The following is a 1,152,479-nucleotide window of genomic DNA, read 5'->3' on the forward strand; positions in this document are numbered from 1 at the left end:
ACGAAATAAAATTGTCCATAAAACATAATATTTTTAAAATCGCTCTGTCATACTTAGTTTTTGAGATATTTTAAAAAATGTAAAAAAAGTTGAGAATTTGTTTTTTATTTTTGAAAAATATCGCCAAAAGTAAGGGAGATACAATATCTTTGTATAAAATCTTTTTTGTCAGAAATTAAATTGTCTACAAAACATAATATGTGTAAAATCGCTCTATAATGCTTAGTTTTTGAGATATTTTAAAAAATGTAAAAAGAGGTGGGAATTTGTTTTTTATTTTTTAAAAATATCGCTACAAAGGAGGGAGATACAATATCTTTTAAAAAAGCTTTTTTGTACGAAATAAAATTGTCTATAAAACATAATATTTTTAAAATCGCTCTTTCTTGCTTAGTTTTTCAGATATTTTAAAAAATCTAAAAAAAGGTGGGAATTTGTTTTTTATTTTTTAAAAATATCTCCACAAGTAACGGAGATATAATACCTTTCGATAAAAACTTTTTTTGTAAGAAATAAAATTTTCTACAAAACATAATATTTGGAAAATCGCTCTATCATGCTTAGTTTTTGAGATATTTTAAAAAATGTAAAAAAAGGTAGGAATTTGTTTTTTATTTTTTAAAAATATTTCCAAAAGTAAAGGTGATACAATATCTTTAGAGAAAAACTTTTTTGTAAGAAATAAAATTGTCTACAGAACATAATATTTGAAAAATCGCTCTATCCTGCTAAGTTTTTGAGAGATTTTAAAAAATTTAAAACAAGGTACAAATTTGTTTTTTATTGTTTAAAAATATCTCTACAAGTAAGGGAGATACAATATCTTTGTATATAACCTTTTTTGTAGGAAATGAAATTGTCTATAAAACATAAAATTTGTAAGATCGCTCTTTCTTGCTTAGTTTTTAAGATAATTTAAAAAATGTAAAAAAAGGTAGGAATTTGTTTTTTATTTTTTAAAAATATTTCCAAAAGTAAGGGAGATACAATATCTTTAGAGAAAAACTTTTTTGTAAGAAATAAAATTGTCTACAGAACATAATATTTGAAAAATCGCTCTATCCTGCTAAGTTTTTGAGATATTTTAAAAAATTTAAAACAAGGTACAAATTTGTTTTTTATTGTTTAAAAATATCTCTACAAGTAAGGGAGATACAATATCTTTGTATATAACCTTTTTTGTAGGAAATGAAATTGTCTATAAAAAATTTTAAACCCCATAAAATTCCTATGCAACATGGGTCTATTTTTGATCTGAAATCCTGTGCTTCAAAGAGTTAAAGAATAGATTAATACAGGTATTAAGCTGAAGGAATAATAAAAATTTTTATTTTTGATAAAATGACGTCTATTTGAAAAAATGTCTAGTTTTTGACTGAAATTTTCGCTCCAAATTAATAAAAAAAAAAAAATAGTAATAATTTAAAAAAAAAATTTTCCTTCAGCTTTATACCTGAGGAATATATCTAAGAAGATTGTGTAAAAATTTGAGACCGATCGGTTGAGCCATTTCTGAAAAATCGAAATCACCGTCTTTGAAAACACCGTTTCGAGAAAAACGCGTTTAAGGTTTTAGAAGTAGTTTACACATAGTTAAAATTTTTTTTTCTTCAACTGACATGGTATCATCTATTCCAGGGCCATAAGAGAGACTTTTTGCCGTATCGGTAGCTTCTAATAAATCCAGCTGGTGCTCCCATGCGCTCTCGCGTCGGAGATCATTACACGCTCTGCGTCCTCTTTTTCGACATAAGCATGAGCTGCGGTGCCTAATGAAAGTCCTAATGTACTCATAAAGTACAATAATGATTTTGTACCTTCATGAAACATTCTAGCTGCAATGTAAGCCGCTATTTCAACAACTTTAGAGCAACATGGGACAATTTTTGGAGTTATTTTCCATATTAACTGATTATAACTCTCATTATTGTTTTGTGTAAATCCACCAACACACCTTTCCAATAATTTTACGTTGCTAAGGTCTTCATAAATTGGATATATAGCTTCAGCAACATCAGCTGGTAAAGTTGGATAATCATGGGTGTAAGAAGATAATGTGTCTGTTATTAGCGCTTGCTGCCAACTACACTATGAATCTTTTCCACCTGGGCACATTTCGTGTTGAGGCTTCTCATCAGTCGAACAATAGTGATGATATGTTCCCCAAATTACATTATACATATTATCCACAGAATCACAATTTCTCCTTATTGCCAAACCATAGTAAACTATCAGCTTATCTATTAGCTTAGCCGTGAGTTTACCTTTCCCTGAAAGTACTTTTTTTACAATTTTTTTCCGCCTTTTTTAACTGTTTCTGTATTTTCTTTTACTAGCTCGCGGAATCGTGTACCTATTCTCTTCTGAACATGCCCGATACATTCTTTTTTGACAACTTCAACTTCACCGTAAGGAGCAGCTTTCAAAATCCCAGAATATGTTTTTGAATCGCCATCACCTATATAGTTTCTGTAACGAACTTTGAATTTTTCTATTGAACATTAACACTATTTTTACACTTATCACACACTACAACGATTTTAAAACCAAGTCCACGGAGAGAAGCAGTTTCAAATTTTATTTTTCCGTCACAAAAGTTACATTTCACATAATCACTTATCGCAGCAAATACTTAATATTTAGATAAACAATATCTTATCTCTGCTGCCTCTCGTATTTCATGATATTTTATTTTATAGGCTTATCGCAGGATCTGTTTCACAGAAATTGAATATTATAAAAAATAACAAATATAAAGTTTATCATCTACAAAAGATTTGTGGTACTAAACAGAACTGAACGCACGACTTTACATTCTGACGTGGCCTTACAAATTCAGGTATATCTCCGAAAATATTTATCGGATTGGCTTCAAATTTTTAGAGAATATACTTAAATATATGTACATTCCGAAAATGCAAAAAAATCGATTTTTTCCAAATTCTAACTGCGTATAACCCCTTAAAGTATATATGGCAAAGACAAAAAACTCCCAGTAATAAGAGGAAATTAAACTCCATCACTAAAGAAGTCAAAAGACTAATATATGAGTACAATAATGAAGAATTCCATTCTTACATCAAAGGACTATTGCCGAATGAGGATACCAACTATTCCTTGTGGAAAGCTACTAAAAGACTGAAAAGACCAATCTTAACCTTACCACCTATAAAGAAAGCGGATAACTCATGGGCCAAAAGTTCACAGAAAAAAGCAACAACTTTTGCCGAACAGCTACACAAAACATTCCAGGACAATAACTCAGATTGTAATTCATTAGATAATATTACAACTCTCCCTCTTGAAGCAAGCATTGAAGGATTACAAAACATCAGACCTACTTCAGCAAAAGAAGTTAATAACATCATTAGGGGCATTAAGATAAAGAAAACGCCAGGATTCGACCTTATTAACGGACGAGTTATAAAAGAACTCCCTCCGAAAACCATTAGGATGTTAACAATTATTTTTAACGCGATACTTAAAAATAAATATTTCCCGATTACCTGGAAATTAGCACAAATAATTGAGCCGTTTATTTTGAAAGTGGCCTAAGTCCATTTATCTTAAAATCGAAATATTTAAGGGTTTGCGTTTCAATGAATTTAAAAATATACGTACAAGATACTAACGAGTTATACTGCTTAAGTGTATCTAAAGGCTTCAAATTTATATTTCCTATTAAAATAGTGGCAATTATTAAGTAATTAATATGCGTTTTCTAACCACGAATGGAGATAAGCCACTTTCAAAATTAACAACCAGATTCATTATAAAATTTGAAGGTGCCCAAGTCCATTTAACATAATTTAAGATGCTTCAAATTGAAAAAGAAAGAATACTGAATTTATTTTACATATCCTTAAAACACTTCAGGAACATAATTTATGCGATTCAATTAACTACATAACGTGCAAAATTACAAACATAAATTTATTACAAAACAATTTACTACTCATTTACATTTTGTGCGTGTGAAAGGGATTTGAAGTAATCATGATGTTCCGGTGGTATATATCGTAATAGGTCCATTATGTCCTTGAATTTTGCTGTTGTAATTTGTCTGATATTTTTATACAATGGTGTCAATACAATATTTTTGAACTTTTTTGGTCTACCCCGACGTGGTAATAAATTCAGGACTTTAAAATTTTCATTCTTATTCATTGATGTCTTATAGAAAATTTTATACGATTCATTTCTGACAAAACGCATCCAACATATTTTTAGCCAGTTTATTGATTCTCCATTAGAATTTTTTACTCTTTTAAAAATTGCATCTTCTAATAATTTTGTTGATACAAAATCTTCTTGTCTCATTTCATTTACAATAAAAGATCATGTAAAAATGTAACTATTATGGTCACTAACTCGATTTTTTTTTGGAAAATGGACTTAGGCCACTTTCAAAATAAACGGCTCAATTATATTACAAAAGCCTAATAAAGACCCACACTTGGTTACATCCTACAGAACAATTTCATTACTTCCATTATTGTCCAAAATATTGGAGAAAATAATTTTAAATAAACTCCAGACTATCATCTCGGAAAAAAATATTATTCCACCGCATCAATTTGGTTTTCAAAAAAAATATGCCACAATTGAACAAGTTCGCAGACTTACAAATAAAATCACAGAAGCCCTCGAACTTAAACAATACTGTGCGGCGTTATTCCTAGATGTAGAGAAAGCTTTCGACAAGGTGTGGCATGAAGGCTTATTATATAAGATTAAACTCAATTTTCCAATCAGCAACTATCATTTAATCAAGTCATATTTAAAAGACAGAACATTCATAGTAAAAATTCAAGACAGTACCTCTGGTATCTACACAATAGAAGCAGGCGTCCCTGATAGACGGAGAGGTGAGTGGCAAAATAATGCAATAGTTTTCTAAAAGCTGATATTTCGATATTATGTAGTATTTAGGGTGTATAGCAATAGCCTGCCGTCAGTCAGCCAGTTTCGTTAGCGATTAGCAGAGGGACGGCTTCAAAGTTGTGAAAAAACCATGTATGTTGCAACAATTTTCTAAAATCTCAAAATTGGTATACAAGTTGTTACTAATAGGAAAAATCAAAAAAACATAGTAAACCCGAATTTTTATTTAACATACGCCGTCAGCAGTCGATACAACAGCGCACTGCGCGTAAAATTACGCGCTCGACTCAGCTTTCGGACTATAAATGATGCTTGAAGAGTGGTTAAAAAAGTGGAAAATAACAATAAATACGAATAAATGCAACCATATCACCTTCACATTAAAGAAAAGAGCATCACCTTATATCGCACTGAATCATATCGTAATCCGACAAATGGAAGCTGTCAAATACCTGGGATTGCACATGGACTCCAAACTTACCTAGAAACAACATATAAATAAAAAAATTCAGCAAATTAAGCTTAAAAGGAGAGATATGTATTGGCTTACCAGCAAGCAGTCTAAACTATCACCTGAAGAAGTCGGTTAAAACAAATTACTGCTATATAAGGCAATAATCAAACCGATTTGGACTTATGGTATACAACTCTGGAGTATGGCAGCAAAGAGTCATATTCAAAAACTAGAATCACTACAAGCTATAATCCTTAGAACGATAGTTGATGCCCCGTGGTACATACGCAATGACGAGTTACGTAAAGATCTAAATATGTTATCGGTTTCTGATGAAATCGCCCGATTATGCGAAAACTACAAGAATAGACTTGATCAACATCCCAACGCTCCTGCAAGTGAATTATACTCATTCGATCAACCCAGAAGACTACATAGAAAACATTCGATAGACCTACTACGTAACACATAATTAGTGCGTAATCCATTAACTCAACTGTACTAACAGATACATTCGATACTTCTCTGTGGGTTAAGTATCATCGTGTTATATTTATATTGTGATAAACTAATTTACCGAATGTCCAAGCTGGACAAATTGTAAAAAAAAAGTGGTCGTAATAAAAAAAAAAAATAACGAAACCGTAAAACTACATCACAGTAAAGAGAAAGGCAGTACTGTGTGTGTTCGAAAGTTTATGTATCCAATTTTTTTTTAGGGTTTTATTATGATAAATAAGCTATGAGTAACAATTAATTACAAAATATTTGGTTTATATTTATTACCTTATCTTATTTACAGTATATATGTGGGGTGTGTTGAAAATCGAAGAGGTTGTGTGTGTAAGTCTGTGTGAGTCCAAAGGTCCGAGGGGTTGTGTGTGTAAGTCTGTGTGAGTCCAAAGGTCCGAGAGGTTGTGTGTGTTGTAGGTCGGTGTGGGTCCAAAGGTTCGACAGGTTGTGTGTGTTAGTCGGTATGGGTCCAAAGGTCCGAGAGCGTTTGGAAAATGCAGGGTGGGGAAGAAACCTCATAAGAAGAGGACGGTCACGCGTCGGGGGTTGTTGTTTTTCGAGAGAGTAGCGTGAAGAGAACCGAGTGACGAGAGCGAGTGAGAATAGCGAGTAAAGAGTAGCGAGTGAGTAGTGAGTGAGTGCGAGAAGTTGCGAAGCGTTATTGTAATTGTAATTGTAATGGTAATTGTAATTGTAATAAGCAATAATTTGTGAGAATAAAGAGTATCTTTTATATCTCAAGTAAGAAATCCGTAGATTTCTTAGAACAATACACCTACTTAATAATTATAAATAAATAAATACATTTTACACCCGTATTTTTCCTTTTTTTCCTTTTATATTTTATTATTAGAACGCATGTATTAAATTTTAACAAAAAATAAAAATTTCCATAACTGTTTAATATGATGTGAGTATCATGATACTTGCCAGTACATGAAATCTAGTTGATATCATATTCATATGGCCACCTAGAATATACATTTAAAATTTAGATTTTTCAAATATATTATTATCGTTACTTTGCAAAATTTTTTTATTCGTGAAATATCTAGTTCAATACTAAATTAACTGTACTGATTCATTTGAATATAAAAATAAACAAAGTTGCATACTTTAACTATATAATATATAAATTTACAAGAGGTGAATAATTGAATATAATAAAAGTAAATTTAGAATCAATAATATGATAGTAGTTTTTAATTTTTTGCAGTATTTGCCTATACTTGCACTTTTCTAAGTCTCGTAAATTTTGAGTAAATGCAGACATAAAATATAAATTTTTTCGTTTTAAGGCCTTTTACTCAAATGTTTACTTTTAAATAGGCTTTCCCTATTGATTTTAATTATTAAACTAGGTTTCCTTCAAAAACAATAAAGACAAAAATATATATAACGCGAACAAATAGTTTTTATAGTTATTCGTTATTATCTCTTTGTGTTTTTAGAAAACAGATTTTCTGTTAATCGTACTGACTTTTCACGTACCGCATTGAAACGTGTGCGAATCAAGTAATAAGAAAAATTAAATATTTAATTATTTGGACCTGAATTATAACATAATGTTTTAAAAACCAAAAATTCTTCTTTTTTCAACACATTTTACTTCTTCTACAAGCCTATTGTATTTTATTGAATTACTCGTTTTTATCACTAAATAGTAAAGCTTCTAATTTTTCACTAATTTTTGAAGTAAAAACTTCTTTTTAATCGGGATGATTTGAAAAATTGAACGCTGAGGCGAGCGGTGGCATAACGGAAGTAAGAAGAAAAAAGAGAGAAACATATGGGATTAAGCCTGCGAGAGAATGAGATAGAATATAGCTATAAAGTTTTTCCTATTCTCAGTCTCCTCCTTATGCGCTGCTTCCTAGTTATCGCTCTTGGTTATACATGTGTGTGTTTGTGTGCGACTGCATACTACGAACCGTAGACTCATGTTATTTCACAAAGAACCTAGAACTTGTATTTTTAAGATGTTTATGAAACTTTATAAATTTATATGTGTTCGTTAGGGTTACAGACCGTACATACGGTGTATAGTAATTAGCATCTTAGGTGCAGTAGTTTTTAAGAAAATTAGGTTTAAAGATTTACTAATATTCCTATATACTATTTTGTTAAATCTCTCATAAACTATAGCTCTAGCGTAAAGCGTATCGACCTAAAATTGTAACCTAGTCTCCGAAAGTAGGTTTTTCTCATATTGTTTTCCTACAGATACTAGCAATTAGCAATTTTTATACCACAACTGATAATTCTAACTCTAACCAAAGAATAAACTTTATAATATTATATATAAGAACTGTAGATTAAACTCTTAGATTAAAGTAGGTATTATAATCTAAACGTAAAACTGTTAAGTGCCTTTATATATTTGTAAAAATGTATTCATGTACACACTATTGTTATTATTTTTGAATAAAAATTTATAAGAAAATGTAACCTAGAGATCGCTGGATCAAGTTTCATCGATTAACTTCTTAATTTAATTTTTTATTTTTTCTATTTTTCTACAGTAAGTTGTATTATTTTTATTAAAAATATAATAGCAAATATAGTGTATTTTTTTACCAAACGTATCATTTTTTGTCTATTTAGAAATGTTTCTATTTTATTGAGAAATTAATATTAAATTCTTTATTTCGCAAATATTATAATTAATAATTATGAAATATATAGAATATAATAATTGTATTGTCTGCAATATTTTACAAAAAAAAAAAAAAATGATTACAAGATACATCAGAGAAAAAAAATTAGACAACACTGTAGAATATATTAGAAGCAGCTGACAAACTCCATTCAAAAGCAAGAAAATTTTTATTTTGCTTCTCCATAAAATATATTTGAATCATAAAGATGAATTTATTTCTATTGAATTTGCTTTATATATGTTTTTATAAAAAATATCCAAAGACATGTATTAACCTAGGCATATTAGCAAAATTATATAATTAATTATAATATTTACGTAATACAAAAATTTATGTTAATTTTTCAATCAAATAAAAACATTTTAAAGATGTTGAACGCTCAGCGTGAATCGGTGGAGTTTACCACAGGTCTGAAATTTGAGACTCGTAGTGTACACAGTTCGATAAGCTGAGAGAGTGATACGATTCAATGCGTTCTTTGGATTTTTCGTTGTTCAGATCTTTATTTAGAAAAGAGTATTTAGAAAATATAAATTTGTGGTTTAAAGAATAAAGACGAAATATGTTATAAATAATAAAGGTCTCGAGAAGTGTGGCAGACTATATAGTTGAAAAAGCATTTCTCGAAAAGATCTCTATTAGACCTCTCATTGCATTTGTACCAGAACCTTCGTTCAGTCAAGCACTATTTTCCATATGTTTTTCGTAACGTCTTTATTTCGTCATTCCTAAAATATTTATTAAACAGCGCAAAAATGTAGATGAAAACGAGAAATTGGAAACCATCCTAACAAATAAAATTTTATACCTGAGTTTCATAAAAAAAATAATTTATATTTACTTATTTTACGACGAATTTTATTTCTTTTTATAAACATCCTTTGATAAACATCCTACGATTTCGGTGTCTAATTATAATTATCGCATTCAGCATTCTATTTGTATTGCTTGAATTTGGAAAAGTGTAGTTTTTATTAGCTATTCCGCCCACTGATTATATTGGTGCCTTTTGTTATATATGGCAACAATATTATAGTAAATAAATCCTACAATTATCTTACTATTGATACTGTGCATTCGTCTCATTCTCTCGAAACTTAGTTTTTTGAAGGTTTTACTTCTAACACGTGTGATCTGACACATGATTTTTTTTTATAATTTTGTACAGTATGATAAATAATTTTTGAACGTTTTGCTATTATTCAAATAAAAAAATTGAATTAATACATGAGTTGAAAACTTGTAATTGTTATTACTAACTCACAAAATGATATTTAACAAAAAAACTTTTACCAAAAGAACTTATGTACTAAAAGAAGAATAATTTTTTAGATTTTCGGGTAAGTGGCGCCGAGAAGTGCAAAAAACCCGTTGAAATTTCTTTTATATATCTTAGTAACTTCACTATATTTTGATTTAATGTCTTGTGCCATTTCAAGAGAAAACATCAGGGAAACATGCATGTGTCAAAAAGTTGTGCTGAAATAACTTAATTCTCCGTAATAACTAATAAACTTTAATGCCCCATACGTTGGGACAACAGAGTGATAGGCTAGAATCACAATGTCTCATACGGTGGGACTGCGGGCGGCAAAGAATTAATTTATAGAGCATAGTGAACCAAAAGAACCGAATTTATAACTTGGTTGCAATTATTCAAATGTGTGTAATACAAACACTAACATTTGATAGGATCATGGTTTAGTAATTTTATTTCCACCCATAGGATTGATGAATAATAATTTCCTACGGTGTTATAAATTTTTTACTTTTTATATTTTTAATTAATGTGTTTTCGTAATAATAAAATAAATTCTATTTCGATCTGATAAAAATTAATGTCTAAAATAAAATTATTTTGAGAGATTCACAAGATTGCATGTATTTAAATTTAATATTACTACTAGGTGATAGGCTGTCTATTAAAAAAAAAACCTATTTATATGTTACATTGTATATGTTTGTATACATGTTCAAATATATACGTCAATAATACTAATAGTATAATATATAAAACAATCGAACAAATGTATATATATCAGATTTCTTCAAAATCTCATAAATCTGTTTAATAACATATATATGAATAAAGTTGATAAGATTTAATATTTTAATAATTGTTGAATAAATCTCTACGTATTATTTCTTATATTATATGTGATATGACAATAATGGAAATATGAAAAATATACCATAGCTTCTCTGTTATAACATAATTATAGGTGATAAATGTTTATATGTTAAATCACAGATCTGACTGTTTTCGTAAATCGTTATCAATTATATCCCATGTCATTTGACAATCATTACAACATGCTTCGTTTATGCTTTTTATATACTTTCTTGAATATCGTCTGCAGCAATGTTAACAATGCGTTCTTCATCGGGAGCGCGTCTTTTTCTCATTAAGTATAACAGACATTTTTTTGCTAATTGTGGAATTACCACGTTATTATAGCAACACATTCCAATTAAAAGAATCGCAAAGCCAATAAGCTGTAAAAAGTTTCATTAATAATTAATTCGGTTTCTAATTGTAAATAATGTCGAACATTATAATGATTATCAATATTTGGTAAACATATATTATTAAAATTAAAAATATATTTTGTATTTAAATATATAATTACCTGAAGATAATGAAAGTCTTGCCATCCAAATATCAATGAAAAAGCCCATATAACAATTGTTCGTATGCTATCTAAAATCATTCTTGTTGTAGCACTGATTTCCTTTGTCACACTAATACCAGCAAAGTTAAAAAATGCTATACTGAATGCTATTCCTATATAAAATAAAAGAAAGAAACGATATAATGAGTCATGATTAATATAATTATTGTATATGAGACATTCCACGTCAAATCGACCACTTTTGACCCCAACCCCTTTTGATTTTTCTGAAACTTTTTTATCATTTTCAACTTCATAAAAACCTCTTTGAGAATTTATAATAATTTTTTTACCCAACCCAAAAAATGTTATGAATTTTTCACAAAAAATGGCTTTTTTTTATTCAAATAGCTGTAACTTTGTCAAAAATTGACTTAGCGGGATGTTTCTTTTTTTAAATTTTTTGTTTTTACCCATTTGCATCATATGGAAATATAAAAAAACTGAAAAATTTTTGTTATGTATTTAGGTGTAAAATTGTATAAAAGTAAAAAAATAAAAAAGAGATAACAAAAAGAAGCAAAATAACTAATTATCATTGAATCCAAACAGTGTAACAGTTCTCAGTATCGGTGCTTGTCTCTGTGATCTTATACTGTTAGTGTGTGTGTGTGTGTGTGTGTGTGTGTGTGTTGTGTGTGTTATATTATTAATTAAATATTTAGATTCAATGACGAACGCAGCTGCGTATACATACGCTCCAGTGATGGTGACCAGAAAAATTGAGCGTATATATACGCGCTTATGATGCAAATGGGTTAAAAGTACATTTTTAGAAAAAATATTAACCCTTTCGTTACAGGTGCCGCATATATACAGCATCCACGTGACTACCTGTGTGTACGGGAGCCGTACATCCGCGTGACGACATACAGGCGGCCCTCTACTCAGTGCTGTCAGATCGTGGGTAAATCTTACCCTCTCCCTGTGCTACTGGGATTGCACACAATGAAAGTTTTCCATGTTCGTGTGTTTGGGATGTCGAGGAAAGCCGAGTGTAACCGAAGTTGGCGGTTGGCCACGAAGTGGCACACTATGAAAGCGACTCGTGTCCATGTGTTCGGACGACACGAGTCGCTTTCATAGTGTGTCACTCCGGCGTGCCCGCCAACTTCGGTTACACTCGGCTTTCCTCGACATCCCAAACACACGAACATGGAAAACTTTCATTGTGTGCAATCCCAGTGGCACAGGGAGAGGGTAAGATTAACCCACGATCTGACAGCATTGCCTCTACTTTCGCGATTTCTACTTTCGCACAATTCGTTATTTCACACATTTTTAAAGATTCAACTGTTCAATCCTCTGTGATCGGATGTCTCCTCTCAGGGGACATCAGATGACATTGTTCAGATAAAGAGAACAAAACAGTTTCAGTCTTGCATTATAGACTAAGAGCCCACGACTGCCAGACCTTCATTATTTCATAAAAGCTGAAAGTTTGTTTGTGCATGTCTCCTATACAAGTAAGAACGACCAGCGACTATAGAGTTTGGGTTGTGGTTAATTGGGCAGGTTGTTAACAAGTAGTAGAGGTGTATAAAATAGCACCTTAAATTCATTAAAGTATTATATAAAGCTCAATTTTTTTATATTTTCTTCGGGATAACTTTAGAAATCTCGTCATCCATTGCCGGACACTTATGACAGTTGCTACTCTCTGCCAGACACTATATATAACTTTACTTTCGTTATAGTATAAAGGCTAAATTTTATATATGTTACTTGGGGACCTGTAAAAAAAATGTTACCTCAATAGCCGGACAGTTTTAATGGTTTTTACATCTTGCCAGACACATTGAAAGTCCGCGGTAGGTGCGAGCGCGAGGTAACAATTGAAGTAACGGTAACAGTTTTAGAATAGCGAAAATCGAGGGCTACTGTATTTGTACGAGATTCGGCTATAAAATTCGACAGCGTGATACCGTTTGACTATCAGCCCTGCGATATTTTTGTTGTTACGCATATTGAACATCGATGGCATTAGGCTCATTTTTTAATTTGTTTTTAATTATATTTAAACAAATGTAATATAAGCATAAATCGATTTCGCGGCGAAGCTTTCCGTAGCAAAAGGGTTAAAAATCAAAGTCTTTAAAAAATTTCGTTTGTTTTTCGAAAAAGACCTCAAATTTTTGAAATTTTTATATTTTTTATTTATTTTTTTGATTTTTTCTTTTTAAATTTTCGTTCATTTTGAACTTAATGCATACCATTTTTAGATGGGCCGACATTTCTTTCTATTTGCTTTTCTAATTTAAAAACTTTGTTTTTATTTTTTCGCAAATTTAATTTTGTTTTCATACTAAAATATACCTAAATAAATATATATAAATATTTTTAAATCTATTTAATGACTTTAGTTGAATTATATACTATCAAAAATTATGATTACAAAAAGATTTCAATGCACCATTGGTCAATTTTTCAAGTAAATATAATTAAGAATTTATTTCGATTTCCTTGGTCGCTTAAATAATTTATAGACAGTATATTGTTCTAAATTAGAATAATTTCTTACAAAAAACACCCATCATTGCTTCGTATAACGCTATGCAACTGCAAAATTCCTACAATGATTGTTGTTTTTAAAAATCGGTCATCTAGATCAGAAGTCGCCAAAGTGGTGGTCCGCGAGAAAATTTCGCTGGTCTCCAGAAAAATGTGGAATATACTTACTCATCACGTTAAGTTATGTTTTAAGATGCATTGAAACATAATTCAATTCATAACAATGCATAGCTTTCATAATTTGGTTAAAATTAATAGTTTCATTTTATTAATTAGGTACATTTTATGTGTTCTTAGATCACAATTATTTTTATAAATATATTTAACACTTAAAAAATTCTATTTGTCGTCCAAGGGATTTAAATCATGAATTTACTGGTCCGTTAGGTCAAAAAGTTTGACGACCGCTGATCTAAATCGTCTGCAGCTGTATTGTAATTATCAATTGGCGAAAACTTAACCGTTACGGTTGTACAAAGGTTTTTTTGTAAAAAAAATTATTCTAATTTAAAACAATATATTGTTTGTAAATTTTTTAAGTGACCAAGGAAATCTAAATAAATTGTTAATTATATTGACTTGGAAAAATTGACCAATAATGCATTGCAATCTTTATAATTATAATTTTCGATAGTATATAATTAAATTAACATATATAAATAGATTTAAAAATTATATATGAGTTACATTTATTTAAGTTTATTTTAGAATAAAAACAAAATGACTTCAAATATTTTGTTTCTATTTTTTTCCAAAAAGTACATTTAAAAACAAAAAATTTAAAATTCAATCGTCACAATAAATTAATTTTTGACAAATTTACGGCTATTTGAATAAAAAATAAAGCAATTTTGTTTTTTAATTCATAACTATTTTTGGGTTGGGTAAAAAAATTTGAAAATATCATGTGTGCAGATCACACAAGTTATAAGTGAAACCTTCAAAAAAGCAAGTTTCAAGAGAATGGGACGAGTGCACAGTATAAGAATAGGATAATTTATTATAATATTATTATAATATTATTTGTCTATATTATTTTTATTGGAAATATAATAGCAAATTTGGTATAATTAAAAAAAAAACCTGTCATTTTTCTTATATTTAAAAATATTTCTATTTTATTGAAAAATTAGTATATGTTTCTTTAATACACAAATATTATAATTAATAATATAATTTTCTTATATGTCTTTGAATATTTATTATAAAAACATATAAAAAATAAATTCAATGAACATATTTAGAATTTTATGAATCGAATACATTTTATAAAAAAAAATGTGACAATAATTTATTTGCTTTTCAACGGAATTTTTCAGCTGCTTCTAATGTATTCTCCAGTGTTGCCTAATTCTTGTAAAATATTGTAGGCAATATAATTATTATATTCTATGTAATTCATAATAATTAATTATAATATTTACGTAATAAAGAATTTTCTGCTGCTTTTCAATAAATTAGAAACATTGTTAAATAGAGGAAATATTACAAATTCTGTAAAAAAAAATATATACCATACTTTCTATTATATTTACAATTAAAATAATGTAACGTGCTGTAGAAATATAGAAAAAAAAATTATATAAAACAACAAAACAAAGAAATAAAATAATTATTCAAAAGAAAGTCAACCCGATGAGTACAACGCTTAGTAGCCAGGAGTGAGGACTGCAAAGCACTGCACAAAAAGGGGACCGAGAGAATAGGAAAAGCTGTATACTATGTTCTATCTCATTCTCTCGCAGGCTCAATCCTATTGATGTATATATGTTTGTCTATTTTTCTCTTTTTGGTGACGTCGCGTTTTGTCACTTTTTTCATTTCATCGTTTCATTTGTTTTCAAATCGTTCCAATTATAAAGAAGTTTTCACTTCAAAATTCTCAAAGAGGTTTTTAATGAAGTTGAAAATGATAAAAACGTTTCAGAAAAATCGAAAAGGGTTGGGGTCAAAAGTGGTCAATTTGACGTAGAATGCCCCATATATTAAAATAATTTAATCTTATATTATGAAATAGTAATAAACTTCTGATTTTACTAACCAACTATAGCCATCAGTAATCTGCCACTATTACCAATTTGTACAAAAGCATCTGCAGTAGCTTCAAGAGTTCCTCTTGAGTTATCCGCAAATGGTGGTGGTGCGTAAATAAAATTAAGAGGAATCATTACGAGACATATACCAATAAATCCAAAAATACCTAAAAAAATGCATACCTTGTTTATCATAATTTTAGTTTATTTAGAAATATGAATCGAAAAAATCATAAATGTTATTTAATGTTAGCAAAATCAATATTCTTTTGTTTAAAATATTCTTATACATTACCTTCCCAACCAACTGCTTGTAATGCAGGAATGTCTTGACCAGCTATAAATTTTTCTTCTATTACCATTTGAACAGCTGTTATTACCTAGTAAAAATAATATTTTTGACTTGATGCTACAAATAAATTATATGAGCCACTAATTTGCCAAATCAATTAACTCCATGTAACAAAAATTAAAGAAAACTAATAAAATAACATAAATCATCGTATTATTTATTATTAATATTAAATGACCATAAAAAATCTTTCATTTCAGTGATATTAATAGCTTGATAGCTAGATACTAATAGCTATTAAAGCTTGATAATAAAATTGGTAAAAATTCTTAAAGATGTATTAATTGTTTTGGCTTGTCAAATTTTCATATATTAAATGTGATTATACCTGTGCACAAATTATTAGTAGATCTCCAGTTAAAATAGAATTCAAACTAGTGTCGTCATCTTTCTTAATCATCATATCACTCAATCCAACAAGCGCTAAACCTATCATAACAAATACAATTCCAGTCCATTCTCTTCCACCAAAGGTTCTATTGAGGAAGCCCATTGAGAGAATACCAGTAAAAACTATAACAGCACCACGCAACATTTGAAAACTACTGGCATAAGTCATATTAAGACCGACGTACATAATAGAAGTTGCTAACATATCACACATAGCTGGTATAAATAGGATAAATGCATTAAAATTGCGAGATCCTTTGGTTAAGACATTATTATCTACAGAACCATCCTGTACAATAATTATTTAGAATTAAATTGGATGTTAAGAACAAAATAAAAAAATAAGTATTAAAAGTAAGATTTACATCTTTACGACAATAGTAACAATATGCAATTTTAAAAATGATAAAGCATAGCATTTCGCCCAAGAACATAAATGAAGATTGCATAAATGGATGATTAAAGTGACGGGGCACTCCATCCTGTCCAGCCACTACTTGTTTATCAGCATACCTAAGATAAAAATGCAAATATTTATAAATTATTATTTTTCCTCTTTCAATTGAAGAGTAGAATGAAACTTTTAATATAAGAGCATATTATAATATTTTTACATATAAAAGAGTGTGAGGTTTCTCCGAAAAAATTGTGTTAGTGTAATCTATACATGAAAATAAAAATAAAAATGTTATAAAAACATAAATCATTTGAAACTTTGTAAAAAAGTGATAACAAAAATTGTAAATCACTAATTTCTTATTCAAAATGTAGACCGCCTACACAAATGTGTAGGTCCCATTACTGTAAGACTAAATGAACTTGTGTCACATCATTGTGAATACTCATTCAAAAATACTAGATAATGCAGTATTCTTCTGATAAGAAATCTGGATTGGTACCCTTTTATAACAATTTGATTATTTTTGTTGAACAAACTATATATATAATGAATGTCTTTGAAACTACTTTTGTATTTCAATGAGTAATATTTTATAAAGAAACTTAAAGAAAACTGATAACGATTGAGAGTCGCTATAAATCACTTTAAAATAGTAAACATCATAAATAAACATGAGAAAAGGTCTATATAAAAGACTGGAAATTTAAGGACAATGCTATTGCTCAATAAATGTGACAGAATACATTTCTTGCACAGAATATACTGACACTATTTGGCCAGAGAAACCTCAAGTACCCTATGTATTATATGTATATAAAATACTTACTTTACAGAAAGGGTATTAAATGATCCAGTAACTACCATAAGAACTGCTAAAATACATTGATAATGTGTCCATGATAATTTATCCATCTTTGAAGAATTGAATATACAATCTGAGAATAAATTATAAATGAATAGTTGAACTTTTCATTTTAAAATCTTTAGTTTAATTATAAAATAAACTTAAGATTATATTTAATTAAATAATACATAAATTGGAATATGTAAAAACTAAATCATCATTTATATTTATTTGACGATATCACGCAAAGCTGTACTGATAGATATTGTGTATATAAGCATATGAGATATATAATATGTCTCTAATTTCATGTTGACAATGGATTTTCTAAAGAAAATTCTAATATAATTCAATAAGATCCTATTCTATTAATTGAATCTAGACCTGACTAAAAATATGTTTAAAAATATGTTGCTTCTTATCAATTTGGAATGATATTATCTAACAAAAGTATGTTTAAAATATTGGAAATAAAAATGAATTAATAATAGATACATAGATTCGAATTCAAGTGCCAAAATAATATATACTGAAATTCGATCAAAGTATATCAAATTGTAAAAGAAAGATATTTAAACATTTCAAATAAATATAAAATTAAATTAACAAATAGCTTTAAATAAGGTCGTATACTTTGACCGAACTCACAAACACAAAGGATATCGTCAAAAAAAATGACGACTGAAACACTCAACGTTTAAATCGAGCTATTTAAATCGTTTTATATTTATGAATAATTGAATTAGCTACTTACTACAATGTAATATTTATACGAACGTCGAAAACTATTAAATAAAATCTAAAATCGCTTTGTAAAAATACTTGAAAGTGTATATCATTGTCGAATTAATCTTTCTTTCATGACTTTCATAACACAATTGACAGTTTGTAGTTTCGATTTTCAAAGTGTCGCTGTGATCTGTGTTTAATCAGCTGCTGATAATATAGAATACATTATTAGTTACTTAATATTTATCGATAGTAAATAATAGACAAATGAAAAATTTAAATCCTTATGTATGGTATACCCACGGAGGCTAGATATAAGGAGAACGATCGTAATGTATCACAAGCATCCGAAAATGAGGGGACAGATCTTTTGCCACTAGAGCGCGTTAGTGTGGCTAATGTCAGGTTTTTAAAACTATTGTCGCGGGAATGTACTCACGTTAGTTACAATAAATTAACCAAATCTTATAATTAACGTTAAAAATAACAATAAAAAAAATTTTTTTTATTATTTTACGATTATTCCCAAGATATTATCGTCAACTTGTTATGTAAATCTATTCAATTTTATCTTACCTAGTCACAGTTGAGTAAAAGATGGAAATCTAAATTTAAAAAGTCCAATTAAAAGTAAATTATAATTTATTATCGTAAATTGCACTTTTTACAGGACTAGACTTTTTACCATTTGCATCATTGCATTTTTTTATATTAGTAATTAATAACTATCAATTAAGGTTAGATTACCTGTGGTACAGTGAATAAAGACGTATTTCTCTGATTTAATTTAGCATTCTTATTACGATTCTTGACTCGTCCACTTGTACACCCATGAACAATATATTTATTTACCATTTTTAAATAAATATTACTTTTTATAAACTAAAAAAACATTAATACAATTGTTAATGATGCAGCATTGTCAACAATTGTCAATAAAAAATATGAAGTAGACACTATGATGCCATGACGTTATAAACCTGACATTAGCGAACATAACGAAGCCTAGCGGCGTATTTACGAAAATGATCTGTTCTTTTTTTTCTAGACGCGTTGACTGTACAATTCCTTATGTCGATCGTCCTTCTTATATGTAGCCTCCGTGGGGATACCATAATTTATATATATGTAAGGAAAGTCTAGTCTAGTCTTAGTCTAATTGTATTTAGCGCGTAAATTAGGTTGGTAAGTCAGACTTCCTACTGTACCAAAGACAATCAGATGAATCGATACGTGACGTGTCGATAACAATTGTGGTTTTCCAATTACTAGGGATCCTATAGGAGGGATGCGCCATGTACATTGCTGGGGGACCGGAACTCGATTTTGCGCGCGAATGATTCAAACATTAAAATAATTATGAAATAATGAATTGCATTAAATACAGAAAAAAATGAACTATATTTAATGATAATTAAAAATTTATATTAAAATAGAATAGGTTACACGAAAAAATTATTATAAATTCAATAAGGAAGACTTAATTAAGTTTGATTTGATAAAAGGCATTACAGTATTTTGAAATTTCAAAACAATTTGTAGGAATTTATACAATTTTGATAAATGTAATTATCTACTATATATATTATATTAATAATAATAATAATAATAATAATAATAATAATAATAATAATAATAATAATAATAATAATAATAATAAGACAAATATATAAAACAATTAAAAAATAGATTTATTTTAACATATTTTTATTTCTCAATGTGGTACATGGTCATAGTTTTACTCGAACTGAGATTTGTTTGCTTATAATTTTGTAAATTTTTGCGATTATACCTACGCGATGGTATAAGGTATTTACGGTCTTGCGTAGTTCTTGTTGAACTTTTGCAGTAATTAAGAATACACTGTCGAACCATGATTATTCATCACAAACAATAAGTCTGTAAACAAACGATAAGTTATAGGTTAGGTTTGTACATTTATACTTGTAACTATTAAATGAGTAAATTAAACTTAAACTTATAGAAAACTACTAAAAAAAAACAAAATAATTAAACATAAATATCACAATAAAAACTATAAGTATTCCAAACTTAAACTAACCACAGCCGTTAATACATACTAAAGATAAACATGGCTGCGCGTTGGATCGGAAGCGGTCCCCCAAAATTTTCAGCCAATGGCACATGAGCTGAATATGTATGGCGCATCCCTCCTACAGGATCCCTAGCACAATTCGGCATTGTGCGCCACTGAGTTACATTATGCTCTGTAATTGGAAAACCACAAATGTAAGTCACGAAGTGCACAGGTAGAATTAATTGAGAATCTAAAACGAAATTGTAAAAAGGTAACCGAGAAACAACAATGTGAATAACAACACTGAATGTTGTTTCTTTGTTAATTACAGGTAGGATTAATAATTAGGTTAAGCTACTATATTGTATTTTGGGTATAAAATAATAAAATCTTTGTTAATTACAAAGAAACAGTTCATGTGTTATTCATACAAAAGAAAACCTCTATCAATTCCAAAATCATCTTATATATATATAGGTTTTTCATTTCAAAATAACAATTTTTCATTCCAAAATAACGATTAAAAAAAACAAATAAAATAATGAATGATAATTTAAAAAACTAATTCACATAATGTGCTTTGTTAATTTTTAAAATTTATGTGCAATTATATTTAAAACAGTATTTATGGAATTAATCCATTTGCATCATATGGAAATATGAAAAAAGGCCCATATCACCGAAAAATTTTTGTTATGTATTTAGGTGTAAAATTGTATAAAAGTAAAAAAAATAAGAGATAACAAAAGAAACAAAATAACAAATCAATACAAACAAAGAGATAACAAAGAAACAAAAATGTTATACTCCTCAGTCATTAACAAGCATTACAGTAATATTTAAAATCAAAATTAACATGTCATTGTAGTATTTCAAATTTGACACTTAAAATTTTGCAAGTCGAAGTATGATAGTTAATTAAAATTCGGAGCGTTAAGGGTTAATTAAATATTTGGATTCTCCTCAATGCCGAACGCAGCCGCGTATATATATGTTCCGGTGATAGTGACCAGGAAAATTGAGCGAGTATATAAGTTTATAGTGCAAATAGATTAAATTCAGAAAATAATAATCTTTAAAAATAAATAAATTTCATTTAAAAAATGCGTTGGATTTACGTCCACTATACAACTGTCCGTATTTTTGGAATTTAGAAAAACAAAATTAGAAAAAGACATCTTCATAAAAAAACATATATTTATATATAGACTGAGAGCTAGCTACATAAAAAGGCTTGTTATTGGTACACGATTCATTTCTATTGAAAAAAGTACCTTTGGTATAGCTGAACATAAATCTGCATGTCTGCCATCGCAAAAGCGTGGCTTAAAGCAGGGCCGTACGATTGAAAACGTGAAATTTAGGTGTGAAAAAAATCATAAGGTACACGGATTCTAATTATGAAAAAAGCTTGTATTTATATTAAGGAAACGCGGAAAAATATTGGCAGACAGTTTGCTAGGGGCTAAAGTGCCGCCAGAGCGCGCCAAAGGGGTGTAAAAATTAGGGACCCTATAGGAGGGACGCGCCATATACATTGCTAGGCTGAACATGTGGGGGGACAGCTTCTGTTGCATCACGCAGCCATGTTTATCTTTAATATGTATTAACGGCTGTGGTTAGTTGAATCATTCGCGCGCTATCACGTGACTACACGAGTTTCTGTCCCCCAGCAATGTATATGGCGCGTCCCTTCTATAGAGTCCCTAGTAAAAGTTAATTAAAAAAAAATTAGGAAATACATGAACAAAAACTATTTTATTTTATTATTTAAACATTAAGAAAACAATTTACTAAATGGCAGACAAAAATTTGTACGCGCTAGAATAGAAAATTTGTAATCGCGCTCAACGCGCTGGATATTTAAGTATACATTAATTATTAATATTTATAAAATACTGAAACGAAAATTTTACTATTTTTACAACTTTAATTTTTAGGAAATATTGGGATTTTTGTGCTAATTATTGTTGCATAAATCAAGTTTTATTTAAACAATAAATAAACATTTGATAGTATTCGGCTTCTTCGCGGCATCAATCTCAGAGCGGCAAAGATGGGCTAAAAGTCATGGCATCCGATCGATCATAGTATCTCATACGTACGATATAACAGGATTAAAAAAAGCAAGACATCACCAGCGATTAAGAAAAGCACCAAATTAAAAAAGACAGTACACAGCTTCAAAATTTTATAGCTGTTTTGAAACAAAACATGAATCCTTTCAACAGCGAAGATATTCAGAGCGATCAGTTATTTAATATTGCAACAGGACAAGTAGCGTCGCAAGAAGTAACTGAATTTTTATTGAGTGTTGAGAAAACTGGTCATCGCTTGAGAGAAACGTTCATTTCTGAATGTGCTGAATCTGATAGTAGATTTGAAATGACATTAAAGCAAAATAAAATACTCAATTTTGCTGCTACGACTGAGAAAAGATTAGTGAGGGTGAATAATAAAGTTCAAGAGGTACGATTGCAGCGTGACTTATTCGGACGTATGCTAGCTATATCGATGAATGAAAACACTAATGTTGAAAAAATTCTATCATACCCTCTAACACTCGTTCCAATGTGTATGTGTCACTTGGATGGATCTATTTATAAAACAGATAAATCTGCTCTATTCAAATGTTTGGAAAGAGATGTTCAAAGTAAGGCTCCGACTTATACCGACATTTGTTTAATAGATGGATTTTTTTTTATCCATTATATTAAGGACTTGCCAATAACATTTATCAGTGTTTCGAAAAAAATACTGCAAATGGTAACTAAAGACAAAGCTCATGAAATACACATAATTTTTGATAGATATTGATCACCTTCTATCAAAGACTATGAAAGGTCACAACGAGGAGGTTTCTCTGGTAATCGCATGTACGCGATTTCTGGGCCAGAGCAAGCAAGACTAGCCGATTTTAATAAAGAGCTGAGAAACAGTTATTTTAAAGAAGCATTAGTGAATTTTTTAATAAATCACTGTTAACAGCAAGAAATGATTCCGTTTTTAGGAAATAAAAAAGTACTACTTAATTTCGATAAATGCTATCAATATGAAATTCAAAATGAGAGCATATTATTTTCAATTAATGATAATTTTACGCTCCATTTGCACGAAGAAGCAGATACCAAAATTGTATACCACGCGTGCAATATTGAATTAACAGCAAATATTGTAATAAAATGCTCCGATACAGACATTTTAATTATAATGTTAGCTAATATAATTAATGTTCGACAAGGTAGCAAAGTTTATATACAAACAGGAGTTTGGAATAGACAGAGAATCATTGACGTTTCAGCGTTGTATGAAACGTTAGGTGATTTATTCTGTCAATCATTGTCATGATTTCATGCCTTAACTGGCTGCGATTTTAATCCTGCATTATTCAAGAAGGGAAAGCAACGTTCTGTACAGATACTCAGAAAGAACAAAGAATTTCAACAAGCTTTTAATCAAATAGACTCTGAAGACTGTGACGAAAATAGCGTATTTACGGTGCTCGAGAAATTTGTTTGCAATTTATATAGTTTTAAGTGTATGAATTCTGTAAATAGTGCCCGATTCGCATTATTTTTAAAAACTTATAAAGTAAACGACTTAGACGAACCATTCCAGAAAAAAAAATTATAGAATTTTGATGCTTCGATTTTACCGCCCAGCCAGGCTGAATTGACGCAGCATTTATTAAGAACAAAATATATTGCCACAATATGGAAAAATGCTTACAAACAAATACCGTCAATTTTAAAACCAGAGAATTGTGGATGGTTAATATCCGAAGACAAATATGAATTCAACTGGTTCGACGGATCGCAGCTGCCCAGTACAGTAAAAGATGTACTTGATATTGAAATTATTGAAGGTAAAATACTTTATCATAGAATATATAAAATTTCTTTTTACTTCAATGTATAAAAATCTTACTATATTTCAGGCGATGATGCAGGAATCAAATCTGAGGAAGATTCGATATATGAAAGCGAAGATGATTTTCCATCTGAGTTAGACACTGCCAGCGAAATTGAGTAGCATCTGTTAATATTTTTGCAGTATTCGATTAATAAAGATATGAATAATATAACATAATGTCACTTTTTGTCTTTCTAACAATATATTCACAGTATAATAATTTCATATTTATTCCATAATTAAATATCGCGTTAAGCCCAATAAAAAAGCTTGAATGATAACGCGCTTTTTCAAACCGTCTGCCAAGGTTTTAGCCACCAAATTTTTGTCTACCATTTAGTAAATTGTTTTCTTAATGTTTAAATAATAAAATAAAATAGTTTTTGTTCATGTATTTTCTAATTTTTTTTTAATTAACTTTTACTAGGGACCCTATAGAAGGGACGCGCCATATACATTGCTGGGGGACAGAAACTCGTGTAGTCACGTGATAGCGCGCGAATGATTCAACTAACCACAGCCGTTAATACATATTAAAGATAAACATGGCTGCGTGATGCAACAGAAGCTGTCCCCCCACATGTTCAGCCTAGCAATGTATATGGCGCGTCCCTCCTATAGGGTCCCTAATTTTTACACCCCTTTGGCGCGCTCTGGCGGCACTTTAGCCCCTAGCAAACTGTCTGCCAATATTTTTCCGCGTTTCCTTAATATAAATACAAGCTTTTTTCATAATTAGAATCCGTGTACCTTATGATTTTTTTCACACCTAAATTTCACGTTTTCAATCGTACGGCCCTGCTTTAAGCCACGCTTTTGCGATGGCAGACATGCAGATTTATGTTCAGCTATACCAAAGGTACTTTTTTCAATAGAAATGAATCGTGTACCAATAACAAGCCTTTTTATGTAGCTAGCTCTTAGACTAATACGTCGTCAACCAATGGGCTTGTATCAATGATAACTATTTATCATTGATATCATCGGTATTTATTATTAGTTACTGAATTCTCTATTGGTTAGATTTAAAAGGGGGGATTCACCCCTTCAGAAAGGACAATCTTAATAATGAATTAAACAATGACTTGAGAAATACTTCCTCAACGAGATGCAATTATGGCAGAATTATAGAATCAAATAATGATTTTGATAGCAGTAGTGATGAAAATATGAAAAATTTAGTTGTTGAACGGAGAAGAAATCGTATTTCAACAGTAAACAACAAGATAGACTTCGAAAAAAAGAAATTTTAATAAAACTATATGAATAAAGTAAAACAATAGCCTAGGCAGTGCAAATATCAAGTATTAATAAAAATACAGCTTATAATTGATACGTTACAAAAATGATGTCGGTGTTGTTTTAAACAAAAAACAAGGTGGTTAAAATATGTTCAAATTGATTGACGAAGTTTTAAACTATATTGAATTAATAATAGAACGCAATCCAGCAATTACATTAAAAAATATCAAAAGTGAACTTCTGCAAAAGAAAAATGTAAATCTTAGTACTACATCAATTTTTAACGCATTGAAAACTTCGGAAATAACTCTTAAAATTGCTACTTTTACCATTAATCGTTTTAACACTGTACACGTTTTAACACTTGAACAACGTAAAAACTATGCATTAAACTTCTGCGTAAATGCTCCACAAACGCGAGAAAGAATTATATTTATTGACGAGGTAGGGTTTAATTTGCATCTTCGAAGAGCTAAAGCACGTTCAAAAAAGAATACAGGTATCCCTCCAACAAGACGGTACCTCATGACACGGTTTCGTTATAACACGATTCATATTTGGGAACCCTCCTACAACACGGCATCCTATAAAACGGTTTTCTTTCAAAAAACCTTTTTACAGCACTGTACTTCTACAGCCGCGACGAGACTTGCCGTCTTAAAAATACAGTGTTGCAGAAAGTATTTCTTTTCATCTCCATGGCCTGAAAACAAAAGTGTTCGAACTGTTGTGAACTGAAAACATCAACGTTAAATGCGTTTTGGAAGAAGATATGGCTCTCTTCAGTTAAAATAAAAATCGTCACAAAATAAAATTGGTGGCATATTAGAACTTGCTAAATCAATCGGAGGCGAAGGTTTTGTGGATATGGCTATTGTGGACGTTCAAGGTTTATTAATGGAAGAAGAAGTTGACGAAGCGGATTTGATGGAAATGGTATCCAAAACTGTAAATCAAATTGATCCTGAGGACACTAGCACTGATGAAAATTGTGCTGTTAATAAGTTAACATTAAATATATTACAAGAAGGCCTAAACTTAGTTGAAAATCTCGAGTCATTTTTCTTAAATGCAGATCCTTCCAAAGAAAGGAGCCGAAAATTCAAAAGGGAGCATCAAAACTGTCTTGCTCCATACTGAGAAATTTACAATGATGTGGTAATAAACAACAAGCAAAGTAAAATTACAGATTTTTCAAAGAGGGAAGAAAATGCAAGAACTTTAAATGATCTAATGTGATAAACTTCAATGAACTAAAAATCACTTTAATTTCGCTCTGAAAGTGAAAGTGATATCACTCAACCGAAAAAACGTTCTCGGTTGATTAAATTGAGCAGTGACGACGAAGAAATAAATTAAATTAAAGTTGCGTTAAATTAAGATAATATTTTTAGTTTTGTATTGTTCATACATTAATATTTTTAATAAAAATTAAGTTGTTTATTTAAAAAAAGAAAAATATTTGTTTTTAAAAAGTTTTCGGAACGTGTAACCCCCCTTTTTGCATTGGCTCTGGGTCTCAAACAACACGGTTTCAAATAACACAGCATTTTCTAGGAATCTATCTACCGTGTTATAGAAGGGTTACATGTACTTTAGCCTATGTTTCAATTCCCATCGTCAGAGGACGAAATGTATCGCTAATTAGCAATTGCAGCTATGAGTTTACATGGAGTTGTATATTATGAAACAATATCAAACTCAACGGTCTATGCGAATACGTTTAACTTGTTTTTAGATAGATTATTTGATAAATTGGCAGTAGCAAATATCAATAATGCGTAGTTAGTTGTAGACAATGCAAAAATACACAAGACTCAAGAAGTACGCGATAAAGTTAGTAACACCATACATGCATTGATCTACCTTTCGCCATATTCACCGATGCTTAACCCGTGGAAAAAGTTTTTTCAAAAACTAAATTAGCTGCAAGAAATCTGTTGAGAGAATCTGAAAATGATTTGAATTTGGTTGATATTATAAAACAATCTTTAAGCACGGTTACTTCTAGTGATTGTAATAATTATTATGTCGATATGACAATGAAATTACCAATTGCAGCTGCAGGACAACCATTGCATTGATTTTTAATCTTACAATTAGTTCAATAAATATTATCATTTATTATTTTATTTGTAACTGTATTTTTAATTGTTATTTTGAAATGAAAAAATTTTAATTTGGAATGAAAAAATATTATTTTAAAATTAAAAATTGTTATTTTGACCTGGAAAACCTATATATAGGATGATATCCGAAACAATTTTCTTAATTTTGACAATGAATTTGTGGATTAGGTAAACATCATAAAATATCAAACAATGATTTATTTAAACAAATAAACGAAATACAAATTAGCTGACAAATTAGTCTTAAATACATATTATACTTCATTTATTGTATATTTAAAAATCATGTTACTCGTACTCATAAATATTACTTAGCTTTCAAGATACAAATCTTAATAACTAATAGTCTATAACAATGGAAAATAATAATAATAATAATAATAATAATAATAATAATAATAATAATAATAATAATAATAATAAATATACATAACTATAAAAGTAATGAAAAGTTATTAATGCCACTTCATATTATATATTCAAGAATTAAATGTCATGTTCTTTTTTCCCTTTAATCTTTGTCAGGCCATTATAATTAAAACTGGCAAATTTATAATCTATATTTTCTTTTCTGTTCTATGTATTTGCATATTTAAAATTTATTAATATAATACACATATGCCATTATAGAAATACAGAATTTGCATCGAATTATTTATTTCTTTGTAAGTGAACATTCCATTTCAAACTATTTTTTACAAAGATTATTTTCATTATCACTTAATTTTTTTATTTATTTGTTTATTTTTGTCTAATCAAGAGCTACTTCTTAAATTTACGATTGAAAAGTAATCTTTTAATAACTATGTAAATGAAACATTTTTTTTTTTTTAAGGAAAATTCTTATCGTTTATCCTAAGTTTATAATGTGTATATATATATATATATATATGTTATGGAAACATCAATACATGAGGAAATTAAATTAAGTTATACGCAATATCTGTATTTACACTACGCTTCCCTCGTTTTATACTAATTAGCTTTTTATATTATAAAGGAGGCCATGCTAATAAATGTTATCATATAACAATGGAAAATATTAAATATAATAGGGTGGGTGTACGTATCATACATTATACTGTATGAGCTAATCCTTCAAATATTGGATACCTGAAAAAACATTAATTAATTTAAATTGTGCCGTTCATATGCCAAACCAATTAACCCCTTAACCTACGCGATATCTGAAAATTTCGCGTGCCAAAAGAAAGAAGAAAATCGGTCGCGCGCCGTGCCATTCAACTGTTCCGCCGCGTATCCGCTCGTTTAAAACACATATTTTTAACCACGAGTCATACTCGTGGTGTTCGCTTATGGCACAAATTTTTTACCACGAGTCAGACTCGTGGTAATAGGTCAAGGGGTTAACACGTTAAGTGTCAAGTCTCTTCTCTTGTAATTTCTGTTTAGACCACAATGATTAACATTTGTAAAAAAAAGAACATAAGAATGTCGGCTGTAGATAATAGAAATGTCCTGAATGGAAAATCTAAGGTTGATTTGTAGGGATCAAATTATTTTTATTTAGTGATGTTAAGCGTAATTATTAAACAAATTTATTTTAAATCTAAAATATTAACACGTTGAGCGCTACGTCCGCCATCGGTGGCGGACACTAGACTTTCCGTTTAGGCCGCGTCAACCACTGCTGGCTGACAGCGTATAACATGATATTTCTAAGCGGCGCGTGTAGCCTGACGGGGACTTCCTTGAAAATGAGCGTGGCGCTCAACGTGGTAAATATCGATCAATTGCTTTGATGATAAAATTAAAAAAAATTTTTTAAATTGAGTCAAACGCTTTGGCTTCTGAATGGCTCAATAAATGAATTTATGGATATTGTTAATATCATTCATATTATATTACATACCTAAATTATATATTGATTACGTAGAGAATTCATACTGGATTTGACTGACTAGAAGTTGTTCTACACCGTGCTTCAAGTGATCTGAGTTTTTCAAGCCTGTGCATTGGGTCCAGTAGACTTTTCTCCTCTATTTCAGGAGTTGTAGTAGATTCTATATATAGTAAACACATATTGATGCGATGTTTGATTTAAATTTTAAAATGAAATTAACAATTTCTTTTGAATCATAATCAAACGTAAAGCGTACGATTTATTTATATCGAATTATTACTTAATTTTGTATAGATAACCTGAGCTGTAATTATTCATTCGCGGTATAACTCCTTGATTTCGTCGTGCCCGATCTATTTCTCGTAATCCTTGTTCTATAAAGTCCTGGAAGAACTGGTGCGACTTAACTAAGAAAGGTTGAACATCTGCGTCAGGATATTGAAGTTTAAAATCATAAAGTTGCATTAAACCCTAAAAAATATTTAAAGTAAGGATAATATTAAAGAAATTGCAAATTCCTATCATACAATAATAATTTAAGGGGTAACACCACTATAGAATTGTCAAAAAATCGATTTTTTGTTTTTTAGCTTAAAGTGTACTTTAGATATCTAAAAACATTATGCACTTGGTCCCGAAGCAAAAAACAATTTTTAACATGGCGAAATTTTATTTTTACGAAGTACCTCAAAGCGCTTCGAATAGTGATAACAAAACTTTAAACGCGTTTTTCTCGAAACTACATTTTTAAAACTGGGCGGACACAGAACTCGACCATCATTAAATAAGTTAAGAAGTATAGAAGAAAATGAAATAACAAACCTCTTGCATTTGTTCCTTTGATCCAATTTTTTTGAAGATTTCTGCCAACTGTTGATGAGTAGATTTTGATAAATGTTTTTGCATTTTTGCTGTACTATTTGTCTTTGACGTTAGCCTTGAAGTTGTATTTAGTTCATCCGGTTTAAACGTCTTTAAAAAATATAAATTTAATAGCTTAGAAAAATATTTGTCTTTAAATATAATAAACACATTTATACTCACGGCAATTAATCTTATCAAATAAGAATGTAATTCTGATTCATTAGTGTTATTTATTTTTGTTAAATGACTGAGTATTGTGCTTCCTTAACACGTGTCATACTGTGAAGAACTGTTTTTATTGTTCTTAATGGAGTATCAGAAGAACGCTTTTTCCACCAAGTAGTTGGATAATCCTGTAAATATAAACCTTAGATATACGTAAGAAGTATTAACATTTTTGTTATTAGCGAATTTTATATGGTTAGTTCACGTAAGGGCTCTGTATGAACAAACTACTAACCGACAGACTCATATAAGGATCGTAGTATGTGACATTATGAATGTACAAGTGAATTTATATAAAAAACGACTCACGTTAAAGCATACCGCAACAAAAAATTTATAAATCTTTTCAATAAACAAACAAACCTTCAAAAATCGATGAACTTCTAAGAGAATAATATCATAATCTAAGTCAGCTGCCCAATTTGGGAACGTTTTAACAATTTTCCACAAACATTTCATTACCAATTCTTCATATTTTGGAGGAACATTTGATTCAGCACATGCATGAAGTAGTTCTATTAATACACTAAAATATAACAACAATTAAGTAAACATAATATTTGTTTTCTATAAAATCATATGCATGTAGATAATTAATTTATTAATATAAGAATATTTTATGAAACTTACCATATAATTGTTGTGTGATTTGAATTGTCGATTATTTTAACAACTATGTTATTTACTACTCTGATATATGCTTCAGCTTCATGCAAACGTTCTAATTTACATTCTGCAAGTAAAGTGATCATTTGTTCGACAAGTTCTTTCAAATGTATTAGTGGTACATTTTTAGCAAGTATTCCGGTATCATAAAACTGAAAAAATTAGATAATATTTAATATAAATCATGTAAATATATTTAATTATAAAAATAAAATATTATACATTCTGGTTTCTTACCGTGAGGATTACCATAAAAGTAGTTCTAAAACCTTTGGATACATTCGTGCTTCCTTGATGCAAAGGATACGTTTGTAGAAATTTTAATTGCATATTCACTGAACTAATAAATTTATCTTCCTTCGACTGTAATAAATAAGCTTTATGCGATCTTAATAACTGAAAATAAATATCAAGAAAATTACATTCTGTAATACGATGTTAGTTCGTGTGAAATTATTTTCTTATACGAAACATATATTTATCTAAATTATATAAAACAATACATTTATATTATACTAACATTATCAATACTGTTCATTGATTGTATGGCTGTAGGTAAGTCAAGACTAGCCATTGCGAGTATAGTATGTTCAAGATTATCATCTTTAGAATTAGATGGCCCTTCGGGTAATACTGTTGCTGATTTTGGTATCAACAATTTTGGTGGTGATATTGGTATCATTCTGTAATACATTATAAGCAAATAAATAATTGCTTATCATTTACACGTTAGAAATAAATTTACTTACTGGGTTTTAGTAGAATTAAGTTTAATTGGTTCATCGATATCAGATATAGTAGTATCTTGAAGAACAGGATTTCTAAATTTGACTGGAGCACTCGATTCAATTTTTTGTAGAAAATCCATATCTAATCCGAAAGGTCCAATAGCTTCTGTTTGCCCTATTGGAAGTGGATTCCTATAAAAATTTGAATGCATTAAAATATCTGCGCTAAACTTAACAAAATACAAACTTGACCAAATATTTCATATTAAATAATCCTAACTACAAACTTCAGCTACCAAACAATAATGGAAAATATATATTTATTCTACACTATTTTATAATACGTTTAAAAAATATTCTTTCGTTATTTTTTATTAAATTTAATTACGATTTTACGTGCGTAATTAAACTATTAATGTAGTAAGTACGTTATTTGTATATGTATATTATTTAATGCAAAAAAATACAAATTTATATAAGTTAATGACCTAGTTTTACAAAGTAACATGTTTACTTGTTTTTTTCTTTCATAATTTACATAACACTTGATTATACTTTAAATTATTTAAATTAATTTGTTTTTCATAATAGGATGATATTTATATGACATGCTGATTACACCAAAGCTAATATTAAATGATAAATCAGAACTTTATTACTAGCGAGATACGAGTAAATACTTACTACTTATTCAAAGTAAAATCAAACGTATAAAGGAAAAAGTACAAAACAAAGAAAAGAAAGGATTTTAAATGTTAAGATATTTTAAAGTAACAAATTTTAAAACCCAACACCATACACTTCATACTGAAAGTAAAAGAAGTTATTATGAATCACAAACATGTTAATATCGCCTTTATCATTTTTAGGATGTAGATGAGTATCTTGATCAAGTTCCTTTCTAACTTCGCAAGTTGATCGCGCAACGATACAAGATTCCTTTGATTGTTTTGAATCAATATCTCCAGTTTTGATTGTTATAATTTTCGTCCTGTAAGATTGTTATGAGGCAAAACACATGCGGACATAAAAATAAATTAATAAACACAATACTATGGATCGCAAAGATATTTGATGTAATCTTGTTTTGTAATTGTAACCAAAAGATATTTTTTTTTATTTTATTATATTACCGTAATATTTTTTATATGAAGATAAATACATATATACATTCAGTTATAAATATCGAAGAATGCTAAGGCTTTTTGCCCTTTCTGAAACGACGTTTTATAGAGAGAAACTTAATGAAATAGAGGATGTTAGATAAACCTAATTTAATAGTATATTTTTACTTACAGATTATTAGTCATTTCATCATCCATATCATCCTGTTCCGGGACTTCTTCATTGTCTTCTTTATAGTCACTTTCTACATCTTCCGTCAGTGGAACGGTATCCGCTATTGTAGGTACAATCCTGGTAGAAGATGCTGATTTTATTGGACGATTTTTTGCTGCCCTTTTAATACGTTCATCCAACAACGATTGATCCTTTTCTGATATCTATATTAAATAAATAAATATTATAAAAGTGTGAATTTAAGTGAATCAGATTGATGTAAATAATTAAATTACAAATTTAAAATATTATATTTTAACAACTTACCTGACCAACCAGTTTAGTTATTTTTTCACCTTCAAGAAAATATGCTTGTACGATACAATTTAAAGCAGCATTCCGAACAGAATTATCACGGTCTGCTATTTGTTTTGCAACTTCTTTTAATGCTGTTGCTGGAGATGGTTGACATACGCTAATTCCATAATTCTCGATAAGTGATCCTAATTGATCCAAACATCCTAAAAAAATTATATTTTGTTTTAGTATATATAAAAATGTTGTACATATATATAACATAATATAAATACACATTTGAGATATTTATTATATATGTATTATCACAAATGTATATATCCGAGATTTTTATAGCTAAATGGTATCAGCGTATTCCAGTGGTTCCCAAAGTGAACGATATCGCCCCCCGGTGAGCGATGAATCGGTTCAGGTTGATGATTGACACTATCGCAGGTGAAAACTGGAACTATGTGGCGGGACGGGTGTGCGTTCATTAAAAAAAAAAAGGTCATGAGTGCACACATGAGTGCAATAGCTAAAATTTTAAAATTTTCAAAATATTACAGTTACTAAAAAAAGGCCATTAAAAAATTTCCAAAGGGCAAGGGGCAATAAGCAGATTTTTTTCCAAGGAAGGAGGCGACAGGACAAAAAAGTTTAGGAACCACTGGCGTATTCTATGCACGAAAATAAGAAAAAATGTTATATAAATTACAAATGTTTACGTTAACTTGACAAAGATTTTCCTTAAGTTACCAATTGATTATGTTTAGAATAGAATACGCTAATATCGTCTAATTAAAAATACTTCAGACATCCTTCATATTATTGCATAACCAAAATGTACAAATTTATCTTTTCATTAAGATGTTATACGTAAATACCTGTTCTTTGACGAGCATTCTTAGATTTTAGGCCTTCCATTACATATGAAAATATTTTGCTGACAGGATATACAAGTGCTATTTGTTTAAATAATGCACGTACACCATTACGTACAGCATCTTTCGGATCTCCTATCTAAAAAGTATTCGTTTTCATATTTTATTTACTATATTATACGTAAAATAGTTTTCAATCGTTAAATATATAAAAATTTTAAGGTATACCTTAATAATGAGATAAGGAATAAACGAAGCAGCTTCATTTTCTAACATATGATACTGATCCTCTATTAAAAAATTGAAAACAGTTTGCAAATACTCCAGACCTTTCAATAATACAGAAGGATTAGTATCAAAAAATCTCAAAGTCAACCACTTAAGAATAAGATCGAGATTTGATACTAATGCTTTACTATTACCAGGAAGATCCTAAAAAAAGAAAAGAAATAATAGAAAAAAATTTCTTAGTTTTATAATTTAAAATCATTACAAAACTGTGCACAAATATTTTAATCTAAATATTCACCTCGGTTAACGATTTGATAGCTTCTAAATGATATCGAAAATCAGAATGAAACATATTTGTCATTAAAGTTTTGTTTACGTTAGCTGCAGTCATAAGTTCTTTAAGTAATTCCACAAACTCTTCCCTCGGTGTTGTGAAATTCCATTTTAAAACCTTCAATTTTTGTTCATCAATGACTCGTTGATGTTTAAGATTATTGGTGACTAGCAGAGGACTGTTATCAACATCTTCATCCTTTTTACGAGCACTTCCTGGTTTCGATGATGCCCCACCCTTTAATATTACAAAGATATGAATAAATGAATTATCTTAAATATGAATTATGTTAAAAATGAATTAAATATTAATAAATAAAAAAGAGACCTTTGGTTTGACTACTGCTTTAGCTATTTTTGCAGCTCCTCCACTTTTAACAGTTTTCTGTATATTTTCATCGGATAATTGTTTCTTAGATAACGGTTTTATAGGTAAATTAGGTCGAGATTTGTCCAAAGCAGCAAGCACCACTGTCCTTGAACCAGGCTGTAATTAATAATGTTAAATTATTTAATTATTGTTGTATGCGAAATATACAAAATATACTTTTCTTCGATTAACATTAGTTCTCAATTATACGTAAACGATATAAACTTTTAATTAAATAAATCTTATATCTTATATAAAAAATAAATTTTATAATAATTAATGATTCTCTTTTACAAAATATTTACCTTTAATTTTTCTGTATTTCTAGCCATTGCTTCGTAAGAGAGATGAATCATGAATCCAAGTACAGCTTCTTGAGCATTTTTTCTTACATCAGAATTTCTATCTTCTAAATTACTATACAAATGAGGTATACAAACAAGAAGTTCCTCTTTCGGTATTTGTTTTACAGGAACTAAGAAAGAACAAATTAAAAACAAACAAATTAGATTATTTAATATAATAAAATATGATATTAACATTATTCTTGGAATACATTCTTACTTAATGGTAATTTCTGAGATAACCAAGTCCACAATTCAGCTCTAAGTGTTGGTGATCCAGATTTTAAAGCATCACCTATAATTTCTCCTTCGAAGAATTCCTTGTAACCACATTGTTCTCCCCATGTATCGATGCATGAAATCGCAGCAGTTCTTATCCAAACCTAAAATACATGATTGTAAAATGAAGAAATTCAACTTTTTTATTTTGATTAACTGCTTCAGTTTCAGGAGTCTTTATAAAAATTGTGTCAACAAATGTCAAGTGGTGCGATCATGTATTAATTGCACATGGCACTTTAATAACTTGGTACTTTTCAACAAGATCTTACTGCTTCAGACTCGAACAATTATAGTAAAATTATTTAAAACTTAACATAGAAATTTTCTAACCTTACTATCTCCAAGGCATTGTATAAAACCAGGTAATAAAATCCTTAAATGTTGTTTTGCTGATGTACCCAATGATACAGCTAATGTCTGACATATACCTAAAGTTGACTGCGCAATTTTACTGTTACTGTCAATTAATCGCAATGCTAATCCTTGTGGTAAGTCACCGATAGAGCCCTTTATAAATTTGGATTCATTTAATATAGCACTTATTTTTTGTAATCCTTCATTCCGTACCTATTTTTAAAAGTATAGAGTGATTCGATAAATATATATAATTATAATATTTATATAATATATATATAATTATATATATTTATATCTTAGAACAAATTGTTATAATCAAGAAAACAAAATCTTAATTTACCTTCCAATTTTTATCAGATAATTCGCTAAGAAGACTTTCTGTAATTTGATTGCTAATATCAACCCGTGGAATTAAGTCATTTATATTTGGTTCATTGCTTTCAACTTTTTCATTAATTTCAGGTTCATCTGCATCATCGCTTCTCATTTTCTTATTTTTGGTACCTCGTATAGGTACAGGTGGAGTTTCACCATTATGCTAAGATATGAAGTAAAAATAAAATTAGATTTAGATTGTATTTATATTTATATAAAATGCATTTAACCCCTTGCATTATAACAATGTGTGAGATTCGTAATATGCTTTATAGTTCAAACATGAGAAACATGAATTCTATCCATGGTGAATTTCACGAGTCAAATATAAGTATGAAAAAAAGTATCGATTTTGACACATAGCCTCACGTATTAAATCATAGTGCAAAGGGTTAATAATCTATAACCCTTAAATTATTTTTACTTTTTCACATTCTTGTTCAATTTGTTGTTTAAGAGATGGTTTTTCATTATCGAAAAATGTAAGCAGTTGTCTTCCCATATACAAATATAAAGTGCCAATTAGTGTTATAGCAGCAGTACGCACACCAGGATTAGTTGCCCCTACTGCTTTCTTTATATTGTCTATTAAAGATTTAACGTTAACTCTGTAATATAAAATTGTAATATTATAACATATAATATAAAATATGTATAAAAAATAATATTAAATGATAAAATGATTTTTAAAACATCAAATCATTAATACGTACGAGCAGCCAAATTCTATAAGACCCCTACTCAACCAAAGCAATGTTTCTTGCTGAACTTTAGGATTCTTTTGACTAAATGCAAATGAAAGTATTTCATTAGCCACATATTCAAAACTAGTAGCACTTGCTATTGATAAAAGTGTCTCGGATGCAACTGGACTATTTTTTGCACATCCCAGTTTTTCTGTTATATCTGTTATGCAATATCCAGAAACAGTGCTGAAAATGTAATATACGTTTACCAAACACATACATTATAATTCAATAATATAAAAATTTAGATTTAGATTGTTCCTAATCGCAAATCTCCAAAAGTACTTCATCGATTGTTTTGAAAATTTGACACAACGTTGCATTCGCATACAAGTATGTTTTTATTACATTCATTTATTTAAAAAATAATTAATTTTTTTAAATTATATGATACAGATAAGTCCAGCGCCATCTGTCAGTCGTAGATTCAGTAAGTGCGCGGAATATTTAAACATATGTAAATATGTTCTAATGTTCTAAATACTCTTTATCTATACAACGTCATATTTTGGCTCAGTCTGATTTTTCAATATTTATGTTCAATTTTTATTTCCATTTAATTAAATATTTTTAATATTTAATTTTGTGTTACATTGTATTGAAATTGAGTTCAAATATTTTGTGTTGTCTTTTAAAGGGAAGAGGGGACAAGGTAGGTTATCATCTACAGGAAAACTACCATTTATACCTCTTTTCATCTAGGGAAAGATTGAGATTCCCACGCAGGACCGGGAGGACGGAAATCAAGTTCGTCTCGGAGGAGGGAGGTGTAAAATTTTAGAAGCTTATGCTTTCTCTTTTTTTCTACTATTTAATCAGACTGAGCCACAGCAAAGCGTGGAGGGGCACTGCTAGTAATTCAATATATTTAAAATATAAATTATATAACGCAAGATTATACAAACCATGAAAATGGGTGATTATCTGCCAACATTTTTATAATTTCCAATCTATGTTTGAGAACTTGGAAGTTCATGTCTTTCAGGCCAGATTTTTTTGCCAATGTTCTTACAATGACTTGTGTAGATACATCTGTTGGCTCCAAATCCTTTACAATCTATAAGAAACAAAAGGTTTCAATTTTTTACTTATTTCTTTCACTACTATAAACGCGTAAATGCGTCCAGCGAAAGATTATCCATTTCCCAGTCAAAGAATTATCTCTTCAAATTTCATATAAGAAAATGAAATGGTTTTTTTATTTGTAGTACCTGAGAAAGTTGTTCAACAGCAGACAATCGAGTTTTCCAGTTACTATCTACAAGTCCCGAAATAACTTCATTTGGTAAAATTTGTGAAGCAATTTCTTCTATTTCTTCAGTACTGTAATCTTTTTCTATTTTCATATTTGAAGATTTTTTCGAAGCTATAATAAAAAAATTATATATATAAATATTATATATGTTTATAAAAGAATATGTTCATCGTAGATATTATATTTACCTAAATTTGTCGAAGAAGAAGAAATTGGTTTTCTCGATAAACCTTGTTTAGTTGTAGTATTAGATCTTTTCATTGGTTTAGTTTCATTTTCTTTTGCTTTTGTATTTTGCTCTACTTTAGCTGGTGCTGTTTTTGGTCTAGGTTTTGAAGACTTTTGGGCAGGTGGAAGTTTAACTACTATTACAACTTTTTCTGCGCATTCTTTAATCTAAGAAATGTAAAATAAAAATAATTTCAGTAATTATTTAAAATTTAATTTACATTTGTTTCTTTTAAAAATTAATGTAATAAATTAAATAGATATATACCTTAGCCATTTTTAAATTATCTATGTCCGTCAAAAATGGCATCATGGCTTTTTCTCCAACTAATTTCATTGCTGTCGCAATCGCTTCTGCTGAATTGTCCCTAACAGTAGGATCTAAAAATTATATCATTTATAAGAAAATATTAGAAATTATTTTAAAATTTAATTATAATTAGTAAATACAAATTAAATAATAGCTGTATTATATACCTGGTTCATTCAATGTTTTTAAAAGTGCTGTTGTATATGCTTTTAATAATTTTTTATTTAAACTCGATGGAGGAGTACAAGCGAAACATCTTGCTAAATAAGCAGCAGTTTCTGCTTTTACTGCTGGATTTTTATTTTCTAACGCAGCGAGTGAATCCTCCAATATAAGATCAATTGTAACCTAATACATACCAATATATTATTTTCAAGTTATTATTCTAATAAGAAATAAACACTTACGCTGCCAAAAATTGCATCAGCAGCTTCTCGGAGAGCTTGTACAACGTTTTGCTTTTTTTCTCGAAATTTCTCCAAAATAGCAGCCAGACACGATGTTGCATAAGATTGAAATCGTTTTCTTAAACCTGTAGCTAAGCCAGTTAGACATTTTCCTGCTAATGCAACGACCAACACATTGGTATCTTTGGATATTACCTATAAATAAATATAGTCATTGTATAGAAATTACAATTATAAGAAAGTTTAATAAAAAATAATATCGTTTAAATGTATATGTATATAATTTTGTACTGGAATTTGCTGTCAAAGAACTGCAAAAAAGTCATTAATTATTAACGCGAAATTACTAATAGATAATATAAAAAATCTGCAGTTACAAATAAGCGTGGAAAAAACCAAATATATGGTCACCGATGGAGTTCAGAATATGTCTAATATTGGAACTTTAGTCGTCCAGGATAAAATGTTTAAACGGGTCAGTAACTTTAGGTACTTAGGATCGATCATAAACCAGACAAACGAAATTAACGAAGAACTTAAAAAAAGAATAAATTTAGACAATGCATGCTTTTACCGGTTAATAAATTACTCAGCTCACGGTTACTATCTAGGCGATTAAAAATCAAGATATACAGAAAAATATCATCCTGCCGGTAGTCCTTTATGGTTGCGAAACGTGGTCGCTTACGTTACAGGACGAAAAGAAATTTAGGGTTTTCGAAAACGAAGTTCTTCGTAAAATTTTCGGTGCAAAAGGCGATGAGGAAACAGGCGAGTGGCGAATTCTACTCCATAACGTAGAAGTACATCGATTGTACAACAAACCGGACATTATTAACGTCATAAAATCACGCCGATTAAGATGGGCTGGTCACGTGGCGCGCATAAAATATTGGTCGGTATACCGAACGAGAAAAGACCACTAGGTAGACCGAGACGTAGATGGGAGGACAATATTAGAAAGGATCTGAAAGAAATAGGATATGAAGACCGTGAATGGAAGGATCGCGCTCAAGGACGGGAACAATGGCGGGATTTGGTATTTGTGACAATGAACTTTCGAGTTCCTAATGCCAACTAATATTAATAATAAATGTATGTATATATATATACCCTTTTCAAGGCTTTAACTACTTCTCCATAATCACCACTTTCTAATTTTGGATTTGATACAAGTTTCTCCAAAATTTCCAAGGCTTCTTTCCTTTCTAGCCATTTCTTAGCTTCTAATTTTTCATAGAAGTCCTTAGGTAATTTAGAAAGTATATCAACAGGATCTAATAATTCATACGGATCTATGTCTGATGCTATATCTCTATCAATTTCTTCCTTCTCGCCTATAAAAATATCCATCATGTATAACTTGACAAGATTTACAAAAAATTAATAACTTACCTTCACTATCGTCACCCATTATTGGATCAACAACACATGTTGTTTTCGGTTTTTGTGACTTCAAGTAACGTTTAGGTACAGCTTTTTCATTTCCTAAATTATTAAATTCCGTCTCTAATTCTGTAATGTGTACTGGTTTTAAGGTATTTAATTGCTGCTTCAATGGAACGCCTATCCATCTGTATTATTATTTCATAAACGTATAAGTATTATTAAAATAACGTGTATAATGTGTAGGGCATGTCTAAAGTTTCTTCGGCCAAATAATGTCAATATATACTATTCTTCAGTTAATGTGAACATTTATAATTGAAAAGCTTTAAATAACCTATACTAATATAATATTTGCGAATAAAATGTGCTGATATTATTTGATTAAAAAAGCCTCTGACACATTGTATATAAAAATTATATTTATTTTTCTACTTACCTGTACATTTCAATGACCAATGCTTTACCTTCTTCTCTAACTGTTTTATCTCTATCTTCTAAAAAACTAGGAATTTTCTTTATCAGAGGCTTGACATTAATAACTTTTGATCCAAATTCGCTATAAAAAAAAGATTCACATTTGATAAAAAATAAAAGTATCATAGAGATGTATCATGGAACAATATTTTGAATTTAGAATATAATTTATGATTTACCTTAGACTAAGAGTCAAAGCGGCAATACAGGCAGATACAATTTTAGGATTTTTTGCCTCCGTCCCTTTAAGTAATTCTTCTTGTACTGTTTCATGTTTTTCTATTTCTATATACATTAATGTTATTTGTACTGCTAAATCTTTCGTTTTAGCTTTGGGTGCAGCGATACATTTAGTCACTATTCCATTCATAACTTCACCAACCGTTCTAAAGGAATATAATAATACAAAGTGAAAATAAAAGAAATAAATGATTTTAAGTTTACAGATTAATATTGAATCTTTCTTTAGATTAATTTTAAATTGTTTTAATTTAAATATATTTACAAATTTGTAACTCACTTTCCAGCAACAGCCGCATTTTCCACAAAAGCTAGCACAGCTTCTAAACCTTTCTCTTGTGCCGCAGCATTGCTATCCGATACAAATTTCTTAACGAAGCCTAAAAACTTATTCCATTCAGGCGATTTTTCATCATCTATGCATTGAAATGTTTTTACACATTCTTCATATCCATGTAATCTTGCCCTCCATGACTATAAATAAGAAAAATAAAATAAACAATTAATAAAAAAAAAAACCAATTAAATTAATAAAAATGCAGTTAATATCACAAACTATTAATAAAAATAAATGATCACAACAATACCTTATGTACACAGCGTTCTTCTAATGGCAATTTCACATATTCTGTATCTTGCTCCATATTTTGGGACCTGATTGAATAATCAAAATATCAATTTAAACAATTTCAAAGACAACCAAAATTCACATATAATAAATATTCATCTTAACAACTAATGACTAGTACATGTCATATATACTATAGATATCATATTTCTTTGTGGTATTTTCAATAAGGATTCTTCCCTGAATCACGCAGTAGCGAGATATAACGTGGTCACATGATTATTCACGCAACCGTACTAAAAAAATGCAATGCTGCACGTGGAAATAAAAAAAAAAACTCACAAATATTATATTATTACAAAACTAATTCTTTATAGGAAAAATAATTATTAAGAACAAGTAAAGAAACTTAAACTTTTCGTAATCGATGAAATTTTAACCTATAGAATGAAAATATTATTATCTATTGTACAAACTCAAATGTAAATCATTTAAAAATTCAATTTTTTTCTTCTACAACAAATATGATCATCGTTATTCTGTAATAATTATATTTAAAACAAAATTCAATGTGCCTGTATAATATATATATATATATAATTCAAAAATGGCGCTGAAAAATATCTGTACTAATGATATTGAAGAATTGAATAGAAAGCATTGATGGAAGGGGATATACTGCCAACTGAAATCATTAAGTCTTTGTTCAATAAATGTTTTATTTCTTTACTGATTCATTTTTTTTTGTCTTTTATTTGACTTTCAATAACCGAATAGAAGTTTGATTCTATTTAAAGGATCTCATGCACGTTATCTTTGCAATTTTTATGAATATGTATACTAAAGTAATCGATCTGCGCAGTAAAGTATTGAAAAGCAAGGAGGAAAGGAACGGGTGAAGGAGAAGAGGGATTACTTTCTTGCATGGTTTCTGTATGCATTTGTTATTTAAGAAATTTATATATGTGAAATAATTTTTGTAATATACTATCCAAACTATTAAAACGAAAGTAATACTATGTTAGATTTAAATAATAATAATTGAAATGAAAAAAGAAAAATTAAGGTTAAGGGATACAGAAGAAACAATCAACATATGATTAAGGTTTTGAATTTATCATAAAATGTTAATTGTTCTAAAATATTAAGTATATAACAATATTTAGTATCAATGTAATATTTGCATCCAATTGTTTAGAAATAAAGATCATTTTGTTAATTCTGTCTTTCAAATAAATAAGTTCATTAATTTGTCAAATTGATTAGCTCCACAAAAGAAAAAGTAAAAAAAATTGGTAACATTGTGTTACAGTCAATCATTTTGACTTGCTAATGACTCATATAGTTCTAAGATACAAAGAGTATTTAATTTATCAAGAAATTTTAATAAAAAAAAATATTTATTGATAAATTTTTAAATGTATTTTATTTTATGATATTTATTCAATTTTTAAATAAATAAATAAATAAATATATATATATATATATATGTAAGAGAACGTTACTCGTTCAAATTATTGTTTTGAAAAGGACGGTTAAATTTTTTTCTACTATATAAAAAACCAAATTGTGTTGCTGTGAATAAGAGAAACAACAATTTAAGTTTATTCTTTCTGTCTATTATAATATTCTATCTATCTATCTATCTGTCTTTTCTTATTGGTCTTTCTTCTTAGACTGCCTCGTTCCTCTTCTAGTCTTTGCTCTTATCCCCACCTATGTTTCTCAGTTCACTAATCTAACGATTCTATTATGGAAGGCGCGCTAATATATATCTTGAATTGACTAATATTTATTGAATAATACAATTATCATCATTATTTATAACTCATTACCATAGCGTGATGACAATTTGTATATTGCATTTTTTTAAAATGTCTTATCCTTAGAGAGGAAAAATTGAACCGGTGTTTGTCAGAACGGACAGAATTTTCCAGTAGATTTAATACTTGCAAAGCAGTGATACTAGCATTTAGTATAATAAAGTAGAAAAATGCAATTAAAATAAGATAATAGATCATCATATTTTGACAATAAGTCGAATACGCAATGAATATTAAAAGTTTATAATAAGGTCTGTTTCTCCAACACGTTTGCTACCATGCAGCGGAGAATAGATTTTGATCATAGACTAGATTTATTTTTTGCATTAAGTACTGTCACAAATGTTTGATGCTGGGATCTCAATGAAAATCAGTGCACCACAGATATGCAACATTGATAGCAAACACGTAAAGATATCAATGAATACAAATATTAAACGTTAACCACACTTCAAAATGATAAACCAAAAATAAAATAGTAACTAACTGAAACTGAAATATTGTTTATTAGAACCATTAATGTAATTTTAGGAATAAATATTTTTGCAATGTTAACTTTCTAAATGTTTAACTTAAAATCAATTCAACATATTTGTAACATATAAAATTTATTCTTGCTTAACAGAATGTATTTATCTCTAATAATGAAATACGTGTAAAAGTAAATAAATATAATTTTCTGTATTCATCATTCATTGACAATCATAATTTTATCTTCATTTTAATTAAGCATAAAATAATTATATTTTCAATGAATAATATAAAATAATTATTTGTCAATATACATGTAACTGTGTCTTCTTCTTCTTCTTCTTCTTCAGAACCATGAAGAAGAAAAAAAGTAACTGTGTATAAAAATCAATTAACGTTAGATTATACTTTATGGAAATATTTCAAAATTGTTATAGAGTTCAAAATAGCAAAGACAACTACAAATCGAAGTAAATTGAATGAATTAGTTTAATGTTAGTATATTAAAGAGATTAATCTGAAATTTATTCGTGTAAAAAATTGTTTAATATCATTGAATAATATTAAACAATGTTTTTACGTTTTAAATTTATATAATTGCCATTTTTCTACGATCAAATTTGTATGAATGAGAATGAATTAAGAAAACGCAATGAATGATATATAACGTTTTTTTTTTGTAATTTGAACTCACCTTTTGAGAAGACGTTAAAAAAGGTCCCTTCACACAGCTCTTTAGATTATTCAGTAAATTCGTTTTATATTTCCTTATATAGTTTGTTTCATACGATTAGCTAATGAAAAAGAAATATTAATGATTACTTTGGATTAATGACTATACTTGAGGCTGAATAGCCACTAAATATTTAACAGTCAATTTTCAAACATACGTAATCTTAGCTTTAACCGTCAAATGTGAATGCAAACAAAAAAATGATTGCTTTCAATACTTTCCGCACAACAAATTATAGGATCTCTTCAATCTAGTTGTCTTGTCCTGATCTCAATAGATGGCATTACAATCGTACGCCATAGACGTAACGATACAATCATATTCTTTTAACTTTTAATTATTAATACCTTTATGTAAGAAAAGATATATTATGTTTCATTTTGTATTTCAATGGCTTTAATTAATATTTTAATTAAAATCTTTTTAATTGTCTTGTTCACTCATGGAATAGAAATAAATCTTTTTAACTAAATGTTTAATCGTAATTTCACTAAATGGCACTGGAGTCGTTCGTCATAGACAAAATGAAATGAATTTTATTTCTTCTGATTCACGATTGGTGGATGCATTTTACTAGAATTTATTGATATCGGAGTAATGTAACCACGACACTCGTTGCTTTCCAATTACACCAAAAAGCGACACTGTGTAACGCAGTGTTCGAAAAAGCGCTTTCCGTCAATGGCACTGTCAACACACATACATGTACTCTGCTCGACACTCGAAAAAGTCGTGTTATAAAGGGTTTTACCCAGGATTAGCAACAAAAAAGAGAAGAACTCTTTTCTCTGCCTATGATTTTTAATTATTCAGATTGGTATTAAAAAAAACAAAATAAACTGTTTGAAGAAAGAAGTGACAATAACATTACTTAACCTCGTAATTTATTTTATTTAACAGTGATCTCATTCGTACGATAATTATCGTACACGTCACATAATTTGAAGCATTGTATGATCGTAAATCTAACTTGTACGATAATTTACGATAATTCGATATGTAAATATAATTTTCGATATGTCTCGATTTTGTTTTTGTTTTGATTGTACAGCGCAGCTAGAGCACTATAAAGATGAGTACTCTCATCCGCCATTTTTGCTCCTCTAGTGAGCGGAAGTTTTAAAAAAACGTATGTAGTGAGTGTTAGTCTGTAGGTTTTATCGTTATTTTTTGCAATTTTTTTAATTATTTGTGAATAAATGAAGAAGAAATTTTATTGAAATCGTTTAATAGTCATTTAATAGTCGTAAACAACTATTAATATCTGTCTGAAAACATATTGAAAAATACATTTTCAATAAAAATTTCTAAGCTCGCTACAAAGATTTTTGGGCTTTGTCTAGCAAAAATTGAAGGTATGTTTATTCTTTTTGCATATAAATAGAACGATCATAGTATTGTAAAGTTTACAATTTCTTATTTTAACGCTTGCTTGTAATCATTTCTAAAATCATATTTTACACAACAGAATTAATTATTTTACTTATTACTATCATAAAACCTATAAAACATAACTTCTTATTCACTTGCATTATTCACAAAAGTTACATATTATTTGTATCATTACTTAAAATGTATACAGCAATAATATTATCTTTTAAAAATATGTTTTACTTACATTTAAATTACATACATGTAGGAAAAAAAGTATATAAAAAATGTTTTGTTTCATAGACTTCAATTTTCAGTGCTTCAATAAGAGAAGATGCCGTGCTGTGCTGCAATTAATTGTAGCAACAGATCAGAAAAAGGCTTTCGGCTGTTTATTTTCCCGGCAAATAGTAAACAAAAGTCGATATGGATCTAAAATATGCGAAGAAACAATTGGAAACCAAGTTCTTTTTCTCGCTTATGTGAAGTAATATGTAGTTTTATTTTTGAAACATTAATTGTCTATTGTTATTGATTTATTAGTTATATATCAAAACATACTAACTTTTTAGCATGATTTAATTTATTTTTCCAACGAGAGGTGTTTTTAAAATTGTTATTTCTTATAGGTAGACTTTGAAAATTCTCAATTTGAAAGTAAACGTGCAGATGGTTGGAAAAAATTGAAGCCCAATGCTGTTCCTACATTGTTTAATGTACCAAATCCACCTTTAAGGATTGAACCACTTCCACGGAGGTCAACATATACAAAAAATAATAGTGATTCTACTCCAAAGGATGTGCAACTAGTCAAGATGATACCTTTTCAACCTCAAACTATGGTTGAACAAGCATCAATTCCTACAATATCAAATAATGTGGATATAATAGAAAGTGATCCAAAGAGTATATTTAAGAAGAAAGGTACAAATATATTATTAGAAGAGCAAATTGACAAACTTCAGAAAGAAAATGAAGATTTGCGTAATCAGTTACAACAAGCAAAAGCAGCATGTTATGTTACATGTTATCCGTGTTTATAAATCAATCACTGAATAGTATTTTGTAGTTTAATCTATCTTTTAATGTTAAAAATAGAAAGGTTAAGTACTAACATCAACTATCAAATAATTTTTTTAATGAAATTTAATACAATTATCAATAAATAATTCAATCTCGCTTGATGTCAACAAACGTGTTTACTATACAAAACCATACTGGTGTCTTCTCTATAGGAGCAAAAATGGCGGATGAGAGTACTCATCTCTATAGTGCTCTATTTATGTAGTTTGAAAAAAGTTCGAAAAGTTGATAGTTGATATCTACTACTCGGTATGCAGTATGTGGATGGCCATACCCCATCGCATAGCCGCATAGCATAGTCGAAAAAAAGTCTGAAAAAAGGACGACAAGGCGACAAGAGAAAAAAAATCTGGAAATCCGGAAAATCTTTGTTAACCTAGTCAAAACTTTTTTTTTCTGTGCGTACGATAAATTATTAATCATCAATTTATTATTGGTTCAGTACAGAAAATAAATTAAATTCCTTGGGAGCTTGTGTCTTTAACTGCTAATTATTATTTTATAGAAATGTTTAAATGCAAACATTGCAATATTCAAGTGAGCCCAGATAATGCCGCGAAATACGATTGTATTAATAAAGGTGATACAATATTCTTAGATGATGATAACAATTTCTTTTACGACGGTAATAATAAATTTTCTTAATGTAAATGAAGTATTGCAAATTATTTTAAATTTCTATAAAGTTATTTTTTTTTAGTAGATGACGTCTCAAAAGAACCAAGAGCTGTTATCGATGAAACTACTGATTATAAAGATTATGAGATTCTTGAAGAAAGTTAGTATAATACAATAGATCATGTATTTGAAGATAGAAATATTTTCAGCGAAATTAAAGAAACATTGCATATTCATATGAACCTTAAACAAATAGATGCCTTACAATTAAGAAAGAAATTTTTTCAGATGATTGTTTATATCTTCACTCGTACACAATTTTTACTTAGTAAGATATAAAAATTGTTTTAATTGTTTATAGGTAATTAAGAAGAAGAATATAAAGAGCGTGATTCTCGTAATTGTACGGAAAGTATAAAAAAATTAAGTACGTATTATAACACAATATAGTATTGAAAGAGGCTATGTTATGTATTTAAAATTTTAAGCTTAATATCTATGCATGTGCAGGTGCAGTATGGATCAAAAATGCAACTTTATCGCTTTTGAGTTTATATGAAGCGAATATCGACAAACTGGATCATACAAATAAAAAAACTCAATTATAGAATACAATTTCTCTCGGTTTGAAATCACTTGATTTACCGGTAACATATTTAATGAAAAACTAAATCTATTCATTAAGAATAAAAAAAACATTCATTATTTTTAAATTGATTAATTGTTGCAGTATTCTTCAGATCAAGTTAAATGGAAGATGAACGCTCTTTTGTCTAAATATAAATCATGTTTGGACAATAATTCTAGAAGCGGACGTGAATATCAAACCTTTGATTATTATGATGTTATACATCAGATAATGCAAAAAAAAAAATAAAAAATTAACAGCTACTTCTTCCATTAGATTATAAAATCCGTTAAAATCTATAAAAAATAGTCCGCTAACTAATTTATCTCCTAAAACTGATTCTATTAACCTAACTAATGTAGATAAATCTGTTAAAAAAGAAAAAGTAAATGTTAACGAAGAATGGCTCAAATATCTTGAAATAAAAATAAAAGCAGATTCTGAATTTCGACAAAAATATTTAATTCAAAAAAGTGAACAAAATCAACTTAAAAAACAATACTTACAGTTACGAACCAAAGAATTGAAACAAAAGAGAGAAATAGAGATGAAAAAATTAGAATCAAAACAACGACGTCATGAAAAATTTTTAGATATGATTAAATCATTACGTCAAAATAATGCAAAAGGACAAAAAGAAAAATGCTTATGATTCTGATTAATAGATTTCTTTTTAATGTTAGCAATACTTTCATATCTTATAGCAAACTTTGAATACTTTATATTTTACAGTTAATTAAGTTATAAGTTAAAAAATTATTTTCATAAGTTTCTTAAGGCCTTATTCCGGTGTGTACCGGAGCACGTATACGGTAGTTGTAGGCGATAAAATTAATATATAGTTATTTCTTTATTTTATTTCCTATTTAAATACGCTATCGTAGACGATAAGATTATTATTTAGTTCTTTATTTATTTTATTTCCTGTTTTAATACGCTATCGACTTAGTGAAACGAAGCGCAACGAAAACTGTTGTGCAGTGTAGTGCCTTTTCAGTGGTTTCGGATTCCTATGTAAACACATTTATGGTATAAATATGTGAAAAAAAGTAAGAAAGAGTTCAACCGATGCTCGACCACAACATATGTATTGTCCGGTCAGAGCGGATAGCTGGTGCAAATACTTCAGGACTGAAGCTACCAAAACTTTAAATAATTGTAAACATCTGCCTGCTTTTTCTAAAGACGTTCAAGAGGTTTTAAAACCCATCTACAAGGACTTGACAAGAGAAGAATTGCTGCAAAGATGTCTCGGCGGCAATACTCAGAACAACAACGAAAGTTACAACTGCTGCGTCTGGAGTATTGCGCCAAAACATTGTTTCAATGGAAAAATTATAGTTGAAATTGCAACATTCATTGCAACTTGCATATTTAATGAAGAATATAAACCTGTATTGAAAATAATAAGTGTCATGGGGATGAAAATTGGTGAGAACGCGATATCCACCGTGTCCACTTAGCTGAACAATAGTCGTTGGAGGCTTCTAAGGAGATGAGAATTCAACGTAGAAAGGATAAGTCACAAGAAATGAAGTTATTAGAAGATGTGGAAGGAATAATGTACGGCCCAGGCATTGCTGATTAAGCGTAAGTCACATTTTTTTACGTTTTTTTACGAATAAAAACTTTGAACGCGTTTTTCTCGAAACAACGTTTTTGAACCGCTTGTTGAAAAAAATCTCAGAAACTACTATTTCGATCCTTATGAAATTTTAACCACATATTCTCTAGACCTATCGCTATATCCCGTACCTCGATTATTGCAAAATTCTAATTTTTACTATATTTTTTGGGCAAAAAATCGCAAAAAAAACATGTATTTTTCCTTTTTTTTTGTCCGCCATTTTGTTATTTTTGCATAAAAATTAATAATTTAGGTACGGGATATAGCCACTGGTATAAAAAACATAAAACCATTGTATTTTTTGGTTTCAGATGGACCGATCTTCAGATTTTTCAACAGCGCACACCCACGTATTTTTTAAAGACTTCTGTTTGAGTGCAATTTTTGTACCCTAAAAGTGCTTGAATCAATAAAAAAATATTTTATTTTATACTTAATGAGTGTATTTAACAAACCAAACAAGTTTTACATCAATAAAAATAATAATGATCTAAAAAAAAATTCATAAAAATAGCGTTTTTTTTAGGCGTTCAAAGTAGAAATAGGCCTTAATACGAAAAATTTGATTTTCATAAGTCGTTTACATCCCGAATAATTTCATAATTATTTATAACAATAATTATTATTATAATTAATAGTTATTTAGTAAAACTTTAACATAATCTTATTTAAATAGAAAATAAGTGAGTAATTTTAACAGATTAATCACAGTTTTCTTAATATCAAAGATTTTATGGTAAATTGAGTATCGTAAGAACTGTTGACAAATGATACTTTAAAATATTGTTATTTATAAGCATTGAAGTATTTTAGAAATATTTTTTACTTTTGTATTTATTACAATTTTACAAAAGATGTACAAATTATAATAAACAAATTACAACGATTGTTATTATGTTTTTATAGCCAAAATTGATGTACAATTTTTAAATTGGTTTTTTATACGTTATATTTAAGGGGTTATACGCAGTTAGAATTTTGAAAAAATCGATTTTTTTGCATTTTCGGAATGTACATATATTCAAGTATATTCTTTGAAAATTTGAAGCCAATCCGATAAATATTTTCGGAGATATACCTGAATTTTTAAGGCCATGTCAGAGTGTTAGAAAGCAGATAGAGTAAGAACCGGAGTAGCAGCTGCACTCACTGCACACGCTACCTGAGGTTCTTTTTCTATTGTGTTTTATAGTAGAAGGCAAGTATACTTAGTCCACTAAGTACTTCAAGGCGGAAAAAAATGCAAAAAAATATTTTTAAATTTGGTTCGGCTACTTAATGGTTATGTTTGCTTAATTGAACAATACTTACTTTGAAATTATAGTTGGTTCAAATAATTATTATTAAACAAAATTATTATTATTACAAAACAATAATTTATTGACCTGCAAAGTGTCAAAGCAATTCAACTTATTGGAAGGTTATGTTTATAAATTAGATTTAGATAAATATTAAGAGCGATAAAAATGCACTCTAGTGTTATACTAAAGTAATAATAATTTCATGTTATTAATGTTATCAAAAAACCAATAACATAATTATTTGATTTTAATTTGTAAATTTCGCTTTTTTTAAACTTTCAAGCTTTTTAAATGTATATACAGGGTGATTTTTGTAACGGGGACAGGTAATAACTTTTTTTTAAGTAACAATAGAAAAAAATCATAAAGAAAAAAGTTATATGGCACAACAAATGTCAACTTTCTATGACCTTACTTTTTTTGAAAATGCATCGATGCACCCGCTAGATATAGTAGCGCTTTTTTTTAAATGGAAATTTATTTTTTTTTTTACACTATTCGACTCCTTTTTTTATTCTGCGTTAAAAAATATTAAGTGAATGTCATCGAAATGTCAATAGTTTGCGAGATATTTGATGTTTTATATCAGCAATTTATTTTATTACAATAAGTTTTCGAATGTTCCTCCATTGCATTCTAATCATTTTCTAATGCGCTTTTTTACATTTTTCATTACATTTTTTAATTGATATTGAAACAATACATTGTTATACGCTCCGCTCCTTTAGACCATGTATGTTCATTGCGTCTATTGAACATTCCATTATTCGTAAAAGTGCATTCATCTGTTCATAAAATTCTCTTTGCAAAATTTTCCCTTCGTTGTACTTGTCTAAGAAAAAATTGACAAAAACGTATTCTTCTAATATTATCCCCCACATATAAAGTGTGTCCTATCGAATAACGATATGGATGTGTATTCATGTCATTTTATATTAGTCGATGATTTAAAGGAGCGTATAACAATGTATTGCTCTAATATCAATTCAAATCAATGTAATAAAATACATTGCTGATATAAAACATCAAATATCTCGCACACTATTAACATTTCGATGACCTCCATTTAACATTTTTTAACGCAGAATAAAAAAAGGAGTAAAAGTTATTACCCGTCCCCGTTACAAGAATCACCCTGTATACCTATTAAAGAATCTGGTAATTAACATTATTTAATTTCTCTTTCATTTTTATTATACATTTCATTTTAATTCTTTGATAAGCAAAAAATAAATTAATAGTCTTTTTTTACTTAAATACTTTACATTTTTTCGTAAATATTAAATAAACATGTATAAACTTAATAATTTTAACAATCATAGAATATTCATTCTTTAACATAACTTGAATTTCTTTAAATAAGAACTGAAACATTAATGATACTTAAACAAATTTAATATGGTTGATAGAAAACGTTTGACTTTTTCTTGTTTTATTTTATGTAAATAATAGATAAAACAAGTTTGAAAAAGAAATATGAAAATATACTTTGAGTAATGATCATCCTTTTAATTTGATATGCAAATAACAGTAATTGATATAATTTTCGTACAAATGCCTCATGCAATAAAGTATTTTCAAATACGTTTTTGCTTGTTTCTTCTTATTTTTTTGTTGTTTTTTTTTTTAATCAAATCATTTAATCATTTTATAATATAAATCAAATTTTTCATATTAACCCTTTCGTCACGACATGCTTTGGAGCAAGTATCATCCCATATAAATTTGCTAGTACATGCATATCGTCGCATGGTATACGACCTTTATATGGGTCGGTCGATCGTTCATAGGAGGCTTTTTGCATGGACAACCGTATATGGATCGTTAGTAACGAAAGGGTTACAGATTTCTTTCTTTCAAACAAAACGATAATATTTATCGAGATTGGACAATATATTAATATATATACAGTACTAAATGTCTTTAAATAATTTTTTTTATTCTCGATAAGATATTAGCTGTATTATTCAACAAATTGATGATTTCTATCATTCAAATGATTCCCCTGTAAAAATATAACTTTCGAGGTAGGATCGTGAAAAAAAACCTTATCATTATTTTGTTTCTCTAGAGTTGTGATCATTTTACAAGGTATGTATTGCTGGCCAATAGTTTGATCGTTATTATGAAAATAAATAGGAATTCTCTGGGCGTTCAGATCTTTTTCAATGGCCAAGTATTTCGTAGGTTGATCAATATTTGGAACTATTGCACACTCATTAGTACGTTTTTGTTCGTGCATCGAATTTAAGTCATTGACATAAACATTTTGATTGTCATTCAATGTTAATAGTCGAAGATTTTGTAACTCGCTGAAAGCATAAACGTGCTGATCGTTTTTTCGGAACATGAATTGAATATTTTGCGATGTAATAGGAACGGCAGGTTGTTGTTGTATCATAGATTGAGATAACGTTTGCCCATATGTCCTCAAATTATTTGATTTATTGTTAGTTGATACTAATCCTCGATTAGATAGTCTTTGTTCGTTGGACGGTTTGGTCGATTGATTTATAATTTGAAAATAAACGGACTTATCATTATTATCTTGACAATTTTCTGTCGTAGTTGTAGTATATGCATCGCACTGTGATGGATTTATAAATGTTACTTCCGGTTGATAAATAAGATCAGATTTAGTCGATCTCAGTAAAAAAGGTTGAATATCATTTCGTATTTCCTGTCCCAAAATTTGACAATGTTTAGGATGCACTTTATCCGTCGTTTGTCGAATATTCGTAATCGGTTGAATGTGATTGTGATTTATAGAATAATGCGACTGCGTTGAAGGATCAGTATTGAATAATATTTCTTCAGAAAATTTTACAGATTTTTGTGGTCCATGAAATTGCATAGATTTTTTCGTTTCTTTATTTATATTCGTTTTAGTTTTTTTCTTTTGCATTTTCTTTTCAACAGGTGTACAAAAATCTATCGTTCGATGCATAGCGGAAGATTGTTCTTCTAATGGCATCGTACGATATTTATTTTCAAAATATTTATTATTAAAGCATTGTGTTTTAATTATCGAATTATTTTCGTTCGATGATACAGAGGAAGAAATATTGAAATTAAAGTCTACGTTTTTATTCGATGATTCTTGAAAATATTTAACACCATCCTGTTTATTACTATTCAAAATATAAGTGAGATCGCTTATATTTGTAGGATCGCAAATGGATCTTCGAAGAATTGTTGGTACGTGTTTGAAATTTTTCGCAAATTTCCATGTCATAGCACGAGCATTTAAATTCTTACATAAATCATCATCGTTGCCTATGTCCTTAGACGATTCACGAATCCTATGTTTTTTTTTAGAATCCTTTTCAAAATTTTCGATAAATTTGTATGTATTCATATGATGATCATCATCTCGCAATAAATGAACTTTGGAAGATTTTTTATTATTAATTTGATTTCTTTTAACGTCTTGTGATACATGTTTTCGACTATTTTTAATTAAAACTTTATCGTCCGGTATTCCAAATTTTACATTATGTTTTACGCGTCTTTCACAATTATTTTCATCATCCGTCGAAGAAGTAACCGTCGAAATAGGTCGATTAAACAGTTCTAATGGCAATTGAAAATTAGGTGGATTTTTATCAAAGTTTCTTTTCTTTGACGCAACTTTAGACTTATTTGGTTTCTTTAGTATGGAAAATAGAAAATTATTTGATTTAAATTTATCATCAATCTCGCAATGGAATTTAGGTGAAATTTCTAAATGTGAATCTTCAACGGAATCTGCTGTTAACGATTCCGAATGATCGGAAGATATATAAGATTTTGATTGTTTATTCGTTTCATTTCTAATATCGTTTTCAATAGTCGATGATTTAGATGAATTATCTTTTTGCTTATCATCTATGTAATCAGTTACCTTAACGTCTGGTCTTGAAAAATGTTGACGCATAGCGTTCATGTGTATACGTTTAAGATTTTCTTTAACTTTTAGAATTGGATCTGAAAATTTGTATGTATTGTATATTATATTCCTATAATTAATTATATTGTTTTATTTCTATACAAAGATGATGATGATACTGCTGCTGCTGTTGCTGCTGCTTCTGATGATGATGATAATGTGAACGCGCGATAAAGTTTAATTACATTAAATGACAGTACCTGGCAAATTAGGAAGAATAATCGTATCATGATCGTCGAAGTTTTCTGCACAAATCATCGCACATAATTCTTCATATCGAAACATTGCTGACCAAGTAAATTTTCTCGAATTTATCAAGTGTTTTTTTGAAATTTTTCTTTGGCATTGTATATCCTCATCGGAGGAGATAATATTTTCGTAGATTTTATCTTTTTTAGTGCAATCGACTCGTACGGTATTAGGTGAAAGTCTAAAAAAGAACAAGAGATTATATAAGGCACATATAAACTTCATTCTAATTTCCCAATTTATTGGCCGCAATACAAATTACAAGTGTATTGATTAGTATTTAAGCTAGTAATAAGATTGAAAAATGTTTTAAATCATGAAATCCTCAATACAAAAGAAATGTTTTGTATTTAGGAATTTTATTAAAATGTATTCAATTTTAATAACTTGTGGAAATATAAGAATTTTTATGACGGCAATTTCAAATCATCGTAAATTGTGTTACGGAATAACGCGTAACCAAAAATGTTTATGTGCCGACAAATTTTAGCAATCTCGATCCGAAACCGAAACTAATTCCCTACCTAAACCCAACCCCATAATTTCTAGTACCCGTATATCTCTAGTTTTTAAATATTGAATTGGAAGATTTATATGTGTGATTCAAATGTTGAAAAACTGTTGAATTAAAAAAAATAAAACGTACTCGAGTACATCTTCAGACTTTTCTGAGCAGTCTTGATCTAAAAATTTCGCAACTTCTCCTTGTAATCGAGCTTTGTAAAATTTACTCGGTTGTAATTTACCTGCAATCGATTATAAATAGTGTTAGGTTGTTTAAATTTTCTTTTCTGTTTTAATGTTATTTATTGCTTTGGCCAGATAAATAACGCCGAAATTTTTAATAAAAAATATATATATATTATACTAATGCCGTTTATTTACAATTAGATATAAAGTAATAAAAAGGATTTCTTTAAAAAAAACTACTATATTGTTTTATTTATTTATTTATATAAAACAATAAAAAATTTGTCAACGGAAAATAATACTAATTGTAAGATAAATAATTTATTTTCATTTTTAAATACATAATTTTATTTTATTTAGATATAAAAAATACCCAAAACTTGTTCAATATAAAATACAATAGTTTATGCGTATCATTTATTTATAAATAAAATACTAAAAATTCCACCATTACTTATAGACCATTGCACATATTTACATTCATACATACACACACATACCTTTTCTTACTTCTTTGCCTTTTGCCCCGTTTCTGTAAATCTTGATTAACTGTGTCAAAGATAAATATAGTATAATATAACATACACTAAAGTTTCGATTATATTTTTGTATCTTAACCTTTTCGATTATTAATTATGTATAATATACAATCAAACCTCTAAAACGCGGTATTCTGAAAATACGATTTCAATTTACGCGGTAGTAAAATAGCTAAAAGTCTCCTTTCAACATGTATACATTTATTTATTCTAACATAAATAAAAAGTACATTTTCATACAATACGATTTATGAATGAAACTTGGACAATCCTCGTACAGCATCAATCTCTCAATCGCACTGTTTTGTTTCGTTTAACACGGTTTCGATATAGTACGTGTTATATTCATAAACGCGTCATTTGTAATCACTTTCCTTCTTTTCTATTTTTTTTATAAACTATTATTATATATTAATAAATATTTCAATATTTCAATAAATTAAAAAAAAATTATTTATTTATATTTTGCATATAAACAATGTATGACGCAATTAGTAAAAAAAAAGTAAATAGTTCGATTGTGTAGAAAATAAATCGATCGAGAATGAAATTAATACGAAATTGAAATCGAATGTTATTATTTACTAAATTCGTATTGGTATTTCATATAAATACGATTCTTATGTATATATATTAGATGTATAAATAGATCTTAAAGTATTTCTTGTGTGACACATAATTGTAATTTGAAATATTAAATATTTTTCTACTTTTTTATTATTTTACGGAATATGTCGCGTAGTATAAAAAATGACGATCAACTTGATAAAATTGCGAAAATAATTAAAAAGTCGAGCAATTTCAAAATTTCAGATAACATACGGGTCTTTCATAGAAAAACCGCATATATATACCCGGTAGTAACCAAAGGATTAAACGATTATTATATAAAAATAATTTATTTAATATTATTTTATTGTCATTCAAATAGGAATCAAATAAATATATTTTTTTCCATTTATATAAATTCGTAAAAATGTAAACAATAAAGAATAGAAGTTTTCAATCTTTCTTAAGTAATCAAAGTTTAAGTATTTTTCCATTAATTTAATAACGTAAACAAAATATTTTATCTTTATTGAAATATATACTAGGAAATATTTCGAGCAGAAAGATAAATAGTTATATTTACTTACTGAATCCTTCGAAGCATCCAAAGCATTTCGATGCAACTTTTCAAGATCCTTTTTGCGTTTTCTTCTTTTAGACTTTATTTCTTGTTTTTTCGCATCGTTGATTTTTCGTTTACTATTGCGATTTAATAACGCAATATCTTTTCCTAATTTTCCCATATTTCGCGTTAATAATTATTATTTGATTATTATAAAACACTGAATGAAAATATTAATCATCTTGATGTACGTCTCTTCTTCTTCTAAGATTTTCGAAGAAAAACTTAGCTACGACTAAATTCAATACTTACGTACGTACAAATATATGTATATAAAATGTATTATCCAGATTTTTTTTTTACATATACAAACAATCTTTGTATATGTAATATTCAGGTGATCTGATCTCTGGAACGCTTTTGATAAATTTGTACATTCTTTGAAATAATACACGATCAGTGATTGGCCCATTGTTTTGTGTAGTAGAATAATTACCAAGTAGAAAATATCTCAGTGCAATAAAGAAAAATTTAATATTACGAATGGATTATTTTTATTTCATAATTACTCTTATGCTTAGTCATAAATATTAATAAAAAAAATATATTTATTAAGACGAAAATGAGCAGAAACACGAATTCGAAAAATTTATTGTTTATGATACGTTACGATTTGACCAATCAATAATCAACGTTTTATTTAATTGTATTGTTCAATTCATTGACCAATCATACGAAAGATCTAGTTTCTTTAAGCGAATCATGTAATCGTATTATATGGAATAATTTAATTTTCAGAATTAACAAATTTTGACGAACGTTTATACATATATATAAATAGAAATATTATATCAATTTTATTGGTCCATCTTTTCAATTCAATATTATAAATATAGTAAACATTCTTTTAAAAAACTTTCAATAAATCTATTATAAAATAAGTTTATTGAGTGGTAATGGTAAACGTTGATTGGTCAAAGAAAGGTAACGTTGAGCCAATGAAAAGTCGATAATTCGATGCGCGTGCTACTGGGTCTTGCAATAGAGATTGGTGGCTATGTTTTAGATTAGCGCGTCGTCGACAGATAGCGCTGCAGTCTATCGGCAGTTTCGTTGAGAAAGAGGGGGAGAGAAAGAAAAGAGAGGGAGAGAGAAGGATTGATAGTAGACGTATCAGGAAAGGAAACAAGGAGGGATAGAGAGAAAGAGAGAGAGAGAGAGAGAGAGAGAGAGCGTGTGAGAGGCTGACTAACGTTCCGCGCATATCGGTGCGGTCGAATCCCGTTCTCGAGAACCCCAGTTTCCCGTAAGCCACACTCGGATGTTCGTCTCCTTCTCTCGTATTGTAAGGTTTGCGCGCGTCTTCGTTCCGTTGTCGTGTCGTTGCTACCACCGCCGTTGCCGTCGCTGTCGCCGTAGCCGTATCCCGTAGCCGTTGCCGACTGCCGCCACGCGTTGTGTCGTGTCGCGTCCTATACCACTTATTTCTCTCCTTCCTTTATCCCTACTACCATCCTGCCCTTCCATCTATCCATCCGTATAACTCGTGCCTATAACGCACAGGAGATATACTTTGAGGAAAAAAAAACCAAATTAAAAAGAAAGAGAAAAAAATAAATAATAATAGTGAGAGTTTGAGAAAGATAGGGAGAGGAAGGAAGAGAGATAGATAGAAGTTGTAGGTAGAGGTAGAAGTAGAGAGAGAAAGAAAGAGAAAATATCGAGTCGTGCGTTATACGTGCTCGTGTCGTCGTCGTCGTGAACCGTGCTTTTGTTCTCGAAGATTCACTAGGCCTCGAGCCTGATAATTTACCAACAATGGCTTTCAATGGGGACGGTCCACACTCAAAGAGGCAACGACTCGAAGAATCTGGACACAGGGTGAGTAGCCGGACAAAACTACCTTCCTTATTTCTTCTGTCTTATGATACTTTTTTACTCTTTCTTATTATCCTTTTCCTTCTCCTTCTTTCCTCTCTCTCTCTTTTCTTTCTTTCTTTTTTTCTTTCTATTCCCTTGGGAATTGATCACTCCGGTTGGAGCTTCGTCTACGGGGAAAGAGAAAAGCCACTCGCCTCTGCTCCATCCGCAAGCGTACACGAACGAATACGAGTGTACACGAGCGTATACGAACGTGAGCTTAGCGTGCTTTTCGCACGGTACTTTAAATTATTTTAACAAAAGGAGTAATGTATTTACTTTGTTAGAAAAGAAAAAAAGAAAAAAATAGGGGAAGAGGGGAAAGAGCAAGTGAGTGAGTGAGTGAGTGAGTGAGTGAGTGAGTGAGTGAGTTAGCTAGCGAGCACGAAAGATACTAGACAGAGGGTTCGAAGAGAAGCCAGATTCAGTGCGCCCGGCATCAGAGGGGGGAGGTCTTGAGTCGCCATTTATCCGGCCGTTTTGTTCGTCCATCGTATTATCGTTGTCGTCGTGAAAACGAGAGAGAAAGAAAAAGAAAGAGTGAGAGAGTGTTGAATTGTGTGTGTGTGTGTGTGTGTGTGTGTGAGAGAGAGAGAGAGAGAGCGCACACTGTTAAGACAATAGGCGATGCGCGCGTTTCGTAGAGAGAAATCGTTTCATTTTATCTCTCATTGCGGAACACTCGTTTTTCTCTCTCTCTCCCTTTCTCTCCCTTTTTCTCTATCTCTATCTCTCTTTTTCTCTTTCTATTTTTCTTTTACGCGCGCTCTTGTGTGCAGTATAGCGTGGCGTCGCGCCAAAGTGGAATTTCGGCACCAACCTGTTATCTCCTTCGGTCTCCACCTTCCTCCCCTCTCCACTCTCTATCTTTCCCTGTTCTCTCTTCTCTCCCCTCTTTATTTTTCTCTTTCTTATTTCGTGTTACTTTTTTTTTTTATTTATCATTGTAGTTATTCATTTATATCAAACCATCCACCAAGCAACTACTTATCCATGCTACGTTATTTAGCTTGTAGTATGAGGATTATATTGGTTACGAACGAATATCCGGTCGAATAATCAACGTCGTAGTTTTCATGGTCGTCGCTACTCTGCCGGTACACACATCGATCGTTACTGGTGGTTACAGTCCGGATAGTAACGATCTTCTTTCTATTCGTGAGTGTGTGACTTTTAGATGGTGAAAGATTTTAAAGGAGGAACTTATTTTTTTCTCTTTACTCCAAATTCTTTTTGTTCAATATGACGATTAAGAGAAATATATATATATATATATATATGGAATTATTTGGTACATACAGCAAGATGAGATGTTTATTTTATTTTTTTCTTTCTGTTATTCTTATCTTCCTTTCTTTTTCTCTTTTCTGCTTCTCCTCCCTCCTCCTCCTCCTCCTCCCTATTTCTTCTTTCTTTTCTTTATGTCTCTCCTATTTTTCTTATCCTTCTCTCTATATTTTTGTTTTCATTTTCCTTGTATCTCTCTCTCTCTCTCTTCTCTCTCTCTCTACACACACACACACACACTTTCTCTCCTTTTCTCTCTTTCTTTTCTCTTTTTTTTCTCTCTTACGATTTACTTACTTGTTTTTCTTTTTGGTTTTTCTTTGCACTAATTGGTCATTTTTTCATTCTCGTTTTCTTAGCACTCTCTCTCTCTCTCTCTGTCTCTCTCTCCCTCTATTATCGGAATCGACCGAGTTCATTGCCCCCGCGAGTTTATTGGTACACGTTCTAGTATTGGTTCAGCGGACCGCGAGCACCGTATTACTCGCTCTTTCTGCTTTTCTTCCTTTTGTTTGAGACTGACATAAAGGTGTATTGCATTTTCTCTTTGGAAGGATTCAATTGCTATTTTATCCGTCGTTAACGTCGATGTATGCATACAATGATTTACTAAAGTATTTGAATATTTTCCATGAAATACTTTATTAATTATAATAAGTGTATATTATAGAACATGTACTGAGTTATTATTAACATTAGATGGAGGTATGACTATTTACATTATATCTGCATAGTTTCAAGCAAATCGAATTATATGTAAAATAATAATAGTGATTTATTTCTTACAAACATAAAAATTACTGAAATCACAAAAGTATTTGAACAGATAACTTTTAAGCCTTTAATATTTAGTAGGTTTACCTTTACCACGAATAACATCTTGTAAGAGGTAATGCATATTCTACTAATTTTTCTGTAAAATTTGGTAATATGGAATTCCATATTTCAAGTGTTTTGTCTTCTAAATTTGTTTAGACTTTATTCTAGAAGGAGTCATCTTTGCTATTAAATTCTTTTGCGAATTTTAATCTTTTCTTTTTTATTAATATCACTAATGTATGGCTTTTCTTTTTGGGAACCCTGGTATGATAATCATTTTTACATGACATTTTTCTACGTAATTCTGGATGTACATCTTTCTTGAAGTTCTGGTTAATTATCGTTGCAAGTTTTATAGCAGTAATCTTTAGATTTTTTTTTATTTTACGGATCAAAGCACTTTCTTCTCGTATCGTTAATTTCTTTGGTTGACCTGAATGGTATTTATTTTTTAATAATGTAATATATAGTAGATCTATTTATATTTAATTTATTTATTTATTTCACCGCATATCTACGACACTTGACAATTAATATTTTCTTACTTTCACAAATTTCAAATCTTTTCGGACATATGAGATCAATATCGTAATATTTCATTAACACTGGATATGACTGAAAAATGTATTAGGTCGAGTCATAAATAACTTCTGTTTTTTATGAGATAAAGAATGGCGTTTCTGCAATTGATAAGTGCAAGACACCTTTCATGGAGTTTTTTTTTGCACTCTTTGCAATTGTTGAACGTATCTATTGCATTTTGTTTCAATATTACTGTTAAAAGGTTCATCAAAGTCAAAACGACGTCCTGCACTTTGTTTTTCTTTTAAGGTTGTATCTCCAGAACGGAATTTTACAAACCAATTTCTGACTGCCCTATCAGTTATCAGTTCTGCACTGTATACGCTGCATATTTTTTGTTGCCACCTTAGTGCTATTGCCTTATTTCAATTCCTAAAGCATTACATGTCGAATATGCACTTTTTACTATCCATTTCAGTGGTTAAGAAAAACGGTTAAATGTAACATTGACTGCATAAAAAAGTTAACAGAAGACTAACTAAATCCTCATCTATATAGTGATATTGAAAATCTGTTTGTTTCGGTGACTTATAGTAGGTAAATACGAAAAATAGATTCTACATAGCCGCATTGGAATTTACTTATGACTTGATCTAATACATAAGACAACAAATTAACGACAATCAATGTTTACAATTATTACCAGGAAAACTTTGTTTTCATTAATTCTTGATTTCAGTTTTATGTGTTTAAATATTTTTGAAACTTTATACATATCATATACATATATTTCGATTTGTTTGAAATTATACCTATAAATCTAGAGAATCATAATTCAATTTAATGTTAATAATATGTCGGTAAGTTTTCTATAAAATATACTTATTATAATTAATAAAGTATTTCATGGCAAATGTTCAAATACTTTCGTTAGTCACTGTACATATGTATATATTTGTGCATCTGCTATGTTTATATTGTAATTGACGACTAGCATGTGTCTCCTCGTCAATGTACACTCGTTCAATAACGTAACACTACTTATTACGCGATCGTGATTTAATCTTCGTTATGATAATAAATTGTTTTTTTTTCGATTGGTCTTTAACCCACTTTTCGTGGAATATTTTTTTGCTATTATCCAAAACTTTCCTATTATTAATACTGTTCTTTTTTGTATTTTCAAACCTTGCCATGCTTACAGTTTTTCATATTTTTCTCCTTAAGGGACCATCTCAGTGTAACCGGTCAAAAAATTGTTAATTTCCGTGATTTTTTTTCGGATGGATAGGAGGAATGTATCAGGATGTTTTTTTTTCCGAATAAGATCACTCTTTAACAATACAAAAATATTTTTTTTTATTCGTTTTTATTTATTTTTACTTATTGTTAATAATTATTTTAAAAAGTGAGTAAAAAAAATGGGGACAATCGGTGTCAACGATTGTGATCGCAGTTTGCATCTAAAAGAAAAAAATCAAATTGATTATTAATCTGTAGGGAAGCCGCTATGTCCCTATGGAGATTTTTTTTCTTGAAATTTGACAAAATAGCGACGGCTCGAAGAAAAAGTACGAAATTTAGCCCTGTTTTTCAACAGTTTTTCGTGTGAAAAAATAGGAAGAATTAAAAAAAAAAGAAAAAACTTTCATAGGGACATAAAGAATAAAGTAAAAAAATTTCAATTTGATAGCTTGAAATCTCTCCCTCTGAGAAGTGACACTGTTTGTAAAAAGGGCATTTTGAGAAAAACGCGTTTAAAGTTTAGCGCGCGTCAACTTACGCTCCAATCTCTTTTTTTCAAGAAAGGTTGTAGCGACCGTAATAATTCGAATTGAAATTTGAAAATTTTACAGAACACGCACAACTATATGTACTTCAAAATGAGGCCAAAAAAAAATCGTTTTTTTTTTTAAATTTTACACTGAGATGGTCCCTTAAAGGATGAGGAGGTAACAATTGATATCATTTTGATCTGCAATGATTTTTAGGAACCTTTTTAAACTGTGTATCGATATCGATACATATGGCGTTATAATAACTTATTGGTAGAGATGTTTTGTCAATTTCCAATAAACTTTCAATAAATAAATATAATAGTGCTTAGAACGAAAAAAGGATGCAATTATGTAAAGCTGGCAATTATTTCTAACTATAATGACAATAAATCATTGGTGAATATGTCAGATCAAATGGCAGTGTAGTATTGTTCGCTTAAAAGAACTTGAAAATTGCACCAGAAGTTAGCTTTCGAAATTTTATTTAACACAGCAATTGTAAGTGCACTGTTGTTTTATAATATGGAGAATTATTTCAATTTCAATTTTGGAATACAGAAGAAAATTATGGTTACCTGTTTATTTAATAGCACAAATAACAACACATACACAATAAAGATTTATTCACGCTATTGAATAGAAAATGACATGAATTAAAAAGAGATAATGGTAATCTACAAAACAGACATTCTATTTCTTGCAATAAAGAAAATGTAAAAAATTGTAATAGTAATGTGGCACGGGATACTACAAAAAGGGTGACAATATTTATTGACGATTCTCCTAATAAACTATTCTTATATATAACAAAATTTCATTATTTATGTTTTGTTTCATATGTTTGTTGTTATTTTCTTTAATAAGTTATTTCTTTTTTTTGTAGAATATTTTTCTACAGGAAAAGTAGGATTTTTTTTTATTAGACTACTAGAAGCAAATTAAAAAAAAAAAACAATTTTAATAAAATCTGCATATATATATATATATATATATATATATATATATATATATATATATATATATATGCACATATATGTGTTTAATTATTTAACTTCAATACAAATATGTTAATTGTTTATTATTTAATAGTTCGACTACGTTACGATATAAAATTTATGTTGATTGATACTTAAATAATAGAAAATAAATTATTGCTTCTTTGTACATGTGTTGAAGGTAGTATTGCGCTCGTTTTCTCGCCAAGGCGAATCGAATTTTATTGTTCTTTATTAATTGCACCGTAACTATAAGCATGTCATCGTGTAACTGTTCGTTATACCGTTTAAACCGTTTAACTTGAATGTTTATGCAATATATGTGTATATAAACTCATACATACACACATATATATATATATGTATATATCGATAGAACTATGGCATTGTATCTTTGTCTTTTAATATCGTTTGATTTATTGAGAAAAGTTAAGTTACATCTGTGTTCGAACTATTTTATAGTTTAAGAAGTTAAATTATTGTTTTTTCTTTTTTTTTTAACTAATGTCGACATTTTATTGTTGATCTTTTATTAACTCCATTAACTCCATTTATTTCAATATGTCTTCGTATTAAATTTTCATATAAGATTTTTTACTATCTTATACTACAGAGTGTTTCTAAATATATGGGCATTAATTCAGGAATTGTTCTACTACGCTAGAAAAAAGAAATGCTCATATAATCAGATTATTTGTTACCTCACATGTATACGTATTTTTAAAGTAAACAACAAATACAACTCACCAAAAGATAGAAACAAAAGAATGTAAAAGTACAAAAATATGTACAAAAACACTTCGTAAGGATAAATTAATCTGAAACACATTGGGATGATTTATTTACCCCATCAATATTCTATCACAAACAACTATCACCAGAACATCATCGTCATCGTCATCGTCATCATCATCATCATCGTCATCGTCATAGTCATCGTCATGATCATGATCATGATCAGTACGCAACAGTCAATACGTTAGACCGGAAAACGTGCGTCGTTTGCGTCCGCCAACGCGAAGTCAAGCCGTCTCCTCAGAGAGAGAAGTTGGGTGACGTTGTCCATTTGAATCTTGATGTGTCATACCAACCGAAATAAACTTATCTCGGCCACTTTTCAGAAGAGGATGAAGATGTGGTGGTGGAATGAACTAGTAATAGTGTTTGCGGTGTTGGCGGTGTTGGTGGTGGTGGTGGTGGTGGTGGTGTTGGTGGTGGTGGTGGTGGTGGTGGTGTTGGTGGAAAATAAGAGGTTAAAGAAGAGTGAGAAAGTATACAGTATCTATAGTAAGAGTACTGTATAGTATGCATTTGACTACTGTATACTAGCACACAGTGTTACTTGCACGATGATCCGTCTGAAAGTAACTTTACGACGGCTAATGATGTATGTTTCTTCTTGAAAGGACGCGACGGCACGCGGCCGAACGATATCTCGTTTCTGGGCCGGAATCTTTGAAATTAGAGTCAGAGATAGAGGTAGTAAAAGATAGAGAAAATAGAGTTGTTTGAAAGTGGTAAGAATAAATGTTAAAGTACAAAGGGCGGAGATGAGCGATCTTGGTCGACCGTACGACATTTTGCGTTTTCTTATTTGATTGATATTCCTCAGAGATTTATAAATCTTCTCTTACACTTTATTTATTCTTGTCTTATTCTCTTTCTCTCTTTTTCTCTCTCTCTCTTTCCTCGTTTCATTCGTTTTCATCTTCTACTTCTTCTTCTTCGTGTTCCGCCTCTTCCACCTGAATGTACAAATTCCTGGAAGTTTGCACAGCGGTGGGACGAATCAACCTTGTCGAATTGCGTGATCAAATGTCGTAATTAGGAAATACGGATGATTTAAACTGGGATCTATCCATGATTTTAATAATAGGAGTAATATTCAATTTTTTTTTTTAATAAAATAAATGCTTAGAGGTTTAATATCGAGGGACTGCTGTATCTATTGGGTTGTTCTAAAAGATATATAAATATAATATAAATATAATTGATTTATATTTTTTTAATTGTTTATATTTCTAATATAAATATATATACAGGTTGCTCTCCTATAACACGATTTCGCTATAACAAGATTCATAAATTGCGGGAAATCCTCCTACAACACGGCATTCTGTAACACGGTTTCCCTTCGAAAAACCTTTTTACAACATTGTACTTCTACAATCGCGGCGAGGCTTGCCGTCTTATAGATACAGTGTTGGAAAGTATTTCTTTTCATCTCCATGGCCTGTAAAAAAAAGTCTCCTACAACACGGTTTCACACAAGACGGCATTTTCTAGGAACCTATCTACCGTGTTATAGGAGGGTTACCTGTATTCTCAGTACACATTCTTCAAAGCAAATTCTACCTAATGCATAAGTATTCAATACTATTATGTACATTGTCTCATTTAATTCAACTATCATTTGATATTAATTATGCTTTCTTTTTTTTGTTTTTGTTTTTTTTTTTGAATAACATTTGATTATTATAACGTTTCATAAATTTCGCTAATAATTTACGCGCGTTAGTAAAATTCGGTATGTCAAGTAATTAACGTTTATCGATACGTTATCACTGTCATAAGAGGATAGCTGAAGGTATAAAATTTAATTACGATTGATACATAATTATAAGCAATCAATTAGTTTGAAATTTAACATTAGTTTTTAAACATATTTATTTTTATTATCATTGGATATTTGATAATTATCGTTTATCGGTAAAATCGAAAAAGTAAATTGATCGATAAGTATCTTCCCTATCTTCGTCATTGACTCGCGATCACAATAGAACTATTATTTTGCAACGTAAAATTGACTTGACTAAGAAATATATTCTCTCTTATATTATAACAGAATTTAAAATAAAATAATTATTCAAAAATCTTTGTCATAAATTCGTCTTATTTTCCTTTCCATGGAAATCAAAAGACTTTGTCAAATTTATGTGTTAAAGAAAAATTAGAGTAATTAAACAATTATGAAAAATAAAATATTTCGTAAAGGTAATTGTTATAATCATTTTATTGGTATTTTAATTTTATTTCTACTGTATACTTGACATATTGATAGTCAAATGTTTATGATAAATTTAAGATATGTAAGGTAGTCAAACTATCATATCGTTATATTTATCTCTTGTTGTATGTTTGAAGCTGTTTGCAATTGTAACAAAGTTATTTTATTCAAATTTCGTTGATTTTCTCGTTTTTTCTTTAAATAATATAAAAAGTTTAAATTGTTCATTTTCTTCCATAGGATATTTATTTTAAAATGTCATTTGAAAAAAAGATTTTAAGTTAAATATTTTCGGGTAGGATCCCTGTGACCCAACGTCATCAATTAAAGATTAATACAATATCATTTTGTTTCATTTTATATAAAAGGCAATTATTTCTTTTTCAACAATTCTTTATCGCAATTTAATAGTTCTGAACAGTATATAAAATGTCTTTCTTCCTAAATTTTATTTCCACAACTCTGAAGTTTCTGTCATTTGAAAGAAATGAATAATACGATAGTAGAAATGTATGGTCAAAAGCATTGATGTTGCTGTCAGCTGATTGAACAGTTTTTAACCACATCAATGGAAGCTTCATTTCTTGATTTCATTTGGTAAACATGATTTATTGTTATTGAAAATCGTATAAATCCATTTATTCTTATTTTGAGATGTTTGAACTGTTGTCCTTGAATTTATTTCAAAATATTTCTAAATATTAATTAATTCAGGTAACACGTTATAAAATATGAACATTGTAAATTTTATTATCATTCAATTACAATTAATAAAACTGTAAAAGAAAAACAAAGATTTTGATACTGCAAGTGAACTTATACTATTGAACTCTTTGCGGCACAGAATTTCAGATAATAAAATAGCCTTATGTTGCATAGAAATTTTATTACGTTTTAAATGAAACAAAATTGGTATATTTTTTTATTAATAAAGGTATTACATAATATAAAAACATAAAAAAATTAATAACGAAGAGTTAATAACCAATTGCTTTGCGTAAATAAGACGAAATATAAACTTATGAACATGTGTAACTATTGCAATAATATTCTCAGGTGGGACTAAAAATGTCCCACCGTGCCCCAAAGAGTTAAAAAAAGCCGGTTTATATTAACAATTACATTCATATTTTTTTATTTATTTTTAAAAAATCATTCTGATTTCACGATCAAAAAATTTCAATAAAAAATAATTAACGAAGAGGATGATGGTTTTTCAAATCATGGGATAGATTTGACACGTTTCTTTACAATTATTCTCTCAATCCTTACCACTTAGCTTTTTAACGTAACGTTGCAATTGCGATTGACTGTAAAAAAATGGTAAAGAGCTAATTTATTCGGTCTTAAAGTGGATACTTTTTGCTTGGGGGTAAACCTCGCTTTGCTTCGTTATTTCGGTAGTTACCCGTCCCGAAATAAGTCTACAGAAATAAAGTCTCGCTCGTTAGCGAAGTATTTCGTCGGCGATAAAGGCATTGCATTACGTAACTACACTGTAATTGTTTTCATTGCCATTTTTTTTCGTTTCCTCTTTGTTTTTTTCTTTCTTCCTTTTTTTTTTTTGTAAATTTAAATTGAACAGACGCATTCCCATGAAGCTTTGAATTTTCTTAAAACATTTATAGAAAGCCGTAATATTTTTTGAATAACATTTTTTCGTTCATTGATTGACAGAGAAAGTTTATACACGTTTATGATGTTTGTTTATTTTTTTATGTATTTATTTATTATTTTTTTTATTTTTCCGAAATACTGAGAAAAGCTGCATTAATTCGGTTGACAAATGTTTTTTACAAATATATTTTGTTTTTTTGACTTTGTTGTTAGTTTTATTATGAAGGCATCGAAGGCAAATAAATAATTCAAATGACGTCTATATTTCTTCTTAAAAATAAATATGGCTACAATTTGATCTTTCTTTTGATGGTAATAAATCTACCAGGAATTTGAATATTTATAGATTGACAAGCGTTCCAAAAAGTCGAATAGGAAAGGAATTATCGAAGATTAAAGGTTAGATTTAAAGTGATAGGAGAATTTGAAAAGATGGACAGGTCTTGGCTAGAGGAAGTTGCAGAAGAGCTTTGAAACGAGCTGCTGGGGGTCTTCCATAAAGGACCGTCGTCATCCCATTATAATTGTCTTGTGCAAGAGCTGGCAACCGATGCGTTTACTGGCGAGCCTAAACGCTCTTTGGCTTTAAAGCTTTCGTTATACTTCCTAAAGAAGAACGTGTTTAATCTTTGACGCAATGTTTTCATTTAGCTTTATTTTTAATACATTATTCATTTTTTATTAATTATTAAGTCTTAATAAATAATTGTTTTGCGTGTGTGTTTGTTTGTTTGTATCGATTACTATGTTTCATAAATGATCACAAATAATATTTCATTGGCTTGACTAACAATAAGTAGACTTATATTATTGTTATTTATATGAATATAGTAAATTTCGGACATTACACTTATCGGTCAACAACACATTATTTATTAGTTATTCAATAAATATAAAAATTATTCACTTTGTTAGTTATTACTCTCCGTATTGAAATAAAAGTTTAAAAAACCTTTTTAAAAATCTAAACTCGTGAAGAATTTTCTTCCGAACTCTTAGAATAAAGTACTTGTTGGGGTAGGCTAAAAGTTGATGGGACGACTCATCTGAAAGTCTTACGACGAAGAAAAATGTTCGTGGAAATGCGTGGGCCATTGGGAAAGAAAGCCATTAAAAGGAACTTGAACCATCTTGGACGAGATTTTTTTCGAAACATTCTTCACTTCCCTCATTTCTTTCGAGAAACTTTTGTTTCCCTATTGTATTCTTCGTTCTACTTTGTCGGATATGTATGAATATTCTATATATATAAGCTGTTTCAGACAACTGTTTTTATTTTTCGGATGTGATGAAAATCATATAATTAAATATTTTTTCGTAATGAAGTTGCGCAAAATCAATTTATTATTAAAAGCTTAAAAATACAATTAAAAGTTTTCATTTCTTATATTATACTAGGGGTACTCCGCCACGCGTTGCTGTGGCTCACAATCAGTCCGATACACACGTCTTTAAGTCAACGAACTAGAGACTTTATAGGAGGGACGCGTCATGTAGATTGCTGGGGGACAGGAACTCGTGTAGTTACGTGATTGCGCGCGAAATAAGTTATAAGTTAGGTTTGTACATTTATACTTGTAATTATTAAATGAGTAAATTAAACTTACACTTATAGAAAACTACTAAAAAAAACAAAACAATTAAACATAAATATCACAATAAAAACTACAAGTATTCCAAACTTAAAATAACCACAGCCGTTAATACATACTAAAGATAAACATGGCTGCGCGATGCAATGGAAGCTGTCCCCCCACATTTTCAGCCTTGTAATCTACATAGCGCGTCCCTCCTACAGGGTCTCTACAACGAACTACCTTATACCGCCATCTGTTAGAATCTTATCGAACTAACAGAGATAATCATGACTCTTTGTTAATAAACAAATAATTCGCAATAAAATAATATTGCGATTATAAATTGAGATATAAACTATCCTATCTTTCAAGTTGGATGAAATTGCATATAGTGTGCAAAATTTTATTAAAATCGGTTCAGTAGTTTAAGAGTCCATTGCGGACAAACATCATGACACGTAATTTATATATATTAAGAAGATTAAGATAAGATTATCTTGAATCTACAGAGAGGCATTTTCGAATGCTGTTTTATTAGGAAAAAGTGTCCAAAACACGTTTGCTACTCTCTACTCTGATGTGCCGTTTTGTTTTGAGACTTCTATGTCACATATGCGTGACACTGTTGATTGGTCGTTTTAACACTAAATATACCGTTACTAAACATACAGTATGTACCAAAAGGTCAAAACTAAACTTATACGGGATGTTAATGAAGTCAAGTAGGTCAAAAAAGTTCACATAAACTTATGTCCGACAATATTTATCTAAACAGTTATTATAATATGTGTTCAAAGATTTTTATTCATTGTTTTGATAATTAAAATAGATATTCTAAATTTTGTCCTTTTTTCTGAATGTTGGCTTCCATTCATTGAGATAATAATTGATGAATTCTTTCTTATATTACTGTTCTTATAAAAATAGTATTAAATGCATGTTGAATGCATTCTTGGAATTGGTTTACTGTTTCTAATTTTTGTAAAGAAAACCTAAGATCCCGGTTTATATATTTATTGTGTATTAAAAGTTCATGTTGTATGTGAATTTTCATAATGGTTTTTCTGCTTTTCTGAAAACTTTTAGATATTTGTAATTCTTCAGTAATTTTGTAAAGAATATTTAAATACAGGTTTATCTGAACTTTCTTGACCTAATTTTCGACATTAATATGAAGTATAAGTAAGAACCTGACCTTTTCGGAACACCCTGTATAATCCATTCTTACCATAACCGATCAGAAGACCGGTTTGCAAATAAAGGTAACATTTGTGCAAATTTAATATGTTATTTTATTAATAGTTACTAGAGAAGTAATGATTAATGGAATATAATTAATTAAAAGATTACGATAACGTAATTCTTAATTATATGATTTTTTAATATATTTCAAAATAAGGAATAATTATTCTGAAATATTTTGTATATGCGAAATGAGAAGATGGAAAAGTTGTGGGAAGTTGGAACAAGGTTAAAGTTGGATCGATCAATGAAACTCATTGGCAAACAAATCGATATACGTATACGTATTATATCTATATGTGTGTGTCTAATATATGTAGAAAGATATTTTTTCTGTTCCTTTCTTTCTTTTTTTTCTTCAGTCAAGGCGGTATCCATTGAGCTAAGAGAAAAGCACGTGGTTGGCTAGACGCCAGTGCCAAAGTTATGTTTATAACGTTTATGCGCATATATGCATATAAATATATTTGTATGTGTGTGCGTGTGTGTGTATGTCGCGCGCGTCTATGTATGTATATGTATATATTGAATTTTGGTTGATTCACTGTGCTTCGTAACGTTTATGCTATGCGCTGCTTTTCTACGAGAAATTCTGATCTTCCTGCTGCTGGCTCTTTCCTACCATCTACTCTTGTTATATATCACTTTGGCAAACCGCTTAGATCCACTCTAACCTCAGTCACCACGGTTCGAATTCTTTTTTTTTTTTTTTTTTTTTTTATTAAACAGTCTCTGTGATTTCTGTTTTTTTCTTCCTTTTTTTTTGCTTATCTTATCCGATTCTCATTTTGTTATATGAACAAAAATATCGAGAACTCGAAAAATCTCAATTTATTATTTTATTATTATTATATAAATATTTGTTTTTTTCATTTAATAATAAATAACACTTATTTATTATTTTTAATTAAATAGAAAATATTATTCGTTTAATTATTTATTTTTTGTTTATTTTATATTTTCATATTAAGAAAGTATGAACAACTTTATGAATAAATTAAAAATTGTTGTATATTTATTTGTTGTATTTTTTAAGAAATATTTTTTTTATCATTATATTTATGCATATTAACTTTTGATCAATTTTTTATTTTAATTTTTTAATTATTTCTAATTTTTAGATGATTTTTTATTATAAGAAAGTTTGTCATTTTTCTCTTATTTCAGATTAGTTTTTAGTTGTACGATGAATAATAATGAATGAAATAAATTATCTGTTTTGCTGATAAGTAATGTCGAAATACAAATTTTGGATAGTAAACAGTATAAAGGATTTTTATCTACAAATGGAATAAAATTATATTTAGGTCCCAGTTACTAGATAGTTACTCTGTATATTTATAGTTATGAGTACGGAAGTCTATTTGTGGGTGTTAATGATATTTACTACAACAAAAAATTTAACAGACAAGATTAAATATTAGAACATAATTTAACTAATGTCTTGTTCTTGGTGTAGAAAAGAAAACAAACATAATGTAAACATATTGGAAAAGAACATAGAACTTGAGAACTGATAGAATATGTCTTTAATTTTTCGCATTTTACTATGAATTCCTTTCCTCTGATTTGCCCTTTTAATATATATGTTACTGTGAAAGACCGAAATTGGATAATGTCAAGATTCATATGGTGAATGTCAATGCATAGCTAAAAATCAGTAAAAGACCGAATATTTAGGTATATTCTTATACATTTGAACTATCATCTGTGTATGTCGACAAGCACAAATATGCTTTGATGGAGGTCGAAACAAGAGGCCGATGTCGACAGAGAGGCGACAGTCTGTCGCCAAATCCTTTGTTCTGCCGCGATTGAGGTCATGTGGCATCTGTTGTGTCAAGAATCGGTACGATCTAAGGAAGTTTATTGAAGTTTATCATTGGTATTATTTTTCTTCCTTATTTATAATGTACTTTAAGTTCAACAGTTTATCTATATGTGTTGTTACTTAAACTTTCTCCTATTTTTACATATATCATAATATGTTTAATAATAAAGTATAATTTAAAAATATAACAAACATATTTTTATTCAACATTCCATTATCAGTGCATGGTGAATATCGACATTTACCAATGTAAGTCAGATATAAGGATATTTAGAAAATATTTTGGACAAATACCAAACGACCATGTGAATCTTGACATTCTTCCATTTTGGTCTTTCAAAACAACAACACTTTTAGTAAAAAAAATAAACATGGTTATTCTTATCGATCACACATATATCACTAGCAAGCTCAAGAACTGTTAATTTTCTCGACTGGTTATTGCCTGATTTCACATGCACACATGCACACATACACACACACACACAACTAACTGGCGTTAGAATTTTCCACACTCCCTTATCTCGCATACTTACTCATGCACATATAGCATATCAATGTAAGGCTTACAATAATATTGAAGTATACTCAAATTATACTTGAAAATTTTGCGATTCAAAAATTTAGTATTACTGTGTTTACGTAAACTTAATTTTTCTTTTTTTCACTATGTATGAGAAATTCATTTCTGAAGTTTCATTGGATATTTCTGTTACGTCCTCTATATATAATATCACGCTTATTTATAGATTCTTATTGTTTATCTTATTTATAAAAATATATTATATACTGGATGTTCGTGTAATCGATATACAACAAGTCGGGTGATAAATTTGCATGCAACAATAATTATGAAAAAAAGGATAACTCCTTTTTTCATTTTAGACTTTGTTTTCAAGAAGAATGAGCTTGAAAATCTACTAATAACACGTGCATTTACTGTAAGTTACGCTTATGTAGGGTGTCCTAGTGTTTATTGGTCCAACAAGTACACTCTATAAGTGGAAATAAGAAAATAAGAATATATGTGGTCCCCTTCATGCACCATAGATATAAAACTCATAATACTATGTAAAGAATAATGAATTGTTTCATATATACAGTGAGTATCCTTAAAAATCGTACATCATTGTGCTTACTAGATTTTGTCTGTAAAATGATTGATATAGTGTGTGTGTAGGATAAATACAATTTAAAAATAAATACATTAGTATACCTCAATTACATTTTTAATAAGTTTAATTTGAAAGCATTATTTATAACAAATGAATTAAGTAAATACGAAAATAGTGTACAAGAAACGCTCGCCATTAAAAATTGTATGTGCTGGTAAATCAATATATTTTAGTTTAAACAATCCTAAATATTAGTAAAGTACATTATAGTGTTTGATATACTTTAAATAATTATTAAATAATCTAAGGAAATGTATATTGTAGTTTAAAAGCATAAAGTTTAGCGTCCTCTTCGAAATCTACTGTTAGATTGGCTTATTGTCGTTTATAAAAGTCAGTTAAATTGTAACATCATTTTATGACCTGTCGTATTGCGATTATAGAAAACACACTGTATATTATATACTTTATTAATTTATAAAATAGACAGAAAAAGTGACATCTATCTGTATATATAAAAAAATTAAGTGTTACAATGTTTATGCAACAATAACTCCAAAACTACAGAACCAATCTTAATGAATTGTTTTATTTTTTGTGATTTGCTTTAACTTAGAATATAGGATAGTTTTTGTAGCGATTATTTTTTATTTTTCATTGCAAATTTAAGGATTTATAATTTAGAGGTTATCTAGGTTTCTAGATTTTGTAAGTATTCAATAGATGGCGCTATATTTCAATTCCATTATCTCAAGTTATTTCACGTTACACGTGTTTTTCGATATAACTATGGAGGGTAGAGTTAAGGAGTATCATCTGTGTATATGAAAAGTATTCGTCGAAATGCATTAAATTAGGGTGGCGCCACATTAGCATCAGGGTACATTTTAAAGGAGGCGCCAAATATTATTAGAGTAGGATTGAGAAATAAACAAGGAACACAAATTTCACAACACAAATTTTACCCATAACTGTTTTGTTATTCACATACTTTTTCATAAAATTAAATGATAAAAAATCAATGAACGTACTATTCACAGTTCACGAAATAAAATCACTCTAGCTACACGTTTTCTCATAATAATTCTTTAAGTTTATATAAAGGGATGATTCATACCATACCCTTTGTCTACACCAGCGCCATTCTGGAAGGTTTTTGAACTGTTATTTATAGCATACGCTGGACACTTTTTCAAATTTTCTCCCATATGAGATAATACTCCTTACCTCTACCCTCCATAGATATAACCCTACTTTTTTCTATTTTTTAGTGTATTATCATTTTATGTATTCCATTCTAATTGTGGTATTATTTTGTATGCTGTTATAATTTACAACAAAATTAGGTGTATTGATATTTCTTTTTTATGATACGTTGATTTAATATAATATTTAACTATTCAATGCTATCTAATTGATATTTACTTAAACATTTCTAAAAAGTTAACTTTATTTACCTCTTTTATAAAATAAATTCTTAATATATTGTTAATAAACAACTTTGTAAATAATTCATGGAGTATATTATAATCAAATAAATATGAGATGAATAAAATGTAAAATTACAAATTTTAAGTTTATTTTATGTTTAATTTCAACTTTCCAAAATTATAAGTGAATATTAATTTGACTCCATTGAATAGTTTAGTATTATATTAAATCAACGTATTATAATAATGTCACAGTAATGCGTGGAAGAAGCATCCTAGTTTATGCAAATATTAATTAGGAAAAAAAATTTAATTCATTAGTAATATAAATGTCGAAGGAAATAGTAAAATACGTTTGACATTTATCTCATTATAATGTTTTATTTGTAGACATTTTTGTTTAGAAAATTTGCATTCTGTGAAATATTATTGTAGAATCTGTTGTCTCTTATGTTGCTTTAGGGTAAACATTAGAGAAAAGAGTCATTGTCCGTGTTCGAGACATATCACGCGATCGAGATGAAAAGAAAAAGAATAGTGTGTGAGTGAGTAAGAAAACTAGGTAAAGAATGAGAGAGAGAGAGAGAGAGAGAGAGAGAAAGAGAGAGAGTGAGCAATGGTTAGATATTGCGACAGTCAGGAAATATTTAAATCGACGAGCTGTGCTTGGCTATTTTTCTTCTGGTTTCACAGCAGGCGAGAGAACGTCGAAAGGATCTTCTTGTTTACAAGCGCTGGGCACATTTCTTCGGTGCTAAAAGCGAGCTAGGAATGCATCTTTATCACATCACTCGTCGTTGTGTCGTCGAGACTGTCGCTTGTATTAGCTTGGCCGTCGTTCGTCTTTCTCTTCTCATTCTCACATATTTATATCTCGTCTATTTGACTTTTCTATGTTAGTTTTGTAGAAAGACTTATTATTGATATACATGTATGTACTTTAAATTATTGGTCATTTTTTACCAATCGTTTTATATAATCGAAACTGAAATAATACTTCAATCGGTAATTGGATTATTAAAAACTAAAATAATAAATATTTATCGATAATTTTTTGGTCAGTAGCTTAACGGGCACCACTAGTGCGATCGTTTAAAAAAAAAGGTCATTTTTCGGAATTTTTTGTAAAGAAAATTACTGCATGGAATGTTTTAATTTTTTAAAGAGATATTCTTGGATATGTAATGAATATATGACAAAATTTTTGAACCAAAAAATTGAAAATTAAGTGAGTTATTCGTAATCTTCTAAGGTCCCTCAAAAAAAAAGTCCCCCCACTGCTGCAGTTATGGCAACCTTCACAGTGCATGAAATCAAAAAAACCAAAAAGTTTATTAAACTAGAAAGAATTTCCCGTACCATGAACCGAAACGTTCGACCATGAGGTCGAAACGAAAAATTGAAATTTAACATAAAATTGAGGATTTTTTAAAAAAAGTTTCAAATTTCGCGCTCAAATTTGATGATTTTTGGCCTGCCAAAATTATATTTTTGATTCAATTGAAAAACAGGAGGTTCATTGTATGTAAAAATATATATAAAACCGTGATTCCCCAAGTGGGCGATAAAGCGGTCCTCCAAGGGGATGATGACGGCCACAGGTGAACTTTGGGGGTGGGGGAATGTCAAAATGGCAATGAATAACTGTAAGTGTGCAAGTGTGCGTGTGATAGTAAAAAAGAAGGTCATGGGTTCAATAAATAGTTTTTCTCAGTTACTAAAAAAAAAAAAATTTTTTTAAAGTTTAAGTTACTAGTTTTATTGTTATAAATCAAAAAATATCAGATGATTGTAACTCAAAAACTATTTGAAATAGGCACTTGAAATTTTAGTATGTTATTACTCAGCTCGCAGTTGCTGTCTAGGCGATTAAAAATCAGGATATACAGGACAATCATCCTGTCGGTAGTCTTTTATGGTTGCGAATCGTGGTCGCTTACGTTACGGGACGAAAAGAAATGTAGGGTTATCGAAAACAAAGTTCTTCGTAAAATCTTCGGTGCAAAACGCGATGAGGAAACGGGCGAATGGAGAAAACTCCATAACGTTGAAGTACATCAATTTTACAATAGACCGAAAATTATCAACGTCGTAAAATCACACCGATTAAGAGATGGGAGGTTAATATTAGAAGGGACCTGAAAGAAATAGGATACGAAGACCGCGAATGGAAGAATCGCGCTCAGGGACGGGGACAATGGCGGGATTTGGTATTTGCGGCAATGAACTTTCGAGTTCCTAATGCCAATTAATAATAATAATAATTTTTAAAGGTATAGTCTACCGAAATATGCAAAAAAAAATATTCGGTTTTTTTCAAAATTTCACATTAGTGGTGCCCCTTTTAACTCTTTGTACTTCAGTGGTTTATTTCCATCACAATTCTATTCTCTTTACATTTACTTCTACTATGAGACTCATGTATTATTTAAGTTTATGTACAAAATTAGGGAATTAAGTTGCTATTTTATAAGTATGTAAAATAATATTTATTTTATACATATGCGTAGTAGTTTTATGAATAATTTGAAATAAAAATGAATAAAATAAATGAAAAAATAACGGAGATATGAAACATTAGTAGAACTTTTTTCATCCTTGCTGATGGTGGATTTGTTTTCACTGTCAAGCATTTTCTGAAAAATAAAAAACAAGATTTATTCTTATTTAGAAAGGCAAAAGCTAGGACGTGACATAGTGAGAAATTGTTTGAAATTTTTTTTGTAGAATTTAGAACTCTAATTTTTTAAACATAAAATTTTGATAAAAATGAACTTAAACCGTTAAATATCGAAATTGATACTTACATTATTGAGGATCGTGATAAATATTCACTTTTAATGTTTGAAGTATTATGTTTATCTGAAAGTAATAGTTTTCTTGATATAAATAAGCATATTATACATCCTATTTTTTATATTTATAAATCAATTATCTTAATAGGCGAAACTTAATATCAGAAATATTTTTATCTTATCACATAGTCTTCAAGTGTTGAATCATTTAATGTTTCAACTACAAACATGTATTGTAGATATGTTTCAAGAATATCCAAGATTATTGAGTTATTTGAATAATTTCGAAAAAAATTTAATTATTGCTGATTTTTATTGAAATTACATGAATTTAGTTGAATTTTAGAGAATCTCGTGCAATATTTTTTGATCTTGTATGCTTTTCACTTGAAAAAATAAATTATCTCGAAAATAAATACGTAATATTTAATCGTATTGTATAATATGCAAATATTGAATTACCAAATGCTATGATAAGAAAAAAATGAATAATAATTTTTTGGTAAGAACAAAAATTACGCTTTGTCATTTGTATTATCTAAAAAAGAATAAACGACATTTAATATAATTAGTTTCCATCAGAGAAAATCTAAAATTTTAATAAATTTGATAAAGAAGTGTGTTATATTTTTTCCAATTTTTATTTTAAAAAATCACTTAAACACATTTGATTATATTGTTAATAATAAACATTAATATATGATGTGATTAATTATTACAGTATAAATCGATCTCAAATAATTAACCCTTTGACTGCTAAAGGCGTATGTATACGCTCTCACAAATCCATCAATATGCACGAAAGGCGTAAATATACGCCCTCTGTATTTTTTTACTATAACACCTTTATTGCTGTTTTACCGATTAATTTAACATGGAATTTATTGTGATATGTAACATAGCAACTAAATTTTGGCAATTTTTTCAATGTCGTTTAGTTAATTGCTTTTATATTTGAAATTCGTCTATTTTAATTTTATTATCTTTATTCGTTCATTATCGTTTTAATTATTTTTATAATTAGGGTCAAATTATTAAAATATTCTGTTAAAGTTATTATACTCTGTGTTACATTATAAATTTTGTATTTTTTCTTTTATATTTAAATTACTGATTATTATTGAAGGAATGCACAAAATAAATAAAGTAAATTAAAATAGTTTAAAAAATTACTTTAAGAAAATTTAAAAAAATTCATATTTTTATTTTATTTGCCATTATTATCTGTTTTGGTCAGTAGTCAATGGAAAAACAGTCGCAGCGAATGACATGCGAAAATCGCGCCGTTCATATTAATGGATTGATTCGAGAGCGCGCCATAGTCAAAGGGTTAAAAAAATTTATTTATAATTTTTTAGTTTATTTTTATACGGGTTTGAGGGATCTATTTTGTTGACAAACAAAAAGTCTTATGATCTATCTGCATTGTTATATAATAATATATTTATGAACATAGAACAATAAAAATAAAGAAACAAATATATATATATATATATAATGTAGAAAACCATGGAATTATGACAACCACACTTACACTAATGCAAGTACATCAAACTTACGAAGGCTGCTTTTACTTCATTCTGCTATCTATCTTTTCCAATAAAAAATTTATTAATATTATTATATTATGTAGAAAATTAAGAATTTAATTATTTTATTATTTATTTAATTTAACAATTGTTAATTGTTATTTTTACAAAATCGTTTATTGTGATAAAAATAAATATAATAAAATTGCGAATAAAATTAATTTACAAAATTATCATGTGTTACATATTATAAAATAAGTAATATTAATTATTGTTATAATTAAAACGTATATAAATATATATTAATATAACATTTAATTTCTTTTTAAGATTTTAAAATGAAATATGTTTTATGAATACTTTTAAATACCTTCGTCGTAAAAAGTAAATTTGTATCGTACAGTCGTAAATGTTGATACAAACAACAAATATATATTCTGACAATGATAATCTGTTTTAAGAGTACTTATCATAGATATGTTTGACGTATTTGAAGAGCAGAACTTTCAACGCTAAAGATCATAAAACTCTTTTTTATGCGAATCATATATCTGTCTTCTTAATATACCAAAGAAACAGTGGTTGCAATGCTTCCTTCCATTATTAACAAATATACGTTTTATTAGCACTTCGGTATATTATTTTGGTCGTATTGGTTGCCATCGTAAAAAGACACATGAATAGATAGATTATTAATAGAATTTCGAAGTACGTGATATACAAACATACTCAACCCCTTATTTCACTCAGCTATTTTGATTTACCACCCTCTATCAATCATTGCCATCTTGTAACATTGACAAATAAACGTATCACGATCGATCATATAATCGGTTTTTAATTTCAAATTGAAATGATTATAATAATAATAATAATATTTATTTATATCTATTAATTATTAATAATTATTATATATATTAATTAATAATTATTATATTTATAATTATTATTATTAATACAATATTATAAAAATATTTATTTTTATTAACAAATGTTTTGATTTATTATTCAAGCCAATATCAAATGGATTGTTTAATATTCGAATGTTTTATTTGTAATTTTATTGATCAAAATTGATATAAATAAACTTTTATTAAGCATAGTGTTAAAATCGTGTACAATATTGTTCGTTCGTCCAATAAAAGGAAAAATCAATATTCAGAATGATACCTGAACCTTGGAAGTATTATCAAATAAATGTAAGGGAAGCTATTGCAAAAACTTATACTCGTTTTCTTCGTATATTTGCTAACTCTCATTTCACCTTTCTTATGTTTAAGAAAATCTTGCATTATCTTCATTCTGCACAAAATTACTAATCCATTCGGTGTATATTCTTATTTCTTATGACTGCCCCTATAATATAAGTTAAAATAAAAAAGAATTAAAAAAAAAAAAAATGTTTGCGCTTAAAGTTGAAATATGAAAAATTGTCAACTTTCTTTCAATGTTTTTCATTTTTTTTTAGTCAGTAAATATGTAGATATTATTATAATTTTAGTCTCAACTATAACTAATGATGTATAGAATAACAAAAGTTTCAACGCAATTAATTTTTTACTTACGCAAATATGAAAAATTATTTATTCGATTTTGATAATTAATTTTGAAAAAAAAACAAATTTTTCTTTTAGATTTTTTTATGTTATATTCTTAAAATGTATATAAGAAGAAATCGAATTTTGTTTTTCAAAAAGATCCTTTTATTTTTATTATGAAAATATAAAAAAAGCTTGAATAATAAGAAAACTTGTTGTGAAATTGTAAATACTTAAAGATTTTGAAAAATTTGTTAATCTCGAAGATAAATTGCAAATTACGAATTGACCTGAAACTGTGTCGAACTGTTTTTTAGGAAATGACGCGCCGATAAAGAAATTACCGAGTTACGTGCGTCGTCTCTCTCGGGATTATCTTCCGACGATTTCGATCGATTATCGCAAATTCGAAAAAGTTTGACCAAAAATCCCGTGATGGCCTTCTCTTCGTATACCGGTTCGGATCAATACTTTCGTCAACCACTTGACAAAAGAAAAGCCCGTGGAGAATGGAAAGCTTTCTCGGTAATGTTTATCATCAACATTAACATTGCTATACGAATCATCACACCGTCAACAATATTCACAAACATAATAATAATAATAATAATAATAATAATAATAATAATAATAATAATAATAATAATAATTTAAAGTATACAATACGCTTTATATATATATATTCAAATTTGTATAACCTGTTTTGTTTTAGGGCATGTGAAATATTCAATATTTTCAACAAATTTGATCATTAAAATAGAATATTAGGGGAAACAAATAAAATCTTTTGCAAAGAATGAACAAAATCATTTTTATCATATATAATTGAGAAGTATTACGATGCACGAATTTATTCTTTTAAATATAACATTAACTACTTTAGTTGTTGGTTCCCTGTTATTACATGAATTATGGATTGCATTTGTGTTGGAACGAGTTCGCTATCATTAACCCATTTGCATTCGAGACCCAAATACACGCAACTAACTTCATAAATCCGAGATGCTCAACTGACGGTATCCGTAATGTTATTTATTTTATTTTACGTTGTAAAATAAAGACAATTTGAAAATAAAAATTTGTATTTAAATGATAAATTTGAAATGAAGCTTTCCCGGCGGCAGGAAACGTGTTGGAAGAACAATTAAAATAATCAAATTTATTGTTGATGCACTAATAGTTACAAATTACTTCACGTATTGTTCGTTAAATGCGTGCGGAATATGAATTAATAGTTTGCGTGATACTGAACTGTGAAATTCATACTTATAATGTTTCGTTTACCGTTATCAATACAATATTATGATTATTAGTATTATTACTACCTGTTGTCGGGTTACCATAGGTTCAACATGATTGATCATATACCACTTTCTTCTCAATATTCGTTTGTTTCAATAACATTGGAACTAGGTCGTAAAACTATATAGTAGGGTCACGTTCTTCAGTTCAAGTCCCTTTAGGGTTCCCTTTATTCTGGTATGACAAAACTTATTGTTGCTTGCTTTTATCACGAAACGTACACTTGTTTTATCGTGAAAGATTTAGAGATTGATTGAACATGGAAGAAATGGAAAAGGAAAAAAGAAATTAGGGGAACATTTTTAGGGAATTATTTTACTTTAGAATAAATGCTAAGCTAAAGTAAATTTATCAATTTTTAGAACATTAAGTTGACAAGTAGAATTTGAATAAAAATAACAAATATAGAGTAGGACAATCGAGGTCTTCTAAATCTCGGTTATCCGTCGTCTTATGTTTAAATTTAGTAACAAACTACTTTATTAGTTTATTCCCAGATCACTATGATTAATCAAAATTCGATTATATTTTAAAATTGAACTGAACTTATCATTAGTTTATGTATACCTTTATGGATAACTTATGTGTATTTTATCATTTCAATATTTGGCAAATCATTATAATAGCAAATTCGTTTTACCTAATATTTAATCCATATTTCGTTCATTAACAAAAATAGTAAAAATAAATAAATATTTTCCATTTATAACAATGAATGTTATTCGTGCATAATTCTTCTCAGTTATGTAAAAATAATATTTGATTCATTTTCTCAAAGATATAATTTGTTAACATATAAATTAAATGCTATTTAATTTAAAGTTTTTCTAAATTTCATATTTTATAGGTTGTGAAAATAAACGACAAATTATTTATCTAGGATAGCTTGTATATAATATATAAATCGTATTTTTCAACGCGTGAATTCGAAAGGAACGATTTTGCTTTCAAAATTGTTTTTACTAATGAACTTGATTCGTTTTAAAAAACTATAATTCCATTTTAATAATTACACGTATATCCAATGTTTTTAAAATTTTTTTTTGTTAATCTTTTTATTATTTATTTTGTTTCAGAATCATGAGTATAGTGGATATGGAGATGAGCCACGGCGTAAAAGGTATGATCCTTTTTTTTATATTCATAGATACACTTTTAGATTTATTTATAGATGCATTATTATTATTATTATTATTATTATTATTATTATTATTATTATTATTATTATATATTAATATAAATTAGATATTATTAAATAATAATAACTTAGGATAGTTATAATTTTTTATTATTAATTTTGTTTATTATAGAATATTAAATTGTGTTGTTATTTTATAAGTTTACTTTTGCAAAATATTTTTTTTTTTTTTGGAAAGTGAAAAAAAAACTACTGGTATAATAAATAGACTTCACTAACTGCACGAGACGTTTTTAGTAAATCTTTAATTTTAGATTGTTTCTTTTAATTTATAAATTTTTTTTGATAAAAATGTTTTAATTATATGTATTAGTCGACTTTGATCATTTTAAATATTGTTTATAATAATTTTATTATTAATATTTTTATACATTCGATTATAAATGTTTTTTTATAATACAATAAGGAAATTTATCCGTTTAATTAAGGAGTAACACCACTATAGAGCCTGAAAAAAAGCTTTTTTTTTTGGAATCTTTTTTGCGAAAACTAAATGAGCAATAGTATTTCTTTTTTTGAGGGTTGGTTAATCATATATTGAACTATGTAAACAAATATTTTTATTGATTTTAGATAGAAAATGGCGTCGGTATTCGTGACTGAACAAAACCCCGTTTTTTTTTTTTTTTTTTTTTACTAAAACGGGCGGACTCATACCTGGACAACTAAGAGACCTAGAATAAAAAACAAAAGAAATTCTTAATCTATGTACTATTATCTTGAGAAGTACATACGGATTTTTCTCTAAGTCAAATTTTGTGAAAATGGCGCAACTTTGAATAAAAAAATCGACTTTTCGACGAAAAAAAATTTAGAAAATTGTTTATAAAATTAAAAGTTTACATTCAATTAAAAATCGGATATGTACTTCTGTAGAAAATACAACTATCAAACTATCTTCAAAATTTTTGTTTGCTTCGGGACCATGTTCATAATGTTTTTAAAGTACACTTTAGGCTTAAAAAAAAAACGATTTTTTGAAAATTCTATAGTGGTGTTATTCCTTAATATATTTTTTTCGATTGAGATTAATAATTATTTTGTTCTTTTTTAAGTTATATACAAAATTATATACAGTTTATGAATGATAATAAATTGATCGTAGGTTAGTATTTTATAACGCGACCTATGTATCAAAAGTTCGATTAATTCAAGAACTATTCTTTGTTCCATGATCAATTCTACTCATGCACGAGCAAATATTATTTCTATTCTGATTTTCTTTCTTTCTTTTTCTCTCTCTCTCCCTCTCTTATACTTTTCAGAATTGATTTGTAAAGTTCCACGTTATACGTCACTTCAATTATGTCATCGTTTTACCGAATGTAGTTATCACATTGATTATCAGTTGCTTGGTAAATTGTCTCGTTAATGGAGTATTGTTTTTATGAATCGATTCGTATGTTTTCAAAGCTTTTCGTATATATCTTCCAAATATTATAAAATATGCCTACATATATATATCTTTCTTCAAATACTTTATCCATTGTTTATAATAGGGAGAATAGCTTTTTTTTTTTACAAAGCTATTTCAATTTCAAGAATGTGCGTAATATTGCAATTTTGGTCGTCAGGGATAAAATTTTTGAACGGGTCAGCAACTTTAGGTATATTTAGGATCGATCATAAACCAGACGAATGAAATTAACGAAGAACTTAAGAAAAGAATCAATTTAGCCAATGCATGCTTTTATGCGGTCAATAAATTACTCAGCTCGCGGTTGCTGTCTAGGCGCTTAAAAATCAGGATATACAGGACAATCATCCTACTGGTAGTCTTTTATAGTAGCGAACGTTCTTCGTAAAATATTCGGTGCAAAACGCGATGAGGAAACGGGCGAATGGAGAAAACTCCATAACGTAGAAGTACACTGATTGTACAACAAACTGGACATCATTCATTAACATCGTAAAATCACACCGATAAAGATGGGCAGGTCACGCAGTGCGCACAGGTGAAGATCGAATGGGTCATAAAATTCTGGTCGGTATGCCGAACGGAAAAAGACCACTAGGTAAACCGAGACGTAGATGGGAGAACAATATTAGGAGAGATCTTAACACATTTGCATCATTGCGCGGAATATTCCGTGAGTCGCGAATGTCTACTATCACCAAGAGCGGAATAATCCGCGAACCCGGGACTGTTCACTATCACCGAGCGCGGAATAATCCGCATAAGAAGCATTGGTTTTACTACCTGTGAGCATTTGACCGGTGATACCGGTCATTCGTAAGTTTTATGTCTCGGATGTTTGAGCAAGGAAGACTAATTCTAGTCATGTAAGATTCGTGAAAAAAAACTGGACCGCTGGACTGACTGGATCGGGACTCGAACCATGGATCTTTCGCTTTCCGGGCGATTGGTCTTTAACCAATTGAGCTATCCAGGGCCCACCGACCAGTTCCCTTCCACGAATGCTTATAAAGTTTGGCATGGAGGCGTTCGTCCCACAGTCATGATGCAAATGGGTTAAAGAAATAGGCTATGAAGACCGCGAATGGAGGCGTCGCGCTTAGGGACGGGAAGGGTAAGTTCACATTGGACGCTCAGCGGTTGTGTTGAGCGCGCATTGGTCGCGGTACACATCGCGCTTAGCATGGCGTTCGACGTGCGTTAGTAAAGCGAATATACGTGGCTCATTTCGGAAATGGACATCGAAGTGTTTTTGCTTGTGTGTGTCAAACAAAAACAAAATCACGTGATCAAATGTACAACTTAATGGCGCTTCATGTATCTCGAAGTGCGCAGCTGACGCTTGCTCAACGCGCGTTCGAACGAAAAAATGTGAACGCGCGTTTGACCCGGAGCGCGCGCTTGCATGCGTACACTTCAATAGAACTCCTGGTTTTCAAAACGCGCGTTAGCAAAGCAAAGCGTTAGCAATGTAAACTTAGCCGAAAACTGGCGGGATTTTGTATTTTCGGCAATGAACTTTCGAGTTCCTAATGTCAATTAATAATAATTTCAATTTCAAAGATTTTTTATTATGGCTTTAACTCTTTGCTGTCCTATGTCGAGTGTGGCTCGACATCGCTTTGTTTTCTGGCGCGTAGTGCATCAAGTTTCATCCGATTATCATAATCTTAATTTAAATAAGATAAGATAAGAGTTACATTGTTGCAAGTCTGAAATTTCCCATGAATTTTGAATTTAATGGCTTAGTTTTAGTTTTTTCAAATCCACTGTGACGTACAGTTTAAAATCCTAGCACAACTAAAAAGCGTTTTTAACCACTTGCTCTACAAAGACGTGCCACGAACGTCGAGATGCTTTTGTTTCAAAACTGCGAGCGACGTATACACCACGTCGATAGGCGTTCATTGCAAAAATGAAAATGAAATTGTCTACACGTCGCGTAACAACGCACTCGCAGAGACATGGAGCGTAAATGTGACACTTTAGCGTTTGTTACATGTAGCGCATGGCACCGCAACCGTGAAGTTAAATCGTAAGGCAAATGGTTAAATCTTACATTTCTCTAAAATAATTGTTTTTTATAAAGAAGAACAGTGCGTGATAATGAATTCGAAAGTGATGATAGTGATTTTTTGGGCGACATAGAAGAAAAATTTCAAAGAATTAAACGGTATCATACAATGGTTAATTATAAGCTGAAAACAATACAAAATAATGTTTAAACAATTTTACAATTTTATTTTATTTTATATATTTATTAATTCATAAGTACGTTACGTTAGTAAGGTCATGAATGATTTCCAAAGTAAACGCTACCAAGTGGACTTGCTGGAACGCATTCGTGTATTTGGATCTACTAGAACGAAACGGTGAAGAGTCTCACTCAGATCGCAAAGAGTTAACACGTTGAGCGCCACGTCAGCCATCGGTGACTGACACTAGACTTTCCGTTTAGGCCGCGTCCGTCACGGGTGACTGACACGTTCAACTATTTTTTCAATACAAAGTAACGCCTGTGGCCTGACGGAAATTTCCCTAAGAATTCGCGTGGCGCTTAACGTGTTAACCTTTTAGCCACTACGCGCCACTATAGTAGCTTTCGCGGATAACATCTTTTAACCCTTTCTCTACGGCAGGCTTCGCCGCGAAACTGATTTATGCTTATATTACATTTGTTCAAATTAAATTAAAAACAAATTAAAAAGTGAGCCAAATTTCATCGATATTCGATATGCGTAACAACAAAAATATCGCGGGGCTGAAGGTTAAACGATATCACGCTGTCGAATTTTATAGCCGAAGCTCGTACAAATATGTCGTCAGTCGGATGTCGTCTATAGTCGACGCACGTAGCGAAAGGGTTAAAATATATTATACCTAATTTTATTATTAATTATTGAAGTAAATTGTCTAAGTTAAAGTATATGCGTATCATTTCTTTGAGGAAAATTATAATTTAATTATAAAAAACTTCAATAACATGTTGAGCGCCACGTCAGCCATCGGTCGGCTGACACTAGACTTTCCATTTAGGCCGCGTCTGTCACATGTGACTGACACATTCAACTATTTCAATAAAAAGTAACGCCTATGGCCTGACAGGAATTTCCTTAAGAATTCGCGTGGCGCTCAACTTGTTAAAGTGTACTCGCGTAGAAAACAGCCATTGTTCATCAGACATCGTAGTTTCATCAGTTACACGTTATTCTCGTTGAACCCTGTTGTACAGAAAAGCAGCTTAGCGTAACATGCAGCAGTGCTTAAGAGGTTAAGGACACTTGAAATTAGAAAAATTAATTTTTACTTATACTAAAGTTATCGAATACTTTAATGTTTAATTATTGCAATAATTAAAATACATTTTTTTTCTAGCAATAAATAACATTCGCCTACGATAAAAATCTGACTATAATTTGTTTTAAAATTGTAAAAAGAAAAAGAAATAAATGTGTAGGGTCTATCTTCTGTAATATATTTAAAAAAATAAAGAACTTGATTAGATTATACAAGAGCATCAATTATTCTCGGTATAAATTTGATTAATATTTCACGAACGTGTTGAGAAAAAGTAAACGGAGCAGAGAAAAGTTAGCCAAGGAAAAAAATAATAGGGGGAAAAAGGGAAAATAAAAGGGTTTCCCTTATTTACGTCGGAAGGACGTACCTTCTTCCTTCTTTCTTTTTTTTTTTTGTTTAAAATTTTACCAAGGTAAATTTCTCAAGCGTTAACAGTAGACAGTCTTAGAATTAATGGAGATGCGATTCATCAAATTTCCTTGATTCACCGCTATAACTCGCGCGCGTAGTAACTTAAAATATTTTAGAGAAAGAAATGGTAGATGAGAGGGTGGAGAAAAATAAGGGTAGAGAAGGGATAACAAGGGCGAGAAAACATAATTTACGTTTTGCGTAATTGCCACATCCTAGAAAAGAGCATAATTGCTTTTGAAATATTTTCATAACGTAGAGAAGAAAAATTGTTCGAAAAAGTTAACGAAAAGTTCCGAGTATATTTGTTGTAATATTTGAAATTCTTTATTAAAAAGAACAAATTTATTTATTAAAAGAACGAATTTATTTACTCATTTCTTTTAAGCTTGAAAGTTGCTCTTTATGTGAAATATAAATAACAATTATCAATAATATGACTTATTTAATTATATGTAAATTGTTATTCTCTTTTTGACTAAATGTAGTAATTGGGCCCTTTATTTTGAATGTGGTCTAGGTCTATTTATGTTCGAATCGATATATTGAAGGATTTACGTTAGATTAAATTTAAAAATATAGATAACAGATGACATATAGTAGAATAATGTTACTCTGTTTCTAAAGGTGTCAAATTTATCATCCCAATTAGCATAATTAACATTATTTAAGAAATAATATGTTTTTGATGGCTATGATTAGACTTAGGGCACTTGGAAAATCAATGAAATGACATTTTTAATTTTTAAGAAAGCATAAGTCTATAGGAAAAGTAAGTTTTCCTTGGAATAAAAATAAATGTATACATGTTTATGTTGTAAAAACAAAAAAGTATTCAAATTGGATTCATTGTTAAATAATTTTTATACAAAAATTAGTATTGTTTTATTAATTACTAGCATCCAGTCAATTTTTGAAGAAGATGGGATTGCGGTTTATTTTACGTTATTTTAATTGTTTTTTTTTTTATTACAGAAAACATCAATAAATAGCATCTCTTAAAAAAATTGCAAAGAAAATAAACGGGTGTTATTAAACGTATGTGCTACAAAAACCAAATTTAGCGCACTTGAACGTGTTTTATTAAACTTTGGTGTGCTAAATGCTTCCTTTTAAATTTCGTTCTTTTCTCAAAAATAGAAATTAAAAAGTATAGAAAAAAATAAAATTGAACTTTTATATATATAGATAGATAGGTAGATTATTGAGTTTTCTCCAATTTGTGTATGCGAGAGGAATTTAAAAAAACTATGATGGTCAGGTGGTATAATAAATCCATGAAGTTCTTGCATTTCAGGTTTGTAAATGGTCTCGTTTTTTGTATTGTAAAGCAAACTTGATATTATTAATATTATTTGGGAAATAATATGTTTTTGATGGCTATAATTGGATTTACGCTACTTTCAAATTAAACATTTTTATTACTTCATTAACCAGCAAATTTTACGTGTTACCAAATTTTAATGAATTTAAATATATTAGTAATAAATTGATTCGGAATGAAAAGATCATGTAAAAATGTAACTATTGTGTTAGTTAACTCAATTTTTGTGGAAAATGGACTTAAGCTACAACAAAATAAACAGCTTAATTATATAATTTAAGAAAAATTGTAGTATTACTTATTTTATATTTATTAATAATAATTATTTTTAAAAATAGTTTTTACAGTTGTAAAAATATAAATTTATATGTATATATACATTCGAACCTTTTGAAAATTGTTAAAACAAAAACTCTTTTTTTTTTCCTATCAAAATCGTATAAAATAAAACTGAAGGAAACATTTGTGTTCTATGAGAATTGTTCAAGTTTATTAAAATGTGCAATATGCAAATCATGTTAGAGGAATATTGTGTTATAGGTAGACTGACGCAATTTTCGCACCATGTTATATAAACTCTATGTATTTCGAATATCGAGTTATAAAAAGATTATGTGAGTGTGAGTTTATATGTGTTATATAATAAATATAAACAAAAAATTGACTATTTATATGAAGATTGGATAAACAATTTTTTCGGTCAAAAGTTATTTTGTTTCTTTTTTTCTGAATTTTTATTTATAGAATATGGTGGTACAATTTTGTAGAAAAAATTTTTGGAAAAGACCATGTACAGTTGGTGTAGAAAGTATTCGTACACCGATCAATTTGAAATAAAATGTTTTGAAATTATATTTCAATTTCATGTTTTTTAAATGATGAATTTATACATATTCTTGAAAGTCTCTACAATAGGTGTAATGAAGCAAAACATTATCTTTTTGAATGAATTATAAAATTGACAAGGTAAACGAAAACATACGAGAATATTTTCAAGAAAATTCATATATAAATTATAATGTAAACACATCATGTGTGATTGCTTTCTAGTTATAATTGACCTCGTCAGTATGTTTGTAAACGTTATCGGTATTGGTGAAGTTCAAAATTTTTGAAGATAGAAAGTAATTGTTTGAAAATGGGATGAAAATGTGTGGAAACAACGATAGAAGAAAGAAAAATTATTATTAATTTACGTAATCAATTTAAAAGTTTATTAGAAATATTGCGAATTATAAACAGACCTCGATCTCCTATATAAAGTATCATTGATAGGTATGAATTAAGAAAGAATCTGCAAAATAACTCAATAAATGGTCGTCTATGGAAAAATAATCAGTTCACTAGACAAGTTATCACAAGAATGGTAAAACAGAATCCCAAGATAAGTGCTACAAAAATAGTGGAACATCTTAAAAATAATTTAAATATTGATATATCCACTAGAACTGTAAGTAATTTTTTGCGAAATGAAGGATATCATGGTCATACCAACACTAGTTGCACTCATGCAGTCCCAAACAAGTACAGAACCTCCACCGTGTTTCACTGTGGATCGCAAGTTTTCTGGTTGCAGCTCTTCATTTTTTTTCTTTCATACAGTGCAATGTCCATCAGATTCAAAAATATTAAATTTACGTTTGTCTGTAAAAATAACTCGATTCCAGTACTCTACATTGGTCTTTTAATACTAGATATACCAGACCAGTCATTTTGACTAGTCGGGCCATTTTAATTTAAAATTTCTACTTCATGTAACATTTGATTTCTGTAAATAATAAAGCGTTTTTTTATTTAAAAATGTCTATAAATCCATTTATCTATTAAAATTATTATTGTTAAACATTTTTTTGTTATTTTTTAAGAATAAATAAAGACTGGAAGCCTCAAAAAGCATTTTTTTTACACATCAGACTTTTTGACTGGTGTGGTAGAAATAGGTATTCTAAAAATGGTGGTATATCTAGTGTTAATGTTATTATTTGCGAATTCCAATTTTTTCTTCTTATTCATTTACTAAAATTGATCGGTGTACGAATACTTTCTACATTTATTGTATATGCGTATAGAAAAGTTTTTGACTGACAAATTTCAATGGAATATATTTAATCAAAAACAAGGTATGGTAATCGAGTAGAATAGTTATCTATAGAAGTAAAACAACTTTGGATCGCGTGATAGGTCTCTTTGTTTCTCTCTCTTTCTCTCTCTTGGAGGAAATCGATAAGTGAAGGGACGTTCGTGTCGTTATCGAGAATCGCTAGAGGTTGTAGTTGGTGTGTCGTTTGGATGCGGCTGCACGTTCTCTTTGGTATATCATCTTGGCGTTGATTTGTTGCTTTCACTTTGTTCTCATTCACAAAACTGGGAACTATCTTATCTATTTTATCTGAACGTTTATCGAAAATACATCCCAAGCCATTTGTTATTGTATTTATTATGAAAAGCTTTCTCTCCTGAATTTATTTCCTTACGTTTAGCCATTAAACTATTTTTATTCAAATAACTTTTATCACACCTGTTAACCGATATCAATATATTCTTATATTCATGTACGTATACATACATATAAATAATGATTTAATATTATTTTCTTTTTAGAGAGGATAATAATAAGCCGAATCACGTTCTCCTATTTACAATCATCAATCCAGTGTATCCTATTACTGTGGTAAGTAATAATAATATTCAATCATTACAAAAAAAATATATTCATCGTAAAGAGGTCACATTCTGATTATCAGTTTTTGACAAGAGTATTTTCTTGAATTCTTTTTTTTTTTTTAATGAAAAATAATGCATATTACATTAATTTTATAAAAAAGAATTTTGCTTTCATTACTAATTAAAAACTGTTCGAATAAATTTTTGTATTACAATACACTACGTAGTAGAATCGATGTATTCTATTAGATTATCGATTGTTAAAAATTTGTTACCAGAACAATTTCTAAAAAAAAAAAAAAAGAAAAAAAGGTATTTTAATCGGGTTTAACTAGGTCTTGTTGCAAATTTATCGAATTAAAAGCGATTTTTTAACGCTTCAAATGGCAACATCAAAAACAAACAAAACAAGGGTTGTTAAAAGGTGTGCCCTGCAGTTTTATAAAGTGAATCCTTTGAAATGTGCATTTTGAAAGAGAAATAACGTGTTGTTGGTACGTGAGAAAAGGGCATAAGCGTTAGAATGTGTTTACACATTGTTAAAGAAGGAAAAGATGATCAATAAATTCTCAAATGTCTGACTGTATAAAAAAAATCTATTTATTATTCCATTATAATCAGAGGAATATATACTATGTTGTATCAAATAGTATTATTGATATAAGCGAAGTAAACAGAATTTGCTCCGGGTGTATTGTATATTTATTCGATTTATTTCCGATTTCTATCTTCAATTATCCTACAATTTTTATGACAAGACAAATACGTCCTGTTGATTTTCCTAGCTCTTTTAAAAGCTTTCAACTTTTACTTCTATATTTTTTTTTCTTTTCTTTTCGTATTTGCACATATTACTTTTATCAATTTCTGTTGGAAATAGGTTTCATGAAATTTTAACGTAATTCTTATTTCGTTTATTTTTTTCGAACCTTGGAATTTATGAGATCAGAGATAACTAAACATATACTCTTTTTTTTATGTACAATGCTTGTAAAAACAGCAATAATAATAATAATAATAACAACGATAATAATAATGGTGATATTAGCGATAATGATAAAATTCTGAAATTCAGTCAAACATAAAATAAAATGTTTTTTCATTTTATTTGAACAAACTCGTGTATTGGAGATAATAATCAAAAGGACTCTGAGAGATATTGGAAGTAAAAATAAAAAAAAAAAAAAAAAAAAAAAAAATAATAATAATCACATGAGAAAATTAATAGAACGATGACGAAGAAAATATTATAACAATGATAATAATGTTTGATATATTTTTGTTCTTTTCATTTTTTATTTTATTTTATTGATCTTTTTTTATTCATTTAGTGAGTTGATTCGTGATTAAAAAAAAAAAAATATTTAACGAAGAAGAATATCAAGCAAAAAATGCACAGAATTTAGTTCTAACTGAAAATCTAATAGAAACAGACGAAGTAAAATAAATGCAAGAACAATATGACAAAATTATAGATAACAGATATATAACAGATAGTACAGAAAATAAAATCCCTTATCGTATTTTGACGAACCTGATTCGTGATCACAATTTCGTACGAAACGTGAATATCGTTAAACCAACTCGTGGTTTTAATTTCGGGTTAGATATCGATTCTGAATAAAATATATTTTATTGTTCTTTTTTCTGGAACACTGATAATTTAATTAATTACTTTAAACAATGCTTCTTCACAACTTTGGTTCTCTTTTCGAGTATTTTTGATAGCTATTTGGGCCGGAAGTTTTCTGACAATGAGTAAAATGATACAGTTAATATGATATAGTTAAATGATAAGAAAAAAAAAGAGAAAAAATATTAGAGAAAGAAATGACCAATCGATGATTGCGAAATTCAGATGCGGAAACGAAGAACGCGTTAAATGGATTATTGGAAGGAAATGGGAGGGGAAAATCTATGCAGATAACATAGATTTGTAGAAGTAACGTTAGAATGTATGATAAGTAAATGCAAATAATCGGACATAGTACAAAATTTAACTAGCTGGAAAAGGTGTTTCAATAATAAGGAAAAAGTAGGGATGAAAAATGAATGAGGAAAATGCTCCGAGAGAATAGAACTAAATAGTAGAAGACAAATCAAATAAATAAATACAAATTCAAATAAATTTCAATTTAATTATAGATTGTATGTAACGATTATAGAATAGTTTATATTCACGTAATGTTCACGTGATCAAAACTATAAACAAACACACGTGTCATATCTCTTTTCAAAATTGAAATTCAAGAAAGTAAATATACATACTTATATAAATAAATTTCATTCGTAACAAAGTTGCTATTTATATTATTGTGAGACGAGAGTTTGAAGTTGTGTTGTTGAAATCTTTTCTAAACGATATTGTTTTCTGTATCGATGTAATAATTTAATGCATTTTAAACAGTTGGATAATATTTCGTTTGTTAAAGTAATCAGCGTCAGGGAAGACACTATCTTCCTCTATTCACATAAGTTTATTACGATTCAACCATATCGTTCTAAGTAATTTTCCTGGTACATACTTGACTGTGTTAGCTCGTACTTTTAGTTTGACAAATGTGTCCGCCGAGCAAATAATGACCCACTCTAAATCCTGTCCGTCCAAACGGCTACCGTTTACACCATTCCCAAATGATGATCTTCATTATGGTAACTACCGAATTATTATCATACACTTTAAGAGATGTTACTAAATGATCATCTCTTTTCATCTATAATTTGTCTATCGTTCGTGTTCGAATTCCAAACAATTTTCACTCACTCTCTCTTTCTCTCTCTCTTTCTCTTTACCTACGTTGCTCGAATTCTAAATTTAATTTATCCAAAATTTAAAATTATTTCGTTTATTATAATTAAGGTGAAGCCACCATTGGTCGACCGGTTAAGAGAAATTTTTATCTTAGCACATTCCGTGCCATGTGTATCACCGATGGTACACTTATTATTTGACATATTTATTTAATACGCTTAAAATGTATGTTTATAACAAATTTAAAATATTCCTAATTAAAATATTAATGCATTATGCAAAATGCAGTATAGAACAAAGCACATAAGTTTGTTTAATTGTTATAGTTACAGTAATTAATAATTACATGTATTGGTTGGATTTTGTTAAAGCAAAATTACATGGCCTGAGTGACAAGTTAAGTAAAAAGGGCGTGGCACGGAACGTGTTAAATAGTGGTAACTTCTTGCATTTTTATTGAATAGTAGGTCCTAATGCGAAAAGATATTCTATGAACTTCGGACGTCATATAACAAAGGATATTTTTCGAAAAAAGTTGTGTTACACGAATATAATAAACATTAATGAAAAGTCAATCACTGCATAAGTAGTTGACAATTATGAAATTGGAGAAACCAGCAATTGACAATTTTTTCGTTAGTAGTTGATTACTTATACTAGACCCAAAATTAATAAAAGCAATCATTTTAATATCATTTATTTACATCAATTAGAAAAAATAACAACTAAATGATCAAATACAAATGAATAGAAGTTAATTTCTGAAAGTTAATGAAAAAAAAGTTAACTACAATTCCATATTAAATCTAATTCAGGTATAGAGTAAATATTTCGCGTTTTGCCCATTTTGATAGGCTCATTAATATGAAAAAGTATATTTTCCCATTTGTAATGTAATAATACGTCAAGAGTTTCTGGCCATTTCCACAATCGCCCACGCTTTTGCATAGAAGATATAGTCGCTTTAGTGTCAGTAACAGAAAGGATCTTTTCAGGAAAACATTCACCTTCATATAAAAATATTACATTTTTTTTTAACATCTTTTTTAACGCAAAGCCATTTATTCTTGTCCAATATTTATCTTCTTCCCAATGTGTGTCAACTTCTAGAAAACTTCAAATAATACGATACAGTAGTTGACCCCTCGGTTAGTTAAGTTTTTGATATTGGAATGCGAAAAACAATGTGTTTAATGAATAAGAAATTTAATGGCAATTAAAATAGTGAAAATTTCAGGCATAAACAGTCAAAAGTTAAGAAATTATTTATTCTCAATTACGCACGCCTTCTTAACCCCTTGAGTACTGAATTATTTGAAGAATTTTATGCATATATAACGCATTTAATTTGTTGCTATATAGATGAATATGTAAAAGTAATACATTTTTTTTTTGGAATACATTTATATTGGTGATATAAATATATTTTTGCAAAAACATTTCAATTAGAAAATATAAGAAAATATATAAATAAAACAAAATAGAAATATTTATATATTTATGTATTGGGTTGACAAGAAAATAATTTCGGCTTGCACAAATAGATAAAGTTATGTTTGTTTCGTTATTCTTTTGTTAATGTTAGAATTTTTTTCTTTTGAGGTTTGGTAGTTAACACTTTTAGATTGTTTTAGAAACAAAATTCGTGTAATTTTGTTTACAACTGTTATTTTTGAAACAATTGAGTTTTATTTCACACTAGAAAACCAAAATTACTTTCTTGCCAACCCAATATTTATATAAGCTTTTTAAATTCAGATAACGAGCCAGACTCGTTCACCGTAACTTCGCCCAAGTAAGCAGATGACGAATCTCACTCATCAAATATACCCAAAGGGTTAACGAAAGCATTAAGAAAGTTACAGTGTGGAGGAATACGACTGTCGTTACTGATATATATATATATAGTTCGTAGTTACAATAAACAATCGTATTCAAACAAACGTTTAATAGAATCATATCAGTAGATGATTTAGTTCATCTATCGTATTTGTTTCCAAATGCCAATACTTAAAGAAAGCTTATTTTTCACATTTTAGTGAAAAATGGCCAATTTCTGGCACATGATCAACGACTCGTGCCTTCACCCCACTTTCAAGTTGTTTGCATATTTCTGCTACAATAACTCGATTAACACTTTAAGGACCGCTCACGAGTTTTCTGGTATTGTTTGTCCCGTCTGTTACGGATTGATCACGAGGTAACCCGTGTTTTTTTAATGAAATGACATATCCATCTTAATTTTATAATCTTTTCGAGACCATATTTATGACGGTTGCTAGTATGATCAATATAAAATAACAAAATAAATGTTGTGCAAATTGTTTGCAGTAGAAGCAAGCAAAATCTTTTGTTTTTTAATTGATATTAATTTTCTTTTTTTCGATGTTTATCAAATAAAAAATTGTTTTCATAGAAAAAAATGTTTCACACAATGAACTAACTCTTACTGACTGACTCTGACTCTGACTCTAACTGCGACTGACTGACTCTGACTGTTACTCTGATTGCAACTGACTGACTCTGATTCTGACTAATTGATTCTGACTCTGATTCTGACTGTGATTAAATGACTCTGACTGTGAATGACTGTGAATCTGACTCTGACTTTAAAAAACTACTAGAAACTATGGTGAAATTCATTAAAGAAAAAAAATAAAATTTTAGAATTTTTATTAAAACCATATATTTTTTTAAAATAATACCTAAACTGCATCCTATTTTACAGTTTCTAAAAAATTTCGTACAAATTAATTTTTTAAGTAAAGAAGTTCTTATAATTATTAAAAAACAAACTTTCTTTTCAATAATACCTAAAATGAATTCTTTTATACAATTTCTAAAAGTTTTACAAAAATTGCTTTATAAATAACAAAGTTATGATCATTTTAGAACAAACAAGTTTGCCTAAAAACGGATGGTTCCAGGTGTAAGTCTGACAGATTTCTATTCGGTCCTTAATGTGTTAAATTCTTTAGAATCAATGTTTTTTTCTTTTCGATCGATAATATTATTATTCTTTTTCTAACTCTTTGCACTGGAAGTTTTTTTTTCATTCATATTACTAGCAACTCAAAGCAATTTCAATAGAAAAATCCTATTCAAATATTATAAGTAGATGATATATGCGAATTAAAAAAGAGTCATAGTTGATATGTTGTAAACTAAATTGGATTTGCTTTAGTTTTTTTATATTTTTTTTTATATTTATTTTCTTCATTGTCTTCATAGCGCAGCCCCCGAGTACAAAAGGGTAAATATTTTTTGAAGGGAAATTTCTTAGACGATGGTAATGATAAAATTTTATTAAACGATATGAAAAGATATTGAAAAAAAGAATGAAATAGAACCCATAGTCGATCAACGGTTAAACGAGATTATAAAAGGTTCTAATACAGCATGATACATGTGTGCATGTGCTTATATATAATGAGATATGTGATCGATAGTTATTGCGAAATGTGTTTGTTTATGGAAGAATGAATGGGAATGTGACATACTTTTTTAACACATTGCCACAAATGATGGTTACATCCATTGAGAATTTACATGGAAAAACGCTCAATTCATATGGCAGTCATAAATAATTGAAAAAAAATAAAGTGTTTTTCTGAACACGATCATCAAATTAAAAGTGTGCGATAACGTGTTAAATAATTGTTAATTAATTGTTAATTAATCGAAGGAAATGAATATTATAGTTTAAAAGTATGGAGTATTGTCTTTTTTGAAATTTACTGCTAGACTGTTTTGTTGTTTTAAATGCAAGTCGATCAATTGTCTTTTATTGATCCTTTTTTATGTGACTTTCCCAAAGTAACATATAATATAATACATATTTATATAAATATTAGGTCGAGTCATAAATAACTTCCGTTTTTTATGAGACAAAGAATGGCGTTTCTGCGACTGATAAGTGCAAGACACCTTTCATGGAGTTTTTTTGCACTCTTTGCAATTGTTGAACGTATTTATTGCATTTTGTTCCAATATTACTGTTAAAAGGTTCATCAAAGTCAGAAAGACGTCCTGCACTTTGTTTTTCTTTTAAGGTTATATCTCCAGAACGGAATTTTACAAACCAATTTCTGACTGCCCTATCAGTTATTAGTTCTGCACTGTATACGCTGCATATTTTTTCAGTTGCCACCTTAGTGCTATTGCCTTATTTCAATTCCTAAAGCATTCCATGTCGAATATGCACTTTTTACTATCCATTTCAGTGGTTAAGAAAACCGGTTAAATGTAACATTGACTGCATAAAAAAGTTAACAGAAGACTAACTGAATCCTCATCTATACAGTGATATTGAAAATCCGTTTGTTTCGGTGACTTATAGTAGGTAAATACGAAAAATAGATTCTACATAGCCGCATCAGAAGTTACTTATGACTCTACTTAATAAAACATATATAACATAACAAAACAAACAAATTATAATATATAATATATGTAATATAATTTTATATATATAACATTTATAACATAAAAAACAAACAGATTATAAACTTCTATAACGTAATAAACATATATGTTTATTATGAATAATATATATATGGAAAATAATATATGTTGTAAATGAAATGTATTCTTTTGAAAGTCATATAAACAATTAGAATTTTAATTGATTTTCATAGAGAACAATAAGCCAGTCTAACGGTGGATTTCTAAGAGAACTTTACGTCGAATTTATACTCTGTCCTTATAGATAACAATATACATTTTCCTCGAATAATTAACAATGAATTAAAATATATTTATATATCTGACATTCTAATGTGCTTTACTAATATTTTAGAATATTTAAACTAATATAAATTATTTATGACGTTTCTATTCAGAGGTAATTTCGAGTTGAAGACTTCTATCTAATACAATATAAATCGGAATTGTTTATTATTTGAAATATATTTACAGATAGGTCATTTTTAAATAATTGTATTTTGTATTATTTTACATTAATGAGTATTTTTTAACTTATTCTGTTACTGAAAAACATTTGTATAATATTCCCCCTGTTACTATAATTATACCAATGTGTAGGATTTTAAGATACGGATTTTTTCATAATTTTCATAATTTTCATTATTTTTTTCATTATTTTATATTCCTTTTATTGCATATTATATAATTTTCATATTTGTTTAATTCATTTGTTATAAGTAAAGTTTTTTAAGATTAATTTATTAACTTACTACTCGCCGCAATACGAAAATACAAAAAAATAATTAAATTAACTGTATAATGATATACATACTAACCAAATAGAACTATTTTTGCAACAGTTTATTTTTTGTTTATTTAAATATAAAAATTATTTTATATGATTAATTATTGATTTAAAATAAAATAGTGTTAGTTTTTAATATTTTCATGAAGCACGAGGTACGATCTTGTGATTTTAACGAATATATTTCATTCTGAAGTTGCAGTTATTAACAAAAAAAAGAATTTCAAAATGCTTCCCAAAAAAAGACCATTGGCGGGTAACGGGTTGAACATATTATTAATCCCTTCGGTACGTGTAGCAACAAAACTGCACTTTTGACGCATTTTTCTGCTGATATTTACAATTTTTTGTTCGAAAGAAACAAAACACTAAAATTACACGTCCAGAGGTGAGATATTTGATGTGTTATAACTGCATATGCTCGTCGTATGTAAAAGTGTGCGGCATTTTATGGAGAACGACTATAGTCGCCCGTTGTAGGGAAAGGGCTAACTCATTCGAGACTACTTGCACACCGTGTGTGCAATAATAATAATAATAATAATAATAATAATAATAATAATAATAATAATAATAATAATAATAATAATAATAATATACAAATATTAGCTCTTTGTACTCGAAATTTTCTTTTTCATTTCATATATTATCAATAGCTCACAAAGCAATTTCCATAGAAAAATCAAATATTATAAATGAATGATATATGCGAATTAACACGTTCGTCGCCCAGCCCGTTTCGGTTGAGTTTCTCGCCAGGCCCAAAAATCGACTGTCGGCCCGCCGTAACATAAAGAAGCGATAAGCGAAAATAATAAAATATAAAACTATCTTTTACTTATCGAAAATAATAAAATATAAGAATATTTTTTATTTACGGAAAACAATAAAATATAAAACTATCTTTTATTTGCCGAAAACAATTTTGTTTTGAAATGGGAATTGTGATAAGTTTTTCCAACTAAAAATACTATAACTTCAACAGGAAGAGTGTCACCGTATACGGTGACGGGGCCCCCGGGGAAGCATGCCCGTCTCCTGTATACGGTGCCATGGCGACGAACGTGTTAAAAGAAAAGTCATAGTTGATATGTTGTAGACTAAATTGAATTTGCTTCAGTTTCTTATTTTTTATTTATTTATTGTCTCCATAGCGAAGCCCTCGGGTGCAAAGGGTTAGTTATTCTGAGTAAAATATTCATTGAGATAAGACTTTTTTTTTTTTAATTAATAGTATCTTTAAAGTATAGAAAAATAAAATTTGAAATTAGTTTTCATGCATACCAACAAAAAACAAAACATTTTTTTTGAATTATCGATGCAATGTAATGCAATTTTACTTTACGATCATTGTACTATTTCTTAAAGATGTATTTACAAGTTATATTTTCCTTTTTAATTACTGAGTTTCATTACTTTATTATTTTAACACTTTGTTGACCGGCTATTTTTTTAAGAATTTATCTCATGTCACCGGCTATTACTTCGTAATTGAATTGAAAAGTAAAACAATATAAGTTATTTTTAATAAATTTTACTTATTATGAGACTTTAAATATTTCTTCTTCGTATGATAAACAATATAACAATAGTACAAAAAATCTGTTATTATTGTAATATTTATTTTCGCTGCGTTTTCCTTTTAAATAGCGTGATGCGAAAGAAAAGCGCATCACGAGGTAACTCGTGACCGGTCAGCAACGTTCAGACACAGAAATACGAGTTAACTCGGGATCGGTCAACAAAGTGTTAACACACTATCAGCGGGTCGGGTATTTCTACCCGTTCCACAGACTGGCGCTGGTCGACGGGTCGCGTATTAATACGTTTTATGCAGAACGTAAGCTAAGTTTCAGTAAAACACTTTTACTAATGCTTGTTTTTTTTTCATTGTCACTAATTTTTTAGCAGGAATGATGTTTTTGGTTGTTTTTTTGTAAAGCCTGACCAGTGTTTAGTCTTAAATTTATTAATTTTTAAGAAAAACTAATAATTTTATGAAATGTGCTATTTTGACACTGCAAGTTTCGTGCTTACAAAATAGCATAAATTAAGTTGATTGATTTAGATAGCATTGAGTTTAAGTTTTCTACATCTTAGAAATACTATTTGATACCTATTTTCCAAATTTCATTGAAATCCTACTATTAGATGTGAAGATATAACATGTTTTCTAAAAAGTGCACTGCTTTCATATTTCGCTCATTTTCGCCCGCTACACGCGTGAGTCAAGCTCACGACCTTCCCGACGATAGTGTGTTAAAATATTTTTCTAAAAATTTATTTCTCGTTTATATTTTCTTCATTATTTAACTTATTGTTTTGACTTTTTATTATTTCTTAAAAATGTTCTTTGCATCATATTCTATTCTTCATTATTGAAAATAAAATAACGATTTTATATTATCTAATTATTTTTAAAATAAATGTTTATCAATTTTATAGATGTATTTTTATTTTCGCACACATTGTGTTCAATGTGCTCCTCGCAATAAAAATTTTCTCAGAAACGAGTACGATGTGTAATCATCATATTTATGCGAATTCATTTAAGAATTGAGCGATTTACATAGTAAACAAATTTTTTTTTTTATTACAAATGAGCAATATAAAGAAAAGAAAACTTTTAGCTTCTGGGTACCGTGTTCGAAAAAAATCGCGGTTTCGAATAGGTTAAGGAATTCTAACGTATTTATTTAACAATTTTTTTTATCTTAAAGGCTATCAATAGTTTTCAAGGAAAAATCTAGTAAGCGTAACAGTGTACGATTAGGGACACTTGCTGTATATATGTATTATTAAAGTGATTATTTTCCACATGATAATATAACGAAGTTTCACTTTTATTACACGTGGAGGCTACGCATATCCTTTTCTTTTTATTACTATAGGTATATATCCTTGTTTTCAATGTAAGATTATATTATTTACATTTATTAGGTTAAAAATAAAAATAATAATTACAGATTTTAGCATTTAGGTTAAAAATAAAAATAATAATTAGAAATTTTAGCATTTAGGTTAAAAATAAAAATAATAATTAGAAATTTTAGCATTTAGGTTAAAAATAAAAATAATAATTAGAAATTTTAGCACTTAGGATAAAAATAAAAATAATAATTTTACAAATTTTAGTATCAAATTGAAACATTTATGTTATCTAATTCCCAAATAACTGTTTTTAATGGTCTAATTTCAATTTTCCTACAAATTCTCGAATTTTTGTACTTTGCCTTGAATTGTATGCATTACAATTATTTTTGATTTATTTGTATAACTTTGTGTTGTTACAATATATAACACTGATTATGAGATAGATTTTATGCAACCTTTATAAAAACCTCTTAAAGTATTGACTAAAGAAAATCTAAAATTAAATCTCGAATATTAATTATTAAAACACTTCAAATGTATACATGCGAAAGAAAAAACAATATTCTTAATGTTACTTAAGCTGTTAAATCATTGATTATCGCGATTAATTTGATTTGAAATTCTTGAAAGAAAATCGTTTTTGAAGATCTAATCGATAAATAAAAAGAAACGTATCATCTCAAATGTTGATCTCGAGAAGTATACTTGTTCGCACTTTTATTTCAAGAAATAGATCTTCAACTATTAGTATTTATTACTCTTTCAAGATTACTTTACCTGAAATATCAACGCTAGAGGCTTTATCTGAGCGGGTTTATCTCTGATCTGAGGTCAACTATTTTTACAAGCATGATAAAAATCCTTGATCTCAAGAAAAACAAGAGTTTAGGTGGTAGTGTTGGTGGTGGTGATGGTAAGGGGGGAGGAGAGTATGAGAATGTAATAAAAGGAAAAGATGTATAATCGAGTTAAGTTATTATTTTTAGATACTATCACTAACAAAAAGTCCTCATTTAATAGATTAAATCTTTATATATATTTCAATTACATATCAAAGTTTAGTTTTATGGGTCGGGGTGTGTACATGTGCTAGCTGAAATAATTAATTTAAGATTAAGAGCCGCCATTAGTGTGAAATTCTAAAAAAATCGATTTTTTCTTTGCATATTTCGATAGTCTATACATTTAAAAATAACATACTAAAATTTTAAGAGCATATCTCAAATAGTTTTTGAGTTTACAGCCATCTAATATTTCTTGATTTATAACAATGAAATCAGTAACTTAAACTTTAATGGTGTTTTTCTCGAAATTACATTTTCCCAATTTACTGCAGCTATAACTCGAAGACAAATCTTCCGATTGATTTGATTCTTATTGCAGCTTCTTTTATATATATTTTTGCATACAATGAACCTCCAGTTTTCCGATCGAATAAAAAATGTAATTTTGGCTGACCAAAGATCATCAAATTTGAATGGGAAATTTGAAATTTTTTTTTAAAACTCCGCTTTTTTGTTAAATTTCAATTTTTCATTTCGACCGAGGTTCAACATATGAATATATAATAGATATAGTAGCAATAAATAGGTACAAATAAATAATCGATACATAATAACAATATAGATAGATATACTACTATAATAATAAGTAATAGATATCTCATCTTACAATACAATAATAGTACAAAGTGAAGAATAAAAAAAGAAAAATAATAAAAAGTACAAAGAAACGTGAAAACGCATAGACAAAAGAATATAGTACATAGACAAATAAATAATAAATAAATAAATATAAATAAATAATGATATGTTGGTCGCGTCTCGGTTCTGGGTGACAAGGCAAGGTAACGCAGCTATTATTGCCGGTTACCGGATACATGCTCCACGTAAATGTCACGGGACCACCGAATCGTGTCGCTGACCATCAACCGCCTCATCATGGCGCTATAAAATTTGCTAATTTTGAGGCGATCGATGGTCTCCCTGTTGCGGTGGTCCCAAGCGCCTAATTCCCCGACGATAAAAGGGAAGACCACTGTTTCATAGCCGCGAGCTCGGAGGTCGTCGGCAAGGGGAGAATACTTCTGTATTTTACGCTCGCGAGCTATGTCTAGGGCCTTCCTTCGGCTCTCGAACGGCACCGCGACGTTGACGATTATGATTTCTTTTTCCGTTTCATTTCTTATAACGATGTCCGGTTTTAGTAGAACGTTTGGAGGGCCAACCTCGAGAAATTCCTTTTAGTTTAATAAACTTTTTGGTTTTTTTGATTTCATGCATTGTGAAGGTCGCTATAACAGCAGCAGTGGGGGGGGGGGAAAGGAACTTTTGGGGGTCTTGGGGACTGCAAATAACTCGCTTAATTTTCAATTTTTTGGTCCACAAATTTTAGCATATATTCATTATGTATCTACGAATATCTTCTTAAAAAATTAAAATATTCCATGCAATAGTTTTCTTTAAAAAAATTCCGAAAAATAATCTTTTTTTCAAGCGGTCACACTAATGGTGGTGCCCCCCCTCAACCTGTTAACCGGGCGGGACGTATAAATACGTCAAACATAAGCTAAAGGTTTAAAGCTAAAGGTACAAATCTTTGTACTTCATATATAAGTAAACGAAAAACTATATATATCTTAATCTTTTCATTTATTTTAAGCATAAATAATAATAAATAATAAATAAATAAATATATACAAAATAGTAAATAAATAATAAAAAAACTACGTAATTAAAAAGGGAATTCTCCGGTTAACAGGTTAATAACAAAAATCAAAAATTACATTCGAAAATTGATTATTTTTCAAGCAATCGTTGATCCTTTCAATTCATTAATTTTAAAGGGAAACAATTTAATTTTTTTTAAATATATGTAAAATAGAGTATGCTAAGTAAAATAAATGAGAATTTTAACATTTTTTTTTAAATCAGATCAATAAAAGATAGTTAATCAGAATAAAATTTCAATGTGTAAATTTATCAAATTATTTTTATAAACATATTATATTTAAGTTTCTTATCAAATAGATTCTAATCTTATGTTCACAAATTGTATGAGTTTCGATTATTGTTCTAATTGGAGAATTCACACACACACATTTTAAAATGGTATAACTATTAAACAGAATTATAGAACGTTTTATAAATTTGAAAATATTCTCAAGTGAAAAACAATCAAAGTTAAAAAGATCAAACTACTTGTCCCAAATCCAAACATGCAATACTAGTCACTTTAAACTCACATATATCATTTACACAATTTCGGATAAAAAATAACAAATATCTTTGAAATCAAATTGACAAAAATAAACAAATTAGCGTAACAATCGTAACGATCAAATGAACTTCTCAATCATGCTCAAACATTCAAGTTCGAACTTCATGTATTTGAAATATTTGTTCTATTTTTATTTGCAAATAGCCCGAGACCATTTAAGAGCAAATTGATAAAGTAAAAACAAATTTGCGTTAATGGCTGGTAAAGATAAAAAAAAGGGAAAAGAACATACTTTTGATATTCGATCATCTTGAAATATAAACGTTACTCTTAGCTTTTATACTTTTCCCATTAACTTTTCTTCGATGGAATGCGAGTCGATAGAGTTTATCTTTCTCACTTCCTTGCTTACTATAGATCGACATTATTAATAGAACAGTAACGCGTTGTAATGTTTTTTTTTCCTCCTCTCTTTTTATTCCATTTACTTTACTTTAACTACATCTTTGTTATTTGCATTTTTGTTCTTGATATCCTCTTCATTTTCATCAAATATTGAGATTTTTTTTGTGTAATTAAACAAATTTGATCGATTGAATACAAAAATAATTATTAATTTTTCTTATTTTAACACATTGAGAGTAAAATACGATTAAAGTTAAAGAGTTAAATTACGAGTGAAGTACTTTTTGAGATTTGCGATTAGGCACAAACTAAATCTACATTTTTATATATATAATAATAATAATAATATTAATAATAATAATAATAATAATAATAATAATAATAATAATAATAATAATAATAATAATAATAATAATAATAATAATAATAATAATAATGATAATATATTTTAAATATATATACAGTGACTCAAATAATTGATCAAATGTTCTCATACTGCTTAAATTTTTACCTAGCTTTCGTAATTCACATAGTACAGAAATAATTTAAATATGTTACACATTTTAAGCAAAATTATGCATATATATATTAAAAATTTGCTGATATTATATGTTTCTAATAATTCTGGCATTCAACGTGGTAAATTTGGCGTCAATTTTTCCAGTTAACTTTTCTTACGTTCAATTTTACTTCACTATCTCCACTTATTTTTTTTTCTTCTTTTAAAGTAGATACTAAGTTTATTGCTATAGAAATGGAATTCACTTTCATAAAGTTTCTGTAATTCAATTTAGTATCTATTCTTCCCTTCTTCTTTTCGAATTAGCAGAAGTAGCAGCAGCAACAACAATAATCTCAGTCGTCTTCGTTTTTCTTCTTTGTCATAGTTTTCGTTCAACGTTAGGTTCACAGATAACAAAGGTCGTCGCGTGCATATAAAAGAGACGAAAAGTTTTCTCGTTTGGTGTTTCTTTGTGATTCGTCTTGACCGAATTTTGTGGAAGAAAATATGGCGAATAAGATGAAGAGAGGGAACATGAACAGAACGATAACATAAAGTTGACCTCGAACATATGGAACTTATTAATTAGCGTAGACATTCGAATATCGAATGATTTATGTCGTTTATGTTACATATATATATATATATATATATATATATATATATATATATATATATATATATATTTGTGTGCATGTATATGCATTTGTATGTGCGTAAAGAGAGACAGATTTGAAAAGCGTTGGTTGGTGAACGTTAAAACGTTGACCGGAAACGATCCGTCCTCGTGTTGTTAAAACGCTTGCATACATTAACATAGCTTTACGATTTGGACAGTTTTATTGCTGCTTATATTTGGAACTACCAAGTGGAGAGCTAATTCGCAATCGAGTTTCAGGCCAAAGAAATTAGACGTGTTTTGAAAATTCACAACTGTTAACGGTTAGAACATGAGATTATACATCGGTGTTAAACGACGAGTGTTCTCGTTTGTCTTTTGACTTTTCAAAGAAAAAAAAATTCTTTCTACCTATTTCAAACTGTAATTATCAAGAAATTTATGTTTATCGTATTTATACTAACTACTGAAATGAGATGGACTTTTAAGAAAAGTTATACTGTTTGTAATTAAGTTTTTATACTAGGTAATTTAAATATGCATATTACATTTAAATAATAAATGAAGTAATTTTTAGGTAATAGTGAAACGACATTTTATTATAATTATTGTATAATTAAATGAAGAGAACAAACAAAAATGTAAATAGAATTTTCATTCTAAATTTTAAATCCATTCATTCACTCATTTTTCTCAATTCTTTCGTAGTAATTTTTGTTATACACATTTTATTTCTATGTTTTTTATTTTTATATTCAGGATTTAACAAAAATTTCCATTTAAATTTGAGGAAGTGTTTAATTTCTAAATTTTATAAGACATCTAATTGCAAGTAAATTTAACTAATAGTATATTCCAATTACGTTCATTTTATTTCCTTGAATTATGTTAATTTCTGGTAATATTTCCTTACACGAAATGTTCAAAATGTTCTCTTTCTGCTCGAATAAACGCCTCAGCATTTTGCCTCGTTGACTTTCGAACAAGTTTTCACTCATAGTCTTGCGAGTACAATAATCCATTTGCGGTTGTTAATGATATCTAATAAAATGAAAAAAATTCAGAAGAACACGGTTATATGTTTGAATATGATGTAATTCTAATGTCTTCGATTTAATCCTAGAAAATAAAATAAACACAACTTGAGTACACTTACATCATACTTAAAAGTTTTATAACTGAGAAATGAAGCATTTACGAACTAATGTTGACATAACCTAATTTTCGTTCCTCACTTACGGGGAATCCATTTCTGAAGTTGTTCCGCGTTATTTCTGTTACACCCGATATAGAAGAATTTTATTTCAATATTTTTTTTTTCTACGTACATATTTTATTCTGGAATTTTTCTTCTAAGAATTTTTCCTCTTGAAACTTTTATCTGAGAATATTATTTTCTTGTTTTTCAAAAAATCCTCCTACGAGAAAATTCTACTCTAAGAATGAAATTCACAATGAGATAAAAATGAAATATATTCGAGATAAATAAATGAAATCGTAAAATGATTTATTAATTGAAAATAATTAAATATCCTTGTTAATCGTTCAGTAATTTTAATAATTTTATATAAGCCAATTTTATTATCAAATTATATTTTTAATTTATTTTTAAATCAAATCGTTCAGTGATATAATTGAAAGTAATCGAACATTATTAATTGTTTAAATTAACTTAGTATTTTGATCGACAAAATAAATTATAACAAACAAATCAAAATTAGTTCTTAACAGTTACATTTATAAAATTATTAATTTAATATTAATCGATGACGAAATAAAATGAATAAAAATTAATATAAATCATTATACTGATTGGAATTGAAATGTGAATTTTCAAAGAATAAGTCTAATTAATAATTAGTGCTCTTTACCAATTTAACAGTTACATTTAAAAAATTGTTAATTTAATATTAATCGATGAATATATTAAATGAATAAAAATCATTATTTCGATTGGAATTGAAATGTGAATTTTTAAAGAATTAGTCCAATTAGTAATTAGTGTTTTTTAACAGTTTTGCAGTTACATTTATAAAATTATTAATTTAATATTAATCTGTGTGAATAAATAAAATTACTAAAAATGAATATAAATCATTATTTTGATGGAAATTAAAATGTGAATTTTCAAAGAATTAGTCCAATTAATAATTAGTGTTCTCTAACAATTTAACAGTTACATTTATAAAATTGTTAATTTAATATTAATCTATATATTTGAATAAATAAAATTACTAAAAATCAATATAAAGCATTATTTTGATGGGAATTGAAATCCGAATATTCAGAGAATAAGTCTAATTAATTATTAGTGCTCTTCTCGAGTATGATAGGTGAGTGTTACGTATTGGATTATTTCCATAGATCGAATGGCTCCGATCTATCCAGGTGCTTGAAATCATCTTTACGGGGAAATATTAATGGCATAACACGATGCAGGCAACCAAGCAGGATGAGGAGGAGGAAGAGGAAACTCCGACGTTATCTTTTCTTACAAGAATAGAATCGTTCGAGTAGCATAGAACCGTGTTAGTTGATGCTGCCAATACCAACACGCCTGCGAACTTTAGATAGCGAATGCTTCGCATCCTCGACGTTATATATCTTCCTTAGAATCTCTCTCTCTCTCATTCTCTCTCACTCTATGTTTTTCTCTCTTTCTCTCTCTTTCCATCCATCTATCTTTTTCTATTTCTTTTAGTTTCTCTCTTTCTTGCTCGTGCAAATTTTCATCCTTAATGGTCTCCAATTAATGGGGGACGCCATTTTGAGAACTTTGAAAAAACAGATAAGGTGTGTAATCGTGTTGTTCGAGGTTGCCCTCGCTAAATAAGTACACACACATACACACACATGTGTATGTATTTAGATATATGGTCAACGAAAGTTGTTCGTTAGCTTTATATATTTATTTTTCCTTATATTTTCTTATTTGTTCAAGTTTTTAACAGTATACAAAATTGCGTAACATTTTCAAGCCCCCGTGACCTTCTTTTTAAACTGTATTTTTTTTTTATCTTTCATTTCATTTTCTTTCTATTTCTCTTATAACTCAATTCGACATTTGATTTTTTTTTTTGAGATTATTTCTTCGCTATCGTGCAATTTGTTTATATTAATTTGTGAGTCGGATTTTTACGTAATTTTTTTCTTTATTTATTTTTTGTTTAAACTAGACTGTGTATTTTTCTAATTTTTTTCTTTTTAATCTTTTTTAAAATATCGTTTCTTATATTTTCTAGTTAAATTTTTCTCTACAATTTCGTTTCTACCTGTAAAAGGTACAAAGTTTTAATTCAGCGCAGTTTTTAGATACACCCAGTTCATATATACGCATATATATATATATATATTACTTAGATGCATGTAAAAAATGTTACTTGTATTTCTACTTGAAAACTGACAATTATTCTGGTGGTCTAAATAAAATGTTTGAAAATAGTATAACTTAATTGTTAGTCTATATCCCAAAGATTTAATGTTTGTTAGTTCACGTAATAAAATAGAGTTCTTTTTAGCCCCAGAAAATAAATGGGTTTAGAACGGGTGAATAATTGGAAAATGTGTCGGTAAAATTCATTGTAACGTAATTTACTACGTGACGTTTTCAACGCTAAGAGTTTGACACGCGTTTTACGTTTGCTTTTTCGATCTACATAATAAAAAAACTTGAAACATAAGTAATCTTGGATCTTACGTTTTCACTTTAAAGGTCAATCTATGTTCAAAATTAGTCTACTCTTCTACTCTTCATTCCGTTACTTTAATCACTGTTCACTTTTACTCATTTATATTCACACGTATCCCGTGAGACTTTGTCATTAACAATAAAATCTTATTCTGTAAATTTTAAAAGCATTAAAGGTTGACTCACACTTCAATGTAGTCTTCGTTTCATTATTTTAATTATAGTTCAATTTCAGTTAATTGCATTCGCAAATACAAATAACTGAATTAGAATTATCAAATTTTATTCTGCGAAATTTTGAGAATATTAAACGTTGATTCACACGTTTTAATTTAATCTTCCTTGAATTTTTATTCCGTTCCTGTTTCTTCGTTTCAGTCATTTAAATTCATACATTATATATCAGGCACTATCCTTAATAGTACAATTCTACTTTATAAACTTTGAAAGCGTTAAAGATCAATTCCATACATTTAGGTTCAATTTCCGTTCCTTTACCTTAATTACAGTCCAGTTTAAATGTATATACATTTAAACATTTCATTAACTAAATATGTACGTTACTAATGTAAAATTTTACTCTTTGAACTTCTAAAGCGTTAAAGGTCGATTGATACATCTTAATTTAGTCTTCGTTCCGTTTCCGTTCTGTTACTTCAATCACAATTCAGTTTCGTTTAACCTAAGTACCGAATTGACTATTATTTATGAATAATTGCCTTAAAAATTTGTCATTTGAACAGAGTTACAATACAAATTTGTATATATAAAATGATTGTAGGTTTAATATTGGGTTGTTCGGAAAGTAATTTCGTTTTTTCCTGACACAATAAAGGCATTAGTTGATACAAACTGCCAAATAACAATACATGAGATCGGTGAGAGGTTAAATTTGTCAAATTCAACTGTTTATGCTCACTTGAAAGGCCTAGGTTTAACTTGGAAGCAAAAATTGTCTTCATTTTCATAAGAGAAAAATGAAATTACTTTCCGAACAACCCAATATTAACACTAGATATACCAGACCAGTCATCTTGATTGGTCGGGCCATTTTAATTCAAAATTTCTACTTCATGTAACATTTAAGTTCTGTAAATAATTAAGCGTTTTGTTATTTAAAAATGTCTATAAATCCATTTATCTATTAAATTATTATTGTTAAACATTTTTTGTTATTTTTTAAGAGTAAATAAAGACTGGAAGTCTCAAAAAGCATTTTTTTCTATACACCAGTCATTTTGACTAGTGTGGTAGAAATAATGGTATATCTAGTGTTAATCAAAATCATCACAAATAACGATCTTGAATAAATTTTAATAGAAATTAAAAAAAAAAGGAAAGACTGGTTACTAAACTAATATCGAATGAAAACGTGTGAATCAACCTTAATGTTAATATCACCGTTACCGGGAAACAATCGGAATGGACACCGAAATGGAACGAAACTGAATCGCGTGAATCAAGCTTAATGTTACAATTACTGTGTGGCCTGGGAACAATCAGAACAGATATTAAACCGAGACTAACAACTGAAATGTGTGAATGGACCCTTAATCGGTCTATCCAAGGTAAGGCCTACTTTCCCGATTAATGATCACATTGAGAACCAACGTTATGTTTGCTTTGGTTGCATTTTGCTTGTGTGTATATACCCATATTGTGTATCGGTTTCTACAGTATTATGGTTGGAGTGCATCAACCGATTCTAACAAACATGTATGAAAGAGGTCAGTCTGGGAAAGCCTTGCTCAACCTGTTACCCGGCAAGCCTCAATGTGTGACCCGGCGGTTCAAAACGCCCAATAATAAAGTTCCTTTCGTTTTACAGTTGCAAAAATTCTGCTTAAATATAAATATATTTTTTAAAATATATATAAATTAAAACTAATAAGTTAAAACTAATATATATTTTATATTTCTGTAATATATTTAAAATATAAAAAATAACGATAAATTACATATTTGCTATAATAATATTATAATATATTTATATTTTATATATTTATTTTAATATTTTTATTTAATAAATATTTTATAATAATTTTATAATTTAAATTTTATAATTTCTTTTAAATATTTTATTTCTTAAATATATTATATATATTTTTTATATTTCTATAATATAATTAAAATATAAATAATAACGATAAATAAACGTATCAGTTATAATAAGATTATATTATATTTAATATATATATATATTTTTAAAAATATGTTCATTTCTATATATACGTGATTGACGGCCACAAATGAACTCTGCACGCTTTGATGATAAATCGCTTTTATATAGTCAATCTAACTAAAATTGTTACAAATTTGTGTCAACATCAAAGACCACGTTAATATTTAAATAATATTAATGTTTGAATATACCTTTGTTTAAATGATTTACTTTTTTTTTTTTTACCTTTTCAATGTATCTTATTGACTTTTTTAGTTTAGCTTTTTAATCATTGTTTTTTAAATTGATTTTTTTTAACCGTAAGGTGTCCGGCATCGTTTGCAACGCCAATATGGCGGACCCGTTTGATGCAAGAGGCAGAAATATGCGACTCGCGAAAGAAAAAGGTTGAGTACCCCTGATCTAAGAGAAATCACGAAGAGATAAGATCGTGATTTTTCTAGCGTAGAAAAACTTGTACGTTGAATTCAATCCTTATTAGGATATATACACTTACTCATCGAACAGAAAGTTCGTTTTTCTTTTCTGCGTTCGAGAGAGTATTATTATAACGAAAATATAAGAAAAAAGTTAGAGAAATAAGGTAAATTTAATTGAAACATTTTAATTTATATTAATTTATTTAATTTATTATTATTTAATTTAATTAAATGCATGAAATTTGTAATAAAAATGATTAAAAGAAATAGTATAAAATTATTTTGATTTAATTCGAAGGAATCAGCGTAATGTTGTGGGATTTTTTTTGGGGAAGTTGGAAACTTGGTGTTTTAAAAATATTTTTTATCGTATGTCATAATCCTATGGAATTTTTATGATATGAATTAAATGAGAAAAATTCGAGAAACTTTAATTTTTTCAAATGAAATATAAAGTTATGAAGTTGATTATACAGGGTGATTCAACAGCTCTTGTCACCAAAATAGCTACAAAAGTATGATAGTAGCAGAAATGTGGATACGGAAAAAGTTGCATGAAAAATTCAGGACTACAATATGAAATTATTATTTTTTTGTTAGGTTGAGTCATTTTCGAGATTTATTGATATATATTATATCACCTCCTAATATTTTTAAGATTCACTGTATATGTTTATTTGCTTTAGCACTTAATCTTATCATTTTAAACATTATCCTTATTTTCCTGTTGTATGGGAAAAAAAAATTGCTTTTAGAGCAAAACTTTCTCTAGGGACACATTTGACGATAGGACAAATTTATTTTTCAACAAAACTTTAAAGTCATCAATATTCTTTTCACATAGAAACTCTATGATTCTTTTGCGTGAATTTATTTCTCCGTTGCCATTCCGAAATATATATATATATATATATATATATATATATATATATATATATATATATATATATATAAAAGAAAAAAATATTAGAATACAATATGGAACAATGATTAATTCGTAGTATATTTCAAACAAATGTATAACAAATCTATTCCTTTTTATTTTATTGATTGATGTCAGAAGTGAAAAAAAAAATATTTTAAGAGGTAAAAGATGAATGGTTTAAAAATGAAATCCATGTTCGTGATCAGATTTTTTTTCCCCTACATTCATTATTTCTCTCATAGATGTACATGTGTGCGTGTATTATTGCATGCAGTTGATAAAATTAGGTTTTACATTCTATATTGGTTTGTATATATGTATATATATCGAGTAACGATCGATTAGGAACGAGGCCTCTTCGTTGATTTATCGATTTAAATTGACGAGTTAAAACGAAGCTTGAAAATGAACGAAGGAATGCGAGTACAGATATATCCAAATAAATAAACGAAATCTATTCCGTTTGAAAACGTTTCTATTCAATATGTATATTGAAAAAACTATTAAATGTATTTTATTTTTATTTATATTTACTTTCTGATATTGTCTTTCGATGAATTTTAATTCTTATAAGGCAGTTTTATCCAGTTTGATACTTATTTTATCTTTTTCCATCTTTGTTGTGCTACTAAATTTTGTTCATAATTCGTAACTAATAAATTTAACCAGTTAACTGCGTCCGACGTATATATTCGTCGTCTAAAATAAAAAATTAACGTTTACTGTGTAAAAACTCGACATATCACACATAAATAGATTGAAGTTTTTATTTTCTTATTTTTCTTGCTTATGTATTTTATTAGGTTTTGACAATTTTCATGTTTTTAGTAATAATAACGTATTTAGAAATAAATTGTTAGTTTTTTTTTTTTTGAGAAATAAAAATGTAATCCTTCCTAGTTTTTCGTACATTGTATAATAGAACCACTGCGTTTGACGTGTATATACGTCGTTGCTTGTTTTTAATTTCGCACCCAGTGGGGATCTTTTAAAACTAAATTCCACAGTTAAAATTGTTTAATGAAATATTTGAAAAAAATCAATACAATAATCGGACGATATTATTGACACAGAATTAAGTTTTCTATAACATATTTAGTATATTCTTTGAAAGTATCTGTAATCTTTTATTAATTTTTTTTTCTTTTTCTTTTTGTAATATATCTGTGAAATTTGATTTTTGATTAGACTCAACTTTTTTATTAGAACTAGAAAAAAATTGGAATTGTCTTTTCACATAACGTGTTTCTTATCTAGCAAGATTTAATACACTTGGACAATTCTTACATCTCACGTATTTCATTCCTATGATTTATATTACTTCCAGGTTTCGTTTAATACTGTTTTTATATAACACAAAACAAAGCATAGATGTTATTAAAGGATTGTGTGTATTATATATCATAATATCAGGTAACCATAGAATATAAATCTAGAAGTACGATTTTTCTTGGTTATTAACTGTCATTACTAAGAAATATATTTTGATTTTTTCGATTACAGTACTGTATAACAGAATTTGAAAATTGTAACAGTACTTTTGTTATCAAATATTAGGGTACTCGGAAAGTAATATATTTCGTGTTTTCTATTATAAAATATAAGACAATTTTTTCCTAATCAGAATCCAAGATATTATAAATATAATAATGAATTGCCAAATTTAATAGGCTCAATTTTTCAGCTATTTTTTTATATTTTTTTTGCAACAATAAGCATTTACCAGTGTGAATTCATCTTGCTACTATTTTCTTCTAAACGCGGTGTATCTTTCAAATAGAAATTTGAAAAAGCAATTTTGACACTTTCCTTTACTATTATAATTTTCTAAATGTCACATAATTTTGTTCTCATTTGTACAGTATTATTGCCCATAGTTGGTACTAAGAAAACAGAGTGCTGATTTTGACTTTTTATTTCTGATGTGATGTCGAAAAAAAAATTACTTAACCCTCTATGGATCGAATTTTTGTTATAAATAAAAAAATATATTTGTTACTAAAAATCATCTATTATTTATATATATATGCAGGTGAAAAAAAATTTTCCTCTTTAACATGTTCGTCGCCCAGTCCGTTTCGATTGAGTTTCTCGCCAGGCCCAAAATTCAACTGTCGGCGCGCTGTAACGTAAAAAAGCGATAAGTAAAAATATCAACAATGCGACCCGAGTATTATATGGTTATATTATATTATTATATTTTATTTAAAATAATAAAATATAAAACTATCTTTTATTTTTCGAAAATAATAAAATATAAAACTATCTTTTATTTTTCGAAAATAATAAAATATAAAAATATCTTTTACTTATCGAAAATAATAAAATATAAAAATATCGTTTATTTATCGAAAACAATAAAATATAAAACTATCTTTTATTTACCGAAAATAATTTTGTTTCGAAATGTCACCGTATACGGTGACGGGGCCCCGGGGAAAGCATGCCCGTTACCGGTATACGGTGCCATGGCGACGAACGTGTTAAACAATTTTATAACAATAAATTCATTATGTTACTTTCAAGTAACAACGACCTATAACTTATCTATTTTTGTCTAGAAAAATTCAAGAGTGAAACTATACGAAGCAGTTTTTACTTGACGTTCACGTGACTTCACTTTATACATAATTTTTTATTCGGTAAACACTAACAGAAAAAAAAATAATATCAATTGAAAAACAAGGTTTCGCTTGCTTCAATTGCAGACAGTTTGTACGACATTTATGTTGATTATGTTATGATTATATGAAAAATGAATATGTTTGTAAAAATTTAATTTCCTGTTTTGGAGTAGTACTAGTTCGTTGAATTCGTATTAATACGTGTTAGAATACTGTAAAGTCAAAAATATAGGGTGCTACTTAAAAAAAATAAAGGAGTCCTTAAAAAACACTAAAAGAAAATTTTTCTTAAATTTTTGAAATTGCAATGTATAACTAATCGAAAACAGATCAACTTTTGTTGAAAGTATTTTTTTTTACGGTTATCGCACATGCTTGAAAAATCGTGAAAAGTGTTGTATAGAACACCTCAGCGACATTTACTGTGTGTCTGACGAATAAAATCGTCATCGGTTGATTTGAGCGACGCACAGCTGTGCGCACTTTCAAAACGGATCGCCACAGTTAACTGATTAACAGTTCGAAATGTTAATATGTTCTAAATTGTCTCTAAAATGTCTGTCGCTAGAATGTTTAATGATTTTAAGATTAAGAGTAAAATTTGGTATCAGTAAATGCGACTCATCTAATCTCTGTGTGAGAAACAAAATTACTTTTCGAACAACTTAATATTCTCATAACACGATTCCGTTATAGCTTTACATCATAAATTGAGACAAATCTTACATGGCGTGAATTTGAATCTCTTGATTTATATTACTACCATGTTTCGCTTACTGCAATTTCGATATTCCACGGAATAAATCCAACATGTTATCTGAGGATTCCATGTATTAATTATTATAATATCTTACAACACCAAACAAATTTCTCATTGTTTCAAACAATAGAAATAAATGATGAAGAAAAATCAATAAACGAAACGCGAATTTTCTTGATTAAATTAAATAATATATTATAATAAGATGCAAGAGAATGGTAATAACCTTTCTCTAATAAAATATTCTTATAACACAGTTTCCGTATAGTAAAACTCAATAAATTTGAATAATCCTTGCATAGTAACACGTACGTGGGTAGATTAACAAGTTTTGAGTCTAATATAAGAACATTTGGTTTTTTTTGTCGTTTTATTTTTTAAACTTTCAGTTCCAAAACTTTGATAAAAGAATAAGACTCAAAATTTTTCAACTCTCTCATATACTTCAACTTTAGATTTGAGAAACAGAAATACTTGACTTACAAAGAATAAGAATAAGAAGAAAACAACAAAAATAAAAATTGTATTACTTAGAAAAGAATGAAGTGAAAATGTTCTAAGTAAAATGTAGTCTATGCCAATAAATATTATATATATGCTCGTTTAAGTGTAAACGTAAATAAAAATGAAACATAGTTAGCTTACTTTGAAGCGATTCATCTTACAAGTTGTCAGCCAGTTGCTCCTGGCTTCCTTCAAACGTCAATTTGTGTGGCATTGCTTCTCGCTTACTAGCAAAGACCATCGTCACTACTACCGGGTCAAGATTAGAAATGAGGATATTTAAACAAAGCTTTGTCGAATAAGAAATCGTATGGCAAGTTGATGGACGTGTTACCTTAGTTGGTTTGTCGATGGTATAGAAATTTACGGAATACAAAGGATACGCGGAGACAAAGCAAGAGAGATAGATGGATAGAGTTTATAGAGAATGAAAAAAATAAAAAAAAAAATATAAAAAAAGTAAAGGGAAGTGAGGTCTCTCGTGGCTTAAAAGCAGATTTGGCAAGAGGCCATGCTGTGTCATCGCTTGTCGTGCGAAAACGCTTTGGAAAATCGAGATAACTTGGGCCAGTTACCACAGGTAGAAGATATTCTCTTTCTTTTTTTTTCTCTTTCTCTCTCTTTTAGAACCTGTTAAGGTCCTACTTACTTACTTTGGTTTGTTACAAATAGGCTTCCAAAACAGTTATGATTTTAGATTTTTAGAGTTTTTTAATCCATTACCTCCTGACAATGGCCTTTTTTGGGCACGCATTTTGAATTTTTTTGTTTAATAACTGAAACTTCAGAATTAAATATATTCGTTAAAATCACGAGATCGTACCTCGTGTTTCATGAAAATATTAAGAATTCTTACTATTTTATTTGAAGGGGCACCACTAGTGTGAAATTTTGAAAAAATCATTACATATCCATGAATATCTCTTTAAAAAATTAAAACATTCCATATAGTAGTTTTATTTTTTTTTCTAAATTCCGAAAAATTACCTTTTTTCAAGCGGTCATACTAGTAGTGCCCCTTAAATCAATAATTAGTGATATGAAATAATTTTTATATTTAATTATAAAAAAAAACAGTTGTTTTAAAAATAGATCTATTTGGTTAGTATAAATATCATTATACAGTTAATTTAATTTTTTTTTTTGCATTTTCATATTGTGACGGATAATTGGTTAAGTTAGTTATGAGACATGACGAAAGGTGTAAACTGTTAATCGTTCCAATGATTTATGATCGTATCGGATTAAGATTTTTTTTGCTTCTTTGACGTTTTTTACTTTATAAGACATTATCTTAAAAAAAAAGGTTTTAAAAACATTTGTAATTTTGGTTTAGAGTTATTGAAACAGTTATGAAATACAACTAAAGGTTCTAACTTTTATGATCATAATGTGGTTTGTGTTCATATAGATTTTAATTTCGATTTTTTAATTTTTTCAAAGTAGAAATATAAATTTTATTACTAATAAAGATATTTATATCTTTCAAGTTTATTTGTGGTAAATATAAAGAAGTTACAAAAGTATTTTTTTTTTGTAGAATTTGAACATGAACAATGTTCATATATGATGTCTGAGACATGAAATAAATTAATATTGATATTATTTCGATATAATTTTGATTCTATAATTATTATTGTTTAGTTTTGAATCGTTTATCACAATATAATAACAACAGTTATAGAACCAACATAAATTTTTATAGATTCTTTAGAACCGATATTGTTTCGGTTTTGTAGCTTTCATTTTTCAGTTCGTTGTCAGTTAAAGTTCAAATCAATACAAAACTGATCAATACTTGTTCGAAAACTTTCATGATTTTTCTATCAAACCGAACCATGAATAATACAGAACCGGAAAATAACAGTTAAAAAACTAACGTGAAATCAAAAGAATGTGAAAAATTGAAAACAAAACTGTTTCAACCTTTACTGCAAAAAAAAAAAGAACGCAAAAAGTAGATCGCAAAACAAAATAATTTACGATCTTATCGGTTTTATCTTGTTGTGGACATAAAAGTATAAAATTTTTAAAAAATTCTTGATCTATTTTGGAAAGAAGAATACATAAAAATTTGTTAGAAAAATCAACATTTAATAAATCCTACATATATTTATATTTGTTTAAATTTTTGTTTCCTTTTTTTGTAGATACTCGTTAAATATTTTAATTTCAAAGATATTTTAATTTCATTATTTTTGTTTGTTAACAAAAGTAAAAAAAAAAAGAAAAAACCATCTTTCTGTGTACAAAATGTAAAAAAAACCACCTCGTAATGAAATAATATTTAGTTTTTTTTCTTTTCATATTTGAAATTAAACAGAAACAAATAATAAATAAGATCGTAAATTAATTAGAAATAATTTACGTGGTTATATTTTCAACCTTTCATTTTTCGATCAACTCATCGTTCTAATTTGTTTCTTCACGTCAAAGTAAACTCATGCATGCTCTCTTAAGAGAGAAGGGGATGGGGGAGGGAGGGTTAAAGTACGTAAATTAGCGTTCCAAGGAGAGACTACGTGGGCAGTGTTGGGGTCCTATTTTACCATAGCGCATCTCAATGCTTTCCTATCGTATTTGCCTTTCGACGAAATATATACCACATTCCTCAGCTTCATATACTTGGTTCGAGACAATTACGACTTCTATTTGCGTACCATTTGGTGCATCCTCTCGTGAGAAATGACGTCTAGAATCGGGCCGAAGTTAAACGCGTGAAGTCGCGATGGCATTGCCGTTGAGAATTTATGATCATTAGTTAGGGGTGCTACTCGTCTGGAAAGCTTCACATACGTTATTTCTCTCTCTCTTTCTTACTCCTCCCCTTTCCACCCTCTCTCTGTATCTGCCTATCTTTCTATCTATTTATCTTTTTCTTTCTATTTCTCTCAACTTTCTCTCTTACAATGCTGTTATTTAAATCGTTTTATATTCCTGATATCAAATTTATGACAGAATTCTAACCACGTATCTTTACAATTACATTATATCGGTAACATGTGAAAATTCACATGTTGATTATCCTAATTGTTCTATAACCCAATTTCTTTTTCTTTTTATAGAACTATTTGTACAATATAGTACAATTTTTTAATAAAGTTGAGATATCAATGCAATTTATTAATAAAATAATATTAATATCAATTAGGTTTTTCTTTTAATAAAATTATAGTAGTTTAACCCGACTACCAACTACGAGATATCTCGTAGTCTGTGCTGCAATTTTAGATTAATTACAAATAGTTATTTGCGTTAAGAATTATTAAAAAGGTTGAATAAAATATTTATATGGTGTAAAAAACATTAATTATCAATTATTGTAAATACCATTACAATATTATATCAGTAACTTAATATTATTATATTTTTAAAAATTTAAGGCAAGACGCTCTAAATATGTGTCGGTCAATGGGTTAATCAGTTAACTGTGGCACTCCGTTTTGAAAGTGCGTTTTGAACTGTGCGTCGCTTAAATCGACCGATGACGAGTATATTCGTCAAAGACATAGTAAGTGTCGCTGGGGTGTCCTATACAACATTTTTCACGATTTTTCAAGTATGTGCGATCACCGTACAAAAAAATACTTTCAACAAAAGTTGATCTATTTTCGATTAGTTATACATTGCCATTTCAAAAATTTAAGAAAAATTTTCTTTTAGTGTTTTTTAAGGACTCCTTTATTTTTTTTAAGCAGCACCCTATATTTTTGACTTTACAGTATTCTAACACGTATTAATACGAATTCAACGAACTAGTACTACTCCAAAACAAAAATTTAAATTGCTTACTTTATATTTATTATTCTTGCCCTTTTCGTTAATTATGTAATATATGTTACATAAATCAAGAAATATTAGTAATAAAATTGGCAATTTTATAAAACAAACCTATCTTTTGATGCAATATTTTTTCATGTGTTTTGACGAACTTAATTTAATAAATTTATCTATTTACGAATATAACGGCTTGTAAAAGGTTCTACCATGCGATACCTACCTACACTAATGCTTATTGATATCTATGAATTTTAGTAAGACCGTTGAAATTCCCGGATTCAAAGGTTTAAACAAATTCGTTAAGCGAACTAATACGCTTTATCAATCGGTACATGCGGGGACGCATGAGTTAATCTCAAATTTCTGATATTTTTTATTTGTTTTTTTTTTTTGTTATTCCGGCCTGGTCTCAAAATATTTAAAACATCTTGAAAATTAAGAATATGTTTTGTTCATTATCGTTCTCGCCATGATACAAAATCGTGCAACTTCTTCATGAAGAAAACGCTCGTCAAAGATAATTAAATGGTTAACAATATCATATTAAATATAACTTATTTAGCAGACTTACTGTTACTCAAATCGCTTACATTTCTGATGTCAAATTTACGATAGAATCTCATCCACGTATCTTTGCAATTACATTAGATCGGTAACATGTGAAAATTCAATTATTATATCCTAAGTATTCTATAATCCAATTTCTTTTCTTTTTATAGAATTATTTGTACAATATAGTACAAATTGTTAATAGTGTTATATCTATATTAGTGAAATTTATTAATAAAATAATAATAAAATTAATTAGTTTTTTCTTTTAGTAAAATTGTAATACTTTAACAATATCATACTAAATATTACTTATTTAGCAGACTTACTGTTACTCAAATAGCTTTACATTTCTGATATCAAATTTACGATAGAATTTCATCCACGTATCTTTGCAATTACATTAGATTGGTAACGTGTGAAAATTCAATTATTATATCCTAAGTATTCTATAATCCAATTTTTTTCTTTTTATAGAATTATTTGTACAATATAGTACAAATTGTTAATAATGTTATATCTATATCAGTAAAATTTATTAATAAAATAATAGTAAAATTAATTAGGTTTTTCTTTTAGTAAAATTGTAGTAGTTTAACAGTTCTATACTAAATATAACTTATTTAGCAAACTTGCTGTTACTCGAATTGCTTTACATTTCTGATGTCAAATTTATGACAGAATTTTAGTCACGTATCTTTGTAATTACATTATTTCGGTGACATGTCGGACATGTCTGACATGTGAAGAATCAATTCTAGTATGCTAACTATTTTGTAACCAAATATTTGTTTTTCTTGAATAACTAATCGTAGTAAGATTAGAATACAATGAAATCAGTGAAATTTGCTCGTGAGATTATTGTATAATTATTAAAGCTTATTAATGAAATTCTATTGTACATTTTTGATGTCTAATTAATAATTAATAATTAAACTTTAATTATGTACCTTTACAATTATATTATGTTTGACATATTTGATATGTCTGATATAGGAAGATTCAATCGTAAAATTTTTATTCTAGCTATTGTGTAACTTAAATTTGTAATCTAATATTTTGTTTATCCTTCAAAAGAAATTCAACATAGTGGAAAATATGGTACAGTAGCTTTTTGTCTTTTATTAAATGTGATTAATATTTACTAATTACATATGAACATAATTAATGAAGTCATATTTAATTTTGATAATATAATAATTGAATGCAGTTATATAAGTTGGTGATATCAAAGTTAAATAATTTTAAAGAGATTTAATACATGACTATAATAATATTAAATAGGATGATATCAAATATACGAATATTGAAAATCACTAATATTTTTTACATGATACGTAAATTAATTGATTAAAATTATAGTATGAACGAGAAGTAACAGAGTTCATAGCAATTATAATTAATTGATAATTCAAACAATATTAAATGGAATTATTAAAAATCATAGTTATGACGATTATAACTCACAAGTTTTTAAAATAATAAATAAAAAGTTTGTTTAATTATTTTAAAAAAAGTATACTAACTTATCTATCTTTATTTTTAATCTATTTGATTGATAGTTCAAATAATAGAATATCTCATCAAATGATATTAAATATTTTACTTGTGATAATTGAAAAATAAAATAAAATAATTAATTGTATGTATGCATCTTTTTATTTCCTTTCGGCTTTGAAAAGGAAAATCACATGTGTTAGCTTACAGTTTTGATCATACAAACAAATCATACTATAAACATTCTATAAATAATAATCCTTCAATAAAATTAGTATCATCAACATTCTATTAACACAAAATTTTACCATTACATTGAAATTTATTTTTAAATTTGTCTTAATTATTTTCTTTGTCTTTGGTACATAGTTCAGTTTTATTTTTCTCTATGATATTTTTCTACCTTCCTTTTATCTTTGCTAAAAACACCTTTCTTTCATCTAATTAATTTTACTTAATCCAATTTTTTGCATTTCCTTATCATAAGTCCTGACATTTCTTCTGCATAATCTGCATAGGATTCCCCCATCCCCTCCACTCCCCTTTCCCCAATAATCCGTTTTCCGTTTCTGAATCTGAATTTCCCAATTATCGATTGGTTGATTCCTTATTCCATATCCTTTTTCCTTGTTATTCTGCTTTTCCTTCTTCTTTCTAAACTCTCAGCACCAAATATTCTATAGGGTGATTCACCAGCTCTTGCAACCTAAATAGCACAGAAAGTATGATAGAAGCAAAAAAGTGAATAAGGAAAAAGTTGCATAAAAAATTCAGGACTACAATATGACATTAGTATTTTTTTGCTAGGTTGAGTCATTTTCAAAATGTATTGGTCAACTTTGTTTTTTTAAATACAATGTTCTATTTTAATACTTATTTTCGGATAGCGGCTGACAAGACAAATCCAAGGATATGTAATATTAAATTTTTTGAAAGTCAAAACAAGGTCAAAACTGGCGAATAAGCCGGCCATAATATAGCTCTTTCCGCGTCATGGTCGCGTCAGAGTTGAGTCAGGTCTGTGACATCCTTTAGTTGTTCCGATAACAGATGGAACAGATATTTTCCGAATAGTTTCTATTGGTCATTGCCAGGTTTTGTATTCAATGTTGCATATCATTGGAATCGTCTTGTCAGTTGCTATTCGAAAATAAGTATGTAAATATAACATTGTTTTCAAACAAACCATGTTGACCAATTAATCTTGGAAATGACTTAATCTAGCTAAAAAATTCTAATTTCATATTGTAGTCCTGAATTTTTTGTGCAACTTTTTCTTTATCTACTTTTCTGCTGCGAGCTATTTCGATGGCAAGAGCTGGTGAATCACCCTGTATATAAAATCTAATTATTATTTTGTACAAATATATGTTGATTTTTAGTTACGTAATGAATTATATTTAAATATTAATTCCTACCCTCTACTCAATATTTTATTCAAACGATGATTGTAAGTCATTAAAAAATAATGTACACAACGTCCGTAAATCTAGTGTCAATTTCATAGTTGATACAATTAAAATTTAAGATATTTGTCGAAAAAAATTCGAATTATATGTGTATTTTGTAATTTTCAAATTTATCTAACCAAATGTAAAGTTATAGATAATCTTTATAAAAAAATGTTTGAATGGACGATGAAAAGTTTTAATATGAAGATTCAAGATATAACAAAGCGTATTCGTAGAACATAATATATTTTATATGCGATTGCATTAAGTGCATTTTGCGCTTAGAGTCCACGTTACCACAGTTCACGTTGCTTTACGGTTATTTTATTACTTCGTCTCTCTCGGTGATTTATTATACCTCCTTAAAATTCCGAACATGTTAGGTTCTGCGCCCATAGTACTGAGCCCTGGCGGCAATTTTCCTCGAATAAATGTATTGTTATTCCCAAGATTATTATACAAAGTGCCTGTTTAAACATTGATAACACAAATTCGATTAGTATAAATTAAAGAAAACAAAAACAGAAAGAAAGTAATCGATATTTAATACATATGGTAATTGAAAAATGTTTCATTAAATATAAACATTAAGAAATAATAAATATTTAATACACAAAAATATATATTTCGTAAATTTATCATTATTACTTTATTTTTCATGATTAAAAAAATTAATCTATTTAATATTTAATGAAATATAAATATTCAAAGGGTAAATACTTTTTAATATACGTATTTCGAACTTTCTTTGTTAATATCGTGTTAATTTAAGAAGTTTTACATTTTCATTTTTACTTTTTCCTTTTAATTTTCCTTGGATAGAAAAATCTAACATGTTATTTTGAATATTTTTCCATTACAGGAAGTTCTTCATGCCATCAGTGCGCCCAGCGGGCAAGTTCAACGCATCGTTATCTTCAAGAAGAACGGCGTTCAAGCCATGGTGGAATATCCTTTCTAATGCGTTTTCTGTGTAATAATTTCGATGTCCAACGGAAACTCGTTTCACCTGCATGATTTTAAAACGTTATCACAGCATTTTTATATATTTCAATCTTCATTTTAATATTCGCAAGTTTCTTTTTTTCCTTTTTTTTTCTTCTTCAAAAAAAAACCGGTTTATTTTCATTCAATAATTTACATTTAAGATAAAGAAAGATGTATACAGCTATAATTCCTTAACTAAGTTTCATCGTGATTACGTTCGACTCTGTAGATTCAGCCACAAGAGCAAAAGAAACGCTTCACGGAGCAGACATATATTCTGGATGCTGCACTTTAAAAATTGACTTTGCTAAGGTAAGTGGAAAACTGGATAAACAGAGAAATATATCTTATTAATATTTAATTTTATTTTTTTTTAAATTTTTTTTTTAAGCAATGTTTAGAAAAATATAAATTTTTTTTAAAGCAATAGTTAAAAAAAATATAAATTTTATTTTATTTTCTATAATATAAATATGTTTTATTGTTTATTAATAAAATTATATTACGTTTCAATTTTATAGTTTATTATATTTATTAATATATAGTATATAGTATATATATAGTTTTATACTATATTATTTAATTTACTATTTATTGTATAATTATGTGTAGAATTATTACATGCATGGCTCTTAAATTATTAGGTGGTTCGGAAAGTCGTTTCGTTTTTTGCTGACACAATAATGGCATTAGTTGATGCAAACCAACAAATAGTAATACATGAGATCGATAAGAGGTTACATTTATCAAATTCAACTATTTATGATCACTTGAAAGGTTTAGGTTTAACCTCGAAGTAAAAATTATCTTCATTTTTACAAAAGAAAAACGAAACGACTTTCCGAACCATCTAATATAATACGATTATGAATGAACAGCGCAATATATCGCGACGATCCGGTATTTTTCGCAGATAAATGAACGAAGCGTTATCGCGCTGCATGACAGAATTCAAAACAGATTTTAAAAAGGCCCTATGACACTCCAAAACATTTAAGTAATATTCATTAATAGCAAGTTTTGGGGTTTAGCAGGCAAACTTCAGAAGCATAATTTACAAGTTGAAATAAGAAATACATTTTATTATTCGAGGTTTGGTTATAAACACTTTATTACAAAGTTATAAACAAATGAAATTGAAATGAGTAACAATAAAGTTTTCGAAGGAACAATAACAAACACACATTGCTTTTTATTTATTAAATTTAAGATTAATATTAAATAAATAATTTATTAACAATATTTACAATTTAATTAATTGTTAATATTATAATGTAATTTATTTAATATATAATGTTAATAAATTTATAATATTATTTATTAAATTTAAATAAATATTAAGTTAAGAAAATAACGAATTATAATTTATTGTTAGCTATTTGTGCCTTGTATAATCAATCAACTGAACTTACATTAGTGATAGAGTATTCCATACCTACGAAGCACTTCGGTCAAGAGTATTCAGCACTCAAAGGGTTAATACCCATTTCCCAATAATGCAATTTGGCTTGATTTCGACCTAGAATTGGATATCATGATGCTCAACAACCAGTTCTAGAACAACAACGTAAAGAATCTTACGATTAAACTTTGTTGATAATACTCCTATAGAAAGCATTTGACGTGCTTCATTTCAATTACAGATATCGCGAAACACGATGTGGAGGAATTTTGATGAATCGATGGAAAATTTGCTTATCAATATTCGGTTGTTCAAGAATTATTTCTAATTGATTACCGATAACGTGTTAAGTTTTGTAATAGATATGTAAATGCGGTAGAAAGGAACAATTTTTTCATCTCGAGGATGGATAGACTATAATAGATAACAATTAAAATACGGGAAATATTTAATGTTTATAGTGTCATGTATGGAGATCCTTGATCAATCATATTTAACCCAACGAAGAAACTTTCAACACCAATTTCGATGTAATGTTTGAATGTGTATGCTTCATTGATCTGTAATTACCTATTTCAATTTCATTTGTTTCTAACTTTGTAATAAAGCATTTCAAATATAATCTCAAAGAATATTTTTTTTATTTTCATTTTGACTTGTAAAATATATTTCAGCAATTTGACTGATAAACCTTAAGACACTCTGAATATATTAGCATAATATAGTAATATATTATATTCTATTATATGATATTCTAACGTTAATCTTTAAATACATATTAATAATTAAAGAGAAAACTATTATACATATAAACAAGTTATAAAACTTGAAATTTATACAAAACATTCCGGAACATTCTTTAACATAAAATGATTGACTTTAAACCGAAAGAAAAAGTGTTTATAGGGTGTTTAAAAAATTCTTTTAGAATGAAAAGAATATTATTATTAAATGTTTTACCGATTATTCCTCACAACGTCATAATGGACGTTTTACGCAAACTTGTACTAAAATCCTTCTCTAACATTTCATTTTTGAAAACTATTTTAAGTAAATTAGAACTATCACATATCACGAGCTTTAAAAGCTTTATATTCAACCAAATGACACTGACAAATTCAATTTGACAACACAAAGTACTGGATTTTTATATCTTCAGGAATTGAGCATATCTTTTCACATTGATAATATCTGATGTGTTATCTCTGCAAACAAGAAGGTCACACTACTAAACACTGTTTCCTTACCAACACAGAACCGGACACTAATATCACATCTAATACAGTTGATCATTCAAATTCAGGTACAAAGACAACAAACACAAACAGTAATAACCCTACGAAGACAAATATTAAATTAACAGACATTATCTCACCCTCTACCTCTCCTATGACACGTCTAATTACTAAAGTTGGGAATAAAAGATCACTTTCCTCAAACTGTAGCTTATCGAAGACAATTGTTCAGCCGGTAACTAATATTACTATATACTCTATAAATGACAAAAAACTTCCTAGAGCAAGCAACACATTTCCTATGCCCACACAAAAAAGAAACCTAGAAACAAGCCACCTATTTCAGGTTAGAAACTCAACGTCTATGAATTACTCAACCCAATTAAAAAAACAATGCAGAATAATTCAGAAGGTTACGTATTGAACTTTGATCAATTATGCAGTTTCCTAGAAAAAGCACACAACTTTCTAAAGATATCGAAAATGGTTAAAGAATATAATAATAATAATAAAAATAACCTTATCGATCTGTTACACCAATCCTCAAGCAAAGAGTTATTAAAAATCAATTAACCAGAATTATTAAAAAGCTTCAACAAAAAATTAAAACCAGCAAAACAGAATCAGAATATGAAATTACATTGGAAACTGTGCGAAGATATTATATGAACATCATCCAATGGAATGTTAATGGATTTAATCCATGCTTTGAGTCTATTAAAGTATTAATTAATGATTATAATCCATCTGTATTATATATTTAAGATATTAATTTTTTAAAAAGACCGTAAAAGTAAATGAACAAACTTCATAAATTTTTGTAAAAATAAAAACCAATATCTTCATGCAAGTAATGGTGTAAACACCTATGTTATCAAATTCTACAGCGAAGAAGTTCCCATCAACACTTCCTTTATAGTCATAGTAATCAAAGCCTACATCCCATAAAAAATCCATATAGCCAATATTTATTTATTTAATTCGCAAACATTCAACATTCAAAATAAGGTACACTTTTTAAATCAAATACCTAAAAACCACAGTCATAATGTATAGAGGATTTAATAGCTACAATCCCATATGGAGTTCAAATACACTTCATTATTGGATTTTATTATTGAAAAGTTGTTGAAAGAATCTTACTACTTATTGATTTAGTTTTACCTAATACCAAGAAATACACCCATTATAATTAATCATCGAATTCATACTATTAGCTATTAATCTAAACTTTTGCATCCCAGATATTAGACATTTACTCGAATGGGAAGTACTAGGCTTAACTTGGGATAGTGATCATTTACCATGTAAATTAACCTTGGATTACCCAACTAGAACAAGAGCACAATTTCAGAAACCAATTCCATGGATCCTAAATGGAGCCTCAAAAAATAGATTGAGAAGAAATTGATAATCTTATAAAAAAACCACCATGGAGTTCATATGAGAATAATCCCACTGAAACAATCTTTGACGAATACAGGAAAAAGATACTACTAGTGAAATGTTTAACCCCTTGCACTATGCTGAAATTCGGAACAGGCTATGCCTAACCCATGCAGCTGAATGGTTGCGAAAAAAGACGAAGCGGCGGTACCCGAATGTTGAAACTTTAGTTTTCAAATGTTATCTGGACTACAAGAATGTATTCTAAGTAGCACGTAGACTATATTAGGAAACAAAATATAAAATACCCATACAGATCTCATTCAAACATTCATACTTGACCTGAGATTAAGATCACGAGCACGACTCGTGATATTCTTTTACGACTTGTCTGGCCTGAAATAATCGATTACGAGTCAGACTCGTGATATTCCCATTTGACATGAAATTGAATAACGAGCCTGACTTGTGATATTCAAGTCTGACCTAAAATTTTCATCACGAGTCTGACTCGTGAAAATAGTGCAAGGGGATTAAGACCATATTCCAAAACTATATTAACAGTACCAACTTAATTTTCTTTTATACTGATGGATCTGGATTCAAATCTTCTGAATTATCTAGATGTGCTTTTATTAGAGATTATTATACTTTCATCTTCAGGCTACCAAACTGCTTGTCTCTTCTAACCTGCAAAATATTTATGTACGATAAGTAAGGCTATATTATTTGCTAAAAACCATGATGTCAACAATTTTACAATTTTTACCGATTCTAAAAGTGCGGTTGATAGAATTTCTAAAAAATCATGTCACAAATCCGTACATGTTATTTAAGAAAATATTATGAATCTTAACAACAAAGGCAAAAGAATTAAAGTTGTATGGATTCCCAGTCACATCGGAATCAGAGGCAATGAAGAAGCAAACAAAGTTGCACATGGGGTTACTAAACATCCAATCTACGAAGATGTTAGGACAAATCTCGAAGAAGTTAAAGTAATAATTAAAGAAGTTTCTATCAGTTTCTGGAATTTCAAATGGATTAACAGCACCCAAACAAAACTTCACGAAATAAGATTGAGTGTCCAGGAGATGATTAAAATGTCGACGCTAAACAAAATAAATCAAGTAGCTACTACTCGTACTCGTATTGGGCACGCGAAACTAACGTCACTCAAATGTGAAACTTGCAATTACTCCAAAAAGCATTGAACATACTTTACTGCAACAAATACACTAGTGATAGAAATCAACACCGAATTAAAAGAAGACTTACAAATTCATTTGAATCAAAGTAACAACATCCGAAATGTATTCTTTTTTCTAAAGAGATAAATTTACTGAATTCTTTTTCTAAACGAATAATATATCGTGTATTGTTTAATCATTAATCGTATTGTCAATACCTGTATGATTTTATTTATTGAAAGTGATCGCTAATGACTTCATTGTTAATACAACGACCATTTAAAAATAAACTTGTGTATAAAAAGAATTCCATTATAAAAATTCTTCAAAATCAAATTCAACGGTAATTATTTTCGAAATGATGGAAAATTTAAGAGATAGTTTAGAGTAGGCGCAATCGCATATGTAGGAAGCCCAATTAAACTTGGCAAGTTAAGCACTGGCCACTGGTTGTAAATACACCGCGAATGAGAAAGAAGTATATTAGTATAGTCCGCGTCTTTCCGGTCGGCGCTTATGCGAAACGCGTTCCCGAAGTTCCCGCGACGTATGCAAACACCTTTTGGCATGGCTCTCTTCATTGGCAGTGTCAACGTTAGGGGTGGTACCCAACTAGGAGCACACACACCCAATTCCATTTTGAGCTTTAAGGCGTGGCTATAGTCACGGAAAGCTTCTATTTTCGCCCCTGGTGGAATATGCGCGTCTATCCGCAGCCGTTTTCGTGATTTCAATTTTCTCAGGTGATTAAGTTGTAACGCCGCAGGGCGGAAGTTACCTCGACGTTTTACTTCCCCCTTCCTCTATTCCCTATTCCCCCTACTCCTTCTTCGTCTCTCATATCTCTCCTTCTCTCATTTTATTTTTCTATCTCCCCTCCTTCCCCCTCTCTCACTCACTCTCTTTCTTTTTCTCGTCTCACTCTTTCGTCTTTGTCTTTAACGTCAGTTTATCCACTCCGTCTTTCTCTTTCATCTCTGTTTCACTCTCTCCGCTCTCTCTCTCTCTCTCTCTCTCCCCCCAACCCGTTTCTTTGTCTTTTCTCTCGCACGCGCTCATTTGCTCATTTTGCTCATCGCAAAATCGAAGATAGGTAATCCATATCGGAGATAGGCCGACGACGACGCGCCAATATGTCTCTGGTGGCTCATTTCGTTCTCGTCGTCTATTTTCGAAGAGTTCTTCTCGTTCTTCCTTTTATTTTCTCTTTCCTAAGATGGGTCGTTGATTCGTTGCTACCTCGAGGGCATTCTCATTGGGAATGATCGAGCATATATCAACAGTTTTCATAGTTTTCTTCATTTTTGTTTGAGGCACTGTCTGGATTCTCTCTCTTACTTCTTTTACCACTTTTTATTTTTATTTTTTTTATTTGGTTCGTGAAGAAATTGAGAATTGTTTTATTCGAGGGTTTTGTTAAAATCATTTTAACAATATTAATATTTTAACCCTTCGCACTCGAGACCGTTTTTCGCGAAGCTAACCAGCGACTCAAGACCGTTTCACAGCATTTTTGATGAATTTCTCACCATCAATTTAATATTATTTCATACAGAAATTAAAGAATTAAATTTTTATATTTTAACATTTTTGTTATCTTTACATCTTCACGAAGATAATTTCTTAAATATTAGACTTTGTAATTTTCCTTTGTATAACATTTCATGTAACAATTGCTGAGATGCATGCTCAGCTTTTCGAGACAAGTATCACAATAGTATGTCGTTTGATGTCTTTCGCCGAGTTTATTTCTTTGAGAACAGACTTTTGCCACGGTTGTCAAGTTCGAACTGAGACCTAAAATGCAGTTTGCTTCATGGTGCCACAATAATCTCTGATAAGAAAATCTTACGTAGTTTGAAAGGGAGATTACGTTGTCTTTGTAAAATTACATATGCAGTGTTTAGGAAAGAGCTTCAAAGAATAAGATTAAATAAACATAAACAAGATATCACTATATCTAGTGATATAGAAAACATAAATAGTTATTACCACGCATCGAATTTCCGAACTCATACAAAGTGGTGAGCAAGAGTCACCTCTCGAGTGCAATGGTTATTAAATATGAGTCATTTATTTTCTAAAAAACATCGAGTTAGCTACTATAATAGTTACATTTTTACATAATCTTTTCATTCAGAATCAATTTGTCTTTAATATAATTAAATTCATTAAAATTTGGTAACACAAAAATTTGCTGATTAATGAAGTGATAATAAAATTTATTTTGAAAGTGGCATAAATCCAATTATAGCCATTAAAAACATATTATTTCCCAAATAATATTAATAATATCAAGTTTGCATTACAATACAAAAAACGAAACCATTTACAAACCTGAAATGCAAGAACTTCATGGATTTATTATACCACCTGACCATCATAGTTTTTTTAAATTCCTCTCGCATACACAGATTGGAGAAAACTCAATAATCTACCTATCTATCTATCTATATATATAAAAGTTCAATTTTATTTTTTTCTATACTTTTTAACTTCTATTTTTGAGAAAAGAACGAAATTTAAAAGGAAGCATTTAGCACACCAAAGTTTAATAAAACACGTTCAAGTGCGCTAAATTTGGTTTTTGTAGCACATACGTTTAATAACACCCGTTTATTTTCTTTGCAATTTTTTTAAGAGATGCTATTTATTGATGTTTTCTGTAATAAAAAAAAAAACAATTAAAATAACATAAAATAAACCGCAATCCCATCTTTTTCAAAAATTGACTGGATGCTAGTAATTAATAAAACAATACTAATTTTTGTATAAAAATTATTTAACAATGAATACAAGTTGAATACTTTTTTGTTTTTATAACATAAACATGTATACATTTATTTTTATTTCAAGGAAAACTTACTTTTCCTATGGACTTATGCTTTCTTAAGAATTAAAAATGTCATTTCAATGATTTTCCAAGTGCCCTAAGTCTAATCATAGCCATCAAAAACATATTATTTCTTAAATAATGTTAATTATGCTAATTGGGATGATAAATTTGACAGATTTTTTTAGAAACAGAGAAACATTATTCTACTATATGTCATCTGTTATCTATATTTTTAAATTTAATCCAATGCAAATCCTTCTCTTGAAGGAATTTTTTATTCATTTATATTATGAATCATATTCATTATATTATATTATTTATATTATATCATTCATATTATATAGGAAAATATATATATATAGATTCGAACATAAATGGACTTAGATTTCTTTCGAAATAAACGTCTCATATATTATTAATTTTTTTCACTAAATTTATTATTTTTTACCTTTTATTTGTTCTAACGGTCTAACTTTTTCTCAAAGGGGTCACTGATCTCGTATAAAAGATACATTAACCGATTCTAGTCTCTTGCATTCTTCAATACTAGGTTTTACACCATTGAGTTTAAAAAGATTTATAGTCCGATTCTATTCGATCCTAAGAAGGATATAGCAGAGTTGGTTGTTCGAACCGATTCTGAGTCGATTTCCGTAACCGGTTTGGTTAGCCATCTTGGCTGATCGTAGACGATCGAATTACCTTCTTCTAGTGACTATAATTATAGCTAAGCCTTCAACCCAATATTCGCAATACTGTTATTTTGTAAGAATGACTTAACAGTTCACGATAAATACACAATTTTGGATTTATTTTTTACAATTTTTATTATTTTCCTTCCATTTCTTTTTCCCTTTTTGATTTAAATTGATGAATCCAAAATATCATCTTTTTTTCTATTTAATTGCAAATTAAAAATTAAACGTATCTTACTTTAGATCTTTTTGTTTAAAATTATTATTATTTTCTAATTATGTACTTTCTATCGATATGCAATAAAACGATCTTTTTAATGAAGAATTATGTGGTAGGAAAATAGAGAAAGAAAAGAATAAAAGGGAGTAAATGAGAGAAAAAAGATTTAAATTGCGTGTCTATCGGAGATTTACACGCTACGTGAAATTAATTTATTTATTTCTTGAAACTAACGATGTTTATCGATCTATATAGAAATGTATATGTATATTATATGTTTTACTAGAATACATAATGGATATAAATATTAACGAATAATAGTTTTATTCAATAATTATAGCTATTATGGTATTAACGAATTTACATGTAAGATTAAATAAGGAAAAATTAAATACAAATATCTTTTTATTTGATCCGACAACATGGTTTCTTAACAAAATTAATGGTTATATAACAAATGGAGGATTTTCTACTCGTTAGTTTTTTAATCATGTAAAAAAAGAAAAAAGAACACAAATTAGAATAATGTTTTAGAATTAAAAGAAAAAAGAACAATAAAAAAATAGTATTGTGAAGTTAAAATTATCAAACAATTATGATTACATCGTTAAAATTATCATAATGTTTCATTTTTATCGTTTACATTATTGTTAATATAATTATTATTTCATAATACGTAATTTGTATTAATCGTATCGGGAATTTCTGTCAATTTTTAAATGAAACTTTACATTTAACTCTTGTTAATATTTAATACAAATTTTTACAATCAATTTAGAAAGAAACTTTTTGGTAGAACTAATTATACTTATGATTTAAAACTATATCAATTGATGATTCTACTGTTTCATCGGTACAGCCTTCTATTACTTCAGCAGAATGATGCCAGCAATTTCTATATTATTGTCTTTTTTTGTAACCAACTTTGCATACACTTCATAAAATACATCATAAATTAGTTTTGTTTTGTTTTAATCGGAGAATATTTTGTCAATGATAAAAATATGTGTCAATTTAATTGCATTTTCATCATTAATATGTTTTTTTTAATTGTTTCTGATTAATTAATTTTAATAAAGTTTTTAATAATCATGTCAAAACTAATTTTCAGAAAGGTATATTATATTAGTTATATTAGTTATATATACATATAGAGAGGGTCACGGAACATTCAAAATTATTTGTAAAATATACATTGCATGAAAAAATGTTTCCTGCACAGTTAAACTAAATTAGGGAGCAAATGTAATGGTAAACAAAACTTTTTTATTAAAATACTTTTTAATGAGATATCAAGATTATCTTTATCTTTTTAAATGGAATGTCTAACTTTGATTTCTGGACTCTAATAAAGCATCAAATTCTGCAGAAACTATCATACTGTACGGGACCAAAAATGAATAATTTCTAAGAAATTCACAAATAATTTATTTGGCATTAGATTGCTGATTTAACGGGTTTGTAATCACGACTTCGTTTAACTCAAATATAATTATGAGAATGCTTTTTTATTAGAATTAAATTTTATTTATATTTTGGTAAATAAGTCATCTTATTAAATATTTGGTAAATAAAAATATTTAATTTATTATTTAATTTAATAATTTATTATTTAATTTTCTTTAAATCCTACCCTTTATATTTATATAATATAATAACAAATATATAAGGTGATCGAGTTTTTATTCGTAAACTTTTACCAGCATATTCTACAAGTAAAAATTAGAAGAAAAACAAAATGTTATTTAAACGTATTTTTCTAAATGCTTTAATTGAAAAGTGATAACAAAAATACGAAATATAAGATCTGATATATGATAGTAACATTAGTAGCTTAAACATTGTTCCCTTTGTTTAAATAATTCATGGTTTTACGTTTAATACGTTGTATTTAAAGTAAATAATAGTTATATTAGTGATAATAGTTAAAGATAATTATATTAGGGTATTTTATTAAGTATATTTATATTAGCTTCTCCTTTTATGAGTAGTTAAGTGTAAGTTATGTATTTATGCGGAGATATGGGAAAATTTGTGAATCGTTTATAAAGGAAACGGAACTCTCAAATCCGTAACAAGGAAAGTAATAAAGACAACATAAATATGAAATGTTAATGAATTGATTTTACCTTGACATAAGAAAACATTGTCGATATTTATTTAAATATTCAACAATAATATATTCGGATCTCATTTTTTATCTGAAAGATAAACTGCATGTAATATTTCTTACCATTAGTTAAATTTTTTTAATCAGTTAACTGAGTTTGACGAGTATACTTGTCGTGAAGAAGTGATAGGAATTTTCTGTCATGACGAGTACATTCGTTATGCGTAAAAAGTAGTTACCATTAGCTATTTAAATTATAGTTTTTGTAAAAAAATGAAACGTATATTTAAATTTCAAGATGAGTAAGAAGAAATTCAAGATTTGTAAATTACTATTTTTTTTAAATATATTTAGCTCATTTTATCCTCATAAATAAGCAATTTTAACCTCGACTTGTCATCGGTTGATTTTAGTGGCACACAGCGGTGCGCACTTTCAAAACAGAGCGCTACAGTTAACCACTTAACCTACAATATTTACGTTCGAGAATTTTGGGCCGAAAACGTAAACAAAGTTGGGCAGACTTCGAGCCATTTCACGGTACGGCAAATCGGTCCTAAGTTGAACGAAATGCGCACGACTTATGGAATGTAAATACTGTAAATCAGACACAAATGGTTTAATTTTGTGAGATATGTGATAGATAATTACAACCTGATGTAATAATTTTGGTAGATATACCGCAAAATAATTATTATTAATCCTCTAAAATATAACATAAATCAATAACATTTATTTGTAGTTCCTGAATAAACTAATAATTCACATAATTAGCATTTATACAAATATCAATAATAAAAAATTAATAATCTTCAATGATATGATATCTTTCGAAACATTCTGGTACATGTAAGGGAATTTTGTACCTCTTACACTCCAAAGTTGTTTCGCTACATTTTTTATTTTTGTGGCAAACTTTACAAAACAAATTATTTATTAAATTTGTTGCAAATTACAAATCGCGACCGTTTAACCACGGACGATGCCCATAATATTTACCTTTGACCCGATTATCATATTATTCCCGTAGTTAAGGGGTTAACTGGACAAATATGCAACAATAATGTATTCGGATCTCATTTTTTATGTGAAAGATTAACTGCATACTCTTTCTTACCATTTATTAGATTTTTTAGAAAATGAATTGCAGTCAGGATAGGAAATAAATATTCCATTATTGTTTTGTCAATACTTATGGATCCAATTAGATAGCTGTCTAATATATCATGTGGTACCAGAACGGGAACGATTAAATGACCATTACTCTTCAACGATGGCCAGTTTGAGGAAAATTAATTCCTTAGCCCCGTAATATCATCAGATATCACATCAATTGATTATATATTATGGGGAACAAGTAAAAGCAAATATTTATCGAATATAAATTATGTAATAGAATTAAGAAAAAGTTTAACAATTCTGATAATGACTGACAAAATGTTGAAATGTAATTATAATTTGGAACGACAATCTATTCTTATGTGGTATCGAACAAGAAAACAAGAAAGTAAGTATTTTGTTTATAAACTATTTTTTTCTTTTTTTTTTTTACTTTAAGTTATGATTAATTCTTTGAGTATACATTTATTTAAAAATTACTTTGAAATATTTTATAATAATTTAAATTAATATAATATTGAAATATAATATTAAATATTATAATTATTATAATAATATAAAAATTACGCATTAAAAATGAATTAGAGTAGGACTAGTTAAATTTTGTCTGAGTTTCAATGACGTATCAGAACGTCATGTGCGTCTTTGCCGAAATAAATGCATGATCTACTGACACGTCAAATGTAGTCAAAGGGTTCAATAAATATGAACAATTAAATGTAAAAATATATAAATTTAAAGGATATTTTAGATATTCAACGGTAGTGATTTTGGAAAAAAAAAAAATAAGAAAAGAAAACAAATTTTTATGTTCACGGGAATTCTCCAAACGACAGTTGGTGTTCTCGAAGCTCGACAGAAACACGAGTTTATCGACGTTTCGATCGTTCTCTTTTTACTCTCCTCTTTTTTTTTCCTTACCAAGCTTACATTCTCTTTCTACTTTTTTTTCTTCTCTCTCTCTTTCTCTTTCATATGTTAGAACGTTGCCCTCGTATTAACGTTACTGCTCTGCTGCTGCTGGGTTTTTATACCACAGAGACGTGGTGGTAAAGGCAAACGGGAGTAGAGAATATAGTTACTAGTAGTTTATACTCGTGGGTGGTTGACAGGGCTCCTGATACCTTAGAAAAATTCTATGTAAACGACACTTAACCGGTACGAGTGAGACGAAGTTATAATGATAGACTAGAGTTATGCCACCGAATATGAGACAACACTTATATATATATGTTTGATCAAATATCGGCAAATAAAATTCGAATGGAAATGAAATAGAAATAAAAGATATAATAAAAAATTTTGTTTAAATATTATTTTGATCATTCATTTATGTGTTTCCATAATTATGAAAATATTATACATCTCTTGTTTCGAGATATTTAAATAATTATATTTGAATACTAAATGAATTCTATATAATATAGAAATAACAAACACTTTAACTTCTAACGGTTCATTCTTAAAAATATTGTGCAAATTATATTGAATTAATTTAGTTTAAATAATGTAGTATTAAAATAACTTTAATAAACTGAATTTTTTTTTAATTATGACTTACCAGGGTCGGACTGCCAGACTTTGAATTTACGGCACAATAACATTATTATAATCACTTGTTAATTTATCTACTATTTTTTAAACCCTAGGACCAAAAGTTTCCTTTGGTTTTTGTAAACATACAAAAACATGTGGTAATAATTTAACAGACATGGTGATTGTATATTGTGTCATGTACGAATGAATTATTTTACTCATATGTCTTAATAAACACACTTTTCGAATTTTTGTACGATAGCCTGTGACTGATCGTATCCTAACTGATATCGACATCCGGTGTCTGATCCGTGTTTATTATGAAGTCCCTTTTAAACTGGGGTACGTCCCTCATTTTGAAACTTTTCGGTAACTTCTAACGTCTCTTCTATTACATCTGATTCTTTAACACCAATTAGTCTAGTTATCTTTCTCATTTGAATTCTGTACTTCCTGTTAAATCTTGTTATCCATCATGCTTGCGATGTTTTGAAAACAAAATGTTCTGATTGCAACTAATTCGCTGTGTCCCTAATGCCCACCACTCTTGTAAATTTCTAGTTGTAACTTGTACAATTAAATCAAATACGCGTATTATCGAATTTAATTCTTTACTTTAATTTTTTTTTTTTATATTAATGTTGATTCATTGTATGGCATTTAAAATTACAAGTTGATTATTTTTTCGTGCCTCTTCGAAGCAAGTGAATGTCCATGCATCGATAAGGGCAAACTTATCATGCAAAGATTCACCTGATTTTATATGGTTTTCCCACCTCTTTAATTCTTTTAACGATTTTAATCTACGGGATTCTCTACACTGTAAACTTTTCAGACCCCAATTTAGATTTTTGCAAGCAAGATATACTGTTTTAATTTTTTTTTGATAAAGAATTATAATCAGCGTTGATAGTTTATTTGGGTCCTTAGTAATTTTCTTTGTCAAAATTACTACATTCGATTTCAAAGAAGGAAAATTTGTTCACCTACTTCTTCGATTTTAATGAGTTCTCTTCATTGTTTATCAATTTCTTTTCCTCCATTCAATGAACAATTAATTCCACAATATCTCTTCTGCATTTTCTCTCATGCTTGCCATAATCATTTCTGGTGACTTTTCAGTAACTACACGAATTTATTTTGCGCAACCCTGACGCAACTCTGTGATGTATATTTTTATAGACAAGTTAAGAATTTTATTAAGAGACTGCGAAATTGTCCACCGTGAAGATGCAATAAAAATTCCTTCGATGTTTCATCATCAATTGTCTGAGCAAATATTTTGTGATATGATAAAGTATGCATAGTTTGCGTCAAAATTAGTTGAAGAAAGACTAGTTATTTTTAATAATGAACTAAGTCTTCTGTTTTCTTCTGCAATATTTAAAATCACCATGTACGTGTAAAAAAAACCTGCACTCATAAAATGCAGTTTATGACGACAAAATTTGTTTCGTGTGTCTATAGGACGAATATCATCTTGAAAAATGTATCGGTAAAGGTAAGCTAAATATTAATTTTTATTACTTGTATATTGTTTAATTTATAATTATTAATTCGATTATTTACGTACTAATGTTGATTTCTTTATAAAATTAATAACTTTAGTAAAAACAGTATTCAAACGCCTTATAATACTAATGTATGCGTTATTTAATTACATTCCCTATATAATTAATATAAAATTATTTAGAAAAAAAGAAAGAAAGAGAAATTTCTTTTAATAATAAGATTACATCACAATAAAGAAAAAAAGAAAGAAAAAGGTACTTTTCATAAAGGCACAATGTATATTCTCATGGGGAAGTAAGGAAAGGAGAGGAAACAAGTGTGGAAAGTTTGAAAAAAAATCCAAGGTAGGTCAATTTGAAGGTCCTGTTGTCAGTTCGTAATTTGTAAAGAAAATTTACTTTTTATATATAAGTCTTCTTTTTATCAAAAAATGTCGCTAAAAGAAGCAGCTGTAGCTAACTCAATAAGTGGAAGACAAGACTATACATGTTTTCATTCCTAAAAAAAAGTGTTATACGACTAAATTCAGTTGTGAAAGCAAGAGACTTTGGTGAAATTCAAAATGCCATAAAAGCTTAAGTCGTTGTATTAAATAAGATTGTTTAACGTCAATCACATAATTAAATATATTTATTAATATTATTTTTTTTTCATTTAGAATTTACTGTTCGTTTTAAGTTCAACAGTTTATTTACATGTATTGTTATTTATGTTTTCTCTTATTTTGACATATATCATAATATGTTTTAATAATAAAGTATAATTTAAAATCGTAAACAAAAATTATTTTTATTCAACACTTACTATAAGTACGTGATGAGTGTCAACATTTGCAGGTATAAATCAGCAGTAAAGATATTTAGTAAATATTGTACAAATACACCAAACTATTATATAAGACGCTGTTATTTAAAATGAAAAAAAAAAAATACAATCTCGTTATTTAATTGTATAACATTAAAGAAAATTTAGGCTTCATAGTTTCTATTATTTATAATGAAAATAATAGAATGTATCCTTATGAAAATAGCAGCATGGAGAGTAGTTTCATATTAGTTAGCCTATATTAATGGAACATGTAACGGAGAATTTGTGTCTAGTCTTTCTCTCTCACTATCTCTCTTTCTATTATTCTCTTTCGAGTTCCACAGAAGATTTACTCTTCTAAGGAATCTTCTTTTATGCTCATTCGCATGACGTTTATGAGCATTATGAGGAGTGAGAACGGTGCCAAGAAAATCGGTACTGCCTTCGGTACATTAAATGCTAAACTCTCTCTTTCTCTCTCACTCTGTCTATTTCACTGTCCTATGAAGTTAAAGTTACAAAGTTTGAGATGAATGATGTTTGATATATTGTTTGTTATTTAACTTTGGCTCTAACGATTGAAAATTTGTCATCTATTTTATGAATGATAATATTTCATTTATAGCAAATATATATTAATTTGTCCATAAAAACCAAAAATTAACGACGTTTTTCTTGCTATTAATAGTATATCATAAAACTAAGAAAAGAAAAAGTAAATAATACGATAAAAAGAAAATGTTCCAACAAACGATTAATTCGTACAATAAAATTTATTTCTAAGCAATTCTCTTTTACCATGATCAAATTTAAATTATTCTTAAGTCAAATTTAAATTTATTGTTTTTTACGCGCAATAAACGTTTTATTCAACCAGCTATATGTAAAAGTCAAAAAGAAATAATTCTCCATTTTCTTTTGACTATGAACTCGTATTCATTTCGTATTCTATTTCACTCCATAAAAGTCAACTAAATAAAATCTTCCTTATCGTTTAACATTTCAATTATCGTTCTTTGCGAACTAAGGAACGATTCATCTCAATTTTCCATAATTTACTTGTCCGTGACTTATTCCTATATAGTAACTTAATTATGTTCTGTAAGAATTAAATATCGAATTGAATTTAGTTCTATGCCTATATACAGGGTTATTCACCAGCTCTTATCACCTAAATAGCATAGAAAGTATAATAGTAGCAGAAAAGTGAATAAGGAAAATGTTGCATGAAAAATTCAGGACTACAATATGACATAAGTATTTTTTTGTTTGGTTGAGTCATTTTCGAAATGTATTGGTCAACTTTGTTTTTTTAAATACAATGATATATTTTAATACTTATTTTCGGATAGCGGCTGACAAGACAAATCCAATGATATGTAATATTAAATTTTTTGAAGGTCAAAACAAGGTCAAAACTGGCGAATAAGCCGGCCATAATACAGCTCTTCCGCGTTATGGTCGCGTCAGAGTTGTGTCAGATCTGTGACATCCTTTAGTTGTTCCGATAACAGACGGAACAGATATTTTCCGAATAGTTTCTATTGGTTATTGTCAGGTTTTGTATTCAATGTTGCATATCATTGGATTCGTCTTGTCAGCCGCTATTCGAAAATAAGTATTTAAATATAACATTGTTTTCAAACAAACCATGTTAATCAATTAATCTTGGAAATGACTTAACCTAGCAAAAATATACTGATGTCATATTGTAGTCCTGAATTTTTCATGCAACTTTTTCTTTATCTACTTTTCTGCTACTTTCATGTTTTCTGAGCTATTTAAGTTGCAAGAGCTAGTGAATCACCCTGTATAAAAAAAAGAAGAATAATTTTTAATTTAGTAAAAGTCACACACGTATATACAAACTACTATAATATATTTTCTTTAATCCTTTACACTGTCTTTTTTTCGCAATTAACTTGCCATTACAATTTCTTTCCTATTAATTTAAACTAAGTTTTGAAAAATCGTAATATGAAATAAAACATAATTCTACGCATATAAATAAATGAACCACTTTTATTTTAACAACAACAAAAAATACGCTAATTCTTCCTAATCTTTTTTTGTGTGTGTTGATATTCCACAATTTTTATTTTGCTAGAAATATTTTTTTTCTTCCAGTTGGTTATGTTCTATCCTCGTTGCTCTTTTTCCTGAAATTAGCCTTTTTGAGACTAAATAATTCAGGCCAGTAGTACCACTTGCTTCCAACTCGCGTCCAATTTACACGCTTGCACCTAAGTTTCTCTTTTTCTCTCGGTCTCTCTCACCCTTTTTCACGTTATATCAGTAGCTCTATCTCTGGATGCCTGGTTTAATAATTTTCCTACGAGGATGCAATAGTAGCTCATAAAACTAGAATAACGTTTCCCCGCTTCTGCCGTAATCTCCAGAACCCCTCATTTTCTTCCTCAACCTTCTGTTTTAACCATTTCTCTCTTTCTCTCTCTCTCTCTCTCTCTCTCTCTCTCTCTCTCTCTCTCTCTTTCTTGCTTTTCTCGACTACCTCAAACGACCCTAAATGACTCTAGTTCTCATTTCCTTAGATACATGCAAACTTCTTCATCTTGTAGTTCTTCTTATTTTTCTTCTTCGTCTTCTTCTTGGATTAGTTATATACGAATGTGTTTTAAACATTCGTCATACTTTTTTTTCGGAGACGTTTACTTAGAGAATTATTGCTACTGCGTTAATATATTCCAGTGCTCATTAAATTCTTCATACCTGGAGTACAAAACGAAATTCTTTGTTATTCCTTGCTACACGGATTTGTTATTTAACAAAGAAAAATATTTGTTTTTAAGCTTAAGGATTCTTGACTAATTCGGAATTAATTTTATTATGTTATTTTATGTTCGTTAAAAAATAACATTTTATCGATAAAATGTGTGTGTATTTATGTATGTCGCGATAAGTTTAATTTATTCAAATATGATTACATCGCATATTAAATAATATCGAACGTTTTCATGTTTTATATATTTTACAACTATTTACCTATATGATTTTAAATATTATGATATTTATAATATTAATAAATATTTAAATATTATTATTTATGCTATACGAGGATTTTGTATATAATTTGGGGTTTGTTGGAATTTTGAAAATAAGTTGGGATTTGTTAAAATATAAAACATTTTAATGTTTTATATATTTTTCAACTGTTTACCTATGTAATTTTAAATATTATTATTTATGATATACGAAGATTTTGTAAATAATTTGGGATTTGTTGGAATTTTGTGAATGAGCTGAAATTTGTAAAATAATATAAAACATTTTCATGTTTTATATATTTTACAACCTATGTGATTTTAAATATTATGATATTTATGATATAAATAAATAATGAATTATTAATATTTATGATATTCGGAAATTTTGTGTTATGCATTAAAAATATGATTGTGACTTGTGCATGGAATTGTTTATAAACACAAGTATAAAAACGAGTGTAATAATGCAGATATTATAGTGAATTTAAGAGGGCTTACAAATTAGTGGCATCAGTATTATCAATGGGCAGAGTGCCATTTGTTGTCTCGTATGGTTAGTGGTATCCATTCTAACCAACCCCTTTCTTTCTTTTAGGCACAAATATAACTGAGAGTGTCTGATTTAATCTCGACTCTGTTGGGAAGATTTGTTCCTTCAAATCCCTTCCTTATGTTTCTTTCACCTTAATGATTTTTTTATTCTCTTTTACTTTGATTTATTAGGTACGGTTGATATTTACTATTCACATAATCAAATGTCAAATATTAATAGATTCACAATCAATTCGATACTGACAATGAACAAAATATCTGTTTGATACTATTCTTCTATTTTTATTTATTTTTTATCAGTTTTATTGCAGAAGAGTTGTAAAGATAACCAGGGAAATAGATTTTCACGTAAAACAATACATGATATTTACTTATGGTTAATTTAAACCGATCGTGCATCCGTTGACAAAATTTATCGCATTCTATAAACCCCAGTAATCAATACAATTTATTGATATTTATAATTGACATTGCATTTTGTTTATGTAAAGAGCATAAATAAATCCGTAAGAAAAGAGGACATTCTCTTTTTTCACCGATGTAGATAAACAATTACAAAAATAAATAAAAATAAGACCAAGTAGAGTACTTCCATTAACCTCTTAGACACTACGCGCCACTATAGTGGTTTTCGCGGATGACATCTTTTAAAATATATCATACCTAATTGTATTATTAATTATTAAAGTAAATTGTTAAGGTAAAATATATATGCAATATATTTTAAAGAAAATTTATAATTAAAACATTAAATACTTCATTTTAATTTACTCGCGTAGAAAACGGCATTGTTTGTTGAACCCTGCCATACAAACAAACAGCTCCGCTCAAAATTCAGCAGTGCCTAAAAGGTTAAAAAACGTGCGAAAAGATGAAATAGCACATTAGTCAATTTTTTCTGACAGAGGACGCTGCAAAAATTCCGGATGTAAAGGAATTCAGAAAATAAAATATTCAAAATGCAATGTACATTTATATTTAACGCCAGGTTCAAACTACTTCGTAGAATTTCAGGCTTAAGTTTTTATACGCAAAAGTAAAAACATTATAAGCCGTTGTTATCTGAAAATAACACATTGATTTTATTGTAATAAAATTGTTTAGACCGGAAAATTTATTTTTCATCTGCATATACAGGGTGTCCCATATAAAACTTTTCACAATTTTTCATGTACTTGCGATAACCTGACCAAAAAATACTTCAAACAAACGTTGATCTATTTTTGATTGACTGTGCATTGCAATAAAAAAGAAGTTGGAAAAAATTTTTGTTTGTAATTTGTTTTAAGGCAAGCTTTATGTTTTTTAAATGCCGCCCTATATTCTTGACCTTATGGTATTATAGCTTGAATTAATACGAATTCAACGAAAAAGTATACTATGATCTTTGAATGACTCTGAAATCAGTCTTACCGGTATCAAGTGAAAAAATTTTGATGAAACGTACGGACTGCAAAGTGTTAATAGTAATTTTTTCTTTGTCGTGAATAGTCGACAGTTCGTAGTTAAGTTTCTAGAAGTACAACATTAGTCAATGTTCCTGAATTTAATGTAATTTTCCGAATCTTTTAATAATAAATACAAGTAATTATAGCCCATTTCTTTTAATTTTTTTGTTTTCAAGGAATTCTATTCATTTTTTTGTTTCAAGTATTTGAAAAATTGTGAAAAGAGTTATATGGGACATCCTATATATGTATATAATTGTTGATTTTCAATTCAAACCATTTTTTTTTATTTATTACAAAAATTCAGCCCAATAGAGGGTTAATAAAGAAATCGTTACAGTTGAAAATTATAGCATAGTTCGTACAGTTCAATTGGTACAGTTAGTTGATATTCAATCGTAACAGGTAGTTTAGTATAATTCAATGATTACAGATAGTTGGTATAATTCAGCCGTTATCGTCGATATATGTACTTCTCAGTTAGTATATCAGTTGACGTAATGCAATAAGAAAAAAAGAAAGCAGAGCAGATAATCGTAACAAGAGTCGAACACCACATTGATCAACAATTGAAAGAAACATCAGAATATATATGTTCAATCATTGTTAATTAAAGCATATGTTTTTTGAATTAACTCCTTCCACTCTTACAATGTAGAAGTTGAAAAGGGCACTATATTAGGCACAGGAAGTAAGGAACAGTTCACGACTGTACAAATATATAAAAATTAATTTTAAATACATATTTTTAACACTTTACATGCAAGAAACGTATTTTTACGTTTCTCGCAGTGTGTCACTAGAGAGCGGGTCACGTAAAAGTACGTATTTAGTAGATTTGTGCTAGGGAGCGGGTATTGTATAAGTACAATGAGCATTGTATGTATGATGTTTGTTCGAAATAGTTTCCAATTTATTGCAATTTTACTGAATAACGAACGCGTTTCACTGCACGCGTAAGACCGCAGCGAAATATACCCTCATGCAATGTGTTAATGCATGTGTCGTCACACTTTCCCAAAGTAGTCAATTTGACTATTTGTAAGTAAAGTTGGTATACATTAAATTTTTCAATCTTTCTATTGGTAAAATTTACGTAAATTTTGTGTGTGTGTAATTAATTCAATCATTGTCTTCAATGCTTTGCATTAAAATAATTATAATAAAATAATACATATGTATAACTAGTTTGCTATACTAGTGTGACGTCCCGCCACGTTATTCCTGTCATATTTTTTCGCAGTAGTATAAATTGGGTTAAGAAAGATATTATTTCAGTGATTTATGTAAAAATTAATGGGAACCGTTTTTAGTGGTGAATATAGAAATTATGGGAAACGATTGCAGAATTAGAGCTAAATGAAAGATAAATAAAAAATTAACTAATCATATCCATTTTTTTTTATTAACCACTTAGGCACGACGCGTCACTATAGTGGCTTTTGTGGATGGTATCTTTCGGATATTTGTGTATCAACTATTTTATTAATTATTAAAGTCAATTGTCAAAGTTAAAGTTTGTGGCCTATCATCATGTCTTTAAGAAAAATTATAATTTCATTATCAAAAAATTAATTCCAATGTACTTGCGGAAAAAACAGTATTGTTTGTTACATATTGCAGTTTATTTCTATTCCCGTAAGTGTTTCAAATTTATTTTCCTAGAGGGTAGGTTGCTAGTCTTGCCCTCGAACACTCCTCCTTTACCTGAGCTTGAGACCAGTTAGTTGTTACTAGGCGGAGTTACCACCAAAACGGTGGCATTAAAGTTGGATATCAACATCACAAGAACAACAAACATCCTGAGAAAATAAGGCTTGACTATTGGGTTGTTCGGAAAGTCATTTCGTTTTTTTCTTGACACGTGAGATCGATAATAGGTTATATTTGCCAAACTCAACTGTTTATGTCCACTTGAAAGGTCTAGGTTTAACTTGGAAGCAAAAATTGTCTTCATTTTCACAAAAGAAAAACGAAATTACTTTTTGAACAACCCAATATATAAAACAGGACGTAGTCCTAACAAGAAGAAGAAGAAGACGTATTGTAGTTGTACCATTTACACACAATTCTCCTTGAACCCTGCCGTACAGAGAAACAGCCATACACAACATTCAGCCGTGCCTAAGAGGTTAACAAATAACGAATGAGGCTCGTTCTTAGAAAACTCTGGAACAAATAAGATTAATCAAAGAGAATATCGGTTATAAAACAAAGAATACAGCCGTTTATAAAGATAAAAACATCAGAATAAAGCCGAATGGATAAATGATTGAATCGGGAATTGAGATCCTTGCGATGCGTAGGTGTCGGGGCGTATTTACTTTAGAAAGAAACATAAGTTTCTAAAATATTACACCTGAATAGAGTAATGTCATTAGACATAGAAGAACACCCAAAAATGCTAAAGTGTCCCTAGAAGCGTGTTGTACGAACAGAGTACCGTACGCAATGTGTTAACAATATTCGTCAGTTAAGACATAACACTAGTCTGCAATTTGTTTGATATTACAAATGGTGTATAGATCATCATATATTCTGTTTAAATTTTATTCAAAATTTGATTAAAGTTCATTTCATTATTTTATGTTCATGTTTATTAGGAACGACAAACAATATATTTGTAAAATATATTAAGACTCTTTTTGGTCTTATCGTGATAAACAGTTTTTGTATACAATTTCGTTAAATTCGATAAAACTCATATCTTGTGACCAATAAATTTTCGTTGATTTAAATTAGTCGACTAATTTTTTTTTTACAATCGACGAAAATTTATAAATATGCAAACATTCATACATGCTTACTTTTAAAAGAATATGATTCGTGATGAAACTTTACGATAGGAAATAGATTTGTTCAAAGCTTTAAACAAAATTGAAAAACACCATTTCTATCTGCAAAGATAGAGCTAGAGAATTGCGTTCACGATAAAAATTGCATAAAACACTTCCGTCGATTGTCAAAAAAAAGAAAAAAACACTACCATGAAAATGTTTTTTCTTTTATTTTTTTGTGTGAATCGATCACTACATCTAACAAAGATCATCCGGGATAATACACCTGTATGAAAAATAAAATCACGAATAATAATTAGAAAAACAACAAAAAATAAAGAAGGAAAGGTATGATTTACTTTGAAACCTTTTTTGTAATCTTTTTCCTGTACACACGTGAACAATTTCAACTGATCTATGTTCATGTGATCAGATCCTTGGATTAATCCAAGAATGATGGAAGAGGGATTAACAAGATCCGTGTGAAAAGAGACTCAAGTGCTCAACAGCAGCGTTTCTCAATCGTTTTGTGGTACGGTCCAATAAATTTGTTCCTAATGGCGCTCTTTGGCTTAAGTATTTATAATGTACAGGAAACTCTTGTTAAATACGGTTTTGCTTTTACGTTGATCAAGATTTGTGGAGGTTAGAAAAATGTTCTGATGTCGGTTTTGGTTTCTAAAATATTTATGAGAACCAAAAAAGATATATTTATTATTTTTATGGGTATAGCATTTTCGATTTTGATTAATATTTTTTGTTGACTTTGGTATTTTTTCTAATACTCGAATACTCAATAAATCATAAAGGTTTATTTTTTTTTATTTTTGTTAATTTTTAGAAGCTAATCTTGTTTTTTCTTCTTCTTTTTTTTCATTACTTCTTGGTTTCGTATAAGACATCATTTTTGTTGGAATTTAATAACAGTGTCATACGAGAGTTATCCGCACAATTTATTATCATTTGTTAAAAACTTTGTGTATTATTTTTAAAAAATAATTGTTTCTTGTGGTATTCTCGTAAACTCGCAAGAACGTTCTACGAAGACTTTTCGCTAATTTCTCTAAAGTTTATTACTTTCCTCATTTTGACGTGAGATAAGAGCTACCATTATGCGGTTCATTAAAAATTTAACATGGTGACTGTCATTGAACTATAACTCGTAGGTTGAGAAACACTGTTTTATTCTATAAAAAAAATGTTTACCATTACCTGTCTCTGTTCTTGTATTTAAGAACAATTCAAACTAGATTACATTTTGATCTTATCACCGTGAGATAATGAAACTGATAAGTAGCAGGCTTCTTCTTTGTTTGCTAATTAGATGAACTCCATTTGTAACCTGAATATTTGATGTATTTTAACACCTAATGTTCTGTTGGGTATTCGAGTATTAGAAAATATACCAAAGCCAATAAGCAAATTTTAATTTAATTAGCTTGTACAGTAATAACTGCACTAATTATCATTAATTATATTATTCATTTTAAAACTGATATTTACTGATTAGTAATTGTTTTAACTTAAACCGTAATTATCTATTATTTATTCGATTTTAATTTGTTTTTTTAGTTTCATTACTTCAAAAAAGAAATTATGCTTTATCTCAATGTTGAAAATAACTTAATTGTTTTTATTATTTGTCGTTTTAAAAAAACATTACAAATAATTTTATAATGATAGAAAATTATGATTCGCTTTTTACGTTAGACCAATTTTAAATTTGGAATGAAAATTATACATTCAATGTTATTGATTTTCTTCATTAAATTTTATAATAATTAAATTTATAAATATTATTTCAATATTATTTAAAAATTATTTTATTTATTATTAGACTGTGTTCAGAAACTACTTTTGAGTTTTCAATGATACGTGAACGAATGACGAATTTAGCATATTTAAAATGAATGGCGTTTTAAATGATCATAAATTGTCAAATTTGAAAATTTAATTTCTTAGTTATGTATTTCTCGTGTGATTTTGCGATAATAAGTATCTATTGATATTCTATTTCTGAAGCGATGCCAAAAAAGAAACTACTTTACACTTCGAAATACAAGAAGGTACTTAATCATGTCTGAAGTTCCGCGATTAATGTAATCTTTGTTCGGAAAACTAAATTACTATCCAAACAACCAATTAATTAGACCATAAGTTGACTTAATTATTTTTAATTGTACAAGAATATTGTCAAATGTGTTAAAAAGCAGTCAACAAATATACGGTATGAGTAAATATACGTAAACTTTATATAAATTTAATATTCATATTTTGTACTCGATGTTATGGATTTTCTTTGTTTTAATTCTATCAATCAACATTAATTATAAATATTGTTTTATTATTATTATCGTCATCTAAAAATAGTTTTCTTTATTATCATAAAGAATTCTATTACCTGCATTCGTTAACAAAAACATCGAAATTTTATTTAACACCGGTAAAATAATATCTAAACTATCTTTCAGTTTATAATAATAAATGAGTCGTTTATTTTGAAAGCGGACTAACCATAAGTCCATTTATGTTTGTATCAAGATATTGAAAGGTTTATATTGGATTAAATTTAAAAATATTGATAACAGATGACAATTAGTAGAATAATGTTTTTCGGTTTCTAAAGGTGTCAAATTTATCATCCCAATTAGAATAATTAGCACTATTTAAGAAATATGTTCTTGATGGCTATGATTGGACTAAAGGCACTTTCAAAATCAATGAAATGACATTTTTAAAAGCACAAGTCATAGTAAAAGTAAGTTTTCCTTGAAATAAAAATAAATGTATACACTGTTATGCTATAAAAACAAAAAAATATTCAACTTGTATTCTTTGTTAAATCCTTTTTACATTAAAACTAATATTGTTTTATTAATTTCTAACAAAGTTAGTCAATTTTTGAAAAAACAGGGTTGCGGTTTAATTTATGTTATCTTGATTACTTTTTTTTTACTGCAGAAAACATCAATAAAACGACTCAAATATGATTTTAATAAAAAAATTTCAATCAAACTCGTTTAGCACAGATATATTCCCGAAGCAATCAAATTTAATGCGCGATAAGTATGTTTAAATTTCAATAACAGTCTCTCATTTCGACTTCTTTGTGTTGAAAGTAATACAGTGAGAGAGTGAGAGAAATAAAGGATACAGATAGAAGTAGGGAAAAGTTTCAAGGGAGGTTTTGATCTTTCAGAAAGTGGAGCGACTAAAATCGGATTCGATATATATCCTTCTGGTTGGATAATTAAATTGGTAGCTTAATATATTCTCTTGAAAGTAATTAAATCTTCTGTTAAGATTAAACGTGCCACGCGTATGTACTTACTTTAAAACTCCTGAAATGTACCTGGCTGTCGCCTACTACTTTGTCATTTCTTCTTGTTTTACTTTTATTCTTAAAGGACTATTACTTTACTATACTATACTTATAGAAAAAACTGCTAACATCTTTGTGATTAAAATAAGTCATTTATTTTCTTTCTTCCTTCTCATTTTCTTATTCCAACTATTTGTCTTTCAATGATAGTGATGATGATGATAATGATGTCGCGTGATTAAATTTGACATCGCCTATGTTGCTGCTTAAGCAGCCAAACATTTTATTGTAATAGTGTTAGGCTATATAAAACCTGGCACCAGCAGCTGTTCTGACTGATCTATTGTGGTAATTAAATCAGGAATAGAGTAAAGAATTATCGTGTTAGTAAATGGATCGCCATTTTGTTTTCTGTCTCTTTCTTTCTCTCTATTTTTCTTTCTCGTTCCGTTATTTTTTGTTTTCTTTTATTAAATTTGCACAATGGCGGCTTGGTAGCTTGAAATTGTAAGGAATACTGCTCTTTTGGTAAACAGATATTAACATTGAAAATACATGGTGCATAAGTGCAAATCAATGATCAAAATGAATAAAATATTAAACGTGAATAAATATTGTTTAGTTTTAATAAAATTAAGTTGATTAATATAATTCAAAATTAATTTAAAATAAAATCCATTTTTTATTATATTTTATTTTATTTCGAACGAAACCTGCATGTAATAAATTCAACAAAATATTATATAACGCGACGGATAATATGAACTTACGTTAATAACTCACATTTTATTATGATGCGTGTGTGGGTGGCTTATATTGCAATATTACATTCTAGTAAACATAATTTTGCTAGGATTCTTCGTTCTTCTAACCATAAGGTATTACTTTAACCTTTCGCACTCGGTTGTTTCCTCTGAGGGGGATATGAAAGTTTATTAGCAATTACGGAGAATGAACTGATTTTACCGCAGTTTTTTAAGAAACACATGTTTTCCTGTAGTTTCCTATTAAAATGGTACAAAAAATAAATCAAAATAAGATAAAATTATCAAGATGCATGATAAATCAATCGGTTACTTCGAAAGAGAAGGTGTGAAGTTCTGTTACAATATGTAGAATTAGTAGAACAAAGGTACACAAGTATGTAGTTCAATGATATAGATCAGCGGTCACCAAAATGGTGGTACGCGAACAAATTTCGCTGGTCTTCAGGAAAATTTGGAATATATTTACTCATCACGTTAAATTATGTTTTAAGATGCATTGAAACATAATTCAATTCATAACAATACGTGAAAAGTTATAAAAACGCTACTTTATAGAATAACGTTGTTTTTTGTTTTTACGTTGTATTGTTTTGTTTTTACAGTTTTTGTTTATTTTATTATGGTTTATTATTAAAGATTTCATAATTTGGTTACAATTAAGTTTCATTTTATTAACAGGGTACATTTTATGTGTTCTTAGATAACAATTTTTTTTATAAATATATTTAACACTTAAAAAATCGTATTACTGGTCCGCGGGATTTAAATTATGAATTTACTGGTCCATGAGGTCAAAGAGTTTGGCGATCGCTGATATATGTAGATAATAAAGAAATCCGAAAACTGAGAAAAGAAATTTACAATAACTCAGTGTTCGTATTGAAGCATCGAACAGTAAAGATCTCTCTCTCTCTCTCTCTCTCTCTCTTTCTCTCAGTAGTAACACAGTTGTTACTATAAGTCTCGCAGTAATAATACAGTGTTGTGATTTCGTAATTTATCATTAGTAATTTTCAGACCCTTTCTTTATCAACTCAAAAGAAAGAAACCAGTGACACACATTGGTTTTTGTTGTTTTCTTTCACAAGTTTGTAAAAAGTCTTGTAAAGCAATTGAGAGATGATTTTGGAGAAACTCGAACACGTCCATCTACATCTTTGTCAGACAATAGATTGAATAATAAGTTACATATTCCAAGTCTAAGCCCCAATCCTTTTCAACTTGATAATGGACGAAATAATCAAAGAGGTGAAAACAGCTGGAAAACGAATTAAGCTAGGAAAAGAAAATATAAAAATAATTTGTTACGCCGATGACGCAGTTAAAAAATATTGGAAGATGAAAAAGATCTGCAAAGGATGTTAAATAAATTCGAAAAGATGGCGGGAAAGCTTAATATTTTAAAGACTTTCGCTTACGTAAGTAAGCCGAAGCAGACTTCGCCAAGCGTAAGTCTGACAGATTTCTCTTCGGTCCTTAAAGTTTTAGTATGACCATTTCGGTACAGACGACTGAATTACTCACCATCTCCAAAGAGCCTAGACGACGCAAGTTTAGCAGTATATAACAAAAGTATCAACCAAGTGATGCGATCTAACCCTTTCGCTATTACGGGCCACTATAGTGGCTCTCCATAAAATGCCACGTATTTTACATACGATGAGCATATGCAATTATAGCACATCAAATATTCCATTATAGGGTGTAATTTTAGTGTTTTGTTTCTTTCAATTAAAAACTGTTAATATCAGCAACAAAATTACTTAAAAATAAAGCGCAGTTTCGATGCTGCAGGTATTAGCAGCCCGTACAGCAGAAGTAGCGCCGCGGAAAACACGTCCGTGGCGAAAGGGCTAAATACCTAATGACCATATTACAAGTGACAGAAACCTAGAAGAGGAGCTACGAGACCAAACAACTAAAGCCTTTATAATCTCTAGATACCTTAGAAATATTATATGAAGAAATAAAAACATATGAGCATCAAAAAAGCAAAATACGAGCTTAAAAAACTTGCATCAGACTGATAATTACCTATGTGGTAGAAGCAACGTTCACTACAACAAAACAGCTAAGAACTATGAAAGGGAACTTACTAAGAGATAGAAGAAGAAACAAAAAAACAAGAGAGGACTGTGAGATCCAAGATGTTGTAAGGTGGATTAGAAGGAGAAGAAGAACATGGTGTGACCATGTAGACAAAATGGACAACAATAGACTCCCGAAAGTGGTGAAATCAGGAAAATTTGGAACAACAAGACCACTAGGAAGACTACCAAAAGGGTGACATGAAAGCTGGATGTCGACATCGTAAAAACAACAAACGCCCCGAGGAAAGGAGACTTAAATATATAAAACAGGATGTAATCCTATCTAGAAGAGGAAGAAGAAGATATTCCAAATATGGGAGAAAGAATACGGGATTATTATTGTTTGTTCTTACAGAAAAACACAAGGTGGAAGGCGATAAATAACATTTTATTGTGAAACATGCACAAATCAACCCTGCTATGCATATTTGGAATTATTTCAGAATATACCATACTCTGTAGGAGATTATAAGATACAAATTTGGATTTTGTTTTGTAAATATGTGTTCCTCAACGCCTATAAATACATATAAAAAACAATTTTCATTGCAATGCCTTACTGGGTTCTAAAAATTTTATTTTATAATATCACGATTCCAGGGTGTTGTATGTTTTCGCAAAAAAAATGGCGTCGAGTTGCTGGGTAGGGTAATGTCCGAAACGGTGCCGAGTGCAAAAGGTTTACTCCTAAATTTATTATTTATCGTATAAAATAAGAGAATCATCTAAAGAATTGTTGATAATGAAATAAAATATTATTGGCAAATATAAATAATTTTAATAAATTGTTCAAATAAATATTTTCAATTTTTTCATAAACATTTTTTAATTAATTTATGATTATTAATTTAAATAAAACTTTGTTGCTAGAATTATTTCCTTTTTAACCTTTTGCACTCGAGGGCTTAGCTACGGAGACAATAAAAAAAAAAGAAAAATTGAAACAAATTCAATTCAGTCAACCACAAAATTATTTTTTTATTTATTAGGTTTATGTCATTTATTTATAATACTTAAATATGATTTTTTTACTTTGTAAGTTGTTGGTAATATTTGAAATGAAAAAAAAATTTGAGTGTAAAGGGTTAAATAAAAATTTGTTATTTAAATTAATAATCAGAATGACTGATACTCATAAATATTTATAAATCGGTATAAATTTTCTTAGAAATTTAATAAATAATATTAAAAATCTTTAGTGTATGACCTATTGAAAACGCGTAATAACAAAATAATACGATGAAGTGAAAATTTTGAATTATGGAGTATTTATTAATATGAATATTTCTTTTGTTGTGAATATTTCTTTTGTGAAATTCTGTCGAATACTCTCTTTCATACACACACACACACACACACACACACTTATATATATACTGTGTTGCTTTTATAAAATCTCGGATATAACGAGTTTCACGTTGAAAGATTTTTCATTCGGTCTTTTGTACCGGTGTTGCTGCTCTTCGTTGAGCTTGGATCGCTGAACTTTTTTATTCTCCTCTTCTTCCTCCTCCTCCTCCTACTAGTTTTTGTCCTACACCCCTGTTTTTCTAACGATCCTCAATGTAATCATTTTCACGTAATTTTTTTTCCAGCCGACGAAACTCAACGTTTACAAGAACGATGCTGAGAGCTGGGACTACACAACTCCTACTTTGGGTAAGTACTTTTTTATTTATATTCATATTTTTATTTTTATTTTTATTTATTTATTTATTTATATTTCTTAGCGTTATTATTAATATTATTTTTTCGTTTATTATTATTATCATTACTATTATTATTTTATTATTATTATTATTATTATTATTATTATTATTATTATTATTATTATTATTATTATTATTATTATTATTATTATTTTGTTATATTATTATGTTTTTGTTATATTATTAATATTTTGTTATATTATTATTATTATTTTGTTATATTATTATTATTATTTGATTATTATTTTATTATTATTTTTATTTTTATTAATAGTAGTATTATTATTACTGTTACTAGTACTATTTAAATTGCTCGGAAAGTTTGTATTATGTATTGTATTATGGTATTATATATTAAATATATTTATTCGATATTTATTCACATATTTAAAAATATATAATTTATGAAAAAATTTTAAATTACAATTAAATGTAATTATAATTAATCATATATTAATTATGAATAATATATATATATATATATATATATATATATATATATATATATATATATATATATTAATATAATTTAATTTATATATAATATATTTTATATATAATTATTATATTAATATATAATATAATTTATAATATTATTATTTATAATATATAATTAATATTTATATCATATATTTTTAAATATAAATATCGAAATATACATAGCCTTGTCTTTCGAATTTGTTATTAAAATCGATTTACGAACTTGCCGGGCAACCGAAAATTATTACCATATATACTATTCATTTTATTTATTGTACATCATTTGTTTAACATCGATCATCCTTGTAGTTTCTTTTCTTCTTTTGATTATCTTCTTTATATCAAATATTTTGTTTCATTGATCCGTTATTACGCGTTTTATTATCGTTCGAACGAAACTCATTTCGGTGAGAGTTTTCTTCTATTCGGTGAAAAATAAACCAAATGCTTTTATTATCCCCTTGCAGCAGGGGAGCAAAAAGAAGAAAATGAGAGAATTTTCTTCCAATTTTTTTTGACGGTTTTGTTTTTTCTTTTTTAATATTCATCTCGAATAGGGGTAGGGGGTACGTTTCCTTTAAGTCGTGTTTCTCTCGAATCTATTCGTGAATCGATCTCGAATACACCAGGGGCGGAGGATACGGCAGACGAACGATGAATTATTGCTGGTGCCCTTTTTGTTGCTGTATTCGCGAAGTAACCTTTTTTTTTTCTCTTTTTCTTTCACTCTCTATATCTTTTTTTCTTTCACTTTTGACAGTAAGAGATAATAGTCGGTTCTTAAAAATTCGCTTTTTCATCGTCCAAGAAATCAACGTGACCCTCAATAAAATTCTAAAATATTTCTGTCCAATTTTTATAAATGATCTAACAAATTAAATATTTATTCTATTTGAAATATGTAGTTTAATGATAAATTTATGATACATTGTAACACACGAAATATTTTAATTTTGTTTACAATTTATAATTTAATGCAAGAAAATTGTACAATTTAATTCTAAATTAACTTTTACAAATAAACCAATTCATAAAAGCTTTTATATCGTTTCGGATAATGAAACTCCACCGTAAACAAAATTTCAAGCAACAATAAGAGGATGAGTGATTAATGTGGTTGTTTTTTTTTTTTTTTTTATTTAAAATAAAATTGAATTTGATCGATAAAATATTGGCTCAGAAATCATTTATACACGTGTTCTAGTTCGCGAATATAAATTAATTAATACAATTAATCAAATATAAAGTCTTTCTTTATGTAAAAATCATAAATTGAAGTATAACCAACATAAAAAGAATTTGAAATTAGTCAATGATTTAATACATTAAATAAAAAAAAAATTATTAATTCTAATGGAAATAATGCATTTTTTTTCAAGCAGAAAGCTTAACAAGAAATTTTGTATCATAGGAAAGTTAGATAGGTAAAAATATCAAAACATATTGTTTTGATCCTGCTGTACGTTCCGTCTTTTTATTAGAAATTCATCGAAACAATAAATATACAATAATTTTTGTGTTGTTTTTTTATTGTATAAATAAAAAAATATTATTATACATTTAGCGGTTCAAAGAATTGTATTTTTGAGGTTATGTAACCTGTCCAATTTCCCTATGATACAAAATTTTTATATATTTTATTTTTTGGACGCGAAAAACAATTAGTTTAACAAAAATTCTGTTTCATTTTAAAAGATAAAATTACATTTTTTATTTATTTCTCATTTGCGAAACGTTTTTAAGGTTATTTCAAAATAAACTCGATTTTTTTGTAAATCTACAACTTTTGCAATAACTTCTTTTTTTTTTTGGTAAAAAAGTAAAAAACTTTGGTTTAAAATAATTTTCTTTTTATTCAGTTTCTACTTTTTCTACGATATTTGCAATAAGATTATTTGAATAGAAAAATTTAGAGTAGGAGGTAGAAATGATAAATGATACGCACTTCTCTCATGCTACTCGGTACACGCCATACCCACACGTTACTATACACACAACATACCTTCGCATATGGAGAAGATAGATTTTTTTTTTTTTTTTTTTTTTTTTGACAAATATTACAATGGACTCTCGTATAACAGAAATTCTTACTGCATGAATTCCTATAATGCGCTAAAGATATTCCGATTTCTGTTTTCATATATTCCGATTCCTCCTAGTACGCGTTATACAGGATGATTCACAAGCTCTTGTAACCTAAATAGCACAGAAAGTATGATAGAAGCAAAAAAGTAAATAAGGAAAAAGTTGCATCAAAAATTCAGGACTACAATATGATATTAGTATTTTTTTGCTAGGTTAAGTCATTTTCGAGATTTATTAGTTAACATTGTTTTTTTTAAATACAATGTCATATTTTTATACTTATTTTCGGATAGCAGCTGTCAAGATGAATCCAACGATGTACAACATTAAATACAAAACCTGTCAATAACTAATAAAAACTATTTGGAAAATATCTGTTCCGTCTTTTGTCGGAACAACTAAAGGATGATGTAACTGACGCAACCCTGACACAACCCTGACGCGACCATGACGCGGAAGAGCTGTTTGTGGCCGGCTTGTTTGTCAGTTTTAACTTTTTTTGACTTTCAAAAATATTAATGTTGCACATTATTGGATTCGTATTGACAGCCGCTACCCGAAAATAAGTATTAAAACAGAACATTATATTTAAAAAAACATAGTTGACCAATACATCTCGAAAATTAATCAATCTTGCAAAAAAATACTAATGTCATGTTATAGTCCTGAATTTTTCATACAACTTCTTTTTTATCCATTTTTCTGCTACTATCATACTTTAGGAGCTATTTAAGTGGCAAAAGCTAGTGGATCACCCTGTATAATAAAATATAGGAATTTTCAGATTTAAAAATTAAATTTGCTTGATTTAAGTATTGCATTGTCATCTTTATCACTATAAATTCCTATTTTTTCCTAATTGTTCTTTGTTTTATATATTCTTCATCATTTTGCTTTCATGAATAATAATTTACGAAAATGAAGAATTATTTCAATATTTATTTCTGATACATACGTGTGATACATACGTGTGTGTTGATCAAGAAGCGTAATATGATTAAGGTAACTCACTCGTACACGACACAATATGCAATAACCATATCTGATAAATCATCCCACGTTTTGTTTTTATGTCTACAAGAACCAAAAGAAACCTGTGATTAAAAAAAAAAAAACAGTAGATAAATTAACAAATGGTAAAATTAATGTTGTTGATGTAAATTCGCAGTGTGTGATAAACTTATCTCACAACTTTACCAAACATTTTAATAAATAGTGTTACTTACGTCATAGGAGAAAACTTTTTACTTATAGTATTTTACTCTGCATTAACCAATTTTTACACTTTCGAATAATGTGGGCACATGTACACGTACAGTAACATCATAAAAATTATATTATCCCCATCAAAAGATTAATTTATGTTATTTTTTACGTTATTTGTTCTATTACTCACGCAGTACATGTAAGAGGGTGATTTTATCATTGACTAAAAATAAAAACAAATTAAAAATTCATTTGTTTGAATTTAACACAAAAAAACATCATTACTTTTTAGTTGGCGTAAATATTATTATGTTAAATAGTTTTTTAGTTTGTCACAAATCACTTATGATTTATAACAATTATTTAATACTAGAACTACTGACGATTGACGTAAACTACTTCTACCGGAGGGTTCAAAATGACTTGTTCCTTAAACTGATAAGTCATTTAAAAGGGGAAATACTTGTAGAGGCTTTAAAAAATGCGATTTTCTTTTTTTTCATAAATTGCTTGTAAAACTATCCAAAAATATAATCCTAAAATTTCAATTCGTTCAAAAGTTATAAGCGATTAAGTGAACTTTGTTTCAAACGCGTTTTTTTTCGAAACGACTTTTTTCGAATTTGTGTACACTCTAGATAAAAAAGTTTTCAACCGATCCTTTTGAAATTCGGTATATAGTTTCTCCAAATAAATGCACTCTATGTGATAGAATCTGAACAGTATCTTTGTTGAAAATATTATTGTAAAAGAAGGTACGAAAAAAAAATGGAAAAAAATCATGTTTTATGTTCTCACAAACCTTTGAAAATACGAATATTCAAATTTTTTCAGAAAAGTTTAATTCACATAAAAGAGACACATATAAAAAAAGGGTAAATCCTTATTGTAATTGATTTCTGATCAAAATTGCGACTTCCAGAATGTAGACAAACTGCTAAAGTCAAGTTGCGACTTACAATGCGCGGCAGTTGAAATCTCCGTTACTTTTCGAGAAAAAATCTTTAAAAATTTCAAAATATATTCTTAAATATATGTGTCAAATTACGTCAAAATGTCAATGAACTATATAAATTTCTTATATGTTGAAAAAATTCATGAAAATCGCTGCGTAAACGCCGTTTCACGTGCATTTCCCCTTCTTAAATTATGAAAAGACGATCAAAGAATTAGACTGTGTAATATATGACCAAACACCATGTTGATTTTATTGTAACAAAATATAAGATAACTAAATCCTTTATAATCTATGGATACCATAGAGATATCATATAGAGAAACAAACATATGAGCATCAATAGCAAGAAACGAATACTCCCATAACGAATACACAAAACTTACGTCAGATCGATAATCACCTACACGGTAGAGACAAATTCAAAGTTCACGATGACAAAGCGTATTCTGAGAATTACATTGCAACTTTTACATTGTTATGTATTACATTTTTCTATTTTATAAGTTAAAATTGAATATAAACTGAATAATAATAGCGATACGATAACAATAACTTTAAAAATAATTCCACATAAAAATCAAAGAGATATTTTGCAAGTTACAATTGTACACAAAGACTCGTTTATGACACATACCATAAATATTGTTCGTTTTAACCTGTATTGTACGTCTTAACCTAAGAAATACGTTCGAAAATTTTGGGTCGAAAACGTAAACAATGTCGGGGGGCAGACTTCGAGCCATTTTACGGTTCGGAAAGTCGGTCCTAAGTTTAACGAAACGCGCATGACTTACGGAATGTAAATATTGTGTATCAGACACAACTGGTTTAATTTTGTGAGATATTTGGTAGATAATTACAACCTGATGTAATAATTTTGGTAGATATACCGCAAAATAATTATTATCAAATCCCTAAAATATAACATAAATCAATAAAATGTATTTGTACTTTCTGAATAGATTAACAATTCACGTAATTAGCATTTATATAAATATCAAAAACAAAAAATTAATAATCTTCAATGGTATGATATCTTTCGAAACATTCTAGTACATGTAAGGCAACTTTTGCACCTCTTACACTCCAATGTTTTTTCGTTACGTTTTTTATTTTTGTTGCAAACTCTACTAACCAAATTATTTATTAAATTTGTTGCAAATTACAAACCACGACCGTCTTAGCCCGATCATCATACTATGCCCGTAGTTGTAGGTTAAAGGGTTAAGTACAATATGCTTTTTGACACCGTTTACGTTTCATTGAAATATGCGTCTAGTTTTGTGACGGTGTATTTGATGATATTTGTTCTACTTCAACTGAGAATCGACCGGTTAGTTTTTTGTAGTCATCTGCAAATTCTTCGGTCTTGAAATATTTTCTCTTGTTTTATATATGTATATATAATATCCATTCATTTATTCCGACAAGATTTTATATATTGTAAAATATTTGTAATGGCCATCTTCAGAATCCACCTTTCACAGTATATTTTCGGACCATTTGATCCGTCATATCTACCTCAATCAAATTTAGTATTGTTATAAAATACCACCGTTTCATGTAAACGTTTACCATTTTTCTCAATTTTCACCGACTTGTGTTTTGAGCTGAGCAATAATACTTTTTTATTAGGTTTATTCTTATATATAGTCAGTGTACAATTTTTTATTTTATAAAATATTATCGAACACCGAAGTATGTTTTCCTTTTTTGGATTTTACAGGCTTAGGTAATATTTTTTTATTTTATCTAATGATCACAACTAAGGAAGTTCTTTTGGTTATCAGTTTTGTTACTTAAACTTGTAAAGAATTTATCTTATGTTACTGTTCTCCAGTAACTAATGCATGTGGTTCCATAAGTTTTAGAACAACAAATTCACCTAAAGGTACGCATAATCTCATTTAGTCTTTTCCTAAGTATGGCAAATGCATTTACAAGATATTTACTTTTACAACTGACGACAACCAAAATTTTATAACAAACTTATGTAACTTGTTTACCATATACCGGGAAAATCTACATCTGGTGTTGTAAATTGAGAACATTGTTATGTTTACAATTTTCAAGTAAGATGAAAGTTTGAACTTTTTGTATCGTTCATCTATGTATATATTTTGTAATCATATACAGTGGGTGTTAAAAGTATTCGTACACCGATAAATTTTCGTAAATGAAATGAATAGGAAGAAAAGATTGGAATTCGCAAATAATAACATTAAAAGAGCAATGGAGTACTGAAATCGAGTTATTTTTACAGACGAAAGTAAATTTAATATTTTTGAATCTGATGGACACTGCACTGTATGAAAAAAAAAAAATGTAGAGCTGCAACCAGAAAACTTTCGACACACAGTGAATCACGGTTGAGGTTCTGTACTTGTATTACGTACAGTATTAGCGGATATATCAATATTTAAATTATTTTTAAGATGTTGGACTATTTTTATAGCACTTTTCTTTGGATTATGTTTCATCATTTTTGTGATAACTCGTACAGTGTACTGATTAATTTTCTGTGGACGTCCATTTATTGAGTTATTTTGCAGTTTCTTTCTTAACCCATTAGCTGTCACGATCCCCATTTGAGGATTTCGGAATTTTACGTACACCACTCGGTTTTATGTGAGTTGTATGGAAAAATGACATAATAATAGCTATTTTGTATGTATAGGATAATAATAAAAGAATAAGTAATAGTCTCTTATTGGTTTTTTCGCGCAACCAGCCACAATTCCCATTTAAGACTTTTTAAAAAATATAAATATTTCTGAAACAAAAAATAATTTGACAGTTAATGGGTTAATCTATACCTATCAATGGTACTTTGTATAGTAGATCGAGGTCTGTTTATAATTCATCATATTTCTAATTAACTTTAACATTAATTATGTAAATTAATAATAATTATTCTTTCTTCTACCGTTGTTTCCACACGTTTTCGTCCCATTTTTCAATAATAATTTTCGATCTGCAAAAATTTTGAACTTAACTAATGCCGATAACGTTTATAAACATATTGACGAGGTCAATTATAACTAGAAAGCAATCACATGATATGTTTACATTATGATTTATATACGAATTCTCTTGAAAATAGTTTGAAATAAGAACTGTACGAATACTTGCTGTTATGTTTCTGCCAATTTTTTCGTTTTCCTCGTCAGTATTATAATTTATTTTAAAAAGTAGTTTTTTGTTTCATTACATCTGTTGTAGAGACTTTCAGAACATTTTGTTTCAAATTGATCGGTGTACGAATACTTTTTGCATCCACTGTATATTTAAATAAAACGTTAAGATATTAGGAGGTCAAAAACGAGCTTTACGAAGAGTATGAGATTCGAAAATTATCCTGGCAAAAAGTGTATGTACTTTTTATTCGTGGAATATCTTATTTCCCTTCCTGATAACCCTTTTTTAATACATTTGGCCTTGGTCGAGAATAATTGTTCATCAACTATAATAACAGTTTCTTGTTTAAAGCACATTTGGCTGTTTTCCATAAATTTATTCGATACTTCCAAAACTAATGCAAATGATTTTGTTTGCAATCAATGACTTCTTTAATTTTTTTTTTTTCTAAACAAATAAGCCGAAGAATTTTGGAAAATTTATTTCTGCTCATTGTTTTATAGAAAAATTCTGGACTGTATTTTTTTAACCATAAATATAAAAGTTTTAGATTTTTTATCTTGTATATGCCCCTTTGTATTACAGAGATCAAAATAATTCATCTCGGTATCTGGAAGTATACTATATAAAATTATTTAATCACAAAGACAAAAAAGAAGAAAACTATTTTACAGAATTAATTTTTGACATATTTTAGAAGAATCATGCAAAATTATAGGAAACAAAATGAATAGAAAATATATAATATGTAAAAAAAATTCTTAAACAAGTAATTTTAACCCCATCGGTAAATCTAGTGTAAATATTTAGAGGGGATGTTAAAAACTATAGTGTTAAGAATATAGTTTTTTTTTGTTCAACGGAATATGAGGTATATGGAAAAAAGAAAGCTAGCCAACTCTGAGAACGTTCACGTTTTATCCAAAATCGATTGCCGTATGTACATATATGTGTATGTATGTACCTATATACGTTGAAACTGTGAGTTCATTCCAGTCCAGTGCTGTCCAACCGGTGGCTCTCATCAAATCTCTTGTTGTGTTCCCGAATAAAAAGCTTTTATTAGAAAGGATTTTAGACTTTTAGTTTTCTAAGTCGGATATCAAAAGAAACTATTCCCGGTTTAGTTAACCACAGTGTCCAGAATTTATCTGCAGATTTGTTTTTTTTTCTTTCTTTGAGATTAAAGAGACAGGAGAATCATAATTGACTATAAAAATGTTCAAATTTATTTTATTCTAACTAAAAATATCAATTTTTTCTCCAAAGAATTACTAGAATGGATTAGTTACCGATTGGTCAGTTAATGTAGTTTACTTTTATGCAATTGTTACTAAAATACGTGTTGTTTAAATTAAAATTGTATTAAAAATAAATACAACCTTAATAACTAAACTTACCACGAGATAAAAATGCATAAAATTTACATTATTTATTTTAAAATAAAAGAAATATATATAGCAGATTATACGATTGGCTGAAATCTCAAAACAGTATAAATTTTCAACAGACTGTATCAATAATTTCTTTTTTTGACTGTTCATGGCAGAAGTATACACAAAGTTTCGATGAATCTAGTGTGAATTTTTGAAAATATCAATTTTATTTTTTTTTTTTTGCATTTTTCGATAGTTTATACCTTTAAAACTAATATACTGAAATTTCTAGTGCATATCTCAAATAGTTTTTGTGTTACAGTCATCTGATATTTCTTGATTTATAACGATGAAATATGTAACTTAAACTTTAAAATTTTTCAAATTTGATGCAGTTATAACTCGAAGACAAATCATTCGATCGATTTGACTCTTGTTGCAGATTCTTTTATATATTTCTACATACTATGAACTTCCAGTTTTCCAATCGAATAAAAAATATAATTTTGGCAGGTCAAAAATCATCAAATTTCCGCGAGAAATTTGAAATTTTTTTTTACAACTTCGCTATTGTATTACATTTTAATTTTTCGTTTCGACTGAGGTTCGTGGTACGAGAAATTCCTTTCAGTTTAATAAACTTTTTGGTTTTTTTTTATTTCATGCGCAATGAAGGTCATTATAATTGCAGCAATAGGGGGACTTTTTTGGGAGGGGTCTTGGGAGATTGCGAATAACTCGCTTAATTTTCAATTTTTTGGTTCACAAATGTTGTCATACATTCATTACATATTAACGAATATCTCCTTCAAAAAATACAACGTTCTATAAAGTAGTTTTCTTTAAAACAATTCCCCAAAAATGACCTTTTTTTCAAATACGGTCACCCTAGTTGTGTCTCTTAAAATAAGAAAAATATGATCTTTAATTCTATTTAATACGATTATTATTTTCACTATACATATGTATCTTCCGGAAAGTTATATAAACAATAATTAATAGAAGAAATTTAACAGACTTTGATAGGGGAGAATGAGTCAATCTAACGTTGGATTTCAAAGAAAACGATACGTTGAGTTTAAACTCCGTGCTTCTAAACATCAATATGCTTTTTTCCTTCAATTAATTAACAATCATTTCAGTTATATTTAATAATCTAATATAATGTGAGGTTAACTGAGAGATAAATAAATAAAACGCAAAACGAACGGAAACAGATAGATGCAGATATAGAATATATAATGATAATATAATAATAATTTATGTAATATGTTAATTAATATGTCGAGCGGTATCTACAAAAATGATGTGGGTGTTGAGTACAGAGTACAGCGAATTATAACTGATATAGATTAGAATTTATCTTATACAGATTCGAATTATAACTGATAGAGATTAGAATTTTAACTGATACAGATTCTAACAGACTAAGATTCAAAACCGACTCAAATTAATGGACTCAGATTCAAAACAGATTCAGATTTAAAAAAAGATTCAAATTCAAAACCAACTTAGATTAACAGGCTCAGAATAACGCTTTTTTACTTATTGTTTACAAAGAAAAAAGAAAATAAATGTAAGACTTATCATCTACAATACTTTATTAACCCTTATCGATAGCTAACTACCTAATTCATATTTAATTCTTACCTTCATACCTAATTCTCATTAGGTTGTAACTGGTTTTAGTAAATATGCGAAAAATCTTTTTATCAAGAAAACATTTTTGTATATTAAATAATTATTTATAAATTTTTAACGTATGATATTTGACTGGTTCGTTCGTTGTCATTTCTAACGTGATGTGCGACCGCAATGACAAAGTACTGTTGTCACGTAAGAGGTGAATTACGACCGTTAAGGGTTAATATTTAGGATTATTTAAACTAACATACATTTTTTGTAATGTTTCTACTCAATAGTGATGTTGAGAGTTTAGCAGAATCGTGGGTAGATATAATTAACGACGAATAGATTGAAATGTAACGGTGAAATTTTAATTAGGTGTCCTTATATATACCAATGTAAACCGTTAGAAGTACGCTTTGTGTTCTATTCTATCTTTGTTTACCGAGACTTTGCCTGTTGTATGTGTATATATCTTGTATTAGTATTACTTTATCTCCAACAGGTGATTTATAGTTAAACATTTCTATCTATAATAAAATATTAAATCAAAATTGTTTAATATTTGAAATATATTAATAGATAGGTAATTTTTAAATAAATGTATTTTATATAATTCTTAATTTAATGGATATTTAAATTAATTTTGATACTATGATACATTTAAATAACAGTAAAAACAAAGGATTACCAATTTTTAGATATAATATTCCCCTTGTTTTTATAATTACACCAACACGTACTATTTTTAAGATATGGGGGCGTGTTCTGTACATAATTTTCATATTTGTTTAATTTATTTGTCATATATAAAACTTTCAAGTTTGTAATTAAAGTATAATAATGTATTATATTTAATTTAAAATTTTCTTTGTTCTAAATCTGAACGCAGTATATAAATAATTTCCAAGACAAAAATCTATCAGGCGTAACAGTTAGTAGACTATTTTTATTTTCTCAAGTAACACGTGTGTACTCATTCGTAAACTATAATATCTCGACTATGCAAATAACTATCTTCGGAATATTTTTTTTTTATATGTACATATGTATATGTAAATGTGTGATATGGATTTACATACGACGCACGTAAAGATGACAGTCACGATAGTCAATAATTTCATCGATACAATGGGAGAGATAGGACATACATACACATATATACATATGCATACATATATATACTTTACTATATACATATACGGGTATATAATTAAGCAAGCAAACGGAACTTTTTCCTAAATGATAAGGTACGTTTATGGAACCATAAAAGGGGGATTTAAATTCATCGTTTGAAATCGAATCGACCTAAATTCGTTTCGTTTCTTCTATTGCAATCAAACCGATCAATGCGATGTGTCGTATTATGATGATTTCCCACCGTTTTTTTCTTTTTTATGTATGTCTCTAACTAAAATAAATATTTAAAAAAGGAAAAGATGAACAAAAATTCTGAAAATAGACAAACAAATATGAGAAATGGGACTCATTAGGTTTGAAAATATATGCTGATATATTAGCACTTAAAATTTATCTTCTGATATTAATTTCTATTAATCTCCTATAGGCTAATGTAACTTTCGGGTAACTTATAGAGAAAATAATATATACATAAAAAATTTAAAAAAGAATCTATAACAGGTTATATTTTGTTTCTTTTTATTTTCTTTTTTTTCAGCAATAAATTAACACGTTGACTGACCGCGCGGATTTTACATTATTTATCTACGGCATTAACATACATTTTTAATTTTATGCGATGTATATTATGTTGAAATATTATTTATAGCAGATGAGATGAGTTGTGTTGTAATGGCGTTTAATGTATTTTTCGTGGCAAGAGTCGTAACTCCCAAGTGACTATTTTTGCGATTATCAATTGTTTCAAACTGTCTAAATATGGTAGTAGTTTATAATTTAGTGAAATTTTCAGTTGATTTGTCTGATAAAATGACTTTATATTTCATCACTGCGAAAAACTATAAAGTGATACAGGAAATTGGTAAAAGAGCTTTTACTTATTACTTGTGTTGTCAATGCAATGGTGTTATACAAACAAGTAACTCCAATAAATATTCTAATTTCTGAATTTAGGATAAAGTTTAGAGATATATTTAGTAAAATGTTCTGATGATGAAGATAGCATTTTATCAAGCAATAGCATAGAATGAACGTCGTTAAAAGTCATGTATATTTTCCTTGTATTAATAAAATTATTTTGTTTTGTATGGCATTAATATTTTTCAGACCGTTACAGAAACAATATTATTATTTAAAAAATTTATCATTATCGATACTTACTTTAATTTATCTATTTCAATTATTGGCCGTGTCGTCGGTCACCGGTAACTTCTACGGCGCTATAACAAAGTTTAGTTGTGGGCACCATTGACCCTCACGACAGTCAACGTGTTAATAACAATCACTGTACGAGCTTAATACCAAATACCTAAATAGGAATTCTTTGGGTACTTGATACCTATTATATTTTTTTATGTAAGTGCATCTAATTTATCTTGTGAAAAATTGCAAATTTCTTCTACCGCTGTGTTTGGTTTTGTTCGAATACTAAAAATAAAAATATCGTTATTCAAAAAGTTTCTAGATATCAAACAATAAAATATATCATTATATAATTATTTAGGCTTCAATCTTACGATAAGAATATTTGTTTATTTTTTTTTTTTTAAATTTATAATACCAGTCTTATTCTTGGTGCTGTGATATGATCATTTAATTCAATTCTTCGGGAATACTATTAACCATCGTTGTGAATCAATACAGGCAACAGGAATGTAAAATTTTTTTCCTAAATAATAACAATAATAATAGAGATATAGCAGTCCCTATGTTGCAATATGTTGTAAAGACAGAGGGCTAAAAGAAAACCAAGTACGAGAGCCTAGCCTTGGAAATAATAATACACATTTGACGAGTTGAAAAAATGAAAGTCGTCCCTATAGTTATCTCTACATAGTACATATAGTAGTTTTTTATGCAGATTTTGATGCTTTATTAGAATCTAGAAAAAAAATTAGGAATTCCATTTGAAAAAATAACGATGATCTTGATATCTCATTAAAAATGAATCTTAACCTGTTAATCGAGGAATTTCCTTTCTAATTACGCAGCTTTTTTATTATTTATTTATTATATTTTATATATTTGTTTATTATATATTTATTTATTTATTATTTATTATTATTTATGCCTTAATTAAATGAAAAGATTATGAAATATATATTTTTTCGTTTATTTATATATAAAGTACAAAGGTTTGTACTTTTAGTTTTAAAGCAATACGTTTGACGCATTTATACGTCCCGTCTGGTTAACAGATTAAAAAAATAGTTTCGCTTAGCATTAAATTTTTCTCCTAATTTATTTTAACTATGCAGGAAATATTTTTTCATACAATGTATTATTTATGAGTTATTTTGAAATGTCATGTTCCATGACTTTTTATATTGAAAATAGAAAATGTTTGGATCTGTTTTTTGGAGTAGACAAAGTTATAGTAATTGAATTGTGAACCATATTATAATGTGTTAATATACCTTCGACGAGATCCATACTGTACGAAAAAGTATTCAGTCCCCAGCGATCGTTACTGCTGCACGCCCGCTCACGTAAAGTCAAAGGGTTAACAAAAAATGTCAGATGAAAAAGATGAATAGCTCAAGATAAACTACATATTCAAGATTATATTTTTTATCGTAAACTGCAATAATATATGTGCACGTGCATGTTAAACAAAAAATGATTTTGAATATGTAGTCTATCTTAAACCCATCAATCTTTTACCTTTAATAATATTTTTTAATTTCTATCAAAAGAATGATAATACGTTTTTCGTAATTGCTCGAATAATGAAACATTTTTCCAAAAATATCTCGTGAACTGATTACTTTTACACATTTTTCTGTACTATTTTATTATTTATTTATTTATTGATATAGAATGACCTTAAAAATACAACAATACAACAAAAATACAACAAAATTGCAGAACTGTATTTAAAAAATATTGATTTTTTTGTAATTCTTGTAAAAAAAATTTACCTTTTGTAATTTTTTTTTCATCGTTCAATGTACCCTTTGATATAGTATTATTATTTTATTTACGTTATTTTTCCTAAAAATATAAATAAACCAAAAATTTTCGGTGATAAAATTAGTTTGGTATATTGTGTATATATTTGATTATAGGAATATTTTTATTTAATTAATAATTGCTATTGTTTTTTTTTATTAACCTAATTAGACATTTCAATGAAATAACAAAATATGTAATAGTAAAATTATTTAAAACAATGCAAAGAGAAGTTCGTACTGAGATAATAAAGTATAAACATTTTTATTTTATTATTAACATTTTCTAAATGACTATTAAAAAACATTAATGTTCATTATCATCATCTTAATCATCACCTTTACTATAATTATTTCTTTTCATCAAAAATTTTGCTTTATACAGACATTTTAGATCTACAAGACGATCATAATATATTTTTTATTAGTTTTCTATCCTTCAAACTTGCCAAGGTCACTTCGTACAGTTTTTTAAACAAAACTTCAAAACTTCAAAACTTCTTTTCCAATAGATTTAATAATCTTTTAGATATTTATTTTCTATGTCTGTTTGCTATCAGATAAAATATTAGAAGATCGAGAGTATCAGATAATTTCATTTGTAATAATGTCATTGGAGGAAAAGTGTCCTTGGACACATTTCGGTAAATAAAAAAAATATAGAAAAATAAAAAAGAAACGTTGTAGTTATTATTTATACTAATATATATATATATATATATATATATATATATATATATATATATATATATATATATATATATATATATATATATATAGTAATTTTAGTTCGTACTTTAAAGTGAATGCAATGAAGTGAAATAAAATTTTAAAGAATTATAGATGACCAAGCTTATAATTTTGTATTTAAAAGATGTGTTATAGGGGGTTAAACGAAAATTAAAAATACAAAAAAAAAATCATGAAATAATAATCGTCAGAATAATTTTGATACGATTCTTTTTATCTTGGAAATAAAAAAAAAAAAAAAATACGAAACTTTCAAGAAAATATGACTTTGTTGATTTATCTCAACGGTTGGAAATATTTGTTGCGCATCGGTGTAATCTTTCAGGTATAAATCTTGATGAGAAACGAGGAACGATGAAAAATAAAAAAAATAAAAAATAAAAAAATATAAAGAGACCTCCAGGGAAAAAGGCAAAAAAAGAAAAAAAGAAATTCTCTTTTGATCGTTGAATATCAGTAAACTAGTATTCGGTTTTTATTTGGTGAAATATTAAATCTACTGAAAAGTTATCCTCCCTCGGTGTACAATGATTTTTTTAACATGTTGACTACCTCCCACATTTTACGTGATACATCCATGGCGTTAACATGAATTTTTTATTTTGTATACGGTGCATATTATGTTGAAATATTATTTATAATAGATGATGTGAGTTGTGTAATGGTGTTTAATACATTTTTCGTGGCAGTGGTCGTGATTCCCAAGTGACCATTCTTGCCATTATCAATTGTTTCAAACTGTCTAAAAATGGTAGTAGTTTATAATTTATTGAAATTTTCAGTTGATTTGTCTGATCAAATGACTTTATATTTCATCGCTGCGAAAAACTATAAAGTGATACAGGATATTTTCAAAAGAGCTTTTTCTAATTACTTGTATTGTCAATTCAATAGTGTTATACAAATAAGTAACTCCAATAAATATTTCAATTTCCAATTTTAGGATAAAGTTTAGAGATATATTTAGTAAAATGTTCTGATGATGTAGATAGCATTTCATCAAGCAACAGAAAAAACGTCGTTACAAATCATGTATATTTTCCTTGTATGAATAAAATTATTTTGGCATGTTCTGTATGGAATTAATTTTTTTCAAACCCTTATAAAAACAATCATATTATTTAAAAATTTATCAATATCAGTATTTATTTTAATTATATATTTCAATTATATGTCAGTTCGGCGGTCACCAGTGACCTCCATCGTAATTAACGTTTTAGATGATGCAAATACTTTGAATGAAGAAAAAAGTCCTGAAAGTGAAGGCAATATCATTCCACCGTAAAAACGTTCTCGATTTTATACTGAGCTACACTCTCGTTATACTGTAAAAAATATATTTTATAGTACTATACTACTGCTACTATTACTGTTACTATACAAAATTAATTTGTTTATATAGAATTAAAAAAAAATATTTGTTTTCGGAACGTAACTTTCCCTTTTTGTACTGACTCTTTTATACAACACGGTTTCATACAACACGCCATTTTCTAGGAACATATAAACCATTTTATAGGAGGGTTACCTGTATATTATTTTCTCGTTACGTTCTTGTTGCCAACACGTGTGCCATAGACGATGTTGATATATTTTATCTCATAATTTATACATTAATATTAATCTTAATGATTAATGTCTATAATTACTATTTGGTTTTATTTTTCTTATTGTAACTTTACTTTTTGAAATTAATTTTTAAAATTAGTTTCTCAAAATTAAAATATCGACAGAACTTATCGTGTCTTTATTACTTTTTCTTTTACAAGTTTTAAATTACTTTTCTACGAAACCTTTACTCACGCATAACCCACTTTCATTACTTTCAAAACAAACGAGTTACACATAAATTAATATTTAATAAATAACAAAAATAATTTATACATAAAGTTTATGAATAAACAAAAAATTATAATTAATAAAAAAAAATTTTACAACGATAGGAGATGATGAGATAGGAAACGATAGGAGAGATTCATGGGTATCATGACCTTCTTTCCGAATTATCTCTTTTATATTATTTTTATTGGAAATATAATAGCAAGTATGGTGTATTTTTTTAAAGAACAAACATGTCATTTTTTTCTAATTAAAAATGTTTCTATTTTATTAATAAATAAGTATAAGTTTCTTTAATACACAAATATTATGATTAAAAATATAATTTTCTTATTTGCCTGGGTCGATACATGTCTTTGGATATTTATTATAAAAACATATAAAAAAGTAAATTTATTTTACACATTTAGAATTTTATGAATCAAATACATTTTATAAAAAAAAAGTATGACAATAATTTATTTGCTTTTGAACGGAATTTTTTCTCCAGTATTGCCTTATTCTTTCTCTTTGATATATCTTGTAATCATTTTCTGTGTAAAATATTGCAGGCAATATTATTATTATTATTCTATATTATATTATATTCTATGTAATTCACATAATAATTAATTATAATATTTGCGTAATAAAGAATTTTATACTACTTTTTCATTAAAATAGAAACATTTTTAAATAGAAGAAATATAACAAATACTTTAAAAGAAAATATACCATACTTTTTATTATGTTTCTAATAAAAATAATATAACATGCTGTAGAAATATAGAAAATAAAATAAAATAAAACAACGAAACTGAGAAATGAAATAATTATTCAAAAGTCAACCCGAGGAGACTAGATCCAGTGATCTATCGGTTATGAGTTTGGACCGGCTTTGGGTTCTCTGTGAAATAGTATAAATCTATGCTTCGTAGTTGTGTAGTTACACACAAACACATACATATACAACGCTTAGTCGTCAGGTGTGGGGACTACGAAACACCGCACAGAGGGGGACCCGAGAGTAGGGAAAACTGTATATTATGTTCTATTTCATTCTTTCTCAGGTTAAATCCTATAGATGTATAGATGTATATGTTTGTCGCTTTCTCTCTTCTTACTAACCTAGCCGTTCTTTTCGTTTCATAGAGTTTATTTGTTTTGTTTATCGCTGCATGTCGCTTTTTCATCGCATCCATTTTCAAATCACCCCCATTCTGATAGAAGTTTTCACTAAAATAGGGATTGATAAGTAAATCAACGTACACAATTTTCACGGTAAAAGACTATTTGTGCTTTTGCATAAAAACTATCACGGAATTGAGAGAAAAGCCAGAACAAAGTGAATGTTTTATATCAGAAGAAAATTATACAATTAGATAGTGACTCGAAAGTAAACTAAATAGAGAAGGAAAACGCAAATACGCCGCTAGGTACCATTTTCATACATTAAGAGCGCTCTCTTCTTACCTTTACTAATGAAGTCCAGATAAATGCGTTCAGAGGGACTCATGGTTTTATCCGTCCAATAAAACAAGAAAGCAGTCTTGTCCTTGCGCTCTCAGATAAATGTGGGGAGAACAATAAGTGGTCCTGGTCACCTGATGAAGCAGGAAGTAACAGTTCTTATCTTTACACCTTAGAACAAAACCAAACGCACTGGATGAATGTATCTATTAAAGAATAATATAATATATAGTTGAACATTAGAAATGCACTTTTCGTGTAAACAATTCATCTTACTTAAGATGAATTGTTTTTCTTATGTAAGATGAACTTTTTACACGAAAAGCATATTTCTAATGTTCTACTACTATATTTAAATTCTTTGTTATCTACGCACAATTGGTCTTACTCAAAAACAGTTCCGAACTAAAGTCTAACGTGTCCCACTAGTGTACAAGGCCCATTTTAACCCCCGTCTCTCCTCTGCAAGTTATCTCACGCCCTCTATCTCTCTAATGCATTTATTGAAGAGTGCTACTACGGCGCGAAATACAAATACCCTTACTAAGGGTTAAATAGCTAAATTAAAATTTAACAATAATTTTAAATAACATGTATTTTATATTATTTTATTTTCTAATATATTTTATATTATTTAAAATATGGAAAAAGAAAAATGTCATATAAATATAGATCATGTAAAAATTTGTTCAAAAGTTTAAACGTAAATTTTTAAACCGATTAAATATTGCCTATTTACGAAGTCATATATATATATATATTTCGTATATACAGGGTGTCATAGTTTTTCCAAAAATTGAAAATATTACTAACATATTTTATGTAAAAAAAAAATAAGATCAAAATGTTATGTAAAAACATAGGTTGTTAAATGATTTATTAAAAAATGATATGCAAAAATATAAAGTGGCAATTAAATTGTTTCGTTGGTTTTTCTTATGTCACACCGTATGCATGTTTCGAAAATTCTCGAGGTTTCTCTACATGAAATCATACAATGTACTAAGATATTATTAGTTTCGACATAAGACAAAAACCAAATCAACTACTACAGTCAGTAACCATTAAAGTTTATGTAAACATAACAGATATTAGTATTGTGCTTTTATACTGTGTCCACAAAACATCAATTATTAATCATTTCTTATTTTTAATTAAAACTTTTTAACAAAGTATTTAAAAACCTATTTGCATTGACATTTTTGTATTATATTTACTTTAAGAATATTTTGATAACGTTTAGCGAAAGAAAAAAAAATTATTAACACACATAATATTTGAAAACATTATTTTATCGTAGTAAAACAATTTGAAAAAAATTATAGAAACGTTCGATCGATCAATTTTTTGTCCAATGGTATATATTCTTCTTTCTACTAGGAAGAAAAAAAATATCTTTTACGAAAAGCTGTGCTTATACTCGTCGTCAGAATTTCGGATAGTAATGGATCCTTCTTCCATCCACTTTTCCGACATTATTCTCAGTCGCACTTTGTCCGCGAAACAAAGGCAAAAGAGAAACGAAAAGCAGCATACGTAGGTGCATACGCGAGAAATGTGCGAACGCGCGTACCTCCTCACATTCACTCTATAAAAATTGTCTTCGACGATGACGATGATGACGATGATGACGATGACAACACTAGAGCATGTAAAATCAGAGAGAAAAATAAAGTAAAGGGGATGGAAAGAAAAAAAGAAAAGCAAAGAAAGAGAGACTTCTCATTACGCGCTTCGAGTTAGCTAAAATACGAAAGAAGATAACCCAATCTTGCTAAGATACAATCGTATAGATAATCTTTAATAATTAATAATATATTTTTAAATCATTTTACTTCGTAACAAAGTATAAATTTTCGATAATTATATTCACAAAGTTAAATACCCTGTCTAAAACTTTTCTTTCAAAATAAAAGTAAAAAACAAAAGAATTTTAGCATTAAATTATAATATAATAAATTTTTAAAATATTTATTTAATTATTTAATTATAATTTTTTATATTTATTAATTATAATAATTTTTTAAAGAATTTTTGCACCAAAATTTTCTCATTACATAACAATATAATTATTAAAATTTAATTTACAAAGAAATCGAGATAAATTAATTGAAAATATTAAAAAAAGAAAATTAGAAAAATAAAAAAAACATTGCATTCTAGTTGTTCCACTAATGGCTTATAAATGAGATTGTCAAGATTGAATATTGTTCTTGTTGAACCTGTCTTTTACCAAGATCAATGAACCCATAAATCAGTTGAAAAAACAACTTCTGTAGAAAACCAGTGTTGACTCGTTTATCCTACGGCTTCTTCAGTGAACCAAATATTTCGTTCAACGAATGTACCCTGCGCCTATGTCCGCTGAACAGACGTCCAGTCATAACAACATACATTACGTACTCCATTACGCAAGCTGTCGTCGGATTCACGGACTTGAACTCGAGCCAATCTTCCAGCATTGTTGTTATAGACCTCGAACTTTCAATCGATGTACGACAATTCGATTTGTATTTTAATATACGTAAATAAAGGAACAAAAATGTGGCCCCCAAAAAATTCATTATAAAAAGATCTTTTTAACTAACGAACAAATAATGATTTAAAATTAACGTTGAGAAAAAATTTAAGTATTTGGATTGTTCGAAAAACTCGTGTCCATTTTATAAATCCATATTCGATATTTGATTTTAAATATACAAGATATTTCGTAATATGTGGAACCCATTTTAGAAGTTTACAGAGGATACAAAGAAATAAGAATATTTCGCAAAATGTATCATATTTGACCTTGTTCCAAAATTATTACTACTCTTGTTTTTCAATAATTTACGATAGTTTATCTTCACGAGAAGTTCTCGAAAATGTGAATAAATTGTCCAAAATATTCGATAGATTGTATGTTCCTTCTTCTGGAATTTCTTTCAAGGATTTCTTATGTTAAAGTATATGAAGCTTATTTGAAGAATTTTTTTCATGTATCTTTTGTTCAGATATTTGAGTTTTCTACTTACTATAGAAATTTATTTCATAATAATTATATATATATATATATATTATTATATATAATTTTAATATTAATACATTTATATTATAATTATTATTGTAAATATATAATAATATATTTACGAACGAAATAAGTTATTTTATAATAAATATATATATATATTTATTTATTTATTTATTTATTTATTATTATATTATTATATATAATTTTATATAATTTTAATTATATAATATATTTATATTATAATAATTATTATTATTATATATATATTTTTTTGTTTTATATCATGTAGGTATCCAAATATTAGAAAAATCTAAAAATTATACGAATATATTATAATTTTCATGAAAACTGCAATTTAAATGGCAAAATTGTAAATAATATTTCAACATAACGAGTATATTCGTCAATCATGTTTTTAACTGGGAGTTAAAGAACTTACCAGTATATTGAACAGTGTTATTATTCCATGAGAAGATATTAAATTATTTAGTACATTGTTTAATATTTCAGATTAGGATCATTGAGTTCAATGTACAATATAGAGAATGGACAATCGTTGGTGCATGTCTCTACCACGAATAGTCGAGTTATTGGTGGACATTGTCAAACGGTTAATTAATTCACTCTGGGGTCTACCGAGGAATGGGAGAATTGGAGGGTACAACATGGTGACGTAGTTTGATAGTTCGACGTGTGTGCGTATATAGAGAGAACGGTGGTGAGACCACCGTTAGAATAAACGTGGATATGGGCCGTGACGATGTAGCCAAGCAACAGTATACTAGTGGGATGACTTTCGTCTTTGCATCGTATTTGAATCCTCTTGCTTGAAGATTAGACTACAGCAGTCACTTTTCTTCTTCTTCTTCATGCGACATTTCCCACAAGCTGGCTCGATTAATCACTGTCTTCTTGTAACCAACTTTTCCCTTGCTCCAACTTGATTTCATACAGTGTACTTTATCTCGTTAGATTGAATAGTTTCATGGAATTTTATTTGGAAAAATAACACCTTTATATCTTTGTAATTCCTACATAACTTCAACTTCATTTCATACAGTGTATTTTATCTCTTTATTTTGAATAGTTTCATGCAATTTTATTTGGAAAAACAACACCTTTATATTTTTTTAATCCTTACGTCATTTTGAGATCACAATACTTACATTTATACGTGCGTTAGGGGGTGATTCTTATTTACGTCATTTTGGAATATTTGTTCTTTTTTACTAAATACATAAAAAAAAATTCTTGTAAATTTTGAACTATTAATTTTAATATTAACACTCTCCCAGTTTTAAATAAAAGAGAGACGTGCAATTTTTTTCTATAACGATTATAAAAATCATAACTCTCGTAAAAATTGATAAATTTGTTTGAAATTTGGTACAGTTGTAGATTATACTATTTGGAACAATCTTTCAAAATTAAAACTTTTTAAGTATATTACTTCTTTGTATATGTCAATAAATATGACGAAATTTATAATTATTTTTATTATGTTTTTTGTTGTTGTTTAATTTTAAGATATCTGTGTAAAATATTATTAATGATAAGATATGCAATTGGTAAATAAATGTATATTAACGTATGAAAAAGCATTTCCGTGTATTAATGATATTTAATTATTTAAAACATACTGTAATTAATATAAAATGATTTTATATGAAAAACTTAACTCTGTAAATATGTACAATTATTCAAACCAATTTTCTTTAATTAATGAATATTTATATACAGTAGCATGAACATCTGTTCGCAAGGGTGCATAATATGTCTTCCACCTCCAAAAATAAATTAGTATACTATAAAGGATAAAAAAAGGAAATGATTATTAATTAATGTTAACTTAATTAAATTAATATTAACTTAAACATATTCAACCCTAGAAGTACTGATTCCTTCATAGTCATGATCCATTTTGCGTTTATTATCAATATAAACCGATTATAGTCAACACCCGTAACGAAAGGGTTAACGATCAATTTGATTTTTCTTACCTTCGTTGTGTTAGGTGAAGTTGCGAGTTGTCGTAAACTGGTACAAAAACTTCTTGCATTACTTGTGACTGAGGATAAACAATGTGACACTTTGCCAGTTATGGCAAATAGTAGTATAGTTAATTGATAAGTAACAAAACATTTTTTAATAAATTATTATTATAAAACTTCGTTTACAAATCAAAAGCAGATGAATATATGATCGAAATAAAAATAATCTTTTCATCATAAAAATTACGCATATTATAACATGAATGAAAATAATATTTTTATAAATTTTTTTATCATAAAAATTATTTTTATTTGTTTTTTTTTCTTCAAATTCTACAAGAATATCGCAAAATAATAAAATTTCACTAAAAACAAAACCTTTGGATAACCTTGAAATCTCGTTAAAAAAAATGACTTTGAGAAAAAATATTATTTCAATCATTATATTTCCACAAATCAAATGCAACTTTTTCCTTTGAAGTTTTTTGATAAAAATTGTAAACAAAGAAGACATTTAAGTTACAAAGTTAAACGACTCACTTAGTATATTACTTTACATTATTATCATACTTCGTAGGAATTTCATAAAATGTCTTCCACTGTATTGTCTTTATTTGGAAACAAGTATCATACCCGATTAAAATATTTTGTCATTAATTCACTATAATTTGAAAACAATAAAAGTTATCGATTACTCTTTGATACCCTTCGATCTCTGTGACACTTTTTGTAATAATATTGACATCAATGTTTATCAGTATAACTTGACATAAGGATATTCGATAGAATAACGACAATTAAATCATTTTGAATTGTACAATCTTCGAAAAGATATTCTTTACAATAAGTGTTTTATCAAATTTTGATGATATTTTGTCAGATAAAATTATACCATGCCCGGTAGAATTACCTATACTGATCAACCATTTATCAAATTCTACCATTAGAATCCTACAGTTTTATAATATATTATTATTGTTTGTTTATTTCGAAGAATCTTATAATTCCTGATATAACTAACGATTCCTCCTATCGAATCAAATCAAATCAAAACAACAACACGAACTATTATACTTGTTCCGATTTATAATATTTCAAAGTTTATTTGTGATCTCAATCAAATACATTGAGATTGTTATAAAAGCAAAATTAAATCTTCATCCAGTGAGTTTAATTCAAAATTTAAATGTAACGAGTTATTCGTATAAAAAAGTTTTATATTATATGTGGAATCTTTTTAAATATGGGTGTCATTTTTTTGCAAGTAGTGAGAAAATTGTACTATTATTTTAAATGTGGCTATAGTATTGACGAAGCTATAAGGAAGGCTATGGCGATAGGTTTATTTAAGTATTCTGAATCGTGTCACTTTACAGTCAAATATTGGTATTGTGAATTTAATGATGATATGCTGTTTTACGATACGTTTTGGGTGGGAGGAATCAGATCCAATTTACGTTTACCATTCTTACAAGAAATAGTAAAACATTTACCCTCTTGGAGGATGCAATACTATATGGATTCTTTAAAAACTACCAGAATGTGTATATACTCAGATATGCGTAAGCTTGGTTATATCTATCCCCTACAAAAAAGAAAATGGATTAAGTTTCCGAAAGTACAGATAAGACGAATTTTTTAATCGGATTTTCATGCGTGATTGGAATTCTTCAGCGAAACAAGAAAAATATTTTTTTTAAGAAATTTTTTTTTACTATGGATGAGATAACCTCTTTACTTGAATTCAGAACATTTTTTTTTAATTAACGAAGAAGATGCCTTTACTGCAATAGAAAATTTTTGTTACAACTTGAGACATCAATTTACTAAGATGAAAGAAAACAAAATTTAATTTCTTTTTTATTTGTTCTGTTATTAATGTTAAATGTGAAAATTCAACGAAATTATTTGATTGATTTGGAAATCAATCAATCAAGTCATGGTATACAAAAATGTTAGAAATTATTTTTCTCCATCCAAAAATTTGGATATACAAAAAAGAGATTTTATATATACACACACTTTTATACGCTAATTTTCTAAAAAAGGATAATGACTTCGAATTTTATTATAACTCGATATATTTTGGAAATTTTTAAAGAATATTTAAAAATCTTTTCACCAAAAATGACTATAAAGATTTGGTTTTGCTTATATTAAAAAAAAAAAAAATGTCTTTACTAAAAATTTGTATAAAGTTAAACGGCGAACTACAGACGAATTTTTAACATGTTGAACTATGTCAACTGAAACAGGATTTTGGAGGTAAATTTATTTGTAACACAATTAAAACGAGTATATACGATATAAAATAACAGTAAACTATAAAGTATAAATAAAAGCAAACATTAAAAATATATTTTTACTAACAAATTAAAATTTTATTTATATATGACATTTTTTATAGGTAATGATGGTACTCGTTAAAAAAAAACATTGTGAACATAATTGAGGTTAATTTATTTATTTAACAGGGCGAAGTTATCTAACACTAAATTGCAGGATTTTTTCTATACATTTATTTTGTCAAAAATAAGTCAATTTATATCAAAAATCAAAAATGAAGAACTTTAAAGATTATTTTAAAGGAACTATTTTTATAGAAATAAAATTTAAAAATTTGTTAAGGTATACGTTTTGTATTTAAAATACATTTTCGGCGGTTTTTTTAAGATAAACAAAGTAATTATTTTTAATATATATATATAATATAATAGTATATGTATATATATATATATATATATATATATATAATTAATAATAAATATTATAATAATATAAAAAAAATATAACAAATAATAATATATATTATATACATAAATATATTTATATATATATTATTATAATTTATATATATATTAATATATATTAATATAACAAATTATATATAAATGTATTATTATTATAAATAATTTTTAATTATATTATTATAAAAAAATAAAATGGTCGAACATGTATCAAAGTATACAAATCGATTTAAATGTATATTCAAATTAATTCAAGTAATTTTCTTGCTAATATAATTATGGAACGCAAAAATATTGATTAATTAGTAATTTTCCGAAAAATTAACCCTTTGCACTCGAAGTTATATTTCTTATTTCATATATTACTGACAACTTATAAAGCAATTTTAACAGAAAACAAATCATATTCATGTATTATAATTAATAAACGACATATGCGTAGTTAAAAGAAAAATCATAGTTGATATGTTGTAGACTGAATTGAATTTGTTTCAGTTTTAATTTTTTTGTTGTCTCCGTAGCGGAGCCCTCGAGTGCAAAGAGTTAATTTAATTATAAATTTTTTAAAAATTATTCAAGTTTTTCTAAATACATAGCAATAAAATCGTAAATGAGTCAAATGTATTATTAAACGACTTATTACAATTAATGGCGCTGTTTACACTCCAAATCCGGGATTTTATGGATGGAGAGAAACTCGATTTGGATTCACGTTAGACGTTCAACGTGTTAATAAAGAAATTTTCTTAAATTTGATTAATAACCTTTTTACATAATGGTTGATCTTGGGACAAAACAAATATTTTGTAGAAATCAAATTGTAACAAACAACAAAAATATTTAGCTATTTTGTTTTTCTTTTTTTAAATGTATAGGTTTTCGTTAAAATAATTATTTTATACAAAGAAAAATTGTATATGTATTAAAAACAACATTTGTAATACCTTTATTATAGAATTTAAAAAAAAAAAAAAAAAAAAAAGAAAGAGAAAAGGCTAATCTTGAACCGAAGATTAAGGAATCTTGAAAGTTTCAAGAATAATCCTATCTTTATTTTATGTAAATCGAGTAATAAAGTAAGAAAGTGATTCATCGATTTGCTCGTTTCTGTTTAAAAAGTGATCTCTTTTGAACTATCGATTTCATTTGAAAAATGTAGCACGAACGAAATAACGTGAAAGCAGTCTAACGTACAAAGAATAAAGTATAGTGCTCTAAAAAAAACGATGGTAGGATGAAGGAGTGTGCAGGAGAAGAATAGTGAAAAAGAAGGTTGGGTCAAGTTAAATTCTTTACGAGTCCTAGTAGGTTGGTACCAACGGAATGTCTGAAACGAGATCTTTGCGTGGTTTGAATTTTCACACTTTTTCCGAGCACCACTACCTGATGATGTTCGGTATTCGTGTTATGGGAAAATGCAGAGAAAGAAGTTGAGTTTTCACGGAGTAAGTTTGAAAACTTTTAAATCTAGTCGAAAAGTATATAATGGGGTTTTTCTATCCGTCGTGTTGTACGTTATACATCCTAGTCATAAGTCACTTATAGAACATATCAGAATAAAATTGTAAGACAAGAAGAAGAAGAAGAAGAAGTTTGTCTACTATCGAAAAAATTAACTTTGAAAATGTGCTGCTTTTTAATATTTCGTTCTTCGCATTGGTTTCTTTTTCTTTTTTTTTTTTCTTTTTTTCTTTTTTTGTTTCTTCACATATTTTTGAAGAAAATAATTTTTTCTGAAGATTGTAAAAATAATATAGTTTGTTATTATAATTTCTTTTATTTGCAAAAAATAAAACTTTTGTACAATTTTAACATTTAATATCTCTCTGTTTTTCTTTTTTTTTTTTTTAATAATATTCTTAGGATAATAATGCATCAAAAAATAGTATGAAAAAATTATACTATTATTTCTATTATAATGTTATAATTTTTTTGAATATTAAATGAAAACCATAAAATTAGTTAAATTATTTCTACATTAATAAAATTAAACATTCAAAATTATCTAATCATTCGTAAGTACGTATATTTTCGTATAGATTAATTACATTTCTAAAAAATAATTATTATCTTTCTAAATTACTTTATAAGATACATTCAGTATATTTATAAATAGTAGTTTAATGTTGTTAGGAAATACTGAAATATCTTTTAGTCAGGTGATAGGCCTAGAGTAAGTAATGTAAAAGAGGTAATCTTGAAGGACTAAAGTCACTTTATATTACGATAACATGCTTCTAGCTTACTACTCCTCTTTCCAAGCCAAAGATAAATCTGTCGTCGGAATTCGGAATGCGAACGTTAAAGCTTAGTGCTTAAGCTTAGCGATAATCTTCTTCCTATAAGGACGAAAGGATAATTGATGCGTACTTGGATTAAGATTCTAATCGGAGTTTGTTATCTGACACGTGTAAATATCCGATACTTTTCTCAAATATTTTGTCAAACGAAATAACATTTGTTTATTTTTTTAACCCTCTATCTAACCCCGTGTAATTTCTAAATCATATTTAAATATATCGATATTTCTAAACATACTTAATTCAATTTTTGCCCAATAAATGGCGTGTACATCTCGTTATATAATGTATCCTTATTAACCAATGAAATTCTTGATAGGTGTTATCAGCTCTAATCTGAAAGTTAGAAGTAAATACTTTTGCAAATTCTCTACAGATAAAAGTTTAAAGAACAATTCTGTGCAATCATTATTATTTATTTTTCTATCGGTATTTATGAAACCAAAAAAAACATGTACAATAGCTCTTGATTAGTAGTATATCAATAACATATTATTTCCTTTGCATTTCTTCAATCATTTTGTTTTTTGATTTCTTGAATAATTACTATTTATTTTTCTATCGATTTTGATGAAACAAAAAAAAACATGTTTAATAATTGATCAATATATCAAAAATATATTATTTTTTTGCATTTCTGGGATTACAATTTCCTTGCTACATTGCGAGGAAACTTTCTACCAGAATGAAAGTTAATCATACAAAAATATTGCAACACCTTTCTGAAATTAGCAATAAGAAAAAAATGGATAAGTGGATACTGCACGAATTAACTGAGCAAAATAATGCTTATCACTACTAACTCGATTTATTCAAATGAATTAAAATATGAAATCAGCTTATTCACCAGATCTTTTTTTAACCAAAGTTCATTTTTTCTTTTTTTTTTGAACATTTAGAATAGTTTTTATGGGCTAAACAGTATAAAAATGAGTAAAATCTGAAAAAGTCCATATCAGAGTTTATTGATTCTAAAGATCAAAATTTCATTGGAAATAGGCATCTATGCATTAAAATCTCATTGTGAAAAGTGTATTGAAGTAAATGGAGAATATTTTGATTGAGTTTTCTATATTAACTTAAAAATCTAACATTTCATATGCATCAATCATTTTGGATAATTTGAAACAACTGATAATCACAAAAATGGTCTACAACACCTTGGGGAGAGAGGTCACTGGTGACCTTACCACAAATAATACATTAAACACAATTATATAACTCTCTTTATTTGCTGTAAAATAAATGTCAACAAAATATACACCCCATAATAAGCAGTCACCGTGTTAATAATAATAAAATTAAATAAACTTTACCCTTTTATTGAGTTCTCGGTTAAATAATAATATAATAGAAAAATATAAATTATTATAAATAATCTTTTAAATAACAAATAACAGACTTTAGTGTTTTTAACAAAATACTTATAAAGTTATATAACTTTTATAATAAAATCAAATAATAATATAATTTTTCAGTCATAACTATACGTATTACAATAACAAAAATAATACATTGACAAAAGAAAATCTATATAATATTACAATAATTAAAAAAATAAAATAAAAAGTCAAATCCAATAATATTACAAATAAAAACAAATCGAGTAATAAAAACAATTTGGATGAAGTTAAATTTTTAAAAGCTTTTGACTAAAAACCAAGCTACTAAACGATTGACGGAAAAGTTCTTTTTTGGCAACAGTGTTCGATTTTACCAGCGCAATTCTTTCCATAATTCACGAATAACGTTTTACCATTTCCAAGTAAACTAGGAAATAAATTCTATTCTAAACTAAAATAAATTCTAGAGAGGTTCTTACGGTCATTGGTTGTCGAAATAATTTTTATCTAGGAGCTAAGAATGAAACGCTACCTAAGACAACGTAGACATGAATCAATGAATTCCATATTGTATTTTGAGTAGTCGAATTATGTGACGTCGAGGTGGCGTCTCTTGACAGATTTTCCTGTCACACCATTAACAGACGCAGATTCTTCAAATTCCTGGATTCAAATGTCATCTGGACTTGAGCCCCAAAAAATATATTTAACTCTTTGTTAAATTCCTAAACCAACGAGCCTCATAGACGTCAATGTGTCTATCCAATAAAGAACAAAGTCCGTATCTTCTAAGAACTGATTTGTTATGCAAGGAAGTAAGTGGTCTGAAAATTGAAGATAGAAATAGGTCTGAAAGGAAAATCAGGAAACTAAGCGAGACTTCTAATTCTTCTTTTGAATCCTGTATTTCTATTTCGTTAATAAGTGCCTATCCTGTTTTAAATTATAAGTCTGTGTATCCTGTAAGTTGAATGATCAGTGAAGCTTTCATTAACCCTTTTCGGATGCGTGTCCACTCTCAGCTACCAAAGCCTTTTTACCGTTCCGGTCGTATGTCCACTCTCAGCCACCACACAAGAAACCGTGCTAATTTTATATATATTTTATATGAAAAGGGTTAAGATGACCATTAATGTGATAGAAGAATAAATTTGAAAATAAACGAATCTGAGAGTTGGAAGCTGAGGCCGGAGAGGGAAGTCCCGTAACACCGGATGACACCCAATGCCGAACACTCATATTATTTCGACAAATGATACGTGAACAATTCAAACATTTGTGAAAGGGGTACGGGGGGGATCTTACCGGTACAGGGACACACAACGCAATTTTTCAGTGACGCTCAGGCAACATCGGGAACAGTCGGTTTCTGTTTTCTGAAGAATAACACATCTAAGATTCAGGTTGAGTGTTACAGTTAAATTTCTGTGTTTTAAGTCCTCATGGTATTTTTTAATTGGATGATCTCATGAAGCATTTGCAGACATTTCTGAATGTTCAGGTGTCTACATGTGTAATTGATGTCGGATGTTTTAAAAATTTCCGGTGCTAGGGGTTCGAAGTGATGAAGTCCGTTTGGTACTAGGTGCCACTTCCAGCGATTATATTTTTTTTTTTTTACCAAAGTTTAATTTTTTTTTTCAATACAATTATACAAAAATTGCATTTTTGTTAATTTATATGGATTGTAAAGTTTGTTGGCTTAACTAATTAATAAATAAAGTTACATTTTTCGAAATAGTTTTTATTTTATTTCCTGAAAATTTTAGGTGTCTGCCACTAAGGGACTTTCCCATAAATTTTAGTAAATTAGTTAAAACCCGTGAAAATTATTATTGGATTGTAGAAGATCAAAGTTGAGAAAGCGGGCTACTAAAGCCACGATAAGGGTAAAGACCTTTCTTCAATTTTTGATCTCCTGACTTGGTTGTAATAGTATCCTAATCAAATTTCTGCTACAAATAGCCTCCTATTTCACCAGTTTGTCATACATTTTAGTTTCATCATGCGCCATTACACTCACAATTTCTTAGGTCACTCCCCGGTAAAAGCTTCACAGTTTGACCATGAACTGACCACACTTTTTATTACGTCACAGACCTTAACGATATATTTTAAAGAAAACTTTTTAAGTTTTTCTAAGTACGTAACAATAAACTGATAAATGAGTCAAATTGACGTTTTCTGACAATGGAGTGTTAAAAATTAAATTTGAATATATATTTTCTTAAAAAAAAAAAAAAAAAAAGATAGAAAACAACAATTTTATAAATCAGGAATATTTACTCCTCTTGATAAGAGGTACACTACCTCAACAGGGTACACTTTTGTTTTAATAGAAAAGAAATACAATCCATTTTTAGCCAGAATTAGAAGTAATTTTTACTAACGTGATACATTGACATGAGTCGTAAGTTCAAAAGAATATTACAGTGATAAGTGTAAACAGATATATCTGTTACAGAATAACCGTATTACTATTTAACAAAATTTTATTCTTAGATCACAAGGGTTGCACCTTTTTAGTTTACATACTAAATTTGAGCTTCCAAGCAAATTATTTGCTACAAAGTTCAAATGGTTTGCTAAACGAAGTGGTAAACATTTTTCCTTTTAATTTTTTTTTATTTTAATACCAAAAAAACAACGTATAAATTTTCCGTTAATAGAATGTTGTGGTAAAATTTTGCTGCTTAAAAAAAAATACTGAGAGACTGCATATATATTTTGTATATATATATATATATATATATATATATAAGAACAAACTTGCGTAATATAAATCAAAAAATAAAAGAAGAAAAATAGCTAAGAAATCGGAAAAAGTAAGATGAAGAGTAGGCCGAGGTAAGGATTGGCTTTAGGCAGAAAGGACTACTTGGTAAACAAGCTTTCCGGAAAACGAATAAAGTGTATTTGTTATACGCCGAGGAGATCTCAACTCTTGTGATGTTGAAGCGCATAAGAATAAAAAGAAGGGACGTACATGAGAAGACTTATGTTACCGGTTGCCGTGGGGGATATATGCACCCTGTTTTAAAGTAGAACCGAGAGATACGAAGCTGCCGTTTCTAACAGTTACGGACTGACGCCAATCATACAGAGACAGGAATAGAAGGCCCAGAAGAAACGAAAAAGAAAAAAGAAGAGAAAGAGAAAGAGAGAGAGAGAGAGACTTTTCAAAGCTTACTATAGCTGTAAAAAGAATATCAATGTGGCAAATGCTAAGCTTTCACTGTTCAAATATTTCCGAGAAGTTACACAACATACAAGGAAGAAGAAAAGGATTATTGGTATTTTTTCTTTAAGGGATTACGCCACCCTGGCGCTAGGAAAAATACCTATAAATTTAAACTGTTTTTTTTTTTTAACACATTCTACATATATGCATTGTACTTTTATGAATAATTTACAGTATTAAAAATTTAAAAAAAGAAAAACAAATAAAGAATGGCAGAGATATAAGATGATATGTAGAGCCCTACTTTTCTGATGGTGGGCCTAATTTTGGTTAAACAAATGTTCTAAGAAAAAAAAATTAATAAGAAAAGTAATGGCTTAGTATTCCTCGTGGGAAAAAAATTTAAATAAATTTTTCTAGAAATAGCAGCTGTTTGAAAAAAATTTTCAAAATTTTCTTTTTTCTTAAAATTTTGAGTTTAAAAATTAATAACTTTTGAATAAAACACAAAATCAAAAAACGGTCCGATCAATATTAAAACAATCTTATAAAGTGTAACTGTTATAAATTTCAAAACAAATTGGTTGAGTAAATCTTGAGATATCGTGTCCACCATCAGCAAAACAAGGATCTACATATCAGCTTATATCTCCGCCATTCTTTTTGTTTTCTTAATTTTTAATATTGTAAATTGTTTATAGAAATACTATGTATATATATAGAATAGAGATTAATTTTATTATATTTAATGTCTGTGTTAAAAAAAAGTTTAAATTTGTAGCTATTTTCCCGAACGCCAAGTTGGGCGTATAACCCCTTAACCCTTTCGAGACTACGATTTTTTTCGAACCCAGTTACCAGGAGCCATTTTTTTATTATATTGTTAATTTTTAGGAAATAAAACTTGTTTTCTATAGAAATCATTCAATTCGTAAATAAATTCATATAAATAAATTGATTGCACACCATGTGTGCAGTTTGCTCCTCAAAAAATTTTTATTGCGAGAAGCTAATTGAACATCGTGTGTGCAATGTGAGGTAAAATAAAAATATATCGTTAAAATTGATAAACATTTATTTCAAAACTAGCTAGTATAAAATCGTTATTTTATTTTCAATAATGAAAAAAAACAATATAATGCAAAGAAAATTTTTAAAAAATAGTAAGAAGTCAAACTAATAAGTTGAATGAAAAAGAGAATAATATAAATGAGAAATAAAATAGTAGAAAAATGTTTAAAGTTAATAAAGTAATTTAACTCATTAATGAAAAAGAAAATAGTACATTGATTGTAAAATAAAATTGCATTGATATTTTCTAAAAATGTAAATTTCGTTAATTCAAACAAAATGTTTTTATTTTCTTTTTGGTATGCATGAAAAGCAATGTCAAATTTTGTTTTTCTATTATTTAAATATAATATTTATACAAAAAATAAAAAACGACGAATACTTTACTCAGAATAACTGATAATGGCTCGTTATTATTATTGCACGTACAGTGTGCAGCCGGTCTTTTTGAAGAAAGTTATTGCACACACTTTATGCGAGTGGTCTCGAATGGGTTAACACGTGTTAAGTCGATTAAAATTGAATTTTACGATGGAAATGTAATCTCACGGAAGGATTAAGACATTTGACAAATTTTGTTTCGCGAATTTCTGTATAGAAAGATAAACTATTCGGCGTATTTTTTTGAAACTATGATAAGGATGATTATGTTGTCCTATTAATAGTAGATCTAGGGAAAAGTTTATGGGATGGGCACATCAGTTTCGCTTGTGTCATTGAAAGATTAGAGCAGATTCGTTTGACGGGCGACGACTGACGCCGTTGACGCGAACGAAACGCGTCTCGTAAAATTTATATCACCGTTGGCTTGGAGACTCTCACACACACGTTGGCTTGGGGCTCGAGTTCTCTTCTCTCTTGGAAAATTAACCGGGTGGTCTTTATTGAATCGTGCAACCGTGTAATTGCTCTTAAAACATTATCGTTTACATCAGAGTATTTGCTTTTCTACTCCTTTCTACCTTTTCAAATTTCTTTTTTCATTTTTTTCCATTTTTTTTTTGTTTCGTTTTTATTCCTTTGCAAATAATTACGCTAAAGTGCTTGTAATTAATGATAAATAAGAGTACTGCGAGTACTGAAATTGCTAGCTTCGATTGTGTTAAGAGTTTTTGTTATATTCGGGTCAGAATATCGAAAATTTGACATCACACAAACATATTTGGTTATTCGTTACTTCGAGACCTAATTTATTAATTGGAAATCGATTTGCGGTTCGGTAATTCTCGCATAAAAACTCCGACATGTTTTTATACTGATAAATCACAATTTTAAAATTGGAATGAAAAACTAATAAAAATAATAGTCTAAGCTTTACAGCGAATTTCATATCTATTACAAAATTGGATTTTAAATAATGAAATCTTGATTAAAAAAAAAATATTTATTTAGATACATTGTATAGCATTTCTGATGTACTGCAAAATTATAATTTAAAAATGTTAGTATAAAATAGACAAAATAATGATTTTCCTAATTGTATCTCGGATCACCAAATCGAAAAGCTAGGAACTGAAAGTATAATAATTTTAGGATTTATTTTTATATAATTTGTAAGAAGACGATACTGTAATACCACAGTGAATTATATACAAAAAGAAGTTGTCTAGTTGCGGACATCTAAGGTTTTTCGGAAATAAAATAAAAATTATTTCGAAAAATGCAACTTTATTTACTATATACTATAGAATCAACTTTCTGCATAAACATATTTAAAAATAAAAATTAAACTTAGTTGTAAAAAAAATACAATCACTGAAAGTGGCACCTAGTACCGGACATCACTTCAAACAACTAGCACTAGAAATTTTTAAAACATCCGGTATCGATTACATATGTAGACACCTGAACATTCAGAAATGTCTGCACATGCTTCATGAGCCCATCCAATTAACAAATATCATAAAGACCTAAACACAGAAATTTAGTTGTAACATTGAACCTAAATCTTAGGTGACACAGTGTTATCTGCCAAAAATCGAAATCGACCGCTTCCGATATTGCCTTAAGCGTCGCTGATCAACTGGGTCTTATGACTATATTATTACGCCTCCCCGCACCTCTTTCACCTGTTTTTGAATCGTTCACATTATTATTTTTTAAGGTATATGAGTGTCTGGCGTTACGTGAACTCCCCATATATATCCTATTATTATAGGATTATATTGTAATCAATCGTTTAAACAAAACTCAACATATTGTGATATTCAAAACAAGAAGTATTGCAATAATCGTCATAGAAGAGTAAATAGTTTTGTGAACACTTTGTTTTCATACTAGTGTAATTACTCAATTAAATTGGGCCCCAATTACGACTGAAGTTCTTCTCCTATTGTCATTAAATGGAGATGAATTAGCTTGGTAGAATGTTCAATTAACTAAACACAGTACACAACAAAAACATCGAAGACATTACGGTTTTATTCGCAGCATCAATACACCTTCTACTAGTACTTATTCTAATTTCTTATCTTTTAACAGTAATGACAGATATGTATCTTCTCTTCATTTATCAAAGTCATCAACTGGAATATTTAAAAAGTATAAAGAATTAAGGTATAAGTCCGGTGTGTGGAGTCAAAAAAATGAAATATTTTTAGCTACATTTTTTGAAAGAAAAACATCTTGAAAATATGCTCCAAAAATTTCAGGTCAAAATTCAAAGTATTTAGAAAGTTATAGCAAAAAGAAGAGAGAGTGCCGTAGTGACAACATATCTGTTGTCAAAACTTAAAACGCGTTTTTCTCGAAACCACGTTTTCGAAATTTCGAGGAAGCACTGACTAAAAACTATTTAACCGATTTGGCTAAAATTTTAATTCATTATTCATAACATATTTACCTAAGTACCGAACCTCTAAAAAATTAAATTTTTTAATAATAAATTAATTTTTTTATACAATTAAAAAAAAAGTGCGATTTTGAAAAAATTTTTTTGCAAGTTCATCATTTTGTTATTTTTAAAAAGTGTTTGCATATTAGAAGTTCAGTCATTAGCGACAAGCCTACAGAATAATAATCCGTTTGAATTTTTGGTTTCAAATGACTACGGAAGACTGTATGCTTTCCCGAGATAACCTACTTTTTTTTCCAAGGACTCCACTTTGACTTAGAAAATCATATACAAATTTATGTAAAATGAAGTCAAACAAATTTTTTTTTTACACTTTAAAACAGTAATAAAAACATATCTAAATTTCAAAACAATCGCATTTTATTTTCATGTATACAAAAATTCATGAAAAAACGTCGAAATTTTGGGCGTCACACTGGGCTTATACCTTAAATAAAATTGAAAATTTATCTTCATATTAGAAATGCAAAGTAAGAAACTCAAAATTATTGGGTGTTCTTGAAATGTCACCAAACTGTATACCAAAAGTATGTATATCTACAGACTATAGTAAATTTGTTACAGTCGATTTCTAGGAGTCTGTGAGTAGTTTCAAACTGTTTGATTGTTCTCATGTTAAATAGTGTAATGATATAAATTTGTTATATAAAATAGTGCAATTATGCATTTACACATATCATTTTGTATTAATTAAAGTTACTGTTAATGTTTGACAACATTAATGAGTCAAATGATAACTTCATAATGATATAAAATCTTGTATACGATTAATACAAATTCGACATTTTATAACTGTAAAATGTTATCGTTTAGCATATTCTACGACAAATGCAACTCGTTAAGATTCTTGTTAGTCAACTTGTTTTACTTTAACTGCAGTAATATATATATTTTTTTTTAACTATTAAGTTATATTATTCTATTTCTACTCTATAAAATAGTACTTTTTTTAATATCTTAAAATAAATAGAAATCTGAATATATTTACGTGGCAAGAAGTTTTTGGGGTTTCATATCTACTCATTTCAAACACAACCTAATTTAACAAAAATCTAAGATTCGGATACCAGTAATTTCATGTACCCGTATACTCTTAATAACAAATAACATTTCTAACTTCGTGTTTTTTCTTCTTTTTCTCTTTTTCTTTATCAACAATAGCTTAACATGAAAACTAAGTTGAAATTTCCTTTCCAATGCTTTATTGTACTCTCGGATGATAATGAAGTTCGACAAGCGAATGAAAGTTAGGAGATATTCAAACGATACGCTTTTGTATTGTCCAATAGAATTCGATCTCTCTCTCTCTCTCTCTCTCTCTCTCTCTCTCTCTCTCTTTATTCCATTTCTCTTTCTTTTTTTTTCCATTTCTCTGTTTCACATAAAGTCTGCACGCAATTACTCCTTTTACTCATCATGCTGTATTGTCTATGCAACAATACTCCCATGAATCAAAAATAATATCTATCTAGCGTGCAATTTACATTCTGAAATTTTGCTTTATGTTTTTGATAGTCGTTCTGATTATAATCATTAGAAATTTTTAAATTTGATAGAAAAATAAATTGTTTAATTGTTAACTATAATTAACACATTCGTTACTGTTGACGTGAATTTACGCCTTTTCAAGTTCTATTCCTAGTTGCCGCTGACGTGATTCACGTCATTTTAAATTTTAAAAGTTTTAGAAATATATATATATAACATAAATATAAAATATATATTAAATTTATATTTAATTATTTCAATATAATATTTAAATAATTCATTATTTTTGCCGGTACTCAGTATTAAAAAAGGAAAAAATATGCCGGCCGCAAATGTGTTAAGAATTAGATTAGGTTAATTAATTTTATAAATTTTTTTATATTAATAATTTTTAATCTTTACAATTTGTCTAACTGTGGACATTTGGTAATTAAATTAAACGATTTAGTGATTTAATTATGAAATGTAGCAAAATAGGTCAAATGATTCGAATGATATATTGATTTAACTTTAAATGACCATTAACCATGACTAATCAAATGACCGGTTTGAAATTTTAGATTCTATGTTATGGCTTTTCTTTATTTAATTATAGAATAATTATTCTTCATCGTTACATTAAAATTAGTTTACTAATTATTTAAGTCTGTATCACAAATTGTGTTATCTAAATTGAATTTTATAAATTATAACTGTCATTTAAGATTGGTTATTGGAACAGTTACAGTATAAATAAATGTGCATAATAATGTCATTTAATGTTATTGATTTTTATCATTTGATTTAACAATTCAGTAATATAAATATGAAAATTTTGATATCTAATATTTTTTTAATTTTCAATACCACAATTTAACTATTATCTGCATTCGATAGAAAATAAATTTAATTGTTACTACAGATAAGTCATTTAAACAGTTATGATATTATAATAAGGTGTATATAAATTGTTAGGTTTTTGTTATTAAAATTCTAAATTAAATCCTATTGTTTTTTATAGTATTACATTTTTTTTATTTATGATTTATACCGATATCATAATTATATTAGACCGTCTAACCTTCATATCGTTCGCCAATCTCAATTATTTTTAATACTCAAATGACAGAGGACGTATTATATATACTCACTCCTAAGAGAGTAGAAGAGAGAGAATAAAATTTCAACAATTCGTAAAATTCGCGTTTATTTTGTTGAGAATAATTCAAGTGCATAAAAACTAGCTAAACATATTTAAATATTATCAAACAACTTCGATTAAATAATTCCAAAAAATTAAAATTAACAAGTGCACAGAGATAAATAAAAATGCTAAGAACTTGCCACAACTCAAAGTAGGAAATATATCAGTTGTTTAGATAAAAATATTTATGGCATAAATGTTTGAAAAATGTTAAAAAATCTTGACAAGTATATTGATAAGAAAGCTATACAGGAAGCTCTTCTTCTTAATGAAAAATCGCCAACACCTAACCGAAACCGGTGCTACATCGACCATGAGGGAATGCACGAACTTTATAAAAGAAAACAAAGAAAATATGAAGGCGGAGTTCATCACGCCAAGAAAAATGTCTAAACAAAACAAGCGCGAGGGTGAAGGAAAACATTCTTACGAACAATCATTAGGATTCAATCTTCAATTTGTAGGAAATGTCGTTAAATGGTACTGACACACAACTCTCTCCCCCCCCCACACACACACCGAAAAGGCCCAGCAACTCGAACCCCTTCCTCTCAAAAATATGGAAATCAAACCACTACTCAAAACTTTAAACAACAGCAAAATTAACAAAAAATGTTCTGGGTCAAGTACGCAGGAAAATCAACAGAAACCAAAGAAAATTTAATTTAACTAATATGTCGCCAACATAGAAGCACAAGCGTAGATAAAAGATGTGCTGTTAAACCAAAAATCAAAAACTCATACTCAAGGCTCATGGTTGAGTATCATCCAGAGGATGTGCAAGAAGCAATTAGGAATTTAAATATACCTGATCTTAAGTTAATTAATATAAGTACATTAGCTTTTAACAAAAATAATCAAGACTAGTATCATTTTTTAGTCAACTGTACGAGTGATAGAAAAACTACGAGATTAATCAGACAAATTAAAATATTAAACAAAAGCATCAGATGGGAAAGACTTTGCAAAAAGAATAATCTTCCAATGCACTTGATGCCAAAAAGTGGGACACTCCAGCAAAACATTGCAATTACACGCCAAAATGTGTAAGATGTTCAGACACGTATGAAATTAAAATAGACTGTTGACTCATTAAGCGCCGGTCCCGCGTTAACGCGGGATTCTGAGCGTCGGCCCCGAAATGTTGGGGAATTTTTTTGCTTGTATGAGTGACTTGACGTTAATTTACATTTTTAACCTCTTGCGGTGCAAAGAAATTCACGGTTGCACGTGCCAAAATAGTTAAATGCCAATCACTTTGGGGCGCGGTCAGGCAGCGTTCGGATGATTCCAGAAGAGAATATAATAACGCATCAACTAATGATAAAATTACATATGTGTATTAATACTAAATTTATTTATTAATAATTTTGCAGAGTGATATTTTTCAAAATTATCAATGCATCTTTCTTTCTGCAATAATCGCCTGACGACGTACACACGTCACTGGCGTTTCTGTGAAGCATCTCAACGTGCGTGACACGTTATTCCACCGCAAGATGTTAACTAAAAAAACAAAACGTATACGATGGTTTTGAAACAATCAAATATTTTCTTTAGGTACTCGTTATGCAAAAACACACATTAAGTTCAACATTAGGGCTTTTGTAGCTAAAACTTGCCTGCGTTCAAACGTTAAATTTCTTATCTGCCGCAGGTGCTTAATGTGTTAAGTTCCTAAAAACATTAAAAAAACGTTTCCATACTTAAAGTACACAAATTACCATAAAAGGAAAATCGTTAAAATAATGCAACAAATCTGTAAGGAAAAAAGTCGCTCAAAAAAAATAAAATAGTAAAACCAAACTGTTCATATGCCAACATTACTAGAATTAATCTCAAGCAACATGCTTGACAACATGCAACATGGTGCATACAAGCACCAACAATTCAACAACGAGAACAAAATAACCCTTATCCAAATTTGCAAAATTTAAGTTCAATCTTGGAAAACCTTTAGAGTTCATATTAATCCATATTAATTTTACTTTTGAAAAAATCTAAAAAAGAATTGATGTCAACACAAGAAACATCCAGAAAATATGCCAAACAGAATAATTACTAACCCAGACAATCCAAAACATTCAAATATAACGGGATAACAAGACCCAATTGCAAAAACCGTCATGAACTCAGAAAAAGAGCTAAATTAAAGAAAAAACAGATTCGCCCCCAGCGTTGAAAAATCATCATTAGATCTCTCGTCATTCGATCTCTAGTCATTAATTATTAAATTGAAAAAGCAAACTAAATCACAAGTCCAATAAGAACATTTGTACATATGTATAAACATGTAGTCTTACGTAAAATTTGTATTAGATTTAAAGTTAAAATGTTACTAATGACATTCACGGAAAAGACTAGATTATAAATTGGCCATTTTAAAATATAAAAAAAAAATTTTTTTTTGTTAATAGGTAAAAACAAATTAACTATATACCAAGTTTCAAAAATGTAGAATAAATTAAACTTTATTTAAAAAAAAATTCATCAAAATGTTATATATATATATATATATATATATATATATATATTTACAACTATATATAGTTAGCATTTTTAATAAATAAAAATAAATGGTTTCAATAATAGAAAAAAAGGACTTTTAACATTCTTCAGACGGTTCTGTTTGTACAATTTAATCAATGTATTATATGACATTGCTATAAAGTGTTAGTTGTATTTACAATTCAAAAGTAGATTTATAAAATAATATTATTTGTATGTTTTTAAAGTAGATAAAAATATAGAGATTAATAAAAGCAAAGTATTCGAAGCATACGTATAATTTAATTATTACGATATACGTCTGAAAATTATTTACGACATAATTACCAAACATTAAATAATAATTAATTACTCGGAAATGATTAAAAAACATATTGTCAACAAAATAACAAAAATATTGAAACAATACTATAAACATATTTTTACCGGTGACGAAACATTACTCAAACCAGTTTAACAATTTGAGTATTACCTGTATTTTCAATCATAAAGAATGTAATTAAAAGAATTCGGTCATTCGAACAGTCGCAGCATAAATTTGAATAAATAAACTACCATAAATGTAGTATTAAATAATAAATATTAATAAGTGATCTTACATTGTTTTATTACGATTGAATGCAATTTAAATACACGACATTTTCATATAAATTATTTCAATTCTGCTTTAAACTTGTTTCCGAAAGTATTAAAAATGTATTCGTTCAATAGAATATTTGGTATATAACCAAAGATAAAAAAGAAAAAAAACTAGAAAGAAATTGGAAGTTTTTCCCAGATTATCAAGAGATTATTCCTCTCCTTTCGACTTCGATATTTGTCTAAGGGGTATTATCTGTGTATGTGTGAATCGATCGATCGTGAAATCGGGCTTACCGAGTATACACACATCTACATATACATATATATAAATGTGCATTGTATGTACACATCAGTGAGAGTTCAGCCGATAGGAAGAACAGCGGGGGTCACTTCCGTTGCTGTTTTATTTTCGACGTATCGGAGCACTCTGAAGTTAATGCACGACCACATCGATAGCAGTAGTGAATCGATCGACTTTGACGATTCCATTTTATTTTCTACTACACGACTACTACCATTACTATTACTATTTACAACTCCTATTCCTTCTGCTATTCTGTTACTATAAATTTTACTATTTTATTAACAAATATATTATATAAATATATACGTAGATACTCTTACTTTGTTTTTATCACAGTTACTACTGCTGCAAATTTATTATAAATACACACATTTTCACACACTCTACTATTACTTATTTATTACTATCAATATTACTACTAAAACAGTACACAACTAGTATTATTACTATTTCTATTTACAACTCCTATTCCTACTACTATTCTATTACTATAAATTTTACTATTTTATCAACAAATATATTATAAATACACACATTCATACACATTCCATTCTTACTTCTATATTAGTATCAATATTACTACTAATACAGTACACAACTCCTACCACTACTATTACTATTTACAACTCCTATTCTTACTACTATTCTGTTACTATAAATTTTACTATTACTAATAAAAATATATTATAAATATATTTACTACTAATATTATTACTTACTTTGTTTCTACCAAAGTTATTACTGCTGCAAATTTATTAGAAATACACATTCATACATACTCTACTCTCTTACTTCTATATTACTGTAAATATTACTATTACTACAGTGGAATGTTACTATATATATTAATGAGAAAGTACATACAAACATACATACATACATACTACACTGCTACTATTACTACTACTACTGCTGTTGCTACTGCTACTATTATATTCTTATCAACGTTACTACTACTATTATTTCTCTCATTACTACTATTCTATTACTATGAACGTTTCTACTACACTACTGCTTTCACTGCAAAGCTTCAATATTCGTCTCTTGTTGCTCGCTTTCCTGGCTTGCTGCTGCTGGTCGATATCTAGCCAACGATTTTGCGCGCGAATACGTATAATCTACCTATACATACCTATATATATATATCTTTTTCTACGTATTCCTCGATAATGTATGACACTCGGTGTTAAATTTTCAATCGTTTCATGCTCTGCCATGCCTCTTCCTCAACTTTATTACATTCGTCATAAAAGGATAAATTTCCTTTTCCAATCTGGCAGTCCACTTTTCTATATGTTCAGCCTTTTCTGTTTCTCTTTTTCTCTTTCTCTATTTCTCTCTTTCTCTTTCTTTTCCCTTCTAGCCATCTTGAGTAGCTTTTAAATCAAGCGAGAATCGAATTATTTATTTAGGCTCCTAGCCCAAAAAAAGGTCTCCATACCTTTTGCCTCTCGAGCTTTATCCAATCTTGTAAAAATAAACTATACTGAATAATTGAACATTCATTCTACTCGGAAAGGATCGATGTTTTTCTTTCCATCGTTAACATGTTTCATTGCTATACGAATTTTGCTTCTTTCAAAACTCAGATTAGCTATTGCAGGGATATAATGATCAATTATTACGTAAGACGATTATGTATATCAAAGTATATTTTTATTTGATCAATTGTATGTTTATTTTATTGCTAATAGTCTCGGTTAGTTTTCGTTTTAATAATTTAATACCATAATTAACTGAAAATTATATATTGTTATATAATAAATGGAATAAATTGTAAATGAGACTAAAATGATTAGTTTTATTTTAATTTGAATATATCGTATAGTTTTATTTCGTTGAAATATTGTCTGTTTATTATTATTAGTGAAAACTAATAGTAAATTAATGCTGTTGAATTAATATTTAAAATAATATATTTAATTATATATCTAATATTAGTTTTATTTTGATTTGAATATATCATATAGTTTAATTTCGTTAAAATATTGTTTATTTATTATTGTTAGTGAAAATTGAGAATAAATTTATACTCTTGAATTAATATTTAAAATAATATATTTAATAACAAATGTACGATCATGAAATTGTTATTACTCGAAATAGTTATTTGCACTTTATCCAAAGTTTCCAGTTAACTTTTGCTTGCCGACGATACGGTAATATTAGTTTCTGATCATGATCCGCAAGAAGTTTCAAATAAAATGCAATAACATCGTAATGAAATAGAAAACTAGTTAAAACATGGAGGATCAGCATTAACTTTACAAAATCATCTCACGTAACTTTTATTACACCCTATCACAGAAAGAAACAACCAAATATCTTGGAATACACTTATCATTAGACAAAAAATATTCCCATTGAATTTATATATCTCATATCCACGAAAAAGTAAAATAATTAAACGAAAAATACAAAAAATCACAACTAACAACTTATAACAAATTATTAATATAAAAAACTATAAACCTAATATGGGTGTGTACACCTGAAAATTATGGTGTACAGCTTTGGATTCAAACATAAAATCAATTTTGATTACTGAATTATCGAAGTTAAATATTATCAATAGATTTACATTGAAAATTGTCATATTAGAATTTCATATGACCATCGATTACTTTCGAAAATGATGTAAATGCTTTAGAAGTTTCATCAAATACGACGATCTTGATATCGTTATTATCAAGTTTTGTTGCTTCCTATATCGTATTAACCAAACTTTCATCGACAAAGACAATATTTGAACCTGACAATTTCATGAAGCAACGTGTCTCTCATAATAATTATATCAAATTTTAAATGAATTCAATTTATATAAAATTTACATACTGCAACGATATTCATTCATGGTTTTTATAGTGCAGGTAACCTTCCTACAATAGAGTATTCTATAACACGGTTTTATTATAACACCTTTAATTAACTTAATTACCTTAACAAGACTCTGGGTCTCATATAATACGGTTTTACACAAAATAGCATTTATAAGAAGGTTTACCTGCAAAATATGAGCTGGTGTAAGTCCACTTTCCAACAAAAAATCGAGTTAGCTTCCTTAATAATTTTACACGATCTTTTCATTCTAAAGCAATTTATTATTAATATATATTTAAGAACATGAAGATTTTGTAACACAAAAATTTGCTGATTAATAAAATGATGAAAAAATTTATTTTAAAAATGACGTAAATACAATCATAGTTATCAAAAACATATTATTTCTTAAATAATGTTAATTATGCTAATTAGGTTGATAAATTTAACACCTTTAGAAACCCAAAAACATTAATCTACTACATCATTTGTTATCCAAATGTTTAAATTTAATCTAACACAAACCCTTTAATACTTTAATTCGAACATAAATGGACTTAGGTCACTTTCAACATAAACGGCTCATTTAATTATTTTTTTCTTTTTTGCAATTTTATTATTACATAATAAATATTATTTGTTATATAACAATATAATTTAACAGAATGGTCATGTGTTATTATACATGAGTTATACAAAAAAGTAAAACAAAAATTCGTAAACTCCGCTATTTATAAACATACAGTAGTGGAAAAAAACTCAATTTTCAAAAACAAAGAAAAAAACAAAAGGATTCCAAGGAGTAAACATTGCACCACCTACGCAGAAAATAGCAAAGAATAGTGCAAAACTATCCATAATATTTGTCTCTATAGAGGAACCAAATTGTTAGTTTTGATTCCTTGGAAAGTGTTGCAACCTAATAACACATTTTACAATTAGAAGGTACATTACAAAGGTACACATTGATTCCGTAATAACATTTATTTGTTTAAATTCATTATTAAAACGATAGATTAATATACTTATTTATAAACAATTAATTACAATCATTCTAATTATTATTCCGATCGAAAATTTTAAAGAATTTAATTTACTTTGAAAAAGAATAATAAAATACAGATTGAATAAAATAAAAAAATTAAAATATTTTATTATATATATAATACTTTATATACTATTATATATAATATATAATAATACTTATTTATTTAGAGTGGTCTATCGACACATATACGTGTTTGTTAATATTAATGTAAAATAATGTAATGTTTATATTAATTAATTAAATTATATTTGCAGAAACAAAAACTTTAATTATTAAATATAATTTATTATTAGAATCTAATTAATAATAAATTATTTCGTTCCTATAAAACATTTTAGTTAAAAGTATTCAGCACTCAAAGGGTTAAATAATGGTCGTGTTAAGTGAAATAACAAGATTTCTTGTATGTTAAAAATTTAAGATCATTAACAGACTCATCAAAAACATTCTTATCGTATCATTAGGTAATTAGACTCCGGTGTTATTTTGTGTACTATTCTATGTATGTCAGAACGTCTTGAAGCGAGACGTCAAGGAAGTTTCCGAAAATAATCACGTGCCCTCCATTACGGGAATCTAAATACGTTCCTGTAGCAGAGTGACAATGAAGCACGTGATCGGCATCGTACGAAAGCTTCTCCAGATTCCCTGTTTTCTTCCTTATTCTTCTTATTATTCTTCTTCTTCTTCTTCTTTTTTCTTCTCCTTTTTTTTCGATACCAGGAAGCTTTCGACTATTACGGTGCTACAAATTCTTCACCAATTACTTGTACTGTGTTTTGAATGGTACTACTTCCTTCACTCGATAAAAGTATCCTTGAAAACTTGAGATACTCACTTTTATTAGATTTTCTTTTTTTGTAACTATCCTTTTAACTCCTCAAAACATGAGATTGAAGGAAATAATAAAAAGCACTAGTTGCATAAATATTTTATTATTTTTTTCTTAACTCTTTTTTTATTCTTATTAGTTTCTTTTATTTTTTTATTTTTTGAGACTATCTTTTTAACTCTTCAAAGCATGGGATTGACTTAAATAAAAAAGCACTAGTTGCATAAATATTTTATTTTTTTCCCTTAACTCTTTTATTCATTCTTATTAGTTATTTTTTTTATTTTTTATTATTATTATCTCTTTAATTCCTCAAAGCATGGGATTGAAGAAAATAAAAAAAGCACTAGTTTCACAAAATATATTTTATTATTATTTTTTTTTTTAAATTTATCGAAGTAACTTCATTTTAATTATTATGTTTTTTCGAAAGTAATATCATTTTATTTTAATAATAAATAAAATAATTTCTTTTCACATTTATAATCAATCATAAATAAATATAATTAATAAAGTTTTAATTGATCATAAATTGTCGAATTTATATTAATTCAACTTCTCAGTTATTTTCTTGAGTTGTTGTGCAATGATAACTACCCAGTGGTGTCTTTGTTTTGCAAATAAATTTGGCAATAATTTTGTTTTTAAATTGACAACCTAAGCTCTGGTGCATCTTTCAAATCGAAATTATCCAAAATTTTTGAAAAACAATTTTGACATTGGCGTTCACTAAATATATCGTTCATTTGCATTATATTGTAATCATTACGGTAATAAAATAGCAAAGTGTGACGACAATGTTTACTTTAATTTTCCATTTCTAATGCAATGCCAAAATAAACTACACATGAAAGATCTAAATACAAAAAACAAAGTTCTAAATCACGTTATTTTGTTAAGAAGACAAAATTTTGACCCGAGATTGACATATTTTTGTATCATCACAATAACATTAAACGAAAATATTTTTACACGTTGTTAAGTTTAAGATAAGACACCCCATATAAAGGGTGAGTCACCTTAAACTGGTGTAACCTAACTATTTCGGTTCCTTTTTACGATAGACATAAATTTCTGAGAGAAAATATATTCGATTTGAGAGAATTGATATGCTGGCCGTTGATAATAAAATTTATTCGAAAGTCATATTTTCTATGATATGTGAAAGCAATCGACGATTCTTTAAGTGGATCTCACCTATCCGAAAGTCATAAAATATATCAAGACAAATTTGAAACACCTTAAATTTATCCTTTTTTCATCTCTGTAAAGAAATAAATAATAAACAAAAAAAAAGATAAATTCAAGTAAAATAAAATTAATTAGAATTTGTCACATGATTATTTATTAACTAAAATATATCCAATATTTTATTTATATTTTTACTATTTATTTGATTTCAATATTTCACACAATTTAAAATAATTTCACATAAAAAAAAATATTCAACATAAACCAACATGACCAACAGCGGGCGTATAATAAAATATAATAAATATAAGTGAACAAAAATTCAATAATAATATTATTTGAAAAATTCAACAAACCATATGGTGTAACTTCCTGTGCCAAAAATATGATTTTAACCTTGTAACAACATCAGGAAGAAAAACAATCCGCAGCTGTTGAAGAGAAAGAAAGGAATAGATGGAAAGTAAGATAGTTAGATAGGTGTAGGTAGATAGATAAATAGAAAGAGATAGAAATCGAGATAGAGACAAAAAGAAAGAAAAGAAAAGAAAAAGAAAATAGATAAAAGTGCATACATGTAGGTACTTACATACGTTATACTCTTTCTTTATGTATTAAAGTAGCCAGTCCAGGTGAATAGCATTAGTATGTAAAGATAGAAAGTTTAAAACGGAACGAAGAAAGAACTAGTAATGGTAGGGATTCTCTCTAGAGACATGGCAGGGAACCTGTTCAGATGAAACAATGGTAAAAGAGGTGGATTCGACGCCTACATTCGAAGAGGTTACGAGTGCTAGGAAATAAAGTCGCCTTTGAGCATTTCGTTACCAACCTTCCTAGAGAGAATTTTCTTCTCTTTCTCTTCTCTTCTCTCTCTTTTCTTTTCTTTCTTTTTCTCTCTTTTTCTATTTTTCTCCATTTTCTTCTCGCATTTTCACATTTACATCGTGGGAAGTGGCGCACGATCGAACTCGATAGACGGGAATGTTCTTTTCATGTTTAGCCCCGAGAAGTACTCGAGAATGATTTGACGTCGAAACACAGTTATATATATATATGTTGTGTGTACTAAAACTCGGTCAAATATTACAAATTTTATCTCGCATTCTCCCTTGATCGAAATTTATTTATTAATTTGCAATACTAGGGGCAGTTGATCATTTTCTTCTTTTTTTTTTTTTTTGTTGGTTATATTATTTTGGTTAATATTAAATAGTAAGGTTCGTATGATTTATTACGTGCTTTGAATAATTTAAGATAGATAATGGAAACGTGTAGGTGACGGATTTAAAAGGTGTTTAAATATATGCATCTTTTAACGGAATTTTTTTTTAAATTAAATTACGTTTGGATTTGTTAATGAGTTAATTTAAAATATATAAAATAAATATATAATATTTCATATCTTATAAATGAACATTTTGTAAATTTAGATTTAAGCTATTAACCTTTTTTGAGATACTTTTTGTTTTAAATAAATAATTATATAAAATTTCTTTTTGATAAAAAATTACTGGTACTTACCATTATTAGATGAATTTTTTTCTTCTTTTTTTTTCTTCTTTTTTTTTCTTCTTTTTTGAGAGAGAGAGAAATTTTACAGTGAACATTTATCCATTAGATTTTATCTTTCATTTTATTTTGCTGGTTTTAAAACATTAAATGTATTTCAGTATTCTCGAAGCGATAAAATAAAAAATTAGATTATTTGTTTAATGTGGAAATTAAAGGGTATATAATTAAATGAATATTAAGATTTAAAAAAATAATTCTACTGATAGTTGAGTGGGTGTAAAATTAATACATTTTTAAATACATATTTATTTAATAGATTGAAATATCAAACTATTAAATGATCAGTACTGAATTCTTCAACAAGTTCTTGAAGTTGTTTTATGTGGGTTCGCTTTTATATAATGGCCCTTTAAGTCGTTATTGTCGATAGTTAAAGGACGTTCCTGACCTTTCTTATCCTCAAAGTTTTCGTTTTCGTCATGAAATAGTTGAAAGCAAGAATATTGTAGCCGTAGGTGCTCTAATTGTCTCTTGACTAAAAGCATGGTTTATAGATTTTCAACAATCTCTGATGTTGTTATCCATTCCAATTAAAACTTGTACAATAAAATGATTTTTTCTTTATTTTTTTTTCTTCCACAATTAATTTAAGGGACTTCGGTTGGACGTTAAGATGACTCTTGTCAATTTAATTCCTTATATTGATTTTTTTCCCGTGTTAATGATTAAATTAGAAAAAAAGAAAGAATTTCTAGACTTCACCGATTTCTACTCAATTATTTTTTTTTTTTTTTTTAGCAAGAATATAAAATTGTAATTATTTCTACTTTTTTATTCATGTGTAAATAGCACCTCATTAACCGCCCACAAGTCTGAAATGAAAATTTTATTTCCAAAATTTAAATAATTAATGATGCTCAGTGCCCTACCTTCCCAAGTGAATATATTTTTTTCTTCTTTTAATTTATATTAAAACAGCACACACAATTTTCTGGAATGAATTAATAAGGAAAATATAATTTTTTTGAAGCATCATATGGGAATGAGAACATAAAATCGTATAATTTGTACTGATGTTTTATTCCAGAATTACCTTCCATATGTAATGTCTAAAATTGAATGAATTCTTATATTAATAAAATAAAAAATAAATTATTTCAAAGAAACGAATGAATTAAAAATTAGACAAAAGAAAAGAAAAAGAAGAAAAAAAGAGAAAAATTTATTGGTAAAAAAAAATTATAGAAAGTTTTGAAGTTTTCCAGTGAAATTCGATTAAGATGGAACTAAAGTTTCTCGTTTCTCAATTGAGTCTCCAATTTTCTATTCTACAAGAAAAAGTTATATCTACACCTAAGCCCCCTTTTTCCAGATATCCAATTCGCTTTTTTCTTTTGCCATTATATCTGAACATAGAAAACGTATCTTTTAAAACGACACCGTCCAAAGGAGACAATTTCTGGATAGGACGAATAGACGTAGCGTTCCATTTTCGGTATGATTCCATTTCGATTTTCAAATAGAACCGTTTTGATAAATGTATTTTGCTTTTCAAACTTTTAAACTTCATATCTTACGATCGTTTGTTGCTATTTTATCGTATTCGATATCGCAAATATTTATTATATCACGTTTTATGCACGAGCTCAAGAAATCTTCGATGTTTTATTTATTTCTTTTCTTTTTTATGTTTTGTTTTTTTTTTTTTAAGAGGAAGGCAATACGATTGTTATCAATTTTTATAGTTTATGTGATGTATTCTTCTTCTTTTTATTTTATTCATTTTTGTTTTTTAAATATTAATTTTTTTATTACAAATGTTTCGTATAAATATTTTATTTTGATTTTATTTTCATAAAAAAAATTAAAATTAAAATTGATCATACATTAAAAACACAGTGAGTCATAGGAATATTCGTACGGGTCAATTAAAATAAATTAATATTTTCTTGTAAAATATTTCACAATTCTTTTACCCAAAGACATATTTTAGGATTATTATATTTTTAAATTAATATAAATTTGATAGCAAATAAATATTTTATTATAAGATAAATAAAGTTTAACCCTTTGCACTCCGCTGTCTCACCGTATGAGACATCGTGATTCTAGCCTATCACTCCGATATCTCAACGTATGAGACCTTAAAGTTTATTAGTGATTACGGGGAATTAAGTTATTTCAGCACAACTTTTTGAGACATACATGTTTCCCTGATATTTTCTCTTAAAATAGCACAAGACATCGAATCAAAATATAGTAAAATAACAAAGATATATAAAAAAAATGTCAGCAGGTTTTATGTTCTAAGAGAATGCGAAACGCGTGCTCACGACGGTCCGAGAACTTTTTGGCGAAACTTGGGAAGAGCGATAAGAAGAATTTGTAGAAGAAAGGTTTTTATAGGAGCATATCTCGCATTTTATAGTGACATTTATAATGTACAAAGAAATATTATCAAATAGTGTCACATTTCAAATACAATGGAACACGCTCGCTTTTTTTCAATTGCAACACTATTACACACATACATTCTCTTGGTAAATAAGTTCTTTTGGTAAAAGTTCTTTAGGTAAATATGTTCCTTGATGTCTACAGATAAATATAAGTCCAATATCATTAGAATTCGTTACTTGGTTCCAAAGTTATACTAAATAATACGAGGGTCTGTAAATGTGCCGTTTCTGCCGCGAAGTCGCGAGGAGTTGCTGCTACCCAGCGTCGAAAGTCGTGCGGAGTGCAAAATGTTAAGATAAGTGATAAGAAAAATTGGTCTAACAGGAATGTTCAATCGTCTCTGAAATATTATAAGATGCAAGGGTAGAGATTAATTTATAATATAAATATATATAATTTTTTAATTATTATATTATTAATATATTAATATTTATAATTTAATATTAATATATTAATATTTATATATTATAATATAAATATAATCTTTATATATATATATATATATATGTAAAGATTAAAAAATAATTTTATTTTTATTATATCTTACGTAAATACAAATACTCTTGTGAGTTTTTTTGATTTTTTATTTCAATAAAATTATATTTCTCTAATAATAAAATATTCTTCTGCAAATTTTTATTGTATGTGGTGTATGAAAAATTTAATATGTGTAGGACATATAGTGTGAGGGTATCTTATGCAAGCGTATGTAAAAGGATGGCCTAATAATAATGTAACTATAGTAGAATAGTAATAGAGTATCTCACAGCAAAACAAAAACCTAAGAAGGTAATCTTAGTAGGTATCTTGTTGTTAAGCAGTGAACACGTCTTATTGTATTATTATTATTTTCGTATTTTATTTATCAGAATATATTGCATATCTATGAAAAAAGATTTCATTCCATAAAGAACCTATATCATAAATATTATAATATAATATTTTTTTTAGCTTTATATTATAATATAAATTATAATATAAATTTACTTATATATACATAAATTATAATATCAATTTATATTATAATATAAAACCTATCATTATAATATTATCGGAATTCCTATTTTTCGTTCGACAAATATTCTTTCGGAAAACTAACTAGAAAGAGAAAGTCCCATATATCAATTTGAAACTTTCTTAATCTCAAAATAGGTTCCTGTGTAGAGAAATTTAAAAAAATTTGCATTAAACATAAATATGATGCACTTGTAGGGACAAGTACGAATACTTCTGTCACTTCACTGTAAACAGTAATCTTTAATAGTATCATAGTTATTTTATGCAGAATTTGATACCTTATCAGAATGCAAAAAAAAAAAATTAGACATTTCCTTTCGAAAAAATAACGATAGCCTTGATATCTCAATCAAAAAATAGCTTTAAAAAAAGTTTATTTTCCATAACATCTGTTTTCTAATTTAGTTTAACTATGCAGGAAACATTTTTCCATAAATTGTATATTTTACGAGTTATTTCGAAACGACACGTTTCATGACACACCCTTTATGTTATATTGCTGTACACGTGTATAAGAATGTAAACGAAAATTTAATTGTAAAATTTGAAAATATCACTACATCATTACTTATAACTCGTGCTAGCCCAGTTACTACCTTTAAGCTCGTGAAATCTTATTCTATCCACGTTTGCGATCACACGTTTTATCCCTTCGAATCTTTCCCCAAAGAATATCCCTCATCGTTGTTGATAAACAAGCAACCCCTATTGCTTGGGGTGCCGAGAAACTGTTGCATTCTTTGATCAACTTCGCATCTTCGACACGTTCGCAGCAATATACAGGATGTATCCACTTGAACGACGATACAACCTGCCAAGGGATGATTCTTTTTGTATAAATAAGTCGAAAAAAGAAAGAAGAGAAACAATTTTTCTTATTTGTACCCATAATTATGAAAGTGGTCAAAATTGAAAAAAATAAACGAGTTTAAAATAAATAAATAATTATTTATTTATTAAATTAATTAAATTAAATAAATAATTTTAAGTTTTTATAGTTTTCTAAACCCCTTATTTGCTTCGTCGTTTTTTTACTTCTGAATATTCAAAACGAACCATATTTAATTCTCATAATTGTAATGTATGAATTCACAATAATCCATATTTCATCCGATAAAGTAACTTTCAACGTGAATTTCGGTGTAATGTTTGGATGGATATGCTCAGTGACCTGTTTATTGGTCTGTTAAATTTGCTCTTATCTATTTCAATATCATTTATTTCTAATTTCGTAATAAATCGTTTCTAATTGAACTTCAAATAACAGTTTTCGTTTATTTTCATTCGTAAAACATGCTCTTGCAGTTAAACAGATAAATTTTAGAACAAACCATGCATATAAATGTATAAAATAATTAGACTACTATAAATTGTAATGTTTTTTTAACTAACTAGAATGATGTCATGGTTCATATATTAATTAATATTATATAGATAAAAGAAAAAAGGAAAGAATAGAAATGAACAATTATCTGCGGAATATATGTTCAGATTGATGCTAACGAGGTTTTGCACCCTTCCTCTTCATTCGTTGCTTTTGCTGATCCAGATTCTTTCGAGAACGCGAGAGCTTTGTCTTTCAAATAGTGTTACCATTTCCAGTACTATTCGCTATGTTGTTAATTAACCTTCTTGACTCGACTCGACATGAGTGCGGTGTTTCAGATTTCATAGAAATGCTTATAACGTATTCTCAGTGTTGAAATATACCAGGAGCAACCGTGATTCCATTAAGAACAGACAAGATCTCTATATATATATATATATACATATATTTCTATTTGCAAAAAGGAAATCACACTAGATAAAATCAATAATTCATTTCGAAATAGCACGAAACAATTGTGAGATAAATCAGATGTAAGATAAAGTCTCTACAATAGATGTAATGAAACAAAAAATTATTTTTTTTTTTAATGAATTATAAAATTGACAAGGTAAACGAAAACATACGAGCAGTAACTACTCGTACAATTCTTATTTCGAATTATTTTCAAGAGAATTCGTATATAAATCATAATGTAAGCGTTATCGGCATCAGTTGAACTCAAAATTTTTTAAGATCGAAAATTATTATTGGAAAATAGGACGAAAACGTGTGGAAACAACGATAGAAGAAAGAAAAATTATTATTAATTTAGATAATCAATGTAAAAGTTTATTAGAAATATCGCGCATTATAAACAGACTTTGATCTACTATACAAAGTATCATTGATAGGTATGAATTAAGAAAGAATCTTGAAAATAATTCAAGAAATGGACGTCCACGAAAAATTAATCAGTACACTGTACGAGTTATCACAAGTATGATAAAACAAAATCCAAAAATAAGTGCTACAAAAATAGTGGAACATCTTAAAAATAATTTAAATATTGATATATCCACTAGAACTGTAATTAATTTTTTGCGAAATGAAGGATATCATGGTCATGTCAACACCAGCTGCACTCATGCAGCCCCAAACAAGTACAGAAACTCCACCGTGTTTCACTGTGGATCGCAAGTTTTCTGGTTTCAGCTCTTCATTTTTTTTCCTCCATACAATGCAGAGTCCATCAAATTTTGTTTCATTACATCTATTGCAGAGACTTTCACGAATATGTATAAATTCATTAATTGATAAACTACAATTTCACAAAATTTTATTTCAAAGTGATCGGTGTACGAATACTTTCTATACCCACTGTATATGTTATGAAATTATTCATTCTTACGTAAAATTCAAATTAATTAACGATTGAAAAATTTAAATTATTTTTAATAAGAATTCTTTTGTGTTATCGTTTTTTTATTTTGTATTTTTCTTTTTATAATTTTTCACATCATTACATTTCTGTTCAATTCGATAAACGATTAATTAACGTATTTACGATCATGATTTTAATCTTTCAGTCACGTAGATTAAAATCTCTTTCGTATCCGATGAATTTTACTGTCGATAAACTCGATAAATCGCTTGAACGTTGCTACGCGTACTTTAACATAAGAAGCATACTTGTCTCCCCCATAAAGCTATTATTCCGCTTAATCAGTAACAAAGCGTTGGTTGTTTTCCTTGAAACATTATGAGATCAGAGGGTACTTTCGAAACCTAAGATGTATACTAACGGTGGTAAGTATTAGAATTCAAAAGATTGAAAATTAATTTACGAAATGGATTATATTTTTTCAGTCACCCAAATATAAAAATAAAAATAAACAAAACAACGAAATCATTTTCTTACAATTTAACAAATAATTTCATTTTTAACTTTAATCGATTTTTTTTTCAATTTAAAATTTTTATTCAAATACAATTAAAAACTATTTCTCACGTTTTTGTTTTTTTTCTGTGAAAAGGTTTTTTAAGCTTTCAAATACATTTACGCATTTTTTATTCACTCGTCGTTCCGTATCTTCTCGTTTTTTATCATCGATATTTGACTAAAAAATTTTTTTAAAATAAACAATAAAAAACAGATCACACTTTCAAAAAATGAAAGGAAAAACAAAGGATCAAATTTAAAAATAAATATTCAACCACTATCAAATAACTCGTGATAAAAAAGAATTAAACTTGAAAATAAATATTCAAACACTATCAAATTGCTTGTGAAAAAAAAAAGAAAGAAAAAAAAACTCGTACACTAACACATTCTACACATTTGATAGTCATATCAAACGATTCAATTACTTGTTGTTAATTAGCTTCGGATCCAACAAATAATAATGAACCTTACGGCAAAGGTAATAATGTTCTTTTCATTGTCATTTTTATAATAAATAACACATACCTATGGGTTCATTTCTTTTTTCGAATGACTGACCAAAATACTAATAAAAACATCTATGACACGTGTTTTATTATTTGTGCCAGTATATATATATATTATTGGAAAAAGGAATTATATTAAAATTATTTTAATAATTATAATAAATTATATTAATATTATTTATTATATAATTATCATTATTATATATATATAATTATTATATTATTATATTATTATATTTATATTATGTATAAGTATTATATTATATACTATTATATTTGTACATTAAATACATGTAGTGTATAATTATATAGTATATAACATTATATAGTATATTATATAAATTATATAATATAAATTGTATAGTATATTATATAAATTATATAATATAAATTGTATTAATATTATTTATTATAATTTATAATTATAAAATATAAATTCATTTTTCCAATTTTTGACTATCACTGCGGACACATTTATATCTTAATGTTATGTTGTTAGACTCACAACACTTATGATTACAGATTATCATTAAATTACTGCATTTATATCCCTTTACAGTACCATTTCATATTTTATTAATATAATACCTTATCATATTCGAAGTTGACACAAGGAGAATAAAACGTACGTACACAAATATGTATATATATTTATATATTTACACTGGAGGGTGTTATTTATTTGACTTGTTGAAAAATTTTCAACAAAATATTCCCTCTGGTTCAAACTCGAAATAAATAAAATAAAAAACGAATAAAAATCTTAAAATTACAGTCCTTTGTTTTAAACAAAAGCGTACCTGCGGGCACCAATTTGTGTATATTCAAATAACTAAACGTTTTTCGAGTACTCTTTGATATCATTTTATAGAATTGTTTTATTATTTATTTTATTTTTATATTTTTATATTTTTATATTTTTATATTTTTCTTTTTTCTTTTGTATTTTTTTGCAATTTTTAGGCAAATATATTTAGATTAACGAAACAATATCTCGTATCGGTAAATATTGATTGGTAAAACCTCAAAAATGTGACAGAAATAATTTTTTAGATATCGATACTATGAAATATTATTTTTATAAAAATATTCCACAAAAAAATGTACCTCAAATATGTAAGAAATGTTAATCTAATTATAAATTATTTTTTTATTATATAAATATCCAGAAATATTTGTAAGTCATCTACTTAAATATAAAATATATATTTTTAATATAAGAGTATGTGTCCTTCAACATGTTTTGATATTATAATTTGACACAATAAAATAAATTTAAATTTAATTAAAAATAAATTAAACTTAAAAAAAAAAAATGATTTAGATATAAAGAAATTAAAGTTTAAATTTAAAGTTGATTATTTTTTTTTTTTTTTTTTTTTTTTTTTGTTAAATTTATTTCGAGTTAAAGTATGGTTAAAGAGAGAGGTAGGTGCATTCATCAAATTGCAAATAAGAACCACCTTAATATACGCATACATTCATACATTTACACTGAAAGACTATCCAAGAAAATTCGCCCCAAAGCCGAGACACAGTTCGTAAATTTATGATCCATCGTTCGATCGAGAAAAAATCATTCTTTCCCCACACCCACCCCCTCTCACCATCTTCTCACAGCAGCTATCTTCTTCATATTCCCTTTATCCGCATGCGTTCATTTTAATACCCCCTATTATTTCCTCACGTTGAAAATATTTTTCATATTTATCATATCTCATGCATATTTAATCTCTTGCTTTCCTTCTTTCTCTATCACTTTTCTCTTTTTTTTTTATTTTTTATTATGTCAAGTTGAACAGAGATGGGAATTATTATAATAGACTTTTACATAATTTTATTAATAAAATATTATTTAAATCTAATTAGATATTTTGTTAAAAATATCTTAATTTTAATAATCATTTATTTTATATTTAAATAATAATTTATTATGATCAATAAACTTTATAAATTATTAATTTTATTTGTTTATATTTGTTTACAAATAATAATAAATAATCCAAATATTGTTTTTCCAAAAATGATAAAAAATAAATAAAAATAAATGAAATTATTTAGATAAAAATAATCTATTATTTTCTTTCACGTTCTAGTAAATAAATGATTGAAAAATTTTTTACTAGAAATTGGTAAAAAAAGAAAAATAATAATGTAATAATATGTATCATATGTAATAATAAAAATGTTATTTTGCTAAAAAATTATTTGAAATAGTATATGAGTAAAATATACCTTAAAACTATGTAAAATGAATCCTTATTTCTTTTTCTTAGTAAACAAAAAAAAATAATTAAAAAATTAGCACAAAAGTGCTATCAACCACCCATCTCTGTCATTAAATGCAATGGAACGTAATTAGTCATTTAACGTTTGTAAAAATAAAATTAAACGAAATTAACGTATCGAGTTTTATATTTTAAAAAATTTGTTGAATTGAAATTTCACAAAAAACAATTTCAAAACACAATGTGACATAATTTGTGAAACTTGTTGAAAGTAAAAAGAAAAAACTTTCTTTACTTAATTAATAATTAATTAACATTTATGTGGAACAAAAGTTTCAACCGGATGTTGATAAAATCAATGTATTATCGTGTGCACTGCAACTATCTTTCTATTCTTCTCTTTTTCTTTATCTTTATCTTTTTTCTTTCCTCTTTTCTTGTTTCTCTTTTTTCTTTTATATTAGCATCAACTCGGTAATACGAAATTGTTTGCTTTATTATCAAAGCGATGCAACTTTAGACTTAAGCTATACGCAAGCAATCTAACAAGGTTGAAATTAAACTTACTTTAGTTACATGACACCTAACATGCTACATTACCGTGTCAATGTTACACGCTGCTAATAAGCTGCTGTAAAACGAGACAAATAAATGCAGTCGCTTGATAAAGTCACAAACACATTTAAATCAATATTTCTCTCAATTTTTCTATCTTTTGTTACTTCCTTTTTTTTAGATTTGGTCTCTCTTTACCTTAGAATTATTATATTGAACAATTATGATTAAATATACAGGGTGATTCAACAACTCTTGTCACCAAAATAGCAACAAACGTATGATTGTAGCAGAAATGTGGATACGGAAAAAGTTGCATGAAAAATTCAGAACTACAATATGACATCAGTATTTTCTTGCTAGGTTGAGTCATTTTCGAAATGTATTGATCAACTTTGTTTTTTTAAATACAATGCTATATTTTAATACTTATTTTCGGATAGCAGCTGTCAAGATGAATGTAAAAAAATAAATTTCGAAAATGACTCAACCTAGCTAAAAAAAATACTAATTTCATATTGTAGTCCTGAATTTTTCATGCAAATTTTTCCTTATCCACTTTTCTGCTACTATCATACTTTCGGAGCTATTTAGTAGGCAAGAGCTGGTGAATCACCCTGTATAATTAGTGATAAAACGAAATTTATAGAACTTTTTATTTTTACAAGACAAAAATGTTTTGTTAACCCATTACCTGCCAATAGCATTTTTTTAGGACTCACTTACAAATTTTTTTTTTAATAACTGCAACTTTAGTATGAAAAATATTCGTTAAAATAATAAGATCGTATCTCGTGTTTCATGAAAATATTAAAAATTCTCACTGTTTTATTTTTAATCAATAATTAATTATATAAAATAATTTGTATATTTAAATAAAAAAGAAACAATTGTTGTAAAAATAATTCTATTTGGTTAGTTTGAATATCATTATACAGTTAATTTAATTTTTTTTTGTTGCATTTTCCTATTGTGACGGATAATGGGTTAAATTGTTAATTAGTTTTACTACTTTTTTTTAATAGAAAATTATGTTGCTCGTTGGTCATTCGATTAACCATTCGTAAAATATAAAGTAGATAAATTTGTGACATTATGTGTATTGCTTTTTCTCATTTATTTATGTTAAAGTTAATTATTAATTAAATGTTATAGGTAAATTTATTAAGTTAAACATCAATCAATTGATTTAGTATTCAAATTAAAAAGAAATAAACATAGTTTCAGTGGAATTAATCGTTTTGATCAATGAGAACTGATTTAATTAAATTAAACAAATAATTCTACATAGTTTATTTTTTTTTTGTTTATTTTTAATTTCAAAGATCACTTTCACAATAATTATAATCAGCTTAACACGCTCTTGTTTAACGAAGAATTTATCGAGAACGTACAACGCGTGACACAATCGCGAATATAAAAATACGACATTTTTCATAAATTCATAAACTCTCTCTTCATATTACAAGAAAAACAAATAAAACGAAACAAAACAAAAATAAAACAAAAAGAGAAAGGAAAAAGAAGGACTTCAACAAAAAATTGGCCATTCATGATTTCGTATGAATACAAATGAAAATGTATAGTGATAAAACATGGTTACATTTACAAAAAAAATTTTCAGGAAATACTTTTTTTAAACCTTATTCAAACAATTTTTTTGAACATCCGCAAATGCAAACCAAACACACTATTTTCTAGAAAAGTGATCTTCAAACGTTTTTGATTATTATAAAACTCTTAATAATGTATAATTATTTTATAAGACTCTTTTTTTAATAAAAATTAAAAGAAAATAATCACAAAAATTTTAAGATGTATATAAAAAAAAATATCTTTTTACAAATGTGATATAATTTAAATTATTACATTACTTACAATTTAATATAAAACAAAATTTATGAAACTAATTCTTGAATTTTGAATAAATTCGTGAATTTATGAGAAAGGATTCTGTGATACACAATTTGAAGATCACGTCTCTAAAATTATTAAATTAAACGTAAGATTCAGTAAATAAAGTCAACAATTGCATGATGTTGAATTGAACATGTTTTATCACTGGAATTATACAAATACGATAGAATCCGTAGGATTCATGGCACGAATAATAATAACAGGAATCAAATAATTTGATATCTATATATAATACCTCTCATGCATACTATGTATACATTTCTATGTAAATATGTGTTTTGTATTATACATTTGATATACATTACACGTCATACGCCGTAGATCTGCCGTAAAAAAGCTTTTCTCTCTCTCTCTCTTTTTTACGCCTTTTTTTTTTCTTTTTCAAGCATTACATTTGTTTTTTTTCTAATTTTTTCTTCTCTTGAAAATAAATAAATAAAATAAATTAAAAAGTTAATATATAAAAAAAAATATATAAAAGATATATATATATATGTAGGATCGAATACATTTATTCAAAATAAAAGTAGATAAGTTTGGTGAGAAAAAAATTGACTGAAGGGCGTGGATGGATAGCTCAAAGATTAGAAAAAGAGCAGCAGTCATCCATTCAACCCAATAGTCCAATTTTTTTTCACGAATCCTACATATTTATTTATTCATTTATATTTATAGAGAGAGAGAGAGAGAGAGAGAGAGAGAGAGAGAAAAAAGAGGAAAATAAAAAAAAAATACTACATACATACATAACATATTCGACAATACGTATACGTTTTAAAGTCAACTTTTAAAAACAAAAAATAACGCCTCTCACCTATCGCGTTCGTCGCTCTCGAAAGGGCTCTACCAGTGCACTCAAAACAGACAAACATTCGATCTACCACCGCTACCCTTCAAAATAATAAAAAAAATAAAAAAATATATATATATATATATACACATATGTGTAAGTAATACGAGTAAGTGGTAACAGTGCGAGGAGGGTATTGGATACGATACATCACCAACATAGGGGACAACAAAAAGAGTATATGTAAATAAAAAATATATATAAAAATATAAAATAATACAAAAAATGATATATAAAATGGATTGACATAAAATACACATATCATATATACATATATGTCTCTCTATGTGTGTATATATATATGTATATTATAACATTAATTAACACCCGTATAGGATAACTTTTACATATTTATCCACGAGCACAGATATATCTATCTATAATACACACATACCAAAAACGTTATCCAATAATAGTGTGTGTATAAATTACGCACGTTGTTAACGCCTAACAATCGATCTCTCGTCTCGCTTCTAATGCACGCCGACATAAACGGCCGATCAAGAGAAATGGGCTCTACAAAGGCCGAGACACGACCACCACCACCACCACCACCACCACCCTCCCTGATAGATGTTAAACAAAAACAAAAATCAAAGTAAATATTATACACCGGCACCAAACGACATTTACGGATATGAAGATGGCCCAATCAAAATGCTCAGATACAACAACTACAATCAACAACAACAACAACAACAACTATAACTATAACAACTACTACTACTCCTACTACTACTACTACTACTACTACTACTACTACTACTACTACTACTACTACCTACTACTACTACTACTTCTACTTACTACTACCTACTACTACTATAAAAATTAACCCACAACAACAACATGAATATAATACAATAAAACAAATTAATACAAAACAGGAAACGGGAGAATCGCAGTATTCAGAAACAAAACAACAAGTACAACAACAACAACAACAGAAACAACATCCAACAAGAACAATATCTTCACACCGGATGATAGAGCCGTAAATAAAATTCTCGGTAACGGGGAATATATCGGATCGAGAAAAAAAGAGAGGAAGTTACGATATATAATAAGCGATATATAAAAACACGAGGACGATGAGGAGAACGAATAAAAATAATAAACAAAAAAAAATAAAAAAACTAAATAACAAAACGTCGACGATGATAAAATAACGATGACGATCTCCTTTACTATGAGGATAATAATGACCGAATGATGATTATAAATACGACGATGAGATGACACAATAAGTAAAAAAAAAAAAAAAAAACAAAAATATATATATACATATATATATATATATATATAAAATATATAAAAATACCCACACACCGATGATAAAAGTAAATAAGATAACCGATAACGATGATGATGATGATGATGATGATGATGATGACAATGCTGATGATAAGAAAGGGGGTGTTATGTTGGAATGTTTGTCTGTGTGCAGATGCTGCCTACTCGTTGTTGACACTCGGGAGCGATGATGGATTCACGTGTGGAGTATGGAGTACAAAGAGGGGTGCCCAGTGTGAGCGAGAAGGGCTCAAGCTTAGGCAGATCTACGGTTCTCTCTCTCCCTCTCTTTCTCTCTCTCTCTTTCTCTCTTTCTTTCTCTCATTCTATTTTTTTCTCTCTTTCTCTTTCTATCAAACCCTCATTTCTTATCTTTATCTTTCTCCGTGTCTATCTCTCTGACTCTTTTATCGCGACTTTACACCCTCTTTTTTGCGACTTCTTACGGGAAATAAAAGGAGGAGGAAAAGGAAAAAGAGGTGGAGTTAAAAGTAAGTTGAGTTTACGATCGACTATGAAAAAGAATGAGAGAGGGTGAGAAAGGGCAAAACTAAGAAAGAGAGAAAGAGAAAGAGAGAGAGAGAGAGAGAGAAAATAAGGGAGTAAGAAAGATAGAAAGAGAGATATCATAGAAAGGGAAAAAGGGGAGAAATGCATGAAGAGAGGGGGAAAGGATAGATAAGGGGGAAAAATGGATGGTTAGAAAGAGATAGAAACAACGACCGTTCTACGACCTACGACATCTACGGTTATGTGCAATGTCGCATCAGGCATCCTCGATGGCAATGCGCATCGTCGAAACAATGCCGGTAAGTTCATCAGTATAAGAACAAACATTTAAATAACATAAATAAATAAATAGATAAATAAATAAATGAATGAATAAATTAAGGGATACGTATTTATAATTTTTATAAATATACACAGTTACGATAAGCATCATCAGCACGGATATTTTTCTTTTCTACCTTCTTTAACCCTCTAACCCTCTCCTCCCCCCTTCTCTTACCCAAGAAAAAACCCCGGCTTTTCTTTCTTATCGTCGCTTCGAGGTAATCGGAGAGTGGTGGTCCTTTTGATACTAGAAAATCGAGTTCTCCTTCAACACAACGTAGAAGAATCCTTCAAACGATCTTTCCTCTCCTCTCATCTCATCTCATCTCATCTCATCTCATCTCTTCGTTTAAGAAGATTGACTGTCCTTCGTTGATGCTTTTTCTCTATCTCCTTCTAATCTTCCCCCTTTTGTTATCTACTAACACCCACATTTTTTCCTTTTTTAAGCTCTTCCCATCTTTTTTCGTATTTATATATATATTTATTTATATTTACAGGTTGTTCCAGGTAATTTATACTTAATTTCAAAAGCTTATTACTATCATGATTAAAATAATGAAGAATAAACATGAGCCTGGAAACTTTGTTTTCGAGCTACAGCTAGTTGTTAAAAGTATTGTTCTGTTTTTTTAGGAGCTTAAAAGTAAAAATAATCCAATTTATGTTTTTTTGTGTTGTGTCTCCTTTTTTAATATAGAAATTTATTCGAATAAAAGGGATTTATCAGTGTAAACAACTTTTTTATTCTTATTTTTTTGTATGGTTTTTATTATCTTTTTTAAACACATAAATTTAAAGAAGTTATACTTATTGACCATCTACTCTTTTACAATATATTAAAATAAAATATTAAAAAATATATTGCGTTATATATTAGAACTAATTTTATTATCAAAATCCTTACGTAAAATTCGCATTATCAAAAATTCCAAAATTTGATTTACAAATTACGCCTATGATAGAAACTTTAATCGCAACGCCTTACTTAGTAAAATCTTTGAGAGTAAAATAAAAAATAACAAAATTTGAACTAATTGTAAATGTAACTCGTAAACAAAGTACTTTTATAAATCTTAATTTTTTTTGTGGTTATCAATTTTCGTTATTGGTAAAATCATGTATGTGAAAAGTGTTAGCTAAAAGTTGCTGGAACACCCTATATATATACCCTATTGCACTTAAGGCTCAGAACCCAGACGCAATCCGTTACGTTCCCTTTTTCTTAACCATCAACGGTTTGGAGTTCGAGATTCCGTTCGTAGCTCGAAGCTAGGCCGAAAATAGAGTTAGTCGGGCACTTCGAACGCGTAACGCTTTCGCGCACCACCTCCTCCCCCTCCTACCCCCTCATCATCGTCATCTTCTTCTTTCTCTCCGTCCTCCTCCTCCTCCTCCTCCTCCTCCTCCTCTCTGGTACCCACACGATAGATAGATGGCTAGGGCATTTTATTTATGATCTCTCTGGGATCGCCATAGCTGCGAGAAAATGGCCGGCCGTCACATGCGGAAAGGTGTCGGAAGCAGTTACATAATATATTTTATCAAATGGAAACAAAACCTTACATTCTTCGCTACATTTACTGATAAAAATTGATTTTTCTTTATCGTGCTATTTTTGTTCGTTCCTTTAATTATTTTTTCTATTGTTTTCGTTTAATTAATTGTACGGTTAAATCGTTCGAACGAGATTGTGATAAATAGAGACACCACTGGCCATGAGTTATGTGCCTAGTCATTAATGGTATATTGCTTTTTTCGTTTTTATTTTTTTATTTTTCTACAATATATCGGTCATAATTTATTGCTTTAAGTGCAGCTTTTTTTTCAAAATATGAATGATTGTGTTGTTCTTAATTAAAAAGTTATTTTAAATAACATTTGTTAGTACGATAGATATTCGAGAACTCGATAATTTATGTATTATTGTTAATTAATTTTATTCTATAATTAACAAAATAGCTTTTAACTCATATTTTAATTATTCATGAAAATTTTGAAATCCTTTATTTTTTACAAATTTGTATTAAAGTAGCGACAAGTGAATTTTTATTTAAAAAATAAATATACATCAATTAAATTGAGTTTAGAATTTTTGAGAAATTTTACTAAAAAAGTAAATTTGAAATTCAATGCTCACTTTGCTAATTGAAATCATGCTTTTATTTCTCATATATTTAATTAAGACGAGAAGTTGATGGAACGAAATAAAATATGAACAATAAGTTATTTTCACGTATATAAGATACGTTATAATTAAATGTATTATTACATTTTTTTGAGAAATTTTTCTACATTAATGGTGATAAGATTTTTTTTCGAAATTTCAATTAGGGAACACAGTGATATTTTATACCGAAAGAAAGCCGAAACCCGTTACTATTTTTTTTTAATTAAAATCATATGTTATTTTTAGCTTCTTTTTTTCCCTCTTCATCATATTTAATTAAGATAAAAATCAAGCTTAAACGAAAGAAACAAAAGCATTGAATTATTATCACGTAATTCGTGCGATAATTAAGCATGCTTGCTTTTCAGAGATTTCAGTTTAAAAAACCAACGATATTTTGTCAAATGAAAGCTGATGTATTATATTTGTTGATAAAATTAATTTTTGTTTTCTTTTGTTTTTTAAATTAACATTATGAATTATGATCGTATTATGAGGTACGTAACGAATTAAACCTATTGGAGTTGCAGATATTTTAATTAAATAAAATAGGATCTTCTAACATAAGTTGGGAAAACTTTTAAAATTAGGAATGATTATCCAAGATAATTAAACAGTTCTCTCCATTTTTTTCTTCTTTTTTTTTTTAATTAATCATGAAGAAATACAAACGAAATTTCTTCGTGAATCGTTATGGTAATATTAGATAGAATTGGATTAAAAAATTGCATATATTTGGTGTCACAAAAGTCATGGATCGAACGAAAAAAAAACTATCGAAAATTCACTAAAGTGTTTGTAACTAATATTACTAAAATAGTTTTCCTTATAAAAAAGAAAAAACCAATAGAAAGGTATCAATAATTATGACAATGCATTAAATCAAAAAATATAAACAAATGTGTCTTACGAATAATTGAAAAATATAATTGTTATATAATTTGTAATTGTAATGTAATTGTTATGTAAATGTTATGTAATTTTTATATAAAATTAATCATTAATTTTTTTAATTTGTTACTTAGTCCACTATTATAATTATCTGTGCAAATGACTCAATTTATGGAATCCTTTAAGTTGATCCATAACTTTAGAGATAACCTGTCTACATGTATGTCTCAGATAATTTAAAAAAAAAATAAAGAGATAGTTTTAATAACGATTTCATAAACTCATATATAATGAATCTTTTCATATTTTTAGTGCCTTGTTGCACAATGTAAACGTCACTAGTAATATCAACGTTTGCTAGTCAGATCAAACCAAATAAAAAAATCAAACAGATCAAAATCAAATAAAAATAAAAGAAGAAGAAATAATTATAGTAATAAAATAAAAAGAAATGAAAATTTGAAAAAACGAAGAAAAAAAAAGTATAACTCGGTCATCATTAATTTTGTTATCGATGTGACTTACTCGTTTTACACGTCACAACAACCACATCGACGATTTCTCGTTCGCCATTGTTATCTTTAAGAAGGAAACAAATAAAATACTATAAAAAGGATTGGAAACGTGGCTAACAAGTAGAAAATACCCACTCTCCTACCTACCCCTATATCTACCTACCCACCACAACGATTTTGAAACGTGCGAACACACAGGACTGACTACTAGGATCGTTAGGGGTGCTACTGCCGTTACTCTCGAGTGACGAATGATCATCGTACATGGTTGGTTACGATATATCATCACAACCCCCATAACAACGTGCTCGGTAAGCGACAGCAATCGATATCGACGTCTCTTTAACGACCGTTGTCCTTAGCAACACGAAATACACTTTCATATTACGATTCGCGAGTATTAGTTTCTACGATTTCATCAGAGAATTACACATATTTTTTCCCCTCCAAAAAAAGTTCAATCCATTAGTCTAAAAAAACATCGTTCGATCGATTTTATGCTTCTTACACACATGTCACAGTGGTGATACGATATTATCGATGATGCCAATTCAATATTTTTTTAATTGTTTTCAATATTCCATTTATAGTTTGTTCGCTTTGCATTTTTATTCTCCTACGATTAAATCTATCTAAAATTGATCAAGGTACAAATCAATTTCAATTTATTTCTAATATTTGTAACTTTGCACATTGTTTCATTTGATTATATTATAATAATCAAAATATGTTGATACATTTGTCAATATTTTAATAACGAAAATAATGAAAGCATCAATCCCCCCACCTAGAAATGGTAAAGTTATGTGACATGCATCAGTGAAACTATATCAATGGAAACGTTCCAAGTTAAATAGTAACAATACCTGATCAAAATGAAACTACCGAGTCGTTGAATGAGAAAATCGAGAAGGAGGAGGAAGAGGAGTACATATAAGTCCCTCTTAAAATCTGGTTACATACGATTGTAACAGTTTTATTGGTCTCTGAAGGAAAGTTCGCGCGCGTTTCGCTTACCCCTATTCGATGCTAGATAATTCTAATAGTTGACCTGAAACAAGAGACGAGTAGGAAACTATGTCCGTCTCTCCTCCTGTAGAACGGACAGCGACCTCCATTAGTGAGGCACAGGCACACGTTCGACGTTTAATTTTGTCCGTGATAGCAGAGCGTAGGTTCAAGTACATACAACGCCCATATACTACCCCGACTCATTTCCTTTCAATCTCGACATCGTTCGACCTAGTGAGAATGCAAAAAAAAGAAAAGAAGAGACGAACAAAACAAAAAAAATAACATGGATAAAATATAAAACCAGGGATACACACACAACACGCAAACACACACAATAGTTCGACAGATAAGGACCCACATTTTGTTCGCGTTTTAATCTCTCTCTCTTTCTCTTTATCTTTATCTATCTGCCTGTCTGTTTATATGTCTGTCTGTCTATCTATCTGTCTCTCTTTCTCTCTCTCTCTCTCTCTATCTATCTTTTTATTATTTTTTTATGTTCTCCTAATTTTTTTTTCTCCGTAATATCGTCCTTTAGATATTCCTACTCGGTAAAAATTTCATCTCGCTTTTCAACGATAATAATTCACCTAGCGACATACATATATATATGTGTGTATGTATGTGTATATTGAGAAGGTCGAGTTTAACGTTCAGTCATCGTTAAGGTTCCCTTCGGGTCATTGCGCACCGCGTATTGATGACGTCAAAGACGAAAAGTGGAAGTTTCTAAGTATTGCGATTCGTAATTTTTTTCTGTTTTTTGTTTTTTTTTTTTTTTTTAGTGTTTATCCGCCGGTGTGTTTGGTCCATTTTCAAAAGAGCCGATCGTTTTGACAAGTCCGTATATGTTATATGTTCCAGTTCAATCGTATATGTATCTTGCATTTTATTATTTTTATTTGTTAATTTTTTTATTTATTTTTGATTTCTTTATTTATTTTTTTTTCTTAATATTATTATTTCAGAAACAGAATTTAGAAGATCAAAACACACGGAAAATTTGAAGTTTTCTGCAATTGGTTTTTTTTAACCCGTTGTGAAATAAAATTTGTTGCTTATGCCGAAAATAAATCAAAAAATAGATTTATTTGTTACTTTTATTTTTTTTTATTTTATTTTTTTTTTTATTAAACTGACATTACAAAAATCTATAGATTTTCTTCGTATAATTGTGATTGAAACAAAATAAATGAAGAAAAAGAAAAGAAAAGAAAAGTAAAAAGATAAATATGAAAAAAAAAAAAAACTAAAAATGAAGGAAATGAATAAATAAAGAAAAAAAGAAACGGTAATTAATTAGTTTACTCCGTAGCGTTCGGATCGCATGATTTTTCGTCTTTTTTGCAGGATCGACCGCGCATAAGAACGATGCGACGGGTAACGGAAGGCCGGCGCCCCTCTTGGCAGAACCCAGATACGGTGCCGCGCCCCAACCATACGGTGAGGAGTAAAGAGAGACCGATAAGGAATCGACTTGCAATCGCTGCTGACCTATCGAACGAAATGACTCGTCGTTCGTTTAGCGAGACGCATCGATCGGTACCCTAGGCGACAGCCCAGAGCTACACTTCGATTTCCATCGGCTTTTCCAACGTTCTCTTTTTTCTCGTCTTCTTTTCTATCCTTCTCTTTTATATATATATACATGTATATATGTATATATATATTTTTTTTTGCTTTCTCCAACTACCACCACCACTACCACTATCACCCACCCCCGCCAGCTTTCCTCAGACCTCAAACCACCCACTCACCCACCACACCCAACCGTAACTTTCTTCCATACCAACACACCACCACCTTTCTCTTTCTACTCTTTTCTTCCTTTTAGATCGAAGAAAATCACTTTCCAAGATATTGCAGTAGACAGCTCGTTTACGATAATGTCGCACCCACACGCATAGCTTTCCAATTATATGTCAAGTGTGCTTTTGAATATTAAAAGCGCGTTTCTTAAGCTACTACTACTACTACTACTACTACTGCTACTACTACTACTACTACTACTACTACTACTACTGCTACTACTACTACCACTACTACTACCACTACTACTATTACTATTACAACTACACCCTTCTGGAAAACTGCTCAATCTCTAAATTAAAATGCCGAACGGCGTTCGAATCTCTTCTTGCATGTCTATTAAGAACACGACCATATAGGATCCATTATAATACATCTTGATATACATAGGCAAATATATATACATATATACATATATATATATATATATATATATATATATATATATATATGTATGTGTGTGTGTATAATCATCATTTTCGTGGTAATTACTACTTCGATCGACGTGGTGACACTACTCTCCTCTTACCCCGACGTAACGCTTACCAATTAGGTGGGGACGATGAACGTTCCTCACTCAACGAGGAAAATGGTTTAAGCGCCTGTCCTAAACGTCTAGTTAATATAGCCATCTCTCGATTTTAGGTATCTCCGGTGGTAGTAATACTCCCCCTTCTAAGCTCTAGATTATTATTAAACACTTTAAGATAACATGGCATCGAGAAGTCGATCGATCACTTTGAAATATCATACAAATCTCTTCTTTTAAGTCACATGTCACCACTTTTCTCATTTTGTTTGTTTGTTTTTTTTCCTTTTTTTTATATACACACGACTTTACTACTCCTCAATGCATCGAATCCTTCAATTTCATATACATTTTTTTCATTTTAAACTACTTTGTAATTTTTGTTTCTAATCAAAATGACAGTACGTCATATGTGTTTATATTAATTTTTATTTAATTAATTGGTATATATTTATATTATTTAGATAGATAAGTAATATATTTATATATAATTAAAATCAAGTAGGTAGATATAGTTTTACGTTTATTTGAAATATTTTTATTATATTTTTGCATCCTCCCCCAACAGGATCTACACCACAAGTGACATTTCCACCCGGTGCTGGCCACGATCGTTACGAGGAAACCTTCAATGGACCCGCAACTTACGCGGAACCATATGTGGAACGTTATGGGCTTAAAAGTGAATTCAGTGGTCGAGAACCATTACATCCTACACCACCTCGGCCTGGTTACGTACCTACTTTAGGACAAACCCCACCATCCAGCACGCAAGGATCTGTAATGATGGTCTACGGTTTACAACCGGACAAAGTCAACACAGATAAATTGTTCAACTTATTCTGTCTTTATGGAAATGTTACAAAGGTACGGACAAAAAGATGGGTTTTCAAAATCAACATCATTTTATTCTCTCGTCAAAGGGAAAAGAAACTACTTTTGTCTAATTATTCCTTGGAAATAAAATGTTAGAATTATACGTGTATTTGCATTTCAAGGACGCTTCTATGTGTATTCGCTTCAGTAATATTTTTCAAACTGTGTTTGTTTTTAATTTTTTTTTAAAGTTACATCAAACTACGTTTATTTGAAGGACGATATTGTGTTCTCAAATTATTTTTCTTTCTCTTTTTATTAATGTTTGCTAACATATCACAAAAAATGGCGGAATCTTTGACGAACCTTTTTGGAATTCAGTCTGAGGCGCGCCGACTATTAGGATAAGATGTGCAGTTCAATAATCGGACTTGACGCATGCGTGATACACGTTATCCTATCTCTCTCGTATTCACGGAAATATCTTACGTTTCCGTTATGTTTTAATAATGTTTTATAATATTATATCGGATCGATGATCTAATTCGAGATTTATACGTATACGTTTATATATAAATAACATTTGCAAATTTAAATGTCACGAAGAAAATTTAAAATCAATATTGATAAAATTTCAAGCTTCATCAATTCCATTCTACTTCTATCTTGAAATTTATAACGGTTTCTTCTACCTTATGATATGTCATTTTAAAAGTAATAAATATTCACTTTTAACTACATTGACAAAATTCAATTCGATTTATTCGTTTGTAATATATCGATGAAAATTATAATATAATATTCAAAATAATGTATTTTTAATTTTATTTAATTTCAAAGTAATCCACTTCGATAATTGCATTTATATCTTTTTTTTTAATACATTTTTTTAATGTATATATTTATAACGAATAAAGTATGATTTAATCTAAAGATAATAAAAACACGTTATGTAATTGTACGTTTAGGTAAAGTTTTTAAAAACAAAAGAGGGATGTGCCATGATACAAATGGGCGACAGTATAGCTGTTGAAAGATGCCTTCAAAACTTGAACAATGTGACGATTGGTACAGACGGTAGACTGCAACTTGGATTTTCTAAACAAGCCTTTCTTTCGGACGTAACTAATCCATACATTTTGCCAGACAAAACGGCTAGTTTTAAAGATTTTACAGGAAGCAAAAACAACAGGTAATTATCAACAATACTACATTATTTTTATATTTTTGTTATTTAATTTTAAAGTTCTAATCATTTTTCTTTTCTCATATAAACGTATGTTTTTGTTATTTCATTGAAGGTTTTTAAATCCAGCAATGGCCAATAAGAACAGAATACAGCCACCATCAAAGATAGTGCACTTTTTCAACACGCCACCAGATTTAACGGAGGAAACGGTTAATCGCGTTTTTGTTGAGCGTGGTATCGAGGCACCAACGACAGTGAAATTGTTTCCACTTAAGTCAGAACGATCCTCTTCAGGCCTAATCGAGTTCAGTAGCGTCGGTATAGCAGTAGCTGCAATTATGGAATGTAACCATACAGCATTAGAAAATAGCAGTGAGTATATAATAACATATATATCACATACGTTTTAATGTGCTTCGATATTTCTTAACACTATGACATCCGGTGACATTACATCGATGTCTTTCGTGAAGAAATTATTGGAAAAATGCCGGTATCAGACGAAAGAATCTTGATTATATGTCAAGATTCATATGTCAAAGTGCTATGTTATCAACTAAATGGAACGATTTATTCGTTGCACAAACTCGAACCGAAATTCTAGTTTACTTTATATCTAATCAGTATTGGAAATAAAATCATTTGATTTAACCCTTTGAACTCGGCCTTCTGTCCAACGTTGCTAAGCGTTATCTTGTATCTATTTTTCAAATTAGTTTAATAACCCTGTACAAATTTAATAGAAAATTTGTCTTGCCACTATTCAATGTGAAATAAGAGATCAAAGGGTTAATATTACATAAAATGACCATAATCCTGAGCCAAATATTCATGTATATCTTTAAATAAATTTCCTTACAGACGGCAAATTTCCTTACATCATGAAGCTGTGCTTTTCTTCCTCTCGCACTATACCTACCAGTTTCCCACCAAGCAGTGGCAGCGTTTCGAGCAATTCTGCCGGAAATGGCCACGTCAAAATGCAGCAGGACTCGGAATAGAACGGCGAGGTCCAGGGCCAGCAGCGTCAGCGCCAGCGCCAGCGCCCCTCTCTCGCCCTGCACCCGTTGTGTGCCCCCGTTGCGACGAGCACGGCCCTGCACCCAGCCACAGCGATCACCCTATCCCCGGTTTTGCCACCACCGCCGGTTCCTCCTCCTTTGCCACCTGCTTGTCTTCTAATAGCAACACCAACCTTATATCCAACTGTTCCACCTCCCCCACCACCTCCTCTGCCGACCTTCTGGCCCTACTGATGAGAATCACTAAAGGACATCTCAGCTAGTCTGCGGAAATCTAATCCGTGATGTTCTCGTTCTTGGAATCATCATCATAGTCATCTTCACCAGCTCGTAAAACGCTTCTATCCCGTGGGTAGTAGAAGCTTATTAAGTTCGATCGGGGACGAGATCAAAGCGGAACATCGGACAGCAGGAGAAATAGGAGGATAAGCAGGAGGATCAGGGGATGAGGAGAGAAGGAGGAAAGACAGTGTGAAAAGATCGGCGCGGTCTACGGACGAACAAGGGGTAGCTGGTTGCATCATGAAAACAAATAAAAGGATAACGAGCAGACGCGTGTGTGTGTGTGTGTACGTGCGTACTTGTTGATACACAATCGGCGTACCGTAAAAGCCTCCTGTGTGTTGATGTCTCCTCGAAACGCCACGTTTGTTGTATTCTATCGATGATATATATACATATATACATATATGTATAAACATATATATATATATATATCTTCTACTGATGAAAACGTGGTCAGCTACAGAAAAATATAAAAAAAATAAAAAAGAAATATAGAAGGAAAGCGACGAAACGAAAATAATCGGGAGGCCTGCACGCGGACCAAAGCAAATTCAATCCAATTAATTTTATCTTTTTTTTTTTTGTCTTTATAATTTTAATCTCAGTTTGAAATTTTCCCACAATTCCTTATCATTTTTCTTATCATCGCTCGCGAATTACATATCAATGAGAAAGTTAGGAGATGTAATATAGGATCGCGAGAAAAATAATACGAAGAAAGACGACGACGCTTGGTGTTGTTTAGGTTGTGCGATCCCTCACGATGGAACGCTTTATTTACGCGTTTTACATCGAAGAGTTAATAAACGCCCTCGCAACATCATCAACAACAACGACGACCAGAACAACAACATCTACTACAATAACAAGATATCTCGCACGCGTGCTGTTTTAATTCATGACTCCTCCACCATCACAACTACCACCACAACCACCGTCATCACTACCACCACCATCACCACCACCACCACAACCAATCAATCAACTCCTATCCATCGCCCACCGAAAGTTCACTGATTTTGCTGCTGAATAATCGTTCCTCAATGACCGTTACAAAATATTTATGGGATCCAATAAGTCCGAGATTAATTTCTCCCCCCATTGACCACTGTGTAACGATGGGATACAATTATTAAATTGAACGTTTTGAAAAAGAAAGAAGTAAAGAATAAGAAATGTATGAGAATATAACAGATAGCAAAAAAAGAAAGTGAGAAAGAAAGAAAAAATGAGAAAAAGAAAAATTGCATATGAATGATTGAACATTAGCAAGTGATTGATTGATTGAATGAGTGGATATGTGAATGATTAAATGAATGAGTGAAAGATAGAAAAAAAAGATATAACGAAACAGGAAGCCAAAGCAACTCATGTAACGCATGGTGTCGGTAAAATTTCGTTGCTAACGTCGTGCCAATACATAAAAGTCACGAGAATCTTCGTATCGAACATTACGTATATATTTCTTTTATTTTTTTTTAATGTATATTTATACATATATAGAGTGTAAGAAATATATCTAAAATTAAATAATAATGTGAAGTCACGCGTGTAGTCTAATAATTGTATCTTTATTCGTTCATGTTTTATAGAAGACTGGCCTTATTCTCTTTCGGACGCTTACATATTTTTTTTCTATCCTAACACATATTTCGAGAATGTTTGAATTTTATCCATGTCTGGTTTATTAAACTCGTTCGATAAAGGAATAACTGTTCCTAACCATTTGCTTGGCTCATACCTAAACGAGTCTGATGTCGTCATGGATTAGGAACGTTTCCTCTTATCGCTAATACATGTACACACGTACACACACACACACACACACACACACACACACACACACACACATACATACATACATACATACATACATACATACATACATACATACATACATACATACATACATACATACATACATACATACATACATACATACACATACACATACAAATACCATGTATGCATACCATAGCCTATAAATTCTTACGATAAAGAGAATAATTAGCGATCAGTTTTCGAGACAGACACATGTTCATTATGCATAAGAATATTTTATTTTGATATGACTAAAAATGAATTATTTGAATATTCTATAATTTTTTGTTAAATTAATTGTTTCAATATTCTTTTTTGGTGCTGTAAAAATGTAATATCAGTGATGTTATATATATAGCAATAAGTCGTTTTTGCTATTTTTTTTTTTTATTATTGAAATTTTATTTGTAATATTTCAATTCTTTTTTTTTTGACGTAGTATATTACTATACTATAAGATAATTATAGATTAGGCCGCAAAAATATTTACGCTTTCCATACATTTTATTAAGTTAACGACCTAACTAATAGGTACTTTTGATGATTCGACGAAAAATTTACATTAGCTGTGTAAAATTGTCATAGCAAACTGATTCGAATTCATAAAAGTAAATAAAGTAAATAAAGACATTTCTTTTATTTTTACTTTTTTTTATTTAATTTTGTTTCTTTATTTGTAGTGATTCGGATATAAGGATTCTCGTGAGTTATTTTCCTTCCTATAAATAAATAACGATGACAAACATGTATACAAATGTATTGAATCGCACTTATATAACGCTTCATATTTCAATATATATTTATAAATATACATGAAAAAGAACAATTCTTATAAACATTAATTTTGGGAATTAGTTACATGTAACTATTGTATATACTGTTTTGTCGATCGGAATAAACCGCGGACTGTGAATTGAATTTTATATGAGGATGAAATAAAATTTAAAAAAAAAATAAAAAAAATAAAAAAAAATAATAAAAAAAATAAACAAATACAATAATTACAGAAAAAAAAAATTAAAACTGAGTAACAATGAAGTCACAATATAATGACAACAACACAACAATATATTAGTGTCCCTCGGCAATATTTTGTCGGGTCGGGGGATGTTTTTATAAGAAAAGGTTTTAGATCTCAGATGAATAAAATAAAATAAACAAACAAATAAATACATAACATTTTGAGAGCGAACCAAATGACTAATAAATAAATAAATAATTAACTAAAATAATATAGAGAGAGATTCGATACTCGGCCATACGTAAAATAAGATAATAAAGACCCCCCTTTTATCTTTTTTTTTTTTTTTAGATATGCGCGAGAATAACCGGCCATTTTGTCCATTCGAATGTGCATAAAAATTGAAAGAAAGAAAGAAAGAAGACAGATTGAGTGAGTGATTGGGTGAGAGGGTGAGTGAATGAGTGAGAGAAATAAATAGAGGTGCGAATGAATTTTAAATGAATGAAAAAGAGAGAAAGATAGAGAATGAAAGAAAGAGGGAGATAGTGGATAAAAATATGCAAAGAAAGATATAAATAGATGCATAGAAAAGGAACCTAACAAACAAGTACACAGAAAATAAGTGAAAACACGAGATGTATCTCATGATTAAAAAAAAAATTTATATCGAGGCAATATTTGTTACAATACGATTAGAAAATAAGTTGTACAACATTTAAGAGGCTTGGAAAATATAAGACACGGAAGAAGTGGTCATACATAGTTAATTACTGGAAGTATATAACGTACTGTAATAGTTTATTATTATTATTATACGTATAAAGAGTAATGCGATAGTGTACACATACGTTCGCTCTCGTAATACGGGGGAGATTGAAACTGAATTATCTTGCGCGTGTGTATGCGTGTAAAGTGTGTTGTGTGTGCGCGTAAGTGTGTTTACACGAACGATTTACGTCGTTCGAAGCTCGAATTCGAAATAATAAATTTATATATGTATATATTTGATCGTTTAAAACATTGTTTGCAGTTCAGGGAGGCGTTTTCAATGGAAGAAAGAGTGAGCTGTTGTTACCTGTTCACTCTGACCAATGAAACCCAACTGCGAACAATTTTTTAAACGACGATACGTAAATTATGTCGAAATATTTTAAAACGCAGGACTGATGGTATATAGTATAAAAAGACGATATTTTCGTGATTTCAAAAGAAAATACGAGAAAATAAAACGCATGGTAGCGATTATGTTCGAATAATTTAAGAAATCGATCGAGCCAACCTGCCAGCGACGTACAATGTTCGTGTACACACACACACAGAAAAAAATTCATAAACAACAATTATATTCTATCGATTTAGTGAAAGGATGGTACTAAAAAATAAAAAATATAATAAAATACAATAAAATAAAATATAAATAAAAATGAAATAAAAAGAAGAGAGCACCAAGAACCGTTCCGCGATATCTGCTTTGTACGTTCGTTATTTAAATAAAAAAATTTTCCTGTTCGTCGATTGTATTTGAAACAAAAAAAAGAATAAAAGATCATACGATAGGTAGGTGGAAACAGGAAAAAGAAAAAAGGAGAAAAATAATTTCTAGCTAAATAGAAACACACAGCTGTAATCGTTTGTCTCGAAAGAACTGTTTGCGAAAACAACAAAGAAAAGAAACTAAGTATCGCCGCTTTTACATCACATTCTCATATTTTTACTATTATTAATGTTTATAAACCAGCAAGGTGTGACGTCTGTAATTGTTGGTAGTGGGGATTATTAGGTTCGTTTTTGCTCGTTCGCACGTTTTAATGGCGAGTATAATAATATAATATTAAATAAAAATAAAATAAATAACGACGACAAAAAGTGAATGACACACACTGACAAAATAACCAAAAGACAAGGATTATATTATTAATTAATAATAGCCAAGAACTTTACTACGGATACGATTGGTCTCAAGTGTATTGCTAATCGTATAAAAAGAAATAATGATAAAATAAATGAATTGAAATTCCGAAATCGACGCGTTCGCATATTTTAATCTAACAGAAAAGAAATTCCGTTTTTAGAGAAAACAAATAAGATAGTGAATGTGTCCTTATGTGTGTGTGTATGAGAGAGAGAGAGAAAGAGAAAAAGAAAGAAAGAAAGAATGATCACATGTGTGTATGTTGAGAGAAAGAAAGAAAGAATGTGAGTATAAATGTTAGAACGAGCAGGACCTAAGAGAAGTAAAATCATGGTAGGGAATAGACTTTTAACTGATTAGGATGTGTAACCATATCATAATGTTCTTTTTTTTTGTAGATGTTATATATACATATAAATATATTTAACAAAATTAAATGCCATTAAAATCGGAGATGCGCTCTACGTCGTCCCACTTCGAATTATATAATTATAGTAATAAAAATAATAATTATAAAAAAATTAAATAAAATAAAAAGCATCAGAAATAATTAGTAAAGTTAGATGAACGCTACTGTAGATGACATTTGATTGCAATTTTTATTCCTGGAACGAAGAAAGCGGACGATGACGCGCGACGCGATCAATTTTGGAAAATCTGCGGATGGTTAATTCTTCGAAAACACATATTCATGGAGTCACCTAAACGGAGTCGACCTAAAATAATCTAATAATTAATATAAATAGTAAAATAAAATAAATTGAAAGAAAATGTAATAAGATAATAACAGATTAGAGAGCATAAAAAATTCTCGTTTAGTGATCGGTAGTCTTTTTACGCCGTGTTTAGTCTATGTGTGCTTTATATTTTTCATTGATTCGAATAAATACAGTGAATGTTATTTAAAATCATACACAAATAAATATAAATGTATTTATTTCTAAATTGTTTTCATTTTAAACAACACATTATGCCAATAGTATGCAAGTAAGAATTTATTTAGCATTAACAGTGTACGATTTTAAAAGACATTCACTTCATATATATATGTAGAAAAAAAACAACAAGTAACATATCCTATCTGCGGCGTAGCCCATCTTTCAAAAACCAACCCCACTGTCCATACCTTCGAATCCTTTTGCTATATAAATAAATAAATAAATATATCAAATAATAATTATTATTACAAACGTACGTTAATACCCGTGTACATTTAATAATAATAATAATAATAATAATAATAATAATAATAATAATAAAAATAAAATTAATAATGATGTAATAATATAATAATAATAATAATAAGAAGAATAATTATAATAATATGGTGGTGGCTCTCGAATTTTCGAGGAATTAACTTGCGGATATTTTACATTTCTTAATTTATCGCTTCGATGTGGTAAAGATATTATTATTATTATCGAGCATGCATCATTACAAAACCGTCGCTTATTTTCTTAAACTTTACTGCGCATTTTAAAGCCTGGTATAAAAGTATATATGTATATATATATTAATTAATTAATTAATAATTTAAATGATAAGAAAAGAAAGAAGAAACGCATAGAATAAAAAACACAAACAATATATATACATATATACATATAAATATACACAAATACATATATTGCATGTGTTTTTACGAACACATTTTCTATATGAGTATATGTGTATATATATATAGTATAATAGAAGAACATAATTTACAACGAACGCTTATATGTTGGGCCTGTACTTCTGATTAGAGCACAAGAAGTAAAATCAGTCGAGAATCTTAAACGTCCTGTTCTTAGAAATGAACAAAAGGAGAGAAAGAGAATGAGAGAGAAAGAGAGAAAGAGTGAGAATAAAAGAGATAAAAAGAAAGAAGATTAAGAAGAAGAAGAGGATACAGATGAATGATTATAACGATTGATCGATCTTTATATTTAACCCTTTTGTACACGACGCCAGGCGGCCGTGTTACGACTCCAATGAATGAGAAGATTTACAAACGTACTCTTAAATTATACAAAAGAAGAGGAAACTCTAGGAAACTCCTTATTTTCATTGGGCGATGGTTGATATAAAAAGTAAAGAAAAAAAAGCAAGAAATATTTAAAAAAATAAGAATGACAGAGAAAAGAAGAAAGAAATAAAGGAAAAAGTAATGTAATTTAATTAGAAAAGAAATTTTTTTCTCTTGAAAAAAGAGAAAAAACGACCGTGCTTATTACATTAGTGTATGTTAGAGAATAAAAAAAAAATATAAATAACAATAATAATAATAATAATGTGTCGATGATGTGCGTGTTAATCGCGATAATTAAGATAATAAATATAAATATAATTAAATAAATAATAATAATAATAATAATAATAATAATAATAATAATAATAAAATAAATAAAATATTTGAGGAGATAAAAGTAAAGAAGAAGACGAGTGAAGAAAAGAAAAAATAAAAAAAAGTGAATAATTAATAAATAATAACGCCAACATTGTTGCAAGGGGGCCTAAGTCGTTTTAGGCTTATGATGGGACGCGAAGGTTATTTTTAAGCGTCTGGGAGATTTGTTTTTATAAACACTGTGGTCGATTATTATCTTACAATTAGACGGGTAAATCGATAAAAAATTACGTTCTTTCAAAAGGAAAAGATTATTTTTACAATATCGAGATTTGATTTGTCGTAATATGCGTTCAATTGTTTCTATTATATTATTGTAAATAAGAAGTTCTGGTTTTATCGATGATGTTCAATACGAGACTGTGTTAAAATATAACATAAAAATATATGTCATAAACAAATCGGGAAATAATTTTGGTTTCGAAAAAAGAAAAAGGGTGTTTTCAACAATAAGTTTACAGGTATTTTTGTATATCTATTTTTCACAGAAATCCGTCTAATTGACGGGTAATAGAAAATACGTATTTTTTGTGGTGTACATCATACGGAACTTGGAAAATTAAAGAGATAGAAATGGTTTTGGGTATATATTCGTATCATTTGATTAATAATAGTAAGCAAAAATTGTTTCAAAAATAATAAACATGTAATTTTTTGTTTCATTTTTTATACAAAATCTGAATCTGTTTAATTAATGGTACGGAGGAAGGGGGAATTCCCATTAACCTAGTGTTAAAAGAGAACAGCTTTAAAAGTGAACAGCTTTAAAAGTCAATCAGCCGATCTAAAGGGTTAAATTTAAAGTGATAAAACAGAAATATTTGGTTACGATAATTAGCATAAAATGACGAGTATTATATGTATGTTGTACACCAGAAGATGACGAATTTTATGTACGCATGCATGTGTTGAGTGTATGGGTGTATGCGTGTATGTGAGCGTGTTATAATACACATAAATAGATTAATAAAAATACTTTTTTGTCCGAAAATTAATGAAAGAGAAAGAAAGAGATAGGTGAGAGGGACAAAAAAGAGTATATCTATAAATAAACGATAAAAGACAAAAGGTGTGAAAAACTTACGTAAGGATTTTAATTTATTCATGCATTTTTTTGCGGATGTGAATTGTACATACATAATATGTGAGACGTATTTATATACTTACTTACCACGTTCCTCCCTTAAATTTTTGGTATGGTGAGAGATGGAAAAGATAGAGAGAGATAGAGAAAGAAAAAGAGAGTGCAATTAAAAATAAAAACAGAGAGAGTTATGACTACAAAATAAAAAAGAAAAATAAACAAAGAGGAGTGTCTACGAGAAAAGATTATTTGCGATACGTAAATATATAAACACAACCTCACGCTTAAAGCGCAAAGCAAATTTTTCCGCATCTACAAATGAAGAAAAACAAAAGCATTTGAATAAAAAGAAATAGCAAGAAAAATAATAGAAAGACATAGAAACGAACAAACCCCCTGCTGGATTTTTTTGTTTTTATTGATTTGGTAGACAATGATAGAAGACAGAATAAATAAAAAAAGAGAGTGAGAGAAACATGGAAGAAATGGTGCCGTGATTGTTTAACACAGATGAAATAATAAATCATAAAGAAACGAGATGCGTGCCGCGTCATCTTCCGGTGTGCGAGTAGGCGAATGTAATTTGTACAAAGGAATCAAATCGTAAGTTTTAAATAACGTTTAATAAAAACTTTAACCGAATGCCCTCAGTATTCGAGGTTTAAATATAAATAGAATTGTGTTAAACATACATACATACATACATACATACACACATACATACACACACGTATACAGAAGATTAAAAATTATCTACACTCATATACCAAAATCTCGAGGTTGTAATGATTAAAGAAGAAAAAGAAGATTAAAGGGAAGATAAAATAGAAAGAGAACAAAGAGGTTAATGAGGGGTCTAATGACGATAATGATGATGGTAATGATAATGATAACTATCATAAAGTGGACAAGAAAGAAGAAAAAGAAATGATTAAAAGGATGATAAGAAACTTATTCTTCGTTGGTGATTTAATTATTAATAAATACAAGAGTGAGAGAGGAAACCTTCGAGACTTATCAATACATATCTCTTACGTATGTACATATTATATATTCGCAATCTCATCTGAACAGATTAATGTATCAATTATGAATATATTATATAATAATTAATATTTTATTATTATTATTATTATTATTATTATTATTATTATTTTATTATTATTATTATTATTACTATTATTACTATTATTGTTCTACTTTTTCGTTACATCACAGTTTATGACGACCCCTATATTCCTTTATATGACCCTATCGGTTGTTCATATTTGGGACTTTTGCACGAACGACTCGTATAGGAGTCATAAAGGTTAAATATATTATTACCATTTAATATTCTTACTATTAGAATTATTATTTTAGCTATTACAATTGTTCGTATCATCGTTATGTTTATTATTATTATCATTACTATTACTATTCTAATTCTGTTTATTATTATTATTATTATTATTATTATTATTATTATTATTATTATTATTATTATTATTATTATATTATTGATTACAATGATTGTGTTTATTGTGCACCATATTATTACGTTTATCTCTTATAAATATTATTAGAATAATTATTCCAATGATATTGTTCCGTTTGATAAAAAATGAAGAAATGTATGGAGATTTAGAGCATATAGTAAGCGTCTCTAAATGAGCGTAGTGTTTTAAAGGTGTGTTAGATTAACATTCGTAATTAGAATACTTTTAGGTAGGGGTAATAGGTACATATCGTTAATATTGTTGTTGATATTACTATCGCGTAAAAGAGGTATTATTACACTATTATCGAACGCGCTTTGATTTATTTAGCGTTTTTATTAGAAATATTCGCATCGTTGACAGTCCTCGTCATCATTGATTATTCGATTCTTTTTCTCTCTACTTTATTTGTTTTCAATTATTCAAATTTCTACTTTTGTCGATGATAATGTAATGATGACGATGATTGAAGAAAAAAAAGATATTAAAAAAAACTTAAAAATACGAAAAAAAAAATATTAAAATTTAAGCCACGTTGACGTTTGAAATCTTTTTCGACAAAGAAGAAAATAAAAAAAGAAAAAAATCGTTTGAAAATTTTGTCTAGGCAAGTAGTTACGACTGACGATGTGAACAATTTGTTTGCAATTTTATATTTAAAAAAAGAAAAAAAATAATAATAATAATAAATAATCTTATAAGAAAGATTGATAAGCTTCGCGAGGTGTATAATAAAAGGAGAAAAATGATCTCAAAGATCGTATTATATATCGTTCGTTGCGTTTTTCTCACGCAAGACAAATCAAAGCGCGTTTTAAAAGTCCCTTTTAGCGCATCCCCCTTTTTTCTTCCAAGTATTACGCGCTGACGTAATTGCATCACATATCAGATCTTAAAAGTGATTTTTCTCGAAGCGTCATGATGTATCATATCAATGTTTTTTCAAGTATACTTTATTTCCAAAACCTCTCCAAACAAAAAATCCCTTCCTCCGACCCCTTTTTTAATCCAGAATACCTTTCTATTTCCTCGAATGTATGTAAATATATTTCTTCGTGTGTACGCATATGTTTGCACGTGTGTATGCATGTGAGTACGAATATTGCGATTTACATTGAATCATTAATCCTTGACAAAGAATATTCTTTCATTTTCCATGATTTTTTTCATTATTTCTTTTCATGCTCTTACAATTCCATCCCTCCCCACCCCCTGAACCATCCTATTCCAATATTCTTTCTTTTCTCTCTCTCTCTCTCTCTCATTCCTTCTTATGTTAATCCTTTCTTTCTTATACGAGAAATAAAATCCACGTTGATAGTCCTCTATTTTTATTAACCCTTTCGTTAGGACATGCTTTGGTGCGAGTATCGTTCCATATATAAATACGCTTGTTCATACGTGGGGAGGGGGGGACCTTTGCATTGACGACTCTTATATGAGTCGTTAGTAACGAAAGGGTTAAATTGTGTGTATGTATGTATATGAGTCAGAAAAAGGTCTCTAATGCTCTGTCTTCCCATTGCTGCGTCGAAAAAAAAAGACAAATTAGATGTAAAGAAGTTTGTTGACTGTATACATTACATATATATATATATATATATATAAATATATATGCACACATATACGTATATTATTATGTATATAGTATATATGCGCATAAATATTTAATCACGCAACGCGTGGAGTGTGTTCGGAATAATAAAAAAAAAAAAGATGTTCCAATTGTAACGTTGGCAGAAAAGTCAACGATTTGTGTTGAAATTTAATACTAAAAGTAATTTTAATATTTAAGAAATAATAGATACGGATAATTGAAAAGAGTACTCCTAACTTATGTGCTCATTTACTTACTTTCTTTTTCTCTTGGTTTTTTTTTTTTTTTACGTAAACCGATCGATAGGTTAGTTCGTTCAATAACACAACATGACGGAAAACGAACTTTTTGAAAAGAACGTCAAGCGATTAAAACTAATCGCGTTGATCTCATTCCATTTTGAATCTTTTCCTTTTTGTTCTTTTTTACTGATTGCGAATGTTTTTACCGCGTGGGGAAACTACAGGGTTGCACGCTATATAATCCCCATTGGGAATAATAAGTTAAACAACCCAGTCGAGCTCTCTATCTGAATTTTGTTACTTTTTTTTGTTTTGTTCCAACAAAACTTTTGAAAGAGATATATTTTTTTTTCTCGATTAAAACAGACAACGAATTTGGTCGAAATGATCGTGCGATATATTTCCAACGGGCTAAAAATAGATACATTAGAAAAAAAAAACTATTTGAATAATTCACAATTGCGTTTTTTTGTTCTTCTGAGGGTTTTTTCATTTTTTTATTTTATTCTATTTCCAACTTACAAAATCGTTTTCTTTTCTGTCAACGTTGAATATCCTTTGGCACTCTATGTACACACATACATACGTGTATATATACAGTATACATACACACACATATGTACACGTGCACTATGATTGACACGCATTACACGAACGTATGTATATATGAAAATATGTATAACGGGCGTACACGTACACACATATACAATGCGCCCACGGATGGTAATAAGTATATTATAAGACACACAACACATAACATACATATACAAACACGTAAATATACTGTAACGAGGCACTGCGTTAAAATAGTTGAAACGCGGATTACATGCTACATCCTATCGCTAATTTCGATTTAATCTTAAATAAAAGGGAAAATTAATGATGTAACGGGAAAAGAGGAGAGGAAAAAAAGATGAACTAATAAAATTGTGAAAGATGAAAAAAAATAAACAGACGAGAAAATTTCGCGTTAAGCGTGTAAGACAAGTTATGATAAGCGGTTGCCATTTCAATAAATTAAATCTAAGAGATTATCGCCTCCATTTTGTTTTACACAAAATGGTCGCTTGCGTAATAACAAAATGGCCGTTTTGTCGAATGCTCGTCTGACGCGTACGCGTAACAATCGTTTATAAGATCGATCGTCAACAAAGATATTCGTAAAAGAGTGAAAAAACAAACAAAACAAAAACTACAAGCAAATATAAAGATATAATGAGAGAAAAGAGAACAAAAATATGAAAAAAAAGAAAGCGATCAGCGATCGTCGATCCCCCTCGCGATCCGACATATCGGAATTTATTATTGTATAATAAATGAAAAAAAAAAAGAAAAAAAAAATAAGAAAAAAAAATCGAGCTAGTTTCCGAGTAAAAAAAAGTTGTTTTTGTTGCGATTTTCGGAAACAACTCGATGAAATGTTTTAAGCGCCTTTGTGCAAGAAAGTAAATCCTATCCTATCCGAGCAAAACTAATTCGCCAAATTATCTATCCATATCCAAAAATGAGAGACTGCGGCTCGTGGATGGGAAAGATCAGGAATTCGACGTTCGCTTTCAATAAGCTTATACGACCAAACTTTCGTACGAATGGCGTGTTTTTATCTTCTTCTTCTTCTTCTTCTTCTTCCTCTTCTTCCTCTTCTACTTCTTTTCTTACACATAACACGTACATGCACACACACATACGTACACACACGTAACTTTCGTTTGATCAAAAAAGGGGAAACGAGCTTGTTAAATATTTCTTAACTTTTCCTATTTATTTCTTTTTTCTTCTTAATCTTTTGTTTTTTTTCTCTTTTTATTCGAAAAGAGAAAGCGATCAATAATTACATTAAAATATAAATATTATTAATTATAAAAATCGGATCGCGAATGAATAAAATAAACCTACTGAAAGGAACAGTAATTGTGCGTTTTCCCTATTAACGATAGATATTGACAGACTGATCGAATCGAGAAGACTATTTTCAAAAATAGATAATTGAATGAAATATTGGAAGGAAGAATGATAGATTGAAGAAGGAAGAAAGATACAATTTATTTCGACAAAACACGTAGAAACTATCCTAGTTACACCAAGAGACACGAGAAGTATAAGATTCGTCTAGGTTTAAAAAAAAAAAAATTAAAATAAACGGAAATATGTAGGTGTTTAAAAAAAAAGCGAAATGAGTGAGATAAACGTTATGGTTACTCTCAAGGTGGATAATGAATCAGAAAGAACGAAAGAGAGAGAGAGAGAGAGAACGAAAGTGTGGAAGAATGGAAGAGTGGAAGTGAGAGCGAGAGAAAGAAAGAAAGATTAAAAAAAATAAACTCAGAAATAAAACAAAACAAAACAAAAAAAATCTGTAATGTGTATATTTAAAAGAAAAAAAAAACTACTGTATGTCGTCGTATAATATCGTACACTCTAATGTTGTTTGAAAGAGTTATTTGCGAGTCAATTATCTGTGCCTAGCAGCCCTGTGCACCCTATCAAATGTAACACCGTAACAGATTTAAAAAAAAAAAAGAATAATAATAATAAAATAATAATAATAATAATAATAATAATAATAATAATAATAATTAAACTGATGGTAAAAAAAAATAAGCAAAGACGAATATATAGTTCGAGCATTAAACGCCTCTTTGTCTCTGTGTTTCATCACAAATCGCACCTTTACTCGATTTTGTCGCGTCGTGAACATTAATACGCATATGTATATATGTATATATATTGTATATTGTATATATATACATATGCGCGAGAATGTGTAGTATCGTTAGAAGAACAGTTAGCACGACGCTGTGTTGTTGTACTATATGAAGAAAAAGAAAAAAAAACATTTATTTCGCTCTCTCAGAACAGAAAAAAAAACAAGAACAAATAAGCCCGAACAAAAAAGCTGCGTTCATTTAAAATCGAGCGTTATATTCGAATACAATTTTTTCCCACCCTTCCCTTAACCCGCCAAGACAGAATCCCATCCCCCACATAAAAACAAGAAAAAGAAAACATCCTTCAAGATATTATCTCCTTAAGATAGAAGATTATCTTGTAATATTTAAAATTAATGAATAATTTACAATATATATATATATATATATATATATATATATATATATATATATATATACGAATTTCTGTATGCGTGTCTGTGCTGTGCTGTGCTCTGGTGCTGTGCTGTGCTGTGTGTGCGCATGCGTGCGTGCTCTTCGTCACGAAAATTTTCGAAAGAATATAATTGAAAAAGATAAAGAAACTAAAAACAAAAGAAAAAAAAGAAAATAATTAGAAAAATACAGTATCAATATTTATATATATGTATATATAAATATTTCGAAGAGCTCGTGTTCCCTCGTTCGTTTTGTTCGAAATTGTCGAGCTTATTTGCTCCCCTTGCGAACTTTCGATGTTCGAGAAAGCACATCTCTTCTTGTCTCTTGTTTTTTTATTCTCTCTTTTTTTCTTTTTTTTTTTTTAATTAAAATTCTGTTTCACATACGCATATCGCGATCTTTCTTTTTTATATTTTTTCTTTCGTCTTTTTTCCGTTCGTATTTTTTTATTTCTTTTTTCTGTAAATATTCGAAAAATTGACAATTCCCTTTTTTCTAGGGATGTAGTATTTGTCGATTAAAAAAAACCAAATAAAATAACAATAACGAATAGAAAGAAAAAATTGTTATTGCGAACGAGGGACAATAAAAAAAGAAAAGCTTTGATTCGTTTTAATTTTTCTTCTAGTGGGAACAATCGCGAGAAGCGACCTTCTTCTTCTTCGATGTGAACATTGTTCAGCACGCCAATTTGTGTCCTTTGTGTGCATAATTACGCGCGCGCGTGTAGTACGTTTTTACATACATCCATTACATACATACATACATGCATACATATATATATATAATCTATATATGAACAATTCTTTAACGGTTTAAAAAAAAAAAAGAAAGAATTTATATTAAATTTCCGACGACAATGCTTATCATCGGGCTTAATACGCGACGTTGGATGAAAAAAGAAAAAACAATTAAAAAAAAAAAAGAAAAAGGAAAAAAAAATATTTAAAAAAAGAAATAAAAATAAAATTGAAATATCAAAAACGGTGGTGCGCAATGGTATTTTTCCGAAATGGTTGCAAGAAAAATCACGATTGACGATAAAGGACGATTTATTATCACTGTCATTGTTATTGTTGATTTATTTTTCTTTTTTTTTTTAAATTTTTAACTTTTACTTTTAATATAATATATCTTTTTTTCTTCTTTTTTCTATATTCCAACAATCATCGGAAAGAACGAACGGATACGAGATATCTCAATCAAATCGCGTGTAAATCCTTACAGAGAATAAAAAAAAGGGCATAAATAAAAGGATAATTATAGATAAGGTGTTCGAGAATGATAACAATGCAAATACACAGAAAAAGAAAATATCAACTCACAGACTTACAATTAGATGTGCGATCTCCGCTGATGCATCGAAAAAAAAAAACAAGACAATATAAACTGGATTTTGATTGCATAATTTTTCCGTAGATTTAAATAAAGCGATGCTCGCAAGACCCCACATGAGAGAAAGGGAAACAAAAAAAGAATTAGACAGAGAGAAAGAGTGTGTGTGTATGAGTGTGTGTGTGTGTGTGTGAGAGAGAGAGAGAGAGAGAGAGAAAGAGAGAAAATGAAAATGATAGGAAAAAAATGAGAAAGAAAAATAAACACAAAAAGTTAGATTATTTTAAATGCTTTTTTTACTCTTTTTTTGTTTTTTATAAAAATATTATCGAAAGAAAAAAACAAATAAAAACCTCTTACAAACAATTTGATTACGCAAAAATATTTTCACGGACACACACACACACAGAGTCACACGTACATGAACACGATGTACATACACGATTACGCGTATACGAAATTTATTAAAAAATAAAAAAAAAAATAATAAAAAATACGTAGGTAGAGTTAACAAGAATAAACAATACACAGGCACAGACAATACTCACGTATTCACGAATATATGTTTTACTTATATGTAAGAGGTATTAAATTCATTTCTGTTCAATGTATTATAAAAACAAAATAAGATTTACGCATACTACACGTATATATTTGATGCTAATAATATTTTGTTTTTTTTTCTGCGAAGAAAGGAAAGGATAATATAAACGTTGTAAAAAATATAAGAGAGATTGTGAATGAAAGAAAAAGAATTGTTTAACAAGAATTGTTATTTAAAAAAATTGTCGCTTTGTCTTTACAATTTTTATTTCAATATTAATTAATTCTTCGAACTTTTTTCTTCTTTCTTGGAAAAGGAGAAAAAAGATATGACGAAGTCAAGAAAGAAAGAAAGAAAGTAAGAAAATGATAACGAAATAATAGAAAAAATTTGTCAATGATCTCTATCGCGGTGTAACTATGTGAAAGATTCTTTCGTGGTATGAAAAAAATATAAAATTAATAAATATGTATTACGTGTATCATCTCCTCTTTGATCGCAGAACCGATCGCATTTGTCGTAACAAAGATAATGTTTACAAAAATATAAACAAACAAGATGTCGAGTCCGAACAATGTCGTGTGCAACGAAAAGAAAAAAGAGAAAAAAAGATGAAAGAAAGGAGAGAAAAAGAAAGAAAGAAAGAAAGAAAGAAAGAAAGGAAGAAAGAAAGAAAGAAAGGAAGAGAGAGTAATAGAATGAAAGATATACGAGAGAATGATAGAAAGAGAGAAAGGGAGCGAGAGAGAGAGAGGGGGATGTGTGAGAGAGAAATATGATGAGATATATAGTACATAAATACATAAATACATATAAACACATAAACGGTCACCGAGCGTCGCTAGGAAAAGACATGGTAGGCTATTAATTATTATCGTTAAAATAGTAGTTGCTAGATGATAGTAATGTAGTCCTACATCTTAGATTTATTTTTAAGTTCTTAATTATATATGTATATATATAAATATATATATAAATATATATTTATATATATTATCGACGATTATACATAATATTAAAAAAAAGGAAAGCAAAAAAATGAAAAAGTAAAAAAAAAAAACGACAAAAACAAGTAAAAAAAAAAAAAATAATACGACAAAACAAATAAGCAAACCCTTTAAAAAAATATCGTACCACATTACACACTGTAACACTTCTTATTATAATACTGAACTATTTACTTGTGCATATTTACATATTATGAGATAAAAAAAAAAAAAAGAAAAAAAAATAAGAAATCACATCATTAAAAACATATACTACTCAATATATTCAACGTCTCGACGACTCCATTCATTGACACCCAACATCATACCATATATATATATATACCTACTCTCAAAAAATTGTGACAATAATTATGACAGAATTATTGAGTAATCAAAAAAGAAAGGGTGAGGGAAAAAAATTGATTTTATGATTTATTTTATATTGTGATTTGTTTTCTATTTTATAAACAAAATTATAAGATCAATTTTTTTTATTTGTTTTTTGTTTCGACTCAATTAGTTGTCATAATTATTGGCATATTTGATATATACCTCCACTCTACGCAAATATACCCCCACTCTGTTACTATATACTCTTACTTACTTATATACTTACTACCATACGTAAAAACGACATACATTTAATTTGATTTGATTAGATTTTTGATAAAGAATTTTTATTATTTTTTTTATTTTTTTTGTCCTCGTTGCTCGCCGTTTCACACGATGAACATATTTTTATACTTTTTTTTGGCACTCTTTTCTTATTTTAATTGCTTTTTTTTATTATATGCACGTAATCAAGGCACCTTTATCGAGTCTTCTTCGTGTAAATAAAAGTAAATACGAATTGTGCCGTATAAAAATAAATGGACGCGCTTTGAAATCGATCGTTAGTGTTGAAATATCAAATTCTAAAGATAATAATTTAACACGTTGATCGCCATGTAACCCAAATCTGGATTGGATTGATACCACGTAACCCGAAATTCGAATGAAGCTTTTTTTCCATCAAGTTTAAATAGATTTTTTCAAGTAATTTGTATAAATTTGATTTCTAAAATAATATTTTATGTTCCTAACGAATGTACAAATGCATTTACGAGTAAAATAATATAAAAGTGTCGAGTTAAATCGTAAATTAAACAGATGTGACAATTTTTAGATTTTCATTTAAATGTTGAAATTTTGAATCGTGCAGCTAGTAGATTTTATGATGATTGTTTATTTATATTTTAACGAGAATTTTTGTTATTAACTTTTTCCTGAACAAAAGTGGTAAAGTGCGCGAATCTAAAAAAAAAAAGTAAAAAAAAAGAAAATGTTTTTTGAAAAAGTACTCGACAACATTAATATTGCCAGTTTTTTTTTAAAACGTTTATAATGTTAGGACAATAAAAGTTCAATTGTTTAAAAAAAAAAAACAGAAAAAATTTAAGATTACTAAAAGTAAAGAAAAAAGATAAATAAAAATAAAGATGTGGCAGAATTTTAGATTATTTTGTTACATGAATTTATTCTATGGTAAATAATGACATTTTAAAATAAAAAATAAAATTGCAAAGAATAAAAATTTGATATCAAAAAGAAAAAAATGCATATCAGGAAAAAATATTTCCATTTAAATTAATTCGATTTAAAATGTATTAAACTAACAGTATAAGAGTATAAGTGCATGTGCATTACTATTGCGATACGCATTTTTTGATAGCAACATAAAATTTAGGTTCCAGAAACAAGGTTGATCTATGGGTGGCGATAAACGTGTTAAAAAGTTTGTAGATAATGTATATATATTACTTTTTTATTTCCTTATATTTTAGAGTGTTCTAAGATGGTATTATTACGACGTTAAATATTTTATTTAAGGTCGGAGATATATAAGATGAAAGTTACCGTAACAAAAAAAGAAAATAATAAATAAACAAAAATATCGCGCGGGAAGAAATTTCTCTCAGGATAGTTCCTTCCTTTGCAGCCTATATATTTATTTTCACGGATATGTATCTACAAATATATAAATAATATATACGTATATATATGTATACAGTGAGTCATAGGAATTTTCGTATAACGTATAAATAATCAATATTTTCTTGTAATACAATTTGTCCAATTTTATATACACAGAAACATGTTTTAAAATTATTAGAATTTTTAAATGATATAAATTTTATTACAAAAGAGTATCTTAATTTAAAACAAGTAAAATTTTACATAACTTATAAGAAAATTAGTATAATAAAATATACTCATTTATCTGAAAAGTATTATGAGATACAAAGGAGGATAAACCAAGTATTATCTACAAAAATAATAATTGTATTTTTATTATATCTTGTGTAGATGTAAATAATCTTATGAAACTAATTTTTGATCATTTAAGTACAATTATATTGTTTTATATATATATAATTCCCTAGAATAGAGGTTTCTGTGTATAACAATTTAAAAGTTTTGCATTACAAGCAAATATCAAGTATTTAAAATTCACAGTGAATAAGAATATTACTGTGACTCACTGTATATATCATAAGTATTACGAATTTTTATCACGACAAATGCCATGCATGCTTCGTGGATTTTTGTTTGTTTTTTGTATGAACGCCAGCATGTACACGTAATTATCTCGACACTGCATATACGTTACAAGAAAAGGCCAAATAAAACAAAAAGACAGAAAAAAAATTCAGTTACAGTTTACACTCGAATTATGAATGATATATAAAAATGTGGAAAGAGAGAGAGGGAGAGAGAGTGAGAGAGAGAGAGAGAGAGAGAGAGATATTTGAAAAATAAAATATTTTTTGACGAAGATAAGAGAGTGCCATGAACAAAGCTAATCCCTTTAACTTTTAATAACCTCGGTCGATGAACAATTTTATTTGTTTTTTTTTTTTAAATTAATTAATTTCTTTATTTCAGTTATTGACGATGATAAAATTAATAATATTAATAATATATTATAGATAGAAAGGTGAATATATATTTTTGAGAAATGATATATGATTTAGTAAATCGAGAAGACATCATGTTTTTTATTTAATATTCTTCAACTGTAAAATATTATTTAATTGTTACTGTGATCGCGTTTATTTATTTATTTTTTTTTATAAAAATGTAATAATTATAATAACAAATTAGATATTTGAAATATTTTCTTTGGTTTAGTAAATTTAATAGACATGATTTGATTTTGTTTAAATTCGGTAATTTTTCGATAATAAAAATTTATTTTAACGAATAAAACGTGTATTTTATAATAATATTAATAGTATATTGTGTATTATAAAAAGGAAAGGAATGTACAAGAGCATCGAGAGGCAGTGAGTAAATGAAAAAGTGGCGTAAGTAATATATTTTCATATTTACAAGAAAAGTAGGTTAGTAGTAGTAATAATTGTCGAGATTTCCACGCACGTGGACGGTAAATATTTATACGCATATACACTTGCAAACTTACATACACATACACACAATAAACATACACGCAGATGTTGCATCTTGTATAGTGCTTTCAGCATGTAAAAATATAAACTGATACGTTCATCGTGTTACGTGAACGTTAATTAGTACAATCCACACGCGGAAGAGCTTTGGAAAAAAAGAGAAAAGCTCTTTTAACTTTAAAGAGCGTTAGGGTTTATACACTTTCGCGCTCTTTTTTCAAAAATTTACTCCTTTACGTTTGTCCAATAAAAAACAGTCATCTCTTTTAAGGAGAGGTTAACAAATTCGGAATTTTTCAAGATATTTAATTTAATATTTCAATGGGAAGATAATCATACTTTTACTTCTCTGTTGTATAAATTTTAAATAAAACTAATTAAAATAAAATAACAATTTAACTTTCATGCTTAAATACATAAAAACATTGTCTTATATTTATGATCGATTTTGAGTTCTTTTGTTTTGTAAAAATTATAATCTGATTATTTAAATATAAATAATTTGACGAAATTATGTCCTAAAAATTTCGGAATCGATTATTCTTACGTAAAAAATAAAAACAGAATCCTGAACAGTTCATTTTATTAGATATAAAAATACGAAATATAATTTTAGGTTAGTGTATTCCAATTACGTTTATTTTATTTACTAAAAAGAAATGCGAGATATTAATAATTAGACTTTCAAATTGTGCAACCACTTCTGGTAAATTTTTTGTTTAAATGAATATCTTTAAAGTATCCACTAATATATGAATATTCACAACCATAAGTAGGAACATATTCAGAATTTAATGTTACGACAAAATAGAGTCTGCATTTAGACAGAAAGTGGACATTTTAAACATATTATTCCTAAAAATTTCAATAAATAATATCACCATTCCAGTAAATAAAACAATTATAATTAGAGTACATCAAAATCATACTAAAAATTCTTCTGTCACAGAAACAAGTGAGGGTTTTCCCATATTCATATCGTATAAACCAATTGTTTTTTTTCTAACTACGTACAAAGAATCCCATTCTAGAATTCTTGTCGAGTATTTTTGTAACACCTTGTACAAATTGATCGTTTAAAAAATGATTGAAAAATCTCCGAATTATATTTAGCAAGGTCTCCTTCCTTGTAAAAAGGACAATTTCGAATGATAAAGTCACTTATCATTCTTACCAAATCGTGATCATAGTCTTGTGAAAAAACTAATGTGAATACCGTTTAGTCGATTCTTTTTCAAAGAACGAATAAAAGAACGAACGGATGTTCACGAAGGAGGAAGAAAAGACAGGAAGGTTAATCGATAGTTCAACGTGCTCTTTCGATTCCTCTCAATGATTGACTGGGTACTCCAGGTGGTAATCCAGATCCTTCACCAGTTCTTGCTTCAGGATCACCATTTGCTGCTTCTGAAGCTTTATATCTTTTGTACTTTCCTAACAAAAGAAAAAGATAAGATTATAATACTGTTAATTTATATGGTTATATGGGATAAAATAGAAAGGATTACTTCAATAATTTCGGATATATTTAACATGAGGTACAGAACACGTGTTACATCGTAGAAACGTAGAAGAACAATGACAAAAGAATAGCGCAAAAAACAGGGTTATCAACTTAACTTTCAAAACAAAAAGAAAATAACTGAATAAGAATAATACGAACCTAATAAGCCTAATTAAACTATTATATCTTTGGTCTTTAACATTAATCTAATTTAACAATACAGTCTCAGATAACTATAATATAAATTAAATTAACATTATTTAACATTCCCCCTGTTTAATTAATTTATCTTATTCAATATTTTAATCAGAACTCTTGACATATCATATTTCTTAAATATATAAATTTCGGTCGTGGCAATGCTTTGGTTAGTTCCCCCCAATCGATCCTTTGTGTTGACATGCTTCAAATCAAATGTTCCTTCCATATATTTTTCACGTACATAATGATACTTGATATCAATATGTTTTGTCCTGTTGTGCATCACTGGATTTTTTATTATTTGAATGCAGCTTTGATTATCTATGTGGAGTGGCGTTTGTAGCTTATTCTCTTTATAGAGTTCTTCTAATAGTTTTCTAATCCATACTATTTCTCTTGATGTCTGGCATGCTGCTGTAAATTCTGCATCTGAAGTAGATAATGCAACGATAAACTGCTTTTGAGAGATCTATGATACTGTACTCGTACCAAGTTGTATTATATATTCTGTAGTATATCTCCTAGTTTCACTATCCGCTGCAAAATCTGCATCACTGTATGTTTGAATATGTAAGTCTTTTCCTCTTTTTAATTCTAATCCTATATTAATTGTACCTTTTAAATACTTAATGATTCTTTTTACACAGTTCCAGTGCGCTCTTGTTGATTTTTCCATATATCTGCTTGCTCTAATCACTGCATAAATTATATCTGAGATAGATACATGAGGCTTCCTATAGCCTCCCTGTAAGGTGCCTGTGTATATGTTTCTCCATCGACTAATGATACATCTGCATTTAAATTTTGCTTGCCATCAGCTGGTACAGAAACCGTGTGTGCTTCTTCAAGTCTGAATCTCTCTATGATTCTTCGAGTGTACGCAGCCTGATGAATAAGAATTGATCCATCACTCCTACGATCAATTTGTATTCCAAGGTACGTGTTGGCATCCGATACCGTGATCTCAAATTCACTCCTTAGATGTTTTATAAATTGATCAGCTGTTCTTGAATCTTCTGCTGCTATAGTCCATCAACTACATGTAATGACAAGATCAACTTTTTACCCTTGATGCTTGTAAATATACATGGATCTGCTTCCGTTGCTTTAAGTCCATATTTTTCTACAGATTTAGTAAACTTTTCATTCCAATATCTAGAACTTTGTTTTAAACCATATAATGTTTTCTTTAATTTGCATATTCTGTTTGAACCATCATCAAAACTTTCAGGTTGTTGCATATATATCTTGATCTAAATTTGCATATAAAAAGGCTGTCTTAACGTCGAATTGTTTAGAAACCATACTCTCTTGTGCAGCAATAGCAAGCATAATTCTAATAGAGGTGAACCTGACTACTGGACTAAATACTTATCGTAGTTTACACCTTTTTGTTGTGCACAACCTTTTACCACTAGACGAGCTTTATATCTGTTTATATTACCATTTACATCTTTTTTAATTTTATAAACCCAGAGATTATTCAAAATTTTGACATGTTTCTTTGAAATATCTACCAATTCCCAAACTTCATTTTTGTTTAATGAGTCAATTTCCTCGGACATAGCTTTCTTCCATTCCGATGCTTCTTGACTTCTCATTGCATTCGTGAATGTAACCGGTTTTTCTGATGCAATGAGCAATTCTTCTATATTTACAAAATCCTGGTATCTCTTTGGTCGTTGTAAATTTTCCCTATACTTAGTTGCCTAGTATTTTCAATTTTAAATTCTATCTTTTCTTGTTCCTCTTCAATATATCTTCTTCAAGTTGTACATCTTCTGGTCATTTTCTTTTCCCAACATCTTGTTCATCTTCACTATTATTATTTACAGATCCATTGACATCATAGTTATCTAATTCAGGTAAGTGAACTTCTTGGTCATCGTGTTCAATAGAGTCTTTGTATATTCCAGGTAAATTTACTAATTGGTCGTCTTTTTCTTTTGGGTTATTATATATCCTACCAGTAAACTTTACATTTATCTATATCTTAACTTTATTCGTTTCAGGATACCATACTCGATAACCCTTTACATTATCTCAATAACCAATGAATACTCCATGTTCTCCTTTACAACTAAGTTTTTTTCTTTTGATATCTGGTACGTATGTATATACTTCCTCTCCAAAAATATGAAATTGCTGAATTTCTGGTTTCTTACCATACCATAATTCGTATGGATTCATACCTTTCACTGAACTGTTTTCGGTAAGATTCAACACATAGACTGTAGTATTTGCAGCTTCTGCCCATAGTTCTTGTTTAAAATTACCAGACAATAGCAGTGTCCTCATTCCTTTGACTACAGTCCTGTTTTGTCATTCTGCTGAGCCATTTTGCTCTGGGAAATAGGCCACTGAACGCTGATGTTCTACTCCATGTTTCATAAGAATCCCTGCCACATTCTTATTAATAAATTCCAATCCATTGTCCGATCTAAACGTCTTTATTCCACCAGGACAATGTTTATTTGCCTTCAGAAGGAAATTCCTGATGTAATCTGTTGCATCTGACTTAACTATCAAAAAATAAATAAAACAAAAATGTAAGTAATCATCTTTTAATAGTAGCAAATACCTGAAACCTTTTAGAGATTTTGTGGGATAAGGCCCACACACGTCTCCATGTATCAATTCCCCAATTTGATGAGTTTTTGAATCATTTTGCTAAAATGGTAGACGATGCAACTTTCCTTTTGCGCAGTCATGGCAGAAAGGCTCTTCTTTATCTTTAACTTCTATATTGGAAGCTTTTAGTATATTCTTCACTTTAGCATAATTTTGATGTGCCAGTTTGCGATGTCAAGTTTCCAAAGAATCCGTAGTCATAATGTTGGCCTGTGTTATATCATTTTTTATAAATTCTTCATGTGGCATTATCACCTCAAATTTCATGGTGAATAGTCTGTCTGTTCGTTCACCCATTGCTACTACTGTCTTACCCCTAAAGAATGCACATATACTATTGTCTGATATTAGTTTTAATCCCTTATTCAAAGCTGCTCCTGAAGCAAAAAGATTATACTTTAATTTGGGAACGTATAGTACATTTGATAGATGACTTTTAACCCAGGATGATCCATTGTATGCTCGTATATTAATGCTTCCTTTGTCTACTCCTTGCAAGAAATTTCCATCTCCAATGCGTATCATTTGTTCTGATCTGAGGGTCTCATATTCAACAAACCAATCCTTATTGTGAGTCGTGTGTTCTGTTGCTCCCGAAACCATGTACCATGTATCCACTATCTGATTTGTTTGCTGTAATGCATGTATCCTAGTTTCCGATTGTTTTTCGTAAACCGCAACAAGTTTATCCCACATGCTTTTAGAATTATCACAGTTAATGATATGCATCACACCCTGTTCAGAAATGGTAGTAGCAATTATCTTTTGCGCGATAGCATCTGCTTTGTACCATGCGGCTTTGTTCTTCTCATAATCTCTTTTGGCTTCTGCGCTTGCATTTGCATCCAAAGCTTCTGATGCCTCTTTACCTTTTACAATATCCCAGCGATCACATGACTTTAGCAAAATTGTCACATGGAATTTCCAGAGATTCCAATTATCAATACCTTCCAATTTTTTTATCCTTGCAAATTCATGCTCCATATTTGCGACCTATGAGGCTATCTTTCTCTTTTGCACTAAGGCTGGAATTTCCTCAAAGCACACAAAAAAAAAACAAAAATCTTCAAGCACACAGTGGGCCTATAACCTGTTAATTTATGTGGTTATATGGGATAAAATAGAAAGGATTACTTCAATAATTTCGGATATATTTAACATGAGGTACAGAACACGTGTTACATCGTAGAAACGTAGAAGAACAATGACAAAAGAATAGCGCAAAAAACAGGATTATCAACTTAACTTTTAAAACAAAAAGAAAATAACTGAATAAGAATAATACGAACCTAATAAGCTTAATTAAACTATTATATTTTTAGTCTTTAAAATTAATCTAATTTAACAATACAGTCTCAGATAACTATAATATAAATTAAATTAACATTTTTTAACAAATACATTTTTAATTATTAAAGTATCGAGTGTGCCAAATTAATTTGATTATTTTTATTTTCAACCTTTTAGGCATTACACGCCACTATAGCGGCTTTTGCGGACGCTATCTACCAGTACGACGCGCCACTATAGTGGCCTTCATAACATCTTTGAAAATATATTATACCTAATTTTATTATTAATTATTAAAATAATTTGTTTAAGTTAAAATATATGTGTATCATTTCTTTGAGAAAAATTATAATTTAATCATGAAAAACTTCATTAAAATGTACTTGCTTAGAGAACAGCCATTATTCGTCATACATCGTAGTTTTATCGTTTACACGTAATTCTCGTTGAACCCTGCCGTCACGGAGCTTAGATAGAAAAAGCACGCTCGCTATAGACAATTTGTCATAAATTGTGTCCTCTAGAAAAGTTACAAAATACCAATACTTATTTCTGTTATTAGGGCGGCATGGTGATCACCTTGATCTTAGTGATGTCACAGAAAACCGTTCAGCATTGCGTATTTGTAAACATACATGTGGATAAATATTTTTTAACAGTGCTCAAAATTTGTATGTTTTTCAAGAAATAAAAATAGTATTGTTAAAAATGGTGAACAAGTGTGCTATAAAAAATTGTTTTAGTGGCTCTTCAGCTGAAAGGAAATTAAAATCGGAGTTAAATCAACGACAAACAACTTTATAACCAATATAAAATATATAACATTATTTAAAATTTTTCTCCCTTCATTAGTTTGCTTGTTTGCCAAATTTTAAATAAATAATTTAATAAGCAATAATTACATAAATCTGTTTATAATTTCAGGTATGTGCAAATGATTTTATTTAATATTGTTGAGCGCTTAATTTAAAAAATGGATTCAAGTAGCTACAGCGCACCCTGGAATAAAACTTTATTTGTTCTATATTTTGGGGACGCTTTTACACATAGTGAGCGTGCTCAGTGATCCCATTCGTACAATAATTTGAGGCTCTGTATGATCCAAAATTCGTGGTGTACGATCCATTTGGAATTTCGAAAACTTGATGACCTTTTTTTTAGTCAACAAATTTTGGAAAGGTCACCCCTATCACCCCTACCACCCCACCACCACCATGATCCGTGTACGATTCGTGTACGATCTCTGTAGGAACAAGTCTATCTCCCTGCGGGCCGCCGTTTTTATCGTTTTTATGATAGGGTTTTGAAGTTGATGATTTGGACACTTTTTCTACATTTTGAAAATCTCGCCCGAGAAATTGTCGGATTTCAAATTTTCCCGGGGCGTACGATAATTTTCCGGCGCGTACGATAATTTTACGCCCCTGTGTCGATCAGACGAACTAAAGTCTCTGGGATCACTGAGCGTGCTCCTTCTATCTAAGCTCCGTGGGTTAAACGATCATAACTTCCGTTTTAACTCGAATTTTTTACCTAACCTAAAAACCATTTATAGAAACGCATTTTCTTTAGCATTTTTTGTACGAGTTAGAGATCTATCAAATTAATGGCGTGTCAGAAGTATCATTTTCATCATTGTACATTAAATAAAAAAAATTGTCCTTTAAAGTTATCGAAATGATTTATGCAATATTAGAAAAAGATGTCGAATTTATTAATATAAAAATGATTTTAATATAAATTAACTTACTTGCCAAACGAATCATCGTAAGACCCCACCAAACGCTCCAACCCCATCCAACGAGACAAAATAGAACTGTGAATAATTGGCTGACTCCTACTATCAGATTAACAATAAATGCACCGAATCTTGCCTTGACACTAGCCACGGCTGAAAATCTTGGTTGTCCTGTGCAAAAATTAAAAAGTCCGCTCCAAACAGTACCTAAAAAAAATTCAAAGAAAAATTGAAAGAAAAACATAAATTGTTACATTTTCTGTTTATTTCTTACCTGTACCAGGTAATAAGACGTTCCAAACAAGACAAAACCAAGCTAGTGGAACTGGTAAACAAGGAATGGCACCTCGCATCAATGAGTTGTGCTCTACCAAAACGTCAGGTATCTTGGCCTTTGGTTCCTATAATCAATCAAAATAATAAACGTACATTTTTTTAAAGAGAAAATTATTGTATCGTTGATATACTATTTCGATGTTATATTTTAAATATTTGTGCAAAAAGCAATATTTTTTGTAAAATTTCGTTATCAACTTTTTAACTGTGTTTGACGATTATACTCGACATAATTTTATTTTAGCGGCATAATTATAAATATACACTAATTAGATTTTATTTCAAATTTAAACACACGTATTAAATATAATATAATTAATATTATATTAATATTAATTTATTAATATATGTATTAATTTAATATAATAATTAAATATATGTTAAGATCTATCAAAAAAAAAATTATATTTAATTTTTTATTAAATATTTAATCATTAAACTATAATAAATAAAGAATAATAATTGTATATTTTTGTGTACAAATAAAAGTAATATTATTTAAAAGAAGTAGGGCCACAAAAAATTTTTTTTCGATAGATACCAATGTTAGCGAATTATGATTGTATTTTTGTTAAGGTTGAAAAAAAGGTTGTTACCTCGGAAAGTGGAGGTGGTGCTACGCTAGTCAAACTGTGCTTGGCACGTATATCTCTTGTGCGTTGTACATCCGCACTTTTGCATTTACAGCTGGCAAAAAGTCGTCGGCAAAGGGCGGATAATCTTCTCTCAGGAGGGCAACAGAGATTAGGCTCGTCCGGTGCTACTCTGTCTCTTCTTGTACAACATCTAATTCCCTTGGGACGTGGACATCTTGGAGGGGTAAAAAAAGAAAGTAAATTATACATTCAAAATTATGGATTGAATTTTAAAATGAAAATTCGAATAATTCCAATTCTTATTCGAAACATGGAATGAATAACAAACATGTGTTGTTCAACAACAAACAATGAATTGTTTAATTTGTTTTTTTCTTTTCAAATCATTCTTTTAAATCATTTCATTTTTAATCATTCTAGAATTATTTTAATCATTTAAAAATGATTTTAATAAATCATTTAAAAACTGTAATTGGAAAAATAACAAAATTAATCTCCAGTTACCTGCATCTTTTCTTGAATTTGGACCAACAATCGATCGGTGTATCGTCAGCAATGTCCTGTCTCGTTTCCATTTGATTTTCCATACCAACGGTTTCTCTTTTTCTGGACCACGATAGGATCTTTGAATTACGACGACAAGCTAGACACCTCATACTGGGAAAACGTTCGTAATAACGGCCCAAGGTCTTTCTCCATCGACTTAAGGGCTTGTCGACACTTGGTCTATCTTCCTCCAAGGTAGTTTCACCTGCTGTCTGCAACGCCCTGCGCAACATAAAAATAAAAAGGTGTGCCTATCAAGCTTTTAAAATTATTAAGGACCCTCAAACCAGCTCGTTAATTTGACTCAAGGATGGGTTAACATATGGAAGTCTACTAAATTGGTGTTTCCTACCTAACTCAAGATTTGATACATATATATATATTCGTAATTAACGTGAACTATGTCTGAGAGTATCTTTTGCCTTACGGCACATTCCTTCAGGGACCCTTGAAAAAGGCGACACTAGATCTTTTCAAATAGTCTTCATTTGTTCGTTTGAAAGATAATGTAGCCGGTTTAAAAAATGTTTCGACTAAATTGTGCGGAACTTGAAAAACCAAACATGTTATTTGATATTGAGTTATATTTTATTTTGTATTTTTTTAAATGTAATATCTATAAATAAAATAATTCGTAAAATAAAAATAACAATATTACAAGTTAATTGCATTGCGTTAAATAAATTTCTTATCATTTCGAAATAAATTACCGCATAGACTAGATTATTATAACACTAGACATATTTGACGCATTAATTTAAATAATGAAATCACGATGTTTATTCTTTTATTTTAATACGTAAACACTGAAATTATAATGATGCACAAAGTTGCAAATTATGGTAATAGAATTGTTTGAGTAAAAGTAAGTGAAAAACCGATCGAAGGAGGAACACTCACGAGGAACGAAAATCGATTTGAATTTCTCGAGGGTAATCAGTTTGGAGTTTTGTCGTACGGTGACCGTTGAAAATAAGTGGGCACCCGGTGACCATCTTCGCAATCGTCGAACGACTCGCAAATTGCGGCTACCGCAGTACTCCTTGGAAGTTTGTAAAAGTCGCGATCATTGGAGGAAGGATTCGAGGACGATGGATGAAGGACGTGGGAGGAGTGGTTGATAGGTATTACTAGTGGTGGTGGTTGTTATTGTCGTGGTGGTGGTTGTGGTGGTGGTGGTAGCAATGCTGGCCGAGCCTAACAACAGTCACGCGATCATTTTCGACCGGCATCCCCTTAAGCCACACCATTTTAGTCTTAAACGTCTGGAGTAGCCACTACTAGCTTGACCACAGACTGAAAGATCGATAATACTGTACTGTTTAAGTTACTCATGCTGTTCTTACAGTACCTTGCACTTTGAGTTTTACTTTCTTACGAAACTTTGACTTAACTTCGATCATCTTTTATTTTCTCGATCGATTTTAATCAAATTTAGCTTTCCATCATTTTCTTATACATATAGTCGATTAAACTTTCTAAGAATATTGAGGATAATTTACTTTCTAAGGTTTATCGATAATTAAACGCGTATCGAATACGTTTTAAAAGTATATATTATTTATTCCTAGCGTAAAACTTTAAAGGGAAATATTTTTTTTATATTTTAATAAATTACGGTTAATATCTGTTCTTATTATATCGATTTTAAGATGATTAATTTTTCTAAGAATTTGTAGGTTTTATTTTTCCCAAGGTTTTTTGTAGTATCGATAATTGTACGTCATCTAATACCAGGAATATGTTTTCAAAGTAAATAGAATTCAATTAGTTTGTAATAAAATGTTTAGAAAATTAATAAAATTCGCCATGTAAAACTTAGTGGGAACTTTGATTTCTTTATCTTTTCAGAAACTTCATTAATATCTGTACTTATTATTGATTTTAAGCTGATTAATATTTTCTAAGAATATTTTAATATTTTATTTTTCAAGGTTCCTTGGGGTATCAATAACTATCATTAGGAATGAAGTATATATATATATATATATTTCAAAAACAAAAATAATTGTTACTCACACCAAATTTAGAAGTTCCTTTGATTTCTTCATTTTTTCATAAATTTAATTACATACTTGTTCTTATTATCGATTTTGCCGATTAATTTTCTGAGAATCTAAATATTACTTTTCAAGGTTCCTCAGAATATTGATATTTAACTGTATACATTCGTTACTAAGAATATTTTTTTAAAGTAAATATAATTGCTCCATGATCTCTGTTTTTTTTTTTTATATATCTCAGTTCGTGTTATTTTTTATTATGAATTATAAGAAGATTAATTTTCTAAGAATCTCGGAATAATTTGTTAATGTTTTTTGATTACATTGCTCAACACGAAAAACTGCGGATTCCTTTTAAATACTTTATCTTTTAATAAACTGAAAGAAATATTTTGTAATATTATTGATTTTAAACAGAGATTGATTTTTTTTAAATGATAGAATTACTTTCCAAGGTTTCTTGGGGTATAAATAATTATCATTGGAAATCAAGAATATATTTTTAAATTAAATAGAAATTATTTATCGTACAAAACTGAAACACTCCTTAAATTTCTTCATCTTTCGATCAATCTCAACTAATGTCTGTAAATTTAATTATTCTTCGAATAAAACTGAAGATTTTTCTTTTTAAATTTAACACACTTTCTAATCAATTTTCATGATCTAAGCTTACTTTTGTTTACAATTAACGGATAAATTGAATAAAAACTTATAAAATACTTTTTTACTTTCCTTCATAGAATGAGTCTCGTTATCGATAAAAACCATGAGATGTTCTATCGATAATATGTTTTTAAAGTAAACGTAATCATTGAGAAGTTTAATGAAGCGATTGGTAGTAAAGTTTCTTAGCAAAGTTTTTAGATAAATCATAAGACGCTACTTGAAAATTGCGAAAAGTCTTAAAGGAAGCACGCGGAGAGTTAATCGATAGGGCGTGACCCTGGAGAAATACGATGACGATGAAAGGTACAGACCATAGAGAGGATATGTAAAAATAGAAACAAAGCAGGCCTGAGATAACATTTCTTTCAGATTACCATACACATACACACACATACACATATACACTTATCTGATATTTAAATGCTTTTTACTTCTTCGATCTCATAAAAATTCTTTAAAAATTTGGTAAGCACAGGAAGAGATAAAAACGAATAACTATGATGATTGTTGTAAAAAGAAAATCTAATTTTAAAGACGAATCAAATTTATATCTCATGTTTTTACTGAATATATGAGCCGTTTATTTTAAAAGTGGCTTAACTCCGTTTATGTTCGAATCGAGATATTGAAGGGTTTGCTTTTCGAAGCAATTAAAAATATACCTAAATACTAACGAGTCATACTGCTTAAGTGTATCTAAGAGTGTTAAATTTATAGTTCCTATTAAAATAGTGGCAATTATATGCGTTTTCTTACCACGAATGGAGTTAAGCCACTTTCAAAATTAACAACCAGATTTATTATAAAATTTCGAAGGGGCCTAAGTCCATTCAACATAATTTAAGATGCTTCAAATTGAAAAAAAATAATACTCAATTTGTTTTACATATATTTAAAACACTTCAGAAACATAGTTTATGCGATTCAAAACATTTTTTAACTATATAACTTACAAAATTACAAACATAACCTACAAAACAATTTACTATTTTGTGTATATGAAAGAGATTTGAAGAAATTATGATGTTCCGGTGGTATATATCGTAATAGGTCAATTATGTTCTTGAATTTTGCTGTTTTAATTTGTCTGATATTTTTATATGATGATTTCAATACAATATTTTCGAAATTTCTTGGTCTACCCCGACGTGGTAATAAATTCAGTACTTCAAATTTTCATTCTCATTTATTGATATCTTATAGAAAATTTGATACAGTTTATTTCTGATAAAACGCATCCAACATATTTTTAACCAGTTTATTGATTCTTCATTACAATTCTTTACACTTTTAAAAATTGCGTCTTCTAATAATTTTGTAAATACAAAATCTTTTTGTCTCATTTTATTTATAATAAAGTATTATTTTATTTATTAGGAACATAAGCAATCTCAAATGCTTTATTGATACATAACATGAAGTTGTACAATAATCAGGTACAATCGGAAAATAATAATTGACAAATGGAGTTAGGCCACTTTTAAAATAAGCTTTTTTATCATTCTATTAATCAACAAATTTTCTTGTTACAAAATCTTCATGATTTTAAATATAATAGTAACAAATTGCTTCAGAATAAAAAAATCATGTAAAAATGTAACTATTACGGTAATTAACTCGATTTTTTTGGAAAACAGAGTTAGGCCACTTCCAAAATAAACGGCTCACATGCATATATATATATATATATATATATATATTATAAATATAGATAATATACTATATTATATTAATATACTATCTATAGTATATAGTATATAGTATAATATAGTATCTATAGTATATATATATTTAATATCGATATATAATATAGATATATATATAAAGGAGATATCAATATTTAAATTATTTTTAAGATGTTCGACTATTTTTAGTAAGTACTTATCTTTGGATTGTGTTTTATCATCCTTGTGATAACTCATCCAGTGTACTGATTAATTTTTTGTGGATGGCCATTTATTGAGTTTTTTTTTGCAGTTTCTTTCTTAATCTATGCCTATCAATGATACTTTGTATAGTAGATCGAAGTCTGTTTATAATTCGCGATATTTCTAATAAACTTTTACACTGATTATGTGTAAATTAATATTAATTTTTCTTTCTTCTATCGTTGTTTCAACACGTTTTCGTCCCATTTTTCGACAATAATTATTGATCTTAATAAATTTGAAGCTCAACTGATCCCGATAACGATTACAAACATACTGACGAGGTCAATTATAACTAGAAAGCAATCACACGTGATGTATTTATATTATGGTTTATATACGAACTTTCTTGTAAAGTTCTTGTACAGTTCGAAATAAGAAATGTACAAATAGTTACTGCTCGTATGTTGTCGTTTACCTTGTCAATTTTATAATTCATTTAAAAAAATAATTTTTTGCTTCATTACATCTATTGCAGAGACTTTCAAGAATATGTATAAATTCATCGTTTATAAAAAATTGGTTAATAAACTATAATTTCACAACATTTTATTTCAAAATTATCGGTGTACGATTACTTTTTACACGCACTGTATTTTTTCGTGAATACATATTTTACTTAGTTACGTTATATAACAATTAATTTAAGTGTATAATAAAATACTTTTCATATGCTTTCTCCGTAAAATGCTTTGTTATTTGGTATATTACTATTAAGTTATTTGAGCAATTTATTTGGAAAGTGCCCAACTCCATTTTCCAAAAAAATCGAGTTAAATATTATAATAGTTACATTTTTACATGATCTTTTTATTGTGAGAGAGAAGTTACTTTTTATTAATATATTTAAATTCATTAAGATTTAGTAACATGAAAATTTGCTAGTTAATGAAATGATGAAAAAGTTTAATTTGAAAATGGCCTAAGTCTAATCATAGTCATCAAAAACATATTATTTCCTACAGAATGTTAATAATATTAAGTTTGCATTACTATACATAAAAAGAGGCCATTTACAAACTTAAAATAGCAGAACTTCATGGAGATTTATTATACCACCTGCAAACCATAGTTTTTTTAAATTCCTCTCTCATACACAAACTGAAAAAGACTCAATAATCTATCTATTTATATATAAAAGTTTAATTTTATTTTTTTTCTGAACTTTTTAACTCCTGTTTTTAAGAAAAGAAAGGAATTTAAAAGGAAGTATTTAGTACACCAAAGTTTAATAAAACACGTTCAAGCACGCTAAATTCGGTTTTTTGTAGTACATACGTTTATATAACATCCATTTATTTTCTTTGAAATTTTTTTATGAGATGTTATTTATTGGTGTCTTCAATAGTAAAAAAAAAACAATTAAGATAACATAAAATAAACCGCAAGTTCATTTTTTCAAAAATTGGTTAGCTTTGCCAGTAATTAATAAAACAATATTAATTTTAATGTAAAAATTATTTAACAAAGAATAAAAGTTGAATATTTTTTTGTTTTTATAATATAAAAGTGTATACATTTATTTTTATTTCAAGGAAAACTTACTTTTCTTCTGGACTTGTACTTTTTAAAGAATTGAAAATGTCATTTCATTGATTTTGAAAGTGGCCTAAAGATCCAATCATAGCCATCAAAAACATATTATTTTCTAAATAATATTAATTATGCTAATTGGGATGATAAATCTGACACTTTTAGAAACCGAAAAACATTATTCTACAATATATCATCTGTTATCTATATTTTTAAATTTAATCCAATACAAACCCTTTAATATCTTCATTCAAACATAAATGAACTTAGACCACTTTTAAAATTAACCGTTCATTTGATGAGTAAACTGAATTATACATTTTAAAGATAACATTTAATATACAAAAGAAGTTGTCAGCCTAAATACGTTGGATCACTAGTTTCCGTCAGATTATTACAATTAAGCATCGTAAGCACAGTTAGAAAAACGGATGGGTGACTTGTTTGCAAAAACAGAAAACCGCATGCCTGGTAAAAAGAAGATGCGACTTTTTTGATAGTAGTGGATAAACGTGAGAAGGTGCTCGTAGAGAAGTAACTCGAAACTTTAAAATGGGAAGGTAAAAATACACAACATACACAAAAGAAATATGTATACATTAGCATAATCTTATTGTGTCATATTCTTCACGCATTCAACTTCAAGCATTTTGAACATAATAACAGATTAGTCTAAAAAATAAAAAATTAAAATAAATCCAAAAAAATCAACGTATATTCACTAGAAGTACATTTACCAAGCACAAATAATATTCAATTGAACTACGAACATTTTGCTATAGTTGAAAATGTTAATATATCTCGGTTATACACTTGGACAAAAGATTACCTTGATAAAAGTATATACGAATGAAAAAGAAAAATAGGTAGACATAAACTGAAAAAAAGTTATAAATAAAGAATAATCATTTAATGAAATCTTATAAATAAAAAAAAGAAAAAATGTTCTTCACATATAACAGGGTATTATTTGTTATATAATTCAATAAGTATCATATAAATACTAATAATAGTATATATACATAAATTGTGTTTTATCTTAAATATAAAAATTTATTATAATATTTTATGATAGCGGCGTATTCGCACGTCGATATCTACATTTTAATCTTAATTTAATCACAAGTAAAGCGATTAATCATCAACACAGGTAGACACGTCTACGTGACTCCGGATTAGTTAACCCTTCGGTTCCGCTTTGTCCTGCTTTCCATTGGCCGCAAAGGCGTAACGATAGAACGCGTGACGACGCAAACCAAGCGTAAAAGTCGATTCGTAGTATAATATTATTTTCTATGCTAGTATGCTAAGGACAGAACGCAACGTATGTATATGGAAAAAAAGAAAAGAAAAGAAACACCAGCGTTACGAGCTAACTTCGTGATCAATTTCTTCAATTTCTGAACATATTTTATCTACATACTTACAATTATATTATCTCTAACTCGTAAGAAAACAAAATTTCTTTTCTTCTTATATTGAATTTTGTATACGTTACCATTAAAATATAATAATTCAATTTAATTTATGAAATAACAAAGTAATTCAGTAAATAACAAGGCATTTTAAGGAAAGCTTATAAGAAAGAATTTTATATATTCAAACTAGTTGTTTTATGAGATTACTAGGTAAATTATAAATTCAAGAGAAATGAGTAGTCAAAATAGGTGATTAAAATTGGATTCCTTTTTAATCAGTAGTAAATTTTTAAGTTTGTGTCTTTTAAATTTCTTTTTGCATTTAATTTACTTCGTCTTATTTGTTAGGAATATTTGGACTAGGTAAAAAATTACTTGATATTTTAATAAAAAATAGAAACAAATTTATTTTCATATTTTTATCGAAGATAAATTAACCAAGTATGTGTCGTTGTGTTTTATATTTTGCCATTTTTAAAGAAAAAACAAAGTCATTAAAAGTTAACATATTAAAGCATTGTATTAAAATAACAGTAATATAAATTATATTTGTATACGTTAAAATATTTGTCTAATAATACATTTTGTATAAAATATTATCTAACTTCAATATAATGTAATATTTAGAGATTTTCAAATATGACAAATATCATGAGTTTAAAAACAAAAAAATGGAAAAAATAATATTTTATACAAAATGTTTATCTATCTTTTTATTTATAGTCGTGTTATCAAATTTTTAATATATGCATTAAAATTAAGTTTAAGTAATTTCCATATTAAAAAACATTGATTATGTTAATATCAATATTGATATGAATGTATCAATATTGAATGAATATAATCAATATTTTCTACTGAAGGAAAAATACTTCCATAGTTTACAACGTATTCTTATTGCCAGAATAACTATTTTACAAAAACAATGAACACAAAATTTTTCTTGTATTTAAAGAATATGTAATTAAAAAAAAAGTAGTTTAAATAACTATCATATCTTATCACAATGTGTAATATTAACTGTTGTTCTTAAATATACAGAAAAGCATACATTTTCATTTTTTTTCGTAAAGTAGTTATCCATTTATTCTTCAAAAATTTCAATGCGTTAATATTACTTTAAAATCTTGAGGATTGCGCTTCTTCTTACTAATACATAGCAAAATACAGTTATAATATATTCATGACGTATATTATTTTCTTCAAGATTACTGTCACATATGTATGTATATATGTTGAGTTATTTATTATAAAATATTAACATTTTTCAATGAAGAAAAAAGTGTCAAAAAGTGAAAAAAGTTCTCGTTTATATCCATTGATTTCCAATTATTTTATCGTTCCTATATTTTTTTCATTTTTATATTATTCATAAAGAAAAAATTTTTTCTACATTAAGTCATTTTATCTTCTTATTCTATAAATTGATCTTAGATAAGGGTAAGATGATTTATTATAGTGCAGAGTACCTTGATAAGATATTTCTTCTAAATTCAAATGAAGAGGACTATTATTTTCACAGTTATTAATCTCTTTAAAATTTGTTCTTTTTTGTTCTTATGTAGATACGAATCGTATTGAAAAATGCAATTGAGAAAAATTAGCATTCAATGGTTTCAATCTTTCCCCATCGATTAGATTTATAAATGAACCCAAGACATGCCAGATTATGCATTATACCACTAGCGTCAACTTTGAAAGCATCCTCAAAATAATCTAACGGCCATTCTGGATATGTTTTAACCATTGACACCCAAAATGATTCTACATCATAGAGAGTAAATGGTAATAATGAACCTTCTTCAACAGAATCAAATGTACAAGTGAATTGAAAAAACCAATGTTTAACTACAGCAAAACATACTTCATAATAAGAAAAAAAATTGTATAACATAATATCATGTGCAGTATTTTCAAGAGATACACATTTCCGATAAAAAGTCCAACATGTTTGTACGATTATTACTAATTTCCTATTTATATATAAAGGCATTTTAAACAAGAACCAAAAAACTTTTCAATGCAAATCGTGACGTTCAGATATAAAAATAAACAATTACATGAATGCTTAACTTTACTTTTATGTAAATTTCCTTTTATTTAATTGCTATCTATAGATGACTTTCAATTATTACAAATTGAAATATATAACGTTACGCACTGTTCTGAGTGGATTTCATTTGATAGAAGTAGTCATTATTATTATCAAATATTAAGATTTCTCAAAATAAACAAACAATTATAATATTTTGTAAACCTGTAAGATTATATCGTTTTAGTGGTTTAATTTAAGGAATAGTTTAGCCAGTATATGTAATTCTATCAATTAACCGATAATTCTTTCTAATAAAATACCATGAAAATTTACTTACATGATTATTTTCAAGAAAATCTCTTTTAAATCTTGGATAATTTAAACTGATTTGATTTTCGATTCTGTGACCGACTGTCCTTATGAAAACAAGCGTTGATAAACATTGATGTGACAGATATCATAGCGTATCAAAGAATATACTAATGATATTCTAATCGAATATAAGTATGCTGATAAGTATCTTGCTTTTAGATGAAGACAATTTAGAAAATGAAATTTTCTCAAAATTTTGTGAAGTTATAATATTAGGTATTTGTAGAGAAAAATGACAAAAAAAAATGTTTTTCTTGTACGGTTTGATTGAAAATTCATAATGTATAAATTACACACTTTGCAGAATCACGCGGAATCCAACAATTATTTTTTTGGTCGTATTGGAAACGAAGAAGATCCATATTCCTATGTATAGTTTCTCGTGTAACTTTTAAGGCATCCATAAAGTGATCAGTAGTCCAGGTAGGATTTTTAAACATATGTCGTTTAGAAAAAGCAAACGATCTCTGTACATTCTAATAAGTGTCATTCCCACATGCTTTTGATGGTAGCAGAAAAAAATATACCAAAAGCTAATTGTTTGAAAACATACAACTGGATATTTAAAATATTTTAATAACATGAGCTCCTGTTCACAATTTTCAACACTTATGCCCTCACAAAATTTTTGATGAATTAGTATTAATATATCATTTAAACTGTCATCAGCCATAATCAGAGATATTAATCAAGGAGTGTAAAACTTATCAGTGCAAAAAATCTTGATATCCAAATATTACAATAATTCACTATATGTATGCTTAACTAAGCTTTTATATAAATTTCGTTCTACGTAATTGCTTTACATAGATAATTTTATAGTAATACAAATCGAAATATAAAATGTTACGTACTGGTCTGTGTTGATTTAATTTGCTTGAAGTTGTCGTTATTAATGTAACACATTAGGATTTCTCAAAATCAACAAACAATAATAATATCCTTTAAAACTTTAGGATTTTATCATTTCATTGGTTTAATTTAAGGAATAGTTTCGTCAGTGTACGTAAATTCTGTGTATCAAGGTATAATTCGTTCTGATGAAATACCATGTAAATTTAATAAGACGATTATTTTGGAGAAAATCTCTTTTAAATCTTGGATAATTTAAATTGATTTGATTTTCGATTCTGTACCGATTGTCCTTATGACAACAAGCATTGATAAACACTGATGCCATACATATCATAACGTATCAAAGAATATACTAACGATATTCTAATCGAATATAAGTATGCTGATGTGTATCTTGCTTTTAAATGAAGACAATTCGGGGAATGAAATTACCTCAAAATTTAGTGAACTTATGAAATTAAGTATTTGTAGAGAAAAATGACAAAAAATTTGACCATTTAAAGTTACCCGAAACAAATGAACAAGTGATTTAAAGAAATAGCCATCATATGTTATCCAAATGTATAATATTTACTATTGTTCTTTAATATACAGGAGAGCATACATTTTTATTATTTTTTGTAAAATAGTTATCCTTTATTACTTCAAAAATTTTTATGATTTAATATTAGTATAAAATTTTAATGACTGCATTCCTTTTTTATTTTACATAATAAGATAATGTTATTAAATTTATACATGTCGAATATTATTTTCTTCAAGATCACTGACACATATATATGTACATGGAATCATTTTTGATACAATAATAAAATTTTTCTATGAAGACAAATGTATCATTCATTGTTGATATATTCATTGATTTCCAATTATTTTATCATTTGTTAAATATAGCATATTTTAATATTAACACATTCGCGACAATTATATTTTTTCCGATTCTCATACTAAGTACCGGCCAAAATAATGAAATTTTAAACAACAATAATTTTTAAATAAATTCTATATATAAATATATAAATTTAGGTTTCAATTATTTAAATTTATATTTAAATAATAAAAAATAATAATATAATGAATTAGTATTAATTTGAATACTACATTTAAATATTATATTTAATATTATATATATTAAATTAATATAATAATATATAATATATAATATTTAATTTTATTATAATATATTATATAGAAATTTATTTTTATTAGATTTTTAAAATGTAAATTATGATATGAATCACGTCAGGGGCAACCAGGAATAGAAGTTGAAAAGACGTGAATGCAAGTCAGCGGTCGCGAATGTGTTAATAATACAAAAAAAAATAGAAAAAAGGTATAACCACTTTCGGTTGACATTAAAATTTGATCTCTCAGAAGGTTAAAAATATTTATTATGACTGCTTTGTTGAACTAAATAATTTCGTTAAAAAGATTTAAATAAGTTTTATCCGTAGTAAGTAAGTTTTATAAAATAATTTTTTTCATGTTAAGTTTGATTGAAAATTCATAAAAAAGAATTTACTTAACTTGCACTTTCACACGGAATCCAACAATTTAATTTCCTGTCATGGCGATATTTAAGAGTACGCATGTAGTAAGATACAGTTGCTCGGGTAACTTTTAAAGCATCCATATAGTGCTCAGTAGTATAGGCAGGATTTAATGATAATAGTATACGTAGAAAAGCCATACGGTTATCAAAAATTATAGAATTTAATACTGCATTCGTAAACAAATGATACCGATTATATTGGAAAAAAGAATACCAATAGCCAATTGTTTGAAAGCATATATCAGGATAATTAAAAAGTTCTAATAACATGAGCTCTTGTTTACAATTCTCAACACTTATGCCATTAAGAAAATTTAGAAAAATTCTTTTTATTGTCAAACCGAATACAGATTCAGCCATAATCAGAGATAATAAACAAGGAGCGTAAAACTTATCAGTGCAAAAAATCTTGATATTCAAATATTACAATAAGTCACTATATCTATGCTTTACTTTACTTTTACATAAATTTCGTTTGAATTAATTTTTTTCTATGGATAAATTTGTAATATTACAAATCGAAATTGTTAACGTTACGTACTGGTCTGGGTTGATTTGATTTGATTTAATTTGAATGAAGTAGCCGTTTTTAGTGTCACATCTAAGGATTGCTTAAAATAAACAGACAAGAATAATATTCTTTAAAACTTTAGAATTTTATCGCATTATTGGTTTAATGTAAGGAATAGTTTGGCCTGTATTCGTAATTTTATCAGTAAACAGATAATTCTTGCTAATAAAATACCATAAAAATTTACTTACATGATTATTTCAAAGAAAATCTCTTTTATATCTTGGATAATTTAAACTGATTTGATTTTCGATTCTGTACCGATTGTCCTTATGACAACAAGCATTGATAAACACTGATGCCACACATATCATAACGTATCAAAGAATATACTAACGATATTCTAATCGAATATAAGTATGCTGATGTGTATCTTGCTTTTAAATGAAGACAATTCGGGGAATGAAATTACCTCAAAATTTTGTGAAGTAATTATATTTAGTATTTATAAATAAAAATTACAAAAAATAGACCATTTAAAGTTAACAAAAACAAATAAACATGTGATTTAAGAAATTAGCCGTCATATCTTATCACAATATATAATATTACCTATTATTCTTAAACATAGAGAAAAGCATACATTTAAAATTTTTTTTGTAAACTAGTTATCCTATATGTCTCCAAAAATTTCTATGACTTAATATTAATCTTAAGACTCAATGATTGCGTTCTTCTATATAATACATAACAATATAATATTATAATATATTCATGTCTTATAATTTTTTCTTTAAAAGCACTCGCACATATATATATATATATAGATGTTGTGTCATTTATAATATAATATTAAAATTTTTCAATTAGGACAAATGTTTTAATCATTCTCGTACATATTCATTGATTTCAAATTATTGTATTGTTTGTAGAATATTTCATATTTTAATATGAATAATACAAAAAAAATAAATAGAAAGAAAATATGACAACTGTCGGTTGACTTTGAAAACTGATTTCTCTCTTAGAAGGTTACAATAGTGATTAGTTATAATGGTGACTGCTTTGTAGAAATAAATAATTTCGTTAAAAATAATTAAATAAGTCTTATCCGTAGTAAATAAGTTTTATAAGATAATTTATTTCTTGTTAAGTTTGATTGAAAATTCATAACCAAGAACTTACTTAACTTGCACTTTCACACGGAATCCAACAATTTAGTTTACTATTATGGCGATAATGAATATTATCCATATAGCTAATTATAGTTGTTTGGCAAACTTTTAAAGCATCTGCATAGTGATCGGTAGTCCAGGTAGGATTTTTTATTATTAGTTCACGTAGAAAATAATCACCCTGTCCGATTACAAAATTTACTGCTTCTTCTCTCAGGTAATGTTCTTTATTTTCAAGGAAAATCGAATACCAAAAGTTAATTGTTTGAAAACATACAACTGGATATTTAAAATATTTTAATAACATGAGCTCCTGTTTACAATTCTCAACACTTATGCCCTCACAAAAATTTTTATAAATTTTTATTAATATTTTACTTAAACTATTATCAGCCATAATCAGAGATATTAATCAAGGAGCGTAAAACTTATCAGTGCAAAAAATCTTGATATCCAAATATTACAATAATTCACTATATGTATGCTTAACTTAGCTTTTATATCAATTTTGTTCTACGTAATTGCTTTATATAGATAATTTTATAATAGTACAAATCGAAATATATAATGTTACGTTCTGGTCTGTGTTGATTTAATTTGCTTGAAGTTGTCGTTATTAATGTAACACATTAGGATTTCTCAAAATCAAGAAACAATAATATTCTTTAAAACTTTAGGATTAATCGTTTCATTGGTTTAATTTAAGGAATAGTTTTTCCAGTGTACGTTAATTCTGTGTATCAAGGTATAATTCGTTCTGATGAAATACCATGTAAATTTAATAAGACGATTATTTTGGAGAAAATTTCTTTTAAATCTTAGATAATTTAAACTGATTTGATTTTCGATTCTGTACCGATTGTCCTTATAACAACAAGCATTGATAAACACTGATGTCACACATATCATAACGTATCAAAGAATATACTAACGATATTCTAATCAAATATAAGTATGCTGATATGTATCTTACTTTTAAATGAAGAGAGTTCGGGGAATGAAAGTACCTCAAAATTTTGTGAAGTAATTATATTTAGTATTTATAAAGAAAAATTACAAAAAAATTGACCATTTAAAGTTAACCAATACAAATGAACATGTGATTTAAGAAATTAGCCATCATATCTTATCATAATATATAATATTACCTATTATTCTTAAACATAGAGAAAAGCATATATTTAAAATTTTTTTTGTAAACTGGTTATCCTATATGTCTCCAAAAATTTCTATGACTTAATATTAATCTAGAGACTCAATGATTGCGTTCTTCTATATAATACATAACAATATAATATTATAATATATTCATGTCTTATAATTTTTTCTTTAAAAGCACTCGCACATATATATATAGATGTTGTGTCATTTATAATATAATATTAAAATTTTTCAATTAGGACAAATGTTTTAATCATTCTCGTACATATTCATTGATTTCAAATTATTGTATTGTTTGTAGAATATTTCATATTTTAATATGAATAATACAAAAAAAAAAAAATAGAAAGAATGTATGACTACTTTCGCTTGACTGTGAAAACTGATTTCTCTCTTAGAAGGTTACAATGGTGATTAGTTATAATGGTGACTGCTTTTTAGAAATAAATAATTTCGTTTAAAACATTGAATAAATCTTATCCGTAGTAAGTAATTTTCGTAAAAAAATGTTTTCCTTGTTTGGTTTAATTGAATATTTACAAAAAAGAATTTATTTAATCTTCACTGTTAAGTGGAATCCAACAATTTAGTATACTATTATAGCGATGATTAATAACTCTCATATACCTACATATAAAGTCTGGACAATCTTTTAAAGCATCCGCATAGTGATCAGTAGTCCAGGTAGGATTGCGTGTTACTAGTTCACGTAGAAAATTGACACGCTCTTCGACTGTTACAAAATTTAATGATTCTTCTCTCGGGAAATGGTTTGTACTTGCAACGAAAACCAAATACCAAAAGGTAATTGTTTCAGCGCATACAAAAGGATATTCAAAATATTCTAATAACATGAGCTCCTGCTTACAATTCTTAACACTTATGCCATTACGAAAATTTTTCCAAATTATTTTTAACGTCTTACATAATTCGTCTTCAGCCATAATCAAAAATGTTAAACAAGGAGCGTAAAACTTATCAGTGCAAGCGAATCTTGATATCCAAGTAATAAAACAATTCACTACATGTATGCTTAACTTAACTTTTATTTAAATTTCGTTCTACGCAATTGCTTTATATAGATAATTTTATATTAATACAAATCGAAATATATAATGTTACGTACTGGTCTCTGTTGATTTGATTAGATTTGATTGAAGTAGTCGTTAATAATGTCATATATTTGGATTTCTTAAGATAAACAAACAATAATAATATTCTGTAAACCTCTAAGATTTTATCGTTCTAGTGGTTTAATTCAAGGAATAGTTTATCCAGTAAACGTAATTCTTTCAGTTAAAGTATAATTCATTTTGATAAAATACTATGAAAATTTAATAAGACGATTATTTCGAAGAAAGTCTCTTTTAAAGCTTCGATAATTCAAACTGATTTCATTTTCGAATCTGTGACCGATTGTCCTTACGACAACAAGCGTTGATAAGCATTGATGTAACAGATATCATAGAGTATCAAAGAATATACTAATGATATTCTAATCAAATATAAGTACGCTGATTTTTTTTTTGCTTTTCGATAAAGATAATTTAGGAAATGAAATTTTCTTAAAATTTTGGGAAGTTATAATATTAGGTATTTGTAGAGAAAAATGACAAAAATTGACCATTGGAAGTTACCCGAAACAAATGAACAAGTGATTTAAAGAAATAGCCATCATATGTTATCACAGTGTATAATATTTACTACTGTTCAACACAGGAGAGCATACATTTTCATTATTTTTTGTAAAATAGTCATCTTTTATTACTTAAAAAATTTATATGATTTAATATTAGTATAAAATTTTAATAATTGCTTTTTTTTTCATTTTACATAATAAAATAATGTTATTAAATTTATACATGTCGAATATTATTTTCTTCAAGATCATTGACACATATATATATGTACATTGAATCATTTTTGATACAATAATAACATTTTTCTATGAAGACAAATGTATCATTCATTGTTGATATATTCATTGATTTCCAATTATTTTATCATTTGTTAAATATAGCATATTTTAATATTAACACATTCGCGGGCGGCATATTTTTTCCGATTCTTATACTAAGTACCGGCCAAAATAATGAAATTTTAAACAACAATAATTTTTACATATACTCCATATGTAAATATATAAATATAGGTTTAAATTATTTAAATTTACTTTTAAATAATAAAATATAATAATATAATAAAATAGTATTTATTGAGTACTATATTTAAATATTATATTTAATATTATATATATTGAAATAATATAATAATATATAATATATAATATTTAATTATATTATGATATATAATATTTGAATAATATATTTAAATAATTAAATTTAAATTTTATATAAAAAATTTATATAAATATGTAAAGATAAATTTTATATATATAAAAAATACTAATAAAGTAATAATAAGATAGTGATACAAAATAATATAAATTTATATAATATATGATTTATATCAATATATATCAATATTTATATCAATATATACAATATATAATATATTATGTATAAATTTAATTTTATTAGAATTTTAATATATAAAATATGACGTGAATAACGTCAGAGGAAACAAGGAATAGAACTTGATGAGACGTAAATTCAAGTCAGCGGTCGCGAATATGTTAATAATACAAAAAAAAAAAAAAATAGAAAAAAAGTATAACCACTTTTGTTTGATTTTAAAATTTGATCTCTTAGAAGGTTAAAAATAATTATTATAATGGTGACTGCTTTGTAGAAGTAAATAATTTCGTTAAAATAATTAAATAAATCTTATCCGTAGTAAGTAACTTTCATAAGAAAATGTTTTTTTTTGTTTGGTTTTATGAAAATTCATCAAAAAGAGCTTACTGAACTTGCACTTTCACACGGAATCCAATAATTTAGTTTCCTGTTATGGCGATATTTAAGAGTACGCATATAGTAAGATACAGTTGCTCGGGTAACTTTTAAAGCATCCATATAGTGCTCAGTAGTATAGGTAGGATTTAATGATAATAGTGTACGTAAAAAAACCATACGGTCATCAAAAATTACAGAATTTAATGCTTCTTCAATAGAGAAAAAGTATGGATCATGAAGGAAAATGCAATACCAAATATTAACTGTATGACAGCATACAAAATGATAATTATAATATTCTAATAACAAGAGCTCCTGTTTACAATTCTCAGCACTTATGCCATTTTGAAAATTTCTCCAAATTATTTTTACCACTGAACTAAATTTATTCTCAGCCATAATCAGAGGTGTTAAACAAGGAGCGTAAAACTTCTCAGCGCAAGCGAATCTTGAATCCAAATATTAAAACAATTCACAATATGTATGCTTAACTGAACTTTTATGTAAATTTCGTTCTACGTAATTGCTTTATATAGATAATTTTATAATAATACAAATCGAAATGTATAATGTTACGTACTGGTATGTTTTGATTTGATTTGATTGAACTAGTCGATAATAATGTCACATATTAGGATTTCTTAAAGTAAACAAACAATAATAATATTCTGTAAACCTTTAAGATTTTATCGTTCTAGTGGTTTAATGTAAGGAATAGTTTGCCCTGCATACGTAATTTTATCTGTAAACAGATAATTCTTTCTAATGAAATTTCATGAAAATTTACTTAGACGATTATGTTAAAGTAAATCTCTTTTAAAGTTTAGATACTTCAAAATGATTTGTTTATCAATTCTATGATTAATTGTTCTTAAGACAACAAGTGTTGATAAACATTGATGCTTTAGAAGTCACAGTGTATCAGAGGATAACGCATTTATTTCTTTTAAATTATTATCAATTTATGGCAAGATATGGACCGTTTATTTTGAAAGTGGTGTAAGTCTAGTTAAAAAAAAAAAATTACATATCACGTAATTTATTTAATATTTAATGTTAACTTTTTATGGATAACTAGTTAATATTTAATTTCTTAAAAACTGTCCATGTTTTGTACAATTTAAAATTGGTCGGTAAAAGAAATTGAGTAATCATTGATATGTTAATCTTTAAGTTTCTTGAAACAAAAGAAAGTGGGCTTACACCACTTTTAAAATAAACAGTCTATATATTAATCGAGTATACATACGTCAACATGTTACAAGCTTCAAAAAAAAGATAATTATGAAATAGATAATTTTAGAAATTGTTGTATAATATGTAACAACGATAACATGACTACATTCATTTATTTTTATTTCAATATTATTTTTTTAAATTTTGAACTATTAATTAATATTTTATTAATAAAAAAAGTAATAAGACTACGTTTTGTTTTTCTTTTCATAAAGAAGCAACTCTTTCGGACATTCGTTATAGGGAAAATTGGACATATGGGACAGTATCTTGTTTACAACAAAAATAATTATAAGGGATAAAAAGTTTATAACATAAAACCGTATCTAAAATAATATCTTAAAGAATCAATGAAAAGTAAAAGCAGTTAAAGCGTTTTATTTAAAAGACAATAATTTCCATTTTACATACAATATTGAGATTTTTATTTATAATGTTTAAAACTTCTTTTTATTTTATTAAAATACATGCAAACAAACAATTTTAAAATTAATTATTATATAAAAAGTAATGAAACTAAATTCTTTTATTGCTTAAGAATAAGAATAATATTTTTGATTTTTTTTTGAAGAAAAAGCAATTTCAGAAGATTATTTATACATGGTCATTTTATATTTTAAATATTTATTATAGTTATATTTTTGTACTTAACACATTCGTGGCTGGCATATTTTCTCTTTTTTAATATTGTATACCGGCAAAAATAATGAATATTTAAATTTAAAATATTTAAATTTAAAACATTTAAATTTAAAATATTTAAATTTTAATAAATCGTTAATTATAATATAAGGATTTTATTGAAATAATTAACTAAAAAAATTTAATGTATACAATTTATATATTTATATAAATATATAAACTTATCATAATAAATATATATATTTATATAAATATATAAATTTAAATTTCATATATGTTTCTGTATATAGAAAATTTATTTTTATTAAACTTTTTACGTCGTATTTTTAAAATGACTTGAATCACGTCAGTGGCAACTAGGAATAGAACTTGAAAAACATGAATTCTCGTCAACATTCGCGAATGTGTTAATTATATTAGTCCTCAATAATTTAGCTGATTTTGGTTGTTGAAATCGGAAGAGTTACATCTTTCCTTAATATTATTGCAATCTTATTCGTATGTAAATGTGTAAATATACATGTATATGTATTATTTTCATTCGTATCAAATTTTGGTATTAATTTCCAAGTTCCTTCATTATTTTTCCAACTTTCTTCTCGTTTATAGAAACTTTTGCTTTTTAATATTAGTTGAGCAAAAAATCTAAACATTATTTGAAATATTTTCTTTTTAATTCAATATATTGTTTCTTGTGATGGAATTGAGATGACTGATAATATTAAATGCTTTGTTCAGTTAAGAAATCTTCCGAATTTCAATTAAAATATCTTTTTCACAATAAAGAATTATAAAAATTACTTTTTTTTCATAACACTCTACGCATTATGGAAATATAATTTTCTCCATCCTAAACCGTTATGTTGGTAGCCAAGCTTTTTTATATATTTGATCATTGTTTTTCTGCTTAGTTTAAAAATATCCATATGTAATCCAACTCTCCAATAAGGGTAAGTCTGTAGGCAATGCTCTAAAAGTCGCAGATTTCTTTTTCCAGCGAGGTATTCTTCTAAAGCTGTTTGCATACATGAACCATCTACCAGTAATAGCTTAAACCAATAATCAACTATCGCAAGTCTAGCATTTTTAAACTTATAATAATCCTTAAGTTCATCTGCAACTTTCTCAATAGATTTTTGATTTTCGAAACCTTCGAAAATTATTCTATGCGCGGACTGCCATGCAAAATCATAGTCCCAAGTAAAAAAAAGTGTGTCATCCATATTAAAAATTGTAAGATAGAGTGCGTATAACTGATGAAGTCAAGCGTACCTTGATATCTGTAAATTATAATAACTAACTGTAAAAATGTTTCACTTTTATTTTATGTAAAATTAGTTTTATTTGATTGCAATCGTGTAGATATTCAAGCGAACCTTGATATCTATAAATTATAATTACTTACCGTAAAAATGTTTAACTTTTCTTTTATGTAAAATTTCTTATTTAATTGCAATTGTGTAGATAACTTTAAAATACTGCAAATCGCAATGAGTATAATAATTCTTTATAATGTAGATTTCTTTCAATAGAAAAGTCGTTATTAATAGCACTAATAATAAGTAAAATTTCTTGGTATACGTGAACAGTAAATATCTTGTTGAACACACAATGACTTTGCTATATGTTGTAAGGGCAGTAAACGTAAGCATATATAAGTGCTGCCACCATCATAGTTTATTCGTTGGTTGGTGGGAATAGTTTATTCGTTTGGTCGGTGGGAATAGTTTATTCGTTTGGGTCGGATAGGAATATCGATACATAAAGGTAGTTTGGTGGCACTATCGTTAAGGGCTCAATCGATGTAACTATCGATACATGTAGGTAGGGATCCTATAGGAGGGATGCGCCATGTACATTGTTGGGGGACCGGAACTCGATTTTGTACACGAATGATTCAAACATTGAAATAATTATGAAATAATGAATTGCATCAAATACAGAAAAAATGAACTATATTTAATAATAATTAAAAATTTATATTAAAATAGAATAGGTTACACAATAAAAATTATTATAAATTCAAGCGGTCCCCCAAAATTTTCAGCCAATGGCACATGAGCTGAATATGAATGGCGCATCCCTCCTACAGGATCCCTACATGTAGGTAGTATGTGGTGCCACTACCGTTAAGGGCCCAATCGATATAACTATCGATACGATCGATCGATGTGTGTAGTAGTGCCTTAGTACAACTATCGTTAAAGGTTAAATCGATGTTCCGATCAATATTCGTGTTTTATTTTGTTTGAAACATTCGAACAAATGAACGTGATATTCCGTTTTTCATGTTTATGATGAAATTTAAAAAAAAATAAATAACGTTAACAAATTGAACATCGGCATCGCGTTATTAAGGTATTCTTTTTTTAAAAATATGTACGCATATTTTAAGCGTTGATATATTTTATTTGTCATTGTTTATTTTTTTTCTGCATTTGTCTAATCTCTAATAAAAGTTAGATAATGTTCAGTAAAAAATCAGATAAACAATCATTTTGTAAACATTATTTAAAAGTCAGTAACTGTTTTTTCAGCGTTCAATATGTTAAGATACATTTTTTAATTTATAGTAGTTTATAATTCATTTACATAACTTGAAATATTTGTCGAATAAAATATTTCACATAAAATATTTTTTAATTTTATTGATACTTTATTATCCTAACATTTAACAATACGACAACTTTTGTGTGCTTTTGTAGCTCAGAATTCGAAGATAATGTTTTTTTAAAAACTCAGTAGAGTACAAAAATCTTTTTTCAGTGAAAACGCAAACAAAATATCATACAAATGGTTTCAAAACGATAATCAAAGCAAAACATAGTAAGGTGGTCGACTAAAACAGAATTATTTTTTTCGTTTCATCGAGCTAAGAAACTTAAAATGTGTCCTTCTCATTATCCAAGTATTACAAGCTTACTTATAAGACTCATTTTACATTTTTTATCCGATACGTATATTACAAAATACTTGATGCTTAAAACTATGTAAGATATTTTTGAGAAATATCTAAAATTTATTTATTTAATCGAAATGCAAGTAATAATAGTTCTGATTGATATAAAGTCATAATAAAAATAACTGTGATGTTAAAAAATATTAATATATTTTAAAATAGCAAAATATATTCATAGTTTCTTACAAATAATTCATGACTAAATTTTTTGTTTTTGTTGCAAGAATAAACATTCTACAAAAAAAGATGAAAAAAAACTTTTCTTACGTGTACAGAACATGAACGTGTAAAGAACATGTAATTTAAAACAAGGTTTAATCACCATTATACCTTACCAACACGTCCAATATACACTATTGTTCTTAAATATACAGAAAAGCATAAATTTTCATTTTTGTTTGTAAAATAGTTATCCTATATGTCCAAAAAAATTTCTACGACTTAATATTAATCTAACATCTCAAGGATTGAGTTTCTTCTTAATAATACATAAAAAAATAAAGTTAATATGTATGCATGTCGTATATTTTTTTCTTCAAGCGGAACATATGTATAAATGTGGAGTAATTTCTAATATAATATTAAAATTTTTCAATTAAGACAATTGTTTCAATAATTCTTGTATATACTCATTGATTTCCAATTATTTTAACGTTTGTAGAATATTTCATATTTTAATATTAACAATACAACAACAAAAAATAGAAAAAATATAACTACTTTCGTTTAACTTTGAAAATTGATCTCTTACAAGGCTAAAATTATTTACTATAATGGTGACTGCTTAATAGAGATAAATAATTTCGTTAAAATTATTAAATAAGTCTTATCCATAGTTAGTAATTTTCTTTAAAAAATGTTTTTTTTTGTTTGGTTTGGTTAAAAATTCATAAAATACATTGGATTTCTTAAAGATTGACGCGGAATCCAATAATTTAGTCTCCTGTCATGGTAATATCTAAGAGTACGCATTAGGAAACATAGAGTTTCTCGGTTAACTTTTAAAGCATCCAAATAGTGATCAGTAGTCCAGGTAGGATTTTTTAATGATAGTGCACGTAGATAGTACAAGAGATCTCCGTAACATACTAATCGAACTGCTACTTCCGTAGAGAAACGAAATCGAAAATGGCGAAAAACAGTATACCAATAGCAAATTGTTTCAGCGCATACAACAGGATAATTAAAATATTCTAATAACATGAGCTCTTGTTTACAATTCTCAACACTTATGCCATTACAAAAATTTCTAAAAATGATTTCTAGCGTTAAACTTAATTTATTCTGAGCCATAATCGGAGATGTTAATCAAGGAGCGTAAAACTTAGTGCAAGCAAATCTTGATATCCAATTATTACAATAATTTACGATATCTATGCTTAACTCTACTTTTATATAAATTTCGTTCCAATTAATTTCTTTCTATAAACAATTTTGTAATATTAAAAATCGAAATTTTTAACGTTAAGTACTGGTCTGTGTTGATTTGATTTGAATTGATTTGATCGGAGTAGTCGTATTTAGTGTCACATATTAGGATTTCTTAAAATAAACAAAAAAGAATAATATTCTTTAAAACTTTAGAATTTTATCGCATTATTAGTTTAATGTAAGGAATAGTCTGGTCTGTATTCGTAATTTTATCAGTCAACGAATAAATCTTTCTAATAAAATACCATGATTTACTTACATGATTATTTTAGAGAAAATCTTTTTTAAATCTTGGAAAATTTAAACTGATATAATTTTCGATTTTATACTGATTGTCCGCATGACAACAAGCGTTGGTAAACACTGATGCCATACATATCATAACGTATCAAAGAATATACTAACGATATTCTAATCAAATATAAGTACGCTGATATGTATCTTGCTTTTAGATGAAGACAATTCGGGGAATGATCAAAATTATGTAAAGTAAGAATATTAAGTATGTTAAAAGAAAAATGACTAATATATATTGACCATTTAAATTTAACCGAAGCAAATGAACATGTGATTTAAAGAAATAGACATCATATCTTATCACAATGCATAATATTAAATATGGATCTTAATTATACACAAAAGTATACATTTTAATTTTTTTGTAAAATAAATGGTTATCCCATATGTCTTCAAAAATTTCTACGACTTAATATTAATCTAAAATCTCAAGGATTGAGTTCCTTCTCAATAATACATAATAATATAAAGTTATTATAAATGTATGTCGTATATTTTTTTCTTCAAGAGCACTGTCACACATATATAGATGTCAGATCATTTATAATATAATATTAAAATTTTTAAATTAAGACACATGTCTCAATAATTCTTGTATATATTTATTGATTTCAAATTAATTCTTCATTTATAGAATATCTCATATTTTAATAATAATTATATAAAAAAATAAAAAAATATAACCACTTACGTTTAACTTTGAAAATTGATCCCTCTTAAAAGGTTAAAATAATTTATTAAAATGGTGACTGCCTTGTAGAAGTAAATAGTTTCGTTAAAATAATTAAATAAATCTTATGCGTAATAAGTAATTTTCATAAGAAAATGTTTTTTTTTGTTTGGTTTTATGAAAATTCATCAAAAAGAGCTTACTGAACTTGCACTTTCACACGGAATCCAACAATTTAGACTTTTATCGTGGCGATATCTAAGAAAATTCATCATGTACGATACAGTTGATGGGATAACTTTTAATGCATCCACATAGTGATCAGTAGTCCAAGTAGGATTTTTTAATAGTAGGTCACGTAGAAAAGTAACCTGATAACCGTAACTTATAAATTTAATATCTTCTTCTGTAGAGAAAAGCAATCGGGCAGTATAAAAACGAGAATACCAATGACAAACTGTTTGGACGCATACAACGGGATAATAAAAATATTTTAATAAGAAGAGCTCTTGTATACAATTCTCAACACTTATGCCATTACGAAAATTTCTCCAAATTATTATTAACGTCGCACTAAATCTATTCTCAGCCATAATCACAGGTGTTAAACAAAGAGTGTAAAACTCAACAGTGCAAGAAAATCTTAATATAAATATCATAAAACAATTCACTCTATGGATGCTTAACTTTACTTTTATATAAATTTCGTTTCGTCTAATTTCTTTCTACAGATAATTTTATAATATTTCATATCGAAATATATAATGTTACGCACTGGTCTGCTTTGATTTGATTTGATAGAAGTAGTCGTTATTAATGTCACATATTAGGATTTCTTAAAATAAACAAACAATAATAATATTCTGTAAACCTTTAAGATTTTATCGTTTTAGTGGTTTAATGTAAGGAATAGTTTGGCTTTTATACGTAATTTTATCACTTAACAGATAAATCTTTCTAATAAAATACCATAAAAATTTACTTACATGAATATTTTAAAGGAAATCCCTTTTAAATCTTGGAAAATTTAAACTGATTTAATTTTCGATTCTATACCGATTGTCCTCATGACAACAAGCGTTGGTAAACACTGATGCCATACATATCATAACGTATCAAAGAATATACTAACGATATTCTAATCAAATATAAGTACGCCGATATGTATCTTGCTTTTAGATGAAGACAATTCGGGGAATGATCAAAATTATGTAAAGTAAGAATATTAAGTATGTTAAAAGAAAAATGACTAATATATATTGACCATTTAAATTTAACCGAAGCAAATGAACATGTGATTTAAAGAAATAGACATCATATCTTATCACAATGCATAATATTAAATATGGATCTTAATTATACACAAAAGTATACATTTTAATTTTTTTGTAAAATAAATGGTTATCCCATATGTCTTCAAAAATTTCTAAGACTTAATATTAATCTAAAATCTCAAGGATTGAGTTCCTTCTCAATAATACATAATAATATAAAGTTATTATAAATGTATGTCGTATATTTTTTTCTTCAAGAGCACTGTCACACATATATAGATGTCAGATCATTTATAATATAATATTAAAATTTTTAAATTAAGACACATGTCTCAATAATTCTTGTATATATTTATTGATTTCAAATTAATTCTTCATTTATAGAATATCTCATATTTTAATAATAATTATATAAAAAAAATAAAAAAATATAACCACTTACGTTTAACTTTGAAAATTGATCCCTCTTAAAAGGTTAAAATAATTTATTAAAATGGTGACTGCCTTGTAGAAGTAAATAGTTTCGTTAAAATAATTAAATAAATCTTATGCGTAATAAGTAATTTTCATAAGAAAATGTTTTTTTTTGTTTGGTTTTATGAAAATTTATCAAAAAGGATTTCTATTACTTTCAATTTCATACGGAATCCAACAATTTAGACTTTTATCGTGGCGATATTCAAGACAACTTATCATGTACGATATAGTTGCTGGGGTAACTTTTAATGCATCCGCATAGTGATCAGTAGTCCAAGTAGGATTTTCTATTAGTAGGTCATATAGAAATGTCAGCTCATAAGCGTAACCTATAAGATCCATTGCTACTTCTGTAGAGAAAAGCCATGGGGCAGAATAAAAACGATAATACCAATAGCAAACTGTTTGGGCGCATACATCAGGATAATTAAAATATTCGAATAAGAAGAGCTCCTGTGTACAATTCTCAACACTTATGCCATTACAAAAATTTCTCCAAATTATTGTTAACGTCGCTCTAAATCTATTCTCAGCCATAATCACAGGTGTTAAACAAAGAGTGTAAAACTAATCAGTGCAAGAAAATCTTAATATAAAAATCATAAAACAATTCACTCTATGGATGCTTAACTTTACTTTTATATAAATTTCGTTTCGTCTAATTTCTTTCTATAGATAATTTTATAATATTTCAAATCGAAATATATAATGTTACACACTGGTCTGCTTTGATTTGATTTGATAGAAGTAGTCGTTATTAATGTCACATATTAGGATTTCTTAAAATAAACAAACAATAATAATATTCTGTAAACCTTTAAGATTTTATCGCATTATTAGTTTAATGTAAGGAATAGTTTGGCCTTTATACGTAATTTTATCACTTAACAGATAAATCTTTCTAATAAAATACCATGATTTACTTACATGATTATTTTAAAGAAAATCTCTTGAAAAACTGGAACAGTTCAAAATGATTTGATTTTCGATTCTGTGACCAATCAAATGAACATATGATTTAAGGAAATAGTTTATTTAGCCATCATATGTTATCTCAATAAATAATATTTACAAACTGTTCTTAAATATACACAAAAGCATTTATTTTCATTTTTTGTTTGTAATATAATTATCCTATGTTACTCCAAAAATTTCTATGAATTAATAATAGTCTAATATCTCAAGGATTGCGTTCCTTGGATTCAGTAGTCCAAGTAGGATTAAATATTAATAGTGCCCGTAGAAAAAACATAGAATCATGAAAAGTTACAAAATTCAATGTTACCTCTGTACAGAAATGGTTCGGATTACGTATGAAATAAGTATACCAAAATAGAATTGCTTCATCGCATACGGAAGAATAATTAAAATATTCTAATAACATGAGCTCTTGTTTACAATTCTCAACACTTATGCCATTACGAAAATTTCTAAAAATGATTTCTAGCGTTAAACTTAATTTATTTTGAGCCATAATCGAAGATGTTAATCAAGGAGCGAAAACTTAGTGCAAACAAATCTTGATATCCAATTATTACAATAATTCACTATATCTATGCTTAACTCTGCTTTTATATAAATTTCATTTCGTCTAATTTCTTTCTATAAATAATTTTGTAATAATTAAAATCGAAATTTTTAACGTTACGTACTGGTCTGTGTTGATTTGATTTGATTTAATGGAAGTAGTCGTTATTAATGTCACATATTAGGATTTCTTAAAATAAATAAACAATAATAATATTCTGTAAACCTTTAAGATTTTATCGCATTATTGGTTTTTTGTTAGGAATACTTTATCCTGTATTCGTAATTTAATCAGTCAATGGATAAATCTTTCTAATAAAATACCATGATTTACTTACATGATTATTTTAAAGAAAATCTCATTTAAATCTTGGAAAATTTAAACTGATTTAATTTTTGATTGTATATCGATTGTCCTCATGACAACAAGCGTTGGTAAACACTGATGCCATACATATCATAACGTATCAAAGAATATACTAACGATATTCTAATCAAATGTAAGTACGCCGATATGTATCTTGCTTTCAGATGAAGACAATTCGGGAAATGATCAAAATTATGTAAAGTAATAACATTAAGTATGTTAAAAGAAAAATGACTAATATATATTAACCATTTAAATTTAACCGAAGCAAATGAACATGTGATTTAAAGAAATAGACATCATATCTTATCACAATGCATAATATTAAATATGGATCTTAATTATACACAAAAGTATACATTTTAATTTTTTTGCAAAATAAATGGTTATCCCATATGTCTTCAAAAATTTCTACGACTTAATATTAATCTAAAATCTCAAGGATTGAGTTTCTTCTGAATAATACATAACAAAATAAAGTTATTATAAATGTATGTCGTATATTTTTTTCTTCATGAGCACTGTCACACCTGCATAAATGTCAAATTATTTATAATATAATATTAAAATTTTTAAACTAAGACACATGTCTGAATAATTCTTGTATATATTTATTGATTTCAAATTAATTCTTCATTTATAGAATATCTCATGTTTTAATAATAATAATAAAAAAAATGAAAAAAATATAACCACTTACGTTTAACTTTAAAAATTGATCCCTCTTAAAAGGTTAAAATATTATATTAAAATGGTGACTGCTTTTTAAAAGTAAATAGTTTCGTTAAGATAATTAAATAAATTTTATCCGTAGTAAGTAATTTTTATAAGAAAATGTTTTTTTTTGTTTGGTTTTTCAAAAATTTATCAAAAAGGATTTCTATTACTTTCAATTTCATACGGAATCCAACAATTTAGACTTTTATTATGGCGATATTTAAGAAAATTCATCATGTACCATATAGTTGCTCGGGTAACTTTTAAAGCATCCACATAGTGATCAGTAGTCCAGGTAGGATTTCTTAATATTAGGTCACGTAGAAATTTCACCAGATCACAGTAACTTATAAATTTAATTGCTTCTTCTGTAGAGAAACGCAATCGGGCATAATCAAAACGAGAATACCAATAGCAAACTGTTTGGACGCATACAACAGGATAATTAAATTGTTCTAATAAGAAGAGCTCCTGTATACAATTCTCAACACTTATGCCATTATGAAGATTTCTCCAAATTATTATTAACGTCGCACTTAATCTATTCTCAGCCATAATCAGAGGTGTTAAACAAAGTGCATAAAACTCATCAGTGCAAGAAAATCGTAATATAAAAATCATAAAACAATTCACTCTATGGATGCTTAACTTTACTTTTATATAAATTTTGTTTTGTCTAATTTCTTTCTATAGATATTTTTATAATATTTCATATCGAAATATATAATGTTACGCACTGGTCTGCTTTGATTTGATTTGATAGAAGTAGTCGTTATTAATGTCACATATAAGGATTTCTTAAAATAAACAAACAATAATAATATTCTGTAAACCTTTAAGATTTTATCGTTTTAGTGGTTTAATGTAAGGAATAGTTTGGCCTTTATACGTAATTTTATCACTTAACAGATAAATCTTTCTAATAAAATACCATAAAAATTTACTTACATGAATATTTTAAAGGAAATCCCTTTTAGATCTTGGAAAATTTAAAATGATTAAATTTTTGATTCTATATCGATTGTCCTCATGACAACAAGCATTGGTAAAAACTGATGCCATACATTTCATAACGTATCAAAGAATATACTAACGATATTCTAATCGAATATAAGTACGCTGATATGTATCTTACTTTTAGATGAAGACAATTCGGGGAATGATCAAAATTATATAAAGTAATAACATTAAGTTTGTTAAAAGAAAAATGACTAATATATATTGACCATTTAAATTTAACCGAAGCAAATGAACATGTGATTTAAGGAAATAGACATCATATCTAATTACAATGCATAATATTAAATATGGATCTTAATTATATACAAAAGTATACATTTTATTTTTTTTCTAAAGTAAATAGTTATCCTATTTGTCTTCAAAAATTTCTACGACATAATATTAATCTAAAATCTCAAAGATTGAGTTCCTTCTGATTAATACATAACAAAATAAAGTTATTATAAATGTATGTCGTATATTTTTTTCTTCATGAGCACTGTCACACCTGCATAAATGTCAAATTATTTATAATATAATATTAAAATTTTTAAATTAAGACACATGTCTCAATAATTCTTGTATATATTTATTGATTTCAAATTTATTCTTTATTTACAGAATATTTTACATTTTAATATTAATTATATTAAAAAATTGAAAAAAATGTAACCACTAACGTTTAACTTTGAAAATTGATCCCTCTTAAAAGGTTAAAATAAATTATTGAAATGGTGACTGCTTTGTGGAAGTAAATAGTTTCGTTAAAATAATTAAATAAATCTTATCCGTAGTAAGTAACTTTCATAAGAAAATGTTTTTTTTTTGTATGGTTTTATGAAAATTCATCAAAAAGAGCTTACTGAACTTGCACTTTCACACGGAATCCAATAATTTAGTTTCCTGTTATGGCGATATTTAAGAGCATGCATATAGTAAGATACAGTTGTTTGGGTAACTTTTAAAGCATCCATATAGTGATCAGTAGTCCAGGTAGGATTTCTTAATATTAGGTCACGTAGAAATTTCACCTGATCACCGTAACTTATAAAATTAGTTGCTATATCTGTAGAGAAAAGCAATCGGGCATAATCAAAACGAGAATACCAATAGCAAACTGTTTGGAGGCATACAACAGGATAATTAAAATATTCTAATAATAAGAGCTCCTGTATACAATTCTCAACACTTATGCCATTACGAAAATTTCTCCAAATTATCATTAACGTCGCACTTAATCTATTCTCAGCCATATTCAGAGGTGTTAAACAAAGAGCGTAAAACTTATCAGTGCAAAAAAATCTTGATATTCAAATATTACAATAATTCACTATATATATGCTTAACTTTACTTTTATATAAATTTCGTTTCAATTAATTTTTTTCTATGGATAAATTTGTAATATTACAAATCGAAATTTTTAACGTTACGTACTGGTCTGTGTTGGTTTGATTTGATTTGATTTGATTGAAGTAGTCGTTTTTAGTGTCACATATTAGGATTTCTTAATATAAACAAACAATAATAATATTCTTTAAAACTTTAGAATTTTATCGCATTATTGGTTTATTGTTAGGAATAGTTTGGCCTGTATTCGTAATTTTATCAGTAAACAGATAATTCTTGCCAATAAAATACCATAAAAATTTACTTGCACGATTATTTTAAAGAAAATCTCTTTTTTAAATCTTGGATAATTTAAACTGATTTGATTTTTGATTCTGTACCTATTGTCCTTATGACAACAAGCGTTGGTAAACACTGATGCCATACATATCATAACGTATCAAAGAATATACTAACGATATTCTAATGGAATATAAGTACGCTGATATGTTTCTTTCTTTTAGATGCAGACAATTCGGGGAATGAAATTTTTTCAAAATTATGTAAAGTAATAATATTATATATTTGCAGAAAAAAATGACAAAAATTGACCACTTAAAGTTAACCTAAAGGAATGAACATGTAATTTACAGAATCAGTTTTAATTTCCATCATATCTTATCACAATGTATAAAATTAACACTTTTTCTTAAATATACAAAAAAACATACACTTTAATTTTTTTGTTTAATAATTATAATATCTAATGCCTCAAACTATAAAAAATATCTTTGTAAAGTGCCTGAAATTTATTTATTTAATCAAAATTAATGTAATGATAGTTCTGATTTATATGAAATCTTAATAAAAATAATTGTGATGTTAAAAAATATAAATATATTTTAAAATAGCGCAGAATACAATTATAGTTTCTTACAAATAATTTTTGACTAAATTTATTGTTTTAGTTACAAGAATAACCATTCAAAAAATAAGATGAAGAAAAAACTTTTCTTGCAGTAAATGAACATGTAATTTCAAAAAAGGTTCAATCGCTATTATACCTTATGAACACGATTAATATACACTATTGTTCATTGATACAAAGTAAAATATATATTTTTATTTATTTTTGAAAATAGTTAAATATTATTTCTATAAAAATTTCTATAACTTAGTATTAGTCTAAAATCTCAAGGAATACGTTTCTTCTTAATACATTATAAAATAAAATTATAATATTATAATGTCGTATATTTTTTTCTTTTAAAGCACTGACACATATGTATACATGTTGAGTCATTTATAATACAATAATAAAATTTTTCAATTAAGACAAATGTTTCAATCATTTTTGTATGCTTTCATTGATTTCAAATTTTTTTTATAGTTTATAGAATATTTCATATCTTAATACAAATAATACTAAAAAAAATAGAAAACAAGAATGGCCATTTTCGTTTTACCTTCAAAACTGATCTCCCTCTTAAAAGGTTAAAACTATTTATTATAATGGTGACTATTTTGTAGAAATAAATAATTTCGTTAAAATTATTAAATAGATCTTAGCCATATTAAGTAATTTTTTCGAAAAAATGTTTTTCTTGTTCGGTTTGATTAGAAATTCATAAAAAACAATTTATTTAAATTTCACTTTCACGCGAAATCCAATAATTAAGTTTTATGTCATGGCGATAATTAAGCCTACGCATATAGGCAAATATAGTTGCTCGAGTAACTTTCAAAGCATCTACATAGTGATCAGTAGTCCAGGTAGGATTTTTTAATAATAGTACTTGTAGAAATCGCACACGCTCCACATAAGTTACAGAATCAATTGATTGTTCCCCAGTGAAGCGACGTGGAAAAAAGTTAAAAATTTTATACCAATAGCTAGCTGTTTGTCTGCATACAACGGGATAATCAAAATATTCTAATAAGAAGAGCTCCTGTATACAATTCTCAACACTTATGCCATTAAGATAATTTTTCCAAATTATTTTCAGCGCCAATATTAATTTATTCCCAGCCATAATCAGAGGTGTTAAACAAAGAGCGTAAAACTCATCAGTGCAAGAAAATCTTAATATAAAGATCTTAAACAATTAATAATATCAATGCTTAACTTAACTTTTATGTAAATTTCTTTCTACGTAATTACTTTCTATAGATAATTTTATAATAATACAAATCGAAATGTATAATGTTACGTACTGGTCTGTTTTGATTTGATTTGATTGAAGTAATCGTTATAAATGTCACATAATAGGATTTCTTAAAAGAAACAAACAATTATAATATTCTGTAAACCTTTAAGATTTTATCGTTTTAGTGGTTTAATTTATGGAATAGTTTATCCAGTATACGTAATTTTATCAGTCAAAGTATAATTCATTTTGATAAAATACTGTAAAAATTTAATATATATGTATATATATATATATATATATATATATAGAGAGAGAGAGAGAGGCGATTATTTTGAAGAAAATCTCTTTTAAAGCTTCGATAATTCAAACTGATTTAATTTTCGAATCTGTAACCGATTGTACTTATGACAACAAGTATTGATAAACATTGATGTCACAGATATCACAGAGTATCAAAGAATATACTAACGATATTCTAATCGAATATAAGTACGCTGATATGTTTTTTGCTTTTAGATGAAAACAATTTAGGAAATGAAATTTTCTCAAAATTTTGTGAAGTTATAATATTAGGTATTTGTAGAGAAAAATGACAAAAATTGACCATTTAAAGTAAACCAAAACAAATGAACATATGATTTAAAAAGGTAGCCATCATATGTTATCACAATTTATAATATTAACATTCACATTAACAACAACTTCTTAAACATAGAGAAAAGATTACATTTTCATTTTTTTTGTAAAATAGTTATCCTATGTTTCCATAAAAATTTCTATGACTTAGTATTAGTCTAAAATTTCAAGGAATACGTTCCTTCTTAATACATTATAAAATAAAATTTTAATAATATAAGGTCGTATATTTGTTTCTTTTAAAGCACTGACACATATGTATAAATGTTGAGTCATTTATAATATAATATTAAAATATTTCAATTATGACAAATGTTTTAATCATTCTCGTACATATTCATTGATTTCAAATTATTGTATCGATTGTAGAATAGTTCATATTTTAATATTAACACATTCGCGACAATTATATTTTTTCCGATTCTCATACTAAGTATCGGCAAAAATAATGAAATTTTGAAACAACAATAATTTTTACATATACTCCATATGTAAATATATAAATATAGGTTTAAATTATTTAAATTTACTTTTAAATAATAAAATATAATAATATAATAAAATAGTATTTATTGAGTACTATATTTAAATATTATATTTAATATTATATATATTGAAATAATATAATAATATATAATATATAATATTTAATTATATTATGATATATAATATTTGAATAATATATTTAAATAATTAAATTTAAATTTTATATAAAAAATTTATATAAATATCTAGAGATAAATTTTATATATATAAAAAATACTAATAAAGTAATAATAAAATAGTGATACAAAATAATATAAATTTATATAATATATGACATATAATATACAATACATTATAAATAAATTTAATTTTATTAGATTTTTAATATATAAAATATGACATGAATTACGTCAGGGGCAACAAGGAATAGAACTTGATGAGACGTGAATTCAAGTCAGCGGTCGCGAATGTGTTAATAATACAAAAAAAAATAGGAAAAAGGTATAACAACTTTCGTTTGACTTAGAAATTTGATCTCTTAGAAAGTTAAAAATATTTATTATAATGGTAACTGCTTTATAGAACAAAATAATTTTGTTAAAATTATAAATCTTATCCATATTAAATAATATTTTCGAAAAAATGTTTTTCTTGTTTAGTTTGGTTAAAAATTTATAAAAAAGAATTGATTAATCTTTCTCTTTTACACGGAATCCAATGATTTAGTCCTATGTCAAAACGATAATTAAGCCTTTGCAAATAGGCAAATACAGTTTCTCGGTTAACTTTCAAAGCATCTACATAGTGATCAGTAGTCCAGGTAGGATTTTTTAATAATAGTATACGTAGAAATCGCAGACGCTCCACATAAGTTACAGAATCAATTGCTTCTTCCCTAGAGAAGCGATTTGGAAAACAGATAAAAATTTTATACCAATAGCTAGTTGTTTGTCTGCATACAACAGGATAATCAAAATATTCTAACAAATAGAGCTCCTCTATACAATTCACAACACTTATGCCTCTATGAAAATTTCTCCAAATTATTATTAATATTTCACTTAAACTATTATCAGCCATAATCAGTGGTGTTAAATAGGTAACGTAAAACCTATCAGTGCAAGCGAGTCTTGATATCCAAATATTACAATAATTCACTATATACATATATGCTTAACTTTACTTTTATATAAATTTTGTTTTGTATAATTGATTTCTATAGATAACTTTGTAATATTACAAAACTAAGCATATAATGTTACGCACTGATATGTGTTGATTTGATTTGATTGAACTAATGGTTATTAATGTAATATATTAGGATTTCATAAAATAAACAAACAATAATAATATTCCTTCAAACTTTAGGATTTTATCGTTTCATTGGTTTAATTTAAGGAATAGTTTGGCTTGTATACATAATTTTATCATTCAAGGTATAATTCTTTCTGATAAAATTCTATACAAATTTAATTATATATATATAGACGATTTTTTTGAAGAAAATCTCTTTTATAGCTGGGATAATTTAAAATGATTTGATTTTTGATTCTATGACCGATTGTCCTTACGACAACAAGCGTTGATAAACTCTGATGTCATACATATTATAACGTATCAAAGAATATACTAACGATATTCTAATCGAATATAAGTATGCTGATGTGTATCTTACTTTTAAATGAAGACAATTCGGGGAATGAAATTACCTCAAAATTTTGTAAAGTTATAAAATTAAGTATTTGTAGAGAAAAATGACAAAAAAAATTGATAATTTAAAGTTACCCGAAACAAATGAACAAGTGATTTAAAGAAATAGCCATTATATGATGTTATCACAATTTATAATATTTACTATTGTTCTTTAATATACAGGAGAGCATAAATTTTCATTTTTTTTTTTTTGTAAAATTGTTATCCTTTATTACTTCAAAAAATTTTATGATTTAATATTAGTATAAAATTTTAATGATTGCTTTCCTTTTTCATTTTACATAATAAAATAAAATTATAATATTATCATGTCGTATATTTTTTTCTTTTAAAGCACTGCCACATATGTATAAATGTCGAGTCATTTATAATATAACATTAAAATATTTCAATTATGACAAATGTTTCAATCATTTTTGTATTTATTCATTGATTTCCAATTATTTTATCTTTTGTAGAATATTTCATATTTTAATATCAATAATACAAAAAATTTTTAAAACATATAACCCATTACGTTTGATTTTAAAAATTGATCTCTTAAAAGGTTACAACTATTTATTATAATAGTGACGGCTTTTTAGAAATAAATAATTTTGTTAAATTTATTAAAAAGGTTTTATCTTTAGTAAGTGACTTTAACAAAAAAAATGTTTTGCTTGTACTGATTGATTGAAAATTCATAAAATAAAACTTACTAAACTTACAGAATCACGCGGAATCCAACAATTTTTTTGTTTGTCGTAGTACATTTGAAGAAGACCCATATATCTATAAAAAGTTGCTCGGGTAACTTTTATAGCATCCACATAGTGATCAGTAGGCCAGGTAGGATTTTGTACAAATATGTCGTTTAAAAAAAGCAAACGATCCTCGTACGTTAAAATAAGGAATAATCCGTGCCTAGAGAAACGTTGTGGATCGAATATGAAAAAACGATACCAAAAGTTAATTGTTTTAAAACATACAACTGGATATTCAAAATATTTTAATAACATGAGTTCCTGTTTACAATTCTCAACACTTATGCCATTGCGAAAATTTCTCCAAATTATTTTTAGCGTTGAAAGTAATTTATCCTCATCCATAATCAAAAGTGTTAAACAAGGAGCGTAAAACTTATCAGTGCAAGCGAATCTTGATATCCAAGTATTAAAACAATTCACTATATATATGCTTAACTAAACTTTTATATAAATTTCGTTCTACGTAATTGCTTTATATAGATAATTTTATAATAATACAAATCGAAATATATAATGTTACGTACTAGTCTGTATTGATTTGATTTGATTTGATTGAAGTAGTCGTTATTAATGTCACAACTGGATTTCTAAAAATAAACAAACAATAATAATATTTTATCAACCTGTAAGATTGTATCCTTGTAATGTTAAAATTAAGGAAACAGTTTTGCTAGTATATACAACTCTATCGGTCAAGGGATAATTCTTTCTAATAAAATACTATGAAAATTTACTTACATGATTATTTTAAAGAAAATCTCTTTTAAGTCCTGGATAATTTAAACTAATTTGATTTTAGAATCTGTGACCTATTGTATTTATGACAACAAGCATTGATAAACACTGATGTCACTCATATCATAACGTATCAAAGAATATACTAACGATATTCTAATCGAATATAAGTATGCTGATGTGTATCTTGCTTTTAGATGAAGACAATTTAGGAAATGAAATTATTTCAAAATTTTGTGAAGTAATTATATTTAGTATTTATAAATAAAAATTACAAAAAATTGACCATTTAAAGTTAACAAAAACAAATAAACATGTGATTTAAAGAAATAGCCATCATATATTATCACAATGTATATTATTTACTATTGTTCTTTAATATACAGGAGAGCATACATTTTCATTATTTTTTGTAAAACAGATATCCATTATTTTTTAAATAAATTTCTACACCTTATTATTACTCTAAAGACTCAATGATTGCGTTCTTCTATGTAATACATAACAAATTTAATATTATAATATATTCATGTCTTATAATTTTTTCTTTAAAAGCACTAGCACATATGTATAGATGTTGTGTCATTTATAATATAATATTAAAATTTTTCAATTAGGACAAATGTTTTAATCATTCTCGTACATATTCATTGATTTCAAATTATTGTATTGTTTGTAGAATATTTCATATTTTAATATGAATAATACAAAAAAAAAAAAAATAGAAAGAATGTATGACCACTTTCGGTTGACTTTGAAAACTGATTTCTCTCTTAGAAGGTTACAATGGTGATTAGTTATAATGGTGACTGCTTTGTAGAAATAAATAATTTCGTTAAAAATAATTAAATAAGTCTTATCCGTAGTAAGTAAGTTTTATAAGATAATTTATTTCTTGTTAAGTTTGATTGAAAATTCATAACCAAGAACTTACTTAACTTGCACTTTCACACGGAATCCAACAATTTAGTATACTATTATAGCGATGATTAATATTATCCATATACCTACATATAGTTTCTGGGCAAACTTTTAAAGCATCCGCATAGTGATCGGTAGTCCAGGTAGGATTTTTTATTATTAGTTCATGTAGAAAATGACCACCCTGTCCGATTACAATAGTTACTGCTTCTTCTCTCAGGAAACGGTCTTTACTTTCAAGGAAAATCAAATACCAAAAGTTAATTGTTTGAAAACATACAACTGGATATTTAAAATATTTTAATAACATGAGCTCCTGTTTACAATTCTCAACACTTATGCCCTCACAAAAATTTTTATAAATTATTATTAATACGTCACTGAAACTATTATCAGCCATAATCAGAGATATTAATCAAGGAGCGTAAAACTTATCAGTGCAAAAAATCTTGATCTCTCCAAATATTACAATAATTCACTATATGTATGCTTAATTTAGCTTTTATATAAATTTCGTTCTACGTAATTGCTTTATATAGATAATTTTATAATAGTACAAATCGAAATATATAATGTTACGTACTGGTCTGTGTTGATTTAATTTGCTTGAAGTTGTCGTTATTAATGTAACACATTAGGATTTCTCAAAATCAAAAAACAATAATAATATTCTTTAAAACTTTAGGATTTTATCGTTTCATTGGTTTAATTTAAGGAATAGTTTGGCCAGTGTACGTAAATTCTGTGTATCAACGTATAATTCGCTCTGATGAAATACCGTGTAAATTTAATAAGACGATTATTATGGAGAAAGTCTCTTTTAAAGCTGGGATAATTCAAACTGATTTGATTTTTGATTCTGAGACCGATTGTCCGTATGACATTAAGCTTTGATAAATATTGATGTCACGGATATCGTAACGTATCAAAGAATATACTTATGATACTCTAATCCAGTATAAGTACGCATATATGTTTCTTGCTTCTCAATAAAGAAAATTCAGGAAAAGAAATTTAATTAAAATTTTGTGATGTTATAATGTTAAGTATTTGGAGAGTAATATAATAATAATTGACCATTTAAAATTAACTGATTACTTGGACATTAATTACAGGATTTTTTATAAATATTATTTTGCAAAACTATAGCTTTTGTTTTAGCAAATAGAAGGTTTTTCGGATCAGGTGTAATAGATCGTATAAGAATTTATGGGGAAAAAAGAAAACCAGATAACATTAAGGTACTATTTCCAGTTAGCATTATTTAATCATTTATTTTCGTAATTTGAAGTATTTGTCTAATAATACATTTTATATAAAATATTGTTTTATGTTTATGTTACTTTGATGATTAGATATTTGAAAAGATAGTAGCTTTCATGAGTATTTCTTTGTCAAAATTAAAAAGTAATTTTTCTTACAAATATAGAGTATTTTATAGGAAACTTTGTTTTAGGAAAAAAGTTAGTTCTGAAAGTTAAATTAACTGACTTTTGAAATAAAAAAAATCTTGAATTTTAAAGAAATTAAAGCAATATTTAACACGTTCCGGGCCTCGTGTACCACCGGTTGTACACATTAAACTTTATTATCTGGGTATTATCAGGGTATTATCAGGTACACATTAAACTTGTTCTTCAGGCCACGTGTACTACCGGTGGTACACTTAAACATATTTATTTAATGCGCACAAAATCACATGGTCTGAACGACAAATCAGGCAAAAAGGGCTTGGCACGGAACATGTTAAAGCATAACATCCCTAATAGCACAAAATATTGAAAAATATTGAATACATGTATACAAATACATGAATACATGTATTCAATATTTTTCAATATTTTATGCTACTAGGGATGATACATAAGGGTGCCGACTAACATAAAGCATATTCTTGCATTTCAGTCAGTTAAACAACGTAAATTACATCTTTCTATAGATATAATATAAATGAATTTTTTTTTAATATAATTGCTTCTTTTCGATAAAAATATACTTCTAATAACGGATAAGTTTTTCCATGGTTTGTCTCCAATTGATTTGTCCAATTTTTTTTTCGTTGCAAAAATAATCATTTTGTAAAAGTCCATACACTTAATTTTTCCTAAATGAAAAAAAGAAATTCATTAAAAAAAATTGTTTGTACGTTGTTTCTGCATAGTAAAAAAAAATTGTAATCAAGATTTTGTATACCTAAATTTAAGATCATCCATTAATATCAATATTTGAAAAACAATTAAACAAAATTTAAAAACAAAAATATCTCAGAGTTTTGTATTGTAATAAAATCTGACGGTTTGCGTTAATTTTGAATAAAATTTACAAAATAATTTATTATTATGTATGATGCATTATCCTCTTAAAAGACATTGGTAATTATGAATACATTTATTTATTCCTTACATTAAATACTTTCCATTGTGAAGGCATTCACTATTTGTTCATTTATATTTTTATTTTTAGAATTTTTTATATTTTTGCATTTTTAAAGCAAAGAGTAAAAAGCAGATAAATCTTTTTCTTATTAATCCAAAAAATTAAGTTCTAGTTATTATTAAGATGGTATTTATTATAATGAAGAGTGACTCATTGATATATCATTTCTTCTGAATTCATATAAAGAGGATTCCACATTAAATAATTTCTTCAAAAAATATTTTATTGTTGTTAAGTTAAAGATCAGAAACCACACACACTTGTAAAAATCCAATTGAAGAATTTTGATTTTTTTCTAGTAATGCCCCTTAATTTTTTTTATTAGATTCCATTTTATTAATAGTTTTTATATACCAATCTAAAGTTGGTCTTGATAATTTTAAAGCATCCATATATTGGTCAACCGTCCAACATGGATATTTCTGTTTTAATACTGATAAAAATTCCATGCGTAGATTAAGACTTATAAAATTTATTATTTTAGAATTATCATTAAAAGGAAGATTGGTATTGAATCTATGAAACCAATATTCAACCGCAACCGTAGCAACTTCATAAAATCGAAAAAGGTTCTTCATCATAAGCATACGTGCAGAATAAGTAACACCTATGTTACTTTTATAAAGATACCACAATGAATACATTATTATCTCGAAATCCATATTCGTAGGCGATCAACAAAAATCGTAAAAAAACTTTTGAATTCAAAAACTATTCGTAATAATCAAATATATTAAAATAACTTACTATATGAACGTTTAATTTTGCTTCTATATAAATCTTGTTGTATTCGAATGTGATTATAAATGACTTTGAAAACCTTTACAAATCGGAATAAGTATAATAGTTCGTACAGTTGTCTTAATTTGATTCGGTAAGACAAGTTCTGTCCGTTTAAAATTTCTCGATATATATAAACAAAGATGTTATCCTGTACAATTGTAAGATTCTATCATTAATGATAGAATTTTATGAATAATTAGCCAACAATTGTAGTTCATTCAAGAAAGAAATGATTCTACGTTAAAAAATTTAATCAAAATTCTATATAACGTTAATCGTTAAGAAAATTGATTCTAATTTTTGAAAAATTTAAATTATTATTTTGACCTATTGTTATTATATTAACTATTATTGGTAAACACTGATGTCAATATTATTGTAGAAAGTATCACAGAAATTATGATGTGACCAAAGGGTAACGTTTCACTTCTATTAATCTAAAATTACCGTGAAATTATGGCAAAATATTCTGATCGATATTCGTTGATATGTTACTAGGCTTAAGATAAAAACAATTCAGGGATATTTTCATTTTCAGTAATACCAGTAAAGTACAATACTAATATAAAGTTATATATTGTAATATGACAATATAATTATATAATATAAATATGTTGCAAATATACATAATCAAAAATAATAACTTGGACGATTTATTAAAAGCTGAAATATGAAACTTGTCATACTACTTTGCTGGAATTGTTTTAGGTGTCATTTATCATTTCTTTTTTTATTTAATTTTATATCTTTGAAAAAAAGTTGAACCCCGCAAAAGTATTTGCTTTTATTAATTTTACTTGTAAAATAGAAGAACTTTTATTACACGACGTTTATCTGAAATACGCGTGTCGTTTCTACTTTTCTCATGTGCTAGACATCAGTTATACCTAACTCTCATAAGAGAACATAATTTTCTTTCCCTACGAAACCGACTATTTGTTTTCCACGTAAGAAAAAGAAATTTTTTTTTCTAAAAGAAATAATACTATAGGAGTTAGTTGCGTGTACGCAGTAAGATTGTTGATAACTTTATCATGATTTTCCTTATTTCTTCTCTCCCCCACCCCTCCACCTCGTCAAAGTTAAAATGATTAATCGCTCCGATACAAGTTTAATTGAAAATTCTTCCGATCGAAGGAAAAATTTTTTAATAAAAAAAAAAACTTAACGCTGACTTCCTCTTACAACCCCTCTTCTCATCTTTCTTCGTCACTAATGTAAAAAAAAAAAAAAATTAAAGAGAAAAAAAGAAAGAAAAAATATATAATTCGCAAATAATTAACGTTAACGTAAAATGTAAATATATTCGTGATAAGTTCGTTAGATGCTGTTAGATCTATCTGTAAGATATCTCACGTTCGTTCATACGAGAACTTGTTCATGCGGTGTCATGTAAATCTCGTTGGGGATCGATACAGAGTCTACTTCGTATGTTTCGATCGATCTTCCGAAGGCGGAGAGGTTTACAACTATTCAGAGGTTAAAGAACCCTAGAACTTCTAACAATCTAACACCAGCATGCGTAGGTCGGATTCATCCTCGACCAACATCGTAACTTTCTATTCCTTCACCCCACTATACCCCTCTAATGACTAGAATACCGTAAACCCAAACCGCCAGTACGTTTTCGCTGTAAGTTCGCTCGTTTTTTCTTCGCTAAACTTTTATCACGATTCTTTGATACGATATTTATTTCATATTACGTTCTATTTACTTATGCGTAACTACATTTGTTAGATTTTTTTTTCCTGTTTTCTTTGGGAGTACATAAGCCGTTTATTTTGGAAGTGGCTTAACTCCATTTTCCAAAAAAAATCGAATTAGCTACCGTAATAGTTACATTTTTACATAATCTTGTCATTCTGAAGCAATATGTTACAAATATATTTAAAATCATGAAAATTTTATAACAAGAAAATTTGTTGATTAATAGAATGATGAAAAGCTTATTTTGAAAGTGGCCTAACTCCATTTGTCAATTATTATTTTCCGATTACACCTGGTTATTATACAACTTTATGTTATGTATTAATAAAGCATTTGAGATTGCTTATATTCCGAGTAAATATGCTAATACTTTATTGTAAATAAAATGAGACAAAAAGATTTTGTATTAACAAAATTATTAGAAGACGCAATTTTTAAAAGGGTAAAGAATTCTAATGAAGAGTCAATAAACTGGTTAAAAATATGTTGGGTGCGTTTTATCAGAAATAAACTGTATCAAATTTTCTATAAGATATCAATAAATGAGAATGAAAATTTGGAAGTACTGAATTTATTACCACGTCGGGGTAGACCAAGAAATTTCGAAAATATTGTATTGAAATCATCATATAAAAATATCAGACAAATTAAAACAGCAAAATTCAAGAACATAATTGACCTATTACGATATATACCACCGGAACATCATAATTTCTTCAAATCTCTTTCATATACACAAAATAGTAAATTGTTTTGTAGGTTATGTTTGTAATTTTGTAAGTTATATAGTTAAAAAATGTTTTGAATCGCATAAACTATGTTTCTGAAGTGTTTTAAATATATGTCAAACAAATTGAGTATTATTTTTTTTCAATTTGAAGCATCTTAAATTATGTTGAATGGACTTAGGCCCCTTCGAAATTTTATAATAAATCTGGTTGTTAATTTTGAAAGTGGCTTAACTCCATTCGTGGTAAGAAAACGCATATAATTGCCACTATTTTAATAGGAACTATAAATTTAACAATCTTAGATACACTTAAGCAATATAACTCGTTAGTATCTTGTACGTATATTGCACTAAAACCTAAACCCTTCAATATTTCGATTTGTACATAAATGGAGTTATGCCACTTTCAAAATAAACGGCTCATATATTTGAATAAGATATTTGAACAAGAATTTATTTATTTTCTTCTAATACATTGATTTTTTAAAGAATCCAATATTATTCTTTCCGATCTTTTAATTAACATGTTAGAAGATAATAATTCAGTGTCTAAAAAATGAAATTTTTATTTATTCCAAATCTTACGTATTTCCTTGTTAGTCTAATCAAATAGTAAAAACTATTATATTCTATAAAATATACGTTTACTTAATTAGCAGATATGATAAAAAAATAAATTATGATTCAACAATCACAGAGCGTAACTTAAACCTTATACAAGAATTCACGTAAATTCTTACGTCACGCGACAATTTAATACCAATTTCAAGTGTTCAATTTGAATGTAATATTTCTTTACGTTATTATAATCTAATGTAATAGTTAAAAAAGAGAAAAAATAAGTACTTACGTAGGGTCACCATTTTGTTCCGGTCTCATAACATTTCCACTAAGCGTCTCGATTTCATCCGGTCGTTTGACAATATGCATCCCCCTTTTCACTCTCGGTGAAGAAACTCCTTTAACGGTATCAACACTAACTCCAGTATCGGTAGATCGTTCGCTATCATTAGAACTAGTAGAAAGTCGTGTCAATGATCTTTGAAGTGTATTTTCATCGTGATTCTCATTATTTCGATGTTGAGATCCTTTAGAAGAAATATTCCCGATATTAGGGTCACCAACGGAGTTCACAGAGATTCCATTCGTTTGCAATATCGTCGAATTCGTTATTTCATTATTAATTGTTTTCATCGATGACATCGTTCCAGTTATTCTTTCTGAGTCATTTGTCGAACCTAAATTATTTTGTTTTTGATCGTTAACTTTTTGTTTTGTTTCATTTTCAACGGTAGCTTCAGTTATGACTTTACTACCAGTTAACTTGGTTAATCTCGAGTTACTGTCATTGTTGCTTTTGTTGTTATTAATTAGACCACTTGTATTTCCAACAATTTTGCCCGTTGTTGTAAGAATCATGTCGTTACTGATATTCGATTTTCCATCACTAATAATTTTTTCCAACTCGACTTGTTCGATTTCTATTTGCTTGGTACTGTTTTCTAACAATGAAGTATTAGAATCTGGTGAAAACTCGTCGAAAGCTGTTCGTTTGTTATTCTTCAAATTTTTTTGATTTTTCGGATTGGAACCCTTAGAACTGGCAGAATCGTTTTCCTTTCCATCGAGACGTTCACGACTAGTCGTACGATTATAACCTCTATTTGTTCGTGCACTATTCAAGCGTGATTTAATTGCATTGTTCGAGCTAGCTGAAGAATCACTAGTACCTTCTTTGCTCGTCATAGAATAACGTTCGTTGTTGGTTTTGGTTGGTGTTTCATAACCTGGCGTATTCTTTTTTCGATGATGTTTTTCTTCATTTTGGCCACTCTGTAATTTTGATTTTCCGTTTGAATCATTTTTTGACATTGCCGATTCGGACTTTCTCGTCAGATCAACCAACTGTCCTTCAATTTTCGTTGGATCTATCGGAATTCTTGAATTATCGATACGAAGAGGTTGTACTGCTGTCGTTGTTGTAGTATTAACAACACTTGATGTACCAGTTACACCAGAAGTTCTTTTCAAAAGATCCGTTAAACCGATTTGATCGTTATTATTGATGTTACTGTTGCTTGATCGTTCCTGGTTAGTTCCATTACTCATTCCTTTCATTTGAATCATTTGTTCATTGTTATCGGTTTCCTTATTCTTGGACATTTCAGGCATGCTAATACTGGATGAAACTTTGGATCCATTGTTTTTCAAGGGTATTTTGGATGTTTTCGCAGGTACTACCGTGTTGTCATCGGTTGTTATGAACCTCTCTCTTTTTGAGTATTTGTCGGTGGAGAAATAAAACGTGTACCAGATGATATACCAGTCATCGTATTTCGTTGAAGATTCTTTACATTTTTAGGATCTCTTCTTGCTGGTCCCGTATTTGACTTATCCACTTTTGTTGGAGTACCACGAATTGGTGAAAGTTTAGTTAGTGGTATTCTTCCTGATCGATTTCCTCTCGATCTGGATACATCGCTCACAGTATTACTTTTTCGAGAATCACTAACGTTGTCGAAACTTCCGTGAACACTCAACCGATTCTTTTGGTCCCCTCGACGTCCAATCTTTGGTGAAACTCTGTCATCACTTGTTTTGCTTAACGATACCGATCGCCGTCGTTGGGTTGGTTGTGGTATTAAACTCTTTCTCGGACTGGTATGCTGTGATGCTACAATTAAAATAAAAGAAAGTATTTTAGAAAAACTATTTTTTGTCGTTGTGAAAGAATTTGATGTTTATTAACACTTTGCCGTCTGCTCTTTTCATCAAAATTTTTTCGTTTTTCTATTTATTCATATTTTATTGGATACTTATTGTTAGTATTTATCTTTTAAATGAAACCACCCACTAACTTTTGTCCGATAATTTCCGCATGACACCACCGTGGTGTACCGGGCGGCATAGTTTTAAGTGAAGATTTGATTTTAACTGATTATTAGTTAGATAGTGCAATCAAATATACATAGTATATATCATAGTATATACATAGTAAATATACATAGTACAAATCCTGTCGTATATGTACTAATTATATTATACATAAATCAACAGGTTATGTATCAGGTTATAAAAGACCTACAAAACTTTGAAATTATACTTAATCAAATTTTAACACGTTACTTTGAAAAAAAAGTGCACAAATTTCGACTTATAAAGTAATTTTTATTTTATTAAGTAGCTCGAAGAATTTTCATGCTGTATTTTACGAGAAATATATACATTTTTAAATTATCATGTTTTGTTTATTTTTATGAATCTTTTATTTATATGTAAATACCTCTCGAATCACTGCGAACATTTCTCCGATAGCTTTTTCTTGGATCGAGATAATCATCCGGTGAGTCAGGTCTTGATCTAGGTGGTGGACCTTTGAAACCACGACCTCGGAACGGCGAAACTCTTCCTGGTGGCTGAGTAGGTGAGACACTTCTTGATTCTGGTGTTGCTGGTCTACTTTCGGCAATTATCACGAAACTGGAACGACGATGAGCCCTACCAAGGGCTGTACCTGTTATAACGAGCATTTTATTTCATCTCTTTCTTGTTATATTGAATATTATAATTGAAAAATTGCAGATCAAATATTCTAACCTATCAGACTTTCCTTTTAAATTAATTTTTTTATCAATTGAAAAATTGAAATCAATTTTGTTACAAATTTATATAGATGATGAAAAATATCATTATGAAGAACTTTCATACAATAACTCATGTCCGGATTCGTTTCGTTTGATAATTAAAAAAAAAAACGTGACGCGTGTTGTCAGAATACTTTCTCTAAATCTCGTCTAAGGAGTTATAGTAAATCGTAGTTTTGTTTTTAATTTAATCTTTGATGGAAATAATTAAGTTTGGAATTATAATTCCGTAGTGTTACCTAAATTGATTAGCACATACATCATGTTCTATAATTAGGAAACGAAATGTTTTCGAATATGAGTTTCTATATGAAAGTTGTTCTTTATCCTGTATAAATAATACCAAAAATCAAATAACTATCATTTCATCTATCAAAACACATTTAAATACTTCTATTGAAATAAAATATTAAAAAAAAAACATAATTAGAGAGAAAATTGGTTGATTAATTGATTAAAAATAATCTAATCGTACCAGATGGCACCAATTTGTATGGTTCCGGTGCGGTTGGTAGTGGCGGTGATGGTGGTTGAGCTGGAAGCTGTAATTTCGGTGATGTCGATCTTTGTTGGGTTTTGATCGACGATGACGACAAGGACGAGCCGAGATAGGAAGAATCTCGTGTCGTAATGACACGAAATGGAGGTGACGCTCCAGTTTTACGCGTACCACGAGCATCGTCAAAGCGTCTCATCTTAGCTGATCTCTTGAATCCTTCATAGAGGCTGACGTTTTTTTACTCTCACCTAAGAATACAAATTACAAAGATTTGTTTGTTATTATATTTATGAAAATTTTATTATATTATTATTATATAAAAATATTATATGAAAACATAATAACAAATATAATGAAAATTTTATTATATTGTTATTCTATGAAAATATAAAATATAATGTGAATATTTTATTAAATTGTTATATTATATGAAAAGAATTTTTTTTTTGTTATTATATAAAATATGAAAAGAAGTATTTCACGTGTTTTGTTTTGTAATCTTAATTATTTTTCAAAATTGGACTTATACTGCTACGACTTTAAAACAAAACAGCTCATTTGCAAGTGTAAATAAAACTGGAACCAATTTGATGCTTAAAAAATAAAGTAAAATTATATTCAAATATTGTATTATAGAATAAAAGAAATAAAATTAAGAACAATTCATTGTTTAAGTTAAAAGAAAAGCTCATAAAAAAATGTTATTTTATTTATATCATAAGTAAATGGTACTTCTTAATTTCATCATTAGTGTTAAAGTGTACAATAACATGTGTATATATGTATACTAGTTAATTAGCCGTAGTTTCACTAATTTTATTATATATGCAATTATATATATATATATGTGTGTATATATATGCATTACTTAATTAGACTTAAATTCACTAACACTATAATATTACATTTATAAGAGCATATGTTATCTCTGTGTTAATTAGTATATCAATACACATATACAATGTGGACATTTGTACTACTTAATTACACTTAACTTCATAATTATCATGAAATTTGTAATAGCACATATGAATACAAGTTGTCCCAGCCTAACTACCAAGGCTTACTCTGCAAATGGAAACAAGAAAATAATGTTATTTAAAGTTCGATTATAGAAAAAATGCTTTATTACAAAATTAGAAAAACAAATGAAATTGAAATAAATAAAAACAGTAATACATTGCTCTGCATTTTTAATATCTATTTTCCATTATACAACTTGAGCTCATTTTGACCTAGGAGTGAATAGCATGATGTTCATTCAACTCTAGAAAATGACAAATCTTAAATTTTGTTGAAAATACTTCTACACTAAGCATTTGACGTACTTTATCTCAACAATAGATATCATGAAATACAATTTAAAAAACATGACGAGCTGATGAAAGATTTACTTATCATTACTTTTTAAGAATTACTTCTAATTAATTACTGGAAAGAAGTTGAATATTATAATCGATATATGAATACAGTAAAATTTTTCTCATCAAGAATATTGTAAACAGATGAAACGACTTTTACAAGGTGAGGCTATTTCACCTGATAAAGAAGCTTTTAACACGAATTTTGGTGTAATATTTGGGTACGTATGCTAAACGACTTGCTCATTGATCCATTAAATCTGCTCTTACTTATTTCAATTGCATTTGTTTATAACATCATAATAAAGCATTTCTAAGTGAACTTCATATATCATTTTTTTTTATTTCCACTTGCAAAATATGCTCCTGTAATTTGTTCCTTAAACATTTTGTATATGAGCCGTTCATTTTGAAAGTGGCATAATTGTAAGTTCATTTATGTTCCAATCGAGATATTTAAGGGTTTGCATTGAATTAAATTTAAAAATATAGATAATAGATGACATATAGTATTTAGAATAATATTTTTTGATTTCTAAATGTGTTAAATCCCAATTGGAAGAATTAACATTATTTAGGAAATAATATTTTTTGATGGCTATGATTAGACTAAAGCCACTTTCAAAATCAATGAAATGACGTTTTCAATTCTTAAGAAAGCACAAGTTCATAGAAAAAGTAAGTTTTTCTTGAAGTAAGAATAAATGTATACACTTTTATGTTATAAAAACAAAAAAATATTCAACTTTTATTCTTTGTTAAATAATTTTTACATTAAAATTAATATTGTTTTATTAATTACTGGCAAAGCTAACCAATTTTTGAAAAAATGGGCTTGCGGTTTATTGTATGTTATCTTAATTGTTTTTTTTTTACTGTAGAAAACACCAATAAAAAGCATCTTTTAAAAAATTTCAAAGAAAATAAACGGATGTTATATAAACGTATGTGCTACAAACAACCGAATTTAGCGCGCTTGAATGGCGAAATGCTTTCTTGCGTTTTCTTTCTTGCCAATTTCTTTCTTGCTTTTTTTTCGTGCTAAATTCTTTCGTTTAAATTTCTTTCTTTTCCCAAAAATAGGAGTTAAAAGGTTCAGAAAACAAAATCAAATTAAACCTTTATATATATAGACAGATAGATAGTCTTGTTCAGTTTATGTATGAGGGAGGAATTTAAAAAAACTGTGGTGTTTAAGTGGAGTATATAATTTAATAAATTTATTTAGTTCTTGTATTTTAGGTCTTGTTTTTTGTATGGTAATGCAAACTAAATTATTAACATTATTTAGGAAATAATAGGTTTTTAATGGCTGTAGTTGGATTTAGACCACTTTAAATATATAAACGTTTATAAAATATATAAAAGTTTATTAAAAAATAATAAAATTTTTCATCACTTCATTAACCGGCAAATTTTCGTATTACCAAATCTTAATAAATTTAAATATATAATAAAATTAAATATATTAAATATATAATTAATATCAAAATTATATATTTAATTATATTATAATTATTTAATTAATTAAAAATAACTAATTATATTATAATTAAATATATAATTTATAGTCTTTAGAATGAAAAGATCATGTAAAAATGTAACTATTATTAATTTAATTTTTTTTCAAATGGACTTAGATCACTTTCAAAATAAACGGCTCAATTATAAAGGCATATTATAGAATATGTGATAAAAAATATTGTATTAATAAATTTTCTTGAACAGCATGAAATGTTCTCACTTTGATTTACACTAATGTATATAAACGTATTATCGTATACATATAGTACGAAATGTTTTCTTGTGCAATTTCCACAGTAGCATTAAATTTGCTCACTTTCGACTTTTCGAAAGTACTCGCGTAGCTCGTTTAGTTCGAAGTAATACTCTCAGGAAGAGATACTAATTCGAGAAAGGGGAAGAGGATTCATCTACGTCTCGGTCTGATGCCTGGTTAATTATTAAGAGCTCGCGTAATACTGTCATTATCCGTCGATCCTACTATACTAAATAAGCTAATTTCACAGCATTCTTCTTCACGGTGTTTTCGCTACAGTTGGCCGAGCTAAAGTTTAATGTCTTCCTTTTTCTTCGTATAGTACGAAATGCTTTAGGTATATCGCACCTTCTTTACGCTCTCTTAATCATGCTGGAACATGTGGCGTTTCGATTTGCACTAACGATTTTTACGTCATCCCACCCTTGCACAAATCTCGAATCTTTGGTAATTTTACATCGAAACTGTTTGCCGAATTTAATTTGATTTTTAGCCGTAAATTTAACTAAATTGATAGTTTCATTATTTGGACAATGTGTATATGTAGATAAATAGTTTTAATAATAAAAGTAGAATTGAATTAATGTCTCGAATATTATCACGTGTATTTAAACAAAGTGATAGAAATAATATCGTTAACTTCTACTAAATTATCGAAGTGAGTTTTCTATCAACGCCTTAAAATTTACTCCCCTCGGGTGAAAATCAATGCCCGAAAGGTAGAGAGTATCGATTGATCGAATTAATGGAACTTAACGGCATTTTAGGTTGCTTCAAATAAATATATGTATATTTATTTTTAAAAGTGACTATATAAATATTATTATTTTATTTTACATAATAATTAAAAAAAATTCTTAAAAAGATAATACGATATTCGTTGTTGAAATAATACTTGAACAACAACGATAAACAATGTTTAAAAATGAAGTTATTTTTTCTAAATGAAAGTACATTTTATATAAAATTTATAAAAATGACCTTGAATTATGAAATGTGAACAAAAAAAAAGAAAAACTAGATTTTTTGTTACGTAGGAAAGCATTATTCGTGATTTTGAACGTTTCAAGTAAGATTGAAGGAAGTGTCACGTTAAGAGCGGCACCTAAATTGCTTTTAGAATTTAGATGCAGTTAAGTTCGAACGATTGCGACCTCGTGTCCAAAGTATAATTCACGGTCTCTTGTCATTCGTTGTTGAACGAATACCATGCTAATATTTACGACTACCGTTTTCTACCAAAGAATAGACAAACACGTACGCATATACACATGTAAAATATAACATGATAGATCATTTTCTTATTGTTTTTTTTTTCCTTTTAATTTAATTAAATATACAGATTATTCCCGTTGCGGAAAAAAATAATATCCATGTACGATAAATAAGCACGCAATTTGTATAAATTTTCATCATTTGAATTATACATCATATGCGCATAAAAAAAATAATAGCGAATGAAGGCACGAAGGTAATATAAGAATGTCAACGACTCGGTAATCGTGAAAGTCGTCGATGTGTCATGTCGCAATTTCTTTTGCAAAATGTGCTCGTTATGTCGAAAAGAAAAAGTACGGCATCTTTTCCGAGAAAAGAGAAATCAAATTGTATGATTGAAGTGTCATCAGTGTTAACATGTGAGTGGTCCCTTCGTTTCGTTTCCAGGTATTTTCTCTTTTAACCGCAAAAAACAAATCGTGTAAATTCTTAGTTCTTAGTTTCTCTACTTATATTATTTATTTATAATAAAACGTCGATTATATCCGGTATTCAGTAATTTGAATGATAGTTTATTCGAATCTAATATGCGTCAGGCATGTACAAACTTTTCTATTATGTATTTTAGTAATGTTTATATGTTATGGGATATGTATCTGTTAAATTCTTCAAATCTTTAGTAATGTCTGACTTGTTTTTTTTTTGTTTTTATATTAATTTATTGATATAATATTATTAATTAATATAAAATTATATAAATTTATTGATGAACTTTAGTTCAACATATAACGCTACAAAGTTCAACATAAACGCTATAAAGTTTAGAGTTTTAGGTAGACATGACATGGTAATGTCACTTACAATTAATCAAATGCATCTTGACAGGGAACTTGTTAACGAGTATATCATTGCTTCCTATATTTTATAAAAGAAAACGATCATATAAAAATAATCATTTATTGAAAAAAAAGTGGAAATTAACTATTACTATTAACTACTACAATTAACTAGTTTTATTAGTAAGGGTTTTACAAAAATGGCTATAAAAAATGATTGTCGGCACATAAAAGAAAAAAAAAGAAAAAACTTACGACCTTAAAGCATCGTCGAAATTGAATGAATATGCGCAATCGCATATTCGTTCACGCGAAGAGTGTTCGCAATTTTTCAGGATACCCACCTATGCACCGTGCACTCTATCTAATTATGATCGTCTAGCTGGGAGCGCCGCAGCAAAAGTAACCGCCCACGCCTCTCGTACTCTTTCAAAGCTAAGAAACCCTACGTACAAATGTCTAGGTATATGCTGATACAAATATACCTATATAAATACGTACACGTGTCTATGCATGTATATAAGTATTTTGCGATAACGAGATATCATGCACGAGATAGAAAATTTTTAACCGATAAAATTGCTCAACTCTCCTTCCTCGTCACGAGAAACCTAAGAATCTAGGACGAAGTAGGACTATTTTCTTACACTAAGTTTCCACGTGTCCTTTCGATGATCGATTTCACTCACTTACGCGTTCAATTGCCCCTTTTTTTAAGTCGCAATACCGAGAGGTTAGAAAGAAGGTCCTTGATTCGTTAAATCAACCGATTCTTGTTTCAAAAGAAACATTATTTTGCTTTTTCTATTTTTTGATAATGTAATGTTTACACATTTACAATTCTGTAACTTATTTGTGTATTATTTTAAAAATAATTGCATATATTATATCATGAAACTTGATTGATTGATTTTTTTGTTAAAGGAATTAATTGTTTTTTATTTTTATACTGATATTTGTTAATTATATGTAGGAACAATTAAATTTATTATTTAAGAATAATTAAATCACATTTTACAAATGATTATGTCAAATTTGATCATCCAGTCCATCATAATTATTAAAAACCTTTTAGTTAGAAGTACGTGAATATTTTCGTTCAAGGCCACTTAAAGGTCATTAAATTTTAAAATCACTTTTAAGAGACGTAAATAAAATGACTAATATTTTTGATATTTTTTAATAACTCTAAAATATATTTATAATAGAATTGTTAAGTAAATTTTTTATTATTTCCATGATATCTTGATCTGCGAAGTCACACAACATATACATTTATATATTATATTTTATTTGATATGATTGTTAGTTTGAGAGATTAATTTATAAGTAGCATTTAAAAGTTAATATTAATCAAGTATTAAACATAATTTTTTCATTTAAATATGAATATAGGATATTGTTTATAACTTTAAAGTAGCTTTTCTTAAAAAGATTACATACGGTTTGTATGCTTACGCGCATTAACATTTAAAAGTTAATATATATATTAGTTTAAGTATGAAATATAATTTCACACATTATATAATTTTCGTTAAAATTTGAAAATAGAATATTTTGTATAACTTTAAAGTAGCTTTAAAAAGATTACATACCTTCGTACGGTTTGTATGTTTACGCTCTGAAGGATAGAATTTGAAATGACGTATTCCTTCAACTCTAGCGATCAGTTATATTCGGACGTTCCTGCCAACTACTCGGGTGCGTATCAAAAAATGATCATAGCTCGTTGTTATTCTCATTTTCTATTTAGATCTTACATATCCATAAATACTTAACTAACATAGCTTCCGATCAGCGAAGTGTTTAATTATTTACAAACTTTCTCCAATTAAGCGATCGGTTTGTTAGATTCGATGCTATTTGATCATTTGATTATTTTTTTCTTCCGAGATTAAAAAAAAAAAAGAAAAACTCTTACAATAATTTGTATACTTTATCTCGTATTATTATAATTATTTTTACTATTATATTTTAAATTAAACGAATAATCTTTGATCCAAGATGTGAATTTTTTTTCAATTCGAAATAATCGGATAAGATACACCTTACTTTTACTTGAGGATATTTATCTTTAATATTATTACGCTTTCTCTAAATAGTTAATTGAATTTAGGTAATTGTCTTTTTAAATTCATGAACTCCTTAGAAATATAAATATGTACGTTATCTTCGAGAATTTATATATACTTTCAAACTTTTTCTCCAAACATTCGAATTTGAAACTTTTCCCAAAGGAATTTTATTTCTCTCAGCAAGGTAAGGAAAACTTAACATGTAAATTGTTTTCGATGGTTCGTGGTTAAAGTCTAAGATAAGGGCATCGTTTCGGCTGACAGATTTATGAGAGTGATTTGAAAAATAATCTTTGTACGGTCATGCGCATGAAAACGATCATTTTTCATTTCGGAAATTAATTTGATATCAATAATAAAACAAATTCTTCCTAAAAAAAAAAAAAAAATTTATAGAAAATCTGAAAAAAATCTATTTGAATTATTTATAAATTATTTTCTTTTTTTACTAATGCAAGAACAATTTTCAAACATAATTTCAAAGAATTTGTAAACTAATCGATAAATTTCGATTATTGATACAAAATTTCGGATGTCAAATTTTAATAACAATTTTTATTTTCTTTTTTATTTTTTTAATTTTCTGATGGATAAATTTTTACATGTCTTATTTTCACAAAGTATTCAATATAATGGTGAACATTTTGTTTGAAATCAAACTCAAACGTCATTCAAATATTCCATGGTTTGTGAATGTATACATGGAAGTTACAATTGATTGACAGATGACATGTTTACGATGTGAGAGTAACATATAACAGCAAGAACATTTTATTATTCGTTTTAGTATGCTCCCCGTTGAATTTATCTTGGAAATTTCAAGACTAGATCGCATTCTTTTACATTAAATAAAGTGTAGTAAATTCTAAGATAGTAGAGCATTCTTCGTACGTTGTTCTAAACAAGGAAAGAATAAAATAAGAAAGAAAAAAAGAAAGAGAGCGTGGAGAACTTCCGGCTGTGTGAAGAATTTAAATAATAAAGTATTAAATTTACCAGAAAATTACGTATACGTAATAAAATAAGATATGGTTCAATTAAATGCTATTCAGTTTTTAATGAGAACAATCTGAATACCAAAAAAGTGACAGATATTTTTCATTCAAACAGATTTTAAGTATCCTCTTTTTCTTCTATTCTATAAAATTCATTTAAAAAAATGTATTTCATAAAAAAATAATTAATTCCTAGAATACTATTTAATTATTGTAAAAATAAGGTTTAGTTTGTAAAAAAAGAGAAAGAAAAAAGAAACATTTAGTATAATTAGAGACACGAAAAGTAATAGTGGAACGTGTGAACGAAATTATAATATGTGAAAGAATTTCGATCAACAGGATTGTCAAATAAACAGTCTATTTAAAAAATTACGAACAATTAAAAGTAGATTTTTAATTAAACAAGTCTTTTCAATCCTTCGATCTCTGAAATTTGTCAATTCTTTTCCAAAACTTCTTCTCCACCTCATGATTGATCTCCAAAATTGTTGAATGTTTTTTTATGAATTCAACAAAAACAAAAAGTAATGACGTGCCTTTAAAATGATTATTTATTATACGAATAAAACTTTTCATTTCTTTCCACCATTTGATTATCAAAGTGATTAAAATAGTTTCCAATAAAAAAAAAAAAAAAAAAATATTGAAAGATGACACGTGATAATTGGAATAAGAATTTGCTAAATGAAAATAACTCTTTTTCGGTAGACCTAATATTTTCAAAGTCGAGGTTGGGATAGGAATCGGTCGATAAAGTTGTCGTAGAAGGTCGAGGAGACAAGGGCCACGATAAAGAGAGGTGAGAGGTCTGACTCACCTGGCTACCAGGCGGAGAAAAGAAATTTTCATCATCTGACCCCTGACATCGATGGTCGTCGAATTAACGCGCGGAAGGGTTAAGAGGGAAAGTGACACAGTAAGAGACACACAGAAATAGAGAAAGAGATAGAAAGAGAGAGAAAAAATGAGAGAAAGGAAAAGAGAGAGAGAGAGAGAGAGAGAAAAGAAGCGAGAGTAAGAACAAGAAGTAAGGTAGTAAGAGAATAATAGAAAAAGAGGGATAAAGAGAATAAGTGCTAAAGGGTAAGAGAAAGAGAGAGAGAAAGAGAGAGAGAGAGAGGGTTAGAAAGAGAAAGAAAAAAGGAGAAAAGACACTAAAGGAGTCGAAGAAGTCGGCCGGAGCCGACTCACGGACGGAGACTGAGAAAGGACGAAAGACGACGTTTGAGACCACCCTTGCGAGTGACCACCTAACTTGGGGGTGGTAGTAGTGGTAAGGTGGTAGTGGTAATACTACCACTACTGTAGTAGTAGTAGTGGTGAAGGTGGTGGTAATATTCTTATCAGTAGTAGTAGTAGTGCTGATGGTTGTGGAGGTGGTGGTTTGCACTTGAAAGTCCACCTCACTCGATTGCTAAAGCTCCCAACTTATTATTCCCTCAGTTGAACACCTTTCTTTCCTTATTTCTCTTTCTCTTTCTTTCTTTCTTTCTTTCTTTCCTTCTCTGACGATTAAGAACACCGAGTCCAACGAACGTCTTTGCAGCACCGCGAACGCGAGCTTACTGACTTTGTTCAGTTTAACGCTGGCCAACGTAAGAGTTGGCGCTGACAAAGTCCGAGACCGTCTTACCCGACTTTTCACTAATCGAGGAAGAACTTATGAGAGGCCTTACTTTCTCTCCTACTTTTTAACGACATATGTATTATATACTTATTTATCTCTATTTTTTTTATCTTCTTTTTTTCACACTTTCTCATTAGTTTCTATAAATTCTTATCGTTCAAATATACATGCCAGAAATTTTTATCTAAAAATTTTCTCATTGTTTTACTCGTTAAGAAAAGTATCCTTTTTATACTTTCTCATTGTGCAAAAAAACCGGAGAAATTTTGATTTAAAATTGTTTTTTTTTTTTTATTCATTAATAAGAAGCTTATTATTGACCAAAAAGTAAGAAATTAATACTTTCCTTTCTTTAATGCTTTTTCATAAATTTTTTTAAATTCTCCAAGCACACAGAGATAATGGGCGAGATTTTTATTCGAATTTGTTCTTTTTTTATTCATTAAGAAAAACATTTAGATTAATTAAAGAATAATAAAGAAAAATGTGTATATTCATTATTTATGTGTATATTATTGTTCGAAAGTAATAAAAGAATGATAGCAACGATAACCCTAAAGATCAAGTCTCATTGTCAATTAACATTTCATTGACGTTCCTTATTTTCGTGCAGATTTAAAATTAGCTCGATCGATGTTTGGCTTGCTTCTGATAGGAGAACACGTGTTTCGAAAAGGTTATTGACTCGATGAAACAGCTGACTGTACTTAGTCTTGAAAATATTCTGAAAATACCGACTAAATAATAATGATAATATTAATAATTACGATGATAATAATACTAATTATTATATGATAATAATGGTAATAACAAGAGAAAAAAAGATGATAATAATAATAAAAGTTTAAAAAAGCACAACGCTATCGGTAATGAAACATGCTTGTTCGTGATATAAGCTTCGAATTACTTATCTCGGTGCTTATTTTTCAACGAAAACGAATATGATGACCAAATAATTTGGCTTCTATGTAAGAGAGATAGATCACTTGATTTCTTAAGCTCCGTTGCTTCGCGATCGATAAGACTAGATCCGTTAGGCGCAACAGACCATAAATTTCTTTCATTACTAATTGCCTTTCCCCTTACTATATCTTTTCAAATTGAAAATAATTCATTTTTCCTATCTTATTATCATTTTCCTTTTTTCTTCAATTTATTTTTTAATAATTTATACAATCACAAGAAGATAAAGTATGTAGTTTTTATCATCGTAATTTATTCATATTAATGATTTTTATTAATAACATTGCAGATATACAAGATATTTCAAAGATTGACTTTATAGAATTCAATAATTAATAATATATTTTTTACAGAGTATTTGAAATGACGACAATATTGTTTTCAACAATATTGTAACTAGAGACTCATAACTTAAAATGAAAAACAAAAGATTACAATTCTATTAATAATTCAATAATTGATTTTAATGTTTGGCTTATTTTTCATTGATAAAGCGACTTTTTGAACACTGTATATATTTAAGTAATTTATTTATGTTATTTTGTATAGAAATTTATCAAATATAATATGATTCCATCTGCAACAAACTTATCAGGCTCTCATGTCAGTTCAAATCTAACATTTGAAATATTTTAAAAAGCTTATTATTTTCTACGTAAAACGTAATCGGTCGTTAGTGTATTAACGAGAATTGTACTGAAAGGAGACAAAGAGTAATGCAAAGCTTATTTATCGTGCACGTTATTAAAAATAAAACAAGAGAAGAAGAAAAAAACAAGGAAAGGGCAAAAGGCTATATAACTTGATAGTTGACATGCAAGGTGAGTACTTACGCGCGCTATGAAGATTTATTATAAATTTAATAAAGTTATTATATAAATATATTAATTCTCTTTGTTTTTAATAAGATTTGTATAATATTTACGTATAATAATTTTAATTAATTTTTGTAAATACGAAGAACGAAACGCGTCCGAAAAAAATATAATATTTCAAGTAGCACCGCCATTTTGAAAATTGGCGCGCTTCGCGATGATAAAAGTTTGAATTTAAATCAAACAAATTCCAATATTATCGTAATAACGCGTTAAAATATTCAAATAATTAATTAATCGATTTAAATCCAAAATAAATTTTTGAAATTGGCGCTCATCGATGATATCCAATAAAAAGTTGAAATTAAAAACAAATGAATTCTTACGAATATGCAGTAGTGTGTAGAATATTAAAATAAATGACACAAGAAATTTAAATACAGAGCTATTGTCCCACATTTATTCAAGCAGACTTATTACAATAACTTCGTAACAAGTATAGTTCACCTTTGGTAATACGATCATCGTTCGTTAATTTAATTATTATTTCAGTGGTATTAGGTATATACGAACAATTTTGGTATGAAACCAATAATAATAATAATAATAATAATAATAATAATAATAATAATAATAATAATAATAATAATAATAATAATAATAAAATAAACAAAAATAATTATAACAATAATAAAATAATAATAATATTAATAATAATAATAATAATAATAATAATAATAATAATAATAAAAATAATAATAATAATAAATAATAATAATAATAATGATGATGATTCTTTATCATATAGTGAAATCCTTTTTTTGTATTTTCTTTGAGTAACATCTTATTTTTCTATAACTCTTGACTTTATCGAGTTTCTTCAATTATTGAAATATCCTCCGAACGCGATTAGGTTTAATATTAATATTGTCGTTTTTTTCTTTACAATCAGGCAAACATACACACGTCATTTACTTACTTAGTTAGTTACATACACTCATACACACACTCACATTCAACAAAAAATATATTATTTATTGTAATAATCATATTTTTAAGAGGGTTAGAAGAGGGAAGGAGAGCTGTTCGGATAGCCCCCAAGGTCCCAAAATGGATATTCTACTAACCTGCTTGATTACTATTGTGCCTTCCAATGATCGTAGTGCAGCATCAAAGAAAAACGTAAGTATGTAAGATCAGCTAAGATTTTTTTTTTAGATTTAGAGGTAATATTATATTTTATCTATTTAGATTAATTATAGAAATCTTCTTCTTGATTGCGGTGAATAGTAATGAATACTTTTTGTGCAACGATAAATTACCATCTGTTCGACATTTACGATCCATCATTTATTTGTTTATCGGTAGCTTTATACTGAGATTAGCTTTGCTTTTTTTTTCTTTATTAGCGGCTTTAATTTTTGTAACTTGGTAATTCTTCTTTTAATATCGCTCTTCAACTGACAATATTATAGAATAATTTCTTCGTATGCTTTGAAATTCTCGTATCAGTGGTATCGCATATATACCAATAATACAATAAGTTGTAACTTCTTATTTGTTAAGATATTTTTTATATTTTTTTTACTTTTTTTTTTTGTATTTTTTGTTTGAGGATTTAGTTTATGCCAATTGGAGAGAGTTTACGAATGATCAATTAGAGATCAGAATTAGTTCCATTAAAATATTGTAATATTAATACAAGGCGACAAGAACTTTATTAGCGATATTGTAAAAATGATTTGAATAATTTATAGTATACTATAAATTCTTTGTATCTAATTTCAGTTATTATTTGTTACTAATAATATTAAAAGTAAAAGCTATAGGCCGAAGTTAATACAAAGACACTATTCTTCAGGTATCCTTACAGATTTAATATACGGAATTATAATGATCTATATTCTATACTTAAATGAAAATTCTTTAATCTTTTGCATTGACATGTACACGTAGAACTCCCATTCTAAATGACTCAACTTGGTACAGCCTTAGTTTATCGTGTTTTTACAAAAAATAAGACTCTGATATCATTAAAAGGAACTTCCTGCAAAAGTAGCAATCTTTGAAAAGAGCCAAAACGCTTAAGTCATAGATCCTAATTTATCGTGAGATCTTTGGGCGTGAAGCCTTTTGTAACTCTTCCTATATTTTTCAATCGTAATATCGGTATTATTTACGTCGGATAAACTAAGCGTTACTGTATCTAAACTCGCTGCTAACTTTAAATACGTTTCTTCCATTTCTCTCGTTATCTTAACTTCGTAACTATTATCAAGAGAATTTTTATCATTTACAGACAAATGCGACTTTTCATCTTCATTAGGTATATCAAATGTAATTAGGTCTTTTTCCTTGTCGTCTATCGGCGTACTATTAACATTCGTCGCATTTAATAAAGAATCTATTTCTTTATTGCTATCTATTTCCTTATTTAATTCTTCTTTTTTATTTATATCATGGCATTGCTTGTTACTTAGTTGAAAAGGTTTATGATTAGAAGTAATTTCGTTAGCGTAAGCAAACAAACAGGTTTCTTCTTTCTTTCCCATATTATCTTTCATTTTTAAACCATTAAAATTATTTTGTACAGAATTGTCTATGCAAGCAGACGATTGAACCCATTCCGCTACTCTTTGTAACTGGTTACTATCTTGTAATAAAACTGAATGTTTATCATTAGTGACAGACGGTAATCTCTCTGATCCAATCGTAGTTGTTTTTTTTGTGTGCACTAAAGCTGCATTCGGTTTACTATTTCCATTTGTAAATAAGGTTGCTTTACAATGTCCAGTATTATCTATAGGAATATTTTTGGATCCATGTGTTGTTACCCGTACAAGACAAGATCTTGAACCGAAAGTACGATTATTGGAATTAGATTTTTGATTATTAACTGAATTACTTGATTGTACTCCACTAGAAGATTGTAGAATATCGCTAGAGCTACTAGGAGGATCGGAGGTTGAAATGACAACACTGTCGCTACTAAAACTCGGACTAGTAGCAATTTCAACTTGTCGACAGTCATTGTGAGCCACATTATCTATATTTTTCACTTCAATCAAAGTTAAATGAGTAGGATTCTGAGGTTCCGTCCAAATTCTATTATTTTTCCAATCTCTATTATTAATAATATCTATCCCATTATCACTAATAATATTATCATTACTTTTATCCTTTATATTCGCATTCGATTTCGTTTTTATCCATTCATTCTTCCATAATCTGTCGTTAATAATATCTATCTGAGTCTGTTCATTATTGCTAAAATATTTTTTCGTATTTTCAGACGTATTATGAGAAGAGGGAGACGTTTCGGTTTCATAATTAGTCCAATTGCTTGTATTAGATTTACTAGCATCTAGTAGAAAATCAGATTTTTTATTTGTTCGTGTTTGTTTTGATTGATCTCCACTAATGCTATTAACAGTATTTGTTGATATAATATTATTAAAGGTAACAGACGTACTAGAAAGTGGAGGAATATTGGTTATTATATTAGAAGACGTATTAATGTTTCTGTTGCTTCTTAAAGATGTTTGCTTGTCACTACTTAATATTTCAACTTGAGTATGAACTTCCATATTGTCTTGTCGCATAGAATCCTTTTTATTATCATCCCTTAAATCTGGTAAATTTTTATTACCTTTAATGGCAAGTTTACTATCTTTAACATTATATAAATACTGTGTGGAATTTGAATATTTTGTACAATCTGCATTATTATGAAAATGGGTGGTACCATTGTCGACACCATCTTGACAATGTCTTTGAAATATCAAATTTGCATTAGAATTTTGATTACTTTTAGTTTGAAACGATTTATTAACTTTGTTTAAATATTCAGAATGCTTCTCTTCAGTCTGTACATGTCTCAAAGTGCATTCGTTACATGAAGCATCAGAATTATTCACCGTTTGGCATTCGGCATCGATCAATAAAATACTTTTATGACATGTGCACGTATCACAGTGTTTAGCAAAAATTCTTTCTTTTTCTCTGTCTTCCAATACTTTGGCCATAATAGCTGCCGATACTACGTCAACGGGAGGCTTAGATTCTTCTATATCATCTTCATCACTATGTTTTTCCACTCCTTGCTTAGATATATTGTAAACCATCGCAGTAGGAGGAAATGTTGATATAGGTACAATAATGCTTTTCATATTGGGCTGCGATGAATCTTTAGAACATCTTTTATGGGCAATGTATGTTCGAACTTTAGCTTGTACTTCAGTTGGCAACTAAGTAAAGAAAAATCAATCTTGTAAAGTTATAATACTTTTGGTAAATCTTATTATAATTGTAAATTGTGTCTTACCGAATCATATTTTTGTCCAACAAAATTAGAAGGCTTACACTGAAGTAGTTGAATAGCTAAATTCACATCATTTCTATACCTTTCCTATATATAAAAGATGATTATTTAAATTGTACAATTATAAATTATATTTTTTACACTTATAATATAACCATTTGAGTCGCAAGCGGTATGATTATGCTTTTCAAATTTCATATCGAAAAGATCAATTATATTTAACTGTTGCAGACAACTGATATATACTAGAATTCTAATAAAGTCAGTATGCTTAACATTATTGATGCTTATTAGTTGCATTAATACAAGATATTATTTAGATCTTTTCAATATAAATTGAAATAAGCACTATCGTACTTTATTTGAATCTTTTCAATAAGATTTTTCCAATGAGTGCTAGGACACCAAGGGTTATTAATATAATATAACGTACATTATCTTGAGTCAAACGATGAATAGTATAATTAGCATCAGCCAATCGGTGCGACAAAGTAGCTATATCCTTAGTGAAAGTACCCTTTTCGCTTTCACACTTGTCGACTATTCTGAGTAATTTATCTTCAAGATTTTGGTTAACTTTTTGAACTCTTTTGTGCGCATCATGCAACCTTTGATACTTTTCTTGCCAAATGAGAATCTCTTCCTTGATAGAAGCCAACTCTCCATTAGGAAATTTTTCAGCTTCGTTTAAAAATTGTGTCTCCATTGTTACAATATGGTTATCCCTTTCCAACAACCTTTGACGTAGATTTTCTATTTCCACATGCAAGTGCATGTCACATTGACGAAGATCCTTCTCCGTACATTTTGTGCATTCACAGCCACATTCCTAAAAAGAACAAAAATTCAAATATATAATAATAATAAAGAATATCAAATGTGAATAATAACACATCGTATGAGTATGCACGAACACTACCTTTAACAAAAGCGCTTCTAAGCATTTTCTGTGCTTTAATCCAGCATAACATATTTATGACAAAGTGATTGATTCATGAACGTACGTATGTGTGCGTGTATTTATATATGTATATATTATTTTTTTTTTTGTTCTTTTAAATGTTTTGAAAACTCACAAAAATGAATGAGTGCTTTTCACTGTCACATACCTTACACTTTTCTGCCATAACGATTTTGATAAATTAAATGAAAAATAAGGGAAAAATATTGTAGAATAGGCAGTTTTTGATACGGAAGCCTCATAACCGCCTTATTTAAGTCTCTAACACTAATATGGATTTATTTTCACTAATATGGAACTATATTATTTGCGTTCCTTAATTGTCAACATTATTATTTTACTAAAAAATTCAAATTATCACAGTGAACGAAGTAAAACGTTCGCACGTTAGCCGAGAAATGTCACTGAAATGTCAGCAGATCAAAAGTGAGTAACTTCAACCGGATTTCCTTAAACTCTCTTTGTCTGCTGTCGTCTGCCACGCTTAAACTTAATTTTAAGCAGAGAAGACGTATATACATGTAGAAGAGAATATCTTACTCGTTAAGATTTGACTAGATATATTTGAGTTGTCTTAATAGTTTATTTTACTCACGACAGATGGCGCCTCGAACGCTCCTTTAAAAACGCTCGTATTTTCGCGCGCATTGCATTAACAATTAAATATTTGTATATTTCATCGAAACTGTGATATATAACAATGTCATATGTGAGATTAATTTCGAAATAAATTAACAAGAAATTTGATTGAAATTATTACATTGATTTAATTGAATTTAGATTTTTGGATTATCATTCTTTCTGTTAATAAGTCTAGCTTAGATCCGCCATTACTACTTACTTGGTTATCAAGGGAAAATTCGGAGAATGCGAATGTGATAAGTATTAACAAAAAAACTGACAGATATGTTTAAACCTATGGTGTAAAAAACGAATAAAAGAGTTAAAAGAACAAATTGAAAAAGATATGAAACGTAAGTGAAATTTAAATCCATGAAAGTATAATAAATCTTAAAGATAAAAATGTTGGAGAATTGGGTCGAGAAAAAAAAGAAATTTATAATAAAGAGATTATTGCTTGCTCAAAAAAAAATCTAATAGGAACAATGATATTCTCATACATTATTATAAAAATGATAAAATAACATGACAGATGAAAAAAAATGTTTGGTATTGTTTGTTCGTTGTTGTTTGATAAAAATACCATTTTATTAAATTGAAATTTGTTATTGGAAATTTCAAAAGAAAAAAAAATGTGAGAAAAACTTGATATCAGCATGGATATCGATAGTAATTGGTATAGAAAAATACAATTTTCCCGTACTCCAGTAGGAAGAAATCAACCACCGTAATCAGTATGAACGATAACTGGCGAAGCCGTTCGGAACGACATTTGTTCTATTTCCGTGGACCGATGTAAACCCACCTTAATCCGTGGAAAATAATACGAGCGAATGTACCAACGATAACTGGAATGTATATTCTGTTTCGGCGACTATATTTGGAAGATTCGTAAATTAGAAAAACGACTGGATATTGTTGACGTCGTACAATCCACGAAAAAAAAAATAAACACACACAATATTTTTCCCATTGTAACGTACATATATTGAAAAAAAAGATAAATAAATAAGAAAAAATAGAAGAAAAACAGTAACTGCTGTAAGTCGAGAAATCATCAATAGCATTGTCGATAATAGAAAGAGATAACGTAACTGAATGATAAAAAAAGGGGGGAAAAAGTAGTAAAAGAACGGCGATATGAAGTAGTCAGACTCCTCGTGCGTTGTACACGAAAGCTCTGACCGAGGCGGATGAGCGACACGACGACGGTGGCGGCGTCTGTGGTGGCGGCAGTGGTAATGGTTGACAAGTGGTGGGGGGTGACGGTGGTGAATGTGTCGAGTGGTGGGAGTAGGAAAGCTGCGTGGAGACGAAGCATACACGGCGGGTAGTAGCTGCGCGAGACGGAGAGAAAGGGTTTCGTTACGAGTGGGAGGAAGAAGGTAACCGAGGGTGGTTGGGTTGCCATGGTAGCTACCCCGGCCGGGGAGCAGACCCTAGTCTTGCCGCGGCGGTCGCCGAACGTGCAACGGCATGGTGTTCTTTATTTCTTGTGCTTGACTTCATTCACTTATTTCAATTAAATAACTGCCAAAGCATTTTATTGTTACTTTAAACAAAGCTTTTTATTATCATTTTATCCTCCATTCTCCTCAATCCCCTCCTATTTTTCCTTCATAGTAGATTCTGTGATGTTTTATTAAAATGTGACGAAATATCGAGTGACAAGACGAACGGAGTGATTAGGAGGAAGAAAAGAGGAAAGACAAGAAATATATATACATATATATGTATATGTATATATAGGTATACGTATATAAGTATATAGATATATATATATATATATACATATATATGTAAAAGAAGCTTGGACATACTTCGCGAATATACACATTATTACGTCCAATTCTTCATCTTCCTCGTTCTCATATTTTACTTCGATAAGAAGAATATTGAAGAGAAGAAGTGAAGAATCGTTTCTTCGAACGATCTGTGGCCGCGTGGCCAGACACTCTACGCGTACTTTCTACTTACCCAGGTGTCCTCGGATTGCTTGGTTTCGATACGCGATGGAGGATCGCGACGATCATGCTGGGACATCTTTGAGAATTCGATCTCCTGGGAGCGTGATTCCTCAAGCTCGCTAAAAGGTTTATTATTAATTACGTATTTCATATTCAATGATTACTGCCACCCACCTTTAATTTGAATTACACTTTTTTTGTATTCTCGAGAGATCATTAAAAAATCCAACACTATTTATTCCAATACTATGAAATATTTTCACGCGTGTATGTATACACACATCTACTTATGTGTGATGTATTTACATGCTCGTGTATACGTGTACGATCTGTTGTTGTTGTTTTATTATTAAAGGATTATTCAAACGTGCGAATGAAAGACTATATAGATATATTATCTCAATGAAATTATCTATTTATCTGGATAGATTTCGTCAAATTTTCCCGTCCATCATTGAATATTTAACTATCGCTATTTTCATCGAATAGACACTTCGTATAACACATATGTATTTGTATGTATATAATGCATATACTGCAGTATACGTACGAAGTATCTCCTTCCTTCACGGTGCAATCGGAGCCGTGGCAACTTTTAATGATCCCTTCCTTGCTATCTCGATACGACGTATACAGTCTATGCAACGTTTCTTCAAGACGATTTCAATAGTATATATTTTTATGCGCTTCATTTGTTGTTTATTGATGGTGGGCGAATGGAAATGGGATGGAGGCTTCATTATATCCTGAATTTTTTCTTTTGTATATTTTTTCTCTTTTCTTTATTTAAGATAAAAACACAACGATAGGACAAGGCAATTATAAGTAACGTTTTCTCTCTCTCTCTCTCTTTCTCTTTCTCACTTATATTAAATATTATCATTAATTTTAGAAACAAGGTTTACTTATGTACTTTACTGCGTCTATACGTATATATGTATATATGTACTTAGTTTAAAAGTAAAAAGTATCCAATGTCATGCGAAAAGTTGGCCAAGCGCATTTTCCAGAGTCAACGAGAAACGATAAGCAAACAACGGGTCACTATTACACGTTCGTGCTTGGAAAGGTGGATTTAAATATCCCGCTTAATTTCCAGCCGGATAAAAGATCACTCGACGACGGCGGGGGTTCTTCTAGATCAAATAAAGGTTTCCGACATTAAGTTTGCGGAACTTGGGAAAACCGAAGGAAGTAAATTAGCGTTTGCTTTTTAGTTCTTTCTTTTTTTTTAAATTCCTTTCTATCTTCTTTAATTTCTTCTTTTCTTTGTATTTATTTTGTACTCGTTCGAACCACGTATTAATACGTTATGACCGATCACGAACATACTCGTGATTGCACATGCAAGCAAATTATGCAATTATTAAGAAACATACAATTAAAGTTTAAGTATTTTGTATATTTTTTTTTTATTTGATTAAAGTTAAAGTAGTTGTTAAAGTTATATCTTATCAATTTTCTCTGTGCTTTCTTTTTATTTGTTTTTTTTTTTTTTTTATTGGAAAATATCTCTATCAGTTTTTTGTCGATTTTTATCGATGATTATACAGAATATTTGGGCTACTTGTACATTAGTAACTTATGTTATAATTAAATTATTAAAATATCAGATTTTGCAGGTGGTTATTATAATGTTGTTTATCGTGATTTGTAGTGCTTAATTTTTAAATTTTGATATTACAAATATTTTTCATTATTTTCATTATTTATATACACTTATTAATTTATAGTCATTATGAAACGCATTAGGGTTTTTTTTTTAATACAATTTTTATTATTTTATCTATCTTTTTTTCTTTTTCCTTGAAGAAGAACCTTTCATTTATTTTTATTTTCAATTTCCAAATGTCTCTATCGGTTTTTTCGTTTCCTATCGACGATACAAAGAATTACTTTTTTTTCTAGGTGTATATATATATATATAAGGAACTTGTAAATCAGGACGTTGATATCGTATCTGCAACGATCGTGAAACGGAGAACGTAGACAAAAAGAAAAGCAAGAGATTCTCTCTTTTTCATCTCTTTGAATCCACTCATCGCCTTAGGGCGATTTTTTTTCGCGGTTATAAGAAGAAGATACACTCCTCGCGATAGGAACGATACAAGGTTCTTCCTTTGGTCGACCGTGTCGACTTTATCGAGCGTCAACGAAGTCGGTTGGGTACTTCAGAAAAATAGACTACTTCTTCACGAACATTTCTACTTTTTATATTTTTTTCCATTCTTTTCAAGGATTTTTCAATAATTTATTGATACTTAATAATGTCGTTTTTTTTTTAATTAATTTTTTTTTTTGAATTAATAATTGGAATTTTCTTAAATTCAATAAATTGTTATTATTATATAAGAGAGAACTAGGGGAAAGGATAAAAGGATAATGATATGGAGATTTTAGATAAACTATTATCGATTTATCATAGTTAATTAATAAATAGATAAATAGTTAAATTATTTACAGAAATATCGATGTATTAATTTGTTACTTAAAATTTATACGCTTGGTCATAGAGGGTTAATATATAAATGATATTTTAGATACATTATTAACACTTCTACACAATTTTCAGTAATTATTTATTTGAATAATGAAATATTTTACAAATAGATAAAATCAAAATTCGATTTTCAAGATAGAATTATATTCAATTTTAAATAGATCATATTTATTTCACTGTATTACATTAGAAAATAGTTATTCGAGTATAACACTATATACGGTTTTTAAATAATAAAAATTATTTTTAATATCAATAATCATATCCTTATAAAAAGAAATATAAAAAATATAAAATATAAAAATAGATACCTAGACTATTGGGCACTCGTCTAGATTAATTACGGTTTATTACATGTTTAATTTTAATTATATAACGTTAAAAATGAATTTTTAATTAATTACGATTTAATGATGCTAGGTCTAGTTTGTGTTATAAAAAAAAATATATATATATAATGTATGTCTTAGTAATACATAGAAAACTCGGAACATTGATGATCAAGTTGCTGAAGAAGTCCTAATAAAAGGACGAAACGTTCAACAAGATCAAAACAATATGTTTTGATTTTTTTCACCTGTCCAACTTCCCTATGCTACAAAGTTTGTATAAACAATAAAATAAACTTAAACGAAAGTAACATATTTAAAAAGCATGATTCATTTATCGATTGTAAGCTTTAAATTCGATCGAACTATTCTTCTATCAAGAAGGACAGTTAAAGAATGACTTTTAGTGAAACAACGAATCGTTACGGGGTCGTTCTCTTCCGTTATTCGAATCCATGCAATCATTTCCATACGACGACGAGGAAAATGTGTGTGTATGGATTCTCTCAACGTGTACGCGTGTTCGTGAATGCTTTCCACCAACGGGAAGAAATCTCTGATGGCGGGAAGAAGGGAAGTCGGAAGGTGGAGAGGTGTCTGCTGCATCCATATGCATACATACATATATCTATATCACCAGCTGCATCCCTCTTCTTCTTCTTCCCCTCACCCCTTTCTTCTTTTTCCTCTCGTTCTTTCTTTTTCATCCCTTCACCCTTTTACCCCTTACTCTTCTTCTCTGTTTCTACAAATCTATCGGCTCGTGTGCTCGCTTTGCTTCAAGCTGCTCAGCTTGGTAATATGTTACGATTTTCATTTCGTTTATATTTCTTTCTCACCTTGCTTACATCTCTCTACGTATATGTAAATATATAAATATACCTACATGTATATTTGTTGTATATCTAAGAAATAAATTTACCGAATTGAATTTCATGGAACCGAGATTTTTCACTAGTCTCGTCGTCCTCGTCTCGTAGTCGTCGTTGTATTTCGTAGAAAATTTGTGAACGTGGGTGTATGCAAAAATCTCCGTTTAAAGTCTCTGTGTCTTTCTCTATTTCCATCTCTTTTTTTTTTTTTTTTTTTTTTTTTTTTAGCTTGTACTCGTGATATAAAGAAAATGAGAGATAGAGAGAGAGAGAAGAAAGGGGGGATGTTTGAGAAAAATTTTTATCCCCCTATCTTCATCCTCCTTCGAGAATCACGAGACTTTTAATTATTCTACTTGCATGAGAAAGCTTCTTCCTTAGACTTGTTTGTTGTTTCCCCTGGTGAAAACTACGTTGATAAAAAGGTATCTCAAGAAGTTAAAGGATAGAAAGAGAAAGGATAAGAGAGAGAGAAAAAAAATAACAAAAGAGAAGAAAATAAAATGAAAAAGCGGAGAGAAGTTTTTTGGTAGCTTATTTATTGAATCAATATTTTTTTAACATTATTGATCTCAGTATGTTAAACAATTAAGCAATCAATATTACTACAATTAATATGAAAACTGTATTTGAAAAATGTGTTTACTATTTATAATAAAATATCACTCTAAATAAATATTTCAACCTGTATTTTTGTTTTTATTATAATTATTGTAATCTGTTCTCAATATCTGTTTATTCAATGATTATATTTTATACTAAATATTAATTGTTGTAAAATAAATGAATTCGATTTATACGATAGAAATTCGAAAATCGGATTAATTCGAAATTTTTAAATCGAAAATTTATTTTGACGTAGACATTTTTTTAAATCGTCTTTTAATATTGATAATTTTTCAAATAAACAGTTACTTTTGTACATCTCATTTATTGGATAAGTATTAGTAAGTATTTTTATTTAATATTTGAAATCACAATTATTACTATTTATAATAAAATAGTAATAAATAATTCTGATACATCTTTAATGCAAGTCTCCTCTTACCCTTTAAGTGTGAACTTAATCCATTACCCACCACAATACGAAAATGCAAAAAAAATTAAATTTACTGTATAATGATATTCATACTAACCAAATAGAACTATTTTTGCAACAATTGTTTTTTTTTTATTTAAATATAAAAATTATTTTATATCATTAATAATTAGTGATTTAAAATAAAATAGTGAGAATTTTAATAATTTAATGAAGAAAGAGGTACGATTTGATAATTTTAACGAATATATTTCATTCTGAAGTTGCAGTTATTAACAAAAAAAATTTGAAAATGCGTCCCAAAAAAAGGCCATTGGCGAGTAATGGGTTAATGTGCCAATTTAAATACTTAACACTTTACCGACCGGTAGCGATTCGAGAATCCTATGCCCTTCTCACCGGCCACTCAGACGCATATCGTCCGAGACACCGGCTCGGTTTCGGCTTAGATTGTTGCGCGGGAATATATGCGCTTTTCTTATGCCCTAGTAAAATTGTACGCTTTGTGTTATTATAGGATAACCAAATTTAATAAAATCTTTTATTTTAATGATATTAGTGCTAAACAATATTTATCGGTAAACTCTGTGGAATAAAAGTCGATTAATCGACTACCGGTCGGTAAGCGCTGGGAACAAAAAATCGATTAATCGACTGCCGGTCGGTAAAGCGTTAAAGTAATAATTTGAGTTTTACACGATTATGAAAAATTAAAAATATCCAAATTTATATTCTTGAAGAAAAACTACAAATAAATGATGTATTGTGTCTTCAAAGCTACTATGACGAGTTTACTTGTCATCTCCAGGGAAAAATTTACAAATATTGACAAATTATTATTTATATTCAACGGAATATATTTATAAAATACTGATTCAAATATTCGTAAAATTCCGACGAAAAATATTTGAAAAATACCGAACAAATATATATATATATATGTACATGTATAGAAGGTTTTTGTAGATCCTTCGTTGAACGAGACTACTGGGGTTGTACGCGTGATTTGTCGTGTCTAGCTTGCGTGTCGGTGAGAATTCGATGAGCGGCCACTCACGTTCACGGTTCGTCATGCAATTTTTGGTTAACCACGCTTCTTCTTTGTGCACGGTGTGCGGCACACGTATTAAATGAAATAATGCGAGCCACGTCCTCAAAGTGAATTCCCCTTGTGTACGAATATTTTTTTTTTTATTCTTCTTTTTCTCTTTTTTTTTCATTTTTAATTATAGTATTACAGTTAGCTCTGCGCATCTGGTTTTATTTCTCTTTTCGTTTTTGATACATCCTAAAGAGATTTCAATCGCTTATTTTGCTTCAAATTGAATTTTTCCTTTTTTTTTATTTTTTAAGTTGTTGCTCAGGGGTTATTTCTTTATTTTTCTAGCGGAAATTACTGCTGATCATTCTTTTTTTATTTATCTTAACGTTTAGTGCAAGCAAATAAAAATACTGGAAGGTTTATTTTATGGGATCAAAATTATGCCTCGTTTGAAAATTGTTTATTTGTTTTTTCCGTTTCTTGGTTTTTAAAAAAGAAATTGAATTAACACGTTAATTGTTCGAAAACTTTCCTTTGCATTAGTATTCATTGAACGTATGTAGATTTTTAATTAATAGAAATGTATGTAGGTTTTGTAGAGGAGCCAAGCACTTGAAATCGATTTGTCGTATTTCCTTTTTTAAACACAAAGAATGCATTGTATATAGATTTTAATTAATTTCTTGTTTTTTTTTTTTTTTTTTTTTTTTCCGTTTCAAATCATCCGTTATATTTTGAATAATGTCGCAATCGAGTTTAATCAAATCTTTTTTTTCTTTGATCGAAATAAAAAAATGTACGTTTAATCGTAAAAATATTTGGATAGAAGCATTTGAAATAACTTTATTTGGATTAGGTAAAAAAGTTTCTTTTTAATATTCGAGTAAATGTATAAAGTAGGTATGGAAAAAATTTTGAAAAAATTTTAAAAGTAAAAGAATAAGAACACGCAAAAAAATTATATCTATCTACTTCTTGCTTCCAAACAATGATACTGGAAAATATAAAAGAGTTTTTTTCTTTTTTCAAAGTTTTTATCAAGATGATGCTTTTTATATAAAATATGCGTTTTATGCGCGTTTCACAAATTTGCTTATTTCATACGCACTTTCTAAATATTCATTAAAATCGATAGATCCCGTAACGAGTTTACATTTATTTAAATTTAATCGGAATGTCGGATTTAACGATGTTGATTTTACAAATTTTTAAACAAATGCGACTCGCCTAAGGGGGACACGTTGGTCGATTTTGATGATATTATACGAGAATATTCACAATACGCATGTACATTCGTTCTTATTTTATATATATTTTTTTTTAATCACATAACCGATAACCAAAACTTTGCTAAAAGTTTGTTTCGTATGTTTTTTTTTACTGTTGATGTAACGAAACACGCTTTTAGGTTTTTTTTAATGATTATTATCGTATATATACAGCAGATACTGTCACGTAATACATTGTTTTATAAATAATAATTTAAACATAAAAAAACATTTTTTTTGTATATTATAATAAATCATAATTATTTGCATTTATTCTTGTCGTTTATTTATTTGTCTTTGATAAACTTCTCATTTCATATTTCCCAACAAGTACGAATATATTGACGTGAATATCTGGTAAACTTGGAAACCAAGAAATTGGTCTTCCTCGATCTATCCATCATTGGGAATAATGGTACCATTTGATGGTAGATATAGTACCAATGGTACTATAATGATTAACCATTGTTGTATTGGTACCAGATAATGTACTGGACAACCATCTGATTGGATCCATAAATATTGACAGAGCAATAATGGAATATTTCCTATTAATTTTGGTTGCAATTCATTTTATATGAAATTGAATAAACGATTGTTCAATTAATCTTTCAGGTAAAAAGTCATGTCCGAATATACTTTTATTGCACATTTCAAATAGATATCTACAATGTTTTCTTAAAAGCTACAGTCTGTTTTCATTTCGTATTTTTGTTATAACTTTTAAATAAAGTATTTTAAGAGCTCATATTTATATAACATTTTTTTTACATATTTTGGAATATGTTAGTCAAATTTTTCAGATGATATTTGAGATAAAGCTTCAGTACACTCGATGAAGTAATACATAATATGTCCAATTAATCTTTCAGGTAAAAAGTGAAATCTGAATATACTATTATTGCACATTTAAAATAGATATCTACAATGGTTTCTTAAAAACAACAATCTATTTTCATTTTATATTTTTGTTATAACTTTTGAATAAAGCATTTTAAGAACCCATATTTATGTAACATATATTTTTTACATATTTTAGAATATGTTAGTCAAATGTTTCAGACAATATTTGAGATAAAATTATTATACACTTTATGAAGTAGTACATAATATGTTGAATTAATCTTTTAGATAAAAAGTGGATTTCAAATACACTATTATTGCACATTTAACCCTTAGAGCGCTATATGTGTATAAAAATTACCAGAGTCGTTAATCGACTCATACACGTGTTTGTTAATATTTATGTAAAATAATGTAATGTTTATATTAATTAATTAAATTATATTCACACAGAAACAAAACCTTTAATTATTAAATATAATTTATATTATTAGGTGGTTCGAAAAGTCGTTTCGTTTTTTGCTGACGCAATAATGGCATTAGTTGATGCAAACCGACAAATAGTAACACATGAGATCGATGAAAGGTTAAATTTATCAAATTCAACTATTTATGATCACTTGAAAGGTTTAGGTTTAATCTCGAAGCAAAAATTACCTTAATTTTTACAAAAGAAAAACGAAACGACTTTTCGAATCACCAATAGAATCTGGTTAATAATAAATTATTCCGCGTTCTTACGAAACATTTTAGTTAAAAGTATTCAGCACTCAAAGGGTTAAATAGATATCTACAATTTTTTCTTAAAAACAACAGTCTATTTTTATTTCGTATTTTTGTTATAACTTTTAAATAAAGTATTTTAAGAACTCATAATTATGTAACATATTTTTTTTTACATATTTCAGAATATGTTAGTCAAATTTTTCAAATGGTATTTGGGATATAAAACTTTTGTATACTAGATGAAGTAATACATAATAAACGAAAATTTTCGTGTACAGTATAGTACAGTATAGTGTCTAATCATTTCCTAGTGCAAACTATTTTCTCTCGATTTGATATGCTTCGCAACGTAATTGCCGTCCTTTCACGAATATTTCATTCCCTGCAGAGAATGGAAGCCCTAATTCCACCTGTCGCCTACAGGGGATAGCATTATTTCTACTTCTTCCTTTGAGCCAATTTTGCCACGTCGATTACAGAATGCGTTAGACCGTCTCCTCTTTCCCTATGGATATGTATGTATCTACTTTTCTCTCTCTCTCTTTCTATCTTTTTATTTTTCTTTCTCTTTTTCTTTATTTCACTTTTTCCTTTTCTTTTCTTTTTTTCTTTTTTTTTTTCTACCGTCTACTGCAGTAATACATATTAATACGGATGGAGGTTATGCTGCGGGCTTTGAAGGTAGAAGACTGTAGTTCATGCACCAGTCGTTTTCTTAACTTACACATACATAGATACATAGACGTATACATTAAGCATATACTTTAATACCAAGAAAAAGAAAGAAAAAAAAGGATATACGGATGAAAGGAAACAAAATATGTTGCATTCCCAATGATAGATGTATCTTCTTCTTCTTCTTCTTATTCTACTTCTTCTTCTACTTCTTCTTCTACTTCTTAAAGTTTTCTACGAGTTTGTCCTATCTGCAAGTAAACGAATAAATAATGCATTTTTATAGAGAGATACACATAAGAGTATAAGGGGTGGTGGTTGGAGGAGTAGATGGATATTTTTGCGAGAAGTTAAAAGGAACAAGAGTTTAAAGAGAAAAACAAAAGGGATTGAGAAAGTGGTGGTGGGAGGTAGAGAGGAGGAGATGAAAGTAGCTGGAATAGCTTTTTCTCTTTCTCTCTCTCTCTCTCTCTCTCTCTCTCTCTATCTCTTGCTAACATTCCGTGAACGTTTTCGAGGCAATATTACGGTTAACTTTATCGGTCAAGCGTCTTAAACGTTGGCTTTTCTTTATTACGTTTGCATAGTGCGAGGAAAACGAGTGTGTATGCTCAGGTCGTCGTATTCATTCAAACATATATGTGTATATATGTATGTATGTGCGTGCGTGTATGCGTGCGTGTGTTTGTTTTAGTATATGGAGAGGCAACGATAACGAATGTTCGTAATTGTATTGCGCAGGAGATACTTCTAGCAGGCAGGCACTCTTTACGCTCTAAATCTCCATGCGTCAACATTGCTTTTGCTAAGGGAACGAGGTGACACAAAAGGATAACATATCTTTCGCTTTGGAAAGAGAATATATGAACGTATCTTAACGTATCTTAACGATTCTGCTTTGCTTTTGCAGAAACGAGAGTGTATACGTGGATTTGTATGTATATGTATATGTATTTGTGTGTATATGGAGGAGATAAGTCAATAAGAACCGGTGTTTAAAATGAGCCCTCTCCTATTGGTTGATATCTGAAAATACGTTTTTATTTATTTTGTAGAATTGACATTGAATGTCAGTATGTATCCTTTTTTATTTAATACCATTTTTTTAGCAATGAAAAAACGAATAAACAGAAATTATAAAAGATTATTATTTGTTATTTGTTTTTTGTTTTGTTTTATTTTTGTTTCAAGTTATATGGTATCTATATTAAATGCTTTCTTAAAAATGGTACGTAATTTATTATATCGTTTTTCGTATAACTTGTGTATATGTGTGTACGTGTATTTGTATATGAAAGCTTATTATAAAAGGGACAGTTGCCAAAATCATTCTATTTTAAATATTTTATGTGATACGTTTTCTATTTAGAATAAATTTTATACAAGTTTATGTTGAAAGTATTATAAGGGTAAATATGTCAACCACTTTTTATTATTATTTCTTCGAATATGATTTTTAAGAATTATTTATTGTTTTTTTTTTTATTATTAATTTGGAAGAACAAAAAGTATGATTACGCTTTACATTTCAACTGAACTTTTGAATTATTACAAAGTATTGCATAAAAATTAATTATCAAGGATTTGATATCAATTGCAATTGATTTTTGAAAAATTATTTACAAAATCAAAATTTTTATAAATAGTTTTCTTCGTTCAATTATTTACAATTTTATATTTTTTTGAACGAATCAACGTATCCATTTTCTTTTGTTATTATTAATTTGAAAGAACAAATAGTGTGACTATACTTTACATTTCAACTGTATTTTTTTGAATTATTACAAAGTATTTTATACAAATTAATCAACAAAAATTTTATATCACTTGCAAGTGATATTTCTTTTAAATAATTTACTAAATCAAGATTTCTATAAATTGTTTATATTTTTTTTCTTTATCCAATTATTTACAATTTTTTATTCTTTTGAACGAACCAACGTATCTTCTTTTTAGATGAGTTTTTTCGTCACATACGGAAGACATGCTCGTGTTAGTGATTAGTTTAAGCAGGGATTCCTCCTCTCTCTAAACACACTTGACCCGTTATTCTAGGGGCTTCTCCAAGCTTTTTCTAAGAAATCGAGTTAGTCACCGTGCCGAGTAGTATCGAATCGTGTATTTCGCATACATGTCGTGCGTATGTACAATGAAATTGCAGACTAATTTTGAAACATATTCGTATAATTGAATTCGTTAGTTTTATTCTCTCCTGTTTTAGTTAATTAAGATATATTTACATAATTAGTATTTAAAAAGCTATTTTTAATTTTTGAAAAATATTATTACGTTGGTTGTATATGTTATGTACATGTACGTATATGCGTGTGCGTTTATATTTATAATTGAGTTTTTACAAAATAATTTATATTTATTTAATATATGTGCTGTTTATTAGTTTCATTTTATTTTCAAAAAGAAATTATAAATGTGTGTGAGTATTTTAATAGAAATTAAATTCAATATAGGAGTATTTTATTTGTTAATAATTTTAATTTGTGTGAAATTATTAAATTATATGCGTATCAGAAAACTTGAAAGAAAGTTATTATTTAAGTTTTCTGTAAATATTTCTTACACTAGAATAAAATTAATATGAAATATTAACCAATAATATTAATATAATTATATTATTTATATAATATATAACAACTATATTTATTATTTTTATTTGTTATAGAATATATTTAAGGTATTGTAAATATATTAACATATATATAATATTTAAATATAGTAAATATATTACTTATTATTAGTAATATAATAATATTAGATATATTAATATTAAATATTATAATAATATTATATATATATATATATATATATATATATATATATATATATATATATATATATATATATATATATAATTAATTAATATATAATATATTATATTATATTAATTATATAATTAAATTAATAATATTTAATACAATACTTATTATTATTAGTAATATTTGAATATAGTGTATATATATATTAAATATTTTTATATTGTTTTATTATTTATCAAATAAGTATGTCGAAGATACATATACCATCACAAAATAATTGAATATATAAATTGCAAAATTTATATTATATTTTTTTTTGTTTATTCCTAATTAATCATTTATTTTAATTAATCAAACAAAATTTTTCCTTCACCAATCACAATTGCATATGCAAGCATGCAATGCAATTTTTATTTACATCATCAATTAAAAAAAAGATAATTAAAAAAAATATACGTTTGAAAAATATCGAACATTCCTCGTAAAATGTTGCTAATAGGAATAATCTATCATGCGAAATAGCTACTTGTTATATAATGCGTTTAATTAGTTCGTTATCTATCAAAATAACGTCGTTTGCTAGCGTTCGTTTGCGTAACGATGATAATTACGACGAATAAATATATCAGTTTATCGTGCGGTTTATCGATGGAGAGATACGAGTGTGGTACGAAGGGTGGCGGAGTTAGGAAAGGGAAAGGGAAAGGGGGTGGATGAGAAGGCGCATCGACTAACTAGGATTGTTGTAGGGCTTGTTGGTGACGTTCGCATGCAACGCTGTCCGATGCAATGGTTCTTCTCTATTCAAACCATTATCATTGAACCGATAGATTCTAATATTTACAAACATATATATTTTCATATAAATCTGATATAAAATTAAATGATTTATTAAATAGAAATATATATATCCATAGAATTTTTCGTAATATGTGAAACCTGTTTTTAGGAGTGAACATAAAAACAATGGGAAAAAAATTTCGTATAAACGTGTGTGTGTCCTATTTTACTCTTTTTTTTTTTAAGTTATAGCCCACTTGTGTGTTCCAATAATCCACGACAGTATATCTTTATAAAAGATGTTCAAAATGACCATTCTAGGTTTGTATCTCGAGCTTGCAGCCATTGTGTTGCATCATCGAATTTCGTAGTTTTTTTTTAAAAAACTGCAGGTTTTGCGTCAAATCTTTTAACATTTTTCTTTGTATACATGCTCTCAAAGTTCTTTAATGTTTGCAATAGGTCTCGAATATACAATTGTTTTTAAATAATATTAAAAAACAAATTTAATTATGTACTTTTAACTTTAAACACACACATACAGCAAATAGAAAATAATGAAGTACTTGTAGTAAGAGAGTTAAGCATTGAAACTGAATTGATTAAACTGAAATGACTAAATTTAATTAACAGAATGTGTGCGACATAAAAGAAATATTCACGTGAGATAAAGAATTATTTAGAAATAAAAATCGAGGATTATCACTTTGAAGATAAATTGTAGCGGATTATTGAAACGCGAATATATTATGAAACACCATGAATATTGATTTATGTGTATTTATTGTAAAAAAATGTTATGATTATTCTGGTAATTTATTCTACGTTATGAATATTCTGCTAATGAATATATGTATGATTCATTTTTTGCATTTATTTGAAAAATTTTTTGTACATATTTTTAATAATATTTAAAGAATTAAAATTATACTTTTTAATAAAATGATGATAATGCAATGGTTTACAAATTGTGTTCCAAGCAATTTTCCCAAGGATTTTACGAATTATTATTTAAATATATTATACTATAATAATATCATTTGTTGTGTGAAAAATTTCATCTTAAAAAATTATTATTAAAACACAGAATTTTTATTACCATTTTAAATAGTATGAAAATATGAACGAATTAAAAATTGAGTTTTTTTATTAATAAGGGTGTTAAAATGGGTGTAATAAGGGTGTAAAAATATTTGTACACCCATAAGGGTTCTGTAAACTGCAAAAATTTTAAGACTTCTGATTTAATACAGTTTTTATTAATTTTATTATAAATTTTGTGGTTAATTATAAATAAAAGATTTTTTTCAGAAACAATATTTTTGAATATCACAATTAATAATCTTACAATTTTCAGAAATCAATTTGGAAATAGTATAAAAGTATTTGTACACTTATAAACGTTCTGTAAACCAAAAAATTTTTAAGACCTCTGGTTCAATATATATATATATAATGCATTTTTATTAAATGTATTCTTAATTTTGTAGTCAATTATAAATAAAAGATCTTTTCAGAAATCAATTTGGAAATAGTATAAAAGTATTTGTACACTTATAAACATTCTGTAAACCGACAAATTTTTAAGACCTTTGGTTTAATGTATCCATAATACAATTTTTATTAATTTTATTATTAGTTTTGTAGTAAATTATAAATAAAAGATCTTTTGAGAAACAATATTTTGGAATATCACAATAATTAATCTTACAATTTTCAGTTTTCCAATCAATTTGGCTTATTATTCCTAAAATCATCCTAATTATCCTAGAAAATAAATGAATAAAGTTATTGTATCAATTGTATAATTTATTTGTTGTTCCAATATTTTCTTTTTTTAAATATTAATTTTTTTCCTTAAGTTGAATCTGCACTTTTATTACGTTTTCCTAGCAATTGACCTCGTCTCGTAGCTGTCGATGAAATTCTAAGAATAGAGAGAAAGCTTTTTGTGATCGTGTCATGACATTTGTTGTATTTTCGAAACTCGAACGTATCCATGTACTCACGGACATTTTCTTCTTTCTATCAATATTTCTAACATCTATTTTCTATGTTTTGACATTCTTTGTAGTGTATATTTCTTTAGTGTGTGGTCAGAATTTTATTTAAGAAACAGAATTGTATAGAGATGTTATACAATTGGAAAATAGTATGATCGTAATAAATGTTTTCAATAAAATTATATAAATAAAATACCGTTTGAATATTTACAGTGAAATAATAATAATAAATCATATATATGTATAATAAATTTACAACATATATACATAATAATACGTACACAATAATAAAACTTTTATTAATCTAAAAATTATTAGAAAATTATTTATTTGAACATCAAAAAAATTTTTAATAAAAATATCTTATAAATTATACAGAATAATATAAAATTTATATTAAATTAAAAGTCACTAACAAATATATTCATTTTAATTTGAATTATTATTCGTCAAACAAACTTTTAATGGGAAAAATTGAGTTGGTGAAAAGTATGTTTTTTTGTAATGGTTTTCATACACTATTATTGATATATTTATAGAATAAATAAATACAATAAAGTTAATAAATTCAAAATAGAAATTTTTCGAAAGACAATGTAAATTATATAGGTTGTTTTGGATCAAAAGTGTAATTAATGGATTTTAATTGAATATAGATGATAACATCTTAATTATTAAATAATAAAATTTTTTTAAAAATATAATATTAATGTAGGATATGTGAATGGAACATAGGTGTGTGTGTGTATTTGTTTTGGTGTGTTTATGTGTGAGGTAGACGTAACGGCGATAAGATAGCGATGAAAGCCGATACTTTGTGAGAGGAGAGTCTTTGTTTCGTCGGAGGTGTCCTTCGAAGTCGAAGCCAAAGAATCGAGAGTAGTTGAAATCGAAGAATCGAAGGCGTAAGATCGTATTTGTTGAAGGGCTGTATCTATTGAAGGGTCGCATTTGTAGATAATCGGTGTCTCGTGTTTAATTGTAAGTACACATTTCGTGTTTCTAATATAAATAAAGTTTTATTTGTTATAATTAAATATACAAATGACCTATCTTTTATTTTCCAAATTTTTTCCATATAAATTAATAACATTTGAAACGAATAATTATTAAAAATAAATTATTGTATCACATTGATTCACATTGATATTTATTTATCAATAATTTTAGATTGAGAAACTAGAAAATATGTTACAACAAAGAAAGAACATATATACATATATAAATACTAGGATGTTCCAGTCTAAATGTTGAATTAATATAATTCTAAGCTATTTAGTATAAATTATAACAACACACAAAATAATACCACAATTAGAATGGGATACATAAAATAATAATATTCGAACAAATATAAAAATTAAGGTTAGTTATGTCATATGCAAACCTGAAAAAAACTTATGACCTGAATATATCCAAATAATTGAAATGTAATATAGCGCCATCTATTGAAAATTTGCAGTATCTAGCAAAATTTTGCAAAACTGTATAACCTTTAAATAATAAATCCTTAAATTAGCAATAAAAAATAAAAATAATCGCGATAAAAACCATCCTATAAACTAAGTTGAAAAAGTCACATAAAATAAAAACAATTTTGTTGCGTACCGGTGCCTTGATCGGTACTATGTTATTTGTCTATCGAATGTGAAGGAATGTGAATCAATGTGAACCGATTAATTGTTGTTCCTTTATTGATTGTTGTTCCTTTATTGTTAATTGTATTGATGCACGCTGTTGCGTTGTTGCTTGTGGGCCATCGCCCCGATGCTGAGCTGCCTGATGATTGCGTTGCTTGTAGTTTGATGAGATGTGGCTAGGCTGCTTCGTCGGGTGCCGATGAGTTTTCCATGGTCTTGATGCGTTGAATAGATGTGAATCGAGAATTGTAATGGAATAGAATGATGCTGGTTTTCCGAGGCCTTTTATAGTGAAAAGGTTGGTCATGTAATCCCTTCCCTAAGTTGATTGACCAATAGTAGAAGGGCCCCTCTCCATGGACCACCGATGGGCACAGGATTGTAGAGGGACTGAGATGCATAGAGAACTTTGTCTTTACGAAGGAATATCGTTTTTTCTTATGGTATCGCATGTGTTTACATAGGAATCCGAGACCACTCGAAGGGTCCGACACCGGTGTGTCCCGTTTCTCTGTATTCTGTTTATAAATTTTGATCGCTCGAGAATGTGCTAGAAAATATGCTATACGATTCAACCCCCAACGTTGCGTATTACGCAAAAAATTCCATTATCAATTATGTATACATTTATATACATATATCTTCATAAGTTAAACAACGCATGAAGTAAATAGGTATAATAAATAAAGTTTTATTTGTTATAATTAAATATTCAAATACCTCCTTTTTATTTTTCAAATCTTTTCCATATAAATAATTTACATTTGAAACGTATAATTTTTAAAAATAAATATTACTATTAAATTGATTTACATTGGTAATTATTTATCAAGAATTTTAGATGGAAAAACCATAGAACAGAACAAAGAAAAAAATATATATATCTATATATATATATATATATATATATATATATATATATATATATATCTTTACAAAGATAAACAATGCGTGAGGTAAACAGGTATAATAAATAAAGTTTTATTTGTTATAATTAAATATACAAATATCCCCTTTTCTATTTTCCAAATTTTTTCCATATAAATTTATAGCACTTGAAACGAATAATTATTGAAAAAAAAACAATTATATTATATCGATTTACATTCATAATAACCTATTAAAATTCTTAGATGGAAAAACTATAGAATAGAACAAAGAAAGAATATATATTTATATATAATATAAATATATATATATATATATATATATATATATATATATATATATATATATATATCTTTACAAGTTAAACAACGCGTGAAGTAAATAGGTATATATTTATCGTTGGGTTGGTTCTGGCCTAAACGTAACTCCCTCGTTTTTGGACCAAACTCCGTGTAAGAGTATACATACACACATTCAACACATTTCAACACACTACAAGCTCATACGTACAACCCCTTTTCTTTCTTCGTGCTCGATGCCACCGCATCGCTTTGACGCCCTGTTGTGCGAAGCGCGAACGTGTACAAAATCCGCCGACACATTTTTTTTTCTTTCACTTCCTCTTTCTCTTCCTCTCTCTTTCTTTCTCTCTCTTTCTCTCTCTCTCTCTCTCTCTTTGTTTCTCTCTTTCTGTTTCTCTTACACACTTTTCGTGCTTGATGTTTTATCTCGTCGCGAATCTATTCCGCAGAGTCTCTCTGTATGAAAATAACAAACAAATATAAAAAAAAATATCTACATATATAAATAAATAAATAAATAAAATACACACGCAAACGGACGCAAAAAAGAGAATATACGAATATAGGGAGAGAGTAGAAGAGGAAAAAATATTGTGGATTAACCAAACAAAAAATTTGTTACGATTGATTGGTTAGAAACAACGGGTGAGATTAACGAGCATTCGACTTACGATCATGGAGTGGTATAGAGAGAGAAAGAGAGAGGAGAGAGAAAGATGAATGCATACATCGGTATACCGTTTTGGGTCGGACTCATATTTTTGTTCACGGTACATACCAGTTTTAAAACGAGTTTGCTTTTCCTCTCTTTCTCCCTCTCTTTCTCTATTTCCATGTTTCCTGGAGAGAAAAAAATGTTTTTATTCTATACGTAACCGAAAACACAACGATCTACTAGATTGGAGGACTTGACACATTGATTTCGATTCCCGCAACGAGCATCGCATATCGTATACATAGGTACGAAGAGATCAAATATATTTTTCCAATTTCGTTGTTAACTGCTTCGCGGAACATTAATCAAGCGATCTGAATTAGTTAATTCGATTTTTTTTTTTTTAATTTTTTTTCTATTTTTTTTTTTTTTTTGGCGTAGAAACAAGTTCACGATTTACGAGCAAATGGTATAAGAATGAAAAAAATTAAAAAGAAGGAGAGAGAAAGAGAGAGAGAGAGAGAGAGAGAAATAAAAATTGATGGTAAATTTTTTTTCTATATAGCCGTTTATTTTGAAAATAGCCTAACTCCATTTATGTACGAATTGAAATATTGGAGGGTTTGCGTTTCAATGCAATTAAAAATATAGGTACAAGATACTAGCGAGTTATACTGCTTAAGTGTATCTAAGAGTGTTAAATTTATAGTTCCTATTAAAATAGTGGAAATTATATGCGTTTTCTTACCACGAATAGAGTTAGGCCACTTTCAAAATTAACAACCAGATTTGTTATAAAATTTCGAAGGGGCCTAAGTCCATTCAACATAATTTAAGATGCTTCAAATTGAAAAAAAATAATACTCAATTTGTTTTACATATATTTAAAACACTTCAGAAACATAGTTTATGCGATTCAAAACATTTTTTAACTACATAACGTACAAAATTACAAACATAACCTACAAAACAATTGACTATTTTGTGTGTGTGAAAGGGATTTGAAGAAATCATGATGTTCCGGTGATATATATCGTAATAGGTCAATTATGTCCTTGAATTTTGCTGTTGCAATTTGTCTGATATTTTTATATAGTGGTGTCAATATACAACTCTGACGCGATCAAGACGCGGAAGAGCTGTATTGCGGCCGGTTTGTTCGCCAATTTTGACATTCGTTGACTTTCAAAAATATAAATGTTTCACATCATTGGATTTGTCTTTACAGCCCCTATTCGAAAATAAGTATTAAAATATAACATTGCATTTAAAAAAACCAAATTGACCAATAAATTTCGAAAATGACTTAACCTAGCAAAAAAATACTAATGTCATATTATAGTCCTAAATTTTTCATACAACTATTTCGTTATCCACTTTTCTGCTACTATCATACTTTCGGAGCTATTTAGGTGTCAATAGTTGGTGAAACACCCTGTATATTGGGTGGAGGATAAAGTTTCTTCGTATTTGAATGGGAAAGTGAAACAAGTATTTTTTTTTTTTCATGAATATGTTTTATAGTTTATTGCTTATATTAGGTTGGTTAATAAGAAATATTGGAATTTGTGTTATTTTATATTGAGATAAACAACATTATATAAACAACACACGCACGCAGGTATTGCTGGATTCGATTAATATTATCAGAGTTACGCGATCCTAAAAAGCATCTACCAGGAAAAAACGAAGAAAATTTCCCTCCATCCTATTTTTGCAATAAATTATAAAATATTTGAAAGTTTATTAGAGAGAGAGAGAGAGAGAGAGAGAGAGAGAGAGAGAGAGAGAGAGAGAGAGAGAGAGAGAGATTATATAAAGTGCTATTACTATTATTCATTATGATACGACAAAGAATAAAAAAGTTTAATGAAAATGTATTATAGAATATTTGATTTATAAAAAGAATGATAAATTTATTATACATACGCTTACTTAAGCGTCTGATTTTTTAAAATACCTGACAGGTAATTAGTAATTTAGTTAACATAATTTAATAATATTATGCAATGTCTGCATTATGGTAGAATAATACGAGAAGAATGAAGTTTAAATGTTTTATCATATTTGTTTTTCTTTTAAAAGCAGAAGAAGAAAAAAAGAGGAAAAAAGGAAAGAATTGATAATAAATTTATAAAAAAAAGTAAATTTTAACAGTAACTTTTAAGCAATGTCTGACAAATTTAGAGAAAGATTTTTAAAAATTACTAATAATTATATAATTTAAAATTAAATAATTTAAATAAAATCTTTAATAAATAATTAAATAATTTCAATAATTAAATAATTTAAAATTATTAATATATAGTACAAATTATGATAATAAATATCTAATAGAAGTAAGAATGGTATAATTAATGGACTAGTTTAAATTAATTTTATTTCTAGAAACCATTTTTATATCAATGAATTATGTTAGAATTTAAAAAACGCGAACGCTTATGTTCATTGTTATAGTTCGTCGAAAAGATGGAAGGTTCGATATAAATCGTCGTGATATTTCACGACGTACGTATATGTATAGACGGATAATCTTTCTTTCTTTCATTCTTTCTTTTCTCTTTTTCTTTCTGTATTCTTTCGTTCTCGTTCTCTCATGAACACACTGTTCTCTTCTCGTAGATAATACTTTCCTTTTATCTTTCTCCACACTAGGATCTTCTTAATCTTCGTCTCTCTTGCGTTTTCTTCTTCCATGGGGACTTCTTTTTTTCCTAAAGTACAACCGTGCGTTACGTCGTCGAGTAAGAGAAATACGGGTTGCGTCTTTTTAGCTTCTCTCTAAATTGGTCATCGTTTTACGCCATTTTAGATCTCTCTACTTACTTGAAAAAAGAGAGAGAGAGAAAGAGAGAGAGAGAAAGAGAGAGATAAATGGTGAGATAAACAAAAGAAAATTAAAAAAGAAAGATAAGTAAAAGATAGAAAAAGAAAAAGAAGAAGGAAAGACAAAGAGAAAGAAAAGAGAAAATTATAAACTGTTCTTTTTCAGAGTACAAACGAAAAAAAAAAGGTTTTAATTTTTTTTCACATAACTGAAAAGATAGTTACGACGTGTAACGTTATTGTTTCAACCTTTTAGGCACTACGCGCCATTACAGTGGCTTTGCGGATGCTATCTTTCAATACGACGCGTCACTATAGTGACTTTCGAGGATGCAATCTTCCAGTATGACAAGCCACTGTAGTGGCTTTCGCGAATAACATCTTTTAAAATATATTATACCTGATTTTATTATTAATTATTAATTATTAACAAATTAATTAAAAGTAAATTGTCAAAGTTAAATTACGTGGTCAGTCATGAGAGAAATACGTGACGCAGACCAGGCGTAAATATTATATTTAATTTTTATTGCGTTTTTTTAATTTAATGTGTATGTAATATATGTTTATGTTAACTAAATAAGTAAATATTAATAATAAAATTGTCAATTTTATAAAATAAACCCATCTTTTTGATCCAATATTTTACCAACACAACTTACTCTGAGATTAACGAGTATATTCGTCATAGCTCGATTCTGGCGAGACAAAACGGTGTGCGCTCTCAAACGAGCGTTTTTCTTTCCTCAGGAAATTTACGATTATAACGTACTAAACAATCGTTATGTTTTCCTTCAGCATCAGGATCATGCTCCGTTGTTTAACACGTTGAATGCAACGGGGGTCACCGGTGACCAGCGCGCCCAAATTAACACACTATCGGTGGGAACGTCGTGAGCTTGACTCACGCGTGTAGCGGGCGAAAATGAGCGAAATATGAAAGCAGTGCACTTTTTAGAAAACATGTTATATCTTCACATCTAATAGTAGGATTTCAATGAAATTTGGAAAATAGGTATCAAATAGTATTTCGAAGATGTAGAAAACTTAAATTCAATGCTATCAAAATCAATAATCTGAATTTATGCTATTTTGTAAGCAAGAAACTTGCAGTGTCAAAATAGCACATTTCATAAAATTATTAGTTTTTCTTAAAAATTAATAAATTTAAGACTAAACACTGGTTTGGCTTTACAAAAAAAAACAACCAAAAACATCATTCCTGTTCAAAAATTAGTGACAACGAAAAAAAACAAGCATTAGTAAGTGTTTTACTGAAACTTAGCTTACGTTCTGCATAAAACGTATTAATACGCGACCCGTCGACCAGCGCCAGTCTGTGGAACGGGTAGAACTACCCGACCCGCCAATAGTGTGTTAATAGAAATATATTATAATTTATCGTGACGTTACGGACAATACCTGTAAAATTGACGTACCATTCAACGTGTCAACTGACGAGTCAATCGTGCCCGCATTTCATAAAACGCAAATTTTGATTAGTTCATTCGTTGTCACCTCCCATGTCACGTGCGACCGCAGCGACAAAGTACTCTTGTCACGTGAGAGATGACTTACGACCGTTAAAGGTTATGGAAGGAGGAAAGGAATAGGATGGTAGTGGGGAGAATGTTTACAATATTTACAAAATACAAAATATTACAGTCTAAGGTACACTCTGTAAAAAAATTAAGTTTATATTAAACAATCTAATTACTAAGGTTTCTACATCAGCTGCTGCTGTCTTTAGAGTTGCCTTTGTTGATGTATTATGCTGCTTTGTCTGGAGCCGATGAGGTTCTCGTGTCAAGAGATGATGATTGAATGCATATTTCAGAATAATAGTTGCAACAATAGTGGCAATGCTGTTTTTTCGATGACTTTTATATGAAAAAAATTGGTCTTCGTCATCCCTCCCCTAAGTTAATTGACCAATAGCCGAAGTGTCCACTACCATAATTCATGGACGCAAAGACTAATGTTTTTTAGTAAATGTGGTAGTGGAAAGTATGCACAAAGGAATTTAATTAGGATAAAGAATATCATTTCTCTTTGTAGCGTGTGTTTACTTTGACAAGTCGATCCCACAATCCTTGTGGCATGTTAAAGGTACACACACAATGTGTGGTTATTTTATTTTATTATTTTTTTCTTTTTTCATAATTTTATTTTGTCCATTGTTAATTTGTTATATTGTAACTTATAGCACAATATTGCAGTGTTTAATCTTTAAACAATTATTTACCAATTATGTAAACGTTTTATGGAGAGACGTTTTAGCCTAAGAGACCACCAACAATTATATTATTATAAATATTTAATGTTTAACTCATTGACTGCCAACTAGAAGCTATGTTGTAGTAAACGTGTATACCAAAACTATCAGCTATGAGATATCTTGTAGTATGTGTTGCAACTTTAGATTAATTACAAATGGCTATTTGAGTTAAGAATTATTAAAAAGATTGAATGAAAAATTTATATGATGTAAAAAACATATTAATTTATTTACTATAAATGCCAGTAACTTAATATTATTATAGTTTATAAAATTTCATGTATTTTTTTAACATAAAAAATACAATAAAATACCCCTTGGTACCCAGGGCAAAATGCTCTAAATATGCCTGGTAGTCAATGGGTTGTTATAACGTCGTTTATAAACCTTTTGAGTGCTGAATACTTTTAACTAAAATTTTTTGTAGGAACGAAATAATTTATTAATAATAAATTATATTTAATAATTAAAGTTTTTGTTTCTGAATATAATTTAAATAATATAAACATTAAATTATTTTACATTAATATTAACAAACACGTATATGCATCTATCGATGCATATACTCAGGTAATTTTTACTAAACGCATATATGCGTCCATAGCACTTTAAGGATTAATAACGTATGCATAAAGAAAATGTTCAAAAATAAATAAACCAAAAAAACGAAGTAGTACAACTACAAGAAAAAAACGCAAGTAGCATATCAACAAATCACGTATCTACAAGCAACGAACTCATCAATCAGCTCACCGTCGGAGTATCGTTCAACAATTAACAACTCAACAACAATCAACAATGCAATAACATTCGATGTCACATTCTAAAACAGGATTTTTGCGATAAATAAATGACATAGTACAGAACAAGACACCTGTAGGTAACATCTGTATTGAAACGAATTTGGTATTATCGATGGTTTGCAAGATATTCGAGTATGAAGAAATATATGGCGTGGTAACGAGAATAAGAAGAAGATGATAAAGTAAAAAAGAACAAAAAGAGAGAGAAGAGAGAATAAAGTTAGATGGTAAAGATAAAGACAGATAGAAATAGAGATAAAAATAGTTAGAAAAAGATAAAGATATTAGATAGATAGATAGAGAGATAGATAGATAGATAGAAAAAGAAATAGATAAAGATATATATGTATATATATATATATATACGAGTATATATAGAAAGGAAACCCAGAGAGCAGTATCCGCCTATAATTCTAATAGCTAGAACTCGTAACTCTTCTACTCACGATCTAACCCCTAACCCCTGTATCCATCCCCTCTAGACACTATACCGGTTACTTTAGCCATACATATACTCAAGCTTTCTCTATCCTCTCTGTAGCTTTAGTTACTACACGACCATAGGGAATTCTCTTTTAGGTGTGCAACGTCGTCTCGGTTAGGCTTCCTTGTTTTCCTCGATATTTCCTTCTACTAGAAAAGAGGTTATAGAGAGAGAGAGAAAGGGAAAGAGGATGAATGTGGGTGAGTCTTTAGTGTTGCTGAGAAATCGATCGATCGAATGCGAAAACGAACGACGCCCCTTGTACTTGTACCCTTTCACTACCGTTCTCAATCTTTATCAGTATTATTATTATTATTGTTATTATTATTATTATTATTATGTTTTATCTTTTTTTTTCCTTTACGTTTTATATTTTTCGATTCTTTTTTTTTCTTTATTTTTCCCCTTTTTTATATCGTTCTTTCCCCCCCCCCCCGAATCCTTTTATTTTCGTTCGACGGAATAATCATTTTAATAGATGTACAATGGCGCGGAGTACACGGGAGTAAAAAAGGGCCGAGGGGGTGGAAGTAAATTAGATTAAATCGGCCGTGGAAAGGACAGAATCGAATAACCGTTCGTAGCTAGATTAAAAACCATTGTTCGCTCTAGCTTTCTTTCTGCTGAAAGAGGGTTCTTTGGAGAGAGAGGGTTTATGGTCCGACCAAGGACGATCAGATCAATATCGAAATCTCTGAGGCACAACCAAAGTACTTACCCTCTACGTGATTCTTTGAAAAATCGATAATATCAAATTTGTATCGTTTAATCGCTAGATATGTATTAAAGTTACTGAAAAGTGGACTTAAAGGCCACCATTAGTACGATCAACTGAAAAAAAAGGTGATTTTTGGGTTTTGTTTTTTAAACCCCTTCGGACCCTGTGCAAATTGCAATGTACATAATAAATATTTTTCAGGATCTCCTTAATGTTACAAAGTTCGCGTAAGGACCATAATATGTCCATTCAAATGTACATTTACAAATTATAAATAAATAAATATTTTTGTAAAAAGTATATTGTTACTTTCATTCACATGAATTAAGTTAATTTAAGTATAAAAATAATTTTTTCTTAAACGAAAAAAAATTTGGGTCTGAAAGGGTTAAAAAAAACTACTGCATGGAATGTTTTAATGTTTTAAGGATATATTTGTGGATATAATAATAAATACATGAACAAATTGTGAGATCAAAAAAGTGAAAATTCAGCGTGTTATTCGCAATCTTCCAAGACTTCAAAAAGAAACTGTTCTCTCACTGCTACAGTGATAGCGACCTTTACAGTACATAAAATCAAAATAACCAAAAAGTTTATTAAACTAGAAAAGTATTGCCCGTACTTTGATCGTAGATAGAAAAAAATTGAAATTTAACAAAATGGCGGAGTTTTTAAAAGGTTTCAAATTTCGCGCGAAAATTTGACGATTTTTGGCCTGCTAAAATTACATTTTTTATTCGATCGGAAAACTGAAGGTTTATAGGTATGGAGAAACATATACATAAAAGAAGCTTCAACAAGAATCTAATTTGATTTGTCTTCGAGTTATAATTGCAGCAAATTTGAAAAATGTAGTTTGTAGAAAAACGCGTTTAAGGTTAGGTTATTGATTTCATAGATACAAATCGAGAAATATCAAATAGCTGTAACTCAAAAATTATTTGAGATATGTGCTCTTTTAATAATGAAAGTGGTCTAATTGTAAATCATATATCTTTTGTTTCGAGATATTTAAAGAATCACATATTAACACTAAATAAATTCTATTTAATATTGAAATAATAAATACTGTCTAACGGTTCATTTTATATTCGTAAAAGTTATATTGAATTAATTTAGTTTAACATAATGTGATGTGAAATAACTGATTAACTCGTACTTTTTTAAATTTTGACTTACGGTTAGACCATTTTCATAATTATGAACACATTCAGTATCTTCTTTAATTTATAACGTTGCAGTTATATTTGTTGAAAATAGTAGTTCTTTTTTTGTCTTTATAAATTATTTGTGCCCATATAATTATGAAAATGGTCTAATTATAAGTCATATATCTTTTGTTTCGAGATATTTAAAGAATTACATTTCAACACTAAATAAATTCTATATTATATTGAAATAACAAAACCTATCCACCTAAAACTATCTAACAGTTTTTGGCAATATCGTGAAAATTACATTGAATTAATTTAATTTCAAATAATTTGGTGTGAAATAAATGATAAACTCATTTTTTTAAATTTTGACTTATTGTTATATCACTTTCATTATTATAGGCACATATGCCCTTGAAATTTTAGTATGTTATTTCTTTAAATGTATAAACTATCGAAATATGCAAAAAGAAATCAAAAGAATTTTTCAATATTTCAGACTGGTTGTACCCTTAAGAGAGAGTGTATGTGTGTGTGTGTGTGTGAGAGAGAGAGAGAGAGAGAGAGAAATAGTATGGGGTTGTAAATTTCTACGCAGGTGTATATTGCTTTGATATATGTTATACGTCTCACGAGACCAATATCTGTCCGATAATCCTTGTGTGTAACGCACGTTACGTAGATTTCCTCCCCAACATGGCTTATGGCTTTATCACCATGAGATTTCAATTAATATATGAAATGATTAGTATTGCGTTTGAGATCGTTCGAAATGAACCGTTATATGTTACATTCTATGGAAATTTATTCGTAGTTTCGATGCAATGATGTATGTTTAATCATACAGATGAAATAAATAAAGTATTTCTTTTCTGTCTGTCTTATGACTTAATTGCTATGATATTTCAATTATCGATTGGTATATTAATCATTTTATTGTCAATTGAGATTATTCCAATTACGTTATGTTGAAATTAATAGTGCTTTTGATGCATGATATTTAATTTCATTCTTCAGAAGTTTTATTACATTTAAACGAAAATAATTATCGTGGTAATTATGATAAGTTATTAAGTTAAAATATAGGAAAAATTTATTTTATTATTTATAATGTAATATAAATAATTTTAATTTATTATAAAATTAATATTAACACTTTAACAGTTGTTTAGTGACAGTTAATTAATTAACATTAATTCAAATAAATTTATTAGAATTTTTTGACTCTTATTTTATTGTCATAATTGCTGATTGAAATTATTCGCGTTTTTGATGCGTGATATTTAATCTTATGCTTCAAAATTTTTATTACATTTTAATGAAATATAATTATGGTGGTAATTATGAAAAATTATTAAGTTAAAATATTGGAAATATTAATTTTATTATTTATAATGTAATATAAACAATTGTAATTTATTATAAAATTAATATTAACACTTTAATAGTCGTTTAGTGACAATCAATTAATTTAACATTAATTCAAATAAATTTATTTGAATTTTTTGACTCTCATTCAATTGTCATAATTACTTGTATATATGTATTCCTTTTTTTGCTTAGCTTATGGTTTTATTATCATGAGATTTCAACTATAATAATACATCTGATGATTAGTTATACGTTTGGGATTATTCGAAATGTATTATTACATGTGATTGTTCTGTGGAAATTTATTTCAGGTTTTGGTACAATGATTTTAAGCAATTAGATAAAAAAAACTATAAATGAAAATTACACAAACAAAAGAAGGAAAATGACAAAAAAAAATACTTTTAGGAAGTTTATACTAATTGTGTGTGAAGCACTTTTGACATTCCTATTATTTTATCTTGAAAATTAATATTAAAACCAAAAATTTTTATTACTATTTTAAATAGTATACACAAACACACACACACAAATGTAAGCGAATTAATAACTAATGTTTTTATTAGAAAGGGTTTTAAAAAATATTTTTGTACTTTTAAGGGTTCCGCGAACTAAACAAAGTTTTAATACCTTTGGTTTAATGTATCTAATGCAGATTTTATTTTTAAAAATTCATTAAAAAATCACTATAAAACATTTGATTAATATACGAATTCGTACAAAGTTTTAATATAAATATAATATAAAAAAAATAATTATAATGGTACAAATATTAACCCTTTCGCTACTACGGGCCACTATAGTGGCCCTCCATAAAATGCCGCGTATTTTACATACGACGAACATATGCATTTATGGCACACCAAGTATCCCATTATAGATGTGTAATTTTAGTGTTTTGTTTCTTTCAATTAAAAACCGTTAATATCAGCAACAAAATTACTCAAAAATAAAGTGCAGTTTCGATGCTGCACGTATTAGCAGCCTATACAGTAGAAGTAGCGCCGCGGAAAACACGCCCGTAATAAAAGGGGCACCACTAGTGTGAAATTTTGATAAATTCCATTTTTTGTGCATTTTTCGATAGTCTATACCTTTAAAAATAAAATACTAAAATTTTAAGGGCATCTTTTAAATAGTTTTTGAGTTACAGCCGTCTGATATTTCTCGATTTGTATCCATAGAATAAACCCCTTTCGAACAAAAAAAAGGATTTTGCAAATTCGTCTATATATGAAGGTGTTATGCCCGAACATACATAAAAAAAAAAAAAAAAAAAAAAAAAAAAATATCTGAATTGAGAACCTCCTCCTTTTTGAAGTCGGTTAAAAATCAGAGTAACCTAACCTTAAACACGTTTTTCTCGAAAATAAATTTTGCAAATTTGTTGCAGTTATAACTCAAAGACTAATCAAAATAGATTCTTGTTGCAGCTTTTATATATGTTTCTCCATATCCATAAACTTTCAGTTTTTCGATCGAATAAAAAATATAATTTTGGCAGGCCATAGATCATCAAATTTTCGTACGAAATTTGAATCTTTTTTTTTCAAAACTTCACAATTTTATTAAATTACAATTTTTCGTTTCGACCGAGGTTCATAGTATGGTAAATTTCTTCTAGTTTAATAAACTTATTTATCTTTTTATTTCATGCACTGTAAAGGTCGCTATAACTGCAGCAGTGGAGGGCCTTGGAAGATTGCGAATAACTCGCTTAATTTTCATTTTTTTGGTCCACAAATTTTGTCATATATTTATTATATATCCACCAATATCTCCTTAAAAAAATTAAAACATTCCATGCAGTAGTTTTCTTTAAAAAAATTCCGAAAAATCATCTTTTTTTTCAAGCAGTCACACTAGTGAACCTTAATTATTAATTTTATAATACATTATTGGTAAAGAAAAAAGATATTTTCAGAATGAAAATTTTTAATATCACCATTAATAATCTTACAATTCTTCGTTTGTGAAATCAATTTGGCTGAATTTTTCTAAACTATGGAATCGACCTCGGGAATAATAGATTCTCGTTTATCTAGTTTGTGTGTAAGTATATATGTGTGTTTATGTGTACGCGTAAGAAGTGCATCCCGCTGTCTCTGATCAATTTCTGATCAACTTCCGATCGATAAGCCGCAATGCAGAAAGCATAAATATATCGTAAAGACAAGATACGGGTTGAACTTTTTAGCGAAAAGAAAAATCGTGATAAAGGCCGTTTTATCGATCTCGTGAAATGAATTTTAACGTTGTTGTTACCTTTTCGATCGTTTCCTTGTAAAAATAATATTTGACATACTTATACGATACTGATTCTTTTTTTTTCTTTTTTTTTTCTTCAAGAATACGAGCGCAGAGTCTTTCATAATTGATAATACAAAAAGGTAATAATTTAACACAAAAGAGCAAGGTAACAATATAAAATACAATTACTTTTTACATTGCATAAAATTGGTTCTTCTTTTCAATATTATTCTGATTATTGTTATTATTATTATTAGTACGGTGTTATAAATAAATTTACATTCATATTTGCATTTGTATCAATTAATTTCATTATCAAAGTTTCGTAATAAATTTCAATATTGATCCGCGATAAATTTTATTATTATATGAATTATTTAAAACATTGTTCATTCTATCAAATGTAGAATTCTTAATTTATTGCCAGCTTATATTTTATTTCTTTTTTTTTTTTTAATAAATATAATATATCAAACGTTGAACTAATCTTTCTGTTTTCTAAATGTTACATATTTCATATATTATTAGAATATATTAATATATTGAGATATAATTTTAAAAAAATATAGATTTCAACCATATTGGGAAATATAATATGTAGAAACTAATCATATATTTAATAGTAAGATATTAGGGTTTCGATACAATGTCAATAATTCATATTGACAATGCTTAGAAACACAAATACGATCAGAGATTGAAATCTATTGTCAAATCTAATTCACTGACAAGCGCAACTATAATCAATGAACATTCAAACAACGAACGCTTAATATATAATAAAACCTTTCAATAAAATGTAGATTATCTGAATTTTAATTATTCGAAAGATTATTCATTCGAGTACAGAATAAGTCACGTACGTACGTACTTTAACAATGTATTAAATGTAGCTTGGTAGCAAATGTAATTTGGTGTCCCTTTTAAACAAATTTAATATTTATTTCTGAACTTATCATACATTTGTTATTCTTAGAAATAGTCTCACAGTTATTTTGAATGATGTTGGTTCATTTTCCAGATTTTAATGCAATGAATTTAATATCAAGACACCGAATTAACTGCTACACCTATAAATTTAACAACGTTTATGTTATGAGACACGTATCCTTACTTCTTAATTTAATCTTGTCGAACACATATAATATTTGTAGGAACACATGTTCGGCGTCTAACAATAACAAACCTTACCTTGGAAACCTGGACTTCTTAGAACGAAGAGGTGGGAGATCAGATCGAAAATTCTATAAGCTACTATAGCATTGTGAGCTGTAGCTTACAATCAGTCTGTTTAAATAAAAAAGAAAAAAAAGGGAAAGCATAAGCTTCGAAAATGTTAAACCTTCCCCTCTGATTTGCGTCCTGCACAGCCCTCTGTGGGAATCTAAATCTTTTAGTAGACGAAAAGACGTATGATCAGCATTTTTTCTGTAGAAGATAACCCAACTTGCCTCTTCATCACTTTAGAAGAAAAAAAAATAATTAAACTCAATTTCAACACAAAATTAAATATTAGAAATTTTCAATTAATTGAAAAAAAAATTGAATATAAATATGGAAAAAATCAGACTGTGAGCCAAAAATATGACATTGTCGTATAGATAAACGTTAGGTTATGTTCAAATGTTCCGCGCACTCACCGAAATCTATGACCAATAAGTGGCGCTGGACTTATCTGTATCTTTTTCTTTTTTTAATTAAATTAATTATTTTATAAATAAATTATTGTAATAAAAACATACCTGTATGCGAATGCAACGTTGAGTCAAAATTTCAAAACAATTGGTAAAGTACTTTTGGAGATTAGCGGTTAGCAACGAACGAAATCTATATATATATATATGCATATAGATATAGATAGATTTTCCCCTTTTATTTATATTTTGTCAATTATTTTATTTGTACTTTGTTTTATTTCTCCTTTATTTAGCATTTTATTTATATAATATTCCTATTATATTTTATATCGTCACAAATGAGGAGCTGTGTTCATCATTCTTAACCCCTTGACTGCTAAAGGAATATATATACGCTCTCACAAATCCATCAATATGCACGAAAGGCGTAAATATACAACCTCTGTATTTTTTTACTATAACACCTTTATTGCTGTTTACCGATTAATTTAACATGGAATTTATTGTGATATTTAACGTAGCAACTATTGGCAATTATTTCAATGTCGTTTAGTTAAATGCTTTTATATTTGAAATTCGTCTATTTTAATTTTATTATCTTTATTCATTCATTATCGTTTTATTATTTTTATAATTAGGTTAAAATTATTAAAATATACTGTTAAAGTTATTATACTCTGTGTTACATTATAAATTTTGTATTTTTTCTTTTATATTTAAATTATTGATTATTATTGAAGGAATGCACAAAATAAATAAAGTACATTAAAATAGCTTATTAAAAAATTACTTAAAAAATTTTTTTAAAAATTTTATATTTTTATTTTATTTGCCATTATTATCTGTTTTGGTCAGTAGTCAATGGAAAAACAGTAGCTGCGACTGACATGTGAAAATTGCGCCGTTCATATTTAATGAATTGGTTCGAGAACGACCCGCAGTCAAAGGGTTAATAAAACTGTAATATGTATAGTAAAAAAGTGTATATATCTTTCCTAAATTTAAAAACTATTTACAATCTATTTAAAACAGAGACATATGCCTCTTGAGCATTTGAGTCGTTTATTTTGAAAGTGACCTAAGACAAGTTATGTTAGAATCCAGATATTGAATGGTTTGCATTGGATTAAACTTAAAAATGTAGATAACAGATTACATATTTTAGAATAATGTTTTTCGATTTCTAAAGGTGTCAGATTTATCATCCTGATTAGCATAATTAATATTATTTACGAAATAATATATTTGTGATGGCTATAATTAGATTTGGGCCACTTTCAAAATCAATGAAATGACGTTTTCAATTCTTAAGAAAAGACAAGACCATAGAAAGAGTAAGTTTTCCTTGAAATAGAAATCAATGTATACACTTTTATTTTATGAAAACAAAAAAATATTCAACTTTTATTCTTTGTTAAATAATTTGTACATTAAAATTAATATTGTTTTATTAATTACTGGCAAAGCTAACCAATTTTTTAAAAATGGGCTTGCGGTTTATTTTATGTTATCTTAATTGTTTTTTTTTACTGCAGAAGACACCAATAAATAACCTCTTTTAAAAAAAGTTCAAAGAAAATAAACAGACGTTATATAAACGTATGTACTACAAAAAAACCGAATTTAGCACGCTTGAACGTGTTTCATTAAACTTTGGTGTGCTAAATACTTCCTTTTTAAATTCCTGTTTTTTCTTAAAAACAGGAGTTAAAAAGTTCAGAAAAAAAAATAAAATTAAGCTTTTATAAATAAATAGATAGATTATTGAGTCTTTTTCAGTTTGTGTATGAGGGAGGAATTTAAAAAAACTATGGTTTGCAGGTGGTATAATAAATCTCCATTAAGTTATGCTATTTTAAGTTTGTAAATGGCCTCTTTTTGTGTATTGTAATGCAAACTTAATATTATTAACATTCTGTAGGAAATAATATGTTTTTGATGACTATGATTAGGCTTAGGCCATTTTCAAATTAAACTTTTTCATCATTTCATTAACTAGCAAATTTTCATGTTACTAAATCTTAATGAATTTAAATATATTAATAAAAAGTAACTTCTCTCTCACAATAAAAAGATCATGTAAAAATGTAACTATTATAATAGTTAAACTCGATTTTTTTTGGAAAATGGAGTTAGGCACTTTCCAAATAAATTGCTCAAATAACTTAATAGTAATATACCAAATAACAAAGCATTTTGCGGAGAAAGCATATGAAAAGTATTTTATTATACACTTAAATTAATTGTTATATAACGTAACTAAGTAAAATATGTATTCACGAAAAAATACAGTGCGTAAAAAGTAATCTTACACCGATCATTTTGAAATAAAATGTTGTGAAATTATAGTTTATTAACCAATTTTTTATAAACGATGAATTTATACATATTCTTGAAAGTCTCTGCAATAGATGTAATGAAGCAAAAATTATTTTTTTAAATGAATTATAAAATTGACAAGGTAAACGACAACATACGAGCAGTAACTATTTGTACAGTTCTTATTTCGAACTGTACAAGAACTTTACAAGAAAGTTCGTATATAAACCATAATATAAATACATCACGTGTGATTGCTTTCTAGTTATAATTGACCTCGTCAGTATGTTTGTAATCGTTATCGGGATCAGTTGAGCTTCAAATTTATTAAGATCAATAATTATTGTCGAAAAATGGGACGAAAATGTGTTGAAACAACGATAGAAGAAAGAAAAATTATTATTAATTTACACATAATCAGTGTAAAAGTTTATTAGAAATATCGCGAATTATAAACAGACTTCGATCTACTATACAAAGTATCATTGATAGGCATAGATTAAGAAAGAAACTGCAAAAAAACTGCAGAATGAAAAGATTATGTAAAAATGTGCCTATGATCATAACTAACTGATTGTTTTGTGAAATGATTTTAGGCCACTTTCAAAATAAACAGTTCATTTGTATCATGTTTCTGCCAAACAATTTTTCTTAAGAGTGAGGAAAATTCTTTACCTTGGATCATCCCCTCTTTTGAGAGAACATTTTCTCTAATTAAAGAGTTTTAAATTTTGTCTAGCATAAACTTAATACGTTCATAAGTATAGATTTCATTTATATATACGATGAGTATTATATCAAAAGGATAGATGTTGAAATTAAAACGTAAGTTGGATACCATTGTATTCAGGAATGGACGATCATAGATGGAAATAATCCTGGTTTTGAAATTATGATCGACGATGGTATTATTTCATCTATGTTTGAGGTACGTGATAATACAATTATTAGTACCAATGAATGTAAGTCGGGATATAATACTATTCAAATATATAGTGAAATTGAAAATGTGTTAAGTATTGCATTGAAATGGAAGAGAAACATCAAAATAAAATAGATGATTTACAAATATTCATATAGAAGAGAATTAATAATTTGTTAATATCTAAGAGCATTTAATTATTGATATTGCACTTTCCTTATGATTAGATATTGTTTTTTTTGTACTTATTTATAATTCATATTTAATAAATTGTCTAATTTTTAATCGAAATAATAACATCATTAAAAATTTTATTTTTACAGATCGATTGTGAAAACGAATTTGTTTCCCAATTCATTTGGATAATCTACGCATTACTGTATTTCAAATTATTTGAAATAAAACTTCTTGGGCGATGGTAACGATTGAATTTTATGAACGCGACATGAAAAAAGAGGGAGAAAAAGTATGAGATAGAACCACTTACAGTCGATCGACAGTTGAACGAAATTATAGAAGGTTTTAATGTAGTATGATGTGTGTGTGTGTATGTATGAGATAATATGTCGATCGATAGTTATTGCGAGATACGTTTGTTTATGAAAATACGTATGAGGATATGACATACTTTGAAAGTGTGTTCGAGTCTACCTTAATTTATTGTTAATTAATTGAAGGAAATGTATATATTATAGTTTAGTGCAACGAGTATTATGTTCAACGTACTGTTCCTTCGAAATCCAACAGTAAACGGAGTCATTGTCTTTTATGAATAACAGTTAAAATTCTTTTATCGATTGTTGTTTATATGACTTTCACAGAAGAATAAATTCTGTTTATTATAGAATATTTTATTTTCATTATATATATGTACAGTCTTCGAAAAGTAATATAAATAGCTAGTCAATAAAAAGAAATTTCATCGACATTTATAGAGTGATTATGACTCACAATCAATTTATTGTTGAATTTCGAAGAGAATGGGTCCAATCGAACTTATATATTTCCTGCTTTTAAATAACAATATGTGATTTCTTTCGATCAATTAACAATGATTTAAGGTATTTTTAATATTCTACTATATTTTAATTATATTTAGGATTTTTTAAAAAATACCATTTATTTTAACGTTTCTGGCTAATGACTTACAATGATTTTAAAATTGAAAGTTTTTATTTAATAAAATATCTGATTAAATGTACTTTTTGTTATTTTTACTTTAAGGAGTATTAAATCGATTCTGAAACTAATAACATTTTCAAATAACATTAAACAGTTATTACCGCTGTATGAACATGGTATCAACATATGCTGTTATAAATACAAGTCGCTTTTTCTACATATGTTTTTTTATATTTGTTTAATTGAATTGTTATTAATAAAGTTTTTAAGGTAAATTTTAAATAAATATGTATTTATATTTTAATTTGCTTCTCATCCTAAAGACACTATATAAATAATTTTCAGAAAAATCTTGTAAGGGACAGTAACTGTATATATCAATCAATTTCAGATTATTTTCTACGTGATAATACGAGTTTCATTTCGTCAATCTAACGAGTATTCTTAGTCTTTTTTTAATTTTTTTCATACTAAATAACTTTCATTTTCACTTTATTTTTAATTAGAAAAAAGAAGGCATACTCTATGTAAATAATGCTCTAAATAATTTGTTTCTTTTATTGAACATAACATCTTCAAATTAACACACACACAATGCTTGAATTAAGTAGTGTATAAAATTACAAGCTGTATCTTACAATAAATAAACAAAATATTTTGTTCACAATAAACAAAAAATATTTTGTTTACATAAACTAAAAAGAGTTTTAGATAAACTGAAAATATTTTTGTTCACAGTAACTCGAAAAGAGATGTACTACAGTCATTGTTGTAAATCGAATATACTCATGTTTTTCGTTCCTGTTGTTACATAGCGGTATAGAGGTTTTATTTACGTTATAACGAGTTTACGAGATATTAAAACGTAAAGATTTATGCTCGTTACTATGGATTCCATGCGAGAATACTGCAGCTTCTGAACCCAGTGTCATCAGAACAAACGAATATTGAAAAATAAGTGATATTTGATTAATCATGTTGAACATTGTTGTCTAACCATAGGCAGTAAGAATACTAATTAGTCGTAATGTTATATTGATAAGATTGAACGACACGATTGATATACGAATTTCACACTTCAATTTTCAAACCATTGATGACATTACAAATTCATGTAACAGGAAGGACAAACAAAAAAGTAGATAATAAACGTTATACATCGTATAACTCCTTTCAATTCTATTAATAAAAAATAAATAATTATAATATAAAATATATCATAAAATTAAATTGTTTCATTTTCCTTTCTTTTGAACATAGTCCAGTATCATAATTGCTGACACGAATAAAGTATTGTCGAATTTGTCGTTTGATATGAAAATACTGGAAAAAAATAAACACACAGATTATCAGAACATAGAAACATGCATTTGAGATCTCCCATAAAAGACCTTTTTGGGATGTAAAATATAACGCATCGTCGTTAAGAGGTACCATTACCAAGAGACAAGTGGCAAATGAGATTGCAATGAAATACGGTAGAGTAATTTGCTGTATTCGTCCTGTACTGAATGAAACAGTCCCCGGACTATTGAGAATTCAATGGGCATTTTCATCGTGGAGAATGGTTCTACCTAAACTCATTACTCGTCGAACTACGTTGCGAATGTGTTTATGCGTTGGTAGTGTGTGTACGTGCTTTCTGTACGTTCCTCATCAAAGTTCCTTCAAGATCTCCTACGTACATTATACAAATTGTTGGAGCAATTTGCCTTACTATGTCGCAGACAACATTTCTAATCGTCAAGAATTTACTATCATCGAAGAATCATCCGAATAGGGAGACTCATCTTAATTTTACATATTGAATTATTCAATCAACTTTGTATGTTTATTTCATTAGGATATTCACATTTTTAACCTCTTAGGCACTACACGTCACTAAGTAGTGGCTTTCGCGGATACCATCTTTTGGTACGATACGCCACTACAGTGACTTTCGCGGATGACATCTATTAAAATACATATATCATTTATATAATTGTATTATTAATATATTATTAATTGTATTATTTTTATTAATTGTATTATTAATTATTAAAGTAAATTTTGTTAAAGTTAAAGTATTTGCAATATATTTTAAAGAAAAATTATAATTTAATCATTGAATACTTCATTTCAATGTAATTAGAGAGTAGAGAACTGCATTTTTTGTTGAACCCTACCTTACAGAGAAACAGCATCGCACAAAACTCAACAGTGTCTAAGAGGTTAAGTTAGAAAATATTAGGTTGTTCGGAATGAACAATTCAGGGTGCTTCAAAAGATAGTCAATGATTGTTCTATTTGATTAAATGTTGGTTATATTGCTGTAACACTCGAATATTTTTGAGAATCGTTGTGTAACAGTTGTGTTTTCTCTCGGAAAACTAAACAATTTTCGTTTCATACCTCTTTTTTCTGTAAACACGCGTTGTTTTTAAAAATATTTAGATATGTCGTATTTGAAAAAAAAAAGGTTTTCATCTATAGAAATACTAGATAAAAGAACGTATGAGATAAAAGTTGGTGCGTTTGATTGTTTGAAATAAAATACCATTTAAAATTGAATAGATACCAAAGTACAATAGTAAAGCTGACCTTGAAATATAAAAACGTTCTCTCCCGAATTCACGCGAACCTGTACAAATATTCTCTGATATTCAGGTAACACAATGTAAAAGAATTCACAATTTAAAAACAAAACTTGAACCAAAAATATGATTTCGGATAAAAGTTTTATGATTGATTTTTTTATTTGAAAAACGTTTTCCTCATTTCAAAGGAAAAATAAAACTGTCGTTATAAATTTTATTTAACAAAAAAACTGAGTAGTTATATCCTCATATTTAGATATTTCAATTGAAAAAAAAATGTCTTTTCTAATACGTACGAAAATATACACAGATAGAAATAGTTTATTTCTTTTAGTTTTCGTTTTTATTTGAAACAGTTGGATATACGTGAAAAAGGGAGGAATCCTCGAAGAAAGTATCTCGAAGCGATATCATAGTGTCGAAGTCGATGAGATTTTATCGGTCCACTTACTTCCGGTGAAATCATCTCCTCCCTACCCTCCCCCGTATCTCTGTCGTATCGAGAAAGAGTAAAAATGTTTTTCGAACCTGGATCACATTTTTCTTTTTGTTTCTTTTTCGTAAGAACGATATCACAAAATCTAAACCGTAGATTATTGAGTCTACGTCAAAGCGTCGATTAAGTAAGTCATAGAGATTTGAGCTTTTAAAAGATAAAAGTGGTAGGCCAGTTTGGGATGGAAGAAACTTCATGGAACTTTATAACCCGATGAAACTAATTAGAGATGCTTTTAAACCGTTTTCAACCGAATTCTATAAGATTGTTCGAGTAGAATTTCGACGGCAAAGGAGGAAGTCGGTAAAAGACTTTTCTAGCGAATAAATTCTACCGATTATAACTTCACGCGGAATGTATATATAGTATATATATATATTTGGCTTGTTAAAATATTCTTACACCTTTTCAAATCGAATTATTATATTTTTTTTTTAAATTTTTTTTTTCTATGTTGCTCGAAGAGTACTCGAAATTTTGTTATCGTTTTATATGCGGAATATATGAATGAAATACGCGGAGAGATCTGTATAAAAAATAATAATAAAATAAATAAATAACGACATATATATGTAGGCTTTCCTAGATGTTTTTTTTTTTTATCGAATTGAAAAATTATAAATTTTTTTTTATTCGCATTTAGAAAAATATAATACAGTAATTCTATTAATACGTTCTCTGTTAGATGTATCGTTTTCGGTACACACTAAAATGTGGAATGATATTTTTTTCGTTAACACGTTGATTGCCACACTAGTTTTCAAGAAAATCTCCGTCAGGCTCTGTTTTACTGATGATGATTGTTATTCCGGTATTTCTGGTACTCGGTATATATATCTTTATGTAAAGATACTGTGCCAATAGTTACTTATTGTAGTAAGAAATTATTACGTTTAGAAAGAAATTCTTATCCTATGGTGAAGATAATATTTTTTGAAAGATTATTAAGTGTTTTTTGTTTCTTATCTTCTTATAACAAAAGATAAGTACGTTTAGAACGAAATATTTCAAAAAATACTCTTGGACAAAACATTAGAAATGCTTGCAAATTATGTTATTTGAATAAAAGATTTTATACGAATAAATCAAAGGCATGAATAAATATAATAATAACAATAACGTTTTGCCCAGATTGCACTGATCAACCCCAACTTTATATAAACTGTTTCAAAGCATTTCATTGTATAAATAATTTTCCTAATCAATTTTTAATAACAATTCAAATTTTATTAGTAAATTTTTAAATCAATTTAGTAGTCTCATATTCTGTAAAATATCTTTCGAAATATTTACTAATTTACCTTGTAAGCGTTAAAATAAACGTCAGCAGTATGTGGCTGATTGGGCCTTTTCAAAATTTTTGCCATGAATGGCTGACATGGCAGTTAACGTGTTATGTGATAAAGAAGCAAACAATCATTATTGATATCAGTTTGATATGGTCTTTAATGATGTTTCGAACACTTTTTGGTACACGTGGCGTTGCTAATAGCTTTTTAGTCAAGATGTTTTGCCAATTTTGGCGAAACGTTCAATTAATACAGTACGAATAAGAAAAAAAGGGACACGATTGTGTACAACAAGCAATAATTTTTGACTATAAAAAATTCATGTGTCTTATTTTTTCTTTATAATAAATTTCTCTTCAAAAAATATTTATTATATTTTTCGTTTTATTTTTTTTATTTTTCATCGTTGCTATAACAAGTAAAAAATTATATTACTAAAGTAATTTTTTATCTACGTTATATACTTCGGTATCTATTAAAAAATTCAGACCGCTTTTTACACAATTTAGAAAAGTTATTGAATTTTGAAAAGCGTTTGAATATTTGTTATTCACTTTATGTAGCGTGCAAAAAAGAAGTTTGGCTAAAATAAATAATATTTTAAAAGGTTTTGATAATTTTTGAATCCCAATACTGCTTCAAAAAACATTTATCAGTCATATTTATATATGTAGGTAAAAATTTAGGTTTGATATTATTTATTGATATATTAATAGTTCTTATTACTCGTAGATGTAAAATTCTGTTTATAATACTTTATCGTTAAAACAATTTTCTTTTATTTGTCCGTTCTTATATCATTTATAATCATCGAGTATTCAATTTTATGTTACTTGCATATGTTCAATTTTATTTCGTATTACTTTGTCTGTTCATCTATCGTTTATTTTACTTGGTAATTAAAATTCTATTCGTATTGTTTGCTCATTCCTTTATCGTTTGTACTACTTAAAAATTCATTTATCGTTTGTACTACGTAATGATTCAAGTTTTGTTCCAACTTGCTAATTGATTTTAATCATTTGTATTGCTTAAAAGTTCAAGTTTATATTATTGGTATGTTTAAGTCATGTTCCAACTACTTGTCGATTAATTTATCGTTGTACTACTAGTGCGTTCAAGTTTTCTACGTATTAGTTTCCAGTATGAGTTACGTGTAGTTACGCTAATATAAGTGCACCAAAGGAGCCATTAATAGTTCACTAGTTAATTTCGCTTTGGCATGGAGAATTCCATTTCCAATCTTTTCATATCATATAGAACGAAAAAAAAGTAAAAAGGTTGCGATTGTGTAAAGAATATTAATGAGTTTGAAATGTGACAATCAATTGGAAAAGATGATATTTTTAGAAAAACATATAAAATCAGTAGGTTGCAAAATCTGCAATTGAAGCCAATCGGAGATTAACCTGGTTTTTTTTTCCATTATAGGGAAGATAGCTTTTATGAAAATGGAAAAGGATATAGTTTATATTTTTAAATGGAATTTTAAATATGGGAAGGCTTACTTTGATCGGTGTTGAATTGATGGATGTATTATTATCAATGATAACCATTGAAACAATAACGAATGTTCTAAATTCTGAGCTAATGTCCTTGAACGTTGCCACTGTGTTCTCCATTTTGGAATCCAAATACGACAATCGAACTCAATAAAGCCCTCTCCGATTCCAGCTGGAATCGATTTGCCTGGGCGAGGTGGAAGAAGCCCTGGAGGCTTATGGTCAGGTTCCGAACCACGGAGAGAGATCCTTATGATTGTCGACCAACCCAACATGTTTGACAATAACCGCACGGATCTCGTGAGATAGGAATAATTTCTGCCGCCTCACGTCCCTTTTGGTTACAATCATTTTACACGATTACTCGCTAATTTCCAAATTCGTTCGGCAAATATTATCCGTTCATCGACTAGCAAATTAATTACTCGCTGTTTGTTTTCTATTGTTTTGTTCTTTCTCTTTTTTAACAATTTTTTTCAAAACGTTACGCTAAAGTCAATACTGAGAGTATCCCTACTTTTATTTTCATTTATACAGTGAAATTTTTAAATCGATAAAAATCAAAACAAAATTGTTTCCCTTTTTAATCCTTGTTTAATAAAGTAAAATCAGGATTTTATTATCAACTTAACAAATTCGATTGTTTTCATTTATTCAAATATTTGAATTGATACTAAAAATGAAGTTTAAATCGGATTAACGAGTAATATCAAAACTTTCAATAATATTTTATTTATCTAAATAAACAATACTAAGATTATTTTATTAATAATTCTGATAATATTTATTAGCAAATCTAATATTTGAAAATTCTTTATTCTTTAATTAAATAAATATTTTATCATTAAATATAAATACCAAAATATATACAGATATGTATATTTAAATCTGGAAAAATTATTAATACAAGTCTTCTCAACGCCTGTTAGAATAGAGAGACTATAATTATAGTTAATTTTACGCAGATAATTTAGTTTAAATAATAATTTGGGAGTAAAAGTTGATTACAAGAGTTACAATTCACTCAAATAGGATTATAGTCTACGGATAGAGAATTTGGTGTCGAACTTTGTGTAAAAATTACGATACCTTGTACGTTTCAAAGCGTAAATGGATGCTCGATTTTGATGGAAAGCGAATTAGGGTTATATCTTTTCCAACGCAAATTAATATCTTGTTCGTTACTACCTTAGTTCATTTGTATAAACTGCATTTATCAAATGAATGAATAAATAAAATGTAATAATTTCGAACTTTGTAGGATGTCCTATCAAAATGAATAATGAAAGAGTCTTTTTTGATTTTATTTTATTGTAAATATCAGAGATATGTTTTTACGAATATGACCGTAAAATTTAACGGAAAAAATTGGGAACATCCTGTATATATTAACTCGAATGCAAATAATAGTAAATAAATAATAAATAAATGTATTTTTAAAAACAATATTTATATAATTTCAAGTGTCAAATGGAAAAAGGATATAAAATTAAAATGTATTATTAAGAGTTAAAAATTACATCATCAAAATTTCATGTGTACTGATTCCTGTCTCTGAATATCTTTTGAACGCTTAATTTAATCACCAAAACATAAGACACCATTTTTATAGAGCAGATTATTTCCTACAAAAATTTGTATTGCGCATTTTATAATAGTCATTTATTGTCGAGTTATAAAATTCATAAACAAAAATGAAATTTGTCTTAAAATAATCAAATTTAAATCTTTAATATCATTCGAATGGTAAGGTTTACGGAAAAAATATAAGATACCTTTTTTGTAGAGCATTAAATTTCCTACAAAATTTGTCTAAAACATTTTTCTGTACAATCAATTAATGATGAGGTATGAATTTTATTCTATTGGACTGAGAAAAAAATAAAAAACTGCGATGCGGAGGATCTTCCTATAAAAATTAAGAGCTCATATTTGGTGAGAATTTTTTTAAGGTGTCTAGCAACCCATTTTTTATGGCACTTGTAAAAAAAAAAATAATTGATTTTTTTGACCCACCCTAATGTACATATATATATATTAGGTGGTTCGGAAAAGTCGTTTCGTTTTTCTTTTGTAAAAATGAAGATAATTTTTGCTTCGAGGTTAAACCTAAATCTTTCAAGTGGTTATAAACAGTTGAATTTGATAAATTTAACCTCTCATCGATCTCCTGTGTTACTATTTGTCGGTTTGCATCAATAATGTTATTATTGCGTCAGCAAAAAATGAAACGACTTTCCGAACCACCTAATAGTTATAAATAATTTAACGTATGAAGTTTGATGATAAATTTCGTCTGAAGTCGTATATCTTTTTTATTTTCTGATTTTTATAGTAGAAACTTGGGTAGATATCGAAATATGAAAACTTGTTGTTTACTTGAATCTTCCATGGTATTTTACGTTTAGATTTTCTCGAACAATAAGATAAATAATCCAGTTGGATGTTTTGTCTTATGAGAAGGGAGATAGTGCCACCGCAATCTAGATCTAGCAACGATAGTACCGACACCGAGTAGCAATAGTTCGAGGAGTATAAGACGATAGCAGCAGCACTACAGTTTATGGAGAAACATTGTGGCGTACAAGAAGTTCCTTTCTCTCCCTCTCTCTCCCTCTCTCTCTCCCCTCTCTCTCTCTTTAACGTATACCGTGAGTAATGCAATAAGGTAGCAAGCAATGGTGAACAAGTAGTACGTTAGCTGATAGCTAAGGAGTCTTGCCACCAGCTTGAATTACCGTAGCGGACGATAGTCCACGGTTAAACTTTGCCGAGTATGTGATAAACGACTAGCCTGATATACTGCCGATAAAACAGGTGCTAAGGATGGCCCGCAGGAATGATAAACTCGTTCTCACGACGAAACGAGAAATGCTTAACGAAGTTGATAGCTGCTGATGATGGAAACTAGGAATAAGCTTCTGGAATATGTGGGTCAAGAAAAGGAAACAATATTGAATGAATGAATGATGAAAAGATGAAGGAAAAATATTCATTATTATATTATGGTAATAATAAATGAAATGATTGAAAAGTATAAAGGGGGTTTGAGTAACATTTTTCTTTTAATTTATAATAAGTGTATTACTAAATATTAGATAATGTATTTCCTTTTTCAACAACTCAAATAAGAAAAATAAAATATATATATATTATATTATCTTTGGAATTAAAAATGAATTTTTTAAATATACAAATAAGATAAAATAAATTGCAAAATAGCTTTAATTCCGATAATTCATATTATATTTAAAATTTTAATTTTCTTAAAAAGAATGTGAATAAAAGGCAAAAATAATATATGTATATTATTTTGTATTTAATGATAAGATTGAAAATTCAATAAAACTATATCATTGCATTATCTTTTAACGTAAATATAGAAAAGATACATGTTGCAAGCAAAAAAAAATATATTATCGATTTAAAAGAAGAAAGAATAAAATCAAATGTACAAAAATGTAAAAAACTACATTTGATGTTTTCATAGGAACACTTTAGATTTAATGGATAGAAGTTAGTAGTTTAGTACAATTAACGATATGAAAAGGGATCAGAAATGAGACGGAAAGAGATAGAGATAGAGATAGAGAGAGACTCAGTGAGAGAATATGAGAGAGAGAGAGAGAGAGAGAGAGATGGATATAGAGTGAGAGAGAGAGAGAGAGAGAGAGAAGGACAGGTTTGAAGCTGCTTTGGACAGCAAGATAGATCAGAGGATATCGAGCGTATTGTGGCTTTTGGATATTCACAGCATGCTAAGCATGAAGGGTAAGAGGAGACATGGTAGAGTTCGCGCGTACATTCACCGTGGATATCGTGAAGTAAACTAGAGGATGATATCAGCATCGTGGCAAGCACAACCCAGAGTATGCACTACTTGGGTTGCTTGCGAAGTATAACAAGAAATATGTAGCTCACGTAAGATAAGCGGTTGCATACGAATAGAACGATTACTGCAAACATACCGGCCGGTAATTACTATGAATCTTTGAGATAACACTTGTGCACTTTATACTCTTGTTGTTGTTGTTGTTATTTGTTTGTTATTGTTGTTGTTGCTGTTTTGTACTCTTTTTATTATACCATTTAACCAAGGATATTATTATAATTTTTATTAAAATCTAACAAATTTCTTTATTTTATAACTGTTGATATTTCGATTGTTATATTCAGCGAAATGGTTATTCATTATTAATTCTTCGTTTTAATTCAAGTAGTCGAATTAATTAAGATTTCCTTAGACTAATGAAAAGGTTAGAGTATTCAAAATTTTTCTTATAAATATTTAATGAGATTTTCAACAATTTAATTGGAAATTTATATCTTTTAATAAAAAACCATACCTATTTTGTAATTCTAATGATAAATAAATATTGGGTTCTTTTTTTCCTTTAAATCAATTCTTAGGAAATCTTGTACAATGAGTTTATGCATTCCTACTTTGCTACGTTATAATACATTATAATTTCATAATGTGTCACTAACATTCGAAGAAAATAAGGAAAAACAAAAAACGTAAGAGCATTGTATCTCTCTTGAAAATATTAAACATTCTATTTAAATATATAATGCCAAATAATATATTTAAAATAAAATATTTATCTATTAGGTAAATGTACCAATAGTTGGACCGATTAAGAAATTACAGCCATTAAATTTATTGTAAATTTATTACTATAGTCTAAAAAAGTATTATTAGAAGTTTATATTGTCTATTAATAACTAAGTTTTAGATATGTGATGTTTTTTATTTCAATTATTATCTAAATTACATGAAAATTTAATTAAAATACAGGTAACAGAAAAACACCAGTATTTGACCGGCGTGAACCAATAGTTAACTGCTAATGTTCCAATAGTTGACCGATTAAAAAATATCAATTATTTTCCCGGCTAAAATCACTTTTTTATACGTAATCTGTATTTTTTTGTATTCATTTCGTTTATTCACATACGAAGATATATATTATTGTTAAAAATAATTTTTTAGTTTATAATAAAACGAAATAACAGTGAATAAATAATATAATCGTAAATTACATTACACTTCTAGTAACGACTAGAATTAAACATTCAAAGATCAAACACATACTTAAATATAAAATTATTTATAAAAATTTTTAACATATATAAAGATTTAAATATATTTTTCTCGATGCAAATAATTATTCTTGCATCACTTTCATTTGAATCTTCAAAATTCTTCTTGGATTTTTTTTTAATCTCGAGTTGGAGTTTTTTTTTGTTTCTTGAAGTTCTTGTTTTATCTTTAGCTTTTTCTTCACGTTTTTCCTTTTGAATTTTTTAAACAATTAATTGCTATAGAAACTATTTTTAAAAATTGTGTATGCAAAATTTATTAAAAATAATTTAGCTATTATAAAGAAATAAACTGTCATGTACTTTTATCTTCAACTCTCAATATTTTTATATTTTTATAAGACAATGTTTACATATTTTTACTTACTGTAAATACTATTAAATAAACTTGGCAATCACCGGTATTAAAAACAATTTATAATAAATAAAAATGTTATTTATTATAACATTATAATTAATTTCATAATTACATTCTTTTATAATTTGTTTTTTAAATTAATGACTAAGTATAGGTACAATAACTTTATTCAACATGAGTCCATTTAATATTGAGGTTAGGAAGCAACAAATGCGCGTGCGGTTATCTATTGGAGCTCTTAGTCGAAGAGGTGAGTGGCAAAAAAATGCAACAGTTTTCTAAAATCTGATATTTCGATATTATGTAGTATTTAGGGTGTATAGCAATAGCCTACAAGTCAGTCAGCCAATTTCGTTAGCGATTAGCGGGGGGATCAGCTTCAAAGTTGGGGAAAAACCATGCATGTCGCAACAGTTTTCTAAAATCTGAAAATTGGTATACAAGTTGTTACACTAATAGGAAAAATCAAAAAAACATAGTCAACCCGAATTTTTATTTAACATACGCCGTCAGAAATCGATACAACAGCGCGCCGCGCGCGAAATTACGCGCTTGACTCAGCTCTCGGACTATAAATGATGCTTAATTTAATCACTTTAATACAATAGAAATTGTTTTATTAATTAAAATATGTACTCATTTCTGGGAGCATCCCTATAATAACTGACCGATTTAAGTCAAATCGCTCTGTGAAAAATTTTTATGAATTATTTTCAACGTTATCGGGTTCGCATATTATTATTTGTAAGCTGTCAATTACAATTGTTATTAGTTTAGCTTTGTTAAAAAATTATTTTTGTGACAGAATAATTTTTATTTAATAACAATTTTTCGACGTTTGTATATCATCGGTCAACTACTGGTGCTCGGTCAACTCTACTGGTACATTTATATCCTATATTATTTAGATAATAGGAAATTTAAAAGTATATACATCCGTAAGCTTTTGTGTGTCAAAATTCGATACAAATGCTTTTTATAATCAATTTTTATTTTTTATAATAAAATTTTTTTTCTTGTTATCTAAAATTCATTAAATTACTAAGAACATTATTCTTTATAAAAAGTTATTATTATTAATTCGTTAAAAAATTTTCAGAATTTGGTATTATACTAAAGTTCTAAGTAAATTAATTTCTGTTATTTTAAAAATCATCACTAATACATGAAGTTATATTTGTATGGTAAGTTATCCTTATAAATGATATATTTATGGATGTTATGTTAGCTTTTATATTAAAATTGTTCTATGGAAAAGAAAATTCAAATCATTTTTATGTACATTTGTTGTTTCTCCAATTCATTATGACTTTTTAACTTGTTGTCATTGTAAAAAAAATCAAAATTTTTAATGGTTTTTTCTTTTCGGTAGAAAATATTTGTCCCAAAAGTGATTGAAATCATCTCTCAAAATGTTGATTCGTCTGTTGAGATTAACAAATCTTTTAGGTTCAATTATTATAAAACACTCATCCAGAGCAATTATTAAAAAAAAAAAATGTTCCTGTTTTATCAATGATATAATTCTTACTTGAGATTACGGTTCACGAAGTGGTATCAGTATCCATTTCGAGTGGTAATAGATGAATCCTAAATCCTCAAGATATTCTTTTAGGTTACTTAATTTTTGTTGAAAAATATCTACTAATTGTGAAATATGAAAAAATGGATATTTTACAAGAAAATCTCTAAGAATGTTTTTATCAAATTCGACTGAATTAATTCTGAAGTACATTACTTCATAATCAAAATCATCTTCACTGAATTTGTCAAACCAAAATTCAACTACACAAACACTTACGAAAAAAGAATTATAAATATTGTTAATTGCTTTTGCAGTTCGACTAACACTACAGCCATTCTTAAAACAACACCAACACACCCAAAGCACAAGAGCCATTGCTGCCATTTCGAATTGTGACGTTTAAATATACAAATAACTTATTATAAGAACGTTTAAATTATATTAGCTTCCATACCAATTTCGTCGTTTTTACTTGTTATCTTATTGTTAAATGACCCTGAAATATTAGAAATTGAAATAAATACGATATCTCTTACTGTTGTGTGTGTATGTTTTCATTATACAAATCAGTAATAATAATATCGATTATAATTTCTTAATTTAAATAAATAATTATACTTTTCTGTAAAATTATGGGATTCTATAATTGATGGTGAATTTTTATAAAAGATGGGCTGTAAATTATGGAGAGATTTAAAGAAGGGGAATATCTTATATGATAAAATAAAACCAAAATGTTTATATGACATTAATTGTTAAGAAAATTGATTTTAAGTTTTGAAATATTTTAAGATATGTATTCGGTGTACAAATAAGTATCCGCCGTTTTAAAAAAGATGATGCTACTCAAGGTTTAGATTAAAGTTGACAAATAAAGTAAGTTTCGTCATTTAGTAACAACATTATCTTGAAGTATATTGACTTCGTATCAGCATCATATCATTTTTTGTGTCTGAAAATGTTTAAATTTGTTTCAAATAAGCATCATTTGCGTGAACTTTTAATTTACTTCTTCAATTTAAAAAAATCTGAAGCTGAAGCACATCGATTGTTTGAAGAAGCATATGATAAGACTATTTTAAATGAGAGAACTTGTCGTGAGTGGTTTCAAAAGTTTAAAGACGGCAACTTTAACGTAGAAGACAAAGATCGCAGTGGAAAGCCGAAAACGTACAAAAACATGGGTGTTGTCTATTATGAGTTGCTCAATCCAAGCAAAACAATTACTGCAATCCTCTATTAAATACATTAATGAGACTGAGCCGAGCTCTGAAGGAAAAAAGCACTAATTACTACTCCAGTCATGACAAAATTATTCTCCTCCATAATAATGCTCGTCCGCATATTGTTGTTCCGGTTAAAAACTATTTAAAAACACCTGATTAGAAGTGTTACTCCATCCGCTGTATTCACCAGACATTGAGCTGTCCGACTATCATTTATTTTGATCGATGTTACATGGCTGTCTGTCTGAACAGAGCTTTATATCATATGAATATACTATAAATTGGGTTGATTTGTGGATAACCTCAAAAGATGAAGAGTTCTTTAGATGTAATATCCGAATACTACCTGAAAGATGGAAAAAAATAGTTGTTTGTAATGGACAATACTTCGAATAAATGCAATATATCGTTCTGTTACAATAAATTCTTAATTTTTGATTAAAAAAAACGGCAGAAACTTATTTGTACATCTAATATTATTTCTAATAATTATCCTTTTGCCAGTTAACGATGATAAGCATTGATGTTAATATTATTCAAGTAAGTTTCTCAAAGATCATAGTGTATCATACGGTAACAGTAAGCTTTTATTATTTCTAAATTAACATAAATTTATGGTAAAATATTCTATTTAAGTATACATCAATATGTTACTTGATTCACGAGTTAAAGAAAACCATAGGATTTTGCGTTTTGTATTTCTTTTTTCATTAAAGTGATTCTTAGGACTGTCTGTATAGTTTTAATAATAAAATCATATTTCAAATGTTTATATTATTTTTATTGGTAATAAATAATTAACTTTTTGTCTAATTTTTACAATATTTTATATAAAATATTATATAGTTCTCATCTAATCTGCTGCCATTTACATTTTATATACATTATAGTTAAACTATTTGTCTAATAATACATTTCATATAAAATATCATATAATTCTCATTACATTTTTATAATTAGATATTTAAAAATATAGTAATTTTAAAAGTTATTGGTCGTTGGAATTGTAAGGTAAGATTTTTTATAAATATATTTGTTTTTTTTGTAAGAAAAGTATTTCTGAGAAAACGCTAATCCCAAAGTTTGAAGACATTGGATTCTTTTTCTTGACTATTAATATTAGTTTTTATTCATCATTGTATGATAACAATTATTTCATAATCAAATTTAAAGTATAAAATTGCTATATTGTCGTAACGATGCTTGTTATGACCAAAAGATTCTTCAATGAAAATTCCTCTAATCATTAATTGTATGCTATGAAGTGGAGAATAAAGGATTAGGTTAAGGTGTAAAATAAAACACGTGATTGAGCCAAACAAAGAAACAATGCCTTTTTTATTGGCTCGTCAGGGAAAAGCCTTGCGGCATAAAAACCCTGGATGTGATTTAATTATAAAAATGAGAATCGACCACGTGGTATTACCACGCGGGAAAATACCGTCAATATAAAATGTATATAATGGAAAGATCTCACCTCTCGCTCGCTTCGCTTACGTTCCTTAACTAATTTAACTTAATTCCTTTGATTTCGATATATATTCACAGGCTTCCGATAATGGAATGCAAGAATGTCCTTTTGTACTGGCCCAGCAGGGCGTACGCACTGGGTTGAGAAGTGGGGAGGCGAGAGGTGGGGGTAACTAGAGGGGCGCTTCGGTAGTTACTAGTAGTTGATCGATGCTCACAATGAGTATCGATCTAGAGTTTTAATCGATGGAGGTGGACGCGCGCGAATTTTGAATACTGCTAATTACCGTATGATCCTTTCGGATCGTACAATGCTTTTTTTTGCATCTTGATCAGTTAAGAAACGTAAAATGTGTTTTTCTTAATATGTAAATATTTGAAACTTGCTTACAAGATTTCTTTCACAAATTCTATCCGATTGTCTTAACATTTTGGCGTAATCTTCTAAAATATAAATTGTTTAAATTATTTTTATAATGTTTAAAATTTCGTTTTTTTATTGATTGTCATGTAATCATATTTTTTAAAAATATGGATATATTTTTTTTTTATATAGCTGTTATTTTTGCAAAAACTTGATATGTCAGAAAACGGTTAAATACAACCAATGTTTGTCATAAATTTATAGTTGCAAAATTTTCTTTTTTTTTGTCGAAATAATAGCCATTTTGTAAAAACGTGAATATACCAAATTTGTCCTAAACAAAAAGAAATATTTATTTTTAAAAATAGTTTGTACGTCGAATTTAGATTTTTTAACGATATTAGATATTTAAAAAATTTGTTTATTGAAGATATTGTATACCTACATTATTTTTCTACAGATGATTAGTTCTAATCCATCTTGAAGTTCTCTGAGTATAGGTGCAGCCAAGATGTTTCATATAATTTCTTATAGTTGAGTCGTTAACTCTTAAAGCATCCGCATAATGACAAGTTGTCCATAATGGAAATTTTTTTACTAATGTCATTAAAAATGGCAAATGTGAATTACAATTGATTGGGATTGTTTTTTCAGTCTCATAATAAGATCTCTCCAATTGAAATTTCTCAAACCAATAATGAACTGTCACTAAACATACATTGGGAAAATCAAAATAATCTAACGACATAATTTCATTTGCGGTATCGTTAACGTTCATATTACTTTTAAAATATTTCCGTAACATTTCCAGCATTTCTTCAAAATGAAGACACATTTTCGAAGGTGTTTGACAAGAAACGTAAAACTTTTAATGTATGAAATATAAAATTAACACTTTACATGAACGTTTAGGTATACTTTTATGTAAATCTCGTCAAATGTGATTGCTATCATAAACGACTTTGAAATATTACAGAATAAATAATTACAGAAAAAATATTTGTATGTATATAATCTAATAGGACGAATCATTATTAATAATACTAATTTAAATTTCTTAATATACATATAAACAATAATATTGTTCGTAAAACTGTAAGATACTATGGTTAGTGGTGAAATTATATGATGGGTTGATTGGAGGGAATCAACTGGAAGAGTAATGATAATATGTGAAAACATATGTCAAAAAATGGATACAATATTCAAATATATAAAATTTTATTTACTTGAATTAATAACATTTTTGTTGAATGATACATAAATTTAAAATACAATATTACCTAATTATATGTTATTTAAATATTTGGAAATTTCAAAATATAAAAAAGTTTTTCTTCTTCGAAATTCGATGGAAATATATTGTTATAATTTATTATAATTTTTTTATAATATAAGTAACAATTTGTATTGTTTAAATTGAAATTTTTCTTTTCTTATTATCACAAAATTCATTGCATTACTAGGAACATTATTTTTTATATACAAAATTATTATTATTTAATCGTTAAGAATACGTTCTAGAATAAATATTATAAGAATAATTTTCAGAGTTTGGTATTATACTAAAAACTTGGTGGTTTCGTTATATTAAAAATTATCACTTACACATGAAGTCATATTTGTATGGTACGTTATCCTTATAAATGACATATATATGGATATTATGTTTCCTTTTATATTAAAATTGTTCTATGGAAAAAAGAAAATCAAAATCTTTTTCATGTACATTTATTGTTTCTCAATTCATTCAGATTCTTTGATTTGTTTTCGATATAAAATAAATAAAATAAAAAGTCAAAAACTTAAATGATTTTTTTTCAGTTGAAAATATTTGTCCCAAAAGTGATTGAGATCATCTCTCAAAATGTTGATTCGTCTGTTGAGATTACCAAATTTTCTAAATTCAATTATAAAACCCTTATCCATAATAATTAATTTTTTCAAAAATTGTTTCTTCTTGTTATGCCAATGACATAATTCATACATAGAATTATATTTCACGAAATGGTATCTGTATCCATTTTTTATCGATTCGGGTGTATCCTAATTTATGAAGTTTGTCAAGTATGATATTATTAGTTCTTTTAAAAACAACTGCTATATTTTGAAGACTCAAATATGGATATGTGTCAATAAAATTCTTAAGAATGTTTAAATCTAAATCGAGTTTATTGACTCTTGAAAACGTTTCTTCAAAATAAAAATCATTTTCACTGAATTTGTCAAACCAAAATTCAACTATACAAACACATATCTCATACGATTTATAAAGATCAAGAATTTCTCTAGTAGTAGAGCTAACACTACAACCTCTTTTAAATAAAGGCCAAATTCTGAGCATGGAGATTTCCATGTTTGAAGTAATCGAAAACTAATCAATGCGATCGAATCGCGATGTGCAAATATACAAATAACTTATTATAAAAATGTTTAAATAATGTTACGTATGAGCTTTCATACAATTTCGTCGTATTTACTTGTTATCTTATTGCTAGATGACCCTGAAATATTAGAAATTGAAATAAATACGATATCTCTTACTGTTGTGTGTGTATGTTTTCATTATACAAATCAGTAATAATAATATTGATTATAATTTCTTAATTTAAATAAATAATTATACTTTTCTGTAAAATTATGGGATTCTATAATTAATGGTGAATTTTTATAAAGGGTGAACTAGAAATCATGAGGAGATTTGACAAATAGAAATCTTATATGATAAAATAAGATCAAAATGTTTATATTACGTTAATTTGTATGAAAATTAATTCTTAGTTTTGAAAAATTTAAGGTGAAGTATTACTCTTATCATTTATCCTTTTGCCAGCTAGTGATGATAAGCAATAATGTCAATGTTATTCCTGTAAGTTTCTTAAAGACATATATATATTATCTATCTTTCTGTATAAAAATTCAGTGTCACATTATTGGTTTCCATTGAACTTCGAAACTACACAGCCGAACTTTATGAAATTTTGTTTATTTTGCGAGTTTTTTTACAACTTACTATATAGGATAATTTGTATCGCGATTATTATTTTTTTTTATTGCTCATTTAAGAATTTATTATTTAACTCTTTGAACTCGATTTTTATTCAAATAATTTTTATTATATATAATTTTTAATTTATTTTTATAATTTATTTTATATAATTTTGACGAATCAGAGTCAGATAATAAATAAAATAATAATGAATAAATATAAACTACTGAGAAATATGTTGCGATAATAAATTATTAGGTATATTCAGGTCATACGTTTTTTCAGATTTGCATATGACATAACTAATTTTGCTTTTTATATTTTTTCGAATATTATTATTTTATGTATTCCATTTTAATTGTGATATTATTTTGTGTATTGTTATTTATATATTATATATTATATATATTAAAAATTTTATGTTTTTTTATGCCTAATTTGTAACCCAGGAAATTATTAGTGAATATAGATTTGACTGTTATTAAAAAGTTTAGAATTCTATTAAATAATGCTTTATAATAAAGCCACATATTCTAGTATATATATATTCAAGTGTACATTAATATGTTACTTGCTTCAAGATAAAAATAATCATAAGATACATTAAATGCACATATGAATAGAATATATTTAAAATAATTTATTATTTAATTTTAATATTACGTTAACATGCAAAAATTTAGAAGTTATATTAAATTTTGCAAGTATTTGTACTTTGGTATTCAAAGAAAATGATTTTTTATTTATTTACAATTAGTAGTTCATAATAAAATTATTTTAGAAGAAATTTTACCTTTAAAGTTCAATACAATTATTTCCTTTTTTTTTTCAAATCTATATCATTATTTTATATCAACCCTTAGCAGTACGAACACTTCAAAGTCTTATGAGCGTTTCATAGGGCCGAGCCGCTTGTCGAGATAATCGTTTGAATTTGCATCGCATAATTCTGCCTTGTCATAGCAGTCAAAGATGCCAAATTCTTAACATGTGGATACACCGATAAATTCTCAAAAGGATTAATAATAATAATGTCTATTATTTCATTAACTTTTTATAAATAGAAATTTAAATTTTTTAGATAATTAGCTGCATCAATAACCGCATTGTTTTTACAAGGGACGCATATATGTGTTTTCTGACTCTAGCAGTTGATTTCGCTAAATGCGTATATCATTTGATCTATCTGACACGGTAGTTTTTAAAGATTTCTAATCAATACTTTCTGTATAAAAATATACATAAATTAGAAGCTTTCTAAAATTGTAAAGAAAAATTGTTCAAAGTCAAGAGAATAAATTAGAACGTAAGAGTTTGCATTATCGTTCAATGAAATTTATAAATAAAGTAAACTTCTTATCTCAAAAACTATGCTTTTTAAAAGTACTAACACATATGCATAGATTCGGTAATTTTAAATATTCAAATTATTCCATATGAAATAAAAGTCGAAACTTTCTTTGCAAACATTCAATGTTTGTTCAATTTGTTTTTTGTTTGAAAAAACTTACTCCTTATATCATACTAATAAAAAAAAATAAATAAATAAATATACTTTTTTTTACATTAGATTGTTTCCAAAGAGTCCAATCATTTGCAATATTATGATTCTTACTGTCATATTGTGATTACAATTTTTCCTAATTGGAATAATAACATCTAATCCGTCAGAATTAATCGTTTAAAAAAGTGTTCTTTATTCTTTTGCGTAATATAAGTTACAAACCACACATGATAATCTGATTATGGAGAATATTATTTTTTTGACACATTATTATTGGCTAGATGATTTGTAATTGTTATTGAAAAAAATCAACTTCTATCAAATAGTCGTGCATTTTAAATTCGTTTACTTTTAAAGCATCCATAAATTTACGAGTTGTCCAGGATGGATACTTTTCTGTTAAAGTTTTCAAAATTTCTAAAGTAGTTTTTTGAGAATGTAATGCTTTAGTAAATAATATACGTTCGAAATCAGCTTCATTTGTTTTTAAGTTCTCAAACACATAGTCAATTATCGCAATACATACATCAGCAAACTCAAAATGTTCTCGAACACATTCTATAGTTTGTTGGATACTTTTCTTGGCCATAAAAGAAACATAAACTTTATGCAGTATTATTGAAAATGCAGTATTCATATTAAAAAACGTATGATAGGTTTTGCGAACAACTTTTCACTTCGAACTAATCAAGATTTTTAAATATTACGTTTATTTACTCTAGGATTGTTTAATTCTGTTTTTATATTATCTTTGTTGTACTTGGTAACGATCCTTTATGACATTGAGATATAAGAAATCATAATAAGTACGATAATTCATATTATTATGTTAAACGTTGCTTGATATGATGAAAAATTATTCATTTAATCGTTAATTATAATAAAATATATTTAACTATATAAATATAGCATTATTAAATAAAACTAAGATTCTATCAAAAGTTGTCGAATATTATAAAATTTCGATTTGACAGTTTTAATATTATTGGACCACACAAAAGGCGTTGTTTTTGAAATAAATAAGACAAAATTATGACATTACATTTATTTTGAATACAATTGATTATGAAATTTGAACAATTTAAAATATAAAATAGCAGTTACTTAGTTTTATTGTTTGTTTATGTTTTATAAATTTGATAAATATTATTGTCAACTTTCTTCTGCGAGTTTAAAATTACTATATTGAATTTTTTTAAAACGTAAGTTCGTTATAGGAATTATGACTATTTTGGGAAAAAGATGATATTTTTTAAAAAGATCCAGTACTTTTGTGTTTGTTAAAATGTTGATTATGTAAAAAATTTTTGATGTATTACAAAATGAATTGTTATTTGATAAATCTGAATCCAAAATATTACTAGAATCAAACAAACAAAATAAATTTTAGTAGACTATATTTAGAGCTTTACTTATCTTTTTAATTAATTTAATAAATAGTTCTCTTACCTTAACATATTCTGATAATCAAATTTTCACAGTTGTTAACAAAAATGTATTTCATTATAGGTCGAAAATTTTCCGGAGTTTTGTTTTATTCTAAAGTTGGAAGCTTTCGTTCTTTTTGAAATAAAAACTTAATAAGAAAATTATATTCATTTGTCAAATTATATCTTTTAAAATATATTAATCTCCTATACGTATATGATTAGTCATTTTTATTACTATGTTTTTATGTGGAATGCTTATTATTAGCGAAGTCAAAAATTAAAAAAGAAAGTATGTTAATTTTATTCTTTTTTTAAGTTTAGGATCATCTGCAATATTATTGTCCTTTGGAGATAACAAATTAGATTTAAATAATAAAATCTTATTCAAAGAATATAATTCCTTAATTGTATGTTATTTTATGTTTTGTTTAAGATACAAATCACACATTGGAATATAATAAAGGAAATTTTTTTTATTCATTCTTACACCATTTTTCTCCGTTATGGGTATACCCAAGTTCTCTAATATAGTCGCGTACTTTCATTTCGCTTGTTTTTAAAGCATCTATAAAATAGTGTATTGGCCACGTTGGATAATCTTCTAACAAAGCTTTTAGAAATTGTAACATATTTCTTTTCGATCTCGGATTTTCAGCTACTGTACGTTCTACATGGTCTGCACTCGATCGTAATTTTCTAGTAAAATATAAAATTGTGGCTGCACATACCTCCTGAACTTCATAGTCACATTCAAGGGCAGCAAGAATTTCTTCAGGCTTTTTTTAGCTGCACAAGCATAATAAATTGTATTCACAATTTCTATAAATTTAGACATGTTGAATGAGAGTTACTTAACAGATTTTATAATTTTTAATGCGAACAAAGTTTTCGGTTTAGTAATATTATAAACTTTAGTAATGTAAGACTGTCTATCACTGCTTTTATGTCATTAACGTTGTATTTGCTTGCGATCGTAGATAACATTGAAATGTCAAAAATTAAAATAAGTTCAATAAGGCCTAATTCTTGTTTTGTTATGATTTTATGTGATTGGTTATTCTTAATAAAGTCATATATACAATCATATATATAAATATAATATTATTTCAGGAAACTAATATTCTTTCGATAATTATAGTATAATATAAAATTTCGGTCTATGTGTTTTAGTATTACAGAACAGGGGATTATATTTAAAAAAAAAAAGAAAAAAAACACTTTTTATATTATGCGTATTATACATATGCGTAAAATCGTTAATTTTGAATATTCAAATTTTTCCATATGAAATAAAAGTCGAAACTTTCTTTGCAAACATTCAATGTTTGTTCAATTTGTTTTTTGTTTGAAAAAACTTACTCCTTATATCATACTAATAAAAAAAAATAAATAAATAAATATACTTTTTTTTACATTAGATTGTTTCCAAAGAGTCCAATCATTTGCAATATTATGATTCTTACTGTCATATTGTGATTACAATTTTTCCTAATTGGAATAATAACATCTAATCCGTCAGAATTAATCGTTTAAAAAAGTGTTCTTTATTCTTTTGCGTAATATAAGTTACAAACCACACATGATAATCTGATTATGGAGAATATTATTTTTTTGACACATTATTATTGGCTAGATGATTTGTAATTGTTATTGAAAAAATCAACTTCTATCAAGTAGTCGTGCATTTTAAATTCGTTTACTTTTAAAGCATCCATAAATTTACGAGTTGTCCAGGATGGATACTTTTCTGTTAAAGTTTTCAAAATTTCTAAAGTAGTTTTTTGAGAATGTAATGCTTTAGTAAATAATATACGTTCGAAATCAGCTTCATTTGTTTTTAAGTTCTCAAACACATAGTCAATTATCGCAATACATACATCAGCAAACTCAAAATGTTCTCGAACACATTCTATAGTTTGTTGGATACTTTTCTTGGCCATAAAAGAAACATAAACTTTATGCAGTATTATTGAAAATGCAGTATTCATATTAAAAAACGTATGATAGGTTTTGCGAACAACTTTTCACTTCGAACTAATCAAGATTTTTAAATATTACGTTTATTTACTCTAGGATTGTTTAATTCTGTTTTTATATTATCTTTGTTGTACTTGGTAACGATCCTTTATGACATTGAGATATAAGAAATCATAATAAGTACGATAATTCATATTATTATGTTAAACGTTGCTTGATATGATGAAAAATTATTCATTTAATCGTTAATTATAATAAAATATATTTAACTATATAAATATAGCATTATTAAATAAAACTAAGATTCTATCAAAAGTTGTCGAATATTATAAAATTTCGATTTGACAGTTTTAATATTATTGGACCACACAAAAGGCGTTGTTTTTGAAATAAATAAGACAAAATTATGACATTACATTTATTTTGAATACAATTGATTATGAAATTTGAACAATTTAAAATATAAAATAGCAGTTACTTAGTTTTATTGTTTGTTTATGTTTTATAAATTTGATAAATATTATTGTCAACTTTCTTCTGCGAGTTTAAAATTACTATATTGAATTTTTTTAAAACGTAAGTTCGTTATAGGAATTATGACTATTTTGGGAAAAAGATGATATTTTTTAAAAAGATCCAGTACTTTTGTGTTTGTTAAAATGTTGATTATGTAAAAAATTTTTGATGTATTACAAAATGAATTGTTATTTGATAAATCTGAATCCAAAATATTACTAGAATCAAACAAACAAAATAAATTTTAGTAGACTATATTTAGAGCTTTACTTATCTTTTTAATTAATTTAATAAATAGTTCTCTTACCTTAACATATTCTGATAATCAAATTTTCACAGTTGTTAACGATAAATGTGATTCATTATAGGTTGAAAATTTTCCAGAGTTTTGTTTTATTCTAAAGTTTAAAGCTTGCGTTTCTGATGCAATAAAAACTTATTATTTATATTTTTTATATTATTAGTTATATTCATTTGTAAAACTATATCTTTTAAAATATATAAATTTTGTATGCGTAGAAGCTTAGTTTTTTTTATTACTATGTTTTTGTGTGGGATGCTCATTATTAGCGAAGTCAAAAATTGAAAAAAATGTGTGTTAATTTTATTCTTTTGTTAAGTTTAGTATCATCTGCAATATTATTGTTATTTGTAGATAACAAATTAGATTTAAATAATAAAATCTCATCCAAAGAATATAATTCCTTAATTGTATGTTATTTTATGTTTAGTTTAAGATACAAATCACATATTGGAATATAATAAAGGTGATTTTTTTCTATTCTTTCTTACACCATTTTTCTCCGTTATGGGCATACCCAAGTTCTCTCATATAGTCGCATACTTTCTTTTCGCTTTTTTTAAAGCATCTGTAAAATAGTATAACGGCCACGTTGGATATTCATCTACCAAACCTTTTAGAAATTGTAACATATTTAGTTTCGACTTTGGGTTGTGAGGTATTCCACGTTCTATATGGTCTGCACCCGATCGTACTTTTCTAGTAAAATATAAAATTGTGGCTACACATACCTCCTTAACTTCATAGTCATTTTCAAGGGCAGCAAGAATTTTTTCAGGCCTTATTTTAACTGCATTAGCAAAATAAATTCCATTTATATTTTCGTTAAATTCAGGCATGTTGAGAGAGAGTTGCTTAACAGATTATATAACTTTTAAATGACAACGAAGTTTTCGATTTAGTAATATTTTAAACTTAAATACTGTAATACTGTTTAACTTTGCTTTTATATCCTTCCCGTCGTATTTGGTTGCGTTCTTAAATGACTTTGAAGTGTCAAAAATTAAATCAAGTTCTATCAAACCTAATAATTACTTTGTTAGGATTAAATATGATAGAGTATTCTTAATACAGTCATATACAGAGTTATGTATAGATTGGGTTTGAAACTAAGTAATTGCCGACTTTAGTTATAGATGTCTCTCACTCCCATTTTTATGTAGGGACCCTATAGGAGGGACGCGCCGTATATATTGCTGGGGGACAGGAACTAGTGTAGTCATGTGATTGCGCACGAATGATTCAAACATTTTAAATAGTATAAAAGTTGTATATAGTAATAGTGAATAGTGTAGGGGTAGAGTGGCTTATTAGTTGGAAAAAATTAAGAAATAATGAATTGCATCAAATACAGAAAAAAATGAACTATATTTAATGATAATTAAAAATTTATATTAAAATAGAATAGGTTACACAATACATTATTATAATCTAAATAAGAAAGATTCAATTACCTTTGATTTAATAAAAGGCATTACAGTATTTTGAAATTTCAAAGCAACTTGTGGGAATTTATACAATTTTGATAAATATAATTATCTACTACATATACTATAATTACAATTATTTTAATCATTCGTACAATTTGTTTTTAATTTCCAATATTAATAAATCAGCTAGAATTCCAGGGTATTATATCTTTATAAAATGGCATCAACATCAATTCCCAAATTTCGATAATTGTAATAAAAACTTCTTTCTGGAAATATTTTTCTAGAAAAATAAAAAAATTGTATATAATATTTGAATGATTAATATTTTAGTATGAAATATTTTGTTATTATTGTTTTAGATAGTATTTTCGTTAGTTTTAAAATATTAGAACCATGATATTTATACCATGATTATTTATCACAAACAATAAGTCTGTAAACAAACGATAAGTTATAGGTTAGGTTTGTACATTTATACTTGTAATTATTAAATAAGTAAATTAAACTTACACTTATAGAAAACTACTAAAACAAAAAAAAACAACTAAATATAAGTATCACAATAAAAACTATAAGTATTCCAAACTTAAACTAATCACATCCGTTATTTATACATACTAAAGATAAACATGGCTGCGCTTTGCATCGGAAGCTGTCCCCCCAAATTTTCAGCCAATAGCAACCCCAGCAATATGTATGACGCGACCCTTCTAAAGGGTCTCTATGTTTATGATATCCGTAAATGCTTCTTCTTCTTCTTCTTCTTCTTCACGGAAGATAGATACCAGGAGTAGAAACTTAATGTTGAATGAATGGTATCAATTTAGGGGACAAGATATTTTGCCGGTAGGGCGCGCTTCTGTTAACAGAGTACTCGTTTAAATACTTACTTGTTGCTATTGACAGCTCTGAAAACAAATATTTTAAGAAACGTAGAATTAATATTATTTAAAAACTACACAAATGTAATAATCAATCATTTGTTAACATAAAATTTTTAATATTATTTTGAGACTACTCACTTTTGGTGATTTGAATAAAGCCACTTTTCCTACATTCTCACTTGCCTTTCGGCCACTAAGGCAACCATAAACGGTGCAACACTTTCCCATTTTTTAATAAAAATAATTCTAAAAAAAAATTAATATCTTATATTTAATTTAATTTATTTTTACATTTACGAGCCAGGTTAATCAGTCCGTATTTAGTGTAATAATAATAATAGTATCGGTACGTTCTGAATACTTGCGCTGCCAGTGGCAAAAAAGAGAACTATGATCTAGGTCAAGAATTAAGTACCACAAATAATGTGAAAAATCCTATATCGTTCGGACACCTGGTATCTATCCTCCGTGTTCTTCTTATATATGTCAGCTGTCCTAACCTAACCATGTTCATTGCGTAGATATTTTTATACCAATATTAAAAAAAAATCTTTTATTTCATAGAGCAAATCGGCAATAAATTAGTTACCAATCCAATAAATATAATGTTATCTCGGTAAACTAAGATTTTATCGAAAGTGGTCTGAAGTATTATAATAGCTAGATCTGACAGTTTTTATTTTATTAGATAAAAGGTGTAATTTTTAAAATAAATCAGACAAAATTTTGATGTTAGATTTATTTTGAATGCAATTGATTATGAAATTTGAACAATACATAATATTGAATAGCAGTTACATTGATTTATTGTTTTTTTATGTTTTAGAAATCAGATAAATGTTATTGTCAATATTTTTGTTTTAAGTTTAAAAAATAAACAAAATAAATTGTAATAGAGTATATTTAAAGCTTTACTATTTTTTTTGAATAATTATAATTAATAATTCTTTTTCCTTAACATATTAAGAGAATCAAATGTATACAGTTTTTAACGAAAAATGTATTTCACTATTGGTTGAAAGTTTTCCAGAGTCTTCTTTTTTTCTAAAGCTTGGAGCTTGCGTTTGTTATGCAATAAAAACTTATTATGTATATTATTTATATTATTAGTTATATCCATTTGTCAATTTATATCTTTTAAAAGATACTAATCTGATATGCGTATACGGTTAGGTATTTTTAATACTATGTTGTTGTGTGGGATGCTTATTATTAGCAAAGTCAAAAATTGAAAAAAATGTATGTAAATTTTAGTCTTCTTTTCAAGTTTAAGTCCATCTGCTATATTATTGTCTTTTAGGGATAGCGAATTAGAATGATTATAAAAATTTCTCATCCAAAGAATATAATTCCATAATTGTATGTTATCTTATGTTTTGTTTAAGATACAAATCACACATGGGAATATAATAAGGAAGATTATTTTTCTATTCATTCTTAAACCATATTTCTCCTGTGTAGAAATACCCCATTTCGTTCAAATAATCGCGTACTTTCGTTTCGCTTAGTTTTAAAGCATCTACAAAATAATCTATCGGCCACGAGGGATTTTTTGTTACCAAAAAAAGTAAAAAATGTAAAATAAATTTCCTATACTTCAGGCTGTCAACCAATGCACGATGGAAACGGTTTTGATTCCGTTCTAATTTCATAGTACAATATAAAATTGTGTCTTCACATACCTCCTTATGTAGATAGTCAGATTGAACAAGAATCATAATTTCTTTATGGCTTAAGTAATTTGCACGAGCAGAATAAATTATATGTACAATTTCTCTTAATCTAGACATGTTGAAAGAGAGTTGCTTAACAGATTATATTACTTTTAAATGACAACAAACTGTTTCGATTTGGTAATATTTCAAACATAATGCTGTTAGACTGTTAAACTTTGCCTTTATATCCTTCCCGTCATATTTGGTTGCGATCTTATATGACTTTGAAATGTCAAAAAAAAGTTCTATCTAATCTAATAGTTATTTTGTTATGATTAAATGTGAAAGGTTATTCTTTATACAGTCATATATTGAATCATATACATAAATATAATGTTATCTCGGAAAACTAATAATCTATCGATAATTGTTGTATAATATGAAACTTCCATCGATGTGTTTTAGTACTACAGTACAGGAGGTTATTCATATAAGAAAAGAACGAATTTTAATATGACTTTTATTTTGAGGAAAATCCATTTCGAAATTTTGACAAATCAAAGTATTTAATTACCGGTTTTCTAAACTACTATGCTTAGGCTAACTACTATTGATAGGTGTTGATAATAATATCCTTTTTCAATTGAAATTTATTTTATCTTATTTTTTACGAATAGGTTATTTTTATTATAAAATAACTGTTTTTTTGCAAACAATATTAATATTTTTAGAATGACTTAAAATTAGTTCTTTTATAGTTTTTTGCGTATTTATCTTAGCAAAATTATTTATTTTTTTAGAGTATCCCCAGTGAACACAATTACGTCAAAATGATTTTGCGCGATGTCATGATTTACGTAAGATATAAGGCACATGTAACTCATTATTTCACACTTATTGACGTAAGACTTTTACTTAATAAATATGACGTTAAGCTGACATGACGAAACAAAAGAACAAAAAAGCAACGATGTCACACATATATTGTCTAGTTGTTGCCGAATTTCTTATTAGTAAATGACGTAAAATTTTTTTTCTCTCCGGGATTTGAACTCGGGAACATACGATTACTCGATGGACATTACTACTTGATGGTGATTTGCCTCACTGAGCCATGCGAACTTGTGCTAATTTCCATTATATTACTAATCCATATATAATCCATAAATATTATTAATTATAATTAATAAATAATATTAAATAATAAAATATAACATAAATTAATAATATAAATTATAATTAACACGTTCCGTGCCACGTGTACCAACGGTGGTACAATAACCATTAGACATATTTATTTAATGCACTGAAAATATATACTTATAAGGTGACTTACCGTCACCGTTTTTTTAAATATATATATATTAGGGCGGGTCAAAAAAATCAATTATTTTTTTTTACAAGTACCACCAAAAAATGGGTTTCTAGAAGTCAAAAATTAAAAAAGAAAGTATGTTAATTTTAGTCTTTTTTTAAGTTTAGGATCATCTGCAATATTATTGTCCTTTGGAGGACAATCATATATATATATATGTAAATATAATATTATTTCAGGAAACTAATATTCTTTCGATAATTATAGTATAATATAAAATTTCGGTCTATGTGTTTTAGTATTACAGAACAGGGGATAATATTAAAAAAAAAAAGAAAAAGAAACAATTTTTATATTATGCGTATTACACATATGCGTAAATTCGGTAATTTTGAATATTCAAATTTTTCCATATAAAATAAAAGTAGAAACTTCCTTTGTAAACATTCAATGTTTGTTCAATGTTTGTCATATTGTGATTACAATTTTTCCTAATTGGAATAATAACATCTAATCCGTCAGAATTAATCGTTTAAAAAAATGATGTTTATTGTTTTGCGTAATATAAGTTACAAACCACACATGATAATCTGATTATGGAGAATATTATTTTTTTGACACATTATTATTGGCTAGATGATTTGTAATTGTTATTGAAAAAAATCAACTTCTATCAAGTAGTCGTGCTTTTTAAATTCGTTTACTTTTAAAGCATCCATAAATTTACGAGTTGTCCAGGATGGATACTTTTCTGTTAAAGTTTTCAAAATTTCTAAAGTAGTTTTTTGAGAATGTAATGCTTTAGTAAATAATATACGTTCGAAATCAGCTTCATTTGTTTTTAAGTTCTCAAACACGTAGTCAATTATCGCAATACATACATCAGCAAACTCAAAATGTTCTCGAACACATTCTATAGTTTGTTGGATACTTTTCTTGGCCATAAAAGAAACATAAACTTTATGCAGTATTATTGAAAATGCAGTATTCATATTAAAAAACGTATGATAGGTTTTGCGAACAACTTTTCACTTCGAACTAATCAAGATTTTCAAATATTACGTTTATTTACTCTAGGATTGTTTAATTCTGTTTTTATATTATCTTTGTTGTACTTGGTAACGATCCTTTATGACATTGAGATATAAGAAATCATAATAAGTACGATAATTCATATTATTATGTTAAACGTTGCTTGATATGATGAAAAATTATTCATTTAATCGTTAATTATAATAAAATATATTTAACTATATAAATATAGCATTATTAAATAAAACTAAGATTCTATCAAAAGTTGTCGAATATTATAAAATTTCGATTTGACAGTTTTAATATTATTGGACCACACAAAAGGCGTTGTTTTTGAAATAAATAAGACAAAATTATGACATTACATTTATTTTGAATACAATTGATTATGAAATTTGAACAATTTAAAATATAAAATAGCAGTTACTTAGTTTTATTGTTTGTTTATGTTTTATAAATTTGATAAATATTATTGTCAACTTTCTTCTGCGAGTTTAAAATTACTATATTGAATTTTTTTAAAACGTAAGTTCGTTATAGGAATTATGACTATTTTGGGAAAAAGATGATATTTTTTAAAAAGATCCAGTACTTTTGTGTTTGTTAAAATGTTGATTATGTAAAAAATTTTTGATGTATTACAAAATGAATTGTTATTTGATAAATCTGAATTCAAAATATTACTAGAATCAAACAAACAAAATAAATTTTAGTAGACTATATATATCTTTTTAATTAATTTAATAAATAGTTCTCTTACCTTAACATATTCTGATAATCAAATTTTCACAGTTGTTAACGATAAATGTGATTCATTATAGGTTGAAAATTTTCCAGAGTTTTGTTTTATTCTAAAGTTTAAAGCTTGCGTTTCTTATGCAATAAAAACTTATTATTTATATTATTTATATTATTAGTTATATTCATGTGTCAAACTATATCTTTTAAAATATATTTATTTCATATGCGTAGTAGCTTAGTCATTTTTATTACTATGTTTTTGTGTGGGATGATTATTATTAGCGAAGTCAAAAATTAAAAAAGAAAGTATGTTAATTTTAGTCTTTTTTTAAGTTTAGGATCATCTGTAATATTATTGTTCTTTGAAGATAACAAATTAGATTTAAATAATAAAATTTCTTATCCAAAGAATATAATTCCTTAATTGTATGTTATTTTATGTTTTGTTTAAGATACAAATCATACATTGGAATATAATAAAGGAGATTTTTTTCTATTCTTTCTTACACCATTTTTCTCCGTTGTAGGCATAACCAAGTTCTCTCATATAGTCGCGTACTATCATTTCTTCTATTTTTAAAGCATCTATAAAATAATCCAACGGCCACGATGGATTTCTTTTAACCAAATCATTTAAAAAGTGTAAAATAGTGCTTGTTGACCTCAAGTCGAATGGTCTATCCATTCCAATGTCTACCCCGGCCTGATTCCATGTTAATCTCCTAAGGAAATACGAAAGTGTTTCCAGACATACCTCCTTATATTCATAGTAAGGTTCGATGAGAGCCGCAATTTCTTCAGTGCTTTTTTGCATTGCACTAGCATTATAAATTTTATATACAATTAGTATAAATCTTGACATGTTTAAAGAGCTTAACTTAACAGATTATATAATTTTTAAATGACAACGAAGTTTTCGATTTAGTAATATTTTAAACTTAAGTACTGTAAAACTGTTTAACTTTGCTTTTATATCCTTTCCGTCGAATTTGGTTGCGATCTTATATGACTTTGAAATGTCAAAAATTAAATTAAGTTCTATCAAACCTAATAATTACTTTGTTAGGATTAAATATGATAGGTTATTCTTAATACAGTCATATATAGAATTATATATATATAAATACTAGGAGTGCCCCGGCCACGCGTTGCTGTGGCTAATAAATATATAGATGGATCTGAATCTACGCACATAACATTTGTCTTCTTTTTCTCTTTTTTTCTTAATATTGAACCAACTGCGCATGAACCGTTACATAAGATCACCACTTACTTCACATCATATAATTTTACATTGTCTGAATATAGGCACATAACATTTGTCTTTTTTCTCTTTTTTCTTAATATCCTTTTAAAAGAAAAATAATTATGGTGGGTCACCCTTATCACTCAGGGGTATAAGAAATATACGAAAAACTATTCTCATCCCTACCGAATATACACAAAAAATTTCATAAAAATCGGTCAAGTCGTTTCGGAGAATAAAAATAACAAATACTGTGACAGGGGAATTTTATAGAGATAAGATAATGTTATTTCGGTAAACTAAGATTCTATCAAAAGTTGTCGAATATAATAAAATTTTGATTTGACAGTTTTAATATTATTGGACTACATAAAAGATGTTGTTTTTGAAATAAATAAAACAAAATTTTAATATTACATTTATTTTCAATACAATTGATTGTAAAATTTGAACAATTCAAAATATGAAATAGCAGTTATTTAGATTTATTGTTTGTTTATGTTTTATAAATTTGATAAATATTATTGTCAACTTTCTTCTTCGAGTTTAAAATTACTATATTGAATTTTTTTTAAAACGTAAGTTCGTTATTGGAATTATGACTATTTTGGGAAAAACATGATATTTTAAAAAGATCCAGTAATTTTGTGTTTGTTAAAATGTTGATTATGTAAAAAATTTTTGATATATTACAAAATGAATTGTTATTTGATAAATCTAAATCCAAAGTATTACTAGAATCAAACAAACAAAATAAATTTTAGTAGACTAAATTTAAAGCTTTACTTATCTTTTTAAATAATTATAATAAATAGTTCTCTTACCTTAACACATTCTGATAATCAAATTTTCACAGTTGTTAACAAAAAATGTATTTCATTATAGGTTGAAAGTTTTCCAGAGTCTTCTTTTTTTCTAAAGCTTGAAGCTTGCGTATTTTATGCAATAAAAACTTATTATTTATATTATTTATATTATTAGTTATATTTATTTGTCAAATTATATCCTTTGAAAGATACTAATCTCATATGCGTATACGGTTACTTATTTTTAATACTATGTTGTTGTGTGGAATGCTTATTATTAGCGAAGTCAAAAATTGAAAAAAAATGTATGTAAATTTTAGTCTTCTTTTAAGTTTAAGACCATCTGCTATATTATTGTCTTTTAGGGATAGCGAATTAGAATGATTATAAAAATTTCTCATCCAATGAATATAATTCCATAATTGTATATTATCTTATGTTTTGCTTAAGATAAAAATCACATATGCAAATATAATAAGGGAGATTATTTTTCTATTCAATCTTAGACCATATGTCTCCTGTGTAGACATACCCAAGATCTGTCAAATAGTCGCATACTTTCGTTTCGCTTAGTTTTAAAGCATCTACAAAATAATCTATCGGCCACGAAGGATTTCTTTGTACCAAAAAACGTAAAAAACGTAAAATAGATTTCTTCGACTTCAATCTGTCAATTAATCTACGTTCGAAATGGTTTTGATTCCTTTCTAATCTCATAGTAAAATATAAAATTGTTTCTTGACATACCTCCTGATGTAGATAGTCAGATTGAACAAGAGTCATAATTTCATTAGGGCTTAAGTAATTTGCACGACCAGAATAAATTAAATGTACAATTTCTCTAAATCTAGACATGTTGAAAGAGAGTCGCTTAACAGATTATATAACTTTTAAATGACAACAAACTGTTTCGATTTTGTAATATTTCAAACTTAAATACTATAAAACTGTTAAACTTTGCTTTTATATCCTTCTCGTCGAATTTGGTTGCGATCTTATATGACTTTGAAATGTCAAAAAAAAGTTCTATCTAATCTAATAGTTATTTTGTTATAATTAAATGTGATAGGTTATTCTTAATACAGTTATATATGGAATTATATATAAATAAAAATAATGTTATCTCGGAAAACTAAGATTTTATTGAGAGTTGTCTGAAGTATTATAAAAGCTAGATCTGACAGTTTTAATTTTATTAGACAAAAGGTGTAGTTTTTAAAACAAATAAGACAAAATATTGATGTAAGATTTATTTTGAATGCGATTGATTATGAAATATGAACAATACATAATATTGAATAGCATTTACATTGATTTATTGTTTTATTATGTTTTAGAAACCTGATAAATGTTATTGGCAACATTTTTTTTTTAGGTTTAAAAAATAAACAAAATAAATTTAAGTACATCGTAATTAGTGCTGTAGATATCTTTTTAAAAAATTATAATCAGTAATTCTGTTACTTTAACATATTCAGATAATCAAATTGTCACAGTTGTTGATGAAAAATTTATTTCATTATAGGTTGAAAGTTTTTCAGAGTCTTGTTTTATTCCAAAGTTTGAAGCTTTCGTTCTTTTTGAAATAAAAACTTAATATCCAAGTTATGTTCATTTGTCAAATTATATCTTTTAAAAGATACTAATCTCATATGCGTATACGGTTTATTTTTAATACTATCTTGATGTGTGGGATGCTTATTATTAGCGAAGTCAAAAATTAAAACAGGAAGTATGTTAATTTTAGTCTTTTTTCAAGATTAGGATCATCTGCAATATTATTGTCCTTTAGGGATAGCAAATTAGAATGATTATAAAATTTCTCATTCAAAGAATTTAATTCCTTAATTGTATGTTATTTTATGTTTTTGTTAAGATACAAATCACACATTGGAATATAATAAAGGAGATTATTTTTCTATTCTTTCTTACACCATTTTTCTCCGTTGTAGACATAACCAAGTTCTCTCATATAGTCGCATACTTTCATTTCGCTTATTTTTAAAGCATCTGTAAAATAGTATATCGGCCACATTGGATTTTCTTCTACCAAAGCTTTTAGAAATTGTAACTTATTTCTTTTCGACCTTGGGTTCTCAAGTATTGTACGTTCTAAATGGCCTGAACTCGATCGTATTTTTCTAATAAAATATAAAACTGTGGCTGCACATACCTCGTTAACTTCATGGTTATAATATTCAAGGTCAGCAAAAATATTTTGAGGACTTTTTTCAAGTACACAGCCAAAATAAATTCTATGTACAATTTCTCTTAAATCAATCATATTGAAAGAGAGTTGCTTAACAGATTATATAACTTTTAAATGACAACGAAGTTTTCGATTTTACTTAAATACTTTATAACTTAATACTGTAATACTGTTTAACTTTGCTTTTTTATTCTTCCCGTCGTATTTGGTTTCGATCTTAGATGATTTTGAAGTGTCAGAAATTAAATTAAGTTCTAGTAAACCTAATAATTATTTTGTTAGGATTAAATATGATATGGTATTCTTAATACAGTCATATACAGAATTATGTATAGATTGGGTTTAAAACTAAGTAATTGCCGACTTCAGTTATAGATGTCTCTCACTCCCATTTTTATGTAGGGATCCTGTAGGAGGGATGCGCCATTCATATTCAGCTCATGTGCCATTTTCTGAAAATTTTGGGGGACCGCTTGAATTTATAATAATTTTTTCGTGTAACCTATTCTATTTTAATATAAATTTTTAATTATCATTAAATATAGGTAATTTTTTTCTGTATTTGATGCAATTCATTATTTCATAATTATTTCAATGTTTGAATCATTCGCGCGCAAAATCGAGTTCCGGTGCCCCAACAATGTACATAGTGCATCCCTCCTATAGGATCCCTACATAAAAATAGAGATCCTATAGGAGGGATGCTGCGTGTACATTGCGGGGGGACAGGAACTCGTGTAGTCACTTGATTGCGCACGAATGATTCAAACATTTTAAATAGTATAAAAGTAATATATAGAAATAGTGAATAGTGTAGGGGGTAGAGTGGTGAATTGGTTTAAAAAAATTATGAATAATGAATTGCATCAAATACAGAAAAAAAGGAACTATATTTAATGATAATTAAAAATTTATATTAAAATAGAATAGGTTACACAATACGTTATTATAAATTAAATAAGAAAGACTTAATTAAGTTTAATTTGATAAAAGGCATTACAGTATTTTGAAATTTCAAATCAATTTGTAGGAATTTATACAATTTTGATAAATATAATTATCTACTATATATATATATATATATATGTATATATATGTATATATATTAATAATAATAATAATAATAATAATAATAATAATAATAATAATAATAATAAGACAAATATATAAAACAATTAAAAAATAGATTATTTTTAACATATTTTTATTTCTTAATGTGGTACATGGTCATAGTTTTACTCGAACTGAGATTTGTTTGCTGAAAATTTTGTATATTTTCGATTATACCTACGCGATGGTATAAGGTATTTACGGTCTTCCGTAGTTCTTGTTAAACTTTTGCAGTAATTAAGAATACACTGTCGAACCATGATTATTCATCACAAACAATAAGTCTGTAAACAAACGATAAGTTATAGGTTAGGTTTGTACATTTATACTTGTAATTATAAAATGAGTAAATTAAACTTACACTTATAGAAAACTACTAAAACAAAAAAAAAACAACTAAATATAAGTATCACAATAAAAACCATAAGTATTCCAAACTTAAACTAATCACATCCGTTATTTATACATACTAAAGATAAACATGACTGCGCTTTGCATCGGAAGCTGTCCCCCCAAATTTTCAGCTAATAGCAACCCCAGCAATATGTATGACGCGTCCCTCCTAAAGGGTCTCTATTTTTATGATATCCGTAAGTGCTTCTTCTTCTTCTTCACGGAGGATAGATTCCAAGTGTCCGAACGAATGAACGTTGAAAGAATGGTATCTATTTAGGGGACAAGATATTTTGCCGGTAGGGCGCGCTGCTGTTAACAGAGTACTCGTTTAAATACTTACTTGTTGCTGTTGACAGCTCTGAATACAAATATTTTAAGAAACGTGGAATTAATATTATTTAAAAACTACACAAATGTAATATTCAATCATTTGTTAACATAAAATTTTTAATATTATTTTGAGACTACTCACTTTTGGCGATTTGAATAAAGCCACTTTTCCTACATTCTCACTTGCCTTTCGGCCACTAAGGCAACCATAAACGGTGCAACACTTTCCCATTTTTTAATAAAAATAATTCTAAAAAAAAAATTAATATTTTATATTTAATTTAATTTATTTTTACATTTACGAGCCAGGTTAATCAGTCCGTATTTAGTGTAATAATAATAATAGTATCGGTACGTTCTGAATACTTGCGCTGCCAGTGGCAAAAAAGAGAACTATGATCTAGGTCAAGAATTAAGTACCACAAATAATGTGAAAAATCCTATATCGTTCGGACACCTGGTATCTATCCTCCGTGTTCTTCTTATATATGTCAGCTGTCCTAACCTAACCATGTTCATTGCGTAGATATTTTTATACCAATATTAAAAAAAAATCTTTTATTTCATAGAGCAAATCGGCAATAAATTAGTTACCAATCCAATAAATATAATGTTATCTCGGTAAACTAAGATTTTATCGAAAGTGGTCTGAAGTATTATAATAGCTAGATCTGACAGTTTTTATTTTATTAGATAAAAGGTGTAATTTTTAAAATAAATCAGACAAAATTTTGATGTTAGATTTATTTTGAATGCAATTGATTATGAAATTTGAACAATACATAATATTGAATAGCAGTTACATTGATTTATTGTTTTTTTATGTTTTAGAAATCTGATAAATGTTATTGTCAATATTTTTGTTTTAAGTTTAAAAAATAAACAAAATAAATTGTAATAGAGTATATTTAAAGCTTTACTATTTTTTTTGAATAATTATAAATAATAATTCTTTTTCCTTAACATATTAAGAGAATCAAATGTATACAGTTTTTAACGAAAAATGTATTTCACTATTGGTTGAAAGTTTTCCAGAGTCTTCTTTTTTTCTAAAGCTTTGAGCTTGCGTTTGTTATGCAATAAAAACTTATTATGTATATTATTTATATTATTAGTTATATCCATTTGTCAATTTATATCCTTTAAAAGATACTAATCTGATATGCGTATACGGTTAGGTATTTTTAATACTATGTTGTTGTGTGGGATGCTTATTATTAGCAAAGTCAAAAATTGAAAAAAATGTATGTAAATTTTAGTCTTCTTTTCAAGTTTAAGTCCATCTGTTATATTATTGTCTTTTAGGGATAGCGAATTAGAATGATTATAAAAATTTCTCATCCAAAGAATATAATTCCATAATTGTATGTTATCTTATGTTTGTGTTTAAGATACAAATCACACATGGGAATATAATAAGGGAGATTATTTTTCTATTCATTCTTAGACCATATTTCTCCTGTGTAGACATACCCAAGATCTGTCAAATAATCGCGTACTTTCGTTTCGCTTAGTTTTAAAGCATCTACAAAATAATCTATCGGCCACGAGGAATTTTTTTCTACCAAAGCAATTAAAAATTGTAAAATAAATTTCCTCGACTTTAGGCTGTCAACCAATCCACGTTCGAAACGGTTTTGATTCCTTTCGAATCTCATAATAAAATATAAAATTGTTTCTTGACATACCTCCTTATGTCTATAGTCAGATTGAACAAGAGTCATAATTTCTTTATGGCTTAAGTAATTTGCACGAGCAGAATAAATTATATGTACAATTTCTCTTAATCTAGACATGTTGAAAGAGAGTTGCTTAACAGATTATATAACTTTTAAATGACAACAAACTATTTCGATTTGGTAATATTTCAAACTTAAATACTATAAAACTGTTAAACTTTGCTTTTATATCCTTCCCCTCAAATTTGGTTGCGATCTTATATGACTTTGAAATGTCAAAAAAAAAGTTCTACTAATCTAATAGTTATTTTGTTATGATTAAATGTGATAGGTTATTCTTAATACAGTTATATATGGAATTATATATAAATAAATATAATGTTATCTCGGAAAACTAAGATTTTATTGAGAGTTGTCTGAAGTATTATAAAAGCTAGATCAGACAGTTTCAATTTTATTAGACAAAAGGTGTAATTTTTAAAATAAATAAGACAAAGTATTGATGTAAGATTTATTTTGAATGCAATTGATTATGAAATTTGAATAATACATAATATTGAATAGCATTTACATTGATTTATTGTTTTTTTATGTTTTAGAAACCTGATAAATGTTATTGGCAACATTTTTTTTTTAGGTTTAAAAAATAAACAAAATAAATTTAAGTACATCGTAATTAGTGCTGTAGATATCTTTTTAAAAAATTATAATCAGTAATTCTGTTACTTTAACATATTCAGATAATCAAATTGTCACAGTTGTTGATGAAAAATTTACTTCATTATAGGTTGAAAGTTTTTCAGAGTCCTGTTTTATTCCAAAGTTTGAAGCTTTCGTTCTTTTTGAAATAAAAACTTAATATCCAAGTTATGTTCATTTGTCAAATTATATCTTTTAAAAGATACTAATCTCATATGCGTATACGGTTTATTTTTAATACTATCTTGATGTGTGGGATGCTGATTATTAGCGAAGTCAAAAATTAAAACGGGAAGTATGTTAATTTTAGTCTTTTTTCAAGTTTAGGATCATCTGCAATATTATTGTCCTTTAGGGATAGCAAATTAGAATGATTATAAAATTTCTCATCCAAAGAATATAATTCCATAATTGTATGTTATCTTATGTTTGTGTTTAAGATACAAATCACACATGGGAATATAATAAAGGAGATTATTTTTCTATTCTTTCTTACACCATTTTTCTCCGTTGTAGACATAACCAAGTTCTCTCATATAGTCGCATACTTTCATTTCGCTTAATTTTAAAGCATCTACAAAATAGTGTATCGACCACGTTGGATATTCTTCTAACAAAGCTTTTAGAAATTGTAACTTATTTCTTTTCGACCCCGGGTTCTCAGGTACTGTATGTTTTACATGGTCTGTTATCGATTCGAATCGTATTTTTCTAATAAAATATAAAATTGTGGCTGCACATACCTCCTTAAATTCATAGTTCCATGCAATGTCACGAAAAATTTTGTTCGGCTTTTTTTGAAGTCCATAACCAAAATAAATTCTATGTACAATTTCTCTTAAATCAATCATATTGAAAGAGAGTTGCTTAACAGATTATATAACTTTTAAATGACAACGAAGTTTTCGATTTTACTTAAATACTTTATAACTTAATACTGTAATACTGTTTAACTTTGCTTTTTTATTCTTCCCGTCGTATTTGGTTTCGATCTTAGATGATTTTGAAGTGTCAGAAATTAAATTAAGTTCTAGTAAACCTAATAATTATTTTGTTAGGATTAAATATGATATGGTATTCTTAATACAGTCATATACAGAATTATGTATAGATTGGGTTTAAAACTAAGTAATTGCCGACTTCAGTTATAGATGTCTCTCACTCCCATTTTTATGTAGGGATCCTGTAGGAGGGATGCGCCATTCATATTCAGCTCATGTGCCATTTTCTGAAAATTTTGGGGGACCGCTTGAATTTATAATAATTTTTTCGTGTAACCTATTCTATTTTAATATAAATTTTTAATTATCATTAAATATAGGTAATTTTTTTTCTGTATTTGATGCAATTCATTATTTCATAATTATTTCAATGTTTGAATCATTCGCGCGCAAAATCGAGTTCCGGTGCCCCAACAATGTACATAGTGCATCCCTCCTATAGGATCCCTACATAAAAATAGAGATCCTATAGGAGGGATGCTGCGTGTACATTGCGGGGGGACAGGAACTCGTGTAGTCACTTGATTGCGCACGAATGATTCAAACATTTTAAATAGTATAAAAGTAATATATAGAAATAGTGAATAGTGTAGGGGGTAGAGTGGTGAATTGGTTTAAAAAAATTATGAATAATGAATTGCATCAAATACAGAAAAAAAGGAACTATATTTAATGATAATTAAAAATTTATATTAAAATAGAATAGGTTACACAATACGTTATTATAAATTAAATAAGAAAGACTTAATTAAGTTTAATTTGATAAAAGGCATTACAGTATTTTGAAATTTCAAATCAATTTGTAGGAATTTATACAATTTTGATAAATATAATTATCTACTATATATATATATATATATATATATGTATATATATGTATATATATTAATAATAATAATAATAATAATAATAATAATAATAATAATAATAATAATAAGACAAATATATAAAACAATTAAAAAATAGATTATTTTTAACATATTTTTATTTCTTAATGTGGTACATGGTCATAGTTTTACTCGAACTGAGATTTGTTTGCTGAAAATTTTGTATATTTTCGATTATACCTACGCGATGGTATAAGGTATTTACGGTCTTCCGTAGTTCTTGTTAAACTTTTGCAGTAATTAAGAATACACTGTCGAACCATGATTATTCATCACAAACAATAAGTCTGTAAACAAACGATAAGTTATAGGTTAGGTTTGTACATTTATACTTGTAATTATAAAATGAGTAAATTAAACTTACACTTATAGAAAACTACTAAAACAAAAAAAAAACAACTAAATATAAGTATCACAATAAAAACTATATGTATTCCAAACTTAAACTAATCACATCCGTTATTTATACATACTAAAGATAAACATGACTGCGCTTTGCATCGGAAGCTGTCCCCCCAAATTTTCAGCTAATAGCAACCCCAGCAATATGTATGACGCGTCCCTCCTAAAGGGTCTCTATTTTTATGATATCCGTAAGTGCTTCTTCTTCTTCTTCACGGAGGATAGATTCCAAGTGTCCGAACGAATGAACGTTGAAAGAATGGTATCTATTTAGGGGACAAGATATTTTGCCGGTAGGGCGCGCTGCTGTTAACAGAGTACTCGTTTAAATACTTACTTGTTGCTGTTGACAGCTCTGAATACAAATATTTTAAGAAACGTGGAATTAATATTATTTAAAAACTACACAAATGTAATATTCAATCATTTGTTAACATAAAATTTTTAATATTATTTTGAGACTACTCACTTTTGGCGATTTGAATAAAGCCACTTTTCCTACATTCTCACTTGCCTTTCGGCCACTAAGGCAACCATAAACGGCTTAACACTTTCCCATTTTTTAATAAAAATAATTCTAAAAAGAAATTAATATTTTATATTTAATTTAATTTATTTTTACATTTACGAGCCAGGTTAATCAGTCCGTATTTAGTGTAATAATAATAATAGTATCGGTACGTTCTGAATACTTGCGCTGCCAGTGGCAAAAAAGAGAACTATGATCTAGGTCAAGAATTAAGTACCACAAATAATGTGAAAAATCCTCTATCGTTCGGACACCCGGTATCTATCCTCCGTGTTCTTCTTATATATGTCAACTGTCCTTACCTAGCTTTACATGTTCATTGCGTAGATATTTTTATATCAATATTAAAAAAAAATCTTTTATTTCATAGAGCAAATCGGCAATAAATTAGTTGCCAACCCATTAAATATGTTATCTCGGAAAACTAACATTTTATTGAGAGTTGTCTGAAGTATTATAAAAGCTAGATCTGACAGTTTTAATTTTATTAGACAAAAGGTGTAGTTTTTAAAACAAATAAGACAAAATATTGATGTAAGATTTATTTTGAATGCGATTGATTATGAAATTTGAACAATACATAATATTGAATAGCAGTTACATTGATTTATTATTTTTTTATATTTTAGAAACCTGATAAATGCTATTAGCAACATTTTTTTTAGGTTTAAAAAATAAACAAAATAAATTTAAGTACATCATATTTAGTGCTTTAGATATCTTTTTAAATAATTATAATCAGTAATTCTTTTACCCGAACATATTCAGATAATCAAATTGTTACAGTTGTTAAGGAAAAATGTACTTCATTATAGGTTGAAAGTTTTTCAGAGTCTTGTTTTATTCCAAAGTTTGAAGCTTTCGTTCTTTTTGAAATAAAAACTTAATATCCAAGTTATATTCATTTGTCAAATTATATCTTTTAAAATATATTAATCTCGTAGGGGTATATGCTTAGTCATTTTTTTTACTATGTTTGTGTGTGGGATGCTCATTATTAGCGAAGTTAAAAATTAAAAAAGAAAGTATGTTAATTTTAGTCTTTTTTTTTAGTTTAGGGTCATCTGCAATATTATTGTCCTTTGAAGATAACAAATTAAATTTAAATAATAATATCTCATCCAAAGAATATAATTCCTTAATTGTATGTTATTTTATGTTTTGTTTAAGATACAAATCACACATTGGAATATAATAAGGGAGATTATTTTTCTATTCATTCCTAGAACATATTTCTCCTGTGTAGAAATACTCCATATCGTTCAAATAATCGCGTACTTTCGTTTCGCTTAGTTTTAAAGCATCTACAAAATAATCTATCGGCCACGAGGGATTTTTTGTTACCAAAAAATTTAAAAAATGTAAGATAAATTTCTTATACTTCAGGCTGTCAACCAATGCACGATTGAAACGGTTTTGATTCCCTTTTAATTTCATAGTACAATATAAAATTGTGTCTTCACATACCTCCTTATGTAGATAGTCAGATTGAACAAGAGTCACAATTTCTTTATGGCTTAAGTAATTTGCACGAGCAGAATAAATTATATGTACAATTTCTCTTAATCTAGACATGTTGAAAGAGAGTTGCTTAAGGGGACCTTCTACTCTGCAGTTTTAAAAAAATTTTTTTTTTTTTTTTTTACATTTTTCGATTGTATATATATGTAGAAATATTGTGTTAAAATTTCAAAAAGATCCGATGTCTCTAACTACATTTTTTTGCTGCCTGAACGTTACTATCTCCGACCGCTCTCCTGAGCGTTCGGCGCGCACCGTTCTTATATCGGCTACGGAGACTCCAAGACTTTTAAAATGCTGCTTTATTATCATCCATACGGTAAAGATTTCATTGTTAAAAAGTTGAAGTGTACTTTGCATGTGGCAAAACGTATTTTTAAGCGCGTTAATAAGGCAAGAAAAGCTCTCATACAAAAGAAGAAAATTTAAAAGAAAAACGCTTAACCGCCAAAAAAAAATAAGAACCGTAGCAAAAACAGTAGTGAAGAGAAAAACGACTGTTGTGAAAAAAGTTCCTGAAGTAAAAACTAAAAATTTACAATCAAATTGATGAAAGAACTCTCAGAGATCTACGGTTTAGCAGTCAGAAGAAATTTGAATTCTTCATAGGATATGCGTAACGAGATTTGGGCAGGATACTACCACAAAATTTCGACTGATGCCAAGCTGAAGCATTCTAAGTGTTCCATCGACTGGTGAAAGTACCTCAAATCTAAGGCACATGGCACCTAAACACATGTTTAACGGCAAAAAAGTTGTTGAAATTGCGTGCAAAGTTTCGGCATGTATCTTCAACGAAGGATTCCGAACAGTTATGAAGATAAAGGAAACGATGGGCATGAAAATTGGGCCAGGAGCGATCGACTTTGCTAAAAGACGCGACGACCGACGTATCGAATCTGCGAACCGTCGAAGCTCTGAGTGCTCAAAAGATGCCAGATCAAAGTGGAAGAAGGCAAGACTGGAAGAAATTGAAGAATATGAACAAGAAGAAGGTCTATTGTACGGTCCAGGCATCGCAGATTAAGTTTAGGTAAGAATTTTTAACGATTTTGAGTAGAAAAAAACTTTAAACGCGTTTATCTCGAAACTATGTTTTGAAATACTAGCTCCATCGTATCTCACGAACCAGTAAACCGATTCTTATAAAATTTAATCCACGTATTCTACACATGAGCTGTAACAAAGTGACGGAGAGTTTTTTCTTATATTTTAATTTTTACTATTTATTTTTTAGTCAAAAACAATGAAAAAAAAGGTCAAATTTACGTTTTTTTTGTAATTTGTCCACCATTTTTTTATTTATTGATAAAATTTTTATATAAAACTGTCACTATGTAGCTGAAGTCATACAGAATATAAAACCATTTTACTTTTATGTTTCAGGTAAGCCATTCTCAAGTTCTGATGGAGCTACCAAAGCACTATAGTTTTGGGGTGTTTTCTTATACTACTGTTTTTGCAATAAAAAATTAATTAAAATGAAAAAATAAAAATTCATTTATATAGTTTAAGACTCAATTTAACAAACCCAACAACTTTTATATCGATATCTTTTATAGTTTTCTTGGAAAAAATTCGCGAAAATAGCCTTTTTTTTAGGTGCTCAGAGTAGAAGGTCCCCTTAACAGATTATATAACTTTTAAATGACAACGAACTGTTTCGATTTTGTAATATTTCAAACTTAAATACTGTTAGACTGTTAAACTTTGCCTTTATATCCTTCCCGTCATATTTGGTTGCGATCTTATATGACTTTGAAATGTCAAAAAAAAAGTTCTATCTAATCTAATAGTTATTTTGTTATGATTAAATGTGAAAGGTTATTCTTTATACAGTCATATATTGAATCATATACATAAATATAATGTTATCTCGGAAAACTAATAATCTATCGATAATTGTTGTATAATATGAAACTTCCATCGATGTGTTTTAGTACTACAGTACAGGAGGTTATTCATATAAGAAAAGAACGAATTTTAATATGACTTTTATTTTGAGGAAAATCCATTTCGAAATTTTGACAAATCAAAGTATTTAATTACCGGTTTTCTAAACTACTATGCTTAGGCTAACTACTATTGATAGGTGTTGATAATAATATCCTTTTTCAATTGAAATTTATTTTATCTTATTTTTTACGAATAGGTTATTTTTATTATAAAATAACTGTTTTTTTGCAAACAATATTAATATTTTTAGAATGACTTAAAATTAGTTCTTTTATAGTTTTTTGCGTATTTATCTTAGTAAAATTATTTATTTGTTTAGAGTATCCCCAGTGAACACAATTACGTCAAAATGATTTTGCGCGATGTCATGATTTACGTAAGATATAAGTCAGATATGAGGCACATGTAACTCATTATTTCACACTTATTGACGTAAGACTTTTACTTAATAAATATGACGTTAAGCTGACATGACGAAACAAAAGAACAAAAAAGCAACGATGTCACACATATATGTCTAGTTGTAACCGAATTTCTTATTAGTAAATGACGTAAAATTTTTTTTTCTCTCCGGGATTTGAACTCGGGAACATACGATTACTCGATGGACATTACTACTTGATGGTGATTTGCCTCACTGAGCCATGCGAACTTGTGCTGATTTCCATTATATTACTAATCCATATATAATCCATAAATATTATTAATTATAATTAATAAATAATATTAAATAATAAAATATAACATAAATTAATAATATAAATTATAATTAACACGTTCCGTGCCACGTGTACCAACGGTGGTACAATAACCATTAGACATATTTATTTAATGCACTGAAAATATATACTTATAAGGTGACTTACCGTCACCGTTTTTTTAAATATATATATATATATATATATATATATATATATATTAGGGCGGGTCAAAAAAATTAATTTTTTTTTTTCAAGTGCCACGGAAAAATGGGTTGCTAGACACCCTGAAACAATTCTTACCAAATCTGAGCTCTTAATTTTAATAGGAAGATCCTCCGCATCGCAGTTTTTTATTTTTTTTTCAGTCCAATAGATTAAAATTCATACCTCATTATTTATTGATTGTACAGAAAAATGTTCTAGACGAATTTTGTAGGAAATTTAATGCTCTACAAAGAAGGTATTTTATACTTTTTCCGTAAACCTCACCATTCGAATGATATTGAAGATTTAAGTTTTATTATTTTAAGACAAATTTCATTTTTGTTTATGAATTTTATAACTCGACAATAAATGACTATTATAAGATGCGCAATACAAATTTTTGTAGGAAATTAACTGCTCTATAAAAATGGTGTCTTATGTTTTGGCGATTAAATTAAGCGTTCAAAAAATATTCATCATCAAACTTTCATACGTACTGATTTTTGTCTCTGAATATATATATGGGGCATTCGACGTTAAATCGGTCACTTTTGACCCCGACCCCTTTCGATTTGGCTGAAAGTGTTTTATCCTATGCTACCCTATAAAAAACAATTTTCAGAATTATTTTAAATTTTTTTACCAAGCCCAAAAAAAATTTTTAATTTTTGAAAAAAAAATGGCTCTTTTCTTTGAAATGGCTATAACTTCTTTAAAATTCAACCTATTGGAACGTTTTTTTTAAATATTTGTTTTTAAATGTACTTTTCAGAAAAAAATACAAAAAAATTTCAAAATTATAAAATCGTATTTTTTTCTCAAAATTTTGAGAAAAAACAAAAACAATTTTCTCAAAAAATTCGTATTTTTTGAGAAAAACCGTTATTTTCTCGAAGTTCGTCATTTTTCATTTATTTTTATTTTCTAGAAAAAAACTTTGTCTAAATCTGCGATTATCTCCGCAAGTCCCAGAGTAAGCTGAGTTAGTTTCCTATTTTTTTTATTTAATTGAAAAAAAAAATTTTAATTCATTTTTTTTAAAATTAAATTAATGCAATTAAACAATTTTACAATATTATATACTTAATTTATAGTCTCAAAATACAAAGTTTAAAAAAAAAAAAATTCAACCTTTCGTTTTTTGCTGTAAGAATATGATGCAATTATTACGTCATTTTTATGTCAGAACATATGACTTAATATTGAGGTCATAAATAAAGTCACTTTTCACTTCAAAAATTTGAAGATGACTTTATAACATACGTATGACATCATTTTAAGGTCTTGTGTTCACTGGGTTCCGTCACGAGTACGAAAAAATTTGAAGATTACTTTATGACGTACGTATGACATCATATAAAGGTCTTGTGTTCACTGGGTCTATTCTCTTCTGCAATTTTAAAGAAAATATGGTTTATTTGAAAATAGTGAAAATAAAAATTAATATAATTTTTTTATATATACAGCACTATTTTTGTATGTTTTAAATTTACAATGAATAATTTTTGTTACTTAATTAAACCAAAAATTATTTTTAAATATCGTTGCTGATTATTCGTAAAAAATTCCTCGCTGTTGGTTATTATTCTAGAGCTTGAAAGCTTGTGTTACGTTTTAATGAAAATTAAAAATGTAGTTACATTCTTATCGTAAATTACATTCTTTAAGGTAACTGGAATATATATATATATATATATACGTTTAATATGTATATTTTCTATATATGTACTGACTACATATATATGTATATACAGTATATATGTATATATATACAAATACGTACATTTAGTAATTTCAGGATTCAAATTTTTCCATAGGAAATAAAAGTAGAAACTTTTTTTGTACACATTTAGCGTTTGTCTAATTTGTTTTTCATTCGAGGAATCTTTCACTTTGTATCATTAATGAAACAAAAAATTAAAAAGAAAAGTTTCGTTCGATTTTTTCATAAAAGTTTAAAAATATGTGCAAAATCATGATACCGATTGTCATATCGAGATTATAATTTTTCTTAATTGAAATAAGATATTATTTTCAGTAATTAATCTCTTCCAAAAAAAAATGTTATCTCTTGTTTTGCCTAATTTACATATCACACATTGAAATATGATTAAGAAGATATTTTTGTTTCTTTATTAATAGTTCTTTGTTCATACTCTACTTTTAAATACATAACTAATTATTTTTCTCATTAAGTAGCCTATTCTACTTGCGTCTTATTTTAAAGTATCTATAGAATAATCTGTCGTCCATAATAGATTTTTTTATACTAAAGTTTTACAAAATTCTATAGTATTATGCTCACGCAGATTTTTAGAAAATACATTTTCGAAACTACATCAATTAATTCTCAATTTTCTATAGCAATATTCCACTGTCGCCATACAAACATCAGAATACAAAAAAATGTTCAGAAACCGCTGTAGTAGTTTTTTCAATTTTTTTTTTTTACGGAGTATGCAACAACTATGTATTATTGACACAATATTTAAAAAAAAAAAAAAAAAACTCATTTTTAATGGTGTACGTCAGAATACATATAACTATTCAATGATAAAAAATCGAGATATTTAAATAATAAATCTATTGACTGTATGAATATTTAACTTTGCTTTTATATCATTCTCGTTGTATTTTGTAGGCATCTTATTATTAATATTATTATTAATAATAATTTTTTGAAATATAAACTTAATAATATAATCTTGTAAAACTGTAAGATTCTATTGTAAGTAGTTAAATGTTATCGTAAAAAAAGACCATATTTTTTTTATATATTACATTTTGAAAAAATTTGATTTCGAAGTTTGAACTGTTCGAAATATTAAATTGTCGTTACTTAGATCTGCAGTCTATATTCAACCTATTACTGATAAACATTAATATCAATATTCAGTTTTTTAGTTAAAAATTGTATAATTGAATTTTATTTAAAGATACGTTGTTTCCTTTCTTAAGAAAAATGATATTTTTTGTAAAATTTGATATTTCCAAAAAAAGTAAACTATTTTTACATTTTTTTGCACATATATTATAATATATTTATATATTGATATATTTTACAATATATTATAATAAATATATAAATATATAATTTATTAAATTAATATATAAATATATTATTCATTTTGTTTCAAGATGAACAATCTTACAAAATGTTTTCTTAAAAAAGAATGAACAAATTTTCTTTAAAATCGTCCTTAGAGCCTTGTTTTTCTTTTTAAAAATTTATAATCAATTACTATTTTATCCAAGTATACGAATTACCAGTTCTTTACGGTCATTTTTGAAAAAAAGATTTTAATTATTCATCAAATATTTTCTCAGACTTGGGTTACAGCTTAACAAAACCTAATAATGGAATTATGTTCATATGGTGAATTATGCTTTTGAAAGATACTGATGCATGTTAGCATATGAAGTTATTTTTAATATTAACATTTTTCTAAAAGAAATGAAAGTCTAAATATTCTTCATGTATATGCAAATATCCCATTTGTTTTTCGTTCGAAGAATCTTTTAATTTTATATCATTAATGAAGCCGACAATTGTACAAAAAAAACCTTAAATTCTATTCTTTTCAAGTTTGATTATTTTTTAAGAGGTTAGAATCATCTGCAATATTATGATGCTGGCTGTTATCCTAAAATCAGAATTGATTTTAATTAAAATAATACTGTTTTATTCCCAGCAATTAATCTCTTCAAAAAATATTGTCTCTTTTTTGCTGAAGTTACATATCACACATTGAAAGATGTTTTAGGATGAGTTCTGTTCTCAACTAAAACCTTATTCATACCTCCTCGTTGTAAATGTTTTCAAGATATGTTAAATACTGAGGTACTTTTCATTCTTTTTATTTTATAGCATACATATATTTACGAATCGTTCAGAAGGGATTTTTTCTAATGATATCTTTTGAAGTTTTTAAAGTATTTTACCAACTGACTTTATTATAAAACATATATATCTTTGAAATGAGATTCGTAGGTTTTTAATTGGTGAAACGTTCTAAAAGAGGCTGAAATCATTTCTTACAATGTTGACTAGCTTGTTGAGATTAACAAATCTTTTAAATTCAATTATGAAACATTTAATAATAATAATTAATTTTTTAAAGAAGTGTTCCTTCTCGTTTTTCGTCGAAATTCGTAGAGATAATCGATTGATATTAGAAATGCTGTTGTTACGATAGTACAATTATACCCTCAAAAGTACAATTTAGGTTGAGCAACTTTATTCTACTTTTTTTAGAGAAAATGATGATTAATGGGAAGACAATTTTTAAAATCATACTTGTATGATGCATTTATTGAAATTTTAATTTGAGAACTTTCAAATACTATTCGTCTAGCACTTTAGCTTTGCGAATTGAAGATTCATGCGATTAGAATATCAATCGTTTGCTATGTGAGGATTCGATAATTACCTACCATCTGTTAATAATCCTCAAATCAGGCCAAACATACTAATACATTATCATTTTACATGCATATGTGCTCGCCCGAAATTTATTATTACACCATTATGACTAGCTTCTGTTATCGGATTTTGTAGACTTGACAGAAAATCGATGTCCAACTAACGAGTGAGTTTCTCGGCCACAGGAACGAAGATCGGACTGACTGATCCATCGACGAAACGTTCACTACCTCTTGACAGTTTACCTTCAAAGTTTACACGTGATATTAAGAAAATTTGACATGATTCTTCCATGACCCTCTCTGAATAGTGCTACCTACTTGTGATTTTGGAGAATAAGATGTTAGTTTCGATTGTGTTAATTACTTCGTTAATTTTGTTTTTTCCTACATTTTTTTATTTTTTGTTTTTCAATATTAATTTGATCTGTAAAATGTACTTCAAATTGGTAAAGTAAAAATTATTATGTTGATCAACATTTATAATACAATTTAATATATTAATTATTATTACTACTGTTTGATTAAAATATATAATAGGTATTTGGGAATGATAATAGGAAGTTAAATTGTGGTATGAACCTTAGTACAAATAAGAATGTTAGCATGATTTATAGTAGAGGTGTGCAGGAACCGGAAATTACGGGTACCCGAGTTTCGGGTCAGGTCGGGTTACGATCGGGACGGGTCGAGTTAGAATCCCGAAAGTTTGTCGACACATAAACATATTCGAATATATATATATATATTTCAAAACCCGATTTTTCATTCGGGATCCGATTCTATATTCAGAACGTATGTTTTCCGTCTAATCTTGCATTTAAATTTATAACTTATGATTTTGCAGTATAATCAGATGACAAAATTTATTTGCGAAAAATCTTGAATAAACAATATCAGATCTCAAGAAAACAAAATCAAGCGTCTCAAGTTGCAAATATTGTGTATCCGTTCTCAAGAAAACAAAATCAGATGTTTCAAGTAGCAAATATCGTATATAGTTCTCAAGAAAATAAAATCAGGTGTCTCAAGTGGCCAATATTGTACTCGAATATATTTATTTATCGACAAATGGTTAAAAGATAAAAATCAAATTTTCTGCAAGAATAAAATATTGATATAATTATTTGTAGCTCAGTCTGATTAAATAAAAAAGAAAAAAAGAGAAATTATAAATTTCTAAAATGTTACACCTCCCTCCTTCGAGATAAACTCGATTTCTGTCCTTTCAGCCCTGCATGGGAACTTCAATCTTTCCCTAGACGAAAAGACGTATAAACGGCATTTTTCCTGCAGAACATAACCTAACTTGACCCCTCCTCCTTTTAGAAGACGACTCAAAATAATTAAGCTCAATTTCAACACAATGTAACACAAAATTAAATATTAGAAATTATATTCAATTAAATGGAATTAAAAATTGAATATAAATATTGAAATATCAAACTTAGCCAAAATATGACGTTGTCGTATAAATAAAGGTTTAGTTATGTTTCAAATGTTTCGCGCACTCATCGAAATCTATGGCCAACAGATGGCGCTGGACTTATCGATATTTTTTTAAATTAATTAATTATTTTATAAATAAATTAATGTAATAAGAACCTAACTGTATGCGAATGCAACGTTGTGTCAAAATTATAAAATAATATAAAGTACTTTTGAAGATTTGCGATTAGGCACAAACGAAATCTACATTTGTATATATAGATTATTGATGTAGTGAACATTTGATATGATGAGTGAAACATTAATATGACTTTGTTACAAATAGGAAAGTATGATTTTTAGTATTTGTAGGAACATAACTAAATTAGTACGAATACTCTGATTAGCCAATTTTCTTCTTGTTAGTAAAAGCTTCATTTATGTGAGAAATTCCTTTCTTTCACTCTCTCTCTTTCTCTTTCTCTTTCTCTTTCTCTTTCTCTTTCTCTCTCTCTCTCTCTTTCTCTTTCTCTCTCTCTCTCTCTCTCTTACACATTTCTCTCACTCACTCATTCATTCACTCTTGTTAGCGGGAATGCCGACGGCCTGCCAAACTACATTTCAGTGAGACGGATTCCAAAATGCATTCGACGAGCTTGGTAGTTGGGTGATAGAGGGAGAAATTGTGTGAGTGAGAGAGAAATTGTGTGTGTATGTGTGTGAGAAAGAGAGAAAATCATGAGAGAACTCGATAGAGAGAGACAGAGAGAGAGAGAGAGAGAGAGAAAGAAAAAGAGAGAAGGGAGAAGGGACATTGTTCTCAGGGTGAGTCGATTCACCAGGGCGTTTCGGATGAAGTCGACCGATCAAGCGGACTTTTTCCGGAGGCTAAAGTGGAACATGAAATGGAAACTCCCTAAATTCCTTCGGCAAAAGTTTTAACGCCACGCTTCACCGCTGCAAGTGGAATGAAAAGAGGTGGAGTAGGGGTGGGTGTGGGGTTACGGAGAGGAAAGGGATGGCAAAAAAACGAACTATAATATATCTTTTTATAGTGTTTCATGGTAAAGGTAATAGATCTTGCATTTCACAGTTACCAAAATCCAAAGATGCGTAAAAGGGTCTTATCGCTTTTGTATGTCTGTTGTGTCTAGTTTTTATGAAAAAAAGAAACTTTTCCTAAATTCTTTCTTCGTTTACTTTTCTTTATTGTTTAATGTGTACTTTTTAATATTGTTTTTCTTCTTTCCTTTGTTTATAATTAAGTTTGAGATTGAAATGTTATTCGAAAGTCTTTTATACTGCATTTACGTAACAAAGTTTATTCCTTTGTTCACATTTCTTTTTTTGTTTTTATTGTTGATATTTGTTTTATTTATATTTTTCTTCTATAAAAAAACAAACATTAAGAATTTCTTAGTTCTTTACAAAATTGTATTGAAGTAAAGAGGAGGAAAACAGTATTTTTTAATTTTTTATTAATAAACGTTTTTTTTTTTAAAGTGAATAATTTGATAAGAATATATTTTTTAAATTTGTCTAAGAAAAGTATTGTTAAAAGAATCCAATAATGTGACTTACAAACAAATTAATACAAATAATAAACTTTATTCGTTCGAACAGTAACATGATCTTTGAATCATATATTCAATGTTCATCACTTATGGTTTAGGAAAATTAATTATTTTATATGTATTATATTTTTAATTAAAAATAATTAATAATGAAAATGAATTGTAAAAAGATTCAATTATTTGTAATTTTAGTAGTTACTGAATAATTAAAAAATATCAGAAAATCTACAACATATATAATAATTAAAAAAAAATTACTTTGTAACAAATATAATTATTACAATATTCAAACTTTTAAATCTTTTATTACATTAATAATGCACAGTATTTAGAATTAAAGTTTAAATTACTCTCAACTAATTAATTTTGTTTTTATTCTATATCATTTAATTCTATTCATTACAATTATTCAACAATTATTTTATTATTTTTAATTATTCGTATTTTAATTAACGCACGAATATTTATATAAAATTATATTTAACATATAGACTTTAATTTATAACAAAGAAATCGAATTTTATTTAAGTTACGTTTATTTTTATCAACTATGTGTGTATAATTATTCTTTTAAGTGAAATAAATAATTATGATCATCAAAATCCTATAATTACTCTTATTTACATTAAAACTAATTTTTGTTTGCTTTCATCAAAATACAAGCAATCTGAGATTAACAAAATGATACTGAGTCGCATTGTTATATTTTATTTACGAGTGTCAATAAATTTTTGTCAATTTGAACTCGTGTAACAATAACCGTTATCATTTCTGACAAATTCTTTGACGATGTAATATATGTGAGAAAAAAAAAAGGTTAAACCAACCTACATATATCCTTTTGATTCTCATATATGGATCCAGTCCGTTACATCCTGTAGGACAATACAGAAAAATCCATTGTTACATCCGTCGACGCTGTAATAAAAGACGATGAATTTTTTCTGTACCACATGACAGTACAAAAATGAAATCTATGGATTGTTATTACTATATTCATGAACATTATAATGGAAGTCTATGAATTTTTTTATACTTCATCATACAAAAGAATAATGAAAAATCAAGAACTCTGTTTTTGGATACTCGAATAATTGCATATTCACATACACACGCTCACACACATACTTGTATATGTATAATTATATCTTAAATTAAATATGAAACGTAATTTATTTTTTTTAACGAGTTCAATGCTTCATCAGTTTTATCTTAATCGATGTATTTATTTAATATTTTATACAATATTTTTTGTAAATATAAAAGATAAGAAAATTAATTAAATTATACTTTTTAAATTAAATTTTAAACTTAAAAAATCAACTTTCAGTATTTCAAAATGTAATAACATTCTTATAATAATAAGAACCTTACAAATTTCTTAAATTAAATTTGCACACTGTAGACATACTTTTACGTGTTGGTAATATTCTAAATATAAGAAACTCATTATAATTATACTTGAAAATACACCTTTTTATAAAATTGTTGGGTCGAAATTAATTTTCTAATTACTTTACTTTTTAAAATTTTTCTACTTTGTAACGTGTTCACACTTCGATGATTCTTATGTTTTAATAGAAACTATTATGTTTCTATTATCAAATATTCATAAAATTGATGACTATAAATCGACAAATGTGCCCATAATTATGAAAATGGTCTAATGGTAATTATATATCTCTTGGTTTGAGATATGTAAAGATTACATTTGAACACTAAATGAATTTTAAATAATATTGAATTAACATTATCTAACGGTTCATTTTTGACAATATCGTGAAAATTATATTGAATTTGCTTAGTTTAAAATAATGTGGTGGGAGATAATTGATGAACTCATTTCTTTTTAAATTTTGACTTAGTTAGACCATTTTTATAATTATTAACACATTTGATATTTTATTTAATTTATAACGTTGCAGTTATATTTGTAGAAAATAATCGTTATTTTTTCTTTATAAATTATTTGTGCTCACATAATTATGAAAATGGTGTAAAATATCTGTTTTTTTTCGAGATATTTAAAGAATTATATTTAAACACTAAATGAATTTTATATAATATTGAAGTAATAAACATTATCGAATGGTTCATTTTTGATAATATCATGAAAATTATATTAAATTTACTTAGTTTAAAATAATGTAGTTTAAAATAGCTGATAAATTCATTTTTTTTTAAATTTGACTTACAATTAGATCAATTTCATAATAATGGGCACAAATCTGTATTATTATATTTGTCTCTTTTTAATATACTTTTTTTCTCTATTTCTAATATTATTTTTTCAACGTAGACGCATTCTGACAAAGAAAAGCATGCTTTGAACAAGGTGGTACAAAGTTATGCATCGTGCGTTACCTCAACGATAGAAAATATAAGAAGTTATGTAAAAGAAAGAGAAAAAGTTATTACATTAATGAGAAAGAAAGAGAGAGAGAGAGAAATAAAGAAAGAATGAAAGAGAGAAAGAAAGAAAGAAGGTTAAGAAAAGAAAGAGAAAAAGTTTGAACTCGCTCGACAAAATGGCCCACAGAGTTTCTCGTTTTGCCTTTAAAACATGGCCAAGAGAAGCACGCTCTTCAATATTTCTTCTTGAAGTTAGTCGAAGAAACTTAGGGATTTGCGTCTGTTTAACGCGTGAAGAAACATCAGACTTACATTTCTCTCTCTCTCTTTCTCTCTCTCTTTCTGTTTCTCTTCTTCTTTGTCCTCTTCCTCTATTTCACTCAGTGATTCCTTGTCAAGGTCTTACAATTAGAGAAAACGAAATTGAAGCTGATGTTGAACAGAAACAATATTGACTGTTTCGACTAACTTGTTAATTTAAGTTAAATTTAAATATCTGTTTTACGAACTAAGAAGAGAGAGAGAACTTATTTATCCGAAAACAAGAAACTTTTACTATTTTTAATAATTTTCTGATATTTATTAATAATATTTAATCGGTAAACTGCTGCTACTTCTTTGAAAAGTGTGTATTTAAAATTGTTTTGTCAAAATGAATCGATCAATTCACGAAGGATTATTTTTGGAATATGTTTTTGATATATTATTTGGAAAATATTTCGTGATTAAATATGCAGCATTTGATCGAATTTGTTCTATTTTGTATAATATATATATCACTAAAATTTTAATAATAATAGTAAATAGTAAGTATCTTTTTCCTCGTGAATAATATACTCGTAATAACAAGAAATATTTTCATTTTTCAATCACGAGTATTTTCGTCAATTACTGGTAAACGTTTAATAGTAGTTATGGTATAATATGATGAATGATTTGAATAGGCTAAATAAAAAAGTAATAAAAAAAGATTAATAATAGAAAAATAACAAAGTTTATTAAAAAAAATTTTTTATTACGATTGATATTTCTTTTTATGTCGGTTTGCGGTTTTCATGGACACATTCGAATCGATATATGTATGTATATTTCAATTCATATCAACATACATTTCTAACACATACTATATCATGAAATCCACAAAGTTTTCGTAATCCTTTTTTCATATTTCAAAATATTCATCGATATTCTGATAAGTTTTTCACCTAGGTGAAACATAGAAAATATATATTTTCGTTTTCTTTCAGAACACGTTTCCTTAACCGGAAAAATAAAGCCGTTTCCATTTCCCTACAAGCCTGAGTTAGTTCTTTTACCCGTCTGATAATTAAAACGGAAAATTGAACGCACTCTTCCAACGTGAATTATTCCATTAATTCAAATGGTGGTTCGCGTCGTTGCAGTGACACCCGCTTTTGACATAAAACAAGATTAATTCCGTACCATTCCACGTGACGACTGCTTTCAAATAATTATACTCAGTTTAAATATTCATTTCGATTTTATCTTGAAAGAATTAAGTACTCAAATTTCATCGTCTTTATTTGCTCTGTACGAACATGTATTATATATATTTCTTGTTTATTTTATTTATTTATTTATTATATTCTTCATTCAATTAATAAACATTTAAAAATACATTTAATAGATTCGTTAACAGGATAAATAATTTCGTTAATTGTTCGTACATACGGGTACGTCGTAAACATATGTCTGCATTCACACACACACACACACACACACACACACACATACTATTTATGTATTTCTATATATTGTATTTGTCGGTGATCATAATTATGATCAATCTTTTTTGAACGCTGATAAATGGAAAAAAATATTTTAGAAAAGTATCGAGTTTATGTCGCATATACGTGGGCATTTTCTGTTGTTATGTAAATGTATTCATGTATGCGCTAGTGTGTGTAATGAAGAAGAGTGATGCATATAACATATACATGTACATAAATGTATATATGAGCATCGTATATTAGAAGAAATATATTTAACACGAATAATCGTTGAAATATTATTAATTACAGCTTTGTTAAAAAATAGAATATAAAAAATGGTATGTAATGTAAATACGAAGATAAATGAGGTATAAAAATGTGTAATATGTGATAAAGGAACACGTCTGAACATACATCACCGGAAGCTGGGATGAATGAAGATGGAAAAGGAAAGGGGAGAGTGAGAATAGGGAAAGCAAATCGAAAGAACGGTCTCTCGATTTTTTAATGTTTTGTTTAAATACATGCATGTATATGTATATATGCTAGTATATTTATACTAGAATGCTCCGGCCACGCGTTGCTGTGGCTTTGTTATAAAACATTGATTCAATATAACTTTAAACTATTTATTGCAGTCAAATTAATATTTGTTAATAATTTCTGGGAATTCAAATTAGGCATAAAACAAAAACATTTTTAATATATTTAATATATATAATATATAATATATAAATAAAAACACAAAAAATAATACCATAATTACAATGGAATACATAAAATAATAATACACAAAAAAATATAAAAGGTGAGATTAGTTATGCCACATGTAAATCTGAAAAAAACCTGAAATAATTAAATTGTTATACAGCGCTATCTATTGAACAATTGCAGTATCTAAAAACTTAGATAACCTTTAAATAATATATCCTTAAATTAGCAATAAACAATAAAAATAATCGCGATAAAAACTATCCTATGTACTAAATTGAAAAAAACACACAAAATAAAAAATATGTCATTAAGATCAGCTAAGTAGTTTCGAAGTTTATTGGAAACTTACAATGTGACACTGAATTTTTATATATAAAGATATGTCATCCCTCAGCCGGTGTCTATATTCAATTATGTTGTCGATTTTATTTTATTAAGAAACTCGTCGTCGAACTTGTAAACACATTGATCTTCGTGTACGTTCGGTGTCGGTCGAGTTTATTACTGCATAGCTGTTTTCTTATTTATTGTTTGTTTTATTCGAGCACCGAGACATATAACAACGATATTATAAGAGTGTAAAATTTATTTCTCGTATACGCTATGTGTTTTGTTGCTATGCAAATATATGCATATTTTTAAGAATGTGTTCACTACTGGTGAGTTATGTACACGTACACCAATGTATATATGTCAGCGTTAAATTGTATTATTAATTTAAATCGTTGAAACATCATGTTTTACTTGAAATAATTAAGTGTTTTTGAGAGAAAACATAGAAAAAGAATTTTATTCTAAACTGAAACTAGTAACTTTTAGGAAATAACGAGAAGGTCATATTATACATGAATTAACACGAGCCGAATAATTAAAAGTATGAGATTGAAATTTTATCCGTCTTTAAAGTTTGCTTTTCTTTCTACAAGAATGCTTTTAGTTATCCGTTCTTATCTCTTCTTGTACTTTAGAAACCAACGTTCTGTTAATCGTGCTGTTCTATTGGATCTAATCTACGGATCAAATTTCCATTTTATACCTTAATTACTCGCCTCTTGTAAATTCATGTATTACAAAGCTGAAATATGTAATTCTGTATTCTTTCATATTTTAATTACTCGTTATTGTTATTTCGTGGTTTTAATGACGATTTCTTAATTTAACAGATTTCGCACTTTAACTGTAACATAATTACTTGCCTTTTGTAAATTTATATATTAATTATTTGAAGTATGTAATTTTGACTTTTTACTTACTGTAACTGGTCAGTTTAATTATTTCCCGAATTAATGGATTTCATAAATTAACGCTTATATATATAATTTAATTTTGCATGTAATTAGAATACTCCTTCACATAATTGGAAATAGATAGCAAAGGATCATATTTAAATTTAAACCGTTCATCTGTGCGCTTAATCAGTTAACTGTGGCGCTCCGTTTTGAAAGTGTGCACCGCTGTGTGTCGCACAAATCGACCGATGACGAGTATATTCGTCAAGTACAAAGTAAGTTTCGCTGTGGTGTACCATACATACTTGTGGTGGTGTACCATACTTTTTTCACGATTTTTCAAGTATTTGCGATATTCTTAGAAAAAATATCTTAAACAAAAGTTGATCTGTTTTTGATTGACTATACGCTGCAATAAATAAAAGTTAAAAAAATTTTTTTTAATGTTTTTTAAGGCTTCCTTTATTTTTTTTCAATGACACCCTATATTTTTGATCTTACAGTATTATAAGCTGTATTAATACGAATTTAACGAATTGGTACTATTAAAAAAACAGGAATTTAAATTTTTTACTTTATATGTATTATTCTTGCATTTTTCGTTAATTGTGTAATATATGTTACATGAATAAAAAAATTGTAGTAATAAAAGTGGCAATTTTATAAAATAAACCTATATTTTTGATGCAATATTTTTTCATGTGTTTTGACGAACTGAACTTAATAAATTTATCTATTTCCGAATATACCTGTTTATAGAAGGTTCTACCATTCGATACCTACACTAATGTTTATTGATATCTATGAATTCTAGTGAGACTATTAAAATTACCAGATTGAGAGATATAAACAAATTCGTTATGCGAACTAATACGTTGTATCAGTCGGTGCATGCGGGGACGCATGAGTTCATCTCAAATTTTTCATATTTTTTATTTGTTTGTTTTATCCCAGCCTAGCCTTAAAATATTCTTAACATAAAAATATTTTTAAAACATCTTAAAATTTAAGAATATGTTTCGTTTTTCACAAAAACTACAATTTCAATAGCTAATGGTCACTACTTTACACACATGACGAGTATGCTAGTCATGACACAAAATCTTGCCACTTCTTCATGACAAGTATACTCGTCAAACTCAGTTAACTAGTTAAAGAGTTATATTTTTATATCCTTAAATAACAGGAAGATTTTAAGAGAATAGTTTTATTAAAAAAACAATGAAAACAAAAAAATATAACTCCAGTTTAATATCATACTTGGTTTTAGATACTTCTTTGTTGAATATTTTTCGATTTATGAAATAATATATCGTTATATCGATTCTGAGAACCTTTTTGTGTCATTTTTTTTTAGTTTACCTATCGATGTTTATACTGATGGGAAACATTATTCCGTGAATCTAAAATATTTGACTAAAATAACGTAAACAACTTCTCATGTAATTTTTCTATGAGAGTAAACTGTTTTATGCGTACAAATATTGAAAATTTCTGTTATGTAAAAGCACATATTTCATATTAAAATAAACTGATATTTCGTTTTATTTCAAATTAAATGAAAAAGAGGAGGACTTACAATTATCAAAATTTCTTAAGAAAAAAACCGTATTATAACCAATTAAATAATCATGTATATAATTTATATTCTATTAGCGAATAGTTTTGCTCGTAGTCTTAAAAATTAAAAGAAGGAGATTTATACAGTAGTTTTATCACAGATTCATACATCACTTGGTGCTATATTTTATAAATTGTCAGCTTTTTGATTATGTATAGAAAAAAAATTTTATTAATATTTATAACAATATTTTATTTTGAATTTAATGCAATAAAATAAAAAGGAATTAAATAAAACACTAAGTTGTTTGGAATGTAATTTTATTTTTCGCACAGAAATTACGTTGCTCGCTTTTACCTAACCTTACTTGCAACTCCAAAATCATTTAAAATTTCAGACGTGATTTATAATTTTTTGTATGTTTCAATTTGTCAAGTATGTTTTTTTTTTTACCACCGCATTTGGAATGAAAATTTAAAGCTACGTCGCAATTTCATTCTGGTAATTTTGATTTAAAAGATGCACCACGTTTAGGTTATCCAGTTGAAGGAAATTGAGGTGGTAGTAGTGGTGGTGGTGGTGGTGGTGGTGGTGGATGCTAATCGTTTCATAACAACGCAAGAAATAACTGAGAGATTAAATCTATAATAATTAAATTGTTCGGGGATCATTTAATACGATTTAGATTTTGAATATGAAAAAGTCTTTATTTTTATTTGCCATTAAATAAACTAAATTATTTTACCAACAATCTAATAATAAGATTATAAAAAAATAAATGTAACTTTTCGCATTAAAATCTGACAAAATTGTATTAAAATTTATTAAAATATATTTTAATATATTCATGAAAATAATTTAATTGTACTTTAATCAAAAATTTGTCAAATGTTTTACTTGTAAATACAAATTTTTCTTTACATATTTATCTATACATTTACATATGTATATTACAGTGCATATACAGGGTGTCCCATATAACATTTTTCACGATTTTTCAAGTAGTTACGATAACTTGACAAAAAAATACTTTAAACAAAAGTTAATCTGTTTTTATTGACTATACACTGCAATAAACAAAAGTTTGAATAATATTTTTCTTTTTAATATTTTTTAAGGCTACCTTTATTTTTTTAGAAGGCATCTTATATTTTTGACTTTACAGTATCATAGCCCTTATTAACACTTTAATGGCCGTACACGTTTATGCAATTAAACGTCACCAGTGGCCGGTAATCTTTTTGAAAAATTGAAAAAATAAAAAAAACAACAACAATTTAATTAAAAATTTAATTTTATAAAATTTTAAATATATAAAAAGTTATAAATAAATAACGGCCAATAACGGTTGTTCTGGCTATCACACACATGTTGTGTGAGCGGCCATTAAAGTGTTAGTGCGAATTGAACTAGTATATCATGACCTTTGGATGACCTTGAAAGTAAGGTCAAAATAGTGATCAAATATTAAAATCAATCAAAAACAGATCAACTTTTGTTTAAAGTTTTTTTTTGTCAGATTATCGCAAGTACTTGAAAAACCTTGAAAAGATTTATATGGGAATACCCTGTATATGTATACGTTATCTTTACATAGTTAGAGAAGTTTAATAAATTTCAACAATTATAATTATTCGTAAGTATTCTCTTAAAGAAAATATGTGTATCCAATTTCGCCGTTTTTCGTCAAACGTTCATCATCATACGTTGGAAAGTGGCTGGCAATAATTATAAAATTAATCTTCTCATCGAACGTCGTCGCGTCTCGTGCCACTTCAGTTTTCATAAAGGAAGGTGAGAGAGAAGCAGCCGGTGACAAGGAGCATATACCGGCTACGATTCTCGGCTTGGCAGGTAGAATGTGCGAATAGTCGTCTGCATGAGTTATACGACGGGTTCCCATTATGCTATACGTGCTACGCCAGAGAACCCAAGGAGGATATTGCTCTGAAAACATTTCGCTAAATCTACGATAAGGATTTTTCATCCGACTTTCGGAGAGATTTTCATAAAAATTTTCTCATACCTTAACATTTAACTATTTCTACTGTTGTTGAAGAAACTAACATGTTTTTCTCTTTCTCTCTCTCTCTCTCTCTCTCTCTGAATCTTTCTTTCTTTTGCTCTTTCTCTCTCTTTCACCATTTTTAAGATTTGTTACTAAAGTTAAACGAGATTTTCCAAAGATGTTTGTGGTTAGCTTGTTCCTGAAACATTTTCAATATTCTACCAAAGGTTGAAACTTAATAAATTTAAAATACAAAAAGTATATATATATACATATATCATCAAACTTTCATGTGTACTGATTTTTGTCTCTGAATATCTTTTGAACGCTTAATTTAATCGCCAAAACATAAGACACCATTTTTATAGAGCAGTTAATTTCCTACAAAAATTTGTATTGCGCACTTTTTAATAGTCATTTATTGTCAAGTTATAAAATTCATAAGCAAAAATGAGATTTGTTTAAAAATCATCAAATTTAAATCTTCAATATCATTCAAACGGTGAGGTTTACGGAAAAAGTATAAGATACCTTTTTTGTAGAGCATTAAATTTCCTACAAAATTTGTCTTGAACATTTTTCTGTACAATCAATAAATAATGAGGTATGAATTTTAATCTATTGGACTGAAAAAAAAATAAAAAACTGCGATGCGGAGGATCTTCCTATTAAAATTAAGAGCTCAGATTTGGTAAGAATTGTTTTAAGGTGTCTAGCAACCCATTTTTCCGTGGCACTTGAAAAAAAAAAAAGTAATTTTTTTGACCCACCCTAATATATATGTTACCGTTAAAGTTCGAGATTCGTTACTTCAGGAAATCGTCAGTTAAATGAGAAATTAATTATAACGATTAGTTAAAAGATGAAAAAATGTAGAATTATATACTTCAGCTTGGTAATACATGAATTTATAAGATGTGACTAGTTAAGATATGAAATTGAAATTTGATCCGTAGTTTACATTTGATAGAACAGTATGACTAACAGAACATTGGTTTTCAAAGTAAAGGAAGAAATAAGAATGAATAACTGCGAGGATTGTAGTAAAAAGATAAGCAGACCTTAAAGGCGGATGAAATTTCAATCTCATACTTTTAACTATTCATCTCGTGTAAATTCATGTATAATATAACTTCGTTATTTCCTAAAACTAATAGTTTAGCAGTAAGTGCATAACAAAATTCTGTTTATACATTTTCCTAAAAATGTTTAAATATTTTAGGTAAAAACAGGTTTCCAAGATTTAATTGAATTATACAATTTTACGCTAACATATGTATATATAGTTAATAATAAATAAAAAATATTATTATATATTTAACGTTTGGAAGAATTATGCATTTTTGAGGTTATGTAAATTTTGTATTTTATAGTTACTAAAGAAGTACTAATAAAAGGACGAAACGTTCAACAAGATCAAAACAATATGTTCTAATTTTTTTCTTTGTGAACGCAAAAAACAACTAATTGAGTTTTTAAATGAGTATGAACTTAAACGTTCAGGTATATATATATATGCTATATAATAATTGGTTTCCAATGAACTTCGAAACTACTGAACCTATCTTGAAGAAATTTTTTTTATTTAATGTGATTTTTTTCAACTTAGCATATAGGATTGTTTTTTCGCGATTATTTTTATTTTTTATTGCTAATTTAAGGATTTATTATTTAAGGGTTATGTAAGTCTTTAAGTACTGTAATTTTTAAATAGATGGCACTGTATTACAATTCAATTATTTGGATATATTCACGTCATACTTTTTTCAGATTTACATATGACATAACTAACCTTGCTTTTTATATTTTTTCGTGTATTATTATTTTATTTATTTAATTTTAAATGTGGTATTATTTTGTGTGTTGTTATAATTTATTAAATAGTTTCGAATTATATTAAATTAACATTTTATAACAAAACTGCAGCAACGCATGGCCGGAGCATCCTAGTATATATAGTTAGCCTTAAATTGCATAACATATAATATATATATATATATATATATATATATATATATGTAGAAACGTATAGAAATGTCTAGGAAATAATTTCTCAATGTCTTTCGGTTGGACTGGTAGTAGAAATATTTGAGATAAGAATAAATGATAAAAAATAAAATAAAACGAGTAGACATTTATCTACGTCGAAAGAATTCGCAAATGGACCTAGTATGGGGATTGATAGGGATCGTGTCAAGAGTGAAACGAGTATGGAATGGTGGAACAAAAAATGTCTCTTGGCGTCTTGCTCGGATGTACTAGCTTCAGCTAGAGATGTTAATCGATAAAGTAGATGATCGGGCGAACGTTCGCGAGTACTCGACATGGAAGCTGATCTGGAGAGAAAGAGAAAGAGAATGAGAATGAAAATGAGATTGAGGAAGAGAGAGAAAGAGAGGGAACGTTGTTTGCCAGCACTCTGCGTTCAGCATCTTATGGCTCTTACAAACGCGCGAGGAACCTTCTACAAGGTTCTCGAATAAATCGATCGAACTGTACGTAATATTAAGTACCGAGGAGACACGATCTTTTATACTTGGAAAGATTTCCCTTTAATCTAGAAATTCTGACCCGTGGTTATACATATGTGTTATATATATATATATATATACCAAAGTATTTTCCATCTAATTTAAAGTACGATCCTGAGATCAAAGAAATTTTCCTTCTTTAAGAGAGAGAGAGAGAGAGAGAGAGAGAGAGAGAGAGAATAAAAAAGCGTGAGAGAAGTTTTGGAGAGAAACCAGCATTTCTGGTATGACCGTACAAAGGAATTCGTTACAATTTTTGATATGTAATAAATTCGTACAATTTTCATCTTGCACTTTGTTCGCTTGTAATTTTTTGTTTTTGTATGAATCTTTAAATTATTTACAAATTCTTTTTTTACGTATAGAAAAATGTTATTTTTTTTTTATTATAAATAAATTTCCAATTTATCGTAATTTTCAATTTTGACAGATTTAATAAAATTTAGTTTCATTAAAAAAAAAAAAAAAAAAAGAAAAGACCAAAAAAGAGAATAATTTATTTTCAAACACATTTTTTGTGAACTTCGCTTAACAATATTTTTGGATATTCCTGTAGAAAACTTAAATTATTTTAGTTGAAAAGATAATTTTTTTTTCCTTATTTTCATAAATTTTGTAATTTTTGATATTATTTTTTCAAGCCCGAAGTTATATTCAAACCAGAATTACTTTTGGCTACTCGTTCCGAGTAATTTCATTTTTGGTAGAAAATTTCTAGTCAATCTACTTCACCGTGTAAAACGATTGGGTAGATTAAAACAAACACACACATACACACGCGCATTCTCGTGCTCTCTTTCTCTTCTATACGGATATTTAAATTTTGATATAGAAAGTGCTTTTTGACAGTTTCGCAAATATTGAAAGACAATAGTTCGTTTAACTTTTTTTACTGTAGAATATTCGTATCATCAAAACTTTTATTGTAAAACAATAAAATAAGCAAAGTTTATTAACTTGAAGTATACAAAAGGTTTATGTGTGTTTTGTAGGGGCAGAGGGAGGGGTGGAGGTAATTGTAGAAAATGTTTATACGTTTCGAAACGTGTACATTTTTTTTTGCACGGTTGCATAATTGTTTTAGTGTTGTCCCTCATCATATCCCGAATAATTTGTCGATACCTGCTCATTGTCAGTACGGTGAAATTTCACGGGGAATGTAAACTCCCCTAGGAAGAAAATTAAAAGCCAGGTAGAAAGTTTTTCCATCGCCTTTCATTAATGCGGGAAGTTATATCGGGACGTTATTAGTCTCTCGCTCTACGGACCGAAAACAAAGCCGACTACCTCCGAACCTTCGGTTTGCTCGAGCTACTTTTATTCTCTCTTACTCTTTCTCTCTCACTCTTTCTCTCTCTCTCACTCTTTCTATTTTTTTCTCTCTTTTTCTCTCTTTCTGTTTCTCTCTTCTTTCTTTCTTTCCCTTTTTTTCTTGTTTTTTTTTTTTTTTGGTTTTGTTTTGTTTACCTTTTTTTGTTGTTAACACGGAAACACGTTACCCTTAGCCTTCGTGTTTAAAATTATCGAGGAAACAGGAAGGCTTTGTCTTTCTTCCTCGTCGGAAAGATCGAAAAGGAGATGTTTTGCAATTATTTTCTTACTTTAAAGTGAAAATGAAATGAGAAAAAATAATTAAGCTTAAATAATAAATTTATTCTATTTATTTAATTTTTATATTATTTGCAACGTGTTCGCTGGGACAATTAATTATTACTCAACGTTTATATTTTAATGTAAATACATTATTTACGACATTTTTATTTTGTTTACATTAATATTTTATAATTATAATTTATTAAATATATTAGAATATTTGAACTCTCTAGTGAAATGGAAAAGGGTTACAGAGTATAATTTCAACAGTTCTCAGAACAATGACTTCAAAGTTTGTTAATTATTCTTAACAATGAGTAAGTTTTGGTTTCAATCTAACTACATAGATATTAAAGTAAATTTATTAGGAGAAATTTTGATAATTATATTTAAAATGTTTTTTTATACTCATTTTGTACATGAAATAAATATTTCTTTAAATTTCTATGATCATTTGTACTCCTTTGCTTTTGAAAAGAAAATAAATTTGCTTAAGTAAATGAAAAAACTGTTGCGAAGTAAAAACACATTGTGGACATTCAATTTGTACCATTTTGCCATATAAAAATTTAGTATGTTTAGTTTTTATTATTTATGCATTTACCTCAAATTTTAATAAAATTTTTCTTTTATCCTTTTACTTTGCAGGTAATATTATTATGTATAATAAAATTAATTGTTATATATATTTTTTTATATTATAAATAGTCGTTTAATCTGTTTAATCACCAATTGACCAGAAAAAACCGGACATTGGTGACATTTAAAAATACTTCTCATTTTTCAACTAGTCATTTCGCAATATAATGAGACGCAGTTAAATGCTGAATGAATTGGTGCAATCATGAAACAATATAAGCGCAATTATTGTTATTATATAAACTTAATCAACGCGCGACATTTATAATTAACATATCAATTCAATGTATTTTCCAACAATAATTTAGTGGAAAAGGGATTTGACTAAACGTTTCAATAAATAAATTTTATTTTCTAATTCGTCATTTAATTAACATAATTAATGTCGTCTGTATATGATATTTTAGAAGGATCAAAATTTATACTAATTGTAAGGCTCATAAATATGATAAATTTTATAAATAATTTATATGTGATATAACATGGTATAATAAAATGTTGAATGAATTGATGCAACCTTGATGAGACATGATCATCGCAATAATTATTGATCAAAACGTGACATTCATATTTAATATACCGATTCAGACGTATCCTAATAATTATGGAATGAAGTTGGATTTTGACTAACATAAAAGTTACAGTAAGTACTTAATGTTTTCGTATGGAATGTTACTAACGATATTAGTTACGTTTTGATATGATTAGTAAGAGCACGAAGTTATACAAACTCTCATAAATATCTCATATTTTAATCATTTAATCTGCAATGTAACATTTCAGATATTTACTGTAATTTACAAGGTATTCCAAAAGTCTCATTTCAACAATTATAAAATTAGACATTTCTGTTGGTAAATATTCGGATTAGTAACATCATGGGTTCATATATTTTTAACAACACTTTAACTAGAAATTTTAACGTATGCAAATTAAAACCAAATATTGTAATTTTATTAATAAATCAATATTGATTCTCTAGTTTGTTTTTATTTTTTCAATAAAGCGACTTTTATATAAAGAACACCCTATATTGACCATATTGACTAATAAAAACCCAAATTTATACCAACGTTCATAGATACTTCACATTTAACACGTTGATCGTCACGTAATTCAAATCTGGGTTACAGCTATGTTTCTGCTAGGGCCACCTAACCTAAAATTTGACTGACGTTTTTCTTCATCCAGTTTAAATAAATTTTCTCGATAAATTTGTAATAATTTTATTTGTAACACGAGTATATTTAATATTACTAACAAATATAAATACATTGAAAAGTTAAATAATATTATTTCTGCAAAAAATATGCAAGCGTCGAGGTACTGTGTACGAATCAAAGAAAAAAAAGGAAAAAGATGAGAAAACGGTATCGAAAAGTATATTCTTTTAGTTTATTACTATATTTTTTAGAAGCGTGTGTAATGTTTGTACAATGACGAGCTATAAGTCTAGTTTTAAAAGTAGATAAAAAAATGAAAAAAAAAAAAAATAAAAATATCAAATGTAAATTTTTAAAATATCTACTATTTTCTTAAATTCATGAACCTCGATGCAACATCATAACATCTCAAACCATTTCTTTACGTGAATTTATTCCAAGACAAATAGCAATGTTATAAAATAAAATAAACGGAGAGAGAAAAAATAATTAAAAATTAATATTAGGAAAAACATAGGTGTGCGCATATCACAACACTTTGGAAGTGAAACTTTTAAAAAACCAAGTTTCGAGAGAATAAGACGAATGTACAGTATTAGGAGTAAGATAACTGTAGGATTAATTTATTATAATATTGTAACTAAATATAATAAAGAGCACCGATATGATCTTGGGATGGGGGTAGTTGTAAACATAACCCGTCGTAGACTAAATAAATGTAACACATCCTTTTTGTAAAACTCAGGTATATGTGAACATTTCTGTGAATTTGAGATATCTTTATCATTGGTCAACAGAAGCAGGTATTTTCCGTTGCAACTAATTCCTTTAAGTGTTTCGACAAAGAACGGAACAATTTGGGTCGTACTTTTTTCGTCTCATCGAGTTTTGAATTACAACGATTTTAATAAAGTTTTCTCTTCAAAACTTTTGTAGAAAAAATACATTATAATTTAATATTATTAATTATTAAAAATGTATTTAATTTTAAATGTTCGTTTAATATCTACCGTGAAAGCTCTGCTTCTCTTAGCTCCCCCTTATCAAGTAAAAGGTTCAAACGACCATAAGTTTACCAATAATATTCTGAATCGTTAGTACGTTTACAAAATAGAGCTTACAACTTCTCATCGCAGTTATATCGACTCATCCTTACGCTGAGAAGTTTTGAAGATATATTACAGATATGATCCTGTAAATGGAGATCTTAAATCCTTGCGGTGTTCGAATCTTATGCAGTGGCTATAATATAATCAGTTTTGCTTGTGAAAACGGCAAACGGTAATTGCCATTTAGTGCCCAGTCAAAGAACTAACTTATGTTTTTAAGTATGTGTATATACGTATATGACACATACGTAATATACAGTCGTACACAAGCACACGCATGTATATTTGCCAAGAGTGGGGACTACGAAGCACTGCACAAAAACTGTATACTGTATTCTATCTCATTCTTTTGCAAGCTAAATGCTATAGATGTATATATGCTTGTCTCTTTTTCTCTTTTCTTAGCTAGCTGAAACTGGTCTGTTTTATCTAGCCATGTCGCTTTCCGTTTCAAATCAGCCCGATACTAAAGAAATTTTCACTTAAAAAAAAGAAAAAGAAATTAGTTTCAAATCAATTCGAGTACAGCTTTAAAAAGCAAACAGTGAAATGATCGAACGTATCTATGCACATGAATTTTGGTCCCAGGAGAAATACACTCGATTTGCGTGTTGCAATCAACATTTAAATTATTCTACTCTCCATGTAACAGATCTCTGGTATATAGCAATAACACACATGTATATGTTGTAATATATATTCCTTATTATTATTTCATTATATTTAATAAATAAATTTACTTATCATGGTTATTAAACAGATAGTGGAAAAATTATGACCAAGTCTCTGCATAATGAAGAGAAGAAGAAATAAGAAATAATAAATTGAATTGAAAGAAATAAAATTTTTAAATCTTGCGCTATGACGATGCGGCAAAGTATTATCAACACAGTTACTGCTGCTGGTTACTGGTATTAGTAGCTTTTACTAGCTATCTGGCTGGCTAGTAAGCTTGCTGGCTCACTTATTCACTGGCTGGCATGAATATCCGCGCAAAAGACGTGCGCCGTTCGCTTCTAGCAACGTCTAAGTATATAATAGTGAGAGAAACAGAGTTAAAAAGAGAAAGAGAGAGATATACATTTATATATTATTGATATTGTTTGTCCTATGCAACGTGATTTACAATTTATATCTTCCTACACTTTCTTCCGGCAGTTAGAAAGCTATCGCATTCTTTTTCTATTCATCACTTTTTTTCTATTTTTTCCTTTTGTTTTTTCTTTCTTTTTCGTTTAAAAAAGGTTGGTGAGTAGAGAGAGAGAGAGAGAGAGAGAGAGAGAGAGAGAGAGAGAGAGAGAATGCGACACGGTTGGGGCTGGGAAAAAAAAAGAGGTCAAATTTTACGTAACAACAAAAAGAGGTCTCCTGAGCCTCTCTTTTTCTATCTATCTATCTCTCTTTCTCTCTTTCCCTTTCTATGCAACTATCTATCTATCCTTCTCTAGCTCACCCTATCTCACCCTATCTCTCTTTCTTTCTATTTCTCTCTTTCTCTCTTTTTTCTCACTTTAGTGAGACGTCTCTAACGTTCGCCATAAAGTGGGATCAATTCGCGGTAACAATACTTTCGACTTTAACGTACTTTCCACTTTAAACGGGCCAAACTCAAACGAGCGCGTCCACCGAGTGTAGATTCTCGAGATGTTCCAGAAATGGTACAGTCGTGTATAACGTGTAAGAGAAAGAGTGAGAGGAAATCAGAAATAGAGAGAGACTAAATACTTATATTTTATTATAATTACTAATAATTTGCTGATCCAGTAAATACTAGACGAAATGAAATTTTTATGAACAAATGTTTTTAGTATTAAAAATATTCAAGACCGCCGACAATGAAATAGTCTTATGCTATTTTTCATTTTTTTTTGTAGTACAATATCAGCAGTGTAATTCTATATTCTATTTGAAATCATTACAAAAAGAAACTAAATATAAGTAATAGTTAGTTCTACGTTATTAAATATTAAATTTGATAATAAATGAGGTTCGTTAATTTGTTAATATATTATAAAAAGTATTTTTCTATTTTATAAAAATATTTCTTTAACATTTAATATCGGATTACTGAAATTTTTAAACAACTATCACAAATAGAATGAATTTCTTTCGTAAGATATAGTATATATATAAATATATGTATAAATGTTTGTTTATATTATATATATTATAGAAACTACACTCTCTTTTCTATTTTATAAAAATATTTGTTCAACATTTAATATCGGATAAATAAAGTTTTTAAACAAGTATCGCAAATCGAGTGAATTTCTTTTGTAACTGATAATGCATATATGTTTCCTGATATGTGATTTCTCATCGTATCACATGTGCAGGTTGTTGAAAGTCGTAGGAAGTTAAATTTACCAGTTCTCGAAATTTGATGTCTCGATGCTTTAAGCTTTGATCGATCTCTCCAACTCATTACACCGATAAATGCGTTGCTACCAGAGTCAACTCTACTATTGTAGACCCTTTGAATTGAAAATACGAGAACTTCGGGCTCTCATTCATAGACCCCGAAATAGATTTCTAATGGGATTTACTTTTGTCTTTTGGATTTGTTGTTTCCTATGAAGATGAATGATATCATCAATCGAAGTTGCCTCATCGACTAAGTGTCAATAAATAGTATGTGTATATACTGGACCGTATAATAATATATTTAGAAATGTTTTTTGGGTAAATGTTTAGATAGTCTAAGTTGCTGATAGAGTAGGAAGAAAGAAGTGTTTGTTCTTGCCCAAGTTATTTTATTCGGGACCGTCAATATTTGAAGAAATTAATTTGATTTGTGATGATACTAATTCGAAAAATATTATAAATTGATTTTATGTGAATTGTTTATAAAAATATTTCTATGAAGTCATTCTTTTTTATCAATTTTGTATATTATTGTATTGATCATATATAAAGTATTAATATAAATATATAAATAATGTCACAAAATATATTCATACATTTTAGGATGGTTAACAAATTATGCGAGAAAAAAATAATAAATAATTATTATAAAAACTCTGTCTATAGTGTGAACAAAGTAGAAAAAACTAGATTATCTAAACCTAATGCTGTAAGTCTAATCTGGAAACATTTTCCAGATTATATATCAAAAACATTTAACAAGTAATCCTATATGTAGTCTAAAGGTGTAAACAATTTGTTACAAAAATAATATTCGAAAAGAATCAAGGTATTGGTTGTTTGATTCGTGAAATGCAATTATCTATTATATCTCGTATTACTGAATATCATTCAACAACAGCAGATTAAATTATTAATTACTTTTGTAAGTACTTAATTTTGTTTCTTTCATATGAGAAACTATATGTTTAAATTACGTAAATAAATAAATTTAAGTAATAAGGTTAATAATTTTATCGGAAAAAAGATATCTAATTATAATTTTAATTAATATTATCACACAGATATACGTATACTTGACGAATATATCATCTCTTCATTTTGACGACACATTTTTCAAAAAAGGTCGCATCAACTAATTAGTTAAAAAATTGATAAATTATTCTTTATATTAAATAAAGTATTCACTTACACACATACTCACATAATATATTTTACACGAACGTAAAAACGATAAATTTTCATGAAATAAATGAAACATTTTATTGTTTACAATAATCCATATGATAAATAAATAACTCGATATAAATAGACAATGACGATATAGAATTCTAGCGAAAGGTGAATTTGTGAGTATAAAAGTAGAAGTAAATAAAAAAGTAGGTGGGCGGATGGCCGAAAGCGATCCTTTTTCCACGTTTCTTCCTTAGTTCATCGAAAGTTTTTTCCTCGTTTCTCTTCGCGATTCTTTCGAATCTACATAGGACGAGAGAGCCCAAGAGCGAAGAAAAGTGTAGGACACTTTGCGAGACAGTATCTACTCCGTCTTCTTCCTGTTTTTCGATCTGGGTCACTCGTCGCATCGCTTTTACCCGGTTGATCGTATTGGAGACGTTGCAGTATAGTACTTTTCGATCGTTACAATCGTTTCGACCGTTTTCCACCATTTCTACCTTCATTTGCGCCAAGATTTTCATTTCACTCTTTACCCCACCTATCCCCACCCCATCAGATTTCTTTTTTTCTCTTTTTTTTTCTCTCACTCTCTCCTCTCTCTCTCTCTCTCTCTCTATCAACAAATCTCGTTTCTTCCACTTTAATGAAAATTTTTCTCGAAAAAGACCAATTGTCTATTTCTTTTTAAATAGAACCTTTTTATTTCTTTTTTTCTATTAAATATTTTTCATATTTCTATTCATTATTAATATTTTCTTTATTATTCAATTCTTTTTTATTTTTCTTGTTTTAATTATTATTCTTCTCTATAGCGTTCTTTTCAAAATTAATCCTGCGTTTATCTTTTACTCATCTTTTTTAAATTAAAAATTCTACCAATATTTTTGCACTGTCTGTTTATATATATGTCTTTTCATATTAATTAATATATATTTTTTCTCTCTATTCAAAATGTATATATATATTTGATTAATTTATTTGTTTTATTTTGCAAAATTTATCTTTGTTTTATTTAAAAAAACAAAAAGAAGGAAAACCAACGAATTCTTTACAAGTTTTATTTTATATTTATTTCTTCTCACTTAAATTAATATAAATCTTACTTTTTCAAATACTATTTTCAATTTAACAGATTTTTATATTATTTTCTTCTTTGATTTGTCTTTAAATTTAAAATTTATTTATTTTTAATAGTTTTTATTTCACTTTCTTTTTCAATCTTTAAACGTTTATTTCTAGAAAAATTTTCTAATCAATTATTTCAACGTCGTTCCATTTAATTTCATCATGGTTAACATAAAAACTTAAAATTTACAAGAACAAGACTATCAAGTTAGACATCAGCCTTTTTAAAGGTAACATCTCAACGTGTATGGGAGCAGCAACAAGTCGTCTTGCTATCGTTCAGATTGAATTATCCAACCGAAGGAACCCTGTGGTTGTCTTCCCCCATTCATATAACTCCATATTCGATACACAATACGTCTCACCGTCAATTTCGAGTGAATATCGTCGACACATATTTTTTTTGGCCTTGCGGCGGTAAAAGGTAACTGGTTACGGGTAATGGGCATTTGTCTTGAAAATTGGGTAGCGTTTCGTCAAAGGGCAAAAAGCTCGCTTTAAAACCTGGGTCATTGGAAATGCGATTTTTCGAGAAAAGTCTCTTTTATGTACTTCTTCAAAAGTTTATCCTCTAATCCGTTTTGTTATCTTCGCATCGCTGACTCTGAAGACCAATGAGAGAGAGAGAGAGAGAGAGAGAGAGAGAGAAAGAGAGAATATAAGAGAAAAAAAGGAATTTTTACACTGTACATTTTTTGAGGATTTTTTTTATACAGAACTTTTTTCTAAATTTTTTTTTTATTTATTTATTTTCCCATAAATTATTATGCCATATATTCTTTTATTTGTGTTACATTTATTTATAATTGATATTATTATAATTATTAATTAAACAGAATTTTTTCCGCATTCCTTTCTTTATTTATTTAGTTTTACATAAATTATTATGTCACACACACAAACATACACACACAGAGAGAGAGAGAGAGAGAGAGAGAGAGAGAGAGGTTTTATTGATCAAATATTAAATTTAAAGAATTAAGAGCACGTAACGTGAGTGTGAGAAAATTTTTCATGTTATTTTATTTGGAAAAATATCAAATAAAAACAAATGTGTGAATAGTAGATATCGAGAATCGAACTAGTCAATTAGATTTATTGACCGATTATATTTTCGAGAGTTCTTGATTTTATTTTAACATTTTTCGACCTACTTTCGGGAATCAAATTTTATATACATCCTTGACACATTTAACGGTAATATATGTATACATATACATACATATACATATATGTACATATACATATATATATATATATATTTACATGTAGTTTAAAGAGTAAGAGTGATTGAATTAAATTTTATTCTGTATCGTTATTTGAATATAAACCTATTGACAATGTACCTACATTTATTTGCATTGTTTTTAAAAACTTAAGAAAAGAATCAATTTAGGCAATGCATGCTTTTATTCGGTCAATAAATAACTCAGCCCGCGGTTGCTGTCTAGGCGATTAAAAATCAGGATATACAAAACAATCATCCTGCCGGTAGTTCTTTATAGTAGCAAAACGTGGTCGCTTAAGATACGGGACGAAAAGAAATTTAGGGTTTTCGAGAACAAAGTTCTTCGTAAAATTTTCGGTGAAAAACGCGATGAGGAAACGGGCGAATGGAGAAAACTCCATAACGTAGAAATACATCGATTGTACAACAAACCGGATATTATTAACGTCATAAAATCACGCCGATTAAGATGGGCTGGTCACGTGGCGCGCATGGGGGAGGATCGAATGGCGCACAAAATATTGGTCGGAATACCGAATGGGAAAAGCCCATTCGGTAGACCGAGACGTAGATGGGAGGATAATATTAAAAGAGACCTAAAAAAAAACAGGATACGAAAATCGCGAATAGAAGGATCGCGCTATGGGACGGGAACAATGGTAAGATTTGCTATTTGCGACAATAAACTTTCGAGTTCCTAACGCCAATAATAATAATAATAATAATAATAATAATAATAATAATAATAATAATAATAATAATAATGGTAGAGACATGAAAAAAATTTGTCTAATAAGTGAACTATATATTGGATTTTTACTATGTTTTCTACATTTTAACCTTTATAATTAATTCATTCTTTTAAAAAGCAATCAAAGATTAGAATTTATTAGAACTTTTTGCTATTTTATTATAAATAACGAAATTGTAAAACAACATCACAGCAAATAATAAGGCAATAATGTCCGAAAGTTTATGTAGCCAATTTTTGTTTAGTATTTTATTATTATAAATAAGCTATGGCTAGCAAGTAGTTACAGAATATTGGGTTTATATTTATTACCTTATCTTATTTACAATACATACGTTTTATAAAAGACAATAATAAAAGATTGCAAGTTACCAATTCTAAGAAATCCGTAAATATCTTAGAACAATATACCTACAGAATAATTACTTATAAGTAAATATATTTTACACGTATTAATACTTCTTTTTCTTATATATTTTATTATTATTAGAACATATGTAATAAATTTTAACAAAAAATTCCGTAATTGTTTAGTCAAATGTTAGTATCATGATGCTTGCCAGACAAGCATATTTTAAACATAGACCACTTGGTAAGAAATCTAGATTAATAATTCAAAAATTAGATTTTCTATTATATTATTATTGTTACTTTGCAAAATTTTTTTATTCGTGAAATATCTAGTTCAATACTAAATTAACTGTACTGATCTATTTGAATATAAAAGTAAACACAATTGCATACTTTAACTATATGGTATACAAATTCACAAGAGGTTAATAATTAAGCATAATAAAAGTAGATTTGATGTCTATAATACGAAAAATATATTTTAATTTTATTGTAGTATGTGCCTATGCTTAAACTGTTGTAAGTCTCGTAAACTTTCGGTAAATTCAGATATAAAATATAAATATTTTCGTTTTAAGGCTTTTCACTTAAAAAAGCTCTTTCTATTGATTTAAATTATTAAACCAGATTTTCTTCGAAGACAATGAAAACGAAAATATAATTGACAGTAACAAATAGTTTTGGTAGTTATTCTTTATTATCTCTTTGCGTCCCATGAAAACAGATTTTTTGTAAGTCGTACTGGTCAATCGACTTTTAACGTACCACATTGAAACGTGTGCAAAAAAAGTGATAGAAAAAAATTAATTATTTAACCAACTATTTACAAGTGTATTTATCAATATTATTTTCTATCTATGACAATCGCATTCGGCATTCTATCTTAATTGATAAAATTCTGAAATCAGTAGTTCTTTTTACCTACCCCCATCCCAAAATCATGTTGGTGCCTTTTACTTATATATAAATACTAGGGGTGCTCCGGCCACACGTTGCTGTGGCTAATAAATATATAGATAGATCTGAATCTACGCACATAACATTTGTCTTCTTTTTCTCTTTTTTCTTAATATCGAACCAACTGCGCATGAGCGGTAACATAAGATCACCACTTACTTCACATCATATAATTTTACATTGTCTGAATATAGGCACATAACATTTGTCTTTTTTTTCTCTTTTTTCTTAATATCCTTTTAAAGGAAAAATAATTATGGTGGGTCACCCTTATCACTCAGGGGTATAAGAAATATAAAAAAAACTATTCTCATACCTACCGAATATACACAAAAAATTTCATAAAAATCGGTCAAGTCGTTTCGGAGAATAAGAATAACAAACACTGTGACAGGTGAATTTTATAGAGATAAGATATATAGTAACAATATTTTAATAAGTAAATCCTACAATTGTCTTTCTCTTGATACTCTGCAATCGTCTCATTTTCTCGAAATTTAGTTTTTTGAAGGTTTTTATTTTAACAAGTGTGATCTGCACATATATTTTTTTTTTTTTTTAAATTTAAATACATTTGTACGATCTTTTACTACGATCTATTTAACACTATCGATAAAATGTCGATACAACAGCAAGATTAACAGAAAATCTACTTTTAAAAGACAGGAAAGGTAAAGACCGGATAACTAAAATCACTGTTGTAGAATAAAAATCAAACTTTAAAGTCAACTCAAATTTCACTTTCATACATTAACTATTCGTTTTTTTTTTTAAATTAGTGTATCACCTTATAATTTATTAAAATTACGAGTAAAAGTATATATTTAAATTTTATGTATATATATATTGTCTCTTAACCGCTTCGTTGGCATGGACGAGTTATCTCGCGACGACGAAACTGCTTGTACAATATCACAAACGTATTATATCAAAACTCGGAGAATAATTTTCAACAAAAAGGAAACAGGACTCATTTTCATCCGCTTCGCTTTCATTCCAGATATTTCTTAAAGAAAATACCATCATCCAAAGTTTTATCCTACGAAGCGTTGTGTATGGTGCAAAACAACATCGATTCGTAAAGAAACTAGCTATTATTGTAAGAATTGTGATGTCGCGTTGTATGCAATTCCCTGCTATAAATTATACCATTTACAAAAATAATAAATTTCAAATATCCTTAAATCAAAGCATTGCTTTATTATATACCCTTACCCCAATTACTGCTTTTCCGAATGAAAGTTCTTAATTTTATAATGGAGTAAGCGAAATATGTCTATGGCAATACATGAACGATACCGCAGCGCGGCATAATACGTCTATGATCTTGTAAAAGCAGTTTCGTTGTTGCGAGATAACTCATCTGTGGCCTTGTACAAGCAGTTTCGTCGTCGCGAGATAACTCGTCGATGTCAACGAAGTGGTTAAACACCGAATCATTGTATACAAGACCTAAAGTTTTCACGATTTAACTGAGATATACAATAGAACGATAACATAAATATATATAAAGTATTCATATTTCCAAATGACGATTTGCTTACCTGTGAAACTGTATCCACCAAGTAAAAAAGTACCGTAAAATCCAAATAAGGTTACTTCTGGAAAAATTTCTTTAAATGCTTTGAAAAGCATTTCTAAGTAAGCTCTCATTTTTGGATTCCTCATGAAAATAAATATAAATTCAGACTCTATTTTACAAAAGTGTTTCCTCAAACTAAATCGGCAGACTGAGAGTTCATCTACCGTACCACCCCATACTGTTGTATCACTATAATCAGTATTACTGTAATAGAAAAATTCTAATTATTCTTAAATACGAGTAAAATTTTTGTTAAATTGAAACTATGTTAAATATTTCGTGAATCACCCAATATTTAAATTCAAAAACTTTGGTGCTAAGTGATAATATTCTCTTTCCTGGCAGAATATAAACATAACTTTTGAGCTTAATTTATCATATGTATCTGTCAAAAATAATTCCGATTCATTGAATGCGCGCTCTTGTTCTCTGTCAGAGCTATAAGTTTTACGTCGTTTTGAACGAAACTGATTTTTCCTCATAATAGGTAAAATATAAGTGTACATTTTTACTTCTGCAGGAGATTCAGCAAGAAATGAAAACTGACAGGAGAATTAACCTCTTCGAAGAGATCTTCATCACTATTACTTTTCATTAGAACCGTGTAACTATTAAATTTCATATTTTTGCAAAGATATCCTAGAAAAAAAATTACATTTAATATTAATGTTTTTAAAGAAAACAATTATATAATATTAAACATACCATCAATAAATGGAGATTTTTTATCGTTTGTGAAAAAAATTTGCAATCTAAGTAGCAATTTGAATTGGTTTATTTGTAGCTTATTATTAAAAATATTATGCAATCTATAATTTTTTTTTCAAATCATCTTCAATATATAATTTTCTCGAAAGTCTTTCTTAATCAACCATATCGTTCCATACAATTTTAAAAAATATTTTTGATACTACTTATTATGTAAATAAATTAATTGCATAAAAATTTAATTTACATAATAAACATTATTCATGATTTATGTTTTCTACATAGAGATATGTTATATTATAAACTATAGATTTAATGATACCTGCAAATAGTAGCAGCTTTAGAAACTTCATTATCGCTCAAATAATTTAAAACTAAACCAAAGGCTTGATGCATCCTTGTTTCAGCCATTTTTTTTTTATTTTCTTAACTATTTTTCTTCACTAACACACTGTAAGAAGACTTGTGTTCTATGAAAAATTTTTTTTAGTAGAGTGCACCAGAATACGCCTTAAAAAATCCAAATCCTATAACCAAAACTATTTCTCTTCAGTTTTTCAATTTTCAAATATTTTATAATGCATATTACAAAAGACATATATTCCTTTCACAGTCAAATTAATAGGTTTCAGTAGAAATAAAAATATACAAAACTATCCCATAACTTAGTGTTAACAAACTTACAAACTGAAGAAGCATAATTCTGCTATTTCCGAATTTAATAGTAACTCACATTTTTATATTAATTTGAAAAGTGTTTACTCACAAAAAAGGGGTTTTTAATTTTACTGTGGGGAATGGTAAAAATTATTTCTTAAATTTAACTGTTTGAATATAATGAACTGTCAGTTTTAACTGGCAATGTAAATTCAGATTAGAATAACCACTAGTTTGTCCTTCCGAACGTAGTGCGTCGTGCAAATCCAATAACATATTAACATAAATAGAAGAATTATTTGAATACTTTATTTATATACGGTAGAGATATATGGAGAAAACTAGATACCGTAGAAGTACATCGATTGTACAACAAACTAGACATCATTAACTTCGTAAAATCATGCTGATTAAGATGGGCAGGTCACGTGGCGTACATGGGGGAGGATCTAAAATAATAAGGGAATAAAATACTGGTCGGTATACCGAACGGAAAAAGACCACTGGGTAGACTGAAATGTAGATGGGAGGACATAATTAGAAGGGATCTTAAAGAAATAGGCTACGAAGACCGCGAATGGAGAGGTCGCGCCAGGGACGGGTACACTGGCGGGATTCAGTATTTGCGGTAATGAACTTTCGAGCTCCTAATGCCAATTAATAATATTAATAAATCGTTTTTTTAATCAAAGTCGTATAATAGTTTTTAAAAATCTCTCTTGCTCGAAAGTTTGCATATGAATAAATATAAGATTTGCAATGTATATATAGGATCGTCTATTTTTTTTTTAAATTATAGTCAGGAAAACAATACGTTTCTCTATTAGTCGTATGTGTACGTAAATTTTTTGTAAAGATACTAAAAAAGAAATGAACGTGGTATACTTTGCTTGGTACCTTTTTGATGACCATTGGATATTACAAAAAAAAATTAGTAAAATTTTGTTGGTTATCATTCAGGTATTATCTTCGACTATTGTCGGTTCGGCAGATTTTCCAATATTATCTGCACAGTTGTAATCCCAAAAATAGAAAATATGCTCTTTTCTCAGTTTATGAACTCATCTTATATAAGCGAAGGATCTCATCACCTTTTAGAAACCAAATATTTATTATTTATAAAGCAGATGAAGATAGATTATCAAACAAAGAGAATCCTAAAAATAGTCAAGGTTTGAATGAAACATCTGTGCTTCAACAATTATTATTGAATAAAACATATATTAATTATTATTGCAAGCTTTTTCTAATATTTAAAGAAATAAAGTAAACTTGTATTTAAAAAAAATATATTTATTTAAACATGTTTAATGAATATATAATGTGATAAAGTATAATAGGATAGAATTATGTGAAGATAAGAGGATATTTGAAAGTGAACAGGAAAACAGTGTTTCTCTGTCTCATGCGAAGTTAAAGAAGAAGGGTTACTATTAAAAATGTGCGTATTGATATTTCTAGAAATAACTAAAAACGATTTCCTTATAAGGAAAACTAAAGGACATGTTTATTATTTCTTTTGTCGTGTTGTGGTGGTATGAGTTCGAGTGTATGAGAATGTATATGTATGTTGTAGTGCGTGTTTATGATATACGTGACCGAAGACAAGTCGATCGTAGGATCCGTTGCTACCTGCGAGGGTGCGAAGTGGGGCTTCGAAAGAAAGGGAAAAATCAAGAATAGAAATGCTACAAAGAAATGACGAAAGATGTAAGAGGGGAATAACAGGTATATATAAGTAACGAAAGGAAAAAACAGGGGTGTATTTTTTGTATTGTACTGTTTTGAGAAATTCAAAAGAGTGTAGGTTTTCCATGAAAAAGTACGACGAATAACAAAGAGTTAAGTTAAAAAGCAGGACGTGGTTAAAGAGATAATTTTGTTTAAGAAATAAAACGTTAAAAGAGCAACAAAAAACACTACGATTCCTAATTAGTAATTTAGACAATAATAGTGTCGGAATCTTTGCAACGTTTGTGTGTTAATGATAGACAAGAACAAATAAAGCGAAATATCTTGCAATGCAGGCAGAATAAATTTATTTCAACAATCGTATTAAATAATAATGCTGTTGTTAATGCTAATGCTAATGCTTATCCTAATTACATGATCACGTTACGTGTTATATAACCGTACACTCCCCCACTAACTCTGTTTTCCTATTTCCTACTCTGCTCGCGCTTCTCCACTTTTCTATTAAATTTTTCCGAACCAATCAATTTTTAGAATGCTACAATATACACTTGATTTTATCCTATCAAATTATATCTTTAAATAAATAAATAAATAAATAAATAAATAAATATATATATATATATATTAATTCAATATAATTTCCGCGATATTTTAAAACAAAAACTGTTAGATAGTATTTGTTATTTCAATATTATATAGAACTCATTTAATGTTCAAATGTAATCTTAAATATCTCGAAATAAGAGATATTTGACTTATTGTTAGACCACTTTCATAATTTATATATATATATATATATTTATAAATATCTTTTCCTCTTCTATGTAATTCCTAAGAAATGATAACATATATTATTAAAGTAATAATTTAAAATAAACGAATAAACCTTACAACTGTAAATGTCTATAACTCACTCCCAAATATTGTTAATAAATTATTGTCGCATCTTTCACTACTTTTTGTCGCATTTCTAAATAAAATCTATTTCTTTATAGATCGTACTTCTTAATTAAAACTATTCTTACTTTCATCGTACTTCTTAACAAAATCTATCTTCTTATTTGTCGTGCTTCGTAATATAACCTATACCTTTATTCGTCGTATTTCTTAACTTCTTATTCTATTCTTATTCGTCGTACTTCGTAACATAATCATTCATTGTATTTACTTTTCGTATATATATACGAAATATATATAATATATTATATATATATGTTTATATTCTTCCTTTATCGTTGTTGCTTTTCACTGTTTTCTCCTTAACTTTCTCTTTTCAAGGAGTCTCAAATTCGTGTTAACGCGGGTATACCTGATCGTATGATCACTTTATTTACAGTCACGTACACCATAAGTACGCATATACACACATACTCACACTCTTATGTCTTCATACTCACACTATTACAATGCGATAGAAAAAGAAACAACATTTTATTTTTGTTTTGATCTTGAGAAAGTCGTCTTCATCCATTTATAGAAATATCTATATCCTCACTTCAAATAATAATTGTATACTTTTATTTACATCTTTACAGTCTTTCCTATTTGTGTCTTTCAAAGTTCTTCTATTCCTTCATCTATATATAAAATATATATATATATATATATATATATATATATATATATATATATATATGTATATGTATATTAAATAGAAAACATCTCTCTTCCTATTTACTCATGAATTTCTTCCATATTCATATTATTCTATTAAATCATTGGTCTTCCAATGAACCCTGAACTCCATTGAACCTTGGGATATGTCAACACTAAGATTTATTTTTTTTTATTTATAAATATTAAATGGCATGAATAAAATTTTCATAATCGTTAGTTTTTCATGTTTTTTTCCTTTTTTGTAAGAGACAGAACTTAAAATATTTTGAACAATAAACGAAAGAATTTCTTTGACTATTTCAATCGAAAGAAAAATGTTGACAGATGTCAAGAATCTAACTAATTTAGGATATTTTTCGGTTACTTTATTTTCGAAGAAAACGACTTGACTTAAAAGAAAGGTTCTAGTTTGGTACAATAAGTTACTCTTCGATCAGTCATCAAACTTTTTCGAAATCAAACTTTCCCACGATTTTCGTAATCAATCATTTTTCACAAAACTCACACATAGCATACAACTAGGCGCACAATTTCAGTACTATGTGTATCCTTCATTTCAGTTTTATTATTGTTAATGATATAGTTATTAATTGTTGATTATATTGACCTAAATTATTTCTTCATTCGATTTTACAACACTTGATATTATATTATTATTATTGAAAATTTAGTTAATTATTGTCTTATGCAGAACTATGTTTTTATAAGGTCTTAAAAGAAACTCTTACTTTATGTAACGGTATCAAAGAAAAGAAAATTTAAATAAATACAACTTTGATGAATAAAAAATTCGTTTATATAACAATAGAATACATTTTTTTAAAGTACTACAAAATACAACATTTCTTCATAAACGAAGATATTGTTTTCGTGAGTCGCAGTTTGATGCTGCAGCAGAGAACTTTTTCTTGGAAAACGTTATTACATTGGAGCTCAATTTGCGATTAAACGAAACATCTTAACTCAGAAATTTCGTTGTCTTTTGAAACTACATGAATGTAGTTTCAGATGCACGTAGATATTTTGTTAAGAAGTTGTAATTTTACAGAATATGGCAATTTTGAAGGAAAAAAAAATTACGAAAACTAGAACAAATTGACGTTTTATGAAAGTAACATGTAAAAATGTAATTTTCGTGTAAAAAGAAATTCTACGCGAAACTAAAGATAATCTCGTTTCAAGCGTCCTCTGCAAGTTTCAAATCGATCAATAAAAATTCATATAAAAAATTCTATGTACGTCCAGTTAGGAAAATGTATTTCCGAGGAAAAAAACACATTTAATGTTTTTCAACACGGTTACGATCTAAATCCGGTTAATAGTTAAAATTTCGAAAAAGTAATTAAATGACAAATTTGAACGACTTAAAGCAGAAAAAGATTATGTAAAAATTTATCAATCTTTTTTTGAATTGCTTTTTCCACAGTAAGTGACATATTTCTATTAAAATATTTAATTACTTTGTCGAATGAAAAGATTTTTTTTCCTCCCATTTCTCGTATAATTGAAGATAACTTGGTTTTGAACGTTTCGGATAGTTTTCAAATCAAACAGATTAAATGTATATGCATTTAGATATGCATTTAGTTATCGAAATATATATTTCAAAGAAAAAAAAACACATCTAATGTTTCAAAATATAGTTAGAAAGCTCGTTAGTAACTCGAAATTGGATGCAATAATTGAATAATACATTTTTTGTAATCAAAAACGTCAGAAAAAAAATGTTAAAAATAAATTTCAATATTATGTAATTTCATATTTATTATTCATTTAATCGCATCTACAATAAATGATTTATTTCTATAAACCCTTAATTTATTTGTTAAAAAAGTCATCTGATGATACCAAAACTTGGTTTTAAATTTCTCGATCATATTTATATAATAAAAATTAATATGCATATGCAACCAATTCAACAAAATTATATTTTAAAGAAAAAACACATCTACTACCTTACAAAACAATTACAACCCATTACAACAACCCGAAATTCGATCAAATAATTAAACGTCAGCGATTTCACATATCAAACCAAAAAAAAATTTCATTTTTATGATACCCAGGTATCTGCAATTTATGATATTATTCTATTCGAATATCAAATTAATTTAAAACAGTTAATTAATATTATATCACATAATTAATTAATATTTAAAAAACAACTGAGTTTTCTCTTACCTGTCTCTCTTTCTCTCACTTGCAATATGTACTTTAACAATTTATTTTTTATTTCACCCTAGAAATAAAGAGACGTTTAGCAGAAAGAACGTTTTCCCATCTGTTGGATAGGAGACAAGCGATAGCGTATCGTCAGAACGTTTTGTGATTTCCGAAATACAAACTGTCTTTCGTCCTCGATGAAAAAAACCGAAGAGAGGGTTAACGAGATGACGAAGCTCTTGGTACGAATCCAAGTACTCTTTTCTCATCTTTTTTTCTTTTTTTTTCTCTCTCTTTCTCTCGCATTGGTAATATTTTCCTTTGTATTTCACGAGCTTTATCGACAAACTGTCACATCTTTCCTTTCCTCCCACCTATCCCTCTTTTTAGCCACCCTCTATCCTCCCTCCCCCCTCATTTCATCCAGTTTCTCATTCTTCCTGTCTCTCTCTTACTCTCTCTCTCTCTCCCTCTTTTTCTTTATTTCACCGTTAACGAAGTTAACGTAGTTTAAACTTATTATCTACTTACAAAGGCCATTGATCTAGGAAGTCGTGTGCATATAAGTTTAACTTGAAGGTTAAACTGTGAAGCCTCATCCAACTTTCAATCTCTCTTTCTCTCTCTCTCTCTCTCTCGATCCCTTTATCTTTCTCTTTCTCTTTCACTTAAAATAGCAAAGAGATACAATAAGGTTAAATCATGATTGAAAGAGTTAAATCGAAAAAAGGAAGATTTAAAAAAAAAAATAATAGGGAACTGAGGAAACTGGTGATGTATGTTTTAAATGAAAGAATATCACGATAAAGTAATTAAACGGAGGTACAGACAGTAGAATAGGTCATTATTTATTTAATGCGTAACATAAAAGAATTTTTTCAAGCTATTATTATTGATCTTTCAAGAATATCCCAGTGATATTTCCATTTTTTATTTCTTTTGTCTTCGAAATGTTGATAATAGGAAGATGACAAAAAGATGAAGAAGAAATCCGTCTCTATTCGACGTTCTTGTAATTTTAAAAGTTCATATTTAAATGTTTGGAGAATAAATGACGTGCTATTATCAGAGAAAATACTTTGGAATATTTGAGTACTGACGTAAAATATTTAATCCTAGGATTTTACGTGTCGCGATATTTTCTTATTAGGTGTATTGAATGAAAGTAAATATAATTGAATGAATATCGTTAAGTAATATAAATTATAATATAAATAATTAGGTATTAAAAATATAAATATATAAGTAACAAAAATTATATTGTAATAATATAAATAATGATAGTATATAATTACCTTTGAAAAATTTCTGTTATAATAATTTAGTCTACTTTCATAATTACTGGTGCATATGTACTTGTAATATTTTTTTAAAATCTTATCTATCTTTTATTTATCTTATCTACATTTTCACAAATATGTAAGAAATATGTAAATTACATATTTTTAAAAATATAGCTCTCCATACCGTTCTCATAACATTTACATAAATTCTATATTCTCTATTTCAATTTTACATAAAAATATTTTTATTCCGAATCCAGAAAAAAAATCATTTAATTGTGAAAATTTTAAATCATTTAAAAAAAAACATAGAAATAGAAAAAAGTCTGTCTTAAATTATCGAAGATATTATTTTTTAAACTTAACTCTCTCATCTCGTAATATTTTTCAACTCGCTTTAAAAAAAATTCTTTTAAAAACTGGCGTTTAGACTCTCTTCTTCCCTTTGTTATCGAGAAAAAAAAAGAAGAAAATGAAAAATCTATTAAGGAATTAGTCAATAAATTATTTTCTAAGAAAGTTTTTTTTTTTAAAGATTCTTCCGAAGGAAAAATGTTCTTTCGTTAAAGTTTTTCGCGAATTCGCGTTGGATAGAAAGTTCATTCGTAAGGTGAACGAAAGACGAAGGGTGGGGGAAGGAGGAGGAGGGGGGGGTATTGCACGAGTAAGAAGAAAACACAAGGATAAGTTAATGCACGTTGAAAAATGTAGATATTTTTTGTTTTCACCCTGTGTAACTCTTGGAAGACTAACGTTCTCTCTGAGTTCGTGCCTCGTTCTTAGATTCAACTGAAATAGAGGGCTAGAAGAGATTCGTATAAGAGAAATTGGAATTCGATAAACAAGATCCGAATCCCGGATACCTGTCGGCGCCGGCAGGAACTCGTAACGATCCTCTCTCCCTGACTTTATGCCGATATACGGCCTGCTGACAACGTGAAAATGGAAAAATACGTTTGACTCGTGGCTCCGGAAAAAATCAGGTTACTCTTGAATTCATAGAAATTCGTATGAAACCGTCTGTCGACTTGTGACCTTTCTGTCTCGTTGACTTTATTTTATTCTCTCTTTTTTTTTTTTTTTATCTCTTCCTTTGCCGTTCTATGTTTTTCTTTTTCTTTTTTCTTATTTTCTTTTTCTTACACACTGTATACACATTATGTCCGGAGGTATACAAAACAATTTTCTATCTTCCTTTTTTTTTTTTGTTTTAATGTTTTTATTTTTCATGAGAGAATTAAAATTTTAATTATATATCCAGACAGGTAGGTATGTAGAAGAAATATTGCAAGTATAATATTTTTCTTCGAGATCTCGAGAGAATTGAATTATTCTTCTCTTTATGAAATGTTAATAAAATTAATGTTTTTTTGAATATAATAAATAAATTCTTAAATATCAAATAAAGAATAATCCTATCATGTTAGAAATTTTTGTTGATTTTATATTTTTATTGTATTTGACACTCAAATTATGCTCATAAAAATTTTATTTAATTTTATGCTATCGCATTTTTTTTTAAATAGAAAAAAATAATAGACAATTGCTAGAAACAGGAAAATTTGTATAGATAATATTATTCAAATGAAAATATTTTAATGTAATGAGAATTCTAATAAAACATACTCGTAAATAATTTCATGTATCTTTTCTCATTGTATCATTTAATAAATTGTATTTAATATAATAAAAATATGTATTATTATTAAACGAAAAAATATTATAACGTGATATTATATTAGAATGTTTATAAAGTATTTTACTGGAAACACTTGGAAATATGATGACGTGATATATAGTTTTAAATATAAATTTTATTTTATACGATGTTCGTTTGTACAACGTTTTGTAAGATTTGATATATACGATATTGAATTGTAAATATTGATAAACAGAGTCGCGAGATATCTTTTACAGATTGTTAAATAAATGACATTAAGTCGTGAAATATCTCGTTGAAAGAATCGATCAAATAAATTCTAGAATTATCTCTTGCGAGAAATCAAATAGGTTGACAATCATAATATCGATGATCATTCAAATATAATATAAATTAAATCAATCTATAAATATAGAGATAAACAAAAAGAAAGAGAAAACATAAGAGAAAAATAAACGTGAGAAAAATAGAATGATGAGAATAGATGGAAATGAAAAATAAAAAAATAAACCTAACACGAATATTCAAAAACATTTTTCATAATAATTTTTTAATATTTTATTCGAAAAAATGAAAAGAGAGGAAAAGAGATTAATAAATTTATTTACAAGTTTGTACAGAGAAAGAGATAGAGAAAGAAAAAGGGAGACAGAGAAAGGGAGAAAGAAAGAAAAATAAAATAAAAAGAAGGAAATCCAATATCGAATTAAATCGATTTTAATAAGTTTTTAATATTCTGTTCAAAGAATAAAGAAAGAGAAGGAAAGAGATGATAAGAAGAGAGAGAGAGAGAGAGAGAGAGAGAGAGAGAGAGAGAGAGAGATAGCTAGAAGATAATCGAAAACTAATGAATAAATCAATTTCTCCCAAAATTTATAACACTAAAAAGATATTATTTAGCAAGAAAAAGATAAATATAGATAAATGAATAAATAAACGTGATACAAATATTAAAATAAATTAATTTTTCAAAATTAATAAAAATAAAGAGATTATATTTAGCAAAAAAAAAGATAGATATGAATAAATAAATAAATATGGTACAAATATGAAAATAAATTAATATTTCTTCAATTTATAAAAATAAAAAAATATTATGTAACAAGAAAAAGATAAATATAAATAAATAAATAAATAAATGTGATACAAACATCAAAATAAATTAATTTCTCCAAAATTTATAAAAATAATAAAATATTATTTATTAAGACAAATACATAAATATAAATAAATAAATAAATAAATAAATAAATAAATAAATAAATAAATGTGATACAAATATTAAAATAAATTAATTTCTCCAAAATTTATAAAAATATAAAGATATTATTTAACAAGAAAATGAAATATAGATAAATAAATAAATAAATGTGACGCAAATATCAAAATAAATCAATCCTAAAAATTTTCTAATATTTTATTCAAAAAAAGAAAAAAAAAGAAAAGAAGAAGGAAAGAAACAAAGATAGATAGATAAATAGATAAATAGATAGATAGATAGAGAAAAATAGATATCATAGAATCAATCCTAAAAATTTTCTAATATTTTATTCAAAAAAAGAAAAAAAGAAAAGAAGAAGGAAAGAAACAAAGATAGATAGATAAATAGATAAATAGATAGATAGATAGAGAAAAATAGATATAACAAATCCTTATTTTCCTGTTGGATGTCGTTGATCGATGATTCTATCAAGATGGTCCAAGCGCATCTTTCTCGAACGAAGAAAGACGAGATTAAAGTAAAGAAGAATTGGAGGGGAAAGAGTGAAGATGCTGCGTGCCTTCGAAAGTACAGAGAGTAAGCACGGGATATATACTCTTCCTTACCCTTCTCGAACATACACACATACACACAAACAACTCTCTGCCTTCTCCCTCCTACCCAGACGCACACTTGTATATAAGGTGAGAGATAGTAAGAGAAAAAGAGTGGTATACTTCAATCTGTACGATTTCAGAGAAGAGGAAGGAAGTAAGCAGCACTTGGCTCGAACCTAAGGACACCTCGAAAGGAGCATGAAAGGAACTTACTACCTATATCCTTGAATGTGCTCGCGTGCACATGCTTTTCTTCCTCTTCCTATTCCTTTCTCTTCTTTTATTTCTCTCTCTCTCTCTCTTTCTAGCGATACAAGGACGCATATATAGTCGTTGTAGTACGAATAGAGAAATAGTTTCGCTCCGAGCGATTCGAGGATCGCTAAAAATGCAGACTCTCGCTTTTTTCCCACCCACTATTACTACTACTACTATTACTGCTACACCTTTCTCCTTCTCTGTCTATTTTTTTCTTTTCTTTTCTCTCTCTCTCTCTCTCTCTCTCTTTCTTTTATCTTTCTTTTTGGTTCTCTTCTCACGCTCGCGCACGCTCCTGGAAATTGAGAACGACTCCGTAAAAGTGCGTTCTTTTCTTTTGCATCTTTTTCTAACACATATACTACTCTCTTTCTTTTTTTTCTCTCTTTTTCTATCGTACACTTTTTTTCCTCTAGTTGCTTCGAAAAAAGATAGTCTACGTATGTAGGGTGTATGTACTTAGAAAAGGATAGGTAGTTGTTGGTATCTTCTTCTCCACAAATTGCTCTCCTATCCTTATTCTCTCTCTCTCTCTTTCTTTTTTTTTTCTTGTTCGTTCGTTTTCGTTTCTCAACACGGACAAAATTTCACTCTCGAGTATTCACATCCCTCAACCAACGAGCTTCATATTTCTTTTGGGAAATCGATACACGGATGTCTCTTTGCGCGGCTGATCTACCATTATCACTTTTTCTCTCTTTCTTTCTTTATTTTTCTCTAGACTTGTCTTTACTACGACAGAATATAAAGTATCTCCCACGAGTGGTATATGTTTTCTTTCCCCATGTATATATATAATATATATATATATATATATGCACACGTATAATTCAGATCTTGGTTTACTCGGTTCGTAAAACCTTACTTACAACCCCTAACGTATAGTAAAAGGGGGAAAAAAAAGAAAAAAAAACAGGTATGTGCAGATCACAACACGTTAGAAGTGAAACCTTCAAAAAACCAAGTTTCGAGAGAATAAGACGAATGCACAGTATCAGGAGTAAGATAACTGTAGGATTAATTTATTATAATATTGTATATATATAATAAATATAATAAAAGGCACCGGTATGATCTTGGGATGGGGGTAGTTGATAAAAACTACACCTTTCTAAATTCTAGCAATCAAAATGGAATGCTGAATGCGATAGTCATAAATAGACACCAAAATCGTAGGAAGTTTATCGATGGAAATATAACTTGTCGTAGACTAAATAAATGTAACACATCTTTTTTGTAAAACTCAGGTATATGTGAACATTTCTGTGAAATTGAGATATCTTTATCATTGGTCAACAGAAGCAGGTATTTTCCGTTGCAACTAATTCCTTTAAGTGTTTCGACAAAGAACGGAACAATTTGGGTCGTACTTTTTTCGTCTCATCGAGTTTTGAATTACAACGATTTTAATAAAGTTTTCTCTTCAAAACTTTTGTAGAAAAAATACATTATAATTTAATATTATTAATTATTAAAAATGTATTTAATTTTAAATGTTCGTTTAATATCTACCGTGAAAGCTCTGCTTCTCTTAGCTCCCCCTTATCAAGTAAAAGGTTCAAACGACCATAAGTTTACCAATAATATTCTGAATCGTCCGTACGTTTACAAAATAGAGCTTACAACTTCTCATCGCAGTTACATCGACTCATCCTTACGCTGAGAAGTTTTGAAGATATATTACAGATATGATCCTGTAAATGGATATCTTAAATCCTTGCGGTGTTCGAATCTTATGCAGTGGCTATAATATAATCAGTTTTGCTTGTGAAAACGGCAAACGGTAATTGCCATTTAGTGCCCAGTCAAAGAACTAACTTATGTTTTTAAGTATGTGTATATACGTATATGACACATACGTAATATGCAGCCTCACACAAGCACACACATGCATAATTGCCAAGAATGCGGACTACAAAGCACCGCACAAAGAGGAGTCCAAGTTTAGGAAAAACTGTACACTATATTCTATCTCATTCTTTTCCAAGCTAAATGCTATAGATGTATATGTGTTTGTCTCTCTTTTTCTTTTCTCGCAGAAACTGGTCTGTTTTATCTAGCCATGTCGCTTCCCGTTTCAAATCAGCCCGATACTAAAGAAGTTTTCACTTCTAAAGGAAAGATGAAAATCCACTTTAAAAACCTTTTAGATCGATCCCTACCAATATATTCCATTTGTATAGCATCGAGTGTGTTGAAATTTGGATTTAACTTTTGGACATATTTTATTGATAAAATTTTCACGACTATTACTTCAAACATATTTTCCTATTACATACTCGAATTATTTTCGAATATTTATACCATTTGTACGATTTTCATCCGCACATTCGATTTTATACGAATGTGAATGACTTTTAGTTCCTATTGCGAATTCATAAACGTAAGTACTTAAGTATATATATTTAAATGAATTTTATTATTTGTTTTTTTATCTATTTATTTATTTATTTATTTATTTCAGTGAAAAGAGAAATTTGTGCGTATTTCGATTGTGGTTTTGGTGTTTTAAATTCAACTAAAATGGAAAAAAAATGTCGAATATATCATCGTACTACGTGTTTCAGAATGGTCATCGCTTTCAGTTTTCACTTCCATCGTTTTATTCGGACTATCTGATTATATTTTCTGATCGATGGAAAATGTTTGGAACGTATCGATCAACCATTACCACTCGTTGCAACACGATACACGCATTTCTGCGTCCGCGTGGAATCAGGTTTTCAATCGTTTACCATGTACGTACGTCTACCTTTGCATCTCTACATGTATATACATACATACATACATACTTACATACATACGTATATACATATATGCTTGGTGTTTATATACGTGTGTGTATATATCGTCGAATAGGGCCACCGGGGAGATTGCTGCTGCACATCGTGATTTGCGTTGCAAAATCCATCGGGTTTTTATCGCATAATTATTGTGCTTCCAACAGAGAAACTTTCTAACTCTATACAATCGATAACGAATTTTCAAAATATACACACACACACACACACACACACACATACACCCATACACGTTTCTACTAGCACTTTTTTTTCTCGTATTTGTGTCAACAAATCTTTTTTCTATTTTTATTTCGTGGCACTTTTTTTTCCTTTTTTAGTTATTAATTTTTTCAGAAGCAAGGTAACTATAGATATACGTGACAATTTGTTTCGAATTAAATATTTCTGATTTTTAATAAACTGTTGGACATCGAAATACGATTCAAATAAATATTATTTGTATTTATTAATTATTACGTATTTATAAAATAATTCATATTAAAATTAATGATGAAGATATAAAAAGAGAAGGAATATTTTGGTTTTTAATTAAATTTTTTCTACTGGTGATTTTATTAATTAATCGTTAATTATTTATAAATTAAATAATATTCAAAGAATTGTTAAAGAGCAAATAAAGGAAAAAAAATAAAAATTAATAATATTTAGTTATTAACACATTTTCTATTACGTATACCGTTTTTGTGTGAATTCACAGTGAAATTTATTTTTTTCATACACACACACACACACATTACGAGTTATAGTGGTAAACAATGATTGTTAAGTATCATTTTGATATGGTTTATAATAATGTTTGGATATCAATATCGGTACATTTCCAATATGCTTTGATGTTAATACACTTTAGGTATACATGGCATGATAATAATACTTGCAATTAGTTAAATGTAACTTGATTAAGAACATGTTTGTATATTTTTTATTCTCGGTAAAACAACTCTAAGGACACCTCGTATATTATTTTCCATTTCTCTCGGTTGGTACGAGGTTAATAATACTTTTAGGTTATGTTGTTACCAAATAAACAAACTAACATTATGCCGTTTTTCATTTGTCAATTTTAACGTTAACCTTGTACAGCACCATCTTTTTTAAAACGGCGGAAACTTATTTGTACACCTAATATAAAACAAAAATTCTGTGTAGGTCAAGTCAAAATTTTCTAATAAATCAGAAGTTTAACACTAGATATGCGAACTAAGCTAATTTGACTCATTTCAAAATTTTTTTTGTTATATATACATTTAAAATAAAAATATATTATATTTTAAAAATATACGTTGATTTTTAATGCCGTAATGAAATGTATTATGTAAATAATAAATCCTTTCTCTCTTCTTACTTCTTCATTCAAAACAATGTTTTTAAGTTTTTTAAAATAATAATCAACAAAACATCCGTAAATCTAGTGCGTTAAATTTAAAATTATATTTATATAATTATCTTTATAATTTGTCATTTATATTCTCATCTGTTTGTTTGAAATATTTTCAAGATCTTAGAATATAAAATGAACGCAATAATAAAATAAAGTCTTTATTTATATATCCTTACAAGATTCTTTTCAGTAAATATAAAAGTTTTGACTTCGACAGGAGACATACTTTTTTCAACGACAATCTCTCTAACACTTATATTTTTTCTTAACAATCCGTGGACACTTTTAGTAGTAAAACTGTATATAGCGGAAAATACATCTTTCTTTCCATAAGTGTTCTAACCTTTTCCTTTTCTCATCCCGAGTTGCGTCACGTACACGCTATAACATAAAAAGAAGAACTTAACACAAGGCGGTTCTTGATCTATCGCTTCAGAAATGTTTAAAATTGCGAATTTAGTTTTCCAAGAGATCTGCGGTTTAGTCTGAATTGTAGAAACCAGAGCACCTATTCAAGCTAAGCCTAAAACTCAGCTTTAATACTAGAAATCGGAACGGTCGAACAAAAAGGAATATCTTTTTATTTGATCGCTTATCTATATTCGACTTTATGGCAAACGTAATAGTTGATGGAAAATCCAACTAAAGAAATTCAAGTTTCAACTTTGGTTCAACTCAATCTTTATTATCTCATTTCAAATGTTTTATCATTTATTTTTATTTTAAATCAGTGAACACACGTGTTCCACCGTTAACAACTTTTTCTTTCAAATAACACATAACCCGAAAAAAAGAGAAAAAACAACTTATTTTTTTTTTTGTATAATTCATAGTATTAGTATAATATAGAATTAAATTTAGTTGCACTTTTTCATGCGCGAGTTTTTACGTCATAAATTAACCTAAAAATATAATTATGTATAATATTTTTAACAATTTCTTGGATAATCATCAAATTTCATATATAAAATTCAATATGATTTGACTATAAAATTATTAGTCTACTTTGTCATTTCCTTCACCTTTTATGTTAGTATTCGTGAGGAAACTAACAATAAGTATTGGGCATGTGTAACAGACAATAGAAAGCAAAACAGTTTGTAACGACTTTGTACCTCGTGTTATCCACTGTTCAAAGTTTCTCATCGTTTCGAGAATATACGGGTTTACCTAATTGAAACAGATAGTTTATTCTTACGAAAAAATTAATTACAATTTGATGTACTTTATTATTACAAATTTTATAACAATTGAATGACTAATTATTATATATAATTAAATAAATATTAAAAATTATAATAATATTACAGTTCATTGATGTTCTAATGAAATTTTTTCTCTTTTATACATTTTCATAAATATTTGATAATACTATAAAACATTAGTATTAATTTTATTTGTAAATTAAATGTGATCTGTTTCGAAATCCTTTTAACCACGATTGATTGAAATGCGCATATAGCGGTTGAGTTTATTTTATTTTATTTTTCAAAGTTTTTAAAGCTCACTTTGCAAATAAAAAGTTTGTCGGAAAAATGTAAACCGTTGTTTACATCCTTTATTCAACCTATTGATGAAAAGTTATTCTAAAAAGAGCATATATATGTGGGGTGCGAGAATGTGAGTGAGAACACTTAAGCATGAGTGGGCCAGAGAGTGCTTATCGGATATAGTTAGGCAAAGGATAAACTATGTAATATAAACAGCCGAATAACGATAGAAAGAGCGTCACCCAAGGAAGTAAATTAAAGAAAAGGAACCAAGAGGCAGTCATCGTTTAGTAGCCGAGCAAAGAAGGCGTTTTACCATCACTGTATTTTTACTTCTTTATATTAAATATATTGCATATCCGTGAAGAGAGGTTTTTCTTTCTACATCAACCTATTAATAACACCGCGGAATTCTTTCCTTTTTACTCGTTAGATATCCTTTAGGAAGACTAACAGGAGAAGGGGAATCCCACATTTGGGGGCTCGCAGCCGGGATTATAGAAAGAAAATAGGTCTCACGATTGCAATATCAAGTCGTGTAAAGCTGTTTTAAGTTGTAAAGTTGTGTTACGGTTACCAACAGTGTGAATCCGATTGAAAAGTTGAAGAAGGGCGTTGCGCGTAAAAGTGGACCACGCGTGAATGCTAGATTAAAAGTTGCATAGTAATCGGTAGTGTTGGTGTAACAGTAAGATAGTAAGACGGTAGTAAGTGTTAAAAGTAAGTAAAGAGGCTAGAACGATGGCTCAAGTTAAGGTAACATATGAAACAAAGGAGAGAGAAGAAGAGAGTGGATGTGAAGAGTTGGATGAAACGATCGTCGAAGGCACATCACGAGGAAGACGAAAGCCGGAACAGAAAGGCAAAGGTAAAAATAAAGTAGCTGAAGAAGAGGAAGAAGAAGAAATAATTAATTACACAAGTGAACAGATTGATTCGATGAAGTTGATAGAGTTAAAGAATGCAGTAAAGAAATTAGGATTATCTACAGTGGGTAACAAACAGACGCTTAGAGATCGCTTAAAAGACGCGATGGGGATTAAAGAAAGTGAAGACGAGGAAGAAGAATCCGAATTCGAGAGCGAACGAGAAGAAGGATCGCATAGATATTCACAAAACAACAGAAGAGCGGTTGAGGCCACTACGCAGCGATTAGCTTCGTTCACCATAAGGGATGTAGAAGACAGCCTATCATACTTCAGCGGAGACGATATGCTACCAGTAGATCAGTGGATCAACGACTTTGAAGATACCAGTGCAGTATTGGGTTGGAACGAGTTGCAAAAGCTTGTCTACGGAAAGCGGATGCTGAAGGGATCGGCAAGGCAATTCATCACCTTCGAAAAAGAAATTAAGTCATGGAACAGTTTAAAGCGTAGTTTACTTAAAGAATTTAAAACCGAGGTAGATCAGGCAACGATTCATTCGCAATTATTTAAGCGCAGGCAACAACCAAACGAAAGTAGTCGTAAGTACATTTACAGTATGCGAGAAATCGCGAATCAAGGCAATGTCGATGAAATAGCTCTTGTACAATATATAGCAAACGGTTTACAAGGCGATCGTCGCGATAAGGCGGTTTTGTATGGGTCACGAACGCTCACAGAGCTAAAAAGCAATATCGAAATATTCGAGAAAATAAAAGAAGGTATTGGACAAGGGATGCGAGATAGAAAGGGGGGACAAAGAAACGCGGCAACGGCGCGCGTTAATTCGTCACCAACGGTAAAAAGAGATGGTTGTTACGGATGTGGTTCGATAGAACATAGGTTTCGTGCATGCCCAGATAGAAACAAGGGACGCAAATGTTTTAAATGTAATGACTTCGGACACATAGCACCTTATTGTAATAAGTCGAGTCAACCAGCGAAAAATGTAACGAGCGTCAATTGTCTCCACACTTTTACGGATAGAATTGCGATTAAAATAAATGGTTTATTTGTATATGCGTTATTAGATACAGGAAGCGAAGTAAACTTAATCAATTCAGAGATATATAATAAGATAGGGAAACCAGCGTTATGTGAAACCGCTCGACGATTTACAGGATTAGGTAACGCGATAACCAAGCCGATAGGGAAATTTGAAGCAAATATCGATATCGAAGGCGATAAGTATGCGACGGATGTATTTGTAGTGGGTCCTTCAGATATGCGTGACGAAGTTCTTTTAGGAAAAGAACTATTAAGAGAGTTGGACGTTCGTATAAATAAAGGGCGGATAAAAATACAACGATCGGACGAAAAATCTAGCGATACGGCTAAGAATGAATCGATCAAGCCAAGCGAATATGGTAGCTGCGATAAGAGTGAGAATGCAACATGTACAGACGATAAGAGCGCAGACAAGGAAGTCGAAAGTATTAGTGCAATGATAAGAATAAGTTACGTAGATACGAATGAAATCGAGGTAAAGATGCCATATAAGACGCGTGTAGAGAAATTAATACAGAATTATGAACCGAATGCTGGAATAGATGCCCGAACGGAGACTAAAATAATATTAACAGATAGTATTCCAATTTGTTCCAAGCCGAGGAGATTAGCTCCGAAAGAAAAGAATATAGTAGCACAGCAGATAGATGAGTGGTTAAACGAAGGGATAATTCGACCAAGTACGAGCGAATATAGTAGTCCGGTAGTGGTAGTACCAAAGAAAGACGGAACGTATAGAGTTTGTGTTGATTTTCGTAGATTAAATGCAAAGATAATTAGGGATCGATTTCCAATGCCATTAATCGAGGATTGTATCGATGCGTTGACACGGGCGAAGGTGTTCTCGATAATTGATCTTAAGAATGGATTTTTTCATGTTAGAATCGCGGAAGATAGTTGTAAGTTCACTTCATTTGTTATTCAAGACGGTCAATTTGAATTCCTTAAAACACCTTTTGGATTATGCAATAGCCCTACTAGTTTTCTAAGATTTGTTGATGAGGTCTTTGGCGATTTAGTAAGAAGAAAAGTAGTGATAACGTATATGGATGATCTTATTATCCCAGGTGTTGATAACGAGGAGGCGTATGAAAGGTTAGAAGAAACATTGAAAGTTGCAGCGCGAAGTGGATTAATTATAAATTGGAAGAAATGCAAATTCCTTCAGGAGACAATCGAATTTTTAGGTCACATAATACAGGATGGGAATATCCGCCCATCACCAGCGAAGATAAAGGCAGTACAACATTTTCCGGAACCAAGAAATAAAAAGCAGGTGCAGAGTTTTTTAGGATTAACAGGATATTTCCGTAAATTCATTAAAGATTATGCAAAGATAGCAAGGTCATTATCAGATTTGTTAAAGTCGAATAGGGCATTCATTTTCGATACAGACGAAAGAAGATCATTTTCACAGTTAAAATATCTATTATCTAAAGAACCGGTACTCCGTATTTACGATCCCGAAGCGATAACGGAGTTACATACAGATGCAAGTATAGATGGATTAGGTGCCGTATTATTGCAAAGGTACAGCAATGAAAACGATTTTCATCCAGTTTATTACATGAGTCGTAAAACATCAGAAGCCGAGCGAAAATACCACTCATACGAGTTGGAAATTTTGGCGATAATTAAGGCAGTTCAGAAGTTTCGAGTTTATTTGTTAGGGATTAAATTCAAATTAGTTACCGATTGTCAGGCGTTTCAAAAGACACTTAAAAAACAGGATTTAGCGCCTAAAGTGGCCAGGTGGGCATTGTCACTAGAAGAATTCGATTATGAAGTTGAACACCGTGCGGGAGAAAGATTGAAACATGTAGACGCGCTTAGTCGTTTTCCAGTTAGATGTATCGAAGACACGCTTTTACAGAATATTAGAAAGAAACAGGAAGAGGAGGAAAGGTTACGTGTTATACGTCAAATAGTCGAAAAAGAACCATACGAAGACTATTTTTTGGAAAATAATGTTCTAATGAAAAATGTAAGCGGCAAAAAGGTAATAGTGTTACCTACGAGCATGCAGGTTAATGTAATTAAAAAGATTCACGAGAATGGACATTTTTCTGTACGTAAAGTGGCTGAAAGAGTGAAAGAGGAATTTTATGTACCAAACTTAAATGAAAAGATAGAAAAAATAGTTAGTTGTTGCATACCGTGTATATTAGCAGAGCGTAAGCAGGGAAAGAAAGAAGGTTTGTTAGAACCGATACCGAAGGGGGATAGACCACTTGAAACTTATCATATTGACCACTTAGGACCAATGACGGCGACGAACAAGACGTATAAACATATTCTGGTTATCGTAGATGGATTTTCTAAGTTTGTTTGGTTATATCCGACTAAGTCGACGACTTCACGAGAGACGATAGACAAATTGACGATACAACAGAGGACGTTCGGTAACCCGACGCGTATAGTAACAGACAGAGGGACAGCATTCACATCAGTAGATTTTAAAGAGTATTGTATGGCAGAAAACATTGAACATATTTTAACTACCACCGGTATACCAAGAGGAAACGGTCAAGTCGAGAGGGTCAACCGCATTATTATCTCGGTATTGACTAAATTATCAATAGATGCGCCAGATAAATGGTATAAACATGTAGATAAAGTTCAGAGAGCGATTAATAGTACTCATCAGCGTAGCATAGATAGGTCACCTTTCGAGGTAATGTTCGGTACGAAAATGAAACAGCGAGAAGATTTGACAGTTTTAACATTAATAGAGAAGGAAGCAATAGCGCAGTTTTCAGACGAACGTATAGAATTAAGACAAGCAGCTAAAGAAAGTTTGTTAAAAGTTCAAGAAGAGAATCGGCGTAATTATAACCGTAAATGTAAGAAAGCGACTGTATATAATGAAGGCGATTTAGTGGCGATAAAACGTACGCAATTTGGTGCAGGATTAAAAATACAAAAGAAATTTTTAGGACCGTACAAAATATCTAGATGTAAAGGAAAAAATAGATATGAGGTGATTCGTGTGGGTGAAGGTGAAGGACCAAAAATAACCACAACGGCGGCAGATTATATGAAACCGTTCGAAGGGTTTTCTTCGGGGACCGAAGAAATAGCAGAATGGCCGAGTGTGGGGTGCGAGAATGTGAGTGAGAACACTTAAGCATGAGTGGGCCAGAGAGTGCTTATCGGATATAGTTAGGCAAAGGATAAACTATGTAATATAAACAGCCGAATAACGATAGAAAGAGCGTCACCCAAGGAAGTAAATTAAAGAAAAGGAACCAAGAGGCAGTCATCGTTTAGTAGCCGAGCAAAGAAGGCGTTTTACCATCACTGTATTTTTACTTCTTTATATTAAATATATTGCATATCCGTGAAGAGAGGTTTTTCTTTCTACATCAACCTATTAATAACACCGCGGAATTCTTTCCTTTTTACTCGTTAGATATCCTTTAGGAAGACTAACAGGAGAAGGGGAATCCCACATATATATATATATATATATATATATACTTGACTAATATTTGCATTCGATTTTCTTTATAATATTTCGTATACAATTGTATTATAAAATATTGATTTATTTTTTTTAAAGGAATCAATCTCTTTTTTAAAATTATATTTTCATTTCTAGGTTAATTTATATATCGATAATTGTACAAATATATAAATTTAATTTCAGTTTTGAGAAATGATGAAAATTGATCATCACTTATTTCATTTCATACCTTTCTTATTTTATAGCTACTCAATGCCAATGGCATACGAATCGTATTAAATTGCCATATCAATCATAACGCACAAATCACAAATTAATTGGGAGATCATTAACTTAATTTAATTAGCCTTTATATATCAATGTCATTTATTATTTTATAATACATTAATCTTTCTGCTTTTTATATATCACATTATAAACTTATTCTTTTACGTTGTTGCATAATTTTCAAAAATAATTTTCTTTTCATATTTTTGTTAAATTTTATTAATTAACTTTATTACTCAAATGAATCCACAAAGTTCTAATTTCGAATTCTAGTTCTGCAACGCTTACAAAACTTTCAGTACCATTAAAACCTTCCTTTTAAGTCTTAATTGCTAAATCGTCAAAAGTATTTCAATTAAAATCTTTGTTTCTTTGTTCGTTGTTTTGAAGAAATTATTTAGTTTTTTATTTTTGAATGTTTTTCTTTTTTTTTTTTTTTTCAAATAATTCTGATTTGAAATCTGTTTCTTCCTTGCATACGACTAATGAAATTTTTTGTTATCTTTCTCTACCTTTCTTTCTCTCTCTCTCACACACATTCTCTTTTTTTTCGTCAATACCGTCATAGACGTGTCATGCATTCACGAACGATATTCACATCAATGTCAAAGAGAACGCGGAGAGGGAGGAGGGTGTATTCGATGTGGGATCACACGGGAAAGAATTAAATGGTGTCGAGGATGACCAACGTAGCCACGGACACGATTCAAACCTCCAATTTACAGTCCACATCTAGACTGACAGCTTAATAGGATAAACCACGAAATCTACATTGAAATTCTATTCAGAATTATCAATACGATGATAGAGGAGGGAAGATATGTATTCAAAGAGGTTTCAAAGATTATACAAAAGATTCATAATATTTTTATTTTCTATAGAAAACATTGTATTGAAAAAATAATTATATAATTAAAATTTGATAATAAGATTAACACTAAAATTGCTGATCCTATTTGTCAAAGTAAAACAAAAAAAAATTAGAAATAAACCCTCTAAGGGGTCGAACTTTTTTCTTAATTGTAACATTTATTTAACGTTAAATCAATAAATATAAATTTTATAAATACAAATTAACAATGAATTCAGTAGTTTCGTAACAATATTTTTTTATTTAATGAATGTATATATATATATTATAACTTTTTGAAGTAACAGTGGCTTACTTTTTGCATATGCATGTATAAAAATTTAAATATGAAATTTTATAAAGCAGTTTGCGCTTAACGTTAAACATAGATGTACGTTACAGTTTAGACATTTTATTTTTAAAGAAGCCCTTTGCATTTAACTATATTATTTATAATTTTATTATCAAATAATTTTTGTAAATGAGTAATGAGAATTCACGTTTCTTCCAAATTTTATTTTTAAAATTAATATTACTTTATTTTCCGTTTCCACTGTGTGTTTATTACTATTGCAATATTATTTAGAACGCAAAAATGAGTTTTTAGAGAAGAATAGTTGTAGTTTTGTAAGAATAAAAAATTTGAAATATTACAAAGAATAAATTCAGCCGACTCCGTAAAATCAGTTGTTTTCGATTTTAGAGTAGGAGAATCTTCCGTAAAAGAATAAAACAAAATACAGTGTAAAATAAAAACATGAGTCATAAAGAAGGTGGTGCGATTTTAAAAAACTGGGTTTTCACAATACCTAAAATAACATGACGATTTAACAAAAGAAGATTTAACTTGGGTGAAAAGTTCGCGTAAAAATAGTACTTATAGGTGCAAAATTATTGAAACATTACAAATCTAACACAGATAACAATATAAAAAAAAATAGAAATTCTATTTTGTATTTCATAAACTCAAAACAATGTATGCATAAGTGTACGTATTAATGTTATTATGAAAAAAAATCACAATTGAAAATCTTATTTAAGATATGAGAAAAGTGTTGTAAGTAATTTTACTCTGGTATCGATTATATCAATTGAACCTCGATTAATCCATGTCTTCTAAGAAATTAAATACAAAATATTCTGATCAATAATATCCTATTGATGAGCCGTTTATTTTAAAAGTGGCTTAAATCCATTTATGTTCAAATCGAGATATTGAAGGGTGTGCATTGGATTAAATTTAAAAAAATAAATAACAGATGACATCGTAGAATAATGTTTTTCGGTTTTTAAAGGTGTCAAATTTATCATTCGAATTAGCATAATTAATATTATTTAAGAAATAATATGTTTTTGATGGAAATGATTGGATTTTAGCCATTTTCAAAATCAATGAAATGACGGTTTCAATTCTTATGAATGCACAAGTTTATAGGAAAAGTAATTTTTCCTTGAAATAAAAATAAATAGATACACTTTTATGTTATGAAAACAAAAAAATGTTTAATTTTTGTTCGTTATTAAATAATTTTAACATTAAAATTAATATTGTTTCATAAATTACTAGCAAAGTAAGAGCTAATTTTTGAAAAAATGGAGTTGCGTTTTATTTTATGTTATCTTGATTGTTTTTTTTTACTGCAGAAGACACCAATAAATAACATCTTTTAAAAACATTTCAAAGAAAATAAACAGATGTTATATAAACGTGTGTTCTACAATAAACCGAATTTAGCGCGCTTGAATGTGTTTTATTAGACTTTGGTTTGCTAAATGCTTCCTTTTAAATTCCTTTCTTTTCTCACAAACAGAAGTTAAAAAGTTCCGACAAAAAATAAAATTAAACTTTTATATATAATAAATAGATAGATTATTGAGTCTTTTTCGGTTTGTGTATGTGGGAGAAATTTTAGAAAACTATGGTGTGCAAGTTGTTTATAATGTATTAAATCCATTAATTTCTTGTATTTTTGATTTGTAAATGGTCTCGTTTTTTGTATAGTAATGCAAACATGATGTTGTTAACATTATTTAGGAAATTATATGTTTCTGATTGCTATGATTGTATTTAGACCACTTTCAAAATAAACTTTCTTATCATTTCATTATCGATCTTATCATTCATTCAGCAAATTGTGTTACCAAATCTTAATGAATTCAAATATATTAACTATATAATGAATATGAAGATTATATATTTAATTATATAGTTTTTAGAATGAAAAAATCATGTAAAAATATAATTATTATGGTAGCTAACTTGATTTTTGTCGAAAGTGTACTTAAGCTAATGATAATAATAAACTGCTCCAATAAAACGTCAGTTTACATTTTTAAACTTATTATTATAATTATAATAATTGCACATATAAAACACATAATAATATATACAAATCTTTTAGGAATATCATTATACAAATTCATGGAAAGTAAATGAAATGTTTTCCAATAGATATCGGTGATATGAAATGTAAACGTAAATCTTGCTTATTCATTAGTTCTCCTTGCCGATGTCTGCAACGTATCACGAGAGCGCATTAGCTAGCTAATCATTCATCCAAATTAATTTAGTAGACTAGCCGGAGCTATTGCGTCAATGAAGTTTCTAACGCCATCCGTCAAGTACCGTTAGCACTTTATGCAACTTCGTTGCTGCTACACCAGCTATATGAATTTCTGTTATACAATCTCTCTCTCTCTCTCTCTCTTTCGTTCGTTCGTTCGTTCATTCGTTCTTGATACTCGAGGACATGACGACAGCGTCGATATCACGAATCGATTTATTCGTGCATTAGTAGTCCCCAATGGGAAACATCGAAACTAATTTCCACGTAGGACGTTGTTGTGAATTTCCATTCGAACCTTACCTAGGATTCTTTCACTATTTCTTTACCTCGCTTGAAGGATATATTTCTATCGAAAAACATTCCGATATCAAATCGATTTTCTTCACGCTTTTTATCAGATTTCAATATATTTTTCCTTCGTCTAATTGAAATGAAATCTTATTTATTACAAATTATCGGATATTGTAATTATATTAGTAATATAAATGTTGTATTATATTACGAATATATAAAGTATTAAATGCTTTTATATTATATTAGTATCATTAAATTTAATTAACATTTAATTATTTCTTTATTTTTTTCATAAATTATTATTTCAATACAAATTTATTGATATTTTAATTCTGAATGTAATAAGAATTTTAATACAATGTTTGCGAATTTAAATTGAAAATTTTATTTATTTACATAAAATTATTATATTTAAATAAAATATGTTTTATTAATTATACATTTACAGAGTGTTTTAAAATATGTGAGATCTACTTGAGAACTAAATGGGCGACATAAAAACAATAAAAAAAGTTTATACACTAGTGTGTCCCATTTCAAAGTTATAGTCACATTTTTCTTCCAATAATCCGTTACAGTTTATCTTCATAGAAAGTACTCGAAATTATCACCTTAGGTTTATGTTCAAGTTTACAGTCGTTGCATCATTGAATTTTTCAGTCTTTCCAAACTTCCAGGTTTGCGTTGAATTTGTTGATAGCCTTCTTTGTTTACGTGTTCTCGAAGTTCTTCTATGCTTGAATTAGGTGTCGAATACACAATTGTTTTCATATGATCCGAGAAATACAAAATTTAATTACGCACTTGCAACTTTAAACACCCGGCATATAGAAAATAATGAAGTACTTCTAGTGAGAGAACTAAGCATAGAAACTGAACCCATTAAACTGAAATGACTAAATTTAATTAATAGAATGTGTGACATTAAACAAGGACAAGAAATATTCACAAAACACAATGTACTTTTTAGAAATACAAATTGAGGATTATTATTTTGAGCATCTTCTATGAAGATAAACTATCGTGGATTATTAATATACTAAAATAGCTTTAATTATGAAATAAGATCTTATAGGATACATGTATTTTATGAATTCTGTTGATTGTTTTTGTATCATTTGTTCATTTATAAAATGAATCGCACATATTATTATAAAAAGCTCTATATATTAAGTAGAATATAAAATGAATCGCACATATTATTATAAAAAGCTCTATATATATTAAGTAGAATGATACGTACAAGTCTAGAAAGAACAATTAATATTCCAATATCTCGTTAATGCGTTTAATTCTGTATTTTTAAAAATATCTCAGATTTAGTTATCGTATATCTGCTTAGATTTTCCTGTTCTTCCTTTGAAATGAAGTTTTAATGTTTTTCATCATTTCTTTAATCTGTCTTCATCCATCACGTCTATATAATATTACCATCAAATATGTTTGTTTCTTATTATACAAGTTATATCAAGCATTTCATACTATTTTCCTACTTTTTCTTTATTTCCTCTGGTACAAATCTTTTGAAAAAAAAACGGAATATTACAGCTGAGAACACTTAATTGTTTTAAGTTTTTCTTTCATTACCTATTAATAAATACTTAGTAAAACTAGAATATTTAAGATAAGCAAAAGAAAAAGAGAATTATGATTTTTCGATTTATTACTAAATTGTATATTATAAGGTCCCTATCTATAAATGACAGATTAAAATATAGTTAGGCAAATAAAAATATATAAGTAAAATAATAAATAAATAAGTAAAAATATATAAATAAGAATATATAAGAGTATGGTTTACTCTAATATTTAACCTTTAATTGTTTATAATTGCTAATTTATTTATTTATTAATTGTTTATAATTCACTAATTATTAATTACAAAAGAAGAAGTGAGCGCATTTAAAATTTTATTGAAATTAGGAAGTTTAATCGTAGTTTTCGCTCCAAAAATATTTAGCAATTATTTCTGTAAGTCTTATAAGATAAAACAAAAAAGAAACACAATAAAACGATTACTATCCGTAGCAGTTAGTAATTATAATTATCGATGATTAATCTTTCTCGAGATTATATGATTTATATATTTTGTCAACTGCAACATTTTATAAATTAAAAGAGGATTCTAAAAAATTATCCATTTTTCATTTAATTCATGGAAGATCGTTATCGATAGAATTCTACTACCGTATTCAATATGATTAATGAATATTGGAAAATGATTAGAAAAATCAGTAAAACAGTGAAACCTATAGTCCAGGATAATATGTGCAATATAACTGCAAGTCTATCAAATTTATATTTTTCATTTTCCATAAGTTTTATCGAAGGATATTAGAGTGGGAAAATTACGTTCAATCAAATTTTGAAACAGAAAATCACAAATTTTAAATAAGTATAAGGAAAATTTTGTCAACATAATAATAATTGTAATGCTAATAATAATAATAAATGCGTAAAAAAACCCCGTAATTATTTCGATAATATGCTAATCTATTCGTTTCTCTTAGAAAGCAGATACTAATAATTACAAAAATAACGCGTTAATCTGGTTCCCGAAGATTGATGGTGTTCGTCTAGACAAGAAATTAAGAACCTTTTATTTTTATTTGGAATTTCATCAGGCTTCTCATTAGAAAAAAAAAACTTCGTTTGTGATGACGTATAGACATGATATAGACATTTTATAAAATAATTATATACTAAGTAAATAGGATAATAATAATTTTTTACATTATAATAACATATTATAATTATATTAAATAAAATTGTAAGAACAGTATATTATAATACAATTAATAATAAAAATAATTACAAATGGTACATAATATTTTGTTTCTATGAGATTGGATAATAATAAGTGTTGATATGTAAGTTATTTTGTACCGAAATAGAAAACAAAAATTTTGAATTAAAAATTCTTACATTACTTCTTGGCCAGTTAGTTTCAAAATGTTGAAACCAACATTGTGCCATATGTACTGATATCGCATATTGACCATAAATAATTTCTACAGTCTGAACATCTTTCTCTAGAAAGATACGTTTTATAAAACGCATAAACATGATAAGTTTATTTGTAAAAAAAAGTTAAAGACTATATGAAAATCTCCAATAAACAAGAAGTAATTAACCGTTGTCTAACTGTAAATAATATAATTATTAAAGATAAAAAAAATATTTAAACAATGTTTCCGGTTTTTAAACTAGCAAATCCGGTTTAAAATCAGCAATTTAAGTCAAGTGATAAATTTTTGAATATTATATTATTTAACATAAAAAACAATTTAATATTAAATATAAAGTAATTTATTAATTTTTTTATATAAAACTATTATGATAATAATAATTTGCACTTTTCAAATTACAAAATATTTAAGTAAATATTCACTTTTAAATATATAAATATTTTATTCCTTTTCCATATTTTATTATCAAGAATTTTATTATTTATTTTAACATTATAAAACATTTATTAATACCTTTTAGAATGTTATTATCATGATTGCGGTTTTTTCATTATTTGTAACTAACGGAAGATTCTTTCTTGGAGATTTCCGTCTGAAGAAAATGTTTTGAATATCTAAAAATAGAAAAATATTATATTTAATTATTAAATTCATTATGCATAGTAATTAAGCATTCTAATATAGAAATTAGATTTAGGCGGAATCGTATATAAGACGTAGGTTTAAGATATAGGTTAACCCTTTTCCGTGCTATTTAACTCGATAAAACTCAGATCCATGTGGTAGGATTGTCGTCAGGGTAACATTAGGGTTACGTCAAGGTTCTCTGACTGAATCCATTTATTCGCTCGCGAGTGTAGCTCGTGATATTCATGTTTTTGCAAAAATTTTCATAACGAGTCAGACTCGTTAAAGTATGGAAAGGGATTAAGGACTAAAAAGTGAATACTATAATATTACCGTGTAGGTTTATGATGTACATCTTTAAAATGGAATTTATGGGAATGGTATTCCTTATTTAATTAGGATATTTACTAATGGAAAGAAACTAAATTTATCGATACATGTGAGATCTTTTAACATTTACCAACCTTTAATTTCCTCCCCTGCAAATGCTAAATCACTGATCGTACAATAATAAGGCATTCCTGGAAAAACATCTGTAAATATTCGAAGTTCCAAATAATCATTAAAAAGCTCATGCCTAGATAAAAAAATTAAACCTAGGGAATAGTTTTTTAAGTTTAGTCCCTGTTTAAAGTTTAGTAATTTCTGTTTGATCAATTCTTCAGTTTGATTTTTCTTAGGCCAAATAATACTCCAAGCTTTTAAAGTCTCGCTACTCATAAAAAAGCATGTAAGATTTACAGGAACTCTACAGAAATGCTCGTTATTAATAGTATTACAGACCACGATTTCGTTTACTATACCGCCCCAAAAAGGAATTTTACTGTCTGGAAACCTACATAAAAAGACAAAATATGAATACTGATAAACAGATGAGAGAAGCACAAAATTAAATAGTTATATTAAATATGTACATTTTTACCATTCTGTTAACGATGAAACAAATTTGACTAATACAGAAAGATCTTGTTTTCTTCCTAATAAAATCATACAACTTGTCTGGATATTATCGTCATTAAGAAAACGTTTAACATAATCCTTTAGAGTTAAAGGAATTTCAAATCTAGGAGAAAACGCACTACGTATTTCAGGACAATAGCATATTTCCAAAGATTCTGAATGCCAAAAGAAAGTACAAGTACTGATTTTTATTGTAGGTGAAAAAGGCACAAATATTCCGGAAACAGGATTTGTTATCATACGCTGTTTTATTAATATTGAGTAAGAATATTTAAGCACATTTCGGCAAGGACAATCTTGAAAGAAATAATCCTTTTAATAATAATATTTTATAAATAGTAAATATATATATCAATCATATTGGACTGACCTACTAGATCATATACTAAAGTATAATCGTTACAGGAAATCATATTTAAACATGGAAAGATTTCTAAATTATTTATAATTTCTTTTATTCTATTAGCAGTAGATAAACCTGTTGTTTCAAGTAAATTGTAACACTTAATACCTTTTATTAAATTCATATTACAAGTGGTATCCAACGCAGATCTAACATAATCATATGAAATATTAATTCCTCTAACATTTTGATTCTGTTTATATTAGCAAAATATTATAAGACTTTGAAACATGCAATTATTTGTTCTAATTAAAAAAATATTTTAAATTACAACACATATTTAAATAAATAGCAAATGATCTCGTCATACTTGGAAAAATTATACTTTAAAGACAATAGGGTCCCTGAAAAGCTAGAAAATAGTTGACGGAACTCGTTCTCCCAATCCATTTTCTAAATAACACATTCAGTACTTATAATAGAATAAAGTACTTTATTGATTTTATTTTATTATAGCAAAATAATCTTGTATTCTTGTATGCTTAATTTATTTTAATCTACAAGAACAATTTTTGAGACAAAAATTGAATAGATACATAATATGCATATTATTTATTTGACTGTTACATAAGTAATAAAAATATTAATTACTTTTTCGCATCAATGATGATTGTTAAATTTAAATCTGTATCCTAGTATCAAGAGTGAGTAACAAAATAAACAGAGATTATATTTAGCCAGTCTAAATCCTAGATTGTTATCTTCTCGTGTCCGCAGTGTATCGCACGACAGCAAAATATTAAATAAATAGAATATATTATTCGATAATTTGAATATAAATTAAGTAAAGGACAAGAGTTAGGTAGTATTTGGAAATCTCTCTTATTTGATTTCGACTTAATATTTGAAATATAATGTTTAAATAATTTCAATAATAATTACCTAATCATCGACTTCACGCTGTGAATAATCCGTTGTGATTTTCAAAATAAACGTATTAGTACTGCTGGTAAGTTAATTAATTGAAAATACAGTTAATATATATTAAGAACTCTATAGAGACAGCTTTATATCACACGTAATGATCTAGTCTTCGAATAAAATACATTCTTTTGTCATCCTGTTTTTCACATTTTTACTTATTTTTACAAATGTGTGACTCTTCTGCTTTACTTAAATGTATAAGCAACAATGATTGGACAATGAAAAAGGATCAACAAATGGGGCAGAATCCAGATTACGTGATATAATTTCCCAACATGAATGATCCAGTATTAGGAAGAATTCTGTGTCGAATGTATACGGTTTTCAAATATGACGAGATTATTTACTATTTATTTAAATATGTATTGTAATTTCAAATATTTGTTTCTTTAGATCCAATTATTGTATATTTTAAAGACTTACAATATGATAATTGTATAAACATGATCAAAATTGTAAAGGTATAAATATTCTTTGTTACAATTATCTTAGTTTTTCGGTTGATAGAATGCTAGAAGAAAATTTTCAAAGAGGCATGCAATTTTTGAATTTTCAACAAGACATGGAGTTTCATTTACTTAATAATGTAAGACAAAATCTATCTATGTGTGTCAACAATTGCAAATCTATCCCTCTTTAAATATAAAATTCTATACCAATTCAATATTTTTATACACAACAATAGGTGAGTCTAATATGCTTGATATACATATTTATTATTTTTAATATATTCTTATTAAATGTACTATTTTGTTTTTAGATTTTCCTTGTCATACTATGCCTAAGCATTGTTACTCACTATCAATAAAAAAGCGTTCAGAAAATCGTACTTTAATTTCCGAAGTATTTGAGCCTTTTTCGCCTAAAATAATAATTCATACTTGTACTTTCTTGTGGAATTCACCAGTTTAGGAAGTATGGCATTGTCCAGAAATTGGTTCTTTTTTGCAAAACACAAGTGATCTTCTCGTAATTATAAGGAATTACATTAAACTGTCTCTTGTTAACGATATTGCCAAGACAAGTTGTATGATTTTATTAGGTACTAGAGAAGATTTTTCCTTATTCACCAAATTTGTTTTATCGTTAACAAACTGGTAACATTTTGTATATTTAACACATCTTGTGGAGGAAGCGAATAAAGTCGCTTAGAACTGTATTAAATTTTGAAACAATTTCATATTTTTAATGTGCTAATTTTTTTTATTTTTGACACGTTATTTCTATTTTTTGGAAGGGATAAAATCATTGATTTTTAAAGAAAAACTAAAAGTTTAATTAAAAAATTTGTAAGAACTACAGCTATTTTATGCAGACGGAATTTTGCGTCCGAACAGTAAAAAATCGCCTTCTACACAGTAAGACTTGGGCGTCAGAGTACCAGCGCAAGATGTTTTAATATTGCTACTAAATTTTTTGCTTCTCATATCTTTTTGTCAATATTCATATTTTATGTTTTTATGTAGGTTTCCAGACAGTAGAATTTCTACTTCGGGTGGTATAGTAAGTGAAATCGCAGCCTGTATTAGTGTTAATAATATTCGATTTGGGCAATACTGTTGAGTCCCTGCGATTCTTACATGCTTTTTTATCAGTATCGAAATTTTAGAAGCTTGGAGTATTATTTCGTCTATGAAAAATCACACTGAGGAAATGCTCAAAGAGGAATTAATAAACTTTAAACAAGGAATATACACTTCAAAAACTATTCGCTATGTTTTATCTTTTTCTGGTGGTTAACGTAATGTGTACGATGTTGATGACTGTAGTAAATTTCACTAAGTTTTCCTAGAAAGCAAAGCTTTCTTTTTGCACAGTGATTAAGTAATACCAGGGGAGGGTGCAACAAGATTGGTAAACTTTTAATGACGTCATATGTATCGATAAATTTTGTTTTTTTTTCTATTAGGTAATGTCCTAATCAAATGATCAATATAATTCTCATATATTTCTTTTTCAAGATATTCATCCTTCATTTATGTGTAATATGTATAACATTAGAGTTTTAGACCTTTACCGCTTTTTATACTTTAAAAAGTTTAACTTATGATTAAAATTTTAGCCTAAACATGAATATCACGAGTACGACTCGCGGACGAATAATTGGATTCATTCAAAAAACCTTGACGTAACCCTAATGCTATCCTGACGCATACGAAATAGGGCATAAGAAATACGCATAAGAAATTAGGAAGTTTAATTCTTGTTTTCGTTTCAAAAGTATTTATTAATTTTTTTTGCAACTCTTATTTAATAAAACAAAAAAAAACACAGAATAAAACGATTACTTTCTATAGCAGTTAGTAACTATAATTACCGATGATGAATCATTCTCGAGATTATATGATTTATATATTTCGTCAATTGAAACATTTTATAAATGAAAAGATGATTCTAAAAAATTATCCATTCTTCATTTAATTCATGGAAGATCGTTATCGATAGAATTCGACTATCGTATTTAATATGATTAATGAATATTGGAAAATGATTAGAAAAATCAGTAAAACAGTGAAACCTATAGTCCATGATAATATGTGCAATATAACTGCAAGTCTATCAAATTTATATTTTTCATTTTCCATAAGTTTTATCGAAGGATATTAGAGGTGAAAAATTAAGTTCAATCAAATGTTGAAACAGAAAATGACAAATTTTTAATAAGCATAAGGAAAATTTTGTCAACATAATAATAGTTGCAATACTAATAATAATAATAAATGCGTAAAAAACCCTGTAATTATTTCGATAATATGCTAATCTATTCGTTTCTCTTAGAAAGCAGATACTAATAATTACAAAAATAACGCGTTAATCTGGTTACCGAAGATTGATGGTCTTCATCTAGACAAGAAATTAAGAATCTTTTTTTTTTTTTTTGAATCTCATCAGGCTTCTCATTAGAAAAAAAAACTTTGTTTGCGATGACGTATAGACATGATATAGACATTTTATAAAATAATTATATACTAAGTAAATAGGATAATAATAATTTTTTACATTATAATAACATATTATAATTATATTAAATAAAATTATAAGAACAGTTTATTATAATACAATTAATAATAAAAATAATTACAAATGGTACATAATATATTTTTTTTATGAGATTGAATAATAATAAGTGTTTAAATGTAAATTATTTTTTACCGAAACAGAAAACAAAAATTTTGACTTTACTTATTGGCCAGTCTATGGGTAAAATGTTGTAGAGTCAGGTCAAAGATGTGGTAGTATCTTCTAGTATTTTATTAGGTAAAAGTAAAAAATTTTTTATAAGCAAAAAAATCTTAATTTTTTTATAGAGAAATTCCGGGTCAGATAGAGAATGTTGGAACCAACATTGTGCTATACGTACTGATACCGCATATTGACCATAAATTATTTCTACAGTCTGAACAGCTTTCAAGTAAATGTATGAAAACATAAAAGGTTAATTTGTAAAAGAAAATTGAGGTCTTTTTGAAAATCTCCAATAAACAAGAAGTAATTAACCGTTGTCTAATTGTAAATAATCTAATTATTAAATATAAAAAAAAAATTTTAAAAATGTTTTCGGTTGAAATCATCAATTTATCACTATTATGATTATATATATTATCAATCACTATTATGATTATAATAATTTTCATTTTTCAAATTACAAAATATATAAATAAATATTCACTTTTCAAATTACAAAATATTTAAATAAATATTCACTTTTCAAACTACAAAATATTTAAATAAATATTCACTTTTCAAATTAAAAAATATTTAAATAAATATTCACTTTTAAATAAAAATATATTTTATTCCTTTTTCATATTTTATTGCCAAAAATTTTACTATTTATTTCAACTATGAAATATCTGTTTATTACCTATTCATATGTTATTATCATTACTGCAGTTTCTTCATTAGTAGCTCCTGACGAACGATCCTTTCCTTGAGATTTCCGTCCGAAGATAATATTTTTGATATCTAAGAATGAAAAAAAAATGTATTTATATAATAAACTCATTATACATAGTAATTAAATACACAAATATAGAAATTAGATTTATCATAGATACGACGTAGGTTTGAGATATAGGATAGCCCTTTCCCGAGCTATTTAACTCGATAAAACTCGGATCCATGTGGTAGCGTATGCGTCAGGGTAGCATTAGAGTTACGTCAAGGTTTTTTGACTAAATCCGTTTATTCGTTTGCGAATCTTATTCGTGAAATTCATGTTTTTGCAACAATTTTAATAACGAGTCAGACTCGGTAAAGTATGGAAAGGGATTAAAGACTAAAAATTAAATACTATAATATTACCGTGTAGATTTATGATGTACATCTTTAAAATGGAATTTATGGGAATGGTATTTCTTATTTAATGAGGATATTTTCTAATGGAAAGAAACTAAATTTATCGATACATGTGAGATCTTTTAAATTTTACCAACCTTTAATTTTCTCCCCTGCAAATGCTAAATCACTGATCGCAAAATAATATGGCATTCCTATAAAAACATCTTTAAATATTCGAAGTTCCAAATTGTCATTTGAACAATAAGGCCTAGATAAAAAAATTAAACCTAGGGAATAGTTTTTTAAGTTTAGTCCTTGTTTGAAGTTTATTAATTTCTGTTTGATCAATTCTTCAGTTTGATTTTTTTTAGGCCAAATAATACTCCAAGCTTCCAAAGTCTCGCTACTCATAAAAAAGCATGTAAGATTTACAGGAACTCTACAGAAATGCTCGTTATTAACAGTATTACAGACCACAATTTCACTTACTATACCACCCCAAATAGGAATTTTACTGTCTGGAAACCTACATAAAAAGACAAAATATGAATACTGTTAAACAGATAAGAAAAGCACGTAATTAAATAGTTGTATTAAATATGTACATTTTTACCATTTTGTTAACGATGAAACAAAATTTTTTAATACAGAAGAATATTGTGTCTTGCCTAATAAAATCATACAACTTTTCTTTATATTATCGTCACTAAGAAAACTTTTAATGTAATCCTTTATAGTTATGGGGAGCTCATCTGTAGGAGAAATCATACTACGTATTTCAGGACAATACATTACTCTCGAAGATTCTGAACGCCAAAAGAAAGTACAAGTATTGATTTTTATTGTTGGTGAAAAAGGCACAAATATTCCGGAAATAATAATATAACCTGTTATCCGACGCTGCCTTATTAATAGTGAATAAGAATATTTAAACACATCTTGGCAAGGACAATCTTGAAATAATTATCAATCCTTTTAATAATAATATTTCATCAATATTAAATATATATTATGCATGTTGGACTGACCTTTTTGATCATATACTAATGTTGAATGTTTATAAGTAATCATGTTTAAACAAGGAAAGATTTCTAAATTATTTATAGTTTCTTTTATTCTATTAGCAGTGGGAGATTCTGCTGTTTCAGACATATTAAAATAACTAATTCCTCTTGCTAAATTTAAGCAGCAAATGACATCCAACGCAGATCTAACATAATCATATGAAATATTAATTCCTCTAACATTTTGATTCTGTTTGTACTAGTAAAATATTATAAGACTTTGAAACATGCAATAATAAGTTCTAGTAATAGAGAATATTTGAAATTACAACACATATTTAAATAAATAGCAAATGGTCCCGTCATACTTGGAAAGAGTATACAATGTATTCAATGAGTGACTTGGAAATCTAGTAACTGTTTGACGGAAAGTGTTCTCCTGATCCATTTTTAAAATAACATTCAGTATAATAGAGTACAGTACTGTAATAATTCTATATTATTATAGCAAAATAATCTTGTATTCTAGTAGGCTGAATTTATGAAAATCTACAAGAACATTTTTTGAAACAGAAATTGGGTAGATACATAATATGCATATTATTTATTTGATTTATACATACGTAATTTAAATATTTGGTACTTTCTCGCTTTGATGATGATCGTTAAATTTAAATCGGTATTCCAGTATCAAGAGCAAATAACAAAATAAACAGAGATTATATTTATGCAGACTAAATCCTAGATTGTTATCTTCTCGTGTCCGCAGTGTGTCGTATGATAGCAAAATATTAAATAAATTTAATATATTATTCGATAATTTGAATGAAAATTAAGTAAAGGAAAAGATTTAGGTAGTAGTGGGAAATCTTTCTTATTTAATTTCGGTTAAATATTTGAAATATAAAGTTTAATAAATTTATATAATAATTACCTAATCAACGACTTCACGCTGTGAACAATCCATTGTGATTTTCAATATAATCGTATTAGTACTGCTGGTAAGTAAATTATCTGCAAATTTAGTTATTATATATATTGAGAACTCTATAAAGACAGCTTTATATCACACGTACAGATCATGTCCTCGAATATTATACATTCTTTTGTTATCCTGTCTTTCGAATTTTCAATTTTTTTTAGACATTTGTAAATCTTTTGCTTTCCTTAATTGTACAAGCAACAAGGATTGGACAATGGAACAGGATCAACGAGAGGGGCAAAATCCAAATTTAGATTTATACACTCTTAACATTGATAATTTAAATCTCGGAAAGAAACTGTGTCAAATGTATACTTTTCATAAGTATGACAAGATTATTTACTATTTATTTAAATATGTGTTGTATTTTCAAATTTTTGTTACATAAAATCCAATTATTGTATTTTTAAAGACTTACAATATGATAATTGTATAAACATGATCACAATTGTAGAGGTGTAAATATTTTTTTTTTACAATTATCTTAGTTTTATGGTGAATACAGTGTTAGACGAAAATTTTGAAAGAGGCGTGCATTTTGAGAATTTTCAACAAGACATGGACATTCCTTTTCTTAATAATTTGAAACGATATCTAAGTGTAAAATTACCAATCTTTCCCTCTTTAAGTATGTTTTCCTTTACCAATTCTATATTTTTACATGCAACATCAGGTCAGTCTAATATGCTTTATATACATATTTATTATTTATAAAACATTCATATTAAAAGTATTATTTTTATTCTAGATTGTCCTTGCCGTACTATGTCTACGAATTCTTACTCACTATCAATAAAACAGCATTCAGAAAATCGTAATTTTATTTCCGGAGTATTCCTGCCTTTTTCGCCTAAAATAAAAATTCATACTTGTACTTTCTTGTGGAATTCACTTGTCTCGGGAGTATTGCATTGTCCAGAAATTGGTTCTTTTTTTTAATAACGGAAGTGAGCTTCCTATAGATATAAGGGATTACATTAAACAGTCACTTATTAATAATAATGCCAAGACAAGTTGTATGATTTTATTAGGTACTAGAAAAGATTTTTCAATATTCACCAAATTTATTACATCGTTAACCAACTGGTAAAATTTTATATATTTAAAACATCTTGCGCTGGAAGCGACTAAAGTCGCTTTAAACTATATTAAATTTTGAAACACTAAAATTTTTTATTTCCTTTTTTTTATAACACATTATTATTTTTTTTTGAAAGGAATAAAATAATTGATCTTTAAAGAAAAACTAAAAGTTTTATTAAAAAAAAATTTTTTTTTGAAAACTGTAGCTATTTTATGCAGACGGAATTTCGCGTCCGAAAAGTAAAAAATCGCCTTCTACACAGTAAGACTTTGGTGTCAGAGTACCAGCGCAAGATGTTTTAATATACCAACTAAATTTTTTACTTCTCATATCTTTTTGTCAATATTCATATTTTATCTTTTTATGTAGGTTTCCAGACAGCAGAATTACCATTTGGGGTGGTATAGTAAGTGAAATCGCAGCCTGTATTCGTGATAATAACATTAGATTAGGGCAATACTGTAGATTACGTACTATTCTTACATGCTTTTTTATCAATATCGAAACTTTGGAAGCTTGGAGTTTTATTTGGCCTATAAAAAATCAAACTGAGGAAATGTTCAAACAGGAATTAATAAACTTTAAACAAGGAATACACTTAAAAAACTATTCGCTAGGTTTTATTTTTTTTGGTAGTCAACGTAATGCGAGCGATGTATATGAATATAGCAAATTTCAAGAAGTTTTCCCAGAAATTCAAGCTTTCTGTCTACACAGTGCTTTAGCAATCGGAGGGGAGGTATTACAAGGTTTGTAAAATTTTAATAACGTCATATGTTTTGATAAATTTAGTTTTTTCTATGAGTAAATATCCTAATTAAATAATGAATACAATTCCTATAAATTCCATTTTAATGATATACATCCAAAATTTACACGTTATTCTTATAATATTCAATTCTTACTCCTTAATCCCTTTCGATACTTTAACGAGTCTGAATAGTGATGAAAATTTTAGCAAAACCATGAATATCACGAGCTAGACTCGCGAATGAATAATTGGATTCAGTCAGAAAACCTTGACGTAACCCTAATGCTACCCTGACGCAAACTCTACCATTTTGATCCGAGTTTTATCGAGTTAAATAGCATGGGAAGTGGTTAACCTATATGTCAAACCTACGTCTTGTCTAATATTCTGCTCAATTCTAATTTCTACATTTGTATATTTATTTACTATGTGTATTTATTTTATATTAAGTAATCATATTATTTTTCTTATCTTTAGATATTGGAAATAATTTCTACAAGTGGAAATTATTGGGGCAGCATGGTCCAATTACCCCTACTAATGAAGAAACCGCAATAATGATAATAACATATGAATAGGTATTAAACAAATGTTTTATAGTTGGAATAATTAATAAAATTCTTGGTAATAAAATACGCAAAAGGAATAAAATATTTGTATATTTAAAAGTGAATATTTATTTATAAATTTTGTAATTGGAAAAGGGAAAAATAATATAATCCTAATATTGTTATATAAAAAAATTAATACATTATTTTATATCTACTATTATATTTTTCTATATGTTAAATAATATGATATTCAACAATCTCTCATCTTATTTAATTCGACGATTTGTATAGAAAGCAATTTTTAAATGTTTTTTATATCTTGCAAAAATTATATTATTTACATTTTAGGCAACGGTTAAATACTTTTTGTTGTTTGAGGATTTTGAGATAATCTGTAATTTTTTTAAAAAATAAACTTATTACGTTTTTATACATTTACTAAAAATATTTTGTGACTGTAGATATAATTTATTGTCAATATGCGATATATGCGGTATATATCATTTAACAGCTTAAACAAATATCACAACTGTTATTTTTAATTAATTTATGATATTTTTTATAAAGTTTACTTTAAATAAGTAAGACTTTCTTGTGGATAAAGATAAAAGAAATTTTTTGCAAAAAGCATATTTTACAGCCGACGTCGACCCAGTGAACTGATGCATTTTGCAACCTCGTCGAGTATGCAAACGCAGGATTTTCACAATAACGAATTTCACATCTCTTGATAATAACGATTTATTACCGAAAGTTATAAGTTCTACGTTAAGAACAATGTTACGTTGAATAAAGTATAGATGAACTAAAATTTGACGCACGCAGTTGTAAGTACTTCAGTCCTTCCAGATTGCAAATGTTTAGTGATTTTCTTCTTACATCAAATTAATATTTCTATACTCTTTTTCTTTATTTCATTGTATATATATTACATAGATAACTTAGATTCTTCCTATAAAATAAACACATACACATATACACGCACATACACGTTCTGTCTACCTGATATATCTCTCCTTCTTTTCTTCCTTCTGTATGTTTCTGTCTTTGGCTTTCTCTTTCCTTTTGATAGATATTGTAATATTTTAAGGACGTCTCAATATCCTTTGTGTATAAACCGCTGACGGTCATGTTGACTAAACGGAACGATGAAGAATAAGTCTTCTCTCTTCTCGTCGCATCTCAGTTCTCGTAAGAATCTCAATATTTTTAAAGTGTCAGTAAAAATAAGAAGGATAAACTGAAAGAATAAAAGATTTATATAAAAATATTATTTTTTTCTTATTCGAATTGAAATATTTCCTTTAAATTTATCAAATATTGAACTTTGTTCACCAAAACAATATTGTTGTATTAATAAATCATTAGAAATTATCGTATTAGAAATAAATATTCTTCATAGAACCTGTGATTTAACAGGTTCTGTGAAGAATATTTACGCAAATTGTTTAATGTTATTATTGATAAATTTAAATGATCTTGTAAACACTTTTTTAACAACAATACTGTTAAACCTTATCAGATTATAATATTTTGATTGTATGTTCAAAAATTTGATTTCTTTTCGCTTGAAATAATTATAGAGCTCTTATTCGAGGTTTCGAACGAATTTTTCGGTATTCCGTTTTTTAATATATCAGAAATCTTTCTTGCTCGAAGTTTGATACACGAACGAATGAAAAACAATCTGCAGTGCGAATGCTGGATCAATAAACAATGAGAAAAGTAAAATTTCACTTTAAAAATATATTCAGATTGGAAGGGAACGATTCCCTATTGATCATAGGCGTAATTGTTTTTTTTTTTGCATAAATACTTAAAAATAAATAAATGTAGTGCCCTTCGTTTGGAGTGATTATACTAACCGTAAGAAAAAGATATTGAAAATGAAACTGAACACTTTGACTGCCATGTTGGTCATATATAACTGGCCACGGTTTCTCCTAAGGTGTTACTGTAGTCATTGGTGACCGGAGCGTATGAACCTTTTACAATTGTAAACAACTAAATGAAAATTGAAAGTTAGTGTATTTGAATATGAGAAGATAAACCTGTGACCAACAGTCCTGGGCAAAACATATGATTTCGGCGTGACAGTCAAAAAGTTAATATAGTATCCATACCATCCTCTGTTCACAATTTTTCCTTTTTTCACTTCCCTTCTTGTTTTCATCATTTCTTCAAAATCTTTAGCATTACAACCACTTGTTTACTAGTTCATCTTGTAAAGGAACATATACAAACACAGTTTAAATCTAGTCATTGTTAATTAGACCGGGATTCGAATCCGGGACCTTTCGCTTTTCGGGCGACTGCTCTTACATCCATCTGAGCTGTCTAAGAAACAAGTTTTGGTTGAAAAGTGCGATTACATGAACCTATCAAGAAACTAGTAGAAAGCTTTAAAATAGTAATAGTATCCAAGTCAAAAAGTTAATAAACTTTTGTCGATTTTCTTTTAGATATTATTTTCGGTTATTATCAGTTCGGCAGATTTTCGAACATTACCAACAAAGTTGTAATCCCAAAAACAGAAAATATGCACTTTTCTTAGTTTATGACCCCATCTTAAGTGAAAGATTATCATCTTCTGGAGACCAAATATTTAGTACCTTCAAAACAGATGAAGATAGGTTCTCTAAGAAAGAGAATTCTAAAAACGGACAAGGGGTAAAACACATGTGCTTTAACATATATTATTAAATAAGAATTATATTAATTATTATTTTATTAAAACAATTATTTTCAAAATATGTTCTACGGAACTATAGAGTATCATGCAATCTTTTCTAAGATTTTATAAATTGTTATTTACATATATTATCTCATATTAATTTCATTTCTTTGATTTAAATATTTATTTATTGTTTTTCTTTTACCAGGAAAGATTCTATAAAATATTAGCTCTGTCTCGCCATGCGTTGCTGTGGTTCAGTCTGATTAAATAGAAAAGAAAAATTAAATATTACAAATATTCAATTAAATGGAATTAAAAATTGAACATAAATATTAAAAAATCAGACTGAGCCAAATTATGACGTTTTCGTATAAATAAAGGTTTGGTTATGTTTCAAATGTTTCACGTACTCACCGAAATCTATGGCCAATAGATAGCTGGATTTACTTGTATCATACAATTATTTATTAAAAATTAATTAATTATTTTATAAATAAATTAATGTAATAAAAACTCAGCTGTTTGCGAATACAACGTTGTGTTAAAATTTCAAAACAATCGGTAAAGTACTTTTGGAGATTTGCGATTAGGCACAAACGAAATCTAAATATATATATATAGATTTCTACATTCACAAGAGTTTCGTAAACTGAAAAAGTTTGAAGAACATTGTACTAAACAATATTATAATATATTATTACATTTAAATATACTCTATTAAAATCAGACACTCTCAAACTTCATTTATTCTATTTCAATAATCTTATCTTCAAAGTAAAGTGTTACTCGATTTTAATGACAAAATTGAAGAAAAAATGTTCTCGGATATTATCGTTCATTCAATAAGATATCGACCGATAATAATTTAGTACTTGAGAGAAGGAAAAAAGGGACACGTGCGGTTAAGTATCCTTTATATTATTTCGATGAGAGTCTGGAAAAAAAAAGAGAGAGAGAGAGAGATAGAGACAGAGACTGAGAGATGAAGAAGAATAAAAAAAAAAATCTGACTATAAAATTCATCGTTTTACCTCAATGGAACGAAGTCTCTCTTGTGTGTGTGTGTGTTTGTGTGTGCGTGAGTGCTCACGAATCTTATCGCACCTACCACCAAAACGCTTAATGGTCAGGCAAGTGAAGGTTACGTTCACCCTTTCCGACCTCAAGTTTCACGTGAATGTGTATAAGTTAGGGCGTGCCTGTGTGAGTGTAAGTGTTCTATCTGCTAGCTTAACGGAGTAATAACGATCTTTAGGATGAATCGGTGGAAGCGCAATTTCTGCATTTTAAACGTACCCAACACACCCAGCTAGCTAGAGTTTTGTTAATACATAAGTCACGTTTCTGACCCGGAAAAGATACTTATAGTTTTCTAGTAACCTATGGGAGGATGAAAAGGGGAGGAAACAAAATAAAAAAGAACAAAATGAAAGAGAAAATTACTAGATGCTATAAAATTTTGTTCCGTTGGTTTATTTATTACTGTTTTTCTTTTTCTTTAAATTTTATTATTTCAAAATTCACTAGAGTAGGTATATCGCATTATGTAGTTGTTTATTTTTATATAATGTTATTTGAATAAGATGATGGAAAATTAAAGTAAATTTTTTGTTTCTTGAACTGACATACAGATAACCACAATGACAGACAATCTGTATAAGTTTATTATTTATAAGTTGTCCGTTCTGTGTGGATGAGTAGATGATAGTTCATTTTTTCTCAGACTCATTCCAACATATTCTGGGTTGTCCATTCCAGGGCACCAAAAATACCGCTTTTTAAAATCGTTTAACCTTTTAGGCATTACGCGTCACTATAGAGGTTTTCGCACGTATAACATCTTTTAAAATATATTATACCTAATTTTATTATTAATTAAGTAAATTGTCTAAGTTAAAATATATGTGTGTATCATTTCTTTGAGAAAAATTATAATTTAATCATGAAATACTTCATTAAAATCTACTCGCATAGAGAATAGCTATTGTTCGTCACACATCGTATTTTTATCGTTTACACGTAATTCTCGTTGAACTCTGCCGTACAGAGGAACAGGCCCGTGCAAAAAATGAAACTAAATTGGAATTACAAAAATCCAGTAAAAAAATTGTTTAAAAATTTTCTTAATGGAAACCACAGAGTTCCATTAATTTGTTCAATATAATAGGCTATTTTGATTTAGAATCAAAGTTTGCTTTTTTTGTTTCTTTATCTTTCTCTCTCTCTCTCTCTCTCTCTCTGTCTTTCTTTCTTTCTCTCTTTTTTTCTCTCTTTCTTTCTTTTTCAGCATCTAAACTCTATCGCTAAACTCTCAACGGTAAAGTTCTTTAGAAAACAACTACGATTCTAGTAAACTCCTACCGAGCGATTACGATTGTTCCGTGACTTCGGATTATTCTCCGGGTACCGTCTTAATGGCCCCTTTTCTATCCCATTTTCTTACGGATGGATTTTAATCGCGGCCGTGACAAATGAAAATTAAGGTCACCGGAAGCTTTTATCAGAGACCGACACGGCCATTATTTCGATATTTTTTGGGCCCTGAGTAGTAGTCGATAAATTCTTAAGAGATTCCTCTCTCTTTCCTCCTACCCCACCCCCACCCCACCCCCACCCCACCCCCTCTCTCTTTTTTTCTTTTCATTGCTTGAGAAAATCTTCGTGTGCATCGAAGCAAAACTTCTAATAAATTTCCGATATCGTTTGCCTCACTCCTCCCTTTTTTTCTCTCTCTTTCTATTTTTTGCTTTCTTTCTCTCTCTCTCTCTCTCTCTCTCTCTCTCTCTTTATTATTCTTTTTCTCTCTGTCTCATTTATTTTTAGAAAAGAGACGAAGAGAATTGCTTAACAGTTTTCTAACTTTACTTCCTGTAAGAATATTTCACGAAGGTAGCTTGTAAACCGAATGGACACCAAGCGTAGGCGGATAACCACAGTTACATAAATACTTACATGCATAACTAGTGTATTTAAGATTATAATGTCAATTCCTTCAGTGACCCAGATCAGATTTTCTATTCCTTCCTTTTCTACGATCCAATGGATAAATAATAGAGTATACTGGATCCTAAGAATAAATTGTATTGTATACACGTATGTAAGTTAATATATAAGGTGTAACATTTTCAACGTAACACTTCATCATCGAAATATCTTGGTTATTTATGTAGTCTGTTGTAAAAAGTTATCGTATTTATTAATGGCAATTATAGAAGTATGTTAATAGTTTATTCTTAAAGTTACACCTTTTTTTTTTTAACAAATTTCACGGTAAATAATATTTGTTTTTTGTAATGGAATTAGGTATTTTAATGCATCAGTTTATGAACTTCGATATTTTATATCTATAAGTATTGAATCAATTTTATTGATTTTTATTGTATTTTTATTAAAATATTAGTAAAAAGTATTCATTTTCTTTATATTATTACTATTTATTTATTAAAATTTTTAAAATCATATTTTAATAAATTTGTAACATGGTTTCTTAGAAATATTGTAATATTGAATTATCTCTTAACTAATGGGTTTTCGATATTAATAGGTTAATACTTTTTTATATAAAATTACGAGCTAAATCGATTGAATGTATACATTTATACGTATAATAGAAGTATTAAAGAGTATACATATGCATACAAAGTGCTTCGTTTTAATGGGTTCACAAGAATTTCGATCGATATATTAAGAAATTTCAAGAATCATAGTATTGTTAAGTCTGCTAAAGTTTTTTCAATTAGTGTCATAGCTCGTTCAAACCAACGAAATTTAAGAGTACCATAGATGAAAACAAAACATATTTTTTTGTTTTTTGTAGATATTACTTACTGCAAACTTTATAATCAAAATATTACTATACTAAATTATTTATAATACTAATAATAAGTAGTAATATTTACTATAATAAAATATTTACACTGTCTTATGAATAAATTATTAGTTATTCTAATAATCTTATATAGTTATATATTAATATTTTTTATACTAAATACAATCTAACCGTAACAAATTATTAATTGCACTTAATAAACATATATTAAATATTAAATAAAAATAATATATTTTTAATAATTAAATTATTTCTATTAGATTGTTCGGAAATTAATTTTGTTTTGTTTAATGGTAAATAAGAGCTGATTTTTTTATTTTGAATCAAAAAGACGTTTCTTATATGAAAAATTTCTTTATCTAACTCCATACAATATATGCTTTACTATTGAACTATTTGCAATACAACATATTATTTCATATTATACTTGATATCAATTTATAGTATTTAACTATGAATAATACTAAACATTAATACTACACCATATTAAATGCCATAAATATTAAAGCATTAAGTAAGCATTAATATTTATCATACTAAATATTAATTTATATTAATAAACAATTAATAATACTAAATAATTCTCTAATAAATACTAAATGAAAATATTTGAATATTAATTATCTCAGTTGACTCGTGTCCTTTCGTTCGTCGTGATTTTACGATAAATAACTAAAGCGCAACGCTTCATAGCGCGTAATAACGACGGAAAATGGATAGAGAGAAGTGGAATGGGGGGAAAAAAGGGAATAAAGAAAAAAAAGGATTGAAAATGAGATGTGGCACGAGAGAAGCTCGTTAAAGGTTCCCTTTAAAAATCGTGTAGCTTTAAGTCGAGTACCATCGAGGTAGCAGTATTTGCAGGCTACTCAATAAGCATCATCAAAGACACACGAGAAAAGCTTTACTCCAAACAGATTCACGTATGTTCATTTGCCGTGACTCGTATCGAGTCGTGTGAACAAATTTGAATCTTTTGACAGTGTGAAAAAAAAAAAGAAGAAGAATGAACTCGAAGAAGAAGAAGGTTATCCCCAATGACTTGACCCTTTCGAAGAAGGAAGAAGAAAAGAAATTTTTCATGTATTATAACTTGGACAATACGATCAAAATATATTTATTAAGAAAATAATCATTCTTTCATTTAGTTCGAAGGGGTATTTCAAAGTTTTTCTTTAGCGAGTCGTAACATTGGTGCTAAAAACGATGCCAAAAGGTTTACGGTTAAATAAGATCATTTGAAAAAGGATGATTCAAAATAAAGGTTAATCAGAATTCGTAGGAAACAAATACCTTGTTCAAATAGATGTATTTATACATTGACATGATCGTGGGTATTGACACGAATTTTTGTTAGATTGGATTTGCCGTCCTTAAGGCAGAATTGGGGATCAATTGTGGTCATCAGTCAAATTTTGCATATAAAAAAAAATGAATTCATGACTATGTTTCGAGTTGCTTGGACGCGAGTTGAGTATCCCTGATTTGATTGATGCGAAACATTTTTTCCTAATTCCAAAGAAGAAAGGTTATTTGTCTTTTCGTAAAAAGAAAAAAAGAGAAATGAAAAGTAATTTGCCAATTTTGAGAAATTTGATCGAAAGATATTAAATCTTGAGAAGAAGAAGAAGAAGAAGAAGAAGAAGAATCACGAAGAAAGTTAACAAAAATATAAGAAAAAAGAAATAATTTCCACTTTGATAACTCGATTTATCTTGAGTAAAAAAGTAAGTATAAACCTATATCAGGATTTCTATCGTCGGGATTGGAAGAATATAATAGCGAAGAAATTAAGGAGGTGACACTTCGATTAGCAGGATAAGATCGAGAATAGGGTGGTAGTGGTAAGGGTTGAGGTAGGGATGAGGGTGGAAGTGGGGTTTGATTGGCCACCAAGCGAATAGAATCGACAAAGTAGTAACGTGCACAGCTTCGAGACAATTTGTTCTTGCTACTGAAAGAGAGAGAAAGAGAGAGAAAAGAGAGAGAGAGAGAGAGAGAGAGAGAGAGAGCGAACTATAACGAAAGGAAAACGATATTCGCTTCGTTAATCGAGTAGCCTCGAGCAAGAAAGAGCAAGAAAGGGATAAAGTGAATGAGAGAGACAGAAACCACGATACGAATTAGCCGAGTTTTAGTTTTTGTCCTGTGAGTCGAAGCTTCCCTCTCGAAATTCTTTCTTTAAAAAGGCTTACCCTTTCTTTGTTAATTTTTATTTCTTTTCTTTAAATAGAAGAGCACCTCCCCCTTCTTTTTACTCGGCCATTTTCTATATTGCGTATAGTTTCGTCGACTAGTTGTTAAACCAGCTTAAGGACAATTTCAAATTTATAAATGGAATCGCATTTGCTCGTAATTTGAGAGGAAGTGGTTTTTTTTTTATTTTTTTTATTTTTTTTCCTTTTTTTCTAATGCATTTGTAAAAGATACTGTAATATTTTTATTATACATTCATATTTACGAGGGATTTAAATTTGTATCTCTTTGGTTTTTGTTCTATTGAATAAATGATAGAAAACGTTACAGTATGGAAAAGCAGAGCTTTCAGAATTGCAAGAAAATCGAGAACGTTCGTTCCGGAAGCGAGCTTACGTTTGTGAAACGAAAAACGTCAGAATGGACGCGATAACGAATCGGACGTGTCTCTAACGATAAAAATACCGAACAACGGGAAAACAATTGGGCCGGGCTTTGGAGTGTGCTCGAAACGATAATAGCGATGCAGAAAGGGTGAGAGGAATAGAGGTCTGAGAAAGATGATGATGAGGAGGAGAAAGAGGAGGAGGCGGAGAAATAGAAATGACGAGAGATCCAAACAAATTTTTAACGAGGAATACGACGATATAAAAGTTCCTTTGTCCTCGCATGCAATTAGCGTGCAGGAAAGCGGGACGATTAAATGTTTCGTCTCTGATCTTCGAAGCGTGCGAACATCTAGAAAATTTTACACAGATTAAGATACACGCACGAATAGATTTTTACTTTAATTTGTTTTTCTTGTTTTTATTTTTAATTTATTTACAAGATGTTTAATATTGATTGATAGATATTAAGTGGAATATATTATCAATTTATATTGTTGTTATAACTTTTTAATGAAGCATTTAAGTGCACGCATTTATATAATATTTTTTTTCTTATTATCATTTGTAGATTTTATTGATAAAATTTCATGGAAAAAATTGGAACATTCTGTGTATTCTAAATAATAAAATTACATATAGTTTCATTATTAATATTTTTATATAATAAAACAAAAAAGATATTTATGATATATAAATATTTCGTTATTTATTATAATATTTTTTGTATCATATAATAATTAAGATATTTGAAACTCAAATTACTGTGAGGATAATAGAAAATTCTAGCAGTGCTTTTTGTCTTGTAGAAAGGGAAAGAAACTTTTTTCTTAAATCATCTTTGGTTTAGAAACCATCCTTTCTTAAAACTATAGTCAGGGAAACAAAACTTTTTTCTATTGATCGTAGGTGTACTTAGATTTTTTGTATATATACTAAAAAATAAATGAACGTGGTATACTTTGCTTGGTACTCTTTTGATGACCATAGGATATTACAAAGATAACTTAGTAAAGCTTTGTTGGCTATCGTTCAGATATTATCTTCGACTACAGGCAGCTCGGCAGATTTCCCAATATTATATGCACAGTTGTAATCCCAAAAATAGAAAATATGCACTTTTCTTAGTTTACGAACTCATCTTAAGTGAAGGATCATCATCTTCTGGAAACCAAATATTTATTATTTACAAAGCAGATGAAGATAGATTATCAAACAAAGAGAATCCTAAAAATAGTCAAGGTTTGAATGAAACATCTGTGCTTCAACAATTATTATTGAATAAAACATATATTAATTATTATTGCAAGCTTTTTTAAATATTTACCGTTATCGGGCGTCAGATATGCGACCAATTACAACGATATTTTGGCGTTTTACTCGTCTTGTTACATGAAATGACAATCGACATACATGTCAATGCTAAACGAGGAGATATTATTTGTTCAAACAATTTCTGATGTTACTTCTAACTTTAATAAAACTTACTATAATGTTCATTTTTTAATATTCATTTAAATTCTTAGTAATAAATAAAGATTTATACAAAACTACTGGTTATTGGTTCAGTTATGCTCCTTACTATACGTATAATTGCATACAAACCAAAATAGCTACAATCAAATCAGAATCGTACTTAAATAGGTGACGACTGATAAGGGTAAAAGAACAAAAGAAAAGTTGTATTTAAAAAAAGTATATATTTAGTATTAGTGTATGAGAATATATGTGTATGTATGTGTGCTTGTTTATGACGAACGGGACAAGTCGATCGTAGGATCCGTTGCTACCTGCGAGGGTGCGGAGTGGGGCTTCGAAAGAAAGGGAAAAATCAAAAATAGAAATGCTACAAAGAAATGACGAAAGATGTAAGAGGGGAATAACAGGTATATATAAGTAACGAAAGGAAAAAACAGGGGTGTATTTTTTGTATTGTACTGTTTTGAGAAATTCAAAAGAGTGTAGGTTTTCCGTGAAAAAGTACGACGAATAACAAAGAGTTGAGTTAAAAAGTACGACGTGGTTAGAGAGATAATTTTGTTTAAGAAATAAAACGTTGAAAGTAACATAAAACACGACGATTATCAATTAGTAATTTGAACAATTATAGACACTTACAATTTTATCCTATCAAATTATTAGGTCTACCGGAAAGTTCTGTCCATTTTTAGAATAAAACAAAAGTAGTAAACTATCATATCTCTTTAATTGACTTATATTTATGAATTACCATTATTTAAAATTTTTTATCATAGTGTGATGACAATTTGTATATTGCATTTTTAAAAAATGTTTTATCCCTAGAGACGAAAAATTTAGCCGGTGTTTGTCAAAATGGACAGAACTTTCCGGTAGACCTAACATAACCTTAAATAAACATTATTACAAATATTAAACAAATAATTAATACTAAACCTTACAATAGAAATAACAATTAAAAAATAATTTTTACAAAAATAGAAAATATTTTATTGGAAAATGTTAACAAAAACTATAACCAAAAGATCATATTCTTGAAATTATACTTCTTTTAGTGTGTTAAGGAAAAAATAATGAGACTGAATTTTCATGTTGCGCGCGCACAGCGACATGAAATTAACAGAATGAAGTTAATCGATATTTATTCGATATATTCGATATATCTCTTTTATTCTGTATTTCTATGTACAGAACAAGTGTCTTATATCGATACAAATAAAAATTATTTTTGTATTTCTTTTTTATGAATTAAAGTTTATTTCAAACTTTGAAAATAAAGGTCTCATAGATATTTCTTTAAACTTTTTTCTTTGATTCTATCCAATCTATACAAAAGTTTATGATTCTATAGTGTAGTAGTAATAACACGAAACAATTAGATATTAATGATATCATAAAAGTTATCTTAACAGTTCATTAAAGTTAAAGTATACATTAAATACACATTGAAATTCCTAATAATGCATAAACTTAAGAACATAATGAAATATCTTTAACAAGTGCATAATTGGTATCGTAATATTTATAAATTTTCTAATATTAGTTTACTTATCCACTATATTTAGATAAAGTAGTTATATTAAAACGGAACACCTGGTACGTATATTCCCTAGTAAAGTTTAAAATCATCATCGTAGGATTCACAAAAGACAAGGACGACAAGTTTTACTGTCACATCGAACTTTCTGAGGTATCACTCACTCACTCACTCACTCATTCACTTTCTCACTCTCTCTCTCTTTCCATCGTGTTTCCTATGCCTCCTATCTCTTTGACGTCAACACAGTAATTTCCAATTCGTTCGATCGTCGTTCTAATTAAGGTTACACGTTATCCGTGAAAGCTTTGTGAAAGCACAGCCGCGCCGCGGCTAGAAAAGCGGTAGCGATGTCGTCGCCATCGCGATCACACAACTAAGTAACTAACTAACTAAATACAAAAGTTTATCTGAGTAACGAGAGAAAGAGAGAGAGAGAGAGAGAAGGGTAATACAAAAAATCGATAGAAAACTTTCATACATTTTTTTTCGTCGATAAATCACCAACAATACGAGTAATGTGTGACCTTGCTTTTGAAAAGCAATGTCAGAGAAATTCAATATATGTTCAAACATGTGCTGTGTGTTTTCTATATGCTGTGTGTATGTATGTATGTGTGTAGAATTAAACGGGTCGTATCGATATCGAGGAGATACGACAAGGTTGAAGAGAAAGATGATAATGATGACGATGAAGATGTGAAGGAGAAGAGGAAGAACTTTTGCGCGACGCATAACTTCTAGATGATGGCATTGTATGTTAGGGAAACCATGCGAACATCTAATTAGTAATCTAGGTTGTTCTTGTCTCTAGTTCTCGTCATCATTATAGGCAACGCCTTTTAACTTTGTTGATTCAAATTACGGATTAAATTAATTGATTCGATTTATGTTAACGTACAAGCTCATGTGTTTACTTTCTAGTATTTAAATTCTTTTTTTTTTCCTTTTCTTTTTGCTCTTTTTTTCATCACGAGTTTAACAGAAATTATTTATTCTAGAGCTTACGAGAGTGGACCTAAAGTTTCTAGGTTGGTTAAAAGTTTTTGCGTTATTTTGAAAAGCTATTACTCTTTCTGCAGCCTTTCGTTTAGGATTAAAAAAAAACTAAAATAAAAAAAACTTTTCAAGCTTAAACGGAACAGTATTTTAACTTTATCCTCTTATTTGATTTCCCGAATATTTAATCATTGTCAATAATACATACGTCATTAAGGATTATTAAATACATAATATCCATAATTACAAGTGAAATAGAAAGAAGTGAGAGTTGACCCATTTTATTGTCGATTAAAAATGTCAACCTAATTTCTAATAAAATAACTACAAATTATTAAGTTAAATCTCTAATCAAAGTACACCTATCCCCTGATTTACTCTAAAGATAGGTTTTTTAGAAAACCGTGTAAATCTAAGTCGTGGATTTTTACACGCTTTCATGTAAATCGAAAATAAACTAAAATGTTCATAATTCAGTCATTTATTTCAATGAAAAATAAAACTAAATATGTCTTAAAAAACATAAAAATAAGAGTCTATTCATAAAATGATAAAAATATAAAGGTGTATGCATGTAACTCATTTTACATATAGAAACAAGAAGTATAAATTACAAAATTTAATCAAAAATTTAATTACTGTTATATACATCACTTTCGTAGACTATTTATTTTTTATTCCTAGTTAGTATGATGTTACTTTTATCACTCAAAAGTACTTGATGCGATTCAAATTCAAAGTTAGATGAATTAGAAACAATTTTAGATCGACAAGACTTGGTAATGAAATACATAATTACCAATTGTGTTTGATTTTTGATAAAATTTTTATAAACCTCCTCGTATTGAATTAAGCATTTATTAATATCTCGCTGAAATATTAGAGTTCGTTCAACATTCGGGTCATTTTGTAAAAAATGATTATTCAATTTTCGTCCTAATTCAAGTCCTTCATGGATGATTTTTTCTGTCAACGCAACTGGTTCAGACTCCTCGATCTGGGACGGGGGCAAATTTAAAAACTGTGTAAAAGTGAAATCGTGTAAATAAAAATAGGTGAATTTTGTTTCTTTAGTTATGTTTTTTATCCAACATATTTGAATTTTGCGTAATAATTGTTGAAAGTATTGTTACTTAAATGTACGTTTTCTTTTGATGTTTGCAGGATGCAGAAAGAGAGAAAAAGAGAGGCACATTGGCCAGTTCATCGATCTGATGCATCGTTAATGAATAGAAACCTGAACTGTTCTATAATAATGGCCGAGAGGAACTCATAGAGGTTCCTTTCTTCTACTTAAGACTCTCAAAAGAAGAAGAAAAGTAAGAGAGATAGAAGAATTGGATAAAATAAGAAGATGGAACTGTATAAAGAGCAACAGCAATGGCAGCAAAGACTGCAGAGGCATTGTCACCAGCGACAGCTGGTAATAGAGACAAAGTTCGTTGACGTAAAGCCGATGAAGTATCGCGTCATTCGTGCGGGAATTTTTCTGTGATCGGACTGGTAGACCTGTGACTGGAAAGAAAAAAAAAGGAAGAAAGAGTTTGAGATAAAAATAGATAAGAAATAAATCGCAGAGTTAGAAAAAACGACTAGAACGATGCATCACAGTGGAGGTGTTGGTTACGGCAGTGGCCCTCAAGAACGAGTACATCAGGTGCCTCGTACAGCTACCCAAACCGACAAATATCCCTTTGAGGGCTATCAAGGTCCTATACCCGATTGTTGTGCCGCTGCTGCGGCTGTCCAGGATCCCTATCCTAGACCGCCAAGTGGATACGATGGCAGGTGCTACGATGAGTATCATCGTACGACACCTTATCAGGATGATTCTTACTCTCAGGTAAGTTTTATTTTTCCTCTATTTCTTTCAGCTTTTATTTTTTATTCTACCGATGTAACACACTAATACGGATTTTATTAATTTTTTATATACTTCAAATTAATCCCATTTTGCCAGTCAAATTTATCTTATAGCGAATGTAATGAAATACACCCTTTTGCAAATCAAGTTTGTTAATAAATCTTTTTTTAAAGACATGCTGATAAAAATAAAAATGATTAAATAATAAATTATTATTCTTTAATAAATTACTACTATTGTAACATAAATTATAAGATTGAAATCGAATGGAAGTTTCGTATCTAATGAAAGTTTTTTTGTTATTCCTTGTTGTTTTTCTAAATGAAGAAGTTACGTGAGATGAACATTTATTAGTATTTTATAATTTAATTATAATCTGTTAATGATATTGAACATTAGTTGCTGATTAATGTAAAAGAAACAATATTTTAAAATGATTTATGTTAAGATGTATCCTGATACTTTCAAGCTAGTTTGACATGGTTTAGTGTACATCATTTTCAGAATTTGTTCTGACCTTTTGCCTTACAACAGCTAACATAATATGTTAGCTCTACGTCGCGATAAGTGTCATCATTTTTAACTTCAAAAATCCCTTTACTATAGCTGACAATAACTTTTCGATTTTCACCTGTTGCGTCAAAATTTTTCTAGCTTTTGTTAAATTAATATTTTTGGAGTCTGTAAAATAAATATAAGATGATATATAGAATAATACAAAAATTGAATATTTTTTTAATGCATAACTCAGAAAGGAATTGCGTTCGAGAATAATACGATTTTTTCGTATTCAGAATTCAATGCGTTTAAATATTTCTGAATTGTCAAATTTGAACAATTGATATTTGTTTGTAATATAAAATTTGTAAACCAATATTAGAATTATTAAAATTGGAAATTAATATTAATTTTATTGCAATAAAACATTGTATTGTTAGAGAAATATAATTCTACTTAAATGAGATCAGAAACTCACTTCACTTATGGAAGAAATAATACGAATACAATAAATATTTTTATATAGATAGTACTTAAGTAGTATTTGTGATTATTTTGGCCAAGTAAACTCGTTGAGTAATTAAAATAACAATAATAGTAAAAATAAAATATTTTATATTTATTAACACGCTAAAAGATTAATTCCTCAAATTACTTCGTTCATATATATTTACTTAAATTTATTCGTGAGGTATATTTCGTTCAGTTATTCATTTTTTCACACTTCGATCCCGTCATAGAACTAAAAAGTTCTTTTATACCCGGCGGACACGCTTTTCGTTCCCATGAAAAGGGAAACGAGGTTTCTTTTCACAAAAAGTCACAATGGAAAGTGGAAAAGCGGCCCATTGGTCACGAGCATACTCCTTCTCTGCATTAGTATAAAAAAATTAGTTTAAACGAGAAAAGATTATAACACTATTGATTCGAACTATTCTGTCACCAAGTAGAATACTCTTCCCAAGATTTTATGACCTGTTCCTAGAATGCAGCTTAAGAGGGTCTAAACGATCTTTTGTTGTCCAGATCTCTACTGCGATATACGTCCTATGTAAACAAACCGGAACCTTAAAGGTAACTATCCTAACACTGTCATGTTGACAGAAACAAACTTATTTTTAAATCCGTATCTTAGGATGACAATATAAACGCAACAGTAATAGATTTCATTCTTCTTTACACACTTTTCAGACGATTAGGTATATCTTACAAAATCAATTTTTTTTATCAGTTATGTGAAATTGTACTTCTTTTAATATATTCTTTTACAATAAACTTTATATACATTTAAAAGCTTAATTATCATAACGATGTTTTTGCGTATACAAATTTTGAGATATTTTATTAGAAGGATGATATTTGTAAAAATTTTAAATTTTTAAAAAGTTTTAATTGACTGTGGGGTTATCATAGTATACAATTTATCAAGTATGTGTCAATTTTTTTGAAGAAAATTCAAAGAACATTTTAATACTTCATCAATGTATCTACATATATAAAAATTTCAGAATTTATTATTTAGAGGTTATCTAGGTCTCTACGTTTTGTAAGTATTCAATAGATGGTGCCGTATTTCAATTCAATTACTTCAATTTATTTCACGTTACACGTTTTTTCTCAAATTTACATACGGCATAACCTTGCTTTTCCTATTTTTCTTGTATTATTATATCTTCATATATTATTAATAAACAACTTTGTAAATAATTCATGTAATATACTATATTCAAATAAACTACGCTCAAGTATGAGATGAATAAAATATAAAATTAAAAATTTTATGTTATTTTGTGCATAATTTCAACTCTCCGAAGTTATAAGTGAATATTAATTTGACTGCATTGAATAGTTTAATATTATATTAAATCAACGTATTATAACAAAGCCACAGTAACGCGTGGAGCCAAGGTACCTAGTATTATTATAAATAAATTCATCGGATCATCTTTTCAGAGATAAGCCAATATTTCATATTAGAATTTCAATGTAATGCTTCCATGAATGGTTATGTAAACGTTAGCCATTTTTAATGAACACAGACAAGATCTATAGTAGTCTTTAATGATAGTGCCGCGAGCATCAAGACGAAATGTATTTAACGTTAAAAGAGAGAAAGAGAGAGAGAGAGAGAATGTAATGGCCATCATCGCGAGGCTACCACCATCGGGGCTAGCGTTAACTTTCTTAAAAAAAAAAAATGCCAGTTTACACGGAGCGAGCTTTTCAGCTTTTGCTTAAAGTGTACGCGTTAAAACGTGCTGCACGAAAAAGAAAGTCGGTCTCTCGCTTGTTTGCCCGAGCCTTTTCACGTTCAGGCTCAAAAGCGTACGAGAACGTTATATCATATAGTAGACGTTGTTGACGAGCTCAATCTACTTGAACGAACAAATATAATATAATTGTTTAATAACGATAATAATCGGACTAATTTTTAAACGATTGATTGTATCTTGTAATGGGTATGAGACTTTCTTTTTACAAAAAATTACATCGAATGAAATTCCTTTACTTTTGTAAAAAGATTTTAAAAAAGTAGAACCGTAAGTGTAGGAGGAGGTGGGAGAGAGTGGGGGTAAAAAGATAGATAGAGATAAGTATAGAGAGAAAAGGCTAGTATTTCGTTTTAACTAGTTACAGAATGAGAAAAACAAAATTAAAAAAAGCCAAGTGTACCTTGTTAAAAGCTAGCAAGTCTCTAGGAAAGTTAGGGATTTCAGCGGGAAACTACTCTACCGAAATCTTTGCCATAGAAACCTTCGTTTCTCTCCTTCTCTTCCTCTCTCAAACTTATCTTGTTTCTCTCTCTTTAATTTTTCTTTTTCTTCATTTTCTTTTATCGTTTTGTTCTTCCCTACATGACCTCACAGTCCAACGTACGAAACGTTATTCTTTAGAAAGTGCTCGAGAAAGTAATTATTTAAAGTTTGGTCGCGCGTATTGTAAGATATTTAAGACCGTGTACGGTTTTCCTTTCTTTCTCTTTTTCCTCATCGTCGATAACTTTGAAGGAAGTTCCTGGCCCCGAAGTCTGAGTTTGGGGGTTGAAAAGGGCGGAAGGGTGGTTACGTCGAACTCGAGTTCAGAAGAAACCGGATAAGTTTTACGAAACCCCGATAATTGTGAAGAAAATTTTCACGTTAAAAAGATTCTCTCTTTCCCCCCTTCCACCTTCTCCTCTTTCGCCCCCTCCGTCCTCATCCCAATCCTCCCACACTTTTTCTCGTTTCTCTCTTCTCAATAACTCGATCGAAATCTGTAGAATAATTGAGGGTTTGAAAGGGAAACAAAAAAAACGAAAAAATGGGGATATAAAAGAAGGAAATGAAAAAAAAGGAAAAAAAAAGAAGAAAAGAGTTAGGAAAAATAAAAATAGTGAAAATTGCCGCGCTATTCGAATGTTACTCGAATCGAAAAGAGGTACTCGAGTGGTGCGGATACTCGTGCAGTGATTGAAACGAACTTGGATAAGCAGATTTACAGGATCCATCGATCTGTAACATCGTATCCGCATGTATACGTATGATATATCGTTATCGAAAGAAAAAAAGAGAAGAAAAAAATAGCCATGCACGAGAGAGAGAGAGAGAGAGAGAGAGAGGGAGAAAGAGAAAGAGATAGAATGAGAATGAGGGAACGAACGAGAGTGATAGAAATATTTGGCGAGGGACGTAAAAGCTCGAAGGTACTTCTCGAAACAACTCGAATTCTCTCAATGGCATACCAGCAACCAAGCGAACAAGTTCCCATCGATGATATAAACGAGAACAGAAAGTGCGTGTAACTTTTCGCCTTGTCCAAAATGATAGATGCTTTCCGATTGATTCTACTATTCGTTAAAATCTGATCGAAACGTTTCGGACGTTTGACTTAACGCGAATAAATGAACACGAAAGTTTGTATCAAATCTGATTTTTACGTATGCTTGGCTAAGGGTTATAAAGAAGGATGAAGAAAAACAGAAAAAGAAGAAATAAAGAGTGTAATTAAGATTTGGCACGATTAGTCCTTACGAGAAAAAAAAGAAAATGAACTGAACGAGTCATCGAGGAATAATATATCGTTGGAATAAAATAGTGTTGTCTTGATTGACGTTAATATTATTTTGTTAAAATTCGACAGTAATGTTTGTGGAATGATATGTTATATTTGAATCTTTTCGAATATCATATATCTCAAATATATTTAAAGATAAAAGATGACTTAATGTTTTTTTCTTTTTCTCTAACTATACATCGGAAATAACCATTATTAGTGCAGCCAAATCAAAACATGTTTACTTCTCTGATTGAGTTACTAAATTTTTGTTCAATTTATTATTGATATTAACTATAATTAGAAAAAACTAAACGTCCACATATGTGGCTAAGGGCGTGAAGAGGTTAATTTATTATATTGAAAAATATATTAATATTTCAACACTTTATAGAGATTAAAGTGATACATTTGATTTTTAGAATTTTAAAAAATTTTTGATTTTGGCAACGTAATAATAAAAATAAAAAAGAAACAAATATTAAATAATATTTAAATATGTTCATAATATTATAATGATCTTTCCTCATTTACTTCCAAATGTTAGAGATCGATTGGAACAGCTTGACGCTTTTGAACCAAATTCCAAACGTTAGATATTATCTATGTATACGCTACGATTATCTTCAAATAGCGTGATTCGCTCCAGGGGAATGATTCCCTTGCATAATTACTAAGGACGTTCGAGAATCGTGGAGAATTTTGGTTGTGTATATCATCGATATCGTTATACTCGATAGATGCCATGGGATTTTCGTGAAACGTCGTCACTGAAGTGGAAAGCTTCTCTCTTGTCCTCGAGTATAAATTGCTTTTAAAGAATTTATATAGAATTCATAACCATTGAAATATAAGATAATCTATTGTTCAAATCTATTCTCTATTCTCTACTATACATTAATCTACTTATATACGAACATTTATATTATTGTTATTATTATTAATAGTATTAGGTATTTATGAATAGAGAATTAATTTTACCTACATTTTTCATAAATAACGAAATATAGAGAATTTGTTTTGAAATTGTTTATTGTATAATTCCGTGAAATTTTACTAGTACATGCTATGAATAAATATCAAAAAAATTTGGTTTAAACATAAACTTTGAAATGCATAATTATAAAATTATATCATATATATAATATTATGTGAAAAAAAAGAAAGATAAACACAAAGGAAAATAATTCATATTTTTATCTACATATTTTTCTTATTATTAAGTAATTACATACATACTTCAATTAATATAAAAAATAAATTTTTAATAAATAATTAATAATACAAAATTATAGTTTTCAAATCTTGTCAAATCTATTATAGATACAGATAATGCAGATGCATCCATTCTGCATTGCAGAAAAGAAGGATAACTAAAATCGGAAACTTCGATTCTAGTCTTGAATTATTGTTTTTATCCATAAATCAATATTTTTATATCGAGAAAAATAATTTTTCTACGAGAGAAAAAGACACACACACACGTAGTTATGGGATCATATTTTGAAAAATGAATAAAATCTTGATATACGTTAGTACAAGTGATAGCGTTACGTATATAATATATCTACTAAATTTTCTACCGTGTTTTTTACTTTCTTTGACTTTTTTTCTTCCTAAAACTAATTTCGCCCGTTCTTCGCTTTTCGCGAAATTTTTTGCCGCGAATAAAAGTGTAGAGAGTTTACGATTTAATCGTAACTAGACGGATACGATAGCACGAAAAGTAAAAATTTAATCGGAAAAATAGTTTGAAAGTCGGACAATCGTGGGACGATATAAATTCACGACTTTTATTTGACCTTTTTACTTGTTTATCTTTAAAAGTAAGGGAATTAACTTCTGATACGACGCTTCGTTGTGACTCCTATTCTATATATACATACTAACACACACATACAACATATGCACATATATACAGAGTCTCCTAAAAGTCGCTTTACCGACATGAAAAATGATACATTTTTTATGAGATGGTATTTGGAGCAAAGGCAAACATATTTTTGGAAAAATACTCCAATTGGAAAAACTCATATCAATAAACAATAAAATGTTGTAATTATACTAATATAGGAATATTCAGTTTCTTTTATTTTTGTGACATCCTGTACATGTGTATATATATAGAAGAAGTTCATCTTATCGGATTCGACTTGGAGCGTACGTAAGTGCAGATTGCTCTAAATCTGGTTACGCTTGAGTCGGAAATCCCGTGTCATCGAAATCCCGGATTTTGACATATACTTTTTCAACGTCACACACTTATATCTATATTTGATATTAAAGAAGTATGAGTTACCTTTGAGGTAGAAATCTATGAGAAATATCAGAGACAGGATGAAAATTTCTTTGAGAACGTCTCAACTTTCTGCCGATAGAATTTCTAACAGGATTAGAGTTAATTTTCCGATCGGAGATAAAAGAATGATGTTTGCCTAGCACCGTTTCGTTTCCTCTCTGGAAAAGGATTTCATGCCTTCATGAATAAGGCATAACATCGACTGAAGGGAAAAGCACTTATGACAGATTGCAAGCTATGCACGATGATTCGAAACGTCCGATTCGATATCTCGAACGGGTGAAAGGGTGAGTGTAGAAACTGTTAGGTTGCCAGGTCACTCGTACTGAATGAGGACTGATTAGAATTTAAGATATGTGGGTCAGTAGGGATGTGGTCGATAATATCACCAGAGGGATATTTTCAAATGCTTTAATTCGAAGGAAAAAAAAATAACAAGAAAAAACGAAAAAAAAAACAAAAACCCTTTAATCTAGGGTTTTTTTCTTTCTTTTTTGTAGAAAAAGAAAAAAAATTAGAAAAGAAAAGAAAAGAAAGAAATTTAATCGGAAGTCACCAAAGTTCTTCGCTCATTAGTTCATTGCACTCATTAATGTCAGGTTATAAGTTATTCCAATGAAATTTATTAGACATCCCTTTCCTTTCCTAAGAAATAATTTAATAACGTTCTATCTCGCATATCATTTGATTTATATAATATTATCTAATGTTAAATTATAATCAATTTTTGAGTAATTATAAATTGGAGAAAACTAGCAGATGAATGGTTGAGCAAATGGACGCTCGCTTAACGGACAATTACATGACGTTTCTGGGGAAACATTTCAGCTACTTGGATTTGCGAGATTTACGTAACAACCCATCACGCTATTCTACTAATTCTACAAATTACCGTTGATTAATGAGAAACTCACATTCGTTACAATACTGTTTGTTAATTTTATAGAAAATGTAAACACATTAATGCGGCCTAGTTTCTATTTAATTCTCTTTAAAAATCACTATAATTTATCAAATAAATGACATTTATCAGTTATTATATTTAATACACGACATTGTTATACCAAATACAAATATAAATGCAAGAAGCATTGAAAAGCCAAAGTTTGTTTGTCCGAGAAATAAGAATCAATATTCGATCAGTTAGTAATTTTTTTAAAACGTATGTACCTAAATTTTTGTCGACAAAATAAAGCGACGACGAGTATATTTGTCATAACGCAAAATATTATTTCTTCATGACGAGTATATTCGTCAATTATAGCTAATTGTTTAAATGTAAAGATAAAGTTATGAGGCCGATATATCAGTAAAAAAATCCTACACATTATTTTGAATATTATACATATTTTAATATTATAAAATTATTAATTACTAATTATTAATTACAATAATTTTTTTATATAATATTTATTTTTTTATATTATAAATTTTATATAAATTATAATATTTATAATGTATAGTTACATTATTATAATATATAATAATAATATTATATATAATATTATAAATTAAATTATTAATTAATTAATATAATATTATAATATTATTATTACTATTCTAGTTTATAATATTTATACGAAAAACGTTTTATAAAAATTATGAAAAATAATAATAATAATAAGAATACTTTAATTAAAATATAATACTAATTTCTTTAAATTAAAAATAATATATATAATAGATATATAATAAATAATATATAATAATAATACTTTAAATAAAATTTGTATGAGACACATTATTAGTTATTTTAAAGTATTTATTACGTTTAGTATTAATTCGACTTCAAAGGGTCACAACCCGCATACATATACATAAACATTTGAAATGGAGCGCTATCTCGTTTAGGAAATAGATCAAACGTAAAGATAGATGAATTAGATAGATATATTAGCAAACAAAGATCCTGCAAAGTTATCAACTGGGATATCCTAAGGAGTGTCCTTACTAAATATATATACCGACTGTGAAACCCTAAATCTGAGATAGACTAGCTATCTAGGATATCGACCGTGCGTAGCATTGCCACAATAGGAGAACAACGTGATCTCCTACCATTTGTATTTCAAGAATATACCTTTGTCCATTGAGATAAGCCTTGGATTAGGATAGGCTGCTTTCGCTTTTCAACTAAGAACCAATTGCATTTGATATATCTTTCAAATTCGTTCATATTAAAAAATTTCAACAATCGTTCTATATTTCTTTAGGATATTTTTAATTTAATCTTCGTATCATATGAACATATATATCAATCGTTTTTTTTTTTCTGGAAAATTGGTATGAATCCATTTTTTTTCATCTTGAAATATTGAAAGGTTTGTGCTGGAATTGATTGAAAAATATTGGTAATTGCAAAATAAATTAAGAAAATAGTTTTGAATATATAAAAATGTTTAATTTCAATATCCGATAATTATTAATAAAACTGTTGAAGAACAATAAGATTCTTTTGGGGTTGTAAATGGACTTATATCTATTTAAAAAACAAACATGTGAATGCATCATCTTATAATGAAACTGTTATTGACAAATTCGTAAGGATAATATACTGTGTTTTAAATTTCTTATTAACAATATGAAAAAGAAGTCATCTACGCTTCACTGAAGCCAGTCTTTACTCATTTTTTACAAAATTGAACTTGTACCATTTTCAAAAAAAATTACTCCTATATTTAATCGGAAAGATAATGATTTAAATTCAAAATTTAAAGAAGAACAAAAGGAAAGAGAATGTTTGATTATAAAAAAGTGAGTAAGTTTTAATTAGTCATATGAAATCATATATTTATATTTTGTATTTTCTCAAATTAGTTTTATTGTCTTTATTAATATTTACGTTTACGTAAATATACGTACGAACGTTTATCTGAATGCAACGAATTTCCTGAAAGTTTAATGTTCCGTTAAAGAATTGTACTATTAACTAATAGTTATTATTATTATTATTATTATTATTATTATTATTATTATTATTATTATTATTATTATTTTTAATCTTCTACTATTACTTTTTATTTTATTATTTTATTTCCTTAGGTTCTGGAGTTGTACTAGCATTCGAATTTTTGTCTGAAATTATTTTTCATTAGTTTAGTCTCGAGTAAAGGATTCTATGTTCAATCATGAAAGATTAAACACAAAATAAAAATAGCAATAGAAATGTAGTTAATTATTGTTTAATTAATTATAGAAAAATTTAACGTCAATGTTAAGGTTTTAATAAATTATTTAACAATATAATAAATATAATTTAATATATAATAAATAAATATAATGTAATTAAATAAAAATAAAAATAAATGTAATTAAATATAATAAAATAAAATAAAAATAAATACAATAAAAGTTAAATAGTTTATTATTAGCAATAATAATAAATTTTTTTAACTAATTAAAAAAGAAAGTTAACATCTATGTTAATATTTTTAGATTCCAATTTTCTAGTCTACATTTCTTTTTATTTCTTTTTTATTACTCGCTGTGCCAAGTGAAGGATAAAACGCCAGTTTCTTTCAATACTGCAAAATTCTGTATCTCAGAAATTTACTTAGGTTAGATTTTTTTGTAGGTTATTATTACATTATATTATATTCCTATACATAGGAAAAACTGAAGCAGATAGATGGTGTAATTATTTTGACACAGTGTGTTAATAACTTTATCAGTGCTTGATTTATAAAGTACTGTGAGGATGAGAAAAAATTTGGTAGTGAAAAGAGAAGTAATGTTTTCTGTTTCGTATAAATAAAAAGAAATTTAAGACGAATTTATAACGGAGATTGGTTTGTATTAAAAGTATGTGAATCGATATTTCTAAAAATAACTTAAAATGATTTCCTTATAAGGAAACTTAAAGAAATGTTATTCTTTATTTGTTGCGTGTGGTGATATGAGTATGAGTGCATAAGAATTTATTGTAGGATAAATGAGACCATTTTTCTAGAGGGGAACGCATGTGTTTTATTTGTAAGGCGACACCACTTGAGTTTATCACAAAGTAACATAAAACACGACGAGTAATTATTGTTAATTTACAAGATTATAAATAGAGATATCAGAGTGTGAAATAATAAATGAATAAAAAAATTTAAGGCAAAGTTAAACAAGAGATTTGACTGACCGGTCGTCTTGTTTCAGGATGTTCCCCCGACCTTCCATCGACCCCAGTCCAGACTGGGATACGAGGAATGTCCACAATCTCGCGTAGGATATACCTCGGATTCCAGGTGTGCCAGTGGACTCGGGTACGATGACACGGGCGGGGGTTACCTGGATCAGACTGACCCAAGGATGTATTGCACCGGCGGTTATTGCATGGGGGATACTATGATGGCCACTAGCAGAGGTGTCTGCGGCGAGGAAGTTGAACTCGACATGCGAAGGCATATTCAAGCTTGTGCCTGCACCTGTAATCATATGGGATATGGAAATTATATGGACTATCAGGTAAAATAGAATACCCCACCAATTTTATTTTTACAACAGTATATTCACATTCTAACTTTTACCACTTTAAATAAAACATATTTTGATTATTTGTTACAAAAGTTATTTGAATTTCGTAAGGTATAGGGTGACATTTAATATTTTCAAGTAGGATTATTAGATGGGATGAAAATGATTAAAAATATATAATATTTTATAAATATTATATTTAAATATGACATCTTTTCAATCAAAATTATTCAAATCGAGGGGTATTTAGGATGGCAAGATTTTAAACGAATATACGTCAGTATTCACTTAATGTTTGAAATTGTTTCTGGAATATAAATAAATGTTTTTCTTTTATATTTATTATTATTATCACTAGTTTAGATTTATGGGTATTATTACATAAAAAATAATACTTGAAATATGTTATTTATAACGTATGAAAGAAATCGTTATTTATATTAGTTAACATGTACATATTTTCTAATTGATAGTGCACGAACATATATTTTGATGTATTTACTTTTTAGGATATAATTGAGCCGTTTATTTGGAAAGTGGCTTAAGTCCATTTGTCAATTATTTTTTGTTGACTGTAATAACGCGTACAACTGGAAGTTAACTGTCATAAACAACATTTGCGGTTATGCATATTCAGAGCATACACGATAATTTTAAACACATAAGTTTTAGCAGTTAGTTCAACAATTAAAACCATTAGTTTTAAAGTAACCTAAATCGAATTCATCATTGATAATGTCCGAAAGTGTGGATTCATTTTTTTTTAATTTACTGTTTGTTTCCCAAGATTATTAAAATGTTATCAAAAAGTACTGGAAAGATAATAATTCTATTCTAAATAAAATGAAATAAGAGTATTTCATATTAAAATTTTTGTGTAGTATGCAGTTTTTAAAACAGTAAATAATTCTAATGGAGAAACCATAAATTGGTTAAAAATGTACTGGATGCGGTTTTTATAAAATTAACAAAATACATTTTTTTGAGATATCAATGGATTTTATTTTACAATCCTATTTTAATTTTACAATCCTAGATTTATTATCACGTTAAGGTAGACTGAGAAAATTCGACAATATTGCATTGACACCAGTTTATAAAAAAAAAAAAGGAATTACAAAAATTATAATGTAAAGATATAAAGTGTTTTAGGATAAATGTTTTAAATGTACTATAAACATAAATATAAAATAAATGTAAATGTAAAATAAATTGAGTATTGTGTTTTCAATTTGCAGCATTTTAAATTATGTCAAAAAGGGAATTTTTTTGACTCTTTTAAATTATATAACGAATCTGGTTATTAACTTTAAAATTGCAATTCTATTTTTGATATGAAGACAAATATTATTCACTTAATAATTCTTATTATTTTTATAAGAATTATAAATTTAGCTCTTTTATCTAAAAGTGAACACTGAAGCAGTACGACAAATCCTTTATACATATTTTTAATTTTATTGAAACATAAACTAATTAAATACTTCAATTTAAGTATAAATAGAATTATGCCACTTTTCAAATAAACGGCTCAATTAAGTATAAATAAAATATTTTGTTTAATAACTAATTAAACTACACAATTTTCAGAAGAATATCACATGTAATTAAATCAGTATACAGTTGTCTGGAATTATCTTGATTCCTAAAAATATTAACATTAAAAATAAAAAAGAAAAATTTTTCATTGATGCGTAATAATTGTTTAATTATTTACACGTAAATAAAATATCATTTAAATTTAATGGTAGGTATCAACCAATGAAATAAATTTCTTTCTTTAATGTTTCATTTTTTGTTATGCGAACGTATCAATAAATTTTCTTCGATTTATACTCATCGAACTATACAACGAGATGAATTTCCATTTACTTTTTTATTTTTATCATCCTGTTCAAATACCCACGAATGGATTAGCCAGGATGAAAAGCATTTCTTCGGCGTGCCCAGAAAAGAAACAATGTTTTTTTCCTCAAACTCGAGCTGGCACAAACGGTGCTCGAGTTTTAAATTTTCAGCGTATGCAAAGTTCTTTGTACGACAGTTTGTAAGGCCTTGTCTTTGAAACCGTGCACGAGGGAACCTACACGAACAGAAAGAAAGAAAGAGAGAGAGAGAAAAGAGGAAAGGCGACAGTTTCAAACCCGTGAGCTCCTTAAATGTTCTATGGGGAATATAAAACGTCTACTTCCAACAAATTGTCCGGTTCTCCCCCGTAAAAAGAAGGGAAAGGAAGAAAAAAAGAAAAAAGGAGAAAAAAAAAGAAAAATAATGAAAGCAACTTACACTTGATCGGTAAACGGACAACGTTTTATAACGTAAAACCTACCTTTTCCAATTGAAGCAAATTTAAAAAGTCCAGCTAATAAGTTGATATCGATCGGTCTTCGCATTTAAACGCTAACTCGTAATCCAGCTTTTCCACTTGTCTGAACACACACGCGAATACTAAACGCATACTTGAACCCACGCGAATAGCATATACGAGTGGGAAGCAATAAATAATTAGCACCTGCTGAGTGTTCCTGTTAGTTTTAGAGATTTGCTTTGCATATCTACGTCATATATTATTTCGTTGTACTTAAACTATGGAAATTATTATTATCGATTGATAAAACTTTATGGCGATAAATAAATGGTGACATTTTACGTTAATGGCGTATAATAATAATAATAAAAATAATAGATTTCGTTCTTGTAAATTAAAAATCATGTAAATATATTGATTAAAAATTATTTCAAATTGTAAAAATTATCATCGATAAAAGTGAAAATTTATAACGTTAAATAAATGCGACATTTTATCTTTAATGGCGTATAATATTAATAATAATAATAATAGATTTCACTCATATAAATTAAAAAGTAAATTATAGCATTACTTAAAAATTATAATCATTGATAGAGAAAGTTTATATATATATATATATATATATATATATATATATATATATATATATATATATTGTATATTTGTTGTTGTTAATTATATATTATAATTCTAAATACGTATGATATTTTGCAATAATATTATATAAAAATAATAAACTAATAATAAATATCATTTCTTTGTTTTAGATTAAAAAATTATCAAATATAACATTTCGACAAATAAATTGTTAAATCTAAATTTGACTAACTATTGACAGAACGATATTTCAGTTCGATAAAAGTCAGGAAAAAATATTTAGAAATGTTATCTCTAACGCTTGGTCTATTATCGTTTCTGACTGCAATATAAATGAACGATCGAGAAAACCGTGAAAGGAATGAAAGTTAACTGTTGACCTTTTGGCTGTGGCAGATACCCACGTTTTATATGAAATGTCATTGCTAATCCAAGTAAGAAAGAAATAGATATATCAGTGACGTTAACTGTGCTGCCCGATTAGCCTTTATTTTTCACGGTCGTGATACTAAAAGAAGAGACTAGACCGATCAATCGTGTCACAATCAAGACAACTTAAAAATAAATGAACGAAACTCTTCTCGATATTTTGATAAAAAGAAAAGTTTTATCGAAAATTTAATAACTACCGAATAATCCTTCATAATCTCTATTTTCAATTAACGTAGCTAGGCGACTATAATCATATACATTTTCCTCATTAACCGATTAATGTCGTTGTACTCGCATTATCTACTCCATATACAAAGTATATGTAGAGGTGATAAAATCGATAAAATCCCTACGGTGTACGGAAAATGTCCAATAGGAAAAGTCGTGCGATTTTTCTTACTTTTCCAATAAAAAGGGGGGAAGAAAAAAGAAAAAGAACAAAGATTTCGTTGGAACTATCATAGAAAGTTAAAAAAAAAAAAAAAAAAGAACAAAAAAATAAGTATGAATACAAGAACTGTGCTAGTGGTCGTTTTGAAATAACAGTTTATGTTATTCCTACCGATTTTACATGCATATAAACGTACAAATGTGAACACGTGTACTCTCAAAACATACGTGTAATAGAAGAGAAAAATAGAAACCAATAGTACAAATATATACACATATACACATTATATGTATATATACATACATGCATAAAAGTCGAATCTCGTATGTGGTATGGCCCCGTTTGATCCTTCTCCTAGAGTACATATGAAAAAAATTCATTTTGAAATGGCGCTGGCTACAGTATCCCGGTATATGGTACTATCCTCAGAACCGTGTTCTGGTTCGACCGCATTGGTGATTCTGGAACGTTGCCAGAGAGTTGCAAAACGATCGGAAGAGTCTCGGGAAAAAAAGCGGCACGCGCGTATCTATCATCGTAATTCCCTGTCAGGAAGAAAACTACCATGGTTGCGCACGTGCGTATTTCCCTATGAACGTGAGTACTCCTGCGCATGGTTCTCTCTTTTCTTTTTCCTTTCTCTCTCTCTCTCTCTCTCTCTCTCTCTCTCTCTTTTTCTCTCTTCTCACATGTGTACATATATCGTATGTATGTATATAGACGTATGGAACGAAGTACAGCAGTTAGATACATTTTTAGGTACTTACATACCTACAAACCTACCTACCTGTATTACTCTTTTTCTTTCTCTCTCTATCCTTCTTTTACGTGTGAGCAATGAGCACGATTGGAGAACGGATGAAAAGTGTAACCGCAACCGAGCAAAACTTTTCGAAAAGCATTGTTGCCCAGGTACGGCATCCATTTTTGGATGCAGCTGTTCCTCCGGAACGTGGATAGATGGATTGTGGTGGGGCTAGGAGAATAAGGGCCGAGAAAGAGAGAGAAAGAGACAGAGAGAGATAGAGAGAGGAAAACGGTCGTTTCTACTGCAGTGCAGTAAGTCAACTTTACGAATACATATCCTGCATCCACCGTTCAACCCTTCTCTTCCTATCAAGCCCTTTCCATATTCTCTTCCTATTTTTCTCGTTGATTTCTCTCTCTCTCTCTCTCTCTCTCTCTCTCTCTCTCTACACTGTTTTATTGAAATATACGTTATTATTACGGCAAACTTATTAAATCATACGCTGCTTGTGTAAGCAATCGTTTTGGTTTATTCGAATAAGACTAATTAATTAATTACACATAGCCAATGAATGGTAGAATTTATAATTATTTTCGTAATATCGAAATTGACTACTCGAAACACGGAAAGCTATATCGATCGAATTACTTTTATGGAAGAATACAAATTATTAATTTTTAATATTTTTTTTCTTTCTCTTATAATATAATGTTTTTTTTTTTTGTATTCCTCGTTATTCTTACTCTTTACCGATAATACTCATCGTTCGTAAAATCTATCTCGTTATTTATTTCGTATCTCTAGGTTCATCCTATTATGCGTATCACGTTTTCATATTTTATCGTTGATTTTGAAATACGAGCATAATGCAATAGAATGAAATTGAAATGGAATTTATAGATGTAATAGCCGTGTTGTGTTGAATGAATGTGTAGAAGAAGAATATGGTAGAAATATATATGTATTATATATTATATTTTAAAAAGTGGGAGTATCTAGATTTTTATTTTGTTACGTATTCATGTATGCACAATTTTTTCCCCAATGTACTTATGTTATACTATATTATAATAATAGAACTTCACGAACTAAAAATATTATAAAATATAACAAAATATTATCAAATATAATAAATGATTTTCAAATATTATCTATATTAAAATTGTTTTTAATTAACAATCAAATAATTTTCAAAAATATATTGATAATTTTTAAATGGTTCTAATTAAAATTAATCAATTTTTTTTTATACTAAGACTAATCAATATTCTCGCAATTTATAAAACAGTTGCAAACACTTTATTGCATATATTTACATTAGTAAATTAACTGAGATTGACTTATTATACTCGTCATGAAATGAAAGTATTTACCATTGGCTATTTACATTACTATTTTAATGAAAACAAATATGAAATAAACGTTATTTTGATAATAATAACTTATTACCGATAATTTTAGAGTCTCGGTTAATAAAAGATTCAATGTAATATTAAGAATTGTAAATTCTTGCTGAACAACAATATTGCGATTGGCATAAGTTCTGACATACTAGTAATTAAATTCTCAAATTTAACGTGTAAAAAATTTCAAATGTTTATCTGTAAATGCAATTGATTTTTAATAACTAATTGCCACTACAATGTGGTTATTAGGAGAGATCTTAAAGAAATAGGCTACAAAGACTGTGAATGGTGGGGTCGCACTCAGGAACGGGAACACTGGTTGATTTTACTATTTGCGGCAATGAACTTTCGAGTTTCTATTGCCAATTAATAATAATAATAATTGGCACTACTATGTGTTCGGTTGTACGGTCGTGGGCTGGTTCTCACTTTTATAATGCGCATGCGCTTTCTCGCTCTGCTCGAAAAAGAAATGTTATCCTTTTCCACTTCCACGTTGTACGAGTGGAAAGAGGTGATCCAAAATAAAACATACTCCAATTGTAATGAATTGAAGATAAAATATTATATTTTAATACTCATACAGCAGATTAACGTGGAGATCTGCTCCTGTATCACTATTTGCTCTAATTTCCATGTTTCTTGCTAGTAGAAACCACTGATTTATACTAACTAGCTGAATTTGTTTAATGAATTGCAATTACGTAATTAATTATGCGCGGATCAACTGAATATGAGTCCGCTTAATGATTACGAGCATAGATAGAATTGAATCAATTGGATTAACTGAACCAACTGAGTTGTAATGACTTTGGGGTGGGGATAGTCGACAAAAAACTAACACCCTCCAAATTTTAACAATAAAGATGGATGGCTTAATGCACTAGCCATAAATAAACACCAAGTCGTTAGATGCTTGTCGACAGATAGGTAGCCTGTTATAAATTAATCTAAGTAAATATAATACATCTTTTATGTAAAACTCAGGTAATTTTATCTTTCTGTGAATCTGAGGCATCTTTATTGATGGTTAACACGATCAAAAAATTTCCTTTACTACGAATTCCTTTAGATGTTTTGACAAAAGACAGAACACTATGCAACTTGTCGAATGAAGTTTTATATTATAACATAATTTGTGTGTGTGTGTGTGTGTGTGTATTGAACGCAACTAATCTCCGATCGATGTACTAATCATATAGATTTCTTCGAAGATCGTTAAAATCCTTTCAATTCATGACAACTTTACCCTCATAACTTCTTAGAAGGAAGAGTTGATATTTCAAACTGGAGTAGATGAAACCCTTGAAGCTTAAGACTTCACGGTCTTAACAAGTATCTTACAATAATACAGCTGTTAACTTGTAATATAATTTATTATGTACATAAACATCAAATTATAACTTGTTTAAGAAAAATATATAATTAACAATGAAAAAATTATTAAAAAGAAAAAAAAACAGAAAAGAAAGAAAAATTCAAAAGGTTTCATTATTATATTGTTCGAATTGTAACATAGCAACGAGTTATTTCTTTTTCATTCAAACAAATCGATACTATTTCGTAATTTTAATTAGTAAAATGAGTCATTCGCTCTTGTATACTCTCAAACACATTATAATACACACGCCACAACGCAAAAGCGCGCAATTTCTCTCGTAGTGTGTTTCTAGTATTTGCAGTGGCACGTTAAAGTCAAGAGAGGAAAATTATAATACGGTGGAAGCAATTGTTCGTTTGCACAAAGTGCAGAAGCACTGGGACAGAAAGAGAAGGTGAAAGGCAGAGAGAGAGAGAGAGAGGGAGAGAAAGTGAGTGAAAGAGAGAAAGAGAAAGAGTGAGTGAATGAGAGAGAGAGAGAGAGAGAGAAAGAGAGAAAGGATATTTGCCTATCGTCGACGTTACTATCCGCGTTAAGTTGCAAGCTCGGAAGGGTTGCATCGTCGTCGTCATCGTCGTCGTCGTCGTCGTCGTCGTTGGGAACTTTGACTCTCTCATTCATTGTCGCGCGTCCAAGGGAATAAAACTTGCATGCTTTATGCGCGGGAGAACGACGACGTCTCGGTGCACGTAATATGGCGTCATAGAAGTGCGTACGCCCCAGCACATGCTAAGGAAAATTCACACGAAAACTCCCCGAGATCTCTTCCGTTAAACTCATGAATTCATATTTTCTGAAGGGTTAAATTTAGATCTTGTTAAATGGCTTAAATTAAAATACGATTTTTTTACTTGACTATTTTATATATTATGTCTGAGTTATTTATAATATCGTATTATATTTAATGTATACAACGAAGTGCTTTTGAAAAGTTTTCTCCACTTTGCACGGACAATTATTTTTAAATAAATGTTAAGGAAAAAATACAAAAATAAGAAGAATTTAATATGCAATTAATGGTACTTGTTATACATTATTTTTCGGCTAGCGTTTTTATTACTTTCGTGAGAATTTTTTATGGCTTATAAAATATACGAAAGTACTTTTTTAAAAAGTGAAAAATGAAAGTTCAAATCATATTTTCTTTCAAGGTATTATCTTTCTCATTTCCAACTTTCGTTTCGTATTACTACCATTTAACAGAACGGAAATTGTTTATAAAATATATTTAAAAGTAAATAAATTATATTATACACGTATTAAATTCTACAATAATAATATACCGAAATAATTTAATACGCTAGATATAAGTAATAATATATATTATAATAATTTCCTATATAAATTATTATAATGCTGAAAATGGTAATAGTATTATTATGTGGACGAGAGAAGTAGAGTAAAACAAGACATTTACATGGAACGCTACAATGTAACAATGTTACTTATAATGAATGAAACTAAAATGTTTCACACGTAGTATTGTAAAGCTGGTTTTTTGTAAAAAAATGAATACTACATCTAAAACATCCTCAATTTAATATACAGGGTGTACCAATTTTTTTTGCAAAATTTTACTAGCGTATTCTACTAGTAGAAATAAGAAAACGAAAGTTATTTAAACTTAAGCTCTTCAATGCTTAATAAAAATACGAAATGATAATTGATTGGTATTCAAATAGCAAAATATAAATACATATTATTGATGTTTATTAGAATATGCAACAACAGTGGATCCGGAACTCATTTTTCATCTAAAAGATTGTCAATCTTTTTTTCTAATTTTTTACAGAACGAATAATAGCCAGAATTAGTAGAAAATATTTCATTATTATTTAGTAAATATTTATAAATTCGAATAAAGACTTGTCCAGTACAAAGTACATGTTTTTATAACCTTCTTTTTCTTAATTTTCATTTTAGAATACGATGGTAAAATTTTGCAGAAAATAAATGGAATATTCTATACATTTATTTGTTAAAAAAATCCCATCACTTTTAAAAACAAAAGAAAACAATTAATTAATATACTGTAGAGTAAATAGAATTTAATTATTAGTTTAATTATCAATGTTAACTCTGATGACAACCAAATTTTAAAAATTCAGTATAATTAATTAATAATAATAATTTTACTTAACACACACACACACATACACAAGTAGCATTTAATTATACCCAGAGTAAAATTCAATTAATATAAACTCTTAATCAAATGGTTACAAAAGGGCAAACATTTGAAAAGCTTTTCAATAAAATAACTAATCTTTATATAAATAATAATAACAAGAATTTTCAATTATCCTTAGAATATTCAGAAACGTATCAACGACAAGAAACTCTTATTAGTAATTCTATGAAGTATCATCCTATTGACTAAGGTCAACGAGACTAGTATCCTATTATTCTGGATTTATCTCAAAAGTCGTCTTTTTGATTAAAAATTCGAAAGTATATCTAAGATTGTCATTATATCTCAGTAAATAGAGCTAGTCATTTAAACAAAGAATTGCCAATATTCTTCGTCTCGAGAGAAAATAGCATAAAAAATAAATATACAGGAAGAAAGGGTAAAAGAGGATGAAAATCATGAAAGATGGATGGATATCTTGGAAGAAATAAAGGAAAATGAGAAGAAGAAGAAGAAGTAGTAGTAGAAGAAGAAGTAGAAGAAGAAGTAGAAGAAGAAGAAGAAGAAGAAACTTTCTCGAAATCCGTAGTTCATATAAAATCTGGAAAACAAGTGGAGTCTCGAGTTCTCAGCGACGACAACGTTGACGACGACGACGACGACGACGACGACGACGACGACGACGACGACGACGACAACGACAACGACGACGTTCTTTGATGGTTGCTTAGAAATCTCTCCCTTTAGTCCTTCGTCTCCCTCCTGTTCTTTCTTCTCTTTCTTTTCTCGTTTCGTTCTTTCTTTATCCCTCATCCTTCTTCGTCCTTGTCTCATCGTTCACTCAGTCCCTCCTCTCGAAGCGACGAGTGTCTTCGAGGCAACGACGAGGGCCGTGCACCTTTTGTTCGCAAGCCCATCGTGCAAGTTCTGAAAGCAACCTTTTTCAATCCCTCACCGCAATCCCTTCGTCTACATTTTTCACCGTTCGAGATACGACCAAAGTCTAAATATTTAGTTCGGAGGTGAAAAACTCTAGGAAGGGCAGCCTGTGGAGATAAACGCGGAAGCGAAGAATCGTTCGTTGCACGAGGAAGAAAAAGAAGAAGAAGAAGAAGAAGAGAAAAAGGGTTAGACATGAGAGTAGCATAGTACTTTCGAGAGTTTCAACGTTGGTACCGGAGGTATCATCTGATCACTCTTTGCTTGGACGAGCGCCTGCTGTTTCGGAAGAGCGCGCGAATTTTTTGATATCGTCGTTGCGAAGATGCTTCCATTGTCGGAACGAACGTGTCTTCTGAGCAAAATGTGTGCATGTATATACTATATGTGTATGCATGCACATATACTGGTTGATTCAAAATATAGTCTTATGAAATGATTTTTTTGTCCTAATAATTGTGTAATAATATAAAATAGTTGTGTAATAATAATGATATTGGTTTTATTAATATAAATATAATGTAAATTATATTTATTTTTTAAATATTTTAATGATATTTCAAAATTTCAATCTTCAATATCTCAAAAAATATATTAAAATATATAATTAAAAAAATAATAAAATATAATATTATATAGTGTATGAATATTAAATATGTATAATATTTATATGTATAATATTAAATATGTATATATTTAATATAATAATATTGTATAAATAAATAAATTAAAATAAATATATTATAATATAATATTCTATATAAATATTAAATAGTATATTTATTACTAATAATATATATTATATTTATATTTATATTATATTTATTCATATTATATAGTATTATAGATAATAATATATTATTATTATTATATATATTATATATATTATATTTTTATTATTATTATGTAATATATGCATATATAATTACAGGTTTTCAGGTTAAAATAACAATTTTTCATTTTAAATTAACATTTTTTTCATTTCAAAATAACAATTAAAAAAAACAGTTAGAAATGAATCAATGAATGATAATTTATTGAACTAAGATTAAAAATCAATGCAAAGTAGCCATCTTGAGAGTCATCTTCAAAGTTTTTAATGCGTAAAAAATTGATGTAGTACTAAGATTTACGTTTTTCTTTTCCAATAGTTTACTTTTGATATTTTTTAATGTAATTGCTGGATTGTGTTCCATTATTACTTCAATATAGTTTAAAACTTCGTCGATCAATTTAAACATCTTTTAAACACCTCGTTTTTTGTTTAAAACAACACCACCATCATTTTTGTAACGACTCAATTATAAGCTGTATTTTTATTAATACCTGATATTTGCACTGCCTCGGCTATTGTTTTACCTTATTTATATAGTTTTATTAAAATTTCTTTTTTTTCTAAGCCTATCTTGTTGTTTACTGTTGAAATACGATTTCTTATCCGTTCAACAACTAAACTTTCCACATTTTCATCACTACTGCTATCAAAATCATTATTTGATTCCATAATTCTACCATAATTTGATCTCGTTGAGGAAGTATTGCTCAAGTCACTGTTTAATTTATTATTAAAATTGTTCATTTTGTTAAGGAGTGAATCACTCCTTTAAATCTAACCAATGGAGAATTCAGTAACCAATAATAAATACCAATGATATCAATGATAAATAGTTATCATTGGTACAAGCCCATTGGTTGACGGCGTATATAAATATATGTTTTTTTTTTATGAAGATGTCTTTTTCTAATTTTGTTTTATTAAATTTCAAAAATACTGACAGTGGTGTAGCGAACGTAAATCAAACGCATTTTTTTATAAAATTTATTTATTCTTAAAGATTATTACTTTCTGTGTGAATTTAACTTTATAAATACGGTTTAAACTATGATTGCACATAAATTTTTAAAATTCACAAAGCACATTATGTGAACTAGTTTTTTAAATTATGATTCATTATTTTATTTCTAACTGTTTTTTTGAATTGTTATTTTGGAATGAAAAATTGTTATTTTGACATGAAAAATCTATATTATATATAGAATATCTAAGTAATAATTTAAAAGAGGATAAGAGCACTTTAAAAATTTTTTTCACAAATGTATTATACAAAATATAAAAGATAGTTTAAAAAAACTTTTATAAATCATTTTTTCAAATATTAATAATTTTATAGTAATATAATTTTTTCTTTTTCTTTAATATTTTTGTATTAATAAATAGGAAAAAAATAAATGGGCTTTAAAATTTGTTTTTTAAGTTACGTATACAGAAAGATGTTTAACCTTTTCTTACCAGCCTTCGTGGACTAACACACTTACCACACTCGGGTCCTTTGGACCCGGGTGAAAAAAATCGTTATAAAAAAGAAACTATATTGCATAGGTATACTTCAACATTTTTTCGAGACTTCTTTAATACTTAAAAAGACTATATAGGTTTTATAGTTTTAAATTAAATTTAAATATGTTTACAAAATTACCAAAGTTGAACAATTGAGAAAAATGACTCAAGTTGCAAAAAAGGTCTGGGTCCTTTGGACCAAGTGTGGTAAGCAAAGGTTAACCTAATGCGTTACGAGTTGTTTATTCAACAACTAATGAAGATAACGACTTCATTTTTATTCTACTAAAATGGTACAAGAGGGACAAATATTTTAGTGCTTAGTATATTTTTGTGAGACGATTTTTAAAGGATCCTTAAATTTCTTTATACATATATTTACCTGTACAAGATATAGTTCAAGTAAAGTGTAACCAACTGTTTTCTTAACAACTCACGATGATAACGTCTTCATTTTTGTTCTACCAAAATGGTATGAGAGAAGATATAATATTTTAGCACGCAGTATATTTTGTTTAAGACGACTTTTAGAAAGTAAAAGGAGGTCTTTTAAATCTGTTTATATTTTTAGATATGCACAGTAGTTCAAATAAAGTGTTACAAGTTGTTATTTTTAAAATTTATGAAGATTGCAACTTTATTTTTGTAATAAGATTATAGTACAAGAGGGACTAATATTAAAATACGTAACCCATTTTTTTAAGGCAATTTTCAGTGAGTAAAAGAAGGGTCTTAAAAATTTTGAGTATGCAAGTGTTTACATGTACAGGGTAGTTCAAGTAAAGCGTAACAATCTTTTTTCTTATCAATAATAAAAATAATATCTTCATTTTTGCTTAACTAAATTGGTACGAAAAGTAATAATATTTTAGTGTGTAGCACATTTTTTTTGCGACTTTTAGGAAATAAAAGGAAGCCTTTTAAATTTGTTTACGTTTCCAGATATACAGAGCAGTTAAAATAAAGTGGTACAAGCTGTTATTTTTCAAAAACTTATGAAGATAGCAACTTCATTTTTGTAGTTGTAATAGTACAGGTAGGAATAATATTTTAGTATGCACCAATTTTTAAAGGAAATGAGAGTAGTTTTTAAATCTTTTTTAATGGAAGGTGGGATTGTACCAAATTTGATAAAACGAATGAAATTAGTGATCTATGTATTATTAAAAAATAATTCCTTTTATAAAGATATTACAATATTAGATGACACTTAAATTTCATTATAGTAATATGTAATAGTGTGCTGTTTTATCTTTCGTTTTGTACTATTCTTCAAAATTTTTTGTTCAATCAAATTTTCATTTATCTCGTTAGATGTCGCTAGTTCCATTAAATGTAATATGATATTAATAGAAAAAGTCGGTAAATTGTATTACTGCATATGCTTTTTTCATTTTTCGATATTCTATCATTTCTCGTCAAACTACATAAGTTAATTAAGTTATTAATTAAAATTAATTAAATAAATAATAAAACTAATAATTTAATTAAAAGTTAAAAATTATTAATTAAATAAATTAAATTAATATTATTTTCCATATCAAAAAATAATTTGAAAGCTCTAGTTCTCTCCTCTAAAAGTTTAAATTTTAAATCTGTCAATTTTTTTTTTCATAGTACGGGTTCTTTCGAATCAATTTAAATTTCAAGTTAGTTAAAAATGAAAATAGCAACGATCGTATGATTAATTAAATATAATTTCTTTTTTAAACTATTTTTGTTCAAAGTATAATATTAAAAATAATAAAAATAATAAAAATTTTAGATATCCCTAAAATTATTGTAAAAATGAAATAATATCGTTGCTTGATTTACTTGAAGCTCCCTGTACCTTTAGTAGTACTACTCAAACATACACATGTACGTTTCTCTCTTTCTCTCTCTCCTTCTCCTTCTTTCTCACTTTTTCTTTTTCTTTCGACCTTTTTCATATTTCCTTCAAAAATTTCTCTCCACAAGAGTGAATGGAATTTCTTTCTAAGAAATACATATATATAAAGAAAGAGAGAGAGAGAGAGAGAGAACACATATTTCTTTTCTTCTTCTATATTTTTTTGTCTACTTTCTTTCTTTCACGAAAGAGTTCGAATGGATGTTCTTTTAGGTACTCAAAGAATATACGTTCGACAGTAAAAATGTTTACAGTTTTCCGGTGAGAAATAAAAGAGAAATAGAAAAAGAAAGAAAGAAAGAAAAAAAAACAGAATAAAAAAATATATATAATAAAAAAGTGAGAAAAAGAGAGTGAAAGAAAAAAAGAAAAGAGAAGAAGAAGTGAAAAAAAGGCGTGAAAAGAAACGGCATAAACAAAATGACTAGGAATGATAGTCAGGAATAAGAAGGGGTAGGAAGAAGAGTTGGAAGAAAAGGAAGGAGTAGGAGAAGCGATAAGGGATGTGAGGAAGGAGTCGTAAAAGATGGATGAGAGTGATAATAATATCGGGCAGCGAGATGAAAGAGGACGTCGGCCTGTTGAAAATGGCGTCGACCGTACGGCACGATATCCAAGAGTTTTCAGACGTTCGACGATGAACGTGTAGAGCGTGAAAATAGCTGGGCTTTCGTGGTCTCTGCGCGATAGGGGATGAGTTTTAGACTGCTTGGAGAAGAAAAGAAAAGAAAAGAAAAGAAAAGAAAAGAAAAGAAAAGAAAAGAAAAGGAAAAAAAGAAAAAAAGGAAAAGTTAAAAAAAAAGGAAAGAGAGTAAAGAAAACGAAGGGGGCGCGAAACAACGTAGAACGTAACAAAGAAAGAGGATGCAAAGTTAACGATGTCTCCAGCTGAGCAATCGGAAGTTATTACGGAAATAAAAGCGTGAGCTATACACGAAGTTCTTAGTATTCGTGGAAATAGAGACACACATATGTGTGTGTTCTATGATATATATGACACATGAGTTAGATAGAATGAAACGACCAGAGTCTTTCTCGATTAAAAGGAGAACTTCGCGAAAGCTCATTCGACGATGATTACCTATATATGTACGTTTGTTACTTGTTGTCGAAAGAGAACTATATTTCACGAGAATAGAAAGATAAATGAATGATTTGAGATCATAAAAGACAACGATTGTACTAATTTCCCTTTCTTTCATTTACTTCAATTTTATATTTTAATTCTTCTAGATTATACTCCATGAAATTTCTATCTTAAACAGAAATATATCGAAGATTGGAAAGATTGGAAGATCTGGAAATATCTATTTTCTATCATTTTTGTTGTTCAGATTGTTTTATTGTACGAGATTTAATTTTTTAAATGTTTGATGCAATGGTTCCGAAAATGTACGCCTTGGTACCCTAAATAACCGCAAAACATTGCAAAATGTTTATAATTTTAATTCCATTTGTGACCTCTTATTTGTAGGAAACTGAGTTTCTAGCAGTTGCTTTGATAAGGTTTAAACATCACATCAAAGTCAATGTAGAGAAATGAGAGTTGCTTTGTCTAGTTTAATTCAATAATATGAGAAAATGTGTTTGCGGACCAACAGACTCGTCCATTCCACTAATTATTACAATTATTGAAATTTTTTAAATTATATTTGCTTAATTATATTTTTATATTTTTCTTATAAATTTCATTTATATGTTTAATTGTATATTTTTTGTTATTTAAAATCTCTTTTCTTTTTTATTTTTACTTAATCCTTGAAGAAAGTGATTATTAGCTATTTTGTAAAGTGTTCTGGTCACAATTCTGCATAAGGTGCTGAAATTCGAAAACATTTGAAAAACATTTGAAAAACATTGATTTTTATTATATTGTATATTATACACTGTATACAAAGACGAGTGATTATAATGATAGAATACAGAAATAAAATAAAATTCAAATTAAATTTGCAATTTACGATTTATATTTTTATATAGTTACTTTTTGTAGTTCTATATAGTTATGTAAGATTTATTGAATTGAAATAAAAGAAATGTTTATTATAATATAACAAATACTTAAATATTAAGGTTTAAGATAAAAATCGAAAAGAAAAAGTAAGTAACAATAGTTAGAAACCGTAATCACACTCGTATAACACTCACTAGTCACACCGAATCAAGAAGGCGAGGACCGCTTTCTTCACCGCGCTTATATATGCATTCACCCCACTAATGGTCTCAATCACTTCCGTTAATTATTCTCGAAATCTCCAGACTATTCCCAACCGATCAAACAAAAGACTTCTTCCTGATTTCCGGTTCGGGAATATTCGAGAGATTTCCGGGTGCCTACAAAACGATAACATCAGCTGATATCGCACGCTTTTCTTTCTTGCCACACACACTCATATTCAACCGCTACACGTACTCACACTCATACTCATATCGCTGCGTGCACTCACACTCATATCCATATCGCTATATATTCTTACAAATCTTTCACGTTCATCAATTGTTTCCATGCACACCAACACTCGCACTCTTCGCTTTCTTCCACCCTTACAGTTATTCTATATTTACTATTCAATATTTATATGGTATATAGGATACACTCTACTGAGCAAAACAGTTTAGTAAACATAGGTAGAAAAGTCAACCGTTTCTGAGATATAAGCATTTTTGTTTGCTCGTATCATGAGTCACTGACTTTCTTCAATCCCATGCAATGTTAACTTCAATGTTTTTAAACCGCTTTTTGAATGTTCTTATTCAAATACTGAAAGTAGATATCATTGAGAATCAGTCAGTTGTGGATCGGTGATTGTAGATATTACACAGTTATAAAGTATTATGAAAAAGTCAGTAAAAGAAATGTGCAATTTTCGAAGGAGCTCGCAATTCTGCAAAAAGATGTCAAGTGTGTGCAGAAATGGAAAGTGGACACATAGAAAATTTTCTGTAAAAATCTAAAATTTAATCTAAAATTATTATTATTATTATGAGCTGGCATTAAGAACTCGAAAGTTCATTGCAGCAAATACCAAATCCCGCCAGTTTTCCCGTTGCTGAGCGCGACCCCTCTATTCGCGGTCTTCGTAGTCTATTTCTTTAAGATCTCTCCTAATATTGTTCTCCCATCTACATCTCGGTTTACCCAATGGTCTTTTTCTGTTCGGTATACCGACCAGTATTTTATGTGCCGTTCGATCCTCCCCCATGCGCGCTACGTGACCTGCCCATCTTTATCGGCGTGATTTTACGACATGAATGATGTCCGATTTGTTGTACTGTCGGTGTAATTTTACGTTATGAAGTTTTCTTCATTCGTCCGTTTCCTCATCGCGTTTTGAACCAAAAATTTTACGAACAACTTTATTTACGAAAATACTAAATTTCTTTTCGTCTCGCAACATAAGCAACCACGTTTCGCTACCATAAAGGACTACAGGTGGGATGATTGGCCTGTATATTCTGATTTTTAATCACCTAGGCAGCAACCGCGAGCTGAGTCAATTATGATAATAAAAAACAAAAATATCTCCGAAAACTTTTTTACTCAATACAGTAGATTTTTTATATACTATAAATATTGAATGGTTTATTTTTAAACTCGTGTACAGTTAACCGTCCTATAACACGGTAGATAGGTTTCCAGAAACCGTGTTGTATGAGACCCTGAACTATGAGCCAAAAACTTTCGTTTTCAAGCCACGGAGATGAACAAAAAATACTTTCCGTAACACTGTATCTTCAAGACGGCAAGTCTCGCCTCAGCTGTAGAAATACAGTGTTGTACAAAGGTTTTTTGGAAGGAAACCGTGTTGTAGGATGTTGTGTTGTAAGAGGGTTCTCGCAAATTATGAATCGTGTTATAGCGAAACCGTGTTAAAAGATATCGTATTGTAGGAGAGTTACATATGAAATAACTATTCTAATTTAGGTAGATTGCTTTGGAGTATTTGAATAATTGTTAATTAATGAATGGAAATGTCTATTGTTGTCTAAAAGCTCGGAGTATATGATCTATGTACCGTCCTCGAAATTCACATTCAGACTGGCACGTTGTCCTCTATGAAAGTTATTTAATGAAATGTTTATATGACTTGCCGAACATTGCACATGTGTGCCACGATAATAATATTCGTAATAAGGAGAATTCAAGATTATAACGTTCAGATTTGAGCATTTTTTTCATTCTTATGTAATTATTTGATCGCTCCTGCGCAGTGATAACTTTGAGGGTAAAATTTGTCTGTAATATAAGTAGAATTTATTAGTGCATTAAAATATTTGCTAATATGTGTTTATTATAAATGTTTATTATTACCTGAAAACACCAAATTAATCGGAGTACCGTCTTCCTCAAAATTTAACTTCAGGCTGGCACGTTGTCCCTTATGAAAATTCGTTTATCAAAAATTGTTTATAGGACTTTTCGAACATTGTGCATATGTAAAAATGCAAAAATAAAAAAATTGTAATCTCAATTTCTATTTATAACATATAATATTCCTGTTATACACATAGTTATATATAATTATATACTTTTTCCATAAAAAGAAAAACATATGAGTAATATAAACAGTTATTTAAACGTAAATTGAAAGAAACAGACTGGTATTACACATTGACCAGGGAAGGAACAGTTAATTTTTAGAGTTTCGATCAATGAACGTAGTGAGTCGTAATGGTTAAATAACAATGTGAAAAGGGATCTTACAAGTAAGTATGTATTAGTGGACTATCGGTGAGGGTCACAAATGACCCTCTAAGTGAACTCAAACAGTACTCCGAGAGTTAATGAGTTCAGGATAAGATAAGAAATAACAAATGTGTGTACTTGTGGTTCAGTGTGACTAATGCGGTATTTTGATCGTTTATACATTTGCTAAGTACTTACAATTAGTTTAGAATGATTATATTAAATAAAAAAAGAAGCATTAATTTTATCGATATTCATTATAAAATATTTTTGGTCGTAAAACGCGCAATTGCAGTATAAAAAATAAAACTAAATAAAATATCTACGATGAATTTCATCGAAACACGAGTGTATCAAATAATATAAATTTATAAAATTAAGTTAACATGCAACGCATTGATGATTATACGAATTACAAATTTTTAAATTTTATTTTATTTATTTGCTTTTCAAATTAAAAAGGAAAGTAATATCTCTTAATAACTCGCATGTACATATGTATGTCGCATCGTGAGCTTTATTATTTCATGAAAATCTCTTTTTGTTATGATTAAATTATTTTTTACTCACCGTAGTTGTTATCTGTAACAATGTATAAGTTTTGATTCGAATGTAAATTTGTAATTCCCATAAGCGAACCGAAAAATAAGATTAACCCTTTAATTACCTGACTTTTTCTCTCTTATACATTTTTTTCTGTTTAAAAGATTTTCAGAAAAAGAAGGAAAAAACTTCGTAGATACAGATGTTTACTTCGAATGCGACAAATAAAAGAAAGCAGGAATATAGAAACCACCCCTTTTCACCCCTATCTTGGGACTAAACACGAATAAAGGTTATCAATTCCATTGTTAGTCATTGATGGAGAATCATAAATCTCTTTTCTATGTTTATTTAAGATAAAGCTGGTTCTTGTGTTGTGTTTAAGTGCACAACATCTATTTCATTGAAAGAATTTCAAGAATTAATGAAAGACGGGTTTACTTGAAAGCATCGAGAAACCATTCAGTGTAATACAATAGACCAAAGGAAGAACAGCTACTTTCAACAAGATCTTTCTCCTTTTTTTTTTCATTTTTATCTTTTACAAACAGTATTATACTTTTGTCCAACCATTAGATTCAAAGAAGCTCATAGATTATTGTTAACATTTAGGACATCAATAAACTAAATAGGAGTTCAATTTATAAACAATTTTTGAGGATTGTAAAAAGTTTAAAACTTTTTGATAACAGTTCTTTGCAACATTGAAGTATGTTTTCCATGTGATTAATGGAAAATTAGAAGTCTTTTCTTTTCCACAAATATTCTCTGGAAAAAATCTCCTTTTTTCCCCTTTTTTTCTTATTTTGTTTAGCAATGTAAGAGGATGTTAAACTAAGGTTAGTTACAATGGAAAAAGGGAGAAAATAAGGTTGTGTAAATATCGAATTTCAAGTCTCCTCTTTGATATTTGATTGAACATGTATTTTCCCAAATCAAAATAACTTCATATTGCCAATTATTAAACTTGATAAATTTTTGAACAAGTGATGCACAGTACAAAAGAATCATTTATAAAATTTAGAGGAAAAAAAATCTATTTTATAATTTCATAAGTTTAAAAACCAAAACGAAACAAATTTATAGAATGTCAGATCTTGTATCTATCGAATTAGTAATACTTGTTGATCGTCGGGTCAATAACGTGAAATATGCATCCTCTATTCATGAGGTTATCGGTCACTTCAATAAAGTTGGTATTTTGTTAGTAAGAATAAAGGATTAATTTAAAAAATTTGGAAAAAGAGAAAGTGAATATTGCAATATATTAAAAAATGAATATATTTTATATAATTTCACAAGCTTGAAAAACATGTTTGATCTTTCCATCTATTGAATAATTGACACTTGTTGATCGTTAAATCAAAGTCATGAAATATGTATTCTCCTCATTCATGAAAATTTATCGATCACTTCAATAACAATAATTTCATTTTGAATTCCAAAAAAAAATTGAGAGAAAAAGAGAAAACCTTTAACTGCTATGGACGCGTATATGCGCTTAAACAAGATTATTCATTTTGCAGTGAAAAAAATTAATTTATTTTATAGATTTATGAGCATTAGAGAAGAACTATAATATAAATTTATAAAATCCTTTGTCTATCGAATTAGTGACGACTTGTTGAAGCATTAAATCAAAAAAGTAAAATATATATATATATATATATATATATATATATATATATATATAGGATCAATATTGATGAGCTTATCGATCAGGTTAGTATCGAATAAGGCTAGTATCTTTTTATAAAACTTATGTCCAAAAAGCTCGCGGAGTTTGAACCTTGCCGCGATCTTTCGCGTCGTTAGGTGCTCGTTCGCGCGCTTCATAAATATTTGTTCGGTAAGGTGGAAAATGAATGTCTTTTGTAATCACATTAGCTCTCGTGTGGTTGGTCGACCACTATAGAAGAGACCACCAACGAAGACGGCTGCTCGTTAGGCGCATATGTTTTTTTATACGACCACTCTGTGAACCCCTGCTTAAGGCTTAGTCTCTCTTTCTCTGTCTCTGTGTGTGTCTCTCTCTCTCTGTCCCTTTCTTTCCTTCTGTTATTCTCTTTAAGTACTTCACAAAGGAGTTCTGTTTGGAAAAAACTCCATCTTGCGCTTGAACAACGCGTACCACTGAGAGCTGGGATCGTTGTTGAGCAAACAAGTAACGTTCAAGGTAGCGTAAACATGGAACCGTTGGACTCCCTTCTTTATTTCCCTTATTTCCAACGATAGCTACTTCTTACAAAAAGTAATCATACTCAAAGTAATACGTGAGTTCTATTTGTTACATCAAAAATGTCTTTTGCTTTAAAAAATTTATTGTTTCTTTGTGGAATATTATACAAATATAATACAATTTTATTTCAATCAAATATTTAACAAAGTATTTTTTCGTGTGAAATGTTCTATTTCTTTTTTTTTTTTATGAGTAAATTATGCAAGCAGGAATTTTATTTGGTAATTTATTTCTAGCAGAAATGAGAGATGCATTTATTAACTTTAGATCCTATACACTAGTTTTATAATTTCTACAAAAAATAATTGTATAATGTAGTAGAAAAAATATAGTACAGTTTGTTTCTCTTATTTCCAATGATAACTACTTCTCGCAAAAAGTAATCATACCCAAAGTAATATGTCAGTTCTATATGTTACAGCAAAAATGTCTTCTGCATTAGAGAATTTATTTTTTCCTTGTGGAATATTATATAAATATAATACAATTTTATTTCAATCAAATATTTAACAAAGTATTTTTTCGTGTGAAATGTTCTATTTCTTTTCTTTATGAGTAAATTATGCAAGCTGGAATTTTATTTGGTAATTTATTTCTTGCAGAAATGGGAGATGCATTTATTAACTTTAGTTTCTATACACTAGTTTTATAATTTCTACAAAAAATAATTGTATAGTGTAGTAGAAAAAATATAATACGGTTTGTTTCCCTTATTTTCAACGATAACTACTTCTTGTAAAAAGTAATCACACTCATAATAATACGTCAGTTCTATATGTTACATAAAAAATGTCTTCTGCATTGGAGAAACGATTTTTTGTGGAATAAAATATAAATTCAAAGTAAACATAATTTTTAAATATATATATATATATTTTTTATATTATATATATATTTTTTTATTATTTTAAATAATAATCAAATATTAAATATAAAATTTTAAATATTTAATTGAAACAATACTTTATTTCAATTAAATATTTAAAAAAAAGTATTTCTTCGTCAGAAATGCTTGATTCCTTTTTTATAAGTAAATTTGGCAACCAGATGTTTTATTTTGTAATTTATTTCCAGCAGAGATGGTAAATGCATTTATTAACTTTAAATTTTATACTATTTTAATCAAAAAAAAAAAAAAAAAAAATAATTTTATGAATTATGTAGTAGGAAAAATATAATACGGTTTGTCAAACAAGATAACTTAAAAATCGTTAAAATTTCGTGGAGAATCACACACACACACACACACACACACACACACACACACACACACACACACACACACACACACACACACACACACACACACACAGTCTCTTTTATTTGATAATATTAAAACAATAAATATCTAAAATTATAAAATTCTGCAGTAGTGGGTATTTTTCTATGAATATTATTTTATATTTTGATATTTTCTTAATTTGTGCTCAATATAGTGCAAGTATGTGAGTTTTCTATTGCTTAATAAAATAATATAAAATTACAAATGTAGTATGTAAAATTTTACTTAGAAAAAAGGAAGAAAAATAGTACATTGAGCTAATTTACTATTTAATAAAACGAAGTTCTTATTTTATATTTAATTTATAAAAATGACATAGGAGTCATTAATAGTTATATGATTGTTATAGATATTATTGTCATTGAAAATAAATAGCTCGTCATTGCTGAATTACATATCAACGAGATTATTAAAATTGTCACAATTTCTATAGTAAAAGCATATAATAATTGTTTTTTTTTTTAGTGAGCTTTTTTATCTAATTGTTCATCATTGATAAATAAATGACAAATAAATAATCGATTTCGTTGAATTTCTTATAGGAAAGAGAATTTCAAATAATCAACGGCAAATAATCAACCTAAACTATCATTACCTCTTCCAAATCTTATATATCAATTTTGCTAATTAACTATTAATAAATATATATTATAAATAAAAATTTGTTATTCTATTGACTATTGTCAATACATTGAGATGTTAAATGATCAATCATATGTTAGTATCGTTAAAGATAATTCTAACATTCTTCGATAACCATCTGTTATTTTTTGATCTGCTTCCTGAAAATCTTCTGCTCCTAGTGAAAGTAGACCCAAAATTTGAAATAAAGGCGTATTTGGGAAAAAACGTTTAAATATAGGTGGTTCTAAATTAAGGTAATAATTATCGCAGTAATCGCCAGCAAACATAAAAGCTACTGAATGTTTTTTCAATTTTATTTCCTCGCTAAGAGCTTTGAATCTGATTTCAATACTTTCTATACTAGCATACTTTCCGTCCATCGTTATATTCCACGTTTGCATATTCGTTCCACTTATCATAATAGCGATGCAATCTGCATCGTGTCTGCACACAGAAATTTCTTGTAATTTTTTACAAATTGATATATTTTTAACCATCCCACCCCATATCGAAGATACCCTATTCGGATACGATTTATGTAAATATCTTAAAATATTACTTCCTATAAACTCTTTCGTTTCCTCGTATAATAAAATAAGGCAATTAGTTAAATTGCTATTATCATTAAGCAAAGGATCAAATATGTATCTCAAAGGTCCGTTGTTCTCAAAATAAAAGTCGAATAGAACATTAAGTTCATCGCAAAATATTCCGTACTCCCATGCATGAACATTAAAAGTAAGCGTATTAATTTCTATTGTTTGTGTTGTAGGAAAAAACATATTACTAATTATAACTTCTTCTTCACTAATATAATAACTTTCTACTGCTATTGAGTGGCAATAATGTGGTAGAGAACTGCAGATGCACTCTTGAAACAAAAATTTTAATATCTCGAATAATAATAATAATATATACTATTGATTAGTATACATATAAAGTATAGCGTCGATTATCTGAATTAATTTAAAAACGAATTTGTTTCTATACTCGGTTTTTTGTATAATCGATCTGAAAAAACTATATTCCTTATTATGTCATAAAACAAAAAAACAAAAAGAAAATCAATTTAAGATGAATCCTTAACGTTCCGCTTATTTGTTCGATATTGTGTTGTCCAGCAAGTCCGGCATTTATCTGGAAGTAAATGCTTGCAAATGAAATCTTTTGTTAAAAAACAATGTCGACTTGATTTTATAATTTTTTTTTATCCCTAATTGTTATGTTCTATTTTAATGTGAAGAAGATTTAATAATTCTTATTTCTTCCATACGGAAATTTCTTATGAAAACATCTTATACGTAATCATGTTAATAATAAATATTATGTTTTTAATAGATTATAAGTAATTTTTAACATCTTCGTATGTTAAAATATTATTCAGACCAGATACTAATTTTGAGCATTTTAAGTAGCTAGGTTAGGTGTCCCATAAAAGAAACATTGTTAAATACATAGCTAAAGTATGTATATTGATGACTCATTGTGAATTAAAATAAACGGTCATTAAAATTATCAACATTCAAATAATCGATGCTTTACTGTAAGTATAGTTATAAATTTACCCTCTGAAAAGATTTCTGCAAATCCACTAAAAAAGTAGCCTATATGTAATATTGGTTTAACTCCACAAATATCTATGGTATCATTTCTAATATCATCCCAGTCTTCTGGAAGTCCCGTTAAAAAATCTGCATAGCTACAAAAGGGACCTCTACTCTGAAATTCTTCCTTAGCAAGTTTATTCCAAAGTCTATAACAAGGAAAAAACATTGTAATGTTTATGCAATTTGGACTATGTAAATGTATTTATAAAATTATTGTAGATACATTTGCAATAACTTTTATAATTATATTAGGCTTTACGTAAAAATAATGGATTTCTTTTTTTCCATAAATAATACAATAAGCGGTATTATTTATTACTATATAATTCGTTATAAAATAAATTTATATTTAAACATTATAATAAATAATTGCTGTAACCAAACCTGTTAACTTTTGCTGAATTATTCAGACTTTCTCCATTTAAATAATGAAAAATTTTACGCAAGATGTATTCATCTCCAACAACTTCCATTCTGCCAATAATATTCAGTGTCCGAAATTACGTCTTAATCAAATTATTTATTTTACAAGTGTTAGGAGAGACATTTATGGTGTAAAGAATTTATTTGTATTTATTGTTTAGTATTAATTAGATGTATTCATATTAAAGTATCCTAAAAACAAAAAGAGTAGTATTTCATTTGGGTGAATAATATTTTCTTGAATTACTTTATACAAATTTAATCATATTTCATTCGATATGACACAGTTAAGGCTAGAAAATATTTTGTATCAAATTTTATTATAATTTTCGAAAAATCGGATATTAATGACAAAAAGAAATGATCGTAAATAAAAGAAAATAATTTTAATTTATCGACATTCTCTCTTGCGAGTTTGGTTCTTCTTTTGCCATCTTCATTTTTCGTTTCCCTTACGGTCGATCGTTTTAATTGTCTGCTCTGCTTGCTTTAGGGATTTTCTGGACGAGATCTTACCTGAAGAATGGTAGAAATTGCTTCCATGAAAGCGCCCCGGGCGAGCGTGAAACTGGCAGTGTTCTCGAAAATGTACGCTCATAGTCGAAACGAACGAAACGACGTCGTACTCGCGAATACGTTCATTTGCAATTCTAGTTCACTATAATTCCCCCCCCCCTCCTATCCCCTTCTTCACCCTTATTTTATTTTTTTTTCTCGTAAATAGCAAAGATAAATGTGACATTATCATTGGGATTTGTTCTCGTCAATGTCTATTATTTACTTTTAACTTCCATAAGTTCTTTGTTTTATTCAATATTAATCGATAATGGCAGATCAAATTTCGGAATAATTATTTTTTTTTAAATAATTCGTATTTTTTCTTTTCCTCTTTTATATGCAAATTGATTTAAATTAACACATTGAATACCGGACCAGCATTATTGCGAAATTCTTTTTTTACAATATATAAACATGTTTTAAACGTTTATATACTTTACTTATTATTTTGTTTATTTTTTTTTTTTTTGCATTTGTCTAATTTTTAACAAAACGTAGATAATTTTCTCTACAAAATCAAATCAACAATCACTTTGTAAAAATAAATATTTAAGTCAGTATCATTTTTTTTGTAAAACAATCAATCTGTTAAGTTAATAATAAAATTAAAAATTTTATAAAAAAAAATAAAACAATCATTTGAAAATCAATTGTATCGATTGAACGATAACAAATCATTTGATTATCATTAATAATTAACATGGATAATGATGTGATCGTATTTTGTCATTATTTTCTTCTATTATCTTACTTTATTACTTCGTTAACATTATGAAAAATGTTTTCCACAAAATTGTCTTTCTCCTAAAGTAAATATCAATGTCTTCTTAATTAGAATATTTTGTCAACAATTCACGGTATTTGAAAGTAATGAATGTTAACTGTTACTTTATGATATGTTATGATCTCCGTAAAACTTTCTTCAATAACATTGATAACAATGTTTATCAATATTAGTTTGCAATATAAAGACAGTAGGTCAAAGTAACGAAAATCAAATTATCTAAATAGCCAAAGCTACAAAAAGGGTTTACTTCAAAATTAACGTATTTACAAATTTTACGTGTATTTTATCACGTAGAATCTCTTTCTGTCCGAATGAACTACGATTGCTGACTAACCATTTATAAAATTCTAATTGATCTAATAATAAGATAAGATAAGATAAGATAAAAATCTAAAAATAGAATCATATAGATCTGCAAAATACTATGGTTTATCTATTTAGAGAAATTCTAATTAGTGTTATTAATAATTTTTGTCGAATCTATCAACATAACAATAGAAGTTACTATTAAAACTAATGTTACTATAAGTGAAAAAATACTTATTCCAAATTTTTAGATTTCAAAGTCATCTAAAATTGCAACCAAATTACTAGGAGATTTATATAAATTGATATAATAAAATATTACGATTCAATCACACTAAAGAATTATACTTTATATCTTATGCTTTAAAATGAATGAGGCAAGAAAACAAATATCTTTTTACATATTCTTGAATATTTCAATGTCATAGGATCTGTATTAAAATTTTTTTATATTATAATATTTAATAAATAATTAAATAAGTAATTATATACAATCTATTGAAGATTATATAATAAATATACATGTATTATATGTATATTTAAAATTTATCATAATATAGCACACTTAATTATTTTGAAAAATGAATAATATAATATGTATATGTTATATATATTAATATATATATTATACTTATATATATAATTTATAATATAAATTAATTATAAACTCAACCATGTTAATAGGTTTTTCGTTTTATACACAGAAATATCAACAAAATATTAGATATAATTTCATATTAAGATTCAAATTACAACTGAATTCTAACTATCTTGTTTTGAAACATTCAATAATTAAATTGTCCCGGTAAGTGTCAAAGAAAAACTGTTTACAAAAGTTATTACTATTTCACGGTAAACATATCTCGGTATAACCAAGCAGTTTCTTGGAAATATTTAAGAAATAATATAGAAAATGTATTTGATTTTAAAATTATTCACAATGTTGTCATTATACTGTATGTACAAGGTGTTAGTCTAAAAAGGGAATAACATTTTTTCGTTCTTAAAAAAAGTTTTTGAGAAAATAATAAATTTAAATGTCTTAAAAATTAAAAATTATAAAGTTAAAAATTATAAATTTAAATATCTGTTACTACCATCATTGGATTTATAATAATCATGAAAAAAATCTTACTCAATAAAAATTTCTGCTCTTTTCTCTGGATTCCTTTTGTCTTTAAATGTCGATTAGTTGACAAATTTTATGAATAATACTTAGCTACTACAGCTGCGTCAGCAGTTACAGTACGGTTGTCAAAAACAAACTAAACGTTAGAGAATTAAATCGTACGGCTGAAAATAAATATATAAACATTACAGAGGACAAAGAAAACGAAAGTGTGTAAGATATAAATCAAATATCAATTTTACACAAAATTTAGTAATCTTAAAATATGTTTTCGCGTGTATAAGAATTTTTTATTATATTATAAGAAAATATATTGATTGTTTTAAATTGACAGTAGGGTTACGAATATTTCTGGAACTTATTGTAGATTAACCGATCAACGCAAGGGTCGTAACAATGTCATTATACGTGAAATCAGGTTAAAGGTTTATCCACCCTTCTCAACTGTCACACCCTTTTCCTTTTTTTAAATTTCTTTCTTTCTCAGATTTATTATGCTCCACTTTTATTTACTTACTTGACATATCTAAATCCGAATTATCTTAATAAATGATGTGAATACTACAATAAACCAACAAACGAATACACATACGTAAAACAATTATATCTATATATATTATATAATAATATAATTATAATTATATATATTTGTATAATTGCATAAATTTTAATATAATAATTAAAATTGATTAAATTATATAATATTAATATTAAATATAATTTTATAAATAATAAATATAAATTATATAATTATAATAATATATATATATATATATATATATATATATATATATATATATTTACATATTTTATATATTTAATTTATCGAGAAAATTCGTAGTATGCTTATTACTTTCGTTAAAATTACCTTTCAATGAAATAAAAATGAAAAATAATAATAATATTACATATATGATATTATAAAATAAATCTACAAAAAAGAATCTAGGTTAATGATGAACTTATTTTCACGATTCGATTATTAAACGCACACCTTTATGATTCAATTCAATCATATATATATATATATATATATATATATATATATATATATTTGTTCATATATTAACGATTATTATTATGTCTAAAGAAGGAGGGAAACATATATACAGGGGTTCTTTCTTTAAAATAACGCATTGAACTGGGGGTTCTTATCGATAACCGATAGGTGTTTCTCCAACGAATTTAAGACGAAACGATATGGTCTTTTCTGTTGGCTGTTTATATGTGTACATACGTGCACGATCTTTCGTGGGATGATAGGAATCTCTCGGGGAAACGTGTAACATCGAACGAGTTATTCAAGAGGCAATATTTCACAAACGGAAGTTCGATATATTACGTAACTGTATCGTTTCTGATTTCGTTACGATTAACTTTATAAACTGCATTCAGTTTGTATCGAGAATGAGAAAATCGATAATGAAAAACATTCGTGAATATTAATAAACACGTTGAAAAGAAAAGAAAAAAAATAGAGAGAGAGAGAAAGAAAGAGAGTGAGATATTACGAGTGAAAGCACTTAAAATCATTTTTCTCGGGGTAAAACGCGTAAATGCGTAAAAATGTAGGCTGTCAGCAATTTTCCGAGAAATTCGCAATAAATCGCTTAGCTTTCTCTTTTTATTTTCTTTTTCTTCTTCTTCCTCTTCTTCTCTTCTACTTTTTCATTTAATTTTCTCTTCTTTTTCTAACGCACTATTCATGCGTAAAAATTCATGCTAATTTTCTCTTATATTATCTTTCCTTTTTCTCTCCTTTTTTCACTCTTTCATTTCTTTCTCTTTTTCTAATTTTTTTTCTGTTCCTCTTTCTCTCTTATTTTCCATATCTACGGAAAGAGAAAGAGAATGAAAGAAAGAGAGAAAGAGAGTGAGAGAGAGAGAGAGAGAGAGAGAGAATGAAGGAAAGAGAGAGATTAGAAGTTAGCAATCTTAGGGATTGGCTTACAAAGCGAGGATCAGTACCGTTTCTTGTTTCCATTGAGCGAAGATAACGAAATGATGTCTCTAAGATTGTCTAAATTTCAAACTTAACTGAAGAGAGGGAGGAGGTAAGCTGATAATTTGGAAACAAAGGAGACTGAAAAACTAGTAGAGAATTCAGGAATGATTTCATTAAAACGAAACTGAGTTTAATTTCGAAAATACTAATCAACGATTAGAAACTTTCTCCTTCAACTTTTATAATATTTTAAATATATAAAATAGTTTTGTAATTAGTATAATTAAAAAATAAAATATATTTCGTGGGATGAAAAGAAACTTGACGATTGATGTTATTAAATCAATCAGTCAGTTTAATTAATTGAATATAAATAATAAACGTGGTAAAATTAAAGAAAAATAATAATTAATACAAGTAAAACAAGAAAAAGAAAAATTGAAATAAAGAAGAGAAAGATACAATTCGTGCCAATTCCCCCAACACTTTCACTTTCAACTCTTTTTTGTCTTCTACTCAATCTATAAAAAGTTTAAATCAACCTAATTATATTGTTAACTCTAATAAACATGAAAAAATTGAAGAAGAAAACTGAAATCTTTAATAAAATATAAAAGATATAATATGTATTTATATTTATAGAAATATAATAGAAATATAACTTATAATATAAAATATTATAAGTATTATATAAAATATAATGTCAAAATATTATATAATATATTATATATAATATAAATATATATTATAAATATAATATAATATATGATAAAATATATATAAAATAATTATTTTCTAATATAAAATATATTTATTTTAATAAAGAAGATAGGGATAAAATTCCTACCATTTCCTCTGCCACCCAACATCCCTCCCAACTTCTATTTGTCTTATACTCAATCTATAAAAAGTTTAAATCGACCTAATTATATTGTTAACTCTAATGAACATGAAAAAAATTAAAGAAGAAAACTGAAATCTATAATATAATATAAAAGATATAATATGTATTTATATTTATAGAAATAGAATAGAAATATAAATTATAATATAAAATGTTTTATAAAAATATAATATAAAATATAATATAACATATATATAATATAATATATATATATATATATATATATATATATATATATATATATATATATATATATATTATGTTATATTATATTTTATATTATATTATAATATAAAATTTATTATTTTAAATATTATTTATATTATAAAATATAATATAAATATATAATATATAACAATATAATATAATATAAAACTCAAAGAGAATTTATTAAATAAGATAAAATTGAAATAGAACGTAATTCGTAAAAATTAGTGCAAGTTCTTTACACCTGAACCTCTCTTCTCTATCTATTTATCCATGTATCTATCTATCTATCTATCTATCTATCTATCTATCTACCTATAGAAAGTAAGAAAGAAAGAGAGAGAGAGAGAGAGAGAGAGAGAGAGAAGAGAGAGAGAGAGAGAGAGAGGTTAGAAGGTAGACAAACCTCGTCCTAAGCGTCAACCCCTATACGAAGAACGTTGACCTTCGGCTATCTAAAAAACGTGCCAACCCCGTAACAGCTCGTCAGCCCTCGTCGTAGTCGTCATTGTCGTTGTAGTTGTCGTTGTAGTTGTCGTTGTCGACGTCGACGTCGACGTCGACGTTCGGGGATCGCTTTGTCCGTCGTGCGAGGCTTGTAGACACATTTAACGCTAGCCACTAACGAGAGTGGTAAGGGATGAAATAGGGAAAGAAAGAGAGAGTGAAAGAGAGAGAGAGAAAGATTAAGAGAAAAAGAGAGAGTCAGAGAGAGATCGAGAGAGAGGGAGAGTGAGAAAGAGAGAGAGAGAGAGAGAGAAAGATTAAGAGAAAAAGAGAGAGAGAGAGAGAGAGAGAGAGAATGATGGTGATAGGTACTGTAAGAGGACGAGGACGAGGATGGAGGACAACGGCACGACCGGAAGAGAACGCTTCACGGCTCGGCGCCCGCGAATGTCGTTATATAATGTGTCGTACAGTCGTGTTACTGCCAGCTTCGTGAACATTCACCTTTATACATTTACCTTTAGCACCCTTTTCGCGTTTTCCTCTTCTCTTACTCTCTCTCACTCTCACTTACTCTCTCTTACTCTCTTTCTCTCTCTTTCTTTCTTTCTTTTTCTTTTTAAATATACAAATATATATAACGTACTAAACTAGTACGTCCAAAGTACGTCTACGGTCATTAATTTCTTAATATGGAAATCCCTTAACTCGTGGCCGAATTTTCTTTTATGTGTGTGTGTCTTTGTTAGTTTATCCCTTCTAAATTCTATAAAAAAAAATTCTTTTTTATAAAGTTTTTTTTTTTATTAAAAAGTATCATTTATATATGCATAATAATATATCACAGGTAATTAACTTTTTAATATAGAAATTCCCTTAACATGTGGACGAATGTGTTCTTTCTTGGTGTGTTTTTGTTAGATTATCTCTTTGAAATTCAATTTAAAAATGTTTTAAAAAGGTATATTTAAAATATATCATGTAGAGTATGTGTATACTTAAAATCTTATATCGTTACGGGGTTACTAGATTTTTGATTGTATAACATGTTTAATCGTACATGTTGGTATAATTGTAAAAACAAGGAGAATACCTGATTTTTTCATGTCTTGATCATCTTTTGTATTGGGTTGTCCGGAAAGTTTGTGCCGATTTTCGGTAGGTGGCATAAAGTTCTTTTGCTAAAAAACCTGAGAAGGAAGGACGAAATTTTTAAGTTACCCTTAAAGATGGAGAAATGTTGTGGAACAGAATGACAAATATATAATTTAATATTATATTATTTATTTATTTATTAATATTATATTATTATATTAATTATATTGTAATATTTATTATATTATTTATTATTATTTATATTATATTTAATATGATAAATATATACCAAAAAAAACCTTAATGCGTTTCATTTCAATCATCCGTCAAAATTGGCAGGAACTTCCCGGATAACCCAATATTTTTACTGTTATTTAAATGTTTATTTAGTATCATAATCAGTTTAATATATATTAAAATAAGAATAATACAAAATAGATTTTTTTTTAAATTACATATCTATTAATATACTTTGAACATTAAATAATATTGATCTTAAATTTAATTAGATAAAAATTTTCAACTCAAACTCATTACTGGCCAAGAACGTCAAAAAACAAATGTTTTTTATTTTAAACAATCTAAAATATTATTATAATAATGTATTAAGTCGTCCCAAAAATGTCTTGTTTTTTCTTTATAATAACCCACATAACACGAAAGGTTTTGAAATCTTTCAGCGAAAGTTTCGTAAAATATTTCCAAAAAATCTTTCAAAATCCTTGCAGACATCATTCTAAAATATTTTGAAAAAGATTTTAGAAAAATATTTTTAAAACATTTCTAAAATATTTTACTGATAGAGTAATCTTTTGCAAGTCTCTGAACGCGGACATTTTCACCTTGTAGAAAGATTTTTTAGAAATCTTTTTGAAAGGTTTAAAACTTTAAAGAAATGTTTTAGAAAGTTTTTAGAAAGTTTTTCTGTTATGTGGGAAGTTGTAAAATATTGTATACGTAATATTTTTTATTTTATTTTATTTTACTAAATAATCTCAATTCTATTCTATTATATTTTTTTACACTGTATATTATTCAACAATAAAAAATATTGTTCGCGTAAAATAAAAAACAAAAAAAAGAAACTTTTGGGACGACCTGATACATTAGAATAATTGATATACCTCAAATGATTGCTAATTAATCGAAAGATATTTATATATATGTATAAATTTTACGTACAGTCCTATTTGAAATCAACGATTAGAGTGGCTCGTTATCCTTTGTGAAAGTTAATTACAATTGTTCTATTGATTATTGTTTATATAACTGTCCGAAGGCTACATATGTGTAACTAAAATAATGTTCATAATAAGTAGAATTTATTCTTCTGAAAGTCCTATAAACAAATAGATTTTTAACTGACTTTCATGGAGGACAACAGGCCAGTTTTACAAAGGATTCTGAAGAAGACTGTACGTCAGACATATACTCCTTACTTTCAAATTAGAATATACATTTTCTTTAATTAATTAATAATTATTTAATATATATCGAATATTTTAATATACTCTACTAATATTTAAGATTTTTTAAACTATAATATATTTTTTTCAACTTTCCTAGCCAGTGAATTATATATTTCTGACTTAAGGCAGGATTCTACTTTAATCGCTCGAAAAAAATGGCATTTTTGTCAATTTTTTATTAAAAAACTAAGAAAGATATTGATGTAGGGTTTGTTGTGCTTAATAAATATACTCTTAAAGTACATTAAAAAATTTTATTTATTCATTTTATACGCTCTATATACATTGGATAGGCCCTTGAACAGAACGCCTAAAAATAGACTAGCCTCTGCGCTGTTGATAAAATCTTGAGATCGGATTATCTGAAATTAAAAATTCGAATAGTTTTATGTTCACTAAGACTACAGCAACCGATGGTAGCAGATTTTTTCATTTACAAGCAAAAATAACAAAATAGCGTCAGTTGCAAAAAAATGATCAAAAAATCTCTTTTTTTTTTCTTATTTTTTGCAAAAAAAAAAAAAAATAGTAAAAATAAAAATTTTCTTATAAATCTGCTACCAGAGGTTGATATATGTTTATAGATTATGTGGTAAAAATTTCTGACGAATCGAATAGCTAGTTTTGGAGATTTTATAAACAAGCGGTATAAAAACGTGATTCCGAGAAAAACGCATTTAAAGTTTTTTTAAGTAAAAAATCACGAAAAACGTTAACTTACGCTTAATCAGCGGTACCTGCACCATACAGTATGCCTTCTGACTGCTCCAGAAGATAATATTCTTCCAGTCTAGCTTGTCTCCTTTTTTGTTCTATTCTCTTTGGAAGCTTCAGACGAGCGGCGATTTTCTTTGACAACGTGCTCGTTGTCTCGTTTGCTGGCATACTGAGCAACGGTTTCGCCGATTCTAATGCCCATTACCTCCATAATTTTCAAAATTGGTTGACGATTGATTTCGTATCCAGTACTGATCATCGGACAGGAGTCAATGAATCTGTCTCCACACTTACAAGTGACACAGACTTTGAAGCCAAAGCCTCTCTAGCCATATTTCGAAAATGAAATATTGCCGTGGTACATGTTACACTGTATCCACTGCGATAGCAATGAAAGAACCGAAAAAACTGTATCATGCTGTAGCCTGCGTTGCCTTTAATTTTCACATCGAAATCTGTATGATTGGTTTTTTGCAATTTCGCTGCCGATGCACTCGCGTGAGCAGTACCTCCACCGTAGGTGTGCTAGTTTCCTCGGAATTTACACTTCTTGAATTTAGATCCTGGACGTCCACTTGTAGAACTGTGATGGTATGATTTCTTCGAATCAATTACAAAATTAGTACACTCGAAGATGTTGCTCTGTTGAAATTCGAGACACGACTGCTGCTCCAAATCTGTTGCCACAGTACTATAAAGTGTCGTTTGCACCAAATATATATAGTGAAGGACATATGCGGAAGAATACACTCCTAAATCTATTAACGGATAAGCAGAAATAAAAGATTTATAAGAATACGCAGCGAACAAAGCCAGGTATGAGTAGGTTCACTGCGAGCGTCAGATTAGCGCGCACAGATAGTTTCGAGGGACGAAAAAGTACAGTTAGGATGCTTTGATCTATTTGAAGTTTTCAGAGAGTATTCTTAAATATATTTACTTACAAATAATCGAAAAAAAAATTTTAAAAATAAAAAAATAAAATCACAAAGTAGAATCCTGCCTTAATGACTTTGAATTAAAAATTTGTATCTAATCAAATATCAGATCGAAATTATATAATGTTCGAAGTATTATTTAATATAATATAAAATGTTTAGATCGACTGTTTATATTTCCTATTTGTTAATAAACGTTCGAATGAAGTCGAATATGCAACAAAATGTTTTTCGTAATTACGGTTATTCAAAAGTAATGGAAAGTAATTAATGAAAAAGGGAATTTATTTATTAAAAAATAAATGCATCTCAATTTAGATGAATAATTGCTATCCATTAGGCGGTATTATAATATATGTTATAATAAATAATTCATCAAAAACCTTTTAATCTTTCTCTCACATCTATAAACAAATGTTAACTGGGTATTTTCAAATTTTATTATTTATAAGGAATCGTAATGCAAAAGTAATCATTATTGGCTTTTTTTTGACTTTAAATAAATATTTTATTACTTGTTTATAAGTAACAGTATTTTATTGCAATTAAATGTCACAGATTTATAAATAAGCTTAATAGATCTGTAAAATACTAAAATTAAAAATTTTAATTACAAAATATCATACTTATATGAATTTTATAGAAATATAAAGTGTTCTTTTATTGCGTTTCAATTCCTAATTATTATAAAAATAAAAAAATGCAAAAATATGCATCAATACCAAATCTTCTTTTTGTACGTCGTCTTGTCAATCTAGGTACAGTCCGATTTAAAATGCTCCCCCTTTCTTATGACTTATTTTTTTTATTTTTTTCAGTGTTTTATTCCATTCACTAAGAAGACTTTTCTATGTTAAAATTGATAGCAATTGAATTTATGTAATCAGTTAAATTTATACTTTGTAAGATTTCAACATTTTGTATAATTAAACTACAACTCTTTTCATTTTAGAATTCATTTCTGCGTCCTCAATAATATTAACTGAGTTATGCATATTAAAGAAAATAATATTAAAAATAAAACTTATAAATAGTAAATCTTTGTTGGGTTTTGTTCAAGTATTCTTTTCGATTATTGTGGACTTAGTAGAAACCCAAAAAAGGAAAACATGCACTTTTCTGGATTTATAATCTCATTTTAAGCGGAGGTTCATCACGTTTTGAAGAAACAATTTTTAGTATTTTTAATGTGAATGATGTCGATTCTCATAGAAAGAAAATCCTACAAAAAAACAAAAGTCAAAGCACTTAAATTTCAACATTATTATTTTTTTCGATATTACAGAATGATATTAGAGAAATAATATTAAACGTAAATGAAGAAAAATGAAACAAACGGAAAGTAAACTTTTGTTATACATTTATAACCATATATTTATTGTTCTGACCAAAAGATTCTTCAATGAAAATTCCTCTGATCATTACTTATATGCTATGAAGTGGAGAATAAAGGATTAGATTAAGGTGTAAAATAAAACACGTGGTTGAGCCAAACAAAGAAACAATGCCTTTTTTATTGGCTCGTCAGGGAAAAGCCTTGCGGCATAAAAACCCTGGATGTTGTTTAATTATAAAAATGAGAGTCCACCACGTGGTATTACCACGCGGGAAAATACCGTCGATATAAAATGTATATAATGGAAAGATCTCACCTCTCGTTCGCTTCGCTTACGTTCCTTAACTAACTTAACTTAACTCCTTTGATTTCGATATGTATTCACAGACTTTCTATAATGGACTGGAAGAATGTCCTTTTGTACTGGCCCCGCAGGGTGTACGGACTGGATGTAAGAAGTGGGGAGGCGAGAGGTGGGGGTGACTAGAGGGGCGCTTCGGTAGTTACTAGTAGTTGATCGATGCTCACCATGAGTATCGATCGAGACCTTTAATCGATGGAGGTGGATGCGCGCGAATTTTGAATACTGCTAATTACCGTATGATCCTTTTGGATCGTACATTTATTATACTTGCGTGTAAATTCTAAAGTGAACGTTGATAGAAAATCAAAAAACGCTTACTAACTTTTCCATTTGAAACATATAAATGAAAAGGAAGAAGAAATATATTGCAATAAACTAACCGCGAAAGATTTCCTTTCATTACTTGATTTTATGGGAAATAGGCTTGGTTGTAGAAATGGAGGAGTTGGGAATGGATGATTTAGTAAGAAGCAACGAGAAAATTAGTGAATAAGGATTAATGATGAGGAGAGAAAGAAACATTTCTCATATGAGAAATCTTGAATGTTGCAGATCTACGATCAACCAAGTAACGTCTCTCTTGGTTTATTACTTACTTACTTTCCAATTGAAAGGATCTCGGTTACGATGTACCATTAAATTCGTATTTGAAAGAAATTGAAAGAAATGTAAGATCATATTTTTCGATTCGAAATGAATATCTACTTTTGAATGTTAGATAAGAAAATATTCAATAGATAATATTTTGATACGATCTAATTCTAATGTTTTCAAATATTATGATTTTCTTATTCTTCATCTATTTGATTAGTATAGTTTCGTTTAAGTTTTTTTTTTTATAAAAAAGAAGAAAACAATGGAAAAGTTCGACTCACGATTCTTCTCTAGTAGGATGATCTAATAACGGCACACTTATTTGAAGGATGCTTAGAAAGTAAACTTCTTGTAACAAAATTCACGAGCGTCAGGCTCTTAAGTTTTAACGACGCTACCCTATTTTCTCTTAAAATGTCTTTTTTACGATTAGATTTCCGATATTTTGATTACCTTTTGAAAATAACGTCGAAGTTCTTCTTCAAAGCTAATAATGTCATTAAAGATCTTAATTATTATTTAAGTCGATATTTAAAATTTTTTTTTATCCACAATTATTTTTATTATTACTATTTTCTTTAATTATTTTTTTTTGTTTTTCTTTTTTTTTTTTTTTAATTTAATATAGACTTGTAAGTTTTTAATTTGCTTAGTCGACATAAATTATTTCTCTCGCATTGCGTGTTTTTTCTCTTTGAGTTTATTTTACGTGATTTACTTTTTCAAAGTAAATTTTTTTGCATTTCCCCTTTTTCCCATGAAATTCTCTGCTGACTCATTTTAACGTTTAACAACAACGGAAATTTCTAGAAAAAAATGAGCACTTTTTTCTTTTCTTTAACCGATTTCTCCAAGTTCACCACCATTGCGAATTCGTGTCGCGTACAATTCACGTCTAAAACGTTGTTAAATTGCTGTTTTATAGTGAACTTTGTGGAGAACCTAGTAAAACAGATTTGTCGATATCGAGATTGAAAGTTCATGAATAAAAGAATAAAAAACGAAGGAAAATAAAAATTCAACATACGGAATTATTTCCCAACGGGTTAAATTAAGCGATCGATTAAGTTTCATTAGAATATTTCCGCAAGTATTTCACGATTACCTAGAGATTCTTTCGAAGTTTTCTTTTTATTCGACGGAACGAAAAGTGGAATAAGAAGGAAAAGAAAAGAAAAAAAAAAGAGGTAGTTACCTTCCGTGTTCTTAATTTCCTGAATGCGTATCGTATTAATTTTAAATGAATTTTAACGATATCTATTATTTCGTAACCAAATGAATTTAACTCTGTTATCGAAAAATATTTGATACCGTACAGAAAAAATACGTATTTGTAATAAAAAAAAATAAATAATAATTACGTAATTATATCGTTTGAAAAAAAAAAATAAATTAAATCGATATTGTTTCGTATTATTTATCTCTTATTATTTTTTAAGCTTTTTATCGTTTAATAATTTATTACCAAAATTAAAAAAAGAAAACTTTATTTAGTTAATTTATCTGGCATCTGTTTTGTCACTTTTATACAAACAAATATACAAAGGGGAATCGGAAAGAATGTCTCAAACTTGAAGAATATGTTCTACTTATAAATATAATTTTAAAAAAAGCTCTAATGTTATCCGATTTTTATTTGTTTCCAAGTTATAACGTCATAACAACATTTCTCACACATATTACTCCAATCATTGCATTATTTAAATAATTCTGCTTCGTCTACGAAAGATGCCCGTTGCTCTTCTGAAGGATTTATGCCTTTAAAAAATATTATATATCTTTAAAAAAAAAAAAAAAAAAATTAAAATTAAATAACATTTGAGTTTACAAAAAATTCTTTTTACGTGTTGACTACATACAAATAAATGCTTAAATAATACAAATAAATTTAATTTTTTTTTAATTTTTGCAAGCTTTTTTACAATGCAATAATTTTTTTTTAAATGAACATCGTTATAATAAAAAAATTAAACGTAGTTATAATAAATATTTTCAATAGATCATAAGAGATTTATTCGAGTAGGTATATACAATACGAAAGGAACGTTATATAAATCGTGACATCATCGTAAAAGCGTGAAGTACTTCAGTAGTGTCGAAGAGCAGCTAACTATATCGTGTTTACTCGATAATAATTTTCAATCGCGTTATAACTAGGTCTTTGAGAGTGGAAATCCTTAAATAATGTTCTTCAGTCCGTGTACCTTCTTGCTTTCCTTCCAGAGAGTACAAACCAACCAACCAACCACCCATCCACCCACCCAGTCAGCTAGCCAGCCAGCCAGCCAGCCAACCACTCCTCCTCCACCTGCTCTTCATCCTTTACCTCCACCTTCTCTTCCTCCTTCCAACCCTGTTCCTCCGTTTTCCCACGATACACTTACCGGATGAAGGAGAAGAAACGAGAGCACCGAGGGTTCAACAGAGAAAGTCAGTTAACAGAAGAGAGGCATCGTCGTCAACGGTCTGCAAGTCCGAGGGGTTGGATATATCGGTCTTAGTAATAAGAAACCCCTTTAGACCTTCTCTCTCTCTTGAGTTACTTCACTTTTCCTAAGACATCTTGCTTTTCCACGCCTATATCCAAGTGGATCCCGGCATAGAGCCTCTTTCGGGTCGCAACAACAAGCACTCGTATCTTTTGGATGTATAACAAATGTCTTTTCTCTCTTTCTCTACACACGTTTCTTCATTCTTCACCTAAAAGTTCCTCTCTTTTTCTTCAAAGGTACTTATTTTTTTAATTAGTTCTGAAGGAAACTATGTATCACAGAATGAACGACGTAATTCTTTGTTGAAATTCTCGAGTAACTTAAAGAATCTACGTGAAATATTTTCTAAGTCGTGAAATTTCGATTATGCTTATTAACAAAATAATAACGTAATTCGATCATGGTTTGTGAAACACACACATTCGTCATTTATATTATATATGATGTATTTGAATATGCACTTATCTCACTATTTATACTGTACTTTATTTTACACATTACGCCACCGAAGAAAAAGAAATATACGAATGTCATGTTGAATGCCACGTTCTCGAGAAAATCTCTGTCAGATATCTGCTATATCATGTGCGCACTTTTATAAATTAAAATTTACTCGATACCAGCGTATAAACATGTTGGTCCCATTGTTACTTATCGTAGTAGAAGATTATCACATTTAGAACGAAATGTTTCGGAATACATGCATCTATTTGAAAATTTGTCTTCAAAAACGAAGGACACCTATTCTCCGATTTACACGGTATTTTATTTACAAGATTTCTTTTTTACACGGTTTTTAAATTTGCCTTCGGCCCAGATCAAAGAGTCTGAACTAGTTGCATTGACAGCGAAAATCATCCGTAAAGGACTTGAATTAGGACGAAAATTAAATAATTATTTTCTACAAAATGACCCGAATGTTGAACGAACTCTCCTATTTCAACGAGATATTAATAAAAGTTTAACTCAATACGAAGAGGTCTACAAAGATTTGATTAAAAATCAAACACAATTGTTAATTACGTATTTCATTACCAAGTCTTGTTGATCTAAAGTTGTTTCTAATTCATTTAACATTGAACTTAAATCGCATCAAGTACTATCGAGTGATGAAAGTAACATCATACCAACTAGGAGTAAAAAATTAATAGTGTACGAAAGTAATATATAACAGTAATTAAATTTTTGATGAAATATTGCAATTTATACTTCTTGTTTCTATATGTAAAATGAGTTACATATATATACCTTTATATTTTTATCATTTTATGAATAGATCCTTATTTGTATGATTTCGATTAACACGGTTTTCTAAGGAACCTAGGTCATCTTACATTCTATGTACATTTTTACTAGAGTGTAAATTTTTGAATCGGAACAACGATCTGCGGGTAAGGTACCAAAGTATTAATTATTGTCTTAAACTATTAGTACAGTATCTATTATTAGATAATAGATATTACACCATAAACTTAAATATTTTTTTCTTTTACATATTTTATTATTAAAATTGATATGCAATTCGACCAAAGTTTTACATATCATTCATTATTCAATTATATATGAGTATTTCACGTAGACTGCTTCTTGCCCCGTTTCAAAACGATCCTACATTGTTTTATACACTTCTAAAATAATAATCAAAACAAATGTCTTTAACATGTATCTATATTTCTTTTAATATTTTATATAGTAACTTGTTTTTATATCTTTAAAACTTTATACCAAGAAATTACATAGTACAAGTACATAGGTACTTTTAAAACAAATAATTAAATATATTTAATTTATATTTATACAAATGAGACAATGTTCTCAGACCTTTAATGTGTGCAATTTACACAGCAAACTTACTTATTTCGGAATAAGTAACTACAGAAACATTTTCGGACGATATGGTCCTGTTAGCATCGGACTAGGACCCTCAAAACGCAATTAATATTCTCTAACGTTATATGCAAATAATAGAAAGTTGGTACCATAAATGGTATATAAATATTAATGAAATTAAATGAATGCATAAAAACCTTCACGTTGCATAAGCACACATGTACCTCTGTGTCCATAAATGAGGCATTAGTACCAACCAAGGATTCGGTCAAATACTTCGGTATGATACTAGATAAAAGACTGAAGTAGAAAAAACGTATTCAATCAAAAAACAAATTACTTGAAGGGAAAAATACGCAAGATTTATTGGCTCATTGGCAGAGCATCTAAATTAAATTTAGAGAGAAAGCTTGCTATCTATAAAGTAATTTTAAAACCTACATGGACTTATGGAAACTATGGAGAACCGTTGATGATTCAAACATAAACATTTTACAAAGATTTTAATCAAAAACATTGCGAAACATTTGCAATGCCCCTGATATGTAATGAATGAAAGAATTCATTAAGATCAAAGAATTCCTACAATAAAAGAAGTTACAACTTTCGTTTACCCAAACATCTAAATCCACTAATGAAAAATTTGCTGAAAAATATTGATTTAGTACGTAGACTAAAAAGATTCTACCTTTCTGATCTAAAAACAAGATCTGGCTAATTAATAATTTTGTTATGCTAATAGAATTATGTATGTTTACTCTTATAATTGTAACGTCTCTTATATTTATAATTCATGTTAATGTATTACATTAGTATAAATTACCTATAAATCTCGCTGATAATTAATTGTATTTTCTTCTATTAATAAACGAAGAAAAAATATTTATACAAATAGTCATCTCTATGCCTTATAAATAGTTCCTTATTTGTTATCGTTTCATATTTCTCTAATAACTTTTTAATCAAACATTTCAGAATTCACATTTATACACTATTATGTCTTATTTTTAATTTGTAATATATGCTAGTAGGATTTTGCAAAAAAAAAACTGGAAAATTTTGAATATATACTCTTATTATATTTATATTTTTAAATAATGTTTTTATTTTGTATATTTTATTATGGAAATTCTTATTTTACATTGCGAAATGAGTTTAATTGACCACTCACTATCTAATTATATGTAAGCAACATAAAAGTTATTTCACTTGTGTCAGATATTGGTAATTTTTTTGTTATAGGATATATGTCTGAAATAATAACAAAATAGTAATTGATTTTTATTATATGTACATAAAAATATATTTTGTTTTTTAAATGAAAACAAGTACTTTACCAACCTTTAAAATATTCTGCTGCCAATGGTTCAGAATCATCAATTATAAATAATGGAATATTCGGAAATGATTGTCTAAATGCTTGTTCATACTCATGATCATTAGAAGATTCACAAGGAGTAGCCATAAAACCTACTGAGTGTTTTTTCAACTTTACTGCATTTTTGAAATCTTCGAATGATTGATGATCATTATGCAACTTTAATCCTACAGTCCAGCAATCCATATCGGTACCAGTCATTAAAATACAAGCACAATCAACAAAATTTTGACATGAACGTGAAGTCTGTACAAAATTACAAACAGATAATTTGTGGACAAAGCCTCCCCAAATAGAAACTTTTTCGTCTGGAAACCTACGAAGAAAGACAATTTAGAAATATTTTCAAATACGAATCAATCATATATGAGTGAACAATATGAAGTATTTAATATATTACCAGTCTTTTAAAATTTTCGTCAAATAATTTATTATCCCAATTTTAATGTAACCGTAAAATAAAATTAAACAGCATTCCGTATAACAATCGTTGTTAACAAATGATTCAAATATTTTTCTCAATTTTTCAGCAGTGCAAGATTTGTTAATCAAACCTTTTAATTCTTCGCAGTATATTCCTTTATACATAAAATGCCAATTAAGAGTAACTGTAGCGGTTTTTATTCCAGGTACTTTAGGAAAAATCATGCTTGTAACGGTATTGTCATTCCTATCAATGTGACCTTTCTGCATTGATATTGAATAACAATTTAATGGTAGATATTGGCATATACAACCTTCAAAAGATCAAAATATCTCATATAACAGTATTCTATAAATCTGTATACATATTATAATCAAACTAACCTTTAGGAAGTTTTGACATGTATCCAGCAGCAGTAAAAAACATATGTATAGAAGGTATACCTTCGCAACTGTCAATGATTTCTTTTTTTACATTTTCCCACTTCTGGAGGTGTTCCGAATCGGTTTTTCTAATAGAGCATGTAGGATTTCTTTCATTTAGTATGTATTGAGCACTTTCATACCAAGATCTATAATAAGGATCAAAATTATGATACCAAAATTATGTATACGATTTTTAATGTAAACATCTAGAAAGCTCGTCTATGAAAAGTAATGAAGAAACTTTAACTGTTAATTTTTGTGTAATTAATATTTATTTGTGCTCCAATGATTCAAAATTTTTATTTACAGAAACTTATTTTAAATAGATATAAGTTTTATATTATGACAAAGTATTTTATTGTAAGAAAAGTTTCATTTTACATAAATGTTTAAAAAATTGGTCTTATCAGAGTATATTCAATTTTTTGAAAGGTATTCTAAATGCAATGAAGAGATAAATACTACTTATAAAAATAATAACTCTATTTTTATTATGTTATACCTTGTATATATACGAATAATATTTTGTGAGACTCTAATTATGTTATTATTTCTATAAAATTATATTAATCTGAAAATAAAATGTTCTTTTGCAAGCAAACTATAATCAATTTAAAATCTTAGTAATCTTAAATTAGTTTCTGTGTATAAAAAATTGAAAATTTTGTATTATAAGCAAATAATAATTATTTAAAATTTAAAGTAGAGCCAAGTACAAATACTCTTGGGACTCACTCTATATATTTACATGCGTATCTAGATACAAGATATATTTTTAAAAGTGAAATTAAATTAATAGATATTTTAATTATTAACAAAAACGAAATTAATAACGCATATTTGAAGTACAAAAAAAAATATATATATATATTAAAAATACTAGAAATTACATTTATTATTTACTCATTATTACTTGATAATAATTTTAATTAAAATATTGTATTATTTATCCGAGGCATTTACCTTGGATAAAAAGTTCTCATCAAATGCATTTTAAAGAGGAAAATAACTTCGAGATATTTTTCGAAAAATAAAACCATTATAAAAAAGAAAGATAGTGTTTTCTCGAACTGTGTTATTTTACAATCGTTTAAAAAAAAGTTGGGTAAATATTATAAATATTTGTTATAACTGTACCTGCAGACCTTAGATGCATTATAAAGATCCAATCCATTTAAATATTTAAAAATCATACCTAAGGTGTAAAAATTTAAGCAATTTTCCATTTTTTCCGGTAAAATTAAAAAAGTTAAGGATTAAAATATTTTTAATTAAGTAATTTATGTCACATATGTCAATAGAGATCTATATAAATAAAAATGTGTTCGATACTTTTTTATAAAAATACGTTTTTGAAATTGCAATTACATAACGAAAATTGGTGTCTAAAAGAAAAAACAAAAAGAAAATTAATCACAAGAACTCACTGTTCAAACACTCGTATTGCAATCAATTTTTCGTTATAACGTACATCATAATGTAATACAAAAGAGCTATACCTTTCAAATTATCGTTCTTTTTTCTTTCTTATTTTGTATTAAATGTTTTCCTTTGATAAAATTTTAACTTATTTTACTAACAAAAAGATATTTTTATGATTAATATACTTTTAAAACTAGATGTTAATTATTAAAAACAGTTATATTATATGTAATTTTCGAAAATTATAATTACACGAACACAAGATGTACGGTTGAACACAAACCGTATAAACGATATTTAGAAATCAAATCAACAAATTGATGTCTAGAACGAGGAACACAATATAAAGGCAAATTTAGATTATTAATTCTTAAGGTTATATGTTTTGTTAAACCAATCAAATCGGTTTCATGAAGCGTAAATATTTATTATTAAATTACCAACAAGAGTCTCACAACCCTTGATTAAGATAACAATTCTGAAAAACATGGTGAATGTGTGTTGTCAACTAAATGACAAATTTGTCTTAGTATGGGATTCTCACACCGTGAAATTCGTATGATACTTTTCTTCGTCTAATTTAAATACGTTTTTTCATGCACTTAGCAACAATTTTATTTGTAACACAAATATTTTAGGGTTATTATTATTGTTCCATATATATTATTTTTGTCCTTGTTATGAATATTATCATGTTATTATGAATATTATTATATTCCATGTAAAGAATCTGGACTAAATCTGTGTAGTGTTGCATTATTTTAGGGATTATTTTTTCCTTTTGGAGAAAAGATTTACGTAATTGTTGGTATTGTTTCTCTACAAGAACTTTTTTGTTAAATTTTTAAATAAGATCAAATAAGATACATGTTTATATAAACTTCTTTTTACTGTTTTGATGTACCTTACTCACTCTATACTAGATCCTACATATTACAAGACACTCTGTATATTACTTGAGACTTATTTTCTTTTAAAAATATTTTTTAATAGAATAAACAATAATAAAAATTGTAATAATAATAATTGTAATAAAACACACAATACATTACTAACTAAGCAAGTAATGTTTTAAACAAGACCTCAAATTTATTCAATAACCATCTTTACTTCACTACATCCCGGCAAGAACTGCTTTTCTTTATTTTTTTCTAAGCATTCAAGTCTTTTTTCCTCATTAGTCTTTTATTTTGTTACGTTATCATTCTGCCCATTTTCACGCATATTTTGAGAAAGTTCGAAGCATATTCACGTACGAGGTTGAACAAGCTCGTTCGATAAAGGAAAAACTATCCCGGGACGTTTGTTTTTTATTATACTTAAACGGGCCTGATGTTGTCACTATCGTCTAACTCGAAACGATCCCTTGTCCTCTTATCGCTCATACACATACACGTATACTCATAAACATTATGGGTGCATACTATCCGATAAACCCTTACATTAAAGATAATAAAAAACGATCAGTTTTGAAGTCATATTTTGTATTAATAAAATGCCGGTTATAAATTCTTAAAAAGTTCAACATTTCATATTGTTCCGTTAAAATTCGGAAAAAGCTGAGGAATTTATCGCACCGAATACTTTTTGACTATGATGACTAGTTTATTGCGGATGAACTATAAAAATACCAAATAATTTGATTTCCATGACAAGGTTAAATTATATTTACTTGCTTGACAACAGTCAAGAATCTCGTTGCAAAAACTTTCAACGGTTTTCTCAGTATTTTTGTAGTCATCATTTTCGAAAAATTTCATCATTACTTTCAAGAATTTTCAAAGATGGTAGTTTTCTACGATTATCTCTTTTTCAAGGTTATACCGGTACTCTTTGGTGGGAAAGGTCTTATAAGTAACGGGTGAAAATCACTACAAGTTAGTTGATTCACATTCAGTTAAGTTGATTCAAACATATTCAGTACACTCGATTTAGTAAGTTGATTTACATTCGGTTCAGTTAGTTGATTCAGTTGAGTCATATTCAGTTCAGTGGATTCATACTTAGTTTTGATAGATAGACAGACAGCACATAATCAGTAGATAGAAAATTCTTTACAATAAAGAGTCACAGCTAGTTATTACAATTCAGTCGTTACATCTAGTTAGTATAATTCAGTTGTTATAACTAGTTTGTATAAGTAAGAAGCAAAAGAGAACAGAGCAGATAATCGGAACAAGAGACGAGCAGCACGCTGATTTGCTGTATAAAGAAAGATTAGAATATATCTAAAATTATTAATAATTAAAGTGTGTCTTTTTTGAAGATTGTATTCTTATACTAAGTAGAGTGAGAAAAAGCGTGCACGAAAGAGTGCACAGTATACGGAAGTGAGAAGCAGTTCAAGACTGTAAAACATGCACATATCATTCTTAATCATATCAGAATATCATAACAGATATTATATGACTATCAGGTACACCGTAATAATGTGCAGTACAAATCTTCATATATGTATCCTAATAAATAAGTATATAAATGTTAAAAGTATATATTTAAGACGAGCTATTAATTAGACATTGGTTCAAGATTTAAATTTAAAATAGAGTAAAAATTTAATATTAGACAAAGAAGGTTTAAATTTAGGATGTATTTATTTGTAAAATGAGAATATATAATGATAATATTGAACGTTTTGTTAAGATTTTTCATGGATAAAGATAACAAAATTAATTAAAAAAAGAAAGATGATAGACTAAAATATTTTAAAAATTCACTTAGAACTATAAGATATAGAATAAATATATCTTTTTTTGTCAATATAAAAATGAACAAACAGCAAAAATATAATGTATTGTTAATGATTTATTTTCCAATATAATTAAGTAGTTGAATGACAGTATAATGCATTCAATATATTATAAATATAATTTTCTTTTCATGCATTTCTTAATATATATTAATAAATATTTACTTCTCTATATAAACAAATATATTTTCCTTATAATATTACTTAAAATCAAATTTTTGTAAATATTCGACGAAAATTAAACATTTCAATTAATACCTAATTATAAGTGATTATCATTATTGATGTTTCTGTATTACCCACTACATTCGGACCGTTCTCCCATAAATAGCCTAAATTGGAATTTTTTCGGTTGAAATCTAAATAAAAGTACATATTTTTTATTAATATCACTAGATACATACAAGCTGAGTATATAAATGGAAAAAGTAGATTTTTGAATAAACATAGATGGAATGAAAGTTTAAGATTTCGATTTGAGATGGATAAAAAATGTCATATTATGTAATCAAAATGTAGATTCAAGATATACAAATGTGAAAATTACAAATAGATAGTATTGATATTATTAATTGGTTTGTTAGATGGAGTTATTACTAGAAATATACAGGAAAGTAAAATAGGAACAGTTAGACGAATTATTTAAACGATTAAATAAAATTAAGACGAATATGTATATACATAACAATAATCAAGACGATTTGAGATTAAATAGAAAAGCCTAAATATATAAGTATAGTGTTTAGTATCTGTGTAAAAGATAATTTCATAAAATATAAATATATTATGTAAATATGATTGTTTTATATGAGCAAAACAAAATCGACAATCAAAAATGTAGTTTCAGAACAAATGGACATCTAATTAGACGTACATAGAAAGAATAGTTTTATCTATCTATGAATATGTTACACACCTTTAATGTCATTTCCTACTAATGTTGTAGGACCGTAGAGAAAAGTATAGGGCACTTTTGGAAAAATTTTTTCAAACATATCACATTCTATATAAAAATAATCAGGACGACGAATACCAGCAATATAAATAAAACCTAATGAGTATGTTTCGAACTGTATCTTTAGTTTCAATTGTTCAAATCTCGCTTGAATAATCTCTTCACTTTCATGCAATGAGGGCCAAGTCACACTCCAAGTTTTCAAATTGTTATTTTTAATAAAGATAAAAACACAGGCCGCAGATTCCATACAGAAATGAAAGGCACAAGTTCTCTTACAGAATGAGATATTCCTTGTTATACCACCCCAAATAGAAACTTTACTTTCTGGAAACCTAAGGAAAAAAGATTAAATAGTTAGAAATACAAATAAACAGTAGTTCATTTAATAACTGTATTTAATATATTATAATTTACCAATATTCTAGTGTTTTAGTAAGAATTTTTAATAAGTTTATATTGTCCACATCACAGAATAAAATCATGCTACTATTTATAGAATTATTATTATCTAAATAATGTGCAAAATCAACTCTCATCAATGAAAAGAATTCAAAATTACGACCTAAATTAGAATTTAGTTCTGGGCAATAAACTGTCTTTAATGTAGGTTGGTTTAGGAAAGAAAATGTTTTAACTTCTACTCTAAAAAAATCAGGTATAGACATATTTAGAATACAAGCTCTGTATTCTAGCGGTACAAATAATTGTATTGTTAATACGTAGTACTTGGGTACCATATAATTACAATAACAAACTAGAAAAAAATTAAAGTAGTTTCAATAGAAATATTTTTTGATTATATAAATATATACATGTATATATATGCGTGAAAAACTGAAATGGGAGAATATATATATGTTATGATTTATATTGTCCGTTTGATATAGCAATATATTGTAATGTATAATAATAAATTCAAATATTCGGTCTTTCACGTTAACATATATAATTTAACGCATAATAAAACATATAACATAATGCTAACCTGGTATATAATCTTGTACCATTTCATTAAAAACGAAAAACATTTGAAATTTCAACGCAGTTGAAACACATGCATCCACAAATTGTGTTACAGCATCAAAAAAAACATTATTTCCTAATTGAAAAGTTGAAAGACCTCTTTCATAAAGTGTCTCATTAGCAACTTCTTCCCAATATCTAAAATTATTTTTAAAAATCTCAATATTAATGAAACTTTCCACACGATTATTCATTTGTCGTATTATAAATTTTTTTAAATACTTAATAAACGATCTTAATTGATTGAATATTTTAAAAAATATAATACATATTTATATCAGTAATATACGGTCTTAAGATACCTGCAAACCAATGATGCTACATGAAGAGTAGTTGGTGATAAATATTTAAAAATACTACGTAAAACGTCGTAACATAAATGATTCATTTTTAACTAATATTTAACGAAATAGAATACTTCAACTTCTCAATCGTTTTCTACAGTCTTATAGCAAGAGAAATCTGTATGGCCGGAGGTCAAGGTAATAGCAATCTGTAAAAGTAGTTATTAGAAAGCGAATTTAATCATTATAGAAGAATATATAAAAATATAAGAGACATATACAGTTTATTCATAAGATTTATACATACGCGAGAAATAAGGTGGGTATTTTCGTGAAACGATGGCTGTTATATTTAAACCGTCATTCTTGTATCAATAATAAATACACAATAAACTGAGATTATACTAGATCATAGAGTAGTTCCACCTAGGAATCGCGATATGTCCTTCAATGCTTAGTAACACAAAATTAAATACTGTCAGTTAATTGGTTCGAAATAAAGCAAACTAAACCAACATAACAGACTCAAATAGTCCGCCATAAATACTTGTACTTGAAAGAAATTTAATAATTAATGTCTTGTTATTTTGAAGTATTTAGACCCATATATCGAGCATTTCTTCACTTTTTGTCATAAAAATTTGATATAATTTGATTTTAAAGTAAGCAGAAGAATCTTTTAATTTTAATATTTAATATTTCATCGTTCAAATGTGTAACATGACAAAATAAACACTGTATATAATATAAATAAATAGGAATTTAATTAGCCGGTACACCAACTTTATATAGATTTCCAAAATTATTTACTAGAACGTCTGGATGATCTGCCAAACAAATGTAGGGTTCACTGAAATTTGTAATTTCTTCTTTTATTGTAGAACATTTTTCAATTTCCAAAAAACGTACGATTCAGTTAAACGAGAAAAAATGCTCGAAATCTTAATACGACAGGGGATAACAAGAAAATTGTTCAACCTGGATCAACTTTGCCTAAAGGAAACTAGGGGTAAAGTGAGGATAGGTAACCAAATTTCGGAAGATTTTAGTATCCATAGCGGGTTAAAACAGGGGGACGCATTGTCACCTCTTTTGTTCAATTTAATACTAGAATTCGTTGTCAAAGAACTGCAAGAAAATAAAGATGGTAAAAAGTTGAACGGGACAACTCAATTGTTGACATACGCGGACGATATTGCTTTGCTAGGGGAGATAATGAAGAGTCATTAATTAAAAACGCGAAAATATTAATAGATAATACTAAAGATCTCGGACTGCAAATAAGCGCGGAAAAAAACAAATATATGATAACCGATAGAGTTCAGAATATGCCTAATACTGGAACTTCGGTCGTCCAGGATAAAATTTTCGAACGGGTAAGCAACTTTAAGTATTTAGGATCGATCATAAGCCAATCGAACGAAATTAACGAAGAATTTAAGAAAAGAATCAATATAGGCAATTCATGTTTTTATTCGGTTAACAAATTACTAAGCTCGCGGTTGCTGTCTAGGCGATTAAAAATCGGGATATACTGGACAATCATCCTGCCGGTAGTCCTTTATGGTAGCGAAACGTGGTCGCTTACGGTACGGAACGAAAAGAAATTCAAGGTTTTTGAAAACAAAGTTCTTCGAAAAATTTTCGGTGTAAAACGCGATGAGGAAACTGGCGAATGGATTAAACTCCATAACGTAGAAATACATCGATTGTACAACAAACCGGGTATTATTAACGTCATAAAATCACGCCGATTAAGATGGGCTGGTCACGTGGCGTGCATGGGGGAGGATAATATTAAAAGAGACCTAAAAAAAACAGGATACGAAAATCGCGAATGGAAAGATCGCGCTATGGGACAGGAACAATGGTAAGATTTAGTATTTGCGACAATGAACTTTCGAGTTCCTAACGCCAATTAATAATAATAATAATAATAATAATGGTAGAGACATTAAAAAAATTTGTCTAATAAGCGAACTATACATTGGATTTTTACTATGTTTTCTACATTTTAACCATTATAATTAATCCATTCTTTTAAAAAGCAATCAAATATTATAATTTATTTGAACTTTTTGCTATTTTATTATAAATAACAAAATTGTAAAACTACATCATAGCAAATAATAAGGCAATAATGTCCGAAAGTTTATGTACCCAATTTTTTTTTTAGTATTTTATTATTCTAAATAAGCTATGGCTAGCAAGTAGTTACATAATATTTGGTATATATTTATTACCTTATCTTATTTACAATACATACAATACATTTTATAAAAGACAATATTATTATTTTATTATTATTTTATAAAAGACAATAATAAAAGACTGCAAGTTACCAATTCTAAGAAATCCGTAAATATCTTAGAACAATATACCTACAGAATAATAACTTATAAGTAAATATAATTTACACGTATTAATACTTCTTTTCCTTATATATTTTATTATTATTAGAACGTATGTAATAAATTTTCAACAAACAAAAAATTCCGTAATTGTTTAATCAAAGGTGAGTATCATGATGCTTGCCAGACAAGCATATTGAGAACATAGATCATTTGGTAAATAACCTAGAATAATAATTCAAAAATTAGATTTTTATATTATATTGTTATCGTTACTTTGCAAAATTTTTTTATTCGTGAAATATCTAGTTCACTACTAAATTAACTGTACTGATCTATTTGAATATAAAAGTAAATTTCTTTGCGTCCCATTAAAACAGATTTTTTGTTAGTCGTACTGGTTATTCGACTTTTAACGTACCACATTGAAACGTGTACAAAAAAAGTGATAGAAAAAATTAATTATTTAACCAACTATTTACAAGTGTATTTATCAATATTATTTTCTATCTATGACAATCGCATTCGGCATTCTATCTTAATTGATAAAATTCTGAAATCAGTAGTTCTTTTTACCTACCCCCATCCCAAAATCATGTTGGTGCCTTTTGCTTATATATAAATATATATAGTAACAATATTTTTTAAGTAAATCCTACAATTATCATACTCTTGATGAATTATGATACTCTGCAATCGTTTAATTTTATCAAAACTTAGTTTTTTGAAGGTTTTTCTTTTAACACGTGTGATCTGCACACATGTTTTATTTAAATTAAATACATTTGTACAATCTGTTTAACACTGCAGTTTAAATGTCGATATAACAGCAAGGTTAACAGAAAATCAACTTTTAAAAGACAGGAAAGGTAAAGACCGGATAACTAGAATCACTGTTGTAAAATAAAAATCAAACTTTAAAGACGGCTCAAATTTCACATTCATACATTCGTTTTTTTTTTTAATTAGTGTATCCCCTTATAATTTATTTAAATTACGGGTAAAAGTATATATTTAAATTTTATGTACGGTAAACTACGCCTTCCAAATCGCTGGCAACGGATTTTACACAACGCTGGTGACTACTTTGAAGGACAGTAACAGGTGCAAACATGTAACTCTTTTGTATCGGTTGTGAATAAATAGTTGCCACTATTTAAGTTCCAACCTACGTATATATATTGTCCCTTAACCGCTTCTTTGGAATGAACGAGTTATTTCACGACGACGAAACTGCTTCTACAAGGTCACAGACGAGGTTACTCGCGACGACGAAACTGTTTGTACAATATCACGAACGTATTATATCAAAACTCGGAAAATAATTTTCACTAAAAAGGAAACAGGACTCATTTTCATCCGCTTCGCTTTCATTCCAGATATTTCTTAAGGAAAATACCACCAAACAAAGTTTTATTCTACGAAGCGTTGTGTATGGTGCAAAACAACATCGATTCGTAAGGAAACTAGCTATTATTGTAAGAATTGTAAGGACGCGTTATGTTCAATTCCCTGCTTTGAATTGTACCATACAGAGAAATAATAAATTTCAAATATCCTTAAATCAAAGCATTGCTATATTATATACCTTTACCCCAATTACCGCTTTTCCGAATTCAAGTTCTTAATTTTATAAAGGAGAAAGCCAGGTATGTGCGTGGCAATACATGAACGATACCGCAGCGCGGCATAATACGTCTATGATCTTGTAAAAGCAGTTTCGTTGTTGCGAGATAACTCATCTGTGGCCTTGTACAAGCAGTTTCGTCGTCGCGAGATAACTCGTCGATGTCAACGAAGTGGTTAAACACCGAATCATTGTATACAAGACCTAAAGTTTTCACGATTTAACTGAGATATACAATAGAACGGTAACATAAATATACATAAAGTATTCATATTTCCAAATGACGATTTACTTACCTCCGTGATTATATCCACCAAGTGAAAAAGTACCGTAAAATCCAAATAAGGTTACTTGTGGAAAAATTTCTTTAAATGCTTTGAAAACTTTATCAACTTTGTCTTCACCGTAGAAAGTAGATACATGGATAAAAGCCATCGATTTAGCCGATAAATTTACTTTTTCTCTAAATTGTTCTAATTTTGGATAGATGTTATTTGTATAATCTATAGAACATCGAATAAAAAGCTGTAAGTAAGCTCTCATTTTTGGATTCATCATGAAAATAAATGTAAATTTAGACTCTTTTTTACAAAAGTGTTTCCTCAAACTAAATCGGCAGACCGAGAGTTCATCTACCGTACCACCCCATACTATCGTATTTCTATAATAATTCTTACTGTAATAGAAAAATTTTAATTATTATTGAATACGAGTAATCTTTTTGTTAATTAGAAACTATGTTAAATATTTTGTAAATCACCTAATAATTAAATCTTTAAACTTTGATGATAAGTTATAATATTCCCTTTCCTGGCACAATATTAACAAAACATTTATGCTTAATTCATCATATATCTCTGAGATAATAATTCCCGATTCATTAAAGTCGGGCTCTAGTTCTTCGTCAGAACTAGAAATTCTATGTCGTGTTGAACGTAACTGATTACTCCTAAAATTTGGATAAATATAAGTGCACATTATTACTTCTGCAAAAGAATACGAAGAAAATTGAAAACTAGCACTAAAATTAGCCTTTTCAATATGATCTTCATCACTATTACTTTTCATTAGAACTGTATAACTATTAAATTTCATATTCTCGCATAGATGTACTAGAAAAAAAAATTACATTTAATATTAATGTTTTTAAAGAGAAAACAATTATATAATATTAAACATACCATTAAGATATGGAGATTCTTTATCGTTTGTGAAAAAGATTTGAAATTCAGGTAGCAATTTAAATTGGTTTATTTGTATAGTATTATTAAAAATACAATGCAATTTATAATTTTTTTTCAAATAATCAATATATAAATTTCTCGAAAGACTTTCATCATCAACCATCTGGTTCCAAGCTCTATAATTTTATAAAATATTTTTGATACTACTTATTATGTAAATAAATTAATTGCATAAAAATTTAATTTACATAATAAACATTATTCATTATTTATGTTTTCTACGTAGAGATATGTTATATAATAAACCATAGATTTAATGATACCTGCAAACAGTAGCAGCTATAGAAAGTTCATTATCGCTCAAATAATGTAAAACAAAACCCAAGGCCTCATGCATCCTTGTTTCATCCATTTTTATTTTATTTTTTTAACAATTCTTTTTTCGCTAACACACTGTTAGAAGAGTTGTATTATAACAATTTTTTTTAGTAGAGTGCAACAGAATACGCCTTTAAAAATCCAAATCCTATAACCAAAACCATTTCTCTTCAGTTCTTCAATTTTCAAATATTTTGTAATGCTTATTACAAAAGACATATATTACTTTCACCGTCAAATAAATAGGTTACAGTAGAAATAAAAATATTCAAAACTATCCGTTAACTTAATGTTAACAAGTTTACAATCTCAAGAAACATAATTCTGCTATTTCTGAATTTAATAGTAACTCACATGTTTTTATTAATTTGAAAAATGTTTACTCACAAAAAAGGGGTTTTTAATTTGACTGTGAAGAATGACAAAAGATATTTCTTAAATGTAACTGTTTCAATATTATCAGCTGTATATTTTACTGGCAATTTAACTTCGGATTAGAATAAGCACTAGTTCGTCCTTTCGAATGTAGTGCCTCCTGCAAATCTAATAACATATGAACATAAATATTGTAGAAGAGTTACTTGTGTACTTTATTTATTATGATAGAGACATGACGAAAATTTGTTTAGTTAGCGAACTATACATTCGATTTTAGCTATGTTGTCTACATTTTAAACATAACAATGAATCAATTCTTTTAAAATGTAATCAAAGATCATAAACCATTAGAACTTTTTGGTATTCTAAATAACGAAAGTGTAAAACTACATTACAGCAAAGAGAAATGCGATAATGTTCGAAAGTTTATGTAGCTAATTTTTTTATTAGTATCTCATTATGGTTAAATAGCTATGAGTAACAAATAATTACAGAATATTTGGTTTATATTTATTATTATACATTATATTATTTACTGGTTGTTACCTATTATAAGAAATCTACGAAGAATATACCTGCTCAATAACTGCCTGATATTTCCCTTGGAAAATTGCTAAAAATAAGGTTTAAATTAATAACAAAAACAAAATATATATTACTGATACCAAAAAATTGATTTGTAAACGAAGCAAAATACACATCCAGTATTAAATCTGAAAGCAGTAAGTGTATTAATAAAAGTCGTTTAAACATATAATAATATGGCACTTATTTCATGATGCAAATCTATGTATTTAAGTTGAAATAATATAAAATACTTAAGTTCATACATATATATGTTATAAATTTGACCAAACATATCAACTTTATAAGGTATTTAATTGTATATAAATGTTATGAAACTTGTATTTTAACTGGTGTTATTTATTGTACATGCTGAAAATTTAACAAGTATTAATTTAAATTATTTAAATAAGTAAATTTAAGTAATAATATAATAAAATTTTCTAAAGCATTGTAATCTTGGATAGATGCTATTTATACTTTGACCATCTACTCTATAAAAGTCCAATTAAGCTCTCATTCTTGGAATCCTTATGTTAATAAATATAAACTCGGATTCAGTTCCACAGAAGTTTTTTCTCATACTTAATCGACAGACCGAGAATCCACCTACCGTAACATCCCATACAATTGTATTACTATGTGCAGCTGTACTGTAATAGAAAGATTCTAATTAATCTGGAAAACCTGTAAAAATTTCATTAATTTAAAACTATGTTAAATATTTTGTAAATTATCTATCATTTATTTTCAACATTTCTGATTTTTCTAAATATAATAGCAAATCACTTTTTTAAATCCTTAAGACAAATGCTTACTAACAAAAAAAGAGTTTTTAATTTTACTGTGGAATAATAATAGATATTTCTTTCATTAAATTGTTTAAATATTATCAACTGTCAATTTTAACTGCAAATTTACTTTCGAAATAAAATTAAAACCAGTTCGTCCTTCTGAACGTAGTGCGTTGTGCAAATCCAATAACATATGAACATAAATATTGTAGAAGAATTATTTGAGTACTTTATTTATGTATGGTACAGACATATGGAGAAAACTAGATACCGTAGAAGTACTTCGATTGTACAACAAACCGGACATTGTTAACGTCATAAAATCACGCCAATTAAGATGGGCTGGTCACGTGGCACGTATGAGGAAGGATCGAACGCCGCACAAAATATTAGTCAAGATGCCGAACAGAAAAAGACAACTGGGTAGACCAAGACGTAGATGGGAGAATAATATTAGAAGGGATCTGAAAGAAATAGGATACGATGACCGCGAATGGAGGGGTCGCGCTCAGGGACGAGAACAATGGCGGGACTTGGTATTTGCGGCAATGAACTCTTGAGTTCCTAACGCTAATAATAATAATAATAATAATAATAATAATAATAATAATAATAATAATAATAATAATAATAATATAATATAATATAATATAATATAATATAATATAATATAATATAATATAATATAATATAATATAATATAATATAATATAATATAATATAATATAAATAATATATTAGTAAGGGTCTATATAGAATATGTACGGATATAGTGATTTTCTTTTCATATATTTTCATATATATTAATAAATATTTATTTCTAAATGTAAACAAATACTTTTTACACATACTTTATTTTCCAACAATTTAATTAGATATTAGAAAAAATTACACGTTTCACTTACTACTTAGTCATACGTGAGTAGTAATATTGCTATTTCATCAGCACCCATTATTTTTGAACCGTTCTTCAATAAATTAAACCATTCTGCCGTAGTTTTCGAAATGGCTAATTAAAAAAACAATAATATTTTTTATTACATTTAATATTTATGTTAGCTTATTTTACAGTATATATTTGTTAGTGTTTCTTTAGAAAATCCTTTAATTCATTATGTATATATTAACGACAAACTACTGATTAGATAAAAGTTGAAGATTTAGAATTAGGAAAGATTAAAGATATGATATTAGAAGAAGAATACAATAATTCATGACGTAAATATGAGCTGTCATGATATTGTTTATTTTAGCATTGCTGTATTATTAGGATGTATTTGAAAGAAAAACAAAAATCATTCGATGCGTGACACATGTGTTTTTTTACAAAAATAATTGAGAGTTTAATGGGAACTGTTAGACGAGAATCATGCAGATGATAAGATGAAGTACAGACTAATATAGACACATATCAATAATTAAAACGATTTAAAAAAAAATGGATGATTTAAACGTAATTAGTGTAATGTTTTGAGTACCTATTGCAATATTTTATTAAGGAGAAACAATCAAAGTTTAAGTTTTAGTTTAGGTTGATTCTTATTTAAATGTACACAAGTAAAATAATTTTAACTATGAATGTTTTACAAACCTTCAAAGCCTTCTCCCATTATTACTGCATAACCGTACAGATAAACATAAGGAACTTTCGGAAAAATTATAGAAAATACATCATATTCTAACCAACCAGAACACTTAAGATTCATACCAGAAAAGTAAAAAATAGCAAATGAGTGTTTTTTTAACTTTATTTCTTGTTTCCATTTTTCTAATTTGTTCATGACATTTTCCTTAGTCCGAGGAAACAGAGGCCAAGTTATTCTCCAAGCTTGCAAATTTTTACTACTTATAAAAAAAGATATACAGCTCACAATGGCTCTACATTTACGCTGAAAATTAAATGTTCTACAGACAGACATTCCTTTCGTTAAACCTACCCAAATAGAAAGTTTACTGTCTGGAAACCTATGGATAAAAAGAAAATACAAATATTAGGCATACAAATGAGCATTAATGAATTTAATAACTATATTCACTATTTAATATATGAATACCATTTTTGTACTGATGTAATAAAACTTTTTAATAAGCAGATACTGTTCATGTCGCAGAATAAAATCATACAACTTTTCATAGCATTATTGAAAACGAAATAACGTTTAAATTGGCTCTTCATATTTTCTGGAAGTTTAAAAATACAACCTGATATAAAGCTTAGTTCGGGACAATATACTGATTTCGGTCTAGATTGCAAAAGAAAAGTATAGGTATTAATTTGTATTCTTTTTGAATTAGGTAAAGACATGTTCATAGTAATACTACTTTTAGTTGTTGGATAAAATATTTCTATTAATAGTGAGTAACAATTTTGTGGCAGATATTTACAATGACAATCTAAAACAAATGAAAACAGATTTAATAATATTACTTTATAATTAGAATATATTATACATATATTTGTACATGTATTATACTTTCAAATATAAGAAAAACCTTACCAAACCTAGAATGTCTTATTATTCGTTGAACAGTAATCATCAAATAGAAACCTGGTATTATTGGAAGATTTTTTATCAGATCTTTTTTTATAAAATCCCATTTGTAATGAGATACTGAATATTTTCTTTCTACTAGAACACATACAGGACCTCTTGCAAAGTTCTCTTCACTAGCAACTTTCGCCCAATATCTAAAATTATTTGTAAAAATCTAAATATTAATAAAACTTTTCACACAATTACTCACATTTATCGTATTATAAATTTTGTAAAATATTAAATAAATAATCCTAATGGATCGATTATTTTAATTAATATAAAATACATATTTATATAAATAATATATAATCCTAGGATACCTGCAAACCCGTGATGCTCTATGAAGATCATTTGCTTCTAAATATTTAAAAATAATACGTAAAACGTCGTAACATATATGATATTCCATTTTAACTAATATTTAACGTAATAAAATACTTCTCAATCGTTTTCTATAGTATTATAGTAAAAGAAATCTGTATGGTCGGAGGTCAAGGTAATAGTAATCTGCAAAAGCAATTATTACAAAGCGAATTTGGTGAAAACAAATAAAGTTTATTCATAAGATTTATACATACTGGAAAAATATGTTGGGTATTTCCGTGACACGATGACCGTTATATTTGAACCGTCATCGTTGTATCCATAGTAAATAACACAATCAATTGAGATTATACTAATGCAGATTTGATCATGTACTGATATCTTCTGGTTCCCGCGGCGTGTCACCCTGTATAAAGTAGTATATGAGCTCAAATATTATTCGGTTAATTTATGTGAAAATTATGCGAGATTATTGGATGTAAGATGTTTCGATAGTACACGAAAATTCCACTGATATTATTCTAACTATGTGTTTCACATTTAACATGTGAACAGATCTGACCTGTCATTATAGAATCATGTGTTATATGTCGCGAGTAATTCATCGCGGTTTGAGTAACCGGATTCAAAGGGAACGTTTTCAAAATAAACAATGTTGTTCTCAAGTACACTTATTTCAATTGATTTGATTCAATTAAAAATCTTTTATACATGCGAGAGACAAGTCCAATAGTAAACTAAACTTTTAGGGACTACATGCTACTATAGTGGCTTTCGCGAATAACATCTTTTAAAATATATTATATTTAATTTTATTATTAATTATTAAAGTAAATTATCTAAGTTAAAGTATATGTGTATTATTTCTTTGAAAAAAATTGCAATTTAATCGTGAAAAACTTTATTAAAATATACTCGAGCAGAGAACTTGTTCGTCACACATCGTAGTTTTTTCGCTGAACCCTAACGTACAGAGAAACATCCCCATTCAACATTCTACTGTGCCTAAGAGGTTAAATTATATAAAAAAATGAATACGGATAAACTATTCTTTTTTTTAATTATTTTAATCAATAATATAGCAATAAATATTAAATTATATAAATACATAAATATTATTTATCTTTTAAAAGCTTCTTATATAATATTTCTTTTTTTCATTTTAAAGAATATATTATAATTAATATTTTATTTTAACAGAAACATTTAACGTTAGTTTTATTCATACGTTAATAATATGACGTTCGTCGTATCATCAGATGTTTTTGCATAATTTTGATGGTCTTCTGAAAGAATTCTTAAAGCATCTAAAGGAATATAAATAATATATATATATATATAAATATTTAATTTATCAATGTTATAAACCTATAACTAAATATATGTATAAGAAAAATTAATATTTTTTTCTAAAAACATGTTACTAACTTTCTATGCCTTCTCCTCCGAACGTTGAATCACCGGTAACTTGAATTAATGGTACTTTTGGAAAAAAATTTTTGAAAACAACACGATCTTCAACATATGATTCCTTACGACGAACACCGGAACAGAACATAAGACATATAGAGTATCTTTTTAAATCCATAATCAATCTTAATTTTGCTAATTTATATTTGATTGCGATCTTAGGAGACCGCGAATTCCAATCTAAAGTACTAATTCGCATTTTCATACTATTTATAAGAGTAAATAAAAAACATCCATAGGCCTTACATTTTACCGTATAATTGACGGAATTACATATGAACATTAAATTTGTTACACCACCCCAAACAAAAATTTTATTTTTTCGAAACCTACAAAAAAAATGATTAATCTAAAATAAATATAATACAAATATAAAAGTAACTGTCAAAAATTAAACAATTATATTTAATATATTTCTATATATTTTAATATCTTACCTATTATTTAATGATAGTAAAAGATCTCTTCCTTCATTGATATATTCTTTTTGACATAAAAAAATCATACATCTCGTATGATTAGAGTTAACAAAAAAATCTTCAAAATTTGGTTGCAAATAACCATTTTTACTAGGTTCCAAGACATAATTTAGTTCTGGACAATATATACAATCCTCGATATATTGTCTTACAAAAGTATAAGTTTTAAATTGTATGTTAGGTGAAACAGGAAAAGACCAACCAGTAAGGGTAATTTTCTCATTTAGCGGATAATTACTATGCCATAATATTAAATAACAATGTGGTGGTAGATATTTACAAGTACATTCTTGAAAAGATTAAAATAGTTAAAAGAAAAATATTTAATGTAAAAAATTTATATAAATCATTAAACTGACCTGATGCTTGATTCAAATGACCTAAACTTGAAGTATTACCAGCAACAAAAAACATATAAAAACATGGCATAGTTGGTTGAAATTGTATTATTTTTCTTGTAATAGTACAATATTTTTGAAAAAATTCCGAGTATTCGGTTTGTATCGTAAAACAAGCAAGACCTCTATACTTATTTTCCTTTTTAACAAATTTCGACCAAGATCTATAATTATACATTCAAAATTATAACATTTATACAATGTATCTATACATTTATCATGTATTAAAGTTCTTAAAAATTTACAATAATTGGTAATAATATTATTATAATCAATATACAGACTTTTATTAAATATTTATGAAATTAGTATACCTGCAGACTTGAGACGCATTAAACAGTTCTATTCCATTTAAATATTTAAATATTATACAGAAGACTTTGTTATCGGAATTATTTTCCATTTTTGAAAGAATATTTAATATAATAGAATACGCTATATCTAAATAGATTTCACAATACTTTATCAAAATAAACCAGTATAATTGATATAAATTAAAAATTTAATCAATGGATAACCATTAAAAACAATTATTTGAACTTAAATTCAATTCATAAATATAGATTTGACGTACGTGATTTTCAACTATGTAAAGAGAACGTTAAGAATTATCGCACAATAATGACAGATATCCTTCAAATATAAATCGGCATTTAAGTATTCTCAGAGAATAACAAAATTAATAAAGATAAGAATTAAGTAGATAAGATTCTAGACTATTACCTGTTCGCGAATGCAGTATATAGCACTAAACTCACTAGTAATATATGAACCTAATAAATGTTGTGATTTGATTGGTTCCAAAATTAGACGATGTCGATTGGTGTGTAAGTGATTCAGATAGTACGAGAAAATAACTTAATAATCTGGTTAATAATAAGCATTTCACATATAAAACACTTAAACGAATCCAATAGTGTGATCATGACCATAGTGTGTCATACAAGGCAGCATAAAATACAAATTTTAATGTTGCAATTCAATTAACTCAAAAATAAGTTGATATAGATCGATATGAAGGATCGAGTTAATCGCACTATAAACGCATACTAAATTATTAAATCTTAAAACAAACAACAAAGGATTATTTCCATTAATCTATAGCCCTTTTTTTGTAGCCCTTTTATATCCCATTTTTTGTTACGAAAAAATCAATCTACAATAAAAGTAATTAAAGAGAACGTTTTAAAAAGATACTTAGCTTTTTTTAAATATTCTGTAGGTTTTATTTTGTTGATATTACAAACGTTTAATATTTTTTTCTTTGTTAAATATTAGAAACATTTAATCTGAAATCTTTTATGTGAAGATGAAACCCAAATAATTTTATTTACATTTCCAAGAATATTAAGGGTGCACGTTGAAAACAGAAATTCGGGAAATTAAAAATTGTACATAAGTTATACTCAGTTTGCAGAATTCCAACCATAATGAAGGAAAATATTAAGTGTAGGAAACAAATTCATGTGCAAAAAAAATTATATTGATATTTATACACAAATTTATATGTATCTAATTATATGTAAGTATCATAACAGATGTACTCGAACCTGGTTCTACTGGCACACTTTTTGGAAAGTTATTAGCCAATTCTAAAATAATTATTATAAAATATTTAATTTTTCTAATAAATATAAATATGATATTCTTGTTTTGTAATAATATTTTACAAACCTTGGAACCCATTTCCCTCAAATACTCCGGGCCCGTAGATATGAAAGAGTTTTACATCAGGAAAAATTTTTTTGAATACTTCTGATTGTGACTTACAATATTTCGTTTTGCGTGGAACAGGAGTATAAATAAAACCTATCGAGTGTGTTTTTAAATTTACATCTTGCTTAAATTCGATCAACTTTTCTTTTAATAATCTCTTTGATCTATATTTATAATAATTCAAAGATAATCTCCACATTTCCATATCCTGACCACTTATAATAATATTTACTATGTCCGCATGTAAATTGCATTCACGCTTCCTAACAAATGAATTACAGACCGATAGTACATCTACAACACCACCCCAAATGGGAACCATGCTTGATGGAAACCTAGATGAAATGAAAGATTCGAGATATTTTTATATATGCGGTGATTATTCGTTTGCAAAACATTGTAATAAATATTGTATTAATATTACCAATTCGATAAAGCGAAAACTTCTTCTATTAATTTGTAAAAACCTATATTATTGGAGAATATAATCATACAACATGTCGAAGCACGATTGGTTACAAAAAAAGCCTCTAATTTGTCTTTTAAATGAATTTCATTTATGAAAGATTTATGAATATTCTGAATTAATTCACAGCAATACAATTTTTCCTCCAAAGAATGTGAACGAAAAGTAAAAGTAAATGCTTGTATGCTAGATACCTCGGGAAAGGTCAAGCAGAAAAGCGTATTCTCCTCATCTTTCAAATAATTGTTTTTCAACGCTATCGAGTAGCAACCAGGTGGCAGAAGATGACAATGACATCCTTAAAAATATTCAAATATTTTTTATAATTATATTCTAAATTTCTATTTAAACTGACTCCTAAAAATATTTCACCTGTTTTACCGTATCCGATATAATTTTACTTTTTTCTTTTAATAATTTTAATTCTAGATTTTATCAATTTTTACACGTACTATATATATATATATTTACAAAAAATAAATGATTTGATTTATTTTAATAAAATTTTATAGTAAACTTTTTTTATAATCAACAAAAAAATACATAAAATCATAACCTCCTATTCAAATACTTTTGGAAGTCAGTATATATGTAAAATCAAACTTACTTGATGCGAATTCTTCATTGCTATTGTAATTAGAAAATGTCATATATAAAGAAGGTTTAGTGTAGCAGCATTCTATAATGTTTTTGTTTACAGAATAAAAATCCTTATTAGAATCCGATTTACTTATGATTCTTGCATAGTCCATTGGACCTCTAGATTTCCTTTCTTTTCGACCAATATCACGCCAAGATCTGTGACCATATAAACAAAATATAACTCTACGTACGATATTTAAAATATAACAGTTATAACTTTGCACACTATGGCACTTTCATGTGTATCCAGCTCTCATAGACGTGTCTGGGTAGTTCGTTTTCAATGTTTAAATTGGATGAACGTTTTGTCCTTCGCATAAGGTGACCTTACAAGGAGAATCAGATATCAAAATAAATCTCGATAAATATTATTCATCTTTCGTTTAGAAATTATGTTCGGTTATTGTTGATTTGATAAATTTCCGAATATTATTTGCAGAGTTGTAAACCCAAAAGTAGAATGTCTGCGTTTATTTTAATTTATAGTATCACCTTAAACGAAGGTTCAATGCGTTCTGGAGAAAGAATAATTAATATTTACACAAAGGATTAGAATAGGCATTAAAATGAACACAATTTTTAGAAACAGACCAGCGGAGAAACATCTATGCTTGTAGACAAACACTAATAACATACAACTAATACTATTTAATTTGAACAGAATACAAAATAGGAAACAATGATATGATAATTTTTATTTTTATTTTTACTTGCAAACCATAGATGCATTAAGTAGTTCCTTTCCGTTCATATATTTGAAAACAATACGAATAGCTTCGTCGCGTAACTTTGTATTATCCATTTTCTCAATATAAGGGAATAGAATATTTCTCAATTGATTTATAAATGTTATATTAGAAACAAGCCTATAAAGTCAAAAATATATTAGATAAAGCCTAATCAGCTTTTAAAACAAACAATTGACATTTTTACATATATACAATGAACAACTTTAATGCGGGATTTATAAAAATTTTGAATTTTTATATATTCCTTTTTTTGTAACAAATAACAAAAAAATACTATTCTGTATAGTATTTTTCATATTAACAGTATAAATAAATTTATTATCATCGTTAAAAACAAAATATTATTTATTTCTGAATATAATGTTACGTTAAAATAACATCTCCATGCTTTACTTTCCTTTTATAAACTCTGTATATATGAACAAATATCTCCTTTAAATTTCAAAATATCAGTCTTTATATTTATCAGATTCTCTATAATGAAGAAACGTTTTAACGGACGTTATTATATTTAAATGTATTATTTATCAAGGAATTATAATTATGTAAATCTAATTTATAATTTCATCAACTACATGTAATACTTTAATAATTTATTCAATAACGTATGTTTGTTCTTTTGCTTTCGTTAGACAAAACCTTAAAATACGACTTTAAAAAGCAATTTAAGTTATCACTGTAGATATTATTTTCGAGATTTATACTTACGAGAAAGAGATGTTTCCATATGTACGTTCAGAATAGATGTATAATAACTTAAAATCTACTTTATATTGTAACCGTTATTCCGATATCAAGTGCGTGTTATGATATAAGTAAAGATAAAAGTTGTAAATATTGGTCTAAATAGTAGTTCCTTTCTGTAACCGCAGTGAGTCGCATAAATAGAAGAAAGTTCTTATTTTAAATATTGAAAAATGATTAGTTTAGAAATTTGTCGATATAAACAAGATCTAATCTTATACATAATGTATAAACATTATTTACAAGGTAAGATTTACTATACGGTGAACCTTCTGTTAGGAATTCGACTAGTTGTTCCGTGCATGAAAACTTTTAACGAATCCCATCTTCTATAATACAATCAGAGATTATATTCTTGAGGTCTGAGTAACCAGAATGAAAGTCACCATTTCCTTAATAAGATGATATTCAAAAGTATACTTCTGTTCTCTTTAGAACTTAATAATTTAAAAATATATACACACACACAAAATATTATTTACCCCCGTTTCTTTTGTGTAGCTGGTTTGTCTGAACAGATGTTTTACACGTTATCACGTTCCGTGCCACGGGTATCATCTATGGTTCATGTTAAATTTTTCATTCAGGCCATGCTTCCCACCGGTGATCCATGTTAACATATTGATTTAAAACGTAAAATCTTTAAATGTTTTGATTAAAATATTGAATGAAATTGTCTCACCACGGAATGTTTTAAATCCGACAGACGTTAACAGTTAAATTATAGTAACAGAGAACTCATAATTTGAGTAAATTTCAATAATTTTGAAATATTATATTTATTATTATATATATTTAATATTATCATCGGCACTACTATGGCGTGAAAAAGTTAATGCAATGTGGTGATACTCCTAGAATTAGAAATTTTCGTTTTTTATAGTTTATTGTCGTTTCTAATGCAAAGTTGAATAATTTTTTTTAACAAATTATTTGGAATTTTTTATTAACTATGCCCTTGCACAAACATCTCTGATTCTTTAACAATCCCGATTCTTTTGCATAACGCCATGGGCTTGTGCTAAAAAAATTACATTTTATGAGTAAATGGATTTAAATATTTGTTTTTTTTTTGCTAATCAATCTTTAACGATTATTTGATTAATAGAATTATTAAACTAAATAATAAAAGATAAAATAGTTTCATTAAAAATTATATATTTTTAAATAAAATTAAATATTTAAACATTGGATATATGTAATGTAGATAATATAATTAATTGTTACGTTAGAAAAATATTATAAATATTATGATTCTCGATCTTTATATCTTATAGATTTTACATATTATATAATTTTAGTTAAATTTATGGGGCATTCCACGCCAAATCGGACAGTTTAAAAAATTTTTATTTTTGTTTTCCTCCATTTTTTGATATCTTTTAGTACTCTTTGAAAAACGCTTCCTCCTAAATTTTTGTATTTTTTTTATCGTCCGTTCCAAAAATATCGAATTTTCAAGAAAACAGCTCTTTCTGTGCTTTTTAGCCCGTAACTTATTTAAAACTCATCCAAATGGGAATTACCATTCTACAAAAAAGTTTTGTCTTTCAATGTACTTTAAAAAAAAAAATTTAGAAAAATTATTTAAAGTGTCCTAATACATAATTTTCGATCTTTAAACTTTAAATTGCTTTTTTTATAGTGTGTGCATATTTTGATTTTCTTCAAAATTTTTTACAACAAACTACTACTAATTCCATAACTTTTTAGGTCTGGTCGTGGGCCTTCGATAACTACTATTTTTTTTTCGATTTTTGAAAATTAAAAAAAAATTTTTTTTTATTTTAATAAATTTTGTCATTAATTTCTCTCTTTTAATGTATTTTGAATCACTTTACATATTTTTTTTTATTATTACAAGCGTAGGGAAGTCTTAATTACTAATTTAGATTAATAATTAACAAAAATAAGAAAATCTTGATTCGATATCTCTGGAAATTCGATATCTTTGGAGCGGATGATCAAAAAAATGCCAAAATTTTGGAGGAAGGGTTTTTCGATGGGTACTAAAAGATATCAAAAAATGGCGGAAATCAAAAATAAAAATTTTTAAAACCGTCCGATTTGGCGTGGAATTCCCAATATGAATATGTAGGTACATTTTTTCCTCCTCAAAATATATTTTTATTAAAATTTGTTTTACAAATTTTTACAAAAGTAATATTATTTACCCAATATCTAATCATATGTAAGTATTATAATAGTTGTCAACTGTACTGGTGGTGATATGAAACTTCGCATCATATTATCAAGCAATCCTAAAATAATCATTATAAAACATTTGATTTTTCTGATAAATATAAATATGGTATTCTTGTTCGTTTAATAATATCTTACAAACCTTTGAACCCAACTGCCGCAAATGTTTTATTCCCGTGCATATGAAAGAATTTTACATCCGGAAAATTTTCTTTTAATACTTCTGATTGTAACTTACAAAATTCTATACTATCTGGAATACAAGTATAAATAAAACCGATAGAGTGTGTTTGTAATTTTACCGCTTTCTTAAATTTAACCAAGTTTTTATTTATTGTCTCCTTTGTATTAAATAAATTACGCAATATGAATTTCCACATTTTCATATCCTGACCACGTATAATAATATTTACTATATTCGCAATTTTATTGCATTCAAGCTCCTGAGGATTTGATTTACAAAACGATATTGCATCTACGACACCACCCCAAATTGGAATCATACATGATGGAAACCTGGATGAAAAGAAAAATTCGAGTTATTTTTATATAAGCGGTGAATATTTGTTTGCAAAACATTGTATTAAATATTGAATACATTACTAATACCTAAAAGTGATTGTTTCATATACTAATTGGTAATAACCTAAATCACTGGTGAATATGATCATACAACATGTGTTATCAACAGAATTAAGAGATCTCTCGAATTTGTACTTCATAGAATTCGAGCTTTGTTTTTCTTCCACTTTTAAAGAATCATTAATATCTTGAAGACATTCACAATAAGATCCCTTGGGAAAGGTAATGCAAAAAAGCTTATTTTCATCATCTCTCAAAAAATTATTTTTCAACGCTATCGAGTAGCAACCATGTGGCAGAAGATGACAATAACATCCTTGAAAATATTCAAATATTTTTGATAATTATCTACTATAATTCAAGTTTAACTGATTCTTAAAATTATTTTACCTGTTTTACCGTATCAGATATAATTTTACATTTTCTCTTTTAATAATTTTAATTTTAGATTTTATAAACTTTTAAACGTACTCTATATATATATAAATATATATATATTTACAAATAATAAATGATTTGATTTTTTTTAATAAAATTTTATAGAAAACTTTTTTTATAATCAACAAAAAAATACATAAAATCATAACCTCCTGTTCAAATACTTTTGGAAGTCAGTATATATGTAAAATCAAACTTACTATTTCCTGACTGTTCATTGCTTTCGTAGTTTGAATAGGTCAAATATATACAAGGATTGGTGTAGCAGTATTTTATGATGTCTTTGTTTACAGCATAAAAATCCCGATCAGGACTTGAATTATCTATGAATCTAAAATGCATCATAGGACCTCTCGATTTGATTTCATTTTCACTATGTTTGAGCCAAGATCTGTGACCATAAAAACAAAATATCACTCTACGTACGATATTTATCATATAACGGTTAACTTTTTGCACACTATGGCACTTTCATGTGTATCCAGTTCTCATAGACCTGTCTGGGTAGTTCGTTTTCAATGTTTAATTTGGATGAACGTGTTGTCCTTCGCATAAGGTGACCTTACAAGGAGAATCAGATATTAAAATAAATTTCGATAAATATTATTCAGCTTTCGTTTAGAAATAATGTTCGGTTATTGTTGATTTGATAAATTTCCGAATATTATTTGCAGAGATGTAAACTCAAAAATAGAATGTCTGCGTTTATTTTAATTTATAGTGTCATCTTAAACGAAGGTTCAACGCTTTCTGGAGAAAGAATAATTAATATTTACACAAAGGATTAGAGTAGGCATTGAAATAAAAACAATTTTTAGAAACAGAGGATCGGAAAAAAGTGTACGCTTCGACGAACACTAAAAACAAACAACTAATACTATTTAATTTAAGGGGACACGTCACCTTCGAGTGTAAAAAAAAAGCGGTTTTTTTGAATTTTTTTTTCAGCTAGTTTTATTAATGTCAATACAAATCTTTGGTATATGTAAGTTATATATCTGAACTATATTCACAATTTTTTTTGTATAAAAATATTGTAAATTGTGTTGTCTGTGGCCTCTTTTCTAAGAGTCCAAAAAAAAGGTGATTTTCGGTTGCTCTCACTGAAAAAAATTGGTTCATCAGAAACAAAAAAACCGAGAGTTATCCTTTAGTAGAGATGTTGGCGCAGGGAATGAACAAAAGAAAATTTTGATTTTTTAATTTTTCTCAAAATAGTCGACTTTTTGCGAAAAAATTGACATTTTTGCAGAAAAATCGCCGAGTTTTTGAGAAAAAAAAAATTGGCATTTTTTCGAAAAATCCTTTTGTTCATTCCCTAGATACGTGTATCTAGTATTACTGTACAAAATTTGGTAAGGATCGGATAAATGGTCTGGACGCAGAGAGGGCAACGGTTTTAAAAACGCGAATAGGAGAAATTAACGTTTAAAGTTTTGGTAACTTACTTGGAGCGCTACGGCGCGCTCCGTTTGAACTACTACAGTTTCGTAAATAATGCGCGGATCTTTACCAAAATTTGAAGAAATATTTTCGGAATAATATTCTTTCAGAAAGTCGAAAAAAAAATCGATTTTTTTGTTGACGTGTCCCTTTAAACAGAATACAAAATAGGAAACAATGATATGATAATTTTTATTTTTATTTTTACTTGCAAACCAAAGTTGCATCACGTAATTCCTGATGTTTCAAATACTTGAAAACAATACGAGTAGCTTCGTCGCGTAACTTTGTATTATCCATTTTCTCAATATAAGGGAATAGAATATTTCTCAATTGATTTATAAATGTTATATTAGAAACAAGCCTATAAAGTCAAACATATATTAGATAATATCTTGCCTAATCAGCTTTTGAAACAAACAATTGACACGTTTACATATATACAATGAATAACCTTAATGCGTAGAGTTATAAAAATTTTGAATTTTTATATGTTACTTTTTTTTTGTAATAAATAAATAAAAATACTATTCTGTATCCATATTAACAGAATAAAGAAATTTATTATCATCGTTAAAAATAAAACATTATTTATTTTTGAATATAATGTTACGTTAAAATAACATTTCCATGCTTTAAATTCCTTTTATAAACTCTGTATATATATATAAACAAATATCTCCTTTAAATTTCAAAATATCAGTCTTTATATTTATTAGATTCTATATATTGAAGAAACGTTTTAACGGACGTTATTATAATTAAACGTATTATTTATCAAGGAATTATAATTATGTAAATCTAATTTATAATTTCATCAACTACATGTAATACTTTAATAATTTATTCGACAACGTATGTTTGTTCTTTTGCTTTCGTTAGACAAAACCTTAAAATACGACTTTAAAAAGCAATTTAAGTTATCACTGTAGATATTATTTTCGAGATTTATACTTACGAGAAAGAGATGTTTCCATATGTACGTTCAGTATAGATGTATATAAACTCAAAATCTACTTTATATTGTAACCGTTATTCTGATATCAAGTGCGTGTTATGATATAAGTAAAGATAAAAGTTGTAAATATTGGTCTAAATAGTAGTTCCTTTCTGTAACCGCAGTGAGTCGCATAAATAGAAGAAAATTCTTATTTTAAATATTGAAAAATGATTAGTTTAGAAATTTGTCGATATAAACAAGATCTAATCTTATACATAATGTATAAACATTATTTACAAGGTAAGATTTACTATACGGTGAACCTTCTGTTAGGAATTCGATTAGTTGTTCCGTGCATGAAAACTTTTAACGAATCCCATCTTCTATAATACAATCAGAGATTATATTCTTGAGGTCTGAGTAACCAGAATGAAAGTCACCGTTTCCTTAATAAGATGATATTCAAAAGTTTACTTCTGTTCTCTTTAGAACTTAATAATTTAAAAATATATACACACACACAAAATATTATTTACCACCGTTTCTTTTGTGTAGCTGGTTTGTCTGAACAGATGTTTTACACGTTATCACGTTCCGTGCCACATGTATCATCTATGGTTCATGTTAAATTTTTCATTCAGGCCATGCTTCCCACCGGTGATCCACGTTAACATATTGATTTAAAACGTAAAATCTTTAAATGTTTTGATTAAAATATTGAATGAAATTGTCTCAACACGGAATGTTTTAAATCCGACAGACGTCAACAGTTAAATTATAGTAACAGGAAACTCATAATTTGAGTAAATTTCAATACTTTTGAAATATTATATTTATTATTATATATATTTAATATTATCATCGGCACTACTATGGCGTGAAAAAGTTAATGCAATGTGGTGATACTCCTAGAATTAGAAATTTTCGTTTTTCATAGTTTATTGTCGTTTCTAATGCAAAGTTGAATAATATTTTTTAACAAATTATTTGGAATTTTTTATTTAACTATTAACTATATTTAGTTAACTATACCCTTGCACAAACATCCCTGATTCTTTATCAATCCCGATTCTTTTGCATAACGCCATGATCTTGTGCTAAAAAAATTACATTTTATGAGTAAATGGATTTAAATATTTATGTTTTTTTTACTAATCAATCTTTACCGATTATTTGATTAATAGAATTATTAAACTAAATAATAAAAGATAAAATAGTTTCATTAAAAATTATTTATTTTGAAATCAAATTATATATTTAAACATTGGGTATATGTAATGTAGATAATATAATTAATTGTAACGTTAGAAAAATATTATAAATATTATGATTCTCGATCTTTATATCTTATAGATTTTACATATTATATAATTCTAGTTAAATATATGAATATGGATGTATATTTTTTCCTCCTCAAAATATATTTCTATTAAAACTTGTTTTTCATATTTTCACAAACGTGATATTATTTACTCAATATCTAATCATATGCTAGTATTATGAGAGCTGTATGTATATTATTCTTTTCAAGCAAAGGGTTATCTAATCTTCTAAACAATTCTAAAAAAAATAAATTTTTAATAAACCAATTATTTTGAAATGAGCAAATAAATAATTTATTTTTATTATTAACATTTTACAAACCGACAAATCCAATTCCTCCTAATGGTTCTCTTCCAACAATATGAACAAGCTTCACGCTTGGAAAATATTTTTTAACCAGAAAGGATTTTAAAGCAAAAAATTGACTTAAACTAAAATCAGAAGTGTACATAAAAGCGATAAAGTGCTTTTTTAACTTTGTCCTTTCGCTTAAAGCTATAAATTTTTCTTCAAGTAATTTTGTATCCGTATAATTTTGATCCAAAAATAATGATTTGACTTCAACATTTGGATCATTTATGAAGCAAAGGGAGAAATCCACATTTTTCCGACATTTTCCTAAGTAAACATTCTTATTACAAACTGTGATTGTTTCTGCAACACCACCCCAAACAACTACTTTATTTGCTGGATACCTAAGAAAAAAATATAAATTATAAATATTTACGAATATAAATAAGCTATTAATTTATGATAAATTATATTAAGAATTAATTATTTACCACTCTGCCATATTTTTAACTAAATTGGTTAAATTTTTAATACTTGATTTTTTGCACCATACAATCAAACATTTCGAAGCACATTCAGTACGAAAAAGCGGATTAAAATAATATTTTAGATAATGACACTCGAGAAAATTATTGTCAAAACTACTGCATATTTCTGGGCAATAAAATTCATCATTGACAATTGAAGTATAAAATGTATAATGTGTTATTTGCATGTCAGGTATATAAGGAAAAATCGTGGAAGAAAGTTTAAATCTTTCATTTTTTTGATTAACTATTCTCAACACTATAAAATAGCAACTAGACTGCGAAAGTTCACAATAACAACCTTAAACAAATTTCAATATTTTCTATATTAATATTCAATAAATCGACTTTTTATCAAATTTTACTTACTTTCTGAATCGTTAAATTTTAAGAAATCATTAATCGTAAACATACAAAAGGAAGGGTTTTTGACGAGATATCGTACTGCATTTTTTATTGCAGTAACCAAACTTTGATACTTTTCTTCTTGTTTTCCAATTATTGTCTTATATAATTTCTTCTTAACTAAAGACTTACCAATTTCACACCAAGATCTATTATCATTGAAAAAAATTTCATTTTATACAAAGTTCTTTACATTTAAATAATTTTATAGTATAAGATTAATAATAAAGAATTAACATTATTTGCTATAACAGTTGAACACAACAAAATACATTTATATTATAAACTGTTAACAAAATTTTACTTGGAAACCAAAATGGCATTTTGCAGTTCTCTTTTATTTAAATAATTAAATACCAAACGCATAGCATTATTTGGGGAGTATTTTTCTGCTATCTCACAATTAGACATATTTAATGCAATGATATAATTTTCAATATACTAGTATAATTGTACAATAGAAAAGTACTCAATCAATTTTTTAAAAATATTCTGAAAAAATCAACTGTGAATAAAAATATATTCGTTAAGAACTTAAAAAAATAGATTTTACAATAAAAATTTCATTAATGTAAATGCAACGAATAATTTTAATTAAAGATAACCAAAAAAGTGAGAATTTTTATTATTTTTAAATTTCTACCCAAAAAAATTATATTATAGCCCTTCTATAAAAAAAAAAAAATTAAACTTACGTCCGTTATTATAAAACAATTTATTTGTCTTCTACAAAAAGGTTCCTCTTATTTATAATGTTTTTCTGCTTTTTTGTTTTGCTTTCTATTTTTAAAAGCCTTTCTTGGAGAAATTTTTTTTTATTATAATTGCTCTTGATTAATTCTATAGATATGTATATTTTTATTACTTATTTGCTTTTCAGTCTAGCTTTTCTACAATAAATTTTAGATTTTTCTTAACTTATCTTCTAATTTTTCACATATCACACACAGATTAACGAATTTTGTATTCAATATCTTAAACGTGTTATTTTATATACTAAAATCTACAATTATTTTCTTTCTTAAACCAACACTAACACAAAACAGAACTATATAGTTTTTGTATTCAGTTTATAATAACTAAAATGAAATTGCAATTACTAAAGATGGCATAGCTTTTGCATGCTGTTATGAATAATAAATTTCACGAATAACGAAATATAAACGATATTATTAAGTCTAACAATACTCAATAATCATGTTATATTTGTAAACAAGCATTACCTTCAAATTTTAAAATCTAAACTTCGTAGAAACTTTTGTATTTCTCAATATTCTCCTATTAAAATTTAATATTTTATAAACTTTATTTAATATCGTAATGATTTGATAAAAGTTTTATATATTTCTTTTTTGTTAAACACAAAACAAAAATTCAGTCTGATAAAAATTTGGTTGTCTCTTAATATTAGAATTATTCACTTTGCATATTATGTTCGTGAAAGTTACTTACCAACAAAATTTATTTAAAACTACTTTGGAAGAAAACAATAATATTTTTCGGTCTATTCAAACTGTCTAATTCAATACTAAGAACATAAGAACACGTTATAATACAATGAGAAACAGAAATTAAGAAAATGAATACCGAGCCAATTCTTTTTAATGATCGTAATTTTTCATACGAAGTTCATACACACAATTCCAAATATTGTAGGATGGTTCATTTGCAAATTTATAAAATATAATAACGGAGACAACCTCGTTTGATCACTTTTAACCTGTTTATTAGAATACGATTATGTTATCTGTTTTTTCATAACTTAAACGAATTCGATATCTAATAATGTAAACAAAGATTATTGTACTTCGTAAGACTAAATAACCCGATTGGCAAGAAACGTATTTACACGACGAGGATCGTTATTGTTTTTAAATAAATTTTACTCATTTCCAAATTTCATTTATTTTTTAATAAATTATATTTTATTCTTCTAGTATGAATCAATTGTATTTTATTTCAATCTAATAAAAACCTAGTAGTATTAGCTAATTAGTTTTGTATATAAATTGATCAAGGTATTTGAGAGATTATTTGATAAATAATGACATTAAACTAACTAAAAAAAGATAAAATGATTTAAATTTGAAAACATTTATTTCTAAATTAAATTAAATATTTAATTATTGTGGTTATATGTAATATAAATAATATAATTAATTAAAACGTTATAAAAGTACTATAAATATTATCATGCTATATTTCTATGTCTTAATTTACGTATTATATATATATATTTATTTTAAACATCTCCTTTCTTCCTCTAAATTATCTCATTATTAAAGTATTTTCTACTTATTTTTACTCTGTTAATGCAATGTTTAATTATATGTAAGTAGCATAATGGTCGTATGTAAACTATTTTCTGTAAACACTATTTTCTGCAATATTTTAAACAATTCTATAAAAAAATTAATTCAAAAGTTAATTATTTTGAAATGTATACAAATAAATAATTCGTTTATTCCATTAACTTTTTACAAACCGATTAATCCAGTTCCTCCAAATGGTTCTTTTCCAACAGTATGAAATAGCTTCACACTTGGAAAATATTTTTCAAATAGAAATGATACTAAATCATAAAAATGAATATGTGAAGTGTACACAAAACCTATCGAGTGATCTTTTAATATTGTACTTTCACTGAAAACTTGAAACTTTTCTTCTATTAATTTTTTAGTCGTACAATGCCGATCTAAAACTAAAGATTTGACTTCCATATGTTGACTATTTATAAAAAATAATCCAAAATCTACATTTTTACGACATTTATATAGATCAATTTTTTTATTACAAACAATGATATTATCTGAAGCACCACCCCAACTAGCAACTTTACTTTGTGGGTACCTATCAAACAAATAGTTACAAATATAAATAAGCTACTGGTAAGCTATGGTAAGTTATAAGAAGAATAATTTACTTTACCATACTGCTAACTTTTTAATTAAATTTGTAAAATCTTGAATTTTCTTTTTTTTGCACCATACAATCAAACAACATGTCGAAGCACGCTCAGTTTCCATTAAAGGATCCATATAGCATTTAAGTTTACGACATCTCAAGAAATCACTGGTATAATCGTCATATATTTCTGGGCAGTAATACATTTCCGATGAAAATTCCCAATCAAACGTAAAATTATCGATTTGAATGTTTGTTGTATCAGGAAAGATCACGGAAGAAAAAGTTATTTCATTTTGTAAAACAAGATTTTCTATCTGTATTGAGAAGCAACTAGATGGTAGAAATGTACAATGGCAATCTTAAAAATATTTAAATATTTTCTATATCAATATTCAATTAATAAATATATTAGTAAAATTTTACTTACTTTCTGAATTATTGTGTCTTTTTACATCATTCGTCATAAACATACAAAAAGAAGGCTTCATGACGAGGAATCGTATCATGTCTTTTATCGCTAAAACATAATTTTGATCAACTTTCATTTTTTTTTTAGTTATTGTTATACATGAAGGACATCTCTCCTTATTTACAGATTTACCAATCTCCCACCAAGATCTATTGTCATTAAAAAAATTTTCTTTTTTTTACGATGATTAACATGTGAATACATTTATTGAACCGTTTATTTTGAAAATGAACCAACTTTATTCGTTGTTAAAAAACGCATTTTATTCACTTAATAATTCACACTATTTTAATAGAAACTATAAATTAAACACCCTTAGATACTCTTAAGCAGCATGACTCGTTAGTATCCTGTACGTATATTTTTAATTCCATTGAAACGCAAACCCTTCAATATCTCGATTCGAACATAAATGGAGTTAGACCACTTTCAAAATAAACGGCTCTATTGTACTTTAAAACTGATAATAAAGAATAGTTATTATTATTCATAATTGTACAAAACAACAAAATAAAGTTATAATACAAATAATTAATATAATTGTACTTGCAAACTAAAAAAGCATTATGCAGTTCTTTTGTATTGAGTTGTCTAAATACCAAACGTAAAGCATTCTTGTAGGGGTACTCTTTTATTATCTCACAATCAGACATATTTAATTTGATTAGATAATTTTCAATAGACTTGTATGATTGTATACTATAATTTATTACTACAGTAGAAAATTATTCAACTGATTATTCAAAATTGTTCTGGAAAAAAGCATTTATAATTAAAAGTAAATAAAATAAGAACTTACAAAAACAAATTAACACGTTGACTGCCGTGCGCAATTAATGTAATTTGCCCGTGTTGCCAATATAAATTTTTTATTATGGGATGGATATTTTGTTGAAATTTTTCTTACATTAAATAAAAGAAGTTTTATAATTGCGGTTAATGCATTGTTTATGGCGGGGGTTATCGGTGACCTTCGAGACGCTGTAGAATATTTTTGTGATTATCAGTTGTTTCAAACTGTCCAAATATGATAATAGATTAGAATTTATGGAAAACCCAAATTGATTTGTCTGATTAAATAACTGATTGTAGTTCACTACTGCGAAAAATTATAAAATGTTTCAGGAATTTGACAATAGAGGTTTTACTGATTACTTGTATTGTAAATTAAATGGTGTTATATAAACAAGTAACTCGAAAATTATTTTAATTCCTGATTTAAGGATAAAATTAGTTATTTATTTAGTAAAATGTTTTGATGATAAAAATTACATTTTATCAAACAATTAGGTACAGAAAAAACGTCAATACATGTCATCCATATTTTCATTGTATTAATAACATTATTTTGGCATATTTTATATGTCATTTTTTTCTTTAAATCCTTATAAAAATAATGATACTATTTTAAAAATTTATTATTATCAATATTTTACTCTAAGTATGTATTTTTATTATTGGTCACGTCTCCGGTCACATATAAGCTACACGGGAGTCAACGTATTAGACAATAGAAATTTAAATAACATAGTATACACAAAGCAAATTATTTAAATTAAAGATCATACAATATTATGACAGTTTTCATAAAAAAAATATCATAACGTTCTTCGTCTATCCAAAACAAAAATATGAAACTTATAACCGTTATTAAATAAAGCACCATTTTATGCTTTTCTTTTGTTTCCTACAAAAGATTTCTTACATTCATATTGTTTTTATTTTTCGATTATTAAAGATGGCATAACTTTTGCATGCTGTTATGAATAATAAATTTCACGAATAATGAAATATAAACGATATTATTAAGTCTAACAATACTCGATAATCATGTTATATTTGTAAACAAGCATTACCTTCAAATTTTAAAATCTAAACTTCGTAGAAACTTTTGTATTTCTCAATATTCTCCTATTAAAATTTAATATTTTATAAACTTTATTTAATATCGTAATGATTTGATAATAGTTTTATATTTTTCTTTTTTGTTAAACACAAAACAAAAATTCAGTCTGATAAAAATTTGGTTGTCTCTTAATATTAGAATTATTCACTTTGCATATTATGTTCGTGAAAGTTACTTACCAACAAAATTTATTTAAAACTACTTTGGAAGAAAACAATAATATTTTTCGGTCTATTCAAACTGTCTAATTCAATACTAAGAACATAAGAACACGTTATAATACAATGAGAAACAGAAATTAAGAAAATGAATACCGAGCCAATTCTTTTTAATGATCGTAATTTTTCATACGAAGTTCATATACACAATTCCAAATATTGTAGGATGATTCGTTTGCAAATTTATAAAATATAATAACGAAGACGACCTCGTTTGATCACTTTTAACCTGTTTATTAGAATACGATTATATTATCGATTTTTTCATAACTTGAACGATTCGGATACCTAATATCTTAAATAAAGATTGTACTTCGTCAAACTAAATAAACATTTCGTAAAATTCAATACATATTTATGCCTATCTGCCCTTAGAGATCATTTAATAAATAATGTAATTAAACTAAGTTTTGTAGAACAATAAAAGATAAAATGATTTATATTTAAAAACATTTATTTATTAATGAAATTAATATTTAAACATTTTGAATTTATGTAATATAAATTATATAATTAATTGTAACGTATTATAATAATACTATAAATATTATGATGCTTGATTTCTGTTCTTACTTTACTTATTACAGAATTTTACTTAAACATGTAAATATAGATGTACATTCTTTTTTCCTTTAATTTATCTTACTATTACAATTTTTTTTTACTAATTTTCACAAAAGTAACATAATTAATCAATGTCTATTTATATGTTAGTAACAAGAGAGTTGTATGCTTAGAGTTCTCGTCACTATAGAGTGATACAAAAAATTCTAGAATAAAAATTATTTTAAAAGAAAATTATGTAGAAATATACAAATAGATAATTCATTTTTATCATTAACATTTTACAAACCGAGTAATCCATTTGCTCCAAATGGTTCTCTCCCAGAAGTATGAAATAGTTTCACGTTTGGAAAATATTCTTTAAATAAAATTGATTCTAACTTAAAAAATTCTTTAAAACGGCTGATAGAAGTATACATGAAAGCTATCGAGTGATCTTTTAACTTTACTTCCGAGCTTAATTTTCTAAACTTTCTTGCTATTAATTTCCTCTTTTCAGTTTTTTTATCAAAAGTTTCAATGTGGGCTTCTATTCCCTCAGCATGTATAAATAAAAATGAAATATCCACAATATTACGACACTGAAACACTCCAGGTACTCTGTTACAAATACAGACTTCTCTTACAGTACCTCCCCAAATAATATAATCCTTATGTTGATACCTAACAATAAAAATATTAACAAATATTAATGAGCTATTCATGTATAATAATTTCTAGAAAAAATTAATTATATTACCATGATCCTAAAAATTTAATTAATTCTCTAAGTAATTTAAACTTCGATTGTTTGCACCATATAATCAAGCAATATTTCTTTGTACACTCAGGTGGAATAATATTATCAATGAAAGATTTTACTTCATTACCTGCTACAAATTTACAATTTTCTTCACCTTGAGCTTCTATACTACAAAATGATTTTGGTTTATAATTACAAAAAAATGTCAGAAATTTTTTTTCAATATTTGTTGTACCAGGAAAAAACGCGGAAGAAAGCGTAAACACTCTATCATTTTCATCAGGACAATCTAACCATAATGAGATGCTATTGTCAGGCGTCATTGGACAATAACATCCTTAAACATATTAAAAGATCTTCTGTATCAATATTCAATAAATCAATATATATATTTCTAAAATTTTACTTACCATCTGAAGTCTTATATTTTTGACAATCATTTGTAGCAAACATACATATAGAAGGCTGAAAGATGGCTTTTTGTAATAACATTTTTATTCTCCTAGGAAATAATAGATGTGTTTCCGCTTTTCTTCTTGTTAATACTCTACATGTAGGACCTCTCTTTACATACTCAGATTGAGCAATTTTACACCAATATCTATTATCATTGAAAAAAATGTCATTTTATACAAAGTTCTTTACATTTAAATAAATTTATAGTATAAGATTAATAATACAGAATAACCACAATTTGCTATAACAGTTGAACACAACAAAATACATTTATATTATAAGCAGTTAACATAATTTTACTTGCAAACTAAATAAACATTATGCAGTTCTTTTGTATTTAAATATCGAAATACCAAACGTAGAGCACTCTCATTGGGGTATTCTTTTACTATATTATGACCAGACATATTTAATTTGATAAGATAATTTTCAATATATTAATATGATTGTACAGTAGAAAGCTTCCCAATTGATTATTCAAAAATGTTCTGAACAAAGCATTTATAAATAAAAGTGCATTAAATAAGAACCTACAAAAACAAATTAAACAATAGAAATATAATAAATATACATATAACAAATTACTTAAATTAAAGATCATATAATATGATGATATTTTTCATAATAAAAAATATCATAACGTTATTCGTCTATTCCAAACAAAAATATCAAACTTATATAACCGTTATTAAATAAAACATTTATTAATTATTATGCATTTATTATGTTTTCTACAAAAAATTATTCTTATTCATGATGTTTTTCTGCTATCTGTTTTTACTTTTCATTTGCAGAAACTTTCCTACGAGAATCTTTTTTTATTCCAACTACTTTTGCTTAATCTTTTTTGTACGTATTTGCTTCTTAATTTTAAAGATAAGTTCTTCGTCTAGCTTATTTATAATTAATTTCGAATTTTACTTATGATTTATCTATTTTTCTAATTATCTAATTGTTCTTTTGTCACAGATATACAAATTTTGTATTCTATCTTTTTTTTTATCAATTCTTTAGAATTTACATGCATTAATTATGTAATAAAATCTACAGTTGCGTTCTGTTTTATATTAATAATAACAGAAATCTATTTATACTGAAGAAATTATTACATATGTGTGTGCATGATATATGAATAATAAATTTCACGAACATCGAGACTCAATCAATGTTACTAAACTTAATGATGTCCTTATAGTTTACTATATTTGTATACAAGCTATACCTTCAGATGTTGAAAATTAAAATAACGGTGAATTTGTAACATTTTTCAATATTCTGATATTAAAATTAGAAAATATGATCTTCTACTCTTTGTAAAAATTACATTATTTATCAAGTATCTTTTAAGATGTAAAAGTAATCTATACTTTTGTAAAATAAAAGAATATTTTAATATAGTTCTTAACTGCGGACATCTTTTTTCTTTGTGAAGAACAAAATTTTAACACAGCTTTATTTCATTTGATTAATTTTGAACAGTAAAATTATTCACTATGATTATTATTTTTGAGTATTGTACTTACCAAACAAAATATATTTAAAATTACTTTGCAAGAAAACAATATATTTTGCACTCTACTTAAACTGTCTACTCCAATATCAAAAGTATGTTCTAATATAATGAGAAGCAGAATTGATAAGAAGTAATAACAAGACTGGTTGCTTTAAACTACCGCAGTGTGTCGTACTAAAATTAAACATATACAATTTCAAATTTTGTAAGACGATTAATTAGAAAATTTTTCCTATCAGGTTGACGATGAACAAAATGATGATTTAAAAAAATTTGATGAAGAACAAATAGTGAAGACAAAAAAAATCAGTTTTAATAGAAAAATTAAACAATAAAAAGCTATTCACAAAAATAACAAGTTAAAGAAAATATGAAATTTAATAAAACGATTAATAACAAAACAGAGAGAGAGAGTGAGTAATTGTTTTAATTATTGTATCAGTAATAGCAATAATAAGCTTATTATTCTTGTTTTTTCTTTCTTATAAACAAAACCTTAATGCCACAAAATCTATATTTTTAAAAAGCTTTGTTTAATTTACGTGATACAAAAAATTATATTATACTTTAATCAACATAATAAAAACAAAATAGTATAAATAAAATTACGTTACATTGTTAATTCCATCGTATAAATGTAAGTGTATCAATGTTCCGTGTATTAAATAAATTAAATTTTTAATTTAAAAATGTCAATTTAAGAACAGGTCACTTATTTTTTAACATAATTTTATAATTAAACGTGGTATAAATTAGTACAGATATAAAAATAATGCAAACGTGATAGTATTCATTTTCTTATCATAAATTATATATTATTACACACACACAGTTACTTAAATATTTATAAAAACATAATTACTTATTTAATTATTGCATACGTTACCAATATAATTCTTATTATAAATTTTGACTAAACTTATACAATTTATGCGAATTTAATTATTATATGGGATTATAAAAATTTGTATTTTTATAACCTTTAGGCGGCATGATATTTTTCAAGTATCCATACAATTTTGAAATAAATATATAAAAATTTTTTATTTTTATGAAATGAATAAGTAGATAAAGTGTTCTGTGATTTTTTTTTCAATGTAAATTTTACAAACTTTTGAGATTATTAGCTCCGATTGGTATATCGCTGAAAATTTGAGCTAATGTTACTTCCGAGAAAATTTGTTTGAGTAGAGTTGATTCTATCTCATAAAAATCATGATAATGTCTGGTGGGAGTGTACAAGAAAGCAATGAAATTTTTCCTTAACTCTATTGTGTTCCTGAAATCTTGAAAATTCTTTTAAATTTTTTCTTTGGTATTAGAATTTTCATTTCAAATTAAATACTCAGCAATCATATTCTCGTTATTTATTAAAATTTTTATCATATTTGCTTTGAAATAATTTAGGGGTTCATAACACCATAAAGGACTATACACATCCGCTTAATGTATTGTCATACCCCAAACAAAACCAAAATCTAGAAACCTACGTAAAAAGACGAATTAGAAATATTTATGAATATAAATAATCTATTTACGTAGAAAATATAATAGTTAATATTGAATATATTACCAATTTGCTAAATGTTACATCGTATCTATTAATTTAGATAAATTAGAAAATATTTACAATCAAATTAAACATCTCTTAGTACGAGAAGGGTATTTAAAAAATCGGTTATATTTAATTTTCATTTCATCGTATTTCCTGAAACCACTTTACACGAAATAACATGTTTCTAGACAATAAAATCCTGACAGATAAAATCTTTAGGCAAAGGTCCAGTTAACTAATTGGATTTTAAATGTATAAGGAATTATAATGGTCGAAAATGTATTATCGTATTGTCTAAAAGTATTTTCTTCCAACTTTATTATGTAACAATAAGTTGGCGCAGGCTAGGTATGAAGTCGTTAAAAATATCCAGAATATTTTTTATAACAATATCTTATTATTTGATATTCATTTAAAATCGTGCTTATTTTCTACTATTCTTGAATTGCAACTCCCGTTAATACAAAATAAAAGTTAATGAGCTTTTCCGTGGATAAATTTAAAAACGTGTTCTTTTGTAGTAATTATGCGGTTACGAGTTTTTATTACTTAGCCTGTAATAAACTGGGGATCTTTTAATGGATTTTCTGCTTCAACAAGTTTCGACCATGTAATTAATCAATTGTTATATTTATACAATCCTCAACATTTAAATATATTCATCGTATTAAAAAACAAACTTGAATTATTTATCTTATTACTTTTTCGTGTTAATAAAACAAGTAAATTTCACGGATAACAAAACACGACTAATGTTACAGGACTTAGATTTGTTCGTACGATTACCGCGTTTTAATAACTAAAACAACCTTCAAATTTCGAAACATAAAAACTTGTAATATTTTTCACATTTTCTGATTCCTAATAGAAAATCAAATTTTATTTCATATAAAACGTATTATTTAACAAATATTTGTAAATGTGTAATCAAAAATATTGTTATCATTAGTAACTGAACAAAGTAATCTAATAATAAACTTGACCATGATTTATGATTTTTTCCCCTTAAGAGAAAACTTGAAACACAGTAAAATCCAAATTTTTTAGCATTTGAATGTAACAGTTAGTTATTTTATAAATTATATTTAAAATTTATATTAACGAGAAGATGTTTAAAACTGGTTTGCAGTAAAAATAGATTTTGTTTAAACCCGAACATTGAATCGAGTATCTAAAATGTATGTAAATAAAAACATTGTTAGACAATTGGTTCAAAAGTCAATCAAATTAGATCAATGTAATACACGAAAATTCTACTGATTGGATTGAGAATAGGTGTTCTAAGTTTAAAACGTTTGAACAAAAAAAAATCCCATCTTCTATATTACACAATCGAAGTATATAATATATATAATACAATTGCCGTAAGCAATCCACTTTGGTTTAAGTAACCGTATTAAAAAGCAAAGTCATTACGATAGAAAGAAAAGCACTAGATAGTAATTGCCTTAATTAAATTCTTTTTACAACTTTGCTTTTTCAAATAATCTATTAATAGTTCTAATTCATAAGTTACATATTACATTATACGAAAAATAAATTCATTTAATTCGGGCAAAGATTTGATTAGTCATCTTTACTGATATCTAAACCTACTTCAAATATTAAAATCATTTTACATTCTAGAAACAAAAATTCCAGACATGATATAGAACATTGTTATATTTCGATTCGTCAAATAGATTGATCCTTTTATTTACGCGGATTAACTGTTCCGCTTGAAATGTTTTTACACGGATAAAAATTGCTGCGTAGTCTGTTTATATAAAAAAAATGTGATAAAAAAACAGGTGTGTGCGGATCACACACGTTAGAAGTAAAACCTTCAAAAAAACCAAGTTTCGAGAAAATAAGACGAATGCACAGTATTAGGAGTAAGATAATTGTAGGATTTATTTATTATAATATTACTACCATATATAACAAAGGGCACCGGTATGGTATCTGGGTGGAATAGCTGATAAAAATTACACTTTTCCAAATTTAAACAATAAAAATTGAATGATTAATGCGATAGTCATAGATAGACACCAAAATCGTTAGATATTTGTCGACGGAAAGATACCCCATTGCGAACTAAGTAAATATATCATTTTTGTGAAAATCTATCGTAAGGTTATTTTTAACACGATCAGGAATTTTCCATTGGAACTAATTCCTTTAGATGTTCCAACGAAGGACGGAACAATCGGGCAAAGTAAAATGGGGAGCCCCCACTGAGAGCTCCTACTGCTCCTACTGGGGACAACTGATTGTTCCAGCTGCGACAGTAATGTCAAACACTCATCGAGACCCCTTCGTATACTTCTTGGATTTTTCCTAAAACGTCCTTGACAACATACGGATCAGTCACCGTATCCTCTCCCATCACAATCTCTAGGTGGGTTTTTTAATCCCCTTGCCATATCTTATTTAACGCGTCATTATTCTCCTGGACTATTTTGTTGTTGAGTGACGCACAAGGTTTAGCAAGTAATCGACTGTTCATTCCTTTGATCTCAGCAAGACGTGCGTCGTGCTGAGCTAACAACTTCTCTAAGATGCCAGGAGGTATGATGACTAATAGTAAGCCTTAAGAGAAGAATCAAAATCCAAAAGTTTGAAAACTAACATGAGAACAAAACCCAATGCGTTAGTGTCCTATTCCCCACTCCTAATCGCTAGATTAAAGTTGAAAAAGAGAAAGACAAGAAAAATCCGAGTGGGAGAGAAATAAAGAAATCTTAAGCGTAACCATGGAAACGCAGCTCTGTGACGTTACTTCAATCTCCCACTATCCTTCACATTCTCCACTATCTTTTCGTGTCCCCGCCTACAGTCCCAACGTTCGCACCTAAGACCCCAACGGTAGTGGGAGAAAGTCGTGCGCGAACGGGAATGCGCAACGTCTCTGTGTAACACGTGCTTGAATTCCGGAACCTGTTGCATCCTTCCCGTGAACAATGAATAATGGCACCATATGCAAACAAAGGCACGAAAACGATGAGAAAGAATAAAAGGAACAAAGGTGCAAAGCTTTTTCCAAATTTAGTGATTCACTAATCCAACCTATCATTCATTCCTCACCGTCACCCATGTTTAAAGTGGTCACGTGGCAAAAGCAATATGTAGCCGTGAATACGGCTAGACTGACTCGAGATTCTGAACGCCCATTCTTAACCCTTTGCGTATGGAGTCGTCTGACAGGTGAGTCTCGCTATTGAGGGCGAGAGGTATTCGAAGGTAAAGTAAAGAAAATATTAACGTCGCACGTGTCAAAATCTGTGCTGTTGTACGTAAATCTATCTGACCGTATATAATGATGTTTAAAAGTACTACATAAATAGAGGTATATACAGGATGTTTCATTTAAATCGATAGAATCAAAATTTCTTGGAAATTAATGACTTTTTAACATAAGTGTTTTGGTACTTTTATGTAGGGAATAAAAATTTGCATGATTTGGTGTATAAAAAAATATATAATTTTATTTAAAAAATTACAGTTGACCTTCATATGACCTTTACGCGTCCACCTACAAAAAAAACTAATGATATTAGATAATGTTCCCTCTTAAAGCATTCAACTTTTGTCTAACACATTTTTTTCTATCATCAAAAGTTTCAAAGATATTTTAATTGGACATTCTGTATAACCGTATAAAAAAGTGTCATATAAATGGAGAAATAAGTTTTATTAACATCACATCGAAATGGAAAATTAATGTTAGTGTTTTCATCATATTTCGCTCTTTTATAACCATAAGGATTATTATGCGGTGCAATTAAGAATAAAATTATACCTACACTGTTTATGAAGAGATTATGTCAACGCTAGGGACAAAATTGTTTTTCAAAATTTCAATTTAACAGATGCACCACGTTTAAGCTATTTAATTGAAACAAATGTTAGCAAAATAAAGGCACCAGTGAAATCTAATTATTGCATGACAACGCAAAAAATGACTGAGAAGTTGGATTTATCAAATTTGACAATTCACGATCATTTAAAACATCTTGAATTCTACATATAAAAAAAATCGTCTTTTATTTATCATTGAAAAAACGAAATTACTTTTCAAACACCCTAATAGTTGTTATTTAATTTTTTATTTTATTCATTGTTTATAATATTTCTTTTCTACTTTCTTTTCGTTTCTTTTATAAGAAAAGACTTTTTATTATGAAAACTTTTAAAAATGCAATTCAGGATTCTCATATTCTCGGATTATGCATTAATATACAGAGTGTCTTAGGTTTTTTTTTGTACAAACGTTGAAAAAGCATATTTCATGCTTAAGAAAATAATTTTATAGAAATATATGTCATTTTTATAGCTTTATTATATAAAAGTTATTACATAAATTATAAAATAAAATCATCATTATCATTAAAACCTTGGTTATAAAACTCGATAAAAAAAGTTTTATTTATCAATTAAATAACTATATGTAAATGAAGTGACTGTTGTTTTAAAATAACTAACTCCCTTACTAATTATTTGAGTATGTGAAACCGTTTTATTATGAATATTAAAAAATATCAAATTAAAAATAAATTGTATGTAAATTTGATTAATTTAATATATAGTGAATTATCTGCAAATTTCTTTTCAATTTTTGTCTTATTATTACAATCCTTATCAAAAATTAGAACCAAGATTTTAAAATTAATGTCACTTATATACATATTTTAAGATCCAATTTTTCATAAGTCTTCGTATAGATGTAATTTCGTTGTAGATCTAAAATCAAATACACCATCATAAGAACCCTTTTGTGTGGAACCAACGAATAAAGACAAATTCTAAATATTTCAAATGAATGACAAAGATTTTAGAAATAAAAGTAAATAAAAAAATAAATATATTTAAATCGTAAGAAATATTCTGCAAGTCTTACCTTTTAATATGTAATTATCATTATAGTTGTATTAAAATATGACCTGAAGAGCCTGGATCTTGGCTTTTTAGCAAGCCCATTTAAAATTTTTACAAATTCTAAAAAAAAATAAAACATTATTTACTTATTAAAATAAATAAGTAGATTAGATATTTTCCTTTATATAGATTTTATACTAACTTTTTAAATTTCCGCCTAATCCTGCAGTACCTCCTGCATAAAATAATGGAATTTCGGGAAATGTTTGTTTAAATATTTCTGAATCCTTGTTCTTGTATTCCATAAAACGAAAACGAGGCGTGTACATGAAAGCTATAGAGTTCTTATTCAATTTTATATTGTTTTTAAAATTAATGTACTTTCTTTTTATGATCACCTCGTCATGACATTTGTTGTCCAATCGTAATGACCAAATTTTCATATTTTTACTGCTCAAAAATATAAATGCCAAACCCTCTCCTTCATAACGTACAGATGAGTTCGACTTAGTAGTACATATACTTAAGGAATCTTCGATTCCTCCCCAAATGGAGATTGGATGTTTTGGAAACCTACGAAAACAAAAATTCTAGAAGCCGTCTTACAGATGTTTTCAAGTAAATTATATAATTAGAATAAAAATATATATATTACCACTCGATAATTTTAGTCAAAACTTGTGCTGCTTTCTTCACAATATTTTGATTCAGTAAAATAATCAAACAACCTTCAGTAGAAGAATTAAAAATTTGACTAAAAGTATTTTGTAGTGCATAAGCTTTGTATAAATTACAATGCTCATAATATCCAAGTTCTGGGCAAAACATTACGTTTTTATAGCGCTTTATAAATAACGATATAGTTCGGACTTTTATATGAGAATTTCCTAGAAACAATGTATTATATATATTTTTATTATTTTCTATGTATATACTGCCAAGTGTTATGCTATAACATCTATTTGGCAGATTAATGCAGAAACAATCTGGAAATAATAAGAATATTGTAAATACCTATATTTTATGAATTAATATATGTTCACTATCAAACTTACCTTCTTTTTCAACAGAAAAATCTTTCTGAAAAAATTGCATCTGCAATATAGGTAAGCATGGTAAATGTTTGTATACCTTTCTCGTCCATGTTTTAATTTCTGTTAATGATCCCTCCTCTTTGAATAAAAATATGCTATTTTTTCTCCTGCATTTACATATATACATAGTGCATTCATGTATATATAAATATACACTATATACATAGTTGAGTAATACAGGCCACAATCTACGATCATGAAAAAATATTTTAATATGTTTTTGTTCTATAAATACACTTATCTTAATAAGCCCCCCCCCCTTTAAAATATTATAAAATAAACTATTTATTGTAGTATTATTAAATTAATATAATAGTCCTTTATATGTGTGTATGGCAGCAAGACATGGTCACTTACATTAACCAGTTAATTGTGATTGACAAGTATACTCGGCATGCACAGAAGTAGTGACTTTATAAAATAGTGACCATTGGCTATGTAATTTATAATTTTTGAGAAAAACAAAATATATTCTCAAATTTCAAGATGTTTAGAACATTTTGTTTGTATCATATTTTATACTGTCAGTCACCGATGACTGATGAGGCTGAACGAAGAGTTGAGCGTCAATCAGCGGTGACTAATGCGGGCTAAACGAAAAGTTGAGCGTCAGGCACCGGCGAATGACGCGGCTTGAAATAAAAGTTTTTGGTCATTCAGCGATGCTTGACAATATTGTCCATATAAGCTGTGTCAGCCGCCGGTGACTGACGTACAACTATTTTTGTAATACAACGTAACGTGCGTGGCCTGACAGGGATTTCCGTAAGAATTCACGTGGCTCTCAACGTGTTAAGAAAATAGGCTAAAAAGACCGCGAATGAAGGTGTTGCGCTCAAGAACAAAAACACTGACGGGATTTGGTATTTTCGGCAATAAACTTTCGAATTCCTAACGCCAGCTAATAATTAAATTAATGTAAAAAATAATTAAAAAATAATAAACTATATAAATTTATATGGAAATTAATTATTACTACATTTTCATATGAAAACATATTTATGCATGCATTATAAATTATTAATATTACTTTACCTGTACACCATATATGATACTGTTATAACATTTATACATTGAAAAATAATATGTAGAATATCGTTGTTTAAATTCGCCATTTTTTCTGTAAATATTAATTCATTTTAATATTACATATTTCAATCATCTTATCAATACAATGTATTATAATTTATTTTTAAGCACACACTACTTGAAGAATTGTCTAACAGTTAAATTTTGTTATAGTAAAAAACGAAATGCAGGTATCCCCCGAAAACCACGATACTTGAAGAACATGAATTTTGAAGAACGCGGATATCTTTTTTCAAATTACACACGGTTTCAAACTGCACGATTTTCGAGTAATTTTTTGAAAAAAAAGAATAAACAAAAAATTTTCAAATATTTATTATTTTTTATTTATTTATTTTTTTAATTTTTTTTTTAAATTTTCAAATATTTTACTTGTTTAATAAAATAAAGAGTTATGATTAAAGGCAAAATTGTTTAAGATTATAAAGAAATTATAACTATTATCGCGAAATTTAAAAAATCACGTCTATGACTTCTTAATTCCATTCTATTTTAATTGAAATAAATACACATTACATATACATTTCTTAAAAATAAATATTATTTTGATAATTAAAAAATTTAAGTTATGACGTTTTTTCAAAACTAATTAAAAAATTAATTTTAATTATATAATATTAGATTTCTTAGAAGTGTTTACCAATATGAATTCAGAAAATATCAATTTGTAGTTTTTTATTTAACAAAATAGAATTTAAAACGTAACTTTATTTTCACACTTGAAACGGAATCCCGTTTTTTGTAGTTTCAAACAACACGTGGTTTCAAAGAACACAAAACCAATTAATCGTGTTCTTCAGGAGTTACCTGTAAAACTTTACTATATTTTTTATATCATTTCTCAAAAGTTTATTAATTGTGTCATTTCTTATAAAAAAAAAAGTAATTTCTTTATATTAAGTAAGCTATTTAATATTCAGTGACAAATATTACAAGAAAATATCGTGTTATAATATTTTTACGTGCTATTGCTAGTGGAGTACTGAATATCTTAGAAAAACTGATGCTACAGGGATTAATAATGTTCGTATAAACTTTCGTGATTAGAAAGAAACTTTGTATGAAGCAACCTTAACGTAACTCATGCGTCGTGTAAATGTATATTTTTTTGTTTTCACGTGTTTAGCAAAATACCGAGATCAAATTTCAAATTCATACTTTTTTTAATTGCCTTTCATGAATTTATATTTTTCCAACGTATTTCATAAAACAACTATTAAAAATATAAACACATTTTTTAATATGCTTTTCCAAAAACTTTTAGTTATTTCACGTATTACTTAGTTATTCATTTCTTCATGCCATTTTAGAAAAAAATAATTATTTTAAAAGATCCAAAAGCGTTCAAATTTATTCGAATTATATATTTCTAGTCATTCTGATTATGTTTCGCTTATAAAAAACTAATATAAATCCATTTAAAAATAATCAACTGTAAGATTTCAGCAATCCACTATCGTACAAATTACACGAATGCAAAATAATTTCTACGCAATAGGAAAAAAAGTTCTTTCCGCGAATTAACTTACAATATTCTCTTTAAAAATAAAATTAGTTGTCTTTAGAAAGCTATTAGTCGTAGCTAAAGTAACGATGCGAACATTAAGCACAAAAATTTATCAATAACTTATATTTATTTGCACTTTTTATCTTATTGAATTTCTATTGGTACTTGCAATTTACAGAATTCCTGTACTGTATGTACACCTTTATAACACTTATATTGAATCTTTTACCATCAAACGTTCTCACTGGGCACTATTGCTGCACTAAGGTCTGATTAAAACTGAAGTCCCTTTGCTAAAGGTAACGAAGTTAGAGTTCAAGATTTTAAAAAACGTTCCTTCTTCGGTCTACCTCTATATATACTCAAAAGAGAAAGCTATTATTTCTGGATTTGGGTGGAGCAAACAAAATTCTGACCAATAACTTTGAACGATGTATTCACCTATTGTTAATCAATCTATTATAAGATTTTTTTTAGGTTTGTCCATAGATGCTATTGTATACTTGTTATTGAATTTTCACTTCAGAATTATACTTTTCTTTTGAAAAAAAATTTTTTCATAGTCGGAACCTAGGACAATAGTTCAGGTAAATTTTATGTCTACCGAAAACATCTGGTATACTGACTTCCTATTCAGATTTCCAAACAGATTTCTTTTTCACTGCTATATGATTCTTTACTAATATTCTCTACCTTTTTTTATTTTTACATTCCAAAAAAAAAACAGATAAATTTTTCAAACAAAGAAATTTTAACCATTAGTCACTGTTGAAAAAATATTTGAAACGGGACAATAAGCAACCCTCGAGAAAACTCATATATAATTCAATAATAAATGATATGTAAAACTTTAGTCGAATTGCATATCAATTTTAATAATAAAATATGTCAAAGAAAAAAGATATTTAAATATATAGTGTAATATCTATTATCTAATAATAGATGTTGCAATAATAGTTTAAGACAATAATTAATACGTTGATCCCTTACCCGTAGATCGTTGTTCCGATTCAAAAATTTACACTCTAGTAAAAATGTACATAGAATGTAAGATGACCTAGGTTCCTTAGAAAACCGTGTTAATCGAAATCATACAAATAAGGATCTATTCATAAAATGATAAAAATATAATGGTATATATATGTAACTCATTTTACATATAGAAACAAGAAGTATAAATTGCAATATTTCATCAAAAATTAAATTACTGTTATATATTACTTTCGTACACTATTAATTTTTTACTCCTAGTTGGTATGATGTTACTTTCATCACTCGATAGTACTTGATGCGATTTAAGTTCAATGTTAAATGAATTAGAAACAATTTTAGATCGATGAGACTTGGTAATGAAATACGTAATTAACAATTGTGTTTAATTTTTGATCAAATCTTTATAGACCTCCTCGTATTGAGTTAAGCGTTTATTATTACCTCGCTGAAATAGAAGAGTTTGTTTAACATTTGGATCATTTTGTAAAAAATGATTATTCAATTCTTGTCCTAATTTAAGTCCTTCACGGATGATTTGTGCTACTGGTTCAGACTCCTCGATCTAGGCCGGGGGTAAATTTAAAAACCGTGTAAAAATTAAAATAAAATACCGTGTAAATCGGAGAATAGGTGTACTTCGTTTTCGAGGACAAATTTTCAACTAAATGCACATATTCCGAAACATTTCGTTCTAAATGCGTTTATCTTCTTCTACGATAAGGAACAAAAGACCCAGTGAGATATAGATTTTCCATGGTGATCTCTAGGCATATCGTTCTACATGTGATAATCTTCTACTACGATAAGTAACAATGGGTCCAACATGTTTATACGCTGGTATCGAGTAAGTTTTAATTTATAAAAGTGCGCACATGGTATAACGGTGCTCGTTGCTTGACGGAAATTTTTCTGAGAACGTGGCATTCAACGTGACATTCATACATTTCCTTTTCTTTTATATATTTCTTTTTTTTTTTTTTTCTTTAAAAGCGGAACGGTCTCTTGTTCTTGATGTCATCGAATCGATTCCTCGACATGGAAACATTTTTTTCCTTTATTCTTTTTATCTTTTTATTTCCTATTTTCTTTATCGTAACGCATGTTTAATACATTTTTTTTCCAAATTAGTCTTTCTATTCGTCGAAAGAAATGTGTACTAACATTACCAATCTTTCTAATGGTAAGATACGGATAAGTGCAGAAAGGAAGAGAGAGAATAAAAAGGGAAAAGTAATGAAGAATGTAAACATATTAAATAATTGTGTAAATAGGGTTAGAAACGATGTTAGGCAGAGTGAAAACGAGAGACTTGTAATCTTTGAAATACAATAAAGAATACATTGCATTACATTATATTACCAATCTTTCTATAAAGAATTACATTAATATTATTGATTCGAATAAAGAAAAATGACAGAAATTTTCCTTAAATCATTTACAATTCTTCATTTGTTCACATAATGAGACAAAAATATTTTAATTTAGTCTAATAATAATAATGGATATAGATTAATTACACTCCTATTTACAGTAATTAATATTTTTATATTATAATATTTTTATACAAATTATTCAGTTGTTCGAGATTATTTGCTAAATAATATTATAAGAAATTACTAATTAAAAATGGAAAAATTTATTTTTGTTAATTTACAGTGCACTAATGTTGAATATTTAAAAAACTTATTGTTCGTAAAATAAAAGTAATGTTAGAACTGTATTATTATAGAAACAATAAAATATAATAATACACTTATATATATCTCACAATCAGTTAATATATATATACTTCATATTTATCTGTATACGTATGTTCATAGCTAGATACATGTCTTTATTTTTATATATTTTATCTTTAAGTAAAATATATAAATCTCGATTAAAGTTCTTCTATTTATCAAATTACTAATTGTATGTAAGTATCATGATAAATGTATCCTTCTGATTATCTGTTTGCCCATCACTACCTGGTGCCACATTTGAAATAGTTGTTATAACATCTATTTAAAAAAAAATATATATATTTACATTATTAATTAAATATATACATATATTATTAAATAGATATAGATACATATATAGTATATTTTTTCTCCTTTTCTTGGAAACATTTTACCAACCATTTACATTTCCACCGAATCCTGCGATACCACACATATAAACAATAGACATTTTTGGAAAAATTTGTTCAAATGTTGTGAAATCTAAGTCACTGAATCTATGATAACGAAAATAAGATATGTAAATGAGACCAATCGAATGTTTTCTCAAATTAACACCCATTTTGAAATCTGTCAATTTCTTTTCAATTTCTTCCTTTGTAGAACAATCATTGCTTAAAGTTACCATCCATGTTCTCATACTGACACCACTTATAAAAATAGATGCACAACTCGATCTGCTTCTACATAAATGTTTGTTACCTTTAAAAAGGCAAATCGTTATTACGTCTAGTATACCACCCCAAACGGAAGTTTCATTATCTGGAAAACTATGAAAAAAACACAGAATATTTACAGATTATCGAATAGAAATTAAAAATCTTGTGAAACAACAAATATATAACAAAATAAATATATCACCATTTTAAGTAATGTTTCAAAAGTGATTTGGCTATACAAAGGCTGCTTCGATCACAAAAAAAAACATACAAGTTGGTATAGATTTGCTGTTAATAAAAAGATCTTCAAAGTTTGATTGCCATGTATAAAAATTTTTCATACTAGGATCCATATATGCAATTATTTCTGGGCAAAACAATACTTGGTTCCAAGGTTCCGCAAGAAAAGAACGCGTAGTAATTTTTATAGGAGATACTTCAGGTAAAAATAAATTACAAATGTAATTATTGTTTTTATGCGCATAAAAATTCCCCATAAACAACGAGAAACAATTATTTGGCATTTCTCGGCAAAAGCATTCTTGAAAAAATTAAAATACTTTAAATATCAATATTCTGTCAATTAATAAATGTATCATATCAAACTTGCCTTCTTTTAAAGTAGGCAACAATAAATTTTGAGTGAAATGCATTTGAACACAAACTTTTATTCGTAAAAATCTTAAGTTTTCTTTATATCTAGCTCGCCACAATTTAATAGTTACCTTATCATGTCTGTGTTTTATAATGCATACGGGACCTCTAGATCTTAATTCATCTTCCGCAATATTCCGCCAAAATCTATGATAATAAAAAAACATTAAAATATATACATTATTCGTATTTTATAAATACATATATCGTACTAAACCTTTTTTTATTTTACATTAAATTATTAATTTTTATTATCTACACGTTGAATACCATATTAATTGTACATGATTTATCCGTGACACTAACACAATATTTTATTGCAATATTATTTATAACAAATACGTAACAGTGTGTAATTGTGCTTACGCAAAACCAAAAGCAAAAGACTATACCCCAAATTTTTTGACGTATTTTAGAGATTGTACATGTTCAGCTGTCCTTTGATTTAAATGTTTTAATACGATATATCGTATTATGATTACATAATATTTAAAATACATGTTATATATATATTTAATGTATAAGTAAATATATTTTTAAATGTTTTTTATTGCATTAATTTATTCACATCATTAGGATGATAATATTGAAAAATCTAAAATCATTGAAAGTTACATGAATTATTATATATTTCTAGTAATCCCGATTTTAACGATCACTATGACCCCTATGGCATTCAACGTGTTAAATAAATATAATAAATAATTTTGAAAATTTAGATTTATACAAAAATTATTTATTTGCGTAATTAAAAACAAAATAAGTATAAAATTATAAATTGTTCATATTATTTTACCTACAAACCAAAGATGCATGATGTAATTCTTTACTATTTAAATACTGAAAAATAAGACGCATTATATCGTAGTTTAAATTTGCCATTTTTTTTACAAATATTAATTCTTTTTAATATTAAATTTTTCAATCAGCTTATTAATACAACTTTAAAAATAGCCTATGATGGAAAGATATACTTAAATTAGTCTGGAAAATAATTTTTAAAACGAGCATGTGTCACGTATTTACAAATGTTCTTCCCAGTACTATTGTTTAACAAATGTGTCTTGAAATTTGATTTTAATTACGAAAGGCAATGTTCGTAAAGAATTTTTTTAACATATACTGTTTTAAGTATCATTCAATAATGTTATTTTTGTAACGTATTACAAAACACAATTCTATCAGTTGAGATATTAAATTTTTTTCTTTTATTGATGATATTTGGATCTTTCGTTAAAGAATACCCTATAAACGTCAGAATAATATTTCATTTACGTGAATATCGTTTTTATATAAATTTTTCTTATTGATTTTTAAATAGTCATTTCATATTTCTCAAACTCACTTTCCAATAAAATCTACAAAGTTTTTAAACAAATATCTTAAATTTATTAGATTTCGTATTATATTTTAAATATGTTATTTTTGACCTTAATTTTATTTGTTTCTATAGTATCAAAAATATTAAATTTTAAATAGTTTACCTTTAAACTTTAAATATTTATCAGTCAGACCATTACTTGGACTTTGTCTTAATAAAGAAGAAATATCTCACTAAATTAAAAAAGCTTTCCAAATCACAGTGTTAAATATTAGAAACAGTCATCCAATGATAATACTTTTGCGTGTATATCAAATATCAAAATACAACGATGTTATAAGAACGTTATACTATCCGTTTAAACTATCTTATTTATAAACAATCTTTGTCTCGTATTCCAAAGAAAATAAATTCACAAAATTCTCTACACTTTTAGATTTCCTAATAATAAAGAAAATTTAAAATTAAACTTCATATCATGTAAAACGTATTATTTATCAAACATTATTAATCATGTAAAAAGATTATCAACAATTATTAACTTCTAATATACTATACTGTGTATAAATTTTTTAATAAAAATAAAACTTAAAATGTAACAATATACAAATTTTTGATTACCCGAATATTTATACTTATAAAAAAATGTTAAACTTTGTTTTGGAATAAGGAAAGATGTTCTTTAAATTCCAACTATCATACCAATCCCAATACTAAGTTAAAGCAAAAATGTATACAGGAGTTATTCAAATTAAAAACAAGAGTAGTTCCAACCTACAAGAGTAGTGTGTCATATAAAGCTTATGTCAATAATAAACAAATTTAATCGTTTGAGTGGGAGTCGAAAATCCGATTGAAAAGTGCCGAGCAACGCGAAAGCACTTTAGCTTATTATTAGAAAATACATCGAACATGCAGTTACTTTAGACTACCAGTCTGATGCACTTGCACTTTTACATTAGATCTGTAACCGAAAAGCGCAATCATGCCGCTTGTTAAAACGTTAATAAAACGGTTGAATATTGTTAAATTCTATCAGTTCGAAAATCTGTCTAAATAAATCGATTTAACCTTTCAAATTGCTGAATACTTCCTAGGGAAACAATCCATGTGGACTACACGCGCCTAACAGTTTGCGATTTTTTAGGGTGGAATACTTTTTCTGCTAATGTGAATTATGTTGATTGAATAAAAGAAAAAAAGAAAAGAATCTTAAGTGTAAGAGAGGTTGAAGCAATTGATAAACGAATATATGCGTCCGTGCCGTCGTATGATCGTAGACTGATTCTCACCTCCGTATTGTGAACGTTCTCGTACATACACTTTTTCACTCTACTTGGTAAGGAAAGAGAATCCCTTCTAACTTCAAAGTTGTAAGGGTGAAAGGAGTTGATCCAGAACAAACACGTTTCAATTGTAATTGATTTAAGTTATATTTTAATATTTTTTATAGAGCAGATCAGTGTATTGATCGGTCATTGTTCTGCTTATCTCTTTGTTTCTTACTAGTTGTAACTTCTAATTTATACTAACTGGCTGAATTTGTTTACAACAATTGAATCAACTGACTAAACTGAACTGAATTAACTGAATCTGAATGCATTTACTTAAATCTGAATAAACTGTATTGGATTAATTGAGTGTGGATTAACTTACTGAATTTACTGAACATGGATTAACTGAATTTTAGCGATCTTTACCTGCTACTTATAGATCTTCTCCCACCAAAAAGGACCAGTATAACCTTGGAGAAAGGGTAATTGTAGAAACTATTACTTTATAAAAGTAAATAAAATAAATAGTAAATTAGAAACACAGACAGCGCTGATAATCATACATTACTACATTACTAAAGCTAAAGAAATAAGAATTTATGCAATATTTCTACCCCCATTTCTTCAATTACATTTAATTACAACAATTAAATTTATACGCTATATTTAAAACTACAATGAATATTCTTATGGACTACTTCAAGTGTGCAAAGTTTGAAAAAAATCAGACGAATAAATCACCAACGGTCCCTTTATAAGTCATTTAAAGAATATCGAAGTGTTATTGTTCGTGCCTGGCTATTTTTCACGCCCTGCTGGGTCCGCTAACAAAAAACGCACACTCGGCTGGACCCCTCTGAATATCCATGAGTTTAAATTCCGGCGACATTTAAAACATTTAACGCTTAAACGTCAGCAACGTTTAAACCACAAAAGCCCTAACACTGTACTTAAAGCACGTTTCTGAAAAACGAGTAGCTAATGAAAATATTTGATTGCTTCCAAACCATCATATACGTTTTGTTTTTTGAATTAAAAAGTGTAAATCAACGTGTAAGTCACTCATACAAGTAAAAAAATTACGCAACATTTGTTAGTAATTATAATTTTCTTCATTTAGACGATAACATAGTTTATAACAAACTTTTAATTTGCTATAGTTATATTTAATTAGTTGTTTGCTAAGTTCCATGTTTTCTCTGTGAATCACACTCTGCATTCAATAATATCGTAAATATCGCTCATTTTTATGCTTTTTCTCTGTAATTAATATTAAAACCAGTAAATATTAATTGCTTAATCAATCTAGGAAATTCATGTTTTTATTCGGTTAACAAATTACTCAGCTCGCGGTTGCTGTCTAGGCGATTAAAAATCAGGATATACAGAACAATCATCCTACTGGTAGTCCTTTATAGTAGCGAAACGTGCTTACGTTACGGGACAAAAAGAAATTTAGGGTTTTCGAAAACAAAGTTCTTCGTAAAATCTTCGGTGCAAAACGCGATGAGGAAACGGGCGAATGGAGAAAACTCCATAACGTTGAAGTACATTGATTGTACAACAAACCGGACATTATCAACGTCGTAAAATCACGCCGATTAAGATGGGCTGGTCACGTAGCGCGCATGGGGGAGGATCGAGCGGCGCACAAAATATTGGTCGGTATACCAAACGGGAAAAGACCACTAGGTAGACCGAGACGCAGATGGGAGGATAATATTAGAAGGGACCTGAAAGAAATAGGATACGAAGACCGCGAATGGAAGGATCGCGCTCAGAAACGAGAACAATGGCGGGATTTGGTATTTGCGGCAATGAACTTTCGAGTTCCTAATGCCAGTTAATAATAATAATAATAATAATAATAATAATAATAATAATAATAATAATAATAATAATAATAATAATAATAAATATTAATTGCTTATATGCTTTTTAGATATATAATCTACTAGTTTATAATTTCACGGATTTTTCGAATCATTTTTTCATTATTATTTTTTTACTTAACTCGGTCTGATAGCACGTTTTCCATTTAATTACGTGTAAATTTATAATAACTGTTAAACGGCCTTATAAAATAATCCCTAATATTTTTAGGAGCTTCAGGAAACTTGTCAAAATAATCTATAATTTTTTCAAATCATTCTTATCATTTTCGGTATACAGCAGCCCTCCTACAACACGGCATCTTATAACGCGGTTCATAAATTGCGGGAACCCTCCTATAACACTTCATCTTATAACACGGTTTTCTTTCAAAAAACTTTTGTACAACATTGCTCTTTTACAGCCGCTGCGCAGCTTGCCGTCTTAAAGGTACATTGTTGTGGAAAGTATTTCTTTTCATCTCCATGGCCTGAAAATAAAAGTTTTTGACTCACGGCTCTAGGTCTCATACAATACGGTTTCACAAAACACGGCATTTCCTAGGAACCTATCTACCGTGTTGTAGGAGGGTTACTTGTACCTACAAAACATTCTTAAGCTACTAAGAATCTACCAAGTAAACGAAGTATAAGTAATCTTTTATACTTCTATATACAAACCGACGAAATAAACGAAGAAGTTCGATTAGACACCATTCGGCATAATAATGCCGCGAAGGCAGCAAGGCGTGCGAAAGGTGAGACACGCCTCCAACCAAAGATTGGACGCCATTCATTACTGTACTTGAATTAACAACCACGGTTTTTATGCCGCAAGGCTTTTCCCTGACGAGCTAATAAAATATTATATTTTCTATTGGCTCAATCACATATTTTATTCATTATTTTAATTTAATCTTTATCTTCCTCATCACTTGCTTATTATAATTATCGGAGGACTCCATGTTGGAGGAATTTGCTTACATGCAATCCTTTCCGTAGAGAAATTTATCCCTTTGATATTTTTATAATTCATCTGCAATAAAACTGATTATCAAGTTCAGAAATTGTTCGTTGCAATAAATTTTTTAACCTTTTCCGAAATTTGACAAAACACTTATTTTTAATCCACATAAATAGCTTTCGTTGAAAGCAATTGTATAAAAAATATTTTCGAAATTATAAAAAAAATTTTTTATTTTACAACATAAAAAAATATATTCTCCAAAATTGAGTTATTGACCATCACTATTATCGCTTTAAAGTCCCTCTCTATTCATAAATAAAATAAATACATTAAATCGGTTTAATAAAAACTCAAAAATCAAATGTAATAACGTTTACTTTAATATTTAATTTATTTGCATAAAATTTCTATAATCATTTCTTTTAAATATCTTACATTTGAGATCGTTTGAAAAAAAACGAATTTAAAATAAGATGAGATATATATTTTGGAAAGTTTACTTTTTAATTAATTTTAATAATAGAAATTTAATATCCATACGATAAATGCAATGATACAATTGTATCCGTATTAAAATAATACAAATATGATGTCGTTATCTTTTATCTTACTTTATATCTTTCTATGTATTTACTTACATACATATACATAGATAAATACTTGTCTTCATTTACATATTTACTGTACCACTCAAATGTTTGTATTATTAAATAATGTACTAATTATATGTAATTATCATGAGCTTAGTTTCCATACGTTGGATCTTTTTCTGACTATCTTTCAATATTCCAAACGTTGCTAAAAAAAATGTTCATAAATTTAATTATAAATAAATAACAAATTTGTGCACTCGACTGTGCACAAATATTTTTGTAAATTTGTGACATATACGACCGAATAACTAATAATTAGGATAAAATATTTAGTTTTTCTATTGACATAATACTAACTCCTTAAATCTTCTCCAAATGCTGCAGAACCGAGAATATAAAAGAGAGGCGTTCTCGGAAACATTTGATTGAATATAGATAATTCTTTTAGAAAGAAATGTGAAGCACGACGATAAGTAACGTACATGAAACCCATCGAATGATTTTTTAATATTCTATTTTTTTTTAAGTCTGCAAATTTTGCTTCAATCTTTTCCTTGTTATTACAATCTTCATCAAAAGTTAAAAACCAGGTTTCCATGTCAGTACCACTTATAAATATACATATAAAATTCGTTCCAGCACAACATAAACTTAATTTATTATTAAAACTACAGATTTTTATTTCATCTAATAATCCACCCCAAACATTCATTCCAATGTTAGGAAACCTACGAAAGAAGACAAAATATTAATATTTTCAAATAGAAATAAATAATTTTTGGAAAATTATATTAAATAAAAAAATAAATATTTCACCATGATAAAAAATGCTCTAAAAATGATTGTACTGTGTTGCTACTAGAGAGCTCAGATAAAAGAATCATAGATTTTTTGCTAGTATTGTCTGTAGTGAGAAAATTTACAAAGTCTTCTTTCATATCTCCAGCATTGAAAAAATTTAACTCACTGTTAAAATCTTGTTCTATGCAAAATAAACCTGCAGCCCAAGGTAACGTAACAAAAGTACGAGTAGTAATTTGTAAGGAAGGTACTTCAGGTATAATCATGTTAATAACTCTATTGCTATTGATTCTTACATAACAATTTTTCAAATATAATGAATAACAACTAATTGGCAAATAACTGCAAGAGCATCCTTAAAAATATCAAATATTACTTTAAATACTAATAATCTATAAAATAATATATATATACGTATAATATAAAACTTGCCATTTGTATAATGAGTATTAAAATAATGTTCAATGACTTGAAATCTTAAAAAAGGCTTAACTCGTAAGTTACTCAAGGCTTCACAAACTCTATTATGACAGTCCTCCATGGTATCATTTTCTGTTATGAATGTTGTAATGCATACAGGACCTCTTGATGATATTTCATCTTTTGCAGCTTTGAACCAATATCTATAATAATAAAATAAAATTTCAATACATATATATTGTTCTCGTCCTTTAACAGTTTAAGTGTTAAAAGCAAGGCGATTGCACTTTTTCTGCTTGATCTTTAACACGTTCGTTGCTCCGTCACCTACATTTGGGTGATGCCCAATAACTAAATACGTTTTGACAAAAAGGTTGAACGACGAACGTGTTAAAAATGCCAGACCATCAGACTGAGAAGTTGAAAATAACTACACGTACGATATATTTTCTAATAATATAGTGTTATCGTGCTTTTCAACATTTTTCAACTGAATTTTCATAATAACCCGTAATATTCAAACAATTAAATATATTTATCGTATTACAATTTCCATAATATACAATGAATTTTATCTATTTCTATATTATTAATATTAGAAATGTAATACTAAAAACTAAACATTATCATGATTCTAAAATATTTCGTACAAATACCAACAATTTATAATCCCATATTTAGTAATTTTTAAAGACAAAATTTCCAATAAACAAAGCAACATATAAAAACATAAATAATGAACTAATGTTCCAAACTTTTACCCCAAATCTTATTTCATAACAATGCATAATTTACGACACTTCGACACACGTATACAAAAGGGTTACACTTTTTTATTCTCTTTCCAAGCATTCAAATCTTGCTTTCCTCAATTATCATTTCTTTCTTCATATTATTATTTTATCCCACTCTTACGCATATTTCGAAAATTGTCATAGTTTGTTTTTTGCCTTTTGAATCTAATATCATTCATAGTTGCCCAACTCGAAAAGTTTCTTACTCTTGTATAGCTCATACCATATACATACAAATACATAAATACTATAGATGTTACAACACTATAAAAGCTTACAACAATGAAAATAAAGAACGATTTGGTCTTAAGCTTACATATAAATTATTATTACCATATTCTGATACGAAATATTCATCAGTATATTATAAATTCTGAATATAATTGTACCTGCAAACCTTAGACAGAACATCCAACTGCGTAGCATTGAAATATTTAAAAATATTTCGCAATATACAGTAATTTAAATCTTTAATCATTTTTGCCATAATATTCAATTAAATAGAGTAAAATATTTGTTCATCAACTAATTAAAATTAGGTCAATAGAAATGTATATAGTCAACAATAATCTCCAAAAAATATTTTTGAAAGGAGTATGAATCATATATAGACACTTTTATGTTTTCAATATTTGAGACTGTGGTTTCTTGTAAAGCTACAAATCCTTTGCTTCTAAATATGGATATTTGTAAACACACGAGAAAATAATATTGAAAACTGTTATGCAATAATAAAAGATTTTCTTTAAATTTGAATAATCGTACCAGTATCAACGGCGAGTCATAACACAGACAGAAATAGAAGTTATGAAAATTAGACCATAAGTTAGTTCGTCCTTGTGAGCGCAGTGTTTTGTCGTACAAAATGTAGTTTTATAAAAATTTATATATTGTAGGATAATTAATTTGAAAATTTGTTCAAATAGATCTACATAGTACATGAAAAATTCACAGATTAAATTAAGATTAGACGTTCGATATATTAAATGCTTATAAAAATCCAATCTTTCAGAAGATAATTAAAAACTGTCTGTCATAAATAGGCTCTTATGGTCTGAAAAGTAAAGTATCTACAATAAATTGCTGCTTGTGAGTTAATTTGTAATAAATCAGTATTTTTCAATAACTTTCATCGCGTTTATCTAACGAAATAATTTCATAACGTACGAACAATGATAATTCGCTTACCTTTGTAACTATGTTGATACGTGTTCCAAGAATAAACATAAACTGATTATGTCAATTGAGAGAAGTGACTTATAATAACACATTCTGTTTATATTCGTGTCGTTAGAATCGAATCTGAAGTGAACGAAAGCAATTTATAAACTACCAATTATAAACGTACAAGTAGAAATAGAAAATATGTGGTTTTCTTAGTTTATGGTCTTATCTAAACGAAGGTTCATCACGTTCCAGAAACGAAATATTTGTGCTGTTTATTTTAAAAGTGTCCTATATAAATTTATACCTAAATTGAGATATTTATGAGTTTGCGTTTCAATAAAATTAAAAATATATTGGATATTAATGTGACATTCTGTTTTAAGTGTATTTAAAAGAGTTAAATTTACAATTCATGGTCAAGTTATGATGCCTCAATGGTATATATGTAGTAAGTCTATCGTGTCCTTGTATTTCGTTATTATAATTTTTTTATATTTTTATATAATAGTGTCAATACCATATTTTCAAATTTTCTAGGTTTACACTGACATCATAAGTTCAGTATTTTAAACTCTGCATTCTTATCCACACACACACACACACACACACACACACACACACACACACACACACACACACACACATATTACTAATAGAAAATGATATATGGATCATTTCTTAACCTTTTAAGCACTGTGCGAAACTATATAGGTTTCAGTGGAACGTATCAATTTAAACGGAATGTTTAATATAGTGACATCCACATGAATATCATAATTTTTGAAAATATTATACGGATTCTATTTTTTTGAAGTGAAAATTCTCTACACGTATTGGAGTAAAAATTCAAGGTCGGGACATGGTTTCTACGGTTACCATGTGACAGAAGTCGGACAGGAAAAGAGACGAAAGATAAAATTCATATGTGAGTAAAAAAAAACGATTCATATTATACATGGCATTACCTATTCTCGGTTTTCTTTTTGTGCTTATTTTCTTATGAAAGAGGGAATATTTTCTAGTCTCTTCACTCATGACTCAGGTGCGCATGCTCTTTCTTTTCTGAAAGAGAGCGAAAACGTTGCGACATGCTCAGTGGTATATAGTGGGAATTGGTGAGCATCCCACGTGGAAAAATCGTGTAATTGATGAATTACATTTATACTCACTACAAGTATGTACCATAATTTATTTTCATTTTTATAGTATATTTATTATGATATTCATATGAATAACCTAAATCTTTGAGAAATTATCAACGTGTTCCGTTTTAGATAGAGTAAGACAGAAATCTAAGTAAACAATGCGTCGTAACTGAAACCTGGTTTTTATTTGTCTTTTTAAATATTTATTAGAGTAGTATATCCTTTCATAAAATATTAAAAAATTATATATATATATATATATAATTTCATCTATATATTATGTATATATATATAAGTTCTAGTGTATATATAAATTCTATTAAATAAACTAATTATAAAATATTATTATTAAGCAAGTTATATATTCTATTGTTTGTAGATTTCAAGATGCCGAAAAAAGATTCTCAACTCTCAAAGTAGAGTACATATAATAACGAAAGTTTGATCACCACCGAAAACTAAATGAGAATATACTCAGAAGTATAAGGGTACGACTGAAAGCATTTAAAAAACAAGAATACAATGCATATATGTCATCGATTGGTGATGTTTGTATTGCAGAATGTTAAATAAGAAATTTTTTTTTTAATCAATAGAGGAATATGAAATTAATTCTCAGAGAGAATTATAAGTATTTCTTGCTGACATGATACTTTGACATGGGTTATAAAAAAAGAAAGTTATACAATGATAAATGTACACGTATATATAGTATCTGTTATAGTATGATCATATTACTATTTAGCAAAATCTTATTCCCTGATCACAAGGATAGAACTTTTTTAGTCTACATTCTAAATTTTAGTTTTCAAGATAATTATTAACTAGAACGTTTGGATGATCTGCCAAACAAATGTAGGGTTCACTGAAATTTGTAATTTCTTCTTTTATTGTAGAAAATTTTTCAATTTCCAAAAAGCGTACGATTCCGTAAAACGGGGATAAAATACTCCAAATCTTAATACTACAGGGGATACCAAAAAACTGGTCAACCTGGTTCAAGTTTGTTTAAAGGAAACTAGGGATAAAGTGAGAATAGGTAATCAAATGTCAGAAACTTTTAGTATGCATAGCGGGTTAAAACAGGGGGACGCATTGTCACCTCTTTTATTCAATTTAGTATTGGAATTAGATGTCAAAGAACTGCAGAAAAGTGAAGATGGTCTGCAGTTGAACGGAACAACGTAACTGTTGACATACGCGGACGATATTGCTTTGTTAGGGGACAATGAAGAGTCGGTAATTAATAAAGCGAAAATATTAATAGATAATACAAAAAATCAGGAGCTACAAATAAACGTGGAAAAAACTAAATTTATGCTCCATTTATAGGCACAGGATGACATTTATGCTCACGCAAAATGAAGGTTATATGTACCGATTTATTTTCATTAATATTAACCCTTAACGCTTCAAATGTGCCTCTCAGACACCACCGATATGCAACGCTCTACTTCAAATATATTGTTGGATCGTTATTGGTAATTATTATGAATCAAAAATAATACCTCTCAGTCATTTACAAGCGATTAGTAAAGACAATTAGATCTGAATCTGTTTTATTGTGTATCACTTATTTTTCAATTACGTCGAGAAGAAAAATAAATTGGTTTTATAAGAATTAATTTTGTGAGAATGAGTTGTAGTTGTTGGTCGATAACCACAATTAAAAGTCGGAATATTAAGGGTTAATACATCACTTTTGGCACTATCTTCCTAGTACGTGCAAATGAAATTGGAGGATTTCAGTTGCACTTTGAAGATCGCTGCCTAATGCTAACACAGTTGTGTCATCTGTCTTAGTTATGTCCTCTGATGTGGGTAAATCTGCTATGTAAATTGCGTATAGCAATGGCCCAGTACACTGCTTTGTGAGACACCGAATAAGATAGGAAAGGCTGCGGTGAACTGATTCAGGTACTTGACTGTGAATTTTTTGTAGGTAAGATAAGATTTAAGAATCATGTAAAAAGAATATGTCAGCGTCTTTTTAAGTTTATACAGTAGTTCAGTGTGCCATACTTTCTTTATCGAAAGCTTGTCTAATGTCCAGGAATACTGCTGAACAGTATGTTACTTAAAATCTTGTGATATATTATGAATTACCTGATGAATTTGCTCGATTGTGGATTAGTGTTTCCAAAATGGATGATAACCTAAATGTAAAATGGTGTTGAATATTGAAGTAATTAACACGATTTCTTTCTTTGGCAGTTCTTTGATTATTTTTCCGTTAATTATATCATGTTCCTGACCCTTTTTTGAATTTATGTTTGAAGGGGTTGTTAATTTGACCTTCATCATAGTAAAAAATTTAATTTATTGAGACATTTGAAATTGTACGCTCAAGGAATTCCTGATTTCTTCTTCTTCGATGAGTGAAGTTGAGAGAGATGGTTTAAATATATCTGCCAGGTGTAAGGCGAAGAGATTTACTTTATCTATTGGTTTTCTGACCCATCTATCTAGTGGTTGGTGAAATGGTGAAATGTCTTGAGTTGGGCAAGTGCTTATTGCTTTCCAAAACGAATAGTTAGAGTCTGCTATGAGAGTCAAATTCATCAAATATTTTTGGAGATCTTTATTCTTAAAATCTTATAGAGTTTATATTAATACTCTGATAGCTTTGCTTAGTTTATGCTTGTCCTCAAGTAATTTGCTATTTTTCCAGGTTCTGTCTAGCTTCCGTTTTTTAAACACTATTTTTATAACATATTTGGGGTAATCGTGATCATACGTGTAATCAAATCTATCTATTGTTTATCATAACACTTCATTCTTGATTAGATGATCTTGTTTGTAGGGTGCAAGTTCATAATGTTTTAATAATAATAATAATTTTATTTTTGTAATAATAAATAATTTATTATTTATATATAATTATAAATTATTTATAAATTAAATATAATTAATTAATTATTATTAATATTTAATTTATAACAATTTATAATAATAAATTCTTTTTTAATAATAAATTTAATAATAATCACTGTACCCCCATTTGCCTTTCTGCTGAGATGATGCGTGCAGTATACCTTGTAATCATAGGCTAGCGAACAACATTTGAAAACTTGGTCTAGCTTCGTAAATTTTTATAAAGTTTTTTTTGATTAATTAATTTGTGATTAACATTTTCTCAAAAGAAATGTTAATAAAAGGTGTCTGAGATTTTTTCGATCAAATGATGTCAGTGTATTCTAAGCACATAAATAAGAAAATAAATTTAATACTGCGTTTTATTTAATTATATTATATTGAATAAAATCGTAAGATTTTGCAAAATAGTTGATGTTAAATTTAAAAATGTATAATTTTTAAATTGAAACTTTTTATATAATGTTATATTAGACGTATATATATATACGTCTCAAATTGAGTTGATGTTCGCGCGCACTATATGTTATGCTGACGTGAATCCGTTTCAAACTATCGTACCGTTTTTAAAATGCAATTATACGCGAGTTGCACGGAAAGTCTCACGACGGTAAACTAATACAGTGTGAGTGGTTTTTTAGTATACTAAAGGCACTTCTTCAGTCAACAATGATTTATTAACTTAAGTCTTTGGCGACTATGTTACAATTGTTTAATGTGGACTGTATAGATGTATGATGTGTAAAATGTATAACACAAAAATGTATAATGGACAAAGAGAGTATGTATTACGAACAGAACAGAACAGAACAAAACAATCTTACTTGATTTCACATGTTTTTATATCTGAATTAGTTACACCCCTTTGGAGAGGGAAGGAGCTGAATGTAACTTATTAACCAATAGTAGGAGGGTCGACCCACCAGAGTGACCCGATGGGAAAGTTTATGTTTATTGGGAAGGATGGTAGTGGGGGTTTCTGGAAACATAAGGAATTTCTTTTCTGAATAGTACCCTTCCTATGTGCATTGTATCATGTTCACTTAAGTATTGTATACCACTCGAAGGACCCAACACTGGTATACTTTTAATTGCACCAATATGTTACGATGGTCATTGAAATGATTTGAGAATTTATGGCAATCATAAATTTTCTTCATCCTTGAGTGGAACCTTTCAAATAGACGATACTTTATACCTAAGGCTTAGCATATTCTATGATATTTGATTCCATAAACTTATGGTATGGTTTTCTTTAAATGAAATTGAATATAAGAAAAAATAACTAAATATAAGTTATCGTCTACCAATGATTTGGTACAGAACAGTTGATCATGAAACAAAATTAGATCGTTATACCTCTTCTCATGTATATATAATTTCATCAAAAATTTGTTATTAAATATTGTATAAGAATAACCTTTAGGATATAAAATATTAACTATTTAGAATAGTTATAATGGTAGCAATATGGAAGTTATAACGATCATGTTTCTCGATCAAATCAAACTTTGAAACTAGCAATCAATACAAACCGATAGAATGATAGAACTCTTGACACGTACCAAACAATAGTAATAAATAACAATAATATTAGAAACTACGCTAAGCATCGTAATATGAAATGCTAATAATCTACGTTAAAGAAAGTCATAGTTATTAAATATTTCTTTAGTAAGGATACTAAACGTTAAACTATTATTTTTATTTACATTTGTCGAAAAAAGAATTGTTGATTTTATGCTTGTTAAATTTATTTAAATTTTTGTTAAAAGAAATTTGCTAAAAGCTAAAAAGTTTATCGATAACATATTTTTACGTAGCTTTGAAATCTCCAATAAACAAATTCATTCGAGTTATAATAATTTTTTTTTTAGATTTTAGGGTTCAAAAGAAAGCATTTTTATATCACTTTAAAATAATAAATTAATAAATTTATTGAATTTCTTTTACACTCAGTTCTAATAACGTATGTAAACAAATCAATCAGTTTTCCAAGATTATTTAACAACTGACATTATCATAAAAAATTATTTGAGATATAAATAATACATTCTAAAACATTAACTACTAAACGAATTCAAATGATTAAACATAAGATATGAAGATATAAAATGAATACAATTAAAAATTAATATAGTCAATTAAAAATATAATCATCATAATGATTTTTACATCTTGGTAAATATAATATTACTTGGTTATAAAACATAAAAGTAAATACATTTTCCTTTTCGGTGAATTCGTCATTTAAATGCATGTTTTGTTATAATTTAATCCAAATTCTTAACTTCATAAATATCTAATTATATGTTAGTATCATGAGAGTTGTATTGCAACCTTCCATTACAGAATACCCACTTATTGTTGTCTTGCATAATTCTGAAATAATCATTTGAAAATAAGATTTTTCTCAGTATAAATATAGTGTTATTTTTTTCTATTGACATATTACTAACCCAACCAATTTTCTCCTCCAATCGAAGCCTCACCGTAAATTGGAAATAAAGTCATATTTGGAAATATTTCTTTGAATGTTTGTATTTCAAACATATAGAGATTTTTAATACGTCTCGAAGAAACGTACATAAAAGCTATCGAATGTAACTTTAACTCTACTTTCTTTTTAAACGTTGTTAATTCCTCCCTAATAGTTATCTTATCATTGCATGTTTCATCTAAAGTTACAAAAAAAACATTCATATCCGGGCTACTTATAAACATAAGTACCATCTCCGCTTCAGTTGTACAATGATTTTTATTAAAACAACACTGGCAGACATTGAGCATATCCATTAGTCCTCCCCAAATAGGAATCGTACCTTCTGGAAACCTACGTAAAAAAAAAAGTTACAATTATTCTACAAACAAATTTTTTAGCTATCCATAAATAAGAATTTAAAACATTCAATATATTACCAGCTCATTATAACTTGTAAGAGTTCTAATGTATAAAAAATACTTAAATCTCTGGCCAATAAAATTACACATTTTTGCACAGGACTATCTTTTATGAAATAAGGTTGTAATTTATTTTTAAGATACGTCACACGTTCTAATCTAGGACTACAATTAAAACGTATCTCTTGGCAAAACAAACTTGTGCTATTACAAGTACCTGTTATAATAAAAGTAAAGGTTTCTATTTTTAAATTAGATTCTTCAGGAAAAACAAGACTCATAAGAATATTTTCCTGTTTGAATTTACCAAACGGAAAATGACTTTCAATCTGTAATAAATAGCATGTTGATGGCAATATACTGCAGTGACATTCTGAAAAAATAATGATATATATTAAAAACCAAAATTCTCTAAAACGGTGTACAATTAATATAGACTTTACCATCTGAAAAATTTTCATCATATTCATCGTTAGTGAAAATAATTTGCAATCTAGGTGTTGATTTGAAATATCTTATAATATTTTTTTTCACTAAATACCAGCATCTACGAAATTTCATTCTTTTTCTATTTCTTTTCGTAAATGCAGGAGCTTTTAATTCGCCTTCCATTTGGTTAGCAATTGCAGACTATGATCTATGACTGTAAAACAAAATTTTAATATATAAGCAATTCTTATTGTCTAAATATATTAATTGCACAAGTCTTAATTTATAAAAAGGATACTACTGACGATTAACATTTTCTTAAAAGTTATATATTATATATGTAATATATCAATAAATTTTGGACTAAATTTATACTATATATTACTGAAGTCAAATACATGAGGATAGTTCCTATAAACTTATTTCCGAAAATGCATATGTATATGTATTTATGTGTATTAGATTGTTGCATTAATTCCGTCTAATTTTTTTTTTTTTTTTTTTGATAAAGTGATTAATATTTTGTTTTCCAAAAGTAGAACGTTTTAACATAGAAAGCAGACAAAGTGTCCAGTTTATTTAGATATTTATGTAGGTATTTAGTAAAATAACGTATTATAAGATATTTTAAATCAACAATGTATTAAATAAATATAAAATGCTAACATTAATGGTTATTGATAGCATAATCATATTTAAATAAAAACAAAGAAATGTAATGATAACAATATCTAAAAAAAAAACTGGATATTAAAATTTATTCTAAAAGACACAGAAATTATGCAACAATCTTTTGCAACGACATAAAGTGTGATTAAAAAAAACATTCGATATTTAAATGGCTTATAGTATTTATCAAAAAGAATAAAAATTGTGTAATTCACATAGGCTCCAAAATCAACTCTTTTGATATATATTTATTTTTAATATTTATGAGATTGCAATATCGTAAGTAAATTTTTTGGCAACATATTGAATATACCAGAGAGAAATTTGCTTAGGAATAAAATAATTCAAGTTTGTTAAAATAAATATATCATGATTGTAAAATCTAATAATACTGGAAACTTTAGCCACATTTTCAAGTTCATCTTCACCCAACAAACTAAATATAATACCAAACTTAAAATTTTATCGTTTATATATTTTTTTTATTTATTATTATTATTTAGTGGGCTCAGGGGGCGGCCAGACTGCTGCGCTTTGCAAGGGAGTCGGAGCTGCCCGCGGGACCGCTACGGTCATAGGTTTTTCCCCGCAAGGGGCCCGGGCACAATGGTCCAGAGATTGAGCGCCCGGGTAAACAAACCTCAAGAAAAAAAAATTATTATTATTAATTGGCATTAGGAACTCGAAAGTTCATTGCCGCAAGTGCCAAATACCGCCATTGTTCCCTCCCCTGAGCGCGATCCTTCCATTCGCGGTCTTCGTATCTTATTTCTTTAAGGCCCACGATACATTAAACGCCTAAATTTTGACTGTTTTTCAATAGCTTATTTAAAATGGAAGGAATAAATGAATCGTTTTGAAACTCAGCATGTTTATTCATTACATATTAAAATATAAGAATCTGATTTTTTTTCAAAATGGCCGCTGTAGTAACTAATCTTCTAAGGCCCTCGCGGCGAAACGCATCAATCATGGTGATTTTTAGCTTTAGTTACAGTAATCTAAAATTAAAAAAAGGGTCGGAGCATGTTAATAAAACATGTATCTTCTAGTTGAACTAAGGAAAAACTAAAAAGTCAAAAAATCGTAAATTGGCACGACTCAGACAAAAAAGTCTGATTTTTGACCCTTTTGTTAACGGTTTCTGGGTCAAAATGACAATTTTTGAAAATTTTTGTGACATTTTTAAAGTTCAACTAGAAGCTAATACTATAAAGAAAATGTGTGCTTAATTTCATAAGAATCGGTTGAAACCTTTTTGAGCTATCCTTCACCACAGTTTGAAAAAAATCGTTTCGAGAAAAACGCGTTCAAAGTTTAGCGTTCGCGTCTAGCGCCGAGTTGAGGCGGAGCACTTAAATGAATTTTTAATCGATAAATAATTCGAATTTCATTCTAAAACTTTACAGGCATATTTTTAAGATGGTAAACTAACTATTTATGAAAAAAAAAAATTCGATTTTTTTTTTATTTTACATGTATCGCCGGCCTTAAGATCCCTTCTAATATTGTCTTCCCAACTACATCTCGATCTATCTAGTGGTCTTTTCCCTTTTGGTATACTGATCAGTATTTTATGCACTGTTCGATCCTCCCTATGTACGCCACGTGACTTACCCATCTTAACGTGATTTTAAAACGTTAATAATGCTCGGTTTGTTGTACAATCGATATACTTCTATTTTATGGAGTTTTCTCCATTTGCCCGTTTCCTTATCGTACTTTGCACCGGAAATTTTACGAAGAACTTCGTTTTCGAAAACCCTATATTTCTTTTTGTCCCGTAACGTAATCACGTTTCGCTACTATAAAGGACTACCAGTAGGATGATTGTTCTGTATATCCTGTTTTTTAAGCGCCTAGACAGCAACCGCGCGAGCTGAGTAATTTATTGACCGAATAAAAGCATGCATTGCCTAAATTGATTCTTTTCCCCGAAAACAAATAAGAAATATTTAATTACAAGAAAACTTTAAATGCAATGGAGTGCAAATTTTGTAGATGTAAAATATAATGTTACTCATTGTACCACTTTTTGTTCACGAACTGTACTTACGAGTAAAAGATAGTAATAATTAATGACAGTTAATAATAGATTTGTCCTAAATTTAAACCTTTGCACTGGTTCAAACGACAAGTTATAACACTAACACTGATATAAATTTAGCAAATTACATTAAAGAGTATTTTCACTATACGACCGCAGTTTGTCCTACAATGTTTAATTGTTTACAAATCCAAGTATTGTAGAATGATCGAAAATTTTGTTATTCCTCTAAAGCTGTAAGTTATATTGCCTCACAGGTTATACATATTTTAATAATTTTTTTTATTACACACAATTTATTTATTCGTTCCTATATAATTTGACGAATTTATTTTTGGTATTAAAGTTTATATTTATCGAATATTGTTTACATTAGTTTTGAAGTTATATTATTTATATTGTAGTTTTTATCATCATATTATGCCGTAACGGTTTCGCAGGACTACTAAATTAAATCAAGATGTATAGCTTATATCAGTTATTATTAGCAATTAATCATAAGTAAAATTTTTATATATTGTATTATTTTACATTAAATTTCGGTATTATTGCAAAATTTGTTACCCTTGGTCGCGTACCCTAGCCTTGATCGGTATTATTGTATTTATCTATTGCAAGAATGCCTTAATAATCTGTAAATCGATTGTCGTTACTTTTATTGATTGTTGCTGCGTTGTTGCTTGTAAAAAGTCTCCTCGACGGAGAACTGCTTGATGATTGCGTTGCTTTTAGATTGATGAGCTTTGGCTAGATTTTTGATGCCTCTTTCTGCGATTAGGCTGCTTCGTCGGATGCCGATGCGTTCTTCATTGTATTGCTGATGTTTGAATACCGGTGAATAGATATGAATCGTTAGTTGTGGCGAAATACCGGTGATGCTGGCTTTCCAAAGGTTTTTATAGTAAAAAATCGGTTTTCGAAATCCCTTCCCCAAGTTAATTGGCCTATAATACAAGGATTTACAGGGGACAACTACGAACTAGTTTTCCTTCCCCGAGACTAGCAGCTGTGATGCTAACACAGCAAATAGTATATATAAACTTGTAAAACTGTTTTTTAGTATTTCTATACAAAAGTGTTATAATTTTAAACTAAATGCATATAGTATTGGTAACTGCATCGAACAATAAGCGGCAGAAGCTTTTTCAAGTATCGAAAATATAAATAAAGTATTTCCAGTTCTCATTGGTTTTACTCACGCTTGTAACCATGCATACCATCTTCTACTATCGCTGCATTACCGTACATGTGAAATAAAACAACACGTGGAAAAATTTCGCGAAATATAGAGTTCTCTAACGCACATAAAGATTATTTTTGCGTCGAGCAGCAGTATTCATTAGAACTACACTATGCACATTTAAACTTATTTTCTTTTTTACATTTTTAAATTTTCCTTTGATCTTTTCGCGGGAATGCAAAATCGATCTAAAATATCAGTCCATACTGCAAGTTTTGGATTGCTTATAAATATAAGTGTACAATCCGCAAGGACTCGGCAATATGACTTTTTAAAACACTTTTGGAAAAACCTTATTGACTTTACAATACTACCCCAAATATTAATATTACTGTTTCAAAATCTGCACAAAGAGAAAGATTCGAATTATTTCTTCATGTGAATAAACTATTTATAATGTATTATATGGACAGAAACTTAAATAATATTTAATTAATTACCATTCTGCTAATGTAAAATGTATATCAGTTAACTGACGCATACTAGAATTTTGGGAATATAAATTCATACAACTTAGCATTAGATTATTGTTTTGGAAATAACTTTTCATATGAGTTTTGAGAAACTTAATTTGTGCGAAATCATTGTCAAAACGAAAACGTATTTCTTAGCAAAACAATTTTTTCGTTAAATGATCTTTAATAAAAGTATAGGTTGCTACTTTTGTTTTATATGTTTTAGGAAAAGTAAGGCTCTTGAGAATAGGTTCCATTTCTTTTTCACCCACTCGATAACTTTCTTCTAATTCTGTTGTGTAGCTGTTAGACAGGAACATGCAATGACATCCTAAAAAAATCCAATTTCGTTGAATATTACTGTTAAATAGACAAATTATTATTTAAAATTAATCTTACTACTTATATAATTCTTATTGATTTTAACATTACTGAAGAAAATTTATAAACAAGGTCTAGCTTCGTGCCACATTATAATTTCTGGCTTTTCATCAAACCAGCTATTACGATCATCCAAAGACTTTCTGGTATATTTAATATACAAAGGACCTCTTAATGTTCTTTCAGTTCTAGCTAAACGCAGCCAAATTCTATGATTATAAGAAAAATGTTTGAATGTTTATACAAATTTTATCATGTAAATAAATGTATCGCAATATCTAATTTATATATATATATATATCATTTTTAAAACAGTGATACATATATATCATATGTTCTTGATTAAATGATACCGGCAAACTTTTGAAGCATCACGAAGCTCGTTATCATAAGTTAAATACTTAAATAAAATACTAACAATTATTACATGCTTGGAATTTTTTCCATTTTTTAAATATTATTTAAAAAGTTCTTTTCTATATATTAAACACACTGTTTAAGAATATTATTTCAATCAAATATCATGTATATAAACAAATTTACACTTACAAGATTGTGGATTAAAAATACGATACTACCACTTATATAATCTCAAGTAATTGTAACAGAAAATCAAATATTATATTTCAAGTGAAATATTTTTAGAAATTTTTAGTAAGAAAATAGAGGATAAGGAATCTTTTTGTAATAAGAGTTCATTGTGGATAGCATGCGTCTATTATATTTGTGTGTATTTGTTGTGTATTAGTAATAGAGGACAATGAAATGTTTGTAGTTGGACAACCGTTAAGGTATCAGATACGTTTGGGTAAAAGACAATAAAACTACTCCAACATTATTTTTTCCAGTTTTAGCAATCTTACAATAGATTTAAAATAAATATCAATCAAACATATTGGAGGAATGCATCAGTGTGAAAAGAATGATAACAAAGATAAAAAAAGATACAGGAAGAAAGAAAAACTTAAATCCTTGAAAAAAGAAAAAAGAAACTCAGTTCTTATTAGAATATAGTAAAGTAATAATGGTTTGTGTGTGTGTGTGTGTGTGAATAGATATAAAAATATATTATTTTACATTATATTTTGATTTGTAGAATCCTCTTCTTTACAAATATTAAAGAAATATTATAGTAAAGTTTTGAAATAAATAATTTATTATTAAAAATAAAAAGAACAGTTGCTATAATAATATAATAATATGTTTTACTAAGTATGTATCTTGTATTGTTACGAAAAAATCTTTAGACTCAATATAGTAGAAATTTTGTATGTTCCGAATTTGTATAGTTTTGAAGTTACATATTGCAGTTTTTCTTTCCGACAATTTTACTTATAAGAAAAAGGTAATTAAAACTGATAACAATTAATAAGAGATTTTACTTAAATTAAAACCACATTATACTGGTACGAAAAATTATTTTTTATTGAATAACTGTTAAACAAATATTTTCATACAACTTTACAATGTACAAATATAAAATATATTAGGTTTTTTTTACAGTTCATTTTAATATTATATATAATTAAGTCATTCAGTTCCCTGCGATTATCTAACAACTAACATTATCATAAAAAATTATTTGAGATATAAATAATGCATTCTAAGAACGTAACTGCTAAACAAATTTGAATGATTAAACATTAGATAAATAAATATAAAATTAATACAATTATAAATATAATACTGTCAATTAGAAATATAATAATGATAATGATTTTTACAACCTAGGTACTAAAATATTACTTGGTTATTATACATAAAAGTACATATACATTTTCCTTTTCGGTGAATTCGTCATTTAAATGCACGTTATGTTTTAATTCAACCAAAATTCTTTCACTTCAGAAATAACTAATTATATGTAAGTATCATGAAAGTTGTATTTTGACCCTCCATAAAAGTTGTGCTTATTATTTCTGAAATAGTCATTTGAAATTAAGATTTTTCGCAGTATTGTAAATATCATGTTATTCTTTTCTGTTGACATATTACTAACCTACCCAAGTTTCTCCTCCAATCGAAGCATCACCGTAAATTGGATATAAAATTATATTTGGAAATATTTCTTGGAATGCTTTGATTTGGATCGTATCAAGTTTATCAATACGTCTCGAAGAAAAGTACATTAAAGCTATGGAATATAACTTCAACTCTACTTTTTCTTTAAACGTTGTTAATTTCTGCCTAATAGTTATCATACTATTGCATGTTTTATCTAAAGTTACATTCCAAACTTTCATATCCGGACTACTTATAAACATAAGTACCATCTCTGCTGCAGATGTACAATGAGTTTTATTAAAACAACGTTGGCAGACATTGAGCCTATCCATTAAACCTCCCCAGATAGGAATGTTACTTTCTGGATACCTACGTAAAAAGAAAAATTACAATTATTCTAAAAAAAAATTTTCAGCGTCAATAGATAAGAATTTTAAACATTCAATATATTACCAGTTACGTATTGTTTTTAAAAGTTCCAACATAGAAAAAACACTATAATCTCTGACGAATAAAATTATACATTTTTGCATAGGATCATTTTCTCTAAAATAAGGTCTTAATTTAGTTTTAAGAAACAAAACACGTCTTAACTTATGACCACAATTAAAGCGTATCTCTTCGCAAAACAATCCTTTATTACCGCTTATTTGTTTGAAGGTAAAGGTTTCTATATTTAAATTAGATTCTTCAGGAAAAACAAGACTCATAAAAATATTTTTCCGTTTGAATTTACCAAACGAAAAATAACTTCCAATCTGTAATAAATAGTATGTAGATGGCAATGTATTACAGTGACATTCTGAAAAAATAATGATATATATTAGATATCAAAATTCTCTAAACGGTTTACAATTAATATAGACTTTACCATCTGAAAAATTTTCAACTTGTTTATCGTTAGTGAAAATAATTTGCAATCTAGGCGTTGATTTTATATATCTTATAATAAGTTTTTTCATTAAATACCAGGATCTACGAAATCTCGTTTTTTTTCTAATTCTTCTCGTCAATACAGGAGCTTTTAGTTTGTCTTCCATTTGGTAAGCAACTGCAGACTATGATCTATGACTATACAACAAAATTTATATATACAAGTAATTCATATAGTGTAAATAAATTAATTGCACAACTCTTTATGCAATGCTTTATTGGCTCGTCAGGGGAAAGCCTTGCAGCACATAAACCCCTGGATGTTATTAGATTATAATAGTGAGGATCACCCACGTTACGTTGCCACGCGGGAAATTATCGTTAACGTAAAATGTATACAATGGAAAGATCTCACCTCTCGACCGCTTCGCTTAAGTTCCCTCTCACATCTCGTATCGTCTTAAACTCCTTTCCTTCTCTTGTCTCGACTTAGGTATATATTCAGTGGCGTCTAGTGGAAGAATAGGAAGAGTATCCCCTTGAATTTGTCCAACAGGGAGCGTGCGCGTGTGGTGTGAGATGGGGACGCGAGAGGTGGGGGTGGCTATCATTAGCGCTTCGATAGTCGCTTGTATTTGTTCGATACTCGTAACGAGTATCGATCTAGAATCGTAATCGATAGAATCGGTGGCGCGCATTTCGAATACAGTTACTTGCCGTACGATCATTTCGGATCGTACATAAATCATGATTGTAAAATCTAATAATACTGTAAACTTTAGCCACCTTTTCAAGTTTATCTTCACTCAAATAATAAATACTAAACTTAAAATTTTATCGTTTATGTTTTTTTCATTATGAAAATATTTTTCGAAATGTATTTTTTTCGAATTTTTTTAAAAATCGTATAAAATTTGTAACATAACATAAGTTACATATCAAATTGGTATAGCACGGTCTTTATTATCTTTTATTGATATAAATTGACTTGGTATTGTAGTTGATTACTCAGAAAACAAATAAAAAATATTTAATTACAAGAAAACTTTAAATACAATGGAGTGCAAATTTTGTAGATTTTGTAGACTGCAGTTTGCCCTACAATGTTTAATTGTATACAAATTCAAATATCGTAGAATAATTAACAATTCTGTTATCCTTTATATCAGTTATTATTATTAATTATTCATAAATTCAACAAATTTTATTTATAAAATTACCTTATTCAAAACTTATATATTACACAAAGATTACGAAAAAGGCTTCGTTTACTTCAACGAATAAAATGAAAAGAAAAATTATCATTTTTTTTTTTATAATTATTGTATTGTTAGAATATTAAATACTAAACAAAAACATTTGGAATCATCTAAATTATCATACAATAAGATAAAGTTATTAATTTTTTTTTACGCGTTTGTTAAAATATGCAATAAATTAAAGGTGTTTTCACAGATTCCTTGTCTTTCGATTAGAACATTTAAATTGAATTAACAATGATACATTCTGTATGATTTAATTCTTATAAAATATAATTAAATAAACATTAGATATATATAAAAAAGATACAGTATAATAATAACGATATGATAAAAGTACGAATATGAATATTTTAATTCTTCTATGTTAGTTAAAATTTTATTTGATATTAACTTCTATAAGTACTTTTTTTTCCTATTATGTAAATCATAAATTAACTGCACTTTAAATATTCCCACAAGAGTTGAACATTTAATTCAAAATCTAATCATATGTGATTATCATGATAGTTGTTTGGCTAAACATACGTATATGTTTTAAGATTATTGGTGTGTATTTCATCTTACCTGGAATTATCATTAAAAAACTTTATTTCCTTGATAAATTACCTACTTAAATTAGTTTTTACTGTATATTGTTGAAATTTAAGACTTTATAACAAGTAAAATGAACCATAATAAATAAAAATTGTATTCTTTGTTGTTAGTTGCAAGACTTTGCCACTTGTAAATCAAAAAAAGATTTTAGTATTAACAAAAGAGTTCTCCAAAAAAACGATAACTTTTAACTTCATTTTTTTTAAACATTATAATGAAAAAATCACTTCCATAAATGCAATTTTGTTGAAAAGAGATTTGATCTTGTTCTAATCCGATAGAAAAATTTTTTATTTATGCTGTACTCAAATATTATATATCATTATTATTATTATTATTATTATTAATTGGCGTTAGGAACTCGAAAGTTCATCGCCGCAAATACCAAATCCCGACATTGTTCCCGTCCCTGAGCGCAATACTTCCATTCGCGGTCTTTGTATCCTATTTCTTTCAGATCCCTTCTAATATTTTTGTGAATTTATCTGACACGAATTCTTCAAGGTAGTCCCAACCCGGAGATCCGATCAGGGGACTAGTTTACCTCCGGAAAATTTTACCCTAGTAGAATCCATGGCGTTTTTCATTATTTCGTGATAAAAGTCGTATTACGGAAAGGGGTAATCAGACTTATGCCCAACCCCCGAACAGGAGGGCTAATTTCAAGTCGGCTGTCCGTGAATGCTGATACAATTTTATCGTAGCTAACCTCCGTCTCTATGCAAGACCAAGAGGCCCTTCTAATAATATATAATTTATATATATATCATTTTTAAAACAGTGATACATATATATCATATGTTCTTGATTAAATGATACCGGCAAACTTTTGAAGCATCACGAAGCTCGTTATCATAAGTTAAATACTTAAATACAATACTAACAACTATTACATGCTTGGAATTTTTTCATTTTTTTAAATATTATTTAAAAAGTTTTTTTCTATATATTAAACACACTGTTTAAGAATAATATTTCAAGCAAATATCATGTATATAAACAAATTTACACTTACAAGATTGTGGATTAAAAATACGATACTACCACTTATATAATCTCAAGTAATTGTAACAGAAAATCAAATATTATATTTCAAGTGAAATATTTTTAGAAATTTTTAGTAAGAAAATAGAGGATAAGGAATCTTTTTGTAATAAGAGTTCATTGTGGATAGCATGCGTCTATGATATTTGTGTGTATCTGTTGTGTATTAGTGATAGAGGACAATGAAATGTTTGTAGTTGGACCACCGTTAAGGTATCAGATACGTTTGGGTAAAAGACAATAAAACTACTCCAACATTATTTTTTCCAATTTTAGCAATCTTACAATAGATTTAAAATAAATATCAATCAAACATATTGGAGGTATGCATCAGTGTAGGAAGAATGATAACAAAGATAGAAAAGATATAGGAAGAAAGAAAAACTTAAATCCTTAGAAAAAAGAATAAAGAAACTCAGTTCTTATTAGAATATAGTAAAGTAATAATGGTTTGTGTGTGTGTGTGTGAATAGATATAAAAATATATTATTTTACATTATATTTTGATTTGTAGAATCCACTTCTTTACAAATATTAAAGAAATATTATAGTAAAGTTTTGAAATAAATAATTTATTATTAAAAATAAAAAGAACAGTTGCTATAATAATATAATAATATGTTTTACTAAGTATGTATCTTGTATTGTTACGAAAAAATCTTTAGACTCAATATAGTAGAAATTTTGTATGTTTCGAATTTGTATAGTTTTGAAGTTACATATTGCAGTTTTTCTTTCCGACAATTTTACTTATAAGAAAAAGGTAATTAAAACTGATAACAATTAATAAGAGATTTTACTTAAATTAAAACCACATTATACTGGTACGAAAAATTATTTTTTATTAAATAACTGTTAAACAAATATTTTCATACAACTTTACAATGTCCAAATATAAAATATATTAGGTTTTTTTTTACAGTTCATTTTAATATTATATATAATTAAGTCATTCAGTTTTCTGCGATTATCTAGCGACTAACATTATCATATAACATTATTTGCGATATGAATCATACTTTTTAAGAACATATCTACTAAATGGATTCGAATAATTAATCATTAATTATATTTAATTAATATAAATGATTAAATATATTAATCATAATGATTTTTACAACTTAGGTAATAAAATATTACTTGGTTATTATACATAACTAGCTGATTCAGTTTTTGCGATTATCTAGCGACTAACATTATCATATAACATTATTTGTCATATAAATAATACATTGTAAGATCTTAACTACTAAACGAATTCGAATAATTAATCACTAATTATATTTAATTAATTAAATGATTAAATATTAATCATAATGATTTTTACAACTTAGGTAATAAAATATTACTTGGTTATTATACATAAAAGTAAATACATTTTCCTTTTCGGTGAACTCGTCATTTAAATGCACGTTATGTTGTTATTTAACCCAAATTCTTTCTCTTCATAAATATCTAATTATAGGTAAGTATTATAAAAGTTGTATTTTGACTCTCCATTATAGATTGGCAATCTAATTCTGAAATAGACATTTGAAAATAAGATTTTTCTGAGTATTTTAATTACTGTGTTATTTTTTTCTGTTGACATGTTACTAACCTAACCATCTTTCTCCTCCAATCGAAGCCTCACCGTAAATTTGAAATAAAATCATATTTGGAAATATTTCTTTGAATGCTTTACTTTCGATCGTATCGAGTTCGTTAATACGTGTCGTCGAAAAGTACATTAAAGCTGTCGAATATAACTTTAACTCTACTTTTTCTTTAAACGTTGTTAATTTCTGCTTAATAGTAATCATACTATTGCATGTTTCATCTAAAGTTAAAGTCCAAACTTTCATATCTGGACTACTTATAAACAAAAGTACCATCTCCGCTTCATTTGTACAAAATTTTTTTTAAAACGATACTGGCAGACAGTGATCTTATCCAATAAACCCCCCCAAATAGGAATGTTACTTTTTGGAAACCTACATAAAAAGAAAAATTTCTATTATTCTAAAAACATATACTTTGTCTATCTTTGGATAAGAATTGTAAACATTCAATATGTTACCAGTCAATTATATAATGAAAGAATTGCAATAGATAGAAAAAATGTAAATTTATGGCGAATAAAATTATGCATTTTTGCATATTACTATCATTCAAGAAATGAGGTTTTAATTTAGATCTAAATATCTTCAAATATTCAATCTTAGACCTCCAATTTAAATTTAACTCTTGGCAATACAGGCCTTTATTACCACTTCTTTGTTGAAGGGTAAAGGTTTCTATATTTAAATTAGATTCTTCAGGAAAAATAAGACTCATAAGAACACTTTGCCGTTTGAATTTACCAAACGGAAAATTACTTTCAATTTGTAATAAATAGCATGTAGATGGCAATGTATTGCAGTGACAATCTGGAAAAATAATAATATATATACGATACCACAATTTTTTTTAATGATGTACATTTAATATAAGCTTTACCATCTGAAAAACTGTAATCCTCATCATCGTTAGTGAAAATAATTTGTAACCTAGGCGTTGATTTAAGATAACTTATAATAACTTTTTTCACTAAATACCAGCGTCTACGAAATGTCATTCTTTTTCTATTTCTTTTCGTAAATACAGGAGCTTTTAGTTTGCCTGCCATTTATTTAGCTACTGCAGACAATTATCTATGACTACAAAACAAAATTTTAATATATAGGCAATTCTTATTGTGTAAATAAATTAATTGCACAACTCTTTATTTATAAAATAGGAACTTCTGGCGATTATCATTTTCTTGAAAGTTATACATTATATATATATAGTGTGTCCATAAATTTAGAGACTGAATTTATACTATATATTACTGAGGTCAAATACATGAAAATGGTTCCTATAAACTTATGGCCGAAAATACATATGTATGTATTATATATATATATATATATATATATATATATTTATGTGTATTAGGATGTTGCTTTATTTTCGTCTAATTTCTTTTTTGATTAGGTGATTAATTTTATGTTTTCCAAAAGTAAAACAATTTAACATAGAAAACAAAAAAAGTGTCTGCTAGATAATGAAAATTATTAACAATAATGGTCAATGTATCATTATTTAAATAGAAAACAATAAAGATTTAAATTTATTTTAAAAGAAATAGAAATTATGCAACAATGTAATTCAACAACATACAGTGTGATAAAAAAAACATTTAATTTTTTAATGACTTATAGTATTAATCAAAATGAATAAGAATTGTGTAATTAACATATGCTCTAAAATCTTCTCTTTTGATATATATTTATTTTTAATATTTATTAGCTTGCAATATCGTAAGTAAGTTTTCTGGCAACATATTGAATATATAATATAGAAATTTACTTAGAAATACAATAAATCAAGTTTGTTAAGATAAATATATCATGAATTCAAAATATAATAATACTGGAAATTTTAGTCACCTTTTCAAGTTTATCTTCACTCAAATAATTAAATATTGAACCTAAAATTTTATCGTTTATGTTCTTTTTTATTTTGAAAATATTTATCACAATGTAACATAATATAAGTTTCATATCGAATTGGTCCAGCACAGTCTTTATTATCTTTCATTGGTATAAATTGACTTAGTATTGTAGTTGATTACACAGAAAACAAATAAGAAATATTTAATTACAAGAAAACTTTAAATGCAATGGAGTGCAAATTTTGTAGATTTAAAATAAAATGTTACTTATTTCACCACTTTTAGTTCGCGAACTGTACTTACGAGTAAAATATAATAATAATTAATGACAATTAATAATAGATTTTTCTTAAATTAAAACCTGAGCACTGGTTCAAACGACAAGTTATAACACTAACATTGATATAAATTTAGCAAATTACATTAATGAGTACTTTCACGATACGACCTCAGTGTGCCGTACACAATTCATTTATATACAAAATCTAAATATTGTATAATGATCGAAAAATTTATTATCCCTTTAAAGCTTTAAGTTATATTGAGTCACAAGTTATACAAATTTTAATAATTATTTTATATTACGTATAATTTTCTTATTCGTTCCTATATAATTTGACGAATTTATTTTTAGTATTCATATTTATCGAATATTGTTTACGTTAGTTCTTAAATTATATTATTTATATTGTACTGTTCATTATCATATTACGCCGTAACAGTTTCGCAGGACTACTAAAATAAATCAGGATATGTAGCTACTCAGTTATTATTAGCAATTAATCATATGTAAAATTTTATTTATTTTATCACTTAACTTAAAATTTAGGTATTGCAATAAGATTGCCAAAAATGCTTCGTTATTAAAAAGATAAATTTGCTAAACATTTCCTATAATATAATAAATAATTACTTAAATTCTTTTTTAAACAGAATATAAATTGCCAAACAAAAATATTTTAAATCATCTTGTTTATAACAGAAAAAAATTAAGTAATTATTTTTCCTCATTAATTTGCTAGATTATGTAATAAATTAATTGAGTCTTCTCATATTTTTCGGCAATTTATTTCAATGAAACGTTTTATTTAGACAAATACTGATACACTTTGATATACACAAAATAAATATAATATATTAATATTGATATAATAAAAAATTATATATATACGATGATTTGTATTCTGCTATACAAGTCAAACTAATATTTGTTATTAATTCATTCAGTTTTCTTTTCTTTTATGTATATTATAACTCAAGCTTTATATATTTTAGCTAATAATTTAAACATTTAATTAATCACTTAATCATAAGTGATTATCATGATACTTGTTTCTAAATATATTCGAAAATCTGGTGGGTGTTTTACTGGTATCACATCTGAAATCATCATTTAAAAACTTGATTATTCTTATATATTAGGTAGTTGGATAAGTTATCGATATGTTTATTCTTAATATTAACGATTTTACTTTAATATAAAAATAAATATCTAATATAAAATATTTCTCCTTTGTTCGCTGTAATTTTTTTCCCTTTTCCTTCGTTGAAGTAACGTTTATATTTAACAAAAAGAAATAGACGCATAACATAACAACTTCAGTTTAATATCATTTTTGGAATATCTCGAAACTTTTTTATTTCTATACACACAAAAATTAGATACATCTATTTACATTCAGTAATTACTTAAATACTAAATACACGATTAGAAAACCAAAGGATTTCTACTATTTATTACGTTTAAACTATTTTCTACAACTTTTTTGAGATGGAACATCGTTGCCATAAGTTGTTATAAACAAATGATATCTTTTAATGTAGCTTTATTTTTTAAAACGAATTAATATATATATATATAGAGAGAGAGAGACCTTATACAAATGTTATTACATCCACACGAAACTTGAACTTATTCCATTTCGATGGAAAAATGAATTTCTTATATTGTATTCAAGGCCATGTATAACGTCTTGAAGCATACTTATAGTTTTTTATACAGATAGATTGTAGACTTAAACTACATGTACGTAATATTTTATTAGTAATTTTTTTTATAGTATATTGTATTAGTAACATCTATTAGAAATCTGTGACAACTTTCTTAACACGTTAAGCGCCACGTCTGTCTCTAGGGACCGACGGCAGACTTTTCGCTCTTCTATTTCAGCGCTTGTGTCGGTCCTTGCGTACTTTTGTGAGACTGAACATTTAAATTATGCGATATCGGTTAACAAATATAAATAATATTTATTGCGATTGGAAAATGTCATTCTCACGAGTGCAATTATCTGCAAGTGGAGATTTAAACATACGAAGACAAGCCAAGGTCCTCAACCGAAATTATGTTACCCGACATCCATCTATACTCTGGCTCGCCTTACGGCGAGCGGACCGACAGTGCCTGCCTGACGGCTGAGCATGGCTCGGAAGGAAAGGCATCGAAATTCAACGTGGCGCTTAACGTGTTAAGTAGCTGATATATGAATTAAGTATTAAAATTTTCTATTGACATTTTACTCACTATTTAAACCTTCTCCTAGAAATGCTGCTCCACTGATTATATGAAAGAAACTAATATTTGGAAAAATTATCTTAAATAAACGTCTTTCTATGGAATAGAAATCCTTCATGCGATAATAAGTAGTATTTATCAAAGCTATCGCATGCTTCCTTAACAATACTCTTTGTCTTAAATTTATTAATTTCTTTCTGATTTTTTCCGAGGTATCGCAATTATCTTCTAAAGTTTCAATATAGGTTGCTATTTGTGGATTATTAATGAAAATAAGTACAATTTTAGCATCGACATTGCAAAAAATATTTTGATTGGGGTATAGACAGACTGTAATCGAATCTATAATACCACCCCATATACGAATCCCTTTTTCTGGAAACCTACAAAGAGTCAAAAATTCAAAATTTTTCTAAATTCTAATGAATTATTTATAAACGGAAAACAATGTAAAATATGTAATTAATTACCAATTAGACAGAACGAATAGAAAATCAATTAAGAAAGTGGTATTTAACATACTGGAAAATAAAAGCACACAACAATCGTCTACTAAATAAGTTTTCATATGAGTTTTGAGAAACTTAACTTTTGCTATGTCCATGCCACAATGAAAATTTATTTCGGGGCAAAAGATTCCCTCCTGAAAAGGATCTTTAATAAAAGTATAGGTTGCTATTTTCGTCTTACGTGTTTTAGGAAAAAAAAGACTCAGAAGGACAGCGTGTGTTTGTTCTTTATCCGTCATTAAATGGGATTCTAAAACTACTGAATAGCTATTAAGTGGCAAATTTTCGCAATGGCATCCTATAAAAACAAAATTCCTTTGAATACTATTAATTAATAAATAAATATATGCGTTTATTATGTCTTACCTTCAATACAATTCTTTAATTGTTTATCATCAGTGAAAAATAACTGTAAACCAGATCTAGCTCCGTTACTCTCTATAGTATTGTTTATTATACTATACCAGCTCTTATTGCTTTCTTTTAAATTTTTGAAATATTCTGTAGAAGAAGGACCTCTTAAATTTTCTTCTTCTTTAGCAATTTTCCACCAAAATCTATAATTAGGAAAAAAATATTGGAATATGTATACAATTTTTATTAATCATTAGTATTTTTCAAAAGATACATGATACCTGCAAACTTTAGCTACTTGGTCAAGTTCGTAATCATTCAAATAGCTAAATACAATACCCAAAGTTATTGCATCTATGTAATTTTCCATTTTTAAAATTTTATTTAAAAATTTAGTTTTCCAAATCACACTGTTTGAAGAGAATTGTATTCCAACCGACTACCCTGCCTGTAAATAAATTTTAACACTAGATTTACGAATTGAGCCAATTTGACTCATTGAACATTTGATTATTTTATATATTTATAAAATTTAAATACTATTTTTTGAAAACTTATTGGTTTTTAGTTACGTAATGAAATATACGTAAATATTAGTTCAATTCCTTTACTCAATCCTTTATTCAAACAATGTTATTACGTCATTAAAAAACAATGAACAAAACATCCGTAAATCTAGTGTTAAAGAACAAAAACTCGACAGTTTTATGTTATATATATATATATAACATAATATACAATACATATAAACAAAATATATATATAGCCAAAGTTTAAATAACGAAAAGTAAACATTATAATATTCAATATAATATATTTTACAGATATTTTTTTATGCAAGAAAAAGGATTATTGTACGTTAAGAAAAAGATATTAAAAATTAATGATCAATAATGAGAGATTTTAGATAAATTAAAACCGTCAAATCAATACTAACAGTAAGTTATACCACTAAACATAACAAAAGTTATACAGATCAGTTCAATAGTCGTTTTTTCTCGTGACCGCGGTGTGTTCTATAACACACAGTGGTATACAAATCCAATTATTGTAAGATAAATAGTTCGAAATCTTTCAAAGTTAACTTATGTAAATTATTTATATTAAATGAGGAAATTTTATTGAAAAGATTGCGATTAGTTGCTTCGCATAGAATACACGTAAATAAATATAACCCTTATAACATAATTAAGGGCAACACGCTATGAATAAGTCACAATATTCGAGACTAACCAAATTTTTAAAACAGTATTTTAACAAAGACAGAACCAGTAATATTCTTAAATTGTCTTACCTGAATTTTTTTGAAAATATTTTTACTACTTTATAAGCTATTAGAGTATTTACAATTAGCTATAGATTACACAAATTTTATTTATCATTTTAGATTATTCATCATTTGTTTACTTTTTCTTATTGTCAAATATTTAATCTTCCAATTATAGTTTATATTCAATAAATATTGATTAACTTACAAGGAGAGTCCACAGTTTGTTATTTTAAAATATTTAGGAAACTTTATAAATTTATATGTGGATTCGTTAGGGTTACCAACCGTACATACATACCGTGTTAAGCCATTGGCTTCCTAGGTACAGCCGTTTTCGAGAAAATTATGGTTAAAGTTTCACAACTATTCCTATACCATTTCTTTAAACCTAATATCTCAACCAAAGTTATAATATAACGCGAATCAGCATAGGACTCGTAATCAAAAAATCACTGAATCAAGTCTCATTGGGCTGATTTTTTTCTAATTTTTATTTTATTTCTTACTTTTGTTATTATATTTTATTATTTTTTCTATATTTCTACAATATATAATATTATTTTTATTGGAAATACTTCTAATATGATTACTTTGTAAATAAAAACTAAATAAATTTAAAGACACCAAATAAATTTCAACACCTATTATTCCATAAATTTTTAGATTAAAAATTGCTTTCATTTTTAATCGATTTATAGTTAGGATTATTATTATAAAGAATATATATATTAGGAACATTATTTCTTTAGACCTATTAAACGAAAAACCGATTATTAAAACGAATTTATTTTTTAATAAAATTGCATAATCTTCGTTCTATTGTAATATTTATATAAACAACACTTACTGTTAAATTCGAAATTAAAACTATTTAAAATTTTACTGTATGTTGAATATTCTAAAACAAATTATTATTATATTCTTATCGATGATGTGACGTGTCACTTTCAATACGTTTTCTTTTGTTTACGTTGTTTCGTTTCAAAGTCTTTCATCTAACTGCCTAACGTTAAACTTACTTTTCTTTTTCCATTAACCTTCCGAAAGTCCTAAAGAAAACACTAACTCCTCTACAAATATTCTTACCTTACATGTTCCTGTCTCGTATATACATCAATAATTCATACTTTTATTTATGTATTATTTTACACTTTAGTTTATCGTACGTATATTTCTTATATGTGCAAAGCGTATAAGTTTTGAAATGGTTTTATAATATGTTTTGCAATTGTTATCATTAAAAAATATTAATTCAAGAAAATATTATTTATTACTTAACAATAATGAATAAACAAATATTAAATAAATATAAAATAAATATAATAAATTATTACCGATTTAATAATATTACAATGTGGTGGTATTATTATAAGAATTTTTATATCAATTACTATATTATTACATAATTATTCATCCATATACTATATACACGTATTAATACCTTTTTTATTACATATTTTATTATTAAAACGAACGTACTAAATTTTAACAAAAGATAAAAATTTCCGTAACTCTTTACTCAAATGTGAGTATCATGATACTTGCCACTATGCCAATATTTATTCCTTTAGCTTGAATCATATTTCTATAGGTATCTAGAATAATCATTTATAATTAGATTTTTCATATATATTGTTACCGTCACTTTGCAAGATTCGTTAATTCGTGAAATATTCAGTTCAATACTGAAATAACTGTACTATTAAATCTATTAAAGTATAAAAGAATCAGAATTGCACACTACTGTACTATACTTTACTATATAATATATGAATTTACAATAATTGAAAAATTAAGCATATTAAAAAGAAATTTAATGTCAATAATACGAAAAGTATTCTTTAATTTTTTTCTAGTATCCACCTATATTTGCACTGTTTTAAATTCCGTAAATGATCAGTAAATCCAGTAAGAAAATATAAATTTCTTCATTCTACAGTCTTCCACACAAAAGTTGTCTACTTTTAAGATAGAGTTTGTTTATCTTTTCAATAGATTAAAATAAGTTTCCTACAAAAACTCTAATATAAAGAATATAATATACGCAAACAAAAGGTTTTGGTAGTTATTCGTTATTATCTTTTTTTGTCCTTCGAAAACAGATTTTTTGTTAGTCGTACTGGTGATTTAAATTTAAATGTACCACATTGAAATGTGTACGATTAATATGATAAGAAAAATTAATTTTTCAACACTTTAAACGTATATTTTATCATAGTGTTTTAAAAACTAAAAATCCTTTAGTATTTAACACATTTTACTTCTTCTACAAGCTTATTATATTTCATTAAATTGCGCATTGTTATCACTGACTAGTAATGCTTTCATTTTTTCACTAAACTTATTTTGATTTAAATACATTCTACGAACTAAAATCACGATATGTTTTATTAGTGTAGATTCAATGTCGATAAAACAGTAAAATTAATAAAAAATCTATTTTTAAATGACAGCAGTAAATAAGAACGGATAACTAAAATCTCTGTTGTAGAAAGAAAAGCAAACTTTAAAGTCAATTCAAATTTAACTTTCATACTTTAACTATTCGTCCTTTGTGTATTCATATGTATTATCTCATTATTTCTCAAAATTACGGGTTTATGTATAAATATATTAAAATTTCCATTATATACATTGTTTCTTAATTACCGAATAATTGCGTGTAAAACCTAATATTTCACGATTTAACTGAAGTATAGTATAGAACAGTAACATAAATATATATAAAGTATTCATATTTCCTATTGGCGATATGCTTACCTTCTAAACCGTATCCTCCAAATGAATTAGAACCATAAAATCTAAACAATGTTATATTTGGAAAAATTTGTCTAAACGATCGGAAAACGGTCGAAACGTAGTTTGGAACATAAGAAGTAGATACATGCAGAAAAGCTATTGAATCATACGATAGCTGTACTCTGTCTCTAAAGTCTTCTAATCTTGAATTGATATTTTTTATACCGTAACATTCTATAGGTAAACATTCTATGTAAGCTTTCATTTTTGGACTCTTCATAAAAATAAATACAAACTCAGATTCGAGTTTACAATAATGCTTCAACATAGTAAATCGGCAGACTGAGAGTTCACTTACCGTACCTCCCCAAGCAATCGTATCATTAAATGAAGACCTAAAACAATAGAAAAATTGAAATTAATCTTAAAAACAAGTAGACTTTTGGTTAATTGGAAACTATTGTTAATATTTTGTAAATCACCCATCAATTAAATTATTAAACCATGATACTAAGTGGTAATATCCACTTTCCTGGCACAATATAAACAGAATATTTGAGCTAACTTTTGCATTTTTTTTTTGAAGTAATACTTTCGATTCATTTATTAGGCCTGATGGTTTTATGTCAGAACCATAAATATAACATAGTTTTGAATCAAACATATTTTTCCTGATATTTGGTAATACTTTCGATTCATTTATTAGGCCTGATGGTTTTATGTCAGAACCATAAATATAACGTAGTTTTGAACCAAACATATTTTTCCTGATATTTGGTAAAATATAAGTGTACATTTTTACTTCTGCAGAAAATTCAGCAAGAAATGAAAAACTGACACAAGAATTAACCTTTTCGAAGAGATCTTCATCGCTATTACTTTTCATTAGAACCGTGTAACTATTAAATTTCGTATTTTTGCAAAGATATCCTAAAAAAAAAAATTACAATAAATATCAACGTTTATAAGGAAAACAATTATTTGATATTAAACATACCATCAACATATGGAGATTTTTTATCTTTTGTGAAAAAAATTTGCAATGTAGGTATACAGTTGCCTTGGTTTATTTGTACTTTATTATTAAAAGTACAATACAGCTGATAATTTTGTTTCAAATCATCTACAATAAAAGTAAAACATTCTCTCGAAATATCTTCATACATAGCAATATCGACCCAAGCTCTACAATTTTTAAAAATTATAGCAATACAAATTATCACATAAAAACATATATTGAATAAAAATTTAATTTACACAATAAACATATTTCATAATTTAGGTTTTCTACAAAGAGATGTGTACATATCAAAAATCATAATTATAATGATACCTGCAAACATTAGCAGCAGAAGCAAGATCATTATCCCTTAAATACCGGAAAACGAAACCTAATGCTTCATACATCCTTGTTTCATTCATTTTTATTTATTACCTAAACACTATTTTTGGCTAACACACTGTTAGAAGACTTGTATTACAACAAAATTTGTTTTTAATAGATTACACCAGTACAAGCTTTTAAAAATCTAAATCCTTGCTTTCTTTCTCTTTACTATTTTTGGACTAATTCTATTCTTAATCAATTATGCTGAAATCACATAGAAATAATTCATTATCTACAAGTGAAATTCTTATGAGTTTTTCTAATCATTATTTTTAAGAATATTTTTTTGTAAATATGTTACATTAAATTAATAAAATTAGAAATTTATTTAACTATATCTTGTTTTCATAAGAATATTATAAAATACACATGACAATATTTTCATCTTATAAACACAAGGTATATTTAATCCATTAATATGAATTCCAGAAACTTTTGCTTATTTTCATTTAGTAAATGATATAAAAATGTATTGCCAAAACCATTTCTCTTAAATTTCCAAATGTTTTAAAATGCATATTAAAAAAAAATTATTTTCCTTATTCTGTCAAATTAATTGGTCGTAGTAAAAAAAAAAAAAAAAAAACTATCCGTTTACTTAGTGTTAGAAGGTTTCTAAATTTTAGAAACAAAATTTCTACTTTTTCAGAATGTAATAGAAACATACCTGTTTATATCCTTACGACAAATTTTTACTCACAAAAAAAGAGTTTTTAATTTTACTGTGGAATGACAAAAGAGTTTTCTTAAATGTAACTGTTGGAATATTATACACTGTTAATTTTAACTGGCAATTTACGTTCGGATTAGAATAAAGACTAGTTCGTCCTTCCGATCGTAGTGTGTCGAGCAAAGTCAATAACATATAAACAAAAATATAGTATCAGAATTATTTGAAATCTTTATCCAAGTAAAATAGAGATACGAAGAAGATTTGTCTAGTAAGCGAACTATACATTGGATCTTAACTACGTTATCTACATTTAAAACATTATAATGAATCCATTCTTTTAAAATGTAAACAAAGATCATAATCTATTAAAACTTTTCGGTATTTTAAATTACAAAACCATAAAACTATATCACAGCAAAGCGAAAGAAAATAATGTTTGAAAGTTTATGTATTAAATTTTTGTTTAGTATTTTATTATTCTAAATAAGCTATGAGTAACAAATAATTACAAAATATTTAGTTTATATTTATTACCTTATCTAATTTACAATACAAACGTTTTATAAAAGACAATAATAAAAGACTGCTTGTTACCAATTCTAAGAAATCCGAATATTTCTTAAAACAATATACCTTCCAAATAATTACTTATAAATAAATATATTTTACATGTATCAATACTTTTTTTCCCTATATAATTTATTATTAGAACGTATGTATTAAATTTTAACAAAGAATAAAAATTTCCATTACTGTTTAATAAGATGTGATTATCATGATACTTGCCAGTACATGAAATCTAGTACTTATCATATTCGTCAGGGCACCTAGAATAATCATTTAAGAATTAGATTTTTCAAATATATTGTTATCGTTACATTGAAAAATTTGTTAATTCGTGAAATATCTAGTTCAATACTAAGTTAATTGTACTGATCTATTTGAATATAAAAATAAACAAAACTATATAATATATAAATTTACAAGAGATGAATAATTGAGTATAATAAAAGTAGATTTAAAGTCAATAATACGAAAAGTATATTTTAATTTTATTGTAGTATGTGCCTATGCTTAAACTGTTGTAAGTCTCGTAAATTTTCAGTAAATGCAGACATACAATATAAATTTTTTTCGTTTTAAAGCTTTTCATTTAAAAGTTATTAACTTTTGAAATAAGCTTTTTCTATTGATTTTAATTATTAAAATAGGTTTCTTTTAAAAACAATAAAGACAAAAATATAATTAACGCTAACAAATAGTTCTGGTAGTTATTCATTATTATCTCTTTGTGTCTTTAGCAAACAGATTTTCTGTTTTTCGTACTGGTCAATCGACTGTTCATGTAGCGCATTGAAACGTGTGCGAATCAAGTAGTAAGAAAAATTAATTGTTTAATTATTTGGAGCTGAATTATAACATAATGTTTTAAAAAACCAAAAATTCTTCTTTTTTCAACACATTTTACTTCTTCTACAAGCCTATTGTATTTCATTGAATTACGCATTTTTATCACTAAATGGAGAAGCTTCTAATTTTTCACTAATTTTTGAAGTAAAAACTTCTTTTTAATCGGGTTGATTTGAAAAATTGAAACGCTGAGGCGAGCGGTGGCATAACGGAAGTAAGAAGAGAAAAGAGAGAAACATATAGGATTGAGCCTGCGAAAGAATGAGATAGAATATAGCTATACAGTTTTTCCTATTCTCGGTCTCCTCTTTATGCGCTGCTTCCTAGTTATCGCTCCTGATTATACATGTGTGTGTTTGTGTGCGACTGCATACTACGAACCGTAGACTCATGTTATTTCAGAAAGAACCTAGAACTTATATTTTTAAGGCGTTTATGAAACTTTATAAATTTATATGTGTTCGTTAGGATTACAGGCCGTACATACGGTGTATAGTAATTAGCATCTTAGGTGCAGTAGTTTTTAAGAAAATTAGGTTTAAAGATTTACTAATATTCCTATATACTATTTTGTTAAATCTCTCATAAACTATAGCTCTAGCGTAAAGCGTATCGATCTAATCTCAAAATCTATTGATCGCTGGATCGAGTCTCATCGAGTTGACTTCTTGATTACATTTTCTTTTTCTATATTTCTACAGCAAGTTGTATTATTTTTATTAAAAATAGAATAGCAAGAGTATAGTATTTTTTTTCACAAAACGTGTCATATCTTTTCTATTTAAAAATATTTTTTTTATTAAAAAATTAGTATTAAATTCTTTATTTCGCAAATATTCTAATTAATATTCTAATTATGAATTACATAGAATATAATAATTGTATTGTCTGCAATATTTTACAAAATAACAATTATTACAAGATACATCAGAGAGAAAAAATTAGAGAACACTGTAGAATACATTAGAAGCAGCTGACAAATTCAATTCTAAAGCAAGCAAATTACTGTCACATTTTTATTTTGCTTCTTCATAAGATATATTTGATTCATAAAGATCAAAATGTGTCCATTAAATTTGATTTTTATATGTTTTTATAAAAAATTTCCAAAGACATGTATTGACCCAGGAATACAACAAAATTATATTATTAATTATAATATTTGCATATTTAAGAAACTCTTAGTAATTTTTTAATAGACTAAAAACATTTTTAACACGCTGAACGCCCAGCGTGAATCGATGGATTTTAACGCGGGGCCTAAATTTGAGATTCGTAGTGTACACAGTTCGATACGCTGAAAGAGCGATACTATTTAATGCGTCCTTCAGATTTTTCGTTGTTCAGATCTTTATTTAGACGAGCGTATTTAGAAAAAATAAGTTTGTAATTCAAAGAATAAAGACGAGATATGTTAGAAATAATAAGGGTCGAGAGAGAGAGAGAGAGAAATGTGGCAGGCTATGTAGTTGAAAAAGCATTTCTAGAAAAGATCTCTATTAGATCTCTCATTGCATGTGTACTAGAACTATCGTTCAGTCCAGCCGTATGTCCTTTGTTATGTCTTTATTTCGTCACTCCTAAAATGTTTTTTATAAATCGCAAAATTGTAGATTAAAGAGAGAATTTGAAATCCATAGTAACCAATAAAATTTTATACCTGAGTTTCACAAAAAGAATATTTTATATTTACTTAGTTTACGACGAATTACATTTCCCTGAATAAACATCCTATGATTTTAGTGTCTACCTATAGCTATCGCATTTAGAATTCCATTGTTATTGCTAGAATTTGGAAAAGTGTAGTTTTTATCAGCATCCAGAGATCATACTGGTGCCCTTTGTTATATATGGTAACAATATTATAATAAATAAAAATCCTAAATTACTCTTGATATTATGCATTCGTCTTATTCTCTGGAAACTTAGTATTTGAAGGTTTCACTTCTAACACGTGTGATCTGCACACATGATTTTTTTAAATTTAAATACATTTCTACGATCTATAACCACGATATGTTTTAACACTGCAGATTCAATGTCGATGCAACAGTAAGGTTAACAAAAAATCTATTTCTAAGAGACAAGAAGAGATAAGATCGGATAATTAAAGTCACAGTTGCAGAAAAAAAGCAAACTTTAAAGTTGGTTCAAATTTCAGTTTCATACGTTAACTATTCGTCTTTTTTCAATGAATGTATACCTTAATTATTTATTCAAATTACAGGGGGAAAGTATATATATTTTAATATCATGTATATATATTGTCCCTTTAAACACCGAATTATTATGTATAAGACCTAAGGTTTTCACGATTTAACTGAAGCATGCAATAGAACGGTTACATGTACATATATATATATATATATGTAAAGTATTCATATTTCATATTAACAATTTGCTTACCACTTAAAGTGTAATTTCCAAATGAATAATTACCGTAAAAACCAAAAAAAGTTACACTTGGAAAAAAATTTTTAATTTCTTCAAAAACTTCTTGTACGTTGTTTGCATCGTTAAGAGTAGATACATGCACAAAAGCTACCGATTCATACAGTAACTTTACTTTTTTTCTAAAGCGTTCTAATTTCGGATAGATGCTTTGTCCATCTTCTTTATAAAAGTCTATGTAAACTCTCATTCTTGGATTCCACATGTAAATAAATACAAACTCGGATTCTACTTCACAAAAGTGTTTCTTCATACTAAATCGGCAAACCGAGAGTTCATCTACGGTACCACCCCAAGTAATCATATTACTATAATTAAAGTCACTATAATAAAAAAATTCTAATTAATATTGAAAACCAGTAAACTTTTATTTAATTTAAAACTATATTAAATATTTTGTAAATCACCTATCAATTATATCATTAAACCATGCTAATAAGAGAGAATAAGCTTTTTCCTTGCACAATATAAACATAATTTTTGATTTAAGGGGTTTGGCGCTTATTGAGAATGACATTTTCAAATCATTTATTAGACGCTCTGTTGGTTTTATGTCAGACCCATAAGTATTATGTAAATTGGAACCATACATCTTTTTCCTGTTAAAAGGTAAAATATAGGTGTACATTTTTATTTCTGCAGAAAGTTTAACAAGAAGTGGAAAATTAAAATTTGTTTTAGCATCTTTGATAGAAACTGCATTACTATTACTTTTCATTATAACTGTGTAACTTTGAAATTTCATATTTCTGCAAAGATGTCCTTGAAATAAAAAACAAACTGCGTTTAATATCAATATTTATACCGAAAACAATTGTTTAATATTAAACATACCATCATGATACGAAGATTTTTTATCATTAGTGAAAACAAATTTCAAATCATGTACACAGTTGCCTTGGTTTATTTGTAGTTTATAATTAAAAATATAATGAAATTTATAATTTTTTTTAAAATCATCTATAATATAGGTAAAATATTTTCTCGAAAGTCTTTCATAATAAACCATATCGTACCAAGCTCTACAATTTTAAAAAAAATTACCAATATTACTTATCATGTAAATACATATATTGTATAAAAATTTAATTTACAAAATAAATATTATTCATGATTTATGTTTTTTACAAAAAGATATGTATATATTATATATTATAGATGTAATGATACCTGCAAATACTAGCAGCTTTAGAAAGGTCATTATCGCTCAAATAATAGAAAACTATACCTAAGGCTTGATACATCCTTGTTTCAGCCATTTTTTTTTATTTTCTTAACAATTTTTCTTCACTAACACACTGCTAGAAGACTTGTATCATAAGACAATTTTTTTTTAGTTGAGTGCACCAGAATACGCCTTTAAAAATCCAAATCCTATAAACAAAACCATTTCTCATCAGCTCTTCAATTTTCAAATTTTTTATAATGCATATTACAAAATACATATATTCCTTCCACCATCAAATTAATAGGTTTCAGTAAAAATAAAAATATACAAAACTATCCGATAACTTAGTATTAACAAACTTACAAACTGAAGAAACACAATTCTGCTATTTCCTAATTTAATAGTAATTCACTTTTTTATATTATTTTAAAAATGTTTACCCACGAAAAAAGACTTTTTAATTTTACTGTGGGGAATAACGAAAGATATTTCTTAAATTTAACTGTTTGAATATAATGAACTGTCAGTTTTAACTGGCAATTTAAATTCAGATTAGAATAAACACTAGTTCGTCCTTCTGAACGTAGTGCGTCGTGCAAATCCAATAACATATGAACATAAATATTGTAGAAGAATTATTTGAGTACTTTATTTACGTATTGTAGAGACAGGAAGAAAATTTGTCTAGTAAGCGAACTATACATTGGATTGTTACTATGCTTACTACATTTTAACCCTTGCGGTGCGGTGGGGCTGTCCCCGGTTATAAATTCGTGGGCCGGGAAAGTTTTCCGCAAGAGTAGTTGCACTGTACGGCGCCGTAAGCCGCAAAAACGTGTTTTAAGGCATTCGTAGAAATTTCGAACGTGATTGACATTAAACTTTTTATTCGGGCAGTGGTAGCACCCGCATAACTTTCTAAGGATGGTAGGTAGGATGACTGTAGTGGCAATGGTAGGACACAGAAATCGTTTAGTGACTACCGACAGTAGTCGGCAGTAGTACCGAAAGGGTTAAACATTATAATCAATTCATTTTTTTAAAATGCAATCAAAGATCATAACCTAATGGAACTTTTCGATATTCTAAATAACGAAATTGTAAAAGTACATCACAGCAAAGAGAAAGGCAATAATGTGTATGTATCTAATTTTTTTTTAGTATATCATTATTGTAAATAAGCTATTAGTACCAGATAATAACAAAATATTTTATTTGTATTTATTAACTTACCATATTTACAATATATATGTATTATAAAAGACAATAATAAAAGACTGCATGTTACCATTTCTAAGAAATCTACGAAAAGTATACCTACTCAAAAACTAACTAGTATTTCCACTGGGAAATTGGTGAAAATTAGGTTTAAATTAAGTAAAAAAGCAAAATATATATAAACGATACCAAAAAATTGATATGTGAACGAAGCAAAATACATATCCAGTAAGAAATCTGAAAGCAGTAAGTGTATTATAAAGGACGTTTAAACAAATAATAATATGGCACTTAATTTCATGATGCAAATCTATGTATTTAAGTTGAAATAATATAAAATACTTAAGTTCATGCATATATATGTTATAAATTTTACCAAAAATATCAATTTTATAAGGTATTTAATTATATATAAATATCATGAAACTTGTATTTTAACCGGTGTTATTTATTGTGTACAATGATTTATTATATTATATTATACACAAAAATTTATTGTGTACAACAACAACTTTTCAGCATGTATGCTGAAAAGTTTAACAAATATTAATCTAAATTTTCTATTTAAGTAAATTTAGGTAATAATATAATAATCTTATAAGAAAGTAATACAGCTATTAAATTAGATTCTCTCTCTTATACAGATATATATAGATTGTGTTTGATTAGTATACGTTTCGTACACTTTTGTTTAATGACACAGTTTAAGTACACATTTTTCCAAATATTTGGTCGTTTTAAAAACTAGCTGGTGAATATATATATATAATAATTTTACCATATACTTTTTTGAATCGTTATCATTAAGAAATACAAAATAAAGAAAAAATTAAAAATATTGTAACATTTATAACCTTAAAGATATATAATAAATAAATATTGTAGAAACATAGGTAATAAAACAAATCAATATTTATATAACAATATTTTAAATATAATAATAAACATTTGCACATATCAATGTATAAGTATTAAAATATAAACTTTTATTAAATATTTATTCATATATGTAGAAGATAGATTTCATAAAATTAATCATATGTCATTAATATGATAGAAGTGTAATAAAATATATGATGATAATTAGACACTGGTAAATTTTCCATTATAACTAAAATAATAATTTAAAAATTTTATCTTATTAATTATGAGAAATAAAGTATTGTTATTTTCTATGAACATTCGACTAACCTTCTAAAATACCACCTACTAATGGTGCTTCGCCGTAAATTGGATATAAAATCACATTGGGAAATAATTCCTTGAATTTCGATGTTTGTAACTCATAGAATCTGTCAACATTGTTAGATGAAATGAACATAAGAGCAATCGAATATGATTTTAGAATTACACTTTCTTTAAAGTTACTTAATTTTTCTATAAATTTTTCTTCTGTATTGCATTCTTTTTCAAAATGCTCTACGTAGCAAGCCATATTAAATTTTTTAATAAAAATTATTGTGTAGACCGGAGTGATTCTACAAGATCCTTTCTCAAATCGAGAGACCGATTGGCAAATTGATAATGTATCTGTCATACCACCCCATACTTTAATTTTGGTTCTTGGAAACCTACGATAATGGAAAAAATCAAAATATCTCTTGTAACAAAATAGAATGCAAAGAGAAAGAATGTTAAATATTAAATACATTACCACACAGTACAATTATCTAAAAACTCTTTGGTTTCATATAGATAGTCTTTTGTAAACAAAACAATCATACAACTTATATCAGCATTGTCTAACATAAACTTTCTCAATCTTAATTTTAGTCCTGTCTGAAATGCTAATTCACGGATTAATTGAAGACGTATTTCAGTGATGTACAAATTTTTATAAACATTGTCTTCTTTAATAACAGTATAAGTCCTTATTTTTGTCTTATATGATCTAGGAAAATAAAGACCGAGAAGGACATTATCCCTTGGCTGATCCGTCATAGCATGACCTTCCAAATTAACTGAGTAACTGGTACGTGGTAAATATGAGCAATGGCATTCTAAAAAAAAAGAACTGACTTAAATACTAATGCTCTACAAATTAATATATAAGCCTTACTATCTTTAAAATTCTCATCGTCTTTATCGTTTGTGAAAAAAATCTGTAAACATGATCTTCCTTTGTAATTTCGTATAATATTTCTTTTTCAATTATCCAAGTTTCACGATTATAAGTTTTTGATCTGGATTTTGTAAAACATAAAGCAGTTCTTAATCTTTTTTCACTTTTAACAACTCTCATCCAAGCTCTACAATTATAACAACAAAATTCAATGTTTCTATAAATATTATAATGTAAATTAATTTGTTGAATTAATTATTTGCATTTTATAAAAGATACATATATAAATGTAGAAATTTATCTGATTCATTGAATAAATACTAAATTTCTTTTTAAAAAATAACCAAATTATTTCTACACCCAATACATATAAAATGTGGTCAACCTATAATTACCACCTAAATATTTCCATTATTTTTAACAATATAGAAAAATTTTATATACAAAACTTATGCGGCATGAAGAATTTCATAAGTTGGTTTTAATTATTTTTTGCGTGAACAGAGACGTGCACAAATTCTCAAGATAACCTAAATTTGTTTTATATAAATCCATATGTTTTTTTTTCTATAGAGTGATATATAATGTGGGGCATGAGCGAAGTACGAATGACGTATGACTCAAGGTCGTACAATGTGATCTAAAGTCAATATTTACAAGATAAATGACAAGTATTTTAAATATTATTTTTAATATTTTTATTAATTTACGGTGAAGGTTTGAAATTATAGCTATTTTCATTGATGCAATGCTGCCTTGGATAACTTTGTGTGACCTTGAATCATACGTCGTTGTACTCGGCTCAAACTCCATTATCACGCTTTTAAAAAAAACAAACACATGGATTCATATTTTTTGCAAGCATCTATCCACGCAAAACACATTAACATCACCTTATTAACTACTTCATGCCGCGTGTAAGTTTTTTATATAATATTTTTCTATATTATACCAAATAATGGAGATATGTAGGTGTCAATAATAGGTGTACCACCCTTTATGTTAATTAAATAAAATCATGAAATAATCTTTTTCGTTCATTATTGTTTAATAAGAACTTCAAAGAAAAAATTTGCACTATTTGTAGGGTTGAAAGAATTTGTTCTCTAGGTAATTTTTTTTAAAGAAATTTCATGATTATTAATTTTTTATTTAACGGTATGACTGTATATATTTTTGTTATATTTTTATAAAACACAATACAAAAAATTTAACCACATTAATTATCGATAAATATAACACAGTAGATCACATTCTCCTATCCAAAAACATAACTATTTTTCCAAAAATTAAATTAATTAAATTATATAGGTGCTAGAAAAATGGTGACTGTATGTTACTTCAATGCGTAATTGGAATCTTTTTATTTATTCTGTATGGGCATTTTCTTGAGAGTAAATGATCAAATCGATATATGGTCGTTAATCTTATTAACTTTGTTTTCTTATTTTTTACAAAAATATTAGAAAAAAATATAGAGTTTTATTTAAAAAAAAAAAAAAAAAGAAAAACCATCAATAATCTCGAAATTTTGTAAAGAAGTGATCTTAGAAACAATTCCTTAAAACATTACAATTCCCTCCTACAAACAGTGCAACTATTTATCTTTGAAGTTTTTTTTTACAATAATAAACAAAGATTTTTAATTGATCTGATTTAGGTGAGAAATATAAATATATATTATAAATGATTAATATAATTATACCTGCTTACTTCAGTTACAATTTCAAGTTCATCATAACTTAAATATTTAAAAACAAAAGGCAAAGATTTCTCAAGGTTACTTTCCATTTTTAAAATAATATTTAAAAAGTTTATTTCTATAGTACACTACTTGAAGATTTATATAATAATGAGGTTTCATTAGTATCGTACAACAGAATATACCTTTAAGGATAAAAATACTTTCTTTTTCTTTATATCAGTATAAATTGCTTCTTTCCGTTGTCAATTACTCTGGAAATGAAAAAAAAACAAAATTTAATTCTTTCGAATGCTGTTTCATAAGATTTTATCGTACTGCTTTGTATTTAATTATATTATTTTTAAACAACTACAATTCGAAAACAATTTGATATCGTACATATGATTAAATGAATTTTTGTACTTATTTAAAAATACTCTATATAAACGTTTAAGGTAAGAAAATGTTTCAATTTGAACATTAGTTAGTTGTTTTTTAAACAATCTTAAGCAATAAAAAGATTACTAATTAGAAAATATATGTAAAAATAAAATAAATAAACACGGAAAAGAAATAGGAATTATAATGGGAAGAACAAGTCATAAGAAAGTATCGATATAACAAAGAAATACTTCGAACATATACATGCAAACATTTATTGATTAATAAACATGTTTTGTTAACATCATTTTGATATTTCTTACTTCCGTACAACACTAACTGCTGGCTTATGGTAAAATTAAACTATTTTCTTTTAATTGATATCGTCAAACTATTAAGGATCAAAGGCCAAATTATAATAACACAAGCACAGATAGATGTTATCCAAATTAGAACAAAAACTGGTTTATCCTCGAAATAGTATTGTATCATACAAAACTAACTAGAATTTCAATCGTAATATTATAAGTTGAGTAATATTAATTCGAATATCAGTTGAAATATAAATTTATGAAGAACATATTCATGAAATACGCGGAAAATCCACGCAATTGGATTGCGACTTGCCGTTCTGTATATAAAATTGTTATACAAATTCAATCTTCCATAATATAACCAAAGACCATGCGCCGAGAGAAAGCCTTAATGAATTTGAATTAAAATAAGAAAAATATAATCGTCAAATTTATTTAATACAAATATTATTTCCGTTATAAACCTTACGAAAAATCATATGAACAATAATCAACGAAAAAAACTTGACCTACCTTAACAAAGAAAAAAGTTAGTCTTATGTTGGATTTCGAAGAGGACGGAGAACACTGATCTTATATTCTGTACTTTTAAATTACAATATATGTACATTTACTTCGATTAATTATCAATAATCTATAATTTATCGAACACTTTAATATATTCTACTTATATTTTAGATTCTTCAAACTAAAGTGCACTCCTTTTAACATTACCGATCAGTGATGACGTTGAGTTTAAAATTTTCATCCGATAAAATATCAAATTAAGAGAATTATTTTAATATTTTAAATATATTAATATATATGTAATTTATAAATCTAATGTACTTTATATATTATTCTTACTTCGATGGATATTAAATTGATTCTGATACTGAAGAAATATTTAAATAACAGTCCAATTGTTCGACATGAAAATAATGATTATTCCTTCTGTTTTTACAATTACACCAACACTTGTAAGATATTAAGATACAGATGTTTTCTGTATATTATTATTATCGTATCCGTTTAATTCACTTGTTATAAATAAAGCTGAAAATTATAATTGTATAGTGTGAAAATGACGAGAAGCTTGGTTGTCACTCGTAGTTGATTATTTCGTACCGGGGTGAATTATTAATATTATTAATAATAATGATGAGTTAGAATTCACCTGTTAAACTAGAGTGGTAGTCCACGTGTATTTGTTATAAATATCGTCGCACTTTAATATGTTGTAATTATTTTAAAAATATGTTATGGTAATATAATATGCTTACAATTGAATACAGTTATACTTATTCGCTCGTTAAAATTCTTCATCTTGCTAGCAGTTAGAAAGGATCTTTGTGATGGAACAATGGATGATCCGTTGGTCCTTTCCAAAGATGCGTCTTCCAGGTCGTCCAGCAAGAGAATAGGACGAACGATTTTTGAAGCTGGCCGAGCAAAGGGTACACTAAAACGATTCACTAAAAGTGGGGGTGTGGAACGATAAACGCTTCGGAAAATTCTGGAAGAATTGACGCGCGCATTTTGAATATACATGAAAGAATCTACGATATAATTTCTACATTTTTATTTTTTAATTTTTCAAAATACAATATTAATAATTTTTAAATAATAATCTATTAAACGTCATGTTGTACGATTTTAAGGAAGGACATTCATTGTATGAAGTAGAAAGATGTTTTTCATCATTCATACATTTTATTAATAAATTACTTTATATAAAGATCGATATAAGTTATACAATTTATTGAACACTTATTGATACGTGATTATCATAAGTGTTGTCTGTTTTGTATTATACAATTGGTCCGATCTAGTGTCAGTTTTGTTAAATGAGCTGATGGTGTTAGTTCTCGATAATTCTGGAAAAAAATTGTTATTAACCTTTTCATATGTATATTTAATAATACATTTCTTTGAAATATGTTAATACATATCTTAACCCCTTGCCCTTCCCTTCTAGTTTATTACATCAATGGTGACATTTAAAAGCAACATTGTAAAATCTTGTTGCAATAATTCATAGTAAAAATGAAACAAAGTTTATTTATGATTCATATTTCAAATTATTCAGAGGAAAAAAATTAATAATTTGATGCATTATTATGATATTATGATTCATATTTCAAATTATTCAGTAGAAAAAAATTAATAATTTAATGCATTATTGTGATATTATATATTTTTTTCTATATACATTATACGAACCTTCTAAATTTTTTGTTCCAAACGCTGCATAACCGGAAATATGAAAAAGAGGCATGTTTGAAAAAATTGTGTTAAATACTTCTGTTTCTAAATCAAAGAATCTTTCACGACGGCAAATAGGAGTAAACATGAAACCAATCGAATGTTTTTTCAACTGTATATTATTTTTAAAATTTTGAAGTTTCTCTTTGATCTTTTCCTGAGTATCACAATTATTTCCCAATATTACTATCCAGGTTTGCATATTAACACTACTTATAAACATAAATAAAAATTTCACATTAGCTTGGCACATATTTGATTTATTACTACACAAAGTAATTGAATCAATTATTCCACCCCAAACAGAAGTTTTAGTTTCTGGAAACCTGATAAGAGATAATTAAACAGAAAACTTAGGATTTCAATAGAAATTAAATATATATATGAAAATTAACAGGAAAAGATTAATATATTACCATGATATGAACGAATCCAAAAATGTTATTGCTTTACTATAATGTTTTAGTTCTGAAAAAATAAATAATAATACTTGTCCCAGGACTATCGAAAATGAAAAAAGGCAATAATTTTTCATCACCACCAAGAAAAGGTAATATAGAATGATAACTATGGTCAAGTTCTGGGCAATATAAATAATCACTACTGGATTGCTGAGTAAAGGTATATGTTATATAATTTATCCAAGGTAAATCAGGAAAAAGCATACAATCAATGAAACTATTGATACTTTTTAAACAATAATTACTCAACGATATTGAGTAAAAGTTGGGGTTTAAATATTCACAATGGCAGTCTTGAAAAATCAAAAAAAAATTCCAATAATTACATTTTATGAACAATTATATATATATATTGGAATATATTAATATATTGGATATATATGGAATATATTATATATACATATAATGTAACTTACTTAAATCAACATTGCAATCACCTATTTTGTTACACATAAAAATAGATAAAAAGCTTTTAATTGGGCTTAATTTAATAATTTCAATTTTTTTACATTCAAAATCGCATAAATTCTTTTTATTATGCTGTGAATATCTATAAGACATGGGACCTCTATATTTTTTTTCATCGAATGCGGCATCCTTCCATTGTCTAATATTATGAAAAAAAATTGTAAATTCAATACTATTTCTACTATATAAAAAGATTTATCATAGTTAAATTATCGTATATATAAATAATTATTTTTACCCAATATTACATAAAAATTATCAATTACATAAACCGTAATATTGAAACTTTTATAAAAATTTATAAAATTAATATAAATAATATGGTAATGCAAAAATGAATATATATTATCATAAATGTTCAATTTAATTTTACCTGCAAACCTGAGAAACAGTAAATAAATCTATTCCATTTAAATATTTAAAAATACTTCGTATAACAATGTAGGGAATATATTTAGTCATTTTTTCAAGTATATATATATATATATATAGCCTTATAGAATAAAATAATGTTCAATGAACTAATCGAAACAAGTCAAATTACTTATATTCAATTACTTATACGTTATTTTTGCACAATTATGAAAAAGCGGTTATAATTTGTTCATTTAGTCACGGTAGGTAATCTTTCCAAAATGAAATTTTCGAATACACACTGTTCGAAGAATCCTATTATGATGTGCTTGTTTAATACTCTATCACAAAATACAGCTTTAATGTACAAAATGCTTTTCATCTGTCCTTTTTTTTTACCTATAAAAATTTCTTCCTTGCGTTGACGTATCCTGAAAACGTAAAATAGCATTCCATTTTCGTGAATATAAAGTTAAATTCTTATCTCTCTTCTTATTTATTTATGTTATATTTTATGAAAAAAAAGGTAAACAAAAAGAAGTGTTAATATTCTATATAAAACTATATTTTTAATACTAATATTTTATACAAATTATACTGGCGTATAATTTATTATTATAAAAAAAAACAGTGCAATACATGTTAACTATATTTCTTGTTAATTGCGAGACACTATTGAAAAACTATTATTTTTATCTTGATTGTTAAATCGAAAATTTTTAGTTGACATATGCCACGATGTAAGAACAATTTTCAAATTGGAAATGAGCATGTATAATCAAATATTCTTATGTATAATCTTAACTTTTACATTCGAATAACAAATGAAATAGATAATCTAATGCATTAAAAATTTAAAAATGAAAAGTAAATCTGATACGAACAAAAATTTATGCCATGAATAATAAGATCTTTTAACAAAGGTAGAATAAGAAATGACCATTCTTTTCACGTATATTTTTCATTTTTTGACATTATCGTAAACCACAATAGATATTTTTCGAAAGGTTGTCGTATAATTATGAATATATTTCAAGAATAATACTTACCAAAATGAAATGTTATAAGCTACTATATAACGTTAAAAAATTTTTTTTAAGTTCAAATTACCATAACACAATTTAGAAAGTGTGTTGTTATATAGGTAAAGTCAGAAGTTATGAAGCTATGTTCTAAGACTAATATCATTAGTATATAAACCTAAATACTATAGGATGATTAGTTCGAAAATTTATCTACATATGTAAGTTGACGTTGAAGATTAAGGTAAATAGTTCACGGAGAATTCGCAGATCGAATCAGAACTATGTGTTTCTAATATGAAACGCTTTAACGAATCCGATCCTTCGAAATATAACTAAATACCGTACACCATGAATAAATCATTGTGTTCTAAATAACTAGATTGTAAAGCAACATTTTCACAATAAAGAGAGAAACACTGTTTACGAATTTATTTACCTAAAATGATTTAACCGTCGCACCACAGTTTTTCAGTAATGGTATTTAAAATAATTCATAATTAATGTTTTTTACATCATTTAAATATTTTATTACACCTTTTTAATAATTCTTAACGCAAATTACCATTTATAATTAATCTGAAATTGCAGCACATACTACGAGATATTTCGTTGTTAACAGGCAATGAGTTAAAGAATAAAGTATAATTGCATCTGACAGATGCATCGGTACATCCACAGATACATAAATTAACATATATTATAACGTAAATTAACAGAAAGTTAGGGGGTATTATGCCATAAGATGTTTTCCTTTATCATTTTTTTCTATTTTTATTTAATAAAGATCAGTATGTTGTTCAAGTTCTAAAAATCACTCCATATTATAAAATAACAATTACTTTTCTTCACTATAATATAATTTACTTCTGAAAAACTTATAAATTAAAAACAAATTAAACAGTCCATAAAATAACTAATCATACGTGAGTATCATGACAGTTGTTGTGGCATTACTCTCATAACAAGGATTTATTGATATTTTCATCATCGTTTCTGTAATCATTCAAATAAATTGTTTCTGACATATATGAATAAAATAACTTAGCTATTTCTACGAATATTGTGACTAACCTGCAAAATTAACTCCTCCGAATGATTCCTCGCCTCTTATTGCCATTAAAGGCATATTTGGAAAATATTTTTTAAATATAACTGGTTCTATACGACCAAAATAACTACCACGCATCAAAGAAATAAACATGAGACCTATCGAGAATCTCTTTAACTTAACGTTCTCTTTAAGAACTTTCAATTTCTCTTCTAACTTTGCAAGATTATTTACTTCTATACTCCATGATGTATTCCAGGTTTGCAAAGTTTCACCCTTTAGGACAAAAGATGAGATACACGGAGAACTCCTACATAAATTTTTACTTTCCCAATTAGCACAGACACTTATATTATCTACCAATCCACCAAAAATAGAAGCCTTACTGTTTGGAAACCTATTAAAAAAAAAAAAAAGAAGAATTTTAAGTATTTACAAATATAAATTTACTAAGAATAAAAGACTCTAATAAATATATAATATATTACCAGGAATTTAACGATCTTATTAGATTTATTACCAAAGAAAAACAAATACGTTCGCAGAATAAAATAATACAACTTGTCGCAGAAGTATCGTCATCGAAAAACTGTTCAAATGAACTTTTCAGTTCATTAGAGTTAGAGAAAAAACTCGATAACAAGCAATTTATTTCCTCACAATATATACCCTGAGATTGTGAGACAAATGTAAAGAAAGAGGAATTTACGCTACATGCCGCTGGAAAATACATGCCCAATATTTCGTTCTCATGTATTATTGTATTAAAAGTATTCAATGATATTGCGTAACTGGGAAATTGCAGAGTACGGCAGTGACAACCTTGCAAAAATTAAAATATCTTTAATAACAAAATATCTTTTATGAATCAACATGAATGTAACATCAAATTTACCACATGATGCGGAGCTTTCTTCATTAGAGTAATAAGTTGCGTATATAATAAAAGATGGTTGAACATACATAGACTTATTTAAACGTATCTTTACCATTTCCCAACTCTCTTCGGGAATTTCATCTTTTTTTTCTGATCTAATACATACAGGGCCTCTCATTTTCATTTCATCGTTCGCTGCTTTCCACCAAGTACTATAAATATGATCAAATATTTCAATACACATATACAATTCTTACAATAAATATATTAAATTATTCGGAAAATAATAGCGTTTTCAAAATAGAAAATAAAAAAGATTATTTTTTAATATCTAAAATCCAAGACGTTTTAAATGATAGTAAATTGTCTAATTTGATAAATCCAACTTGGTTATTTTTCATGATGTTATAAGACGATTACTATTAACCAGTGCCTGTCATTATGCTGTCATTTTTTTCAACTTAAACATGTCAAATTTTTCTAATTAAAATTTCCAAAAATCTCTGTGCAAAAAATGAAATTATTTTCCGGACAGTTCAATATACTTAACGTATGATCTCTCCAAAAATATTCAATATGTGCTATTAATTTAGAACATATTTAGTTACCAAATACATTTGATATGTTATAAATGTTTTTTTTTTTTTTTTTTAATATACCTGCAAACCAAACTCGCATTATACAGATCATATATATTTAAATAATTAAAAATATAACGTAAGGTGTCGTAGTTTAACATTTTTACCGTTGATAGTCTGCAAAATAAATTTTCTAAACATAAAGCGTGTAACATTCGTGTTATTATTTTCAAAATTTATACTTACGCTAAAGAGATCTTGTTAAATCTTCATGCAATTACAATTGGCGATGTCTCACAAAAAATTAATTTCAAAAACACATTGATTGATAAATATTGGAGCAATGAATTTTCTTTTTGAAATATGTCATGCATTAATTTTTTATTTCTTTTTATTGAAATGAATTGCTTTTCTTTGTGCTATAATACCCTGAAAACGTTAAAATTGATTTTAATAATAACAAATATTTTGCTATACGATTCAAATGTAATGAGAAATATAAACAACTACAAATACAATGAAAACATAAACTGTAATATAATACATACAAACCTTATACAAGAATCAATAGTGTAATATAAAATATGATCGAAAGAAAGCAAAATACCGACGATTTATTAAAATATTTGGTATCAATTAACTATAGAATTTATTTATCTCAAAATTTATTAAACCTTAGTTTATCTAAATAATTTGACTAAAAAATTATTTGGTAAAAATAAAATTACTCATCTAATTTACTGTACATTTAAAACAAACAAAAACTACCCGCATGACAATTAAAAGTCAAAAAAAAAAAGGTTCGTCGTTCAGCTAATTTATACTTTTAACACTATTATAAACCATAAAGAAAAATTTTATGAAAAATCTAAAATCGTCCAATGTGAATTAAGAATCATATGGATATCAATAAAGCATATTTCATAAAATCTTAGAGACTTTCGATTTCAAGAATATTCAAAAATAAATATAGGTTGAGAAAACGAACATCTTCTCTTGTTTTTTTAACCCCTCAAAAGCAATCTTTCATCAGACAACTATATTTCATATAGAGGCCAGTTATTATATTGATCAACCAGCTTTATTTAACTCGTAAATTGACGTACTAGTTTATTTAAATAAGCAAAGATAATTTGAAATAGTAATTACTGGTGAATTCAAGTAATATGCCAAATAGATTGATTGGTGCTGTGTGAGAAAATACTTGAATTTCAAATTACAGAAGAAACATTTTAAGATTTATTAATACACCTAATATATATTTTATTTTTAAAATTTATACTTACAAAAGAAGACGGTTATAAAATCTGCCAAACAATCATAAGAAACGTGTTAGTTAAATTCAAAACGTTATCCTGGTATCAAAAACAAGTAATAAAGCAGATAGAGATATAAGTTATAAAGACTAGATCGAAGACTATTATCTTCATCACGAACGACATATGTCACACGAAGCTTAGCAACATATAAGCACAAATATTAGAAGACAATTGGTTCGCAAATTCGTCCAAGTAAATTAATTTAGAATATCGATCTAGTATGTCAACAATCCACTGATCAATGCGATTAAATGTTTCATACAAAAATCTCGAACGAATTTGATTCATATAATCAATGATTATACACTTTAAGCAAATCACAGTAGAAGATCTAAGTAAATGGAATGAAAAACTATGTCTATGTAGTTTATTTATTTAAATTTTGTTGGGTACTGTGTTATCTTAAGGCCGGCGATACATGTAAAAAAAAACAAAATCGAATTTTTTTTCCATAAATAGTTAGTTTAAAATCTCAAAAATATGCCTGTAAATTTTTAGAATGAAATTCGCATTATTTATCGATTAAAAATGTCTTTAAGTGCTTCGCCTCAACTCGGCGCTAGACGCGAACGCTAAGCTTTAAACGCGTTTTTCTCAAAACGACTTTTTTCAAACTGGCGTGCAAGATAACTCAAAAAGTTTTCAACCGATTCTTATGAAATTAAGCACACATTTTCTTTATAGTATTAGCTTCTAATTGAACTTCAAAAATGCCACAAAAATTTTCAAAAATTGCCATTTTTGACCCAAAAACCGTTTAAAAAAAGGGTCAAAAATCAGACTTTTTTGTCTGAGTCGTGCCAATTTACGATTTTTTAACTTTTTTGTTTTTTTCTTTGTTTAACTAGAAGATGCATGTTTTATGAAAACGCTCCGATCCTTTTTTTTTATTTCAAATTGCTGTAACTAAAGCTAAAAATCACGCCGATTGATGCCTTTTGCCGCGAGGGCCTCAGGAGATTGGTTACTACGGCGGCCATTTTGAAAAAAAAATTAAAAAAAAATCAGATTCTTATATTTTAATATGTAATGAATAAACACGCTGAGTTTTAAAACAATTCATTTATTCCTTCCATTTTAAATAGGTCTCTGAAAAACGGTCAAAATTTAGGCGTTTACATGTATCGCCGGCCTTAAAATCCTTTCAGTTACAAAACGTTACTCAAATAACTTTCTTATAAATTATTATGTGAATCTAAAGAGCGGTATAATGATTTTCGATTAATAATAAATCATACTTTTAAAATTTATCTCATTTATTTTTATTATTCAAAAAGTTATGTGCATTGCATAGACAACGAAACATTTAATTCTTTGCTCATCTGATTATTTTCTAGGAATCTATGTTCATGTAGAGCTGTGTCGTTAAATAATTATTAAAATTTTTGCACAAAAATTTGAATAATATTGTTCGGTAATATTTAACCTTACTCAAAAATTTAAAATCATTTTAAATTCTCACAACAGATATTTTAAATGTGATTTAAAACCATCTTGTATTTTGATCTATCAAGAAGTTTCTCTTGCCATCTTACTAAAAATGAAAAATCAAAGTGATTTTTGTCATATTTTGCTTTTGTTCTAATGCACATGAGAACAAAATTATTTGCTATTTATAGAGAATATAAACTTTAGTGTAAAAATTACTTTTTGAAATTTCCTTCTAATAATTTTGATATGAAACATGCACCACGTTTAAATCCTCCAATTGAAAGAAATAACACTAGTGAGTAATAATCGCATAACAAAGTTAGAAATAACCGAAAAGTTGAATTTATCAAATTTAACCGGTTGGGGGTTCATTTAAATTCATTGCATTTTAAATATTAATAGATCATTTTTTATTTTCCATTGAAAAAAAATATAAAAACAAAATTACTTTTCAAACCACTTACCATATTTTCTTTTATATAAATTATAAGGTTTTTTTATATTCCATATATTGTGTGTGTGTGTGTGTTTATAATCATCAAATATAGGTCATATTACTTCTAACGTTATAATCTACAATATTGAATTGTGTTCTATTAATTGTATATGATTGTTGATTGGGAAAAATTTGATCAAATGAGTTCCAAGTTCTAAGAATTAAAAACACTTGTTGCTTGGGTAAGTGTCGATTACAAAGAAAAAGCCTTCTAAAATGTTAAGTTAAAATAACTATTTTATACAAATAAACTTTTTTATTTATATGAAATTATTATTTATCTTGATTTTGTGTAAAAACAATAAATTTACGTATACAATGAATAAATGAAATTAATAAAAGGCCAGCTATTTTTACATTGAACATGTATTACATTTTACATTCTCTATTGCATTTTTGTTTAGATTTGTTGAAGTTTTTGACATCATATCACGTATATCCAATATAAAGAAAGAAATAATGATACAAATAATACAATAAATACCAGTTAAAGTACAATTAATAATAATACATTTATAATTAAACAAAATTTTACATCCAATATTCCTCGTGTGTATAACATCATACAAGATAATGTATTCGCGCACACGAGGATATTATTATAATGTTTTTTTTTATTTATATGAGAAAAATAATACTTGCTGAGTTTAGTTTAATATTCGTTTAAATCGAAAAATATAAAAAGGTTTATTTGTAAAATAATTGGTTGGAATTTTAGAAAATTCAAATAATAATAATAATAACACACAGTGATAATAAAAATATAAAAAATTACTAAAAACCTTATTATAATAATTTTCATGTTCTTTTCAAATCATTTCGTGATATGAAAGAAAATGATTTTTTTGCTATTTATACAAACGATTACTACATGGATAAATTAGATTCGATATAACAATAATAAGAATGATGTTTTATTTATATCTTTCTTTATATTGTTACATATTTACCTCTATATATATATATATATATATATATATATATATATATATATATATATATACATATACGTAGATAAATTTATTTTCCTTTTGTAATTGGTACTATTAAATTGGTACTATTATGCTCTTTGTAGATTTCAATAAGATCTATACATTTAATTTAACTAATTATCATATGAGATTATCAAGAAGGATGATTCCTTACCCTTTAGGAATTTTTTATTGTCTAGTATCTTGGTAAAAGCTTCTGAAATGATTGTAAAAGAAAAAATAAATTTTGTTAACATATGTATATAAAAAGAAAATATCTTATTTCTTCTATGAAGATTTTTACTAACCCTTTATGTTTTCTCCTGAAATTGCACTCATACCACAAAGTTTAACTAATGCAAGTCCCGGAAAATATGCTCGAAATGCTTCTTCTTCCTGGTAATAGTGTTTCTCGCCTCGAGTATCAGAAGTAAACATAAAAGCTACTGAGTGTTTTTTCAACTTTACACTCTTGGCGAACATTCTAAATCTATATATAATTCTGTTATCATTCTTATGGTATGGTCCTAAAGTTACAATCCAAGATTCCATATTCTTACCACCCAGTAAAATAGAAATGGCATTCATGGGAAATTGACACGAACGGACAGGAGGATAGTTATCACAAATTGTTAGCTGATGTAACATACCACCCCACACAAGAATTTTTTTGTTTGGATACCTAAACAAAAATAACCGAACTAAAGATTTTTATAAATACATATGACGATTGATGAATGAGAAAAAAGTAAAATTAAAGAAAAAAGTAACGTAAAATATTTAAAATATTACCATTTTTCCAGAAGTCTAAATACATCTTCTGTTAATTTAATACTGATTTGATCGCAAAAATATATCATACAAACTGAATGTTGAGAGTCCAAAGACAAAATAGGATGAAATAAATTTCTCAGTAAGTGTTCTTGGGTTATCTTAATGTCAAATAAGAAATTTAACTCCTTACAATATATTGCATTTTCCTGAGAATGCTCATTTAAAGAAATCGTAGACATATATAAGTTTGATGCTTTAGGGAAAAACATACTTTTAATCACATTCGCGTTTTCAATCGGAAAAAAAGTTTCCAATGATACCGTATAACACATAGTTGGCAGATATTTACAATGGCATTCTTAAAAAACAATCAAAATACTTTGAATAATAAGATATTTTATTAAATACATATATATAGTATATATAATAGTATAAGTATATATTATAGTATAAGTAGTATACTATATATATATACATAGTATATATTAATATTTATATGTAATTTATATGTATATTTATATTTAATATTTAATATGTGGCGTAAAAACTTACCATCTTCCACTTTCATCTCACATCCAGTGGCAATAAAAAAAAATTTAACATTGGATGAACCGTGCAATGATCTATTATTACTCTTTTTACTATTATCCATGGCGGTGGAGGATTACTTTCTTCTCTATTACTTGTACAAACAAAAGGACCTCTTTGCCTTTTTACACCCGCAGCTACAAAGTTCCATATCCTATTATGGGAAAAAATCATTTTAACGTTTATAGAATTCTCATTCTGTAAGTACATTTAATTATCCTGTAACTACTCTTATGATATATGATAAGCGTTATTAATTATCAACCTATGCCTTTACAAAATACATATATATATATTAGAGTGGGTCAAAAAAATCAATTATTTTTTTTTACAAGTGCCACGGAAAAATGGGTTGCTAGACACCTTAAAAAAATTCTCACCAAATATGAGCTCTTAATTTTAATAGGAAGATCCTCCGCATCGAAGTTTTATATTTTTTTCTCAGTCCAATAGGATAAAATTCATACCTCATCATTAATTGATTGTACAGAAAAATGTTTTGACGGAATTTTGTAGAAAATTTAATGCTCTACAAAAAAAGGATCTTTTATATTTTTTCTGTAAACCTCACCATTTGAATGATATTGAAGATTTAAATTTGATGATTTTTAGACAAATTTCATTTTTGTTTATGAATTTTATAACTCGACAATAAATGATTATTATAAAATGCACAATGCAAATTTTTGTAGGAAATTAACTGCTCTATAAAAATGGTGTCTTATGTTTTGGCGATTAAATTAAGCGTTCAAAAGATATTCATCATCAAACTTTCATGTGTACTGATTTTTGTCTCTGAATATCTTTTGAACACAAAAATGAAATTTGTCTAAAAATCATCAAATTTAAATCTACAATATCATCCAAATGGTGAGGTTTACGGAAAAAATATAAAAGATCCTTTTTTTGGTAGAGCATTAAATTTTCTACAAAATTCTGTCAAAACATTTTTCTGTACAATCAATTAATGATGAGGTATGAATTTTATTCTATTGGACTGAGAAAAAAATAAAAAAAAATGCGGAGGATCTTCCTATTAAAATTAAGAGCTCATATTTGGTGAGAATTCTTTTAAGGTGTCTAGCAACCCATTTTTCCGTGGCACTTGTAAAAAAAAATAATTGATTTTTTTGACCCACCCTAATGTATATATATTATATATTATAGGGTGGGGTATTTTGTATTATATATATATATATATATATATATAATACATATACAGTCCTATGCAATATACATATATGTATGCAGTCAGTTACGGGAGTATTCATATTGATTTTAATTATGAATTTAAAATAATTAATATTTGTTGGTGATAAAAAAATTATTATAAATTATCTTTTTTATATAAAAAATAAAATTATTATATAAAAAATCTACTTTAGAATAATTAAACTTTCAAATTGATATTAATTTTACTGTAGAAAAATATTTTATTATTAGAGAAATATAATTTTACTTAAATGAGATAGAAAATTAGTCTCTTACAAGAATATTTTTACCTACGTAAACATTTATAATCAAAATACAATTATTATTTTGGTAACTAGAACTTGGTTGATTCTTCTTTGCATTTTAAAATGCTTTTGAAAAGATTGGACATATCTTGTGAGACCAAATTTCTTATCAGTTACGTTAAATTTTATTTCTCTTATAATATAATGCAATAAATATTTTTTTTTGCAATAAAATATAGAAAGCTTAGCAGCTAAGCTGCGAAAATTAAATATACATTTAAAAAGAAAAAGAAAAAAAAAGTTTTATATAGCTTATCAGGAAACACTTTTTTTTTATAGACTTTGTGAATGAATTTCATTTACGTATACGTAACCTTGACGCAACCCTTACATTTCTCGATTTTTTCTTATGGTGAGTTCTCAAAAAAACAAGAAGTTTACGGTAGAAAAATTACTTCACGCGAGGAATAGTACAAAGAATTAAAAATGCAATCATTCGAATTCAAGAAATATTTTCACGAACTACACCGTTTTATTAATTTCATTTTTAATTATAATCAAGCTTGCATTCGAGCACAATAATATTGTCTTACGGAAGGTCTTTTAAAAATTTGTAATCATTTTTATATTACACCATATTAATTGTTTTTAATTACCTATTAATGATATGAAAGTGACGTAATAATAGAATTGAAGGTGTTATAATAAAGCATGCAATCTACGTAAATCTGTAAAAGAGAACCGATCTTCTTTGTTCATTTGGTATATACGAAAGTCATTCATAATTTACAAAGCATTAAATCTTATGTATAAAAATTTTTTTGTCTTTTTCTAATTAAATTTAATTTTTCCTCCCTAAATTTGGGACATCTTATATATCTACATATTAAATTATTATTATTTTTTTATTATACCTGCAAACTTGAGACGCGTTACTCAGTTGGATTCCATTTAAATATTCAAACACATTTCTCATAATGTCATAATTGAATAGTGCCATTATTTTTCCAATAAAAGAGAATGCAATATATTTAGATTGATTGACCAATATTATGTCAAGATGAGCCAATGTAGTTAATTCTATAATAATAAATATAAAATAAATTTATCGAATGAGTTTATGATGCGTATAAAATTGTGTTATTTTTTTAAATGTATGCTTAGGCAAAAATTTTGTTAAACTACCACGAAATTATACTATTCTTCCAAAAATGTATAACTTAAAAAATTTCGTATCGTAAAAATTAATTTATTAATAACGAGTATTATTTTTGTACTAGCATAGAACACAATAGAACGCTCTCATTCAAAATATTTCTTTCATCCCTTTTTATTGAAATAAATTGTATTATCTTTGTAGTAGTATAGTACCCTGAAACGTAAAAAATAATATTTAATTATGAAAAATCATTTTTTTTCTAAAATTTATTTTAATTGTTCGTTTATTTAATCGGCTTATATTTTATGAAATAATAAAACCCGTATAAAAGAATACAAATGTATGCAGGATTATTATTTCTATATATATTATTATTATTTATTCTATATGTTTAATATTAATTGTTCGATGATAATATCTAAAATTTGATATAGTTGTAGTTTTTATGAAATTATAAAATACAGACTCTATTTTAAAAGAAACTACTCCAATGATCAGGAAAAAATGTCGTATTACACTCGTCTTACTTAATTTGTTCCTCGTTCCTGTTCACGTCTTTTCTCAGCACTTGCCTAAACACTTCTCTCCTTAAGCATAGTTAGACTTATGCCTAGGCGTTCTTTTTCGATGATGGACATTCACCCACGTAATCTTCTTTGTTGCTTTTCCAGACTGTTGTCAGTCATCTATTGGCTATCAAACACATTTCCGTAGATTCGACAATCCTTATTGGCCCTTTTAAATCCTTCTAACATTTCTAGTTTCTCATTTTCCTTCGCATACACTTTTGCCCATCCTTACCGTATGCACCCCAACCTATAACTTAAGGTTGTTTTCAAACCCACATCCCTACTCATACTTTTCTATGCCTTCTTCCTCACCCACATTTTATGTTTCTTTTATCGCATTCACCCATCATTGAGACTTGCATTTCTTTTTCCCATTCCCACATGTATAATAGAAAAACTTGGAACTAATGTTGAAACGTATTATATAAATTTTATGCAAACCAATAACATGTTTTTTATTATTAACAAGGAGATCTCACACTGGAACACTAACGGATTTTAATGAGTTTTGGTATTTCAGTAGTAAACCTTTCAGGTATTTTTTTGAAAATTAAGATATTTTCGTCCATTGACCAGCTAATTTTAAGAAAAAAGCTTTAAAAGTTTTTTTTTTTAATATTCGTATTATATTTTTTTAAATGTAAACATTTTTTGCGTGAAGTGAAGGAGGTTTTTTTTATTCGTTTTTTTATTTGTAAGTTTAAAAATTTCTTTTTTATATTACTTTATTTTTAATGATATGCAGGAAAATGGAATAAAAATTATAATAAAAAAATTAGAAACAATAAATTTTTTAACATCTTGCACAAGTAATAAAGAAAGATTGATTTTTTGAATTACAGTTAACATTTTATTTTTGAACAGGTATATAAAAATATATAAAATTTCAATGTTTCTAATAACTCATCTTCTTTGCTTTTTTGAAGGTATTAGTATCAATGCAGCTGTAAAATTCTTGCTAACGAAGGAAGGAAACTTGATCTGTCAGAGGACATAATATTAATATTATATATACATGAAATTATTAATTATTAGAGCATATATGACTGTTTTTTGTTACTGTTAAAATTTTATATATTTTTAAAAAAGTTTTTAAAACTTATGAATAGTAAAGATTTATAAAAAAAAATCTACACGAGAAATCGAACACTAATCACCGGCGCAACAAATAAAGACTCTATCATTTAAATCCGTTGATGCTCCAGAGTAATGTCTCCTTGTAAGAGGATAAAAATGATTTTTATTTTTTACTGTATAAATATGCAGCAAAGATAATTGCAGTATTTATTATTAATTATTTTCATGATTAATTTATTTTTAATATTAGATTTATTTTAGATTTGATTAAATATTTCATTCAAAAATTATATAATATATTAATTTCTTTTAGTAAAATCACGCCGATTAAAATGGGCCGGTCACGTGACACGCATGGGGGAGGATCGAACAACGCATAAAATATTGGTCGGTATACCGAACGAAAAAAGACTACTAGGTAGACCCAAACATAGATGGGAGGACAATATTAGAAAAGATCTTAAAGAAATAGGATATGAATACAAGGAATGTGTGGAAGAATCGGGCTCAGGGACGGGAACAATGGCGGGATTTGGTATTTGCGGCACTGAACGTTCGAATTCCTAATGCCAACTAATAATAATAATAATAATAATAATAATAATAATAATAATAATAATATATAATAATATATTATATAATAATAATAATAATAATAATAATAATAATAATAATAATAATAATAATAATAATAATAATAATAATAAACTGTGGGGTGGTTGGCGTGGTTTCAGACAGACAGACAAATATATATATAAGATTTTATTAAATCGAAATAAAAGAAATGTTTATTATAATATAACAAAGACTTAAGTATTGAGGTTTAAGATAAAGACCGAAAGAAAAAAGTAAGTAACCAGAGTTAGAAACCGTAACCACACTCGTATAACACTCACTCGTCACACCGAATTAAGAAGGGCCGAGGACCACCCTCTTCACCGCGCTTATATATGCATTCACCCCACCAATGGTCCCGATCACTTCCGTTAATCATTCTAGAAATCTCCAGACTATTCCCAATCGATCAAACAAAGAGACTTCTTCCCGATTTCCGGTTCGGGAACATTCGAGAGATTTCGGGATGTTTACAAACGATGACATCAGCCGATATCGTACGCTTTTCTTTCTTGCCACATGCACTCGTATCCATATCGCTGCGGGCACTCACACTCATATCCATATCGCTACAAATCTTTCATCAACCACTTCCATGTACACCATACACTCGCACTCTTACATATATATAACTGAAGATGAAATGACTAAATACCAATTTTCCTACAATAATAATAATATTAATACGCATACGTACGTACGCTCATTTTCAAGGAAGTTCTTGTCAGGCCACGCTCATTTTCAAGAAAGTTCTTGTTATTATACGCTGTCAGACAGCGGTGACTGACGCGGCCTAAACGGAAAGTTTGGTGTCCGCCACCTATGACAGACGCGGCCTAAACGGAAAGTTTAGTGTCCGCCACCGATGTCGAACGTGGCGCTTAACGTGTTAGTTTTTTTTTAATACTAAACCTGCTATGATCGATTTAAGGAAAAAATGTTGAAACTGTACGCGATCAAAAAAAAAACCTTTGATTCGTTCATTCAACAAATGTCCACTTCTGACATTCTCGAAGTAAACAGAATAGAATTTGATATAGTCGTATGATTTCTATATTTACCATAGATATTCGAGTCGCTCATTTGTCAAATCGATTTAATTCACAAAACAAAAAGTAAAGAAAACTTATATAGGTTTATTATATATTTCTAATATCAAATTTAAAAAAAAAATGTATAAAAAAATTATAAATAAAATTTATAAAAATACTTATAGGTTTATATTATAAATATATTATAAACCTATAAATATTTTTACTTTTTATTATATTATATATATATATATATATTTATATTTACTATTTATATATACTATATATATATATATATATATATATATTTTTTTTTATTAATTTATATATTTTATATATTTTTATATATTTTCATATAATATATTTCATATATTTTATATATTTTCATATAGTATATTTTATATATTTTAATGTAATATCTATATACTTATATTATTAAAAAATCATGATCATTTATTGATTGTAATATAATAATTATTAGAGCAACTTATATTAAATATAAAAAAATGATATTAGGATAAATATAAAAATAACAATAGGTTGATTATTTCGGTAAATTTAGCCGCTTTGACTTTTGATGGATTCATTTCACGGTCATTAATCAATTAAATATATTCATAAACATCTAACATAAGACAATGTTTATCCACTTTACCATATTCAGTTTCGTCCTGTTTTGTTTTCTTTCGTTGTTACTCAACAGATCAGAAGATGTGATCTTTTCTTCCAATAAATAAACTACGTGTCGCGACAGATTACGTCAACCGTTGTATCTAATTTACATTCTTTCCACGGATTTTCTTCTCATGGATTACATTTGACCCATAACTCAACTTATCGATTGTAGCAAAAAAAAAGAAAAAGAAAATAACTTTGAGTATTCGACACCAACGTCTTCGCAAATTCGTAAGCCTCAAGGCTTTTACTTCTAACATGAATTTAATGCTAATGAATTCAAGTATATAGGACAACAGATTGATCGATAGTTTAAAATGACGAATAAACTATTTCTCGTCTCACTTATAAACACAAATTCGCACTAAAAAAGTTATTTATTTATCATCGAACAATAATAAACGAATATAATTTTGTATTACAATTAATCACAGCGATTAATTATATATATTTTATATATATTTAAATAAATAAATATATATATATATATATATATATATATATATATATGCCTATATATAAAATTAATATTATATTATAATATAATATTTAATTATTATTAATATTCATTAATTTTTATAATATATATATATATATATATAGATTAAATTATATTAAATTATATTAAATTATATATATAATTATATAATTACATATATATTCGAAAATTCCATTTAATGTGAAAACCATATTAAATGGCAAGATTAAAATTTTATTTGGAAATAATAATAATAATAATGAAAATAGAATTTTTCGAAGGAAAATTTAAGACATATATACATATAAATGGTATTTATAAGATTTATACTTACTCAAAGATGGTGTTAAAAAATTTTCATAAAATTCATAATCGATATCTCTTTGTTAGGAAGGAATAATAGCACAGCAACTTATGTAAACGAAATTTTAGTTTAGAGTAATTGTTCGTGACCTCGGTATGTTACACAAGCTCAATAATATATAAACATAAATATTGTAAGAATATTATTTGAAAATTCGCCAAAATTGATCTATTTAAAAGATAGAATTAGAACGCGGAAACCGATTAAATTACGGTTTGTTGTTCCGCATATGAAACGCTTGAACGGATCCGATCCATCTTTATATAATCAATGACCGTACGGTATGAACAAGAGAACTGAAATTATCAAACTGAAAAGTAACGTTTTCCACAATAACAGAAATAACATTGCTATTCACAAGTGTGTTTGCTTAAATTTTATTTAACAATTTCGTTGTCTTTAATTTTTTAACCAAACACGACAAGTTAACACGTGTTATGGTACTTTGAAGACGACGCATGAAAAATTAAACTCAATACATCAAATTGTTTGTTTTAATAAAAGAATATACAATGTATGAATTTTATAACATGACGAAGATATACTATAAATAAAAGTTCCATAATTTCATAAGGATCATGCCGTACTGTAATCGATTTATAAATACTTCACTTTTTTATCGAGATATAAAGAAAAAATGAGTAATTCGATTGAAAAGATTTGTGACAAACTATAGAAGTTAAAATCTGTTGATAACAAGATATGAAAATAAAAAAAAATAAAAAAAATAAAAATAAATGAAATCTTAAAAGATTTGAGAATTGGGTTTTCCGACAGATTTCGGATGAAAATTGTAAAAATTTAAAGACACGTCCATTCCTGATTTTGTTTCAGACTACGTGCCTAACACAACTGCCAGACGTGGCACCGTGCAATGGCACTGTGCGAATACCACCACCGTGCGAGGATTCACCAAGCAGTGGAAGCAGCAAGGATCGTATGGATGAAAGTCCTCGGAGAAGATGCCGAGTTTTGACACCTATCCTATTTCTGATAGCGGCTTTGGTTCTTGGTGGTTTGTGCTTACCACTCTTGTTACAATCTGTACCTGTCACGCATCAGCAGAGACTAGACGTGATAAGGAGGATTCTCACTGAAGTGCCTCTAATCGATGGGTAACCTATACTCCGATCTTAATAGAGAACTTAATTTAGGTCAAATATTTATACTTTCACGACTAGAATTTCTAAGAGAAAATCATTAATTAAATACCTCGTTCAATCTTCAAAATATTATTTAAAATATTGTTTTATGATACAATTTTCTATATGCTGTTTAAAATTATACCTCTAAAAAATTAATTGTTGCAAATGCTAATTGACAAAATTAATGAAATGCTAGAAATTTTAAAAATAATGGTTAAGAAAAATTTTTCTTACAGATGAAAAATTATTTTATTTATTTTCTAATCAAAGTTTTAGCTTATGTTTATAGAATGAACTTAAAGTGACGACGTTAACCTCAGTCGAATTTATACAAAACTTTTCTATTTCGCCAAGATTGTCTATTTTTCGAATTAAGTCTTATAAATGTTAGAAGGTAAGAAGTTAATTTACCTGATGGAACTATCGAACTACGTGCTGCGATACTTTTAGGTCAAGAATATTTTATTTCGATTATCCTTTAGATTGAATTAGACCACTGCAACATTCTAATCATAAAAAGATGAAGAGTGAAAAGATAGTACAAAAAAAAATCCTAATTGTTGAATATCTTCGTATCCGATCTATCAGCAAGATAATAGTGATTTCCTTAAAACTTTAATTTCATATCTGTATGAAATTTTTTAGTATACAGAATGTCCCAAAAGTTGCTTTAAAAGTAAAATATTAATGTTCATCAAAAATGTTTCATTTCAAGATCTTAATCTCGAATTCTAGTATTATTAAAAAAGTATAGTTGCTGTAACTCTAAATATCCGTTAACAAAACGTTTATTAGAAAGATTTTCGGTACATCCTATATTTATCTTAACCCATTACCTGGCAACGTCCTTTTTTGCTTCATGAAAATATTAAAAATTCTCACTATTTTATTTTAAATCAATAATTAATGATATAAAATAATTTTTATATTTAAATGAAAAAAAAAACAATCATTGCAAAAATAGTTCTATTTAGTTAATTTGAATATCATTATAGAGTTAATTTAATTTTTTTTTGCATTTTCGTATTGTAGCGGGTAATGGGTTAACACTAGATTTACAGATGTTTTGTTCACTATTTTTTTTTAATTTTACAAACACTATTTGAATGAAATAGTAGAGAGGAGGAATTAATATTTACGTATATTTCATTAAAGCATTAAAAATAATATTTAAATTTTATATTAGTTATAATTAGTTATATAACTAGCTTATAATTAGTTTGCTATATATATATATATGGGTCAAATGAGTCAAATTGGCTCTGTCCGTAAATCTAGTGTTAATCATTTTTTTATTAAAGAGAAAAATAATTTTATTAGAATCGATAATTGAAAATAAAATTTATGAAAATCGAACTATCGACAAATACATGTCTTATTTTTTAGGCATAACGATTTGCCCTGGAACGTAAGAAAGTTCGTACATAATCAACTGGGTGAAGTTAACTTGAGTAGCGATCTCGGAAGAGTAGACCCTTGGGCCAGATCGGACTGGAGTCATACAGATATTCCTAGATTGCGCGCTGGCCTCGTTGGTGCACAGGTAATCTTCAATCAAATGATTCCTTCTAACGTAGCAGATTTTTGTTTTCTTTTTTGTTTTTTTTTTTTTTTTGAATAAATTCTATTATTACAATCATTTACTTTTATCACACAATGAACAAATAAATTATTTTATTCTTATGATTGCTTTCATGGGTATCAAGTGAAATCAATTAATTTTGGAATAAACGTTCTCATACAAATATACATTGTCTTTGTCACTCATTGTTATACCGCACGTCGCCATCTCTTCCTATCTACGCCCAACAGCGGTACTCCGCACAGATAATCAATAGATGCGCAGCGCCGTCATGCTGGTCTGGCCTGTGAATATCAGAGCTCAAAGGGCAACAAAAAATCTCGACTTAAAGATCTTCTTGGGGTAAGGGGGAGGGAGAAGTATAAGAAAGGGTGTATATTATTGTTAATGCTTATATCGAAAAATCTTGCCAACGAGTAAAACGGTATTGCATAAGTCACAGAAAAATCTATATTTCATTAGCCCAAAAGATTTACCTATATAATCCTCATTATTCGTCTTTTCTTATTTTCTCATTTATTTCATTTGTTTTTCTTTATAGTTCTGGGCCGCTTACGTTCCCTGCGATGCAGCACAATTAAACGCGGTTCAACTTTCTCTCGAACAAATTGACGTAATTCGTCGATTAGCTGAGATGAATGCTCAACATTTAACTCTGGTTACTTCTGTCAAAGGTGAGAATTCGTCATTAAAAAATTAAATTCAAATATTTTTACAGGTATCTTAATGCTTGATAAAGAGAGGAATTTTTAGTTAGATCTTTGTTGGTTTTGTCTTATCTTCTTAAAGGACGTTTGATAAAATTCTTTTGACCAACAAAGACAAGTCTAAATATTTACTAAAGGATACACATCAAACGATTCTGAACAAATTCTTTTCATAATATTTATAAATGAAATCTGTGCTTCAAAAAAATATTTTCATTGTAATGTAAAGAAAAATAGGGAACTGTTTCGTTTGAATTTTTAGGCCTGATCGAGGCACATCGCGACGGAAAAATTGCAAGTCTGATCGGAGTCGAAGGTGGTCATTCTCTTGGGAATTCTTTAGGTGTTCTCAGAACATTTTACGGCTTGGGGGCACGATATCTTACTTTGACGCATGCCTGTGACACTTCCTGGTGAGTCTGTGTCTTTGTCCTTTTTTCATTTTTCTCTAAATATACCGGATATTCTATCTTAAGTTCAAAATTTTTAATATCTTTAGCGTACTTTTGTCCAAAAATATATCTAAACGTATTTTAGTATTATAAAAATAAATATTAATTATTTTTGGTATTGTGATTTATAAAAAAAAATTAATTTAACGATAAAAAATTTGATTATCATTAATCTTGTATACAATTTTGTACTTTTATCATTTCGTACTTCAATGATAACATTTTCTTGAGATATTTGAAATTAAAGTAAAACACCCTGGACGATATTAAAATATTTCATTCGAATGAGAAAAAACACTTATATATACGTGACATGAAAAAGTCAAAGTGTGAAAAATAAAAGACACGTTAATCGATTGAAAAGATGATTAATGCAAGAAAAATAAAGAGGAATATTCTAACGGATATTTTCTTGGCAGGGCAGTATGTTCAGTTGGCGAGATGAATAACACTCAGGACGAGACACCTGGACTCAGCGAATTTGGAAAGGTAAATCATTTATTTAAACGTCCTTCCGTATGTCGCAATGATTTTCAAGCGTTTACATTTCATTTCATTTCTCTCTTTCTACCACTACTACTCCTCCTCCTCCACCAAAATTTTTTATGCTCTTGCGAAACATCATATATGTATATTTTTCTGGTTTCTTTTTTTTCTTTCTTTTTTTCTTTCATTTTTCATATATCACAGAAACGCGATGTTACTAGATGTCGAGGAGTCGCGACATAAATATTTTTCACATTTCAGGCAGTAGTAAGGGAATTGAATAGGTTGGGCATGCTGGTGGATCTCTCTCATGTTTCCACAAGGACGATGAGAGCGGCACTGCAAACGACTAGGGCACCAGTGATTTTCTCTCACAGTGCTGCAAGGGCACTCTGTAATTCCAGTAGAAATGTACCGGACGACGTACTCAGAAATCTAGTAAGCAAATTTATGATATTATGAAAATTGTATTTTTGTTGAGAATTCAATTTTATATTTACACACATATTCCCATATACATACAGAATATCCCAGAAAATTACTTCGACGAAAAGTAAAAAACAAAGCAACAACTTTTCTACAAAGTAGACAAATTCATATCGATTTGTTAAATGAAATTAAAATAATTGATTTTTTTATTTCATTGTATGAATCATCACTTAAAATGTTGCTAAACAAATATACTGTTACTCCGGAAATTTATTAAATCTAAATTTATACAGCAACTCTTAAGACACTGGGTATAGAATATAAAATATATTTTTTCATAAACAGAAAAAATTTATTTAATAAATCAATATTAAGTTTTTCAACAGTTTTTTCTTGTCATTTGCTTATACAACTTATTTACGAAATATTACGGAACAAGACTATTGAAACTATGAATATTTATAGAGTCAGTATGTTTGAAACACATTGATGTCGATTTTATGCTTTTGAGTTATTGACCCGGTAAAATAACATTAGAATAAATATTAAACAGTAATATGTTTCATGATTTGTTAATCAATTAATATCGGTTCTTCGTTATACCAAGTGTAGTACAGAATTATTTTTTAAATTGTAATATGAAATTATATGAATATTTTTCATTATTTTTATTTTAATATTATATAAAATTTAAAAGTTGAATTAAGTTTATAATTATTCACAATGTTGCATTTATGTATGCACATATCTTTTTCAAATACATCGTTAGAAATTATTAAACTGTAAGAATCATACTTAAATATTATATGTGAAGTAACATCATCAACTTAACCAAGTATAAACACACACACATATACACTTGCTTAAACATAAACGTATCTACTCTATAGGCAAAAAATGGTGGAGTGGCGATGGTTCCATTTTATACGTATTTCATAACGTGCAACAACACCGCCACCATTAAGGATGTTATTGGTACGTAAAACATTATTCTATGTCTAACATAAACCATGGTGTTTGTGTTACAAATATTATCATATCAATATTGCATGAATAAATCTATGTAATAAGCATCGTGTTGACTTTATTTATAATTTCACGAAATTATTGTCATTTTTAATTAATATGAATCGTATATATGCAATTATGGTGGACTTTTCAAGAACAAATAAGTTTGTATTTTGTAATTAGTTTTCTTCCCCTGTATCCTTATTTTTTTTTCTGTTTTTGCTTTCATTGAAAAGTATACTATTTATTCATGCCCATTTTACAATCGAAACGAATTTATTTCATAATACGAAATCGTAAATATCAGTCTGACGTATGAAAAATTAATTAGCAACGATTTCAACAGTTTGTTAACCTACTGCGCTATTTTAGCACACATTAATCACATACGAAAGGTGGCAGGGATCGATCACGTTGGAATAGGAGCTGGCTTCGATGGAATAAACTTGTAATTAATATTTTATATATTTAAAAACATATTAATATATATATATATATAAATAAGCGGCAAAGTGTTTTATCGATAAAAATTATAAAAATATTGCACGAAAGTATTTTCATAATTTTTTTTTTTTTTTTTAATAGCAGTTTAAATGTTTTCTCGATATTTATGCAAACAAGATATTGAAAGAAAAATGATTCTACCATTAGCACTCCCATTGGCCTGGAAGATGTATCAAGATACCCTCAATTACTGGCAACGCTCTTAGAGGATCCAACGTGGACCGAAGAAGACATCAAAAAATTAGCTGGCCTCAATTTACTAAGGGTATTCGCTAAAGTTGAACAGGTATTGGCAAGTGATGTCTTCAAGAAATAACATTTGACCTATTTTTCAACTCCACTTTATCAATAGATATTATCACACGTATACACCTTCATTTTATATTGATTTGCTTCATTCAAATTAAGGAAATATGATCGTTTAAATACTTTATCAATCAATTTTATTTCATATGATTTGTTTAATTTTATAACTCTAGAAAATGTAATACTTTGTCATTTAAATATTATTATACATTCATACTTTTATAATAATTTGTCTAATATTTCGAATTAAAAAAAGATACAAATTTTTCTGTTTCTTTTTGATATTTTTAATAAAATATAATTTTATAAATTTATTCCCATGCTTTATTAATAAAATATTATTATACGTATATACACAATTATATTGATTTATATACTTTTCTGTAAATTTTTAATTGCACAATTTTAAATTAAATTCGTAAAATTAATTGAATAATTAAAAGAACTGTCAATTGCTTTGTTCAAAATTACTTTTAATGGAATGATAAAATGTTCAAAATCTTTGAGAATAATGAGTCCTTTAATCAGTGAATAAGTTCCATTACAATTATCTTCTTTTCTTCAGGTACGCGATGAATGGCACAGAGCGGCGGTTTTACCGGTGGATAAAATTAGTCCACCAGATAATTCGGCCTGTGCATACGGAGTGTCCTGATCTTCTTCATTTCGGGCATTGACATCAAGATATTTAGAATTCGTACGAACGTCGAAAATTCGACATGTCTTGCGCTTCTACAAAACCATTTAAAAAGTGCAAACATAAAGAAGAGGAAGAAGAAAAAGATGAAGAAGAAGAAGAAGAAGACAAAAATAACCGAGAGTTTGTTCCTTTATGAAAAAACTCCTTCCTGGTCTTCCAAAGACCCTATCGCGCCTTAATGGAAAAGAAAGCTTAATGGTTATTGGATAATCTGGAATAAAAAAAAAACACACCTTCAGAACATCTATGTTTCCTCTATCGACGACTATCACATTTTCTATTTCCTCTGATTAAAATATTACTGAAATTCTATTTGAATTTTCATCTACTTTCACGTGTGAGTTATTTTCTTCTTATATATATGTATCTACAATATTTATGCTTATAAATATGTATATATACAGTGCCGTGAATAATTTGTTATTATTATTTAAATAATTAATAAATAAAATTAATTTTTAAAATTTTTGTAATAATAAAATATAAACTAGCATTTCTTTATATGTTTTTAAATAACAATATACAACAAATTTTTTTTTTTTTTTGAAATCCAAAAAAAATGTATTTTTACTTGAAAGTATCGTTTTTTATATTATAAAAAAATAAAAATTTAAGGTTTTTTTTTAGAGTAAGTAGTTTTTTTTTTAAGTAATTTTTTTATCGTTTAATTAAATATTTTTTTATTATTGTATACATTTTTAAATAAAAATATTGTTCACTCAATGTTAATTTTATTAATTTTTCATAAATAATTTAATATTAAATATATTTTCTTTTATATTTGATTATTCCTATTAACCTATTCACTATTAACTATTAACTCAATGTTAATTTTATTACTTTTTCATTAATAATTAAATATATTTTTTTCATATTTAATTATTCTTATTAATCTAATTGAAACGCTATTCACAGTATTGTACATATATACATAATTATGTATATAATATTATAAATAATATAAATATCGTGACACACCGATATATGATAAAGGTAGATAAAATTCTTTTAACTAAAACTCGCATGTGAAAAAACACAATGTTGTATGAATAAGTTCTGAAGGTGTACGAGACAACACACATTTATTCAAGGAAGGATGAATTTTCCTTTCTTGAATGACTTCCATAGATGCGGACAATCGACCAGACGGAATCGTTTTTTGAAAGAAATGAACCAGCGCCAAAAGCCCCGGCGATTTTTAAAAGAAAAGAGTCTGAGACTAATGATTTTTTTATACTTTTATCTTCGAGTAAGTAATTCCATAAGTTGTGTGCGATGATGAGATTCATAATGTTTCTTGTAATAATTGTAGGACAAGCGATATATTCGATTTGTGTACGTAAGAAATTATTCGATCAACGTAAATCAATTCGTATATATTACATATATACATATATACATATATATATATATATATTGCAATAAGAAGCAAGATTGATTTGTAACAATTTCTTGAGGTTAACTTTTCTTCATTTTTCTACTGCCGGGAAGAGAATCATTAGAGATACCAATAATATGTGCAATATAAGGTACAAAGTTTGTGACCACTTGAATACAATTTATTAAAATACACAACACACACACACACACACATGTACGTCAAATGATTCAAAATCCAAGTCGAGAAAAAAGAAAACAAAATTTAAAAAAAAAAAGAAAAAGAAGAGGAACAAAAATATAAAATTAAAAAGCTTAATAAAATTGATTTCGAGGCAACAGTGGAAAATCGTTATCACGACATATCTCAATAATTTAAACATTTTTGCTTCCATTGTGCTTCTAATTCTTTACTCGGTATTTGGTAAAAAAAAAAAAAAAAAGACCGTATTTAAAAAGCTCAAGTTTACCTTCGAACATAACGTTAGCATGAATTAGCATAAATCTATCGAATTATATATTTAAAAGAAAAAAAAAGGGGAAAAAAAGAACAAAAAACATAGAGGAACAAAAAGAAAAGGTTTAATTAGATAAACGAATTATCCACACTCGCTTTTTTCTTTTAGTCGACGACAAAAATGTCTAATTCTACTATCACGTAGATACGTTGTTAGGTTAATTAATTGAAAAAACAAAATTACTTTGGACACATTAGTATACTGAAGATCGACCTATTAAACGTCATCATCAACATTAAACACTGCCGAGCTGCACCATTTTATAAAAACCTTTGAAACATCAACATCATATGGAATAAGATATATTGAATTAAAATAAGTTAACGTACCAACAACAGTTCTTCAAAAGTTAGCAATAAATATTTCATTTCGTTCCAATCAAAGAAAAGAAAAAAAACCAATACAATGGTCGCGGTGTATGAAATGTTTCTAATACGTCTTGTATAATATAAAATTAAAACCCCTACGCACTCTTTTTCATACGCATTATTATAATCATATGTAAAATCATGAATAAACACGAATGTGATAAACGATCAAGTTTTTCGTTCATTTTTTATATTATAAGTTTGACACATTATACGTTAAGAACATAAAAAATCGTCTATTAGAATACGTCATATATAAATTCTTATTGTAAATATTCTAAATAATTAAAATTAGAAAAAAGGGACGAACGCAGTTACCAAAATGATAGTTCACGTTTAGCGAGCATTTAGAAAAAAAAAGTGACGATAAAAATAAAAAGACAAAAAAGAAGAAGAAGAAAAGAAAAAAAAGATAGGACAATAACTTCGATCGTTTATCGCATTCGTAAATTTTGCAAAAATAGTATGCACGAATTAATAATCGATAAGAATCAAGAGGGTTAATGATAAGTATGTATTTTGTGAGTAGAGAAACAAATTGATCGAGATAATACAATGTATAATGTATGTATACAAAGTATCTAAGATTTTTCCGATCAAACGGTGTCAGCTTAATTTATACAGTAAAATAAAAAATAAATATTATATAAGGTAGATCATTTAAAGTTTTATTAAAAAATTATGATTTCAATTACAAATGTTCACGTTTACTCAACAAACAGGATTGTCCTTAAATTTTCAATAGATTCAATTTACCTTTTTTTATTTTTATCTATGACGTTTATTTGTTTGAAGTTATTTAGCGAATCCCAATCTATATTAATTTTTTATTATGTACGGGTGGGGGTACTACTACTGATCAAAATTCTGAAAATTTTTTTAAACTGAAAAAAAGAAAAGATAAAATTTATTACCGATATGCATTATGGAACTGAAATATTAATTTATTAATATAATTAATAAAGATTATTTTTTAATTTTTTATAATTATTTATTATATTTTTTATATAATTATTAATTAATAAAATATTTTAATTTAATATTTTATTTTATATTAAAAATTTTATTTAATATTTTATTAATTTATTTAATATCAACGCAAATTGTCTGGCAAAAGGATACCACATCGATCAGTATTTTTGAACATGCATTAACACAATTAAAATAAAATACCTTAATTTAGTCACGTATACATAGATTTATGACTTGTATTTGTGTAATCAGTCGGTGAACAAAAAATTAAATGATTTACAATTTGTTTCATAACTTTGAAATAAAGCTTTAAATGATCTACTTTTTTTTCTTATTTTCCTGCATAAAATATGCTGACATAGTTTGATCAAAAAAAATCTCAAACACCTTGTATATGTACATGTTAACAGATATAAACATACGTTATTACGACGTGTAATTGTGAAAACGTAATTAACGCGTTTTGCCATTTTAAAGTCAACCATATACACACACCGATAATGCATGAGAACCTTCTTAAATGAGTGCGAAATCTAATAAGTACATTTTACTCTTCATAAAGCGCCTTTTTATTCGGGAAAAAAAAAGACATTTTTTCAAGACGACCTTTAACGAAAAGAAATATCACAATAATATTATATGAAAAAAATAAATAAATAATAAAAGGCGTTCGAGGATACATCTATAACTAAATTTAAACTAAAAAAACCAAAAAAAAAAATACAACACACACATACTAGCACGTATGCATACATACATACACACAGAGGCAAACACAAATAATAATGAAACCGTGTATAGCCTAGACCCTAGTCTGTCATAGCTTTTACGATATTTCCACTTTTCTTACTTTTTTGGATAAAGCACGGTTCGTTGCGCGTGCAAGGAGGTATTGTAGTTAGGTATCTGTATTCAATAACTAGTACTTTTTTCTTTTTTTTTTATACAGTACATCGTATTGAAATAAGCTTACTCGATTATCTTAAATAATCGAGGACATGACGAAAAATAATAATTAAAAAAAAATTCTTTTCGAATGAGTTCAATTGACGATTTATGAGAATCACTTAACAATCGAGTAGGATTAATTCCTATAAGATATTCTGTATAAAAAAAAAAAAAAAGAAAGAAAAGAAAAAAAAACAAGAAATGCGCCTTCAACGATTCGTAAGAAAGAAACCCAAAAAGAAAAAAAAAAAAATAATAATAATAATAACAATAATAAACAAGCACGTTTTATGAAGTTTTGACGCGATAAACTCGATCTACTGACCGGTATTATTATATTGGATAAAAAACAATTTTGATAAACCGACGAAATATATTATAATTTTGTCTGAACTATAAGTACCTATCCATTAATCACGCGCGCGCGATTTGTAAGAAACGTATTGTTCACTATTTTCTTGCAAAACGAAACGAAACGAAACAAAAATCGAAAAAAAAAAGAAGAAAAAACAATTACAACACAAAAGTAATAGAAATAAAATGTCGGAACCGTAGAACACTTTCCTCTCGAAGTATAGGATGACAAGGCAAAAAAAAAAGAAAAAAAGAAAAGATAAAAAGATGACGAAGATGACAATGATGATGATGATGATGATGATGATGACGATGACACGAAATTGATGAAAATTAAAGAAAAGGCTTGGCATATTTCCTTAAGGCTAATATATGAAATAATGATTAAAAAAAAAACACACAGACGTTAAAAAGAAAATAAGCAGTTAATTGCAAAAGGAACGATAAATTTAATTAGTAAAGAAAAATGCAAATGCTGGCAGAGATTTAACATTAGCAGGCAGCAATAAAGTGCACGCAAAACGTAGTCGACAATTAAAATAGCATAAAATATTGAACGATTTATAATTCGTAAAATATAAGTCTAAATAAAATTACACGAGTACGCGGATATTAACGCAAATATCACACGTCGAAATCGTGTGGAAAAAGAAGTAGAAGAAGAAGAAGAAAAAGAAGATGAAGATGAAGAGGAAGAAGAAGACGATAACGATGATGTTGATGATGATAATGAAAAAAAAAAAGAAATAAATAAAAAGATGCATCAAGTAAGCAAGAAATAATTTCTTTTTTGCAGCGATACTTCTGCATATTCAATAGAATAATTCGCTTCGATATTTAAATATTATTATTAATGGTTAAAGGAACAAATGAGATATAAAAAAAAAAACGTTGCACGTTGCATTATCAAGCGGCAAAAGCATATTATATTAGTTTTCCTTCGAGCAAGAACATTATATATTAATTATATACCGAAACCTCGAAGTCGTTGTACACGATGATAACAAAACAAGTATTTCAAATTAAATAATCCTTCGAGAGAGAAATGCTGATACCTTGAAAAAAACGAGGGAAGGTATACAAGAAAAATCGAAAATAAATAAATAAATAAATAAATAAATAACATCATAGAACGAATTCATTCGGAATGCACACGTTCGCGAATTATTTGTAAATGATGAGAGAGTAGAAAATTGAAATGGAAAATTGAATAAGAAAAAATGGCGTAGTTGTTTTATAATCGAGCTACTATTGTACGTGCAAATACTCGTTAAATGTGTTTCTCGCTAATTTAGTATTAATGAGTAAGTGTACGTACATGTGAACGCTTGTGTTAAATAAAATGAAGCCAAATTTAAAAATAATTACGAGATGATTTTCTCTCGTACAAATACGTTGTACGCGAGCATAATTGTAAGGAAATCAGGCATGCATGCATAGATTTAGATTTTTTTTCTTACCATTTTTTTTCTTATTTTTTTTTAGTTTTTTTTTTTCCAAACCAATGAATGCCAAGCAAAAAATAGGAGAAAAAATGGAACACGTGAAAGATTTAAGAACGTGGACGATTAACATAGAGAAATGAAATGAATAAATATCGCAATGGAATATTTGGATCAGTGAATTTTAAGATTCAAACGAAATTGATTTTAAATGAAAAGAGAATGCATTAAATATAGTATGTTTATAAGTTATTAAATGTTTCTAGTTAGACATTTTTTGGATAAACATTCATGTGAAATTTGAAATTCGAAATTTTGATGTTGTTTCAATTTTGTTAAAATTTAACAAAATAAAAAGAAGTATTTCGTACTATTTTGTTATAACAATAATAATTTCATCAAAAATAAAGATTTTTTTTCATAACTCTTTAGAATTATAAAAATTCATTCGTATAAACGTGTTATTTTACTTTTGTTTCGTAAAATCACTTTTCCAATTATTTTTATCATTATTTTTGAAAGTATATAAAAATTTTTACTGTAATTTTGTTTATTTTCTACGTTGTATATTCAATTTTCACTAATCTTAATGTCGGAAAGATTTTATATAGAAAAATTAGACCAATTAAAAATATTTGATATTTAAACTCGTGAAAATTGCACTAACAAATATCGAAATATATTAACGATATATTTGAACCAAGAATATTAGTAAAATAAACAAAATTACAATAAAACTTAATTTCTAAAAATAATGTCAAAAATATAGGAAAAATGATTTCATAGAAAAATTAGTAGGAAAACGAATGTATTATAGTAACGAAAGTATATAGTAACAAGTAACGAAAACGTATGAATTATATCAATTAATCATAACATTTTTATGATACCAAAGATTTATAAAAAAAAATCCTAAGCTTTAATGAAAATATCGGTTACAACAAAAATATAATTTTATTTTATACTTCCTTAAAATTCAGTGAAAATTTATACTAAATTAAAAAACTTATTGAACGAATGATAAATCAGAGATGGTAAATATCATACAAACGTATTATACTAAATATCTGCCATCATTTATGATAATAAATTTCTTTTAAATTTCAAATTCACAAATCCAAATATTTCGTTGTTAGGGATTAAGAAACCTCAAACGTATTTAGCGTAAATAACACACAACTGCCTAGAAACTCAGAATTAATACTAATAATAATAATAATTATTATAATAATAATAATATATTATACGGATTATATTATATATACATATACAATTAAATAACAATATGTCCAAACGCACAAAAGACAAGTTTGGCAAGGCAAGAAATACGAGCATGTACATAAAGAATAAAATATATATAATAATACCCAATCGAAATGTACATAACAAGATGAGAGGAGCAAAGATCCATTACAGGACTGTACTCATAGAAAAAGAAACAAAAAAGAAAAAAATAAATAAAACGAAAAACTTTAAAGACGCGTTCCTGTCTGAACGTATAGATACACAGCGTTTCAATTCAGAGCGTTTAGTGAGAATACATATCTCTGATTACTCGTTGTGAAATGAGTTTCACGGTTGAAGTCAACGTATTAAAAATACAAGCAGATTATGCTATCATATTTAATTTTCTCGATTAAAGAGAGAAAAATAAACCAAAAAATTAATTTAAAAATTTCGCTGTACATTTAAACTGTTTTAAATGAAATTTTGTTATTATTTTTATCATTTTAAATTACTATAATATATTAGATGTTATTTTGTCATTCTAATTTGTTATTGTATTAAATAATTTCTAGTGCCAAATATATAATTTAGTGCCAATTAAATAATTTAGCGATGAAAGATTTAGTGCCAAAATGTTATATTTGAAAATTGTCTCGTTTCCTGCGCGATTATCTTTATTGATGAAAAATAAATGAAAAGAAAAAACAAAACAAAAAAAAAACAAAAAAAATATTAAATAAAAACAAACCAAAAGAACGGGCGCATTTAGAAGAATTTCTCGAGCTATACGACGTTTCTATTATGCAAAAAGAAACCTTTTAAAAGGACTTACAATTAGCTATGAAAGACAATGCGAATTCAAAAGACATAGGTAAATGCTTTTAGGGGGATGTGAATAAAACATTATATAACGAGTAACAACTAAGGGAAAGACGTATAGGTGAGGATTGAACAGACTATGGAAATTTAGATATTATAGAAAGTTTTAATAAATGAATTATTAACGCTATGATGAAATTATTCTATTACTAATCATCCCTTATTCCCTTTCTTTCTAATACAACGTATGAAATAGTATTCAATAAAATATATATGAACAAAAAAGTAAACTTGTATTATTTTTTTAAATAAAAGTAACTTCGACCGATACAAAATTGTTTCTATGTAAAATTCAAAACTTTTCAACCCATCTATACATACAATTACATTATTTCTCTATTTTATTATTAAATGAACAATTTTATATGTTAATATATTTTTATTCATAATTTTCTCATTTGTTATATATTTTTTATTAATTAATCAACGGCCTCATCTCATTTAACACCACGTGTTCTTGATTCCAGTGAAATGAAAGACTGCTATAGAAAGATAGGGTATATTGAAAAGATATCATTAAAAAATTCCTCAAACCTATAAAAAGCAGAATAATAAAGCTAATATTTTCTAATTTATATAAATTTATAATAATTTATAGATTTTTTTAAATGTTTTATATTTTGTATTTAAATCTTACCAGCAACAACATGTGTAATAAACTCATGGTCATCTTGATATTTTTCATAAGATAATAAGATAAATTGTCCCTTCAAATGTAATATAATTCATTAAAGCATTTTTATTTATTCAATCTATGAGTAACAAATAATTTTACAAAGCAATTCTTATTTTTTTGCTTTTTATAAATATTTTATTATTTTAACATGTTGAACGCCACGTCAGTCATTAATGACTGACACTAGACTTTCCATTTAGGCCGCGTCCGTCATGGGTGACCGACACATTCAGCTATTCTTTCAATACAAAATAATGCTTGTGGCCTGACGGGAATTTTCCTAAGAATTCGCGTGACGCTCAACGTGCTAAAATACTAAAGACCCTATAGGAGGGACGCGCCATGTAGATTGCAAGGCTGAAAATGTGGGGGGACAGCTTCCGTAGTATGTATTAACGGCTGTGGTTAGTTTAAGTTTGGAATACTTATAGTTTTTATTGTGATATTTATGTTTAATTGTTTTGTTTTTTTTTTAGTAGTTTTCTATAAGTGTAAGTTTAATTTAATCATTTAATAATTACAAGTATAAATGTACAAACCTAACCTATAACTTATCGTTTGTTTACAGACTTATTGCCTTTTATCAAATCAAACTTAATTGAATCTTTTTTATTGAATTTATAATAATTTTTTTGTGTAACCTATTCTATTTTAACATAAATTTTTAATTATCATTAAATATAGTTCATTTTTTTCTGTATTTGATGCAATTCATTATTTCATAATTATTTCAATGTTTGAATATTTCGCGCGCAATCACGTGACTACACGAGTTGTTGTCCCCCAGCAATATACATGGCGCGTCCCTCTTATAGAGTCTCTATAAAATACATACTTAATATTCGTCATAATTAGCTTTCATTATACGACTTAATACAAACGTCTTCATTTTTTTTTATTTGTAAGGTTATAACACTATGATGATTGGTTGATTGTTCACATTATACTATTTTTGATTGGATGAATTTGTCCTAGTTTTTCTGATTCCACCAATGAACGAGTTTGAGCTCTATTACGTTTTGAAAACTCACCCAAATGTATTACAAGCGATGAATACATGTGTCTTTACGACTGTATGAGTTGCAAGATTTGACAGATTGTTATTCTTTCATGTTTGCAATGGTCGTTTAAAAATAAAGAATTCGTAAAAGTAATCTTCTCAAAGTGTTAACCTCTTGAATTGTATCGTAATGGATACTGATACACGTGCAGAGTTATATGAAAATTGGAAGAAACGAGTAAGCGACATTCACTACTATTTGCTTAATGAATAAATTTAATTATAATTATTTGGATTAATCATCGTTTCTACTTACGTATTTATGCTTGTTACTTATGAGTCATTAATTACTCCGATCCTTATTTGCAATTTAGGTATATGCAGATGTTACTAGAATGAGATATTATAAATATAAATAAAATATATATTATTTTTTTAACCTACAATATTAATATTTAAAAAAATAAACGTTTATATATATTTAAGTATTTTCTTAAATTTTAAATTTATAGAATTAATGTTCTTTTATTCTTTTGGTATTCTAATATCAAGTAATAATTAATGCATTTATTAATTGTAATGACATTGCCTATCATGTTGTAACAAATTATATAAACACTCTAAACTGTAATAGAAAAATTATGTTTATTTAAATTACCTATGTATATTGTTTCCTCATTTTGATTTTAGGCTTTTGTTGGTCCTCTTCCACAAGGTTTCCTGAAATTAGAAGATCGTAATGCACAGCAACAACAAGAAGCAGCCGATCAACAGGCTGCATTGGCCTTGCATCAATTACAGATGCAAAGTACTCCTGTATTACCTGACCCACGTATGGGCAAACTTAGTATAACAATTGCCCAGGTTAGATTTCATTAACAACAGATTCAAATATTTTTTATTATAAATTATTGTTATCACATTAATAGATAACAAGTTTAAATTATATTACTTAAAGATAATGTTATGATAAATATTTATATAAATTAGTAAATTTATAAATTACAGGCAAAATTAGTAAAAAATTATGGGATGACAAGAATGGATCCATATGTTAGGTTAAGAGTTGGCCATTCGATTTATGAAACACATACAGATTCAAATGGAGGAAAAAATCCACGTTGGAATAAAATTATACAATGGTTGTTATAAATTTTTTCTTTTTTTTTTTTTTATTATTATACAGGTCTGAAGTTTCTCCAGCTAAACTGTGTTAGTATATTCTGTACACGAAAATAAGAAATCAATATTAGATAAGTTTTAGGTCATTTAAAGCTTTAATAAAAAGTTATCATTTAAATTAAAAATGTTCACGTTTATACAGCAATAGGATGGTTCTTAAAATTCATCAATTATGTATACTTTTTCTTACGCTTATATATGATGTTTACTATATTTAAATTATTTAGCGAATCTGACAATGAATCAATATTGATTCTCTTTAAGTTCCTTTCTGAAATACTACTGATTGAAATGTCAAAAGTATTTGTAAACTAAAAATATTTGGTATATAAAAATATACATTACCTATATGATTCATGCGACAAAAATAGTAGAGCTGCTGTAAATATTAATGCAAATTTTCTGGCAGAAGAATACCACATGAATCAGGATTTTCGAATGTGCATTCATAATTACGTAAAACAAGTTAATTTCATCCTACAGCAGTGTTAAATTTATATTCACATAAGTGTTCGATACTTTGAACAAGAAATTAGGTAATTTACAATTTATATCATAACTTTTGAATAAGGCTTTAAACAACCTATGTTTGTAGAACATTTTTTCTTATTTTTGTGCATAAAATATGCTTACACCGCTTGGCTGAAAAATCTTTAGAGACACTGTATAAAATCATTTAGAAATATAAATGAAACATATTTTATTACATATTATATTACATTTTATAGCTTTTTACCACCAGGAGTTACACAAATATATATAGAAATATACGATGAATGTTCTTTCGTAATGGATGAATTAATCGCATGGGGTCATATAGACATACCACCTAAAGTTCTTCAAAATAATGAAACACACGAAGATTGGTATATGCTTAGTGGCAAGCAAGGCGATAACCTGGAAGGCATGATTAATTTAGTTTTCAGTTATATGGTAAATGTTTTTTTTAAATATTTAAACTTACATAGATAGCATCGATTAAAAAATATTAAACTTAATTTTATCTCATTTATTGGAATAGATGGAAAAACGTTATTTTTTCTAGCCTAAATGTCCTCCCTATATGCCTGGACCTGTAATGATGGTACCTTCTGCGACGATGTTTGGTATGACATCGTATGCACCTGTTAATGTATATACCACACCTCAACCAGTATCAGCTATTGCAACACCACCTGTTGTACCAAGTTTGCTACCAAATGCTGAAGTGGAATTAAAACAGGTAATTTATATAATATAAAGGGTGATAAAAAAAGGGTTTATGATTTCTGTAGTAGATAATATTCCCTGAATGACGAAAATAGTTCTAATAAACATAGGTAAAAAATCAATATTTTTAATTCTATGAATAAATTTTTATTTTTGTTGATGCGAGTACTTTTCCCTGGTGCATAAAAGCAATCTTTTAAGTGTCTTTTTATTTTATACACGTTTCATAACACTACAAATAATAATGTAATCCATTTTTTCCTCTTTAACTAAAATAAATGGTTTGTTAACTCATGTTTATTAGAACTTATTTTTTTATTTAATTTGAGAAGTACTATTTACCTTAAATTTATCATCTTTTTTACCACTTTGCATATCGCAATATTATATCATAAATTTTGTGTATATTTTTTCAGCTTGCGGAGATGTTTCCAAATATTGACAAAGAAGTTATCAAATCAGTATACGACGTTAATCAAGGGAAAAAGGATATAACTATAAATTCACTACTTCAAATGTGTGAATAAATTTTAAAAATATTCTATACAAAGAATTCTATATAATATGTTATATAGACTATATTGGATCGATGATGTATTATGGGATACTACGAGAGAATATAAAACGGATATTTGCTACTATAACGATTATAAATTTATTGATTGCTTTGAGAAAAAAAAAATTGTAGAATGAAAATAACAGCGATACAGGCTTTGCATGATTTCATTGTGCACACATTTTAAAGACCAGAAAAGTTCTATGATGTGATACATTTGCCTTCTTCTGCCTTTGCTAATGTCTCATTATAAGATTTTTCAAACAATCAGAAATTAATTTGAGCTTTATAGTAAACGTTTCAATCAATATCCCTGTCTATATTGTTTCGTGTAATATATTTCTTATAAATTTAATATATTCTTAAATTAGTCATATTTATTTTATTCTTCTATGCATCCCATCTATACATTGAAATGTATAGACGATGTTAAGAAAATATGTTATTAAATATTATATGTATTATGATAACGTAGTCGTCGAGTTATAAATACAATTGAATTTTGCATTTAACAGTAGCAGAAGAAGATGTAAAAAAAATCAAGCATAATTATTGTATTAACTTATTTGAAATAGTGTCTTTATAAAATTATCTTAGGTATTACTATTTCCAGGAATTAAGATTCTTTTTATATAATTTCTATACATATATATCAATTAGTAATATAATACTTCTAGATGTATTATTATATAATATTACAGTTATATTAAATATGTATTATTTTAAATATTAGTTGCCATAAAATAATGTAATACACTTTGATGATATATATTTATCTAAGTATTTCGTATAAAAAAAAAATAATTAGTGAAGCTTATGAAAAAATCGTTTTTGTAAGCTAACTTTCTACATAAATCGATTGAAGTACTGAAAACTATGATCTTGTATTTAGAGGATTATACAAACCACAGAAATGTATTTTCTTAGAAATATATATTATATAATTTTAATTATATACATTTTTAATTGTACTAAGGCAGTAATTAAGTTATTAATTAAAGTATAACTCAAAAAAGAAGATAAAAACAGAATGATCAGTTAAGTTCGTAATTATGAATATCAACATTTTCAAACGTTCGATATCTTTCTTATTTTAAGTTGCATCTTTGACAATCATACGATTAAATTTGATTATATTATCATTTCATTTATCGATGTACATTCCATTGAAGAAAAAAAGCAATATATACTCGCAAATTTTGCGTGTGCCTTTTTAATATGTTATGTTTTATTAAATGGATTCCGAAAATAATTTGATGAAAGTTGAGGTGACATTTTATGCAAATTAACTGAAGTTAAAAAATCACAAGGCTAGCAGTTTGCAGAATATTCTAGATGATAAGAGTATAACTAATGACCTAAAAGTTCTAAAAGTCATAAAGGAAGCCATGAAATATATGAGAACTTCGATCCACAAGCTGTTGTGCGAAAAATGCTACGTAAGCATTTGAACACAATTGCATTATACAAGATACTTTCTGATACTATCCAAAGATAGAAAATGAAAATCAGCATTAAAGATAAGACTGATAAGTGTTTATTAACAATAAATTTATTAAGTAAGAAATTCGACTCATTTGTATGATTTAAGTTTCATGACATTGTTTTAGAAGATTATTCAGAAATTTGAAAATATTTTGAGAAAATCTATGTTATACAGGAAGCAGAAATATATCAGTAGTCTAAAAAAAATACCAGATATTTCTTTATACTTTAAAACTTTAACTATCCTAAGAATTGTTGTTTTAATCCAAGTTACGAATTAATTTGATCTAATTGGGATTGCAGAGTTACAGTAACCTCAGAAGATCTGTTAAGACCATGTGTTATTTGATCTTCAATCTTTAATGTTTAGTATGACTTTCATGATACTTCTATGGTAGTTTGATGATAAATAATACTGAGTTCAATTACAACTTATTACAGTAGCAATAAATGATATCCAGCATTAAGCAAATGCAAAAAGAAACGTTTTGACCTTGTATCAATATATGTTGAATTCATAATTTAGGTAAAACTATTAGGATGCTTTGCATGGGGTATCATAACAGAAAAATAGCCTATAACTTATTGTTAATCGAAAAAAGATCATAAAGAAAAGAAAATGATCAGGAACTAGAAAAAATTCTCAAACTGCACAAAGCCCGAGCCAAAATTCTACCATCGATGACAACTAAGGCGACTATTCTTTAAACAGACTATACTATATTTGACAAGTACAGTATACAAAACTTCATATGTTACAGACTTCCATATAAAACATATATATACACATAAATAAATTATAAAAAATATATTATTGAGACAATGCACTCTTCCAATTTTTAATAACTATATAATAGTAATCAAAATATTACCTTGATCCAATAGACATATTACTAGAATTTTTATACAAATTAATTAATATTATACATATTATATCAAATGAATATTTTAGAAGTACAAGAAAAATTAATATCTAGCATAAACTAACGAAGCATATTTAGGAATGTTAATTATTAATAAAATGTTCATTGTTTCCATAAATGATGTACATTCTATACTTTTTTCATTTATTTCTTTTAAATATATATGTTACTACCTACTTATTATAAATACCTACCATAAAATATCATTGAATTATATATGACACAAGAACAATGAAATAAATTAAAATTAGTAATATAAATATTTAAAAAAATCTATAATATTTAAAGAAAAATTATTAAATTATTCTCATTTTTTGTTAAATAAAAAGAATGTTTAATAATAAAAAATATCTATATTTAATTATAAAATTTCGACGAAAACTATGTTGCATCTAGAAAAAATAATGTTTTATTAAAATTATTATATTATTATAAATAGAAAAAAGAATTAATGAGCATTATTCGCGAACATAAGAATTGATTTAATAATATTAAGTTTAAGTATCGACATCGTTGTAATTGAAATATTACGAGATATACCTACATACATACATACGTACGTATGAACATAATGAATTATTTAATCGTATTTTAAAATCGTTTGTGTTTTCGTTTGAATAAATGTCTTCTGTTAGAATTAATTTTCTTGTCCGTCGTTATTGGAACGAAAGATATACTGTATGGTGGTACATCCGTTTGATTGCATTGTTTTTGTTCCATAGGAAACATATACTCCAAATCTATATCGTATCTGTTAACACAATGTATATATTTTTATTAAATCAAAAAACGACATATGTGTTTATTCATAAAAAGAAATATTTATCTTTAATTAAATAATTATTTCTATTAATATCATACAATATAATATATAGCACAATTTTGTTCGTAATTATGATAATAGACCAAAAAATAGAAAAGTTTACTTAATAATTTATTTTCTAATATAAATTAAATAATTTTTATGTTTGATAAATCATAAAAAATCATTTTTTCGATTTACTTTACTATCATAATTACTGGATCATAATTAACAATTAAGAAAACCAAAAGAAATATAATTTGACAATAGTGCAAATTTTGCAAAAAAGAATTAAAGACAAATAAAATGTAGAAGCCTACTTACTTTGGTAATTTTTCACGTAGATAAGAAACAACATTAACTCCTAAACTAGGTTGTCTACTCATAATAAAACTAGACAAATAACGTGGACTTTTATTTTTTTCGGCACAGTGCATCAGTAAAGCCCACGTTTTGTAATCCGAATCCAATATATATGTGTTATATATTTCTTCATCTAAAAGAGTGACTCAATCAAAATGTATTACGCAGAAAATATGAATTATTCAATGACATTCGCACGTTAATGGAAGGAACAAAAAGGCATTCGAAACTCACAGGGAAATTCCGCATGAACCCAATGTGCTGGAAACTCCGGTGAAGGAATTTTCCATGTGATATTACCAACGAGTTGTTCATTGATCGGATCATCAGTAAAACTGTACGTGAAATTCATAGTAACCTCTGCACTTTCCGATGACACGGATAATTCGGCTCTCATGCATCTATAAATTAGTGCTTCCTCGGAACTAGCATAATATTGTACTATGTACCATGATCCAAGAAACTATAATAATATAATTATTTTTCTAAATTCAATCATATCATTTTTCATTATAATCAATTACTAATTTTTAATAATAGCAGTGTGTTAGCAATACGATTTATTTTTAATAATAATCTCGACTGTTACTTTTTAATAATAATTTTTATACAAAAGTGATATATGGAACATTATCAAAACATTTGATTGATCCTAATTTTTTAATTTTCTTAAAAATTAGGCTTAACACTACTAAATGACAACAACTTTTACGGCCTATATATGTTATTTAAAAAAAAAAATATTCAAAAGTAAAGGTTTTTAATCGATTAGAATAGTTTGCAGAGAAAAAATGTCATTTACGGGGAAGATATGTAAAGTGAATACCAATATCAAAATTGCTTATTGAAATTTCTTTTTGATAATTTCAATGTAGAAAGATGTACATTTAGGTCGCCCAGTTGAAGGGGATGATGGTAAAATAAAAGCACTGGTGAACGCTCATTTTCGAATAACCAGGCGAAAAATAACTGAGAAATTGCATTTATCAAATTCAACCGTTCAGTATCACTTAAAATATGACTTGAATTTAAAATATGAATAAATTTTCTTGTATTTTTCATTAAAATGAAAAAAAAAAAACGATATAATTTTTTGAACTACTTTATATTTTCATAAAATGACGTAATATTTACGAATTTCTAGCGTGAAGATGTTATTTTTAGTTGAACCATGATAGTCTTAGTTGTTCATACTTGAACCGTACTTCCAAGTAGTCATTCGGACAAACTACTTTTCGTTGCGAATACTTTTAGAATGGGTCAAGAAAACAGTTCGAAAATAACATCAAATTCCTATACTATCAAGGATCATTGAGTTCAGTACAATGGTTATCTCGTTGACCTCACGGAAGATAATTCAGATCCGGATGCGATAATTGCGAGCTCGTAATCAAATTAGTCATTTAAAGTCTCGATCGAACTACAAGTATATATCTCGCAATTAGTTACAATGAAAATTCAAACGAATTTAAAACAAGAATATGTTTAATGGGCATTGTAATTAAAATAAAACAATCTACAATAACATATCTTGCAAATGTCTATATTATTTGTGATATAAAATATATTTGTTTTAATTTAATATATAATTTATTTATATTGGATAGATTATTAGGTAAATTATTATAATATAATATATTTATATAGTATTTATTATACTTTATTTAAAAAAATCAATACTTATGAATACTCAAAAAAATTTAATATAAAAATTAAAATCGTAATTATAAATTAGAAGAAAATTCATGCATTATAGTAGAAACTGCTTTCCACCGTATACTACGCGACAATCTATAAATAAATTTGCTAAAAATTCTGTTTAAAGATAGAGAGAGAGAGAGAGAGAGAGAGAAAGAGAAAGAGAAAGAGAAAGAGAAAGAGAAAAAGATATGACATTTCTTTCATAAAATATTATTGTTAGCGTAATAAAAAGTGTCCAAAAAATGTAACAACGTGTATATCAATTTGTTCCATGTCGAAAAGAAAATTATTATCTGTGTCAGTTTTTTGGCACAAGTTTGGAACGATCGAGAAAACATCGTTTTCAATATCGCGGAAAATCGAAGTGCCGGGACAATTAAATTGCAATTTGAATCGGCGTGTTACAGAATGCTATTTACTCTGCTGACTGTTCGATGCTAAATTACCGTTCATCGTCAATCCGGAAAGCTGCAATATTAGCGGCTAATAAATGAATGGATTTTATCATACGTCAATAGACAAAGAACGAACAAATGAACGAACGAACGAGCGAACGTTTCCATTAAAAACGATTGCAAGTCAGATTCAACTAAATTATGGGGTGAGAAATGAATTCTTTTCTTTTTTATATATCTTCTCTCTTTCCCTATATTATACACATTACTATTATTACTTTTATTTAAAATTATTTCAATTCGGATAAACGCGTATTACTTAAATATAATCAAAAGTATAGAAACAAATATAGGCTTCTTTTTTTGTAAAAAGTTCTTACCGATTTAGTGAGAAAAAAATCTATTCTACATTAAAAATAATAATAAATTAGAAAAAAAGGTTCAGTCTAATCTAATGAAAAAAAAAAAATGAGAAAAAAATATTAAATAAAAAGGACGATAAGATCCTTGTAAGTTATTGTTACCTCTGATATGTCAAAGTTTCTTATTCCCTTGACTCTTGGACATTTCGTTTTGTCCTCTCGTCTTTTCCAGCCGATCCCAGTGCTATCACCGATCAAAGAAACGAACAATAACAATGAGAGAACGATCAAAGAATAATCGAGGAACTTGAAACGTTTTATTCCAACGCGATGCATTCTACTACTCTCGTGGACTCACGCGTTCGAGTTCGTGCCACGAGAGAGTCACGATGAGAGTCACGATAAGAGAGGAAGAAAAGAAAAAAGAAAAAGAAAAAGACACGCACACGAGGAATAGAAACTGTCGTTTGGTTTGTCAGTATATTCGTGTCTTCGTGGAACGAAACTCGCCGACAAGTACTCGACTAAAAGGCCACGAAGCGAGCGTGAAGAACGAACGAGCTCATGACTACTATATACCTACTATCTCTGTGAGGCGCCACAGAGAGAAAGAGAAAGAGAAATAGAGAGAAAGAGAAGAGAGAGAGAGAGAAAAAATAAAAGAGGGAGGAGGATGAGGGGGACAGGAGGGATAGGTCACTATCACGTTCCTCCCTTTGCATTCTTCCTTCTCTTTCGTTTTCAATCGGCAACTTGTTCTCCACATAGTGCATAAGATTCTCATAACCGGCGCCAACTTGTAGTAGGATTTTCCATAGGCATAATATATCCTTTAATCGAAGTTGCCATCATTGTAGATTCTTTTGCTTGTGGTTGCTCCAATATAGTCCGTTTTACTTTATCTAAGAAATTCGATTATTTGTAAACAGTTGTTTTTTTGGATGAAAATGTGTTGGGACATAATGATTTATGATGAAATAGATGATTATATTAGTATTTATATTTATTAGATTTTTTTTTTTTTGATAATTAAAAGTATATATCATGGTTTACTCAGATTTTTGAATTATAGTTATGTTTGATATTTATCTGCGTAAGCTATTTGTTGATTTATTATTATTATATAAGTTGTTATATGAATTATCTACTATAATTAGATTTGTTCGAGTATTTTAAAATATATAACAGAATTATGATTTATTTAATTTTTCTCTGATATGAGATAATTATAATTACATTTATACAAGTATCTATGTAAAATACTTGGTATAAATTAGTCTTTATCTGTAATCAGATTTTTTGAATAATTAGAGTTTGAATTAATTTGTTTTTCGGATAAGATAATTATAGTTATTTTTAATAATCATCTGTGTGTAAAATGTTTCTTTTAACTAATCTTTGCTTATGATAATTAGTCCAAATAAAGATAATTAGATTAATAATATGATATTAACGATTTACTTCATTATTCAAATCACAAATAATTAATATAACATTTAATAATTAATGAATTACTAATTATTAATTAAACTCCTTTAATAATAATGTTAAAACATTTATATTAATAGTATAAAAAATAAAATAAATGAATCTATTCATACCTTTAACTCGGATTTACATCTTCTTTCCTTTGTGAGTCTCTTCTCTCTTCCTCCAAGACATTTTCGTTCTTCTCTCGTCTCCGTACATTTACTCATCTTTCACCAAGTCTCTAATCGCTTAAACGTTCTTTACTCCTCGAAGTTGGCAAGAAGTTAGAGCTCTTCAAGACAAATAGTAATGTCTCACCTTCGAAACGATTCACGATACTATTTTGATGCGTAACGTTGATTCTGACGAACTATTACTATTCACGAGACATTACCAACCTATTGCAATTCAATAACAGTTTTGGAATAATCATGGTGAACTACGAAACATAATAATCTGGAGTTTATGACCGACTTTAGTTCATATCGTACAGATTCTATAATAGAGAAGGATCACGAATATCGAAACAAATATTTTACTACGATGTCTCATTTAAAATAAATCTCATTCATAAATAATGAATTTCCTATATTCGTAAATGCATTTAGTTGGATTTTGAATTAGATTTACCAATAAAAAAAAATGTTTAATTAATATTTAACCCTCTATAATATCATATAACTTTACAATATTTTATATACAGAATTTTTTAGGTTTTTTTACCAACACATTCTACAAGTAAAAATAAGAACAAGATTTTATACAAATATGGGCTCTCTTAAATATTTAATTAAACAAATATGTTAATAAAATTTTGTGAAAAAATACTGCGACACTCAGTATACGTAACATCAATATAGTATAAATATTATTTATTAAATATAAATATGCCATGCAGTATACCAATATTTTTAATTAATGATTAATATATACGTATTATTATATTAAATACTATATTAAATATAAAAGTTTCATATTTAATTATTTTCTTTTTCAGGTACAAAAGCAAATTAGGTTATAGAGAGAAAAAAAGAAATTTCAAACTCGTTCAATAAAATGAAAATAAACTCTGTTCAGCTTACGAAACTCAGGAGATAAATTGTTTCATTATCAATGAGCCACGTTTGTCTAATCGTACATCCTTTTCCTCTGCTTCAGACATAGCAACGTAATTATGTTGTCGGTAGTATTAATTTGCGATGAAACTTATATTATACGTAAAGAGGATTAATGAGTTAAAGTTAAATGAAATGGTTAATTGTGGTAAAAAAATACTGTATTAAATACTTTCGATTAAGTATGTTGGAATGTTCATAAAAGAAAATAGTAAAAACAAAAAAAAACAAAAAACAAAAAAAAATTAATAAAAATTTTTTTTAAAATAAAATATTGAATATCTCAATTTGTTTCATTATTGCTAGAAAATTGTACTGAACCGAAACGATATTTTCGTACAATATCAACTTCATCTATACCCGAATTATCATTTACATGTTCGTGAACCGAACATCATTTCCACGGTGGTTTATTTCTTTGTTGATCAGTTTTACTGCTGAACTTTTGAGGTACAGGTATATATTCGCTGCAATCATGTGCCGAACTCTGTAATAAAATTTTGCAATTTTGTTCTCTTTTTTAAATACGAATGAATCAATTTTTAATGAATCGATTCATTAGAAGAAGAAAAAAAATAAAACAAACCTCCGAGGTAGCCTGCAATAAAATACTATCTTCGTTCGTAATACTTAATTCTTTTTTAGTATAGTGCTTTCGTGGTACTTCTCTATAAACTGTAGGAGAACAGGACATAGTATGTTCGAAAAAACTATACTCTTGTTTAGGTTCTTGCATTTCGGCGATCTATGAAATAAATGTTGTAATAAACATGATTATGAAAAATTCTTTTTTTTATTTTCATCAATTTATTTTCATTGTTCTTACGAGTTTGATATATTTACGAAGATCTTCTTTCGATTCCATTTTATTTGATAATGGAGTATCGATTAAATTTTCATTACGATTATGCTCATTCTGAAAAGTCTGCTTTTTAGAGGACGACGAAGACGACATCGTTGTCGGTATCATCGACGGTTCCTGCGAAAGTTTCATTTGACAATTTGACGATGTTTCACTCGGCATTTTGTTTTCAAAAAATTTCTCCCCCGTTATTCTTTCTAACGGAAACTGATTCTCAATATTACCACCTATAATGTGATTATGAAAAATTATGAAAATGACCAAAAAATAAAAAGAAAAATTATATGAATTGTTTTATGAAATAAAAAAAAAAAAATTAAAATGCACGAATGGTAAACGTTATCGATCGATGACAATACCTGATATTATATGTAACGCCTGTTGCCATTGTTTTTGCATTACCGAATGCAATTGTTCCGCCAATTGTGATTTATTAGCACGTTGCGAATTCAAATGCATTTCTAATAATGATGACTTTTGCGTAGCTTGGGCCAATTGCAACTCGAACAGCCGTTTTTCTTCTTTGTGTTTTTCTTCTAATAAATTTATTTCTAATTGATGCCTATATACGATTATTTGTTGGAACAAACAAATATTTCGATTATTATTAATCGTTCTGACTACAATTATTTATTTTATAGTATATAGAATTTTGTTATTTTTTGAACTAATGAAAGTTTTTGTTCACCTACTTATTCATAATTTCTTTAATTTTTCTTGCCGCGCATTCGGCTATAACTTGTTGCCTTGATTTCAATTCCTCAACGAATTCTAATTCCGCCGAATCTAATTGAGTTTGAAACTCCTGCAACTTAGATTTTACAACTTCGTCGAGTTTCTTTTGATATACTTCTTGTAACTCGCTGCTCATTTTAATCTGTTGTTCCTCCAAAGATTTTTTTCTTCCTTTGCCAATCTCTGAATAAATAATAAATACAATTGAATCAAATTATTGGGCATTGTATATAAAGTAATACATGGTGATCTAAAAATCGCTTTATTGAACTGAAATAATAGAAATCTTTCCTTTCAGGTATTTAGAGTGTTTAGAGACATCTCGAGCCAATATTTTTTTTAGCAACGTTGTAATTAGAAATTAATATCTTGAAATGAAAAACAATATATTGCAATATTGATTTTGTGATAAAAATAATATAAATATTTAAAAAAGACAATATATGAAGAAAGTAAAGAGAAAAGACAAGGTCTAAACGTTCAATTATAATTTGCGGATCCTACTTTTATTTTTATTATTAGTGATGAATGTTGAATATGTCTCAACCTCATATGCTTAAAATAAGTTCTTGTGGAAGTAATGTTTATTAAAAATAATCAAATGGTCCCCATTATTTCTATAGTAAAAGCTATTAATCAGCTACTTTTATCTAATATTTTGCTTTTTCTTTATAAAACGATTTTTAGGATACCTTGTATTATTTTATATTACTTTTATTGATACTGTACTTCGCTTTTTTTGCATCATCCAAAGAATTAAGTAAAAATATGTTTTTCTGTTCTAAAATATTATTTCTATTAATTTCTTCTTTTATCTTAAGTTGTAAATTTTCCTTTTCTTGTTTAAGTACTGTTAATTCTGCTTCACAAGTATCCAATGCTTTATGTATTACGCTCATTTCATTTTTAACTTCGTTACTTCGTAAACGTTCTCTATTTAATTCCTGTTGAACGTTCCTTAAACTTTCTTCACTTTGTTGATTCGTTTCTTTTAATTTGTTGTATTCTAATTTAATTTGTTGATTTCTATTTTCTGCAGCTTGAATCAAGGTCTTAGAATTTTCTATTTCATCAGCATGTAACTTTAACATGTCGATTTTTTCTTTCATCAAACTATCGCTTTTTTCTTTATAACCAGCCGCGAGATCCAATGCTTTAGACAATTCGTTCTCAAAACGTTTTATTTGTGATTGAAATTCGTTTATCTCGGATTGATGCTTCTCGTTAATATTTGTAAGATTTTTTTCTAAATCTTCGTGTTCTTTTTCTAATATCTTAACGCGTTGCTTTAATTTCGTCCATGCATTGTTAAATTGTGCAATTAATAAATCTTTTTCGTAATCTACCCTAACAGCAACCGCGAGTTTTTCTTGATGTTCCAATAAACGTTTTTGAAGTTCCTGAATTAATATCTCGCAATGCTAAAATAAAAATTATTGTTTAAAAATATGAATTTAAAATCGAAATTGGAATCTGTAAATTTGGATCATACTTCTCTTCGAAATTTTTCTTCTTCTAATTTAATTCTAATCATTTCTCCTTGAGATTTGTTAGTATTGGTATCCCAAAAGTCTGATAAAGATAATAATTTTTGTGGCCTTGCAGAGAACAAAAATTATCAATTTTGTTAATTATTTTCCTTTTTGTTATTAAATAAAAAATAATGCAAGACTAATCTCTATATTTAAAAGTATACCTTAAGGAAGATTCTGTGTCTTTGACTATATCTTGTAAGCTACTGGAATAAAGTGGTTTTGTACAAATATTTGTTAAAAGTTCAGATCTAGTTTCTGTAACTTCAGGAACTACTGTATGTTTATTCTGCCCGTTACCACTATGTAGTCCTTCAGAACTTTCTAAGATGCTTGTTACATTCTTTTGTACTTCCTTTGTATTACTACTACCTATATCGTTTTTCTTGAATTTAGTTTGATTTGGCTCCGGCATAAATGTGATGAAATCAGAACTTTTCTTACTATGTAATTGTTCTGTATTATTAGTAGTTTTATCTTCCATATTCTGAACAGTATGACTCTTATCAGCAACAGATTGACGGACTCTTTCTTCCCATTGTTTAAAATTTGATATTAATTTATCGGCCTCATCTAATTGAAACAAACTAGTTGGACGGGTAGTTAACGATAAATCAGTATACGTATGAATTCCTTGATTTTTGGAAATAGATTCAGTTTCTTTGATGCCTTGACTAGGTTGTTTTTGAAGAAATGACTCCACCTTTTTCTGATTACATTGATATGAAGTAGCACCATTTATTCTTTTAGATAATTCCAAATCGGTAGCTTCCATTTCTTGAATAAGTTCATCCACTTCGGAAATTTCCATGTTTTTTATCTTTTTACAATCCACTTTATGCTGTCCTATTGTATTAAGCAAGGTAGATGGTACTAAATATGATTTATCGCAAGCTTTATTGTACATATTATTTGCACCGTGGTTATCATTTGAAACAGAACACAATTCCCTTGTTACCGAGGTACCAGCAACAACATGCGGGATTCCAAGATGATGAAAAACAAATGGTACCAAGACAGAGTCCGTATGAGATTCTAAACTTTCATGCTTTTCATGATCACATGCGTTAGTATTAACAGAGTTAGTATTATTAGTTTCCAGAGTATTATGACTCGATCTCACATCATTCTGCTTTGAGTTAGTACGATTGGATGATACATACCTAGTGGGTGTAGAAGGAACTGAGAAGGACTTGCGAGGTTTCACAGGACTAGTCTGCAAACTGGACGGTTGACTTACAGAAAAGTTGCTTCTGCTTGATTGCTTATGATAAAAGCGTCCGTTGTCTTGAGTTTGAGAATCCAAAGAATTTTCCAATATGGATATATCCAAACTGTTTTCTTTAGACTCAATAGCAGAAATCCTATTTTCTAAAGATTGCATATGACCGACTAGTTCTGATATAACTCCTCTTCTTCCACAAGAGCGATCTAATTTATCATAACTCCTTCTACTAATGTCGGAATCAGAGGAGGATGGTACGAGGAAGAGATCAGGTGGGATCAGGAGTAGGACATCGGTATCATCCGAATCACTCATTATCCTCTTTCTTCCATTAGCAGTAATTAATAACCACGCAGAAGTTCCATACACCGTCAAAGAGTTCACATAGCTTTTGTATTATTAATTTATCAATTGATTTATTATATTCCATAGATAAATATTTGAATTACTTTGATCAAATATTAATAAAACCCCTTAATTCACTGTTAATCACCGTTATTTCACTAGTAATTTTTTAAATCTTTTTTCTACACTTATTGTTATGGATTAAAATATATTTGCAGTTTTGGATTATTTGGAGTAGAATATATACAATAGAAAGAGAAAGAGAAAAGAAAAGAAAAAGATAGAGAAAGAAAAAGAGAAAGAGAGAAAAAGACAGATAAAAATATATGAAGGAATAAACAAGCTTTGAGGTTAGTTCACCATTTTCCACAACATTGATAGAAATTTGTTAACTCACGAATATTAAACTGATCATTAACAATTTACAAATGGTACACTGACATATTTAATATTACATTCATTTAATATAATATTGATAATCCAAAAAGATTTAAAAATAAACTAGACGAAATAATCAACAGATACCGCCAAACAATAAAAAGCGTCGGTTACTACTGGTTACTATTTGATAACGCCATCTGTTAGAAATATTCTATACTTAAGAGGAAACTCTAAATGTAAGAATTGCACTTGTGCACCATCTAGTTTTCAAAAAATGCAATCAGATATGACACTATGATAATAAATAAAATTATTTAATTTTAGAAAAAAAAGATATATTATACAATTTATTTCTTTAACTAACATAAAATATTTTAGGTAACTTATTTAAAAAAAAATAATATTCGATTATTATTGAATTTTTTAATATAATTTAAAAAAAAATCGATCAGATAAATTTAACGTTGGTTTGATTTGTAAATTATTTAAATTTATTTTCGCATTTATTCCTTATTTAATTTTATTAGAATTACATTTATTTATCGAGAGTAACATGAACATGTGTGCAAATCACACGTGTTAGACGCTTAATTTAATCGCCAAAACATAAGACACCATTTTTATAGAGCAGTTAGTTTCCTACAAAAATTTTTATTGCGCATTTTTTAATAGTCATTTATTGTCGAGTTATAAAATTCATAAACAAAAATGAAATTTGTCTTAAAATAATCAAACTTAAATCTTCAATATCATTCAAATGATGAGGTTTACGGAAAAAGTATAAGATACCTTTTTTGTAGAGCATTACATTTCCTACAAAATTCTTCCAGAACATTTTCCTGTACAATCAATTAATGATGAGGTATGAATTTTATTTTATTGGACTGAGAAAAAAATAAAAAACTACGATGCGGAGGATCTTTCCTATTAAAATTAAGAGCTCATATTTGGTGAGAATTTGTTTAATGTGTCTAGCAACCCATTTTTCCGTGTCACTTGTAAAAAAAAAATAATTGATTTTTTTGACCCACTCTAATGTATATATGTAGGGATAATTTATTTAGGGTGAGAGGTGCGAGGTGAACATACACCCAGTTTAATCCTACTAATAAGATTTATTTAAAACAGGTATTAGAAAAGGTACATTATTAGTTTCACAATCTTACGGTTACAACTTAGATGAGCGACAGAATTCTTACGACTGTTACAACTGATACAACTGCGACTGTTACAACTGATATCTACCTAAGGCTACGACTGCTACTGTTCTACTTCTACGACTGAGACTACATTACTTCTACGACTGAGACTACCTTACATCTACGACCGAGACTCCTTTACTTCTACCACCGAGACTCCTTTACTTCTACCCCCGAGACTCTGCTTTCTTATTCCTTTCCATGTCTTTTATATTAGAAATCACCTACACCCCTTTTTGAGAGGGAAGAAGCTTACAAATCTTACTGACCAATAGCATAAGGATCCACCCCATAGTCCACCGACAGGTACAGCCTATGGTTTTCGGTAGTGGGAACTATGCATACAGAAACTTAATCTAGCACATCGGAATGTTACCCCTTTTTATGGCATCGCATATGTTTACACAGGTATCGGAAATTCTTCAAAGGGTCCCTACACTGCACACATGGTTTTTTATTACACCAATATCCTAATAACCCTCAAGGTTCATTTATGGTTTTATGGCCCACCTAATCTTTTCTTTTAATCTGAATAGATTTTTCCTTTTCAATAAAACAAGATCTACAGAAAGGACTGAATACTAGTTTTTGTCTACCTCTGCTACACTTAAAACTCTCCTACATATATATATATATTTCTCTTGCTAATGAAAGATGAAAATTATTTTTAACAGAAAGTTTATATAGTCTCTCTATTTAAACTTACTAATAAGCTAACTTTAAAATTATGATAGTTGCAATATACTATGTTTATGTATTTCCTCATCGTTTGTCAAGATAAGCTTAAAAGAGGACCGCGTAGAATTTAAAATAAAATTATTGAAAAATGTAACGAAACCAAAAGAGAAGTTTTCAGGGAATATGCTGGGTATCTCAATTATTTCTACAGCATTTTTTATCGGTGTATTCTCTAAGTAATAGATATAAGAATAAAATATTATATAAATATGAATTTTTAAATATTTTATTAAAAAAATAGAAAAAAGAAATACGAAATGATAACGGTTTGGTGTTTCGTCGACACAACATAAAAACGAATTGCATAATTTATTTGAATATGCAACAATAACATAATTAGATTTCATTTTTTATCGGAAAGATTAATTGTACAGTCTTTTTAAAATTTTCTACAAAATTAAGTGCTACCAGAATTGGTGGAGATATTTAATTATTATTTCATAAACATTTATAAATTGAATTAAATAATTATTCAGTACATTATGCGGAAATAGTTAAACGACCATTATTTCTAATGATGGACAAGTCTAGGGAAATCAATTTCTCGGTTTTCAAGATCATCAGAAATTATGCTAATAAATTTTCACTTGTGGAGAGTTGGGAAAGGAAAAGATTATTAAACACGAATGAATAAGCATCAGAAATGAATGCGAAGGATTCGTGACCTGTTTGCTGTAATTAACAAAAATGCAGATGAAATTTGTAATGGAATAAATTCTATTTTCCTTAGTTTCCAATCCTACATTCGTAGAATAATGAATAATATTATAAAATAAAATTCTAAATTAAATTGACAATCTATTCCTATGTGACATCGAGCAAAAAAGAAATTTTTTATCATTTCGTAATTTTGTTACTTTTCATTGAACCATTTAAAAGTCTATTTTTATAAAATATGTTTTTTTTATTTTTATTTATAAAATATAATGGTAAAATTTTACGAAAATAAACTGGGACACCTTGTGTATGGGTAAAGTATTTAACAAAGATATAAAAAATGAGTAACAAATAAAATTGAATAAAAGAAAATATGGTTTCGCCGAAAAACATATTTTTTACAAACAAAAGCCAGTATTTTAATATGTAAAAGTAAAGTCTATTAAAATATATTTAAGATAAAAAAAGAAACATCACGAGAAAAATAAAGCAAATAAGTCGTTCGTACCGTTATAGAAAAAAGTCAAAAATATTTATAAAAACAATCAAAATTAAATCCAATATTCAACGAAAAAAAGAACATATGAATATAAATGTGAGTTATTTATAAAATTATTGATTGATTATTCATAAGACAAATTTTAAATTTTACAATATTTGAAATTGTCTAAAATAATTATTCTAAACAATGTTCCAAATAAATTTGGAAAATAAACTTTGATGAAAATATGAATTTACGGTATAGGTTATTTGAAACCAGATGTTCGAAATTGATGAGAAATAAAAAATGATTTTTCTCTCAACAATGTATTACTTTGAAGCAAATAAATAAAGGTTATTTTTAAGATAAGTTAAATAATATTTTTTTCAATATGTATATGTATATGAATATTTCGTGGATCTAGATTTAAATCCGAGCCAATTTGTGGCCTACTTTCATCGTACGCCAACAGATGTGAATATTAAAAATGACTCGACAAACTTATTTAATTTAATCTTTTAAAACATTTCGCAATTCAACTACGTTTCTATATACATACATATAGATGTACAGGATGTCCAAAATGGTTAGAACTAAATTTCTAATACGTATTACTGAGGTGAGGTCAAATAGATGAACAAAGTTCATGTAAACTTATATCTGAAAATGCTTTTCTTCTTCAAATTGATTACGTAGAACATATCGAATGTTAGAAATTACGAATGACTATTTTATCAAGTTGAAACGATAATAATCTTCTAAGATATTTACACGTCAACGGAAGCTTGTAGGGAAAGTTTATTATCGAAAATGGATGCGATGGTAACGTAGATCGAAACTTTAGAGTAGAACTCGAACGATCTGTAGGAGATTTCGAAAGATAAACATCGTACGCGAATTTGATACTATTTTCGGATATTCACGAGATACTTCCAGTATAGAACTCGAGGAAATACTGATAATTATCTTTATTTAACGACCATGTTACTTATTGATAAAACATGAAGTTTTTTTTTATTCGAATATGTACAATAACCACTTTGAACTGCACACGCACATATATTTATTTATATGCAATGAATTGAAAGAAAATATTATTACCAAATGTAATCAAAAAAAGATATTTGATTAATCAAATTCATTTGTGATTTATCTTTATTATATTTTAATCATTTTTTTACACAAATACCATAGGTAACAAGCGCTATCAAATTGTGTACGAATTGTAAATATATTAGGACCTTGAATAAGTTCTCGCTGTTTGATCAAAGATGGCAATAGCAGTACTCCGTGCTTGAAATTTCGAATGGTAACGCACTTACAAGGAAGTACTGTATCTAACCTGAAATTTCAGTGTATGATAGTTCACTTTAGTGTAAACAAAGTAATTTTTTATTAGTTTTGAGAATGTCTGCTTTTGTGCCAAGTAAAGTGTATTTGCGGAGAATTTTATTGAACTACTTTATTCAAAAGAAATCGGCAACTGAAACACATAGAATTCTTGTTAAGATTTAAGGTTACAATGCTCTGTCGGATAAGACATGCAGAGACTGGTTTCGACGCTTCAAAAATAATGATTTTGAACTTGAGGATAAAGAACGTTCTGGCGCACCAAAAAAATTTCAATTTCATTTCTCTGTAGAATTGGAGGAATTACTCGATGAAGACAGATCTCAGACGCTAGCAGAAATTGGGAAAACACTACAAGTTGATGAGTCAACTGTTTCAAAACGTTTAAAAATGTTAGGAATGATCCAGAAGCAAGGACATTGGGTGCCATATGAATTGAAGCAAAGAGACATCGTACGGCGTTGAACTATTGCTTCAATGGCAGAAAAGAAAAGGTTTTTTGCACCATATCATGACTGGCGATGAAAAATGGATACACTATGATAATTCAAAGCGTAGAAAATCATGGGGTAAGCCTGGCCATGCATCAACATCGTCCGCAAAACCAAATATCCATGGTTCGAAGCTTCTTCTCTGTATTTGGTTGGATCAGCAGGGTGTAATTTATTATGAGCTGCTCAAACCGAATGAGACTATCACGGGGGATCGCTATCGACTTCAATTGATTGAGAAAAACGGCCGCTATACGAGAAGAGACACGACAAAGTGATTTTGTTACATGATAACGCCCGGCCTCATGTTGCAAAACCAGTGAAAACCTACCTGGAAACGCTTCGATGGGAAGTTCTACCCCACCTGTCGTATTTACCTAACATAGCCGCTTCCGATGTTCACCTATTCCGTTCGATGGCACATGGCTTAGCTGACCAGCGTTTTCATTCTTACGAAGAAGCTAAAAAATGGGTCGATTCTTGGATAACCTCAAAAGACATGTCGTTTTTCCAACGCGGAATTCATATACTGCCAGAAAGATGGGAGAAAGTAGTCTCTAGTGATGGACAATACTTTCAATAAAACGTTTCTGTTCCTTATATTTTAAATAAAGTTTTTATTTTGTAAAAAAACAGCGAGAACTTATTCAAGATTCTAATAAATATTCGTTATTTTTTATTATTATGTATGATGTGTGAGTCATTTTTAACGTGACAATACGATGGTGCTCGTTTATTTGGTGACGTTATTATTGTATTTGCTATATCAACTTAATAAATAACGAGAACAGACACTCGACTACTCCATTTCTTTTGTATGCGTTTTCTTGTCTGTCTCTCTTGTCAGAATATACGATTAATATGTGGGACAAACATCTCTATGTCCAACTATTTAAAAAGGCATTCGTGGAAGAATTTGACGTTGGGCCCTGCATAGCCTCAACAGATAACTAAAAATCTGTGATTCAAGTCCTGGTTACAGTGTTAGTCCAGGAATTCAAATTTTTCACGAATCCTATAAATATAACTTTTTAATTACAATAAATATATACGGGGTGTCTAAAGTTTTCTTGGTCAAACTATATAAACGTATTCTATATACGAAGAGAAAGAAAAAAAAATATTTTAATGTTATATTTCATCAAAATTTAAATTTATTCGAATTATTAAAAAATTGCTTATATAGAAAAATTTAATTTTTTAATAAAAAAAAAATTTTATATTTATAACAAGTTTAAAGTAAAAAGCTGCTATTATTATTTGTTAATAAAAATATGTAAATCTATGATTAGATGAGTCAAAAAAAGTTTTGATTATTTTAAATTCAAAATATTCTATACAAAAAGATTCTATTTTATATAAATTCAATGTAATTTTTGAAATAAAATTATCAGATGTCTGGTTGTGTCGTTGATTGCTGAATACTTAACGTTTATCTATCCAAAACAAATAACTAAACATTTTTCTTGAACATTTTATTGAACCTTAATGTTCTTTGGAAAATTCGTGTTAGACAGAAATCAATAGAATGATCGAACGATTCTTCTTAAATATACCCTGACCCTTTCGACGAATCACATGTCTTTTGTTTTCAACAGAAATTATGATTTTCGATTGCGTGTAATGCTCAGTAAACTGAAGAAGAAGAAGAAGGAGAAGAAGAAGAAAAAGAAGAAGGAAGATACGAAAATGGCTAAGAAAAGGTACGACGACGACGACTTGGCCGATATTCTTTCTTTACAAAAGATAACCACTATTTTGGCTCTTCCACAAATCGAACGATCTATCGTCCAACAGTAACCACGATGCCAGAAGTCTTTGAACGATCAATAAACCATTTTATGAAAATAGTTTCTATCCACAATTCAATAAACATTCCTATCAAAAGATAAATCTGCGAACAATTATAAAATTCTTTCATTTATCGATCTGTGAAAATTAATGAACTTCACCGTTAATTCTATATTCCGATAATGTAAATGGTAAATTAAGAGTAAATCTCTCACACGTATGTAATAATTATTAACATTAAAAGAACAAGTGGATAGTACAATGCTGATCATTTTCAAACTCAAATGAACATCATTGAATTCAAACGTTCTTAAGGGACTATTCTGGTTTAGAAATTTGAAAAAATCAATTTTTTTTTATATATTTATTTATATATATTTTCAAAAAACCTTTTAAGAATATGTCCTTAAAACTATTTTTCAAAATTCAAATTATTTTCGGAGATATAGCTGTTTTAGTATTCTGTATCCTACCTTTATTCCGCGAAACTTTGAACGCGTTTTTCTCGAAACTACTTTTTTAGAGATGGTTGAAATAATATCTCAAGTTCTACTCGACCGATTCCTTTGAAATTTGGTGGGAATCTTCTTTATACATCTCTCTATCGGGTGACCTTTGAATTTTGAAAAATTTTACTTTTTAGTATTTTAAAAAAATTCAAGAAGGTCAAAAAAAAGGGCAAACAAAATTTTTTTTTCATATCGACGCCGTTTTGTGAATTTTTTCTTTTTTTTTTTTTTTTGGCTAAAGGTCACCCGATAGCGACATCTTTACTGATTAGGAATGTTCCATATTTTTGTGTTTCAGATCACTACAAGGGTTGGAATCATGTCAACCAGAGTGCACCGTTTTTTATAGCCCCCACTTCACCGCCCTGTATTTCTACGAATTTTTTATTGTTTTTTTTTCACGATTTTTTTTTTGTATTCTTAAAATGTTAATAAACATCATTTAAAAAAATTGATACTGAAAATGATTTTCATTTTTTTTTATCTTAGTTCGAAAAATGCCTAAAATTTTGGCTTCTAAACCAGAATACCTTCTTAATTTAATTGAACGTTTATTAAACATTTAAATGTCTATTTCTTGTTAATTATTATCTATTGATATTTTAAATAAAATTATTATTTATTATGCCATGTCATATTATTCATATATTAAATAGCATATATTCCTCTGGTTAATATTCTTCGTAATATAATCTACATTGTTCCAGTAGGTCCCGCATGTTTAATATAACTTTTTGCACCATATTGTCTGGTATGAGCACAATTCCTTCCCATATAGTGGTCTTGAATTCGTTGATGTTTATCTGTCGTCGGATTACTCCGGGACTTACCTAGTATACGTCTAAAATATTTTATTTTAATTGTAAGTAATATTCTTGTAGGCGTTATAAGATTTGAAATTAAATTGTTTATCAAATTTAACTAAATATATTCTGATGAAAAAGAAAATGTAATTATACACATTAATAATTAAACTTAACTAAATTTCTTTTAATTAAATGAATAATAATAAAAAAAATTGCATAAATGCAAATATGGATTATCAAATTAAAGAAAAAGTGTAAGAAAAAGAAGAAGAAGAAGAAGAAGAAGAAGAAGAAAAGTGAAACATATATCAGACAATTAAATATAATTTTAATACGAGTTCTTCCTTAATACTTTGAATGCAATGTTGGTCAAATGTGACCGGCCATGGTTTTTCCCGTGACGTCACTGGTGGCAGGAACATTTAAACTACTTACAAATGTAAAAATTAAATGAAAATTGAAAGCTAAAAGCAATTAGTTGTAGTAGGATGTACATATGTAGTAGTATATACAACTATATATATACTAGGGTGCCCCGGCCACGCGTTGCTGTGGCTCACAATCAGTCCGATACACACGTCTTTAATTCGACTATACTCTTTTATACTCGACTAACCTCGATTATACTCTATTATACTCTACTATACTTGACTATACTCTATTATACTCAACTATACTTGACTATACTCTATTATACTCGACTATACTTTATTATACTCGACTATACTCTATACTCGATACTTGTAGTCGAGTATAATAGAGTAGTAGATTATATATATGATTAGGAGTACAAATAAGTTTTCGCCGTTTTTAGAGAGATGGCATGGCACTAGGCTTACGTTAGAATTCGCAGATGATAACCGGCTTGAAAATTAGTTTGATCATTCAAGAGCAAAATTACCCTATCATATTATTAACTTCGTATTAGCATCATATATTTTTTTTATCCAAAAATCTCTAAATTTAGCAAATGATCCAAATAAGCGTCATTTGCGGGAATTTTTAATTTACTTCTTTAATTTAAAAAGAACTGCAGCTGAGGCGCATCGATTGCTCGTAAAAGCATATAATGAGGCTGCCTTGAGTGATAGAACATGTCGTGAGTGGTTTTAACAGTTTAAAAACGGTTATTTTGACGTAAAAGACAAAGATCGCAGTGGAAGGCAAGAAATTTAAGAGGATGCAGAATTGGAGGAATTATTGGAGGAAGATTCGTCTCAAACATAAAAGGAACTTGCACTTCCTTTAGAAGTCACTCAGCAAACAGTCTCACATCGTTTAAAATCGTTAGGATTGATTCATAAACAAGGTAATTAGGTTCCATACGAATTAAAGCCGAGAGATGTTGAACGCCGATTATGCATGAGCATAATGTGCCTGCTAGCTAGGCACACAAAAAAAAGGTTTTTTACATCGAATCGTCACTGGTGATGAAAAGTGGATACATTATGATAATTCAAAAAGAAGAAAATCATGAGGACTACCTGGCCACGCGTCAACATCCACAACAAAACCGAATGTTCATGGAAAAAAACTCATGCTATATATTTGGTGGGATCAGCTGGGTGTGGTGTATTACGAGTTGCTTAATCCAAGCGGAACAATCACTGGAACTCTCTACCGAACACAATTGATGAGATTGAGCCAAGCTTTGAAGGACAAACGCCCTCAATACTACTCCAGACACGACAAAATTATTTTCCTCCATGATAATGTTCGCCCGCATGTGGAGGTTCCGGTCAAAAACTATTTAAAAACACCTGATTTAGAAGTATAGAAGTATATACTGGGTAGAAGTACCCACCAGCCGTATTCACCAGACATTGCACCGTCCGACTATCATGTGTTTCGGTCAATGGTACATGCTCTTTCGGAGCAGCGGTTCACATCATATGAAGATACCAAAAATTGAGTTGATTCGTGGATAGCCTCAAAAGATAAGGAGTTCTTCAGACATGAAATCCGAACGCTGCCTGAAAGATGGGAAAAAGTAGTTGCTAGTGATGGACAATACTTCAATTAAATTTATGCTACCATTCTCTCACAATAAATATTAGTACTCTTAGTATATATAGTATATATATTATATTATATAGTTATATTATATATATAGTATATAGTTATATACTACTATATTATATTAGTAATATATTAGTTGTATTAGTATATCGTTAATTAGTATACACTTTAAAATAAAATGTGCCTTATTGAACAATTATACATTTTTATTGTAACATCGAAAATAAAAGATATATTTATGTGAAATCTTGAATAATAAAAATACTATCGTGAAATCCTAAGTGAAACAAATAATTTCGGCATGGCAGTCAAAGTGTTAAATAAAAATATAAGAAAATAATAAAAAAGGAAAATAAAATAAAGAAAAAAGAACGAAATAAAAATAGACAATGGAGGATAAAGAAATGAAGAAAAAGGTCAAAGGAAAAATGGGAAAGGAAAAACGTATATTAGATGAATAGATAAAGTCGATTCAGCAGATTCGTTGTGTCGTCTCGCGGCACGCCTCGCCGGTTTGAGATTTACGAGGTTGAAGTAGTAACAGTGGGGTGAACGTTTGACGTAAGCTTTAGCTAGCTAGGTAGCTAGCTAGCCTAGCCTAGTCTAGCATAGCATAGGTAGCTAGCTGGTGACTTGGTCCAGACGTCGGGATGTATAAGTTAGAAACGATAAAGGGTGTTATCGTAGAGAAGAGAGCGTGTTAGGCGAAGCTTTTGACACTGTTGAAAGATAACTCCGAAGAGAGAGAGGTTAGCTTCGAATATCCTTTTCTATCTTTTTCTCTTTTCGTCCCTCTTATTCTCTTTCACTCACACTTATTCACCCACTCACTCACTTACTCTCGTTTCACGACGTCCCGTTGCCTTTCCCGGATGAAACTTAGATCGCTTCTCTCCCTGCCGTTTCGCAAAGATAAACTCCCCGAGATAAACTGGCGGATCCTGGAAAACCGCTGCAAGACCGATGGCCACGGTGTCCTCGTACTGCATCGAGCCTCGATTTCTAACTTCGCCTTTCTCGCCTTTGCCACTATTTCTTCTTTCCACATCGTCTATTTTTCTCTATTTTTCTCTTTTTTTTTCTTTATTTCTTTCGTTTTACAGTTTATCTTCATTTACTTTTTAACAACGTGTTAACCAAATTATGTATGCTCTGCGTGGTTTTGTGTTAATTGGAATGATTTAAATAATTTAATGAGATTTATTTTGAATTAAAAGATTGTGTTTAGCTTTTTTTCTCTCTTTTTATGAATGGTTAAAAGAAACTTCGAGTGAATTAGTAATTTTTGAAAAAGATTTAAACAATATTCAGTTCTCATATTATAGAAGTTAGAAACAAATTTGATAATGAGAAAAGTTAAATATTTGTTACAAGTTAACTAGTCTTTGAAGTCTTAACTATTAAGACGATGGTTATAATAATGAGGAAAATTTTCGATAGGTAATACTTGTTTCCATAATTTATAACAGTACTTTTTATACGTGAAAAAGAATCCTTCTCTTTAAACGATTTTAATTTACACGGACTGATTTTCCAAAATTAAAAGAACAATTTATACTTTTACATTGTCTCCTTATAACGATTCTCATTTTATCTGTAATTTAGGTTATAATTTTTTCACTTCACAAATTTTTTATCAACGAATTGTTAATTACTTAAATAAATCATAATTCTGTTTTGAACATATTTGATAAAGTGTAACTAATTTTCTCAGGCTAATAAAAAGTATATCTCGCGCGCGCGCGTGGATTTTTGAAGAGATATTTTTAAAAGAGAAGATCAAAAAGTTCTTTAACCGAACGAAACGTGAAATTTCCAAGATCTCGTGGAAGATTTATCAGAGTCGTGAGTTGGCAAAGTAGATAGGTTAGCTAGTTCGAACGATCATTGTAATATCCCCAGTCGAAATCGAGATCGATATCAGCTTCGAACGCTTCGTCGGCAGTAAACTCGAGGTGCATTCGTTAAATCGTGCTGATGTCGTAAGCAGAATCGGACGTTATTCCGTTAACGCGTCCGACTACTACGAGAAACGTTTTCAGCTTTCTGAAACCAAGCCACTGTTCATTGCTACATACAAATGGCTGAGTGACGTTTTTCATTTCAGACGATTACGAAGATTGATTATTATTAGCAACGAACATCTTCATTCTATTTTTCCACGGACAAAAATTTTCGTTTTCTCTTCCTTGCTCATAAATCTATACTTTTATAAGTCACCTATCCATTTTGTTTCAATTGAAATTTTAAAAGCTCTGATGCGATCATATTTTTAGGTTAGAAAAAAAGAAAACAATAAAACATTGACTAATTTAAAAATCGTTTCTAGTCAACTGTGAGATTAATTTTTTCAATGGGAAAGTACATTTTTACTAAAAATAATTTTATAAAATACAAATCGTATTAAATAATTGTATATTAATCTAGTTATCAAATAATACAATAATAATAAAACAATAAAACATAACCTAATCAAAAAATCGTTTTTAACCGACCGTCAAATTACTTTTTCTAATCAGAAAGTATATTTTTACTAAAAATAATTTTATTATATAATAATCTTGTATTAACCTAATTATCCTTTTTTTTACAATTACTTCATTGTTTAAATCTAAAATGAAAAAAATGTCTTGAATATACATGTGTAAGATATTTTCTCGATCGTTCGTGACATTTTAGGTATTAGAAAGATTATGGAAATACTTTAAACCTTTTAAAGTTAGCTATGGTCAAGAGAACGCATTTCCTTATTGTTAAATATTCATAGATGGAAAAACTATAAGACCTTTGTGTCGAGTTTATTATGGGAATATCTCGTCATTAACTGAACCATAAAAGTGTGAGATATAACTCATATAAATTAATATTAACAACAAGTACAAGCAACCAAATACGAAGTCTTACTATTGTATTGTGCTGTAATATTAATAGTCATCTCTGAATATATTGTTTATTAATATTTATTAACCCTTATCGGTCGCAAGTCACGTGGGTGAGACCACTGGGTAGACCGAGACGTAGATGGGAGGATAATATTAGAAGAGGCCTGAAAGAAATAGGATACGAAGACCGCGAATGGAAGGATCGCGCTCAGGGACGGAAACAATGGCGGGTTTGGTATTTGCGGTAGTAATGAACTTTCGAGTTACTAATGCCAGTTAATAATAATAATAATAATAATAATATATATTATTATATATATAATTATTATATATATATATATATATATATATATATATATATATATATATATATATATATATTTACAGTATTCCTTCAAAATGAAAATAAATAATAAATTATTCTTACAATACTGAACAATTTAGTTTCATATTTACCGAAACCATTTATGACTTACAATTAGTGAGAATCATCAATATAAAACCCTGACGACCGATAAGGGTTAAAATAGTATCCTACTTAAGTTACTAATTCCTTTTGAAGTATTTTATATAACATAATACCGTAATATTTTAAGGTATATCATAATATAAAATCAAAATCCTTAAGGGAATTCGAAATGGAATTTGTTCGATTATTTAAAAATATTACTACTACCCAATTAATATAAACAATGTAAATTTGATTTGAAATCATAAATACAAACGTATATTAACGTGTCATCCGTAATTCCCCGCAGTTGTACGTCTTACAATTAACAAAATTGGTTTAAAGTTGTAGAATTTAGTGGGACGATGTCTGGCTTTTGCAATGGTTATAAGCGTTAAACATCGATTACCATAATTGGCAGACAACATCGCACGAGACCGTTATAACCTGGCAATGGTCGAAGCCGCGTAAGCGGCTCGGTTTCATGGTTATACCACGCGTTAAATAATCCGTTTTAACGGCTGCTCTGTGCATTGTGTAACAAATAAAAGGATATATCCAGCTTGACCACCATTAATCGCAAATTGAGAATCGCGGTTGACATCTTTATGCTCGTATGTTTTGATTTCCCCCTTTTGCTAAACCAAATTAATTTCATTATTTCTATTATATCCAATAACACATTGTCATTCAACTATTTGAACAACTGTTACTGATTTGTCTTATTGAAAATATCTTATTACTCAAAACACGTAAATCAAACGATTTTATTAAAATAACTCGTTGAAGAAAATTCGTGCGTTTGACATCGATGAAGGATAAATTGACGATAGAGAAGTATGAAAAAAATAAAAAAAGGGACGAATATTGGGGGGTAGGATTTGGAATATTCAAAATTGGTGTGGGATGTTAAGAACGACGTTGTTGTGCGTAAGGAAAAGTGGGCAAGATTTTGAAGGGAAAGTTTGAAGGTATAAGCTCAGAACAAATAAAACAAGCTTTTACGGGAAGCAAGCGTGTTCCGCAATCGAATAGCGTACCTTGGATTATTGGAAATGTAATTTCGTAAGCGATACGTGGCTGAAACGACACGCACACAAGACCATAGATGGAATTACGTGTGCATGCGGACGTATTTAATGCGAGCTATTGGACGAAACGCTTTCCTGCTTCCGCACCACTGCCAACATCTACCACTACCTATACCAACCGTTCTATGAGCTGATCGTGCTTAAAGGCGATGAACCCTATTGAAATATTTTATATTCGTGAATCCTATTCATTAACCAGAACCGAACTCATCGTATTCTTTTCCATTTCGTATCTTCTGTGCTGAATTTCTTTTTATTTTCCCAACACAACGGGAAAATGTTTGTTTCATTTTATGCTAAATAAATAAAATAAAATATTGTTTACTCATTGGCATTCTGCTAACACTTGGCATGCGTCAAGTTACGCGTGCAGCGGGTGTTTTTTCGTGAATCGCGCGGAAGTTTGTTGAAAATTTCTGGTATGTATCTTATTTTTTGCATTTTTGTCGAATTATATACTACATATGCATTAAAAAATGCAAAATTCATTATATATATAGTTAAGTGTTTTATTCACTTCATTGTGTTGTAATTATACATTACTCGTTATCTACCACAAATCTACTAAATACGTATTTTTACGTGACCCGCGCTCCAGTGACAGACTGTGAAAAACGTAAAAATACGTTGCCCGTATGCCAAATGTTAATAAAGATTATTATTTTATTATTATTATTATATGTAATGCATTTAATAAAAATGTAAAATTTTCGAACCTTCAACCCTTATTGTGGTCTAGTGTCATTCTGTTATGCAAGGTGTTTCTTCGATTTCCTTTTTTTTGTAAACTTTTAAGAACAATTGAGAAAAGATCATTTTAGACAACTTTCATACAGAAACCTGTATCCGGAAACGTTTCGTTTGGTAATTATATTACACGTGACGTGCGTACTAACCGGTCTAAGTGATACATTGCAGAATAATAACCCGAAACGTCAAAGCTTAATTTCATTTTAATAACGTCGAAACAAATTTAGTCGAAGCTTATAAAATATTAAAGAGAAAATGGAAATGGAAATGTCGTGGTTAAAAAAAATATTCTCACAACATATATTTAGTTTTGTAATTAATTTCTCGTATTGTTTTAAAAAGTTTAGAATAAAATCACAGTATTATTTTGTATAATTGTGATAAGAATTAAAAAACATTCGAATTTTTCTTTTCGATTTTTATATCAATTCTTATGAACAACTTTTCGAGTTAAATAAAAAATTAATTCGTAATAATTTCATTACGAAGAAAATGAATATGAACTTTTGAATTCATTGCCAGCACTTGATCTTAAGATATAGCCCATTAACGATATAACGGTAATTTTAAGAATACTTCAATTATTTTATGAATCTTGCCAATGAACGGGCCATTATTTGAAGTAGAACTTTAAGTTGTCATGAGTTCTTTTTATAATATCGAATCGATAAAAGGGACTATCATTTATGACCCATTAAAAAAATATAGCAGCTAATAAATAAACTCTAAAGTCATTTTCTCATCTCCTAAATTATGAGGATAATTACACTATTCTTATGAAAAATAAAATATTAACCCTTACCGGTCTTCAAGTTATTACATATTGATAATTCTCACTAAAATTTATAAGTGGTTTTTGTAAATATGAAACAAAATTGTTCAGTATTATAAGAATAATTTATTATAAATTATAAATTATTTATTTTTGTTTTGTTTTGAAGAAGTACTACATATACATATAAGTACTACTACATATACACTTTCCATGTGACTTACGAGCGATAAGAGTTGAAGTATCATATACTATAATAATGGGGGATTTGAAAAGTTTTAAGCCCTACATAGAAACCATTTTTTTTCAGTTAAATTAATTTTTATTTTTTGATGTAGCTCCAAAACTTTTGGAAAATAATAAGCCACAAATTTTTCGACCCACTTCTCGTACAGTAAAATTATACAAAAAATAATTTACTTTAAATATCTATTTTTCTCGTTATTAATAAAATCATAATTTATAAAATCAGACATCTGAATGAGTAAATGAGATTGTGCCGAGCTCTAAAGGAAAAATGCATTAAATACTACTTCAGACACGACAAAATTATTTTCCTCCATGATAATGTTCGTCCGCATGTGGAGGTTCCGGTCAAAAATTATTTAAAAACACCTGATTGAGAAGTGTTACCCCACCAGCCGTATTCACCAGACATTGCGCTGTCCGACTATTATTTATTCCGATCGATAGCACATGGTCTGTCTGAGTAGAGCTTTATATCATATGAAGATACTATAAATTGGATTGATTTGTGGTTAGCCTCAAAAGATAAAGAGTTCTTCAAACGTAATATCTGAATGCTGCCAGAGAGATGGGAAAAAGTAGTTGCTTGTGATGGACAATACTTCGAATAAACGTAATGTACCGTTTTATCACAATAAATTCCTAATTTTTGATAAAAAAAAAAAAACGGCGAAAACTTATTTGTACTCCTAATACATATATATGTACATCATTTTCGATCTTTTTTTTAGCAACTCGCAAAAGTAGATCCATGAATAGAATAAAGAATATTATTTGATAGAAAATGAATAAGAAATAATCTTTGATTAATCGAATTTCGCTCGACAACAAAAAGTAAAAAAAAAAAAAGTAAAAAAGAATAAAAAAGGTATATGAAAGAAAAGAAAAGAAAAGAAAAGAAAAGAAAGAATAAATGAAAGTACACGGAAGATGGTGATTCGCTAGGCGCGCTTAGGCGATGAACATCAGTCTGCATCACTTGTCATCGTTTGAGCGATGGGAAACTGCTGGGTAGATGGTTTCATGAGAATGTAGGAAGAGAAGTATGGAACTATGCGAGATGGGCGCCAGAGCGGATCCTCTTTCCGGTCTCGTCTTTGGGTTCGAAGATGTTACCCTCTCTCTCTCTCTCTCACTCTTTCTCTCTCTCTTTCTCAGTGTCTTCAGAAGGGTTGTAAATTTATAAGGGAAACGAGAGAGAGATTGATAGAGCTGATAAAGATAAATGTATAGGCAGCTTTATGAAGAGGAAACAGAGAAAGATGGAAAGATAGAAAGATAGATAGATAGTTGGTTAACAGATGCAGAGAGAAAAAAAAAAAGAAAGAGAAAGAGAGATAGAGATAGAGAGAGAGATAAGGGAGGATGAAATTCGCTGAGTAATTTGCCACATTAACAATAACCAAACGGATACAACATTGAAAGTAAAGACCACGTTGGTGTTGGCATGTGCCACCATCTAAAGTGACGGTGCAGCTATTTCCTCCTTGAATTTCAACTAAGAAGATGAGTTTGGAAATTGGAGGAAAAGGGGATGAGAGGACCAGTCCAAGTTGGTATCATACAATCTGTGACGAATGACGATGCTAAATAAAATCTTGCCAGTTTTTCTCTCTTTCTCTCTCTCTCTTTCATTATTTCTTTCTTTTTGCCCTTTCTTTTTATTCTCTCTCTTTTCCTTTGTACTTCTACTTATTTGGGGTTCCATTATAAACCCCATTGATGGTGGGTGGGTGGGATGAATGTATATATATTGTTGACCTGAATTCTACACAATGTGATTCCACAGTGTGTTCTGGTAACCTCTTCTTTATCTATGTATAAATATTTCTTTCTTTCTTTTATGTTTTTCGTTTTTTTTTTTTAACCCTGTCTCTTGCTTATATTCAAGGGGGTAGGAAGAAGGATATTGGAACGGTGGACGGTTTCCCTATTATTCCGGAGAATCACTTTATTCCGATTATTTCCAACCTGCCGGCGATAGGTCGCGTTTTATGCGCAAACCGAGCCAGCTTAGCTGCTGCTGCTTGGCAGATACTTGCCGATGAGAAAGGCTTAACATCGACGACAAAAAAATTACGAGAAAAAAAAATAGAAAAAAAAAATGAAAAGGAAACAGAAAAATTGAATTTACGAAAAGTCAAGTCAAATTCAATTCAATTTTTTCTTCGAAAACAAAAAGAAAAATCATAAAATTTATTTTACACAAAGTCACATCAAATTTGAAACAATATAATTTAATTATTTACATTTTTCGATAATTTTCCCTTCGAAAAAAAAAATAAAAAAAGAAAATCAACAAAATCATTTTACGAAAATTCAAAATTATATAATTAAATTACATACACTTTTTGATCATTTTTTCTTAAAAAATAATTAAAAAAAAAAAAAATATAATTAAAAACAACTTGTTTTTTTTTTTGTTTTTTTTTCTAAAACCGATTTGACCTTTCGATCTAAGATTTTGTTTTGTTTTTCTTTTTTTTCTAGTAAAAGTATATTTCAAAGTTCTTTGAGAAGATCATATTTAGTTTCTCGTGCTGTGTGTATATTCGTTCACTCAATATGGTTGAGCTTCCATTAAGCGGGGCTTTGATCCACGACTAATTAAAGTCTTTCTCCCCCCCCCCCTCCTCACCCTTTTTCTCTTTCTGTCCTCGTCAAAGAAACCAGAGAGAAATGCGAATGATAGGAAGGAAGGAAGAAGGAAGGAAGGTATAAATTTAGTTGGTACGTTTGACGCCTCCTCGAAGAAGGGAAAAGTCCTTTTACCTCTCTCTCTCTCTCTCTCTCTCTCTCTCTCTCTCTCTCTCTCTGTAGGAGAGAAAAGGTAGAGAAGGACGAATCTCCTTCGTTTATTTCACACCGGTTCGATTCACGCCAACAACTAGGCGTTTCGATGGCACATCTTACTGTCGTTCGAGAGCCATCAAGGAAAGCTTTTCGAGTGATCGAAGTTCTGTCGTAGATACTTCCACTAGGTGTATCCCTCTCTCTCTTTTACACACACACATATTCTCTTTTTACTTTTTTATTTCTTTTTCTCTCTTGCCTGTTACCACATTTACCTTCCTCATCTATTTTAAAGCTGACTTTCCGATTTGTGCACATTCTACCGTGTACTTGCTCTGCAGAAGGAATAAGGAAAAAAGAAAAAGGAGAGGAAAAAAATGAAAGAGAGAAAGAGAGAGAGAGAGAGTGTAGGGAAAGGAAAAGGGGAAGAAACGAAAGGACATCTCTCTTTCCTTTCCCATCCTTTCTATTTTTCTCGCTCGTTGAATTACGTGATTTCACGAGGCCAGCTATCCTGAGAATGAAAAAAGAGAGGCAGAGTGAGGAGGGTAGGGTAAGGTAGGGTAGGGTCGTAGAGAGCAAAAGTAAGAAGGATAAGAGTGTAAGTCCACCGCCGCGAGAAGAATCGATTTAAACGAAGAAGAGAGAAGAAGAACTATGCGGCTAACTCAGTGATCCGTAAAGGAGAGATATATTTTTCCTTACCTCCGAAGCATCCTCACAGGATGGTAAATCTCAACGAGGTGAAGTAGTCCTTTCTTTCTGTAGGTTTGTTTCGTCCTAGACCTTTAAGGAGAAATAAAGGAACTCTTGGGTTCTTTCGATTTAAGCGACGTTTCTTTAATAATGACGATTCGCTCGAGAATTCGTTTATACTTCTTTATCTAACGTAAAAGAAGACAAAAAAAATAGATAAAGAGAGAGAGGGAGATGAAGAACACTGAGTATTTCTCCCAATGGACCAGTACATTTTAACGTTAAAAAAAAAAGAGGTTTCGTAATCTTTTTTTTTCCTTTCTTTCTTTCTTTCTTTCTTACCCCCTTTCCTTTCTTTTATATATTTTTTTTTTCCATTTTTTTTTACTCTCCTTACTTGCTCCTTACGGTATCGATTATATGATACTCGAGAGAGAGATATAGAAAGTAAAGGGGTTTTAGAAAAGAGAGGATAGTAAAAGTTACGACGAAGGATCGTTCTGGACGTTTGAGAAATTTGAGAGGTAAAGAAAGAAGAGACTGCTTTTCTATGTTGGTGCATGGAAATGGAGAGATTTTTTTTTTTTTAGAATTTTTTTGAGTTAAGAGTTAGTACACATGGATCGTGGTGGGGTAAAACGTGTGGACAATCACTAGGTAACTGCGAGCATGTGCAAATTTACATAAGGACGGACATTCTCCTACCTTCTCATACTTTTATTCTAGTCTTTTTCCTATTTTCTCCTATTTCTTTCCTTTTTTCTCAAAAGTTCTATTACATTCTTTTCCGCAGGATTGCGTTCATGGAGTGCATACGTACTACTTACTTGTATATTAATGAAAAGCCACTTCTCAAGAATATTCTGATTCATTATCTCGTTGAATTTGAAATTCAATACATTAGTTAAATACGTATGTTAAATAATTAATATGATTTAATTATTACTTTTTCAAATTTTTTTCTCTTCTTCCATTTCTTTCTTTCTCTTCCTCTCTTTTGAATAATAGTTTGAAGAGATTAGTGTTATTTATTAATTAAATGTATAATAAATAATATATGATGGGTGTTCTTTAACTAGTGGTATAAGCGAGCAGGAGATTATTCTATAGAAAAAATTAATTGTAAGTCAAAAATGTTGAATTAAATTGATTCATATAAAGGTTTTTTTTTTTCGAAAAAAATTTGTTTAGAAATTCGTCAAGTAGGTTTGCACACTTGATTCAATTTCGCAGCTCGACGGATTTAATTATTATATTTTATGATATTTTTTACTGTGCTTATAAATAAATACTTTTTAATATGCTTATAAACAAAGTTATCAGTTTCTAGAGTTGCAAGTAAAAATTTAAAAAATATAAGATTAAAAAATTTTAAGATTTCACTCACTTAATTGTTTACATTAGTAGTACAAATACCTCTGTTATTTGCTGTATATAATGTGTATATTAAGCTAAAATATGTGCCCATAATTATGAAAGTTTAAAAATTAAAAAGAAATAAGTTTATTAATTATTTTAAACTACATTATTTTAAGCTAAATTAATTCAATGTAATTTTCATGATATTATCAAAAATGTACCATTAGATGTTGTTTGTTATTTTAATATTATATAAAATTCATTTAATATTAAAAATGTAATTTTTCAAATATCTTAAAACAAAAGATATATAACTTAGACCACTTTCATAATTATGGGAATACACATAGTAATCATAATAATATAAAAAATATGATATAATAATATATATGAATATAATATAATATATAATATTTACATTTATACATAAAAATATTATAATATAAATGATAATAATATAATAATATAAAATAATAAAAAAAATAATTATGAATAATAATATAACAATATAAAAATACTAATAATAAAATATTTCAACGATGAATATGAATAAAATATTTGTTGACGAACAATGCTTGTTTCCAACATATAAATATAGATACATATATGTATGTACTTATCTCTATATACATATATATAATATATTCTAACGATGAAAAAGAATAATTATTTACCACTTGAGAATATAATCAAAGGAACGAATATAATAGAGAGAAAAGAGGATCGATGAGAGAAATGGGGGAAGGGGGTGGGAGAGGGGAATGAAAACTGATAACGAAAAAAACTCGTTCGCTAGCGAAAAATAACGAGAGAAAAGAAAAGAGGATACTCTTGATGGAAAAGAGAGAAAGAAAGTAAGACAAAAAAATAAAACGATAGAAAAAGAAAAGTAGAGAATAAAAAGGGAGAAAAAAAGGGAGGAAAGGTAGAGAAGCTAGGGGGGACGACACTTAGCAACCAATATAAATTCATTCCATTATCGTGGCGCGCGTAGTTCGTAGCTGTCCGTAACACGCGGCGGCTCGATGAATTACAAATGTAACACACCGGCAAAGTGCGACGTTAAATTTCCATAGGCAGGTACTTAGCTTTGCTCGCAGATGTTCGACTCTGCTATTTCGTTACTGGATCGCGACTACGTGTGGTTCTATGTTATCACACTCTACCTTCAACTTACCCTCGCTATCACCTAACCCACCCTCTTTCTCTCGTTTGACTATACCTCTACTAGCTGCTATTGCTAGAGTTTTTCTGTTGATTCGATATAGGAAAGAAAGAATGAAAAAGAGAGAAAATAAGTGAGATAGAATGAAAGAGAGAAAAAAGAATTAGAGAGAGAGAGAAAGTAAATCGTTCAACGGATGCTGCTCCTTTCCACTTCCGTTGAATTCATGTATTTGTGTGTATATATCGAATTGTGTATACATAGAGGGATACGTAAGCCGAGAATTGAACGAGCTCTTAACAGAAACGATATCGAGCGAGATAGAAAGAGAGATAGAGAGAGAGAGAGAAAGAGAGATAGAGAGAGAGATAGAGATAGGGAAAGAGAACCGCGAAAAGAAAAAGCTGCCATCGATATAAGGGAAAAAGGAGCTTCGATCTAAAGAGATTCATTCAGCCTGTATTCTTCGTGTGGACCGCAAATAAAACGGACTGTAAAAAGGGATTACTTCTTTTTTCTCTTTTTTTTTTTGTTTCTTTTCTTTTATTTTCTTTTCTTTTCTTTCTTCAGACGCGACACGACACAAACCCCTTTTCCACTTTTTCCAATTTTCCATGAAATTACGTTACGTCGCAGTATACCTAACAACTATAGATAGAGAAAACACTATTCTCCCCGTTGTTCGAGCCACGAAGAATTTTATGTTTCTGCCTATATGTACTTACGTATAGTAATGTCCACCGCGAATTACTGCTACGAGATATTTCTTTCTTTTGTTTTGTGTTTTTTTGGGGGTTTTTTTTCAAAGTTAGGGTTAGTTGTTGTTGTTCTGTCTCTTCAATCTCTATCTCGATTAATATTTTTTATTCTTTTTTTTAGGGGGGGAGGGGGTTGAAAATTTTTCTTTATTACTTTTTATTACTTTATAGATTTTTCTCTTTTTATTGTATTCGTCTTATTTAATCCATTCTCTTTTGATCGTGCATAAAGAAGTATTATTAGGTAAATGACATCTTCGCATGATAAATAAGTATCTGATTATCTAATTCGTTCTTATTATTTATATACTTCCATAAGGATAATAAAAAACAAAATTAAAATGTTATTATTTACACAAATGCATGTATTTACGATATGATAATTTAATATAATTTTTTATTTATTATAATATATTTTTATATTACTTTAATATTATTATAAAGTGTTAATTAATATTAATATAATTCATAATAATTAATTATATTAAAAATAATTTAATATTAATTACAGTAATAATATTATTAATATTATTACTTTAAATTATTTTAATATTATTTTTTAATGATTATATTATTTCAAAATTACTGAAACACCCTGTATAAAAATTAGTATCCAATATGTTTAATTTTTTTTTGAAACTTACATATTTACACTACTTGATGTTTAGTTTAACATCTCACGACCAAAACAGCCACATATTTCAATTTACAATGTTTAGTTTAAGTATCTTTATTTTTTTTTCTAACCTCTATAAAGTCTTCGAAAGTTTACAATGTATAAATATAACGAATATAATACGAATATAGTTTAGAATAATAAGTACGTTCCTGGGAAGCATTACGAGACGTTATGTATTTAAATTTGTGTCTCGGAGAAAGTGTTAACATTTAAATAAGAAATGTATTTTTTTTAAATTTTATATATTCTTGAGAGTCTTGAGTTTCAAAAACTGCAAATATTTAGTGTAAGGAAAAATTAAAACAGTTCTCAATGGTAAGATAATTTTTCAGTTAAATTATTTGATAATATAGATACAAACAAAATATATCCGCATATTCCAGGAGTCGGCAATCTGTGGCTCGCGAGACACATGCGGCTCTTTGGATGTGAAGCTGTGGCTCTTTAGTTAAAAGAGTTTAATAAAAAGAAAAAAGAAAACATTTAAAATCGTTCTGAAATGCGAGTACTATTTATTATGTTGGCAAGAAAAACTTTTGTAGCTCTTTAAATCTTTGAAATTTTGTAAATCGTAATTTTTGGCTCTTCCGTCTCAAAAGGTTGCCGACCTCTGGCATATTCTGATCATTGTCATAAGTATTCATTATATTTATTACAGTGAACTAATACATATTAAAGATAAAAATACATTGTATTTTGTAGTATGATTTTATATAAAGTAAATCAGATAAATATTTTTTCTGTTGTGGGTACTCAACGATCAATCAATTAGTTTCTCCATAACTCGAGATCATTAACCTTTATTTCACCTTCAAAAAGAAAAGCTGTAAGACTAGTAACTTTAATAGGAACGTTTCTTATAAAACAAAAAGGGGTTCGTTTTCTGTGACCTATTAAAAGTAAAAGTACGAGTTTAATGTAAATACATTTTGGTCAGTGTTTATTCACATCAAAAATAAGTAAATTATAGAAAAAAAAACAAATAATTTTATTTAATAATTTTTAATAAAATACAAAATTTAATTCAGATATATTCTATTCTAGAACATCGAATATTAAAAAAAAAAAATGGAAGACGTTTTCAGCAGCGAACTATTGCGTATTTTGTTTAGATATTTAAACGGATATGATTTGCAAATTGCTTCTCATGTTAATCGGTATAGCTACAAAAATTATTTATAATATCTATGTTAATAACTAATAACGTTTATTGCATATATATGTAAAATATGTCATACGATAAATATATTGATAATAAGAATTCAATATTAAAAATTAAAATTTTTTTTACCTTTATTTATAGTAATTGGTTCGAAGTTGCTATAGAATTAAATAGAAGAATGGGTCCCATATGTACGGCAAAAAATAATTCTGTTGATAATGTGGAAACTGTAAGATCAGAAATTATACAAAGTTGTCGAATTATGCCTTCTTTACATATGTTTTTTACTATGCTTGGATGGCGTCAAGAACGTCCACAAAGTAAGTTTGATACTATACCTATAAGTATATTGATTCATAGAATATTATTATTTGAGATATTTGGTTTGTTTTTTAAGGATGCTATTGTCAATTTTTACCAATAAATTGTTACTCGGTATCAATAGAAAATTTTTGCTCAATGGAAGAAGATAATTTTGTTTTAAGTATGTTTCTACCTGACGTACCTGACCTTAAAGTCACTACAATTACTCTTAATAGACATGTTTCGGGTAAAAGAATATATTGTGAAGAATTAAAATGCTCGTTTGACGAGTCTTTGAGTAATGCTGATCAATTAAAAACAATATTCGGGCCTGCTTTTAATAACAATCCACTTGTTACGACAAATTGCTTGATATTATTGTACAAATACAATGCAAATTTTCTTATAGAAAAACTGATGTTATCTTTAGAAAATTGGTAATATATTTAATATTTCATATGGTTTATATATAATTAATTTGTATTTGAATATTATTTTAAATTTCTTTTTTTATGTAGGTTTCCAAACAAAAATGCTTCTATCTTCGGCGGAATGGTACAGAATTTATCGATATGTAATAGTTTGCATAATTCACGCGTATGTAAACTCAATGCGGATTGCATTTCTATCATAATACGTGGTAGTGATATGCAAACCTGGACTTTAAAGTTTAATGGTTTTTCTGATGGATATAGATTAATGAGAGAATTCAGAAATAAAATAGTTTTAAAGACACATTCAATAGGTTTTATGACGGCTGGCGAATGTTCCCTTAATAAATATTGTCATAGCCGAGAATCATTCAATTTTAAGAAACTTTTTCCAACTGTGCCAATATTTAAAATTTATGGCTTTGAGACAATTGAAGCAACAAGTTCAAATGGTTAGTAGAATATCCATAAATAAAACAAAGAATACTTATATAATAAATTACAATAAAAATTATATATATATATATATAATATTAAAATTATTATTTATTATTATTAATATTTTTATTATTATTATTATTATTATTATTATTATTATTATTATTAATATATATAATAAAATATATAATAAAAAATATATATATATATATATATATATAAGAAAAATTATTTGTTTCTATAATTATTTTAGGATTATTTGAAAATTTGCACAACAAATGGGATAGAATGGAGAGTTATGTTTTCATGGTAATCACGTATAATTAATACTTAATCAATCACGCACACCATGCTTGATTTTAACGCAGATTAGTAATTAGTAATCGAAAGATAAACTACATATAACGATGATTTTAATAGGAAAACTATATTTGGTAGTAACGACCATATATTGCATGTATCGTATATTTATACATAAGTATAAAACAATTATTTAATATATAAGAAATAATTATATCCTTCTTATTATTATTATTATTTTAATTTTTGTATATACGTATTTTATTTAATTTAAATTAGAGACTAAAGCTTTTTTCATTATTTTTAACTAAACTTATTTAACAGATTTTATTATAAATTGTGTTTTATAAAAGCGATTGAGAGATACAATTAATAATATAAACAACTTTAATTGAAAACTGATAATAATAAAAAGAAAAAAGTAGGATTAATATTTAATGCATTTATATATGTCTTCTTAAAATATATAACAAAAAATTTAATGATGCATTATTTAGAATATAAAAAAATATTTTGCTATACATGTAAAAGCATACACTTGACATATCATGATCTATAGTTAATAAATTATTAACATATAAAATATACAATTTAAGTCAAATTTATTTTACCATCTGACAAAATCATAAAAAGTTTGGTTAAATGAGTGTCGCATCAAATTTTTAATGAAATTAATATTACAAGTTAACGAAAATTGTTATTATAATTGAATCGTAAGAACGAAAAGATAATAGATGACACATAAAAAGAGAAACTCTGCAGAATCGATGAAGTTAACCCTCTCCACCAAACTAACTGCGTGCCATTACGGCATTTCATTATACGTTTTATCCTGACAAATGATTCATTGCCAGTTTGCGAGTTTATATTTCGCATTGTTCGCATTGCAGAAATAAAGAACGCGAATATAGGTCGATAATGTTCGAGCACATTTCCATAAGCTAGAATAATTTGACTAAGATTTTTTTTTCTTTTACGTTCAACGGATGATTTATAAAAGTAAACTTTTTTTTCTTTCATTTAAATCAAACGATTACGTCGTATCTCTTCCATGAAATTTCGTCGGATTTAATCGAGATCACGGCTTGTGGGATTTGATTTTGAGTTTCCTTTGGATTAACCAAAATCTCATTTACGTTCAAACTCGTACGAGAAATAAATTAGTATTGACAATTGTATAAACCAGGAACACTTAACGTTTTTTCTTCACAACCTAAATACGTCGTCTATTTTTTACATCAAACATGGGTTGATAAAGATATTTTTAAAATCTCTATGATTAAAAAAAAGGTCATTAGGGATAGAAAATAATTGGTGTATCAAATATTTAAACATTAAGAATGATTTTTGCCATAGTATTCAAGAGTAATCGGTTTTCAACATGAAGGATTGTAGGCTGGGGATTAATTGTGACCTTTTGTCAATTATGTTGCTTAAAAAAAGAACAAAATTGATAAATTCATGATTGGACGTTTTGGGTCGCAGCTGAACACTTTCCGGGTTCGCAAGTTAAGTCTCTGACGCAAACCTAATGACCCTGGAGACATACTCTGATTATTTTATGCTGTTATATAATTATTTATATATTATAATTTTTTTTCAAGCATATATTATAAACTTTTATGACATTATATCTTTTTTAAGAGTCTAGAATACATCTAATATATAAATGTTTTTAATTTTTATACCTGATGATAGTTAAATTATAGGTTTACTTGAGGTATGTTTACAAAAAATTACGCCAGAGTAAATAATTTTTAAAATAATTATTTATTAGGATTATTTATTGTACATTTGCGATATCTCTCGTGAAAATGATCTCAGCAGTTGACTTCAATCGTGAAAAACATGTGATAAATTTTGAATGCTCAGTTGAATTTTATCTTCTGTTTATTTATTTGTTTACTCTCTATTATTGTTCTAAAAATGTTTTCATTTTTTTTAATCATTCTTATAAATAACATTGTTTCAATTTCCGTATCGTGCTTTTAAATTGTTTGTGCTCGATGCGCAAGTTTCTTGTTTACCCCTTCCCTGTAGTCTCCACAAGTCTTCCTCGATCGATATTTCCCCGTTTTTCCCCCACCACTCAAATAACCTGCTTCCCCTTAAAATCTTTCACTTTTCGTCTTGGTTTGAAAATTTTTCGTTACCTTTTCAAAAGAAATTTTATTTAAAAACAATTCGACGTACAATAAATATATGACAGTGTCAGTAGAAAAATGATAAAACATGAGAGAGAAAAAAGAAAAAGAGAGAGAGAGAGAAAACTTCCAACGAGCCATCAATTTTATGTATTTCTGTTTGGCTTTTTGCAAAACCGATGATAACACGAAAGAGAAAAATTGACTCTACTACTGTAATCCGAGAAATCGATTACAGGATTGAATTCTTTCGATTTTATTTACTTGAAACTTCTATTGCTATTTACCGAACCAAAAGTGAACCAAAAGAAAAAATAAGATTTAACTTCATTGGAATTTACTTTTTTCCAAGTTTCTCGAATTTTTCGGTAGGAGAATCTATGTGATGATGGGCAACGATGTTGGCCATCATGTTTCATTTCACAAAAAGCGATTTAATTTCCGATGAAATAGAAAAAGAAAAGAAAAATACAAAAGGATAAAAAGATAAAAAAAAAAAATAGAAAAATAAAAGGACACTTGTAACCAACGCTTTTTCACATTGAAATAGTAAAATGTTTTATATTAGGTGAACCGGAAAGTAATGTTACTTTCTAACCTTAAATACAAATGAATAACTGTTTAACAAATTTTTATTTTTAAATCAATAATGTAATCACCCCTCGTTATCTGGTATGCTAATTTTATAATATCAGACCAATAAAAATCAATCGGTTTTTGATTAAAATATAAAAATTGACACGTGTAGAAACGTCATTACTTTTCGGTCCCTTTATATATACAGTGGGTGTAGAAAGTACAATTAGCCCTCCTACAACACGGCATTTCATAACACGGTTTCGCTATAACACGATTTATAAATTGCGAGAACCTTCCTACAACACGGCATCCTATAATACGGTTTCCTTTAAAAAAAAAAACCTTTGTTTTTTGAAAGAGAAAATGAATCAGTACACTAGACGAGTTATCACAAGTATGATAAAACAGAATTCAAAGATAAGTGCAATAAAAATAGTCGAACATCTTAAAAATAATTTAAATATTGATACATCCGCTAGTACTGTACGTAATTTTTTGCGAAATAAAGGGTATCATGATCAAATCAACACCAGCTGCATTCATGCAGCCCCTTAACAAGTACAGAACCTCCACCGTGTTTCATTGTGGGTCGCAAGTTTTCTGGTTTCAGGCTATTCATTTTTTTTTCTTCCATACAGTGCAGTGTCCATCGAATCCAAAAATATTAAATTTACTTTCGTCCGTAAAAATAACTCGATTTCAGTGCACCACATTGATCTTTTAATGTTATTATTTACAAATTTTAATCTTTTCTTCCTATTCATTTCATTTACGGAATTTCTTCTTCCTACACCTACTGTGTACATGCATATAACCTTTTAAATAAATATCTACAAGTGATCGCATTATATAATTCAGCCTATATATCTTTCAGTGTAATATTCGAGCTGGCGCCACTGGGTTTGCAAACGACGACGTCTGACGGTTATCCAAGATCTATATTGGAGTCAAAATGAGAAAAACGGAGAAAATAAGATAAATGGATAGGTAGAGAGATATTCAATAAGAGAAAGAAAGAGACAAAGAGAAAGTAAAGAAAAAGAAAAAATACACGCACACAGGAAGAAAGAAAGAAAGAAAGAAAGAAAGAAAGAAGAGTAAAGGAGAGTGAATTTAAGTGGATAGAAAAGGGGAGAGGGAGACGAGAGAGAAAGCGAAAGAGAAAAAGATATATATATATAAAGAAGAAAGAGAGAAAGTGAGTTACGAAGAGAACGTTTCAGTTAACTGAAACGCCGTTTTCTTTGTCGCGTTTGTGCAAGTACGGAAGTTGATGCTCCACCCCTTTCTTCTTCTACTTCTTCTTCTTCTTCTTCTCGTTTCACAAATACACCTGTGAACATAGAAACGTAGAAAAGCACATGCGTATATGTGTGTGTTTGTGTATTTATATATATATATATATATATATATATATATATATATATATGTAAGTAAGTAAGCGAGAAACGATGGAAAAGCAGAAATACCTCTATGTAGAATCTCGTTGGTGTTCTATACACACACACATTTATTCCTTCCATCTCCCTGAAGCATCCACGTTTATATACGTCTTGCAAAGTTGAAACTTGCACGGGTTCAAACTCCTTCGAAGATGCTGCGTGTATGCAACCACACACGCTCGTTTGTATACGTATACAAGAAAGAGAGAAAGAGAGAAAGAGAGAGAGAGAGAGAGAGTAAGAAAGAGTAAGAGAAAGAGACAGAGTGAATATACGTTCGTAGTCAGTGTAGATAGAAACGAGGTAGTCTTGTAGCTCTCGATTCGGGTTAATTGTGGCCTCCGTGTCTACATTGAAGAGAAAGAGAAAGAGAACTCTGCTTTTCCTTCGAGGTAGGACTAGAAATTTTACGAGCCGGTGTTAGTTCTATCGTACGTGGCATTGCGCTCACGGGACACAACCTAACCGAGTGAATAGTCTTCTATTTTTCCACCTCTTTCTTCTGTTTGTCTCTGTCTGTTTTTCTCACGAACGAGTTGGAGTGAGAAAGAAAGATACATTATCCTCGTTTATCCTAAGTGAGAGTATACAAACCGACAATTTTGTTCATGTTTGTATATATATACAAATATATACAAACATATATATATATATATATATATATATATATATATATATATATATATATATAAGCATATATGTATGTACCAGGTAACCTCAAGAAAAATCGTTGAGAACCTCGAATTTTCGACGCTTCTTTACGATCTTAATCATACTATCTCTATCTTACACTCTCTTTCTCTCTCATTTTCTCATGAATTTATTAAATTTAACATTACCGAAAGTATCACTTTTGGCAAACTTCCTCTTCCTTCATAGAGTTCCTCCTCTTCTAGCAGATTTACTCTTATATGTCGATTTAACGATCATGATCTTCCTTTTTCGATGGATGTTTACTTTTTTGGTAGGTTTATAGTATGTACATTACCGACTAAAAGTTTGGAGTCTTTTTCAAAAATCAATTTTTCAACGATCTATCCCGTTTATATTTTAAATATTAACATGTTGACATTACATAACAAAGATGACAACAATATTTTTTGATGATTGTCCAAACAAACCATCTTTGTAATATGACTCTTTTGTTTTCACAAAACACATTGATGACATTTATGAAACTATTAATGAAAAATAATAAAAATAAATATTGCTTACCTTATATTTTTCCTTATTTGCATGAACTTGCATGGATTTTGTATCATTTTTTTCTATTTCTTATTATTCTTATATATTTTCCTTACCAAATAAGTTTATTTGTTTGTTACAGCGAGTAAATTATTTTTTAAATAATTTCAAATACTAAACAATAGATTTTTATTGCAGAAACAGAAAAAATAAGCAAATTTGAACTGTTTACTTTGGAAGTGACCTAACTCCATTTTCCAAAAAAGCGAGTTAGCTACCGTAATGGTTATATATTTATATGATTTTTTCATTCTAAATCAATTTGTTACTAATATATTAAAAATCGTTAACATTTTGTAACACGAAAATTTGCTGATTAATGGAACGATGAAAAAGTTTATTTTAAAGGTGTCCTAACTCCAATTGTCAAGTATTATTTTCCGATTGTCCATAATTACTCGTAATGATAGAGATTTTGAAGTGGTAGAAATGTCATTAAAAAAAATTATTTACCGTGTGTCTCCCAAAGATTATTATAATATTATCAGAAAGTACTGGAAAGGTAATAACTTTATTGTAAATGAAATGAAACAAGAAGATTATTTTTGTATGAACAAAATGATTAGAAAAGGCAATTTTTAAAGGGTACAGAATTTTAACGGAGAATCGATAAACTGGTTAAAAATATGTTTGAATTCGTTTTTTTTTTTTTTTAGAAATGAACCGTATCAAATTTTCTATAAGACATTGATGAATGAAAATGAAAATTTGAAAATCCTGAATTTATTACCACGTCTGGGTAGACCAAAAAAGTTCGACAATATTATATTGACACCACTGTATGAAAATATCAGACAAATAATAACAGCAAAATTAAAAAACATAATGGTGAATTAAAGAACAAAATTACTATGACATATACCACCGAAATATCATGATTTCTTCAAATCCCTTTCACACACGCAAAATGTAAATGAGCAGTAAATTGATTTGTAATTGATGTAGTTAAAAAATGTTTTGAATCGCATAAATTATGTTTCTGAAGTGTTTTAAAGATATGTAAAATAAATTGAGTATTGTTTTTTTTTCAATTTGAAGCATCTTAAATTATGTTGAATAGAGTTAAGTCCCTTCCAAATTTTATAACAAATCAAATTGTTAATTTTTAAAGTGGCCTAACTCCATTCTTGTTAAAAAAAACGCATATTATTCATTTAATAATGGCTATATATTCACTTAAGCAGTATGACTCGTTAGTATCCTGTACATATATTTTTAATTGTATTGAAAAGCAAACCCTACAATATCTCGATTCGAACAGAAATGGAGTTAGGTCACTTTCAAAATAAACGGCTCATTTATAGGGTGTATCATTTACTATAAGCATGACGTGGTAATGACACTATGTCAAATGTAATTAGGCAGTGAACGTGCTAAAACAAAGTTCGTGATAAAGTTTTTACGACAAATAAATCTAACTCAGTTACTTTAAACAGATTCATTTTTTTTTTACAGATATCCTGTTTCTCCGAATGTACGTAATGATTCCAAACTTTTTGTCGGTAGTGTATGCGTAAGTATGTGCGTATGTATATTTATGTACTTTTAAATTTAACTTTCAATTTCGTTTACTGGATAAGCTTTTACACTTCTCTTTTTATTATTATTATTATTATTTATTAATCATTATTATTAGTATTAATTATTATTATTATAAGTAATATCATTATTGTTATTATTATTATTATATACAACTTATACGTGCAAAAAATAAAAATATTAAATCGAAAACAGAAGATGGTCGTGTTGAGCTCGTTGGATCGATGTTAAAAATAAAAAATAAAAACAGAAATAAAGGACATGAAGTTTTTCGTTTCTTTTCAGCAAAATGTTAGGTAGATATCGTGACATTCTTGTATTCCAATCAATCGAGTCCTAGAACGTTAAAATAAAAATAAAAATAAAATTATGCACGAAGTAAGGTAGAACATCTTTGGTACACGACGAGAGAGACACTGCTATGGTTTTCTTACTCATTTACTTATTTACTTACTTATTTACACACACACACACACATACTTACATGCATACTTACATACATACACACACGCTCTTTCCTTTCTTTGTCATTATTCAAGAAAAGGAGATTTATTAATTGCATCCAGGCTACCGTTTCGCTTGAAAAATTCGAAGGAATTTCAAATAATCTGAATTTTTCCTATCGAACACGCTTCTCTTTCAATTATTAATGAGAATTTTTTTCGTTAGAATAATTAAACCAACAAAATTATACATTATATATATAAAATAATTAATTAGAATAGAAAATAAATCAAATAACATCAATTTTTTTTTATTTCAATATTATTTACTTAATCAATTATATCATAATTGCTGGCACATAAAAGAAAGTATAACATCAATGAAAGTTAAGAAAAGAGATAATAATAATAATAATAATATTAATAATAATAATAATAATAATAAGAATAATAAAAATCAAATTATAATTTAGTTTTTTATATTATCATCTTATTTTACATAGAAGAAGAACGATTCGCAAGGAAAATCCTGATGGCATCATCGATCCTTCAGTAACTTCGTCGTCACGTTCGTTAGTTTCATCGGGGAAAACAGGTAGCAGCACTCATAATACCTTTTTCAGTATTTTTATTTATTTGTATTTTTTTTTTCTATTTTTATTTCTTTTTTTTGTAGTTTTTTTTTATTTTTATTATTATTATCATTATCATTATTATTATTATTATTATTATTATTATTATTATTATTATTATTATTATTATTATTATTATTATTATTATTATTATTATTACTCTTATACCTTTTTTGTCGATCAATAAAATCTAACGAGTATCAAGATCGATCGATTGATCTTGTTTGTGATCGCATTATTTTATTTTCTTCTGTTCTTCGATGATTCTTAGCGTTAAAAGTTGACGCAACTCAGTGACACGAAACGTTATAATTATTTTTATTATTATTATTATTATTATTATATTATTATTATTATATTATTATTATAATAACGAATACGTAACGGGGAAAAAGGGTCAGTGCCCTTTTAACCCAGACTCGTCTAGAGCACGCGAACATGAAAATTATTTCTCCACGGAGCCGCGTTACGCGATTTCTCAACATCGTCTTTTCATTTGACTGTTGTGTGTCGCGTATGCCACGTTTTATTATATACGTATAAATATGTACATATATATGTATATATTTAAACATATATGCATACATATATATATATATATATACGTATATATGTATAGTATAACAATCGTAATGCTTACAAATAGGGAACATACAAAACGGCAAATATACAATCCTAAACGCCTCGGCTCGGCGATACTTAAACCGTTTCTCGAGTTTTTTTCTTTTTGAAACTTTTAACGCTAGAAGTACAGCTTGTCCACATGTTCGCTATTATTTCAATAAAGAAATAAGAGAAAAATAAAAAAAGAAAGAGACAGATAGACAGACAGAGAGAGAGAGAGAGAACAAATTAACAAATAAAATAAAATAAAAAAACAAAATCATATTCTTGTTCCTGAGTAAACTTCAATCTAAACAAACGAAACGAATATCCTCGTCGTCCATTCGCCACGTCTCGTATTGTACAGTCCTCTGTGCTGCTACTTTACGTAACTTCCATATAAATTCATTCCTTTGTGGATATTGCTTTTATGAAAACGAAATACAAATAACCTATATATAGTTTCTTGTTGGTTTGTTGCTGTTGTGTTGTTTTTTTTTTGTCGAGGAAAAGTATTCCTTTCTTTATTTTTTGTCATTTTTTTTTTATATTTTTTGTTTGTTTATTATTCTTTTTTTTTATTTATTTATTTATTTATTTATTCGAAGCGTCGTGTTTTGATACTGTAGTAGTACTGTGAATAAAAACTTGAGATGTATAAATTAAATATATGAAAAATTTTGGAAAAACGTTGAAGTGATGATAAAAATTCGTATTATTGTTTTTGTTGTTGTTGTTTAAATTGTTAAAAAAAGAGAAAGAAGCAAAAAAAAAAAAGAAAAGAAAGAAAAGGAATAGTGGTGTCAGGGATGAGGTTTGTTTGTTTGTTTGTTTTTTTTTTTTTTTGAAGGGAGTAGATGAGAAATAGGCAGATAATTTTCGTGCCGTACTTCACGCGTTAATACATTTAAAAACAGATAAATATATCCATATCGATCGACAATATTATTTGTCTCCTTTTCCCTCCTTTCCTTCCCTTCCATATTTTTCTTCCTTTTCTTTCTCCCTTTGAAGAAGATAAGCTTCTCGAGTTCCCGTTATTCTTTCGTTTCTTGACTAGTGTGCCGTTGTTCGTCGTGCTGCGACGCTCCTGAACTACTTCCTTTTCATGATCTCAGGCGTGCCGTGACTATCTTAGGAGCAGATGAAGCATACACAGGAGGAGGGGGATCATCGTCAGGCAGACGGCACTATGTGACTCGCATCCGTTCTCAGATGTTACTGTAACATACATTCAACGAGATATTATTTGTTTCCTTCCCAGAAAATAGTGTTTCGTGTTATATTATACCAAAAGACCATTTTCCTTCCTTCCTTCCTTACTTTCCTTCCTTTATTTCTCTTCTAGTTCTTTCATTTCTTACCTTCATTACTTTATTTCAACGTTATCGTAACTCTCTACAGACCTTATACCACCAACATTACCCAAAAATATTTCGTACCTTACGCACGTGCAACATTGAATTTAATTTGCTTTCTTTTTCTTGCTCTTATTTTATTTTTTCCCTATACTATGAAATATAAAACTAGGTAACCTCATAGAGACTTTTATTATATGTACGTACGTATGTATGACGGGTCGCAAAAAAATATAATAATGTATATATAGAAATATTTGGAATATTTTTTTTCTTCTAATTAAATACCTTTTTACTTTTATCTTGGTAAAGTATTCTGCATTTTTTAGTACATATATATATTAAATATATACTATAGAGAAAGAGAAAGAGAAAAATTAGTATGCCGTGTGAGATGTGTGAAGAATTAAAAAAGTTAATGTGTTTTTGCTATAGCATCGAGGTAGAATATAAAAGAATTGTTTTTACGTTTTACTCTAAAAGATTTGATAAAAAAAGAAAAATGATTTATGCATTTCGTAGACTTGGTTTTCATTATAATACTTTATTTAAATAATTATTGAAATCGTGATATTTTATAGATCTATTTATTTAAATATCATGTTTCTCAACGATTTGAAAGAACTTTGAATTTAGGATACAAATTTATTAATAATATTTGAAAGATTTGTATAAAATAATTTGTTATAAATTGTACACAAATTCTTTTTTTAACGATAACATTTGATAATAAAATTTTGAAAATATCTATTTGTTATTTTTATTGTTTAAGAAAACAATTGATCATTTCCTTTTAATTCTTTATAATTTTTTTTCAATTTTTCAATAAATATTTTATAGTATGACATAATTTTTTTCAAATACGTTTTTATTTCACTTTAAATAATATGCTTGTTAAGAATACAAATATAGATGAATATTTTGTATATTTTAGTAATTATATAAATATATTTTTAAAAATTGTACAAGTTATATAATTCAAATTGTTACAGATATTCTAACATTAATAATGAATCGTGAAGAAATATGTTTTATATTGTTTCAGTTAGATTGATACATTTTTTTGTATTATTCACGAGACAAAAAAAAATATTGAAAAAAAACATACGATTGTTTCAATCCGTGAACATTTATTATAGTTTAATAAAGAAAAACTGAGCCATTTATAGCATTTTTTAAATTTATTTTTAAAATAAATATTTATTATTATTTAAATATTATTTATATATTAATTTTTATTAATTATTATTTATAATTAATTTATTAATATTTAAATATTTATATATTATTTAATTCATTATATGAAAATTTGTAATTACATATTTTCGAATTATTTAACGCAAATATGTTATGATTTAGATTGAGGTTAGTTATCGGTAAATGCAAATAACCAAATTTCGGTGCAAAATATGAAATTAATTTTATAAAAATTAAACAATAGTAGATAACAAAAATTACTGTTATATATTTGCATATTACATCATTCATATTATTGTATGACTAATAATTATACCAATCTATCTCTCGTTAACTTTTTACTTTGTAAAAGATAAAAAAAAAAACAAAGCAGGCGAAAAGTATAAATTTTACCACAGTTTTACTTAATGCTATCCATCTTCGAAGTTTTCACCTCTCCCTATATTCAGAATGGGAATTTCCTTTCGTTACGATTTAATTTCGCTAGAGAAGAAGAAAGAAATGTAGTAAAGGAAAAACATCGCTTTGCCAAATGCAGAAAGTTTTCTAACGATAAAACTATTAGTAAACGCAGTGTATGTAATTCTCCCTAAATTTACTTTTTTCTTACCTCTCAGATAAGTTTTCATTTACGAGAAACAATGTATGTAAGCAGAAATAAATTGTATATACTATTTATATCGTATTTCTTTTTATTTATTTATAAAAATCAAGTATTCTTCTTCATTCCGATCAATTTAAAATAAAACGTATAAAAGTAAACATTTGTTAAAGTTAAATAGTAAAAAAACAAAAGATCTCTCCGATACTTTGTAAAGAATTAATTATAACTCTCATTGAAATAAGGTAAATAAGAAAAAAAACAGAAAAGTAAAGAAAGTAAAATAAAGAGAAAGAGAAAGAAAAGAATGGAAAATAATTATATTGCGTTAATTAAAGTTGCAAAAATCGATTAACTTTTTATAACTTTTATGTTATTTGATTCAAAAATATTTATAAAGTTTGTATTCGATGTTATATTTCTATGTATATATATATATGTGTATTATACATACACACGTGTATAAGATATATTTATTCATATATCTACTTCTCATAAACCATTGTCAACAAACAATACGGATGTAGTAGTTGCCACAACGGAATACTGCCAATTACTAGTGGACTGTACTTTTCGACACGTCCGATATCTATTCGTCAAATTTCAAACGCAATCTCCAATCGTATACCGATGCTCTGACTAAATAGATAGAGTTACCGGCAGCCACTAAATAATTATCAGTCATCACTCCTCTACATCCTGAACCGAAACAATGATGGCGATTCGATAACATAACCTTGCTGCTGCGGTATTCTCGGAAACACTGAATTCGTATATACGATTTAAAAAAAGCAAAATTATAAATTAAAAGGAATTTGTTCTTTGTTAACGAGAAAAATACTAATAATACTAATAATATTATTATTATTATTATTATTATTATTATTTTTCAAAAATTTCTCTCATACGTAAGTGTATTCTTGTGTACGATTAATATACGTCAGCGAGAGAGAATATTTCATTTCAACGTATAACGTGCAATTCTATAAAACCGTACGAAATATCTTTTTTATTTTATTTTAATATTTTATTATTTATTGTAGACAAAAAAAAGTGAACTTTCGTTTTATTGAAATAATATTATAGAGAAATGAACAAAAAGAGGGAAAGGGATTAAAGAAGAAAATGGTTGCATTTTTAAATAAAATTAACATTACACATACTTTAAAATTAAACAAATGAAATTGGATGTTTAATTTGATATGTGAATACTTCATTTTTTTTTTTTTTATAAAAGATAGAAATAAATAGATATTTTACTTTTGTGTGTTTAATATTAAAATTTTTCATTATTGCATAAAATAAATATAAGATTTAGAAGATAAATTATATGAAATTGAATGTGTAAGAGATATATGAATATTTCTTTATTTTTTTAGCATCGAAATATTCATAAATATTTAATTAATATCTACTGACCTCACATGTATTTCCAATATATTCATTTAAGTTTAATTAGAAATCATTTTTCTAATTGTTGTAACATACAATCTCTCGACAATGATTAATATAATAATAGCTCGACGATTTATTATTAGAGATCAAGAGAAGGCAAAATTTTTGATTAAATAATGGTTGAAATAAATATATCATAGATGTCATACAAAAACCTTGAGCTTTTGTTAACATAATCCCATTTATACATCACTCGATTTATTACATTGCTTGAAAATGTCAGTTTACAAGCCAAATTCCTGTCATTTGCGGGAGGTATTTTAATATTTTGCTTCAATATGAGAAAAATTTGTAGTTAAGACTCATCGAGTTCTTTCAAATACTTATGGTGAGGCAACTATTGATAAAACAATGTATCATAAGTGTTTTCAACGCTTCAAGAATGGTAATTTTAATTTTGATGATCGGCAAACAGTGAAAATTTTCGAAGTTGCAGAATTCATAGTATTACTTAACCTCTTAGGCATGATGCGCCCACTATAGTGGTTTTCTCGAAGTCATCTCTTTGAACGAGGCGCCACTATAGTGGCTCATTCTATAACCTCACTCTTTTACTATTTCTGTACCAACTGTACTATAATTTTGGAAGTAAATGTGACAAAAAAAGATGTTCTTTTATTTATATTATTAAATATAAATTTATATTAATTAAATTATAATTTTTCTTAAATATATTATACACACATACTTTAACTTTGACAATATTGTAGTTGTATCGTTTACACGCAAACCCTGCCCTACAGAAAAACAGCACGACGCAAAATTCAGCCGTACCTAAAACGTTAATGAAGACTCTTATCAAAGTTAAGAAAAATTGTCACAATTATCAGGAGTAAGTCAACAAATTATTTCAAAACGTCTTAAAGTCATAGGAATGATTTAGAAAACAATAAAATTGTGTGCCGTACGAGTTGAAACCGAGAAATGTTGAACGGTGTTTTTTGTTTGTGAACAGTTGCTTGAAAGGCAAAAACGGAAGGGGATTTCTGCATCGTATTGTGACTGGGGGAGGGAAGGGGAAAAATAGGTTCATTACGATAATCCTAAGCGCTGAAAATCATGCCATGCCCCTCCATGTCGACGGCAAAACCGAATATTCATCGTTTCAAAGTCATGGTCTGTATTTTGTGGGACTAGTTTGAGTGTAGTGTATTACGAGTTGTTAAAACCGACTGAAACAATGACAGGTGATCGTTATCGAACGCGATTAATGCGTTTGAACCAAGCATTGAAAGATAAACGGCCGCAATACAACGAGAGAGAGAGAGAGAGAGAGAGAGAGAGAGAGAGAGAGAGAGACACGATAAGGTTATTTTACAGCATGGCAATGTTGAATCTCATGTTTCTCAACCCCATGTTGGGAAAGTGGTCAAGATATACTTGGAAACGTTTAAATGGGAAGCCCTACATCGTCCCATTGTACTCACCAGACCTTGTTCCCACTGACTATTATTTGTTTCGATCAATAGCACACAACCTGGCTGACCATTACTTCCGGTTTTATAAAGAAATAAAAAATTGGATCGATTCGTGGATCGCTTCGAAAAATAAATCAGTTTTTTTTTCAACGTGGAATTCATACACTGCTCGAAAGATGAGGGAAAGTTGTGGTTAGCGATGGACAATATTTTGAATAATAAATGCATAACCAGTTATTTATAATAAAGATTTGAATTTAGGAAAAACAAAGGCAGAAGCAAAATTGTATTATTTTACTAATAAAGTATATTATTTTTTTAACATGTTAAATGTTACAATAATTTTGCATAACTTGCATGTTAACTAATATTATAACTAATATGCTAAATGTTATATTAATTTGGCATAGCTTGTCTGTTACCTCAGCACAAATTTGTGAACAATAATTTATATATAATGTATAGTAAGTTGTTTTATATAAATTCTTTAAATATTATTAAAATTGTACTGACTTATTCATAAAATAATTTCATTTTTTTCACAAAGATTTCGAAATAACCTAATGCATACGTAAATTTAATCATTAGTGTCACTATTTCAATATACATTATATATTTTTAATATAAATTATAATAATATAACATTAAAGCACATTAAAAGCTTATAAATATAACAAATCCTACTTTTAATTTTAATAATACATAAAAAAATAAGAGTAAAATATAATATATGAAGAATAAAATGAAAACTGTAAACATTAATTCTACACCTGTTTCTAATTTTCGTACAAAGTATGATGTTGAATATTTTACAGTGTAAAGGATTAAAGGGATCGTACATAACCATAAAAAAAGAACCAACGCGTGATACCTTTCTCATATGTAAGAGTGTTATTGTAAACAACGAGAATATAATACGCTTATTTAAATGATTTAATTTAAGCTAAATTTAACTAGTAATTATGTAATTTGCTTTTCTCATTAGTGATACTGTGAGAGAGAAAGAGAGTAATATTTTACGTATAAATTCCGGTAATAAATTTTGCACATACCAAACTGACTATACGTAAAAAGGAACATTGATGGAGAAAATTGTACGAGAATGGAATGCAGAGTTTCAACTCAAAGCTATAGGATTATCAAACTGTAGCTCTCATTACGAAAAAGTAATACTAATTGATTGCATAGAAATGATAATCAATTAATACTTTAATTCTTTAAAAATTCGCATAAATTTTGAATTTATGTACCGACATATTAATAAATTTCTTTTTGTTAAATTTAATTCATTTTTGCGGATTAATTAATAAAACAAAATATTCAAATAATAATGAAGCAATAATCTACGATTAATAATATATTACTCACCTAGGGAGGTAAAGTAAGAAATGTCTCAGAGAACATGTAATTGTTGTCCGAGGCGAAGCCAAGGTCAACAAACTTGTGCTCTGAGGCTTTCTTATTTACTGCCCATGGTGAGTATACATTTTTTCTGTTCGACGTAGGCGGAAAGCGGCAACTTCGTTTTGAACAGCGGGAGAAAAGTTGACGCTTTTTTCGCCCGAAGGGAAGAAAAATTATTTTAAAGTCAAATGTGAAGAAAAATAAGAATATTGAATTCCAAATCAAAAAAATAGTTATTTGCTTAGTTGAGGTAAGTTTAGTATCAAACAAATGTTCATTGTATTTATTTTATTCTCACGTGTATATATATATATATAGACACCAGAATATCAAGAAGAAACTCATGAAAGGAAAAGAAGGTCGAAAGGAGCATTAATAGCCCTTTGTAGTAGAACATTCTGTTCACTTGTGAAAGGAAAAAAAGAAAGCTGGAAAGAAGAGAAAAGTAGAGAAAGGAAGGCAATTTTCTAAAAACAATTTTGTCGATCAACCGAGCCAGCCAGGGGGTAAATAGAAAAGAAGTCCAAGAAAGGCCGAGTGTGAAAGAAATCAAATTACCACGTGTGCGAAGCCGAAGTCTTCTAACATCGAATGCATTGGGAGGATACGACGACGAAGGGTAACTTGCTCGATGAGAAAAGTCTCAAGAAAGGTTGAAAAGGTTGAAAACAGTGACAGTATTGAAAATCGAAGAACATCTTTACGTAATATTACTCATCGATTTGTTATGTATTTACTTTATGGAGATCTCATTTTTATTTGAGATACGAAATAAAATGTTAAACTGTGGGTATTTATACATTAATTAACGTAACAGTTAATTAATGAAAAAGTTAAATGATATCATAATTTGTTTATTAATCTTTACATATAGGAATTCAATGTCACATTGTTGGATTCCAATGAACTTCGAAATTACTGAACCAATTTTAATGTAATTTGTTTTATTTTGTGTTTTTTTTTTTTTTCAATTTAGCATATAGGATAGTTTCTACAGCGATTATTTTTATTTTTTATTGCTAATTTAAGGATTTGTTATTTAAAGGTTATCTATGTCTCTAGGTACTGTAAGTTTTTAATAGATGGCACTGTATTACAATTCAATTATTTCACGTTTTTTCTGATTTACATATGACATAACCTAAGTTTGTTTTTTATATTTTGCCCTGTATTATCATTTTATGTATTCTATTCTAATTGTTATATTATTTTGTGTGTTGTTATAATTTACTAAATAGTTTAGAATTATATTAAATCAACATTTTATTAAAAAGCCACAAACGCGTGAGCAGAGCATCCTAGTAATTAACCTTTAGAGTGCTATGGACACTATATGCGTTTGGTAAAAATTAACAGATTATCTATCGATGCATATACGTGTTTGTTAATATTAATGTAAAATAATGTAATGTTTATATTAATTAATTAAATTATATTTAGAAACAAAAACTGTTATTATTAAATATAATTTATTATCAGACTGCAGTTAATAATAAATTATTCCGTTCCTACAAAACTTTTTAGTTATAAGTATTCAGCACACAAAGGGTTAATATATATATTTTTATTTAATGGGGCAGTTTGGAAAATAATTTCATTTTCTTTTTTTCGTGCAGTGCTTCGTAAGAGAATGTTAAATAAGTTTTAACGAACTATTATTATTTCCTTTGTAATTTTAATTTAAAGAATATTTTATCTATATTACGATTTTAATTACTGAAAATAAGTCTTTTGCTTAAATTACTGAAATTTAAATACTTAAAACAATAAATACGAATATTTATAATAACTATTAAAAATAAGCCTTAGATGTCTTTTATGTAAATACTGGAAATGGTTTCGATTATTTTTATATGAACTACTGATTTAATGTCGCTTGTGGTTTAGTTGTACTACTGCGAAAAAATTTGTGTAAAAATTCGTGGTGGAACGTTACAATATAAATAATTTAAAAAAAAAGAAAACTTCACGAGAGAGAGAATCATTAAGACGATATAAAAAAAAAATTTGACCAATGAAAGAATGAAAGCTGTTCGGTACCAAATCATTGGTAGACGATAACTTATATTTAGTTATTATTTTTTCTTTTTTTTTTTTTTAATATATATTCAATTTCCTTTGAAGAAAACCATACCATAAGATTAAGGTAGCAAATATCATAAAATATGATAGGCAGCAGGTATAAGGTACTGTTTACCTAAAACATTAGGAAATTCCAAAGGGCCATAAATTCACAAACTATCTCAATAATCAAAGAAACATATGGTGCGATAAAAACCTGTTAAATCGTGTCAGGCCCTTTGAAGGTTTCTGATTCATATCTAAGTACGTACGATATCATAAAAGGAAATAACATCCTAGAACACGTTTCTTTATGTATTGTTTCCCTTTCCCAAAACATAAGACTTTCCTTCGGGAGATCCTGGTAGGTGGACCCTCCTATTATTGGTTAATCAATTGCATTCGACCCCTTCCTTTTCCAAAGGGGTGTAACTAATTCAGGTATAAAAACATGTGAAATTAAGTAAGACTGTTCTGTTCTGCTCTGTTCGTAATGCATACGTTCTGTTCGTAATACATACGCTCTCTCTTCGTAATACATACTCTCTTCGCTCATTATACATTTTTGTGTTATACATTTTACACATCATATAACCATATAGTCCACATTAAACAATTGTAACATAGTCGCCAAAGACTTAAGTTAATAAATCATTGTTGACTGAAGAACTGCCTTTAGTATACTACAAAACCACTCACACTGTATTAGTTTACCGTCGTGAGACTTTCCGTGCAACTCGCGTATAATTGCATCTTATAAACGATACGCTAGTTGAAAACGGATTCGCGTCAGCATAACATATAGTGCGCGCGAACAAAAGCAGTATTCCCATTTATAAATAAAATATATTCACAATTCTGAAACATTTTATTAACCCTTAAATAATCAAGAATATATACATTTTATTTATTCAAGTTTAAATAAAAATCAAATACAATCATTTCTAACTTGATTTCTTAAAATATAGAATATTTGTAGTAATAACATTATTGTCGAGATTTTCTTTTAAAAGATTGTCAAAATTGATCGAAGAAAATTGGTACATCGTGAGAACCGTGCAGCAGAGTTCGAAGAAACTCTGTAGAGAAGAGAAGAATAGATTGGAAGAACAGAGATGCACATATTTATATATATATATATAGAGAGAGAGAGAGAGAGAGAGAGAGAGAAAGAAAGAGAGATACAGAAATTTTATATAAAAAAAAATTTCCTAGAGCAAGTTCATGAGCCCGTACTCCAAAGTTTCCTACACGAGGTTTTGGAAAGTTTTGGAGAAACGATTTACTTAGAATACAACTAAAACTCCTTGCCTCACTTTACCTTTTGCGTATATATATATACATAGGCCATCTTCAAAAGTCTCAGTGAGGCATCACGAAAAGTAGTTCGCAAGCTAACGTATGGTGAACTCGCGACTTGTTTTGAAAATGAAACGAGCGGTTTAAGAAGTAAGGTTTGAAGAAAACATTCATGCGCATACGAGAAAGAAAAAGAGAGAGAGAGAGAGAGAGAGAGAATCAGGCTAAATTCTGTACAACGTTTTCTTATAAATATACATAAATTTACATAAACATAAACTCAAAGTATAATAAAGACGGAGTGGTAAAAGTCCTCATTTTGCGAACGCATATGTTTAAGAGTAAAAGAAAAAAATCAAAATATTATTAATTACTTTAAGGGACAAAGAAAAATGATAAATAAATTATTACCTTATTAATATAATTCTAATGAATTTTCTGACAAGGATAACGTCCCCACATATTAATACCGATATACATATATACGTATACACTCATACATATATAAATATAAATGCATTAATTTACATATTTTATTATGAAAATTAGTGAAACCATCTAATCGATATCTACATATAAGAGTAGTGTATTCCCAAGTCGATGATCGAGAAATAGGATGTAAAGTAAAGGTAAATAGATGAAGAGTGAAAAGGGAGGGTAAGTAGAATGATACATAATCCCTAGAGTTTTCTACACGAGAAGTAGTTTAACATGAGAGTTAAAACGGCACGAATAATCAGGTATGCAAGAACCTGATAACGATGCTGCTGCTGCTCACTCCACGGGTTATCTACGTTCGTTGGAAAATGAGAGGGTTTGAGGACAAGAGTATAGTGATGGTACTAGTGGTATGAACTAGGGGGTGGTGATGGTAGTGGTATCCTATCGACGTTACTACACTTTCCATCCACGAACGGAACGTACTTACATACTCTAACCAACCACGCACGAACGTAAAACGTGTTGCGGAATTACCTTGGCAGAGAGAAACGCTTGGAAATCCTTAAATATATCGGGAAGACGTACGAAACCCTCCCCCTTTCCGCTACTGCAATCCTAATTCCCCCTCCCCCTGCTAACCCTCTCCTCACTGGTCCCCCCTTCCTCTTTATTTACTTGTTCTTTGCACTCGACGAAAACCTTACGTATCACCACCAATCCTTGTTTGTCTGTCTTCTAACAACGTATAAACCCTACAAGAGCGAGATTGGCAACAAACTTTCGCAGAAGACAATGTTTCTCATCTCAAGGCAATATCCTTTCTTCGTTACTATAGTTACCCTACCTATCCTTACCATTCCATCCGTGTTTCCAAACTATCTAATTGCGTGCTAGGGCTTTTTCTGCGATATTAATTTCGTACTATGCATACTGACTTAATGAGAAGAATACTCCTGGGACAGGTACAAGAAGGGGGATGGGAAAAGGGCAAAAGTTCATTCAATAAACCCATATCCACCTTTGACTTTATTGAAGTTTAATGGAGGATCTTTTCTCGATGTAGTTTGGTTTCCATATTAATGGTGGATATAATACTAAGAAAAGAAAAATACAATTTGAGCCTAAAACAATTATTTATTATTTAATTTTAATTTATTTCGGAGTGTTTTTTTATTTTTTTTTTATAGATGTGTGATCTTTTTTATCAATAAAAGAAATTTTGATATGAGGTTTGAGCTAATTAGACCAACATTCCTGCCTGTCCTGCCTAAGATAATATTTTTTTATCAATTACCTATATTTACGTCATATTTAATTTATTTATAATGATAATTTCTTTGCATTGTTAAATTTTAACACATCGTTGATTGATTATTATTATGACTATGTTAATAAGTAAATTCAAATATTAAGCATACTGGAAAATTGATAATATCAAAATTTTAAGTAAACGCTATTAAACGCGTTATTATAATAATATTATAATAACGACTACCATAATTATATACTTTAAATAATTATATAAGTCTCTTGCATGTGGAAACATGACTATTCTCGTGACAGATCAATAATGTGTTAATAGGATAGAATAAATAGAACGTATTCTACGTTCATTTAAATGTTAAAAAGAATATACAATATATATACTGTAACAGATTGTTTGGATAATAGAAGATTTGAAGTGATAGAACGTTTAAATAATAGACTAATACAATTGTGGTTCTATTGTAATTCTACGCGAGTAGAATGACAATGTGTGTTCGGGTTTAGTTTATATTACACATTAGGAATTTCATTTCATTATCAAAATCACATTTTCCACAGACCATTTTCCAAACCCAACGAATGCCGAATTAAACTATGCGTAATGCATTTTGAGGAAAATTGAGTTGGGCAATTGAAAAAATAGAAATACAAAAAGAAAAAAAACACGTACACAAAAAGAGAGGATAAAAAAGAAAGAAGTAAAAAAAAAAAAGAAAACAAAACAAAAATAACTATAGAACACACATTGAATCAATCAACCGACCAACAATGAGTCGACAAAACATTCCACCGATCTGACACACACCCACACAGAATGAATTCCAAGCAATTTGCAAGATTTTCCAGAATCAAACGTATGGAACGTACGTTTGTATATACGTAGATCGATTAGTGTTTTCTAATTCAACGAGTATACTCGCGTCAGCATCAACGAACCCCTTCGTTTCACCGCGATATACTGCTGTAATAAAAGTCAATTTTTGTTCAGTGAATATATAACAGTTTGACGATCCGTATTACTCTCCTTTGTTTTCTTTTCATATCAACAACGAATGACTGATGAACGTGTCATCGATCTTGTCGCTTTGTATACAACAAAACTCATCGTACTACTACCTCTGGCTGTTGATCATGAGAATTCTGAATTGGAATATATATCTATAATGAATTTTAATTGGATTTTATTTTGAATATTATATTAATTAACTTGCTTTTTATTAAGTTAATATTTTAAAACATTTTTATTATAAAAGTAGGATGCCACAGACACGCGTTGTTGTGGCTTTCTTATAAAATGTTGATTTAATATAATTCTACATTATTTAGTAAATTATAAAAACACCCAAAAAATAATACCACAATTATAGAATAGAATATGTAAAATAATAATACTCGAAAAACAATAAAAAGTAAGGTTAGTTATGTCATATGAAAATCTAAAAAAAAAACGTGAAATAATTGAATTGTAATACAGAGCTATCTAACCTCTTAATAATAAATCCTTAAATTAGTAATAAAAAATAAAAATAATCACGATAAAAATTATACTATACTCTAAGTTGAAAAAAATCACGATAAACAAATTTCATTTCATTAATTATTTCATTTATTTATTATAAAGATGTTATAATAAAATGTTAATATGTGATGTTAGTGTGTGTTAATTATATTGAATATTATTATGATACAGAACATATTTTGTAATAATTTTTATAAAAGGTAATTAATTTGTGAATACTGCATTTCGCTATATTAGAAATAATTTTGTGTAAATGAAAGTTGTTAAAAAAAAAAAAAAAAAAAAATACACTCCTTTCATGCTAATTTTTCCGAGAACCAAAGTGGTTTAAACTACTTAATACGATTAAGTAGTAAAAGTTAATCATCATCCATAATTGGTCAGACATAAATAACCTATTTTTAAAATAATAATTATTACGAGTCGTCGTAAATCTACTTTGAAATTCATTTTGCAATTCAAATAACGTTTTAAAATATTTAAAAGTTCTTTAACATTAAACCGTTGAAAATTATTTTAATTAAAATAATACTTAACCTACTTTTAGGGGTGCAGAACTTGCAATTATTCTTTACAATATTTGAAATACCCCTTTTTACGTTTTATATTTATTTTATATAAGTTACTATTATTTTTTTTCCTTTTTGAGAAAACTTTTATACGGTAAAAAAAAAAAGAAGAAAAAAAATAGAAAGAGCAGTTTATGTAATTTATTTATAAAGTCAACATCGGGGGCCTTCGTCTAACAAAAAGTTTTTTATTCGGTAAAGAGGAACAAAAATAACGATACATGAAGCTAAACAATTTGATTAGTAGAGAGAAAAGAGAGACAAATGTTACGAATGTCAATTTATATGCAAAGAAGTTTGAAAACTATTTTGAAATAAATTACAATAAAATCTGTGAGCAGATTTTTTTTTTTATATAAAATTGATCTTTTAAAAATTCTAAACTATGGCAAAGAAATTATAATCCATATAAATAACAACTATTATATTTTTAACGTATTTAGAAAATGAATTTACATTTAGTAGAATCGAATTTAATAAATAATAATTATCGTTCACAGATAGTAATTTATGAAACGTAGATATGATTGATTATTATTATCATTTGGTTAATTTACCTGTACAATATAATTGTTACATTTAGATATTCTGATAACAAATCTCTCAATTAGTGAATCGGTTCTATCTATTGCTTTTGTGGGTTTCTAATTAGAACATGTTCTATTATAACATTTCAATAACTATGGAAAACATTGACTAGAAAGAAAAATAATATATTAGCAAGTATTACTAGAGAAATGAGTTCTTTTATATCGTATGCATTTGGATTGTTTCCTTTTGGCAATATTTTTATTTTTATTTTTATTTTTATTTATTTTTTCAAAAATTGCTATATATGCATATTGTACACTATTGTTTATACGAGAGATATCGAAAAAGACTATAAAAGAGTAATATTCGTTGAATTTGTATGGTTTATTCAAGAATTTGATACTTCAGCACTAAAACAAAACACTGAAGAGAAAAAATGGGAGTAGGTATAAAACTAAAAAAATATATAAAAGAATAAATAAATTTATATTGACTCTTTTTAAAGGATATAATTTTTGCAACCTTTTACAAAAAAAGAAAAAAAAACATCTACCGAAAAATATTTTCTTTTTGAATAATTGTTGAATATAATTTCACATCGGTACTAGGTTAGATTAGAAGAAATAATATTTCATTTAGAAAAGAAAGCAGGATTATTCTTTTTTAAAAATTTATTCGATTTCACGGTAAAATGGGCGCCATCCATGAATATATATAGGGGAACAGTGCGTTTCGTGATAATAACACACATTGTCGAAAATGTAATTAAAGTGAAAAATTGTTCTCGACGCCAACAATGCCACTACGGTCATTAGAATACGATAAAAGAATTGTGCCAGGCGTTGCCTGGTGAATAAAACAAAAGACCTACGGATTAAGCACATCATAGTTTTAAGCAATCATAGTTCGATTATCGCGTATTCTGAAATAGCATACTTTCACAATTTTTAATGTCACTTTTTTATTATACTATTCTTATTCTATCATTATTATCATATTTCATTACTTATCCTTTATAACCTAATTGTAATATTTTCGTAGTAAAAAAGAAACCATTTTTTTTTTTAATAATTATGAAGAATATTAAATATAGTTTAAAAAAATATAGGAAATTTTATTAACCCCTTTAGACTCGAATTTTTTTTAGTTTAAGAAAAATAATTTTAATACGAAAATTAACATTCACGTGAATGAAAGTGAAAATATATTTTTTATTTGTTTATTTATAATTTGTAAATGTATAGTTTAATGGATATATGGTCCTTAAGAAAAATTTGAAACATTAAGGAGATCCTGTGAGTAATATTTGTATAATAAATATAATAAATTTTATATAATAAAAAAAAGTAAAGTATTATGTACATTACAAGGTGCACAGTGCTTGTAAGGATTAATGAACTAGGAGTGAATTAATTAAATATTAGGTCGTCCCGAAAATTTCTTCCTTTTTTTGGTGATGAGTTAAACAATATTGCATGTGTAATATACTTTTCTTTTGTACTTTACGTTATTTTACTAAATAATATCGATTCTACTTTATTTTATCTTTTTCTATACTTTAAGTTATTCAACCTAAAAAATATAGTGCCGTAGAACTACAAAAAAAAAAAAAGGAGAAACATGTGGGACGACCTAATAAAACTAAGGAATAAAAAAGAATAAAAAATTCCCATTATTGTATAGTAATATAGTGATACAAGTTATAAGTTGTTATTTTAACCCTTTTGCTGAGTAACACGGACGGCAAAATACACGAATTGTTTTTTGTTAAAATAAATTTTTAAATAAGAAACGTTTGCATCAAAAGAAACCATAAATGTCTATTATTGGAAACATTTGATGATAGTAAATGAACATAACCCCTAAAGGCGCTGTTCGCAAGTAAAAAGTTAGGAGGACTAAGAAGTGGGCCACGGACCGCTTCAGGGATCTCTGGTTACAAGACCCTGACATGAGGCACACGAAGGCTCTGTTCTCAGGGCCCTCGGGGAAGCTAGGTACCGAGTTGATCAACCTAGACCGAGCCCAATTGAGGCTGGTTGTGGGATTGGTCACCGGGCACTGGCACTTTGGAAAGCACCTTACGCGACTGGGCCTTGCACAAGACTCGGTCTGCGGCAGGTGCGACGAAGGGGAGGATACCCCCCTCCATCTCATAACTCAATGCGTTGGGCTCACGGACGTCAGAAATGATGTCCTTGGGACCACCGCCAACAACTTCGACCTAGTGGGCTCAGGGGTGGCCAGACTGCTGCGCTTTGCAAGGGAGTCGGGGCTACCCGTGGGACCGCTACGGTCATAGGTTTTTCCCCGCAAGGGGCCCGGGCACAATGGTCCAGAGACTGAGTGCCCGGGTTAACAAACCTCAAGAAAAAAAAAGTAAAAAGTTAATTAAATTTATTTTCTATAATACCATTAAATATTTCGAAGTTTTGTAAAGTTTTTCTATACTTCTAAATTTTATTCAATTCAATAATAAGTTTAATATTTAAAAATATTTAAAATTTAATATTTATTTATTTCAATTTATTAATTTTAGATTGTTTACGATACATTTTATATTCTAAATTAATGTCTTTTCTTTTATCACTACTTTACTAGTTTTTTTTTCAGCTAGAAACAGGAATTTAAGCAATTTTTAATTAAAAATTAGATTTAAAAAAGAAATATAAAATTAGGAGGCAATATTACAACTTATTGTTTTATTTTATGAAAAAAAAACCTTACTGTAAAAATGCAGGATCTATAAATGAAATTAACTTAAAATATTGATTAAAAAACATGATTTAAAAAAACGGTAGAAAAACAGGAGGTTTCGAAAAATGAAAAGTAAAAAATGGAGATAAAAAAAAGAAGAAAGTCAGAAAATAGAACTCACGCAAAGGAAGGAATACCCAAGAGTAGTATTAGTATAAAAAAACGGTGGATCGATAAACAGAATCGCATTAAAATTTCGATTGACACAAATACGGCAAAAGAATGGGTAAAAAAAAATCAAGAGGCATCGAAAAATGAAGAGTAGAAAAAAACCAAAAAAACCAAAAAAAATGAAACAAAGAACATAGGAAGAAAAAAAGATTGAAAAGAGAATTCACGCAAGAACAGAGAAATACTCAAGACCGATATTAGTAATAAGGATCGATAAAAAGAGTCGTATTAAAAAAAAATCGATCAATATGAACTCCAGGAAACAAATAGGAGATTCAAAAAACAAAAGTAGGCAAAAAATAAAGACTAAAGAAGTAAAAAAAAAAAAGAAAAAAAAGGAGAAAGAAAATATATGCACAGAAGAAAATATTTTAAAAAGTGGAAGATCAATAAAAAAAAATCGAACGATAATTTAGATTGATATGAAAATAACGATAAAAAAAAAGAAACAAAAAAGAGAAAGAGAAAGAGAATGTATACATAAAACAAAATATTGTACTTAAAAATACTTAAAAGAAGAGCATAGATAAAAAAAAAGAAAATCGAACGAAAATTTAGATCAATATGAAAATGACGATAAAAAAAAAGAGAAAGAGAACATATACATAGAAGAAAATATTTAAAAATATTTTTTAAAAAGTGAAGAATATATAAATAAAAAAATAAAAGAAATCCAACGGAAATTTAGATCGATATGAAAATGACAATAAAACAAAACAAAAAACAAAAAGAAAAAACAAAGAGGAAATGAGATAAAGAAAACAAAAAATCAAAAAGTTTCAAAAAAAAGGAGTAAAAAAAAAGAGAAAGAGACAGAAAGGGGAAAGGGAGGAAAAATGAAGAAGGACAGAAAAGGGCACGGTATTCGAAAGGTAATAGGACCGGAGGTTATACCAGTGGCCGCTCAATTAAATCTCGTCGACGTCGCGTGCAGGAAGCGAGTTCAGCTTGTACCGGAGGCTTCCTTTTCGATTTCCAGTGGGTGGACCCTCTCGAAATTTATTAGCTCGTGCGCTCGACCGTCTAATCCTCGAATAGCCAGGCCGAGCGTGCAACTATTACCTGCACTCGTCGCGGCACTCATGTAGCCGAGATAGCCTTCTCTCTCTCTCTCTCTTTCTCTTTCTACCTCTACCTCTCTTTAAAGCATTCTCCACCTCTATGCTTTCCACTCACCTCTCTTCTCTTCCTCTTTTTGCTCTCTTCATCCTTATTGGACAAAGACAGAGAAAGAGAGAGAGAGAGAGAGAGAGAGAGAGAGAGAGAGAAACAGCAAAGCTGTAAATGTTTAATACCCTCAAATGAGAAAACGGTTCGTTGAATCGCACCTATATATATAATCCCAATTATATTCAGTTAGTAACAATAGTCACTTTCTGAATTAGGATTATTCCTATAAAAGGTTAGTAGTTATACGTCAATAATTAACACTCATTTCTATCGACACCCATTGCAAAATTCATTCTACCCGATAACTTTAACCTTTTACACGCTTCAACTAGTTTACCCGATTTAATACTATAACCTTTCATTGTTTAAACAAAACATTTAACCTATTTGATTTAAGGGATTTGTGTGATGCTGCACTTGACAACGTGCATTACATATACAACACATACATATATATCCGTTATCACAGATATCCTTTGATATAAAATCTCGAAAATATAAACCGACGTAGTTTTTGAAAATCATACGTCAAGTACGTTTTTATCAAACGCTTCTGTTAGAATTATTTTTTCTTTCTTTTTATGTAATATAATAATTCCACGTGTTTTCATCTATAGACAAAAATAAAAAGAAAAAAAAGTCGTACATATTAAACGGTATTGGACAATCGAAAACGTATAGCCAACGGCATGAAAAGATAATTGGTTTTGGAGACACGAGTTTAACGGCCGAACGAAATTCACCTCCTCTTCCCTTCCTCCTACTACCCCCTATACACATACGCATGCATACGATATATCGAACGATTTCCTTATCAACGAGATTTATCATAATTTACGACCTGAATGGCTATACTATTCTTGTTTTCTTTTTCTTTTTTGTTTTTTTTTTGTTTTTTTTTTTACCCCCAATCGAACGATAACTTACGCTCAACGGATTAACCTTGCGATCATTTCGATTAATATTTACCATTGGATTGTGTTATTCTAAACAGGATGGTTTTACATTTGCATTTTTTTTCATACTATTTACTATTTTGTTTGTCCAACTAAGTTCATTTGAATTTTATATATTTTGCTTTGGTGGGCTGTGTGCTAGAATTTTTATTGTTATGAATACGTAATGAAATACCCATGCGTTGTACACTTGATTACAATGGACGATTCTATTAGATAAAAATGTTGAACTTTCTGTATAAAAATTATATCCAATTGCATAGAAGAGTTAACAACATATTGTAAAAATATTGTTTATCTAAAATACTATTTCTATTTGCTAATTTTTAAATAAAAAAGAAGCTACACATGTATTTTACACTCATAGTTTATATTGTTCTATTTTGAAAATAAGCGAAAAATGATTAATAACTAAATTAATTTATACTTTATAATGGTTGATTAATTATTTGCGTTACGAAAAATATTTTATTTCGTAGTATTAAATTTGTATAATAATAATTTTATAAATTTGTTAATCACCTATTTGATTCATTAATTAAATCCTAAGGTTCATCAAAGTATTTCTTTGTTTGGTTTTATTTTTTTTGTAATAAAGTAAAATGAAGAAATATATTGAAGAATATTTACCTCTTTCGGGTACAGGTTCGCGTAAACCAGCTCCAAGTTGTATCTCGTTCATGGATGAATATATTCCAGGGATTTGTGCGGTACAACGTAGATTCAACTGGCCGTTTATGTAGTGAAATGGTTGCAATAGTAGACTGAGGCCGATCCACTGTTGTTGCTGATACTGATGTTGCTGTTCGCTGCTGGAAACTCCACCAGTGCCTTCTCTACGATGTTTCTGCTGTTCAGGTTCTTCCTGATTCGTCGAGGTAGCTTCCACCTGCGGGAAATCAAGATGGAAATCAAGCGTGAATTTCGTAACTTGAACATTTTCGAATGCAAACCAATGCTATGTTAGGAAGGAAGGAAGAAAGGAAGGTAGGTAGGAACGTCATTTCAAACTGAACGAGGGGAATTGGGGAAGAAAGAGAGAGAAGTGAACGTTTTGCGTTTGCGAATATAACCACGACTAGAGGGAACGTTTATGCGAACGAAAGAAGAAGTAGGCAAAAAGGCGACGAGAAGTCAAGGAAATGTAAATCTGCTTTTAACGAAATCCTTTCATCTGGAATCGACTCCTCGTCGGCTATTCTCTCCTTACTTTCAAGCACAAAGCCAACGCCATCTTACTCCGACGAATAAGAGTCTTTCATACCCAGCTTCGCTTTATATTCTACCTACTACTACTACTGGTACTACTATTAGTACTACCACTACTATTACTTATATTCTGTCTTTTTCTAGACTTTAGGAATTTTCGTTTTAAAGCTTTACGTTCTCATCTACGTGCAATAATGTTCTCATGTTCGTTATGAGATCGGACTACTTCGACAAAACAATCCGTACGAATTCGAACAAGTTAAGTTTCTTAATGTAGATATCTCTCTGAATCCTCCTTGTTGTTATATTAAAATGATAAATATAGCCAATTGTATATACATAGTTGCAAGCGAGTTATTCATTAGGACGTTGAAAATTTCTCAAGAAATTCATTTTACTTCGTGCAGTTGTTAAACTTTTATACTTATTTTAGAAAATTACTATTCTCCGTTGTACAACTTAAGAGAATGATGATAAAACGATCCTCTTGTAACACAATCCAATTTCATTTCCGACAATCAAAAGAAGCCACGTTTAAGGATACAGTAGAAATGATTTTATACGAAGACAGGTAGGGAATCATGTTTTAGGGATGCAGTTTCTCTAACAAGAGAACTGATTTTCAAGTCAGTTGGACCTTTCTCCTCTTTTTACGAGAAATTTATGTTACGAGCAACCCTACGATTTGCCAACCGAAAGATCCGTCAATGATTCTTCATTTATTTTTTTTTGGTCCTTATTTTATAATTATTAACACTTGGCATGCTGGTATACTTTACCGTCAAGTTATGCGTGCAGCGGACGTTTTTTCGTAAATTGCGCGAGAGTTTGGTTAAAAATTTCTTGTATCTTATTTTTTGCATCTTTGTCGAGTTATATACTACATATGCATTAAAAAATGCACAATTCAACATATACATAGTTAAGTGCTTTGTCCACTTCACTGTGTTGTAATTATACGTTACCAGCTATCCACCATAAATCTACTAAATACGTATTTTTACGTGACCCGCGCTCCAGTTACAGACCAAATAAAATAAATTTTTATTTAGATCGATTGAATAGTTTCGATATTTATCGCAGATAAAAAATTATAACTATTGTTAATATAGTAAAATATAATAATAAACAATAATTTCTGAGAATTTAAATTAGAAATAAATAAGAGTAATATTCCAAACTTTCTTTTTTGTATTATTATAAATTAAAGTAACATAATTATTTAAGTTTAATCAAAAAATAAATATATTTTGAGCTTATAACATATAAAATGAGAAAAAGAAACTACTAGTTCTGGGCACAATTTTTGTTGTTTTTTATTTTTACATTTAACATTTATTTATTATTCACATTTAAACGATCATAATTTAAATAATATTATATATCTATCGTTTCTATCATTTATCATTTAAATTTTTAACTCATCATTTAAATGTCAATGCAATGCCTTATATATACATATTCACGTCTTATAAAATTATTTTATCCAATAAAATTTTACAGAAAGAAAATCATCAATGTAATTTTATTGAAATTGTTTTATAACTATTCTTAAATATATAATTTTACATTCGATACCGCAAGATGAAGTAAAAAAAAGAAAAAAAAAAGAAGAAGAAAAAAAGTTATTCTTCACTGCAGGTGATTATTTCATAAAATGAATGAACGAACGAACGAAAGAATGAAGGAAAAAGGTACGGAGAGAGAAAATTCGAAAACGGAACACGCCGGGGCGCATAAAATTTAATCTCAAGAGTAAAGCGGATGAAAACGATTATACTCGTCTTGAATACAGTTTACGAGGAAAAGCGGGAAAGGGTTCACCGTGTCTCCTAAGTGACGTGGCCTTTCTTCTCAAATATCCTCGGGAAAGCACCGCGGAAAATCAAGAAAATGTTTCCCTCGTGAGAGATTAGACGAGACGACGACGATGGGAATTGAAAAGAGAGAGAGAGAGAGAGAAAGAGAAATAGAGAGAGAGAGAGAGAGAGAAAGAGAGAGAGAAAGAGAAAGAGAATGAGTGTGAAACTGTTGGTGAGGTGAGAACACGAAGACGACAGGGATGCACCAACAACGAAAACTGACTGAGTTCAAAACTGCTAAAGTCACTCAGTGACAAAAGCGAGTTCATACTAAGGACCCGAGTAACGACCAATACTTTATCCCCCTTCTGGTAAGTTTAAATACAATTCGAGAAGAGAATAAGACTAAACTAGGAACGAAGATTGTATTGGGGTTGCTCTAAAGTTACTAGCTGATTCTTAAAAGTCACTCTCTCTCTCTCTCTCTCTCTTTTTTTCACACTTTTCAAGCTAATTTCTTTTTTCTTTCTTTTTGGAAGATAAATAAGTCGTTGGGTTTGTAATTTAATAAATAAAATAAAAAGAATAAAAGAGAGAGAGAATGTCAGAAAAAAGTAATTGGTTATTTTTATTATTATACTTATTTTTATTTATTATAAAAAATAATTAGTTTGTGGTCAATTTTAAAATGATATTTAGTTTTATTTTAATTACTATTTCGATCTTTTTTGTATATTTGATTATTTGCATGTAGCAACATTTGGTAAGAAATTCAAATAAAATTGTTATTTATTAATTTGTTCTATTAATTATACTCTTTAAAATTTGTATGATATATTATTAAACTAGAAAGAAAATTGGATTATTTTTAAACTCAACGATCACTTATTCAATTAAATCATTAAAACATTTCTTAAAATATCTTAAAACCTAACCTATTTCTTTGCCTTCCAGGATGTTCTCTACCAAATTATATTACACTCGTAATTAATTAAATGTATTATTCACAAAAAACAAATGTCAATAACGTTGTTCTAAAATTACTAGCAAATTTTTAAAAGTCACTTTTACTCTTTCGCTTTTTTCAAACTTCTTCAGCTTATTTCTCTCCTCTCTTTTTTTTTTGGAAAATAAATAAGTCATTAGATTTGTAATTTAACCATTAAAACAAAAAGAATAAAAGAATATCGGAAAAAAGTAATTGGTTGTTCTTTATACATAAGTGTTATTTTTATTATTATACTTACTTTTATTTATTATAAATAATAATTAGTTTAAGGTCAATTTTGATTTGATATTTAGTTTTATTTTAATTACTATTTCGATTGTTCCTATATATTTGATAATTCGAATGTAGAAATAATTTGTAAGAAATTTTAATAAAATTGTTTTCTATTAATTTGTTTTATTAATTATATTTAAGTATTAAATATTTTGTGATTACTTTATAGTACAAAATAATTAATGTAACTCTACCGAATTTTTATAATTAAGAATAGAAAAATTAATTAAAATTTCTAATAAATTAAAAATAAAACAAAAATTGGTTTATTTTTTAAATCAACGATAACCTAATCAAATAAATCATTAAAACATTTCTTAAAATATTCTAAAACATAATCTATTTCTTTTTTAAAATCTGAATCTGTTCTTCAGGATGTTCTCTATCAAATTGTAATACATTTGTAGATAATTAAATATATTATTCACAAAAAAATGTCAATTACGTTCTAAGCCAATGATTACTTAATCAATGAAATTATGAGTTAGAATATATTTCTTAACACTAGATTTATGAATGTTTTATTTACTAATTTTTAAAAACTTAGAAACATAGTTTGAATGAAAAAATAGGTACAAGGGAAAAATTAATATTCACGCATATTTCATTGCAGCATTAAAAAATCAACATATTATATTTTTAAAAATATAATATTTAAGTTTTGTATATAATATTATATATGAAGTGTAAACAAATTAAAAATAAGTCAAATCTAGTGTTAAAACATTTTAACACATGATGCATTTTAATTTCCAACTACAACAAATTGTACAAAAAATAAGATTTCCTGGGGTGTATTTTATCGAATGAAAATGCATTCGCATATAAACTTTTAATTTTTAAAAGGTGTACACTTCTTTGTTAGTACATTAAACAGCCATGAACACGTTATGTGGTGTATAAAGCTCTCAATATTTTCTACCACGAATAGGAACGTCATGGGGAGTAGAGAAATTTGTAATTAGAAGAGATGGAGAAAGAGAAAGAGAAAGAGAGAGAGAAAGGGAGTAGGATAAGAAACAAAGAAGACCACTTTGGAATGCAGGAGGTCTCACACAATGGGGGTAAGCGCAAACGAGCTACGCCGTCGAAGGTTAAATCCGATGTGTACTGTTCAATTAGAGAAAACCAAGTAAACGGTTCAACCGTGGTACGACTTGGTGCATGCACGGCTTGAATGCGATTTCCAAGTTCGAAAAGAAGGCGCAGTTGAATTCAAGTTTAGTCACGACGGGAGGTTAGAGAGAAAGAAAGAGAGAGAGAGAGAGAGAGTAGGAGATTCTGCGAAGGAAAAGGAACTGTGTGAAGGAACGTAGCTAGAGAAAAAAGTATAGCCAGTGGGAAAATAAAGCAAAATGATGGGGGTAGAAAGAAAAGAGATAGAAGATCTAGCTGGTTGATGAAACCTTGTCACAAAATTACCTAAGACGAGACTAGAAAAATGATATCGTGTTACAGTTCTTCTTTTTAACGTAAAATTGGATTAGACAATTTCTTTGATAATGAGAATAATATATAATGTTTAAAAAAAAATATACTTGTATGATCGATAAAAATGTATAATAGGAAATATTATTTTTAAATAATTATTTTTAATTCAATTAAAAATATAAATATTGCTGATAATATATATTTAACATGAGGTTAGTATAGTTTTAAGGGTTGTAATTGAAATATATTTTTGTTCTAATATTTATAGGGTAAAGTTCATGATAATGCAAAATTAATAGAGTTGTCATTAAAAGTTGTATTTTGAAAGTAATTGTTTTCTAAAATTTATATATATATATAAACTAACTATATATAAATATTATATTATATAAATTATAATATATTAATATGTATACATTAAAAAATATTACAATTTATTATTATATTAAAATATTATATTTTATATATAATAATATTTATAATATATATAAATTTTATATATTGTATAATATATATAATAAATTTACTATATAAAAATATATAATTATATAATGATATAGAATATAATATATATATATATATATATATATATATATATATATATATATATATATATATATATAAATAACTATAAATTTAATTTTTTTGTGCCTTCGGTAAATTTTAGTTTAATAACAATAATATTAATTAGTTTCATATGTTTTTTAATATAATACATTTTTTATATTCACATCCGATCAAAAATACACTAAAATAAAAATATTAAAAAAAATTAAATGCAATATTATTTGAACAACCATCACAGTCATAGTTTGCCTACAATGTTGGCATAATTATGATGATTAATAAACGATATGTAGTTTATGAAAAAGAAGATACAATTCGTAGATTGTATGTTTTACACCTCGCGAACGGTCCATTATCAGATATGTACACTCACACATATTCTCAATGTGTTACGAAAATAGCAATGACAGCAAATTGCGTTTTAGACTGAAAGAGACTCTTATAACATGGAAGAGGGTTCCCATCCCTTTAAATCTACAGTGGCATTTCTCTCATCATTTCTCTGTTCACTCCTTCATTCCCTTTCTCTTTCTTTCTCTCTCTCTCTCTCTCTCTTCCTCTTTCTTTCCCTATCAGCCATGTTGTGAATTGCACCTGAGGGCCTTGTAGTGCGAAACCCCTGCAACGTCAGTTTATTCCCAGAATTTATGTCAGAAACGACTTCTCGGAACGAAGTATTTATAAATGTACAATCTCTGGATGTATGGTTTATCAAAAAAAAAAAAAAAAAAAAAAATTAGAATATTTTAATTATTATTTTATAATATATATAATTAAAATTATAAAAAATATATAAATAATATTTTTAAAAAATGATTTATTTAATTCTTATTAATGTTATTAATATTTTTTCTTATTCATTTATAATATTATACATATTATATATAATATTATTTTAATAATTATTTTATAATACAATTAAAATTATTAAAATTATTAAAAATATATAAATAATATTTTTGAAAAATTATTTATTTGTATTTTTTTTAATGTTATTAATTTTTTCTTATTAATATATAATAATATATATTATATAATATATATGTAATTTTTTTTATAATATTATATATCACATATTAATATTATATATTATATTACCATATATTAATATTATATAATAAGATATAAGAAAAATTAGATTAATATATAAAAATAAAAATTAATAATATGATTAAGATATATTATAATTTTTATTAATATTATTATTATTTTAAATTAATAAATTATTAAAATACTTTAATTTTTTATTATTTATTTTCTTAAAAGAAAAATAAATAATTTTAAAAAGATTTTTATTAAAATCAACAAAATTAATTACGTTCACATATCATCTTTTTTTCGAAAACAAAAATTAATTCTAGCAAATTTTTGAGGCAGATAAAAATATGACATATTTATAATAGCAATCAATATAATATTCAACTCCAAATATGGATCGTATAAAAACGTATGTAGTAGAAAAAGTGTGTCCAATATTCAAATGTTTAAATTGAAAGTGACAATGATGAATCCACACTCGTTTATAGAATTTGATAATCGGATTAAACTCTAAAAAAACTACCCCTTCCTGTGTAGAACACCACACGTGGAAACGCTGTGTATTTTTAAATTTTTATTTATGAAACATTTAGTTTGTTGGCTTTCGTTTATACTTATTTCAATGTTGAAATTAATCAAAGAAGGAAAGAGAGAGAAATTGTTAATTTACTTTTATTCAATATTCGTTAGTCATGCAATTTTCACATTTAGTTTATAAATAAACTCTTTATTTTTTATATATTTGATGTATTTAAAAAAAAAAAAAATGTTTTGTTACTTTTATTACTTTTTTTTTTTTTATAAATTAATCGTATATCATTATTATGTGTACAATCTTTCGTGATATTAAAATTGACAATTTATTTATGTTAATATGATAAATAAATAAATATATATTTACATACGCGCGTATATAAGCACGTAATTTTTTAATGCATATTTGCGTGTTTACATCATCGCCATCATCATCATAATCCTATATATATATATGTATATGTAATCCAGAAATTACTCAAATAAAATTTCCAATCAAATTTCATTTTTATGCAAAATTTTTACTCCTCTTCTTTAGATTATTATCGCGTTATTATTAACATTTTTGTAATTCTTCTATCGTATTATTTTTTAAATTACCACGAGATAAAAGAAAAATAAGAGGAGGAAAAAGAGAAATAGTGTATAAGAGGGTTGATCCTGTTTATCACATCTACGACATGATTTTTCTTTTACGTTTTATCTTAAAGCGAGTGACAAAATGTTATAAAACGTCGAGTCATTTAGAGTTTTTTTTTTTAGATTAACAGTCAATTTTTAATTTTATATTTATTTTAAAAGATAATGAAAAAAATAATTTAATTTGTAACTAATGGCATTTGAGATAACAGAGAATCCGTGCTGACAATATTTAACTTAAAAACTAATTTTTGAATGATTTTAAAAACAGACATCATTATTTTTTAAAAGCACAGAAAATTTTTATCATATTATATTTATATTATATTATATTATATTTATATATTTTTATTATATTATTTTATTATATTTATTTATTTTTATTATATTATTTTATTATAATTATTTATTAATATTTATAAATCTTCAAAACTATATGGTAGTAACAAATATATATGGTGTTTCTTCCATATATACAAAAAAAAATAAAAATTAAATAACACGTGAAATTAGCTTAAAAAGGAAAATAAATTTTAAAATATCTGGAATGTAAAGAAAACAATTTTTTGTTATTCTTTTTATAATTCTTTCGAATAGAAGCTAACCGTCGAAAAGGTTTATTTTTCTGAATATAAATACATGCCTCACATTTTATATGAAAGACATGCGAAGACTAGTAAGAAAAATAAGTGGGTATATAAACCTGAAAGGAAGAAAGAGAGAAAAAGAGAGAGAAATGTAATAAGAAAAGGAAAAGAAAACGAAGAATGGGAAAGGGGTAAAAAAAAGGAAGAATTGGCGATCTTGATGCGCGTTGCATTTTCATTCTTTGTCAAAACATCTCTGACGTTTCCGCGATATCACCGCGATTGTTGACATTCCATACGAAGCAGAATAGAATTCGAAAGCCATCCACGATCTTTCTTTACGTTTCTATCTGGAAAATTTTCATCGGTAACCCACGGACAACCACCATCCCATCACCACCAACCACCACTACCACCACCAAGCAACCAACGCCACGACTATCACCATACCACTACTACTACTACTACTACTACTACTGCTAGTATCTTCTTCTTCTTTCGTTTGCGTAAAAGGCAAACGCACGGGAATCCCCAATGTTCCCGAATTCCCTTCGAGGGATTCCACCGCGACTGAGAACGCTTGCAAATTCCAAAGCCACGATAGAAAGTGCAAGAGAAAGATAGCGATAGAGAGTTAGAGGGCAAAAGATAGATAGAAATAGAATTACCATGTAAGAGAGAAAGAGAGAGAAAGAGAGAAAGAGAGAAAGAGAGAGAAAGAGAGAAAGAGAGAGAAAGAGAGAAAGAGAGAGAATATTTCGTATTTTACATACATAAATATATATACAGGGTGTCCCATATAACTGTATTCACGATTTTTCAAGTACTTACGATAATCTGACAAAAAAATACCTTAAACAAAAGTTACACTGTCATTAATTAACTATACATTGCAATAAAACAAAGTTTGACAAATTTTGTTTTTAAATGTTTTTTAAGGATACCTTTATTTTTTTAAATGGCACCGTATATTTTTGACTTTACATTTTATAGCCCGTATTAATAGGAATTCAACGAACTAGTATACCATAACTTTTGGATGACATTGAAAACAAAGAAATGAATAGAAATATGCGATAATAACTTAAATTTATTATTAAAAGACTCAAAATTACATTCAATTCAGGAACATTGACTAATGCTCTATAACTAGAGACTTAATTACAGACAGTTGATTATTCACAACAACAACAACAACAACAACAACAAAATTGCTATTAACACTTTGCAGTTTGTACGTTTCATGAAAATTTTTTCGCTTGGTGCCGGTTAGACTGAATTTCAACAGTAATATGAGACACCCTGTATATATGTATATAACGTAGTCAATGTATATATATGTAGTTAAAGTTATATGCTTTACACCGTATCTCTGAGAAAGAGAAAGACTGATAAATTCAACCCTTCTCTTTTTCTGTCTATCTCATTTCTTTTTTCTCTTTCTCTCAACCTCTCATTTTCCCTTTGCTACTTGTAGAGAATTTCTAGGAGTAGTTTACTAACGCAAGTAAGATTCTCTTTGATGGGTGCGTTGTATACGCAACGAGAAAATAAAAGATCGTGTCTATCAAACGATCGAGATGAGAAAGATAAAGAAAGAGAGAAAGAGAAAGTAACTAGCGTTTAAAGAAAATACGATATTCTCCCTTTCCCTTTCCCTTTCCTTTACTCTCTCTCTCTCTCTTTATTTTCACGGTTCAATATTTATGAGAGAGAGAGAGAGAGAAAAAGATAGAAACAAAGGAAGAGAAAAATAAAGTAACCAGTGAGAAAGAAAAATACGGTTCTCTCCTTTTCCTTTTTTTTCTGTGTGTTTCTCATGGTAACTATACAATGTTAAGGGTCTGAAGGAAAAGCCATTGGGCTCGTTGAATCGATCCTATGTCCTTTATAGGGTTACTTGTCCGTGCTAAAGTACCACTCTTCTATCCCTTTTACTATCCATCCCTTACTACCTTTCCAAGGATGCGTCTAGACTTTGACTTACTTTGTGAAAGCAATGAATGTATTGTGGTTGATTCAAGAATTTGTATTCCTTTCCTATTAAATCACGTACGAGATCACACGAACGTTTACGAACATTTGATTTCACTTACTTAACATTAGTAGATTTATTTGTTCTCATTCGTTTGTTTTTATTTTCTGACAAAAGAATCATACGATTGAATTTTATCGATGATTATTATTGTTCAAAATAAATTGGATTTTTATATTTTTTTTTTGGGTTAACTTCGATTGTAATTGACGGATACAAATCGTAATTTGATTATTACGTTTATTTCATTTTATTTTATTTTTTTCGTTTATATTTATTTTTTATTTTGGATTTTTGTTTTTTGATTAACTTTGATCATAGTAATTAGGATATAAAAATTATAATTTGATTTTTATGTTTATTTCATTTCATTTCTTTCGTTTATATTTACTTTTTATTTTAAATTTTTATTTTTTTGGTTAACTTTGATCGTAATAATTAAGGTATAAAAATTATAATTTGATTTTTATGTTTATTTCATTTCATTTCTTTCGTTTATATTTACTTTTTATTTTAAATTTTTATTTTTTTTTTGGTTAACTTTGATCGTAATCATTAAGGTATAAAAATTATAATTTGATTTTTACGTTTGTATAATTTCATTTCTTTCGTTTATATTTATTTTTTATTCTAATTCATTTATAATACAAGAAAGAAAGAAATTCTATTTTACTTTTAATTCAATAATATTATTTAATTAAAAGGATATTATTCTGGCAATCAATTCTTTTTCTCACCCCATGGATTTTTTTATAAAAATACATATGAAAAACATTGTAGTTCGATTACTTCGTAAATTTGCTGTAAGACTTTTTTAACTCATATGAACTTAACGATAAAAGTACATCAATGAGTTTCGATTCGTATCATCGATAAGTAAATATCTGACAACTTTTCCAAACGTACATAAAAGAAATGACGACGAGCACTGATTTTGAAACGAATAAGAATAAGAAGAAATAGAAAAGATAGATAGAAAAGTAACGCGTTTGTTGAAAATCTCCAAGTGATAGAGAATCCAAGACTACGACTATGAGAGTACGAAAACGTTCTACTACGACGAGTAGAAACGAGATGTTGAGAACGACTTGTAAGTTTCCAAACGAATGAAAGAAAATAAAGACCATCACAGATCGATCCTAACGATCCCTTTTCCCTACTTCGACTATCTCAATGAGGGTTTACTTGTCCGCAGAAAGAGAAAAAGATAAAGATAGAAATATCCAGATATCCAGTTACCAATGCTATCTATCTATCTATCTATCTATCTATTTATCTAGATAGAGAAGAACGTCTTTGAGAAATCAATCGACGGTACAGATTCATTCCTCTTATTTTTCTACTTTCTAACTTCTTTAGAATTTTCTTCTCAATTCTTTCATTTTACTTTTTCTTTTTCCTCTTCCTTTTCCTCTTTCTATTCTATTCCATCCTATCGAAGATATTCACTGGCCGAAACAGAGTTTATTCGGCAGGTTTCGTGGCATTATATTCAGTTCGTTCCCTATAGACGACGTTCGAGTCTGATGATCTACGAGCTTGATCTGATCCACCTACTGCACGGAATGACGCGTCTACATGCGGTTGCACATGCGAATACGATAAATCACGGTGAATATGAGGTCGAAACCGAGCACAGGATGAGAAGAGAAAGAGAGAGAGAGAGAGAGAGAGAGAGAGAGTAAGGGGAGTCACAACACAACCACCACCACCATTCGAAACAGCTACCAACGTCCACGGCAAGCGTTTGCAGTTTCTCTCCTGATGCATACAGCCCAGCCACCGCGTTCTCTCTTGCATTTAACCACCCAACCTTCTCCCATTCAACTCCCTTCCCCCCACCAAGCTGCTGGTACTCTAACCATACCACCCTGTAACTGATCGATGATTCTCTAATGGCAGCTGTTCTTGCATCTAACGGACATGGTGTCACATGACACTTTCTAAATTAAGAGCTACAACCATAAACATATTTCAAGGGGGAAATTAATCCGTCTGTTAAAGGCAAATACATTATATAATGATACGTTTCTCTCCATTGACTAAGGATAATACAAAGGATCTCTGTGTATCATAAACATTATACTCCCATACGTATTAGGATCGTTCAAAGAACCAAGAATAATGTACGATATGAGAGATATATTATCTGGAAAATATGTAAAGGATAGTAGAGAGAGAGAGAGAGAGAGAGAGAGAGAGAGAGAGAGAGAAAGAGAAAGAGAAAGAAAGAAGACAGATACGTGAAAAGGAAAATAAGGTGATATATAATATTATTTTTTCTTTTTTCCTTTTAAAGTTCCTATTCATAGTTTAATTTTATTTTATACCGTTTTATTTAACCGGTTTTTTTCTTCTCTTTTTTTTTCATAAAAATCAGAATACAAGAGAGAATGATAGGGTGAATTTAAATCGTAGGTATCGTATCATGAGAACGGCTACATTTCAAGTAGCGAAGAGATGCGTAGTAGTCAAAAGGGGTAGGTTTCGGTAACATCACCAAACGCGGATCGACTTTCTTTCGAGTTACCACAAAATGCGTGACGTTCGAGCTTTCACGAGAAAACCTGTCGAGTACAGTATGCGGTGGGTGTAGTATAGTGTGCAATATAGTATTGTACAGAATTCTCTCTCCTAGTTTCTATTCGAAAACTCGTTTTCGAACAAATATGATAAAGAGGTAATGCGATTTACCTTGTTCCCGTTTTAATTTATGTCTGTTATATTCATATTATGACACATGAACGAGTTAATGGAATTAAAAGTGATACTTTGATTTCACGGTTTGATATTAATACGTTAAATATCGTTACCAGTTACGAATATTTTTCAAGATTTTATCTCGTTTCCGTTATCGACATACCAAAGGTATAATATAGTGTAACATACATACATACATACACATACCAACCACACGCTTACGTATCCAATTTTGTTGAATCTTATCGTCCTAGAGACGATAACGTAAACGTACGACGGATTTTGTGTCGTAGATTTTCTTTTGCTCTGGAAGGTTAGTAAATACGAAGATATACCGTGGAAGAAAGATTTACCCGCGAGTTTACTTAGCCTTCCTCCTAACTTCCTCTATCTCGAAATTTCAAAGTACCTCCTTCTCTTCTATCTACCAATGCAAATCGACTTTGTGTCGATTCGAGTATTGGACTGTCACACAACATTAAAAAAAAAAAAAATATAAATCAATAGATATTTAAATCTTATATATAATGAAATTTTTATTAATGAATGCATAAAAAACTAATCGTTTTAACACATTAATTACAATTCGAATTCTTTGGTAATATAAATAATACTTAATATTACATATTAAAGCAAAAGAAAGAAACAAGAACTTTTGCTTAGAAAAGATGATTCTTAATCTTTTACGCAGTACGCGCCATTACAGTAGCTTTCGCGAATGCCATCTACCAGTACGATGCGCCACTATAGTGGTTTTCGCGGATAACATCTTTTAAAATATATTATACCTAATTTTATTATTAATTATTAAATTAAATTGTCTAAATAAAGTATATGTATATCACTTCTTTGAAAAAAATTATAATTTAACACGTTGATTGCGACGTCAATTTTACAGGAATTGTCCCGTGGCGCAATGATGAATTGCATGTATTTCTATTAATCTGGGCGCGTCGGTTATCGGTGACCCCCGTAGCATTCAACGTGTTAATCATGGAAAACTTCGTTAAAATGTACTTGCATAGAGAACAGCCATTGCTCGTCACATTTTATCGTTTACTCGTAATTCTCGTTGAACCCTACCGTACAAAGAAACAGCCCTGCGCAAAATTCAGTAGTGCCTAAGAGGTTAACGATTTTTATACTTTTCTTCTTTTCCTATTTGTTTTATTTGTTTTTTTTTGTTGTTGTTGTAATTCTCATTACTCGATAATACATCAGGAGTGGTTTAGAACGGAAACAGCCAATCTATATATAAAGAGTTTGTTACCTACATATATATAGATATAAAGTACATCGTAGCTACCTACACTTAGATTTCAATTGCCGAGTTGCAAATGATGTAGGTAGTTATAAAGCACCTACGTGAATACGAGTACGCGTAATTATGTTTACCAGAGAAGCATTGCTAGGATCTCTCATGCTTGTTTAGAATTCATAGGCGACATCAGGTCGTGCAATGTATTTAGAACATCCACTGTAAAGCTTTTCCCATTACGCGTGCACTCGTCACGGGAAAAGACTTCTCTCTATCTCTATCTCTATCTCTATCTCTATCTCTATCTCTATCTCTATCTCTTTCTCTCTCATTCTCATTCTTTGGAACTAGTATAACAGCAACAGTAACAGCAACAGCAATACAGCAACGTTGAACCCTTGCGACTTACGAGAGATTTATTCGAATCAAGATATTCCTTGGCTACGATCCCCCCCCTCTTCCTCCACCCCATCCCACCCTCTTCTTTCTCCAAGCAAACGTTTACCACGAAGATGCATTTTAAGGCGTGAAAGAAATTCTTTGAAAAGCATTTTCAATGCCTGCCACCATTTTCCCTTATTTTTCTTACATTTTACTTTTATTTTGTCTTCTTTTTCATATTTTTATATTGCTACGTCAACGTTGTTCATAAAATTAACCGGTTAGATAAGTTGAAACGAACGAATTGAGAAAGATATTGCTTACCTAGTAAAAATGTCAAAACCACGTTCTATACTAAATCTAATATGTAAGTATCCCATGCAAGTACATATATGTGTATATATATATAGAGCTGGGTACAATAGTTATATACGAGAGTTCAGATAGTCGATAGAAAACGACAATAGTAGTACTCGAAGTGATCTTAAAACTTGCTACGAAACGTCGATTCGTTTTTATTCCCTATTTTCTTAACCACCTTTGTAGTTTTTCATAAAACCAACTAAACCAAGAGTATACAAGCACCCATATCCACGTATATGTATACATACATACATACATACACATACTCACGTATATTGCATTTATTTACGACAAGATCGCGATTAAGCAGATTTCGAATTAAAATAGAAATAAATGTAAAATACGGAAAGGGTTTTGCTAGAGGTAAATATAAGCATGCAGTTGGTTGAATAAAGATTTCTAATTAATATTCCTTCCCGTTGCAGGTATGCTGAAACATTTGTAAAGATGATTTTACTCTTTCTCTCTCTCTCTTTCTCTCTTTCTCTCTTTCTCCCTCTCCCTCTCTTTATATATAACATATATGTATAATATATGTACGTATACAAGCATCACTGGTATCTCTGTCTCTGTCATGAGTCGGAAGGTAAATAGTCCGAATGCGAATCACCTCGGTAAATATATCTCCCGATACGTCATGGAACTCTCACGTTACATACAGTCGTTTATAACATGGGGGACGGTTATGGCACAGTACAGTTGTGATAAATAATACACACTTTGGGAAACCTCTTCTCATACTGCTATACAGAAAAGGAAAGGGATGGGAGGGAAGGGAAGGGGAGGAGACTGAATGTATACGGAATAAAAGTGTTAGCCGGAAATAACGAATATTTTTCTCCTACTACCACGGCCCCATCGATTCTGTTTACGACTTTCCACAATAAATTGGCTACTATTAAAAACTCGAACGATCTTTTCTCTTCTTCTTCTTCTTCTTTATGTTCTAACATACATACATATACATATTGTCAGATAACGGAAGTATACGAACGTTACGAGAAGGATACTCCTTCCAATCTTCATATATAATCTATATATAAATAATAATAATAATATTTCATTATAACAATTTATAACTTATTAATAATAATCATCATATTTCTTTGATTTGAATTTCGATTTTGTGCTTTGTAATTATATATCATTTTATTGGCGATATTATATATTATTTTATTTAACCCTTTGACTACTGTTGGTACCTATTCACGTCTGTAATATGTTGGGTTCCTGGTACTGTTGGCGCCAATAGTCGTCCGAATCAAATTACACCTGTTTTCCTACCGTACAGTACGCCTGGTGCGTGTCAAAGTGATAAAAATGATTAAAAAATATAAATTTTTATTACAATCATTATTATTATTTTTAGTATTATTATGATAATTGCTATATAATAATTATAATTTATAATAATTATAATGATCATTTTTATATTATTGTGTTGTTGTTATTATTATTATAGTCTTGCATTATTAAGAACAATTATGCCTAATTGAAATTATATACACTCAGTCAACACGTCTTCCCTGTGCAACTTCTAATTCAAGACTGACAAGTTTGTCCTTGTATACAAACAAATCCTAAGCGATTAGAAACGCTGCGCAGAATAATCCAAAACATCTCCGTGTTCGCTCGTAATAATATCCTCATTATTATTGTTATTATCATTATTATTATAACTACTGCACACACAGCATTGTTAGACTGTTAAACCTAAATATCCCTTTCTCATTACAAGACCCTTGTGATCTCTGCTATTTTACTTTCTATTGACCCTTTTTCTAATCCTTATCAACTGTTTAAATATATTTTTATAAATTCATTTTATTTTTCTAATAACCAAGAGAGAAATATTTTAATATGGAACTTAATTAAATTATTTTTAATTTTTAATAATATTGTTAATTATTTCCTATGATTTTAATGTGAAACTATACAATGTAAACGAAACAAAATTGAATGAAATGTGACATAAAATTTGTTAGAAGCTGATGCATCATGAACTGAAATTTAAAATATTCTTTTTATTTATTTTGTAATTTTGTTAAAATTTGGTACGACTAATATAAAATTAAAAAATGTGATTATATATACTAAACAATATTAACCACTAAATCATAAACACGTTACTTTGAACCATCAAATAATTCTGAGACCATCTCTAAATTCCTGAATTATTTATTATATTCATAAATAAATCGATTTATTCTAAATTCTAAAAAATTTACACGTAACATCAACAAAATAATACAATATTGTTCCTTTATCCCATTTTTCTTTTAATATACGATTTTGGGTTTTGTTTTTATGTCAAATCACAGGTAGAAGATATATATATATAACCATAGTATACACGATAGTGATTTTACGGTGGAGATGTAGCAACGATTAAAGTTTATAGACTCTGAGCCATTTCCAGGAACGAACGTTTCCACAGATCTCTCTCGTCGCCAGCAGAATCAGAGAATTCGTTGCTGATTGCGAGACCGTATGTGTCCCGAGTGATCTGATCGTTTTACGTCGTGAATCGTTTCGGTTCTTCCTCATAGGTCTCTCTCTCTCTTTCTCTCTTTGTTTCTCTTTCTCTCTCTCTCTATTTCTCTATTTGTCTATCTCTCTCTCTCTCTCTCTCTCTCTCTCTTACTCGTAGATGTGAGAATACATGTATTTGCGTAGGAATAGCAAACGTCAGAGCACGCAATTCATACGCAACGTGCATACGTATGCACGTGTGATGCTCCATGGGCAGATTACTCAACATGGTAGCAGAGCATCCGTGTCGAGCATTCGTATGGATCATCGATTGGAACGGCACATCAAATTTCGAATGTGAATGGCATACAACAACTGTCAAACGTGCAAATTTATGTTTAAATATTACATTCAATCGATAATATTTAATATGTTTATTATTACATTACAAATATTCAACCTATTGATTTCTATTTAACCCCCTACTCCACCCGCAGCTCCCCGCGAAACATTTATACGGAATTAGAAATTTATATTATAACGTTTGTTGATTCTTGTAATTATTCATTTACAAATATTGAAATATAACTAAATGTATATTTTTTATTTAGAGTTTAATTGATAATGTTTAACTTGTAATGTTAATAATATTTAAACCTTTTGAATTTTTCGTTGTTGTAAGAGATTTATATAAAATTAGAAATGATACTATTAGACGTGTATTTAATATTATTCAAATTTTAGTTTATGTAGATATGAATACACGAATGCACATTATTTTAATCATCGTCGTCAAATTTTCGAGGTGGATGATATTCACTCAACCGTGCAAAATTCTGTTTAAATATTAATCGATAATATTTAACATGTTTATTATAACGTATCAAATATGTTTTATGTAATCTCATGCATTGTGTATCCCTTTTAATACATTTATATAGAAAACAAGATATCTCCATTACACACACATTTTATGTATTCGTGTTGTTTTTAACATACGTTTATATGTTTATTTAATAATCACCGGTTAAATTTTAGAAGTGTAGAGATGATTTAGAATACAACTTGCAAATTCTGTTTTAATAATAATAGACAATATTTAACACGTTTATTATAAATTATTAAATATGTTTCAAATAATTCTAGATTTTTATGTTTTTGTTATACATTTATGTAAAATAAGAGATTAATATTACTGTATTTAAAATATTTGCTTTTCGATCAACGTAGTTGTCAGCGAATACCAAAATATATCTGTCCACGTTTATTTATATTTCTATTTAAATTCCTATAATTTTTAATACATTATGAATACTACTAATACTAAAACACACGTATATTGCATCAATACTAAAATACACGTATCTGTATCTTAAGTACACGTATAAAACCATAATTACTAAATTACAAAGTTCGTTTTAGGTTAAACAAATGGTTTAGAGTATGTATCTCAAATATAACTTTCCATGTTAAATTCTATGTAAATATTAACCGGTAATATTAAACATGTTCACTTCAGGGATATTAAACATATGTTGTATACATTCATATTTGATCTATGCTTTAAAATTCTACTAACTTCTTTTCGCAAAGACAATAAATGACAAATTCCAATAACCTAACTTTTTTGATACGCAAATATTACTTAAAATATTAATCGATAATATTTAATACGTTTTCTATGATACGTTTCCAACTTATAACATAACTTTCTGTTTGAGTTATATTCTAATATCCTTCTAACTCATTAGTTCAAACTAACTTTATTTCAGATTAAACACACACACATGCGGTTAAAAGAAAAAATTTCAAATATAGTTTTCGATAGATAATAATACTAAAAAGTAAATAAAGAATATTTAATATCGTTTGTATTCATCTAAAATTGATTAGCTAATATTTATACTAATTTGAATTATTTTATTCGTCAGACAAATTTTTGAAGGGATAAAATCAGGTTTGAGAAAAGTAACTAACTTATTAATACTTTCACACATTATTATTATTGATACTTTTTATGGAATAATAGCGAGAAAATTCAAATTATTTGTGAAATTTGAACATAAGTTCAAATACAAAAGTGACATAATTTTGGGTCAGTGACAATAAATTGGGTTCGTGACATTTGACTGAACACAGAAGATATGATAAAATATTAATAATACCGCAAAATTGTTGACAAGAATTATGTCCTAACATCCTTCAAACTCATTAACAGGAACTCAGGTTACAACATAGGGTTTAAGTAACAAATTCCAAAGGTAACTTCCAATGGCATCTAGAATGCGTAAGGGGAAACGATTCGTCTAGTGACAAAGATAGGACATACATTAGCACCGATATATCATTCTGTGGTAAGAGAGTGAGATGGAAGAAAACGACTAAGGAAAATGGTGGGTGGAGGGATGGGTGGAGGGGGTGGGTGGGGGTGGTAACAGGGAATGTTCGTGAAGGCATTAACCAACGAGGCGTAAGAACGTCTTCTCGATGCGTGGTAGAACGACGTTGATCCAGAAAAGCAAATGGAAACAGGAATCCTTTCGTGATAATGGTAAGAACATTTACGAACGAAATGAAAGAGAAAGAGAAAGAGAAAAAGAAAGAGAAAGAGAAGAAAATAGATAAAAGAAAGTAGATAACCTTTCGCTTTGCTTCCTCTTCTTCTTCTTCTTCTCCTTCCCCTACTTCTACTATCCTTATATGCCCTTTACCGTCCTCAGAAAAATTACGAGTATGTGTAACTTCCTAGTCGACGAAGTATAACTTGCGTCGTTGCTCCGATACCGGAAAAGGATTCCGGGCCATTGGTTACAGTAGCGCTTAAACGACATTCTATCTTTCGTCGAGGGGGCTTTATGCTTCTTAGAATGCGAGTGAACCCTGCAGGGCTCTTCTCCCCTTCCCCATTCCCTCAACATTCTCTCTAACTCTTTCACAGTCTCTCTCTCTCTCACTTTCTCTTTCTCATACTCGACCCTTTCTCGTTGCATCATCTCATTCCTCGAGTCGTCCTTGGAACCTTCACAGTTTCCGTAGAAATTCTCTTTCCAACACTTCTCTATTGCACGATTCCTATTTCTCTTTCTCTATTTCTACTTCTATTTCTATTTCTCTTTCTCTAACTATCGATTCACGCTCATTATCATTCCCACTGTCTCTCTCTCTCTTTTTCTATGATTTTCTTTCTCTGCCATTCTTACTTCAGTCGTGACTTCAAAGCTTCTCCAACTCTCTCTTTCTCTGTCTTGCAATAAGACGTCGTTTGTTTGCGGAAAGTTCTCTGCAACAAAGACTTTCACACCGTCTTTCTTTTTCTACGTTCCCACTATATATATATATATATACACATATTTACTTCTCTCTTTCTTTCCCATTCTGTCTTTCTCCAAGTCGATGCTTCTCGACAGCGTCAAGGTGTTGGCGCTTGCAAGTGGTGGAAGGAAGGAAGGAAGGAAGGAAGGACAAGCCCAGTCGTTTCGAAAGCACTGAGGACGCTCACCCTCCGGCTGCTAACGGACTGAAAGAGAGTGAGTAGAAGAGAGACAAGGAAACTGAGAAACAGAGAGAGAGAAGCTAGTATAACCTGTCTAACATAGACGAGCTTTTGCCATTCCTATACCTCCCTCTACCTCTCTCTATCATCCTTCCTTCCTCTTTCTCACACGTCTACCCTATCCTAGATTCTTGTGTATAGAACAGCAGCACAGGATGAGGTCGAATTCCAGGGTTGCTCGAGAAACGCAGTCTAAAGCAACGCGATCCCACTGGAGTTCGGTCTTTCGCGCAATTAGCAACGCGGTCGTGCATTAACGCCTAGGATTTATGGTAGTAATTAATGCTTCTCTCTCTTCTATAACCCCCTCCCCCTTCTCTCTCTATCTATCTATCTTTCTCTCTCTCTCTCTCTCTCTCTCTCTCTCTCTCTGTATACAAATTCTTACCGAGCGTTGACTCAATAGTTCGATCGTATACTAATGGGAATGCTTTCACGAAATGGTACAGTATAATAACAAGAAATCCTTCATTCCTTTATTTTATCTCTTTCTATCTATCTTGATCCATATATCTCTTTCTATCTTTCTCTCTCTCTAAAGATTTTATTATCTCACGGAATGTACACATATAATGTTTTACGATGTACGACGAGGTAAAATTAAGTAAAATGTTATCCAAAGTTAAGCAAGCCATGTGACCGCAGCACATGTGCTACTTGCTGCAATTTGCATTCACTACGTGTACTACGGTAATATCAGTATATTGTAATAGACTATTTTGGGGTGGAAGCAGAACTACATCAAATGGCGCAGTCTGTAGTTAATGGAGATGAATACACCGCACCGCGTTAACCGATCTGAGAGCCGAGTATGATAATCGGTGGCTTCCGAAATTACTCTGTGCCTACTGTCTGACTTAGTTTCATGATCGAACCAAGAGCTTGACCATTCAACGGTTCAATACATTTTTATATACCTTTTTACTCCCAATACCATTTGTAAGTTATTTACTTATTAATCCTTATCGGTCATCTGGTTTTTATATTGATGATTTACACTAATTGTATTTACGTTGTAAGTGGTTTCGGTAAATATGCAACAAAATTGTTCAATATTCTAAGAATAATTTATTATTTATTAGGAATGATTTATTTCTTCTTTTTTTTTTTTTTTTTGAAGGAGTACTACAAATATATGAAATTATTAATTATTTAATTATTAATAACATATTTTTATTTGTAAGTCACTTTCTATGTGTAATACGACCGATAAGGATTAAATAAATGTTATAAAGGTTAATAAAATAAATTTGTTATTTGAAAAAAAAAAAAATTAAATCGTTGAGTAATTTCTGTTGTATTTTAACACAATATCTGATTTTTAAAGTTCATTAGTAATTGATAAATTGACTGCTAGATGAAAGCAAATTATTGACACAATAACGGTCACAATATTATTAATTTAATAAACATCTTTACTAAGTTTCAATAGTTTAAATAAAAAATATTTTAAAAAAACCTCTTATCTCAGATATAAATTGAATTTCGGATCATCAAAGTAAACTTATCCGTAAGATGTATCGCGAGAAATTAATAATAATTTAATAATTGTATCTTAAGACGTTCTTGAATAATTGATCGCAATACCGATGATAATAATAACGTAAAATTACATTTGTTCATGATTTTAATATTAATTCTAGCCAACTTCTTGGCATTATAATGATAACGTAGACACAGTAGTAATTTCGCGAGTAACAGTTAACAGAATTCCTTGTTTACTACGGATAGTATACTGCGATTGCGTTAGAGCAACGCTAACGCTATAGTATTAGTCTCGCGTTTCTAACCCTCTGTATATCCACCCTCTCGGCTTCTGGCGAGCCTACTGTATCTCCGAAACTGTGACATTCCATAATTACTTGGCTAACGCGTTTCGCATATTCGCAGCATGAGCTTACTTACATAACTCCAAGAGACGTGTTAATCGTATCTGCATTTCGAGTTATATTTCCTTTTGTCTTTTCTCGGATAACATTAGTGAGAGAGAAAAAAAAGAATAAAATAAAATAAAAAAATAGAAATGAAAATACATTTGGACAAATGATTAATTCCAAATTGATTTTTGAAAGAAAAAGGATAAACTTAATCGAATTTGATTTCAATGACAAGATTTTAATGACCAATGAGAATTTGGTACTACGAGGTTCTCAAAGTTCATGTGGCATATTTGCTACATTTCAGCTGATGCGAGTTAGAGAAATATTCAGAAACAGAGCGAGAGAGAGAGAGAGAGAGAGAGAGAGAAGATAAGTGGATCGACTAAGCTTCTCGATAAACTCATCAAGCGTTTGAATCAACTGCTAGTGGTATCAGCTTCAATTTACCACTATCCACGGTTCTACGTTTCCTCTCTTTCACCAGCAAAGGTGGACTACGTATTGACTAGTCCCAGTTCTATATCTGCTTGCTTGCTTTCTAGCTTGATAGTAAGCTTACTACCTACCTACCAACCAACCAACCTAGCTAGCTTGCTTGCTTGCTTTCTGTATAACGAAGGACACGTAGGTAGGAAACGTGTTCGACGCTATACCCTCGTCGTTCCTATACACAAAGTTTAGGTAGAGTGAGAACGAGTATGATAGTAAGTGAGAGAGAGAGAGAGAGAGAGAGAGAGAGAGAGAGAGAGAGAGAGAAAGAGAGTGAGAGAGAGAAAGAGAGTGAGAGAGAGAAATGCTTTATTACCTTCGAGATCCCCATAGTAGTTGGGTACGACGAGGAGGTTGAGAACGTACGACAAGAAGTGGACGTGAAAACACACGTAAGGGAAGAATAGAGAAATAATTCAATGAAAGAGGAAGAAAGAGAAACACAGATAAAAAGAGAGAGAGAAATTGAAAAGGTGGAACGGAAGCAAGTGGAAAAGAAGAAGTAGGAGAAGGATAGAAGAGGAAAGAAGAGGAGAGGAAAGAAGAGGAGAGAAAGGAGAAAGAGGTTTGTAGAAGCCAGGTTGGAGAGCTTGGTGCAGAGTGGAATTGATGAATCTGAAGACGGAACGAAGAGAGAAAGAAGAGAGAAAGAGAGTAGTGGTTTTCGAGGAGCCTGTAGAAACGACGACGACGTCGAGAAACGTCCGGTGGTCTGGTGCGATGTCGCTTAAAAAGGACCTACCTGGGAAAACAATGGGATCCATCTGCATCCATGGGTTTCCATTACTACGATGAGCCCAACGGTAGCTAGCTAGCTAGGTAGAAGGACTTGACGCTGAGAAATTGTGCTCGTTTATCGTCTCGAATGATTCGATGAGTACCAGAAAGAGAAAGATAAAGAAGAAGAAGAAGAAGAAGAGAGTAAGGGGAGGAAGGGATAGAAACATTTCGATATATCATTGGTATTTTTCCAACCTTTCTCTTTTACACACATACGTTTATCCGTGTAGCTTTACTCTACTTAGTACTTCTATTTCTCTGTGGAGAATGGTGAATATGTAAGTCGGTTGAGGTATACTACGGCTTACAGACATTTTGACTATACTTCGTTGCTTCTCCTTCGTGTTAATGGCCGATAATCCTGTGGTATCGGAGAACACGTAAGAGGACATACATGGCTATTCTCTCTACGCAGGTGTCTATCTATCCTCTGTGTACATACATGTGCACGTATATAACAGTTACGTTGACGTCGACATCAGTGTCCAGTACGAGATCTCTCTCTCTCTCTCTCTCTCTCCCCTTCACCGTAACTGCGTAACGTCAAACGAAACATTTCGGTCGCGTTCCCTACGAGAAATACCTGGGAACCTCACCCAGATACGTCGACGCCAATTAAACTTAACCACAATTGGCGAGCTCGCTGTATTCGTCTAACCAATACACAACTGTCTCCAAATTACAATGGACACTCGACGAACAACGACGTTTGTCATCTCATCTTTCCCTTCTCTGACTTTGGTTTATTTTCTCTCTCTCTCTCTCTCTCTCTCTCTCTCTCTCTCTCTCTCTATATATATATATTATAACGTATGAGAATATATATGATATTGTATGTATATACATATGTAGGTAAAATAGTAACTCCGGGTTTATATAGGCAGGATGAGATCGATGCTATGTTTCCGTATGAGATAGAAAGAGACAGAGAAAAATAGATAGATAGATAGAGAGAGAGAGAGAGAGAGAGAGAGAGAGGGAGGGAATGTATGTCTATCCGATCGCGGACGTTGAATACAAGATCAGATGATTGCGATCCGATCGATTTTGCACGGTCATTGGGGTTCACCCTGAAGTGAAAGCCGTTCATCAAAATGGCCTGCAGTGCAACGAGCTACGATGAGTGTACAAAAAGAGTCAACGGGATGATGAGATAGCTTGGAACTGACTGGCTTTGTTGGTCATTGGGACTCTTTTTAATAACGTCCAACGACGACAACAAGTGTAGGAGAGCGTTAGCTTGAAGAAATTAGAGTGGTGTGTCGCGTAATGAGAAGAAGCCAATTCGTTGATGCTCGAACGATCGAGTATTATCAGACTCGAAACTGAAACGAAACCGGACTATCTATTTTTTGTTGGTTTCTTTTTTCCCCTCTTATTTTTTTGTAACCCTCGGCTAACGCTCGTCCTCGATTCAAGTCGACCTGAATTTTTGTTCTCGTAACAACCTCGGCGATTACTACGATCAGAGGGGGAACATTTCCTAAAAAAGCGTGTCTTATATTACTACACTAGTAGTAACAAAACTAGATATTTATAGGATATTCAGAGTTTCCCAAAAGCAGAGAGTGCGTGAAATATTTACGACTTCACCGAGCGTGGTATTAGTACATCCATCGGATATCCAATTTCCGCCGTGTTATCCAAAATCCAAGGCAATAACTTTTGTGCGATATCCGCGGGGTTACGTCGCACGTATTTCGTAGATTTTCACCGAATATTAATTGCATACCCTGCTCATATTGTTCTACCGACGTTTCAAATAACGACACGACCAGTAAAAAGCGAACAATTAAATACACGAATAATGAAATAGAAAATGTTTGTGTTCATTCAAAGATTATCTGGAAAAGTGTTATGCTGGCAAGCGTGCGGCCAAAATCCTTTCATTTTCATTCTTTATTAACCCCTTTGTGCATGCTTGCATTTAAAATAATTAAAAAAACAAAACTAAGTAACGCAGCAATAATAAATACAGAAAAATTGTAATATATTTATTTACAAAATATTCACATGTATACAATTTATTATTTTATACGTATGATAAAATTAAAATAAAAAATAACAAATTGATTCTTGTCAATCTCTAAATTGATTCTTTTTATACCAGTACTTTTTAAAACAAACATATTTTTTAAACGAAACTCGATAATTTTCCGTTCAATTAAACCAAATAAAAATAACCGAGGTATCGGGCGTCCAATTGTAGATAACTCAACCAATAAATTATTGTACGATTTACCCGTCAAATTTCCTAACCTGTAACTAAATATATATTCGAACATATATCTGTACATGACCATTTCCTACAAATGTAGATCAAAATCCCTAAATGTACAAAAAATGAGAAGAAGAAGAAGAAGAAGAAAACAAAACTGACATACTTTAGTCGATAAATCTTCGTTACCCGGACACATTTATCCACAGTTAGAAAGGACAAGATGATTACGTCATCCGAAATCCAGAAAGACTTTGGACCGGACTCGATTTCTCTCTCCTTCTCTCTCATCCTCTCTCATCCTCTCTCTCATTCCCTTTCTCTTTCCCAGATGGATAAAGAAGGAACGATCTCTCCTAGCCACAAATCCATCTTCCAATAAAAGCAGCTAATGACTATGTTCAGCACGTTCGGCACATCCACCGACTTTACTCTGATCTAATACATCGGCCCCATTGGTGTGCATCAACGTTAGTTGCTTGCTTGGTTTGGTTCGGTTTGGTTTAGTCTTGGTATATAGATATCAAGAAGAAAGTAAGTAAGTAAGTTAGTAAGTAAGTGACTGTGCGTCTCGATGTTATAGAGAGAAAAGCGTCACCATGCGATGGGATGCGACACGAGAAGGAGGAACACTAGGTGGCGCTTTTGAACTGGGAATCTTAGAAAGATCGTTTAGGTAAGATGCGCGCGTGTAAACGGGGACTTTCCCTCATCCCATACCGTGTTATCCGAGGAGGACATCTCAAGTTTCAGAGTAGAACAAACGGCACGTCGTGTACACGTCTACTGACAACCCTATAGAGACTGCAAGTCGGTTCTTGAGAGTTAATGAATGGGATAGGGTAGGTATAGAGAGAGTTGGTGGAGGATAACAGGGGTAAAAGAGGAAGAAGGATGAATAGAGAAAGAGATAAAGATAGAAATATAGAAAGAGAAAGAGAGAATCCGATGGGCAGAACCCAGAGAGACTGTGGCTGGCTGGTTGACTTGGTTGGTTGGTTGGTTGGTTGGCTGCTGGCTTGACTCGTTATTCGATTTCCTCTTACTTCGTCGGTATTCTAGGAACCATCTCGCGAGATTCGATGACACCGCAAAGGCACGTACGTAACTGCCTCCTTCTTGACTTTAAAAAGCAACCACGGTCGACCTGGATTCCTTTTCTATTCCTCTCATTTTCAAGATAAAACGTTTCACGTGACGAGTCTCGTTTCAAAGATGTAAACCTTTCGCGACTGACTAAACGTCGGACACTATCAGACTGTGGTCTAGGGTCGTTAAAACGTCGGACAGATTCGAATCTCTACGTAGCTACCTACTTAGGTTTCATTTTTCTTTTGTTTTTCTTTCTTTTTTTTTAATTGCTATCTACTTTAATGGTCTTATCTTCCTCTCTTTCTCTTTCCTTTTCCTGTTTTCTTTCCCTTTAAAAATATCACCAGAGAAAGAAGTTTCTTCTTTACGTATCTTTACGTTTCATATTAAAATGTAAATGTGTGTATGTAAAATTCTCTTTACCGTTTAAATAGCTAGATAAATTGACTTGAAATACATATTGCAAATCAGAATATATATATATATATATATATAAATTCGTTGAATTTAATTTCCATCTTTCAAAGTGGCTATTGAAAAAAAAAAGGAAGAATAGAAAGTCACAGTAATGAAAATACCAAATCGTGAGAGGAATATTTGAAAAAAACCAAGATAAAAGAGGGAAAAAAAGAGTCAAAGCAAGATCAGAGATTAAATCGGTAATTTGAAAAAAATGGGTCTTCTCATCGCGGGTCATCATAGTAAAGTTAGCAGAGGTTTTTTTGTTTTCAACCTTTTCTTTTATATTATTTTTTTTTTTCAATTAACCGGGTACAACGGCTACTCCGGAACACTCTAGACGCGTTGAACTCGAGAGCTGTTTGAGATATTGATTAAGGTAATTACGATCGGGTGGTTCGCAGCAAACAAAATCCCCGTAACTTCTCTTTCCCTCTCTCGTTTTCTTTTTTTGCTCCATCTTTTTCTTTTGTCCAGCATCCTCCTTTCCATCCATCCATCCATCTATCTATCCATCCATCCATCCATCCAAACACCTACTCTCCCACCCATCCATCCATCCATTCATTCATTTATCCTCGGGCACTCATTCTTCTCTCTTTTCAATGCTTCAGCAGCCCGCCGTCATTTTTTATTATAATAAGGCAAAGTAACGTCGAGCACCGAGTGAACGGGATTTTAATCTGCATCGGATTATACCATCAAAGGACGATGCATCTCGTTACGTCGAAGCCGCGCGATAAACTACGTTCCTCTGCTTCCTCTTCCCACTCTCCCTCCCCTTCCCCATTCTCATCCTGTTTCCTCTTCCTTCATGTCAGAACGGGCAGGCGGCAGTTGCTGTTTCCTAGGACGAAATTGTAAGCAGAAAAGCTTTTCGCTTTCATTAACACTCTCAAAGGAACTTCTATTAAAAAAAAATAAAAAGTAAAAAAAAAAAAAACGAGAAAAAAAGGAAAAGAAAAACGGAAGGTAGAAAGAAGGGTGCAATAATATTAGAGGAATGAGGAATTCGTAACAAAAGTTATTTGTCGTCACGTAGAGGAAAGTTGCCAATTATGGGCAGGTATCCTAATTCAGTGACATACCCTATTTACATTCTAAATACTGCTCTCTCTCCAATATCGATAATGAATGCACAACAACAACACACGCATACGTACGATCTAATGAAAAGTTTTATCTATAAATTACTTTGTACTTTGTAAAATGTGTGCTGTCATTATTTTTACCGAACACGATGTTTTTAAACATTTTTATTGAACGATAAGTTTCTTACAAAGTATAATTAATATTAATTTTTTCGTTATAAATCAGTACAGTTTGAAAGTTTGAAATTTAATTAGTATTACACATCGTTGTAAATTTAAATATTAATAACAAATAATTTCTGATAGAAAAATATAATTTAAGTTTTTATTTTTCTTCTTTTTTATATTTCGTTAAAGCAAATGTTATAAACAAATTTAAAAAATATATAATCCCCTGTTAGTAATATAAACAAAAATAAGAGTTAAATTCTACATATTCATTTCTAACTTCTGATAATTTTTTCTCGGTAGATGTTTTTCATAATTAACATAGTCTCTGTGAGTTCTTTAAATAAAAAAAAGTAAACCAGAAAAAAAAGATGAAATGAAAATAAAAAAAAGAAGTCATTTCCGTTTTAATCTTAATATACTGATTGCATAATTTTACTCAAATTAAGAATTTAACATTTTTCAAATTAACGTAGATCTGGTAAACATTATTTGTAAAAGTGTTATGTTTTAAATATTTGCTTTTCGATATATCGTGTACACAATTTTGATTTTTTCCGCATATGAAGTAATTGAGAATATGATAAATTTGTATACTTTCATTCCTATATTTATTAATCGCTATTTATTTGCTCTAATCGTTTTACAAATAAAAAAATATAAAAAATCAAAACTTATCAATATTCCACTCTAATTTTTGAGAATGACAATAGTTCATAAATCCTACATTTAATAATTTGTAAGAAAAGGGTTTCTAATAAAATAATTAACTGATAATAAAAATAAAAATAAAAATAAATAATAAAAAATAATTATTAAGTAATTAAATAATCTAATAAAAATAATTAATTGATATTCTAAAATATTATTAAAAAAAAATATTTAAAAAATCATATATAAAATATACAATATAAAATAAATTAAAAATATAAATATAAAATATAAAATTATAAAAAAAGAATGATTGATGGTCAAATCTTACAAGAATATTATTTTTGTAATAAAATTATTAATTATACAAATATTAATTAAATTTCGATCGCGTTTGATTTTAATTGAAAAATCATTTAATTGAAACGTCATAATTCACATATCGTTGATTCGTGTAGAATTTGTTTGCTTGAGTTGAAATTTGATACTTCGAATTATATACTATTGTTCAGTAAAACGTAATTGAAAGCAAAAAACTTTCTTACTTTCATTAATACTTTCAAAGTAAACAGCACGTACCTATTTCACAAGTCAAACAGATAAAGAAAAAAATAGATTCTCGAATATTTTCGAACGTTTAACTCGAGTTTCGAACTCGAAAGTTATTCTTTATGTTAATACATACAGACTTTGGAGAAAAAATAATTATAAACTTAGATAGACATAATAAAAATAACCATAACGTTTGCGATGTAATATAAAAAAAAAGAATATATTGGCTTTATTAACTTAAACTTCTAAATGTTTGTAAAAAAAAAAAAAAATACAAGAGTAAAAAGAAGAAAGATTATACGTTTTATTTATGAAATGTATTCTGCACAGAGTTTCTTCTTATTAAATTGAGAATTTTGTTGACACACGTTACACATGTGTGGTGTGTTCTTTTTATAATAAAAAAAAATGTTAATTAGAAGATAGATTAGTTTATTTCGCAATTTGTAATTTTTTTATTGTTAATTTAAGAATATATCATATTATTTAAAGGTTATGTAAGTCCTCTGATTCTCTGGATATACAATAAATGGTGCTGCATTACAAATTAATAAATTTTAATTTATTTAGTTTACGAGTTTCTTTTGTAATGATCTTCTTAAAAGAAAATCGAATCTTAATAATAAGAAAACATTAATTTTTTCTAATAATAAAAATAAATATTTTTTATTTTAATAATAATTATTTTATTTTAATAATAAAAATAAAAATTATAAAACAAATTATGTGAGCAGAAGTAGTAGTTTCTTTGCTTATTGTATCGGGTATATAGGATCAAATTCATTTTAGGATTTAATTTAGATAATTATGTTACTAAAATATAAAATAATAAAAAAACAATTTGAAAATTACAATAATTTATGTCTTTTTATATTCCCAGAAATTATTGTAAATTGTTATTTTACTTTTTTAACAATACTTAAAAGTTATATTACAATAAATATAAATATATATATTTTTTAGTTAACATTGTTTGTTTGCGATAAACTTCGAAACTACTTAACCGATCTAAATAAAAATTTATTTATTTTATTTTATTTTCTGTAACCCAAAAAATAGAGTAGTTCATTTTGCGAATTTTAATCTTTTTTTTTTAAACGATTATCGATTTTAAAATATTATTTTTGTTAAATTTAAAAATAGAAAAAAAAGAACTCGGCATCAATTTAAGCATTAAGAGAGGTAATTTAAAAACCAATAAAATTGTATGTTTCACCCCTTGTCAATGTCCTTCAGTTATATATCTGTTTTGAAATTTTTTAAATGGCATCCACTGTATATGATACATCATAGTAAAGGTAATAAAAATTCGCTTCAATCCACGTTTTTAAAATTGCCTTAATTGAGGAGTTATTCAGGATAGAAAGTTTTTAAATGTACAAACATGATATGAATCACTTCATGAAACAAAAGTGATAATATTCTATCTAACGTTATTAAAAGAATTAGATTTAAAAATATTCATTAGACACCGCGTGAATAATTTCGTATTATTAAATTATTGCAATTAATTTATTACAAATCGATTGCATTAACACGTAAATTGATTCGCTGTAGTAGTTTCTAAATTTAATTATTCGTTTCAATGGAATTGGAAGCTAAAAAAGTATTCTATCATATGTTAACATTTTCCCAATTTCTATTTCTAGTGAAATAAAGAAAACGAGAGAGAGAGAGAGAAAGATATGAAATAAATAACTTTAACAAAAGTTATTATTCTTGTAGATATGTACTATCAAAAAACTAATAAATTATTTATTTTTCTAAAATAAGTCAAATACTAATTACATTACACATATTAATTCGAGACATCATTTCATTACTTTTAAAATCCGATATTCCGTTGATATTAAAATTAATATACACACAGAGACTATTTTTGAATAATTATTCGTAAGGCAAAATTGTAAGCATAAAAGCTTTCCGCTTGTTACAATACTAACACTCCCTCAAAGTTTCTACTTCGAATGAAACAAAGAGATAGAGAGAGAGAGAGAGAGAGAGAAATAAAGAGAGAAAAAGATATTAAATAAACGAGTTTATAACAAAAGTTATTAGTCTAAGGTATATTACCTATTCCAAGTATATAACATATTCGTTATCATGAAATTAATAAATAATTACAAATGTTAATTACACTCGGAATCTTGTGTATTATTAATTAGAACATCGTTTCATCATAGGGTGCAGCAAATCGTGCACTGTTGATGCGGCAATTGATTTGCAGAAACGTTTCGCAACGTTTCGTCATTGTATTTCGCGAGAGATAAACATGCGTTTGTAACCGCTCGCCATTCAATGTGGATCGCAATCCGAATTGAATCATTATCCTTCCGGATATCCCCTCCTCTCTTTTCGGATCTCATCCGTTCAATACTTGCACAAGTGCAAACGTTTGTTCTATATCTCTCTCTGTCTTCTATTGCTGGCAAATTCAATTGTTTTCACCAATTACGAAGGAAAGATTTTTCATTCTGTTTAGTATCTTAAATATTCTTAACAATAATATACAGTCAACTGTAATATTAAACAAAGGAAAACTCTCGTGACTTGTGTATTCGTTTAAATTGGATTTAAAAATAAAAAAAAAATAAAATAATAAGAGGCTCGTATAACACTGTATACAAATGTTCCATCTAATTAGACCAGCTTAACCTTTATCACTCTAGGAATATAATACCATGTTTGCAAGCCGACTCTAAATAAATTGAATAAATTTAAACGCGCGAATGGAAAATGTTATAATAAATATTATATGTAATAGTTTTTTATTAATATTATTAAAAAAAAAATGTTTACTTAAATGCTTAGCATTATTGTTAATTGAAATAATAAGGGTTTAATGTTTAATTAGATTTTTATTTTAATTGTATGACGTTATAAACGAATTTTTAATTAATCATTATTTTTTAATGCTAGGTCTAGTTTGTGTTATAAAAAAATAATGTATGCTTAGTAATACATAGAAGACTCGGAACATTGGTGATCGAGTTGTTGAAAAAGTCCTAATAAAAGGACAAAACATTCAACAAGATCAAAACAATCTGTTCTGATTTTTTTCACCAGTCTAACTTCTCTATGATACAAAGTTTGTATATATTTTATTTTGTAGACGTAAAAAAAAAACTAATTGAATTAAATATTTCTATTATTATTTAATAACGCAATAATTTGTTTTAAAACCAAAAAAAAAGAACAAGAAAAATTGTATCGTTTAAAAAAAGAGAAATAATAGATAAAAAGAACTTGTATAAATCTCCATTTGTAACTTACATATATTAAACAGATTCGTATAACATTACACCGTATATTACGTGTTATATCTACTGTAATAAAATCAAATTAACTCGGGGAAACACTAGCTATTTCTTAGCGTTTAAATTCAATGTTTCTACTTGGTAACATATCAACTCTCAAGAAAGTATGCAATGTGGTAAGAAAGTCGTTTTCAACGAGTGTGTAAAACGATTGTGTTGAAACGTAGTATCGTATACGTAAGCCCCCACCCCTTCTCCCTTCTCTCACCCTCCTACCTCTCTCGTGAATTTTGCTTCTACGGTTACGGAGCGAGTGCAATATTTCACAGGAGCCCAAGAACAATACCCCAACGACGTTGCACACGGTCCACTCGGACCAACAAAGGAAAAGAAAATACGCGAGGGTCGACAGAATACTAGGAGGAAAGTTTGTAAGTACGTATACAAGAACAACTAACACCACCATCACCAACCACCATCAACTACTATTCGCCATCATCGCCACTACGGTCAGTTACATTACGTTACCTAGCTCACAGAAACGAAAAGACTGCTGCGGACTTACGATCCAATAAAGTTTTTACGTTTCCTTTCCGCTTATGCAATTTCGATCCCTTGCCTTTCGCGTTTGAAGTCAAATCAGGAATCGCGAGTTAATCGAGCGAACGAGGTTACAACCTAGCGCGCGTTATAACTTCTCCCTTTTTCTATTCCAATCCCTTTTTCCTTTTCTTATGTATGTCCTTTAAAACGCAAAACTTTTATAACGTCTAACCGTAAAGTCGAAAATTATAGGGGATAACTTGTAAGAATAATAACGACATATAACAGGGTGATTATGTGAAATATGGGTTATTACACATGGTGATTATGTGTGAAAATTGGGTTATTGCTATTTTTTAAGTAAAAATAGATAAACATATCATATAACATAATATACGTTCTAATTTCTTATAAATCATATTTTTGTGTGTGAATGCATGGATATACTCGTCAAATGAAATTGCACTTTTTGCTTTAACGCAATCTAACTTTTTATTTTAACCAGTTGATCTCTTTTATTATTCTGCTTATTTTTATAGTATTTTTATAGTAACGCAAAGTCGTCGAAATGCCAATTACTTTGCAAGATATTCGACATTTTATATCGTTATTTTACATAAAGTATGATAGTAGTACTTGTCGTTGAATGGAAAAATTTAACGATCGAAATATTATCACAAATTTAACTTTAGTAATAATGCGATGGAATAAAAGAAAGTTAAAAAAAAAGAATGATCAAACCAGAAAAGTTGAACAACTGCTAACATGAGAGAAGAAAGTTGAGATTATTTTTGTAGATACTGTCGAAAGAGTATCAGCCAAAAAAATATATAAGTTAGATATACTAGCGAAATGGATCTTGAAAAGGCGCAAGAATGTTAACCGCAATAAATCTTCTCTTGCTGGACAATAAATCCCTACCCCGTCCATTATTGAAAAACGCACATATTTCCGTACCTTCTTCGCCAGCAGAAGCACTCTTCGAGTACAATACTTTACGCGAGACACAAATGGATGGACTGAGAATATAGATGATCGAAGGAAAGAGAGAGAAGTGGATTGAAGAGAGGAGGGCCGAGGGGAAGGTTTACTAAATCTAAGAAAAGAGTACGAAAATAAAACATCTAGAAATTCATCTATCCTCCTTCATATTTCTATTTTATAGATATTTGCCTTATAACTTTTTTTTTTCTAAGAAACACATAAACACTCAGAGATACACGTATTTATTAAGGGAACCGAAAAGTAATCAAAATTTTTCTTTGCTGGCGAGAAACATTTATTTATTAACACGTGAGTCGCAAGTTTTCTAATTTCAGCTCTTCAATTTTTGTCTTACATACAGTGCAGTGTTCATCAGATTCAAAAATATTAAATTTACTTTCGTCTGTAAAAATAACTCGATTCCAGTATACCATTGATCTTTTAATGTTATTATTTGCGAATTTTAATCTTTTCTTCCTATTTATTTCATTTACGAAAATTGATCGATGTACGAATACTTTCTACACCCACTGTATATATATATGTATATACAGTAGGACTTTTTATAAAACGGAATAAAAATTACGTCCCTGTCCCTGTATAACGCAATTAAAAAGTTGCTGAAAAGAGTTCATTTCTGAATTTTGAAAATATGTGCGTCAAGATTGCGTTATTAACTCTTGTGTGGTATGGAAGAGTTGTTCAAAGTTATTTCCCTGCAGAATTAGTTGCATTATTTCAAAAAGAAATTTTATATAAATATATTATAATCGATTCTAAGATAAGATAATTCTTTTTTATCAAATTTCATGTCAAAAATAAGAAATTATTTTTTCCAGCCATGTTACCAAAGATTTTTAGAAAAGATAAGCTTACAATTAGTTAGTAGAATATTTTTATCAATAGAAGAAAAATTAAAAATTCTTGCTAAAAAAATTCTTGAAATCTGGTGATAAGTTAAATATCTTTTTACAAGAAATTTAATATAAATGAATTAACAATTTGTATAATTAGGAAAATATGATTTTTTAAATAATAGTTTTACGAATGTTTTGTTCATTATTTTTAAATGATTTAATAATATTGTTTAAATGAAGGATTGAGTAAAGGGGAGGAATTAATATTTACATATATTTGATAAGGTAATTAAAAACCAACACATGTTTTTCAAAAATAATATTTAAATTTTATAAATATACAATAATCAAAATTTTAATGATTCAAATTGGCTCATTTCGTAAATCTAGTGTTAACATTATAATATTTTGCTCATTAATTATTTATTTAGTTATACTTTCTTGCATTCTTGGATTTGTATAACGCAAAACGTAAATTTTGTGTTATATGGAGTTCAATTGTACATAAATATTACACAATCACGCATATACATGCACATGAAAACACATATATGAAAGTATGATTCAAGTGGTTACCGATAGAAAATAAAAAACGTTACTGGCGAGTAGAAGACGTCGTCGATTGTATCGAAATACTATAACTCGTTTTCTTTTTCCAAAAGAAACGTCGTTCTTCTTTCTTTTCCTCATTCTTCGTTCCTATCGTCGTTCGATACTTTCCACGACTTTTACACATCAGGACAAGAAAAATAACGTCTTGTGCACACGGTTGTTGGTCGTTACATATACGTCCTATCGGTTCGATTTTCGTACGACGATGTAATAACGATGAAAGCTAAAGAAACTTCTTTTTTCTTTTTTTTTTTTAACACTCATGCAACATCTGTATAAGATCGTCAAAAATAAACAGGGTGTTCAGAAAAAACACAGTATTGATTTATGGTAAAAGTGAAATACATAATTTTCTTTTTTTTTAATATATTTTTTATCAAACCTTTTCGAAATTGTTTAAAACTACTTTGTAGTCGATGTTTTAATTTTTTGTCGATAACATCATAACTGTTAACACGTGTTGGTCTTGCTTAATTTTTCATTTTTCTTGTTCGATTTTCCCTTTGATTGGTCAACCAGAGCGTGCAAGTGCATTTTTGACAACTGAAAATATTCTTGAAAAATGCTTTGTATTTGAAAATGTTTAAACCAGCTTTGTATCACGCGTACCAATACTACGTCATGTCCATAAACATCACGAATTGTTATATCAATCTAAATGACATTATTCCCTGGTTTTTGTAATAAAATCTAAAAATATATCGACTTTCTTCTTGATTCGTTTGTTTTCTCGACACAATAACTTTCAACTGATTAAATAAATATCACAATTCTTCTTTTAATTATGTTATGATATTTTAAGTTTCAAACTCGCGCAAGTATTGCCAGATTTAATTAAATGTTACCGGAGTTATATGGTCCTAAATTTATCTATCAGAAAAATTCTTAAAACTTTACTTTAACCGATTTATATTTAATATAATTAATTTTATATTTTTATTAAATACGTATAACTTTTAAAGTGAAATTTTTTCGATGACAATAAAATTCTATAATAATAAAATTTCATGAAACTGCATCAAGAAAAAGGAGAGAGAGAAAGATAAAACCTACAATCAATCAAAATTATGAAAGGTCTTGGTGTTAGTGTGAGTGGTATGCATATGCATGTGTGTAATACGACGATTGATAGTATTCTGAAATACATTTGTTTATAGAAGAACAAGTGGGGGTGTGATATGTCTAACAAGTGTTAAATGTACTTTAAATGATTGTTAATTAATCGAAGGAAGTGTATTTTACAGATAATTTTAACGAATAAAAGTTACACGTACTGTTTTTCGAAATCCATTGAAAATTCTGATTCAAAGTTCTCAACGAATTATTATTTAAAATTAATATATTGATTTTAATATGTAGCTGAGCTCTGAATCTTATTTTGTCTACATTTTGATTATTGAGGATAAATACGATTTTAAGCTGTTACAGTTAACATCATTTAAATCGGTCATGTAAATGGAAATTACTTACTACTTCCGTTTATTCAAACATCTAAACCATCTAGCAAAAAACTTGCTAGAAAATACTGATTTAGTACATAGACTAAAAAGATTCAACTCTTTTGATCTAGGAACATGATTTGGCTAATTAATAATCTTGTGTTCTAATAGAGTTATGTATGTTTACATACACAATAATATTATAATATATTTATAATAATAAATTATGTATAATTTTATTATATAATTAATTTAATATATTTATAATAAATTATATAATAAATATTTATATTATAATTATTATAATAATATATATGTATTATAATTTATAATAATAAATATATAAATATATAAATATATAATATATAAATATAATTATAATAAATATATAGCATATAAATATATAATAATAAATTATAATATTATAATAATATTACACTTATCATTGTAATATTTTTTTAATTTACAATTCATTTTAATAAATTACTTATAATTCTCGCTAAGAATTGATTATATTTTCTTTTATTAATAATAAAACAAAAACATAGCATCATTGAGATGTTTATTTTCATATTTGTAATCTTGTTATTTTGAATCATGATACACAACTAAAAATAAATATTATATTATTCAGGAAAATACACAAAAGCTTAAAATACGATTAAACACGAATTAATGAATTCTATTATATATATATATTTAATAACAATTAAATAGAATATAATCGAATAACAAAGAGGAATATTCAGATGCGAGACTAAAATATATAGATCATACTTGTTAACCGTAAATTCATTGGAGATGTGTTAACGGTAGAGGAGTATGCTTTACGGTTGCAGTGGTTTACTGTTTGATCAGCTATACACGTATACTTAATTGAGAAACAATACTGATCCCAAATTCTACATGAATTACGTGAACGCCGTTATATCATTTAATTACATTTAATAATAACAATTACCACGTTGGATAACCGAACCACCGTTATTCAATAATATAAGTTATAAAATAATAAGCATTTGTTTAAGGAATTTAGTTGACAGGATTATACTTGAGTATATCTGGTGTATTGTTTTTTTTTTCTTTTTCTTCTTTTTCTTCTTTAAATGTACCAAAGGAAAGAAAGAGGAAAGATTTTCTTTTTATCCTTCACGTGGAAACATCTGAAAATGCTCTTTGTTTCTCAAGGATTCGTCTTCTTTTTCTTTTTCATAAAAAGATTCGGAATAAAAAGTACGAAAGGATCAAATCCGAGACAAAAGGTCGAGAATAGAGAATCATTTCACGGTAGAATAAATGTCAAACGAAGCGAGATCTCGAGTCGAATCGAATTGACATATTTACGATACGTTAATAAATTTCGGGCTGATCTGATCGATGCTTTCTATGTTTATGCTCGAGTGTGTGTGTCAATACAGGGTGTTCACAAAAAACCATTTAATATTTATAATATGGTATATAGGATACACTGTACTGAGTAAAAAAGATTCAGTAAACATAGGCCTACAAAACTCGTTCTAAGATATAAACATTTTTTTTTTTCTAATATCATGATTGACTTGCTTCTATCGCATGTGATGTTAATTTTAGATTTTAAATCGCGTTTCAAGTGCTCCTATTGAAGTTCTGATTGTATATTACATTGAAAATCAGTCAGTTGTCGACCGATGATTGTAGATATCACACAGTTACGAAGTATCATGAAAATATCAGCTAAAGAAATATGCAATTTTTGAAGGAGTTCATGACGAAGATACCAAATGTGTGTAGAAATGGAAGGTGGACACGTGAAAAATCTTCGTGTAAACATCGCAAATCTAGTAGCAAGGCAATTATGATAATAACAAACAAAAATGTTTACTAAAACTTTCTTACCATCAATAAAGTGAATCTTATATACCGTATAAATATTGAATGGTTTTTATTGAACACCCTATATATAAATCGTGTATAAATTCTATTCTAATATAACTAGAGTGTACTAGAGTATTATAATAATTGTTAATTAATCGAAAGGAATGTGTATTGTTACCTGAAAACACCAAGTATATGATCTATGTACCGTCCTCCACGAAATTCACCTTCAGACTGGCAAGTTGTCGATTATTACATATCTTTTATTAAATATTGTTTATATAACTTTCCGAATGTTGCGCATGTGTGCAACGGTAATAATATTTCTAATAAAGAGAATTTAAGATTCAAACGTTCAATTTTTTCATTTTTATTTTTTATTTTTATGTAATTATTTTAACGCACCAGATCAATACTGTGTTCAGAATCAATACTTCATCATATGGGATGAAGATAAACGAAAGGATCTAGGACTAATGATAGTAATGAATGAAAGACAAAATTTCACAACAAAATATAATAGAATGTTGTTGTACATTCCAACCAACTAGCCATGTAAGTGTACACTACTCATATTAGATAAAGATGAAACCCATAAAAGGCTGACTTATAACATATATACAAACATTGTAAAAGAAAACCAGCGGGTTGCCACTCAATGGTAAAGGATAGGGAGTTTATTTGACTATTCCATTCTAAAGTAATACCAACTCAATCGACTTCAGCAGTAAACTCTTTAAATAGTTTTAGTTACTTTAATTTTTAATTATTGAGATTTTTGAGGTTATGTACAAATCACTAGTGTTTTCATTTACTATTATTATTATAAGCACCATCCTTAAAACTAAATTTTATTTGAAATTATTTTTTGATTTGGTGGTATTGCTAATGAAATGATGCTCAAATAAGAAAGTGGAGGGGATAAGAAGTGGCAACCCGTTGAAAGAAAACGATAACCCTGAAGGTAGTAAATTTCCACCCACATGTTATTTAACACGTTGACTGCCATGTCAGCCATGTATGGATGACGGCAAAAATTCTGAACAGGCCCAGTCAGCCACATACAGCTGATACTTATTTTAGCGCTTGAATATGAGACTACTGAATTGGTTTAAAAGTTTACTAATAAAACTTAAATTATTATTACAAATTTATTAAGAAAATTATTTACAATGGAATGCTTTGGAACATTCTATATAAAGTTGGAGTTAATCAGTTTAATCTGGACAAAACGTTGTTGTTCTTTTTGTATTTATTCATGCCTTTGATCGTTCTGTATGAAATCTTTTATTCAAATAACATAATTTGCAAGCATTTCTAATTTTTTGTCCAAGAGCATTTTTTGAAACATTTCGTTCTAAACGTACTTATATTTTGTTATAAGAAGATAAGAAACAAAAAATCCTTAATAATCTTCTAAAAAGATTATCTTCACCATAGGATAAGAATTTCTTTCTAAACGTAATAATTTCTTACTACAATAAGTAACTATTGAAACAGTATCTTTATCCCTTTGAGTACTGAATACTTTTAACTATAATTTCTTGTAAGAATAGAATAATTTATTATTAATCAGATTTTAATAATAAATTATATTATTAATTATTATTAAATTATATTATATTATATTAATATAATATATTATAAATTTAATTTAAAAATTATAAATTAAATTATATTTAGTAATAATTATAATTTAATTAATATAAACATTAAATTATTTTACATTAATATTAACAAACACGTATATGTGTTCGATAGACCACTCTGGTAATTTTTACCAAACGCATATATGCGTCCATTGCACTATAAGGATTATATACCAAGATTGTTGTGTAGCGCAGTATAAGGGTGCGCGTGAGTTTGACAGAGATTTTCTTGAAAACTAGTGTGGCAGTCAACGTTTTAAATTGAACAAAAAAAAGACAAACAAAAGAAATTTACCTAATGTCCACTGACAAATTGTAAAGCAGAAAACGAATATAATAAAAAAAATCTTTTATCTAAAAATATGAAAAAAAAACTTTTCTTCTCATTTTAATATAATAAATGTGAGTGTGTGTCTAATTGTAATTGAAATATATCTTATCTTTATAAAATTCCCCTGTCACAGAGTTTGTTATTCTTATACTCCGAAACGACTTGACCGATTTATATGAAATATTTTGTGTATATTCAGTAGGTATGAGAATAGTTTTTTCTATATTTCTTATACCCTTGAGTGATAAGGGTGACCCACCATAATTATTTTTCCTTTAAAAGGATATTAAAAAAAAGAGAGAAAAAAAAGACAAATGATATGTGCCTATATTCAGACAATGTAAAATTATATAATGTGAAGTAAGTGGTGATCTTATGTTACCGCTCATGCGCAGTTGGTTCGATATTAAGTTAAAAGAGAAAAAGAAGACAAATGTTATGTGCGTAGATTCAGATCTATCTATATATTTATTAGCCACAGCAACGCGTGGCCGGAGCACCCCTAGTATTTTCTATAAGAATGCATTTCATAAAAGAAAAAAAGAAAATCACAAAAAACAAAAACAAAAATATAAACAAATACAAGAAAACAAGGATATGTGTATCAATGTACTGAATGATTATGTAAATAGTTGAAAATCGTGAAGAAAATACAAAACTTAGTTCGACATGATTGGTTCGAATACACGAAAAGATAAGTGAACATCTTCGAAGTGAATTCGACCCGTGGGATTGGGAAAGAGCAGCACAAACCAGGAAGAATGGAAAAGAAAGGAGAGAGAAAGAGAGAAAATAGAAGAAGAATAAGAGAAGAAAGAAAGAGAAATTTGATTTCGAATCGTTTTCAAGGCGTAAGAAAACGCGATGCGACCGATAGATAGGGGGACTGACTTTCGTTTTTCGTTTTCCCAACGAGGAAAAAGGTAACGTTACAAATTCGACGGATTTCGCTTAGGGACTTTCAGACGTTTTCCTTCCCGCAATTTCCCCTACTATTTTTCGTCCTACATAAACCTTACGAAAAAGAAAAAAGAATAAAAGAGACAGATAGACAGACAGGGAGAGAGAGAGAGAGAGAGACATGCGCAAGCGCAAAGACGAACATGAACACGAACAGAACCGGTGAGTCTCAGAAGGGAAGAGGAGGGGGGAGGGAAGCTCTAATTTTCTCCGTCAGCCGTCGGCCAACCACGAAAGAATGTCAGGGGTGGATGAGGGGTGAATCTTTTTTACCCCTTCCTTCTTTTCTTCTACCCCCTTGGTTCCTCCCCCTCCCAACTGCAGCCCTCAGTTGCCAGCATTTCGTACTTTTTTTCTCAATTCCCTCTTGAGTCCTATAACGTGAGACGCGTGGTACGCCCTCGTTTTCCAGCATTCGGTCAAAAGAAGTATAATGAAACTGCAACGAAGAAGAACGTTTTTCTTTCTTTCTTTTTTTTTTTTTTGTTTTTTTTTTTCTTTTTTTCAATTTCTTCTTTTTTTTCTTGATTATTTTTATTTTTATCACAAAAAAAGATCTGCCCCCGATGTCTTACTACTCCCTTTATTTTTTAGTACAAAAAAGGTCTCGATGTGTCTTTTTTTTTTATTATTAGAATAATGATCCTCTCAATGTTTTTTCTTTTTTTATTTTTTTTTTTACTATTATTTTTTCTAATTACCAAAAAAGATTCAAATGTTGGTACTTCTTTGTATTTCTATTTATTATATTTTTATTATTATTGTTATTATTATTAAAATTATATATTATGTATTATTACTATTATTATTAATTTTTTTTTATTACAAAAGTGATCCTCTCAATGCTGTTTTTTTTTTTTACTTTTTTCTTATTACAAAAAAGATTCAAATTTTCGTTTCTCTTTTTATTTCTATTTATTAAGGTTAATTATTATTATTTTTTTATCGTAAATAAAATTTGTTTAATGATACTACATTATCAAGAATCATTACAAAGTTTTCTTAAATGTCAGCGGTTTCCCGTTCGATAGTCTTTAGAAAGTAAATTTCGATGTAATTTCTATTAAAATGCGAACTTCCCAACATCGAAGAAGATAAAGAAGAAACAGGAAGAGCAGAAGATGGAAGGAGGAGGAGGAGGAGGTGAAAGAGGTAGGGAAAGAGAAAGAAAAAAAAAGGATTTCGGTTTCGCGAGAACGAGCAAACACTGGAGGGAATTACGCTCGCCGTTTGGTCGTATCGGATAATGAGATCCTATGGCATTATCCTACAGGATTATGGATAATGCATTGCCACCGGCAACACGCTTACATTCTACTCAGAAAACAGTAAAACTTACGTAAGAGTGTTTTTGAGCGGATGTCATTCTACTTTCTCTTCTTCGAAGACTTTTCCCTTTATAAAAATTCTAACGTCATAAAGCAGAATTTTTATAGGTTCATTATACAAAAAAAAAAGAAAAAAGAGTGACTCATTTTAAATAATATGGTTCAACATTTCTCATTCTATTAACTTCGTAAACAATATTGTTCAAACTGAGATTGCTACCTTTCGAGAGGGGGAGTAATTTAATTTATTTTACGGTTTTAAAATAAATGCATGATTATTAAGATATTAAAATTATACAATTGTTTTCCTTTTTTTTTATGGGAATCTATATTTTAAGCTTAATTTTACTCATATAAATTTAACGAGTAATTACAATGTAACTTTGTATTAATATTTAATAAACTCATCGTAGCTGCAAGCTAAATAATATTTATAATACAATATTGTATATATTTAAATAAAATGTTTAATTAAGGAAATTAAAATTAGGAATCATTGCAATTTTAAAGATTTAATAAATAAGTATTCTAAAAAATATTGATTAATGAATTACATATTATATTACATGTTACATTACATTGTGTATGTATAAACAAAATATTTAATTATGGAAACTAGAAATAGGAATGATTGCAATTTTTAAAATATGAAAACAATAAATACTTAAGTATTCTAAAAAAATTAATTGATAAATTTATTATTAATCACATGTTACATAAAATTAATTTTTTAGTTAATCTTCGTAATAGCATCTTATATAATTATAACTAAAATTAAATTTACTCCTCAAAATATATGAATTTTATATTTAAAACATTTATTACAAAATATCAATACGATTGGCAGATATTTGATCAGATCATTTAAAAAGAAACACTTTGCATAATTAAAAGCTTCATCATTTAGGTAAACCATATTAAAACTTCAATAAGAAATTAATCTTAGGATTAATTTGATTACATCATTTTCACGATAGAAATACATTTTCTGTTACATTTCGCAAAATTTTTCATAAAGTAAAACATAAGAAAATGGTTTTATTTCCTTTTTTACACAGGAAGTAGTATTTTCCGAGTAAAAATTTCAAATTTAAGTAAAACGTAAACTGGACGTTTCATATAGAACGATCAAGATTAATGTTCTTTCGCTTTCGAAATATTACACTCTCGCTTATCGAAAATCGATAATCGAATGGTAACGAAGAAGAAGAAGAAGGAGAAGAAGAAGAAGAAGATCTCAACGTTTCCATTCGAAGCAGATAGAACGAGACTCACGCAAGAGCATTCATCTGCGAACGAATCAATCTCCGTGGAATTTCCTCCATCCACTCTCTTTTTCCTACTTCTCAAACCCACTTCCACGTCCCCACGCCCTTCCATATTCGTTTGCCCTATTAACCGAATTTCGGGAAAAAAGGGGAGATGATTTTCATACTTCATTTCAGCCAATAGAGAACGAAATATATGAACTACATTTTGCTTCGAACCACTTGGGGGTGGTATATACTGTTGTAACTTCTACAAATATTTGAATACTCGAATATGATTAATTTTTTACCTTCAAATTTCGGTTATTTATGATGTAACCATTCTAATTATTTCTTTTAGAATTAGGTTATTTATTAGTCTTGATAAACATACATAATTTATTCAAAGATTTTACATATGAGCCGTTCAAAAGGCAGAGTAAATAATTAGTTAGCTGTGATTTGACAAGTATACTTGTCATGTGAAAAAGGTTTGTTACTTATTAATTATTTAGATTGCAATTTTAATGAAAATTAAAATATATTTGTAGATTTTAGGATGATTAAAATATTTAGAGACTATGACGAAATAAAATAAAATTAAAAAAAATATATAAATAAATGTGAATAGGATGTAAAGAGATTTAGAACTTTATATAAATAAACTAAAAGTTTATTCAGCTAATATTGCATAATAAAAATTATAAAAAAAAAATTCTGTAAAATAACAGGGAAACGATAATATTTAAGAAAAGACAGAATAATGTTTCAGAATTGTATTTCGTTTTATTTAAACTTAAAAACTTCATGTTCATTTATTATAAATTAAAATCACAGATTAAAGATAATTTTTTTCGAAGTTTTGAAAAAATGGTGGTTCATAATATTTTTCCATTTTAATAAAATAACCTAAGCACAACATACGCTATAATAAGTGCTTATATCATAAGCACTTATTTCACATTAAAAATTTATAGAATGAATTAAATATAAAAATTCAGAAAAATTTAATTATTATAGAAGATTGAATTTAAAAAAAATAATCGGAAATAAATAAAAATTATAAATATAAAACCATTTTGTTTTACAGTAAAATGGTTATGCCATAAAATTTTAAAATTATTATTTAAATATTAAATTACATTAAATATCTGATAAATGAACATAATTCGAATATTTTTGTGACCAGAAAATACGACATTACTTAATATATTATACGATACGATATTATTTAATTTAATATATACGACAATCAATAATTTTAAATATACAATAGAGAAATAAATTTTTTAAATAAATTTTGTATATGAGATTATCAAAATTAATAAAAGATCTGTCGCTAAAAACAATAACCGAGTGATTTCTTAGTAAACAATCGAAAAATGAAATCATAAGTTTGATTATATTGTAGTGTCCGAATTTTGTTAGGACACACTGTAAACACTGTACTCTGTTATTTTAGCAAAAAGGAAAGTTTTTTCTTTTTTTAATCTTCTTAACTTATATTAGCTGCCTTTTATTAAATGTCTAATAAATTATGACAACATCTCGTTATATTTTCTTATATATAGTTTCTTTTCCTTTCTATATATATTAATTACACGCGAACCTCTCTCTCTCTCTCTCTCTCTCTCTTAACAAGTAAGAAGAACTTTCATCGAAAGATAAAACCAATCATACTTTCCAAAGCTACGATGATAACTTATATAATCATGTAACTTAAATCAAGCAAGGGAAGAAACTTCTTCTGATGTAGATCATAGAAAGTAAGTACTACTCACCGGACTGTTATTAAGAGTGAATGACAGACGTGCCGTTGGTCTTGATGGTGGTAAAGTACAATTTGCTCGTAGAGTATCACCGGGATCGTAACGTTCACGATCGGATACGATAAAAGGTTTGCCTTCGGGTAAAGCTGAAATGATAATAAAAATTATCAATCACATTATCATGCTCAAAAATTATTTTTATATTTTAACCTATAAATTCAATATATCTTTATTTCCCTCTTTCTCTTTGTTTATCTTTTTCTCTTTTACTTAACACATACTTTTAAAATTATATTATTATACTAGGATGTTCTAGCTAAGCATTGCTCAGTGGCTTTGTTATAAAACGTTGATTTAATAGAATAAAAAAATATTTAATGCAGTCGAATTAATATTAAATAATAATTTATGGGACTTAAAATTAGGCATAAAATAATATAAAATTTATAATATATATAAATAACAACACCCAAAATAATACCACAATTAGAATGGAATACATAAAATAATAATAAAGGAAAAAATAGAAAAAATGTAAGGTTATGTCGTATGTAAATTAAAATAATTGAATTGAAATACAACGCCATTTATTGAAAACATATAGTACTTTGAGACCTAGATAACCTTTAAATAATAAATTCTTAAATTAATAATACAAAATAAAAATGATCGCGATAAAAACTATTCTATATCCTAAATTGAAAAAAAATACACAAATAAACAAAATTTTATTAAGATTGATTCAGTAGTTTCGAAGTTCACTAGAAACCAACAATATGACATTAAATTTTTATGTACAAAGATTACAACAAGTAGAAAAAATATAAAATAAATCTTATATACATTTACTATTAATAATACATTTAATCCCATTTTAGAATTAAGTATTATTACTATTTCTATTAACTTTACTCATCCTAACGTTTAATTAATATTCGAAACACAATATCGGAAGATATGCAAACTAACGGATTTGATTTTAAGCTTCCATAGTAATCATGCTTAGTATGTATTATCCTGTTCAGTATCTGTCTCTTTTAGTCTCCTTTCTTTCTCATGCACACACATGCTCTTAAATTTGGCACTTATTGTCGCTTAGAATATCCCGCCGAGTGCAGAGAGTCTTCTCGGTTAGGGTAGCAAACATTATAATCCTCGTGCCACTTTCCACCTTGCTCGGAACTTATCCAATATTCGGGTAGCACTAAGAAACCCGTTGGGTTAGCTGTTTCGCACGGGTACCTACCTACCTACTACTACTACCTACCGTGCTAACTTATGCGTACGTAGCACCATCGGCACTCTTAGAAGATGATGGAAAAAGCAAGTCCCCTTTACCCACACCCCACCACTAACATCACTTCTACCTCTTCTCGTTTGCGGCGGCACGTGAACAACCTACATGCATTTATATCTATTCTAGTTGTGTATATATATACAGGTATGTTTAGGTGTGTATCTGTGTATGTGTACTTGAATGTAATAGGCAAACAATGTTGAGTGGATCCTCTTCTCTTTATGATACAACGTTCTAACGAGAATTATATGAATATTATATCGAGAAATAACGAACCACAGTGAAATAATCAATGTTTTATACTATTTCTTACTCATTCTTTTATAATAATTTAAATATTTATATTTTACGAGAAATTTCTATTATAACATGCTCTATGTTGAATGTCAGAATGAAAACAGATTTTTAAAGAAAGAGAATTCTAAAGATAGACCAAGAGTTAAAATCTTTTATCTTCGTTTTTTAACGATTTCATTATTTAGTTTTTTCTAAATTCCTTTTAATAAAAATATATTACAAAGTAATTATAGTCAATGTCGAAGCCACATTGAAATAAAGTAGTTTCAATCAGATCACCAAAGTCATGCAATGCAATCTCTTTGAAAATATCGTCTATACTTGATAAACTTTTTATAGAAAATTAACTCGAACCTATACAAGGTACAGTAATAAAGATAATAATAAAAATTCATTACTTTATAGACAATAAAAGTAAAGAACACGTTGAATAAATTATTTTTTGTTCTGATGTATCTAATATTAAAGCTAGTAGTTCAATTATAGCTAATGAAACAATATTGTTATCTATATTATCATTAATCATCCTAACGATCATTTCGTATTACGTCTACTTGCTATTAGAAACGATATTAGAAGATATGCAAACTAAAGGATATGTGATTGCAAACTCCCATAGATTTAGCCTAAGGCTACGATAAAGAGCTGATTCGCTTTACGATAGTACGATTAATCGAATACCACAGTTACATTGACTAGGTTTCCATCGGAATCGAGTTGAGTCGAGCTTAGGATCGATCGTATCTACGATATGGTACTTCTCGCACGAAAGAGCACACGGACCAACCACCAAGCCCGAGATCCATTTCGAACGATGGAAATGGAATTTTTTTTCCTTCTCCCCCCTCCCCCTACTTTTCCTACTCTTTCTTTCTTTCTCTCTCTCTCTCTCACACACACTCTACCTGCTACTCACCCCATCCTCCTACGTTCATATGCTAGAAAGGACGATGCCCATACATTTTTCGATATCAAAGAATAGCGTGCGCGATTCGCCGAGCTAATGGAAACTCCCATCGTACATCTACTACTATTTTTTCACATGAACATTCACAATAATACGAAAGTGAGTGAATCGTTTTTAAAGTCGGTTCAACAAATGACATGGCACTTTTCTCACTTTTTCTTTCTTTCTTTCATTCATTTATTCATTCATTCTTTCTGTCCTTCTCTCTCTCTTTATCTTTTTAAAAAAATTTCTATTTTAACAGATTTTTTATTTTTTCATTTTTTTTTTTTTTTATTATTACAACATGAATGAATGTGTCTATATAAAAAGGTAAAAAGAATAGCAAAAAAAAAAAAGAAAAAAATTTATTCGCGGTAAAGATAATCGTCAGTTCGATTCCACAATATTTCTCAAAAGTTTTTCCTCCTCTCATCGAAAACGAATTGTTGAAAGCTTAAGAGCATTTTTTGTTGTTGGTAGATTCAAATAAAAGAGAGCATCGATGTTCTATTATTTTTTTTTCTTTTTTTTGGACATTTCAAGTATCTCCCCGTACAATCGAATGGAAAAACTTTTTCGATGGAAGAAAAAATTATCTAGCGTGAAAATGATACGTGCACTACTTCGTTATAAGGGTCATTATAAGTTAATATTTTTGTTAAGATGTCAAATTTGATGTATTTTCGATTTTATATAAATTATTTTTTATTTATTAATAATTATTAAATTATATATAAATATCAATTTAATTATTAATATATTTTAATTAAATATATTTAAATTATAATTATTATAACAATTATTAATTATATGTAAATATTAATTTAATTATTAATAATTTAATTATTTAATTAATTAATTAAATTATTAAATTATATTTTAATTTATTCTACCTATCTTTAAATATTTCAATTATTCGTCTTTATTAAAATCGTGGGGAATGTACAAACTAATATACGTTTTTAAGATTTAAACTTTTGCAAATTTTTGTTTTACCTAATTACTTAATTTAAAAAATGTAATAAAATATACTATAACCTTTTGTCTTCAAATAACGTAAATTAAACCTTGCCAAAAAATCTATGGAAAATAAAAGTGAAATAACGTTTATATGACGAGATTAAAATGTAACAAATTACATCGCTGTTGAGTAAATTGATTCTTAATTAAAACCTATTTTCAATATTTAAAATATATTATTTCAAATATGTTGGTTCTAATTTCTCTATACATATATATGAATAAAACAATTTATATTTCAATATAATCGACAGTATGAATAATGACAAATTAATTTATTTATTAGTAACAATTATTGTTTCATATAAATAAACAGTATCTACCAACCTTCTATCAAGTTGTTCTTCGTTCTTTTATACAATATTTAGTTTTTTTTTTTTTTCATTAATTTCATCTTTTTTCTTTTTTCTTTTTTTTTTTTTAAGAAATCGAACAGATTCTTTGTCTCTTTTTCTTTCACTTTTTCTTTCCTTTTACTTCACGCCACTGTTAATCGGGATTCCAATTTGATTAAAAATTTGATTTCGCACCCATGCACACTCGTTCTTTCGTATCTCTCGGGTATCCTTTATCCATTGGGATCGCTGGAAAGTCGATATCACAGAGAAAAAGAGAGTAGATAGAAAAAGAGAGAGAGAGAGAGAGAGAAAAAGAGAGAGACCAAGAGAAGAAGGACAGTATTCGAAGAAAATTGACATGCAGCTACGATTTTTCCCGTAACTCTGAGAAAACTTCTTCGAGAAGAGATTCGTTTACCTTGAGGAACATCCGACGGGTATTATCGTAAAATATGAAATTCATATCTCCAGCGAGCGAAGAACGGTTCAGGGCCGTGCCACGAAAGATTCTTTTCGCTTCAATTCAAAAACGCTAAAAAAGAAAGCGATTCAAATGGATACTGCGATTCCTGCCAATTCCTTCAAAATTTCTGACTTTATTTTACTGCAGAAACATTGAAAAAATTCAATGATTCATTTACATTTTACTGATTGCAATAAAATTATTTCGAAATTAATCAATGCATTTTTTATGTTCAATTGTTTGTATATTATGCAGGTTGAATACTTGAAATAGTAAAACATTCAAATGTTTTCATTTTGTATATAAAAATTAGGATGTTCCGGCTACGAGTTGCTGTGGTTTTGTTATAAAATGTTCATTTAATATAATTCTAAACTATTTATTAAATTATAATAATACACAAAATAATACAACAATTATTGGGTTGTCCGGAAAAATCGTGCCGATTTTGACAGAAAATTGAAGACGACGCTTTTAAGTTTTTTTTTTTTTGGTACATATTCATTAAATTATGTATAAGTGCTATTCTGTTCCAAAACCTTTCTCCACCTTTAAAGGTAATTTAAAAGATTTCGTCCTTCTAGAACTTTTCAGATTTTTCAGCAAAAACACTTGCCACCTACCAAAAATCGATATGAACTTCCCGGACAACCCAATACAATGGAATACATAAAATAATAGTACTCGAAAAAATATAAAAAGTAAGGATAGTTATGTCATATGTAAATCTAAAAAAAATGTATGACGTGAATATATCGAAATAAGTGAATTGTAATACAACGGCATCTATTGAAAACTTACAGAACCTAAAAAGTTAGATAACCTCTAAATAATATGTAAATCTGAAAAAAAACGTATCACGTGAATATATCAAAATAATTGAATTGTAATACAGTGCCGTCTATCAAAAACTTACAGTACCTAACAATCCAAATAACCTTTAAATTATAAATCCTTAAATTAGCAATAAAAAAATACAATATAATCGCGATACAAACTATCCTATACTCTTTATTGGAAAAATCACACAAAATAAAAAATTTTTATTAATAATAAGATCAGTTCAGTAGTTTCAAAGTTGATTGAAAACCAACAATATGTGATACTAATTTTTATATTTAAATATATCGTTATTATTGTTCATGTTAGTGAATTATTTGTAGAAAATTAATTCAATTTTTCATACAAAGATTTTATTTCAGTAAAGTTAGTCACGTTTATCGATACCTAAACTTTGTTGAAAATTTTAAAAACATTTTATATTCTTTTAATAAATAATAAATATTTTTTACATGATTTCAAACCTTTTTATGTTTTTTTTTTTTTTTTTTTTTATCATTGTATGAGACACGGAAAATCAATATTAACATTTTCGTCATTTTTATTTTTTTATTTTTTATTACCGTATGGGTAATAATGCGGATAGAACAAAATTATGTGCCGTTTATAGAGAGGATATACGTTAAGTGAAAACCGGTGTCGAAATTGGTTTTCGATATCTCATTCTGGTAATTTCGATTTAAAAGATGCACTACCAGGATCAGAGATAGCCCAGTTAAAGCAGATAACAACAACAAAAAACACCTATGAATGTTAATCGTCGTATAACAACGTGAGAAAATAGCTAAGAAGTCTGGATTCAAATTATAAAAAGATATACTTTTATTTACTATTTAAACAAAACAAAAAATAGAAAAAATTACTTTCACTCCAAACAATTTAATATTATAATTTAGAGAATGCGTTAATAAAATATTTAAATTAATAAAATAAATTCGATTTAAATCCGGATTAACGTTTTTAAATAATTTTAAATTATAAACGAAGTATAGGAAATATATTTTTTCGTATTAACGCAAATAATATTTAGGTGACCTGTTTCAAATGAAATAATGTGTATGAATAAATGTAAATATACATTTATAAGAAGATATTTCAGCGTAGCAATAAAACAGAATAAAAAATGGATAAAATACGTACGTATCGATATGAAAATATTTCAGACTCTCACAATCAGTATAATATCGTTTTATCGATATTTCACCTAATACTGGCATTTAGTAACATTTGAAATAGATTATAGGTCGAAAAATATCTATATATCGATCGTCGTCTATAGTACGTGATAGTATTTTACCATTGGAAACGTTTTCGAAAGGCAATTCGCTTTACGCGAATAAACGAATTACCCGAATTTTACGTACTATTCGATTGCGACGTTTTTACGGCACAGCTAATTTGCGTCGCTTTAAAAGTATTTCAGGCGAACAAATTTCGTTCTTGTTGAACGACGTATTGGTCGTACGTACGCGAGAGCGTGACCCACCACCAACGCTATCCACAAATTTAAATAGGCACTGAACAACACATATACACGCCAAACCTCCCATCACCATCACCATCACCACGAAAGAGAAAATTTTCCAGGGTTATTTCAAATGATTTTATTGTTCGATCCGTACGGTCAATGCATCCTCGATCAATTCTATTTTTAATTGAAATAATTCCTGGTTGTTTATGCAAAATTCGAAACGACTTTTTAAACGATCAATGATTCTAATCTTTTTACACATCAAATTCTATTAACAATCATCAACGTTTATATAAACGTAATTTATTATTATTTTTTTTTTTTTTTATAGGAAATTCATGAATATTTATTATTTTCATTGTATTATCTACTTTGCGTTATTCTCTTTCTATATATATATATATATATAGAACTTTTATTTATTCAAAAGTCTGATTACATTCTCGAAAAGTGTCCCCAACTTCTTGTCGCACGTTCGGGAATTATGTAAAAGAAAATTTACTCGACTTTTCCTCTTGTATATCTTTCCCACTAACGAGAATAAGTTTTTACATTCCTTCCTTTTTTTTTTCTTTTTTCTTTCTGTAGGAACACTTTAGAAAAAAGATACGACATAATTAATTTTTTTTAAATTCATTATAATCTTTCTTGTCATCTTGTCGAGTTGATTAATGTCAGAATCTGTCTTCTCTTACTAACCTAAAGATTTCAAATTAAACGATGATACGAAATTGTTGTTGTTTTTCTTTTTATAATGTTTTATTGCAATATAAAGAAAAGCAATATAAACAAAAAGTTTATAAAAATAGTGCAAGATGTTTATTAGTAGAATATGCATTTCATGATAAAAGTTGTAAAGATGTTATTATAAATAATGTTTATTTATAAAAATTAAATAATTTAAATTAAAATATTGATTAACAAACTTTAATCATCAAGCTAGCAAGTAGTAATATTATTTTTATTAAATTCTTAAGATTACGTAAAAGGAAAATATAAAATAGATCAAAGAACAACTTTTACATTCGGACATCTGTTTCTGAGTTTCTTAATTAAAGTACTTCATGCAAAAATTCCTAAACTAGCAAGAGTTAACCATTACATACAATAACACAAAACATATTTCTGTTATGTATTTTGATTATACAAATATTTAAGTCTCATATAATTCAATCTAAATGAAATAATATTATTTGTTTAATATTATTTCAAAAATATTCCTCATATATATTTCTATATAAAAATTCAATGTCACATTGTTGGATTCCAATGAACTTCGAAAATATTGAACCAATTTTAATGAAATATTTTTTATTTTGTATGATTTGTTTCAATTAATCATATAGGAGAGTTGTTTTCACGATTATTTTTATTTTGTATTGCTAATTTAAGGATTTATTATTTAGAAGTTATCTAGGTCTTTAGATACTGTAAGTTGTCAATAGATGGCGCTGTATTACAATTCAATTATTTCAATTTATTCACGCCATAGTTACATATGACACAACTAATCTTACTTTTAATATTTTTTCCTAATTTATTATTTTATGTATTCCATTCTAATTGTAATATTACTTTCTGTGTCGCTATAATTTACTAAATAGTTCAGAATTATATGAAATCAACATTTTATAACAAAATCATAGCAAAAACACGTAAACGAAGCATCCTAGTTTTTATATATTTTTACATATAAATAAAACTGTAAAAATATACTTTTGATTCGACAAAGTGTTATTACCAGAAAAAAGTTATTATATATTTTCTATATTGCAATTGTACGTAGAAACTAGTTATACCTACGAGGATTCATGAAACGTATTCATTTTCAACCCTGAAATCTGTCTATAGATAGAAACAGAAGTAAACTTCTCCCCACGATTTGCCACTGTCTCGAACATAAAGCACGAGCTTCCACGAGAAAACAATGCTCAAAGTGTATTCTATAACACCGGAAGGTGCCTGTCACAATGCTCTCTAATCATTTAGCTTTATTCCTCTGTTATTGTCGTCGTCATTAGACGAATTCGCACAGATTTTATATATTATCTCTTATTTCGATCCTTAAATAATAATAATCTTAAATTTTTTTTACCTAAATACAATCATAGATATTTCACAAGAACATTTACCGTAAATTATTGAATAGTTCAAAAGATAATTTCCGTTTTATGGAAAGAGATTTCTCGTTAGTCGCGTTTACCAACACCTCCTAACTATGCTCATAACTTCAAAATTATTTGATATTCTAGTAATAGACATTTCCTAATTGATATCAAACATTCTCGTGTTTTCCTGTGTTAAGTAGCTTTTTTTTTAGCATCGTATCAGAAATAGAAAATCAAAGTCAGTATTTACGTAACATTTTTACTTTTTTTTTAATGCAGTGCAAGGTAGAACAAAATTAGGTTATCGCATTAGGTTGTAGATTGCTACAATAAAAATATTGCTTTTCAATCTTTCGATTTGAAAAATGCACCACTTTTGAGTCATCCTCACATCGAAACATTCAATTAATTTCAATGAAATATTAATATTGGTTAATATAAAATTACCTTTTATTTTTTTATGTTTAAAATTTAATTTAAATGCACTTATTATTTTTACAACTATTTAGGAGTTAACAAGTTTATTTGGAATCGGATCGTGGTTCTAAAAGTTTGTCGACTCATTAATATATTCAACTATTTTAAGGATCCAATTTGTGATTCGAAATTCCTTGAATAAAGATTTTTCAAATTTGTTTAAACTCATGAATAACAACTTAAAAGTTTAAATACAAAATCCCAGACGTAAAAATGATGTTCTTAATCTAAAATCGGGTCTCGAAATATTGGCTGCCCAGAAAATGTTTATGCGCTGACAAACTTTCAGGATTTAAATTCTACCCCACACACAGGTACGGGGATACTCGTAATTTCAGTTACTCGTAGTTCTCTCTCTCTCTACTATTTTAGTCCAATCCAAATGAAATTTCGTATGATTGATTCTCGTATACACCTATTGTGTGACCAAATTCACGATTCTGTTTTTTTTCTTTCTTTTTCACTCGTATGAAAAAACCGCCTCGTAGTTTGTTTTCTAGCTAATATTTCCGCAAAACACAATAACCTAATTATTTTCCTCGGACAATAAAAAAAAAAAAAAAAACGATTAAATTAAATTTCATTGAAGTTAAACAAAAATGGTACGAGTTTATTATCATGATTACTACTCATGATAAATTAAACCTTTGATATAAATAAAAAAAAAAGAACAAATTATGCTGCGTTGATTTTCAATTCGTATTCGAAATATCCCCCATTTCGTACGATTAAATTCTATCGTAAAAGTAATAAAACAACAATATTATATTTTCCAATGGTTCGCAGAGAAAAAAATAAAAGAAATAGGAAACAATATTTTTATAAAATATCAAACAGTTAAGTTTCGAGAGAATTTCTCGAGTTATATAACGCTTTATATTACAAAGCACATAACGTGAACTAACATTAAGAGTAAATAAGAAGGAAGGGTAGGAAACATTAGTCGAGAGTGAGGGTTGGGAGGGTGGAGATGGGGGTTTAGAGTTGAGACACACACAAACCTAGAACTGTCATAAATAGTAGAATTTTCAAAAGTTTCGTCGATCGGTATGACTATAGGGTATTATACGATAGTTCACGTTAGGTTGAAACTCGTAAAACGCGATGGCGTCGACGTTGGGGTGTTTCGATAGCAAGTCGCTGTGGACTAAGCGAAAAGAACAAAAGAAAAAGAAACAATAAGAGTGAAAAAGATAGAAAAGGAAACGAAAAACAAAAAAAGAGGAAATAAAATAAAAAATCTATCCGATCATAAAGTTTAGTCTGGGGGGAAAGGGGAGGTGGTTTTTTCCTCTTCTCGAACGTGTTGAAATCGCGAATGCACGGTGCACACAACACACACACACACACGTAGCTTGTGCGATCGCGGTGCAGAATCGCGACGCGTACGACTATGCTACTACCTATGTTCATTCGCGAAACGAGTGGAATGAAGAGAAGAGAAGAGAAGAGAAGAAGAGAGGAGAGGAGAGGTGAAAAAAAAGAGGAAAAGAGATCGAGAAAATATACGCGTACGTTTTTCGCACTCGTTTCTTCCGCGATTGTCTGCAAAGTCACTGATCAAAAGAAAAATGGAAGAACGAGTTTTATCGAAAGGATTCATTTTATAGCATTTGTGGGGTGGGGGAGAGCATTCTCCTCCTCTTTTCCTATCCTATCTTATTCTCTTCGCAAGCTCGCTCACCCCCCACCCTCCCATACCATTCGAGCTTATACGCTCGAAGCTTCGAGCAACGAATTCATATGTAGGTGCACGTGCAACTCACCCTCCAAACTCTTTCCTCTCTCTCGAACCACCCTACCTATCCTGCCACTAACACACCACCACTCTACTATCTACTTCACTTTATTCTTTTTCTATCTATCTTTCTTTCTTTCATCCTTTCGTTCGTTCTTTCTTTCTTTCTTTTTTTCTTTTTTTATTTTTCTCGCTTTGGATCGAGGGCAAAACTGGATTTCGATTTCTCGCAGGTGACTTCGAAAAGACGACGACGACGACGGCAACATCCGTGCGAATCTTCGAAAGACGAGGGCTAAGAAGAACCGAAGGAGTTGTCTGTCGTTTCAACGAGAAACATATGAGAAAGGATAGATAGAACTAAAGTGAAAGAGTGAGAGAGAGAAGGAGGAAGGAAGGAAGGGGTGGGGGGAAACTGGCAAGAGACCCTTTGAAGAGAGTTCGACGGATATATTGGAAAATTGCTACCTCGCGGTTATTCCTCCACCACGTTAGGGAAAACCACACTAGCATTACACATCTATATGTATAGTACATAGATATATACCGGATGTGACGAAAGGAACCACGACCAAGTGAGACTTCTACATCTTCCCTCGTCAAATGTTCTTTATAGTTTTTAATATCGCAAAATCGAGAGAGTAGTCTTACGATAGATTTTTTGTTCTTTCTTTTTCTTTGTCAAGTGAATTTGACCTACTCCACGAACTATATTACATTTTGTCAGTCTATTTGAACTACCACAATTCGATTGATTTATTATCAAAGTAAGTAAATATAGTTACATTTATTAATAAATATTTAACTGCACGATACTTGACATCATTTTGAAGTATGTGTAATTAGGAAATTTAAACTCATATCTCGTTAATTTTTTACTCGTTTTTGAATATACGTATTTATGATACAGTAAATATATTAAATAGATACTAATATATATTTTAAATATCGATCTGTAGATTTAAATTTTGATAATTATTTATTAAACAAATATTCATATAAAATAGGAAATATTAAGTTATTCGGAAATTTGATGCATATTTAACAATTTTAACGTGTTCTCTGTCATGTTTAGTGTTTTCGATATACGTTAAAACTCATTTTTACGTCAAATGATATTTTTTTTTATTTATAAATAAAGAGGTTAACAACGATTAACGATTAAATATGTTCTATAATGATTTTTGTAATAACTTATATGGGAATAGTAATAACAACAACGTATACGATAAAATTCGTATCATGAAGTAAGAAACCACGTGAATCAAAAAAAGGTAATGGAAGTCTAGCAGATATTATAGAATTTTTTGCAATGAAAAAAATTTTAATAGTTTCATATTATACGAGATATTACAAAAAGTGTACTAAAATTTTTCAAGAATTGTCCTGACAGTTTATCTTTATATTTCAATTATTTCAACAAAATATACTGATATACGAAACTACGAATAAACAAGCTTTTGTAATTTTTGGTAATTTTAGAAAAAACTGTATTTATTTAATAAAAATATTAAATGAAATATTTTAAGGCTATAAACGAAGTTTCTTCCTATTTTCATTGTAAATAATTTCAAAATTGCATAATTCTGTAATATTGATTAGATCTGGAAATATGTGCATACGTTTGAAAGTTAACAGATAATAAATTTATTAAAACAAAAAATTATTTTATTTGTTTATTTGATAAAAAATTTTTGCATATTAAAAATAAGAGAATATAAAGATACATTTTTAAATTTTATTTCCAAAATAAAAAAATGTGAGCTGAATGGATCATTTTTAATTTAAAAATTTCGCTGTTCAAGATAATCCTTGTTATAGTCGACCAATCAATGGAAAAGTCATGAGATATCATAAAAAATATAGTAAGTTTTTTACTTCGTGAAATTGAATGTTTAAGTATATTTAAAAAAAAATTTTTAACTTAACATTAAAATAAATTGAAACTTTATTTAAAAAATTTGATTTTAAAGCTGATAAATACCAGCTTACTTTTTCTTTATTAAAATATTCTTTATTAAAGTACAATGTACATACGTTTACAGTCACGATATTGATAAAAAACTAAACATCGACCAAAAAACGGTTTTCAACTATTTCAAATAGGCTAAATACAAAATACAAAAAAAAAACTTGTTTCACTTTTACATTAAAATATGAAAAAACTTTTCCCTCGTGTCAATATAATATGTTCATAAGTTACCACAAACTTTCCAAACAACCTGATACCTCGTGACATGAAATATCCTAAAGGATATAATTTTGTAAACTCATCCCGTATTTAAAAGAATACCCCATGACAAGAAACCAACTTCATTCGGTTAGTTTCTCAAGTAGAATGCCAGATAGTCAAGGTATCGTTAGTCACGCGATCACTTAACGAATTCTCATGAGAGATCTGTGTGCGACTCTGGTGAACGAATGTTTTACTGCCTTGAGAGTCTCTTCTTCCCGCTTCAGGTACTTGTGACCGAGTTAAAGTAGACACGTGTGCTTTATAAAGGACTTACACTCACATACGTACAAACATATATGTATATACAAACATATACTAAATATATAGATATATATATATGTAAAAGGTGATCTTAAAGTGACTTTCTTCGAACACTTGAAACATTTTATTTGATTGAGATTTAATTGATATTTTTTAGCTTTCAATTCAAATTTTCTATATAACGTTATAATTATAAGTTTTAAATGATTTTTTTTTCTAAAAGAATTAATTTAGGCAATGCATGCTTTTATTCGGTCAATAAATTACTCATCTCGCAATTGTTGTTTAGGCGCTTAAAAATCAGGATATATCGGACAATATCATCGTACCGGTAGTCCTTTATGGTAGCGGATAGTGGTCACTTACGTTACGGGACGAAAAAAAATTTACGGTTTTCGAAAATAAAGTTCTTCGTAAAATCTTTGGTGCAAAACGCGATAAAGGTAAAATATTTTTATATTTATTATTATTTTAAGAGACTTATTATTATTTTCCAAAAAGAACTCCATATTCTGAGATCTTAAAAACTATATAATAACAATAAGTACAATAATGAATAATATTTGGTATCAAAATATTCTTGATACCAAATCAAGTCAAAGACCAATCAGTCAAAATGACTGGTGTGGTAGTTCTAGTGTTACTAATAATAATAACAATGTTTTTTTAAAATATATACTTATATTAGGTTGTTTGAAAAGTAATTTCGTTTTTTCCTGACACAATAAAGGCATTAGTTGATGCAAACTGGCAAATAACAACACGTGAGATCGATGAGAGGTTAAATTTATCAAATTTAACTGCTTATGCCCACTTGAAAGGCCTAGGTTTAACCTCAAAGCGAAAATTGTCTTCATATTCACGAAAGAAAAACGAAATTACTTTCTGAACAACTGAATACATTTAACACGTTCCGTGCCATGTGTACCACCGGTGGTACACTTACCATTAGACATATTTATTTAATGCGCTGAAAATTAGTTTATAATAAATTTAATTCTGTAAAAGAATATTTCTATCATAATATTGATGCAATATACAAAATGCAGTACATAACAAAGCACATAAGTTTATTTAATTGCTATATTTATAATAATTAATTGAAATAAATAATTATTAATAAAATTAATTTAATAATAATTAATAAAAATTATATATTTATAATAATATTAATAAATTAAATAATTACAAATAACATGTAATTGCTGATTTTATTAAAGCAAAATTAAATGACTTGAATGACGAATCAGGTGAAAAGGACTTAGCACGAAACGTGTTAATTTCATATTACTTTTTCTCTCTTCAATTTATTATTATAGTCATTATACTATTATTACAGTAATCATAATTATTGTCACACTTGTAACGAAAAATGTAATGTTTAACCCTTTCGCTACGAGCGTCGCCTATAGACGACATCCGCGCGACGACCTGTGTGTACGAGTGTCGCCTATAGACGACCTGTGTGTACGAGTGTCGTCTATAGACGACATCCGCGCGACGACTTGTGTGTACGAGTGTCGCCTATAGACGACGTCAGTTTGATACCACTATACAATATGTTGTTGTGTAACACTTAAAGAATCGTACGACCCGGAGAATGACAAGTCTGCACAGAAAGATATGCGTCTGAACACCAGTTTACCTAAGTACAACATGCATACTTTCCGGCGCAGTGGCGCTACTTCGGCGGCACGCGGGCCCGTACAGCGGTGACGCTCCTACGGAAGACACTGCCGTAGCGAAAGGGTTAATATAAAAAATGCTTTTATATTTATTGTATTTGAAGTATGGAATTTTCAAAAATAAAGTCTCACAAATACAGAAACTATTTGCTTATACAATTTAACAAAGATTTATTTTATTTAGTAATAAAAATATGATACTGATAATAATAATAAAAAAATAATAATAATAATAATAATAATAATAATAATAATAATAATAATAATAATAACTGTAATAATAATTTTACAATTGGTAACGTCTGTTAAATCTAGAATTCTCCATCCCATCATAGAACCAACCCTTGTCTTCATTTAAACTTTCTTGTTTCCTACAGGTTCTACTCTAACCTTACCAACTGTCTAAACAAATCCCACAAGTTTCTTAGTTTCCCTTTTTCAAAAATGTAAGAAAAATAAATGTTGATTTCCAACCAAATTATACTACTCAAACATAACTCTAAATGTTTCAAAATCTCTTCAACTATTTTTTAAAATCTAATAAAAAATAAAACATAAAAATAGAAATAAATCATACGTTTCAATGTATAAGTTCTCAAATTACTAACTGTATTCATATTGCATTTTAAATACTTTTAAATTTGGCACGTAACTGATACACAAATTGTACGACTCTTCCTTCCTAACAGAAAAAAAAAAAAAAACCCAAAAAACCAAAAAACAAAAATTCAAACAACAATGATATATCGCTTTGGCGATAGGGAAAAAAACGTAACGATTTTCCATGCCAAACAGAAAAAGCTTCCGTTTGAATTTCCTCGAGGTAGTAGTAAAAGCAAAAGCTTGAACGAAAAGCCCCGAAAACAGCTTCAACGAAACATTGGTGAAAAACACGAAACGTTCACGAAAAACGTCCATTAGAGGTGTGCCCTTTCATTTTCCCCCATTGGTAAACTACAAACCCATCGAAAACTGAAAGTTCGTAAAACTGTGTATCTACACTAGTAGTATTCATCGTTTAAATCGAGAATTCACGGTAATCATCTGTACATATGCACACTTTTTCCTTTCCTTGAACCCAAGTATCCTTCTTTGTGCATACTCGTAGCTTGTATCTGGGATTAACCGCAAAACAGCAAAGCTGTTCGATATGCTTTGATCTAAAAGGGTTGCGCGAAATGCGTGGTAGGAGACCGATAAACTTTTCATATTTACTAAATTTGTCGTATATCCTATAAAAGACCCTTATATCAAAAAGGGATCGAAAATGAGAGAGATAGAGAAATTTCGTAAACGTGTAATTAAATTAACATTTACTTAATGTATGTCAATAAAATGTTTATAAATATACAAATTTTTTAATTCATAATTATTTCCCTAATATTTTTTTTCTTAAAACCAAACGAATTTTAATTTATTTTTCTTTTACTTTTACGTAAATATTTTCAAAGTAATTTTTCAAGATAAAAAAAAATTAAAAAACAAAAAAACGATTTGAACCAACCAAAACAGAAATCTCATTAGGGTTAAATTTTCATTCCACCTGTATGAGAAAAAAAATATTAATTAATTTTTCTCTCTTATTCTTTCAAGATTCTTTTTCTTGGAAACATATCAAGATGAAGAGAGAAAAAGAGAGAAGACACGGAGAGTAACGCGGAAAGGAGATTATGCGTTCGATGGAACGAAGAAGCACGTGCAAGTACTGCTCCAGGCGAACTTGGAAACCGAATGCAGGATAAGAGAGAGATAGAGAAAGCTAGAAAGAGAAAGAGAGAGAAACAGAGAGAAGCGGAGAGAGAAACAGAGTGTGGGTATGTGGTAAAAGGGTTGTCTCTGAGTGAGTCGTAGAGAAAGCTAAAGGGTGAGTGAGATACAGTAAAAGAGAAAGAGAAAGAGAAAAAGAGAGTAACAGAGAGAAAGAGAGAGAGAGAAAGAGAGATGCTATATGTTTCATGATACTCAGTAATGCTGTCGAGCGTGTACTTACACACTACGGTAAGATTCTTCATGCCAGAGTTTGTGGAGAAGGTCGGCGCGTCTGCAGTAACTTCGCAGCTGAACGTACCCGAGAGGGCAAAGTCGACGTTGTACAGGGTTACCTCGTTGTTGTTGGACTTCTCAGCCTGAAACCACACATTGAAAATGTACTGACGTTGCTTGACTTACCATCACACACAGATACACGAATATCATTTATATTTGAACATTAACTTATACATTCATTTTCATAATATTATATTTTGTTATCATAATTTAACCCATTACACGCCACAATACAAAAATGCAAAAAAAAAAAAAATTAAATTTAATGTATAATGATATTCATAGTAATCAAATGAAACTATTTTACAATTGTTTTGTTTTTTATTTAAATATAAAAATTATTTTATATCATTTATTATTGATTTAAAATAAAATAGTCCTGTTACCCGCCACAAATGCGGGTAATGGTAATGCGCCGTAAGATAATGCGCCACAAAATGCAAAAAAAATTAAATTAAAAGTATAATGATATTCATATTAACCAAATTTTACAAAAATTGTTTTTTTTTATTTTATTTAAATATAAAAATTATTTTATATCATTATTTATTGATTTAAAATAAGATACTAAGAATATTTAATATTTTCATGAAGCATGAGGTACTATATCGTGATTTTAATGAATATATTTCATTCTGAAGTTGCAGTTATTAAAAACAAAAAATTTGAAAATGCGTCCTAAAAAGAGGCTATTGGTGGGTAATGGGTTAACAAGTTTGTTTCTTTTAATTAGTAAGTTTTTAGTTTCAATATTAAATTAGTTGGTTGGAAATGTTGATTGATTTATCACTTTTATTTGATATAAATAATATCATTATTTATATTTGAGATTGATCTATCAATTTGTATTCTTTATGTTGATGATTTATTCTTTATGATTTATCACTTTTATAAGATGTAAATAGTGTTCTTATTTATATAATATTTAAGATGGATTTATCAATGATTTGTATTCCTTATGTTTATGATTAATTTATCAATAAATGTGTTTATTGGTATTAGTTACATCTTTTTATTAATCTTTTATCAATGTTTTTGAATTATTATTATCTTTAATATTGAATCATTATAATGATATATTATAGTTTCAATATGTATCTAGTTAAAGATTACAAAATCATATAAATTAAGCTATTGATCATGAAAGTATTAATTAAATTAAATAAAGTATAAAGGTAAATTTGATTTGATTCTCAATACTTTGAAATTTTTGGTTAATGACGAAAAGACGTTGTTTTGATCTTTACGTTAGCTCGTATGAGATAATACTGATTGTGTATATGACATTATTTGTTCGTTGATACATTGTTTGTATGTACAAACATATCGAATCACTCTCAGCGTTAGTTTTAATGTTTTGATTAAAGGGATCTTCTAACGAAGATAAGATTAAATATCATTTTAAGATTAAATACCAGTCAAGGACAATATCGTGTATATATATATATATATATATATACATTTATGTTTAAAGAAATCATTCGAAAAAAAATAATGACAGTTTTACGATTATAATTATTTTATTTACAATGTAATATCTGTGTATGTATGTATGAATATAATGATTTCTTCACAATATAAATGAAAATAATATCTTTATCAAAATTATTTTTATTGTTTAATTTCATTTCGAAAAAATAAATAGTAATACAAATATCAAATTTATTTATACGGATTGATTTAGTTAAAAAGCCATATAACAATTTTATGGCAAATTAAGTATTTAATTTTAATATTTTAATATCAATATAATATTTTTTCATTTCAATGATAAAACGTATTACTTCTTTCTAAAACGATTCGATAACACAATCGAATTTAGTCTGAAATTACTAATTAAAATTTATTATAGAAATTATTTTTTTAAATAAGAATAATTAATCAATAAATAAATTCAAAATATTTCGACTAATCAAAGAGAGAGATCTTTCGCCAATGTATTAAGAATACAAAAATTATATTCACAGTAAACGTGCACGAATCAATTAATAAATATGTATAAATGAAATTTCTATTATTCAATATTTTCCTAAAATAAAAAAAAAACAAATATATTATATTTTCATACCATTGAGATCATTCATTTCTAAATTAATTTATTACCACGATTGACTAACAAAGATATATATTCCTTTGAAAATTGTCCCCTTTTATTAATATTCTTGAAGCGTAGTTACGTGATTTAAATTAATTACGATTCAAATGAAATCGTCGTTTAATGAGATAAAAATAAAAAATAAAAATAATTCATTTAAAATCTCCAATTCTTTTATTTATTTATAATTCAAATAACAAGGAACTTTATCAAAGGTGAATATAAAAAGAGAACAAAATTAAATAGATTGAGAGAAAGAGTCAGAGAAAGAGAGAGAAGGAAATAAATACAAGAAGAGGAAGAGAAGGAGAGAAAGAAAGAGAGAGAAGGAGAGAGAGAGAGAGAGAGAATAAGACAGATTCATTGAAGTAGTTACAAAAAGCATATTCGAGGATACTGTAAGGAAGTCTAATTTAATCGAAGGTCTGTTCGAATTGTTTCATTAGCATTTTATCGGTTTGATATCTTCTTTATCGTCTATGGAAATGAGAGAAAGAGATAGAGAATAGAAGAAAGGAAAAAGAGAGAGAGAGAGAAAGAGAGAGGGAGAGATAAGGATTTTATTTTCAATATTCGTTTTCAACGTTCGCTAAAGTTCCAATGAGCGCACTTGAGTAAATCAACGTCTTATCAGAAATTATCTAGCACTCGGATAAATTGACTCGATGAGCCTAAGTGGCGAAGATGAAAGTAAAGAAAGAAAGGAAAAGATAGTAAGAGAGAGAAGGAAATATATACAATCGAAGAAAACGAAGAAGGAAAACGCGTCAGTGAGGAAAGGTTTAATCGGTACAGTCAAAGGATTGTATGCGTAATTAGAGAAGTTCAAATAACGAACGAAGGTAAGAAACTAAAATGTTAAAATGAGGGAGTTACGAAAAAAGAAAAAGAAGACGTCAAAAAAAAAAAAATTGAAGGAATGGTAGTGGTAGTGGTTCCTTTGACGAAACGAAAGTAAGGCAGACGAATTCTTCGTATTTTCTCTGGAAAGGAAGGTAACGGGAGAGAAATAAACAGAAAAAAAGTAACTTGGTTTGTCGTCTCAAAAAGAACACCCCACCCACCCCAAACCTCACATCATCTTACCCCTTCTTTCTCTCGCTATCGTTTTTAAAGTTCCCAACCGAGATAAGAGAAGAAGGTAAAAAGTAAATGTCCATTTGTTTTTGTAATTTTTGATTAAACCTTTGGATACACATTTATTTAAAAATTACTTTGAAATATTAAAATAAATTAAATTAATATTAACCCTTTTTGGACGCGTATCAATTCTCAGCCACCAAAGCCTTTTTATATATATTTATTAAATATATATTTTATATGTATTTTTACATAAACAATATATTATATATACATAAAATAATAATAATATAATATAAATAAATAATATAAATATATAATATAAATATAACATAAATAAAATAATATAATAATAAAATATATATAAAATATACATAAAATACATATATAAATTAATTCCGACCACTACGACACCCATATCTAAATTGAATACGTCCGAAAAGGGTTAAATATATAATATTAAATATTAAAATAATTAATTATAATATAAAAATTATTATTGAGTTAAAACAGATTTAATTCAATTAGAACATTATTTTGCAAGAAAACAAAATGAAATTAATTCAATTTCGTCTCAATTTCAACAACGTATCAGAACACGTCATGTGCTTCTTTGCCCAAACAAATGCATGACGTATATATATATATATATATATATATATATATATATATATATGAAACCAAGGGATAAAGAACGACGTCAAAATTTATAATTCTTTTTAATTTTCTTCTAAAAATAAAACGAGAAAGAGAGAGAAAGGAGATGAAACAGAAAGAATGAAAAGAACAGGAGGCGTACGATTTCTATTTTATTATAAATCAAACAAGAGAAGGTAAATTGAGGAAAACAAAATGGAAATCGAAGAATAACAAAACAGTTTTCTAGATGAAGTTTGATCTAGTTTTTCTATTCGATAAAAGAATATATCAACGAGAAACAGAGATCAGATCATAATATCTATTCCTTCAATGTTATCTATATTACAATAAGATTGCAAAATATGAAAAATAAAGATGATAGATACTCAATTCTTCAGTATTATATTTAATACTGTGTATGTGAGTGTGTGTATTTTTTTTTATTTCCTTTTCTCTTTTGAATTAAAAAAATAACGTAAAGCGTATCCTGTGCTACAAAGCGATCGAACATAAACGAATATATTCTGAAAAGGATAAATAAAAAAGTCGATCTCATGTTGGAAGATGATCTCCAATGTTGAAAATAACTAACACCATATACGCTTGAGATGATGTGCTCCACCTCTCTCCCTCCCTCCTTCCTCCTCTGACACAAAAGAAAAATTGTTTGACAGGAAAAGGAGTTCAGATTATATTGAAATCATCGTGTTTAAAGTAAAGTAGAAAAGCTTTTGAGAACGAAATGAGATGGTGTTTTTCTGGGGGGTTGTATGGCACGTGAAATTGCATCGATGGAAGCGTCGAAACGATGATAAAAAAAAAAAAAGTCGAACCGTTGAACGGATTGTTTTACGACGATTAGATTGGTCAAGGGTATAGTGCTGTTAACGAGCATCATCTCCACGAGGTGGCGTAAAACGATGCGTCGTGGTTCCGATAAAAGCAACGCCATATTTCTTCTCTTCCTTTTCTATCCATCCATCTTTTTTTTTGTTATCTCTCTTTCTCTCTCTACACTCTCTCTTTGTCGATTTTACATTGCTTCCGAGAAGCATAAATCAAGAAATATGGAAGAACGCGATTCGAATGACTTTATTACTGCTATATATATCATACGTTCTCGTTTAGGATTCCTAGCAATTGCTCACGTTTTGATACGAACATTTATAAGATATGTGTGTGTATTTGTGTGTGAGAGAGAATAGGAAAATAAGTCTAATTATTTTAGTCTATTTTTGGAAATGCAAACTATCGATCAAAAGTTTTTGAATTAACCCATTCGAGACCACTCGCACACCGTGTGTGCAAGAACTTTCTTTTCCAAAAAGACCAATAGCAACATTGTATGTGCAATCATAATAATGAACTATTATCAGTTATTTCGAGTATAGTATTCATCGAGATAAGACTTTTTTTTTGTATGAATAGTATCTTTAAAGTATAAAGAAATAAAATTAATCAATCAAAATCATTGGTTTTTATGCATACCAAACAAAAAAAAGAAAACAAAAATTTTTCTTATGATTACCAAAATCTACATTTTTAGAAATTATCAATGCAATTTTACATTACAATTAGTGTACTATTTTTTAAAAATCTATTTATAAATTATATTTTCTTTTTTATTACTGAGTTACACATCACACTATTAAAAAAAAAAACGCAGTGTAAATAGATATTACATTAGTAAAAGCTGTTGTTGTGTATTATTGTTATACTGTTTGTCATACGAAAATAACATATTAAAAGCTTAATGATAAATAAAATTATTAATAAGATTATATATTATATTTATATATATTATAAATAAAAAGTATTAAAAATACTTATATAATATTATATATTATTTATATTTATAATATTTATAACTTTCGAGTTCCTAATGTCGATTAATATATATAATTATATTATTTACTTATATAAATTTTAATATACATAATAATATTATAATAGTAATAAAAAAATTAAATTATAATGATAATAATATTTTTTATCTATAAAAATTTAATAAATTTATTTATAAAATTATATTATATTATATTTATATATTATAAATTTATTATTAAGTTTACTTAATATTGTTTATTTATACAGTAGTTTAAGTTAATTAATTTATTCGTATTGTTTTACTTTTAAATTCAATTACGAAGTAATAGTGTCAGTGTCATGAAATAAATTTAAATAAAAATTGTTGGTCAACTATGCGTAAGTTTCATTTTTTACATATATTCGTATATATTTTAACATTTAATTGTATATCACGAATTGTTAGAGGATTTGTTTTATAAGAGAAAAATCGTCGAAATATCTTTATGGTGCGTTATAGAAATTCATGTTGTAGAGATTTTTCGTTTATTCGAAAATCTACTGCATAGGATATCAAGTTTTAAAAACAGGTTTATAAAATATCTCGTTTAAATTCTATTTTATTTTTTTCACTCGCGTATCGATGACTCGAGAAACTAAAAATAACGAAACTTGTTTTTTTCTTATGGCAAAAAACGTTATTTCAATTTGCGAAATTAATGAGTTTAACAATTTGAGTTATATTGTAACAGATTTTAGTACCATTTTATGCCAATAATATTTTCATATTGTTTATACACCCAGTTTAAAATATTTTTAGGAATAAATCTTTTTACTGAGACAAACTTTTGGCAATTTTTATAAAATATATGGGAGAAATATTAAATTCGGAACACTCGGAAAATTAATTGCAAAGATTTCTAAAATATGTTGGCTGTCATGAAAAATAAAAATGGTGTTTTTGATGAAATCGCAATTTAAAGCAAAATACTCTATTCCTAATAAAAAATAAAAAAAAATAATACAAAATGTAAAGTATATTATTAACAAATTTTTCTGACTAATTAAATTAAGCGTAATTTCTCTAAAAAGATTCATTTCGTCTTATAAGTATTCTGTTTTTCTGAATTTACGAAGTAATTGGAAAATTATTACTAAAAAATTAATGTAAAATTATTAACGAATTTTTACTATTTTATATTTGACACTATTTTTCTTATTTATGGTAATGTAAAGGCTTAAATTTTAAAATTACTAATTTTTAGTAATATTATTGATATTTTAAGGAAAAAATAAATGATTTTAAAAACAAATAATGAATTTGTAATCAAATTAATTAAAATTTGATTATTACAGCCGTTATAATATAATTTAAGGATTCATTTTTTGAAATCTCATTTAATTTTGCTATTACATTGTAATTTTATAAATGAAAGAATGAAAAAAGAAGAATAAAACCTGTATTAGCTTGCTGATTTAATTTTTTACTAATTGTAAGTTTTCATTCATCAAATCATGTTTCTTTTTTCGATGTTCTTATTTTTTAACTATCTGTTTTCTTTTTCATTTATTAAAATGACTAAAGTTGTTCACATTAAATATTTTAAACATAACATGACTTTAGTTATAGTTATATAGCTATAACATGACTTTAAGTTTTGTTCCATTTATTTATTTATTTTTTATTATTTCAAAAACATTTTTATAAATATTTGAAATAATTTACGTTTTAAACGAGAGATTACTGAAATACTAAAAATTTCAAAACCATCAGTTGAGAGTTTTGGAATCGGATTAAGTATGATTTAAATGAAAAAAAAATAAAAATAAAAATAAAAAAAAACAAAAAAAGAAAAAAAAATTGGATTGATTGGATTTCAGTTTGTGATTAAACTCTTGAAACGGAACATAAACGAATCATTTTTCGAGCGTATTGTTACACTCGATGAAAACTGATTTGTAGAATTAAAACGAAATTTAAAAAGTGCTATATGGATAAAAATGTTAGGGTAATATCTGATCACACACATATTCGTAAATTGATCGAATATTAATGACCTAATTAATTATAAATATTTTATTATATCAATTATAGAAAAAAGAAGAAAATAATGAAATTAGTAGTTTGCATAAAAAACTATTAAGAAGATGTTTTATTACAAAAATTTAAAACTAGGTGTCTTTTTTAAATAACTATACAGAAATATTAAAATAAAGTTCGATGAAAGTTCATGTCAACTGAAATGAGGTTTGACGATAGTAAATAGGTAAAATGCAAACAAAATTATTATACAACGATAAAAACAGAAGGTCGAATAAATCCCAAGTTTTATCGTAAATGACTTTATAACTTTTTTAAAGAAGCCTATCAGGATAGAAAATTATAAAAGAAAAACAAAGAATTATAAGAGTAAATAATGTAGGTCATTGCATTCACGCTGACATAGTTTCATTTCACTAACACCAAAGTTGATTAATACAATTAAAAGTTTAATAAATATAAAGATTGAAAAAATTGTTTTTAATTTTCATATAATCAAAATTAAAAGCATTTTAATTCGTAACTTTTTCATTTTCTTTTCAATATTATCTTATATCGGAAAACAGTAGACTTTCTTCAAAGAAGACAAATATGTTTTGGATTTTACATGAAATTTTGATTCACCTTCGATTATACAGAACAAAATTCTCGAACATAAGTCGTAAGCTAAAGCGCGAATTGCTTATGAATATTTCGATACTTCAGGGAACAGAAAGCAAATATGCTTTGCACGCGAAGTATTAAAGCAGTCAAGTTAGATGGGAAATCTGTATACGATGTTACACAAAGAAAATTCTCAATTTCTCTACATTGTTTTATAGAAACCGAATACTATAAAGAAATTAACTATTTTGTAAATGTACTTGAAATATAGTATTATAGCAATCAAACACGACACGTGTAGTATGTGGTGTTAGATGAACAAAAGGTCACAATGTTTGTATCGTGTTATATGAACCAATACTTTATAGGAATATACTGTTCTCTACATGTTAAAAGTAGTCAAGTTTAAATGGAATACTTGTATGGAGTGTCGTATGAACAAAAGTAACAATTTTTCAAATTTTCTTGTATATAAACGAATACAAAACAGGAATGTACTATTGTCTGTGTTAATTAAAGTATACAAGTAAAATAGAACACTACTTGCATATATAGTGTTATACAATTTTCAAAGTTGTAATGTTTGTACTACTTATACATATATATGAACCAATGTTATACAAGAGTATATATATACTATTCTTAAAACATACTTGACACTCAAAGTTTTAAAAGTAGTCAAGTTAAATAGAACACTTCTAAAACCATGTAAACACAAACCAGTGACAATATGAGAGCATCTGGTTATAAATCAGGCTCGTGTTATATACGGTAACAGCTTAGCGCGTGTAAATATAAAAGTAAACATATATAAAAACAACTTACATCAATGTATATGCCAGTGACATTAAAGATCTTGGTGGTCGGTTCTTGGTCCGGTGAGTATCGGTAGAACTCGTGCCTACCGCGGTACCACTTGACAGAGTAAAGGGGCGCCTTCTCGAGATCATAATGGCAGCGCAGAATCACCTCCTGACCACGTTGCACTGCCTCCGGAACCACTTCCAAGCTGACGTTCCGCAGGCACCTCGCACCTTTGTGGGAAATGAGAACGGGAACGGAGCATTAAGTCTAGTGTGCATCATTAGTCCGCCTTTACTCATCATGTGCCGGGGGTTACACAACACAGCACGCGTCAGCGAGAAATTGCAATTCCACCGAATGACAATTCCTCGCTTTCTCTTTAGACCAACTCTCCCCCTACCCTCCCCCTCTCTTTTATACTCCAACTCTTTCGTTTTATCTTTATCCAGTACTTTACTCTATCGCACCAACAAACATGCACACACACAACTCTTGTATGTGGTTGCATTTCAACCACCACCACCACCCACTCACCCACCCTCCTCTTCCACTCCTCGTTTTCCTATTTTTTTTCTCTCACTCTCCAACCCCTTCTTCAACGTATCCCATCCCACATTCCGCCATTTCGCAATGATGTGCAGCAACACGCGAATATATATATATATATATATATATATATATATATATATATATGTATATGTATATATATTCAACCGACTTCGGGGGGACCCGCGTATTTTCTTTTCGCATTTTTTTTCGCTGACGCGCTCCGTTTCTTCGGATTATCGACAATTCGAGCCGTTCGATTGGTTTTCTCGTTCGATCGACTTACTCGAGGAACAGTTTTAATACCGAACGCATTTTCTATCGGAATATACGAATTGATTCCTACCCACCCTTCTTTTTTTCTCATCTTCTTCAATGAGAATTTCTAATTATTTTACACTATTGTCGTACGATGCAAAAAAAAAAATATTCTTATTATTAAATTTAATGTTTCTCACTTCTTTTCTTTTTTTTTTTCATATATAAGCGTAATTATCAAATTAAACAGTGTTTAAAATATTTTTCTTTAATATTTTTAAATTAATTAATTAGTAAAAGAAAAGAAACAAAAATTGTCAAAAAAATTATCCATCAAATGGTTGAAATAAATAAATTTTAAGTATTCAAAAGTTAACAAAAATACAGGCAATATGATTCAAGTGAAGTATTCTTTTCAATATTAAAATCGAAAAATATTAATGAAAAAGACCTAGGGTTTAAACAAAACCAAGACCGGAAAGAATTAGGAAAGGAGGACAACAAAAAACTGAATTTTTGTAAAGGACAGAAGGTAGATGGTGCAGGGAGAATCGTAACGGGTGAGAGGGAGGGGAAAAATGAAAATACCTTTCCCTCTACGAAAGCCTATGCTGAACAAGTTGGAAAAGCTGTCTTCTTCTCCTTTCATTTAGAATTGAAAGAGGTAGTAGTACGTGGCGTATGCTTAAACTTTCCACGAACTACTTTCGAGAAACACGTTATTCTGAAAGTCTTCCTTCATCGTTCGTCTCACTTCAATGTATGTGTGTGTATGTACTATCCAAAATGTACATACATATACATATATATCTATCTCATTCCCTCTCTCTCTCTCTCTCTCTCAATCTTTCTCTCATTTACACTAAAACCTCCTGACCCGTTAAGTTTTTATGCACCAAAACACCGGAATCAATTACGACAACTCTTGACTAATTACTCGTAAAGCAGGCTAATTAGCCAAACGTGCTTGTGACCTTTACAACGTTTCTTTTTTCGAAAGAGGAAGAAGGGGTGGAGAACGGAGAAAGAAACAAACAAACAAAAAATATATAATAAAATGCAAAAAATAAATACAGATAGGTGTGAGAGATGGAAAGGAAAAGAAAACAAACGTAGGATAAGAAAATTATTACATATTTCCCCCTCCCTCTCCCCAGCCAGTTCTTCCTTCATTTAAACGAAAACGTTCGAAAAGATAGGGAAAAATGTTCGAAAGCATTCCACGTATAATATATTTTATATTACGCTTGGGCATTTCATTTACAGACCTTCTCTAATGAAGCTAATTATTCTTCTTCGTTTTCTTTTTCTTCTTGGTGGTAGTACACTACCCTTCGAATCGCGAGAATCCATGAATAGATGGAAGGAAAAAAAAGGGAATCATTTTTATCGTTCTATTTCATCGAATGTAAGAAACTGTTAAATGGGATTAAATCCAGCAATTAACGAAGAGCATAAAATAAAAGTGAAAAAAAGATAAAAAGAAAAAGATGGGAAAAGTTAAACGATGATGTAAGTATACGATGACACATTAATCTTTTTAAATTATTAAATTGATTCCATTACAATAGCATTATATGTGATTTATCTTAGTATCAAGATAAATGTAATCTTTATCAAATAAGATTCGTTAAAGACAATTAAATCAATTGGTTTATTATATCAAATATTTTAATAACTATTAATATGCTATTTTTGTTTATTTTATGGAGAAAATAATTGTGGAAACAATTTTTCCACCCTGCAATTTTTTTCGAGAGATTTCATTATAATTTGTTTTTTTCTTTTTTTGCAATCGAACTTCACAATTTTGTCCTATTAATTGATTTTTCGTATCGTACGTAACAAAAAAATGTTTCGAGTGAAATATAAAAAAAAAAAGAATAATTCGTTAAAAATTTTTTTAAAAAATGTCCAGTGATTCAGACAACTATAACAAGCAATATATATTTATTTTGGTTGAAGTTGAAAATAAAAAAAAGTTTGAGTTTATGATTCACGATCATATATTTTTCTTTTTAGCGACTACGATAATTTATATGCACGCGTCTTTTTTCTTTGATACGACAATATTTTTTTGCAATGTAGATATTCATCATACAAATGACCTAGAAAATAGTTTTTGTAATATTGTAAATGAAAGAAATATTTAGTTTGGTGCCTTTAGCTAGGGTTATTCCCTAGACGGGATAACCTGTATAATATATTAATTGCCTATGCAGGTGTTACTAATATCGTCATTAGCTTCATATTGAAATATATAGAACGTTACGTGTCTCCATTAATATTCCCTTTAACAAAGATCATTTAATTAAATTTTGTTAGGAATCATTTTATTCAACAATATATTTGAAATAATAATTTTGCAATATAAAAAATATAAAGTATATATCACATTAAAAATATGTATTCAACATTTAAGATACAAAAATTTATTATATCAATGATGTTAATTATAATGTAAATATATAATAATTATCAATATTGTATTAGATTGTTCAAAAAGTAATTTTATTTATTGTACAAGGATTTTATTAGTCATGTTCACTGATATCTAACCTCACTTTGAGGTAAATCTCAAAATTATTTCATTTACAAGCAATTAAAATAGGATTTTTTTAAATGAAAAATTGCAGTCAATATTATTATCATAATTTTCTTTAAAATGGCTTTTAAAAATTTCGTTCTAATAATTTGACCACATTTCGGTCATCCAGTAGCAGGATATGACAACAAAATAAAGGCATTAGTGTATACTAATTTATCAAATTTAACAATCCACGATCATTTTAAAACATCTTTGATTTTAAATTATAAACATTTTCTCTTATTAACCATAAAAAAAAAATACTAAACTACTTTCAAAAAAGTTAATAATAATTTCTTAGTTTAGAATAAAAATATTCTAAACGTAGATAAAACTTGAAATAAGATTAACGTTAAATAAGAAGTATTCTCTTATGCCAAAGAAATATTCTCAAGTTTTGACCGCAAAAAGATTTGAGAAATTCGTGACTAGGAAATTACGTCTGGTAAGATAATAATTTCCTCTTTACAATTAGCAGTGAAGTATTTCCTTTGACGGGCAGCAGTTACGTTTGTTCTCCATTCTATCTTCCCTCAAACTCCATCAGCTAGCGCTAACGTCTCCTCTACACTACCATCCACCCACTCATCCTTCTTTCCATAACTTTGAAATTTATAACGAAGTTTTAATAACCACTCTTCTTCCGGTGTGAAGGAAAGAGCCGACAGGTACTCGTTGTATCACGAGAGAACGGGAAAACGACGCTTTGAATATCGTTTTACTCTATTTTTCTCTCTCTCTCCCTTCTTAAAATTATTATGCGCAAAATATTAGCCTGAAGGTGTAATTCCTTTACGTAAATGACGCGTTATCACGATTTAATGAATAATTAGCTTATTTGATACGCCTATATTGATATCCGATGGCCCCGTTGCGTCATTTCTGTGTCATCGTTCATCGATCCTTGACGTAATAACGTGGATGTAGTTCAAGCGCGAAAATTACTTCGATATTCACGACTGCATCCTATTCATGGCTCACGAAACCTAACGAACTGAAACAAATATGGGGAGGACTCGATTTAATTGGCAACGAACCTAAATATCCTAATTTCTTTTTTCTAAAATTGCTTTACAAAAATTTTAGAAAATGTTAATTTGAAAATAATTTAATGTTTAGGATTTTTCATTAATTTATTACTCATTCGTTATATATTACAATATATGTTTAGGATACTTGAAAAAAAAAGATTTAAATTTTATTATTTTACATTTAATATCCTCATAAATATCCTATTACTTTCGTATTTTGATTTACTTTTATATTGTTGTGATTACAAACTTAACAATTAAGATAATAGTATTTTCAAACAAGAATGCGTTACTTTCACTTTTGTTTATTGTAAATATTCATAATTTTTACAATCACTTTTATATTTTATTTAAAATAATTTTTGTTATCAAATATATTGAATATTTTGTGTAACGACTACCAATAATTAAAATACCATCTAGCAAATTTTATTTAAGACATTTAAAGGATTTCTTTTACGATAGTAATAAGGTTAAAAATATCACAATAAATTTTTCTATATTGTTAATTTAGAAAAATAAGATATGACAATTATCAAAAACAAATACATCGATTTACGTAAAAATAAATAATATAATAAACTTGTTATAAAAATGTGACATGTTATTTATTTTTCTAAATTGATTAACACATTTGTTCGTCAAATTTATTAAATTTTTTCTTATTACATTAAATATCGTATTAACTATCTATAATTTCAAATTGTTCGTTTACTAGTTCAAGACTTCTCACATTATTTGATTTTCTAAATTGATTAAAACATTTGTTCGTCAAATTTTAATAAGATTTTTTTATCAGATATCGCATTAACCATTAATAATTTCAAATCATTCGTGACTTTTTATGTTATTTAATTTTCTAAATTGATTAACACATTTGTTCGTCAAAATTTTATAAAGATTTTGTTATTAGATATCGCATTAACCATCTATAATTTCAAATTGTTCGTTACTCGTTCGAGACTTCTCGTTTCATTGTCCTTTTTTTTCATCATTCTATATAATCTTATTAAATTTCTATATAATCTTATTAAGGTATTAGAGCGTTCGGTATAATTCAGGTATTCCTGAAGGGTGTGGGTGTGCACTAGCACTGTGCCGATACACCTGAGAACGTAATCTAGAGAAATTAAGCCGCAGTCGTAACTGGAAACGACGACGATCAGAATTGCAAAGTTCTGTTTCAGCATTACTCGTACTATATATACTGCATTCCTAACCTAACTGTTTGGTTTCCATCTCTTCTCGACGACCACCACGACCTGATCTCTTTTTCTATCTTTGTCTTTTTTTTTCTCTTTTTTTTTTTCTTATTCGATACGACTGTAAAATGCTTTTCACGCTGCGGTTGGTAAGAACGGTAAATACATAATTCGAAATACAACACCTGTTATTAAAGAATAATATCGAATGCAAATGTAATTAAAGAATAGAAATCTCATTTTGTAATGAATCTCAATTTTAATAATAAGAGAATTTAAATGGATAAAATGTCTATTCCTCTTATTATAATAAATTTCAAAAATACATTTTACCGTAATTTTCAATATAAATATTTTTATATGATTATTATAATTGTAAAAGAAAAATATAAATTATATATATAATATTTTCTGTGATCCAATTTTAACATATTATATTAAACATTTTAATAATTAAAATAAATAATACGTTGGAACATTTCGCGGAATATCTCATTTCGATTGTATAATAGTAAAATTTATTTTTTTTAATTACCAAACACACGTTGGACGAATATACCATTTTTTTTTTTTATAATAAGTAAAAGAATAATTTTATTCCGATATCAATGGTGATATAATAAATGTATATTTATTTTTTACAAATTCGAAAACAACAAAATCTCCCTTTGATATTTATTTCGTTTTGATAAAATATTTTCGGTAAACAACAATTCATGCATGAAATTCATTCTGTCATAAATAATAAAGATAAAGTATGACAAAAAAAATAATAAAAAAAGAAGAAAGATACCAAAATATAATGCGAAAGTTTTTTAAGAGATTCGCATTGGTTAACGTCTTTCAAAGGATTCTTCAAAACGAGTGGTAGATGTTGAGAATAGCCAACAAGGAACCGCGACTTCCTCCTTTACGTTCTTTCTATCTTTCTATCTTTCTTTCTTTCTGTCTTTCTTTTTCTCTTTTCCGTCCTGTTTTTTTTTTCTTTTTTCTATTCCCAACTGGAAAAGTCGGTTTATCCTTGGACGTAAACCGGAAGCTTGAACGTAGCTTTCGATCGTTCTCCAGGGTATTCGAGAATATACGTCGTCGTATCTGCCTCGGCTTATTGTCGAAACGACCGCACTTCCAAATAGCAGGCTGAACTTTGGACTTTGAGGGTGGCCGAATGGCCGCGCCGAGTTGCAGTAAATCAACCGAAAGTCACAAACAGATTCTGTTGAATTGAAAATGAGGGAGAGAAAAGGATAGAAGAAGAGAAAGAAAGAATGAGAGAATTTAATGCTAATGTTGTGAATTTTACACAGTATATAAATAAAATAATATTATTTTTATAGTACAGAGTATAGTTTATAGTTTTTTTTTTGTTCTTTATAAATTATTTGTTCTTATATAATTATGAAAGTGGTTTAAAAGTAATATGTCTTTTGTTTTGAGATATTTAAAGAATTATATTTGAACACTAAATGACTTTTATATAATACTAGGGTGCCCGTGAAAACTTCTTTAGAATCAGATTGATTTAAAAATTGTGAAACTGAAGAACGTAAAACCGATGAAGCAAAGATAACTTATTAATTAATAATATTAATTAATAAAATTCAATATACAATTTTTTATTCTATATATTAATAAATTAATAAGAGTCTATATATAAAAATTCAGTGTCACATAATGTTTGTCCACTAATAATTCTGAAACTACTTGTCTTATCTTATCTTAATGAAATTTATTTTATTGCACGCATTTTTTTCCAACTTAACACATAGCATAATTTTTATTGCGATATTTTTTTTACTATTAATATATATACTCCCGTATTTATATGAAAATATCTAAACTTTCCCATAGTTAAAATCAAATTTGTCGGTATATTTATTTGTTGTAATAAGATATTAGTTAATAAGGTAGTCGTCAATATATATAACCTTCCCAATAAATATATGTATAATGATATTGACTGTTGTTATTGTTTGGTAAGTTAACCGAAATCTCTCGAATATTCTCGAAACAGAAATCGGAGAGAGGTCCTTGGTTTAAAATGTATTTAGAATAATCAAGAAACTTCGAAAAGGATCGACGGAAGTGTTTAGGACCATTGGTGGAGGAATTTATATATAATCACGGTGAAAAGGGCAGCGATAGACCTTCTTGATTATTGCGATGTAGACCTTCATGTTTCGGTGTGACAAGTTATATGTGTACTTCTTCTAATAAAACAATATTGTAACAAAGCAATATTGTATTGCTATTTACAAGCAATATTGCAATATGCTATTTGTTTTTTAGGTTCCAATACTTCAACTACAGAAGGATTCACGAAACTGCAATTGTTTACAGTTTGCAAGAAAAAATTATCGTCAAAAAACAATGGAGGATGTTTTTAAAAGATTTTTAGTTGCATCTGATCCGTACATTTCTAGTTGCCGAAAGTTGCCTGTTAAACCGCTCAAATCATTTTCCACAGAAACCATTAATTTATTATCAACTGCATCTGTAAATATTCAAGAAGAACAAGAAATAGTTGAAAGTAGCTGTGCCTCTGAGTCAGATACAGATGTAGAGACTTACGACTCTTACGACCGCGACATTGACAATGAAAACTTTTTCTCGTAATATAATTTTATATTACTAAACTCTTAATTTGTATGTCACTATGTTTAATTTTAATAAAAATGTTTGTATCGCCATATTGCATTCCGCCATGTTGAATTTTTTCATTTTTGATAAATTTGTAGTCACAGACCCTAATAATACATACATATATCTATCTATCTATCTATATATATATATATATATACAAAGCTTAGTAGCCAGGAGTGGGGACTACTAAGCAAAGACCAAGAATGGAAAAAACTGGTTAACTATATTCTATCTCATTCTCTCGCAGGCTCAATCCTATATGTTTGTCTCTTTTTCTCTCCTTACTTAGAATCGTGGTCGCTGCATCGAATCGCTGCATCGATGCCGTGTTTCATTTTTTCAAATCATCGCCATTCTAAAGAAGTTTTCACTTCGGAAATACAAAAGTAAAGCAGTGGTCCACATGTATATATCACTTTCCGATATGTAAAATACATAGAACTACTTTATTGTGGTTTTTAATGCAAGGAATAATATCATTTTCGTTATGGTGTGTATATCCTAACATTCGAATAACTTGTTTATGTTTATTTAAACAACATTATTATAGCTTGAAATATATAATACTAGGATGCATAGCTATAACAACACATTCCATTTATTCACTTTGAATACAAAAAAGAAGGTACGATGTATAACGTTTTGCTTTTATGACATCCCTAAAAGAAAAGTTTTCCCTGAACGAATTTAAAAAGCGATATATCGAGAATTTTCGTGCATCGATCCCTTGTCGTTTATATACACACACATACACATACACATACATACACACATATATATAATTCAACGGGCTTCGATCCTCGTTCACCTGGAAACGACTCGATAAGCTCCGATCCTGCACGAAACGGATCCGTCATACGAAAGGGCAATCGTGTGCATAAATATGAAAATCGAATGACGAAGAGAGGACATTTCTCATAACTGACAAGAGGTCTTAATGTTCTGATAGTAATAATTGGACTGCAGATTTTTTTATACACTTTAAAGATATCCCATTATAAAACAAATATGTAAAAAATATACAAAACAAAATGATAATATTATGTAGGATTGATTTTATTTAGTTTTAAGGTATAATATTTATTAGTCATTTTATCGCCCCTTTATTTTTCGTAAGTTATCTTACAATATATACTGGGTGTCCCAAAAAATTGATTTATCGAAAAAATAAAAATAAAACATATAGGGTGAGTCATGGATGTTTCAAAATAACTCGTAAATTATACATTGTGTGAACAAATTTTTTCTGCATAGTTAAACTATATTAGGGGACGAATGTAATGATAAACAAAACTTTTTTTGAAAGTAATTTTTTTATGAGATATCAAGATCATCGTAATTTTTTTAAATGGAATGTCTAATTTCTTTTCCTTGGGTTCTGATAAACCATCAAATTTTGTGTAAAAAGATTATATTTTGTACTACTCATATATTAATTACCGACAACTTACATTAGTAGCGTTTAGTAACCTGTTGTTTTTAACCTAAAAATAGTTGACTAAATAATTGACTAAATAATTGACTAAAATATTATTATGTAACATTTAATGTTTATTTCTTTTAATATTTTATTGTTTTAAATATTATTTTACTTCTTCCACATAAACTTTCTGATATTACTTAATTGTATTTCAAATTGGTTGATACTTTTTATATATCCTCTTAATTTATTCAAATTCGATAAATAAAGTGTTCATTAATTATAAAACAAAATTTTATAACTCTTCAGTTTCCTAAATCAACATTCTGGACATCCTGTATAATAATTGTCTTTTTTGAAATTTCTATTGTACTATAAAATAGTATTTTGTTTGTTCCAAAAAATTAATTTTTAAAAAGAAAATGTTTTTTTTTACATCTCGACATGTTATCGAAACATTTCAATGTACTCCAATATCGTGCTGTATCATTTTTAATATCATTATTAATAATAATAATGAAAACTATAATATTATTATGGAAGACTACTTTTTTTTTCTTATTATTATATTTTATACTTTGTTCAATATTATATATGAGTAAATATATTTCATTAATAAATAGGCTAAAGGTAAAAGATCTTTCAGTGATTTCGTATCGTAAATTAAATTTCTAAATTTGGTGACGAGGAAATTAATAATATCGTACAAGTATTTGTGGACAGTTTATCGGAACTTCAAAGTCATAATGAAAATATAAATTATTAAAAGAAGACAATTCGAAACTTGTTACGTTTGTTAACATTTTAACTTTATCTAATTAAATCTTTTTACTAAATATCATACTTTTAATTAATTTCGATAAAATGTTTACAATATGATGATTTATGTATATTTTTAAAATATGACATAAAAATAATAAATAGTAATAATAATTTTTTTTAATTAAAAAGAAAATATGTTAAGGAGATAATAATATTTATAATAGAAATATTTCCAAAATTTTAGGTAATATAATATTTGATGTAAGTAAAAGTTACGAACAGATTTTTTTTTGAAACTCAAAACGACGTTTTATTTTTAAATATTTATGATTTCATAAAACCTAATGGAAGGTGTAATGACGGATTTCTGTTTTTAAACGGAAAAACTACAACAAAACAAGAAACCCATCCTGTACACTTTGTTTATCTTTTATCCAATTGGGTCAGCGGACGATACATACGACCATTCGATGAAAAAACAAACGTTTTTTTCCGTCTAATTTTTTTTGAATTTATCCAATACACGTGATGCATCTCTCATATTTTATCAATTATGATATTATACAACAATCTATAAAGAATGTTATCAAAACCGAAGACACGATCCATTTATATTCCTTGTAAAATAAAATCGAGGTCGTAAAAAAAAAAGAAAAAAAATAAATAATAAAAAACAATAAAAAAAAAATCGCAACTGACAAAAAACTTTTGAATTATCCATAGTTTTTATCGAGTTTCTCTTCTTTTATCTATCGCGCACCCGTTGGCCCGTTAGTCAAATTTATTATTCTATTCTATTCCTGTATTTGTTTTTTTTTCATTTTTTTTTTTTTTTCAGAATGTATCGCATCAAAAATGACCGACGAAGTGTCGAAGTTATGTTTATTTCTACATGCATATTATTCTATATTCTGTACGTTATAACTTTCATATAAACGTGTGGTACGTACATATTCGATACTGATTGAAATTTTGTACGCACCACGTATAAGCACTCACGCATGCACTCACTCACTCACTCACTCACTCACTCACTCACTCACTCACTCACTCACTCACTCACTCACTCACTCACTCACTCACTCACTCACTCACTCACTCACTCACTCACTCACTCACTCACTCACTCATTCATTCACTCACGTACACACATAAACACACACAAATATACGTACATTCATATCACCCGTAAATGCATACAACGTATATTCAGGATTTAATCCTTAAAAGCGGACGCGTTGTAACGTGTAATCTCTTCCAAAATCTGCATGGCGTTGGTACAGTATCATAAAGCTCGAACAAAAATGGAAATAAAATGTGAATATAGAACATCAGAGAGAAAGAGAGACAGAGACAGAGACAGAGACAGAGACAGAGACAGAGACAGAGACAGAGACAGAGACAGAGACAGAGACAGAGACAGAGACAGAGACAGAGACAGAGACAGAGACAGAGACAGAGACAGAGACAGAGACAGAGACAGAGACAGACAGAGAGAGAGAGAGAGAGAGAGAGAGAGAGAGAGAGATGGAGTTGGCAGAAGACAAAACGCACATGTACACACGTATGTATCTATTCTATATATATAAAGTGTGTGTGTGTATCTTTCTCTTTTTATTCCTCTACACGTTTATATGGGTAAATGAAAATACGGAAGAGTCGACTGATTTGTGCAGTCGAATGTCAAAAAGGCAGAAAAGTCGTGTAATCGTTGAAGAGTTGGGGAGAAACGTGTTACTTCGATGCCTGATTTGATATAAAAAGATTATTTTTCTCTCACACTTTCTCTTTATCTCTCTACATATATAATATTATATAAAATATTATATTAGATTATATATTATATTAGAGTAAATTTTGCTTTTATTATTATTATTATTATTATTATTATTATTATTATTATTATTATTATTATTATTATTATTATATTATAGTTTGTTGTATTGTACTACAGTATATTATATTATTGTAGGGGAGTTTTAAGTATCGAAGAGTAAACATGGATAAGTAGGTAGGTGACGAAGGACTAAAAAGAAAAGGACTCGATGGTCGAAATAAAGAAAGACGATGCGTGGTCTGTTTTCTGTAAGTTGCGTAAGTTGTGTGTGCGCAAGTCTGTGTGAGAAAAAGTTCTTACGCGATATCGGTGATTTGTTTATTAGACCGAGCTGGACGTTGATAAAATTCGAGAACGATGAGAAGGATAGTTCATCCCCCTACGGATGCAAGGTGGGGGCGTGAACATATAAGGAGAGGACAGTCACGCGTGAGAGCGTGAAGGAGCGTGATGAGAACCGAGCGACGAAAGTGAGTGACAAAAGTGATACGATAGAAGCGATTAGAGAGTGATTAGCGAGTAAATAGCGAATGAGTAGCGAGTTGCGGTAAGATTGCGGATATTCGCGGGTTTCGTGCATTTTGTAAAATCAGAGTGAGTGTGGGAGATTGTGAATTACAATTGTATACTGATTATACTTGTCGAAATAAAGAATATCTTCTATATCTTAAATGGTACCGGCAACACGGGGAGATTAGATATTCTTAGCCGGATACAGAACAATTGATTTCCCTACATTATTATATTGTAGTATAGCATGTTATATTTTATTACATGTATAGTTGTTTGTAAATAGCTGAGAAAGCTAAATAAACTAAATCTATTTATCTATCTATCTGTCTGTCTGTCTCTCTCTCTCTCTCTCTCTTCATCTTTCTTTCTCTTTTTGTCTCTCCTCCTCTACCTGTCTGTATCTATCACTTTTGACACAGAGAAGAACAAAATAATATAATGAAGAAGGCTAACTAGGTAGCTATAACATTATCGTTTTATGATATTCAAAGACAAGATGAGAGTTTTCAAGCCTTGTCAAAAAGAGATGCAATGCTAACCTTCTCTTGTTGGTTAGAATGAGAAAAACGCGCCACATACAGGAGATGGCATAATAAAACCTTTCCAGCGGAAGAAAACGAGATTTTCGTTGGATTGAGAAAGATAGAGATATTAGATAGCGAATGATAGTGAGAGAGAGAGAGAGAGAGAGAGAGAGAGAGAATGATAGATTTCCTTCTTTTTCTGGAAAGAGAGTGAAAGATAGCAAAGCTGCTCGTTTTAGACTTCTTTTTAGAGGCTTGGGCAGCAGCACAGCTGATGAATTTTGCATGAATAAGAGATAATGCATAAATCTTTACGTCGAACCTCGACCGCACTTTCTCGTCAAGCGAGTTACGTTAACGTTCTGAAAGAGAAAAAAAAAGAAAAAAGAGAGAAGGGGAAAAAAGGAGGGGAAAAAAGATAGAGAAAGAGAAATGTTTTATCCTTTAGCGAGGCCAGTTCCATAGAAATGATAAAGGAAATTAAAATGCGTCTATTCTTCTAGGGATTTTTTTTTCTTTTTTTTTGAAAAGAATTTAGAGAAAATTTGAGGAAAGACTAATTAGAATATTTTCGTGGTTTTAAAAATGATATTAATAATTAGAATAACGGAAAAGTATGTTGAAATAATTATTTGATATTATATTAACTAAAATTTGAGACATTTGTATTTAAAAAATTTAAGGAAAGATATACTTTTATATTTTGACGAATAAAAAGAAATAATTATTATTATATAATTATTTTTTAATATTATGTATAATTATATATATTTTATATAATATAAATAAAATTTTATATATATATTAGATCGAGTCATAAATAACTTCCGTTTTTTATGAGATAAAGAATGGTGTTTCTGTCACTGGTAAGTGCACGACACTTTTCATGATGTTTTTTTTTTGCACTCTTCGTATTTGTTGGACGTATCTATTGAATTTTGCTCCAATATTACCTTTAAAAGGTTCGTCAAAGTTGAAAAGACGTCCTGCACTCGGTTCGTCTTTAAAGGTTGTGTCTCCAGAACGGAATTTTATAAACCAATTTCTGACTGCCCTATCAGTTATCAGTCCTGCACTTGCACTGTATACGCTGCATATTTTTTCAGTTGCCACCTTAGTGCTATTGCCTTGTTTCAATTCCTAAAGCATTACATGTCGAATATGCACTTTTTACTATTCATTTCAGTGGTTAAGAAAAATGATTAAATGTAACATTGACTGCATAAAAAAGTTGACAAAAGACTAACTGAATCCTCATCTATACAGTGATATCAAAAATTCGTTTGTTTCGGTGACTTATAGTAGGTAAATACGAAGAATAGATTCTACATAAACGCATCGGAATTTACTTATGACTCGACCTAATATATATATATTTTTTATAATATTATATAATTAATAATTAATATTAAATAATAAAATAAAAGAAAAAATATTATATTTGGGAATAATTATTTGTAATTTTTAAATCATAGTTGGAACACAGTTTTTCGATACTAAATTAAAATGTTGATTTTGGAACACAATTTTATACTTGAATTTAATCCTTCGATGACCTTGCTTTCAAATATTTTAAAGAAAAATTATGCTATTAAGTAAATATTAAATCCTAACTTTTTACGATATTTTTCACGAAAAAAAAATACTTAATTTTTATAAATATGTATATTAAAACAATATTATACACCAATACGTTGTAATTCTGCAGACAGAGGGATTTGTACAGAGAAAATTAACATTGCATTTGTAATAGTTGAATTAATCGAATTACTAATATATCGATTTCGATTGTAATTTCTGATTATATGATAACGTATTCGTGTTTGTAAATTATAATTCAATGCAACAACGATCACACAGCGGTTTACATTTTCTACGGAATATGAAAATTTATTAAAACGACATTGATTTAAATGAACATCGTGATATTAATAATAAGGAACAATATTTCATTTTTCAAAAGTTTCGATCGTCGAGAATGTAATTAGCGAGAATTACAAATTAATCTTATTAATCGTTTCGCGTACTTCCGGTGATGTTTCGAACGAGTAGAAAGTAGTTTTATCTACAGTCTGCGAAAAAAAAGAAAGGAAAAAAGATAAAAATAAAATAGAGGAAGAAGATGAAGAAAGAAGAAAAAGAAAAAAAAGTAAAAAGGAAAGAAAAATCTTCTCATTCATTTTTTAATGCGGCATAGTTAGTAAAAAACGTGCCAAGGCATACCACATATTCGTTTTTACTCGTATAAATTCGCACACGTTACTCACTGTCCATCTTAAAACGAGCGTAACGAGTTTGATCTGATGATACTATCGGGGTTCTTTTCTACGAGCTATTAATAAATGAATTACGTTGCTGACCAGCGATGCGTACGGCTGGTTCATGCAAAACAAAAAGAAAAGAAATGAAAAAAAAAAAAAAATATGTAATATCGATACGAGCTCCGATTTAATTCAACGAAAATCTAATAATCTCTTTTAGCTGTACCAGTCGATTCAATTATGTTCATTCACGTCAATCTCTTCGCAATATAAATCTAAATGTGTTGACAAAAATAATAATAATAAGATTACTAAATTTAATTAATTTATTAATTTATTTTTTTTTTTTGTTAAAGAAGAGATAAAAAATTATTCATATTCTAAAAAATGTTATTTATTATATCTTTGAGTTGCATTTATATTATAATTTATATAAATATTTTATTGATTTTGTTAATATAATTTTTATTAAATTTTTTATAACTGATTTTTGTCTGTACAGTTCGTATCGATTTATCCGAGTTGTTTATCCCACGATTATCCTAATTTAATCTACTGTGAATTGAATATACATATATGTTTTAATATATAATATTAAATTTATATTTTGATATGTGTATGTGCACGATATGTGCGTATAAAATTAATTACAAGAATAAATGTTAATAAAAAAAAGAAGATAGGAAATAAATATAATTTGAAAATGCTCAAAGTGCAATGAACGAATTTTCTTTATCATATAAAACGAAGAATTTCGATTACCAGAATTTATTTAACTATTCCCTTCTTATTGATTCTTCGACGTAATATAATGCAGTAAAAGAGGGTAAGAGTTACCCTCCCACTTGAATTCCGTTAGAAGTTGAAAACGGAATCGAATCGTTCGTTTCGTCTACTCTCTTTCTTCCTTTAGCAAATCGTTCACGACAACAATGACGACCATTTCGAGTTTGTGCTTTTAAACTACACGAAACTATTGTGGTATTTTCTTCTGATCAACCAACCAGAAACAGAATCGCTTTTCTCGTTTCAGTATATATTACCATTCATTCATGTTCGTTTCTGATAAAGCAAAAGACATATATCTAGTAATAGTAGTGGTACTAGTAATAATAGAAAAAGAAAGGATAATATGGTATCTCAATTTTATATTTTTTTTTAAACTAAAATCTTGTTCATAATTTAAAATGCATTATAATATATATGTAAGAGAGTTTTAAGTGTCGAAGATGTAAACGAAAAACTAGTATTCAGTTCTTTTCTTTATATTTTATTTTCTGCAAAGGAAAACTCTATTCAGAGACTAAAAGAAAAGATTAGAAAGGCCATAAAACCATAAACAAACCTAAGAATTATCAAAATATAGTGGTACGATGAAAACCCTTTGTTCAGTGTCGGGACCCTTTGAGGAATTTCGAATTCTTATCCAAGCACGTACAATACCATAAAAGAAGTAACATTCCGATAATCTAGATCAAGTTTCTTTATGCATAGTTTCCACAACCAAAAACCATAGGATGTACCCGTCGGTGGACTATGGGGTGGATCCTTATGCTATTGGTCAATAAGATTCGTAAGCTCCTTCCCTCCCAAAAGGGGCGTAGGTCATTTCTGATATAAAATACGGGGAAAGAAATAAAAAGGTGGTCGCAGTCACACAGTCTACAGTCGTACCTGTAGGTAGTTAGTCATCAGTCGTAACAGTCGCAGTTGTATTATAAGTCGTTATCAGTTGTAAGAATACAGTCACGCATCTAAGTTGTAATCGTAAGATTGTGAAATTATTATTGTACTTTTCCTAATACCAGTATTAAATAAATCTTATTAGTAGGATTAAACTGGGTGTATGTTCACCTCGCACCTCTCACCCTAAATAAAATTCCCTATATATATATAATATTTGGAGGTTAAATTGAGACAAAAACACAAGATTGATTCGACTAAAATATAGAGTTTTTATTATTAATAATGTAATAAATTCATTTTACTATAACGTACACGTATTATACTAACCTAAAATATAGAGAATAGACAATTTAATGTTTATGCTTCTCTATATTGATTGTTTTATATGATTTCATAAATTCCTATAAACAGGTGTACTTATCAAAGATTACATTAACTTAATATTATGAATTTAAAATCTGTAGATCACAGTAATTATTTGCTAGGATAAACTCTTGTTATCAATCCTTCTATCTATCTTGTCTGTATATCTTCTGCTCCGATATTCTATTCTTTTCTATTAATTTACTCATCCGTCAAATGTCGACCTCTCAAGTATAACCGTAGGAATTATTGAGGTACAATACATAAACAAAGCTTACATGTAAGTAATTTTTTTCAATCTATGGCTATCGCATTTGACATTATATCTTAATTGATAAATTTTGGAAAGTGGTAGTTTTTGTTAGCTACCCCCATCCCAAGATCATATCAGTGCTATTTTATATATATATATATGTAGTAACAATATTAAGATAAGTAAATCCTACAATTATCTTACTCCAGATACTGTGCATATGACTCATTCTCTCGAAGATTGATTTTACAAAGGTTTCAATTCTGACACGTGTGATCTGCACACATGATTTTTTTTCTCTATGGGTTAAAAACTCGAGCCTAACATACAGACTATATATTACATTACAAATTAATGAAATACACAATTTTGATATCGAAAATTATTAAAATTTTGAAATAAACTAATGTGACGTTAGATCATCTTTTGGTATAAACTTCAATTGTACGAAGAACGAAATATGTTTTTCCCGGAACTTTGTTAAGCTCTTAGGCACAGAGCGCTACTATAGTGGCTTTCGCAAATATCTTCTAGAACGACACACGCCACTATAGTTGCTTTCACGGATGACATCTTTTAAAATATATCATACCTAATGTTACTATTAATTATTAAAGTAAATTGTCAAAGTTAACACGTTGACTGTCAATTACAAGATAATTCGTAGGTTGTTCATCTGCCCAGAGCGCCAACTACAAGTTATCTCGCAAATTTTTTAAATATAAATTTTGTACAACTATGAAAAAAATTGGAGAATAACAGTGTAAATATAAATAATTGGCTTCTGAGAAAAAAGAAAAAATCATGGTTAGCCTAAATGAACTAAAAACATTCAATAAACTTTCTACTGATTATTATGCACTATAATAATTATTATTATTAATTAGCATTTGGAACTCGGAAGTTCATTGCCGCAAATACCAAATTCCGCCATTGTTCCCGTCCCTGAGCGCGATCCCTACATTCATGGTCTTCGCATCCCATTTCTTTCGGGTCCGTTCTAATATTATCCTCCCATCAACGTCTCGGTCTACCTAGTGGTCTTTTCCCGTTCGGTATATTATCAGATATTTTGTGCGCCGTTCGATTCTGTCCCATGCACGCTACTTGACCAGCTTATCTTAATCGGCGTGATTTTACGAAGTTGTCGATTTTACGATATCTAGTTTATTGAACATTTGCTGAACTTCTACGTTCTGGAGTTTTCTGTATTCGGCCGTTTCCTCATAGCGTTTTTTACGGAAGATTGCACAAAGAACTTTGTTTTCGAAAACCCTAAATTTCTTTTCGTCCCGTAACGTAAGCGACTACGTTTCGCTACCATAAATGAATACCGGCAAGATGATTGTCCTGTAAATCCTGATTTTTAATCGCGTATACAGCAACCGCGAGCTGAGTAATTTTTTAACCGTTATTATACCTTCGTTATTTTACTGTTCGTCTACGAGCCCTGGTAATTTTACTACTGTGAAAGATATATTCGTTGCAGTAGAGCTTACATACCCTTATTTTTCTCTTCACCTTTCCCCTCCCTTTATACTTATTGTTAGTAAATTAACGCAATAGTTAAGAGAATTCTCACTTCCATATGTTACTCGAACGGCTCACAGATCAAGAAGAAAGGAAGTAACAAAAGGTAATCTAAATCCTAAGACAAGGGAGTGCCCTATTATGCCAAAGGAGCGGGCTTACATAACTACCTTATCGATAAGTTACGCATAAATCGCATATCGCCGTGTGTACTGATATACCTATTACCGACACCATCTCAGATGTCGGCCCATCACGCAAACTATTACGAGTGACTTCCAACGCCAAACATTTCAACGAATCGTCACAACTTGTGACTGAGCAATGGTGCGAGAAAGAGAAAAGTGTAGAAAATTAAAAAGGCGATGGCACCCGGACTTATTTGTGTCGCTGAAGGCCAGTTCTTTTCTTTTTGTACTGTAAGAGAGCAAAGTGGGATGCTCGACCATCGTCCAGTTAGCTTTTCCACCCTTGTCGTTCGCCCGTTTCATGATTTTCATCCACTCTACTACTAGACAGCTTGTCTATTTTCTCTTAAAATTATTTCATTCTTTTTATTTATCGAGTTTGAGTTCTATGTTACATTCCTTTATTTCTTCTAAAAAAGTAATTTATACGAAATTTCGAAGTATCTCGAAAAATGAATAACGTAACAATTATGTGAAATAGTGTATTCTTTAGAGAATAAAATAATGATATACAAATGTTGAATTATATTTTTTTTTTTCATGGAAAATCTTTCATAGGAAACAAATTATTTATTGATTAATATTTAATTAATTATATTAGCATTCAATTCAAGAGTTGATGGAATAATTCACATTCATTTTTGGTTTAAATTTTTTTATTTAACTTGATAAATTTCCCAAATTCCAGGTTAAGCATTTGATTCGTTGACAAATTTTTTTATATACTTTGCTTGAAGTTCTTCAATGCAAATCTTGTTTGTCAAATAGATAAATGTTTTAAAATAATCCCAGAAATAAAAGGTCTTATTACGTACTTTTAACTTTAAACTTACAACATATAGGAAGTACTGAAGTATTAATAATAATAGAACTTAATATTAAAATTGAATTGAATAAATCAAAATGACTAAATTTAATTAGTTAGATGTGCAATATTAATGAAAATAAGAAATAATCTCAAAATTTAATCAGAGAATTTTCATTTTGATCATTTTCTATGAAGATAAGCTATTACAGATTATTTAATCACAGAAATTGTTAGAATTTTGAGACCAATTCATATAAGGCACATGTTTGTGTAAAAGTTATTGTTTATAGTTTTTATGCCTTCTGCTTATACTTCAGATGTGAGTCTCACATATTACGCAACAATTTAAATATACATTCATTATACATATATACGTTAATACTTTTTTCATTTTACGTTAATTATTATTAAAATGTTTCTTATAAATTCATTTTGATAAAATTTATGAATATAATTAATCATATGTAAGTAACAAAAATCCTGGATATTTGTTAAGATTGTCATATTCTAATATACTGTTACAGAATTCTAAAATAATTGTACAAAGAAATAAATTATTTTGATGTATAAAAATATGTATTATTTTGTTGTTTTTTATGAATATATTACTAACCTTCTATTTTATTTGTAGCAACTGATTCAGTACAGGGCGTCATAAATAATGGTACGTTTGGAAAAATAGTTTGAAATAGCCATTTATCTCGATAGACATATTGTCCGTCTAAACTACTGATTTTGAAAAATACTGAATGTTCCTTTAAATTGGCTCTTTTTTTAAATTCTGTCATCTCTTTCTCTATAGAGGAATTCAACTCTGATTCAAAAATAAAACTTTCCATATTAGTACCATTTAATAAAATAGCAATGCAATCCGCATGTTTTTGACATACACGTGAATTATAATTAGCATTGCAAAATAATATGCTATCCTCTTTTATAGACAATATTGTCATTTTTTTATTTGGAAACCTAAATGATAAAAAAAATAATAAATATTTTCAAATACAAATTAAATTCTATGTTATTATCAAGAAACAATATTTAATATCGAATCTATTACCATTCTTTGAAACAAAGAGCTAAATTTTGTACTAATTCTTTGTTGCGGAAATTGTAAATAAAGACGACACAGCTTGACATAGGAATATCGTTACCAGTAAATGGTTCGAATATTGTTTTCAATTTATCGGCATTACTAAATGATATGTCAAATAAACATTTCAGTTCTTCACAATAAACTCCTTTGTTCTCGGGGTGATAATTGAGAGTAATCGTAGTGATATTTATATTTGATATCTCAGGAAAAAAAAACGTAGAAATGATCTGTCGAGAAAAACGCCAAGAACGAAAGTATTTTATCGTGATTGAGCTACAATGGTATGGTAGATATTGACAATAGCATCCTTAAAAAATAAAAAAAGATAAATGAAAATATTAAAAAAAATTAAGGAGCCCATTTTTCCGTGGCACTTGAAAAAAAAAAAGTCATTTTTTTGACCCACCCTAATATATATATATATATTAATCAAATTTACCCTCTGGAAGAAGTTCCTCCTTAGTTGAACAAGTGTAAAACAATAAATGTAAAGAAGGCCTAGTTCGGCAATGGTCTATAAATTGTGTTTTAAAAGTTTTCCAATCTTGAAGACATTCTACTGATTTTGATTTCATTATCCACGTAGGTTTCCTTCTATTGTTCTCTTCTATGGCAATTTCTAACCAAAAACTATAATAAAGAAAAATAAATTTTAATGTGTATACAAAATTCTTATTACTAATTATTATTAACTTATAAATGCATCTATCGTATCAATAGTCATCGTATATAATATATTTTATGTACTATTAATTATTAGAAGATTATTTTTTAAAATACATGAATAATATAAATGTTTTTTATTACTGTACCTACAAACTTGAGATGCATTGTGCAAATCCACTCCATTTAAATATTTAAAAATAATACTCAACTCGTCCCTTTTTAAAATTGACATTATTGTTTCAAGATTATTTTTTCTTATTCTTATTTTTATTATTAAGAATTTATCCTGATATCACATTTATCAAGAGAAAGACCTCTTTAATCGAAAGTAAATTTTTTTTAAATATTTGTACTTACAAAGAATTTTATATGACCGGCACTCGATCAAAAAAATATCATATTTATAACTCTATTTATGTTGAGAAAACATATTGTCTGAAAAAATGTGTGACAATGAATCTTTCGTAACAGAGTATAATAATAAAGGATCGTTAATAAGTAATATTTCAAATACTGTATGGTTTCCGTTCTTATTTTTTTTATAAATTGTTTTTCTTCTTAGTCGAATACACCTGTAAATGTAAAAATAGCATTATATATTGACTAAGAAAATTTGGCGGGATTTTTCTTTACAGTTATTTACCATCATGTCACTTATGATCCCATGTCTTATCAAATAAAACAATTAAGTAACGAAACAGCTTAGGAAAATGATATAAACGCCCACATTGATAAATCAAAAATAATTGTGTTAAATAATCTAATAATATTATAACTATTTTTATATTTTATGTTATTTTACATTAAATTAATTTGCAATACATATGTTTAGAGAAAATAATAGGAAAACAATTATTTATTATTAAATCGTGTGTAATAGCCAATACACATGCAATAATTTTTATCGTAGAAATAAATGAGATAAGAATTGGATAAGTATATCAATGTATACTTATTTACACCTTAACCATACAACTTACCTAGACATTTTAAAATTCTCACGGAATTGAGAGAAAAGCCTGAGATAAGCAAATACTTTATTTCAAGAAGACAATTATACAAATAGAATAGGTAACCGAATATTATAATAGACAAAGAACAAAAAATTAGCAGATATTCAAATACACCGCTAGATACATTTTTATTGCAAAACCTGGTGTGGATGTTGGCACGAGATGTAGTAGTACTTCGATCCGTAATGAAAATAAATGGGACACAAAAACACTTACTTTCTCTAGTCGAGAAGAAGTGTACACGACCTCAAAATAAGTGTAGCCGAATACAGGTAACCCTCCTATAACACGGTAAATATGTTCCTAGAAAAAGATGAGTTGTCCAAGATCCGGAGCCAATGCAAGAAGATGGGTTACGCTCCGAAAACTTATTAAAAATAAATATTTTTGAAGTAAAAACTTCTATAGAATGGGCGTGATTTGAAAAAATGAAACGCGGTGATGTAGTAGGGGGAAAAACGGACGCTGTAGAGGAAGAAGACACGGCATTTATACAAGAAGATAAAAAAAAGAGATATACATATAGGATTGAGCCTGCGAGAGAATGAGACAGAGTATAGTTATACAGTATTTCCCCTTCGCGGTCTTTGCTTAGTAGTCCCCACTCCTGGCTACTAAGCTTTGTGTACATATGTATATGTGTGTTTTTGTGTGCGACTACATACTACAAAGCGTGCACTCATATAATTTTAATATTAAACCTGTTTGTAGGAAGAGCGATAAAAGGGTACAAGAATAAACGTAGATAAGAATATTGGTAGGCGACAAAAGCATAAGATACAAACGAATCGACGGTCAAAATAAAGAAAGAAGGTGTGTTGTCTGTTTTTGTAAGATGTATAAGTTGTGTAAGTCTGTGGGGGTCTGGAAGTGTTCTTGAACGATACCGATGCTTTGTTTATTATTCATATTTTTATTATTATATTTTATCAGTACGATTAAACTAGGTGTACGTTAACCTTGCACCTCTACACTAATTCTATATATATCAATATATTTGTTTTTATCAATGACTTTTGCATTTATCATTCAATTTTTATTGCTTGAATTTGGAAAAGTGTAGTTTTTATCAGCTATTCAACCCACTGATCATACAGGTGTTCTCCAAAATATATGGTAATAATATTATAGTAAATAAATCCTACAATTATCTTACTCTTGATATTGTGCATTCGTCTTATCCCCTCAAAACTGATTTTTTTGAAGGTTTCACTACAAGCACGTGTGATATGTACCCATAATATTTTTTTATAAATATTTTATGTTTAATATCCCAAATAAAAATTATAAAATAAAAACCTTATTTAACTATATCTAGGTTTCTAATAATATACATGACAATGTTTTCATTTTAATAACACTAGAAATACTTAATCTATTAATATGATTTCCAGAAACTTTTGCTTACTTTCATTAGTAAATGATATGAAAATGTATAGCTAAAACCAATTCTCATCAATTTCTAAATTTTTTTAAATGCATTTTAAGAAATACACATTTTCCTTTTTCTTTCAAAATAGTGGGTGTTAGTAGAAATAAGTATACGAAACTATCCGTTAACTGAGTGTTAGTAAGTTTATTATTTTTTGAAACAAAATTTCTAGTTTTTCTAAATATAATTGTAACTCACTTTTTTATATCCTTACGACAAATGTTTACTCACAAAAAATAGTTTTTAATTTTACTGTGAAATGACAGAAGATATTTCTTAAATTAAACTGTTTTAATATTATCAACTGTCAATTTTAACTGGCAATTTAAATTTGGATTAGAATAAAGACTAGTTCGTCCTTCCGAACGTAGTGCGTCGTACAAAGTTCAATAACATATAAACATAAATATTGTAGAAGAATTATTTAAGAACTTTATCTTAGTATAGTAGAGACACAGAGAAAATTTGTCTAGTAAGTGATCTATACATTGAGTTTTATATAGATTTCTACATTTTAAACATTATTATGAATCCTATCTTTTAAAATGTAATCAAAGATCTTAATCTATTAGAACTTTTCGGTATTCTAAATGACGATACCGTAAAACTTTATCACAGCGAAGAGAAAGGAAGTAATTTTCGAAATTTTATTTATCCAATATTGTTATTTAGTATTTTATTAGGCTAAATAAGCTATAAGTAACAAATAGTTACAAAATATTTGGTTTATATTTATTACATTATCTTATTTACAATATACGCGTATATTAAACGCAAATAATAAAAGACTGCGTTTTACCAATTCTAAGAAATCCATAGATTTCTTAGAACACAGTATACCTTCGTTATAATTATTTATAGATAAATATATTTTATATGTATTAATACTTCTTTTTCTTATATATTTTATTATTAGAGCGCACATATTAATTTTTAACAAACAATAAAAACACCGTAACTGTTTAATGAGATGTGAGTATCATGATGCTTGTCTGTACAGCAAATTTTAAACATTTTATATTTAAATATTCACATAGAACAATCATTATAAATTAGTTTTTTTCAATCATATTGTTATCGTTACCTTGCCAAATTTGGTAATTCGTCAAATATTTAGTTCAATACTAAATTAACTCTGTACTGATTTATTTGAATATAAGAGTAAACAGAATTGCGTACTTTAACTATATGGTATACAAATTTACAAATAGTGAATAATTCATTACAATAAAAGTAGATTTAAAGTCAATAACACAAAAAGTATTTTTTAATTTTATTGCGGTATGTGTCAATACTTGCACTGTTGAAAGTATCGTAAATTTTCGGTAATTGCAAGCATATAAATATAAATTTTTTTGTTTTAAGGCTTTTTATTCAAAAGCTATCAACTTTATAAGTAGGCTTTTACTATTGATTAAAATTATTAAAATAGGTTAGCTTCGAAAACAATGAAACTAACAAATATTATTGACGTTAGTAAAAAGTTTAGGTAATAATTCGTTATTATCTTTTTGTTTCCTTCGAAAACAAATTTTCTGTTAAATGTACCGGTCAATCGACTTTTAACGTACTACATTGAGACGTCTGCGAAAAAAGTGATAGAAAAAATTAATTGTTTAACTATTTGTTTACATGTAAATATATATATATTATTTTTTTTTCAAGTGCAACGCAAAAATGGGTTCCTAGACACCTTAAACAAATTTTTACCAAATATGAGCTCTTAATTTTAATAGAAAGATCCTCCGCATCGCAGTTTTTTATTTTTTTTTCAGTCCAATAGATTAAAATTCATACCTCATTATTAATTGATTGTATAGAAACATGTTTTGGACGAATTTTGTAGGAAATTTAATGCTCTACAAAACAGTAATCTTATATTTTTTCCGTAAACCTCATCATTTGAATGATATTGAAGATCTAAGTTTGATTATTTTAAGACAAATTTCATTTTTGTTTATGAATTTTATAACTCGACAATAAATGACTATTATAAAATGCGTCAATTAAAATTGAAAATTTTTTTTTCAATCAAATAAAAAAATAAAGAACTAACTCGGCCCACTCTGGGCATGGCGGGGATAATCAAAGAATTAGTCAAAGTTTTTTTTTAGAAAATAAGAAAAAAAATGAAAAATGGCGAACTTCCAGAATATAACGGTTTTTCTCAAAAAAATGCGAAAATTTCATGGATTTTATAATTTTAAAATTTTTTTGTATTTTTTTCTGAGAAGTAAATTTAAAAACAAAAATTTAAAAAAAAAGCATCCCAATAGGTTGAACTTTGAAAAAATTATAGCCATTTCAAAAACAAAGAGCCACTTTTTCAAAAATTAATAATTATTTTTGGGTTTGGTCAAAAAATTTGAAAAAAATTCTGAAAATTGATTTTCATAGGGTAGAATAGGATAAAAAACTTTCAGCCGGATCGAAAGGGGTAGGGGTCAAAAGTGGCCGATTTGACGTGGAATGCCCCATATATATATATATATATATATATATATAGAGAGAGAGAGAGAGCCTGTTTTTGTGCGGAGGATAGGGACCGAATAAAAAAAATCGCACAAAACATATCGCACAAAAAAAAAAAATTGCATAGAAAAGGACCGCACAAAAACAGGCTCTACTGTATATATGTAAATTTAGTGAAAGGTGAGCCACGTATTATATTGACATTCTCATTAAATTATTTCCAAAGAATGTTAACGTGACGTAATACGCCAATAAGGTTAATGAATTCAAAAGGCGTTAAGCGGGGATTCTGGTCTAGAAATTTGAAAAAATCGATATTTTTTCATATTTACAAAGCTTAATCTTTAAAGAATATGTCCTTAAGAGGATTTTTCAAAATTTCAATTATTTTCGGAGATATAGCTGTTTTAGTGAGGCGGTATTCTATATCCTACCCTTATTACGCGAAACTTTGAACGCGTTTTTGTCATAACTATTTTTTTTTTTCACGGTTATCATGATTTCTCAAGTTCTGCTAAACCGATGTACTTGAAATTTGGTGAGAGTCTTTTCTCTGCATTTCTCTATCTTACTAACTAAACTCTTACAACAATTTTCAATTTTTACTATTTTTAAAAAATTCGGTAAAGTAAAAAAAGTGGGAAAAGTGGGATTTCTTTAGCGAAAAGAAAATTTTTTTTACCTTTTTTTTGTTAGTACGATAGCGGCATTATTTTAAATTAATAATCTTTTTTGTTTTTTTACTTCGGATTACTAGGAGAGCTGCAATCGTGACAACCGTCGCATACCATTTTTTTGGGACACCCCACTTCATCAGCCAATATCTTTTTCAATTTTGAATTTTTTCAATATTATTTTTTTTCATGTATTCTTGAAATATTAATAAATATTTTGTAACATTATAGATAGTGAAAATATTATTCGTCTTTTTGTTAATGCACTTGAAAAAGTACCTAAAATTCATTCCTTTAGACAAGAATACCCCCTTAATAAGATTTACTTTGTGCGTAAATTATAATGATGAGACAATCAACAGGAGGCAGGAATGTGATGTAAAGAAAAGATCCATATGAAAGAGATAGCTAAATAATGAAATTTAGAAAAAAATTAGGTCCGGATTATTCGATACGAGATGTCGAAATATAAAATCATAAGATCAGATAGAAAAGTCAATAGAAGAAACAAGAAGACTGAGATAGAAATAAAATGTATTTAAACGTTTTACATAAATACGAATATTTAATGAATTTTATTCAAGAATTTCTTAAAAAGTAAGCCGGTTGTAACTTCCGGCTGTGTTGCCTAATGATTGATGATCATTCGAATTTGAAAGTCTCGTTCAAGGATTTCAAAACTGTATCTAAATGAAGTGTTACTTTATCATAATTTAGTTGAAGTTTTAATTTAATTTCTTTAAGAATTCACTTCCACTAACGTTAAAAACTACGTAGATGATATAGGAAGAATATGCAAATTAGTAAATCGATGAATTATAGATTTGTATCTCATTTCGTCCACTTGTGTTGAAGGTGCCACGTGGACCTGGACGTCCAGTTGATACGTGGACAAAATACGTTCTTAGATTTGCGTAAATAGGCTTCCCTTTCTTCTTTCTGTCCCAGTTTCTGTTTAGACGCGAAGAATAAAAGAACTCTCTTCCAAGTGTCCACTTTAAATCTTTCGCACACTTACAAACGGAGGCAATTAGTATTTTTACAATAATTTTATTATTACTGTTATTCTTTTGTTTTTTCAAGTAATCATGGGAGACATTACGACTGTTATTGCTTTAATAGCAATATTAATTACATTATTTTACTTAATTGAATATTTAATAAATAAATTTCGAGAAATAAATATAGTGAAGAATATTCCAGGCCCTAAGGCTTATCCGATAATAGGAAATCTGAATATGTTTCTTGGTGATTCAAGCGGTAAATTTCTATTTAATATTTATAATATCTACATTTATGCGATCGTTATTAAAAAAATTTTTATTAGATATAACACGTAAAATATTAGAATCGTCTGCAATGTATTCTTCGCCATGGAGAGTTTGGTTAGGCCCACACTTATTCATAGTATTTGATGATCCTGAAGACTGGAAGGTAAAATTTATAAGATTTAATGACATTCTTTACAACTCGATTAGATATGTTTAATTTTTGTTTGTTATTTTTATGTTATATAGTTGTCATGATATGCTTATTTTGTTTAGATTATATTGAACAAATATCCTGATTTAGAGAAAAACCAGTCGTATGACTTTTTGAAACTTTATGTCGGTAATGGGTTGATTACTGCTCCAGGTAAACTATACTTTAAGGTTTCCCTTTTCTTTTATTATTAAATATTTAAGAAATATTTAAGAAGTATATAAATTAAAGTAAAAAATATTCTCTTATTTAAAGTGTCAATATGGAAAAACCATCATAAAATCCTAAATTCAGCATTTAAAAAACAAACGTTTTCAATTTATACGGACAAAATTGTAAAACATTCAATCAGACTAAATGAGATTTTAGAAACTAATAATGGAAAAAACATAGATGTTTTGCATTATGTTCATCTGTGTACGTTAGACCTAATATATGGTGAGATATGGAAATTCTTAAAAGTTTCAAAAAATGTATTGACATATTAAAATTTATGAAAAATTGATTTTTTTTTTTATACTGACAGATGCTCTATTTGAAAATGATTTCAATTTACAAAATGATCCGAAAAACAAACATCAGGAATATATTATTGAGTAATAAAGAACAAAATATTTACATACTTATAATATAACGCAATTTTAATTTATTTTTATTTACTTTTTGATTCTTATTCTCAATCTAGAACGATAGATTTACTTATGCAACGGATTACGAAATTTTGGTTACATCCCGATGTTATCTTTAGGTATTCATCTATAGGAAAGAGATTAAAATATCTTATTTCACATCATGATAACATTACATACGAGGTATATGTAAAAATATCATACTTATTTTAAGTTGTCTTTTTTTTTTTTAATATCTCACAGCTAAAACAAAATAAAATCTCACTTATATAAAAAACTTTCATTCGTCAAGATTATAAAAAAAAAAAGAAATCAATAGAAGAAGGTAAAATTCATCGAAAGTCAAAAGAACTAAATGAAGGTAAGAATAACAATTTTATATAACATTTTATTGTTACAAAATTTATAGAAAGTAAGCTTTTATAACAATACTAAGCAGTATATTATATATTTTTGATAATAAAGAAGAAGAAAGATATTCATTTCTCGATATACTATTAACATTATTTTACGAAAAAGGAGAAATTTCCGAGAAATACTTACGAGATGAGATCAATACAATACTGATAGCAGTAAGTATAGTCTATTTAAGATTGACGATAATTGCTTATTATTAATTAAGGACAAACAAGAAACAATTTATATTTCTTTTTAGGGAAGCGAAACTTCAGCAGCTACACTTTCATTTTTATTTCTAATGCTGGCCTCCTTTCCAGACATTCAAGTAAGCACATATATAATCTTTATATATATATTAGGGTGGGTCAAAAAAATTACTTATTTTTTTTTCAAGTGCCACGCAAAAATGGGTTCCTAGACACCTTAAAAGAATTCTCACCCAATATAAGCTCTTAATTTTAATAGGAAGATCCTCCGCATCGCAGTTTTTTAGTTTTTTTTTCAGTCCAATAGATTAAAATTCATACCTCATTATTTATTGATTGTACAGAAAAATGTTCTTGACGAATTTTGTAGGAAATTTAATGCTCTACAAAAAAGGTATCTTATACTTTTTCCGTTAACCTCACCATTTGAATGATATTGAAGATTTAAATTTGATGATTTTTAGACAAATCTCATTTTTGCTTATAAATATATATATATATATATATATATATATATATATATATATATATATATATATATATATACAATTTATATATAAATATATAAAATTTAAACATATTATCTTATATTTAATTATTATAATCAAATGTATATATAATCATTATAAAATCAAATGAATTTTTGAATAAAACTTAGATGATAAATTTGGCTGTTCTGATTGCAGAATCGAGTATACGAAGAGTTGTACGATATTTACGGATCAAGCGATCCGAAAGATTTTCCTATTAAATACAACAATATTGCTAAAATGGAATATTTAGATCGAGTAGTAAAAGAAACCCTTCGTTTATTTCCTACCGCTCCATTTATTGGTCGAACAGCATCTACCGATATAAAAGGTATTCTTACATATAATCAAATATTTTTTATATATACATATTTTTTTCCACTGACATTATCTTTTTATGGAAGAATAATATATAATTATTTATCGTATCAAGTGAACAAGAATTTTGTAGTACCAAAAAATAGCTCTATGATATTTTTTACATTAATATCTCATCGTAAGAAAAAATATTGGACAGAGCCATTAAGATTTAACCCGGATCGTTTTTTGGAAGGAAATTATAATGTGAATTGTTATTTACCATTTGGCAGTGGCAAAAGAAGCTGCTTAGGTAATAGAACATTTTTATGCTTTCTAGAAATAATATTCTAATTGAAAGACTATCCAAGTACATGTTTATATTGTTATATTATTATGTTTTTTAGGGAAAAAATTAGCCATGGTCCAAATGAAAGCAATAGCTGCTAATTTATTAAGAAAATTTATTGTTAAAATTGATCATCCAGTATCAGTTGAGGATGTCAAACTAAAAATCCACGTAACTTTAAATACAAAAGAACCTATATATTTGAGATTTTACAAAAGATGATATTAATCATTACCGTTAATATTATGTTCTTCATAAAACAATTATAATAATTAAATGTACAAATAAAAAAGACTTTAAATACTATAAATTTTTCCAGTTTTCATTTAGAATATCGATATTCGTAATATTTATTATAAAAGATGCAATATCGCAAACAAGCTAAAAAATAAACACATAAAATAAAAAAAAAATCATGTGTGCAGATCACGGTAAACTCAGAAGTGAAACCTTCAAAAAAATCAGTTTTGAGGGATTACGACGAATGCACAATATCAAGAGTAAGATAATAGTAGGTCTTATTTACTATAATATTATTACCATATTTTGAAGAACAACTGTACGATCAGTGGGTTGAGTAGCTGATAAAAACTACACTTTTTCAAATTCAAGCAATAAAAATTGAATGATAAATACGAAAGTCATTAATAAAAACAAATATATATAGATATATATAGAATTGGGGTAGGGTTTAGTGTAGAGGTGCAAGGTTAACGTACACCTAGTTTAATCGTACTGATAAAATACAATTATAAAAATATGAATAATAAACAAAGCATCGGTATCGTTCAAGAACACTTCCAGACTCCCACATACTTACACAACTTATACATCTTACAAAAACAGACAACACACCTTCTTTCTTTATTTTGACCGTCGATTCGTTTGTATCTTATGCTTTTGTCGCCTACCAATATTCTTATCTACGTTTATTCTTGTACCCTTTTATCGCTCTTCCTACAAACAGGTTTAATATTAAAATTATATGAGTGCACGCTTTGTAGTATGTAGTCGCACACAAAAACACACATATACATATGTACACAAAGCTTAGAAGCCAGGACTGGGGACTACTAAGCAAAGACCAAGAATAAGAAAAACTGTATAGCTATATTCTGTCTCATTCTCTCGCAGGCTCAATCCTATATGTTTGTCTCTTTTTCTCTCCTTACTTAGAATCGTGGTCGCTGCATCGAATCGCTGCATCGAATCGCTGCATCGCTGCCGTGTTTCATTTTTTCAAATCATCGCCATTCTAAAGAAGTTTTCACTTCGGAAATACAAGAGTAAAGCAATCGTCCACATGTATATATCACTTTCCGATATGTAAAATACATAGAACTACTTTATTGTGGTTTTTAATGCAAGGAATAATATCATTTTCGTTATGGTGTGTATATCCTAACATTCGAATAACTTGTGTAAGTTTATTTGAACAACATTATTATAGCTTGAAATATATAATACTAGGGTGCATAGCTATGACAACACATTCCATTTATTCATCACCTGTAAACGACTCGATAAGCTCCGATCCTGAACGAAACGGATCCGTCATACGAAAGGGCAATCGTGTGCATAAATATGAAAATCGAATGACGAAGAGAGGACATTTCTCATAACTGACAAGAGGTCTAAATGTTCTGATAGTAATAATTAGACTGCAGATTTTTTTATGCACTTTAAAGATATTCCATTATGCAACAAATATGTAAAAAATATACAAAACAAAATGATAATATTATGTAGGATTGATTTTATTTAGTTTTAAGGTATGATAGTTATTAGTCATTTTATCGTCCCTTTATTTTTCGTAAGTTATCTCACAATATATACTGGGTGTCCCAAAAAATTGATTTATCGAAAAAAATAAAAATAAAACATATAGGGTGAGTCATGGATTTTTCAAAATAACTCGTAAATTATACATTGTGTGAACAAATTTTTTCTGCATAGTTAAACTATGTTAGGGGACGAATGTAATGATAAACAAAGCTTTTTTTGAAAGTAATTTTTTTATGAGATATCAAGATCATCGTAATTTTTTTAAATGGAATGTCTAATTTCTTTTCCTTGGGTTCTGATAAACCATCAAATTTTGTGTAAAAAAATTATATTTTGTATTACTCATATATTAATTACCGACAACTTACATTAGTAGCGTTTAGTAACCTGTTGGTTTTAACCTAAAAATAGTTGACTAAGTAATTTACTAAATAATTGACTAAAATGTTATTATGTAACATTTAATGATTATTTCTTTTAATATTTTATTTTTTTAAACATTATTTTACTTCTTCCATATAAACTTTCTGATATTACTTAATTGTATTTCAAATTGGTTGATACTTTTTATATATCCGCTTAATTTATTCAAATTCGATAAATAAAGTGTTCATTAATTATAAAACAAAATTTTATAACTCTTCAGTTTCCTAAATCAACATTCTGGACATCCTGTATAATAATTGTCTTTTTCGAAATTTTTATTGTACTATAAAATAGTATTTTGTTTGTTCGAAAAAATTAATTTTTAAAAAGAAAATGTTTTTTTTACATCTCAAGATGTTATTGAAACATTTCAATTTACTCCAATATCGTGCTGTATCATTTTTAATATCATTATTAATAATAATAATGAAAACTATAATATTATTATGGAAGACTACTTTTTTTTCTTATTATTATATTTTATACTTTATTCAATATTATATATGAGTAAATATGTTTCATTAATAAATAGGCTAAAGGTAAAAGATCTTTCAGTGATTTCGTATCGTAAATTAAATTTCTAAATTTGGTGACGAGGAAATTAATAATATCGTACAAGTATTTGTGGACAGTTTATCGGAACTTCAAAGTCATAATGAAAATATAAATTATTAAAAGAAGACAATTCGAAACTTGTTACGTTTGTTAACATTTTAACTTTATCTAATTAAATCTTTTTACTAAATATCATACTTTTAATTAATTTCGATAAAATGTTTACAAAATGATGATTTATGTATATTTTTAAAATATGACAAAAATAATAAATAGTAATAATAATTTTTTTAATAATAAGAAAATATTTTAAGGAGATAATAATCTAAAAATATTTCTAAAATTATAGGTAAAATAATATTTGATGTAAGTAAAATTTGCGAATAGATCTTTTATGAAGTTTATTAAAAAAAAAATGTAAAGTTTGTAACATATGTTGATTTTTTGATATAAAATTTTACTTAATTGAATCTATTTACGAAATATTCTTATTTTTAAACAGTTACGATAAAATAATTTCAAAAATGATTCTCTTATAAATATGTATGTTCAAAAATAAAACTAATTTTTAATGAAATATTGGAATTAAAAAAAATCTAATAAATAACAAAAAATATTTTAAAAATTACAAATAATTATATCGTATAAAAAGTATGATAATATTAGAATTAAGAAACTCCAATAAATAATATAAATATTTAGAAAATTACAAATAATCAATTCGTTTAAAACGTATTATAGTATTAAAATTAAAAAATCCAATAAATAACAAATATTTGAAAAATTACAAATAATTAATTCGTATAGAACGAACTACCTTCACCCTAAAAAAAAAAAAAAAGAAAAAAGGGGAGAAGAATAGGAAAAAAAAAAAATTATTAGCTACTGTAATGTGTTAAGAATTTTGGTAGAATAAATCTACGTCGAGTCGGCTTTGGAAAGAAAAATTAACGAGATTTTTCGAGATCTTGGGTCTGAAAGAAGAAGAAGAAGGAGAAGAAAAAGAAAAAGAAGAAGAAGTGAAGAAGGGAGAGAAAGAAGGAAGAAAAGCTGTATGGGGGAGGGGGAGGTGTTGTAATTCGATGGCGTGCTTGGGAAAAAGGATAAACGAAGAAAGGAGTGGGAACGAGCGATTTCCGACGTACGTAGAAATCACCACCACTTCTCTCTCTCATTCTTCCCACGATAATGATCCTTCGTGAAGGTTTTTCTCGAATACCACGGAAGTGCTTTTCCACCACCGAGGTTGTTCTCTCTATGTGTTTGTCAAGGACAGACGAAAAGGAAGAGCTGGGAATAAGATAGAGGAGAATACTGGTACACAATAATATAAAGGAATTCAAGAACCTTTATCTTCGAATCGAGCAGTATTCACTATGGAGTTTCTTGTAAAATAAGGAAAATAGAAAAGTAGAAAATAAATGGAAAAAAAAGGAAAAAGAAAAAAAATAAATAAATAAAAGTTATTACGAATAAATTGTATATGGGAACACATCTGTGAGCTTTTGATCAATACAAATTCACACGTTATTTCTTTTTATGGTGAATGTGTAAAAAAGTAAGTATATTATATGTCCCTTTTTTAATATATAATACATATGATATATTATATATTTTAACATATAATATGACATATAATATTATTTTTAATTTATAGAATAAAAATATTAAGGATTAACTTAATGTGCTATTACAATATTCAACGATTTGTCACAAATTGAAGCAAATTTTCTATGTTAATTTATTATTATTATTTTATATTATATTTGATAATTGTAAAAAGTGGTATTTTATTAATTTATATTTTTGATTAGAAAAATATATTAGATTTCTTGCTATAAATGGATTGTATGAGCATTCATTTTTATTTTATTATCATTATTATTTTTCATATTTGATAATTGTAAAAAGTGGTATTTTGCTAATCCATATTTTTGATTAGAAAAATATATAAGATTTCTTGCTATAAATGGATTGTATGAGCATTTATTATTATTATTATTATTATTTTAATTATTATTATTATACTATATATCGCTATTATCAATACTCATTATTATTTAATTATCATTATTATTTTTAATATTTGATATTTGTAAAAAGTAGTATTTTAATAACTTATATTTTTTATTAGAAAAATATATCAGATTCCTTGCCACAAATGGATTGTATGTGCATTCATTTTTATTTTATTATCATTATTATTTTTCATATTTGATAATTGTAAAAAGTGGTATTTTGCAACTTCATATTTTTTATTAGAAAAATTTATTAAATTCTTTGTCACAAATCTGTGGAATGTATGAGAACTCAATCTTTTTTCTGATAGCATTTAATTACTTCAATTATAATATTATACTTCTCTGCTAAATTAATATTTTTTTATTGAACCTGTTATTCTACAAAATGTATATTAATTTACAAAAATATATGGATTCGTTTTATTTAATTTAATTATAATGTTATTTTTACGTGTAAACAATTTCGGTTCTCAGAGAAAACTTTCGAATCCCATTTCTGAAATTTGTAAACAATTATAGTAATCTACAATTAATAATAATTATAATTAATACAATTGCTAATACTTCAGGGTCTTAAATAATAATGTAAATTAATTTGTATTAATATAGGCTATAAAATACTGTAAGGTCAAAAATATAAGGTGTCATTTAAAAAAAGTAAACGTAGTCTTAAAAAACATTTTTAAAAAATCGTTTTCAAACTTTTTTTAATTGCAATTTATAGTCAATCAAAAACAGATTAACGTTTGTTTAAACTATTTTTTTGTCAAATTATCGCAAGTACTTAAAAAATCGTGAATACAGTTTCATGGGACATCCTGTATATTAGAAACAGAACTCTAATTATTAAATATAATTTATTATTAGATTTTGTTAATAATATTAATATTAATAAACTATAGAGCATCATACTAATAATAAAACATTCTGTTTATACAAAACACCTAAGCTTAAAATATTCGGCACTCACATGGTGAAAAAAACAACTCTGAATAAGAAACGTACGCATTAAAAAAAAAAAAAAAAAAAAAAACAGGAACCATGAATGTAGGTTATTAGAATATTGATGATGGTAAATTAACATTGAACCTAAAAACGCTGTTCGCCGGAGAATAGTTAATGAGCAGGCACAAGAGAAAACAACAACCATAAGTTACAAGTTATATTTTCGCGTAACATTAAGGGGACACGTCACCTTCGAGTGTAAAAAAAAGCGGTTTTTTTGTGAATTTTTTTTGCAGTCAGTTTTATTAATATCAATACAAATTTTTGGTATATGTAAGTTATATATCTGAACTATATTCACAATTTTTTGTGTGTAAAAATATTGTAAATTGTGATGTCTGCGGCCACTTTTCTAAGAGTCCAAAAAAAAAAGGTGATATTCGGTTGCCCTCACTGGCAAAAATTGGTTCATCAGAAACAAAAAAACCGAGTGTTATCCTTTAGTAGAGATGTTGGCGCAGGGAATGAACGAAAGGAAATTTTGATTTTTTAATTTTCTTGAAAATAGTCGACTTTTTACGAAACAATTGATATTTTTGCAGAAAAATCGCCAAATTTTCGAAAAAAAATTGGCATTTTTTTTCGAACAATCCTTTCGTTCATTCCCTAGATACGTGTATCTAGTATTACTGTACAAAATTTGGTAAGGATCGGATAAATGGTCTGGACGCAGCGAAAGCAACCGTTTTAAAAAAGCGAATTGGAGAAATTAACGTTTAAAGTTTTGGTAACTTACTTGGAGCGCTACGGCGCGCTCCGTTTAAACTACTACAGTTTCGTAAATATTTTTGAAATAATATTCTTTCAGAAAATCGAAAAAAAAATCGATTTTTTTGTTGACGTGTCCCCTTAAATTGCGACATAGACGATTCTCTCTTTTTCACCATTATTAAATATTAATGATTTCATAAAACCTAATGAAAGGGGTAATGCCGGATTTCTGTTTTTAAACGGAAAAACTACAACACACAGAACAAGAAACCTATCCTATACACTTTGTTTATCTTTTATCTAATTCGGTCAGCGGACGATACATACGACCATTTGATGAAAAAACAAACGTTTCTTTCCGTCTAATTTTTTTTGAATTTATCCAATACACGTGGTGCATCTTTCATATTTGATCAATTATGATATTATACAACAACCAATAAAAAATGTTATCAAAACCGAAGACACGATCCATTAATATTCCTTGTAAAATAAAATCAAGGTCGTAAAAAAAATGAAAAAAAAAAATAAATAAATAAAAAACAATAAAAAAAAAAAAAAGAAAAATCGCAACTGACAAAAAACTTTTGAATTATACATAGTTTTTATCGAATTCTCTTCTTTTATCTATCCCGCACCCGTTACTCACTATACAATATATTTAATATAATTAAATATATAATATTATAAAACATTATTAAATAATAAAATCAAATATAAAATATATTATATTGTTATAATATATTATATTATTATATAATATTATTTTAATATTTTTGATTGTACAAAAAAAAAGAGAAAAGTACACCATTCTTATTACAATAAAACCTTTAAAAAAAAAAAAATTGCACACTTATTTAGTAAGAATTTATAATACCAATCATTTCTTTAGTAGCAATAAAATTAGTAGAGATAATGGTATAATATATTTAATATAATTAAATATATAATATTATAAAACATTATTAAATAATAAAATCAAATATAAAATATATTATATTGTTATAATATATTATATTATTATATAATATTATTTTAATATTTTTGATTGTACAAAAAAAAAAAGAGAAGTACACCATTCTTATTACAATAAAACCTTTAAAAAAAAAAAAAATTGCACACTTATTTAGTAAGAATTTATAATACCAATCATTTCTTTAGTAGCAATAAAATTAGTAGAGATAATGGTATAATAAATTTAATATAATTAAATATATAATATTATAAAACATTATTAAATAATAAAATCAAATATAAAATATATTATATTGTTATAATATATTATATTATTATATAATATTATTTTAATATTTTTGATTGTACAAAAAAAAAAAAAAAAGGAAAGTATACCATTTCTTATAAAAATACAACTTATTACAAGACAAGCAAATTACAGACTAATTAAGTAAGAATTTATAACACCAATCATTTCTTTAGTAGCAATAAAATTAGTAGGGATAATGGTTGCGATGGTTGAAAAGATGTTGATAAATAAAGTGAATTTAGTTGAAATACAAGAAAAGGTAGACAAAATTCGTTTGGAGACAAAGCCTGTGAGCTTTGGGAACATTAGTTAGATGTTTCCTTGTACGTCGCCTAGCTCACATTTTTCACTATTCTTTACTACCCTTGGGGCGACCTTTAGCGTTTGTCCTCTTAATTGAGTTTTTTCAAAAGGCTCTACATCAAGTAGCTAAAGATACGGCTAGGATACAAGTAGGTAGTGGTAGTGGTTGTATGGTAGTGGTGTACTTGTAGTGATGGTGATGGTGGAAAAGAGGATGGGAATGAAAAGGTAGAGAGAGAGAGAGAGAGAGAGAGAGAGAGAAAAAAGAAATTCGAGGAAAGTAAATTGTCGTACTTCTAATCTACAACATACACCATAGTCCTTCTAACTAACAAAGCTTGCCCAAGCTTGATAAAATGTTACCTTGTTCTATTCAAATGATGATGATGATGATGGCTTTAGGCAATTCTCTGTGTTATTCATTTTTCGTTAAATTTATTTTTGTTAAAAAGAAAAACAGTAAAAAGAAAAAAAAAACTATAAATTGCGAGATATCTTGACTAACAATTTAAACGAAAAAGCACTACGTACAAAATCGAGATGAGGACTATTTATTTTTTACTATATTTTTTTTCTCACTTTAATTCTATAATCTATCTCGTTCGTTTAAAATACAGATATTTTATATCGAAAAGTGAAGTACACGGAGGTGAAGGATGGAGGGGGGTATGGCTGTTGAACGAATTCATTATTACTCTCTCGATTAAATTGTAAATTTCTAAAGCATATTGTTTCTAATCGAAGTAATAAACGTCAATTGTTTTCATGCGTGTTAAATCAATCAAATTTTCTCCTGTCAAATATTAATAACAATAATAATAATAATAATAATAAATATTTTGTTGTCTGATTAATTTCGTATTATTTTAAAATGAAGATAATTATATTCAATTTAATTCAAATTCAAATATTTTTATAAAAGTTACGTCACTTTATCGTTAATATTGATATATGTGAGGAATAAATAGAATAGAACTGTTAGATTTAAATAAATTATGAAATTATTTTAAATTGGACTTTTTAATTTTCCGTGCACACACGTGGTGTGATCATATTACACTTAAAAATGGTTCTACTTTTTACCGAGGTAATGATTAATTCATCGACACAGCAATTATTTTTTCTACAACGGGACACGTGAACTGTTTTATTGTAGTCCGAAAAAGGCGTAAAAAAAAAAAAAAAATAAAATAAAATAAAATAAAAGAATTTGTCGTAAACCAGTACCAGGTTATGTTCGAGCATTATTATTATTATTATTATTACGAGTTCAAAAGTGAGATTAGTTAGCCAGATAGAATTTTATCTTTCTTTTCCTATTTTCTCTCATCAAATTAAAAAAAACAAAAAGGTAACTACAGAATGATTTATAAATTCATACAAGCATTATCACCGAATAACATTTGTTTAAATCTCTAGTTTAAGTCGATTAATATCTTTTAATCGAATCATTTTTTTAAATCTTTCAACGTTGTTTTCACCGGTTTTTTTTTTTTATTATTTTCTTAATTGCTGTCGAATAATAAAATTTAAGTTGGTTATTTCATTGTACAGATAGTAAGTAAAACTTAAAAAAAAAAGAATACAGATAAAAGTTTCATTTACTTCAATCAATAATTATTTTTAGTACACGAAATTTTATTTACATTGATTATAAATTATTTGAATATATTCGATAGAATGTGCAATAAAAAATTATTTTAATTAATAAACTATTCATGCGTGTACTTCATAGCTCTGTTCAACAACGTGTGTTTCCAACACTGATCGAATTGGAATAAACAATTTCCAAATAATTACATCATCAATTTGTGTGTGTGCTCCAGTATTTTTTTTTTATTAAAAATAACTATTTATATAATATAATAATAACCAATTAAAAAATGTAAACGAAATTTATCAAATACGAAGTATAAATTTAAAATAAAACTGATTTGAAAAAATAGAAAAATATAAATATATTATTTTAGAAAATTAATCAATATCCAAATAACTTTTTAATTAATAATAAAATTTACAAAATGCTTAATATCGAAGATTAATTAATTTAACTATCATATAAAAATGTTATCTAAATTCATTAATATTTATCAACATTTTTAAATCAATCTAAACAAAAATGTTTAAATATCTCAAAATAAGAATAAATTGATTTTATATAATAATATAATAAATAATATAAATAATATTATATTTTAAATATAATTTAAAAAATATTAATTAAGAATTTTTTAGTCATATGACATCAACTTAAATTTTTTTGGTTATAAATTTCTGCTATCGGGTGATTCATTTTTTTTTCAAACCACAGAGATTTAAAACATGTGAAAATTGTTTACACTGCTCAAAAAAATTATAATTTTATGAAAAAAAATTGTCGACAAAAAAATAATTTCTTTTTACATAAAATAAAACGAGAAGATTTCGTCGAAATGAAATCCGTAGAAGAAGTAATATCAAAAATAAGACAAATACGGATGAAATAGTTGTATAGGGTAGTTAATTAATGATATCCCTGATGAGGTTTGAAAAAGGGATGAACCCCCTACAAAATTTATGAAAGAAAATGAATAATTTACAGTTCTTAATTTATCTAGAAAACAAGGAAAGGCAACAAAATATTCAAGCTTGAATTAAATAATAAAATAAAAATTGCTATTTAATAAGTTTAAAGAATAATAATAAAATATATATATATATATATATATATATATATATATATATATATATATATATATATAATTAATTTCTAAGTTTGTGAAATTTTCCGTAACTCGGTATTTTTGTTAGTAAATGTTTAAACTGATTTTTAAGTTTAATAAATAAATTAAGAAAAAATTCTTTTTCTCGTTCTTGCTGTGATAAATATAAAAGTTGATTTTTGCCCATAACTATGAAATTGGTCCAAGTCATATATCCCTTGTTTTAAAATATTTTATTAAATTAAAATAATATTTTATTATAAAAAATTAATTTATTTATAATCTTTAATAAATATATATTAATATATATTATTATTTATTAAATTAAATAATATTTTGTTTTATTATGAAAACTAAATGAGTTTTAATGTTTATTAGAACTATATTAGAATTATTAGAATTCTATTATTATATATATTTCTAATATATATTCTAATATATATTAGCATTATTAATGCACTAAAAATGAATAATATTGTAATAACAAAAACTATTTGACGATTCATTTTTGACAATATCGTGAAAATTATACTGAATTTATTTAGTTTAAAATAATTTAGTGTGAAATAGATGATAAACTAATTTTCTTTTTGTTTTTAAATTTTGACTGAAGTTAAACAACTTTCATAATTATTGGCACACATCTGTTAAAAAATTATTTTGTTACAAATGTATATAATATATATTTTTTATTTACATTAATTATGAATTATTTGAATATAGTTGATAAAACGTGCAATCAAAAATTAATTTAATTAATAATTAAAATTATCAAATATATAATAATAAAATTATTTATTATATTATATAGTCGTGAATAGCCCAGATGGTAGCGATGCACTATGCCATCACGACTACTAACCATCATAGGATCGAGTCCAAGGGTTATCACTTTCTTGACTTTGACCATGAGTGAAGTCATGAAACCGAAGCTGTGGACAACATCCCAACGTCGCACCTTGACGACAATCTGGGCTTCTCATAGTGTTTAGCTCGTTATGCTGCATGCATTATTGGTGTCAATTCGAGTAATAAAAGTAAGAATAAAGTTATTAAACTATTTTGAAAGAAAAAGTAATTGTCTCCACTCAGTAGAAAAAGAAAACCATATATATATATATATATATATATATATGAATAGAATACTTTGAAAGTTCGACGGATTTATTCGGTTTCAATATGATCGAAGAAGTCCGAAAACTCTTGTCTGACTCGATATAATAAGTTTGATTAAGTATCAGTACTTGGAAATACGTTTCATCAATCCGTCCATCCCTGACCATCTTTCCATCCATCTATCCGTTCAATTTTTTCGACAAAAGAACCGTCTATTAAAGCAGATGACGAGAAACTGTTACAATTTTTCTTTATAGTCGTACTTATATGTACGTATATAATACACTTAGGTTATATATAATACTTCAATGATAGTAACTCAAGATGGTCGACGTCAAAAGTTTTTCTTGCCTCATCAATTTTATCCTCAAAATTCTTCGTCTACGAATAAGAATTCTTATTATCAGTACTTTTATCATCATCATCATCATTATCAAATTCGAAGCGTAGTGAATTAATGAGAACATTTTTTCCTCTTACGTATTTTTATTACTCAATCCTGGACGTGTAACACGTAATTCAATCGTAGTTATATCGAATATCTTTTTTTTTTCATTTTATTATTCGAGTACTTTATACAGGGTGATTCACCAGCTCTTGCCACTTAAATAGCTCTGAAAGTATGATAGTAGCAGAAATGTAGATGAAGAAAAAGTTGCATGAAAAATTCAGGACTACAATATAACATTAGTATTTTTTTTTTGCTAGGTTTAGTCATTTTCGAGATTTATTAGTCAACTTTATTTTTTGAAATACAATGTTATGTTTTAATACTTATTTTCGGATAGCAGCTGACAAGACGAATCTAATGATGTGCAACATCAAATACAAAACCTGACAATGACCAAGAAAAAGTATTCCGAAAATATCTGTTCCGTCAGTTGTCGGAACAACTAAAGGATGACGCAGCCCTGACACAACTCTGACGCGACCATGACGTGAACATGACACGAAAGAGCTGTATTGTGGCCGGCTTGTGCGCAAAGTTTTTACCTTAGTTGACCTTTAAAAATAATAATGTTAAATTACATTTTTAATATCAATTAATTACAAATCTTAACGCAGTTTAAAAAAAAAATGCGTTAATACTTATTATCGAATATTCAAATTTTTTTTCAACAACGAGAATTATTTGTCATAAATAATGTTAACAATAGCAATACAATAATAACACAACATTGAGTAGAAATAAATATAATAGAAATATTATCCTTATGTATTAGTTGTTGGTGCATCACATCAAAAAAACGTCGAAACACAAAATTAACTTCATCTCACTTTTTATTCCGTTTCGTTCAACAAGCACGATAGGCCACTCACTTAACAAAATTGCCGTTCGACTCGAACAACGCAATTCCTAACACCGGTTTCGAATAAAAAAAAAAAGCATAAAAAAAAAACAAAAAAAAAAAGACTAGCTTTATGTATAGACGAATGACCCTTCAGATCGGTAAAACGCACTTTCGAATGGACGGATGCAACTACTGCGTACACCCGCGGAACCGATTGAACTGCGACGCGAACAATTTCCGCGGTTTCGAAAGTTTAAAAGCTCGGCCAGCCAGCCAGACCGGATTAAAACCGAGAATAAGGGAAACAAAATAACAGTCGAATCGTTTAGATTGACATACTCGTTTTTAGTTTGGTTTTACGTCTTTCCATTTACAGTTAACTAAGTTTATACGAGGAAATATCACAATTTTCTTCTACAAACATCATTTATCATGCTGTCTATTAGATAATATACTTTATTTGCTTTTTAAGAGTAAAATCAACATTTTTGCCAATAATTATAAAAGTGGTCATAGTTAAAATTTACAAAAAAAAAAGAGATTAACAGTAATTTCATATAATATTATTTTAAATTAAATAAATTCAATCTAATTTTCACGATATTGTCAAAAATGAATCGTCAGATAGTGTTTGTTATTTCAATATTATATAAAATATAACTCTACAAATAATAATTTATCAAACATAAAAAAATAGAATTTTTTGTTGACACAATTTTTGAATTTTAAGACGTCAACATAAAAATGAATGAATTTAATTATTTTTCTATTTTATTTTATTTTCGTTGTTAATAATTTAATATATTAGGATTACAAATAAGTTTCCGTCGTTTTTTGTCAAAAAAAAAAAAAAAAAATAATATTTATTGTGAAAGAACGGTAGTTCAAATTTAATCGAAGTATTGTCCATCACTAGCAACTACTTTTTCCCATCTTTCAGGCAGCGTTCGGATTCTATGTCTGAAGAATTTCTTATCTTTTGAGGCTATCCACGAATCAACCCAATTTTTGGTATCTTCATATGATGTGAACCGCTGCTCCGACAGAGCATGTGCCATTGATCGGAACAGATGATTGTCGGAGGGTGCAATGTCTGGTGAATACGGCGGGTGGGGTAGTACTTTCCCAATCAAGTGTTTTTAAATAGTTTTTCACCGAAACCGCTACATGCGAACGAGCATTATCATGTAGAAGAATAATTTTGTCGTGTCTGGAGTAGTATTGAAGGCGTTTTTCCTTCAAAGCTCGGCTCAATCTCATCAATTGTGTTTGGCAGAGAGTTCCAGTGATTGTTTCGCTTGGATTAAGCAACTCGTAATACACCACACCCAGCTGATCCCACCAAATATACAGCATGAGTTTTTTTCCATAAATATTCGGTTTTGTTGTGGATGTTGACGCGTGGCCAGGTAGTCCTCATGATTTTCTTCTTTTTGAATTATCATAATGTATCCACTTTTCATCACCAGTGACGATTCGATGTAAAAACCTTTTTTTTTTGTGCCTAGCTAGCAGCATTTCACTCATGCATAATCGGCGTTCAACATCTCTCGGCTTTAATTCGTATGGAACCCAATTACCTTGTTTATGAATCATTCCTAACGATTTTAAACGATGCGAGACTGCTTGCTGAGTGACTTCTAAAGTAAGTGCAAGTTCCTTTTGTGTTTGAGACGAATCTTCCTCCAATAATTCCTCCAATTCTGCATCCTCGTAAATTTTTGGCCTTCCACTGCGATCTTTGTCTTTTACGTCAAAATAACCGTTTTTAAACTGTTAAAACCACTCACGACATGTTCTATCACTCAAGGCAGCCTTATTATATGCTTCTACGAGCAATCGATGCGCCTCAGCTGCAGTTCTTTTTAAATTAAAGAAGTAAATTAAAAGTTCCCGCAAATGACGCTTATTTGGATCAAATTTAGAGATTTTTGAATAAAAAAAAATATATGATGCTAATACGAAGTTAATAATGTGATAGGGTTATGTTGCTCTTGAATAAGCAACCTAATTTTCAAGCCGGTTATCATCTGCGAATCCTAACATAAGTCTCCTGCCATGCCATCACTCTCAAAACGGCGGTAACTTATTTGTACTCCTAATATATATTGTAGACGATAAAATTAATACGTAGTTCTTTCTTTATTTTATTTCTTGTTTAAATTCGCTATCGATCCTTAGTGAAAGGAAACTCCACTCGGAGATTGGGAGGAAACGATATTCCGTTGTTTAAACAAACGAAGTTCTGTTATGCATGATTTCATTACGACCTTTATCAAAAACAAGAGCTGTACCCATCGGTTGACTATGAGAGAAGGATCCTTCTGCTATTGGTCGACAGTATTCAAAATCTCCTTCCCTCTCCAAAGGGGTGTTACTCATTTATGTTATAAATACGTGAGAGTCTTTAGTCTTCAAGTCCTTAGTCTATCAGTATTTTAATCTGTTTGTCTGTATCGGTTCCTTAGTCCTTAGTTCTCAGTTCAATAATTATACTTTCAGTCTGTATCGGTCAGTTTATCAGTTTATTAGTCAGTCAGTCGGTTTTATATTCATAACTCTTTTGTATTCTGTATTTTTGTAACAACGCCACTTTTTTGTAAACCTTTTGTAAATACCGTTCAACATCACATAATTAATGAAATAAACTATCACACACATTACATATCATATCATTCATCATCAGTTAAATTATATTTCTCTGTTGGAACCCCGCAATATATACTTATAAGTAGATAATTATTTAATTTTAATTTATTAGAAATAAATGAATAAAATGCGTTTGAAATCTCATTTATCATGATAACGGTTATAATAAATATTATTTTTTATAATTTACATGAATTTAGTGAAGATAATGAATAAAAAGTTTTATATAAAACCTTATTTTCTTTATTACATATTCTTATAACTAAAAGACTACTAATTTGTCTTTCCTCATAAACCACTATCGAGATATAAGGTTTCAAACTTGATATGACACTAAATATTTACAAAGACCGATCTGATGGTACACATAACGTAATATACATTAACTTTGAAATTTAATATCTTGATAGTGGTTCGTACAAAAGACCAAAGTTTATAGTGTTTTAAAGAAGGTTTCTATTCAAGATGTAAGAATATGTAAGAAAAAGAACATATTATTTCTCATTTTAAAAATATATGCATGACTTTCATTAGAATCAGGTAATTGCGAGGTTTTATTTTATTATATTTTATTTTAGAAAACAATCATCTACATACGTCAGCATTGAATAAAAAAAATGGTATACTTCAGTTAAATCGTGGAAACCTTGCATGAAATAACTAACATAAGTATTTTTAGGAAAACATATAAATCAAATTTTATTATAGACTAAAATTAGTAGTTTTAGGAAATAATATGTATATATACTCGTATGAATTCACATGAGGCAAGTAATTATAGTATGAATATGTCCAAAGTGAATAGAACAGCATGACTAACAGAAAATTATTATTGAAAATCGGTACTAAATGATGAATATTTTTCTTATATTTGGGATCAAATTTCAATCTCATTCCTTAATTACCAAACTCACATATATTTTAGTTGAAATAAGTAGAATTATATATATTTAATATTTAATATTAAGTATATAGTATATATATATATATATACAATTATATTTTATAATATAATAATTATAAATATAATATAACAATATATAATTAATATTATGTAATTAGTATTAATTATATATTAGTTATAAGTTAAATATTAATTATAATTAATATTTTCACATAATTTTTATATTAATAATAAAATATTAATATACAATTAATTATTATTATATTATTATATTTTAAACTAATATATATATATATAATGCTTTTATTCGTATTTTAATAAATCAGTATAGTTATGTTAAAGGTTCAATAAGTAATTTCACAAATGAACAAATTTTACAAAGTAACACCAACACATATGCATTATTTTTTGATTTCATAAAGTAATGCTTCGTTTTTCGTATAAAATACTTTCAGGTATAACACTGCGAATTTTCATGTTATAGGATGGTTGCTAGTATAGACTTGAAAGATCCTACAAAGTTTCTTCTTACTATCCAATATTCATAAAATTACTTCTATAAAATATCCCGTGTGCTTCTTTAGTTTTTTTTTTTTTATTTTCTTCGTAAATACGTATCGAAAAGTTGGTAAGATATTTGATTTTTTTCATATTTATATTATTCTTTATCCTACTTTTTCTTAAACCAAACAACGTCTAGCATCTTTTCCATATTCGTTCAATCTCGTTTAGTTTTCTTTCATAGCCAGCGTTATTTCGAAAAAAAAATTCAAATTATTCTTATTATGGAAGATTTCCGGCCCTTATCAGAGATCGGATAAAACGTTCAATAATTTACTTTTCTATTTTCATGCATACTGTAAATATGTAATAGAAGACGATCTAAATAACATCGATTGGATTCATGTACCACCATGTCGAATTTATATAAAACATTTCTTTTCTTTCTGCTTTGTTCTTTTACAAATCGTTTCCCAAATTTTAATACGCCTATTTTCAAAAATTCTCGATAAAACGTTTCTCGAGGCGGTACTCGATCATTCCATTTATTTGACATTTACTATTCGTTTAAAAACTACTCTATCAAAAAAAAAAAAAAAATAATAATCATCGTATGCAAAAAAGATCTTTCTCATGAATAAAAAAAAAAAAAATAAAATTCTTTTTTATATTTATTTATTTTTATTATTATTTTTATTATTATTAGTATTAAAATTATAAATATTTTGTATCTCTTGGTATTCCCACTGTTAGATATTTCGTTTTTAACGTTAAAAAGAACTTTGAAATTGGTGAGTTTGCAAAAGAGTATCAAGAGAATCCGCAGCACGCGACCACGCGTACGTTTAACGCGTGTCTGCACTCGACAGCTGTCACAATAACATAGTTCCGCATATAAAATACACCGATTTATTAACGAGGATGTTTGTTGTCCAGAGCACGACTCACGCAGGATTCGGGAAATGTACATACATATGTACGTATATATATGTATACATATATATTTATGTATATATGGATGCATATACGTGTAACGTACACATGTAACATGTGTGATGCTAATCTAAATCACGAAAGTTTACGTATTAAATGTTGACTCTCTCCTAGTATGAACTGACATAATCGAACGAATATAGATCGATGCTTACTACTACCTTTTGATGGTTATTACAGAGTATGTCTTTAAAATTAATTAATTTTTCATTATAATTGACTGTACAATTGAATGTTTCAATAAATAAATTTATTTCACGAATTATAAAGCTTTAACTAGAATTATTGAAAAATATTATTTGTTATATTGACTTTTTATAATTAGTATAATAAATTAGTTAAGAATAAATTGATTTATTTATAAGGAAATAATTCACATATGACAAACAGGAAGAGAGAAAGAGAGAGAAAATAAAATGGAAAGTAATAATATTTTTCACGCGTTATTTCGCTTTTAATGTTTGAAAATTGACGAAACAGATTATATATAAAATTGAGTTAATTCTATTTGACTGAATGGTATATTTCGAATTTGTATCCAATTAACAGGAATTTTAATTAAACGTTAGCTCGAAATAATTTAAATACTCTCACGTATCAAGAAATAGAAAATGAAAGGTAAAAACGTGGTTGATAATCGATGTTTACTTTTCGACGATTTATTTAAAGCTGCCTCGCTAAAAAAAAAATTAAAAAAAAAAAAAAGAAGAAAAGAAACGGAACTTATATACAAAGGAAATAAGAATAACGGTCGTTTTATCATGTAGAATCTTTCATAAATGTTTGCTCACCATTTAACATATCACCTTGGCATTCCATGACAAATCATAGAATAAAACTAGTTTGAAATTTGTAATTAAAATTTTGTTTTTTGAGCTTATCACTTTTTTTTCCTTATTCGACTTTACGAGTCACTTCTACTTACAGTTATCATTTAAAACATTGGATTTCTTATTTGTTATTTAGGCCAGTAACAAATTGATCGCTATTTGCATTCATTTTAAAATAAAATGATTTTATTTGCATAAATTTAGTATAATATAAATAAATAAATAAATATAAACATAAGATGTAAATAAATTGATTGATAAATATCTTCCAATAAAAAAGTGATTATAGGTTGTTTAAATCTGGCACGTTGAAAAATTCAAAGGATAGTGTCTCACGATGGAACCACACTTTATTCTTGGAAACTCGAGTGAGCCTCAGGCGCTCAACGGATATTTATGTTCAATGATAAGCCCTGAATGCTTATAGTTTCGCATTCCTTAGCGATGAATGTCAAGTGTCAAGACTTTTTATTAATCGATTACTATTTTCTTTGGATTCACGAAATTCCATTTACTATAAGATACAATTTTTAAACTTATATGATAAAGAAAAAAATTATTAAAAATCTAAATTATTGTTATTGTTTTGTAACTCACTAATAAATCAATATTTTTGAAATAATTTTTAAGAAGTTTATTTATTTTATAACTTACTAACTATGCCCCGCCACGCGTTGCTGTGGCTCAGTCTGATTAAATAAAAAAGAAAAAAAAGAGAAAACATAACTTTCTAAAATATTGCACCTCCCTCCTCCGAGACAAACTTGATTTCCGCTCTTCTGGTCCTGTGTGGGAACCTCAATTTTTCCCTAGACGAAAAGAAGTATAAACGGCATTTTATCTGTAAAAGTTAACCTAACTTGCCCCCTCATCTCTTTAGACGACATAAAATAATTAAACTCATTTTCAAAACAATGTAACATAAAATTACATATTAGAAATATTCAATTAAATGAAAATAAAAATTGAACATAAATATTAAAAAATCGGATTGAGTCAAAATATGACGTGATATAGATAAAGGTTAAGTTATTTTCAACTGTTTCGCACACTCACCGAACTCTATATCCAACAGATAGCTCTAGATTTTCCTGTAGTTTTTTTTAAATAATTAATTATTCTATAACTAAATGAATGTAATAAAAACATGCCTGTACTATGCAACGTTGTGTCAAAATTTCAAAATAATCGATAAAGTACTTTTCGAGATTAGCAGTTAGAATAAACGAAATCTACATTTATATATACATTTTAAAATATGAAATTTAATGCTTAATAATTAAGGCTTATATATATAAGCCTAAATTATTAAGCATTAAATTTCCTACAAAATTCTTCCAGAACATTTTTCTGTACAATCAATTAATAATGAGGTATGAATATATAACAAACTGCGATGCTGAGGATCTTCCTATTGAAATTAAGAGCTCACATTTGGTGAGAATTTTTTTAAGGTGTCTAGCAACCCATTTTTCCGTAACACTTGTGAAAAAAAAACAATTGATTTTTTTGACTTACCCTAATATACATATATATACATATATATAAGCTATCGCTTTCGATATTCTATCTTAATATATAGAATTTAGGGAGTAAAAGTTTTTGTCAACTTTGCCCATCCTAAGATTATAAAACAGCCTTTTATATATATGCAAGCAATATTATAATAAACTAATTCCACAATTATCTTACTCGTGATACTGTGTATTAGTCCATTTTTCTCGACGCTTGATTGTTTCATCTCTAGGTTTTCCTAATAAATATCAGAGACATGGTTTTTTTTTAATTATATTTTTTGCGTATTTACTTACGTATTAATGACATTTATTTTTGAAATTTAAACTAGTTTTTTAATAAAAAACTTTTTTTTAAATAGGTATTAAACTGGACACGTCAAACGAAAAATAGACCATATTTGCTATTATATTTCCAATAAATACAATAATGTAGCTTATTTTAGAAATATACTGAAAAACAATTGAACAATGAAATAAAAAATTAATTTTAAAATCGTTTTAATTCAAAACTCGATGAAACGAATAAATACGGTAACAATTGTACTCTTTTTTACAGCATCTAAAGTTAATAGTTGCAACAAAAGAAATTACTTGAGTGGGCTAACCAATGATAAAGATATCACAAATTTACAGAATAACTATTATCTGTCTCTGAGTTTCAGGAAATAATACTTTATATTAAGTAAATTTACTTAAGGTATTACTACTACTGTGATCTGCACGCAATATGTTTCTTTACTTTTTTTTTTATAAATATTTTATGTTTAATAACCTACATTAGAATTATGAAATAAAAACTTTATTTAACTATATCTAGGTTTCTAATTAAATACATGACAACATTTTTACTTTAATAACACTAGGAATACTTAATCAATTAATATGATTTCCAGAAACTTTTGCTTACTTTCATTAGTAAATGATATGAAAATGTATAGCTAAAACCAATTCTCTTCAATTTCTAAATTTTTTAAAATGCATATTAAGAAATACATATTTTCCTTTTGCTTTCAAATTAATGGGTGTTAGTAGAAATAAGTATACGAAACTATCCGTTAACTTAGTGTTAGTAAGTTTATTATTTTTTGAAACAAAATTTCTAGTTTTTCTAAATATAATTGTAACCCACTTTTTTATATCCTTACGACAAATGTTTACTCACAAAAAATAGTTTTTAATTTTACTGTGGAATGACAGAAGATATTTCTTAAATAAAACTGTTTAAATTTTATCAACTGTCAATTTTAACTGGCAATTTAAATTATGATGAGAATAAAGACTAGTTTGTCCTTCCGAACGTAGTGCGTCGTACAAAGTTCAATAACATATAAAAAAAATATAGTATCAGAATGATTTAAGAACTTTATCCAAGTATAGTAGAGACACAGAGAAAATTTGTCTAGTAAGCGAACTATACATCGGATTTTATATAGATTTCTACATTTTAAACATTATTATGAATCCTATCTTTTAAAATGTAATCAAAGATCTTAATCTATTAGAACTTTTCGGTATTTTAAGGAACGGAACTGTAAAACTACATCACAGCAAAGAGAAAGGAAGTAATTTTTGAAATTTTATTTATCCAATTTTTTTTTGTATTTTATTAGGCTAAATAATCTATGAGAAACAAATAGTTACAAAATATTTGGTTTATATTTATTCATATATTGATTAAAAAATAATTGTGACAAAATTTATGATGTTTATGGACACAATACAGTATTGCTAAGTATAACACAAACTTTATTCAAGTGTTTTTTAATTTGAAAATTTAAATTTCTAAATTTTAAATTTCACTTTACTCTAGTCGACCAATACATGGAAAGTTAATAAAATGATGGAAAAAAAATTGTAATAAAATGTCAAATTTTATTTATATTGAAAATATTTTTAAATGACGATAATGTTACGATAATTACAAGAAAAATTGTTTACGTAATTCTTTTTCTAATTATGTTTCTTCAGAGAAGAATGTTGTACAAGCGAACGAATGTGTGAACACACAGCTTAACATGCTTCTCTGCTTTAAAACTCGTTGAATATACCGATTAAAATGGAACAATGGGGCCATCTTATGTGAGAAGAAAGAGAAAAGTAGTATTACAACGGATCTATTCTACCAATGAACTTTTTAGACTATCCTACCACTGCAATTTACATTTTTCTCGCGTTGTAGGAGGCTGTGTTTGAGGATTTTCTGGCGTATGTTGGTGACACGTTTTTGTTTACGACGGAAAAATACTTCGCGAAAAGTTTCGGTGAAAACGGCTTAAAATAAAAACCATAGAGGACACTACGTTTTTTTTTCTTTCTCTCTCTCTTTCTTTCTTTTTCTATTTCTTTCTCTTGCAATATTCTCTTCTCTCGTATTTGTAAAGGTCAACATCGTGAATAAATCGTTGTCCTGTCTTTCTCACGAGATTCTATGCAGGAGAAAACTCCAAGTGGATTATCTTTGTTCCCTCTTCTATGAAATTTTCTATCCTTTAGTTCATGCATTTAATGTTAAAATAACACAAATAAATTTATCTACACGATGAAAGAACAAATGTAATATTAATTATTTATCAGAATAATTGTTCCCGACGTAAAATAAGTTTTGAAATAAATTAATTGACAAAAATGAAAAAAGCAATGCACAAAATATTTTAATTTTAAGAAAAAAACAAGCATATTAACATACAGGTTTTATTGTTGAAATTCTGTCATTGAAAATTAAACTTTATTGTATTTGAAAGTGTTTAAAAGTTTTGATTTTTCACTAACAATAATTTAATTACTGATGTACAAATATTTATTAAATTAAAAAAAAAATTAAAAAAGCTTTTAAAAACAGACATTCCATACATGTACCACAATACAAGCTTCATTTCAATGGTTAATTGGTTACATCGATAATGAAAGTATTTCAAAATTAAATATATAAGATAAAATAATGTTTTCATTATTTAAAGATATCTAATATTAATATTTTATTAAAAAATAATAAATAACTACTTGTAAATTCTTTCTTTAATAATATTCATCATATTTTTTAATCGAATTTTGTTTATTATAAATACAAAAAAAAAAAAATACCATTTCCTATAAACGCGAATAAAAAACAAAATGATCGGTTTTTCTCATCGATAATGATAGTTCACTATAAAAGCCTCAACGATTTTCTTTATATTACGATCGTAAAAAGTCTTATGTGCTCGTCGGATTTCAGCCGAAAACTTTGGGATCTCCAATTTTACTTGCGGCTTATGATGGCCAAGCGCAAGAGATTCCATCGGTATAGAAAAGAAAAGAAAAGAAAAGAAACGAAAGAAAAAAAAAGAAAAAGAAATAAAAAAAAAATTCGAAGTCAAGAATCGACTACGTCGTTGAGAAAACTCGATCAATTTGGGAAAGTCCTTTTTAAAGACTTTTACGATCGCTTATCCTACTTTTCACGCAAGATACGTTTTCAAAGTTCATTTTTATTTAAACCTAAATTCTGATATTCGAATAATAAATTGGTTCTATAAAAGTAAAAATTCGAATAATTACGTCTACGATGTATTAAAATGTCATTTTTATCTTAAAATAATTTTAAACAACTTGTCATCTTTGAAGACATAACCTAATTTTAAATTAACCTTAATTTAAATTAAGGTTATTAATGAAATTATTATAACAATCAATGTCAAAACGTGTTACATATCATTTCCTTTTCATCTCGAAAATACATAAAAAGGAATAAAAATATAAACTTTTCAATAGATCCGATAAATTTTAGTACTCTATTTCGCGTGTTTTTGGATAAAACAAAAATGCTTCCAATTATTTCAATGAAGAGCACACAACACACCACACCAACCACCAAGCATGAAAAATTTCTATTCCGGAAGAAAAAGTTTGGAAAAAAATAAGTAATAAAAAGAAAGTAGAAAAACAACGAAGTGGAAGAAGAATAAAAAAAAAAAATAAGTATAAAGGGAAGGGGAAGGTGGGAAAAAAATAGGTATGTAAGCTCTACTGCAACGAATATATCTTTCACAGAAGTAAAATTACCGGGGCTCGTAGAAGAACAGTATAATAACGACAGTAACGAAGTCCTACTTCCTAATAAATTCACCGAAGCACGAAAAGAAGGATCCTCCTTCCTCTCTATCTTTCTTTATTCCTTTTCCTTTCCCTTTCGGTTTCCCTTTGCCCATTTATTTTTTACTTCGTCTTTCTCTCCTTGATTTTCGTGGTCTCCAATCTTCCAAGAAAAAGAAACGAAAGCATCAAGGAGAACATCGTCTTGGTATCACCGATAAAGCGATACTTTTTTCAAAACAACTAAGTCGAAGAGAATCCCCCTCCCCTTCCTACATATCTCCTTTTTTTCGACTATTCTTTAACCCTTCCAAACAATACTCTATTACAACCCTTCTACTTTAATTATACCACCACTTAGCGTCAAATGACGATGCAATTCGACCAAACGGATTTCAGCTGTCACCCTATATTCCAACCTACTGTTTATAGATTTTTCACGAAGATACAAAAATTTCCTTCTTTTCTTCTTTCCTTTCTTTGTCTCTTTCTTTTTTTTTACATCCACTACGGAAGCTTAGTTCTTAATTCTTTTTTTTCTATTTTTTAACTTTTTAGAGACGGCTGACAATGTTGTACGGGGATTTATCTCTGTAGAGAAAGGTTCAATGTGAATTTAGTGTAAACGGTGCAACTATAATGTGTGACAAACAACGATGTTCTCTATGAGAGTACATTAAAATGAAGTTTTTGATGGTTGAATTAAAAATTTTCTTTAAAGACATAATATACGTATTTTAATATATTGACTGTCATGGCACATTCGAAGATTCCGGTCTTAGAGGCCAATTTAATTTTATCACATCATATTACTAAGAATGTTAATTATAGTACATCAGACGAACACAATAAACGACGAACTTAAGAAAAAAATTAATTACGGCAATACATGTATTTATTCGGTTAGCAAATTACTCAGCTCGCGCTTTCTGTCTACGCGATTAAAATTTAGGATTTACAGGGCAATCATCTTGCTGGTAGTCATTTATGGTAGCGAGACGTAGTAGCTTACGTTATGGGACGAAAATAAATTTAGGGTTTTCGAAAACAAAGTTCTTCGTACAATCTTCTGTGAAAAAAGCGACTTCAAATCTACTTTTATTATAATGAATTATTCACCTTTTGTAAATTTGTATAATATATAGTTAATGTATGCAATTCTGTTTACTTTTATATTCAAATAAATCAGTACAGAGTTAAGTTAGTATTGAACTGGATATTTGACGAATTAACAAATTTGGCAAGGTAACGATAACAATATAATGAGAAAACCAATTTTTAAATGATTATTCTAGATAACTATATGAATATTATAAGTTTAAGATTTGATGTACAGGCAAGAATCATGATACTCACATCTCCTTAGACAGTTACGGAGTGTTTATTATACGTTAAAATTTATAATATGTGCGCTCTAATATCAAAATATATAAGAAAAAGAAGTATTAATACGTGAAAAATATATTTATCTACAAGTAATTAATAAGAAGGTATACTGTGTTCTAAGAAATCTATAGATTTCTTACAATTGGTAAAACACAGACTTATTTTATTGGCTTTTAATATAAGAACATATTGTAAAAAAGATAATGTAATGAATATAAACCATATATACTGTAACTATTTGTAACTCGTAGCTTATTTAGCCTTATAAGATACTTAAAATAAAATTGGATAAAAAAATTTTAATCCTTACTGCTTTTCAATTTGATGTGATGTAGTTTTACAGTTCCGTTCCTTAAAATAAGGAAAAGTTCTAATAGTATAGATCATTGATTACATTTTTAAACGATAGGATTCATAATAATGTTCAAAAGTGTAGAAATCTAGATTAAATCCAATGTATAGTTCGCTTACTAGACAAATTTTCTCTGTGTCTCTACTATACTTAGATAAAGTTCTTAAATAATTCTTCTACAATATTTATGTTTATATGTTATTGAACTTTGTACGACACACTACGTTCGGAAGGACAAACTAGTCTTTATTCTCATCATAATTTAAATTGCCAGTTAAAATTGACAGTTGATAAAATTTAAACAGTTTTATTTAAGAAATATCTTCTGTCATTCCACAGTAAAATTAAAAACTATTTTATGTGAGCAAACATTTGTCGTAAGGATATAAAAAAGTGAGTTACAATTATATTTAGAAAAACTAGAAATTTTGTTTCAAAAAATAATAAACTTACTAACACTAAGTTAACGGATAGTTTTGTATACTTATTTCTACTAACACCCATCGATTTTTTTGTTGACGTGTCCCCTTAACAATGTAGGCGGTTATATTATTTATTTAAGCTCTTATATTACTTAATTGTTACACTTGATAAGACATGGGATTATAAGTGACACGATGGTAAATAACTGTAAAGAAAAATTCCATGAAATATTGTTTGTCAATATAAAATGCTATATTTACATTTACAGGTGTAATCGACTAAGAAGAAAGACAATTTATAACAAAAATAAAAACGGAAACAATACAGTATTTGAAATATTAACGATCCTTTATTATTATACGCTGTTACGAAAGATTCATTGGCACACAATTTTTCGGGCAATACGTTTTCTCAACATTAATAGAGTTATAAATATCATATTTTTTTGATCGAGTGCCGGTCTTATAAAATTCTTTGTAAGTACAAATATTAAAAAAATTTACTTTCGATTAAAGGAGGTCTTTCTTTTGATAAATGTGATTACAGGATAAATTCTTAATAATAAAAATAAGAATAAGAAAAAATAATCTTGAAACAATAATGTCAATTTTAAACAGGGACGAGTTGAGTATTATTTTTAAATATTTAAATATAGAGGAATTGAACAATGCATCTCAAGTTTGTAGGTAGAGTAAATAAAAAAATTTATATTATCCATGAATTTTGAAAAATAATCTTCTAATAATTAATAGTACATAATATATATTACATACGATAACTTGATACGATAAACGCATTTATAAGTTAATAATAATTAGTAATAAGAATTTTGTATACACATTAAAATGTATTTTTCTTTATTATAGTTTTTGGTTAGAAATAGCCATAGAAGAGAACAATAGAAGGAAACCTACGTGGATAATAAAAAAAAATCAGAAGAATGCCTTCAAAATTGGGAAACTTTTAAAACACATTTTATAGACCATTGCCGAACTAGGTCTTCTTTACATTTAATGTATTACAATTCTCAGTTTCGCAAGAAACTTCCAGAGGGTAAATTTGATTTAATATATATATCGATTATTGTAAAATTATTAATTTCTTTTAATATTTTCATTTATTTTTTTATATTTTTTAAGGATGCTATTGTCAATATCTACCAAACAATTGTAGATCAATCACAGTAGAAAGCTTTTATACACGCGTTATTGAAAATACCATTTCTAACATTTTTTTTCCTGAAATACTAAATATTAAGATCACTACGATTACTCTTACTAATCACCCTTCGGATAAAGGAGTTTATTGTGAAGAACTGAAATGTTTTTTTGACAGATCATTAAGTAATGCCGATAAACTGAAAACAATATTTGAACCATTTACTGGTAACGATATTCCTATGTCAAGCTGTGTCGTCTTTTTTTACAATAGCTCCCGTAATGCAATAACAAGAATTTTAGCTCTACGTTTCAAAGAATGGTAATATACTCGACATTAAATATTGTATTATGATAATAACATATAAATCAATTTGTATTTGAAAATATTTAATATGCATCCTATTCAGGTTTCGAAATAAAAAAATGTCGATATTGGCTATAAAGACGGATAACATATCCATTTGCAATACTAATTATAATTCACGTGTATGTCAACATAATGCGGATTGCATTGTTATTTTAATAAATGGTACTAATATGGAAAGTTGGACTCATGAATTAGAGTTAAATTCCTCTATAGAGAAAAATATGACAGAAATAAAAAAAAAAGTTAATTTGAAGAAACATTCAGTATGTTTCATGGGAACTACTAAAATAAAGGCCCAACAATATGACTGTAAAGATGAAAGGTTATTTCAAACTTCCTTTCCAAACGTACCGTTATTTCCTATGCCCTGTATGGGATCAGTTGCTACAAATAAAATAGAAGGTTAGTAAAATATTTAAAAAAAAAAAATAATAGATATTTATATATATATATATCATTACAAATTTATTTCTTTGTATAATTATTTTAGATTTCTATAACAGTATAGACGTTTACGATATGGACAAATACATGGGATTTTTGTTACTTACATATGATTAATTATATTCATAAATTTTATCAAAATGAGTTTATAACAAACATTATCATAATAATTAACGTAAAATGAAAAAAGTATTAACGTATATATGTATAATGAATGTATATTTAAATTGTTTCGTAATATGTGAGACTCACATCTGAAGTATAAGCAGAAGGCATAAAAACTAAAAACAATAACTTTTACACAAACATGTGCCTTATATGAATTGGTCTCAAAATTCTAACAATTTCTGTGATTAAATAATCTGTAATAGCTTACCTTCATAGAAAATGATCAAAATGAAAATTCTCTGATTAAATTTTGAGATTAGTTCTTATTTTCGTTATTATTGCACAATTAACTAATTAAATTTAGTCATTTTGATTTACTCAATTCAGTTTAATAATAAGTTCTATTACTATTAATACTTTAGTATTTCCTATTTGTTGTAAGTTTAAAATTAAAAGTACGTAATAAGACCTTTTATTTCTGGGATTATTTAAAACAATTATCTATTCGACAAACAAGATCTGCATTGAAGAACTTCGAGCAAAGTATACAAAAAAATTTGTCAACGAATCAAATGCTTAACCTGGAATTTGGAAAATTTATCAAGTTAAATAAAAAAATTTAAGCAAAACATGAATGTGAATTATTCCATCAACTCCTGAAATGAATGCTGATATAATTTATCAAATATTAATCAATAAATAATTCGTTTCCTATGAAAGATTTTCTATGAAAAAAAAAATAATTCAACATTTGTATATCATTATTTTATTCTATAAAGAATACAATATTTCACATAATTTTTACGTCATTTATTTGTCGAGATACTTCGAAATTTCGTATAAATTACCTTTCTAGAAGAAAAAAAGGAATGTAACATAGAATTCAAACTTGATAAATAAAAAGAATGAAATAATTATAAGAGAAAAAAGAAAAGCTGTCTAGTAGTAGAGTGGATGAAAATCATGAAACGGGCGAACGACAAGGGTGGAAAAGTTAACTGGACGATAGACGAGCATCCCACTTTGCTCTCTTAGAATGAAAGAAGAAAAGAACTGGCCTTCAGCGACACAAATAAATGCGGGTGCCACCGCCTTTTTAATTTTCTACACTTTTCTCTTTCACGCACCATTGCCCAGTCACAAGTTGTGACGATTCGTTGAAATGTTTGGTGTTGGAAGTCACTCGTTATGTGATATATGTGAATACATGAATATTAATATATTTCGTTCTTCGTACCATCAAAGTTTATACCAAAAGATGATCTAACGTCACTTTAGTTTATTTCAAAATTTTAATAATTTTCGATATCAAATTTGCGTATTTTATGAATTTTTAATGTAATATATAGTTTGTATGGAAGGCTCGAGTTTTTAACCCATAAAGAAAAAAAAAGCATGTGTCCAGATCAAACGTGTTACAATTGAAACCTTTGTAAAATTAAACCTCGAGAGAATGAGTCAAATACAGAGTATCAGGAGTAAGATAATTGTAGAATTTACTTATTAAAATATTGTTACTATAAATATATTTCAAATGGCACTGATATGATCTTAGGATGGAGTTAGCTAACTAACACTACAAGTTTACAAAATTTATCAATTATGATAGAATGCCGAATGCGTTAGCCGTACATAGAAATAAAATATTTATATATCTACATATAAACAAATAGTTAAACAATGAATTTTTTCTATTACTTCATTCGCATACGTTTAAAAGTGGTACGTTAAAAGTCGATTGCCCAGTACGACTAACAGAAAATTTGTTTTAAAAGGACACAGAAAGGTAATAACGAATAACTACCAAAACTTTTTGTTAACGTCAATTATACTTTCGTTAACATTGTTTTCAAAGATAACCTATTTTATAAATTTTATAAAATAGAAAAAGCCTACTTTAAAAGTTAATAACTTTTGAGTAAGAAGCCTTAAAACATAAAAAATTATATTTTATGCTTGCAATTACAGAAAATTTACGAGACTTTAAACAGTACAAATGTAGACACATACCGCAATAAAATTAAAAAATACTTTTCTTATTATTGACTTTAAATCTACATTTATTGTGCTGAATTATTCACATTTTGTAAATTTGTATACTACATAGTTAAAGTATGCAATTTTTTTTACTTTCATATTCAAATAGATCAGTACAGAGTTTATTTAGTATTGAGCTGTATATTTAACGAATTAACAAATTTTGAAAGGTAACGATAACAATATAATTGAAAAAACTAATTTTTAAATGATTATTCTAGATAACTATGTGAATATTATAAGTTTAAGATTTGATGTACAGGCAAGAATCATGATACTCACATCTCCTTAAACAGTTACGGAGTGTTTATTGTACGTTAAAATTTATAATATGTGTGCTCTAATAACAAAATATATAAGAAAAAGAAGTATTAATACGTGAAAAATATATTTATCTACAAGTAATTAATAAGTAGGTATACTGTGTTCTAAGAAATCTATAGATTTCTTACAATTGGTAATACACAGACTTATTTTATTGGCTTTTAATATAAGAATATATTGTAAAAAAGATAATGTAATGAATATAAACTATATATACTGTAACTATTTGTAACTCGTAGCTTATTTAGCCTTACAGAATACTTAAAATAAAATTGGATAAAAAAAATTTTAATCCATACTGCATTTCAATTTGATGTGATGTAGTTTTACAGTTCCGTTCCTTAAAATACGGAAAATTTCCAATAGTATAGATCTTTGATTACATTTTAAAAGATAGGATTCATAATAATGTTCAAAGTGTAGAAATCTAGATTAAATCCAATGTATAATTCGCTTACTAGACAAATTTTCTCTGTGTCTCTACTATACTTAGATAAAGTTCTTAAATAATTCTGATACTATATTTTTGTTTATATGTTATTGAACTTTGTACGACGCACTACGTTCGGAAGGACAAACTAGTCTTTATTCTAATCCAAATTTAAATTGCCAGTTAAAATTGACAGCTGATAAAATTTAAACAGTTTTATTTAGGAAATATCTTCTGTCATTCCGCAGTAAAATTAAAAACTATCTTATGTGAGCAAATGTTTGTCGTAAGGATATAAAAAAGTGAGTTACAATTATATTTAGAAAAACTAGAAATTTTGTTTTTAAAAATAATAAACTTACTAACATTAAGTTAACGGATAGTATCGTATACTTATTTCTACTAACACCCGTTAATTTGAAACGAAGATGAAAACAAGTATTTTTTATATGCATTTTAAAAAATTAAGAAATAGATGAGAAATCGTTTTAGCTATACATGTTCATATCATTTACTAAATGAAATTAAGCAAAAGTTTCTGGAAATCATATTAATAAATTAGGTATTCCTAGCGTTATTAAAATGAAAATGTTGTTATGTATTTAATTAGGAACCTAGATACAGTTAAATAAAGTTTTTATTTCATAATTCTAATGTAGGATATTAAACACAAAATATTTCTAAAAAAAAAGAAAAGAAACATATTGCGTGCAGATGAATGATTCGCAGAAAAAGACGAATGTACAGTTTCAACAGTGAGATAATTGTAGGATTTTTTTTTAATAAGATTTTTACCATTTGTATCAAAGAACACCTGAATGATCAGTGGGTGGAATTGCTGATAAAAACTACACTTTTCAAAATTCAAGCAGTAACAATAGAATGATGAATGCGATAGTCATAGACACCTGAATCGTATGATGTTTATCGAGGGACAAATAATTCTTCGTAAACTCAATAAATATAAAATATTTTTTTCTGAAACTCAGATTGATAATAGTCATTCTGTGAATTTGTGATATCTTTATCATTGGTTAGCCCACAAAAGTAATTCCTTTTGTTGCAATTATTAACTTCACATGATGTAAAAAAGGGTACAATTCTGACCGTATTTTTTTCGTTTCATCGAGTTTTGAATTAGGGATTAGACCACTATAGAATTTTAAAAAATTCGATTTTTTTAGCTTAAAGAGTTTTTTATACATCTAAAAACAATATGCACATCATCATCATAATCATTATCATCCTAATCACCATCATCATCCTCATTATCATCATCGAATAGCGCCTCAAATAGTGATAACAAAACTTTAAACACGTTTTTCTCAAAATTACATTTTCAAAACTGGGCGGACAGAGAACTTAACCATCATTAAACCGATTGACTTAAAATTTTAAAGATAGTTTGATAGTTATATTTTCTACAGAAGTACATGTCCGATTTTTAATTAAATGTAAACTTTTAATTTTATGAACAATTTTCTACATTTTTTTCGTCAAAAAGTCGATTTTGTTATTCAAAGGAGCGCCGTCTTCACAAAATTGGACTTAGGAAAAATCCGTATGTACTTCTCAAGATAATAAATAGTACATAAATTTCAATCAATTTTTTCAATTGACACCAATTCCAAAGAAGTTTTTACTTCCAAAATATTGATCTTTAATGAGTTTTCGGAGCGTTATCCACCTTCTTGTATTGGCTCTTGGATCTCAGATAACACATCAATTTCTAGGAACCTAATTACCGTGTTATAGGAGGGTTACCTGTATTCAACTACACTGATTTTGAGGTCGTTTACACTTCTATTTGACTAGATAAATTAAGTGTGTCTGTGTCCCATTTATTTTCATTACGGATCGAAGTACTACTACATCTCGTGAAAAAATCTTTCACTGGTTTTGCAATAAAAAATGTATATGGCGGTGTGATTATATTTCTGCTAATTTTTCTTCTTTGAATATTATAATAATCGGTTAACTAATTTATTTGTATAAGTGTCTTCATGAGACAAAGTGTTCGCTTATTACAGACTTTTCCCTCGATTCTGTGAAAATTGTAAAATGCCTAGGAAAGTTGTAGCGTTAAGGCGTAAATTAGCATACATTGATTTACTTATTCGATCCTTATCTCACCCATTTCTACGAAAAAAATTATTGCATGCGTATTAGCTATTACTCACTATTTAATAATAAATAATTGTTTTCCTATTATTTTCTCTAAACATATGTATTGCAAATTAATTTAATGTAAAATAATATAAAATATAAAAATTAATACAATACTATTAGAATATTTAACTCAATCGTTTTTGCTTTATCAATGTGAGCGTTTATATCATTTACTTAAGCTCTTTCATTACTTAATTGTTTCATTTGATGAGACATGAGATCATAAGTGACATGATAGTAAATATCTGTAAAGAAATATCCCATAAAATATTGTTTGTCAAAATAAAATGCTATTTTTACATTTACAGGGTTAATCGACTAAGAAGAAAAACAATGTATAATAAAAATAAAAACGAAATCTATACAGAATTTTAAATATTAACGATCGTTTTTTGTAATATGCTGCTACGAAAAATTCATTGTCATAATATTTTTCAGACAATATGTTTTCTCAACATTACTAGAGTTATAAATATCATATTTTTTTGATCGATGCCGGTCTTATAAAATTCTTTGTACGTACAAATATTAAAAAAAATTTACTTTCGATTAAAGGAGGTCTTTCTCTTGATAAATGTGATTACAGGATAAATTCTTAATAATAAAAATAAGAATAAGAAAAAATAATCTTGAAATAATAATGTCAATTTTAAAAAGGGACGAGTTGAGTATTATTTTTCAATATTTAAATGCAGTGGATTTGCACAATGCATCTCAAGTTTGTAGGTAAGGTAATAACAAACATTTATATTATCTATTTATATTGTAAAATAATATTGTAGAAAAATCAATCGTTTTGTATTTGACTAAGAATATCTAATCTCCCCGTGTAGCCGACACTACTTGAGATATAAAAGATATTCTTTATTTCCACAAGTTATTGTTTATTACAATTACAATATAATAACGCTTCACAACCTCTCACACTAACTCAGACCTCACAAAGCGCACAAAAACCCGCGAATATCTGCAATCCTACCACAAGTCATTATTCCCTCGCTATTCTTTCACTATTCACTCGCTATTCATGCTCATATCGAATCCCTCGCTCTCGTCGCACGGTTTTCTCCACGCTCCTGCCCAAAAAACGCTCCTCACGTGTGATCGTCCACTCCTTATGAGGTTTCTCCCCCTCCCAGCATCCCGAAAGACAAAACATTTTCGAGTCGTTCTCGAATTTTCCCGACGTCCAGCTCGGTCCAATAAACAAATCACTGATATCGCACGAGAACCTTCTAGCCTCATACACACTTGCACACACACAATTTCCTCACTTACAAAGAGCAGTCCAAAACCCGTCTTTCTTTATTTCGCACGAGAACCTTCTAGCCTCATACACACTTGCACACACACAATTTCCTCACTTACAAAGAGCAGTCCAAAACCCGTCTTTCTTTATTTCGATAATCTTTTGTTGCCTACCTACTTATCTATGTTTACTTTTTGATATTCCAAACTCCCCTACAATATTTTAATAATTAATGATAATGAATAAATATTATATACGATGACTTTTGATACGATAGATGCATTTATAAGTTAGTGATAATTAACAATAAGAATTTTGTATATACATCAAAATGTATATTCCTTTATTATAGTTTTTGGTTAGAAATTGCCATAGAAGAGAAAAATAGAAGGAAACCTAAGTGGATAATGAAAACAGAATCAGTAGAATGTCTTCAAGATTGGAAAACTTTTAAAACACATTTTATAGACCATTGCCGAACTAGGCCTTCTTTACATTTAATGTTTTACAATTCTGAATTCCCCAAGAAACTTCCAGAGGGTAAATTTGATTATATATATATCGATTAATGCAAAATTATTAATTTCTTTTAATATTTTCATTTCTTTTTTTTTTTTTTAAGGATGCTATTGCCAATATCTACCATACAATTGTAGCTCAATCACAGTAGAACACAGTTATCTATGGATTACTGAAGAAAACATCTCTAACATTTTTTTTCCCAAAATACCAAATATAAAGACCACTACGATTAGTCTTAAGAATCAACCTCGGGATAAAGGAGTATATTGCGAAGAACTGAAATGTTTTTTTGGCAAATCATTTAGTAATGCCGATAAACTGAAAACAATATTCGAACCATTTACTGGTAACGATATTCCTATGTCAAGCTGTGTCGTCTTTCTGTACGTTTGCTACACTGATATAGTAACAAATTTAGCTATATGTTTCAAAGAATGGTAATGTATTCAATATTTAATATTGTTTCTCGATAATAACATTTAATTTAAGTGATATGTGAAAATATTTATTATTTATTTTATTATTTAGGTTTCCAAATAAAAAAATGTCTATATTTTCTATAAGAGTGGATAAACTATCAATTTGCAACACTCTTTATAATTCACGTGTATGTCAACAAGATGCGGATTGCATTGCTATTTTATTAAATGGTACTAATATGGAAAGTTGGACTCATGAATTACAGTTAGATTCCTTTATAGAGAAAGAGATGACAGAATTAAAAAAAAAAGCCACTTTAAAGAAACATTCAGTATGTTTCATGAGCAGTACCGATAATAATAACAAACGTTTTGGCTTTCAAGATGAAACACTATATCAAACTTTTTTTTCCAAACGTACCGTTTTTTAATATAAACTGTATTGGAACAGTTGCTACAAACGAAATAGAAGGTTAGTTAAATATTCATTAAAAAAAGAAAATAATACATATTTATATATATATGGGGCATTCCACGTCAAATCGGCCACTTTTGACACCGACCCCTTTCGATTTGGCTGAAAGGTTTTTATCCTATTCTACCCTATAAGAAAAAATTTTTCAAATTTTTTTACCAAACTTAAAAAAAATTATTAATTCTTGAAAAAAATGGCTATATTTTTTAAATGGCTATAACTTCTTCAAAATTCAACCTATTGAGACGTTTCTTTTTAAATTTTTGTTTTTAAATAAACTTTTCAGAAAAAATACAAAAAAATTTTAGAATTATAAAGTCCATGAAATTTTCGCATTTTTTGAGAAAAACCGCAATTTTCTCGAAGTTCATTTTTCATTTTTTTTCTTATTTTTTTCTTATTTTCTAAAAAAATACTTTACTTATTCTGCGATTATCCCCGCCAGTCCCAGAGTGGACCAAATTAGTTTTTTATTTTTTTTTTATTAATTTGAAAAAAAATTTTCAAATTTCTAAATAAAAAAAACTAAAAAAAAATTTTTTTTTTAAAACTTTGTTTTTTGATACTATAAATTAAGTATATAATATTGTAAAATTGTTTAATTGCATTAATTTAATTTATTAAAAAAATAAATTAAAAAAACGGTTTCTAAGTGCATAATTCATTATTTACAATAGTAAACTGCACTCACTCGCTAGTGAGCCAACAGCTCTGAGGCTCACTAAAGCGCGTCTTACGGAACCTTCGTACTGTTTAGCACATATCTTCTAAACGAATCGAGACACCATTACAATTTTTTTTTCGTATAATATTTCTGCACAACAAGCTATTTTTAAAGGTAAAAAATAAAAAAAATAAAAATATTCGAAGTTTAATAAATTCACATTTTTAATGTAAACTTCCGGTTTACTACACGAAAACAAGTTAAATTTCAAATTTTTATTTACTTTCAAGAAAATTAATTTATATTTTCTAATAAACACGATTTATTGCTTATATAATCCATTAGATTGACTCTTTTAATAGTATTCAAAAAATCTATTCCTAATATTTTGTCAATTCTTTGAAGTGCTATAAATTGGTGACTAAGGTAAAAAAAAAATAAAGATGTACAATTATTAAGGTCCCATAGAAGTGCAATCAAGCTAATTATGAACAAAATCCACGGCTCACATTTTTTTCGTTATCCGCATCACGTGAAATGCCCCATATATAATATATACATATTTATATACATCAACAGAATTTAATTTTATGTATAAATATTTTAGAATTCTGTAACAGAATAGTCTTTAACGATACGGAATTTTATACAGGATTTTTGTTACTTACATATGATTAATTATATTCATAAATTTTATCAAAAGGACTTTATAAAAAACATTTTCATAATAATTAACGTAAAATGAAAAAAGTATTAACGTATATATGTATAATGAATGTATATTTAAATTGTTTCGTAATATGTGAGACTCACTTTTGGTGTATTAGCAGAAGGCACAAGAACTATAAAAAAAAGACTTCTACATAAACATGTGCCTTATTTGAATTTGTCTTAAAATTCTAACCATTTCTGTGAATAAATAATTAGTAATAGCTTATGTCTATAAAAGATGATCAAAATGAAAATCCTCTGATTATATTTTGAGATTATTTCTTATTTTCATTAATATTGCACAATTAACTAATTAAATTTAGTCATTTTGATTTATTTAATTCAGTTTTAATATTAAGTTCTATTACTATTAATACTTCAGTATTTCCTATTTGTTGTAAGTTTAAAATTAAAAGTACGTAATAAGACCTTTTATTTCTGGGATTATTTGAAAACAATTATCTATTCGACAAACAAGATTTGCATTGAAGAACCTCGAGCAAAGTATACAAAAAAATTTGTCAACGAATCAAATGCTTAACCTGGAATTTGGAAAATTTATCAAGTTAAATAAAAAAATTTAAGCCAAACATGAATGTGAATTATTCCATCAACTCCTGAATTGAATGCTATTATAATTAATCAAATATTAATCAATAAATAATTCGTTACCTATGAAAGAATTTCCATGAATTGAATTCCATAAAAAAAAATAATTCAACATTTGTATATCATTATTTTATTCTATAAAGAATACAATATTTCACATAATTTTTACGTCATTTATTTGTCGAGATACTTCGAAATTTCGTATAAATTACCTTTCTAGAAGAAAAAAAGGAATGTAACATAGAATTCAAACTTGATAAATAAAAAGAATGAAATAATTATAAGAGAAAATAGAAAAGCTAGCTAGTAGTAGAGTGGATGGAAAATCGTGAAAAGGGCGAACGATAATGGTGGAAAAGCTAACTGGACGATGGACGAGCATCCCACTTTGCTCTCTTACAGTGAAAGAAGAAAAGAACTGGCCTTCAGCGACACAAATAAATCCGGGTGCAACCGACTTTCTGAACTTCCTACCTTTCTCTATCTCTCGCAGCACCGGTCTCTCTGACTTTCCTTATTCTTATTTTTCTTTTTCTATTTTGCTCTTATTTTTACTTCTTTTTATTCTTCTTCTTATTCTTTTTCTTATTCTTCTTATTGTTGTTAGATCGAGCAAAGCTTTGTCGAAAGAAGTGCTGAACTATGTATAGCAATTCGACCGAAAGGATTCTTTTCTTTCTTTTTAGAAAACTTTAAAAGAAACACAGGATCAAGATATAGGCTAACGTTTTAGAAATTTCTTACCGATACGATAAGAACAACATATATAAAGAAATAAATCGTTTGATTTCTTATTTTCTTTATACTTTACGATTGATAATATTTCTCTACAAGTTGTTTTTATCGATTATTTATTTATCTGACACAATATTTGGGAAAGAGAATATTATCTCTTAGATATTTCGTTTTTTTTAGTTAAGATAAAATAATATCAAAATTATTGGAGGGCACAATATTGGGGAAGTAGAATATAATTTTTCAGATATTATGTTTTTTTTTATTAAAACAAAATAATATCGAAATTATATCGATTTATTATGATAATCTTGTTTTAAAGGAAAAATAATACCATAATGTAACACGATCGATATTTATTAGAATACTTTACAGTATATATCGTGTTATGAGATACTTATTAAATTTACATCGATAATATAGAATTTCTCGTCAATTTTCACTTTATTTTATTTATTTAAAATATTTCATATATTCGGACATTTTTTCCTTGCATTCATTATTTTCAATTTTTGTCTCTTATATTATTAAATTAAACAAAAAACCAGATACACAATTGTTGTTATTTCGCACTTATAAACAAGTAATAAATGAAAGGATACTGTTAAAAGATGTGGATAAATAAAATCATTAGTGAGGCTTTAAATTAATTACTAATATATTTTATATAACGTTGACACAACACGTACGCTCACATCGAAGTCTTGTAGAAGAGAGAGAAACGCGATATCATCCTATAGTTTCAGCAGTTCTCGCAGTCACGTGACACACACACACACACACACCATAAGAGGCACAATAACTTGGCAAAATTCAAAATAAATTTACCATATGTTCTAACATAGATTCTAATATTTACTATATATTGCAACAGATACATTTCAAAATTACCTGTAATTATTGATCATAATTCTTAGAAAAATAAAAAAATAAAAAATAATTAAAAAAAGAAAAAGAAACGATGCAATAACAGATAGAAAAATAGATGATAATAAATATTAGTTTACGCTTGAAATTAAATTTCAGAAGATAATTATAATAATATAATAATTATATTAATATAATTAAACATATTTTATTAAAGAAAATTAACTAAGACAATTAATTAAATAATTATCTAAATTAATCATAAAATATCATTTATTTTTGTTGTAATTAATTAATAAAACAAATAATAATGTAATTATTAATTTAAGCATATTAGCAAAAGTAAGGAATTCTATTTAAGACTTCATCCTTCGTAGTAATGAGATTGCATTCATGGTACGTTCTGTTTGAACGTAGGATACCTTTTGAAAGGCGGAAATCGAGTTACGTTACTTGTCAAACGATATGATCCTTTCCTATATACTACATATATATAATATACGTTAGTATCTAATACATATATTCACGTTTCAACTTCCATACCAGTTAACTCTCGATGCTTATGTTTGTTCATTCCGAATATTACATATATTGGCTATGATGAGACATCGAGTACTCTCTTTCAATGCGATCATTTCGAGATAGCTCGATACTAACTTTAAAATCTTATTACTATAGTTCCTTAATGTAACGTTAAAGTATTTTGTTGGAGAACATGTGTTTCACACATCTTATCGGTTTCTTTGGATTCAACATTCGTTTTGTAAATATCAAATATTTAGTTTCCAAAAAGTGATAACCTTTGTTTAGTTGAGGTGATAAGCTATTAGAAAAATATATATTTTCTATTTTTTTGGGTTAACAGCAGTGCAAGTAATGCTTGGGAATAATATAATACCTAAAAGCTTATAATGATTTATCTATTAAATGTGACAATTTTTTCGGTGCTTTGTAAACAAATTTAGTATTGATTTATATAGTAATCATATATGTATATTAATCATTATATACAAATCGTTAAACAGGAATTAAAAAGCTTAGAATTCTACGATCAAAAAGCTATAAAATTAAATAATAAATAAAATAAAAATATTATAATTTAATAACGATTTAAAAGTATTGTTTTTTTCATAAAGCTTATTGCAGTAATCATTCGCAACGTGTAACATGTAATTTGACTTACACATGAATCAATTAAGATTAAACGTATTTGTCAACATGTGTCACAATTAATTAATTTTACAAAAAATATTAACATAATCTTATTTGCATTTAATTGATACATTTAAATCAATTGAAATTCAAATCTTTGCGTGCTTTTTTAACAAATTAAATGAACTTACTTCATTTTAATAATAAATAGCTGAAGTTCAACTCAACCCTTTTTAATGCATTTTTTTTTAATTTTGTATAATATGATTTTTTCCAACTGGGAATGTAAGATTGATTTTATTGCAATTATTTGTTACTTTTTATAGCTGATTTAAAAATTTATTGTTTAGAGGTTATCTAGGTCTTTAGGTACTGTAAGTTTTCAATAGATGGCACTGTACTTCAATTCAATTATTTGGATATATCACGTCACACATGTTTTTCAGATTTTTATACAACATAACCTTACTTTTTCTATTTTTTAGTGTATTATCATTTTATATATTCTATTCTAATTGTAGTATTATTTTGTTTGTTTTTTTTAATTTACTACAAAACTAGGTGTTTTCGGTTACGCAACAAATGGACATTATTTACCCTTGAAATATGTTTATGGTCATCAAATAAATTCTAATTTCAGATGTATAAAATGTAAATTTAAAAATTTGATGTTGTTTGGACCTAACATCAATTCTCCAAAATTATTAATGAATATTAATTTGACTGCATTATTCTTTATATTAGGTCTACCGGAAAATTCTGTCCATTTTTAAAATAAAATAAAATAACAAATTATTCGTAATTTAAATAATTAATTAATTTAAGGGGTAACACCACTATAGAATTTTCAAAAAATCGATTTCTTTTTTAGCCTAAAATGTGCTTTAGACATCTAAAAATATTATACAAGCAAAAAAATTTTTAGCATGGCGAAATCTTATTTTTACGAAGCGCCTCAAAGCGCCTCAAAGCGCCTCGAATAGTGATAACAAATCTTTAAATGCGTTTTTCTCGAAATTACATTTTTAAAACCAGGCGGACTCAGAACTCAAGCATCATTTAACCGATTGACTTGAAATTTTGAAGATAGTTTGATAATTATATTTTCTACAGAAGTACATATTCGATTTTTAATTGAACGTAAACTTTTAATTTTATAAACAATTTTCTACATTTTTTTTCGTCGAAAAGTCGATTTTTTTATTCAAAGTTTCGCCATTTTCACAAAATTTGACTTAGAGGAAAATCCTTATGTACTACTCAAGATAATAGTACATAAATTCGAAATTTCTGTTGTTTTTTATTCTAGGTCTAATAGTTGTCCAGGTATGGGTCCGCCTGTTTTAGCAAAAAAAGGAAACAGGGTTTTTTCAGTCACGAATACCAACGCTATTTTCTATCTAAAAAATCAATAAAAATATTTGTTTACATAGTTCAATATATGATTAACCAACTCTCAAAAAAGAAATTCTATTCCTCATTTTGTTTTCGCAAAAAAAATTCCCAAAATAAGGCTTTTTTTCAGGCTCTATAGTGATGTTACCCCTTAATTACTTTTGAACTCTTGCCAACGTGGTGGCAATTTGTATATTTCATTTTAAGAAATGGGGCCTTATCCCCTAGTGACAAAAAATTGAACTAATGTTTGTTTCAACGAACAGAATTTTCGATAGACCTAATATTTTTATATTGTCAATTATATTAACATTTTATAACAAAGCCACAGCAACGTGTGAGGCTGGTTTACCCTAGTTTCGTATAAATGAAACTTAAGTGAAAGATAAAAAAAAATGAAAAACGGATATATACTCTATTTGAGAGAATACATAATAATCATTGACGTATCGACGAGGTAGATAATTAGCAAATAAACCGGCTACTACCAAGCGAGGTAGAAAAGATCGACAAATATACATGGAAAACGCGGTTTATTTACTATCCCTTGTGGACACGAACGTTTGACGAAGAGTCGATCGTTCGTTACAAACGATTCTTCTTTTATTTTTCCAATATAAATTTACATTTGTTTATATCGAATAAACAACAATAAAATGTAAAAAGAAAAGAAACAAAACAAATAAAGAATATTAATAAATGTGATTCATTAATTTTTATATTATTCTCAAAAACGAAAAAAGAAAAAAAAAGAATAAAAAAGTGTCAATAAAAGAAAAATTATAGTAAATTAAAATGATATAATAAACGTGTTTATTTGATTGACAATCGTCTCAGTATATTTTTATATTGAATACTTATCAAACATCACCATCAATTTTATTCAATATTATTCTCAACGTCGCAAACGTTCATAAGATCGAACATGATTATTAAGCTGATTATCCAGCGTCAACAAGGTGAACAGTGGTATACCCGCATATAACAGTGTGCTATGATTAACTGTTTCTCTTAACCAACTTTAAACACTCCGTCGTACCGACGTTTAATTGCTATTCATCGAATTATGCTCAAAATTCCTAATTGTCAATAACGATTTGACATAAATATTTAAAAAAAGAAAACGAATAAAAGAGTGACTAAAAACAATAACAAAAACAAAAAAACTAAAGAATAAACAAATCTTTTCGAATGAACAATTTTAGTGAACACAAATGGTATCTAATATCATATTTTTCTTACTTTTGTTCTTAGAAAAATAAAATAATATCTCAATAAATTTTCTTTTTGTCATTCAATAAGCAAGATAATTGGCAAATATTTAATCCTATTTCAAAATAATGAGTAAAAAGAACACAAACAAAAAGAAAGAGAATAAACAAATCTATTTGAATGAACAATTTTCATATAAATCATCTCACATTTCATATTTTTATTACTTTTGTTCTTAAAAGCGAATAATAAAATAAGATCTGAATTAATTTTCTTTTGGACCATTCAGCAAGCAAGATAATTGGCAAATATTTAATCCTATCGAATTAACCATATGGTTAAAGGGCTAGTGTGCCAATCGATAAGTTACTCGACACTGGTTCAGCCGAGGGTATTAATTAAACTGACATTTTCGATAACTACGGACGGAACGATCATCGTTACGGTCGAGTATCCGGTCATGAGGGATATATCTCGCTAGTAGATACACGTGAACGATTTGACGGATTGCGCCAACTTCGTCACGATTAACGTCGAGCCTAGAATCAGCAATTCCCAATGATGCAAGGCCGCAAGATGATCGCTACACGCCGAGATGATCTAGAATACGTCAGTAACATGTGCGATATTTCGATTTGCCACCTTTCGACGTCTCAATTTTCGACTTGATAGACAAGATAAGAAAGAGACAGGAAAACGAAGAAAGGGAAAGAGAAGTACAGTTACTTTCAAAAATATTAAGACACTATAGTACAAAAGGTTTCATAATTTCATTATGGTTTCATACTCCACATGTTTATTAATCCTTTGAACTCAAAGTTTTTATTTTCATTCATATTACCAGCAACTCAAAACAATTTCAATAGAAAAATAAATCATATTCACATATTATAAGTAAATGATATTATACCTATGTAAATTAAAAAATAAGTCATAGATGATATGTTGTAGACTTAATTGAATTTGACCCTGAATAATAAAAATTATTAACACATTGGTGTTTAGGTGTAAGGCACAAAATATCACTTTGATCAAAAAATTAAATTTTTGGGAATTTGTTTCTTCGAAACTAGGAAAGCTAATTGATATGCAATTTTATTTTATTTTATATATCAACTCTTTAGCTATGTAATTATGTTTCTTTTTTATTCCCAGAAGAAAAAAATTCCCCAAAATTACCTCTTCTTTTTTTTTTGTAAAGGTGAGAATTTTTTTTATATTATTCAGAAAATTAGGAAAAAAAAAGTTAACAAAATATACAAATGATTCAATTATGGGTTAATAAAGAAAATTGGATCCATTATTTTTTTTTTAATTTTTTTTTCTAATTGTTAGATAGACATTTCAAAATATCATTGTAAATTATCTATTTTCAATCAGGAATATAATTCAATTACGAATTCGTTAAACAAGATACTCCATATTTTGCTCCCCAAAATATTCAGTCACTAATTTATCACTATTATCACAAATTTAATGAAATTTAATATTTAAGTAATAACTTTGTTATACTACGTAACGTAATCATTTGATTTTTAAAAATATCTTAATCTATTTAAAATATTATTTACAATTTGGTATAAATATTCTATTTTTATATTGACCCATTCATTTTCAAATTTTCGTTTTAATCCTGCTTAGAAGGAAATTTGAATACTTTGAATTTTCTTATTTAACTCGCCCGATAAAATTTTCAATTGTAAGTTTGGTTAGGAATGAACATTTTTGAGATACATTTATTTAATAAAAATACTCTTGCAAAATACTTGCTATATGCTTGAATTGTTGTCTTTCCATTCCTCTCCCATTCAATTTTAAAAATTCAATTTTCGAAACAAAATGATACTTTAATTTTATTTATTTATTTATTACGTTTCAAAGTAGATATAAGAAGAACGTATACAATATCGAAAGCACTTAGAAAAATGTTGTTAACGCTAACGATTACCTATTAGGTACTTCAATCATTCGATGAGTGCTTCGAGTGAGGTAGAAAAAAAAACGAGAAATGAAATGTAGCAGGGAAAGAGAAAAGTGAAAAACAAAATAAAAAATAAAAATGCTACTGGCTTTCACGTTACTTGTGCATTTAATTGATCGATTTATTAAAATATGTAATTGAATTTATACGTTGAAGTGACGTATGAGATGAAAGTGTAATTATACAGTGTTATAATTTGAACATTGAGTATAAGTAATTCGATCAGTGCTATGTTTAAGTTCATTTTTCATCTATTTACTACGATAAAACGTACATCAACAAAAAGCTGACTATAGTAATTATTATTCGATTATTTTCGTTTTTATGGAGAAAAAAATATAATTATATTTTATTCCTTTTATTCACATGTTCCACATTTTTGTATAAAAGATATTTTTATTTAATGACGTGAGTGAAATTTATGATGTGAATCTATAAGTTTTATTCATTGCAAAGTAAAAGAATAAAATTACTTTAATTGTTAACTAAATATAAATATTTTATTACTCAAAATCTATAGATTATATTTAAAATAAAATGTTATATATTTTATATTTAAAAAAAATTATTCATATATATAAACTATAATAATATTCATTATAACAAACGTAATTGAAATTACATATTCTGAGTGATAACAATAATTAATAATAGTCATATTAAAATATTTTACATATTTATACTTTTTATTATTAAATTATTAATATATATCAACAAAAAAATATAAAATATAAAAAACTGTTAATATTAAAAATTATTTACATATATGTATAGATATAAACTATAATAATATTTATTATAATAAACGTATAATAGCGTGTGAAAAAACATATTCTGAGTAATAAAAATATTTAATAATAGTCATATTAAAATATTATACATATGTATACTTTTTTTTATTAAATTATTAATATATATCAACAACAAAAAATAAAAAAAATAAATAACGCATATTAACGTGACCGTGTCACTTGTATTTAAACATTGCATGCATAACGAAAGAAAATGATAAAAGGATATCGTTTTATTGTCAAGAGATTTAAAATATGCACAGAGATAGTAGTAATAGTAGTAGTGGTAATGGTATAGGTAAAGGTAAAAGTAGAGGTAGAGGTAGCTTAGAGTCGCATAAGCATCAATTACATTCGACACGGTGATCGATACGCTAGTAATTATACCAAGGCTAATGCAATGTCAACAAGAGGTCCCTGTGATACGGGCCGGTGCTTCATTTTCATCTTGTGCACGGTTACATTCGATAGCTTTAAGCCCCTTGCAACTATTTTCTATTATCTTATCGATATATTCATTCGATGCGTTACGTTACATCAATCTATTATACTATTATATCAAAATAATCCGTACTCATCATATTTAATCATTTACTTATATGTACTATTATTTTTTTTTTTTTAATTCAATTTTTATTTACTTTTTTTCTGAATTTATTATACTTCTCTGTGTAAACATAGGATTTTTATTACTGTGAAACATGTTTTTTATTAATCAAATTTTTGTCAAATGTTCAAATTTTGTATATTCAATTAAGGAAGTTTCAAAAGATTTGTTTTTAATTATTAGAAAGGTTATGTAACATCTGTAAACATAATGTGTTATTTTTTTAATCGATTATTTAATAAACTTTATGTAAATATACTTTTATCGAACACACAAATATACATGAAATTTGTACAAAAATAAATATATTTCTATACAAAACAAGAAAAAAATTATCTTCCATTCTTAGATACATTTCTTGTCAATATTTGCACGCACTTGCTATACCAAATAAATATTGATATTACTCAGAAAACACGGAAAAGCTATATTCGTCTTTGAAAAATAAATAAAGATTTCCCCTATTTTATCTTCCATTTCCCTTCAAAATACTTATACTCATTCCCTATAATAAAGCAGTCTGAAGTTCTATATTTTCGTAAAAGGATCCCTTCTAACGATTCAATCCTTTGTTGCATGATTTATTTTCGTAGCAATGCTTACGAACAGAATATTTCAGTAACTATGTACAAAGTTAAAATAAAACTTTATTATCATAATAATTTTAATTTACAAACTTAGATAACAATTAAATTAAATAAAACATTAATAAGAAAAAAAGCAAAATCTTCTAAGTTTTTAATCAGAAGCATTTGAGAAATAAAAATTCGTGTTCTTTTTTTTTTAATTTAAAATTTCGAAAAATCTTTTACCGTAGTTATTTTTTTAATGCTTATACATTAAAAAATACAATAAATTTTAACCTATTACCTGCCACAATACGAAAATGCCAAAAAAAAAGAAAAAAAAACAATTAAATTAATTGTATAATGATACTAACCAAATATAATTATTTTTGCAATAATTTTTATTATTATTTAAATATAAAAATTATTTTATATCATTAATTATTGATTTAAAATAAAATAGTGAGAATTTTTAATGTTTTCATGAAGCACAAGGTACGATCTTATGATTTTAACGAATATGTTTCATTCTGAAGTTGCTGTTATTAAAAAACAAAAAAAAGAATTTGAAAATGTGTTCCAAAAAAAGGCCAATGGCCTAGTAATGAGTTAAATTAAGAATCTTTAACAAATATTTTTCTATTATATAAATTTACAAACACGAGATAAGAAGCGGAAATTGTCGAATAACATAACCGATAATCGTTCGTTATATAGAAACATTGAAGGTAGCGAAATACTTAATTAAGATTAATAAGCCAAGAAATTCTAAGGTTGAAACTTCGTTTAAATCCCATTGGCGTAGACTAAAGACAAATTTAATCCTCGAAGAAGCCAGCGAGTGTTCGTTCTCCTTTCCTCCCTGTGATAATCCTTAAAATAGGTATCAGCACATAGTTCAACGTCACATTCAGTGCACTCGAATCTTGTATCTCTGCCAGATGGTTCTACTCTGCTCGTCGCTGCTGTGTTTTACCGACTTTAGGGCGAACATGCCTTGGTATGAGTCTTGCGGCTAACGTTCCTCGATAGGATTACCAACACACTTACACAAAATAACCCCCTAAGCAAGAAGTATCAGTATCTGATTTCGACAAGGAAAAGACTATCATTTATAATTGACTGGATAAAAATTTATCAAAAGATCGAGACTGGAAGAGAAAGAGAAAAAAAGAGAGAGAGAAATAACCAGTTAGGTGAACCCCTCCCTCCAACCCCTTTTCGAAAGCATATCTTCTCGAACGAACAAAAGAAATTTGTGGAAAAAATATCTTCTCGAAACTTATTACCATCTAACGGATATGATAGTGTACATCACACACACACACACACACCCTATCATCGACAGGGAACAATTTCTTTTCTTACGTTCATTTTTCTCCATTTCTTTATTACGTTCTTCTTGAAAGTGCACTTCCTTTCTCTTCTACTTTATGGAAATTATTAAAAAAGTTGAAACTTTGACTTTTACTTTGATTATTTGCTGCTACTATCGATATCGAGTATCGTATTGGAACGTTTCAAACGTTACTATTCACGTGAATGTAATAATTTCAAGGTCAAGATTATCTCATACGATATAGAAATAAAAAAGAAAAAGAAAAGATTGAAGGGATAAATGCAAAGTCATATTTCAATAGGTGCATCGTGTATTATCCCTGTATTAGACATAATGACATAACGCGCATAGCTTGAATTCGTTGTTGACCATCTGATAAGCGATAACATCGTAAAATGTCGTCGTCATCGAGAGGTATGGGAGCTTAAGTCACCGCCTCAAAGCCATATTCGTCGACGATAATTAATTCATAGACCTGATACCCTCGAGATGGAGAACAACGACTAAGAGTGAGTGAGAGAAAAGGGAGAGGATATGGGAAAGGGGGGTAAGGGTAGGGATAGGCACGAAGAGAATGGTTGAGTTGGTAGAGACAGTCGGGAGTGGTAGAAGGGTGCTCTTGGTAGACGCGCGCTTGTCAACGTTAATTCTTCTCGACGAGCAGATCGTTTCTGTCTTCGTCATCTGGGTATGATAAAGTGCTAGTTCTACAGTAGGAGGACCCTTCTGGTCGCACGGTTTTACCGGTGATTTACGGTGCCGGATACCTACCTACCTACCTACCTACCTACCTACCTACCCGTTAGCATATTCATATAATCTTCTCTTCTAGCTAATATCTATAAATTTCCTTTTTTGACTTGCGAAGTAAAACGATTTACAATTGGCGTATGTTCAAAATCAACTACACAACTCTTTCTTTCTTTCTGTCTTTCTTTCCATTATTATTACTGCATTTAAAATATGATATTACGTGTCTCAACTCATTCAAAATCTTTCATTTATTTCCATGTATTATACATTCTTATATTTTCCTCGAACCCTTAATCTTCTTTTCTCTGACGTAATACTGCATTTTAAAAATGTAACAGACTTGGGGGGATGATATTCGTCATCCTTGCCACTTACATCTGACGAGACGTTTTTGCTCATTGCATGTCGTAGAAGAGAGACTGTACCAATTTCCAGACACCATGAGCTATCACACGTTTTCCTTCTCATTGCTGTCGTCGCGTCGAACATACAGCCACCCACTCACCCATCCACCCAGCCAGCCAGCCAGTCAGCCAGTAAGTCAGTCAGCGTAGCAAAGCACAGATACACTCTTCTGTTTTCTTTTTTTTTGTTTCTTCCTCTTTTAAATTTCTCTCCCTCCCTCAATCTGTCCCATACTCGTTCACTCCCTCGGGTCACCCTTTAACTCATCGCGTTCTTTATACTACGCATGCCTATACCAACCGGCACCTCTCTTTGTCTTCCCTTTCCATACCCGTTTCGAGGTTTACTTATCCCACAATAGACTGGAACGCGTTATTTATACATTCCATGCCATATGCGTCCATACGCAACTTGTCGAACAGTAAGAGGAGGAGGAAGAAAAGGACCAGATATAGAATGAAGAGGTAAAAGAAGAGGAGACAAGTAGACGTTGAGAAGAGACGGCTGTTAAAAAGAGAGAAAGAGAAAAAGAGGTAAAGCTTGACCCTTTGAAGACACAAACCTAAGGCACGTCAAACAAACAGAAGGTCGGTCGAGGGTGAAACTCCCTCTCTCTTCTCTTCTTTTCTCGTTCTTTTCCCTCACGAAACCTATGAACCTTCGGGCACAATATTGTCACGACCCCTCGAGCCTTTTCAAAGGATGACAGCAGCCGTTTAAAATCCGACACACAGGCGCTATGAATTCTGACTTATACCGCGTGCCTCTCTCTCTCTCTCTCTCTCTCTCTCACTCTCTCTCTCCTCCCTCTCTCTTTCTCTGTGTGTATTACTAACCATATACTTTTTTTCCTCTCTCATCTTTATATATACGTTCCCCGCATTAGCAAACCATTTCATTATGATTTCAAACAAATAAGGGGTGTGAGAGAGGGAAAAAAAACAAATGCGAGATCACGTTACGAATTTCTTTCTTCGACCCTTTATTCTTTCCCTTTTTTCTTTTTTTTTTCTTTTTCTATTATCTTATACATCTCCCCTTTTCCCTTCATATTCGGTCTTCCGCTAATTTGGATCTTTTCAATGGAATTTTCTACGTTTTGCGTGTCATATTCTAAGAACAACAAACACAAGTAGCTTTCTCTCTTTCTTTCTTTCTTTTTTCTCCTTTTTTTTTTTTTAATTAATCGTTTCAAGTTTCTTCCCCTAATCCAACTACCCCATTTTCAACTCTCCTTGTTGTTTTGTAATATAAAACATTCCAAGGTACAAAAGAATTCGAAAAGAGTTCGATCAAAGGGTACGAGGTGATAAACGAGAGTGAAAGAGGGAAATAAAATGAAAAGAAAAAAAAAAATAGAGGAAGAAAAGAAACTTGTAGAAATCTCTTGTCAACTCAACCTCTCGAAAGTTTTATTCTTTACCTTTTTTTTTCTTTTATGAAAATCATGACATTAAAAAATTAACCCATTCGAGACAACTTGCACACCGTGCGTGTAATCATACTAAGCTATTATCAATTATTTTTAGTAAAGTATTCATCGAGATAAGATTTTTTTTGTAAAAATAGTATCCTCAAAATATAAACAAACAAAAATTTGGTATTGTAAAATTGACAACATTATGAAAAAAAAAATATGGTTCCTGGGGACCGTGTTCGAAAAAAGTCGTGGTCTAGAAAGGAATTTTAAACGTCAGATACAATGTATGTGCGTGTGTGTATGTGTGTACAATAGTAAGTATTAACCCTCGAGGCCACACGAGATTAGCATGAAAATCCAGAACTGAGCAGTCAAAGAAGTACAGAGTTTAAAGCTTTCGAATCTTCTTCCCCCATTTTATCTACTTGCGTGTGTATATACGGTTAAGCACGTAGATTATATATATATGTATGTATTCATGTATGTATGTCGTTAATACTCTATGCTATTTTTGCACGAAGAATGCTGGCACGAATATCCTAACTCTTCTTCCTTCTCTTTCTCTCTTAATTCTACTTCTACTCCTACTCCTACTCCTTATTCACGAGTTGGAACAAAAAAGAAAAAATGGGTTCATATAAAACTAGCTTCATCGGTTCGTAAACGAGATAATCGTTTTCACCAAGCAGAACAAAATTAGATTTGAAATAAATCATACACGAAAAAAAGAAAAGAAAAAAAGAAGACGAATTTATGTTAACCGTTTGAACTCGAGGGCTCCGCTATGGAGACAATGAAAAAAAAAAAGAAAAATTGAAAAAACATTCAATTCAATCAACAACATATCAACTATAATTTTTCGTTTAAACTACGCATACTTATGCCATTTATTTATAATACGTAAATATGATTTTTTTTCTATTGAAATTGCTTTGTAATTTGATGGTAATATGTGAAATGAAACAAAATAATTTCGTGTGCAAAAAATTAAAAATTATCGTAGAAAAATTTGTCAAACTTGTAATAATAATAAAAATAAAAATAATCATTATATGTTTCAACGAAATTAAATTTCTATTTCTCTCTTTTTTTCTCTTCCTGTCTCAATTTTTCTCTGTTCATTTATTTAATAAAATATTTATCGATTATGAGATATCGGGGAAAATTGTCGAGGGAAAATATGAAGTATATATTATGGTAACCCCATATTGGTTCGATACCGATCTGACTTCCTACCTCTACCTCACCCTCTCTCTCTCACACACATACACTTTGTCTCATTCCCTTTACGAGAGATAAAAAATTACATTGCTCGCACAAGTGTAGTTTTCTTGGTAAGACGAAGAGAGGAACACATATACCTAACGTGATCGTATATCTTTTTACGTAAGTTATTCTGCAAGAAACCGACGAGAACGTTTTTCTCGCGAAATACATTGAAATCCATGAAAAACGAAAGAGAATGAAGAAAAAAGAGTATGTGTGTGTGTGTGTGTGAGAGAGAGAGAGAGAAAGAGAGAAAGAGAGAAGGTGGATCGTTGTTACGAAAAAACGATTTCTCTTCTTACGCGACGTGTCCCGTAGAAGCCAAGCACGCCCCTATATACGAGACCTATTTCTATATCGTGGAAAAAGTACCCTTAGAACAGGCAGAACGAAGAGGGGGAGAGGGGCGTAGGGCAAGGGTGTAAAGAATAGAAAGAAAGACTGGGATAGAAAAAGAGAGAGAGAGAGAAAGAATGAAAAGGTGGAGGGATTTTGTAAAAGAGGCCAGAAAAACCTTTTGGAAGAGAGGGAGGGGTGTGTGCTGAGAAAAGGGGGAGGGGATTGAAAAAGAGGGAGAAACATGGCCGTGTTTACGGAGGGCTACCCTTTTTTATCTCACCGATTTCACCCCCTCACCTCGTCGACCACCTCTTTCCTGTCGTTTTACGTTCTGCCCTTTTCTACCAAGGATTTTCTGAGATTTTGTTCGCGGCCGGAAACGGAAGGGCAGGCGATCCGTTAAATCGAATTCAGCTAATATACGATAGTATTTTCTAGTAAAAGAGCAAGAGAAAGAGAGAATGGGGAGGAGGAAAGGGGAGCAAACTAGACGGTATCTTTTCCTTTCCTTTTTCCTTTTTCCTTTTCTCTAAGAAATATCTGCCTCTTAGATCGTTCAAAGTCCGATCGTTACGTCGAATCACCCTTATCTCTATTTTCATTTATTTACTTTTCTTTCTTCTTTTTTTCTTGTTCCTTTTTTCCCTTCGTCCAATCGCAGAATCGATTTTAAACACTTACGATTAATCTTTTACGTAACAACTAAGAACGACGTTCTTTTCGGATACTTACAATTTTAATTAATGTCATTGTATTCATATATTCATAGCACTTTCGATTTATAATACATTCGAATTTAAACAATTTCTTCTTTTTCATTATTACAATGATGTAAATTAATTTTGAAATATGTCCAACAATTTGAATCGATGCATTAATTTTGTTGATAATATTGCATTGTCCGGAAAGTTCGTGCCGATTTTGACGGAAGATTGAAGACAACGCATTTAAGTTCTTTTTTTTTTTGGCATATATTCATTACATTATGTCTAAGTGCCATTCTGTTCCAAAACCTTTTTCCATCTTTAGAGGTAATTACAAGAATTTCGTCCTTCCAGAACTTCTTAGGTTTTTCTGCAAAAACACTTGCCACCTACCAAAAATCGACATGAACTTTCTGGACAACTAAATATTTTGTTGATACGAGAAATTAAATGAAAAGTACAATTATTTATAGCCTGTTGACTTTATATAAAATAATATTGACAATTATATACGTCATTTGTTCATCATATTGTTTTTTCTTTGAATAAAAATAATAAATGACAATTTCTCAATCATCATTTACCAATCAATACGATAACAATTGAAAACACGTTTCGTGCAAAGCACTTTTAGTCTAACTTGTCGTTCAAGCCACTTAATCTAGTTTTAACAAAATCAACCATTACATTATAATTATTAATTATTTTTAATATAACAATTAAACAAACTCATGTGCTTTTTTCTGTACTACATTTTGTATAATAACCTGAATCTTTTAGTAGAAATATTTTTATACAGAATTAAATTTGTCATAAACATAAATGTTCAACCTCTGGTGATACACGTGTCAATTTATCATTCGCATATATCAAACGCATTATAAAAAAAAAAAATGTTTAAGTCTAAATTTCTTCGTAAATTCCATTAAAAATTTCTGTTATCCAGTAATTTTATAAATGAAACAAACAAAGGAAGGAAGAAGAAAGACAAAAAGTAAAATAGAACATGAACGAAGCAGCAATCGATCAATAAAATCTGCGGTACTCTGTGAACAGTATCGTAACACAAGAGAGAAAAGGATGAAATGAAGGGTTCGGAGCAGGAAAAGGGGATTAGGGGAGAAAGAGTGGGGGAGGGGTTCGGGAGTATAGGGTGGGGGGAAGAGGAAGGAGAGTAGATTTACCGCATTCGTGTAAACACCATACAAACATAGTTGATTGTGAACAAATCGACAAATGGAAAGCCCCCGTGTGTTCGTATTTCCAGGCAAAGATGGATTTCGAAAGCGATTCACTTCGGAAACGAAATTCGTTCGGCGATCTGGTCAGCATGAGTGCAGTTGCCGTTTCCGTTGCAGTTGCCGCCCAACAGAATTTCTACACGGCCGCAAAAATTTCCTCCATCCTAAACCACGGAAAATCGAGCAACGAACAGTGAGCACTGTTGCAATCTCCGCTAAATTATTTTGAGGGAGACCCTAGCTAGCTAGCTAGCCCGCCGAATGCGGGCAAACGTTAAATTCCATCCTTCTAACTCTCTTGGTACAACGTTGAAAAGCAAATACTTTTGAAATTAAGAGAAAGTCCCGTATAATCTGTGGTTTTTCTATCTCTTACTCTTTCTATATATATTTCTCTTAATTCATCCTATTTTTAACAATCTAACCACCTAATGTGTCAACATTTCTAATTAAATATAAAAGAATCTTTTTCAAGGTTTTATTATAAAATCATTAATTATGAAGGTTGACAACCAACCAAAAAAAGTTCAATGTATATATCTAATAATATTACAAAATTATGAAATAATAATAATTTTATTTGTTTTTTTTTCAGGTTGATAATTAACAAAGGAACATTTCAAAGCTATATCTAATATTATTACAAAATTATCAAATAATAATAATAACTTTATTCATTTTTTCGTAAATAAGATTGAAGATTTTTGTTTTAAATTATTTTACGCATATTTTCATATATATCTCTATTACCTAAAATTATAATCAATATGCTGTTAATTATATTATTAAATAATTTAATATTTTATTAAATTAAAATATACATTTTGCTAGAAATGAAATTTAATATCGTACTAATGTTTTTGAAACGAAGTACCTTAAATATTGTAACATAAATAGTACCTATAAAATTATACCTGGTAATAAATTTATATTTTTTCAATGTGTTATTAAAAAAATTATAATATGGTCAGGTAAAAATTATTTAAACAAATACACTTGGCACTCGATTTACATAGCGTTCGATTATCACGATTTCTGTTTTAACACGGTTGACGAAATTTTAAAAACAATTTCCATTTACACATTTACTTGGCATTTTAGTTTTACTTGGTCAAACAAATGCAAAAATGATATGTGACATTATTTTTTTTTACACCATACCAACCACCAAATGGATATTTTTGTGTATTTTGCTGCGTATAAAATCTTGTTGACTTAATGAATTCATATTTGAAAATGTGAAGAGTTATTTTTACTAAAAAAAAAAAAAAAAAAAAATAATTTATAATAATACTATTTTTACATATATATTTATTTTCAATGTGAAATGTGATTTTAAGTTTCACGATTCTAATCTACGTATTTTAAAAGAATTAAACTTTTTCATTATTAGTAACATATTGCGATCAAATAAACATTATTTAACAAACAATATTATATAATTATAAATATTATAAATTATATAAATAAAAGCTCGGACTAGTTTATATCTAGATACCTAGATAATAACTAAATGTTTCTAAATCCAGATAAAGGAGGAGGATTCGAGGGCGAGGCTAGCAATCTACCCTCGGTAGAAAAAAGAATAATCGTTCCCAGAACTAACAAAATAGCCTCTTTAGGATGTGAAGTTAGGAATAACAGGACGAAGTCCTAATAATAATAAGAATAAAAATAATAATAAGAAGAAGATACTATAAATGAAACTGTTATTTACATTATATTAATATACAGTAAGTGTAAAAAGTATTCGTACTCCTATCAATTTGAAATAAAATGTAGTGAAATTGTAATTTATTAACTAATTTTTTATATACGATGAAGTGATACAGATTCTTGAAATTCTCTACAATAGATGTAATGAAACAAAAAATTATTTTGTTAAATAAATTATAAAATTGTCAAAGAAAACGAAAAACTCGGCAGAAACATACGAGCAATAAGTATTTGTACACTTCTTATTTCAAAATATTTACAAAAGCATTTGTATATAAACCATAATGTAAACACATCATGTGAGTGCTTTCTAGTTGTAATTGACCTTGTTAGTATGTTTGTAAGCGTCATCGGCATCAGTGGAGCTCAACATTCTTAAAGATCGAAAATTATTGTTGGAAAATAGGACGAAAACGTGTTGAAACAATGATAGAAGAAAGAAAAATGATTATTAATTTACATAATCAATGTAAAAGCTTATTAGAAATATTGCGAATTATAAACAGACCACGATCTGTTACAAGTATCTGATACAAAGTATCATTGATAGGTATAGATTAAGAAAGAAACTGCAAAATAAATCAAAAATTGCACGTACACGAAAAATTAATCAGCACTCTGGACGAGTTATCACAAGAATAATAAAACATAATCCAAAGATAAGAGCAATGAAAATACTCGAACATCTTAAAAATAATTTAAATATTGATATATTCGCTAGTACTGTAAGTAATTTTTTGCGAAATGAAGGATATCATTGTCAAGCCAACACCAGCTGAGCTCATGCAACTCCAATCAAGTAGAGAACCTCTACCGTGTTTCACTGTGGTTTGCAAGTATTCTGGTTTTAACTCTTTATTTCTTTTCTTCAATACAGTGCAGTGTTCATCAGACTTTGTTTCATTACATTTATTGTAGATACTTTCAAGAATATGTATAAATTGGATGTTTATAAAAAATTAATTCATAAATTACAATATCACAACATTTTATTTCAAACTGATCGGTGTACGAATACTTTCTACATCCACTGTAGATACATAGTGTATACACATGTGTGTAATAGAGAAAGAAAGAAAGAAAGAGAAAGAGAAAGAAAGAAAGAAAGAAAGAAAGAAAGAGAAAGAGAAACCTACATTAAAGACAGAGAGACTAAGAAACTGACATTACTAGTGGATATATGCGTTTGTTTATTTGAGAAATCGCCTGCAACGTTCAGCTGCAAGTAATAACGCATTTCATCGTATAAACTAACCAAAACCTATGTTGCTGAGTCATCTTTTATTGTTCGATTGGATATCGTAGATATGTATGTGTGTAACTAGCTTAAGTATGTGTGCCAGAATAAATAAAAAAATATATGAACAAGTGAATTGAGATGATTAAGAGAACATAGTGAGTAACAAGCAATCATCGAGAGAATATAGTGAATAACCAACGAGCATTGAGAAAACATAATGCAGTGATGGTGAACCTATGACCCGCGGGTCAGACGGTGACCCACGCACACCTCTGAACGAAGCCCTTTCCCTCCCCCCACACGCGTCGATAATGATCTGACATTAAAAATTGGAAATATTATATGAAATTTATGAGAATGTTTATCAAATAATTTAAATTGAATAATTTAAACTTGCGAATGATCCTTTAACGATCTTTGGGTTAACGTATTCGTGGGAAATATTATTCTCATCAATGAATTTTGTTAAATCGACGAATAGGAATAAGCTTGAAAATGAAATGACTACAAAATTCATTAAACTAATGAATACGGAGTATAAACCTGATATTACTAAACTATCATAAAATAAATAACAGCAGGTTTGAAGGTGTAAAGTATTACAGTTTTATTAGGAATCCATGTGTTTTCTTAATTTTTGTTTCTCAGTTCTTAAAATTGATAAGTTTATCCCTCTTTCATCTGTCAAGTTTACCTTGTTCAATTACTCAATTACTACTAATAATTAGAGCTGCAACAGACGAGAAGCCGAATTTGACCCACGCACCTGAAAAGGTTCGTTATCATCACTCATATAGTGAGAAAGTATCTTGAGAATATCTTGATAATCTTTATAGTGTGGGACGTATACGCCCCTGGTGGACTGAATTGAAAATCTTCGAAAATTGTTGTAGCACGAAACGTGTAAGAAAAGAACCGTTTAAACAACATGGATAACACATAAGAAGTTTTATTCATTTAAAATAAAACACCCAGATTATCCACATCATTATGTAAAAAAAATTTAGTGTCACATTGTATGTCCGCGATGAATACCAAAACTATTTAACTGATCTTAATGAAATGTTTTTTATTTTGTGTGATTATTTTCAACTTAGAATATAGGATAGTTTTTATCGCAAATATTTTTATATTTTATTGCTAATTTCAGGATTTATTATTTAGAGATTATCTAAATATCTTGGTTCTGTAAGTTTTCTATAGATACTGTTGTATTACAATTCACTTATTTCGATATATTCACGTCATACGTTTTTTTTTTTCAGATTTACATACGACATAACTTTAATTTTTCTATTTTTTAGTATATTATCATTTTATGTATTCCATTGTTTTATGGTATAATTTTGTGTGTTGCTATAATTTACTAAATGGTTTAGAAATATATTAAAAATCAACATCTTATAACAAAAAGCACAGCAACGCGTGACCAGAGCATTCAAATCTTATCTTAATAAATAATCAACCAACATGGCGTTGTAAATGACCTAACGAAAGCACAAAATGCGCGGCAAATACAAACGTAAGAAAATACAATTTATTTATATATAATTGTAATTTATTAATAAATAACCGTTTAAACAGCATAAACAACACATAAAAACTTTTATTTAAAATAAAATAAAACACCTAGATTGCTCACACATATAGAGACAGATAAAATAGATGATATAGATATCATATTTCTCAGATGAATCTTGAATCACGAATATGTTGAAAAGGTTGGCTGATATTATACGCGCATGCGCCAACACTGAACTATCGAAATATTCCCACGGTTCTACAGAAAATAGAAGGAAGAAGGCATACATGAAAAAGCTAAAAGGCACGTTTCTTCCTCGAACGATCGAATTTCCTCGAAGAATATTACGGAAATTTGCTGTGTCTCTTCTCATACCCTCGTCTTCCTCTCCTTTCTTTTTCCTTTTTCTTATTCTTCTTGTTCTCCTTTTCGAGACTTTCCTGCCAGCAATATCATTTTTTTTCCTTTCATATTTTTTTTTCTTCTTCTTCACTCGATAATATAGTTCACGTTCGTCAACGACCGACATATTAGGACGTATGAGATACGTACATCAGAGAAGCCACGTAGTAGGGGTGCGATGATTGATGATCATAAGCTTGACTGATTGCAAGGGACCGAAATTTTCTTCTTTTTTTTTTTCTGTTATTCTTTTCTTTTTCAAATACCTAGTGATTCATGAACAACCAAAATATACGCACGTTCCAAGTATATTATCTTTATCTCCCTTATCTCTCTTTTTCTTTCTTTTTTCTTTCTTTCTCTTTAGACGTATATACACATAAAAAGGTACGACGTGAAAGTGTGAAAAAAAAAGATGAAATTTTCGACTTTACACAAGAGAAAAGCTTTGCTTCCTTTTGTTATTTAAAATTCTTAGAATCAATAGAAAGTTCGTATAGTTTCATGAAAAGAACGACTTTTTCTTTTGTAATATAATTCTAAAAATGTTTTTATATTTTTTCATCTTGGAATAATATTCTAAAAATATCAATGTGTCATCTTTTTACGAAAGATATTTTAAATAGTGGCAATGAACTTTCGAATTGCTAATGCCAATTAATCCTTAGAGTGCTATGGATGCAAATATGCGTTTGGTAAAAATTACCAGAGTGGTCTACCGACGACTCATATACGTGTTTGTTAATAATAATGTAAAATAATGTAATGTTTATATTAATTAATTAAATTATATTCAGAAACAAAATCTTTAATTATTAAATATAATTTATTATTAGAATCTGGTTAATAATATATTATTCCGTTCCTACAAAACATTTTACTTAAAAGTATTCAGCACTCAAAGGGTTAATAATAATAATAATAATAATAATAATAATAATAATAATAATAATTTTTTAAATAGTAAAAAAGAAAAATTATTGAATTCGATCTGCTATAATTAAATGATGTTATATTTAATAAAAATTGTATAATGTAAAATATGTTATAATTTATACTAATACTACAATATTATATTACAATTACATATATAACTTATATGTACATACTTCCAATAAATAATAACCGCATTCGTTATATATCTGTATATTTATATCCGATTAAACCGATAAAATAATCAAAATAAATAACGAATAAGATTAAAAAGAACAAAATAATCCAAATGCAAACAATCCTAAATGAAATTTCGTGTAACCCGATTCTTTTCTGTTTCCAAAATATTGTTTAATGATGAAACTTATACCCCAATTTATATCAATATTGTAATATTATATTACACTGTAATTATTCCACATATATTCTCTCGATATGATGAGAACAATTAATTTTGATCAAAAAAAAAAAAAAAAAGAAGAAAAGAAAATGATAATAATATAATTGCAAGTGTATGTTTCCAAGTTATAAACCATTAAATTGATAGGATATGGTCTAAATAACAAACCTTATACGTATAAGGATTAAGAAAAGAAATACTAAAAAAAGAAAAAGAAAGAAACAAGTAATCGATAGAAATTGCTTTTCCCCGTTCCTCCGAAGCTATGAAAGAAAGAAAAAGAAAAATAGAGAAATAGATAGATAGATATAGAAAGAGAGAGAAAGAGCATTTTTCTGGTTTCGATAACCGCTCATACGTTAAGTCTCAACTAATCTTGTTTTTTCTTTTCTTTCTTATAGTAGAAAGATGTTATCGCAGTTAGAATAGGATTATCAGATTATTTGTTACGCAAGAGATTACGTTCTTTATCGGCATTTTGGTTTTCACGAAACCAAAGGGACCAACTGGATTATGAACGAGCCTGTTGCGGTTAGCCAACCACAAGCTTCTGCATATTTCAGACGCCCACAACGACTACGACGACGAGGGGACAGCTACGTTCCGTATAATTATTTATATTAATTAGTACAGAACACAGAAGGTTGTATTGTATAACTGTGTATGTATATATGTATATTTATACGTACGTATGTATTATATGCATCCCTGTAAAAACACACTACTCACTCTCTCTCTCTCTCTCTCTCTCTCTCTCTCTCTTATTATAAATTACATCCGAGCTAGGACAAACTCGAGGAAGCAAAAGTGCCGCGAATAGCAACGACGTATCGTTTATGTACTCGGAAAACGGAGGAAACGTGTAATGAGAAAAATGTTCTCTCGCGGTGTGTTTGTTTTCTGCTACTACTACTACTATGACAACGATGACAATGTCAGATAGACAAATGGTTCCTTTGTTACTAGAGATTCATAATTTTATTATCTTTTTTATTATCTTCGTGATAACGGATACCCAATTGTTTTATACATTTCTCACTTACGGAAGTAACTCGCTACCTAATGATATTATATTTTTTATTATCTTACTTTTCCTTTTTTTTTCTTTTTCTTTTATCTCAACCAACAAAAAGGAGTATATAGTTTATTTTTTGTCGTGTTTGTGTATGCTTTAGATTTGATTAAAAACACGCAGTGTTTTTTTTTTTCTTTTCTTTGTATTTAAAGTAGTTATAATCTCTGTGGGGGGTATTATCGTGAAGTTGAATATATATATATATATATAATAATATATATTTTATATATATATAAATATATTTATATATATATATATATATAATATTATATATTTTATATATATATATATATATAATAATATATATATATATATATATATATATATATATATATATATATATATAATATTATATATTTTATATATATATATATATATAATAATATATATTATATATATTTAAGCCTGATGAATTGTATAAAAAATGATAAATACTTTATTCCTATTGCAAAATATTTCTTTCTGAAAATAAAAATATTACATTTTTCTTTTTTATAAAACGAAATGCTAGTTTAATATATATATTCATTTAGTATATTATGACAATTAAGAGTTATTTTTCTTATATTTTATAAAACTTACTAATTTATTATTTTATTACCTCAATTATTGCTCTCATAACTGTTTTATTAAATTGAATAAAATATTATTTTTATAATACACATAAAAAATAAATTCCATTTTACTCATATGTTACAGGGTTAATATTCCTAATATTAGAATGATTTCTAATAGAATTTTTTTTTTTTTTAATAATTTTTTTGACTTTCTTTTAATAAAAATAATATATTTTCTTATTAATATATAAAATAAAAATATGAAATTTGTATTAACATTAAACAGCATTTTTGAACGATTCTTAATTAAGAAATTAATTTTATTATTTCTTACAATAAAAAAAAAAGATGAACAAAAATTTTTATTGGTACAAAATAAAAATGTAAAATTTGTATTAACATTAAACTCCATTTTCGAACGATTTTTACATGGAAAATAAATTCTGTTTTTTCTTACAATAAGAAAAAAGAAAAAAAAATTTCAATTGGTAAAAAATAAAAATGTGAAATTTTTATTAGCATTAAACCCCATTTTTGAATAATTTTTACATGGGAAATAAATTTTGTTTCTTCTTGCAATAATAAAAAAAATTTTTATTTATACAAAGTAAAAATGTGAAATTTGTATTAACATTAAATTGCATTTTCGAATAATTTTTACATGGGAAATCAATTTTGTTCTTTCTTACAATAAAAAGAAAAAATATTTCTATTGGTACAAAATAAAAATATGAAATTTGTATTAACATTAAATTGCATTTTCGAACGATTTTTATATAAGAAACAAATTTTATTCTTTTTTACAATAAAAAAAAAAAATAAGAAATTTTTATTGGTACATACGGAAGCGTTAGATTAATATTACCAAGGTTGGGAATGCATTCTCGTGAAAATATCTTATGCATCTCTTCTCCTTACTTCGAAGGAACTCATAGATTTTCAGCAGAAACCGCGTTGACACGAATCCGGAGACGTTCCTAACACATCTCATACATCATTCACGTTCCGCATGGAATTTGCATTTCTCGATGAACCACCAAAAGATAACTGCACCAGAGAGGTTGACGCAGAAAGAAAGAGAAAGAGACTGAGAAACAGAGTGAGAAACAAAACGAGAAAGAAAGAAAAAGAAAGAAAAAAGAAGAAAAGAAAGAGAGAGAAATAAAGAGATAGAAAAAGAGAGAGAGAGAGAGAGAGAGAGAGGAGTGAGTTTGGAGAACGAGTGAACGCAAGTCAGTTATATTCCAAAAGGAAATTGAAAAGTTGCAATGGAAGTTGTACGCGGATGGATACGGTGTGAGAAAAACGCATGACGTAAATCGATCCATCTTTATATAAAATGTCTATATATATATACATGTATACTCATGTAGGTACATATAAATACATACATATATACTCATATAAGTACATATACACATACACGCATACTCATGTACGTACGTATATATCCATAGATGCATACACATGTAAGTATTTATACATACATATGTATATAGATTCATACATATATAACATACATACATCAAGGATTGAACGTAGAAAAGATGGAATGTTGTCGGTACATGCTGCGTATCTTGATTCGACATTTTAAACGATCTAAAACTATTTTATCGATGATTTTACTGGGGAGAGGAAGGGAGAGAAAAAAAAAGGAAAAAGAAAGAGGAAGGAAGAAAAATTCAATATTAAACCGTCATAAAAAATTGTATCTTCTAATGCAAGTTATGTAATATTCGTAACTCGAGTTACAACTTGTATATGGAGGAAAAGAAATTTTTAAAAGAAATAAAAAAAAAATAAAATGGAGGAAACCTACAAAATGAAAGAGAATATACTATCTATTGTTAATGTTAACGTAGTAAAGTTACATCATTTCTTCCTTTGTATGCAAACTAACGTATGTATGTACGTATGTACTTATATATGTATGCATGCATGTATGTATGCATATATATATATATATATATATGTACTATACGTACATTACACATATTTACGAAGGGGAAAGCACAAAATACGTTTTCCACGTTAATATTCAACGAGATGCGTTGCTTGTTCCATATTATGCAGTTTACGTAGTCGAGGATCTCAAAGAGAATTGTGTAGGTTTACGATGACGATGTTGTCATCGTTTAATTTTACCTGATCATTATTATGTTCTATCCTTCTAAGTCTCATCCCAATCTTCTTCTTTTCATTTTAAAACTGATTTCAACGTCAAAAGAGATATGCCATTAATTAATTTTAAATAGATTGCTTTTCACTACCATTTCTTTCTACTTTCTCGTCTTTCTTCGCGAAAAAGTAATTACAAGGAAAAAGAACATCACAATCTGAAGGACAAAGTAACGCGTAATTAATATACGGTCGACGAAAGTTTTGCACTATATACTTAAATATTTAACTGATGCAATTAAATGGATTTACACGTAAGTAGTAATTGTAGACGATAAAATTAATATGTAGTTCTTTCTTTATTTTATTTCCTGTTGAAATATGCTATTGTAGACGATAAAGTTAATATTTAGTTCTTCATTTATTTTATTTCCTGTTTGAATACGCTATAGATCTTAGTAAAAAGAAACTCTACTCGAAAATTGGGGGAGGGGGGAAACAATATTCCGTTGTTTAAACAAATGAAGTTCTTTATTTCATGATTTCACTACGATCTTTATCAAAAACAAGAGCTGTACCCATCGGTTGACTATGAGGGGTGGATCCTTCTGCTATTGGTCGATAGTATTCAAAATCTCCTTCCCTCTCCAGGAGGGTGTTACTCATTTATGACATAAATATGTGAAAGAAAGTAAGAAATCAAGTCTTTAGTCTATCAGTTCTTAATCTATATCAGCCTGCATACTGTTTGTCTGTATATCCGTCTGTATAAGTCCTTAATTCTCAGTTCAATAATTATACTTTCAGCAGTGATCCCAGAAACTTTAGCTTATCTGATCGACACAGTGCCGTAAAATTATCGGGTTTTCAGTAAAATTATCGTACGCACAAAAAAATCAAATCCGATTTTCTGAAATTCCAGATTTTTTGGATTCTAATACTGCAAAAAAAAGTAAAAATGTATATCTTAGCAAACTTGATACCCTTTTTTGTTCTCTTTTTTTTTTAGTCTTTGGTGCGTTGTATTCGTCCTTTTTTCGCTTTTTTCTCCTTTTTATCGTCTTTTTTCCTAGCTATCTGACTATATCTGACTATTGTATGACTATGTGGCTAAGAAACATGACTGTAGCCAATCAAAAAATTGCTTTTTCGAAATTTTCGATATATAAATAACTGAGTGCACTAGAGTGCGCTGCAACCGAATCGCGTAACAAAAATAAAATCAAGTCATATCGAAAATTATATTTACATATTGAATTATTATAAATTATCGTACAAGTTGAATTTTGGATCGTACAATGCTTCAAATTGTGTGACGTGTACGATAATTATCGTACGAGTGGGATCACTGACTTTCAGTCTGTTATATTCGTCTGCGTACTTTATCAGTCAGTTTATCAGTTTATCAGTCAGTCAGTCGGTCTTATATTCATAACTTTTTTGTATTCTGTATTTTTGTAACCACGCCATTTTTTTGTAAACCTTTTGTAAATACCGCTCAACATCACATAATAATTTAATAAACTATCATATATTTCATCATCATGTTATTTTTCTCTGTCTGAACCCTCATAATATAAATTAGATTACATTATATGTGGTTATTTATCTTTCAATTACCTAATAAATATAATAAATAAAAAATATTTAATAAATCATAATTAATTAAGATTGTTATTTTCATCGATTGGTGAACACTAATTGTTCTTTATAACACCATATTATAACTTTGAGGTTATACGATTTAAGTCAATGCAACTTAAGCATTTCTATATTTTTTTTAATTTTTTAATTAACTAATAAATATCATAAATAATAAATATAATATCGATAATAACATATAAATATAATAATACCAAATTATATAACTATAATACAACTATAAATTATATAAATATAATAACACCATATTATAACTTTCAGGATATACGATTTCAGTAAATGCAACTTAAGCATTTCTATATTTTTTATTTTAATCTTATTTATTTCACCAATAAAAAAAAATATTATACGTAAAAAATGAATAAACCAAGTAATTTCCGTCGAAAATATTTGTTCATTCCAAAACCGAACAAATATTTGGTTATAGAAGCTTAAAAGGCTTTGAGTAGAGTTGGATTAAAAAAAAAAAAAAAAAAAAAAAAAAAAAAAAACAGAAAAAAAAACAGAAAAAAATAAAAAATGGGGAAAAAGTTTTCCGCATAGCTTTTGCAACAAGAATTTCATTTATAATAATAGTAATAATAATAATAATAATCGCATATCCGTCAATTGACTTATCATCTGTCCTATGAATTACATAAATTTGCATTCGAAAAAAAAAATAAAAAATAAAAAAACCAAAATGTGAGTATAAAACTTTAATAAAATATCACGTTTCCAAAAAAAAAAAATAAATAAATAAATAAATAAAAATAAACAGTAAAATGGAAAAAGGGAATATTCGACAATTTGTAATAACCATCAGTAATCTCCATAAAGGGGGAAGGAAGAAAGGTCTGATAATTAGTTTTACTCTATGAGGAAATAAACGCGTAGGTTGGAAATCGACATTGAAATTGCCTAAAGGCATCGTTGGGATATCACGCACACACATATATATTCCCAGTTGCTCTTTACACCGTCTCAAATGGTATCGAATATGTATGATTCAGCGTTCCCTACTGGAAAAGCACCCTTAATCTCATCACCAACACTTACTTTCCTGAGATACTACACCTCGGCATACCCCGAGGTGAAATACTTTTAGCTCTTCTTTCAAACATGCGCTCTTTTACTAGCTTTACTTCTTTCTACCCCTCAACCCCTTTACCCCCTACCCTTATTCTCTCTCTCTCTCTCTTTTTCACTTTAAGTGCCATCTTCTTTCAACTTACTGTTTATTCTTTCCCCTTCCCTTCATCTTTCTTTATCAATTTCCCAGCCCAACCCCTATTTCTTTTTCTCTTTTAAACTATTTTACAATTTACCACTCCCCTTTGAAACAGTTTGTTTTCCTCCCCCGACTCCCTCACATTTTTCTTACTCCCTTTAAAGGGTGAGGCCACTCTAGAGCCCGAAAAAATAAGCTTTTTTGTGATTATTTGTTTTTTCTGGAAAAATATAATATAAATTGAATTGACAATGGTAGAAGTTTATTGTATATATGATTGACTATAAAAAATAATTCTTATAAAATAATTTACTTTGAAATGACGGCTGTGCAGCGTTTCTCAGATAACTTTTCTATTTTATCAAAGCGTACCAATAGCTACTGAAAATTTTGAGTTATGATGAGTTAATACATTTTTCTATTGTAAATTTAAAACAACAATTAGAAAAGTACGTAGGATTTGTTTAATATATTGATTTTTGACCACATTTTCCAAGTCAAATTTTTACAAAATTAGCAGAAAAATCGTCAGTAAATTGTTAATAACAAATAAACTCTATATACAAAATAATATATCAAAAAATATCCTACGTACATTTTTAACCCATTCGAAACCACGACTTTTTTTAACCACGGTTCAAGGAGCCATTTCTTTTTTTTATTATATTGACAATTTTACAATGCCAAATTTTATTATTTTATACTTTAAAGATACTATTTACGTTAAGCAAAAGAAAGTTATTTCGATGAATACTTTACTCAAAATAACTGAAAATAGTTAAATATGATTGCACACACTGTGTGCAAGTGGTCTGGAATAGGTTAAACGAGTGGTTCCCAAACTTTTCTATTCTACCGCCCCCTTTCCAGACAAAATATTACTTAGCGCCCCTGGAAATTAATTTTTTTTAAATTTTAATAGTAATTATAAATAGGAAATATATATGTATTAATGTTTCTACCACCCCCCACCCTGAATCGCTGCAGCACCCACCACGAGGCGGTGGCACCCACTTTGGGAATTACTGGGTTAGACAATATATTTTTAACACGATGAGTGTTACGCGAATTCTAAAGGAAAAAATCCCCGTTAGGCCACGCGTAATACTTTGTATTGAAAAAAAAAATATTTGAACGTCAATCACCGGCGACACACACGGCCTAAACGGAAAGCTCTGCGTCAATCAGCGGCGACTGACGATGAACTTCACGTTTAGGCCGCGTCAGTCGCTAGTATCTGACATGTTCAACTATTTTTTTCAAAACAAAGTAACGCTTGTGACTTGACGGGGATTTCCTTAACCCTTAGACTGCCACGCCGAAATTATTTTTAACCCTTAGGATGCCACGGCATTATTTTTATTATTCAAGGAACATAATGACAAAATAATAATAAATTGATGTTAATAAAAAATTTTATTATAATTATAAAATAGGGCAATTTTTATTTTAAAGTATCTTCTATATATTGGTCATATTTAAATATACTAATTTTCAATTTTCATTTAGTTTTTTATAATTGTAAAAGGTTCATACGCTCCGGTCACCAATGACTACTGTAGCGTCTCAGGAAAAACCGTGACCGGTCATGTATGACCAACATGGCAGTCAAGGTGTAAAAAATTCGCGTGACGTTCAATGTATTAAAGATCTAATTAAAATTTGAAACAAATTGATTAAAAATTGTCCTAATTATAGATGGGAGGCCAACTTGAAAAATGCAGTTTTAAGATAAAAGCGTTTAAAGTTTTAAATTATAGAAAGTCATGGTATACTTTGAAAAACTATAATTTTCCAGCCATTATCTTTTGGGATATCATTTTTGTGATCCTAAGGGACCATTTAAAACAAGAAAAAAGAAATTCCATTTTTTGAATCGAAACTAACCCAACCTCTTAACTTTCTGTTTCACTTTTTACCATCAACCCAATCCTCTCTCTTCTACTTCTTATTTTCTTTCGTTTTGTCTTATACTTTATCACTACTATCACTATTTGCCACTTTTACTTATTGTTTCTTTCTATTTTTCTTTCTATTTTTCTTTCTTTCTTTTCTGGTAAACGAAAAGTACATTCCTAAGGGAAAGAATGTACCTAAAAATCTGATATATTTTTCCCTCGTTGAAACATACAACAACAACGTGCAGGAATCGTCTTCCAGGGAATATCGAATGAAGACGAGAGAAAATGTACAAGACGCGTTACATAAACGCCTGGCCATGGGGAATCTGAGTAGAAAAGTATAGGAAACCTGGTAAAAGAAACCTGTGAAATAAGGAAAGAACTGAACGACAAAATATTCACTAGAAGAGAATTGTTTAAGTTTGTATTATAATATATTTTACATATTTTTATATATTCTATATATTACATTTATCCTATGTGTATGTATATGTGTGTATGTATATATAGCTATTTATTAGTTTCATCGGCAAAAAAAAATATATATATATATAAGTGTATATATGTATATATTTCGTTTAGATAAAAGGAACGGGAACTGGTATATCGAAAGTTTCGAAACACTAGGAAAAATGTTCCTTGTTCTTTTTCTACTCAAAAGAAAAATACTTTTAGAATACTTTGGCGAATTGTTACGCGACTATATTCTCTCTCTCTTTTTCTATTTTTACTTTTCGATCAATCCGATACGATATATAAGAAATAATCCTTTATAGATAGGGAAAGGAAGAAGAAGAAGAAGAAGAAAAAAAAATGGTAAAAAGAAGGCAACACAGCAGGCGGATTTTAACTCCAGGAACGAAATAAACTTTTGCCAGTTATACTTTTTTTTTTTTAAGATATCGCTAGCTTTTCTTTCGCTAACAACTCGATGTTACTTTTATGTTTTTATTTCTTTTTTTATTTTTTCTCGAAGAATTTGTATTATAAATCACCGTTCCTATGATCACAAGTTAAGAAGATAAGTTTTTGTTACTTTTGATTTTGGATTTTAAATAATTTTAAGGATTCTTGTGCAGAAACATTTTATATCTTTTCAGATTTTTACAGTTATTTTCCAATTGCAAGGGTTTTCTTTTAATTTACAAAATTTTTATTTTGATTATCGCTTTTGAATAGCAAGTAAAACTTGTTGTTTTTTTTTTTTTTTTTTTTTTAAATTTATTTCTATGTAACTTTTACTGTGACATAACACATTACTTTGTATATTTTTAAATAAATTATATTTGCTAGCTACAAAATTTATATTTAGTCCATGTTTAAGGTTTCGTGTATGCTACATGCACAGTAGTCTCATAATTTATAGCTTTTTTATCCCAACAAAAAACTTGAATTCCAGACTACTGAAAACATATGTTTACAATTGGATACGATTCAAATCCTTTGAGATTCTAAAAAATATTTGTAAAAAATATAAACTTTTTATTGTTTTATTTATACGAATTGTGTATTATAGATCTCCATTCATCACAATCACAATTAAATTTTTTTCCAAAATGAGGATAAATCTTAAACAAAATTCGAACCTTTTTAAACAATATTTTTAAATGCAGATATTTGTTTTACTTACACGAAGTTAATATTCTAATGTTATGAAACAATCTTCATGATTCTTCAATCATTTAAATTTATAAATTAAAAGGAATTGTTTTTTATCTTTTCAACTGTTATTTTCATCCAATGTAAGCATTAGAAATAATATTACAATTAAATAATACTAAAAATCTTTTGAAATTCTGAACAATATTATTAAACAAATCAAATCTACATTTTACTAGACCAAATGTAAATATTTGCTATTTTAACATTCATCCAACGTAAACATTAGAAATAATTACAATTAAATAAAAATAAAAATTTTTCAAAATTCAAACAATATTATTAGAAAAACATCAAATTTATGTTCTACTAAACAAAATTTTTATTTTTCCAGTTTTTACTTTAATCCAACATAAGCATTACAAACAATTACAATTAATTAAAATTAAAATTTTTTCGAGATTCTAAACAATATTATTAAAAACATCATATCTATATTTTACTAGACCAAATTTTAATTTTTTTAACTTTTACTTTTATCCAACGTAAACATTAAAAACAATTACAATTAAATAAAATTAAAAACCTTTCAAGATTCCAAACATTTATTAAACCCCATAAATCAATACTTGACTACACCAAATTTTAAAAATATAATAAATCATGATTCTTCAATCATACGGTTAACATTTTCTTTTTTCAACGTTAACACCATTCCAACATAATCACACGTAACCCAGCTTAAACAAAATTCGATTCCTTGGAGGGTTAGATCTCATCGGAGATAGTTTTGCAAACAAACGATGAAAAGAAGATAGAGTAGGATGTTACTAGGGAATGGGGAAAGGAGTAGGGGGGGGGGGGGTTACGAAAGGACAGAGGATATAAAAGTATTGTCCCATCGAGCAGAGATTCCTCGATCGGACAGATAGCTAGCTCACTCACTCACTCAGCTCACTCAGCTAGCGGATTTTTCTCGCCTCGTGAAAATCGCCGGAGGAATAAGTTCGGGGAAAAACCTTTTCTCGCTCGACAAATTGCGCCGCACCGGAAAACCAGACACGGGGCTTTGGCCCATTGATCCCGCCACGTGTGCCAACATTCGATTCGGCCCGGGAATACGCCGTCTGGTTTTAATTAATCAAGCGGAGGGATATTCCCGTTCCCTTTTCTATCTATCTGTCTATCCATCTATCTATCTATCTCACTCTTGCATTCACTCTCTCTCTTTCTCTCTCTCTCTCTGTCTCTCTCACACATTGGTTTCGTCGTTCTTCACTCATTCAGTAACACTCTCTCACTCACTCACTCTCTCCGTTCCGTTCCGTTTCGAATAGTTCTCTGCCATCTTTTTTGCCGTTGTAATCGTTACCAGCTTCACAAGTTCGTCCGTTTTCTCTTATATATATATATATATATATATTTTTTTTTTTCATCTCTTCCTTCCTCCGTTCTTCCTTCTCTTACAAAGAAAGAAACGGGAGTGCTAAATTGCTAAAGGAACAAAAAAATAAAGAAGAAAAATAATAAAAAGACGAAGGAAGAAGTAGAAGAAGAAGTAGAAGAAGAAGAAATGAAAATCGAAATAGGGGTCACGAAAGAAAGAAACGTTTCCTTTCTCCTTACAAACAGAGAGAAAGAGAGAGAAAAAAAAAGAGATACCAACCTCTCTTCTACTTTTCTCTCCCATTGTTCCTATTTCGAGACCTCCTTCTCATTGATCGCACCAACGATTTCATCATGTGCCACTTCTTCTTTCACTTCTTTCAATCGAGTTACAGGTAAATATCATCCCCATGTTGCATTTATATTCTTTTTCCACTCTCCGTAATTTCTATCAGATATTTAGTCTTTTAGAAACGGCTGACAATGTTGCGCGGGGCCGTTTCTTTGTACGGCTAGGTTCAACAAAAATTTTGTCTAAAAATTTTGTCTAAAAATTTTAATCAATAGAAAGGCCTATTTCAAAAGTTGATAACTTTTGAGTAAAAAGCCTTAAAACAAAAAAATTTAAATTTTATGCTTGCATTTACCGAACATTTACGAGACTTACAACAGTGCAAGCATCGGTACAAACTGCAATAAAATTAAAAGATACTTTCCTTATTATTGACTTTAAATCTACATTTATTATGCTGAATTATTCACCTTTTGTAAATTTGTATACTACATAGTTAATGTATGCGATTCTGTTTACTTTTATATTCAAATAAATCAGTAAAGAGTAAATTTAGTATTGAACTGGATATTTGACGAATTAACAAATTTAGCAAGGTAACGATAACAATATAATGAAAAAAACCAATTTTTAAATGATTATTCTAGATCCCTATATGAATATTATAAGTTTAAGATTTGATGTACAGGCAAGAATCATGATACTCACATCTCCTTAAACAGTTACGGAGTGTTTATTGTACGTTAAAATTTTTAGTATGTGCGCTATTATAATGAAACATATAAAGAAAAGAAGTATTAATACGTGAAAAATATATTTATCTATAAATAATTATTAAGTAGGTATACTGTGTTCTAAGAAATCTATGGATTTCTTACAATTGGTAAAACGCAGTCTAGTTTTATTGGCTTTTAATATACGCATATATTGTAAAAAGGATAATGTAATACATATAAACCATACATACTGTAACTATTTGTAACTCGTAGCTTATTTAGCAATACAAAATACTTAAAATAAAATTGGATAAAAATAATTTTAATCCTTACTGCTTTTCACTTTGATGTGATGTAGTTTTACAGTTCCGTTAATCAAAATACGGAAAATTTCCAATAGTATAGATCTTTGATTACATTTTAAAAGATAGGATTCATAATAATGTTCAAAGTGTAGAAATCTAGATTAAATCCAATGTATAGTTCGCTTACAAGACAAATTTTCTCCGTGTCTCTACTATACTTAGATAAAGTTCTTAAATAATTCTTCTACAATATTTATGTTTATATGTTATTGAACTTTGTACGCCGCACTACGTTCGAAAGGACGAACTAGTCTTTATTCTAATCCAAATTTAAATTGCCAGTTAAAATTGACAGGTTATAATATTTAAACAGTTTTATTTAAGAAATATGTTCTGCAATGCCACAGTAAAATAAAAAACTTTTTTTTGTGAGAAAACATTTGTCGTAAGGATATAAAAAAAGTGAGTTACAATTATATTCAGAAAAACTAGAAATTTTGTTTCTAAAAATAATAAACTTACAAACACTAAGTTAACAGATACTTTTGTATACTTATTTCTACTAACATCCATTAATTTAAAAGAAAAAGGAAAATATGTATTTCTTAATATGCATTTTAAAAAATTTAGAAAATGAAGAGAAACGGTTTAAGCTATACATTTTCAAAGAATTTACTAAATGAAAGTAATCAAAAGTTCCTGGAAATTATATGAATAGATTAAGTATCCCTAGTATTATTAAAATAAAAATGTCGTCACGTATATTATAAAAAAAAACTAAAAAAAGAAAAAAAATATCATGAGTGCAGATCACACGTTCTAGAAGTGAAATCTTCAAGAAACTAAGTTTCGAGAGAATAAGATCAATGCACAGTTTTAACAGTAAAAGAATTGTAGGATTTATTTATTAAAATATTGTTACCATATATATCGAAGCATTGATAGAAATAAATATATATAGAGAGAGGAGTTTGAAATATCAAAGAGTAAACATAGATAAGTAGGTAGGTAACAAAAGACTAAAGGGAAGGGGAAACGATGATTGAAATTAAGAAAGACGGTTTGTGGTCTGTTCCTTGTATATTGAGGAAGTTGTGTGAGTAAGTCTGTGTGCGTCTAGAAGGTTCTCGTGCGATATCAGTGATTTGTTAATTAGAACGAGCTGGATGTCGGGAAAATTCAAGAACAATTCGGGGAATTTATCTTTCCACAGGATGCAGGGGGTGGGGGGAAAGAAACTCATGAGGACAAGACGGTCATGTGTGAGAGCGTGAAGGAGCGTGGTGAGAACCGAGCGACGAGAGTGAGTGACAAAAGAGATACGATAGGAGCGATTAGAGAGTGATTAGCGAGTAAATAGCGAATAAGTGCCGAGTTGCGGTAAGATTGCGGACATTCATGGGTTTTGTGCGTTTTGTGAAGTCAGATTAAGTGTGAGAGATTGTGAATTGCAATTGCATACTGATCATACTTGTCGAAATAAAGAATATCTTCTATATCTTAAATGGTACCGACCACACGAGGAAATTAAATATCCTTAGTCGGATACAGAACAATTGATTTCCCTACATATATATAAATATACATGCAGGATAGGATTTAGTGTAGAGGTGCAAGGTTAAACACCCAGTTTAATCGTACTGATAAAATATAATTAAAAAGATATAAATAATAAACAAAGCATCCGTATCGTTCGGGAACATTTCCAGACCGATACGGACCTACACAACTTATACAAATTACAACAACAGACAACAGACCATCCTTCTTTATTTCGACTGTCGGTTCGTTTGTACCTTATTCTTTTGTTGCCTACCAATACTTTTATCTCTGTTTATTCTTGTACCGTTCTATCTCTACTACCAGCAAACAGGTTTAGTATAGAAATTATATAAGTGCATGCTTCGTAGTAAGCAGTCGCACAAAAACACATATATATATAAAGCTTAGTAGCCAGTAGAGGGGACTACGAAGCAAAGACCGAGAATAGAAAAAACTGACATAATCTGTCTTATTCTCTCGCAGACTCCATCCTAAATGTATGTCTCTTCTTCTCATCTTCCTGCATTAAGGCAGTTTCTTCTCCCACTACAGCGACCGTTTCCTTTCCCTACTACAACACCGCGTTTCATTTTTTCAAATCAAACCTATTCTAAATAAGTTTTTACTTTCAAAATATTTATTTTTAATAAGTTTTCGGAGCGTAATCCACCTTCTTGCATTGGTTTTGAATCTCAGACAACACATCATTTTCTTGGAACCTATTTACCGTGTTATAGGAGGATTATCTGTATTCGGCTACACTTATTTTGAGGTCGTGTACTCTTCTATTTGATTAGATAAAGTAAGTGTGTCTGTGTCCCATTTATTTTCATTACGGATCGAGGTACTACTACATCTCGTGAAAACATCCATCACTGGTTTTGCAATAAAAATGTATATAGCGGTATAATTGTATTTCAACTAATTTTTCTTCTTTGAATATTATAATATTAGGTTAACTAATTTCTTTGTATTATTAGTGTCCTTCGTTTATCACAGACTTTCCTCTCAATTCCGTGAGAATTGTGAAATGCTTAGGCAAATTGTAGCGTTAAGGCGTAAATTAGCATAAATAGAATTACTTATCCAATCGTTATCTCACTCATTTCTACGAAACAAATTATTGCATGCGTATTGGCTATTACTCACTATTTAATAATAAATTATTGTTTTCCTATTATTTTCTCTAAGCATATGTATTGCAAATTAATTTAATGTAAAATAATATAAAATATAAAAATTAATATAATATTATTAGTATATTTAACAAAATCGTTTTTGTTTTATCAATGTGGGCGTTTATATTACTTGCTCAAACTATTTCATTACTTAATTGTTACATTTGATGAGACATGGGATCATAAGTGACATGATGGTAAATAACTGTAAAGGAAAATCCCACCAAATATTCTTTGTCAATATAAAATGCTATTTTTACATTTACAGGTGTAATCGACTAAGAACAAAGACAATTTATAACAAAAATAAATACGAAATCTATACAGTATTTAGAATATTAACGATTTTTTTTTGTAATAAGCTGTTACGATCAATTCATTGTCATACAATTTTTCAGACAATATGTTTTTTCAATATTTATAGAATTATAAACATCATATTTTTTGATCGAATGCGGGACATATAAAATTTTTTGTAAGTACAAATATTAAAGTATAATTTACTTTCGTTTATAGAGGTCTTTCTCTGGATAAATGTGACATAAATAATATGATATAAACTATTTACGTAAAAAGTGCTATATATGCGATATTTAAATGTTAAGGGTTATACTAGCTACTTACCCTCGGTCTAAAAAAATAAGAAAAATAAATAAAAGATTGCAAAACTAAGAAAACAGTCTCTTTAGATTGTGAAGTTAGGAGATAACAAGATAAAGACTTAACAATAAAAATAAGAATAAGAAAAAATAATTTTGAAACAGTTATGTCAACTTTAAAAAGGGACGAGTTGAGTATTATTTTTCAATATTTAAATGGAGTTGATTTGCACAATGCATCTCAAGTTTGTAGGTACAGTAATATCAAACATTTATAATATCCTTGTATATTGTAAACTAATATTTTAATAATTAATGGTACTTAATATATATTATATATGATAACTTGATACGATAGACGCATTTATAAGTTAGAAATAATTGATAATAGGAATTTTGTAAACACATTAAAATGTATTTTCCTTTATTATAGTTTTTGGTTAGAAATTGCCATAGAAGAGAACAATAGAAGGAAACCTACGTGGATAATGAAAAAAGAATCAGTAGAATGCCTTCAAGATTGGAAAGCTATTAAAACACGATTTATAGACTATTGCCGAACTAAGCCTACTTTACATTTATTGTTTTACATTTGTCAATCCCACGGGGATCATCCAAAGGGTAAATTTGACCAAATTTATACGTATATATATAAGGGTGGGTCAAAAAGATATTCAGAGACAGAAATCAGTACACATGAAAGTTTGATGATGAATATCTTTTGAACGCTTAATTTAATCGCCAAAACATAATACACCATTTTTATAGAGCAGTTAATTTCCTACAAAAATTTGTATTGTGCACTTTTTAATAGTCATTTATTGTCGAGTTATAAAATTCATAAGCAAAAATGAGATTTGTCTAAAAATCATCAAATTTAAATCTTCAATATCATTCAAATGGTGAAATTTACGGAAAAAGTAAAAGATACCTTTTTTTGTAGAGCATTTAATTTCCTACAAAATTCGTTTTGATCATTTTTCTGTACAATCAATAAATAATGAGGTATGAATTTTAATCTATTAGACTGAAAAAAAAAATAAAAAACTGCGATGCGAAGGATCTTCCTATTAAAATTAAGAGCTCATATTTGGTGAAAATTGTTTTAAGGTGTTTAGCAACCCATTTTTCCGTGGCACTTGAAAAAAAAAAAAATCATTTTTTGACCCACCCTAATATATATATATATATATATATATCGATTAATGTAAGATTATTAATTTATTTTAAAATTTGAATTTCTTTTTTAAGGATGCTATTGTCAATATCTACCATACAATTGTTGCTCTATTACAATAGAACATTCTTATATATTAAAGGGTCCCCTGTATGAAATAGAAAATGCCATTTCTAACATTTTTTTTCCTGAGATACCAAATATAAAGATCAGTACGATTACTCTCAGATATCAACCTTGGACAAAAGGAGTTTATTGCGAAGAATTGAAATGTTTATTTGACATATCATATAGTAATGCCGATAAACTAAAAACAATATTCGAACCATTTACTGGTAACGATATTCCTATGTCAAGCTGTGTCGTCTTTATTTACGTTTGCTACAATGATATATTAAAAAATTTAGCTCTATGTTTCAAAAAATGGTAATATATTCGATATTAAATATTGTATCTTGATAATAACATATAATATAATTTGTATATAAAAATGATTTTTATTTATTTTATTATTTAGGTTTCCAAATAAAAAAATGTCCATATTGTCTATAGAAACGAATAACATATCAATTTGCAATACTAATGATAATTCTAGTGCATGTCAAGAGCATGCGGATTGCATTGCTATTTTATTAAATGGTACTAATATGGAAAGTTGGATTCATGAATTAAAGCATAACTCCTTTATAGAGAAAGAGATGACAGAATTAAAAAAAAAGTTAGTTTGAAGAAACATTCAGTATGCTTCACGGGAACTACTAAAATAATTTCCAAACAATTTGACTGTAAAGATCAAAAGCTATTTCAAACTTCTTTTCCAAACGTACCGTTATTTATTATGCCCTGTATTGGATCAGTTGCTACAAATAAAATAGAAGGTTAGTAAAATATTCATAAAAAAAAGAAAATAATAGATATTTATTTATGTAAAATAATAAATTTAAGATAATATTAAATTTAGGAAAGAATATTAAATTTATTTCTTTGTATAATTATTTTAGATTTCTATAACAGTATAGGCTGTTACCAGATGTACGATTATACAGGATTTTTGTTACTTACATATGATTAATTATATTCATAAATTTTGTCAAAATGAGTTTATAACAAACATTTTCATAATAATTAACGTAAAATGAAAAAAGTATTAACGTATATATGTATAATTAATGTATATTTAAATTATTTCGTAATATGTGAGAATCACATTTGAGGTATAAACAGAAGACAAAAAAATTATAAAAATAACTTTTACATAAACCTATTTCTTATTTGAATTGGTCTCAAAATTCTAAAAATTTCTGTGATTAAATAATTAGTAATAGCTTATGTTTATAAAGGATGATAAAAATGAAAATAGTCTGATTATATTTTGAGATTAGTTCTTATTTTTATTAATATTGCACAATTAACTAATTAAATTTAGTCCTTTTGATTTATTCAATTCAGTTTTAATATTAAGTTCTATTATTATTAATACTTCAGTATTTCCTATATATTGTAAGTTTAAAAGTTAAAAGTACGTAATAAGACCTTTTATTTCTGGGATTATTTGAAAACAATTATCTATTCGACAAACAAGATCTGCATCGAAGAACTTCGAGCAAAGTATACACAAAAATTTGTCAACGAATCATATGCTTAACCTGGAATTTGGGAAAAACTATCAAATTAAATAAAAAAATTTAAACAGAAAATTAATTTGAATTCCTTTATTATCTCCTGAAATGAATGCTGATATAATTAATCAAATATTAATCAATAAATAATTCGTTTCCTATGAAAGATTTTCAGAGAAAAAAAAAATACTTCAAAATTTGTATATTATTATTTTATTCTATAAAGAATACCATATTTCACATAATTTTTACGTCATTTATTTGTCGAGATACTTCGAAATTTCTTATAAATTACCTTTTTAGAAGAAAAAAAGAAATGTAACATAGAATTCAAACTTGATAAATAAAAAGAATGAAATAATTATAAGAGAAAATAGAAAAGCTATCGAGTAGTAGAGAGGATGGAAAATCGTGAAAAAGGCGAACGATAAAGGTGGAAAAGCTAACTGGACGATAGACGAGCATCCCACTTTGCTCTCTTAGAATGAAAGAAGAAAAGAACTGGCCTTTAGCGACACAAATAAATCCAGGTACAACCTCCTTCTTGAACTTCCTATCTTTCTCTCTCTCTCACACCATTGCCCAGTCACAAGTTCTGACGATGCGTTGAAATGTTTGGCGTCGGAAGTCACTCGTAATAGTTTGCATGATGATGGGCCCACATTTTGAGGGATAGTGTCGGTAATAGGTGTGTCAGTACGCACGGCGATATGCGGTTCATGCGTAACTTATCGATAAGGTAGATATGTAAGCGCACCCCTCTGGCATAATTGGGCACTTTCTTGTCTTAGGATCTCGATCACCTTTTGTTTCTTCCTTTAATCTTAATCTGTGAGCCGCTCAAGTAACACGTGGAAGTGAGAATTCTCTTAACTATTGCGTTAATTTACTAACAATAAGTATAAAGGAAGGGGGAAGATGAAGAGAAAAATATGGGTATGTAAACTCTACTGCAACGAGTGTATCTTTCACAGAAGTAAAATAACCAGGGCTCGTAGAAGAACAGTATAATAACGACAGTAACGAAGTCCTACTCCATAATAAATTCACCGAAGCACGAAAAGAAGGATCCTCCTTTCTCTATATATATCTTTATTTCTTTATTTCTTTTCCTTACCCTTTCTCTTTTCCCATTTTTTTTCACTTCCTCTTTCTCTCCTTGATTTTCGTGGTCTCCAATCTTCCAAGGAAAAGGAACGAAAGCTTAAAGGAGAACATCGTCTTGATATCACCGATAAACCGGTACTTTCTTTCGAAGCAACTGAGTCGATGAGAATCCCCCCCACCCCCACCAACATATAACTTTTTTCACTGACTATTCTTTAACCTTTTCATACAATACTCTATTACAACCCTTCTACTTTAATTACACCACCACTTAGCGTCAAGTGACGATGCAATTCTACCAAACGGATTCACCGGTCGTCCTATATTCAAGAATATAGTATACGAAGACGGCGAATGGAAGGATTGCGCTCTAGGACGGAAACAATGACGGGATTTAGTATTGGCGGCAATAAACTTCCGAGTTCTTACAGCCAGTTATTAATAATAATAATTATCAGAAAGTTTATTATATATTTTTAGTTCATTTAGGCGAAAATTGATTTTTTTTTCTCTTCTCAGAGGCCAATTATTTATATTTACACTGTTATTCCACGACTTTTGTCGTAGTTGTACCAAATTGATCTGTAAAGAAGCTGCGAGATAACTCGTAGTTGGCGCCCTGGGCAGATAAACAACCTACGAATAATCTTGTAGTTGACAATCAACGTGTTAATTTTGACTATTTACTTTAATAATTAATAACACAATTAGGTATGATATATTTTAAATGATGTCGTCCGTAAAAGCCACTATAGTTGCGGATTTCGTTATACAAGATGACATTTGCGAAAGCCACTATAGTAGTGCTCTGTGCCTAAGAGCTTAACAAAGTTCTGGGAAAAATATATTTCGTTTTTCGTACCATCCAAGTTTATACAAAAAGATGATCTAACGTTACTTCAGTTTATTTCCAAATTTTAATAATTTTCGATATAAAATTGCGTATTTTATGAATTTTTAAAGTAATATATAGTTTGTATGTTAGGCTCGAGTTTTTAACCTATAGAGAAAAAAAATCATGTGAGCAGATCACACGTGTTAGAATTTAAACCTTTTTAAAATCAAGCTTTCAGAGAATGAGTCAAATGCAGAGTATCAGGAGTAAGATAATTGTAGAATTTACTTATTAAAAGATTGTTAATATACATTTATATCAAATAGCACTGATATGATCTTGGGATGGAGTTAGCTAACTAAAACTACCAGTTTTCAAAATTTATAAATTAAGAAAAAAATAGCGAATGCGTTAGCCGTAGATAGAAAAAAATATTTAAATATCTACATGTAAACAAATAGTTAAACAATGAATTTTTTCTATCACTTCTTTCGCATACGTTTAAACGTGGTACGTTAAAAGTCGATTGCCCAGTACGACTAACAGAAAATTTGTTTTAAAAGGACACAGAAAGGTAATAACGAATAACTACCAAAACTTTTTGTTAACGTCAATTATACTTTCGTTTTCATTGCTTTCAAAGATAACCTATTTTATAAATTTTATAAAATAGAAAAAGCCTACTTTAAAAGTTAATAACTTTTGAGAAAGAAACCTTAAAACATAAAAATTTATATTTTATGCTTGCAATTACCGAAAATTTACGAGACTTTAAACAGTGCAAGTATAGACAAATACCGCAATAAAATTAAAAAATACTTTTCTTATTATTGATTTTAAATCTACATTTATTGTGTTGAATTATTCACAATTTGTTAATTTGTATACTATATAGTTAAAGTATGCAATTTTGTTTACTTTTATATTCAAATAGATCAGTACAGAGTTTATTTAGTATTGAGCTGGATATTTAACAAATTAACAAATTTTGAAAGGTAACGATAACAATACAATGAGAAAACCAATTTTAAAATGATTATTCTAGATCCCTATATGAATATTATAAGTTTAAGGTTTGATGTACAGGCAAGAATCATGATACTCACATCTCCTTAAACAGTTACGGAGTGATTATTGAACGTCAAAATTTATAATATTTGCGCTATTATAATGAAACATATAAAAAAAATACTGTGTTCTAAGAAATCTATAGATTTCTTACAATTGGTAAAACACAGACTTATTTTATTGGCTTTTAATATAAGAATATATTGTAAAAAAAATAATGTAATGAATATAAACCAAATATCCTGTAACTACTTGTAACTCGTAGCTTATTTAGCCTTACAAAATACTTAAAATAAAATTGGATAAAAAAAATTTTAATCCTTACTGCTTTTCACTTTGATGTGATGTAGTTTTATAGTTCCGTTCCTTAAAATACCGAAAAGTTCTAATAGATTAAGATCTTTGATTACATTTTAAAAGATAGGATTCATAATAATGTTTAAAATGTAGAAATCTAGATAAAATCCAATGTATAGTTCGCTTACTAGACAAATTTTCTCCGTGTCTCTACTATACCTAGATAAAGTTCTTAAATAATTCTTCTACAATATTTATGTTTATATGTTATTGAACTTTGTACGCCGAACTACGTTCGGAAGGACGAACTAGTCTTTATTCTAATCCAAATTTAAATTGCCAGTTAAAATTGACAGGTTATAATATTTAAACAGTTTTATTTAAGAAATATGTTCTGCAATGCCACAGTAAAATAAAAAACTTTTTTTTTGTGAGAAAACATTTGTCGTAAGGATATAAAAAAGTGAGTTACAATTATATTCAGAAAAACTAGAAATTTTGTTTCTAAAAATTATAAACTTACTATCACAAAGTAAACAGATACTTTTGCATACTTATTTCTATTAACAACCATTAATTTGATATAAAAAGGAAAATAAGTATTTTTTAATATACATTTTAAAGAACTTAGAAAATGAAGAGAAACGGTTTAAGCTATACATTTTCAAAGAATTTACTAAATGAAAGTAATCAAAAGTTCCTGGAAATTATATGAATAGATTAAGTATCCCTAGTATTATTAAAATGAAAATGTCGTCACGTATATTATAAAAAAAAAAAACTAAAAAAAGAAAAATAAATAACATGTGTGCAGATCACACGTTCTAGAAGTGAAATCTTCAAGAAACTAAGTTTCGAGAGAATAAGATCAATGCACAGTTTTAACAGTAAAAGAATTGTAGGATTTATTTATTAAAATATTGTTACCATATATATCGAAGCATTGATAGAAATAAATGTATATAGAGAGAGAGGAGTTGGAAATATCAAAGAGTAAACATAGATAAGTAGGTAGGTAACAAAAGACTAAAGGGAAGGGGAAACGATGATTGAAATTAAGAAAGACGGTTTGTGGTCTGTTCCTTGTATATTGAGGAAGTTGTGTGAGTAAGTCTGTGTGCGTCTAGAAGGTTCTCGTGCGATATCAGTGATTTGTTAATTAGACCGAGCTGGATGTCGGGAAAATTCAAGAACGGTTCGGGAAATTTATCTTTCCTCAGGGATGCAAGGAGGGGGGGGGAAGAAACTCATAAGGACAGGACGGTCATGTGTAAGAGAGTGAAGGAGCGTGGTGAGAACCGAGCGACGAGAGTGAGTGACAAAAGCGATACGATAGGAGCGATTAGAGAGTGATTAGCGAGTAAATAGCGAATGAGTGCCGAGTTGCGGTAAGATTGCGGACATTCATGGGTTTTGTGCGTTTTGTGAAGTCAGAGTAAGTGTAAGAGATTGTGAATTGCAATTGCATACTGATCATACTTGTCGAAATAAAGAATATCTTCTATATCTTAAATGGTACCGATCACACGAGGAAATTAAATATCCTTAGTCGGATACAGAACAATTGATTTCCCTACATATATATAAATATACATGCAGGATAGAATTTAGTGAAGAAAAAACCAAAAATAGAAAAAACTGACATATTCTGTCTTATTTTTTCGCAGACTCCATCCTAAATGTATGTCTCTTCTTCTCATCTTCCTTCATTAAGGCAGTTTCTTCTCCCACTACAGCGACCGTTTCCTTTCCCTACTACAACACAGCGTTTAATTTTTTCAAATCACACCTATTCTTAATAAGTTTTTACTTTAAAAATATTAATTTTTAATAAGTTTTCGGAGCGTAACCCACCTTCTTGCTTTGGTTTTGGATCTCAGACAACACATCATTTTCTTGGAACCTATTTACCGTGTTATAGGAGGATTATCTGTATTCGGCTACACTTATTTTGAGGTCGTGTACTCTTCTATTTGATTAGATAAAGTAAGTGTGTCTGTGTCCCATTTATTTTCATTACGGATCGAGGTAATACTACATCTCGTGAAAACATCTATCACTGGTTTTGCAATAAAAATGTATATAGCGGTGTAATTGTATTTCAACGAATTTTTTTCTTTGAATATTATAATATTAGGTTAACTAATTTCTTTGTATTATTAGAGTTCTTCGTTTATCACAGACTTTCCTCTCAATTCCGTAAGAATTGTGAAATGCTTAGGCAAATTGTAGCGTTAAGGCGTAAATTAGCATAAATAGATTTACTTATCCAATCCTTATCTCACTCATTTCTACGAAACAAATTATTGCATGCGTATCGGCTATTACTCACTATTTAATAATAAATTAATAATAAATCTCTCCTTAGATTGTGAAGTTAGGAGATAACAAGATAAAGACTTAACAATAAAAATAAGAATAAGAAAAAATAATTTTGAAACAGTTATGTCAACTTTAAAAAGGGACGAGTTGAGTATTATTTTTCAATATTTAAATGCACTGGATTTGCACAATGCATCTCAAGTTTGTAGGTACAGTAATATCAAACATTTATAATATCCTTGTATATTGTAAACTAATATTTTAATAATTAATGGTACTTAATATATATTATATATGATAACTTGATACGATAGACGCATTTATAAGTTAGAAATAATTGATAATAGGAATTTTATAAACACATTAAAATGTATTTTCCTTTATTATAGTTTTTGGTTAGAAATTGCCATAGAAGAGAACAATAGAAGGAAACCTACGTGGACAATAAAAAGAGAATCAGTAGATTGCTATCGAAATTGGGAAAATTTTAAAACACAATTTATAGACTATTGCCGAACAAAGCCTTCTTTACATGTCATGTTTTATAATATTATATCTCCCGACGTTTCTCCAGAGGGTAAATTTGATCAAACTTATACACATATATATCGATTAATGTAAAAATATTAATTTCATTTAATATTTTCATTTATTTTTTTTCTAAGGATGCTATTGTCAATACTTAAAATACCATTGTAGCTCAATCGTAGTAAAACACTTTCTTACGTGGATTACTCAAAATAACATTTCCAACATTTTCTGTCCAAAAATACCAAATATAAAGATCACTACGATTTCTCTTAATAATTACACTTGGGATAGAAAAGTTTATTGCTTAGAATTGAAATGTTTATTTGAACTATCATTTAGTAATGCCAATAAGTTGAAAACAATATTCGAACCATTTACTGGTAACGATATTCCTATGTCAAGCTGTGTCGTCTTTATTTACAATTTTTACAACATTGAATTAGTACGAAATTTTGCTCTATGTTTAAAAAATTGGTAATATATTCCATATTAAATATTGTTTCTCGATAATAACATATAATTCAATTTGTATTTAAAAATAATTATTACTTATTTTATTATTTAGGTTTCCAAATAAAAAAATGTCCATATTGTCTATAGAGACGGATAGAATATCAATTTGCCATACTAATTCTTATTTTAGTGTATGTCAAGAACGTGCGGATTGCATTGCTATTTTAATAAATGGTACTAATATGAAAACTTGGACTCATGAATTAAAAGAAAGATTCCTCTATAAAGAAAGAGATGACAGAATTAAAAACAAAAGTTAATTTGAAGAAACATTCAGTATGTTTCATGGGAACTACTAAAATAAATTCCCTACAATTTGACTATAAAGATAAAAAGCTATTTCAAACTTCTTTTCCAAACGTACCGTTATTTATTATGCCCTGTATTGGATCAGTTGCTACAAATAAAATAGAAGGTTAGTAAAATATTCATAAAAAAAAAGAAAAAAAATAGATATATATATATATATATATATATATATATATATATATATATATATATATATATATATATATCAACAAAATTTATTTCTTTGTATAATTATTTTAGATTTCTATAACAGTATAGGCGATTACGAGTTGGACAAATATACAGGATTTTTGTTACTTACATATGATTAATTATATTCATAAATTTTGTCAAAATGAGTTTATAACAAACATTTTCATAATAATTAACGTAAAATGAAAAAAGTATTAACGTATATATGTATAATTAATGTATATTTAAATTGTTTCGTAATATGTGAGACTCACTTTTGAGGTATAAGCAGAAGACAAAAAAACTATAAAAAAAAAAAAACTTTTACATGAACATGTGCCTTATTTAAATTTGTTTTAAAATTCTAACCATTTCTGTGACTAAATAATCAGTAATAGCTTATTTTCATAGAAGATGCTCAAAATTAAAATACTCTTATTATATTTTAAGATTATTTCTTTTTCTCATTAATATTGCAAATTTTATTAATTAAATTTAGTCATTTTGATTTTCTCAATTCAGTTTTAATATTAAGTTCTATTATTATTAATACTTCAGTATTTCCTATTTTTTGTAAGTTTAAAGTTAAAAGTACGTAATAAGACCTTTTATTTCTGGGATTATTTGAAAACAATTATCTATTCGACAAACAAGATCTGCATCGAAGAACTTCGAGCAAAGTATACACAAAAATTTGTCAACGAATCATATGCTTAACCTGGAATTTGGGAAATACTATCAAATGAAATAAAAAAATTTAAACAGAAAATTAATTTGAATTCCTCTTTTATCTCCTGAAATGAATGCTGATATAATTAATCAAATATTAATCAACAAATAATTCGTTTCCTATGAAAGATTTTCCCAGAAAAAAAAATACTTCAAAATTTGTATATCATTATTTTATTCTATAAAGAATACCATATTTCACATAATTTTTACGTCATTTATTTGTCGAGATACTACGAAATTTCGTATAAATTACCTTTTTAGAAGAAAAAAAGGAATGTAATATAGAATTCAAACTTGATAAATAAAAAGAATGAAATAATTATAAGAGAAAATAGAAAAGCTATCTAGTAGTAGAGTGGATGGAAAATCGTGAAAAAGGCGAATGATAAAGGTGGAAAAGCTAACTGGACGATAGACGAGCATCCCACTTTGCTCTCTTAGAATGAAAGAAGAAAAGAACTGGCCTTCAGCGAAACAAATAAATCTGGGTGCCACCGCCTTTCTGAACTTCCTACGCTTCTTTCTCTCTCACACCATTGCCCAGTCACAAGTTCTGACGATGCGTTGAAATGTTTGGCGTCGGAAGTCACTCGTAATAGTTTTCGTGATTATTAGTCCACATTTTGAGGGATAGTGTCGGTAATAGGTGTGTCAGTACGCACGGCGATATGCGGTTCATACGTAACTTATCGATAAGGTAGATATGTAAGCGCGCTTCTCTGGCATAATTGAGCACCCTCTTGTCTTAGGATCTAGATCACCTTTTGTTAATTCCTTTCTTCTTGATCTGTGAGCCGTTCGAGTAACACAGGGAAGTGATAATTCTCTTTACTACTGCGTTAATTTACTAACAATAATTATAAAGGGAGGGGGAAGGTTAGGAGAAAAATATTGGTATGTAAGCTCTACTGCAACGAATGTATCCTTCACAGAAGTAAAATTACCAGGGCTCGTAGAAGAATAGTATAATAGCGACAGTAACGAAATCCTACTCTCTAATACATTCACCGAAGCTCCAAACGAAGGATGGTGCTTCTTTCTCTCTATCTTTCTTTATTCCTTTAACTTTCCCATTCTTTTTTAACTTCCTCTTTCTTTCTTCGATTTTCGTGGTCTCCAATCTTCTAAGGAAAAGGAACGAAAGCTTGAAACAGAACATCGTCTTGGTATCACCGATAAAGCGGTACTTTCTTTCGAAGCAACTAAGTCGAAGAGAATCTCCCTCCCTTCCTACATATCTTCTTTCTTTTCGACTATTCTTTAACCCTTTCCAACAATACTCTATTACAACCCTTCTACTTTAATTACACCACCACTTAGCGTCAAATGACGATGCAATTCTACCAAACGGATTTCTCCTGTCGCCCTATACCCCTAGTTCTTGTTTATCGTTTTTTCACTAAGATATAAACATATCCTTCCTTACAATTTGTCTTTTTCTTGTTTCTTTACATCTTTCTCGAAGGTTTAGTTCTTTCTTCCTTTTTTTTTTTTATTTTGTAACCTTTTAGGCACAGCTGACAATGTTGCACTGGGATGTTTCTCTGTAGGGCAAGATTCAATGAAAATTTTGTGTAAACAATACAACTATAATGTGTGACGAACAATGTTTTCTCTACGAAATTAAAATGTAGTTTTTGATGATTAAAAATATAAATTTAAATTTATAAATTTCATTTTTTAAATATTTATTTTAAATAATTGTAATATGTTATAATTATATTATAGTATAATTATATAATACCTAATTAATAATATAGTATACAATTATAAAATAGTATACAAATGGTGAGTGAGGTAATAGAGTGAGATAGTATAGTGGCGTGTGTCGTTCAGGAAGATAACATTCGCAAAAGCCATTATAATGGCATGTAGAGTCCTGGAAGATGACATCCTTCTAATCCACTATAGTGGCCCATCGTGCCTAAAAGGTTAATACACGACCACCATATTTTTTTATTGCATCATGATAATCGCACAATTCCTTTGCTTAAATTTCAAATTGTGATAATTTTATATCATTTTCAAAATTAATTCGACATTTAATTTTTTTTTTCATCTTCTCATCAACTTTTACAAAAATTTCCAACGTAAATAAAAGCAACAACTACCAAAACAGAAAACTATCAAATAATTTTGAAAATTCTAACCTAACCTACAATTTGAAAAGATTAAAGAGAAGATAAAAATATGTGCAGCTTGCATTAAAATCTAAATCGATAGATTCACGTTGTGAGATTGAAAGAGATAGTTGAGGGATAGATGTAGAGAGGGAGTTAGGGGTGGACAGGGGTGATAAGGGGTAAGATGAAAAAGATGGAAGAACATCTCGATCGGTTGACCTCTTCTCTCCTTTTAACTCATCCAAGAAGCATCTTCTTCTTCTTCTTCTTCTTCTTCTACTTCCCATAGGAGATAATAAAATATCGAACGATGAAAATCCGTGGGATGGAGAAGGTAAAAATGGGGTAGTAATAAAAAAAAGCACTGGAGAATAGAATGGAGATCGAGTGCCTAACGTAGAAAGTTTAGTATCAGCGACATTATGGACATTACACGACGTTATTAAATGCATCGAATTTTATGGTCGATTCCTTTCCAACCCACCCCTCACCCCTACTTTTGTTCTCTCTCTCTTTCTCGAATAAACAAACGAACGAACGAACAAACGAAGTAAACGAGGGTAGAGATATAAACTTTCATAACACATCGTAATCCTCTCGCGTACGCAGCGATTCAGCGAAGCTTCTCGATTTTCGAAACGGGATAAAGTTTATTATCGGCCACGTATATACCTGGGAAAATCGCCGTAATTACTTCCTAGCACAAAGAGGAGGGTGGGGGGTAGGAATAGAAGTTGGGGTAGGGGGAGAAAACAAATTGACCGAAGATAAAATTGGTCTGAGAAAGATCATAGACAAATAAAAAGGCATTAAAAGGAAACAGGGGTGGGGGGATAAAAAAGAGGGGATAAATGTTATAAACTTATTGTTATGCATGACCTTTTTGTTCTACGTAGTGTCTACCTACCTATCTACTAGACGAAAATCTCTCTCGTTGTGTCGTTTTTACTAAAGAATTTGAAAAGTTCAACGAAAATACTTTTTCCCGGTGTAACGCGAAAATCCACTTACTTTGGGTTCCCCTTCTGAACAAAGTACGAGTCTTTTTCTCTTTCTTTCTCTCTCTCTCTCTCCCTCTCTCTCTCTCTCTATCTCTTTAGGAGACTGAAAATCCGCTTGAAAAAAAAAGCAACGAAATCCTTAGGGCGTCCCTGACCCAGATTCATAGATTTTTCTTATAACAATATAACAGTGAAGTGAGTTTCGTGAAAAACTGATGGACCATAACTAACAATAAGAGTAAGAATGAAAGAAACAGACAAAATGAAATGTTTTTTTTATCTTTTATTTTTTTGTTATGCTTCCTTCTTTTTTTATCACCGTTCTATTAGCAAAAAGCAACATTAACTTCCACTGTGTTATCTTCCGAAAAAATGGAAATCGCAGTTGTATTGAACTAAATGAAGATATTGAAAAAAATGAAAATTAAAAGCAAACATTAATTAATGAAACAAATTACTTTAGTAATCCAACTGAAAACTTGTTTTACAATTAATTTAAATGGAATGATAATATTGTAATAAAATTCATTTAAATATTAACATTTAATTATACACCTCTGTATATATTTGCATAGCTTTTTAAATATCTCACATATGAAAAAGTTCATTTGTCAAGTCGATTAATTAATTACAAAAAGTAAAGTGTTGAAGCATCTGTGTTTCATCTTTTTCCTGTTTTTAGGATTTTTTTCTTTTAAGAACTTTTCTTCATCAGATTAAAAATACTAAATATTTAATCTTTAAAATGTGATGATTCTTTGCTTATTAGATAAGATCAAAAACTAAGAAAATAACAAAAATCATAATTTGTTTTTTTAAACTTTGCAGGTTATGTTCAGGAATCTGCGACAATAACGAAAGATAATTTCTAAACAGTATCCAGCAAAAGTTTATTAAATTTGAATCACAATATCCTTTTCAAATAAAATGCATCACGTTCATCTATTTTTAAATAATCTGTGCAAAAAATTCGGTACACCCACGACCCATATGGGGAATCCTTCCGTTCTTCCCCGAATATAATTTCAAGGAAAAAAATTGTACTTTTTTCCTTTTTCATATTCATTAGTAATCCTAAATTCATACTGCAGAATCATTCATTCGATCGTACATCAACCTTCGAGCAAAAAGAATTTTTAAAAGTAGCAAGCAAACAGGAAGCTACAAATCGTCAAACAAGAAACAAGAAACTTCCGATTTTTCGAGCAAATAGCAATTGTGTTCTCGAATATACAACCAAAACATTATGATCTATCAACAATCTAACATTATTGTTGTATATGACGTATTAGTGAGATCATTTTTATTTAGCTCGTAACACGGAACTTGGTTGGCACGAGAATTGAACAAGGCATATTCTTTAATATAAAACATAAAACTAAAAATATACACATTACCATAAACATTATTTAACCCATAAAAAGTTAGGCCACTTAATAATATTGATTATATTTTTTAACAAAAATTTATATATAAAATATAATAAAATAATTTACCAATAAAATATCGTTGCATTGATATTTAAACAAAAAGAATACCTACAACGAATTTAATCACATTTGTTAACTTACGGTTCATATACCAAAAAAAATCAATGCAATTATTTTTTATTAAAATCTAATTATTATTACAAATTTATTTAAAAAATATAAGAAAATATTTTACTAATAAAATATCATTGCATAGATATTTAAACAAAAGAATTCTTACACCGAATTTAATCACATTTGTTATCTTACGGTTCATATATCAAAAAATTAATTATTTTGAATTAAAGTCTAATCTATTTATATATATTTTATTAATATTTTTATTAAATTATTATTAAATATTTCTTTATTATTATTATTGAATAAATTATTACTATAATTATTATTATTAAATATTTCTTTATTATTATTATTGAATAAATTATTACTATAATTATTATTATTAAATATTTATTATTAATATTAAATAATTAATATTATTAAAATATTTTAATAATAAATTTTATTGAAATTTACTAGTAATATATCGTTGCATTAATATTTAAAAAAAAATACTTGTGTGCACCGAATTTAATCACACTTGTCTGCTTAGAATGCATAGATCAAAGGATTCAACGTTATTATTCGGGATAAAGTTAAAAGACGAGAACTTCAAAGGTAACAATAATATCACGACAAATAAGAATCGATGTCAGTTCGATGATATTCAATCTGTCAAACGACAAGGATAGGAAACATTGTGAACAGCAAAAGCAAGCATCCAACTAAGCATAGTAGAGAACAGCAGTTGCCATTTGATTGCCGACGTTGTAGGCCCTTTTGTAAGCTTGCTTCTTCACCTTTGTGTGTGAGCAAACACCTAGGTATAAGCCTAGATGGTTCTAGAGATAGATGAGATCGTACACGGAGATGGAAAAGGTACCAATCTTCCCTCATATCTCTCACTTTATTCTACTATCTTTCATTCAATCTTTTTTTCACACTTACTCTTTGCTTAATTTTACAATCCCATAACTAGTTCACATATCTCCAATCACATTATATCTTTATATGTAAAAATTCAGTGTCACAATGTTGGTTTCCAATGAACTTCGAAATTACTGAACAGATTTTAATGAAATTTTTTTTATTTTGTGTGATTTTGTTTAACTTAGAATATAGGATAGTTTTTATATCGATTATTCTTATTTTTTATTGTTAACTCTTTGGCTACATTTAACTTATTATTACATCATGCATTTGTTTGGGCAGAAACATATATGACGATATGTTACGTCATTGAAACTGGAGACGAGATTTAACTAGTTCATTCTGGTTTATTTCAAAGAAATGCCTAATTTTTATAATATTATAATTATTATAATATTTAATATTAATTTAAACTATTATTATTTTTTAATGAAATTAAAAAGCTTAATTTAAGGATTTATTATTTAAAGGTTATGTAGGTATATAAGTACTGTAATTTTTCAATAGATAGCGGTGTTTTACAATTTAATTATTTCACGTTTTTTTCAGATTTACTATAACCTAACTAACCTTACTTTTTATACTTTTTCCTGTATTTTTATTTTATGCATTCCATTGCAATTGTGATATTATTTTGTGTGTTGTTATAATTTACTAAATAGCTTAGAATTAAATTAAATCAACATTTTATAACAAAGCCACAGCAACACGTAGCATCCTAATATATTAAGATTAATATATTACGGATTATTAATTATTTAGGATTGATATATTAAATATATAAAGTAGAATTAATTTGGGAAATTTGGTAATACATAAAGTAAGTAGCTATTACATGAAACAACTAAATTGACCAATTAAAGTATAAAAAAAAGGCAGAATTAAATACTTTAACTAAAATATACACAAGGCAAACAATTAAAATATGAGATTTAAATTTGTTTGTGTGTATGTGTGTGTTTAATTCCTAATATAAGAAATATATTCTTTACTTTCGTTTCAATATCTATCTATACTTACTATAATATAAATTCGGTATTACAAAATAGTTCCAAGTAAACATCTTCTAATCTCGAAGCACAAAGTTTCTTTATTGATTTAAGAAAATAAAATTACGTTCATTTTGATAACTATGAAAATGAAAATAAAATAAATGCGGACAATGATATCTCGTATGTCTATTCTTATCCCTTTTAAAACAAATTTTTCGTTAGTCGTGCTGCTTTCCTATCAACTTTGAACATAATCATACTTTAATTATTCGTCTCTTGTAAATTTATACGAGTTGTATAATAACCTCGTTATTTCCTAAGACTTACTAGTTTTAGTATATAATAAAATTTTGTTTATACGTATTCTCAAAAATACCTAATTATTTTATGTAAAATTTAGAATTTTTATGAAATAATTGAATTAAACGCTTTAATGGTAACACATACATTATATTCCATTATATGCATATGTACATGGAATTCTATGAAGTTATGGTAAATTTTTAATCGTAACATTAAAAACCATATTATTGAAATAATTTTGTATATATGTGTAGTATATTTAATTAAAATATACCGTATATTGTATGGATAAAGGTTAGGTTATGTTCAAATGTTCCGCGCACTCAACGAAATCTATGTCCAACAAATGATGCTGGACTTACCTGTATCTTTTTTATTTTAAATTAATTAATCATTTTATAAACAAATTAATGTAATAAAAACATACTTGTGTGCGAATGCAACGTTGTGTCAAAATTTCAAAATAATTAATAAAGTACTTTTGGATATTACCGATTAGGAACAAATGAAATCCATATTTATATATATATATAGATGTGAATTGTTCACTGTGGAGGTATAATAATATATAGTTTATGAAATGATCTCATCAGGGAATAAAATTGTAATATTTCCAATATTCGTATGTATGTGTAATAATGTTAAATATCAAATCTTATCAATAAAATAAGAATGTTATAATACGATCATCAAAATGTTTATATAAAATTTTTCCAATAACGTCTAATTATTTCATGAATTAATTAAATTATACTAATTAATACCAACAAATACATAGAATACAATATACCGTACATATAGATCGTATATATTTATAATAATAAATGAATTATTCACTGTGGTGGTAAGTTTTTGAAATGATCTCATTGGAAAATGGAATTGTAAATTTTCAGGTATTCATATGTATGTGTAATAATGTTAAGTATCAAATCTTATCAATGAAATAAACATATGTTATAATACGATCATCAAAATGTTTATATAAAATTTTTCCAATAACGTCTAATTATTTCATGAATTAATTAAATTATACGAATTAATGCCAATATATACATATATAATACAATCTACTCTACACATAGAGTATATATAAATTTATAGTAGTATATGTGTATATATATACGGTGTCCAAATTACCCTATTTCTTCTGCCGAATATGACTCGCACTGAGTCACGTTAGCAGAGTAATAAAGATCCAAAGGAATAATTAATAATCCAGCCAAGCAACGGAGACGATAAAAGTACTTACATATAATGACGTTGACACGGTTAATGTATGTGTCTGTGTGTATGTATGAATGTATATATGTATGTATGTGTAAGAAAAGGGAGAGACAGAATGAACAGTAAAGCTTTAGGGATGGGTGTGGGTGTGGGTGAAAGAACTGTTTCGATCTTCTTGCGTTAGTAATACGTCACCGTCATGACGTTAAGTGCGGCAGATTTTTTTTTCTTTTTCTACAAAGCCATTTCCTTGACGATGCTTTCTCGCTCTATTATATTCACGAGAATCAAGAAAATTTGGCTCCACCCTAAGATTCTTTTTATTCTACCCCTTGTATATATTTCATCCTTTTGTTCGACTTCGTTGGACTTTTAAAAAAAAGTAACGGGGAATGTATATATATAAAAGTATCCCCCCCATCATCTAAAAATAATCAAATATCTTATTCAGTCGTTACGTTAAAACATAAATATATTTTTCATCCAATTGGAATTATGATAAATGAAGCTATACAAAATATATAAATTTTTTTTTGTGATTCTAAATCTTTTACATATCAAATTTAATGTAAAACGAAAATATTTTGTATACAATTGAAAATGTACTAGTGACGCGAATAAACGATAAAGAATATTTTTAGATCCCAGGTCATTGAAATACGAAAAAAAAGAACATTGGTGATATTGAAAGTTCTAAAATAGAAAATTACCTTGGTACAAAAATATTTTTTGGTACAGTAAAATTAGCTTTTCTTATTCTTAGAATTTCGTCCTGTTATCCGTAACTAAACAGCCTAAAGAGGCTATTTTGTTAATTTTGGGAGCGATTATTTTGTTTTACAGAGGGTAGGTTGCTAGCCTCGCCTTCGAACCCTCCCCTTTATCTGAGATTTGAGACAAATATTTATTTATTATTATATATAAAATATCTATTTTTTATTATTATTATTATTATTATTATTATTAATATTTATTTATTTTTTATACTTATTTATTTACATATGATATTAATAGTTGAATGTAATTAAAGTTACATTAAAAATTTTCATTTACCATTCAATACTTTATAAATACAAGATGTAATTCCAAGACACGTAATTTTTTACTATCGATAAGTTAAACCACATTACAAGGTACATCGTCGAAATAGTAGAACGAGGCGGACAGCCAATTTGAAGCAACGTCGAAGGAAGTAGTATGAAAGAGTAATTAGTTAGTAGAACATCCGTAGGTATCTGGTAGGAAAGTCTCGTTAAGGAGAGATGGAAGTTTCGAACGTGCTTCTCTCAGTTTCTCCAAATTTTCTCTCCCTCATTCTCTCTCTCTCTTCTTTACTTTCTTGCTTTCCCCCCTAAAAGAAAATTCTGTTTTACGTTACAGTAGCCTAATCTTAGAAGCAAGGAAGTAAATGAACGAACAAGAAAGTGTATGTATGTATGTATGTGTGTATGTGTGTGTGAGAGAGAAGTATCAATGGAGTATTTTCTCACCTTTTTATCCGACGTTTCATCTTGTTATTAGTGCCAATCGATATTGCCTGGTATTCGAAAGAAAAAGCTTCACGTTCTTGTGGATTGGTTAGTTGGTAGAAAGAGTAGTGTTAGTTAGTTTAGTAATAGTGTTAGTAGAATAAGAAGAAGCCCGTGATGTTAATTACCGTACTTGTTGAGTTGTGCTTCGTAACATCAGCAAGACGTTTTAGGCCGATACGAAACGTGAGATGCAATTAGTGCTTGATTGCTTGACCTTGCATATCCAAGTGAAAGAGAAGAAGAAGAAGGATGGAAAGAGAGAAAGAAAGAGGAAGAGAGAAAGAAAGAGGAAGAGAGAAAGATGGGGATAATTTTTTTGTTGCTCTTTTGATTCTAAGTAAAACCTTCTTGCGAACCGATCGGAAGTTGAACAAAAACGCGTTTTCTTTCAAGACGTTGCTGTCGGAATCGAAATGAAGTACGAAGCCCAAGAAAGTTAACGAGTCCCTTCTCCTGCTTGTGAACGTAGCTCAATAAGCTCGTTGTTTGGACTTCCGATTGTAGCGAAAGCTATAACACGCCTATAGAAGTATAATAGTTCAAATCCGAGTTAATTGGGCTCTCTGGATGGTAGCCTTGAGCGATAGTTTCTCTTCTTCTTCTTCTTCTTCTCCATCCCCTTCCCACCCCTCACCACTACTCCTCCTTCTCATCTTCTTCTTCTTCTTCCGCTTTTACCCTTGACTCGATCATCCATCTATCCATTTTTTCTTTCTTTCTTTCTTTCTTGTTTTTTTTCTTTCTTTACTTTCATTCGCGATCTTGTCAGAGGCAACGATTTACTCGACGGAAAATTTTATGAACAGGAAAAAGACCACGGGAAACGACTCTCGGGGTCAAGGAAAAGAAACTGGACGTAACTTTTGCCCCAGGCAACTGAGTATACCCTTTTTTCCTCCTCCTCCTCCTCCTCCTCCTCCTCCTCCTCCTCCTCCTCCTCCTCCTCCTTCTTCTTCTTCTCTTTCTTTTTCTATCTCTTTTATTGTGCAGTTAGTTCACTTTAAGACGTGAAAGCTACAGACGTTTTAAAAGCAAGTCCTGCTTTTCTAAGATTCTTTTGTTCACACTGCATTGACTCGGACCCTTCCTACACTTTATGTATTGTGTTATATAGTTATCATAGATTTTTTAATAAACTCTTTCTTTTTTTTAAGTAAGTAAAGTATGTATATATAAGGGAATGTGAATGTTATAAATAAATAAATAACAACACTAAATTGAAGTTCTATGTATGAGTGTAACTCTCAATATTCTGATTTCCAGGTGATTATTCTATCAATTCATGAAGGTGTTTAACCCTTAGACTACTATGGACGCATATATGCGTTTAGTATAAATTACCAGATTATCTATCGATGCATATACGTGTTTATTAATATTAATGTAAAAAAATGTAATGTTTATATTATTTAATTAAATTATACTCACAAAAACAAAAACTTTAATTATTAAATATAATTTATTATTAGAATTTCAGTAATAATAAATTATTCCGTTCCTATAAAACATTTTAGTTAAAAGTATTCAGTACTCAAAGGACTAATCACACATTGCTCAAAATTTCATAAGAGAAATCCAATTTTTTAATAATATTTTAATATTTTTAATATTATTTCATACAAATCATCAAAAGTAGATAAAATCTACTATTATTTAAATATAATCAAGAAATCCAATTAAGTTTTAAATAAAAGCTATTAAGTTCTTTATAAAAATCGTCAATAAGAGTGAGTAAAAGCATTAACAAAATTCACATTTTTATCAAACCTAGTTTTTTCCATTATCATGAAATACCAAAAGCAAAAAATAAATTTCTACAAATATGTGTCTTGTTTGAACTTGTTTTCAAGTTAAAACCACTTTTATGTTCAAATAATACTAATAATTCAGTAATTCCATAATTCAATAAACATATTATGTGTAATTATCATATGAATATATACACATGATTATACTGAAATTAATTTATCAATGGACGATTATCGAAATAAGGTAATATATATTTAGATAATAAGGATACAAATTGAGCTTATTTAAGCTCAATTTCAAATCATTAAAATTTTGCTCTAATTATGAGTGATCATTTCAAACATCTTCTATGAAGATAAACTGTCACAGATTATTGGAACACAAATGTTAACATAACTCTGAAACACAGTTAAATAGGACATATGTTTATATGAACTTTTTTTTATTGATTTTATCTTTCCCCTGTCCAATTCTGAAGTGGATCTCATATATTACGAAACAACCTGTTTACAAGAGACCAGTTTTTTATATCACAAATTTCTGAACATCGATGAACAAATATTCTTCTTTTTCTCGAGTTAATTTACATTATCTTAAAAAAAAAAAAAATTTATATTCGAAATAAATATTGAAAAAATTAATTTTGTGCGCAAATTATTCTTGATAAATTTTCAAATAAAAATAAAAAATAAAAAATGAAATAGGAAAAATTGGCAACAACGAAAACAATTTAATTAAAACAAATTACATAATAAATTTTCATATTTTATCGTGTATCAACGTTATTGGAGAATTTGCGTAATATGAGAATGGTAGTTACAATAAGTTAGGCGAGTTATAAGAATTTCTGTTGTATAAGGAAATATTTTGTAAATGTATATATTACAGATAGAAAAGAATGTGAATATTATGAATAAATAAGGCTACTAAATTAGTATTCTGCATATTATACGAATATTCGATAAATAAAGAATCTTTTATTTAAATTTCAAATTGGGAATAATCGAACGATTTTCTTTTATAAATTTATAATATCAGTAAACATAAAATCTCTTTTTGTTCATAAAAAATTCTGATAAAAACAAATTTAAAGCATTTGAAATGCTTTATAAGCTTTAGAACTTTCTGTGTAGGCAAAAATATCAAATTCCATTTAAAGAAACGTCGGTGACCTTCATAAATATGGAAAAATCTGATCTCCAGATAAAAGCTCTCTTTTACCATATCTGTATGTTTGAATCAAACATATTCTACCATAAAAACATTTTTTTTATCATCAAAAGAAACTGAAATATTCTCTTTTTATAGTGTATACAAATAAGTTTATAGAATTTATTCTAGAGAAAATTAAGGAATAATACAAAAATTATATATTATAATAAGATAATATATAGAATAAAATTAAATGAAAATTCTAATTTTTTGTTTATGACTTTTCGGTGTATACAAATAAATTATAATATTTAAATAAAAGAATATATATATTTTTACATAATCAAACAAAAACATATTAAATGTACAAATAATATTATAACAAAATGTATAAATATACTGATATTATTTTATTACCATAACTATACGTATATAAAACATGATTCTGAAAAGTAGAACGAGTTATAGCTTTTTTTCTTTAGTAAAAATAGAAGAAGAAAAAGAAATAATAAAGAAAAGATATCATACAAGACACACAATATGTTCTAACTTCCTATGACCTTATTTTTTTTTTTGTATATGAACCGATGCACTCGCCAAATGCATTTACACTTTATTTTTTAATGCAACCCAATTTTTTTGTATTTTCAATCAATCGATCCCTTTTTATTATTCAGCGTATAAAAGTACTAAACAACCCCCCCCCACCAAGATCATCCAAATAGCAATATACTTTACGAGGTATATATATATTCATAGTTGTATATCACAAATAATAAAATAAAATTAAATTAAATTAAAAAAAAAAAGAAAAAAAACAATAAATAAATTATAATAATTAGATTATACATATTATATTATTGTTATAAAATAATAATTATATATATATATATATAATATATAATAATAATATATATAATTATTATATTATATAACTAATAATATATATTAAATATTATAAAATATTTTTATTTTATATTTTATATATTTTATATTTAAAAATAATATAGAAAATATTATATAAAAAAATAATTATATTAAATATATATCTTTATTAAAATTATTATATATATTATTATTATATTATTATCAATAATATATTATAAATTATAATAAATAATATATAATATTATATAAAAAATAATAAAAAAATATAATATTTATATATTATAAAAAATAATAAACATATCGACGCACGCAATAATATATAAAAAAAAATTTATTTAATTGTAAGTACTATTAAAATTTTCTCAACGACAATAATTACCCTTTTCTTCAAAGTACTCGTATACTGAAAGTGAATTTTTTATCTGGTTAGGTTACTTTAAGTATGTTAAAGAGTGAGTACTATATAGGAACAGTTCTTCGTCGTATGCTACACTTTCTCGGCCCTTAACTTATTCTCTCTAGTATCATACTAGTGAGAATAATGGTTAGTCTGCTGCTGCTTCTACTGCTGCCGGTGATAATCGTCAAGACTCAAGGCACACACATGAACATGTATTTTGCAGTAGGGACCGACGTGCGTAGATCGTTAAAGACATAATGCAGAGGCGTGGTAGCGACACCACCACCGATTCCGACATTTTTATTTGATTACGTCACGAAGAGGATGATGAGGAGGATGAGGAGGAGGATGAGGTGGAGTTGCATCGCAATGCATTGCGATGCATCGTAGCAAATTATTCGTATCACGGGGGAAACTAATACGAGTGGTTTTATATGAGATTATACAATGTCCGGTCTTCTTTCCAGTTGTAATCGAGTATAATTCATAATTTAACAGAATAATAGGTTGTAATATTATTTTATACTACTTCATCTATTTTAATATGTTTCAATAAAAATATTAGAAAAAAAAATCATTTCCAAGTATTTTCTTTTTTTTTTTTTTAACGCATAATAAAACGTAACGAGTATAACAAGTTATCTAATTTTAATACATATATAATATAAAATAAAAAATAATAATTATTATACATATATATAAAATTAATATAAAATAAAATATAACAGAAAATTAATATAATATAATAAAATGCAATACACAACAATATATATATTATTTAATATTATAAATATACATATACTATAATTATGCACACACACCCACATTATATATATAATTATATAAGACCTTATACTCTTAAAAATTATATTTATATTTATATATTATAATTATATTTATATTATAATTATATTTATATATAATTATATTTATATATATAATTAATTATTTTTGTTTAGTTATATATTTTGATAATACTAATTCTACATAATTTGTAATATTTCAAATCTTATACATTTTTAATATTACGGAAACAATAATAGAAAGATTAACAATGTGATAATTTCAGTGAAATATTAAAAAATACAAATCTAATATTAGAAGGAAATAATAATTTCTGTCAATCGATGAATACTTAAATAAACTATAATTTAATTATTCTTAATTCTAGTATCTAAATAAATAATTAACAAAAACAACTCTCTTTCACCTTATACCTCTCTTCACTTATACTTCACCTTTTTTTCTATATAATTACCATTACAATATTTATAAAATAGCAAATTAAAAATTAAAAAAATTTCTTAAAAATAAAAAAATTAAATAATTGTTAACCATTAAACGTATATTATCGAAAAAACTATTAAAAAACGTTCTCAATTATAATTGAAATTTAATGAAACACAAAATCTCGTTCGCTTGATCGGAACGAGAGATTCTCTCGGAAAAAAAAGGTGGCGAGGAGATGCGAAATAAAAAGAAAAGTGTTAAAAGATCAAAGATCGATCAAGGTGAATCTAAAGTGAAAGATAGTCGATAAAAGACGAAAGAAGAAAGAAGGAAGAGCTTGGGCGCACTTTAAGTTTCAACGCGTTTGCTTTGAAGAACAAGAAGAAGAAGAAGAAGAAGAAGAAGCTTTCTTCCTCCACGGGTGGATATAATTAATGAATACCCCCTTTTGTTCAGGCAACGGCCATCCATTTGAATCGAGTTTTTTAATGCAAGCGAAGCGTATGCTGCTGCTGCTGCTGCTGCTGCTCCTGTTCCTCTTTCCCTTTTCATGCATATTGCAGAACGAGTGTCGGTAATCCGAACTAAATGGAGTTTCTCTTCTCCAGGTCTCTCTTCTTCTCCTTTCCACCCCCCTCCCCACCACCTCTCACTTTTCATCTCATCCCATCGGTCTACTTCGCAGTTTAAAGAATTTACAGTAGCCCCCCGCTCGCTCCCTTAGCCCCTTACCCCTTCCCCTTGCCATTGGAAGTCGTTGACTGACTTAGCAATTACGTTAGCTGTGAAAACGGATATCGATTCGTCCCGAGGGCGCGTGAACGCGAAGAAAAGGATTTTCATCGTTCGACTCTCCCTTTTCCCTTCTCTTTACTTCCTTTCTTTTTTCTTTCCCTTTACCCTTTTTCTCTAGACTTCTCTCTCTCTCTCTCTCTCTCTCTCTCTCTCTCTCTCTCTCTATTTCGATGCTTATAATTCGAAGATAAGGAAACGTGAAAGAAAGTAAGAAAAATTTCAACTCGTCTCTCTTCGCTTCCTTTTTAAAAGCTTTATTCCCATCTTAAAGCACTAAAAGGGGTGGAGGAAGAGGATAGTTCTTCTATTTCTTTTCTACTTCTTTCTTACACGTTAACCTTCTCTCTCTCCTCTTAGTTTTAGTACAATATCTCGTCGACGTATTTATGGGTAAGAAACGTTAACGCTACCAGACATTTTCTCCCCCCTTCTTGTACTACATCACTACACTACTATTACTACTACTACTACTAATACTACTACTACTACTACTGTTACTATAAGTATATGTTTCTTTTGCTGAGGGGTGACGCCAGCATGATATTTTTGGAAGCCATTGACGAGGTCGGGAACCGATTTGTAGTACGTTATCTCTCTTGAGTGAAGACAAACGCCATAGCTACGAGAGGAAGACTTATGGTTGTCGACCGATTCATCGTCATCGACGCGTTAAGAAGCCTCTTCTTTCTCTCTTACTATTTCATTCTTGTTTTCTATCTCTTATTCTCTTCCTGTCTCTCTTTTCTTATTTTTTCTGTACATCTATATATACAGTGGGTACAGAAAGTATTCATACACCGATCAATTTGAAATAAAACGTTGTGTAATGAATGTGTAATGAAACAAAAAAGTATTTTTTTGAATGAATTATAAAATTGACAAGAGGTAAACGAAAACATACGAGCAATACATATTCGTACAATTCTTATTTTGAACTATTTACAAGAAAGTTCGTATAAAAATCATAATGTAAATAGATCACGCGTGATTGCTTTCTAGTTATAATTAACCTCGTAAGTATGTTTGTGACGTCATCGGCATCAGTTAAAAGCTCACAATTTTTTAAGATCAAAAAATTATTGTTGGAAAATTGGACGAAAACGTGTTGAAACAACGATAAAAGAAAGATAAATTATTATTAATTTACATAATCAATGTAAAAGTTTATTAGAAATATCGCGAATTATAAACAGACCTCGATCTACTATACAAAGTATCATTGATAGGTATGGATTAAGAAAGAAACTGCAAAATAACTCAAGAAATGGACGTCCACGAAAAATTAATCAGCACACTGGACGAGTTATCACAAGAATGATAAAACATAATCCAAAGATAAGTGCTATAAAAATACTCGAACATCTTAAAAATAATTTAAATATTGATATATCCGCTAATACTGTACGTAATTTATTGCGAAATGAAGGATATCATGGTCAAGCCAACACCAGCTGCATTCATGCAGCCTCAAACAAGTACAGAACTTCTACCGTGTTTGAATGTGGGTCACAAGTTTTCTAGTTTCAGGCTTTTCATTTTATCCCCTCCATACAGTACAGTGTCCATCAGATTTTGTTTCATTACATCTATTGTAGAAACTTTCAATAGTATGTATAAATTAATTGTTTATAAATAAAATTAGTTACTAAACTCAAACTTCACAACGTTTTATTTCAAATTGATCGGTGTACGAATACTTTCTACATCCACTGTATATATATATATATATATATGTGCAGATGGTTTTAATTTATTCAACTCAACTTGTATCTCTCTTTCTCTCTTTTTTCCTCTCTTTTTATTTTTTTTCTCTCAACGAACACGTACAATCACAAGTCGGGAAAACGTGCTTATGCGTGTCAGCGATCTATCGACAAGGCTTCTACCTTTTACATCATACAATTCTCAAAATAACATGGAAAATGTTTAGATTCTAACACAGCTCATTGTCAATGACAAACAATAATAAGAATAATAATTAATTATTCGTTTAATTTTAATTTTAATCACGACTCATTTAATCAAATAAACATTTTACGTAAGAAATCACATATTCCATTGCAATTCAATTCATTCGATATTTGTTTGTCTCACAAACTCATCGATACTATTTATTATATTATTATAACATAATCTTACAACTGTATACATAAATTTTAATATGATATAATACATTGAGAAGTAATAACGGGAATAAAAATTACAAATAATCATATTTTAATATTAATGACGAATTTTTTGAATAAATATTTATATAAGAGATAAATTCGTTTAAAATATTAATTTTATTCGTTTTACAATATAATAATAATAATATTATTATTACGTAATTATGTATTGGGTTCTTCAGAGAAGTAACTTTGTTTTTAGCACAGAAATGTTGTTAGTTGGGTGTTTATCGATACTCTTAACCATAACTCTAAAACCTCAAAATCAATTTACATTCTACCAACAGACATTTCAGACACGTTATTTAAAACATTCTTGTGTCAAAGGATATGTCAAGTGAAAAGCGTTTCAGTGTCAAAATTACTTTATGAAATTTGGTTCTGGTAATTTCTATTTGAAAAATGAACAGTGTTTAGGTTGTCTAGTTGAAGTGTCAGCAAAATAAAGGCACTTATGGTTAGTGGATGCTATTTGTCAAATAATAATGCGAAAAATATCTAAGAAAATAAATTGATCAAATTTTAAAATACGCCATAAATATTACATATGAATAAATGACTTTTTATTTAACTAATTGATAAAAAATTTTTTTAAATATAAAAATTGATCAAGAATTTTGATAATTAAATTGACAATAATTTTATAAGTGCAATTAATGTGACTTGTGAACGGCAAATTTAGAAATTCAATACGAAACGACTCAATGACAGACAATTATAATAATAAATTACAATGAGCCAATCTAATTTAAATCAAAACTTGTCTGATTAAACATTTACATTAAAAATTCGTTTACAATAAAATCCATTTACGTTTCATCATAGTTATCGATATTACCACTATTATCATTATTATTATCATTACCAGCCAATAACCTTTTTTAAGTCGCATTTTGAAATTTTTTTTTGTTAATAACTGCAACTTTAGAATGAAATATATTCGTTAAAATCATAAAATCATATCTCGTACTTCATGAAAATATTAAAAATACTATTTTATTTTAAATTAGTAATTAATGTTATAAAATAATTTTTATATAATATTTAAATGAAAAAAATACATTTGTTACAAAAATAGTTCTATTTAGTTAATATGAATATCATTATACAGTTAATTTAATTTTTTATTAAAAATGAAAAGTTTGAATTTTACATTAAAAATTCATTTACAATGAAATCCATTTACATTTCAACATAATTATCGATATTACATTATTATCATTATCTTTATTCATATTCTTATTATCATTAAAAATATCTTACATATATATTATTACATTTATTATTATTTTATTATCTCATTCATTGATCCAGAAAAGTGCTGTCGTACGAACAAACAAGAACAGCTAACGATTCGAGAATAGAAAAAAAAAGATATATACGAAAGCATGAACGCGTTCGACATATGTACGCAGACACGTTCGAATATGTTCTTGAGCACGGTTTTGAGACCTTAGCCCTTTTTCTTAAAATAAACTCAAAAGAGTGAGAGAAGAGAAGACGCAATTGTGAAAGGGGAAACCGAAGGGTTTCGAAGCATATGTCACGGTGTACGAGACAAAGGCTTTCGATTTCAGTAAGAGAGAAAACGAAATAGAAAAAGAAAGAGAGAGAGAGAGTGAGAGAGAGTGAGAGAGAGAGGAATAGAGTGAAAGAGAAGAATCTTTTGTCGCGTATTTCACATTTCATTGCTTCGTTCCTCAGAACAGTAATACAACAGCCCGAAGTCTGTTTCAATCTATTCCATTTATTCCAAGTCCTATCCTTTCTAACTGAACCTGAGTTTCTGGGTAGAAGAGGGTTCGGGAGACCCTCTCTTACCTCCTCCTCATCCTACCCCCCTCTTAAACACTTCTCGTCCGATTATCCATTGAATGGAACACTACCTACATTAATCATTTCTATCTCGCTAGGATGAGAAAAAAATGTACTACTGCGATATAATTAAGATTTAATGAAATATCATATCGCGAACGAAAAATCTTCCCTACTTAACTTTATTTTACTTTACTTTATTTATTTATTCGAATATGTTATTATTATTGTAATTATAAATAGAATATAATGGAAATATTTATAATATCTTAATTTTATGTTTTCTTGATTGCCACTTATAATTATGCAAGAGATTATGATACTTCATATGGATGGTATATAAATGTATACATGTGTGGATATGAGTGTGTGTTTGAACGTTGATTTCTAACAGAAGACACATCCATTTCTGGTTAAATACTCCACCACACGTCCTGAGCTGCTTATTTCTTGCAATGTTAACAAGAAACCGAATGGGGAAAGCCACTTGTAGGAGGGGAATCTCGACAGATTTAAAAGGATTTCGTATGTATATATGGGTGTGTTTGTATGTGTGAATTTCTCTCTTTCTATCTTCCTATATCTTTCTCTCTCATTTCTGCCGAGGATGACAACGAGGTACTTGTGCAAACCATCATCTGTTTTTACATCCAAGCTGTTAAATCATACCAAATTGGAGTTGTCAGTTTTCATGTCTGTCTAGAAAACTTCTAACTATTTCAAATAGTATTCTTTTTTAGTATCTTTTCTAAAAATCAATTGATTGGTTTATATTATATTTTATAATTAATCTTTATCGGTCGTAAGTCACGTAAGAAGTGACTTATAATATAAATAAAAATATGTTATTAATAAATAAATAATTAATCTTTTGGGTACACATTTATTTGAAAATTACTTCGAAATATTATAATAATTTAAATTAACATAATAGTAAATATGAAAAATTAAATGTTATAATAACTATTTTTTTTTGAAATAATATTTTCTTTGAAATAAACGAATGAAATATAATATAAAAAAATAATATAATAAAAAGAAAAAATATTTGTAGTATTCCTTTAAAAAAAAAAAAATAATTTTGAAATAAATAATAAATTAATAAATAATAATATATAATAATAGTAAATAATAATAAAAAATACTGAACAATTTACGTTTTTAAAAAGGTGACGACTGATAAGGGTTAATTAATACTTTTTAACCCTTATCGGTTGTAAGTCATGTGGAAAGTGACTTATAAATGAAAATATGCTAATAAACAAATAATTAACCCTTTGGGTACATATTTAATTGAAAATTACTTTAAAATATTAAAATAATTTAAATTAATAGTAAATATGAAAAATTAAATGTTATAATAACTATTTTTTGAAATAATATTTTCTTTGAAATAAACGAATGAAATATAATATAAAAAAATAATATAATAAAAAGAAAAAATATTTGTAGTATTCCTTTAAAAAAAAAAAATAATTTTGTAATAAATAATAAATTACTATATAATAATATATAATTATAATAAATTATAAATAAAAATTTAATAAATAATAATAAAAAATACTGAACAATTTACGTATAAAAAAAGGAGACGACTAATAAGTATTAATTAATTAATACTTTTTAACTCTTATATCAGTTGCAAGTCATATGGGAAGTGACTTACAAGTAAAAATAATTTATTAATAATTAAATAAATAATAATTTCATATATCTGTAGTATTCTTTTAAAAAAAGAAAATAAATCATTTCTAATAAATAATAAATTATTCTTATAATACTAAACAATTTTGTTGCATATTTACCGAAACCACTTGTAATTTAGTGAGAATCATTAATATAAAAACCTGACGATCGATAATTGTTAAAATTTCATTTAACATCAAATATGTATTTCAACATATCTATGTATAATATAATACATATATATAATCATATGTCATGGACATAGTGATTAAATACAGGAATAGTGAATAATGAATAACAGAATCGAGCAATGTAATTAATTTCAATGTTAAGGTTGAGTCTTTTTAGGGGGAGTTACTTATAATAAATGTATTACAGTACTCGATTTTGTTTGTCATTATTTATGACTATCGTATAAATCACTTATTGTTAATTCATAATATACATACATATATTATTGGATTCATGAATAATCCTGATATAATACGAGTTTGTAAAAGATGATTAAAAAAATTGTAAAAGTTAAGTATACATTTTAAAATGTTGTTCAAAGTAAATTCAATTAACATCCTTTCCTGTGATAGAGAGAACTTTGATTTAATTAGTATGATCGGACGACAAACGGCGCGGATAAATCAAAGTTAAATATATAATCGATACTACAGTGGAATTATTTAAAACACGTTTCTTCTATGCAAAATAAGATATTCTTTTATAGAATAAAGATTGCGATGTGAAATGAAACGTTACAATAAATACATTAAATCGTTCATTTTCTAAATTAATTTAATTAAAAACAAAACAAAAAAGTAAAGAAAATAAATAAAATTAAAAACATTCATCTCATATTTCATTTATTTTAATATTCAATTTAATTTAATTGAAATTCAGAAAAAAAAACGTGTTTCTCAATTAGTAACGTTAAGCTTTATTAGTAAGAAAATTAATTTGGAATATAAAAAATTAAACAACCATCGAGCAAATTGATACTAAAATTTCAAAATATTCTAGTAATGAAATTAATCATTCCAAACTTGCGAACAATTCAATATACAATAACTCACATCAGTATATAATGATTCACTTATTAAAGCGAATATTAATTCGTACACTATTAATTTAAAAATATGATTTTTCTGTACATTTATTTCTACTTGAGTTAAAAAATTCTTATTTCTTTTTACCAAGTAGTAAACAATTTTTAATTGTCAAAAATACAGATTTTATTAATATAATTATATATATCATAAACTTAAATTTTTCTTATTTCTTTTTAGCAAAAGTATTACACAAATTTTTTTCATAAACATAGATTTTATTAATATTATTATTTATATATCATAAACTTAAATTTCTTATTTTCTTTACTAAGTAATACACAAATTTTTAATTTTCAAAAGCATAGATTTTATTTATATAATTATATATATATATCATAAAATTAAATTTCTTATTTCTTCTTACCAAATAGCACACAAATTTAATTAAAACCATAAATTCTATTAATATAATTATCTATATATCATAAAATTAAATTTCCTATTTCTTTTTACAAAGTAGTACACAAGTTTTTGTCATAAACATAGATTTTATTAATATAATTATCCACATATCATAAAATTAACGAAACAACGCTTACTTTTAATATCCCAAAAACATTTTAAATCCCCCCCCCCAAAAAAAGAAAATAAAATTCTAACAATTCTAATAATTCTAATATTTAGTTAGATTCATCTATTATCCGATAAAACATGTTGCAATCATTTTAACGTGTTCTATACCTATATATACATCAACTCGATAATTGTAAAACTATCATACCTTGGTATCTTATTGAACTTAAAGTTATACGCGTTGTTCGTTCTGATAAAAGTACAACAAAAAACAACACACACAGGGAAAAAAAAACTGTAGAAAAGAAAGAAAGAAAGAAAGAAAGACAGAAGGAAGACGAGGTACTTCAATTAAAGAAACTTCGTGTAACGAGAAATCGACTTGGACTAGACTATACTTCGCCATTGTGTTATATTCTCAGCTTGTATTGGATACTTCCTCCTCTCTCCCTTAACCCAAGTCTCCCTACCCCGCGTCCCGTTGTATTCGGGCTTCTACGCCCTGGCAAGATTACCGGGAAAACGAAGAAGCCGATGAAACAGAGAGTCCTGGCATTAGTTTTCTTTTCCCGGGATACTTTGCAGGGATAGCTCTACTTACTTAGGATCTGAACGCGAGCTCGAACCAAACACCCCCTAACTACTATAGCTAGTAGTAGTAGTACGTACCCACCACCCCTAAAATGCCGTTGTTGTTGCTCTGCCTCTTTGAAAAGAGAAGCACCCAGGCTATTGTAAAAGAAGGGCCAAATGCCGAGTAAATTTCTTCATGAAACAAAAAGGAGATACTGAGAGTAAGATAGAGAGAGATAGAGAGAGAGAGAGAGGAAGGCGTGTTGTTTACTTTAATTACTTCTCGTGGATCATTGGTTGCAAGGATAACGACCCGCCAAGCAAGAAACACGCGTTAAATTACACGAATAAGTTACTAAAAGTATAAGAAACATGCCGGTGAAACTTTTGAAACTCAAATCCAAAAAAAAGAAAAGAAAATAAGAAAAAAATATAAATTAGACATATAATAATTGTATTTTTTCTTAAATCCGTTTGGATACACATTTATTAGAAAATTACTTTGAAATATTATAATAATTTAAATTATTATTAAATATAATATAAAAATTACGTATATTAGTTTGAAATAAGCCAGAATGAACTAGTTAAATCTCGTCTTAGTTTTAATAACGTATCAAAACGTCATGTGGGTCTTTGCCCAAACAAATTCATGACGTACTGATACGTCAAATGTAGCCAAAGGGTTAAACTTTGTAATTTTTTTCTTTTCTTTTTATTTGTTTTATATTATTTCTTACTATTACGACTAGATAGATTTATATGCATTTGTTAGTTTTATATACATATGTGAATATACAATAAAATTGGTGTACACTAATTAAATACTTATGTTTGTTTCGTTATTTATTGACGTTTCTATATGAAATTGTTTGCATACCGTTTACTCGTCTCATTCCATATATATAACATATATATGTTTGTATTAAAGTAAATAAAATTTTATCGCACGCCATGGGTATGGAAAATAACGAAACGACGCGGATTAACGAGCACACAATTTTGCAAACCACGTGCGTATTGAGCGCAATTAAATTCGATATAACGACGGAAATTGTTGAAGATACGAAACAATACAAAAAATAATAAAAACTATACCTTTTTTTTCTCCCTCTCGTTTATTATTATTTATTTTTATTTCAAAACCTCTTTTCCTCTTCATCCCTACCACTTACTTCACATTCTCTCCTGAAAATCTACCAACAAATGCCATATCTGTTATTTTCAAGAGCAAAATACGGTTTGTGGTACGCGAAGAATTTGGATCGTTCATATCCTTCTCTTTTTTCCCTATTTTCTGTCTTTCTCTATTTCTCTGATTCTCTTTTCCTCTCTTTCTCACTCTTTCTCTATTTCTCTTTCTCTTTCAATCTTTTTGCTTCCATTGTATATACAAGAGAAGCGAGCATCGACCCTCGTGTGCATCGCAACTCTGTACAGAATTTCACCATGTGCTTTATTCGAGAATCGTTCGTAGATCCCAGCCATTTGCCGGACGTATCGAACACTCTCTGAATTATTTCCACGAGGTAGAACAAAAGGAACGAGAATGGTATGAACGGTGGGAAAAAGTCGAGGTCATCCATTAACTTCTCGTTACTTGCATTTTTTTTCTTTCTCTCTTTTGCTCACTCATTCTCTCTCTCTCTCTCTCTCTCTCTTTCTTTCTTACTCATTTTCTCTCTCTTTCTCTTTTTCACTCATTCTCTCTCTCTCTCTCTCTCTCTTTCTTTCTTTTTCTTTTTCTCCATTTAACTATATACATGTGCGTGTATACAATATAAGCGGCATATGAACGCTCACGAATGTATATATGTGTGTCTGTGTGTGTGTGTGAATAAAGGTAAATTTAACTGCAAAGAAAAGAAATAAAAATTGCAGGAAGAGCATGTGCCTTCGCGTTCCAAAGAACATTCTTGAAGCGATAAAATATTCGAAAACGAGAAGGAACACGAAGCATCGAGAAGAATTTCTCAGCACTTCGAGAGAACGAAGGAATCTCTCTCTCTCTTTCCTCATTCTCCTTTTCCTCCTCCACTCTTTATCTTATTCGAATAAAAAAAAAAAAGAGAAGAAAGAGTATAATAAAAAAAAAAAAGAAGAAACTGTAAGGGAAGGCATTTAAAGAAGAAGGCTTGTTCGTTACTATGAGAAAACGATATCTCAATCTTTTTGATCTTTCTTAAGAGTATATTTAAGTATCATTAACCCTTTGAGGACGATGACTTCTTCAGGCTGTTTAGGTAACAGGACAAGGCAATGTTTGCAAATATGTCGAGTGTATTACAAGGTACAATTAACCCTTACAGTGCTATGGACGCATATATGCGTTTGGTAAAAATTACCAGAGTGGTCTATCTACGCATATACAGGTTTGTTAATATTAATGTAAAATAATGTAATGTTTATATTAATTAACACTTTGTTGAGACTGGTCTTGAGTTAACTCGTGTATCTGTGGCTGAACGTTGCTGACCGATCACGAATTAACTCGTGATGCGTTTTTTTTTTCGCATCACGCTATTTAAAAAGAAAACTCAGCAAAAATAAATATTACAATAGTAACAGATTTTTTTGTAATGTTATTATACTGTTTATCATACGAAGAATAAATATTTAAAGTGTAATAATAAGTAAAATTTATTAAAAATTATTTATATTATTTTACTTTTCAATTCAATTACGAAGTAATAACCGGTGACATGAGATAAATTCTGTAAAAAAAATAGCCGGTCAACAAAGTGTTAAATTATATTCAGAAACAAAAACTTTAATAATTAAATATAATTTATTATTAAAATCTAGTTAATAATAAATTATTCTGTTTTTAGAAAATATTTTAGTTAAAAGTGTTCAGTACTCAAAGGGTTAAATAATCTTACATATGGATTTTGTTGTTTTTTTTTTTATTACATGTGGCAAACAAAAGCTAAGGAGCCCTTTTAAGTACCAATAGTTCATTCCATACAGTTGAAGTTAACGAAATATGGCATAAACACCGACTGTCGCCTCTTACTCGCCACTTATCCTTCCGAGAGAAAAGTTGTGGCGACTTAAAGTCGCCTTCCGACCGCAAATGGTTAATATTACAGGAAATCACATTGGTAATCCTCGTTAGTAGAGTACTTCGAGAAACGATCATTATATCGGCTTTATCACTTGTTTTATTTTTTTTACCCTTATCAGACGTCAATCACGTCTCCAATGATAACAGTATTTTGACGTTTTTTTCGTCTGTCATTTAAAAATGATAATCGACATATGTAATATTACATACCAACCGAAATCAGCTCAAACTTAACCTCATAGGTACTGCTGAATGTTAAACGGGGCTGTTTCTCTGTATGGAAAGGTTCAACAAAAATTAGGTTTAAACGGTACAACTATAATGTGTGACGGACAATGTGTTTTCCCTACAAGAGTACATTAAAATGAAGTTTTTGATGATTAAATTATAAATTTTTCTTAAATACACACACATGATATACACACATAATGTAACTTTGATAATTAACTTTAATAATTAATAATAAAATTAAATATAATACATTTTAAAAGATGTTATCCGCGAAAGCCACTATAGTGGAGCATAATACCTAAAAGATTGATGAGAATCGTATTAAAAAAGGTAACGACAACCCTTATCGATTAAAAAGCATCAATTAACCCTTATCGGTCCTAAGTAACATGGGAAGTGACTTACAAATAGAAATATTTTATTAATTATTAAATAAATAATAATTTCATATAGTTGTAGTATTTCTTCAAAAAAGAAAAAATAAACCATTTCTAATAAATAATAAATTATTCTTATAATATATTACTGATCAATTTTATTGCATATTAAAGCACTTACAATTAGTGAGAATCATCAATATAAAAACCTGATGACAGATATGGGTTAATTAATGCTAAAAATGCTTCGTAATATGTACCCATAATTATGAAAGTAATCTAAGTCAAAAAAAATGAGTTTATCAGTTATTACGCATTACATTATTATAAACTAAATAAATTCAATGTAATTTTCATTAATTTTTAAAAAATGAATTGTTAGATAATGTTTGTTATTTCAATATTGTATAGAATTCATATAGTATTCAAGTATAAATCTTTAAATATCTCGAAACAAGAAATATATGACTTAGACCACTTTCATAATTATGGGCACATATGTGTACAGGGAAGGGAGATGAAAATATAAGAAAGAAAAAGAAGAAGAAGAAAGGAATAAAGTTACTTCAAATTTTAACAAGTTGTGACACCGGTGACATGTACCACCGGTGTTTCACATGTGTACTTTTCATCGAACGACACGTATACCACCAGTATTTCATTTATAAATAGTCCTTGAAAAAAATACATTTTGTCAATGAAAAACAAACACTTTTAACACAATGGACAAAACTAAAATTTGAATTGACAAATTGCAAAGCTAAAGGGTTATTATAATACAATCGTTAAAATAAAAGTTGGAATCATTTAAAAAGTAAATTAAAATGTGAACATTACGTTGAGGCAGATAAAACAAAAAATATCATTTATATAACCACATGATGAAATATTACAGACTACAAAAAAATAACCAGCACCGAAATCAACGCGATAAAGGTAATATTTCATTTTCTTATTTTCATATTTTTTTTTGTGTCACCGCTTTCAGATAGTTAGAAAAAGAAAACGAAAAAGAGAAAAAAGAAAGAAAAAAAAAACCATCATGACTATCCTTTAATTTCCGAAAGAAAGGAAGGAAAAGGGAGGCTTTTCTCTTGTCTTGCATAATGCTACCTAATAAGGACTAATGAATGAAACGACGTAAGCCCTGCTATGTTGCGCAAATTGGATTTACACCACTTGCCAGTCCATACTCTTTCGTCCACTATCTCTATCTCTATCTCTCTCTCTCTCTCTTTCTCTCTCTGGTCGGTTATATACCAGCCGCTGTCACACTCGTAATCTCACTTCCCTTCTCGCTCTTACCATCTAAAAGACCCCCCCCCCCCTACCCTATCCAACCCAGCCCATCCCCCCCAGTAGTCCAACGTTTCCCCTATCCTTTTCTATCTCTCTCTCTCTCTCTCTCTCTCTCTCTCTCTCTCTCTCTCTCTCGAATGGGAGAACACTCGGCCGTTCCATCTCGCGCATATTTGCATACTTTATAATCTACGTTAACTTGCGGCGCGTACATACACACACACATGAACATACACGCACACTTGGCAAATTCTGTAAATTCCACTCGTGAGGAAGCCTATCTAGAAGAGTGGTACGATTTACGGGCAAACGGGGTTGTGTTCCGTCGACCTTTTCATTTTTTTAATTATTCTACTTATTCAATTTTTTATTCCCAACCCTTTCCACCCCCCACTCACTCCTCCTCCTATTCCTACTTCTCTATATCTTTCTCTTTTTCTCTTCTTATCTATCTATCTTTTCTTTCTTCTTCTTCTTCTTTTATTTTACTCGAAACCTTCACCCCCCCCCCAACCCCCCAGTACTCGGTTTCTTTCTATTCTATTTTCTTCTTCTCTTCCTTCCCTCCTCCTTCTCCTTCTATCTATCTTTTTCTTACTTGTTCTTTCTTAAACTCCATCTTTGCCGAAACTTGTCCCTCGGTGAAAATCGCTACCACTTAGGATAAGAAACTCTCCGGACACGCTGACCGTGCTTTTGAGATCGATGAGAAAAGTCGAGGAAGGTGGTGGGAGGGGGCGGGGAGGATAGGTGTAAGGAGAAGTTCCTTGAGAATCGCGCTCGCTAAGCCAGCAAGGAAAATCAATTAGGATAGAAGAAGAGAGGAATATATATAGAAAGAGAGAAGAAAACGATCGAGGTGGAGTAACGTAACGATTTTTCAAAGATTTTCACAGGACGTATGAATCGGTTCTCGAGTCGTTCCATGAACGTAAAAAAAAAAAAAAGAGAAAGAAAAGAGAGAGAGAGAAAAAAAGAAAAATAGAAAGAGAGAGAGAGAGAGAGAGTGGACTTGGAGAAAGGATCGATCGATTCCTCGCAAAACTCGTACCGATTCGATCATAACTTTTTTAGTCCGCCCTTAGTTGACGCCCATGCGATGGATTCGGCGTACTTTACTTTTTCTTCTTTATTCGATTTCGTCGAGAAATTTTTCAACTTTTTCCTCTATCTCTCTCTCTTTATCTCTCTCTTTTTTTTTTCTGTATGCACAATACTCGGTGATATTATATTTTTATTTTTATTATTTTTGCACTTCTACTACTACAACTGTCTGGTAATTTTGTTCACTCTCTCTCTTTCTCTCTTTCGTGTTTTCTCTTTAAAAACTAATTGTAAAAGATGAAACTCGTAGAAATAAAATATGATGTTTCTTTTCTATCAAGTATAATATATACAGGGTGATTCAGCAGCTCTTGCCATTTAAATGGCTCAGAAAGTATGACAGTAACAGACAAGTGTATAAAAAGAAAGTTGCATGAAAAATTCAGGACTACAATATGAAATTAATATTTTTTTGCTAGGCTGAGTCATTTTTGAGATTTGTTGGTCAAGTTTATTTTTTTTAAATACGATGTTATATTTTAATACTTATTTTCGGATAGCGGCTGTCAAGACAAATCCAATGATGTGCAATATTAATATTTTTGAAGATCAACGAAGATCAAAATTGGCGAACAATCTGACCACAATACAGCTCTTCCGCGACATGATCGCGTCAGAGTTGTGTCAGGGCTGTGTCATCCTTTAGTTTTTCCGACAAAAGACGGAACAGATATTTTCTAAATATTTTGTATTAGTTATTGACAGGTTTTGTAATTAATGTTGTTCATCATTGGATTCATCTTGTCAACGGCTATCCGAAAATAAGCATTATCAGGTTGAATGCCATGCCAATTTTATCGGGATTGTCTGTGGAGCCACAATGTGGAATTTCTATTAATCTGCGCACGCCGGTCACCGGTGGCCCCCCATGGCGTCATAGCCAAGTTAAGTGCCGGTCACCGATGACCCTCGTGGCATTCAACCTGTTAAAATATAACATTGTATTTAAAGAGGTAGCTCTACTCTAGAGCCTTAAAAAAAGCCTTTTTTGGGGAATTTTTTTTTGCGAACACTAAATGAGGAATAGGATTTCTTTTTTTGAGGGTTCATTAATCATATATTAAACTATGTAAACAAATATTTTTACATAAAAATAAATAGCGGTAAACCAAGATTTAGCAATGTTTAAATTTTTTTGGCTTCGGGACCAAATGCATATTGTTTTTAAAAATCTAAAGTCCACTTTAAGTTAAAGAAAAGAGAAATCGATTTTTTGAAAATCCTAGAGTGGTGTTACCCTTTAAAAAAACAAATTTGACCAATAAATCTCAAAAATGACTTAACCTAGCAAAAGAAAATACTAATGTCATATTGTAATCCTAAATTTTTCATACAACTTTTTCCTTATCCACTTTTCTGCTACTATTATAATTTCGGAATTACTTAGGTGACAAGTGTTGATGAATCACCCTGTATATATTTTGAAAATGTAACAAATCACAACGTGGAAGAAATGTAATTTTTTTAGTTATTTTCTTCGGTAGCTTTGATGTCAACTACTACTTATCGGCATCTGTTTGATTTCGAGCGTGAAGAACTTCTTCCTTTTTTCTTTTTCTTCTTCTTCTTCTTCTTCTTCTTCTTCTTCTTCTTCTTCTTCTTCTTCTTCTTCTTCTTCTTCTTCTTCTTCTTCTTCTTCTTCTTCTTCTTCTTCTTCTCTTTTCATATCGTTTCTGTTATATTCACGGGTGAACACACAGCAGTCTCGAACTTTCATCTTATTTAAGTCGTTATAATTGCTAGCAGATTATACGCTCGTGCGTAGTCTCGAGAAAAGGGGATCCCTCTTTCTCTTTCTCTCTCTCTCTCTCTCTCTCTCTTTCTCTTTCTCTCTTTGGGAGGTGTGAGTATGACAAAAGAGGGGATGTGCAAATGAACGTTAAAGGGTAACGCCTTATGTAATTACGAGGAAATCCTCAAAGCTACGCCCGGAACCTCGAAAATAAACGGATTTATTAAAGGTACAAATAAAAGGGAGAGATAGAGAGAGAGACAAAGAGAGATTACTAAACAAGATTTTCATCACATGAATTCTTTCGGAAAATTTACTCTAACGAATTTACTTTCCTTTTTTTTTTTTTTTTGTTTCAATTAGTTATTGTTTCAATAGAATAAATAATTGTTATATATTTTTATAATACAACACACAGAGCTTTTTAATTGAAATTAAATGTATCAAATAAACGAGATAAAAATTTTAATATGAACTCTTTCGAATAAAATAATCAAATGTTATCAACAATTAATAATCAAAAATTTTATTGTTTTCTTTTTTTATTTAAATACATATAAAAAAAATAATTATTGGATATTAAATATTTGGAGATACTGACAACATGACATAACTGATTGTGAGTATTCTTTGATTCTGTAATAAATTACCAAAAAAATTATAAAAAATATGAAATAAAATTTGTCCTTTCTTTTTTTCAAATAAAAATCAACTTTTCTAAGAAATTAAATTATAAGCCAATTTGCTAACAACTAAATAGCAGCGTCTTAATTAAACTTTTTTTTACTAAAAAAAAGAAAACTAAATTAAAATGTTATTTGTTCTATATTATTCATCGTCCTCTAAATAACATTTAATCAGTTAAAAAACATGGAACCTAAGTAAAGGATACTTCTCAAGAAGTATATTTTCTCAAAAGAACACAGAAACGTTCTATAAAAAATTAAATTCCATACTTTCGATATATTTTTCTATTACTGTTCCACCACTTGTGTCATAATTAATTTTATATAAATACCTCATAATTAATAAAATACAAGAAAACATGAGATAAATAAAGAGGAATTTTAAAAACAAATATAAATAGAAAATATTAAATTAGCCGATAAATTTTTCAGAATTGTATCAAAAGTTATGGCTTACCAATTTAAACAAAAAATTGTGTTCAAAGGCAACGCTTTTATTGAAAAATATTTAATTTAAATAATTACATTTATTTGAATTTTATTTCTATTAAAAAATTAAAAAAAGTTGAGTTTTTTAATTAAACGATTTTTAAAATAATACATATGATATGTATATTATTACATATTATATACATTATATAAAAATTGTATAAAATAACATGTAATATATATTTGTAATACAATTTTTAATGTATCTATATTTGATATATATATAGTTAACGGCCTTGCCGTGATGGAAACACAAGTTCTCGTCCGATCACTTAAGTTAAGCATCACTGGGCACGGGTAGTACCTGGATGGGTGACCGCTTGGGAACACCGTGTGCTGTTAACGCTGGAATGGAAAGGAGGAAAAAGAGGGAGGAAAGAAGGAGGAAAAGAGGGAGGAAAAGAAGGAGGAAAAGAGGGAGGAAAAGAGGGAGGAAAGAAGGAGAGCAAAGAAGGAGAGGAAGAAGGAGAGCAAAGAAGGAGAGGAAGAAGGAGAGGAAAGAAAGGAGAGGAAAGAAAGGAGAGGAAAGAAAGGAGAGGAAGAAGGAGAAGGAGAGGAAGAAGAAGAAGGAGAAGGAGAGGAAGAAGAAGAAGAAGAAGGAGAAGAAGAATTTGGAAGAAGAAGGAGAAGAAGAATTTGGAAGAAGGCTTTGGAAAAAAAGGGAAAAAGTGTTTTAGTAGAGGAGATGTGTGAGGTGGCAAGGTCTTTGAGAGGATAGCGAGGAGAAAAGAATAGGAAAAATAAAGTAGTATGTAGCAAGGAGGCTATGTTAAAAACCCGCGAGGGTTGACATGGGAATAAAGTGTATCTGTATCTATATATATATAAAAGTAAAATACATATTATGTATATATAAATAATAATAATTAATTATATAATTTATTAAATTATTATTATATATATAAATTATCTTAAATTTATATATATATATATATACTGTTAAAGGAGTGTAACCCTTCGGGGACGCAGTAAATATTATCTATCTATCTATCTATCTATATATATATATACACAAATAATATATTATATAGAAATAAATTACACACACATATATTAGGGATAATATATAATAATAAGGATATTATTTATATATTTATCTTTTATTGTGTATATAATTTATATTATATTTATTATTAAAATAATATAATAATTAAAATATTAAATTAAAATAATTAAATAATTAAAAAATAGATAATAAGTTAAATAAAAAATAAAAAATTGAATAATAAATAATTTTAATAAATTATTAAATTAATTAAAATTAATATAATAATATATATTATATCCCTTGAACATAATTTTGTGTCAATCAACTCAAACATTTCACAAAACTAAACATCAATGAACTTCTAACAAAAATGATCTCACATTAGCGTATATCTACACAATACATTTGTGCACAACACATGGATGCATGGATATACATTGAACGGATCCAAAGGAAACATCGATTAGCAGAGATACGGTTGTTGTACACACCTGATACGTGTATATATATATATATATATATATATAGTTTACATCCATACATAGAAGATAGTCGTTGGATAGTAGTCTCTAGTACGTAGACCCGTATTCGGCCGGTGTTTAACGCGTGAGACGTTGTTGAACAAACAACGAACGGTAATCAGACATCGTCGTTCCAAATTCACGCCTGCTCCTTAAGGCGTTAACCGCACCTAAGGGAATCCGAAGGGAGGGGGGGGAGAGATCCTTTGTCGGAGCGTAGCAAAGGGCGTGGTGTCTAATTGAAAGGAGATTAATTAAGGCGCGTCGTACATGGTAAGAAAAGCTCACAACCCACACCACCTCCTTCACCACCCCCTCATGGTGTATGTGCTGCTGTGCTACAACTCAAGCGTATCCATTCTCCTTGAGAATTTCCTCTCACCCTGACACTCACGCTAACACTCATTCTCATTCTCATTCTCTCTCTCTCTGTCTCTCTCTCTTACTCTCTTTCATGAAATACACACTCAAATTATGCCAAGGAATAAAACAGAAAACGCAGTTTCCAGAGGCTTTACTAAAACGAGTTTCTTCCTCGTCATATTCCTTCTACCACCCCATCCCATCCCATCTCATCCCACCCCACTCTGCACCACACCATACCACACCAAACCACTTTTGCAACCCTCTCGTGTGAGTATGAAAAAGAAATAAGACGAAGACGAAGTAGAAGTAGAAGAAACGAGAAGAAAAACGATTCTTCTTCATGGGGGCTTGTAAAAGAGGGGCAAACAGCAAGGAGGCAGCAGCAACGACGACAGAAAGGGAAAAAGACGCGCGGAATTTTGATAACGTTAAGGGGGTGGGGTGGAAGAAGGGGTACGACGACGACCATGAAAGAACGTGCCTCACCCGCGAGAATCGCGACTTTCCTCTCTTCTCGTAGTTATTCCGTGGAAAAAAAATGAAAAAAGGGGGTTGAAAAAAAAAAAAAAAGAAAAGAAAAGTAAAAGAGATCTGCAAGCACGCGCTCACTTCGTGGTTAGAATCCATACCGACACGATTACTCGCACAGCCGTCTGAAATTTAACCGCCCTCACCCCCTCCTGCCCCCTTCCTTCTTCCTTCTTTCTCTTTCTTTCTTTCTTTCTTTTTCTCTTTCTCGCACCAAAGTCCGCTTGGATTCTAACGAGAAAACGCACGTGCGCTCGACGTTCCTACCAAGTAGAGATAGGGATAATGAAAAAAGAAAAAAAAGGATTGAAAGTGGGAGTGGGAGTGAGAGAGAAAGAGAAAGAAGAAGGCTATCGAGTTAAGTATACCCTCCGGTCTACGTGAAAAATCCTTTAAGCGTTTCTTACGTAAGTAAGCCGCTGGAAACTCGTTTCGCGTTAACCACAAAATGCATTTTAAGAATCGTATTTAATGATTGATCATAATTGGTCATTGCTAAGTAGATTATTTTATATATATATATTGTTTATGACTGTTGGTTTAATAATAATTATTAATTAGAAAGTATTTTTTATAGTATTTGTTTATTCGTTGTTTCACATTTCATAGACAAAATTTGTTTTAAAAATAATAGAAATGGTTGTTGTAAGATCATAATTGGTCATTGCTAAGTAGACTGTTTTTTCTTTTTATATATATATTGTTTATGACTGTTAGTTTAATAATAATTATTAATTATAAGGTATTTTTTTAGTATTTGTTTATTCGTCGTTTCGCATTTTAAAAACAAAATTTGTTTTAGGAACACTAGAAATGGTTGTTGCAAGATCATAATTGGTCACTGCTAAATAGACTTATTTTTTTCTTTTTATATATTGTTTGTAACTGTTGGTTTAATAATTATTATTAATTATAAGATTTTTTATTTGTTTATTCGTCGTTTCGAATTTTAAAGATAGAATTTGTTTTAAGAACGTTAGAAATGGTTGTTTGTTGTTGGATCGTAATTTTTCCGATGAGAAGTGTCTTGTTTATTTGATATTATTTGTAATTATCAATTTTATTTTTATTATAAAATATTTGAAAGAAAAATATTTGTGTAAAAATTAAATTTTTATTATTATAGTAAAATAATTTTATAAATAAAATAAAAAAAATATTAAGTCTACCTTAAAGTTCTCTGTCCGTTTTTAGAATAAAACAAAAGTCATAAATTTTCATACCTTTTGAATTGACTAATATTTTTTGAATAATATAATTATCATTATTATTTATAACTTTTTATCACAGAGAGATGACAATTTATATATTGTATTTCTAAAAAAATGTTTTATCTCTAGAGACGAGAAATTGAGCCAATGTTTGTCAAAACGGACAGAACTTTCCGGTAAACCTAGTATTTGAATAAAAGTATTATTGAATTATTTAACTTTATAATATAATGTATATAACTTTAAAAATGTAAGTGTTATAAAACTTATGTAACCTTATAAAACAAATCAAAACAATTTTTAGTTAACGTTACTATAATTATAGTTTCCGTAATTATAAAAAAAAAAATGAATCTACAATTAATTTAGTGGTCTTTGAATTATAAATTCTAATATTACGAATTTATATTTTCATATTCATCATCAACTCTAACAAAATTTTGCTGTAATATTATAAAAAATAAAATAACTGGTAATACTAATTTATAGGTTGTTTAATAATGCCATAATACGTTATGTTAACATAAAATAAGTTAGTTTTATGAAGTACTTTAGTCACGAGTTTTATTCTTACGCCAGTATCGTACGTAAAATTCAACCCCTATTAATAATTAGATTTTATTATTACTAAAAATGTGTAACGACTAGTAACACTAATTTGTCGACTATTTATTAAGAATATCAGTAAATTACGTTAACATAAAATAGATAAATGTTCTCGGTTATTTTACTATAAACGTTATGAAATTAGCTTAGAATAATAGCTTTATGGTCATTTCATATTACCATCGTTAAATAAATTATTAAATCATATACGATTATAAAAATAGTTTAAAAATCATTTAATATACCGAAAAATAAATTTTACCAAAACCTAAATTATTTTTTATTTAAAATAATGATTCCCTTTCGGAATACATGGGGTGTGTCAACACCATTTTAATATAATACTAAAACCTAAATTATTTTAAACATTAAAAAGAACAAAAACAAAGTTGTACACCTAATAAATTAAAATATCTGATTTATTATATACAGTGGATGTAGAAAGTATTCGTACACCGATCAATTTGAAATAAAATGTTGTAAAATTGTAGTTCATTAACTATTTTTTTTATATTTCTCTACACATTATTATACACACACACAAATAATTTAAAAATAATTTTCGAGTCATACGAAAATTTAATTTTTAACTATGAAAAAATATGATCTTATAAAACATCAACATACATTTGACTGTCTAATATAAAATAATACATTGTCTAATACGTCAATTATCATGTCTCTGCTTATTAAAACAAACTTTTAACTAAGCTCTAGTGTCCTATAATTCATAAAATCTGTAATTTAAACAAGAACGGAAATGTGAAATATTAATATGAAGGTTTAGGGGTTGAATCTCAGTGTATAACTAGAAGTGGTAAGAGCTTAAGTACGCTCGACTGTGCACTAAAACTCAACGGCATTTGTATAACAATGAAATTCTTCTTCCTTCCTTTCTATCTACCTTTCGCCCCTTCCCCTTTCTCCATGCCTCTCACTCTTCCTTTCTTTCTCACATAGTTATCAATTATGAGAACGATAACAATCACATAAATCCACTTATAGTCGGGCTAGGACGTTCTCAACATAGAACACACTCGTACACGTCTGATCGTTTATTATCGCATTCGCACTACTCGCCTAACCCATGTATATTATTAAACCATCTTCACCAACGCGAAACCACGTATGTGTACACTTCCATCTTCTTCTTTGCGTTTACAGACGTATCTAAAATTACACTCCGACGAGTAAGCCGAGTCTTTCTTCTTTACCTCTTTTTATTTTTCTTCTCTTTCTTTTTCTTTTTCTTCTTTGTTTTTCTTTTTGTTTCACCTTCATCGTCATCATCATCATCATCATCATTTTCTTCTACTCCTCCTCTTTCTTCTTCTTCTTCTTCTTACATTTTCTCTTTTAAGTCCACTTAACCGTGAACAACGTCAGAAATGAACGTATACGTTTCTCTTTCAAATGCTAAAAGGAGAAAAGTTTATTTTCAAAGGGAAAAATAAAAAGTATCATATCGATAATGAAAAAAAAATATATATATATATACAATATTTGTTCTATTAATATTATATGTTGTTATATGTATGTTTATATGTTTATATTTTTAATAAACGTAAGTTAATAGATTAATATTCATTAATTTCATGTTATTTTATTTTTTTGCTTGACAAAACTTTTGCATATGACAAAATATAAAAGTATAGAATATTAAAATAATTCTTTTATTTAATATTAATAATAAAATTTCTAATCTATTAATTATATACTATATTTTAATTTTATATTATTATATTTATTTAATTAATATTATATAAAATATTATAATTATATAATAATATATATAATATATTAATTAAAATTAATTAATATAAAAAATTAATATATATATATTATATATTTTATATATATTATATAATTATAATATTTTATATTATATTAATTAAATAAATATAATAATATATAATTAAAATAATATATAATATATATATAATAATATAATATATATAATATAGTACAATAAAATATATATATATATATATTTAATTCTTTCTTAATATATATGACAAAATATTTGATTATAAAATATTTAAATAATTTTTATTAAAAGGACTTTTACTTAATACTAATAATAAAATTTCTAATATATTTTATTTATGTTTATATTTTTACTAAACGTAAGTAATTACATTAATATTCATTAATTTCATATTATTTCATTCTTTTGCTCACATATGGCAAAATATAAAATTATTGAATATTCAAATAATTCTTTTATATCATTATTTAAATAATTCTTTTTCTTTCATATATTTATATTTTTTACTAAACGTAAGTTATTACATTAATATTTATTAATTTCATATTATTTCATTCTTTTGCTTATATATGGCAAAATATAAAATTATTAAATATTCAAATAATTCTTTTATATCATTATTTAAATAATTCTTTTTCATTCATATATTTATATTTTTACTAAACGTAAATTAATACATTAATATTCATTTAATTCATATTATTTCAATCTTGCTTAATACATATGACAAAAATGAAATAATAAAATATTCAAATAATTCTTTTATTTAATATTTATAGTAAAATTTCTAATGTATTAATTATATGTTGATTATTAAACAAACTTCTAATTAATCTCGTGTGTCCTATAATTCATAAAATTTGTTATCTTTCTCTAACGATAAATCAGCGCAAACTTTCCTCCGGGCAACTTAATGGTACAGGTATTGGGTTGGCTGAAAAGTTCGTGTGCTGATTTTGAAAAAAAAAGGAAATATTAATACGGTTTAAAAGTGGAAATTTTAACTTGTTAGATGATGGACGTTCGAGTGCTTGGAAAGAATATCGATGACGCGAAGTTAAAGAAAAATAGCCCGTAAAAAACGCAATACAATAACAAGTAAAACTCACAAAAATGTTGAGAGTTGCTAAACAAGCAATTATCCAGATGCATAAAAACAATTGGATAAAAAATTGAGCTGAGCGAAGTGAGTAATAAAAAAAAAAAAAAGAGTCGAAATTATTGCAACTTTACTTTAACGTTACGAAAGGTAAAAATTTCACTTGCCAAAAAAGAAATCCCTTGCAACGGATTAAAAGTTGCTTTTAAATGGCAACGATAAAAAACCAAAAAATTGTATGGGCTATAACCCGGATAAAACCTTTGATTTCAGTGACAAAATCGAATATTCGTTCGACAAACTTTTGGGTATGGTGGGATTTTTAAAACATCATCTATTTACTACGATGCCTGTTTTCACTTGGTAAAACAATAATTGACAGACTATTAACAACAGCAGTTGATGAATTGAAACGAAAACAACCGTGTTTATTGGCTAAGGAATAAGGTACGTTATTTTTTTTATGGCAACACTCAACTACACGTTGTTCAAAGCACGTGGAACATCAATTATAATACTTTAGGATGAAAAATACTTTCCCTTTTTCATGTAACATATTTTCTACACCTGGTTTCATCAAAATAATACAATTTTTAGTGCATTACAATTATTACTATTACTATTATTTATTATTTGTCAAAAACAAAACAATTAAAGTCAATTAAAGAAATACAAAAGTACATAAAATATAGTACATAAAATATATAATATAATATGTATAAAAAATAAATAAAAGATATTTAATCTAATATATAAAATTCTTGTGTCACAGTGTTAGTTACCGATCTCCTCCGAAACGACTTGACCAATTTTTATGAAATTTTGTGTGTATATTCTGTAGGTCTGAGAATAGGACGTAAACTATTTTTCATACCTCTATGTGGTCCACCTCAACAATTTTATTTTTTTATTTTTTAGACAAAATTTTTTATTTTTTTTATAATTTGGCATTAAAAAATACATACAACTCTTAATTTTCACCCTCGTACCACCAACCCCTATTTTTAATAGCGCTATTAGTACTTTATTAATTTTCAACCGTTGGTGGACAATAACTGATGTCAAGTCACACTATCTCAATGAACAACGAAACATATAGTGCGAAATAAAAACCCTTTAACATTGTCGGGTCCTTCGAATTGTTATACAATACTATGTAAATATGAGGTAACACAGAAAGAAAGAAAATTCCTCATAGAAAACATTCTTTAAGTTAATGCCCACTACAACCCTTTTCATAAGTCATAAAATTTTTTCTTTAACTTCCAAAATATTTACTAGAAATAATTTATATGGCTAAACAACGTTTGCTGTGGGTCACTTAGTATATATAATAATTAAATATAATAAATAAATATAATAAAAAAAATAAATAAAATAATTATACCTATAATAAAAATATATAAAAAATATACATAATATATATGTAAAATAAATACATAAAATATAGTCAGCAAACACCAGTGTTTACTGACTATATTTAGTTACATACAGGTTACATACAGGGATTGTTGTGCATTTATAAATTTTACGAGTAAACAGAGATAAATTTATATAAAATAACGATGAATATTTTAAAACATAATCCTGTACTTTGTCATTGTAATCAAATATTCAATTTAATTTACACATCGGATATATCATAATTATAAATCAGTACAAAGTTTCTTTAGACAATTGGATATACATACTAGGTGTATTTTGTATGATCATGGAGAGGAAAAATGTTTTTATTTCAATAATATTTATCTCGAACAACCCCGGTAATCATAATTTTGATTTAATTCAATCATTTTACCACAAGCTACTTTCTCATTTGATACGATTGTATTTATATGTAGATATATATACAGCGTTGTAAACGTGGCGACAAACGCATTCACAAAGGACTACTGCAATGAGGACAGTGCACTTGACTTTTCCATGTTTTTTTTTTATTCGTAGCGTGAATACTTTTCATAGAGATAACGAACCGCATATATATGTGTATATATGTATTTACGTATATACGTAAATATATATATTATGTACCTACTAGACAATCGAGATATCTCACATCAGTGAAAATAAAAATGCTTTAACGACTTTACAAATGCGTTCCGAGTGTGCAATCCATAAGCCTTTATTAAAACTACGATAATTAAATAGTACGCTATTTAATCTTTTAGGTTTGAACAAAATTTTCAGATAGTCCTGAAATTAAAATCTTTATTCACATACATAGATCAAATAATAATGACTTGACTGATGTGAAAATAGGATTCATGTTAGATTTACAAATAATTGTAAATTTAAGAAACAACAAAATTTATTGCAATGAAAAAAAAGAAAATAAAATAACAAATTACTAATCAATATAATAGACGTATGAATTATAACCTCATTTTTTATGAATTATATAATATAAATGTAATTATATAATAATAAATATGTAAATATATTTATATAATATAAATAATAACTGTAAAATATGCCTTTTGAAGAAGAAAATGTAATTTTCATGCATGACCGAGACCCTAAGCACACAGTTAAAAGTGTTAAAAATTGGCTCAGCACAACAAAATTTTCTGTTCTGGATTGGCCTGCACAAAGCCCCTACCTCAACCCTATGGAAAATTTATAAGGTTTACTAAAAAGACGACTTCGGGATTCATATGATTACTAACCAACTTTAATCATAGTGGGAAAAATTATCTCTGAATTATTGCAAAAAATTAATAGAAAGTATGCCGAAGCGAATTAGTGCAGTTTCGCAAGCAAAAGGGTTGTGGACGAAATATTAAAAATAAATAATATATTAAATATTGTCAAATATTGGGCGTGGTGCAAAACCTAGTCAATCCATTTTGTTTGTCAGTGCTAAATAAGAAGACATTAATTATTGAAAAAATTTGTGATGTTACTTCGAACTGTAATAAAACTTATATAACCTAACTGTAACAAACTAATAATAAAATAAGAACATTCCCTAGTAGCACAAAATATTGAAAAATATTGAATACATGTTTATTTAATATTAAAAAGAGATTTAATGTCAATATTTTTAAATATTTTATGCTACTAGGGGATGTTCATTTTTTAATATTCTTTTACATTCTTAGCAATAAATAAAGATTTATACAAAATTAGTGGTTATTGGTTCAGTTATGCTCCTTACTGTATATAGCACATGAATTATAACCTCTTATTCTTAAGATCTTTACTCATATAGATCAATTACTAATGACTTGTCTGATGTGAAAATAGGATTCATGTTAGATTTATGAATAATTGTAAATTAAAGAAACAAAATGTATTGCAATGTAAACAAAAAAATATAACAAATTACTAATTAATATAATAGACAAAAGCATATGAATTATAACCTCTTAGGCAGGACGCGACACTATGGCGACTTTGTTGGATATCATCGAACGAGGCGCCACTATAGTGGCTCATTCTATTACCTTACAAGTTCACCATTTGTGTACCAACTGTATTATTAAACTATTAAAGTAAATTGTCAAAGCTAAAGAATGTGTATCATGTCTTTAAGAAAAATTATGATTTAATTATCAAAAACTTTATTCTCCAATGTACTTCGCATAGAGAACACCATTGTTCGTTACACATTGTAATTGTACCGTTTACACGTAATTCTGGTTAAACCTAGCTGTACAAAGAAACAGTACCGGTCAAAATTTAGCCATGCCTAAGAGGATAATAATAAAAATTAAAAATTCATTGTTATGATCCAACAAATATTTTACCAAGTGATATATATTTTATAATATAATAAAATTTTTATTCTACTATAAAAAAAATATATAAAAGAATATAAAAAAAATAATTTACAATTGTGCTAATAATAATGTGTAAGTGTACATATTTAAAATATTTAACAAATATCAAGAAATAAAAAACATTCTAAAAAAATATTACTTTGCCAAGTGATATATGTTTCATAAAATAATAAAATTTATATACTACTCTATAAAGGAATATATTAAAAACATAAAAATAATAATTTAAAACTGTGTTAATAATAATGCATAAGTGTATCTAAAATATTTAAAAAATATCAATAAATAAAATTATTCCTGCAAAATATTACAAGAAAAACAAAATTTTTTAAATCATAATAAAAATAATAATAAAAAAAAATAATAAAATAAAATATAAATAAAATATAAATAAAATATAAAAAATAATAATAAAATAAAATATAAAAAAAAATAATAAAATAAAATATAAATAAAATATAAGTAATATAATATAAATAAAATATAAAAAATAATAATAAAAAAAATATTTAAAAAAAATAATAAAATAAAATATAAATAAAATATAATAAAATATAATAAAATACAAATAAAATATAAATAATAGAAAAAACGTAAATAATTTACGAGTACTACAAAATAATAATGCAAATTAAATTGAATCAAACTGAACCAATATAAAAATAAAAAATAAAACGATTAACGTTAATTGATTTGAAGTTAAAGATACTGAATCCGACAAATTAAGATAAAAATAATAATAATAATAATAATAATAATAATAATAATAATAATAATAATAATAATAATAATCAATATAAAAAACACAAGTGTCTTCGAAAAGCACTTTGATTCGTGACTTCGAACGACCTTAAATTGTCGCATACGTCACCTTACGTAACGTTTCGATCGAGAAAGTATCCAATTGTCTTTTTTCTTCCTTTTAAAAAGAGATAGAATAACGTTGAAACGTTTACCTGGCACGAGCTAGCTGTAGGTAGGTAGTACACATTCGAGAAAAGACGAGGAAGATGAAGAAGAAGAAAAAAGAAGAAGAAGAAAAAGAAGAAGAAAATAAGAAAAAGAAGACACAGAGACTTGCACCACATTTTTCGTTTCCCCTAAAGAGCCTTGCATCCTTTTCTTTCTTTTCCACATTTTTCCTTCACCTTTCTCTCTCATACTCACTATCACACATACACACATCCACACATACTCTTTTTCTTCCAAAACGTCGACGTACCTCCTGTGGGAATAACGACGAAAATTGACAAAAGTCTTTTTCTGTATACGGTTTACGTGCGTCGCGTGGTTCCTTTTTGCCATTTCGCGTTTTCTTCTTCTTCTTCTTCTTCTTCTTCTTCTTCTTCTTCTTCCTCTTATTTTTCTTCTTCTTCTTCTTCTCTGCGTTATAACGTGGACCACCGAGCCGCGCATTTACGCCGCAATGGAAATCCGAGAAAAGCTTGAGCCCAAGGGTTCATTCAAAAGTCGCAAAACTCTACTTTTCTTTTCTCTTTTCCTCCTACCCCTGCTTTTCTTCTCCTTGATAGTCGTCGTCGTCGTCGTCGTCGTCGTCGTCGTCGTCGTCGTCGGTCAAAGGGAATGAGAAAATATGAGAAATGAAGAGAAAAAAAAAAGAAATGTAGAATAATGTATGAAAAAAAGAAGATATAAAAATAAGAAAAATTAAATAAAAAAAAGAAACAAACGCAAACAAACAAATTTTAAATGAGAAAGAAATAAATAAATGAGGAAAGAAAAGAAGAAGAAGAATATATATATATATATATATATATGTATACAAAAAGCATAAAATGAGTTTTGTTCTGTTAGATCCCGCGAGACTTTCCTTGGCTAATGTCAGATGAAATTACAGCGTCTCTTCTTCCGCAACGCGTTCTTTTACTCTGCTATGAGAATTTCCGGTCAGTGGTAGAAAAGAAAGAAAAAAAAAAATACTAAAACAAACTATAAACTCGCGTTTCATATTCCATAGTAGAGAAAGAGAGAGAAAGAGGAGCCATTTACAGGGCAAAACGATTAACCTCACTTTATCAATTTTTTTTTTATTTTCATTTTTTTTTAAGTTTTTATACCAAATTACTAGATTGATGTTAAACTGTTTTTTTTTTTATATTTACGATAAAGTTTCTATAATTAAACTTAACATCAATACATAATCAATATGTTAATAATGGTTGTTGACTAATAAATGATGTAACAACGTAGATAAATATTTTTCTTCACTTTTTCTTTTGAAATTGAATCAATTCGATAAATGAACGGCTTACAACATGCGTCGGATTAAATTAATCCATTTGTAATCTTGTAAACATAATAATCCGTAAATAATTATATAACATGAAATTACTCTTATTAACAAGAACGAAATAATCCACTTGCATCTTTTGAGCAATAAAATATTAAAAATTATTTTTAACTAATAATCTTAATTAATATTTTTTTTTTAAATTGAATTTAAATTAATTATTTTAAATAATAAAATTATAAAAATTTCAAAGCTGTTAAACAGCCTCGTGATAAAAAATTGTAGTACCTATTTTTAATTGTTTTGAAACGCTTCATTCGTATTTTTAAATTTAGATTAAATAAATATACTTTATAAACATATTTTATATAATATATATACATAAATACATATTAAAAATACATATATACGTATTAAATATATTTTAATAAATAAATATATTTTATAAACAATTTTATTTTATAATTTCGAATAAAATGCGCGCGCACACACACACACACACACACTTTTATCCCAGGTTTACTTTCAATTAAATGTTTCTCAAAATAATAAACTAAACTAAAAGAATTTATTTCAATTTTAAACATCAAACATGACACGATACGTGTTCAAGCTTTAAATATCGAAAATTAAAAAGAAGATTTATAAAATAATAAAATCAAAACAAATGTTATAATAATGAATATGAGACGTATATGAAATAGAATATAAATAAAACTTTATCAATTTACTCGCGTTTAGTTGAATAATAAAATCGATTTGGTAAATGAGGGGTTGGTTGGTTGGTGTCTGGAATTTTAGTATTCAAACTTTTCAAAGTCTTTTCGCGAAAATTGTTCGTCGTTTGTCCATCAACACACAACAAGGATACACTCGCTTTAACACCAACAGGCATACTGGTTTCCCGAGTAAACCGACCAACCTTCCTCTCCTTCTCCTCCTACTACTCGACCCTTATAGCAAAAGGGCCAATTTCTCAGGGAACCGTAGAGAAAGCTCAGCTACGGCGAAATTTTAAGGTGCTTCACCATCGTTTATGACTCTCTCGAGATTTTAACGAGAACGCTCGACGTAATACATGACGCTTATATCATCTTACGTTCGTCCTGGTAGTAACTACGACACAACGAAGACAACACGATAGATTTATACGCATACATATTACATACACACACACACATCCATGTAAATATTGTATAATAAGGATAGAAACATTAACCGGGAAACAAATAATTACGTCGACTAATGGAAATTAAAAGTTATCAAGAAATGCTTTTAGATTTTTACGAAACGAGCATAAAATTCTGGGATACAATGAATTCTGTGAATACTAAGAGGGATGAAGATAAAAAAGAATGAAAAAGAAAGGGGAAAATAATAAAAAATATAAAAAGAAAAGAAACCCTGATCGTTAAAAGCATCTAAAAGACTATTAAATTCAATCCTTTTCTTTTAAGATTCGATATTTCCATTTTATAATTCTCTACCGATACACACCAACTCTAACATACTTTTTATAATACCTGTATATCATTTTATTATTGTTTTACATGTAAATACAATGTAAAATACGATTTAGCCAATAGAAAGTTCTTTTTCTTTTCTTATTTTTTTTTTTTTTTTTTTTTTTACAAGGAAGAGACATTGTTTTTCTTTTATCTTTTATACTTGTTTACAACCCCTTTTTTCGATACGATAAAAATATTCTTATAAAAGTATGAAGATAAGCATTATTATTATTAGCAAATCGATGGTGAATTTGCATAAATGAAAAAAAAACTGTTTCCTGATATTTCAAAGATCTTATCTTCATCTATTTCATTTTCTTGGTTTCATTCGTAGTTTCAGGATAAAGGATCAAGGATTGAGATAAAACGATGAAAACGAAAGTGAAGTATAATATTCGCAAATTAATTACTACGATACACGTACACACGAGATGATTGTTTTTCATCTTCAAAAAAAAAAAAAAAAATCTTTTCTTATACACGTAGAAAATATTCGTTGTCTTGTTCGTCGTTTACCCGTCATCTCGTTGAAGTAATATCACAAACACACCATGAAGAAATATATAGAAAAGTTTTTGGTAAATACCACCCACCCAACGAGAGAGAGGAGACATGGTTGTGTGCAACGTTTACGTGACGATGGAATATCCTTTATATAGACTTGTCTTTTTTCTACCAGGTATTTAAAAGGAAGTTTATAGTACAGAGCGTCCTTATAACCCTCCTCCCTTCCTCCCTCCGAACACACCCAAGGATTACGGAACTTCATTACGGTGAGCATTTTTAAAAATAAATAGCATTTTTAAACTTTCCTATGCCGTTGAAATAAGGAGCTTATTGCGGCTACGTGAAACATAAATCGTACAGACGCGACATTCGGTGTGTGTATGAAAAGGATAAAAAAAAGACAACAAAAAATATATATAGAAGGAAAGGAAAAGAAAAACGTAACCAAAGAAACGTCTAAACCACCGTAAAAGCTTCCACAAACCATGCAATGTATCCCATATGTGTTCATATTTCTAGATTTTCTATTTAAATGTAAGTGAAAAAGATAGAAAAAGTGGGTGGTGGTTTTTACTTTTGGATAAGAGATAAAATAAATGCAATTTTTATTATTATTATTATTATTATTATTATTATTAGTTAGAATTAGGAACTCAAAAGTTCATTGTCCTTATTTAAAACACCTAAACAGCAACCACGAGCTGAGTAATTTATTGACCGAATAAAAGCATGCATTGCTTAACCCTTTGAACTCTATTGTCGCCGCTGAGGCGACATTGACATCTAAGCCGATATCTCCGTTATCGCTGCTGCGGCGACACGCCGGCATTTATAGGCAACATTGTATCTTTATACAGTTAGGAAAATGTTTCGGCACACGCTTAGTGTGTATAATCGGTCTTGTGACCGAACTTGCTCCATTCCTTTCGATCGTATTTTTGTCTGTAGTGTAAAACGCAAAAAAACGAAAGTTGAAAGTGGTCAGGGTCAAAATGACCCAGAGTTGTTGAAACGTCGTATTAAAAATTGCTTGGAATGCAAAGGGCTAAATTGATTCTTTTCTTAAGTTTTTAAGGTTTATGATTAATGTTAAATATCTAAAGTTGCTGACTCGTTCAAAAATTTAATCCAGGACGATCAAAGTTTCAATATTACGCACTGCTTTTGAATAGGAGATAAAATAGATACAATAAATAAAAATAAGATAAATAAAGAAGGATAGAGAGAGATGGGGATAAAAATTCAATTGAATCGAAGATAAGATAGATAAATTCCTTCGTAGTCCGGCTAAATTCAAAAAGTTGTGTGTGACGGAGCGAATAAGAGAGGAGTAGTTGTAACGTCAAGCTTAACACACATCTTGGATAGTTTCTTCTCCCTGAAGAGGAATGCGACCGTGGAATTGGAGAAAATCGGAAAGTCGTGTGAGTAGTAGTAGTAGTAGTAATAGTAGTAGTAGTAGTTCACTGGGAATTTCAAATAATCGTGAAAGCTTTAGGTATTTTAGAACAAGTCTAACTAAATTCTACGTTAATTGAAATTTTCTCGAGGAAACGAAAGATCTTAATTGGGAGGAGACTAACGAACGAAGGGAACGGACGAATGAACCTAACAGATATATCTACTAAACTAAGATATATACGTAGGAGAAGAAACGAGCAGGGATGACAAATTATTTCGAAAGAAGATCTTAGAAAAATGAGCACAAATGAGATAATTAGTCTTAAGTATATAAAACGTTCGCGTATATCACGACACGGACACTTTACTTGGAAGTATAATCACATCGAGGTTGGTTGGTATTTCTTCAAGAGGATATCATCCCCCCTGTACGAGAGGATTAATAACACCTAATCCGTTCGAGCACGAAATTAATGTCCGAGCTTGTGAAGATAGCACCGACCGATAGAAAGCTCAGAAAGGTGTTGGTACGTGTCGAACCACCACCCGATAAAGATCTTCCTTCCTTCCTTCCTTCATTCCTTGCTTGCTTCCTACCCACCTAACTTCACACGTATGTAATTTCTTGATCACGCGATTATATTGAATATTCCGAAAGGGTTCATTTCCGGTTAAAACTACCCAATAATTAGACTTACAGTTTAAAATTCAATTCTATTTTTTATCTTTCGTATCTTTCGTTATCGGTTTATGATAATAACAATGTAGTTAAATAATATTGAAAGATTTATTTATTTAACCTTTTAAACCCTGCACGAAAGCCATTATAGTGGCTTTCGTGCAAAGTATTCATTTGAACGGTATGTTACTATAATAGCATCCATGGATATCATGATTTTAGAAAATATGATTATTATACGTTTTTTTTGTGCCTTTTTCTTTTCTATTTTCTTAAATGTATAATGAAATCATAATTTACTCATTTTGAACTATATTCCTACACAATTTCGTAATGAAAATCGTTTTGAATTGTTTTTATGCCACCCGAGGTACGGCGTGTTATACCTGGGAAATAGAATTGAGGATAAGCACACCGTGCTTAAGATATTAATATGTTATCTTCATCTCGAACGTTTCAACGATGGGAAGCATCATTGATAAAAAAATAGAACCTATGAGTATTAAACAATTTAAAAATGAAAAGTGCATCGTTCTGGATTGCAATAGTACACCCCAACAACGGCTACGTGTTTCATTTATTTTTCATTAACTTCGAATTTTTATTGTTATTATTATTATTATTGTGATTATTATTTCACCATGATATCTGTGAGATAAGCATGTTTATAAATTATATTCTTTCATACTTTTCTCTGCTAATGAAATTTTTTTTTTTTTTATTAAAAAAGTAAATGTATAAAACAAATAATCCAGGTAAATGAAAAAATGTATGTATCTTTCTATTATATATCTTGAATTATATCAAAAATACAGCAAGTTTGAAATGAAACGAAATGAAGAGTAGAAACAATTAAAAATAAATAAAATAAAAAAAGAAGATTGATCATTTTAGATTACACAACTGACAACACAACAACGAATATAAAATTTATCTCTTATTATTTTAAAATTATTATTATTATTTTAACGCAAAAAGAAACTAGAAATAAATATTTTAATAACATATATAGATATTTTTTCATTATTTTTTTTTAAATTTATTTTTCTTATTGCAGAATTTTATTCATACAGGGTTTTTTAAATTTTCCTTGTTTACATATTAACTATGTTAAACTTTGTTAAACTTAAACCTTAAAATTTAACTCTCTTTGTGTCAAATTTTCCTTATTTTTCTTTTTATATTTTTTTTTCTTATTGCAGGACTTTATTCACACAGGGTTTTATTTTTAAAATTTTCCTTCTTTAAATGTTGAACTTTATTAAATCTAAACTTTAAAATTTAACCTTCATAAATTTTCCTTATTGTTCCTTGTTTTTCTTTTTAAAATTTTATTTTTCTTATTGCAGGACTTTATTAACACCGAGTTAAACCAAAACTGTGAAATTTAAATTTATTAAATTTGTCTTATTTTTTTTTTTAATTTCTTCGGGTAAATATTAAACTTTGTTAAACTTAAACCTTTTCTTTTAACTTTGCTAAATTTTGCTTATTTTTCCTTGTTTTTTTTGTTTTAAATTTTATTTTTCTTATTGCTTGACCTCATATTTACACAGGGTTGTTTTTTTAAATTAAAGGTATATATATATATATATATACCTGATCTCCTAAAATAAAATCCATGGTAACTTGGAAGTGAGATGGATGGTACAGTTGGTAGAAATGACGTAAAGTCGTAGAGAAATTAATGCGGTTAGCTACAAAGCTGGCCAGGCGTGAAAGCGTTGCCGGACGCCTCGAAGTATTTCGGCCAGAAGTAACGACTTGATTCCGAAAGCTTTCTAGTGCTATGGTCAGGAGAGGGCTAAGTCGTCCCGTAAAGTTTGTATGAGAGTCAGAAGAGGAGAGAGGAAGAAGTAAAGAGGGAAGACGAAGAGATAGAAGAAGAGGAGGTAGCGTTGAAGTCTGGGCCCGTTAATGCACCGTAAATCGTGCTCTCTCTCGCTCCCTCTCTCTCTCTTCTCAACCACGGTAATCTGAACACGAAGAGACACTATGACCTCCGACCTCCGTCTTTGTGGTTTAATCTTACGTTTGAAGATGTGCTTCGAAGCTGATAATGAAATAATATGAATACACGTGAATGAATGAACGATATTTTGATTGATACAATAAGTTTGTATATTAGCAAATTAGACAATTTTGATTTTGTTATCTTCGATTCGTCCACTTATAAATATTAATGCTATTTTTTAAAATGTGCAATTACAGTTGATAATGAAATAATATTAGTATACCAGTTAATATTAGGTCGAGTCATAAGTTACTTCCGACGCGGCTATGTAGAATCTATTTTTCGTATTTACCTACTATAAGTCACCGAAACAAACGGATTCAATACCACTATATAGATGAAGATTCAATTAGTCTTCAGTCAACTTTTTTATGTAGTCAATGTTACATGCAACCGTTTTTCTTAACCACTGAAATGGATAGTAAAAAGTGCATATTCGACATGTAATGCTTTAAGAATTTAAATAAGGCAATAGCACTAAGGTGGCAACTGAAAAAATATGCAGCGTATACGGTGTAGGACTGATAACTGATAGGGCAGTCAGAAATTGGTTTGTAAAATTCCGTTCTGGAGATACAATCTTAAAAGATGAACCGACATGCAGGACGTATTTCCGACTTTTACGAACCTTTTAAAGGTAATATTAGAGCAAAATCTAATAGATACGTTCAACAATTGTAAAGAGTGTAAAAAAACTCCATGAAAGGTGTCTTGCACTTATCAGTCGCAGAAACGCCATTCTTTGTCTCATAAAATCGGAAGTTATTTATGACTCGACCTAATGAACAATATTCTAATTAGTAAAATAAGTTTGTATATTAGTAAGTTAAACAATTTTCATTTCGTCATCTTCGGTTTATCCACTTATTAATCTTAACGTTATTTTTCAAAGCGTGCATTAAAATTGATAATAAAATAATATTAGTGTACGTGTTAATGAATGAACGATACTTTGAATAGTACAATAAGTTTGTATATTAGCAAATTAGACAGTTTTGATTTCATCATTTTCGATTTATCCACTTATGAATCTTAACCCTTTTGGTACGAGCATTTTTTCCGATACTCCCGGTGTATGAGTTACCACGCCGCAAACGCGCACAATGCATATGGTCAGTCTTCTTTTGTGTAAAAACTTTCTTAACCTTATATAAGATCAATTCTTAATAAAACAATGCTTTCTTCCAAGTATTATTTGTAACTTTAATATTAAGAGATAGTTTTATAAAATTCTATCAATTATATACGTAAAATTTATAAAAATTATCTACAGATTATATGATTATATACACAACAAAAATTACTGTTTATATATTATTAGTTATTGTATGATTAGACACTAGACGGCTAATAATTTAACTGGTTGTGATATATTTTGTATGTGTATTATGTATATCCGGCGTTCATCCACACAGGTTATGAGATGGGCGCCGGATGTATTCGGCACCCATACCGAAAGGGTTAATGCTACTTTTCAAAATGTTCCATTAAAGTTGATAATGAAATAATATTAGTTTACGTATTAATAGATGAACGATGCTTTAATTAATAAAATAAGTTTGTATTTTAGCAAATAAGACAATTTTTATTTTGTCATATTTGATTTGTTCACTGATGAATCTTAATGTTATTTTTCAAAATATACAATTAAAATTAATAATGAAACAATATTAGTGTACGTGTTAATGAATGAACGATACTTTAATTGGTATAATAAGTTTGTATATCTAATTGTGATTATGGTTATTATTTCTCTTTTTTTCAAGATTTATTTTAACTTTTAAACCCGTTTGTCACTAATGGAATATATGTATTAAATATTGAAAATATTTTATTGATAATTTTTGTTTAACCCTTTGCACTTAAAAGGCTTCGCTACGAAGACAACAAAGTAATAAAAACTGAAACAAATTCAATTTATTAGGTCGAGTAATAAATAACTTCCGTTCTTTATGAGACAAAGAACGGTGTTTCTGTCACTAATAAGTGCAGGGCACTTTACATGGTGTTTTTTTTTTTTTTTGTATTCTTTGTATCTGTTGGACGTATCTATTGAATTTTACTCCAATATTACCTTTAAAAGGTTCGTCAAAGTTGGAAAAACGTCCTGTACTCGGTTCATCTTTTAAAATCGTATCTCCAGAACGGAATTTTACAAACCAATTTCTGACTGCCCTATCAGTTATCAATCCTGCACCGTATATGCTGCATATTTTTTCAGTTGCACATTAGTGCTATTGCTTTGTTTCAATTCCTAAAGCATTACATGTCGAATATGCACTTTTTACTATACATTTCAGAAATTAAGAAAAATGGTTAAATGTAACATTGACTACATAAAAAAGTTAACAAAAAACTAACTGAATCATCATCTATATCGAAAATATATATCGAAAATCCGTTTTTTTTGATAACTTATAGTAGGTAAATACGAAAAATAGATTCTACATAGACGCATCGGAAATTACTTATGACTCGACCTAATAGTTTACAATATATCAACTGTGATCTTTTTTTTTTAATTACACATATGTCATTTATTTATAATACGTGAATATGATTATTTTTCTATTAAAATTGCTTTGTAAGTTGTTGGTAATATGCGAAATGAAAAATATAACTTTGAGTGCAAAGGTATATAATAATTACAAAATAGATAAAATAAAAATCAAATATTAATAAGAATCTAAGATGTATTGTGGAAAGGTTAAAGAAGTGCAAAACGTTTTAACAATAGCAAGAATGAGATACTAAATTTACATATCCGCTCAATGGAAAAACGTTTACCCGACAATTTTCGTGAGATAACGTACGAAGATACTGATTTTGTGTATTCTGGAAACCATGGTAACCAGCGATACTTTTTGTATGAAGTTGGCAAACGAAACATAGAATCAAATCGTGCTATTCACATAAGATCACTTGCCACTTATCAAAAAATGCAAAAAAAAAAATTGAAGATATTATATTTTACATAAGAATAATAAATAATAAATTTAAGGAACAAATGAAAGTATATTATATTCACTCATATGTATAACATCATGTATATGCTTACGTGATATCAACCTAACAAATGAAATTCTAACTTATTTTCATGAATAAAAATAATTTCATGAATTAAATTTAATCAATGATACGATCGTTATCATCGATACCTTTTCCCCATTTATAAAATATAAAAATAAAATTCTCCTTGCTTTAAACAAATTCGTGATGGTTTTTTTTTGTTTTTTTAATATTTGGTTATTCTTATCTTTTTTCTTAATATTCAAGTAATCAGTTAAATCGCGAAATTGATCACGCACACATAAACGACCTTACAATAAAAATATTTCCGTTAAAAATATTCTTTTGAAATAAATGAGTAAATTTGAATAAATAAATTTTAGTAAATTTATGAAAAAATTCTGATAACTATCAAATTATTCAAGCATCAATTAAATCACGAAATTGATCACGCACATATAAACAACGTTACAATAAAAATACTTCCGTTAAAAATGTTCTTTTGAAATACGAAGTAAATCTTAGATATTCAGATTACTATATCAAATTTAATAAAAAATGTCAAACGATTCAATTCAGTCCTGCTTCGTTATCAATCAATTTTTATCAACACATTGTAATTACTAAGAACATAATAATCGATAAAGAGAGTTGATAGTTTTAGTCATAATATTACGTTACTTTAAATTACTATTATAATATTTTATTTAACAAATGTAAAAAGTTAGTAAAAATAATATTTGCAAAAAGTTGTCGGTTTTATAAAAAAATGCCAAACAATCGAACTCAGTCCTGTTTCGTTATCAATCAATTTTTATCAACACATTTTAAATACTAAGAACATAATAATCGATAAAGTTGATAATTTTTGTCATAATTCTGACAAAATAATTGTGTCATTTATTATATAATAATAAAGTAAATTTAGTTATTTTAAATTACTATTAGGTCATTAAATATGACATGTCTGATTTCAAGATGAAAATAATCCGAGTAATCAGACATTTCATAGTTAATAACCTAATATTATAATATTTTATTTACCAAATGTAAAAAATTAGTAAAAATAATATTTGTAAAGAGCCGTCGGTTTCATAAATGCATCACATAGTTAAAAACGTACATACGTATGTATACATATATACATACGCACATACACAATTACATAGTTTTTACTTTGCTCGAAAACCTGCGTTCTCGTTTTCCCATTTAAAAAACAATGTTCGTCGTGTGTAAAACGTCGCAACGCGACGCAATTTTCTCCGAGGATCACTACTTTGTTGGAATACTTTGTTTTTCCAAGTACCTACGACTATCTCGTCGTATAGGTTGGTAAACGAAAGAGAACGAAGGGAGTAGAATGAATAAGAGAGAGAAAGAAAGAAAAAAAGAAAGAAAGTAAGAAAGAAAGATATAAGGAAGGAAGAAAGGAAAAGAAGAAATAAAAGAAAAGAAATAGAAAGTACGTATTACAACGTATACGTGCACACAAATGTACTTGTACACTGAACACTACTATACTGCAACGTAAACGAAAAAATGAAAAATAATAAAAAAAAAAGAATAAAGAAAAATAAAACAATGTAACAAAAAAAAAGAGGCGTCCTCGAGTGGGGATGAAAAACACGAAGGAAACAAAGAAATATGCCCTTTTTCCTTTGGGGCGTTTCTTCTAAGGCGATGATAATTAAGGGCTACTATCTTTCATGCTACTTTTAAAAATGAAAGCAAAGTCGTGGCGAGAAAAATCAAGAAAAGGCAAAATATCGTGAAAAGTATAACAAAAAAATAAAAAAAGAGGAAAAGTAAAACAAAAAAAAAGAAAAGAGAGAAGATAGAAAAACAAAGGATTATATACACACAACATTCGTATGTTTATGCATCTTGAAGAAATCTTCGAGAATTTTCATAGTTTTTCATAGAGAAAAATCTGTGACCGTGATACGTCGTCATCTTACGACAAAAAAGTCGACTAGTTACGAGTATGAAAAAACTTTTCCCTGTCTCATCAAGGGGGCACATTTCCACCACTCGGATGATCACGCCTCGTTTTTTTCCTCAGCGTATACACATAGCCTCGAGTGAAATTCATTCTAGCTAATAACGGCCACACACGTTGGTGTGTTAGAAGAATGAAAAAGTAGTAAAGGGTGGTGATGGTAATGGTAGTAGTGGATCTTCTTTTTATTCTTACAAGAGAAAAAAAAAATCACCACGACGAATTGTCCCTCGCGTTATTTGTCACAGGGGGTGGTGGTTAGTTGGTTTTTTTACCCCCTCATTGTCAGACAATTTTCTCGACGACGGTGGGAAAGCGCATACGGGAATATGGGGAAAGAAAAAAAGAAAAACGTGTCGGAATTTGAAAAAAGTAGAAAAAATAGAGGGGGATAAAAAAAAGAAGAAATGGAAAGAGGAAAAAGAAAACGTATAGAGCATATAGAACACGAGACTCTTGGCTAGTTGCCGATGGGAAAGAAGAAAAAGGCTGGAAACATGAAGAAACAGCGTGTTCGATGAGGGGGACGATGATCTTGTAGTCGTTTTTCCCCCTAGTGTGTTCTTGGCGACCACCAACGGCGAAGTGACGACGAGTTAAAAGAAAAAACTGACACGACACGACACGACTTCTTCTTACGCGAGAGTAAAGAAGAATAAAAATCTCAAAAATCCCCCACCAAAAAAAAAAAAAACTAAAAATGAAGACTCACCTGCTACGAGGATAAAGACGAGTGCTGCTTCCAGCCACAGGTGTCGAGCCATTCCGAAATATATATATATATATATATATCAAATCGTTTTAGCCAGTTGTTCCTTGTATTATTTTGATAAGTACTCGACGAACTATTTGACGATGCACACTTTTCTTTTATTTCCTTTTTTTTTTTTTTTTTTTATTAAATCTTTTTCTCGTGTCAATTTAAAAAGATGCACTTATTAAAATAACACCACTCGTAATATTCAAAAATCCAAACTTAGAATATATTTCAATATAAAATACACAAAAAATAAGCAGCGCACCGAACTCACAACAACAATAACAATGTTTCCTCTTAATGTTTCTTTTATTAATCCATGTAAAATGATAAATCGAAGAGAGGATTTGTGACAAATAAAAAATGTTGTCAACGCGTGTTCCGTTAGGGAGATATGCCACGAGCCAACTGTCAAAAAACTTTTCTTCTCTTTCTTTTTTCCCCTCTAGTTGTTCATCCTCCTCTTCTTCTTCTTCACTCACAATAGTTCCCTATGAATGACACTACCCTCTCACAGGACCGAGAGAGAAGAGAAGTGGAAGGATCGGACACGCAAGGCGCCTGACCGACCGCCGAGACGGCGGCTATTCGAATTATTTTTCCCTTAAACACAACACTTTCCTTTTTTTATTTTTATTACTTTCATTCACAACTAACGAATCATCATTGAAAAATATCCTTTCAATTTTGATGACACTCTCTTTCAATTCTTCCCACGTGTTTTCTTCTTACTATCCAATTCACCTTTTTCACCCCTTTAATGTTTTTCTTATATTTTTCTCACTCGGTATTTTTTATATCCTTTATCTTTTTTGCTTTTTTTGCTTTTTTTTTTTTTAATATAAAAAAGTAATAATAATAAAAGATTTCGAGAAAAAAAAAGTGAGGAAGAAAGTAAATTTATCACTGAAAATTATCAATTCGAACGTTGGCAAAAGTCGCGAAAGAGACAACACCAACTAGTAACTAGAATATCGCGATTCACGAGGATGGGACTTTAAGGAGCGTTGACAGGGTAATTGAACGTATATCTGCACTGGATTGCGACGAACGAGACTGAGCGTCGCCGCGCGAAGCCGTTCCGTCGCGAGCCGCGCATGCGCAGACCGCCCTAAACTATCCCCACCAATCTCAACCCTATGAGATACCGAAAACCCCCACCCCCGTTTCCCGCCAACGACGCACGCTCTGCTACACTTTATATATCTTTCTTTTTCTTCTTTATTTCTCTCTCTTTCTCTCTGTCTCTCTCTTCACTTTCTTCTTTCTTCTTTCTTCTTTCTTCTTTCTTCTTTCTTCTTCTTCTTCTTCTCTTCCTATCCCACAGTTTTCATCCCATTCTCTCGCAACATCAAATCGCGCGCCGTTTCTATTCCACACCTTTCCTTTACCAAGGAGTGCCCCGTTCTTCTCTGAAAAGAATGTCTAACCAAGAAGATAAAAGAAAGATGATGATAGTAAGAGAATGAAAAAGAAATTAAATACGATAGTTTTAAATATTTATATAAGATATTAAATTTAAGATTGATACGTCTTTTTTTATTTTTAAATCATTTTTAAAAATCATTATTGAATTGTCATAATAAATCAGAATATTTGAAATTGGATAGAAAGTAAGATTTTAAACTTAAATGATTTTTATGAGATATTATGATAAATGTTTATTTCTTTTATTATTGTTTTCAAAGGATCATTGATCATTTATTTTAAGTGAATGATTTGTATGTTTTATTACTAATTAAATGACATTATTTGGAGAATATAGAAAATTACTGTAAATCTTCATCTTTTTCATAAATGAAGAATTTTATTATTTTAATTGGTTAGAAAAAGGTTGGATTTATTTTAGAATTGAGAGAAAATGTTGAATTGTAAAAAATTAGATTGCAATAGTCGGTAGATAAAATAGAATATTTTAATTAAATGAGGTAGAAAATTTTTCAAATAATATGATTGTTAGCATACTCGGGGAAAACTTGATTTTACTCTCCTGGAAACTTTATCTCCGCTGAGCAGATTCTTAAATTCCATTAATGTTTTTCTATAGTAGAAGAAAAAAAAGATAAATCCTTAAATACAAGATGAATGCACAATTTTATTTTACTTACTATGAAAATATTGTAACATTTAATAATTTATAATATATAAATCAAAATTGTATCTTCAAATTATTAATTAATGTTTCTTTGTATTTTTTCGTTGTTTAAATTAATCTAATTAATACTTTTCCTAATTTCCTTTTTATTTTCGTAAATTTTAGCAGAGAATTGATTAAAATGCTTAGTAATTCTTTTCTTACCTTTCATTTATTTGGATGGATGATAAATGTTCTCCTAATGATGTGAAATTCGCTGATACGCTATTATTGACTACAATCTATATACATTATACGTAATTATTCTTATGTGCTTTATTTTGTACAAATATACAGAAGCTATAATACGAAATATAAACTTCGTATTCTTAAAATAAAAATATAAATAGATGCCTCATTATATATGAAATCAAGGAGTGAACATTTAACTAATAATTTAGGAGTGAACATTTATTAACAACAATATTTTTATATACGTACTCGAAATATTTCAATACCAAATAATGGATATCAAATGCACAATTATTTTCAAATAATCCCAAAAACTAAAAATCTGATTACCCTTGCAACTTTAAACACACAACAAACAGAAAATAACGGAGTACTTCTAATAAAAGAATTAATCATTGAAACTGAACGAATTAAATCGATATAATTAAATTTAATTAACATAATACATGACATTAATAAGCACAAGACACAGAACATTTTACAGAAATACAAACTGATGATAATCATTTTGAACACCTTCTATAAAGATAAGCTTTCACTGATTATTGAAAAACTAAAGTGACCATAATTCTGAAACAAAATCAAATAATTCACATACTTGTTATTATCCTTTTTTTTATTGTTTTTGTATTCCTTATTCATTACTGAATTAAGCCTGTCATAGATTTTTTAGAAAATGAATGTTATTTGATATTTAGTTTATTTGTGCCTTTATCTAAATGTTACCTTACTCCGATAATCACGTATTGACAAATTAATTTCAGCATAATCATGGTTGGTATTGATCGTCCCAGTAATTCTAATTATATTATACGTAAACAATGGTATTTCCGATAGTAATCAATTTTCGATCAATCGTACTCGGCTCTTGGGAAAACGCTGACCAATGAAAGAAAGCTATCTATTTAATTAAAATTTATCAATTGTTTTCATCGTAGTCGATATATATTTTCATTTGTTTGGTTCTTCTTTTTTTTTTTTGTCAACGAGAATTGTTTTGTTTTCCATATCGAGTAATCAATTTAAAAAATTCAACTTTGACGATAAAAATTTCAGTAAAAATATAAATTCTTAACGTCTTTTAAAGTTTATGCAATATTTACGTATAACATAATAATTAATAAACTGGTGGATGTTTATGCACGATAAATGTGCAAGAAACGTATTATATTAGTGTACATTAAATATGCAAATTCGGGCTAAAAGTATGCAAAATATGTATATATAGCATACATAGTATAATAAGCAACGTGTTAATATATTATATTATGCAATATTAACGATAAACATATGTTCAACAATACTTTTTACAATCATTTTCGGTACTTAAATTATAGTTAACTTCGCAATAAATTATAAACTCTTATTCTATATTTAATACTGTTAATTATTAACATTTGTATGCTAAAAATTAATTTAAATGGAGACCATGATAAAATGTAGTTCAACAACGTTCTGACACATTTATTGTTCCTCATATTTTTCCCCGGAATTTTACAAGAGAAATAAAGATATTTAAAGGGCAAAAATAACTAAAGAAACGAACAAATATTATTTTTCTTTTATCTATTTGGATAGTGGAATGTTACGTATGCATACATAAATATTTTCATAATAAAATAATTTCATTTTACACCTATGATTTTCAATGTCTATACAATCGTGGTGAGGTGTTTAAAATAAGTACTCTGATGTACATTACTATTCATATACACGGAAAATAGATTTTTGCATATGTTATTAATCATTAGAATGCAAAAACGTATGCATTATGCAGAAAATTATAAAATGAAAAATATATTTGAAGAATGCTCTAATAAAAAATCCAATTTCTATTTCAATCTTATCGATTAAATAGTATTGTATAGAAATAAAACAAAAAATATATTTGGATATTAAAATTCATTATCAAATATTGTAATAATTAGTAATCAAGCCTGAAATTACAAAATTTATTTTCCAAGCATAAATTTTGATAATAATATATACGTTTTTCAAATTTCTTCAGAGATTTGCACAACGTATAAATATATACGTAAAATATTATGAAAGTGAATTAAATAAAAATAGTAAATAAATTTTATTTATAATTAATTTGACAATAAAATAATGAATTGTAGTATAAAATAAATCAATAAATACATCAGTTTTTATTAAATATTTATTTTATAATATATTATATAGAATATTATTTGTGTTAATTTCTATAGTTATATTTGTAATTGAAGGGGTAATTAGAATTTCTTTAATGGTAGTAATAATTATATTGAAAATTTAATTATATTAATATAATAAAATTTTTAATAATAATAATTTTTAAATAAGGGGTTTAATTTTTTTATTATATTATTTATAATAACTTTTATATAAATATTTATTCAACAAATTTATTAAGTGGTTCTATAAATTTTTATTCTTTTTATTTGATTTTAATTAGTTTATAAATTAGAGGATGTTTAATATAAGAAATCTTTAAAAATTGTTAATTTGTTTATTAATAAATATTTTATTTTTGTTTTTTAATATTTAATTAGGTAATATTTTATTTAATATTTGAGATAAGATTATTACCAATTTTTTCATAATTATATATGGGGGGTATACAATTGAACGTTTTGAAGCTATAATATACTGTAATTTTCTATACTTTTTTTATGGTTAATAATTAAAATTTCTAATTATTATAAAAGATTAATAATAATTTTTATTATATTTAAAATATTACAGTTAGGATATATATATAGAATATAATATAATTAATGTTACCAAGTAAATAATAAAATAAATTTGTTCAATCATTTCTATTTAGTCCATTATTATAACTGGACCGTTTATTTAGAAAATGGTGTAAGTCCATTTTCAAAAAAAAAAAATATCAAATAATTTATGCTTAATTTAATGTAAAATTTTTATGGAGAACTAGTTAATATATAATTTCTTAATAAGTGCCCATGTTTTGTACAATTTAAAACTGGTCGGTAAAAGAAATTGAATAATCATTAATATGCAAACCTTTAATTTTCTCGAAACAAGAGAAAGCAGACTTACACCACTTTCAAAATAAACGGTCCAATTTATAATAATTATCTAACTTAATATTTTCTATAATAAATAACATTGTTAATGCAAATAATAATGAAAATGATAAGGTAGTAGCAAAACTATTAACTGTCGAATGATGGTATTTGTGATAATACCTTGCGCGATCGAGATTCCTAATCTCTCCGTAGTCTCTGATCGAGAACTTGGTTGGATTCGAAGTAAATGCTTTGTATATCACCATGTAGGGCTAGTAATATGAACATAGTTGCATATTAGAGCTCTAACAACGAAATCGATAATCGAACGTTCTCTACGATAATCGTTGGAGAGAGAACGGTAACTGGATCGTACCGTAATAGATATTCACATAGACGTGACATCGTAAATTCCTGTACGACACGAAACGATATAACGTGGGACTGCTCTATGGTTAATGATCGCGAATAACGTACACCTACCAATCTACCTGTGCGCAAACATACGCAGGAAAGTACGCGAACATTAATCTTATCTTCGAATGTTAACGCGAGTGTGAGAAGAAAAAAAAGGAGATGAATACCTTTTCTAATGTTAGAATACATCGAGTTATATGCTCGTGAATCTTTGACGGGCAATTTGCTGCTTAAATATGTTCTCCTTTGTGAAAATTCATGAAAAAGGATACAAAAATGGGAATAAAAAGAAAAAGGAAAAAGATAGAGAAAGTAGAAAACGATCAAGAGAGAGAGAGAGAGAGAGAGAGAGAGAGAGAGAGAGAGAGTAAGATACAGTGGGTGTAGAAAGTATTCGTACTGTATCGTTTGATTATTTTTTATTACTAAAAATGTGAAACGATTATTAACACTAATTTGTCGACTATTTATTAAGACTATCAGTAAATTACGTTAACATAAAATAGATAAATTTTCTCGGTTATTTTACTATAAACGTTATGAAATTAGCTTAAAATAATAGCTTTATGGTCATATCATTTTAACATAGTTAACACTAAATATACCACAATTTTCAATATATCTATTTCTACCACACTAATCAAAATAACTGGTGTATAAAAAAAAATGCTTTTAAAGGCTTCCAATCTTTATTTACTTTTAAAAAATAACAAAAAATGTTCAACAATAATAATTTTAATAGATAAGTGGATTTATAGACATTTTTAAATAACAAAACGCTTAATTATTTACAGAACTCAAATGTTACATGAGGTAGAAATTTTGAATTAAAATGGCTCAACCAATCAAAATGACTGGTCTGGTATATCTGGTGTTAAATAAGTAATTAAATCATATACGATTATAAAAGTAAATTAAAAATTATTTAATATAATGAAAAATATATTTTATCAAAACCTACACCATTTTAAACGTTAAAAGGAACAAAAACAAAATTGTACACCCAATATAATAAAATATCTGATTTATTATATACAATGGGTGTGGAAAGTATTCGTACAACGATCAACATGAAATAAAATGTGAAATTGTAATTTATTAACTAATTTTTTGTAAACGATGAATTTATACATATTGAAAGTCTCTACAATAGATGTAATAAAACAAAAAATTATTTTTTTGAATAAATTATAAAATTGACAAGAGGTAAACGAAAACATACGAGAAATAAGTATTCGTGCAATTCTTATTTTGGATTATTTACAAGAAAGTTCGTATATAAATCATACTGTAAAAATATCACGTGATTGCTTTCTAGTTATAATTAACTTTGTCAGTATGCTTGTAAGCATTATCAGCATCAGTTGAGCTCAAAATTTTTTAAGATCGAAAATTATTGTTGAGAAATGGAACGAAAACGTGTTGAAACAACGATTAAAGAAAGATAAATTATTATTAATTTACATAATCAATGTAAAAGTTTATTAGAAATATTTCGAATTATAAACAGACCTCGATCAACTATACAAAGTATCATTGATAGATATAGATTAAGAAAGAAACTGTAAAATAACAACTCAAGAAATGGACGTCCACGAAAAATTAATCATTATACTGGACGAGTTATCACAAGAATGATAAAACATAATCCAAAGATAAGTGGTATAAAAATACTCGAACATCTTAAAAATAATTTAAATATTGATATATCCGCTAGTACTGTGCGTAATTTATTGCGAAATGAAGGATATCATGGTCAAGCCAACATCAGCTGCATTCATGCAACCACAAACAAGTACAGAACCTCTACCATGTTTCACTGTGGGTCGCAAGTTTTCTGGTTTCAGGCTTTTCATTTCTTTTCCTCCATACAGTACGGTGTCCATCAGATTTTGTTTCATTACATTTATTGTAGAAACTTTCAAAAATATGTATAAATTCACTGTTTATAAAAAATTAATTAATAAATTACAATTTCACAACATTTTATTTTAAATTGATCGGTGTACGAATAATTTTTACATTCGCCGTATATACATTATCGAAAGCGAGAGAGAGAGGGAGTGAGAGAGAGTGAGACGAAATAAGAAAAAGAACAAGGAAAACGGTAAAGGAAGGGAGAGAGGGAAAAGGTGGGAGGGAACTTGGAAAGTGATAAAAAAAAGCAGGAAGAAAACATAGAAAACGATAAAGAAAAAGAGAGATAGTCAGAGAGAGAAAGGAAAGAAAAAGAAAGAGAAAGAGAGTAAGATAAAAAGAAAGAGTACAAAAAAATATATAAAAAAGAGAGGGAAAGAGTGAGTAAGAGAAGGGAAGAGGAAGAACAATAAAACTACAAAGAAAGAAAGAAAGAAAGAAAGATAGAAAGAGAAGGTGCGGTCAGCTCGAAAGAAGAAGCTCTTTATGGTCGGCACATCTAACCCCCCACGATTTATCTTTTCCTCTCCTTTTCTCGCGAGCTTTATCACTGCCTTTGTCGCATTTTCTTTCTATACCTTTCTCCTTTCCTTTTCGTCTCATGAATCTTTTGACTCCGGAAGTGTTCGGTAAAGAAAGAGACATAGAGAGACGAATGATCTCGAGAAACAGAGAAAGAAAGTGGAAAAAAAGAAAAAGAAAAAATTGGAGGAAAAGGAAGAGAGAAAAGAGTTGCTTGAAATATCAGAAAGAAGTCGTCGGAGCCAATCTCAAGGCCACCTCATTTATTCCTATTGCCTATTCGATTCTATTTATTTTTCTTTTACTACTAGCTATGCTGCTCATTAGCATAGAATCGTTTCCGAGTTTCTTTCCTACTTACTGCTTTCTTTTTTCTTTTTTTTTTATGTTTTTTCTTTTTTACCAATTTTCTACTGACTTTCGTAGTTTATGAAAAGGCATACCTTATTTACTTAAATCTTTAATAAGATATCGAAACTAGTCATGGAATATTAAGATTACTGGGTAAATCCTGGTTCAGGATTTGGTCTAGGTTTTTTCTTAGACCAATATTATTTCTTTATTCGATTCTATTTATTTTCTTTTAATAGATTAGTTTTATAACATTCCCCTAGTTTTTTTCTATTTCTCTTTCCTCTTTCTAATTTTTTAATAATAAATAATATATATAAAATATAGATATATATTAATAAAATATTATAATATATATTATATAAAATAATATATAATAAATAATATATATAAAATATAAATATATATTATATAAAATATTTTTTTAGTAATCTCTATCAATTTTACGTCAACTTTTGAAACTTACTATACCAAATATAATACATCAAACCTTTCCAATAGTTTATGCACAATTCTAATATAAATAATGAAAACAATATACCTTATCGTTTTAATTAATTTAATAAAAAAATTATTAATCATTTTAATTGTCATAAAATAAAATTTAAAAAAATATTAATCAATCAAATAAAGAATTTTAATTGAAAAATTAAAAACAGGTTTATTTTAATTTTCTTTGTACGTTTAACGTTAATAAGATGCAATGTGCACAAATTATAACGTGTAGAAAGAGACGAGTTATCTCTTTCGAAAGGAATCACATGGGAAGATAGAGATTGGTACACGTTGCTTCGGGGTTTGGTCTCGACTTCCATGGCAATACTTTCACGAAGAGAGACAGGAAGCAGGCAGGAGCTGCTCGGACTGGCTGAATTATCGCACGAACTTATTTCTTCTTTCTTTCTGTCTCTATATAGATATACTATACAATGTAGGTACATACATGTAAATATATGCGTACGTATATCATTCTTTTACCACATTCCTATATACACATACATTTATATACACTCAAATATATATATATTTAATTTCTATATACATATATATATTGGGTTGGGGAAAAAGTTTCTTCGTATGTTTTCATCAGCTGATTTGCAGATAGCGGTATTTTGATAATATTAATTGAATCCTGTTAATACTTATGTGCATTTAAATTATCATTTTTTTACTACACTCCTATATACACATACATTTATATACACTCACATATATATATTTAATTTCTATATACATATATATACATATAGGGTTGGGGAAAAAGTTTCTTCGTATTTTCACATCAGTTGACTTCAAGATAGTATTACTTTGATAATAGTAATCGAATCCTGTCAATACTTATGTGCATTTAAAACTATAACACGTCATGTGGTGTACCTAATTGAAAAAAAAATTGTTATATTAGTTTATCCTATAGAAAGTTATTGCATCTCGAAATGAGTGAAAATAAAGAAGAAATTTGATACTCAATTGCAAATTGCATTACAATAAAAATTAAAGAAAACTACTAAAATTGATAATAAAAATTGATAATATTAATTCACATAATGCGGTATTGTATTACACATGATACAAATTTGTTTCAAGCTTTTTCCATTTAAAAGTTGATAAAAAAAAATTAATAATATAAACTCACATAATGCGGTATTGTATTACACATGATACAAATTTGTTTCAAGCTTTTTTTATTTGAAAATTTATATGTCGAATAAACATCTGGTTGATGAAGTCATGAGAAAAACTAGACAACGTCTACAACGTTATCAGTACAAGATATCGATAAGGAACTAAACATCAAATACAAAAATGATTTTAAAATCCTTCAGTTAAGATTTATTAAAAGATGTGAGAAGTTGTTTCACGTAAAATGTATACGTTAAAAATACGAAAATACTTTTTCCCCAACCCAATATAGTATATACATATAGGAATTATGTATGTATGTAATACTTACGTAGATACATAGGCGAGAAGTAGCATTTTATTTTCTCGTTCGGTCTAGGGAACAAATATATGCGTTAGCTCGTATAGTAACCTGGAGAGGAGAGGCGTTAGGAAGGTAACTTATATGCCCGCTGGAGGACACGTGATTCAGCGTGGGAGGATATGGCCGATGGAGTTGGAAGAAAAGAAGAAATAGAGAAAGAGAGAAAGAAAGAAAGAAAGAAAGAAAGAAAGAAAGAAGGAAAGTGATAGCTAAAAGTCTGGATCTTTTTCTCTCTCTCTCTCTCTCTCTCTCTCTCTCTCTCTCTTCCTCACTCTTTTTCTCTTTCTTTCTCTCTGTGTTTTCTGGGAATAGTAGCGTCGAAAATATTACTGTACTCGACGACGCACGTCAACCTTACATTCGAATTCACACTACATATTACGTTTTTATTCTTCTATTTGTTTACTGTTCGTCTAGTACCTTTTCGAAAATTGCTTTCTTATATATCATGATACGGACAAAAAGAAAACAAAAAACAAACAATACCTGAGAAACATTAGTTTGATCGTTTTTGGGTTTTTTTTTTTCTTTTTTTTTTTTTATATAGGACTATCAAAAATATTCGAACAATGTTCATGAATCATTTATTTTTATAGTAATAATTCATATTTTTATGCAATAAATTTCATTACTTTGTTTTGTTATTATTTTATTTTTGGAACATGTTTTAATCTAGTTGGTATATTATTTGTAATTTGTTAATAAATATTTTATTTTTATATTTAATTTATATTCTATGCTCATTCATGTTTCAGTCTGATTAAACTCGACTATTGCAAAAATTGGAGATTCGTGAAATATATCCCATAAAATTTCAATGGGATTAAAGTCCTGTGATTGGAATTAGTGATAAAAAATAGGAATTCTGATACAATGCGTGGATTTTGCTTGAATTGTTATTTCGATAAAACCAATTTTTTCGATATTTTGATGTACACTAAATTATATTTAAATACGTTCAAGTAAAGATTTGTACTTATAATGAAAAAAATTGCTTTCTTATATATCATAATAGGGACAGAAAGAAAAAAACAAATAAACAATACATGAGAAACATCGGTTTGATCATTTTATTTTTATAGGGACTATCTTAAAAATATTCGAACAATGTTCATGTGAATCATTTAAATAATAATAATAATTGATATTTTTATGCAATAAATTGTAATTACTTTGTGATATTATTTTATTACTGGAACACGTTCAATCTGTTTGGTATATATTATTTGTAATTTGTTAACAACTATTCTATTTTTATATTTGTTCATTCATGTATCAGTCTGGTTAAATTTCGCTATTGCAAAAATTGAAGATTTTTTAAATATATCCCATAAAATTTCAATGGGATTAAAGTCCGGTAATTGGAATTAGTGATAAAAAATAGGAATTCTGACAAAATGCGTGGGTTGTACTTTGATTTTTATCTCGCTAAAACCTAAAACTATTATTAATACCAATTTTAATGTACATTAAATTGTTTTTAAGTATGTTTAAGGAAAGATTTGTATTTTTAATGTTGTTACTTAATATCAAGTATCCAATTGTATATTACGAAATGATATTAACCCATTACCCGTCACAATACAAAAATGCAAAATAAAAAATTAAATTAACTGTATAATGATATTCATACTAACAAAATAGAACTATTTTTGCAACAATTGTTTTTTTTATTTAAATATAAAAACTATTTTATATCATTAATTATTAATTTAAAATAAACTATGTTAAGAATAATGATAATGATAATAATTTAATGTCGATAATTATTTTAATACGTACATGGATTTCATTGTAAATTAATTGTTAATGTAAATGTTTAATTTAAAAAGGTTCTGATTTAACCCACTACTATTATTTTACAAAAAAATTTGAAAATGCCTCCCAAAAAAGGCAATTTGCGGGTAATGGGTTAGGCATACTTTTCAGTATTGTAATATTACAATTAATAAAAGATTAATCAATAAATCTATCACTAAAAATAATAAACATACCAATTACTTTATAAAAAAAAATAATATAATGGCAAAAAAGTTTATCATAACGTTCAAATATATTTGATAGATACTAGTATCGGAGTGTTAGAGGAAAGTTCGTGTCGATTTGTAAATACGTACGTGACAACCTAATGGTATAAGTTTTAGGGTTGTCTGAAAAGTTCATATCGATTCTGAGAAAGAAAAAAAAATTTATGAATATTACAAATAATATATCAAATATATTAATAAATCAACACGAACTTTTGAAAAAACCCCATATATACATATACATACATGCATACATATATATACATATATATCATTCTTTCTTTATTTCGTACGATTTGAAGAGTTATGTACGATTTTGTTCGAACGTTAGACGATATCATTTTTATGACTGAAATCTCGAAGGGGGTATACATATATATATATATATATATATATATATATATATATATATATATATATATATATATATATATATATGTGAGTGTGAGTTCTATCGATGATAGAACCGAATGTTTCTACCAGATAGATTTGAACGACGTTACTAAGCGATAATATATATATATATACGAGTCAATGAATGGTAGGAAGATCTTTGAACTCTAGTGACCTCGTTAAATCGTTGACTTTTCCATTATTTCTAGATTACAATCGCAATTTTCGGCAAGTCAGTAGTATGGCCGAAAGCCAGTAATTTCGATTCTCTAACCGGCTCGATCTTTTCCTACTGCTAGGTTTAAACGCTCAAAGTATCGCGCGATAAACCGACGTCTAAGCTAACCCATCTAATCGAAAATCGAGATAAGACTTCTATCTCGTTTAGAAGCAACATCGAAAAGAATGCTTTGATGTTTTGACTTCACACCTGAATTCCCTTTTGCAATCACCTCTCTCTCTCTCTCTCCTTCTATCTGTCTCTCTTCCTACCTATTTCTTTCTTTCTTTTTCTGTTATAAGGAATACAAAATGTGTATGTATAATAGTTGTTTAGTATGCTTCGAGATCTATGTATCTGATGATGTCATAAATAAAAGAACAGTTTCTTAGAAGTATGTATCTTTTCTTATGAAGATACTTTTATCTTTTACGAATAAAGTATTTACCATATCTTTGTACCGAAATAGATAAATTGATAATATATCTATACCTTTTATTCATATATTTTCCAACCTTTATATATATATATATATATATTATTATATAATTATATTTTATATTATTATTTATGTATTTATTATATTATTTATTATTTATTTATATTTATTTATATTTATTTATTATATTATATTTATAAAATATAATTATATTTTATATTATTATATTTTATATTTTATATATTTATATTATATAAAATATATTATATTAGAAGTAATACTTAATTCAGGGTTTGTAAATAAATTTAAATTTTAAATTAATTATAAATATTATATAATATATTAATAGTATTAGTATATTATAATAATATATAATTATAATTTATATTATATATAAAATATACATATATATTTTAAATAATAATTATATACATTATTTATATTTTACTTATAAATATATAATTAAATAATTATACAATAATAAATAATAAAAATTATAATAATTATATAAATATTATTTATATGTATATATAATAATATATGTATATATATAAATATATAATTTATTATTTTATAATATATTTAATAAAATGTTAATAATATAATTGATAAATTAAATTAAAATAAAATATAAAAAATCATACATTATTTTTCGAAATATTATAGTTATCTTTATTTTCATTAACTTTTGTACACCTTTGAGGTAAATACTGAATACTTTGACAAGAAACAATGATGAAGGTTTCGATTCAATAAATTTAATATCAAGTTACTCTATTAAATACTATAACTAATATTTACATCGGAATAGAAATATCAGATTACATGTATTACACCGCATCGTATATTTCATTGTAATTTTGACTATCTTGTAATATAGTCTGCTTCTATTCTCTCGAAGTATGCCAATACCCATATAAATTATACTCATCTCTCTCTTTTTCTCTCTCTTTCTTTCTCATTTTCGTTATCATATAATCGTTCGTCTCTTTTTGTCTTTACTTTCATAGAAAAATTCCTCATTGTCAATTCGTATTATATTCTTTCGTTTATACTTTTCATTTCTGTAAGTCGTTTAAACTTTTCGTCGGATAATCGTAAAATTTCTATCCCTTTTTTCAAGGTGATGCGGTTTATCGCAACGGTCCAGTACGAAAATGCGAAAGAATCCGTATTCGATTGGCAATAAAGCATCTCTCGTTCAAAGTATTGGGCCCACCCACCCAACTTGTTCTTTTATTCTTTTTCTCTTTTTATTTTGCACCTACTATATGTAACGTGTATTATTCTTTATTTTATCTTTTTTCCTTTCTCCCCCTTTTCTCATTCTATCTCTCTCTTTCTCTGTCTCATTTTATTTCTCTCTTTCTCATACTACCTTTCTCTATTTTTCCTTTAACCCTCACAATCTCCAACGAAGAGAGAAGTTTCTCTCTTTCTACGCGATTTTCTCTTTCCCTCGTACCACCATGCCAGGGCTAGGCTAGTGGCAGTGATTAATCGTGCAATGGTCGTCGGTACTCTCGGCGTACAACGAAGAACGTGTTTGCCAGTACTACTACTACATACCTACACGTAGAATAAAAAAAAACCTTACACGAATCCTATATTCTATCCTCCAACTCCAACCTTTACTTCCACAACCTCCTGCTTTACCATCAACCCCTTCCCCTTCTCTATATGTTCCTCATACTTCTTATCCTTCTCATCCTCGTCCTCCTCCTCCTCCTCCTCCTCCTCATCCTGTTCCTCGTTTTGTACCCCTGTTCCCAGTTTCTATCTTTTTTCATTCGACACGTAGGTACCATTCCTCCAACGTTTGCTTCTTGCAGGACATCGTATTTCAATTTTTCTCATCGGTCTATCTATCCTACCTTTTCTGATTTTAAAGTCTATGCTATGACATATATGCATGACTTTGATAAATCAAACAATTTCCAAATTTTTTGAATTATTTTCTTTTTTATCTTTTTTCTTTTTTTTTTTCATCTTCTTTTTTTCTTTTTTTCTTCTTCTTTTTTATGTTATCCATGTCTCGTGGAAAATATATGATAGAATCGTTTCACGAATTGTTCTTTATGAGAACAAATGTTAGGGACTCCTGATTAAGACAGAAAATATGTAGGGTTGTGAATGTAACATGACAGATTCATTTAATCAGATCTTTGATTGTATCATATCACGCAATATTGTAGTTCATTTTCATTTGGTTAATTAATTCGCCAAATGTGAATAGTTTATTTTTTCATCTTATTGTCAGATTTATCATTGATAATTCAATTATTGTAACTTATATGTTTTTTGTATTTTAAACAACTTACGCAGGTAGATTTTTAAAATGTTATGTATATAGATGTATTTATATTGCTTTAAATTTGCGAATTTATTTTTTATAATAATTACTTTTATTTCTAATTTTATTTACAAAGATAAATATAGTAAGTTATTCGTGTTTACTGCTAATTAATCTTATTCTAAATCTTAAAATCATTGTACATTCTGACAATAGAATTTAATTAATTAATTAATTAGTCCATCTTTTTTCATTTTATTGTTGGATTTATCTTTGATAATTCAATTATAGTGACTTATATGTTTTTTGTCATTAAAACAAAGTATGTAGGTAGATTTTTAAAATATTATGTATATATATTGTTTTTATACTGTTTTAAATTTGTGAATTTATTTTTTACAATAATCCCTTTTATTTCTAATTTTATTTTTACAAAGATAAATACAATAATAATTAAGTTATTCGTGTTTACTGCTAATTAATCTTATTCTAAATCTTAAAATAATTGTACATTCTGACAATAGAATTTAATTAATTAATTAATTAGTCCATCTTTTTTCATTTTATTGTTGGATTTATCTTTGATAATTCAATTATAGTGACTTATATGTTTTTTGTCATTAAAACAAAGTATGTAGGTAGATTTTTAAAATATTATGTATATATATTGTTTTTATACTGTTTTAAATTTATGAATTTATTTCTAACAATTATCCTTTTTATTTCTAATTTTATTTTTACAAAGATAAATATAATAGTAATTAAGTTATTCGTGTTTACTGCTAATAATTCTTATTCTTAATCTTTAAATCATTGTAATACATTTTGACAATAGACATTTCAGACGTTATTTAAGAACTTTTTGTGTTTCGATTTGTCAAATAATTTTTAGATCCCTTTAGAATTGTTAAAAATAAACATTTTTATATTAGCTCACAAACAACGTGAACTAGTAAATTTATAATATTTGCGTTTTAATGAGTCATGCGATATTACATTGTTATTTTATTCTCTCTCCCTCTCTCTCTCTCTTTCTCTGTCTCTTAAATTTATGATAACACTATAATAACTCTTTTTAAAATTTATGATAACTCTATCGGTTCGATTTTTATATTTTTTTAAAAATAATTTTATATTTTTACATTACAAATACGTTTCATTATCTTCAAGGTTTTTTTTTATTTATCTTGTTATACGAATTTCATTGAATTATATTTTTTTATCTATTTTTAATATTATTACGTAATGAAGATAAATATTTAATTATATGATCGTGAAGTATATTAAAAAAAAAAAAAACTAATCCCTTTTATTCCAACCCTCTCCACCATTTTATTCCTCTCATTCTCGAAATAATATTTGAGCAAATTCAACCTGGAATGGATTAAACGCTAATAAAGAGGGGATAAAAGAGTAAAAAAAAAAATGAAAAGTAAATGAAAAAAAAAAGTAAAGAAAAGTAAATCCACCGATCGTTTTCGTTCTTATTTTGACGCAATTAAATTTAAAAGCGCTGTTTAATCGCTCTTTTGAAAAGATAGGCGCGGCTTTTTTTAAGGGTACGTCAAACGGAATTTTAGTAGTGGTAAGTACGGTCGAGAGGTCGAGGTCGTGAGGAAAAAGAGCACATCATCTCTTTTTTTTTTCGCGCTTGTACGAGAAAAGGAAGAATCCAAGAGAGAGAAAGGGAGAGAAAACGAGATAAAGAGTACGCAGGTTCGACGGTACGTTGAGGACCTTTTCGTGCGTTATACATACGCATATATATATATACCACTGAAAGGTAGAATGAGCCATGAGGGTTAAAAAAAAAAAAGAAAAGAAAAAATTAAAAAAAAAAAATAAAAAGCTCGTTACAAAAGTCGAGAAACCTGCACCACCACCAGTACCAGTACCAGCAGCAACAGCAGCAACAGCAACACCAACAGCAACTACGAGCTACGAGCTACGAGCTACGAGCTACGATTACGAGACGGCGGTACGCGAACGCAACGGAAAAGCAAGGTTGAAAGAGAATAATTAGTGTCCTCGGGAAAACACCAGCGGATACTTGCCGGTAACACTTAACTCCTGCGAGGCCCTCCACTTTGCCTAATTGCGTCCTTAAATCATCGGACCATTACGCTATTGCCTTTGCCGGGTTTCCTCTCTCTCCGCGTAGATCAATGCCCCCCCTCTTCTCATCCCCCTTACCCCTTCCTCTTCTAACTCGCTCACTCCTTCCCCTTTTCCTCCTTTCTCAAGCCCACTGCGCAATCCTCTTCTCGTACCTTCTAGCCTTTACGTTCGAGCAAACCTATATACCCCCCTCCCCCCTTTTACGTTTGCAGAAACAACTTTCGCGACCCCAAACTTTGCCATGGTACGGCAAATTTCATTGGTTTTCTAAAGTGTTCAGTCGTCTTCTTCCAGACACACCATTTCAAATTTCTTCCTTTTTACTCTCTCTCTCTCTCTCTCTCTCTCTCTCTCACTTTATTTGTTTCCCCTATTTATTCATCTTTCCTACTATATTTTTATTGTTTTTTTTTTTTCTAAAATAAACAATGTTTACTTTATGGACAAAATGGTTTCACTTATTTTTAACTATGTTAGATATTTGATTGTATTTTATAATAGCTAATTTTGAAAGAAGATTTTTCTTTCTTTTTTTCTCAATTAATACATTGGCTACGAGGTTGTTTAATCAAGGAATAAAAAAAACAAGTTGAAAAAATATATAATACAAATGTTTCAATTAGTGAAAGCTCTATTATGGTTTAATGTAAAAAGTAATAAGATAGATATATGAAAATCTCAATTACATATTTTCGTGTTATCCGATACCAATGTATTAAATGTTGAATTAAAATATGAACAAAATTAATTGTTTTTTGTATGTTAATAATTAAATTTGTACAAATTTATTTTTTTCTCGTGGTTATGGTAAGAAATGTAGAAACAAAGTAATTAATAATGAACTGAAAATATTGTAATTTTAAAAAATAATTTAATAAATTAATTGTAATTTTTAAAAATAATTTAATTAATTAATTGTAGTGTTAGAAAATAATTTAGTTAATTAATTGTAATTTTAGAAAATTATTTATATAATTAATTGTAATGTTAGAAAATAATATTATTAATTAATTTTAATTTTAAAAAAATAATGTAATTAATTAATCGTAATTTTAGAAAATAATTTAATTAATTAATTGTAATTTTAAAAAATATTTTAATTATTTAAAAGACCAGTCAAAACAAATTTTACATATTTTCAAAGATAATATGAAATATTCTGTATGCTGAATAAAATAACAAATATCTAAAATGACCTGGCATTTTGAAATATTATTGACACCTAATTTAATTTTAAATAGATCAAAATTATATTGGTATTTTATATTTTTGTATTTAAATTTTTTGGTTCGTGTCAAATTATATAAAAAAAAAAAAAAACAAATAAACGAGTAAATAACAAATTTATTTGAATCAATCGATTTAACTGATTTTGTTTAATTGTATCGTTAATTTGAAAATTGGTAAATTTCTAGGAACAATCTTGAATGGTTACAATAAATTAGAAGAGCTTGATTGTTACGAGCTTTTTCGTTGATTCACGTTAACGTTCATCTCAATGTGGGATGAAACGAAAGTGTCCCAATGGCGCAATGAAAGAATATTTTTTCTACTGGAGTTTTTTCGTTTCTCCGAAATACAAGACCCCGAATGAGAGATAGAAAAAATAGTGCGTGTTTGTGTATGTATGTATGTGTGTGTGTGTGTGAAAGAGAGAGAAAGGAATAGCCGAAGGGATCTCTTTCATGGATTTACACGTGTATGCGAACGCATGGGAGGGACCAGAAGTTGCGTCTATAGAAATTACCTCTTTCCCATTCTCATTTTCTCCCTTTTTCTCTCTCGTAAATTGCTATTGGTGATAAAAATCAGGAAGCTTGCCACGATCTTAGGATATTCTTTTTTTTTTCTTTTCTGTCTCGATTCGTCTTTCTCTCTTTTTTTCTTTTTATTTTCTCTGGTCTCGATTCGTCCAGCAAAAGCAAAGATTCTATTCCGGAGATATCGAAAGCAAAAGATAGTCTGATAAGGTACGAATGTTACTAGGATTTCAAGAGATTTTCGCAAAATGTCAAGTATGGTTAAGAACTTCGATAAATGCGTGGACGCACTTTTGCTCAGTTTCAAATTCCTTTTCGCATCAAACTTACTTCAAACCCCCGTTGTTAGTCTCATATGTATTTTACGAAAAAACGTTTTCCCTAAAACGAATGGACACTTTATCCCGTCGTTGAATCTGAAACAGGAGAGGTACGGTATTTGAAAAGCTTTGCTGCTACTGCTGCTGCTCGTGCGGTCCCGGATAATTTCGGTCGTTATCGCGATGCTCCCCGTTGGGACATTTACAGAAAGAGAGAGAAAGAAAGAAAGGCCTGGGGAAAGATGGAAAGATAGAAGGAGATGTAAAAAAAAAAAAAAGAAAAAAAAACAGCTGGAGGAAAGAAACGCTTTTCTCGTTCACGTAGATGAAGAGAAAACTCCATTCGCGGATGTAGAAAAGCTCTCTTCTTGCTCTCTTTGCTGCCGAGATGCGTTTCAGCGTAAAAGGATGATGATAAAGAGATTTTTTGAACAACCTCCCGATCGTTTATGCAACGAGTAAGATGACAAGGACGAGGACGAGAACAAGGACGAGGATGACGAGGATGACGACAATGTTCGAGCTTGTTCTTCATTGTTCTACACTTATCTATCTTTATTTATCTTTCTCTTGATTTTTTTTCTCACTCACTCACTCACTCAATCTCTTTGTCTTTTTACTACGTAGGTCAACGTTGCTTTTGTACAACAACATAGTCGATTTAGCTTGGTCTAGCTCGGTTTTAGGTTCACATAAATGTAATTCTAGTTGCGTGCTTCTCCCGTAGAACCGACATTCTATATATCGTTACGATTGCTCGAAACTAGGTTATGCTAGCAAAAGCTGAGCGATTGTTTACCAAAATTAGGGAAACCGAAGTTTCACCTGGCTCGCGTTATTTTGCACAGAGAACCAACGACGCGGCGGTTGGTTACAACCTACGTATGGATGAATGTATGTATGAATGTGCTTATGTGTTATACGTCGTTCGTTACCACGTCGTCGCGTATACAACATCGTGCTCGGCGTTGATTAGCCGAATGGATTTTTTCATTATGCACGAACGAACGAGCCCTGGGTAACAACATTATTAGAGTTATCGTCTCGTTTGCATTTTATTACGCTCTAGTGATTTTATTTCAAACGAGTTACTGAAAACTTTCCAAAGCTGCGGTTCTCTCCAAACGTTTACGGTAGAAGGATCCACTAATAAAATAACTATTATTATTTTGTTAAGTAACAACAATGTTATCGTTAAACAACATTTTTTATTTTAGATATAACGTTATGTTACTTGTACATTTTTTTTAGTCTTCTCTACCCAATAGTTCATTTTCAGTTAATATATTAGGTCGAGTCATAAGTAACTTCCGACGCGGCTATGTAGATCCTATTTTTCGTATTTACCTACTATAAGTCACTGAAACAAACGGATTTTCGATATCACTGTATAGATGAGGATTCAGTTAGTCTTTTGTTAACTTTTTTATGCAGTCAATGTTACATTTAAGCGTATACAGTGTAGGACTGATAACTGATAGAGCAGTCAGAAATTGGTTTGTAAAATTCCGTTCTGGAGATACGATCTTAAAAGATGAACCGAGTGCAGGACGTTTTTCCAACTTTGACGAATCTTTTAAAGGTAATATTGGAGAAAAATCCAATATATACGTTCAACAATTGCAAAGAGTGTAAAAAAAACTCCATGAAAGATGTCTTGCACTTATTAGTCGCAGAAACGCCATTCTTTGTCTCATAAAAAAATGGAAGTTATTTACGTGACTTGGAATTAACAAACGAATAGGGGTGTCTGAAAAAGGGACCTAAGTTACATTTTGTTTTGTATCTTACAAGTTTTTACAGTGTGTAACGTAAGCCTTTATTCCAGATCTTCCCATTTAAATACATATTCGATTAATATATTTAACCATTTTGTTACTAGCAAGGATGTAAGGGTCTTTCACGAACAACCGACCTACATAAGGCTCGTATCAAGCAACAAATTTATTGTATATAAAATGATACTTGCTCGTAAGCATCTAGTAATAAAAAGGTTAATCTATCTATCAACATTTTTTTTAGAATTTGCACGAACCTTTTGAATAATTCAAAAATTATATATAATTAGGTTAAAAACAAATTCAATAAATTTAATATCTATTGATTAAAAATGAGAACAATTTCTTTGCTAACACCAGAAATTAATGTTAGGATATAAATATTCCTTTTTCGTTTTCATTTGTTCTCATATCTTAAAATTTTCAACCATCTTCTTTATATATAAAAATTAAATGTCACATTGTTGTTTCGTGTGATTATTTTCAACTTAGCATATAGAATAGTTTTTATTGCGATTATATTTTATTTTTTATTGTTAATTTAAAGTGTAGATGATAAGTCGTATTGGGTTACAATTTCCTTTTCTTTGTAAGTGATATTCTGTCCTTTGTGTTATTCTCTTTCTTATAACAATTGGAAAACCGTTTGCGGTTGCTAAGAAGATAACCGTTGACTGCTGTTTATGAAAAACCGTTGATGGTTGTTAGGGAGAAAACCATTGGCGATAACAATTAAAAACGGTGGGAATCCAAGCTTTACCGATTTTGGACCCCACCTCCACCTACCATCAGTGAATAATGGAGGCCAATAAAATTAATATGTCCCTGCCTGTCTCCAAAAGGGTGTAGGTTACTTTTAGTATAAATACGCTTAGATAAGTTAAGTAAAGAGATTCTCTGGTTCTCTATCTGATAAGTTGTTAAGCTCCGTCTGATAAAAAGTTATACTGGATCTGTTTGATAATCTCTGTCTGTAATTCCTTGTATATTTGTATTTCTATCAGTTATTAGTTATATGTTATTTTTCTGTATTTATTATTATTTACTTTAATATATGGACCGTTTATTTAGAGAGTGGTGTAAGTCCACTTTTTAAAAAACCTGAGATATCACGTAATTTATGCTTAATTTAATGTAAACTTTTTATGGATAACTAATTAATATTTAATTTCTTAAAAAGTCCCCATGTTTTGTACAATTTAAAACTGGTCGGTAAAAGAAATTGAATAATCATTGATATGAAAATCTTTAATTTTCTCGAAACAAAAGAAAGTGGACTTACACCACTTTCAAAATAGACGGTCCATATAATTATCATTGTGACTATTATGTACATATATATTTTCTTCTTATTTCTTTCATTTTCTATAACTCCCAAAAAAGATTTATTATTTAGAGGTTATCTAAGTTTCTAGGTTCTGCAAATTTTCAATAGATGGAGATAATTCAATTATCTCAAGTTTTCTTCAGATTTACATATGACATAACTAACGTTACTTTTTATATTTTGTTGTGTATTATTATTTTATGTATTCCCAGAAATTATTAGTGAATATTAATTTAATTGCATTAAATATAATGTAGAATTATATTAACCTTTGCTTATCACATTTGGTCCAGAAGACCCAGACCTTTTTTGCAACTTGAGTCATTTTTCTCAATTGTTCAAGTTTGGTAATTTTTTAAACATATTTAAACTTAATGTAAAGCTATAAAACCTATATAGTTTTTTTAAGTTAGTATTAAAGAAGTCTCAAAAAAATGTTGAAGTAAATCTATGCAATAGTTTCTTTTTTATAACGATTTTTCTCGCTCGGGTCCAAAGGACCCGGGTGTGGTAAGCGTGTTATTCCAGGAAGGGTGGTAAGCAAAGGTTAAATCAACGTTTTATAGCAAATCCACAGCAACGCGCGGCAGGAACATTCTGTAAAAGTAGACATATGTAATTAGATTTACTTTTATTTTCTATTTTACAAATATTTTACAACAATCTAACTTTTTCTAATATTTCCAGTGTTAAAGAGCTTATTCTATTTTAACTTTAATATCTTTCTTTCTCTTTAAGACAAAAACAAAAATTGGCAGTGAAAAGACTATTTAAAGTAGATTTTGTATAAACATCATATTGTTATCTTTCTTTCTCTCTCTTTCTTTCCTTCTTACTTTCTCTTTCATTTTCTCATTGTAGTCAGAGATCGGACGCATTTTGCATCACCGACACAAAAGCTGAGGGGGTCAGTTTAGTTTTCCAAAAGAGTTGACAAGTCGTAAAGTCGTCAATGTTCGCGTTCACAACTCTTTTTTGCTCATCCGAGTTCTACACTAACAACTTGTATACACATATACATAAGTATATATAACACATATACATGACGGCTTGTAGTACTTTCTTTCTCTATTTTTCTTTCTTTCTTTCTTTCTCGTTTTCGCTTTGTGAGGCGTTTTTATTTACAAAGGAACGATGCAGACGGCTAGGCGCCTATGTTCTACAACCGCAGACGCCACTGTCGTAACACCGTAAATCGCAAAAGCGTACCTTGTCCTTCGTGAATTTCTCTTCCTTCCTACCTTTTTTCTACTACCTCCACCCCCACTCTTCCCCCGTCCTTCTCTCGAATTTTTTTTTATTATTCTGTATTTCTTTATTTATTTCTTTCGTTATTTATGTAATTTTTGTTAGGTATTCTCCTTGATATTATTCGAGATACTCGTTAAAATGGATACCTGTCGTATGTAAATACATTTTTGACAAATTGTATTCGTTATTTATAAGGAAAGGGGGAAGAGATATAAGACTGAAATATTTTTTGTTGTAAAATAAAAAGTTTTTTAGGAGCTTGGTGAGCAAACACTTTTTTAGATTTGTAGGAATTGAATTATAAAGTTAATTTTAGTTAATATCATTAATTAAAAAATGAAGTAAATTATTATGATTATTTATATGTGCTTTTATGTTATATTTTTGTACATTTAATGATTATTTTTTCACTTGGATAATATTTGTTTTATATATTAATTATTTTACTTTAAATAATTTTATGTTTTATAATAATTCTTATTTTTTTTATTTTAATATTTATCAAATAAATGTCTTACAAGATTCGAACATTCAACATTCGTATGTGCTAACATTAGTTTATATTGTATAATATATATAATAATAATATATATTATATAATTATTAATTATTAATTAATAATAGATAATAATTAATAATAAATATTATATAATATAATAATAATATATATAACTTAATATTTAATTGTATATTTCTAATATATATAATATAACTAGGGGTGCCCCACCACGCGTTACTGTGGCTCGCAATCAGTCCGATACACACGTCTTTAAGTCAACGAATTACCTTATACCGCCATCTGTTAGAATTTTATCGAACTAAGAGAGATAATCATGACTCTTTGTTAATAAACAAATAATTCGCAATAAAATAATATTGCGATTATAAATTGAGATATAAACTATTCTGTCTTTTAAGCTGGATGAAACTGCACACAGTGTGCAAAATTTTTTTAAAATCAGTTCAGTAGTTTAGGAGTCCATTGCGGACAAACAACGTGACACGTAATTTATATATATTAAGATAATATAATATTATAATTATAATATAAATAATATAATATAATGAAAATAGAAATAAATATATAAATAATATAACAAAAATAAATAATGATAATATAATATAATGTGATAATATATAATTATAATATAAAATAATATAATATAATAATATAATAATTCTACAGCGATTAAACTTTATTTTGATTAGAAACAATCAAATATTACAAATAAACAAAAATTCTAATCTTTAAATAAACCAAATTTTTTTAGACATAAAAGATAATTAAACATATTTTTAAATTCGTCCGATTTCTTTGAATACGTTTAAATTATACATATATGAATAAATTATTATTGAAACTATTTTTAACAAAATGTATTCTCAAGATTTTCTGGTAATTTAATTATAATCGACATTTACATTAATTAGAACTAAAATTAAACGAATACTTTCATATTTTATTATATTTTCATATAAGAATGAACTACTTGGATAATAATTTACATAACTTTTTATTAATCTTTATCTTTGAATAAAATTCCGAGTCTTAATAAAAAAAAAAAAAATTCACAGTATATTATTCTAACTAAACTATGATCCAAAGTATTTCAGTAATTCGTTGGTCTTGATTCTTTTTGGCGATACACTTTCATTCTCTGATTTAACATAAATTGTAAGAGTTATGTTCCACTTAACTTGAAGTCACTAAACTACATTTATTCTACTTGACCCTATACAAAGGATTTAACGTTGATCACGTATATGCGGGTACGAGTGTGGATAGTAATACTGCTAGTAACTTTTATACGAGATTGTTGCTATTTAAAGACTTGTCTAGAAACTCAGATATATTGCTAGATTAACCTATTTTTTGTAAAATATCTATTTTCTTAAAAACTTGTATAAAAAATATTTTCAATATTTTAACCACGATGTATTATAAGCGTAAATATATCAAGTGAAATAAAAATAATAATAAAACGAAATATTTCAAATAAGGAAAAAATTCTGTATAAAATTAACAACCCCCCCCCAAAAAAATAAGTAAAATAAAAATTAGGTATACAAAATTCTTATGCATTTTTATTAACCATTTAACGCGTAACGTTATCACGTACTTTTCATTTCCATTTTAAGTCAAAATATTTGTGAACAACATTGTTCTGTGTTGCGTAATTGACAAGATCGAATTTATCGACATGTGTTAAAACAAACATTAACACGTCATTTTTGGAAAAAGATTATTCTTACAGATACCTGTCAACATCGTATTGCATTTTTTGTTTCATTATAATGAAAAGCACAGAATCACAAAAAACAAATAAATATATAAATAAATAAATAACAATAAATATGAAAATAAAAATGTAAACATTTTTCATATAAGCATAACATTCGTATACTTTACATGCTAGCTGGTAAACGTACAAAAAAAGACATCGTTACGAATTCGTAAAACGTAGAAAAGGGAGGACGGAAGTTTAAAAGGGGTAGTTTCGAACGTATCTTAGCATTTTTCCTCGAGCATGTTTCATCTTCCGAAACGAAACGACTATTTCAAATCCGACGCGTAGATATTTGCTATGCATGCATGCATGAATACATGCATGTATTCACGATCAAAATCGACTTTACAACTTTCACTAACTTCGATAACTGTATTCTTATCGTTAATAGTACTGTTCATGTTTTCAAATTTAACGAAAGAAGGTTAAATTAATCAAATATCTCTGTTGTAGATAAAAAAGAAATATAATATTTAAAAATAATTAGAAAAACAATAATTAAAATTGCAATAAATGTACAAAGTATGTAAAATTACCGATTGCAACAATATGTTCTTGTTGAACAAAAGTTGAATTTTCATAAACTTCAATAACTGTATTCTTATCGTTAATAAAACTGTTCATGTTTTCAAATTTAACGAAAAGAGGTTATGTTAATCGAACACATCTCTGTTTTAGATACAAAATACAAATATAATATTAAAAAAATTAGAATTATAATAATTAAAAATGCAATAGGTGTACAAAGTATATAAAATTACTGATTGCAACAATACTTTGTTGTTGAATTTTCACTAACTTCGATAACTGTATTCTTACTGTTAACAGTACTATTGACGTTTCCAAATTTAACGAAAAGAGGTTATATTAATCGAACATCTCTGCCGTAGATAATAAAAAATATATTTAAAAAAATTAGAAATATAATAATTAAAAATGAAATAGAAGTACAAAATATTGGCAATTACTGATTGCAACAGTACTTTGTTGCTGAATAAAAGTTGAACTTTCACTTATTTCGATAAATGTTATTCTTATCGTTAATAGTACTGTTCATGTTTTCAAATTTAACGAAAAGAGATTATGTTAATCGAACATCTCTGCCGTAGATGATAAAAAATATATTGAAAAATATTAGAAGTACAATAATTAAAAATGAAATAGAAGTACAAAATATTTGCAATTACTGATTGCAACAGTACTTTGTTGCTGAATAAAAGTTGAACTTTCACTTATTTCGATAAATGTTATTCTTATCGTGAATAGTACTGTTCATGTTCTCAAATTTAACGAAAAGAGATTATGTTAATCGAACATCTCTGCCGTAGATAATAAAAAATATATTGAAAAATATTAGAAGTACAATAATTAAAAATGCAATAGGTGTACATTTTATACAATTACCTATTACAAAAATACTTTGTTGTTTTCCCTATAAAAAATATCCGTTCATTCGATGTTTTCTTCCCACTTATTTTCTATTTCTCTCCTTCTCCTTCTAAGTTTTCAACGAAACTCTCGACGATGTAGAAAATATAGTAACCACCCTTTCGCATGTTAATATCTGAAAGTTGAATACCTTTGGAAAAAACTCGTTGTGCAACTGCATTTTCTACTAATTGGAAGACACAGAGAGGCCAACGAAAGAGAGAGAGAAAGAAAAAGAGAGAAAGAGAGAGAGAGAGAGAGAAAAATCGAGTGTGTTAGAGAGAGAGAGAAAAGAACAGAAAGCACGACATAGAGAACTACCGGCTGTTCTATATGAATGCAATTAAAATTAACATGAGCGTGTCGTTGTGTCGCGAGTGCTTTGTCGGCTTCGTTCATAGTTCCATTGTTTAAGGGCCTTTGGCCCGTGACATTTGACGCCACCCTGTATTACAAGGATTATTATACGTAGATGCGGTCGAATTTCAAAAGTCCACTACCGGCTAAAACGTCGACCAAGCGCATGGCCTTTGTCCTGATTTTTCAAGTTCTTTCTCTCTCACTCCCTCTCTCTTTCAACATACACGTGCAACACCATACACACGCACATACATATATTATATATTTATATATATATATATAAAGACTCTCTTACTCTTTCTCTTTTACTCACATGAACGCATGACTACGTACAGAACGAAATGAACTCTCGACTTTTAATTTTCCTTCGAGATCGTAGCAAACGCTACGTTCCCATGGAAACGTTTTACTCCAACGAGGGAACAAAATCCCGTTGATTTGACTCAACTCGTTACACCTTTTTCGGTACATCGTAAAAAAAGAAAAAAAAAACTTGAGGAAAATCTTTGGAAGAACACAAGACCGATCGATTACTCGCATAAAATTGTTGAAGAAAAGAATAGCAACTTTGGTAAAGAGGTATCCTCCTTCGTTATAGTCTACTTGAAGCTTTTTGATTTTCATGGTAGTAACGTTTCGCAGATAAATGCTTAATCTTTCTTCCTTACTTCCTTTCTTTCTTCCTTCCTACCTTTTTTACTCTTTTTTTCTCTTTTATCTTTCCTCTTTTTTTTCTTCTTTTTTTTTTTAATCCTTAAACTTTCATTTCACCCTTTTTATGTTCAATTTCGGTGAAAAGTGAATGAAATGACGAAAGATCGTAAATTTAATGAGACTTAACTTGTAAACAGGATCAGATATGATTTAATCAATTCTTTTTTCTCATCTCGATCGAATTTAATAGTCGAATGAATTACTTTGATCCTTCATTAGGTTAATCTTCCTAATTTTATTAGAATGAGTAAGTTGAATGTAAGTAATGTTCACTCATGGATATTTTAAATTATATTTAAGTAATAAATAATATATTTTTTATTTAACAATGATTAGTATAAAATATATTCTTCAAAGTTTATGATTGCTAGGTAAATAAAATATATTTTTTAAATATTATGCAACAATGTTTCTATTACCGTACTCTCAAATCTTATATACTATTGTCATTTTTCATATGTTTTTCCTGGGGATGTTAAAAATAAAATTTATTGTAAGATGAACATTAAAATATAAAAATAACTCAATGTATACTTTTAATTAAAAAAATGTATAGAGGTATACACATAATTATAAAATATCAAATCTAATGAATATGAAAATAACGTAACTTGTTCTTATACGCGTACTCAAAGGAATTCTAATCAAAAAATTCCCAGTTCTTTTATTTTAAATAAATAAATAAATTTTTCTATATTAAATATAAATTAAAAATGCTAAAAAATATAATATTCATATACTTTTCACGCGAATGAACCGAACTCATCGAACACATAATTTCTATTAAAAAAAAGAAAAAAAAACAACAACAAAATGAAAAAAAATGTTTAACCAATGAAAAAAAAATTCGAGAGGTTACGTCGTAACGTCGAGAGCACGCTTCGACTGATCGTTATTAGGTGGATGCCCACAAAGGGCCGATTATTTAGTCCGGCCGTAATAATATGACGTAATACGAATACCAAACGAGAACGTATCAGCGTGTTGGCTTACGAACAATACCATTTACGTGTGGTTGTGCGCTGATTTGCGTTTAAGCGCGTCGCAAATAATAATAGTGAGACAGAGAGAGAGAGAGAAAGAGAGAATGAGAGAATGAGAGAGAATAAGAGAGAGCGAGAGAGAGAGAGAGAGAGAGAGAGAAAGCATTCTGCGAGAGATAATGCCCACTGTTTTATTGCCGGATTCGCGAAATACCAGGGCGCGTCGGTGCATTAGAGTGAGAAGAACAAAAACATGAGATAGAGAAAGAGAGAAGAGAGAGAGAGAGAGAGAGAGAGAGAGAAACATGGGTGAGCCTGAGGGGGGGTTGAGAGGACAGAAAAGGGCAGTTCGTCGACGCACACCTGTGAAAATCGTCCACGATACGTTGTATATATATATTTATTTATTTATGTATATGTGTATATATGGGTGTGTATAGTAACGCCTATGTAACTATGTATATATGTGCATCTATGTATATATGTATATACTAAAGCGTTTCGCGTTTAATCTTCGCGGCTGACCGACGACTGATTTATCTGCAGTTTCTTTTCGCGTTCAGAAAGAGAGAGAGAGAGAGAGAGAGAGAGAGAAAGAGAGATAGAGATAAATAGACGGATGCGTTGCAGTTTCGTACTTGATGTATTACCGACATTCGAAGAAAGCAAAGAAGAGAGGAATAGGAAGAGGAAGAGGAAGAGACAGAGAGAGAGAGAGAGTAAAGTGATAATCGATAGATAAAAGAAAATATCTTTGGATGTTTCTTTAAAGATAATAAGTAAAATATGAGTTTTTCTATTGGCTATAAAATAACAAGAAATAAACTAGATGTATTTAAAAAAGATATATAATTTATAAATATAAGGAGTGTTTTAATTGTATTTATTTTCTGATAGTTTTATATTGACTATAAAATGATATGATCATAAACCAGATGAATGAAATAAGCGAGGAATTTAAGAAAAGAATCAATTTAGGCAATGCATGCTTTTATTCGATCAATAAATTACTCAGCTCACAGTTGCTTTAATTTTGTTTTTTTAATATTTCAGATGAAAGTTCAAAAAAATCGATAGATATAAGAAAATGTAAATAATTAACCCATTGACTGCCAACTACGAGATATTTCGTAGTGTGTGTTGCAATTTTAGATTAATTACAAATAGTTATTTTCGTAAGGAATTATTAAAAAGGTTGAAAAAAATATTTATATGATGTAAAAAACATTAATTATCAACTATTGTAAATACTATTACAATATTATATCAGTAACTTAATATTATTATATTGTCAAAAATTTAAAGCAAGACGCTCTAAATATGTCTGGCAGTCAAAGGGTTAACCCTTAAATTTCCGAATTGTAATTAACTATCATATTTCAACTTGCAAAATTTTAAGTGACAGATTTGAAATACTACAATGACGTGTAGAATACATTAGAGTAATAAAATAATTGTTAATTAATCGAAAGAAATGCGTATTGTTGTTTAAAAACACCAAGTATATGATCGAAGTACCGTCTTCCTCAAAATTCACCTTCAGACTGGCACGTTATTCTCTACGAAAATTCTTATATTAAATATTGTTTATATGACTTTACGGACACTGCGCATGTGTGCAACGGTAATAATATTCCTAATTAATAGAAATTATGTGAGGGTGGTTTCAGACAGACAGAGAGAAATATATATAACTGAAGATGATATAATATAGTTTATTAAATTATGATGATGTGATGTCGAGCGGTATTTACATAAGTTCACACAAAGTGGCGTGGTTACAGAAATACAGAATGCAAATGAGTTACAGATATAACACACAGACAGAGATACTGAAGACTAAAGACTGACTAATTAAGGACTGATACAGACGGACTAACTGAAGACTGAAGACTGAAGACTAAGGACGGATACAGACGGACTAACTGAGGACTGAAGACTAAGGACTGACTAAGGACAGATACAGACGGACTAACTGAGGACTGACTAAGGACAGATACAGACGGACTAACTGAGGACTGAAGACTAATGACACTTTCTTACTTCTTTCCACATATTTATATCAGAAATGAACTACACCCCTTTGGAGAGAAAAGGAGATTATAAATTTTATTGACCAATAGCATAAGGATCCACCCCATAGTCCACCGATGGGTACAGCCTATAGTTTTTGGTAGTGGAAACTATGCATAAAGAAACTTGATCTTTTTATGGTATCGCATATGTTTACACAGGAATCCGAAATTCTTCAAAGGGTCCCGACACTGCACAAAGGGTTTTTATTGCACCAATATATCCCAATAATTCTAAGGTTTGTTTTACGGTTTTATGGCCCTCCTAAACTTTTCCTTTAGTTTCTGAATAGAGTTTTCCTTTCTAGAAAATAAAATATAATGAAAAGAACTGAATACTGGTTTTTTTTCCCTACAATTAAGATTATAACGTTCATATTTGAGTATTATTTGCATTATAATGTAATTATTTTGACGATCCTGCGCAGTGATGACTAAAAGTTCTTCGTAAAAACTTCGGTGCAAAACGCGATGAGGAAAGAGACGAATGGAGAAAACTTCATAAAGTAGAAGTACACCGACTGTACAACAAATCGGACATCATTAACGTCGTAAAATCACGTCGATTACGATGGGTTGGTCACTTGATACGCATGGGGGAGGATCGAATGGCGCATAAAATACTGATCGGTATACCGAACGGGAAAAGACCACTGGGTAGACCGAGACGTAGATAGGAGGACAATATTAGAAGGTACCTTAATCCTTTGGTTACATTTGACGAGTGAGACTCGTCATCTGCTTCCTTGAACGAAGTTACGATGGACGAGTCTGACTCGTCATCTGAATTTAAGAGGCTTATATAAATATATAAAATATATAAATATTTCTATTTTGTTTCATTCATATATTTATTTATATTTAGTAATTAAAATGTTTTTGCAAAAATATATATTTATATCACCAATATAAATATATTTCAATTAAAATGTATTACTTTTACATATTAATCCATATAAGCAACAAATTAAATTCGTTATAAATGCATAAAAATTTTCAAATAATTCAGTATTCAAGGGGTTAAAAAAATATCCTACGAAGACCGCTCAGGGACGAGAACACTGGCGGGATTTGGTATTTGTGGCAATGAACTTTCGAGTTCCTAATGCCAATCAATAATTATTTAATTACAAATATTGTAAGTATCATAGAGTAGAAGAAATACGATTGCTAGGAATGGAAATAACTCAGCTTGAAAATAGAACAAATTGTTTAGATATACTTTAGTTCAGAAATATATTTTATTTATCATAATATTACTTTTCTTACATGTATACCGAAGTAACATGTATATCTAAACGAAACGAAACGAGATGAGAAGATACTTCCTAAAAATAAATATTATATATAATTTATAAATATATGGAATATTTAAATTCTATTTAATTTCTACTGGTTTTGTATTGGCTGTAAAATGATATAGAAAAAATAGGTGTATTAAAAAAACAAAATATAATTTATAAATATAGGGAGTATTTAAATTACATTTACTTTCTGTTGGTTATCTTATAATTATGTTCGGTTATGCTTGTTTTCTCTTTCGTTTTTATTTTTTCTTTTTTTTCTTCTGAAACGGAAGTTTCAGTCGTTTTAGGAATATACGTATTTACTTCGTTACATCCGTTCGATACGTTGGCGGTAACAACGCTAAAGTACGATGTAATATTTCTTTCGACTAGTTTTCCCGGCTTGTTGCGACTTCTTTATGGAAAACGATAGAAATTCAATGGGAAGGACTGTCGGTGGAAAGCAATGGCGCCAGTTGGAATTAAATAAAGCGTATCTACCGTTTCGGTTCTATCTTTACACGAGAAAAAACAACGGAGGGAGAAAAATAATAAATGAAAATCTACTCATAATAATGTGGTCTATTATAATTGGAAATAGTTATTAAATATGTCAAGAATATCTTATAATTTTTTTCTTTCTAATATTATTTTATTTTGTGAAACTTTTATTTGTATATAATAATATATTAAAATATATAATTATTATATTATATATCTATATAATTTATAAACATATAAATTTGTAAATAATAATATTAATTGATTAAATATTTCTCATAATTAAATAAAATTAATTAAATATTGATATATTAATATATTAATATATTCATTAATGTAATTATTATAATTATTAATTTTTTTCTTAACCTTTTATATTTTATTCTAATTCTTTTTTTATTTTTATTTTTGATTATTTGATTAGACCAAGAAAAATGTATGCTAGGATATGAGAAATTTTAGGAATGAATAAAAAAGCAATGTTTCCTGTCTCGGAAAAAAACTTAAGACGTAGATAATGGAATGCGATTAGTATTATAAGTATTAGTATAAATGTTTGGAAAATATCTACAGACGATTTCCTTAAAAGCAAAGCTAATTTTTAGGAAAATGTTTTTTCTTTTGTCAGGTTGTGATGATGTATGAGTATAAGTGTATGAGAATGTATGTGTATGTGTACGTGAGTGTTTATGGTATACGTGATCGAAGATAGGTCTATCATAGGACCCGTTATTACCTGTGAGGGTACAAAGTGGGTATTCGAAAGAAAAGAAAAATTATGAAGAAAAATACTACAAAAAATAAAAAATGACTAAAGAAATGACGAAGGACAAGAAAGAGTGCATTATTGTATTGTACTGTTTTGGAAAATCATGAAAAGTGTGAAAGTAATACGACAAATACTAAAAAGTTAAGTTAAAAAGTAGGACGGGGTAAGAAATAATTTTGTTAATAAATAACATATTAAAAGTAGCATAAAACACGACGTATAATAATTAGTGATTTTGTGTTAATTATAAACAGTTAAGATTTTATTTTATCAAAAATTATTAATTTAAGTAAATATATATATAGTAATATTTATATATTGTAATATCATTTCTTTTTTTTTTAATTCCTAAAAAAAGATAAATAATATTATTCAAATAAATAAACAATAATGATAAACCTTAAATGTATAATTATAATTATTATAATTAAAAAGTTTAAATATTATTTATTTAATGTATTCTTCCTTTAGAAAATTCTCAATAGAATTCGTTAGTTATTCCAACATCTACGTTGTTCCGTGGTTAAGTGTGCTTGCCAATGCTGTAAATTCTTGATACCCTTGCGGTCTATCGTCTAATTACTCAAGAGATGTCCAATTTAGCTACGTCAAGTGAATATAGAGAGAGAGAGAGATAAAGACAGAATGGGTTAACGAAAATTTGAAGATTTCCTCTTTCAACACTTCACAGGAATCTCTCCATTCTTTTGTACTTAAAATATAAAAATATTATACATACTTTTTTTTATAAAAACATTGAACCAAACAGCAGATTTTAATCTAAAATATTATCTGAAATATTAAAATATTTATCTAAAGTAAATTATGTTACTCAATACACCTGTTAAGAATTATACAATATACAAGCTGAATAAAGTAACCAAAATTATAATTCCATTTTCATTTGCGAAAGAAGCATAATTGCAGTGGTGAAGTTTGTTAAGAACGTTTGCAAAAAGTATCGCTAAATGATTAAAAAAAATATTATTATTACTATTCTTAACAAAATAATATTTAAATATATTTGCCATTAATTTTTTATTCTTTCATATCGTAATGTGTTCCTTTTCGAATTTTGTAAACATCATTTTTATTTTATTATATCTGTTTTCTTGAATTTTACTAAATTATATTAATTTGCAACAGTATTTTTTATTTAAGTACAATTTTTCCAGTCAGATTCAAAAAGATTACAAACTAAACGTTCATTTTAAAATGTTTGTTGAATATGAATAAATTGTTCTAATAATTATTAATATTTTGCGTATCAAATTATTAAGGATATTTAGTTCGAAGACGTTTTTCTTTCCTGTTGAAATAGTTTTCATTTTCGGTCACGAGTCTTCGTCACGACATATTTGCCGTTAATCAGACCAAAGACGAAACTTCATCCATTCATTTTCTTCCCTCTTCTATTTTTTTCTTTTTCTTCTCCTACTTTTTCCTTTTTTTTCTTTTCCTTTCTTTTTCGTCCTTCACCGTATCAACGTTACTTCAACGCTGCTTCAACTTTCACGAAGTTGGCTTCTTCCTTTTTTTTTCTTCTTCTTTCTACACGTTCACCTCGAAATATTTAACCGGGGCCTGTAAACTTTCGAATGCTTTAGGAGCAACAGTAAAAAAAAAAAGAAAGGTAAAAACAGAGAGGATCGATTTATCAAAAACTGAGTAGTGTGTCGAAGTAGAGTAAAGTGTAGTTGAAAGTAGTCACTATGTATGTTGGGGTTATGGGAGAACGTATGTTCTTCTTCAAATGCACACGAGGTTACATCGAACTGCAATAGTCCCTGCCCATCGTTTCTACTATTCACTCTATGTTTTTATATTCTTCATGTTTAATGTTATCTCTAATATCCTTTCCCATAGAGAGATATATTTTTTGTTCGTAGAGATTTTAACGTGAGAGCATGATAGCATTTCAACCCATTCGAGTGAATATCTAGTTTCTAAAATCATAACGCCCATATTATTTCATTCACTAAAACTTGAATTTATCTGTTAAATAATACAATGAATAATCAAAATATCAAAAATTAAATAATACGAGTAATAGATACCTAATGGCAAGTTAGAAATATCTATATCTATATCTATATATATATATGATTATTATTATTATTATTATTAATTGGCGTTAGGAACTCGAAAGTTCATTGCCGCACATACCAAGTCCCGCCATTATTCCCGTCCCTGAGCGCGATCCTTCCACTCGCGGTCTACGTATCCTATTTCTTTCAGATCCCTTCTAATATTATCCTCCCATCTATGTCTCGGTCTACCTAGTGGTCTTTTCCCGTTTGGTATTCCGACCAATATTTTGTGCGCCCTATGCGCGCTACGTAACCAGCCCATCTAAAAACGGCGTGATTTTATGACGCTAATAATGTCCGGTTTGTTGTACAATCGATGTACTTCTACGTTATGGAATTTTCTCAATTCACTGGTTTCTATATCGTGTTTTGCACCGAAGATTTTACGAAGAATTTTGTTTTCGAAAACCCTAAATTTTTTTTCGTACCGTAACGTAAGCGGCCACGTTACCCTACCATAAACGACTAACGGCAGTATGATATTGTTCTGTAAATCCTGATTTTTAATCGCGTATACAGCAACCGCGAGCTAAGTAATTTGTTAACCGAATAAAAACATGAATTACCTTAATTGATTCTTTTCCTAAGTTCTTCGTTAATTTCGTTCGTCTGATGTACCATAATTAACATTCTTAATAATATGGTATGATAAAATTAAATTGGCCTCTAGGACCGGAATCCTTGAATATGCCGTGACAGTCAATGTATTAAAATACGTGTATTATGTATTTAAAGAAAATTTATAATTTAACCATAAAAATCTTTATTTTAATGTACTCTCGTAAAGAACATCGTTGTTCGTCACACATTATAGTTGTACCGTTTACGCAAAATTCTCATTGAACCTTGCTCTACAGAGAAACATCCCTGTGCAACATTGTCAGCCGTGCTTAAAAGGTTAAAACATAGAAAAAAAGGAATAAAGAACTAAGCCTCCGTAATGGATGTAAATAGAAAAGAAAGAGAAAAAGGCTAAGAAAGGAAAGAAGAAAGGATGGAAATACATATATTTTCAGGAAAAACGGTAAACAGTAGGTTGGAATATAAGACGACAGGTGAATCCGTTTGGTCGAATTGATCGTCATTTGACACTAAGTGGTGATGTAATTAAAGTAGAAGGAATGTAAAAGAGTATTGTTGGAAAGGGTTAAAGAATAGCTGAAAAAAAGGATATATGTAGGAAGGGGGGGGGGGCATTTTCATCGACTCAGTTGCTTCAAAAGAAAGTACCAGTTTATCGGCAAAACCAAGACGATGTTCTCCTTCAAGCTTTCATTCCTTTTCCTTGGAAAATTTGAGACTACGAAAATCAAATAGAAAAAGACGAAATGAAAAAGAAATGGGAAAAGGGATAGGAAAAGCAAAAGGAATAAAGAAAGATAGAGAGGAAGGAGGATCCTTCTTTTTGTGCTTCGGTAAATATATTAGGAAGTAAGACTTCGTTACTATCGTTATTATACTGTTCATCTACGAGCCCAGGTAATTTTACTTCTGTGAAAGATATATTCGTACAGTAGAGCTTACATACCCATATTTTTCTCCTAATCTTTCCCCTCCCTTTATACTTATTGTTAGTAAGTTAACGCAATAGTTAAGAGAATTTTCACTTCCCCGTGTTACTCGAACGGCTAACAGATCAAGATGAAAGGAAGTAACAAAAGGTGATCTAGATCCTAAGACAAGGAAGTGCCCAATTATGCCAGAGGGGTGCGCTTACATAACTACCTTATCGATAAGTTACGCATGAACCGCATATTGCCGTGCGTACTGACACACCTATTACCGACACTATCCCTCAAAATGTGGGCCCATCATCACGCAAACTATTACGAGTGACTTCCGATGCTAAACATTTCAACGCATAGTCAAAACTTATGACTGGGCAATGGTGCGAGAAAGAGAGAAGCGTAGGAAATTCAAAAAGGCGGTGGCACCCAGATTTATTTGTTTCACTGAAGGCCAGTTCTTTTCTTCTTTCACTGTAAGTGAGCAAAGTGGGATGCTCGTCCATCGTCCAGTTAGCTTTTCCAGCTTTATCGTTCGCCCTTTTCACGATTTTCCATCCACTATACTACTAGCAACCTTTTCTATTTTCTCTTATAATGATTTCATTTTTTTTATTTATAGAGTTTGAATACTGTGTTACATTCCTTTTTTTTTCTAAAAAGGTAATTTACACAATACTTCGCAATATCGCGACAATCAAATGACAGGAAAATTATGTAAAATATTGTATTGTTTATAAAATAAAATAATGATATACAAATTCTGATTTGTTTTTTTTTTCCTTGGAAAATCTTTCGTAGGAAACGAATTATTTATTGATTAATATTTAATTATTTATATAAGCATTCATTTCAAGAGTGGCCGAAAAAATTCAAATTCATTTTTGGTTAAAATTTTTTTATTTAATTTGATTGTTTTTTCAAATTCTAGATTAAGCATTTGATTCGTTGACAAAGTTTTGTGTATACTTTGCTCGAAGTTTTTTAATGCAGATCTTTTTTGTCAAATAGATAAATGTTTTTAAATAATCCCAGAAATAAGAGGTCTTATTACGTACTTTTAACTTTAAACTTACAACAAATAGGAATTACTAAAGTATTCATAGTAATAGAACTCAATATTAAAACTGAATTGAATAAATCTAAAAAGACTAAATTTAATTAATTAATGTGCAATATTATAGAAAATAAGAAATAATTTTAAAATATAATCACAGTATTTTAATTTTGATAATCTTCTACAAACATAAGCTATTACGGATTATTTATTCACAGAAATTGTTAGAATTTTGAGACAAATTCATTTAAGACACATGTTCATGTAATAGTTATTTTTTTATAGTTCTCGTGTCTTCCGCTTATACCTTAGAAGTGAGTCTCACATATTACGAAACAATTTAAATATACATTCATTATACATATATACGTTATTACTTTTTTCATTTTACGTTAATTATTACTACAATGTTTGTTAAAAACTCATTTTGATAAAATTTATGAATATAATTAATCATGTGTAAGTAACAAAAATCCTGTATTTTGGTTCTCTTCGAAAGTGTCTATACTGTTACAGATTTCTAAAATAATTATACAAAGAAATAATTTTTGTTGATGTATCTGTATATATATAAATATGTATTATTTCATTGTTTTTTTATGAATATTTTACTAACCTTCTATTTCATTTGAAGCCACTGATCCAATACAGTTTATATTAAATAACGGTACGTTTGGAAATAAATCTGGAAATAACCTTTCATATTTATAGAAATAATATTGGAAACAATTTACACTACTGCCCATGAAACATACTGAATGTTTCTTCAAACTGACTTTTTTTTTAAATTCTGTCATCTCTATCTCCGTAGAAGAAATAAACTTAAATTCATGAGTCCAACTTTCCATATTAGTACCATTTAATAAAATAGCAATGCAATCCGCATTGAATCGACATACTCGTGAACTATAATTATTATTGCAAAATGATATGTTATCCGTTGCTATAGCCAATATCGACATTTTTTTAGTTGGAAACCTTAATAAGATAAATATTAAATATTTTCAAATACAAATTGAATTATATGTTATTATCAAGAAACTATATTAAATATTGAATATATTACCATTCTTTTAAACGAAAAACTAAATTTTCTGTTACTTCAGACTTGCGGTAATTGTAAATAAAGACGACACAGCTTGACATAGGAATATCGTTACCAGTAAATGGTTCGAATATTGTTTTCAGTTCACGGGCTTTTCTAAATGATATGTCATAAAAACATTTTAGTTCTTCGCAAAAAACTCCTTCAAAACTCCTCAAAACTCCTTCCGTTCTTCGACGGGTATAATTAAGAGTAATCGTAGTGATCTTTATATTTGGCATTTCAGGAAAAAAAGTGTTAGAAATGTCATTTTTAGTAATCCTTGTACATAAGGATTTTACTGTGATTGTGCTATAAATGTATGGTTTATATTGACAATAGCATCCTTAGAAAAAAAAATATATGAAAATATTAAAAGAAATCAATACTTTAACATTAATCTATATATATTATATATATATATATATAATTATATATATATATATATAATATATATTTGATCAAATTTACCCTCTAGAATTTCTTTGGGGAATTCAGAATTGTAAAACATTAAATGTAAAGAAGGCTTAATTCGGCAATAGTCTATAAATTCTGTTTTAAAAGTTTGAAAATTTTGTAAGAATTTTACTCCTGTTTTATTCATCCATGTAGGTTTCCTTCTATATTTCTCTTCTTGGGCAATTTCTAACCAAAATCTATAATAAAGAAAAATACATTTTTATGTGTATACAAAATTCCTATTACTAATTATTATTAACTTATAAATGCGTTTATCGTATCAAGTTATCCTGTATAATATATTATGTACTATTAATTATTAAAATATTATTTTACAATATACAAGGATATTAAAAATATTTGTTATTACTGTACCTACAAACTCTAGATGCATCGTGCAAATCCACATCATTTAAATATTGAAAAATAATACTCAACTCGTCCCTTTTTAAAGTTGACATAACTGTGTCAAAATTATTTTTTCTAATTCTTATTTTTATTGTTAAGTGTTTATCTTGTTTTCTCCTAACTTCACAATGTAAAGAGACTTTTTTCCTAGTTTGGATAGCTTTTTTTTATTTTTCTAATTTTTTCAGACCGAGGGTAAGTAGCTAGTATTATCCTTAACATTAATTTATTGTATATATAGCACTTAGCACGTAAATAGTTTATATCGTATTATTTATGTCACATTTATCCAGAGAAAGACCTCTATAAACGAAAGTGAATTATGCTTTAATATTTGTGCTTGTGATATCTATAACTCTGTTAATGTTGAGAAAACATATTGTCTGAAAAATAGTATACCAATGAATTTTTCGTAACAGCATATAACAAAAAAGGATCGTTAATATTCCAAATTCTGTATGGATTTCGTTTTTATTTTGATTATAAATTGTTTTTCTTCTTAGTCGATTAACCCTGTAAATGTAAAAATAGCATTTTATTTTGACAAACAATATTTTATGTGATATTTCTTTCCAGCTATTTACTATCATGTCACTGATTATTTCATGTCTCATCAAATGAAACAATTCAGTAATGTAAGAGCTTAAATAAATAATATAACTGCCCACAACGATAAAGCAATAACCATTTTGTTAAATATTTTAATAATATCATATTAATTTTTATATTTTATATCTTTTTATATTAAATAAATTTTCGATACATTTGTTTAGAGAAAATAATAGGAAAACAATAATTTACTATTAAATAGTGAGTAATAGCCAATACGCATGCAATAATTTTTATCGTAGAAACTAGTGAGATAAGAATTGGATAAGTAAATCAATGCATGCTAATTTCGTTCTTAACGATACAACTTGTCTAGGCATTTTAAAATTCTCACGAAATTGAGAGGAAAGCCTGTGATAAGCGAATACTTTGTTACAAGAGGATACTTATACAAATAAATTAGTTACACGAATATTATAATATTCAAAGAAGAAAAATTAGCAAAATACAATTACACCGCTATATACATTTTATTGCAAGATCAGTGATGGATGTTGTCACGAGATGTAGTAGTACTTCGATCCGTAATGAAAATAAATGGGACACAAACACTCTTACTTTCTCTAGTCAAATAGAAGTGTACACGACCACAATATAAGTTTAGCTGAATACAGGTAATCCTTCTATAACACAGTAAATAGGTTCCAAGAAAATGATGTGTTGTCTGCAGTGATCCCAGAAACTTTAGCTTGTCTGATCGACACAGTACCATAAAATTATCGGGTTTTAAGTAAAATTATCGCACTGTTACGCGGAAATGTTCGCGTGAGGTTAAATTTGCGTTGATTTCCGCATAACGTAAAAATTCGGCCTATTGAATTCTTGTAATTGTATTAACAACAAGGATTTCCAAGTTTTGGAAAGAATAACTTTTATTTAATACAGATTTTACGTTCGGATACATACCACTTACAAGGGTAACGGTCAGGATCGAAGTGAGTTTCGGATAGTTTTGGTTGTCGATGGAGCCCCTTTTAAGGGAAATCGGAACAAGAAATGTTCTAGAAGAAGGGCGTTCTTTCATAGGTTAAGGGTTTCTTATTGGTGTTCCAACGGTGCAGTGGGAGGATTGCCTAAAATTCCACATTTTATGTTCGGAGTGAAAAATATGAATGGAAATTCCTTAGATCGGTATGCAGCGCAGGTATAGATTTTATTTATTAGGCCTAGCAGGTTTAAACAGGTTTTCCAGGAGATTAAAAGAATACTCCTAAGCAGGTATTTACAGCATAGTTCACGTTGGGCCTAACAGTACGCACAAAAAAATCAGATCCGATTTTCTGACATTCCAGATTTCTTTGGATTCTAATATTGCAAAAAACAAGTAAAAATGTATATCTTAGCAAACTTGATACCCGTTTTTTTCTTCTTTTTTTTTTAGTCTTTGGTTCGTTGTATTCGTCCTTTTTTCGCTTTTTTCTCCTTTTTATCGTCTTTTTTCCTAGCTATCTGACTATATCTGACTATTGTATGACTATGTGGCTAAGAAACATGACTGTAGCCAATCAAAAAATTGCTTTTTCGAAATTTTCGATATATAAATAACTGAGAGCACTAGAGTGCACTGCAACCGAATCGCATAACAAAAATAAAATCAAGTCATACCGAAACTTATATTTACATATTGAATTAACATAAATTATCGTACAAGTTGAATTTTGGATCGTACAATGCTTCAAATTGTGTGATGTGTACGATAATTATCGTACGAATGGGATCACTGGCTGTTTGAGATCCAGAGCTAATGCAAGAAGGTGGGTTAAGTTTCGAAAACTTATAAAAAATTTTTGGAAAATAAAGGTACATTTCTATCGTATCATAAGAAGAGCGTTGCAAACGCACCGTAAGTCGAATAGAAGTACGCGTGTGTAGGGATCCTGTAGGAGGGATGCGCCATTCATATTCAGCTCATGTGCCATTAGCTGAAAATTTTAGGGGACCGCTTGAATTTATAATAATTTTTTCGTGTAACCTATTCTATTTTAATATAAATTTTTAATTATCATTAAATATAGTTCATTTTTTTTCTGTATTTGATGCAATTCATTATTTCATAATTATTTCAATGTTTGAATCATTTGTGCGCAATCACGTGACTACACGAGTTCCGGTCCCCCAGCAATGTACATAGTGCATCCCTCCTATAGGATCCCTATTTTTATGTAGGGATCCTGTAGGAGGGATGCGCCATTCATATTCAGCTCATGTGCCATTGGCTGAAAATTTTGTGGGACCGCTTGAATTTATAATAATTTTTTCGTGTAACCTATTCTATTTTAATATAAATTTTTAATTATCATTAAATATAGTTCATTTTTTTTTCTGTATTTGATGCAATTCATTATTTCATAATTATTTTAATGTTTGAATTATTCGTGCGCAATCACGTGACTACACGAGTTCCGGTCCCCCAGCAATGTACATGGCGCATCCCTCCTATAGGATCCCTACATAAAAATGGGAGTGAGAGACATCTATAACTGAAGTCGGCAATTACTTAGTTTTAAAACCAATCTATACATAATTCTGTATATGACTGTATTAAGAATACCATACCATATTTAATCCTAACAAAATAATTATTAGGTTTGATAGAACACGTGTCTCGAATGTTTTGATATCGGCTAATATGCTCGCGAGTGATAGAAGAAATGATAATGTTAAAAGGGGCAAAGTAATCTAGTTTACGAAAAGTGTAAAAGTGTAAAGAAAATAATTAATTTGAAGGCCGATGCAGATAGATCAAAATATTGCGTGAGCACGTGGCGGGTTTTGAGGTTAAGCACTCGGTTATAGTAAAGAGCGCATGGTTGTAAAAGAAAAGACTAATAATAATTAAATATTCAATTGGTTAAACTAAGTGAAAAAAGAAAAAGAAAATAACGAGTTTAGTGAAATTATAGACAGTAAAGAAATAGATAAAGAAACAAGAAATCACGTGAGAAAAGTCTTTCTGATAACGTTAAAAAACGTTTTGATTTTGTAAAGAGAAATCAGTGATAGTATAAAAGAAAAAGAAAAAATGGCGAAATATTCAAAAATTGACGATATTTCAATACCAGTGTATGATGGAGCAAACTTCAGCAGTTGGAAGTTTAGATTAATGAATATATTAGAATACAAAGAGTGTCAGGAACCTGCAAAAAGGGACAGAAATGATAATGAAAAAGCAGAAGATTGGAGAAGACAAGATTTAAAAGCAAAAACGATTTTGATTAGTGCAGTTTCCGATAAGCAGCTAGAATACATATATGAGTGTAAAACAACACTAGAAATGATGGAAAGGTTAGAAAAAATGTATTTAAATAAGTCAACAATGTTAGAAAAATTAAACAGAAACAAACTAGAAGGGATTAAATTGAAAGATTACACTATAGTAGAAGATTTCTTTGTTGATTTCGAGAGAGCATGCGATGATTTGAAAGCTGCAGGAGCAAGCTTAACCGAAGATGAAAAAATGCAATATATATTAAAAGCATTGCCATCGGAATATTGCTATATCGGTGACTTTATTGATCTAGTACCAGAGAAAGAAAGAACTGTAGATCTAGTGAAATCAAAAATACTAGAAAAGAGTATGAGAAAAGGTGGAAGCAAAACCAATGCAAGTACATTCAACGTAAAAACAAGAGGAAAGTGTCACAGATGTGGAAAAGTTGGACATTATATAAAAGAATGCTGGGAAGCACCGCAAAGTCAAGGACGAGGAAAGCAGTCAACTCATAGAGGTCAACGAGGATCATTTAGAGGTTACGACAGAGGTCAACATAGAGGTTTTGGTCGAGGATGAGAAACAGTTCATCAACAAACAACGAGAGACGAGCAGCGTAACAACGAGACTTCGTATGAAGCATGGGCAACGGAAGTAGTAAAAGTGAATGTGAATAACTTAAGTGAGTATAAAAGTGAGAATCCGAATATGATTCAGTGGTTATTGGACAGTGGGTGTTCGCATCATATTGTGAATGATGAAAAATATTTGTACAAGTGCGAAAATTTAGAAAGTTCTGTTGATATAAGTTTTCCTGACGATAAACTGTTAAAAGCGACAAAAATTGGTGCTGTTAGAACGACATTTAAAATTTATTATAATAAAGCAGAGGTTCATTTGGAAAATGTTTTCTTTGTAAAAGGTATGAAAAGAAATTTGTTGATTGTTAAAATTTATAATAAAAAAGGGAAATTTAACAGCTATAGCATCGAAAATAAATGGTTTGTATCATATGAAAAGTTTTTGTAAAGATTTAAACAAAAATGTATGCACAAATGTAATAAAATTAACAGAAAAAGAAAAATGGCATAAAGCGCTTGGCCATGTATATTTTCAACATTTAAATAAATTAGTAAATGATAAATTAGTTGATGATTTACCAGAAAAATTAGAAAATGATAAGATGACTTGTTCAAACTGCATACAGAGTAAAATGGCTAATGTACCATTCGAAAATAAGAGAACTCATGATAAAGAAATTCTAGAATTGATTCATACTGATGTAAATGGGCCACATAGAACCACAGGTTATGTGGTGGAGTAAAATATTTTGTAACTTTTATAGATGATTATAGTAAATGCACAAAAATATATTGTATTAAAAGTAAAGCTGAAACAGCATCGTGTTTTAAAGAGTTTGTTAATTTAGTAGAAAATTAATTTGATAAATGTATTAAGAAAGTACAATGTGATAATGGTAAAGAGTATTTAAACAAAGAAATATTTGATTTTGCAAAAGAGAAAGGAATTGAGATTTTACCATGTTCACCATACGCACACGAGTTGAATGGAATAGCTGAAAGATACAATAGATCAGCAATGAACATAGGAAGATGCTTGGCTAGAGAAGCTAAAATAAATGAAAGATATTGGCCTGAAATAATGAAGACGGTTGCTTATTTGAAGAATCGTACAATAGCCAATACTCATGAAAACAAAACCCCATTTGAAGTATTTTTCAGAAAAAACCAAATGTTAAACATTTGAAAATTTATGGAAGGTAAGTTTTTGTAAGAGTGCCTGAAATCTTAAGAAAAGGTAAATGGGATGACAAAGCAAGAATAGGTATTTTGGTAAGATACGATACAAATGTCTATAGAGTTTTATTAAATAACAAAATCATAAATGCAAAGCAGGTTAAAGTAATTGAAAATGCGACTGAATTAATCTGTAAAGATGAGACTGATGAAAATATTAATGAAATAAGTTTAAAAATAAATAATGATGATAGTCGAAATCACAAAAATAAATCAAGACTTTTCTTATTTTTTTGGTTAATTTTATTTTATAATTTTTATATTTCATTATTTTTTATTTTTATAATTAAGACTTTCCTACGCTTGTTATAATAAAAAAAAATATGTTAAGTTTTTCAAAATACATTAAAAGAGAGAAATAAATGACAAAATTAAATAAAATAAAAAAAGAAATTTTTTTTTTAATTTTCAAAAATCGAAAAAAAAAATAGTAGTTATCGAAGGTCCACGACCAGACCGGCCTAAAAAGTTGTGGAATTAGTAGTAGTTTGCAGTAAAAAATTTTGAATAAAATCAAAATATGCACTCACTTTAAAAAATGCAATTTAAAGTTTAAAAATCGAAAATTACTTATTAAGACACTTTAAATAATTTTTTTGAATTGTTTTTTTCGAAAAGTACATTGAAAAACAAATCTTTTATGTAGAATGGTAATTTTCATTTGGATGAGTTTTAAAAAAGTTACGGGCCAAAAACCACAGAAAGAGCTGTTTTTTTGAAAATTCGATATCTTTGGAACGGATGATAAAAAAATGCCAAAATTTAGGAGGAAGGGTTTTTCGATGGGTACTAAAAGATATCAAAAAATGGCGGAAATCAAAAAGAAAAAATTTTTAAAACTGTCCGATTTGGCGTGGAGAGAGAGAATGCCCCATATATATTAAAAATTTTATGTTGTTTATCCCTAATTTAAATTATCAGAAATAATATATTAATGAATATTAATTTGATTGCATTAAATAGTTAAGAATTATTTTAAATCAACTTGACATAATTAACCTTGATTTTTTTATTTTTTTGTGTATTATTATTTTATGTGAGTAATAGACACCTAGATTATAAATATCTATATATATATATATATATAAAAATTCAGTGTCATATTGTTGGTTTCTTATAAATTCCAAAACTACTGAACTTATTTTAATGAAATCTTTTTTATTTTGTGTGACTATTTTTTACTTAGCATATAGGATAGTTTTTATCTTGATTATTTTCTATTTTTTATTTCTAATTAAAGGATTTATTATTTAAAGGTTATCTAAGCCTCTAAGTACTGTAAGTTATCAATAAATGGCGCTGTATTAAAATTTAATTATTTCACGTTTTTTTCAGATTTACATATGACATAACTATGACCTTTCTGTTTATATGTTTTCGTCTATTATTATTTTATGTGAGTAATAGATACCAAAGTTAAAAATATCTCTATATATATTTCAAGTATTTTTCTTTCAACTCATAGAAATCTATCTATAATTTCTTTCATCTTCAAAAATTGACGTGGTAGAACGGTAACGTTTGCTGGTACAGAAAACAAGAAGAGAAGCTAGGTAGCTTGCTAGCTAACAGCACCAACCAGGCTAAATGCTTTCTTCTTGACACGAAGGATTTTTCAAACTGACATAACGTCGATAATTTTTCTCCCTCGACGGACGAGTGGTCTTAGAAGTTCCTCTTCTAGAAACTAGCATCCTGGGTATGCGCGTCAAAGTTATCCTTGTCTCTTTTTCGGCCCCATGTTACACTACATTTACCTGTATACCTAGATATTTCATTTAATAGCAAAATATAGATAGGGAGGAATGGTAAATGCTTGACTTTTTCTATTATTCTAGATCGATACTTATCTATAGGGAGTTTCAAAATTTAAAATGGTGAAACATGAGGTGGTGTGTGTAAGCGATAAATATATAAGATTATATTTGAACATTTATTATTGTAATATCATTAAATTATTGTAATTTATTATTAAACAATTATCTATATTTTTTTTTAGAAGAAATTTGAATGTATTCATCTATTAACAATTTATCTATTTAAAATAATCTGTCTTAATTGGTTAAAGCAGATAAGTTTGAACTATCTTGAAAAATATATATATAATTTATATTATATAATTAAAATAAATATGTATTTCTTTTAATAATATATTATTAAAATAAATTTATTTTAATTATATATATTTTTATTTATTATAAATTATATGATAATTATATGATATATATATATAATAGATAGATGTTTAATATCTATAATTTTATTATAAGTAAATCTAAATATAAATAAATAAAAATATATATAATTTTTTTATAAATAAATATAAATATATAAATCAATAAACGTATATATAATTTTATAATATAAAATAAATAATGAAATTAAACTTCAAATGAATTTCCACTTATACGGTTATCAAATCATCTATTTTTTTCTTCTATTTTCTTTTGTTAATTGCATTAGAAAAAAATTGTATAAAACTGGTTGAAATTTGTTCATATTTTAGTTCATGATATCTTACTTCTCCTACGGTTAACACGTATTTTTTGTTTCCAACTATCTTACCTGGCTCGACCATGATCGGACTCGAGTACTATTCTCTCTCATTCTCTTTCGAATGCCTCTCTCGTAGCTGGATGTTATTTCAGACATCCTTTTCTCTTCCGAGCGCGTGAAGCTCCCACGTATCATCCTCTCGGGCTAGAATTTGATACACGGAACAAAATAAGAGAGAGAAAAGGAAAGACAGACAGACAGAGAGAATGAGAGAGAGAGAAAGACAAAAAGAAAGAGAGAGAGAAAGAGAAAGGATCCGACGTCGTGGTTGATGGCATAGCATCTAGCAGGAAGTAGCCATATAACCACGTTGGGAACAAAAGCAAGTACCAGTAGAACGCTCCCCTTCCGGTTAAATTGCAAGGTTCAAAACCTTTTGAACTTTTTAATATACATTTGATTCTTTCATTTTTAAATTATCGTATCTGATTATATTCCTTTTTAATACAATTCATGAAACAAGAGTATTAGAAATGTCTTCTCGTATGTGTTTGTGTGTGTGTGTGTCTAGTATTTCGCTATGACGTTATTTTCTTTGACTTTGAACATTGAATTCTAAAACGAGACGTATACATTTTAAAAAAATTGCTCGAATGACTTCTAAGCGTAAAAAAAAAAAAACGTGTTTAAATCGATAGACAAGTTTTTCTTGTTTCTTAAATTCTGATTTAAAACAAAATTTATTTTTTTTTTTGCTATGACGTTGTTTTATTTGACTTTGAACATTGAATTTTTAAAACTTATTTTTAAATTTTTAAAGTATGGATTTGAAACAATTGCTCTCGAATGACTAGTACTCGTAAAATAAAATTTATTTCAATAAATTATTATTTTATATATTTTTAATATTAATTTATTTGATTTTATTTTATCGTAAGAAATTTTATATTTCATTTAAATATTCTAAATTTGATCAATGTTTTTTTTTAAGTATAAATGTACTGCAATTAAAACATTTGTAGAAAAGAAAAATAAGTTGATTACTGTTATTAATATGGTTCAATAATCGTAAATAAATTAAGTTAACAATTAATTTTCTGATTTAATAATCTACATATATAAAATGTAGATTTCGTATGTTCTTAACCTCTAATCTCCGAAAGTAATTTATCAATTGTTTTGAAATTTTGACACACGGTTGCATTCGTATACATGTATGCTTTTATTACATTAATTTATTCATAAAATAATTAATTAATTAAAAAAAAAAGTAAAAAAGATACATGTAATTCCAACGTCATCTGTAAGACATAGATTTCGGTGAGTACGCGGAGTATTTGAACATAACCTAACCTTTATCTATACTTATCTTCTTTTCTATTCAATCAGACTGATCCACAGGAAGTATTTTATAAATCTATGAAAAAAAAGAGAGTAAAGCGAATAAAAAAATAATCGAAAAGAATTACCTAACATAAAATCAAATTTTAATATTAAAATTATCGAAGGATCAAGTTATTTCAATTAATTCTTACAATAATTCTAAATTAATAAATCAAATATCAAATTTCTCGATATAATATTACAAATTTATGTAAAAAAAGAAAAAGAACAAAAAGACGAAATATTCATATATCAAAGATAAAATTGTAATATCAAAAGAGATAACTGATAATAGTAGCTTATATTAGAAAATAAGTTAAGGCAAAGTTATGCGAGATCGAATTTCGATAACTCAATGTAGAGAACGGTGATCGATCGAGCTTTTATTTGTCGTTAACTCGATGTTGAGGTGAATCGTTCATTGGAGTCCTCCCTTGACGACAAACGGGCATAGGTGAGGTGAAACGATCGCCGGAGGAGGTCGCGAAAACCATGTAACAACGAGAGAAAAAAAGAAACCCTTTTTTTTTATCTCCCTTTCACTTTTTCTACTTTTTTTGCTTCTTTCTATCTCTCTCTCTCTCTCTCTCTCTCCCTCTCTCTCTCACTCGTTCATTCTAGCATTCTAGTCGTAGATTCGCATTCGTGTCTCTGTCGCATGATACAGTGTACAACCGTGCCAGAGCCACTTGAAGTGATAATTTTTTGTTCTACCGTGGCAGTAACACCCCGGAGCATTATACGAGCGACACGCTACCTCCGCAACCTGTTTGTTATATTAGACGAGGCAATTTGTTGCTTTCCCAGTGTGTTCCACCTTTGCTCCAGCAACGTCCACTCACACACACACACACACACATATCTCTAGTTCTCCTCCTCAAACCTCTGTTAACTTTTACCTATACTCAAGCAACAACGTTTGTAACGTTTTCTCTAAAGTTGCAAAATTTTGCACAAGAATTCTAACGTTTACTAATAGTTTGCATACAATTTTTTGTTTTGTTTTTATTTCTTCATCTACCTTCAATTTTATATTTAAAAAAAAATTTACCAAGAAATAGAAAAAATAAGAGAGAGTGAGAAGAATAAATCGAATTTCGTCGGAATTAGATTTAAAAAAAAACAGATTTGAGGTTAGCGATAGAATTTTTTTGAAACACGTCAATTTCTCTGCAAGTGAAAAATAAAAGAAAAAGAAACGATTGTTTCGATTAGACGTCAGTCATATTTTTCGACATGAAAATATCCTCTCGATCGTATTTGAAAAATATCGAAGCTAATCCTATAAGCTTTGACTGGAAAGTGAGTGTTGGATAACGGTTAAAATCTTGTATGCACGGCATGTAAAGGTTGCTTGTCTCTCTTCGATAATTATGTGGATTGAAATCCATAGAATAATCGTGGTGTTACTGCAAAGAGAGAGAGAGAGAGAGAGAGAGAGAGAGAGAGAGAGAGAGAGAGAGAGAGAGAGAAGCATATGATGGTAGGAAACCTTTATAGACAAGGGAGATTCGGCACGGAAGCGGATCGGCAACTATAATAAAGGAGGATGCGGTACGTGCCACGTAAATTCCGTTATACCGTCATACGACGGAATATTCATTGCTCGGAGATTCGGTAAATGGTAAATTTGCTATCCCAAGCAGAGACTCGCTTGATAGGAGGTATAGTATATAACATATGTTGTGAAGCAGTCGTCAGTACTACAGCTTTGAAATCTCCAGAGATAGATAAGGAGATAGATTTAGAGATACAGTGAGAGAAATTTGATTGATTATGCGAAAAACATTCTTGTATGTTTCTAGAAGAACAGATAATAATTTAACATTCTAATTTTATGTCTGTGTATATGTTTTTTTCTTTAAACATTGCGGACAGTTCACGAGATTTTTTCATTTTTTTATTTTATTTTAATTAATGATTTAAGGAATAAAAATTGGATTTTTTTTATTAAGTTAACCAGGTTGACCCCTTGAGTACTGAATTATTTGAAGATTTTTATGCATATATAACAAATTTAATTTGTTGCTTATATGGATTAATATGTAAAAGTAATATATTTTATTTAGAATATATTTATATTGGTGATATAAATATATTTTTGCAAACAACATTTCAATTAGAAAATATAAATAAATATATTAATGAAACAAAATAGAAATATTTATATATTTATAAATTTTATATATTTATATAATTAGGTCCATACAATGGACTATATTTAAGTCCATATAATGGACTATATTTAAGTTCATAGAATACAATAAACCAGCATTTTTCTGTTTTATAGACCTAGAAAAGGCGTTCGACCGAATACGGTTAGAGGATATAGTGCACCTTCTGTATGACAGACAAATACCGAGTAACATCATCAAAACTATCGAAGACATCTATCGGAATAATCGAATACAGGCAAAGATAAACGACGAACTCACAGAACCCATAATGGTTGAAAGAGGTATTCGACAGGGTGACTCAATGAGCCCCCTACTTTTTAACATTATAATGGATGAAATCATAAAGAAGGTGCGCGAACAAAGAGGATATCAAATGGGGAACCGTGAGATAAAAATCTCGTGTTACGCCGATGATGCGGTTCTGATAGCGGAAAATGAGGATGACCTGCAAAGGCTCCTGTATACGTTCAACATAACTGCCAAGACACTCGGGATGTCTATATCAACATCCAAGACTAAGTGCATGACTATATCTAAAACACCCCTAAGATGTAAATTGGTTGTCAATGACAAAATAATACAACAAGTGATGGAATTCAACTACTTAGGCATAAAAATTTCGAGCTTCGGTGACATAGAATCAGAAGTAAGAGGACAAGCCATCAAGGCAGCAAGAACAGCCTCACTATAAAAACAACACCATATTCCGTAACAAGCACCTGAGAATAGATGCAAAAGCGCGTATATACAAAACCGCTATAAGACCTATACTAACATATGCGGCAGAAACAAGACCCGAAACATCTAAAACACGCCAAATCATGGAAACAACTGAAATGAAGATAGTTCGCAGAATAGCTGGGAAATCACTATGAGACAGAGTAAGAAGCGAAGGCCTTAGGAAAGAATGCCAGATCGAGAACATCAACGATTGGGTATTAAGTAGAAAAATTGAGTGGAATGACCACATCACTCGCATGACTGCTGACCAAGTGGTCAAAATATCCCGAGATAAGTCACCATCGGGGAGACGAAGCGTTGGAAGACTTCGAAAGCGCTGGAGCGACAGTCTGACTATATGAAGCGCGTTGTGATGAGGAACAGGCATCGTGCCTACTTGGAAGAGAGAAGAAGATATATTTATATAAAATTCTTAAATTTAGATAAAGAGTTAGACTTGTCCATCTGTAACTTTGCCCAAGTAAGCAGATGACGAGTGCCATTCGTCAAATGTACCCAAAGGGTTAACGGAATTTCGCGTACTCTATTAACATTTAATTAACGAAAAAAATTAATGCTAACATTCCAAAAGTGAAACAATCAGTGGATCATTATAGCTATTGCAACAGTAGTTCTGTAACATAGCTTATAAAATATTTTATTGTATTGTATATCATTTTGTTATTTCAGAAATAACGTTTCACTTTGTTAGAAAATAGCTTTTTAAAAATCATTTATATTTTGAGTCTTTCAAATGATAATAAAAAATTAGAATTTTTTTATGAGATAGGTTTTAATTCTAAAATATTTGATTGGTAACTAAGTAATTGCGGATTTTAAATAAGAATGAAAATTATTACATTTTTGCTTAAAAATATAAGTTTATTCAATTAGGTACTGTCCATTTTTGTTGATGGCTTTTTGCCATCAGTCAGGCAGTGTCATAATGCCACGTTCATAAAGTTTCTGATCTTTGCTATCAAAAAACAATTTGGTGTAAAACAAAATCTGCAATTACTTAGTTGCCAACTCAATAGTAGCAAAATGACGAATAGAAGTAAAGAAAATAAAAATCAATGTGAATTGTTGTTTGATGATTTATCAGATGAATCAAATAATACTGCAGCAAAAATGAACTCAATGATAATAGCTAAATTCTTAAATTGGGTAATGTTATTAGACATAGAAGTACACCCAAAAATGGGTGGTCTCTGGAAACGTGTTGCTCGAACAGTGTACCGTACGCAACGTGTTAAAATATTATGATTTATAGTTTTATATATGTGAGTGAATTAAACATTTTTTTAAATCCAATATAGAAACCAATAGAAGAATAAATAATATTATAATTTGATATTCTAATTTTATGTGTGTTTTTCTTAAAATAATATTATTTATATTTTTAAATGCGTGGGTGAATTAAAAATTTTTTAGAGTTTAATATAAAAATAATTTTTATTTCCGTTACATTTGAATATTTTTATTTCTTGAAAAATTCACATAACTTTTACGAAATAATAGAGTCAGAAGTTTTCAATTAATTCTCATGAATTGTTCGAAATATTTTTGTTTTTAATCGAAGTAAATTTAATAAAGTTATTTGAGATCACAATTTAAATTAAAGATAAAAAACTTCAAATGTGTGTGTGTGTGTGTATTTCGTCCGCATTTAACACTAGATTTACGAATGTTTTGTTCATTATTTTTTAATGACTTACAAACATTGTTTGAATGAAGGGTGTGAGTTAAGGGAAAGGAATTATTGTTTACTTAAGTATATATCATTACGTAACTAAAAACCAACGTATGTTTCCAAAAAAATAATATTTGACTTTTATATATGTATAGTAATCAAATTTTTAATGAGTCAAAAATTGGCTTAGTTCGTAAATATAATGTTAAACGTACATTTATTTTTCTTTTATTGTACAGATGATTTTTAATGAGAAATTTAATTGTGAACATCATTAATTAAATTTAATAATTTTAATAAATTAATTTTATTACTTTTTAAAATTAATTTTATTAACTTTAAAATAAATTAATTTTATTAATTTGTAAAAATAATTTTATTATACTTTTAAAATGAATTTTATTAATTATTACAATTATTAAATTTGTAAAATTATAAAAATTAATAAAATATAAAAAAATTTAAGAAATTAATATTAATACATTTTTTACTAGAAAAAATTAATAAAGTTTATAAAAGAAACTAAACAAATTCTCTTTTTATAATAGTTTAGAAAATTGTCTCTTGTTGTTTACTGTCTTCTTGGACAAATTTCCAACGATTATATGCTGTGTTAGAAAGCCCAAAACAGGAATGACGGGTTCCTATCTTATTTAATAGCCTCTTCTTAAAGAAAATCATCTTTTAAGATAAATCATTTATCTGAGACATTTAAAATATATTGGTAAAGAAAAACAATAAGTCTTATGCAGTTTAAAGAAGACATACACTAGTGTTTTAAAAAGTTTTTTATAGAAGTAATATATTATACAATATAAATGTGCGTCTTCTAATAGTTTTTTATTTTTTCGAATTCGTCTATTTCACGAATTTGAAAGAAAATTTTGGTAACTATACAACATACGGGAAAAATAAATCTCTAAGAATTTTCTAAAACTGACATAGTTGTAAAGTTTGTAAGGCACGTACGCGTACGTTTCTAACCCTACTAAAGGGTTTGCTACCTTGTAGAGAGGGAGAGGGAAAGAGAGAGAGAGAGAGAGAGAAAAGTATACAACAAAATTTCTCGTGCAATATACTGGCTATAGACTGGCACAATTTCATTTATGTACTTCACACAACAACAACACCGAAAGTAAATATCGTAGCATGGAGTAGTACTTCGACAAATGCACGTGCTTTCCGAAAACGCACGTGCTTCGGTGCTTTCCTCGATTATAGTTAGCACAACCGGAATAACCAACTATCGTGGCCAATATAAATTCATATTTTTTTTTTCAACATTTCATCGTAATTCCGACAAAGGATACAACTAAACGTGAAATATTTTACTTTCTTTTTAAAATTGGAACACTTTTTGTTACACCTGTAAAAAGAATCGCGTAACAATAAAATTGAGTTAAACTAAAATAAATGATAAAAATATATATATATATATATATATATATATATATATATATATATATATATTCAGAGACAGAAATCAGTACACATGAAAGTTTGATGATGAATATTTTTTGAACGCTTAATTTAATCGCCAAAACATAAGACACCATTTTTATAGAGCAGTTAATTTCCTACAAAAATTTGTATTGCACATTTTATAATAGTCATTTATTGTCGAGTTATAAAATTCATAAACAAAAATGAAATTTGTCTTAAAATAATCAAACTTAAATCTTCAATATCATTCAAATAGTAAGGTTTACGGAAAAAATATAAGATACCTTTTTTGTAGAGCATTAAATTTCCTACAAAATTCGTCCAGAACATTTTTCTGCACAATCAATTAATGATGAGATATAAATTTTATTCTATTGGACTGAGAAAAAAATAAAAAACTGCGATGCGGAGGATCTTCCTATTAAAATTAAGAGCTCATATTTGGTGAGAATTCTTTTAAGGTATCTAGTGATCCATTTTTCCGTGGCACTTGTAAAAAAAAAAAGTGATTGATTTTTTTGACCCACCCTAATATATATATATATATTTAAATATAGAACTGCATTCGATAATAAAATTTTGGCCAACGAACAAGTCAAAAAATGGAAAATATCGTTTAAATAATTTCTAACTAAATTGATATTTCATTCATCGACATATCTTTTAGTTTTTTTTTCTAATTAAAAAATTGTATTAGTGTAACCCAAAATTTATTAAATAAAAAAAGTCTCAGATATATCGTAAATGATATTTTAATGTGTTAATCATTTGTTTAATTTCAGTAAATAACAAATCATTTTTGTTTTTATATTGAAGAATAATACCAGTTGAATTATACTCCTATACAAAGTTATTAATTATTACTAATTGTATTAGTGTAACCCAAAATTTGTTAAATAAAATTCTCAGATATATCGTAAATATTTTTAATGTGAATTACGTTAATCATTTATTTAGTTTCAGAAAGTAACAAATCATTTTTGTTTTTTATATCGAAGAATAATACCAGTTGAATGATACTCCTATACAAAGTTAAAGCACACAAATCACTATTTTCTTCATGAACGTCACGGGTTCTCGTACATATATATTCGGATCTTTATATTCCTCTCGCGATTTTAGATTTTATCCGCTAGACGATTACGCTAAGTTATTCTCATGCGAGAAGTATCTCGTCTCTCATTCTCTGAAACGACAAACGCATAGAGAAGATGTTTTAGGCACAAGATAAGCGTGTAACACACGACTAAAGTGTATATATATATATATATATATATATATATATATATATATATATATATATATATATATATATACATTTATATATATTTATACATACATATATGTACATACGCATATATATATATATATATATATATATATATATATATATATATATGTGCACCCCATGTATGTATATATATTTTTTTCCCTCATTCTTTTCCGTTCTTCACAAGGCTGTAAGCCCTCTTGTAGGTCTCATAGTAAACGAGGCATTAACATCGCACTTTTTCGAGCACAAAAAGAAACGCGTGTGTACTTTACATGTTGGTATATAACATACTACAATGTATGAGTATATAAATTCAAATATCTTACAAAGAGACAAGCGTTTAAGATACGATCTTACATAACTCGACAATTTAGTTTTCTTCCTGAGAGAAGAAAAGGGGTAATCACGATTTTTTCTAAACCTTTTTCATTGTCAACTTGTTTCTGTTTTATGTCGTGAAACATTATTATCTTGTATTGCGTATTTTTTTTTCGGTTAGATAAGTGAAATACACTTTTTAATAATGTGTTGAAAGAAAATCAAATTTGTTAGACTCTTTTTGATAATAAAATATTTTTCATGCAATAATTATAGAATAATTTGTCAACAAACATTGGTTAACAATATTATCTAACAATATTATCTTATATTGCATATTTTTTTTTGGTTAGGTAAGTGAAATACAATAATTTAATAATGTGTTGAAATGAAATCAAGTTTGTTAGATTCTTTTTGATTAGAAAAATTTTTATTTTTATCTTCATATATATATTTCTTCTGTGCACGTTTATGTAATTGATCTTCTCTTGAACAGCTGGACCGATTTTAATAAAATTTTGTGGGTGTCTTAAGGTGGATTCGATAATGGTTTAGAATTACAATTCGGTCTAATTTAAGTTGTTTATTTAATTAATTTTTTATTTATAAATTGTTATGCGAAAAGGTTGAAGTTAGTTGATATTCGAGTTATAGAGAATATTCGAGTCGATAATCGAAGTTATTCGATTCCAGTTTGTAAATTGCGTTCTAATTAAAATATTACATTAAGATCTAATTAGTGTTTGAAGAAGTTACTCAATTGACACTGTTGTCAAGATTTAGAAAATCCATGCTTTTCTCACGGTCAATTATATGTTGAATGTTCCAGGGTTAGAAAACCATCGAATTTGTTTGTGTATACTCCTGAAGGATCAACCGAAAATATTGTACATCCAATGGCATTACGATAAATTAAGTTTTTGTTTCAACTTTTATTAAAATAAGTTTAAGTGAATAATATTTAGACTTAATTCAACAGTTTAAAATAATATTAAATGAACGTATCAATCTGATTCTAAAGAAGTTTTCACGTCAAAAAAGCCACAGCAACGCGTGGCCGAGGCACCCCAAGTTTATTTATATTTATATTTACATTTATAAAATATTTTTGTCAACAAACATTGGTTAACAATATTATTTAACATTATTATCTTGCATTACATATTCTTTTTTCAGTTAGATAAGTGAAATACATTTTTTAATAACGTGTTTTAAGAAAATCAAATTTTTATAATATATAGGTTTTTTTTTATTATAGAATATTTCCATACAGAAATTATAGAATATATTAATATAGAATACAAATAAATATAGAATAAAAATAAATAAATATAGAATAAAAAATTTTTATTTATATTTATTTATATTTATATTTATATTTATAAAATATTTTTATCAACAAACATTGGTTAACAATATTATTTAATAGTATTTTCTTGCATTATATATATTTTTTTCGGTTAGATAAATTAAATAAACTATGTAATAATTTATTGAAAGAAAATCAAATTTTTATATATTAATTTTTTTTGATTATAAAATATTTTTCATAGAAAAATTATAGAACAATTTGTCGACAAACTAAATTCTATAAAAGAATTAAAACTGCATTATATAATTTATGAAATATTTTAATCGCTTGAAAAATATCTAATTCCATTTTAACAAAAATAATTTTACTTACACATTATATTCTCATTAAAATAATTTAAAATATGAACACTTCAATATTTAGCTATTTCAATATAAAATTCATTACCCTATATATATCTAAACAAAAAAACATTTATAGAAATTTAACTAGAAATAAACTGTTGTATATATAAAATGAATCTTGTTTGTGACGTTCTAAAACATTTGGTAATCAATTTTTTTTGTTCATAAAATTGCATCAACCGCTAAACCTATTTTCCTATTAAATACCCCGTAGATTAAAAGCGACAGGAAATAAAAGGGCGTTACGATGATCGGTTTTCGGCTTGGAATCGGGATGTGTCCGTCATTTCTTTTCATTTCGTGGATGTGTTTCGTTCGGTTTAACGGACAGAAGCTTAATTAACCGCTCTTACAACGTATATGGAATTACAGTTAGTAGCGTATAACAATTATAACGAGGCGTTTAATCATTTTAAATTGAAATTTCACTGGGGTATCTTGCCCCGTATCGACGAGAATATCTCATTCAAATTCGTATTCGAAATCGAACATCGAAAAAGGACATCAAACGGGGAGGGGCAGGGGTTTGGTTATTGAGGAATGGGAATGAGTTTGGTAGTAGGGTCAAAGGAGGAGAAGGGATAGGTTTATAGATAGAGGATATTCATTTAAAATCATTCGCAATATGTTGCCATGATGTCGAGGAAATCTCGGCATAATTTTAGTTACCTAATTAAATTTCACGAAACCGTAATCACGTCGTTTTTCAACATGTATATTCATGAACGTATTAGATTCGTTTATTAAAATTGTTGAAAGATATCAATGATTTGTTGTAATATGTCGTCTACGTTAATTTTATGTATTGAATATTATATTTTTAATGAAAAGGAAATATTATTAAAACTTTAATGGCTGCACGTCTACACAGTCAAACGTTGCCAGGAGCCGGTAATATTTTTGAAAAATTCATTTAAATAAACTTTATTAAATTCACAAAAATAATAACATAAAAAACAACAATTTAACAACAAATTTAATTTTATATAATTTTAAATATATAAAAAGTTATAAATAAATAACGGCCAATAAAGGTTGATCCGGCTATCACACACATGTTGTGTGATCAACCATTAAAATGGTTAAAAGGAAATTACAAATAAAAAGAAAATGTTACGTATTTATAGGTTTTTGAATGTTTAATTAAAAAGTTAGAATAAAAACATTAAAATAATCAAAGGACTTTCTTTGTTGTTCGATACCACAAAGTGATTGATTGTTCGTTACAATTGTAATTTAATTTCAAAATGTTTTTCGAATTGTAATGAATGCAAGAATAGAATCTTTAAAGAAAATAAAATTTATTTTATTGTTATTGTTTTCTTCGTATTTCTCAATTAAAACAAATACATCAAAAATATTTTGCATTAATTCCTTATGAGTATTTATTTGTGTTTGATAAAATTCTTCTTTCACTGTTCTTCACAAATAAAAATCCATTAGTGTAGTATTAGATAATCTTGGGGGTGGTAGAGGGACAAGAAATTTGATTACATCTATATATGTTAACAAAATAATAATAAAAATTTCTGTTATCAATCATGAATGCAGTTTATTTCGTAAGAAATCGAAAAAACACTGTGTAGTTAATTTTTTAGATAAAAAGTTAGGTTAGAATATGTTATAATAAAATAATCAAATAGATAACGTGTTATAGGTTACACGGGTAATGTAACAATAGGTAATGTGTTCCTTAGGGTGGGTCAAAAAAATGACTTATTTTTTTTTTTTTAAGTGCCACGGAAAAATGGGTTGCTAGACACCTTAAAAGAATTCTCACCAAATATGAGCTCTTAATTTTAGTAGGAAGATCCTCCGCATCGCAGTTTTTTATTTTTTTTTCAGTCTAATAGATTAAAATTCATACCTCATCAATAATTAATTGTACAGAAAAATGTTCTAAACGAATTTTTTAGGAAATTAAATGCTCTACAAAAAAGGTATCTTATATTTTTTCCGTAAACCTCACCATTTGAATGATATGGAAAATTAAGTTTGATGATTTTTAGACAAATCTCATTTTTGCTTATGAATTTTATAACTCGACAATAAGTGACTATAAAAAAGTGCACAATACAAATTTTTGTAGGAAATTAACTGCTCTATAAAAATGGTGTACTATGTTTTGGCGATTAAATTAAGCGTTCAAAAGATATTCATCATCAAATTTTCATGTGCACTGATTTTTATCTCTGAATATCTGTATTACGTTCAGATTTGTTGAAAATAATTTTTATTAAATTAACACTACTTTTCATTTAGTTTAATACGAATACAATAGTAAAGAAGATAAAAATTACATGTTACTTGATGTAAAGAAAGTATACATATATGTACTTGTACTTAAATTTATAAAAGAGAGAAGTTAAAGTTTATCGTTATGTTTCAGTCTCGCGTGACTTTTACTTTGCTACGACCTGGCTGATACTGGCTTGCTAAACAAAACAAACTGTATTAAGTAAAGAAAAAACGTAAACATAGCTAGAACATTGCGACGAGATAATCAACGTTAGATATTTACGTGAAAGAAATTATTGGAAGTATTTATATAGAATTTTTTTGACGACTAAAAAAAAGTATATTAAACAAGATGTACTTTATACAAATATTTCTATATATTACAATAATTTCATTTGTGTAAATAAAATTATCGTACAAATGTTAATATTGAAATAAATATATTATTTGTATTTGTATAATATAATATATTATATTATTATTTTATTAATATATTATATTATATATAATATAATATATATTTATATAATTATTAATAAATTTAATGTATTAATTAAATTAAATATTAATTATTATTAATATATTAAATAAATTATAATACATTGCATTGTATTACGATAATATAATAAATTTAATATTATATTTAATATTTTTATATAATATATTATAATATAATTTTTTATTATATGTATATAATAAAATATTATACATAATTATATAAAAAATTATGTAATATTAATAAAATATTAAATTAATATTATATAATAATATAATAAATATTAATATACAAATACTAATAATAAAATCCTTAAATATAAAACCTTATTATATTTCAAGATTCATTATTATCTCTCTCAATTATCTTTTATTTTAATCATTAAAAATCAAGATACGCAAAAAATACGAAAAAAAATATATTCAAAAATATTATGAATGTATTTATGATTTATATGTAGAATGAATTCTGTTATTAACAATGCAATTTAATAAAAATTCATTAAAAATAAAAAAAAACGTCTTCCTACTTCGTAACTTACGTAGATCAGAAGATTTGATTATACCGCAAGATCTTCGTTTAAAATTATTTGCTTTCGTTTGACAAAGTTATAGGATTTAACGATAAGAAGTAAAAAAATGTTTGATAGTCTTTTCATAATGAAACGATAAAACTTTAATACACTTTACTTTTATTATCCGGATCGAATAACCATACTTAAGGAAGTATTTTATATAGGATCAAAGTATCCGCTTAAACCGTACAGAAATTTTCGAAATTCTTGTCCTTAAGCTTTGGTGCTTGCACGAGTATTTCATGAGAGTTAAAGTGCATCTCGTTAAGTACGAGAAAGGTAACAATGGTGTATTCATACAATGGAACGATACAGAAGACAACTGTTACAAGTATGCGAATGAAACGAGGCTAACATTTTTCAATTATACGAGTTTATTCTTAACTATTCGCTTCTTTAGAAAACATATTATATTGAATATTTTCATCTAATGAAATTATTTTCAATATTTAATCGAATTATCTTCTATTCATTGTTAAAAAAGAATTCATTATTTATATACAGTATTATTAAGATGAAATAGGTCAAATAAAATTCGTATATAAACTTATGTCCCTAAAATACTTTAGGTAAATTAATAAAAATTCGTATTCAATTACGAATTTTGCATCAATTTTCAATAAACGAAACGTTTATTTTGAAAGTGGTGCACAAAAGTCCATTTGCAACTTGTAAATATTAATTATTTTAGTTAAATTAGCCTAAAAGAAGTTTATGTAATCAAATTATATATTGATCAATTAATAGAAACGTAGCTACAGGTTTGACATAATTAATGAATATTTTTAAATTGATCAATATGCAAACCTTTGATCTTCTCGGAATAATAGAAAATAAATTTCTTTTTTGCACCATTTTTAAAATAAGCGGTCTAAATTTACGATAAATTATTATATTATTGAAGAATATCATATTTTTTATAACAATGGAATAAAAATTGAAAACCAATTTTGGGAAATCATTTTAATTTCTATTTCTAAGTGAAAAAGAATATTGAAAAGAATTTTAGACTATTGAAATTCTGCATTCGTTGATCTCATTTGATTTTATTTGATTTACACACTTTAACTTGACGTCATTAACATGTGGTATAAATTTTGGTTTCTGATTTTTTCGGAAACATTGTGTATAAATATATACTTTGTCGTTAACACGTTATACAGTTTCTTGGGATTTAAAAAAATTAAGTTTAGTGATTAGAGAAAAAGATAAAGAATGAGAAAGTGAAGAAGAGAAAAAAGGAAAGTAACAAAAAATAATATAAAGTATATTAAATATAAAATGTATGTGTAAAGTACATATATATGTGGCTTTGTTACAAAAAGATGATTTAATATATCTCTAAACTATTTAATAAATTATAAAAACATTCAGAATAATACCACAATTAGAATGGAATACATAAAATAATAATATACGAAAAAATATAAAAAGCAAGGTTAGTTTTGTCATATGCAAACCTGAAAAAAACGTGAATTAATTGAATTGTAATACAGCGCTATCTATTGAAAACTTATAGTACTTATAGACTTAGATAACCTCTAAATAATAAATCTTTAAATTAGCAATAAAAAATAAAAAACAATCGTGATAAAAACTATACTATATTCCAAAATATAGGAATATATTTATTGAAAAAGGATTTTTTGAAAAAATTACACAAAATAAAAAACAATTCATTATAATCGATTTAGTAATTTCGAAATTTATTGGAAACTAGTAATATGACACTGAATTTTTATATATAAAGACTAAGATACTGTGACCACGCGTTGCTGTGGCTTTATTATAAGACGTTGATTTATTATAATTCTACATTATTTAGTAAATTATAACAACACATAAAATAATATCAAAAATATAAAAAGTAAGGTTAATTATATCACGTTGATTTAATATAATTCTAAACTATTTAATGCAGTCAAACCAATATTCACTAATAATTCTGGGACTTGAAATTAGGCATAAAACAACATAAAATTTTTAATATTTATAATATGGTATATAATATATAAATAGCAACACACACAAAATAATAACACCATAACAATGAAATTTATAAAATAATAATACACGAAAAAATAGAAAAAGTATGGTTATGCTATTATTATTAGTATTATTAATTAGCATTAGGAACTCGGAAGTTCCTTGCCGCAAATACCAAATCCCGCCATTGCTTCCGTCCCCGAGCGCGATCCCACCATTTGCGGTCTTGGCATCCCATTTCTTTCGGGTCCCTTGTAATATTATACTCCAATCAACGTCTCGGTCTACTTAGAGTGGTCTTTTCTCATTTGGTATATCGACCAATATTTTGTGCGCCGTTCGATTCTCCCCCATGCGTGCCACGTCACCTGCTCATCTTAATTGACGTGATTTTATGACTTTTAATTGTAGGAAAGGGTTAAAGAATAGTCGAAAAAAGGAGATATATAGGAAGGGGGGGAGATTCTCTTCGACTTAGTTGCTTCGAAAGAAAGTACCGGGTTATCGGTGATACCAAAAAGATGATCTCCTTCAAGCTTTCGATCCTTTTCCTTGGAAGATTGAATACAACGAAAATCAAAGAAAGAAATAGGAAAGTTGAAAGGAATAAAGAAAGATAGAGGGAAAGGAGCATCCTTCTTTTCGTGCTTCAGTGAATTTATTAGCGAGTAGGACTTCGTTACTGTCGTTATTATACTGTTCTTCTACGAGCCCTGGTAATTTTACTTCTGTAAAAGATATATTCGTTGCAGTAGAGCTTACATACCCATATTTTTCTCCTCACCTTCCTCACCTTCCCACCCTTTATACTTATTGATAGTAAATTAACGCAGTTATGATAACGCAGTTATCATAGTTAAGAGAATTCTCACTTCCCCGTGTTACTCGAACGGCTAACATATTAAGAATAAAGGAAGTAACAAAAGGTAATCTAAACCCTAAGACACACACAGGGGAGTGCTCAATCATGAAAGAGGGGCGCGCTTAAATAACTGCCTTATCGATAGGTTACGCATGAACCGCATATCGCCGTGCGTACTGACACACCTATAATTGACACTTCCCCTCGAGATGTGGGCCCATCACGAAAACTATGACGAGTGACTTCCGACGTCAAGCATTTCAACGTATCGCCAGAACTTGTGACTGGGCAATAATGTGTGAGAGAGAGAGAAAGATAGGAAGTTCAGAAAGTCAGTTGCACCCGGATTTATTTGTGTCGCTGAAGGCCAGTTCTTTTCTTCTTTCACTGTAAGAGAGCAAAGTGGGATGCTCGTCCATCGTCCAGTTAGCTTTTCCAACCTTATCGTTCGCCCTTTTCACGATTTTCCATCCACTCTACTACTAGCAACCTTTTCTATTTTCTCTTATAAATATTTCATTCTTTTTATTTATCGAGTTTGAATACTGTGTTACATTCCTTTTTTCTTCTAAAAAGGTAATTTACACAATACTTCGCAATATCGCGACAATCAAATGACAGGAAAATTATGTAAAATATTGTATTGTTTATAAAATAATATACAAATTCTGATTTGTTTTTTTTTCCTTGAAAAATCTTTCGTAGGAAACGAATTATTTATTGATTAATATTTAATTAATTATATAAGCATTCATTTCAGGAGTGGCAGAAAGAATTCAAATTCATTTTCGGTTAAAATTTTTTTATTTAATTTGATTGTTTTTTCAAATTCTAGATTAAGCATTTGATTCGTTGACAAAGTTTTGTGTATACTTTGCTCGAAATTTTTTAATGCAGATCTTTTTTGTCAAATAGATAAATGTTTTTAAATAATCCCAGAAATAAGAGGTCTTATTACGTACTTTTAACTTTAAACTTACAACAAATAGGAAGTAAAGAAGTACTTACAGTAATAGAACTGATTATTAAAACTGAATTGAATAAATCTAAAAAGACTGAATTTAATTAATTAATGTGAAATATTATAGAAAATAAGAAATTATTTGAAAATATAATCAGAGTATTTTAATTTTGATAATCTTCTATAAACATAAGCTATTACGGATTATTTATTCACAGAAATTGTTAGAATTTTGAGACAAATTCATTTAAGACACATGTTCATGTAATAGTTATTTTTTTATAGTTCTCGTGTCTTCTGCTTATTCCTCAAAAGTGAGTCTCACATATTACGAATCATTTTAAATATACATTCATTATACATATATACGTTAATACTTTTTTCATTTTACGTTAATTATTATAAAAATGTTTGTTATAAACTTATTTTGATAAAATTTATGAATATAATTAATCATATGTAAGTAACAAAAATCCTGAATTTTCGTACATTTCGTAAGTTCCTATACTGTTACAGATTTCTAAAATAATTATACAAAGAAATAAATTTTGTTGATGTTTCTATATATATATATATATATATAAATATGTATTATTTCATTGTTTTTTTATGAATATTTTACTGACCTTCTATTTTATTTGAAGCCACTGATCCAATACAGTGTATAGTAAATAACGGTACGTTTGGAAAAGAAGTGTGAAATAGCTTTACATCTTTAAAATCAAATTGATGGGGATTTATTTCACTACTGCCCATGAAACATATTGAATGTTTCTTCAAAGTGGCTTTTTCTTTTAATTCTTTCATGACTTTCTCTATAGAGGAATTTAACTCTAATTCATGAGTCCAACTTTCCATATTAGTACCATTTAATAAAATAGCAATGCAATGCGCATTGTGTTGACATACACGTGACTTATAATTAGTATTGCAAATTGATATGTTATCCGTCTTTATAGCCAATATCGACATATTTTTATTTGGAAACCTAAATAAGAGAAATATTCAATATTTTCAAACACAAATTGAATTATATGTTATTATAAAGAAACAATATTAAATATTGAATATATTACCATTCTTTTAAACGTAGAACTAAATTTCCTGTTACTTCAGAGTTGCGGTAATTGTAAATAAAGACGAAACAGCTTGACATAGGAATATCGTCACCAGTAAATGGTTCGAATATTGTTTTCAGTTTATCGGCATTACTAAATGATATGTCAAAAAAACATTCCAGTTCTTCGCAATAAACTCCTTCACCCCAACGGGGATTATGAAGAGTAATCGTAGTGATCTTAATATTTGGTATTTCAGGAAAAAAAATGTTGGAAATGGTATTTTCAACAATCCATGTATAAAAGCTTTCTATTGTGATTGATCTACAATTGAATGGTAGATATTGACAATAGCATCCTTAAAAAATAAAAAAAAATAAATGAAAATATTAAAAGAAATTAATAATTTTACATTAATCACTATATATTAAATCAAATTTACCCTCTGGAAGTTCCTTGGAGAGTTCAAAATTGTAATACATTAAATGTAAAGAAGGCATAGTTCGGCAAGGGTCTATAAAATGTGTTTTAAAAGTTTCCCAATTTTGAAGGCATTCTACTGATTCTTTTTTTATTATCCACGTAGGTTTCCTTCTATTGTTCTCTTCTATGGCAGTTTCTAACCAAAAACTATAATAGAGAAAAATACATTTTAATGTGATTACAAAATTCCTTTTACTAATTATTTCTAACTTATAAATGCGTCTATCGTATCAAGTTATTGTATAAAATATCTATTAGGTACTATTAATTAATCAAATATTATTTTACAAAATACATGGATATTACAAATGTTTGTTATTACCGTACCTACAAACTTGAGATGCATTGTGCAAATCCACTCCATTTAAATATTGAAAAATAATACTCAACTCGTCCCTTGTTAAAATTGACATTATTGTTTCAAGATTCTTTTTTCTTATTCTTATTTTTATTATGAGAACTTTATCCTGTTTTCTCCTAACTTCACAATCTGAAGAGACTGTTTTCCTAGTTTTGCAAGCTTTGTTTTATTTTTCTTTTTTCTTTAGACCGAGGGTAAGTAGCTAGTATCACTTTTAATATTATTATATTGTATATATAGTACTTAGCACGTAAATAGTTTAAATCATATTATTTATGTCACATATGTCAAGAGAAAGACCTCTATATTCAAAGGTAAATGTTATTTTAATATTTGTACTTACAAAAAATTTTATATGACCGGCATTCGATCAAAGAAATATGATATTTATAACTCTATTAATGTTGAGAAAACATATTAGCTAAAAAATATTATGACAACGAATTTTTCGTAACAGCCTATTACAAAAAACGATCGTTAATATTCAAAACTCTGTATGGATTTCGTTTTTATTTGAATTATAAATTGTTTTTCTTCTTAGTCGATTAACCCTGTAAATGTAAAAATAATATTTTATTATGACAAACAAAATTTCATGTGATATTTCTTTCCAGCTATTTACTATCATGTCACTTATGATCTTATGTCTCATCAAATGAAACAATTAAGTAATGTAAGAGCTTAAATAAATAATATAACTGCCCACAATGGTAAAGCAATAACCATTTTGTTAAATATTTTAATAATATCATAATAATTTTTATATTTTATATCTTTATACAATAAATAAATTTGCAATACATATGTTTAGAGAAAATAATAGGAAAACAATAATTTATTATTAAATAGTGAGCAATAGCCAATACGCATGCAATAATTTTTATCGTAAAAATTAGTGAGATAAGGATTAGATAAATAAATCAATGTATGCTAATTTACGAGTTTATTTATATATTTTATTATTTATATATATATATTTACGTCTACTTACAAAAAACAGTTTTTAATTTTACTGTGGAATGAGAGAAGATATTTCTAAAATAAAACTGTTTAAATATTAGAACCTGTCAATTTTAACTGGGAATTTAAATTTTAATTAGAATAAAGACAAGCTCGTCCTTCCGAACGTAGTGCGTCGTACGAAGTTCAATAACATATAAACAAAAATATAGTATCAGAATTATTTAAGAACTTTATCTAAGTATAGAAGAGACACGGAGAAAATTTGTCTAGTAAGCGAACTATACATTGGATTTAATCTAGATTTCTACACTTTAAACATTATTATAAATCCTTTCTTTTAAAATGTAATCAAAGATCTCAATCCATTAGAACTTTTCGGCATTCTAAATGACGATACCGTAAAACTATATAATAGCGAAGAGAAAGGAAGTAATTTTCGAAATTTTATTTATCCAATATTGTTTTTTAGTATTTTATTATGCTAAATAAGCTCTGAGTAACAAATAGTTACAGAATATATGGTTTATATATATTACATTATCTTATTTAGAATATACGTAACAATACGTAAAATATACTACACGAATTCCCCAAGATAGTCGCCACCCAGAGAGTCGAACAGGGGACTAGTTTACCTCCAGAAAATTTTACCCTAGTAGAATCCATATCAGTTTTTTTTTGTTTCTTGATAAAGTCTTTTTATGTAGCTGGGTAATGAGACTTACGCCCAACCCCCGAACAGGAGGGCCAATTCCAAGTCAAATGTCCGCGACTGCTTATTCAATTTATTCGCAGCAAACCTTCGTCTCTATGCAGGACCATGAGACTCTTCCTCTAACCGCAACCTGAGGACGCGCTGTGTCGTGGTTACTGGGACCTACCCACCCCGGGGACCACTACAAACTAGTTTTACTTCCCCACAGCTAGCAGCTGTTATGCTAACACAGCCTAATGCCAGTTAATAATAATAATAATATATTAATTATTATATATTATAATTATATTATTATATAATTATAATATATATTATAATTATTTAAAAAATAAATATTTAAAAAGAGAGAAACTTATGTAATAATGTATACTATATTATTATTTATTAAAGTAATTTGTCAAAATTAAATTGTCAAAAATAAAAAAATATAAATTTATAAATTTATATTTATAATTATAATCATCAAAAACTTCATTTTAATGTAATTTTGTAGAGAAAACATAGTTCGTCACACATAGTAGTTGTACCGTTTACACAAAATTTTCCTTTAACCTTGCTCTACAAAGAAGCATCCCTGTGCAACGTTGTCAACCGTGCCTAAAAGGTTAAAAAAAATAGAAAAGAATGGAATAAAGAACTAAGCCTCCGTAATAGATGTAAAATAAAAGAAAAAAATAGACTAAGAAAGGAAAGAAGAAGGAAAAAAATGTATATATCTTCGTGAAGAAAGACAAACAGTTTGTTGGAATAGGGGACAACAGGTAAATCCTGTCGAATAGCATTGGTCGAATTGCATCATCATTTGACGCTAAGTGATGGTTTAATTGAAGTAGAAGGGTCATAATAGTGTATTGATTGGAAAGGTTAAAGAATAGTCAATAAAAAAAGTTATATGTATGTGGGGAAGGGGGGATTCTCTTCGACAAAATTGTTTCGGAAGAAAGTACCTGTTTATCGGTGATACTAAGACGATGTTCTTCTTCAAGCTTTCGTTTCTTTTCCTTGGAAGATTGGAGACCACGAAAATCAAATAGAGAAAGACGACGTGAAAAAAAATTGGAAAAGGGAAAGGGAAAGGAAAAGGAAAAGTAAAAGAAATAAAGAAAGATAGAGAGGAAGCAGGATCCTTCTTTCCGTGCTTAGGTTAATTTATTACGAAGTAGGACTTCGTTGTTGTCGTTATTATATTTTCTTCTACGAGCCCTAGTAATTTTTCTTCTGTGAAAGATATATTCGTTGCAGTAGAGCTTACATACCCATATTTTTTTCTTCACTTCCCCCCTCCCTTTATACTTATTGTTAGTAAATTAACGCAGTTATGATAACGCAGTTATCATAGTTAAGAGAATTCTCACTTCCCCGTTTTACTCGAACGGCTAACATATTAAGAAGAAAGGAAGTAACAAAAGGTAATCTAAACCCTAAGACACACACAGGGGTGTGCTCAATCATGAAAGAGGGGCGCGCTTTCATAACTGCCTTATCGATAGGTTACGCATGAACCGCATATCGCCGTGCGTACTGACACACCTATAATCGACACTTCCCCTCGAGATGTGGGCCCATCACGAAAACTATGACGAGTGACTTCCGACGTCAAGCATTTCAACGTATCGCCAGAACTTGTGACTGGGCAATAATGTGTGAGAGAGAGAGAAAGATAGGAAGTTCAGAAAGTCAGTTGCACCCGGATTTATTTGTGTCGCTGAAGGCCAGTTCTTTTCTTCCTTCACTGTAAGAGAGCAAAGTGGGATGCTCGTCCATCGTCCAGTTAGCTTTTCCAACCTTATCGTTCGCCCTTTTCACGATTTTCCATCTACTCTACTACTAGCAACCTTTTCTATTTTCTCTTATAAATATTTCATTCTTTTTATTTATCGAGTTTGAATACTGTGTTACATTCCTTTTTTCTTCTAAAAAGGTAATTTACACAATACTTCGCAATATCGCGACAATCAAATGACAGGAAAATTATGTAAAATATTGTATTGTTTATAAAATAAAATAATGATATACAAATTCTGATTTGTTTTTTTTTTCCTTGGAAAATCTTTTATAGTAAACGAAATATTTATTGAATAATATTTGATTAATTATATTAGCAATTATTTTAAGAGTTGATGGAAGAATTCAAACTCATTTTCGGTTAAAATTTTTTTATTTAATTTGATAGTTTTTCTTACTTAAACTTACAACAAATAGGAAATACTGAAGTATTGATAGTAATAGAACTTAATATTAAAACTCAATTGAATAAATCAAAATGACAAAATTTAATTAGTTAAATGTGCATTAAATAATAAAAATAAGAAATAATCTTAAAATATAATCGGAGAATTTTCATTTTAATCATGTTGTATAAACATAAGCTATTACGGATTATTTATTCACAGAAATTGTTAGAATTTTGAGAAAAATTCGAATAAGACATGTTCATTTAATAGTTATTTTTTTATGGTTCTCGTGTCTTCTGCTTATTCCTTAAAAGTGAGTCTCATATATTACGAAACAATTTAAATATACATTAATTATACATATATACGTTAACACTTTTTTCATTTTACGTTAATTATTATGATAATGTTTGTTATAAACTCATTTTGATAAAATTTATGAATATAATTAATCATATGTAAGGAACAAAATTCCTGTATATCCATCAATTTCGTAAGAGCCTATACTGTTACAGAATTCTAAAATAATTATAACAAAAAAATAAATTTTATTGATATATATATAAATTATTTTCTTTTTTTATGAATATTTTACTAACCTTCCATTTTATTTGTAGCAAATGACCCAATACAGCGCATAGTAAATATCGGTACGTTTGGAAAAGAAGTTTGAAATACCTCTTCATAATAATCGCCATAATCGTTATAATCCCTTTGAGTACAGCCCATGAAACATACTGAATGATTCTTTAAAGTGGCTTTTTTTTTTAATAGTGTCATCTCATTCTCTATATCAGATCTAAACCTTAATTCATGAATCCAACTTTTCATATGAGTACCATTTAATAAAATAGCAATGCAGTCCGTATTGTGTTGACATACACGTGAATTATAACTAGTATTGCAAAATGATACGTTATCCATTCCTATAGCCAATGTAGACATTTTTTTATTTGGAAACCTAAATATGATAAAGATTAAATATTTTTAAATACAAACTAAATTATATGTTATTATCGAGAAACAATATTAAATACTGAATATATTACCATTTTTTCAAACATAGAGCTAAATTGACTGCAATTTCAGTGTTGCGGAAATTGTAAATAAAGATGACACAGCTTGACATAGGAATATCGTTACCAGTAAATGGTTCGAATATTGTTTTCAGTGTATCGGCATTACTAAATGATTTGTCAAATAAACATTTCAATTCTTCGCAATAAACTCCTTTATCCCAAGGGTGATTATTAAGAGTAATCGTAGTGATCTTTACATTTGGTATTTCAGGAAAAAAAGTGTTAGAAATGGTATTTTCAATAACGCATGTATAAAAGCTTTCTACTGTGATTGATCTACAATTGTATGGTAGATATTGACAATAGCATCCTTAAAAATTAAAAAAAATAAGTAAAAATTTTAAAATAAAATAATAATTTTACATTAATTGATGTATATATATAAGTATTTATTTGATCAAATTTACCCTCTGGAAGATTCTCGGATGATTTAAATTCGTAAAACATTAAATGTAAAGAAGGCTTACGTCGGCAATAGTCCATAAATTTTGTTTTAAAAGTTTCCCAATTTTTAAAGCATTTTACTATTTCTTTTTTTGTTACCCACGTAGGTTTCCTTCTATTGTTCTCTTTTATGGCAAGTTCTAACCAAAACCTATAATAAAAAAAATTACATTTTAATGTGTATACAAAACTCTTATTACTAATTATTATTAACTTATAAATGCGTTTATCGTATCAAGTCATCGTATAAAATATATATTAGGTACCATTAATTAATCAAATATTATTTTACAAAATACATGGATATTACAAATGTTTGTTATTACTGTACCTACAAACTTGAGATGCATTGTGCAAATCCACTCCACTTAAATATTGAAAAATAATACTCAACTCGTCCCTTGTTAAAATTGACATTATTGTTTTAGATTATTTCTTCTTATTCTTATTTTTATTATCAGGACTTTATCCTGTTATCTCCTAACTTCACAATCTGAAGAGACTGTTTCCTTAGTTTTGCGAACTGCTCTTTATTTTTCTTTTTTTGGTTGAGGGTAAGTAGCTAGTACCCTTAACCTTATAATATCGTATATATAGCACTTCTCACGTAAATTGTTTATATCATATTTTTTATGTCACATTTATGAAGAGAAAGACCTCTATAATCGAAAGTTAATTTCTTTTTAATATTTGTACTTACAAAAAATTTATATTAACGGCGTTCAATTAAGAAAATATGATATTTATAACTCTATTAATGTTGAGAAAACATATTAGCTAAAAAATATTATGACAATGAATTATTCGTAACAGCGTATTACAAAAAACGATCGTTAATATTCTAAATACGGTATAGATTTCATTTTTTTTTATAGATTGGTTTTTTTCTTAGTCGAATACCTCTGTAAATGTAAAGATAGCAATTTATTTTGACAAAAAATATTTCATGGGACATTTCTTTACAGTTATTTACCATCATGTCACTTATGATCTCATGTCTCATCAAATGAAACAATTAAGTAATGTAAGAGCCTAAATAAATAATATAACTGCCCACAATGTTAAAGCAACATTTTGTTTAATATTGTAATAATATCATATTAATTTTTATATTTTATATCTTTATACATTAAATAACTTTGCAATACATATGTTTAGGGAAAATAATAGGAAAACAATTATTTATTATTAAATAGTGAGTAATAGCCAATACGCATGCAATAATTTTTATCGTAGAAATTAGTGAGATAAGAATTGGATAAGTAAATCAATGCATTCTAATTTCGTTCTGTTACGATACAACTTGCCTAGGCATTTTACAATTCTCACGAAATTGAGAGGAAAGCTTGTGATAAGCGAATACTTTGTTACAAGAGGATACTTATACAAATAAATTAGTTACACGAATAGTATAATATTCATAGAAGAAAAATTAGCAAAATACAATTACACCGATATATACATTTTTATTGCAAGATCAGTGATGGATGTTGTCACGAGATGTAGTAGTACTTCGATCCATAATGAAAATAAATGGGATACAGACACACTTACTTTCTCTAGTCAAACAGAAGTGTAAACGACCTCAAAATAAGTGTAGTTGAATACAGGTAACAACCCCCCCCCCCCCTATAACATGGTAAATAGGTTCCTAGAAAATGATGTGTTATCTGAGTTCCAGAGCCAATACAAGAAGGTGGATAACGCTCCGAAAACTTATTAAAAATAAATATTTTTTAAGTGAAAACTTCAGAAAAAAAATTAAACGTGGTGATGTAGAAATTCCTGATCTATGTACTATTATCTTGAGAAGTATATACAGATGTTTCCCTAAGTCAAATTCTGTGAAAATGGTGCTACTTTGAATAAAATTATTGACACTTCGGCAAAAAAAAATATAAAATTGTTTATAAAAAAAAAGTTTTCATTCAATTAAAAATCGGATATGTTTTTCTGTAGAAAATATAAATATCCAACTATCTTCAAAATTTCAAGTCAATCTGTTTAATGATGGTCGAGTTATGTGTCCACCCAGTTTTAAAAATGTAGTTTTGAGAAAAACGCATTAAAAGTTTAGTTACCACTATCCAAGACGTTTAGTAAAAATAAGATTTCGCAATGTTAAAAATTTATTTTTTCTTCAGAACCATGTGCATTTTGTTTTTAAATGTATAAAAACTCTTTAAGCTAATAAAAAAAAACGATTTATTTAAAACTCCATAGTGGTTTTATCCCTTAATTCAAAACTCGATGAAACAAAAAAAATACGGTCAGAATTGTACCCTTTTTTATTTCATTTAAAGTTAATAATTGCCACAAAAGAAATTTTTTGTGTGGGCTAACCAATGATAAAGATATCACAAATTCACAGAATAACTATTATCTATCTGAGTTTCAGAAAAAAATATTTTATATTAACTAAGTCTACGACGAATTATTTTTCCTTTGATAAACATCCTACGATTCTAGTGTCTATGACTATCGCATTCATCATTCAATTTTTATTGCTTGAATTTGAAAAGTGTATTTTTTATCAGCTATTCCACCAACTGATCATACAGGTGTTCTTCGATATATATGGTAACAATATTATAATAAATAAATCCTACATTTATCTCACTATTGAAATTTTGCATTCGTCTTATTCCCTTAAAACTTAGTTTCATTAAGGTTTCACTACTAGAATATGTGATCAGCACAAACGATATCTTCTTTTTTCTTTTTATAAATATCTTATGTTTAATATCCTACATTAAAATTATGAAATAAAAACTTTATTTAACTATATCTAGGTTTCTCATAATATACATGATAACATTTTCATTTTAATAATACTAGAAATACTGAATCTATTAATATGATTTCCAGGAACTTCTGCTTACTTTCATTTAGTAAATGATATGAAAATGTATAGCCACCACCATATCTCTTCAATTTCTAAATTTTTTTAAATGCTTATTAAAAAATACTTATTTTCCTTTTCATGTCAAATTAATGGGTGTTAGTAGAAATAAGTATACAAAACTATCCGTTAACTTAGTGTTAGTAAGTTTATTACTTTTAGAAACAAAATTTCTAGTTTTTCTTAATATAATTGTAACTCACTTTTTTATATCCTTACGACAAATATTTACTCACAAAAAATAGTTTTTAATTTTACTGTGGAATGACAGAAGATATTTCTTAAATTAAACTGTTTCAATATTAACAACTGTCAATTTTAACTGGCAATTTAAATTTTGATTAGAATAAATGCTAGATCGTCCTTTCGAACGTAGTGCGACGTACAATGTTCAATAACATATAAACATAAATATTGTAGAAGAATTATTTAAGAACGTTATCTAAGTATAGTAGTGACACGGAGAAAATTTGTCTAGTAAGTGAACTATACATTGAGTTTATTTATATTTCTACATTTTAAACATTATTATGAATCCTATCTTTTAAAATGTAATCAAAGATCTCAATCCATTAGAACTTTTCGGTATTCTAAATGACGATACCGTAAAACTATATCATAGCGAAGAGAAAGGAAGTAATTTTCGAAATTTTATTTATCCAATATTGTTTTTTAGTATTTTATTATGCTAAATAAGCTCTGAGTAACAAATAGTTACAGAATATATGGTTTATATATATTACATAATCTTATTTAGAATATACGTAACAATACGTAAAATATACTACACGAATTCCCCAAGACAGTCCCCACCCGGAGATCCGAACAGGGGACTAGTTTACCTCCAGAAAATTTTACCCTAGTAGAATCCATAGCGTTTTTTTTTGTTTCTTGATAAAGTCTTTTTACGTAGTTGGGTAATGAGACTTACGCCCAACCCCCGAACAGGAGGGCCAATTCCAAGTCAAATGTCCGCGACTGCTTATTCAATTTATTCGCAGCAAACCTTCGTCTCTATGCAGGACCATGAGACTCTTCCTCTAACCGCAACCTGAGGACGCGCTGTGTCGTGGTTACTGGGACCTACCCAACCCGGGGACCACTACAAACTAGTTTCACTTCCCCGAGACTAGCAGCTGTTATGCTAAGACAGCCTAATGCCAGTTAATAATAATAATAATATATTAATTATTATATATTATAATTATATTATTATATAATTATAATATATATTATAATTATTTAAAAAATAAATATTTAAAAAAAGAGAAACTTATGTATTAATGTATACTATATTATTATTTATTAAAGTAATTTGTCAAAATTATATTGTCAAAAATTAAAAAATATAAATTTATAAATGTATATTTATATTTTTAATCATCAAAAACTTCATTTTGATGTAATCTCGTAGAGGAAACATAGTTCGTCACACATAGTAGTTGTACCGTTTACACAAAATTTTCGTTGAACCTTGCTCTACAGAGAAGCATCCCTGTGCAATATTGTCAACAGTGCCTAAAATTTAAAAAAATAAAAAAAAAGGAATAAAGAACTAAGCCTCCGTAATGGATGTAAAAAGAAAGAAAAAAAAAGAAAAAGACTAAGAAAGAAAAGAAGAAAGGAAAAAAATTTATATATGCTTATGAAAAAAGATAAACAGTTGGTTGGAATATAGGACAACAGGCGAATCCTGTCGAATTGCATTGGTCGAATTGCATGGTCATTTGACGCTAAGTGGATGTTTAATTGAAGTAGAAGGGTCGTAATAGAGTATTGTTGGAAAAGGTTTAAGAATAGTCAATGAAAAAAGTTATATGTATGTGGGGGGGGGGGGGATTCTCTTCGACTAAATTGTTTCGAAAGAAAGTACCTGTTTATCGGTGATACCAAGACGATGTTCTTCTTCAAGCTTTCGTTTCTTTTCCTTGGAAGATTGGAGACAACGAAAATCAAATAGAGAAAGACGACGTGAAAAAAAATTGGAAAAGGGAAAGGGAAAGGAAAAGGAAAAGAAATAAAGAAAGATAGAGAGGAAGAAGGATCCTTCTTTTCGTCTTTCGGTGAATTTATTACGAAGTAGAACTTCGTTGTTGTCGTTATTATATTGTTCTTCTACGAGCCCTGGTAATTTTTCTTCTGTGAAAGATATATTCGTTGCAGTAGAGTTTACATACTCATATTTTTCTCTTCACCTTCCCCCTCCCTTTATACTTATTGTTAGTAAGTTAACGCAATAGTTAAGAGAATTTTCACTTCCCCGTGTTACTCGAACGGCTAACAGATCAAGATGAAAGGAAGTAACAAAAGGTGATATAGATCCTAAGACAAAGAAGTGTCCAATTATGCCAGAGGGGCACGCTTACATATTTACCTTATCGATATGTTACGCATGAACCGCATATCGCCGTTGTTACTGACACACCTATTACCGTAACTTCCCTCGAGAAGTGGGCCCATCACCACGCAAACTATTACAAGTGACTTCCGACGCTGAACATTTCAACGCATAGTCAAAACTTCTGACTGGGCAATGGTGTGTGATAGGGAGAAAGATGGGAATTTCAGAAAGTCTTTGTACTTATAAGAGAGCCAAGTGGGATGCTCGTCCATCGTCCAATTAGCTTTTCCAACCTTATCGTTTGTCCTATTCGCGATTTTTATCCACTTTACTACTAGATAGCTTTTCTATTTTCTTTTATAATTATTTCATTCTTTTTATTTATCGAGTTTAAATACTGTGTTACATTCCTTTTTTTCTTCTAAAAAAGTAATTTACACAATACTTCGCAATATCGCGACAAACAAATGACGGGAAAATTATGTAAAATATTGTATTCTTTATAGAATAAAATAATGATATACAAATTTTGATTTGTTTTTGTTTTTTTTTTCATGGAAAATCTTTCATAGGAAACGAATTATTTATTGATTAATTTTTGATTAATTATAATAGCATTCAATTCAGGAGTTGATGGAATAATTCAAATTTATTTTTGGTTTTAATTTTTTTATTTAATTTAATTGTTTTTTCCAAATTCTAGGTTAAGCATATGATTTCTTAACAATTGTTTTTGTATACTTTGCTGGAAGTTCTTCGATGCAGATAATCATTGTCGAATAAATAATTATCTTCAAGTAATCCCAGAAATATAAGGTCTTTTTAAGTACTTCTAACTTTAAATTTACAACAAATAGGAAATAATGAAGTAATAATAGATATAGAAATTAATATTAAAAGTCAATTGAATAAATCAAAATGACTAACTTTAATTAATTAAATTTGCAATATTAATGAGAAAAAGAAATAATCTCAAAATATAATAAGAGTATTTTCATTTTGAGCATCTTCTATGGAAATAAGCTATTACTGATTATTTAGTCACAGAAATGGTTAGAATTTTAAAACAAATTTAAATAAGGCACATGTTCATGTAAAAGTTTTTTTTTATAGTTTTTGTGCCTTCTGCTTATACATCAAAAGTGAGTCTCACATATTACGAAACAATTTAAATAAACATTCATTATACATATATACGTTAATACTTTTCTCATTTTACGTTAATTATTATGAAAATGTTTGTTATAAATTCAATTTAATAAAATTTAAGAATAGAATTAATCATATGTAAGTAACAAAAATTGTGAATTTTCTTCCATATCGAAATAGCCTACATTGTTACAGAATTCTGAAATAATTATACAAAGAAATAAGTTTTGTTGATGTATCTATATATATATTAGGGTGGGTCAAAAAAATGACCTACCCTATTAAAATCTTAATTTTAATAGGAAGATCCTCCGCATCGCAGTTTTTTATTTTTTTTTCAGTCTAATAGATTAAAATTCATACTTCATCATTAATTGATTGTACAGAAAAATGTTGTAGAAGAATTTCTTAGGCAATTTAATGCTCTACAAAAAAGGTATCTTATATTTTTTCCGTAAACCTCACCATTTGAATGATATTGAAGATTTAAGTTTGATGAGACAAAAATCAGTACACATGAAAGTTTGATGATGAATATCTTTTGAACGCTTAATTTAATCGCCAAAACATAAGACACCATTTTTATAGAGCAGTTATTTTTCTACAAAAATTTTTATTGGGCATTTTATAGTAGTCATTTATTGTCGAGTTATAAAATTCATAAACAAAAATGAAATTTGTCTAAAAATCATCAAACTTAAATCTTCAATATCATTCAAATGGTGAGGTTTACGGAAAAAATATAAGATACCTTTTTTGTAGAGCATTAAATTTCCTAAAAAATTCGTTTAGAACATTTTTCTGTACAATCAATAAATAATAAGGTATGAATTTTAATCTATTAGACTGAGAAAAAAATAAAAAACTGCGATGCGGAGGATCTTCCTATTAAAATTAAGAGCTCATATTGGGTGAGAATTTTATTAAGGTGTCTAGCAACCTATTTTTCCGTGGCACTTGTAAAAAAAAAAATAATTGATTTTTTTGACACACCCTAATATATAAATTTGGATTCTTTCATTGTTTTTTTTATGAATATGTTACTAACCTTCTATTTTATCTGAAGCAACTGATCCAATACAGGGTAAATTAAATATCGGTACGTTTGGAAAAAAAGTTTCAAATTGCTCGTTTTCTTCAGAGTCATAATATTGGAAAAAACTTCCAGTTCTGGCCATGAAACATACTGAATTATTCTTCAAACTGGCTTTGTTTTTTAATTCTATCAAAGAGGAATCAAATTTTAATTCATGAGTCCAACTTTTCATATTAGTACCATTTATTAAAATAGCAATGCAGTCCGCATTGTGTTGACATACACGTGAATTATAATTAGTATTGCAAATTGATATGATATTTGTCGCTACAGCCAATACAGACATTTTTTTATTTGGAAACCTAAATATGATAAAGATGAAATATTTTTAAATACAAACTAAATTATATATTATTATCGAGTAACAATATTAAATATCGAATATATTACCATTCTTTTAAACATAGAGCTAAATTTTTTGATGTTTCAAGGTTGTAGAAATTGTAAATAAAGATGACACAGCTTGACATAGGAATATCGTTACCAGTAAATGGTTCGAATATTGTTTTCAGTTTATCGGCATTACTTAATGATTTGTCAAATAAACATTTCAATTCTTCGCAATAAACTCCTTTATCCCAAGGGTGATTATTAAGAGTAATCGTAGTGATATTTATATTTGGTATTTCAGGGAAAAAAGTGTTAGAAATGTCATCATCAGTAATCCATGTGCAAAAGTATTTTACTGTGATTGAGATACAATTGTATGGTAGATATTGACAATAGCATCCTCAAAAAATAAAAAAAAAATAAATAAAAATATTAAAAGAAATTAATAATTTTACATTAATCGCTATATATATATCTCTATATTTGATCAAATTTACCCTCTGGAATCTTGGGGGATACAGAATTGTAGAACATTAAATGTAAAGAAGGCATAGTTCGGCAATGGTCTATAAAATATGTTTTAATAGTTTTCCAATTTTTAAAGTATCTTACTGATGCTCTTTTTGTTTCCCACGTAGGTTTCCTTCTATTGTTCTCTTCTATGGCAATTTCTAACCAAAAACTATAATAGAGAAAAATACATTTTAATGTGTTTACAAAATTCCTATTACTAATTATTTCTAACTTTTAAATGCGTCTATCGTATCAAGTTATCGTATAAAATATTTATTAGGTACCATTAATTAATCAAATATTATTTTACAAAATACATGGATATTAAAAATGTTTGTTATTACTGTACCTACAAACTTGAGATGCATTTTGCAAATCCACTCCATTTAAATATTGAAAAATAATACTCAACTCGTCCCTTGTTAAAATTGACATTATTGTTTTAGATTATTTCTTCTTATTCTTATTTTTATTTCAGGACTTTATCCTGTTATCACCTTACTTCACAATCTGAAGAGATTGTTTTCCTAGTTTTGCAAGCTTTTGTTTATTTTTCTTACTTTTTTAAACAGAGAGTAAGTAGCTAGTATCACCCTTATCTTTTGAATATTGTATATTTAGCACTTTTCAAGTAAATAGTTTATATTATATTAATTATGTCACATATGTCAAGAGAAAGACCTCTATATTATAAGGTAAATTTTTTTTTAATATTTGTACTTACAAAAAATTTTATATGACCGGCATTTGTTCAAAAAAATTTGATATTTATAACTCCATTATTGTTGAGAAACATATTGTTTGAAAAATAGTATGACAATGAATTTTTCGTAACAGCGTATAATAATAAAGGATGGTTAATATTCCAAATACTGTATGGTCTCCGTTTTTATTTTTGTTATAAATTGTTCTTTTTTCTTAGTTGATTAACCCTGTAAATGTAAAAATAATATTTTATTTTGACAAACAACATTTCATGTGATATTTCTTTACAGTTATTTCCTATCATGTCACTTATGATCTCATGTCTCATCAAATGAAACAATTAAGTAATGTAAGAGCTTAAATAAATAATATAACTGCCCACAATGATAAAGCAATAACCATTTTGTTAAGTATTTTAATAATATCATATTAATTTTTATATTCTATATCTTTTTATATTAAATAAATTTGGGATACATATGTTTAGAGAAAATAATAGGAAAACAATAATTTATTATTAAATAGTGGGTAATAGCCAATACGCATGCAATAATTTTTATCGTAGAAACTAGTGAGATAAGAATTGGATAAGTAAATCAATGCATGCTAATTTCGTTCTTAACGATACAACTTGCCTAGGCATTTTAAAATTCTCACGGAATTGAAAGGAGAGCCTGTTATATATCTTTTTTTTTAATTTATATTTTATGTTTAATATCCTACATTGAAATTATGAAATAAAAACTTTATTTAACTATATCTAGGTTTCTAATAATATACATGATAACAATTTCATTTTAATAATACTAGGGATACTGAATTTAATAATATGATTTCCAGGAACTTCTGCTTACTTTCATTTAGTAAATGATATGAAAATGTATAGCCACCACAATATCTCTTCAATTTCTAAATTTTTTTAAATGCTTATAAAAAATACTAATTTTCCTTTTCATGTCAAATTAATGGGTGTTAGTAGAAATAAGTATGCAAAACTATCCGTTAACTTAGTGTTAGTAAGTTTATTATTTTTAGAAGCAAAATTTCTAGTTTTTCTTAATATAATTGTAACTCACTTTTTTATATCCTTACGACAAATGTTTACTCACAAAAAATAGTTTTTAACTTTACTGTGGAATGACAAAAGATATTTCTTAAATTAAACTGTTTTAATATTATCAACTGTCAATTTTAACTGGCAATTTAAATTTTGATTAGAATAATGGTTAGTTCATCCTTCCGAACGTAGTGCGACGTACAATGTTCAGTAACATATAAACATAAATATTGTAGAAGAATTATTTAAGAACTTTATCTAGGTATAGTAGAGACACGGAGAAAATTTGTCTAGTAAGTGAACAATACATTGAGTTTTATATAGATTTCTACATTTTAAACATTATTATGAATTCTATCTTGCAGGATGATTATTATGTATATCCTGATTTTTAATTGCCTAGATAGCAACCGCGAGCTAAGTAATTTATTAACTGAGTAGAAACATGAATTGCCTTGATTGATTCTTTTCACAAGTTCTTAGTTAATTTTTTTTGTCTGGCTTATGATCGTTCCTAAATACCTTACACATTACAAAGTTGAACCAGTTGACCAATTTTCTTGGTATCCCCTGTCGTATTAGGATTTCCAGCATTTTTTCTCGTTTTACCGAGTCGGCCGCTTTTTAAAAATCAATATAATGTTGATGTACCGGCTGATTAAATTCCCATTTTTTCTCTAAGAACTGCTAAATAGCAAAAATTTGGTCTTTAGTCGATTTATTTTTCCTAAAACCGCACTAGTAATCTCCTATTATCTCGTTCGCATACGGTACTATTCTCGCTAGTAAGATGTTTGATAGTATTTTGTAACACGTCGGTAAAAGTGAAATACCCCGGTAATTATTACAATCTATTTTGTCTCCTTTTTTAAAGATTGGGATCATAATCGACTCTTTCCCTTGTTCCGGCAATGTTTTCTTGCTCTATATTAATTTGATTAGCTCTAATATGTCTTCTATCAATCTATTACCACCCCATTTTATTAGCCCCGCAAGAATCGAATCGTTACCCGGTGATTTAAGATTTTTATATTCGACACCTGAGGAAACGCTGTGTCGTAGTGACTGGGATCAACCTACCCCGGGGACCACTACAAACTAGTTTTACTTCCCCACAACTAGCAGCTGTTATGCTAACACAGCCTAATGCCAGCTAATAATAATAATACTATATTAATTATTATATATTATAATTATACTATAATGTAATTATAATATATATTATAATTATTTAAAAAATAAATATTTAAAAAGAGAGAAACTTATGTAATAATGTATACAATATTATTATTTATTAAAGTAATTTGTCAAAATTATATTGTCAAAAATTAAAAAATATAAATTTATAAACTCGTATTTATATTTTTAATCATCAAAAACTTCCTTTTGATGTAATTTCGTAGAGGAAACATAGTTTGCCACACATAGTAGTTGTACCGTTTACACAAAATTTTCGTTGAACCTTGCTCTACAGAGAAGCTTCCCCGTGCAACATTGTCAACTGTGCCTAAAAGGTTAAAAAAATAGAAAAAAAGGAATATAGAACTAAGCCTCCGTAATAGATGTAAAAAGAAAAGAAAAAGAAAAAGACTAAGAAAGGAAAGAAGAAGGAAAAAAATGTATATATCTTCGTGAAGAAAGACAAACAGTTTGTTGGAATATAGAACAACAGGTGAATCCTGTCGAATTGCATTGGTCGAATTGCATCGTCATTTGACGCTAAGTGGTAGTTTAGTTGAAGTAGAAGGGTTTTAATAGAGTATTCTTGGAAAAGGTTAAAGAATGTTTCAACGAATAAAGTTATATGTATATGGGGGGGGGGGATTCTCTTCGACTAAATTGTTTCGAAAGAAAGTACCTGTTTATTGATGATACCAAGACGATGTTCTTCTTCGTATTATATAACGTAATTATTTATTGATTAATATATGATTAATTATAATAGCATTCAATTCAGGAATTGATGGAATAATTCACATTCATTTTTTGTTTAAATTTTTTTATTGAACTTGATAAAGTTTCCAAATTCCAGGTTAAGCATTTGTTTCGTTGACAAATTTTTTTGTATACTTTGCTCGAAGTTCTTCAGTGCAGATCTTGCTTGTCAAATAGATAAATGTTTTTAAATAATCCCAGAAATAAAAGGTCTTATCCCGTACTTTTAACTTTAAACTTACAACAAATAGAAAATACTGAAGTATTGATAGTAATAGAACTTAATATTAAAACTGAATTGAATAAATCAAAATGACTAAATGTAATTAGTTCAATGTGCAATATTAATGAAAATAAGAAATAATCTTAAAATATAATCAGACTATTTTCATTTTTATCATCCTTTATAAACATAAGCTATTACTAATTATTTAATCACAGAAATGGTTAGAATTTTAAGACAAATTTAAATAAAGCACATGTTTATGTAAAAGTTTTTTTTTTTATAGTTTTTGTGCCTTCTGCTTATACATCAAAAGTGAGTCTCACATATTACAAAACAATTTAAATATACATTCATTATACATATATACGTTAATACTTTTCTCTTTTTACGTTAATTATTATGAAAATGTTTTTTATAAACTCATTTAGATAAAATTGATGAATATAATTAATCATATGTAAGTAACAAAAATCCTGTATATTCGTCCACTCCGTAAACGCCTATACTGTTATAAAAATCTAAAATAATTATACGAAAAAATAAATTTTGTTGATATATATATATATATATATACATATAAACATCTATTATTTTCTTTTTTTTTTATGAAAGTTTTACTAACCGTCTATTTTATTTGTAGCAACTGATCTAATACAGTGTAAATTAAATATCGGTACGTTTGGAAAAAAAAGTTTCAAATTGCTCGTTATATTCAGAGTCATAATATCGGAAAACACTTCCAGTTCTGGCCATGAAACATACTGAATTATTCTTCAAAGTGGCTTTTTTTTTTAATTCTGTCAAAGAGGAATCAAACTTTATTTCATGAGTCCAACTTTCCATATTAGTACCATTTATTAAAATAGCAATGCAACTCGCATTCTTTTGACATACACGTGAATTATAATTAGTATTGCAAATTGATATGTTACCTGTCTCTATAGATATTATGGACATTTTTTTATTTGGAAACCTAAATAATGAAATAATTAAGAAACATTTTTAAATACATATTAAATTATATGTTTTTTTCGAGAAACAATATTTAATATCGAGTGTATTACCATTCTTTCAAACATAGAGCAAACTTTTGTACCAATACAGTGTTGGAAATATTGTAAATAAAGACGACACAGCTTGACATAGGAATATCGTTACCAGTATATGGTTCGAATATTGTTTTCAGATTATCGGCATTACTAAATGATATGTCAAATAAACATTTTAGTTCTTCGCAATAAACTTCTTTATCCCAAGGGTTATTAATAAGAGAAATCGTAGTGATATTTATATTTGGTATCTCAGGAAAAAAAATGTTGGAAATGGTATTTTCAATAATCCATGAATAAAAGCTTTCTACTGTGATTGATCTACAATTGTATGGTAGATATTGACAATAGCATCCTTAAAAAATAAAAAAAATAAATTAAAATATTAAAAAAATTAATAATTTTACATTAATCGCTATATATATATATATATTAAATCAAATTTACCCTCTGGAATTTCCTTGGAGAATTCCAAATTGTAATACATTAAATGTAAAGAAGGCATAGTTCGGCAAGGGTCTATAAAATGTGTTTTAAAATTTTTCCAATTTTGATTACATTCTACTGATGCTTTTTTTGTTACCCACGTAGGTTTCCTTCTATTGTTCTCTTCTATGGCAATTTCTAACCAAAAACTATAATAAAGAAAAAAACATTTTAATGTGTATACAAAGTTTTTACTATTAATTATTTTCAACATAATAAATGCGTTTATCGTATCAAGTCATCGTATATAATATATATTAAGTACTTTTAATTATTAGAAGATTATTTTTCAAAATACATGGATAATATAAATGTTTGTTATTACTGTACCTACAAACTTGAGATGCATTGTGCAAATCAACTCCATTTAAATATTTAAAAATAATACTCAACTCGTCCCTTTTTAAAATTGACATTATTGTTTCAAGATTATTTTTTCTTATTCTTATTTTTATTATTAAAAATTTATCCTGTTAACACATTTATCAATAGAACGACCTCTTTAATCGAAAGTAAATGTTTTTTTAATATTTGTTCTTACAAAAAATTTTATATGACCGACATTCGATAAAAAAAAAAATGATATTTATAACTCTATTAATGTTAAGAAAACATATTGTCTGAAAAATATTATGACATCGAACTTTTTGTAACAGCCTATTACAAAAAAACGATCGTTAATATTCAAAATACTGTATGGATTTCGTTTTTATTTTTGTTAAAAATTTTTTTCTTAGTCGATTAACCCTGTAAATGTAAAAATAGCATTTTATTTTGACAAACAATATTTCATGGGATATTTCTTTACAGCTATTTACTATCATGTCACTTATGATATCATGTCTCATCAAATGAAACAATTAAGTAATGTAAGAACTTAAATATATAATATAATTGCCCACAATGTTAAAGCAAAACCATTTTGTTAAATATTTTTATAATATCATATTAATTTTTATATTTTATATCTTTATACATTAAATAAATTTGCAATACATATGTTTAGAGAAAATAATAGGAAAACAGTTATTTATTATTAATCGTGAGTAATATCTAATACGCATACAATTTTTATCGTAGAAATCAGTAAGATCAGGATTGGATAAGGCATATTAAAAAATACTTATTTTCTTTTTCATGTCAAATTAATGGGTGTTAGTAGAAATAAGTATACAAAACTATCCGTTTACTTAGTGTTAGTAAGTTTATTATTTTTAGAAACAAAATTTCTAGTTTTTCTTAATATAATTGTAACTCACTTTTTTATATCCTTACGACAAATGTTTACTCACAAAAAATAGTTTTTAATTTTTCTGTGGAATGACAAAAGATATTTCTTAAATTAAACTGGTTTAATATTATCAACTGTCAATTTTAACTGGCAATTTAAATTTTGATTAGAATAATGGTTAGTTCATCCTTCCGAACGTAGTGCGACGTACAATGTTCAATAACATATAAACATAAATATTGTAGAAGAATTATTTAAGAACTTTATCTAGGTATAGTAGAGACACGGAGAAAATTTGTCTAGTAAGTGAACAATACATTGAGTTTTATATAGATTTCTACATTTTAAACATTATTATGAATTCTATCTTGCAGGATGATTATTATGTATATCCTGATTTTTAATTGCCTAGATAGCAACCGCGAGCTAAGTAATTTATTAACTGAGTAGAAACATGAATTGCCTTGATTGATTCTTTTCACAAGTTCTTAGTTAATTTTTTTTGTCTGGCTTATGATCGTTCCTAAATACCTTACACATTACAAAGTTGAACCAGTTGACCAATTTTCTTGGTATCCCCTGTCGTATTAGGATTTCCAGCATTTTTTCTCGTTTTACCGAGTCGGCCGCTTTTTAAAAATCAATATAATGTTTATGTACCGGCTGATTTAATTCCCATTTTTTCTCTAAGAACTGCTAAATAACAAAAATTTGGTCTTTAGTCGATTTATTTTTCCTAAAACCGCACTAGTCATCTCCTATTATCTCGTTAGCATACGGTACTATTCTCGCTAGTAAGATGTTTGATAGTACTTTGTATCACGTCGGTAAAAGTGAAATACCCCGGTAATTATTACAATCTATTTTGTCTCCTTTTTTAAAGATTGGGATCATAATCGACTCTTTCCCTTGTTCCGGCAATGTTTTCTTGCTCTATATTAATTTGATTAGCTCCAATATGTCTTCTTTCAATCTATTACCACCCCATTTTATTAGCTCCGCAAGAATCGAATCGTTACCCGGTGATTTATGATTTTTATATTCGACACCTGAGGAAACGCTGTGTCGTGGTGACTGGGATCAACCTACCCCGGGGACCACTACAAACTAGTTTTACTTCCCCACAACTAGCAGCTGTCCTGCTAACACTGCCTAATGCCAGCAAATAATAATAATACTATATTATTAATTATGTATTATAACTATACTATAATATAATTATAATATATATTATAATTATTTAAAAAATAAATATTTAAAAAGAGAGAATCTTATTTATTAATATAAACGATATTATTAATTATTAAAGTAGTTTGTCAAAATTATATTGTCAAAAATTAAAAAATATAAATTTATAAATTTATATTTATATTTTTAATCATCAAAAACTTCATTTTGATGTAAACTCGTAGAGGAAACATATTTCGTCACACATAGTAGTTGTACCGTTTACACAAAATTTTCCTTTAACCTTGCTCTACAAAGAAGCATCTCTGTGCAACGTTGTCAGCCGTTTCTAAAAGGTTAAAAAATAGAAAAGAATGGAATAAAAAACTAAGCCTTCGTAATAGATGTAAAATAAAAGAAAAAAAAAAGACTAAGAAAGGAAAGAAGAAGGAAAAAAATGTATATATCTTCGTGAAGAAAGACAAACAGTTTGTTGGAATAGGGGACAACAGGTAAATCCTGTCGAATAGCATTGGTCGAATTGCATCATCATTTGACGCTTAGTGATGGTTTAATTGAAGTAGAAGGGTCGTAATAGTGTATTGATGGGAAAGGTTAAAGAATAGTCAATGAAAAAAGCTATATGTAGGGGGGGGGGGGTGGATTCTCTTCGACTAAGTTACTTCAAAAGAAAGTACCGGTTTATCGGTGATACCAAGACGATGTTCTTCTTCAAGTTTTCGTTTCTTTTCCTTGGAAGATTGGAGACCACGAAAATCAAATAGAGAAAGACGACGTGAAAAAAATTGGGAAAGGGAAAGGGAAAGGAAAAGTAATAGAAATAAACAAAGATAGAGAGGAAGAAGTATCCTTCTTTTCGTGCCTCAGTGAGCCTATTCTGGAGTAGGACTTCGTTACTGTCGTTATTATAATGTTCTTCTTCGAGCCCTGGTAATTAATCTTCTGTGAAAGATATATTCGTTGCAGTAGAGCTTACATACCCATATTGTTTTCTTCACCTTCCTCCTCCCTTTATACTTATTGTTAGTAAATAACCACAATATTTAAGAGAATTCTCACTTCTACGTGCTACTCTAGAAGCTCAGAGATCAAGATGAAATGAAGTAACAAAAGGTGATATAAATCCTAAGACAAGGAAGTGTCCAATTATGCTAGAGGGGCACGCTTACATATCTACCTTATCGATATGTTACGCATGAACCGCATATCGCCATGTGTAGTGACACTCCTGTTACCGACATTTTCCTTTGAGATGTGGGCCTATCACGAAAACTATTACGAGTGACATCAAACGTCAGCCATTTCAACGCATCGCCAGAACTTGTGACTGCGCAATGGTGTGAAAGAGAGAGAAAGATGGCAACTTCAGAAAGTCTTTTGTACCTGGATTTTTTTGTTTTGCTGAGGGCCAGTTCTTTTCTTCTTTCACTGTAAGAGAGCAACTCTTATCGTTTGTCTTTTTCACGATTTTCCATCCATTCTACTACTAGCTATCTTTTCTATTTTCTCTTATAATTATTTCATTCTTTTTATTTATCGAGTTTGAATTCTATGTTACATTCCTTTTTTTCTTCTAAAAAGGTAATTTATACGAAATTTCGAAGTATCTCGACAAATAAATGACGTAACAATTATGTGAAATATTGTATTTTTTATAGAATAAAATAATAATATACAAATGTTGAATTTTTATTTTTGTTTTTTTCATGGAAAATCTTTCATAGGAAACGAATTATTTATTGATTAATATTTGATTAATTATAATAGCATTCAATTCATTAGTTGATGGAATAATTCACCTTCATTTTTTGTTTAAATTTTTTTATTTAATTTAATTGTTTTTTCCAAATTCTAGGTTAAGCATATGATTCCTTAACAAATTTTTTTTGTATACTTTGCTGGAAGTTCTTCGATGCAGATAATCATTGTCGACTAAATAATTATCTTCAAGTAATCCCAGAAATACAAGGTCTTTTTAAGTACTTCTAACTTTAAATTTACAACAAATAGAAAATAATGAAGTAATAATAGAAATAAAAATTAATATTAAAACTCAATTGAATAAATCAAAATGACTAACTTTAATTAATTAAATTTGCAATATTAATGAGAAAAAGAAATAATCTCAAAATATAATAAGAGTATTTTCATTTTGAGCATCTTCTATGAAAATAAGGTATTACTGATTATTTAGTCACAGAAATGGTTAGAATTTTAAAACAAATTTAAATAAGGCACATGTTCATGTAAAAGTTTTTTTTTTTAATAGTTTTTGTGCCTTCTGCTTATACATCAAAAGTGAGTCTCACATATTACGAAACAATTGAAATATACATTCGTTATACATATATACGTTAATACTTTTCTCATTTTACGTTAATTATTATGAAAATGTTTTTTATAAACTCATTTTGATAAAATTGATGAATATAATTAATCATATGTAAGTAACAAAAATCCTGTATATTCGTCCACTCCGTAAACGCCTATACTGTTATAAAAATCTAAAATAATTATACGAAAAAATAAATTTTGTTGATATATATATTTACATATAAACATCTATTATTTTCTTTTTTTTTATGAATGTTTTACTAACCTTCTATTTTATTTGTAGCAACTGATCCAATACAGGGTAAATTAAATATCGGTACGTTTGGAAAAAAAGTTTCAAATTGCTCGTTATCTTCAGAGTCATAATATTGGAAAACACTTCCAGTTCTGGCCATGAAACATACTGAATTATTCTTCAAAGTGGCTTTTTTTTTAATTCTGTCATCTCTTTCTCTATAGAGGAATTATAATTTAATTCATGAGTCCAACTTTCCATATTAGTACCATTTAATAAAATAGCAATGCAACTCGCATTGTTTTGACATACACGTGAATTATAATTAGTATTGCAAATTGATATGTTTCCTGTCTCTATAGACATTATGGACATTTTTTTATTTGGAAACCTAAATAATAAAATAATTAAGAAACATTTTTAAATACAAATTCAATTATATGTTTTTTTCGAGAAACAATATTTAATATCGAATCTATTACCATTCTTTGAAACATAGAGCAAACTTTTGTACCAATACAGTGTTGGAAATATTGTAAATAAAGACGACACAGCTTGACATAGGAATATCGTTACCAGTAAATGGTTCGAATATTGTTTTCAGTTTATCGGCATTACTAAATGATATGTCAAATAAACATTTTAGTTCTTCGCAATAAACTCCTTCATCCCAAGGGTGATCATTAAGAGTAATCGTAGTGATATTTATATTTGGTATCTCAGGAAAAAAAATGTTGGAAATGGTATTTTCAATAATCCATGAAAAAAAGCTTTCTACTGTGATTGATCTACAATTGTATGGTAGATATTGACAATAGCATCCTTAAAAAATAAAAAATAAAATAAATGAAAATAATAAAAGAAATTAATAATTTTACATTAATCGCATATATATATATATATATATATATATATATATATATATATAGTAAATCAAATTTACCCTCTGGAATTTTCTTGGTGAGTTCCAAATTGTAATACATTAAATGTAAGGAAGGCCTAGTTTGGCAAGGGTCTATAAAATGTGTTTTAAAATTTTTCCAATTTTGAAGGCATTCTACTGATGCTTTTTTTGTTACCCACGTAGGTTTCCTTCTATTGTTCTCTTCTATGGCAATTTCTAACCAAAAACTATAATAAAGAAAAAAACATTTTAATGTGTATACAAAGTTTTTACTATTAATTATTTTCAACATAATAAATGCGTTTATCGTATCAAGTCATCGTATATAATATATATTAAGTACTTTTAATTATTAGAAGATTATTTTTCAAAATACATGGATAATATAAATGTTTGTTATTACTGTACCTACAAACTTGAGATGCATTGTGCAAATCAACTCCATTTAAATATTTAAAAATAATACTCAACTCGTCCCTTTTTAAAATTGACATTATTATTTCAAGATTATTATTTCTTATTCTTATTTTTATTATTAAAAATTTATCCTGTTATCACATTTATCTATAGAAAGACCTCTTTAATCTAAAGTAAATGTTTTTTTTTTATATTTGTTCTTACAAAAAATTTTATATGACCGGCATTCGATAAAAAAAAATATTATATTTATAACTCTATTAATGTTGAGAAAACATATTTTCTGAAAAATATTATGACAACGAATTTTTTGTAACAGTCTATTACAAAAAAACGATCGTTAATATTCAAAATACTGTATGGATTTCGTTTTTATTTTTGTTAAAAATTTTTTTCTTAGTCGATTAACCCTGTAAATGTAAAAATAGCATTTTATTTTGACAAACAATATTTCATGGGATATTTCTTTACAGCTATTTACTATCATGTCACTTATGATATCATGTCTCATCAAATGAAACAATTAAGTAATGTAAGAACTTAAATATATAATATAATTGCCCACAATGTTAAAGCAAAACCATTTTGTTAAATATTTTAATAATATCATATTAATTTTTATATTTTATATCTTTATACATTAAATAAATTTGCAATACATATGTTTAGAGAAAATAATAGGAAAACAGTTACTTATTATTAATCGTGAATAATATCTAATACGCATACAATTTTTATCGTAGAAATCAGTAAGATCAGGATTGGATAAGGCATATTAAAAAATACTTATTTTCCTTTTCATGTCAAATTAATGGGTGTTAGTAGAAATAAGTATACAAAACTATCCGTTAACTTAGTGTTAGTAAGTTTATTATTTTTAGAAACAAAATTTCTAGTTTTTCTTAATATAATTGTAACTCACTTTTTTATATCCTTACGACAAATGTTTACTCACAAAAACTAGTTTTTAATTTTTCTGTGGAATGACAAAAGATATTTCTTAAATTAAACTGGTTTAATATTATCAACTGTCAATTTTAACTGGCAATTTAAATTTTGATTAGAATAATGGCTAGTTCATCCTTCCGAACGTTGTGCGGCGTACAATGTTCAATGACATATAAACATAAATATTGTAGAAGAATTATTTAAGAACTTTATCTAAGTATAGTAGAGACACGAAGAAAATTTGTCTAGTAAATGAACTATACATTGAGTTTTATATAGATTTCTACATTTTCAACATTAATATGAATCCTATCTTTTAAAATGTAATCAAAGATCTCAATCCATTAGAACTTTTCGGTATTCTAAATGACGATACCGTAAAATTATATCACAGCGAAGAGAAAGGAAGTAATTTTCAAAATTTTATTTATCCAATATTGTTTTTTAGTATTTTATTATGCTAAATAAGCTCTGAGTAACAAATAGTTACAGAATATATGGTTTATATGTATTACATTGTCTTATTTACAATATACGCGTATATTAAAAGCAACTAATAAAAGACTGCGTGTTATCAATTGTAAGAAATCCATTGATTTCTTAGAACACAGTATACCTACTTAATAATGACTTATAGATAAATATATTTTACACGTATTAATACTTCTTTTCCTTATATATTTTATTATTATAGCGTTCATATTAAATTTTAACAGAAAATAAAAACTCCATAACTGCTTAATGAGATGTGAGTATTATGATGCTTGTCTGTACAGCAAATTTTAAACATTTTATATTTAAATATTCACCTAGAACAAGCATTTAAAAATTAGATTTTCCAAACATATTGTTATCGTTACTTTGCAAAATTTGATAATTCGTCAAATATCCAGTTCAATACTAAATTAACACTGTACTGATCTATTTGAAAATAAAAGTAAACAAAATAGCATTCTTTAACTATATAGTATACAAATTTACAAAAGGTGAATAATTCAGCACAACAAAAGTAGATTTAAAGTCAATAATAAGGAAAGCATTTTTTAATTTTATTGCAGTATGGGTCTATACTTGCACTGTTTAAAGTCTCGTAAGTTTTCGGTAATTGCAAGCATAAAATATAAATTTTTTTGTTTATCTTACTCCTGATACTCTGCATTTGACTCATTCTCTAAAAGCTTGATTTAAAATTGGTTTCAATTCTAACACGTGTGATCTGCAAACATGATTTTTTTTCTCTATGGGTTAAAAACTCGATCTTAACCTGCAAACTATATATTACAATTAAAATAAATGAAATGCGCATTTTGATATCGAAAATTATTAAAATTTTGAAATAAACTGAAGTGACGTTAGATCATCTTTTGGTATAAACTTTGATGGTACGAAGAACGAAATATATTTTTCCCGGAACTTTGTTAAGCTCTAAGGCACAACGCGCCACTATAATGGCTTTCGCAAATGTCATCTTTTAGAACGAAACACGCCACTATAGTGTCTTTTAAGGATGACATTTTTAAAAATATATCATACCTATTTGTGTTATTAATTATTAAAGTAAATAGTCAAAGTTAACACGTTGATTGTCAACTACAAGATAATTCGTAGGTTGTTTATCCGTCCAGGGCGCCAACTACGAGGTATCTTGCTGCTTCTTTACAGATCAATTTTGTACAACTATTACAAAAGTCGTAGAATAACAGTGTAAATATAAATAATTGGCCTTTGAGAAGTAAAAAAAAAAATGATAGTTAGCGTAAATGAACTATAAACATTCAATAAATTTTCTGATGATTAATATGCACTACAATTATTATTAATTAGCATTAAGAATTCGGAAGTTCATTACCGCAAAAACTAAGTCCCCTCATTGTTCCTGTCCCTGAGCGCGATTCTTCCATTCGCGATCTTCCTATCCTATTTCTTGTAGGTCTCTTCTAATATTATCCTCCACTCTACATCTCGGTCTACCTAGTGGTCTTTTACCGTTTGGTATTCCGACCAATATTTTGTGCGCTTATATTTTGTGTTCCCCTATGCGCGCTACGTGACCAGCCAAGCTTAATCGGCGTGATTTTATGATGCTAATAATGTCCGGTTTGTTGTATAATTGATGTACTTCTACGTTATGGAGTTTTCTCAATTCGCCCGTTTCGTTATAGCGTTTTGCACCGAATATTTTACGAAGAACTCTGTTTTCGAAAACCCTAAATTTCTTTTCGTCCCGTAACGTAAGCGACCACCTTTCGCTACCATAAAGGACTACCGGCAGGATGATTGTCCTGTAAATCCTGATTTTTAATCGCCAAGACAGCATGGTTATGTTATATGTAAATTAAAATAATTAAATTGAAATACGATGCTATCTGTTGAATACTTAAACAATCTAGAGACCTAGATAACCTTAAAATAACAAATCTCTAAATTAACAATAAAAAATAAAAATAATCGTGATAAAAACTGTCTTATGTACTAAGTTGATAAAAATCACACGATATTAAAGAAATTTCATAAAAATTGATTTAGTAGTTTCGGAGTTCATCGCAAACCAACAATGTGACACTGAATTTTTATATATAAAGATATGTATGTACTTTATTATATATAATAATATATAATAAATATATATGTATGTATTTACGTGTGTCATCTAAGTCAAAGAAAACTTCTGGAAAACATGGTTCCGCTTTCGAATAATTATGTAGGATTATCGTAGTGTTGAAACCAAGACGTTCTACGTTTGAGAATGAACATTCTAATGGTATCGTGGGTATCCTTGATACCAGTTCTGAAGCTGCCTTCTGGCCCTGTAGAATCGTAGTGAATTACGAGCACCAGAAATTCTTAAAGCTTCTCACGTAATGAGAGTCTCAGGGATCCAGGGAAGGGAAAGCTTCCAGTTTTGAAATTCATTAACGGACTCTACCCCTTACCTTGCACACTCTTGTCCTTACCTTTACCTTCTACCTTCTCGTTTTATTCACCTCTCTCTTTCTTCCTTTCTCTTTTTCTCTTTCCTTCATTCTCTCTTTCATCGTCTCTGTCTCTCTCTCTCTTTCTTTCTATCTAATACGTTTTCTCACTTTCCTCTTCTATCACGCGTCCTCGTTTCTCGTCTTGAAATTCTTTCCCTTTCTTTTTTTTTTCTATTTCACTTTTTTTATTTATTTTTTTTATATTTTTTTTTTTATTCTTTTGCTTTGAACTGAATCGACCATTTCTTACTACACGTCCATCCTTTCCTTTTATATATATTTCTATTTTTTTTTCTATAATCTAGTTTGTAAATTCATGGTATTTGCATTTCTAAATGCATTTTATAATTATATAAATATATAATATATAATATACTTTACATATAATATATATATATATATATATATATATATATATATATATATATATATATATATATATAATTTATATAATTATTTATATAAATTTTATATATTTTATAAATTATTAATTAAAATATATAAATTCTAGAATAATAATATAATAATATATTATATATATAGTGTGTATATTTATATAATTATATATAATCATATATAATATATAATATATTATTATTTTAGAATTTATTCTATGATATAAGTAATTTCAATAGAAAATTAATTATAAAAACTATGTGTTTCCTATATTTTTTTATTTAGGCCACTGTCACAAATCAAATTTGTAATACGAAAAAAGTCACATATGTTTGCATGAATTTTATTTCTTATTTTAGTGTACAGAAACCATCCCTTAAGTTATATCCACATATTTTGAAGCACCCTGTATATGATAATAAAAAGCATTGTCGCATGGAATGACCCCATTATGGGTCGGTCGTTCATACGGGACCTTTGCACGAACGACCCGTATGTGGGTTACTAGAAACAATATTGTTAAACCTGGCATCGATGAGAGAAGTAGTAGTATTAATAAATAATAAATTAAAAACTTTATAAATGTATGAAAAGAATGATGTTTCTCAGATATCATTGTATGCAAAGTGGTTTATATTTTTTCCATTTTATCCCATCGTTTCATCTTCCTTTATTTCTCTCTTCGAATCGGTTTTTTTTTTTATTACTTAATACGTTTTCTTTCTCTTTCTCCTTTTCAATCATGTATCTTTTTTTCTCACCTTTATTTTCTTTCTTTTTTTTTTATCGTTAAACTGGATTGATCATTGCTTATTATAAATATATATATATATATATATATATATATATATATATATATATATATATATATATATATGTGTGTGTGTGCGTGTGTGTATGTATTTGTATTTCTTTCTCTTTTATATCGTAAAAATATTTCTATATAGTTTAAAGTAATACATCAACACTTTTAAATAGGATTCTATCTGTTATAAATTTTGATTTAGTCGATCTGTTTTATATTCGTACAATATAAAAATGTGTATAAAAAGTAATAGAAAACTAATCATTCGAGATAATTGATACAGTAGATATGTTTTATCTTATCTTTGTAAATTACTTTCAATTCTATCTTATCGAAATTAATTTTTAAAATCGCGAGATATTCTCATATTATCAAGCATCTTTATTATAATCAAAATTGAAATATTTCTTTGTAATTATAGAAAAAGTTATTTATTAAAGATAAACTCTTCGTTATAATAATACTCGAGAATAAAAATACTATTATCCAATGGATGTAACAACGAATCAAGCGATATGACTTCCGTCTTATTGATTCGATTTGTTTTCTATAGATTGAGACAGACATCAACTTGTTTTACAAAATTTCAATAAATCCATAGGTTGATTTACTCGAAGCTATATAAATATTATCGAATGGAAATTCAATAAATTCCTTAACCAGTGGCTTCTTCCATCGTATTCTCCCTCTATTTTCCGAGTTTTTTACTCGCAATACGTGCGAGCTCTCTTCTCGAATATAATTTAACTTTTTTCTTCTATATATATCTATATCTATATATATATATATATCTATATATATATATATATCCACTTTCATCCTTTACTACTATCGTTTCGTTTTTATCCCGACCCGTAACGAATAAGACCAGAATTCGATTTTTATATTTTTCCTTTACGATCGTAAAATCATATTCGATGAAAAGAAATAGAAGTAGAATAAGATAGAAAGCGAAAGCTCTTTGAAAAAGAGGAAATAAATACTCAAAAAAGTTTTGTATTTGTATCTCTCTTGTACTTTTAAATTTCTTCTTTCCTTATTTTTTTTTCTTTTCCATTTCTTTCAAAGAAAAAAATAACAAGAAATCTCGCGATCGTAGGAGTGTGGGTGTTCTCGTCTTTTGCGAATTCAAAGCTAAACCGAGAATCGTTGTTAAAGTGACGCGTAGAAAAATCGATCGAGACAGTCGCTTTCTTCCCTCGGGGAGATCATAAACTTGTGAGCTTTCTTTAACTTTTAACGCCCTACTCTTCTACATCTTTCTTCTCCTTTCCTTTTCTTTTACGTTTCACGAGAGTTCATGACTTCTTTTTCTTTTTTTTTTTTTGCTTTCATTTCTTCTTCTGCTTCTTCCATCGCATGTTTTCAACAAATCTCACCTAGGCGTTATCTACCCTCTTTCTAGCATCTTAACCTCGTCCCATAGGAATGCAATGTTTGACGGAAGATGCTTTTGGGAAACCAGAAAAGCCCTGAAATCCCTAATATTACACCGCATTGCTTCCTTTTAACCTTATCTTGCTAAACGTTTCTAAATGGCTCGTCTAGTCTTCCTTTCACGTACGAACGCGTAGATTAAGTAAGAATGAACGATACGTGCGAGGATAAGAGAGAGAGAGAGAGAGAGAGAGAGAGAGAGGATGAGAGAGAAATTCAAAGCTTTGGATTCTGTTGGTGACACGTCGTTGTTATTTCTAAACGTTATTGAGCAAATTCGCACGTAGAAATACGACGAGGGTACGAAAGATTAGGATAAATTCGTCGGGAATAGAAAGGGAAAGATAATAGCAATTGATCTATCCAAAAGTTTTCTCCTCATTAATACAATTTTAACTTTCATGGACGAATCACTTTTATACCTGTAATTATTTTATTAGGAAGTGTTACAAAATTTCTAGATAAAAATTGCACGATTTAACTAATATGAGACATAAGAAACTAATTGTTTGTTAAAATTAAATACGTGAATGAACGAATGTTTAAAGAATTTTTTTTGTAATTAATAAATTTTGTATTCAAATTATAATTTGTTAAACTTTTGATAACAGATAAAATATATTAATTCTTTTTTTGTTGTCACTAAACCATAAATTTGCACTACCATAATTATAGGTTATTGTAATGTACATTCAACGTATTCTATTTTTGGTACAAACGTATTTATACAGAAAAAAAAATAGTATTACCATACATAGTTTGTATGTATTACAGATTGATGTAATATTTAAGAATATTTTTTAGGTGTTTCTATGTTTTAATAGGTATTTATATTATTTATTTAAGGTCTTACATTGTTTTATTATTTTTTCGTATGAAGCATGATTAAACAAAGAATAGAAAATAAATATTCTATGAAAAGTTGTTCATCCAAATAAAATACCATTTTTATATTTTCAGAGTACTTTACTACGAAGAAATACGAACATTTACGAAGTATTCGATTTTTCCGAAAATTCATATCTATATATATATATGTAGGAGAGTTTTAATTGTAGCAGAGGTAGACAAAAACTAGTATTCAGTCCTTTCTGTAGATCTTATTTTATTGAAAAGGAAAACTCTATTCAGACTAAAAGAAAAGATCAGGTAGGCCATAAAACCATAAACGAACCTTAAGGATTATCAGGATATTGGTGTAATAAAAACCATGTGTGCAGTGTCGAGACCCTTTGAAGAATTTCAGATACCTGTGTAAACATATGCGATACCATAAAAAAGGGTAACATTCCGATGTGCTAGATTAAGTTTCTGTATGCATAGTTCCCACTACCGAAAACCATAGGCTGTACCTGTCGGTGGACTATGGGGTGGATCCTTATGCTATTGGTTAGTAAGATTTGTAAGCTTCTTCCCTCTCAAAAGGGGTGTAGGTCATTTCTGAAATGGAAATGGAAAGAAATAAGTGGAAAGAAATAAGAAAGCAGCAGTCTCAGTCGTAGAAGTAGAGGAGTCTCAGTCGTAGAAGTAAAGCAGGCTCAGTCGTAGAAGCAGAGCGGTAGCAGTCATAGCCGTAGTTAGTCAACAGTCGCAACAGTCGCAGTTGTATTATAAGTCGTTATCAGTTGTAAGAATACAGTCGCTTATCTAAGTTGTAACCGTAAGATTGTGAAACTAATATTGTGCTTTTTCTAATACCTGTTTTAAATAAATCTTATTAGTAGGATTAAACTGGGTATATGTTCACCACGCACCTCTCACCCTAAATAAATTTCCCTACATATATATAAATTATTTTTATTTTTTGAAGTCAATTTAAGGCTTATATATTATTTAAAGGTTATCAGGTCTCTGGGTTGTTTAAGTATTCAATAGATAGCGTCGTATTTCAATTCAATTATTTTAATTTACATACAAGAGATAACCTTACTTTTTCTTTTTCTTCTATTTTTTATTATATATATTAAAAATTTTATTTTGTTTTATGCCTAATTTGAATTCCCAAACATTATTAATGAATATTAATTTAACTATATTAAATAGTTTAGAATTATATTAAATCAACGTTATATAACTAACCTTGCTTTTTATATTTTTTCGTGTATTATTATTTTATGTGAGTAATAGATACCTAAATTAGAAATATATATCTTTATATATATATAAATTCAGTGTCACATTGTTTCCAATAAACTTCGAAAGTATTGAATCAATTTTAATGAAATATTTTTTATTTTGTATGATTTGTTTCAATTTATCACATAGGATAGTTGTTTTCGCGATTATTTTTATTTTTTATTGTTAATTTAAGGATTTATTATTTAAAGGCTATCTAGGTCTCTAGGTTGTTTAAGTATTCAATAGATAGCGTGGTATTTCAATTCAATTATTTTAATTTACATACAAGAGATAACCTTACTTTTTCTATTTTTTTCTATTTTTTATTATATATATTAAACATTTTATTTTGTTTTATGCCTAATTTGAATTTCCAAACATTATTAATGATTATTAATTTAACTATATTAAATAGTTTAGAGTTATATTAAATCAACAATGGCGCTGTATTAAAATTCAATTATTTCAGTTTATTTCACGTTACATGTTTTTTTTTCCAGATTTACATATGACATAATTATGTTTTATATATTTTTTATTATTATTATTTCATATATTTCATTGTAATTGTAATATTATTTCGTATGTTATTATAATTTACTACAAAATTACGTGCCTCCGGCTTCGTGTTGCTGTGTTTCATGTTGCTTTGTTGTAATACGTTGATTTAATACAATACTAAATTATTCAATGCAGTCCGATTAATATTCAAAAATAAATTAAGAAACATATAAATAATACTTTCTTTTTTGTTATTTAATAAGTTTCAAGTTCAAACAAAGTTCATTTGCAGCTTAGACTTAGAAAATCAATGTTACTGTAATTTAAGATATATAAAAATAAAAATTAAAAATTTTATGTTGTTCTTTGCCCAATTTGAATTCCCAGAAATTATTTGGGAATATTAATTTTAATGTATTAAATATATTAGTTTAGAATTATATTATTTCATAAACAAGCCACAACAACGTGTGGCCAGAATACACAGGTATATAAATAGGAATCCGTCAATTAATGTTTAAAGAAAATTCAATTATTTAAATAATAATTTATATGAATTATTTTCTAATTAAATTTTGCAAACAAACGTACAGAAAGTCTACCAACTTTGATACAATATTATTGTAAAAAATAAAATAAATATAAAACTTAGTTGAAAAAACAAAAAGAAAGAATGGATATAAACAGAATGTAAGAGAGAAAGAATAGAAAAAGAAAAAGGGAATAAAAGGTTTAAAATGAAAATAGAGGTCGAGCGTAACGTAGGGTTTGCCTGTGGATTTCTAACGAGCCGCGACCGTTTTCCGGGGCGTGGAAGCGTAACGCAATAATTGTCGTTACCGACGTAGCACGTATTCGAACCACTGAACCTGTGGTTACCCTGCGCGAGCGACAATAATTCCTAGCTGCGTGTACATCGAGTTACAAGCGTGTACGTACACGACTAGGGGGTTTCGCTCGATTTCTGCGATTATGCGGTTACCTTTCGCCGATCCGTTTTACGATAATCCTACACCTCACCTCCCTTTCCCACCCCATCCTACACATAACACCCGCACCCACCTTTCAACTTCCCTAACCCTCTAAAACCCTACCCTACCCTACCTCATCCAACTCCACCTCACCCCATCCCATCCCATCCCATCTCCCCTCCTTTCCTGTAGGTTCACTCACTATACGCAAAACCAATGCGAATGTACATTGGATGTCGCGAATTTACTTCACCATCCAACATTATGCGTTTCGATGAGGTATTAATCCGCGTTGCTGGAGCATCGTTGGCGATCCTCTAGTGCGATGGCGCGTTCTGAGGATCATGCGAGGATTTGTTCGGCTATTCGTTTACACGTATTTACCCTTTTAATAAACACTTAGTTGTTAGTATGAGGATTAATACTTTGGTTATGTGGTGATAAGTGTTAAAACGTGAATGTGCTTTTACTTTGAGTTACGCACAAATCTACATCGATTATATACTTAACTCAATAATTTCAGTTATATGCAGTATTAGCAAATGAAATTTTCTGTATGTATAAGATATGAAATTAAATTGAAAAAACATAAAATATAAACAATTGTTCTTTTACTTTTTATTATAAATATAGATAGAGTACTAATTGTGAGTTTTAATTAACGATCTTTTATTAAGACTTTTGGTATTAAAATATAAACCTTATAAACCTTATCGGTTGTCAGGTTTTTATATTGATGATTTTCACTAATTTTAAGTTGTAAGTGGTTTCAGTAAATATGCAACAAAAATGTTCAATATTATAAGAATAATATATTATTTATTAGAAATTATTTAAATTTTTTGAAAGAGTACTACCAATTTATGAGATAAATAATTATTTTATTATTAATAATATATTTTTATTTGTATGTCACTTTCCAGGTTACTTCCAACCAATAAGGGTTAATTTTTTGTATTAAACGTTTTTCTACATATTTACCCTTTTAATAAACACTCCGTTTTTATTGTGACGATTAACCCTTTGGTTATGGTGTAAGTATTAAAACTGAAATGTGTGCTTTTATTTTAAGTTACGTAGAAATCTATACCGACTATACACTTAACTTAATTAAATAATTTCAATTATATGCAATGAAAGTTTTATATATATATAAAAGATATGAAATCAAATTTAAAACAAAACTATAAACAATTGTTTTTTTACTTTTATTTATAAATATATATAGATTACAGAGTTTTAATTAAAACCATTTTATTAATACTTTTTGAACTAACTTTTTGTATTAGACATGTCTTTATTTTTACATCAACAATTTATACTTTTTTATCAAATAATAATTTTATAAATTATTTTACATTTGTAAAGTAAATAGTTTTAACATGAATGGAATGGCATTTATATTATGTATGTATGGTGAATGGGCAGGAGCTTGATCTACTAGGTGTGTAAAATAAATGTCAAAGAAAATATAGGTCAAACGAAGAGTCAAGTTAGAAAGAGAAAACGTTAGTGAACTTTAACCGGTCAAGCGTAACGCAGGCGTCACGTCACATGGCAGCTCGGATTTCTTAGAACCCTACGGTGATATGCAAGAAGGGACGTTAAGAATAGTTTGTGTGTATTCATATGTATGTGTATGTGTTTTCCCTTATAGAAGATATGACATAAATGCGTGGAAAAAGAATAAAGAAAGATGAAGTGAACGACGAGAGAAAAAAGAAAAACTGAAAGAGAGAAAGAGAGAGAGAGAGAGAGAGAGAGAGACAGGAATGTCATTTTATGATCCTCGTAATGAAGAAATCCAGAACGTAGGAAGACCGGTATTTCCAAGTTTTCCAGCCACGTAGACCTGCCGCCGGCTCTCTCTCATTTACGAAATCGTCCTTTTTCTGTTTTCATCGCAGCAATAGCAGCAGAAGCAGCAGAAGCAGCAAAAGCAGAAGCAGAATCAGAAGCATTTCTTTTCTCTTTCTATTTTCTTTTAAGTTTTCTGTCCTTTTCTTTTCCTCTTTCTTTCACTTTCTCTCATTCCTCTTCTATGAGAAACACTATAGAAGAAGAAAAACGGATAAAGTAAACAGAAGTTTGCCCTCCCATATGTACACACGGTACACTTACAGATAGAAAACTATTTCTTTCATTCTATCTTTCTTCAACACATCATCGATGTTACTTTTTCTTTTTTTCTCTCTCTCTCTCTTTTTGTCAATGCACCCAGTATCGCACAAAAGAGTTGGATCGCAGTTTTACAGTCAACATAGCATTCAATTCAAATGATTCTTATCTATTCATATGTGTTGCAAATTATCTTATTTGTTATGTCAAATCAAACCTGTTAGAAAAGAAATATTACTGAATAAATACGTACACAGATAATTTCTAGGAACATTCTTGGTGTTTTCTTCATAGAAAGAGAAAAAGAGAGAGAGAGAGAGAAACCACTACCATTATCAAAAGTAAAAGAAGTCTAAGAAAATAAAAGAGAAAGAATAGGTGAAAGCATTTGAAATTCTTGGAACTATTCAAGCAATTGTACGAATTTTGTTCGGATAAAATTGCGAGTGTCTAGTGAAACGGTACTACCTTTCCTTACGTTATTTCTTGTATGTCGCACTAAGGGAACAAGTTTCCGAAGAGGGGGTGAGAAGAGATAAGGAAAAGAGATATAAGGAAAACCTGTTCGACGTGTCAGAGCACCATTCTCGCAGCTTGTACCAAGGATTCCGGAAGGATCGATTTGTCTTCAAACGATATATACGACCTTCACAGTTATAATGGGAAATGAAATTTTTTTTCCTTTCCCCCATCTCTCCCACTCTTTCTTAAAATTTAGACACTTTTCTTCAAATGTATTGAATGCCCAGGTGTTTCATCTTAAATCTCATTTTAAATTATAGGAAATACATTTGTATATTAGGAGGGATATTTAGATAATATTTAATATTATAATAATTAAATAATTTAATATTATTATAATTTTATATAATTTAGTATATTATTATTATTATTAAATTATAATAATATTAATATAATATTATTATCTATATAATAATTATTATATAATAATTTTTAATTTACATAATAATAATATAATATATAAGAATAATTTATATATAATAATTTTTAATTTATTATAATTTTATAATTTAATATATTAGGTCGAGTCATAAATAACTTTCATTTTTTATGGGACAAAGAATGGTGTTTCTGCGACTGATAAGTTCAAGACACCTTTCATGGAGTTTTTTTGCACTCTTTGCGATTGTTGAACGTATCTATTAGATTTTGCTTCAATATTACCTTTAAAAGGTTCATCAAAGTCAGAAATACGTCCTGCACTCGGTTCATCTTTTAAGTTCGTATCTCCAGAACGGAATTTTACAAACTAATTTCTGACTGCTCTATCAGTTATCAGTCCTGCACTGTATACGCTGCATATTTTTTCAGTTGCCACCTTAGTGCTACTGCCTTGTTTCAATTCCTAAAGCATTACATGTCGAATATACACTTTTTACTATCCATTTCAGTGGTTAAAAAAAAACGGTTAAATGTAAAATTGACTGCATAAAAAAGTTAACAAAAGACTAACTGAATCCTCATCTATACAGTGATATCGAAAATCCGTTTGTTTCGGTGACTTATAATAGGTAAATACGAAAAATAGATTCGACCTAATATTATCAATATTATTAAATTATAATAATATTAATTTAATATTTTTCTTATTAATAATTATTATATAATTATAAAAAATATAATAATTTAATAATATATATATATATATATATATATATATATATATATATGTGAGAGTGAGAGAAAGACGAAGAGTGCGAGTGTATGGTGTGCGTGAAAACAATTGATGAATGTGAAAGATGTGTAAGAGTATGCAGCGATATCGGTATATGTGTGAGTGCACGCAGCGATATCGGTATAAGTGTGAGTGCGCGCAGCGATATGGACATGAGTGTGAGTGCGCGCAGCGATATGGGTATAAGTGTGAGTGCATGCAGCAGTATGAATATGAGTGTGTCCAGTAAGAAAGAAAAGCGGGCGTGCACCCCGAAGTCTCTCGAATATTCCCGAACCGGAAATCAGGAAAAGGTCTTTTGTTTAATCGGTCGGGAATAGTCTAGAGATTTCGAGAATGATTGACGGAAGTGATTGGGACCATTGGTGGGGTGAATGTGTATATAAGCGCGGCGAAGAATGCGGTCTTCGCCTTCTTGATTCGGTGCGACTATTTGTGAGTGAAAGAGTGTAATACGAGTGTACTTAAGATTTCTAACTATTGTTACTTACTTTCCTTTTCTATCTCTTTATTATTATATTAAACCTTAATAATTAAACATTTGTTCTATTATAATAAATACTTATACTTTAAACTTAAATAAATCTTACATATATATATATATATATATAAATAATTTTTTATTATTATATAATTGTAATTTTTTTTATAATTAGAATTATTATTTATAAATTATTATTAATAAATTATAATTTTAATTTAAAATTATTTAATATTAATATATTAATAATATCATATATTATATATTATTTTAATTATAAATTAAAATTATTTAATATTATTATAATTAAATAATATTAAAATATAAAATTTATTTTATTACATTTCTCCTTTTGAAACATGACATTTTATAATAATGAATTAATTTCATAATAATAAATAATTCAAACTTCATTAAAAAATGAAGATTTTAGTAAAAGAAAAATACTAATTTTTTCTATTTTATTTAAGTAACAGCAATAAGTTATGGGTAAATTTTTTCTTACAAATGGGCAAAATTTATATTAAATTCTGAATAAATAGTCTGATAAATAAATCGTATTTAAAATAAACTGAATCTTTATGAAAGGAATAATTAATTTCCCTAATTGCATCATACAATGACAGTGTAAAATATTCACGTAATTTCTAAGGTAGTGAAATTAATTAGTATCGAATTTTCTTGAATAAATAATGCCAGTTTGATACGCCACAGTTGGCTGACTATAAATAGAACTTTCAACAATCGCTTTTATATGTATAATATATCGATCGGAAAACAGGTGAAAGACAATAGACAATTTTTCTCAATTGCATCTGACTTTAACAATCGCTTTTGTATTATTTCTAATTTCTTCTTAATAATTAATAATAAATCTGTCAATCTGTACTTACAAATTATCGAATCAATTCTAATTTATGAAACATTTATTTTAATATTTTTTAATTGTTATATATAAAAAGAAACAAAAAATTACATTTTTTGGAATTATACAAAAGATGTACCTGTTTTAGAAATATTTTTATATCAAACAGCAATAAAATAATCCCTTTTTACTAAACAGGGTTTCAGAAAATGTTACTGCAAATCTAAAATATCACCAAAAAATCTAAAATACCACAGAAAAGATGTACTTGTAGTAAAAACCAATTACTATGTAATTCAAAGTGTCACCAATCTTAAAATTAAATTAATAAATAATCATAATTTTATCATATATTTTGCAAACTCATTTCTTTAATTGCAATACTCATTTTTCAATTATTTATTTATTAAATTATTTTTTTACAATTTTTATATACTAAAAAAAGTATTTCTAAAATTATTATTTATTAAAACAAATTTTAAACAATTTGATTCTTTTTATTATAGTTTTTTTAATCGATTGATGATTGATTCTATTAACTAATTGTTGATTGTTTGATTGTATTAATTTGATTCTATAGATATCGACAAATAAATAAATAACATTATGCTAATTTAAGTGTACAGAAACTGTTGCTGTTGCTTTAGCAAAGATTTTATTTTCACTTTAACGAGTGCCTAATAGATAATGTGAAGATTATCTAAGTAATATGAGAAATGAAATAATTCTCGGACAACATTTTAACGGATTACCCTAGTTAATCTGCACATGACCTAGATAATCTTTAGAATAACTGATTTCTACACATTAGTAATATAATATATATATATAAGAGAGACGAATAGAAGAATGAGAAATATGAGAATAGAAAACAGAAGAGTACGATTAAAAGTATCTAGAAAATAATTAGACATAGATAAGGAAAAAAGGAATAATTGTAAGAAGTGAATCTTTTGGTATATTTACAAATAAATTTTTTTTGTTCATAGTTATTATATTTTTATTTTTTACATTATTTATTATATTTATATGTAATATAATATATATTTATTATTATATATAATATAATTTATTATATATTATATATTATATTATATATTATTGTATATGTTATTTTTTATTTTTTATATTATTTATTATATTTATAAACATTAAATATAATATATATATATAGTATAGTATAGTAAAAATATTTAATATAATATATACTAATATATATTATAATAAATATACATATATTTAATATAATTTATTATTATATATTATAATAAATATACATATATTTAATATAATTTATTTTTATATATTAATAAATGTATATATATTAATATGTATTATATTAAATATTTGTTATATTTACTAAACGAAATATACTTGGCCAAAATATTAAATTATCGAATTACGTAACCATGAAGAATTTATACATCAAAAAATATTTGAAATAATACGACGAATAGAACGAAATTATTTGTAATAATAAGTATAATATTGAAAAATGTTCTCTCTATTTATATTTCATCATTCTCCCTTACTATCTGCCTCTTTTTCTCTTTTTTCTCTCTCGTACCTTTAATTATTCGAAAAATTGCAAAAATGTTAAATATGTAATGTACTTTTTTTAGCCGAATACGATATTAAACAGTACAAATATGTTTTACAGCTTATTGAAGAGTATACGTATATAATTTGAATGTGTTAAAATATTGGTTTTTATAATAAAATATATTATATATATATATATATATATATATTCCTATATGTATATATACTTATTTATACATTCAACATTTTTTTACCATCCACAATTTTATAGAAACACTGACCTAGCAAAAACTTTATACCTAACGTTACGTAACGTTAATTACTCGTGTATTTGAAGTCTTTCTCTCTCTCTCTCTCTCTCTCTCTTTCTCACTCTATCACACTTTTCCTCTTGTTTTCCTTTCGTTCTATCTCGATGATACGCTTCGGTGAGATTAGATTTCCAAATCCATTTTTAAGCGACGCCTTGTGTCATCAAATAATCATTAGATCGGAATAAGGACATAGAACGTTGCTCTTGTACACCACCACCACCACCACAACCTCCACCACTATTACCACCCACGCATCGTACGTCCTCCTGAAGTAGCTTTTAAAGCCGATAGAATCGTTTCGAATATCCTAACCACATCTCTCGTGAGAATAACTTTCTTGTCTAATAGAGATCCTTGTAAATTTTTCTTGTGAAAACTTATTCTTCTATACACTTATATAATTTATGTTCTGTCACGTTACTTTGAGTTATTGTTCGTCAAATAAATATTTAATGGAAAAAAAGAAAAACTAATTTTGAGAAAAGTACGTTTTTTCTTATTTAGTTAAATGAGTTTGACGAGTATACTCGTTATGAAGAAGTTGCAGGATTTTGTATCATGACTAGTATACTCGTCACGCTTAAAGTGTAGTCACCATTTGTTATTTTAATTTTAACTTTTTTGGAAAACGAAACATTCTTAAAGTTCAAGATGAGTAAGAAGAAATTCAAGATTAGTAAGTTACTATTTTTATTTTTTATGTTTAGTTGATTTTATTCTTAAAATGAGCAATTTTAACGTCAAATTATTATCAGCCGATTTTCACTACACGCAGGGGTAGTACGCACTTTTAAAACGGAGCACCGCAGTTAAATGGTTAATGCTTTTATGTACCATGCTTTTTTATTTCTTTTTTTTTGTTGAAATATCTTCATATTATTAATTATAAATATATATAATAATTTATATAATATATAAATTATTATAAATTATTTTTAAAATATATAAATAATTATATATTTATAATTAATATTAAATTTATATTAGTATTATTATTAAATTTATATAATTGAATTTATTATATAAATAATAATATATTATTATAATAATATTATTTAGATATAATTGTATAATTATTATATTATTATATTATTTATTAATATAATTATATTAATAAATAATTATAAAATTAAATATTAATTTTTTATTATTAATTATTTATTAATTATTTAATTATTCATTAATATTAATTAATAAATAAATATAAATATATTATTTTAATATTATATATATATAAATAAATAATATTATTTATTATTTAATATATAATTCTTATATATAATAAATAATAAAAATTATCTTATTATTAGAATCGTATTTTTTTTAATAATTATTATAGAATCTTATAAATCTTCTTATTATTTACTATATATTTATTATTTATTATATATATTTTATTCTTTCTTATTATTATTATTATTAGGATTTAATCCTGTTATCCCTAACTTCACAGCTTAAAGGTGCTATTTTGTTAGTTCTGGAAGCTATTATTTGCGGATATGTTTATTTATATTATTTATGAATATTTTTTTAATAAAGTATAATAGCTAATAAATTCCAAAAAAGAAAAGTAATTTAGTAATTTTTTCATAAGAAGAAAAAAATATGAGAATGCAGTTTACTTTATTCATTTGGGGTTGAATATATATATGCTATATGTATGTATATAAACGTTATACATAAATATGCATACATATGTACGTGTTTCTGTAATTAAAACGACTCGAGTTGGTTTTAGGAGGGTAAAAGATACGCATTCGTTTCTTTATCATTAGTGGTACACCACCATTCACGACAATGGCAAACATGTAAGGGACGGAAAAAGGTGGAACGAAAGAGAAAGTAATAAAAAGAGAAAAAGAAAGAAAGAAAGAAAGAAAGAAAGAAAGAAAGAAAGAAAGAAAGAGAAAAGGTAGAGAAAGAAAGAGAAAAGGTAGAGAAAGAAAGAAAAGGTAAAAGTGGTGAGAGAATATTTGAAAAAGGATGTGCGGTAATCTTGCACGACGTTTAATCACGTTAATGGACAAAAAGCCTTATCACGAGACATGCAAAGCACCGAGAGTCCGCCATCTGAAACTTAACTTCCGTTCTATCAGTCCCTGTCTAGCCGTCACGCGACAAAACGTACAGTGGATGCGAGACACGTGTCGCGTGACTAACGTGTACTTACCTCGTTATGAGTTCCGATGTCACGGTGTACGCATTATATTAATTAAAATTGAATTAGGCTGATTGCATTTCTTCCTCCAGTCTTCCCCCATCCCCTCATCTCTTACCACCTTTTTCTTCTTCACCTTCGCATTTATCTCTTTTTCTCTTTTTCGTACACCCTTTTATACACTTACACATCTTTCATTCCTTAACGTTCTCATATGTGTGTTAGTTTTGTATAGTAATCAGTTTAATTTGGAAATCTTCGTACAGTTTACACACGCAAAGACTAGCTGTTCTTATTTAATTTGGTTCTTTTTTTTTTTTATTCTATGTTGATCATAGAGAAATTGGAGGATTGCATGAAAAGATCCATCTAGACACGATGTTATTCATTTTTATCTACATCTAGTGAAATTGATTACATTACGATTAAGTGATTACACCTATTTCATTCATCTTTCTTTTCTTATCTGATGTTCATTGAAATTTGGATAATCGTTGAATCGTTCTTTTATGATTTATGAAGTTTGATATGTTTATTTAAAATTTTTATGTGATCTAAATTTTTATTTAATGATTTTTCTATGGTAAACTTTTAACTATAAATTTATTTTTATGAAAACAAATGTAGTTTGATAAATATTAATTATATAAATTAATCGAAGAATTATATTAAACATATTTAAAATTTTTTTAATAATATTAAGTTAAATTATTTTAATATTTAAAATATAATTTATATTATATTTTATTATATATATAAATTATTATAAATTATTTTAATTTAACTGCAAAAATTATTTTAATAATATAAATAATTTAACTAATATTATTAAAATATTATTTTAAAATATAATATATACACATAAATGTGTAATCTATAAATATTATTGATTCTCTTTAACATTCAACTCATTTCTATTAAAAAATTAGTTAAATATTATAAATAAATTAATAAAATATAAATATTATTTTAATAATATTTATTATACATCATATTATTATTAAATAATATTATAATATTAATTTTTATTATCATTAATTTTTTAAATAATATTAATGCATCATATGAAATAAATCTGTTATTTGTAATTTTATAAATTTTATAAAATTTCAAAATTACCGACATTTGTTACGTCCATTAATTCTTCGTGTTATTCGACAGAAAACGCATTGGAAAAATTATAATTTTATCTTCGGATTAAAATAAAATATTTCATCTTCAAAGATATCTCATTTTCCAACCTTATATAAAAACGAATTTAAGAAAGGATACTTTCTATAATCGAACACGACTCTAAAGATAACATAATTTTATTTTTAACATTTTAGTTCCTAAAATAAAAAAGAACGTGCAAATATTCCGCGTGATAAAATTAGCTGATATTATTTAAATATTAAAAATCAATTACCAATCTATAAATATTATTGATTCTTATTAACATTGAATTCATTTCTATTAATAAATTACTTAAATATTATAAATAAATTAATAATCTATAAATATTATTGATTCATATTAACATTCAACACCTTTCAATTAACAACAAAAAGAAAAAATAAAGTAGATAAATTCTAACAAGATAGGATTTCGAAAATCATAAGATATTAGTCAACACTTTCATGGTAAAATTTTAACGATCAAACCTTGAGATGTTATCGCATCCTAATCCTCAGAATGTGCCTCGAATGAATATTCTCGTTCGAACTAACTATGCTTCTCTACTTCAAGGAAGAGAGAAAGAGAGAGAGAGAGAGAGAGAGAGAGAGAATCGCGAAACGCGCTTTTGGAGAAGACGCTCTTGGGAAAATGTCGAATAACGTGGTTTGAAGTCTACCAGTAAGTTGACTAGACGCGTAGGGTACTTCGGGTAAAATCTTTGAAGCAAATCACTAGCATCACACCGAAGGCCCAACTTCGTTGAGTCTTCGTTCTACCTTATACTCGTTGGTATAACGTCTAATGTCCATTATTAAGTTAACCGATCCGCGTTATTGTTCAGAGCTCGACCCTGCTAATACCCACTTATCCTGCTAGGAATAGAAGCGAGAAACGGAAAGTACAGATAGAAAGAGAAAGACAAAGATAGGTTGGTAGAGAAAGATAGAGAGGGAGAGAGAGAAGGTGGAAGGAGAGAGGAAGGAGGGAGTCTTCGCGGTGTCTCTGCTTTCAGGAACACTGCGGTGAAGCTTCTGAGAGCTTACCGGACCTAGGGAATAGAAACTAGGACGCACGCTCGATCCCCCGTGGTTTCCCATGATTTTCGTGAACGAACACGCGCCTGGCTCACACGCCAAGTATGGTAGAAATTATAAAATTACCCTCCCCCTTCCTTACCCCTAACCTCTTCTTCAACGGGTTTGGGCCAACTACTTCAACCGAGTGTGTTTTGCACTGGTTTCCGTATCATGGACTATACTAATAAGGGAAAATAAACTAAGCGGAAATATATCGCGGTTTATACGCTAGATGTAGGGAAATTGTTGTCTTTTGTCGATATATGTATATATTGAGACGTTTATTTTGAAAGTGGTCTAAATTCATTTTACAAATAAAATTGAGTTACTTATATTAAATAGTTACATTTTCATATGATTTTTTCATTCTGAAGTAATTTGTTACTAATATATATTTAAAATCATTAGGATTATTTAACAGGAATGTTTGTTGATTAATTAAGTAATGAAACAGTTTATTTTGAAAGTGATCTAAGTCAAATCATAGCCATTAAAAACATATTATTTCTTCGAAAATATTAATTATGTTAATTGGAATGATAAATTTGACACCCATAGAAACTGCAAAACATTATTCTACTATTTTATCTTTTATCTATATTTATATAAATTATCTATATTTATAAATTTAATCCAACAAAATATTTCTAAATTTCATATTTATTATATTAAATATAATATTAAAAATATAATATTTAAATATTATATTTAAATAAATAGTAATATAATAATAGTATTACATTTATAATTATAATATAATGTAATTATAATTATAATATAATAATATAATAATAATATATATAATAAATATAAATAGTAATATAATAATTAGTATTATAATTTATTAATTAATATTTATAATTAATAATTATAATATAAATATTTTAATATGTATTAATTAATTAATATTTAAATATAATATATTTACTATATTTATATTTAATGCCATATTTATTATTATTTAAATTATATATTTATAAATTTATATCAAACACACAATAAATTTAATCCCTTTAATATCCTGATTCAAATATAAATGAACTTGGGCCATTTTAAAAATATACGGCTCATCTACTCTATCTATTTTTCTTTCTTTCTTATTGTTTCTTAATGAGTTATTCAAAAAACTATTATTCGATCGTTTTTATTGGATGTTTCAATTTGGACTCCTTGATAGTATAGAAAAGTCCTTGGAGTATTTTTCGAGTCAATCGGAATCACACACACACACACACAAGTCTCTCCCTCCTCTCTCTCTCTCTCTCTCTTTTCGAGACAATTTCGAAGAAGATCGCACGTACTATTATCCCGATCACGTACTACGATGCTTCTGACGCATGCAAAAGGAACGACCTTGGTGTGTATACGATGTTGAAAGAGCTTAGGGGTGCCAATACTGGCTACCTTCGTTCGTTCGTTCGTTGGTTCGTTCGTTGGTTCGTTCATTCGAATGGGTAGTACCGCTTCGAAAAGGCTCCCAGGGGTCGTGTAAAGCAACGTTCCAACGTTGCAGAAGCACAAATGACCGTCCGGATACCTACAGTCTCGTCGATCGATGGAACCTAGACAGGATTTGTGGTTCTCGTCCTTGTCGCATTCATGTTACTCTATACACATCGGACAAATTGAAAATAAGCTCGGCAACTTTGCTACTATAAAATCCTTTATTACCCCTTCCTTTGCTTTCGTCTCTACAACTTGCCCCACCCACCTATCCATTCATTTCCCCTTTTTTTCTAACCTTTTTATACCCGATTTCAAAGACGAACCTATTGTTTCCTTTTCCTTATTTCTTTCTTCTTCTTCCTTTTTGTTTCTCTCTCTCTCTCTCTCTCTCTCTCTCTCTCTCTATTTCACTATTTTACTATATCCTCTTTTTCTTTCTTTAGATTTTCTTTCAACTTCTGAGAATCATCAGTGTAACGGAGTTTTTTCCTCACTATCGTAGCAAGGATTTTCTTCGTTCATCGTGAATTGCTTTATCGACTACTTACAACGCAATCGCTTTCAAGGGAAAACGTTTCGCGGTGTGGCGGCATTCGTGAAAGCTCGACGCAATAAATATAATCATAAAAGCTCCCTCGTAAAATCCAACGTTCCTAACATTTTCCCATATACATGTGTATATATATATATATATATATACTATATAGATACATGTCTGGGTCTATTGGCACGTACGATGAGAAGATACAACGAGAATAAGCCTAATGGGGAAGCTTTTTCCAAGCTTACATGATCCGGCTTTCGAAATATCCTTGACTATTTCGCCATCTTTTAGGCGTTTTAACTCGTAGAACAAGAGAGAAGGGAATTGTACAAAATTCTTTTCCACCATTTTCACTTACTCTTACCATGTTTTTTTTTCATTCGATTATTATTAACATTGTTATTATTTTTTGTATCCTTTAGTTGACTTAATTTACCAAGTTTTATTATATTCATATAGATTGTTCTTCAATCATGTATGAATGGGTTTTCCTATTTACGTTAATGGATCAATAATCCCGATGAAATTATTTCAATTTTTGTCGTATCCATTCCGTTCATCCATTTTGTTTATCCACTGCACATTCTGTTTCAGTTTTCCCACCATTGTGGTCAATTAATGGTCGTGATGTCACCGAAGCATTTTCGGCTTGTATAACTTGGGGATTGTTGTGTGCAATTTTGTGTTTGTATGGTTGTATGTAATTCAGGGATGCTTGGGGTGTGTCCAACTATTCAATTGCATCCCAAATATCGGTCTGCGTGACGTACCGTTCAGCGTTAGATCCAAAAAGGGCCTGAAGTGGTCCTATATATTTACTTATTTTTTCCCCTTCCATTTTTTCTGGATTTCCCTTTTAATCACCTTTTACGACAAGCAGGGATTACTGAGGGGGTATTCTTTACCCTGCCACCCTCACAAGATTTTTATTATTATTATTATTATTAATGTTATAATGTTGGTTAAAACAATTATATTATGTATTTATAATATATTATATGTATTATATTAAATAATTATTATTACTAATATTATAATGCTGGTTAAAATTATGATTATTATTATTTTTATTATTATTAGTATTATTGATATTATAATGTTGGTGAAAGTTATCATTACTATTATTATACTATTATGCATTATACTATTATACTATATATAGTATACATTACTACTACTACTACTACTACTACTATTATTATTATTATTATTATTATTATTATTTTTTTTTTTTTTTTATCGTCGTAAAAAGTAAAGGCAAATCTTTTATAGACCATAGGCGTCGGCCCTGCCCCTGCAGTCTGAGGGTCACCTCTCGACGTCAGAAGCAGAGCCGACGCCCGTGTGCTGAACTCTCGTCTCGTCCTTTCCTACGAAACGCATATCAGCTAAGCCCCCCTCCCCTGATCATTCCTTGTTAAGGCGAGGGGAAAATCTACTTCTGTCCGCGTAGTCGTCCGCGTCTCCCCCCCAGCCAGGG

At 27.9% G+C, this 1,152,479-nt stretch overlaps 53 protein-coding genes, 8 long non-coding RNA genes, 1 other non-coding gene and 3 pseudogenes across 85 annotated transcripts; 18 read left to right on the top strand and 47 right to left on the bottom strand.

Annotated features, from left to right (window-relative positions):
• Positions 1–1,293: 1,293 nt before the first annotated feature.
• On the bottom strand, positions 1,294–2,396 carry LOC149031972 (uncharacterized; annotated as a pseudogene).
• Positions 2,397–2,438: 42 nt separating this feature from the next.
• On the top strand, positions 2,439–6,661 carry LOC149031973 (uncharacterized). Its single transcript, XR_016177118.1, has 2 exons — positions 2,439–4,868; positions 4,926–6,661. It is a non-coding gene; the product is annotated as an uncharacterized LOC149031973 (long non-coding RNA).
• A 3,027-nt stretch (positions 6,662–9,688) lies between these two features.
• Tango9 (transport and golgi organization 9) lies at positions 9,689–19,378 on the bottom strand. Its single transcript, XM_015317109.2, has 8 exons — positions 18,468–19,378; positions 17,696–17,804; positions 16,835–16,982; positions 16,408–16,758; positions 16,023–16,107; positions 15,736–15,894; positions 11,142–11,296; positions 9,689–11,007 (listed from the first exon to the last, which is right to left on the bottom strand). Exons 2-8 carry the CDS (start codon positions 17,779–17,781, stop codon positions 10,843–10,845), a joined length of 1,149 nt encoding a protein of 382 aa, XP_015172595.1. The 5' UTR covers positions 17,782–17,804; positions 18,468–19,378; the 3' UTR covers positions 9,689–10,842.
• Positions 19,379–20,132: 754 nt separating this feature from the next.
• On the bottom strand, positions 20,133–45,712 carry msps (msps cytoskeleton-associated protein 5). Its single transcript, XM_089174110.1, is given in 38 exon segments — positions 20,133–20,670; positions 25,964–28,876; positions 29,637–29,787; positions 29,927–30,098; positions 30,450–30,599; positions 30,672–30,757; positions 30,760–30,844; positions 31,080–31,242; positions 31,347–31,534; positions 31,620–31,778; positions 31,903–32,065; positions 32,132–32,302; positions 32,952–33,101; positions 33,407–33,612; positions 33,716–33,909; positions 34,570–34,705; positions 34,795–34,998; positions 35,096–35,368; positions 35,459–35,617; positions 35,806–35,975; positions 36,065–36,227; positions 36,457–36,693; positions 36,824–37,021; positions 37,283–37,466; positions 37,572–37,790; positions 38,510–38,661; positions 38,816–38,970; positions 39,048–39,255; positions 39,356–39,468; positions 39,565–39,745; positions 39,805–39,999; positions 40,918–41,141; positions 41,200–41,378; positions 41,630–41,749; positions 41,847–42,053; positions 42,188–42,381; positions 42,495–42,561; positions 45,464–45,712. Coding segments are annotated over 35 exon segments (5,937 nt in total). The 5' UTR covers positions 42,552–42,561; positions 45,464–45,712; the 3' UTR covers positions 20,133–20,670; positions 25,964–28,876; positions 29,637–29,665.
• Positions 45,713–46,073: 361 nt separating this feature from the next.
• LOC107064398 (uncharacterized) lies at positions 46,074–51,261 on the top strand. 3 transcript variants are annotated; one of them, XM_089174121.1, is made up of 9 exons: positions 46,074–46,857; positions 47,177–47,360; positions 47,503–47,797; positions 48,462–48,581; positions 48,657–48,734; positions 48,936–49,001; positions 49,085–49,221; positions 49,305–50,792; positions 51,141–51,261. In XM_089174121.1, exons 2-6 carry the CDS (start codon positions 47,313–47,315, stop codon positions 48,941–48,943), a joined length of 549 nt encoding a protein of 182 aa, XP_089030247.1. In that variant the 5' UTR covers positions 46,074–46,857; positions 47,177–47,312; the 3' UTR covers positions 48,944–49,001; positions 49,085–49,221; positions 49,305–50,792; positions 51,141–51,261. The 3 variants fall into 3 exon arrangements, with proteins under 3 accessions (XP_089030247.1, XP_089030246.1, XP_089030248.1); XM_089174120.1 differs by having other exon boundaries at positions 46,078–46,857; positions 47,191–47,360; XM_089174122.1 differs by having other exon boundaries at positions 46,080–46,857; positions 47,191–47,360; positions 48,660–48,734.
• A 2,475-nt stretch (positions 51,262–53,736) lies between these two features.
• On the bottom strand, positions 53,737–59,124 carry LOC149031974 (uncharacterized). Of its 3 annotated transcripts, none has more exons than XM_089174111.1 (6): positions 58,960–59,124; positions 58,673–58,815; positions 57,498–57,546; positions 56,954–57,053; positions 56,259–56,488; positions 53,737–56,096 (listed from the first exon to the last, which is right to left on the bottom strand). In XM_089174111.1, the coding sequence occupies exons 1-6, from the start codon at positions 59,117–59,119 to the stop codon at positions 54,094–54,096; spliced, it is 2,685 nt and encodes an 894-aa protein (XP_089030237.1). In that variant the 5' UTR covers positions 59,120–59,124; the 3' UTR covers positions 53,737–54,093. The 3 variants fall into 3 exon arrangements, with proteins under 3 accessions (XP_089030237.1, XP_089030238.1, XP_089030240.1); XM_089174112.1 differs by having other exon boundaries at positions 58,673–58,867; positions 58,960–59,099; XM_089174114.1 differs by having other exon boundaries at positions 58,673–58,867; positions 58,968–59,082.
• Positions 59,125–60,195: 1,071 nt separating this feature from the next.
• On the top strand, positions 60,196–255,811 carry sm (heterogeneous nuclear ribonucleoprotein L). 6 transcript variants are annotated; one of them, XM_015317080.2, is made up of 12 exons: positions 60,196–60,528; positions 83,967–84,174; positions 86,028–86,071; positions 95,203–95,272; positions 130,108–130,193; positions 130,448–130,544; positions 161,837–161,900; positions 233,765–233,857; positions 235,321–235,619; positions 236,537–236,760; positions 236,870–237,129; positions 237,619–255,811. In XM_015317080.2, exons 2-12 carry the CDS (start codon positions 84,085–84,087, stop codon positions 237,756–237,758), a joined length of 1,467 nt encoding a protein of 488 aa, XP_015172566.1. In that variant the 5' UTR covers positions 60,196–60,528; positions 83,967–84,084; the 3' UTR covers positions 237,759–255,811. The 6 variants fall into 6 exon arrangements, with proteins under 6 accessions (XP_015172566.1, XP_015172570.1, XP_089030243.1 ...); XM_089174117.1 differs by lacking the exon at positions 60,196–60,528 and adding an exon at positions 60,535–61,107; XM_015317081.2 differs by lacking the exon at positions 60,196–60,528 and adding an exon at positions 61,587–61,725.
• Positions 131,672–137,064, top strand: LOC149031975 (uncharacterized). Its single transcript, XR_016177119.1, has 2 exons — positions 131,672–131,799; positions 131,876–137,064. It is a non-coding gene; the product is annotated as an uncharacterized LOC149031975 (long non-coding RNA).
• Positions 251,155–328,959, bottom strand: stum (mechanosensory transduction mediator stumble). The gene is given in 10 exon segments (XM_015317140.2): positions 251,155–260,412; positions 266,355–266,549; positions 266,617–266,743; positions 267,275–267,488; positions 267,779–268,042; positions 313,704–315,135; positions 315,138–315,527; positions 316,137–316,367; positions 316,973–317,244; positions 326,082–328,959. Coding segments are annotated over 9 exon segments (3,201 nt in total). The 5' UTR covers positions 317,193–317,244; positions 326,082–328,959; the 3' UTR covers positions 251,155–260,284.
• Positions 288,028–289,375, bottom strand: LOC149031976 (uncharacterized). The gene is made up of 2 exons (XM_089174124.1): positions 289,171–289,375; positions 288,028–289,045 (listed from the first exon to the last, which is right to left on the bottom strand). The coding sequence occupies exon 2, from the start codon at positions 288,986–288,988 to the stop codon at positions 288,584–288,586; it is 405 nt and encodes a 134-aa protein (XP_089030250.1). The 5' UTR covers positions 288,989–289,045; positions 289,171–289,375; the 3' UTR covers positions 288,028–288,583.
• A 142-nt stretch (positions 328,960–329,101) lies between the features above and the next one.
• Positions 329,102–334,947, bottom strand: LOC107064440 (uncharacterized). 2 transcript variants are annotated; one of them, XM_015317129.2, is made up of 4 exons: positions 334,100–334,947; positions 333,424–333,819; positions 332,994–333,077; positions 329,102–332,916 (listed from the first exon to the last, which is right to left on the bottom strand). In XM_015317129.2, exons 1-4 carry the CDS (start codon positions 334,115–334,117, stop codon positions 330,754–330,756), a joined length of 2,661 nt encoding a protein of 886 aa, XP_015172615.2. In that variant the 5' UTR covers positions 334,118–334,947; the 3' UTR covers positions 329,102–330,753. The 2 variants fall into 2 exon arrangements, with proteins under 2 accessions (XP_015172615.2, XP_015172616.2); XM_015317130.2 differs by having other exon boundaries at positions 333,910–334,945.
• Positions 334,948–335,878: 931 nt separating this feature from the next.
• Positions 335,879–699,628, top strand: LOC107064422 (dipeptidase 1). 2 transcript variants are annotated; one of them, XM_089174115.1, is made up of 14 exons: positions 335,881–336,321; positions 336,464–336,665; positions 509,430–510,108; positions 521,102–521,410; positions 692,638–692,918; positions 694,335–694,491; positions 695,072–695,204; positions 695,500–695,650; positions 696,109–696,178; positions 696,437–696,613; positions 697,495–697,579; positions 697,985–698,060; positions 698,264–698,402; positions 698,988–699,628. In XM_089174115.1, the coding sequence occupies exons 3-14, from the start codon at positions 509,866–509,868 to the stop codon at positions 699,075–699,077; spliced, it is 1,911 nt and encodes a 636-aa protein (XP_089030241.1). In that variant the 5' UTR covers positions 335,881–336,321; positions 336,464–336,665; positions 509,430–509,865; the 3' UTR covers positions 699,078–699,628. The 2 variants fall into 2 exon arrangements, with proteins under 2 accessions (XP_089030242.1, XP_089030241.1); XM_089174116.1 differs by lacking the exon at positions 521,102–521,410 and having other exon boundaries at positions 335,879–336,665.
• LOC149031977 (uncharacterized) lies at positions 398,739–401,783 on the bottom strand. The gene is made up of 3 exons (XR_016177121.1): positions 401,388–401,783; positions 399,440–399,951; positions 398,739–399,101 (listed from the first exon to the last, which is right to left on the bottom strand). It is a non-coding gene; the product is annotated as an uncharacterized LOC149031977 (long non-coding RNA).
• On the bottom strand, positions 404,114–406,015 carry LOC149031978 (uncharacterized). Its single transcript, XM_089174171.1, has 3 exons — positions 405,881–406,015; positions 404,468–405,796; positions 404,114–404,390 (listed from the first exon to the last, which is right to left on the bottom strand). The coding sequence occupies exon 2, from the start codon at positions 405,308–405,310 to the stop codon at positions 404,942–404,944; it is 369 nt and encodes a 122-aa protein (XP_089030297.1). The 5' UTR covers positions 405,311–405,796; positions 405,881–406,015; the 3' UTR covers positions 404,114–404,390; positions 404,468–404,941.
• LOC149031979 (uncharacterized) lies at positions 416,898–418,885 on the top strand. Its single transcript, XM_089174129.1, has 2 exons — positions 416,898–418,296; positions 418,650–418,885. The coding sequence occupies exon 1, from the start codon at positions 417,985–417,987 to the stop codon at positions 418,288–418,290; it is 306 nt and encodes a 101-aa protein (XP_089030255.1). The 5' UTR covers positions 416,898–417,984; the 3' UTR covers positions 418,291–418,296; positions 418,650–418,885.
• Positions 444,077–444,280, bottom strand: LOC149031980 (small nucleolar RNA U3; annotated as a pseudogene).
• Positions 467,081–467,284, bottom strand: LOC149031981 (small nucleolar RNA U3; annotated as a pseudogene).
• Positions 490,363–491,967, bottom strand: LOC149031982 (uncharacterized). The gene is made up of 4 exons (XM_089174193.1): positions 491,819–491,967; positions 491,404–491,743; positions 490,946–491,316; positions 490,363–490,475 (listed from the first exon to the last, which is right to left on the bottom strand). Exons 1-4 carry the CDS (start codon positions 491,940–491,942, stop codon positions 490,375–490,377), a joined length of 936 nt encoding a protein of 311 aa, XP_089030319.1. The 5' UTR covers positions 491,943–491,967; the 3' UTR covers positions 490,363–490,374.
• LOC149031983 (uncharacterized) lies at positions 492,722–493,404 on the top strand. The gene is made up of 3 exons (XR_016177120.1): positions 492,722–492,795; positions 492,938–493,100; positions 493,265–493,404. It is a non-coding gene; the product is annotated as an uncharacterized LOC149031983 (long non-coding RNA).
• LOC149031984 (uncharacterized) lies at positions 493,555–495,310 on the top strand. The gene is made up of 3 exons (XM_089174123.1): positions 493,555–493,862; positions 494,230–494,609; positions 495,089–495,310. The coding sequence occupies exons 1-3, from the start codon at positions 493,795–493,797 to the stop codon at positions 495,187–495,189; spliced, it is 549 nt and encodes a 182-aa protein (XP_089030249.1). The 5' UTR covers positions 493,555–493,794; the 3' UTR covers positions 495,190–495,310.
• LOC149031985 (uncharacterized) lies at positions 545,245–550,724 on the bottom strand. The gene is made up of 4 exons (XM_089174152.1): positions 550,176–550,724; positions 547,351–547,581; positions 546,925–547,112; positions 545,245–546,230 (listed from the first exon to the last, which is right to left on the bottom strand). The coding sequence occupies exons 2-4, from the start codon at positions 547,437–547,439 to the stop codon at positions 545,443–545,445; spliced, it is 1,065 nt and encodes a 354-aa protein (XP_089030278.1). The 5' UTR covers positions 547,440–547,581; positions 550,176–550,724; the 3' UTR covers positions 545,245–545,442.
• Positions 565,622–568,052, bottom strand: LOC149031986 (uncharacterized). Its single transcript, XM_089174174.1, has 5 exons — positions 567,872–568,052; positions 566,693–566,880; positions 566,286–566,622; positions 565,849–566,201; positions 565,622–565,758 (listed from the first exon to the last, which is right to left on the bottom strand). Exons 1-5 carry the CDS (start codon positions 567,958–567,960, stop codon positions 565,682–565,684), a joined length of 1,044 nt encoding a protein of 347 aa, XP_089030300.1. The 5' UTR covers positions 567,961–568,052; the 3' UTR covers positions 565,622–565,681.
• On the bottom strand, positions 571,164–574,901 carry LOC149031987 (uncharacterized). Its single transcript, XM_089174184.1, has 5 exons — positions 573,189–574,901; positions 572,849–573,024; positions 572,278–572,617; positions 571,822–572,195; positions 571,164–571,264 (listed from the first exon to the last, which is right to left on the bottom strand). Exons 1-5 carry the CDS (start codon positions 573,272–573,274, stop codon positions 571,164–571,166), a joined length of 1,077 nt encoding a protein of 358 aa, XP_089030310.1. The 5' UTR covers positions 573,275–574,901.
• On the bottom strand, positions 574,898–578,255 carry LOC149031988 (uncharacterized). Its single transcript, XM_089174159.1, has 2 exons — positions 577,445–578,255; positions 574,898–575,746 (listed from the first exon to the last, which is right to left on the bottom strand). The coding sequence occupies exons 1-2, from the start codon at positions 577,704–577,706 to the stop codon at positions 575,676–575,678; spliced, it is 333 nt and encodes a 110-aa protein (XP_089030285.1). The 5' UTR covers positions 577,707–578,255; the 3' UTR covers positions 574,898–575,675.
• LOC149031989 (uncharacterized) lies at positions 581,283–584,368 on the bottom strand. Its single transcript, XM_089174157.1, has 6 exons — positions 583,562–584,368; positions 583,304–583,490; positions 582,945–583,135; positions 582,501–582,840; positions 582,038–582,411; positions 581,283–581,455 (listed from the first exon to the last, which is right to left on the bottom strand). Exons 2-6 carry the CDS (start codon positions 583,390–583,392, stop codon positions 581,355–581,357), a joined length of 1,095 nt encoding a protein of 364 aa, XP_089030283.1. The 5' UTR covers positions 583,393–583,490; positions 583,562–584,368; the 3' UTR covers positions 581,283–581,354.
• LOC149031990 (uncharacterized) lies at positions 584,526–586,057 on the bottom strand. Its single transcript, XM_089174131.1, has 5 exons — positions 585,969–586,057; positions 585,616–585,818; positions 585,215–585,545; positions 584,736–585,106; positions 584,526–584,614 (listed from the first exon to the last, which is right to left on the bottom strand). The coding sequence occupies exons 1-5, from the start codon at positions 586,055–586,057 to the stop codon at positions 584,526–584,528; spliced, it is 1,083 nt and encodes a 360-aa protein (XP_089030257.1).
• LOC149031991 (uncharacterized) lies at positions 587,015–590,025 on the bottom strand. Of its 2 annotated transcripts, XM_089174172.1 has the most exons (6): positions 589,936–590,025; positions 589,189–589,344; positions 588,444–588,634; positions 587,795–588,134; positions 587,329–587,705; positions 587,015–587,246 (listed from the first exon to the last, which is right to left on the bottom strand). In XM_089174172.1, the coding sequence occupies exons 2-6, from the start codon at positions 589,278–589,280 to the stop codon at positions 587,167–587,169; spliced, it is 1,080 nt and encodes a 359-aa protein (XP_089030298.1). In that variant the 5' UTR covers positions 589,281–589,344; positions 589,936–590,025; the 3' UTR covers positions 587,015–587,166. The 2 variants fall into 2 exon arrangements, with proteins under 2 accessions (XP_089030298.1, XP_089030299.1); XM_089174173.1 differs by lacking the exon at positions 589,936–590,025 and having other exon boundaries at positions 589,189–589,376.
• Positions 591,264–595,659, bottom strand: LOC149031992 (uncharacterized). The gene is made up of 6 exons (XM_089174167.1): positions 595,595–595,659; positions 594,845–595,000; positions 593,394–593,584; positions 592,783–593,071; positions 592,316–592,689; positions 591,264–592,232 (listed from the first exon to the last, which is right to left on the bottom strand). The coding sequence occupies exons 2-6, from the start codon at positions 594,934–594,936 to the stop codon at positions 592,153–592,155; spliced, it is 1,026 nt and encodes a 341-aa protein (XP_089030293.1). The 5' UTR covers positions 594,937–595,000; positions 595,595–595,659; the 3' UTR covers positions 591,264–592,152.
• LOC149031993 (uncharacterized) lies at positions 596,933–598,579 on the bottom strand. Its single transcript, XM_089174180.1, has 5 exons — positions 598,427–598,579; positions 598,087–598,271; positions 597,682–598,018; positions 597,221–597,594; positions 596,933–597,136 (listed from the first exon to the last, which is right to left on the bottom strand). Exons 1-5 carry the CDS (start codon positions 598,531–598,533, stop codon positions 597,057–597,059), a joined length of 1,083 nt encoding a protein of 360 aa, XP_089030306.1. The 5' UTR covers positions 598,534–598,579; the 3' UTR covers positions 596,933–597,056.
• Positions 600,383–600,868, bottom strand: LOC149031994 (uncharacterized). Its single transcript, XM_089174130.1, has 2 exons — positions 600,608–600,868; positions 600,383–600,523 (listed from the first exon to the last, which is right to left on the bottom strand). The coding sequence occupies exons 1-2, from the start codon at positions 600,840–600,842 to the stop codon at positions 600,444–600,446; spliced, it is 315 nt and encodes a 104-aa protein (XP_089030256.1). The 5' UTR covers positions 600,843–600,868; the 3' UTR covers positions 600,383–600,443.
• LOC149031995 (uncharacterized) lies at positions 604,183–605,945 on the bottom strand. Its single transcript, XM_089174182.1, has 5 exons — positions 605,685–605,945; positions 605,339–605,529; positions 604,926–605,265; positions 604,476–604,849; positions 604,183–604,392 (listed from the first exon to the last, which is right to left on the bottom strand). Exons 1-5 carry the CDS (start codon positions 605,789–605,791, stop codon positions 604,322–604,324), a joined length of 1,083 nt encoding a protein of 360 aa, XP_089030308.1. The 5' UTR covers positions 605,792–605,945; the 3' UTR covers positions 604,183–604,321.
• Positions 619,753–622,090, bottom strand: LOC149031996 (uncharacterized). The gene is made up of 4 exons (XM_089174176.1): positions 621,823–622,090; positions 620,575–621,173; positions 620,113–620,483; positions 619,753–619,992 (listed from the first exon to the last, which is right to left on the bottom strand). The coding sequence occupies exons 3-4, from the start codon at positions 620,351–620,353 to the stop codon at positions 619,898–619,900; spliced, it is 336 nt and encodes a 111-aa protein (XP_089030302.1). The 5' UTR covers positions 620,354–620,483; positions 620,575–621,173; positions 621,823–622,090; the 3' UTR covers positions 619,753–619,897.
• On the bottom strand, positions 627,030–630,348 carry LOC149031997 (uncharacterized). The gene is made up of 7 exons (XM_089174168.1): positions 630,256–630,348; positions 629,833–630,121; positions 629,457–629,740; positions 628,286–628,476; positions 627,869–628,208; positions 627,410–627,780; positions 627,030–627,257 (listed from the first exon to the last, which is right to left on the bottom strand). The coding sequence occupies exons 3-7, from the start codon at positions 629,552–629,554 to the stop codon at positions 627,178–627,180; spliced, it is 1,080 nt and encodes a 359-aa protein (XP_089030294.1). The 5' UTR covers positions 629,555–629,740; positions 629,833–630,121; positions 630,256–630,348; the 3' UTR covers positions 627,030–627,177.
• LOC149031998 (uncharacterized) lies at positions 630,349–634,143 on the top strand. Of its 2 annotated transcripts, XR_016177125.1 has the most exons (6): positions 630,349–630,682; positions 630,772–631,159; positions 631,257–631,408; positions 631,759–632,618; positions 632,712–632,860; positions 633,183–634,143. It is a non-coding gene; the product is annotated as an uncharacterized LOC149031998 (long non-coding RNA). The 2 variants fall into 2 exon arrangements; XR_016177124.1 differs by having other exon boundaries at positions 632,712–634,143.
• Positions 636,437–640,620, bottom strand: LOC149031999 (uncharacterized). The gene is made up of 5 exons (XM_089174175.1): positions 640,309–640,620; positions 637,598–637,797; positions 637,173–637,527; positions 636,713–637,086; positions 636,437–636,635 (listed from the first exon to the last, which is right to left on the bottom strand). The coding sequence occupies exons 2-5, from the start codon at positions 637,764–637,766 to the stop codon at positions 636,556–636,558; spliced, it is 978 nt and encodes a 325-aa protein (XP_089030301.1). The 5' UTR covers positions 637,767–637,797; positions 640,309–640,620; the 3' UTR covers positions 636,437–636,555.
• On the bottom strand, positions 644,099–645,798 carry LOC107064424 (uncharacterized). Of its 2 annotated transcripts, XM_089174161.1 has the most exons (5): positions 645,668–645,798; positions 645,251–645,450; positions 644,833–645,181; positions 644,375–644,748; positions 644,099–644,294 (listed from the first exon to the last, which is right to left on the bottom strand). In XM_089174161.1, exons 2-5 carry the CDS (start codon positions 645,417–645,419, stop codon positions 644,230–644,232), a joined length of 957 nt encoding a protein of 318 aa, XP_089030287.1. In that variant the 5' UTR covers positions 645,420–645,450; positions 645,668–645,798; the 3' UTR covers positions 644,099–644,229. The 2 variants fall into 2 exon arrangements, with proteins under 2 accessions (XP_089030287.1, XP_089030288.1); XM_089174162.1 differs by having other exon boundaries at positions 644,379–644,748; positions 645,251–645,766.
• Positions 649,495–652,109, bottom strand: LOC149032000 (uncharacterized). Of its 3 annotated transcripts, XM_089174165.1 has the most exons (5): positions 651,605–652,109; positions 650,631–650,830; positions 650,212–650,560; positions 649,753–650,125; positions 649,495–649,672 (listed from the first exon to the last, which is right to left on the bottom strand). In XM_089174165.1, exons 4-5 carry the CDS (start codon positions 650,024–650,026, stop codon positions 649,608–649,610), a joined length of 339 nt encoding a protein of 112 aa, XP_089030291.1. In that variant the 5' UTR covers positions 650,027–650,125; positions 650,212–650,560; positions 650,631–650,830; positions 651,605–652,109; the 3' UTR covers positions 649,495–649,607. The 3 variants fall into 3 exon arrangements, with proteins under 3 accessions (XP_089030291.1, XP_089030290.1, XP_089030289.1); XM_089174164.1 differs by having other exon boundaries at positions 649,753–650,560; XM_089174163.1 differs by lacking the exons at positions 649,495–649,672; positions 651,605–652,109 and having other exon boundaries at positions 649,998–650,125; positions 650,631–650,799.
• On the bottom strand, positions 652,849–655,672 carry LOC149032001 (uncharacterized). Its single transcript, XM_089174170.1, has 5 exons — positions 655,269–655,672; positions 655,000–655,190; positions 654,595–654,931; positions 654,134–654,507; positions 652,849–652,989 (listed from the first exon to the last, which is right to left on the bottom strand). Exons 1-5 carry the CDS (start codon positions 655,355–655,357, stop codon positions 652,913–652,915), a joined length of 1,068 nt encoding a protein of 355 aa, XP_089030296.1. The 5' UTR covers positions 655,358–655,672; the 3' UTR covers positions 652,849–652,912.
• Positions 657,619–660,471, bottom strand: LOC149032002 (uncharacterized). The gene is made up of 5 exons (XM_089174179.1): positions 660,330–660,471; positions 659,994–660,181; positions 659,479–659,926; positions 659,018–659,391; positions 657,619–657,852 (listed from the first exon to the last, which is right to left on the bottom strand). The coding sequence occupies exons 1-5, from the start codon at positions 660,416–660,418 to the stop codon at positions 657,773–657,775; spliced, it is 1,179 nt and encodes a 392-aa protein (XP_089030305.1). The 5' UTR covers positions 660,419–660,471; the 3' UTR covers positions 657,619–657,772.
• On the bottom strand, positions 661,646–667,445 carry LOC149032003 (uncharacterized). Its single transcript, XM_089174156.1, has 6 exons — positions 666,449–667,445; positions 666,088–666,291; positions 665,752–665,939; positions 665,325–665,679; positions 664,873–665,240; positions 661,646–661,883 (listed from the first exon to the last, which is right to left on the bottom strand). Exons 2-6 carry the CDS (start codon positions 666,174–666,176, stop codon positions 661,813–661,815), a joined length of 1,071 nt encoding a protein of 356 aa, XP_089030282.1. The 5' UTR covers positions 666,177–666,291; positions 666,449–667,445; the 3' UTR covers positions 661,646–661,812.
• LOC149032004 (uncharacterized) lies at positions 668,483–671,161 on the bottom strand. Of its 2 annotated transcripts, XM_089174178.1 has the most exons (4): positions 671,071–671,161; positions 669,363–669,552; positions 668,958–669,303; positions 668,483–668,874 (listed from the first exon to the last, which is right to left on the bottom strand). In XM_089174178.1, the coding sequence occupies exons 3-4, from the start codon at positions 669,242–669,244 to the stop codon at positions 668,490–668,492; spliced, it is 672 nt and encodes a 223-aa protein (XP_089030304.1). In that variant the 5' UTR covers positions 669,245–669,303; positions 669,363–669,552; positions 671,071–671,161; the 3' UTR covers positions 668,483–668,489. The 2 variants fall into 2 exon arrangements, with proteins under 2 accessions (XP_089030304.1, XP_089030303.1); XM_089174177.1 differs by having other exon boundaries at positions 668,958–669,552.
• LOC149032005 (uncharacterized) lies at positions 673,378–674,280 on the bottom strand. Its single transcript, XM_089174181.1, has 2 exons — positions 673,947–674,280; positions 673,378–673,600 (listed from the first exon to the last, which is right to left on the bottom strand). Exons 1-2 carry the CDS (start codon positions 674,239–674,241, stop codon positions 673,494–673,496), a joined length of 402 nt encoding a protein of 133 aa, XP_089030307.1. The 5' UTR covers positions 674,242–674,280; the 3' UTR covers positions 673,378–673,493.
• On the bottom strand, positions 674,441–676,450 carry LOC149032006 (uncharacterized). The gene is made up of 4 exons (XM_089174133.1): positions 676,321–676,450; positions 675,291–675,702; positions 674,866–675,056; positions 674,441–674,742 (listed from the first exon to the last, which is right to left on the bottom strand). The coding sequence occupies exons 2-4, from the start codon at positions 675,377–675,379 to the stop codon at positions 674,441–674,443; spliced, it is 582 nt and encodes a 193-aa protein (XP_089030259.1). The 5' UTR covers positions 675,380–675,702; positions 676,321–676,450.
• On the bottom strand, positions 676,574–681,984 carry LOC149032007 (uncharacterized). Of its 2 annotated transcripts, none has more exons than XM_089174153.1 (6): positions 680,086–681,984; positions 678,881–679,228; positions 678,240–678,433; positions 677,833–678,166; positions 677,368–677,741; positions 676,574–677,289 (listed from the first exon to the last, which is right to left on the bottom strand). In XM_089174153.1, exons 2-6 carry the CDS (start codon positions 679,012–679,014, stop codon positions 677,210–677,212), a joined length of 1,116 nt encoding a protein of 371 aa, XP_089030279.1. In that variant the 5' UTR covers positions 679,015–679,228; positions 680,086–681,984; the 3' UTR covers positions 676,574–677,209. The 2 variants fall into 2 exon arrangements, with proteins under 2 accessions (XP_089030279.1, XP_089030280.1); XM_089174154.1 differs by having other exon boundaries at positions 678,881–678,976; positions 679,046–681,982.
• LOC149032008 (uncharacterized) lies at positions 683,046–687,175 on the bottom strand. The gene is made up of 5 exons (XM_089174155.1): positions 686,750–687,175; positions 684,343–684,532; positions 683,809–684,148; positions 683,325–683,698; positions 683,046–683,233 (listed from the first exon to the last, which is right to left on the bottom strand). The coding sequence occupies exons 2-5, from the start codon at positions 684,440–684,442 to the stop codon at positions 683,151–683,153; spliced, it is 897 nt and encodes a 298-aa protein (XP_089030281.1). The 5' UTR covers positions 684,443–684,532; positions 686,750–687,175; the 3' UTR covers positions 683,046–683,150.
• On the bottom strand, positions 696,480–709,652 carry LOC107064425 (uncharacterized). The gene is made up of 3 exons (XR_001475482.2): positions 709,542–709,652; positions 709,200–709,273; positions 696,480–696,610 (listed from the first exon to the last, which is right to left on the bottom strand). It is a non-coding gene; the product is annotated as an uncharacterized LOC107064425 (long non-coding RNA).
• Positions 706,976–708,805, bottom strand: LOC149032009 (uncharacterized). The gene is made up of 2 exons (XR_016177117.1): positions 707,845–708,805; positions 706,976–707,741 (listed from the first exon to the last, which is right to left on the bottom strand). It is a non-coding gene; the product is annotated as an uncharacterized LOC149032009 (long non-coding RNA).
• Positions 708,938–712,780, top strand: LOC107064423 (toll-interacting protein A). Its single transcript, XM_015317099.2, has 6 exons — positions 708,938–709,121; positions 709,574–709,747; positions 709,892–710,025; positions 710,794–710,998; positions 711,111–711,287; positions 711,691–712,780. Exons 1-6 carry the CDS (start codon positions 709,074–709,076, stop codon positions 711,799–711,801), a joined length of 849 nt encoding a protein of 282 aa, XP_015172585.1. The 5' UTR covers positions 708,938–709,073; the 3' UTR covers positions 711,802–712,780.
• Positions 712,781–714,015: 1,235 nt separating this feature from the next.
• On the bottom strand, positions 714,016–720,057 carry Karl (lipocalin/cytosolic fatty acid-binding protein Karl). Its single transcript, XM_015317107.2, has 5 exons — positions 719,463–720,057; positions 718,024–718,763; positions 715,638–715,866; positions 715,365–715,536; positions 714,016–714,989 (listed from the first exon to the last, which is right to left on the bottom strand). Exons 2-5 carry the CDS (start codon positions 718,195–718,197, stop codon positions 714,830–714,832), a joined length of 735 nt encoding a protein of 244 aa, XP_015172593.1. The 5' UTR covers positions 718,198–718,763; positions 719,463–720,057; the 3' UTR covers positions 714,016–714,829.
• LOC107064428 (uncharacterized) lies at positions 716,230–720,687 on the top strand. Its single transcript, XR_001475483.2, has 2 exons — positions 716,230–717,705; positions 720,329–720,687. It is a non-coding gene; the product is annotated as an uncharacterized LOC107064428 (long non-coding RNA).
• Cnb (centriole duplication and spindle assembly protein centrobin) lies at positions 720,189–725,695 on the bottom strand. Its single transcript, XM_089174125.1, has 8 exons — positions 723,740–725,695; positions 723,536–723,641; positions 722,768–723,464; positions 722,001–722,226; positions 721,668–721,870; positions 721,273–721,535; positions 721,033–721,191; positions 720,189–720,933 (listed from the first exon to the last, which is right to left on the bottom strand). The coding sequence occupies exons 1-8, from the start codon at positions 725,113–725,115 to the stop codon at positions 720,841–720,843; spliced, it is 3,123 nt and encodes a 1,040-aa protein (XP_089030251.1). The 5' UTR covers positions 725,116–725,695; the 3' UTR covers positions 720,189–720,840.
• A 23,286-nt stretch (positions 725,696–748,981) lies between these two features.
• Positions 748,982–760,689, top strand: LOC149032010 (uncharacterized). Of its 3 annotated transcripts, none has more exons than XM_089174195.1 (6): positions 748,982–750,138; positions 750,251–750,363; positions 750,510–750,688; positions 750,766–751,108; positions 751,190–751,554; positions 751,794–760,689. In XM_089174195.1, exons 2-6 carry the CDS (start codon positions 750,275–750,277, stop codon positions 751,865–751,867), a joined length of 1,050 nt encoding a protein of 349 aa, XP_089030321.1. In that variant the 5' UTR covers positions 748,982–750,138; positions 750,251–750,274; the 3' UTR covers positions 751,868–760,689. The 3 variants fall into 3 exon arrangements, with proteins under 3 accessions (XP_089030321.1, XP_089030322.1, XP_089030320.1); XM_089174196.1 differs by having other exon boundaries at positions 748,983–749,521; positions 749,979–750,363; XM_089174194.1 differs by having other exon boundaries at positions 748,983–750,363.
• Positions 760,690–761,282: 593 nt separating this feature from the next.
• On the bottom strand, positions 761,283–1,033,696 carry LOC107064439 (uncharacterized). The gene is made up of 6 exons (XM_015317128.2): positions 1,032,591–1,033,696; positions 855,017–855,225; positions 845,872–846,007; positions 828,714–828,847; positions 781,271–781,529; positions 761,283–761,688 (listed from the first exon to the last, which is right to left on the bottom strand). The coding sequence occupies exons 1-6, from the start codon at positions 1,032,640–1,032,642 to the stop codon at positions 761,597–761,599; spliced, it is 882 nt and encodes a 293-aa protein (XP_015172614.1). The 5' UTR covers positions 1,032,643–1,033,696; the 3' UTR covers positions 761,283–761,596.
• Positions 875,718–878,748, bottom strand: LOC149032011 (uncharacterized). Its single transcript, XM_089174158.1, has 6 exons — positions 878,399–878,748; positions 877,316–877,741; positions 876,943–877,133; positions 876,468–876,810; positions 876,021–876,376; positions 875,718–875,935 (listed from the first exon to the last, which is right to left on the bottom strand). Exons 2-6 carry the CDS (start codon positions 877,399–877,401, stop codon positions 875,862–875,864), a joined length of 1,050 nt encoding a protein of 349 aa, XP_089030284.1. The 5' UTR covers positions 877,402–877,741; positions 878,399–878,748; the 3' UTR covers positions 875,718–875,861.
• LOC149032012 (cytochrome P450 4C1-like) lies at positions 883,442–887,040 on the top strand. Its single transcript, XM_089174134.1, has 12 exons — positions 883,442–884,020; positions 884,088–884,194; positions 884,305–884,395; positions 884,498–884,680; positions 884,769–884,838; positions 884,928–885,054; positions 885,181–885,232; positions 885,337–885,443; positions 885,527–885,595; positions 886,163–886,337; positions 886,440–886,616; positions 886,711–887,040. Exons 1-12 carry the CDS (start codon positions 883,849–883,851, stop codon positions 886,872–886,874), a joined length of 1,494 nt encoding a protein of 497 aa, XP_089030260.1. The 5' UTR covers positions 883,442–883,848; the 3' UTR covers positions 886,875–887,040.
• Positions 914,020–915,692, top strand: LOC149032013 (uncharacterized). Its single transcript, XM_089174150.1, has 5 exons — positions 914,020–914,144; positions 914,325–914,511; positions 914,598–914,937; positions 915,026–915,387; positions 915,476–915,692. Exons 2-5 carry the CDS (start codon positions 914,472–914,474, stop codon positions 915,544–915,546), a joined length of 813 nt encoding a protein of 270 aa, XP_089030276.1. The 5' UTR covers positions 914,020–914,144; positions 914,325–914,471; the 3' UTR covers positions 915,547–915,692.
• Positions 921,113–925,232, top strand: LOC149032014 (uncharacterized). Its single transcript, XM_089174151.1, has 5 exons — positions 921,113–921,223; positions 922,099–922,286; positions 922,369–922,705; positions 922,797–923,159; positions 924,434–925,232. Exons 1-4 carry the CDS (start codon positions 921,138–921,140, stop codon positions 923,116–923,118), a joined length of 933 nt encoding a protein of 310 aa, XP_089030277.1. The 5' UTR covers positions 921,113–921,137; the 3' UTR covers positions 923,119–923,159; positions 924,434–925,232.
• Positions 961,770–966,726, top strand: LOC149032015 (uncharacterized). 2 transcript variants are annotated; one of them, XM_089174128.1, is made up of 7 exons: positions 961,770–963,297; positions 963,942–964,148; positions 964,279–964,525; positions 964,706–964,893; positions 965,524–965,875; positions 965,967–966,327; positions 966,451–966,726. In XM_089174128.1, the coding sequence occupies exons 3-6, from the start codon at positions 964,440–964,442 to the stop codon at positions 966,175–966,177; spliced, it is 837 nt and encodes a 278-aa protein (XP_089030254.1). In that variant the 5' UTR covers positions 961,770–963,297; positions 963,942–964,148; positions 964,279–964,439; the 3' UTR covers positions 966,178–966,327; positions 966,451–966,726. The 2 variants fall into 2 exon arrangements, with proteins under 2 accessions (XP_089030254.1, XP_089030253.1); XM_089174127.1 differs by having other exon boundaries at positions 963,942–964,525.
• On the top strand, positions 971,084–974,513 carry LOC149032016 (uncharacterized). 3 transcript variants are annotated; one of them, XM_089174142.1, is made up of 6 exons: positions 971,084–971,810; positions 972,744–972,906; positions 973,087–973,274; positions 973,363–973,702; positions 973,794–974,156; positions 974,291–974,513. In XM_089174142.1, exons 2-5 carry the CDS (start codon positions 972,821–972,823, stop codon positions 973,999–974,001), a joined length of 822 nt encoding a protein of 273 aa, XP_089030268.1. In that variant the 5' UTR covers positions 971,084–971,810; positions 972,744–972,820; the 3' UTR covers positions 974,002–974,156; positions 974,291–974,513. The 3 variants fall into 3 exon arrangements, with proteins under 3 accessions (XP_089030268.1, XP_089030269.1, XP_089030270.1); XM_089174143.1 differs by having other exon boundaries at positions 971,084–971,763; XM_089174144.1 differs by having other exon boundaries at positions 971,084–971,386.
• LOC149032017 (5S ribosomal RNA) lies at positions 1,007,868–1,007,986 on the top strand. Its single transcript, XR_016177126.1, has one exon. It is a non-coding gene; the product is annotated as a 5S ribosomal RNA (ribosomal RNA).
• A 66,775-nt stretch (positions 1,033,697–1,100,471) lies between the features above and the next one.
• Positions 1,100,472–1,102,410, bottom strand: LOC149032018 (uncharacterized). The gene is made up of 6 exons (XM_089174135.1): positions 1,102,321–1,102,410; positions 1,101,944–1,102,188; positions 1,101,576–1,101,763; positions 1,101,152–1,101,491; positions 1,100,702–1,101,063; positions 1,100,472–1,100,595 (listed from the first exon to the last, which is right to left on the bottom strand). The coding sequence occupies exons 2-6, from the start codon at positions 1,102,027–1,102,029 to the stop codon at positions 1,100,525–1,100,527; spliced, it is 1,047 nt and encodes a 348-aa protein (XP_089030261.1). The 5' UTR covers positions 1,102,030–1,102,188; positions 1,102,321–1,102,410; the 3' UTR covers positions 1,100,472–1,100,524.
• Positions 1,102,411–1,106,123: 3,713 nt separating this feature from the next.
• On the bottom strand, positions 1,106,124–1,110,620 carry LOC149032019 (uncharacterized). The gene is made up of 6 exons (XM_089174166.1): positions 1,110,491–1,110,620; positions 1,107,684–1,108,011; positions 1,107,316–1,107,503; positions 1,106,879–1,107,218; positions 1,106,429–1,106,790; positions 1,106,124–1,106,348 (listed from the first exon to the last, which is right to left on the bottom strand). Exons 2-6 carry the CDS (start codon positions 1,107,767–1,107,769, stop codon positions 1,106,278–1,106,280), a joined length of 1,047 nt encoding a protein of 348 aa, XP_089030292.1. The 5' UTR covers positions 1,107,770–1,108,011; positions 1,110,491–1,110,620; the 3' UTR covers positions 1,106,124–1,106,277.
• Positions 1,110,621–1,114,787: 4,167 nt separating this feature from the next.
• On the bottom strand, positions 1,114,788–1,116,264 carry LOC149032020 (uncharacterized). The gene is made up of 4 exons (XM_089174185.1): positions 1,116,033–1,116,264; positions 1,115,668–1,115,852; positions 1,115,231–1,115,570; positions 1,114,788–1,115,142 (listed from the first exon to the last, which is right to left on the bottom strand). The coding sequence occupies exons 1-4, from the start codon at positions 1,116,116–1,116,118 to the stop codon at positions 1,114,788–1,114,790; spliced, it is 966 nt and encodes a 321-aa protein (XP_089030311.1). The 5' UTR covers positions 1,116,119–1,116,264.
• Positions 1,116,265–1,119,930: 3,666 nt separating this feature from the next.
• LOC149032021 (uncharacterized) lies at positions 1,119,931–1,121,004 on the bottom strand. The gene is made up of 3 exons (XM_089174191.1): positions 1,120,671–1,121,004; positions 1,120,229–1,120,579; positions 1,119,931–1,120,124 (listed from the first exon to the last, which is right to left on the bottom strand). The coding sequence occupies exons 1-2, from the start codon at positions 1,120,748–1,120,750 to the stop codon at positions 1,120,270–1,120,272; spliced, it is 390 nt and encodes a 129-aa protein (XP_089030317.1). The 5' UTR covers positions 1,120,751–1,121,004; the 3' UTR covers positions 1,119,931–1,120,124; positions 1,120,229–1,120,269.
• Positions 1,121,005–1,125,842: 4,838 nt separating this feature from the next.
• Positions 1,125,843–1,127,584, bottom strand: LOC149032022 (uncharacterized). The gene is made up of 5 exons (XM_089174183.1): positions 1,127,442–1,127,584; positions 1,127,073–1,127,260; positions 1,126,612–1,126,951; positions 1,126,160–1,126,520; positions 1,125,843–1,126,064 (listed from the first exon to the last, which is right to left on the bottom strand). The coding sequence occupies exons 1-4, from the start codon at positions 1,127,525–1,127,527 to the stop codon at positions 1,126,310–1,126,312; spliced, it is 825 nt and encodes a 274-aa protein (XP_089030309.1). The 5' UTR covers positions 1,127,528–1,127,584; the 3' UTR covers positions 1,125,843–1,126,064; positions 1,126,160–1,126,309.
• Between the last annotated feature and the right edge of the window lie 24,895 nt (positions 1,127,585–1,152,479).

This window comes from Polistes dominula, unplaced genomic scaffold, assembly GCF_049000335.1.
Source record: "Polistes dominula isolate Pdom_NZ unplaced genomic scaffold, Pdom_raw_medaka contig_482, whole genome shotgun sequence".
NCBI classification, from domain to species: domain Eukaryota; kingdom Metazoa; phylum Arthropoda; class Insecta; order Hymenoptera; family Vespidae; genus Polistes; species Polistes dominula.

Excerpts from the sequence above, each read along its gene's own strand:
- LOC149032008 (XM_089174155.1), bottom strand. The coding sequence starts at position 684,442 with ATGGATAATAGTAAAAAGAGTAATAATAGATCATTGCACGGTTCATCC. Across the intron at positions 684,149-684,342 it reads TGAGATGAAAGTGGAAGATG|AATGCCATTGTAAATATCTG; the intron begins GTAAGTTTTTAC and ends TTGTTTTTTAAG. Across the intron at positions 683,699-683,808 it reads TTTAGACTTCTGGAAAAATG|GTATCCAAACAAAAAAATTC; the intron begins GTAATATTTTAA and ends ATTTTTGTTTAG.
- sm (XM_015317080.2), top strand. The coding sequence starts at position 84,085 with ATGGCCTTCTCTTCGTATACCGGTTCGGATCAATACTTTCGTCAACCA. Across the intron at positions 95,273-130,107 it reads CAGTGTATCCTATTACTGTG|GAAGTTCTTCATGCCATCAG; the intron begins GTAAGTAATAAT and ends TTTCCATTACAG. Across the intron at positions 130,194-130,447 it reads GGCGTTCAAGCCATGGTGGA|GTTCGACTCTGTAGATTCAG; the intron begins ATATCCTTTCTA and ends CATCGTGATTAC.
- LOC149032011 (XM_089174158.1), bottom strand. The coding sequence starts at position 877,401 with ATGTCAATTTTAAAAAGGGACGAGTTGAGTATTATTTTTAAATATTTA. Across the intron at positions 877,134-877,315 it reads AATGCATCTCAAGTTTGTAG|TTTTTGGTTAGAAATTGCCA; the intron begins GTACAGTAATAA and ends TCTTTATTATAG. Across the intron at positions 876,377-876,467 it reads GCTCTTTGTTTCAAAGAATG|GTTTCCAAATAAAAAAATGA; the intron begins GTAATAGATTCG and ends TTTATCATTTAG.
- LOC149031996 (XM_089174176.1), bottom strand. The coding sequence starts at position 620,353 with ATGAGAACATGGATGGTAACTTTAAGCAATGATTGTTCTACAAAGGAA. Across the intron at positions 619,993-620,112 it reads ATTCGGTGGAAATGTAAATG|ATGTTATAACAACTATTTCA; the intron begins GTTGGTAAAATG and ends TTTTTTAAATAG.
- LOC107064439 (XM_015317128.2), bottom strand. The coding sequence starts at position 1,032,642 with ATGGCTCGACACCTGTGGCTGGAAGCAGCACTCGTCTTTATCCTCGTA. Across the intron at positions 855,226-1,032,590 it reads CGTCTTTATCCTCGTAGCAG|GTGCGAGGTGCCTGCGGAAC; the intron begins GTGAGTCTTCAT and ends TTTCCCACAAAG. Across the intron at positions 781,530-828,713 it reads TCACTCTTAATAACAGTCCG|GTGGAAGCTACCTCGACGAA; the intron begins GTGAGTAGTACT and ends GATTTCCCGCAG.
- LOC149031988 (XM_089174159.1), bottom strand. The coding sequence starts at position 577,706 with ATGATGAATCCAAAAATGAGAGCTTACTTACAGCTTTTTATTCGATGT. Across the intron at positions 575,747-577,444 it reads TGGTGGATATAATCACGGAG|GTTATTTACCAAATGATCTA; the intron begins GTAAGTAAATCG and ends TTATTATTCTAG.
- LOC149031995 (XM_089174182.1), bottom strand. The coding sequence starts at position 605,791 with ATGTCTGGTCATAATATAGTAAAAGAATACCCCAATGAGAGTGCTCTA. Across the intron at positions 604,850-604,925 it reads ATTAAATTTTTAGGATCATG|GTATCAACATAAGGATTATA; the intron begins GTAATATAATTA and ends TTTTATTGTTAG. Across the intron at positions 604,393-604,475 it reads TGGAGCAAATGGATTACTCG|AATTTTTTGTATCACTCTAT; the intron begins GTTTGTAAAATG and ends TTTTTATTCTAG.
- LOC149031989 (XM_089174157.1), bottom strand. The coding sequence starts at position 583,392 with ATGGAATATCATATATGTTACGACGTTTTACGTATTATTTTTAAATAT. Across the intron at positions 583,136-583,303 it reads AGAGCATCACGGGTTTGCAG|ATATTGGGCGAAAGTTGCTA; the intron begins GTATCCTAGGAT and ends AAATAATTTTAG. Across the intron at positions 582,412-582,500 it reads ATTACATCAGTACAAAAATG|GTTTCCAGACAGTAAACTTT; the intron begins GTATTCATATAT and ends TTTTATCCATAG.
- Karl (XM_015317107.2), bottom strand. The coding sequence starts at position 718,197 with ATGCATCGCGTTGGAATAAAACGTTTCAAGTTCCTCGATTATTCTTTG. Across the intron at positions 715,867-718,023 it reads GAAACTTTGACATATCAGAG|TTTCTTGGATCATGGTACAT; the intron begins GTAACAATAACT and ends ATATTATTATAG. Across the intron at positions 715,537-715,637 it reads GGTTCATGCGGAATTTCCCT|ATGAAGAAATATATAACACA; the intron begins GTGAGTTTCGAA and ends TCACTCTTTTAG.
- LOC107064424 (XM_089174161.1), bottom strand. The coding sequence starts at position 645,419 with ATGGAAGACAAACTAAAAGCTCCTGTATTGACGAGAAGAATTAGAAAA. Across the intron at positions 644,749-644,832 it reads TTAAAAACAATACGTAACTG|GTATCCAGAAAGTAACATTC; the intron begins GTAATATATTGA and ends CTTTTTACGTAG. Across the intron at positions 644,295-644,374 it reads TGGAGGAGAAACTTGGGTAG|AAATAATAAGCACAACTTTT; the intron begins GTTAGTAATATG and ends TGACTATTTCAG.
- LOC149032005 (XM_089174181.1), bottom strand. The coding sequence starts at position 674,241 with ATGTGCCAAGCTAATGTGAAATTTTTATTTATGTTTATAAGTAGTGTT. Across the intron at positions 673,601-673,946 it reads TGGAACAAAAAATTTAGAAG|AATTATCGAGAACTAACACC; the intron begins GTTCGTATAATG and ends ATTTTTTTCCAG.
- LOC149031994 (XM_089174130.1), bottom strand. The coding sequence starts at position 600,842 with ATGGAAGTCAAATCTTTAGTTTTAGATCGGCATTGTACGACTAAAAAA. Across the intron at positions 600,524-600,607 it reads TGGAGGAACTGGATTAATCG|AATTGTTTAAAATATTGCAG; the intron begins GTTTGTAAAAAG and ends ATTTTTTTATAG.
- LOC149031974 (XM_089174111.1), bottom strand. The coding sequence starts at position 59,119 with ATGGGCCAATCACTGATCGTGTATTATTTCAAAGAATGTACAAATTTA. Across the intron at positions 56,489-56,953 it reads AAGTCTGAAGATGTACTCGA|ACTTTCACCTAATACCGTAC; the intron begins GTACGTTTTATT and ends GTTCTTTTTTAG. Across the intron at positions 56,097-56,258 it reads TATTCTTCCTAATTTGCCAG|ATCCAATTCTAAAAGTTAAA; the intron begins GTACTGTCATTT and ends ACAAATTTTCAG.
- LOC107064398 (XM_089174121.1), top strand. The coding sequence starts at position 47,313 with ATGCGAAGAAACAATTGGAAACCAAGTTCTTTTTCTCGCTTATGTGAA. Across the intron at positions 47,361-47,502 it reads CTTTTTCTCGCTTATGTGAA|GTAGACTTTGAAAATTCTCA; the intron begins GTAATATGTAGT and ends TATTTCTTATAG. Across the intron at positions 47,798-48,461 it reads GAGTATATTTAAGAAGAAAG|AAATGTTTAAATGCAAACAT; the intron begins GTACAAATATAT and ends ATTATTTTATAG.
- LOC149031990 (XM_089174131.1), bottom strand. The coding sequence starts at position 586,057 with ATGGAAAATAATTCCGATAACAAAGTCTTCTGTATAATATTTAAATAT. Across the intron at positions 585,546-585,615 it reads TCATTTGAATCAAGCATCAG|AATGTACTTGTAAATATCTA; the intron begins GTCAGTTTAATG and ends AATCTTTTCAAG. Across the intron at positions 584,615-584,735 it reads CGGAGGAGAAGGCATAGAAA|ATGCTTTAAGAATTCTTTCA; the intron begins GTTAGTAACATG and ends ATATTCCTTTAG.
- LOC149032010 (XM_089174195.1), top strand. The coding sequence starts at position 750,275 with ATGGAAGACGTTTTCAGCAGCGAACTATTGCGTATTTTGTTTAGATAT. Across the intron at positions 750,364-750,509 it reads ATTGCTTCTCATGTTAATCG|TAATTGGTTCGAAGTTGCTA; the intron begins GTATAGCTACAA and ends CTTTATTTATAG. Across the intron at positions 751,555-751,793 it reads TGAAGCAACAAGTTCAAATG|GATTATTTGAAAATTTGCAC; the intron begins GTTAGTAGAATA and ends TAATTATTTTAG.
- LOC149032019 (XM_089174166.1), bottom strand. The coding sequence starts at position 1,107,769 with ATGTCAATTTTAACAAGGGACGAGTTGAGTATTATTTTTCAATATTTA. Across the intron at positions 1,107,504-1,107,683 it reads AATGCATCTCAAGTTTGTAG|GTTTTGGTTAGAACTTGCCA; the intron begins GTACAGTAATAA and ends TTTTTATTATAG. Across the intron at positions 1,107,219-1,107,315 it reads ATCCGAGAATCTTCCAGAGG|GATGCTATTGTCAATATCTA; the intron begins GTAAATTTGATC and ends TTAATTTTTAAG.
- LOC149031979 (XM_089174129.1), top strand. The coding sequence starts at position 417,985 with ATGGCACCTAAACACATGTTTAACGGCAAAAAAGTTGTTGAAATTGCG.
- LOC149032000 (XM_089174163.1), bottom strand. The coding sequence starts at position 650,799 with ATGGCAGGCAAACTAAAAGCTCCTGTATTTACGAAAAGAAATAGAAAA. Across the intron at positions 650,561-650,630 it reads GGATTACAGTTTTTCAGATG|ATTGTCACTGCAATACATTG; the intron begins GTAAAGCTTATA and ends TTATTTTTCCAG. Across the intron at positions 650,126-650,211 it reads TTTCATTATATAATTGACTG|GTTTCCAAAAAGTAACATTC; the intron begins GTAACATATTGA and ends CTTTTTATGTAG.
- LOC149032021 (XM_089174191.1), bottom strand. The coding sequence starts at position 1,120,750 with ATGTCAAGCTGTGTCGTCTTTATTTACAATATTTCCAACACTGTATTG. Across the intron at positions 1,120,580-1,120,670 it reads GCTCTATGTTTGAAAGAATG|GTTTCCAAATAAAAAAATGT; the intron begins GTAATACACTCG and ends TTCATTATTTAG.
- LOC149031984 (XM_089174123.1), top strand. The coding sequence starts at position 493,795 with ATGATTTTATTAGGTACTAGAAAAGATTTTTCAATATTCACCAAATTT. Across the intron at positions 493,863-494,229 it reads ATTACATCGTTAACCAACTG|GTTTCCAGACAGCAGAATTA; the intron begins GTAAAATTTTAT and ends CTTTTTATGTAG. Across the intron at positions 494,610-495,088 it reads CGGAGGGGAGGTATTACAAG|ATATTGGAAATAATTTCTAC; the intron begins GTTTGTAAAATT and ends TCTTATCTTTAG.
- LOC149032001 (XM_089174170.1), bottom strand. The coding sequence starts at position 655,357 with ATGGAAAATTACATAGATGCAATAACTTTGGGTATTGTATTTAGCTAT. Across the intron at positions 655,191-655,268 it reads CAAGTAGCTAAAGTTTGCAG|ATTTTGGTGGAAAATTGCTA; the intron begins GTATCATGTATC and ends TCCTAATTATAG. Across the intron at positions 654,508-654,594 it reads CTATTCGTTCTGTCTAATTG|GTTTCCAGAAAAAGGGATTC; the intron begins GTAATTAATTAC and ends GACTCTTTGTAG.
- LOC149032014 (XM_089174151.1), top strand. The coding sequence starts at position 921,138 with ATGTCAATTTTAAAAAGGGACGAGTTGAGTATTATTTTTCAATATTTA. Across the intron at positions 921,224-922,098 it reads AATGCATCTCAAGTTTGTAG|TTTTTGGTTAGAAATTGCCA; the intron begins GTAAGGTAATAA and ends CCTTTATTATAG. Across the intron at positions 922,706-922,796 it reads GCTATATGTTTCAAAGAATG|GTTTCCAAATAAAAAAATGT; the intron begins GTAATGTATTCA and ends TTTATTATTTAG.
- LOC149032015 (XM_089174127.1), top strand. The coding sequence starts at position 964,440 with ATGTCAACTTTAAAAAGGGACGAGTTGAGTATTATTTTTCAATATTTA. Across the intron at positions 964,894-965,523 it reads CCACGGGGATCATCCAAAGG|GATGCTATTGTCAATATCTA; the intron begins GTAAATTTGACC and ends TTCTTTTTTAAG. Across the intron at positions 965,876-965,966 it reads GCTCTATGTTTCAAAAAATG|GTTTCCAAATAAAAAAATGT; the intron begins GTAATATATTCG and ends TTTATTATTTAG.
- LOC149032006 (XM_089174133.1), bottom strand. The coding sequence starts at position 675,379 with ATGACTAAATATATTCCCTACATTGTTATACGAAGTATTTTTAAATAT. Across the intron at positions 675,057-675,290 it reads ACTGTTTCTCAGGTTTGCAG|ACAATGGAAGGATGCCGCAT; the intron begins GTAAAATTAAAT and ends TCATAATATTAG. Across the intron at positions 674,743-674,865 it reads TGATTGCAATGTTGATTTAA|ACTGCCATTGTGAATATTTA; the intron begins GTAAGTTACATT and ends TGATTTTTCAAG.
- LOC149031997 (XM_089174168.1), bottom strand. The coding sequence starts at position 629,554 with ATGGCAAAAATGATTAAAGATTTAAATTACTGTATATTGCGAAATATT. Across the intron at positions 628,209-628,285 it reads TAATACTCATTATACAAATG|GATGCTCTTGCAGTTATTTG; the intron begins GCAAGTTTTATA and ends GATATTTTTAAG. Across the intron at positions 627,781-627,868 it reads TTAGAGCATTTTTTATCATG|GTTTCCTAACATTGGAATGA; the intron begins GTGAAATATTTA and ends CTTCTTTCGTAG.
- LOC107064422 (XM_089174115.1), top strand. The coding sequence starts at position 509,866 with ATGCATCACAGTGGAGGTGTTGGTTACGGCAGTGGCCCTCAAGAACGA. Across the intron at positions 695,205-695,499 it reads TCTGGTTACTTCTGTCAAAG|GCCTGATCGAGGCACATCGC; the intron begins GTGAGAATTCGT and ends TTGAATTTTTAG. Across the intron at positions 698,061-698,263 it reads GGCTTCGATGGAATAAACTT|CACTCCCATTGGCCTGGAAG; the intron begins GTAATTAATATT and ends TTCTACCATTAG.
- LOC149032012 (XM_089174134.1), top strand. The coding sequence starts at position 883,849 with ATGGGAGACATTACGACTGTTATTGCTTTAATAGCAATATTAATTACA. Across the intron at positions 884,396-884,497 it reads TGGGTTGATTACTGCTCCAG|TGTCAATATGGAAAAACCAT; the intron begins GTAAACTATACT and ends TCTTATTTAAAG. Across the intron at positions 885,233-885,336 it reads GTCAAAAGAACTAAATGAAG|AAGAAGAAAGATATTCATTT; the intron begins GTAAGAATAACA and ends TTGATAATAAAG.
- LOC149031985 (XM_089174152.1), bottom strand. The coding sequence starts at position 547,439 with ATGGAAGTTGTTGGAGATGAATACATCTTGCGTAAAATTTTTCATTAT. Across the intron at positions 547,113-547,350 it reads AATTCAGCAAAAGTTAACAG|ACTTTGGAATAAACTTGCTA; the intron begins GTTTGGTTACAG and ends TCCTTGTTATAG. Across the intron at positions 546,231-546,924 it reads TGCAGAAATCTTTTCAGAGG|AGTGCATCTGCAGTTCTCTA; the intron begins GTAAATTTATAA and ends TTTTGTTTCAAG.
- Tango9 (XM_015317109.2), bottom strand. The coding sequence starts at position 17,781 with ATGGATAAATTATCATGGACACATTATCAATGTATTTTAGCAGTTCTT. Across the intron at positions 16,759-16,834 it reads GTTACTATTGTCGTAAAGAT|GATGGTTCTGTAGATAATAA; the intron begins GTAAATCTTACT and ends ATTATTGTACAG. Across the intron at positions 16,108-16,407 it reads TACTAATAATTTGTGCACAG|GTAATAACAGCTGTTCAAAT; the intron begins GTATAATCACAT and ends TATTTTTACTAG.
- LOC149032004 (XM_089174178.1), bottom strand. The coding sequence starts at position 669,244 with ATGACGGATCAGCCAAGGGATAATGTCCTTCTCGGTCTTTATTTTCCT. Across the intron at positions 668,875-668,957 it reads TTAGATAATTGTACTGTGTG|GTTTCCAAGAACCAAAATTA; the intron begins GTAATGTATTTA and ends CCATTATCGTAG.
- LOC149032003 (XM_089174156.1), bottom strand. The coding sequence starts at position 666,176 with ATGGCTGAAACAAGGATGTATCAAGCCTTAGGTATAGTTTTCTATTAT. Across the intron at positions 665,940-666,087 it reads AAAGCTGCTAGTATTTGCAG|AGCTTGGTACGATATGGTTT; the intron begins GTATCATTACAT and ends TTAAAATTGTAG. Across the intron at positions 665,241-665,324 it reads TTTAATGATATAATTGATAG|TGACTTTAATTATAGTAATA; the intron begins GTGATTTACAAA and ends TTTTTATTATAG.
- LOC149032016 (XM_089174142.1), top strand. The coding sequence starts at position 972,821 with ATGTCAACTTTAAAAAGGGACGAGTTGAGTATTATTTTTCAATATTTA. Across the intron at positions 973,275-973,362 it reads TCCCGACGTTTCTCCAGAGG|GATGCTATTGTCAATACTTA; the intron begins GTAAATTTGATC and ends TTTTTTTCTAAG. Across the intron at positions 973,703-973,793 it reads GCTCTATGTTTAAAAAATTG|GTTTCCAAATAAAAAAATGT; the intron begins GTAATATATTCC and ends TTTATTATTTAG.
- LOC149031986 (XM_089174174.1), bottom strand. The coding sequence starts at position 567,960 with ATGGAAAATTGCTTAAATTTTTACACCTTAGGTATGATTTTTAAATAT. Across the intron at positions 566,623-566,692 it reads CATGTCAAAACTTCCTAAAG|GTTGTATATGCCAATATCTA; the intron begins GTTAGTTTGATT and ends GATCTTTTGAAG. Across the intron at positions 565,759-565,848 it reads GGCAGCAGAATATTTTAAAG|ACATATATCCTATAACAAAA; the intron begins GTTGGTAAAGTA and ends TTATTATTTCAG.
- LOC149032020 (XM_089174185.1), bottom strand. The coding sequence starts at position 1,116,118 with ATGTCAATTTTAACAAGGGACGAGTTGAGTATTATTTTTCAATATTTA. Across the intron at positions 1,115,571-1,115,667 it reads ATCCCCCAAGATTCCAGAGG|GATGCTATTGTCAATATCTA; the intron begins GTAAATTTGATC and ends TTATTTTTTGAG. Across the intron at positions 1,115,143-1,115,230 it reads GCTCTATGTTTAAAAGAATG|GTTTCCAAATAAAAAAATGT; the intron begins GTAATATATTCG and ends TATCATATTTAG.
- LOC149031987 (XM_089174184.1), bottom strand. The coding sequence starts at position 573,274 with ATGAATCATTTATGTTACGACGTTTTACGTAGTATTTTTAAATATTTA. Across the intron at positions 573,025-573,188 it reads GTAGCATCATTGGTTTGCAG|ATATTGGGAAGAAGTTGCTA; the intron begins GTATCTTAAGAC and ends AAATAATTTTAG. Across the intron at positions 572,618-572,848 it reads GGTACAAGATTATATACCAG|TTTGTTATTGTAATTATATG; the intron begins GTTAGCATTATG and ends ATTTTTTTCTAG.
- LOC149031991 (XM_089174172.1), bottom strand. The coding sequence starts at position 589,280 with ATGGATAATACAAAGTTACGCGACGAAGCTATTCGTATTGTTTTCAAA. Across the intron at positions 588,135-588,443 it reads CAATGAAGAATTCGCATCAA|GATGTCATTGTCATCTTCTG; the intron begins GTAAGTTTGATT and ends AATATTTTTAAG. Across the intron at positions 587,706-587,794 it reads GTTTTCGCTTTATCGAATTG|GTTTCCATCAAGCATGGTTC; the intron begins GTAATATTAATA and ends CATTTCATCTAG.
- LOC149032013 (XM_089174150.1), top strand. The coding sequence starts at position 914,472 with ATGTATTACAATTCTCAGTTTCGCAAGAAACTTCCAGAGG. Across the intron at positions 914,512-914,597 it reads TCGCAAGAAACTTCCAGAGG|GATGCTATTGTCAATATCTA; the intron begins GTAAATTTGATT and ends ATATTTTTTAAG. Across the intron at positions 914,938-915,025 it reads GCTCTACGTTTCAAAGAATG|GTTTCGAAATAAAAAAATGT; the intron begins GTAATATACTCG and ends CATCCTATTCAG.
- Cnb (XM_089174125.1), bottom strand. The coding sequence starts at position 725,115 with ATGAGTGATTCGGATGATACCGATGTCCTACTCCTGATCCCACCTGAT. Across the intron at positions 721,871-722,000 it reads ATTAAAGAAATTATGAATAA|GCATCAATTAGAAATAAATT; the intron begins GTAGGTGAACAA and ends AATCGTATATAG. Across the intron at positions 721,536-721,667 it reads GGCGTTACATATAATATCAG|GTGGTAATATTGAGAATCAG; the intron begins GTATTGTCATCG and ends ATCACATTATAG.
- LOC149032018 (XM_089174135.1), bottom strand. The coding sequence starts at position 1,102,029 with ATGTCAATTTTAACAAGGGACGAGTTGAGTATTATTTTTCAATATTTA. Across the intron at positions 1,101,764-1,101,943 it reads AATGCATCTCAAGTTTGTAG|TTTTTGGTTAGAAACTGCCA; the intron begins GTACGGTAATAA and ends TCTCTATTATAG. Across the intron at positions 1,101,492-1,101,575 it reads CTCCAAGGAACTTCCAGAGG|GATGCTATTGTCAATATCTA; the intron begins GTAAATTTGATT and ends TTATTTTTTAAG.
- LOC149032002 (XM_089174179.1), bottom strand. The coding sequence starts at position 660,418 with ATGAATGAAACAAGGATGTATGAAGCATTAGGTTTCGTTTTCCGGTAT. Across the intron at positions 659,927-659,993 it reads AAAATCTCCATATGTTGATG|GATATCTTTGCAAAAATACG; the intron begins GTATGTTTAATA and ends TTTTTTTTTTAG. Across the intron at positions 657,853-659,017 it reads TGGAGGATACGGTTTAGAAG|ATACCTATAGAAATATGATT; the intron begins GTAAGCATATCG and ends TGATTATTCTAG.
- LOC149031978 (XM_089174171.1), bottom strand. The coding sequence starts at position 405,310 with ATGTCAAGATTTATACTAATTGTATATAAAATTTATAATGCTAGTGCA.
- LOC149032022 (XM_089174183.1), bottom strand. The coding sequence starts at position 1,127,527 with ATGTCAATTTTAAAAAGGGACGAGTTGAGTATTATTTTTAAATATTTA. Across the intron at positions 1,126,952-1,127,072 it reads CACCAAGAAAATTCCAGAGG|GATGCTATTGTCAATATCTA; the intron begins GTAAATTTGATT and ends TTATTTTTTAAG. Across the intron at positions 1,126,521-1,126,611 it reads GCTCTATGTTTCAAAGAATG|GTTTCCAAATAAAAAAATGT; the intron begins GTAATAGATTCG and ends TTTATTATTTAG.
- LOC107064440 (XM_015317129.2), bottom strand. Across the intron at positions 333,078-333,423 it reads ATCGTTTGACTCAAGATAAT|GAAAGGTATAGAAATGATGT; the intron begins GTACGTTATATT and ends TTTTATATATAG. Across the intron at positions 332,917-332,993 it reads TTGGACAAAAATATGATTCG|TTGCCAACTGAAGTACAAGC; the intron begins GTAAGACACAAT and ends TTCTTTACTTAG.
- LOC149031982 (XM_089174193.1), bottom strand. The coding sequence starts at position 491,942 with ATGTCTGAAACAGCAGAATCTCCCACTGCTAATAGAATAAAAGAAACT. Across the intron at positions 491,744-491,818 it reads ATTAGTATATGATCAAAAAG|ATTGTCCTTGCCAAGATGTG; the intron begins GTCAGTCCAACA and ends AATTATTTCAAG. Across the intron at positions 490,476-490,945 it reads TGCAGGGGAGAAAATTAAAG|ATATCAAAAATATTATCTTC; the intron begins GTTGGTAAAATT and ends TTTCATTCTTAG.
- LOC149031992 (XM_089174167.1), bottom strand. The coding sequence starts at position 594,936 with ATGGATAATACAAAGTTACGCGACGAAGCTACTCGTATTGTTTTCAAG. Across the intron at positions 593,585-594,844 it reads GATGCAACTTTGGTTTGCAA|ATCTTGGCTCAAACATAGTG; the intron begins GTAAAAATAAAA and ends TTATGGTCACAG. Across the intron at positions 593,072-593,393 it reads CAATGAACAGTCAGGAAATA|GATGTTATTGTCATCTTCTG; the intron begins GTAAGTTTGATT and ends AATATTTTCAAG.
- LOC149031976 (XM_089174124.1), bottom strand. The coding sequence starts at position 288,988 with ATGGATGACACACTTTTTTTTACTTGGGACTATGATTTTGCATGGCAG.
- LOC149031999 (XM_089174175.1), bottom strand. The coding sequence starts at position 637,766 with ATGGAAGGCGAATTAAAAGCTCCTGCATTTACGAAAAGAAATAGAAAA. Across the intron at positions 637,528-637,597 it reads TGATGAAAATTTTTCAGATG|AATGTCACTGCAGTATATTG; the intron begins GTAAAGTCTATA and ends TTATTTTTTCAG. Across the intron at positions 637,087-637,172 it reads TTACAAGTTATAATGAGCTG|GTTTCCAGAAGGTACGATTC; the intron begins GTAATATATTGA and ends TTTTTTACGTAG.
- LOC107064423 (XM_015317099.2), top strand. The coding sequence starts at position 709,074 with ATGGATACTGATACACGTGCAGAGTTATATGAAAATTGGAAGAAACGA. Across the intron at positions 709,748-709,891 it reads TTAGTATAACAATTGCCCAG|GCAAAATTAGTAAAAAATTA; the intron begins GTTAGATTTCAT and ends TATAAATTACAG. Across the intron at positions 711,288-711,690 it reads CTGAAGTGGAATTAAAACAG|CTTGCGGAGATGTTTCCAAA; the intron begins GTAATTTATATA and ends ATATTTTTTCAG.
- LOC149032007 (XM_089174153.1), bottom strand. The coding sequence starts at position 679,014 with ATGTTACACGCTTTATGTTTAGAAAATTTATTTTGCAGACTATCAACG. Across the intron at positions 678,167-678,239 it reads AGAAAGCTCCGCATCATGTG|GTTGTCACTGCCGTACTCTG; the intron begins GTAAATTTGATG and ends AATTTTTGCAAG. Across the intron at positions 677,742-677,832 it reads ATAAGATCGTTAAATTCCTG|GTTTCCAAACAGTAAGGCTT; the intron begins GTAATATATTAT and ends TTTTTTTAATAG.
- LOC149031993 (XM_089174180.1), bottom strand. The coding sequence starts at position 598,533 with ATGTCTAATTGTGAGATAGCAGAAAAATACTCCCCAAATAATGCTATG. Across the intron at positions 598,272-598,426 it reads AATGCCATTTTGGTTTCCAA|ATCTTGGTGTGAAATTGGTA; the intron begins GTAAAATTTTGT and ends CAATGATAATAG. Across the intron at positions 597,137-597,220 it reads AGGAGGAATTGGATTTGTCG|AATTGTTTAGAAGATTAGAT; the intron begins GTTTGTAAAATG and ends TATTTTTTTTAG.